This window comes from Homalodisca vitripennis, chromosome 2, assembly GCF_021130785.1.
Source record: "Homalodisca vitripennis isolate AUS2020 chromosome 2, UT_GWSS_2.1, whole genome shotgun sequence".
Lineage (NCBI taxonomy): Eukaryota > Metazoa > Arthropoda > Insecta > Hemiptera > Cicadellidae > Homalodisca > Homalodisca vitripennis.
The window spans coordinates 86,074,041-87,127,500 of NC_060208.1; the positions used below are offsets into that span (position 1 = coordinate 86,074,041).

A 1,053,460-nucleotide genomic window follows, 5' to 3' on the forward strand; every position below is an offset into this window, starting at 1 on the left:
ATCACTTTATACATTTGAACATAATTAGAACAGAAAACCAACTACGACCAAAAACCAGAATCAAACTGAACAACTTGAAACCAACATATCACTAATTATTGTCATGAGAATAATTCTTTACATTTAAATGTTTGAGTTGAAATTAGGGAATGAGAATTATGTTCCTGGAGATTCAAATGACTTACAATCAACTTTCTTCTTTTTAAATTTCCTGGAATGAAGGTATTGGGAATTGCTCAGAGAAATCTTCAACTTCTTTTCTCAATGCTTCGACTTTGGGCACAATGGTTTTGTCTTCCAAGAGAACTTTCTTGTAGTCAACAAGTTTGGGTCCTGATACAAGTTGAGCTTCCTGACCCAGTTTTAGACCTGGAAATACACCATAGAATTTATTGCAACATTTTATATATTATAAAACAAGATGCTTGATTCTTTCATATCAGTAAATACCAGCAAGAAGATATTTCTGACCAAAGGTCAAATAAAAATTAGTGCAAGTTATTTACTTGGTAAGGTGTTGCTATGACAATGCTCACCTCTATCAATGAAATCCACAACTCGCTCCATATCAGACTCCTTCAAGCCACGAGTGGTTAACGCAGGGGTACCCAATCTTATCCCACTCGGATTCATGGCACTCTTATCACCAGGTACTGTAAAAAGATCACCATTTCCTTTCAGACTTTTGTTTCAGAGAAATAAATTTCAATTTGATTCAAAATAATATAAAATTTTATGTGATGTATTTTTCTAGTATGATGCCACGTCCTACCAAAAAATAATAAAACTATTCTTTTCTTATTTAACTAGAAATACTTTTTCTTGGAAATGTAAAACATTTAAACTTACGTTACTTTGGTTACTTGGTAAACCGATCTACTTGTAATATATATGGAGATGTTAATGTATTTAAATTATGGTGGAGGAGAGTGATTAACCCTAGAACTGGCAATGGTGTCACTCTGTACTGGCGGCTCTATTTTAACAGCCTCGCAGACGTTTCTTATAATGTATCACATTTCATAACTGTTAGTCCAAATATAAACTATTATATGTAATTGTATTCACAACTATATAGAGAGCATTATAATAACAATATCTTATTGTTTCCATGGAAATTTTTTTTTTTTACAAAATGTAAGAAAACATTTTTTTGGACATTATTTTTGTAAATATTCCGTTGTGTAATTGCTTAGCAATAAGCTTTACATCAAAACTGTAAATGTATAACTTATTCAAAATTTTGTCCTGATTCCAAAACTATATAATTATTGTAACTTTTACTTCAAAACATATGTGTTACACGGCTTTGTATAAAAAATCACGCTTATTTACTTATTTTCAAAAATGCGTAATTTCTAAATAAATATTATTTTTCGTGGGTAAACATAATCTCATGACTGCATTTTTACTTATATAAGTATAACAGATAAATCAAAAATAAAATAAAATAATAAATTTTAATCTTACCTTATTTACAATATGTACAATATATTACGAAGTTTCATTTTTCACTCAGCGTCACTAGGTTTATCGGTCTCTAAAGTTTTCACCCATACTAAAACTATAACCTAAGAAAGCTAAAAAAAACAATAATAACAAATAATAATAATTTGAAATTTCTACAAATACTATTGGATTTGTAACCTCAAACACAAAACCCGGCACTTGTTTACAGTTTCACAATAATGTGGTTGACCCATACTACGTTCACGTCAGCTGTCCTTAGAGAACGATGTTTTACGGTAAACAAAGAAGACAATAATCGAAGTAAAAACAGTAAATCAGTACTATAGTTAATACTGTTCCAGAATATATAAAAAAAATCATTTATATGACCTTAATTGCCTAAAATTTCAATAACTGTACATAATATCTACTTTGGCGACGAATATTCGTCGTTGCCAAATCGGACGGGCCTTTGGCGACGAAAATTCGTTTCATACCAGCTGGAGGGTTAACCCAAGATGGAATAATGAGAGAATAAATTTTCCTCTTTAAAATTTGAATAAAAACAAACTAGTGGACAATTTGTGAAATTCTCTTAACTCAATTTGAAAAAGGATGGAAATATTTTAGAACATCAGTTTTTTTTTTTATTTAAAAAGCATAACAGAAGAATGATACACTTAATCAAAGTTTACTTCAATGATAATATATTGAAGATTTACCATAAATAACCTCAATGTATAGAATTGTCACCCTTAATTTTGCCTCCTGTTAACCTCTATATAGGGTTTAATGTAAATAACCTCAACATATTGAATTTTTACCCTTATCTTTGTCTACTGTTAACCTCTCTCTATACATTGAAGTATCAGTGCAACGAACTGAAGCAAAGTATCGTATTTTTCATATAGAGACTTGAAACCCCCACCACTAACACGCTTTTGTTTTCTGTTGTTGCCAGTGGTGAATCACCACTCCACTCTCAGTTTGATTGGTTTGGACATTATTGTGATTTGTAAAGTTAAGTTAACACAGTGAACTTGTGAGCATTAGATTTTTAGCTGTGACAGTATGTCATGTAAAAGTACGTTAGAAAACATATTGTATTTATATAACTTTTTCAATTATTATTTTATGTTCACATTTATACTTTAATACTGTACATGGCATTAAAATTAATACATTAAAATTTACACACATTATAATTATTATAATTTCTTACTACAAATTTCCCCAAAAAGTATTCATAACTAAGCCTACATTATCACTGTAGTTGTGAACCTTTTAATAACAAAGTCTGCCGATTTAACCTTGATATAATGAATAACAGAACAACAATTGTAAACCTCTATACATCAAAGTCTACCCTAAACAGCCTTGATATATCGAACCTCATTATATTAAAATTCTTGATTATTTTCTTGATATGTTTTGTATTCTCCTTGAGATCGATATATCGACGTTCCATTGTAACAACAACAAAAATATTTACCATTACCAACTACAATTTTATCATAATATTTATTGTTTTCTTTAGTCAAGACAAGTATAGACAAACTAATTCCTTTTTCAATGTTCTAAACTAAAGGACAATATGTTTGCATAAGTACATCATTCATTAATAGGCCATTTGTTTTTATAGATGGACTTTGTTAAAATAATTAATAAATTCAATGTCATGCTATCTTGTTGCACTGTGCTACATAACATGCTGTGATAACCAACAGGATTCAGTAGGCTACTCATGAATTGATTCTTGCGTTCAATTTTCCTGAGTAGATAATTTGTACAAAACATCTATTTCTAAAAATTATAATTCATTAACACGTAAATTTTATTTACTCCAGATTTTTTGAAACATTCCTTTTTTATTTACCACCATTTAATAACAATATACTTATCATTTAACATTTAAAAATTTGTATCAGATCTTGTGAGCTTTTTATACTTTTTAGTCATAATGTACAAGACATTTACTACATATCTGTATTTAAAAGCTACTCCTGTAGTATTCGTCTGTGAACCTTAAGGCTTGCATAGAATATTACAACGTTTTAATTACTACACTGTATCTACACAGTTTAAAAAAAATAAGGTTGTTTAATGAATAGTATCTGAAGATATGAGAGACTAGAAACCATAAACTAACCTGTGTTCTTATTGCATGCAATGTCAATCACTTCAAGAACAAATTCTGCCTTTGCACCGGTCAGTTTTGCTGAACGAACATCCACTAGGATGAGATGAACGTCGGTTCCATCTGTTGAGATTTTGTACCCTTTCCCCTGGAGTCCTGCACACAATGCTTTGGCATTCTTTATCACCTGTTGTCACAAGTACAATGTTGAAATGTTAAAAAGATTTAAATAAACCATTTTAGAGAAATCTATCAGAATTTACTCTAACTTTAAATTAGGTAAAAATCATAAAGCACAAATAACTTAGAATCATGTCTATGATCATTTATATCTCTGCAGCTTTTAGTTCAACTAGTTGAAACTTATATGGTTCCTACGAAACCTGTACCTGTTATTTCCTTAATAAGGCTTAAATCCACCAAGAACTCCACAACTAGATTACTAAAATTCTCCTCCTTGGTACTGTTTTTATTACATACACATTGTGTGTGTTGTGGTACTAAAGATGTTTTACTATGTTTTATTTTACACATCTGTTGTCAAATACTACCACTTTGTGTGCCTATTTGATTCAGAAAGTACACACTAAGGCCAACTATTTGGACTAACAAGTCATGTAGACTTATTTTACATTTTTGTGTGTAATATACATTTTAAAAAGCGTAATATCTCTGCCTTCAAATTATACATAGTAACTATAAACTTGTTCAAATAACACTGATTTTTGTTTAATATGAAAAAAGCTACAGATTGTTATGCCATGATATTTAGTGAGAAGTAAGTGTTAAATTGGTAATGTATGATGTAATTACCAAATCTGTATGTATTAGAATTTTAATTTAAGATTAATTTCAATTATTATGTTTTGTGTTTCTTTCCTAGCCAAGGTTTCTTTTGCATAAGAAAATACACATCATTCATAGAGAAATCTGTTTTCCTTTTTGCTCTTGAGCAGGATGAAACCTTATCTTATCAGAGCTCTTGATAAGATTGAGAGGATTTTACTTTGTACATTATAAATGAATTTCATTTTCCTTTTTTATCTTCAGAATTTATATATAAAATAAGGAATAAAATGTTATGACATTCCTAGTTACATAAAAATGTATAAGAGAAAAGTAATTCCAGAGCTGGTGAAGTTCGTAAAGAGAAAAAAAATGACAGAAAAATTATATTTGTATATTGAAAAAGCTGTAAAATATCAGAAAATAAATACATCCTGTACACAGTTGAAGTAAATTTCAAAGACACCTCAAAGGGTTAAAGGTAAAGTATACAAATAAAAGAGGATTAACATACTATTTTTCATTTATAAATTGAAAATGTCTCTGGCATTTTTTGTTTTTAGCAAGACCTGTGTTGATAAAATTTTTTTTATAATTATTTATAGTTTACTGGTATATGGTAAAACATATTGGAATGGGAATCATAAATCAAACCGGTTTTTACGTTGGTGATCTATTTTATCTCAGGATCGAATCAATTAAGTTGAGAACTACATTAATTACATAATGTAAAAACTAATTTCCGGTTAAATATAAATGTGTTTATTTTGTTTTTGGATTCTTTGAGATGTTATATTATGTAATAAAATGTATCACATTGTGTAAAATGTTGATTCAGATGCTTGAGAGCTTTCCATTACAGAAATTTAGAATCAACAGCATCTATATGTCAGGCATAGCCTTTAAAGGGAGGGGTTCAACCTGAATACTTATATTACTATGTAATATGATAATAATAATAATAAATATATAACTAATTATTTTTTATAGATTACTAAGAGTGGTAACGGTATAAAAATTGGACATCAGATCATAATAATATTATTATTAGAATATTATTCTATTTATAAATGAAATATATTTCAAAACAGGTTTTTTACACTAGTGTAAAACATCTTATTATATTTCTATAGTAATAAATACTCTATTCTAATTCGATTATTCAAAATAAATTTAGTATAAAATTGAACTTTATTGCAGTTTACAATATGTAAAAAGTACTTATCAGTTATTACTAAATTTTCACACAAAGTTTTAACTCACACCAGGGTATTTATAATAAATAATGTTTTTGTGCATCAGTACTACTTGTAACATCAGTCACTAACTCATTTCGGAACTCAGCATGACAGAATTTTGAAAAAAGAACAGAGTTTACCAATCGAGTTACGAATTGTAACAAAATGCCTGTAATACTCGAGGAAGATAGGACATTGGTTCTGACTACTTCCTTGGATATTTTTTATCTTCCAACTAAGTCAGATCATAGAACTAAAAATCCCAGTACAACCGTAACAGTCTACAACAGTAAACATATTATTATTGTGAAAAGATTTTGGATAATTTTATAACATTTATATGAACAATTTTTTTACAAAAGTGACATTTACAATTATAATGTACATATAATACTGAAGTTCAATCCATTTCACATAAATCATACTTTATATACAGAACACATGTTAAGTATGTCACTTTCATTGTTCCTAATTTTATGTTAAATCTTTTCATAATGTAATATCATTTTTTCATTCCCATTCATTTACACATTAAATTACACACTATGCCTTATTTGAAAGAGATGGTATCACCAACACACTTTTGTTTTTTACACAGCATAATCATGGACAACACATTTTCCACTGTCTCCAAAGTATCAATGAAACTCTAAGTATTCATAAACGTGCTATTAATATAGAAAACAAAAAGAAACACACCTGCTCCTGATATTCCCTGAACTCCGGGGTCTGAGCCTGTAGGAGGGCAGCCGCAGTGGCAGCAATCTGGTGATTGTGAGGCCCTCCCTGCAATGAGGGGAACACGGCTTCATTCACTCGGCTCTCTAGGTCATACATCACCTTCTCTCCGTTCTTACCGACTGACCTCACACCTAATAAAACAAACATATTCTTTTTAGAGAAACAAGACCAAGTTATTTTTGCAGACTTAAAAATGTTACTTTTATCCTTGAAGAAAATCAAGGTTCAAATTAACAACAGTAAATCTATTCATTTAAAAAACACCATTAAAATGAATATTTAATCCAAATCATAAGTTTAAAAAAACCTATTTAGTTAGCCTTTTCATTCATTTTTACTCACCTTTATTACAGATAAATTTATATTTTTTGTTATTGTTTGCTTATTAATCGAGTTTCTAGTATTTGTCTTGATTCAAATTGAAATAACGGATACTCATGCACCAATAGCAAAATGAACAACAGTGGAAACAATCTCTACAAATGGTAGTAAATTGATTTTTATCATACCATTCCATTCACAAGATGACATATTCTTGAAAAACTGTAGTTGAAAAAACCATTAAAAATTGGTAAGCTGTGATGTCAATCTTCTTCAAAAACAAAGTATTGATATCCAAAACTTCCAAACTTGGGTGTAATCTTATTTAGGTAGAGAACTTCATAATATTTTTATTCTGTGCATATATTTCATAAAAACTTCCTTAAAGTGTCATGAACCAAAATGAAGACAAAAAAGTTTTAGTGCTTTTGTTCTTTAACATGTAAAATATAACTTGCTCAAATTAAATTCTAAAGTACAATACTCTTTTTTTTATTAAAAAGCCATATAAAAAACATTGTTGTTGTTGTGCAATGTTGTTGTTTGTTTCTATAGCAAAATAGATGTAGCTATGATGCTTGTTTGTCTGGTGGTGTTATTTTGACTTATGACATATTTTCCCTATGATTTACCACTAGAAAATGATAAGTCAGAGCTCACCTTTTCTAAAGAAGATTATGCCAGACCTTGGTCCACGGAGAGTTTTGTGAGTCGTGGTGCTGACAACATCACTGTAGTCAAAGGGGGAGGGGATGACACCTGCTGCAACCAAACCTGACACATGTGCCATGTCTGAGAACAGATAGGCACCGTTCTCATCGGCTATTTCACGGAAACGCTTGTAATCCAAACACCGAGAGTAACAGCTAATACCTGAAACATAAATGTCATAAAACTCATAAGGGAGAAATTTATAGTTGGAAATTCAGACAAAAACGAAAACAAATACTAGCTACTTTGTTATATCAAGTTGCGCTATTATTTACAATTGTACCCTGGGAGGCAAAAGGACATTTTTGAGAGTACATACTACACTGTATTTTGCAGTGCATGTGTTTATGATATGAGGTCTAGTGTTTTTGTTGTTTGATTTCTTACTTGTTATTAGATTTAAGTTAAACTATTTTCAATATTATTCAAAATCCCAAAATGTTCAGAATCAGATTTAAAATTCAAATCCAATAATATGTTACCTATTTCTGTTTTGTGTTGAAATGTTGGATATTCATGTATATTTTAAATACAAACTTTTCTCTGCAGTGACTCGTATTTTGTACAACTAAAGAATAACATGTTAGTAGATTGTAATAAATACAGAAGTACAAAAATAATTCACTTTTATTTGTTATATTTGATAAATTAGATAAAACTTGTTATATTTAAGAATTTAGAGACAAAAATATTTAAATATAATCAGGGGTTAAAAATTAGAGTTCAAAAGAATTTTAGTTTTACTTATGAAACACAATAAACCAATAAAACAGATTATTGAAGGGCCTGATAGAATGTAACGAACCAACAAATCCAAGAAAGTAACTTCATCGCATATGTTAGTTATTATGTCACATAGTAAAATATCATATTATCCTTTTAGTGCCAAGAGTCGACTTAGTCGGCCTTTCTTTCTTATTTGAAAACTTATGTATTCATGTTTACAAATTTTATTTATTTTGGAAAATAATCTCAGAGGAACTAGAGATTAAAAGTTTGGTATAGGCTATAAATTGAAATAGGGACAAAAATTAAACTTGGTCACCACAGACTAGTAGTACCACTTTTCTGAGCTTTCTTCTAAATTCATATGTTTTCAGTTGTGCCTCATATAGACTATTGCTGTTAGCGGGGAATAGGATCAATTTTAAATTTGGAATGTAAATCAACTTTGGAAGTTAATTTACATTATTTGCCTTGACTTGTTTATTATTACTAATTATCTATAAATGGCATCAAATACGCAAATTATTCAGGATAACCATATTTTATATTAACTAAATATGACAGGGACATTATTAGATAAACATAGGCAATATGTTAACTGAAAAACACAATTACAATTACAAATTATCACTACATTATTAGATTATTATTATAAGAAGGAAATTTACCGATATGATTTAAAAGCAATGAATGATTTATGATTGTTGCACAACACTAGTTTTATGCATTGTTGGAATAACTTCTATGAAATTTGCATCCATTATCTAAACCTTCCTACAATTTACAGTTATTATTCTTGAACATTCTTCAAATATTTCCACTCTATTTCTATATGCAAAATATAGTTTGGTGTTAACAAATAAAATATAGATCTAACGGAGACTTTTTAACCAAACAGCTATAATAAGTACATGAAAGTATCAAACAATTAATTTTTCTAGGTTAGTGTTCATAAACTCTTTCCCAATTTAGTTACTGAGATGCATTTTCACTTTATTAGGCTAAACTAATTCATCTGCTCTGCCATGGTAGAACACTTATTGGCATTTTTTCTAATTTTAACAACTGCTTTTGATCAACATTGTTGTAAATCTTACAGAATTTCCCATGACATGGTGTTATCAATAAAATTAGTAGGTTCACAGGGTTACAATAAATGAAGGTAAAAATGCGCATTGTCATATAGAAATTAAATATTTATACATTATATTGCTATAAATGGAAATTATGATGATAATCTAACCTAAATTCATAATATGGATTACGCTTAACGTAATTATAAAAATCTTACTCTTTTATTTCTTACTGGTACTCCACAAAAACAGTACCACATGATAGCAGCTGAAAGTAAACAGTTGATGATAAAGCAGCTAAAGGCAACTAGTGGGATCTCTGAGAAGGTGATTGTCCAGGAGGGAGTTAAATGTAAGGCACTCGTCTTTTTTCTAAAAATTAGTATTCTCCGTGCACTAACCGGCAATGATGACTTTGGGTTTGAAGAGTCTAGCATTCTCAGCTAACTTGTCGTAGTCTATCAGCCCAGTAGTTGGATCTACTTTGTAGGGCATTGACTCGAAGAAGATTGACGTAGCAGAGATTTTCTTCTTGGCCGTCATAAACCCGTGAGTCAGATGACCACCATCAGGTAGATCCAGGCCTGTAACAAAATATTTCACGCTAGTTAACTCTCTCAGAATTAGGTATTGTGAAACATTTTTGTACCTAAATGGATTTTAAATACCATTACTTATTTTTAATAAATCATAATTTGACACTGTATATGTAATATGGGTGGTGACGACGATATGATACCTTGAATAATATTGACTTGTTCACAAGAAAGTTTCTATCCACATTTATAATCAAATCAGAAACTTGCCTGTCCTTCTAAGTTATAGAATAACTCACTTTCACACCATTCTATCACTTTTAGCATTCTCTTCAAAAATCTTCATTAATTGATAATGACCAGCTTGCATTAAAAATTGGATAAGTGAACCAATTTCACAATCGACTGTTTTAACTCTCTCCATTTGAATTTCATGGACTATGTTGTTCCCTTGTACTTGCATTTATTTTCGATGAAAATGTATGGTGTTTTTAACAATATATAAAATTAATCAATGAATCAATACAATCTTTATTCATCCTGCATAAATGTGCATCAAATGGTGTCAAGTAAATGTGTAAAATTAATACTAAACGTATAATGTACAGAAGCACAATGTAAGTTTATATAGTTTAGTTTGTATCATTTTCTTATACAATAGTCTCAAATCTACAATACATTGTCTATGTTTAAAAATAAATTATATAAAAACTAATTTGATTAAACTTACCCTGATGATACAAAACAAAACATTATCAAATGAGTAAGGTGAAATACAAATTGGATAAGCTTTCAAATCATTTTAAAATGCTGCCATCTGTGCATCCAAATAGTTATTGTTGAAGCGCTGTTATCCGAGCTACTTCAAAAAGGGAAGAAATGAAAATATGTGGGAGCCAAATTAGGAAACTGGTAACCACTATGCTATTTAAGTCTTTCTCAGTCGAGTGCTTCATTGCACTTCAAGGTGCCTGAATTAAATGAAATATAGAAATTAAAAGAATGCAAGTACCTGTTCTCTTATGGCAGATTGACTAGATTAGTTCGGTCCAGTAGCGCAATATTATATATTGCGAGTTACAAGTATGAATACACTCGGTTTAGTTTTTGATGGATAAAGGTGGAGGAATGGAAGTTGGTACACCTTTCTAGGAAATAGAAGTGAACTTATTAGTTACTGATATAACTTCGACCATTTCCGAATGAGAGTTTGTGGGGCGGCTCAAAATTTTTAAATGTAAAGACCCATTAAGTGACACTTTGTTTGAAAGGTCTTTCAAGATCATTTCATGCAAAATTAAAAGTCTACACGTGAAATCTTCCTCAAGATATATTGGCACATCACAGCTTAAATAACAAAAATCTATTAATATTCAAACAAAAAGTAACCAAAAGATGATGCATGTGTTGGGATAGTTAGACTAAATGTGTTAATATGCTATGTGTTAAAATTTTGTATGATTGTACTATGTCTTTAAACAAATTTACTTAATCTTCTATTTCCTCCTTACTATTTTGGTTATCCATAAGACCAAAGTACAAATATTCGGTTACGCTTAGCTAAATCCCATAAATTTGCATCATTATCGAACTCAGTGTTGCCTATATGAAATGAAGCTTTATGCAAAATTTCAAGTCTATAGGTCAGTTCATTTTTGAGATATCGTGTGGAAGAGAGGCAGATGGAAATAAAACTTTTTCAGTCCCTGGAGAAAAAGCCTTCACTAATTCTAAAACCAACAAAATGCACTGCCAAGAACAAATATGACAGTATAAATAATGAAGTAAATAATGTTTTATAACTTATCTGAAGCAGTTTTTATAAACACTACAGACATCCCACACTGTTACTTATTTTTTTAATTCATTATGCTGTCTCCTAAGAGTTAAACTTTTTCAAATTAAATTTTAAACTCAAAAAATGTAATAAGTTTCAGTTTTTAAAACTTGTTTTTTCCCTATTTAGGCTATTTTTAACTAAGTAATAAAATTTACAATAGGCAGTAGTATCACTTTTATAAGTGATCGTTCAGTGTATACTTTAATTAAAAATTTGTGTAAATAAATAGCTTTATTACAGTAGTTTTTAAAATGACATGGCTTCATTACCAATCTTATCAACTAACTTGATAACCCGAAATGTTAATCAGTACCAAGGACAAATATTCTATTGGTTACGTACAAGTACGCACATGTTTTGAGAATTAATTCATTTAGATTAATATGTATATGTATGTGGTAGATAAATTAAATGTTAGACAATTTTAAACTCATGACAGTTTTTTTTCTAAACTGTCAACAAAATCAGAGTGCTATGTCTGTTTATATATTATAGAACTAAACTAGACGTAACCATATTAAATATTTAATTGTGTTTAGACGTTAATTGAAATTTTTTAACCAATTTAGATCAAATTTGTAATATTAAGTAATGTAGTATTTGTACAAGTTTCTATATGTACAATATTAAAAAAAATTAGATCATATAATGTAAATTACTTGTCTTTATCGTGTAAATTTGTTGCAATATTTTATTTTCAAACTATTTTGACCATTGAGAAACATATTAAGTTTAAATAAATATTTCTGAAAGTCAAAAACAAACATATTTGACATTTATACAAAAATATCTTTTATCTTTAGAAAACCATTATATTTAGTATATTTTTCAAGGTAGGTGCTACAATTTCTATGTGTATTTCTAATTACATGTAGAATATGCCTAATATACTCATTTTGTGCTGTAGGTAGTGATGCATGTTCAAAATTAAAAAAATACAAGTCAGTTGAAAATGCCAAATCTATTTCTTAGTAAAACAAGTACAACCTTATTTGTTAATTTCCAATAGTAAACAATCTATAAATTAAGCATTTCTTTACAAAAGCTGTTCAAAATCGCAAAATTGAACTGGTATTCTTTGCAGATACTTTATAAAAATAGGCTAATATTTTTCGCAAGTACTCAGAAAAAATTTCTGGAATTAAAAGGGTTAAGTGATTTGAAGTCTTTAGAAAATAACTATAAACAGTATCAATTTGTTGAAAAAATCAACCTGAATTCTCAAAAAATGAAAAGCGTTTTTAAGAGATTGTTGTGAAACAAAATTACTTTTCAAACCACCCTTGAATAAAACAAAATATCAATTTTTTCGAAAACAAATGTACCATTAACATACCCATGATCCTATCGTGAGGTTGCAGCAGAGCCGTGTAAACAGCCATGTTTGCTGGGGACCCAGAGTATGGCTGGACATTAGCTCCCCATTCCTCTGGTTTCAGCCTAAACGCTTCTAGTGCCCTCTTCTGACAAAGCAGTTCTATCTTGTCGATGTATTTGTTACCGCCATAATACCTGAAGAGGCATAATCTTGATTATTCTATGAAATATGTTCACATAAACTTGTTATGAAAATATAAATAAGCTGAAAACAGAGATAACATCAGAAAGCCCAGATTGGTGAGAATGAACACGAGCGATATAACTGCACAAAACTATGAGCACTACACAATACATGACACAAACACTAGAGAATATGGAAAACTGAGGAGAAAATCAATGTCTCTTATGGTAGCACAGCTTTTATGTTTTATCATCTGAAACAAAGAGAACAGGAAAATTATGGTCGCGAGGGAGATAAGTAAAGGGCAGACTTCGGCCTTACGTTTTTGTTTTGGATCTCAATGTTGTGGTGTGTGTATGATTATTATTAGATATTACTAAGGTTATTTTATTGAAAATTTTAAGAAATTATTCTTAGTAATTTTGTTTTTAAATGAATATATGTAAATGTAGTCTTTTGATTTATTTTATTTTTGATGTATATTTTTAATAAAAAGTTATAATGTAACATTTAAAAGTAAAAGCTTGTACTGAAAAAAATAGATTATGGCTAAAGCATTTTTTTTTTTTTTTTTTTTTTTTTTTTTTTTTTTTTTTTTTTTTTTTTTTTAATTTGCATATAATTCTCAACACAAAAATATTTAGACATACCATAAGTAGTCACCTACAAATTTTTTTCAAAATCACATTTGTAGTTTTAAAAGTAATTTTATACTTTGCTGATTATTTCTAATAAGATGTGAACCATAGGTATTTATATAAACGTAAATACATCATAGTGTGTTGTCTGACTGTTATTAATTTTATCAACTGACATAGCATATTCTAAATTGTTGTCTTGGATATGCCTGTCAACTGGTCAAATTCATCATTACTTTTTTCACTTTCATTACACTCATCTTCACTTACACCTAACAATAATGATCCTATTCCTTCTTGAAATCGCAACCACGAAAAATAAACATTGCAATACACAAACACAGATTACACAAAGAACAACAGCCTGCCTTGTGTGTAAATTATGTATTGCGCAAAGATATTGGCTGAGAGAACAGGTGATAAAAGCAACACCTCAAATACAAATTTAATTTTTAGGCATTATATGAAATAAAATTGTAGTATTATTATATTTTACTATGTTTAATTTGTTTAAAAAAAAAATAAAACATTGAAATAACATATTTTTTAAAACCTTAGTGAAATACAAGTTCCTTACTACACTCACATTCAGAAAGGTGAGTTAGTTTTGAACTTCTACTTCCATGGTTAGAGGAATTGAGGAAGAAATGCTATTTGTGTGGGGATAGTTATTTATGCTATTTTTGTTGATAAAAAATATTTGAAATATTAGGTTAAAGCCTAAATTTGAAAATGTTTACTTGATTATAGTGTAAAAACAAATAAATATTGTTTTTCTACAAATATCAGAATTGTAATTATAAGCAAAACATTTGTTTGGAATAAAAAAAAATTATAAATGATCTGTGTAATAAATAAATCTACATCTCAAAACGCAAAAAAATCTCATTCTTTATAAAATAAATTTCCAAATTCAGTGCAAAAATAACTGCAGTTAATACAGTCCATGAAACACAACTGTAAACTGTGCAAAAATACAGGTTTATGTAATACCTGACTGTATTTATAAAGAAAATATCAGCTGCCTGCCAGAAGTATAAGCAAAAAGTCCACTGTACAAAGACTAGATTAAAAGCGTTACCAACCGCCTGTGGTAAAAAGTACTGACACACTCATATTTTGGTTAAGTGGAAGTAAAGAGGCCAACTCAATAAAAATAACATATATATATATATATATATTTCTTGTGTATGTGACTTAACTCCTAAACGACTGAACCGATTTTGATGAAATTTTGTGTGTGTTTTCAATGGAATTCGAGAATGGTTTAGATTCACAATTTGGTCCACTGGAAAATGTTTTTTTAATTAATTTTTCATTTGTATGTAGTTGTTGATTTTGGAGTGTTTTACATTAGATCCGGCAGACTGCACTAAGACACGTAATACAAAGTGAACTGATGTTTAACAGCTGTTAACACTTTCAGCTGAAGTTCATCAAAGACGCAGAAACATTTGTTTACATTTAAAATTTAGAAAATTATTATTGTAAAGTGCTTGATCAGTAGTGTAATGCAGGTTTCATAGAAGACGTCATTGCCTAATTTTAAATTTAGATTGCACCAATGATCAATAAACTATCTAATGTAATGAAAATACTATTAAACGCTATTATGAAAACAACCTTATTGTACAAATCCGTGAATGTTTGCACATAAGGTTATCGAATTTGGTTAGATCGAAGGTAAATGAAAAGAACCGAAAGAAGACGCTTTATGATCAAAATTGGTTTTCGTTGATACATTTTCTTGAAGGCACACTCCTCAATAATACTGGAAATATCTTAGACAGAAAATTAATTTTAACAGACCGAATTTGATTCTTTATAACCTAATTAGTTGTAAATTATTTAAAACTAATTAATTTAAAAAAGTAATAAATTAGATAATATTTACTAATGAGATCTCTTTGAGAAAAGAAAGAAGCCTCTCTATCACTGATATATCATCCCACAGTAATCTTTTAATGAGTCTGGCAGATTTACATTGTATTTTTACCTTGAATAACGAGGACAGCCGACAACCACAAGTTCCATTGTGGCAGTAGTATATAAGAATAAGAACTTTATTTTGCACATAAAATATTTATACAAATACATTTGCACGTCACAAGTATTATTATACCAGAGAATAACAACACTAAAAGTCATTCATAGTAAAAGCCTTGTCAATATATTCTTCCACAGAATAAAACGATCTTTACAAAGAAAATTATTAAGTTTATGTTTAAAATCCTTATCATTAAGTTGTCTTATCTCTAATGGTTAACTATTATGTAACCTATTATCTATTCTCATGGGGCTATTGTCAGTCTTAACCAGTCTAAATTGAGGCAGATTAATATTAATACGAGATCTTGTGTTGTAGCTACAGATATTTTTTCTATGATTTACTTGGTCCAAATTGGTTTTAAGGTAAAGCAAAGACTGCTGAATAAACAAAGAAAATAAGATGAAAATTTTAAGATGTGAAAATTTCTCTACAACTATGAAACTAGTCTACTCCTGGCATGATTCTGATAGATCTCTTTTGTATAATAAAAACTTCTTTTGCATGGAAAGATGATCCCCAAGTGATTAATCCATAGCTTAAATGGCAATGGAACAGCTCATAATATGCTTGTATGAGAGAAGCCTGTTCTAATTCACCACATAAACGTTTTATTGCAAATATACTTGAACTAAGTTTGCTTTTAACTGTAATTACATGTTGGTGCCAGTTTAACATTGGATCAAAAATTAAATCTAAAAATTTAGGATACAGTTAGATACCTTTTGCGCATTAGGGGCTTCTTAAGACTAAATAACACAGTAGCTGTCTTATCTTTGTTTAAAATTAAGTTATTTGCAGAAAGCCAGTTCTATATTAGATTCTGGTTTAATTTACAGTCTTCTAAAAGCTGTTCATAATTTGTATTCCTAGTAATCATAGTGGTGTCATCAGCATAAAGAACAATATTAGCAGGAACATTTGCACTCAAATCACCGACTGCCAGTAAAAAAAAAAAAAAACAAATATCCCAAAACAGAACCTTGTGGCACGTCACAAGTTACAGCAAGATTCTTCTTTTCCTAAAACTACATACTGAGACCTATTCTGCAGATGAGCTAAATAAGGTTAAAGCCACACCTTTAATATTGTAATGTTCTAATATTTTTTTTATTGTATTTGATGAGACACTTGATCGAAAGCCTTGCTAAGATCACAGAATGTTATTGCAGCAAAGTCCTTTTTTCATAGCAGGTAAGAATTTATCAACCAATGAAATAATAGCATGTGTTGTAGCAAAAGCTTTTCGGAAACCAAACTGCTCTTTGCAAAGTAAGCCTTTCATACCTAGAAAATGCATTAACTGTTTACCAATAATTATTTCAAACACTTTCGATAGAACCGGAACAATAGCAACAGGTCTATAGTTTCAAATTTCCTCCTTTTTATTCCTTTTTTATAAATAGGAAGGACTTTTGTTGTTTTTAAAACATCAGGAAATATGCCCAAGTATAAACAGTTATTAATTAAAAATGTTAAAAGAGAAACAAAACAAGATACCGCTTCTTTCACAAGCACATTCGTAATCCAAAGTGATCCATACATTTTTTAGGTGCTAATCGTCTTACTTTATCTATAACATCACTTTCAGTTACATATAAAAAACTAAACTCACTAACATTAGTGTTACATGTGGAGCAGGCGGGCTGGACATCTCAGCTCATAAGAAACCAGCGAGTTAACAGTGTGTCCTAACCAAAGTCGACTCAGCACAAAACCTTCTTACGACGGTGCTGCTGGTACGCTGTGTCACATGGTTTAACTGTGTCTTTGATTAGTCAGAGTTTGTTACTGACAGCTACTCACCACTGCTACGGTCCCCACGTTGCTGTGCCTATTCTGCTACGATCCACTTTGGTCGCCCTTCTGCTACGGTCCAGTCCCCAGTTGGCTGTACGATTTTGTTACGTTCCAGGCCCCCGTTTGTTGTCCCAATTTTCTCACAATCGGTATTCAAAATGTGCTGCCCCTCATTGGTTGTGCGACTTGCTTTGTGTTGGCTAACTCATATTGTTCCAAGTTGATATTTAAATAACGATCAAACTTCAATGTCTGTGGTGTTGTTGAAAGTGTAGTTTGTATTAATGAAAGTAGGCTGCACGTTATATATCACTAGCACTGGGTCTATATTATCTCAGGTTTTTTAAGTAGGTTGAATAATGGTTCAAACTTAATACTACTCTTTTGAAAGTTCTGATCAATATGATTGTTTATATCATAATAAAGTTTACAAAATATTCACTGTTCTTACCAATCACTTTGAATCAAATAAGTTTTGAAAGTAATATTCTTTAATTTAAAGCTTATTATCTTACTTACCACATTTCTTTGTAGATGGGATACTCAATGAAAGACAAAGCAAATGACTTTGACATCAATTTATTTTATATTATACTGTCTAATTCTACTCACTTTGCTTTGATTTTTGTTCACTAACACAACATCCCATCCCTTATTACAACTTCAATGCACTATTGTACAGTTTCAAATTTCATCTATACGAGTAGACGTCCTTACTGCTTCAAGTCCAGACCGAGAAGAAGGATTCTCCGTATTAAACTACGCATACCGGTTCACACAATATTCATCCCCTCTCCCGTTCAAATCAGCGTCTTCACGATTAAATATAATTTGATTCTTTTCTTATAATTGTCTAAATTTATCACGTTCACTATAATTGATCAATTTAAGTCTTTCTATTTTCTTTTATTATTTTTCTAAAGCTTTTTTATTTAAATTTTTAGCAACATGTGCTTTCTGACGTCATCAATACACAAGTCATTTTATCCCACAATTGGCTTTTCTGCGTAATTTTATTTAGTACTTTTGTAAAACACGAATTTTGGTTATGTATAACTCATTTTAATTAATTAAATTTGTTCCCGTATAAAGTTTAATATATTTCTTCGTTATTAATTAAATAAATCTCAATTCCGACAACATGTGATTCACTGACGTCACAGTCTGCCGTTTCACTGACGTCACAGTCTGCCAATTCCCCGCGAATATTCAAATGTTGTAATTTGACCTGTCACACCACTTGGGAGTTCCACTTAACTTTTAATTTCATCTTCACAACTAGGACAATGCCTGATGCCGCCATCAGTATAGAGAATAGCTTGAATTCTAGAGCTTTTATAGCTCTTATCTGTCAGGCTGTATTGTGGATTGTGACCAGCATTTTGAGAGCACTGGGTGTTACTGACCCATATACTTGTCTTCTGTAGTCTAAACAAGAAAAAATGGTGACTAAAATTTTAAATGTTTATTACTTTTAGATATAAACAACTAAAATAGAAATACAATGTAATAAATAAATCAAAACGGTTTAGTCATTGTTTTATACACCGTACAACCAGGTCCTAAGTTTATTTTATATTTATAACACAAAATTTGCTATGGTTGTGTTAAAAAAACAAGTTTTCCCTTTTTATTTAGTTTTATTTAGACATCTAGTTTGTAAAACACTTTAATGATTGACAATCAAGTGGCAGGATCTTGAAAACATCTGTGACAATCTTTAATACCAAAATAACACATACGAGGGGGTACCCAAAAAAAAACCGGAATTATTTTATAAAAATTATATATTATCAAATTTTTTACAATACGACCTTATCTCCTTCAAAATAATCTCCATTACAACTAATACACTTGTCCCAACGGTATTTCCATTGATCAAAACATTTTTTGTAGTCATCTTTAGAAATGGCTGCAAGCTCGAGCTTCGTTTTTTTCTTAACCTCTTCAACGCTGTCAAATCGTTGACCTTTCAAGCCTCTTTTCATGTGTGGAAATAAAAAAAAGTCGCATGGAGCGAGGTCAGACGAGTAAGGTGCGTGGGGCAGCGGAACCATGCCGTTTTTGGCTAAAAAACTGCCTAACTGAGATGGCTGTGTGTGCCGGTGTGTTGTCGTGGTGGAAGAACCAGTCTCCAGTCTGCCACAAATCGGGTCTTTTCTGGCGAACTTTTCGCTGAACCGAGCTCCAAGTTAACCCACTACTCTCTGATAGTTCCTCAATTGTCTGTCGACGGTCGGTGAGCACAAGTTCACGAATTTTCTCAACATTTTCGTCCGTTCGAGAGGTTGATGGACGTCCACTGCCTAACTGAGATGGCTGTGTGTGCCGGTGTGTTGTCGTGGTGGCAAGAACCAGTCTCCAGTCTGCCACAAATCGGGTCTTTTCTGGCGAACTTTTCGCTGAACCGAGCTCCAAGTTAACCCACTACTCTCTGATAGTTCCTCAATTGTCTGTCGACGGTCGGTGAGCACAAGTTCACGAATTTTCTCAACATTTTCGTCCGTTCGAGAGGTTGATGGACGTCCACTGCCTAACTGAGATGGCTGTGTGTGCCGGTGTGTTGTCGTGGTGCAAGAACCAGTCTCCAGTCTGCCACAAATCGGGTCTTTTCTGGCGAACTTTTCGCTGAACCGAGCTCCAAGTTAACCCACTACTCTCTGATAGTTCCTCAATTGTCTGTCGACGGTCGGTGAGCACAAGTTCACGAATTTTCTCAACATTTTCGTCCGTTCGAGAGGTTGATGGACGTCCAGAACGAGGTTTGTCTTCAATCGGCATGTCGCCATTTTTAAATCGAGCGAACAACTCATAGACCTGAGTTTTCCCCATAGCATCATCTTTGTAAGCTGTATTCAACATTAAAATAGTTTCTGCAGCATTTTTACCAAGTAAAAAACAAAATTTCACAGCTGCACGTTGTTCACTTAAACTTGACATGACAAAAAACGAAACAAGAACAAAACAGAGTTAGCGAAAACAGTCACTACGAAAGAACAGAATGCACTAGGACAACGGAACTGGGGTCACTGAGCTCGCAATGGGTTGCGCGACACACGCCTAGCGGCAGGAATGTGTACTACACGCTGCCGGCTGCCAGCAATACAATTCCGGTTTTTTTTTGGGTACCCCCTCGTATAGTAGTCACTTGGTTAGTTATTTTATATTTAGTAGGTAAATAGCAATTTAAACTAACTTACCTACTATATCTCCAAAGCATTCAAGTAAAGAAAGGGAGAATGTAAACCAAACACCCACCAAAGTTTCAAAACATCTTAATGACTTCAGTATTATGAATGATTTGCTACACAGCGTACTGTTGTGGTTTTCTCCTGAGAATTAACCTTCTTCTAAAATGATTCCCTCAAGTTTACTAAAGATATAGCTTCTATCCTTCCTGTGTGACTCAAGATTTGTAAAACAAAAACTATCAACTTACCGTTGACCAGGAAGACCTTCAGAGTATTTGTTAGTCAGACAGGATCCAAGTACTTGTAGGACTGACACAGATGTAAAATTCTCTGAAGCTATCATCTCTAACCCCTGCCGTTGCCGTTTTCTCTCTGATTTGATCAGCTCGTAAAGCTCCGGATCTGACTCCTTGAGAGGAGTAGAGAGCAAAGTGCTCATCGTGGAGTTTGTTGTTGCAAAACCTGGGAAAAAATTGTAGTGATCAGTGCTTGACAACTGGTACCCCAATAGTTTTAAGTAGGAGGTACCTTATATTATATATATATATATATATATATATATATATATATATATATATATATATATATATATATATATACAGTAGGACCTTGATATATCGAACCTCAAGAGGATTTACAAAACTTCCATATATCAAGAATTTCGATATAATGAGGTTCGATATATCAAGGCTGTTTGGGGCAGACTTCGATATATAGAGGTTTACAACTGTTCTTGTATTATTCATTATATCAAGGTTAACTCTGACAGACTTCGATATATAGAGGTCCACACCCACTACAATAATACAGTACAATTAAGAATCGTACATTACTTTATCGGGAAATGTGAATAAGAAATTATAACAAGTACACCATACATCAATTTAAATTTATTTATTTTTTAACTAAACGTATAGAGTAATATTATTACATAAATATGAATATGAAATACTGTAACGTCTTAAAAAGTTATGTTGTACAGTATAAATACACAAGTCTGAAATACAGTTCTACTGTACTGTATTTTAAATGTTTAAAATGCTACTGTAATGTAGGCTTACGCACATGTTATAAAGAGTTTGCAAAACTTATTTACTGTTGTTAAAAAAAATCTGAAATTGTAGTTTGTCTACCTGTGAAAGTCACTTTGTCCAACGCGTCGTCTAAAATGGATAAAGACTGGATTATTTTGTCATCCACAGAAGTCTTCTTTTGGAGGAAACTTCGCAATGTGTTGATGGCACACCGGGCAGTGCGAAGGGTGGGATCAGGCGTTTCGACTTCGTTGTCGTCATCATCCTCGCCGTCCTCGACTACACTGTCTTCTACACTCGTGTCCTTGGAAACGGATGCAATAATGTCTGCATCGCTTAATTGGCCGCAAGTAGCAAGCTCGTCATCGACGGCCACAAAGTCGAAAGACAGCCCTTCCAAAGTAAGGGCCTGAGTCACTTGTCTCCACAGTACAGGACTAGCAAGTTCACCGTTATCCGTTTCAACAATTGAACAGTCTTCTACAACACTTTCCTCTTCTTCGTCAACTTGCTGTTTAAAGCCACTTTTCTTGAAGCAAGTTCAAGTTCTGAAGCACTGTTCTTTATAGTATTTTCGGTAACATTGTTCCACGCCTTAGAAGCCATCCACATTGCATCAAGTATGCTTATTTTTGTAGGGTTCTTGTCCTCGAGGTCACGAAGGAAGAGGCGTACAACTTCCTTCCGGTAATGAACTTTAAAGTTCTTAATTATTCCTTGATCCAATGGCTGAAGCTTGGATGTGGTGTTTGGAGGTAAGAACTCGATTTTTACGTTTTTCATTTTTGGGATGTCATCGTGAGCAGTAGCGTTGTCAATAAACAAGAGTATTTTTTCTTCTTTTTCTTCATTTGTCTGTCGAAGTCCGTTAGCCATTTCTCAAAAACCCCTGAGTTCATCCATGACTTTTTGTTTGATGTGTAGTCCATTGGAAAGCTTTGAACCCCTTTGAAACACCTTGGATTTTTAGATTTTCCTATCATCAATGGTTTAAGCTTCACGGTGCCAATTTGATTTGTTCCAAACAGCAATGTAACTCTTTGTTTACTATTCTTACCTCCGTGGCAAGTGTCACCTTTAAAAGTTAAAGTTTTGTCAGGAAGACACTGGTAAAAAAGACCTGTGTCGTCGGCATTAAAAATATCGTCAGGTTTGTATCCCTTGACAAGATCAGGCAGTTTTTGCGACCATTCTGTGCAAACATTGTCATCGACACTCGCACTTTCGCCTTAAAGTTTTGGAGCCAACCGTTGCTTGCTCGAAAGTCAGGTTTATTTAATTGCGCAGCAAACTGTGCTGCTTTTTCTTTTAAAATTGGGCCACTTACAGGAAGGTTTTTATCACGGCACTGTTTTAACCACTGATAAACACTTTCATCTACGTCCTTGAATTCGGGTCCTTTTATTCTCTTGCACAAAGTTCCTTGGCGTTCATATTTTTCTCTATTTTTCAATATGGTCGAGAGAGTATTCGCTGGTATACCAAACTCCTTTGCAATGTCACTTTTTTTCTTATTCCCGGCGTCCACAGTCTCTATAAGTTTAACTTTATCTTGATAAGATAAAGTTTTCCGTTTTGCCATCGCACTTTTAAACAAAACAGTGTCACAGTTGAAAATCTGCCACGCACAATAATTCACTAAGATAACCTCAACTCGCACTAATCGCGGTAACGTCCAAATTAAACTGAGGGTGGAGTGGTGATCCACCACTGGCGTCTACAGAAAACAAAGGAGTGTCGGTGGTGGGGGTTTCAAGTCTCGACATGAAAAATACGGTACCTACTCTACTTTGATGGTTGTTCGTTTGCACAACACGACAATACAGTACTAAAGTTCGTTTCGTTGATAAACTAAAACTTCGATATGTTGAGGTAATTATAAGAAAACTTCGATATATAGAGGTAAAAAATAGGCAAAATTATTGGTGAAAATTCGATATATTGAGGTTATTTACTTGAAATCTTCGATATGTAGAGGTAAAATTAGCATTGAAGTAAATGGGACATTCAAGGGGAATGACAAAACTTCGATTTATCGAGGAATTCAATATATTGAGGTTCGATATATCAAGGTCCTACAAGGTCCCTCATTTAATAATTGCAATTTCATGAAATTGTCTATGTGACTGCATAGAGTATGTAACATGATTTTCTTAACATTATGGAATATTACTTCTACTCAAGTATAAATCCGTAATTATTAATTTTTACTATTCTAAAAACAGTTTTATATAGTTTAACGACCAAATACATCATTAAAATCATTTTGAAAATGTCTACTGTTTATAATATGACTTCAGCTAAAGGTTTTTTGTTTGAATACTACAGATTATTTATTAATTCAGTTTTTCAACATATACCACTCTCGATGTGTACTACTAACAAAATACAACAAATAATCAAGGCCATTTATCTTAAATTTTGTTAAAAGTACTTAGTAATAACATAAGTACCTGAAGTAATTGCCTTCATTAACAATATTTTAATTAGTCATGCAGTAAATTAGTTCCACATGTATTTTAATCATTAATTTGAGAGAAGAGAATTTTTATCAACTTTGCATAGATATTTAGAAAACAATTTTTCAGCCATTTAAAACCATGCAAAAATATAACTTCAGACTCGTATTTACTTTGAAATTACGCAAATAACTGGCCCAAAACTTAGACACATTAAAAGTATAGACAAAGAGTATTAATTTAACACAGTAGCCACCTTTACCAAATGTAGGACCTGGCTCAAAAAAATAGCGGAGGCCCTCAGTTTCCCTTCCGATTCAAAGTCTTATTACTGCTCAACAGTCCCCATGTATCTAACATATTAAGATTTGTATATAGGTCTGCTGTGAAATGGTTAAACTTATCTTTCATTTATTTTACTTATGGGTTGAAGTAATCCGTATAGGGTAGATTTATACTACACTAACACATACACATTCAATAAAACTTTCACTTTATTCTCAAAAATATTAGCTTACAAAAATATTGGAGTTATTTAAATGCCTATTTGGGATAGTTTAGTTCATTAGGAACACATAGATATCACATTTATCTGGGTTAGTTTGATTGTTAAATACGTCATAGAAGTGGAAATGATTATAGAGTGAACTTAGAGGAACTCAAATGAGTTGCTGGGCAGTAGGATGGTAAAAAACATTCTGTGAAAAACATAAGGGGTGTGTAGGTACAAGTAGGCTACTTCTATTAGTTCCACAAAAATGGAACTGTAAAAATAAGTAAGCATGGAACAGATCATATAAGTCCATGCTGACTACATCCAAAAAGTCTCTCTTTGGGGGTACCATAACTGCCCGTTTATAAAAGTTGTCCAATTCTGACAAAATTTTTTCTAAAATATGTTTAAGTGTCTATTTTCTGGACAACCAACTGAAATTTTTAAAATAGACTGCATTTATTATGTATTTGTTCTACGTTAGTTACAGTTTTTCTATGTTAGTTATTTATTTGTGTGTAATTAATTAGTATTCATTGACACAAAGGCAACAGGAGTGTCCAACTTGATTTCAGAAAACGTGCTGAAGGATCTTGTACTGCAACTCAACAAACATTTCAAACATGTCCTTGATCACTCAACTGAGTCACATACCCGTTTGTTGCAGTATACCGATCAGGTGTTTGTGGGTCATGTTGTAGGTTGAATTATCTGTATGCGCTTCCATGAGACTCTGGGGTGCAGTGTGACCTAGCTCCTTGCGCTTCTGTGGCTGACTGTAACGTGCAGTGCGTATTGCCTACCAACTGCAAAGACCATGCTGAATTCAGAGACCTCGTAGCCAGCCTCAAGGTCACCACTAAGGTTCTCAAGGCAGAAGTTAAATGTCTAAAGGAGGAAAGGAAGATGTCCGAGTGCAGAGACAAAGGTGTATTTACACCACATGGGATGCACCTGAAGCAGAACAACAAGCATCTACTTGTCGAGCAGATCGTAAAGTGTCTCAGGAGGATGACATGTTCTATCACTGAAGCACCGTTCCAACCACCTCCCACCACTGTTGAGGTGCTGCCGTTAGCTTGGCCTCAGGAGCCTCCATCACTTCCGACCATCTTAGAGCCACCAGTCACAATGCTGCCCTTGGAGACCTTTTCGGGCAATAAAAAGCCACTCACCGTTCAGTCGAGGTGATCAGTTAGCTTCCCTCCCAGCTACTACTCAGTAAAAAACTGTCTTTGTGTAATTTACCATCAGATAACATAGAGATATCAGACCTGGGAGATCAACAGTTTAAGAAACAACAAAAGAAACAAAATAAAATTTATAAAATCCAAAATTTGATCCATACATTTTCTGTCCTACATAAAAATGTACAGTCTGCCACTAATCAAATTGATGAACTAATGCTCATGGCAGAAGAGTTGCATCCTGACGTGATTGTTATTTCAGAGCATGGTCTCACGATAGACACTATCACTATGTTTAGAATTGACAATTATGAATTGGCTAACTCTTTTCATTGATTATACTTTAAAGTGGGCAGTGTGGCAATGTTTATAAAATCACAATTGAAATTTCAACCATTTAGGATGGATTTCAGTTATTTGGATTTTAAGAAGTGGAGGAAAAAAATTGTTTGAATTTCAAGGATAAAATTATAATAATTGGCTTATACAGATTCCCAAATGGGTGCAGCACAACCATTTTTTATTGAATTTGAAACCATTCTAAATTTCCTTAATTCAAAGTTGCTTAAGTTCATCATTACTGGTGATAGAACAACATCAATCTACTTGACCACACTAATCCCATGATCCAGCGGTTACAGGACATTCTCACTTATTTTGGTCTGTGAACTCACTAACTCGTGTGACCAACACCACATCGAGTACAGCCATTGACAATATCACTACTACAGTTTCAATCGTCTCAGGTTTTTGTAATGAACATGGCCATCTTGGATCATTTCACACAGGGAGTCGTAATTACACACCAGATTCAAAAAAGTCGAATCTCCCTCTTTTAAAATGAAACAAGATCTAAAACTCAGAACTATTAAATTTTTGAATAAACATCTCATTAACGAATCGTGGGCTATATTGGATCTCTTCCAGCAAGTGGAGGATGCCTACAACACGTTTTTAGATTGCTTAATTTTTCATTTAAATGTCACTTGCCCATTTAGAAATTTCAAAGAGTATTCTCAAAAGATGAGTAACAACTAGATTATACAGGATATTATCGACTCTAGAGAAAGGCTATTTCAAACATTTTAGGGAAACTTATAAGTTTAGGTAAACAAATAAAAATTGCCAAAGCAAATTCAAGTGAAACAATCACATAATTTTTCTAAATACCCAATTCCGAAACGTAAAGATCAAAACGGTTGATTGGTGACACTATCAAAGTGGCAAGTGAATTTAATAATTTCTTTCAATCTGAAGCTGAACCAACTAAATTATATAATATACAGTACACATGAGGAGCCATTGTATCATTATATAATTATCACATAAAAGTGTAATGATGTTCTAAGTAGATTCTGATCAATGTTCTAAGTAGATTCTGATTATATTACAAATCAATCCGGGGGACCTGTGATTTTTTAAGGTCTGCATTGTACGAAAAGGTTACAGCCTATGACTAACGTTTTTATTTATGTCAAATGCTACTGGAAAACTTTTAAAAACTCACCTTTTTACTAGAATTTTTTGAACTACTTGAGAAAAAATAAATGTGTAACAGGCTGCTGTATAATAACTGGCCACCACAACAATCAAAACAACTATCAATCACAAATATTGGTATTTGTGAATTTAATGGCTGACCCAGCAAAATATCAGTTTCGCTATATTAACTTATTACTATCGTCCACCTGAACCAAACAATGTAAGGTTTAATGAGTGGAAATAACAGATAAGTTATAAAATATTAAAAGTGAAACTACTTTTCTCGTGCAGAGTAATGTTGCATCACATGGTCTTATTATGTAACTCAACCTCATATTGGTTGCTGCTGATGTCAACCATTATACCATCTTCACATACATAAAATAACAATAATGTCTAAGGCTGGTCTAAATAATATACCTCCAAGTGTCCTCCACATCAATGTGCTCATGCATTGGCTCCTCAACTGCCAATTTTATTTAATGCCTTTTTATCTAATGGAATCTTTCCTACCAATCTCATGAACAGCTACTTGTACCAATTTTTAAATCTGGAAACTGGATTGATGTTTCAAACTACAGGCCAATTGCTATACATCCCATCATGGGCAAAGTTTTTCAGGAACTTGTTCTAGACGAATTGACTTTTACATTGAAAAATGTTATTACACCTAATCAACATGGATTCCAGTAATCTCTCCATATCTCCTATTTGCCCTAAATCTTTTTCTCTTTCCCTCGTTTAGTCACTAAATTGTTCTCTCTTCTGTTAGAGAGAGAAATGTATTCAACACTGACTTTTTACCTGTTGATTTTGGTAAATTTGTTGTTGTTGCCTGATTTATATAAATTGTTTCCCGTTTTGGTTATTATTTTTGTTCTTAGAATATTTTTGCTGTTCTTTCATTAATTTTTTACACTCACTGTAACCTTTTTCCATCAAATACTTTTAATTAAATTAACCCTATATGTTTGTTATTTTAAAATTTATTGTCGTTAACATTTATTTATCTCACAATATTGTACCTAGTCTGTGTAATAGAAAACCATTGAAATAAATAAATGTTGAAATGAGGGAAAATTTGACCCAAACAAGAGACATTTTTTCATTTAGACCTCCTACGAATAAAAGTTCAGCCTGTGACAAGTGCCTCCGGCCATCAGTGCAGGCCACAGCAGTACCTTCGATGCTGCCCCATGCTGAAGGCTACATACGAAATCATCAGTATCAAACTATAAGTAAAAAATAAAATTCTAAACATCTGATCATTAATGCATCCGGCAATTACTGCTTTATAGGAAACGCAAATTGAAAAATCACAAATATTGTAAATTTACCTAACCATAACTTCCCACTACCTTGCAAGAAAAGTAGTTCCACTTTAAATGTTCTAAAATTGGTAAAAAATTGGAAACTCACTGGCCAAGTGTATAGCCTTGCAAGGAGACTATGTAGAGAAATAAGAGTGAATTTTTGCCTTCAAAACAATATATTATTCTTTTTTTAAACAACATATCAAACCACCCTCGTACTTGCATACCACGTGGTAGCTTCCGATCAAATAAAAATAGCTGTTCTTGATATAAAAATAACACATGATTACAGAAAGAACTTATACTCACACATTGAAAAACATGATGACCGACTAAAAAGGAGTAAATTAATTTCCTAATATTTTAACTGATCACATAATCTGTAATCAAAACGTAAAAAAACTTTTGAACCTAATTAACTGTAAACTATAATTACTGCGCTGCCATTGAAAGATAGGAGTAGACACCATTGTTGAAGAGACTGCACAGAACAGTAGATGGTAACATAAACTGTTCTGACCACAGAACACTCATATAGGCTATCGGGAGCAGATAACGCTGAAAATTATAGATAACAATAGACCTAAGCACAATACACAAATATAACCACAAATTTACATTTACATTTCTATTATTAAAAAACAAAGTTATTTATGATCTCCACCTCCTAAAACCATTTAATTTTTTCTTGTTCAGTAGGGTGAGCAGAAAACGTTGAAATTTTGATTGGTTATTCCGACCGTTAACCCCATCGATACCCTATAGTTTTAAATACCTATAACATAATTTTTCTTTAGTTATATCAAGAATTCATTACTCATAAATATAGTATTGCTAATTCAATTGTTTTGGTGACCGCTTATTATACTTCAGCTGTGTAACATCTACCCAATGAAAATTAGCATTTTTCATCAGTACAGTTGATGAATCTGGGAGACTAAAAGATATAAAGTAAGCCTGGCTTTAAAATGAAACAGCCTAGGCTGTATTATAGTCAGAAGGATATGATAAGCCAACTAATTGATTTCTCAAATAGGCCTAGGCCATCATCATTACACAAAAATAATGGTTATTTAAAACATTTTAACTTTTATTATAAACATTTTATTCACTGAATATTTATTGTACATAAATGCATTGTAATTTGGGAAAATAAACGTACCTTTTTGTTGAATTGTTGCATATTTGGTTACTAGTGTTTTTTTTACGCAATAAGTCAACAGAGGTTCATTGTGCACTAAAATCTTACTTATATTATTTGTAAAACATTGGAGAGGAAACATTGTAATACCCGTTCACTCTACGTACCAGGCGAAAGTGAAAAGAAAGTAGGAAGTTTTATCGACGCATGACCAATAATCTCGTACCAGCTGGGGTTAGGTTCCTCTCATTCAATAGCGAGAAAGTGATTACATAACATAACGGGATAGTTTTAAAAGTTGATTACATAAATGTCTCGGGACTTTATTCAGAAAATTTTTAGATGAAATTGATATTATTTTAGAGGATTGATTAATTTGCACTTACCTTCAACACTCTCCATAGTTAGCGCTGTAATACCCTAATATAGACGCAGTGAGAAACTTCAACAGGCGAGATAAACAATTTCCGATGTTCCCGCGAAATTCCGAGATCTACGTCCAATGCCAATCCAAGTCCCTCTTCTCTTCCGTCCGTCTGCTGCCAGCTGCTCACGTTTGTCTTTTTTTTTTTTTTTTTTTTATTCTGTTTTATAATAAAGGCTCGGGTATACTCCCATGCAGCCTCGTGGTTCACTGTGTTGTTAAAACCTCTGTGGTAATTTAATTGGGAAGAATTAGTTATTTTTTATAAGTTTATGGTTTAATGTATTGGACATATATGTTTTGTGTGTACCTATACTGTTTGTGTTTGTTAATACATAGCGGGATTACTATGGGATTCTATAGATGGATATTCTGGATTTGGGGAGTCTTCCCGCCAGGGGTCCTTCAGGCATTCCTAATCCGAAATATGGACCACGGATATAAAGGCCAAAACCAGGATACATATATGTATTGTGTTTTGTTATTAAATGTATTTGTTTATGGTCCTGAGAAAGTTAATTTATTTCTTTATATACTTTTGTGTCTTCTAATTTCATTAAATACGTTTAAGTTAATATTAGATATTGATGTTACATTTTTTAATTACCTTTAAAGCACCGATCTCTTGCATATTCGTAGGCTGGGCATTGTAAAAATTACATGGTCTAGTGTTTCTCGTTGAGCTTGAGTGCAGCTTAGACACAATGGTGTGAAATATTTTTTAATATTATATTAGTCTAGCGTTTACCTTAGCATGTCCAAACCTTAATCTTATTATATTTACCACTTCTCTTCTGTTGAAGTCTGCAATACTATACCATCGATTATGAATAGTCGTTGTCTGAATTTGCTTATACCATTGCGCTTTTTGTGATAGTTGGTACTCCCTGTTCATTTTCTGCTGCAGACTTTCTCCGTTGGTAGGCTTGGAAATCATCTGGTGGAATGTAAATATTTGTAATCTTGTTGCCGTTTATTATTGAGTCTTTGGCTAGGCTATCTACGTATTCATTACAATAAATAGCCTACCTGAGTGTCCCGGGATCCATTGGAATGTTACATTTTTACCACTTTTAATAACTTCATAGATAATACTTACTGGTATGCCTTCTCCTTTATAGCTGTTATAGACTTTATCGAGTGCTTGTATAGCTGCTTGTGAATCGGTAAATATTTACTATATCTTGTTGTTCTATTGAATCAAAAGGTTTGTGTTGCTTTTAAAATAGCAAGTAGTTCAGCTGGAGTAACTGGAAACCTGATTTTCTAATGAAAAAACTTACCTATGATGTCCAGCTCTGGGACATAGTAAGCTGCACCTGTCCCCAATGTGGATTTTGATCCATCAGTGTAGAAGTGCAAATGTTGTTCATAGTTGGTATTGATTAGTTCCAAAAAGGTTTGTTTGGTAATTGTGCTATTGCTTACCTTTTTTGAAGTATGTGGATTATCTATGTTGTGCTTAAATTTAATATTGTTGGTCATCATTAATATTGGATAGTTGAAATCCCAAAAGGTTTTGTAACTTTCCTTTTTTAATATATTTAAATCTAAGGAATGAATTTTTGATATAGATTGTATGTACAGTGGCTGATTTTTTTTCGTTCCAGTATGGCATACAGTCTGTCAACATTTAAGAAACATTAAAACTTCTGTATGCTGGATGATTTTCATGAGTTATGATTTTATAAATCAATTTATCACACAGAAACTTTCTTCTGTTGCTTAAGGATTGAATACCGGCTTCTGCTTGTAGAGCAATAAATTGGTGTTGTTTTAAAAGCGCCTAATGATATTCTTATGGCTTGGTTTTGGATTGAATCTAGTTTTTTTAATTCTTTTCTACATGCATGTCCATAAAGAAATGCTCCATAATCTAATTTTGCTCTTATTAAGCTTTTATATATAATTAGTGCAAACTCAGGTGTTGCACCGTTAATGCCACAAACTACAGACTTTATTATATCAATGTCTTTTTGGCATTTTACAAACAATTTATTAATATTGAATTTTGAAATCTAACTTATTGTCTATAATCATACCTAATAGTTTAATAGAACTTACTACAGGTATTATTTGATTATTAATTGTAATTAGTTTATCGGTGTTAATGTTTTTTTTCCGTGTGAATATTATTACCTTACTTTTGGTTGCATTGAATTCTAGATGGAGTTGACTGAAGTTTGATTGTACTGTGCTGAGGTGTGTTTGCATGTTTGTGTAGACTGCCTCGATATGTTTTCCAGAGGAGTATAACACAATTGTCTCATATAGGAGTATAACACAAGGAAGAAGATTGCTCATAAGACTTTTAAATCCACTCTTAGAGATGAGGACTACTGGCGTTTTTGTGGATTGAGAAGGTCATCTCGCTAGGGTGTGTTACGATTCATATATTCAGAGGTTGAATTCGGCAATCCCGGAAAACGTCAAGGCTTTTTGGGCGCATGTGAACTGTCAAAGAAAAAACCTGGGGATACCATCAAGATTGATTTACAATGACGTTAGTACGCAAGATCCTTCAATAATGTTGTGACTTTTTTTCCAGATTCTTTGCATCTGTGTACCGGTTGCCAAGAAGTAATCCCTCTACATACCCTCCTCAGTCAAATGCAAGCTTGTCATCGTGCTTTGTTGATTGTACTGGATATGGAAAAAAGGCTTGAAGCTCTGGACACCCTACAAGGGTTCTGGCCCTGACTGTATACCACCCAGAGTCATAAAATATTGCTCTAGTGCAATTGCCCCCCACCTCACTATTTTTTTCAATCTTTTGATGAGTAAAGGAGTTTTTCCCCCAGAATCTTAAGTCTGGTTATGTTACTCCAATTCACAAATCTGGTGACTTGGGGAATGTTCAAAACTACAGACCTGTAGTTATACAGTCGTGTCTGGCCAAGATATTTGAAAGCATCGTTTTGGATTTTCATTTCTTTTTCTTTGAGGAGCTTTATTTGTCCCGAACAGCATGGGTTCTTTGCGGGTCGCTCCAACGTCAACTAATTTGGCTGTTTTTCATAACACTGTAATCCGGTCCTTCTCTAGGGACACTCAGATCGACACAGTCTACCTGGATTTCTCTAAGGCTTTTGATCGCATTAGCCACGTCCACCTGATCAAAAAACTTGAGGCCTTTGGGATCCATGGTGTTTTGCTTGACTGGTTTGAGTCCTACCTTAATAATAGACATCTACAAGTGCGGTTTTGGGGAGCAGTTTCTGAACCGATAACCCGTTCTGTCAGGCGTACCTCAGGGCTCACTCCTGGGACCCATTTTGTTCAGCCTGTTTATTAATGATGTGGGCGACAGGGCTTTCAACTAATTTCTTGTTGTTTGCAGATGATGCTAAGGTCTTGTTGAGATAACTGGTCCTGATGATTGCCGTAGATTGCAAAGTAAACTTGGATGGTCTTGTAGAATGGTGTGTGTTGAATGACATGGACTTGAATCGGACAAATGTTTTGTGATGACATTTGCACGTTCTCGGTCCAGCTCTTGAGTATGGTTATACTATTGGAGGTGCCCATCTGAAGCGAGTGGAGAGTGCAAAGGACCTTGGAATAATAATGGTACCTAATCTTGACCCTCGGGAGCACTTGCAACATATTTCTAAAAAAGCCAAACGCTTCCCTTGGATTTGTCATAAGAGCCTCACGTGATGGTCTTTCTGTTCCCTCATTGAGACATCTCTTCATCTCGCTGGTCAGACCACATCTGGAGTATGCGTCCGTGGTGTGGGCTCCTTTCCAGAAAAACCATTGTGACCTACTGGAAAGAATTCAGATAAGATTTTTGAAGACAGTTGGAGTCCGGGCTGGGATTTTAACTATAGGGAGGTTCCGGTGACAACGCTAAGGGATGCTCTTGGACTGCCCCTGCTGGAGTCAAGAAGAAGGTATCTGACCTGATGTTCCTGCACAGACTGCTAAATTGGTAGTATCGACTGCCCCCGATCTCCTCGGCATGGTAGATCTGCGTGTTCCAGTCGGAAGGCACCAGGTCGAGAGACCTCTTTGGAAAGACACATCAGCTAACCAGCTACGGCTACTCACAGTATCATCCCTCGTTTACTGAGACATGGGAACTCTGTTTCAGCACGGGCCGACTTCTTTGGCTCTTCACCCACTACCTTCAGGGAAAACATATTGCACTCGTGATTATTCAGGAAATTTTATACTTATTCTTTTCTAGTCTTATCTTCTTTTTTGTTCTTTAGGCATAGCATTTAAAATGTATTTAGATCAAATGCTAGTTGGTCCCATTGTAGTTAATAGCATTTATATACCTACATATCAGTATTGTTCTTGGGTTGGTTGAAGTCAATTGTTGTTAGAGAGTATTTATTGATTGTTGCTTAGTTTATACTCTTTGTTGTTACTATTTGTGTATTTAAAATAATTATTTGTTGGAAATTATTTATATACATCTTGAAGCTATCTAGTAAATATTGTTGTTAACTTATGTTGTAATTTGTACTTTTGTATGTACTAGTTGCTTGTTTGTACATTTGTGTAAATGGCACTGACCGTTGATAAATAAATAAATAAATAAATAAATGTCATCTGCAAATTGAAGTGATTTTACATAATTAGGAATATAATCATTAATGTGTGCTATGTACAGTGCGAACAACAAGGGACTTAGAACACTACCTTGCGGTAATCCCTTATTCGTGACCCTAGTTATAGTTGACTTAGAGCTAATTAAAATTTAATTGTCTATTGATTAGCCATGAATTAATATGGGAAATAAATTTACATGGAATTATTATAACACTTCAGCTTTTCTATTAATTCTGGTATGTGTACTGTATCATAAGCATTTGATAAATCTAAAGAGGCAGCAATAGTAGTTTCATTGTAAGTCAGTGCAGTTTGAATTTCTGAAACAAAATTAATTAAATAATCATTACATCCTATTCTTTTCCTAAATCCATATTGGGTATTTGGTAGAATGTTAGAGTTTTCAACAAACCATTCCCAGTCTACTTTTAATAATTCTATTAAATAATTTTAGTATGCAGGGTATTAACGATATAGGCCTATATGAAGTCTCCAAATGTTTATTTTTTTCCGGTTTCAAGATGGCTATAATTCTGCTTTGTTTCCACTTACTTGGTAATTCTATACTTCCATTCCATATATTATTAAAATATATTTAGGATATATAATCGAGCAACGAGTGGTAGATGTCTTAACATGCTGTTAAGATACTCCATCTAAACCAGGTGTTGTATCTTTCCTCTTAAAATCTATGGCTATATTTAGTTCTTTAATACTAAAATTAGTTTCTATAGGAGAAGCATTTTCATAGAAGGTGTACCTGGGAATAATTATCTCGCTTTCCATGGGAAACTGAATCCGGAACTATATGGCACATGAATTTGTCACAAAGATCGTTGTCTTCAAAGATTGAAGAAATTGTATTTGCCTTATTATTAGTTTTAAGTTTTTTAATTATTTTCCATGCAAATGAGGAGTTATTTTTGTCATTAATTTTTTGACATAAATTTTCCCAACCTTGTTTTTTTAGCTATTCTAATTACTTCCCTAGCTTTAATTTGTGCAGCTTGATAGTTTTGATAATTGAGAGCAGTCATACAGTTTTTAAATTTACTAAATGCAAGCCTTCTGCTGGCAACAGCTTGAGAGCAAGCTTCATTCCACCATTGTTTTGGTGTAAATTTAGGCCTATTAATTGCTGTATTGTACTTTGGTATTGCTTTGTCTGCTGCTAATTTAATTATACTAAACATTTCATCCCATTGTTTTTCCAATGGGATGTCTGGCAGTTCATTAGTCAATTTTTCAACAGTCTCTGTATATAGAGACCAATTTGCCTTTTTAAAGTTCCATTTATTATTAGTATTAAAATAACTTGTATGTACATTGAATTCATTAGATAGGGAATTAATATAAATTGCATGAATATAGGCAGGTGATTGCTGCCTAACGAATCATTACCTACCTCCCATACGTCTACTAAGGCATGAAGGTTGGGTGTGGCGAAGGTCAGATCTATTGTAGATGCTTGGTGGTAAAGGGTTGGTAATGTTGTATGGTTTTTATTATTTAATAGTATGAATTTTGATTAATTATACTCATTGAAAATTATATTACCTCTGTGATTTGCTTTGCTCGAATTCCAATAAGGGTGATGGGCATTAAAATCACCACATAAACAAAGTATAACCTTCATCTTGGTTAAATAGTTCGTGCCAAAAAAACTATTCCTAATCTTATTATTTGTGCAGTAAATATTATAAATGATAATAGGTCTCTTGTAATTATTTACCTGTATTGCTTGCATTTGTGTATAGTTATCGTTGTATTCTGTAACAACATTATATGAAATTGACTTATGTATAATGAAGGAGGTTCCTCCATATCCATCAGGTCTGTTAAGGTTATGTACAATGTAATTATTATTAATAGGTTATCATTATTTTGTAACCAAGATTCTTGGGATAATACCTATGTGGATCTCCTTTTTTGTAAATAAATGCATGACCTCAGGCCATTTAGGCTTACTCACGTTTGTCGTTTTGTCCCTATCACAAGGCCGAAGTATAAAACATAGAGTAGAAAAGAAAAATATCCTCGACCACAGACTAAAGAAAAACATCAACATAAAAATGGTAAAGCAAGGCAACTTCATAATAAAATTGTAGAACCATTCTTCCTGTGTTTGCATAAAAACTACATAGATAAATATATAGAAATTAAATAATTATATTTATAACATTTACTATTTTAAAAATTATTATAGATAATGATGACATTATAAATATGATAATTAAATTTCTGTTGTAACTTTCTGTGCCACAAGCATTAACATGTGAAGTCTCCTGAGTAATTAAATTTTATTTGTATTGGTTTATTATGAGAATAAATGCTCATATACATGGTACATTTTTATTGTAAAGTAGGCCGAACATTGTTTGAACCAACAAATTGTACATCTGCGGTAAAATATATTAATTGGTAAAAGTGTAAGAAAAATTCATTATTAAAACTACTAAGAATAAAATATTAAAACATGTCTTAAATTAAATGTATTAAATATTGGATTATAGGCTCACTTTTAAATTGTCCCTAATGTACATTTTCTGATTAGGTGACAGATTGTTATGCATTAAATTAGAAATGCCATACATACTGTAATATAGATATATGATTAATATCATATAGGGTTTAACCTTATTAGTGCTGTCATCACGGGACGCGACATAACGTCTATAAATGATGATATTTCTCAATAAATTTGATATAGTAATAGACTAGAAAATAACACTAATAATTAATGTATCTACATTTTTCCAGTCTTAAACCCCGCCTTAAAGTAATTGTTGACTTTGCCAGATATTTAGGAGGTTTCAGCTGACAAAAAACATTTATGTTTATTTGCTTTTTTCTAACATTTTAAGCAAATGTCCAAGTTGTATATATTTTCTATTTAAAATAAATTTGTCTTTATTTTTCATATTTTGGATTTTTAGTTGTGTGTGGTAACTATTGTCTTCTTATTCTGTAGCCTTTGTTGAAAAACCAGTAGTATGTATGTTTGTATGTATGTATATATTATGTAATATATATAATATATATATATATATGTAATATATATATGTAATTTTATATATATATATATATATATACATTATATATATGTATATAATAGGTTATACCAAAAGTGAAGTGAATATAGGCCTACTCAGCACTTTGAGGGTTAATTAAATGTACAAATATGGCAACATATAGCCTGGATTCTTTGTGGTTAAACGATGTGGGAAATAAAACTTTTAAGGGATAAAATACTCTAAAAAAAATTATAAATGATATACTTACAGAGATAGATAAAATAATTCATGAAGGAACCATCAACATACAGTTCTACGTAAGATATGTTGTATCGATTTGTTATTTAAAGTAGTTATGCAAATCAATTGTTACTATAAAATTAATTTTTTTAAAGCACACACGGTTCTAATAATATATCATTAGCCATCCCTGACTCTGTCCAAATCCTTAAATCAAAAGTAACAATAACCTTGAGAAGAGCACGCATAACGTTTCTATATTATTTTTAATGCGATTTTGAGTTAATTTTTCAACAAATTATTATTTAAATTTGTAAATTGATGTGATCAATTCAACATAGCTATTATTTATTCCAATTGTCCATACTCGTGTGAACTGTAATTTATTGTAAAAACTTTGTTATAGTATAATAAAATCAACCATCAATCCTTTTTCTTTATTGATTAAATATATACAACAACATGTGTGGGTAATAATAATCATTAGTAACTAGAACTGATAAATTCTGCTCGCAGCGATACCAGCTTTCCACATTTAAAAAACTAATTTATAATCATAATATTAGAGTTCAATAAAGTACTTATTGACAGGCACAAGGCCACTCACTGCGGTGTCCACACAGAGACAACTATAAATATGAATTAATAACTAACTTAAATAAAATACAAAAATAACAAAACTACACACTATATACGAAATACTAACTACAACCACTCCACACAATACTTGTAAAAAATAACGCAATGGGCAATGAATTTTCAGCTTTTAGTTATATGCTTATAGTAATCATGCCCTCCTCCGTAGGCTAGTGGATATAGTTGCGGCTCTCTAACTGAAAGATCACGGGTTCAAATCCCGGGGATGTCCTATCATACAGGAATAGCAGCCACAGTGTATAAACAAGCCAGCATAGCTGAGAGCTGAGGCATTAAAGAGAAAATAAAAAATAGTAATCAGCTGATCATTAATTAGCTGTTAAACAACATTAATAGCGAGGATTGGTTTATTTTAAATTACGAATGAATCCTTTTAAGTGAAACTTTTCTAAAAAAGTTCTTAATTAGGCTAAACATTTTACTAGTTAAAACTTATGTTTTTATTCACTTTAATGATACCATTTTTCTTCAAAACTACAAACCTTCAAACAGACGATAAACTAAGCAACATGAGCAGGCTCGGATTAACATATTTTGCGCCCTAAGCTACACTTTTAAATTACGCCCCCTTTAAGACAACCTCTACCGGCCCCCACATCACTCAAAACACACTAAAAATAAAACCTTATCTTCTCCTTTGATCTTCAAAACGCGTATTGCTGATGATTTTGTGCATTGAGATAAACAAATATTTAGTATGTAGTCTTGGATATTAGGTTATTATTAACCCTTACAGTATCAATATTCGGCCTCGGGACAGCCCAGGGGGTGTTACAGTAGTGTAGTACAATCGGCACTGAAAGGGATAAAAATAAGCAAACAATGGAGATTATAATAATGATACCATGCTTAGTACAACATATGTTATTAATCACAGTAAATAATATGTTACATAATAATTATACTTTTAAATAATACAAAGACAAGTACAAACTCAAACCACTATGTCTGATGTTTCAAAATTCCTTCTTCTGTGCTTTGGCCTAAGCAAATCGGTCAATAGTTTGGTTGAAGTCAACACTTTTTGTTATATCAGCTTCGATGCACAGGATACCTAGACAATTAAGTCACGCCTGTTGCATCATTGAACTGTGATAATTCTTTATCCTCTTCAAATAAGAAAATGACCTTAAATAAGAGAAAAGTTTATTCAAAGTGAATGAAAACGAGTTATATAAAGGAACAAGATAAGCATAATTAATTGTTATTATTGTAAGCAGACTTAGGTAAAAAATAAAGTGTAAAAACATTTACAAGATAAGACTAGCATTATAAAACATAAATTTTATGTCATAACACAAACTGGACACCTAAGTTACTTTAGGTTACAATTGATTATTTCACTGCATTAATTTCTATGAACTTTAGTCATTATCGTTATTGTTTTCCATGAACTAAATTTAATTTAAACAATAAATTATTCTGTTTGTATTTTTTTATGTACCTCTCGGCTGATGCCTTCGTCACTAGGGTAGAGAGAAACATTCTCAGCAATATTTCTATATTAGGATACATTTCCTGTAAGCCACTTTCTGCGATTTGCAGAAAGACAGTGGATTGTTAGTTACAATGTTGTTGGCTATGAAGTGTGATTTCAGATGAACAAGTTCTTAAGAAATCGAAGTCTAAATCTCTATGAAAAATGTCAAAAAGTTATTTTACTTTCAATTTCTAGTTTTTGTGTCGTTAAAATCCACAATTTTATGATTGCTCTAAACTTATCTGTAAACGTCTCGTAGGCAATCGTCCTCATTTCGATCTCTTCAGTAATGTTAAGTTATTAATTATGGGAGAAATGTATTCACTCCGAAGTTGTTTCATCCGGAAAAGCAAATTTCGCCGGCTCAAGACTCGTCACCTTGATGTTTCCTGGTTGTTTTGCTTTTTTCGTTAAGTTTATACGTTTTTGTTTGCCAAACGTCTAGTGCTTTGCTTTCATACATATCAAATTTCTCTCTGAGTTCTCCAAAGAAATGTATTAGCAACTTGAAAACTTCTACGACGACTACTACATCAACGTCTTCATTTTGAATATATTCGTTAACTTTATGAACCTACGGTTATCCCCCCAGTTCCCTGTAACTGAGCTATTACAGCTGTTTAATAGTAATGTAATACTTGTTTTCCAAGTAGCTCGATGAATTCATCGCACATAGTGGATAACAGATACAAAAAGTGTCCTTCCCCCAGAATATGCATATTTTCTAATGTGGTCGGCAAAAATGGGGCCAAACTCAGCAAGAACTTTAAGCATTATCATGTAGTCCCCATTTGAATTGGAACCAAATTCTTTCTTTGGCCACAGAAACGGCAACCCGCGAGAAGCTAAAGCCTTTATCGCAACGACAACTATTTGCTGTATAATTTTCCAGTAACTCATTTCTTGAACAAACATTTCAGTAAGTCTGAAATTAACTTTGCCCAACTTGTCCCCTCTTTTTTTGTGGGAAACTGAGTTTTCATGTTCTTTGAGTCTCGGCGATACATTTTTCCAGTCACTAAAACCTTCTTTCACGAAAGATGACTCATGTTGTGTTTATGAATGAAAAAGGCGATAAGGACCACAAAAATCTGCGCTTTTAGGTTCAGAGAACACACCGACCAGGCTCTGTTTTCTTTTTCTTCATTCGCCAACTATCTATTAAAACTATTTACATTATAACGCCCAGAACTGTTACTACACATCTTATTTGCCTTTGAAAAGTTTGCATTTTTATTTGGAACTAACCCATTTATGGCTACGTAACCACACAGTGCATTATTTACAACCCAGTTCGCTGGAATGGGATCATAGCAAAATGTTTTGGGTTTTAAACTTGTTCCAAGTTATTCTTCTTCATTTACACTGGTAATGGAGGAAGAGAATTCTTCAGTAGAGATGTCACTAGTACAGGAACATATACATCTGTTTTTGGTTTGTCCTCTTGTGGTGTTAACCAGTTTCTTAAACTTCCACTGTACTTTTTGACCTCTTCAGATTTAATTTAATCTCTCATCCTGAACTCAGCGTCAGCTGGATGTTTCATTAAATTGTAGGTGATTAAAATGTACTTTTTACAAGCGTTCCATTTATTTAAACGGCTTAGTGTTCGATAAAGAATAGCCTATGGAAGAATTTCCTTTGGTTATTAAAAAACATATCATGGGTTTACAAGCCTTCGTACAGAAGTGCTCTCAGGCCTGTTGTATAACGCGCACTACCGACAATAATATAGCCTATTTTAACCAGTTTAGTAACTGAAAACAAGTTTAAACTTAGAGTGCTATGATTATTTTATGACACGTAAATTAACATAACTAAAATGTAATGTTACGCTACGCATTATTTATAATATTAACTAATGCGAATGCGATAGTTAATAATTATCATAGATAGTGATTTTAATGATTATCATATTAAACAACTTACCTTAAATTTGCTCAACTAGCCCAATACATCTAGGTTGATTAGTAATATCCAAATAAATCTACAAAAGCTAGCTGAAAATGTCGGCAATCCACCGACACAAACAATAACAGTAAAACTTCAAGGGAGCTGATGACTCGTCTAGTCGTCTGTATTCCGGTGAGTGTCATCGCCTGACGCCTGCCCTATACTAGTTACCCTCCCCCTCCCTTCTGTAGTTTACGACATTCAAGCAAACTGCGAAATTCTGCTCTGCAGAAAGAAATCAATCCGATCACATTCAAAACGTCCTTCCTCATCTTCATGCGAGTTACGTTTTTATTTGTTTCAACATTTTTATTTTGGTCCAAAATTTACGCCCCCTCGGCCTACGCTCCTAGGCCATGACCTTGGTTGGCCTTATGGCCTCAACATCAAATGTAAAAGTTTTTTGCTGATTCTAAATCAGCATGTAAATAATCCACAAGTACTTAATAATTTTTATTGTATTTGTTACTAGCAGTTACCCGCGGCTTCGCACGCAATTTTCAAGAACTAAGAGCGTCCTGCTTAGTGAAATCATTTGTGATGTAATATGATAGAATCTTATGACAATTTGTTTACTCAAATGTAGGCATATATCTGGTAATTATTATTTTAATGCGCGTGGTTAAGAAATTTAAAAATTAAATACAATTTTTACTGGCTTATTTCAGGCTTTATGCTTGTCGAAGTATATATTTTTGGTTTAATTAAAGTACATTTCTGACGCCACAGTTGAGTCCCTTTCCTAATATTCTAATCAAGGAAACACAAACAGGTCTCAGAAACCTGCTTTACATTTACATCTCCCGTTGAAAGATATATCTAGTGTTTAAGTTAAGTTTGTCTTATTGTCCCATTAAGAAAATATATATACCTACGAAGGAGTTAAAAGATAGTCGACTGCCTTTTTACCAACGAACGGTCTAAAAGTGTCTATCCCCACCGTTCATACCGTCTAATACGGTGCCACAGTTAAGTTTGCCTTGTCCTTATAAAGAAAATATATAGCTTAGATATGTTGGTTTGTACTTGTGTCAAAACGTCTACTACTGACCCTTGCAATCTATTTCTGGTCTAAAATACTTCAAATACCATAATTGGGTTTGATTTTTTATGACGACGAAAAACATAAATATACTTACGTAAGACTTAAAAGTTACTGCGGTTAAATGTATCTATTTCAGCCGTTTAAATTGATTTCTTGTCTAATTTATTTACAGTTTCATAGTTGAGTTTGCGTTGTTACACCGATCAAGAAAATATGTATACATAAAGGTTTCTGAAGATAACTAACATGAAAAGCGTCTATTTCCCGTCTACAATATTTCTGTTAATATATTTGATTTTGATTTTTTACACCGATCAAGAAATATATGCATACAAAAGCTTAAAACTACTTTGGTCGCTTATGTTCTTCCGGTACCTATAAGGGATATAATATACAAATGTTTCATCTATGTTCATTTCAAATTTCTAAATAATTGTTTATGATAAGCTTTGCGAGATAGAATTTTTGTTTGTTTTTGTTTGACTGCAGTCTAGAAAAGTATGAGTCTTTAAGGCATATTTCTATTCATTCCCCTTTTTTTCCTGAAATCACAGTAAAAATATCACATATTAAGTCAAAGGAACCATTTTCGAGTACTTTACGTGCAAACATTCACAGCTTTGTTCATTAATGTAAATGGCCTAATCGGTTGGTCAGCCAATTTAATGTATGAAAGCTCAATTAATTTCCTTTTGAAAAAATGAGGTACCCGGTGTAATATGTCTTCGGACCAACAATGATGTACAATTTTTTACTTTTCTGTTAGCTCTTTTCTTTATATTCTTTTATCCTTACGTTTAATGGTCATTTTGTTTCGTCTATGCATTCTCTATTGGAACTACATTTTATACTGTAAACTCAGTTTTTGGAATCATGTGTGCCGTTTTTTGGTTTGGTTTTTACGAGACTTTGTCTAAGAGTATTGCGCGTTTTAACAGTGGTTCTAATGTTTATTTTTTTATTTTTTTTTCTTCTTACTTTCCTAATGTTTTTCGATACTTCTGGAACATAAGGGATTGACATAAACGAAAAGTGTAACACTATTCTGGTTGACTCACTCAGGAATGGTTCTTCTGGTTAATTTTGACGTGTTTATTGACTGATTGAGAGTATCCATTCAAGTATCCACCGAACGATGGCAAATGTCAGGAAAGTCCTGTTTTCTTCAATATTTACATCGTCAAACACAAACTTCAAACTTAGAATAACAAAGGATTCCACCTGACCTATAAGAATCATTAAAGTTAAACAAAAGTTTATAATATGATATATTATACACATTCATTCATTCTTGCCAACCCAAATGTCACTTAAAACTATAAACTGCAGATTTTCTTCAAATCCGGAAATCTCCTTTCTTTGTTGGTAATCTTAAACTCCTAACTTAACTTGTATGATTTTTACTCATGCTGTTATATATTAAACCTAGACTCTAAATGCAAACAAGTACACATATTGGAGATTAGTGTATATTATTTTTTAACTTTTAAATTAGATAGTTTATTGGAAATTTTCAAATGATTAAAAAGAAGAAGTGCTACTTACTGTTTTATGACTCACACGTATCGACAGTAAAGCAAACTCTAGGTTGCTGCAACCATGTAATAATAATAATATAATAATAATAATGAAAAGTCACTGATTTCTGTAACTGGGCACTTATCTATCCAAACATGTTATTCTGAAGAGTAGATTGTAGATGGCACGTTGTTGGTTGATAGTTCAAAAGTAACATGAGTTGGAAATGTTATCTACAGACGGAATGCTTATCATTGAATTAAACAATGGCTTAAAATATGTGATTATGGTATCAAGTTTTATCACACTGTTTAAATTTAACACCAGTTACAAAGTGAATTATAGTGTTGTACAACATTTTATGTTATAATATCACTATTGCGTATAACATAAATTATTAACCCTCAATTACTGTAATTTGTATTTACAAAGTCAGTAGGTTTGAGTTATGCAATGCATTATTTAGAGAAGATGAATCAACTTTCTCTAAATAGTAACTATGTTAATCATGTTTGATTATATAAATACAGATGTATATACAGATGTAAATACAGAATATATATATATATATATATATATATATATAAGTAGATATGAATATGCCGGTTCTAGGACACTTTTGGGACAGTCAGAAAATCAATGTAAAAATACTGTCCATTGAACCATAAAACAAATCTGAGAAATCACGAATGTAAAATAAAACCGAATCTATAGCTGTTTTACTGTTCATTGTAGGCTTCTAATTTCTAAGCTGTTTTAATGAAAAAATCCAGAAATCTTCGAAATCTTTATTCCACGAAGTTAATTGTAACACAGTCTTTAGCTTATCTTTAATAGTCTTTTTTCCAGTAACAACCAAGTGTAAATTTTTCATTTTTGTTCAATTCTTTAATCTTTTTTTCATCCAAAACAGTCAAAAATCTGTTTGGCAAGTGTACTTTATAATCTTCCAACTCGGCAATTATTGTAAACCCGAATTTATCTTTCATTTTCTCCAAATTCAAGATTCTATATCTCTTTTTTTCTTCCAATTCCACTAATTTCTTATATTCTTTGAATCTTAGTTCACCAACCTTATTCAACTCTTGTAACAGAGCGCGCCATTTATTATAGAAAAATCTTTTAACTAAATTTTTAGTTAAAAGATTTTTCTATAATAAATAGAACAATCTGAAAACATTTGACCAGAAATTGTGCTGATTTGTGTCAAGTTGTCACAAAAATCACCACTTCTCAAAATTTTAGTTTACAAATTTTTGCTCTTTAAATAGAACAATCTGAAAACATTTGACCAGAAATTGTGCTGATTTGTGTCAAGTTGTCACAAAAATCACCACTTCTCAAAATTTTAGTTTACAAATTTTTGCTCTTTAAATAGAACAATCTGAAAACATTTGACCAGAAATTGTGCTGATTTGTGTCAAGTTGTCACAAAAATCACCACTTCTCAAAATTTTAGTTTACAAATTTTTGCTCTTTTAAATATGGAGCGGAAAAAGATAGAGTGCCCATACTGCAAAAAAGACATTTTTGAACATTACTATACTCGACATTACAATTCGAAAAAATCATCTAAAAAACAAAGACATTTATGAAAAAGAACTAAATTATTTGAGGACTTGGGCTAAAGAAAATCAAATTGCCGATCACCAAAACATGTATAATATAGAAAAATTGCGTGAACTAAAGAAAAATTTTAAGGAAAGTAAAAAAGATCTCAATCTATTTAATGATGAAAAAATTAATTCAATAGCTGAAAAATTGGCTATCGAAACTAACGACAAAACTAAGTCTGAAAATGATCGAAGAAATTGATAAATACAAATCTGAAAATATCATTGATGTAGAAGTTTTATCCTCAATACACGGTCTATTTAAAGCAATACATTTTTAACAAATTTGAACGACAATTTCATGTCAATTTACAAATATCTTTCTATTTTTGCGCCCAGAAATTAAAAGTTTAATCGAAAAAATTTCAAGAAACTGTGAAAAATAGTAAAGGATATCTCTCTTTAGAATGCGAATACAAACGAACTTGAGTGAACGGTTTGAAACACAAACTTGTCCAATGTACTTTTACTATAAAAGCAGACGAGATCTTTGATGTAAACGACTTTATTTCTAAACAATTTAATAAATTAACACATCGAGAACAGACAAATCATTCCAAATCGAGGTTCTGGATGGACATTAAAACGCTGTTAAACAACTGATTTTTGAGCCTTAATAAACACGAAATGCTGAACGCAGGATCATATATCGATTTACCACAAGAAATAAAGGTTAAAGAAAGCTTGTGTAAATATAAAAAATGAAGATGACTATTGCTTTATTTACTCTATCCGATGTGCAAATTGAAAAATCAAAATTTCATCCTGAACGTGTAAAACAATATGAAAAATTTGTAAATGACGAGATATTTTCTGGATTTGACTATCCAATGTCCTTAAAAGATATACAATTATTCGAGAAACGAAGCTACAATTCCAAGTACAAATATCCAAAAATGTCAATCAATGTCTACAGTTTTGATGAAAATATTAAGGTTCCGTTACAAATTTTCTGAAAAATTATGATGCCGAGTTAAACATTGACTTATTGTATTTTTAAACAAGATGATAAATCCCATTATGTTTTGATAACAGATTTAAGTAGATTAGCGAGTTCTCAATTATCAAAAAATGCTCACAAGACGTTCTTGTGTCGAAGATGTTTAAAGCCATTTCTACAAATCTGGAGATTTAACAGATCATTTAGAAATTTGCAAGCAACACGAAGTTTGTAAGCCCAATTATGCCCTTTCCAGGTCAAACAACTAAAATTTACTAATTATCAAAAGAAGTTTAGCCATCCGTACGTTATTTATATGGATTTTTGAGAGCATATTAGAAAAAATTCCGACATGCAAGAACAATCCACAAAGATCGACTACAACCAAGATTCAGAAGCACATTCCTTATGGTTTTACTCTATATTAGTGTCAAATGTGACGAATCGCATGTATAAACCGATATGTTATCGAGCCGAAAATGAAGACGATTTGCCTAATGTTCCTGCAAAATTGTTTGAAGAGCTCAATAAAATATCAAAATACATAGCTAAAAAGTATAATTCTAAGAACAAAAAACCTATGAAATTGACCGAAGAAGAAGAATTAGCGTACCAAAATTCCAGTCTTTGTCATATTTGTGAATGTGAGGGTTTTTGATAATCAAAACAAGAAAAAAAGTACGAGATCATTTGTCATTTAACAGGTAAATTTCGAGGTGCTGCTCATTTATCTTGTAACTTGAATCTCAAATTTCCTCAAAATATTCCAGTTTTCTGTCACAATATGTCAAATTATGATACTCATGTTGTACATAAAAGAGTTTGGCAAAACAGTATGGTAATGTTGATTTGATCGCAAACACCGATGAAAAATACATAAATTATTCAGTAAATTCAGGATATGGGTATGAGTTTGAAGATGATAAACCAAGAAAAGTTCATCAAGTTTTCTTTCGTAGATACGTTCAGGATTTATGGCAATCGTCTATAGAAAAGTTAGCTAAGAATCTAAAGACAGAAGATTTTTAAACATACAAATCATTTTATACAAGATGGTCTGAACGCAATTCTAGATAGACAACCAAATGACGAAGAAGAAATCTTTAAAATTCTATCTGGAAAAGGCATATTTCCTTACGAATTTTATCGACAGTATTAAAAAACTTGATTACACAGAAGAATTGAGAATTCAAGATTTCTATTCACTTTTGACAGACGAGAGCATATCTGAGAAGATTTTCAACACTACTTAAATGTATGGAACAAATTAAAAGTAAAAAATCTAGGAAATTACTCCGATCTCTATAACATTCAAGATGTTCTATTGCTCCGCTGATATCTTTGAAAATTTTAGGAATATTTGTTTGAATTGCTATAAACTTGATCCAGCACACTATCTAACAGCTCCCAGTCTTGCATGGGATGCTATGTTAAAATTAACGAAGATAGAATTACAATTAATTAGTGATTTATATATGTATTTGATGATCGAAAAAGGTAATTCGCGGAGGCATTTCTCAATGTATTAAACGATATGTGAAAGCAAATAAACAAATATTTAAAAGATTTTGATAAGACAAAGCCCGAAAACTATTTGTTGTACGTCGATGCAAACAACCTTTATGGGTATGGACTTATGCAAAATTTACCATATAACGAAATCAAGTGGATGGATTCCTAAAACGTATACAACAGCAGAATGGAAAGAAACAATTTTGGAACTCACTGGCGACGAAGATTATGGCTATATTTTAGAAGTTGATCTTGAATATCCAACAAATTTGCATGAACATCACAAAGATTTACCTCTTGCTCCAGAACATTATAACAACAAACTTTGCACAACTCTTTTTAAACAAAACAGAATATGTTGTTCATTCTAGAAATTTGAAATTCTATCTAGAACAAGGTATGATTTTAAAACATGTGAATAGGGTTATTGCGTTTGATTCAGAAACCTTTCAGGAAAGAATATATCGATTTTAATACTAGTATGAGAACCAAGGCTATAAGTGACTTTGAGAAGGACTTTTATAAGCTTATGAACAACTCGGTTTTTGGAAAATCGATGGAAAATGTAAGAAATAGATGTGATATTAAACTAGGAAACGAAGAATTTTCAATGAAACAAGCTAAGAAAAACGAATTTTCAAATGTTTCAATATCTTTGACGACAAACTGTATAGCGAGTCACATGTACAAACAAAAGGTTAAATTTAACAAACCGATTTACATAGGATTTTCAGTTCTCGACCTCTCAAAATTGCTAATGTACGAGTTTTATTACAACAAATTAAAGAAGTTTGATCCAGATTTGAATCTGTGTTACATGGATACAGACAGTTTATTTCCTTGAATTGAAACGAGATCCCTTTAAAATTATTAAAGAAAATATAGATGATTTCGATACGAGCGACTATCCAAAAGATCACGAATGTTTCACTACTAAAAATAAGAAGGTAATAGGGAAATTCAAAGACGAAATTGAACGGCGAGATATTAGAAGAATTTTGTGGATTGAGATCAAAGATGTACTCGTACAAATATCTAGACAAAAATCCAGTAAGATGTAAAGGAATTAAGAGAAGCGTTGTAAATAAAACAATAAAATCAAAATATCGAAAACTTGAAGAGAATGTTGTTTGTTCGAAGATAAAGAAGAATTTAGGGAGATGACAGTAAATCAAAAGCTATAAACATGATTTGTATACCATCACCATAAACAAGCTGGCACTGAACGCTAAAGATGATAAGAGAAATGTCCTAGAAAATAAGATCGATAACAGTACCGTATGGCTATAAAAATGAAGCAAAATCTGATATATTAGACGAATTAAATAAACTTGGAAACTTTGATATGTAAATGGAAGATGATTTAATTCACTGTCACAAGTGTAAAAAGAAAACGAAAAATATAGATTCAAAAATCGTTCAAACTCAAAAACGGGTTGTATAGAATTGCAGCAAAATGTTCAAAATGTAAGACAAACAAGAGTAAGTTTATAAAGAATCCAAATCCAAAACCTGTTAAGCAAGAATTGAAGACTAAAGATGAGATAGAGATTGAAGCTCGAGAAATTCATGCACCAGTACGAAAGAAGTTTTAAAAAGAGAAAAATTTATAACATTAGGAATTGACGATTTATGGGCAGCAGATTTAGTTATAATGTCTAACTATTCAGATCAAAATGATGGATTTAAGTATATGTTAAATGTTATTGATACTTTCTCAAAATATGCTTGGTCAAGAGCTATCAAAAGAAAAAAAACGGCAAGGATATTTCAAAAGCTTTCGAAGATATAGTAAAAGATGCCATAAGGATCAATCACAAACCTCCAAACCTACTTCATACAGATAAGGGTTTTAGAGTTTAAAAATAAAGAATTTAACGATGTTTTGAGAAAATACAACATTAAGATTTATCATACTGAAAACGAAGAGAAATCAAGTATTGTAGAGAGATATAACAGAACTCAAAATGAGAGAATGAAAGTAATTTTTTGAGATCCTGTGCAAATTTTATTGAAATATGTGGCCGAAATTGCAAAATTTAAGGAAGAGAATCCCGAATATGACGAAGTAGATTGAATTACAAAATTTAAACATTTCAGGAGGTCTTTTTCAGAATCATGTATCAGATGTATCAAGATTTTAAGAAAGTTTTTACTACAAAAATATGGAAATGTATTATAATCCTAAAGAATTTTTAGCGAATAGACCTATTTATGTCATTGATACAACAAAGAGTTTGACAAATATTTCTAGTTCAAAGAACGATATAATTATCAATATGGATTTTCAAAATGCTGTTACAAACGCGATTTGTTATGTGGTTGTGGTTTTCTGAGAAATTTTTATCATATGACGTGATTAAGAAACGATATTAGAGAAAATTCAGTAGTTAATGATGTTCATATTGTTCTCTTTCATTCCTTCTAAAACTTCAAAAATATACTCTTTCGCTGATGAAAAATCTCGATTTCTTCCGGAATAATCTTTGTAATCATAAACAAAATAATCCTAAATAGTTGTACAATAGAATGAAATTATTTCTTTTTATCTCGGTAGTTGAAATATAAACATAAACATTTGCGCTGAAAAATTTATATCTCGGCAGACTTAGTTCCATAGCTTCCATTTATTCTTTTTGTAAAAATGGAAGAGTATAATGCCAACTGTTACAAGTGTTTATAATAGAGGAGAAATTATTGATAAAAGATTAGTTTGTAGAGATTGTAATTTAATTTTGTACGAAAGACCTAAGCCTAAGAAATTTCGAAAATAAATTAACACATTTGAATAACCTGCTTAGAAAATTACAATATGGAGACAAGAAGCAAACACATTTTGTTACAGAATTTAGAAAACAGAACAAAAAATTTTTACTTATCTCTTGGAACCGTTGACAAAATTATTTTCCTTTTCAAAGAATACATTATGTTTGTAGGTTTAAATACACACGTTTATTATGAGAGATTTTACCTATAATCTTTCACTATTTGGACATTGAATTTGACTACGATTTTAAACCTGAAATCTTTGATGATTTTATAGTACATTTGGAGAAAGTAAATGAAGAACCTCGTGAAAAGAATGCGGTTTTACTCACATTCTCCCCGACTTCTCGAGTGATTGTTTAGCAAATTTCATTTTTTTTTCCGTTTATATAGATTTTTCATTAAGATTTCTGGATTTTTTCATTAAAACAGCTAAGAAATTAGAAGCCTACAATGAACAGTAAAAACAGATATAGATTCGGTTATTTTTCATTCGTGATTTCTCAGATTTGTTTATGGTTCAATGGACAGTATTTTACATTGATTTTCTGACTGTCCCAAAAGTGTCCTAGAACCGGCATATTCATATCTACTTATATATATATATATATATATATATATATATATATATATATATATAGTCAGTCATCTGTATTTCTGACTATTTCTCAAGTATGATTGATAGAGCGAATGGTAACTCAAAAAATATTGGGATATTATAAAAACATGTGAAAAATAAAAAGAACCTGTTGAACAAATTAATGATAAATGGAGATGTATTGGAGGTAAAAGGGAATGAACATAAGATTGCTGAACATAAGAATTTTTTATAATTTTTTTTATAAATATAGTGTCCACCTTACGATCAAATGAATTTGGCTGTGACTTATTCTTAGAGGGTCATAATAATTCTGACTACACTTATTCTCAGTTTGAGTTAACAAGTGAAGAAGTATTTGTTACTATTAAAAACGATAAATAAACCTAGTTGTGGTATCGATGGTTGGAATATATTAACTATTAAGGAACGTATTGATATGTTTGGTCCCTTACTTTATAACATATATAGAAAATCTTCTTCTCAGGGTTTGGTTACTGTGACCCTGAGTCTGTCTTTAAGTCTGGTAATCTGTCCGAGATATCATCCGATATCGGATGGTGATACCGTCCGATCTCAGTCATTAATACCATAGTCAAGATATTTGAGACAATAGTTAAAAACAAGTTAATGGATTATTTAACTTAAACTTATGGATTATGAACAGTAATTCATTATTTTCTCAACATCAATATGGGTTTCTTCCAGGCAGGGGAACAGACTTAGCCCTTGAAAACATATATCAAATATAACTTACTCTAAGGACCAACGTAAATTCACACTAGCAGTTTATCTTGATATTCAAAAGGCCTTTTATACCTTAGATATCAATATATTATTAATAAGCTTAGAGATTACGGTATAGACGGAGCTGCTCTGGATTGGTTGACATCATTTTGTACCAAAAGAAAACATTTGGTTAAGATTAACAACGTGTACAGTAAAATTTTGGAGTTATTCCATGAAAAGCTCAGGGTGGTGTACTTGGTCCATTTTTCTTTGTAATATATAGTAATGGCATGTTAAAGTTACCTTTATACTCATCCATATGTTCATTTGTGGACGATACGGTATTAGTGTGCTCGGCATTTAATAAGGATTTATTTATTTATTCAACGGTCAACACCTTTGTAATAAATAGTAATTACAATAAAGTATATGGCGAATATGTACACTAGAATGACAAAAATGTAACAAGCGATTGTAACATGCAATGATAGTATAAATAAATATAAATCGTTTATAGTATAAATAACATGCAAAGATAACCAAAATTACAAACAAATCTTGAAACAAACCCAAGCCAATAATAATAAATTAGGTGGAAATCCATGCTAAACATCAGGCCATACAAATATTTACGACAATATTGGAATAGCTATACCTATTGACATTCATATTAAAGGAAAAGATCAACAGGTTTTTTAAATGAGTGATTAAAACAGCAACAATTGCAATCCATTAAATATCAGAACCCCCTCACCACAATCAACATCCCAAGCTGACAGAATCAACAACAAAAATAAAAAGAAGTTACAAAAATGCACAAGGAATAACAATAAGAATGTTCATGTGGCATACAGTTTGAACAATTATCTTTTAACACTTTTTAACAACAAAGTCATGGAAGAAAACACATAACCTCAAATATGGAACGTAGTGAACGTGAGTTTCAAGAACCAAGGTACAATAGAAATATGGCCAAGAAGGTTGGTGGAATTAAGAAGTCTAAAGTTTCAAGGCATATTCCAATTATTGGGACAAATGTTTCCCGAAAAATAAAAGCAGTTGACAAGATGAAGTGGCTATTCATCTCTAGACTTTCGCCTGAAGTGGAAAAAGAAGATTTAGTAGTTTTCTTGAGAGATTGTTTTGGTCAAGATATAGTCTGTACCGAATGGAAAACCAATTATGACACTTACAAATCCTTCAAGATTGGACTGCCTGAGTGTGAAGTGGAAAATGCTTTAAAGCCTGATGTGTGGCCCCAAGGAGCCTTGGTGAAAATGTTCAAATTAAATCGAAAGCCTAAAAGTGGTGGTTTTTTTAGGAAAAAATCCAATGTCACAAAACCAAGACTAGGCCTAGTTCAACATGAGGTGAACGATTCAGATATCCTTGAAATATACTCTGAGCCTAGGCCTAGGCCTACAGTCCAAAACGTCAGGCTATTGTCGGCTAACACCCAGTCCCTACTGGACAAACTACCCGAATTGGAGCTTATTTTGTCTATAAACAATTATCTTGCTCTCTGTTTTTGTGAACACTGGTGTAATCTCCAAAATCAAGATTTAGCTGTCCTGGAAGGGTATAATTGTATTACAATGTTTTGTAGGACAAAGCAAATCAGAGGTGGTGTTGCAATCTACCTGAAAAATGAAATAGTATTTCAAGTGTTAGATGTCTCTAATCTCTGTTGTGAGTGCCACTTTGAAGTAGTTGCTGCTATTATAAACATCCACCAAAAATGTATTTTAATCTCTGTTTACCGCACACCTGATGGAGATCACAGTATTTTCCTAGATAACTTTGACAAACTTCTATTTTCACTGCTAAAATACAATCTTCCTATTATTGTTTGTGGGGATTATAATATTGATGTCAATGACACTGATATTTTTACCTTACAGTTTTTGAATGTTTTACGATCAGCTGACTGTCATTATTTAAATAACGAACCAACTCGAGGATTGGCATGCTTAGATAATGCAATAACAAATATAAGTAGGGGCTACATTTCCACCAAAGTATTAAGACCTCCATTATCTGACCACTGTGCCTTGGACATTACTTTTAGGCTAAATTCTCCCTCTATTTCAGAAGGTACAAAAACCGACGTACTGTTTAAACGCTGTTTTGCTGAAAGAAACATTATTGAATTTAATCAGTTTCTTGCTGATATTGACTGGAATACTGTGTTTGCCAACTCCTCTGATGATTGCCTGTTTGATACTTTTATTTCATATTTCCTGGAAGGTATGGATAAATGCTTTCCTTTTAGGACTTATATAGAAAAGAGGGCTCCACAAACATCAAGACGTAAGCATGTTACATGGTTTTCACAGCTTCATCAAAAACTTAAAGAAGATGTACTCAATTTACATGTGAATTACTTGTGGTCTTGTAGGTATGGTCTATTCAGGGATGAAACAAAGAGACTATATACCGAAGCAAAAAATATATATAAAAGGGAGATTAAAAAGGCAAAGCTGGAGGCCAATGCTAGCTATATAAATGCTTCTTCCAATAAATGCAAAGCTGCTTGGAAGGTTGTGAATGCAGCAAGGGGCACTTCATCACCATCTGCTCAGCATGATATATCACCAGATGAGTTCAACAACTATTTCATCGATGCTGTAGCTGCAATACAAGATGAGATTGAGTCCTCAGTTGATGCGTCCTTGGATCTTCTCTCAAACCACCCTCTGCCTGATGTCATCTATAAATGGAAGCTTGTGTCAAGTGAAAATGTCTTATCTCTCATTAATAGCATAAAAAAAGAGCAGTGTAAAGATATCTATGATATCAGTAGTGGCTTGTTAAAGAAAGTGTTACCGTGTGTTGTGGAGCCCCTAACAACTTGTGTCAACGATTGTCTGGTTAAAGGTGTTTTTCCTCAAGCTCTAAAAGTTTCTAAGGTGGTCCCTATATTTAAGAAGGGTGAAAGGTCATCTCCTAGTAGCTACAGACCGATTTCTGTTGTGCCAATTTTTTCAAAAATGTTAGAAACAGTGATGAAGCACCAGGTGAGTGATTTTTTTGAGTTGCACTCTCTTTTTTCAAATTCTCAATTTGGTTTATCGAGAAGGTAGGTCAACTGTGGATGCAATGGAGGGTCTTGTGGTATCTGTATTGGAGGGTTTTGAAACTCACTGTAGCACTTTAGCAACCTTGTGCGATCTCACAAAGGCGTTTGACTGTGTTCCACACGAGACTCTTCTCAAAAAATTACATTATTACGGCATAAGTGGTGTGGAGCTAAATCTTTTTCAGTCTTTTTTAAGCAGTCGCACTCAGAGAGTTTGTATTGGCAGCAAACTGTCTGAAATAGTAGATATAAATTGCGGAGTACCACAGGGATCGGTCTTGGGCCCTTTTTTGTTTCTTGTACATATAAATGATTTGCCTGTAAATGTTAATTGTAATTCTGTTGTATTTGCCGATGACTCAACTTTTTTCTGTAGAAACAAGCTAGAGATGCTATCTGGTATAATGGATAATTATATTACTGAAAGTTCCATTTGGTTTCAGTCTAACGGTCTTATGCTAAACCAGTCTAAGACTCAATCTATAATTTTTAGTTTATGTAATCGTGAAACTGACTTAGGCTTTAAGATTAATGATAGTGTCCAATTATTAGGTATAACCTTAGATTCTAATTTAGCTTGGAATGCCCATGTAAATAATGTTTCTGTCAAGCTCTCCAGAGTAATTTATTTACTTAGACAAATTAGAAAGCTTGTCCCAAAACAATATGTAATTAATGCATACTATGCTTTTTTTAATAGTATAATTTCTTATGGTATTATTCTTTGGGGAAACTGCAGTGATGTACAGAGAATCTTAATTCTACAAAAGAAAGCTTTAAGAATTTTAACAAACTCTCCTTATAAGGCACATTGCAAACCTCTTTTTGTTCAAGAAGGTATTCTTACTGTGATAAATCTGTATATATTTGTTTGTTTATGTAATGTTAAGAATAACTTGCAGGACTATTACACAAGGAATGAATTTCATCATTACCATACTAGATTTAATGCACTGTTAGATTTACCATATGTTAGGTTAGCAAAAACTCAAGCATCACATAAAGTTATAAGCATCAAATTTTTTAATAGATTACCTTCTAGTGCCCGATCTGTGCCTATAAGTAGATTTAAAAGAGTGTTATATGCCTGGTTAAAAGAAAACCCATTTTATCATGTACAAGAATTTTTTAATATGCCTGACATTGATGTTATTTTTTAAGTCTATATGTTATATGTCTCTTAAAGTTTTATTGCTACATGTTGTGTTTTTAAAGTAGTAGTCTAGTCATTGTATTTTATACGAAAAGGTATTAATCATAACTTAGGCTGTGACGATGTCTATTGCACTGTTTCTTGTGTTAAATGACAAATAAATTTTCTGATTTCTGATTTCTTTTAAAGGCAGGCAAACTCAGTCCAAAAAATCCAAACCACGTGGGAGACCGTTTCCCAAACGGTGTAATCTTGGCAGTGTACTGTTGAAGGCGTACTGCGTCGAGTGATGCCATCTCTCGAAGAAGTCCCTCGAGCGTGACGGGCGAGAACAACGAAGGTTGACTCTACTCAACAACTCTGTTGAATCGATCTCCGCTGTAAGAACTCCCTGAAGGAAGACGATGTCAGCAACCAGCCGTATGGACCTCAGGGTAGGAAGATGAAGCTGCTGTCGGAGTTCCTCGATTTGCACCTCTCGATACGCACAGCCCAGACGCAGTCCAACAAGACGCAAGAAACGTACTTATACACTTTCAATAAGGCTGATGAGTCCAGAGGTGTAAGGGGACCACACGGGAGAACAATATTCCAACAATGGCCGCACCAGGTGCACAAACAATGTCCTCAAAGCCCAAGGAAAAACCCATCTCTAGAGACTCGAATTATGAAACCAAGAGTAGCATTGGCTTTTTTGGTTATCTTTAAAACTTGACTTTCCATGTTCAAACTCGACGAAAAAGTTACACCAAGGTCAGTGACGACCAGAGAGCGAGCCAGTAAGGTGCCATTCACAGAGTAAGCTAACAAAACAGGAGTGGAGATACGATGGAAAGACACCACAGTGCTTTTTGTGTCATTTAGAACCATATCATTCCGGCAGCACCATTCCACAATAGCATTAAAGTCGCATTGAAGTAAGTGGCAGTCCTGAAGCGACGTTATTTCTCTGTATATTTTAGTGTCATCCGCAAACATCAGAAGACATGACCCTTGAATAACTCGAACTAGATCGTTTATGTATACAGAGATCAGAATGGGTCCCAAGAGGGATCCCTGTGGAACGCCAGAAGAAGCAGCAAATTTAACTGACTCAGCTCCAGCAAATCTCACAGTCAAATATCGTCCCAGCAGGTAATCTTGAAACCAGGACAACAGGGGCCGGTAATACCAAGTCCATAAAGCTTCGCAAGAAGATGTGTGTGACACACACGGTCAAACGCCTTTGATAAGTATATGGAGTCCACTTGATGGTTGCGAGAGAAGGCGTTGACTATATCATCTTGATAAAGCACCAAGTTTGTTGAAGCAGAGCGTCTTCTCATAAAACCATGCTGGATGGAGCGAAAACTGAATGACCACTGGTCTGTAGTTTTTGATATCGGACTGGTCTCCACTCTTGAAGATAGGCACCACGTATCCAAGTTTGAGAATTTGTGGGAAGATACCAAGACTCATCAATGCATTGAAAAAAACTGTAATGCGGGGGGCAAGTATGCCACCACAGTACTTCAATATGGCTGGAGGAATACCATCTGGTCCTGGTCCCTTGTTTTTGTCAAGCTGAGATAAGCGTGTCTCAACCTCCTCATACGTGACATGGCAACCGCCCAAGGACAAATTTGTATTAAAATCATAGTCTGGTGGAGTACTGGTTGTCGATTGGTATACGGATGCAAAAAAAAAAAAAAAAAAAAAAAAAAAAAAAACAGAGAAGATACTGCACATCATTTCAGGTTTTTCTGTTGACTTGTTATTCAGGAACATTTTAGGTGGAATTTGCGCATGCCCTTTAGTTCTATTGAAGTGCCCCCAAAATGCCTTTATGTTTGTCTGAAGGCTGCTGTGCACCTGATTAATGTAGTTGCTGTAACAGGCTTCAGATAATAATTTACACTGAGTTCGCACCTTATGAAATTCCATATATTTTCGATCAGTTGGAAATTGTTTGTAACTTCTATGCAGCTTCTTCTTCAAGATAACAAGCCTCTTTAGCTCGGGAGTAAACCAACAAGTAAAAGACTCTATACACAATCTTGTGAGGTGTGCATCGCCTTATTACTTCCGAGATCTCCCTACACAAACTAGTAAAATTATGTTCAACCATATTTGGCACATCAACTTGTGGATATGGAAGACTCTGAACCCAGTTGAACACCTCATGGGTGTTACATTTCTTGTAGTCTGGCGGATTCATTAATTACTAGGGTAAGACGGGATCTGAGTAGATGGTCAACAATAAACTTTTAATCAATGTTTCTAAGTCAAAGTGTCTACTTATTTTGCTCAAACTTGCAATCAAACCCTTTTGATAAACAGTTTAAATTTGGTTTGTCACACACATCAGTGTAAGTATTCATGTAGGTGCACCACTATAGAAACAGTAGAAAGTGTTAAGTGCTCAGACTTGTATTGATCATTACACCTAAAACGAGATCAGCATATCAATTACCTTAAAAAAAAAAATAGAAATATAAATTACTCTCTATTTCATCTCGAGCAGCATATAACATAGACATATGAAACAACTTTATTTTTCTTGGTTCCTTGGTTTTTAAGGTTTGGAATAATTCATTATGGAGGAACGTTTCGAACATTGCTGCAGCCAATTATAATGGCTTCATTCGTCGTAGCGTGCTGATAGAGTTAACAGTGTTTCGTTGTCAACTTTCTAGCTTCGTTGCAGCCTCGTGATTTTTCAAATTTGATTTTCATGGCAAATGTGTTAAACTTGTCATTATGTAAATAACAATTAACCTTTTTTTATACTTGTCACACTATATTTACTTGGATACCCTAACATTAATTATTAATTATTAACTCATAACAAACTTACAGTATAACTTTTATCCATTACCTGTACATTTTTCGGCTGGACCTGACATGTCCAGGTCTAGCCAACCCTGAAAGCATGGAGAGTACTCAACATCAAACTGATAAAACTGTGGCTGCAGTTTCCTCCATAATAGAACATTCCTATGCGGATAATAACATGGAAACTAATGAAATCAGACATAAACGCAACAGGGAGGAAATGGAATCCCTCACTGATCCAAGTAATAATACCCTAGATGAGATAGAAAAATTACAATACCCATATGAACATAAGAAACCACACATAGTTAGATTATATAATGAATGGAATTAAGGACCCTTTGAAGTCATTGTTGAGGATAAAAATAAACAAAAAAATAAATCCTTTTAGGGTTGGTAAACTGTTACACAGTCACCACACTGATTAGACTTCACCACTAGAGCAGGTAAAAACCTAGTAGTAAACTGTAAATCTTACACAGCAGCTAATAACCTAGTAACTTCATCCCATTTAACTCAATACAATGTCTTTGTGCCAACCATCAGAATACACTCAGTAGGCGTAGCCTATGTAGAAAGTGAGATTTCCCAAGAAGAGATCCTGGCGGAAGCGTCATGTGAGTATCCAATATTAGAGGTAAATAGAATTAAAACAATGATAAAAAACACTCTAGTAGACACTCAATTTGTAAAGATAACTTTTGAGTCAGACAAGTTACCTAAAGTAGTCTATTTGAATTATGTAAGATTGCCAAATAGAGCCATACATGATCCCGGTGAAGCAGTGTTTCCGCTGTTTTTCATTCGGGCATGTCATAAATTCTCCGTGTAACAAAACCCAGATATGTAGAGACTGTGGAGAAAATTATCACTCTGAGGAGTGTTCTAAACCTAAAAAAATGTGTCCATTGTTATGCGTCACATAGCAGTAACTCCAGACAGTGTCCTGAATACCTCAGACAAAAATCAATTAAAGAACGCACGAGCCTAATGAGGGAAGATTACTTTACAGCTTGTAAATACTTCCCCATTACATACAAAAAACAAAAGTTCTCTAAAATTCAAACATACACTGAGGTAGCTAAAACCAATTTAAATTTAAGTAATGAAACCATTTATACGAGTTTGCAAACTCCCGAAAAGAGACAGTCATATAGTAAGTACAATACTATAACTAATAATAAATTTAGTATCTTGAGGGAAATGGCCGATCTCGAGGACAACACTTCATATAGAAGTTCCCCAGAATATTCTGGCCCTAATCAGGTCACAGGTACTGGTAGTTTCAGATCTACTAAAGTCAACACCAATGGAACACCTGCTTATAAACAATTACAAGGTAAGTTTAGTAATTCTGGAAATAGACAAGCACAGATCCCACTCCTCATCTAATCGGGATTTTGCGCCCAGGTTAAATATGCAAGAACAAACTAAGCTAAAAGCAGCAGTACGTGAAAAAATACTTGAAATCAGGAAAAAAATCAAAGTGTAGAGATAAAAACAAAGGGGCAAATAGACGCGGTCCTGATGTCATTTCTAAGTGATGATGTGTCCTCCAAAACAAAAATTAAATCTAACACACCTACAGAAAAACAAGGAAAACCTCACAACCCAAGTAGTGTTATTAAAAAATCTAGCAGTACATAACAAGTAAAGAGATAGGCCACATATTATAATGTCCATAGAAGTAATTAGTAATGAGTTAAAAAATAATACAATTCAACGTTAGATCTCTGAAGCCTAAATGGCCAGAGACCATGCATCATTTTAATAATAACAAAATTCATATAGGTATATTACAGGAAACTTGGTTACAGGATAAAGATACAGTAATAGACAAGAACTATAACATTATTAGAGTTGACAGACATGATGGCTATGGTGGTGTCGCTTTTGTCCTCCACAAGTCTTTACTATTCAGAGAAGTGGTTAGATATAACAGTAGTAGCACTCAGGTACATGCAATAGTTACAAATAATTTTAAGGTACCCATAACTATATACAATATTTATTGTACAAAAGCTAAAATTGACAAAATGTTTTGGCAAAATATGTTTTCAAAGAACCTGGATTGTTCCTAATGTGTGGCGACTGGAATGCACACCACCAATACTGGGGAGCTACCAATGCCGACACAAGAGGTAACGATATTTTTAAGGCCTACTCTGATTCCGAATATATCTTATTAAATGACAATAAAGCTACTACCGTCCCGACACTTTTTCAGCAGCCATCCACTATAGACTTATCTTTCGCAACACCAAGTCTCCATAATCTGCTTACATCTTGGGAGGTAAGTGAAGATTGTATGGGTAGTGACCACTTACCTATTTCTATAACATTTGACACCAGTAGTATTAACAAAGAATCTTATCTAGGGATCAATTTTAATCAGGATAGTTTTATTGGAATAAATTATAAAAAAGCAAATTTGTCACAATATACTTCTTTAATAGAGAAAGAATTAAACTCAATACAGTTATTAACAACAGAAAGTAAAATTAAAGTATTATATAATGCCATAGGTTTAGCAATAGATGGTTCAATACCTAAGTATAAGTTACCAGGTAAGAATGTAACAGGCTTTACTCCCAAAACCTGGTGGTCTGAAAAATGTTCAAGAGCTGTAGCTTATCGCCGGCTGGCTTTTACTAAATTTAAATACCATATGACTGATGAAAATTATCATGCTTTTCAACAGGCCCAGTTTAAAGCTAGAAATGTAATACTTTTAGCTAAAAAAACAAGGTTGGGAATCTTTGTGTAATGAAATAGACAATACGAACAATACTAGTTTTGCATGGAGAGTTATAAAAAAATGCGTAATAATAATTTTTTGACAGAAAATAATGAGATACAAAATAATAATGAACTCTGTGAGAAATTTATGAAACAAATAGTTCCTGATTATGTGCCTCACACGAATGAAATACATAGACCTTCCATACCATTGACAAATAGTCCACTAGAAAAAGATTTCTCCATGAAAGAACTTAAATTAGTAATAAAATCCAAAACAAAAAATACATCTCCTGGTTTGGACGGTATAACATATAATATGATTAAATACTTACCATAATGTGCATTAGAACTCATGTTAAGCATTTACAATGACATTTGGAATGGAGTCTCAGATATTCCGGACGAGTGGAAAAATGTTAAGGTAATTGCTCTGCTTAAGCCAAATAAAGATAAAGAAAACGAAACATCATATAGGCCTATCTCTCTAATTAGGTGCATTGTTACGGTTATGAATTCCATGATCAAAAATAGGTTGGAATGGATTATTGAAAGCCAGCAGTTAATTCGAGCAACACAGTACGGATTTAGGAGTAAGCGTGGGATGCAATGATTATTTAGTAAATTTATTATCTGATATTTTTACAGCCATTTCCTACAATGAAACGACTATGGTTGCATCACTCGATATTACAGGTGCTTATGATAATGTGTATATTCCTGAACTGTGCAAAAAGTGGTTAATCTTAGAATTCCCAGTAAATTTATTATTTACCTTCACAGGTGGCTCACCAATAGGCACCTTACTGTGTCAAATAGGCAAATATCTATAGCAAGAACCACAACAAGAGGTATTCCGCAAGGAAGTGTTTTATCGCCATTATTATTTGCTATTTACATATCACAAATAAATTTAACTTTGCCTTTGCAAATTAAATCCTTGCAATATGCAGATGATATAGTAGTATATCATTCTGACAAAAATCTTAATGTATTAAGTCATAAATTACAGGCAGCACTAAACATCATAAAATCTCATAACATTTGATATTCTCCAGCTACAGCTAAATGAAACCAAATGCAATACAATTATCTTTTCAAGAAAAAGACAAGTAAACATGAATCCGTTGTCAATTAGTGGACAGGTACTCTCTCTCAAAGATAATATAAAGATTTTAGGGGTAATACTAGATAATAAGCTAACATTTAAGATACACACCAATAACCTGGTAAGTAGATGTACTAAAGATATCAATATTATCAAATCAATCACTTGTGGGAGTAAAGGTTGTAACCCACATTTTGCCATACAAATTTACAAAAGCTTAATAAGCTCTAAGTTGGATTACTGCTGTGCAATCTATGGCCATGTCTCAAAAATGATTTGGGTAAATTGGATTTAATTCAAAATCAGGCGTTAAGGTTAGCCTTGGGTTCCTTTTGTAGTACACCAGTGATAGCCCTACAAGCTGAAGCTGCAGTCCTGCCACTGGGTGTTAGGAGAAGTATTCTAACAAACAACCTAGTCTACAAGATATTGTTAGAAAATAATCACCCTGCTTTTAAAAATCTTAGCTATTATGGTTTTGTTTGTGAAAATATTACATACTGGCAAAATAGGAAGATACCATTATTTGTTAAGGCATTCAATAATATAATTGAAGTGATGCCTAACCTGTTGGAAAACACTGTTTATAAAAGCCATTGGGATTTTGACCTACCCGTGTTTATTTAAAGACACTGGTATTAAATGTACTACACATCTTACAAATTACCCACTTACAAAAAAGAATACAAATAATATTATTCTACGGCAACTATGGCTAAACGTTACAAAAATACTCAGGTTATGTTTATGTTTACACTGACGGATCGAAAACAAACCAAGGGTGTGGCGCTGCCTTCTTGATTCCTCAGACTAACACAGCTGGCCATTTCTCTCTTAGTAAGTATTTCTCTAGTTATAGTGCAGAACTTATAGCCATATACAAAGCAGTTAAGTATGTAAATAATACTAATTTAAACAATGTACTCATATGCACGGACTCCCAAGCGGCCGTGAAGGCAATATACAATTTTGACACTGGTAAAAAAGCACACCAGTTAATAGTAAGTATAGTCTATGAAATCTTAGCTTCAAATAAGAATATTGCATTTACTTGGATTCCAGGACATGTTTCACTTGAACACAATGAAACAGTCGACAAAATGGCGAGAGATGCCATTCTTTCTGGTGTAAGTACAGGTGATATAAATATTCCTCTAGAAGATTTTAAAATAGCCCAAAAAAGAAAGGGACTCAAAGAGTTTCAGGATGTTTTTCAATCAACCCCCAAAGCTCAGTGGTATAAGCAAATCGTAGATAAGGTATCAACAATTCCTTGGTTTCAGAATTCTAATTTAAAACGAAAAGAAATTATGACGATCTCATGGATGAGAGTGGGACATGGAAAGGTAAACAGCAAGCTATTCATGATCAAACGATTTTTCACACCTCTATGTCTTAATTGCACATTAGGTGTGAATGAAAGTATAAATCACATCTTTTTACAGTGCCCGAATTATGAATATGCTAGATGTCAGTGTTTTAAAGAAATTGCAGGTAAGTTCAGGAACAGAGATTATGATATAAGAGACATTTTGAAGACAACAGATTTAACATTGTATAAAGAACTTCTCACTTTTCTCTTTACGATTAAGAAAGACTTAAGAAAGACTGTTAAACAAAAACAAACTATTTCTTCCATTCTATCAACATTAATGTTACCTTTCTTGGGAGTGTTAACAAAATAAATCCGTGGCCCATACCTTTTCGGGTTAGGAAGTTGGCCTGACGGGTCCCTCGCCATGAAGGCAGTAAACCTTACCTTGATCCTATTCGCATCCTTCCATTATTTTACAATCCCAATCCTCTTCAATTTAACAGTACACAATCATATTTGTTTCCCCCGATTCCACTAACAAAATAGGGAAAATGTTTATAGAATATTGAACAACGAGGCTGCATATTATACGAAGCCTGCTTTAAGAAGCTAAACTAGAAGAAAAAATAAATAATGGCTCAGAGGCATGCATTGCGTATTGTATATGGGATTAGAATAATGGACAGAATGAGTTATATTTTCATAGAAAAAATATTAAACTTTAATGACTTGTATAACCTTTGTTCGTTAATGCATAACCATAATACATAAATCAATTTAAAATTAGAACCGCAAACAGACTAACCCGCAGTGCTCGATTTTTACAATTTGGAAATAACTTGTTTTAATACAAGCACTTCTAAACGCCAGTTGTGCTACCTGGGTCCAAGTTTATTTAACATTTTCATTATGGATTGCAGCAATGAATTAATTTTTGAAAAAAAAAACACCTAAGGTCAAAATGAAAATAATATTGTTTATTACGGACAACATTTCTGATTAAAGATTTGATCCATTTGTATAGGTTATGTTACCATATGCTTAGTATATAAGTCTAATTGGTTGTACGTTAAATATTTTGATAGTATATTTGTAGTTTTATTTGCTGTATTTGTGTACTACGTATTAAGTAGTTATTGGCTGCTTATTAATTTATTGGTTGTATAGGCTACATGTCTTGTTGGTTATTATTAATTGTTAATTGTATTATATTGTTATACATTTACATAGTTGATATTGTGGTACATTTTCATAATTTAACCACAAAAAACAAATTACACACACACAAATTTATTATTGACGTGACAACGTCTTAAATTAGTTTGCGGCTCGGAGTCACTCATGAAAAAGTGTAACGCCCGGTAACGTTACGATGCCCGTCCAGTGGGTCCGCCGCACGGGATCCGCACGGGATAAAGCAGATAACTGTGGGTCCGCCGCACGGGATAAAGCAGATAACTATGTTTATTCGTGAAAATGTGGAGTGCTTAGATTCGTCATTTACAACAACTACAACAATAAAGGTAAATAATTGTACACTGATATTTCATTATCATAAACTATGATTGATTGATTAATTGTTAGATTGACACAAAAGTTGAGAAACTGAGTTTATAGGTTTTGTCATACTATTGACAAATGTTGATAGTGTTAAGTAAATTATTAGTTTAAATCACTCTGCAATCAATCGTAATTCAGTCGATTGAGAAGAAACAGCGCGTATTGCTAGTCAAACATTTAAAATAACAAATTATAACCTCTAACCTGTCATAACAGTGCGACCAAACAAACGAACTAAACCGACCAATCACCACGCGCGGAGTTAGAATTTAACTGTGTTTAGCAAGAATTTCAAATTCCAATTTTAGTAAATGTTTTATTCAACTTTACCATTTACAATACATTTTAATTAATTTCAAATTATGTACAATGTTTTAGTAAACAAAATATATTTCTATAGTTAAAATTTGTGCAATTCTTATTTTCATTCAATTCCTTGTTCCTATTGTGCAATTTAATAATATTCATATCAATAACTATTCTACCGAGAAAAAGACGTTGTCACGTAAAATCTTCGCCCGTAAAACCGACTTTACAGGCAACCATAATTTTTTTTTATTTTAATTTTTTTTTTTAATTTTATTATAATGGTTATTTATTGTAGTGTCATATGTATGTGTATGCAAATGCGTATAATGCATGTGTATGTATGCGGTTGCGTTGTGTAAATTCAGGTTAAATATAGTTTTTTTTCTTTCAGTAGCCAAATGTAATAATTATTGAAAAACTGTAAAACAGGGAAAAGGTATTGTTTACAATATGGACAGGCCATAGTTATATTGATAAGGATATCATAGCAAGAATAGACATACAATTATTTAGTTTTAGATTCCGCACGCACCTTGCGGGGTGCATTGGGACAATGAATTGTGACCTTATATTATAATGAATAAAGAGTTTGCGAACTGTGAACATGTAAAAGTAAGTTATATAGACATGCACGAATAGATTGTACTTTATTTTATGAAAAATTGCTTCGTTATATTACTACTCATAATAATCATGTGTTATTTGACAACCCTATTGGAAATGTATCATTCCGTCTGTCTACAGCTGGCATTCTTTTTGACGTGACAACGTCTTATAATGTTCGATGGAGCCGGCTGCACGCACCAAAAAACATGACTCATGCGGCGTTACCTGGCTCTGAGGCGTTCCATTTAAGGCTTGAAGTGCAAGCGAGAGCGCCGCGTTCGGCAGCGTTCGACATCAATCGGCCTCCGCGTTCGGCAGCGTTTGACATCATTCTGTCTCTCTCCTATTTGAGTGAGCGATGCGTCCGCGTGGACAGCTGCTATACAATAATACATTGACATGTTTTCGTCAAGGTGAAAAGTGAATGTGGTGTCAATTGTTTATAGCAACTATAATTGTGGCGATAAAGGTAATGCTTCTTTCGATATTAAATATATGTTCAGTGATATATTGTCGAATATTCGTGCTTTCAACATTAAAATAAAATAACATCGGTCCGCTAGTGCAGCGATTGTAGGTTATGCTATAATTGACAAAATTATAACAATAAGTTAACAGAACTATTTCACAATGAGTAAAAAATCAATAGCTTTACTATTCGCTCGAAATTATTATCGAGCGTAGCTATGATTTCGAAAAATTAAAATATAAATGTTAAATGTTCCTCAAATCGTAACAACGTGTCTGAAATGACAGGTTGGACCAGCCAGCCGTCAAAGGGAACACATTTCTCCTACATCAAACACATTGAAGCGGGCTTTTTAAAAGCTAAAGTTACAAAAATTTTAATGGTGTTTCCAAATTTTAAATTTAAGATTTATGAACAATTTACATAACTGTATTTATGCGTACAAATAAATGTAATTTGATCAATTCCATTGTGATTTCCATTTACCTCCTTCTCTATATCCTTAAACAATATCTATCAAGCAAATAAAATTGAAATTTTCTTTTGAAAAATGCAATAATTCCATCAGTATTTTCTTATGACGTTGTCACGTTCAACTATAGTCAGTAAACCGACTTTACAGACAAATGGGTTTTTTTTTTATTTTGGATTTGTAATCAGTTTGTGATTGTTTTGATGTAAGATTTTCGTGAGTGCAGGTTATGTGAATCCAGTACTATAATTTATTGAATATTGTTGAAGATAACTATTTTATAATGGGTAAAAGTAAAAACGTAACTAGGTATAAACTGTGTAAGCAAAAATGTACATCTAAAAGTAAAATAGAAAAACACTAGACTAACCTAAGCTTACAAGTGAAACTAGGAAACCCTCCACTTCAAATGTAAAGTTTGGGTAAAATTTTGTATACATTGTAAGGCCTAAACTGACACAATAGATTTACCGACACTGCCGTACAGAAGATATAAAATGTTTTATGGTTTGTTAATCAGAAGAAAATGCCATATAGTTTACGTGCAAATTAATAAGCAGTCTGGGTTTATCATGGTAAATACAGCAAGTATGAACCCAGACACCGACTATCTCCTAATTAAGGAACCGACATCTGGGTCCAAATTCCATATCGCTATAATTTGAAAATAAAAAATACGATCATACCAAGCATTTCCACTTACCAGAAATTATAATGACAAAATAAAACCTATTTCTAGAGATCGTTCAAATCTTTAATAATTGAGAAAGTGTCAAGTAGGAAAAACTCAAAACCCCACCGAGCCTCTGAACAATATAATTTGGTACAATGTAAAAAGGACATTTGTTGAATTAAAGAAACTCAAGTTTAGAGTACAAGGTGCTCTGTTATCCTTCAATGAAGAATATTCTAGTAGAAGTAAAGTTGTAGAAAGTTTCGGGTTTAAAATAAGGCATAATTTGCTTGCGACTATACAACATTGAGACAGTGAGCTACAGAAAAGAGCTAAAGCTGCTGATAAATTATAAAAAAGACTATCCAGAACTTAAAAAAAGGAAGCTTTAAGACCAATATTTTGAGACAGAACATTTAGACAATCCATCACATTCAGATGGTGGCAGCTAAATAGTAAGTTTAAATGATCTAGTTATGTTATACCTAGTTGATTTCTCATAAGATGGTATTTTTAGATTTTGATGTATATTTCAGTAAACAGTAATGGTAGCCATAATTTCAGGGTAGGTTCATACGAATTTAATGTACATTCCTTCAAAATGGTATAGGGATTTTCCATTATATATTAGGGGGAAAAATGTATGAAAATTTAAGTAAAGAATGCGTTAGTTACTAAGAATTGTACATCTCTTAAAGTCTGTTTCGGTCATCCTTAGACTGTGTTAAGCTCGGCTAGGACTGATCTCGTAGCTGCTGCGTGTATAGAATAATTTGTTATTGTATTGGCGAACGTTGCCTCTTTCCTATCAACTTTTTTCTAGTTTCATCATTTTGCACAAACTCAGTAAAATGTAAGTAATTATTCAGTTTATTTACGTCTATGTTATTGTTATTGAATACAATGAGAAATGTAATGAAATAATGCCTAAAAAATAATAATTTAAGTCCACAAATTACTTTTACTCATAATATAGTTGTTAGTGATTTCAAAAGTGGTTGGTATTGTATCATTTAAAGTAAGTAGTGATGCAAATTTAAAAGAAACAGTGCATACTTTCTAGTTTACTTTAGAAATCAACTTCGAAATCTTTAGATGAATTATTCCTGTTGAGATAACGAAGATTATTTATGCAACAAAAAACTAGAATATAATGTAGTTTACATTCCGAATTAATTACAAAACTTTAAATAACTACAGAATACTATACCCAAGAATAAAAAATATTTTAATAACATTTTAAATGAAATTTATCATAAAATCCAGAGCATTTTATATGGTGGCAGTTTGTCTAAATTAAATCATATTGGAACATATTACCATGCTATTTTTATTTTCAAATGTAAGGACATCACCGTTTAAAGGTTTTTGTAAATCTAACACATTAAAATATACCAATACAATCCATGTTAAAAATCATCATCTACAGAAATTAGTTATGTCTGATTAATGTACTTGTATTTTAGAATGTACATAATCCAAATTAAAATATTTCCCATTTGAGCGTGTTTAAGTTTACCTTGAATTTGAAACATCTAAAGAAGGTTCCCATTGAGAAGGTTCATGAAAAGCAAAATCATTTTCAACCACCCTATCCAGATTGATTAAGCATTGCAGTCAAACATCTATTAAAAGTGTAAAACTTGTTTAGATGCAAATCAGTTTGTTTTTTCAACATATATTTCAACAATTTAAATGCACAACAACTTAATTTCACACATGTGTATAAACTCTTATCATTAAAACAACATAAGAATATTGTTGTTTTGTTCTGATGGTCTACGCTTAGATAGTATTTTATAATTAAAACCTAGAGCATTATATAAAAACGTCCACAAAATGTAATATCATCCTGAAAAAAATATAGGTTATGTTAGGATCTTCCAGGAAAACACAGTCATGTAACTGTGAACTAAGGTTGTACGCAATTATCATTATTAATTTAAATAGTTTTATTGTTAATACCCACCCAAAGATATAAAGGTAGTTTTGTTTGTTAATCTTAAAGTTTTAATCTATTTCTTAAACCACAACAATCATTCCTCGTTACCAAGATAACACCATTTTAATATATATTTAAGAAAGTTTTAACGCAGCAGCATCCTGATGCAATGCACTTACGAACGGAGTTAGCAGTGTTCACTCTTGTTTGGAGCTGTGACCCCGACACCTCGGTCGAGCCTCTGTCGTTTTGGCTGCGAAATTCTTAAAATGAGTAAGTTAAAACATCACACTGAATATAAATCCCATAGATGCTGTCTTAATATTGATGTTCAGCAATTAAGCCTTGAGTTAAGTCATGAATTTGGCTTATTACCTTTAGGGCAGCAGATTCGAGTAAAGTATTGTAACTCGTAGTTACAATAACTGACTTTTGCTTCTGTATATTTAACTGCATGTAATTATTGTATGGACTCCAGCCACTACGTCACATACCTGTTCGTGTGTTATCACCACTACCGCAGTAAAGTGGATAACATAATTTAATGACTTTAAAATATAACCATTCAATTTTGACACCTTTTAGTGAAGGTGTCAAATAACACGTTTGTTTTTAGGACCACCCTTTATACTTGTGGTTTTCATATTACATTTGGTTTACAAGTCTTTTAAACTAATAATATATACTAGGTTTCGTGCTATTATACTTCACAAAAATTAATAACATAAAGCTAACAAATATAATATTAATAAAATGTTATAGATACAAAATATAGCTCCATAATTATTATCTTTTAATTTCCATAACACTTTCACAGTTACTATCGCATTGTAAAAATATTAGTACTTTAAATAGAAAGCTTCTGGATTTCAAAGTACATAATTGTCATTTAAACCATTATCAAAGATCTCTTTAAATGATTTAAAAATGTTTATTTAATGCGATTAATTAATTAAATCTGATGGGCCATAATCCTACTCTTATATAACCGATAATATAAGATAAAAACTAACAGTAGAAGAAATGAATGTAATCTCTTTGTATCAAAATAAAATGTAGAATATTCAAAAGTTTGAATTCTGAATTTTTTAACGGAAGCAAATCAGCAATGCTGGCCTAATTCATCCTACAATTGCCACGTTGCATGAAAGCGCTTAGGTTTTAAACTTTCCACCAACACAAAGTGTATTGGCAAAACATTGTACGGAAAATAATGAAGACTAACAATTGCAATGTTCCTAATTAATGGGAATCCATTAAAAACAAAAACGCATAAGTGGTAAAAACTGCAACAGATATTATATTATATATGACATGTTTATCAAATTATATTGAAGCAAAAGTGCTCTTTGACAATATTTAAGATTGTTTTCTGAATTTCTCCATGCTTTTTTACATGGTACGTTTTTATCAATATCAATAAATTAACATTCAATCAACTATTCTACATAGATTTTGTTGAAATATTTAACGCCAGCTGTGTTGTGTTGTATGTAATGGTTTTTTTTTACATTTAATGTTACCTTATTTATTATTTTAAATAAATATTAATTGATATCTTTTATCCAGCTAAGCAAGTGACAATGTATTTAAAATGTTAACTAACTAACCTTCGGAGATATTAATCAATTTAAGTATTCTAAGGGAACACGATGTTACATACAACAATAGATAGTCTCCATGAAAACAAATTTCCAAATTTTAAAATTGGTGACATTGCAACAATAACAGTTCATGCAAGTTAAATTATTCATTAACTACCGCCTGGATTTTACACAAATTCTTCGATAAGGGACACAGAAAAAGGAAGTTACGTGCTCAGCCTGGTACCTCTCCGAACTGGTAAGTCAAAATATTGTATTCGTAGCCTTAGTCGTAACTCATGTTATATATAGTATTAAGGGCTACACATGAACCATGTGTGTTGTAAGGTTTATTACAATTAAACAATAAGTTTATTTAAAACATTACAAGTCTGATATTGGACATTTTTATCACAATAAAGGGAAACAGGACTTTTCCGGACATTTGCCATCGTTCAGTGAAACAAAAAAATCAGTAACACTACGTTTCGATATCTGAAATCTGATCTCTTCTTCAGGTAAATAACTAACTAATATTACAAACTATGTTAAAATAAACAAATCATACCAAAGCGTTGTGGCACGCCTAAATCAGGAATCACAACCACCATGTTGAGTGCCAACTTCACTAACTTTAAAACATGCACTTAATAAAAAACTATACACAACACTAATCATTAATACTGAACACAGAATGCAGGTCACAATATGCCATACGTTTCACTGAACGATGGCGAATGTCAGGAAAAAATCCTGTTTCCTGCACCATATCTCCATCGTCAAAAATAAATTTCGGGAAATTAAGGGATCCAAAATTCATAGTTACTAAACATTCTCCAGCAGTAACTTTAAACGTATGTTAATGAAGCGTTAATAGTGATGATGGACAATATTAAAACGAATTAGTTAATATGAATGAAATCCAACCTGTTACATTTTTCCAATCGTTATACAGTGAGACAAACATCGACAAGTGGAGCAGTCAAAAATGAAAGAAAACAAAAAAAATAAAATGTTTTTTCCAAATAATTAAATAATGAAATTAAAGAACTTCACAATAATTATATGCAACAATGTATTGCTTTCGCGTTTACAACTAAAATATCTGTAGCGCAAATATTACTACAGTAATATCTCAAAATAGCTCTATTCTTATATCATTAATACTGATTTCCTTAGTCTTTAAGTATACTTTTATGTAACTTCGCTGTTCACACTTGGGCTGATCATTATGTGGTGTAGCCCTTGAATTGTTCTAGTTGATTAGTAAACCCTCTAGATATTTTGATGTATAGTTGACCATAATTTACTCGAAATTACTGTCTTTTAGATACCCACCCTTTTAACATGGTAATTATTCTCTTTATGCGTTTGAAATGTGTATGAATATATTTAAATAACTATCTAGTTGCTGATTCTTAGGGAACAGGAGTTCTAAAAGTCACACCGAACCGATTTAGATTCAAGTTGAAGGTAACACAATTACAAATCATAAGATAGTCTTAGTGATTCAGATACAAATCATAAATTCAATTCTCATCCGTATCGTCATCAAATCTTTGACTTTCAGTTATCATCCTCTTATTAAGAATAATGTAATTACTATGACATCCATGAGTCTGGCTCACTCTCCTAAGGAGGAAATAAACCGTGTCTTACAGAGAATTGAACAAAAGAAAATTTCTCACACCAATGAAATGTTAGCGTGGCTGCTCAAATGTTGCTGCAGGCAAGTATTGACGGCACTTAGTAAATAAATTAATTTCTTATTGGAAACTGGAATTTTCTGACTTTTCAATATATCAAAAGTGTTCAAAAGGGGCTAATATGATTAACCATAAAGTACAGTCTTATTTTAATTCCACTTGTTGTTCAGTAAAATGTTTAAATGATTATCTACAAAGTACTAAAGTGATCTTGAAAAAACTTACATGCTCTAAGTCATATCAGTGTGGGTTTAGGAAAATTAAATTTATGTTGTACCGAATGGCCAAACACATGGGGCTAGATATCACTGAGGTCTTAGTAATAAATACTTGATTTGCAAAGTTAACTTTAAGTTTTATACCGTTATTTAGTTGTATTTTATGTAATACATATTTTAGCAACCCTGTTACTTGTTACTGGTTAGTATAGGTTACATCCAATGTTCTTGGATATAATTATATGTATTACATATATAATATATATTTGACGCCTGTAGAGATTGTGAATAAATCTTAAAGATTTGAATAAAATGTAACTACATAACGGTACCATGCGGTTAACGTTGTAGAATTTAACGGTGGTGGCTTGTAAAGTTGTAAACTTGCCTTAATTATATTTTTAGAACTTTAGAATGTATTTGACTGTGTTGAGCAATACAAATTATTGCACAAGTTGCAAAGTGTGGCGTTCGGTGTCCATTTGTAGCTTGCTTCTTACCCCAAGGATAAAGAACTGTAGGTCACAAACGTTCAATAAATCAAAATTAAAATTATCAGTCAGGGACTGATTTTTTGACCTTTAGTGTTCTTCGCATACGTCAATAGATGTTGTAATGTTGTCCAAAATTGACCCTTTAATATACTAACAACACTATGATTTGTTCAAAAGTAGCGTAGGAGTTGGAAATCAATGTTTTTTATTCTTGTATTCTATTCTAGTATTGTACTGATATTACTTTTGAAACTCAGCATTCGAAATCCAATTTTATCACTTACCGCTTACTTCAGGCAGAGAGGAATGTGAAGTTACAGCTGCTGTGAATCGATAGCTGACCGGAGTCAGTTTTATTGGTGTTGCTTGTTTTAGAGTTGCAGCAGGCATTTATAACTTACGTAATCCATCAAACGTACTCTCAGAATGAAAATTTAACATGGTATATTACGGCGTTATCCATCCGCACTTAGCTTATGGTGTAAGATTCTGGCGAAGCTTTGCAAAACACAAAATTGAACGTTTAAATGGAATTTTAGAGTTTTATACAAAGGTGCTTTTAGGAAAATTTGAATGCTGGTATTGCGCTGCCATTTTAGTCCACACGTAACATTCTTTTGGTAATTTATTCTATTTTGTAAATTAAGACAATGCTATGCTATCTATCATGTGACTATTATTTTATGTTTTTTTTATACTATTAAATGTACTAGTTTCTTTGTTTACGTTTACGAAATACGATGTTGATTTTACATCTGCATCCAAATTCTGTATCAATTTATCAACCAATAAACTCAAATTGATTAGGCACAATGAAAAGCTTCATATTTACAGGCATGTCATATTAACAGATGTGTTATAAATGAAGTAAATATTTACTGCCTTTTATGATAGTGCGGTTAAATCTGCATTGATAAAAGGTTAAAAGGTTAATGCGTCTCGAGGGTTGACATGGAAAAATCACATTGATCATGTTTGTGCCAAATTATCCTCAGGAGTTTATGTCTTAAGATCTTTGGCAAAATATTGTCCGAGTCAGGTACTGATTACGGCGTACTACGGGCTAATTTATACCCACCTTTCGTATAGAATCGTTTTGTGGGGATCCTGTGCAAACAACCATTTTATGAAAGTTTTCAAATTAAAAAAAAAGCAATTCGCATTATCGCTAATTTAAACTTCAGAGAATCATGCAGGACAGCGTTTCAAAAATTGCAACTGTTGACTTTGCCATGTCTCTACATCTTAGAAACAACCTTATATTGTTTTTCTAAATGTGCCTTAACCAGAGGACGAGACATACATGAATATGAAACAAGAGGCAGGGATAACTACCGTTCGGTTATGCACAGAACGGTGGTTTATGAACATTGCCTTCGCAAGCAGGTGTTCATTTTATAAACACATTGCCGAACAAAATTAAAAATGCCTCAACGCTCAAGGTTGTTAAAAACTCGTATCAAACTCTGCCTGGCGTCAAACGCTTTCTACAGTGTTGATGAGTTTCTGGCATTCAACTGGGAGACCACGCGATGAGGAAACTGACTCCAGCGCCGAAAGTAGGCGTTATTGGAATGGAATGAATGGGGAGTGAATGTTTGAACGTTGTAAGTTTAAATGTGGCCTTGATGTGGGATGAATGAAAAAATAGGTATAAAAATTGACGTTTGCTATGCAATGTATATTGTCAACTGCAATTAAACGATTTAATTTGATTTGAGGTTACAAGCGTTAAACATGTCATCAGCAATTAAACGATAGCCTCGAACTGCTTATAAATATATGTATTATAAAATAACTTATTATTATATCTTATTATCATGTACAAATTTAATAATATATAATAATAATAATAATATTATTATTATTATTATTTTGTATAAATAATTCTTTCATCACACGCTTTTGGAGAAAACGTCATCATACCTAGTTTTAAATATCATAGTATGTATTAACTTTCCATATTTCAGTGCTATGGCCAAAAACAGAATTTGAACCTTTGCTATCGCTAATTCAGTTCCAAAGGCCGACATCTTGGATAACTCGAATATCGGCACTCTCACTTTGATAAAAAATACTATATACATTCAATTACTACATTATTATCTAATATATGAGCAAACACTTATTATATTCTGATTATTAACTTGGAAATGTTTCAGGCTACAACACTACTTATCCTAAATATGAGAAGATCCAGTACCGTAAGTATTTGGGACACATCAAGTGTAAGTTTTAATGCCATTCTGAAACTACTGTTTTAGTCAAACCTTCTAGCTTGTTAAAATATCATATTTTAAGTTACTAGGAATTACACAGCCAACTAATTGGTGTCATATTTGTGATTCGAGAGTTTTGTTCTGATTATTTGCAGGTGGCTTCGTTCCTGCGTTGACTCGACGTCCCCTCTGTCACACTGTCAGCTAACACTCCCTCACGTGTGTTGCAAAACACACAAAGTATGTATGGTGATTGAATGGAAAAAAGTGTGAAAGTGTGCGTGCGTGTAGAACTACATATAACTCCAACAACAATTTTCCCCTACACCACACATTAAGGTATTACAAGTTTTACCTTCTTATATTAAACTTAAAATAAATCATTGTTGAATAAATTTATATTTACCGAAACTACTTTAAAATACTTAATTTATTAAAGATTCTTTCTGTAAATGTAATGGTTTTCTAAACCTTATGATTTACCTCATAATTTAAGATTGTATATGCTGAATTATCTTATTGTTACAGGGTGATGCGGTCAATTCGGTAGGAGGTCGCCCCACTTACACTAATACACACATGACACATACACTAGGTAATGTATTGTTTTATTTTAAAATATAATACAATAAGTTTGGCTACAATAGTTCTTTCAGAATGGCACACTAATATTAATTGGTTGATTTTATGTTTATAGAGAACAGTTTTTAATTTTAATATAACTACAATTACTAATGACAATTATTTGATACTTATTTGAGGTTATTGTATTTAATTTGTGTTAAAAAATTAAATCAAAACTTTCTTGTCATTGATACAATAGTCTTATTGAAATACTCGTATAAAATAGCCTAATTTTGCATAAAGTTATGTTATTAACATATACAAATCCTATTAGTGTTGATTATAACCACTTATCAGTAGATGGGTTTATCGGAGAATCCAATATCAAATGTCGCTTATTGCCAGCTATAATGCTTTTTACCATTGCTTATGTCCTATAGGTTTATGCGTTACTGTTTTATTGCCCATTGTAGTAGTAAGTTGGCTGTTGCAATGTTAAAAATAAAGATATGATGTAATACTTTATTTTGATAGGTCATTAATCGGCCTAATTAACATTAAACATACTTTGAGAGGTATCAAACCGACTCAGAATAGACCTACCTACCTTTCTTAAAACACAATCCTATTCAATCTAGAAGGAAAGTAAGCTTAAGTAAACCCGGCGATGGTCTAGTATTTACCAACACTGCGGGAGAAATATTATAATGTTTTAATGGGCTACAACACACAAAAAGTCCAATATCATAGCAATATAGTTTGATAAATTAAATGCGTATCTGTCTAGCGGGATGTTAGCTTTAACTTAAATTGAAGTTCCATCCGTACCACAAATTCTTTTTTACGCCATTATTCAGCTAAATTTATTTTAACTTTCGATACTTGTAAGTGAACTCGTAGTGAATGAATGAGGCCTAATAATTTACTGCAAGTACGTGATACGTGCCGTCACTTATTTCCGATACATTATGTTCACTTATGATATTATTATTGCATTAAAATTTAACAAAAGAACTGTACTATTGAATTACATGCAATAATGAATATTGTAATATATTTATATTTGATAAATATCACCAGGAAGTTATGTTTTCAGTAATATTCAAGTGATAACTAATATTTCACGTAAGGAACTGTATTTAAGACCATATCACATGTAATAGAGTAGTTTTCTATTTATGAACAAAATATTTTGTTTCATAACGATCAATTAAAAAATTAATTGTAGATATGTTAAATTTTAGATATACGAAACCATGTGTGTGGAACCTTTATTAATTCGGTTTTTATCTCACTTTTCGCAACATATCTCTGGTTACTTACTCTCTTCCGAATTCTGATAACTACTGTGTATCATAAATTATACATTTAACACTTTTCTTGGAGTTGTCTATGCATGAAATGTCTAAAACGGTTACGGAGATATTGCGTTCTAAACATATTATATTCTTTATGGAAAACTGTCATTATGATACTAAATAAAATGATAAACCACGAAACGTACTTGGGCCTATAATACACAAATTGTGTATAATTAAATGCGTAATAATAATACGTAATTTTATAGACATGCATATAAATGGTATTTGAATAGTTAATCAAAATTGTTAACAGATTATTTAATTTAATAATTCCGTGCAATAGCCGTCGATTTTCTGTTGGAAATGTTTTCACAACAAATAGCAGTGCTACTAATTAGTTAATTTTAGCCACACTACGTCTCTAAGGGTTGTAGTGTCGTTCGTATATTGCAACAAGAACGATCACAAAAACTGTGTAAGAAGGGGAGAGGAGGGAGGGCAGGACGTCTACCTGGAGGGGCTATACGCACACGCAATGACTCGGTGGGATCCAAGTGTATACAGACCGACGGTGTAGCGACGTGGTGGTACCTTTCGGAAACTCATACACACACAGTATGGTAAAATCCAGCAAGGTGAGGTCCACTTCAAATCGGAATAAATCGGGTATATCCGTGATCCCCGAACCACCAGGAACACGAAAAAACAGTCCGTTCAAGCTGAGCTCCGGGGTGTCGGATCTCAATGTGAAAACGGATCTCGCCGCGTGGGTATGTATACAAACTTCGGATCTCACTCCATGCTAAGAGAACACACACACACACACACACACACACACACACACACACACACACACACACACACACACACACACACACACACACACACAAATTTATTGTTTTTTTTATTGTAACGAAGAAAAACCAGAGTTGCAAGAAGTCTTCGATTTTTATTGTCATAAGCATCAGTGTAAATATGAATGTAAATGTTCTAGTATAGAAACAGTCGAGTCTGTTAAATATCTGGGTGTTTACGTAGATCAGCATTTACAGTGGAATCACCATATTAATTATCTGGTCAAAAAGCAAAAGACATTACTCCCTGTATTATATAAGATACATTGTAAGACAAGAATATTATTTATACAATTATATATTTCATGGTTTGAAAGTAAGTTGATGTATGGTATAATTTGGAGGAACTTACCCGACGATATTAAAACCTGTCATAGTGTGTCACATAAATAATTTAAAGCGTTTTGACAGAGTAAGCCATATTTTTAAAGAAAGGACCCTTTTAAAATTTCAGCAACTGCATGAATATGGTTTAATAATGTACATGCATAAATACCTAAAATATTTTACTATCTTACAAAGGGAAAGGATGACACGATCTTCTGAAAATCTTGCTCTAATGGTTCCACGATGTAATAAAGAAATTAGTAAACATGAATTTACTAACTACTTACCTAAATTTTTTTTACTAACCTTTACCTACTTAGGACTTACGGTATTTAACAGGTTTATCATATTTAAGGGAAATAATATACTTATGGAGAATAAGATTAAAATTAAGAATTCTGCATTAGATTTTATAAAACGTCAGAATCACTGATATTTATATGAATAGGCTTATGTCTATGTAATCATATATACCATGTTAATATAAACCTTTTTTGTGTTTATTAATGTATTTGTGTAATATATAAGCATATTTATTTATTATCATTGTTATTTAAGTACTGTTGATTATTTTGGGTTTTAGTCGTATTTAAATCAATCTTGAGATATTCTTGAGATGACTTGGAATAGAATGGGGCAGACCAGACGTGACAGCTGGAAATGCAGTAAGTGTGCTGTAAGTAAAGGGAAAACGTCCAAAGAAGCTAATGTTATTAGTAGTCTACATCTTTTCTTGATAATTGCCCGAAGAGTTTTTAGTTAAAATGGAAGAAACAATTAAATTGAAAATTTTACAATATGAGAATATGGTAGGCGGGCGGAGTCTGCATCTATCTACTTTGAGTCTACACTACGCTACTCTTCCCTTCTCCCCACGGCCGAGATCATTCAACTGGTCAACGTCACCCACAACAACCACGACCTCCAGATATCTGTTTGGCATTTATAGACAGTGTAAATTTACATCGAACCAATTCGGATTATGGAGTGGTTAGGAGGCAGTTACAGATGGCTGGCTGGAATGATGTTTATAATATTAATAGTGTTTATTTATGTGTATCTAATTTCTACAAAGTTTATAATGTTATGTTATCTTCTGTTATGTTATGTTATCCTGATATGATATCCTGTTATGTTATCTCCTGCAAACTAAAAAAGTTAAATAGTAAAAATAGTAAAGGAAATGTGTTGGTTACATATCACCTAATCAGGTTAATTAATAGGAAGATTAACTTGTTTAAAATGTACTGAATGAATAAATGTAATTTAGTTTTAAGGGATGAATATAATAATTTTTCAAAATATGTAACTGGGAAAATTAGAAGTGTTAAAATGAATTATTATTCTTCTCTTATTTATGACTGTAAGGGTGACCTGAGCAAATACTGGAGTGAAATTAAAGGAATTGTAAAAAATAAAAACAAGTCTCTGGGTGTTATTAAAGTTGAGGATAGGTTGATAGATGTCAATGGTAATGAGCTTGAAGTTACTAATGAATTTAATAAATACTACACATCTGTAATTTCTAAATTAAAATCCGAAGCCTACGGAAGTGATCTGTTTTTGGAGAGTTTTAATGAATGTTTTGATTAATAGCTTTGATTGTACATATGGAGACGTTGTAAATGTTATTAATTCAATTAAAACAAGCAGCACTGGTATTGGTGGTATCAATTTAATGACTGTAAAGCCAAACCTAGATATATTTGCTCCCCTTTTGTATAGTATGTTTAAAAATCATTAGAACAGGGAAGGGTGCCTGACGAGTTCAAGATAGCCTCGGTAGTCCCTATTTTTAAATCAGGTGTTCCCTCAGATGTATCGTCATATAGGAAAATTTTTATAATAAGTGTAATAGCTAAAATGTTTGATACTTTATAGTATAGGAGCTAGCAACGTTTTCGAGAGAGAATTTCAGGTCAGCTGAAATTTTGATATGCTGTCTTTCTTGCTCTTTCGGTTGGAGTCCGGGCTATCTGGCTGGCGGTAGTGGTAGCGTTTATTAATGCGCATCTTACCTGCACAGGTAAAAATCCTGGAGCGCTTCGGCAAATGGACAGCATGGCGTCAGTCTAAAGTCACATGTTTGTTTTGTGTTTGTGTTATTTGTGATGTTTATTTATTAATTTTGATACAATCGCCAGTGGTAAAATGAAATGTGTTTCTGTAAAGGACATAAAGATAAAATCATTCTTTTCGTGGTTGATAAACTGAAGAAGTGCCAGGAAGTTTTGAATATACGTTTAAAATATAAATTAAAGTACCGTGACATTGAACTGCCTACTGAAATAAATGAGACAGGTGATTGGAGAGAGACAGTTTGAAGTGCTTTTTTTTAATTACACAAAACAAACATGTGACTTTAGACTGACGCCATGTTGTCCATTTGCCGAAGCGCTCCAGGATTTTTACCTGTGCAGGTAAGATGCGCATTAATAAACGCAACCACTACCGCCAAACCAGATAGCCCGGACTCCAACCGAAAGAGCAAGAAAAACAGTATATCAAAATTTCAGCTGACCTGAAATTCTTGTTTTAGAAACGTTGCTAGCTCCCGTACTATTAATTAAAAACAAAATTGTAGATTATTTTTTGCCAAAGGTCGACTTTTTCCTGTAACCAGTATGGGTTCTTTCCTGGAAGAGGAACAGATTTAGCTGTTGAAACACATGTTAGCTCAATTGTCAATGTGTCAGATAGATATAAATATACAGTGGCTGTTCACCTTGACTTTCAAAAAGCATTCGATGTACTAGACATAGAGATTTTACTAAATAAGTTCAGATACTATGGTTTTGATGGTTTGACTCGCAAATGGTTGACGTCTTTTCGTAAAGGGTGGAATCAGGTTGTTAGGATTAAGAATGTTATGAGTGATCTTTTAGAATTGTACTTTGGCACAGCTCAGGTTGGAGTGTTAGGGCCGATTATTTTTTTAGTTTACATTGTTAGACTTGGAAATGTATTCATCCGTGTTTGCCTATGCTGACGACACTGCATTTGTGTGCTCTGCCTACAATAAACAATCACTACAGACACAAATTGACAACGAGTGAAGTGATCTGCATAAGGTTTCGCAATGGTTGTCGTCCAATCGGCTTTTGATTAACTCTTCTAAATCTAAATGTGTAGTCGTTTTTACTATCACCTCACCAATGCGCATCAAAGGGCATGAATTTCATTTATGTTGTCACAAACACCAGTGTATTTATGATTAATTGTAGTAATATCGAAGTAGTAGATTATGTTAAATATTTAGGACTGTACATAGACAAATGCCCCAAATGGGACAATTACATAGACTTTCTGTCCAACAAAAATTGAGAATGGTTAATTATGTACTCTACTACTTAAAACGTTTTGTAAGAAGCAACCAGTTAAAAATGTTTACCTTTCATGGTTTGAAAGTCTCATTAGATTTGGATTGATTCACTATGGTGGAACTTATATTACCTATCTAAATAGCATAATTATGAATCAAAGACATGCCTTAAGATTAATTTACGATGTAAAACGCATGGACATGATGGGCTACCCTTTTTCCGAAAATAATATTTTAAACTTTAAACGACTATACCAATACTTTGTAATACTGTTTGTTCAAAAGTTTATTGGTCAATTTGAATTTAGTGGAAATTAATAGAGTGACAAGATCTAGTCAAAACTTAGAACTAAAAATTCCGTTTGTAACCAAAGAATCGAGTCGGCATCACTTTTGATATACAAAAATGTCTTACTACATTGTGTTGAGAGCAATATTTTTGAAGGAAACCCAAGGTAAACTTAAGAGCTCGTAATAATATAATAGCTAATAATATAATTGGTGTAACTTGAAATGTCCTGTCTTTTGTTATACAGTAAATATTTATGGATGTCATCTTATTGTAATGTGTATATGTGTTTATTTGTTGTATAGCTATTTATTGCACTCATATTATCACTACATCTGGCCTGGTTGACGCTTGTACCTGTCTTATAGTTTTTTATGAATTTTATTTGAATATTATGTCATGCACTGTTTGTTTGTTCTGTAAATGTATGAATTTATTTTTGTCTAGAGTTTTAAATATATTTACTTATTTAAATTGTTAATATGGTTTTGATTTTATGAATTGTTGTTATATTTATTTATCTAAGTTGATAATGTTATAAGTTGATAATGATATAAATTGTTAATATATTTATTTATAGAAACTATGAATTTAAGTAATTATGCATAATATGCAATATGCACATTTAGAAAAAAAATTAATAGCATTAAGAATGAGTTAATTTAAATAAGGAAGAATTTTCAAGAATTTGAGCACCAGCTACCCTCCCGCACGCTCACTCAATTTTGCACCTTGGGGAATGAAAGTGTATGAAATTGTAATGTATTTTCCTGAATACAGTGATTTTGAACTTGAACACACACACAAAGCTCAAAATATGAACAAAATGATATGATATAAATACTGATAAAATATCAAAAATTCGGACCTAAAACTTTAAGGAGGACATTCCTCACGTAAACATTGCAGAAATGGGTTCTCTACTAAGTACCAAAATACCTACCTTAGAAGGTTAGGCATTTTAAAAACAATAAAGATACTCTCGTATTTTTTTATATTTATTGTGTTTTATTATATTATAAGTTGTATTGAAAATAAGGAATAGAAAAGGCTTCTGCAAATTTTCGCACTTTACTTTTGAGTTCTTTTATTTTTCGTGCAAAACTTTTAGCGTAGACAACTTTTTTGAATTCCGACAATTTTGAACCTGATGCTTCCAAAACCTCTTGGCCAATCTTGAGAGCTGGAAATAATAAAACGAATAAGATTATAAATAATAATATTCCTAAAAATATATATTTGCATGCCACTATTTTAAATACCTCTGCTTGAACTGTAAAAGTTACTCGAATAGTTTAATATTTCTCTTAGAATACTTATTGAGCCAAAAACCAAGGCGGTACCTACTTATCAATGACATGAGATTGCTAAATATAAATTTTAAGGTTTAAAAAAATATTAAAATATTTTGGACCTCTTTTATAAAAAAAGTTAAGAATAGAATTATTTCCAGAACTCTATTAATCTTTAAAGCTAGTTTGACATCTGAAATGGAGGGTCACACAAGAGGATTGTTTTTAAACACAGTTAATTGTCAGTGTTGCCAACATACCACAGTCAACAAACTCAGCAATTGTCTCCATATCCACCTCTAGAAATCCTTGCGTTGTCAAGGCGGCAGTACCAAGTCGAAAGCCACTTGGTCTCAGAGCACTCGTATCACCTGGAACTAACACAAAACACAAATGCATACGCAAAAGAATGAAGTTAGCATAGCTTTATAATTAAGTGATTTCGAATGAAAAAATTGTAGGTATGAAATAAGATTTTTTTCCTGGACTAAGTTACGAGCATCATTTAAACTATCACAACTTTATAGTGTTACACTATTTGTACTTTATACCGAGTTTAAATTTTAATTTTGAACCTTAGTTTATAAACATTAAACTGAAAATAGTAAGTGATTTCTCTCGACAAATGCTAAATACAGATCAAGTAAATTTTTCAAAACCAAACTACTATTAAAGGGATATTGGCCCTAATACGTATAATTTATGAAATGAATACATAATATTATCACATTTGTGTTATGCAACATTAATATGTTATAAACCAGCAATTTCAACCGCTCGAAAATTTCTTAATAGCCATTGCTGAATAGAAGTAATGTTAAATGGAGATTTTAATTTGAAGTATATGTAATTATTACAATAAATCTCTATAAGATATATGTAATTATTACAATATATACATAAGATATATGTAATTATTACAATACATCTCTATAAGATATATTTAATTATATCAATACATATCTATAAGATATAAATGTTCGTATAGTTAAACCTGGAAATAAAAATATGGATTTTTAAAAATAGTTCTTCTTATTTCTATAAGATTAAAAATAGACTTAACAATAATCATAGTAAAATATAACAAAAAACTTGTTAGGTTTTGGAAGTGTCTCTTTTAATAAAAAAATGGCCTCTAGATTTTATTATACCTTGCATATGGGGAAAAAGGTGATTTTATCAAACATACTGTTTGTTATGTCTAATTCAACACAGCACTTCTACACAGACAGATAAAATGTAAATGTTGCCATTAATGTTAATATTATAAAACGACTTCTTAGCAAGCAATTTATTTTGAAACCTACCATTGCTGATCCAAAGCCTTGATGAGATATAGTCAATTATATTAAAAGAACAGTTATTAAAGCTTGTTTTTGAAATCCAGGGCAAGAGCGGACTGCGCACTATCTGCAATACCGCCTTCGGCAGTCAACATAATTTAAACAAAAATTCAAATTTTGAATAGAGGTTTACAAAATTACACACCCAAGAGAATGATTTTAAGAGCTCCATAACGTGACCAAAATTACAAGGAAACCTATACTTTTAACTCGATTTATGACTTTTAAGATAAAAGGGGTAGAATATAGCTTCAAACTATAATCAAAAGTCATCGTGAAAAAAGTTTGTGCAAGGTAAGAGTACGCCACTCCGTGTCGCGTAACAGGTTTCGCTGAGGTTGCATGCAAACTTTAAAATCTATAGTTAATTTGATTACATTTAGCTTATAGAAGCTGCGGGCAGCTATAAATAAGGAAAATAAAAAAGAAATTGTACACCCCATCCGGCGGGCAAAAGAGAAATTGTGTTACTCTAATGAGACCATCTTCAATTCCATGGTTGGACATGCACCATCATAGACCACGTTCTTGTGTATGTACAAATGAATTTAACGCAAAATTTAAAGTCAACAAATGTAAAGGCATTTGTTGACCAATCTTTCTCGAGATATTTTCTCACATGATACATTCACATTTTTGTTCATTAAGTTAGATTTATAGCGGTATTCAAATAATAAAAGTTGCCGTGCGCTAAGGAGATTTGTACAACGCAAGAGAACTCTGAAATCAAACCTTGTCACCGAGTTTTAACATTGACTTCCCACTCTTTTTTACTCTATAAATAAATGTTACATGTTAAAATCTTAAATGATTAGATTCAGTTTGTTTGCAAATTTATTTATTCTGCCTTTTCTTGTTACCATGATGAATGTTTCTTAAAAGACCAATAATAAAATATTCGCTAACGCTCAGCCAAATATCATGGAGTGACATGCACCAAATTTCAAGTCAGTTCGTTTTAGAGATATCGTCCAAATAGACAGACATATATACATATATAGCCTACAGACAGACAGAAATTAAATTTTTCCACACTAACGAGTGATATAATCTTCGCTAATGCTTAGCAAATTAAAGAATTCCACCACTAGTCCCGATCGTCTAAACTAATTGATTATTTTTCATAATTATTATTCGGTAAAAGGAAGACTATACGAGAAACCCACACTTATTCAATACATAATTTTATTCATCTTATTCAAAGATTTACCTGCCATTCATTCTTATAACATTATTTTTCCTATGTATAAAGATAAAAATGAAAAAAACCATATGATCTGATCTGTTATGATTAAGAATGAAAGTAAAATCAATGGCTACTATATAAACCCTAGACAAATAATAGGTTTCACTCACCAGTATTCTTGTTGCAGATGATGTTGACCTGCTCCAGGATGTATTCTGCCTTGGCACCGTCAAGCCCTGAACCTCGCAGGTCTACTAGTAGCAAATGGACATCTGTTCCGTTGGTGGCTATACGGTAACCCCTCTGCTGCAGCGATCTGCAGAGTGCCTGAGAGTTCAGTACTATCTGCGATCAGTGTTATAGAGAAATGTCAATGTTAGGTAGGAAAAGAAGCTGATAACTTAAAACTATAAATATAATTTGAGACGTATAATCTTACAAGCCACATAAAAGTTATACAACCACAATGACTAACCTCAGCCTCATAAGACATAACTAACTGCTAAAATTGAGCAGAATTTGAATCTTTGGTGGAAATAAAACATGCCTTTGAACTTCACAAACCTCTCTACCACTCAATATTAGTAGGTACACATAATACAACATGCAGGAGGAGTGGTTAAATCTATTTTCTATAGGATACATACTTAATTGAGAAGACATGCAACATCATTCGGTGTAACATAAATTGTTTATAGGAATCTGCAGACAAGCCAAAGTTGCGGATAAGCTGTTACTAGCTCAGAATAACTATTGGCAGAAGGTAACGCTATTTTGCTCCAGCGAGGCCCACTCACTTCGAACAAAAGTTACCGACTCTCTGTCCTAAAGCAAAGAAGTTAAAGATACAAAGTATATATTCTTCAAGATGATATACTACAATTAATGGACTTTCAATCATGTAGCATGCACAGAGTCCATTAATTGTAATAGTGACCACTATTTTCCAATAACTTAATATTCAATTCTAGTAATATAATAAAATTTGAAGACAAATAGTATACATTGAGAATGTTTAAATGTTACTGTGAAACCATTTCTAACACTTTACTCACTTGCTTAGCATATTTTTTGAACTCAGAACTCTGCGCCTGCAGTAAGGTTGTGGCGGTTCCAGCTATATGATGATTGTGAGGACCACCTTGTAAACCAGGGAAAACTGCCTGGTTCACCCTATCCTCAAGGTCGTACATTAATGGCTGTCCTCTTTTACCCACCGATCGAAAACCTAAACAATTAATTAATTATTTTAATAAAAATACAAATTAAGAATACGTCTTTGCATGATTAAATTAACAAGAAGTATTTTTATAAAACCAAGATATCAACGGCTATTGTACTAAATGCTATGGCAGAAGTGTTTATAAAATAGTCCAGCCACGTAGGTTTTTAGAGAAATTCTGAGGCTTTAGTTATGACCATGATTGCTAAAAGTCTCAAATTAAAATATAAGATTTTGCCAAAAGAGTTGCCACGATGTTGACTAAATAACACAAATAAATGTATTAAAAAACACTAAATACCACCCACCGTAGATGCGAATGTCGAATTTCACTTTCCGCTCACTCCAGCGTCTGAAATCTTGAATACACCGAAAATGTACTTGTGTTGTTTAGATATCATAGACACATATGTCATGGAAAAACTGTGTCTGTTTTTCCAGCAGCCACCTAGTGTAATATAGATGAAGTGGTATTCTCATTGCCTCCTCAGGTTCACAACTGAGTGGACTACGATGTTTTAGACACGATCACAAAGTACGGCGAAGCAACCAAGTTTTTTACACGAAACGTGGTTTCATCGCCGACTTTATCGGATGTCTTTAAACAGACGAATACTCCAGATTCCAAAAGTGAAGTCTGCCACAGTGTCATATTTCAGATGCTGCAGTAAGCGGAAGGTCAAATGGAGTTAAACTCAACAGTAGCTTTAAATCAACCCTTACCATCACAGATACGTTATGTGAACTAAACAGATCTTTCGAAATTAAAGAATACTTCTTGTTAGAATTCCAACATACAAAACTAAACATAGAGTTAGGCTGGAGTTTTAATTAGGTACTTTAAAGATGTTCATCAACAAATTCATGTTGGATTTTTGTTTTAATCAGAAATATCAGCCATACTACTTTTTTTAATTCAAAGGCTCACCACCAAAACTAAAAATAAATAAATCAAAAGAGTTCAACCAAATTTTGAATGAATGGTTTGTATTACAACTAAGTGAGGTGTGGCTTCGTAGAGAATATTGCTTCTTGTTCAAGTTTAATCACCGATGACCCTTAGTCGTTGATGTTTAGCGTCGAAAAAGATGAATTAACCAGCTATTCTGTATAATAAACTGAATCCAAAGTATTCTTTAGTTTATTTAATTTTATGGCAACAAAATTTAAACTTTACCTTTCCTATAAAATATGAGACCGCTTTTTGGGCCTCGGAGGGTCTTATGGGTGGTGGTGCTGACGACGTCGCTGTAAGGGAAGGGCGAAGGGATGACACCTCCGGCGACCAGACCTGATACATGAGCCATATCCGAGAACAGGTATGCTCCATGTTCGTCGGCTATCTCTCGAAAGCGAGAATAGTTCAGGACACGAGAATAACAGCTGATACCTGTAAATTTGTGGCGAACTAGATAAATGATGAAGAAATTTTATAATTTTACATTCTACTCATTTTCAACTTGCTGCATATATAATAATCTTATATAAATTATGTACATGGAAATATAAGTGTGAGGCTCCCAATCTGAAACTTTGTGTCTCAAGTTTGTTAGTGTAGTTATTATTGTAAGAACAGCCAAGAAATCCTAATCTTTTATTTTGAACACTTTATCTAAAGATTAGTATTTTAGAAACAATAAATTTTCGTATTTTATTAACAATTTATAAAATATTAAGTTTTAGTTTTTGATGAGATGCAATGAAATAATTATAAAAATTACACAATGGTCTTACCAGTATTTTAATGAACTTTCACGTAAGTTTCAATTTTAAAATATCTCCAGAGAATCTTTTTTCAACTCTTTGTTTTAAATATTCCAACAAAGCATAGTTTATACCTAAAAATATTATTTATTTGGCTTTGTGAACGCTTTTAAAGTTGTATGGCAATATTGAATTTGATAACATTTTATAAATTATGGAAAATTAAATGGTAAAATAGGTATAAGTACATATCGATAACAATACTATCCCTATAAACGATTAAACTTTAATGTCATGTGAAAATTAACTTCACGTACGGGTCAGTCTGTGACTATTGAAAGATCGCGGGTTCGATTACTTGGGAGGTCGAAAGAAATTAACAGGTGGGATTGGATCGTTTTCCAGTAAAAACCTTAAATTTGATAAACTAACATGCTATTGACGTAGAAAATACCATTTAAAAAATCCAATGGTGCAATCATGAGCTCCTAACATTGACTTGCCAAAACTCTTTTACCATGAGAAGGTGACAAAACGCAATGGGCGGTAGATTAGGTTAGATTAAAGAAGGGGGTGTAAAGGACTTGACCAAGTTTCGCTAGTAGGGACTCTCTACCCCCCCCCCCCCTACCATTAACGAGATTCAAGAGCTTTTGCCCAATGCTGACGTCGAATTCATCATCTAGCTGTGAAGTTCCAAACAAGGTTTTTCTTCTGACCTCAAGCCGCTCACAATTCAAAATAATGTGTTAAGCAGTATACGCCTAGGATATTCAGTACAGCATACGGCAAACCATGGTAGATGGCTTTGTGCTAGCACTGTTTATTAGTATTTGCCTCTATATTAACCAAAAATAAACGATGAGTAGTAACGAGATTTTCTCAGTACAGATAACTCGGGAACTTAAATCTTATTAGTAAGAGACCCAATATAAGAGTAATGTATTAAATTCCTGATAAGGAAGCTTTGTTATTTTCTTTAGAAATTAAAGAGAATTTCTCAGCTATTTGGCTGGAGAAACGATGTTAGATATCACAAGTACAGTAGGTGAGCGAATGCTAACATAAATAGAGATATTTAGAAATTTACGTTACTAACTCGTATGTTGCCTTCTAATGTCTATCCTCTGAATATGCGATGTGCCGCATAATACTAGTGTATCTTTGTACTATATTTATAAGATATTAATATAAATGTTTAATTGTAATGACGACGTTGAAAAATAAGCGCAACGTAACCACCACCACTCATATTGGTATGATTTACAATACCCATTGAATGTGAATGTAGTTATTATATTAATGATAGTAATTGCTACTGTAAACACCAAAAATAATAAAATGAATACTCGAAACCACTGAACAACAAATAGACTGCATGGTTTGCATTTTATCAATTTGATAGTGCAATTCAATAAGCTATGCATCCTATTAAAACATGAGTAACTAAGACCCTATTGGGATAACCACTCGGATTGAAAACTTGTCATTTTGAGAAGTTTCAAAAAGAAGATAATATTTTGTGGTAAGCAAATTAATAAAACTTATATCTAATTAGAAATGATTATCTACAAGAATTTTGTAAAACTTCAATGTAAGGTTACACAATGGAGTCAAACAAGAACATGTTAACATTTTATGATTAGTGGAAAGCAATGATCTTACCGGCAATGATGACTTTGGGTTTGAAAAGTCTAGCGTTCTCAGCCAATCTATCATAGTCTATCATCCCAGTGACGGGATCTACCTTGTAAGGCATCGACTCGTAGAAGATTGAAGACGCCGAAACTCTCCTCTTCGCAGTCATGAACCCGTGGCTCAGGTGACCACCATCAGGCAAGTCTAGACCTGTTTAACCACAATAGGTAAATAAATTTAGGTACGTCAAGAAATAGACTGACTAGTAACGTATTTTGTCGGTGTATAAATAGAATGATTAAACATTTCCTTTCTCTATCAATATAAAAAGTATGTTACCCATTATCCTATCGTGAGGCTGCAGTAGTGCCATGTACACTGCTAGGTTTGCAGGAGACCCTGAGTAAGGTTGGACGTTGACGCCCCACTCATAAGAATTTAGGTTGAACGTTTTCAAAGCTCTGTCTTGACACAATCTCTCAATTTCATCTATAACCTCGGTGCCAGCGTAGTATCTGCAAACTATTAGTGCTTAGAAATTAAGGTTGTTTTCAGCGAATATATTCTCCAGAGAATATATATATATATATATATATATATATATATATATATATATATATATATATATATACCGGTACTCAGTAAATAGAGGAGTGTGCACACATGTTTGAAATAAGATCACAGTGTTGTCAACCACAGTACATTAAGGTAAGATTTCTTAGCTGCCGAATATCGCTGCCGAACTCAGCTGCGGGATTCAAATTCCACGCAACATTCCCTGACCCTTGCATTTTCGGCAAGAGCGGTTTCCTGCAATGCGATATTCAAGTGCGGGGCAGATGGCCGCGTGTCAATGTAGTAGCCTTATTTCTCTCGGTGGAATAATGTAAGAATAATAGTTTTATTTAGCATTCCTCCTATTTCATTCCATAACACATCTCTTTTCAATACATTTTTTAAATGTGTATGTTGCATTCCACAGTTCAACAGTTCGTACCCTGCTATTAGTTCAATTAATTATTCGTCCTCAGAAGATGAAAACTTTGACATTTCCGTTAACTCAATAAAACAATACTCAATATTTAAAGGCACACACCGTCACCAAATATAAATAACACTTAAAAACAAAATAATTAACAAAGATGAAATAAAATAAAATGAAATAATAAACATCAAACTGCACTACTGTAGAACTCTCAACACGCCGATGTCGCTGCGGAGTGCCGGGACTGACTGCTCTCGGAGGAGTCTTCTGTCTCGCGTGCGCAGGATCGCAGCGTTGTTCGGCAGCTAGGAAATCTTACCTTTACGTGGTAGAAACTAGTTGCACTATTAATTCTGAGTGGAACCTCTAAAGTGTGCCTGACATCAGATATCGTGATGCCGCATAAAAGCATATGTCGTTTCTATATACTACCCAAGACTATGGAACATTCAGAACATTCTATGCATCCAGGATACTATGCCTGCACTATATTCTGTAGATTAGTACTTTACGCTAGTTTATTAAGGACTGGATACGTCCTTATTAAAATGTGTCTATCTGTCCGTCGTGCGTTAACTTTTGACAGAAAGGTCTTAAATGTTTGAAACTTGGTTCATATGTTCTTCTTGGTGCAAGGAAAGTTATTTATTTTGGGATGGTAACGTCAAAATTAAAGGTAATAATACAAATCAAACAATCTTCAATGGTCTTGTGGGTAACCATGATGGCAACACGATAATCGTACGGCAGAACAGTTGTACGATACATCAGGTGATAAACTACCCAATGTGATGAAATTGCTTTGTTGCATTGTGGTTGGTAAAATTTTCATATTCTGATGGATCCTTCGATACTTTGTTGAATCGGTTTTATTTTACTTTGACACAGTATAAAGTTGAAACATTTGATTAATATATTTACACAAATAAATAGTTTGAATACTTATTGATATATTATATGAATCTTTATCTCAACGCATGTAGATAACGACGTTATGAAAATGACCAATGTTTAAAGAGCTGTGTATCAGAAAATAATACTCGAATAGATCTCGTCTGGTCTCAAATCATATAGTATTATACCATTAAAAAAACGTATCTGGTACTCTTTTCTACTAGACAAATTCTAAAAAAGTTGAAAACAGGAACCTAAAATTTGTAATATTTTCGTTGTCTTTCGTAAATAAATATCAATTAATATTTTAATTTTGATATTATATCTAAAAATTGGCTTATTAGTTCGTTGCTAAACTTCAGATTACACTTCAGCACTTCAAAAAATAAGATCAACACAATATTAACAGCTATAAAAAGAACATTCAAATGTGATGCAATTGGATTATGACTAAATAAACTGTTTTCCCAATGTAGAGTGAGTTACAACCGTTCGTTGGTTCTAAGCATACATAGTGGAATAGTGTCTGTCAGTGGTCTCAAACAGTTCTTCAACCTCTAAATCGACTTGGATACAGTTTTGTGTCTCCTTAAAGTCCTCCAGATTTTATCTACCGTTCCTTAGATGTTAGGAAGATAGGTAAGTTTTGGAACTACTTCATCTTGGTTAGGATTTACTTATAGCTCAGTCTACAATAGGCTACATAGAGGAACAAAACATATATTATTTACATGAGTACATGGTAACATAATATTATACTCACAAAACATCTGGATATAGATAACAGGAATAGCAGAATATAGTTACAAAAAGAAATATGAATAGAATTCAAGAAAGGTATTTTCGAATGTTCCATAGTATTTTAAGGATAAAAAGAAAAATCTTACAAATAGTTTAGAAGTAAAACAAGTTTAAAAAAGGAGTCAGCATTAGATTACTAATAAAACCTGATATCCTGATGTAAAGAAACAATATTAATCGATGATTGGTTAAGCCAATAACGACAAAGCTGCGTCCTCTTCACTTAAATGCCGGTATGCATTACTGGTTCTGCCAGTGTTGGTGTAAAATCTGTTGACTTACATGGCTTTCTACAATAAGGCCGAAAAATCCCATCATTCGCGTTAACAATTTTTATATGCGATGTGAACTGGAAATTCTATTTTTAACTAATTGAATTTTTTATTAGCAACAAGGTAGTCGTAACTTTAAAGTAAATTATCGATTCTTATCATCAAAGTATTTGATTAGTCATAACTAGCATATTTATAAAAACCTTTTGCCTGGAAGACCCTCAGAGTATTTAGTGACAAGGCAGGAGCTGAGACACTGTAGTACAGAAACTGCGATATAGTTCTCTGAAGCTATCATGTTGAGGCAGGATTGTTGCCGTCGCCTCTCCTTGAGGATGAGCTGGTAGAGTTCAGGATCGGACTGATTCAGAGGCGTTGTTAACAGTGACATTCCCCTGCTGCCTGTACAGAGGATACTGGTTGAACTGACAAGCTATCAGAGTATAGTTTCTAAAGGAGGAGCTGAAATACAGCACCATTGATAATGAGGCATTAGCTTACAAACGGTACAATGCTAGGAAATGACTGTTGCTTACAGTTGAACAGGTACAGACACTCTATCATGTTGCTGCTCTTTTCCGTACCATGCCAATGCAAAAGACGTTTTGGTTAAGATAATTAAAAATTTAAATTAGATAAGAAAATTTGTGCCAATTGGTAATTAAAACCTTTATTTTTACGTATGAGCGGTAAAATCAAACGTGTGTTGCAATCTCAATAACGTACAATTTTAAATTATATGCAGTTTTCTTTATCTTCTCTGATAATACGTAATTCATCTTTTCTACATTTATAGTAATATATGCAATTAAAATTATACCATAGTATTACCACTGAACCATTTATTTACCAATAAACTAATTCATATTTTTATGTTCAATTTGTTTTACTCAATTTTGAAGTTTATTTATTTCTATTTCCTACGAAAGACTCTAGATTGAGTGGACAGGATAAAATACTAAAGTACGGTGTTACACGTGACTTGACTTCGCGACGCGCTCGTGTAAAGCAAATAATAGAAGAAGCACCATCGCCTCTACGCTGTGAGGTAAACAAATAATATTATCTGAAAAGCCAAGCTATTTATAGTAGGAGCCACGAAAGAGTGCAGTTTGCGGTGAACAATAACATAGACAGGCCCGCACGACGTTGCCACAGCATATAACGTACATTTACATAATTCTATTCAGATAATTAGGTAACTCACCCTAATGTCTAGTTATGTTATTTTGTGTAGTTGAATAGTTGAAAGTCGATATTATATTCTAGTAGAAACATGCTTTGACTTTAGAGAATTGTGATGAGAAATTATATATATTAAAGGAACTGTTTTGAAATTTACCTGTAGGCCTAAGTGCCATTCTTGTTGCGGAAGTACGAAGTTTTTTAGGATTGTTTTACTCTGAAACCATCATTAAATCACAATAAGCATAAATACATATAAATTACGCATAAATTTGTAAGCATAAATTTATTCTGTTCAAACATAACATTATATAGTAGACTATTAAACCAAATAAAATGTTAAGAAACTTAAAACAAAATGGATATTAATTGCAAATTCATAACATCCTTACGATCAATGTCCTTTTTATAATTTATTGTCTCGTAGTATGTCTGTTCATACGGCATGTCTTAATGAAAGTTCCTGGAGACTTGAAGATTGTCATAAGTTCCTATTGATCCAAGAAAGAAATCGATTGGTTTTGGGATCAAAAGGTAAAAATTAAAAGTAAAAAATAAAATTCTAACATTTTCACATAGCTTTTAGTTAGACATCGGTGAATTGGCATCCACCCTCAAGTGCACCCTTTCTACCTCAGGTGCCACTCGTCCTTCCATCTCCGAACTAAATTGTTTTAAATTTTAATGCTATCTGTATCCCTCCTTATACAAAACACTTATTTTTAATAAATATTTGTCTGTTTTGTAATGACATTGACCTCTACTAGTCTGTTTGAAAAGTCACGGAACCTTCAACTTATACCTCTTAAGAGCCTATTAACTTAAAAAAGTATCAAAATAGGTTGTAAGTAGATAAGGATACTATAAATGTAAAGTTCTTTATTTTGTATAATATTCTAATTATGAAACAAAGAATCAGTGCTGTCAATTATTTTAACACACTAATTGTTGTAACCGTCATTTTAGCTAATATTATCTGTTTTAAAAGTATAGTATAAATCTTCCCCCACTGGATTATGCTATATTTAATGGTTGACTCTAACCAAGACAAAATAAAGAGTCTTCACAGCAATACTACCAGAATATGATCTAATACTAATGGAATATAATTCACTGGATTATTTTTTATGGAATCACCTGAAGTCTATGGTAGCAATAATTAGTTATAATTATTGGTCAATAATTATTGACCAAATTCACTTTATATCAATTTTTGTGGAATATCTATAAAAATTTACTAAAGGAGTCCGCAACAAATTTCTCGTTACTTCGTATACTATATTCTCAACTAAGACATGCATGAAGTGATGATACTCCTCGCGGATGACTGATCGAACTATGCGCTGCAATTCTCTACTATTGCCTCTAATAGCTTCTATTTCCCACAATAATATCTTAATTTGGCGAGTTTAATCTTCGCTGACACATCCCGAGTTATATTTTGTATCTTTTAATAACTTAATGTCATTTTTATGTTTTTACAGATTTGCACAACGAATTTTTAAAATTTGTATTTCTTATTAAATAATCTGTAATGAAGTTGCAATACTTTACATCCTCTAGTGTATTGTGCCCTTGTTGAATTTCATATATGACTATTACTTAACATAAGTAGTTGTAAGCCTAACTACATTCTTTAGACGTGACACTCAACACTGGTTTACGTAACAAACACTATAACATATCGTTAGAACAACAAATTGTGTTTAATTAGATTTGAAATCTGTTAGTTTGTATGAATCTAATCTTGAAAAGTTACACAACAAAATTCTAAATATATTGTGGAGACACGCCTATGCAATAAATTACGATAAATATCAAAACACGTTTCTTTAACTGCGAGCGTAGCTGGATCTCCCTCTCTTAGTGACATCCTATTTAAATACAGCTTCTACGCAAATTATAATATATTTATATCAATATTGTAACAATATTTGTTTCGTTATGACTGTAAATGTAGAAGTTATAACTTGTCACACGCATACGTAATACTTACTTGATCCTCAGTACGCACCATATCTACACGACAAAATCACTCGAAATATCGACATTTACTAATACTGACCTGTGTCACGATAACTGCAAATGTCCAGATTTGAGACCAGTACACATGTAGTGGACACACCATACGTAATACTTACTTGATCCTCAGTACGCACCATATCTACACGACAAAATCACTCGAAATATCGACATTTACTAATACTGACCTGTGTCACGATAACTGCAAATGTCCAGATTTGAGACCAGTACACATGTAGTGGACACACCATACGTAATACTTACTTGATCCTCAGTACGCACCATATCTACACGACAAAATCACTCGAAATATCGACATTTACTAATACTGACCTGTGTCACGATAGCTGCAAATGTCCAGATTTGAGACCAGTACACATGTAGTGGACACACCATACGTAATACTTACTTGATCCTCAGTACGCACCATATCTACACGACAAAATCACTCGAAATATCGACATTTACTAATACTGACCTGTGTCACGATAACTGCAAATGTCCAGATTTGAGACCAGTACACATGTAGTGGACACACCATACGTAATACTTACTTGATCCTCAGTACGCACCATATCTACACGACAAAATCACTCGAAATATCGACATTTACTAATACTGACCTGTGTCACGATAACTGCAAATGTCCAGATTTGAGACCAGTACACATGTAGTGGACACACTCGGAGAACAATCTCTTGTCTCTTGCGTATACGGTACCATATCATTGAGTTACATAACTAGATTACATATTAACGTTCAATTGCTCTGCATAAACTGATTGTTCAACTAAAAATAACTTTGTTATTCTTACTAATATTTTACTGCACATTTGTTGTTTTTGCAAATAGGTCTTAATGTAAACAGTAGCGTAAATGCATCATTTTATAAAGAAATCGTTTAGTTGCATTGGTGATTCGTAATTCTAAGATATTATGCGATCAACCGTAAACTTTATTTAATTATCTGTCATGATTTGATTAAATGATATAACACTAACACGAAGTGGAAAAAACTTCTTTCTGAACAAAATTTATAATTTGTGTATTGTAATGGATGAACACATCAAAAATTCTAAACATTATCATTATTTGTGTAATGTGAGGGAAGGGTGACAATAAATTTCCTCCTGCAATCCATATTGAATCTTTCCCATGTCATACGGAAAAACCAACATATACTGAAATGGTAAATTATTATTCATGTATACATAATGATGCTTTGTTTACATTTTCTTACCGATCTAGTTTGTTTTTATGTTGAATAAAAACAAGGTTTGGTTAATTACTTATTTATTACATCCCTAATTTACAATTTTAAAAAATACAGCATTTTATATGAAATGCTTTATTAAAATTGTAAATATATAGAGAGTGAGGCAGACCACCCGTCCGCGATGTATAGCGGCTGATCGGAAAAAATCTACCTTCTCCGTTTTAGCGAAAACCCACATATTTCGATCGCAAAGAATTCGGGATAATAATTTTGTACACCAGCAAATAACTCAAAATGGCGCTTTTGAGGAGGTAGGGATTATTTTTGAAAGATTTTCAAATGTAAAGGTAGGTCGAGCCGTAACTCATTTTAAAGGTAAAGGCCTGATCATTATTTAAAAACAAACATTTTAGACGAATGCTGACGTGGTCATTTACTACAAGAAAATTGTGGCAATATATTTAAATTAAACACGCATTAAGTACGAGTAAATATCACAAAATATAAAATCACTAAATAATTAATATTAATGAGGCCTACTAACGAAATGGACACATAACATCAGGCATATAAACCTCAGAAAATTAGTAATAAAAAGGTCTCAAAAAAAAATTTAGTATTGCGTTTTTGTGGTATTGAAAGTCAATTGATAAGACGATCAATTTATAAGAAACAATTTAAGGGTATTTTTTGTAATTCTCTCTTGTTTCACAGTTGAATTTATTTTTCGTATGTTGATATACTTTTTACAGTACACTCACTTTGTATATGTGATTAATTTTTAAAACATTCATTTAATTAACTTCAGTTACTATAATTTCATTTAATACTTCTATTTCATTGATTGCTTAATTTCACACTGTAATGCTGAACTTTCTTGACTATGTAATTTTGACAGTTGCCAATAAATTTATTTTATAATGAAACAGAATTGCTTGCGGCAATATTTTGCTCGAACAGCGTTAAGCTCCACAATAGTTTCTTAGAATTAAAAATCTTGTTGCAATAACTTTACAGGCGTATTTTTTACTTTCATCGTATATAAATACGCGTATATTATTCTGTGTCCGTCTCTCCTGATTGAAACTCAAACCCTTTAGAAAGAAACTGCAGTAAAGATTAATCAATGATCTAGGTACGCTAAAAAATATTGTAAATAAGTTTTTTTTCATTAAATAACTCGAGTTCTATGGTTTGAAATTAGAGAACGTCATTTCAAACGTTTGCCTTGTAGTTGGTGTATATTGAATACTAAATTGTCATTTTGACAGGTACACTTACAAAAATAGTTTTACTTTATTAGTATTTTAAATAACAATCACAAGTAGTTACTATAACATTTTACTATTTTCAATTATTAACAGTTAGTAAATATATAAAATGTAAGATTGCACAAAATACGAAACTTCTGAGGGCCTTAAAGGATAATAATTTGTAAATTTTATTCAACAACAATACAATAAGGAACATTTTGTTGAATTGCTATGAACCACCTTCCCCGCCTCACTGAGTGAGCCGGACGACCAGGTGTGGGTGGCACTTGTGTAGGTCGAAGGCACCCGTAGTAGTTCCACCCAACCATCTGGCTATGTACGGTGACAATACTACTATCAGCTTTCCCAGTGTCATTGCTGAAGGATTTGGAGATTAACCGTTGTGTTGTTTTAACGCAGATATAACAGTTGTCGAAATGTCTGAACTTACATCTGAACCTAGAAAAAACTGTATGGAATTTTGTAAGAGTGTTAAATCAAATTCACCTAATATTCAAATTAACAATGCAGTTGTATTACAGAATGAATGTGTAAAATATCTGGAAGCCATACAGTAGGCGTACTCACGCAGGTGTACCAGTCTGTCTCTTTGTCTGTATTCCTGAAGTGCCAACTTGCCAAGTGCCGCAGCTCTCTTATTGAGTCACGCCTAATATGCGGTTTATTGGCCTGGGGCGCGACTACTCTGACACAGGTCAATAGAGTTTTTAATTACAAAAAAGAGCCATTCGTGTTATTGAAGGCCTAGTAACGAGACTCTTGTAAGGATGCATTCAAAGAATTTGATTTGTAAACACTACCATCACTATATATTGTTGAAAATTTAATGTTTGTAAAATTAATGCAACTTGTAGTTGTCAAGCGACAATTAATGATTGAAAGATTGTTATGTACACTTGCGTTTTGAAAACAGATCTTTCATTAGGATTAGCTTCAGCACCATGGCCCTCATCCGCAAAGGTTCTTTCTTGTTCTGACTCTTTTGTAGTTAGGAGATTCGGATTCAAATTTCAAGAACTTTTTGGCTGCTGCTTCTTCGTACTTATAAAGCACATACCTTTTTTCTTTATAGTAGCTCTCCGAGGTTTGGAGTTGCTTTATGCCTGCTACGATATTTAGGTTTTCATTTTGGAAGTATGGCTGAATTTATCAAACCTTTCCAAAATGTTATTCCACAAAATGGCAAGAAAAGCTATGTCGAGTAGCTCAAACCTATTTTCAAACACCTTAGCTTCCACTTGAACAGCAGGCTTTTAAGTGATGTCTACATCAATGTTTTTAAGTGATGCTTTAATTTCATGAATGCCTTTGACTAGAACCTTCACGACATCAGATCTCGCGAACCACCTTATTGTATCCAATTAGTACTTCACCATAAGAGTTTTACTTTTCTCCAAACATGTCTTCATATTTCCTCACCTGTAATATGAGTTTGAAAAAAGTGATCAGGGCTTGGACAAATAAAAAATACACCTTCTATGCAGCACTCAGCAGCAGCAGAACCATGTAAGTCAAGTGAGTGCTGCACAAGGGACAAATTCAGCAAAATTACATTGTTGATTCTAGCCTGTAGGATTACACGTCCTTACATATTTACCTAATTCTGAGATATAACTTAAAACATCATCTTTAAAATATGTGATGTATGCCCTATTCCTGAGAGGAGCTTGAAAAGACGTACCTTAGGCTTAGCATCTTCGATGGAAACGTAGCATAATGCCAAAATCAATTGGTCTGTATGTGAACTATCTTCTGATAGATCTACTTCTGTAGATCAAGTATGAGAGCATATAGTAATATTGTGATGGAGGGGGGAGATCCATACTAAATCCATCACACAATCCAAATAATAAAAAAAAACTGTATTTGCTACGCCCACTACCTTCACGTTAACAATCGAACATAAAATTACATATAGAATGAGGTTAGGATGTCTCAGGTAACGTTGCAGCGTGGCGCTCCTGCGCATGCGCCAGTCCACTGGTTTGGTGTTGCAGAACGGAAGGAGCGTCTGATCGACTAATATGGCATTGCTGCTACAACAGCTATATCAGACTCAACAGTATTATGAGCGAAACAATTACACGTAAAAACGTAATTCAATGTTTTAAGATTACGTGTATTTAATATCACTCCATTGTTTTTATAATTATTTATGTTAACAATACTTTGAATATTTATTGTATCTTGCCTTTGGTTATCATTTAATAACTGTTATAATTTTTTTTAACCCAATATTTGGCGCCCCCTATAATTTTTTGCTCTGAGGTGATGCCCAGTGTGCCCATTTAGAGCCCGGAGCATGTCTACGAGACAACTCATTACTGTAGTAGTCTTTTTCACGATTTTCAATAACAGAAAAACTATTCATAACGTATATAAAGTGAAAAGGGTTGATTCAATGTGAATATTTAGTTTAGCTTCATTTCTTGGGAAACGACAAAGCTCTTCTGTGGTATATGTGTCTCTGATGTCGAAACGATGCAAGAAGTTCGGTTTGATCGTTTTAGTCGCAGAGTTTGTCCGGATATTTAGACGGACGTGAACTCAGGTTTGGAAAATCCAAGACTGTAACAGTGTCAGACTTCAATGAGCGGAAGATGAAATAGAGCTAAACTCAATATTCACAACGGAAAAACCTATACTTCCGTATATTGATTAATTTTTAATTTTTGTGCATCCATAATCTTATACCTTAGGGGTTCTTATATCTGAGAACGGATGACTACACTTGAAACGCAGTATTCTATTTTGTAACACTTAACGATACAAATGTTAAAAACGTTAATTTCAAATCGTCCATCTTCAGTAAATTACTTCAACCAATTAAAACCGCTTTTTACCACATTATCCATACATAAATACAAAACATAATTTTCAAACTGGTTCCTCCTGGGCAATACTTCTTGGGTTTCTGAGTATAGAAAATGAACTCAGGTATTCTAGAATACGGATATTTTGATTTGTGAATTATTTTATGAAAAATTCATTATCCAGTGACATTCTGTACTTTAATTATCAATACAGTTCATCTCTTAACACCACTCCCATATCAATTATTGTTTTGTAAGTTAGTTAAACTACTGACTCAGCCACGTGGCTCATGCACCTTAATAGAAAAGCTGCATAGATGTCCCAAAAGTATTACCTAGGAGAGCCATTAAACGAATAGAATTGCCGAGGACTACTTTAAGCGTTAAAAACCCGACCGGGGAGTTTTCTCCTCCGATTTTGTAGAGAAACAGTAGTTAAACTTTTACATCTATTATTGACGAATAAAGGCGGACCGAGGTTTTACGCGTAGGACCAACTCAACCGATGTGAAACTGTCAAAATCGTCCTCAATGTAACAGGAACTGAGCACTTTTGGTTTATTTTAACATTCAATTTTCACGGCTTTTTTCACCTAATAGCTATAGATGGGCCAAATGATCTAAGCACGCGGCCGAAGCTCTACTAGCCATCAACGAAACATTGACCGGTGTCATTCCGTGATTGATTGAAAAGAACTGTCGGAACACCTTTTATTTGATTATAACCTCGTGACAACTGAATAAATCAGTACATTTTCCAGTTCTTGCCTTTTTGATCACGAGAATACCGAAGGATGGGCTGTAAGGGTTCCAATGTTCTTGGAACAGTCGCCCCTCTCCCCCCCCCCAAAGGACGTCCGATCCAGCAAGGACAGAATAAGAATAATATTTCTTATTCTGTCCTCGCTGGTCCGATCGGCCCGCGCGCGCAATCCCTTGGCTCATCTGTACTTGAGACGCTCGAGTGATTTTTGCAACCATTGAGGCTTGTCGCTTGTGTTACCTTCATGCAATTCACACCCCCCCCCTTATTCTTGGAGAGCCTTTATTCTTGAATAGAATGCTCATTTTGTAATTTGCCCGTTAGGTACCTGGATAATAATTAGGCTACAGTAATTTTTCTCCGGAGTCATTGTCTTTCTTGGTGGACCTATACCAGTTCAAAATGGTTGTCAGTAGACATCGCGCCCCTTGCGGACCGGCCTCTGATTGGTCGAGAGGGGGTCACGTGATCCAAGATGGCGGCCGCGCATGCGCAGAGGGAGGGGCATGTGCGGGAGAAATCCCCTCATGTGCGGGAGAAATTCCCTGCTCACACTCTTATCCTATGAATCCTGGGTGTTTTGGGGTGATTTGGGGTGTCGAAATCGGTGTTTTTCGGTAAAATCGGTGATATGTTGGGTCCTCACACTCCCCGTGAGGGAGAAACGAGGGACGGAGGGAATTCCAATATGGCGGCGAGGGCGGGAAAAATTGGCGGGAACAGGAGAACCTAACCTCACTTTCTTGGTTTCCCGCGTATTCAAGATGGCTGCGCCCATGATGAATTGGCGGGAACTGGGGAACATAACCTCAATTGTGAAATTGGCGGGAACAGGGGAACATAACCTCAATTGTGAAAAGGGCGGGAAGGTGACCTCACTTAACTAAACAAGAGAAATAAAAGACGAATCGTACCTTATTGTGTGATGCGGTGATTCGATGTGGGCCTGGATGTGGTTTCGGAACATCCGCACTACGTATAGTACCCAGGTTAAACATTATCCAGTATAAGAATCGGTCCAGAGAGCTGGTAGACATCCTACGACTGGATAATGTCCCGTCCCTTGGAAATTAAATTTGGAATATAAATTTTGAATGTGAAGCCCATTGAAGAAGCTTAATAATTAAGATAGAGGTAGAACTCTACCTGGGGAGATACATTGTGAATCTTCCCACAATCAGCTCACGGCACGTGGGGCATCTATCCCCCACTCTGTTGGAGCATGGATGACAGAGTGTATGCCCACACAGTCGAAGAGCGATTGTTGGTAGATTCGCAAAGCAAACAGGGCAGGACACTTCGCGGGGTTGAGTGGCAGGGGTTGATTCGTTGGACGGCGCAGCGGTGTTTCTACGTCGGGAGTCCTCCTCCATGCGGGTAGCCGTCTCGTATAGGAAATCCGCGAGGATGCTGCGGATTTCCTCCCAAGCGGCTGGAGCGGCGGCACGGAACTCCTCCACGGGTCTCCGCACCATCCACCGTTCGCGGATTTCCTCCCAAGCGGCGGCACGGAACTCCTCCTCCTCGGGTCTCCGCACCATCCACGGTTCGCTTTCGTAGATGACCTCCTCACCGATGTGATGCACCTGAGTGACTAGACTCAAGGACCTTGACACCGCCCTCATTGCCTCCCAATGGGGATCTCTGTCCTGTAACATAGGTAACGAATTAAACAGATGAAACACTACGGAGTGGCATGGATAATGTAGGGAATGAAACGTACTGCAGATGGTGAGAGCAGGGGTGGCGAGCCGACAGCCACTTCCATGGATATGAGGGACTCCTGTGAGGAGGGGTCGGGGGAGAAACCAGAGTGGAAGGAGCCACTACTGATGGGCGAGACTGTTGGTGGAGTAGACTGATTTTACGCATTTTGAAAGATCACTATCCAAAAAGTAGACAGATCTAAGAAAAAACCCCGGTTACGCTCTTTACGTTTTGGAATCCGCGTGGGTTCCACGTCCATAGTCTGCGACTCCATCTCAACGTCTGACGTAAATTCTCAAATTTTACTTTTAGACAGGAGCATTTCGACCAATCAGAGACGTGTTTATTCTGACCAATGAGATTTTTTAGCAGGTGGTTCTTCCCCCTCCACCTCCTCCCGTTCGATTGTGAAAGGATCTATCAAAAATGAGACTTGAATTTTGTCACAGTCCCTCACATCCCAAGCGACGCCATGGGATGTTAAATTAGTACAGTCGAGGGTTTTAATTGTTTTCAATTTTCCGTCCTTCGACAAGAAAGCGTATACTCCGGCTTTGATACCCTTTCTATACCCATTCAGCTTCACATCATCCTCTCTGCGAAATGTAACCATAATTCTGTCAAACCCCGTCACATCATAAAACTCGCTATTAGATGTAAAATTAGTACAGTCGAGGTATTTACATGTTTTCTTTTCTCCGTCCTTCCACAAGGAAGTGTACACTCCGGCTTTGATACCCTCTCTATACCTATTTATAGCCTGTTTAATAGGATTATCCTCCTCCTCATCCGTGTCGTAGGCCTCGGGCTCATCGTCTACGTCAAAACATACCTCAATTTTGTTAAAGTCCTTAACATCATAAAAGTCGGCATAGGATGTAAAATTAGTACAGTCGAGGTATCCCAATAATTCCCTCTCTTCTTCTTCCTTATAACTGTAAATGTATATCGCCATCGTTGCGAGAGTGTTCAACACTGGAGAGTTAATGTAAGTCGGTGTAGGAGTCGCTCAATTTATAAGAGTTCACCCCACCACCACCGCTCCTACACCATCCGCTTAATTCTCAAATTTTACTTTTAGACAGGAGAATTTCGAACAATGAGAAGAGAGATTAATTTGACCAATAGGAGGGCTAGGAAATACGGTTAGATTTAAATTTCCTAATTGTAACGGATCTCGTATGTGTAATCGCTACAATACATGCAGAACTCTAAATCATCATCAACAGTGTGTTGTTCATACGCCAACACGAAACCGCCAAAGGCGGGAAAATCCTTGACGTAAAATACTTTAGAGTGGAACAGATTCCACTCTTTCACATTAATACTTAGTCGGCCTACAGAGCTATCCCCTTTCTTGAATATTACATTAGCAAAATCCTCAAGAACAATCTCGTTGTATCTGTCACTAACAGGTTCATATCTCTCAAATATGATTCTAAATGCATCAAACTCTGGGAGTTTGCTTACATGGTAATCATCTCCGTAATCAGACTCACCCTCTTCTACATCTAACTTATTAGCGCTAACAGTTACGTTATCTTTAAGCAGTTGAAGAGTTACGGTACACTGTTTAGGCCCCTCCCGGTCAGACATGATTGAGCTAATGAAGTCTAGCATCAGGAACCCTCAATTTATACAATTACCCCCACCCTAACAATACAGCCCCTGTGTTGCGGTATCACGGAAGGGTTCAAGTAGAGCCTGTAATCTCGAAAGAAACGGATCGTTCATTTCAGCTAACTGATCCAAAATCGTAATCGAACCCCTAATGTATGAATCCATATAGTGACACTGACAAGTGTCAGGACCTGACGTAGCGTCGGGCCGTGCCCACGCGCATTCCTTGAAATGGCCGTATCTATAAGAGTCACTGGGCACTCTAACTGTAGGTCTAAAGCGAGCAAAGAGTCTTCGCATGCCCTCGACCTTGTAGAGTAGTTCGTTCTTTAATGTTAGGTATCGAGTCGCCTCGACCGAGTCGGGCTCGTTTAGAAAACTGTTTAGCTTCTCCATGACACAGAATGAGACACAAGTACAAAATTTAGCTACTTATAAGGGTTTACCCCACCACCACTATTACATCATACGTTTTACGTTACCCGTGAGCAGAGTGTATGCCAGGTGTGAGTCATATAGTACTAAGCAGTAAGCCGCAGTGTTTGCAGCAATAGCGTTTTTAGTCTCAAACTCCAGACGCACGTCTACAGGTCCAGTTTTTATTGAATCATTCTGCTTGGAGCAGTCAATAACATAGAGAGGTACGTTACTTTTAAACGTGTTGAAATCTACTGTAGGGGCACCCTGTATCTGGTAGTATGAGCTCTGGAATCTGGTAAACATGTCGTAGAAAATGCGTAGGTCACCATGGATGTTATCGTACGGGAAGTACTGAGAATTCAGAAACAGTTTGATATTGAGTAGATCGCAGTGATCAAAGCTGGAAGCGTCTTTTTTCAAATTGTTCTTCCTTCCAGTCTGGAAACCTAAAATCACGTAACGAGGTTTTTCAATTTGGGTACTCGTTTTTATTGTCCAACTATGACGTGTTGTCAGCGGTAAACTGGGGTACTCGTGAATTTCCCATGATCGAAACGGAAGGTGAATCAGTGTATCTTTCTCGACCATACGCAACAGCTTTAATCTGTGGCTGTCTGATATTGTAATGTAAGGAACCCTCCAGTACAAGTCAGTTATATCAAGATCAACAGTAGCAGCGTCAGCTGAAATTACAGCATTGTTATCAGAGGCGGATCTCAGAAGAACCAACTCTTGTTTACTGTTAACCACTACCTTTTTGTAATCTTCGAAAAATCCCATCAATGTCCTAACGGGAACGGCGTAATTGAACTCTTTAACAGCGTCTGCGGATTTATTCGCCCCGAGCCACCCTCCGTTAGCCAGACTCATTTTTTCATTTTCCTTAAAAGATACCAGTCCTTTTATCGTCGTAGTTATGCCGACACTGCGTGTTTTATCGATTACTTGACCGTTCAACTCGTAACGAATCTCATCAAATAAATGTGCCATTGAGTTGTTCACTAGATTTACATTGCAAGTACTGCCGTCAGCTTTTTTAGCCTGCAGCGTCCCTTTAATATGTATGAAGCTTTCGAACGGTGCTGTGATTATGTCTTGCTGACTAATCGGTATTCTGATTTCATCGTTATTCTTAAACGTAGACGAGGCGTACGGTTTATGGGTATGAAATTCCCACCCCGTTACGACTTCATCGTACATTGCTCCGGACTCTATCGATAGAAGCGTCATACTTAAAGCCTAGAGACTTTAGAAACTTTACGTTCTTTGATGTTAACGCTGCCACCTTTCGGTGATTACTGATCAGTGTGTGACTCGGCAACTCTCTAAATACTAGACCCATTATCGTATTCTTATATGCAAGCGTAGTGAGACTATCTCGTCACGGAAATTAATCAATCTGCCGTCCTGGTCCTTGAGTGTTACGGAAATGTTGTTCACTCTACGAACGTTCACCGGTAAATAGATTATATTGGCAGGTTTCTCAACTATTTTATAGCCTGGGGCCACTTCAGGATAGAACGCGTGCAGTACATGCCCCTCTACACCGTTTTGAAAGGATCCTCGGGCAATATTACACTCAACACGTATAGTATTTACATTCATTATGTTTATGGGGACATCGGATGTGTGTACCCTGCCTGGCTCAAGTGGTTTTTTACTGAACCCCAGTAGGGGAGCGATTGTCTGTTCTCTGTCAAAGTGTATGATTTTATTACAAGTGATTTCGGATTTTAGCGTATTATTGTTTCCTTTCAGACTAAATGTCACATCCGCGCCTAAATGGGATTTGATGTATTCTTCGATATTTTCAATTTCGTACGACCCCTCTGCTATCTTGATTTGTTTATTGTCACCGTAATAAAACATATCGTTTATTCCCGTTTCAATATTTGGAATCGTATAGTATGTGGAGAGGTCAACTAGACCAATTTCGTAATCACCATCGCTCACGTCCATTGGAGGAAATACCTCGCATGATACCTGTGGAGCAGGACCGCTGAGAAACTTTAAACACAAGTGTCCGCAGACTACTGAGCCCTCACTCTGTCTTCTCTCGTAATTATACCGTACGTTAACGTCTGGTCCTAGGTATGATATAAGCTCTATTGGTGGTCTTAGGTTACCAAAACTGTCAAAGTAGTATACTCTGTTACCTAACTTCCTGTAACACACCCAATGTGTACCTTCACCGGCCGAGCTATCCAGATTAATTATGGCCGATTCATACGATCGCGGGCGTTTGGGTAGAGCGTCTCTCATATATAAACTCCACGGAAATTCGGAATATTAAGTAGTTTCGCGTAGTGTACTAGCTCGTAATTTGATAACGGCTTTACTGGTATCGACGTTTTTTTTATTGCAACACCTCCTCTTCTTTCTTACCCCACCGCCTATCTTTGGATACGGTTTGAGGTACATACCCTGACCTTTACGTTTGGGCTTCCCTCGCTTGCTCTTCCGCCTCTTCCCTCCACCGAGGGCTGTTTTAGTCTTTATGGCTCCTGTTACAGCTAAGGCTGCGGCTCTTTCCCCAATACTTGCGTCTGCCGATTTGACTCTTTCCCAGGCTCTTTTGGCTAATTCTTTGTCGGCTTCTCTTCGGTGTTCGGAATCCCTGTATTTTGAGTACGCTATATCGTGATTTTTACAATATTCGTCCAAGGGATTTATACCCTTATCACCCCTTGCCAATCTCACCCCTAATTTCGTACCTGGACCACAGTATCGGTACCCACCAGGTAAATGGAGTTCGACAGGTAGAGCGTCAATTGCACGGTTCAAAAGATTTCCAGCGACCGATCCGGCGTTTTGCAAAGCGCTCGAAACCAGACCTCTTCCTCGCTTGACGGTTCGTTTCAATCTGTTTGGCTTTACTTTGTGCTTTCCCATTTTATTCCCTTATATACCGTAATACTTTATAGAGTTGCCTGAGCAAGGTCTCCCTAACACATGTGATCTGCAGTATGTCGAAGATATCCGCCTCGGATCTTGTAACCACTCTTGTAAACTCGTCGTACTCCAGAACGTGACTGTCTGTTATAAAGTACAGACGACCGTTTATATATCTGAAACCTCCTCTAATTCCATCAGGGACTCCTGGAAACACGCTAAATAAATACCAAGACCCGCATCTCACCAGGCTCTAAAGTAAACTGACGGTAAAAATGTCAGCAACTCACATATAAATAAAACCATCACGGTTTCGATCTCACCCTGCTCACTGGGTCTTTAAAGTATGGGTTGACAATATTGAACCTGATCCAATCGCTTTTGTCGATCACGTTTATAGCGTCTAGTGGTGGAGCCAGTAGTTTGTACATACCGTAAAAGACTTCGCTCACCACTCTCAACAGATAATTAACAGACACAGCGTCACCCATGTCGACAGGGTCATCCACAAGTTTCAATCTTTTATTCCTACAATTCCACGTGTCACCGTCAAGTATCGGAGTGTTCAATTTAAGGTATCCTCTATTAACAGCATCTCCGTCATACAGCGGAGAAGCTACTTGACTTAATCGTTTATGTCCAAATAACCATTTATCCTTATCCGAATCCGGTGTTCTTTTCTTCACATAATTTACAGTGCACGCGTCGGTACCTTCTTTAGGTTCGGCAACATTAGAAACTCTGTAATTATTAAAGATAACTGTTCCGTCCGCAATACTTTTAGTAGCAGGCAATAGATTTTGAAACCGAGAGAGTGTAACGGCATCGTTTGGTCCTTGACCATCGGCTACATTCACTAGTCTCCTCTTTTTAGCGTCGATCGTGTCCTTGTCTATCGCCAGCGTTTTTTCATTCAGTTTCCTGTTCAAAGTCTGTAGGTTTACACCGTCGCCAGCGAGAAGAGGGTCAGCCATCTGTCCGAGTCTTTTGTTATCACATTCCCAGACTTTACCATCACTACTTCTTTTTAGAGTGTTCGTTTTAAGATATTTTAGCGTCACTGCATCTGTATCCCCCGCGGGATCACCTATCATGCGCAACCTGTAGTTGTCAAACCTGTAATATTTACTGTTCGTGTCCTTATAGGGTACCTCCCTAGCAAGACGGCGAAGAGTTAGAGCATCGGTCCAGAGTAGAGCATCACCTATGTTGCTAATTCTGTTACCTTTAGCGTCCATCACATTTTTCTTGGATACAAGCGAAACGTCAGACACAGTCTTGAGGACTGCGCTATCCACATTATTTTTCAAGGTCTGCAAGTTTATAGCGTCTAGACTCTGCTGGGCGTCGGCCACGTTACATAACCCCTTGCCCTTGATATCGTAGTTGCCATCGACTTTGAGACTGAATCCTTGTCCAGGCGGACCTCTCTTACTTCCTTCACGGACCGTATGACCAAACTTGTCAACACTCATTGTGCAAGTGATGAAGACTCCTCCTGTACATTGCTCTTTATAAATATCTTATCCCAATCAATATATGTGTTTTCATCAACATCTAAGACGCCGTGGAAGCGAGCTGGAGGTACGGTAGTGTGTATCTTATTGATCCAGTGAAATAGTTGAACTGCTAGACGCCTTATAGCTTCTTCATTTGTATTTTGTAAGCTGTTTATTTGATTCTGCTGAATAAGCGCTTGATTCTGAAGGATTGCAATTTGAGAGTACAGTCTTCTTACATCTTTCTTTAGCTTTTTGTTTACAGTATTCGTAACTCTCTGGATGTCTTGCTTCTTCAGAGATTGCGGCCTCTGACCAAACTTATTGACGGTCATCTCATTAATGATCTGAATCTCGCGTTACCATCACCTGATATAGTCTTTGATTCTTTGAGTTCTTCGATAATGTTTATTATTTCGTTCCTATGTCCCGTGTTACCGGTCTCTGCTGAGGACACGAGGAGTCTGTGTCTGTCACACAGTTCGTTTGGGTCATCATAGTAGATAGGGTCTGGTGCTCCTACATCCTTATACCCGCTACCGGTCTTTGGGAAGAGTTGAGAAATAATGACTTTGTATTTCGTTGAAGCGTTACGGTTCACGTGATTTTTATAATTGTAACTTCTCTTGTGAGCAGAAGACAGTGTCAATGTATCCTTGTAAGCTCTCATATCGTTTACGTTGTAACGTTTGTCATCAGGCAGACGATTAAAAAGCAATTCATAAAGTCCCTGTGTAGGTCTGTAGGACCGTTCACCTACGAGTATGCTACCGTCATCTCCAAATAATAACTTCTTATCTCCTACCATTAGCGTATTGTTGTCGTAGCGTGGTCCGTACGTATGGTCGATCTTACTATGTTTACCTGACATATCCTTCATCATACTTGTAATGTACCTTATGGTTAGTGGATGGAAGAACGTGTTCTGTATCCATGCAGATGCTGAGAGTTGTCCTTCTTTCGTGCTGAGTATATCACTGACGTCTGGTGACGACGGTCCTGCTTCAAGCACATCATCGTCCTGCTTAGAACGCAGGTGTTTTGGGGGTTGACATAACGTCCGGAGTGAACTGTACGGCTGCCTCATCTTCATTTTCCTCTTCTTCTTCTTGCTTTGGTTCGGTTTTCGGTTCAGTTTTTACAGATTCTGTTGTTTTTCGTAACTCTGACAGGATAGGTTTGTACTGTTTTTCTAGAAATACGTCTGTGGCCAGAGTTCCTTCTCTGAACTGTTTATACTTTTGCTTTATAGCTTTCCTCAAACGAGTTATACTGAGAGTAAGGTCCTTCTCCTTTGAAGCCATTGTTTAAACTGACAATGTGACTCGGTTTTAGTACTTTAATATTAACTACTTTATGGCAGTTCAACCTGTCTAAAGAAGAGGGCTCGTTTTTTATGCTTTCTTAGAAAGCGTACGACCTGCTTTAGTGACACCACGGTACCTAGCCCTCTTAGGTAAACTGTTCTCGGTATCTGTACAGGTCTATCAGGGTCCCTGAACACAAAGGTCCTTTTCCATCCGTCTCTCCACTGGGGTATCTCAGCTACAGTATACTTGTTACTCTCCACGTGCTTTTCCATATATTGTTTCAGATGCTCTATAGGTCTGTTCACCCTACTGTGTATGTGAATCATGTAAGAGTTAAGTAACCAGAATTCACTTGGATTAGCTCCTGTAAAACTCCTCCAAGCCTCAAACTGTTTGGTATTTGTAATTGAGTAAGTCCCGTCACGCAGTGTTATTCCGAACTTATCGCAGTACATTGGTACGGTCGGTAAAGCCAGTTTGAGAAATTCTGTCGTAAACAGACTTTGACAAAGATTGTTTACACCAGCAAAATCTTTCTTCCTTTGACCTCGCGGTAAACCGTCTGGGACGGGGCCGTAACCTACGTTGTAGCTAATGTCAATGTAGCACTTTGAAGCTAGAGCACGATTGTAGACCTTGACGGGGTTCCTAATTGGTATTGTTCTCTCTGTAATAAGAATACAGCGAGCTGCATGCGGTATGTTACACCCGTACTGGAGCATCCTTATACAGGTCTGCGCAAAGTTTACACTACCATGAGCGTTTCTCAACGGTACGATTTGACCGAATTGATCGGGAAACGGTCTGAATCTGGATAACATGTTCTGTGGATTTCTTACCGTACTATTTAGCATGTCCTCGTGGTACACCACGAGTTCGAGCGGTACCCCTTTGTTTTGACTTCTTTTCACAAACTCTATCCATATATCGCGATTGTAGAACCGTTCGCTTGCTGAAATCATTAACAAGATTACGGGTGGTAGACTAGCACTGTACATCCCTACACGCTTATGTCTCCAGCACCTCCTATTGAAGAGAAAACCATGTGGTCCGCGTCTGCTACAGTAATTACCGCAAAACTTTTTCTTATCGGCATAGTACCAGGTGCACAGGTTTGAATGGACTTTGTTGGATCTCTGGATTGAGAAACCTCTGAGGTCATTGTAGTGGTATATCCTTACCATCATAGATCTTGAATGAAACTATCGATTCCGATACGATACCTGCCTTTATCAATGTCACAGTCCTTGCATATGACCAGGAAGCCGTGTCTGTCTTTCCACGCCAGAGCACACATTTGTTTAAACTTTTCAAAGTCTATATCGGTATTGACGTGGTCACTGTATGCATGGTGAAGGTTTGTTTCGTCTTGTTTGAATAGTACGATAAAGTTGGCATTGTCTCTAACGAGCTGTTTGGGTATATGGCTGTAGGTCTGACCTAGGTAGAATGTGTCAATATTCTTGTGTCTACCCATGGTGAAGTAGTTTCGTATATTGTTATGTTTTTCACAGGCTATGTCGTCGAATATCATTACTGAATTCTGTTTAGCCTCACTCGGATGTATGACAGATGCATTGTCATCATACGCGTGGTATCCGATCTCTTTCGGCATAATCTTGGATAGTAGCTGGTACTTTGGTTGGTAGAGTGATTTTGAAAACACGTAAACATTTTCAAATCTCAAACCGTTAGGATCTACCAATAGGTTAAACAGTACGTTCGTTTTACCGCAATTGGACGGTCCAACAATTAATCCGCGAATCGTGTCAGGTAGCAGAGGACCGTTTTTATTTGTACGATTCATACCACCACCTACAAACTCGTCAAAGTTTCTCACTGGTAATTTCACAGGTTGACTAATCAGTCTCATTGTAGAAGATAAACTAAGTTGCACATTATTATGACAAAGTATATAAAGTAACAGAGCTGAACTGGTAGCCCTCCTGGACGTTGGAGCGCACAGCTGCATCCGCTCCCACGCAGCGGCTGGTGCAGCTGCATCCGGTCCCACGACTGCAGTTGCAGTCACACACTCAGTGTGTGGTGATGTCATGCTTGCTCACCCATGTGTCACTGTTTTTATCGAACCCTTGCCATCTTACAAGTACTTTGTCTCCTTTCCGCCTCAACACTTTCTCAACTAGATATACATTACCAGTTTTGGACCTGGGCATTTCTTGTTCATAAAACCCACCTTTCAATACTTCACCTTTGGAGTTTTGTAAAATGTTCGTTACGGGTTTTGTAGGTTTTATTGCATATACTGTAAATACTTCATTTGTCCAGTTGGGCAGATAACCTTTTTTAAAAACTCCTTTGTATTTGCTAATCCTTACCTTATCGTTTAACTTGAATTTAGTAATTTTAATTTTTTGTTTTCTTTTTGTGGTTTTGTTTAAACGGACAAGGATTTGTTTTACGTGTTTCTGTTTAACGTCTTTTGGTTTCATACCGATTGTTCTGTGGACATTATTATTGTACTCCTTGACTATATCAGATAGAATACTGAACCATTCGTAACTTCCACGTGTCGTGAATTTTCTATACATTTTCTCATTTAATGTTCTGTTTAGACGCTCTACAATAGAGCTTTTCAGATATGAGTAGGTCGAGTAAAGGTTTATTTTATATTTGTCCATTAGCTTTTTGACGTGAGTGTTGTACCTCTCCTTACCCTGATCAGTCTGAAGGTTTTTCATTTTGTGTTTTGCTAAAATGGAGTCTAGAGCATGAGCTACTTCTGCACCTGTCTTGTTCTTTAAAGGAATGGCAAACGCAAGTTTACTAAAGCAGTTTATCATTGTCAATATATACTTGTAACCTTTGTTCACCCTTGAATACGGGATCATCTCTACTAGATCAGCCTGGTATATATCATTGAGTCCCTTCAGAGTAACCCTGCGTCTGGGATAGTTTTTCCTAACCGGTTTGTGCAGTTCTTTCGCTATCGCGTCCATTTTGTAAATGAAGAAAGAAATCTGTATACCGGTATTTATATTAGTCTAAGTGGTGTGGTTTGGAACTCCCACATCGAACACTCGCATGCTCGATGCCCAGGTTAAACAGTATTTGATTTTGAGGGCCAGTCCAGAAGTAACTGGTTGTCGCCCGGTGATCAAATACTGTCCCATCCCTTGTTGCTTAGACAATGGAAAGGTCGCACATGCAACGCCCGGTCCTATAGTAAAAGAGCCGATTGTTACACGATGTGCACTCCCATAAACTACGCATTGTGTAAAATGTATCTTCCGTGAAGTAATACGCGGTCGACGATTCTTTTTGCCAAACAGCTGAACGGTCTCGAGCATACATATGACAAAGTATGCGTAGTCCGCGTCCGTCGTAAACTTCTTTGTATCTGACTACCAATTCAAAGCAGTATTCGCGATGTTTAGATTTAATTTCCCGACGGATGGATTCGGGGATCTGGATATATCGTAAGAAGCGAATAGGATGTTGGGCAATTTGCCGCAGACAAAGATCATAGAGACTCTTTGGGTTCCACGCCATGATTGAGAATGAAGTGCTCTCCCACCACCACTGCCTCCACGGTTACTCTCCCACCACCGACTCCCCCACTGAGACCTCACACTTTGCACAAAGATAAGTGTTTACAACAGTATTTACAATTTTACAATAATATCAACATTATATACAAGTTTATACATTTGTAATCTGTCATGGCTGAACCGGTCCATCACTGTCTCCCACACATTCACACTCGATCCCAAGGAATTATGGGGATTAGTCCACCTGAAGGATCACATTCAAACCCCCAAGGCCACGAACCTCTTTCATACACACATTCACGGCAAGAGTACATCCATGGGTTTTAGCCCGCCCCGTTGCCACACACATTCACACATGATCCCAAGGAATTATGGAGTTTAGTCCGCCTGAAGGATCGCAACTACTCTGTCCGGGACCTCAGAGCCCATACACACACACACACTCAGGCTTTTGGGCCTACGAGGACCGGTAGCAAGCACAGTGACAGGAAAGTAATTTTGGTCTTGGACGCTGTGTGGTAGTGGGGGTACACGGTTGCGAGGAGAGCGTTCAGTCTCGGTCAGTGATGGAGGAGAAGCAGCATCTACTCGAGCAATCGCGGGAGAAGTTAAAGAGGATGAGGGGGAAGAGTATTAACTTACGAAGGTTATTGTTTGTGGTGTCTGTGTTTAGAAGAGTGAAGGAGGCTATATTTACACCCACTGTGAGTATACTATAATATACTAATATTTAGAAACTTTACTATAGCCATACGGTAGTGTCTCATACTCTCCTTCCCGCTTACGCTTAGGACCGGTAATTTTAAATAGTTTAGTCTCTTCTACGGTAACTATGTTTTTGTCTTTTGTCCGCCTAATGCGGTTCTCAGTGACCTCTAATGATTGCTTGCTTTCGGTAAGTACCATTTCTTTTAATTTTGAAAAATTCAGTTTCTCCGATGGTTTTAAATTTAGAGTTAGACCTTTAATTTTGCAGACCTCAATCAGGGAGTTTTTATTAGTGGACCAAACATGATAGGCATAAGTCTTGGGGCCTCCGGAAACAAATTCTACTATGTATGAGCTAGGGCCGTACTCGATCAACTCGTTGGTCATTTCACCGAGGTAATCGCCTGTGGGGACACTGTACAAACCTTCCTTATGTATGTACAATACACTATCGGTATCATAATAAAGTACTCGTTTATCTAATCGATCTAAGTAACTGTACAGCTTAAGTCTAGCCTGTGCAGTGGTGAAGGCCGCGAGCACAACATTTACAGTTCGCAGGGATTCACCGACTTCGTCTATGTTCTGCCAGTTAACAAAGAGGACCTCTTCGTTAATTTCTTGAATGGTGTTTACTTGTGTCCCGGGACTCGTAAGTAATTTAAAAAACTCGTTGGGTTCTCTAATGATAGAAGTTTTTGTCTGATTTTCCCTTTGACCGAATTTTCCCCAGAATGAGTTCAACATTAATTTAGCGAGAGAGCGGAGACCCCTGTTCTTTTCAATTTTGGAAGGGTCAAGTCTGATACCTTCGTGCTCATAATAATTTTGAATATACATGGCTTTATCCTGATCAGTGAGGCACCAAGATGGGTAACCCGATGCCTCCTGTTTGATTTTTAAAAACTTATTTACAAAATCCGTAAAAAGGCCACCGTCTTCGTATTTGACCACCTCGTACTCCCACAGCTCGTACATTTCTATAATTGTGTATCCTTTTTCTACAGCCTTGCGTATTTCCTGCATTGTCCATGTCCCTGTCAATGCTCTTTCCTCGGTGTTATGATTACAGTCCGTGTTTAGCATTTCTAGACCACATGTGCGGCATAAAACAAACATTAATTTATCATTCATACGTGTAGGGAGGACGGGGTGGTACAAATTTAGTGGAGGCAGTACTTTATATTTGAGGAGTCCTTCGGCCTCCATGCCTCTTTCTCTACATTCCCTGACGCCCACAAAGATTTTTGGATGTGATTTTGGATAAGATTTGAACTTATTAACAAATGGGTACAAGGAGCAAACATCTACATACTGAATCGTTTCCCCGTCCTCGCACTTGTGATAAGATTTTGCATTACCTGTTCTGCCCCCGAAGAAGGCATCTCTTGGGTTGAGTGGAAGTGTGCTTAGAATGGGGAGAAAATTTAGATAGTCCAATTTGAGTTCTTTCTTTATTTTATTGAATTCACACTCCCACATTTCAATTACTTCATAGTCAGACGAGAGGAGACGAGTCATTTTAGCTTTTGTTCTCTCGAACCTTAAGTGCAGGGAGTCTGAGGGATCATCGGGCAAGGGTGCTTCCCTATCGTATCTGAAACATTTAGGACACCCGTGGAAGTAGCAGCCCTGAAATTCATAGATTCGTTCCCCGTCAAAACCGTCTACTTTTAGGCCCTCAATTTTAACTTCTCTACCCCTCCCCGCGTGCTGGATCCTAATACCGCGCTGGTCTTCCTCCCAAGTAAGCCATTGTAAAGCAATAGGCGATTGGATGTCCACAAGGCGGTATCCATTCTTTGGGACCAAACCAATAGTGTTGGCTTTGAGAAAATTTCGTCTAAAAACCAAGTTACAAGCGCTGGCAATGGTGACGGCTTCCATGAACGGATCTACTTTACACTCCTCGAGGAACATTGCTCTAAATTTTATGCACGCTTGCGCCAGTATCTGCACATCGGAGATACAGTACTCGATAAGTTCTTTTTGAAAGTCAAAAACTACATTTTTGCTGGTCTGCTCGTTGTGCCAATTTTCAAAATCTTTGTAAGACTTCTCAAACATGGATTCAGGGCAGTAGTACTCCTTGGGTGGTATGGGGCCTACATAATTTTGGTTCGCCAATGTGTTAAACAGGTGAGGGAAGTAGCCCTTCTTCTTCTCCGGGGGGAGATCAAAGGCTTTGGGTAGTGCAGAGAGGGCCATGGGGAAATAATTTAACGAATCTATAAATCTGACGTTGTCCAGTTCCATGAGAATGACTTTAGTGCCACGCATAATTAGCTCTGGAGTGAATTTGGTTTGTTCTAGAATGTACTTTAACAAAAACTGAAAGTCGAAACCCTGGCCGTTATGAGCCATTACACAAACATTTTTGAATTTTTTTCTCTCACCCATTACATAATCCATGAACTGAACGGTCGGATCTTGTCTAAACACACGAGTGCGAGTGCTACAATTTTGGCAATTTTCCCCACCAATGCATTTCCAACAGAATTGTTGCGAGACACATAGATTTACTTTATGAACCCTTTTATCATCAATGTACTCGTCCTGTCTTGTTTCCAGATCGAAAAATATGAATAGAAAATCTTCTGTTTTGGGCTTGCCTGTGTCGACTCGCATGTAGCACTGGTGATTTGGGGCCATGAATTCGTTACAGATTTTACAGAAAACTTCCCCGCACACGTGTTTTGACTTACGTTTATTCGTAAACACAAGTCTTTGGCACTGTAAACATTTTTTTACCGACTTACAACGTTCACTCTTATGAGCCGCAAAACAGATCTGATTTTTCATGGTCATGTTACAGTCAGGGCATAAAATTCCCCCATGCTCCTCTTTACACGGTGGAGAAATGGTCTGGCACGCAGGACATATATTTGAGCATCTGTGAAAACCCTTGTGGTCGTAAGGGACATGACACGCCTCACAATAGAAATGGCACGCAAAAGCTGCAGTTAGACTAGTTATTACGTTGTAATGGCAGTTATGGTACAGCAAATTTATTTTGTACTGAGCATCGGAGTTATTACCATTAAAATACACGTCCCTACCCTTACTGTTATAGTTGTAAACTGTAATATTGTACTTTTTGAGGTGGTCTTGAAATTTTGAAAGTTCGGGGACCCCCGCTCCCTGTTCAGACATTTGTACTCCGGCTTTAGTCATCAGTTTCTTAGCTTTTAACGTTTGTCTCTGACATTTGTCTTTTTTTATCAATTCATACTCGGGATCTTTTTTAGCATTGGCCTTAGCCACTACCAGCGCACGCGCTAGACACAGATTATTGCTATTCTTAATGACTACGATACCTCTACGTGCTTTACATTCTTCTTTAAAGTTATTATAAAAACCTGGTCTTACTCTACCACTACCTACAGGAAGGTTAATTCTAGTACACTCTACTCTAAATGTGTCTGCAGACTTTACGGATTCGGCATTACTTTGAATTATCCCACCAAAAATTTCGAATAAAACATCACATTTGACTTGATGAGCCGGACGAAACGCTACATAACCTGGCTCTTTGGTTTTCAAATTTAAACTGTGAAGAGTGAAGCCGAGATAGTCGGATTCTGAACAATTTGCTTTCATTTCATCGACTAATTTTGAAAATCCGGTTTTTATCCAGTCAATTTTACTTACATTGTCTGGTACTGTATTAAATTTGAAGGTGGTCTTGGTACCGTAAACTCTATATCTTTTTACATACGTCTCGTTTTTACCTAGCGTTTTTACAGGATCCAGTTCCATATCCATATATACAGGTTCAGAATCTACTTCAACATTTTCGTAAGACATGTTTAAAACTAAGGATATATTATTTACAATAAGGTATTATAGAAACGATATTACGTTAGAAAAGCAACTAAAATGACTAAAAAGCTTAACTGCTACTAGTAACGATAATTATTATTTAGATTAAGAACAATAATTACAAGCATAGTATTGACGGTAATTAAAATAAATATTAGTAAAATTAAACATATTTTAACGTATTAGATTGAATTATTTTACTACAGTAATATCAAAAGATCGTAATTGTTTAAATAATTGTGTAAAACTCAGAGCGACACACGTCCTATCTCCCTGACCTCCCGCACGGATCTGACGGGAGAGAGAGGAAGGAGTGCCGGCCTCTCACGTTCCACCAATCAGAGCGCTTAGATACTATTTACATCCAATCAAGGACGCGCTTATTCCAGCCAGTGGGGAAGCGCGAAATTTTCTTGTTCATAGCTGGCTAACTCAGGTCTATTTATGTTACAGACTTCCTCTGATGACGTCACCACCACATATTGCTATCTGTGTGGCGGGAGTGAAGAGTGCCAATGTGAATAGTTGTTTAGAAATAGTATAATAAATTAGTTTTTACCCAAAAAATGTTTTATTTTAAACTCCTGGAACCCTATGCTCAGCTCTATACATCGACTCAATCATCACACAATAAGGTACGATTCGTCTTTTATTTCTCTTGTTTAGTTAAGTGAGGTTACTTTCCCGCCCTTTTCACAATTGAGGTTATGTTCCCCTGTTCCCGCCAATTTCACAATTGAGGTTATGTTCCCCAGTTCCCGCCAATTCATCATGGGCGCAGCCATCTTGAATACGCGGGAAACCAAGAAAGTGAGGTTAGGTTCTCCTGTTCCCGCCAATTTTTCCCGCCCTCGCCGCCATATTGGAATTCCCTCCGTCCCTCGTTTCTCCCTCACGGGGAGTGTGAGGACCCAACATATCACCGATTTTACCGAAAAACACCGATTTCGACACCCCAAATCACCCCAAAACACCCAGGATTCATAGGATAAGAGTGTGAGCAGGGAATTTCTCCCGCACATGAGGGGATTTCTCCCGCACATGCCCCTCCCTCTGCGCATGCGCGGCCGCCATCTTGGATCACGTGACCCCCTCTCGACCAATCAGAGGCCGGTCCGCAAGGGGCGCGATGTCTACTGTTGTCCGTTACGTATTGAAGTATATGGCCGTACCCATAATAAATTGTCTGTGACAATTCATTTGTTATTTATTGCTGAGGGCTAGCAAAGCCTATTACTCGAGGGGTTGGACAAATTTCATTTTTCTGTCTGTAATTTTGCATGAAACTTCATTTATATGAACACTGAGTCCGATGATGGTGCATGTCACTGCATGGGATTTGGCTGAGCGTTAGCGAATATTTTTACACTAGTCTTATAGGTAACCATGATGGGAACGAGAAAGTAGCAGAATAACAAAAATAACCTGAGTACAGTCATATGCATTTAACGTGTAACATTTTTATTCATATACTAAAAAGAAAAATAATAGAGTGGAAATTCAGTATTAAAAGTGGATAACACGATTTGATTTCAGTGTACTTCTGCGTTGTAGTTACGTTCCTTACCTCACCGAAACATTACTATTTCAACACTACTATGAAATCTAACTCTAAACAAAATGTCAATGTATCATGTGGTGCACAAATCTTTCTCAAGGCCTTTGTTTTTTAAGTCCATTATTATGTAGGCTATACAGGTTTTACACTGGCGAAGAGGGTAGATTTCAGTCCTCGAACGTTGTGTTAGGAATACATTTTGTAACATATATCGAAGGCAAATGTCCGAAATATAATTAACTATTGGTTATTTTAACCAAAAGGCTGGCTCATTTCACAGCTAGAAAACAACTGTGCTGACATACGCGTCACAATTATAGAACTCCCATTTTTGCTAGACTGCACGACGCGGTTATTTGTACTAGGCCCTAAGTATGTCCGAGTATGCCCTAAGTAATACCCACAATATTTTTAAACTTTTTTAGTTTCGACAGATATGTTTACTATATTTGACGGCTCGAATTACTTGAATTTAACTACCAACTTATGTTTGAAATATATGGTTCTAAGCAAAAAATTTAATTTAGTTTATTTATGGAAAACCGCAAAAAACAAGAATATACTTTTTTAATTCTATGTTTTATCGTCTGTGCTTGGTAATCGAAACCCGAAGATCTTGCATAAATTAAATTGTAATCCACAGTAGAAACTATTAACAGCTTTCAATAAAATTTATAACTGTATTGTGGCTAGAAATATCTTGAGAACACATTGTACATTTATCTGATTTATTTAAATTAATAGTTAAAACATGTGTACCACAAATCGAATCTTTTTTAATAAATCTTTCATTCTTTTGAAGCTTTCGTATTAGGCAAAATAGTTACAAAATGCAACTTGGAACATTCTTGAATTACCCAATGCTTTTCTGTGGCACACCAGGAATAGTACATTAGTTGAAAGTCTTTAATACTGTTCACTAAATTTTGAAAGAGTAGAACTATACATCGATCTATGTCAGATTGATTTGTATATTTATTTTTGAAAATTGACTTTAAAAATTATATTTTAAGTATTGTCTTTGTACCGATTGTATTAAATTGTAATTCTGGGGTAACTAGATTACCGGTGGAAGGAGTAGACCCAGAAGGATGATAAGGACTGGACAGTACAAAAGAGGCTACTATCAGCGAGGCGCGCATCGCAGATGGCAGTGTTTGATAACGAAATTGAGAGGTGGGGTGAGGTAGACGTGCCGTACCTCCCGTCTTAGTTGATCGGAAGTAGTAGTAACGAGTAGTCTTTGAAAGTGCTTAGAGTTATACTTTTTGCTAATCGTCATTGAACCTGCGGGTAAGTGAACTTTTTAACTGGAGTCCAGTCAATATTCATTCTTAGTTATTTTGAATAATTTTGGGGAAATAAATATTGTAAAAGTTAAATTTAATGGGAATTTAGGAACTTGTCCTTTTGATCTGTGCAATATAAAACTTGTTGGTGCAGTGAGCACATGTATATAAAATTTTATATAAAAATACTAAAAGTTTTGTGGTTGTTACAGTGATGCTTTCAGCAATAATAAAATTCTAACACTAAAAAGAAGTAATATTTAAAGTAAAGTAAAGAAAACTAGTAACAAAATAAAATTGAATTTTGAAGATAAAATTAAATTGAAGAATTGCCAGATCAGATTAGTGTGGAAGTTTTGAATTTTGAAAAAATGAATAAAAGACAACCTGTAAGAACTTCGTAAATTTTTGAGTGACGAATATATTACAAGTTTGAATTTAAAAGTCATCAAGAAGTTTTTATTTTTATTTTAAATCCAGTAATTATTTTCAAGAAGAAGTTTTATTTTAGTTTTAGTTTTAAAAGCTTTATTTATCTCAGAAGATTTTCTTTTCCTTTTTAGAACCTTCACAAAAATTTAAATTTCAAAGCTAACCCCTCATATGCCAGTAAAACGGTACATTTTTATTGATGATAGTCTATAAAAAGTTGATAAGTTGTATTCAAAACATGCATTCCAATATTAGTGGCCATAATATGCACTATTTATAAAGTGTAAGATGTTAGATTCCCTCAAACTCAATTAACATTACAAAACAATAGAAATTTAGATTTTATTACATAAATTTAAATAGGTTACATGCACAATAATTTAGCGTTCGTTGAAAGTCCACCAATTCCATTGTCCTCATACTGTGTTGGTGTGGTGTGGTGTTTGTGTGTCTCAAAGTTTTTGGTAGTGTTGGGGGGGGGGGGCGTCCTGCCCCCCGTGTCTACGCCGCCCCGACCATCGCGACGTAGTGTAGCGGTCATCCTCTACCTTGTAAATGCAGCACCGCTCCCAGAATCTTCACTTCAACACACCGCACCACATTTCAGTGGTATACTCGGAAGCCGATCGGTTGCAGATGATTCTAAAAAGAATCGTCAAGATGCGAGGAGTTGTGAAGATCGCAGGAAACTTTCCTGGCTCTGTTCTTCTAGTAGGCAAGAGTTCAAGAAGTGATAAACCTCGGAGTTGTTTTCGCCCGGTCTTCTTTCAAACCGAAGAAAGCGTGAAGATCTCCCCCCCCCCCCAAAGGTGGGTGTGAGAGGACTCTTCTCTGCTGACTTAAGAATTCAAAGAAGGAGCTCTATTCGGAAAACTGTTGAAATAAAAACCTCCTTCTGTCTTCTCCGCTGGTCTGTGTCTTCTACCGGAAAACGAAACCCTGGTGGTTGGGACTTCGGTTGACTTTCCTTTTCCTTACTGAAGACGAAGCTCTCTCTAACAAGAGTATAGGCCTCTAGCGGAGATTTAGATACCTTTTTCTTGGTTGGAAACCTCTTTCAATGGGGAAGATGAACTCCTCTTTGTATAACGCTTGAACTTCCTTAAGACCTCTCTTTAGGAATTACCTTTCAATTAGATTGAACCACGAACTGTTTACAGAATCAGAGCTTATAAAACACGTTCGACAAGCTCGAGCCTTTAATTAAAAGACATCTAGTTTCCACGGAAATAGTAAATAATACAGAAGTTTTCAATTTATTTGGTTTCTATAGAAGCAAACAAATGTCATTGTTGTGAATACATTTATGTTAAATTTATTTGTGATACGGAAAACAATTATATTAGTAAGTCTCCCTGAATCGTTGCAAATTATTTAAATCCAAAAACGTAATAATATTAGTCACCATTATGGTTCTATAAGAACATCACGCTTATGCAGTCAAATTGTGTGATTTTTATTCAATAGTTCTGCAATAGAGGCCCAACATTATGTAGTCATGTTAGAAAACAAAGTCGATAACTTAGGAATAGTTTGACTTGTGTCAGTAAAACATCACAGCTAGGATTTACATTGCTGTATTAAAGAGTTGTTTCCTGGTTAATCTTATCTTATAACGCGGTAACTTTTATTGCCCGCTTACGGGAATGTGCTTCATCATCTAAAATCATTCAAATATTGGTAGAAATCCGAATTTCCACACTCCAGGACCGGTTTCACGGGTCCATCAAGAAGTTACTCAGTACATTAACATGAACAGTGAAATGCCTCTTAGCATCACTAAATCCAATAAGTTTAAGAAGAAAATCGTCTTTAAAATTCACCCCATTGCTCCAGGGCAGGTTACAAGAGTCTCTTGTAATACCAATAACTTTAAAATAGAATTAATGGAAGAAATTCAACACTTCTTATATTGTAACATTTGTGTTGGAGATAGATTTAAAATTTACCGCCAACACAGGCGGTAAAGTAAAGTCACCTTGATAATTTGAACAAAATCGCTTTTCTGTTACATATTATGTCTGGTTGTTGCAGTATTGGATCCTGACTGTAAAGTCTGAATTAACTCATTGCCATTAAATGAGAATCTTACCTGTACAACTCATATATTCCTTGGGAAATTTTAAAACCTTATGAGCTTCTATCAGAAAGTATGGAATGCACACTGTTTACTAAGTAATACAGAGACGCTCTGAAAGAGTACGCCTCACCACGTACAGCTAACCAAGCTCGCTGAGGTTGATAACATAAACAATTCTTAGACTATAACTCATTTCATTCTTGTTTCAAATGAGCATTACAATAAAATCATACAATACGCTATAGGGCGTGCAAAGAAATCAGTCCACAGAGACAAGAAGTTGGTTAGTAGTTTCAAGTAGGATAAAATGTTTCTAAATCTTATCTCTTACTTCTAAAGTTTGGCTTGATTTCTCAAACAATATATTACTCAAGATCACGATTACTCACAAATAACTTAACCTCATTCACCATAAAAACAATCTGACGGAAATGTAAACAGTAGCTACTAGGTTCAAAATAGAGTATTAAGTACATCAGCTGAAACCTTATCTGGATCCAATAAATTTATAAATAGAGAGCTCTAGTAGGGTAGAGTACGATAAGCGGACCCGGTTTTTATATCGAAATTGGCAAACGATATTACTTAATCATAACCATCGATATAATCAATCGATACTAATTAATTATTTTGAACCATTAACTTAAATAATCTACATCAACAGCTGTAAACATTTTCAAATAATACTCGTAATATTTCAATTATTTATAAGTAACATTTTATTATTAAAAATGACAGTCAATTTTAGAAAACTAAACGACATTGCTTTGAAAGATGATAAGACATGTTTTTCGTGACTTCAACATGTTGGGTACCGTAAAAACCATTATATGAAATTTGTGGGAAAGAAACAACTGTAACTGTGAGAGGAGCAAATATGGTCGTCTTCAGTTTTCCTAATTTTGGTTATAATAATTTGTTTGATCACTGTAAATATTAAATTCATATTTTGATTGAAAACATATGATTGTTATTGAGGACTATAGATACTTTTATATCGATTGAAAGTGTAGGATTTGAGATGCGAATATTAGGTATCGATATAAAATACCGGGTCCGCTTATCGTACACTACCCCTCTAGGAACTAATGTACGGAAAATCAGGTAACATAATTAATTGGCTAGGAACTAAATTTTATTTAGTGTGATTTATTGTAAAAGAACAGACATGCATTTAACCCATTCTTCCCCAGAGTCGCTGCTCATAACTCCTTATTTCCCTAGAGTCAATATCTTCTGACATTAATTGACTAGTGATCCGTTTTCCCTTCAAATAATATTACCATGTGAACGCATTACTTGGCTGCTAAGCAAGGGTAAAATAAAAAAAATAATGAAAAATTGAGATAACTCATTTTTCCGATGTGCTCTTCATTTAATAACTTTTATAATTTTTAACCCAACATTTTTGTGCCTCCAGAATGTGGCGCCCTGGGTTGTTGCCCATACGAGGGAGGATAATTCAATAACTAGAGCAGGCCCGTTTAACTGAATAATCACGGTAGGCACGTGCCTAGGGCGCTACGCAATTAGCATTTGGGGGGGGGGCGCAAAAAATGGAAAAACAACTTGCCGTTGTATTTGCATGCATAATCATCAAACGGACTTTTTCTAGGCTGTCTTGAGATGATAAGTGAATTTGATCTATTTCTCGCGAAACACATAGCAACACATGGTAACAAAGGCAAAGGTAGTTATCATACCTTTCGTCTGACATTTGCAGTGAATTTATTGAGATTATGAGCAAATAAGTACTGAAACAAATCTTAACACGTTCACTACCAATGGCTCATTTATGAGCCACTGTGATTCTTCTTTTGGAGACCAGTTGTTAAAACATTGGTCCTTATCATAGACTACTATGCAATGAAACTTTTCGTCTCCCCAGACCAAAATTTGATATTTGTGAAAACATATTATATGTGGTGTGAAATAAATGTAAAAAAGAACAAATATAATATTTGTTGCTATAGTAACCAGAAAATAATCATTTTGTATGCGGCTCACAAATGACCCATCGGTCAGGAGTGGCTGAAATGCATTAAAATATTATAACTAACCGATGGCTCATTTAAGAGTCAATACCAAAAAATCGTAAGGGGAAATGAAAATTACACCACAATTGTAATAAAAATACTATTTATTACTTATAAAATATCTAAGAAAAGTACTGCTATTACAATATATGCCTAACCTGGTCAAAAGAAAAGTACAATTACTAATTACAATTTGTAAGTACAATTACATATTGTTGTGCCATTCTGCAAAGCAGGGTGTAGTGCAGAGTCCAATGCAATTGCCCTTCTCGTCCTTGCAAACAGTACAAGAAAAGACTGTTTGGGTCCTTTTGTTGTGTTTCTTTTTGCAGAGACGGCATCTGAGCCTCTTGTCCAACTTGACTATTACATGTTGTGTTGATGTTGATGCACTGCTTGGGCGACGAGGGATGACAGGTTGTGGCTTTATAAAGCTAATTATTATCTTGTCTCTGAATGCAAGGTAGGGACAGGGTTTTCCAGAGATTTTTGAATACAAGTATGCACCGTTCCATAAGGCTGCATCGACCAAATGAAAAAAATACCTTCAAATACCACCTGATAGATTTTCTGGGGGTTGAGTAATATGCGACCATTTGGTCACTCCTGTCAATGCCACTCATATGTTTATTATAATTTATGATCATGGTGGGCTTTAACACCGCTTTTCCTTTTTTGTTAGTTGTTTGTTGAAAGCCTGGCCCATCAGTGGTCGATATCATCGTAACATTTCTCTTATCTCTCCATTTTAAGACTGTGATGTCATTCTTTTGGCGGCTAATAGACTCTCCTTTCTTAAGTGGGTGTATCCACAACAACTCGCGGATTTCCTGATCTGTGTAGCTGCAGCATACCACACATGTTTGTTTTGGCATTCATCAAGTATTCAGTTAATTCAACACTGTTATAAAAGTTATCAAGGAAAACAGTGTGTCCCTTGTTGAGGTAATTTTCCATCAAACACGTGACTACTGAAAATGTGTGCGATTTTTCATCACTCACCAATGTACCTTTTCCGCAGTATATAATAATGTTAAGAATGTAGCCATCATATGTGCATAACTCATAAAGCTTTATGCCCTATTTGTGGCGCTTGTTCTTGATATACTGACGGAAGGAAAGCCTGCCTCGCCACAGGACCATAGCCTCGTCTAAGGATAGATGTCTTCGTGGACTATATACTATTGTGAAATTTTGTAGTATGTGATCCAAAACGTTACTGATTTTGTACAGCTTGTTGTTAGAGGGGTTGGTGTCAGGATCATAGAAGCATAAACATCTTAATATTAATTCTAATCTGTTTCTTGACATCGTTCTTCCAAATATTGGATGTTCATAAAGGCCTGATGTTGCCTAATAGTGCTTAATGGAAGGGAGTTTTATATTTCCCATTAGCATACAAAGGCCCAGGAACTGGTGAATTTCTTGCACATTAGTAGGTTTCCAGTAGTTAATGTTTGCAAATTTACTTACTGGCGTCCCACGGACAACAGCTGCACGGTTATTGACCCAGTGTACTATTTTATTTAGAAGATTTTCATCAAATAAAGATTTAAATATTTCATCTGGTTCTCTAAACTCAATGTTGATTTTTTCTTGGCCAGTAAAATCATGTATTAGTGGACTATTATTTGTACTTTTCCATTGTCCCTCGGTAGCTTCATAATTTGTATGAATTTATTCAACTACAAATTGTACATTCAAATCATCTTTGAGATTATAATCTCTCTCATCATTATCATTTTCTTCAAGTTCCATCATTATACCATCAGCAGGATCCAGATCATTGGCAAATGGAAGGTTTTCAACAGCAACAACTTCAATGTTTTGCACTTCATATACCTCAGGGCCTTCCTCATTATTTAGGTTAGGTTCAAAGGGCAAATATAAATCAACTTCATTTACCTGATTATTTAAAATTTGGAGTCTAGGAAGTGGAAGATTCAAACTGCGTTCATCTTCGTCTTCTTCATAGTCACTATCCGAACAATTATTGTCTTCATCAGGCCTATAGTCACTGTTCTCATCACTAGAACTACACTCCTCGTCAACCTCAGAAACAGCATTTTCTAACTCGCGGTCAATTTCACTATCTGTATAGAATTTATCAACTGAACAGTGTCTCTTTTCAGGCTTCTTACCTTCCATATCGAGGTTGATAATGTATTAAAATAATATGTAATAATCAAAAACACTAAGCTTAAAATCACAACATCCTTTTGCACTAACTTTGTTAGAATGTAAAGAAAAATGCTGCCAACTTTTGGCCATTTATGGAATAACTTTAAATATCCCTACCACCAAACCACGTTATCCATTTATTCCTTATACATTTCTGTAGGCCGTCATGTAATTTTCAAGTCGAAAATATAGACCAATGAAAAGTTTTACACTATGCAGTGAAACACGATCTGCGTCTCAAAAATGAGTCGTCGGTCTATAGTTACAGCCTGGTATGACTCATTTATGAGCCAACGGTCTAAGCCGGCGGAACTACCTGGCTCATATAATAGCCACTGGTCTATTTGCAAGGTTTGGACTATTGACGGCCGGTAGCCAACGTGTTAAATTAAATCAAGCAAGCTCGCTATTTCTCTTTAATCATAGACTCCACACCTGTCGTGTCGCACACAGACCAATTGGCTGTAGTACTTCGGTATGTTTCATTGCCCATTGCTTGCGCCAACGAACGCCTGATTCAAGTGTATGCCACAAATCTGGAAGTTTGGAACAAGCAACCCTCAGTTTACTTGAGAAACTTGAGCTGGATGTCGATAACTGTCGTGGACAAAGTTACAAAAATGCACCAAAAATGTCGGGCATAGACTCAGATCTTCAGGCAAGGATTAACAGCAAAAATGATTTTGCTCAATTTACGGGGTATAGGCGTTATGGTAGGGCTGGTGGCGGGGGGGCGTAGTCAGCTGGCAGGGGTATAAAATGAGGCGCAACTCTTCGTTGTGCTTAGGGCGCTTGCAGGGTGTAAAACGGGCCTGAACTAGAGTCAAATTAGCCTGTTGGTAGGGTAATTTTGGTACTTGTGTGCCTTTAAGTTGGCATCACTGAGATAAGCCCTGATCAGCTGATTTATCAACATTATTCTGTTCATAGCCTCAAAAAATACACTCTAAGGTGGTGAGTTCGCTTTAAAATTCCACATTAGTAAAACAAGGTTCTGTTATTCGTTTTTCACTTACTTATGGCGAGAAATCAGTAAATATAATACTGTTGAATACCTAAAGTTTGTGGTAAAGGTTGTGTGAATCGTGCAGATTTTTACAAGTGGTTAGAGCAGTTCAAAAATGTTCGCAACTCAGTGACGGAAGAAAGCCGTTCTGGCCGATTAGTTGCAGTTTCATTTATTTGAAAGTCGAATTGATAACGGCCATGTGACTGTGGAAATGATAGTTGATAAGGTTCAAGTTAGTTCTGTTACAGTTCCTAACATCATCTGGAACAAGCTGAAGTACAGAAAGAGATGTGGGATATATATAATTTGTAGAGTGCCTCAAGATGAAACCTTTGGTTTCGAAAGGCCTCCTCCAAAATATGAACAATATTTGGAAAAGTATTGTTTTAGTAACATTTACTACTCTTTTAATATTTTCCAATATTTGTATTCCATTTGTATTATAAATACAATATATTCCTAAAAAATGGTTTACCATTCATAAATTTTAATTTAAAATCAAAATATCATACTTTATAAGAATTATAACGAGAGAGAGAGAGAGAGAGAGAGAGAGAGAGAGAGAGAGAGAGAGAGAGAGAGGGACGTGCTGGGACCGAAGCCCCTCGTTCCCACCTCCACCCCTGACACAAGTCTGTGACTTATTTGCCAGGCCTCTTGCCTTCTCCTCTTCTTTCTTCTCTTCGGGCTTCGGCCACTTAATCCTCTTCTCGACACTCTTGCTTGTGTCTAGCCTAACAGCACGTCTCCCCTCATCTCACCGCCCCTGTGCGATGAGAATCATCGGGATATTAATTTATCTCTTCCAAGCTTTCAAAATCTGTTTCCCTCTCTTTTTATCCCAATCCTTCTTGTCGTGGTTCTGAGCTCTTTAATAGTCTCTTCATCGAAGTCAAAGTTGCCTCTTCTCCATTCTAGATGCTTCGATATCATCACCTGCCTGAGGTCTCTTCTTTCCTCCTCAAACAGTTCACACTCCATGAGCACATGATTTGCGGTCTCTAGCTCTCCGCACTCACACCTCTCCTCCTCCACCAGGTTAAACCTCTTGAGGTTCGCCTTGAAATTTCCATGACCAGTGACGAACTGTGTCAGGTAATGGTCCATGTCCCACTTCTGCTGCAGTCTCCTTCTGATGTCCGGCATGTATTCGAAGGTCTCCCTACCTTTTTCGGTATTCTGCCAACGCCTCTGCCATTCTTCCAAAGTCTCTTCTCGTCTCGCTGCATTGCTCTCAGCGGCGTCCCTTCCTTCCTCTTTATCCTCCCACCTCTTCACCTTCTCTTCTATTTGCAGGTCAATCGGTGTTACTCCTGCCAGCACTCTGATTGCGTCATGTGAGACCGTGTTGTATGCCTTTGCTACCTTCAGTAGAACTCTTCTTTGCATGCTCAGCAATTTCCTCTTCAGTGCAATCTTTCGGGCATTTCCCCCCCAGAACTCACAACCGTACAACATCGCCGGCTCTACGCAACCTTTGTATAGCATCATAAGGTGCCTCCCTGTCATACCCCTATTGGCTCTTGCCTGTCCTGCCAGTTTGGCGTAGACCCCTTTCATTTTCTCGCACACCTCCTCCACATGTTTCTCAAAACTCATCCTCTGTCCTACTACCACTCCTAAGTACTTCATTTCCTTCTTGCAACGTATATATTCTCCTTCCACTAACAGCCTAGGTGGTCTTATCAACTTTCCTTTCAACATCACTGTCACTGTCTTTGCTTTTGAAAACTTCAGCTTCCTTTGTTGTCCCCATTCTATTACCTTTTCTACGGCCCTACTACCTCTATCAGCCAACTGTTGTGTACTCTGTCCTCTGACTATCAGCAGTGCGTCGTCAGCATATGCAGTGATTGTTACTCCTTCCCCTAGATCTAATCTCAGTAGGCTGTCGAACATCACATTCCACAGGAGTGGTCCAACAACTGATCCCTGTGGGCATCCTCGAGTCATCCTCTTCCCTGCTTCTCCATTTCCTACCCTGAGTAACACATCTCTACCTTGGAAGTAATCTCTAATTAGGCAATACAAGCTCCTCGAACAATTCCACATCCTTAGTACCCTAAAGATTTCTGGCCACCATGCCGAGTCGAATGCACCCGCTATGTCCAGGGAGACGGCCAGCACGTATTTCTCTACGGTCTCCTCCACATCCCTCTTCAATTTCATCAACGCATTCACTGTTCCTCTTCCTTCCCTAAATCCGAACTGCCTATCACTTAACAAGTCTTCTTCGCTGAGCCATCTTTTCATTCTTGTTACTATCAACTTTTCGCCTAACTTTCCCAAGACTGAAAGTAGTGTCACTGGTCTGTACGATTTCACCTCACTGGGATTCTTGTCTTTATTTTTTAAGAATATTTTTACGACTCCTTTTTTCCACACTGATGGGAATCTTCCTTCTGCCAACATCTTATTGTATAGGATGAGCAGATGCCCTTTTATCCTTCCGTACATCCTCTTTACTACCTCTATCTTCACACCATCGTGCCCAGGAGCCTTTCTGTTCTTCATTTGCTTTACTGCCGCATCCAACTCCTCTTCTGAAAATTCTGGTTCCTCCAACCCCTCGCTAACTAGTTCCATTTCTGCTCTTACAGTTATTTGATCATTAGTATCCTCGTCCTGATTGTCATCTGGCAACAGACCTTGCAGTATTACTCTCAGCGTCTCCTCTATCGTCGTTGTGAAACTTCCATCCTCCTTCTTCATACTGACCAATGTTGTTTCCTTCTTTGATCTTTCCATAATGATCCTGTAGGCCTTCCCCAAGGGTCCTTTTCACCGTCTTCATCCAGAAGCTTCTGCCACGCATTCCTCTTTTCCTTCCTGATTTCCCATACATAAGCTGTCCTCGCTGTGACATAAGCTCTTCTGTCTTCCTGAGTCCGTGTCCTTCTCCATCTTTTACCATATCTTCTCATCCTTAGCCTCATCTCACTTATTGTTTCTGTCCACCAATGCACCTTCTTTTGACCTTTCCTCGACTTGGGCACCGTCCTCTCCATCACCCTTTTTATCACATCTTGAAGCTCCTGTGCACATATTTCTGCTTCTTTTCCTCCCCACTGCAGCCCCTCAACCTCCTCAACCAGAACTCCATCAAATCTCACCCAGTCAACCTCTCTTAGGTTCCACGATCCTTCAGTCATCTCATTTCTGTAAGTTCTTCCTACCTCCATTTCCTTCACTTCAAACTTTATAAGTCGATGGTCGCTCAGTGACTCTTCTACAACTTCCCAGTTGACAATTTTTCTCGTTACGTCCCTTGTTCCTAGAGTAACATCGATGTTTGAAGATCCTCCTTGGGTGTTCTCGAAAGGTTGTCCAACGGTTCCACCGGTTTACTATCTCTAACTCACAGGCTTCCACCATTTCCTCTACTTTCTCCCCTCTCCTATCCGTCCTGTCACTCCACCACAACCTGGATCTTGCGTTTAAGTCCCCACCGATGACGACTCCTTTTCCCCTGCTCTTCCGGATGATCTACACTATTTTTCTCAGATGACCGTCAATTCCCTCTGACGGCCGACAGTATAAGCTGACAACCTTCAGTGACTTCCTTCCTCTTTCTAGCATCACACTCACGCAAGTATTATCAGATTCTCGGGCGACTAGCATGGCATCGATCGAATCTTCCAATACCACAATAGCACTTCCTACCTCAACTCCTGCTCTCCTTTCAAAAAACCACCTCCCTCCGCATCCATTAATCTGTCCATCTTTCACATAAGGCTCCTGTACGAGCAACACCTCAAGACCCTCCTGCCGGCTAACACTCACCATTTCCTCCATAGTTATTCTTCCTCTTCCCACATTTATCTGTCCCAGTTTATATTCCATAGTCGATCTGTTCATTGTACCTCTTTACTGCTTTTTCATACGCTGGGCATCTCTCCAGCTTGCAGGGTGTCTCGCGTCTAGCCTGCCTTCTCTGCTGCAATTTGCACACCTGGCCTCCTCCTTTTTTGTATTCTTACAGTCTTTGAAGACATGCTCCTTCGCGCAGTGCGAACAACTTGGCTTGTCATTTGTGCAAAACTTTGCCACATGTCCAAACCTTTGACACTTGTAGCACCGTGCTAAATCCACATAATCTTTAATCCTGCAGCTTTCCCACTCAATGTATACCCTACCCTTCCTCCTCAGCCAGTTTCTCACCCTCACTGAACATTCGGTTACCATATGGTTCCTCTTAACTTCGTTTCTCCTTTCAGTTTTTTCCTGGTATTTGTGCTTCACCGTGAATTCTGTGTTGAAGTCCTCTTCCTCAATCTCACTTCCCTGCATATTCCGCTTATAGATCTCTGCCTTAACTGCCTCATTACTTAATGCCGGATTAATATCGTAGACCATTACCATGGGATTCTTCTTTGTCGGCTTTTCTACTGTCATACCCGCACTTTTCAGCGCATCACTTTTCAGGAGGTTTTCCACCCCTTCCTCAGATTCTGACTCTATTATGACTCCGTTTCGGATCATTCTCAGTCTTCTAACCTTAAGCCCTATTTCTAAAGGCTTCACAAGCTCCTTCAACTTCCTTTTTATCTCCTCGCTTTCCTTATTTTCCTGCTTTACTACGACCAACTTTGGTACTGGCAGCACTGGGCCCTTCACCCCCGTGATCTTAGGCACTTCCTTTCTTCCAAGGGCCTGAGCAAAGGTAGCCTGATTCCTTGCTTCGTTCCCTTCTTGCCCCACTCTCAATTCTTCCCTGACTGCTGTCCTTAGGATCTGCACCATCCTACCACCTTCTTCCTCCACCCTAGCCCCTAAGACTGCTCTTTCTTCCCTCACCAATACTATCTGCTCCTGGACTTCATCCATGTACTCCTCAAACTTGCTGGCATAGCTTTTCTTTACCATCTTTACAATCTGTGGCAGCTTAAACCAATTTCGCATCTTCCTTAATGTCTTTCCAAGGTTTTCCAGGGGGTCCACCCCAAGATGCAGTTCATTGCCATCATCACTTCCTTCAGGGTCTTCATATTCTGTTTCCTCAACTTTCCTACTTTTCGCTTTATTCCCCCCATCGTTTGGGCTCCACCTGGTCCTCTTTTTAGAAGTGTCTGTTTCTGACTCTGATTCCATCTGAGTACTGGCTGCCGAGTCCGTGTCTCCTCTGACAGTTCTGCTTAGTTTTCTCTCCTTGTATTGTCTTTCTAAGAACTCCTTTTCCGCCTCCATCCTCCTCCTCTCCCCCTCCGAAACCACTCCATCACCCTCATCTTTTCTCTCAGTCCTTGTACCAGCCATATTCGTGTCCGAAAATTCAGTTTGTTTGTTGTTTTGTTTGTTGTCTCCCATACTATTCCCACGAGTATTGAGGTCCTATACGTCGATCAACGCAGAGCCTCTTGCGCTGACAAGCCTACATACAAGGGAGGACGGCAGGTATCCCAGGGCATCTACTGCTCGTGATGCCTCAAGCCTGGCACCATGCATCCCTTCAGCACAGTTCTGCCATAACCTTGGGATTGGGCATGTAGATGGTTTTTAGGGACTCCTCCCTAGCCTACCACCCAGAGTCGAGGTGACATATGCCAACCTCTACTTCAGTTCTTACTGTGAGTTACGCCCGTTACTTAGCGAAAACATGACCCGACTGAGATAGGGTAGTAGGTCTCACAGTTTTACAGGAGAGGCGCCTGAAGTGGGAGAGAGAGAGAGAGAGAGAGAGAGAGAGAGAGAGAGAGAGAGAGAGAGAGAGAGAGATACTTTGATACTTTCTTTATTTATCCTGCCATGGTTTAGACCAATGGTCCACTCCACCACCATGACAGGCAACACATATTCATATGTAATACAATGTTTGAGCAGTAGCCTGATTTTACAAAAAAACATTTTTTTATATCTATTATCTTATTCTATTTTATTATGTGTTGTAAAACTCTTTTTCTACAACTATATTCTTATTTAAATCATATATATATATATATATATATATATATATATATATATATATATATATACTTAATTTTATCACTTAAATATACCCTACTTACAGTTAAGTTCTATATTTTACTATTTACTTTATATGTTTATTCAATACAAACATAATTTTTTTTTCTTTTTTTTTGTATGGTCTCAATTCTAAATTCCTATGCATATAGGAAAAATTAATCTTACACAAGAAAGAATAATTTACACAGTATTGATGTACTATGAACTTATAATTCATATCTTTCTAAAAGTTTCATTTTGTATTTTCTTAACAAAGCTGCATTGCTTTCCCTATCACTTTCCCGCAGTTCTCTTTCTAGTACATTCAGTAATCTAATAGATGTCACTAAGAAGGACTTACTGTAGATAACAGTTCTATGAATCGGAATTTGTAAAGTTATTCCTGAAAAACGAGTATTTCTAACATGTACATCAGTCCTTATTTTCCTGCTTTACTACGAAAAAGTTATTCGTGAAAAACGAGTATTTCTAACATGTACATCAGTCATTCTTTTGTATCTTTCAAACAAATACACTGGTTGTTCATTTTTAAGTACTTTAACTGCCAATTTCATTATATTCAATTCCATCCGCTCCTTAATTTTCAATAAACCAAGGTCTTTATAATATGGTGTTACATGTTGATCCCACCTTAAATTATAGATATATCTTATGCATGCATTTTGCGCTTTCTGTAACTTATCAGTTAACTCATTATTTATGTCACAATAAGGTATATTTGCATAATCAAAAATAGGTAATACTAGTGTTGTTACTAGAAGCTTCTTAATATAAATTGGAGGATTAAAGCTCAATTTTCTAAATTTATACAAACACTGGAATACCCTCCGAACAATATAATTTACTTGTATACGCCATGATAAATCATTAGACATTCTTAAACCTAAATTGACAATTGAGCTCTCTAAATTTAAATGTACATTGTTTATCATCAAAGGTGTCAAACTGTTAACATCAATGTGAGGTAGCAACCTTGAGGATCCAAACAATACCGGCTTACACTTTGTTATATTAAGCTGTAATCCATGATCTTTACACCATGTATGTAATGTACCCAAATCCGCATTCATACAGTTAACAGCATCATTTACACATTGAATATTAGGCCTACTGTTTAAATATAACTGAATATCATCTGCATACATCATATATTTACAAAATATAACAGAACTACCAATCTTATTAATGTATAAAGAAAAAAGCAAAGCAGAAAGTGTGGATCCCTGTGGAACACCTACAGAGTTATTCTTCCATTCTGAAAAATTTCCATTATTTGTTTTGATCCGCTGAAGTCTATTGGTCAAGTAATCTCGAAACCAATCAACCACAGCGGAACCAAAATTGTAAGATTCTAGAACAGACAATAATAAATTATGATTCACAGAGTCAAAGGCACGACTAAAATCAAGAAGCATTAATAATGTTATCTCTCTGTTATCAATAGCATGTCTGATATCGTCTGTTATTTTAACCAGTGCGGTTTGTGTACTGTAAAAGGATCGATAACCAGACTGATATTTATCTAAAATACTATTCCTAGTAACATAATTACAAATTTGGTTATAAACTATTTTATCTAATATCTTACCTAATACACTTAATATGTTTATAGGCCTATAGTCTTTACATTCTGAAGGTGTTTTTATCTTTGCTAATGGTATAATAAGAGCTCTTTTCCACTGACATGGATAAACAGAATTATATAAAGAATAGTTAAAAATATGACACAACACATCACTGATTTCTTCACAAACCAATTTTAAAAAATCTAATATGTATTTCATCATTACCAACAGCATTAGACGATATATCTAACATCATTTTAGGAATTTCTTCTCTACGTACTACAGAAAAAATAAACATATCATCAATACCACTAAAGACACCTCTTTGACTTTTATAATAATCAATCAACTCTTCATTTATACTATGGCTAACACCACAGAAATAACTATTCAACTCATTTAGTTGTACAACTACATCTGACATAACATTAGCATTTTTACCAACTCCTTGACTGTTAATTACATTCCAAATATCTTTGCAATGCTTATCTGGTTTCAATAAAGAGTCAAAATGACGGTTTCTCGAGTCTCTTAATATACGTTTTACTTGATTTCTTAAGACTCTGTAATTTTCCCAAGTTATAGGATCTTTCGTCCTTATATATTGACTGTACAACTTATCCCTGTCTTTCATCATTGATTTTATTTGTGTATTTATCCAAGGGCAGGGAGTCCTTTTTGTTGAGATATTTCTTTCAGGTACATATTTATTAAATAAATTATTTAATTTATTAACAAATATATCTACCTTTGTATTTATATTGTCTACTGAGTAAACATCATCCCACGATAAAGTTTGACATTCTTGCCTTAATCTATTTACATCTGCATTTTTGAAATCTCTAATAACTTTCATGACCCCTATTAGTACTATTTTTAACTCTAAGAAATAGCTCTATGTATATTAAATCATAATAAGATATACCAGCTATAGATATTTGTCCGTACACATTTACTTTGTTCAGGTCATTACAAATCAATAAGTCCAATAAGGTATCAGATGTAGGTAAATGGTATGTTGGTTGTAATGGTAGAATAGTAAAATTAAAATTCTCAACTAAATTAATAAATTGCGTTTTATCTGGAAAAACTCTGTCTGTACTTAAGTCTATATTAAAATCTCCTATAAGTAATACATCTGAATAAGTAGGCAATAAGTCCCCAATTATGTCAAAACAGTCCGATATATAACCTGCTTTCGGTGGTCTGTAAAAGGCACACAACAATAACTTCCATCCCAAAGCTACTTCTAAAATAATAAATTCAGGTTTCTTACAGTACAAGGATTGTGATGAAACTAATACTTTGTAACTAAAACATTTCTTAATATATATTCCAATTCCTCCACCCTCCTTACCCTCTCTGTCATGTCTTATGAAGTTAAAACCATCAATACTAAAAGGACTAGAAGCCAAAATGGGTTTCAGGAATGTTTCCGTAACCACAACTATATCAAAAATATTATCCTCAAATAAACTAAAAAAGGACTCTTTGTGCGCTCTTAGGTTTTCTACGTTGACATGAGCTACTTTCAAAAAACCTTTATTCTTATTACTAAATTTAGATTTTAAACTATTAATCTTTTCCCTATTATGCAGTAATAATCCACAATCAGTCGCCATATATTATTATATGGAAGAAAGACATCAATATTTTAGCACATAATATTGTCAAAAAAACACCATACTTACAACATGAAATTAAAACTAAGAAACAACTGATAAACTTATCATACCGAAGATAAACAAAACACAAAACTGAACTGTAAGACAAACACCATCATTTCAACTTTTCAAGGTCCTCTTCTCGCTTCTGAGAGAGAGAGAGAGAGAGAGAGAGAGAGAGAGAGAGAGAGAGAGAGAGAGAGAGAGAGAGACGTGCTGGGACCGAAGCCCCTCGTTCCCACCTCCACCCCTGACACAAGTCTGTGACTTATTTGCCAGGCCTCTTGCCTTCTCCTCTTCTTTCTTCTCTTCGGGCTTCGGCCACTTAATCCTCTTCTCGACACTCTTGCTTGTGTCTAGCCTAACAGCACGTCTCCCCTCATCTCACCGCCCCTGTGCGATGAGAATCATCGGGATATTAATTTATCTCTTCCAAGCTTTCAAAATCTGTTTCCCTCTCTTTTTATCCCAATCCTTCTTGTCGTGGTTCTGAGCTCTTTAATAGTCTCTTCATCGAAGTCAAAGTTGCCTCTTCTCCATTCTAGATGCTTCGATGTCATCACCTGCCTGAGGTCTCTTCTTTCCTCCTCAAACAGTTCACACTCCATGAGCACATGATTTGCGGTCTCTAGCTCTCCGCACTCACACCTCTCCTCCTCCACCAGGTTAAACTTCTTGAGGTTCGCCTTGAAATTTCCATGACCAGTGACGAACTGTGTCAGGTAATGGTCCATGTCCCACTTCTGCTGCAGTCTCCTTCTGATGTCCGGCATGTATTCGAAGGTCTCCCTACCTTTTTCGGTATTCTGCCAACGCCTCTGCCATTCTTCCAAAGTCTCTTCTCGTCTCGCTGCATTGCTCTCAGCGGCGTCCCTTCCTTCTTCCTTATCCTCCCACCTCTTCACCTTCTCTTCTATTTGCAGGTCAATCGGTGTTACTCCTGCCAGCACTCTGATTGCGTCATGTGAGACCGTGTTGTATGCCTTTGCTACCTTCAGTAGAACTCTTCTTTGCATGCTCAGCAATTTCCTCTTCAGTGCAATCTTTCGGGCATTTTCCCCCCAGAACTCACAACCGTACAACATCGCCGGCTCTACGCAACCTTTGTATAGCATCATAAGGTGCCTCCCTGTCATACCCCTATTGGCTCTTGCCTGTCCTGCCAGTTTGGCGTAGACCCCTTTCATTTTCTCGCACACCTCCTCCACATGTTTCTCAAAACTCATCCTCTGTCCTACTACCACTCCTAAGTACTTCATTTCCTTCTTGCAACGTATATATTCTCCTTCCACTAACAGCCTAGGTGGTCTTATCAACTTTCCTTTCAACATCACTGTCACTGTCTTTGCTTTTGAAAACTTCAGCTTCCTTTGTTGTCCCCATTCTATTACCTTTTCTACGGCCCTACTACCTCTATCAGCCAACTGTTGTGTACTCTGTCCTCTGACTATCAGCAGTGCGTCGTCAGCATATGCAGTGATCTAGATCTAATCTCAGTAGGCTGTCGAACATCACATTCCACAGGAGTGGTCCAACAACTGATCCCTGTGGGCACCCTCGAGTCATCCTCTTCCCTGCTTCTCCATTTCCTACCCTGAGTAACACATCTCTACCTTGGAAGTAATCTCTAATTAGGCAATACAAGCTCCTCGAACAATTCCACATACTTAGTACCCTTAAGATTTCTGGCCACCATGCCGAGTCGAATGCACCCGCTATGTCCAGGGAGACGGCCAGCACGTATTTCTCTACGGTCTCCTCCACATCCCTCTTCAATTTCATCAACGCATCCACTGTTCCTCTTCCCTCCCTAAATCCGAACTGCCTATCGCTTAACAAGTCTTCTTCGCTGAGCCATCTTTTCATTCTTGTTACTATCAACTTTTCGCCTAACTTTCCCAAGACTGAAAGTAGTGTCACTGGTCTGTACGATTTCACCTCACTGGGATTCTTGTCTTTATTTTTTAAGAATATTTTTACGACTCCTTTTTTCCACACTGATGGGAATCTTCCTTCTGCCAACATCTTATTGTATAGGATGAGCAGATGCCCTTTTATCCTTCCGTACATCCTCTTTACTACCTCTATCTTCACACCATCGTGCCCAGGAGCCTTTCTGTTCTTCACTTGCTTTACTGCCGCATCCAACTCCTCTTCTGAAAATTCTGGTTCCTCCAACCCCTCGCTAACTAGTTCCATTTCTGCACTTACAGTTATTTGATCATTAGTATCCTCGTCCTGATTGTCATCTGGCAACAGACCTTGCAGTATTACTCTCAGCGTCTCCTCTATCGTCGTTGTGAAACTTCCATCCTCCTTCTTCATACTGACCAATGTTGTTTCCTTCTTTGATCTTTCCATAATGATCCTGTAGGCCTTCCCCCAAGGGTCCTTTTCACCGTCTTCATCCAGAAGCTTCTGCCACGCATTCCTCTTTTCCTTCCTGATTTCCCATACATAAGCTGTCCTCGCTGTGACATAAGCTCTTCTGTCTTCCTGAGTCCGTGTCCTTCTCCATCTTTTACCATATCTTCTCATCCTTAGCCTCATCTCACTTATTGTTTCTGTCCACCAATGCACCTTCTTTTGACCTTTCCTCGACTTGGGCACCGTCCTCTCCATCACCCTTTTTATCACATCTTGAAGCTCCTGTGCACATATTTCTGCTTCTTTTCCTCCCCACTGCAGCCCCTCAACCTCCTCAACCAGAACTCCATCAAATCTCACCCAGTCAACCTCTCTTAGGTTCCACGATCCTTCAGTCATCTCATTTCTGTAAGTTCTTCCTACCTCCATTTCCTTCACTTCAAACTTTATAAGTCGATGGTCGCTCAGTGACTCTTCTACAACTTCCCAGTTGACAATTTTTCTCGTTACGTCCCTTGTTCCTAGAGTAACATCGATGTTTGAAGATCCTCCTTGGGTGTTCTCGAAGGTTGTCCAACGGTTCCACCGGTTTACTATCTCTAACTCACAGGCTTCCACCATTTCCTCTACTTTCTCCCCTCTCCTATCCGTCCTGTTACTCCACCACAACCTGGATCTTGCGTTTAAGTCCCCACCGATGACGACTCCTTTTCCCCTGCTCTTCCGGATGATCTCCACTATTTTTCTCAGATGACCGTCAATTCCCTCTGACGGCCGACAGTATAAGCTGACAACCTTCAGTGACTTCCTTCCTCTTTCTAGCATCACACTCACGCAAGTATTATCAGATTCTCGGGCGACTAACATGGCATCGATCGAATCTTCCAATACCACAATAGCACTTCCTACCTCAACTCCTGCTCTCCTTCCAAAAAACCACCTCCCTCCGCATCCATTAATCTGTCCATCTTTCACATAAGGCTCCTGTACGAGCAACACCTCAAGACCCTCCTGCCGGCTAACTCTCACCATTTCCTCCATAGTTATTCTTCCTCTTCCCACATTTATCTGTCCCAGTTTACATTCCATAGTCGATCTGTTCATTGTACCTCTTTACTGCTTTTTCATACGCTGGGCATCCTCTCCAGCTTGCAGGGTGTCTCGCGTCTAGCCTGCCTTCTCTGCTGCAATTTGCACACCTGGCCTCCTCCTTTTTTGTATTCTTACAGTCTTTGAAGACATGCTCCTTCGCGCAGTGCGAACAACTTGGCTTGTCATTTGTGCAAAACTTTGCCACATGTCCAAACCTTTGACACTTGTAGCACCGTGCTAAATCCACATAATCTTTAATCCTGCAGCTTCCCCACTCAATGTATACCCTACCCTTTCTCCTCAGCCAGTTCCTCACCCTCACTGAACATTCGGCTACCATATGGTTCCTCTTAACTTCGTTTCTCCTTTCAGTTTTTTCCTGGTATTTGTGCTTCACCGTGAATTCTGTGTTGAAGTCCTCTTCCTCAATCTCACTTCCCTGCATATTCCGCTTATAGATCTCTGCCTTAACTGCCTCATTACTTAATGCCGGATTAATATCGTAGACCATTACCATGGGATTCTTCTTTGTCGGCTTTTCTACTGTCATACCCGCACTTTTCAGCGCATCACTTTTCAGGAGGTTTTCCACCCCTTCCTCAGATTCTGACTTTATTATGACTCCGTTTCGGATCATTCTCAGTCTTCTAACCTTAAGCCCTATTTCTAAAGGCTTCACAAGCTCCTTCAACTTCCTTTTTATCTCCTCGCTTTCCTTATTTTCCTGCTTTACTACGACCAACTTTGGTACTGGCAGCACTGGGCCCTTCACCCCCGTGATCTTAGGCACTTCCTTTCTTCCAAGGGCCTGAGCAAAGGTAGCCTGATTCCTTGCTTCGTTCCCTTCTTGCCCCACTCTCAATTCTTCCCTGACTGCTGTCCTTAGGATCTGCACCATCCTACCACCTTCTTCCTCCACCCTAGCTCCTAAGACTGCTCTTTCTTCCCTCACCAATACTATCTGCTCCTGGACTTCATCCATGTACTCCTCAAACTTGCTGGCATAGCTTTTCTTTACCATGTTTACAATCTGTGGCAGCTTAAACCAATTTCGCATCTTCCTTAATGTCTTTCCAAGGTTTTCCAGGGGGTCCACCCCAAGATGCAGTTCATCGCCATCATCACTTCCTTCAGGGTCTTCATATTCTGTTTCCTCAACTTTCCTACTTTTCGCTTTATTCCCCCCATCATTTGGGCTCCACCTGGCCCTCTTTTTAGAAGTGTCTGTTTCTGACTCTGATTCCATCTGACTACTGGCTGCCGAGTCCGAGAGAGAGAGAGAGAGAGAGAGAGAGAGAGAGAGAGAGAGAGAGAGAGAGAGAGAGAGAGAGAGAGAGAGAGAATTAGACAATTAGACAATTTCTTTATTTAACTATTTATGTCATTATGATATTTACAATTAGTTAATAGTTTTAAAATAGTTTTACTCAATAGAGCCAAATTTTGACACATGTATTTGGTAAGGTCTATTTGTATATAACATTCTCAATGTCTTCATTGTGTATGGTTAATAATGCTTTTATATCTTAACTTTATTTCTTAACATGGTTACAGGGATAATTGTTAAACTCCTATTTTAATTGTGTTTCTTTTTCATATTACTTGTAAAAAACCTTAAAATGAAATAATGATTTTAATATTTCGTTTACAAATATTATAAGATTGTTCCTCTCCTCCCCTCAAAACATTATTGTAACTAGTGGCCATATTTGCTAATATTCGCGATATTGTATTGAATGTAGCTAACAACCAGGAAAATTTAATTACTTTTTAATGTTCTGAATTCCAACCTGAAGTTACTTCAAATTGGGTCAAACTATTGTTTTAGGGTTTTGTGATATACAGTACGAATTTGTTACAAATATATTTCTTCAAACCTGTTTATTTCTGGCCACAAACTATAATTTCACGTTGACGTTGGTCCTTAATGAAATAATACAATAAACAAAACCATACTAATAATTTACTTATTTACTTACTTTGTATTTATAGAAAGTAAATTTTTATATTAATCTCACGAAAATAGTAATACAATACAAGTAATCGTAAAGTTATTCTAATGTCAAATTATGTTAAAGGAAAGGCCACATGGAGACAGTTAAATAAGTAATTTGTAAACCAAACTTTTCATATGTGAAAGGAAAACAAGTTTGTATCATATGATTAAATAATGATAAAATAATGAAACTAATCTTTGTTTAAAGTTTCATATGTGTAATTACAGTTAGTCTTTGGTTACATCTTACAGAAAAAGCGCTACTGTAAACATTTTACCAAATATGTCGGGAAAAGATATTCCAAAAGCCTCGATTGAAGAAGATGAAGCCATTCGTTCAGAAAAGGAGTCCGGAGACGAAGCATCCACACAAGCGTCTTCCAGAGCGTCAATACTTTCAGTGCAACGAGTATCGGAGGTACCTTCCGAGATCAGACGCCTCTCGAAATCTGTGACTTTTGAGTATCCTCTTTAAGTAATTTTGAAATTAATGTTCTCTAGTAAGAATACATGAAAATTTATTGACAGGTACTTTTGGATTGTAACAAACACAACAACAATAAATCAAGTAATTAAACATATGATTGAGTGCAAACATACAAACTGAATCAACGTTTTGAATTCGTACGTATAGTATTAAATCGTCTTTGCTGTCTTAGAATTTCCTATAACTTTGGCTAGATTTAGACTGATGATGAGATGCAGGTTGATTCTAAGATAATTTATTAACGAATAACAGTAAAACTGTTATCTGAGAGATAAACAAAGAATTAGAGAGAGGGGCAGTATTAACAAGTTAATTATAATGATAGATCAAGACAGTAATGTTCTACTCAGCTGGTATACGTGTTCATATTTTCGTAATACACTAGTTTTATCGGCGAAGTACACTGTTTATTAAGTCGATACGTGATTGGACTTCCCCGAGATTTTAACCCATGATCTCGCAGAGAGCCGAGTCTATATCTAAAAAGTTTTTTTACCTTTAATCTTATTCTATTCAAACAAAATTCAGTCTAGAATTCATTATCTCATATGACGAATATCTTTCTAAATTCCATTTAGGTCTACTTACATTATTTAGATATTAAGGTTAAGATAACTAAGCAGGTTATCTGGTTTAGATAAATTATCTTACCGTACATAATTTGATTCTTGATTTTCAAGATTGCCTTGCTAACCAAAAGAGTGAATTCTATAAAATACAATGTTAGAATATATATCGATATAAAACTGCAATATAGAATTTCCTTAACATCGATGACAGCTATTCTTTTAGCTACGATTGTAGGCAGCCCTTCAACCTGTGTGTGGCGGACGAGACGACGCTGGTGTTCTATTCTGGTTGCCTGATACACATTTTCGACGTCGTGGACAGGAAATTCACGTTCAAAAGAAGTTTAAATGGCAGCGGGATCGGGCACATTGCTGTAAGTACATGATCAGTGAGTTAGCGTAAACATTTGCATGCCTCGTTACAGAGACGTGACTCTTGAAGAGTGATACACATACAGTGCTAATAAGTTGTGTCAAAATATCTAATAAAAAGGCCATATTATGCCTTTTACTCAGTAACGCTTGTATAACAAATAACAGTTTTACCATTAAGTTTATTAGATTTAGAAGACTACTAGAATCACTAGATACTTTAAAAATTAAGCAACGAATCCCTCCGCAGCCAGGGCAACCGAAGATATTCCCGGAGCACAGTGTTTGTACGTTTCCCCCCTCTTTTGGCAAAACAAAAACAAAAATATTATATTCTTAAGAATGCGTATTCCAAATACTAATTAATATTTCGTTATTAACGAAATACTAACGACCTCATTTACTTAATAAAACCACATGATAATTAAAACCAATAAACAGGATTTAACAAACTTTGTAGTGTCAAATTAAAACTCCCCAAAAGTCTGTTGTTTCATTTTTACAAAATAATATAACAGCTAAGCACTTGACGTATCCACACATGACGTAGAGTAATGCTGGGAAGGGTTGATTCAATACGAATGTTAAGTTCATTTCCAGTTCACCTACCACTTAGTGTAGTGTCTGAAATCTAACGTTGTGATAGTATTGACTCATAGAATCTGGAATCAATATCCGTCTGAAGAGATCCAAAACAGTGGAGACGAAGAAGGTCATAACGAACTCTTCACATCGTTTCTACATTAGAGACACCTAGACTATAAACATATGTAATCCAGATGAAGTGGTGTTCTTATTGCCTTCATTTTTTCTTCCTTATCTTTCATTTTCCACGAACTAATTATATCCTCACCTAACGAAGAGGATATTAAAACCTATCCCTCGAATCGTAGTGTTATACTTTTTGTAACATGTAACGCTGCCAAATTTCCGATAATACAGAGATTAAGGATATATATAAAATGTCGTTTTGTTTCATAAACTACCATACACGTATGTGTATATGTCGTGTTTTTATTTCTATAATGGCTTCAGAAAAACCCAATGGAGGACCATCTGGCGGTTGGGGAAAAATGTGTTAATCCTCTCATCATCATCTACTCTTGGCCTAACTTTGAAGTCGTATCAAAGATGTCTGGAGGAACCACCAGAGCCTACTCACATCTCGGCTACAGGTCTGTATGTGTGTTTGGTATCTAATACATGTTATAACCGAAACTTTGCGTTACATTAGATCGTAATAATGAAATTATTACGAATGTTGTGTTGAATGTAAACAAGATAGGAGTACGCTGCACCACGTGTCCCGTAACAAGACTTCGCGAAGGATTCATGTAAAATTTCAAGTCTACAGTTCAGTACATGTTTTATAGATGTCCTGCGGACGATAAGCAGGAATAAAAAAAATTTCTTTCAGCAGACAAAACAGAAATTGTGTCAGCCTACTGAGTGATATACTTTAATGACGGAAAGCCAAATTCCATTTTTTGAGATTTACTCTCATTCTTGGCATGACCTTTTTGCTTTGTGCAATGTTGTTGCATTATTCCACACAAACAATTTTTACATTAAAGATACAATATTATTTTACTGGAGAGTAGTTTTAGATAGTGAGTTTGATACCGTTTCGATTTTCCATTAATGTTTAGATCTAGTTTCTAGTTTCAGTATATATGTCTTTTAGCAGAGAGCTAAGTGTCACTTTTGCGCCACCATTAAAGGTAATTTAAAGTACAATAAAAGTTTTCGTGAGCGAACAGATATCCAACACCAAATATCATTAAGTATGCACATGTCAGGATATGTATTTAAATGCATTAAAATAGTCTACAATAATATATGTTGTTATATTATTTAAGATTCGCTACTTGAGAAATAATTTGTGAGGTCTCAGGTCTTATATGCAGAGTGTAATATTCACAGCCCTGAACTCTAGTATGAAATACTCGTAGACAATGAGGTATTCAAACTAGCTGGGTATGTCAAAATCTTAGTTCACAAGCCATTTTCACGGCTCGTCGGAAGTGAGGACAAACGAACAGTGGAGTCTCCTCGTACTTAATATGTAGCCAAGAACTCTCTATTCTATATTTTATGCTGATAAATCGTGATAGTTAAAGTAGAGATCAGCACAGTATTCCGGACCGAAAGAATAGAACAGACCCAATTTTAGGAACAGAGTTGTTTATGTGATCGATCAGCTTGGGATCTATAAGAGCATCAAGATCCTGTGTGATATATATTTTCTCTATCTTAAAGACTCCAATTTCATACAATGGAATTAACTACAGTATAATTATTTGAGTCGAAAGGAGTCTTTAATAAATGGCAGTGTAACCATAATCTAACGATCTTAACTCAATAAGCTTGTTATTAAAGTACACGATAAGATGCTATGGTAAAATTATTGGAGTCTGTTGATGGTTTGATTTTAAAGTCTTATTAGAGTTGTAGTTAAAATTTGTTGTTAGACAAACGAATAACAAAGGATATCACTTCGACTTATATTATTACACATAGGCCCAGTTAATCATTTTATCAAGAGGAGACAATATCCGTTGATCACAAAGAAGTTTGGATTACGTGTTTATACTCTGTGGTCATGCTTACATGTGACTTGTGTAACTCTCAAATTTCTGATTTCTAATGTTTATTGTGACGTCACAGCCCAGACGGAAGTATGCTGGTGTCCCAGGGGAAGGAGCCAGATCACCTCATCACGATATGGGATTGGAAGGAAGCTCATATCATTCTCCGTGTCAAGAGCCACGGGCAGGACGTCTTCAACGCCGAGTTCTCACAGTTTGTCCCCGGCCAGCTTACATCAAGTGGTATGTGTCTTTTGCTGTCAAATACTGGCCCACACATAGTTGCTTTAGTTGGCTTTTGATATAGCTAATCTTATTTCCACTCTTGGATTTCTAGTGGCATTTGTGACATTAAACGTACAGCATCTATGAATGAACTACACTGGTATACAGTTTAAGGTGTCAATCTTTGAATCTGAGCTACAGACAGAGCGGATCTGTCACCATTGCGATTTTGATTGGTACTCTTTCTTTTGTACTGTATTTCATTCCTACGATTTTTGATGGGCTTTCTACAGAGGCTTGTGGCTCATGGGGGTGGCACAATTAAAGGCTATCTCCAACTAATGTACATATGGAAAATAGAAAAATAGCTTTATACACGTTTTTAAGTAGGCACTATAAGGACATTATTCTGATTCGACGGTGTGTTTCTATTTCAAGGTTTGGGTCACATCAAGTTTTGGAAGATGGCTAAGACATTTACTGGGCTAAAACTGCAAGGGGAGTTAGGACGATTTGGTAAAACGGAGATATGTGACATTCTTGGAGTATGCGCAATGCCTGACGAAAAGGTAAGACTTGGAAAGTCATATTTTACAGTCGGACAACTAGTTTTTCTTTGCTGTGAGAACATTTTGTATGTATATTTAAAGTAACTTCTTAGGACGTAATGTGTATTATAAATCGTACAGTTTCTAAACACGTTCATTAAAATATTGTTACTTTCACATTAAATTATATTTACAATGTCATAAAATATTGATATATTATACTTTTCAATAACATTATATTCTTTCAATACAAAATACAGACATATTTCGATGAATGTTGTGTATTGTGCAGGTGATCTCGGGAAGTGAATGGGGAAACCTGCTTGCTTGGGAAGATAAGCTGATCAAGCTGGAAGTCAGGCAGAAGGCCAAAGGGAATTGTCACACCGCTCCAATTTCACAAATTCATTACAATCCTTTTGCGGAAGACATCATCTCTGTCGGTATGGACTTTAAATTTACTAACGTAAAACCAAATCCGTTTCATTGTTCCGTAGTGCGAGACTACGGAGGCAGTCTGTGTTTAGTCTTCTATTTTAGGCCAGTGGTTGGACAAATGCATTTTTCTTGTGAATCACCCTGATGTTTTCATAGTGATCCGGTTGTTTCAATACAAACGAATAATCTAATGGTTTTCTTAAATTAATTTGCTTCTTTGGCATAGTAGACTTATAATTTTATCTAATCGAATTATCTTCATTCCTTTGGGGTTATTTCATTCTTTCAACCAATATTTGAAATAAACCGTTAATATTTCAAAATCATTCGTTGTGTTACTGTTGTAAGGGAAATATTTTGTTTACGCTAACTGAACGTGTTAACATAAACGGTTAATATTCGCAACTTCTCCTGGTGTATTATTTATCAATCACTGATTGGATTTTAAGTATTGTGTTAAATTTAATCACTACATTGAAATACACACCAATCAATACCAGTACCAATATAGTTTTGATTGTAACGTGTTATTTTCAGGCAAATTCAAAAATAATTTGGCTGTTCTTTTGATCGAATTAAGAACAGCCAATACAAGCTCCATTTTCAACATTTTTGTTTTAAGCTCTCAAGAAATTTTTACAATTACTTTAATTTTCTATATTTTCATACGTAGCGTATACGTGATGTATATGTTGTACAGCGGACTTACTACCATATTTCAGAATTATTATGTTTTGCATTTAATTTTAACGTTTGTTTACATATTGCTACATTTTTGTGTAGTTACGTACAATGTGCATAGTTTTATACTTTGGATTATTGTAATTACTGGGACACATATACCAACTTTCGGGTCAACCGTACAGTGCTGTAGGTAATGTATAAATACGAAAGACAATACAAGTTATCTGTTGATGTCAACACATAAAGACGTGCATAATAATAACCTTTGTACGGCAGATGCATCTCATAATATCTGTAATATTGTTTATTAGCTTGAATTCTTAAAAGGACACAACTGCCACTTCATGGACCATCTAGCTCTCTGTTCTCGATTGTACCCTCTATTTTTTTCTGTTTTGGAATATATGAATATTAGCTAAACTTGCATACAATACAGTGTATGCGCTCGATTTTCGATTTCTGTTCGCTATATTATCAAATTTCCTCGGCTCAGTTTACGACTTATATCGGTTAAGTTCTAAGCCTATATCGTAGTCATTCCCGTATCAATATCAGTACATAATGGATCGTTAACCTCCCGACGGTTTTCTCAAAAAACTACACTTCGTGTGTACGATACACTATCTGTGATTACATTTCCAAAGTTCACGGATTAGCTGCGCTCACTTTTTCTACACTTTTAGTAACGCAAGGAATGACTATTTGAGTAATTTTGATGCCCAGTTCTTCTGTTTTTACTCCTTCACCTAATGTAAATACTCTGAGCTTACGGTGTCAAAGGAATCAAATTTCGAATGTCTTACGTACGTAGGCTACATTCACTATTTGTTCATTTAGTTTATTCTATATCAATAGTATAATAACATCCAAAATGAAATGAGTTTAATTCGCCATTAGTGCCATCTTTATAAAAGCTGTATAATACCGTTGTCATTTATATTTACTACATCGTCTACTCTTTCTCGAAACGCCAGGTTATTCCCATTCTTATGAGAACTCTGTAATCTAAATATATTTCCAACTTTTCTTTCTATAAGAACTTAATATTATTGTGAACATTTTGAAACAAAAATAGCTAAATCGGTACGGCAATAGCTGGATAATAATGCGCTTTCCTACGAACAGCGTTACATTTCATTTTTATGTGAATAGATAAATACGACTATACGTTATGTAAGCATCAACCTACATTATTCGTATCGTTATTAGCCTACATAAGCATGCCGACAGTAACAAAGATTGCGACAAAACTAGCTCCTACAAGTTCACCTATCTCTGACCTAAAGTAACAAACTAACGTCAGTCAACATTTCTGATATTATCAGGAACTCATTCCATACTGATCTAACAGGCACAATGACCAACTCACTATCCTAATAGGTGTGGACGGCTGGATTAAGATGTGGACGAGAGCAACCATCGATGCTGCCGATCCTCCAGACGAGGAGGGTTGGTTCCTTGAAATGCAGCCTCTGCTGGAGCTAGAAGTCAGGATGAGCTCAGTCTGGCCATACTGATCATGCAGACACAATGACCAACTCATTATGCTAATAGGTATGGACGGCTGGATTAAGATGTGGACGAGAGCAACCATCGATGCTGCCGATCCTCCAGACGAGGAGGGTTGGTTCCTTGAAATGCAGCCTCTGCTGGAGCTAGAAGTCAAGGACGAGCTCAGTCAAGCCAAGCTCATGTCTATCTGCAAGAAGTCCAGTGATCCTTTAGACCACGATTGGTTCGGACAGGTATATGATAGTAATTTCTGTAGTCTTCATAGGATTTTAAACTTAAATGTTGAAATTAACGAAAATATTTTAGTAGTTTAACTGCTTGAGAGTTTTTTTACAAAACTACCGTAGAAATAAATGGGACAACTCCATTCAAAATTAATTTTCTTGGCGATTTTTAATGATTTAAGTAGTTTAAGTTAATGCACTAAGAGAAATTTGACCAATAATAAGTAATACACTGCAAATTTTTGGTCCTTCTAACTTTTCCCTTTGTTTGAAGTTCTTTAAATGGATGATTTAATAAAAAGTGATTATTCACAGACTATAAAGAGATAAACTACTCAACGAGACGTTCGTTACTTGGGTTGTCATTACTTGCTACCTTGAGATCAAATCTGTTCGTTCGAATGCTTATTAGAAACGTACAGATACATAAGGTTTACTATCCAATATATATACTATACAACAATAAATATAAGTTAACGATACAATTTTATTGTCACGAAATTATTTTAAATGTACGCTCTGTATTTTCAATGTGGAAAGTTTCAGGTGGAAAATGACATGTCACTCAGGTGAATTCTGTGAAAATTACATGCAATTTTGACGATAGATTCTTTTTTTCTGCTTTCTAAAAGGAAGCTATGTCGGCGAGACGATCGGTTTCACTTTAAAAACTTATAGACACACATTTAGACTAAATATTAAAGATAACGATATTAGGCGAATAAGTATGTTTAACTGCTTCTATTTAGTATTCTGTATTTCATACTATGATTATATTATGTTTATACGGCAGTGAGTCATGGCCTTGTATCGAATCCTACTGAGATATGAGTTGAAAAAAGTAAGGAGGTGAACTAATCATGAGATAAAGATTTAATTAGATTCCAATAATTTATAATTCAATTATATGAAATAGTAGCGGAAATGGGAAATTATAAAAAGAAACAACTCATCATTACTTAATACATAGATCATTAATTGATTTACAATTTATAATAAAATAAATTGCAATAACGAAAATCCAAAAACAAAACACTGAAATGTAATCGAATAGCCTCTTCATAGAATATTTTTAATTCGGCCATTGCTTTTTCCCACAGTAGCAGATAAAGTATAGATGAAATCTTAAATATTCCAGGATGCAGACGGAGGAATCTGGTCGTTGAACCTATCTCCTGAAGGTAATGCTCCTGAAAGACTGTTTACTTGTCACTCTGGTGCAGTGGCGGACATAGCACCCTCTCCCATCGGCTACTATGTCGCTTCCTTGGGGTCCAACGGTTGTCTTCTGATACACGACATCGTGCAGATGGAACTGCTCATCACCAAACGGTTTAAGGCCGCCGGCACCTCCTTGCTATGGATGCCAATCCATGTAAGAATGTATCACCTCACAGAACTTGTGGCGGGGTTTTTTAAATTAGTGGAGAGGTTGATATAAATTGTTTTACTAAAGTTGCACAAATGTCAATTTTATAGAAAAGCGAGTATTCAAATTTATCTTCAAATAGCGGTATGCTGAATAATCTCTTTGATTATGACTTTCTATAGTGTGTAGTTTACGACACGTATCGGATTCAACAAAAGACTAACTACTTCCTTATGGGATTTTAATCTCTAGTTGTTTATGAATCTATTTCGTCAAGAACATCTATCTTGCGTTACATATAAAATAGGTTAAAGTATGTTGCGTGCAGATAACTTTACCGTTATTAACGGTCCGAATTGAACGGTCCAAATGGTCCATTTGTTGAAATGAGAAATTAAAAGATTATAACTACTGCATAATAATAATAATAATACAAAGTATTGTCAGTTATCTCAACTAATTGTATCACTTATGATCTCAGTAACAAGAATAAAAATATAATGGGACCTCTCAAACTTCTATAAAATCCCAAACTCCTTGTGACTCGTCTGAAGTACTAGAAATCAGTATCTTTCATTCTATAGTACTAGAAATGCAAGATATAGTGTAGTAGGTATACTGTATCACTGCCTTATGTTACCTAAATTTTTATTGTTTTTTTAATATCTCTTTTCATGGAGAAAGAAAATATAGTATACTCCTCGATTTACAATATTTGCCTAAGTCAGTTATCAAACTAATAATTTTTACAAGTATCTTGGATTTAAATTGAAATTTTTAGTGTTCAATTATATAAATATATTGCTAAGTAATGTACTTTCTTTAAATTGGTGGACCTATACAATTGTAAAGTGACATATTTTTTAAGTGGCGGTACATTGTACTCGAAATATGCACAATATGTATTAAAACTTAAATTTTTAATAAATTTTGCAAAAGTTATTTCTTCTATGCTTCGTTATAAAAATCTTTAAAAAAATCACATTCAAAAGCTTAGAAATAAATTGTTTAGTTCACAACCCAACCCACGTTCTACATGATTAAACTCATTGAACACATAAGAAACAAAATCCAGTTTAAAACCGTATATACAAGGGTTACTTCTAACGGAGCTTAGTAAGAGATTATTACTATTGGTTAGTCATCATATTTAAAGCAACCAATCCTGTAGTGTCATCTACCGGCTTTTCTATTCAGCATTCGTCTACTGTAGAGACAACTAAATAACATTTTAGTGTGTTGGAGTAGAAAAACACGTACTCGTAATATATTTATAAGGTATAAAATTTACTTTCTTTGCATGACTCCCCTCACAATCCTCACAAGCCCAAAAAAAGAAATAATTAGGGGAACCAAAAGACTTTATTTCAAATCTCTATTATGTGAGCCATGTTTTTGAAAGCCTTGGTAAAGGAAACTGGATAGCGCAAACTGGAGATATTGACGCCTGTCCTACCCTGAATGACAACAGATTTAAAATTAATTGCTCGGGAGATGTTTCAGGTTGCAATTTCACATTTTTACACAATACTAGCACATTCAACCTTATCGATAATTACCAATTAATTACTTGAACCTTATCGTCTTAGATTGTCTACTTTGAAACAACATGATGGTAAGAAGACAAAAATTACTTCGTTTATAAATCATTTTGATGCATACTTAAGTTCTTCTTTCTATAATAGAAAATAAGTTTAAAAAATGATTGGGCGTGATTCAAGATACGATGAAGGATTCTTGAACTCACACATTAAAAGAGAGGATTTATATGAGAGATTTCATTTTAAAATTTTTAGCCACCCTCAAACTTTGTAATTTTTTTGGCTCGTGGTCTTATTAAGTCATGAATACAAACATTAGCATTTTAATGTATTATAAATACATTATGAATTTAGCTTTCTCATTCCAGCACACTAAAACCTAATTGTTTCCAGACAGTTAATCCTGTATGTAAAGTAAGATTTTGAAAGTACTTCAGAATCCAGTCACTGTTGTTTGATAATTTCTTAGTAATGTTGATATCATTGGTTTTGATTTTATAGCTTTGTAAAAGTAACATAAAAATGAAATTGTTGATATATTGTTGACAGGTGGAGGCCAGTGGCGCCGTGCTGGTGGGCGGGTTCGCTGACGGAATGGTGCGAATGTTCGTGGTTAGCTTGCGTGAGTTTCAAAGAGCTCGGCATTCCAGCAGCAGCTGTGACCCTCAGTTAGAGTTCATTAATATGATACAGGCGAGTACAATGGTAGGCGGTTGTAGCTAGGTTGGTGCTGGCATTACTAACATCCTAACTCTAGATTAGTCCCTGGACCACAGTAATGAGTTTACCAACGAATTTACTAAAAATGTGTAACACAACATACAACAACAAAACTTTACCATATAATGTGAGTTAGTTGTGAGAATACATTTTGGTATTTTCATAGGCATAGTCCACGAATAAATGGGTAGATTATAGGAATTTATAAGCGCTGATCATAAGTGTCAATTATTTTTTCTTGTATGCAATATACTTAAGAACTGTAAGTAATACCTATCGCTTTATAATAATTATATAAGTTGCATGCATATTTTCAAACATTCAGTGAAGTTGTCTCGCTTGTAGAAGGTGAAGGCACATAATGCTCCGGTGACAGTGGTAAGCCTGAATCCCCGTGGCAGCATCCTTGTTTCTGGCAGCGAGGATCGCACCTTCTTCATTTACCAGATCCTTCCTAAGCGAGAGTACATCATTCTCATCCCCATTGGCTTTGTGGAGTTGCTGGCGCCTATCAGCTACATAACCTGGAGGCCACATGAGGTAAGTGGAGATCTAAGATATCCATTCACCTGAAAGAGGATAGGAAAGTTTGCCAATATAATATATGAAACATTATAACAGGTTTCAATACAAGAATCTGTACTAATTTAGAGATTGATATTAAATCGGTGTAGTTTTAGTACAATTAATCTTATTATGTCAAGTAAAATAAATTTGAATTAAACCTAATAATTATTTTTCATTCGTTTGTATCATATCAATAAAACATTTAACGGCTTTCTCTGGCGAGAAAATCTAGTAAAAATACAGTTATCTCACATCAAGCATATACCCATTTCTATTTTGTAGATACAATGCTTACACAAACAAATCGCACTCATCCATCGAAGTGCTAGATGTTACTTGACTTAATAATAGCAATAATAAAAAAAAATACTATTTATCTACTTAACAAAGTCATTGGCTAGTACTGTATTTAAAGTTAAGCTAAATCAATAAATTATATCCACATACTTGTTTATTCATTTATTTACTTCACTTATAGTGTTACCATATACCTAAATCATACACTACCACATATTGACCATAGACTCCAGTATTCGCTCAATAACAATGTGATGCACTATTAATCAAAATATATAACATTGGCCATGTACTCTGGCTGTGTTTTTGTATTGTACATTATACCTGTGCATTAATGAGATGAGTGTTATAAATTATTATAAAACTGTTTAGCATGTAAACACATAAATCATAATAAAGAAATACTATACCATTATCATTAGACCAATACTACACATAACCTAGATATTAAATAACATAAAACAGCGATTAACTTTAGAATTGAATTCCCACATTATTAAAGAAGGCAGCAGCGTTAGTCGGCTGTGTGGACGGTACCTTACATGAGGTGAATTTGCCCGAACGTCCGTGCTCGATCAACAGCGCTACATACAGTCTGCAACCGTACAAGGAATTACTGTTTTTCGTTATTACAGAAGGCAGCAGTGGTAGTCGCCTGCGTGGACGGTACCTTACATGAGGTGAATTTGCCCGAACGTCCGTGCTCGATCAACAGCGCTACCTACAGTCTGCAACTGTACAAGGAATCACTGTTTTTCGTTATTACAGAAGGCAGCAGCGGTAGTCGCCTGCGTGGACGTTACCTTACATGAGGTGAATTTGCCCGAACGTCCGTGCTCGATCAACAGCGCTACCGTACAAGGAATCACTGTTGTTCGTTATTACAGAAGGCAGCAGCGTTAGTCACCTGCGTGGACGGTACCTTACAAGAGGTAAATTTGACCGAACGTCCGTGCTCGATCAACAGCGCTACCGTACAAGGAATCACTGTTGTTTGTTATTACAGAAGGCAACAGCGTTAGTAGCCTGCGTGGACGGTACCTTACATGTGTGTATCCTTCTTTGTGTTATTAGTTGGATACATGTTTACATTTCCTAACTTAGTCTTACAATCTTTTTCTGACATAACTGAAACACAAGCTCCACTATCGACTTCAAATACAATTTCCTTACTTTCTACTAATAACTGTACCGTTATTGGCTCAATTGTATTAATCTTAGTTTCTATTTCTTTATCCGTAAATAGATTGGAAATGTCATACACATCGTCATTGTCTTTATGTTTCCAGTGATTATCTGAACCTGACTCTGCTGATTCTTTACTTTCCTCTACATAGTGCTGCCTACCTTTATAAACATGTTGCTTTTTATTGCTGTAAAACTGTTTCCCTTTAGCTGAAGGCTCATTACACCTATTTGTAAAAACATTTGGTTTGTTGTCATTAGGTTTGTTAACATAATTTTTCGATCTACAAACTCTTTCAAGGTGTCCCTTCTTTTTACAATGATTGCACGTGTACTCACGAAACCGACATTGCGATGCTGTGTGTGATCCTCGCTTGCCGCAACAATAGCAGGTGATGTCTCCCAGCGCCTTCCCGCCGTCCGATGACCGTCTCGCTGCGCTGCTCGCCGCCTGTGTCCTTTTCGGTATCGACCCGCTGCTCTGCATCCAGTGAATACGTCCTCCTGTAGTTGTCATCTGGGCCGCCCCCTTCTCAGCAAATTCCATTGCAGTAGCTAGTTGCACGGCTTTTTCATAAGTGAGGTTTTCCTCCCCGAGAAGTCTTTTCTGTATCTGTTGGTCTCGCAGACCCGCGACTAATCTGTCCCTTAAGTAGTCTGGCAATTTATCACCGAATTCACAATACTTAGATAACTGTTTTAAATGCACAATATAATCGCTAACCGTTTCATGATCAAATTGATTCCGCCTACTAAATTTAAATCTTTCCGTGATAAAAGAAGGTTTGGGATGCAGATGATTCGCTATAGTGTCCACAATTTCCTTGTACGACTTGTCAGACGGTTTTTCTGGTGTAATTAAGTCTTTCAGTAACGTATAGGTCCTTACACCCATAACTGTCAACAACGCGCTTAGTTTCTTTGAATTATCGATATCATTAAAATCCATAAAAAGCTCAAATCTCTCTATATAAGACTGCCACGATTCTTCCGCACTATCAAAATAACCCATAGACCCGATAGTTGCCATTTTGTCTTCTTGAACACTACGTAATAATTGTGTAAAATGTCCCCGGTAAAAATAATCGTCTAACGGCATCAATTGTAACGATAAAAATATCAGCCTGTGCGCTGCTTACCCCAAGAATAGTTTATATCGATCGGCGTACCTTACTACTCCCGACCGTTGGAATGTCCGGAATGTCCTTGCACATTCGCGGTTATTTGCACGTTTTCATTACGTTTGTTGCCCTTTCGCACTATATCACTGTAATTCACTGTTTCAATGTCCCGAATGTCCTTGCACATTCGAGTTTATTTGCACGTTTTCATTACGTTTGTTGCCCCTTCGCACTATATCACTGTAATTCACTGTTTCAATGTCCCGAATGTCCTTACACATTCGTTGTTATTTTTATCCTCGTCGCCACTGTAATGTATGCGAGTCGACACTGTACACTCTATGGGTCAGGATAAATAATTAGACGATACATTTAGAGTATCATTGCTCTAGGACCGCTCGTAAAGGAACGGACGGGACACGGGGGTTACATGACGGTGTCTGGTGGTGGACTCAGGGTGGACTGCTGGCTGGCCAGCTTGGACCGTTGGTTGTAGGGTAGTGGCGTGATGTGACGTCACAGGAGAGCAGCCTATGAGCATTCTTTATTCATATCAGACCATATCGTATGTTACATCGCCTGACAATACATACTGCCAACATCACTGGTGCAGACATTAAATATCACTATGGGTACATTACCAACTTAGTACTTATCACACTAAATACACTACAAGGAGAATGTGCCCAAACGTCCGTGCTCGATCAACAGCGCTACCTACAGTCTGCAACCGTACAAGGAATCACTGTTGTTCGTTATTACAAAAGGCAGCAGCGTTAGTCGCCTGCGTGGACGGTACCTTACAAGAGGTGAATTTGCCCGAACGTCCGTGCTCGATCAACAGCGCTACCTACAGTCTGGAACCGTACAAGGAATCACTGTAGTTCGTTATTACAGAAGGCAGCAGGGTTAGTCGCCTGCGTGGACGGTACCTTACAGGAGGTGAATTGGCCCGAATGTCTGTGCTCGATCAACAACGTTACCTACAGTCTACAACCGTACAAGGAAACATTGTTGTTCGTTATTACAGAAGGCAGCAGCGTTAGTCACCTGCGTGGACGGTACCTTACAGGAGGTGAATTTGGCCCGAACGTCCGTGCTCGATCAACAGCGTTACCTACAGTCTGCAACCGTACAAGGAATTACTGTTTTTCGTTATTACAGAAGGCAGCAGCGGTAGTCGCCTGCGTGGACGGTACCTTACATGAGGTGAATTTGCCCGAACGTCCGTGCTCGATCAACAGCGCTACCTACAGTCTGCAACCGTACAAGGAATCACTGTTTTTCGTTATTACAGAAGGCAGCAGCGGTAGTCGCCTGCGTGGACGGTACCTTACAAGAGGTGAATTTGCCCGAACGTCCGTGCTCGATCAACAGCGCTACCTACAGTCTGCAACTGTACAAGGAATCACTGTTGTTCGTTATTACAGAAGGCAGCAGCGTTAGTCGCCTGCGTGGACGGTACCTTACAAGAGGTGAATTTGCCCGAACGTCCGTGCTCGATCAACAGCGCTACCTACAGTCTGCAACTGTACAAGGAATCACTGTTTTTCGTTATTACAGAAGGCAGCAGCGGTAGTCGCCTGCGTGGACGGTACCTTACAAGAGGTGAATTTGCCCGAACGTCCGTGCTCGATCAACAGCGCTACCTACAGTCTGCAACTGTACAAGGAATCACTGTTTTTCGTTATTACAGAAGGCAGCAGCGGTAGTCGCCTGCGTGGACGGTACCTTACAAGAGGTGAATTTGCCCGAACGTCCGTGCTCGATCAACAGCGCTACCGTACAAGGAATCACTGTTGTTCGTTATTACAGAAGGCAGCAGCGTTAGTCGGCTGTGTGGACGGTACCTTACATGAGGTGAATTTGCCCGAACGTCCGTGCTCGATCAACAGCGCTACCTACAGTCTGCAACCGTACAAGGAATCACTGTTGTTCAAGAGCGTCAAGTCGGAGCTGATCCGCGCAGAGGAGCTGCGGGCCATCGAGCTCAAGAAACAAGAAAAGCTAGAACGCAAACGAGCGGAACTCACGAAAATAAAAGCCGACAACCCGAATCTGGACATCAACGAAGAACTTTATTTGAGTGAGCTAAATGATTATTTAGTTTATTTTCAAGGCCTTTACTCAAGTTTACTGTGTTATACCTCCATGAGCTAAAACAATTAAATTATTTTGTAGGATATTTTCTCTAAAAATGAATTAAACACTTTTATGAAACAGGAAAGCAATCGCTATTGTAACATTTTCGATTGTCTATGATTGAAGTAGAAGAATCGCGTACAAATCCAATTAGATCTTCCGTCTAGAACACCATACCGGGTTAGCCAAATTAAGGTGAAATCCTACAACCCGGTAGCTAAAGCTGTAGGGGAGTAAATTATTGAAACGAAAGGCCATTATCTGGAGTAGCTGTGCCAGGATTTCGAACGCGTTTAGTCCACAGTTAAATAATCCCCCCCTCCGTTATAATATTCAAAATTATAAATTTCTCTTAATGTGTAACATCATTTACAGTTGTATATATGTTTGAGGGCTGGTCGAATTGTTCGTGTTGAACACAAGGCACTCGACTTGTGTTTGACAGAGGAAACATGTCGCAGGCTGTAAGGCATGAACCACATAACTGTAGGATTTACTACGCCAAAGTAAGTTACTCAACTGAAAGATTTTATTTCTACGATATATTTTCGTGGTTTTGATCATTTTAATCTTTGGGGTTTCCTAATTACTCCATTACCTCTTACTTCATCAAATTCTGTTACATTCTTATTTTAAAATGTTGGAAGGATTGTGATCGAAATACGATTTGCCCGAACATTTTCCATCGTTCAGTGATACGATAAATCACACAGAGGAAGTGATTAGATTGCAGAGCATGAAACATAGTGTTACTGATTTCTTGTATCACTAAACGATGGAAAATTTCAGAAATATATCCTATTCTGTTAAAATTAAATTTGCATATGGTTGTTGCTTTTCTGTGTTACCAAGCCTTTTGTTTCCATTTTTTCCTCACCCCATAAACATTTTTACTTTTATGGTCTTTAATATAATGTCAAATATCTAAACTATTTCCGTAATTTCTTTTTAAAATATATTTATCTATAGTAAAAGAGTTTTAAAACTGCTGTTCTAATACAAGCATTGTATTAGTGAATATTATATTGTTCCGTCAAAAATGTTGAAAACATTTATAACTGTTATTTGTACTTTTTATTCAAATTTTTAGTACATTGATTAGAAGTTAATAACATTTTTGGAATATTCTTTAGTGGACTCGGACGAAGAACTAGAGTTTCCGCCGCTGTATTACCCTGAAAAACCCAGTCCTATCCTGTTTGTGATTGTGCTACCCAATGACAACCTGCTGCTGTCCATGGGCGATTACGACTGTGGTTATTTGTATGAGTATGCGTTTGGTGTGACCGGACCTGTAAAGAGCGATCCAGTCCCCAATGCTTTGAATATTCCAATCCACTGCTACACCTACCTGTAAGCTGTTGGCCAGTATATTCCTCAAGTTATGGTGATATTTGTAGAATTATTTCCTTCCATAATTACAATATGTGAGGGATTTCATAATTCTGATCATAGCACGTATTTTTTCAACTGGTATTACAGATTAAGTTAAACATACGCCAAACATCGGGTCAGCGAGGGCGGCTTCTCGCTCACCCCACAGTGGAAAACATCCATCCTGGAGAGCAACTCCCAATATACAGATGTTTACCGTCGTCAATATCTATGTAGAAGTAGAAAAATGAGTGTAAACGCAAGAACCCTTCAGTTAATGGATTCGAAAGTTATCGAGTACACAGAAAGATACAAATAATACCAGAAAGAGAGGCCCCACTAAACGCTCATCACATTCTTCGTACTAGCTCGTTTTAAACACATAAATACGTTTGAAGGTCTTGATTTTTAAATCAATCAATTTATTGTACATCTTCTGTAGCATACAGACATGTAGGCTATAAGTCTATAAGTGGACACAAAACGAGTTCATTTACGTCTGTAAACGTAATGAAAATTAACAAAAATTGCATAATTCAGTGACAAATCTATTCATTTCACGTGGCAGTATCTGTTTCAAGGGCACTATTCTAGGCATATGTAAGCAATCGTATAAAGTAGCAAATTAAATATTATAACATTGTTTTCGAGTTGTAAGCTAAGTTCCAAATTTCAAGACACTAGGGCTTTACAAAGTTAACAGACAAGAGTGTGAATTAATATACACTTTTTAATTACTATACATGGATCCGTGCACCTTCAATCCCATTTTCATTAATAACCCCATTTAAAAACTCGTAAAAATGCCCTTCGTTTGGTAATTAGATTGGTTTCAATGTAACATAGATGCCCAAGCTTTGTATAAAATGATCCGAACCAACAAAGTAAATTTATCTCATGTGTTAATACTCGTATAACTTATGCTTAACGTTCACCATATAGGTACCCTGTTTACAAATTTGGTTTATGCTATAATTTTCTTGTTACCAACATGATTACCAGAATGGCAATGTAAACAGAGCCAAATTTGGACAGACATAAATTAAAACTCCCAATGGACCAATTTGTACAATTTTCTCGCTAAACACGCAGTCAGTCAATAACTATTTTGGGAAAATATATTGGGTTCAAAAAGTTCAAGATTATATAAGTAGTTGAACACACACTTTGTTGCTAGCCTGACTGAATATTAACATTTGTTGAATTTGATTCTTTCTAGAAATAAAAAACACGCACTAAAATCTGAGAATGAGCTTATAATTCCCCTCGGAACCAACCTGTTTCCAGACTTATCTCTACACTCTTCTCAATAACTTTCTACCAATAAGATCTCAGTTATGTTAAGATAGGTTGTTGAAGTATTACTTAAACTTACCTGAGAGATACCTTAGTAACTCATGTTGGCCCTATTTACCAAATGCACTGTGATGTCTACCTCTACGATAGACCCAACTTTGGCTACGAAAAATATTATTTTATACTAAATGCAAAATATCTTAAGTACATTAAAACGGTACTGCACATCAATGTACTGTAATATTAAAATTCAGTTTCAATGCAATAGCCGTACGCCACAAATTTTGCGCATTTCAAATTTGCATAACCTACTGCTATTGCGTATCTGTATATACTATGTATACATTTTGTATATGCACTTGCAATGTGATAATGTTTTCGTAAATTTGTGGCTCTTAGGTTATAATTGATCATTAATTCGTAATTGAAAATCAAATTAAAACTAAACATTAATAAATGAAAGATGGCCAAAGCGGTTTCAGATATTAAAAATTGTTCCTATTTGTGGAGGTTTTGTAATTTATATGGGATAATGTCGATTTCCTAATTGCTGGCCCAAATTCTAGGTCTTTTACATCATACATTACTATTTGTGACACTGTTACATTTATACAAAGTGTATTTTAACTAAAATCTGATTAATCTGACTTGGTGATATAGGCCACTAAAGTCTCTACACTCTGTTTTAGATGCGATGGGCAAGTACTGGCACTCGGCCTAGATAATGGTATCGTCCGGTTAGTGCACTGTGAGGACGGAGTAGCAGACATGACGTTGTACTACGATCTGCCCATGCATGACACAGAGCAGGGTGCCGTGCGCCGGTTAATGACAAGTAACGACGGTAGTTACCTCTACAGTTGCGGGACCGACGGTAATATCTTCAGCTACTCGATCAATCGTTGGGGATTCCTGACTCCCATAGCGTCCTCTCTGGCGTCGAGACAAGGCTCGATATATGTCTCCGCCTCGATAGTGAGTGCAAGATAATTTAGGATTATTGCATTGATAATACTGTACATAGTGTCAATTACTAGTAAAATACTTTTGTTGGTTTAAACACATGTATTTTATGTTATCATTGCTGATTTACAAAATAGAATGTGTTGTACATTTATTGTATACTTGTATACCTCGATATCCTAAGCTTGAATACTTGATAACTTATTATGCTTCATGTTTTTGCCGTACAATTTTTTGGCTTTGGTGAGTTCATCGTCATGTTTTAATACCAATTTATATACACTATTATATACAAATCTAATAGCGTCTGTGTGCGTGTTTTTTTCACTCAGTCTCGTAAAATCTATTGGACCGATTGTACTGAAATGTGACATGGACATTCTAGGGACCATGGTTAACGCCTATTCCTATGTCGAAAATCCCTCCGCGCTTCGTTCTACTAGTCTCTTGAAGTTGCGAAAAATGACATAATTACAGCACACAAACGTATTACTCGAAGAGCCTATTAAGTGTAATCAACTTTTATCTCTAAATATTGTTTTATGACTGCACAAACACATAATTAATTAATGTAACCATTATTATAAATGTATTGACATTTATAGTTTTCAAAAAAAGCTTAATAATAACAAAACTTCTTGCTTAAAGTTTTTCTGGAATTGCTGTTCAAACAAATTTAAAAATATACCATAAAAATGTAATGTCACCTGAAAGTTTGGATTGATTTTGGAAAAGTAACAAGTTAGATAGCTTACAACATTGCACAAACTGTAAATTAATAACTACTTAACCAAAACAGAGAAATTATATGAGAAATTATCAAATTCCAGAATAGTTGCGTTATAATATTCAATTTTATAGTTTCTTAGTACCAATTTACAAGTATGATGTTTGCAATAAGTAACATTGCGATATCACTCTTAAAGATTTCCTATCACTTCCTACAGAACAGTTATGTCGGGGGAGAGTGGGAAATTGAAATAATTTAGCGCGATCTTTGGACTGGTCGTTAAGGTGGAAACCACCCAGTGTTTCCAACTTAAAATTCAGCATTATGGTTCTTACATGCTGATGATTTTATTCCTAATTAGTATGGTAGTTATATATATACAGGGTGTTTGAAAAGTATGGGTACGGCTTAATATTTTAAAAACCATAGGAGATAACATCTATAAACATTGCACAGTGTCATATGGCTATGTAAACTATTTTTTCTTGGTATTACCATGACATACCAACCATGGGGGAACGGCCCACGGAGGAAAACATGGAAATCTTAAATTGAAGCATGGGTCGAGAGTTGAATGCCGCAAACCGCATCTCAAAAGGTTTATCCAATCAGAAATGGCGGGTTGTTTTAGGTACACATTGTAAAGTACATTATGCGCTGCCATTTCTGACTGGATCGTCGTATTCTGATGGGTTGACGGCGTTTCACTCTACTAACCAATGTGTTTTCACTGACTTTTTTTAATTAGCAAATTATGTCATAAATTTATAACACAATAAATAAAACTAAAAAACATCGGTATTTATTCCGTGGGCCGTCCCCCCATGGTTGGTATGTCATGGTAATACCAAGAAAAAATAGTTTACATAGCCATATGACACTGTGCAAAGTTTATAGATGTTATCTCCTATGATTTTTAAAATATTAAGCCGTACCCATACTTTTCAAACACCCTGTATATACCAACAAGTCAAGTGTCTAACAATTTTTGAATTAAAATTATTTTTTATAAAGTTGGTAAATTTTAAATGTGACCACTATTATAATTGCTATTCGTATATATTTATTTGGATACGTTTATAAGAAATAAATATTTTTTAAGCGATTTCAATTTAAACGGAAAGTAATAGAATCAAGATTGTGTCTTTGAAGTTTAACGGTCATACTTCCCGCACAGTGCCTAAAAACCACCAATTTAAAAATGCAATATTTCCTCGTAATCGAACTTCATCTCTGTCTATATCAACAACTTAGCCACTAACGTGAATATCAGCTTAATCGATGTTTCCTGAAGAGTTAGCTGATTATAGCACCACTGTTAACTTTCAATCCATATCATTGATTGTAGTCTTATTGCTGTAACCGTTTTGGTTTGGCAGTAACACAGCCCAAAAATAAATGTTTCGTTAGGATTGATGCACAATGCAATCGTTGTGCATTTTGTTACTAAACAAACAGTGGCAGGTCATATTTATGTGAAATATGTTACACATTTTTGCACTAACTCAAGTGCTTTACCAAATCTGACTTCAGCTCCAAAACATTACAAAAACGATGTTCGGGATTTTCTTAATGATAAATTTCCTGGTCGTTGGCTAGGTAAGAGATGACCTATCGCATGTCAAGCAAGCGAGATCGCCAGATCTTAACACCATATATTTACTTGCATTGGGATTCATTTCATGTACCAGGTAAGAGTACAAAGTATACGGAAACTAACGCATCGGATGTGACTGCAGTTGAGAGGACCACGAGAAACACTGGCGGGAGATTGAATGCCGATTGGAACGCGTGAGACTGACTTACGGAGATCACATTTAACGTGCTAGTCTTGGTTGTGTTTATAACACATTAGCGTAGTTGTTCGAAAATAAAACAAATACATTGTCATATTACATGTGCTGGTTATTTCATATTACATGTGGGGACACCCAGTATTTCTTGTCTAGCATTATTTATTCTTACACGCCACTTTAATTGGTACTATGTGTATTAAATGATGGCTTGTTCGTCACAGCCAAGGGATGTGGTGATAGACGAAAGTGGGGAGAGTGAACCCAGCCTAGAACAGACGAGGACGAACGCAGAGAAGCTCCTGCAGCTGAAGTTGGCTGAAGGCCGCAAGGAGGATGTTCGACAGAAGCTGGCAAGCCTAAAGAACGAGTTCGATTACATAATTGACAGGTTGGTTTCAACAACCATCATTGTAGTACCAAAACGATCTCAGAGTGTTTTAGGTCCACAATGTTTGACAGATGGCAATGGTCAGCCGGTGACTGTGTCGGTAAACGGACTGTAGGTCCACGTCATAAAACTGCCGGAAGCATTTCTTACCTACTTCTTAAGAGGTGGACAGTGGGTCCACGGTCCCGGCCTGGGTTTCTTTTGACGAGGAGTTGACAAGGGATCGTCGTACTCACACTGCAGCACTTGAATGGATGTTTCGAGATCTAAACTCTATATCTGCTAAATAGTTTTCAGTACACTACATAAGACAGCTGCAAAAAGAATGAAACAAAATTATATACATAAAATAAAGTCAGGTTAGTTACGCCATTTCTAACTTAGGAATGTCTGTAACGATTATAGTGGTATTTGCTTTATTGGATACATTTTCGCTCCGACTAGGAGAACAACGATTAAAATATCGTAAGAATGCACAGAAAAATCAGGTAAAGAGAACAAGACATTTATATAATAGTATATAAGAGCCTGTTAACTTTAGTCAGTTGTTCTGTGTAAACACTGTTTTATAGTAGCACAATCATAAATTACCTTACATTTAGTTGTGAAAGCATACAGTAAGCTTGATAATAACAACACTTCTTAATTAAAACTTTTTTGCGACCACTGTTGAGCACAAGTAAAACAAATATTTAGATAAGAAGTTTTATTAAACTTTTTTTAAAGTTTTTAAGTTTTTAAAACTAAAAGTTTTATTAAAAGTCTACTTTTAACTGTACACTTTAGTAAATATTGAGTATGCATGATGAGTACTGTATGCAGACATCAAAGGATTGTACTATATAACTTTTATATAGTTATAAAATGCATAGTTTATTTGACTTTTGACAGAAGTAGGCTTCTCAGAAATTTGTATTTACCTTGTTCGAGAAAACAAAGCAATATTAACTAGGGCTTTTTTATTAACTAAACACAAAATTTTAAAACTTTTAACAGTTAACGGTTTATTTTAAATGGGAATAAAACTAATAGGGTTTAAGAATAAATTTAAGAATTTGGAGCGTTCGAGGTCCTTATAACTGCTAGTAATTAAACATGTTATCTCCTGTCGTTCCGTGATCACTATTTGAAATAACGTTACGTTTTTTCGCAGCGGGATATAGCGATGAATAGCAATTGGAAGTTTGAATGAAACTAGACAAATCTTTTAGCCGTTCATCGAATTAATGTTTGAGTGATATTTACAACGTATCGTTAGTGGCATAAGGTCACTATTATGTAAGTTAATATGTCTGTGTAGGCAGATGTTTTGTTTACTGTTTGGATTATATGCCAAGAGCCACCATTTAAGGTAATAAAATATTTTGTCTTCGTATCTATTTAACTTAATTTGGTACAACTTTAGAAATGATTATTAGATATGAACTAAATGGTTATTTTATCTATTAACAATGTTAATAAAACAATAAACCATCCATTTCAAGTAACGTGTACTACGAGTAACGTGTCTACTGGTATATACAGTATTATACAAACGATGGTCCAACATAAGGAATAACTAATACAAACTTACTGTAGATGTTTATGATTCATTAGGACAATGCCAAATTAATCAGATAGTAATATAATGCTATATGGAATTCGTTAAGATAAAATCCCTATTAGTAATCCACTTCATAGCTTGAGTAAACTGTTGTTAATATTTACTGCTTTAGCAGTACGCTGTGCGAATGTAGTGGAAGCATCACCGACCAGAATGAAGAATAAGTGCAGGTAGAAAAACTAATGCACGGCCAGGTCAGTTTTGAAAAGTAGGACAGTTAGTCCACGCCGACAACTGTGGACTAACTGTCCTACCCTGCAGAAAAGTGACGTCAACCACCCTCGTCAAACTAGGCGTGGACCTAGTTCCAGTCCTACAATCGACTGTGTCTGGAAGGATGTCAGCAGAATTGTGACATTATCGAATTTGCATGTTTAGATTGAAATTTTGATATAATACAAATTTGATGGAAATATTCTGCGTTATAATAAAAAAAGTCGAGATAAGAGTGAACACTATATCCAAATGAAACTATTCACAGTACATTTTAATGTTAATGCCATATATATACATATATATATATATATATATATATATATATATATTATATATATATATTATATATATATATATATATATATTATATATATATATATATATATATATATAATATATATATATATTATATATATATATATATATATATACGCCAAAAACTCAAATCTCCTAATACATTTCTATTATGCCACTTTTAACGTGTCTGTACAGAAATTCCATGCTGCCTGCAAGCCAGATCCTGCCTCACTCCACGTTTGAGCTAGACGAGCGTATCACGGCTGCACTGCGAGACAAGATAGCCGCAGACATGGCACTGACCATGCGCAAGCTCGCGTTCCAAGTGGCGACCGCCCGGCTATTGGTCAAAAAGATGCAGAACTACTTCGTCGATGGAATCGCCTCTTTGGATGTCACCGTCCGAGCAATAAAGTCAGTGTTATTTTATTATTGCCACTATACATCAAGGTCCGCAATAATGAAACGCCTTCTGAAATGTATGATATGAAAGAGTGTTTATCTTACATTTTAACGTAAACAAGTATTGTGATTTTCAGAAATGAAGCTCTGCGCATCAAGGCATTCACACACAACAAGCTTACTTCGGCGTTTCTCAATGCAGAATCAGGAATGTCTGTTCTACTGGATGCGAAACCTGTTCTGAGTCAAATGTAAGTTCACGGTAAAAATATCACTATAAAAACAAATTTACTTAAAAATTGTAACGTAAGACCTAATTGGTAATCTAGCTGGTTATATGAATTAAATACTTCTTTTTATTACCTACTTTTTATATTATAACCTTATAAATATATAAGGTTATAGTATATATAATATAATATGTATAAGGTTATAGTATATATAATATAATATGTATAATGTTAAAAGGTATATATAACCTTAAAAATACCTATAAAATTTACAAAAATGAACATATAAGCTATGAAAGATCATTTTCCATATTATTTAGTTACAACAACTAAATTTGTTACTGTTGATAGACTGATTTTATGATAACACTTCAAAAGTTGAAATGAGAAATCATTATTCAGTCGTATCATTATTCAAATCTAAAAATTACCGGACTGCGACTTTTAGAGTAACGAAGTGTTCAGGATAATTTGTGGAGAACACATCGTGCCGATATCCCATGGAGCAATTGCTGGGGACGAATGTCCTGTGGTATTTTTGTCTTTGGTCATTGGAAACGAGAGAAGGGAAGACTAGCACTGATCTGAACTAGATCTATAGACCTAGTCGTCCACTTACGAGTTCTCCAGTATCTTGACGTTTTCAGTGAGTGACAGCATCTGCTTTTGTCCTCATTTGATATCTACTATTGAGTGGTACAAGCCAGTTAGAAGCGAACCCCTTACACCATCTCTTCCAAAGATTTTGATTTTTTATTCAAAATAATTTATTGTTAAAAAAAATAATTGTATCTCTGCTTCCTTTGGCTAGGACCTTGGACACCAGTTCTCGGGGTGGAAGCAGTATTATAACCATGAGCAGACTATCGGGTGTAGAATCAATGCTCAAGTTACAGCCGTACTATTCCAAGCTCTCGTTGAAAGCGAGGAAAGCGGTGATTAAAAGCAATATGCAGAGATTGAAACGAGAACGTCGACAACAACAGGTAAGCGCTTTGTGTTCGTTGATACTACAGGGCCAATGTCAGTTAACATGTCTATTATTACTGTATTACCAATGTAACAAGTTCTGTTTATACACATATATTACGCTAAATCTAAATATGATCCGAACTTGATCGTAGTTATGTTTGTAGTGGCAAAACTTTTTGGAATTGAAGCCCGACATCAATGCGGACGACCCTGAAGACGTTATTAAATTTGAATATGCCTTAGAGAACATTGGCGATTTCAAACTGAAAGCATCGGACACCTACAGAGTTCCTGAGAAAAAACGGGTCAGTCCGGCACAGAAGTACTGGCAGATGTTGAGCCTTCACAAAGAGGTGATGTTTTAAAGTTAATCTTGATAGCTTTCCGCTTAAATAACGCACTGTTTCAAAAAGAATCAGCTGTCTTCAACCTTCTATATATATATATATATATATATATATATATATATATATATATATATATATATATATATAAATGAATGTTTGTGTGTTTGTCCTTTATGGAACGCAAAATATTAGACAGACCATTATGAAAATTTGTATGTATACGTATTTTCCACGGAGAAGGTTTATAAGCTATGCCCATTGATGTAACTCACCACCAAGCGGCGCTGCAAAAGATAAAAGGTTTAAAAGCGCCTGCACACTATAAACTGCAATTACGAGACAGTTTATATTACATATTATATATTTTACATAGCCACGTATATTACATAGCCAAACACTATTTGAAGGCGCTAAGTTATTATGTATATTTTTATTTAAGATACATTTCTCATTGAACTTAAAGTTCGAGTGTTAGACCACTTTATAATAAAGTACATGTACGTGCACAATGGCTATAAACATAAACAGATTTTCTTGATCGTGGCAACAAGGCAAACTCTACATCGGCGTTGTAAATATAATTCAATTAAACCAGAAGTTCACATGCACGGGCAAAGCTTACGAAAAGCGTACAAAGCCGCGGGAAACAGGTAGTAATTTATATTTTGGCAATAATTTACAAATATTGGGGCCAATTGAAGTTAAATTGCTGCTATATTTTCTTATTCTTAGAAAATTGCCCTTTTCGAGATGTTTAATATTTATTATTCTTCTTTTTCCGTCATTAAATTCTTTACTATATACCGAGGCCCAAACATAATATGATCAGCAATTAAGCCCGTAATTAAGCCTGGACTCTGTGTACGGGTTAAGATTTCCGCCAGCAAAAGTTTGCAAAGCGCTAAATGTTTATAGATTTTTTGTTTTGATATTTTAATGTGCAGCACCTCACTATACTAAATGTGAAGTGTGTAATATGGTTATCTGTGAGTAAATAGTTTTTCTATTATTTAAAGGATATTGGGTGATATACGTATTTTACACATGCAGGGCTGGATTTATACGAGGGCTTACAGCGCCCAGGGTGACAAAGTCCAAGGAACGGATAAGATGCCGCAAAAATTTCGGAATTTTGCTGAATCTATGGAACGATCTTTACGTTGATAGCATAGTGTGTAAGGGCATAGAAAAACACATTTCTCATATGTGACACTATCGGAATAGCTTTCAAATCCGCCTCAGCAAGTAGTTTACTTTCTTTTCATAATTAGCTCCTCTTTCTACTTTATCATTCAACTGATATTAGTATTTGTTGCCGGCAGATATTCCAAACTAAGGAGGCATTCAACAAGAAGGTATGCCAGGTGAGAGACTCCAAGATCGCTCTGGTGCGACGGTTCAAACAGCTCTATCACGACCTGGACACGATACAGAAGGAACTGAGCCCCGACCTGAGGAAAGAGAGATTGCCTGTGCCCAAGTGCTACCTGAAAGAACAACTTCCCTGAGCACATCTTTCGTGTTTAGTATCTTCCCAATTATATAAGTTCACTCATATTTAGAAATAGCTTTTGCACGAAACATCTAATAAGTTTTAGATCACTGTTGACCTCGAATCGTTGACTCTTTTCATATTGTTTAAAACGTGTCACGTAGGTAACATATGTGCATATTAATTCATGATAACGTAATTAACATGTGAGCACTCTCTGTTTTTACATTTTGCGAAGCTGAGATAATGACCTAACTTCTCGTTGATATAGAATCATTTTAGTAAAATGGCGTCTAAACTCGTCAATCCTGTTCCTCACAGGTTCTGATATAACCCCCGTAAATCGAGATATTCACGTGGTTCAGGAATATTTTCAATGTAGACGATTAATTTCATCTTATATGTATGTTTTTAAATCTAGGCATATAGATGATTGGAATTAAACGACTATTCTGAAATGTAACAGATATAATTGTTGCAATTTATTTTGGTATACAAATAAAATAACAACGCAGTGTTAAAATTATGGCAGTAATCTATCATTAGTGATACTACTCTAAACATAGTCTGATAACATTCCGAGAGTGAGAAAAAGGTATCAAATCTTTTTCTTACAGATATTGCAAAGCTTTAAATATGTAATTAGAACACTTAGTTATATTACATTTTTTGGACGATGTTCGTAAACGTTTCTCTGATATTGAAAGGGAGGTTGAGATAGAATGTGGAATTGCTTGTAATTGTTATATGATAAAGTTGAATTTTATTCACTAAATTTGTACCTTATTATGGTAACGGATGTTACCTCTTACACAGTTCTCGTTATAGCTAATTTTACGCCCACAGTTGGAATTTGGTGCCGACCCTCAGATCTACAACCCAGTTTCGATACCCTACGATGAAGAGTACTTTGTATTGAGGGTTAACCACGAGAAGCCAGCACCCACCACTATTAGCCGCACTTCGTTGGTGTACTGGAATCAATCGCTCACAGCAGACGAACTGATAACTCTGTCTGATGAAGATGACAAAGAGACGCCATGGGAGTACGAAATGAGAGTTTTGAGAATGACAAGGTATAGTTAGATTCAGGGGCACTTGAGAGAGTTACAACACAACCAATTCACAATACTAGCAGATATTAAATTGGTACTTGTTAGATTATAAACTAGTTGAAGCTGAGTCTTAAACGATATTGTGGCTTTCAAAATATTAATCTGCCAATTTGCTCGCACCACTTATAAAACTTTGAGGTTCTCTATAGGAGATCTTGACTTTCTGAAGTTTCTGTACTGTTGTAGTTCTAACAAGTAATTCAGGACATAATGTCTTCACTAGTACAATTTGGTTACCTCTTTTTAGTACATTGAACACGTAGAGTGACAATGAGGGCAACGTCGTTGTTTCCCAAATTTCAGTCACTTGCACGAATTGTCTCTCAGTGATGAGTGCAGTATAATCGGTAACATAAAGACCAAGGATAACTCTCGTACATCCAGTATTTCAGGTTCTCTTAGCTTAGTTTGACACATACGTTTGACAATAATTTTATCGGTACATTGCTGTTACTTTGGTGGTAGTTTAAACTCTTAAACCTGAGTTCTGCATGTCGACAGATTGCTGCTGGAACAAGACCAAATAATCAAAGAGATGCAGGACGGTGTCGACCATTTTGATTACATGTTAGAGCATCTCAGTATCGACCGCCTCCGGTACGCTCGCGACATCAAGGTCATGGAGATTTATCAGCTGACGCTGCACCAAGAGCTGATAGTGATCAACAGCTACGCAGGACGTGAGCAGGAAATCACTTCAAGGATTAACACTGCTGTGGCTTTACGCAATGACAAACTGCGACAGGTGGGCTTTTTGGCTGCAGCTTTTAGTATAATTACATCTTTTTGGATTATTTGAAACTTGATATTTATTTAGCTACTGTGTTTTATATTGGATTGCTGTTTTCCTGTCAGTGTTGAAATCAGTAGAATGGTGTGATTCATCCATATTTTGACACCATTCAAAATCACAGTGATTACGAAACGTTTCTTAAATTGTAAATTCATTAAATTTAAAATTGGCTACATATGAATACGAATGATAACCAGTTATCATGGAGGTATAGATGAGGTATAACTAGTATAGTTTGCTTCAAGTTTTCCCACAATCATTTCTTCAGATTGTTACTACGCTTAGCCTGATTACACACTAAGCGTTATTTATTGCAAGGAGTTTTAGTTGATAAACATGCTAAGCATTTTGGCACTAACTACACACTAACCAAATAAACTTTTACTAATTTAGAAGATTGCTTCCACAATTCATAATTAAAAGCAAAGTAAAAAGTAAACAAAAAATCATTAATCTTTTTTAATTAATTATTTTAAATTAAGTATATAATTAAAAATTTATATGGGTTATTATGGTCAACTTGTCACTTAAAATAATATTCAACGAAGAGGTGCCAACAAAAGATGAAACTCGGCTGGCAGGGACTCTAAATCCTCTAAATTTACATTGACTGAAATAATTTTAGAAATTCTGATGACAGGGAGATATTTCGATTTTAAGAAGGTGGAAATTTTAGCTGTAGTTTGTAGTCTCTGTTAGCTAAATATCCGTGGAATGGAATTTTATAAAAGAGAAATGTTAATTCGTACATATTTAATACAAAGCTAATATTTATAATAGGCTAATATATTATGGCCTGTTATACTAGACAGAGGTTGGTGTATATGCTTTATCCATATTATAATCAAATAAAGCGCCAATGATTACTCATTTAAGTAAGATTTTATTGTGATTGGTTAATTTAGACTCTTAATGCAATGTTGTAGAAATTCGTGATTCAAGATCAGATTGAGTCAAAGCAGTCAGATGTGCAGCTTTGGCAACTGAAGTTGGCAGACCTACAAGAGGAGGTGACTGGAAAACTGGCAAACAACAGATTTATTACCTTCCTCAGTCGGCTGTTCAAAAAGAAGAGAGCAGTGAAAAGAAGCGAAGATTCAGGTCAGTATCGAAAGAAGAGTTTTTATTGTAAACTGTTGAAGAAAATATGTAGATTTACAAAACTAGATATGCAACTTGTTCGGTTTCTATTATCAATTACTACAAGTATTAAATTGGAAATGTATTTAAAGTTGTAGTCAAAATCTTCTCGCTCGATGCACTAGAGTATGATAACAGTGGTACACTTCTCGGTTTGTGATTTATAATAACCTTTTCAAAAGATTTGTTGATCTTAGCTTGAGACTAAACGTACTCATTCTGATAAAATAATTTTATTCAATAAAAAGACCACTGGTTTTCGTTACTGTTCTTGGTATTTACCTCTATGGACATCTTGAAAACTTTTAGGTGACAGTGATGCAACAAATGATGCTAAACGAGAATTTTTATTGAACTACCAACATCACTTGGAGCAAGCAATCACTTGCCTCACGATGATGTACTGTTTATGATCAACTATATTAGACTATATCTAATGCTTATAGCGAGATACTTCTTACTCGTAGATTTTTTTATTTAAGCTGAGTTGTCATTCTGCTGACGTTGTCACAGTGGCGCAGAAGAAACCTTTGGAACCATATAACAAGTATGAAAGTTAAAAGATGTGCTTTTCATTTGACATGACAATAACTTAGATAAACAATCGTCATAAAATAACGTTACCAGTCTTTCGATAACGATTTTAGAAAGATAAGCTAAAAATATGATATCAATATTAGAGTTAAGACGAGTAATCAATCTCATAAATATTTTCTTTGTTGCCTCTCAATGTAGTACAAAGAATTGTTCTGATTGTTATTCTTGTCTATTGTCATTTCAAATAGAATTTGCCTTAGGCCCGTGTAATAATTCAAACTATCACTTGGTTAATCGGTAAATATCTATCATAATATGTGATTTTTTCAAAGATCTAGTACACTTTGATCGGCACAACCGGAATCCGTTTATTTCGTATTGTAAATCTTTGTTGATCTTTAGGCTACGCTCAAACGAATATTTGTTGGCATAAAAATGCCGTGCTCAAGCCGAGACTCAAACCCGGTTCAGTGGCATGTTTAGCTGAGTCGCCAACCACTCTCACCTTGTAGCTAAGACGACGTACTAAAACTGTGGATTGTATGAAAACTACATTTTAATTAGTCTTCTGCAGTGGGCTGGACTAGATTTAAAATGTGCTGTCAAGATAAGTAATGGTCTGTACATAACACATGAACTAATACTCTGTTTGTGTAGACTCTGAGAGTTCCGAGTCGGACGATGAGTCGGATGAGGACTACGACGACGACGAGGATGAGAATGCAATTCCATTGAAATTGGACGATAATGTCTGCCCTGAAGGCTGCGATGAGGACCTCTATAAGGACATTGTACGCTCCAGAGTTCTCAAGTGAGTGTCAACAGTTTTATTGATTTAATCCCACATTAATTAGCAGGTTTGAATGTAATATGTAGCAACACTAAAACATATATTACCTTGAAAATATTTTGCTATGGGATAACCTTATGATTCACAGGCACATGGCGCTCAAAGATGGTCAGAGTATTAAGGTACAGGTACCAAGTAAATTTTCCAATGAACTAAGTTGAATAATGGACCAAAGAACTAGAGCGTTAGTTGAAGATTCATTTAATGTACTAGAGGGATTAGTTAACCAAGTTGTCAGTCTCGGTCGACGACAGTTGAATTGGCCGGAGTGATATTTTCACAAGAAAGCTTGCCAGGGAATTATAATTTGGTTAAATATACCATGGGGTTATGTTTCCAGATGGTTAACTTGCCAGTATGTTAATTTTATCTGAGGGTCTTAGGCGAACACGGGACTTGATTAACTAGTTTAGTTGTTAATTTCACTACCAATTGATTATTTTGTTTGGTAAGAATTTGTTTTAGTTATGATATATGGGAGAAAGTACAAATCTAGATCAGAATATTTGTGTTGAAAAGGTGTCACTATGTCTTATACACAGTGAAGTACTCCAATGAGGCAGCTGTCAAACAGTATTATAGCCATGATCACTGACTACCATATAGCATTACATTCCATCGCCTATGAGGCTGTTACAATAGAAATGCTTTTATTGTGCTTGCTTGTTTGGTCCTTTTGAACGGTGAAGTTAGTCAGTATCATTTATTTTTGTCTTTTACACGGGTAAATTGTCCATTCATAACATTTAGGTGAAACTCAGGTAAACTTTTTGTAGTTACTCGATTGTTTCTTCACGATGATCTTTGGCGATTCTTCCCAAAAACATTTTTATATTTGTAGTGGGCTGTTTATGATACCTATTAATGGCAATTGTTATCTGGTTTTCGAACGCAGAATTTGGTTGGATTCAAGACTTTAGTAGCTTTCGATCATCTGTGTCTACAGAAAAAAATAATGCGTATAGTTGGTTTCTTTTTCATTCGTCGACCAACGAGTCAAAATGCCTGATGAACAGTTTAGTAGAACTGTTAACAATTCCATACATAACTTTCTAATTCAACAAATGGGTTTAAAAGAAATTGTCTCCAAGTAGCTCATACCGAAGGTGTTAATGTAACGCGCCCAGTAATCAACGGTGATTGGTGTGATATTTTCACCAAAATACTGATTATTAGAATAGCGATTTTAAGCATCTGGTGCACCCTGCACGCTACTTACTGCATATTATGTGACGACAATATTAGACCTAAACTCAATCCAAACTAAAAGACAGACTACAAGAGAGCCAATAGGTTTGGTTGCATGCTGTTGAAAAAAAGTTACAGCTTGTGTAAAGTCGGGACACATCAGATAGTGGTGAAGCCAGTGACCGCACGGCCTAAGGGTAAGAGTTATATACAGCATGGGTTCAAATTTCTCTTACCATAGTGCTTTTCATTTGTAATATCCAATTTGTACTGCAGAGTCTCTTCACCTTGTATTTAACAAGGTCCTTGCATAGAACAGTGGCCCATTGGAATGGGCAGATTAAATAAAAAGAAAGGAGACCGATCTCTCTGGATAAATACAATCTTCAATGCAAAATTCTCTGGCCGGCACATATGATCTTGGTGTTGCTGACGTATTAATATAACTCCGGTGCTATAAAGATTTAACTGTTGATTTTACTAGTATGTAAATGTACATTCATTATTAAACTAAATATTGTGATATGGCTCTACTCTAACAACTAATTAACAATAAGTTATGCATAAAGACCACCAGTAACAGTGGGTGGAAAGAAAATAAAGTAACTTTAATGTTAAGGTCACTAAAGCTGATTGCACTAACGTTATCAGGTATGACGTAGAAGATTGTATAACAGAGTTGCGCAAACAGCTGGATGAACACCAGAAGGAATTGCAAGTGTGCAACAAGGAGTTGGCCAAGTTGGAGGTGGTTGTGCAGGAGACAAAGAAGGAGTTGGAGATTCTTCAAGTAAGACGAGTTTTTTCGGTGATGACTAGTAATTAGAGTAGAAGCTGGAGTCATTGTAGATGACTAGACTTAGGGCAACTCCTTTAGTCAACATGTACCCTGACAGGTCCTTGTTTGACCTGATTGTAGATTGGTACAAAATTAAGACCTTCTTTAGGAAATTGTTTAAAAACCAGTGAATTTGTAGACTCCCGAAAGTTATTGTTGTACGTAGGAAAATTTACTCAATTTGTAGAATTTGAATAGTTAGACTTTAGTAATATGCTTTTTTTTAAATAAATGTATTAGTTTTTTGTTCAATTATTGTATTGATAAATTTGAATTATAACTTTACAACCATTACATGCATTGAGACAAAACTGAATAAAATATGTATTGTTTTCTACCAGATGTAGATGTAATACAGTATTAGGTAGACCTATTATAGAAAAGAAAATAACCACATGTTGATACCTTAAAATATAAAACATCATTACCCAATTTTATTACTTTTTGAAGATCATGCTTGGGTAATTACCCCTATTGTATGTGTAGTGTTTTGAATCCAATACCGATTACACAAAATTATGAAACTTGGTTCATGTACCTCCAAAGTACGAGTCAGTTATGCATAACGAGTCAGACATTCAAGTGAGTGTCAATATAAATGGTCACTTTTTAAATATTATTAAATATTTTCGGGATAAAAGTTAAACTCTGTTTATACACCCCCCCACCCTTTGTTTATACATCTCCAATTATACATTAGTATAGTATTCATTACTAATATTGTATAGTTGTGGTTGGATCCCACATTATTTGTGGTCCCTTAATTCTCTGATCCTGGTTTGGACCTAACCCTTCTAACAAAGATGCAGTATTATTCGTCTTAACCATTCCCAACATTTTCACATTTTTTAAATAAGCAGTTAATTATAAATGACACCCGGAGATATGAAATAACCAAATAATAATAATCCAGCAGGAAAACCAGGGTAAGTGTGTGGATTTTTTAGAAAACAACTAAATGTGCTCAATGTGGTCTCAATAAACAATGTTGTATCTTTTTTTTGTTATTTTATTGTAAAACTTAATTTAAGGAACGAATTATAAAAATTACGTCTAAAATGTTGTGTTCTTTAGTTTTTGCAAACGCTTGTTTTTGAATGGTTTTTGTACAAGTTTTGACACGATATCGTAACAAAACAACAAATATAAAGTTGTATAGTTTCAACTAGTTGATATTTTAAAAGAAAATATTACTGTGAAGAATATAAAAAATATATCTATCTCTGTGTCTCTTTAGCTCTATCGAGTAATCTGTTGGGAATGTTTTGTATATATGTATATGAGATTAATAAATAAATGTATATATAATAAGGGCCAAAGCCATCACTCACCACTAATTCTGCAACTTCCTGATATCCCATTAAGTTAAATTTGGCACATTAATGTCTCATTATTTAAATGTAAAGTCAAATATCCATAGTGTTTTAAATGGGAATAACCCACAGAACAATTATATTTCGTTTCTCACTTACTCAATGTGATAGAATGATGAAACTTGACAACCACGGGTCTTGAGCTCTCAATAGACAAATACATATTTTTATGAGATATAAGCATTACGGTTTCCAATGGGTTTGCAACCCTTAGAAGAACTATATTTTGATTTTCTAACTTCCAGTGTCCTAGAAAGATGAAATTTGACACACGTGCCCTGTAGATAATCAAAGGAAATTCCTTAAATCTCAAGCTCTCACAGTAGTATTCTCAATCTCAATGTTACTTTTTGCATTAAACAGAACATACTTGGGTGGATTAGGTTGTCCAGCTCAACTTATATACTGTGTCACTTTTAAGTTTACAAAACATGGTTTGAAACCAAATGTACCGAACATTACAAATACAAAGCCCTGAAATGGAGTTTATTGATTTATTTAATATATATGTAGAGATTTTTACTCCCGGTGAAAGAAAGTTTTCCATTGTATCAGCTTGCGTATACATAAAGAAAGATACGATACCAGTTAAAAAAAAGTTATCAGTTATATTGGTTCTTAAAAATAAATTAGGAGAATAACTTAACCTTCTAATCAAAAAACGGAACTCTGGAAGAGATCAATCACTGGGAGTGGACTAAACCACGTGTAATTGGTAAGGAAACCTAATGGTAATTTACGAATTTGAGCAGATGTCTCAATGGAATTAAATCAAGGTTTACAGGTGCAAAATTTCACCTTTCTACTGATGACAAGTTATTTATAAAAATAAGAGGCGATGAGAAATTTAGCACTTTAGATTTGACTGATGCTTATCTGTCTGTCGAGAGACAGACGAGCAATCTTTTAGTAATTAACACATACTTTGGGCTTGTGCTTTACAACAGACTTTGCTTTGGTGTAGACCCTGTGACTAACAACATTTCATATTGAATTGACTACATTGCGTTGCATTTTTACATAATTATGTTGTTATCAATGAGAAAAACGAAGAACATTTCAACAGTGGAAGAAGTGTTAACCGTATTACAGAACATGGATTTTGTTTCTGTTGGATCAAAGTTAAAATTTATACAGAGTAAAATGCTATACACGAGTCTCAGCACATCTAAAGAAGGAATATTTACAAATATTGATAAGATAAAATCGATCCTAAACATGCCTGAACCGAAAGTTATCAAACAACCAGAAATTGTTATTGGCATACAAGATTCATTTCTAAATTTTCTGATATTTGTCCAACACGTTTCGGAAAAATGAGTAACTTGGATTTGTATTGTGGAATGTTCAGAGACAGTGAACAAAATCAACAAGCATTAGTACCTGCTCTAGTCTAAGTAACATAATATGACAACAAGCTACCTATAGTATTGCAACAGATGCATCATCAGTGGGTATCAGTGCAGCCATTTTTCACCGGCATCCAGATGGCAGTGATAAACCAAATACATTTTCCTCAAAGTTCTTAACATCGTCAAAGAGAAATTACTCCCAAATAGAAAGATAAGTCGTACCAATCATTTAAGTCTTAGAGAAATCTCCCATTTATCTCTAGGATTCTGATTTTTTATACAAAACAAATCATCGTCCACTCCTGTATATTTTTGGTCCAATGAAAGGAATCACTTTAGTGATTCATGCAGTTATGAGCTTTGTACCTAACTCACTTTATTTAAAATAGATTGCGTCTACGACGAAATTTGTTAAGGTTGACTATTTTAGTCATATCCCTATTGGTGTAGACCAAGAATTTGATGAGGCTGGTGAAAGTTACGATACTGCTATAATTTAATTTTTTTACAATAGCACATGTTTCACTTCTTCGTACTTTTCAAGCTTTTGTAAACAGTTTACTTAGAAAATATTACTGCACCAGTTAACCTTCTTTCGTCATCAAATGGGCAAAATGATAATTATGCCGGTACAGTGACAAACTTTTCTAGAAAGCTATGCCACGAAGAGACACCAAATGGTTAAGAATCAGATTTGAATACCTCCCCTCATGTGAAAAGATTTGGAACACCCGCAGAGCTTGTCTAAGGTAAAAAGTTACGACGCCAGTTAGGTTTAATCCAATTAGAAAATGACCATTAAAAAGAAAACATTGATGAGGAAAGAAATCAAGGTGTAATTTGGGATCAAAAGTAATTATCAAACTATCTATTTGTCGGAAATTTGGAACGGGAGGGTTTGTGGAAAGCCGGAAAAGTACTAAGTTTGAAGAGAAATACTTGGAAAATTGAAACAGGCGGACACCTATTCAAAAACACACACAGACCAACTATGCAAAAGAACTTCTCTTGAGAGTAGCTTAGCTCAGTGAGCTCAGTGTGGAGACGTATAGTTTATGAATTAACCTGTAAAAACATGTTTTATTTAAGTTGTTTTTCCGTTATTGTTAACATTCTATGCTTATATTGAAAATACACAGTTTCTACTTTTGATTGTTATTAATGATGTAACACACTTCAGTATGTTTTTTTATCGTTACACCAAGTAAAAGTCTGCTGTAACGTCTGAAGTACAATTCACTCGAACCAGAAGTGTTGTTACATGCGTAAAATCTTAAATAAGAGCCAGTAGCAGTTTGTTTAATTTTTGATTCTCTTAATAGTGAACACAGAATATAATATATACTATAAATATATCTACTTTCAATTCAAAATTATCATACCACTCTATCATATTACAGCATCACACTAACTTGAAATAATTAAGTTTTAACTGAGGTTATTAGTAGCGCTATTAATTAAAATATTAGGGAATTTTGTAGAGAAATTTGTGTATTTCATTTGTACTCAAAAATGTCTTTCGCCTTCCAACTGTAGGGCCCCAAAACATTGCTCTTTTACTTAAAGTCCAATTATTCTGAAATGAATGAGGAGATTGGAATATTTTCCAGTGGCCATCACTTATTTTAGGACTGTTTATTAGGCTATATAATTTTAAAAGGGTATGCCTACGATATACCTGTTATTTAATAGGAAATCGCGTGGATAGCAAAGTTATGTATAAAAAGTTCCAAAAAAATTAGTAGAGACAGAAAAGCAGTTGTAATTTTTTACTAACAAAACATTGTGTAACAAACCCATTTTTAAATTTAATTCCTTATATTAAAACATTGCAATGGAATGTGGGGGAAACCCTTTTGGCGTTTTCAAAATATACGAGTATTTCCTTCGTAAAATTCAAATGTCCATCTGAAATGCACACAAGAAAAGAAAAATTCATTTTACTGAAGATTTGGTTATGTTGGCAGTTTGAGAAACAGCAGAAGCTGAACGATATCGAGTCTGTGGTGGTGCTCAACCTGAGTCAATTCAGGCATTTCGAAACGCCCTCACTACCCGAGGAGGGGCTCGTTCAGAACCCTCTGGTGTTTCACAACGAAATCCTGTGTACTTTGGCCGGTCGTGTCAACGAACTGGAAAAGGAGACTGAACAAGAGCAGACTAAGATCAGGTGTGTGCAGTAATTTCCGGTAGATAACTAATGTAATCAACGTAAAATGGTTCTACTTGGTTGGTTATTCGATGATTCTGTCGTGGCAGTTGGAAAATCTTCTGTAACGATATTCTGTTTATTTATGCTTTTCTTAAACAGTGTTTATTTTGCTATCTTAATATCAAAACTTATTTTTTGTTTATTACATTGGTTGTAGATGTGATTAAAGTAATGGATTTGTGCACACGTTTAGGCTCAAAAACCATTTAAATCATTTCAGTGAAATCTTCAGACATTGTACACATAATGCATATGTACGTTTAAAATAAAGCGACCACAAAGAGATTGGTCTAATTCATATTAAAAGTTTAGTTTCAGTAAAATTAATTGTCTTTTATTTAAAAATGAAATATCTTAGTTAATTTGCAGTAGCCCACACTTACGCAAGAGAATACAGATTTTAAATTGCCCGCTCTTGTGACCAAAGCACTTGATACTCTGCAGGAAACAGTTATCCAGAGTCTCTCCTTTAGAACATTTCTAGTGATTAAGAAGTAGTTCTAAGTTGTTTTAGAGTAAAAGATTGTTGCACTCTTTAACACCTGAAAATTACTGTCCTTTCATCGGAAACCTTCTCTCATACAAGTAAAATTAAGAACAATTCTTTTGATTGCATTATTTAAAAATAAAATTATACATACCATCCATGATTTGCAGGCAACTAAAAGCTCTGATGCAACGACTGGAAGCTCGACGTAAGGAAATGAAGAAGATCAAAGCAAACATGAAGAAGGCTATTGACGGGGAAATATTGAAGAAATTCGGCGAACTAATTGATGTAGATGATATGGAAGAAGCAGTGCTGAAGAAAATGGTTGCGCAAGCCCGAACTGACTACATGGTGCAACAAATTCGAAGGAAATATGATAAAATCGTTGCAGAAGAAAAGGTGTGTACTGTTTCATTACTCTCATTTATTTATTTTGTTTTATTGTCAGATTACAGTTGTGTTTTTATATACTATTTTGTTTGCATACTATACCATCATTTACAATACTTTCTCTGTTTATGAGTATGTAGAAAAAATTCAGATTAGGGGAAACCATTTTCAGATTGAATGAAAATTTGGCGATTACCTAACCAAGCGAGAAAAGTCTAAAATTTTTTTAATTAGGTGTAAAGCCAAAGTTGGTAGCGAAAAGAGATCATTGTCATAGACAGACCACAGGTTGCACAGAATATCTCTTACTTATAGGATGGTAAATATCAGTATATATTATCACGCTATACACCTTGAACTGTTCGGAAAGGTGGCTCACCTCCACCTGCATGCAGTAACTGCAATATTATTATTATTATTAAGGCATAATCGTGTTTTATCATTAACATTAAGACACAAAATTTAATTTTCTAAAGTGGAAAGTTCTTGGATTTGCGACGAGTTACATTAATGACATAATTTCAAGCTGTATCTCCATGTTAAGGGTGTTCTCTTAAGATTTTGAACTAATCAAGGTATTCTTTATTTTTTATAATTTTGGTTGTTCAACGTAAAACTTCTAACCAAATTACATAGCTTCATTATGAAATTAACTCTGAACTGTTTACAAGATTGTGATTGAGTATAAATTATGGTGCTAGAATGAGACATATTACACTGAAAATGTGCTAGCAATTAATTAAAATTTAACATTGTTCTTGTGGGATGAATGCAATATTGTTCTTTTTCAAGCATATCTTAAAATCAAAAATGTACCCTAACAAAAAACCGTAAAAATGTATCCTAAATGACGTAAAATGTTCGTTATAGGTTGTCCACACATCCATAATTATTGCATAATACCTAATAATCTGGTTTCCACTACTGATTTCAATTAAAACATTTGCATTAAAAGACGCATTAATTAGTAAAAGAAGGACTAACTGATGAAGAAACTTTTAATTTATTGTCGTATTTATGTATTTGTTTTAATTATTTTGTAGAATAACAACTATTTAAGATTCCAGTTCAATATAACAAGCTGATATAATAATTTTTAAAAAATTTTAATTTTAGAGCGTGTAAGGCTCATAAAGTATTTTAAAGTTATTTTAATAAAATATAAATAAACAACAATAATTTTCAGACAAAGCTGTGCGACAGAGAGGACGAACTATTAAGAGTAGAAAAGGAAAACACAAGACGTCTCCGACTACAAACTATGCTGGAACATGAGATGATAAGGCTCAAGGACCTGATGAGGGTGCAGTCTATCAACAAGGTAAGGATGGTCGTTATTTAACAAATAAACACTAAAGAATGAGCACATGAGATGTTTTCATCTGCAAAATGCGTTCTAACAAACGACGTCCTACAGGCTAACAAACAAATGCGTCCTAAGGCTCAAGGACCTGACAAGGGTGCTGTCTGCTAACAAGGTGGGGTGGGCTTCTCCACCTGTAAACTATTATAAGAACGGGTTCACCTCTATAGATAGTTATCGGGGCTAGCGATAACTCCGGGCCAGCAAACTACGTTGTGACGTCACAAACGGTGGCTGAGAAACTGAACTGTGCCCGCTTGTAAAGCATTGCGAAGTCTCGCACTCGCGCACTCTTGTTGGCCTAATTCAATACCTATTACTCAAAATATATACAAACCATATATAGTTTAACATGCTTTCTCTCTCAGAACTTTCTCTTCACATGTTATTTTGCTGAAATTTTTTTAACTTTTCTCTCATATATTTGTTCAAATTATGTAATATATGTCTTTAACATTCTTGGAATAACTGTTTAGCAGTATGTTGCAAAATATAGACACACGCCATTTTACTAAATTTAATTGAGATGTTTTACACTGAACACATGTAGTTGAATACAAAGTACAACATTTTTGAAGCATTTCTAATGAATGTGTGTAAAATAATTTTCTGTGGAACTTGTGCTGAGGAAACTTTCTTCATGTACTTCTATAATATACTTAAATAATTTTAAAATTTCCTTAAAGATACACACTATTTCAGGTTTAGGTTTCTTCAGTCCATCTCGACTTATCTATATATATAAAAATGAATGTTTGTATGTTTGTCCTTTATGGAATCGTGAACTATTGGACCGATCATGATGAAAATTTGTACGTATATGTATTTTTCCACGGAGAAGGTTTATAAGCTATGCCCATCCCTTTCCCGATTCAGGATTCCGCCCCACTGGTTACAGAAATGCCCATAAGACATGACATGCATTGCAGCAAACATATGTTAACGTCTTTTCAAATTTTTAATCAGCTGTTCTTTGTAAACATATATTACACTTATAGTTTTAAAGCATAGAGTAAGCTTAAGAGAAACGACAAATTTTTGTTTAAACTGTTTTTGCAATCACTGTTAAACATAGACTTTACTATCCAGATAATACAATTCAAATTTGACGTAAAAATTCACCTTTAACTGCAATATTTATTTAATATAAACCATGCTCATGCTTGATCAGAAGAGTAATGCAGATATCATAATTACTATCTTACGTTGGCTACAAATATAAAGAATGTTATAAAATCAACATTAGTTGTTTTTTTTGACAGAAGTATGGTTCTCAAAACTCCGTGTGTACATATTCTCTCGATCGAGACAACAAAGCAAGCTCAATCGTGGCATCGGAGATATAACTAATTTAATCTAAAATGTATTATAGTAAAAAAAAAAATTTACTAAGTAATATAAGGACTTCGGTTCTTAAGATTTGCGTGCGAAGCCGTGAGTAACAGCTAGATAGAGGCAGGAATATGGTACATACCTTCATAATACGCCCAAGAGGCTCACGATGGAACGACTATAAATTATCTCAGCAATGTTTAGAATGTGATAGAAAAAGAATAAGTGAATATAGTGTACTGTTTTCAACGGGAAATTGCGTGCGAAGCCGCGGGCAACTTTTGCAAAAAATTATTGAAATGCGCAGCAAAGCGCGCCGGGCCCGCTAGTGATAGATAAATATTGTCCTGAATTCTTAGTTGACGTATCTTCAATATTTAATTCTTCACCATAATTAACAATGTATCTGCAAGCTGAAACTTTACTATTCTTTTTTCTGCATGTCCTACTACTGCTACTTCATTACCATACCCACTTTTTCCCGGTTTTGTAGGTAACGTCAGATCTTATGTAAACCACTTCAAGAAGAATGTTAATATACAATATTATTCTCTAAAAACATTTTCTTTTTTTCAAGTAAGCACATTGATGATCATTTAAACCAGATTTATGACATAATTTAATTTTAAATGTATCCAATTAATGCTTATATAGCAGTGTTAAAACATTGCTGTTCCAAAGTGAAATGTAACCTGAATGATTAGTAGTACGTATGTCCAACCTTGCATTCTAGAGCTGTAACGGAAGGATTTCATGAGAAGAAACCCAATTTGTCCTTCAAAAACTATATCGCAATAAAAAAAATCGTCTTCACAAATCACAGAATATTTATCAGGTTAAAAATTGTCCCAATGATATAGATCTAATCCATTTTTACCTTAAATCATAATTCCTGGAAATCTACATACTGACTTTAGTTCTGTTCCGTCATAATTAGAGTTGCAGCCTAGGAACACAATACTTCCACGGCATATTCAAAGGAATACTCGTATTTATTTACAAGTACCTACATCACTGTAAAATCATTCATTGCCTCCATGTTGGACAATTAATAACCATTAGTTTACTCACTGTCACTAATGAAACAACATACTACAGAAGCAATTTCAATATTCTGATGTAATTTGTGAATAGACAAGCAAGATGCCTGTCGCGATGAGTCAGCCACCATTCGTAACGTAGCATCGGTGGTGAGGGAACAGCCTGCCGACTTGGAGTTTACATTGGCCTCGTAGTTATACACGCGCGCGCGCGCGCGCTCACAACATCGGCTTTTTTCCGGACTTTTTTATTTGCAGTCGAATTTTTCAATAGTAAGGTGTTCGGGGGCTACTAGGACCAGGAGGTAACTGGAGCATGGGTAGTTAGTTCATACTCTTATTTGAGGTAATTTAAAATTTATCAGGTTGGTACACCTTACTTCTCTCCTCCTTCTTTCTTGAACAGTCTTAACCTCAACTGGAGCCATTATGTTTGTTGGATCTGATATGAAATTTCAGTGAAGACATTTTCAATTCTACGGTCTGCCAATGTGAGATTTGATGTTTTCACATGTTTTGATGTGGTGAGTACTTTCAAACTATTAACAACTTTAGAACAAACTTAAAGACTGAATTTATCTATAAATATGGTTGTCCCCACTCTAAATGTTTTTGTTGTTTTTATAACATGGGTGTTGCAGTTACCCCAAGAATTTGTATAAAGCGGGGTAACTGGGTTCAAGTGGATCTAGTTACGCTGACAAATACCCAGTTACCCCAATCTTTATATATCGTATAAAAAAAATTAATGTATATGTGCCTGTCTGTTTCTGTTTGATGCATTACCATAACATTTATTTGATCGCCATGAAACTTTGGGTGTTAGATAATTCTAGCAGACAAGCAAAGCTTGTCTTCATGATACGAGCGTAGCAGTCACCTATCCGAGGCCGTGGACTGAGTTATTTCACGTAGCTCCACTGCTAGCACAGCGGGCAGCCCTATCCAGGCCCTAGGCCAAGGTGTTTGAAAACATTTTCCAAGAATTTCTTTTTTATCCAGATAATGCTGAGCACAGCAGCTACTAGTGAATGTGATGAAAATCAAATTAAAATACATGTTATGGAGCTTAATAAATTATGTAACATAATTTCAAATTATTATTATTATTATTAAGATTTCATTGCAACAATGAATCGTGTTCACCAATTTTTTAAAGTTATTTAAACTTGACCATCATAAAAATTACAATAGGTCTATATTCGTTTTTGCTCTGTTGCAGACAATGGTAAAAAAACTACAAAAGGAAAACGCAGAAGGGTGCTGGATCATCCTACTCAACCGAAGCTCTTGCAAAGTCTGTTAAGGATGTGAAAAATGAGAACAAAACTGTTCTTGGAGCGGCCTTGTTTTACAACATTCCTCGGAGTACTGTTCAACATCATGTTTTTGGAACTCGGAGGAAAGGACATATCTCTCAAGATCAGAGTAGTGGTGGTGGGAGAGTGACATGTTATCTCTTTGCTGCTGATGAAGAAGAACTTACTAATGGGATTAGATTTATCGAAAAAGTGAGTTTGGCTTGTCTTCCCAGAGTGGAACATCTAATTTTGAAGAACTTCTGTTGGACCTTGTTAAAAATAACATCAAAACCCCTGAAAATCAAAAGAAAAAGATTGTGCACACCTGTGAAATAATAACTACAGTTAAATGTCTTGAAATGAAAGTAAATTAGAAGAAGGAGAAAAAAGCTTTGCTTGGAAAAGAAGAAAAACGTAAAAAAGAGAAGTACTTGCAAGAGAACAAGAGAAAAGAAATAAAAAAGTCTCTGACTAAAGCAATGAAAATAAAAGAAAATCCCAAAACCTCAGTTGAAGTTGATAAATCTTCCACAGACAGTGACACATTTTCAATTCAAGAAAGCGATAAAGTTTACCAAGAAGTTTCTTAGGTGAATTACTCGAAATCCAGGTGAAGTTTGTGTCGCTAAAGTTTTTGGAAAACGGTTTTAAATTATTATTGTTTGCTGGAAAGGTCACGAAAAAAGAAAGCGAAGGCTGTATTATGTGTCTTTTTCAAAAGACATAACCAAACTATGAAATTCAAAGAGACGGAAGAGATGTCGTGAATACGTGAAAGTGATAGTGTGAGAAAACTGACCCAGCCAATAATTTTAAGTTCTGCACTTTACAACAACATGATAGGATTTTCAGATGACTTAAGTGACCTTACAATTATACATTAAGCTTAATTACTTAGAGAAAACTAAAGTTCTAAATTACGACAATAGGCTACTTTTTTTAAAAAGGAAACGCACGTTATGTTTTTTGTTATTATAATTCATTAAGTTAAGCTCCTTCGTTTTATATGTAACTAAAGACATTTTTTACATTTTATATACATTCAAGTTCAGTTATAACTTACTGAAATAATATAGCCTAATGTTTATTTCAACAATATAATAACTTAAACCTCATTTAAGTTAAACTTATAATAAGATACTTTAAGTTTATGTTAAGTTAAGGTAATTAACAACATTATGTTATCTTTTTGTAAGTCAACAATTTAAGTTTGATTGTAGTTTTGTTTTATTACTTGAAATTTAAAAATATAAGACATTTTTTATAAATTGCACATTTTAATTTCCTAGGTTTTCACCAAGTCACAGAAATGGCCCCAATACAATTGCTTTAACACGCAATGTTATCTAACGAAACCCGTGTTTTTTTTTCAGTCAATTGAGTGAACAAACATAGGTCCAGATACCCCAAATTGTTGTTGCAGTGCTCTTATACAATTTGCTCTGGGGTGATCCAGTTATCCCAAAGTTGTAAAACAACTGGGCCTAAAAATATTATTAATAAAAAAATACAAACAGGTGAAAGAGTGCATTGAATGCAACTTGTTTACTAATAAAACATTATGTATTTTTCAGTTATTATACTCTGATGTTACTTAAAATAAAATTAATTAACGTTGCAAGGCTACGTTGTAATCCGTTCCCCAGTTACCCCCGAGCACCATAATGGCAAAAAACAGTGTCTTTCAATCTTTTTCTCTGTACCCAAAGGAATACTTAAAAGAATTAATTTAACTTAAACATAAAGCAATCGTGTGCCCGACGGGGTACACGATAGTCTGAGGTATTTATTTAAGCGCAGGATCAAATTTAACAAACCACCTAGACGCGCAAACAATAAAAACGCAATAAAATAATGCATAGCATAGCCATTGTGATAGCTTATTTCAAAGAGTGAGGCGCTCTAAAGACCAGATACTTATGGATCAATATACCGTTCATTTCGAAACAGGGTTAAACAACTTCTGCGTAATTCCAAGCCGAGATGTATTCGAAGTCTTTTTGAGAATCGGAAACTGTCGATCCGTGACTTATGGTGTAAGGTTAAAAGCCTTGAAACAGGAAAACTACGTATTTCACAGTTCTTATACCTCTAAATGAGTTGAACCAATGTTTAAAATCTTGTAGTCAGTCAAGGCAAAATGGAGGATTACTTAAAACATATTCAAAATGTACCTCATCGTACTTGTGGTTATCCTGAGTTTACTTTTAAACCTGTTATACAAGGTGAAGTGTTGAAAGCTATACGCCGTATTCGCAGTAATTCTGTTGGGTACAATGGCATTTCAATACGCCTCATAAAGAATATTCTATTTGCTGTCCCTCCAATAGTCACTTTTATTTTCAACACGTCTCTTAGGAGTGGTGTTTTCCCATCACAATGTAAGTCTGCTTTTGTCCATCCTCCTAATAAGATTTCAGTACCAGCATAATATTCATATTAAAGGCCGATAAATATTCTTCCTGCGTTATCTAAAAGCCTATAGAGAATTGTACACTGCCAACTCACTGAATATCTATCTTACAACGACATATTTAGTGACTATCAATCTGGTTTTCGTACTAACCACAGTACACAAACTGCACTTTTAAAGGTGACGGATGACATTAGACTTGCTATAAATCACATTCAGAGCACAATTCTCACTATTTTCAATTTTTCAAAAGCTTTTGACAGCTTAAACCATAAAGTATTATTAGCTAAATTAAGACTATTAGAGTTTTCTAGTCTTTTATTAATGTGGCTGAGATCTTATCTGTCAGGGAGACGGCAATGTGTAAAATGTGGTCACATGACTTCGGACTGGGAAATTGTTACTTGTGGGGTGCCACAGGGATCGATTCTTGGTTCTTTATTATTCATGCTATACGTGGACGACATTCATTCTGTACTTATACGTAGCTCATACCACATGTATGCTGATGACCTGCAAATCTATTCACTCTTAAAAATTGACTCCAATAATGAATGTATAACCAGAATCAATAGTGACACTAAAAATATCGTTAAGTGGTCCGAAAATCATGGCCTGAAACTAAACCAGTCATTATTTGTTTATCGTTTACGAAACTCAATAATCTTCAATACTATTGAAACGTTACCTGTAAATGGCAACACTTTATAGTACTACGAAAAGGTGAAAGATCTTGGTTTGGCTATAAACTAGACTTTAACTTAGACTGATTCTGTTGCAGAGATTTGGCTTTCTCATATATTCACTCACTCAAAAGTTTATAACGATTTTTACTTCGTTTATTAGTGCAGTCATTGAAGCATTGTTGGTCCGAATTTTTTTACTGTGAACCGAATTGCATAAAATTTTGGAATTAGGTTCATCTTACCCTTAACTTCAAAAGTGAAAATGATTTGAACTCCGCAAACACCCTGGGGGTGGTTGCCACCCCTTCTCGGGAGTGAATTTATTTTTTTCAAAATAACCTCGGATATCGATAGAAGGCCTAATTTTAAGCAAAAAATCATCTATAACGTTTTTCGAAAAATCCAATACTTTTCAAGTTATTGGCAATTGAAAATTCGCAATTTTTTCACGTTTTTCATCGGTTTTTTGCAAATATCTCTAAAAATATACGTTTTATCGAAAATTTTATATAGAACACAATTGTAGCAGGTAAAACAATGAACAATTTTGTTTTTTATAAAGTATTCTATTCTAAGTAAAATATTAAGCTAGATATTACAAATCAAAGCCGTTTTTTATTTTGTCTGAAATTTAATCGATGTGGTCAATGCCATCTAGCGGCGAGCAGATGCATTTTAGGCATTCTAATAAAAAAGAGTTTTATAGTGCTTGAAATAAGCTTTAAAATGAGCACTATTAAAAGTCTTTTGCACGTAAAATGAGTGAGCTGTATTGCAAATAAGAGGAGCATCTAATGTTTTTTCTTTTAAATCAATGGGTTTCATAAGTGCCATTTCCACCAAAATTAAAATTAATCGTATTCCGCCTAGAATCAACTTTATTATGAAGAGTTTAATAGATTTTATCAGTTTGGCTGCTTCAGGACACATATGTTTCAAAAAAGTCACGATTGAAAAAAATTCAAATTTTTAAAAAACCACCTTTTTTCATAATATCTCAAAAATGACGACATATACGAATAAAAGTGTAGGTATGAAAAATGTAGGTATATTTCTGACAAACAATTTGGATTTTTTGATTTTTCTATCAAACAAAAATTTACGGAAATATGATTGTTTAAAGAGCGCGTGGCAGCGCAATCACAGCCTCTCTTAAGCCCTTTAACCCTTCACCGTTTGAGAAAAAGGTTTTTTACTATATATTGCAATATTGTAGCTCTCTTAATTACCTTTACAATGGTTTTTTATAAATTGTGATAGCATGAAAATTGAAGGAGTTATGGTCAAAAAACTTATCATATGTTTTTCTACTTAGTAACTGAAAATTTCGGACTGTGAATATTTGGAGCAATGTGAAAGTACGCAGTATAATAGAGACCCAAAACTATTGTAATGTGTATATATATACATAATATGGCTCATATATTTTGGAAACGTATGAATACATACCAACTTTCTTATATGTATATATAACACATTTGAGTGAATTTTGTATAATTTGTAAATATTTTATCTAATAAATGGCAATTTTTTAATCTAAATTAAATTATTTTTAAATAATATGTAATCATATATATTTACTGTTTTAATTTAGGGGTAGTTTTAAGGGTAGAAAAGCTTAAGAATATGATAATAATTTTCGAGAGTGTGGAATAATATTTAAATCCTTTTCATTTTATCAAAAAATTTTTTACAATTTTTTTATCAAGGGGCAGTTTTCAAGGGTTGAAAGGGGGTTAAAAATTTCATAATTATTATAGAAAATATAAAATATTACTAACTCTATACTTACATCTTTTTATATCATACCAAAGTATTTTTTTGTAACTTTTTCAATTTAGGGGTTGTTTGTAAGGGTTGTAAGATGTTCAAGGGGTTGAAAATGATTTTAATATGAGGTAATTGTGTTAGAAAACACTTTAAAATTTCACCACTTACTATTAAACATGTTTACTAACGATAAAATGGCTCAATGTCGATTTTTCCATTAAGGGGTTGTTTACACCCCTTAAAAATAATAGGCGGAGTTCAGATCATTTTCACTTTTGAAGTTAAGGGTAAGATGAGCCTAATTCCAAAATTTCATGCAAATCGGTTCACAGTAAAAAAATTCGGAGGTAAGACCGTATTTTTCGCTTCAATGACTGCACTATATCACTTGTACTCCCATATACCAATTACTGTAACTCCGTGATCAATTATATGACCGTAGTACTTAGAGAGAAGCTCCAAAGAACTCAAAACCATTGTATGCGTTACGTTTACGATGTGAGACGGGAGCAACACAATATCACGGCGAATCATATTCAGTCAAATATTCTAAAATTAAAAGATCAAAGATCCATCACAATTCTAAAACTAGTTCATTCAATATTAAAATGTGGTTTTCCTAGACATTTTTCTGAATATTTTAAGTCTAGGTCTCGTGTAGGTGTAACAAGCAGTCGCTCCGGCTCATACATTTTGAGAATGCCGCAGCACAGGACAGCCATGTGTGGTAAGTCATTCCATGTAGTGGCTTGTAAGTTGTGGAATCCCCTTCCCCAAACAATTACTTCCATCGATAGCCGCTCCCGGTTTGTGGTGAAATTGAAAGACATGTATCTTAAGCAGTTAGCCGAGACAGGTTCTGTCTGAGATGTTGTGGGCGTGACACTGGCAGAGGGGTAATGTGAGATTGTATGTAATAAAAGTTACGAGTCATTAGCAATAACTAGTTATAACTACTTCAGTTTTATGTGAATATTAAAAGTACAGAAGTAGTTAATTTACTAATTTGTTACATTTTTACTTCTACGTGTTACAATAGATTCATTTCTCCACGTTGTTTCAATGTAATTATTTCTGTAATTTCCATTGTTAAGGTAATATTTAATTCATTTTTTTAATGTTACATTGTTGCAGGTTAAGTGTGAGAAATGGCTTAGTGGCATTAACTTTGCCTGTATAAATAAAGAATTTTTAATTTAATTTCATAGCAACGTGTAACCCATCGGGCACAAGACGCGCTTTAAGAAAGCCCGTTGTGTCCTCGATCGAGTACACGTCGTCGTGAACGCGTAAATGTGACAATGCGTTGATTCTGATATGTATGTGGATGTTACGTCCAAATTTAAAATAGCTATTGTCTAAAAATTGCTGATTTTAAATGTGTTACAGGACAAGACAATAACGGTGGAAGAACTTGAAACTCATGACAAAGATTTGAAGCAAATGGAAGAAGTTCTTAAGGATCAGTTGGAAGTAAGGAGCCAATTGCAAGGAGAAATCAGACAACTGAGATACAAATGTACACCTCCTGAGAGGCGGAGACCAGTGGCAAATGTGTTACCTGAAGAAACCAAAAGCCCTTTCCTAGACTCGGAAACTCTGGAGAAGGAAGAGATAGAAGTATCTATGGACATAGATTTTGATGAGGTGAAAGCAAAGAGGAGTCCTCGATTGTCAACTGAAGACAATGAAGAATTGGAGGAAAAGGAAGCTGCAGGTGTAGAGATGCCAACGGAAACAGTTGTGATTATTGATAACGTCCTACAGAGATTGGCATCTGGATCTTCTGCCTACGATGTGGCAGTGTCCTTAGTAGATGATTTGTTGAGCTTTCCAGGACAAGGTATGTAAAAAGACATATAAAAGTAACAGTGATCAAAATTTTTACACAAACTTTCTTCCTTTAGATACTAGACATTGTACTATTGTTTTTACACTACTAGAAGTTTCGTGAAGTCTAGGTGGAGTCGTTATTGTAGTACCCATCCACTTTTAAATTCTTTTTCACAATAAATTAAATGCAATGGTTTTAAAGTAGAATAGAAATGGGCTTTATTTATGAACTTGCATATTTTACAAAAATATTAAAAATGCGCACTAACCATAATCCAAGATTGGTGGCTTGGTTAGTGCCTACATACAGAGTGTTCAGTAAAAGTGTTGCAATACTCGGAGATTTTGTTACATATAAAGATGAACAAAAAAGTTCATATGAAGGTATGTCCTAAAAACGTTTAGTTTTCCTTCTATCTGTCTGTATGTGATTTTTATTTTTAAAATTTACATCTTTTGAACCAGTTAAGATAAAGTTATGAAACTTGAGAATTGTATTTTGTCAGAATGGCGTCTGTTTAAAATTAAGTCAAATAACAAAAACAAAAAACGGTATAATTATAAAAAATGCATAGGGTACGAACTATTTAGTTACTTTCATACCAATTCCAATGGTATCTTTTTCAAAGAAATCTGTCAACGCATAAGCGTGCACGATCACTTTATAGGTGTGCTTGCACAAGCCGGGAGCAACTAAGATTTTATCTTTTGATAGGCATCAGCTGTTTTAAATATGTTACACAAATTTTATAAGATACCAACTATTTTAAAATGTTTATGACAATTCCAACGGTACTTTTTCCCATGAAATCTGCATAAGTGAGCACAGCCACTTTAAAGATACACTTACACAAGCCAGGAGCACCATACATGTCTCAGTTGAGAGGTAAAAACTGATTTTGAATTTCCTATGTAATAGAATTCCCAATGACCCGAACCTGGAGCTCCTCATTGTTGTTAAAACGCTGTGTTGCTAGGTCTTCATTTTCAGGAAAAAATGAAAATCACTTGGAGCAAGATGAGGACTGTATGGAGGATGAGAAAACTTTCTAGTTGAACGACTTGTGTACAGTTTTCTGTGTGTGGTCGGGCAATTTTGGCACCCATCTTGTACAAAATTTGTGGTAGCCTAGCTTCTGTGATACAATTTTTAAACAATAAAGTCCATGAAACTTGTAGGAAACATAGAGAAAGCTTTAATTGTGAAACTGCGGTTTGTCAACTTTGGCAACAGATCGTGTCACAATGCTTTGAGGTCCACTCTTCTCTTAATCATAAACATTTGATCTGCCATTTTTTAAGTGAATACACCACTTCCTGGCAGAACTTTCCATCATTACGTTGTTCCTGTACACTTTACCACAGTTCCTGATGAATTTCTATTGGTTTTAAGCTTTTCCAACAAAAAACTAATCACAGACTGTACTTCACTTCTGGCAGAATTTTTAATTGCAGCACACATTTCAAATTTTAATAAAAAACAGGCAGAGCAGAGATGTTCTTGTTGTCATGGCTGGATGCTGACTGAGGTGCCGAGCAGCAATATAAATGCACACCAATATAAATGCGATTGGCGAACGCCTGGCAGCGTCAGGTGGAAACGTTCCTCTCTGAATAGCCCTTGTAGGTAATTAATAATCTGAATCTAGGATTAAATGTCTTTTAAAGAGACTTTCTATTTTTATTTTAACATTTTTATCAAATTTGTTAGTGTGTTTAAAATTTTTTGATTGTAACTAAAAATATTGTTTTTTTTTTATACATAAGGATAATATTAAAAACATATTCAGTTACTCTCCAATTTAAAACCACCACATTTCACCAAAATCGTTTAGTTTGTTTAGTCACACTGTATAATTATGTTAACCCCATTTCACATTTTATTTGGATTATATACAAACATTTCTTTTCCCAAATTTAATCTTTGTAGACAATCACAATATTTAAAATGAAAAGTAAGCACTAGTATTGAAAAGTAAGTAGTGTAAATGACCCCTTGTGGTAAAAGGGCTTGTGAGTGAAGATAGTATGGAAATCACTTGCCATTTTCCATATGATTCCAAAATATGCAGGTATAAATTATGTAGTAATTATATTTCATTTTGGAACATATTTGTGTTGTTTGTTCTTAATCCATCATAAAAGTATAAACTCATTATAAATATTTATATCCATATTGAATTTGTTTTAACGCTTTTAAATCCCATAAGACAATTCTTCTGTAATTTATGATCACATATATCTCTTTAATGCTTTATGATAAATGCTTTCAAAATGTTATTCCCAACACTTTTTTATTTAGGTAGTGCACATAGACACCCATCAGCATTTGACTATGCATTGAAACTTGTGGAGGAACTGGTGCTTATCACCACCAAAGTTGATACAGGGGATGTGGAGAATGTGGAATACTTGGCTGGAGATCTGTTAAAGATTGCTCAAGAAGAAGAAGAAAACCTGGACGCTGTTGAGTTTGAAGATGACATTACTGATGGTTAGCTTGAAACTGATTTATCTTCTGGAAGTTTATATTGTTCTGTTTTATTATACCAATGTTCATAAAAAATAAAGAAATGTTAAAGATTAGGGTAAATGATATTGTATTGCACAAACATTTGACAGGTTTAGAAACAATATCAAAGAAACAGATGCATTGTTACATTGTCAAAATACGAAATACTCATACTATGATTAACAAATATCAGCAAAAACTAGTTTATTCATGGTAGAAAAATTATTATTTGAATATTCTCTTACTATAGAGCAACATTTTTCAGCTACAATATCTTTGTTCCTCATGAAATTATACGTAATTTAGCAATTTAAAAATTACTGAAATTATATTGTGTATTGGACAGTTAACAACTGGTTTTATGTATAGTGTTGTACAGTTGTCAATTTTAAAAATTCTTTATTTTTCAAATATACAACTGCATACATGCATGAATGGTATCAATTTTTACTTACAACTACAAAGTAAAAAGAAGGTATATAATTATGAGTTTGTTTTTGACCAGTATTCATTAAAATTGTACAATGCAGCCTCAAAAATAAATGCTTTTTTACATCATGATTAAGATTAAACATAATTCTTATGGCTTCTTTTTGAAGGGATAAAATTCTGTTTATATTACAGAGAGATGTTGACCCATAAACTTCCACTCCTTATGAGATGTGTGAGTGGATCAAAGAAAAATAAATAGATTTAAGCCTTATTAAATTACAAGATACCGATAACCTTTTAATTGCAAAAATATCAGAACTTAATTTAGAACATAGTTTATCAATGTGAAAGGACCAATTGAGCTTACTATCTACTACTAATCCTAAAAATGTTGTATTATCAAGAAATTTGACTGGGATTTGCTGATCCGTAAGCAAGTTATTGGAATTCTGACAAGAAAATTTGACAAAAGTGATTTTATTTTCATTAAGCAATAAATTTAACGTTGCTGATTCTATTCCAGAAAAAATGTTGTCAATATTTTTGTCAGAGACAGTTATATTTATGTCATCAACAAATAGACAAAATTCATTTCTAATTTTCAGTTCTGTAAGGAAATGTAGTAATTTACCTGTACAACAAAGAAATAAAAATGGCCCAAGTACAGATCCTTGTGGCACTGAATATTTAATTAGTCTAGTTCTATTTTTATTTTTAAGACTATATTTTTAGTTATTTGTTTAGTTTCAACATATTGATACCTCTTTGCGAAATAAGATTTAATTAAAGCTAATCCTTTACAACAATGTCATAACAATTTAATTTTTCAATCAAAATAGAGTGTGAAACACTGTCAAAAGCTTTAGTTAAATCAATAAATGCAGTTATTAGGTACTTGTTCATCATTATCTATTTTATTTATTATGTATTTAACAAAGGATATTATAGCAGTAGTTTTAGATTTGTTCTGTCTAAAACCATGCTGTTGATTATCTAATAAGTTATTATTTCCAAAGTAATCAGACAAATACATTAACATACATTTTTCAAAAACTTTTGATAATGGGAGCAATATTGATAGTGGACTGTAAATTTGATGAATCTTTTTTACTTCCTTTTTTGTAAAGTAGAATTATTTTCCATACTTTTAGTTGAGAAGGGAAAACACCAGAAATAAGGCAAGAATTTATGATATGATGGAGTGGTTTGAGAATTGCCCATTTAGAACCTCAAAAGATAAGGGATCCCTGTATAGTCCTATCAACATCTTTCATTCATATAGGCAAGGCGCAGTTACAATTTTAGTTTGTTAGCATAAAGGTGGCAGCTAGCTATTATTTGTCCTCATCACTGCTTTCATTATATCTTTCTTGAACTTTTCTAAATGAGTTGAGGTACCCATATTAATATGATGCCATATGTTGAAACAGATTAGATGTGGAAAACAAATGGTTTTGCAACTTTGTATCATAAGATTGTATCAGCCAAATCCTCATTGCAAATCAAAATTAATTTAACTTTTGTGATAAGTATTATTTGTGTTCTTTAAAATTTAATGTATGATTAATTAATAATATGCATAGACATTTATTAGTATTAAAGACGTTATTTTTATTACTGTCTAAATGATTGTTTGAATTTTGTCTAATTTGAAACTTTATAATGTAAATTTTAGACTCATTTAGCAAAAGTCCATTTGTTTTAAACCATTTTTTAAGCTTAATAACGTTGATTTCACTATTTTTTCTAATTCAGTGATTTATTATCGTGATTAAGACTATTAGGAGAACACTTGTATAGTAACCAAAAAGTGTGAAATTAAGAGGAAGGTCTTCAGACAGATTGTTTAAATACCTGTAGATTGAGAATAGGATTGGTCCTAAGATAGACCCTTGTGGAATTAAAAAACAAATATTAGACCATGTAGATTTGATGTAGTTGAATTTTTCATAACACTTCTCTGTTTCCTTATACTTAAATAAGACTGCATGATGTTAAGTGTACTATTCCTTATTATAATGCATCAAGAGACTGCTTAATTACTGGGAGTTCCATAAAGCTAGAATTCAGACCTACAGTAAAATGTCTGAGTAAATTCTTTAGAATATAAATAGCTTTAGTACTTGTGTTTTGGCATGATATACTGGGAAAGCTTTAATGCAAACCATTAACACTGACCTTGGAGTTATTTGCAATTTATATAAATCCTTCAAAGAATATGTATAGGGTGACACAGAATAACGGGAATTTTAAAAAAAATTCTAAAAAATAAGACTGATGGAAGAAAATGGTTTTATTTGTATTAAATGAAACATCAAAACTTGCCATTTATGAAACACTGATGGAATTTATGATTTTTTTAAAACAACATCCTTTAGGTGGCGTCCTTGTCTACGAATGCATTCTTGAAATCTGCGGTGGAGATTCCTCATTGACCGCTGCAACATCTCAACTGGATTACTGTTAATTTCATCCCGAATTCTCTGTTTTAACTCATTTACAGTTCTTGGTCGAATTGTGAACACTTTAGTTTTGAGGTAGCCCCACAAAAAGAAATCGCACACGGTCAAATCTGGCGATCTAGGGGGCCAGGAAACGTTACCGAATCTTGAGAAGACACGGTTACCAAACAATACTCGCACAGCTTCCATTGACTGTCATGCAGTGTGTGATGTCGCACCATCCTGTTGAAACCAGGATTCTTGAACGTCTGGAAAATTGTTCAATTCAGGTGTAACGAAACGTTGTAACATTCCCACGTAACGATCAGAATTGACAGTTACTGCAATCCCCTGTTCATCCTCAAAAAAATAAGGTCCAATGATCCCATGTAATGAAACAGCACACCATATTGTAACCTTATACTTAACTTATAAGGTTATAAGTTAACTTATACTTAACTTTACTTATACTGTAACCTTAGGGCGCTCATGAAGTTCATTAGGATTTCTGTCTGCCCAGTATCGGTAGTTCTGCTTGCTGTCACAGAACATAACCTGCGAGATGAAAGTGGGCCTCATCTGACATCCACAACTTGCTTAGAAACTCATCTTCATTGTTTATGTGTGTTAACATTTGTTGGCAGAACTGCAATCGCGACTGGTAATCATTTTCCTTGCACTATCTGCAGCTTGTAGGGGTGAAATTTTAATTCTAAATGAAGAATTCTGTGAACACTCTCACGGGACATTTCAACCGCAGCTGCTTGCTTATGAATCAAACGGCGTGGACTCCTCAATACAGATCGGCATACAACATCAATGTTCTGTGCAGTACGAGCACTTCTTGGTCGCCCCGTTGGTTTCTTCTTTAAAGCTGATCCACTCTCTTCAAAATGGCATGTTTTGACAGAACAGAATCATGACGTCCTAAGTTGTAAAACGTCGGAACTCAATCTGGGCAGCTTTCAAACTATCACCGTTTTTATAAAACATTTTTATATCTAACGCACGCTGTTGCCCGTTCCACTGGTCCATGGCTACTGTAATGGCGGCTTGTTTACTTGGTCACTGTCATTGTCCCGCAGTGCTGCCACGACGCGTTACAAAAATTCCCATTATTCTGTGTCACCCTGTACTAGGCTTATGAGAAAGATTTGATCATTATAAGACACAGGACAAGGAGCTGTGCTAAAGTAAGGCTGTCTCATGACCTAGACACTAAAAGAACAAAAAATAGAATAAGTTTTCATGATGAATCAGGTGATAATATCACCAGACTCGACAGGGGACAGGACATGATGTTAACACATTTTATGTTACAACTGACAACATTTCTAGTGGGCTAAATAAAGATAAATGAAGTCTTACACAAATCATTTACTTTGACAAATCAGGAAATTTGGGATTGAGCTGCTCTTTTTTATACAAAAGTAGTCACCTAACCTTGCCTCGACCTTGGAGAATTTGTTCATTTTAAGGTACTTCTAGAGCCACTTAAAAATGTAAAAAGCATCATTTACCTAGTGAATGCTTGCAACTTATTATCATTAACATTGACCTAGCTTTAAGAATTTTTTATCATGATGTCACAAAATGTCTCTGGTGAAATACATCCTTTATTTTCAAAAGTTTTAAAAACTACCTCCGTAATTCGATGCCAGAGCTATCTGCCATCAAATTTGATTAGGAACACTAAAGAAAGCAAGAAAAGTTAATGTGTTTAAGTATCAAGTGTGTGTGTCATTACATTGATTACTTTGCAATTCACTGACGATTCATTTTCTCATTGATTGCTTATAAAAATATCATTGTATTTTTCTCATAACCTATAAAAATGTATTAATTACGAATAATCTTTTTCTCACTTTTTGGTAGAACAATTTTCATGAAACTCAGAAACAAGTTTTTGAATATGGGAGGGGGCCACAAATTTTTTTGCCTCTGTGGGCCCAAGTAAATCCTCCACTGTATATTAGCAACATGCTCACTTGAGGAATTTTGATGAGTGTGGCACTACAACGGAGTGGTTGATGTTAGCTGTATGGAGAGTGTTTGAAAGACCTATTAAATCAGTAATTGCCTCAAGTGCTGGTGATGAACTCAGTGGAACATTGATTATGATAGGGGCTATGGCATCATCAGTGTAGTCTAGTCTGTCTAATGTTGGTAGGATTGGCAATGTCTATGTCAGTTTAAAAACTTATCCATTGTAAAATTTGAATTAATTGTTTCTGACAGCTTATCATATATGTTGTAGCCTACTATGTTATCGCATGAAGCCTTAAGGATTCTCTCCTAACTCTCAAAACAGTCTACAGATTCACTGGTTTGTTATGACAATTCATTAGTTCCTTGTCAATCTCCCTTTCTGTACGGTGCTCTTGCTACATTTTTCTGCAAATAAAATGTTCTTTTATAAGCTTAACAATTTTTTCTTTTTATTTTGTGTGCTTTTCCTTCTAAATAATAACATTTTTATAGCCGTTTGAGACTTGCTGTCTTCATGTTTTTCTCTCCCAGAAACTGACCACTTACATGAAAAACTGGAATCATGCCTAAAAATAATTCCTAACAAAGAAATGTAATTCAGCTTATTGGTACTTGTGATGCATAGTGTGTAAAACATGTTCAACCACCAGGAAACTTGATTAACATTACCTAGTTATAAACAGTCTTTATATGCTTACATCCAGTTATTAGTGCATATAAAGCATTAATACATTAAATATACATAGCCTATAATTACATAGTTAAAGTGTAATAATTATTGTTCTATTTACAAATTGAGTTGATGTCTTCAACCATGTGTTTTAGCACATGTAATAATTAAATTCAAACAAAGAATTTGTTCAGAACAAAGAACAGTTTCTGTTATCATGTGGATAGTTATGGAATTTTATGTCTACTAGAATATTAATGGGTTACGGTACTCCAAGCAGGAAATTAAAATGCGAGTTGTCATCTATTTTCATCACTGTGTCAATGGGAATACAATCAGGTGGTGTTAAAATTACATCACTGTCCTGCAAAGAGCTAGGAGTTGGAACCCCAATTAAATTCCTATGGGTGTTTGATCTTTATTAAAATGCTTTAGTTTTCTATTTAAGTCATGAGGTATATGTGTGCCAAACTTTCTGTGATATCTGAAGGTTGGAGAACTAGTGATGAGTGTGTGAATGAGGGGTTTTTATATACAGTGTGTTTGAGTGTGTAAAAGTTCAGAATGACTTTTTATTTTTCAAACCATTGCAGATAAAATACATAAACTTTCCAGTGTTATACGGCTATATTAACTACTTTTTTATGCAATAACCATCACACGCATACATTGGGCGAGACAGCCTGTGGATGGTGTCATAAAAATCTTAAATGTAAGCATGGGGTAAGTGATACCTCATTTTAAAGAGCTCAGTTAGTAAAGTTGAATGCAACAAACCGCATCTCAAAAGGTTTATCGAATCTAAATGGCATATAGAAGAAAACAAGTAAAAACAAATAGTTATAAGAAACATCCTTTATAATTACAACAGCATCTAAGAATAACAATTAACAAAAGATAAAGCAACATACAGTACTAATTGTTGAATTACTTACAATTACAACAAGTCCTTAAAGTGGTGTCCATGTGTTGTTTGGCAGTGTGCCACTCTGTTGTAAAATCTTTTAACATTATTTTCTAATACAAGGCGTGTTTAGAAAGTAAGCACCGTTAAAAAAAAAAAAACAAGTGAAACAATTTTTTTCTACACAATTTTATTTGTACATGAAAGCTCAAACCTTTAACTATTTTTCAACATAGTTTCCTAGCTCACGCTTCATGTGCAGGAACAAGTGGTTGTCAGACAGTGTCCAGGCTGTAGGGCGGGTGATCGAACTGCTCCCAACGTTTGAGTTTCACCAGTGGTATTGGCCCAAGCATTTTCATGGAGCAAAACAATTCCGTTACTGAGCATTCCTCTCTGTTTGTTTTGAATTCCCCACCTTTTTTTTAAGATTTTGCAGTACCCTTGCCGCATTAATGGATTCACCTTTTGGGAGAAAATCAATCAGCAAAACACCTTTCTGATCCCAAAAGACAGTAGACATGATTTTTTGTGCAGACATTGTCGTCTTCAATTTTTGTTTCCTCGGGGATTGCGTGTGTCGCCACTCCATTGACCGCTGTTTGGATTCCGGTGTGACATGACGGACCCAAGTTTTATTACCTCTCACAATATTGTTTAAAACATCCTCACCATCATCACTGTACCATGTGAGAAAAGTTAAAGCACTTCCGAGTCTCTTGGTTTTGTGCACATCAGTGAGCAATTTTGGAACCCATCGGGAACACAACTTGCGATAACCTAAGCGGTCTGTAACAATTTCGTACAAAGGAATGCGTGAAATTTGTTGGATAGTGTTGTCATAGTGAAACGTCTGTTCTCTTGGATGTTTTCGTCAACTGCCCTTACCAGATCATCGGTGACGAGAGAAGGCCTACCGCTCCAATTCTCATCATGCACATTTGTTCGACCGCCATTGAACATTCTAACTCACTTTCTCACCATTCCTTCACTCATCAGGTCTTCCTCAAAAATTCTTGAAGTTGACAATAAATTTCAGCAGATTTCACATTCCTTGGGTTAAAAAATCTTATTACAGAACGAATCTCACAATCGGCGGGATCACCAATCGTCTTAAACATTTTAAATGTTTAGAGAAAACTGAAGACACAACGTAGAACAACTAAATTTGTCATGAGTCGAAAGCTAGTGAACAAGGACGACTAGTGCGCAGGCGTGGAACACGATTAAGTACGAAACGGTACTTACTTTCTGAACACACCTCGTACACTGGGAGGTATTCTTTGAACCTCTTCCGTGATATGCTGGATTAGCTCTCTTAGGTTTAGTTTTATAAATGGTGGTATAAATTATTAGATGGGGGTAGTTAAATGCATTGAGAAGATGAATATATTCTTTCTGCCTAAACTGTCCATGTCTACAAACCCATTTACAAACTTTTATATGCATGGAAAGGAGCAGTATAAATACAATAAGGTGCTAATGAAATTAATTAAACACATTAATCCAAACAATAATGTTTTATGTACAATGAGTTATATTATTACGACTACTCTTCCTTGAGCACCAAATTCTACCTCGAGACACAAATAATTAAAGAAATTTCTTCACAAAGGTCAAACCAATGTCAATTTTTTGTTAGAATGATCCTTTACGCAAGACTGAACCAAAAGCAACACAATTAAAGAGGACATCTTTTTTGTCTCACAGTAGAAATTGGTGAATGTGATTTTGTTTATTCATCGTTCACTGTTGATTCTTCTACATTTACGCCTTCAGGCCGATTACCAACCATTCCAGTGCCAATTTTTCCATGGCGACGCTCCCAAATCATTCTATGCTTCTGCTTGAAGTACGCTTTTTCTGCACTAAGCTTCCAGCCTAAATCTCCATCTAGAAATTCAAACAAAGAAACATTTAAGTGAATGCAGCAAAATCTCTAATTTAAACTCATTGGCACTTAACCTAATCTGGGTTATTAAATATCATAATCATTACTTAGTACAGTAGTTTACAGCATCCTTGGGTTTGCTTTACACAAATCTCCCTCCAATTCCTTCCATATTCATACCTTCATCTTGAACTCTTTCCTTCATTTAACCAACTCACATATCAGATTAACTTAAATAATTACCAACCTAGTAGAAGAGGCAGGTCTAATATAATATTAAGATGTGTAGGGACCTGAGTTTTCAGATACTCCTGGTGTAGTCCTTGCATGATATGAAAGCCTACTTCAAATGATACTCCTGAATTTTACTTATAACCAGGGATGTTTCTACTCTCTTTAGTTTCATTATCTCTATGTTTCGCTATCTCCCCATGAAAGAATATAAAAATAGGAGTTTACTATGACAATGAAGAAAAAACACCCAGAAGGTACTTTTTTTTATGCACAGCTCAAAAACTAAATGCCAGGAGACAGCAAAGAGAAGGAGGTTATAGTAAAAAGAATAAAAGGATATTATAACAAGAAAATCAGAGCTGTAGGGTAAAATTTAAATAAACACTTTATAGACTTTGCTAACAACAAAAGCAATATCATCTGGAATTTAATAAACAGTGAAAGAAAAGAATGTCTAAAATATTTTTTCAATCTTAAATCTGTATTACAATAAATAACGAATGAATGATTGACAATTCTGCCAAATTTGTAGAACACTTTCTTTGCTTACATAGCTGAATTCACTCTAAAACAGAATCAGCAGATCCTATGAAACCAAAACTACAACTTCCTAGAATAGATGCAAGCCAAATGTCTAACTGGGTGAGTGCCAACAAAGCCTTTCACTCGCTGGGAAAATTTAATTTCTATCTGTCTGTCCGTATGATATCTCGAAAACAAAGACTTGAAATAATGCCTGAAGCTTCATTTCTATACAAGCAAAGAGTTCTATGTTAGTGGGTGTAAGCTATTGGTTTCTGATGAAGCAATAATTAGTCCTTTTATTTTTGGAAGTGTTTTTATACATTCTATAGTGTGAAAAGTGAACAAATATTTAAAGTAAAGTATTAAGTTTTTAATAAGTAAAGTAAACAAAGATTTTTTTGTAAAATATAATTTAAAGTAAACAATTAAAACTTAAACATTTTTTAATGTAAGCATACATCAAATCATAAATAATTTTAAAGGTCAAGTTAAAAGGAACTCAATGGCGAAAACAGAATTTACTTATCTCAATCCTTTTCAAAATGGTGGTAGTTTTTTTTGATAAAAGTTAAAATTACAAAACACTCTGTATTTTTATCCGTTGCAGTTTTGTTTATTCTGATTACGATTTCTTGTTCATGAGAAACTCAGCTTCATTCTGATATGTTCAACTCAAATGTTGAAAAATTCCATGTAAGTCAAAATTTTTAAATAGCAACATGCACAGTGTTGTACATAATTTTTAAGGTCTTGTTAAGAGGAATAAAGTGCGTATTTAATCTTTTTATATCTCTAATAGTTTTAAAAAAATAAGCAGAAATCTATTTCTCGTGTAATTTTTCCAGGGTATTTTAGTGGCACTGTGGCCATTGAACTCCAAACTGAAGGTATTGAGTTTGAATCTAAATTATTATCTGTTTATGAATAAAAATTATGAAGTAAAATTAAAAAATTTGTTTAAAAAAATAATCATTTACCTTTATTTGACCTCAGGCATTAAAATTCTTAGACTGTTATTAAATATTCCACAAAGACTTCTTTTGCTATGGGGTGAGATTGATTTGAGAAAAGTTTGTTTTAAAACATAGTTGAATGATAAACGGATCTTATAGGGCGGTGTTGCAATAAACGCTTTTGCACACAAAAACACTATTTATATTGTATAATAAAGGAGGAGTGTTTACATTGAGTGCTGCTGTAAATATGGGGACCATAAAATTTTTTAACATATTACTAAGATAGTTTGTAAGGAAATATGAGGCAGGGTTCTTTTAATTGTTTTCCACATTTTTAACACTTTAGCTGCCACGTCAGGCCAACTTACACAACACCCATGGTCATAGCTAGAGGGGTGAAGTTACCCGACAGCATCACTATGCAGCTGGTAACCATTCTTCTTAGCTTCCTACTAGTATTACACTCTTTATCACCATGAAACTACTTAAGCTAGAAAGAATAGAACATTTCACAGAATGTTGTTTTTCGTCATAAAGTGTTTTTTCAGCTGATTAATTAAGAATGAAAGATTGGACAATATGGACGCAATTTGTCAGGCCAGTTTACCCGACAGGTTGTGTATATATTAACATATAAACTGGGTTATGTTATTTAATAATACAAAAAGTAACACTGACATGTTTTCAATCAATTTATTACACTTTTTATTTTACTTAATTTTATAAAATTAACAAATACATGTCTCTAAAACATTTCTGACACAAAAAAATGGTTTTTTTCGGTACATTCATTACAAAATGTGGCTACCTATGTTATATTTCTTACCACATTACGTCCTTTTTCTTCAGACACTCTTTTGTAGAATCTTTTGCACAGTGGCCTTGTTCTGCGTTTTTTAGCTCCTTCTCTAACAAAAGGAGGTGACGTCAGATAATAGAGATCAGTTACTGTTACTCTCGTAATAACCGGTTCTTTTAGTACCCCCATCAATGCACAAGCCAATTCCTCTTTGAACTGACTAATTGAGACCAAGTGGTTTTTTTTTCAGGGCATTACGATTTGTCTTAGTTCAGGAACTATTGTAGGCTAACCAACTGTTAGCTACTGAAGTCTTAAAAGGAAGTTTCTCTCCTACTTTGTGGAACCACCACATTGTATTTCGCACTGCAGTGCTGTAGAATGGACATTTGATCTGAATGATCAATTCAAACTTTTTCTTTATTATTGTTGTCAACGACAACTAAGAGTTTCAAGATTTGTGGTCCACCGGCTTTTTTAGGTTCAAGCACAACATATTCAGGCCTATGGAATGTGGAGAGCAGGCAGGTGTACTTCTTTCTTATCTTTCGATTTAGTAAGAACCATGCCTTTATTGTTTTATGAACACACCATTTCACCCTTACAAATTCTTTGTTTTAAGAGGTTTTTTGGTAAACCTTTGCAGTTCTTCATCATAGTACCAGCGAGATGTGTTTAATTTGACAACATCAAATTGTCAAGTTCGACAGAGGTGTAATAGTTGTCAACATATAGGTTATGACCTTCAGATTCAGATTCAGTGGTGTTAGATGAATGTTTTCAGAACTACTCAGCTGCAGCGTATCTCTACTCTGAACACTGTCCAGATAGAGAACCTCATCGTGAACAGCCTTTTAAAAATTTGCTTGTCGTGTGTGTGAAAAAGGACAGACATAACCAAACAAAAATAAAGGAAAGAAACTGGCTAGGCCTGTAAGAAGTGATAGAGTACCAGAAGTCTTGGCAGCTGTTCAACTTAATCCAACTGACTCTTCCAGGAGAGTTGCTCTTGATCAGGGTGCGAGCCAAAGGTCAGTGTTGAGGATCTTGAAAGACAATAAAATGCATTCATATGGGTTATCGCTACACCAAAAGGTGGTAACTACCTTCATAGAATAAATTTTGTTTGTAGGCTAAAGAAATATGTGTCAACAAAATAAACATTTCTTTCGTAATGTACTGTGGTGTGATGAGGTAACTCTTTGCAGCAACGGCAAGGTGAACCACCATAACATGAGGTATTGGGCATTTGAGAACCCACACTGGATGCGGGAGGTTGATAATCAGAGGTACTTGACTTTGAACACCTGGTGTGGTAATGTTGGTAGCAAAATTGTAGCCCTCTACTTCTTCGCAGAACATCTTGTTGCATTCTCACAACAACTTTTTGATTAATCACCTGCCTAACTTAATGATAGATTTAGCTGATGGAGACTTTGAAAATATGTGGTTCATGCACAATGGGACAGTACCTAATTATGCCAATAACGTTATACAAACTCTCAATAAACAATATCCTAGAAGATGGATCGGAAGAGGTTGTCTACTAAACTATCCTCCAAAATCTCCTGATTTGACATGCCTGGATTTCTACCTGTGAGGTACGTTAACATATTTAGTGTACACTACACAATCGAAAACAGTCAAAGTTATGATGCAGCGAATCAGTAATGCTGTAAATTTGATCAGTGTCCAAGAGGTGTTAAGAGATGTAAATGGCTTCAGTTCCAGAGTAGAGCTGTGTAGAAAATACTGGCTTGCAGTTTGAGCACCCTGTAATTTAGTGAAATAAGAAGTAAAATCGCTATTTTTACAATGTATTTTGTTTCACTGAAACCTTAGATGTAATTCTTTTTAATAATACTTTACTATTAACATTTTTTTCTTATAATGTAAATATTTTTTAAGTAGTACAAATTATGAATGGCTACGATATGACTATAAAACATTGGAAAAAAGTGAAAAAACAGATTTCTACTTACTTTTAGAAAACCATTGAGATACAAAAAATATTAAATAAAAACTTTGTTAATCTTAACAAGGCCTTTAAAATAATATACAACATTATACATGTTGCAATTTAAAAATTTTGATTTATATGAATTTTGAATTTTTCAAAATTTGAGTTGGGGGTAAACACCAAAATACTTTTAAAAGTAGTGATGTGGATATCAGAATGAAGCTAAGTTTCTCGTGAGCAAGAACTAAGAATCAAAATTTTTTTAAATAAAACAGGAAAAAAATACAGAGTGTTCCGTAAATTTCAACATTTTTCAAAAAAACAGCCTCTATTTGAAAGGGATTTTGATAAGTGAATTCTGTTTTCACCAATGAGTTTCTTTTAACAAGACTTTTAAAATTATTTATGATTTGCTTTATGCTTACATTTAAAAACTTGTAGATTCGAACATTCGACTCTTTATTTTGAAACACTCTGTACATAGATTTTTATGAAGATATTTTCAATGGACTCCCCCATGGGTGTTTTATGGAGAAGCACTTTATTTTATGTCAATACACCAAACTGTTTTCCCGCTATACATACTGCACGGGTGGTCTGCCTCGCCCGGTATATGAAGAATACATCAGAAAGTTATCTACTACAGAAGTTACCAACATGCGGTTTATTCCCTATCTGTAGAATACGTATACACTGATACTGAATAGAGCCTTGAACAGTTTTCCCGGAATATGAGCATAATAAATGGAATCAATTACTGGTTCTTAATTATTTTGTGTTTACTGTAAGATAATACAAGCATAGAATTACACTATCACGAAAACACAACTACAAAATAAATATATACGTGAAAGGCTGTGGTTTATCATAGTGTTTATTAGATTGTAGTTATTGTTTACAATATGACATAAGGCTCCTAACATAACGTTTGATTTGACGAATTGTTATATTTGAACAATTTGAATTATGCAACCGATTGTCATGTCTCTAACAGAGTTGTTCAGACAATTAGTTATCAGAGAAATGATGGTGATTTCCACCAGCCATCGACTAACCAATGCTGCTCTCACAACGAAAAACTGACGTTTGTGGGGACTTCGACCATCCGATCGTCAGCACTTGTTGGTTATAACATACGTAATCTATTAACCACTCAGACTATAGTGAACTGCAATCATTCACAGACAAAACTGAAACGATCATTCAAGGTATTGTTGCGTCTATGGAAGCTCATGCGATAGGTGGGTAGGACTAACCAAGATAAACTCCAATATACTAATGGAAGCAACAAGCATCAGGTAAGAGTCACAACACATCAATGATCACACACTTCTTCATTCTTCATAGTTTCACGCATCACGTATAAAGTACGATGTTTGGGATTAATCAATTCCTGATTCAAGGAACTGTTGACATATTTCTTGTCTTTAGAGAAAAAAACATTGTTTAAGAGACTTTCTCAGTTATACAGGGAGATTTCCGATACGTTAAATTCCCGGCTTATTCGCGGTCAGGTAACTACCCTGTTTTACTGTAGACTATGTGATTTGTATAGATTATAGATAAGTTTCTATGTAGTATTAAGGCAACTGGAGTGGAACAACACTCACACTTAGAGAACCAGTCAGCTGCACACTGCTCATATGTTTCATGCAGTGGTTCACACTTCTCCTTGTTGGGTGCCTCATACACCATGCAGTGCTCAAACCTTTGCCTGAGAATCTGTAGAATGGCAGAGTCCACAAGACTAAAAAAACAGAAAAGCTTGTTTTAAATTATTTTTCTATGAATAAGAATACAATAACTCATATGAACTGTCATAAAAAGCTAACTATCATTTCATGTAATAAACATAAAATTATTTTGGTAAAAATTTGCCACATTTTAAAATTTTTTCAAGCTGGTTTGCTAGCTAAAAATTGTACATTTCACACTTTTTACAGTTCCATAGATAACTTTTACAACATTTAATCTAAATAGATTTTTTAATCATTGTTTTTATGAGAATATGTATTTGTTCATTCATACTACTATATATAACCTTAATAAAAGTTTTTATGGAATTGGGAAAGTAATTAGTAAACTTTGTAACTGAACTTAAATTGATATACTATACTTCATTAAAGATTATCCTTCATTCGGCACAGTAAAATATTAATTTATTAATTCCATAAGCAAGCTGTTGATCCAGAAATCAAATCATCTAAGATTTCAATATATTCACCGAAACATTTAATCCACTAGCCTAGCAAAACTACAACAAATAACTATAACATTGTTTATATCAATGAAGAGTTTAACTAATTTGTTTTACCTTACTTCCCGATATTATGTTTCATTTGAATTTTCAAATTCATAAAAATAAACAAATTATGTGATTTGACAGAATATGTACAGACTGACTGTGTTTACAGAACTAACTGACAATTCATATTAAATCAATGCTTCATATCAAAAATCGCCGCAACTAAATTCAACTCTACTCTCCATTGTACATAACAAACAAAACCTTTAATATCATATACACTTGTATTTAAGAAATTCGTTAAAAAAATAATATGTTAATTCAATAATACAAGCTTCAACAATAAAAGTATCGTCATACTATCTTATTAACTATTGATTTATAAAATAATAACAACTGAACGAGTACCCTACATTTAAGAATAAGCATTTTATAATGTATTTGAAATCACATTCAATAATAATTATTTGTACAATTATTGACTTATCCATATACATGACCCAGCTGACCCATTGTATTCTATGTTTTGTTTATAAAAGATTAACACATACCACTTTTTAATCCCAATTAATTCATTTAATTGATATCCTAGAAGTTACCTTTTCTCTATTAAAGCATAAAAAATTTGGGTAACGATGACGCTCGGCCACAATTGTCGCCTGAAGACAAAGAATGTAGTCCCGGCCCATGAAGCAGCCAATTCTCACTCGTTGTTATCAACCAAAACTCTTTTGAAATATCTTCTATTTGTGGGATGGTGTAAAAGTGAATGACCACGAATCTAATCAGTATTCATAACCAGTACGTATTTTCAAAATCTCAAAATAACAACCAATAACCGATTTCATAAGGATTTACACAAAAATTCTTTTTTCTCAAAAAAAAGAAAGAAGGTTTCTTTTCTTTTTTTCAAAGAATTTCTTTCTTTCTTTTTTTCTTTTCTTTTTGTTTTTTCTTTTCTTTTTTTTAATTAATTACGCCTATTACTATTAACTTAGAACTCTCAATTCTTGGTATGTAGTTCTTTTAGAGACATACAACACATGTTGTACAAGAACTGTTTTTACTGTTATTACTTTTGGAATAATTATGAGTTACAGTGGAGAGAGCCCAAATTTTAAACATAATAAAATCATGTTTTCTCCACATTGTTGATTACCACAATCCACAATAACACATAAACTAGTATTCTTTTACTGGAATACATAGAGGTGAATACTGCTTAAACAGTAAACAATTATTTCCAAGGTAATATAGGTGTTAATTTTAATGTTGTAGATGTTTGAAGTGAGATGTTTATAGCATGTGAGAGAGATCGTCAGGACTCTGCTCCATCAGGAATATTCTTTAGAAAAACAAATAGTTTCTGTACAACAATTTTAAACAATTAAGTCCGTTAAACTTGTGGGAAACATAGAGAAAGTTCAGTTATTGTGAAACGGCCGTTTTCATGAATCTTTTCGTCAACTTTGGCGACCAGATCTTCAGTCACAATGCTCAGACGTCCACTCTTGTCTTGATCATGAACATTATTGTTCTTCAATTTTTAAACTGAATGCACCACTTCCAGACACAACTTCAGTCAGTACACTTCACACAGTTCCTGATGAATTTTTATTGGTTTGAATTTTTTTACCAACAAACGAATCACAGACTGCACTTTCACAACTGGTGAGATTTTTTATTGCAGCACACATTTAAAATTTTAATATTTAAAAAACCGGGCAGTGTGGTGTTGTTCCCATTGGCATGGCTGGACGCTAACTGCGGTACCAAGCAATAGCACACCTGGTGGAAAGGTTCCTTACATCCAGAATAGCTCTCATATAATACGTGTCTACCTTTTTATTATGTATCTATGTTGTTTTGTACACAATAAACTAGGAAATAGTATAATGCATAATCCTGACCATAATGTGAATGTATCAAATTTTGTTTTAAGTCAAAATTATAACAATTGGTTGTAAATATTAAAAGAGGGCAAGGGTTTATCTAGAAAAGATTACGTGAATAAATCAAAAAAATTCCAAGATCAACAAAATATCCTACATTTATTCCAGTTTTAGAAAATGCGTGACTTTATATAGTCTGTCTTTATAAATACATTACTTGTAGCACATAAAATGGAAATTATACGTTAACCTGATAATTCATTACCATAACTTTAGCATATAAAAATAGAACATGAGATTATAACACATCAGCTGTAAATATGTAAAAAATATTCTTCATAAATATGGTTTGTTTTACTTCTTTAGATAGCAACAATTATGATTGTTGCTTCCAACCATTGTATTACTGTTTGAGCGTCTACGTTTACAGCTGCTGATTGAGCAGATATTGGTCTTAGCTGCACGTCCTGATAATCTGTACTGAATTTCTACACATCTCTATCTCTATGTCAACTTCTTACTGCTACTACAACTCATTGATTCACAAAGAGTGATGTTTAATCACAGAAGATTTGTAAAGAGGATGCCATAGTAATGTGCATGCTGTGTATAGCCTAAGTAAAAAACTATACTAATTCTTGTGCTAAAGAACAAAATTATGTAAATTCATAACAATTCACATGGAACTATCCATGTAAATTAAGTCTTACATTTACTAAAATTCTTTCAAACTGGGGTAATTCTTTAATGAAAATTTGCCAAAACTAAAATAAGCTTAACTAAAATATGGCACACATACTGATCTCGGTGGAACTGCTGCATCGCCTCCCACTTGCAGACTGGATCATCATCGTAGCACTGGTCCACAGTAGGCACCCTGCGGAACTTCTGGTGATACCAGTGGTACTCCTTCCGGTTCGGCTCTACCACAGTCTCTGACAAAGCAAGGAATTTATAAATAAACTAAGCTTAAAGAAATAGAACTAACAATAAAATATTGTTTAATTAACTGTATTATAGAATATTTGACACAAATGACATTGCTTCTGACTAACCTGAAAGTGAATCAGATAAGACCTTAATCTACTCTGCTGCTGAATACTGTCCCCCTTTGGGGGTAAATAGAGTTCATGTATGAAACATTGTTTGTTCAACTGTACAGAACAATGTCAGTGACAACTACTACCCGTATAGCTCCTGGTAGTTAGTAATATAGACTCTCTGGATATAAGATAAAACAGATCAGAGTTTTATAGATCTTGTCCACTGCCAATCCTCCTATTCATAACAGTCCCAACCCCAGTAAGCCAGTTCAAATCTCGTAAGCCACCTCTCATCAGCTTCATAGTTATATCCTACATGACTAGTTCAACATGCTAGGTAGCTCTTCTATTCCCGCTGCATAATTATCTGGGGGTTTTTGACTGACAAACAACACGATAGTTGATCCAGGAAACAAACCTTACCACTATCTAGGAGGGAATAGTCTTTGATTAACCAAATCCATATTAAAGTTAGTAGATCACTCTGTGATTGAGAATTGGCCACCAAAACAACTACTAACACTGTGAATAAGTGTACTCTACCACCTTCTCTGGAGTGTTAACAGATATAAATATGGTTGGGAATATTTACATTAGCTTAATTCACAATGAATTTGGCTCTATGATGGAAGATTTTTCTCATCACACTTAACACTACTATACTAAATTTAAAACAGATAATATACTAACCAGGAGCATCAGCTTGGTCATCAGAGAGTTAATAATGTTTACATTTGCTTATTCCTCAGAAAGAATTGGGCAATTGCTTCCACTATTATTTAGCAGTTATAATTGAACCTTGGGTACTTTGGGATTATACCGACCACACCCAGACATGAATCGTTATTTCACATTTCGTTTCTACTGATTACTAGATTAGCGTAGAACAATATTTCGTCAATATAAAACAGGAATTGTCTTATCGCAAACCCCTCCCCATCCTCAGACAGAGGTCAAAGTCGAGCGTCTAGTAGATAACGTGATTGCAGAGTCTCGCCGCCCGTTCAGCTGGTGCATCGCTTTGTTGTACTTCCGTGTTTTACCTCTACATTTCTCCAAACACAAAAATTCAACAAAAACAAACATTTACCAAACTAAACTCTTTATTTAAAAAACACTCAAAACTTGTTTTTATTCTTGATCACATTCCGCCACCCAAAATGCGAGTGCCTCCGGCCATCAGCGCGGGCTTCGGCAGCACCTTCGGTGCTGCCCCGCGCTGATGTCGACGAAAGAAAAACATCCCTCGAGATAGTACCTATCAGTAAAATATCAAATTCTAGAGGGGCTAATCAGAAATATAAATTGAATTGTAATGGAAAGGTAATTATGTACCGTGCAAATCACGTGATGCCGCGCGGCCTGCCGTAATCAGGATTCTCGAGAAAGATAAGATAACAGCGACAACAATACCGATCACAATACCTGGAAATGCTTGTAAGTTTGTAATTTTGTAATTGAAGAGTTGTTTTTTCGTTCTATCATGTTTGTTTCTATAAATTTCTATTTTTGTGTTCTTCATACTGGTGTGGTCGGTATAATCCCAAAGTACCGAACCTTGTAATATAAAATAAATAGGTTCATTTCAGAGATCAGAAATAAAGTTCATTCCCAGCTCAACTTTCTCCCAGAACAAAATGCATGGTGTATGTGAGGAGTTATTTATACATAAGGTACAATGAAAATTACATAAAAAACCTTACTTACTTACTTACTGCCGTGGCTCTTGGTACCCAAGGTGGTACTTTGCCTCGCCAACACACTGCCTCCAGATCTCTCTATCCATTGCCTCATAAAAAAGCTTATGAGTATAAATAAAAATATTTTGCTTGAACATGGTTTTTTACTATTACATTTATACTTTGGCTATGTATATTTTATTTGCTGTTTTGTTATTTTTATGACATACAATAAATAATTTTTAAAATGTTAAAAGAATAATTTTTTAATGAAACAAAGAACTATTACATTTTATAGGCTTAGTATACTGAGTGGAATAATGTAGAGACACATTTTCCAATACATTGTAAATAGAATTTATTTACAGAAAAGTAAACAGGAACTTGAATAATTTAAAGCTTTGGGGACTTCTTGTGATTAAAGGACCACATGACATTAAACTAGTTCCTTCATTCTGCAATTTCCGTTTTTCACTATTCCTGTGAACGTCTTTTGATTCCTTCCAAAATCCATAATTCAAAGTAAAAAATACTCACACAACGTATAAAGCAACTAAAGAAATGTATTAAGTATACAATGGCCACCATAGTAACCGTATTGTGTGATAACATTATGTTTCCTTGACAACTGAAAACAATAATCTTTCATATCCTTACACGATCAAAAACCTAATACAACTACACCAAAGGCAAAACCCCACCATTGTTATAGACATATAAAACAACAGACACAATAACCACGTCTTCCTCTTGATATTAACTACACAGTAAAATATGACCAATCAGGAAACAGGGTGTATTTTGTTATATTTAAATAACAAAATACACAGGCCAGAAGAGAATAAATATTGACACCCCTGTTATCCCCTCATCATAGGCCTACTCCTCCATAGGTTGATTCCCCTTCCATCCAGAATCCCTTGCAGTCATTTAGATTGACTGACTTGGGATAACCTAAATTCCTAATTTCAAACATGTTACTAATTTTTGTGCAATACAGGCTATGGTTTGTGACTGCCTGAAAAACCTTTAGGAAATTAAAATATAGATTGTTGATGGTATAGAAACTAAAGGAAATAGTATGCAAACTTTAGTTACTTTAGCTGAAGTATATTAAGTGGCCACCACAACAATTGATACTCATGATTATCTAAAATGTCTGAAAACAAAATGACGAACCAAATCATGTTATAATTATTTCAAATTATAAGTACAATTCAGCTGTTGTTATAGGCTATCATGAAAAGTAATTTAATGATGAATAAAAATAATTACCTCTAGGCTATGTATATTTATAATATGTAACAAACAAAACTGTATAACGATTAGTTACTTTTTACTACTTTGAAGGATAAACATGTCCAGTACCTTGTGATACTAATAACACATGTAGGCTATAACACATCATCATTTTACTTGTGGCTATTACTCAAATACCATACACATGACTTTACTTTATTTGAATTAATTTAGAACAATTATGTCGAACCGAATTACGCTATAGGTTTTAAAGAGTGTATTATAATGAACTTATACTTTTATATGTCAAATAAATATAGGCAATTACAGTATTATAGAAAACAATAGGTACTTACGTATTATATCGACCACACCCCTAAATTTCTCCAAACACAAAAATTCAACAAAAAAACATTACCAAACAAAAACTAAACTCTTTATTGAAAAAACACACAAAACTTAAAACACACAAGAATAACTTGTTTTTATTCTTGATCACACTCCGCCACCCAAAATGCTGCGATGTCAGCGCAGAGCAAGCAGAATGGATCCCCGCCTTCGGCCGCCACAGACAATCGCCATATGTATTCGGCTAGATAGGAATCAAAGTGTTGTCTGGCAGTGCCTCTTTGTCGTTTATTCCTCCATTTAGCCGATCCCCACATCCTCTCAACTTGTTGAGTGTTTGCGCCGGTTTCAGGGTCAACAAAATTATACCGATGATTGACGGTGAAATGTTGAAAACCAGCCTCCTCTAACTTGGCTGTCTTATAACCCTTCCAACAGTCCGACATAATTGGTGTTCCTGGTTTGATGTGGAGTTGGATTTGTTCCATTAGTGTTTTTGTTCCTTGATTTGGGACCCTAACTAAAAACTTGTCACCGGTTTCTCGGCACAGGCCACCAAACACACATTGTTGCGGTAAAACACGTCCTGCATTATTCTTCCGCTTGGTAAACACACTTTCATCTATTTTAACAATACAGCCGACTCCTCCAATTTGTCCACTGTGCTTTTTCTCAATAGAAAATACGCAAACCTCACGGATATAATTGTTCCAGTCAATAACTGTTTTGTCAGCCATTTCCAACTCACCCTCGCACCAACTGATAGACGTTAGTTCATAAACCCATGAGTAAATAAAACGAACAGCAGTAACGAATGGAATTTTACTGTTACTGAACCAAGTGCCTACACGCAAACCGACTTTTTTCAAACACGGTCTAGTGGTCACTTCCAAAATGGTCACCGTTATCCAAAGACTATAATGTCATTTCATGTCCGTTTACGCACTTTTTACATTTAGGTAGCAACTCTTTGTCCTGCAAAAACCTTATTGCCCCCTCTTCACTGCTAGGCAAGTCCCAAATTTTAATTCGGCTACCCATTTCAACAATGCACTGATAACACAGACGACAATAACCAACAAGTACACACAACAATTAGTTACAATCGACGCGATGCACAGTGAAACATGCACTGGCCGTTATCGCTGGAGCGGCCGGTCGCTGAACCTTGACCAGGAGAGAAGGGACAGGTATTGCGATAAGTTAACACCGGACATCTATTGTGAGCAGTTACCTTAACAACAACAATGCTTCTAAATTACCAAATGTGTTGATGTTTTAAAATAATAATAGTGTGGTCGATATAATACGTAAGTACCAAACAATAATAACACTTGTAGCCTACATATATTTTTATATCCATACAAAACAAAGAAAAAAATTATAGCCAATCTGTAATGGTATTTCTTTAACAAATGATGTCAAAACTACATACATTTATTAGAGTTATACTTGGTTTGGTTCCGTTAAGCTACATGATAATATATTCATTAAATCAAATTTAGAGTGTTAAATGTCTTCTCGTGTTGTTTAAATTTTGTGTTTGATTTGACATTTTTTTTGGTACTTTGGGATTATACCGACCACACCCAGACATGAATCGTTATTTCACATTTCGTTTCTACTGATTACTAGATTAGCGTAAAAAACAATATTTCGTCAATATAAAACAGGAATTGTCTTATCGCAAACCCCTCCCCATCCTCAGACAGAGGTCAAAGTCGAGCGTCTAGTAGATAACGTGATTGCAGAGTCTCGCCGCCCCGTTCAGCTGGTGCATCGCTTTGTTGTACTTCCGTGTTTTACCTCTACATTTCTCCAAACACAAAAATTCAACAAAAACAAACATTTACCAAACTAAACTCTTTATTATAAAAAAACACTAAAAACTTGTTTTTATTCTTGATCACATTCCGCCACCCAAAATGCGAGTGCCTCCGGCCATCAGCGCGGGCTTTGGCAGCACCTTCGGTGCTGCCCCGCGCTGATGTCGACGAAAGAAAAACATCCCTCGAGATAGTACCTATCAGTAAAATATCAAATTCTAGAGGGGCTAATCAGAAATATAAATTGAATTGTAATGGAAAGGCAATTATGTACCGTGCAAATCACGTGATGCCGCGCGCGGTCTGCCGTAATCAGGATTCTCGAGAAAGATAAGATAACAGCGACAACAATAACGATCACAATACCTGGAAATGCTTGTAAGTTTGTAATTTTGTAATTGAAGAGTTGTTTTTTCGTTCTATCATGTTTGTTTCTATAAATTTCTATTTTTGTGTTCTTCATACTAGTGTGGTCGGTATAATCCCAAAGTACCTTTTTTTTTTGCAACAAACATTTAACTTCAACCTTTAAATCTAGTTTTCGTTTCTTGACTACAAACTGGAGACTCTCAATTTAAAGGTAGGGTATGGTACGATAAGTGGTCCCGGTTTCTTATATCGAAATTGGCAAACGATATTACTTAATCATAACCATCGATTCTGATGAATTATTTTGAACAACTTAAATAACCCATATCAACAGCTGTAAACACTTTCAAATAACACTCGTTATGTAATATTTCAATTTTATATTTAAGTAACATTTGATTATGAACAATGGCAGTCAATTTTAGAAAACTACACAACATTGCTTTGAAAGATGATAAGCCATGTTTTTTGTCATTTCAACATGTTGGACTTGTAACGAAAAACCCATTATGTGAAATTTGTGGGAAAGAAACAATTGTAACTGTGAGAGAAGCAAATATGGTCATCTTCAGTGTTTCTAATTTTGGTTATAATAATTTGTTTGATCACTGTAAATATTAAATTCATATTTTAATTTAAAACATGATTGTTACTGAGGACTATAGATACTTTTATATTGATTGATAGTCTAGGATTTGAGATGTGAATATTAGGTATCGATGATTACATTCTTCGATACAAAAAACCGGGTCCGCTTATCATACCCTACCCTCTTTATCTTGTAGCCTTTTGAAACATTTCTTAAATCTTTAAAAATACACTTTGACACAAAAGTGCATGTTCATCTGCACTGATTCTGATTCCGTTTCAGTTTATGAATTTGCAGTATCAGAGTAACAATGAGAGGTAGGGCTTAATTAAGTACAGTCAAAATTTTATGTTTTAATAACACAAGTATTCTTGACTTTATAGCCAAGAATTTATTTACCTACAGCACCTTAATTAGAAAGGCAGATATGCCTAGTAGTTTCACTCCAGAGTAAAATATACTTACTCCTAAACCAGACCACTGGTGCTTCGAAAAAGTCATAGACAGAATGGACAGCTCTTATTAATGCTGGGGGTTGTCCATCATTTTCAGCAACCATTATAACGGTATTATGAAATGCTGAAGAAACAATTCACAACATTAACCTTAACTTATCTGAAGATCACCCAAGTGCCAATAGTTTTCAAAGACATGCAAAATGCATATTCTAATCGGAATAGAAAACATATGATAAAGAGGTGTGGATAATAAACCAGCTGATGCCAAACTGATTTTGCTTAGAGAAAAAGGTTTGTATAATTCACATTTGTTACTATAACTAGTATGTTCAAAGATTTGAATCCATATTTTACCTTATTAACTTGAATTTATATTTCATTTAAGATACCAAACAGACAATGAGATCAATCGAATTATATAAGTGAACAATACATATTTAAAAATTTAGAAAAAAACTATGTGCATGTGAATTACGTACAAATTACATACAAAACTCACAAAATTCAGAACTTAAGGCGGAATTTTCCGTTGTGCAACAAAATGTACAGTCTACCATTAATAAATCTGATGACCTCATGATCATTGCAAAAGAACTGCTTCCTGACGGGTTTCTTGTTTCTGAACATGATTTTAAGATAGACACCATTGCTATGTTCAGGATTCATAATTATGAATTGGCTATCACTTTTCATCGACCATACTTCAAAGGGGATAGTGTACTTAATTTGGGCCATGAACCCGACAACTCGTATGGCGCCTACGTCGAAAACAGCCATCGATAACGTCATTACAACAATTTGGACGACTATGTTTCTATGCCAAACCAAGCCATCTCAGACAGACCACTTCGCACAAAAGCCGTAAACATACACCACTTTCCACAATTTAAACCTCAATCTGTCAAACAAAGCGAGATCTAAAAAGTAATATTGAAATGTTGCATTTTTGAATAATTTGACATGAACATATAGTTCAATATTAATTTGCAATGTTAAAAAAAAAATTGAAATAAAAAGAAATAAAGCATGTCGTTCCCTGTAAAATCTTGTACTGGGTTGTTAAATCTAAATTGTTAAATCTAAATCTAAATCTATCATGATTTAGATAAAAATATGCATAGTCAGTTCTCATATTGATTATTTAAAAAACGTTTTAATCTTCAACCATGTTGCTAGGTTGTTTTATTCTAATGTTTCAGAAGTGGTGTTGAAGAATATGATTAAAAGTATGGAAGCAGTGTATTCTACGTGAAAATGCTGTTATACAATTTGTAATAAAAACATTTTTATTAACACTTATTCAAACCTATAATGTCTAAATGATTTCAAAAATTTACCTAAATTTGAGAATATATTACTTAATTGTTAAACTTGTTAAATAAGTGTTTTCCTTCATCAATCAGTTCATGTTAAATATATGAAGTGCAGTGTGATGTAAATTTTTAGGTGTGTAAAAACAACAAACCAATGTCATCCACTTTCAATAAGAGAAATAAACCTGTCATTGAATGTATAAATTTAATGTAGTTTTAACATACATATATATTTATATCTGTAAGTTATTTAGCTTTTTGTATGTGTTGTTAAACATGAATTATGTTACCCCTGTTGTTATTCCATTGTCCAAGTTCCTAATAATGTTTTACTTCTAGGTGAGTTCACTTCTTGCTGGTGACCTTCAAGTTGAACCTACACAAAGTACAGAAAAAACCGATGTGTCACTTACACCTGAGCAACCCAATGGATGTTCAGGAGCGACACATCACAAATTGGAAACGTTGAGATTCAAGGGTGCAAAGATACACTGATAGATCTCGTCTACTGCGGAAGATAACTGTTGGAGTTGTTGGGGTTCCCCAAGTGTTAAGCTAGCCTAGACACAAGGGCTCCGCTCTCTTTCATCCTTTAATTGAGAGGCTGGTTCAAATATAGCTTCTCCGTCTTCCGAGGAAGCATGACTAGGGTTAATGCCCACGATTCTTCCGAAAGGAGGCGGCCCCTACCCCTAACCCTACCCATCCAGAATATCATGTCAGACCGGAAGCAGCGCAAAGGTCCTTTTAGGACTAAGTGTAATTCCTAAAAAAAAAAATTATGGTTGCCTGTAAAGTCGGTTTTACGGGCGAAGATTTTACGTGACAACGTCTTTTTCTCGGTAGAATATTTATTGATATGAATATTATTAAATTGCACAATAGGAACAAGGAATTGAATGAAAATAAGAATTGCACAAATTTTAACTATAGAAATATATTTTGTTTACTAAAACATTGTACATAATTTGAAATTAATTAAAATTTGTTATTGTAAATGGTAAAGTTGAATAAAACATTTACTAAAATTGGAATTTGAAATTCTTGCTAAACACAGTTAAATTCTAACTCCGCGCGTGGTGATTGGTCGGTTTAGTTCGTTTGTTTGGTCGCACTGTTATGACAGGTTAGAGGTTATAATTTGTTATTTTAAATGTTTGACTAGCAATACGCGCTGTTTCTTCTCAATCGACTGAATTACGATTGATTGCAGAGTGATTTAAACTAATAATTTACTTAACACTATCAACATTTGTCAATAGTATGACATAACCTATAAACTCAGTTTCTCAACTTTTGTGTCAATCTAACAATTAATCAATCAATCATAGTTTACGATAATGAAATATCAGTGTACAATTATTTACCTTTATTGTTGTAGTTGTTGTAAATGACGAATCTAAGCACTCCACATTTTCACGAATAAACATAGTTATCTGCTTTATCCCGTGCGGCGGACCCACAGTTATCTGCTTTATCCCGTGCGGATCCCGTGCGGCGGACCCACTGGACGGGCATCGTAACGTTGCCGGGCGTTACACTTTTTCATGAGTGACTCCGAGCCGCAACCTAATTTAAGACGTTGTCACGTCAAAAACAAAACAATGAGATTTTAGAAATAATCAGCACACACGGACTTGAAACAAGCGTAAAATGAATCCTCTTTTAGAACTTATTCTGAGCCTAGATACACAAACTCAGCAAAGAGCTTACGAAACTAAGCCTACAAACCCAAGTTTCGAATATGTTAAAAGTGATATATGCTTCCATGTTTTCTTTTTTTAGATCTAGCTTTCTAAACTTAAAATGACCTGTGAATATAAGCGCAGGCTCAAACTTAAAATGTGACTCCTTTCCACAGTTTTCTATGTTTGGAATAAATTTGACACACTAAACTTGTCTAGACATCGACTAGTTTCTATATAAGCTTGAAAGTTCAAGCTCGGCACAAGTTAAGTAAGCGATAACTTCGACCTTTAAAACAATCTGTAATCTTAATTGCCTAGGTTTGTTTCAAGCTATATCAACTCAGGCAGAGAAGCCTATTACAAGTTATAAAATATCTTAACCCTGCGTTGGTCGCGCACGGTCCTTGATTCCGCTACGCGAGAATTTTTTATGATATTCTTGTTGGAGTTGGCAACATGCAACTTGCTTTTGTAGGAGTTCTAGAATCCCCTCCCCCACTTCATGGCGTAAAAGCAGTGTTTGGTGTTACCTTGTAGGCAACAGAGGGGTTTTGTTTACGTCCTGGTCTGCCATTCCGGCGCGCCTATCTGTGTAGCCGCTACCCCGGTACTCGAGACCGTGCGCGACTGTTTGTGTTTGTGTGTTTCCGGACTTATGGACCGTGCGTGTCTGTAAGTGTTTGCGATAAATAAAAACATTTTATGTATATAAATTTTTGAAAATGGATCCGAAAGAAGAAGAATGAATTTTCAAACTTCTGCAAGAAGTTCCAAGTGAAAATGACTTTATTGGTGACGAATTTAGTCGAAGCCAGCCAGATATGGTATCAAGATATTTGCCTTGGCGGACGCTAGAGTTTTCTATGCTCTAAATATGGAGATATATTGGGCCAAACAGCCTCCAGAGCCATATCAAGTTAACAATTCACCATCTGAATGGGTTCTTCGTTTAATTCAACCTATTTTAAGACAGAAAGAAATGTCACTGTGGACAACTGGTTCACTTCCATTCCTTTAGGAAGGGAACTGAAGAATCAGCATAGATTATCACTTGTCGGTGCTTTAAGGAAAAATAAGAGAAAGGTACCTTCTTTATTTGTAGAAACTAAGCAAAGGCCTCATCGCAAATCTACATCTGCAGCGAGCATACGGGCCTAAAGCTGTGTCTGAACTGCCCATTAGATGGACCAGAAACCATGATCACTGATGAATCAGATTAAATCAGAGTCTTATAATTTTCAACTTTTATATTTACTTCACTGAACTTACCTAAGCCTATAAAATATTGTTACTGTACTCAGTATTCTTAAACATTCTATGATTATGTTTTATTTATTAAGTTCTATTAGTATTTTTAAATAATGTTTTCTTTTACTGTTTTATTTATATTGGATATAGAAATTTTAATTTTGTAATGTAAGTTAAAGTACACATCAATTTCAATTACATTTATATAAAAACATTTAAACTACTCATAAATTATTCACTTATCTGTTTTCTAAATACATTATAAATAAAGGTTTTTATAATTTATGAGCTGTTTTCAATTTTAACCTGTGTTTTCTATGGATTATTCAAGCACGGTCTCACAGACCGTGCGCGAGCAACGACGTTCCAGCGGAGCGCGACTAACGCAAGGTTAATGTGCTGTTGGGGAAATGGACGCCTTGCCATTAAAATTTTTAATGTTACCTTACTCAAAGCTAAATGTGGCTGACAACCTTTTAGAGAAGCGTTAAGCCTCTTCTTTTGAATAATTGTCACACTGCATAGTGTTCAGTAATACTATTGGACCATAATGAAAAACGGACGGACCTGAAAATAACATATCTTTCTGAGATGTACAGTTTTTTTAGTAATACTTATGTAAGGCGTCCTCTTTGCTAGCCTTAACAACCAGTTCTCCATGCAGTTTGGTGTGTATATTTTATACATCTTTTGATATTTCTCTTTACTCACCTGAAATCCGGGTCAAAAGGGTAATATGAGCACCCTGTTACAAGGAAGTTGTAGCCGATTGTTTCAAAGTAACAGTCACACACATTCATGAGAAATCTTATAACTGTATGACCCTTGTTTGGCCCAAAAGGCTCTTCACTAAATGACAGTAAGCGAATTACAGAAAATGCAATTTTTGTTTTGATATAGTATCAAATGAAGGACACATTTCGTCTAGTGACTTACTCATTACTCCTTCATGAGTAACATTTAATCTTTGCATAATTTATTTTACACCCTTAATGCATATTTTGTTTACCCACAACTAGGTACCTCATGTAAAAGACTTCCTGAACTAGTATATGGGGCAAAGGAAGATTCTGCATGTAATCAAAACATATGGTGACCACTTCATGGTCTTTTGTCATTGCAGGCCAATTCCAAGGTATTGTCCTACTTCCAGACCCTGCTCTTATAAACATTACGTTTAGCATTATCTGACAGTTCTGGCTCTCAGTTTGTTCATCAAGCTTTCACATCTATATCAAATATCGAGCTGAGAGCGGTAGGAGGAATAATTGAAGTATCCCTTTAAATACGTGTAGTGGTAGTTGTATTTAACTACATATTCCAGGTCGTGATGTTTGCTTATAAACACACAACGCAAGTTTTACATTTAGGTGGCCATCCAAATATTTGTTGGATTTTCCACTGTAGTGGAGTTCTTTACACCAAAAGAGTTCACATGATGATTTATCAGTACAAAAATGTTGTCTAGAGCTGCATTTCACTGCGTTTTACCCCTTAAATATAGTGGAGTTTTATTGAAAACCAAGAGTTTACAAATCCATTTCATTCTCTCTGTCGTGATTCCGTGCACCTTTATGAAAATGTTTTTACAAACAGGAAACAAAGATTCATCAATTTTCAAACTGTAACCAAATGTATGATTTCATTTGTAAACAACTCTACTGTGTTGTATTCATAATGTGAAATAATTTCTTTCTATAGACCTACCTTCATAATTATTTAACATTGCGTCTAGTTACAGTTGTGGCTAAAGTTAGCATTTGGAAATACACATCTTGCTGGTTTTTATTTTCAGTGCTATACAAGTAATTCCAGATTTAATTTATTTAAGGCTTCTTTAAGTGCGAATAATATTTTCTGGGACACTTACAACCCATCTTCTGAGGAAAAACTTATTGTAGTATGTCGTTAGAAATGTATGGCACATACGCCTAGCCCTTGATCACGTACAATTTTGATTTAATTTATGTACTTTTTTATTTAAAAAAATATACTTTGTGATTTGATGTCTGAATTGTTATGTAGACTACTATTTGCACATCAAAGAGCTCAGGAAAGATAAATACATATATATATATATATATATATATATATATATTTCTCTTGTATGTATATATATATATATATATATATATATATATATATATATATATATATATATATATATATATATATACAAGAGAAATGTCCATTTTTATTGCTTGGGCCTAGGCGTTTTTAAGCCGCGTTTACACCGGAGTTAATAACACGTGTTACCAACAAAAAGTTAATAACATTTTAAAAGAGTTCAAAAATTCACTGTAACATTTGTTAATAACACGATTTTTGTTATCCACCGAGTGTCGGTAAAGATCAAAGGAAGGGTGTAACTTTTGTTAATAACACATGTTACAGTCGCCACGGGCGTTGTAACTTTTGTTGGTAACATGACCGCGCGCACACTACCGGACTAGTTGTGAGTTTCTCAGTTGCAAGACAGGAGTGATTGTGCGCACACCGACTTGTTGAAGTGTTTTTGGTGTACCAGACGTTATAACGGTTTTTTTATTTGTTTTTACTGTTGCACTGTTTTGTTCTCAAAATAGAAAACTTGTTAAGTGAAGCGGAATGGCCGAGGGAACGAGTTTTCAAACTTATAGAACTGTACCGCGAACAAACTGTTTTGTGGGACCCTACTTGCCGAGAATTTAAAGATAAGAATTTGAAGAACAGTGCTTGGACTAAAATAGCCCTTGCAATGAAAATGTCAAGATCGGAGGTTTCAAAGACAGTCTAAAAAAGGGAAAAGTGGTTCCGGGGCTATCGGGAGCAAGTGGTACGCTTTTGACGCTTTGCTATTTATCCAAGACACGTAAGGTCACTGCTAGATTTTCTTGTACTGGGATTGCTTTTCTATAATTGAGGAGCTGGGTGCAAAAACGACCTGAGCAGCATCGGGTCGTTTTTGCGTAAAACATCTTAAATACACGGCCTTTTAATTCCTAACATTTTGGTGTTTGTTTCATTCCAATATCTTTGAAATTGGCTGAACCGTGGATTTTTTTTGCAGCAGTGTTTGACTTGTTGATCACCTGTTGGACGTAAACACTAACACTTTGCTGTCTGCTGTGTTATTGTGAAGATTGTTTGGTTATGCGTCCATCGTTTTATTGGCGTAGTTAATAAGTGTCTTTTATTAGTGAATAATTAAGTGTCTTTACAGTTCTCATCCATGGAAACTGACAATGAAATGTCTGATGAAGAAAGGTCTGATGCTGAAATGTCTAATGACTCAAGTGAACTTTCAGAACATAGTGATCCTGGACCTTCGCGTAAGAGAGGGAGACGAAAGGAACGTGATAGCAGTACGTGGAAAAGAAATGTAAATAAAAAGAGGCGAGCTGAAGGTAAATCATTTGTTAAAAATACAATAAGGGGAAATGTTAAAGTTAAGGGTAAACAGTTTTCTGTCGTAACATGTTGCCCAAAGAAATGTTGTGATCGAGTTTTGAGAGCCCAACAAAATAAGATATTTGAAAATTTTTATGCATTGGGTGACAAAGCAAACCAAAACTTGTATTTATCAGGATGTATGTTGAATTTTGACTCGGATTACTAATGCAACAAAACCTGTTGAAGCATTGTGGGAGTACAACATAAATGTACCAGAACTTAACGTAAGACATGCAACATGTCGAGAGTTTTTGCTTAAACTATTTCAAATATCTTCTAGAAGAATACGTACTGTTCAGGATACTCTAAAGAAAGGGAGCCTAGATTTTAAAGAAAAAAGAGGTACTCATAACAACAGGCCTACCAAAATAGATGACTCTGTGTGGAATTTGGTAGAAGAGCATTGGGCCTCATTACCCAATACCCCTTCACACTACGCTGCAAAAAAAAGCAAGCGACTCTATTTTGATAATTCCTCACTCACTGTTACAGCGCTTTTCCACTTGTTCAAAAAATATTTTCAAGAAAAAACAAACACACCTCTCTCCAAGATGAAATACAACACTTACTTTCAATACTTCAAAAAGAACTCTCCCTACTCATTTAGAAAACCTAGGTCAGATACTTGTGACATGTGTGAAAAGCTCAACTTTAAGTTAAAAGAAAATCCTAGTGACATGAACACAAAGACTATGTTGCAATTACATGAAAAAAAGGTTGCTGCTTACAAAGATTTAAAAAATAAAATGGTAGAAAAAGCAAAATCTAATGACACTCACAGTCTATTGTTGGAGTTTGACTACGGTCAAAATTTGCCACTGCCAAAATTGACAGTAAATTCTGTATTTTATAAAAGACAGCTGTGGTATTATGTGTTTAATATTCACTGCCATAACAATAACTCTAGCACTATGTATACCTACCTAGAGACTGAGTGTACTAAAGATCCAGACACTGTAGTTTCTTTTTTGTACCACTACATAGACAACAGACTAAAAGAGAATAAAAACTTCAAAGAAATCATTTTGATGTCAGACAATGCTGGAGGTCAAAATAAAAATCATAAAATGCTTATGTTTTGTTCATTTCTGTCTGTAAAGTTCAAAATTAAAGTTAGCCAGTTATTTCCTGTAAGAGGCCACTCTTACTGCCAGTGTGACCGCAACTTTGGGGCCTATTCAAACGTTTTAAGAAAAACTGCGAGAATGGCCACAACTCAAGAGTATGACAAAATAATTTCCAGTAAGTCTGAGCTGGTTCATGGATATCAACATTTGAAAAACTGGAGTGCTTCGTTACTTGACTACTTCTTAGAATACAAGAATATAGTTTCAAAAAAAACTTCTTTCAAAATCCAGCAATACTGCAGGCTCCAGTATAACCCATCAGGGACCATCTCAGCCTCCTCCAGCTACCTCGGTTCATTCATCCCATTCAACTTCCTTGTAAAGGGGGCCAACCTGAACCTTTTTATCCCTGAAGATATTCCTGGTATGCCAAGAAAACAGTTAAAACCAGCAAAAGAGAAAGACTTAACAAGTCTGTTCTGCTTTTTAAGTGCAGAAGAACAGTGTTGGTTCAATGATGTCATTGAAAAGCCCAAAGTAGATGACAATGTGGTCGCAGAAAACGAAGAAAGTGACATTGAAGAGGAGTCGGACTATGAAAACATACTCGCCTATGAGTTTCCTTAAACATTGTTCACTTTTCAAAGTTTAAAAAAACATTGAAATATGATCAGTTCAATTTTGAACTAATTTTTTCATTAATCCTTAATTAAGTTAATTTCTAACAAATGCTTTATTTGTATTTTTATACTAATTTGAATTATTAATAATAATAATATTCTTAAGACTGCAGTGTTTTAGTGCCATTATTTCAAACAGTATCCTTGTAATTTTTTCCCAACCTATACTTTTATGCAAAAACGACACGTGACACTAGCTACTATTATGTTTAATAACTTTGGTATAAAAAATGATATCACTTAGCAACAGATATATTCTTTAACTAGAAGAATATAATGTTACAGAATATTACAATGTACAGCACTATAAAAAATATAATAAAAAGAAAAAATCATGTCTAACTTTCAAAGCCCGTTTTCTCAAAACTCACTTTTCAGACTCAGGTCGTTTTTGCACCCAACTCCTCAATTTGTGTCTTGCTTGCCAATTACATGTCCTAACATAACTATTAAATGTTCAAAGTCACTACTGGCCATGCACAAAAAGTTCTTGATGCTTCCATCACACCGCAAGTCACCTGATAGGGGGTCAATGTCATCCTATTGCAGGTCATTCAACATATCACTGCCACTGTACACTGATCTTGCCCTTAATGATGGTTTTATCTAATATCGTTTTGGTTTTCCTCTGTTTTGACAGAATGACGCATGCAGCTGCAGCAAGAACCACGTCCTCTACACTCGACATCTCCAAGACTGAGGCTCTGGCGGGGCGTTCATAAAGTTAATAACAAATGTTACACTCAAACTGGTGACACTGTAACTTTTAGTTATTAACTTTAGTTACTGTAACCTTGTTAATAACTAAAAGTTACCAACTTTTTGTTATTAACTCCGGTGTAAACGCGGCTTTAGAGTATTTGGATTAGCAGACATCACATTTTAAAGAACAGCCGGACTGATAAAGAAAAAAGCTGAAAAGAGAAGAAGCAACTCAGCAAACAGGCAACAAGAAAAAGTTTGTGCGTGTGCTTTTTCTCAAATAAACGAAAACGAGGAATTAAAGTAATATATAGCTTTACGTGTTATGTGTATTGCAACATTTAGTAAGAATATGACATTAAGTTGAAATTAAGGATGAATTCTGTTTTAAGGTAAATACTAAAATGTATAAGTAGGCTAATAAACTTTCATTGCTACACAAGGTTAGGCTAGACTAGAAAAATATACATGTTATTAGAGATTAACCTGTAGACAACACATAAGCATTATAACCCAACTAAAAATTAACTATGGCATACAATGTTATTGTTATTTTTTATAATATGTATTAGTCAAGACCAAAGAATTTAATTTAAATTTAAATTGCGTAAGTTAGTTCAATGCTGTTGAAAGTGGAACTGACTGCTGCCTGTGGTGTTTTGAATATTACTCTTGGCTCTTTTACTACTCATTTGCACACATTGATTACTTGCCAAAGAACACTGGCATGTGCAAATATGTTTTGTGAAAATCAAAAATCGCTGTGTTCGTTATGCAATTATATTTTTTTTCTATTGTGAGGTCAAGTGTTAAATCTTAAAACCCTAAACAAATATCAGGTAGGGTACGATAAGCGGACCCGATTTTGGGTAGGGTACGATAAGCGGACCCGGTTTTTTAGATCGAGGAATGTAATCATCGATACCTAATATTCGCATCTCAAATCCTAGACAATCAATCGATATAAAAGTATCTATAGTCCTCAATAACAATCATGTTTTAAATTAAAATTTGAATTTAATATTTACAGTGATCAAACAAATTATTAGGCTATAACCAAAATTAGGAAAACTGAAGACGATCATATTTGCTCTTCTCACAGTTACAGTTGTTTCTTTCCCACAAATTTCACATAATGCTTTTTTTATACGAGTCCAACATGTTGAAGTTACGAAAAACATGTCTTATCATCTTTCAAAGCAATGTTGTGTAGTTTTCTAAAATTGACTGCCATTTTTAATAATCAAATGTTACTTAAATATAAAATTGAAATATTACATAACGAGTCTTATTTGAAAGTGTTGACAGCTGTTGATATGGATTATTTAAGTTGTTCAAAATAATGGTAAATCTTAAGCTCAGCGACTACCGCTCCGATCGCCGTAATTTTTTGCATACTAACACAGGTTAACGTAATTTCACCGAAAAAAATAATCCCGATTATCGCCGTAGCACGAAAAAACTCCCCCCCCAAAAAAAATTTTGGAAAAAATAAAATTAAAAAAAACCTGACTGACATTGCATTTATTCGTTTTTTTGGTCTTATTAGTTCGTAGGGCAGTAGTCCAGGTACTACTTCTAGTATAAACTCGTCTTATCTTATCAGTGATAAACGCGCGCCGCTTACCTTTTGCCTGTAATGAAACCTGCGTTAGTTCTGTCTGAGTTTTGTGTGTGTGTAAGCAGTCATGGCGTGGTCTGGGCTTGGACTTTGCAAGCTCGAGTTAATTTTTTTTCTAAAAGAGCAAGCAGCGCGAAGCGCTGCGCAGCGGGCAAGCATCGCGTGATCTGAGTTTTGAATAGGCAAGCTAGGGTCTTTTTAGCGTGTGACAAGAACCATTGCACGCCATGTCAATAACTTTTAACACTAATATTCCTTGTCCATGTGGGTTTGTTTGTTTACGTAATCGAAGCCGTCCTAGGTCACGTGACCCGCCCGGCCAATCGGAAACTTTCCTGTTTGTCACGTGACTACTGTCGGTACTTTGGGATTATACCGACCACACCCAGACATGAATCGTTATTTCACATTTCGTTTCTACTGATTACTAGATTAGCGTAGAACAATATTTCGTCAATATAAAACAGGAATTGTCTTATCGCAAACACCTCCCCATCCTCAGACAGAGGTCAAAGTCGAGCGTCTAGTAGATAACGTGATTGCAGAGTCTCGCCGCCCATTCAGCTGGTGCATCGCTTTGTTGTACTTCCGTGTTTTACCTCTACATTTCTCCAAACACAAAAAATTCAACAAAAACAAACATTTACCAAACTAAACTTTTTATTAAAAAAACACTCAAAACTTGTTTTTATTCTTGATCACATTCCGCCCACCCAAAATGCGAGTGCCTCCGGCCATCAGCGTGGGCTTCGACAGCACCTTCGGTGCTGCCCCGCGCTGATGTCGACGAAAGAAAAAACATCCCTCGAGATAGTACCTATCAGTAAAATATCAAATTCTAGAGGGGCTAATCAGAAATATAAATTGAATTGTAATGGAAAGGCAATGATGTACCGTGCAAATCACGTGATGCCCGGCTGCGGCCTGCCGTAATCAGGATTCTCGAGAAAGATAAGATAACAGCGACAACAATACCGATCACAATACCTGGAAATGCTTGTTAGTTTGTAATTTTGTAATTGAAGAGTTGTTTTTTCGTTCTATCATGTTTGTTTCTATAAATTTCTATTTTTGTGTTCTTCATACTGGTGTGGTCGGTATAATCCCAAAGTACCCTACTGTCAACTCATCAAAACGACCATGGTCGGCCATTGTTTTTTAGTTTGATAGTCGAAAATCTCGTTATTTATGTGTTTTGTATTGCCAACATTTTACTGCCGAAAAACTGGTTTTTATATGTTAGCGATAATCGGAACTATTGTTTTCGGTGAAATTACGTTAACCTGTGTTAGTATGCGAAAAATTACGGCGATTGGAGCGGTAGTCGCTGAGCTTAAGATTTACCAAAATAATTAATCAGTATTGATGGTTATGATTTAGTAATATCGTTTGCTAATTTCGATATAAAAAACCGATTCTGCTTATCGTACCCTACCCCAAATATCTAATAATTACACTTTTTTCCATCTTTTAATTACCTATTTAAGAGAAACTCAACACTGCGAATGTAGTGTTTTAAACTTTAAACTATGTCACATAATTGTTAAATAGAGGTCTTTTTGTTTCATAAAGTGTTTCGAGATAGTTTATGTATGTTTACAAATAGGCCCATACTAATCAAACCAAATGTCAATTGGTAACTTAAATGTGGTTTAATAATTAATATATTTAATGTTACCTCTCTTTTTCTTTTAAATATATTTATTGAGTTATAATGGTGTTTTAATAACGTAGCCTAATAGAAATTAAATATTTTAAAATAAATAATGTAATAACAATTTTAAATTTTTATGGAAGTGATAAGGATTAACCCCTTTAGTGCCAGTGATAAAACAAATACATGTTGAAAAGTGCTGATTTATTATTTTTTGTGTGACTATGCGAAAAGTGTCAGAGGATTTTGGACGAAAATGCAAGGTTTTTAAAACAAAATTTAATTAAAATTTATTTTGGATCATAAAAAGCTCATTTTAAATTCTTTTTGAAGGTAAGTGAATTATGTACCGTATCAGAAACTTTGTAACATTTTTATATTTTTTTTAAAAATTAAAAAATCACTTTAGACGGCAACATTTCCACGGAAATATAATAAAAATCAAGTTTAGGGTAAAATAACTATTATAACATATGTTTATTGTGAAATTTCAATACTTTTGTAATATAGAGCATACAAAAACAACTCAAAATCATTTGTAATAACCTGATATTGTATCATAATCAAAATTGTTAAAAATAGTTCATTGCTAGAGATTATTTTTACTAAAACACAAAGTTTCACAAACAAATTCACCTAAAATTAATACTTTTATGATAGAGCGTTTAAAATCACCCTACAATCTTGTGTAAAATAAACTAATATTGTACAATAAACACAATTAATTATAAAAATTATTGAAGTGCTAGACGTTTGTTTTGCTAAAAAGAGAGGGTTTAGGAAAATATTCAGTTAACGTTTATTTTTCGTCATCAAAAGCTCTTTTTTTAATAGGCCTATACTGATTGAAATTTTAACACTTTAATGATAAAAACTATTTAAAAACAATGTATGTCTAATAACACATTACTTATTATAATGAATCCCAAAACATAAACATAACCTTACTCAGGCAATTTTCAAAAAACATTTTAAATTAATAAAAACGCTTAATTATATAACATAAAAAAACGCTCCGCTACTCATCACTACTACACCGCGATCGCGATCCAACTGAGAAAGTTTTGTATTTTAGTTAGTTGTTTACGTCACCTAACAACAGTACAAAGTAGATATAATAATTGAAAATGTTAGTTTAGCTCATGTATTGCCCTTTGGTATGATATCAGCCAGTATGGGATAAGTTATAGAGGTACTAATAATGAAATAGAAATCGTCTCGTTCCAAGACTCCAGCACTTTTCGTGTAGGAATGTCTCGTTTCGGAGCAAGACTCTCGGCACTCAATCGTGTTTTTTAAATCGTCTCGTAGTGAGATTCCTGGCACTAAAAGGGTTAATTTATAGTTACATTCTTGAAGCTCTTTTCTTATTGGAAATTATACATTAATTTAAACAAACTCTCCAATAATATAAAGTTTTTATTTTTGTGAGGCCTTTCGTACTCAATGAGAACATCTTCGGACCCACACAACTGAATAAAAGTAATACTTATTATAAAACTGAATAAAAGTAATATAGTTATTGGAGAGTTTGTTTTAATTAATTTATAGTTATCTAGGCAGATCATATTTGCTAAGTAAACGTTATTAAATAACCAAAGGGATACAATAGCATAACTATATACTTCTTTTCTATAAATTTGTGTTTCTTGAAAAATGTTAATTTTAAAATATGATTGAATAAAAAAACCAATTAATTTTATTGTTGGCTTTGGTAGAATATATCTTGAGGATCATTTAAAAAAGTTTCATCTGATTATCTTAATCTCTTAGTTTTAAGTTAATATAAAATTCACATTCTTAGTAATCTTTATTGGTAAATATTGAACATTAGATTTTCTTTCTTAGAAAGGACATAGTAATCCTATGATAAGGGGTAGCCAACATTTTAATACAAACGTTAAAAGCTTGAAAAAAAAAAACTGTTATTGATTAGGTTCAGTCCATGAAACTTGCCACAATTGTTTATTTTAACTTAAGAAACAAATGTACCATGTTTAATCGCATTCTGAGACAGATAATGTTTAAAGTTTTGTGTGTGTGCATGTGTGTGTGTGTTTTTTATTTGGTGTAAAGTGACTCTGTAACAGTTGTGATCAGACATGAATACCCAATTGTTACATATGTTTGACTGTACCTAAGAGAACAAGTTAAAAACGTGAATCATGCAATCAAAATGCACACTGTTTTAGAGTTGAATGAATTATTTGTCTGCCAGCCAGTAGTATTCAGCATAACAAATCATTTTGCTCACCACTGACATTGTTAGAATACATCAAAGTAGGTGTGTAAAATATTTCTAATATATTTTTATCATCGTTTTTAGTGTCACGTAATCTCACAACAGTATTCTCTGTTTTTAGTGGGGAGCAGTTGGTTCAGGCTCATTCCAAAACAAACTATGAATTACCATCAGCCGGCCTTAAAGATTTCCAACCAAACAATTCCTGGTTGGAGCAGAAACAGATTCAGACCGCTCTACAAGAGAGAAAAGCACTTCTGGAAGAGGAAAGGGTAGAGAAATGGTGAGTCTAAATTGTTTGGAGTGTGTATGTTCATGTGCAGACACCTACAAAGATAATAACGATAATTGGCATAGTAGCCTATATTGTGTGGATGAGTATGATTCTAGAGCAAAAATTTAATGACTATACCGGTATTACAATTATTAACCATGTAAAATTTTAAATAATCACTAGGTGTAACTGAGTGACCATGTTACAGTTATTGGATTGAATCTAATATATGTAAGCCTAATACTTAAATGCAGATTATACATTGCTGTAGAGAAAGTAACATGTATTAGGACATATAGGAAATTCAAATTATATCTTCTGTGAAATTTAAAAATGAAAAACTTTAGCAATTTTTCTTTATATTGGGATAATTCTGTATGAAATCAACACACTTTGACTTCATATAAATACAAAATACAATAAAAACATTTACTTGACTACCTCAGAATTTGATGAAATTTGGTATGGTGGTAGTCCTCAAATAGATTAGAAAATTTCCAATTTTCCCCAAATATTTCAAACAGTTTCAAAGCTGTTACAGTTTACGGTTATGTAAACTGTCTAAAAATTTACCAACCAACATATATTTTTCACCATAGCTTTTCTCCTAATCAAGCTAGTGAGATTGGAGTGGTTTCATTTTAATTAGTTTTAAATACTCTTTATTTTGGTGTAACACAACACAACATAATTTGTCATAAAAGTTTTTTTGAAAATTCAAATTCAAAATGTTGGGTTTCTCAAAATGTGCAATTTTGAATAATTCCTATAAATAGCTTACAGTTGTTGTATGTGATTCTAAAAATTTCAAAATGGGGGTTAAATGGATTCATGGTTAAATAATAATTTAAGCATGGGTGTTTACAAGTTTGTAAGTATGTCATGCTGTGTATCCTTACTTTACTTAATTTCATTATTATGATGATTATTATTATAATTCGAGTAACAAAAAGAGAGTTGCCTCTAAGAGAGCAATTTGGTTATTTATAATAATTGTTTTTATTTTATAATGCACTTTATTTGAAACAAATAATGGAATTAAGTAAAGTAAGGATACATAGTATGACAAGTTTATAAAATCTTGTAAGCACCCTTTTTAAAATTATTATTTAACTATTAACCCATTAGCCTTCCACTTTTAAATTTTGGGAATCACTTACCAAAAGTATAAACTATTGATAAGATTTTTTTCAAAACTGCACTTTTTGAAACATTCAAAATTTTGGATTTGAATTTCTAAAAATGTTTTCATGACAATGTATGTTGTGTTGTACATCAAAAGAAAGAACTTTTAAAACTGTGAACTCCCATATATCTAGCTCGATGAAGAGAAAAGCTATGGTGATTTCAAAATATGTTTATTACTGTTATTAGGTGGATTTTGAGAAACTTTACAAAGCTGTAACTTTGAAACCGTTTGAAATATTTGGGAAAAATTGGCAATTTTCCTAATTTATAGAGGACTACCTTCATACCAAATTTGATTAAATTCTGAGGTAGTCATGTTTATACCCTGTGTTGGTTTGTTATGGAATTACCCATTGGTCACATGAATTTAATAATATTCTGAACTTGTTTGGAAATATTATGATACAAATAAGGTAAACCAATTCATGTTGTGTGAAAGTTGCAAAGGAATTTATAAACATACCTTTCTTGGTTAGGGATTTGGCACTCTGTAGTCTATAATGACAGTACGATATACTGAGTGTAAAAATTTGAGTTAATGGCATCCAAATATACAGTGAGATTCACAAATTTTTATAAAGAGTAAAAATAATAGGCAGTCTAACGGTCTATCAAAGGATTCTTATAAGATAGCAGAGCACTCAGACCCAGTCTGCACAATGGCTGAGACTGCTATTAAAACAACAACCCTTTTGGAAATATTTTACTTAATATGCAACCTAATGTTCCAAACTTTCTAAACCTCAGAAAACCAACATTTAGGAAGTAATAATTAATATAATAAGCAAACAACAAAGGTAACCAGGTGACACTTAATTGAACAACTTCTCAATGTTAATTTTCTTAATATAATACTATTTAAGGACTGATTTTAGTGATTGATGTATAAAAATGCTTTGATCATTATTTATGTGTAAAATAGTCCTCAATTCTTTATTATTATTCTGAAAGGCATACACTGCCTTTAATTAATATGTGGTTTTCCCTCAAGGATTATTATAATTTTATTCTAAAACAGCTGTTTGTTCAGGAAAATACAGTTAAGCAACAACCAAATCAGTTTACTTCAGTTGAGTTCTAAATTAGCTGTTTCTTTAGTGAAAATATTGGGTTTTTTCACTTTGTAATAAAGTGAACTATTGTAATACCAAGCATCTTTGTTAATTTTTCTTTCAGTAAGTTGGGTAATGAAGAATTGTTTTTCTATTAAAAATTATATTCATAGTTTTTCTTGTATTCTAAGTAATTTTGTTGACAGTGCTCTGAAGTTGTTTTTCAGAGCTGAAACTATTATGTAGTCTATGGGATGATTCTGTAGAATAGTGTCTTCCTCTCCCAATTTTGTGAACAGTACTCTAAAGTTTGTTTTTCAGAGCTGAAACTATTATATAGTCTATGGGATGATTCAGTAGAGTAGTGTCTTCCTCTCATAATTTTGTTGACAGTTTTCGTAAGTTCGTTTTTTCAGAGCTGTGTAACTATTATATAGTCTATGGGATGATTCAGTAGAGTAGTGTCTTCCTCTCCCAATTTTGTGAACAGTACTCTAAAGTTTGTTTTTCAGAGCTGAAACTATTATATAGTCTATGGGATGATTCAGTAGAGTAGTGTCTTCCTCTCATAATTTTGTTGACAGTGCTCTGAAGTTGTTTTTTCAGAGCTGAAACTATTATGTAGTCTATGGGATGATTCTGTAGAATAGTGTCTTTCTCTCCCAATTTTGTGAACAGTACTCTAAAGTTTGTTTTTCAGAGCTGAAACTATTATATAGTCTATGGGATGATTCAGTAGAGTAGTGTCTTCCTCTCATAATTTTGTTGACAGTTTTCGTAAGTTCGTTTTTCAGAGCTGTGTAACTATTATATAGTCTATGGGATGATTCAGTAGAGTAGTGTCTTCCTCTCATAATTTTGTTGACAGTGCTCTGAAGTTGTTTTTCAGAGCTGAAACTATTATGTAGTCTATGGGATGATTCTGTAGAATAGTGTCTTCCTCTCCCAATTTTGTGAACAGTACTCTAAAGTTTGTTTTTCAGAGCTGAAACTATTATATAGTCTATGGGATGATTCAGTAGAGTAGTGTCTTCCTCTCATAATTTTGTTGACAGTTTTCTTAAGTTCGTTTTTCAGAGCTGAAACTATTACATAGTCTATGGGACGATTCTGTAGAATAGTGTCTTCCTCTCCCAATTTTGTGAACAGTACTCTAAAGTTTGTTTTTCAGAGCTGAAACTATTATATAGTCTGTGGGATGATTCAGTAGAGTAGTGTCTTCCTCTCATAATTTTGTTGACAGTGCTCTGAAGTTGTTTTTCAGAGCTGAAACTATTATGTAGTCTATGGGATGATTCTGTAGAATAGTGTCTTCCTCTCCCAATTTTGTGAACAGTACTCTAAAGTTTGTTTTTCAGAGCTGTGTAACTATTATATGTATGACTATTATATGTTGTGTAGACTATGGGATGATTCAGTAGAGTAGTGTCTTCCTCTCCCAATTTTGTGAACAGTACTCTAAAGTTTGTTTTTTCAGAGCTGAAACTATTACATAGTCTATGGGACAATTCTGTAGAATAGTGTCTTCCTCTCCCAATTTTGTGAACAGTACTCTAAAGTTTGTTTTTCAGAGCTGAAACTATTATATAGTCTATGTGATGATTCAGTAGAGTAGTGTCTTCCTCTCATAATTTTGTTGACAGTTTTCGTAAGTTCGTTTTTCAGAGCTGTGTAACTATTATATAGTCTATGGGATGATTCAGTAGAGTAGTGTCTTCCTCTCCCAATTTTGTGAACAGTACTCTAAAGTTTGTTTTTCAGAGCTGAAACTATTATATAGTCTATGGGACGATTCAGTAGAGTAGTGTCTTCCTCTCCCAATTTTGTGAACAGTACTCTAAAGTTTGTTTTTCAGAGCTGAAACTATTACATAGTCTATGGGACAATTCTGTAGAATAGTGTCTTCCTCTCCCAATTTTGTGAACAGTACTCTAAAGTTTGTTTTTCAGAGCTGAAACTATTATATAGTCTATGTGATGATTCAGTAGAGTAGTGTCTTCCTCTCATAATTTTGTTGACAGTTTTCGTAAGTTCGTTTTTCAGAGCTGTGTAACTATTATATAGTCTATGGGATGATTCAGTAGAGTAGTGTCTTCCTCTCCCAATTTTGTGAACAGTACTCTAAAGTTTGTTTTTCAGAGCTGAAACTATTATATAGTCTATGGGATGATTCTGTAGAGTAGTGTCTTCCTCTCATAATTTTGTTGACAGTGCTCTGAAGTTGTTTTTCAGAGCTGAAACTATTATGTAGTCTATGGGATGATTCTGTAGAATAGTGTCTTCCTCTCCCAATTTTGTGAACAGTACTCTAAAGTTTGTTTTTCAGAGCTGAAAACTATTATATAGTCTATGGGATGATTCAGTAGAGTAGTGTCTTCCTCTCATAATTTTGTTGACAGTGCTCTGAAGTTGTTTTTCAGAGCTGAAACTATTACATAGTCTATGGGACGATTCTGTAGAATAGTGTCTTCCTCTCCCAATTTTGTGAACAGTACTCTAAAGTTTGTTTTTCAGAGCTGAAACTATTATATAGTCTATGGGATGATTCAGTAGAGTAGTGTCTTCCTCTCATAATTTTGTTGACAGTTTTCTTAAGTTCGTTTTTCAGAGCTGAAACTATTACATAGTCTATGGGACGATTCTGTAGAATAGTGTCTTCCTCTCCCAATTTTATGAACAGTACTCTAAAGTTTGTTTTTCAGAGCTGAAACTATTATATAGTCTATGGGATGATTCAGTAGAGTAGTGTCTTCCTCTCATAATTTTGTTGACAGTTTTCGTAAGTTCGTTTTTCAGAGCTGTGTAACTATTATATAGTCTATGGGATGATTCAGTAGAGTAGTGTCTTCCTCTCATAATTTTGTTGACAGTGCTCTGAAGTTGTTTTTCAGAGCTGAAACTATTATGTAGTCTATGGGATGATTCTGTAGAATAGTGTCTTCCTCTCCCAATTTTGTGAACAGTACTCTAAAGTTTGTTTTTCAGAGCTGTGTAACTATTATATAGTCTATGGGATGATTCAGTAGAGTAGTGTCTTCCTCTCCCAATTTTGTGAACAGTACTCTAAAGTTTGTTTTTCAGAGCTGAAACTATTACATAGTCTATGGGACAATTCTGTAGAATAGTGTCTTCCTCTCCCAATTTTGTGAACAGTACTCTAAAGTTTGTTTTTCAGAGCTGAAACTATTACATAGTCTATGGGACGATTCTGTAGAATAGTGTCTTCCTCTCTCCCAATTTTGTTGACAGTGCTCTGAAGTTGTTTTTCAGAGCTGAAACTATTATGTAGTCTATGGGATGATTCATTAGAGTAGTGTCTTCCTCTCATAATTTTGTTGACAGTTTTCTTAAGTTCGTTTTTCAGAGCTGAAACTATTACATAGTCTATGGGATGATTCAGTAGAGTAGTGTCTTCCTCTCCCAATTTTGTGAACAGTACTCTAAAGTTTGTTTTTCAGAGCTGAAACTATTACATAGTCTATGGGACGATTCTGTAGAATAGTGTCTTCCTCTCCCAATTTTGTGAACAGTACTCTAAAGTTTGTTTTTCAGAGCTGTGTAACTATTATATAGTCTATGGGATGATTCAGTAGAGTAGTGTCTTCCTCTCCCAATTTTGTTGACAATACTCTAAAGTTTGTTAAGTATTATATTAGTCTATGGGATGATTCATTAGAGTAGTGTATTTTTCTCCCAATTTTGTCGAAAGTGATCTTAAGTTTGTTCTTCAGAGCTGTAACTATTAAGTAGTCTATGGAATAATTCAGTAGAGCAGTATTTTCCTCCCTCAATTTTGAAATTTTCAAGCATGAAATAATTTTGTATAAAGAACAAATAAAATGAGTTAAAGAACTTATACCCGTGTTACATCCTTGTACTGACAGTGTTTTGATATGTCTGCAGGTAAAATCATGCTTACTATATTTTGGGATTCATAGGGGCCTGTTTATTGTGACTATATTGAGGATCAACAAAACATCAACAGCCAATTTTACAATAATATGCTCTCAAAACAAAATAAGTGTTGCCACTCAAATACTCTCATGGACTCTTCACTAAAGATCTAATTAAGTTTGCTTTATGGCACAGTTATTTGAAGAAACATTTCAAAAACTGGAATGGACTTGTTTACTGAATTAGAATTTATTGAATCAACCAAATCTTGGGTTAAAGTGTCAAGATTTGGTATCTCCATAATACAAAGTTACATATTTTATTCAAGCATCTTAAAATACATGAAATATCATATTATACAATATAAAATTTACCCTCAACATATTATCAAAAACTTTATTGTTATGATATGAATCAAAATCCTGTTGCCGAATACAATGCAGATAAAGAAATTCTGCATGTTGATGTTTATTTTAATATTTACCTATTCTACATTCTACTATTTTATGAGTACTGTGGAAGTATCACATCCCCATCAAGCCTTAACACCCCAAACTAAGGACAAACTTACAAAGTTGGAAAGTGAAATCCTTTCTGAAAAGAAATACATTCAACTGCTTATTAAAAAATTGGAATCTTTTATTCAGACCCACTGGGATGAGAAAACATTACATGAAAACCTACAAAATGCTTTTGATGAAAACCCTATGGAAGCTATTGAAATACAAAAGAGAGAGGTGGAACAAATTTCGGGCCAACCTGCGGAAGTAATTGCTGTATTGGTGCTTGCCTGTAATCGTGTGACTGTTACGCGCTGCCTGGACCAGCTGATCAAATATCGGGCGAACTCTAGGCTGTTCCCCATCATAGTCAGTCAAGACTGTCAGCATGAGCCGACTGCCCGGGCCATACAGGGTTACGGTGACCAGGTCTACCATATCCAACAACCGGACCAAAGTGATATCCAGGTACCGCCAAACGAAGAGGAATTCAAGGGTTATTTTCAAATAGCTCGACATTATAGGTGGGCTCTAAACCAAATGTTCAATACATACAATTTTAGTACTGTACTCATCATAGAAGATGATTTAGACGTATCTCCAGACATATATGAATACTTCCTGGGTACACTTCCCCTGCTGCAGGCTGATCCAACACTGTGGTGTGTGTCAGCATGGAACGACAATGGCAAGATCAGTCTAGTTAACAAGACTGCACATGACACTGTCTACAGGACTGACTTCTTTCCTGGACTCGGTTGGATGCTCACCAAGTCTCTGTGGGTCGAGCTTTCTGTCAAGTGGCCAGCTGGTTACTGGGATGATTGGTTACGACTGCCGCAGCAGAGAAAAAATCGAGCTTGCATCCGGCCTGAGATCTCACGTACCAAAACTTTCGGTGAAATTGGTGTAAGTAATGGCCTTTTCTATGAGGAATATTTGAAATTCATTCATCTTAACGATCAGTTTGTGCCTTTTACCAAGAAAAACTTGACATTCCTTTTGAAGGACAATTATGATGTACAGTTTGTACGGTCTGTATACAAAAGCAGAGTGATCTCATATCAAGAGCTCAAGACTGGTAGCATATTCTTTGATGGTCCTGTACGAATACGCTACAGTACCAACTATGAGTACTGGAGAGCAGCCAAAACTTTAGGTCTGATGGAAGATTTTAAGAGTGGTGTGCCTCGCACGAGCTACAGAGGCATTGTGACATTCTTCTACAACAAGCGAAGAGTGTACCTGGCACCTTATGCCAACTGGAAGGAGTATGATGTGACGTGAAGCTACCACCACTTAGACTTCTAGCCAACTCTACTCTCTGCCACGGTTCCACTACTTATCCTGTAGCTATTGGATAAGTAAGATTGACTATGGTAAATTAGTTTTTAACAGAAATTAATATTAAAAGTATTAAAGATAAGTTATTTAATTTTTTTCAAAACTTTTGTTTTGACCTTATTAGTCTTGTAGCTTATTATAAGAAAAAACACAAAAAAGTTAAGTTGTACAAAGCTAGCAATGGTGCATTACTTTTTTTAAGTATGAATTTAAGAATTATATAGTACTATAAATATTTATAAAATGTTATAAATGTTGCTGAAAAATGTTCTTACTTGTAGTAGAAAGGGACAAATGTGTGCGTGTGTGCTTGTGGATGTGAGCGTACTTTTGTGTATCTTTAAAATTTGAATAAACATTGAATCACAAAAAGTGCTTGCTCTGCCTGGACTCAAACACGGATCGCTCATTATTACCATCATGATAAGTTTGGAGAGCTAGCGTCTTCTTCCTTCATCTTCAGGTGTCAAACTATGAATCATGAGACTGAGTGTGCATAGAGGTTAACAAATTAAGGGAAATAGCACTAAAATACACTAACCTAAAATAATACAAGAGAAAAGTTGTGAGTTAAATCTTGCTGAAACTCCAACATGAAAGTGTGAAACACAAAACACAAACCATTCCCTCAGCATATACATTGTGCTGTATAAATGATTATGTTTATGTTTCGTTTTGCTATTGCTTTTCGGCACTTTTCTCTTATAACGCATGATAACAGCATGTTTATTGATCTCTTAACTTTCCCACATGTTTAACTTGTGTTTTAGGATTTTAAATCTAAAGAGGACAGCACATAACATTTCTATATACATTTTTTTTTTAGTCATTAAAACATGGCAAATGTCCATTTTGTCATCTCTTTAAATGTTAGGTTTATTAGATTTTGTAAGTGTTTATTGTACTGTGTGTTGGAAATTGTGTACAACTGCCTTCATTAAGTTCACATTCAGTTTAAGATATCAGAAGCCATTGATATTATTTCCACATTCCACTAAAGCCGACCTTATCAGATTTCCATTTGCTTTGAACCTTAAAAGGACTCTGTATGAGAAATGATTTTGATCCATTAAAAACGCTAAAATTAGGTTGCATATGCATGTGGCTAAAGACTTTTGTGCCCTAGATATACACAAATTATAAGAACGATTAAGCAAGTTTATAAATGTTGCCGAGAACTAAGTTGAAAAGTAGCAAAAGTTTAGTATTTATCAAATAAACTGTTTTGAGTGATGGCAAATTGTCTTGTTACTTATTGAATGATTCTTGCATTTCTACAATCTGAAATCGGCAAATAGCTTTTCACCCATTTAGTAGCTTTCTCTCATAGTCCACAAAGGTTAAAGCAATCAAAAGCCTTGCTGTAATCTACCAATAAAACTTAAAACATAATCTTGATATTCTTAATTACAGGTTCCAAGAGGATAACTGTAGATTTCATTTTATCTAATAATAAATTGTTGGATTTCTAGGAGTTGCCTCATGTCAGCTCAATGGGTCCCAGAAAAACGGAAGGCCTTCGTCAAACAGAAGAACAAATACTGGGAGGTCTACGGACATCACAGTGCTGCTGATGACTTGGATTGGCTATTCCCTGAGGAGGTTCTTTTCCTAATGGAAATGGTGAGCTATGAATGGTGTTCTTTACATTGCACTATCCTCTTGAAGAACATGAATTGTTATGCTCTTGTTAAAGGTTCAAATACTATTGATCCAGGCTCATTTCATCCGTCATATCCAACCATTGGTTGATTTAAGTTATGCTCTTTGGGGATGCAGTCGTAATGGAGGGTCATAAATGTTTCAGTTTAAATGCAAACATAAGAAGCACAAGTGAACTTGAAACCAATTAATTATTTATTTTGTCTGGTTATTCTTTCAAGGTGTCTACCAATCACAAAAGTCCTGGAAAAAATATTAATTTTAATGAGGGTTTCACGGAAATTGCCAGAAACCATGGATTATGATTTTGTCAGAGAAATTTTCTGTTTAAAACATATGTTTTATGGCATTGTGATAATAACTAGTGATGTGTTGAAACCAAATCTCGAATCTATAAAATCTTCAAGAAAGATTCAGGTTCCAAAATCGATCGATAAGATTCAACAACAGAATCTGGGGAAACTCTCAGTGTCATTAATTATCAGTTGATCATCAGTATACAAATTGCTCATAACAAAAGCATTTTGATGTATTTTGTTTTTGAAAAATCGTAAATAAATAATCTTACTAATGAATAGTCTTAGTTTTTTAAATAGTATTTATTTGCAATTAGTATTTGATTTACGTTATTAGATTGCTGTGAGTCTTCTGTGTATATTCCTGGATGACAGCTGATCAGCATTATGTAAATTACTGATTGTGAAAACTTAGTTTTGTTCTACTATATGTATGATTAACTATAGATAGATAACCTAATTAACAAATTATCATAGTCCAGTAAACCAAATTTTGCTAGTAGATCTGTATTTATGTACATGCATCACCGCGAGTCTGCTGCATATATTCACGGATTACAGCAATTGGCAGTACACAAGTTGTTTTACCTATCGCTAAAAAATGTTTATTGTTATACCTTGTGTATGAAAATCTGTATATAGATATCCTAATTAGCAAATTATTCTACTTTTTTTTTAAAATATTATGCTTGCAGTTCTTAATATATGACTATTATTAAAATTAAAGAATAGTTCTATTTGGTTGGCCGGTGAGTGCAGATCTATTATGACCTGTATTCTGTAGTTCAGTTATAATAATTAGTGTTTAGTTTTATTAAGTGCATGTTTTAGAGTTAGTGTACATGGAATAGACACACACAACATGGCTGTTGTGGTTCTTGACTTATGCGTGTCATAAAGTCTAGTATGTTTTGTTTACTTCAACCTTGATTGTAGTCATGTATTAGTTAGTGATTTACCTGAAGGAGAGATCACATTGCAAATCTTAAAGTGAAATGTTACTAATTGTATTTTATCACTGAACAATGGCAAATGTCTGGAAAAATTCTGTTTCCTTCAATAAATAGTAGTTATAATAATGATGACACATGGTGACATATATCTTCCTAGCTATATTCATTAATTAAGTATTTACACGTAACTTTGTCAGAGAGTTCAAATAGTAATCATATAATCATAAACGCTGCTATAGTTTTAACTTCTAAAGTGTTATCTTCAGGCGCCAATAAATATAAAACTATGAGGATTGTCTACTCGAAGTTGTCATAGTTTAAAATCTACAAACACAGCACAAAACGCAATGAGTAAATAAATGAACAACAAAACATAATATTTGATAGGCCCGTCACACAAGAATCTTTAGCATGACACGACATTACAGCTGACAGAGGATAGGACATTAACACTAAATGATTCTTATTCATTGTGCATCAACGTTATCAGCTTGTGTTGGAGGTTGGTGAGGCACTTTTACGATTAAATATTGTGATAGTTGTATAAAATCAAAATAAACATTTGAAAACAATGGTTATTTCATAATGTTTCTGCAGTATGTAGTTTTTATTTAGTGATTATGAAACGTGAAGTAAAATGTAATGTTTACTTTTTTTCATATTATACCCAGTAAAAACTGTTCAATTCCATAGTTAGTGATTTTAAAATCATATTTGATATGTATAGAATGTTCTGAATAAAATTATGTAAATAATGCATATTTTTCTTTTAATATAGTAGTGTAGGATTTTTTTTTGCTAAATAAGAACTTGCTAGTTCTTATTTAGCAAAAAAATCCTACAAATCTTAAAAAAAAAAAAAAAAAAAAAAAAAAAAAAAAAAAAACTGGATAGGCCATGAGGAGTTATACAGAGAAGCACTAGAGTGTTATGATTTAATACCTATTATTAATTCCAGTAGACTTTTAAGTAAAATATAATTTTGGACTAAACAGTATTCAAAGTGAACTTGTGTGGCCTCAGGTGCTACGTGTGTTTACTTGGAAGTTTATTGTCCAACTTGTTGGATCTTATCAAGCAGTTAAATAATTTTGTGTACTTACATTAATTTTTTTCAGAATTGAATTACATGAGTATCTATCTGTGTACTTCTGATTATACTTATTGAATTAAGAATGTCTTAAAGTAAGAAGAAAGAAAGAAAGAAATTTGTCTTAAAGACATTAATAAATCCAATTTTTCTTGTTTTACAGTCAAACAAATAATATCCTCTTAAAAATAATTTTAAAATTTGAACAAAGAACAAAACTAAAGATCTTTAAAACAAAATAAAATACAATAAAGCTTTTTTCATGCTCAGACTGATCTTTAGACAAAATACACAATAACAATATTTAAAATATAACTTATTATATTGTAACAAAATATAAACAATAATAACATTATACTATTAACATAAATTTTAACTTTCTTTAGAAAAAAAATAGGGCCTTCAAAGCAGTGCTTGTAATAAGGTCCAATCCTTGAATATAAAATGAATATTTTAGATCAGTTGTATTATTGTAATTTCTCGATAGACTCCCTATTCTTAAATTCTAATTAAAACTATTTATATTAACATTACAAAATAAAAAATATAATGGTCAAAGGTGTGCTATAGTAATCAATGAAAATACATAGGCTACACACATACATATATACGAGGCGTGACAATAAAGTAATGAGACTGATGTGAGAAAAATGTTGCTTAGAGTTTTAGTCAAGTATAGTGTGTTCTCCTTCAAAGTAGTTCCCCTCTGATTGCATACACTTTTTCCAGCGCTTCTGGCATTGATTGTAACATTTCTGGAACTCATTTTCTGTAATATCCTCATCACAGCTTTTTGGAAATCTTAAAAATTGCTGTACAGACAGAGCAGTATGGGATGGCGCATTATTGTGATGCAGAATCCAATTACCAGCAATGTTGGCATGAACACGAAGAACTCTTTTATGAAGTTGTTCTAAAATTTCTTTGTAGTAATATTGGTTATCTGTTTGTCCAGGAGGCACCTAGGCCTACTCTTTATAAACAATTCCCTTGAGAATCAAAGCACATTCCACTTTTGACTTTGACATGCAAGCTTTTTTTGGTCTGGGTGATCCCTTTGAGCACCATTGCGAACTTTGGCGTTATGTTTCTGGGTCGTACTTAAAAAACTCGCTTTCATCATCAGTAACAACACAGCTCAACAATTCTGGATTGATTTCCGTTTGTTCTAACAGATCGGCTGCCACATTTTTCCGTCGTACGAGTTCACACACCCTGGTCAAGTTTACATCCGTCCGTGAGGTTGATGGTAGTCCACTGCGGTCTTCATCTTCAATATTCATTCTGTCTTCACTAAACATTTTATGCCAACAAAAAACTTGAGCTCTTGACATAACCTTCTCTCCTAAAGCCTTCTGAAGCTTACCGTAAGTTGTCAATGCGTTTTTCACCAAATTTAACGCAAAAAGAAATGGCATACCATTGCACAATATTATGCGGTTCCATTTCCGTGACGAGAGACACAAAAATGTGTTAACAGCACAACTAACGACTGAGCAGTTGCATTGATGTGCTGCTTGGACTAGAAGCAGGCCTCATGGTGCGCAAAAGGCCCTTGAGGCTTAAGTGCATGGCAATAGGCCGCCCCATAGAAGAAGAAGAATTTTATAGATCAAAGTCAAAGATATTGTGCCTATGCAAGCCTGTAGGGTTGCCACATCTTGCAAAGAAAATCAGTCGTTACTTTATTGTCGCACCTCTTACATATACATACATACATCCAGACAAACACGCATATATATATATATATATATATATATATATAATTTCATTTTAATTTCAATAAACATTGAATCGCAAAAAGTACTTGCTCCGCCGGGAGTCGAACCCGGATCTCTCACTTGCCGGGTGAATGTGCTACCATTACATATGTATGTATATATATATGTATGCATTTCTGTACTTAAGAGCACTGTACATTTTCAGGACAAAAAGCAATATTAAACATAATAATATACATAATATTATATATGTATATAATTATACAAAAATTTTAAATCAAATAAAATAATTTTAAATCACAACAATTAGACAAGGAAGTATTCAAAAAAAGTAATAATAATAATTTACTGAATACTTACAAGTAATTTCAATATTACCTAAACTAATTATAAATGCCAAACTCTCAATTTAAAAAGAAATTCTATTTTTTTTACTAGAGTTCCTTATAACATAAGGTACCATAGTTAAATAGTCTAGGTGCCAAAAATGATTAAGTTTTGGTAAAATAGGTTTTTCAGTTTTTGGAACAAATACATTATCAGCAGGGTACAAGTAGGACAAGTGTATAATTTTCAGCTTTAAATATTTATTCAAGGTAATGCCTCCCGGACTGAATAGATTATAAAAGAATGTTATGTACCTTATATTCATCTTCAGTTTAATGTTTAAAACAACTACCAGTCTCAGGGGGTTAAAACCCTATTGTCCTGTTGTAGAACTTAAACATCAAGATTTTTGTCAAATTTTAAAATACAGGTACACACATACACCTTGAGCAGATAAATAAACATAAACACATTTAAGTAAATGAATGGATGAAAGATGGCTTTATTCAAATGGTAGAGTTAGGGCTATCAAGCTTTCTCTACCACTCAAACCTCATATCATATACAGTACATTTACAATAATTCCTACATACATGGAAAATAAAAAATACATATTTTAAATATATATTAACAAAATTGTTTCACTCATATATTAAGTGATAAAAAAGACCTATATATTAAAAAATACAGAGGCTAGACAATGTAGGCTGGAAAACCTGTAGCTATGACAATGTGGTCAGACTATTCACACTTGCATTTAAAGCAATAAAACAGAATACATAGTCGTTTGGTTTAATTTAAATGTTACTAGCGCAAGAACAGTTTTATTTTGAAATTCTTAAAATACTTATAATTAAAATGAATTTATTTTGAAAATTTGATTTCACATTCATTCTGGAACTTAACATTATTTTTTAAATATATTTATTTATAAAAATGTTTAAATTTATTAAACATTCAATTTTGTTTTATAAACGGATTTTAAACCCATATGATAGACAGTACTGTCAATATGAAAATGATTACAATTTATGATAAGTTACTGTCAGTAATAAATTAGCCTGAGTCAATAAAACTTGTAATAAATCTAACACAAAATAATAACAAAAAGCAATCCACTATAAATTATTCAGTGCATAATAACATATTGATGTTTTTTTGTGTTTTTTCAGTTACAAATGAAATGTAAAAATGAGTTACAGTACAAGTAATCGTTTTTGAAATTTATATTTTGTAACTTAAGGTTCAGTACAGTTGATGTTTACATTAAAAATTTAGGATTGGTATATTCATGGGTCTGAGAATTGATAAAATAGCTATTTCAGTTAAGCAACTAAAGTTCTAGTCTCTTTGATTCAGAGAGACACCTTTCAAGAATTAGAAAGTTTATTGTCTTTAAACATAAATCATGCAATCAACAAAGTCATATTTTACACTTAGCTTATCCCGAAACACACGTTTTCTTAGGTTATTAAATCAATATAGGAAATAAAATAACAGTCAATATTAAAAAATTCATTCTATACATCTCTTCAAATTAATCGCTACATCATTCTAAAATACGAAAACTTAACAACAAAAACTTAAAACAACAACAAAGATGTAACAACAATAGAAACAATTTTTTAGATAAAAATGTGAATAAATAAATTATTATAAAAAACAATAACCAACAATTAATCATGTAGAACACTTTGTGGATTTGCATGTAGATTTGTGGAGCCGCCTGATGAGGAAACCTTCTGTTTCAAAAGGCCTCGCAGGAAAAATAAATAAATTGGAAATGTTATGTATTATTTATATTTATTAATATTTATGTAGAACACTAATGGAAAATTTCAAGGTAATAATATCATAGGCTAACATTCTGTTTACAGAGTAAAAGGCTGTATCCTCAAGCCATTTCGTTAGAATTTCTTTAAACATTCATAATGAAATGACTATTTCTAGTTTTTTTTTTTCTAATTTTACTGGTAACATTAGTATAATATGGTTCTTTCTAGTAGGATAGTGGTGTATCTCTTGCCTAATCTTGTATGTTGATAGATTTTATCTAATAATAAAGTAAACAGCAATAAATGTATAAAGTCACAGTAGAGAGTCATTATTTGTAATTCTTTAAAAAAAGGCATACTAGATCCTTTCTCTGAAACATCTTTTATTGCCCTTAGAGCTCTCATTTGCCATATACAAACTGTCTATTAACCACAGATATTTCCCCGCACACTGTAGTGCCATATCTCAGATGAGAGTGGAAACATACATAGTAAGTAGTAATTAACATATTCTAAATCACAGAAACCCTAAGCTTACGTATAAGATATGTTACTCTAGATAACTCTTTACATAACTCCTACATGTGTTTATGCCAGCTCAGACTACTATCCAGATGTATTCCCTGCAGTTTCACAGGTTTTACATCTTTATAAATTTAGTGTATCAAGGAAAATAATACTTTTTTATGTTTAATTACTATTTACAATAAGGTTGTTTGCTTCAAACCATTCTAGTCCTGTTTTTACAGCATGGGAGTGCATTCACCACACTGGCCATGTTGGGCAGATAAAGAAATGGCCAAGTATTTTTGGTAAATATTAATATGTCAAAGAATGATTTATGTCAATAATAAAACAATATTATACAAACATTTGTAAACTAGAACTAGATTGATGAATCTTTCTTTATTCAGTAATAATACAAATTACTATCTGATTCCAAAGATAACATCTCTTGTACCCTAAACTGTGCATAGAATTTTGCAGACTGTGCGACTCGGGTGTTTGCTAGGTTGGTATTCGCTGGCCAGTGGTGGGTTATGTTGACAGCTATTCAACAGATTATATTATGGAATCATCAAATATAAATAAAAAAAAAAACACATCTGCTATTCTTCACTAAACAAAATAAAGAAATAAGTGATCAAAGTGAAGCATCTGTCTCAGGGAGGACTTCAATTCCTGTGTTTTCAGATGATGAAAGTGGTTTGCCAGTAACAACTGTAAGTTTAAATAATTCATCATCTTTAGTAAAACCTGATACAGAAAATATATCGGACAGGCCTTCTATATGGTCTCAGGACATGTGAGAGCGCAATAAGGAAGCATTTCCATGGTTAGATTGCAAGATTTGATTATTTGGTTGTAAGTTATGTAGGCAAGATTCTCATCATAGTGCTTAGGAAAAGGAACGTACTTAAATTTCTAAGGAATTGTGTGCCTATACGGTTACATTTAATGGGACTAATAAGCCTACCCAACTAACTTCTTTGAGAAAAAAGAATTTTCTTCACAAACAATCAACAGGCCATCTGACAGCTGAGACCATATCTGCTAGGGCTGAGAAGAAAACTATTGAAAATGTCTGTGATCAAATGAACGAATCCAACTTTGAATCTACCATTGATTGAAATGTTTAGATCAGCTTACTATTTGGCAAAAAATAATAGGCCTTTTTCTGGCCATTCCGAAATTTTGGAACTTCAGAACATAATTAGTGTAGACATTGGTAGGTAGTGTAGGTTTACACAGTAGACTTAGTACTACTGAAATCATTAATCACATTTTTTATGAGATAAAAAAAATGGCTCAACAGATTATAAGCATTTGCAGTAAAATTTAAATTTTGATTGATGAATCTACAAGCTTAAATGATAAATCTATCAATTTGTTTATTTAAAGCTGAAACCAGCAAATATTTTCTAAACAAGTCATATTCTTGGACCTGATTGAATTGCCTAATCAAACTTATAATTCTATTTTTGACGCTCTTTTAGGTTGTTTGAAAATATATGGGTTTGATTATGAGTACTTAAAAGAGAATTTAGTTGCATTTGCCAATGGTCGTGCCTAAACACCAAAGAGAACTAGCAGAGTGTGCTAGTGAATTTGAATTGCAGATAAACAAAATTGGTCATATTTTGGGCACAAGGTGGGTATCCAGTTCTTTCAAAATTGTAACGGCCGTTTGGTATGGCTATCGAGCATCGTACTCCATTTTATTAAGGCCTAAGAAGACAAGAACAGAACCACTACTTATTATAGAGTGATGTATGATTAATCAAACGCTTGAAATCAACTCAATTTCTGTCAGATTTTGGAAATATTTACAGCATATTAGTGAGTTGTTGATGGTGTTAGAATGCCTTCAAAACAAGGAAACAACTATAGTCTATTTAGACAAAACTATATGAAGGCCAATTGCTTTTTTCAGTGTCTTAAAAAGAAACCTGGTACTAAATGCCTTGAGGCCAAAAGAGCTGCAATCGAAGGTACTTTGATGGTGTCCCCTTAATAACTATCTGCTATTAATGACCTGCAGTTATCATCAAGTGTAATTAACAACCTTGATAGAAGTCTTTTCACCACTAGAAGAAGCAACGAACCATCTACAGGGGCTGGAAATAACGAAAACGAAACGAAATAATTCACTTCTTTTGGAATTGCAAGTTCTTGAAAGCAAGAACAGGCCTCCTAAAAATCTGTTAGATTCAGCGAAAAAAAAAAAAAATAGTAAAGCTCTGAGCAAGATTCTAGCTGAATTCAAACAAGATTAAAAACTGTTTCAGAGATTATTTAGGAAACAGCATGACCATTCCAAAAGATCTAAACCCCCTAATAAATTGCTGCAAGCTCATTCCTTCCAGTTCATCAGAGTTTAGGCACAGTTTTAGTCACATGAATGTAATCATATCGCTATCTAGATCAAGACTTACCATTAGACATGTATCAGCGCTGATTTTTATCAAACTGAATGGACCAAACATTCGGACATGGAAACTGGAGGACTACGTTACGACATGGCTACGACAACACCGTTCAGGCAATAACACTAGAACTCGACAAGCTCAACCTGGCAGAAAAGAGGATGAAGAGGATCTATTTTAAACATTTAATTATATTTCTGTTTTATTTCTCTCCTTGTGAAATTTGGAATATATGTTTAATTTAAAGAAAGAGGTTATGATAGTAAAGTTAGTCCAACCTTCATAACAATTCTTCAAGAATGTATTGTAAAATAAATAATTTAAACCCGTTCAAATAAGTTTACAATTCCTTTATTTTGTTTTTCAATTTAATTTTCAATATAAGTTAATGTAAACTTCCTGAAGGCTCAGTTTTATTCCATGACCTTAGATACATTAAATTTTATGCTCCAAGCTATTGTAAGCATTCTAGGAAATCATATGAATTCAAATTCCCTTAAAATTGATCAAATGTACCTAGTGTTCCCACACTGAAAATTTTAACACTATACTCCACTGATCATCAGTGTATAAAACTGATGAGCATCATAAATTAAGTGCTAGTTCATTAATTGAAGTTATAAATAAAAATGCTCCAAGGACTGATCCCTGTGCAACTCCTACGTTTACATCTTTAAAAGTTGATATTTCTTGGCTCTGAGAATTATTGGAACTAACATTTATCTGAACAAAGAACATTTATTAGTGAATGCAACATTTTTTCCTTTTACCTTAATTTCTGATTACATTCTCGATGATATTGATTGTTTCGTTGAGAATCATTTTTAGCATCTTTGATGATCTGATATTTGGTACCCTGAACAGAACTAGGTTCTAATTAGTTCAGAATATTGAGGCTATTATATATCAAGTTATTTTAGTATGTTTAGTAAATGGTGTAATGACTGTTTTGATATTTTGATTATAGAACTGCTTGGAGTGCCTTTACGAAGAAATACCTTTGTCGATACAGAAGGGTTATTCAGTACTACTTGGGCCAGAGAATGGATGCTCTCTCACTGAGTACAGAGTATTTTCCCACTTGTGCCGTACTGGATACCGAGTAGTTCGCCATCTTCCAGACCTTACAGTTACTGCTTATGAAAAGCAGATACGACTGGACCAGCATCTAGAGCAGAAGAAGAGCTACGATGAAGGCATCAGTGAATCGGTCATTGTGAGACCTGACTTGCCACCCAAAAAAATTGTGGAATTATTAGAAAATGCTGAAATAACCATAGAATCAGGTGGTCCTGTGAAATCTGGAGTTCAAAGCAGTACAGAGGTCAAGAATGTTAAATTTGAAGAAGTGAGAAAAAAATGTATGAAAAACAACATTGAGATTATTGATATTGCTGATTCATCATCTGAAGAGTCATCAAGTTCTGAGTCCTCAGAAGAAGATAGTGATATTGAAATCATAGAAGTGTTTGAACCAGATTCAAAAACCTCTGATGATGAAGGAGGAGGAGAGGAAGAAGACGGGATGGAGGAGGAAGAAGAAGATGATATTGAGATTATAGAATTGAATGTTCCTGAAAAAGAGATCATTGTTGCTACCATTGAGTCTTCTGACAGTGAAAAAGAAAATGAAAGTAGTGATTCCGGGAGTGACAAAAGTTATGATGGCAACTGGAAACGAAATCATCCTAAGACACAGAGATTTGTCAGACCCCCCAATATGAACAATTTGAAATTTTTAACTGCAGAGGAATTTTGTGCAGATAAAATCCCTAGATTAAACAATCCTCAGACATGTGATTCTTTGATCAATGAAAGCAACTTACAAGTAGCAAATTCAGTTAAAGATGGTAACAAAGATTCAGATTTTATAAGCCTTCAGCCCTCTGTTGGACGATCTTGGCAGTTGTTTCCAGTTACTAAAAGTAGAAATGATATTTTAGATTTAATGCCCACTATGGCAGGACAAAATAGTAAACTTATGACTCTTGATAGACCAGACTTGCGACTTGTCCCTGATAATGTTATACCTAAACAACAATCATATACATTTAATACCAACGCACTTCGGGCCAGAGTATTTTCTGCCTTTAGAGGTTTTCGGGGCCGTAGGAATTTTCACGGTCCAAGATTTGGTGGTTATAATTCATCATATATTAATAATAATATGAACATTTTTCCAAATCAATTGGGTGTTGGAAATGGAATGTTGCAGAATCCATTATTAACTCAAATGTTTGGTTCTGATATAAATTCAGTGGCCAGAGGAATGATGCAGTTCGCTTCAGCTTTATTGTTGAATGTGCCTCAAAACAATCAGTCCAATGGCCTGCGGCCATATCATAATCAGCCACCCTTTCATGCTTCTGGGTTTTCTCAGTCCAATTTCAATTCTAGGCCTCTATTTGATGAACCATCCAGAAATTTTATTACCCAAAATCATATAAGATTTTCTGACCCTAGAAGCTCTATGATGATAAGTGAAAATATTGAACCTTTCCAAAATAGAAGTTATGGACTGGAGCGATCCAATATTTCAAGGAGTTCTGGAGGAGATAGTGACTTTGACTCTTCTGAAAGGACTTTTACACCACCTATTAGAAGAGGTTTTAGAGGAAATCGTGGTTATTGTTCTAGGAGGCCTTTTAACAGTAATATTCGTAATCCGAGCAGGCTATCACCGTCTCCAAGACATATTAGATTTTTAGACACTGATTTCCCTGTTGACCCAGCTTACATTAAGCCCGATGTGCCTCTGACCGGAGAGCAGAGCAATGATTTAGGAGATAGAGAGGGCTTCATTCCATTCAGAAATTCAACAAATCAAACTCCATTAGAAGAAGTTATAGATATTTCAAATGATGACACTGTTGCACCCGAAAGGAAAGAAATAGGCAAATGTTTTCAACAGAAACGAAAAAGAAAATTGAAAAAGAAGATGAGAATGGCTAAAAAGAGACTTCATCAGAACAGTTCTGGAAAAGATCCTGTTATCATTTTCTTAGATAGTCCCACCACTAGTGATGTGCCTGTAAAACAAGAAATTAATGAAGTATCAACTGTTAAGGTCAAGAGTGAAACAATAGAACAAAATGTTTCTGTAAGTGTGAAACAAGAATCTGAAGTAACTTCTACATTAGGAGTCAAAGCAGAATTAAATGAGAATACCAGTATAAAAACTGAAAGGAATGCTGATGAAAGGCAAGAAACAGGAGTGAAAAGTGAAGCAAGCAATGAAGTAAGAGTCAAGCTAGAACAAGATCAGTCTGGAACAAACTTGCGTGTTGAAATAAAAATTGAAAGTTCCAGTGATACATCATCAGTTAATAGTTTACCAATAACTTCTCTAGTCAAATCAGAACCCAATGCCTCAATTAAATTAGAATCAAGTTCTATTGGAGATGTAAGTTTAACTGAAATAAAAGAAGAAACTTGTGTAGACCCAACAGTAGTGAAAATAGAGAATGTATCAGAGCATACAGGGAGTTCATGTCAAAAAGAAGCTGTACGTACCTCTGAACAGAGAGAAAATGAACATTCCAAAGAAAAAAGAGATATTGAACAATCCATACACCAAACAGCTGAACATTATTCAGAGGAAAGTGAAACTGAACAAACCTTAAAACAAAAAGAAACTGAACATCCATTACGGGTTACGGAGTATATAGAGAATGAAAATCATTCACATCAAGAAGAAACTGCGTCCACCTCAGAGCAAAAGGAAGATGAATATTCAAAAGAGCAAGAAGAATTTAAACAGTCTACAAATAAAATCCTAGAAACTAAGGAGTTTTCAGAGCAAATTGGAATTGAACACTCCTTAAAACATAAACAAATTGAACATTTTGATGATCAAAGTGAGCCTAAACATATGTTTGAGGAAAAAGAAACTGAAAATTTCTTAGAGGTAATGGAAGCTGAAAGTGTTTCAAAGGACAAAGATAATGAAAGCCCTTCAGATAAAATAACTATAGTCTCAGAGAGAATGGAAACTGAAAATGTTACAGAAGTAATGGAAACTGAATCTGTTGTTCAAAATTCAACAATTACTGTTAATTTGTTATCAGAAGATAGATCTATTTCAGTTGGAAAAACTGTGAATCAAATAGAAAAATATGAGACTGATATAGAAGTGTGTGTAGATGTTCCAAGTTCAAATAATATTTGTGAGGAATTGTTGGTTAACTCTAATACTGTTACAGTATCCTCGAGTGAAAATACTAGTAGTAAAATGGAACTAGAGATTTCAGGTAAAATATTTGAAAGTGACTCTTCAAGGACTAAAAAAATTGTGATCAGTGATGTTGAGGAAAGTTCCAGTAGTAATGTGGAAGAACATGTAGGTAGCGATTCTCGAGATAATGTGAATTGTAGTGAAGTAGAGAGTGATATGTCTAGTACGACTATTTCTGGTGAGATTAAAAGGACAATGCAAAGTGAAAGTAGAAAACTTAAGAAGAATGTGAAAAGTTATGGTCAAGGATCAAGTTGGGCTGAGGTCAAGAAAAGCAATGTTCCTTTAACAAACTTTCTTGAGAGTGAAATGGAAGACAGTGATGAGGAAGAAAATGTGGAAATTCGCCCATTGATAAAGCCAAAGCATTGCAAAACAATAGGTAAGTGTAAGAATATGTTTGTCTATAATGCTAAAATTAATTTGCCATCGCAAAATTGAATAACAATTATAATTATATTATTGAATTATAATATATTTATATTTAAGATATTCAGCTATCAGTGTGTGTGTGTGTACGTGTGCATGTGTGTGTTTGTATGTGTTTTTTATAACTACAAATAAAAAAGGAAATATAAATAAAAATATACAAAAGTATACCTTTTCGTTTTTACAATAAATTTTCCTCTGAAAGACATTTTTAGTAGTTGAAGATCAAGAACATTTCAAGCAAATATCTTATATATAAAAAGCTACAAATTTTTAAGTAAACAGGAGTATCAGAGTGGCCACTCAACTGGGAAACCAGGAATAAGCCAGGGATCTGGGATCTTCCTGAGAACCTGGAAAATTTCAAAATTTTAAAACCGAGAAATTTTAAAAAAAAGCTCCTTGAAACAAGAACCGATAAAAAATCGCACATTCATTCATTCATTCATTCATTCTGACGCCGGTTGATCCAAGGTTACCTCCACTAGTCTAGTGGAGTGGAGTTTATCTTGGTTAGTTATACCCCTTTGCTGGTGCAAGCCACCCCCTCCCCCTCCAAAAAACACGTAACAATGCATTGTACAATTAAAATCGGCCGACCGATTGTTCAGGGTTTCGGCACTAAACAAGCGGTACGCTCAAAGTGGCAGAACGGTAGTGACCGCGATACAAACGAGATTTTTGTACTCAAGTATTATTCAGTCGCCGAATCAGGGTCTCCGGAAGAAGTTGTCCAACTATGACATGTGTTTTAAAGATAACACAGGCCTAAAATGTAGTGTTCACCCTATAAACAGGCTTAAGAATTCGGTTCGTTGAATTGATGAATTCGGTTGTTTGGTGGTTTGATAATAGGTGCAACCCATTTTTTTAGTACACCAGAATGTCACTTGGATTTTTTACCACGTAATACTGAGAACTGTTATAATAAGACATTTTATTTATCCTTCAGCATGTTACATACATTGCAATAGATATTGTCATTCTCAGTTTTTATCCTTAGGTATACTCAAGGATTAGAAATTAGATATAATACAAGTACTAATATTCAGATGAAATGTTGTACAACTTTTACAACTTCTTACTACTTAATAGGCTACAACTTCATATCATATCTTTTACGGCTTTATAATATTCGTCTAATTTATAGAATGGATTTCTAGATAGCCAGTCATGTAACACTACTGAAAACTTTTTCTCTGCTAGATTTTGCCATGCAGCAGGTAGACTATTGTACATTTTTAAGCCTTGATACTTATGGTAATTCATGGTTCTAGTTAACCTATACCTTGGTAATTCAAGCTTATTATTTCTGGTGTTATGGTAATGCGTCATGTTTCTTAAAAGGTATTTGTTAAAATCTTTCTTAACTAAAAGTAAAACGTCAAATATATACAAATTTACAATGGTTAAAATAGTGGTTTTTACAAAAAGTGGTCTACAATGAGTTAATGGCTTAGAGCCAGTTAATATTCTTACTGCATTTTTCTGCAGGATTAAAATCTTCTCTATGCCTACCCCATTCCCCCATACCACTAAACCATACCTTATAATACTCTCAAAAAATGAGTAGTAGGCCATTTGTACATAACTGGTAGTTACATGATTCCTTAAATTAGCAAGTAAAAATATTACTCTAGACAATTTTTTACAAACACTATCAATGTGACATTTCCATGAAAGTTTAGAATCAATATTTATTCCTAACAAGGTAACTAGATTATTAACATCATGTTTTATATTTACAGATCTCAAAGAAACAAGTAACTTTTGAGTTTTATCTTTGTTTAATCGAAGGCCATTTATTTCAAACCAAGAGGTTGCCTCCAACAAAGTGCCCTCAGACAACAAATCAAGCTGTTCCATATTTTTATGTACATTAAGGAAAGAGGTATCATTAGCATAAATTGTGGTAAAGTTTAACAGATTGAAACTTAAGTAATTTATTAAAATTAAGAATAGTAATGGCCCCAAAACTGACCCTTGAGGGACTCCAATATTTATTTCAACAATCTTGGATCTCTTTCCTCCTATCTCAACTAATTGTTTACGATCTTTGAGATAAGATTCCAAGACAGCTAGGTTTGCACCATGAAAACCATAAAATTGCAATTTTGCCAACAATACATCATGCTGCACAGTATCAAAGGCTTTGCTAAGATCACATAAAGTGACATGAGCTTCACAACCGCCTTCTAAAGTTAATAAAATTTGTTCCACAAGAGTATATGGCCTGTACAGTTGATCTTCCAGTGCGGTAGCCAAATTGACTGTCACTAAATAGATTATGGGATTCAAAATAGTGACAGATCTGAATCTTGAGCACTTTCTCATAAATTTTAGCCAACACTGGTATACATGAGATCGGACGATAACTACTTGGTTTTTATAGGATCCCCTTTTTTGAAAATGGGCACCACTCTACTTAACTTTAAAAAATCAGGAAATGTCCCTTCTATAATATTACGATTTATACAATATGTTAGAGGCTCCAATATTTCCAAAACAACTTCTTTTAAAAGATCACTGGACATACCATAAACATCTCTCGTTGCTGAACTTTTAAGAGATATAATTATATTATACACCTCATTCAAAGACACTGTACAAAAAGCAAAATTAAAAAATGACTTCATTGTAGTGCATGATCCAAGACACCTCACTGCTGAACTGGGAGAAGCATTCATTTTAGAACTGATTTCTTCCACTGAGGTTTTACAAAAACTGTTGAACTCATCTGGTTGGATATTTGGTTTCGTATTGGTTGAAGAAGTTTTCCCTGCTGCTCTGTTGATGATGGTCCATGCAGCTTTACATTTGTTTGAAGAACTTTCAATTATTTCCTCATTTTTCGCCCTCTTGGCTTCCTTCAAAGCAGATCTATAATGGCCCCTCAAATTCTTCAACAGAGTTAAAAGCTGATCATTTCCTTGTTTTCTGCACAAGTCTTTACACAGTAAAATATTGTTCTTCATAATAGCAAGCTGTGGTGTATACCAATTCAAACTTGGCTTACCTTTTTTGTTAAGCTCCAGATTAGACTTACACACCTTTTTTTGGAAAGACTTTTCAAATAAAACCAAAAATGTATTGAAAAATTTTTCAAAACAAATACAGGAAGACTCATTCTGTTGCAAAGTTGCCATAAAATCTTCATTCGCCAACATTTTTCTAAACTTCACTATTTTGCTTTTTGTTATTGGCCTAAACACAACCTGCGTTTTATTTTTTACCAAACCATTAGTGGACATACACAAACTATCTAAATATATTTCTAAATACAGAGCATCATGATCAGATAAATCTGGTCTCAGAATCTCACACTTATAATTTTGTAAATCTATATTGGTAATTATATTGTCTAAACAAGATTCACCTCGTGTGGGTTTGTTATTTGTGCAATACATATTATATTGTCTGAGTATATTTAAAAAACTATCAACACTATTTTTTTGAGTTAAAACGTCAAATTCTGCATTTATATCTCCACCTATGACAATTTTACATTTTAGGCCAACCAAGTATCTTAAAAGCACTTCTAGGGTTTGCAGAAAAATATCAGTCCTTCCCTTAGGTGATCTATAAAGTGAAACTATTATTACATTTTCATTAACGAGTTCTATACCAGTCACTTCAAAATGGAGTTCTTGACAATACATGCTTAAGTCTATTGTTTTAAAAATAGAATTGCTCTCAACAAAAATGCTCACACCACCATGGTTATGCTGGCTGCGACAAAAACTGTTTCCCAGTAAAAAATGCTCTGGAACCAGAAGCCCAACTTCTTCTGACTGCAACCAATGCTCGGCAATGCAGACCACTGTACAGTTATTCTCGTTGATCACCACTTCTAATTCCTCCATTTTGCACTTAATTCCTTGTATATTTATAAATAACAACTTAATATTTGCAGAATTCTTTACAATAGTACGCTCAATAGTATCTGTATTATTATCACATAGTGCTATTTCGTTAGCTCTTCTTCCTTGTCCCTCAAGTTTAAAGTAATTTCACTGTCGGTGGTCACTTCAGCAGGATTACTAACTATTTTTCTATTTATCACATTGATAATTTCCTGTGCCAACCATCTTTTCCCCTTGATGTTAAAGTGCATGCCGTTGCGAGTGAAGAGTTCTCTTCCGGCATTGCTTGCTTCGACCAGTCTTCCATTATTATATATCTTAACTATTTCCTTCACTTCAAAATTGGTTTTTTGAATTTCCTTATTTACACATGACCACTCAGGAAGGTCGTAACGGTTTGGTACATCTACTAAGACAACATTTTTTTCTTTAACTTGATTTAGAGTTTCAGAGATACTCATTAAAAACTCTTTAGATTCATTGTGGGCTATATCATTTGTACCTGATATAATGACTAACAGATCTTGTTCTTTAGAAACCTCATTTGTAATATTGTTCCTATCACAAATTTGCTTGGTACGTCCATTTGGTTTAACAAACCCTACTGCCTCAAAGCTGTCTTGTAAACCATTCAAATGCCAGGCTAGGTCTCTGCCATGTCTATCTGCACAAACCAACATTCTGTTCCTTTGACCACTGCTGCTCTGTACCTCTACATAATTTTCCACACTTTCATGTGTGTCGTCATCAATTTGGAGAACATGAAACGGATTTTCAGTAACAAAGCTGTTTGTTAGTTTATGTTTTTTGTTTACTTTTTTTGTATTGTGAACTAAGGGAGGTAACTGTTTCAAACACAAAGTTTCTGGTAGAGAACCACATGGCAAGCTAAGTCTGCTCTTACTGTGTTTAGATTTCCTGACTGTAATAAATTCTTCTACCGGGGTTTTCTTCATTTCTGTCATTATATTTTCCATTTTTATAATTTCTTCAGTATTTTTCAATAACATATGTTCCAAATGAACATTTTCACTTTTTAAGTATTTTATTTCTTGTTGTGCTTGAAATAAATCTTCATTTAATGTTTTTACTACTTCATCCATATTTTGTAATTGTTCTTTTAAAACCTCATTAAGTTCATCAGTTGTCATATCTATGCCCTCATCCGCACTGCAGAGGATTGTTTTTTTGTTCAAACATTTAACACACACCCATTTTATTTTTGATTTCTCAATATTACGGAAATCATCAATAGAAAGATTTGTACACTTACAATGATACCAGTTCAAGCACTCTGTACAAAGTATAGCCCTAACATTTCTTCCCACATTTTTAAAACAATCCCCACATGGGTATTTCTCAACGTTTTTCTTCATATTCAGATTAATTTGTGAATAAGTAAATAAAATTTGGATGAAACTAAAATCTACAATGAGTCAACACTCAGTGAGGAACTTCTCACAAAATTTGTAAATAAACAAATGAATAAGGTCTGATAAGCAGTATATACTGATAACTGATAATCTGTTAAAACTAGTTATCAGTAGCAGCTCACAACCAGGTCCAAAGGTGAGCACTGCCTTATCTATAGAGAGGTCCTCTTATCTCTGTCCCATCTAATCTTGCTTACAATAATATACCAATATTATTGCCAATATTATTATATACCAATGTTGTACTGCGGCGCTCATGGTTGGAGTCGAGTGTTCCCCATATGTGCAATACAAACATTACACTAAGTTGCTGCTCATTGCAGCGTTCACCGCCCAGTCTTTTTCCAGTCCTTGTCATATATTTCAGGTCTAAGATATTTCCAGTACCATATTAGAGTTAGCCTTGTTGTTCTGACGAAGAAAAAATATATACTTGCTTAGAGCGAGAAGCATAATTCTGTTAAAAAGTGCCTACTTCATATCGTTTGTACTATGTCACAGTTTAGCTTGCCACATTGCCTTGATCAAAATACTATATACATTCGATTATGTAGTTCTTGGATATCTGCTTTGGTCAAAATTGTGTACTATCAGATTCTGTTATATACTTTCAGTCTAAAATATTTCCAGGGACATAGTTGAGTTTGCCTTGTGGTTCTGATGAAGAAAATACATGCATAAGTAGGACTGAGAAGCCTATTACGGCCTAGGGGGAAGTCCTACCTACTTCCTAAGTACTTACAGTATAAGAGTCTCCGCGCAAAAAGACCCGAGCTAATTTTTTTTACAGACATATCGAACATGTTGATTGCATGATAACGTCCTGTCAACATGGAAGCCCAGGAATTTTGAACATTCCATCCCTTTCAAGACATGATCACCTAGCAAAATATTCATTAAATTAATATTTTTATTTTGAGTTGTGCTAAATGTGATATATTTGGTTTTGTTAGGGTTCATTAAAAGATTTAAATTATTCAGAAACTGATCTATTTTAGCTAAATCTATGTAGGACGAGACTTCTAAATTATTTTTATCAGGACTAGCTTTCTTTAGACTTATATCATCAGCATAAGAAGTTTACCCACATTTGCAATAACGGGATATTATATACTCTAGAAGCAACTTACCTCTGCTGTTTGCGTTGATGCTGTCCCAACTCATTGTGCGAATTAACGTCGCAGCCAAATACTAACTCCACATCATCATCATACGGGAGATCATCAGGGTTCGTCCAGTACCAGCCCCAATCAGCTTGACGTTTGAGAGATCCCTGCAACAAAATTCTAGAACAGAAATGCTGTTTACCTTGTTGCTTAAAACAATACAAGCTGGCATTACTAACCTGGGCACTAACTATTTTGACCCCTGTAATGAAAAGCCCTGATAGTTTACCCTTACAAATCCAGGGTTCCTGTACCAGGCCACTTGAAAATCTTCTGCCATATAGAGTCTGCAGAAGCTGCCTTATTGTGCTGCAGATTGACCCCCATGATCAGTCAGGCAAACCCCGTGTTCTCAGCTGGACTTGCTCTACAAAAATGAACATCCTCCAGTTCCTCACTTTAATAGTTGTTGCAGACTGTTCATCAACCAACATTACCATTGTTCTGGAGCCTCCTGTGTGGACATCTCCAACAAACTTCTAGTCAGATACGGAAATTCCAGCACTCTTTTTGGCTATAGCCTTAAGAATGGTTGCAGAGTCCTTCCTGGCCACAGGACTGTCAACCCTGGGGAAGATCTTTGTAGGTCTTATGAGGTCTCTAAAGTCCCCAAAGACCACAGCTATCCGCTCAGTGCCTCCGACCATTAGTCCTGGAGCCATCAAAACCTCCCTAAATGTTTTCCCCACTTTTTCCTCTGTTGAAGAGGAAACTGTTTGGCAATCTGTCTGCTCTGAAGGCACAGTCAGGTGCCTCTTTGGCGGAGGTTTTTCCGCTGAAAACCCACCCTAGCATCCTCTCTTCCCTCTCGGAGTAGAGTCAACTCCTGTAATTTCACCTGGTGCCGACTCCCTTTGTCTTTTCAGTCTTTTCCTTCCATAGGCCAATTTCTTCCACTTTGTCTCCTCCATTCGTTATCTGGAAGACAGGTACCACTGCTTGTGTAGTTTGAAAGGTAACTTGAGGTTGTAGTCCAGTTCAGAGTCTGTGTTCAATGACTCCTCAATCTCTACATCAATACCACGAACTGCTGAGTCTTCGTCGATAGTAGTAGAGCATGATGAACAGGCAGAGACATCCAATGCCAAGCTGTTGGATATAACTGGCTGCTGTAGGTTCTTTTGGGTTTTGATTATTTTCGTTTTAAGACTCCATAAAAGGAGGTCCCATGAGTACCAAGGAAGTAACAGGTCTATCTAAGTGAGAGCCTCGCATGACCAGATGAGGCTATTTATTCCTTGGGGGAGGGGGGAGGGAAGAGTGCCCAAGGGCTTTGTTCGTGACACACTAACATTGCACCATGCATCTCTTAGGGACGGATCTTTTCAAACCGTGGGATTGGAGGCTCCCAGTCCATACAAAAGTATGTGTATGTACAATTCAGGACAGACCAGTCGAGACTGGTGAGGTTTTGAGGGTAACCATCATTTCAGAGTGCACAATCAGGTAACTTGTCTAGATCCTGGGGATATGTTGACAGCAGGACCACTTCATGCAGATGCTCAACAAGCGTTCATCCGAGCTGAACCTTCAGTTGGATTCGGATCCTCCATTGGTGGCACTAGACAGTGTCGCCCCTGGGGAGGTACTTTCCCAGTTCATTGTCACTCGAACCAATGTGAGCCCATTCACTAGACCCCATATAAAACTTACAAGCTCCACTTAGATGTTAATATAAAATATAAAAAATATGAAAATAGAGTAATAATGAACTAAAATGATACCTGGGAGGAGGGGTTGGTTCTTGTGGTTACAGTATTCTTTGGAATTTAGCCTGCAAACTTAATCACTTAATAAAACTTTAAAATTTACTTCCCTTCATGTTGATGTTGGCTCACATGCGCGGTTTTAGTATCTTGGCTCGAAATTGCATCTGTAGTCGTAAAAAGGAGGATTAAAAGTCTAGAAGACTAGAATATGAATACTGGAAGTGCTTGAAATTGAACAAAAACTATAAAATAGTACTCGGGCTCGCTGACAAAGCATGCAAGAAGTTCCTTGGCAGAAAGATGTTCAGCTACAAAGTTCGAGCGAGGAAAAATTATTATGCATGCCAGCCAATTAGGTTATTATTTTGCCATGAAGTTTTTAGTTCCAAAAACATTGGAGATGTATAATACTAACAAGTGAGAGATCCCTCTCACTTATTTGCTTATTTAAACGCATATGTGACAGATACGGCCAAATACAAAATAATTGAATTGGAAAAAGTAAGTGCTCTGTGGTGTAATGGTAGCACATTCACCCGGCAAGTGTGAGATCCGGGTTCGACTCCCGGCGGTGCAAGTACTTTTTGCGATTCAATGTTTATTGAAATTAAATAAGGCAATTGCCATTTATACAATTTAATGTAAATAAAAGTCGTTTGACAGGTATTTGGTCTTCCGATCATATGTTAGTTTGCTTATTTAAACGCATATGTGACAGATACGGCCAAATACAAAATAATTGAATCGGTAAAAGTAAGCGCTCTGTGGTGTAATGGTAGCACATTCACCCGGCAAGTGTGAGATCCGGGTTTCGACTCCCGGCGGAGCAAGTAGCGTGAGATCCGGGTTCGACTCCCGGCGGAGCAAGTACTTTTTGCGATTCAATGTTTATTGAAATTAAATAAGGGAATTGCCATTTATACAATTTAATGTAAATGTATATATATATATATATATATAATTATAATAAAACTAATAACAGTACACTCTTCAATGATGAACCTTTGGGTTGAAATTGAGCAGTAGGAAGTAAAAATACTTTTGGGCCTATTGTTACAAATGGGTACTAATCAGTACCCTAGCATAAGAAACTATTGGTAAATTAGATTTTACAATATTTCTTGTTTCATGCAGTATATAAGCTGAAACTGTTTTTTGCTTATTATGCATTGCTTGCATTTTGCTTGAAATCCATTAGGTAAAGAGCCAATACCAGAGGATTGACTTCACAAAATTTTGCCTTTCATTGAACACTTCAACAACACTATGAAAGCTATATATGAACAAGGATAAGAACTCTGCTTTGATGAGACTAGAATTGTATGGCAGGAAAGACTAATTTTTCACCAGTATATTAAGAACAGAAGACACAAGTATGGTATCAAGGTATACATATTAATGATTCAAGTGGACTTTTGCTGTTTATGCTAGAGTCAATGACTTTGATCTGTCGGTCATTAAAAACTGTGGTTTTACGTTTTATGAAAGACAGGCTTGACGTAGGTCATGCTTTGGATATGGACAACTATTACATTAATTTTGACTTGACCAAAAGAGAAGATAAGATAAGATCTTCAGGAAACCCTCAGAGCTAAACGCAAATATACTCCTTCCGATTTTGTATAGACCAAGCTTAGATGTGGGTAGGTAATATGCTACTATGCAGATGCAGTTGCTATAGGTAAATAGCATGATAAAAGAGATGTACGTTTTATTTCAACAGAGCAATTTCAACATTTCAACAAGATAACACTACTATGAAACCTACGGCTATTATTAAGTATAACAAATGAAAAATGGAAAATGAAAGGATGCTGGCATATTACTCCGTCACAAGCAAGTCTAGATGATGGTACAAAAAAAAACTAGTAGAGATGATGTTGGTAAATTTTTATGTTGTTCAAAAGCTTTTCTGGATTGGAGTGACTGCCTCTTTATGACTTTCGCCTATGTGTGATTGAATGCCTACTACCACCTGATTATGTCTCTTCTAATTGACAGAGTAGATATCCAACCAACTCCAAGAATGCATTTTGCATCCAAGTTACCTACTGCTCTTAGTGGAAGGATACTGTGAAAGAGATGTAGTTGGTGTCTACTAGAAAAGAAGAGAAAAGATATGATCCGCTACTATACTAAATGTCTGGGACAGGCTGCACTATAAGTGATGTCATAGTACTTTTTATGGAAAAAATAACATTTCATCTACAAAAACTATCTTATTTAGCAATTTTATGACTATACATATACACCTGTATGGCCAGTATACGTATAACATATGGTCACACCGTTAGTACATACATACTTTAAAGTTGTATTTTGATGCCACAGTGGTGTCAAAGTACTTTTTATATACGAAAAACTTTTTTCATAAAAGTTATGATATTCCATAATTATAATGCTAAATAAATATAATAGGCTAATAAAAAACTAAGTTATGGATTTCAGGTGCTTTCCCTGAAATAGGGCCTGACTTGAATATGTTAAGGAAGTTCTTTTATTTTGTATAAAATATTTATTTATTTATCAACAGAAATAATGATTTTGAATTTTACAATAATTTGTACGTTAAACATACTGTTTATTATATTTAACATGCAAAAAGGAGCATGTAAATTGAAAGTTACACATGTTAAAAAAGTGAAGAGTTGCGGGAATCCGCAAAAAATATAATGGTTTTATAAATTTTGAAAATCATTTAGAAATAATCTGTTCAAGAGCCAAATATCACTTATTCGTTAATTACAAATATTTAAAAAGGTTAGGAAAATATAAAAGTATTTTTAACAGTAAAAACATAACTTGGCCTATGTAGTGTCAAACAATTTTCTTGCCTGGGTCACTTTCTTCTCTTGTAATATGCTTCTGTCCTCTTTGAAGTTTCCTCCAATAATGCTCCAATTTATGAAAGCATTCTTTGTGGAAACCCAAACTGATATAACAATGAGCACCAACTTGATATAGCAATGGTGTAAAACAATATACTGCCTATGACCAGTGTAAAGAAACTCGCAGAGACGAAACACAAGTATTGAGTGGCTGGCAAAGTATAAAGTAACTAATGCATTTGCATGGACAAGAATAATGTTTTGACACTGTCAACCATTATTTGTTTCTCTTATTGGTTCTGTCTATTAGCCATTCTAATCACTTATCAGAGAACAATATTGTTAATAGTTGTTATCGGAAGAAACAAACCAATATTCAAATATATCTACTGAGATTTTATTTTTACTTTGACATGTTTAAAAGGTTTATGTCATTCTGGTTACAGAAAATAAAACTCCATTCCATCATGTATTATATCTTTCCTTATGTGTATTTGTAGTTATTATGCTTATTTCTTGACTATTAAATGTCTATTAAGTGGACACCAAGAAGCTGTAAACCACATTAACATGGGAGAAGCTGAACGTTGCTGGATGGGATCAGCAAAAGTAGTCATGAACTCCTGTTATTTATCAAAGATCTACTAGGTTTGCACTAAACTGTTTAATTTTTGTGCAATGATTGCAGTTAGCGTTCTGTCAGCATTGCAGATATTCAGTCCATTCACACCCGCAGTACCGGACAACATTCCTAAGTTAAAGATTAGCTTTGACATGTACCTGCCAACAGACTACCGCAAGGCACAGAGGAGTCTACCCCACTTTAGGATTGTAGTCTTTGGGTGAGAAACTTACTTTATTGGCTTTCTTTTTCTGTAATTCTAAGTCAGGCTTTGATTACTCAGGGTTGGCTACTTTGTTAGTGTATTACTGTTACAACAAAAAATATGTGGATGGAAGCTATAGTTGAGTTGTTAGTTTCAATAAGGGTGTGCAAATAGTTGTTTTAGATTGTGTTGTATACAAAATATTTTACTGTGGAAATAAAAAATATACAAACAACAAACTTTCAGCCTGGGACTATTTATATATACAGCGTGTTTGAAAAGTATGGGTACGGCTTAATATTTTAAAAACCATAGGAGATAACATCTATAAACATTGCACAGTGTCATATGGCTATGTAAACTATTTTTTATTGCTATTACCATGACATGCCAACCATGGGGGGACGGCCCACAGAGGAAAACATGGAAATCTTAAATTGAAGCATGGGTCGTGTGATACCTCATTTTAAAGAGCTCACTTAGTAGAGTTGAATGCCGCAAACCGCATCTCAAAAGGTTTATGTACTACTCGACCTATACTCTAATTTAAGATTTCTTACTGACTCCTTGTGGGCCATCCCCCTGACATAACAAAAAATGGTAGTTACTTCAAAAAGTAGATTTATAGGTACAGTAATGGTGTACCAAGGTTTACTGCTTTACCTGTAATCATTCGGGAATTATTGAGTCTGTGCAGTACTTTTTTTACACCATTATTTATACATTATTGCTTAGTAGAATTTTTTTATTTGATTCACCAATAACAAGGTCAAGCAGTACTTATTGGGATTAATGTGATTATTTCTAAAATAATATGTTAATGTTTGTGTTAACCATGGTATTGGCAGTCAAATTCCTCTCAGTAGCAGAGTGGTTTTGTTTTTGGTTTTGTATTTAGACTTTGCCTTATATTTATTTCATTATGATATTATATAACATAAAATAATTATATTAAATTATATATAATTTTATTCAGGGATCCTCAAGGAACATTTTCCTTATAAAAATATATAAGATTTGAAATGTAAGTCACTGCATGCTTGCAAACAAAAAAAGGTCATTCAGTTTTTTATTTGTATAAAAATGTGATTAATGATATAAAAAAAACTAAATATACAAAATTTAATTTTGAGCAAAACCATATAGAAGTTAATAAATAATGTTGTTTACATATTTTGGTAAAATTAAAAAAAGTTTATATATGTAATGGAACATGAAAATAGTCAGAAAGTTTATTATTTAATTAAATTGGACATTTCTTTATCTATTAGCATCAATACTAATAATACGTTTTAACCTTATTTTAAAGATGTAATAAAATAATGTGGGCCATGTTAAAATACCTGATTTTTGGCACTGCTTTTAGAATGGAACTAAAACGTCTGATTCAGGGTTTTGCCAGTTGCAGGGTTAAGGTAATAAAGATTACAATTAGCAAATTATAATTTTTTTATTCTATTCTTTTAAAATTGTAATTGCGAACTTATTTATTTATCGGCCCGCCATCTCGTGACTGCGACCCTGTGTAGACACAACTCGTGTGTAACGTGCAAACTCATTTATTTAACCTGCATCTGAACACTTTTCATATTGGTAAGGACTGAGAAAATTAATTGCACCCACTTGCACTGATTGGACATTTTTATTATATTAGTGCCTGCATTTCTGTTATGATTTTATTTTTAAGATATAGAAATGAAATTGGAATGAAATTAAAATAATATGGCCTGTTTACAGAGGGATGGACCCCATACCTAGCCCTGCCCAGCTGCTGGAGCTACAGCAAAGGTTCAAAGACAGTGTTCCCGTGCTGCGAGCTGTGGTCACTCCAGATTCTGTCGTGTTCTACACGTGTTCTGATGTGTCATTACCTGTTGACATCACATCTTACCGGAATTGACAGCTTTGTCTTTTAACTTTAATTTTATATTAAATTTAAAAGAAAGCCCTGCTAAATAATGTGTTTCTTATTTTTTAAACTATTAACTGAGACCAAACGCAAAATATGAGTTCATTTTTTAAAGCAACTCTTTAAATAAGTTATTAAATATATTTAGTTTATCTTGTAAACAACAAAAATTTTTCCTTCAACATATTTAATATAAAGTTTGTATAGTTTGATTATTGAATCAAAGTCTATTTGATAACTCTCAATGTGTTGACAGAGCTTAGTTGTTTGTGTGGTTTTATAGCTTGAATTTTATAACAAAGCTTATAGATAAATATGTAGTAAGGCAAAAGTCAGCAGTAATAAGAGCCTGTTATACAGCAGATAAAATCTGCATACAGATTGAATGTGAAAAATGGTGAAAAAGTTCATCTTTGCACTCCTACAGCCTTACAGGCAAATGATGAAGCTTTTTCTGTGTACATTGTTATACCATATAGAACCCAAATGACATTTTTTTATTTGAACCTTATTTTTCAAAACTTTTTATGACCAAGATAAACCACTTAGTGGTTGAATAATATAATATTGAATGAGGTGAAGTCTATAGTATTACATAGTTTTCTGGAAATATATCAGTTTGTATGATATGTAAAAATGGTTGTGTCTTAGAAACAAGGAGATGGATGGAGAAGATGGATCCATCGATCTTTCTTTTTTGTTGAAGATGGATGGTTTAAAAACGGTTCGTTGTAAATAATTATATATATCTAAACAGCTTTCATAAGTTAATATTATTTTGTTAAATACATATGGACATTTCTTCTTATTCTTAACTTTTTGCAATTAATAAAAACTTTTATGCCAGTTATGCTTACAAGAAAAAATGTAGATGACTCTTAACAAAAAAAGTCTGAATCCCAAATGAAAACTCACATAACTCGTAGAAAAACAGTTAGGGTGAAAAATATACTTAACCCTTAAAGCGCTAATCTAAATTACTGTCAAACGCTGACATAAAAAAATATTTTTTTTTAAATTTCCCAATGCTAATTTTTGTTTCATATACCTTGGTATTACCTTAATAAGAAAAAAGTAATAAATATGTAATATTACATATTTTTGAGAAATTTATACGCACGAAAATATTTGAAATTTTGAATAAACTGCATGGCAGGATAATGTACATAGGAACACTATTTGACAGATTACATTACATTTATACAGGTTATTTATAATGAGTAAGTTGTAACTGAAGTTCCTGTATAATTAGTACATAAAATAAATAAGTTCAGTATAAGATTTTGAAATGTAATAATGTGAAATTCAACACAAACTTATTTATATGATAGCCTACAAGGGAAATGAAACAAATATTGTACTTATAAACCTTATTTATTTAGAATAAATAAACTGGACTTGTATGGTGAAACTGGTATAAAATATAAAACAAATAATTGAAAAAAAATATTAGACATAATATACCAAAAATGCGCTCATTCGTCAAAACTTGGATCATCTGGATTAGCCATTATAACAAAAAATGATACTAAATGTTAGTAAAAACAAACTAAAACACTATAAGAATAACAACGGACTGATTCAAAACACTTTGTTTAACAATATAACCAACATACGACCAACACACACGTAGTTTAACAGCAGAATGAAACGAACGCGTCTGTAGGCGTATGCCGCGTCACAGGCCATACAAAAAATGGCGGCGATTGCTTTCAACCCGAGTAGATACCGTTACAAAGTCCACCAACGGTGGCAAAGCGTTTTGTATAGTCCCGACAGTCGAAAGGAACATTGATCTGCTCTCTTACGGAAGTTTTAACAACTAATTCTTCGCCATTTCAAAAGTAAAGCTTTTGCGTTTGTAGATGTTATCCGCGTTTAAAGCATCGGCAGTTCCGCGTCTTTAGGCGTTAGCCGCGTGGGAAGGGTTAAAACAGTATTATAAAAAGAATGAAATTTCAATTTATAAAGTTTTATAAGCAGAGATAGTTGCAATAAAAAATTAAAAGTTCCTTTATTGCTTCTGATAAAATACAATGCCTACAGTATAAACATATTTTTATACAATTATTTAATAAAACCTAATGTATTTTACATGTATGCTGTACTGGCAAACTTGTTATGTATTTGTGGAGCACTGTTATGGTTTTAATTGCCTTCGTATAATATTTTACTTGAATTTAAGTTTAATTTATAACATTTGTACAATGTTAGTGATAATAGTGCAGTACAAAAGCATTTATGTCACATTTCCTTTTAACGCATTAGTGAAAATAGATACTTAAAAATAAATATTTATATTACACTAGCAATTACCCGTGCCTTCGCACACAGTTTTATAGGTTTTGCACTTGTATGATCACTTTTGATTCAAGTGAATTAATTATATTTCCAATGGCAATTTCGAGTCTTTTTGCCATGATCAAGAAAATACGATACACCAAAAAGTTTATATTTATGGCCATTATAATTTATTTTGTTCTTAGTATGTTTTGTCCCATACTTGATTTTGCCTTTTTTCTATTATAGGCCTTTAAATTTATAGTAAAAGTTAGATAGTAACATTGTCTATTAAATGTAATACTTAATTTTTGATAAAAATGTGCAATTAAACAATGACACTACACATTTGTTTCTTTATAAACTGAAAAATATTGTTACTATTTTTGAACTGGAATTGGTACATCAGTTCAAAAGCACAGTCCAGCAAACTTTCATCAGCAGTCAGTTCTTGCTGACTGCTTCAAAGGGAGTCTTCGATGTCAAATTCTGACCACTTTGTTGTAGAGAATTTTATAAAGTACATGAATACTGACCTAATCCCTAAAATCTAAAACGGCGTTAAAAATATTTGATATTCCTTAATAGAGAATGTACTTACTATAAATATAAACAAATTGAAAATAATAAACAATATTTACAGTAAACAATTAATTGCATTAGACATATTCTTTTTATTAATATTTCACAACTTTAGAGACTGATATATGATTTTTTTGCTACTTTAAAGACCAGTGGGGCGCAGCCCAAAGATTTTCAAATAAGAATAGGCCTATATTCATCCCAGGGACCATAATAATGTCCATGTAAAATTTCAGAGAAATCTTTTGTTTTTGTCCTCATTTTAATCTTATCTGGTACTGGCATCAGAAACACTTTTAACAATTTAGAATTGTTCAAAAGACGACTTTGAAAAGTTTACAGAGATCATAAAAATGATATTCTCACTTGTTTAAACTAAGGTCTCATTTTTCTCAGGTGTTGGGTCTCAGGGTTATTTTGGTCACTTGATTTTTCAAAAGTTCTATTGGTCGAGAATTGGTCAATGAGAGCATTGGTGGGTAGTAGTGGAATGCAGTAATATGAAGGGGGTAAGGAAGCTTAATGTGATCTTATAGCTATTGATAGTGTACTTGGTACTATCCCATCCACTCTCTTGGTCATGCTGTCATTCCCTCATCCTGTCTTCTTCTCTGTTCTCAACACCATTTTAGTTACACAAGTAGTCAGTTGAATCATTTGTATCTCAAGATGACTGAGGTTTACTATCGACTCATTCACCCTTTTTTTGCTGTATTGTTTGGACTTTACAATGAGGGCAGTTTAAAATTGAAATACAGTACAAGCTTGTTTATGTTAATTGGGGGTTAGAAGTGATCCGGATAAACAAATATCCGGATTAACCGGAAATACAGTAAAAACACTATAAATTACAGATAGTAAGGATTTTATTTTTTACAAATGTAACAGTATTTATTATTTTGTTAGTTATTTTAGTTATAGAGAAAACAAATAAAATAGCTAATAAATATAAATTATGTTTACTGAAATAGAAAACTTGTTCTATTTTGTTTAAGTTTAGTACACTGCTTCCAAGAATTACAATCAGGCATACATTTTAAGCTCATAAGTTCTACTGAATATTACTCAAAATAAAACTCAGCAATTGTAGCTGTACCGTGAATCAGAATTAGTCATGACATCTTCTTGTTATTTCATTAACAGAATCATTTTTCCCATCTTCTTTTACTGTGAAAGAACAAACTACCAATACAAATTCCACAGCGCTCATTACATCATATTGTTGGTAAGAAGCCAATAATTTACATGTTAAAATGTACAACAATCAAGCTCTCATGGATCTACATCAACATTGTTAATATGTTATTACATTGTACACATTCTTCTGAATGCTGAACGTGTGTTAATAAGAAAGCAAATTATACTGTCAATTCAACAAAAATGGTTTATTCTTAAAAAAAAAAATTGGACTTTCTTTATTCTGGAAAACTTATTCAGATAACCCTGAGATCTGGATAAAGTTCAGGATAAACAAGATTATATTATACGGCATACTGTAATTATAATGCATACTGTATAGTAATACAGTATGCATTAAACTGTTTTCTACCACTCTATATTTCCAAACAATAGCCAAAAACAAAAACATCATATAATGCAATGTGCTTTAGACTGAAATAGGTTGAAATAGCATGGTTTTACTGTGTAGCATTTGCAATGGAACACTAATATACATTTAATAATTTAAGCCCGATGTTTTGTACAAATAAAAATTGTTACATTTTTATTATGATTTTAATTACATTCCCTATTGTCTGATGACTTATTCATATATCTGATGATGTGGCCTGCCCATATTTAAATGAGATTTTACTGCTGTCATGGGGTTTTTAACAATCAGTTATTTTATCATAAGAACAAATACACATGGAAACATAGAAGCTGCCTAAACAGTTGCCAAAGAATATAGCTTTGGAAATTTGAACTTTTATGACATATAGCCAACCTTGTTGGAACAGTCACAATTTTAAATGGATAGCTTAAAATTTACAAACAGATTTTGCTTCTGGAACAATAAGCCACCGAGCAGATGTAGGTTTTAAATCTGTAAATCTTTTAGATTAAAAAAACCCTTTTCTGCAGGATACTTCATTGTGGTACATGTAAACTACCAAGGCCAATTTTGTTTAAAATGCATGGTTTTAGATAATGCTCACTAGTTATTTTATTTTTATATGAGATTAATTTTTCATTTGTTATTACTAATAAAATAATTGCATGTAATTTCATATGTTTAATTCAAACAGTAAAAAATTTAGTTTGAACTTATCTAAGTGAAAGTAAATATTATTAGTGTATTTTCAAAAAAACAGATTACAAAGTTAAACTTGCTGGCATCATGCATACAGATTTGTATTGTTAAAAATTATTACAAATAAAAATGCTGAAGTTAGTAAACATTTTCTCTGAAATTGTTGTGCAGCTTTTTGAGGGTCTTAAGTTCAAAAATAGGCTTTAAGAGAAATAAAATTTGTTCTTTTTGAACTGTAATTCATTTGAAATAAAACACACAAATTAATAAAAATATATATTTACAATATCTTAAATTTTAATTTGTATATAATTGTTATACACAAAGATACTTTTAGCAGTCCATATCTCATCGGGAACAACAACAGACAATCACACAGAGAAAATCTAGATATGAGTAAACCTCATTTTATAACTCAGAGGTGTATAAAACTATTTTTTCATGGACCCAATATTGTTCTGCATTATTTCATGTAGTTTCATGGCGAAAGGACGTCAGCAGGAAAGGTTTAATGAGTTTTGTTCAAAAACTAGTTGAATAACCGTGTTTTGGCACGGAATCTAAACGTAAGTTTTTTCATTTGTTTGCTATGTGCCTACTATTATTGTGTTTTGTGTACTGTAATAAATGAGTTGGTCATTAGGTTTAATAATTTTACTGTCTTAAAAATTCCTTGTGCATAACATTTTTGGTGTAACCATCGCGTTGCATAATCACGAGACTGTTAAAAAAGTTTACTCAAGAGCAGACCACATACAACTGGCCGTGGGAGAAACATAGGTTCTAGAATTCACTCCAGCCATTTTTAACAACTGAACTTTAATTTAAGAACTGTTACTCTGATAGAATCATGGGAATACGGGATAGGAATATCAACATCATTAAAAATTGAGCTTTCAAATTCATATTTAGAGGTGAAATTTGTGGTAGGTTAACATTTTTTTTACAAACATAATGTCTTCTGGCTAAACTATTAAATATGAATTGATTGATTGATACTTTAAAACACAATTGAGAGCTGTGTTAATGTATGTTACAAAGCTTCTTTTGGGAGTTAGGATTAATCCTTCCCTGAGCCAAGATGTTTCTTTAGAACTCAAATTGTGCACATCTGCTTAAATCTTTTCATTTAACGTCTTTAAGTCTTGAACAACCTTGCAAAGACTTTTCAGAATATTTAAAATGCCATCTCCGAACTCTTGTAATTTCTTGTCTCCTATGTCTAAAAGTAAGTATAAGAAGTCATCAGCTATTTAGGACACTGTTAAGGGGTACTTTCATGTTTACGTGCTCTAACAATGGGTGACAGATAGGATGACCTAATAGAGGTTTTAACTTCATCAGTGAAAGTTCCTCGGGATACTATAATTTGTGTCTGTCTAAAATCAACACACAGCAAGAACCCCATAATTGACTTGCAGCTACATATGTCTTGGAGAATCCTGTCCAGAGCCTCTAATCCTCCCTTATGAGTCATAATATCGTTCTAGACAATCATTGTGGAAGAACCTCAGCTGAACAATGTTGAACATTGTAGTATTAATAATATTAAAGTTAACTTAAATGCTGAATGTACAGTTTATCCCTCAACCAATAATGTGGCTGCTATTATTTCAGATGATGCAATCAAAATTGCTGTGATTTTTTTCTTTCTATAAGCATGTGAATATAAATTAACTACATATTAATAGTAGTTCTCTCAAAAAGTAATTGTGAGAATCAATACATTTTTATGGTTAAAATATAGTCCTATATTTATGCCAAAAAATAAACTACTATTAAGCAAAAGGAATCAACTCTGGTGGGAATTGTTGCTTCCATAAATCCTGTGTGTGTGTTTTTTTTTGGGGGTTATCAAGGTTAATTGATGTTCTCAAATCTCGCAAAATACAAAAGCCATATTATTTTACATATTTAAATATTAAGAGGACTTTTCTGTACAGAGGGGCAACTATGACCAATAAATACTATTTGTGGCAAATTTCAGCTTCTTGGGTGGCTTAATAGATATTGTGGAGAATTATAGTTCAGCCCCTTTTTCATATTTAGGTAGGCAACATGCACAGCATCAACTTATTTTTTTATTATTTTACATACAGACTGAATTTTCCCAAATCCTTTCTCAGTACGTTTCTACAGCTTGTATTTTTCATATGACATAACACTTGTCTTATAAGTGATGGCCATTGGAAGACACTCCCATTCAAATCTCTATGTAAAATACCACGATTTTTATCGAATAGCTTAAAAGATTTCTCAAATATTTGAACTAAGGTAGGAGAAGGAATTTTATAAAATTGGAGTTTGTTAGATTTCGTAGTGAATCTATTTATTAAATAATATGCAGGAGTCTTATGATAATTTTGGAACAGAAGTAGGCATATTTGAGGAACAAGCTATTCAGGTTATATACAAAATTTCAACACAATTGTAATTGGCTAGTAGTGTTTGCTTGGCAGAAACACAAAAATTCAATCAATTAAATAATTTATGATGAGTTAAATCCCTAAAATAAATACCTGTCTGTTTTGCACGCCACCCGGTCCATTGCCCTTGGCTACCTTCTAGATCTAGATGGTTTCTCATTCCTAAAAAATTGCACATTTTGTCTGATACATTGCTTTATGATTCTATTTGCAATGGTCAGAGGCTCGCTACACTAACTTGTTTCCTCAAATGGTAATCATGGAGGGAATGGCTTATTGCGTTTTGTTATCGCTTGTCCCTTTCGTTTTACATCTAGCATTAATTAATTGTTTTAGCTAGTTTAACTCTTTAGTTGGTATTTTTTTGGTGGGATCATTAGTTAAAGGTGATGACAGTTAAAAGGTGAGATGATGTTTGCAGTACACTATTACTCTTGAGACACTAGAGATTTTTTTCAATTACAAATAATTACTGACTTCATCATAAGCTATAAAACATAGAACAGCATGTTTGGTTTTCCCAATTATTTTTGGCTAGATATTAAAAAAAGCATTCTGAGAATTGCTTTAATTTTTCAAAATTATTGATAGGACTCTTGTTAACATTAAGTAATTTTGATTTGTTATTTAATTTGGATGATAATGTCTGACACCTCACAATCATGAGTAGTTTCAATGCCATCAGAAATTATAAGGTTTTTGCCAAAAAATTGCTTACCACTTCAATTGAAACATTTTAAAAGTAACATTCATAAAATATATGAAAATTAAATCATGTTAAAATTAAAGAATGAACAGTAGTTAAAATAAACCAAGTTAGCAATAATCAATAACTCTTTATCGAGACTATGGTTGTGTTTAAGCACACGGTAGGACAGTCAATTGAAATTGTGACTTTTTACTGTTTTACAGTACTTTTCAAGTTACATTTTATTTTCTTGTGCTGTGGCCATTTATATTATTTTAATCTACTTTTTCTTTTCTGCTATAATTTCACTGAATTGCACTGTGCCACATCTTTTCTTACCATATTGAGCTGCTATACTGCCGTGAAAAATAAATATTAATTAAGAATCTACTTATACCGAATAAATTTTATGATTAGTTCATCAGTATTGGTAATTTTACAGTTCCTAGCCATATGTAGTAATTTTGAATGGGAACAAATTTAAAACAACTCTCTTTCACTTTCATTTTACATCTGTTTAATTAATTGATTACTTGTTATCATTATTTTATTCTTAATCCTAGACAGAATAAACTATGTAGGACAATAAAAAAGTAGCATAATTATTTAGTTTTTATTTAATTCAATAATTGTCATTTAAATATTATTGTACAATTTTTTTTATATACTGTAGTATGCTTGTTTCATTGCTCTATTTTGATTGTGTAAAGAACACATTGCTGTATGTATAAATGTAGGCAGTTGTTTATTAAAATATACTATTTGATACTTTATGGTTTAATTATAATCACCCATTTATCTGGTTAGTAATAATATTAATATTATAATACTCCACAATAATGATGTATGTATTTATAATAACATTTAATAAAAATTCTTCATCAAGTAAACAATATAAATTTAGCAGTGATGTTCAGTGTTTTACGTCACAATTAAACAGTGAAAGGACCAATGATTCAAAGGTGCTTTGTTTATCAACTGTTTAAATACCAAAGAGCTAAAACCATTTAAGATGTTGTCAAACATTGCTAATACATAAAAGAAAGGAAGCCGTACAACAAAGACAAAGGAAACAAAGGCTCTGTGATAGTCGCAAAAGAAGGGAAAATGGCTCCTTTCATAACACAGTGTACGCTCTTTTAGAATGTGTACTTGCTCTATATGCAAGGTTTTTCCTGAATTGAAATACTTGGGAGTTTTTTTTACCACATGCTGCTACTAACTAGTCCACCACTTACTCCACTGATCAGGCCTACAGACTATACTACTCCATTTACTGTTTACATAGGTAGAGTAACCATACTAAACCAGATACTATCCTGTCTACTCTATCCATGTAAATCTGTGATAAGGTAAGAGGTGCAGTGTCATCAGGTTATGCATCTGGATAACAATATTTCTGACATAAACATAATTTTTAATATCCCTTCTGGCTCAGTCTGAAGAAATGTGGATTTCATATGTGGCATTAGTCTTTAAAATCAGAACTAGAGAAACATTGTTAGTCCAGATGTTTGCACAACACTGACGGGGCAATAACTCTCTTTGTTGGCATGTTAATATAATCGTAACACTTTAAAACGTTTTGAAACTTAATAATTTTGAAACCTTACAAAACAAAACTTGTGATAGGCATATACACTTCTTTATAAAAACATGGACGATTTAGCATGATTAATCCAAAATTATGTTTGTGAACATATTCACTTCTAATGGTTTAATTGTATACTTCTATAAATTTAAACATCCAATATCTTGAAACGTTAAGTTATCAAAAATTAAGTAAGAATAATATTGCTTAAAAATTGAGAACTGTGTTAAATTTAATCTATGTTATAAAATACCAGAGTTAAAATTTTTACCCAAATGCGAATGACTGCCATCTTGAAATGTTTTATTGGCTAAGGCAGGCTAAGAAACTTAAACTGAAATCAATAAAAAATCTAATTTCTTTTGATTAAGTAAAAAATGGGTCATTGCATTAAAAAAATTAACTTAAACCCTACACCTACTCCTTGCTAGTCTTGAAATAAAATCATTGTAATATTCATGAAATAGAAGAAATTTCATATAAAATCCATTCCATTGCGGGTACTAATAAGAAAGCTGTTGCAGTTTTAAAATGTTGACCAAAACAGATTTTTGAGCGCAGCGACTGAATGACACAATGAATAATTGATTTTCTGGTGTTGTGATTATAGAAAATGTTGTTCATTTAATCTTAGCTTTACCTCTTATAGTCTCCAAGATCCCTTCAGTGTGCACAACATTTGGAACACACTGTATATATATTTTGAAAACCTTATAATCTTAAAAATCTAGAATATGTCTAAATAGAAATGAAGACACGTTAGAGTTAAAAACACTTTTTTTACCCATATTGTATACGTGGCCAAATTGGGCAGAACTACGGGAGATTGGACTTTATCTATCTCCACAAAATACGGAGGCGGTAATCGTAGTTGGGCAAAGTAGGATGTTAGTATTTGTCAAGTTTACATTTGAAGACCATGCCATACCGAAGACAAGATCATGCATCTTGGCATCTGGCTTGTCAAGCAGATGACCTTCATCCCTCACACATGAGTATACAGCGATGAAGGCATCCATCAGAAAAACAATGACCCGATGTCAGTGTGGACTAGGGTGTCGGACTTTGGATGCGTCTTACATACAGTGCACCTTTAATCCTGCCTGTGACAGCACTTTTTTCAGTACCATATACTGTACCGACACTTCCTCTTGTGTTTGATAAGATCCTCGCACTTACCAGTGACCAATGAAGAAGGACAGTATAAGACTAAAGGATGGGGACGAAGAACGTGCGAGGCCCTACCTAAGGAGTCAAAGAGGAGACTGATGTTCTTGGCCAAGCAAGACTCCAAATACTGCAAGGACGCAATGAGCAGAACAGCGATCTCCACCATTTGTAAGAAAAGGAAGAAGCACAGTGATAGCAAGAAATTAAGAAGAGTTGCTGTTTAGCAAACACACCTGTATGCTCCACAATGGTCCTGCCTTAGTAGCAGAAAGGATGAGGTTGCGGTTTTGTGAGTTGTTGATATTTATGAAGTAGCCAATCCCACAACCCCTAGGTTTGAAGAAGTGGACCTTTTGGAATATCTGAGTAGCAGATTCCCCACTCATCAGAATAATTACGTGCCTATACTGTGAGATAACCGATAAAATATTTCTACAAATTAATATAAACGGTTACCATGCTATAACGTTTAACTAAGTATTGACGGCTTTGCTGTTGTTCAGAGCATAACACATTGAATTAGTTAGAATTACTGTGATTACGGTTCTTATTGTGTTTACTTGTACTGCTGCCATGTTATTTCAAAAAATGCTGTGTGGCAGCCAACTTGAAACTTCAATAATTATACTGGAAACTTGAATGAAAATAATGTAAACGACTTGATTATAAAACATTTCTCAATTTGTTAGTAGCTGAAATGTGTATACCTTTCGAATCTTGGAATGGCTACATTCCTATAACCAATGGAGATAACTCTAAAAGTAGGGAAATTACTGTAAGTAGTTATCGAGTTCACAAGCTCCTGTTACATGTTATATGTTCAATCGCTTTTCCTCTTACTGCACTGAGATTCGAACCGGGATCTCTCACGTACTGGGTGACAATGTTTCCATTACACAACATAGGCCTTATTAATGTTATTGTTAGTTATTCATATTCGGATGTTTCCATCACTAATGCTTACATATATTTTATGACATTTCATAAATAATGTCTCTAATTTATAATAGAGTAGCAGTTACTCATGTTTTCACACAATTTCATAGGCATTGCACATCTATGACCACTGCTGCAATGCTGGTTCGAGTGAATTATATTTCAGACACCAATTTTCAGTTTGCCTTATTGCCGCAATCAAGATAATATGTCAAAAAGTTTATATTTATGGCCATTGTAATTTACTTCGTTCTTAGTTTGTTTTTTATTCCATAGTTGATTTTGCCTTGTTTCCGGATCATGAAAATATGTATTACAGATCAGAGAAGCTTACTTCTGTCAAAAGAGAACTAGGATAGGTTTTATTTTTATAGCCTTTAAATTTATAGTAAAGGTTACATAGCAACTTAGTCTTATATAATACTAATTTTTTTATAGAAATGTACAATTAAAAGTACATTAAAATGACACAACACATTTTTTCTTTATAAACTGAAAAGTATTTTTGATATGTAGGAACATTTATAGCTGGAATTGGTATATTAGTTTAAAATTACAAACAGTAAACTTTCTATAAGAGAATGTACTTACTATAAATATAAACAAATTGAAAATCATAACCATTGTTTATACATAACAGCATGCTCTTACATTTGACATGCTCTTTCAATTAATATTTCACAACTTTACAGACTAAGAAGGGATTTTCCGCAACTTAAAAGATCAGTGGAGAGTAAACCAGAGGAATTTTCGAAATAAGATTAGGCCTATATTCTTACCGGGAACCGTAAGAATGTCCATGTAAAATTTCAGTACAATTGGTTGAATAGTTACGTGTGAAAGCAAAACAAACAACGGCACTTTCACATTAATAATATTATAAGGATTAAGTAAATAAGTCCTCTTACTTTGTTTTCATTTTAATTTAATCAAGCACTTTTTACATCATTAACCTCATTTCGGTAAATAAAGGTATTGTATCTAATGCATGTCAACCTTTATAATTATTAAAAATCCCTATTTTCCCCTAAAGATTTATGAAAGATGTATTTTAATGAATTAATCTATACGGTTTATTATTTATATAAACTATATTTGACGTTCCATACAGTGATGGATTAGTAAACCACAAAGAAAACTCCAAAATAGAAGGCTGTGGACTAAACATTGTTGAGTGTTTCCTGTTACGTTTCCTGCTCTATCTTACTCCCTCTTGATTCAACAGGGCTGATGTACAGTTGTTAACTTCTACCACATTAAACCCTAAGCCTATAAAAATGGATTTATTCAGTGTACTGGCTGTTTTTGTGAATTTTTTTAAATTTTGAAAATTTTGAAGACATTGTTTAAACTTAGCATACTATATATATCAAATTAAAGAGGAGAACATATAATTTTATGAAATATGCCTGTTTATAAAAAAAGTTGTCTAAAATAATTATGAAGTAAAACAAAATTATGGGAAAAAATAAGATTTGAAAAATGATAACATTATATAAACGTTTTATTTTTCAATCACCTAATGTTCTATAGGCGTGTTTTTGATATAGAATTAACGTAAAAGAAAGAAAGAATTCATGTTAGTGCATGTAAACTAAAATTATACAATGCAAACATGCAAATTATTCCCATTGGACATGAGTGAGAAATGGACACAATAGGCTTAGACATAGTTAGCTTGTGTGTGATACAGTCTGAAGCACTGAGATCCAGAATCATAAATTGGTCCAAGATTCTTTCAAACTGAATCACGGACGATCTTTTATTTTCATTACAAATAGGATCATCATCCTCAGAATCTAACAGCATATCACGTATCATACGCACCGTTTCTTTGTCTAAATGGTCACTCATTTTACACAATGAACTAGAAAAATATACAATAAAAACTCGTATTAGCCCACTACGAAAACTATCTGAAATAAACTAAACCATCCCTAAACCAACATTTACCACACCACCTTATTCAATAGTAGTGGAACTTTGTTTACAAACACACACCAGACAACAAAAAGCTCGCATCATAGTTCTCCTCCGTATACTAAGGGTTATAGTCTCGGCTCTCTAACCGAGAGATCACGGGTTCAAATCCCGGGGAGGTCCAATCATGTACTTTGTAAAAAACAGTGCACTTCGAAGCCGGCATAGCTGACGCTGAGGCTTAAATGAGTTTAAAATAGGCTCGCGTCACTGCGTCTTCTGTCAGTTATGTAACTAAGCAGTTGTGCAGTAGATCAAAATAATTTTTTTACGGCTGCACAACTGTTAGTTGTCATACTAAGACGTATAAATATAAATAATATAACAGGAAATGGTCTGAAACAACCAAACCTGATTTTTACCGAATACCTAAACATATTGAATTAAATACTGGAGCCCGGGTATAGGTTGGGCTCCGTATACAACGGCGTGCGTGCTAGCCCGACTTATACTCGGGCTCCGTTTCAATGTGCTACTCATTGTCCAAAACCTTTGGAGTCACCATTAAGCTGCAAGTGCCAAAGGCAGATATTAATTTTTTAATCTGTAAATCGAAAATCTGTAATGACGAAATAGAACAATAGTGAAATCTCAGTGAACACTCTATCTTCACATTATAAATAATTTCTATTCAAAATAGGCTTTAAAAAAATATTTCCTAACATAAAGAATGGTTTCTGCTGTAAATTTTATTCGGGAGATATTTTGGATCCTTCTCTGAATCAAAAGAAATGTTATTTATCAATGTAATTTTCAATATTCAAACAATTTAAAATGTTCCACCACCCTTTGATTTAAGGGTCTCTCAATCTGTGTAACTACTGAAGCCATTTCAAAATATTAATTTTTTTATTCAATATTAATTACTATTTCATAAAAAAATGTTATTAGCCTACTATTTGATTTGACAGTTGTAAAACACACTTTGATTTTATTTAATCCTTGTCATTAAAAAATTGATTCATTTTCATTATAAAAAATGTAAAATAAAATGACAGAATTCTATAGTTATGATGTGGAAGAGAACAACTGTTGTGTTCTCATTTGCTAAGTAATTTATGTACTACTCTAAGTTGATAAATAATTTTCAGTAATTACACCCTTGACTTTTTATAGTAAAAATAATACCATTTTATTATACATATAGCATGAACATTTCATAATTCATAGTACGAACGGTTCACGTTCGTTTGTATTCAGAAAGTTTGTTTGAAGTCTGATGGAGGTGATGTTTTTATTGAAATTTTTGTCTCTAAGATAATTGCAATAGCCTGATTTCTATGTACGAAACTACATCCTGGAAGTAAAACCATCATTGTGTTTCTTATTAATTAGTTTTAATTTTGTTTCTATGTCTGTACTAAACTCAATTCGACTAAGTTTTAAAAACAAAGACTGCTAAATTCTTTTAATTTTATCTTCATAAACAGTGTAATGAATATATGTAAGATAATATTGTATTATACTCACACAATTTTATAATACTATATCCGAAAATCAAATTGATGTTAATACTTGGTTCACCCCCTCAAACTTTCTTTATCTTCGGTAAAAGTGGATTCAATGGAGATAGATGACTACACGTTCCAATGGTAGAATATGCTTCCTTTGTCAACACAGAACTGGACGCCAACTACCAATTGACAATCAAAGGGTAAGCTATTGCAGGTAACAAACAACCGTAGCTGTCGGTACAGCCGGTTAATTTCCTAGTAATATCCTGACTCTGGTCCTGTCTCTATCAAGATGATAGTTGGCATTACTGGTGTTGTGTTCAATATTCATGGTTACTTCTTGATGGTGACTGGCTGTCATAGGATGCAGTATTGCAAAATATTGAAAGTGCCATTAGAGTAAAGATACAGACGATTTTATTGAAAACAAACTCGGTTGCAATTTTAATTATGTATGAAGGCTGCTATTTAAGACTCGTTTGACATAACAATTCCACTATTTAAAATCATAAGTTTGAGTTGGATTGTATAGAAGGGTAAATAAAAACAAAACCTGTTCACTCAAGGTCCACAATTTCATTGTATAATTTGTAGTATTTCATAAACAGGGTTGGTTTTGAAACTTCGGTACACTGAATAATCTGGACACTATTATCTGGTCTGCATCACGTCTACAACAGTATAACAGTCTAGAAGATCTCGGCTTACGTTTCTCAGCCGATTTCCCCCTAAACTTTTGAACCTTCTCGTCCAGACACCATCTGTTATTTAGGAACATCCGGTTTATAGTATTTTATAAACAAGGTTGGTTTTGAAACTTCGGTACACTGAATAATCTGGACACTATTATCTGGTCTGCATCACCTCTACAACAGTATAACAGTCTAGAAGATCTCGGCCTACGTTTCTCAGCCGATTTCCCCCTAAACTTTTGAACCTTCTCGTCCAGACACCATCTCTTATTTAGGAACATCCGGTTTATAGGACCTGATGTCTGACTTCACCCACTACGTGAGAATATCTGCTCCCTTAAAATTCACTCTTTATCATCCATGCATGTACGAGTCGTAAATGTTAATATGGGAATACAATTTATTGTTTTTAGGTTACACTCTCATAAATCAAAGGACGCTGAACTAAAATTCGTGACTAAATGTATTCCATAGAATAAGAATGCTAAATTTGGTCAAAATCCATGCAACCATTAAGAGTCTACTTGGCTGGATAGAAAACATTTACGGCATTGAGCTTCGCCTGTTTCGATCCGAACGATTTACACAACGAACTTGAGCGAACCTTTTAACCTTTTTATCCAGACATGTTCATTACTTTCAAAGCGGTAACCTCTTAACAATTTTAACTATTTCACAAAAATGTCTGGGAATGTTAAAGTTATTGTTATTTGTATATAGCGAAGAAGAGTGTGGGAAAGATGAGCCTCGCTGTAACAAAGAGAAGTTCGAAAACAAGAGCCACGTTTTATACCCTAGCCCTGTCAATGTATATGTGAGTCTTTTAAACCAAGTATTATTATATTTAGTATATAATAAAGAAAACATACGTATTCTTGTTATATGGATATTGTTTTGCATTACCAGGAAATTTGTTATTGTTTCAGTGAATATTAATTTTTAAATAATATCCCCTAAGATGAGAAACATAGAGCAAATATTTATTGAATTTTAAAGTTTTTATAAAATAAAAACAAAATTGCAACTCTTCAATCAACAATAACGCGAGGTGCCTGGTGGTGACAGGGAGACTCGACGCGCGGCCATTTTGAAAGCCGTGGCGTCCAAATTGATTTGGAAAAAGTCCAACTTCTACTTCGCCCGTTTTGTTAGACATTTATGACGTTCCATTTAGAAAAGAAATTGATTTTCACTGGTCACTCGGCGTACTAAAGGCGAGTGCAATGCACTTCAGAACACCTACAACTCACCGAATCCTTAAAGTAATGAAATGGTTTCGTTATTTAGGTATCATTTAGAGTCATAGTACGTTATTCTTCAATTAAAAATTAATAATTGCTACATTAAACGTACATATTAATAATGTAAAGGGTATTTTGAACTAAACACAATATGACAAAAACTTTGTATTGACTTCTGTCAATTTTTATCGCTTCAAGCCATTCGGAATTCAACGTACTATATCGATATAAAATACTTATATTAATAGTAAAAAGTGATCATAAATTAAAAATAAAGTCCTGTAATTTATTTTATTGGTATACAACTTTAATACACATGTAACAGATATTTTCAAAAAGCTGTTTAAATGTAGCGTAACAAAACATGCAACATTGTTTTGTTGCTCTAAATAGAATACTGCGGCGGGAATATTATTCAAAAATATTTTTATAGGGATCACTTATATTGAAGAAGTTAGTCCGTGTGGTCAAACAAGTTAGCTTAAGATTGTTTTGCGTATGCGTGTGTGTGTGCGCGCACGTGTATGTTTGTGATTGCATACTCGTACGTATCGGGCACAATCAAACGAACGGACAAATGTAGAATGCTTGTGTTATGTGGGTTAAGCTCATGATAACTCTCAGGTAAAGTTACTCCCAGATACACCCCATGGGTCACGCTCAGTCATCTCGTCTAAATAACTACTTGTTGCCCACCAAATTTAACTGCAATAACCGCAAAACATTTGAGTCATTATTACAGTGTTTCCTACAAATTAGGCTGTATTTAACACATATCGCAAGACACCTGAATTTTTCTGTACTTAAATAAATCTATCTGTTAATTCATATTTATGGGTTTGATATATGAATATTATAGTTATATATATTATATTATATATGAATATCATAGTTAATATTATATATATATATATATATATATATATATATATATATATATATATATATATATATATATATATATATATATACTAGCTGTTTCCCGCGGCTTCGCACGCTTTTCGTAAGTTTTGCCCGCGTATGAGCATTTCTGGTTGAAGTAAATTATATTTCCAACCCCGATGTAGATTTTACCTTGATGTCACGATCAAGAAAATATGTCAAAAATGTATTGTACATGCATAATGTATTTTATTACAAAGTGGTCTACCACTCAACCTTTAAGTTCAACCAAAAATTTAGTTTAGACAATTATACATCATAACTTAGCGCCTTCAAATAGTGTTTCACTGTTTAATATACGTATCTATCTCGTAATTGCAGGTTATAATGTGCAGGCGCTTTGAAAACTTTTCTTCATTTTATTCGTTTATATTCACGACATAAGCGAATAATTCAGATAATAACTATCCTATCTTCTAAGTTAGACTAAATTACGGATACATGTGAAATTTGATTGATATTGGTTCAGTCGTTTTGGAGTTTATTGGCAACATACATCGTGACTCAAGATTTTGATATATATAAGATATATGTTTAAATAGTACATATATATTTAATATTATATGTATGTAATTTTAAATAGTACACATATATTTAATATTATACATATGTAATTTTAAATAGTATATATATTTAATATTATATATACAGTATTTGTAATTTTTAATAGTACATACATATGTTCTATTCAAAATTTAGATTTAGTATGATGAAATTGCGTCAAATTTAATTTCGAAGCATCAATTTCCAAATGATTCCTGGGGGAGGCACCCTGTACGCCCTCCCCCCGTTTCTTGGGTATTACCTACCATGAAAAACCCAAGAAAGCCTTATCATGAGCAATGAGCCTTATTATAAATCCTCGCTACACTAAATTATTTTATCACCAGAGGAAATAGTGAGTGCCCCAATAAATTACTGATTGAATATCGTTCAATATCCTGATATTTGTTTCAACTTGGAGGCTGTTAGCAGGACTCTCATCTGTTTTGTTGGCAGTACTTGCTGTCCAAACTAAAGAGATCTTTGACTCATTGCTGTGATGCAGTGGCGCAGTGTATCTGCAAGATAAAATTTGAATACAGAGTACAACGTTTATGGACTGTTTATATATTTTCTGTTTCCTATGTTTGTGTCCAAGCTTTAGGCATAGCTGTGTGCCAAGTGGTCGATTGAAAACCACACGTGCAGACGATCCAAGGTATTACAAAGATAGAAGTACGCATAGAGTACCTGTCGCTTAACAGTCTTTGCTGAGGTTTTATGTAGAATTTAGTCTCTAAACGATATCATTCTCAAGATATCTTGTGGATAGTTAAACTATATGTCCTACTCTTTTACATGTTAAAATATCATATAGTTATTTTCTGTTTACAAATATATTTATCCTGCAACTTTCTAGTAAGTGGCTATCATGATTACTCATAAGACCAAAGTAAAACGTATAAATCTTTCCAGTATTTTGAGTGATAGACTTCGTAGATTAAATATTTTGATTGTGTCCGTTAACACTTGAAATCTTAATTAGTTTTAATTCAAAGTAAAAGTGCAATACTACTTCAAGGTTATATAAAGAGTAAACTATATTGGAGTTTAGGGTATAATGTCTACCTGCCCCCAAAAACCTTTTTCTCTTCGTTGATGAAATCATAACTATAATATACTTAAAATATATTATTGTTATATCAATTCCTAAATTGTTACTTGACCAATTTTAGATTCTTGTGGTTCAGTCACTTATCTAGGAATAAAATTAATAAATTAAACTTTAATCTGCTTGTAAACTATCGAATCAATTCAAAATAAACAATTTTAAATTTGGTTATAAGACTAAATTGCAATGGTGAAGGCAAATAAATGAATGTGTCCAGGAATTTAAGTCGACCCTAACTGAAGGTAAACGGGGCATTTCCTTGTATTTGCATAGATAAGTGTTCATAAAATATTATTGCCTCACTTTTTTAAAACATATTCTTACCAGTATAAAAATAGATACACTGAGAATAGGAAAACACATAACCAATTTATCAGGGAATAAGAAAAAGCTTTAGTGTTTGGTTTTTATGCCCTATTCATCCATGGAAAATTACTATCGACTTATTGTATTTTTGTATCCAATTTAACGTAACTTCGGCTAGGCATCATATATCAACCAACTGTCAATTGGAAAATCAAATCGTGAGTAAAATACATAGCTAAGAAATGGAGTTTCCATTAGATTTTTGCAAGGGGGCGAATGCTAATTATTATCACTATTCTTTGAAAATGAGTTGGTATGCGCTGTAATCCATCATCATAGTTAGACCGCAATAAGTTAAACAACACGATGATTAACTTGGAATCTTGTACAGAAAAATGTTCGCACATTTTGGAGGCATCTACAAATTATTTAAATATGCCTCGACACCTGATATCTGAGTACCTATATAGACGAATACGCTTGCCGGAAGTAAATGTTACTTAAAAGAGAGAATAAAATATGTAAAAAATAACTGTATGGTTTTATTATAAAACGTTCCGGTATTACCTTATTCAAGTAGTTATTTGAGCACCTGGTTTAACACAACTTAGGAAAATTTTAAATACTTTACTTTTTACCAGGGTGTGAAGACCTGTTGGAGGGTTTCTTCCAAAGCGACAAGAAAATCTGGAAATGGTGACATAATCTCGGACTTGAAAAGATAATCTTTGACAAGCGGACTTTTTCTTGTTGGTCTTTAATTCCTTGAGACGTGCTTTCCTATAAGTCACAACTGAGGTTGAGATAAAATTGTTACATCTGAATAAAAATATCTAAATCTTTTTAAATAATTTATTACTAAGAGAGTAAGGTTTTGCACTTTGACTTATCTATATTAAATTTTATAGATTTTGTAAAATTTTAAACACATTTTTCGGTATCAAAACATACAAAAGGTGTGTTTATGTAATAGACGGTGAGATATTTTATCTGAATTGTAACTAGTAAATTTAATTTGTGTAACAAAGGTTACGTCTTTTATGTATCCCCGAATGGATACGGAGTTAAAATAATTGACATAATTTACAGTCGTTAAATTTTACAAAAATAGAAAAGTAAGTTTCGAGAATTGAGTGAATGGCCCGCTAATTTAAAGGATGAAACTTCTTTTTCATTTCTCTTTATGTGGTGACAATGTAAAAAAATCAACTAAGTAGAATGTATTACTAAAAACATTTACGTTGTATTTACTCACTATAATTATATTGATATAACGTTGTAATAATATCATCGATAGAGTTAGGAAATGGATTTATGCAAGTGAATAGTAATTAAAATTCCAAGTTATTCAGTTTAAAATAGTCTTGTCTTAAATTAATTTATATTAATAGTCCCCAAAGACATAGCTCTGGACGTCGTTGTATTAATGAACACTAATGTATTTACACAGTGATGGTGTACAAATTAACTAAGCAAAGACTGTTATAGAAGGCGTTATATCAGCGTGGATAGTACTGCAGGGAAATTTGGAGTCGAGAAGTTGGCATCACTTTAATGTGCGGTGTGCTTATGTTTACAACGCAGTGTAATTTGGCGTAAACGTTCCAGGTGAAGAAAATTATAATGATTCAAGTTATTTATTTTAAATTGCTAAATATAATAATTTATTACAAAGAAAAACTTGTGATAACGGGAAGAAAGTTTCCAACTTCCTAATATAGAGTCAACCCCTTTAGTTTTTTTTTTTTTTTTTTTTTATTTATTTATTTATTTTTTTTTATTTTAGTTACATACAACATTTGACTGAATAACATGATATCGGACATTTGTCTCCATAAGTGTTACAATAAGATAAACACAACGATTTCTTTTATTGTAACACTTAAAGGTCGTAAATATTTATAATTCTTTTATCCTGTAAAATAATTCGTGTTTAATAATGACCTACAAATAACTGTACTTGTTTACTTATTCAGTTCTCGAAAGCGGTTTTGAAAGTAAATTTTTTCAAATATCTCACGAGATATAAACTTATTTTGTATTTGAATTTTCTTTTTTCTACCACAAATATTTCGAACTAAGCTAATTAAGCCCTTTTATCAGCAGCTTATTGAATGAACCAACACTGTAGAAAGTTTTTGTAGAATAATTGATAAGGGTTAAGATTTACAACAAATGTGTGCCACCAAATGTAGTGTACGCAATAAATTCTATTAGGTTTAAGATATGCTGTTTACTACCACTCGTAGCAACAAGACCTGTATTTTAGCCAAGTGTTAATGAAGGGGGGTTTTAGAGCTCTGTATCCTTACATCTTTAATTTTATAAGTTACCATTCTGCACTTTTTAATTGGTAAAATTTAAATTTATATCCATACCAGACTTAATTTGTTGCACAATATAGATAATAGAGTTATTGTATTGAATTTTTGTTATGAATATTAAAATTATAAAAATTGTGAAAATTCTATTTACTTTATGTGTAAAATTCCTGTGTTTAAAGCACTGAAAAGAACGATTTATTTAAAGTAAAAAACAGATCCAGAATAGAGTAAAGTGGTCATAAATTTTTATAAAATGCAATGTTCACTCTTTCAGAAGATGAAATTTTTCTACATCAAGACTAGGTTTCAGTTAACTATGAAAAGTAACAAAAACGTACACAATTTAGTATACGAACTTATGTTAAATTAACGAAAAGACAATTTCGAACATATATTTAGAATTAAACATACTGGTACATATTTCATTTTCAACAATTTGCTTATGCTGAAATGTAATTTTTACAAAAATATCGTATGAAGTTTCATTTTTTACTACATGTATTATTATAATATGTAAATAATTTTAACAAGAAAAGCACACGGATGATGTCAAAACATATACATATTTTTTACATAGCCTACACTAAGCTTTCCCGTTATTCCTCACATAGCCTACACCACATACCCGTTATTCCTCACATACCCTATACCACATACCCCTTATTCCTCACATAGCCTATACTATATACCCTTTATTACGACTAACGAAAAATTACACAAGATGTCTGGCGCTATGTATTTATAGTAGTTTTATTAATTGTTTTAGAAACAAATTTTTAAAATAGATACAAACTTATAACATAGAAAACTCAGCGCATCAAAATATAATATTAAAGTGTCGGAACTGAATATAAACTTTTATGCAACTCGCTATGAAGGATTACAAGGGTGAGCAGACCGGACACAGGAATATCCACGAGGGAAATTATTATCCCCCTCCACGCCCTCCCCACCCATTCCTTCCCTTCAATAAACTCCATTTTGGGCCACTGGGTCACGTAACAAATAAATATTTCATGTGCTTCAAAAATATTATTTATACATTTCAATATGTATACTTTAGAACAAAAATATTAAAAACCTGCTGAGAGGCATCTATTAAAAGTTTTAAATTAGTTCCATATCATAAGTTTTGTAAAATTATACATGTGTGTGTGTCACAATATATATATATATATCAAAATTGATTCTCTTCGAACATAATAAACACTTTATGTAAGTATTGTTAAACTCGTTATGCATTTTTGTACATCTTTGCGTACTCCTTCAGACAAATAATTATAACTCACTAAATATATATCAATTCCATATCATATCTACTCATGCAACCTAATATGTATAAGTTAAATTGTAATTTTTTTTGAATAAACAATATGTAGGCGAAAACTTAAATTCTCTGCGCTTTAGAATGGTAGGTCACGATTATAATATTGCTCCTGGAAATGACGAACCCCTCCCACATTCTGGAGAACACAATCAGGACGAAATTGAACATTTTTATAAATTCAAAGGTATTCATAATATAAAATTACACAAAGTGTCAATAGATTTATGTAGAAAAAGAGCGAAGATGCCCATCAATATAACATTATATTTACACACACACACACACACACACACACACACACACACACACACACACACACACACACACACACACACACACACACACACACACACACACATACCGCGCGCGCGTATATACATTTCCTTTTCGGTTTGAACCTTCGACAATTGTTAAAATTCCTATTTGTACTCTTAGAAATATCAGATGAAACAACAGCAAGAGTGAAGTATTTATTCACCGTCTATTTTCCAATGAGATTTATTTTTCTTACTTCATTTAGTAGTTTGATATTTGTAAATAGATATACACACACACACATATATATATATATATATATATAATATATATATACTATATATATATATATATGTGTGTGTGTATATATAATGCCATTCTTTTCATTCCTTAGATGTAAGATGTTTATTCTTACTTAGCAACTAATTGTTACAAAATATCATTTCTAACATCAAACAGGTAAGGCCTAGACAGCAAGCATGACAACACTGTGTGCTGCCAAACGTGTAGACATGAAAGCAAACAAATCAGGATAGTGTGGGAGGGGGGGGGGCTTTGGTGTACCTTCACGTGAGTAGCTCCTATTTTAAATAGAAATGTACTGAATAAATTGCCCTTATAGTTCTAGTGTCTAATTTTATAATACACTTGTAGCAGATTATATTATCTTCTAATGTTTATACGCCGATAATTATCTCAAAGTCAAATCTTAAATTTTAAACGTTAATAATAAATCCAATACGGCTTAGAACTACTGATGACAGCAAAAAGTTAAAAAATCGATTATTTAGATCCCAAATGAAGAATCAAGTAAAGTATGCAAGAATCGATTCTCGTCAGTGGATTTCTCCGTTTAGAACAAACATAAATAAATCTCTGCATGCCTCTATGATTATTTATTTATTGACATAAAGTAGAGGTAATTCAAAGTACCGAATGGTGCCAACATAAATGGTTTGTTGATTTTTACACACCATTTCATATTGTATGTATTTTCATTACATAAATTAGCTTTACGTATCTGTAATTAATCCATATTTCAAATGGTGCGTGTACTATTTTGTAATTTGGAATTTAAATATAAGTTTAAATTTAAGTATTCGTTTTCGTTCTGTATATGAATACGTAATTAACGATGCTATATTTCATTTACTCAAAAATATCATTAAGATGATGTTCGTCATAAAATTAATAAAAGCAGTTCGTCATATTTATTTTCCTCTTAATATTAAATTATTTTGTAAGTCAATAACTGTGCAGAATTGAATTAAAAAGAAGCAATACGGTTTCAGGATCACATTTGATATACATTACAATTATTGAAGAATCAATTATTATTTCTTTTAAAATTACCAAAAACCTAGTTTATTATGATTCTGGCAACTATTGAAAGCCTATTATTTATTCCAAAATTACTTTAACTTCAAGAATGGTAAGATTATGTTCTAAAATAGAGCAACTTAATTTAAAAACAGTAAAATCGATGCCATAGTGCAAAAATGGAGTGACCGAATTTAGTTGAAGAATCGCATTTGTATTCTATCTTCCCATTATTTATAACTGTAACTATAGACTGGATGAAAGATTTACTGGCGGAGCTAGAGTAAATGTTCATGGTTTATGTAGATACAAATATTAGGCCAAAAACAATTGACGTATTACATTTTAAAAACTATAAAAAACATAATTTTCACTTAACAATAATACATTTCTTATAAGACAAGGTTTAAAGAATATCAAGGCTTTGCATTAACAGTTCATTATTTATTTTCTAGAGTGCGTATTGATTTAAAATTATTAAAAAAGAGCAGGCCAATTATAGAGATTAGGCTTGTGTTTAAAAAATTCGTTACACCCTTCGTTCATGATTTAGAGATGATACTTATACCATTGAAATTACATTTTCCTTTTAGTGGTTAGATGAAAAAAGAAATCTTGATAAACTGGAAGTTTTGGGTCTAAAATACAAATCCGGAAATTGCTTAGGAGACAAATAGTCATAATAAATCAAATAGTGGGGCAAATAATTAATAAAGTGAAACTAAAAAGAAAACCCTAAGTTCTTCTTCCCTCTAATATGAACTGTATTGTCATAATAAGCCATGTTACACCTGAAAAACACCAAATATTCCTTCGAATATTCTGTATTTAAAAACCTCCATCTGACCACTTGGGCTACATGTAACTCAGTTTGAATACAATTCATTCCTTAATGAGCAGTGAGGAGGACAGCAAAAGGCATATCTGATGACGTTTAAAAAATACAAACATCTCAACACCAATATTCAAATATTCACAACATGCGTTTACCTATTTATTATGCTATATTTTCTTCATCGTGCTATATGGCATAATCATTCAGTATATAACTAAGTTGTATCAACATGTTTACTAAGTTCACAACCATAGTGGTTCCAGAGCAATAAAAGATTTTATGACAGTAGAAAGAAATCCACCTCAAAAGTGAATGAAGAGATTAGCTTCTTGACAATTAAGTAAAATCGTACATTTCTGCTAAGAACCGTTTGTTGATGCCGCTCTTATGAGCTGAAAGTTGTTCTGAAGAACTCTCTTTTTTCTCAAAGGAGCGGCATATTTCCATGCCCCAATTGTCTTTTTTCCACCGGAAATATACCACGAATCCAGTCAGTTTACAGTTTTAACAGTTCTACAAACTGCCAAAAACAACCGATGAGGTCCTCCTGTGGAAATTCACCACCCCTGTCAAGACTACCAAAGATGGCGTAATACTATTTCGGACAATCAAAGAGCAGGATTCAGCAGTTTCCTCATGCCCATTACACAACCTACAGACTGGATCCTCCCAGAAAAAGCTGACTCTGTGAAGATGCTTCCTCAGGTGACCATGTCTTGTGGTTAACATAATATGAGAAGATAACGATCTACTTCAGGCTCTTCCCTGGGGGTAAGGTGACTGCAGTACCATTCTACTCATCCCCAGACTTGTATGCAGTCTCCATATTTTCTCATATTCAGTGTGAACCCACTTCGAGACAGCATCAAAGGATTCACACATAGAAGAAAATACCATAGAACAGTTGAGGTCCCATCATGTTTTATGCTGAGCCCAAGTTGGCCGATACATCGGCTCTTTCGTTCCCAGAGAACCCATCATGACCAGGAACCCAAAATGACCTTGCCCCTCTACTGATGGATGCTAGAAAACCAGACGATCATCAGAGTGCTCTTTCGTGGCATCATCCTTGATCCTGATGTTTTACAAAGGTATGTCCTTACAATAATTGGAATTGGTGCAATGATACAAATATGTAGGGTGTCCTTTTTAGGGAGTTACAACCCACATACCTTGATGATAACCTGGGCTTAGAAGGGCCTATACCTTAGACCACATGTTTATATCACAGTTTCAGTTTTATTGATTGAACCATAAAAATGAGAATGACCGACATGGTTAGAATACTAAACAAACATTTTATCACATGTTGTTTTTATCATAAATTAATGTAATAAGGAAACTAGCATTTATTATGTTAACTAGCAATAACATTTAGAATTTTACACTGAATCTTAGAAACCCGTTCTTGAGAAAACAACAAATTTATAAATTGGACTAAGAATTGTATTAAGGTAGTTGGCACTAAGCATTTAAAAGTTAAACAACTTTACTAGTAATAAAATGTGATCAATCCGAAGAGGACGAACTTTGAAAGTTACTTTACTTCTGAGGATAGCAATTATTCATCGTATAAAAACAAATCTTGATAAATACATGCTGAAAAGTAGTTCAATTCAAACAGTTTACCAGTATTTCTTATTGAGAGGCTATAGCCTACTAGAATACTTAGTTTGAAGTTTGAGCGCCTACAAATTGTATTTAGGCAATATAGTAACAGTAGTAATCTTGTATTCTCAAAACTGAAGGCACTGTTCAGGAGTTGAGGCTAGAAATACAGTATGATGTATTAGATAAGTATGCAACTCAAATGAAAAATCACGCAGTTCAACCCATTTGTACTTGTGTTTGAAGGTTTTTACGTTTTACGTTTAGAAAATAAATTACCGTCACATGCATTTCTGGCATCTTCGGTATTAATAATTATTATCAATATAAATTTAAAATGAACTACAATTTACTTAATTGCGGAGTTTATAGGTTGTTACTTATAACAAACAATTATTCATAATGTATTAGAACAGCCTGTCAAAATAAATTGAACTATAACCAAGCTACCAGTAATAAATTTGTTGTTAATCATCAGGAAAACTAAATAGCAATTTGTTTATTCATTTTAGTTTTGCGTTCAATTTAGCTACATATCACTAATTTCCAGTTTCAATCATCTAGAAGTTAAAAACGAAATTAAATTTGACAAAATGTAAGAGAATTAAATATTTCGTTTGTAAAACAGTTGGCGTTGCGGATAACCGTTTTAAAATAGTAAGCACAAAATTACATCGTCCATTTACAAAAAAATTTCATTCACAAAATAAAATAAATCACTTAAGTGATTCAGGTTACTTAGATTACATTTTTGATTTATGTAGAATGTTATCTTTGTGTTGGTTTGCAATTAATAAAATTAATCTACAAGCAATGTTCATTAAAAGAATCTTGTCAACATACAACAAGATCAATATTTTCTTAATATAGTTTTTACCAACATCAATTACATGTTAAATGAATACGGTATAGACAGTTGACAACAGAGAGAGCCTGTTACAACCAACATAAGATCAAACTTGTATAAGAACCCATGTTTTATGGCTTATTTCCCTAAGAAATTTTATTAAATCTAATCTAGCTGTGTTTCTCTAGTTCAATGTAAATTAGTATTCAATAAGTACTAAACTTCCAAAAATATAGCCATCCGGTTCACATTTCAAATATTTTTATCTAACTCCCCTCCCATCAAGTATGGACTGAGTATTTGGAAATCGAGTAGAAAAATGGAAACCTCAGAAGAGAAAGAAAAGCCCTGTGTCTTCTACAGATACTTACAGTAGTCTGCAGGCCGAGATAAAAGATTTATTGTTTAAACAAAACCAAGGTTTTGAGAAGTCAACAAGGGATTTTACCCCATAAACAAAATATTCCAGCCGTACTACATTTTGTAGTAGTTAACAGTAGAGAATATTCTAAGGAATAAAAATATCAAAATACATATTGTATCATAGTTTATGTTTTTAATTTACATACCTGTAACCAACCGCCAAGCTTATAGTTACTAGATCAACGCCAGGCAACGAAATTAAAAGTCTGAACGTTACTATTTTCAGCCAAATAGTTGGTCTCTTTAACCGTGTCTGATGGTTATTTAACTTTAATTGTCTGACACTAGTGTGCAAATCTATAACAAATGAGACCAATGGTAACAATTATTATTTGGTATTTAAACCGTAAGATAACCACAAATTTCGACCTTCACCAAACCTAATGCGGCTGGTGATTTTTTTCTTTCCTACGTGAAATTCCTCTATCGATTTAGTAAGAAAACCAGGTTGTGAGCTTAATTAATCCAAATTGACTCTCGGCTCCCGTACTGTAAGTTCACAAGCAATGGAGACAAAGAATACCGATAAGAATAAAATAAACTAAAAACCCGTTTTATTCCACATCTATGCACAAGTTAATGAAAGTTGGTACAATGGTTTTAAAGCGTGAAAAATATGTTTCAAGAAAAAGTGAGAAATGCAGGCAGCACCCAGTTGCTTGGTTGAGGGATCACGACATTTATTAGACTAATCGCTTTCCGGCCCTAATTTTCCTTTCCAGTCAATCTTACCTTCACAAGAAGTACTCACGCATTCATTCGAGGTAGGCCCTGGAGGCTGGGAGGAATGTACCAATTCCTATAGTTCTAATCCCTCCTCTAGAATAATGCTACGAATGGTGAAGAAAGCTGTGAATGCTAGAAAGTGATAACTAAATGGTTGCTTTATAGAGCATGGTTCATCCAGATAAGTAATAAAGAGCGAGGACCTCGTTAGGGTAAATTTGGAGTGGCTAAAAACTCTATTATTTAAAATTAATAAATATGTAAAAAATTGCTCTTGAAAAAATTACTCATACAATGCGGAACAGATTTTGTAATAGATCCTTCAGTTTAGTTTATTTATTCGAATTCCTTATAGATTTTTCCGTTGTCAGATAGTTTAGTTCAAACTTTTATTTTAGTAATTTTTACAATGAATATTATGCTACGAATTCAAACCAGACCTTATTGGCAATGGCTGCCTGATTGTAAAATGCTGACGAACGCCAAGCTAACGTGACTTGACTGGGGTCAACACTGCTTGCCTCAAGTTTGCCAAATTCTTGTCATCATGCAATTCATCGTAATACTCACGAGATTGTCCAAATAAATAAGAATTTCCTGCAATTACTTACCTAAAATTAAATGGCTAAAACCTTTTCAATCTGTATTATTTTTCAGTTACTTTTTGTACACAGTTTTCGCTATCAGAATGGATGATCAGAAAATAAGTCAAAAAGTTACTGTATATAACTATAAAATGATATATCCTTTTCCCACTTTGGCAAGATAATATTTTTTAATTTTTAGAATTGTTGAGATCCCGAAAGTGACACGTGTGTCACGCTTACCTTTTTTGAAATCGTTAAGATCGCAAAGCATTTCTAGAAAATTCAGTGGTGAGTTTAATTACAATAAACACATTTCTATGAAATGTACCCACAAACTATAACTAAATCAGGTAAGGTTTTAAGATGATGGAGATGAGTTGGGATGTTGAAAGTACAGGTTTTATTAAAGTGCCACTTATTAAAGAGACACCATATTATGTGTCGTACAAAATTAACCTTGACAAAAGTTTAGTAAATTATCATTTTAGTATTTTTGTTACAAATATAATTTAAATTTGTCATGACTGCTCAGGAAATGGATTATTTTATTCAATACAATTTGCATTGTGGAATAGAAAGTGACAGTGTAAAATGTTGTAATACCTGTAAACGGTTAAAACAAATCAATGAAGCCTATATTATACAACGACCTTGAATTACATAAATACTATCCCATTTTAATTATGTACCATGTATGAACCATTCTGCAAGCAGGAGTGGGAGGGCTACCCATCTCGCGTGCCACCTGACAGTCTTGAAAAGTCCTTGCAGATATTTCATATCTTTCTAATTGTACCATTATTTTATAACTTTTTGTACTAAAACTTTTGCAGTTGCACAACTATAACATTCTAATCCCCGCAAGAATAAACTTAATGTTTTTATAAACGTTTTTTATTTTATGAAGGGTTAACATACCCTTAAGATGAAAACTTTACAACTGATCTTTAACTTAATTTAAATCGAAATTAAAATTTCGTAACCCTACATACTTAGATAAACATTTAGTTAATTAAACGGTATCAATACCTTTTTAGTAGGTCAAAAATTAGCTTGTAAATGAGTTTTGCATCAAAATCCACTAAAGTGGTGAAATGAACACACCCTTAATTCTTGAATTTCATTATTGGACTGGATAGGACTCCTAGTTCTTAAAATCTTTTGTTGGAAGGGTGTCACTTGTCAGTGGAAGGCGCTTTGTAGTTTCCATGTGCGGTGCACCACAATGATATGAGAGAAAATTCTTAGCAAAAACAATAAAGTACTATTTCAATTTTTAATTATACGAAAATTATGCAGTATATAAAAAGCAAGTATTGTTATGACTTTACACTCAATCTGAGTTTAATTTGTAAGTTATCTTTAAAATAATCACTTCATGCAGCTCTATGAGTATGTGTAAATCAGAGTTTAAACATTACGTTGGAACCACTAACTTAAATTAGATTTTACTTGGAGACTTGCTCAAACCGTATTTTTTCTATACGCTGATATACGAGATTTTACGAAAATAGTAATATTACAACCTCAGATCTTTTTTAAAGTGGGAGAGGTGGAAAAGATTGGTTTTGAATAATCAACATCTATACGTAATCAACCTCTCACTAATCAAAAAGAAATATTTTTGTGATTGCCACTCATTTCAAAGTCTTATTTGACAGACGAAATTCTTGAGTAACAAACTTAAGTGTAAAAATGCAAGATAATAGTTGGGTTCAAGTACTTATAGTTCTTAAACAATTTTTATAAAACGTGAGAAACTACAAATAAATCTCTTCATAAATTAAATACTGCCAACAAATGTTTTCAGTAATATCAATTTATTTTGATGCGCTATATATTACAGACTAGTATAAAAATTGATAAGTTAAAATAAGCATGCAGTTATTATTGTTAAAATTAGGTAGAAATGTGAAACGATTGTCTTCAAAATCACCAAAATTATTTTTAGTAACGTTTTTGGACCATTAGTGACGAGGAACGGCTGAGGTGCATTATGCTGAATGGATGTTTTGGTGTTGGGGGTGGTGAGGGGAGGATGAAAGGGAGGGGAAGCCATTACGGATCATATGTGATTAGACCCTGTATGTCCGTCAATCTCCATCTCCCCTAACTCACCACAACGTAACAAACACCCTGTCTGGCACCTTTGGGTACAGGTACAGTGTTCTTAGTAATCAGGGTTAATGGTTTCATAGGATGCGCCATCAAATTAAACATCATAATAATTTTCTCTCGGCCCTTTTGATTTACAGTTTTGTTGGGCTCTGAGAGAGTAAAAGCTGTTCCAAATTTAATGCTGTAAATTATTTGCCTCTGTAGCGTTTTTAAAGCTACATTGGTTTGTATATTTTTTTATCAAAACTTAAATTAAATGAAAATTTTTGGGATCGAAATATTGGGATTTAATTTTAGATTAGATTGTGAAAATTCAGGGTAAAAACGAACATGTAATCCTTTGGCAAGTTAGTACTGGTAGTTTTAAATTGTTAGAAAGGCAGGTTGACTGCCTTAAATTGATTAGAACTTGTCTTGTTGCGACTATTGTTCTCCTTGTTTGATACAGCTGGACCAATGAGAGAACACCGCGGATGTCTTGCATAGTTGATTGGAAAGGGAAATATTTAAGCACCCGCTCATAATTTTCGCCCTTCTTTTAGTTATTTACGTGTATTAAGTTAATTGCAGTGCGCCGTGTTTCTTAGTTTTGTTTCCGCGAAGAATTTTGTTGTCTTTTTTATAGGAAAAAATTAAATTCATGGAAACTACAGAGCAATCTGAATAACTGATTCTCGATGAACATTAGAGCACAATAGAATCATACAAGTTGCATTTGGTTCATACTTGCAAGAAAAGTGAATTAAAATTGAACTTTTTTTAATAACTTTAATTGAAAGTTTGAAATTTAGTAATTTATTAATATTTAACTGGAACTGTTTTATTGTGAATTATTAATTGGAAATTACTTGAACATTAATAATTGTTTGAGAGAATTGTAATCTGAATTGCATAGACTTGAAAGTTAAGGTTCAACTAGTGTAAAGAGAAGTTTAAATTTTTATTTTTTGAATTGTGAGTGTACTTAGAAGTGAACATTTTTATTTTAGTTATTTCCAAGTGGTATTAGATTTTTATTTTAAAACTTTATTATTTTATTTTAGAAGAGAGCTCTGATTTTAGTTTGATATATTTGATTAATATTTTTATTTCTTGCCAAAGGAACTTTTAAATTTACTAAACGGTTTGTCAATTCTTTGTGGAAAAAAGAGTGATAAAAATTATGAAACGTTGAACTCATTAATTTGCCAGTTTAAAATAAATCCATTATTTTTGTTTAGAACTGTGATTTTTATTTTAGACAAACCAGATAATATTTAATAGTTAACAAATTTAGTAATAAATTGTACTGAATATTCAATAGGAGCTTACTAATCAAAAAATTTTATATCGTCTTGGATGTCTCATTGATAATTTAAATATTAATACTCTGGAATATTAATATCTACAATCCAAGTCGTTATAGTCTCCAAAACAAAACTTTTTATGAAGACTAGGGATAGATAAAGTTAACACAAATGAGCCTGAAATCTATTCTGCAATTGACTAATACTTTAATATTTTTCTACCTAAATAAATATAAAATTCCCCTAACACCTCTAAAACATTACTTTGTACACAAATCCTCTCAAAACATCCTATTATCTATCGAATTTCAGCTTCAGGTCTAACTCATCACTCAAGGTATTTCAGAAAGGAGGGAGGAGAGGAGAAATTTGGTCTATTCAGGGAGCAAAATATGGTGACTCAATTTGACTCATTGTTAATCAGTGGATGTGTTTTTTCGAAGGAGTACGTGCTGATTCTAAATGGGGCATTAATTTAATCAAGGCAAGAACCTTGGCCTATTCTGTACTGTGTTTTAAAATATTTCTTGGCATCTATGAGGTAAATGATATATAGCTAGAAGAGTACATATCAGCAACATTCCACCTCGTTGCACATTGTCATGTTTCAAAGGCCTCTTGGAGGAATCCAAATACAAGTAGAAATATTTTCAAGTATATATGTAAGATATGTATATTTCCTGACGTATCTTACTGTTATAATAAGGCAGATTTCACATTGCTTCCAATAGAAATGTCACTCACACACTTAGTATGTATGAACGACGATGTATTTCCTAGCATCTGTGTGTTAAGTTATGGTTGTTATGTGAAATATACGTAAATACCACATTTGAGGAAATCGTGTTAAGAAATTTTGTCATTCAGGGCGTCCTATAAGACGTGATAAATATCTTAGAGATTGTTTCAGAGGATCAAATTTTAAAAAATCCAATGAAACGTCCGCCTGTCAGTCTTACAGAGAAATAAGTTCATTTAAAAATATCCAAGCAACAGTTTTGAAACATGGCAGCAGTTTTCAACTTCCAATACAACATTTTATGAAAATTTTGGTTTTTTTACTAGCACACATTTAAGTTTGTTAACATACTGTTTTATTTTATAGAAATAAAATAATATATTGTTTGCAATATACACTGAATATACTGGATTTTTCTAAACCCCTTTGTCAATCTTATCTATTTTTGATTTCTCCCTAAATATTCAAATCATTAACGGTATTAACGGATTAGGTTTTGATGTTAGTTTCACACATTTATCTTAAGAGAATGTAACAGTGGGATTTAGTTTGGAAAATTATGCATTTGGTCAATATTCACTTACACTGTCACGAGAAAAAGACACACTTCTTGTATTCAAACTATCAGAGGGAATTTAAGGAGGGAGAGGGAAAGAGAATACTCCACAGTGAAATGAAGGAGTCGAATATTCTACATTTTGGAAAAGATTTCATGTATAATTTTCCTATTTGAAATATTTATCTTGTAGAAATGTAAATATTCGTATATATATACTACCACTAATACGTACTCATGTCAACTTGAAAAGTAAAAGTGGAATAGGATGAATAATAACATAATTACAACAAAAGAAAAATCAACTATTAATATCTTTTAAAACAATGGAAACTGTAATTGGTAAGCTCGAGTTATTTTATAACAATACATAATATTACACAGTGCATAGTATGGAATGCGATGCGAGCTGCTGTAATAAAGAGTAATGAGTTAATCAGTGAGCAAAACCCACTGTTGCGGTGAAACTGATATTTTGCTATAGCCAGAGGACAATTAATACTAATTACTACAATTTCTAACGGCAAATAAAGAGAGTGGTAATGGATTCAGCGATGTATTTCCTGGAAATTTCCAATGAAATCGTTTATTATATACCATTACATTCATTATATAAAGTTGTATAAAGGTTACTAAAGTCTATTCAGCTCAAATAACTAACTACTTTTACGAATTATTCTAGTGCATATAATCTACATCTCTACACTGATGCTCGAGAAGTTTATCAAACCAATCTTTTTCATTGTGGCGATGAAAAAACTCTCTTCTTTAAAACTAAATCAAGACGAAGTGGAGTTAATAGCCTACACAGAAATGAATTGTTATTTCAGTGCCTTAAAAATCAATTTAGTGATTAATAAATCTAAATCTGCTTACACAATTTTAATAGCGGAAAAGTTAAAATTAATGCTTGTCGCCTGTTATTTGTAGTGTATTATTTTATCTGTTAATTATTTGTTAAAAATTACTAATTGAAACAAATTCCATTAAATATTTTGTTATCCATAAAGATTAAAGTATTTGAATACATACGTTAAATGTATTTGCAAAAGTACTTCCAATTCATATTTACTAAGTAATTTATCAAAACACCTTCTTAAGCCCTTATTGAAAATAGCCTACACATTATAGACTAATATTCCCATACATATCGTATAAAATAATTATTAGAGAGAGTGATTAATCATATTTTCAAGTATTACCAAGATTAGATTTTTTTATTTTATTTATTTAGATTTATTTTTATTTGTATGACGAAGCATGTTCAATCATTTCCGCTATGTGCTTCTGACGTACACTGTAACAAGTTTATGGGCCAGAAGAAATTACAAAGGCTGCAACTCATGGCCATCTTCTACCTCACACGGGTATTAAAGCTATAATCGTCTACCAGAATAATAATCATATCCATCAACAAGAAATTAAAATTCATAAAAGCGTTGAAAGAATATTTAATAAAACTCTTATTTGATTCCATTGGCAAAATCCTGGAATAAAACTAACCCTAAAAGGTGGAATTTTGAAGGGAATCTGGAGCTGAAGGGAATGTGATTTAATCGCTTTACACCTTTTTAATATATGTGTATGAAATGTTTATAGAATCCTTGTAATAACTTTTAAATTTTAGTTTATGACATTTTTTAAAAATTTGTAGTGATTTATATATGATGAATTCACATCATTTATTAATTTAATGATACTGTCGGAATATATTAATGTATTTATTGACGCATATTACATAATTTTTTTTTAATTGTAAAAATTTTAGAATTTAAAGAATGATTGAATATTTGATTGCTCGACAATGGCTGAACCAACTCAGTTCTAAAATAATATTTTTAGAGAGAAGCAACTAAGATTACTAAATCAAGTCAGTCCAAAAGGTTCTTGTCTGTGTTTTTGTATCATGTGGTTGGCTGTATCAGAGTAGATTTGTCTTTACATTATTTTTAATAAGGCATGACTGAGAGATTTAACACCAGAGTTGGTCTATTAAAAAGTACGACAAAGCTGGAAGTAGAGATTTTGCAATCCACTCCTTAGATCGGAAGCAGATTACAAAAGATGCAGATGTAGATGTTTGTTTTTACCGCTTATGCTTATCAGACTAGATTGGCACAATATGGAAAACCCCATTTTGACATGGTAATGTACTGTATACCTGGTACGTATGAATTGAACTAGAATTGAACTAAATGCAAAAACTGGAAATATCATAGGCTTGTAAAGTGACAGCTCCGAAGGCTTAGATAGCAATACCCAAGAGCGGGTTGCTGACCTTCGCGAAGTTTTTTGCAGGAAAAAGTTAATATAGTCCTAGAAAATAAATCCGAAAAAAATTAGTTGTAAAAAATGTATTTGAAAACGACAATATAGTCGAAGTATTAAAGGATTTATATAAAGTCTTTTTCTTCTATTGTTTAAAGAAGCCTGTGAGCATTTATTTTCTGCATACAGTATATATATATATATATATATATATATATATATATATATATATATATATATATAAAAACTGCATACTATTATATATACTATTATAATAGTATAACATACTATTATATATATTATAACGATGTCTTGTATTATATATATATATATATTTAAGCTATTAGATTTATTTTTAATAGTTTGAATTAAAGTACACACTGGTGTATAATACAACAAATAAATAAAAATGGAACAGAGATCTAAATATAAAGATTAGTTTTCAGATTCAATGTTCGATTCTAAAAATAATTTGAGGATTCAATTTTACTGAACCGATTTGTCGAGCCTATTAGGTGATTTCATGAAAACGTCGCTTCATGAAACACGAGGTTGATTGTGGTAGGCAGGTGACGTACTTATCTAAAGAATGCATGTTAGGAATAGACAAGTTGGTCTTCAGTTGGTCTAAATCGGATAAAAACAAAATATCTTTCACTTTTATGTTGGACGGCAAGACGTGCAAAATCACGAACTCACTGTTGTTGTGAGTGTGATTGCATTAGGTAGAGTCATATGTGCCTGACAAGAGGGATACAGAATGGATGTATACCCATACCAGAGTAGTCTACCAAAGAATCATTAGATGAAGAAATGTCCGCCGACAAAATAAGGCTCAATCTCACACAACCTATAATTATCTCGACGGAAACTAGCATACAGGTCTCGTGTTAAACCTTTATTAATCTGTTCACTCGAGCGTAAAATGGCGTCTGCTCGCTTTTACCGAAGGAATTCCACTGCGCCACTGCCGGATACCGTGGAAAGTCAGTTTACATTTTAATGGGCCGTTCAGAAAAAAAAACTTATTCAGGAGTTTTACAACCGGTACGTAGAAAATAATGGCAGCTGCAACCATTATCAGTTTATATATCTTTTTCTAAAACCCTATTATAACAGCCCATTACTCTACCAGGTTGTACTCGTATGTCTACATCTAGAGGTGCATTTTTATTCCATTACTTAGTATCTTTATTGAGCAATTCGTAACGGCTATCTGTGATGTAAGGCAGATAGAAAGGTGGCAAATTTACTTTCTATATTTCAAACCATCAATAAACATATAAAACTTGCTAACATTTTATTTTATTTTAAAACCATTTTTATTTAAGTAAAAGGCGAATTTTATTTTTAACGTTATATTGAAAGTCATACCTCAGAATAAGAAATGTATACATTAAATGTGGCATAAAGAATGTGGAATGTGACAATCAAGAAACCAGGTTGAATTAACTTTGAACGAATTAATGCATTTTCTACATTACATTTAAAAAAAGAATATTGGTCCTAAGACGTAGATACATAAAACTGAATCAAAAGGCGTCTTAAATCTTAGATTATATAGTAACAATACGCGTCCAAACCTTTTAAGACGGGCGTATGTCTAGTGACTGTGTTATATGAGTGTCATTCAAAAATAATCAATTCAATACTCAAAACCTCTTTACCGTGTAATGGTATTTTCTATTACGTTCAAATCTAACCTCAATTTTACTGAACATGGAACGGTTTTGTACTCGATGCTCATTCTTTTATAGTAACAATATTAACAAGGAAGGAATACGCCTCATTACGTGTCGTGTAAGACTTAGATGAGGTTGCATTCAAAATGTTAAGTCTATAGATACATGTCTTACTATTTAAAATGTTCCAATGTCATATTACTGTACTCAGTTTGCTTACAAATTTATTTATTTAGAGTTTTCTCGATGTAATTATGGTTACCTATGAGACCAATGTAAAACATGTTCGCTAACATTGAGCATAAGGAGTGACGTGTACCATCATCAAACTTGATGCTGCCTAAATGGAAGTGAAGCTTCGATCATAATTTCAAGCTGATACGTCAGTTCTTTCTCGAGATATCGTGCGGGTAGAACAAACGATACACAGACAGATACAGCGATAGAAATTAGGTTTGTCCATTCCCTCGAGTGATCCCTAACCCTTAGCCAATTATACGAGTTATTATTAGCGGTTGAACAAGGTAAGTTTGTAATCCTGAATCATATCTAAAAGCCCAGTTCGAGATCATATGAATTTTATTTATTTATCCGTATTGATTATTGTAGTTCATTACAAATATGCAAAAGTATAATGCTAACTACCTAAATTAATGTCCTATATACTTTTTGAAATGCTTATAACAAGGTCTAACGTTTTTTAAGAAGGAATACCGTTTGATCGGTAGTAAAATAGCTTCTTTAGAAACATTCTTCAATTCCAGATAACTCCTTAGAATATCTAATTACTATAGACAAAAGATTAGGAGATTTATGAAAGTGGAAGAAACATTATTACAAATAAGCATATATTCCAAACGAATTTAGGACTCGCAGCCTAAGGCTTAAGGTAGTTACCACGGCAAATGGCATGTCCGAGATTATTTATGGGCGAAATGAACAATAGGACTATTTCATTATTATTTAGATAAAGCCACTTTCAAATACAATATTATGTTTATAATGTGAATGTGTGTTTAGTTAAAGATCATTTTTATTAGGTACAAATATTTAACAAATATCTATGTTTGTAATTTAGAAAAATTGTTTATAAATATCGGGTCCGCTTATCACACTCTACCCGATTCAAAATTTTAGAGTCAGAGCACTTTAATATGAGTTCTTAACTGCAGAAAAGGTAGAGATGTATTTAAATCAATACACAAAGAATGGTAGGCATTTAAATTAGTAATTTATGAAAATTCTCTATCAGACCTAAATAGAAATGGGTGAAGATATAAGATTATTAATGTCCACAGTATGAATATGAATTATAACTTAAAAGAATTATTTATGGCTTGACATTTTCAATAAAATATAACTTAAGAAGACGAATCGTCTAGTAATGAAATGCTAATTCAAGAAATAAATCCTTTATTCCCTCCTGTCACCATTATAAAAAATTCTCAAATTTTTTTGCCTGATTAGACTAAAAGAACCTTAAATTCCTTTAAATGATTAAAATGAATTTGGTCCATTTCCTTTCTCAAAAAAAGGTATCTCAAAGAATTGACATTAATTTTTTTTTATATATAAAAAAAGCTTATACCAATTGTACTGCCACAATACTGCACCTTATACTGTTGGAAAAAAACAACTGATAGTGCATTAAAAGGCAAGCAGCTTAGTGGTGATTTGTTTTGATTTACATCGCAATCCTGTGATTTTACATGTGCGGTTTCACCGTCGCCGTCTACCGCTGCTGAGCCAATCCGAGAGCTATTTGCGCCGTCATCTTCCGGTAATGATGGGTTCAGGCAAGCGCTACCCGTAAACCCATAAACCTAGTTACGGCCAGGCGCAGCGAGACTCTCGGTTAACCAGTGGCCATTGTAACTGTTTGTTAAAATAGGACTTTGCAAGGAAGTACAGGAAGCTGCTATTTGGGACTATAGCCTAGAAATTTTGATGTCCTGAATTTTGAATATTTGTTGGCGTTGTTGTATAAACTCTGTCCTCTGGCTGTAGAGGTTTTTCTAGGGAAGATAACAAAACCTTAGAACTCAGAAGCTTAAGTCACTGCTGACCATTAGCGAGTATTAGCTGACGTTAAATGCAGAACATTTAGCTGACCATTAGCGACGCCTATCAATCTAGGGTCTAAAGAAATTTAATTTCTATCCGTACATATGCACGACATCTCGAGAATGACTGACATATATACTTGAAATGTTACACAAAGCTTCGTTTATATATAGACATTATTGAGTAACAAGTCATTCCATAGCATTTGGCTAGACGTTAATATTTTTATATTTGTCTTATGGTTAACCAATATGGCGAAGAGAGAATCAATTTATTAACAAAATGAGTACAATAATATAACATTCTAACATTAAAAAGAGTAAATCATGTAGCCTAACTATCTAAAAAAGGAGAAATATTCCATCTGTAGAATTCTGTAAAAAGATATCCGACATAGAGGAGAATTAGTTCTATAATGATGCGTGTCCATCCAAGGGATTTGACTGAGCATCGTTCAAAGCTATTACTCAGTAGGCTGGCACAACTCATCTTTTGTCAGAGGAGTTTCTTATCTTATATACAACTTTCTTCTGCATGATTGTCTGTCCGCAAGACATCTAAAAAAGGAAATTAGTAGACTTGAACCTTTATTGCGAAATGATGTGTGGCGTAATCGTACCTTGTTAATAATTTTATCATCAGAGTTATATGAACTTTGATTGCAAAAAGTGATATTTAAAAGTAGCTTTAATGCACCCTAATGTTTTTAACACAACCATAGGCCCGTGTGCCAAATATACAACATAAATAGACCATGTTCCAACTGTATAGTACAGTGAAATATACACAGCTGATGATTGACTATGTTGCTAAGGTCCGTGAATAATCATTCAAAGTTGTCTTATTTGTTTGGAGGTTTGAATGAAATGTTGTTTTGTTTAAAACTGTTTGTATTCTAACAACTTTGACGGCCGAGTTTGCCACAGAGTTACACAGTTGTCAGCTTTGAAATATCTCAGAACTTTGTTAAACTTTACTTAATGATTACACTCTGTGAAACCAAGTTCTTATGTCTGTAGAAATGTTCTAAAATTTGGAATTTATGGAAACAAACCCTGACCAGATTTCAAAAAAACTCGAGACGATTTATCATTTATAGAGTAACACGGAATTAGAAAATAATTGGCACTATTTGTTTTCCTTTTCTAGTAACTTTCAAATACTAGTTACTCACAACTTGTGACATGGTCATGCACTCTGTCAGAATCTTGCATTAGTTTATAGCAATGCCCTCAATTTATGTAGTCACACACTCCCATAATGTTTCTACGTTAATCAAATATGATTATAGGTAAACATAAGTTATAGTGATGTTTAGTATTAATTGCTAGCATCTAAAATGGATGGATCTTAGAAGTATTCACTAATTTTGTATTCCAAAATTAAATGATCTTTCTACCTAATCTAATATACTTTTTACAAGAAAAGACACACGTTGCATCTAAAATAAAAGAAAAATATTAACTATTTGGCAATAAGTTAATACTTCGCAATAAGTCAAATTATTCAATAGGATATGTGTAAATCATTATTTAAAATAATAACGCTTGTAGGAAAATAAAAGTGGAATACGTACGAAAATAACACTAACAATTTTCAAACTTAATACCATGTATATCACCTGAGATGAAAGTTGATATATTTTGTTTGATCTTGAGAAAAACGTAGCTCTAAAATACAGAAATCATCGATAGACTATGTGTATTGTATTGCGTGTTACCTCTCGTATATTTTATATTATTGTACTTTAGATGTATTGTAGTATATGGTAGTACGTTACGTCTATTTGTGATGTATTGTACGTGTATTATAATACATCTTACCTTACCTCTATTATAGTGTGAAATCTTGCGTCTCATACATTTGACTATTAAAATAAGAAAGTGAAAATGTGTAGAAGAATTATATAATCGGGAGCATTTTCTAAGCTTCTATGTTAAAGTTATGTTCAAGCTCTCGCCCGGAATTGTTTATTATAATGTTTAAAAGTACATTAGCATTTTGTTATCCATTGCTGTCCAGATGGTTGAATATAACACTAAATTATTGTTTTAGGGTAAAAAGAACTGCCTCGTAAATTTTTATACACATCTTATGACACCTGTTTCAATAAATGGTAACCACCACAACATTTAATTTGAGACCATTGGTTGCCATTGTTATCATCAATTAAAAGATATTTCTTTTTGTTTTCAGTTCTATGATTAGTAACATTAGGATGATTAAAATAATAGAAAGTAAACTTCAAACAATAATATAATTAAATCATATTAAAAATTTTAGTTGAAGAACATTTTTATTATTGGAATAAAAAAAACCGTCAGATACACAACTATTTTGACAAGTACATTAGCGAGACAACAAAACGAGCTGCAATACACTACGCGTCCTAAGTACTTGAATTTATTTTGCAATGATTTGTGCTGAACAAAGGACAATCAGCGTCCATATTGTGTGCAGCCGCGCCGTGGGGTGCTAATTATCAAATACAGTACGGGGTGGTTGCTGTTGGCAAGTACACATGTAACATTACTGGCGGTGTAACTCAGTATGGAACCACTTGTACTAAACAAAGAGTACTTAGTGTCCATATTGTGAACCTACTTAGGGATATAATTACCAGGTACAGTTCAGGTGTGGTTACTACTGGCAAATACACATGTAACAACACTGTCGGTGTAACTCAGTATGGAACCACTTGTATTAAAACAAAGCGCATTTAGTGTCCATGTTGTGAACCTACTTAGGGATATAATTACCAGATACAGTACAGGTGTGGTTACTACTGGCAAATACACATTTAACAACACTGTCGGTGTAACTCAGTATGGAATAATTTGTATTAAAACAAAGAGCATTTAGTGTCCATATTGTGAACCTACTTAGGGATATAATTACCAGATACAGTTCAGGCGTGGTTACTACTGGCAAATACACATTTAACAACACTGTCGGTGTAACTCAGTATGGAATCATTTGTATTAAAACAAAGAGCATTTAGTGTTCATATTTTGAACCTACTTAGGGATATAATTACTAGATACAGTTCAGGCGTGGTTACTACTGGCAAATACACATTTAACAACACTGTCGGTATAACTCAGTATGGAATAATTTGTATTAAAACAAAGAGCACTTAGTGTTCATATTTTGAACCTACTTAGGGATATAATTACTAGATACAGTTCAGGCGTGGTTACTACTGGCAAATACACATTTAACAACACTGTCGGTATAACTCAGTATGGAATAATTTGTATTAAAACAAAGAGCACTTAGTGTTCATATTTTGAACCTACTTAGGGATATAATTACCAGATACAGTACGTGGTGGTTACTACTAACAAGTATATATGAAACATTACTGGTGGTGTAACTCAGTATGGAACCATTTGTACTAAACAAAAGGTATTTAGTGCCCAATTATTTTTAGCATGAATAATTCCACGCCTTAACTGAGATTTGGTCTTGGTTCTCTTGTAAAGTTTTATATGTTAAAAATGTAAATGTACATACCCATAATTGTAGTGATGTAATAAATTTATATAACAATGTCAGTTGGAGAATATTTAAATTTAAATTTAAATTTCAATAGAAACATCTCATAGGAATGTTTACATATTGTATGGATAGTGTCATTATAAAAGAGGATATATGTCACTGGATAGTGCAGTTGTGCCTACGGTAGATATACAAAGGAATGTTTAGTAATTTAATCAAATGCAAGTCTATAGTTGTGTTCTTAACACCTGTTCATAAATCTAAATTAGCCAATACGAAATTTAGTTGGCTGTGTGTTCAGCGGAGTCTCTCCCACTATTTGATCAAATATCTGTTTTTTGTATGACGTCTGTGTGCACGATAATCTGTACACATATGCGAAAGTTAACTTTAGAACGATTTAACTAAAATTTCATGTGGAACTTCACCTGTACTACGTCTATTTAAAATTTGGAAAATGTAAACGTCCGTCCATTGGTCAGGATGTTGTGCGCTATGCTGCGAAAGCCAAACCTCCCAAACTGACCCGAGGTCTGGTTTGTGTTTAAGCTTGTTTAGTATCTATTTACTTGTCTGGTTTTGAACATGTAAAGCTTTAATATGATCCTATCAACCCCCACCAAAAGTACAGTGGAAACAGTCTTCAATCGTCCAGAGGTATAATAGAAGTGAACCAGTAGCCTATGATCAAGGAAAGGTGGAGTTGGTGTAGGTCAGTGATTGCAACCGATGTTGCCGCATTAACAGATGTGATTAGAAAATGATTTTCCCATTATCAAATCTATTCTTGCTTCATTAAGTTATATCAATAAAGCAAGGTAGAAATACTTTACTTACTTCAAATTAAAAATGATTAAATTAATTAAAAATTCCTTTGCACGAAAAGAAAACTAGTTTGAGCCACGCATATTGTTACAAAAAAACACGAAAATAAAAGTTTTACTTTTATTTGGATTCAAATTGCATTATATACAAATCACCGTTAAGAATAACTAAAATCATCTACATGTATTGTAAAAGTGCACGTTGTTTTGTCAGTACACTTATAAGAGAAGTGTTACTCATATATATAAATCAACATTTTACACACAATCTTATCACACATTCACAATTAAATGATTTAATGGCTCCTTAAATGGCAGAGTTTGTAAGTTTTCAGATGGCCTTAGGAGGGCCGCAGTGGATAGATTGGCGGTTTACTTGGTCTAAGTCTTGGAGCTATGCATAAGTTCAGATTAGGCTGAGTTTTCCTTTTAAAACTTAAACATTTGAAACACTAACCACGAATTAATAAAGCATTTAAATTAATGCAACAGTAGGGGTTACTATACACGTAAGTCTACTTTTGTAAAGCTCTTTAATTAGTTTAATGCTTAAAGTTATAATATTGTATCATAAAATTATTGTCATTATTTATTACTTTTATAGATAGGCTATTTCCATTCAAGTGATATTTTAAACATTTATACTGAACGTTTTTAAAGAAAAACGGTAGAATCCCATTTGCAAATTTGTATTGACCTGCCTGAGAATCGAACCCGTGACCTCTCGGTGAGAGAGCTACAGTTCTTATCCATATGCTAAGGTGAAGGTCATATGTGGCAATTCAGACGTAGCGTACATACCCGTAGCTAAGTCACAAAGATTACCATGTAACACAGGCTTGTGCCAGGCTCCAGTTACTAAAGTTTAGTTTAGCATAAAAATGTATCAAAACGAGGCAAGTTTAATCGTGCTTATCAATTATAAAAATTGTGCTCAGTACTTGTTTTCATACGAAGGCATAAAACATCATTATAAAAAGTATCACAAACATTGTTATTGTTAATAAGCCACCCATAAATCTAAGTCAGTGAAAATCATTAAGTTTTCTGAACTTTTCAATACTTTTTATTATAAATAATCTGAATTATCATAAAAAGATAATAAACCTATACACTATATCTGTTTTGTATATTTTATATTCGTTAAAGTAATTAATATATTTTTAGTTACATTATTTTTTATTATGAATGAAACAGCTATTTCCAGATATTTACCATATTTCAGTAGTATTAGAGCTCTGTTTCCAAAATATCTTATTATTTAAACAAGTCCTGAATATAATGTAAATTGTTTTAATACAAAACTAATATAATAAACAAAAAACTAAAACATAAAAACCCCAAGAGAATTAAAAAACTGTACTGTATTTTAATTTCAAATTAATTCAATTTTTCAAAATAATTAGCTCATTTTGATAAAACATTATATTTTCTTACAAGCAACAGAAAAACTATAACTAACTACGTTAAAACTTATTCACTAATTCCCTTTAAAGGAATATATATATATATATATATATATATATATATATATATATATATACATATATATATATATATATATATATATATATATATATATACTGTATATATATTAAATACAATACATAATTTTTATTTGATTATTAATGAGCTAACAACGTTTATTTGTAATATTACTTTACATTAGAATAAGAAACACGTAAACAATGTTCAACTTACTTAGGTATTGAAAAAAACGTGTTCTACTTTTTATACTTATGATTTCTTTTTATGTTTAAAATTTTGTGCAATAATAAAATTTAGTCAAGGTTGTCTATATACAGGATATAGACTATTAATCTTTTTAAGGATACAAATAAAAGTTCTACACACAAAATTATTCTAACATAAGTTTATTAATTTTAGATAAATTGGTACGGGGTTTTCACAAGCAACTAGTCAACGTTTAAAAGCGTCTTTAGTTATATAAAACGTATCTGGATTTATATTATACTTTAAAATAATAAAATTACCTTTAGAAAAACTATATATATATATTTTAATTTTATGCCAAAAGTTCGATGTATTGTGTATAGTATAACTGTTTATTATTCTTGATATATCGAAAAAAGTATAATTAGTTTTCAAAAGAAGTATACATTGAGTTTTGAAACCCGAATTTATAATTTTGTTTTTAAAATTTTATACGTTTGTTTTTATATTTAATTATATTTAATCCAAATACATATAGACGTGAATTTTGTACCGAGGTTTCTTATTTTGTTAACCTGTTCTGTCCTGAGTTTAAACAGTCACCGTCAATTTGCAGATTAAAAACCTACAGAATTCTTTATATTTAATTACAAGAAAGAATGTGTAACAAAATATTAAATTGAACTTATAAACCCGGACCATTATTCATAAAAAACTTTGTTAATTACTTGTTATTTTGACTTAGAAAACTGTTAAGTCACTCACAAGAAAATATTACTTCTTAATCACACAATCGCTAGCCTTATCTTCAGTGTGCTTTTTTACACTTTTTAAATTGCACTGTTTCTCACTATCTTGCAAACGAATGGAGAATTTTCTTCAAAATTCTTATTTATATTTAAAGTAACAAATGTTTCTACGTCATCAACAACCTGCATCTGCCCGACACAGCTCAACTGTATTTAATTTATTTGACATGTCGCTTTGTTAACATAAAACCTGAAGAAATGTCTATAAGAAATCAATTTAGAACTAATATTATCTTTCCTTAAATTAACTACACAATACAATAACTTGTGGTCCGTTATCTTCACACCTCTGAGGTCAGTAATGTCTGCTGCATCAAAAATGCCGATCCTCTCGATTTCAACCGACCCGTCCGCTATGATGTGGTCTAACAAAGTGGCCGAATAAGCTGTGACTCTTGTGGGATCACTTATTAATTGAATTGCATTCGATTATCTCAAGAGTAGGCTTAAAAACTTAATCTTAATGTCTGACTTCCAGAGCATATCTAATAGTGTCACCCAAAAACAAGACATTGTTTAACCTCTCGACATGAAGATCAACATAATGGAGTAAAAAAAGAACTAAAGGAATGTACATTTCACATTCGGTGGTCGATAGCACACGCAAACACCAACCTTTACTCCTCTAAAGTTCAAGACAACACAGATATACCCCATACAAGGGTAAAGATCGACTGATAAGAAATGTCGCTCAAACACAACACCGCGCTTGATAAAGATAGCGACACCACCGCCTTCTCGGTCGCCATCACAATCAGCCCGGTAGTTGCGATCACATCGCAACATAGTATAGTCTGGTCTGAGCTTGGTTCTAGCTAAGAAATGTGGCTTTCCTTACAATTTTGAAATGCAATATTGTTTCCTAACTTGTTTTTTTTTAATGTTAGATCATTTCATATATTTAAAAATTTATAGATCTAAGATGGTAGTTGTAATAATGCAGATGTTTAATAAATCAAATTGAATTAATTACAAATCAACAATGAGTACAATAATCGCTGTACTTCGGTATCGTCATCTTAAGATACATAGAATAATGTAGATACACATTTAATAAGTATCTCATATAGGTCCTATTTAGGTAAATTATAATATTTTGAACAGTTTTATCCAACTTATATATCGAATTATTAATACATTCTTCGTTTTGTTTAATAGCTAATTTAAATGCTATGTGAAAGTGTGCTAAGTTTTGGTTCATACCTCGAATATCAAATACATAAAACGTGTGGAGGGTAATCTGCAAATAATTTTTACATCTAAATATTAATGCCATTTTCCTGTAAGTATTCAGTTAATCTTTTGTATGCAATGAGTGCGCTAAGAAATATAAAAATAAACATGTTTGGAAATATAGAACAAAGGTGCTCATAATAGGAACTAATGGATTGTTACGTCATTCGCAGTAACAAAAACGCGATTAATGAAAGAAGTGAAGAAATGAGAAAATAATTTTGTTTGAACTTACAAACTTTGCATACTTGGAAAGACTAATTAGAAAGAGTTTTTATGAGAAATGTTCCGAAGTTTCTTTAGTTTCCTAACCGCCCTTACGTAATGGAACCAGCACCGCCCTTCACAAATATTGCAACTAATTACTCTCTTACAGCATGTTAAAAAAGCATTAGTATCGAAATTTTAGTTTTAGAAGTACATTTCCAATACACACGAAATTTGATTGAGAAATTAAATTTATTCAAATTTTAAATTTAGCCTGTAATAAAACTGCTGTAATAGAAGTATTTGTAATTTATTTTTAATGTGTAGTCTACTGACATTACTACTGACGCAGCTGATATAATAAGATTGCGAACGTTAACATTAATTGTATAATCTAATTATGTTAAATTTGAATAATAAGAAGGAATGTTGGTTGCGATACATATTTTGACGACCTTCCATTAATTTAGTACAGGAGAAAGTATTTGACAAATAGGACAAATAAAAATGTTAATTTTTATACGAAAGTCTATTTTTGCCCATCTAAGTCCAACCATCTTCAATAAATTATTTTACCCATATACAAATATAAATGAGTAGGCATTATTAAAAACCTAAACATTGCTGAGAGATTTTGTTTTGTTGTATTAAATTTATTATTACAGATGAATCATATTAAAGAATAAACAATTAGAAAAATTTGTAATACTTTCGTGTAACAACAAACGTAAATCGCGACGTTTCGATACTCCATATATGTCATCTACTTCAGGTGTAAAGTCTAAAATCGTTCACACAAGAAATTATAAGTAAATAAACGTGGTGGTTATCACACCGAGGATAAAGTCAACCAGAACGTTGATAACAGAATGTTGCATACTATAATACTAGAATATAGATGGGACTTAGCAAACACGTCAGAAGAAACACAACGAGAAAGGGATGATACACGCAACACTACTGGTGAGTTGTCACTAAATAGGTTGTTCCTTTACCAGCAATATTAATATTAAACTTTATTTTGATGTGTCCTTTTACCTTGCTTGCATTCATAACCTTATAATTAAAAATGTTGTACCTGAAGATGAGTACAGATACCAGTACTTGACATATAATGTTCTTTTAACCCATAAGAATGAGAAGTGTTACAGATCCAGTCATATTATTACAATTTTTAATTAAACCTATATTATTAATTTTATTCTCATATAGCGTGGTTGAACACTATTACCACTTAATTTTTTCACTAATTATAAAAGATTTAAATTAATTGTTAGTCAAATACAAATGAAGTTTAGGTGGATACCATGCGAGTGGTTGTATGTATAATGTTGTAGCACGTTGCAATTGTAACTTCTTATAAATTAATATATTCTAAAAAACATTTCAGTTTTAAACATTTTATATATTTTTTTATGGTTATAACTTGATAAGTTTTTGGTTTTGGAATAAAATTTCTTTATTGGCGATTCTAGTAGTAACTTTGACAATATTTTCAACATTTACAATACATTAAAATGGTGATAATGTCTTTCACCGAGAATCTGCAGGGTAATAATTTTTAAGAATGGACTTAATTATGTGTTCTTGTAAAAACACAATTGAACCCACAGGTACCCAAACGATGCCCCAACTTAGACTTCTAAGAGTACTCTGGTTGTATGACAATATTGAAGTAAAATAGTGTTTAGAGTTTAAAGATAGAACCTTGTATGATATTTATCGTTCATTTATCTCGCACTGCGACGTAAATAATTAAGGTACAGTGAAGTTTTGTAAAAGGAATAAAGAATTGCCTGCTCTTTTTCAGTGGTTTCAAAATGATAAACACACATTACATGAATATACTCTGTCCCCCAAAGGATTACGGATTCTCGCCTTCTCAAGCGCTCTCGCACACACAGTCTCTTTTAAATTCTACTGTGTTCTGAACATGTGTCGTCCAGCTTTGCTAATTCATATTAAATTAAGTTAATTTTATTACATGTTATCTTTGTAAAATAATTTTAAAAAAATAGCCCAAATGCGGCATACTTAAGAAATAGTAAAGCTGGCATATAAATGTGTAGTGATATATTACAATCACATTTTCAGTATTATAATATATTACATTATAATTTATGCTATGATTGGAACAGTTTTATTTCGTTTTTTCATAGAGATACATAAAATTTCTCAATGCATAAACAAAATAAAAAAGGAGTTTCTGTGCGCCACATTGCCAACACACGTGCACACAGCAGGCAGGTACAAGAGCCGCTGCACACCTGTGTACTGAACACAGGGAAGAAAAAACTAATCTATTCACAGCACAATCCGGCTGTGAAGTTCAGTACTACTACTGACAGCCGCTGCACAGCTGTGTACTGAACACAGGGAAGAAAAAACAGATAATCTATTCACAGCACAATCCGGCTGTGAAGTTCAGTACTACTATTGGCAGCCGCTGCACAGCTGTGTACTGAACACAGGGAAGAAAAACAGATAATCTATTCACAGCGCAATCCGGCTGTGAAGTTCAGTACTACTATTGGCAGAATGTAGTGCAATTGTTGATCTAGCGAATTATAATCAGTGGTCCTTGTTTATAATGCCAGTAAGAAGCCCACGTGCTACTCAAATTAGTTCATTGCAATCATTAATCATGGAGTATACCAAAACAATTGTTTTGCTGTTATAACAATTACATCACTAGCAGTTACCCGCAGCTTCGTACGCAATCCTCAAAACTGAAGGAAGTAGCCTTCTTATTAAAAGCATTGAGGTTCTAACATAATGGTGCACTACGATATTATTCAATCAGAATTAGACATATAATCAGGTACATATTACTGCAGTAACCATTTTTAAGGAATAAAACTTGTATTGCCTCTACATTATGTTTTGCGTTTGTAGGAGTATGCATTTCTGGTTTGAATCAATTACAGTTCCGAAAGTTGAATTTGCCCCCTTGATATCCTGACAAAACATATATACATATAAAAGGGTCTCTGAAACAAATTTAGATTTTTGACGAATTCGGTAAAAAAGCGTCACGTTACGTCTATTTAAATTCACTTTCGGCCACTTTCATATATATATATTTCATATATATATATATATATATATATAAGTGGAAACTAACTCAGATTAAAAAACAGTCTATTTTCCGTCTACGAGGATCCTCATTTTTATCATGATAAAAAAAGATATACATAAATATAAAAATAAATAGTACGCTTCAAAAGACTCCTTCGATCAAAAAGTATTTAATTCTGGCAGTTGTGCTCTTGATATGAGGGTAGAGTGGGAAATCCTTTAAACTACGTTAAGTATTTATAAATAATCGTTTTAATACGTTTTGTGTGATAGAAGTCTGTCATTTTTCGAACGAAAAATTCGGACAAGCATAAAAACTGTATCAGTCTTCAACGAAAATCTTTAAACAAATAACCGAATTGGTCCAGCAACTCTCGGGTTAGCGTTTAGCAACACATTTAGTGATTCATTTTGATTTATATGATGACACTGTTATTATTGTAACATAATAAAAATTCTTGATCTTTTAATGGTATGATAAAGATAGAGCTTTTTACAATGAAAATTAATCCTGAAATCATGCAGTTTATGTATTGAAATTGTAAATGGGACATTAAAGATATATCCTGTACATCCTCGTGAGCGTTGCTCACGCTTGCCTTCATCTCGTGGCGTCAACATTATTTTTCTTAAGTGACACTTTCCTCCAGGGTTCACATTTACTACTGATGACAGAACAGACATTGAGTATTAATTACATTAATTTCCTGTCAGTCAGATTGGTTTCCAATACAAAGCGAAATCCCAAGTCAATTAATAGTTGAGATCAGTTTTGGTGGCCGTTCCAGTCATAACCTAGTGAGGCATTAGGATCTGGGGATCTACACTGAACACGTTATTGAACATTCGTAATTGACTAGCAAGTCAACGGCGTGGATAAACGCAAATTTATGAAATATTTTTACTTTCTTTATAACACCTTCTACATATCATCACCATACCTTGTTTACTGAACCATAATTAGAGATGTAAAATAAGTCGTAAGAAGTCAGATGTGTTGTGACCTTTACATATAATGAAGGCAGAACATTTGCGGCGGCCCACTCGTTAATTATCTAAAGTTATTTCTTGTGAGATATTGTACAGCCATCGAATCTGGAATTTAGTACCAACCGTTAATATATAGGCGGTGAGGAAAATTGTATTAGGAAATGCGTGATTGGACTAAGTTAATAGCTTAATGACTATGATAACATATATAATAACATCGATTTTGATCCAACCCACCGACATTTTCTACTAAATAACTATCTGATAATGATTTATTTTTATCTATGCCTTTAGTCTATGCTTTGTATATAAATACCAGAATTTTCAATCTAAACATTAGTAACTTTCCAATAATAGGAAAAGAAATTTAAAACCATTTCTAACGATGAAAACTATGCGAAAGATCATATATTATATTCTCTAAATGAGCTTGTGTATTAAAAATAATATGTGTTTGCGATGTATTGATGTGTGCGTCCAAATTAACATTGATCTGAATAACCAACTTCTTTGGAAGCATATTTTTAATGAAATATTTTTTAAGTTGGAGAATGAAGAATATTGATATTTCAAATTATATAAACTGTATCAATCAGTTACACATTTTAAAAATTATATAACAATCCTTATCCTTTCAACAAACGCAATTCTATTAATATTAAAGCAAAAAACACAATTAATTTTTTTCAAATTTTCTTGTATCCCTTCAAATCTATGTGCCAAATTTGATTTCTTTTACTTAACTAGTATCAGAGACACTTTTGTATAAAAATACAGAATGGCACCTAGCGGCTAAATAAGACATTTTTTAACCTATGTCTATATAACATTTTATCTTTGAGTAAATGAGTAATAGCCATAGAAGTTTGTGACACCCTATTATAAACACCCTGTATATATTTGCTGAACTAAAAGGTATTTACAAATTAATATTTATTATATACCTTACAATTTTAAATTATTATCATTAAACGGCACGATTTGTTTGCAATATATTCTATACTAACGTGTAGGAAATTAAAACATCAGTTGTTAAACACCTGAGGAATGGCTTATCAGATGCCTAGTTAGCTAAACATTAACACTTCTACTTCTGAGTTGTAATTGAATAAATATGTCATAATTAAGTAACATAACATTTTCAGGGTGGAACACGTTCGTGAATTACCGTGAAATATTTGGAATATATTTACTAAAAGTTCTCAAAATTGATTTAAGCGAAAACCACCGCAGATCCAAAGAGGAAAAGTACTATTATTAATCTACCAATTTTCATAAATAAAAAATATAAAACATATACAAATAGATTTATAAGTGAAAATGTAAAATTATAGTTTAAAACTACCCTGGATTTGTTAAATAATGTTATTCAGAATTATATGACCCTAATAGCTGAGTAAACGATAGACAATCAGACATCAGCGTACCTATTGTCTGCCTGCAGAGTGAATTACTGGTTCCTATGTGCGTGTGGTAATAGGAAATTGCTTGCCAAGTGTAGCCTATTACCGATGATTCAAATAGATTGTGTGTGAAATGTATTAACAATAAGCGACATTGTTGCTGGCTGTTATCAAAGAAGTAACTAGTATTATTGAATAAACTACAAACATATAGCCTTGTTAAATAATGCCTTATTATTATATTTTTTAATTATTAAGGAGGACAGTGACATTTAATCAATAAGGTTTTTATTTTAAATGAATGAAAAATATTCTCTTTATAACCCTCTATCCTGAGCCAATTATGATAGCAAAAGTCTGTACATAAAAATCTTACTGAAAAAGAATTAAAACGATTTCTACAAGGTAAAATCCCAAATTACATAGAAAGTTTAATCAACTGTATGTGATAAACTATATCCCAGAGTGAATTTAAATGGCTGGTATCTTTTGTGAATAATCAATAATCGCAGTCTCTGTTTTGGCTAGAGTAAGAATATAACGGGGAAATTAATATATCCTGTTATCATATTATTAATCTTAACCTCATATTCTGTTTACTAATTATCTGTACTGTGTTTTCCTCGTTACCAACATAATTATTCGTAAAACTATCTTAAAGAGTAACTTTTGGACAGACAGAAATTAAGACTACCAAAGGACAAATTTTCAATACCAATGTAAAAGTATAGTTAACCCTGTGAACGATTTGTTAGACAGTCACCGTGCGTGCAGACAGGCAGAAACTATAGAAAATATGTGCTACTCTCCCTTAAGGTCACACCCAAATTGAAATTTAAACCCAATGTTAATTCTATATCTTATGCAAAGTAATGGTAGGTATATTTTTTTATATTGGCAGTTACACATTTTCCTAATGTCGAAACGAGTTAAGAGTATATTTTAAGTTCTTACTTACCTTTTTGGATCTCTTCAGACGAATGTGGCTCCAGATCCAACGCGCCAGATTTAAGAACTCCGCTGAACTAACTGAGTTGAACTTAACATTGATAACTTTAGTTAATATCATCATGTACTGTATGTGGAGTTGGCTGGGTCTTCTGATAGCCCTATACACTTCTTCATTTTTAAACGAATAAAGTATTTATTCTTATCTTTTTATCAAGATCGTTAACGACCTTTTCAGCCTCACTTACCCGTTTCTGATCAAGAAGCGTCACAGTTTTTATCATTTTTTCTACGGTTAAAGCTAAGTGGTATAAACAAGATTTTAAAAGGGTGATGGTTGTACATATGGTGACTAAAATAATAAACTCACCGAAAACTCGTGACTGTGGGTTAGGTGAAGTATAAATTAACTAGTTTATTAATGTTTTTATATAAAGTTCCCAAACATTATTCTCTTATATTTTTGAGCTCCCGTATGTAACAACAGGTGCAGTTATAGACCAATAACCTCCCTGCCTTTAAAAATAAATGGTGAACAGATTTTTTAGTAGTTTTTCATACTGTGGTACTTTTGTTTCCTTCTAATGTTAGAATTATTTATTAATGGAGAAATAATGAAATGATAATAATGAGTCAACGCTAATTGCAAGGTAATATCAGTTCAGTACAAAGATGGTGGCAAACAAGACTCGATCGCAGTTAGAAGTAGAATCAGCCCGGGGTACAAAGGAAATTACAACTCAATTAGTGGAGAACTCAATTCTGGAGTTCTGCCAAGACGGTTCCGGCCGGGTAGGTCGGGTTGTCTGGGTATACAGAACACGGTGGGGGAGCCATTATCAGCGGGTTTGCTTAGATCGATCAATTGTAATTTGCGATAATCTATTCTGACGTGATTCAAAGCCTACGAAATACAAGGTTACTAACCTGTCAAATTTCATCCAAAATGTTTCAAAAACAATATTTTCCATGATCACAGTAAAATAACGTATGCGGCGGCGTCCTCAGTTATAGCGAGAAAGTTGTCTCATTCACATTGGTTGGGAAATATCAAAATTGCAACATTTAGATTCCAAAATTGGACCATCAACCTTATTTATAACTGAGTTCTGCCATACTTTTATCATAATACACATCTATGTATTATGATAAAAGTATGGCATAATGTACACCTATGCAACTGATTATCAAAGGTCCTGATAAAAAGGTAATAATAGAGGCAGCGCGCAGACGGACAAACTCACCCTTTACGTTTTGACCCTAAAATCAGTTTAGAGGAACCTTTGTACCAAGATTCAACTCTTCAGGATATTTCTATCAAGGTTATAACACTGATAGGCAGAAGGACGGAAATATAGACAAACTGCCCTTTAACTATTTGACCGCAAAATTAAGAGCATTCTTTAATGGAATCATGTACCAAGTATCAAGTTTGTAGGACCTTCCTACGACGGGTTACCGGACTCACGGATAGACAGACATACGGTGAACATCAACACAGCTTCAACAAGGCTCTGTCATGATTTCAATGACGCAAAGTTTTAGATCTCTAATTCATTATTCGGTTCAAACTATAAAAATGATAACAAATAATAAGAATTAATAACATAAAAAATATAAATCAACAACAATTAACGATAATCCTTAACAATTATTTTGATTTTGTTCGCCTATAATTTTTTCGATAGGCCCATATATATTGACAGCTTTTCCTAGCCTAGCAGTCATCGAAAAATTCCGCATCCACAATTGAATATTGTGTCCGTTCAAAAACAGACAAAATTACAGAAAAGGATTTTGTTCTATTATACTAATATTTTAAATCAAAAACATGTAGGAAAAGATGTGTCACAACTGAGAAAGATCCCCTAATGCAAACTATCGAACATGTTACGTAGTTCCATTCACACTACCGAGTATGTTACGCAGTTATATTCACTATGAACATTTTATGCAGTCCCATTCACATTACTGATCATGTTACGCAGTCCAATTCACACTACCGAACATGTTACGCAGGCTTATTTTCGATACGAACATGACATGCAGTCCTATCCACACTACTGAACATTTAACACAGTCCCGTTCACATTAACGAACATGATATGCAGTCCAATTCACACTACCGAACATGTTACGCAGGCTTATTTACAATACGAACATGACATGCAGTCCTATCCACACTACTGATCATTTAACACAGTCCCGTTCACATTAACGAACATGATATGCAGTCCTATTCACACTACCGAACATGTTACGCAGGCTTATTTACAATACGAACATGACATGCAGTCCTATCCACACTACTGAACATTTAACACAGTACCGTTCACATTAACGAACATGATATGCAGTCCTATTCACACTACCGAACATGTTACGCAGGCTTATTTACAATACGAACATGACATGCAGTCCTATCCACACTACTGAACATTTAACACAGTCCCGTTCACATTAACGAACATGATATGCAGTCCTATTCACACTACCGAACATGTTACGCAGGCTTATTTACAATACGAACATGACATGCAGTCCTATCCACACTACTGAACATTTAACACAGTCCCGTTCACATTAACGAACATGACATGCAGTCCTATCCACACTACTGAACATTTAACACAGTCCCGTTCACATTAACGAACATGATATGCAGTCCTATCCACAGTACCGAACATGTAACACAGTCCCGTTCACATTAACGAACATGATATGCAGTCCTATTCACACTACCGAACATGTAACACAGTCCCGTTCACATTAACGAACATGACATGCAGTCCTATCCACACTACTGAACATTTAACACAGTCCCGTTCACATTAACGAACATGATATGCAGTCCTATTCACACTACCGAACATGTTACGCAGGCTTATTTACAATACGAACATGACATGCATTCCTGTCCACACTACTGAACATTTAACACAGTCCCGTTCACATTAACGAACATGATATGCAGTCCTATTCACACTACCGAACATGTTACGCAGGCTTCACATTTACAATACGAACATGACATGCAGTCCTATCCACACTACTGATCATTTAACACAGTCCCGTTCACATTAACGAACATGATATGCAGTCCTATTCACACTACCGAACATGTTACGCAGGCTTATTTACAATACGAACATGACATGCAGTCCTATCCACACTACTGAACATTTAACACAGTCCCGTTCACATTAACGAACATGATATGCAGTCCTATCCACAGTACCGAACATGTAACACAGTCCCGTTCACATTAACGAACATGATATGCAGTCCTATTCACACTACCGAACATGTAACACAGTCCCGTTCACATTAACGAACATGACATGCAGTCCTATCCACACTACTGAACATTTAACACAGTCCCGTTCACATTAACGAACATGATATGCAGTCCTATTCACACTACTGAACATTTAACACAGTCCCGTTCACATTAACGAACATGATATGCAGTCCTATTCACACTACCGAACATGTGACGCAGTTCCCTTCACATTAACGAACATTTTACGCAATCCTATTCACTACAAAACATGTTACGCATTCGCACTACAGAACATGTTACACAGCTTTTTTCGCAGTCCTATTCACATCACCGAACACGTTACGCAGTTTCGTTCACATTTCCGAAAAAGTTACACGTAACTGTTACGTTACGGAGTTCAGTGTACGCTCGGATTTATGTAGTCAATTATTCCTACTGCACAACGTGTGTTGTCTGCGTAGGAGGGGAGCAGAGCAGGGTGTTCTGAGTGTTTAATAGGATTTAGGCTCCCAACCGACACGCAAACTTTGTTTAGTGAGTGACATGTAATTCATATTTATACCCTTGAGCCTGGTAATTAATAATTAATATCCGTCTATTACAATAATTTTGATCGGTAGGTCATCTACGTATATATATATATATATATATATATATATATATATATATATATATATATATATATATATTATTATATTAAATGTGGATTTAACATAAAGTATATATAAAATATGGTTTGTGGTCTCAGTCTGGGAAATATGATATTTGGATAATAATGTAATTTAAAATTAACTACTCTCACTTTTTATAAATCAATACAATTTAGTTTAAATTATCTTTATAACAATAGTTAGTAAATAGGAGGCATTACAATATTTAAAAGATATAGGTCTAGTAAATATCCTTTAAAATTGTAGAAATATGTTAGCAAAATTGAGCTCGCTTGGTATTCCATTAGAAAGTTAAGTGAAATAATGGCTCAACTAAAAGATAGTTACGTTATAGATGTACATAATGATGATTTAACTATTCAAATACTGTATCGGTTGTAAAGAAGATAATAAATACTATTATTTAGTCGAAGTGGCAGTTTTAAAATTTCTCTTAACTCGGAGTAACGAAACATAGAGGTTAGGTGGAATTATTGAAATACAACGCAAAGCATACCACAAAGCATAGACTGTCACTTCTATTAGGTAGATGTTGTATACAAAACCACTTGCAATCACCCTCATGGTTGCAATTACCGAAAATTTTAGTATAAGTTTGTACTGCGATACAGCATATTACGATCACAACTGAACACTTCCCATATTTTATACATGTCAGTGTTAAACACCCACTACCAGTCAGTACAAGTGTGGTAGTATCCGTTAGACGAATTGGTCTTTCTCAGCCAAGAAGCCAAACTGAGCCGAGTCAGTAAGTATTAATTTTGCATTGTACAGCGGTCATTAAGCCGAGAACTTATTGTAAGTATTAATATTAATATGTTGTACAGTAATGATAAAAGTAATGATATATGTGTCCTTTTTAGTTTTGATAATTAAAGCCAGTAACGAAGTTGCACGTGCTTATCCTTCCCAGTGTAGAAATCTTTACTTGCTTAACTAATGTCTCGGATTAAAGCTAATTATTTTAGGATTGTTTTAGATCGGTCAAGAATTTCATCATAGTACTATTTCGTGGTAGTTAAATTCTTGGAAATCATCCTTACTTCATGGAGCCAGGTTTGGCGATCGTCCAGTTGTAGGAAAGTATTTTTACTATGAAAATGGTTTAGAACTTTGCGTTGCTATAAAAGAAGTGTAAGTATATAGGACTAATAACTAAAGTCAGTCAATTGTCAGTTTACAATATCATGGCGTTTCAATAAATAATTGTCAGCTCCGAAAGCTAGGATTTATTTACCGGTGCACCCTTCCCCCCTGTAGTCTTGATAAGAAATAGATATTTTAAATGTATCAGTCAAGTTCGTTGGCCAGCTCGGTACGACATTTCAATCAAGGACGTAACCAGTGAGGGGTCCAAGGGGTCCGGATCCCCCAAAATTTTTTAAATTTTTAAAGTTTTCAATTTTTTTAGTAAACGGTTAAATAATTCAGTATTGCTGAAACTTACTGCTGCAAGATCGTTCTCAAAACAACAGGGGCAACCTCATATCATGCGCACACTTGGCGTGATGTCTGGCAGATTGTAAGAGCTAAAAGTTTCGTGAATTTGAACCAAAATCTCGGTTATTAGGAGAAGTCACGACTTGAGTTATCTAAGGCAACTATAGACATAGTATGTGCAACGGGATGATCACCAGGGCTCCAGGGCCTGTAAGGTTGGAATAGTCCATCTCTAACTCCAGCTCATTTTATAATTCTCTCCAATCTTCTTTCATTTTTTTTACAACCATTTTAATTTACGTAACTAGCAGTTTTGAACTCTTATTTGCTCAATACTAACTTAAACTTCTAATTTTGATTTTATAGAAAGTTTCTTAGTGACAATCACTATCTATTCACTCTCTAGTTCGTTAAGTTATGGTTAGTTTTTTTTCTACACTAAGAGCAGGGTTTTCCAAATATTGGCCATAGTAAAATTCAGCAACATTACGGTTCGATATCTGCAATCTGATCTCTTCTTCAGGCGGATAACTAGACTGGTGCCTGTCATAATGTTTATGGTATGGTTTGTGTTTCACTTAGATTTTTAGCTATGTGTTAGGTTAGTTATGCACCTAAGAAAGAGATCAGACGGTATATATATATATATATATATATATATATATATATATATATATATATATATATATATATATATATAGAAACGTAGTGTTACTGATTATTGCATCTCAAATCTCAAATCTTATACAGTCGAAAACGAAATTTAATCACATTAACAGTGTCGATAAGAATGTAATTTATGCATATAAGAACTTGGTATTTGGTTTCAAATTAATTTTCAAGGAGTGTTGACCAACAGAGCCTTTTTTAACTTTCAACGACACCTTTGATACCTTAAAGACAATTAGATGTTTTAGTGAGATTTGGATTGTTAGGGATCATTGGGACGATTAATACCTTCAGTGAGCCTATTGATTAGTTTGGCACAAACTTGGGACGCGACTGTACAAACGCTATCGTTCAGTTTGAAAGTTGGCCCTGTCGCTGAGTCTATAATGATGGACTACCATGTCTTGGTCCAACACGCGTTTGTTTCGACAATACACGGTGACTTTGTGAATAGCGCCTCTGAGAGACAGAGCCAAGTTATCAAGTTATTAAGTTTCCTATAGATAAGTAATTATCTTTGCACGACTTTAGATTCCAATTTAAAAGAATTCTGATGGAATAACGAACTTTTGAATTTGTAACTAGAATATATGCCACATATCGGGGTATAGCAAAGAACAGGTATCGGATACTATTGTAGGGCGTTTTGCGATGTCCATGGATCAGATATTTTCCAAAATTACGAACCACAAACAGAGCAACATTGTGCCTGAAGCATTCTTTGCGTTGATATTATCAATATCTTCTTCAAATTTCAGTTATCTAGAATGTACATCTCAAAGTCATTAGTGAATTCAGCTTCCTGATCACGTAAAGAATATTTCAAAATCGTTCTCAAGCATTTTTAAAGAGAGAAGCCTTAGAAAAGAAAAGTCACCTCGACAATTCGCATTCCAATGACGGAGGCATTAAGCCACAATTTTTATAGCCACCCAGTTCTAATTCCGTCAACAAAATAGTTAGGCGCAAAAATGACTGCCTGGTAGAAAAATAAACAAAACCACGGCAATACGGGCACCACTGTTAATAGCAGTAAAGTGGAGAGAAATATGCGAACCGGTTCCAACAGACAACAACACAAGGCCGTGGGATGTTATCTAACAATGCGACGTCACAGGTTCAGCTGTAGTTCCCGTCTCTGCCGCTAGGAGCTCTCCAGCAAGGCGCTTTGCGACGCGGCGCTGTCTGTGGTTTAGAAAGTTGTCCCGACGCTCAGTACTGGTTCACACCACATCGTATACGAACGTACTCTAGACTTCCGTGCGCGCGCGTGTGTTAGTGACGTGTGTATTGAAACTGTGGATTCTTACTTTGGGGAGGACTTATTCTTAGGTGAGTACATTTAGTAGGTTTTATTACAAGAATTTTAGGATAATTTCTCAGGCCATTAAGTTAAACGAAATATTTGACCTCATACAATAAGCGCAATGTGTAATTAGTACTTAAATAAATGTTTGAAAATACTATACATTGGTTTAACAGTTGTTATAAGCTATTTTAACATGCTCTATTTGGTTAATGTACTAAAAACTTATGACAATATTCATTAACTTTAATTTTCAAAAAGTACATTAATAATTATTGAAACGTACCAAACTATTGGTTTGAGATTTTAATACAACCAATTCCAATTTTAATGATTATTTTAAGGGGTATATTGTAATAATTATATTGAAGTATTAGAGTATTGGAGTATTAATATTGAAGTTATATCCCATTTTAACGATTTAATAGTCTTATAAAAGTTTATCTAATTATACATGGTCCATTAATCGTTTCTGTCATCCAGTTTTCATAACATTAACATGTTTTTTACAGTCTCAAGTTACATTCATTAAACTGTAATTCCCAACCTCAAGCAAATAGATCAGGATTATACATGTCATTTGGCATAAAAGAAACAGAGGTAATAATTATTTTAATTTTTTTCTGTTTCCAATGTGAAATTCGAGAATATATAGATAAGTATATTCTATTATAATTGTGGTGCATTTAATGTTTAGGCCACGCAATAGACATTAAACAGTGTTTGAACTACTAGGAATAATAATAACTTATTTTTATGATAAGTATGGAGATCAGGATTAATTACAAATGGAACCAAATAACGAACTCTAAGGTGTTATTTTATTCACTTACATTGAATGTAAGACCGGCCTTTCATTAAGCCTATATAAGTTTACTAAAACTACTTTTATATTCCATGTCGTAAATAATTGGGGCAAATTGGGATATATTTGGTCTTATATTATATGCAAATGTTATAATATTCGATAAGCATAATGATTTCTAACTTTTGATATTATAAAAACACTTAAATATGGGATCAAGGGAGTACGTAAGGCCATATTGTGTGTGCTGCAGGGAGGAATCCTCCCTGGTGTGCTGTCTATTTATTATTTGACAAATAAAACTTAATATTACCCATTCCAATAACAATAAATTGGGGGTTTTCGCAAATAACTCGAAATAATGAATCGGTTGAGCTAAATTTAGGTGATATGTCGCTACATCATTTTAATATTCTCAGCATTATTGAGTTTTTCGAAGTAATAAGGAAGTTTTGAATGGAGGGAAGTACGAGAAAAGAAGTTGTTTGCGAAAAAGATGTCCATAATTAAGTACCTGAGTCATAAATAAACATAAGTGCTGTAATTTTAAATTGAAACGAGTAATTTGAATTGATCATTTGTAAATAAATCAGTAGACATTTCAAATAATTTTACAATGGAAACCATGAATTTATATGTTTCCAAACATATTTGTTTCCTAATACGTATATATAAGAGAAATAACCAATAAGAGTATAAATTTCACATTCAAGATAAACCAATTAATCTCAATCACACCAATACCTCAATTAACCAAGATTTATTTTTTTTATAATAGTAATTAAACCGTCGAAGAAACACATGTTACAACCAGCATTAGTAACTACACCAAAACCTAAACAAGTATAGAACATAAACTTTCATTTAAGCCATCAAAACTATATTAGAGTGTGACAAGCTAACATCAATACACGACACATTGTGTCTTTAACAGAGGGCCATCTACAAGAGGCTAATGTTCTGTCAGAAGTAATCACTGGGATGGGCAATAAAACAGACCACTCTTAGAGTTGGAACAAATTAACTTTATGACATAGTGTGCTTCTTTCCAATTCTTTGTGTTATTTACTAAATAACATAGCGCTTCTTCAGAATAAATTTTAAAACAATTGATATAAAGTTGCAGAATCGCTATGGATCCGTAAAGCTTTTTCGTTTTTAATGAGCAAATATCTTCCATATAATTAAAGTTCTTTTATGATAGTTAATAATGACTATTTTTCAGTTTCTCTACTAAAAGTCTTAAGCAAAGTGGTTGTAGCGCACTATTAGCCTATATTTCTTGCTTAGCAAACCACAAACTGATAAAAATAAATGAATAACATAAAATGTGTCGCTAAGAAATAGTGGTGTCGTTGGCGAACACTAGACATTTATTTTATTGTAACTACTCTAACAACTAACAAATACATGACGATAAGAAGTAAACGTCACATTTACATAATAAGATTGTAATGTATTTAAAATTTTAACAGTTTTAATTTATAAAAATCGTTCTAGTGACAGACACGCTTTCAGTTGATCAGTAGATATTCCGCGTCATATCTTTTGCAAAATTATTTCAGAAGAGAACTTTTCTCTTACATATTATTAATGTCCTGTAATAGGAGAACTTCGTTGTGATACAACTTCGTTGAGAACTTTCTTTACTGGTACTTAAACTTCTAATGCGGTGGAGTATTTTACTTACATACTACTTATTATTCAGAATAAATAATATCTTGCTCAAAATAGAAAAGAGATTGTACTGACAATTTTTCGATTTAAAATGTTTAATCTTCTAAGGTGGCGTAATATTTGAATTGCAAGTAATTAATATGCCAAGATAGAGCAATACATTTGGCCATGTGTCACAACAATCTCACGTATGTCAAAATGAAATTGTTATCGCGTAATGTCGATGTGATAAAAGTTATGTTACTGTTTCTCACAACCTTTCCCAACAAGGTAGTGTGCGGCATACCTACGCGCAAGCACGATCACACGCATTGATCCGCTCTAGTGTTGGGCAAGCGTCTCTGTAGTGGATTTATTACCGGTGGTCTAAGTGGCCTAGCCGTACTTGCAGGTGTTTTACACTTCAATGACTCACTTTTAACTGACTTACCAAGGCTCCTTTATCCCACTGTAAGAATCTTTAGGATACTTTTTTGAAATAATTGCCAATGTATTGCCACAATCACTTCTATAAACCACATTCTCTTTCCGAAGACCCTTTTTATTAAATGGCGGTTAATCTGAATTTTTCTGATCTGTCGATTCAAAGGCAAATAATTTTAATCAGTTTCTTCGTGTAAAAAAGATGTTTTGCATGGCAAACTGAGTTATTGGAGGCTTTTTGGCAAAATGACAATGTGGATACAATGTGCTTTTTAATTTAAAGCTGTAAAAAATCAACAAAAATTACTATATTATACGATAAAATTGTTTAGACTTCGTGTATACTTAGGGGAAATAAGCAAAAACTTTACAAACTAGACTAACAAAGAGACATTCTATTTGCTTTGGCATTATGTATGGATGTATATTTTTTATCATTGAAATTGCTTAAAAAGAGGTTACGAGTGTAGATGTAACACAAGTTTTCGTAGTATCTAAGTATTCATATACAAATTCTTATATTTTGTCTCAAAATTAGCAATATTTCAATGCAAAATTACTCATGAAAAAAATAATTACCATGTGGTTACGAATTTTAATAAATGTTAATAGATTTACAAATATTACTCTGCAACCCGAATTGTTCCTATAGCTTTAGAAGATAAAGATAATAAATATCAAAATTTGGTCTAATCACCGGATAAACAGAATAAATATCGAAATCAATTTATGATTTTTAAATTATGTTTTTAGTATACCAGTTAATGAACATAGCGGAATACATGTTTCGCACTAAGAAAGTTATTTTTGTAATGTTTAAATACGTTACTATTAAATTCAGGCTTAACGTTTAAATGATTTTGTATGATGGGTAATGCTATGTGAAACGTTGAGAAATGAAAACATACTCTTATATAGCTTCCAATAAATAAAAATACTTCCAAATAATAAAACACACAAATAAGAAATGTATTAAAGAAATAATAATAAGAAATGTTATTATTTTAAAGCTGTCTCCTAAATAATTTCTTACTGTATTCTGTAATTTATTGTTATATCATTTTTATAAATGAAACTTTGAAATTGAATAATCTTTTATATTATAAAAACTAATTTTTGGCCATCAGAGATGGATCTTTGTATGTAATGGTTTAAAACACAAACACGAATAGTAATTCTTTAAAACTTAACTAAACTGAGAGACTGCGTGAAGTGATTACAAATGGGTAACATACAATGAAAAGAAATCGTACTTTATAACATGTTGTGAGTTTAAAAGAAAGAATTAAAATATGGAGTTAGTATCAATCTGTAATTGATAATCAAGAAGGCCAATCAAGTATAGATTGAGGATAATGACCTCTCGCTGTGTGCGATGTATCAAACAGGTTTTGATTGGTTAGGAAGATTCGATTACTAACCATCATACTCCACAGAATCAATTCAGGTCGAATGTAGGATTGTTTAGACAACAGACATCTGTATTTTACTTTTATTGTCTAATTTCAGACTACCCTTTCTTATATATGTGTTGAAAAATACTTATCTGTGATCATCAGCAGGCTGGAAGTATAAGAGTGACTTTTAGACTCATAGAATATGTTGATATTTATGTGATTCTGAGAATTTTCATGACCACAAGCTCTGAGTATGAACTGTATTCTGGAAGACAGCGTTCGTTGGATGACTGTAGTAGAATCACTAATGTGCAGCGGATACATTTTCGATGAGAAGACTTATAGTTCTCATCATTGGATTTAAAGGAGTGTTGCGGAGGAGATGACGTCATTATTGGATACGAGAAACCTTAGAGAAGACTAAAGGTTACTGCTGGATGACGAGTCTTAAAGAGAAGTGGAGGTCGCAATTGAACAATAGAGAGAATGCATTCTTCTTTCTAAGGTACACAGAACAGCATTCCATTTGTATAATTTAAGTACGAAATAATTCACTCTGGTTATTCCACACTTGACTCAAGGAAGTGTCAAGTCATCAAAGGATCACCTGTTACATTTCCGACTTCCAGATAATTTTCAGGAAGAAGGAAAATACCAAAGGAGGAAATGAAACAGATACTGTATAAGCTACCGTGAAGAAATTCGTTCACATCATAAGATAGGATTATAATGAATGGTACTGTACGTGTGCTGTGTCCTCCGCGGAATACTCACTTTCACCGAGGTATATCACTATCACTATTACTAATCAAAGCATGCCTCACTAATCTTTACATTAGTCCTGGACTACGTAACTAATACCTAGATTACCTGCTGCTGTGGCAAATGCTGTAGGCGATCATGCAGCAGGTGTACAACGCATTACAATCTTCTTTGTTCTCCATGATTTGACAGCCGCTCTTCATCTTCAATAAAGATCCTATTACCCGCAAGTAATGCAGTCAAATGGATTATAATTTGTTCAATAGGTTGAACAAATCTATACCTTTTGATTACATAAACTTCATGGATGTGCTATATTGTTTCACACCGTATAGTTTCGTTACGTCAACTCAACACTTGAAAAATCAGTTAAAAAAGTTCAAACAAAACCATTCTTAAAAAAAATTTAAACGTTCGTATCCTTTACATATTGAACTTCATACATGGCTATGTGTATCGCGCATTGTGGTCATGAGGAGTCATACAAGAAGTAATAGGAAAAATGTTTCATCGAGAAGAAACAGATTTTGAGTCCATATTCCAAGTAGAAGACGAGTACCTTAAAATTGAAGAGGACTTTTTTTATCTTATCTCTTATCCTTCTTGGGATGAAGGAAGGAGAAAATAAAGGATAAAGAAAGCAGATATAGATGAATTTACTGAAGTAAAAACTAACGCGACCAATGTTTATGTAAACTATCAATTAATTCTATTGTTATTTTGTGCAGCAATTACCTGCAAATACACGGATACAAACACTGGATTTTAATTCTTCACTCCACAATTTCAAATTTAGTTATCGTGCTGGTTAAATAATTTACTTTTATAAGTATAATATGTTCCAGTAATCATGCTCAGTTGTGAGTCCACTTGTCCCGATATTTCTAGTACTGTAACGGTCTGATACGCTATAACAGGTTGCCGTCCCTTACCCGGCAAGATTGAGGCTATTTTCCACACAACCCGTCAAGACTATCCCCCCGGGCGAGACTGTTGACATTTAGAAATATTATTCGTGTAGACCCACCTCTCCGACTTTCACCACACAAATTTACTCGCAGCGCCGTTGATTGTAATCTTGTCCACATGGCAGTGTACATTTTATGCATGACTTTTATTTTATACGATTCTACAATGGAATTTTGTTTATAAGTTAACGTTATCTCTTAAGTAACTACAAATATAATCAGAGCAATACCTGAGTAATTCAGAGGTCGCAATGAAACTTATGTTCCCAGTTTTTGGACTACAGGGATTTCAATAATTACCATTTGTAATATTGTGATCAATCCAAAAGCAAGACTACAAAGAGTATCCACATTTATTTTATGCATCGTTCATCTTATGCTTATCAATGAACTGACGCTTCTAATATTGCAGAATAGAAGAGGATCGAGAACAGATTGTAAATTCGTAACCACTATCACTGCAATCATTATTAAACACCTCTTTAATGCAATTAAGTGTTATAAATTATTATTTTTTTCTTATGTGAATGGACTATCTACATAAACCATGGAAAATTGGTTTTACGGCATGTTAAGGCACACTATGTAAACAAACAATGTAAAACACTATTTTACATGCTAATTGAAATGTAATATTCAAATAGTTTGTGTTTGTAAAAAACTAAAAATATTTAAATGTTTGAACTACTAAATTGAAATTGCAAGACACTAACAAGAATTTGAACGGGAAATTCTAACGCGTATATATAAGTACACGTTTATCTTTTTACGCCTTCCAGAATAAAATTGTATTTACACAGAAATATTGCATAACAGTGGGATAAGGATGATAAACATATAATGAAATGTAGTTTTAAAACCGTCTGTTGAAAAAAAAATGTTGAAATATCTAAATAACATTAGTATACCAGAAGATTGTGGACTATCAAATCAAATATTGAGTGAATTTTTGGTTTACCAAAACAAAATATAGAATAGTGAGACAAATATTACACTATGCATTTGTTGCCTAAGACCGTTGGTAATACTTTTCTCTACACTCACAGTGGTAGTGTTCCATGTTCGATTAATGTGTGTATTTGAACGAGGTTCAGTAGTTGGAAACGTAACTTGAAATTCTGTTTGTGGTTCCAAATCAATACTTAAACAGAGATCTCAACCTCAACAGTACACTTTCTACTGTAACGATTTGTATTCTACCTGAATCACAACTATTTCGAACTTAAAAGTATTAATTAATAGAGTTATTCTATTCACCTTGTATGGATTGGCATATGTTTCTCTCTTACTTTCAACAATTACGTTCTTATAGTTCCTATTATTGTAAGATTCCGATGGGAGACTCCGTTGCTTTAAGAATGTTTTGGTCACAGCATTTGATTCTATGAATTGTAGTATAGTTCGTGGAGATACAGTATGTGAAAATTATCACATATAAAAAGTAATCCTTACATATTTTTATTTATTTTAAGTATTATATATAAAATAAAACTTATGTAGGCGTCTGAAATACGTTGATTAGAGGGATTTGGTCGGTACGTTCAGCTAGAGAGCAGTGAATGACTGAAAGGTTCGATTTAACATAATAAAAACAATTTCAATATAAAAGTAGTTTTCTTCTTATTAATTCAAATGAAATATTTTAAACCGTCTTAACTGATATTTCTAAATATTACAGCACACCATAAAATCTAAAGCCTGTCAAAAAAATGAAAATTCGTAGTTAAAATAGATATAACATCTAAGATCCCCTAATTTTCACTGTATTTATATAAAAAGTAACAATAAAAATGAAAGGCTACATTGTATTGAATGAATGAAAGAATTTATGTAATTTTACCATGCCTTTCAATTCGATACATGATACAATTTTTAAACGCACCTGTCTAAAAATTAATCGTATATTCTAGATATTTTTTACGCTAGATATTATTTATGCTAGATATTTTTATGCTAGATTTTTTATCCTTAGATATAGATACTATGCTGGTAGGGAAGTCGATCTTAATTTCGGAAACATTAGTGATACAAATCTATAATTACACACATTAATTACATTGTAATTTCTGAAACAAAGGACTATAATCAGCGTTCTCAATTCTTGTTGTGATAAGAAGACCTAAGTCTGAGTTAACAACTTTTCTTTTCAGAGTCACCCCCCGGAAAGATCTTCCCATTGTAGTGTCAGACCAATGTATTGTTTGTTGCTTTTATCCCTCCCGACGCCCTCTCTTGTTTGAAAAACTTGAACTCTCCACAATTCAAGTCATATTTAAAGCTTATTTCTACAAATAAATGCCTTGCTGTTGCTGTGAGTTTTTGTGATCCAGTCTTACTCCCATGTGTCACTTAACTGGTTTTGCTGAGGTTGCATGCAAAATTCCAAGTCTAGAGTTAAGCTCATTCTTCAGATGTCCTGCACATAGATTCGTATGTAAGAGATACAAAGCTTATCGAGTTCATCATCAAATGACGCTCAGCCAAACCCCATGGTTGGACCTGGAACACCACAAAGTCATTCTTGTTTGTGCATAAATGGAGTTTCATGTAAAATTTGAATTCTACAGATGAAATATTCATATATCTAGACATAAGATACATCCATATTAATTTTTGTTGATAAGTTGGGTTTGAGAGCAGTTTATAAATAATAAAAGTCACTAAAAGATGATCTATGTAAAGATGACGGGGTAGTTACATTAGGTGTTAAATGTCACAAATCACATATGCTTGTACTCGGTTTGTTTACATATTGCGTTATTGTGCTATATTCTTTTTGTCATCATAGTTACCATAAGACCAATGTAACAGCCAAATCTTTTGGAATGTCACGCACCATAATCGAACTCAGTGTGTTCTACATACAAATTAAAGTTCATGTAAAATTTCAATTTCAAGTCAGTTCGTTTCAAAATATCGTGTGGACAGAGAGATATACTCATAGACAAAAATAAATGAAATTTAACAGTCCCTATGAGGATAGGCTGTGCTAACGCTCAGCCAATTAAGTTTGTTGCTAATTAAGAATATCCGGATTCCTACGTCGTAAGAACTACGAAAGCACATAATGAAACGAGTGCACATGTGTTGACAAATGCATTGAGAACAAAATTGTTGTTTGAGTTGCGTCCTAGGCGATTTGTTTTTAAGGTACGATGATGGTCTGTTTCACGTTGACAAGACTCACAATCCAATGTAATTAATATTTTGCTTATTTAAATCGAGCCCTCAGTGCAGATTATTGTTAGCTTCTGGGCGTAATGTTAGCAGTTGCGTCATGTAATGTTTATGCACTTCGAAATTATTATAATTATGTCTATAACTACACAAACTTTCATATTCCTTAATTACTTAATTATTGTAATTGCTAACAAAGTAAATAAAAAATGTGTACTTAGCGTCCACTAAGCGTTTCAACAAATTACAGTATAAAATCAAAATTTGAACATTTCTGTATATTATATGTTAAAGTAAACGTAAAGTAGAATTTTGGTTTAGTGTCATTAACGTTAATGACCAAAAATATATATGTATATGGTAAAATGTTATATATTTTATAAGTTAATAATGTGCAAATATTCTAATTTAACAAGTCAAAACACCACAAAATAAAACATTAATATATTTTTGTAATAGTGGATAATCAGAAGGCGTAGTAAATTGTTTTAATTATCCAACACATGAATAAATTAAATGTACACATTGACACTGGAGCGTCCGCCAGCTTAATGTAGTGGGTAATGTAATACAATAGAAGGCCGCGGGCAGTTCATTGTGTGATGTCATTAAAATGGAGTGCCGCAGGGTTTGGTTTTAATCCCCCTCTCTTTATTGTCACGTCTGCAGCATTACATTCACATTCCAGGAAGACATTCCACATTCTACCTGCGACATTCCGGGTTGTCCGTTTGCACAACAAGTTGCAAGTGATTTCCCTGTCCATATTTACTTGTACCCTGCGAAAATATTTGAAATATTAAAATAATAAAGCAATGCCATTAAAGTAACAAAAAATTAATTTTGAACTCAAATTAGAGCTTTTTTCCATTACTTTGATTCCCAAAGACCTCCATTTCTTTACCGTAGCGATAAATAGCAATAGTGTAAAGTTTAAAAGTCATTCTATCAGAGAAGACAAACCCAATTATTATTATCTTCTTTCTTGAACTTTTTATTTTTGAACTTTACGTAATATTTGACAAGCTAAATCTATATTGCTTGTGATATTTGTATCACTTTTGTACCTAAAATATCTGCCAGAATAAATAAAACTCTTATAGGACTGGCTGTGTATATTTAAATATCTGAAGTATTATTGCTAGCTAATAACTATTGTTGTTGGTATTCTAATTTGTGTACATAATGTAGGTATAGTACAATTTTTAGAAAACATAATTCGTACTGGTTATTGGATCCTCAGATTGTACGAAGTTATCAACAAAGATAACAAAAGATCCAACTTTAAAAATATATTATTTAAATGTATGGTTAAGGCTACACAATAATGAAAAATTGGGTTATATTATTGATATTTAAAGAGAGGATTCCATGGTGGGCTCCAACATATGGCAATCACGGGATGACCATATTACGAACCCATGATTTAAAATCTTTTAAATGTTTGTAATAATAATGTATATAGAATGTATTCTATTCTTATGTTTATAATAAGTCAACGCATTTTAATCTACTTGTTGTTTGAGAAGTTTTCAAATAGTTTTTGACCTTTTTAAAATTCCAGTCGCAGACAGAAGCGGCCTTCGTAGCATAGACTTTCGCTTACATACGTCTAAGTGTAAGTGATACGATTCATTGAAGTAGTTGTGAAGTTAATATTTAAAGTGAGCACTACTAATTATTTATTGTATTTTATCAGTAAGTCATTGGATTCAAATAGCTTTAAATGTGTAGTTAGCCTTAGGTTTTTGAAACTCTAAAGCCATTACCCATAATATTCTATAAGTACATAAATAATTGCTCCTTTAGTCTAAAAAAATAAAAACTTTTAGATTATAATCTTGTCTTTCAATGAACTTATCGAGAGGAACACATAGAAATTTTTGGGTTTTTTGGGGAACAAATAGAAAACTTGGATTTGTTTTAACAAAGATATTTTCATAAAAATCTATCTTTAAATCTAACATTAAAGTGAACAAATGATTCCATCCATTCCTTTAAATTCAACTATCTGTTTTTAAATCTCTTAAATGGTGATATAGTTTGTTACGCTGGAAAGATTTTTGTATTATACTATAAGATTATGTTCATTTACATTGCATAGTTGCATGGTATGGGGTAGCATAAATCTACGGAAGATATCCACAATTTGAGTGAAACCACAAACTGACCTCAACCTAGCGTAGCATCTTGACCTCAGATAATGTGACCTCCTCGTCGTAAAGGTTATAAATAATAAACACTGCTTCCTAGATTCCGTGAACCTTGACCTCCAACATCATCTTGGTCACCGAAGAAACGCAGACTGACCGTCCCACATATGGCGTGTAATAGCGCCTGCCAACTGAATTATAGGGAAAGTTGGTTGGCATAATCGTTTGTGAAAATTACCCGAAATTTAGTAAAATACGGGCTAAGAGTTGGTGAAAGGCGTTGCGATAAATATGGAGAGGGGGGGGGAGAAAATCGCTAGATTACACAATAATTGCTTGCGAAAAATACCTAATTACAGACCGCTCCTCGATGTCGATTTACTCTATAATTCAAATCAGGCTCATAAATTACCTAAATCTAAGTTTTTATAGGTGAAAAACTGTATAAATACCACATTTATATATTTGTATTAATACCACATCTGATGAAGTTTATTTTTTCCGCTTAACCAACTTATGTGCTGAAAATCGTAATTAGAAGAATAGAATTCGTTTATTACTCTATACAGTTGTTACCGTCTGTTTTAAAAGTTTATTGTTACTATAATCACATGTTATTTTTTTATTTCGTAATTCACTCAGAATGGAATTAACCATAAATATTTTACATTCACATTATAAGTGTTCTATTTTTACATCAAGTATATAACAGTGGTGACGATGGTAAAACCGAACAGTTAAAACCAGACTTTTAAGTCCAGGAAAGCACTGGAATTACGACTTACAAAACTTCAACATATTTTACACCTAGAATTGACAAGGGGGAAGTTTGAAAAGGTACAAAACTCAACTAGAAACTGTATGGACAGAATTAAACGCAAGAGAGTCCAAAGTTGAATCTTCGTTTGGAACAGATTTATGGAACTAAATGACTTCTTAGAATCACTAAAGAAAAAGAATGCAGCAGTAAGTAAATTAATTGATAATCATAGATAATCAGAAATAAAGCTCTCCCAACGTAAGCCTTTTTAATAAATAATTAATGCTTCTTTAAGCAATGGGTTAAGGATTTTGCAAATGCTTGTGGCATTATGCACAAGAAAACAGCATCGTACCATCCCAGCAGAATGGCCAAGTGGAAAAATACGCCCAGACATTGAAGAAGAGCATACTCGCTATGGTAGGAACTTTAGAATTTAAAATAAATAGATTTCTTATGCAACTTCGACAATCTCCAAACGCGACTGGCACTTCGTCATACCACCTAAGTTTTGAAGAAGAGTGAGAACAAATCTTTCTTTACCCAAACAAGAATGAAACACAACTCGTAATTACGAAGATAGTACAGTTGGAATTCGGAGAGTTCTAATGGTTGGAGATAGAGTCAGTCAAAGTGAGAGACTATAGCAATGGAAAGGAAAAGGAAGAGCCTGTCACCTACAGTCAGATTGGATGATCTGAAGTGCAAGATACTACAACAACATTAGAGAGGGAGGTGTTACCATCCGATTATTGTTATTAAAATCACATGTTGATTTCTTTTGATTTTGTAATTCACTCAGAATAAAATTAACCATAAATATGTTACATTCACATTATAAGTGTTCTAATTTTGCATTAAATATAAAAACAGTTTAGGATAATAGATTCAAAATAAATTGAATTTTGCATAATAATAAATTTTTGGTAAAACAGTTAACTATAATTAGGAGTTAAACACTGATTTAATAAAGGTTAGGTAAACTAAAACATAGAATTGTATTAGTATACATATGATCTGAGAGACTGGAGGTGCGTAGCTCTAGGTTGGTTCCTAATCATTTACACTTAGGCTGATTGTATTGGCAAATTAATTTATTCAATTGATTTATTGACAAGTTGATTTAGGCTTGGACGTCAGTCAATTGTCACGATTGTGGACCGATGGACGCAACCTTAGCCATTGTTCCACACACTGGATTGTGGACATCTAAGTAATATAAATGTGGAATACACAAATATTGTTATTTGGGCTCAGATTCAAGGAATGTAATATATACATTTAATATCATAACTAATTAAGAATTACATTCATTTTTATGAAGTTTGTTCTTAATGAGTATTTGTATAGATTACAATAAGTTGTGTGAATTTTACTTTAGTTAAGCAGTTGTTATATCCGACATGTTATTGCATGTGTTTCATTATCATACTGATAACTAAAAAACTGAAATAGAAACCCAACCCAAAGTTTAACCATTATTAAACCGCCGGTTTTCTGTAGAACAAATCCCGCGCATTGCCCACTTCTCTGCCGGATCCTCTTTGAAACTGCCTTTTGCATCCCACTCCTCTTTACAAACAGTAAAACCAACGAGCTACTTGCCCGGAATACGCACTCGACTCGATGGGGGCGCTGCAATAAAGGAGTAGTATGCAAATTTTACAGGCATATTATTTTATGGCTCGAAATTACGGACAGTGAAATTGCAATCCTCGCCGACTTTTCTCTCGAGTCTTCAAAAACAGTCGTTCAATAGGGAGATAAAAACACTCAACAGGGGAATGGTAGGGATGAGTTTATGTTGTACGACGACAAAAGTAAGCAATGCCGCTTTTAGGGTAGATTTTTATGATTCCGCTTTATTCAAATATTGGGAACTCTTCCTTTTATGCTTATTGAGGTTCTGTTCCTTTATCCTGAAAGTTTTCCAGGAGTTTGTTCCGTCGTAAAGAGACTGTAGCACGAAATAATAAAACTCGCTTAGTGTTGTTTTCTGATTTTAATAAATTTGTGAAATGACGACTACACCATTTTTTGAAGTAGTATTTTATTATTAATCCGAAAACTTTTCATTCCAATGAATCTATTTAAGGATTTCTTTAAGAATTCCATCTTCAGTAATTCAATCAATATCTGCACATCTTGGCTGTAATTGGCAAAAATACTGTATTTTAACAGTTTACGCCTATAACAAAAATGAAGTACCTAGATTGTAATATAGCAAACACTATTACTAATTAATTAATTTATAAACTAATTATTTTAGACGATTACGTCCAGAAATATGGGTGCTAACATGGAAAAAGTGTTAGAGGCATTAAAGACTTGCAAAATTCCGCAATACTATAATATAATTGACAGAAAATATCCCATTCGTATATTGCTTTCTCCCGGTTTATGTAACAGAATTTTCTACGATATCTCATAAGAAAAGTATGACTTGCATACATGCAAAAGTTGTAAAAGTAGAGATTATCAAACACCTTTTCATTACCAGTCATTACGTAGTAAAACTCACAACGATTTTATTAATAAAAATAATAAAATCATATGTTGGTAAGAATTCTAAAACTAATGCGTGTATAAATTTTGCTTTGGCTGACATTGAGGATGGAGAGGGGAATTATCCTCTTTTTAGGGAGAATTACTACAAAGTATTGCGCGTTCCATTCTGTGTAAGAGTATATTTAGGTATTTATAACTTTACCAATATCCCAAAGGTGTTTCGATTTATTGAGATCGTATCTTTAGAACTAGGATCTAGGAAACTCTCATAATATTTGACGGTAGAAATTATTAACATTATTCTTCTGGAACACGCATTCTTTCCCCAATACAACTGATTTTGGAATTTGTTAGGCAATGTATTGCAAAATGTAAGGCTTTATCGCGCGTTATAACTCCAGAACTCAGCCTCACTCTTTTTATTTTGGTTGTTTGTATTTTTGTAGACTTTACTGTAGTATAAATAGACTACAGTAAATGTCTTATAGCAATGTCAAGTAATGATGGCCGGTTCATGACTAACAGTAGAATGTTCATCAGCATTCTTGAAGATTGCGTGTACGACCTTCCGTCTATCTGTCCGTCTGTTCACCGATCCGAGATGGTTCCCACTATCTGGGATCGTGACCGGGACCAGGAACGGTTCCCTAGATGACGTAACATACCTCCCACTTTCCCTCTTTTCCCACTCTGGATCACGAATACAACCTGGAGTTCAGTTATTAAGGAATTATTTGTTCGAGAATTGCATTGTCAAATAACATTGGAGAACAAAAGTAAACAACTCTCGGCCTCATTGTCGTAATGTGTTTTCTGAATTTAATCATTAAAAATAGTAGGCCTATTATTCAACTTTGTGGACGTGATTCTCTGTATTCCCCGTTTAGTTATATGAAGTTGTCAAATTTTAATTGTTTAGTCAGGCGAAAAAATTAAGTTGTCCACGATCCGTACTACTGACACATACTGCATACCCTGTTAATGCTGAAACAGTTCTCACGCTTCCCAAGGTCTGCTGAACGTGCAATGTCCTACTTTAGAGCTACCATAGCCGGATGTGATTTACTACACTAAAAATTAGAGGTGATTGCCTCCTTATCACAAGACAAATTCTAGAAACAAGAAGACCTACAAGGTTAAAAACATGGCAAATAATCTTTTCTTGTCAGTCTTGTATGGTAAATTTACTTATTAAGACAGTATGATTGTGGCAGATTTATAAGATTCTTTTCTTGTCTTTCACGGTCGAGCCTTACATTAAAAAATAAATAAAAAATAAAAACAGTCAACATTTCCAACATTAGTTCAATTTAATCCGACATGATTCATCAAAATATATTTAATTGGCATCCATATATTATGAATGTAGACAAAAGGAACTTACCGGATTTGTCTGTGTGGAATATATGAAGGTGATGAAGGACGAAGATTTGGTTGAAGACGTAACGAATCGGAAACATAGAAGTGAACACTAATGGAAAAAGTTGGCACCCGACACAAAACAAAAGAAGGTGCAGTGGACATGTCCGGGATATCGACCAAGGTCGTCCGGTGTTGCTGAACACACTCACACACATACACACGCACACGCACACAAGATGACACTTGGCAGAACTATTTTGGTCATAGTAATTACATTTTTAATGAATACTACGGGCTCATGTGGTGCTTGTGGAACCAGAGTACACATACCCCACTTTGAGTCCCATCACTAATTCAATAGTACCGCTCAAACACCTGAGTTTAACAGTGGGAATTATTTGTTGTTTTCCTTCAGTGGTTAGTCCACTTCAATTTATCTCGTGAAGCGTGGCAGTTCTGGTAATTAATTGTAGTGTTGTCTGTTGGTTGTCTCGTGTAAGGTTTTGTTCATACGATAGAACTATATTACGATTTAGATTAATTATAGGGAAAAACGAGTAACATTTACGATGTAAATATTTTAAATATTTTTCAAGTTTAAATTTTGTCTGTAATTTTATTAATTAACAAGGAATTCTTAAATATAACGTAATTCGTGTTCTCATTTGTGCAACTATTTTCATGAATTTCGAACCATCCAAATTCGTTTTATATCTAAGTCGAAGGTGAAGTTCTTGTAAAACTTTTATGAATTTTTTTGAGAAATTTGAGTTAGTGAGGGTAGTTTTGCACCAATTTCCTCATATGTTATGGGAGGAAAAAATCAATATCTTGTTTTCAACTATGTATATTAAGGATTCGTGGTGTTTTGACAAGACAAGTGTAAATAAAAACTTTGATAAAAAGTTGAATAGATTTAATCAAAAACATTTCGTCTGTAACTGTACGAGTATGTCATCCTCTTCATCTCGTACTTGAGTACTCGCATGTAGTATATTACGATGAATAGTATACTTATTTATCCTAGACGAGTCTTCTCTATCGTCCGAATCGGATTCTGTATTTATTAAATACAAAAACTTTATTGTAATTATCACAAAGTAGGCAATGGACAACGGCAGTTTTTGATCAACGTTAAATTATTACCGCAGATTTCTATTATGATTATTTTTAATTTTCAAGAAGAAACATACAAGGGGTTCAGAATCACTTCAAGTACAATCCCAGCTAGTGCAGGAGACTAAACTGTACTACTAAAACTTTCCGAGCTGCCGAACTGATAAAATATAACTTGTCTATCTCTTCATGGATAACACACGATATATTATAAATATAAAATTTTATCTTTTAATTCTAATTAAGATATTTTCTTACTATTATCATATTTTGTGAATATTAGACGTCAAAATGTTAAAATAGCCATAGTTATGAAAACCATTACAATTTTTTGGAGTCATTACGTGTTGTTAATAATACGTATTACTTAAAAGCTTTAATCTTTGATTTAAATACTTTTTAATTCCATTTAAGAAAAATCAATATACGCATACACAAAACGGAGTGGCACAAAACATACTCAATTTGTGATCTTGAAGTATATTACATAACTGTTATCCTTATTTTCTGTTTAACCTAATACTTCGAATAGTAGATACATTTTAATGAAACTCCCTCGAGGTATCCTCTTCGAGTAGAAATGGTATATTATTTTCCTATTTATAAGAAGCACCAATGAATTCATCTTGGCCAATCAAAAGTTTTGTTTCACCCTCGAGTTTTTGTTCTACCCTCTCCCTCCCCCCTCCGTTCATCACCCTCTTTACATTCGCCGACTTGGAAATTCTTACATTCTTACATCAAAGGTCGTTTCACCTTTCCCAAATAAGGGAGGCGAGAAGGGTGGGTTAATAATTCACTTAGTAATTTGAGACTTTTTGTTTGTTTTCAACAGTTACTGGCGATTAAAATTTATACTATAAATGAGTTAGAAATAGTATTCGTACGTTAAAACTAACGTATTACCTGTCTTTTTCAACAAATTCCTTCTAAAATAGATTTTACCCCGTCACTGGCAGATAAAACGCCATACGTAAAACGTTATACGTATATCAAACTAATCCAATCTGACAAAATGTAAAATAAGTTGAATTTATTTAGAAAAGTCTATACTTTATAACTTCTAGTGTAGTCCGCTTACAGTGTTCCAAGAGTGAGTATATCTTTATTCTTTTTGTGAATTATCAGAATCACTGGGCCGGACCCATTGGTACTCTATCGAAGGCTCAGATGAGCATTTTTAGCGTGCAAAATTGCACTGCCAAAAGAGGGACTCGAACCCTGGTCTTCGGCATGATAAACTGTGACGCTTTTATAGCTACCAGAGACCAACTCTACCAAACATTTATCTACTTGACAGCAATATAAAACTAAACAAAACTTGGCAGCTTACTTTGCGCAACAAAGCTAGCTCAATCTTGGGCGTTAGGGTAGGTTTGGGACTTCTATAAGTGAGTTGGGGCGTAGTCTAGTAGTTATATACTTCTCAGGGATAGAAACACTTTGTTGGATTGAAATAAAATACTGCCACATAAGTGAAACAAATACTTTCTTTCCGAGTAATAATATTATTTTATTCAAAACACACTAACAATATCTCCTACTGTATTTTTTAATGACTTTTTCAGAAAATTGTATTTAATATCGTATTTAAAATCACGGCAATATTATTAACATTGTAAAAAGTTGCTAGTCGATTTTGTATAAAATTAAAATTATTTCTACAATTATTGCATTTATATTGTTGTATCGCCTTTGTAGGATGACGTTATTAAAATCGCCGTGCCGCCCGCCCTTGTCAGAGGGTCAGAGTAGTACTTATTATGAGGCTGTTGAAAGTTTAAAGTGAAAAGATGTCTTATTCTACCGTGTAAAATCAGGCCTAATAAGCCTTTTATAACAATCTGGAGACCAATAAACTTTAAAGGTAATTTCCGAACCACCACCAAAAGGTCGGGCAGGCGGATTGTTTTCAAGGACAGGCAGGATCGCTCACCGTTCACCCATCCAAGCAACAGCCACACTCGACGATAACCGCTATTTTTAGTAGACTGTGCCACTGGAAACTGGAAAAAACTAATTTTCGGTACCGATGAATGACGACATAACTATGATTTTATCTGCCGTGGTGTTCCTGTATTAAGTAGTTTGTACGCCATTAAAGTGGCCAATCATCGAGATAACCAGTCCGTATTGATTCACCAACCCAAACGAATATACTTGTAATATCAAACTACTAGTATAGATTATTTACCATTGAAACTAAAACAAACCAATCTAACTTCTCATAATATAAATATGGGATATTATTTTAATATTTGTTTCCATCGTGTTAGTAGTCACATACGACTCCTGAAAATGGCTGTTGACAATAATAATTTGATTAGTTAAATGTGCGATCACAATGAAGGTACTACTATAAGACCGCATACGTTATATTCGCTAATATTACGTTACGGTAATAGTGATAATTCAGCGCAGCTTTGTAGCCAGTGTTCAGAGCAACAAGCGCTTGCTTCCAGAATTGGTAAGATATTATGTATGTAAGGAAGACATTAGTAAGAAGGCGAGAATCATAAGTGAAAAGAAGATGCTGTTTCAAACGAAACTCAGTTTTACAAACAAGGATGGTTTCTTATTTGATAAGAATTAGCCAATGGAAGTAAAGTTATTTGGCAGGGGTGATGATTAATGTTGTTTAATCTGTAAATTTGTTTTATTCATATTGAATGTTTTGTTTATAGTAACAGTATTTTTTTATATGTTACTAAGGCATTGTGAATAAAACCATTCGTAAATATTGAGTTTAATTCTGATTATTGAAAGAAATATAGATAGTTTTTGTTCATATATTTTAACGTAATATATCGATGGTTTTGGTGGTCCAGTACGGAACTGCAACCAGGTTAACGCTGGCGTTACCGGCGGTTTTAACACTATTACCCCGTCTTGGATTATCCTTTTCCGACGGGAATTGTGTTCACAGACAGCATAGCTCAGATCAAGTTTGGGTCTCACCTCTCAGATGCCTATGTGAGAATTATCATATATGTCAGTTTCTATTGACAATTCGACCTCCAGAGCTGCAGGAGACGTCTGGGGTCTAGAAAATCATCAGAACAAATCATCTCTCGAGTGGTCTTTGGCGAATTAAAATTATCACTATAGCAACGGGGTACCAGTGCTGCCTAAATCACCCATTTCTTATCCTACTATTATTCTTTTCCCTTTTTTGCATCTGATCTTTCCACCAAGAGTCTCAGAGAGAAAACCTAACTACATGGCATGGATATGTGAAATACTATCTTTACAGGGTGTTTAATTTTTTGAAATTTTAAAAAACCCTACAGCAAGCTATAAGGTGAACGCAAAAAACCTGCAGAGTCTCATATATCGTTTTGCCATAATTTTCCATCAACATAACTAGCACTTCCTACGGTTATATTTTTTATTTTTTGTTTTCTTGTGTGTGGTAGCAAAAATAAGCTATAAAATAGATTAGAATCATCTTTCGGCAGCCGATGATATAATTTGCGTGATTCATTTCGAATCGTCCATTGAATGCGATCACGCCCGAAAAAGGCGGTTTTACAATAGTTCTACTTAGTACTTAGTACTAAAAACCTTCACCGTAGTGTAGGGGTCTCTCTAACTAAGGGGTATTGAGTTTATTTCGGGGAAATCAATAACAATTTTTGCAAATGGGTTAGGCCCGTTTCCCTTGTTTGGTGAAAGCAATTAAATGTTACTTGTGCAAAATTAACTCCCTATAAGGGAACTAACTTTATCTTGCTTTAGAACTATTGGATAATTGCTGAGCTCTATCTGACAATAACTTCAAGAAGTACCTTACCGTAACAAAGCAGGACTTCCTGAGATGAAAGCATTGTCGAAGCTCCTGCTCTTTCTTATTACATCCGGCCATAACAAATTACGCTCATTGTACTTTCGTACGTCCATGTCTGAGCTTTCCGACTTGGCATTGTCGTAAAAGTAGAAGTTTATGACGAGTACTGCTCATTTAAACTCTAAAGTATACGTACATTGTTCGTTTTTTTTCAGATAATATTATTGGTTTTGTTTAGTCTTAAGCCTAGTAGTACAACTAATGTTTTTTAAGTCTTGTAAACAAGTTGTTTAGAGATATGAAATGTAACTTGTAAATGATTAATTATGTATTACGATATAGTTGGAAAGTTGCTTTTCATCCTAATATCGTATGGTCCTCTCATACGATTAAATAAATGAAAAGTTCCATAAATATATATTTATGTAAAAATTCCCAAGATATAATTGCGTACTAAGTTGGTTTCAAGGCTTTTGTGGTAATTATATTACATATTTGTAGAAAGCTTACTATATAAAATAATTTCAACTGTAAATACAAATTACAACCAACCAGCGCTGTATTGTTCACTATGGTTCTAACGGTTAGTTATTAGTAGTGTGAACTGAGAACTGTTGACTTAAACTGGTGCAAGAGTTTATTTATCTAACTCTGTAAAACCCTTATGAAATAAATTGCAACAACCTAGTTTCATTAAAACTAAAATAACTTTGAATTCATGGAATGTTTATAATAATATTGTTTATAGAAGAAACATGAGGCAATAAACTAGCTGGCGTACAAACTGTCTATGGATTTCAAAATTACCTCTGACCATATAATTGGAGAAATCCTTGAAACCACTTTTGAGGTAAATTTTAATACAATTTTAAAATCTATGTTTACGTCTACCACTGATGCCTTATAGCCCAAAAGTGTTATAACATTGTTATGAACCACTAAATTAATAATTTGCCACTTAATTAAGTTGAAATTTAGCGTTAGTAGACTACGATAAAAAATATATTTATCAAAAAATGACAGCAAAACGTGTTCGTCATATACATATGTAATTTATAGATGAAAATTGGTTTACAACTGATCTGTCAACATCGCCAAGGGTTCGAATCAACAATTTTTAATACTTTTATGATATATTAAATTACATACTATGTGAAAAAATGCAAATATTCTTATACTGCATTTTGGTTTCTACCTTACTTGTATTTTACATACTTTGCTTGTTTAAACAGAAAAATACGTGACGGGTGTAACAGTTTGTTCAGGAGTGAAGCAATGAAAACTGACTTAACGCTGACATCAAGAATGAAATACAATCAAGAACGTTTTTCATGACGGTTAAATTGTCGTTTTCCAGCCAATTTCTTCAGTTTCATCAGCCACTTTATCAAAGTATACAGAACTGTGCATTGATTTTGATCTATAAAAACAGTTCTTAGCAATAATAATTAATAGATTTTTGTATGAACTCCAACATGTCAAAATATAAATGTGTTTATAAAACATAACATGTCTTATGACATAATTATTTTGTTTGGTAATAAATAAAGAACATAAAACTAATTGAATAATTCAAACCCTTTGTCCCCTTGCACCCAAAAGTTGTGTGCGATTCTTAGACATATATACTTGTACACTAGTCATAGGAGAAACTAATAAACACAAAACTGTTGCAGTTTATTTCATAAGCATTTGTTCATTGCTTGTAGTTTCTTTTACTGCCCTGTTTGTTTAGAAAAGGCATAATAAAGTTTCTTTTGTATGTTCCGCGATTCTATTGAATTCTTTTAGGGGGGATAATTAAGGTGTTATGTTTTTCGCCTGTTATAAAATCAGTAATTATAACAGAAATACCACAAATCCTTGATATTGATTTGGGTTTTTAAGACTGGTAAAAACAAATCAAGGTCGAGTTACAAAAGAAACGTACCTTAAATTACTTAGCAAAAAACAAAAAGTGACAATGACCACTAAGCTGTAAACAAACATTGAAATACATGCTGCATTGTTTCCACAACAATGGTTCATTGTTGGAGAACAAAAGATTCATTGTTTTAAAGTGTCACATATCTCCTATACCTACACGCTGCGGACTCTGTCCGATATTTACGACAGGCTTTGGGTATTTCCAGCATCGCAGTATTATATAACAATGAATAAATTATTGCTTAAATTTGGCTAATTTACATAAACATAAAGTGGAGTAAAGATTTATTGTAAAACTTATAACTGGTTATAATACTTAAACAGTATTAGCCTTTCTATAACTTTACGGTTTGGGTGTTTTAATTTACATTTCCTAATCTTCATTGGCTATTTGTAATGTGATTTTGAAGTAAGCATGTTGGCGAAAAAGGTGTAAATTTTAAATTAATAATATAGATTGCAACCAAACTAGACCATGCGAATTAACCAATTTCAATATTGACCAATATCAATAATAATAATAGATCTCAATTATATGCCATAAACTTGGCAACCAATCTGACTTGAACCAATTTCAGTTGTCAATCAATTTCAATTATAAGCAATAAGGACATACACAACCAATCTAACTTAAATCTAATCTCAAATACAACCAATTTTAAGTTGGTCCAAAGCTACCTTCATCACTAACGCATGACATTTAGCATTAAATGTATTAAAACACTGTTAAACTAACAAAACTATAAGTTGGGTGATTGTGATTTAGTGTTTAACGTACAGATGATAATAATATGCAATATACTTTTCTGAGATGTCTTTCACCAGAAACAAACTGTTTACAACATTTTCAAAACGTGTGTTTGCAGTATTGAAGGTTATGAGCCGGTCTTTATTTAAGGTTTTACTTGTTTTAGGATCTAATAACGTTTTATATAAACCCAAAAAAGCTAGTTGAACCTTTAAAGTTTGTATTTATCCATATAAAATCTTGTTGTTTTTATTAGCTCTGTATTGCACTTTTTGGACGCAAATATTTCATAACAAGAGTCCAAACAATCACTGATATCACTAATTAAATTTGGGTGTAAAACGTGAGACTCATTTTTGACGTGACAACGTCTTAAATTAGGTTGCGGCTCGGAGTCACTCATGAAAAAGTGTAACGCCCGGTAACGTTACGATGCCCGTCCAGTGAGTCCGCCGCACGGGATCCGCACGGGATAAAGCAGATAACTGTGGGTCCGCCGCACGGGATAAAGCAGATAACTATGTTTATTCGTGAAAATGTGGAGTGCTTAGATTCGTCATTTACAACAACTACAACAATAAAGGTAAATAATTATACACTGATATTTCATTATCGTAAACTATGATTGATTGATTAATTGTTAGATTGACACAAAAGTTGAGAAACTGAGTTTATAGGTTATGTCATACTATTGACAAATGTTGATAGTGTTAAGTAAATTATTAGCTTAAATCACTCTGCAATCAATCGTAATTCAGTCGATTGAGAAGAAACAGCGCGTATTGCTAGTCAAACATTTAAAATAACAAATTATAACCTCTAACCTGTCATAACAGTGCGACCAAACAAACGAACTAAACCGACCAATCACCACGCGCGGAGTTAGAATTTAACTGTGTTTAGCAAGAATTTCAAATTCCAATTTTAGTAAATGTTTTATTCAACTTTACCATTTACAATAAAAAATTTTAATTAATTTCAAATTATGTACAATGTTTTAGTAAACAAAATATATTTCTATAGTTCAAATTTGTGCAATTCTTATTTTCATTCAATTCCTTGTTCCTATTGTGCAATTTAATAATATTCATATCAATAAATATTCTACCGAGAAAAAGACGTTGTCACGTAAAATCTTCGCCCGTAAAACCGATTTTACAGGCAACCATAATTTTTTTTAGTTTCAATTAAACTTTATAATTGGTAGCCAATTAATTATTTAAGAGAAAGTCATTAAATGTAAAATTTTAAGTATTAAGTGAAGATAGGACTTTATTTTAATTCTTTTATTATGGTACTAGATAAATTATAAAAGGCGAATAAAATATCCATAGATATATGTATATTTTATTAACTGATCGTTGTTTCCTTCAGTAATAATATATGTATATTTTTATTTGAATGAATAACACTTATTTAACACTATGTAAATAAAGTGAATGAGCTTTATTAATGTGGTTTTATATTTGTAATACATTTTAAAACAACGTTTATGAAACGAATTTTAGTTGCATTTTCACTAAAAGTGAACAGACTCGGTCTTTGTCTTGCGAGTTAAAATAAAACACACTTCCCGACTCGAGTTTCCCGGAAATATGACAACACCGCTAATTTTTAACTGCCAACTTATTCTCTTCCACTTCCGGCTTGTTAATTAAGGACTTGTATTTCCATTTGTACCTAAGTCCAGGTTTATCCCACCGCGCAGAAATTTTGTCACATTTTAGTTTCAGTGTTCAGCGGGCCATGCATGAAATGTTCATCAATTATACTTTTACCAAATTACAAGGTAAATATTATACGCTATCACATTTTACAGGATGTAATAATATAACTTTCTCGGATGTCATAATAATTCAGATGCTTAATTTACTCTATTCCTATTTTAAAATTATTGGTAGCAGAATATACTGGCTCCTTTGGACCATACAGTGTTTAAATTAGGTTAATAGTTTTAAATCAAAACAAGTTTTAGTTTCTGTCTTTTAAGATACTTTTATTGAAGGCAGGAGGGATGTAAATGTATTACGTTTTTACTAGGCATTGTACATATTTAAATTAGGGGTACATTTTGATGTATCTCGAGATCTAGAACTAATGAAGATAAGGATAAACAATGTTTACAATATGCATATTAAAACTCATGGGAGATAATTACATGTGTTTATGTATACAATATTTACTTTCCCAGTAACATTTTCTGTTTAGACATATTCTTTTAAAAAGTTATATTTTATGTTATTGAACAATATATTCCCTAAAGTTGTAATTTGTTAATACATCCTATATATACATTGCTTGGCATGAATGGGCAGGGCATGGTTCAATAGATTTTCCAAATTCTTAAGTACATTTTTTATTTATCTTGGGTGATAAAATATTTTAATATTTTTTCTTTTTGATTCTGTGAAGTTACCTCAAAATGATGCGACTCTGGAATTAAAATAAATTGATTCAATAAAAGTGATTTCAATATATTAAGTAGTTTCAAAATGGTATCTGATTCACACATATTATGTAAGATTTTAAAACGACGTGTAAGTTCCATAGATTTATATGAACTTCTTTTATATTCGGCTAAAACAATTTAAGGAAATGTATTTTAGATTAGTAAGTTATTCATAGTAATAATCTACTAATTCCAGTAAAATACTATTAATAAAATACTAATAACTCTAATATGAAGACAAAATATGCACACTATAAATGCTCTCTTCTATGTTCTCTTTTTATTTTTGAAATAACTTATGTGCATTTGCCACTAAAAATTTATAAAATAACTCAAAAAGTCCTTTACCTAATTTGTAATTTGTTGCAGTTTAGTTGGCTTTTCATTAGTAAAATAATTTACTTAAGCCCTTTTATTTGTTTAAAACATCTTTATTTTGTTTTAGGTAAGAAGACTTTCGGAAATCCTTCTGTTTTTTCACATTGAACTCAAGATTTCGTATGTACGTATAGTTAATAAGTATAAGTTATGTGAGTAAGGTCAATTTAATTCAAATCAGTTTAAACATTACACTTCAAAACTTGACGCGTAGTCTTCTTGCATGTTTCATAATATTAACTTTGTACATATTTATAATTAATTGAAGGTCCACTTAAAGTTAAACCATTTCAAAGCCCTAATTACGCAACATCAGTTCCTTTTCATATGGTTTCGTTTGTTGTTTTGTATATTTTAAACCGCCCAATTATAAATAAGGTAAGTTCTTAGATCCATAATAGAGCCGAGAGCAAATCTGCGTTGTATAAACACGAAACCTAGTTTGCCGCGGTGTATACAGAAGGATTTCCCGTAATAACGAAAGTGACAGTCAGCGGGGCAGCACGAAAGGGTGGAAATAAGAGGGCATCAAAAGGATAAAATTATTAAACGATATTTTTCCCAAATAATTTATGTAGCTCGAAATAATTGAAACTAACCTTTAGACACTAAAATACTAATTATACCAACGTCAACCCAAGGGATGAGAGTTCGAAACTTACCATTTTCAGCCAAATAATCGGTTTTCGTACTGTTAGCTGCTGCCGATTTAAATTTTATTTCAGTGTCTGACGGATGGTGTGAAGTGTGTGTCAACTCAGAAATGCGTGATAAAAAATCCGAGGAAATATTTATCGATTTATATTTTTAACCCTCCCGATATTCTCCCATTCCGATCACCACCGAATCTAGAGCGGGTGATAAGTAGTGTCTTTCTTGAAAAATATGCAACCAACCATTTATAATTTCACAACTTATTTTTGAAATCGGCCTCATAACAAAATGACTAGCAGAGAAATTTGTTGGCAAATTAAATGTAACATGAGAAACATTTTGAACATTTTAATGTCTGTATTCTAATAACTTACAAATATCTCTAAGTTGTTTCCAATTCAGGTCCTTTCCTCTCTTTTCAAAGAGTAATTTTAACAAAGCAATAGGTTGTTGTGTGCCATAATTATCAACCTGAAAGAAATTCAGAGTAAGTGTTACTTTATTAAGTATTAGACAGTTAATATATTAGAACTTTGTATATGCTATTAAATTCTTTTATGTCTGACGGATAGTGTGAAGTGTGTGTCAACCCAGAAATGCGTGATAAAAAATCCGAGGAAATATTTATCGATTTATATTTTTAACCCTCCCGATATTCTCCCATTCCGATCACTACCGAATCTAGAGCGGGTGATAAGTAGTGTCTTTCTTAGAAGAAATTCTTGTGTCGACTTCACACAAAACTAATTGTGTACTTATATACAATGCAAACATGTTCGGGTCCTGTAATAAAACTTAAATAATAAAAACTATATTATTTAAGTTAATGTCGCCTCTTATGACGAGAGATGACTGTCGCATCTACCTTCTTCCTCTCGGTGCACTCACTGTACGTCGTTAGTATCATCCATTACTGCAACAACCGAATTCTCGATGTTAGGAATAAAAGTTGTCAGACTCTGTATGTTTTCATTTATGTTTTCATTATAAAACCGATTTAATGTATCGGCGAATGAAAAATAAATTAAAACAGACAGTTTTTTTTTTAATTCATTGAAATACCCAGTTAGGATAAAATTGCCAACGACTATTTTTTTCTAGTAAATAGATAACACTATTGACATTTTTGATCAAATATGTATTTTAAAGCCACAACGGTTTTACTGAATTTTAATACATATCTGCTACTCTGCTTAGCTTGATACAGTTCTGGTGAGTTTTGTACCTTTGTCTAGTCAACACATCCGGTTTAGGCGATGAGGGGGTAGACCCATTCAATGGCTTGTTAATAAAAAATATCTTAACGGGTGCTTACATTATCTTTAATACTTGACTGAAAATAGATGTAACGCATTACTAAGGCGTCATAGCGTGACGGGAGACTCTCGACACCACCGTAACCTGATTAAGGAACACCTACATTTCTCCATTACCCTGAAGTAAGACACAAGTGACGTCATAGAACACAGTCTTACAGAAACTTGAGGATTTTGTGTGATTTGTTTACCAACCGATGAATTTGTTGGGCTATTGCTTTGCAATTGAAATGAAAAATGCTTATATTAAACTACAAGATTAGCATCTGTGATAAATAGTTAATTAACTCGTATTAGTTAAATATGAAGAAGTTATAATTTTTAATATGGAAAACAATACAAGTACATTCAATTGAATACTAGTCTTTACGAATCCAAATAAAAGACCATTGTACAATTTTTATTTCCAGCAACGAAAATAAATATATAAAAATAACAAATAAATGTATTACAGCAATTGGAACTAAATTTTAAATATAGGGTTACAGTTAAAAAACTCAAACTAAAAAACCAACATAAAGCAAGGAAATTAAAAATTACTGTTTTACTATACGTTAAAATTAACAGGTTTTAAGAACAAAGACAAACATCTACCACGAGTTTGAAAAAAAAAACATAAAATATATACTTATTTTCGAAAACAGAACGATTTATGTTGGCGCCACCAGCTAGCCTTTGAGTTAATGATTCAAGTTTGGCATCTTGTATATGGCAAGTAATATTTGAACCATCTCGAAATAAGGTGCACTAAAAAATAATAGAACAAAAGGGTGTGAGATTTTATAATATGCATGTGAAAGAAGACTATCTCGTATAAATAAATATTAATAAATTAATGAAAAATGAATTAATATAGTGCAAAAAGAGAAAATGTGTAATATTATGAATTTTATACACATACGACACGATTACTGAATGTGGAGGCGCAGTCGCAACGAACAGCAGCAATTCAACGTTTAGTGGCGTCCGAATAGAGACAACGATGGTGAGAACACAAGTCAACTTAGTTGGAAACGAGTTGTACATTTGTCTCCTTGTTATAAAAGGAAAGCTGGAAAAGAATTCTTCCCAGGAAAGTGACAGTCAAACGGTGAACTTCTGAAGTAAAAAGTTCCATTCTTTGTGTCGCCTGCGGCCCTTTCAACATTGTTCTTCCAATTGGGAAGTATACAATTTTTTGTGTTTTATTGAATTTAAGAACAAAAAAATTTATTTTTCATCTGATTTTAATAGAATTAGGTCTTCATAACGAAATGTATATAAATAAAAACTATTCAAAAGATAAATTTGTTCATTTAAAACCAGACGTTTACACAGAATTTGAAATTCAACAAGAAATACTGCAGATCTTACAGGGGCATTAAGTAGTCTTGGAGGTAACTAATACACTTAGGCTGTAATGTAATCAAATAGGTCTACTGTAATGCAAAACAGCCTGGGTCCGTTCTATAATGTTATTACAGAGGAGTACCCCAGGGTTCTATCTTAGCCCCTCTATTGTTCCTTTCCCTGTTGCTACTTAACATTTCCGTGAAGTATTGTTTTAACTGACAAGGCTGTTGAGTACACGTGAAAATAAAAAGCGTTGAGTGATAAAGCACAATTCAATAAAGAAAAATATTGAAAACATTATATGTTGATTTATAATGAAGTTAAAGTTGAACTATTTGAAGAACTTAAAAATATTAAAAATATAAATAGGTATACGCCATTAATATGTTATTGATTTGTATTCATCTACATAAATGATTTATATACACACTTACATTGCAGTGTAATTGAAAAGAAGAGTGGTATATGGTCCGGCGATGATTTAAACTGTTGTGAGGGCAAGACGGGATGTTTGTTGCACAGTCATTATACGTAACTCCACAGGGATCTGTTTTAATTCCCTCTCTACTTTTATTCCAACATATTCCCACTCTCTTCATTCTATATGCATATAGGGAGTGTTGTTTTTCTGTTTTCGACTTTTCTTTACTAGAAAATAAGTGAATTTTAATTATTTAAACGACAGGACAACAATCAACAATCATGGACAATACAGTATTTGGAATAGGCGAGACCCGATGACTGAGCGGTTTTAGACAACGGACTTTGTATCTGAGTTATGTATAGTGTAGGTTCAAATCCTGCGTGTGACCGTAGAATTTTTCTATCATTATCATCGACTTTGTACGTGTCGAATTCCCTCCTAATTCTTGTACACGCTATTAACTATTGATGAGGACACGCATGTTATGGCTAAATAGTGATATTGTAATGCCTTGGAATAGAACGAGAAGAATTGGGAGTACATTTAATAACGTAGATACAGTACTTTACTTTAAGATACAGTAAAGTCATGAAATAACGGATTTTAGTAACTTTTTAGTAAGAATGGTAATATACGTGTAATATTATATATGCATTTTACATAAAAAACATGATACATTTTCTTTGAATAAAAATTGTAAGTTTATTTGTACATTAATTGCGTGAAAATGTTACTTTTATAAGATAAGTTTATCTAATAAAATACAAGATAGTAATACAATTTCGAACTCTAGTAGTACTGTTATTTTCATTTTTTTGGATTATCAAACATCAAATCTACATGTAGAGCTCCTGAAACTCCTCTTATTAGATATCACGTTTATTAGTATCCATATTATTGTAGTATCATCAAACAAGGAGCATATTCGTGTCACCAGTTATACCAACCGTCGCTAACCACATCACGGAATGAGGTAAACACTCCGGTTAGAGCAAACCTGAGTAACAAGCAGTTAATTTAGTAATTGACAACGCCGCTTGGCAGGGGGACGGGGCGCGGGGTGAGGCTTCGGTTTAGTTTTTGGGTCATGGATGCTTCATCTCTCATTAGGTAATTTGATTCCCCAGCGGCCATCGTCAGTTTTGACAGTCGGAGCTGACACTTTACCAGGATTACTGTTATACCCTGACTGTGTCTCCAGCGTTGGGTGATGTGATCATTAAGTTGATAACGTGTTTTTATTTTTCATTAAGCTACTCACTTTATTGGGCTGTATGTATAGAAAAGCCGCCAGTTTACGTTATGTGAAACCATTGCTATGTACATCTGTACATCAGTACGAGAAATCCGAAGTTTTTGCCTAGTTGTGTAAAATGGATTAAATACTACTTAATCGAACAATGTTTATTAATTTTAGCCATGTCTAATAACAATGGTAAAAGTGTTATACATATACATTTCACAACCGTTCTCTTTTAGGTATTTTGATAATAACTTTTCTCTATCATAAAGAATAAGTGAGTTCCGAGCTGAAGTAATTCGTGGTCTTTGACAGACAAACTTTGCAGCCTGCCAAGCATCAAGCCTGGCCGCTGAGTAGATAGCGTCTCAGCTTACAATCCCAAGGTCCCGGGTTCAAATCTAGGTACTTGCATGTCATGTTTGCACTTTAATAAATAGTCACCTAGCCTTTCGTGAGTTAATCTGACAAACGGTTCTGAGCTAGGGCTTTAGGTCATGGTGCAGTGTAGCCTGTAGCCACATGTGCAGGATTATATCAGACAATTATATAAGATTTAACTTTGCGTTTCAAATATTCCCCATACATCACTGCCGCGTCAGCTGGCCATGAGACTCCCGTGAATTCTCCTTTGAATATTTTGCAGAGGTTATATAGAAATCTTGATGTGTGTGGTAAATACTTTTATATTTTATAGCCTGTGAATAACCAAAAATAGCAACAATATAGCTAAAGAGGACACGAATGAGAAACTAGATGAGAAAGGAATTAGGTAATCAATCCTCGTTTCTCGTATTGTATTGCAACATCTTTCTTTAAACTTATTATTAACGATAGATGGTTTGAAGGGGTAGAAACATTACGCACATTTGAAACCGATAAGTGTTACAATAAAAGACTAACCGTCTCTTGTGTAAGATAAGAACAATACAAATAGAATAAAATACTCAGTTTCCTTGTTAACAAAGGTAAATGTTTGTTATCACGTTAAATGTGTTAGAAAAATACTACAAGAAACAATAAACAAATACAAAATAAAAATAACGACTGTAGTATCACAAAATAAAGGAACTATGAAAGAATAATTCACTTATCTCGTTACAATGTTATAATGGTTCTTGACGCCCGAGCTCCCCGTTCAAAGAAGACATCTGTTAAGCAGAGTAGTATAGCCATTACTGCATTAAAGTTAGCACTCTTGTGCAAAGTTACTCCTTTAATGAAGACGTGGCCGTAGCTCTCTTTGTAATTGGTCTACATTTCACAGTAAGTGCGTTCTCTAAGGAGATATTCGGAACTACTTGTGGACTTTTCATCCACTACATGTTTAGTTAACAGCTTTACTTTATTTAACTGTTTACTTTAGCTGGTGTCTATGAGTTGTTGTAACTATACATTTATTTAAGATTCATGTCACGGTTGATCTTTTGATTCTTAACTCAAGCTTCATTGTGTTATTGGAACTTTAAAGTTAACAATGAAATTATTACGGCTGACATAATTGCCACAGAAAAGGAAAGTTTTTTGCTGTCACCCTCTTTATAAGAGTTAAAGTTTTTGACAGTGAATTAAGAACCGATATTAAGCTCTAGAATATATTTGTTCATATGCGTGTGTGCTTAAGTTCATGCGCATATTATGTATGTATACGTTTGTGATACTATAAAATTCACATTTTCCTTTTTTGTCAAAACCTTGTCTCAAATACCTTGGGTAAGTTCATTAAGCAGCCAAATATGGCTAAGAGATAAGGTCGGATATATATTTGATCATATGTCTTCCATAACCAGTCGTCACTAAAAACTAGTTGTGTTCATTTGGCTGCTTCGGGGAATCCCGGAAGTGATAGTATTATTCAAAAATGGAGTTTTTACATTTTGTTGACAAGTAAGAACTTTGTGATAAAAGACTAAACGGACATTTACTGAATTATTATGGCGATATTTTCCTTTAATGAAAATTGTACGATTCATAGCTTCAATTTGCATCAGCATATTTTAAACTTTATTAGAAGCCATTGTGTTTACTGTTTACTCTTTATGTTATTGAAGTTGAAGGAAAATGTAGAAAAAATAATTGTACCCTGTTGCAGACTTCATCCCTATTTGTGTGAGCTTTTACTATATTAGCAAAGTAATGGTAGAGGGCAAGGGAATTTTCTAATTAACATCACAAAACAGCTCTGGTGGGTAGGAGCGTCACCAGAGACGACTTCAGCGCCCCTGGCGGACTTTTGGATAATTACATTACACTTTGGCCGTTCCAGCCGTATCGCATTACATTATGTCGGGTGGTTTTGGGCGTGAGAGGGCGGGGGTGGAGTTGCGGATACCAGCCTGCCCTTCAATGCAGTCTAGCAGAGTTGTGAATTAATTAGTAGATTACTTTGGGGGGGGGGGGAGATTTCTAAAATTGTAGTATCAACGAAAGCGAACTTTCGACAAATCTGCCCTTCAAAATCGCTAAATCACATAGAATATAAGTATAAATTTGACTTACAGTTTTCATTAACGTCAAGTTCATTAACTACTATGTTTTATTCTGTGCAAGACCTGCAAATCTGGTTTAACTTTAGTTATTAATGAAATATTTTACAATATGCTTGTATCGTAAGTTAAACACTTCTCTTATTCAGATTTGGCTGGTTTTAACGAACTCACAATGTTAGTTCTATTGTTTTTGGCAGGTCTGAATTTATCGCCTTCGCAACAAAGTGACAAGCAAAATGACTTTACATTGTTTTAGGTATTTATTTTACAATATACACAATTGTTTCACAACATTAATATGAGGAAGAGGCCATACTTTTTATTGAAGATTTGTTGAAACACCAACCGAAGTTTTGAACCCAGACTCCTGCATCGAATGTTTAGAGCTAGCCACAGAACCACAAGGAACCCTGTTATGAAAGAAAACTGTGAAAGGTATACAAAGCAAGATAACAAAAGCCTAAAAAATGTAGATCAATATACGGACATCAACGTCCAAATAAATAATATGAAAAAAGACAAAATTACCTTTTTTACACACACGTTATATATAGTGAAAATGTAAAATACTTTCGTAAATACTATCCAACTTTTAAAGGGGTTCGTAGCAAAATTTTGAATGTAGTTGAGCTGAAGCTGATGGACCAAAAGGATGAGAGTACGATTGAAATTCACGAAAAGGTTTGCTGGAAAAGAATTTTCCCTAGAGGGAAAGTAAGAGGCCTCGCGGAAGTGGATAACCGCTGGGAGTCGAGCGGCCCGGGTTGATTAAGATTTTAATGAAGACCCCGAAATGAACGAACCCCGGCTCAGCACCGTCAGTCATAAAGGGAGTCTGAAATAAAAGTTGTTAAGTGGAAAAGTTGGACGTTTTTTATTCACCATAATTTAACAGGGGCTGCTCTAAAAATCGTGTGCCAACCGCATCAAAGGCTTTAAAGAGTCGAGAAGTATTGCGAACTCCATGTAATCTAACTTGTTTTTGAGAAGTTTATCCGCTCGTTTTTGAGTTTATGTGTTATTTTAAAGTTTTACGGTGTATTTACCGGCTGTTATACATAAAAGTGTATATTTATATCTGCAGAGTATACAGTTTAAATTATTGCTACCAAAATTAAGTAGAATTTAAAGTTTAATTCTACATTATTATAATTTGTGACTGTGGTTATAACGAGTTTAAATTTTGAAACACTAAGTAAATATTAGGAGGCATAGGACGGCGTCAACATCAGTGTTTAACTTACAACATATGCTATTTTGTTGTATAGTACAATCTTACATAGTAAAATAGGTACAGACTTCACAAAAAGAACTTAACCCTAGCTTTTTAACAATGAACTATAGTCCACAACAGTGAAAGTAGAATACACAGAAAAAGGCCAGAATTTTATTTGTCTTTAACGAGTTACTATTGCCAGCCCCTTGCACATTTAATCTAAAGTATCAAACTGAGTTACAACATTAACATGGGAAATGAGAAGAGTAGACTATTCATTACAAATCATGCAGTGGTCATGTGAAAGAGTAGTACAACGAGAAGCATCTCTTATCCTTATTTAAAAGAGAAATTCACAAGAGTCAGGGTGAAAATTATATCTACTCAGACAAAAGTTATTCGAATTAAATTCTGCATTAAGGTAACGCAAATGATATTGTGTTTCAAAATATGTATTGTGTTGAACGCATAGCTTTAAGAGTAACTTACCTGAAAACAGAAAAGTGAAAACATGGTTTTGATCACGTAATATTACAGGCAATTAAATGATAAAATCTAGGAATTTTATAATCAAAATTAAGAAAATAACTGAAGAAAATATGTCAAATGTTTACAGATTGTACATAAATCATATCTTAAGGGACTGAAATGTTAAAAAATAATGTTGTTAAGAATACATATTAAAAACAATATAATTTTCTTAAATTATATTTATTTAAAAATATTGTTTTCTTAAGCCATAAATGAATAATAACTATCACTTCCTGAAGCTATAACTCATCTATCCTACAACCTGAAAAATGTGAATCTTTTAACCTCAGCTGTTTTTATTTGGACAAGATTAAAAAAATGTCAATTTCATCTTAATCTCTGTAATTTCACATGTAGTAATTAAAAGCATTTTTTCTATGTTTTTACCTAGGGAAGTTGTCTTAAAGAGTTATGTGTTTTATATCAAAACATATTTTCAAAATCCGAAATCGTTCGCACTATCTTAAGGTGTAAAATCATCACGTTTAATTGTAGACGATTAAAAGTACCTCAACTGCCAATATCACAGATGCGAGGTGATTTTCAAAAAGCTTGTGTTAGTGAAAAGCTGAATTGCCAACATAAAATTATTAAAAGTTTATGATATACGTTTTATTTGCTATAATGTTTGAGACGTATAGGACTCTAGTTTGGATGGATTCATCATTTCGCTGATATGGGGCCATGTAAAGTTGTTCATGTTACCTTTGAGTGATACAGTCTACAAGTATAGCTAAGATTGTAATTTTTATTGTTGAAACTCTACTCAAAACTATACAAGACTACATATTGGACCATTAATTAATGCCATGTGATTAGATAGTATCGATGTTTGTGAGCAACAATGTTACATGCTTGTTTTACCCATCCTTCATGGGCATTTGTCTGAACTCCGCACTTGTGGCATAAGATCGGCAGTTTAATGGCTATATAAATAACAAAATTTTAAAACGAAATAAAAGAAATAACAGCTCTTCCAGAACTAAACAGAAGCATCGAAATAATCGGTGTTTTAACACTTAATATGTTTTAATAAGCAATTTATTCTGTCATGAGAGGGGAGCTTTCATTATTCCAAACATGAATCAAATTTTCTAAACAAAATTACATTGTCACTTTATGCAACTCATGAAAATAATCAAATCTCATGTTGGCCTAAGTGGGTGAAAGGGCGAGGGGAGAACACAATAAGGGATTGTTTTCCCCCGAGGGCAACTATTTCTGTTGTTGAACGCCCTTTTTGTCCCTTCCCTCCCTTAGGAGCGGCGACAAGGATCTAATGATAGAAAAACACCGGATTCCTTTCACTTTCTGTTAAGCTTCGCATCGCATTTGGCCATTCTCCCAAGAGACGCCCTCAATGAAAATTGAATCCTCTCGTGTTCCGTGGTTACGCGAAATTTTGATGCTATTACGTGAAGTATAATCTTTACTTAAGAAAGAAACTAATTTAAACAATAATTAAAACGGTCAATTTTTAGTATAAAGAATTCCACTTAATAAATTATAATTAAAAATCGTTAATTTAACATTATAATTCCATCCAATTTTTGCAACCTGTTAAATCATTTATGGACTTCGGTTGCAAGATTTACTATTTTCGGTTCTATTAACTCCAGAAGTAGTTTACTTAGACTAAACAACGGTGTACAACGAAGTAAACAGAAAATAATTATACAATCTAAAACAAACTGTAGTCATACGCTGAATACTATGCATTACAATTTTACAAATAAAAATATATTATTAAAGACGTACTTTATATAACATATGCATACTTAACATATCGATTTACTTTGTAAATATGCACTTTAGTGTATGTTTTTATAGTTATAAAGTATTTAAAAATGTGTATTATAGCATATTTATTAATATATGTTTATAAAGGTTACCATTGTACCAGCGCAACTGTGGTCTAAACTGTACATATAAAAATATAACGTCAGAAGACGATATTCATGATGTTTCGAAACTTCTGAACCGAATCTCGTACTGATGTGTCATCTCAAACACCTTATTGATTTTAAACTTTTATTTTTGGTTAGTCGTCTTAATACAAATGAAAATACAGTACGGAGTTTTGAAATAAATAAAGATGAAACACAACAGTATTAAATTATGACATAATACTGAATACTGAAAAAATATTAATACAAATAATAACTTATAATAATTTATGAAAAATATGACTAATATTTGTACATGTTAGACTCACAAGACACTTACAAAATTAAATATGCCATGAAACGTGACAAATAGGAGCTAACTGTAAAAAATGCATACTTTTACTCATGGTAAATGAAATAATTTAGAAATAATAAAGACAGGAAATACCCTAAACAAAAAGGACAGCATTAGATTGTCTAAAAGGTGGCAATCCGTAATAAAGAAGACGCATTTACCACTGATTGGCTGTATTGGTCAGCCTATCACAGTAGATTTTCGTCTTTCCTCACTTACCTGTATGAGTGGATATGCTCACTACTAGCTCCACCAGTTGTGGTTTACAATCTCATCACAGTGAAGCCAAAATGTTTCAAGAGTTTAACTGTGTTCATAATTTTCGTCTTTCCTCACTTACCTGTATGAGTGGATATGCTCACTACTAGCTCTACCAGTTGTGGTTTACAATCTCATCACAGTGAAGCCAAAATGTTTCAAGAGTTTAACTGTGTTCATAATTTTCGTCTTTCCTCACTTACCTGTATAAGTGGATATGCTCACTACTAGCTCTACCAGTTGTGGTTTACAATCTCATCACAGTGAAGCCAAAATGTTTCAAGAGTTTAACTGTGTTCATAATTTTCGTCTTTCCTCACTTACCTGTATAAGTGGATATGCTCACTACTAGCTCTACCAGTTGTGGTTTACAATCTCATCACAGTGAAGCCAAAATGTTTCAAGAGTTTAACTGTGTTCATAATATTTTGGTGCGGCGTAAACCTGAAACTAAATGATATGATAGTCACATGTTATCTAATATTACTTTATAAAGTGATTCATCTAACAAGTAGTTATGGAAATAGAAATATGTTTAAAACAAGCACTTGAATGCTTGGGAAGTAGATTAAAAATAAAAGATAACTGCTCATCTTTTTAACTGCGGATAGCGACGTTAAAGCGCCGTTTTAATATCACTGTTTCATAAATAGCAAATGTTAGACGCTATTGTCCGTGTTAGATGAAATGATTAACTGCTATATGAAAAACAAACATTGTCACATGAAACGGATACTGATGCTGTAAGGGGTAATCACGTTAAAATGTGAACCTCTCGTAAAGCCATGTAGGGACAATCACATTAGTGGTGGGACCAAACGTTACTTTGCTGGCGGTGCCATTACTGTATTAAATGTTTACATGTACTGCACGTAAATTGTTTCCATACATTTATACGTCATAACCATAAAAATAATGTTAAATCAGAATTAAAGTTAAAAAATCACAGAGATAGTCCCCTTTCCATTTCAACAATTTTGTGTAAATCGGTTTTAATTGACTGAAAGATTTTTATACGATAAAAAGATTATTCTAATAAAACTAGTATTGAAATACAATTAGTGTATGTTATCATATACAATATCACCGTATGCCGTATATCACTCAAAATCTCGGTGTTCGGGACTCAAATACACTCTTAAAGTCTTTCAATAGGAATTACTGTGGTCTCAGAAGTTGACCAATCAAATACGACAGAGTTCGAGACGCACTTTCTGTTTTTAAGAACTCATTTAGAAAATGTGATCTAAGCTCAGATTCTCGGCCTGTAACTATTACATTTAGTACAAAATTATAATAGTAATTAAAATAATATTTTTTTCTATACCTAGATTAGTCTGATTATTTTTTTTCCTTTTGAGTTGGTTTCATATTTTTAAAATCTTATAAAAAAAACTATAAATAATAGGTCTGAAGATTTTTATTGCACCTTATAATTTACAACTCCTCACAACAACCCCTAATAACAAAGCGAATGGCGGATATCACGTTTTCAAAATCTGCAGTTCGAAAAGCTGAAAATTTTAAATAAAAGAAACAGTGATAAATAGATCAAACGAATTTATGATTTAAATGTAAATAAATGGTCTATGACGACATAGCTTACGATTACCTCCAAAAACGCTGTATAATTGGTCGAAATTTACATTTTCTGAGATTTTCAAAAGAAAACTTGTGTTATGGTCTATATAGCAAATTTTATCATAGTAAACTCCAGGATTTGGATTTTATTTGTATTAGTACATACATAATGAAAATTGCACTAAGAATAATGATTAAAAAGAAAATTAAGATTTGCATAACATTGTGGCAAAGACAACCACCAGCCTCTTTTTCATGAATCGTCTTATACTGAATTATTGTTCATTCAAAGTAGATTCTGTACATGGATATTCACAGCAAAAAAGCAATAAGAGATTTATACCGATCCAATAAAAGCTGTCAAGTTTTTGTTAATTTAATGATACATTTTTTGTTGGATTATTGTTTTTTTTGGATGTAAGTAACGACCTGCTCCTCACTTAGTACGCAACCGGAAATACTCTTACAGGCCGTAAGACGTATAATTCTTTGGACCTCATGTGATTCCTGAACAATCTACACGTAAACTGGTTGTCGGCAATGATGCGATGCATTTTGACGTCGAATAAATTATTTCCGGGGATAAACATTATAATTAGCATTCGCCCACACGCGCAGACGGACACGATGTTCTATACGCGTGTTTCACCCACAACTGTGATGTTATAAACGCCCCTTTGCGTGCGGTCTTCGCTAGTCTTTTTTGTGACTGCTTAACAAAGCGATACTACGTCATCGACATAGTACACCGCACAAATATTTGTATTTAAGCATTAGTGTAAGCATTCACATGCACAAACTACTGTTTGTGTTTTTTAGAACAATGGTTTTCACCCTGTTTGTATTTATTTGGTTTCACACTTAATTTACAGATGTCTGCGGAAAAAAAACTCTAAATGTATAACTGATTGGATGCAAATGTATCCTATTATTAGTACTATTATTCTTACAGACAACAATGTTTTGTCATGAATGTGCATATTCATAGGAAAGTAAAAGAAATAATTTTATGAGTCTTTATCAGTCCAGCACTTTATTATTATTTTGACACTTTTGTTGCGCATATCGAAATAGTTGTGTGAGATTACTCAAACGTTTATTACTATCACCATTCGTTCTGGTCTGTTGACTCTTGAAATAATATAAATGGATGGATACTGCTTGGAGACCTTCATTAAAGTAATGATTTTTTTTATTTTGCCTTACTTTCCAAACAGAAATAACCTAGAAGTACACCGATCCAACATTATCGATATCTAAACAGTATTATTGCATTTCAGTTTAGTTAAAAAAATTCTAGAATCATCAAACTTCATCAGGACTTCGAACACGGTACTCGCTTTAAAAATATCTGTAATTCAACATTTAGTCGTGTCTCAAATGTTGTAAAGGATAAGATGTACCTTTCTAATAATCTTGGGGTTATGTATCATTTCGCTTTGAGAATTTGGGACACCTATCAGAATAGGGGGAACATATAAATATGTCAAAAGTAACTTTTTTTTAATAAAGAGAATAAGAATTTGTAATAAGTATTTTTTTTTATAAAGTGCAAATATGTTGATTAAAGTTTCGTCATAAATGTTGCTAAAAGGTAAGTTTTTAAGTATTCACACTGAAGTAGTTTAAAAATATTAAAAGTTGTGAGATGTGAACCCAGTATAAAAAACTCTCGATTCGACAACTTTGATTCAAAATACCGACCGATGCAAAGTGGTGGCTCGTTATAAAACGACGGAACGAGCGCACTTTCCTTCATTATTCATTTTCTGCCGCTGCAATCCAAACTGGCGTGTTAGGTAATTCGCGCGCGCTAACTCATTTACACCTGTCTTGTTGTTTGCAGGGCAACGGGCGTGAATTGTGCCTCACCCGCTAAATATCTGCGCCTCCAATCTTACACACCCGTGACTCTCGTCTGCACACATCTGTATTTATCCGACCGTGAAGTTGCAATCAGCTTATTTACTTACCTTCGCATCATTTTTCGTTCTTAATACTTTCACAAAATAATACGATGTTCGTTGGAAATATAGACCATAACGCCTTATGAAATATATAGTATAATTTTGTTTCTTGTTAAAAAATATAATTTTTATGAATAGCATCATTGGAATTACCTCCCCGTCCCTCACCATTTTGGGATTTAAATAGACGATGTGAAGATTTGGTATTTAAAATGATGTGATGATTAACCCTGTGCATTCAATTAAATACCATCTCAAATAGAGATTTGCGTTTTTCTGATACCAAATTAAGTGTAGGTTTTTAGGTTATTTGTTTTCACTTAGGACAAAAAGTTGAGGAAATCACCTATTGCACTTTGTCCTAAAAGAACTTAGAATTTGGTTCCGGAGTGACAGAGTATTCAGGATGTGGAGGGTTGGTGGTAGCGGCCGCTTTCTGTCGAGATCCCATGGGGAATAGCGTGCTCTGTATCTTAGTTATGTCTTCTTGGAAGAATAGGATGCTCCAATTCCTTGTACTCAAAGCGACAATACTCTCTCACGTTTCGGATAGTAACGGCCTTTAACATTAAGGGAGCTCCACCCAATCTACCAGACAAACTCCGCAGTAAACCTTTTACCCAAATATCTCGACATTTGAGTTTAGTGATACGCCCAAAGGGTTACTCAGATCTAAGTTTCCCATTGGTTCTAGGTTAAACTGAAGAGTACAAACCAGTCAGAAATTAACCCTCCTAGGTTAGTTTTATTGAATACTGATTTCTTAGTTGTCTATATTCATATCTAACATATAATGCTTTATTGTGTGAGCACTCAAAATCAGTCCAACATTAGAGTAATTTGGTGTCCCCTAGTCATCATGAGATGTAAATACAATCTCGGATAACGCAATAATTGGGAAATGTCTGATTCACATAACCAATAAATACAATAAAATCAATACTCGAGTTTGGAATCCAAGTTAAAATGTGCCATACATTTTGTAGGATATCAAGTAAAGACCCTTTCTTTACAGTCGATCCTGTAGTAAGACTACACCGGACACACTCCCTCATTCTATTCATCGTTCATATCTTGATTTAAAGACCGGTATCGTAAGATAATGAAACTAAAGTATTACTTCAAGAAAGAACTTTAACGATGGAATCGTTTGGTAATGTGATAGAAAGACAGAACTCTCAACATTTTTGATAACGGCAGTAGTCGTCTTCCAAGAAAGACTAAGTGTGAGTTTAATAATCCCCTCTCTTCCTCGAGGCTGCTTCCTTCCTCACTTAACTTTCAGCGTCGTTTATTGAAAAACCGAGTCGCGTTTGAAGTGACTGTACACGAACAGTGCTTCTTAACACCTTTTTTAGCGTGGCTCAGCTGTTTGGCGAAAACATTGTTCTAGCTAGAACACAGTGAGGTTTCAGAAAATAAAGTTGATATAATGATAGATACAATTTTAGACAGAATACATTACAAATTTTAAAATATCTACTTTAACTGTGCTGCTGCTACATGTTTAGTACATTTTGTTACAGTTCCATATTTGAAGTGGACTTTATTATTTCTAAGTTCTTCGTAAAAAGTTTATTAGATCGTTTGGAATATAATTTTAAAAATCATTTCAAGATTCGTGCACTATACTTTCAAAACAGTCATTGCAATGCTCTATATAACTTATAGGGTTTCGGAAGAATAATTTGTCCTGGGGATAATTGAAAGCTTTTTCATCTGACAAGGATATATTATTTATTGGCATTGAATAAGCTCAACATAAGTAAATATGGATCAATGTGTATACTTCACTTATGACTGAGGGCGTGCCTTACTTTGTATAAGTACAATAATCATAATATATTCTAATAAAATCTTGTTTCACAGATGTAACAACAATGTTCTTGTAACAAACAGATCGACTTGAATTTTTAAAATAACATTTTGTGCCTGAAATATCCACAATACTTGCCTTTTTAGTTATTTTACTTAATGATAAATGAAAATTTCTATTTATGTTACCTTTTAAATCGTATATAGAAAAGTGTATCAAATCAATTATCACTTCTAGATGATATTTACAAAAAGTTCCATATATGTATTTTCAATTAAAGTTCATGATAATATCATATTTAATATTCTCTTTTTGTATGAGTCAAAACCAAACAAATATTTTAGCGTTAATAAATTGTTTGTGGAAAAATTAAATAATTTGTCTCTAAGCTCAGTAGCGCGGATGTGATGGCAGCGAGTTCTAGAGCATAAGCTTTTTTGGTCCTCTCGTTTGGATGGAGCATTGAACAGAAGCTGCTATTCTTGAAATTTAACGCTTAAATTATTTACCTGTACAGATACGTTTTTAGTTTAAAAACTTCATAGTTAATAGATGCCCAAAAAGTAGTTGATTATAAAATCCAAAATTGTTTACTGGGGTGAGCTCTATAACAATAGTGTTAAACTTTAATCACTGTTACGCTATTATTTGGTAATATAATATATGGAGTGTTTCATTTGAATATATAGTTAATAAGCATTAGAAAAACTTTAGATTTTGTATTGTTTCAAGAGAAAAATCTCAAATATTTTTGTAACTTATTGTTAACTACTAAAGAGTATATAGTTATAAGAAGAACAAAGAAGCGATTGGGCGCATCTTAATCATGCCTTTAAAAAGAAAAATGGGAGTGGTGTACTCCTACCGATGTTTATAGTTTTATTATTATTCCTGTCACTCATAAACAACTATACATGAAAACCCTAGAAATTTTGAAAAGATAATAGGATTTTGAACATTTGTCGAAACATGATCTATTTTTTGTAAAATATAATGATGGAAAATATTCTTGATCCTATTATCTTCTTAAAATCATCAATAGTTAGTAACGCTCTTTAAGCAAAGACTTGAAATTTCATTCTTATTTTTCGTTAATAATACATAAAAAGGTAGGAGTACGCGACACCATGCGTCGAACAGTCAATTCTATAGCTCATTTCATTCTTGAGATGCCTTGCGATTAGATAGGCATACACAGGGTCGTTCAAAAAAGAAGTTAACACATATTTTTCTATCACCACGAGTGAGTTTTCCAGTAGCCAATTAAGCTCAGCCACATTTCAGTACGTTATCTACACATGTTATGAATGACTTTTTTCTATGTGTTGGTATCATGTAAATCAGGAACTTCTTTCGTGTCTTTCGATATTTGGTTGTTTATTATTATCATCATCTTTGATCTTTGTATTTAATTTAAGTGAAATTAAGTTGGTTTTCATAATTGTGTCTCTCTAACGAGTCGCTTGATTCCTACCACCCTCTGGTACGGCCCGCAGACCTTCACTCAATACCATGTATCTCAATTGTTGATTATGCTCCGCGCCCTATGTTTACCCCCTCCCCCTCCAGGACACTAAAAGCACTGATTACCTGCCCTGATTGGGTAGAGATCCCCCATTAGGGTGTTAATCCGTTTAATCTTTTGTGGCCCACGCCACGCCGAACCGTTTCGTTTAATTACCGACGCTTACATAATTTTCAGGCGGACGTTTCTCTTTAAATGTTGCGCTCGTGTCCAAAATTACAGTGTTTTATGTCCAATTTATTAGAACACAGTGCTAAAGAAATTATATTATGATTATTTTTCGAGTTACGTCACGTGATTAATTAGTGATACAACAAACAACACGTATATTATGATCGTAGACAACAGCAAAGATTGAAGAATTACGTTAGAGGTTTCGTTGGATTTTATTAATCGATTCGGACTTAGAAAGTAACATTTTAAACTTAAACCATTGTGAGTAATAAAGAGAACTTGAAAATATCATCTAAATACTGTCAGAGGAAAATTCAAACATAGTAGATAGTTTTTAGCAATCACTTCTAGTACTGTAGTAATATTTTTTCTTATAGTAGTATTACAACGGGATTGAGATTTAACAATATTATGGCGTATGTAAAAAAATAGGTGTATAGGCGAAAAACGAGAAAAAGGAAGCAAACGGCTAAACGTAGGTTTTGTAAACCTATACATGTTTTCCCAGGTTTTTGCTTGTTTGAAAAACCAACAAACATACTTTTAATTCTTAAAAATAAATCAGCATTAAGTAATTTAAAAAAAAAACATTTTAAAACATTTTATTGTTTTTTTAAAACCTGTAACTAATCCAACTATATATGTTTTGCCCGTTAACCTATTATGTAGAAACCTTAAAAAAATCTTGTACACGATTTAGTCATAATGCTCTTCAAAATCTCTGCATTGATTTTCACAAAATTTCAATACACATCAATTTTTTTGATACAACCTGTTGTACTAGTAGTGCATATGAACACGTTTAAAATCTAATACCACCATGTCTGTATCATTGACGTAACCTTCACCGTAGCGTAGGGGCAAGACTCTGCCTCCTTAATCGAGATCACGGATTCAACTCCCGTGGAGATCAATACAAAGTTGCAAAAATGTTTGGAAGGCTTTTACCTAAAATCTGTAGTAAAATCGATTAAAATACTATTTCCCTACAAAAACCCCTTTAAAACAAATCTGTAATAATATCTTTTGTTTAGCTTTGCAAGTGTATTCTAATAGACACAACATAAACGTAAAATCGTAATTGTGTTGTATGACAAATAATTATGTAATTGAGATTCGACACCGTTATATAACAATGTTTAATTGACAGGCATTACACCATTGTTGTAATATTCAGAAGCAAACATACTCTGTGTACTTTGCATTAATTGGATAATGATGGTGGTTTTATAATGAGTCAATGCATTTAATGTACATAAAGGAAATCATTTGCGACAAAATATTGTATCAGTTTGTATTCACGTTCACTGTTTACCTTTGCTATCCTGAGGCGCTAGCAGTAGTCAGTGAAACTCTCAAGGGGAGTTTGAACATCATATGTTTACTGTTTTGTAATTTTGAGAATTGGTTGTCAAATATATTTCTGGGGTTCTCGAAATTGTAATGTTTATGATGACTAAATCTATATTTATAGTATTTTTACGACAGTAGAAATAACCACATCACAGTCCAGGAGCTGACAGCCAACTTGCATTGCATAAGCAAACAACCTGGTTGTAAGTAATAACAACCGATTGAGGAATTTTTCCTAAAAAGAAATCGATCATCAGTCGCATTACTTTTGAGGGCAAAAAGGTAGGATATTAAAAGGGTTAAAATATAAAACTATATTAATTGTCCCAGATAACATTTTTTTAGCTTGACACACTTAAAACAAACCTTTGCCACATAAATGATAGTTATGTCAGCGCCAGTTTACGAGATACAGAGATTCAAAGTCGCTACTTTCAGCCATAAAGTTGGCGTTTAATAGGCTGGCTGATACTAATTAGCTTTAATTTAGGATTTTCTTGAACTAGTATATATATGTACACCCCCTGGCCACCTGCAGTTTTTTGTGAGTAATATGCGGGAATTCATGTGTCTATACGTAGAATGATTGTTAAAAACAGCATTTTACGTTTGCGTAATTATTTTATTGTATTGTACTAAACTGTACGAAATTTCTGCTAATTCGGACTAGTTACCAAACTAAAAACCGACTGCCAGAGATAATTGAGACTGGAGAGATAATTGAAATAGGCGTTCTCTATTCTGTAAATAAACTGGTGTTACTATAGAGAAACTACATCTTTAAAGAAGAAAAGTTAAAGAATTTGAAGTGTTCTCGAGGTCGCATTGCTTGTCGCCATACTAGGAAGAAAGGAAGCCCCCACCAGGACAGTGCCGAGGGAACGCCACAGGCGGGTCATGACCGGGATGAGCTTACCATTAGCCTACCATTGAACAATGTCTTGCGAAACCCTTGCAAAGGTCGGGACTAGGACGTTCCTTTCACCTGCACTAGCCGTCGACCGCAGCCCGGAGTTACGAAGTTGTACAGCATGGGCGCGCTCCACTCGCTGAAACTAAGCTGGGTTTTATCTCAAAGAACGCGTAGAATGACTGTGTATGGTCTTGTTAAGGTTTACAGTCAATTATATCTTCTTCATGAAGTGTCACTCATATTAGAGATCGGAAACCATAATGGCCAGTTAGTTATCTTTTCACCGCTGCCCTAAATAGGTTCTGGGTACTGAAATTAAACCGTTCTCTTAGGTTGATAATCCATGATACTCTTCTTCTTGTAACATTTGCCTTGAATACTTAATTATATAAGTTTTTATTTTTTCTCATAATATGCCAAAATTATTTAAGTTCAATACTTTGGCCATATCATGGCTTTATTGATTTCAAAACGGAATATTCTTTACATTTATTGCGTCTTAAACTTTCATTTTTCCTATGAGTTCTTACATTAATCACTCACAAAATCAGTGGCCAATCTATTAAAGAAGACCACATAGGTAAAGATTGTGTTTCTTAATACATTGTTTCCATCCTTATCACCCGTGCTCAGGATATCCAGAGAATTGTGCCTCCTAACCAAACTGAATTTACTGTTCACAGTAAGAGTAAAAGCAAAATGACATGTTCTCAAAATTGAAAACTAGTTCTTCTAATATTATCAAAAATAAGAAAGTGGCTCGAGATAAAACGTTTACTCATAATTTACTTGCATTATGATCCAAAGTGACAGAAAATATTTGAAGGTGTTTAGCTGCTGTATAAAGTGTGGACAAACATTGTAAACGTCACATAATACAGGAACATCTAATTGGGTCTCTTGGTTTGTTAAATTTATGGTACTACTTTTTCTGCACATTAATTTATTGAGTTAATTTGTCTTGAGCTGTCCCATGTTGACTAACTTTTTGTCATATGTTCCTGTGTCGTCTTGGACCAACATCCAACCAAGTTTTTTGTTTCTATAGGACGTGGCCTGCTGATGAATTCCGCACTGTAGACACCTGTGGCGGTTTTGTTGCGTGCGGCAGCAAGTCTCTAATGTGCTGACGAGGTTGCTAACCCGACTAAATGAGCTGAGGTGGTCAACGTCTCAGTTAATGGCCTCTCTTTCTCTCTCGGTTTGGTCAAACATCTGTCTCTCTGTCTGCTTGACTAATTAGGCTTCTTTCTTGTTCGTTATTCGCCGATTTGGACAAATTGCGGTGATATTTTCCTTCGCGCGTGACTGCACCATTGCGTCCTTTCCCGGTTTGTGAAATTCCATCTTCGGTTTACTACTGGAATGGTCACGTTGAACTCATATTTGGGAAACTTCATCGCCCACATTGATCAAACAGTGTTTATTTCCTAATACGTAACTAAAATCTATCTTTACATGAGTCAATTTTACCTTGAATACTTGAGTACCTATATTTAATGTTATTAGTACAGCGTTGTCACCTACCTCAATTTTCAAATAGCACGGGAAAACCAAAACCTAGATTCCATTAAAATACTTTTCTCCTGGTTTTAGTTCAAAACCAGAAGAAAAGTAAAGTCATAACCATAAAATAGTATTCCTATAAGTGGGAACTGATTCTTCAGATATTTCCACAAATAAATGATTTGAGGTCAAGTAGTGGAGAGGACCTTATTGTCTCAACTCCTTCTTTTAAAGAAGAATAGATAAAAAACGAGCGACTATAAAAAGTGGCTTAGATACAAGCCAGTAGTAGTCTTCTTGGAAACCAGCCGCAGGAAACAAAATGAACTTCGAGTACATCCGGTACTCCACAAGGTGTGGACTAGTTCCTATCTATTCCCTCGGTAACCCAGATTGCTGTAGAAGGAAATGTCTCTAGAGGTGTTTTTATCAGATCCGATCGCATTGTTCCTCCTAACACGGATGCAAGGTTTGGTACCGGTCGCTCTTTCGAGGACTCTCCTGGTCAACCACTTTCCAGCAGCACCATTAATTAACGGGCGTGTGACAGTGCGTTTTACCTCATAAGTTTCAAGTCCTCTCTTACTATAGTCATTCAGTGTTCCCAAATTATTTAATATAACTGGGTGGATAAAGCTATAAAAGCCACTTTAACTTGAATGAGCCTATTTTCATTTGATTTCAATTTCAGAAGAGACTAGGAGACTCAGGTAGCTGAAGAGAAGTCATTCGAGTACATATTATGTAAAATACCCATATACAACACAGAGATTTTAAACATACCACTAGTAATATATCTACATTTCATGTTTAATTTATTTTGGGGAACCAATTCATATATCGGATTTGTAAAATTTCATTCAAATTAAATTGGTAATTGTGTAAATACGCGAATGTCCGTAATTAATAATTATCTGTTGTTTCATTATACGTTTTTAACGCAATACAAAACTAACCTTTTCCCATTTGTATCCATTTTACGTTACTAGAAGTTACGAAGATGTTATAGATTTAAGCACACCTTGAAGATGGCTTGATGGTTCACTGCTGCGATCTTCCTCATAAATTACAAGGTTGAGAAACGACCGAACGCCAAGGTCTTTTCCCAACGCCATTTTCCCCAGCTGTTACCGTATATGCGTATCAACACTTTATCTCCGACCAAGTGTTTCATCCAGGCTAGGCAACTTTCTCACTGACTTCATTACCTTTCATACTCGTCATTAACCTCGGTGTCCGATCCGACTCGTCACTTTCCCCGCTTCCTCTACCTCTTGTCGCTGCGCTGGTATCTGGATGATGACGGAAGTGGAGTAAGGAAACGGTTGAATTACTCCTCTCACAAGGTTATGTGCATTTCCTAATATGTAGTGGCGTTCTTAGAACCTACCAATTGCTATTTGGAGGAGAAAACTTCATTCCATTCCCGGTACGGCATAGAAACGTAAATGGTCTTCACTCCTCAGGGTTAATGCCTGTTCAGATTTATCAGAAGGACTTACAGGAAAAAGGAATTACACAAACCTTTTAGGCAACAATTATAGTTGTTTGTTGAAAAAGATATATAATCACAAATACTGTAACAATTACAGGAACGATCAAGTTATAAGAAATATTTGTTCAAAATTAAAATTAGATCACTAACATATTACAGCATTGTTATCTTCGGGATTTAATGGATGTAATAAAACACAGAACTCTCTATATTCTTACGGCATACTTCTTATTAAAGAAAACGCAATTAGGTTTCTCTTTCTCAAGACGCAATTAGAAATTATCACTGTACATGACTTTAGAATGACAGTTTGAATGACTCTTGTCTGGTCAGGCAAAAAAACTTTCAGCAAATATTTACCAACAATTATAAATTTGCAAAAGAAGAAAGATCAAAAGAACTCGAGCATCAACCTTATTCATAAATTTAATTTGGTATTAACATTATTAACGTAGCTAGTCTTGTAAACGTAGCAAATGTTGCGGAATCGCATAAGCAACATAATATGCTGATTGTAACCTAGGATTGAAAGTACGATTCGATTTTGACTCAATTAAAAACTTTTTGTCTCCAAGTCATGGAAGTATGAAGCGGAGTTTTGTTTGACTTAATTGTAATTGCTTCAAAGTTCTCAAACTTCCTAACGACTTGCAGAGGTCGTAGTTTTGAGGAACAAAAATAAAACCGCAAACCCTGTTCGATTAACTTGACATGGCCTACATTCTGCCATCTCATAGTTATTCACTGGACAACTATAAGAGAAACAAGAAAATAGTTTCCATGTAGTAGAACGGATATTGTGTAATATTGAATTCATTGTTGAATTATAGTTTTATGTATACAAATAGATAATACTAGTTGAATATGCTATGAAAGAGGTCCTAGTTTTGAGGAACAAAAATAAAACCGCGTCAAATCATTTCCTATTTTAACGTAGTAGAAATAATCACCTAAATAAAGAACTAATAGTTCATTGAAAAACATTTATTAATTATTTGTACTTATACTATGTGGAACAATGACATAAATCATATTCCTCCAGTATCTGCTGCACTGAAATTATAGTAAAACCTTAAGTTCGATCGCTAGTGGCAGATTTGAAAGAAAGAAAATGTTGTTTTGGTATTTACTTGTAATAGTATGATTTATATAAGTTAGAACTTTATATATAATTTTATTGTGAAAGATATCGCATACACTATTCAATATAACGTATTTTAACTTTAGATTTTTTAGCTTTGCAATTGATTCTGGGCAGATCACTCACGCTAAAATATTCTACCAGAGTGGATGATTTTGGCATGTGTTTTGGCTATGTAAGCGTAAAGAATCAACCATATTCTTTTTTAGTTTTTATCACTAGGAATAAGAGTTTGAATCAGTTTTTAAATTATTGTAACAGTTTAAAACAATTAACAATGTCAGGTGAAGTAACTCATGTTGATGCAGGTGAACGTGCTCATGCACACCTACGTGTGCGTCCAGCATGACTAGGTTGGGACGTTGTACAGTTACCAGCTAGTTTGATAGCGGTATGTAATTGCATTATGAAATGAGTATATCGCCATACATTCCAGTTTAATTTATTTACTTGCATATGTAAACTATAAACATGCATTTCGAAACTAGATTAAAGTGTTTAAACTATACACACGAACACACACACGCACGCACATAGCAATCCATTTTTAGGCATTGATATTGAATTAAAAACATAAAGCAGTCCCCATTTACCTGCCCCCTTTGGAATGACCCTTTCACCGAACTCGATGAAATATTTATATTTTTATCGTCCTCCGATAAAATCCCGCTCATCGGTGAGCTTACGGGATTTAATCTGAATTTACACAGCGGGTCGTAAATGTCGCTTTTAGAGGTGCGCGGCTTTTATGGTACTTTACGAGGTTTCACAGGTTTAAATGGTGATAGGTGCTCTATATTGGTATTTCACTAAGTGGAAAATGTTTGACAATGCAGTATAAAAAGAACATTGTTGAAACAATTAGGGTTCTTTGCAATTTTTACCAGTTGTAGTAAAAACAACTTTTGCGTTGTTAAGAAGATTGCATAAAAATATGTTTTTGCTCAAACATTAAATATATGTATGATGACACAAAGCTTGGTTTTTCTCTCTACTTTTTGAAGAGGGAAATACATTGTTCTTTATTGCCATGGCGTTGTAGAACTTTTTCATAAAATGAACCTGATTTATGTTCACAATTATTTATTGAGTAAAATTAAATTATTTTAGGAGGGCAATTTTGTTAAAAGTAACTTATCTAAAGTTTGTTATAAAAAGGCCTAGGAATTATTATAATATTCTAGTAACCAAAACCGATCAGTTTACTAAGATTCTGAACGATGAAGCTTTCAAACTACTTATTTACAATACTATTAAGACTAATTCAATATACAATGCATATAAAAATAGGATTAAATTAAATTATATTGGACAAAATATACTAAGGCTTTATAGAGCCAAACCACAACTCCTAAATCTTTGATACACATAGATACCAAGAGTACTGATGGAATGTCATATCTAGTGTGCGAAAATGTAACGCTATCCTTCACAATATTGCAGCAAAAATACTTAGTTAAACTTTTACAAATAAACCCGAAACATTTATGAAGGCTACGTGGAAAAATGTACCAATCGGAGAGGAAGGAAAGATAGGGAGGGTGCTTGTACGTGATACTAACTCCTTCCTCTACATTCCGCAGTGGGGATATGTAGATGGACTTTTTTAAACCAACAACCCCTTGAACCCCCTCTTTTGGTTATCTTTCCTGTAACAGGGAACCGATTATCACATTAATTTAGATGAGGTTCATGTGATAGTGGTGATAACTCATGTGATTATTCGTTAGAATGCCAAAAAGCTGTGCCGAAACCAAAATTTGTTTTTCTAGCTTTTATTTGTTACAAAAATGATATTAATGACTAAACTAACCCCATGTTAAATTTAAGCGTAATCCAAAACATATTTTTGCGTACTAAAAACATCCAAACTTTAATATAAAATATATTTAGGATTAGCATAAATCCCTAAAAGAACTCCTGCCTCTGTAGAGCCACCCCTACTTGCCATGTAAGTTTACAACCTCAGATTTAATATTTGGATAAGTTCATTATATAAACCTGGTTATAACCTTTTTAGTGAAGCCTGTTAGTTGTATTCCCCATTCCCCATTTCCTTAGTATGTCCCTAGGAAATATATCATAGTCACTTCAACACGATCTCGCTGTATGTAATAGTTTCCTCAGCCGTCGATATTGTTTTCATTGCATTATTTAGCATATATTTGTAATGCAATACTTGCTTCTTTCCTTGGTCTAGTTTTTAGAGGGATCGGCCGCTGAGCCATGCCTATTGTCTGACTCTCTGTTTTTTTTCCAGCTATTGCAAACTACGCCAAAATATGAAGAAACACAATTTATTGTAAATTACAGACACATATTCTTAGTTACATTTATTACGTTGAAATTTATACCACAGTTTAGTTGTTTATATTTGATTTGCATTAAGTGGTTAGTATTTGTCTGAAATCTATAGTAAAAGTTAGATAATACATTGATTATCGCAAGTTAGAAGTTCACCATAATTAAAGTACTTTATTCTTCATATTTTATAAAATCGCCATATAAAAGTATCTATGAACTGAAATCTTCTATTTTTTTTATCGTATGGACAAAGTGAATGATAATAATTACGAAATTGTTCAAGTAAGAAGCGCTTTACTTTAAAGGCAAATAAACAAGTGTTTCTGCATCAATGATTTTTTGAGACAGTAAAATACCCGCGGAGAAGAACCCTTTAGTGTTTAAATAACTTTATTCTAACTCTCAGTTCAATTGTTTCAATAATTTTTCCATGATGGAATTTAAATCCACACATTCCAACTTTAATATTCATATTAGAATGGTAAAATTTTGATAATCGTACTTCTGAAGGAAGGCACCTGTTTTCTAAACTTTAACAGTGCGTAGACTATTCCTAGATCCTTTCTTGATTGAAGATTAAAACAATGTAAAAAATAAAGTGTTTGAATTGAACACTTGACGTGGACTTAACAGTAACACTGAACTGACTAAGAGAACATCTCTCAATCCTTCACTCGTCATTTGTCACTGCTCCTCTGTAATTGGGTTTCTAACAGAAGATGACTTTTGTTTATTTCAAGTAGGTCTTGGAGGAAAGCCTTTTGTCTAACTATTGCGTATCCTAACATTGGGCGTGGACATCCCCTCCTGCGCCATTCTATAAACATTTGTATTAGTAATGCAGTATTTATAACTACAACAGTTGCATATTTCTGGACACTTCATAGAAGCAATGTGCGAGGCAGTTGAAATCTTATTCCATTGATATTTTGACAAAAATGAATTATATTTTTGTAATAAAGATACGAAATACTTGTAACTACGCAATAGATTTAAATAAAAATAAATGCAATGTAAAGGGATTTTTAAAGATTACTTTTAGGATATCACATAAATAAAACTGTCTACTGGTAGGTTATGAAGTACGTAGTACAGTGATCAAAACAACTGAAAGTAGCAAAGTGAACTAACTTTGTAATATTTGAAATGAAAACTAAAATATATATTATGTGAATTGTTTTTAAAAATAGAGTGACAACAGTTCTTTACCTGTATATGAAAGAGCCTAGTGTACCAACAGTCTTTCCTTTGCGGAAAATATGATCAGCCCCACATAAACTATTGAAAACTACATTGAAATCTACAAATGCTTCTCTTTATTATACTTTACACCAAATAATATTGGTGTATACAAATAAAAGCAGGAATTTGTGAGTAAAAAGTACACAATTATATAATTTTTGTTTGTAAATTGTGTGTACCATTAGAATAAAATGAACGCCAAGGTGGGTAAAACGAAAAAGTACGTATCGAACCGTTGGATTAACTTCTCTGATGATACTGTCAACAATGAAACTCATCGCATTGTTTTACTCTGCCATACAACCTCCCTCTCTTTAACGTCCCTTCCACCCTCTCCTTCTCCAGGGGCCAGCTGTCGGTGTCCGGCGCCGTATATTTATTGAAACAGAAATAGGGGTTAGGGGCTGTGGAATCGCCGGGTGTGAAATTGACCGCTTCGCTCTATCGGCAAATACAGGTGTCCGTTATATAGCACCCTCTTTTCCTCTCCCCTTCACTTAGGAGCTTTAAAGCCATTCTTTACACGGCAGTTTTGCCAGAAAAATAGTAATTTAAATGAACTAAAAATAGGGATTTAAAATGTTAAAAGATAATTAAACATCTACACTTCAGGGTTTAATAATTGATTCCGATAGTTTATTGAATAATACTTTGTCGAAATGGAATGTATATATATTAAGAAAAGAAAATTATACTATGCAGTGTTGACTTAGTACTCACTAGATTACGGCACACATGAATAGGCACCTAGACACGAGGAACACAAGTATCAACCTGATTAGAATCGCCGTAAATAAAGAAAATGTATAGGAAGAGATCTGTTTTTCAGAAGGAACACATACGACCAAGTCAAAATCCTGAAATTCACTAAGTAACTTTTATAGGCAGTGGGTGTACTGAGTTTTTAGTTGGCACAAACTAGATTGAGTCGCATACGCCAGTCTTTGGCTTCTATATTCACCAAGAGAACCAATGACCAATGCATTATTGAAGTTCAAAAGTATTTTTAGTCTCTTTGCTTAGGTGGCTAAGTATTTCAAAGAGGCCTTTCTTTAGCCTTATACTGCTTCCCGTTGGGGTTACTGGTCTGTGCGAGGATCATATCAAGCAGAACAATAAAAGAGTCGGTACATTACAAAGTCAAGAGTAAGCATGCAGAGTTGTTAAAAGTGCTTCGGTCATATTCAGGATTTAAACTTTGATCATGAACCATTGATCTGTCTCACAAGTACAGCGTTGATCATAAGATATCGTCTTTTCGTCGTGCATACTAAATTGGCATGCATGTTTGTTATGAAGTTTCTAGATACATTGTAGAATTATCATAACTAAAATCCTATGAGGCAGCCATATAGTTTAAATGAGCGGAGATATCGGTACTAGTGTTGCAGGGTTGCCTAGAATAAGAAATTCGTCCATTTTTCCTAGAGAAGAAAGGATAGGATGAATGAAAAGCGTCAGTAAAATGGCTTTTCTTCATGATTTTCCTTTTATCTTCCCGTTTTGTGTTTTCGTCAGTTTTGAGATACTCATAATTTTGAAAATAAATTACATTTTGGATAAAAAGCATGTTAATTTTTTACCAGATACCTGTTTTAACCATGTTTGACCGTTTCCAAAAAAAAAAAAAAAAAACAACACGTTAAAACATCTACTTCGTTGAATAAAATTAGTGTAACTGCGTTATGTCGCTTTAAATTACTTTGTTAAAAGTTTGCGAGATTGTTCTAGGGGATGTCGTGAAACTCGGTTTGCGGTGTGAAACTCACAAGTGTTGTCAGAAACTCGCAAGTTTCGTCACAAACTCACAACTCGATGTAAACTATCTCCGCCTTATCTGCCCCAGTGCTTCACTTAGCACCCTTCTGCTACGGCTCTCTCTATTTAACAAGCTTTTAGTATTATTTCATGCAAATGTTATCATCTGTGATTCTTAAAACTTCCCTTTAAAATGTGTACATTTATCTCAGATAATTGTTATAATAAATTTGTTCCTGTAAAAAAGTAAAATGTTTATATTTTAATGGTTTTATTAAATTATCATGGTTTTTTTTTGTAAATTTGAAATAAAATATTTGTGTTTTATATTTATTAGACACTGCTGACCGTTAGGGAGTAACAGCAAACACATTGTTTATCAATTATAAAAGTTTGTTTTAACACATACTGCTAATGAATGGAAATTAATAAAGCTAATTAAATCCGATGTACATTTGAATTATTAATTGATATTTTACTAATTAAAAATACATATAAAGAATAAAAATGAGTGACATATTATTGGGGGTACTAACTTATTATTAGAAAGGCCACTATAAAATATGTAGTAGTATACGTTTGACTTTACAGCGTTGCCAGATTTATTACGTCTGACGCACAATAAAGGCAATCTCATTGTTGTCTCCCATCAATCACAGTGTTGCCGGAATGCCGACACAAACTGCCCCGTTGAGTATATAGAGAGCAAATATATTGTGCTGAGAAATATATTTTGATTTAGTAAAGTCATTATCACGTGTGTTTCTTTTACAAGGTACATTTATGATTTCTATTATATTATAATACTTATATATATTTTAAATATTAATACAGTGTAAAACATTTTTTATCGATATACCATTCCATTCATTACGATTTAGATGTTGCACCATGATATTCTCCTTATTTAAAGTACAGACCAGTTTTTAAAATTTGTAATATTCCATTTTGAGTATTATTCTGTTTCCATTATAAAATTCAAGAAATATTAGTACTGTATTTCATATAGAATCAGAAGTAAAAATTTCAATATACAACATATAATAATATATGTATGATTATTTACTTCAATTTATGTTGAATGTATTGTGAATTTTCATAAAACATTGTTATCATAGTAGCATTTAAGCTGAGGGAGATATATGTTCGTTAGGATAAATTCTAAATGACCTTGATGTTCTATGGATGTATTCTTGAATCTGAATATCTCTGTTTTGCTGGACTTCCTTAAGCATCACTCCATCACCTGTAACTGAGACGATGGTTATTTTTGGCCATATAGTAAGTTTAGTGAGTAAATTAGCTGATAAGAATCTCTTTCACTTCACCTACGATTACAAGACAAAACACAAGACAACGAAAGGTTTATAATTTACATAAAGCTTGATTTAAACACAAAACTACTTGTATATGTTTATTTATAATGAGTTAAAGTGGTGACTTAAAATTATCTTTTTTGCAGGCCGTGTTTTGTGAAGCATGTCAATCTCTGTTTGCTCCGGTGTGCCACAAGAGCCCTTCTTGGAGTCCTGATAGAGTAGATATTCCGTGGGTTTTGCACAGACCAACCCGTAACGTCAGAGACCACGTGACTGTCTGCATCAGTAACACCATCACCTGTCAACATGGAGACCGAGGAAATCACCAAGCTCGTCGATGGAATTTATAAGGTAAGGATCTTTTCGTAATAAATTAAGAAATCTTTGGAATTGTTACTTTAAGGGAATATCAATTTGATTTACGGACGAAAATTATTTGATCAGTTTTCGTGGAATATAAATTACATTATAATACAATGAGTCTAATACCATGAACTCAAATAAGGTTGTTAAATTAAATATGAATTACTATATCAATGTAATGAATAGATTTCAAAAAAGTTAAATTGAAGCTGACCACATCATGGTTTGTACCTCAAACGTATGAACAATTTGAGACAGGTTTCTGATATAAGTAAGTGGTATAGCTGTAATGATTTTTACAAAGGCTGCAATACCAAATTAGAATAAAACAGTGTTCGCGTTTGATAATTTTGAGTTTACGTAGAAATAAACATCTCTGTGGTATATGAAAAATTTCGGGCACACAAGAATAAAAAGAATTACCATATTCTGAAGAGGGTTTATTAAAAGGTTGTTAACATTAATATTTTTCGAGTATTTTTGTCATGTGATCGAGTCATACTTGTCGTCTTTATTATCGTGGCAATATAAAAGACTGAAATTTAACTAGGCTGCAATAGATATTTTACAGAGATACGTAGTTCAATTTTTGGTAGTAAATGTTGATTCTTAAAATATTTATTTTCAAATGTGGCAATTTTGGTAACAAATTAATGTCAGTTTAAGGAAGTGCAATTCTTAAATACGTTAAATCCCATAACGGACAATCTGTTGTAGTTTCCAAATATTTCCAAAATCCAAAAAATATTATTATTTACACAAAAATCGTAATTATATATATATATATATATATATATATATATATAATCTTTTGCACAATTTTTAGTCATATGTAATAATTAAAAAAAAAAAAAACATTGTTATCAAGTAACCAATTATTGAAACTAATCTTTATATCGTACGTAAGATTAATAACTACTACTAAGAATAACAATTTGAATTAGTAGCAATTCTACTTACCTTGACTTAGTAGCAATAAGAATATGTAAATATTACGCCATTTTAGTTGCTTAGTCTTTATTTCCAAAATAACTAATGTAAATCAAAATATAAAGGTTTCAGGAAATAATTCTTTCTAAATAATAAATTACTCTTTATATACAAATTAATTTATTTCATGGCAATAGAATACAACGTTACTATAGTAATGTGATCGATACGTTTTGCCTCTAATGTCAGGAATATGTTACTTTTATTCAGTACATTTGATCCTCTTTTAATCACACTCATACTCGTATGCTACCCCCATCAATCCGATGCAGTTTTGTTGGTAAAATACGTGCTTAAATATTACACATATGCTAAAATATGGAAGAAGAGGCTGTGATCTATTTTATTGTTTTTATGAATACAAAGCTCAAATAAATATAAAGATTTATTTTGCCTTATTAGAACTTGAAGTCGGTTTTTATACAGACATTTTTATATCACGTATTTCACTGGGATCTCATCCCACATATTAACGGAAGGGTCGTTAAAGCACAAGATAAACGGTACGGCAACATTTGTTCGGTAACAACTAGGATTTGAACTACACTACATTCTTATTTTAAGTCCAGCGTAATGCAGCGTAAACCTAAGCAGATATTGTTTTCTTAAAATTCACGTATAAGATAAAATGGCCTGATTTGCATCCGATGTTTAAATTTGATATTTTGACCCAATTCCCCTATGTCTCATCTGTTAACTGGTTCACACCGTGTTGAAAGAGACTTGACACTATTTGTAATTGAATTTAATTGAATTGTGTTAACATAGTTTCATCACGGGGTGAACCAGAAACTGAGACAATATTCAAGACAGTTGGCCCTTAAGACTGAAATTTCATAATTTGGTTTCTTGCTTCATGAAGAGCTTCAAATCAAAGCTGTGAAACATTCTCCTAAAGGTGAAGTATCACTACGCCAATAATATTGTATATCTTAAGTCATGAGCCTAGTTTTAGTTTTATAAGTTATTAAAAACTTATTTTTAGATAGTCTGTACACGTTGGTAACCAATGATGACCAAATTGATCCTAGTAAAAATAGAATTACAAGTCAATTACCATTTTATACGTGGGTAAGTAAGTGAGTAAGCAGGAGATCTACTGGTGACCTTGTGACTGCAATACGCTCTCCACAATTGAGGATGTGTGTAATAACCTTGGCGAAACGTTGATTATCTGAGATTGCCTGGATGTTGATAGCCAACCGATGCCGATGAGATGATCCGGCGCGGAGCGGTGGGTCGGTTTACGTGCAGAGTCATCTTTCCGATTCGTATGAGCAATTCCACTGAGGAAATCGGTTTCTGCACAAAGTTGATTCAATATTGTAGGCTATATCAGATTTCTAAATTGTAGTTATTTATTTACGTTGATCGAATGTATTGTGTTATACACAATAAATGTATTAAATATTATTTTGAACCAATGCGATTGAATTTAAATTAATTTCTTAAAACAGTGCTGTATTTAACATTTCTATAAACAAATGTGTTTATTGACCATTCAACTCTACAGAGCAGCTACATTTTTGGCATTAGGTAAGATCCTATGTTTACCGCCTTCAAAGTACACCAAAGTTCACTCTGGTGTTTAAGCACGAATAGGGCTTTTCAATGACATAAGGAGCAGACTGTGGGTGGAGTTTTGAATTAAAAATTTAAATATAATTAAGTATAAAAATAAAAGCACTCGCCAAGAAATATATTCTATATATAACCTAGCAACTCGGCTTTAACTACGAACTGATTTGTTCCTAAATCTGTATAAACAACACGAAACAAATATTATCCTGAGTTAACAATGTATAATATACGAGATGTCAAAATTTATATAATACTTTAAGTTCATACGTATTCAGAGATAAATGAACACTATTGTCTACATAAATGCAACATGATGTTTTCAGAACCTTTACAATAGAATAAATTAAAATTTGCTCTTTAAAATATAATTGAGGGAGTTTTACTTGAGAAGTGGTAATAGAGGTAACAATTTAATTTATTCTACCAGAAGTATAAATCTTAAACTGTTTAGGTTACCAAAAGTCAATAAATCACAATTTAGACAATCTTTTTCCTACGCTGGTCCAAAAATATTTAATCAGTTGCCTTTGTACATTAAGCAGATAGAAAACTTTAAGGCATTCTGTGCACAGGTAAAAAAGTGGCTTTTTAGAAAACCATAACTATATCAGTAAATTTTTGACATGTTAATAACTGTATAATTTAAGATATTTTAATAAGAAAATAAGTAAAATTAGTGTAAATAATTAACTATTAGTATAATATAGTAATTGATTTAGGTTCGCAGAATGATTGTGGACGCTGCAGAAGCTCATATTTTTTGATATGTTTTAAGAAGCTAGGCATAGAAATTTATTTCGTTTTAAACCTGTAAATAGGATATTAATTGTTGTATATATTTTAGATTTTTATTTTTTTTCTTTCGCTGACCTCACTACTTGTAAAAGAGGTCAGTGTATTTTTCCTGTCACTGTTAAGTTAATTCAATTTTCTAAGTTTATAGGAAATAAATCATTTATTCATTTATTCATATTTATTCAAAATTCACACCACTCGTTGTATTGAAGAAATTAATGTACTATACAAAATCACGTATAGAGATTATTAGAAAAATAATTAATTTCTTTTTACTATGTGTTAATAGCTGTCATTGTTTTATAAAGAGATCCATTTTTAAACTGTAATACAAATTTTAATGTAAGACAAATTTTATTGTTTTCTGAATAAATCAGTTCAATGTTTTAGAATGTGGTATGAATTTACCATTATTATGTATGAATTGGGTGTGAATTATTTTTTTAAAGAAATAATAAATTATTTTATTCCTCCTAATGTAAAATTATTTTCTTAAAGTTTTATTCTTAAATCTCGTTTTACTGGAAATGAACTGTGTTGAAAGAAACAGAAGAAGACGGCGCCCACTTATCGATATAGTATGGAGGAAACCGTGTAGTATGGAGATCATTTTGGACCATTGAAAGGGGTCTGCGAATAATGTATAGAAAAGGAAGCTAAATTAATTTATGATTCGCTTTAATTTTAAAATGCTACAATTCTGAAGCGTAATGATAAGTGAGCTTCCATTATGCCAAATTTACTAAATAGCTTTCTAAAAGAAGATATGTACAGTCTAAAGTATACATAGGAGAGACACCTTTGCGGTCGTGAATGTTAAACGGGTTTGTAAGTTGAGATGGATGGAATTAGGACGCCAGGATGGTGTTGTACTGCAGTATAACAATGCTACCCGAGTTATTCAGGGAGAAGTGTTGTAGCTGTGAGGCATTAAAGGTAAACTATTCCACCCCGATTAGTACTCAGGTAGAGTCTGTCTTGTTCATGTGGTGAGGATGAGGGGGAGGGCTGGCTTTGACTCCGACTTAAATTAGGTTACAACCCCAGAGAGGACTGCGTGTGTGCTTCTCAGCTACAGTAGATCTCCGCCTTGCGCAGCGCCATGCCTTCCCGCCAGTAGACTCTTTGATAGACTCTCATGCTATCTAAAATGTAAATAAAGCCAGTTTACCATGCGGTATTTTTCATTTTAAGATACAAAATTTAGAAACATAGTTAGACGTCAATTTAATTTAAACTTTTAAATTAAGCGTTGTACATTCATACTGTAACTCGTATTAAACAAAAGTTTACACAGCTAACTTTGTTTAATGTTTTTGTGTTTGTGTTTTTTTAAACTTTGTTTCGCGGTCTTTATTTTTGAGCTAACGACCTTTCCCGGCGGCAAACCTAGGTTGTCTACTTCAGTTCACCAATCCCCATACCTGATTTCTCTCACTTGCCGTTTAGGATCCAGTCTGAAAGGGCCATTTTTGGAATCAAACCCCATCATGCATCGGTCCAGCAAGGTATTCTTCATATTGGACGTCTGTTGGTAAAAACAGAAATTTAGTTTGTTCCTTAGAGTGCTCATGTTCCCTTTTATTGGTATAAATATTGATTGGTCAGTGAATATTATAACTTCTTGTACTAGTATCTGTTCATTTCTTATAGTGAGCCTCTCGCTCACCTCAACAGCTCACTGATCTAAGGTCCTTGCATACAGAATTAAAAATAATTTCTAACTTGATTTCCCAAAAAATAAAATTCTATGTTCACAATATATATATATTGTGAACATAGTATTTCACAATAATGTATATATATTTATTTTATATATATATATATATATATACATTATTTATATATAATAAATATATGTATTATATATTTATAAATACACACATATATATATATATTGTATAAATATAATTTTGTATAGATGGAAAAAATTATTGTTTCATCTGTGTTGGACGATACAGTTCACGTAAATAGTTAAATATTATAGTTTCCAGTGAATTTTTATAAGTGCTAATTATATTACTCTTATGGTAATAAAGTGATTATAAAAAAGAGCTTTTAAAGTATAACTTGGTAGTGATAAATGTATCAAAGAACTTGATTTCCTTTGTTACTTTATTCTGTTTTATAATGTTACATTTACATATTATTAAGGCATTTTGATGTTACGATTTTGGTTATACACCTTCGATTGAACAAATTAAACTATGTTTAAAATTCATTATTGACTATGGATGATTTCAAAGGATAACATGTGTTATCTTTACTTATTGTAAAACGACGTGACGTTTCGACTTTTTTATGCCCTTTATTCTAGTATAAAATATAAACCTATTATAACTTATCCAACCTATACTGTGTAGTAAGGTTATAATGCATTGAAATAAACTATTGAAACACATCACGACACAATTATTTTATTCAAAACATTTGATAGTTTAGTACTCTTAAATCAGGTGGGAAAGTATTAAATTTTGTATTGTAGTGTTTAAACTTTATATTACCAGTAAGTAGGAAGTTTTGCAACGAGAATACAGTTCCTCTCGCTGACTCACCGGTATTTCTAAAGGTAACAATCAGAAATTATGTAACCTTGGTAAGTCGTTGAAGGTCAGTTGAGTCATTGAAAACTTTCCTTTCTCATTCCATAGGATGTAAAATACTTCATAAAATCTAATAAAATCTATTTAATTTATCGTATCTTTGTAAGCCCTGTAAGTTTAATAAATTTTTTACTATTGTATATATATATATATATATTGTATATGTAAGTATAAACATAATCTTATGCGTCTTAAATGCAGTATTTAATGGCTGCAATTCATTTAATCGTATTATACGAGTATATATCTAAGTCTACTCCCTTCATGAATTCCAGGATTACAGCGGAAGCCCCGAAAAGCCATCTCTTTCAGTCCGGGTACACCTGGCTCTCTTCATGGAGATATAAAAACTTGTCCAATCTATTACACCTATTTCAAATGTTATCTGTTTTGAACATTGCAGATTTTATAACTTAAATTTTTTGACACTTTTTTTGCGGATTTAAATTTCATTATATACAGGTCTGTATTAAGCAAATTTGAAAATAATGACAATACTACCTGTCCATCATACCAGACTAACTTATGAAAATTATAGTACATTTATTAGAAATTATTCAAATTTTGATAGAGGAATAAAAATACGCAATACTACTCGTATATTTAGGAAGTTACTTTATCTCTAAAACTGAATTAGGTTTCTTGCATAGAGCGATTTTTGAAATAAAATTCCTTTTACTATATTAAAAGCACGACTCAGTTATATTATACATTCCTTATTATTTTGCTTTTGAAAACAGTGTACCATTTCAATTTAATAATATCTATAGTGATAATTTTTGGTTTTACATAGTAAACAATTAAAATGGTGGCAATACGTATTTTGTTTTTATTAATTCATTGAGGACTATGATTTAATAACAAATTTTATTATTTATGATGTAAATGGAAAATCGGATGGTGATTCAGACAATAGCGCATTATCTTTTGGTGCATTTCTATCAATTACCTTTTAGGAAAAGGGTAAAAAAATAATGAAGAATGCCAACAGAGGAACGAATGACCGAACTGCTACTTACGATGGTTCAATACAAAATCCAACTTTATAGTTTTGGCAGCGACTCTTGGCGTTGGATTGGGATCTTCCCCTGCATCCTGATTTGCTACTGCTTTATCTCAAGTGGCTTTGCAGAGCTTTGTTCATGTCCTAGAGCTAATGCCCTCAAGTTTTACTTTTTGTAATCTTTCGTAATCTTGTGAGCTGTATTTCTGTGATCGAGAAACCTATGAAAGTTATTAATTTGAACAAACATTAAAGAACTAGGGGCTTTCAAATTATAACCCTAGAGCAGTAAGTTAAAAAGTATAATTATGCTAAGTTTTACAACATTTTTTGTACTTGTTTACACACGTAGGAAGTAATTTTTCAGTGCATAAATTGGAGTAGTCAAACGTCTAACAAATAAGATAGGGATTCAACCATTTACTGAAGGAGACAAGTAAGTCAGTTTTACAACCTGTTTTTGATAAATTTACTAAAAATGTTCTGAAACTGTTAGTTTCAAAAGAATAACATATACTCAAACTATAATTTCCCTTTTTATTTGACATGTAATGCATGAAAGCCATATCTAATAAAATAAGGTACTAAAACAACAGTAACTTTTAGTGAAAGCAATACGAAAATGGCATAACAAAAGCAATACATTCACTGTGAGGACAGAAAGCAATTCTGAGTACTGCGCGGCGCCATAGTGTTATTGTCAGACACAAAATTTATGTGGTGCGGCAAGCGATAACGGCTGGCCTGAATGATAACGGCTGATAGTCCCAATAACGGCCGATAGATGGCGCTAGTGTCTCGTAATCCCCTCGATATCCCTACTTGACTTGATCAGCTCATAACGGGAACGAGTATCGTCAAGCATTTAATTTCCATATCAGTATTGGAAAGAATATGCCTTTTATTAAATACTATGACTGATTAACTAGGGAATAAGTTCCATAAACCGATGATAACCAATCTATCCAACACATTAGAAACGTTATGTAACTCAGATTTATAGGGACTTAGTAGTCAAGTTTCAGTTCCTCCAAGAAAATACAATTGGGTGTCCGCTTTCTTACGCACTTAAGTGAAAAACCAGGGTTTACTTGTTATGATGCCGAAATTGGAATATGATAAAGACATTTGTAAGAATCATGCCAATCATATGAGTTGTGTTAAAGAGAAAAGGGAGGAGAGACGGAGAGAGAGATAGACAAAGAAAGAGAAAGATATATACTATAAGTCACGGCAATTAATTTTTTAAGATTGAAATACAAGTATTTCTGACGTATGTTGTAGAGTTTGGAATTTGAAAGATTAATGTTCGTGCATGTTACATCGTAAATACTTCCTCAGCAGCTGTAGCGTTTCTTCTGAGATCGCGTGGGTGGTTTGACCTGGTTCTTGATCGGGTTCCGGTACTGGTTCGGATCACTGGGAGTGGCCTTGACAATTGTGTGCAGTAACGCGCCTTCAACTCCGAATTAAGGCAACATTTCTCTCACAGGCGTCAGTTTAATGTTGGAAAACAAATAATAAGGCCCTGACGCAACTTCATCTAAATTATGCGGTTATAACTTTAACTGGCACAATTTAGCTCAAAGATAAAACACAATTACTTGGAATTTAAAATTTTATTTTAAACCGTAAATGGTGGGCTACATAATTTATTAATTTTGTAGCTTGAATGACTATATATTATTGCTGAATTCTCTAAACGTGCAAAAAGATTAGTAACCAACTCATGACTTTATTATTTAACTTATGCTCTGTTAGTAGCTGTATTAATATGTTGAAAATGAATCCTAGATTTGCAATGAATGTATACTTTGGTCTAGAATTTTTAAACAAAAAATTAAAAAATGCGAGTAAAATATGAAGATGTAGCCTACATAGTATTACGAGACACTAGCGCCATCTATCGGCCGTTATCGGGACTATCAGCCGTTATCATTCAACAGAGTCGTTATCGCTTGCCGCACCACATAAATTGTGTCTGACAATAACACTATGGCGCCAAGCCGTTCTCAGAATTGCTTTCCGTCCTCACATTGAATGTATTGCTACTTTTATTATATAGTTTTCAAGATACTTCTATTTTAGATTAGCTGTTTTGCAGTGGAACTGAGCATTTCTAAGGTATAGTCCCAAAGTGTGTTTTTACGATTGGCCATTATATAGCACTAACCGAGAAAAAATCAATCCTGCACAAATATGATTGCGCTAATGGCGTAGTTTAATGGACACGATTATCGCTAGATAACGGACCCAAGCAACGACAAGCGTAGTTGCTTCTTGGATGGGTAACCGCTGAGTGGTCATATCCTTATAGCCCAAGCAGTGATTCGGGGGTCACCATTAATGTTGATCTCTAGATCTTATAGGTAGCTTTTTAGTCATAATGTAACCTGGTAAAATAAGACGTTCATGAAATATTTTAATAAATTAGCCGTCTCTATTGTTCAGCTGTAAACGTAAATTTAGATGTTAGTCATTCGGTTGAAAGTCACCAATGCATTACAAAATTAAACACATATTATTATAACTAGTTTTTCCCTTATACATTTTGTAAATTCCATTATTTCTGCCTAATATCATTTCTAGTCATACAAAATAAAAATTACTGAAAATAAAAATATAAAAATTTGCTTACGAGTTTGGTCAGTTTTTCTTTAAAAAGTTTAATCCTATCATTTAAAAGTACAATTATTGTTGAAAGAACCCACTTAAGAAAAATTAATGCATTTTTATAGGTAGATTTATGCTAATAGCATATTAATTGATACTAAACGTCTTTGAGGAATACGTTCCAAATATCCAATTGCAAAGTTTTACCGAGCTCATCGGGAATTGAACCTTTGACTGCTTGGTTAGAGAGTTAGGCCGAACCCTTAACCCTAGATTACGATTTTAATTTTAATTCCATTATAGAGCGATATCATGAACCAGTAAGAAAGCCCCTATTAACAGTGAGCATGCAAATTCTATCGATAAATATCGAAGTATGTTTGTTCTATTTTACAAACAAGGGTCAAATTTTACACATTACTACCGGAGTCAAACCAAACTTATGTTTAGATACCATAAACAAATAACTTTAAAGTAATTTAGCATGTCTTGAAATACCGTTCGTTAAATGTATTGTTTTATTACATTTACATTAACTAAATTTTAAAACTAACCACCCAATCAAGTTTTAAATACGGTATAAGTTTTTTCTTTCTAAAAAGTAGTATAATAATGGTCAATGGTTGTCAAAGACGTAGTTCTTTGTGTTTTTTGTTAAGAACAGGTTAGAAAATACACGCTTTTGTTATAGTTATATTTAATGTAATAGGAATAGAAATACTGAAAGGTATACGCAAACATTGTGAAGTTTTGTGAGGTGGAATTCTTCCAAGCTCAAGATCTTGTTTTTAGACTTTCATAAATATTATTAAGAGTCATTTTAAAAACCCTATTTGCGAATTTTTATTGATCTCTCCGGGAATTTGGCATAAAATGTAATATTCCTTTAGACATCCGTACCATTACTCCTAGGTTACAGTGAAGGAAGATCCTGGGCTTTTCTGTGGCGCTGTATTAATGACAACATTTATCACCATAGTTAATGAAAAAATTTAGTAAAATAATTCCTAGAAGTTGAGAAATTTCAAGAAGCCAAACACTAGACCTTTGATCGAACATTTATTTTATCGACGAGGAAACATGTAAAGATGTATTGGCTATAACCAAGATTATATCGCCACTACTTGTCTTTCATATGTATTCTCTGAAGTCGTATTGTTACCATTGTATGGAATTGCTACAGTACACTTGTACTTAATGATATATTTGAGTAAACCTTTATTGATGTGAAGATAATGTTTTCTGGGGTTTATGTGTCATATTGTTTTGTAGTAATAAGGGTCTGACTACCTTCATATTTATGTAATCTTATTCTCAAAATTTTCAAATTCCAGCCATACTTTTTTAACTTATTAAAATCGAGCTGAATATTTATTTTAAAATGGAACACTTTTACGTAAACATTGTAATTATGCCTTACACAACTCTCCACTTCCCATTTTCCTTGTACTCGTATTTAGAGATCTTACTTAGGGCTAGTTTAATACAATTTTTACTAAAGGAAGACAATGGCGACTGTCAAATAAGTGTTTATTAATAGGAACAGAAGTGAAACAGAGTTTTAAACTAATTTAAGCCACACCTTTGAAGCGTACATTCTGAAGAGTTTACAATCGATTACCAATATTTCTTAAAGCAACCATGAAAGCAGTTTAAGACCATCTGTACTTGTGATGTAATAACAATCCGTATCGCAGACTTAGATAATTACGTAGAGAAGACACACGTTATTATTTTTTAGCTCGTTCGGCAGGATCTAATGAATCTAATGAGCAGTTTAATTTCTCCACTCAAATGTTTTGCCTACCTGAATGCTTTCCTTGACACGGCGTACAATAATCATAGATTATTAACACTGACGTAAATACTGCTCCTGTAGAGACCTCGGGTACAACGTACGGCGTATATACATATACGGACACACATAGACACACAACAATCTTTAGCCTGGGTAGGTTAGACCAAACCATATTGTTTTAGAGAAACTAAACGCTTAATAGCTATACGGCTCAATTACACATTGGGCACATGGTATAACTGGGTACAGAAAAATCGGCCATTGTGATACACAGTCTCAAAACCATACATACAAAAAAAAACTAATGTATTGTTAGTAATGATGTAAGCAACTCGTCTCTAGTGGTTAAAACTACTGCTTAATTAGAAGAATGAGGTTGAGCCAACCGTAGACGAGGTTGCAGGATAGGTGCTAACTCTAGTATATTTAATTAATTGGTTACAAAGAACTCCCAAAGAACTTACTAGAAGTTTTCGTAGAACAAACTCCCTTAAGCTGTAATACATTTATATCTTGATAATCTAAATATTCTAAATGGTTGAAAAATAACAACCTGATTAATAATTGATAACCTTTACGAGTTAAATTCCCAATTATTTTTAAACGTATCTAATATTATTAATATTACTTGATTAATTAGTTATTTCCCAACCCAAACATACACAACATATGTCAAGGACTCTCTTACCTTTAAGAACTCACTACATGGTGAATATATTCCTAGCCAAAAGAGATATAGTAGGTGGAGGAGTGAACTTGTAGCAAAATCAACTTTGTTCAACTTTCCGGACAGCATTTCGGATATTTGCCAGACAAAAAGTTCACAGAACGTAAACGACTCAAGTTCGCTGACGACTTCAGTTCTGACTTCAGACGATGCGATGTCCGCTTTGACGAGTACGTTGATGAAAGAGGAAGATCGTTTTCTCAACTAGATTTATAGTAGATTTCAAAAATATGATACGATATTATAGAAAAGTGTTTCTTTGTTTGTAATACATATAAAATAACGCATAAACATATGCCTATAGCGTCTTTGCATTAAGGAACTTTACTTCTCATTGTAATATTTCATCTTCCCTGAAATAATACTAAGGAATAACACAACAAGGAACTTTCCGTTTGTGTTTTAAAACTCACATACGCTTAAGACACAAAGTTAGAAACTGGCATGGTTATGTAAGTGTAAATAATATCCAAATTTTGTCTACCGTTAAAAATATTTCTCATTGTTTGCAGTGACAAGCAGTTAGTGTCAGATTTGGAAAATTTTGTCGGATGTCAAGACAACAGAAAATTATAGACGTATAATAAATAATGAACAAGGAGACAGATAATGTGAGAGTTGTGTGTAATTTAAGATTGAAAATTACATACAAAATCAAAATTTATCTATCCAATATGCAAAATTCAAATCTTTGTATTTGGTGCTACTTTTGTCCAGAGTAAATATTATAGTTTTTCCTTGTTTTAGGGTTTTAGTATAAAAGGAATCGTAACATGAAAAGACCATTGAATGTTTAAGTTTTAAATGTAATACAATATTAGTGGATTTGAGTTTCTTATGAAAACTCAACCATTTTTCAAATCTGTATCTACTTGTAGTATAGGACTGAAGAAAAAAGAACTACTGTACTAGTAAGACATGGTTTACCAGCATTTGGGAAGACGGTTTGGATCTTAGGAAAAGGTAATGACGGAAAATTCTGATGGTTTGATAAGGTGACATTGAGACGTAAAGTAATCCCCTGACTGGATGTTTTGGTGCAAGATAGGTCTGCAAGGCAGTGTGTCAGTAGGAGACGTGGGGAAGGGAGAGACAGGACGTCGAGAGGCGGAGTCGGCCGCAGACCAAGGGTCTATCTCAGGACATCTTTAATTCAGCAGGATCCAGAAACCGGTCCTAGCCACGGCATTTCTGAAGTGGAGCATTTGTCGATTGTTTGGCCTTTCTTCCTCCAGGTAGACGGCAGATCGGCAGATTACATCTCCATTGTTTGGCTTATCCTGGACCCGATGGGAGGTCCTGAGTCCTGTTGTCCTGCGACCTCCTCTCGGCTCTCACATCCTTGTAGTAGGATGGTAGGAAAAGATCAAGGACACCCTTACCCTCATGTAAACCATCCACTTAGTGAAGACACAGACCGAGATATTTGAAGATTACAGACAATAAAATGATGATATAGAATGTCACATTAACTTAGTCAATATTATGAAAGTTTATTTTATACGTCCATATTGATTAATATACGTATTTCAGATATCAGCAGGGGTAATAATTGAATCAATAAAATAAAATCAGTATAAGCTTTATCTCTGTCGGTGTCAGAGGGCTAGTTGAACTTGTTTTAAACAAGACTAAGCAGAGTCCAGGATCATTATTCAAATCACTCATAGAGTCGGAAACGTCATCTTAATTAAACTAATAAAAGCGCTTAAAGCTAAAATCAATCAGAAAAAGAACTGAGATGAATTTCTATTGCACATCAAATACGGTTTATTAAGATAAATATTGTATCGAATATATCCAAAAACTATCTTGTTTTACGAGCCTAAGTAATGTACTCATTTTTGAAATACGTATGTACAATATCTGTTTGTTGTAATAACTGTTTCTTTAAAGTAGCAATAATGTCACAAAAGTCCCATTTGAAAATGATATGGGTAATGCAGCATTATATAACCTATATTTCGTTCAAAATTTAACTCATAAAAAGTACTAACTTATTTAAAATAGCATTTTTAATATGACCTTAACAATAGTTAAAGCAAATACATATAATTTATAATTTGTAGTTTTGAAATCGAATCATTACTTAAAAATGGATTATATACAATAGTTACTTTCATGTAGGCTCTAGTTTATAATCACGTTATGAAGCAACATTTCATAAACTAATTCAAAACACGTAATAGACCAATTCTATGTGTAACTGAAAGTAAATAAACAAGCTACAAAACAAATATTTAATTTAGTATAACAAACATTTGAGTGATTAAATGCTCATTTACTTAATTATTGTGTTATAAAGTATTGTTTTAAGGATACGAACATAAGAACTACATTTGGTAATACTGCATGAAATTACTTTCACTTATGTTTCTGCAGCTAGTGTAATATGGCTTTTCACAACTGTGGGAACCAGCATATTGTGAAAAGAATTCGCAAAACGGGCGACCTTTGAAAGAGATTAGTCTCCACTTATAGAGCTCAACACAGCTTCATTATCATAATAAAAGGACGGAGAATAAAATGTAAGCCACGTTGGTGAAGGTTTTTAAATATATTTAAATACAACAACGTTAAATACCCTTTACGGACAATTTCCTACAAAAGAAGTTTGCATCCTCTTGGTTCTTTACAATTTTCAGTTTTTTAACACGTTTACTATGACAGCTTAATATCCTGGGATTGTTATATTTCATCAAGGATTCTATGATACAGGGGTTCTGAAAAGTCTTGAAACGGTCTAAATCTTCTGTATTCGTAAACGTATAAACGTAAAACGTTTAAAATGACATAGGCCATAAAATTGAACTTTTTGATGCTAACAGTAGGCCTACACTACCTCAGAGGGATTGGCTCTTAAGGAGACGGTGGAAAATCTTAATTTTGAAGTATTTTAGCTTCTTTTAGTATTTTTGAACTTGCGCATAAGATCAGCTTTGAAACTTTCGAGCCCCGCCATTTTGTTTAGGATTAACTTCTTGAGGTCTAATTTGGACCATGAAATTGTACTAATTACCATTAAATGTGTAGAATATTTAAATACTTATTAAACATATACCTCATTTTAACAGTGTAGAGTTTCTCTATCCTTTCATTTTCTTTCTACGTAGGGGCCTAACATGGATATGTATACAACTTTAGATCATGTAGTAGAATAGCCTACATTGTGAAATAACAAGGGAGTAACGTTTCACAAATTAATACAAACGGCCGCCATGCTAAAACTTTTAATTGAGTGGATATGGCTTACAAACTCGTTCAGGGTTGTATTAAGTAGAACCATGCAAGGTTTCAGAGCAATTAATTAATACCTATGAAAGTAATTTTGTTCACTCACATTGTTGATATTTTATCATTATACTTTTAAACAATGTATAGGAGCCACCCATCTTCAAACATTACGGGATATCCATAAACTTATAAGTACTAAAGTTATTCATTTTAGCACATTTTTTCAACGGCCATATATTTTGTATATTATTTTAACCGGATTAGGGGAGATTTAGTCATATTATAAAGACTGAGGTTAATAATGTTTATCACTATACATAATTATAACCACGCAGAATAATTTGTTGACATTTAGATTTCGTTACGGATTTAAAGTGGTCCTTGAATATAGCTTCTAATTACTAATATAGTTTATATATTGGTGGACGCTGCTGAATTTAAAATTATTCTCAATATAGTTGTAACATTATAGAAATCGTTTTTCATATTCGAGCAAGCCATTGGGAAACTCAAACAAGTCCAAAGCGAAACAAAACCATTACTGAAATCTGTTTCTCCCTTTTTGACGATATAAGTGAGATAAGCGCCCAAACGACATCGTTTGGAGTAGCAGTTGAGGCCGTCGTCACGGAACTTATGTCGTTTACGTTTTTGAAAGTTTTTATCGACCATCTCCAAATATCAGACGGAATGCTGCTAGAGGCGTTAGCACAAACGTTGGTCTGCTATTGCTTTGTTTTCGTCCTCACGGAATACTTCTATGGAAACTGATATAGCTTCTTGCAATGGCCATTCTCTTGATATATTACTACAAAGAACTATTACTTACAAAGTTTTTCTAGCTGGGACCTAAAAGTGGACTTCAGAATCCTGTTTATTAAAATGGTGATAAAAATAAACTTAATCCAATAAAAACATATAACGTTATAATATAGTAACTTCCTACCTAGTTTACTCAGAACATCCGTATTGTATTGTTGAGTAAAGCTGAGATCCCTAAACCATAACACATTGGCTGTTGTACTGTTGTAACTTACGTGTTCAGTAAGAGCTATTTATGTTTGGAGACAAAAAACAGTTTAAAATTATCCACAGTTTAACAACACTTGGAAATATTTGTTGGATTGTTTTGTTTTAAATTCGTTCTACAGACACCTTGAACGAAATTCTTCTTGGAAAATTTCGATTGAATTAATATTATATTAGTGTTAGTGATTTTTAAACCCAAGAGAGCCGATGACCGAAAGGTCATCGGACTTTGAATATGAATTAGATATAGCACAGGTTCAGAACCTGTATGTGATTGTTAGAATTTTTCTTTGTACAGTCGACCTTGTAGCAACTATCCTCCTTTATTCTGTGTTATCCTCCCACAGACCAGTGGCCCATGAGGATTGGTACAATTAAGCTGAAAAGGGGTTCGGCCTCTCCTTTTTCTGCAAAAAAAGAAGAAAGGAAAACATTTGTAATGACTATCATCAACGATTACTGAAGAAATTTCTTAAAAAATAATTATTTCTATTGAGAAAAAACTGAGAATTATATATAATATTGCGCCGTATAATTAAAACATTCATATAATCATTACATTTGTTAAAATGCGATATCGGTGACTACATTTAACAATGTTATGTTCATATTTCCACAGAAAATACCTGCATTTCAATGTTGACTGAGAGGTTATTCAAATAGAACAAATAGGATCGCGTTCAACTCACTCGGAGCAGAAATTCCTTACATATTTTAATGATGTTGATCCAGCTCTTGGAGGTGGGACCGGGTTAGGGAACGGAAACGGACGGTGTGTTTAATCAAATAACTCGGTTCCTCAGTGTATTTAGGTGCGAAAGACCGCAAAGGTCCTTAATTCCTTCCATCCTCCTTAATTCTCTCGGGAACAATCTGCATCTACGAGTCCATGAATATGGAGGACAGCTGTTGTATATTAATAGGTTAACTCTGAACCCTATTCCAGCGCGAAAAATGTGTCCCAGCTGGAGCATCGGGTAAATTACATCTCCGAGTTTTCCCCAATTTACAATTCAGGAATAAAAACTAAACAGGACAGGGAGTTAACAGTACATTATGGAGATGGGTTTTCTTTTACGCTTTTACGCTTATTTACTTATATATTTACGGTTGTTGTATTCGTAGTTTTAATAATCATGGCGGTTTTATTGTCTTTTACTGTTTCGCCTACATTTAAATAAATAATTAGTGAATAGACAACAGTTATTTAGAGTTTCAACCAGAATTATCATTATGTTAATGTAATAAAAATATTGTTTTGTATTGCAGTTTAATTTTTTTAATGATAAAGAAGTTAGTTTAGTAAACCATTAGGCTATTTAATATATCCTAATGTAATATATTCTGTGTGTATATATTCTAATGTAATTAGATTGTTTTTTCGTTACAATAAACTTCAAATTTCATAAACTTCACATCATATTACTTATCAATATTGAATGCGTTAATTGTGTTAACTCTAGAGTGGATAAGGCAATTAAATAGATCACATAATTTTAAAAGAACCACTGCAGATGGAACTCATGTTGTAATAAAACTTGTAATAAAATAAATATAAACTTTACTTTAAACAATTTTAACTGCCGTATGCTGTATGTAGAATTACTTACGAATATAAAAATCTGAAGAAATTAATAATCAGAAAATACAAATTGCCACAACGCAGATTTCAATGAGACTAAGCATAAACTTATAAGTCATTAAAAATATCTCATTTTCAAAATCATATAATATTTTAAGAAAAAAAAAATTAATACTAAATTTATTTCAACGTAAGGAAGTGTGATATATGGGTATAAATGTACATTTATATATATATATATATATATATATATATACAAATGGATTACTAAACGTAGTCTAAAAACACGAATTTTTGTAATTCTACCACATTAAGAACTTGACACTAAAAGAGAACTTGTATTATCACATATACACATGTATTACTTATATAAGAATAACTACTGGAATGTCCTTTCAGTACGAAACATAACACACTGGTGACGTACGAGTATAGCATACATGACGGCATTTTGTTGCAAATCAGTCGTTTATTAGGATAATCATACATATGTAATTAATGCATACGGAAGGTCCATGGAAAACCTTGTTAAATACTCTATAGGGCCTCAGATACATGTACATCAAAATAAAGAACCAAACATCTTCCCTTAAAATTCAAAGAAACAGTTCGAACTAAACTTGTGGGGTACAAGGTACTGGAAACGAATGAAGAATCACGTAGTGTTATACATATTATTTAGGTAATAATAACCGTGAAGTATCCACTAAAAGCTTTAAAATTGAATTAGAACTCAAAGTTTGGTATATCCATATAATATCTTGAAATAATTACTGTCGTAAGGTTATCTATGTAAAAAAATAAAGTTCAGTTCTAACCAGTCAAGCCAAGAGTGTCGCCAAATATTCCTAACCAATATCGAGCAGCGGGGTAGTATTGCTTGTACATAAATATCCCAACGGAAGTCCTGGTGGAGAGGCGAGTTGACAGTTTCGACGAATTGGCTGCCTGTCACAATATACTCGTACATCCCCTCCCTACCCCTCCTTCCGTCATACTCGCGCTTCGGCTACCGGCCCGGCCACCAATTGCCACCTGAGTAAATACTCGTAAACAGTCCAGTCTTGTGGCGCGGGCGTTTCACAACTCACATCTTCAGTTCAATAAAACCTTCCTTTTTTATTCAATTCTTTGCAAACGATATGCATATTTGTTATTTTCCTTACAGTAGTTTTGTTTTCTTATTGATCACAATCAACTTTTTACGTAATTGTGGTGTGGCTAAATAAACAATCTAAATTCAAGTACATACTTTATTGGTGTACACAAAATTGCATGTCTATAGCTACAAAGTATATGTCATTGTATCGTATTCACACAAAACTACAATACAATTTCATACTTATGATTATTATTTATTTAGTAAATAGATTACCTACCTATTTTTCCATACAATAAGTTCGAACGCTTCTGAATACTTTTCTATTACGGTAATATTACATCACTAGCGTTATTAAAACGTTATAGGAGTGAAAAGAGAAAGACTTTTCATAAATACGTTTCCCAATTCTCAACAAGAATGCAAATTAAAATGTCAATTAAATCTAAATGAGTTATTTTTGTGTTCTTCTGCCCAGTTCGTCTTATTTTATTAATAATTATCGAGCTTCAGTTCAACCCAACTTTGTGTTACCAAAATATGTTCATTATTTAATATAGTGTATTAATATAGTACACCTTGAGTGCATTTAATTAAATAAAAATCTATTAGATCAATTTTTGGTACTTAATAGTGTAAAAATCCACCCTAACGAGTATATTGGGATTTGATCAAGCTGCACAAAAATTCACTTGCTGGTTTAATAAACTAATTAAATTCGAGTTTTTTTAGATTATATTATTCAAGCACTATTAAATGATCAATTGTGAAATACAGTTGCAAATCAAGGAGTTTTAATCTTATCTTGAGCCTTTATCTATGTATCAGATGCGTATGACTTTTGCCTATAAACCAGCCTATAAACATTTTTGTATAAAAATGGTTACACTGCAATGAAAGCAGTTTGGGGTCGGTGTAGTAATCATTACGCCGAAGTAAACCTGCCTTTCTATTTACAGTAAAAAGATTTAATAGCAAGCGTATGACATTGCACAAGATGAATTACACACGGTGACGTGTAAAACTTTTTTCAGATCCAGATCAGATTACAGTCTGCTGTAGAAATCAGAAGTACTGATTAAATCAGTTGCTGTTGAACTCGAATCTGCATTCGTTCGCATTCCCAGAGGCCACTTTTACTTTCTAACCGCTGTAATAGCACAGCGGCCCTACTGGCTACTACTGACGCTGCCGCACACCTGATGTAGATATGGCGGGAAGGCATAGAGTAGTGGTTGGCAGTGAGTGGCCATAGAGTAGTGAGTGAGAGGTAATCAGGTCTCAGGGACACGCCCTAACCTCAAAACCGTTGACCTGATCTGACCGATACGATGGTGGGATACTGCATTCCGAATACACTCGGGGAAGAAAATGTCTACTAGATCTCCACATCAATCTGGAATTCCTCAAGATTCATACGTTGGTCCATTGTTGATGACGTTGATATGGCCGTATGATGTGGAGTCCTTGTTATTAAAATGGATGTACCTCCTTGTGTGGAATGGGTTAAAATTATTTAAATGTTTGTTTAAAACCTTATATTCCAAATTCTAGATTTAAATAAAACACAACGCAATTCTACCTTCGTTGTGGCTTCTTGTGGGCACTACTTATTCGACTACGAATAGAAAAGTAAAAGTAAAATTCCACCACTGAGAACAAGTATATTTTTACATATTTATTAGTAAATTACTCAACGTCCTTCTAGCTGGCAGATCAGTGACACCTATCGTCCGCTTGAATGAATACCTAAGTTGTTTACAAAGTAGAGAGGTGTGCCAACAACATGGCCTTCCGTAGTATAACAAGTGTGTAAATCAGGAGGTTGTACTTTGTTATGTCTAAACTGATATGAAACTAGTTTCGAGTTCCACTGCACCATACACAGAACTTGTTAGTTACATAATACAACCTTACAGTCTATATAGATTTTCTTCCGCATCGAACATTTATGAAATGGGCGCTGAGCGTTAGTGAAGCCATTGCTCAAGGTGTATATAATATCTGAATAGGTCAAAATGAGAAAAAAGTATGTATATATAAGAGAATTTTGAATAACCCCTACAAAAATGGCGTAATGGTTTTAATGTTAGTGTGTTTTAAATGATTGTTGTGGCGTGTAATTGGTTTTAGGTTGGTATTTGATGGTCAAAATCCTTTTGCTTTTACTTAAGGTGGAATATTATATGCAGTTTTTGGTATTCGCACAAGAAACTATAAACGTTTAAAGTAATCTCATATTACAAGTACGAATAAGGATTTGTATCTCTAAAGTGTGTGTGAATACAATAGAGGCTGTTGCGAGACCTTAACTGAAAATTAGAAGTACGCAAAACGTAGATGGATAATTTTACTTTCTAAAACTCCATAACTAAACAACCAACAATCAAAATGTATGATTCCAAAACTGGTAAATTGTTCACTCGATAGTTCAAAGGTTAAATTATTCCTTCTTCTATCGGTTCGTTTGCGAAATATATATATATATATATATATATATATATATATATATATATATATATTTCCTTTTTTGAAATTGAAACAAAATAATGGTAGCTTTTTCAACATTACTCCCCTTTTACTTTCAAAGTAAGAACTTTCCAAAATCGAGTAAAGTAGCGTTACTCAACCCTCCAGTCATCCATAATTATGAAAGTGGCGCAACACAAGACAATCGCACAACGGTGTCCGACAATAAGCTATAAAACCAGGTACAGGTGGAGTAAAATGACAAACAGCGTAGTAGTTGCAGTAAACTTGTTCAGTTACTGCAGTACCTGCGGTCTGTCCTGCTTGGGCCGCAGGTAGTGATGTGACCTTGATAAATCTCAGGAAACCGTGTACAGTAAGTTAAGTAAGTAGCACCTGCACAAGCGTGCATTCAAGTAAGGAATGTAGCTTGCCTTGCCTATCCACGCCTTGCGTATCAAGGTGAACGTAGACTGTAAGGTTACCGATGGTAATAATAAAAGGTTATTGCGTTTCTGTCCAACTTATCGCACATCTGCCGCACAATACAACTGCTATTTTATATAATGATTTAGAGGTTAATCATTTACACGTAGTTTTCATTTGCTGTAAATATGACTGAAAAGGTAAATAATTGACTATTTATTTGATATTTATAAATTTAATTTATTATTTAATTTAAAAATTGGTTACTTAATTCCTCAGTCTTCACACGTTGTGTAGATCATGTAGTGTATCATGTACTAGAGTTGTTTTGCAGTTTTGTAGTTTAGCAAAAAGAATTAATTTGCATTGATAATTTATATGATTGTGAATCAACAAAGTGTTGGAACAGTTTTTGTATTTTGTTACACGCAATATTCAATATATTTTATAAATATTGCGGCTACAGTTCTTGCACTAGCGCTGAAATTAATAAGTATAATATCATTGGTTTACTTATAATTTTAGTTGTTTTAGGTCCAAAGAAAAGTGCTGGTTCCTGAACTTCATTTTTGTACACTAACCACAATGCTGTGATTAGTTTAACTAGTTTAGTTGTTAACATATTAATAATTAGTTTTTGAATATATTGGAATTATTTGTGTATAATAATTTTTTGGGGTTTTCAGGTTAGTAAAAACAACTTTGGAGTTGTCATTGTGAAAGTGCGATTCGAAACGTGAGTAGTAATATTTACTTTTCTCTTAGAATAGTATGACTGATCAACACGACAGGCTAGATGTGTTTAAACGTGACGAACTTACAATTTTGAAGTTTACTCGTATTTGGGGTCACGCTTGAACGTCTAACGAGTTCCGTCGTTTACTCGCACCGGTTGTCGTGTTAAAAGCCATCTTATGGACATTGATAGTGCTGAATCAACTGAGCAGCTTCCAGGATCCTCCCGAAGAAGGTTACCAGCAGGAAGCGATCTGGATCTCTTGAGCAGGACGAACACCCGGATACGGAAGTGAACAGGGCGACGACAGTGTCACGTGGTCTAGAGACTGGTAATTATATCGTTATCCACGAGATCTCACGTGAGCTCCACTCTACCAGTGAGATGACGTCATAAACGTTGTGGTGCACGGGTCCTCACGGCTGAAGACACCGGATGTTATTCCGTTATAATTACCAGCACCGATGCATAAGTGTTGTCTACATCTTATAATAACATCATCAAAAATCTTTTTTTAATTATACCATCTTTCCATGTACCGTACACAGCTAAAGTGCAAGAAAAGATTCAACGGGCCTAATTTCGCCTGCAAAAATAAAGATCTCGTTCATTCATTCAGTCCAAAAATGTTGTATTTAACTCATTAGAATGAATTATTAAGTATTCAAAAATTGTAACTACCTAAGAATTTAACTTAACTGTAAAGACAATTATATGTACAAGCTTACAGTATGTATATGTTAAAGAAATTAGCACGGATCCATCAAATCCATCCAACGGTTTATAAGTTGGTAAACGTACGGAATAATTGAAATATAAGAGAAATAACTCATGAATAATTGTAACGTGCTACTTTTCCTCACAGTACGCAATAAACCAGTACAAATCTGTGATTGGCTCAAATTGCCTTTCACTTTTGACTACAAATTGTACTAACAATTCCTCTACTAAAATATGCAGTTTAAGTTTAGAAATGTCTAATAAGAGTAAACACAGGATGTTTTTCATTTACATTGAATTGTTATTAATTTCAAAAGACACCAACTAAAAGCGTTAATTTAATAGTAATTAATTCAATAAAGTAAAATTTTATAGTATATGGTGAGAAAGTTCATTACCCCAGCGCCAAGACCAAAATTAAATCTTCGCTTCACAAAGTCAGTTGGTAACTTTAGAGACAGAAGCGAGAGATCAGTCAAGTTTGTATAGATTTGATTCCCAATTATCAGCTGTTTGTACCTAATTACTGTATTAATTGATTCAGAAGATTACCCACTAGAACTTATGAACTTAATCAGAATAATCTCTGAATCAGCGTTACTTTGTGTGCACGACATTAAAGCAGAAAGTTGATTGAAACCCTCATGTAAAACATTAATGTAAATTTTAAAAGTGTAGAACGTTACAATTTGTTCAGTTTGTGTTTTATTTAATTGTTTTTTATTAATTTTTATTGTGTCGTATTTAGCACCGCCTAATGATGTAATTTTATAGTATGCAGAATAAGTTTAAATTTACAAACACATTTTGTCCGATTTAAAATGGAGTTAATTCAACTTTTAAAAATATAGCTCTAAACGGTTTAAATTGTGTAAGTAAAGCTTTAGGGATAGGTTCACTAAAATCCAACCAAAACTTTGTGTTTTAGACTTTCTAATTAAAGAACCATCTTCTATTTTGTGAAACTATTATCATGGTTTCCACATAGTATTTTATAAGAAAGCATAGTAATTATCAAATACTATGTTTAATAACCTTATGCACGTATACATATCAAATTTCCTTCGCAACAGCTATGAGCATTGACGTGTCAGGTCTTAGCTTGCACTGAAAGTCGGGAGTTCTCGTACATTCCCGTCTAGTAAACCTGCACGTGAGCTGTAGACGCGCTCGCACGGAAACCCCAGGACACCGACACAGGGGAAGCCCCGCGTACGTGCGGACGCTATACTTAATTCGCACTGAGCACTGAAACTATAAAAAACTATAAACATATTTAGAAAATGGAACAAAATTGTACACTAGCTTTTTCCAACCTAAACACAAAATGTAAATAAATCAAAATAAAACCGGATTGGTTATATGATTGCAATAAGAAAGGTATGATAAAAAAGTAAACAATTTAGGCCATTCTTTCATTTCAAGCAATATTTTGGTTAATATTTCAAAGTCAAAATAACCACGTAATTGCAACAATATCAAATCAAAACGTCATGAACAGACAATGGAGTATGGAGTATAGTGTCTTGTGGGTGGTGTCCGTTTTTAGACGACACTAACTCCATGTTTCTCTAACTTTCTGGGGGGTGTTCCTTGATAGAGTCCTGATCCAGGAGAACCAACACGATCAAAGTCCCTGCTAGAGTTGGCATAAATGACTTGCACCACCTATCACAATTCTGTTCTCCAAAAGTATCAAAAATATTGCCTAATATTGTTTAATTCATCATCCACAGATGCTAACCGTCCATGGTGTGAGTCGTTGGGTAGTTTATGCTCAAAACAAACCAGAACGAGTCGGCAGACGTCATAAAAGACTTGGCTTTCCCTTTATATCTATGTGGATGATGTACTGCGGATTAAGGAGTAATTTGATTCATTCATGAACATTCACCAATACGAAATCCTTTGTTACATGGACAACTTTGGAACTCAACATCATAGACTGAGATATAATAACAACATCTTCCACAACGAGTTGGTGTCATGTTAAACAATAATCTACCAATTAAGGCATTGAAAATCCACCTACAAAAATCAGTTCATAGTCGTTTTATCCAATCCTAAATACATTTTAGTTTCGAGTAGAACGCTTTGGAGTTCATCTTGAGTCATCTTTGACGCTGAAATCTCTAAACCAATGTCAAAAACAGTGATTGATCTGAGATCTATTGGTTGCTTTTGAGGTGAATGATTAAATAAATGTAAAAATAAAAATGTGTAGAGAAGTGTTTAATAATCGTCTACTCCGATACAATTAATAATGATAAGGATGCAATAAAGAGTCTCATTATCAATACATCCAATGTACAATTACAGTTAGTTGTATAATTTCTGAATCACAGGCTAGTATTGTTTTTTTTTAATTTTTGGCATTATTTTTCAACGTTATAAGATTATTTTATTTTTAGTTTTAGTGTGTAATAAAATTATAAAAATGTACATTTTCGTATCGAGTCTCCCCTTAACAATGGAAAAGTTGGAATATATTAAACTCACAATAAAACTACAATTTTAGGCGTAAACATTTAACATGTATAATATATAAGTGAATTTTCCATCACTACCATTTTCGAAGATCAAATCCTGTTTAATTTCCCAGAGGAAAGATTTGCGAACTAGTTCGTAAGCAGTAATCTTCCCCTGGTTAAACTGTCATTATTAGAATCTGGGACACGTCTTCATGTAAAGTCTGCTTTTAATGTCTTCACTGATTTACAACGCCTTTACTAGCTCGTTCGCTTGGCTCAAATGGCGTTGTTTCCGCCTCGTTTTACGATGTCACGCGTTTTTGCAGCGTTTACAGCCCGTTTAGAGTTGTAGAACGACTTGACGACAAACTTTACACTTTGTACGAAATTATAGGATGGATCAATTATAAAAATATTAGGCTGTGTGCGTAACTCATCCTATTAGTGTTTAGTTTTTGTGTATAGCTTATCAAGGTATTAACAATAGAGTATATATATAGGACGAGTATTTCTAAACAAGCGTAATACCGAAGTTTGAAGGTTTTTTTGGATACATAATACTTATACATTCTAAATGGCATATCACCCATAATATTAGGCCAACATTAGGGTCTAAAAGCGCTTGAGGTTTAGCCCCACTATTCCTTGCGAGGTTAAAATAAAGCTAATGGCGTAGAGTAGCGGAACAAAGGTTATCGCAAGATAATTAAGTCAAGCAACGTTGAGCTTGGCTGTTGCTTGGATGTATGACAGACAGAGCGATCCTGCCCTTGCAAGCAGTCGGGCTGCCCGACCATTAGTGGTAATTTCCATTAGTCGCCTTAAAGTTGTTGGTCCCCAGGTTGTGTTATAGAGGGTTTCTTAGCCCTAACGTAGCCGAAATAAGATATTCTTTATCTAGCTTTATATTTTAAAATCAAGATGACCGACGGATAGTTAAGACGATTCCTATATCGTGAGTAATCTTCTATCATCTCAGGGCTGAAGCGGGAGTTAGGAAAGCTGAAAAGACTTGAAATAATGGATTTAATTAAAGTTTTCATTAAAAAATGAAACCTTACCTTAATCATATACTATGTGCAGTACAGTTTTGGATGCAGAAAAACTGATTGTTTACATTTAAATCGAGAAACTTTACTTCAAAAATCAGGCACTTTTTGATTAATTTTTATCTTTTTACCTTTTTATCACAAGTCAAATTTGTTAGTTGTACATACAAGAATAGAGACCGAAATCTTGTTATCCTCTAAGATACTAAATCGTCAATAATAAGTAATAATCAATTACATTTAATATGTTTGTGATGTAATTTTGAAAAATTATTGTCATAACGATAATGACGTTTTGCTGAAGCCTTGATCACTTCTGATCTACTTTCTTCTCACTAAATACTCTAAAAAATCATTTCTTCCTGCCTCTCTAAAGCTAGTCAATCCTCTGTAAGGATTATCTTACTTATTCTATCAAGACTTAACTGCTTCTGCCTCGCTTTTATCACAAGACCCAAACCACCTGCAAGACGACTGAGATATGCTCCTCTAAAGTTAAATAGTCTTCTGCGAGAAAAGTTCATTATCTCTAAGACAGGAGAGAAGCACTAAGCTTCTTGTAAGGGTAGGTCTCTAATTCCTTGGAAAATAAACCCACCACCATCTTCTTTTCTACATCACGATTTACATTTTTTTTTAAATTTAATTGAAATTAGAAAATCTCACCACGTAAATGTTAAAGACTGTCATATTGCTATTTTATAAGTGCTCTGACTATAAGTGATTTTCTGCGCCTCAAAAAAGATTAACTAATTATTCTTCAATCCTAGTAATTAGTTCAGTACCAATCTGAAAATGAAAGAAAGTATCATATAATATGCGAATACAATAATAAGCAAGAACTGAACAAGATATATCATTAGGCAGCTAAATTTAAGGAATTTTCCAATAAACTAAGAAGCTAAGGGGACGTGAAAAGTTTTTTGTATAAATTAAAATGGTACCATGTAAAAATAAAAAAAAATATTCTGCGCAATTTCAAAACTTTTACATTTTTATTGGAAATTAAATAAACCTGGTAAACTCTGTCACTTGTCTATAATCACTTGCTTATACAAGTAATATGAGAAACAAAATCTATACGAGCATGTAAACTCCATTATAGCATTGTTATTAATGCAGTTCATTACAGTACTTAGTGTAAAAACGTTATATATGGGCGAATGCTCAAGTTTCTTTTATAAAAGTTCTAACAAGTAAACAAAGAGGAACAAGTTTGTTTTACAACGTAATGAATAAACAACAGCTGGAGAGAGTATTATATCACAACTCGTTTCATTTGAATTTCAGATCTTCTTCATTACCCAATGGAAGTGAGATTCTAATTAAATTTTCATTCGCCCAGTTTATTGAAGACTGATTCTGAATATTTATTTATTTGACTCTTTAAAGTTACGTTACTTTTGTTGGGCTACACTTTTGTTGATGAACATTAAACATTTATTTATAGCCTACATTGCGTGGAGTCTGTATACATTGAGTGAACTATTTTCTTACTCAACTTGTTAAAGTGTGAAACCTTGCATATAACCGCTTTGGTTAAAGATCATGGTTTCCCTTCGAAAGTGTTTAAGAATATATTTACTCGTATAGTAACTAGAACACCGTATGTTGGTGTATATACTACAAGTGACAACCACTAAAATTGAATTATTAAAAGTTCGAATGATATCTTTAACAGTAAACCATCTTCAGTGTGGTATCTAACATTTTGAGTTTTACGCATAATATTTTACGCTTGAGTAAATAATACATTTAAGTGATCATTTTAATGACAACACAAAGTCCATAGATGTATTCATATATAGAGATGTAGTGACAGAACTAGATGTTCTGAGACAAATCAACATACAATGGCAATATTAGGTCAAAGGTTTTTATGGATATCGTCCAATAATTATACAATAAAGATCTCTTTAAAAATTTCATACGAATAGCTCATTGATAAACACATTTCATTACCACTCCATCCGTCCTCCAAGACCTAGCCCAACTAACCCTTTTCTAGCATTTGGGCTTTCAGTAAGGCTGCAAACTAGTTTCGACTCGCAACTGACTTAAGTGTATGGGGACGTTTTGTGAACACTCTGTATCATTTTGTTACGCATTATATCACACAATGCTCGGATGCGTAATCGGAAATAGATGCGTTCTCCGACTTCATAACCGCAACCTTTACAGTTACATATTTATCATCTCGTAATATCTCGATAAGAATATTTCTCAAAAGACAATCCCTTACCTCAGATTGGCTAGGATACTATAAGTATTTGACTCCTCAGTTATATTGTGAAGCAATACAGACAAATCCCTAGGACATACCCATTTGGTACGTGTGCTATTTTACTCATAATAAATAGCATAAATTGATACTAGCCAAAAGTAATAAATAGACCAGCAATATAGTATTGATAGTAAATGCGTAGTTAAATAATTTACTACTCTTGTAAATTTATCAATTTAAAATTTTAATTTAATATTTATTTTTGTCTTATAAAAGTAATTTTTCTCAGGTAAACAAGTTATAGATGTTTTTAAAATTCTCTTGAAATAAGAATATACTTTTCTATATAATTACCTTTATCTATGATATACGAGTACCATAGACCATAGAATGAATCGTACAATTTGGAATAGATTTGTAGGTTTTAAAATAGTCTATATTTTATTCTTACTACTAATAATATGAACTCTCTTGGTTGAAGCTAGTGTAATATAAATGTGATTTATTTATCAATGCCCTGACCTCTTTTTAAACTGACCACAAACAAGTCTCCTACAGTGCTGGTGGGCACTGTAATTACCGTTTATAGTTGCTTTAAATCTCGGTTTATTGGAGCAGTAAACATAATGAATGCTATAAAGTTGTAGTGTATTCTGTGTACTTTGTTAATGCTATCAGCTTATTTTAACAGGATTATACATAATAAAGAGTAACTCATTATGATTCCTTCCTATTTATAAATTTTTTTAGACGCAAAAGCTAAATATGTATGTCTGGAATATCTAAATATCTAATAAATAATCCAAATACCTTTTTATACAATCATATAAACGATAATATAGTATGAATTAAGCAAACATGCTTTTACATCTGCATTCTATCTTGATGTTGAAAAAAATATATTTAACATTATGAGTAAGCAAATTAAAGTGCTATGAGTGAACCATTTTTGCCCTTTTCATATATTTTGATATCAACGCCCACCGCCAAATAATACGTCTTGCGGCGAGTCAATTTATTTCATGAGGCATATCTCTCTTTTGGTCTCATGGAAAACTAGTTTACATGTTTATTTCAAATTGGTTTTCGGCTCCTAGACTAAAACTATTGTATTACAACTTTGTGCGAATGTGAAATTGGAACAGTAACAAGCACATGAGATAATCTACCTCTCTAACATTCATTATCTATGTCATTTAAGAATAGCTGTATATCATCATTTTGTTTTAGCAAAACGTATTTTACTTTTAAACAGCATCTAAGAATCCAAATAAATTAGTACTTGGGCAGAAATCAAGTTTTTATTAAAAAGCTGAGTAAAAAAGAGCTTTTTAATATTTTAAGTATTTATAGCTCACTAGATGTTTTAAGAAAGGCCATAAATAGCTTGTTTACAAACATTTTCCTCCTATACAAACGATATAAGAACAATTTTGTACCGAAGCAACTTTTCAATCCAACTAACAGTTACGCAATATGGAAATGGGGTTTTTTCTAAATTTTACCATATTTTGTTCAGTGCTAGATATTATCTGAATCGGTTAGCCAAAAATAGTACTGACAATAGTTGAAATAGGCTACATCAGAAGAATAACGATTGTACAAATGTTAAACCAGACATCTGGCTCAAAGACAAAGCTTGTCAAAGACAAAGTTGTATTCACAGTCTCTCGTCCAGAATGTTAGCTTTTACATTGTAATCACTTACACAGCGGACCACTTTGAGTCCTTTTTTACACCTCGGGAATACGTTGTAAATCGTCAGTGGTATTTATAATTGAGGCTAAACATTGTGCGACGCTTTATATTGCGAAGTATTTATACATTTAATACGTGTTAATTTAATAAATACATATTATTTACTTTTGTTATATATTCAAAAATAACTTTATGTTCTTGTTTTTTATGTTTGGAAATAATTTATCAATAGCGATAAAAATTAGTTTCGTTGCAATTAATCAACATTTTGGAAAAATTAAAATAAGTGTTTGACGTACTATTTAAGAAGATACATTATTCAAGATTGTATTGTATTTATTTTATTTATTTATATACGGTAAGCACCATTTCATAAACAAATGTTAAATACATGCTAAGCTATAACTATCACAGTACAAGAAAGAAACTTAGTATGTTTAATTTTACCAAAGAAGCCAAAAATTACTAATATTAACAACATATATGTATATAAAACTATGAAATGATGTTAGACAAAAATAATAAGAACAAAAATAACGAGGAAATATAATATATATCACTCAAACAAAGTATAGCAATCTGCGAACAATTTTGAAAATGATAATATAAACTAATAAAAAAAACCAATTAAAAAATTTTGTTTTAAAATTGAAAACAGGGAACTAATAACAAAAAGGAACAAAACTGACCAGTATCAACTTATCTACAACCACTACAATAGATTACGTTTTAGTTTTAAGACCCAATCAACACAATTATCTTGTTAAAATATAGTTTTTTTTTACTAAACATGTTTTATAAGTTAAATCTATAACTTAGATGAAACAGTTTTGATTAGTTTATGGATGGATGAATTCATAAATATAACACGTTTTAAACTAACAATGTCGCCAAAATTCTTTGTTTACAGTTTGTTTATGACGATGGTTTAGGAAAGAGACGGAGGGGGGATTGTGATTTATAAGGACATTTATCGTCGTAGAGTGATCTGGAACGTGATACCTTCCTGAGGTGAATAAGTAACTTAAGACATAAATTGTTATCTAAGTTAAAATAAACACTTGGGGGATGTCACGCATTAGTCATGCGAACATACGAACATATGTGTCAGTTACATTAATTCTATCTGGTAAAAAAAGCATTATGCTTTAATAAAAATGTAATTAGTTGTGCAAATTAAAGTAGAAAATACAGGTAGCGATAGGTCAACACGCTTTAACCAACCATTGACAACTGACCAGAGGACAATAATAAATGACGTCAGAAACAACATGGCGGAAAATCAGAGAACAGGAGTGGTCCTTTTATGTTATTTGTTCATTCTATATACCTTAAAATCATTATGTACAGGGAATTTATTTATTCTGTTTGATTCTTTAGGTTTTATTATTAGTTCTTTTTTAGTATTGACAATTAAAAAAGCCGGATGATTGTGTTTATAAAGTTGTGTTCTTGGATTTTCATATCAATAAACGATGGCAACTCTCCGCAAAAAATCCTTTTAACTTTATTTCCAAAATACCACATTGATAGGAAAATAATAACTAGAGAAATAAATTTTGAAAACAAAAACGAAATAGTTTACACTTATATGTATTCTATATTATGGTTTATATACCTTATAATACTATGGAAATATATATTATATAATTTGATAATTAAACTTGATTTATAATTTTATATATATATATATATATATATATATATATATATATATATATCTTCAATAAGAATAGGAAAAGAATAGAAGAAAAGAACATAAAAATTCTCTATATTTCGTCTTAAGACATTTTCAAGAGATATACAGTAGGTAAAATCTGTATATCTTGTATTTATATATATATATACTATATATATATTTTGTATTTTTATTTGTAAGTTAAATTCACTGATCTCATATTATTTTCTATTTTATTTTATTACAAGAAAACATAGTTAGTGAATCATTAAAGTTATTTTCATATATCTCCTATTACCATTAATATATTTAATATATTACTGATTTAAAAACACACACAACAGATGTATATACGTACATCTTTACCAGACGCGTTTGATCATGTGCGTGAGTTTCGATGAAGCAATTGGATAACTTTTCTGGCCGATTACAAATTTGGTTGTTGGAATATATATTGAACCAAACTTTAAATAGAAAAAACACAGTTTCATTAAAGCAGTTGTTTTCCCACTTAATTTAAATAGAACAAAACGATCTTTGGTGGTATTAGCTGTTGATGGAAATTAGAAAACTAAAACTAGTACAGGTCTAATTAAAATGTTTTGGGAAACCTTTGACGTAATAATCCTAAATTTTCCTTTCCTAAAATCCTAAATCCTAATCCCAAATATCCTTTCAAGACCAAAATTTTAATACCTTATTCTCATTAACAATCGAAAAACGAAATTGTTTGCTGACTTCTAACGATTATTTTAACGATTAATGTGTCAAACTAGTGTTACCTTAAAACCAAGGAACTCGTATTTGAGTTTGCATTTTAGGTTGCGTAAGAGAGTTATTTAAAAGTGAGAATCATTTACATGTTTGAATTTATTAAATGAAAACATTTGCAATTGGAACAAAATCCAGCTTCTTCATAGGAATCCAACAACCGTTCAGTATAAAATTAGTATGAAGGCTCCGTAGCGTCTCTGAAAAGACTTTTAGTAATTTACCTTGATTTGGGTTTTCAATTGACTTTCATCTTGGATATATGTCACAATTGGATATAAAATGTCACAATTTTAAACCGTGGAAGTTAAATGTTACTTCATCAAATATCGAGTCTCACTGTTTCAATCGATGTGTGTGTTTTAATCGATAATGTGCATTTGTAAATTTCAATAATCTCCTAAGAAATGGTTGTTACGTGCTACAATTCATTCCCAGTATTATAATCTTACTTAGTTTAATAAATAAGGAGTTTTTAAAACTAAAACTACTAAATTACATACTATTATGAAAACACATTGCTATTAATGTTGTTAAAAGAATATTCCGCACAGAGTATTGAAAGTCTTGGAATATTCCGATGGTTCAAAGCATTTGTTAACACTGAAGCAATTAATGGAACGTAAACATAAATCCTGAGAGTGTCGTTATCAATTTAACGATACTTACTGTTGTGTAAATGTAATAGCTTCTTTATGTCTCGACGGTTTATCTCTAGCAGTTCCACAACATTTGTAATTTGTTGGAAACCAAGTCGTGTACACGCGTTTGCAATCGCTAAACGTTTTATTTTACACAATAAATGTATTGCGTAATATAAACTTAATCTGTTTTTCAAATCAAATGTTAAAAATTTTTAATTCAACGTTTTGAGCGACTTACGTTTTCAAGTTAGTTTATGCTTTATCGATAAAGTGGGATTCTCGTTTAGTGGGAATGCGATGTACCCTGAATAATTTTTCCTTTCTCTTAAACACATTATTTTAAAAGTAAAAAAATAATAAGATGTAAAAGTAAAAGTAAAAAAAAGAGAATGACTGAGATGAATGAAACTACACTGTACAGGAGATTGTAGTGATGGTACAGAAAATCGGTTCCCGAGTTTTATGATTTTAGTATGTTTTGATTTGAAAACGTGGACATAATGTAAATATAGCCTAGTCTTACGCGCATACGTGTCCGTCCCGGATCACTGCCCGGAGCCGTCGTTGATGGAACTTGAAGGCGTTGATGGAACTTTATTTCACCAGACATGTTGTCTTTATAATTATAATTGTGATTTAAAAACAAACCTTGATCAAAGAATGTTTGAGAGATTTTGATTACTTTTTATAACTTTTAGAGCGTTTATAATAATTGTATAAAAGCGTTTGTTTTTCAAATTACAATTTTGCTTTTAAAATAAAATTTAAGCAATTATAGATATAGAGTAAGTGTGTTGATTGTACGATTTAGATTTTAGTAATACTACTTATTGTCCTACTATTGTAGAAGTCTATAAATATTAGGAGCCGAGCGTGAACATTAGATACACAGAAATGTATAAATGCGTGGTATAAATAAAATGCCTTCTCCTTCATATATGTTAATCTTTACAGTATTTTGACTTAAAAAAAGAATTACGCTATCAATGGTATTTCTTTGAATATTTTAACTGTAAACATAAATGAATAAGTTGTGGTTTACTCAGTTGCCACATTAAGGCAGCAGTATTACGCAAGGTGGGAATAAATTACTAGCAATGACGTTTTACAAAAGATTTCATAACTTCCTTTGTTTTCTATTAGTTGTGGTTATGTTTACAAGCTAGGTACTCGAGAGATAACATATTGATCATTGCCTTACGTAATTGGTTGACAATCTCATTATTGTGAAGAATAATAAGAGTAATCTTGGAAATAATTAAGAAAGAAGGAAAAAGAACGCCATAAAATGACAGCATCAGATCATAACAAAACCTGGTAGCCTGTATTAAACAATGCATATTGATAGATGAATGGCAAATTGATAGGTGATTGGTTAAGCTACGGCAAACCATAATACAGCTCCACCCCCTCCACTAACTAGCAGATGCGCATTATTATTCACGCAAGAATTGTAGAACAAATACGTACGAGGACTATGTAATTATGTATCTCAGAAGATGTTAATTTTGTTGGCGGTTTTTCAACACCAAACCGTGGAACTAGTTGGTAGTAACTTAGTTGTCTCAGACTAAAACCACATCAGACGTCAGTTTTGAAACAAATTTTACTTGCTCTGATACTAATCAAGTGATGTATAGTTTTAAATAGTCCATTTTTCAGGCTCCAACCACACTAGTGCAGTAGTCTGTCGAAGACGAAATAAAAAAGCACACAATTTTATCTGGAGTTAAGTATTTAGAACCCGAAATGTAATTCTTTAATAATAAATAGTTCGAGCTATATAACTTTAAAATCTAAATTTTAATCTGATCAGTGTGAATCGTAATACTTGTTGAAGTCATCTGCAAGCTAATAATTGTGACTAAATTGTGCATGTCTGATCAAAAATAAAAAATCTTTGTAATAGAAATAGCTATTTTTCTGTCTTAATCGGTTGATGAAATTAGAACTCAAAATTGCATAATTTTGAAGAGTAAACACTTTTACACAAGAGTGAAAAAACCTTAGAGAAAAGACTGATTACGTTCAGTGGCGAGGTCCTCGCCACTTCAGAAGCAAACATTGTCAAAGGCCGTGATTTCAAATTACGACTGTCAGTATTAGATGTGTTCCTTTTCACGTCTGTACTCTGAGATTTACCTCAATAAAATCGCCCTTTGACTGCCGTTTGTTGATATTTCTGTAGTCTAAATAAAGATTTTGATACAAGTTTGATCTTAACCATCAATGTTATTATCCTTAAGCATTAAGGGAAAATGTACATTGTAAATAACACTATAAGAATATTTTCGTGGACCTTGTGTTGCTAGAATTTAAGCATTTTAGATTAAAATGTCAGCAAAACCCATGCAATGAAGGCCAAAAGAAGATTCAAGATGCAGCAATGACTGAGAAGAATGTGATTAACAATACGATTGGCAACATTTCATTTAATACTTGGAATAAAAATGGATAATTAAAAATACAGTTAATCTATTACATGGGGTTCTATACATTTTAGATCTGTATAAGTTCTAAAAAGGAAATATGGCACACGTTAAAAGGGACTTTTTCACACCTCGTCGATTTTTCGAGACTTCCCATGAGGATTCGATGAGAAGATGGAAGCATATGTCAAACTGAATGCACTCATGAACTGATTGATAGAGACTTCCTATACTAAATTAGCATGTTAAATCTGACGAATTTACTATGGAAGTCTTTGAAGATAAGACTGAATATTTTAGAATATATCATTTGGTCAAGAATCTGTTCATACTCAATGTGGGAATAAAGATAGTTTTGAATCAAATCCATTTAGAGGAAAGTAGGAGTACGCCACGTTACGTTTTGCTTAACAGCATACCTGAAGTTGAGTGGAAAGTTTAAAGTATGGTCATTTCAATCTTGAGCCATTCTGCGTACAGATAGACAGACACATCCGTACAGAAAACAAATTATTACAGAGCCCAGTCAAAATAGAAATCATGCAAGCGTACTGAAAGATAGGGTTCATGACGGTGAGCCAAATCTATATATGAACATGTACCATCACAGAACTCATAATGGTTCATGTAGCATGCAAATTTAAAGTATACAGCTTAATTCTTACTCAAGATATGATACTACATGGTATACCTATTCACCTTTTTGTTACTAAGTAGGATTCCATAGCAGTTTTTGAATAATAAAAATTCACACATCAAGTTACCAAGTCATCATGTTGTATTGCTTAGTCATATGGGTTTGTTAGACTATGAATTTTCATGTTGCATGATCAAATGTCATATTATCGTATTCAGTTTGTTTACAAATTTATTTTTTCTACAGTTATCTAGTTGCCATTATTATTACCTATTAGACCAATGTAAACATCTTCGCTAATGCTCAGCCAAACACCATGGAGTGTTGCCTGTATAGAAATTACGTTTCAAGCAAACGTTAATATTCGCCAGTTCGCTTTCGAGTTATTTTGCGGAAAGACAGACATACATTAAGACAGACAGAAAAGGAGTTTTCCAGCTCTCGAGTGATAGGCTTCGCTCACGCTCCGTCAATAAGTGTTAATAGTGTGTAATAGTGAGAATGGTTTAGTATCAAATTAATATAAAAATAAGAATAGTTTAAATAGTCAATTCTTATAGAATGAAACCTAGATTGAAGTGTAATTAAATATATAGTATATAATTGTCAGAAAGTAGCCGGAAACTATGAGATTATCAAAAAGTATGATTAAGAATTAAATAGTTCAGTAGGTTTAAATCAAAGTTAAAACACTTTAGAATAGCATATATATATATATATATATATATATATATATATATATATATATATATATATATATAAAGTTGTATGCTTGCTATATTTATATCACAAATGGAACATTTCAAATAACTGTAGTAACATAATTTTATTTTGTATCTTTGCAGCATTCTGCATTACGTTATAAAATATAACAGAATGCACGCTTTATTCGCCTGGACAAGGTATTAGTTACCAGCTGGCAGATGGCTAGCTGCTGCTCGTCATCTGTTAGTAGTTCTCAGTACAACGTTTAACAACGCAATACTATAATTCTTTCTGTTACTATTGTAATTCTTTGTTGTCCAAGTTTTTTTTAAAGTAATGCTCTAGAAGCAAAGCTAATATATAACGAAAACGCTGACCTCAAGAAAGACTTTTATATAAAAATTCTCGATTAGGAATATAACGTTATACATTCTAATATGCTAAAAATATTACTTTAATAAAGTGAATAATTTGTCATGACTGCCATTTCAACAATTATAAATCTCTTGTTAGTAGATCAAAGAGATTATCATCCTTGGAAAATTATTTTTTTATACATTTGTATTTAGTAAAGAATGATATTACTTTAGTTAAGCCATTAGACCGTTGAAGAATTGTTTTCCAATAACATCACATTTTCTAAATTAATCTACAAACTACCACCAATGGTAAATCCATTATAGTACAGACTGAGTTTGTAGAATAAAAATAATTTAAATTAAATCATTTAAAACTGGCGGCATATACAATTTTTTCATTTAATTATATTAAATACTACGACACAAGGAAAATTGGTAAGTAATCATAAATATGGATGTTATTAGTTTGGGGTACACCGAACACAAACCCAAAAGTACCTCAGAGTTTGATGTGGTGGGACGAACGTACTAGGTAAATTCGTAATTAATCGTCCAAAATTACTCAACTACTACAACCCAGTACACATTGTACAAGTTCGACAAGCATTGAAGTACTTGTAATTGTAAAACGTAGTAGTGTTTACAAATGTAATATAAATTTATATTAATACTTGTAATACTTTATCTATGGCTGCCAAACAAATCATAAAATTATTGTAAAGTAGAGTTATTTGTGTGGCTTACAAACTCTTAACCTGTTTATGCAATACATCTGCATTTTAGACAAAAAAGTATTATAGGTAAAAATAATGAATGTATATATAAAACGCTCAAAAATGTGCTAAGATCTTAATCCAGTCTGTTTTTATTTACAAACGGTAACTAGTGAACTCCAGAAGTTACTTCTCAAATTTAAACAACAAGATAATTTTTAATTAAATTTTAGGGATACTATTTTTTCAGGAAGAAATCTACTATAAATATGTAATTGCAGTATTGAAATGAACCTGATAAAAATATGGACGAAACCAGTTCTTCATCTAATCACAGCTGATACCTGCACAAATACAAACACACACAGAGAAAGAGAGAGAGAGACAGAGAGATACGAGATACACATACTTTCATACATAACGTAACATACGGGCGGGCATTTTCTTAAAACCGCTTTAAACCTGAGGTATGCAAAAACAGACATTTCCATTGAAAATTAAGTTGTTTGTCTGTACCACCGTAATAGTTTCTTATAGCCTATGAACGAGTATTTGAGAAAAATGAGATATTATATACAAATGTAAATAAATGTTGAATTACAAACAGTACTTGCTCTGCTGGCACAGTTTGAATTAATATAAAACGAGTTAAAAATATCTATTGAATTTCAGTGGATTAGTACTTGAATGGAAATGACATTATCAGAACTTCGTATTTGTTTGTCATCAAGACAGTAAGATCATTCATATCAGAGGGCATGTTGTGACGTCATTGTTAAAGAGTACACAACGGAATGTCAAATGTTCCGGCACCATTGTGGGAGGGGAATGGTGTCAAAAGTTGACCAAAGCTAACGGCTTCAAAGACACGAACAGACAACGCTGATTTCAAATTACATCTGACAGCCAACGAGAATCAGGGCTTTTACATGTTCCAACCTTTGACATGGGTGTAGATAAATCCTTGTGACTTTTTAAGTATTTTCTGTTCGCTTTTGTCCATTTTCTGATTGTGCTGCTTTTGATACGAATTCTTTGTAAAGCAAAAGATTTATTTTTTTATTTATGGAACGTTTTTAACAAGAGTTTATCGGATATACGTAAACAGTTGAAGACAATTTTATTGAATCCAATCTTTTTCATTTTAGAACTACAACATAATATGAAAAAGTAAACAAATATATCAATGAAGGTTCAGTTAACATTGAATAATTTTGGACAAATATAATAAAAATATGGTATTAAGGTTTTTTATTAAATGAGGAATTCTAATGATTTCACTGAAGTAACACAACAGGACTGTCCATCGGTGAGCAGAGTGACGCCAGACAGTACGTAAGGGGTGTTAAATGTTGACCGAAAATACAGAATCAGGACCTTTACTTGTGGTAAGGAATGGAAGTATTTCGATTCGATAGTTTGATATATCTTTCCATTTTTAATTTCTTTGTACATACGTATAACATTTTTGGATCATGATATCAAAAATTTAAGTGCTTTTTGAAGCGATTGGTTTGCCACATTTACAGCCACTTTGTATGTTCTGTTCCGTTAATGGGTTTTAGGCAGGTAGTTAAGCAGCATTTGGGAAAGGTGAATGAGTATGTAATCTTAAAAACAGTTGTATGTATTCTCATCCATGACAGAAAGACTAAAACAATAACGCAATTTCTCCATAGGGTCATATCAACTTTACTAGGATATTGAGACGCGATTATCCGAAACTGATGAAGATGAATTTAATTCTGATAACAGAAATTTTTTATAGGGCAGACCGCAATTAAAGACTTGCTTCCGGTTAGTATTGGTATCTAAACACTGACAAGCAGCATCACGCACACACCTGCTCGCCTACAGCAAGGATCGGCTTTATCTATTTTTAGTTTTAGAAAATAATTAGTTCCTAATGGAAAGCCAGCTAATAGCATAACGTAATATACAGCATTAAGTCTAACTTTGTTATGTAGGGAATTTTATAAATAACACATTAATTTGTAAAAATAAAGTAAAATTCTGGCGTGTTCACTGAAACGTCGCTTCAGCCGACAAGTCTCCTTTCTAACTGTATTACTTGTATGCCTTGCTCACTGATTTAACACTCATAAAAGAAACTTTGTATTGAGACATCGTTTAGTAATGCACAAAACAATTGATAACAAATCTTAAGCGAACTAACGTGTTGTTATATAATGGGTTTACGCTAAACGCTGTATTACGAGAACATTGATTTCTTAAGTTGCACTTATTAAACCCTGTAATATGAGATAACCACATTCTGGATACTCATGTCCCTAGAGTATTCACTAATTTATACCTGTTCTATTTTAAAGTAGCAATAACCAAATTTCACTATTTTAGCAAATCTTTTTGGCAAGACTAGTGATTTAAATTAAGCAAGCTAAATTTCGATAATGATGATAAAAGAGTATTTAGGGTGATTTACAGTTACAAATCGATCAAGTGTAATTATTTTAGTACAATACGGCCCAACTTCCGCAATATCGATAAGTTTACTAGTTCCCTGCCTTTGTCGCGATTCTGAATTAAAGCACTGGAACCGGAAGTGGTGGTGAGGGTTACCGCACAAACAGTGAGCCAATCTGCAAAACAGGTCAAAGAGAGGCCTGTAAATATTTGGCGAAAATCGCAATCAGTCGATCAAACAAGCAGGGGTAGCGATCAACTGATCAGCGCGTTGCAGCCTCCGGAGCAGAAACCGACTGATTATTGATCAGTAATACTGGTCGATAACGGTAATGGAGGAAGTGAACAAAACAAAAATATTATAGAAAAGTCAAGCATCAGTTGCAAGTCGATTATTACTGGTATAAAGCAAGTAAATGACTTTTATATTGTAAAATATATTGTTTAAATGTATAAGATAATTTATTTTTAAATTAAAATTAGTGAGTTATTCAATATTCACATTTGTACCTTTGCTTTTAGTTTTAACTGTTCAGTTGATTGAAAAACAGCGACTCGTATAAACTGACGAGTCTGAAGCAATAATACTGGGATTCACCTACTCTTACCAGTTAATACCTTATGTTATGTTAGGTTAATACCTTTTACTCTTTCTACAGAATCACATAACACATGTAAATATTAAAAATCCCTTCGGAAAAGCTATAGTTAGAAACCATTAATCATAACAGAACATGCGCTAACAAATGTTAGGATTGTACAACTTCATTTTCTAGTGCCTCACTCAGATAGTATTGGGATCAGTAAAATAATCCGCCGCTATGTACAATAAATGGTAAATTCTAGGTCATTGGGCTGCATTTTGAACTGAGTTCCAGTAAGATATGTGTGTCACATATGTTGTACGGTTCCATCATTACATTGAGTATTTACGATGGTTATATCTTCCTTTCCAGTTTACTTGGACACCTCCTACACCAATTTACTTCTTAATTTTTTCTTAGGGGATTTCAACAATGCTAATATAATATTATTTAATTGGTATTGTAAAATGAAGCTGTTGTTACAGAGGGCATTAAGGTTCGGAAATCTAATATAGTACGTTGGCTAATTTCTTATGGTGGTATATAACACATTTAATTGTTTTTTTTATCTGCAGTAATATTAATAATGCTGTCAGAAATAAATGTTAGGAAACTATTTATAAAATATTACAGTTTAATTATGATGAGATAATTATTTCTTCAAAATTACAAGACAATAAACTGAACCTTTCAATAAGTACCGTACTTTTTTTGAAAGTAAGCATAGAATTCGGATATACTCTAATATAAAGTAAGAGCTCTTGTAATGTAAACGTTTTGAATGGTGAATCATAATTTAAATCCTCCAACCTTCGTGGAAAGGGGAGAATGGGGTACAAACTTTAAGAGTAGAAATGACACAAAGTTGACAGAATCTACATGCCACACCGGTTATTACTGCTTGTTCGTTACGTCATGCCGAGCGAGCCCGGGGCGATTTGAATAAAAATGCATCTCTGATTTTTATTCTCGATTTGCATAGAGACTCTCTTCCCTCAGGCATTTTCCTGCCACTTTCCCGTGGTGTGGTGACGAGGAGTTAAAACTCGTTGTTGTTTCAGCACTACAGTCCGAAATGGGAATTTCGTATGACAGTATGGCATTGTGGTATGACAGTGAGCCGAATCTAGCTATATTAAAGAGCTACTTTAATTCATAAAAATAACAGCGACAAATATGGGTTTAAACTGACTATCTCGAAAACTGAATTCGTTCTCATAACTCTTCAAATAGTTGGAGGATTTTCGGAGTTAAACTGTTAGGTCTGAATAAAAAGTGCCAATACGGACTACCACCTTTTGTAATACAGAAGAAAAACTGTTATTGAAAAACTTGTGTTGTTCAGATTTAAGTTTGTAATACAAGCTATAATTACACTGAAGTTCGAAATTTTAAAGATATTCAATAGCGAAAGCCTCTAAAATATCAAAGATTGTAACGTGCAAAATACTACTAGTGGTCTTCTTGTAATAAGGATGCAAAAGCTCACTGCATTTGCGGACGTTCATACAGACGAGCTGACAAAAGTCATCATCACCTGAATCACTATTCGCTCAGCTAACTAGATTTTTTACTGGCCCGTTACAGCTTTGATATAGTAGTTGTAAACAATGACAATTATATCCCATTATGGTGTTGTGGAAAAATGAGAAGGCACATTTCACAGTGTTTTTTCCCTGACATAGCGACATCAATGCCGCCCTGGCCAGTTAACGTTAATAACACATCATTGTTACTCTTTATAGCCACAATAACCATTACAACCCATTAGAAACCGTGTTGGACAGAAACACTTCCGCACGAGAACCGAGAAGTTGTGGCCATTAGCAAGAAACCAGCTACGAGAAGAACAAAAGCCCGTATAGTCTCCTACAATCAGTGCATTCCAGATCAGTGTGTCAGTAGCTGTATTGCCTGTCCTAGTTTCCATCGAGCTATCGTGACAGCGGTAATTACAATTACAATTAATTAATGCAGGCAAACAGCCAGATAGTGATGTTCATATCGACGCAACACTCAATAGCCCTTGAAGAAGTGGAATTGTGTTCTTTTCTTCTATTCAATGTTAATTTTCACTATAAATATTGTATAAATTTATAGCGTATAAGGATAGCTTTTTTCATTCTGTTATATAAACAGCCTTATTTTAGATATTCGCGTCTTTAAAAATGCTTGAAAATGCGTTAAGGAAAAACATCATGGGAGAAAACCCGGGACTATATATCTAATAGTGCTCTAACATCTGTGAAAGATTTAGCTTATAGGATATTATTCTCAACAAAAAACCTTTATTTACTGGACTACTACTAACACCATCTTCTTATTATGCACGATCGCTTCGCGTGTTATCACGTTCTAACATACCGCCCGCTCCGGTTAAATACAAACTGTGTATAATCTGTAAAACAAGGGATGAATTATAAAAGTAAAACTTTCAGAGGCTGCAAGTAACGTAATTTTATTATTCTTTTGCAAAAAAACGATCATAGCAATAGCATTGATTAGAAAAAATATTATTGTCGTAAGAGAGCTTCTAGAAGCCACCAAGTATATTGATTAACTAGAAATAGGCCAAGTACTGGAGATCTTGACTGGGGGGAAGCTGAGTCGATCAGTCCTTTGTTCTTGGAGCCCATGGTTGTCTGAGACGTTGGACTGATCAATCAAAGGGGAAAGAAACAGAGCAGAGTGCACAAAACTGTTTCTTAATAAAAACACTCGCTTAAATCTGTGGTTATGATGCACTTAAGCCATTCATGAACGCAAAACACTGTTGCCGAGAAGAGACCTATATATCTGAGAGTCTATTTATAATAAAATATGAGCTTGCGAGATTATTCGTCGCGTAACAGGCTTCGCTGGAGTTGCACGAAAACTTTCAAGTCCATAACTCATTTAATCATGAAGATAAAGATGTCCTGCAGATAGACAGAGAATAAGCAATGAAATATATTTGCAACCCCCAGGCAGGTATAACAGAAATTTTACCGACCTGTTGAGTGATAGGATTCAATGACGCACTGCCAAATCACATGGAGCAAGATACACTCAACTTTATCCTTCCTATATGCAGATAAAATGTAACGAAAATGACACTGATCAATCCAACAAAGTAAACATATATCATATGTTAACTTCCCATTTGTTAAAATGTCAAATTACTTTACTCAGGCAGGCAGGCAGCGGGTAGGCTGGGACTATTGTCCCTTCTGAGGTGGCGTCTCTGGAACAAGCAGAATGGCTACTGGTAATGTGTACGTCTAGCCCCAAGTGGGGCTATTGTTTACACTTAGATTAGAAGTTTATTTATTCTGTGTTTATCTCGTTGCCATCGTGTTTACACATAATGTCAAAGTAAAAATGTTCGCTACCGCACACCCAAATCCCATAGAGTGACATGCACCATTATCGATCTTGAAATAAAGCTTTATGCAAAATTTCATTCTTAACAAATCGTGCGGACATGAAATGAAAATTCCTTAGCTTCTTAATTAATAGATTTCGCTGACGCTCACCCAGTTATTAATTAACAAAAAATATATGATCAAATTCTACTTGTCTTTGGTAGCCGTTTTCATTCAATAAAAGAAGAAGATACTACCAAGGTGCTGCCCGAGTCTTCTTTGTGTTCTGTTATCTCACATATGGGAAAGTAGTGATTCTGAAGAAGTAAATTAAGTTATAGTCAGCTTTCTTTTAATATATTTTCTCCAACCCATCATTCATTGTCCTACCTGTTTATATTATGTAGATGCAAAAAGGTTCGACATAGCATCATTTTTCGAGCATATAAGTCAATGGGTGTATTAAAATTAAATTTCAAAGTTAAACATATCATACTTTAAATTTAGTTTATTTCTGTAACATTAAATTATATGTGATATCTCATGAAGCAATTTTTATTTATAAACATTATATATAAACTTTGAATTCGATGGATTGTATTGCATTAAGTCATAAAATAACAATTAGAGGCATACGTTAATAGTAATAGTCTCTTTATCCCTTTAAGTTCTTGTTATAGCAACGGTAATTCCCACATCAGAGACCGTATCCACAATCGCACTAAGTAGAATCAATTCTATTTCATTTTCCGCTAAACGCCACTGGTTAAAAGTAATACCTTTTCATTGTCTGTAGACGTAGTGATACCAATTGCTCCGTAGCCACATCAAACACCCTCATATTGCGGTCGTTTTGAGTTCTCCACACAATCCTCACCACCTGTTCCCTGTGCAGGGCGTCTTTGTGCCGTCAAGTTGGCAATCCGGACTCCTTTGTGATTTCGAGCAGGAATTTTGCCGCACGGGGTTTTGTAATAATTGGTTCTCTAGTGATATCTGGTGAAATTCCAATTGTGGCAACTCTGTCTGAGTCTGACACCGAGAATGATGCTTTTGTATTGTGTTGCAACGTTTTAATTATCGATTAATCTAGTATTACTATGCATGTTATTACTTTATCGTTTTACCGTTTATAGCTTAGTGAGAAATACTGCAGCTTTAATCGTTAAAATTCTTGTTTGTCAATAATTGCGTCTTTGTGTGCTATAACGTACAGAAAATATTCTACGTATACTAACCTTATTTTTGATTTCTCATGGCATTAAAAAATATTATAATTGGTATATGCTAACATCATCACTTAAATAACGCTTTATTTTTGTCACCCTCCACAGTAACATAAAGGCACATTGGTCAGACGTACGCCCAATAGAAATGTACAATTAATACACCTATATTAAATAGATAGATCTTATTATGTACAGGATACCACTGAATTGCTTAACGTTAGTAAGAAAATTAGTCATTCGCCCACGGGAAACAATTCGGTCATAAACAAAGAACGAACGGGTAGTTGACGAAACGTGTTTGCAACCGTCAGCTAACAATGGTTGATGGCCGAAAGGCAATTAATAAGGCGTCGAGTGACCTGCCGATTGCGTAACTATCACTAGGAGAGAGACCCCCTCTCGCATTTTTGTCTTTTGTAACATTTCGTTATACTCTTCAAGTTTAGAATGGAAATGTAAACATAAGGACTTCTTATTGTTGTTCATTTTCTAGCTAACGAGTTGAAAGTATTGCTTTCATGCTATAAAGGGTTATTTACTATTTGTGTTACAAATCAGTTTTATGGCTCTCTGTTGCAAAACAAGGGGTTTCAATGGTAATTTTGGAACTCCGTATGCATTTTAGTTTCTGTATGTGGTAATTAAAGTCAATTCAACCAAAAGCTTGATTTTGGTAAAATTGGCAACTATTAGTTGACAACACAAGCTATTTTATTAATTGAGATTTCTCCCAAATGATCACAGATTCTTAAACAACTACAATCTTTCGTGTATCCAATATTTGCCTAAAATAATAAAGCAAATCACATTCCCCTAACAGCTTCAATAAACAGTTAATAAACATTAAATTATAATTTCGATTAAACTGCAACTGAACACTTATTAAATACTGTCTGCATAGTTCGATTTTCATAAATTTTAGAATACACCTAAAAGGTTAATTTAAGAATACGTGTTGTTTCTATATTTTTCGTCGATAAGTCAAACTGTTAAGACAATAAACGAGAAATCACCTAATATAAACAAAGATAAGTAAAAAGACCATAACACAAAAAAAACCTATTCTAAAACAAAAGCATCTACTATTGTTGTTACACTGTAATAAGTTGTATTTCAATAAGTAATTAAGATATAGTGTAGATTCAGTGAAAAATACTCCCTCCTCTACAGCTGTGTTCGACTGTCAGAAGACGTATAAGTATGGAAAAAGGCAAGCTCTCCGTATTTACAAGAAATACGATTCACATTATCATTACGTCATTTTCGTATTATTTGTTCCTTTACAAATTTCTTGTGGTCATTTTGATTAATATTTTGAATAATGTAATTTTACGGCCTTTTACTGAATGTCGAGCAATGATAGAGGATAAACATTAAAAGGATGCGTTAAATGTTAGCCATCTTATTATGTGTTCGTCATATCAAATTTTACTAGTATGGATTAGAACTGTTAGTGTATCAATTCTATTAAGATTTAATAAGCTAACTGAATATTACAATTAATGATGTCCATCCTTGTTAGAGCATTAGAACATGATTTGTTAGGAAACCACCTACTTTTATTGTTCTAAATATTCCTAGCCCAGCTCTTAAAGAGCAGCTATTAAAAATATTATCTTCACTTAGAACAGTTGCGGTTTTAATTCATCCTTTGGAAATAGAAACACTAACTGTATATATTACAGCTGTAATACAAAACAGTAAGAATTGTGTGATGCAACAAACTCATATTACACTTTCACATTGCCAAATATTGTAATAACGTAGAGGAAAATTAACACCAATCTAAAATTAGTATCGTGGCTACGTTCTAATTGCGTGAGGGATCGTTTTTAACCTGCTGCGTTCCGAACGCCCCTAGGACTAATCGGCGAGGGCTCTCTGTGGCCCGAGTACGTAACAGGCAATATTTATTACGGGAGTCGTGCCGTCGCGTCGCGAGGTGTGGCGTGGCGGACAGACAGACAGACAGGTGTGGTGAAAGAGAAACAGCTGGCTGAGTGGAAAGTGAAGTGAGCTACGACATTCCTGGTCCTGCCGCAGCTCTGCCGCCGCTGCTGCTGCTGCAGTAGCACAAACAGTGTTAGCAGGCCTTGCAGATATCCTGTACTCTGTTTGGCATATCCGGCAAGTAAATGTCACGAACGTTTCAGGTCGCACAATTAGAATTTGTGATTGCTAAGTTACAAACGTTTAAGATAATGTTTCCGAGGATAGAAAAGTATAAGATGATTTTGATCATAACTGAGATTTTGCCAGTTTCATTTGTGATATGTTAGAACAAAACCAAAATATAAACGGCTGAATATAAAAATGTGACTTTTTACGGATGTATATGGGTTTATAGGTTTAAGGAATAATTGCCTTTAAAGATGTATGTCCTAGAAATGATATTATTTTTAGTGAAATATAATAGTTTAAGAAAGTTTGAAGGAATTAGCTAAAGAATTTGTTCTATTAAAAATTGATTCATTTTATGCACATACAATAAAAATCAATGACCTTATATTCAAGACGATTTCTTTGGCCCTAGATAGCATTTATTTTAAATTCCTCTAATGCCATCCTGTTTCTAGTCATCAATACTGAAACTCTTATTCATCACTACTTATCGATACTTATGTTCGGAAAATATAACTCTAAGCCTGCTTAATATCTATTTTAGGTATTAAAAAATAAAAGAATCGTCATTTAAATTTTATACCCTACGAAAGTTTAAAATGGACCATATTTTGTATGCATTAGGACCCAAAACTAAATATTGTTAGGACATATATTGAAAAATATAAACATTTGTAAACAAACACAACGAGGTATAAAACTGAAAGCATTTCATTCAAGATTCTGAACGGAATATTTTAATTTTTTAAACAAATTAAAATGGTTTATCCGTATTATGACTGTACAAAAAATCATAACAAATTAAATATGTTAAGACATTTTTAGTAGTTTTTATTTCACAATTTCACTTTAGATTTTCTTTTAATGTAAAATTATATTGATATCTACACGCCTACACACGTTCAAACAAAAATATTATCAAATGTTTTCCGAACAAGAGTTTAATATTTAATGGAAACTAAATCTATTATCAACAGTCACACCAGTTACAACTCACAAAATACAGTACACTTTTGATAAAATATCTAATACCAAGTCTTTTTCTGCTTTATCAAGAGCACTATTGTTTTGATAACCAAGATCGTTGTACTTTTATATTTTAATTTATCTAACAGAAAAATAACAGACAGGTAAATCATTTCCATCAGATGGATGACAGATCAAAAAGTGGACTAAATATGGACATCAAGATTTATTCTCAGATTGTAAAACGTATTGGAACCAGAGGTGTTGTCAATTAAACCGACAAATACACAGCAGTTTACTTTCTTTACCTGCTGACCGGCCTCGAACCAAATAGTTTAGTAATTTGTAATCACTGAAATCGTTATAATCTTCGTAATGTTAGCCCATGAGGTGATGACATCGAGCTGAGTATGAAGTTTGAAAGCGGTGTCTGAGGTGGCAGACCTAGACTGTACCTGAGGGAAAGGGGGTTATAATTGAATACGATCTTGGCCAAACAGTTTAAACTCTCCGCGTGGGAATAGGAGAAGTTCCAGCCCGCTGAAGCCTTTAATTGCTTCATTTCCATCCGCAGCCATCATTACAACAGGCATATCATTCCCACTTAGTCTTCATTTGGAGTCGAAAAGTAGCTAGTAGATTTGAAGTGCCAACCAACATTGCGACGTTACAATCCTTTTATAAACGCCACGTGTGCAATGGCGTACCTAGGTAAGAATCTGTGAAAAGAGGGCGAGTGAGGTTCTTACTGCCCCAAGATGGTATGGGTTACTAAAATACATCAAGAGCTAACCATTATTTTTATTTACCTAATTTTTCTATAATTATATGAAGAATAGTAAACCTTGATTTGTTAGAGATATTTCTTATCACAATATACTCACTTACTAGTTAAAACCCAGGATAGTACACATTCGTATCGTACTTGACCTTGTAAATAGTTTAAAATTTTAAAACAGGACCAACATTCCTTATATTTTATATCTCATGGCACAATAATATCGTTAGAAGAAATAAGTGAAAACTAGTATTTAGATTAATTGTTTTATTTGTGAAGAATATAATTTAAGTAATCAAAGTTCACACGTTGTAACAAATTAAATAATCGTAGTCATGATTAAATTTTGTCTAAACAAGTATGCTACACATTTTTGATAATAGTTTTCTCATTTCCTTTACACAAATATTTCCAAAACTGATTCAATCAGCTTATGATCCGGTCTCTAATACAATTCTTGTAGCACGTTCGCAGACAGAGAACGGGACATCTCTTGTCCCCCGTGATGTTTAATACAGTTTTCTCTCAGAGAATACATGACAGCTCACATCGGAGAGTCACCAATCCATGGCATTCTTCCCACAATACAGCTGTCCAGTTGGATTATACGCCGTCATCGCAGGAAAAGAAAGCGCAATGCCGAACGCCGCGCCGCCTATAAACGTGTGCCATTGTGGGTAATGCGCTGGCCGAGCAGTCCGCGTCGAGCGGGAAGTGAAGGGTATAAACCTCAGTTGTTATTCTGTTGCCTTTGTAACTCTCCACTCCTCCAGCTCTCGACTTCTGTGGTCGTTGGATTTGCCAACAGTCAATAGACCTGGCGTGAAATGGCCGCTCTCCGGAGTCTATTACTTCATAAAAGCGAATAACTAGCCGTCAACGTCGCATAGTACGGGGGGAAAGTCTGCCCTCAGTTACCACTTATCTTTGAATGATAAATATAAAACTTCCTTCCTACTTCTCTGGCGGGTAAAGCTGGTGTTTACGTCTCATTTAAGATGTTTTCGACCTTTAAGCATTAAAATTTGAACCAAATAATCCCTCGCGTGTATAAGTAAAGACAGAGTTGCAGGTGCTGTAAATTTGTTGTTTCTCTTTGTTATATGGTTCTTGAATCATTTCAGGAATGATTATTTTTGGAATACATCAGAATCTAATGTATTCCAAAAAGTTATTTTTTTCCTCTTTAAGTCCTTCTATGCGTTCTTACAGCATTTCTAAATAATTGTCTAATAACAAATAACGTGGTGTTTTTAAGTGCTAAACGTGGATTTATTGAGAGACAATTTTATCTCACATTTCATGGAAAGTTCCAAGAATTTTTGAACATTAAATAAAAATAATCCCAACGTTTAAAACAAAAATGCCTTGAGAATACAGTTGCTGCTCAATATAATTAATTAAGAGCCTGTGTACTGTGAGCAGTGATGGTTATAGTAAAAATAGTTACATGCAAAATCTCTTCGTGAAACCTATTATACAATCTAAAAATTTAATTTGAATAACTTTTAAAACTGCTTGCATCGTATCCATGTAATAGTCTATTCAGCCTTAATGATTTAAAGTATCTGTGGTGTACCAATTACATTTTGCTCTATATCCGTAGTATTGGAAGATTTCCGCTATAAAGAATTACGAACATTACAAGAATCTTTAGCTTTCAATACATGACTAAAGAAATATAAATGAAGAGTGAAGTAAAGAACACGTTTTCACGATGAATACGTTAGTGATAAAGAATAACAATCCCCTTTAGAAATCTTTACGACGTAAATGTTGAGAGTCTCTATCTCCATTTAGTGCCAATGACAATCCAAGCAGTGATGCCAATAGCAGATTCCAAGTACTTTAAATATCCCGCAATCTCAGCGAGACTCTCTTTGAGTTCATCTGCAGCTGACAATCCGTGCCGCGAGATGCATCTCTATCTCCCGTTTGAGATTTAATATTCACTTTGTTGTTAAAACACGGGTCATTGCTTTGAGCCATATCGGTCTGTTCGTCTTTGATGTATCTAAATTGAGCACACCACACTTTGTCTAAAAACTGCACCTTTCTCGTACTTTCAACAAACATAAGGAGGAAGGTGTAAGATATCCAACTCGAACTATCCATAGATTCCAATATAAAGATGTTCCACACAATAAATTAAAAACTACTTTACACAAATATTTAAAATTATCTTAATTTATTTAAATTTAATTTTAAGTTTAATTTAAATTAAATACACGGAATTAAAATAGCGTTTAGGTATATTAAAATATTCATAATGTTGTAATAAATTAATGTTCAACTAAATGTTATATTCACTTAAAAGTTTTTTTGGTAAATTGTTTATACTTTTCATTTGTTTTGGTTGTTGGAAATGGCTCAAGCTACAGCTGCTGTAAAATTCTATTTTAAACAATTTTCATTTCTATTTCCAGCGCAAGTCCGATTTATATTACCTGAAACCGTACTACGTAGCATATCTGCTATTCATGGTAATGTGGAAACAGTGAAATAACATATTTAATAGGTAAAGGACGAAAGAATTTTCCTGTTGTTAGATTATTAATTTTGATACACTATGTTTTAATCTATTTCAGTACCTAGATGACTTAATTAACCATACTTTCCAAAGTATTTAAAATATCTCCGATTTTTTTAGTTGGAAATACGACATTGTAGCGTTTACTGTTACATGCAAATGAAAATGTCAAAGACATGTATTAAGTGCTGATTAAAAACCCAAACGGCCTTAAATCCTATCCTGACAACTCGGGAACAATTAGCTAATTCTGATACATACAGAATGACTCAAGTATAATGCTGTAACTTCATTCGTATCTACAATGAGTCTCTCTAATCCCACCAATATTTATATGGTTTGTATTCCAAATTAAAATTTACGTCACTTTATTTGTTTGTAACTCATCCTTAATAGCACTACACAGAACAGCCTTATTCATTATGCATATTATTTATGTATTTTACACTAATGGATTGAAATCCAAAGCTGAATAAATTATTCCGAAAATATATAATTAGTCTATGTTTGTCATTGTTTATGTCATATTAATTTTCGTTGTGTGAATTACCCCGCTTAAATTCTAATAATTCTAACACCAAGGATTCCTATTCAGTAAGGAATTAATTTAATCCGAAATTATCAGTACCAAGCAAATGCATTAGACCGACGGTATTGTCGGGGCAGCCGGTGTATTATACATTGTCTGTTATATAATAGCGCCGGGTGTTGCATTACAGTTGCACACTTGGCAACACTGTCTCAGCTTGGCACTACTGGTTGGCACAGTTTGCAGCACTGGCTGCTGAACATAACCTAATTGTCGTCTCCGCAGTGTATGCTGCTGTATTTAGGAATGTAGGTTACACACTGGAATTGGATTAGCCTTTTTCGAATGAACATCATTTTGTAACAACAAATTGTATTGTGCACAATCAATTGCAAAAATATAATTTCTAAGACAATTATTTCCTTTATTAAAATAATGTAGTCCAACGTATTAAATAAACTCAGAGTAGTATTGGGAAACAAACTTGTTAAATTGATAATTCTTCGGAGGAAAGCATAGTAATATTGAACTAACATCATAGAACAATGTAGTTATTGATTCTATTTACTTTAAAATTTCGAGACAATACTACCAAATTCCTGCACTAACCTCATAATCTGTTATACTCGTATACCGCACACACAAAATAAAATGAAATTTCACAAATCTTTTACATAGAATGTGTCCACTTATATTCATCATCCTGACTCTGTCTCGTGTCAGTTATGGGTCACTTTCACTATGCACTGCCATGTAACGAGTATAGGACATCCGATAAATGATGTTATCACTGATTCTAACATTGAACTAAATAAGTCTCAAGTTTTCGACCAATGACTTGTTCAAATATAAAAGTATGACCATAATAAAAATCGCACGATTTCAGAAATGTACAATAAAAAAATCACCACTGCGATACATAGGAACATCTTAATTTATTTCTCATTGAAATAAAACAATAATGCAATATTCAGTTAATCAGACGCATATTACTGTTGGTGTGTAACTAAAAATCCGTACTTAAGTAATATTGTAGTCTAAATAAGCATACTGATAATAAATATGGTTATAAGCACAAACAGATTTGTATCGCTTAAATAACGCTTAAATAGTTAAATATAAAGCAATTTATAATCATTGCCAGTTTTTAACTTGAATTAGAATGTTTATTTTATTTTTTAATTTAAATTTTGGTACTGTAAATGTTTGACTTTCAACGGATGAAATGCATATGTATGTTATAATTCGACAATCTATGTCATGAGTGACGGAATTACAAAGATACTTTCTTCACACACTAATTAAAAACCCATCTTTAGGTTTCCTTTAATAGACTAGCAGTTATTAAATTGCTACATTTTATTTAGCGCCGAGAGAAAAAGGAGAGTATCTTTAGGTTCTTTTATATCTTTACAAGTAAAAAAACACAAGGAAAATGTCTGTTTCTCATACATTTGTTCTCAATAAATCATGTTATATTTATCAATATTATTCAACAATTAACATCCTATTTAATGAGAAAAAAGCACATTATATTAACTAAACTCTTTTTTGCTCTGTTACATTTAGGCAAAGTATATCAATTAACTTAGATTAGAGTGGTGTGAAAATAGTCTGTTGTGTAAATAATGTCTTTTTTTAGTTCTTGAGGAATTTAAGAAATGACAAAACTGATTGACTTTCTTCCTCATTATGCACGAAATACCAGATCAGTGATTTTCTCCCCTGCCCTTATTTTTCCCTTTCCTATGTTTTCTATCGTTCCTTTTGAGGACTTATTTTCTTTCAGGTGATAATTGAATATACATACGGAAACCGAGTTGTACAAGTTTAAGTTGTAATATTTAATGTTCACAAGCATAAATACAGTTGTCAATGTTAAACACTCTGCAATCCAAGTTACTTCCGTTTTGCGATTAAAAAAACAAAACCAACGCGATTAAATGCAACTCAAAATAATTCTCTTAAACTCTTGTTTAAAGTTAATTATCATCATTAAGTCATTCCGTTAAGTTGAAGCAAAAGTCGTGCATATGCAACTTAGTGACAAATTAGTAACATGATATTGAATGACAGAATCAGAACGCGATGATTTCGGGTTCGGCAAAGTTAGCCCTCGACTTGATTTGTCCGCCTATAATGATGGAAGTTTTATAACGAACAAAGTTCTTACGTAGGGGAAATATTAGTTTGGAAAACTTTGCTCAGCTCACTTGTTTAGGCTCCTCGACTGTGTGAAGGTCGTTATTGGTCTTAGTCGATGATAAATATGATTTCGAACTTGACATCATCAACAGTTTCTTTATCGAATAAAAACAATTGTGTGGTATAAAGCATTGACAACATACAGTAGTTTTAAAATTTATTATTGTTTTAAACTGGTATTTTGTACAATTAACGTGACAATAGTTCAATTGAAATGTAAATATCGTAGACGCTCATAATATTACTACAGGGATTTCTATTGAAAGTTTTTTTATTCACTATGCGTAGATGAAATAAAAACTATTGTATTAAAACAAATTTATACATGTGTTATATATTACTATAAATAAAATTATATTACAAATTCTTATGTTACAAAAAATAGTGAGAGATGACCGTTCTTTTATTGCTGCAAAACTAACGATTATTAAAAAAAGCAACGTAACTCTTTCGTGTTTTAAATCTATTTTAATTACTGAGGTAGTGCAAAAGGCTTTTAAGAAATTTCTGTGTGCATTTTTACTATTCATAACAATTTTCCAATTTATCCAGCATGGAGTCATAATAGATTGTTAAACAACCACAAACTTACTATTTTCAGCAATTACTGGTTCTACAGTTGAACGGCGAGTACTATCTATCTCGATATCCTGAATGTGTTAGACAAACGTGCATTACTTCTACCCTTTAACTATTTTCAGACCTTCCTTGTTGAACTATACATTTTCAAATATTAAAAAATGATAAGTAAGGGGACGATTAGGTTATGTATTTTGTTAGCCATTAATTTTCTTCAGGTCGCTTACTTAGAAATAGTGGTTTCCGTTTATTTATTAATAGTTTAATTCCTTATTTTAACCGTGGAGTTTATTTTTGTTCTTGTAATATTAAGATGTCATCAGCTGTAAAGTGTGCGTAAGTAACCTCATGCCCTTGAACCTGAGCAAAACAATTGTGGTCGTCTTGGGATTCAACATTAAATATTTTTTCCTGGTGATTTAATGATTCTTGTTTTGAAGCCACCGTATTTAGACGAGGCACGAGAACTATACAAACGCTGCAATCAAGGTAATTACAGAGGAAATTGCCTTCCTGGATGATCTGTACGTTTCCAGAGTTTGATGGAGGTAGATGAGAAAGGTCTTTTGTTTTCTTGCTCTCTTCGATCGTCGTACTGTGGCATATTGATTTTTCATGGGGTCTAACATTTACAACTAGTATCTTTGATTAAACTCTAGGTAATTTATTTTCATTATTTTCAGTAGACTTTATACAGATTAGGCAATATTAGTATCACTGAGATTTCAATGTTTATTAAACTCTAGTAGTTTTTAATTATTATTATTATGTTTACAAAAGTAGCCGCTGAAAAGAGGCAGTAAGAATCAAATCTTTGATTTTCGAAAAGAGAAAACTGAAGACAAAATATCAATCCAGGACAAAGCCGTTCCGCTCGAGACCCCTTACTTACTCAAGTTTATCCCACATCCAGACACGGACGTTGTTAGGGTTGTATGTGCTTATGGCTTGGCAAGCGGAGACCCAGTTGTTGCCAAGAGTCGAGTCTGGCTGACAGGGGTTTGTGAGATTAATAACACTTTAATTTGTACATCCTGTTTGTCGCATCAACTGCGCTTCATCAGTTGACGCTTTACATGAATTTTCATCAGCATGGAGAAAGCAGATATCAACGTGCATTACCGAAAAAGACAATTTGGAATTATTCTAAAGAATTGGGGGAATATATATATATATATATATATATATATATATATATATATATATATACAAATATAATATAATAAATGGAGGAACCTCTATGTATTATTGTAATGATTACTCAATATGTAACAACATTCTATGTAATTTCAATTGGTTTATTATATGTTATTACCTGTAGTATAGTCAGTACTGTTATAGTAATTCATATGAGTTTATTTATTATTTATTTTTATTAAAGTACCTTGTTTGATCTTTTTCAGGTATTGACATTTAGATTCTACAAGTTTGTAAGGTAATTGTACTCCTTTATTATTCTAGATCTTATAAATTAGACTCCACCGAGTATTATGAGATTCTAGAATTGTAAGAATGTCTGAAGTTACTGTGAGAAAACGCTACCCAATATGGAAGTTGATATATCTGCTATGATGTAATAGACTGCCTCAAGGGTCGGGTTTGGTGCCCTGGTTGTTCATTAATAACCACTTGTAGCAATGTGCCGATTAGTTAGTGCCCTTTATAAACATGTCAGCATTCCTCGACCGAGCTGGAATGCGATCCGGACAGGTTACTGGGGCTACGCCCTCTTGGAGCAATACACCCCTTGGCGGAATCCTCCAGCGCCTAGTTTAGTTAGGAACGAATCCTGTCTTACATGTATACCTGAAGTAAAAAATAATGTGAGTTATAAAATTTATCTTATATTTTATACTCTCATCTGTGAATGCCTTTGATAGTGCAAAAGCAATTACTTCTTATACAAGTAGTTGAAATATTTTTAAAAATTATGCAAAACTAATTTTTGTTTACACAGTAATTAAGGTAGATGATACATATTAATGAGAATAAAAGAAAGAATCATGTTACACTAAAAATAACTTGTCTGTAAAACGAGGTGAAATTTCAATAAAGCAATAAATGAATTTCTTAATTAATTGTGAAGTACATTATATTTTGATGGTTTGGAAACTTTAAACACTGTTTTGAATTACAGTAATACTAAAATTAATATTATAAGATAATTTGTTTAAGTTAAAATTTAAAAAAATATGGTTTACTTGTATGGCTATTCTACTATCAACTGTTTCATTTATAAAAACCAATTCATAACTACGGTAATATACAGTTCATAGATAAAAATCCAATTAGTTACATAGAGTCTTACGTAAATATTTTGATAGTAAGGCAAGGGTATTTAAAAGAATTCTATGATGCTTATCAGCTTACCACAGAAAGTAAAACGCACATCAATAAAATAGATTTGTATAAAACATTATTTTCTATTAAAATTACCTTTAGAGAAAGTAATTACAAAAAGTCGAGTTCAGGATACGCTTTTACATTTAGAGTAAAACATCTATCGTCAGCGTAAAGTGAGCAAGAAGAGCAGAATAAAAGTTTTATTAGTGTAGAATGAAAAGATAGCAACAAAAGCCTTTGGCAGCAGGCTGAAGGGAGCAGAGAGTAGCAATAAAGCGTCTATCAGCTGATGCGAGTCTGATTTGGCTTTCGGTATCCAAGTGGAACCAACAACTGGGCAAAACTGTTCTTTTAAAGCATCCTCTGATTAAAGAGCTCCGTGATTTTGCTAAGTTCAATAAGATTGAAATTTCCTTTAACTGAAGCTGCTTTTCTTACCTCTCTGTTTTTATTTAAATTCTTTTAATGGCAAAGTTCGATACCGTTATGGGTGGAGCGTTAGCAAACCCACCTATTGATGGTGGTCAAACAAAATTTCGTCTATCTCTCCACACTATATATTTAAAACTGAATGTAGTAGAGTATTAAATGTTAGTAAACATATATGTACCTACTGCAGTATTCTGTATGCATGTATTCATATCATAGCATTCTCAATCTCCAAAAGGACGTTTCGTGAGTTGTTCATGAAAAGGTCGATTTAAGCACTCGTTGAGTTGTATATCAATTTGAAGAGCTTGATAAGTTATTAATGAAAGAAACATAAAAACAGCAAAAGACAATAAAAACTTTATACACATTTAAAATTTATATTTTAATGTAGAGTCAGAAGATGTAAAGTTACAGATTTAAATTTATGTTTCATTCCATCGTTAAAAAAGTTATAACAATATTTTTGTTGTTGTAGTGACTTTTTAAGATTATGCCTACTACTTGGTATATAATTTTATTTTTTATATTGCATAACTTGGCATCAACATGGGTTTGATATGCGTTTTTATAGGCGTAGGAATCTCTACAATAATATTCCAGATTTACCTCCAGTTTTTTAATTTTTGGTAATATATAAGATAATGTGAATTAAGATTTTGAACTTATTCACACTTCTTTTAGTTTATAATCATCCCGTAACTGGTAAAATAATAAGTCTGTGACGCTGTAAAGAGAAGTAATTCGTGTTTCATGATTGTACTGCATTGTGTTGTTTGTTAGGTCCTAAGGCCATAATATCTTATTGTTTGTGTAATTGAGCAATAGAATTATCATATGTATCCACAGATAAAACCATTAATGAAATATAATTCAATATATGAATTTTCCTTTTGCTAGTTTTTCGTTACCAGCTACAATACACGAACATTTTTAACATTGTTATTTCAGTACGAATGGTATACGTGCATTAAGGTTCTGGAGAAGAAAAAATGGGAAAATTCCCAATCTGTTTAAGTTGTATTCTAATGTTACACGATGCCTGACAGTAAAGTAGCAGTGAAAGCTTTTCAACCGTACTCTTCAGATATTGCACAGACGGGAAGTTTGTAAACTTAATATAATAAGCTGCCAATATCTCTTGAACACAGATCCTTTTACATATTTATCTTTGAGCTCAGTAACTGGCTGCAGCTTTGGCGTACTGAAAGCCAACTCCAGTTCTCCAGCTCCAGTTCGCTCCATCTGATTGATCTTACGAGTTTATTGGAACTTTTTGCTCCGGGCTGCTTTCAAATGAATTTCTCCTCCTTCTCTTTTTTCACTTGATCACAAAAGCACCTTCGGCTTTTCTTCGGGAATACTGTGGGCGAATAGTTTTGAAGTTAATAATGAAGCTGAGAGGCATTCAAATTTACTATGGAAAACAACTGAATCCGACTATCGCGTGGACAAGAGAACAATAAACCAGTGATTCTTCGCTTACACTCAGCATTTAAAGTCACGATAAAACATTGACGTGAGAAAATTCAAATTCGGAAGACCTCAAGAACAATAACTACCTCACATGACAAAACAATTTTAGGTTGTTTGTTGAAGGTTAAGTTGCCAGTTAATATTGTGATGAGTCCAGATCGCATATATTCCTAAAGCTGTTCTCAGTGTAGACTCATGAAATTAAAACGTAAGTCAATATCAGCAAACTCTCTGGTAAGTTCAGTAATGTATTGCTTAATAGATAAGTATAGAAATAAAGGGTCAATAAAATTTGCTGCAGTTATAGCTTTTGTTATGGGCTTTCTTAAAATAACAATTGAATTAAAGAAGCATCTTAATACTATTTATCCATTTTAGTACTCCGAAATAAAAATTACACACATTTTAACTTGTATTAATGTGTATTTGAGTTATCCATTTTATTGGTTACATAATGGAGATTGATTTTGAAAACTTTAAATTGATACCCGCTTAATTTCGGGAAGGAAGAGAGGTGAAAAGATGCTCCTAAGAATTTTGTAGTAGTTTATTGAGAATGTTCTGAACAGATTTATTTTATTTCAATAGTAAAAATAGGTAAGAGATGATAGTTTATCATATCTTCCTGGCATAGAAGAGAGTGATACTCAGTGCGCGTAGTAGTCAGGAAGAAGTATTTCGAAGTAGTGGATCACTTTAAGAGATTTTATCGCCGGACGAAAAGTGATTCAACACTAAGGCACCGTCACTGTCCACCGTAAACTTAAGCCAGGCGGACAGTCAGACATCATAAAGTGCTGTGTCAAGATGGCGCCACTGTCGCAATAGTGTCAAGTGAATCTTTATGGTGGGTAAATTCTATTCAATAAATACTCCGTCAATGTAAGATACTAATTCAGTAATTACAGGTCGCTGTTCGCCAAGACGTAAACAAGGCTTAGATTAGAATGAAGTACGTGACTTGTATAGTAACAGTTGTTTATTGATGGCAATTAGCCAGTAACAAGTAATCAGGACTATATAATTGTCAGGTTGAGCTGACCTCTGAACGAGGTCTCACAAACCTTGTTCCCACTCGACTAGACTCGTGCAGTGACCCAAGAGATGCAGAATACTCTACCGTTACGCGGGAACATTCGGTCGAGGATGTTGTATAAGGTAACCAAAAGTGTCCTCGAGCTAATCAAGTCCACTGTCGATTTCTCTCGGTACTTTAGCTCGATCTGGGTATGAATTTTGGTGAAAGAACATGTAGACGTTCTAGCAGTTACTTTTTGCGTTTTAATTAACCCCGTACACCAGCATGTTAACCTGCTGATATGCTCCAAATTATGGGTACATTTGATGAAGTAAGAAAAAAAATTTAATTGAAGACTATAGTGAATAAAGGCAATTAATATATAGAATTAGAATAAAGCAAGTTCAAACTTTTTACCCCTTGTTAATAAATGTAACATCGATGTAGCATCTCGCTCAAACAAGTACATAGGTCTGTAAACTTTGCTTATCCTTTTGCTGTTTATACTTCACATGGTAAGCATTCATTAATTATTTGTTATTTAGTTTGACTACTGCATGATTCAGTAAGATAAGGAGACAGACAGACTAACCTCGTGAAGAGGCTAGAGTGGTACTGGCGTTACATCGCGCTCTGCTCTAGGGCAGTGTCCGTCTGATTCCGTGGGTCGTGCCAAAATAATTTCCCTCTCGCCTGCTTTTAGTTTGTCTCACCGAGAGCGTAATGGGGGCGTTACATATTTTGTAACCAAGCAATTCGATAACAATTTATATTGTATTGTTTGAAATTTAGTTTATATTATGGGTTCGGTACACAATATAACCTAAAGCTGTTACAAATCAACATGTTTTTTAAAAAGAATGATTTTATTTACATTGCTTCAGTTTGAGTACTAAAGTTAATTCTTACTCGCCGCATCGATTGAAAAATGCTCAAATATGAGAGTAATTTCAAAGGCAACCCTAATTCAGATAACATTCCAAACATCCCTGAGATTAGTTTTGGACGTTCTAAGAAACAATGTTCTGTGCATCCATTTTTGTTGGCCAAAGACTGGAAACTCAGTGGTAGACCTTTCCTAAGACTCTGAAGAGTTCTACAGCGTGCATTACTGAGGAATACGTTGTGCTGCAGAAATCTCCTTTTTAAATTTGTAGGAACCGCTGTTGCATCCTTAACCTACAAAACAAATTTCAGGAGTTTTTAATCATCTACAGACTTAAGAAATCTCCACCTTAATAGTAGTTCCGCTCGATTACACTCTGCCAGGAGTGTAATTGGGGCTCTTATCTGAACGTCCCAATCTCAGTAGTCAGTGATTATAATTGGTTAGATCTCCAATTCCAGACATCTTCCCATGTTTACGTTTCAGGCAATAAACCTGATGGCTTGCATGAGTATTGTCTTTGGAAATAGTTGCTATGAATTCTTTTTACGGTAAAATGTCACTTATCTTAATCGAGGTCATCAACAGAAATATCTACCTTCGTATACCTTTTAGTACATTTACCAGCATAACTTCAAATAATAAACATTAAGTTATAAAACATAATAAACTTATAGTTTCCCAACTGAAGTGCATTTGCGCGCGTTTCATAGTTTGTGCTAGCTGGTAATTTTATTTCTGACTGTGTACACATTTTTGAAACATACGTCTGAAATAATAAAAAAACTTTATACGAGTGAATGTTTTATGCCGATCTCAACAATGTTATACTAAAGAAGCTGATCGACAGTACTGGTAATTATAAAATTCCAGAAGGAACAATATTATTTACTGTTAAAAATAAATTTGAATAGGTGTTGCAAGCTTTAACATAATTTTAAATAACCAGTTAATAGTTAACAGTTAGTTACTTTAATAAACGTATTGATTTTAAAGATTTTACAACATATGAACAAAATCCTGAACATTTTAGAAACGATTCAACGTAATCAAAGCTAAGCTTAAAAACGAAATCTCCTTAGGGAAATACAATGTTGTATTTCGAACTCACAGCAGTTTGTGGAATCACAATCAGGGGAGCTGACTCTGCACTTAGTGAAGGAAACAAGGCCGCCAACTGTGTTCACTATGGAAAGAAAACTCCCTAATTTTTTTTACCGAACAAAAGTTTAAATTAATTTCATTCAATAATTGTTAATGCCCCTTCTTGTATTGTATAAGAAGACCCACATATCTGAAAATAGGCGTATGTTTTAAACAAACATAATTTTTAGAACATTAAGAGATCAAATTGTAATAAATATTGAACCTATTCTTAAGAAAAGTGGTTTGATATAATATGTTTCCCTCCTAAATTTTAATTTACGTATCTATTATTAATTGAATTCGTGAATAAAAAGAATAATTGAAGTTTTTACTAAAGTAGGTTGAAATGCTTTACAAATTTTATGTCAGTAGTATCATGTAAGTTTCGGATAACCAAGAAACTTTGACGTTCAAGTTTTTTAACGGGCAAAGCAAATATTTAATAATCATTAATGTATGGCCTAAGCAATCATCCGTTTCTATTTTAAGATTGGGACACATTCATGAGAGTTCGGTTAAATAAAAAACACAAACTGTAAATGCCGTTTTATTATAAATATTAAACACATAAAGTTGAAAATAAACTACTAAAAGAAAATGTTGGAAATTATTAATATAATGCCGATAAGGAAATTTTGCATTCTTGACATCAAGTCCATGGAAATCTTTCTGCAGTTATAAACAAGATATTGAAGTATCCCAGTTCATTTACGAAATAATTGATATTTATTATTTCATTGTTAAATTCTGTTTCTATTTCTATCATCACATTCGTATTATTTATAATAATATATGTTTGATAATCGACATTTGGTTTTGTAATATAATTTAAAAAAATTAGTATTATCAAAAAGTCCGATCTTTTATAGAACTCAGACAAAAGTCAACTTGACCACAGTCTGTCCCAAATTATTATTAACTTTTAACACAATTCCAATGCGCTAATTTCTAAGAAAGGTTCTGTGGACTTTGGACATTCGGAAGAATCTGTACACAACGAATGCTGTGCAAGTTTTTAAATCTCTGGAGCCTTAAAAAAAATGTGGAGACTTAAAATTTTGATGGGTGTGTAGAAAGCTCCAAATATTTTGTAAGGTCATATAAACGGTAAATAAATGTTCTGATTCTATTAGACAGTACCAGCTCAGCCTTTAAAGAATGAACAAGTTCGAGTTATATCTAATATAACTAATTTTATTATGTTTTGTAACAGTTACGTTTCTTGAATAAAAACTTTTATTAAAACTTAAAAGACAATGTAATTTGTAGCAAAAAGACAATATAATTCCAAGAGCTGGAGACAAGCTGAAGACAGAAGTGTCTCGATGTCGCATAATGGACGTAAGCCGCTCAGCTGCCGAGTGTTATGCCCTCATAATACTCCAGAAGTATCGTCATATCGCGGCAATAATTGTTACAAATACTCAAACGCTATGAGCCCAGAAGCGAAGGGGTTCTGTACGAGTGCGTTTTAAAATCCATTCCTGTGACATTCCGATAATGTGTTGAGTTACATCAAGTCATTATTCTTTATTTTTCCGGGAATATCTTGCATTTTTCATTACAAATGTGTCTTGATCTAAAAGATATTCTTAAAATAATTTTTAATGAATAATAAGAAGTTTTTAATAAGTTTGTTGCTTACAAGGAAATTTCTGATGTAAACAAAATTTAAATTAGAGTGTATTACAAGATTTACAATTCATTCCTTTTAATATGCCACATTTAATCGTATGGAGAGATTCAAATATTTTAATATCAGTTTTATGCAATCACGCGCGCTCACACACAGATATGCTTGAGTTCACAAATCTTCTTTCCTTTGTGACCCTAGTATTACATTTTAAAATAGAAAGTGGCAATTATGAAAGTGTTTTTGTGCTGGAGATAGCAGTGACAAGCGGGAGTTGTATGGGAATATTATATCTCTAAAATATTGATCTGAAATACAAGCAACAAGATTGCGGTTTGTCTTATTGTTTTCTCCACACTTTTTTTTTGAAAAATGTCGTTTTCAGTAACATTGTTTTATCAAAATATGGTTTAGTCAGAATTCGGTTAGTTCGAAATATGGTTTATTGAACATAAGGGTTTATTCCCAAAAATGATTTTTCCGAAATAACATTTGTCACAAGTTTTGTTATCCGGAATAATTTGAAATAATGATTATTCGAATTTGATACATGGTACAGGAGATTAAATGGAAATATTCTCTCGCATATTCATCTATTGTATAAATATTGAAAATATTAACCCAGCTTCTCTTTGGTAAACTTTATTTCTAAACTTTGAAAGTGTGTTCAAATTACTAATACAGTTCTTTGTTATAAGTTTGTTTATGACGATAGAAGGATTGTGAAGGATTTTCCGGACATTTGCCATCGTTCGTTAATAAAAAAAGAAATCAGTAACACTACGTTTCGAGATCAGCAATGTAATCCATTCTTCAGGTAAATAACTAACCTCACATATGTACTAATTAGGTTAAAATAAACAAAACATACCACCTTGTTGTGTGTCAACTTCATTAACTCTAAAACATCCACCATCATTAATATAAACAAAACACAACACTATTTTTTAAAACTGAATTACAGAATACAGGTCACAATAGGTCAGCATTCACCGACCAACCACCTACGACTGACCAGAAGCCAAGTAAATGGCAGTCGTTACGGCAGAAACAAGATAGTGGCAAAAAAGGACGGAAAGCTAATGGGCCTTTAATCATTATTGATTATGTTAGATGAACTTCTTAAAATGATACTGTGACTCCACATTAGTTTATTACAAAAATCTAATGGATACTTTTTAATTGATACTGTTTAGTTGATTTTTCTGAATTGGCAACCAAAGCGGCCTAATCTCGAATGATGGATTGGACTGATTGATTGGTCTTCCAATTTAATGTATGAAGCCTTGTTTAATTTCCTTTTAAAGAAATGAGGTTCTCCATGTATTATGTTGGCTTCATCCCAATTGATATGTTAGTGTTCGGATCAACAATGATGTGCAATTTTTTACTTTTCCGTTAGACCCTTTCTCCTGTTTTCTTGTATTCGTTTGTTATTGCATTTAATGGCCTTTTTTTCTCACCTAGGTATTACCTATTGCAACTAAATTTTATACTGTAAACACAGTTTTTGGAATGCTGTGTGCCATTTTTTTGTTTTAAAAAGACTTTGTCTAAAAGTATTGTGTGTTTTAAACGTGGTTCTAATGTTATACTTTCTACCTACTATTCTAATGTTCTCCGATAGTCCCGGAACGTAAGGGATTGACATAAACGCAGACTTATCACTATTCTGTTTTTCTGACTCAGAAATGATTCTTCTGCAGTTATTTGTTGCAGTTATTTACTACTAATTGAACATATCCATTGTGTCTAAGATCCGCAACTTTTAATCTGCATTAATTCATCTTTTAGTAAAACAGGAGAAATCCAAAATAATTATTTCTAAAAATTGTTTAAATTCGATATATTAGATCACTCATCAACTAGGCTTTAACCCATCAACCAATACTAGGCAATCACAGGAGAGAATTGCCGTCCGTTCAAGGGTGAGGGAGTCTCACTGCGGGGGTTGTCTGGGATCCCGCGGGGACGTTTGGCGTCTCCCCGGCCTGATACGCTAAGTGGACAGCGTCATTGTGCGAGCCATTGGAGGATTGAGGGGAGGGGGACTACCAGACAGATTTATTGAAATGTTTGTCCCCCAACTTTGTATTCTGCTATTGCTATCCGGCTATTATTGTCTGTTCTACGGACTTTCCTATACGCTTTGTCGTCAAGAAGTATATAAGTTAAAACCATGTTGAATGAGACACAATTCTCTCTCTACAAGTTACATAAATTTTTATAACATTATACTAAATAATATTACAATTCTAATGGAACGATGAGTTTTTTCTGTATTTATGATTATTTTTCTAATCATCTTAAAATCTAACTTTTAATGTAAGTAAAGGTTAATCATATGATTTGGCCACACATACAAAGGCTGAAATTAATTCTTTAAAACAAAATACATAATACGATTTTAAATCATTTAACTTGAACTTGACTTTCTAAAACATATTTCACGATAAATGGAGTTATTGTACAAACTAATAATGGCTGTCATTGCCTGGAAAATCGTCCTTATAATGGCTAAAATTTGATAATTTCCATTAAAATTAGACAATATGCATTAACAGACAAAAATATTATAGAGAGAAACAAGTCAAGTTTAATATGGAAGTATTAATTAGGTGTACCATGCCAAATTTAAACAGTAAACCTAATTCTATGCTTTGATTACAAAGTTTTAATAAATTTATTTCATTATACAAATGGAAGACCTTGAATCAAACTTGCTTTATTATTTAGAAATAATGATTAGCCTTTTCATATAAAAATGTATATTATTTGAACTTATTTTAATAATAATTTAGTCATATTGCTTTTATAACGTGCCAGAGTTAAGTTTGCTTTTCACTCCTTAGCGTTTTTAAAGTTTATTCGGCCATTATGTATTTTTAACATTAATAACGGTTATTACTATTATTATTATTAAAAATAAAGTTTACCGAAGCATGTACAGTTCTAAAAAATATTTGTATTCAAATCTTTATTACATTTCTCTCGTTCTCTGGCCATTGCCGTATACGCCCAGTTTCTGGATTTGCCAAACGTTCCCGGTATTTTGCAAATTCTGTGCTAGCTCCTCATAGATGTTCAGTATTTTGGAATAAAAATATGTGTATTATACTCTCTTTTTATATGAAATACATATCCTTAATGAGGAGTGGAAAGAATTTATAAGCCACTTCTAATCAGTTTGTTCCATAGACTTTAAGAATCACTATTTAAAAAAAATTTAAATATACTCAAATGGACCCAAGTTCAACCTATTTATTTCTAGCAATTTGTAATTAATTCAATTATCAAGTTAATTATCTTCTGAATCATTCTCCGATCCTTAGGACGCCATCTACACCCTTTAGGTCCCTCTAATCAAGAAATTACTTAGGTTTCAAGAAACTTGTACCTTATTATCTCGTATCTTCTTACTTCTTCAATTCTGATTTCTTGAATGAAACAACCATTTACTCGTATGGGAGGTCATATACCAACTCTCAAATACGAATTCGAAAAAAAATTAACTTAAATTTCTCAAATAAACCTAAATATCTCGACTTATAGATTCTAGATCTTACAGAATTCTAAGGCATCAATCTATTTACAAATTATCTGCCAAAAAGTGGTAAGTCTTTCCTTTAATTGTTGCCCCAATTAACGCAAGTTAACCTAAACGAACATGGGAATACATGTGAAATACTACAGAGAGTTGGGGGTTTGTGGTATGGGAGAGGGTCGGTCCGACAATAACACAAAACTTTGGAAATCTCTGGAGAGTCGGGGTACAGAATATCCTGTTCAACCCTCAACCTCGCTTTACATATCTCTTGTTGGCGTCCAGTTGAATATCTGAATATATAACTACATGTTTACTTGACTCGAAGAAACGTCCATTTCCTCTTCGTTCTTGTCGTGTTAATATTTTACGAAATCCTTTAGCAACTTTTTTTATAACCACGTATATACTGCAAAAATATTTGTACTTCACGTTTTATTATTGCATGGTTGAAGTTTTTCTTACAGGTTTCTCTTGTTGTTATAAAGATAAATAATAATTTGCTAGCAAAATTGGTTTACTAATGCGCGTAAATTGGTTGACTAGGCTGCACAAATATTAACCATTTTTGATTGGTAATAATTGAGTGTTATTCCTGAAAACATTTGACAAACAATTATCTCTAATTAATTTATTAATGTTGGAGATTAAATAATTTAATATTTGTCACTAAAAATCCAGTTTGTTTTGCAGCATAAAAAATGGAATTCGCATGCAATTTATTTAATGAACAGCAAGGGGTTAATTATTTGAGCATTAAGTATTTTTAAAGTATATGTGTTTGTGTAACAACGAGTCTTTTTACTTACAGTTAGAGAAAATACCGTTAAGTTGTACTATATTTAATACTTTATCAGACTAGAAACATTTAGGTTGATAGCCATACTAATGGTATGTGCGGGATTAAAAATTGTTAATTGGAAAATTTTTCTCTTCGTGTGCAAATTGTATCGTAGATTATATTATTTACTAAGTGCCTAGGCTGTATAATGGAACGAGGAGATATGTGCATTAAAATGCGGAGGCATTATGAATTCCTGGTATGCCTGTATTCAGTACTATTCAATATCAGCATAGGCTACGGGAGGGAAGGGTTAGACGGTAAGGAAAGAGAGGTTGTTCTTCTATAATGTTATTGGGATACGCCTTTTGTCAAACTCAAAGGTTCCTTTATTTTACAGCCTGTCGTTTGTGTTTCATTCTTTTCAAACCACTGCTATTTATGTGGAATGTCTTTTGTACTTGCTCTGATATTTCCGTTCGTTGTTTTTTGGTAATTCCAATACTGTTATGAACATAACGATTGAAAATAACTATTTTAATGTTTATTTATTTGTGCATTTTCTTAGGGATAACACAAAACTATGGGTAAAATTACGAGGAGTAATTTTGTGCATTAAACGTTGTGCATAACCGCATGTGATTTCATACACTTAGTGGAACAATAATAATTATTGAATTATCGTGGTAAATAAGTATATACTATGAGAAGACTCTGTTATCACATTATCTAAGAAATAAAACTTTGAGTCTCGATTAGACCCCTTTCATGTGATTTGGAAATAGCCACATGGCTTCTTAAAAATACTGTAATTTAAGATAATACATTTTAAATTAATATTAGTATTCTTTGTATTAAAGTAAATTCGCTACACCACGTGTCGCTTTATAGACTTCACTCTTGTTGTAGGCTACATTTTAAACGTATAAAGTTAATTTTATTCTCTAGATGTCCTGTGGACAGTTAGCAGACAAGTATACGATCATACAGAAACAAATGTTTACATCCCTCAGGCTGACAGTAGAGACATTTTGTTAGCCTGCTGAGTGATAGGCATCAATGACGCTCAGCTAAATTCCATTGTTGGAGATGCACTCATTTGTTTCTGTGTATAAATGAAGTTTCACGCAAAATTCAAAGTGAAAATATAAAACCTTTCTCTAGATGTCTTACCGTATGATATATTCACATTTTTGTTCAGTAAGTTAGATTTTATACCAGATTGAAATAAAAATGTTGGTAAGCTAGCGTGGGCACTACAACGCAAGAGTGCAATAAAGTTAAATATTATCAAAGACTTTTAAAATTTATTCCAGTCATATTTTCTTTTTATTCTATGGCAAGTGTCACTTGTTAAAACCGTATATGGTTTTACACAATTTGGTTACAAACGTATTTATTCAGCTATTTTCGCTATTACACCATGGTTATCCATAAGACCAATGTAACAATATTCGCTGACGCTTAGCCAAATCCCATGGAGGATTATGTAATCAATATATAAATGAACCTTCACGCACAGTTCGTTTTCGAGATGTGTGTACAGACAAACAAATAGAAATAAAAACAGGCAGACATAATTATTTTTTTTTACAAGTGGCAGACTTCACTAAAGGTCCCCATACCACAAACCACCAACTCTCTGTAGTATTTCACATGTATTCCCATGTTCCTTTAGGTTAGCTTAAGGAAATTGGGTCAGAAGTTATATGGAAGACTTTCCACTTTTTGGCAGATAATTTGTAAATAGATTACTGTCATAGAAGTCTGTAAGATCTAGAATATATCAGTTATATCAACCAGTTATATCAATAATTAATAATATAATAATTTATTTTACCTGTGAATAATACTATAACATTTTTCTAATTGGAATAAAATATTTATTATCATTTTAAAATTACAAAATTCACGATAATATTTAAACACGTGTCTGAGTTACTATCTAATATTCCAATAATCAAACACGTAGAAGCCACCTTGTGTAACATTCAATAAAGGATCGATTAAATTTACAATATTTTATGCTCTCTTTTTACCCAAAGCATTTAGCATCTGCTTTGAATATTATTGTTTATGGTAATATATTCTAATGTAGTCCGCGGTGGTTTTTACGGATGAAATCTCCACAAAATCAAAGGAGGAGCATTTCCAGTCTGAATTAACTTTGCCGTCTGAGGCCAAAGTGTTAACCATGTTGTTTGTTAATCATATTTTGTTAAGTAATTTGTTTTCCGAATTTATGTCATTTAAGTGTTCAGAAATGTTAGAGTTAGGTGTTTCTTCCAAATACTATTTGCTTTAATAACTAATAATCATTAGTTGAAAGTGATAGGAATTCTAAAATTAAAAGTAATTGAATTCATGTCATATGTACAAAGTGTATATTATACGTTGTTTCCATAAAAGCTTTTTTTAACATAAATTCTAAAATATTTGATTTTCTACAGCTTTTGTTTTTCTGAACACTTTATTAGTCTAACACGGTGTAAGTTACGGAATTGTAATTCTTTAGAAATGATCACACTAACTACAGTCTAATCAGATCTTCACTAGGTTCAAAATGGTGGTAGTTTTGAAAACCTCGTGCCAAACTAAACAAAAATCAAACAATGATAAAACGTACCATTTTGCTGCCTATTTAAGAGCTGCAATGAAACTACCTTCAATTTTAACCCATAAAATTGCTGTTAAACTTCCAGCAGCCGTAAGTCCTTATTTTTGGTCGTAGAATTATGGCTAAGTAGTTTTAAATATATTATTAATACAAATAGTAAATTTTATATTTTTCTCTAAAAGTTTGTGCTTTTATATATTATATTATTTATGATACTTGGTTGAATATTTAATCGATAAATTAAAAAGGTTACAATATTCTAAGACTACAAATAAAGACAAAAAATTTATTAAAGTTTGCCATTGTTCTTATGAGACTAAAATCAGGATAGTCTCTAGACCAGCCGCTGTGCCGGTGAAAAGCTTAAGGGGACTTACAACACATTTACAGAATTTGCAATAATTTAACTTGTAATGACATAAATATTTGAGCCAAATTGCAGGAGCTACTAAACTTTAAGTGAAATAAACATACGGAAATATAAGCATATTAGCCTACAATATAAGCAAAAACTATATTGTGGAAGTGTAGGATACGCTACAATTGCAATCAATTCTTTATATCATACCCGGCTAAGAACCCTATACCAAATGTTTATAAATGTAAATGAGTAAATATTTTTTAAACTTTATTACTTGAAACCACATTATTGTACGTATTAAGTATGAATGACAAGAACTATTATTCATAATTATAAATTTATGAGCTAAAATGAAATATTTCTTTCTTTTAAATTACCCTTTAAATGAAAATTTATCCTCTAGTATTATACATGAATACAAATATTTATATTTGACTAAATGTACAAATAAAAATAAATGCAATAGAAAAATAATAAATGTATTCGGAACATTTTAAAACGTATATTAGGTTAATTTAATAATTATGTTTTCTGTTTAAAACATAATACATTGAATTAAATAAGTAAAAACAAACAATTAACAGTGGTTGATGTTTATATCCAAGGAGTTAACTTGAAAACTGGGGGTTTCATGCTAAAATTTGTCACACCTGTCACGTGCTCTTACTGCCTCCAGTAAAGTCTATCTCACATGTCGAAACAAACTTGGCCCACTTCCAGCCAGAAGTTCCGATACCTCTTTGACGAGCCGAGATTAAAAGCCGCCTTTGCTAACTGATTCGCTGCCAGAATTCACTGATCTCGGCGTTATTGTTTTGTTCCTTAGAATCTTGCCTTTATTAGGATCACATTTCCTTCTAATATTTGTTTATCTATTTAATCATCTGTCGAAATGAAATCAGTAATAAATAATATTAGACTATGCAACAATCAAGTACAAGCTTTGAAAAAAAAAACCGATTCCTATGGTTCCTATTAAATAAGAAGAGCATTTTTTTTGTATCAGTCTGTTCTAATTTTAAAATTAAAGATGTTTAAGTAAACGAATTATTTATTTCATAACTATATTGTGGTCTGTAAGTTATTTCATTCTTTACTTCTTTCTAATAAGTTACCAAATTAAATAAAGTTATTTTATAAAGTTAACATAAAACTATCAGAGTTCCGTACACAATCATTACCACTCTCTGATCATATATATATATATATATATATATATATATATATATAGGTCTAAAAATAAAAGTATGTTTTATTTGACGTTTTAGTTTATAGATCTTGTTTAGTGTTAACATTATTTGTGAATTAATTAATAATTACGAAACTAGTAAGGCTTTAAAAGTTTATATATCATACTAAGAGGCTAGTATGTTTTATGTTTTTTATATTCAAACTCTGTACTAACTTGTAATAAAACTTTTATTTTTATTATCATACATCATTGTAAAATTAGTAGCTTTAATATTTTGTACATTTCCTATTACGAGTAAAAGAGACATTCCTACGGCAAAAAAGATTTAGTCTGACATTTTCAATTATGCCGCCTGGTGCCAGGTCTTTTACACTACAAATCGTTGACTCAACGACCCTTTCTGAGAAAATAGCAAATAAGACAGGGTCATTTAGTCTACAGGTCGTTGAGACAACGACCCCATTTTGATATTTAAGATTTTCTACATAGGTTCGTTGTGACAACGACCCAGTAAAATAAATGAAAAGGGTCAATTACTCAACTGGGTTCGTAGCAACAACGCCACTTTTTGGCTGTTTAGTTGAATATTTCAAAAGACGGGTCGTTGTCTCAAAGACCCTAAATTATATTAAATGTTTATATTGAGAGAACCAGGTCTTTTACTCAACCATTCTTTGTGTCAACGGACCAAAATGGAGAAATGTATAAGCAATGTGAAGAAGGGTCGTAGCGACAACAACCCATTTTTCAACTAAATGGATAAAATATAGTAAGAGGTTCGTTGAGACAACGACCTACTTTAAACTGTTCAGAGGTTCTTTTAGTCTACTAGGGTCAATGTGTCAAATGCGTACAGCCGGACAATGTGGCGAGATGTTGCCGCACAACAGTCGTACGGCGCTGAATGTTGCGCTCGTATTGATGTAGCGTACATTATTCTCTTGCCACTAATGTGTAATAATTTGTTTTGTATTAATTTAAAACTATATTAATATAAACCCCTTTCATTACAGATATACTTTATAAGCAGTAATGATAACACATTACCAAGTAAGAGTGATAAAAATGGAATACAAATAAATATTAAAAATGGAAATTGTAACGATAAATAGCAATTCTAAATATCAAGAATATAGATCAAATTAATAATAGTAGATCAAAATTACATATAATTTTGAAAGTAATCAGTGGTTATTTAGCTTGTATACAATGACTTATTAAAACGTAAATGTTCATAATTTAAAACTTACATTACGTGCTTTACGAATTAGTTTGATTCTCTATATAAAGTATACAATTCATGTCAAATAAACATATCATTTTTTTAAATTAGTTTATTTGTAATATTTAAAAAAATGAATAGAATTTTAGTGCTGTTCACAGCAAAATTGTTCTTTTATTTTTCGTTCACTCCTCTTCTAATTTCAATATGTTATTAACGCTATCTGTATCTCTTAATTTATAAATAATTTACTTTGAGGATTGAATAAAGTTGATACTTGAAGTTTTATAAATGCTTCTAATACCTGCACGGAATATTGATATATACATGTTCATACACATTTATGCTTATTAATAATGTTTGAGGTGAAAAAGAAGTCATGGAGAGTTTCTTTAGAGGATTAAGATTTAATATATTAAGATATAATCGTATCTAGTAGTCTAAGGATAATCTTAACTGTAAGAATAGGTTAAGTGGCTACCATCATTTAACCATTCTTCATTGTAGAAAATGAATTAAATGAGGAGAATTACATTTCGACTATGCCGACAGAACGTGTCGTCAATACATCTTTTAAAAAGGAGAATTGAAAATAATCCCTATAAAGTTACATGCTAAATGTATGAGAATGTGACTAAAAATGAATTATGGAATCTAAAAATATGTTAAAAGTTACGTCATAAAACTTCTTTTTCCGTTTCAAACCACCATATAGAAATCATGTGGTACAAAATGTTATTATAATTTTAAAATGCCCCTTCTAGCATTTTGTTATTCTTCTTTGCTAGTTTGTGATTCTAGCATTAGCTCTTAAAATTATGATTCGATGTAATCCCTGGGGTTTATTATTTGGTTTGTCAGTTTATAGTTAAATTAAAAGATATAAATACTAAATATTATTTATTATTTTCAAATCACCAGAGATCTAACCATATACTTAGTCTAAAGGAACAAATTATTAAAGAATTACGACATGTTATATATTAACGTTCCAGCTTTAATTAAGGGCTCTGTACTACAAGAGTCCACTGCAAAAGGGCTATGGACTTAGACCTCAGTATTCTACCCATTGACCTGAAATTATTTATTAACAATTCATTAATAGTGGAATCTTTGAAACTGATCAAGCAAGCAAAATTTCAATTATTAAATAGTGCAAATAGAAATGTTTCACTTCCGACTTCAGAATTCTAAAACATCTTTACTGTCACATGTAATTAGTGTAAAATGGATTTATACGTGGAATTTTCTTTCATAACACCATTTATGTCGGAAATGCCTGCTTTGCCATTAAAAAGGATGTCTCCTTGACGCATCTGTCATGCGAGCAAAATTGCGTGTGAATCTAAGGGTATCAGTGAGGGTAGCTAGTGTTACATGCAACCAATTGTACTCATATTTTAATAACACCCACTAAACGTGAAATTGTTAAAATATAACCAGCATAAATAACAAATAAAATATATTAATTGACAACAACAATTAACATTGAGTATTGATACAATAAATTGTATCACTTAAATTATTGAAAAATGCAGTAATAGGCTAAGTATTGAGCCTTTTTAACCGTTACATACATATGCGGTTATTTTAGTAATTGAGCAGTGAAAACACGTTTGGGTGTGTATAATTTAGTCAGTAGGTTATTTCAGTCAGTGTATTTAGTAATACAAATAAAGCGAATTTCTCTCTCATCAACTACGAAGTAGACAAATGTCTGGCTATATCTCGTCCAGCTTCCCGACGTTAATATTAATTTTAGAAGTACGGTTTTCAATCAATATTTTTCTAATTACATTCTCTTTAAATTAGATTATGTTACTTCCCTTGATACACTCGTCATTTCCAAACACAATCACCAAAATGTTAAAATTTATACGTTTAACAGTTATAATTTTATGTTTTGTACTTTAATTATTTTATTTTTTACTAATTGAAAAACACTACATATATACAGCATGTTTAGCATATTTTATGAAAATGTTTTAAATATAACTAAACCTATAGTATTATGTAAAGAAAAGAAGTTGGAAAATGGCTAGAAAACGAAAATATCCCCCAATAACATAAATTTTAAAATTATTACCTTTAACAGTTAACTTACTCTCTGCAGTTCCCTCGAAAATAGTAAAAAAGTTGACTAAATAGATAAACATTTCAAATATTTTTGTTTTAATGTTGCAATGTTAACGGCGTTTTAACAAATAACTTTTCCTTTCTTAAAAAGTTTACTGTCAATAACTATATAAACTAATTATGTCAGATAGTATATATAAATTATTTTTATTTTAATATTTATTCCAAAATAACATGTGTTTGTTTATAAAAAGCTCATGCTAATACCTAGTTTGTGAAAATGCTTATGTCTGCAGTTTGGAAAAAACTTGGAAAAGTATTTATGTGTTTTCGGATAATGTTTCGCTATTTAGAGTTGGATCTATTAGTATAGATGAAATAAAATAGTCTTCAAAATCTGTAATAATGCTTACACCTGTTTCATAAATAAGCAATTAAAGTATAAAGGTGTCTATTGGCCGAACGCAGTAAAGCCTAGGAGGGCTGGAAAGATATAATTTATTTCTGTTCACAGGACATCTTGAGAACAAACTGAAATTATATTATATATAATAGATATATACATTATAGGATTAGATAGCCCAAAAATATATAAAACGCTGCAATAAATATAAGATATAGGGTCTTTTTCGTTTAAGGGCTAGCACAAAAGACCCTAGCTTGCCTATTCAAAACTCAGATAACGCGATGCTTGCCCGCTGCTTGCTCTTTTAGAAAAAAAATTAACTCGAGCTTGCAAAGTCCAAGCCCAGATCACGCCATGACTCACAAAACGCAGACAGAACTAACGCAGGTTTCATTACAGGCAAAAGATAAGCGGCGCGCGTTTATCACTGATAAGATAAGACGAGTTTATATTAGAAGTAGTACCTGGACTACTGCCCTAGGAACTAATAACATACAAAAAAACGATTAAATGCAATGTCAGTCAGGTATAGTATGTTTGTAAGGTGCTGGCCCTTAAACGAAAAAGACCCAAGATATACATACTCGTAATACGGGTAACTACGAACTAGTTGTGCAAAGAAACAAACCATTCTTTTAGACACTTTTAATAGAACAATATATTTTACAGTTAGCCTACATTGTTTTAAAACGGTAAAGATACGATTAAAATGGTTTTACAAAAGCACCAACAATTGCTCTACAAATAGGACATGTAGTGGCAGGCGTATATGTGTTGTAAAAATAGTTCCATCGCCATTTGTGACCTGATGAAATGTTTCATCCTCGGTCATAGAGATGGCGCACGGCCTGCACACTACATTGTGTCCACAAGGTGTGGCCATCCTGGTTGCCTTCATTGTAAGACACACGTTGCAACGCGTGTCTCCACTTCCTGGTTCTGAAGCCCCTTCGTCGTTTACAGCGAGGCCCATTTTTATTTCGCTAATCTGCCGCTCGATTTCATGAGATGTCATGAATTCAGTAGTGTCATTGATGGTCGGCACGAGCCTGTAATTTATGTACCGCGATGGTCTTACGTCGGATTGTGCTCGCTGCGTGGTTGAGGCTTGAGAAATGTATCTTATTGCTGACACCTGGTAGGTAGGAGCAGATGATATGGAAGAAAAGCTATTGTGTAGACTTATCTCTTTACCCAATACCCCTCACGAATTTCTGAGAATAGTTTTATAACCCCTTCCACGTAATTTCATTAGACCCATTCAGAAGGGACACGCAAACTCGAGACCGGTTGCAATAAAACGATTGTCTGCTAACGACACCATTTCGAGGAAGGAACCACCTCACCCGAGCCTTTACCTGAGACTACCTCACTGTTGTTTCTGTAGTTGTAGTTAGAATATTTGAGTTTCATTCCATTTATATTTGACCATAGATTAATTTAAACTGTTAAAACTATCCAATGCAAACAAACCTCTTCCAACAACTTATACATGTAATTAACAAATCGATTACATAGTATAGTTGATACGCTAAATATTCTACAGTTACACGATGGGATTAGCTACTGAGTGGTAAGAAAGGTTTGATATCAGACGATGTATATAGTGTCGACTACAGGAACTCATCTAGACTTATAAATGAACTCAATCAGATATAATAAAAATAACACACGGGTAGTGGAGCGCACGGAATTCAAGTACGTATATGTTACAATATACCTAATATGATGCCAGGGAGGAAGAAAACGTATTATAACTTTTTAATATTAAAGCGCGTATGTATTAAACAGAGGTACACATTAATTTAATACTAACAAGTAACCGTTATACTTTTCAAAATAGACTTTGTTATCATTCGCAAACAATATTGTAAATAACATGACAATAATACATCGACTTAAGAGAAAAATTGATCCATTGAGAAAAAAAGATCCATATTTTTAGAATTAGTACCATAATTAAATGGCGGTACCATTACACCAAAATTTTATATAGTCTGGTAGGCATGTCAATACTTGTAACGATTATACAGCTACTATGTACTACTTGTTCATTACAGAATATACATTTGGCTTCGTTTGGTAGTCTAAATTTTTCAGGTGGCCCCAGAAGAAATAGTCTAGAGGATTGAATTCAGGAGATCTTGCTGGCCATTCCACAGCTCCCCTTCGACCTATCCACCTTCTTCGGAAAGTATTGTCAATTATTGTCGCACATTCCGGCCATAATGTGGCGGTGCACCATCTTGTTGTAACCAAATGTTGCCGGTCTCCTGTCCAAACATGTGCAGGCATAGTCTGATTGACAAGCATTTCTAAATATTTTCAGTGTTTAAATTTCCATCAATTATGAACGTTTCAACTAATGTGGTGTTAATTATTCCTGCCAAAATACAAAATTTTTACGGATATTATATTATGTATGAGCTTCAATATACCAATGTGGATTTACATCGGACCAATACCGAAAGTTATGCCTATTTACGGTACGATTGCTTATGAATGTGGCCTCATCACTAAACAATATTCTGTTTATTCCGGTTCCGTGTCTAGTTTATTCATCATATTTGCACAAAACTCAACTCAACGATCAAAGTCATCTTCAAAGTCAAGCTCTTGTAATAATTGAACTTTAAAAGGTTTTTTTTTAATTCCCGACGAGGATTTGTTTTTTGCAACATTATTCTGTTCCCAAAGATAAATGGGGATTTTCTACGTAATATTGCATTACATCTAATCTTTTAACTTCATGAATTGTGGGAGCCTATCTGAACTTGGCCAGTTTTTAACACCGTGTGCCTCATTGAAGCGGTGTACTATCCTCGACACTGCACACTTTGTAATAGGAATGATGCGGTCTGGAAACTCATCATTGAATAGGTTTACAACATCACTGTATGATCTCAAACGATCTCATCATCAAAACAGTCACCCTCTATATCAAACTGAAAATTCTATGCTGATAGAAATAAAACAACACCTACAATAAAGGTCTAAGTTGACGTGGGTTCATTATTTTAAGGATAACATCCCAACCGTAGTGTTGAAATGTGAAATATAAACAGCTGAGCATTGATGGACAGCTGAGCGTACGTTGGCAGTGCTTGCGATTGCAATATTTTGTAATGTTGTGTTTTGTGTCGATGTGGTAGCCTATTGAATAAATGTCGTTAATAACTATTGATATTCTGGTCGTTGGTGACATGACTGACAGCCAGATAATCATACAGAAAGAAATTTTTACATCCCCCTGACATATAGAAATCAGTGTGCCAGTCTACTGAATGACAGGATACAATGACGCTCAGCCAAAAATATGAGTATACATGCGCCGAAATGGAGCTCCTTCTTGTCTATGTATAAATGAAGATTCATATAAAATTTAAAGCATATAAAAAATATATTTTTAGAAATATCTTGCGGATGGATAGGGTACTTGTGTTATCATGCCACATCTAAAAATTTCATATGATTGTACACAGTTTGCTTACAAATTTATTTCTTCTGCGATTTTCCCGTCACTGTACGGTTAACCGCAATAGTAATTTAAAAGTGATCGCTATAAATCAATAACCATATTTAAGTCAATTCGTTTTCGATATATTGTGCGGTCATACAGACATACAGAAATTACATTTTCGTCCTTCTTAGATGAGTGGCTTCGGCACTGTCAATCGAATTCCTCATAGTGCATGTTTCGAGCTGAAGTTGTCAAAATCTAGTATTAGTGTTTTCATTTTAACTTTAATTTGAACGTTGGGTAACGTGGTTTGATTAACCATTTAATAATAATTAGAAACCTCAACCTGTTTCCGACAGAAGTAGAAATATGAATGACAGTTACATTATTTCAGTTTATGTACATGAGTGAAATATATTTTGAATACATAAACAAGAAATGGGAATCATAACCAGAAATGTATGTCTTAAAAATATTTCTTATATTTTATAAATACAACTGTTACCAGACTTTAAATATAGTTCAATAATATACACGTATAATAAACAAAATATTTACATATAATACTTGTACAAAGTATTTAGGTACCCTTATACCAGATGTTAGGACTAAACTCGGCACAGACGCAGCGCCTTCATGCCTACCGGGCCAGGAGTTGACTGATTGACCCTGTTTCGTTTTAAAGCGCTTGTTTGGGACGGAGGGGCGTTGAGACAATGATCAGTTGAGTAAACGCCCTAGAATGTCTTATTTGAGGTTAGATGCATTATAGGGTCTTTGCGTCAACGACCCCTTAATGCATATATTTCAACTTATTCTGAAACTAGGTTGTTGATTCTACGAACCTTTTTTCTACTTTTCAACTTTTAATTTATATTTGGGCCGTTGATACAAAGATCCGTAGTGTAAACGGCCAAATTAAATGAATTAGATAAAAATAATGGAAAAAGGGTCGTTGTGTCAACGAACCCATTTGTAGTTCTATCCTTATATTCTGTATAAGGGTCGTTGTGACAAAGAACCTTTTGATTGAAATTTTAGTTTTCTTTGTAAATCGGGTCGTTGTCACAACGCTTCGTAGAGTAAAAGACCCTCTGTTATTTATTATTTTTTCAGAAAGGGTCGTTGAGTCAACGATTAGTAGTGTAAAAGACCCAACACTAATATTGCAAATATAAAAATAGGGTCGTTGAGACAACGATTCGTAGAGTAAAAGAGCTGCCCCCTGCCGCCTCACCTGAGAAGCTTAAGTCACGGTTTGTCGGAATGAAAAAGTCAGGAGATCCTGACAAATGTTCAAGATGACGTAATCTGTCTTCCTCTCAGCTGATTCTTGTCGTTGTTCAGGATTTCCAGGGTTTACGTGTTTAAAATTCAATTATCTTATGAGTTAGTAGTTGTGAGTCAACTAAACAGAGTAATGCAACTTAAATGTTTCAAGACGTTGGTGTACATCATTCGATCTGTGAATGTCATGAAACTTATAGTTTATATAAGATATTTTTAATGTTTGTTTGAGTGAGTGCTTTTATTATTGTGGAGTTTATTTAAGTATACATGTCGTCATAAGTTTTGGACACATTTAGAGATTTTTATAAAATGTTTGCCTTTTTCAATAAATGATATAATTAAATTACGTCACATATAAAATGGCGTAAGTAATGTTGCCAAATTCAGAAGTTATGTTGGTACAATTTTAACTTTTAAAAATGTCGTATTAATTTTCAATGATAAATAGCTGCCAATAAATTTATATAACATCGATAATTACCAATTAATTACTTGAACCTTATCAAAGAACCCCCTTTTAAGGGGAGGGAATCCCTATTTGATTTGCCTCGTTTGACACCTAGAAGCATCGGTCCTATATATATATATATATATATATATATATATATATATATAACCATTTGGCAATATATGGCTAAACCATTTGTTGTTGTTAAAGAGGAATTTGTCAAATATAATTCTCGATATTATAATTACTTTAGCCATTAAAAACTATCAGTAATTGATAATTTGGTAAAAATTTTTAAAAAATATATCTTTTAACGTTGTTATTGAAATATTTGTTATCAATTGAAATAATGAGCAACACTTTCACCTTATCTTTATTTACAACTGCTGACAGTAAAGAAGAAGTGCAGAATTTAATTGTTTATATGTTTATGATGTAATGAATACGAAAAATGCGTAATATTTTATCAAAATGCTGTAATGAATTTGTAAACATTGAAGTGTATTATTCCTATAACATTACACACATTCTTAAAAAAAATACGAAGACGAAGATAAATGTAAATCTAAAGCGTTGTGAAGTAATAAGTTGGGCATATAAAAATAAAAGAATGGCTCACAACGAAAGTAAGGAAAATTTTGTAGATACAGCATAAGAAATTAAAATTAAACTTTTATTACGAAGAAGTTTAATACATTAACAATAAAAGTAAAATTATTCATTGGGTGCTGTTTATGTATTTTTTTTTTTTTTTTTTTTTTTTTTTTTTTTTTTTTTTTTTTTTTTTTTTTTTTTTTTTTTTTTTTTTTTTAATAATCATGAAAATCAGCTCCTGTTCTTGGGAAATATTTTATTTTAATGTTCATTTTTACTTAAAGATATAGGGTTTGCTAATTTCGATGTAGATATTCCTTTTTACAATCAAATAAAAGATCGTACACTAATTTGGAGAAGTCTCAAGGTTCATTGCTAAGCGTTTGCTTTATGATTGCTCAAAAACTGGATAAAGCATTTTTCAGTTTTCAAACATTACAAACAGTTCCTTCATGTTCTTAAAAATTATACATTCATCTAAGCCTACGTGAAACCTGGCTCGAAGTGGCCCTCTACACGGGAGTGCGGGTTTACATGCTCTGTGGGGAGGTCCCGTGCGACGACCAGTGGGCCGGAAAATTGGATACAAGCCAATCACAATTTGTCAGGAATATATCGAAATTCCGACAGGAAGGCAACACATGGTCCGTACTCCTGAGGGCAAGCCGCTTATGGGGCGGAAAGACCCAAGCGATATTAGTGCGGGAGAGTGCTTCTCTAGTGACACTCGAATTTACAATTTAATAATGATATTTCGGCGTGAGGCCTTATGTTTTAGGTTTCACTAAAAAGGGAGAAGAGCAGAGCGAAGATCAGATCTTGAAACGTAACGGTTCAGTGGTTTTGCAATTGTCTTCCAAAGTTACAAATGAAAACTTAAATTTTGTCATCTTTTAATTTATTAGCTCTATTCTTATTCTAGATGTTTATAAGTTATCCATGTTACATTTAGAGTGTCCTTGTATTTATGCGAGATGTCTAGTTTGAAAGATAACTAATTCGTATCCATAACATGTTTTGCTTATGTTCTAAGTTTTATATTTTTTAAATACTCCAACAATGTACAATCAAAATAATTAAACTTTGTTGTTAATAAAAGAAACAATATAAAAAAAACTTGATTGGTTGCGTATTGATTATATTTTTATAATGATATTATTTCCTCGATTAAAAATAAGAGTATAAAAGTATTTGAGATTTAACATCATCCTTGTAGGATTAAAATCTAGACGGGCATCAGTACAGCTGTCTCTTAATGAATTTAATTTATAGGAAACAAACACCCCTTTATCGTATCTGCTTTGACATGTTCATACAAAAATTAATTACTTTCCATCATTATATTATGTAATTAATTTACCTTTAAGTCAGCAAAACATCCTGATTCACGGTTTTCTTGTGTTCCAATGTTACACATGATATCAGAGATATTATGTTTTGAAATCAGACACCACATTTCTTCACATCTGTCGACAGATACGAACTCTTCCCCCTTTCATATCCTCGCCCCTCACAACCCCCCTCCAGCCAGACCCACCCCCACCCACTGACACCAACTCTAATGTAACTGTCAAGCCCAGCCGGTGTCAGCTGTCTTTTCTGTGTTTTAAATTTTAATATTATTTTGTCCATAGCTTAAAATATTTTTAATATTGCTTAAATGGTAATAGAATTATTAAACGTGATCATGACAACATTTTAACAATGATACTTTGTTTATAGGTACATTTGTTTCCAGACAGAATACTCAGTTAATATTATGTAAGTACGTTATTTATCCTGTATAAAGTGCTATTTTCTTTAATGTAATGATTCACAAATAAATTTCACATGCAGTATTATTGTGATAAGTTATAATGATAAATAGGTGTCTCTTGTTAAAATATGAGAGCAAAGTGTTAAATACTTCTTAATACGGAAATACCGGAGATTAAAACCCTTCAAAAGGAATATAAATATTGTTGTACTGTTAACAAGTATTATTTATATATATATATATATATATATATATATATATATATATATCATTATTAGATTATCCCCAGAAAACAGAATAAAACCTGAAGAGGTTTACTGAAGATCGTAGACATCTAAGCCGTACATTTCAAGAAAGAAAACCGAGTCAAAATTGAAACTTGATTGGAGGTACTTTTAGAGACTTATACTGACCGATAATAATGAGACTTTTAAAATCCTTGAACTTCTATCATGCAAAAATAGCGATTGTATGTATCATATGTATATATACAAATGTTTATATTTAAGTGCTCTTTGGTATAATGTATTTGATGTATTTGAAGTACGGGCTCTGTAGTGTAATGATACGGCAAGTAAGAGATCCGGGTTCGAGTCCCGGTGGAGCAAGTACTTTTTGTGATTCAATGTTTATTAAAAATTATATAATATATATATATATATACATTAAGACTCGTGCTTCAAGAATATCATATCAAATCGTATGTGATCCGAAACAAGAACTATGAAATCCGATTTCAGGGCTCCATTTGAAATATTCAGCCATTCTGAAATGCATGCGGGAATACCTTTAATACCCATAACATTTTTTAGCAGTACTGTTTATGCCATTTAACAAGTAGATGTCTGTCGTATGCTGCTGCTCGACCTTAGGAAATTAACTGGATGTGATGCCGTGGAAACCCCCATCTAGTTAAATAATTATAAAGCCCCTTATGTCTAAATGCTCAAAAATAGTCTACTTAAGTATGATAAAAAAGAGAAACTAAAAAATTATAACAACAAAACTATTATAATTTCTTCACTAACCCCTTTATCTCACTCTCGTCAAATCGCAAATTGCATATTTGTTTTAAAATTATTTCAAGGTTAAGGAGGCATGGAAATGTTGATATGATCGTTATAGTTTATTATTAGTAAAAATAACTATTTACAGTTTAGGATACTTTAATTCACTTTATAAGGGGAGTTTGGTCATAGATATTTTCTTCCAATTTTAGAGTTAAAAAATATTTCATGGATATATAGCTACTACTACTACACGAGTTATTTATGTTGAAATTGTAAACAAATTTCCGTACGCAGATAAAGAATTCGAAAAGACGAGATCTAACCTTGCGCTGAAATAACAAAGACGTTTTAGGATTCAGGATCTTAATCCGAGTCAATCCGATAAAAGCCTAAAAGCCTGCTAGATGCTGTCTGTTTCCTTTCAAATCATCCGCTATTATTCTTGTTGCGTTATAAATATTGATTCATTGAGTATGTAGGTCTCAAGTTTTCGAAATAATGCTATCTAAAAGCGAACTGCCAACAGTATAAAATCACGTGAAATCAACAAGTTAATATCTTCCAAGAAAAACATTGAGCATCACCAGTGTTTGATTTAATAGAGGTCAAAATTGAAAGATATCCAAGGAGTTAACAATATCAAACGAAAATGTTTACTTTTTAGCTTATTTTAAACCATATTTATAAGATATGAAATAAAATCTTAATCCGAGACAATGCCCCCCCCCCTCTGGAGTGTGAATCTGACAATTGTGACTTTCATTTGCTTTATCCTCTTGGTTGAGTTGAAGACGAACGTACTGTCAATCTGACAATTGTGACTTTCATTTGCTTTATCCTCTTGGTTGAGTTGAAGACGAACGTACTGTCAATCTGACAATTGTGACTTTCATTTGCTTTATCCTCTTGGTTGAGTTAAAGACGAACGTACTGTCAATCTGACAATTGTGACTTTCATTTGCTTTATCCTCTTGGTTGAGTTAAAGACGAACGTACTGTCAATCTGACAATTGTGACTTTCATTTGCTTTATCCTCTTGGTTGAGTTAAAGACGAACGTCTCGGCTGTTAGGAAAATTTAAACTGGGGATCTTCACTTCATGTCTGTCATTCAATACTTAATATAATATTTAAGGATCACGAGAACTTCAGAGGGTACAGGCTAATGAGTTGGAAAATTAATTAAAAACGTGCATTCATTTAAAATTAATTACTGTAGCATTAGACATTGCCTTTCATAACATCTTAACACTCCTATTTGAAATAATTTTTTTTTATCAGTGTTTATGTTTATGTACCTTAAAATAATCTCGTTATTTAATTCCACATTTTTACATTATTTTTATTTCGAATCTGCACTTTTATTGGAGCTTTGGTGGCCTTTATAACGCAATAATTTGTCCTGAATATTACTTCTCAATCTGTTAACCTAATGTGTTATATTCCTTTACTTTATACAGGTTTATAACCATTCTGTTTATTTTTCAAGTTACATATTCATTTTTCGTTTCATATTGTAAAGGTTTTTTTTTAATTTGAGGCACGAAACCTTGAGTAAAATTGTAGCATAATTAAGATATTTCACAGTTATTTTTAATATTTGAGCTTAGAGCGGGGGATGGGTCATTAATAAGGAATCTCTAGAGAATTCACAAAACTTTCATGATCTCGATGTTAGATTTTTTTACAAAGTAATATTAATAATAAGAGTCGTTTCAACATGGAAATTTACCTTCTTTAAACCTAGTTCTAAAAAATCTTATCAATTTTATCACATTCTTTTTATACTACACTGACTATAGCAACTCTATATTGAAACTGTTTCCTCATTATCTTCATATTTGTTAAATAATAGTCAGTTTACAATACATTGATTCATTTTTGGTTGAACCTTTCATATAGCTTACAAGCTAAGGGCCTGGATTATTCATCTGTTGACGTCAATAGCTCCATTACTCGTCAATAACCCCGTCAATTTTGAAGTGTTTACACGAGTACCTGACGTCGAAGATGTGAGCCGTCAACTGCAGAGAGCGTTCACTTTTTGTTGAGCCTTTTCACAATTCCCTTGAATAATATTGAAAACAAGCCTCATATATACAATTGGATACATAATTTAAATTTAGTTTCCCATCAAATAAATTTTTGTCTAAGCTTAAAGTCAACATAAAATATATCCAGTTATTAGTTTTTATTCTATTACAGTAGTTTGAAGTGATGTAGTTTTGAACTTAAATGTAATTAATATAACTAAGTTCAAAAATCGTCTTAACCTCCGTGCTCATTTCCTCTGCTCAACATAAATGCTTCATTTATAAGCAATACAGTGGATGCCTCGTTCCCTACATATCCGGTTAAATGGGAGGAGAATTATCATTTCAAGGTGGCGGATGGATTTTGTTATTCATCTTTGAAAAAGCCAGGGGATCATTGAGATCTATTGATTATTTCCAAGATTGCAGGAAGGTTTATAAGGAGGATGTTTGGATCAAAGAAATTTAGGAGGTAAATTTTTAAACTGATTCAGCTCCTTCCTGGCTATTTCAAATTTCGAGCTCACCTGTTCAAGCTGATGGTAAGACAGAGAAATATTTAGAGATAACCATCGGTTAGCTCTCACGAGATGTTAAGGACTGCAGAAAGTTGTCTGTGGTGGTTAGGCTGTGATCTGGTATTTGTAAATTGCTGGAAACAAAACAGAAGGAGGTAATTCGAAATCCATGTTTCCTGTCTTGGTTGATCAAATTCCAGTCATACTCCTAAGGGCAATAATATTGGCCACCCTTCCGAAGGGATCCCAATGAGTAGCATAAACACATGTAGCTCTGCAAATTATAAAATGCAGAATAGTTAAATAATAACTATGAAAAATAAATTAGGCTAGTTCATATCAATCCGTTGCTCACCACATTTAACAATTTAATCCTGATTAGCCTTAACAAACATTAGTTTTATGATTGCTTCAACCATAAGAAAGTGCAGATAAATGGCCAGAAGTGGGCGTCCCTTGTGAAAGTTCAAACACCCTCGTGAAACGTCTGGATACGGACTCGTATCACGTCCGTAACGACTGAAAAGGACCGTATACAAGTAAACAAAAGTCAAAGTGTAGTTAACAGAAAGCTACCAGGTCAATGACACCAGGTAGTTAGCAAGTAAAACAGTAGGTTTCACCGTCTACTAGTCATTACTGCTGGACATGACAGTTTCCTGATCTCCTGGTGCTGTAACTTTCTACAACACCGCAGGTGTTCTCCCTTGTCAGCGTCGCTACGTTTATGTTTATCAGGACACCATTGTTTGGCGAATATCAAAATTGCTTCAGGTTTATTGAGACAGTTTTAACAATTTTGTACACATGTAGTTACGTATTGCTATGTTGTACAGGTATATGGCCTGCTTTAAGCAAATTAATTCTAGCAAACAGAATAGAAATAGAAGCAGAGCAGAGTACTAAAAAATGTAGTCACACAATTATATTCAATATATAATTTTGTAAAATCAATGCTTTGTTAAGAGGGAGTAACATATACATTTATTGAAGTCAAGCAACAATGCGTAAGCCTTTTTGCTTTCTTTGATTGAATGATCTCTGATGGTTACTTTCCTTAATTTAACAACCTTTTAAGGTGCTTCTAGTCCGTTGGTCACGAAATCAACATCAAAACTACGTAAAAAATGCCTACTGACATCCTTTTGGTTGACAAATGTTGTAAAAGTAACAGATTGGTTGTAATCCACTTATTTCGGAATCCACGGGCCGCTTAATCCACGAACAGAGGGAGTCTCAGGTGACGGTTTCCCCCTCATCTGTCTTCATTTCGTTGACTAACTTGTCGCCCTTGCTTGTTCATATTGTGCACGCCAATTTTTTGCCTCTTTTCTGACGTGAGTTTCTTAACAATATGAAAATGAGGTTTTGAAATAATTGGTATGAAACCAATTGATTATGCAGGTAGACACTATTTGAGTGGGTGTACTGGCATGGAGCATCGTTAATGTTTATACTTTTACATTTGTAAGTAGTAAAGCGCGAACAAAATTCACGTAGTTCATATATTTATTAATACTATAACATTTATGTGATCAGAAATTATTATTCCAAGCAGAACTAGTTGCTACTAATATCATAAAAACCAATAAATATCTAGATAAGAAAGCTTACACATAGGCCTACCTGAATTGAATAATTAATATTATACATACTATAACATTCAATAGTATGTATAATATACTCTTTTAGCCTTAAACTATTTTCAATAAATAATGTTCATAAGATATTAAGATATTTAATCAAGTTTAATATTTAATGAGGTTATATATATGTTTTGTGTACATGACTTTTTGTGCCAATGAAAATAAATGAAATAAATGAAAGAATTGACATTAGTGACTAGTATAGACCACCTAATTGCTTTCTAATAATTCATCGATTATAATTTCCTGGTTTATATCTGGTACAAAGTTAATTAAAATTTTTTGACTCTCGATTTGTAAGTACAAAACCTCCTCTTCCTTTTTTCAAAAAGTTAAAAGACGTCTTTATGGTACGTAAGCTGCAAAAAGAAGACAAACAACTGGGATAAGAAAGATTCATGTTGACATTTTCAATTATTCCACTGCCCAAGAGGCTTAGGACTGTTTGTCGTAGTCAAAAGCGCGGGAAATCCTGAGAAATGCCTCAAGTGACATTATTTCCCGTCTGGCTTGGACCGCGACTTCACTCTAATTCATCACCATTTACGTTCTTTTCACCACGTGAGATTAAACCTAACATGACTTATGTAATTTTAGACATCTGGTTGTATTTAAAGAACAGTCGTTGTATTAGTAACCGCGTAAACCGTACTCACGTTACAAAAAGAAATTGAGTGTAGAACGTCAAATTTCTCATAAACTTCGTATTTTGTAAAATAGTAGAGTAACGGTGGTTCAAAATTAATGTGAATTTGCAGTACCAATCAATCCGTTGAATCAATCAGCAGACAGATCACACATAAATTAATGGTATAGCAAGAGAAAGGTATCAGGGTAGCAGAACCTGAGTATAAAGGCGAACGCGCTCTATTGGGGCCACGTCCATGACGCTTGTAGCAGGTAATAGCATATAACCTAACATGGAAAATTGCGCGATCAGCAATGCGGCCAAGATATAGCCGGATATAATGTGTGGATCGGTCCATCGACGTTTTCAGGTCAAAACCTCCATGAAACTACATAAAATACTGCAAAAGCACTTTTAGGCCGCAAGATGCATGGTTATTGTGTCGTGGATTTGCTAGCGATCGCTCGGTACATCATCTATGAGGTATGAACATAAAATATAGTCACACGATACAATAGCAAAGTTAATATCACGATAATTTATAGGGTTCTAAGAAAACTCGATATTTTACGGAGTATTTGGAGTAATGTTTTTTTTAATTCTTTACAAAATATCCTGGAGATTATTGAAGTATTGAAGAACAAATACTATAATTAACAAGGGTCTACTATATCGTATTCGTATCATAACAAACACTCCAATGTTATCATGGGCAGAGAGGTAGTACACTAATTGATAGCCTATAGCCGTGTCACATTTTAGCAATGAATATTGTTTGTAGATTTTCAACCTTGACCGAACAATAATAAAAAATTACTACAAACAGGGTACAATTAAAGCAATACCACTTCTTATTTATGAAAATAAAACAAAATTCCACAAAATTGGTTACGTTTAAATCCATAATTTGCGAATAACCATTACCGTTTGCAAATGAAATTGATAGTGAAAAGCAATAACCAAACTCAAACCCATCACAAGTCCTATTTCCTTTATTGGCTCTAAAATTAACTGTTTTATTTCCTGTTTCATCATTTTAAAACTATAATAGTAAGCCTAATATAATGTCATATAACGCAACCCATGAAAGCTGACATCACCAAGAACATAGACATCAAAATTTAAAAAGAAATGTTACGGAGATGAACCATTAGAAGCTGTGACAAAAACTAACATCCACTTTTCGCAAACTAGTGCCTCTTTCCTTCTTCCGGAACATTTGACGCTTAATGCATAAAATTCAATGAATTTCATTGTCGAAAAAACCTGTACTATGGAATTGAGAAATCAAACATTAACACTGAACACTCAGATATAATATTCTGTATGAATGAACTTAACCTTATTTTAGTGTCTATTACAAAAATGTTAGATACGTGTATAATAAGAATAAAAGAGTCAGTAAAAATATTATCTTCTTAGGCAGTCAAGTATTTGAAATATACCCCTTAAACTTCTCCTCTCCTCCCTTTAATACTTCCATGCAGAGTTATGTAACAGAAATATTATCAGCGATTCAAGTACTTTTAAAAATAAGAGTGAATGCTCTTGTTGAGTATGTTAAATACGAGTAAAGTCCCAACCATATAAAAATAGATATAAACGGAACAATGTATTAACCCTATTCTGGTTCAGTATAGAAATGTTGGTAGTGTATGTTCACCTAATAAAACCATTTATAAAATAAACGCATTTCAGTATAAAATACAAATTAATGAGTGTTTTCAAACGTTATTTATGGAGTGACTGAATTTACACAACTTAAAACAACCTTCAAGTCAGTTTTGTAAACCAGGTGGAGTGTCTCACGCATTCTGGGCTTGGATTATGTAAATATATACGCTCTAAGCTTTCCTTGTCGCACATTGTTTGATATTGTTTACCTATGGGTTTTTGGGTGAAGTAACAAGTTTGTTAAATTCAAGCTCATTGGAATGTTTCAACGTTTCTCTCTCTGTTTCTGTTATGAAAATGTAGATTTGGTACTTCATCCTCAATCCTCTGCCTTACTTATGATTTTTAACAAGGTTTTGTAATTTGGCCACGATATTGAGGCTTCAGAGTATTTAATTTATGCGAAGTATTTATGCAACTATCTATACAGCCATTATTCACCCAAGATATTCCGTACTAATAATAAAACCACGTGGTTGGTTTTGCAACAGTATTTGCCCTGAAGAAAAGGAACGGTGTAGAAAAAGTACACTAAGAGGTTCGTTCTTTATGTTTATAATTTATTCGAAAGGTAAGTTTCTTAAAAGTAAAGAGATTGCAATGGAGGAAATATTTAATTGTATAGATATGTATTTACGAAATATCAATTCAATTTAATTTTATTGCTTGCCTATTAGAAACCTGTGTACTTAACAAACTAATTCATCTACAACGTGTTTGTAGATTTTTATTCCATATCCTATGAGATACTAATAACAAAAACGTTACTAGGATGCATCCTTGTAGTACTCTTCAGTTATATCACAATGTACGTCCTTCTTTATAACCGTTGGCGACATGTTCCCTTGGATTTACTGAGGGGTCTTTATCCTCACACAAAGCTTTAAAAACTTTGTCGCCCACTTTAGTTTCCAAGACCATTTGCAGTTTTGGCAAGACCTAAAGGAAGTTGCTTTTCTAGACAACATGTCCCTTCTTTAATGTCTCGAAAGCTTTCTAGTTCTTCCAGTTGTCGGTCGATCATTTTATTAAGCATTGTTTATGGACTTTTAGGGGATAAAAACTGAATAGATAATACGTTAACAGAAACTTTTACAACCAATAATAAATATTCATATCTTTTTTTTTCTTGATATTCAGATTTATCTAGCTTTGCTGATCGCCATATTGGATGCATCTTGGTTGCAAGGCCTTGTCAGTTTTCTTGTTGTAAGAATAAACAACATGAATTTTAAATAATAATAATCTACCTCAAACTATATTCTTCATATTTTAGGACACAAGATTGCAATAGATATCCTTAGTAAGTACATTTGCTAAGGTTGAGGAGATACTTTTGATAGTTTTGTATTAAAGGAAATTTAAACCTGTTTATAGAGAACAAATATCTCAAACCATCTACAATAGTCCAGAAAGAGTATTTTACTTTGACGGTGAATTCAATCCTCAACGATTCCATTGATCGAGGAGTATAATTCTTGTTTAATTCGAATCGACTGGAAAAATAAAATAATTTTTAAGGCGTTATTTTTTTAATATATAGTGATAATAAGTACATACACAGATTTCTGGTATGTGAGTATAATGATTCAAAGTATTTACAATGGAGTGTAGTATGGAGATAGTGGTTTTCATTATTGTAAATAGACCTATTATTAATTTCTTTTTATTATTCCTTAAAACACAAACTACGCTAAACGGCACACCTCCTTCCTTGATACTTTATTATCAGAATTTCAGAACCCAATGATTTCGGTGTGACTTATGGCCAATAATTTGAACTATAATGGTGAGCCTTTACTTTTGTTACTTTCATATTATTACGTTAATATTAATTAACTCTTACGAAATTGGTTATTGTAATAATAATTATATGTGATTCAAAATACAAGCTACATTAGCTTACTCTTCAACTGTAGTGTATACACGTGAGATTACCAGATAACAGACATCCTGGAGCAAGTATTGTAAAAATTTCAGAGCAGTGAATATAAACAAAGTAAAGTAAAAATACTATGTAGTGTAAAACAATGTCATGTTTTACACTAAAAACCTGTAAACAAAGTTAACAGTTTTTCAATTTATCATATATTTACTTTGTTTGTTTACAAAGTTATTTCGTAGTTTAACGTTTCTAGTGATTATGATTATTTTCATATCAATAGTATGGTAACTCAAAATCGCATTCCAAAAATATATTTTTCTTTTATTGTTGAAAAATGCTTATAAAGCGAAGACAATAAAGTTATATTAGTAATTATTGCTTCATAATTATATTATAATGTCTTTATTTATAGATATATCTCACACACATACATAAAACAATTTGTATTTTTTAAAGTGAAATCCAAGGAATTTCCAATTATTAATACAACAAATCATACTAATTAAATTGTACGCTCGCAGGTGACATAATTTATTAATTTCACAAAGCAAGGACTTTCTTTAAAACCAAATTCTTCTCAAATGAGGCGGTTAACGAACTCAATTCAGTCGCTGTTCGGCTAAAGAAACCCTTAATGAAGTGTAATTAAAAATGCTGAAGTGATTTAATTCGAACAAGCAGGTTTAAAAATGTGGCCTGTTCTCTTTATCTGGCATTACTTTCAAATAGCTGCTACTAATTTACGTGTTATGAAAGAGGCCACAAACAACTATGAAGCTGTTCTACACGCGCAAAAACACGTACAAATAAACTACAATAACAGTCACAGGAGAGTTATTCTGGTGCATGTAGATGGACTAGAAATAAATTTAATAATATGGAATACAAATAATTTTTCATAAATGCTACAAACAGCTTTCATACATTACACATATATCACAAGAATGTTGCAAGTATTGCACAAGAATTGCACGCAGCTGTTATAAACGGTCTGTATAATGGTATTCTATACGGGTTAAAAAGTAATATACTGTATATGGCATTAAATATATATTCTACACGTAGATTATAAATAACTGTTTAATGCCGGCTGCGAGTAGACGTTTAACATGACCAACATATGGTAATTGTGCATAGGTTACAAATAGATGTTATGTAGGCAATCCACTTAGTGATATGAAGTCCGCAGATAAAATCTCCCATATTTATTTTAAAAATAATTCTGTGCTATTACAAATAAAGTTTTCTATATATATATATATATATATATATATATATATATATATATATATATATATTATTTAGGTGTAACAGCATAATTTGTAGTTGACAATTATCCGAAATTCATATTTAACTTTGCCTTATATAATCGAAAATATTTTAATAGAGTCCACATTAAAAAAACAAAGTTTTGCGGATTCAACCACAGCGACCTAACGTAATTGCACAACAGTCTCTCTGACTTATCAGTATTAATCAATTCAAGAGTCTGTCTCGGAAGCGGCGCGGTGCTTTCCTGATTGTTCTCTTATATTATTAACGACATTCTCTGTTTGTCTTGATGATTGTTTTAATTATTCTTCACAGACAAAGGAGAGCTCCGGGTGCTAATAGAATTCGCGATGCTGCCAATCTCTGCAAATGAAAATCCCTTTTGTTACAGAACTGAAGTGAGGACGAAGTAGATTGTTGCGCGCAAACAAAAGCCGTGGAAATTGTCCGTACAATATTTCCTGAACGTGTGAATGATCTATCATGACTTTTTCTTTAATTCATGCATAACAGGGTTTACAATAATCGAACACCAGCTTTTAGGATTCTACTGGACTTTTTTAATGAAACTATCGTGTAGTGGTTGATTATTGAAAAGGCCCCTTTTTATTCAAGAATGCTGCAAACAATAGCATTAAACCATTCACTCATTGGGTATTTTAAATTAATCTCATTTAAATTAAACTCATGAGTGACAGTTAAACTCCAATGGAAATAAGGATATGATTTGTTGCAATAATCAATAATCCCATGCCTTTTCTAATTCTCTGAGTGCACAATTTTTAGAACTAACCATCATAGAGCCACCTCCGCCTCATAGAATCCGCTTGATGTATGTATGAGTTGATCACTGGCTTCATACAATTACTGCACTGTGCTAGGTACCTATGTTACTATAGTCATTGTACCTCAATTATCCATGTTCGAAACTCTCTATATCTCAATATTCAGTTGGTGCTCGATGATATCTGTTGAATTCACAAAACCTTTATCTACAGAATGGAAAAGGTTGCAGAGGTGAAAATTCTTCTATTTGTATATATAGTTGAATAGATGTAACTTCCGTATTGGAAGCGTGTGGAGGGGCAGCGAGCAGTGGGGAGACTGATGCCGCGGTGTTGCCGCGTTGGTGCGGGCACTGCTGTGAGCGGTCACTTTCTTACCGAACACTGAGAAGAGAATATCAGACGGTGCGCGCCAGCGTACTTACCAACAAACAACGCGTCAGTGTGTGTTGTCTTTTGATTGTTTACACTAGTAATCAGAAACGAAATTTCTCTAACTTAACACAAATATGTGCGATATTAATATGTTACCATTATACTATATAATAATCTACAACTACTAAATAATTCGGATATCGTGAAGGACAAATAATTTGGGCACTCTGAAAACCTAATATTGCATTCACAGCACGAATATATTTATTGCGGGGGCTGTCAAAATACTTTTTTGTTACGTTGCGTTGAGGCCTTATCTAAAATCTTGGAGTGGTATGGGGCGTTGTCCATAACAATAACCGATGGAGCAGAAAGGTTAGGTAGAAGTGATTCTCTGAACCATTTTGAAAAAGTGTCATGGTTCATTTCTTCATGGTAGTCTGTGGTTTGCTTTGAAGCAAATAACAAGCAATAATTAGGAACAAACCCTCCAGATGTACCAGCGTGCAGTAAAATAAGCCTACCGCTTTTGCCAATATGCCTTTGCCGATGTGGCAACAGTGCCTATTGCTATGGCAACCGCGTCAGACGCTCCTCGCTCCTATTGGTCAGGTAGCCAACCAGGCAGTTCTCCCTCTCACTCCAACGTCAGAACGCCCCACCACACCGATACGGAAGTTATATCTATTCGACTATAGTTGAACTGAGGGAAGCCTGGAGACATCCGACCACGAGAGCCAGTAATCCCACCGCTGCTTGGGGTCTAGAGCTTAAGTCCAGAGTCATCTTGTGGTACAGTTAAATAGATAAGCACGAGATTATTGATAGAGTGTACGGGTGTGACTACAAGAAAGTACTTGGTATACAATAAATAATAAGTGATCAAAATTGATGTCCAGCTATTTCTCTGTTTATTCCCGCCCTTTTGCATTGTTTTATACACCATCCGTTAAATATAGCATGGTAAATGGCAAGCTGATTACAAATTTTATCTAACCAAAGAAACAATGTACTTTTTATAATGTATTTTTGCTCAGAATAAGTTGTAAAACAGTTAAAGTTCGATTAAAATTTTTAATGAGAAAAGAACTCTGCACCGATTACAGGCTGTTCTGTAGGTCTATTTGCTGGGGTGGCAGTTTTGTCAAGTTAGTGCTAACTCCATTACAAGTTGGACTGTTCAGTCCAACACCTCCCTTCCCACATGAAAATACCCTATAATTTATCACAGACTGAACCTGAGAGCTATTTAGTTTAAGACAGTTTTCAAACTTTTTAACTAAAACAATATATGAATACAATACTGTCAATATAATTATTCGTCGACAAACATAACTTTATAGAATAACTGTGTTTTATAGTTCGTAGTGGAAGAACAGTCTTATTAAAGTTAGTACAAAGTTATGAAAGTTCATTGTAACAGAATAGGATCTCATATTGTCACCTATGAGGTTATGACGGGGGAGGGTCACATCTATTGCAGTTGGAAAAGAACTTTTTATTGATACAGATTATGAAACGGAAAATGATTGAAAAAGGCTATAAACAGAAAAATTAAGGAATTGTTGAATAGGAACTAGTATACATAGTTACCTTCTTATTTCATCTGATTACGTCACGCGGATTATTCCAGCTGCTAGAGATTTTATTGGCATCTCAGCTAAATCCAATATTGATTTCCGTCCGAGATTTAGAGCCCGATTTTGTGCGTTAATACGACTAACTCATATTCGGAGTAGAATTATGAAACATAATAATGTTGTCCCTAACATCACTTTTTTAAAAACTGGTTACCTCAACATATAGTCGTTTTTATACTCAATACAATACTGTCAGTTGACCTTGTGGAGTATTCTAGACCAGTCGGGTAACATATTCTGTTGGAAATATGAATCATTAATCTTTTTTCTGTCTAAAAGTAAGTAATACGCCGCGCCGTGCAAGCCATGGGTCCTATTTTACCATTAAAATGTCAACCAGGTAACAAAATCTTTTTTTAACACAAATGCTTATTATCCCAATATACAGAAAGTTTAAATTAGAATGTATCAGTATATATTAGTTAGTTGAGCGGATATTTACTAAAGACATCCCTGATGTGGACCATTTATTGCTTATGTTACCAGTAATCGAAGGTTAAAAAAACACGCTAACTTAATGTTTAGCCAAATTCCAAATTCACTTGCATTCATCAGATTGTGTGTGGAACTTTACTAAATCTCGAAAAAACAATACAAGGTATTCATCCAATCTGCCAACTCTACGTGGCATATATGTGAGTAAATTGGGATGAAAATAAATATTGTTATTTTATCCTATCTCACTATGTTTTACAAACGATTTTAATTAACACATACTGAAAGTGGATGATTTATTGAATATACTTCACAAATCATGACGGAGAAGCTTAGAAAGCGTATTCTGTCGAAAACAAAACACTGATTCAATTTTAACACATAACGTGATATAACTGATCAGTATTTTTTGACAAAATACTCAACGCTTTAGTTGGTTTTAATAGTTATTTTAAAGGATTACCACCCAAACTATACTGGTTTTGGATCTGTCATTTTTAGGATTTGGAAAAGATACTTCAATATAAACATGCTATCAAGTTTTAATATTTCAAAAGGTATACAGTTTTGAAACTTTGTTCGAACTTATCCTATGTTGAATACTCAAAAAACTAAAAATACTACATAATATAATTGATTTTTTACAAAAATACAAAAATGTTGCTTTCAATTTTATTTTGATTGTAGACTTGATATTTTGATGTGCATAAACAACAAAATAACACAACAAGAAATGTTCATCCTCACGCTCTTGATTTAAACCTCAAGTTTTAGAGGTGAGTGACAAAGTATTCTCTCTTGTCAAGTTGAAGTTAAGTTGCAAACTCGAGATAAACTTGTTACCAACAGGTAACTCTATATCCATAACAAGCAGATGGCCCAGTGCAACATTTCACGCTCTCGTCGTCTGGCTTCACTTTGTATCTCATCGTGTCATCATGTCTGCCCAAGCAATCTTTAGTGGGACGAATAAGAAAAGACTGTAATACTTATTATGCGAGGTACTTACCACAGGCCCACATTTAGTGGGACGAATAAGAAAAGACTGTAATACTTATTATGCGAGGTACTTACCACAGGCCCACATTTAGTGGGACGAATAAGAAAAGACTGTAATACTTATTATGCGAGGTACTTACCACAGGCCCACATTTAGTGGGACGAATAAGCAAAGACTGTAATACTTATTATGCGAGGTACTTACCACAGGCCCACATTTAGTGGGGGACGAATAAGCAAAGACTGTAATACTTATTATGCGAGGTACTTACCACAGGCCACATTTAGTGGGGAACGAATAAAGAATAGACTGTAATACTTATTATGCGAGGTACTTACCACAGGCCCACATTTAGTGGGACGAATAAGAAAAGACTGTAATACTTATTATGCGAGGTACTTACCACAGGCCCATATTTAGTGGGACGAATAAGCAAAGACTGTAATACTTATTATGCGAGGTACTTACCACAGGCCCACATTTAGTGGGACGAATAAGAAAAGACTGTAATAATTATTATGCGAGGTACTTACCACAGGCCCATATTTTAGTGGGACGAACAAGCAAAGACTGTAATACTTATTATGCGAGGTACTTACCACAGGCCCCACATTTAGTGGGACGAATAAGAAAAGACTGTAATACTTATTATGCGAGGTACTTACCACAGGCCCACATTTAGTGTGGACGAATAAGAAAAGACTGTAATACTTATTAAGCGAGGTACTTACCACAGGCCCATATTTAGTGGGACGAATAAGAAAAGACTGTAATACTTATTATGCGAGGTACTTACCACAGGCCCACTTTTAGTGGGACGAATAAGAAAAAGACTGTAATACTTATTATGCGAGGTACTTACCACAGGGCCACATTTAGTGGGACGAATAAGCAAAGACTGTAATACTTATTATGCGAGGTACTTACCACAGGCCCACAATTTAGTGGGACGAATAAGAAAAGACTGTAATACTTATTATGCGAGCGAGGTACTTACCACAGGCCCACATTTAGTGGGAACGAATAAGAAAAGACTGTAATACTTATTATGCGAGGGTACTTACCACAGGCCCATATTATAGTGGGACGAATAAGCAAAGACTGTAATACTTATTATGCGAGGTACTTACCACAGGCCCACATTTAGTGGGACGAATAAGCAAAGACTGTAATACTTATTATGCGACGGTTTACTTTACCACAGGCCCACATTTAGTGGGGACGAATAAGCAAAGACTGTAATACTTATTATGCGAGGTACTTACCACAGGCCCACATTTAGTGGGACGAATAAGAAAAAGACTGTAATACTTATTATGCGAGGTACTTACTACAGGCCCACATTTAGTGGGGACGAATAAGAAAAGACTGTAATACTTATTATGCGAGGTACTTACCACAGGCCCACATTTAGTGGGACGAATAAGAAAAGACTGTAATACTTATTATGCGAGGACTTACCACAGGCCCACATTTAGTGGGACGAATAAGAAAAGACTGTAATACTTATTATGCGAGGTACTTACCACAGGCCCACATTTAGTGGGACGAATAAGCAAAGACTGTAATACTTATTATGCGAGGTACTTACCACAGGCCCACATTTAGTGGGACGAATAAGAAAAGACTGTAATACTTATTATGCGAGGTACTTACCACAGGCCCACATTTAGTGGGACGAATAAGAAAAGACTGTACGGTAATACTTATTATGCGAGGTACTTACCACAGGCCCACATTTTGGGGGACGAAGAATCCTATATAATGAATCAATCACAATATTTAATGGTTTTCACACATTATAGATTGCTTCTGCAAACGTTATTTGTCATCATGAAAGCCCTTTATTTTCTAATAATCCTCTATCTCCAAAACTCATTCATTGCCTTCATATATACATGGAATTAAATTTCAATCTTCCCATTTATTCAGCGACTTCAATATAAGCTTTCTCTTGACAATAAATACTGGATTGGTGTATGAGAAATTATTTCGCAGGGTAAGATACCTCAGGCACCAAACGTTCTTTTAATCGAGTTTGAATTATTTTGACTGTCTAACTATTAGATGCTGACAGGAGTTTATTACTTGGCCTGACATCAGCTTGTGTTGGAAATTGGTTGAATACATGTGTTGTATGTAACGGGAAAGTATTTCATACATTTTTTCCTGACGAGGAGTCAGTAAAGGAAAATATTATATAATACTAGCTCATGTATATGAATTTTTAAACACTTTGTGAGATAAAAGAATTGAATCACACAAAAGCAAAATTTAAAAAAGTTGTAACCCATTGCTGCACTTTTTAGTTTTTTTGTAATGTATTAAAGGTTTTGATACCTAAATGACAGGGTTCATTTAAATCCCCGAAACACCTTTTCTAACATATAACGATGTCAAATGTCCAAAAACACATTATCCTTTTAATTTAATGTTTAAATATGTCAGGTTTTCTATTTGTAGAAATTTCGTCTATAAACCGTCGATAAACTTGACTGCATGAAAGAAAACACATAACTTGCAGCAGCTAGAAGTCTATGGAATTGTTGGTGAAAATTCATATTGACAAAAACATTTGAACAGGAAAATGGTCTAAATTAGAATGAATAAATAGAAAACTAATAAAAGTACGAATATAGTTGTTTATGAGTTTTAAGTATTAAAATAGAAAAAAATATGGTGCAAAAGTTAAAACTGTGTGGCATATTAAAAGTTTGTAGGGTTCTTGAACGGAATCAAAAGCCATTCTTAACAGCTCTCCTGTAGAAACTTTGAGTATATAACCCAATATTATTAGTACTATATTAGCGATAATCAATAACTTCTTCAATCTTATCCAGTCTTGTCTTATTTTGAAATATTCAATGGTCAATAAAAATTAAGAAATTGTCCGTTTCGCTGGGAGAAATGATTTTTTTTCGAAAATGCTAATATATTTTAATACTCTTTTGGAATTTAATTGAATTATGTTTATTTAAAAATGTACAAAACATCCTCTCGATTCTCAGTTTTTTAATCTGTAATTTTACTCTTACAAACGTCGTTTAATTTTTTTTAATAAAAAAAAATCATGAACAATTATTACTTATTTTTGCAACGTAATTGATACACACTATTTAATAATAAATTACAGACTGGAATATTGATAACTGAATTGTTACAAGTAACACTAGGTTTCACTTTTATTAGTGAACAAAATTAATTAATAGTAGTTTGTCCTCTGTAGTAGAGAATAGTAGTATATTATGTATTAAAAGAATAATCAATTCATCGTTCTATCATTATGACGGCAACTCATCTAATATTCCTTTAAATACTTTTGCTTGGTTGTCTCATTTTTCAAAATATAAATTGCCATGACACGATGCATTACAATGTTGATTTACTAATTTACATCCCTATTGTTTGTTACTGAAGAAATAAATAAATTATATGTACTAGTATTTTAAATAATCACCATTTGAAAATTATACAGATTGACACAAATGTGAAGTTTAAAACGTTACTTAAACATGAAGTTTTCTTTCAAATAAATATTGTTTCTTGTGATAATTCCGATTATTTTGAAGTCGCGTCATATGACATATCACTGAAAAATAAATAATCCGTGACTTTGATAAAGGACCCAAAGATTGTCGCCGGAAGGAATTGGGCGATAATTGTATCCTGAAGCTCTGCTTCAGAATCTAGTCACGTGGGAAAAGAAGAAGAAGAAGAATAAAAGGAAAGGACGTGATCTCCTTGTGATATTGGAAGAAACTTATAATCATGAAATACATTATGTAAGCGGCAATAAAGATGTACGATAAAAATTGAATCATTTATTAAAATAATTCATAACTAGTTTTAAAAATAAAAATTTACGTTAAAAGTTAATCTATGGTTTTCATATATATCAGAAACGTTTTGGCCTTGTGGCATGTTATTTCGATTACTTAAATATTATAAGATTAGAAAGTCGGTTTTTTAAGAAAGCGCAAGAAAAATATTACTGCATCGTAACTATTAGTGACTATAGCGTGAAAATATATTGCTTTTTCATTCAGGACAAGAAGGTCGTTTTTGAGTGTTAACCGTACCAAGATAATGTGTTAACTAAAATAATGTATGTACGCATTTTTTAGCCAAGCATTGTATGTTTTATTCCTTTATGCATAGTAGCAATCTTAAAATTCAAGTATAAGGTGAGAATGTCCGAGAAAGAAAGACGTGTCGGAAAGAAGCCTTGACTGAAAACGTTTGTCTCTACGCACCAAAGCAAAAGGAAGCCACACAGAACTTTCACGGAGATTTCACAATAATCAATATTAAACTTGAACATCAAAATTCCCTTCGAAGGTTGAACATAACATTCCTCATGCTATACAGTGGAAATAAAAGAGCGTGCAGTCGTAATGTGTTAAAAAAACTATAGAGTTATTTTTTAAATATAATTTAATTTTTTCATAAATGGGTGAGAAAGTGTTGGTAATTAATTTTTATAAAATTACAATCATTGTCTGACAATCCAAAAAGTTTGATACATTCAATAAAAGTTAATTCTGTGTAAAAACTATCAACTTTACCCTAAATAAAATATTTTTCATAACATTTTTCAATTTCTTATTTATGTAAAAAAGACCAATATAATAATAATTATCATAACTCAATAGAATTAAACTGTGTATTTTGTAGATTGAGCAGACTACTAAATGGCTAAAACAACTGTTTTCTTTTTCATATTCAAACTAGTTTTAAGTGGTTTTATGTAACAGAAATTTTACATTGGTTTTGACATTTCGTGCTAAAAGTTACTATATTCGTGATTCATCTTCATTTAGGTAAAGTGCTATGCGTTAAAAATTTAAATTTAATGCTTATGCAGACTGCGATCGCTCTAAGTCGAATACATGTTGATCTGAAATCTTAATTTGCCTAAAATCTAAATCTTTTTTCAATCTTTTGGTGGACTCAATCTTTTAACGTACTTACTTCCATGACATCTTTTCATCCTGTTGAGTTTACCTCTATGATTAACTGAACCCTATGTTCAAACCCCTCAACATTTCAACCACCAGATGAATTTCATTCTCTGGGTAATATACACTGCTAGGACAATTTGGCATGATGTTTACTTTAAACCCTACAACTACCTTAAAGGGAAAGCATATCGTCTTCGAAACTAAATCTAAATTAAATTTATGGCAAATTTTACCTCACACTGTAGCTCCATTCACCCCAAGCTCAAATAATCTCCTCGTTAATTTAACTGACTGAATTTTCTTCTGGATCAACTCAAACTTCTGGTATGTTTAATAGTATAATAAACGTCGTCTGTTCCCTCCGATCAACTAAACCTTCTGCTCAACGCAAACTTCTGGCAAAATTAACTACAAGGTTAAATTGACTAATGATTTAGTTAAAACTAAATCATTAAGTGCGTCTGCTCTGTGATACTGTGGTTTCTGGGTATTTCAGGAACCACAAAACTTGTAGGGCGTCTATCCAATTCTCGTTAATAATTACTAGCCATTTTGATTAAAGTCAGATCCAAATAAGGCAACTATCGTCACTGAAGTACGATTAAATAATGAAAAACCTTTGATAGCTTTTGCATCTTTATTTGCTCTATTTTTGGCAACTTGACTAGTTTCTTTATTGCAACCGGATTCCATCACCAAAGCCTTTTACTCTTAATGCAGCCGTCAACTCGTTTCGCATTTATTATTACCTCTTTATATTCGACTGTATAAACCTCTGTTTATGGTACCTCGTTAAAACCTGCTAACGAGCTGTACAAGCGAAGTAAGTAGTGATTAAAGCGCGATTTTTATAGTGTTAAAGACTAACTTAAAAACGCGAACTGTCTTAGAACTGCTTGCAACATATTTTATGAAATAAGAACACATTTTCGTTATGAAATTGTTTATTTTTGTGCTAATAGTTTATCTGTCAAAATAACGTTTCTCGTAACTTAGTAGTTACACATTAATTAAGTTACTTTCTCAAATGCAATCAATTACGCGGATTATTTGTTTATTTAATTTCGTATCAATGGCCTTTAAGATGTCTACCTTGAAGACAGAGAACAAATAAAGCGTTTTTTCAGTCTCCCAGTATATGCAATTAAAATGGTTATTTTTGGGCATTTTAATAACTTAAAAGTATATAAATAAAGGGCCTGTATATACATATTCTGTCGTTACGTTATTTTATATTTTCATTGTATTTGTTATTTTGCATCGTTTTGCATGCTGTGTATTGGTACACTAAAAAGTAAGTAATATTATATTTAAAATATTATTTTCATCACTATATTTGTAGCAAAAATGTAGTTTTAATAAAACGGAAATACCAAAAGTTTTAACTTATAGCCTACATTTCTTATACTGTTGAATTTAATCAAACAGGGATTATGAATATTTGGAATAATTTAGATAATAATTTATTGTGTTAAAAATGTTTATTGGACATCATATTTATGTGTTTTTCAATATGTGTTCGATCCATAATAATTATAAAGCTACCACCGGATGATTTAATTTTCCAAGGTTCTATATTATTATACTGCAGTCATCTAATGTACAGTACGTAATTTACAGAGTGTGTTGGAAATAAAAATAAATGTATTATTTTTAGATTTTTCTGGTTAAAAGTGACAGAAAATACTACTTGAGGTAAAACGGTAAGGAGCGGATGTTAAAATTAATTTACTGAACGTTATCTTATTTGTTCCTCCTGCTAACATTCAGCTTAAAATATTTTCCTGTACAACATTAATAATCGAAAATTCTTATTAAGTAGTAGATAAGAATGTAATTACATTATTACAGTAGTATAAAATAAATTTGATTATAAAACTATATTCTTGTTTGATTAAAATCATTACTGATTTGCCAATCCAGCCTAAGCATTTTTAACTGAGGGAACTACTCTTTCGGTGATTGGATAAGGTCAATTAATAAATTATTGTATAAGTCGATTAACAAATCTTTTAATAGAAGTATCCAAAATCTGAGATAAGAAATGCCAAAAGGCAAAGATTCATGTCCTAATAAATTCTGGAAGCGTCTAAAGCATTATACGCAATAAGATCGGAATTCCAAGTTCTTGGATTCCCATTTCCTAAACATTATTCATTCATACGCATGAAATTACGTCTTGCCTCTGGGTAGGATTTGTTGTAATAAATCACCCGGCAAACTTCCTTTTGCAGTTACTTTGTTTGGGCCGAACGTTGTTTGTTAAGCTGCTTTTAATACTCTTGCAAGATTACTTGGTGTTGAATTTCTTCGATACTCATTTGATCAGTTTGTGTCCCAATTTTTTATTTGCTGTTATGTACCGAGTGTCTTAAAAGTCCCACCCCGCCCATATCAACTCTCTTATGAATAGAGATAGGGAGATTTACTTTGGGGGATGTTTATATGCAGAACTAAGGAGTTCTTTTACATATGAACATTTTTTAACATCCAAAATGGAGTATTTACGGGGTATGTCAAAATTTGTAAATAGAAACTCCTCGTTTTAAAGTTACTATACAAAGAAGAAGAATGCACAAACTAGAGGTCCCTATGTTACTCTATAAAAATTAGTGTTTTTTAAAACCCCTTACAATTTAAGTTACCTTTAAAGTTATTGTAATGCAGATAAACATTCACTGACTAGTCATTTTGATAACTTACGATACCAAATCATAACAAAATATTATTACAAGAATTAACAAACATCAACAACTATGAATAAAACAGCATTTATTAGGTTTTGTTTTGTCTGGCCGAAGCCCAGTAGGAAGTCCTGGAAATACCAACGACTGTTTTTGCCATATTATCTCTTATTGGTTATCAGTTAGTATGTGAGACACATTCATTCCAGTTAGTGGGAATTTTTACTACCCAGTTGGTCATATAAACCCAGAGAAAATCACTCCAACTCTATTCATAAGAAAGTTAATAAGGGGGGTAGAGGGGGGACTTTTAAAAACCTGGTATAACATTATTGAGTAATAGGAATCCGAATACTATTGAATATTCAATGGAGGAGTTTTATTTTAATTCACTTCTTCCTGTTTCAGGAAACCAGAATTACAATATGAAAACATTTCACTTTTCCTCTTCCGCAAGTTTTGCAAAAATGCATTTTCTTTAAAGGATTTATAATAACATATTATGTTTATCGTGACTTAATAAACCCAGAAAAATCAGAAGGAGGAATACCCAGAAAATTGAATATGAACAGATTAAAAAAAAGTATTTTTACGAGATTCCGTTTCTCTTTTAAGTCATTATTGAGAGTATGAATCATGATACTACAGGACCAGTTTAAGGTAAATAACTAAGCCCAGATACCACGTACCCACACATGGCAACCCTATATGGCTTCGTATGCCTAGCGAAAAAACAAATTTCACATCTTTTATTGTTTCTAATAATGATTAGGTTACTAAGAAGAGGATGAAATTATTTAAATATATTATACAACATCAATAGCTATGCTGCTAATTTAATATTGAAGATATAAACGGTGACTCATTATGTAGGTAATATTTGTAAAACAAGTACATGGATAAATCTTATCATTGGCAAATTTAAACAATAACAATAGTAGCAATTAGAATAAATATTTCTAATCTACATAACATCTATGATATGTAGATAGAAAGATGTATGTATTTTTATATCCTATTAAAATATATACATATTATGTTTTGTTCCACGACAGCTAGTTATTTCAAAGAAGAATTGGAACAATTAAGTCGTGCAAGTTAATTAAATTAATATAATATCAGTAACAGTATTAGCAGTATTAAGCAAAAGAGTAATGAAGAAACTTATGTAGATTTTTCAACAAGTAATATCTAATACATTATTTAAAGTATCTGAAATAGTATTTATTATAATAAAAAATGAAAGTGGTTATTCCATATTGTATTATTGAGAAATAATATGTACACTCATTAATTTTGTATTGTGTGGTCCCTATTCGGTTTTAACTTTTTAAATTATATAAATGAAATTCTTATACGTTTAGCGTCTGGATTTTATTCCGCAATCATATACATAACGTTTTGTACATCGTCAAAATAAGCAAGGATTACATTAATATTGTATTAAGGACAATATTGTTTCCAATATTCTAAGGGCGCGTGTGCGAGTGTTTCCTTCTTGCCCGCCCATAGGTCACGTAGGGCCTCTTTTATTCTTCTTCTTCTCCTTCCCCACGTGACCGGGTTGCAGACGAGGCAGCGGGATGCAATTATCCCAAGATTCCTTCAGGCGACGGTCCAGCACTTCTTTATCAGCAAACCTACATTTCCGGCGGTTTGACCGAGTTTTTTCATACTACAAACCCGATTGCAAGGCAAAGAAAAGTAATCACATCCGTTCACAGTTTTCTTAACGCTTGAATGCTCTATTTAGGTAATACTAAGAATACTTTATATGTTCCAGGTAAGACACTTTGCAGCTACAACTCATGTTCTCTACAATTTATTTGTAAGTATAATACGTTATAATATCTATTTTTGTATCTTAGCCCAATTGTATCGGTCAGATCCTAAATTAAATCTGGATTTTGTTATATCAAGCCGAAATCTTGGAAAGCATAACTTATTGATTTATTAATAATAAACCCCACTAGTTGCAATTTTAACAAAATTATACTTGAAAAAGTGTAAGGTTAGTGAATCATAGTTGCCTGAAGATGCATTTCATTTTTTAAATAGAAGGTAAGTTCAATTTATCATGTATGAAAATAACTAATTATATAATATAAATTAATTTTTCGGCATTAGATTGAGTTCATATACATGCAAAAAGCGTAGACTTGTACCAAAATAATTTACACATTAAAAGGGGAATATACTATTTTCGATGCATGGAACTGACTATAAAATAATATGTATCTTTCTGTTGAGAGTTTACAAAAATAAATATCTCTTCCGGTTCAGTCGGAAGAAAGGTAGATGTCAAATGAAGCTGTGTTCTCGAAATGTCAAACTGAAGATGCATTATTCGTTTAGATGTTTGATTCGCACAACACTGATGGGACAATAACTTCAAATTTTACCGCCCATTCTGTCAATTATTATAATTTTAAAACCTTCAAACATTTAGAAAGTCCATAATCTGGAAACCTTACTAGATAAACATTTTTACAATCAGCCGATCACCAACCAACCATTCTTTGTAAAAACATGGACTGGATTTAGTTACAATTAATCAGTAATTATGTTTATGAAGATATACTTATAACGGTTTAAATGTATACTTATTATAATTTACCAACAGGCAGATTTCTATTAAATTTACCCAAAACAAACCGGCTGAGAAAAAATTTACCGATATTATTATCTTTTTTATTACGGTTTCATCGAACTAAAAGAATAAAAATACAGCTCAGAATTACTAAAAATATTTTAAAAGAACTGCTCATACTGATTATAGATTTATTAAAAAATTCAAACTGGGATTGTTATTGTTATGGTAATAGTAACACTTTTAAGTTTGATAAGAGGATTTAAAGACTTTTAACATAGATGTTTTGGTCATAAACATATGTGACCCGTGGTTTGTAATAAAATATATTGTCACTCGAAACCAATTTTCTTTCGATACTCTCACATACTTGTGATATTGGCCGCGTTCACTTGGCTCGTAAGCACGACTCCATACCGAAAACTCCTGCTATTGCCCCTAGTGATAAAAACAACCGATATTGCGGTAAAGTACTGCAGTAGTTGGTCAGTCAATGCCAATAAAACACGTGTACCAATGTAGCAGTTACAGCACAAACACAGCAAGTTCGAAACTTTGGAGAACCATTAACATAATTTTCGATTATAACACAACTTGGAGACTCCGCCTCAGGACAAGAACTACAGCTGTTAAGTACCAAACTATGTTGACCTTGTTTCTTGTTTAAATTCAACAGTATTCCTAATTAGTCACCAGATTGTAGTGTAATTATTTAAATTACTACTTACGATGTAATAACTTAGAATAAAAGGGTCATAAACATTTGCCATCGTTTTATACTACATAAATAGAAAACAGAACGTCTGTGAACTGATATTTTCTCAATTTTTCAGGAAAGTTATCTAACTGTAAACTTTTTTAAATGTTTTATTTGCTTAAAAATCAGTCGTACCTCTGATGAAAGAAGTAGGAAATAGTTCCTTAATTTCCGGGTTTTGATTATAACATAGCAGTCCTTGTATTTATAAGTTAATTTGTTAATGTTTATATACTTTATCAAACGCGTTATATTTGCAGAAAGCACAGTAAATATATAAATAAAAATTCAAATAAAGTAACGTCGGTCAGTCGAATACGAGAATATACTAAGTAGGATTAATATTACGAAGCACTTAAAAAGAACACATTGTAAACTCAATATGGTTGCAGAACATATGCTATGATAATAATGTAGCAATAAAAGTTAATTTAATAATACAAATTAATTATTTATATTAATTTTATAGATATAAATTTTGTTTTCTTTGTTTAAAGTTTGTTGTTGACGATGGATGGTTTGAAGAAGTGGGGTGCCACCGTTAATAAAAACACAAACAAACTACGTTTCAAGGATTAAAATATACTTTTCTATTATCTCTTCTTCAGGCCACTTTTATTAACGTATTAAGGGTGTACACCTGCACCAGAGGGTAGATTTAAATCCTCGTAAGTAGTGTTATACTTTTTTGTAACCTATTACGATGGCAAATTCCCAAAAGTCCTACTATTATTTTATTTATTATTATTATATTTATTAGTTTTGTCTTGAATTAGTGTCGAAATAAATAAAATAAAAAAGGTATTTTTTGCATTATTTTAAATACTACATGCTCATGCTCATGTTTATACTCAATAATTAAACATAGTTCAAAAATCTAAGTAACAATAGATGGTATTAAATATTTGCAAATTATTAAAAAAAGTGAATATATATTATCATTTTTTAAGTAGTTAATTTTTAATTATTAATATTTAAACCTCTTAGTTGAAAAACCGTTTGGTATTTCTTATTGGATAGGATATAAAGATAAAAATTAAAAGGAAAAACCATCAAGTTTGTAGAACTGATTGCTAATCACAACTTCATAGTTTAAATCGTTTCTATTGAGAAACAGTTAAGCAGTTCAAAATGTGAACAGCACAAATACTCTGGAAGTTAGTGATCTCTGATGTCACTCTAAGACTGAAGGGTTCTAAGCGAGCGTGTTTGCTCGGAGCGTTGTGACGTGTTTGCTCGCCGTCAGTTGCTCGTTGCTCTTTCCATTGAGCAAACAATACAAACACGTCTGTCGCCTGCCTCCTTAGGGGTTTAATGGACAATCATTTTATGACAGTTTAAAAACGGTTTGCCGATACAGTGGAACATTGCAAGCGACCAGCGTATACTTAAAGGATACCATTCTGTGTCGATTGTAACAGAGAATCAATATACAATGTGTCGCCGATTATACATAGTTTAAGTATACCATTCTGTGTCGATCGTATCAGAGAATCAATATACAATGTGTCACAGATTGTACATAGTTTAAGTACACCATTCTATGTTGATTGTAGCAGAGAATCAATATACAAGATATCACAGATTATACTTTACATTAACACTGTCGTACCCAACGGAATGATTTGGGAGTTTGATTTAAAGCTGTTCTACATTACAACATTTCAAGAATGTTCAAAGATCAACGTTAACAGGACCACTGTTTCCGTTTATATATATATATATATATATATATATATATATATATATATATATATATATATATATACAGGGTGATTCAAAACTAAACGGCAATCTCTCGGGAGCTTATTCTATAGCTAAAAACAAGTAAAAAAGTTCATATAACCATATGCCCGGAAACGCTTCGTTAGCGAGTTACGCCTAGCGAAAGATTTCGCCCGGATTTCAGAACCCTTGGTGAAGTCAGGCCGTATAAAAATGGTAAAGGTAGTTACAAAGATACAAATATCGATTGTTTTTTATGTTTTTATATCTGACACATTTATTAAAAATTCGTCCCAGAGCTGTAAATGCAATACTTTCAGAGATATCTTACGTAAAACACAAGAATTGGTGCAAAGAAATAACACATTTTTGTGTTTAAACGTAAGATTACTTCCATAAATGTTAAATAAAGGTCATTTTTTTCTTAAACAGATTTGTAGAACATTTAATTCTGAAAAGATTCATGTGAATTACTTAGGAAAAAATTAATAATAGGTATTGAAATTTAGCTTTATTTAAAAATAAAACAGACGCACAAAAGTGCATATTCTTACCTGCATAAAATATTAACTAATGTTTAGGTTGTGAGTAACAGCTGATCATTTATTCTAGACTGAACATTAACATAAAATGTATTTACCTTTATAAAACTGTAATAATCACCTATAATAGTTGCTCAAAGTGTCCTCCGTTGTTAGCAATGCACGTTTTCGCACGACGAATCCACTCTTTTCTAGCGCGTTTCATAACGTTTGGAGCATTCTTGATACTTTCTGCCCTCGTCGCAGTTTCATGTGGGTTGTCGTACGCCCAAGTATGGGTATTACGAAAAATGTACAATTCCATTTCTAGTAAAACAGGATTCATCAGTAACGAGAATACGCCGAAGAAAATACTGATGTCGTAAACAATTTCTTCTTAACCAGCGGCAGAACATCTTCCGTGTATTAAGATCTTGCGGTAATAAGTCTTGAACACGTGTTATATGGAATGGGTACAACTGTGCTTCATGAAGTGTCCGCCATACGCTTGACTGGCAAATATTTAACTGACGTGATAATCGTCTGGTGCTTGTGTTGGTGATAATTCTACAGCATTTTATTAATGCTTGTTCATTATTTTAGTTCCTTGCGCTACGTTGACGACCAGTATCTATTCGCTTCGGTTTAAAGCTACCAGTTTCTCTAAGTCGTCTCTCTCCACAGCTTCAAATGTTTTGCGATCAGGTGTTCTTCGATGTGGAAAAGTATCACGATATTCCTGAACTGCAGCTAAACCATTCTTGTCAAATCAGTATCATGTCCGTATACTCTTCAAACGAATACATACCATTTTACATTATCTGCCCATTATTTACTAAGATAATTACATACACTTTTATAAAAATATTTAATAAAATATTTTAAAAATAAATATTTAATAAAATGTTTTTATACACTTGTATAAAATATTTCCAAATAATCACAGGATCTCACAAAATACAATCTTCACACACCACAATACAAAAACCTCCATAAAGGTTATTTCAAATATTACTTCATGAACTTAATTGTTGATCAGCTGATATTGCCAACCTTTGCAAAGAAAATATGACGATAAAAAGTGTTGAATAAATGATCAGCTGTTACTCACTCACAACCTAAACATTAGTTTAATATTTTATGCAGATAAGAATAAGCATTTTTGTGCGTCTGTTTTATTTTTAAATAAAGCTAAATTTCAATACTATTATTAATTTTTTCCTAAGTAATTCACATGAATCTTTTCAGAATTAAATGTTCTACAAATCTGTTTAAGAAAAAAATGACCTTTATTTAACATTTATGGAAGTAATCTTACGTTAAACACAAAAATGTGTTATTTTCTTTGCACCAATTCTTGTGTTTTACGTAAGATATCTCTGAAAGTATTGCATTTACAGCTCTGGGACGAATTTTAATAAATTTGTCAGATATAAAAACATAAAAAACAATCGTAATTTGTATCTTTGTAACTACCTTTACCATTTTTTATACGGCCTGACTTCACCAAGGGTTTCTGAAATCCGGGCGAAATCTTTCGCTAGGCGTAACTCGCTAACGAAGCGTTTTCCGGGCATATGGTTATATGAACTTTTTTACTTGTTTTTAGCTATAGAATAAGCTCCCGAGAGATTGCCGTTTAGTTTTTGAATCACCCTGTATATATATATATATATATATATATATATATATATATATATATATATATATATATATATAAAGAAAAGTGAAACAGTTCTCAAAGTATTTATATTTTAATATAAAGAAATTTGACTATGAAAAGCAATCTGTAAAAAGTTTAATATGTTCATGTTACATTGGAATAATTAATCAATTTTCTATGAATAGTTATAATTTATTGGTTCTTAAATATTGTTTTGCACTCACAATACTCATTCCTGAATCATGTAGAACAATGGTGCAGTTTTAACATCACATTATAATGCTATTAACAGTTACCAATAAATGGAATGTTTTGTTCTTCCCGTATAAAGATACTTTCTCATGGCAGTGTTTGAACCATGATGGAACACTAAGGTATATTTGTAAGAAAATTAACTAATGTTTTGATTTCAAAATATTTGTTTAATTCATTTCACATATGCCAAATTACGTGATGATTTCATCATCAGAATTCATTGATAAAAATATATTCTTTAATGTATAACATTTCAGTTAAAATATTCTTCATGCTTTGCACTCTAGTATTTTTATATTTTTTAAATCATGAAAATGTATACTGCTTTAGTTTAGTGAGTATTGCACAAAGATAAGTTTATTCAGTTTTATAGGAGTAATAATATATATAATTATATATAATATTTATATATAATGTATAATATTATTATATTTTATAGTTTTTTTAGTTTGTTATTGAATAAAGCATTGATAAGTATATATGATATATATATATATATATATATATATATATATATATATATCGTATATGGTAAAAAATTGTTTTTCACCATAACGGTCTACACGTATATATATATATATATATATATATATATATATATATATATATATATATATACACACGTGTAGACCGTTATGTAAAAAACCATTTTTTTTCTTTCGTAAAGGAGACAAATAACGCCTTTAAATAGGGTAACGTAGAGCAATGGTGGGAACGGTTGATTCAATACGAATGTTAAGTTCGTAGAGAACATTTTTCTACCGATTTGATAAAATCTATAACCTCTTAAGGTTTATGTTTTATGTAGGCTGTGTCCCAATACAATGCGAATTGACTCTCTGGTCCTAGACTACTGCTACGGGGATACTATTATAATATAGTTTAGATGTAATGACGAAACATCTAAAATATGTTTGTTCTGAAAATTATCTCACTAATCGACCATTAAGAGTTTAAATAGATTGTAATACAGAATAAGTATTTTTTTATCACAAACCTTAAGAGGTTATAGTTTTTTTATCAAATCTATAGAAAAATGGTCCCTGAGAAAAAATCTACTGTCAGCCGCTCTCGATTTGGTGAATTCCGAGTAGGAGATTATTAAACACATAAAAAACACATAAATGATAAATCTTCGTAGGCGTTATATTTTTGGCTTTCCACGCCAATTGTCAGACCTGAAAGTTATCGGTTACAACTAATGAAGAAGGAAAATGTTTGATATTTATATCGTTGGCTGATGCTGATTTAGTTTTATTTTCGTGTCAAACAAAAACGGGTTTAGGTTTATCATGTTAAGAAAATAGTATCGGTGGTAAACATTATGAATTTATACTTTAATAATTTTTGGATTCATCCATTCGAACCTTCAAAAAAACTAGCAAGTCATGAGATAAATTTTGTAAGGAAAGTAAAAAAAAACAAAAAAATTAAATACCAGGTTGTATCCTTACACACGACACCATGTTCTTCTGTTGAATTCTATTTCGCACCTTAATGTTATACCTTAACTTATAGCGTATAATGTTTAATCCAAGGTTTTAAGTTCTTAAGCTAGTAGAAATGAAGCTATTTTGACCTCTAGTCATTGTATAGGTTCCTTTGTAAGGTATGTATTATTTTTGGTTATGGTATTGTAATATATGAGTGGATTTCATAATAAGTAGCTATCATAATAGCTTCATAATAATTTAATAGTTAGTCTAATAAATTAATATTCTCCTTTCATTCTCTTGAAATTCACTCATATTAAAATGCAATAATCAAACATAATACATACCTTATGAAGGAACTTATACAATGACTACATCTTCATTTTCTTTAGAACTTAAATTTAAATATTCTCACGAGAAAAGTATTTATAAACTCTTCAGTTTAAATCTTTCCTAAAACAGGTTTTCTAGAATATAACGTATTATATTTTCAAAAATCACACAATAATGTACAACTTTAATTGTTATAAATATATGATCAATCACTTTCAAATGGACAGCGGAGTACAAATAAGCTAAAAATGGTTGCATTACAATTAATTGGAAATTAAATTCAATTAAACATTTCCTAGAATGTTTTATATGTTTTCAATTTGATGATTATTAGATTCTAAGAGTTATTATTGTTTTACAAACAGAGTTGCCTTAAATCAAATTTAAAGATACATTTTTGTTTTAAAATATCTTTGAATAAATGTATTTAGTATAAGAGTGTCTAACGATTCAAGATGTGTGTGTACATTGCTAAGTGTAGCTATAAATGGTTTTAATTATTTCTATTGAACTATCCGGAATATGAGAATTGCAAATGCTTTGCTTTGTAAACGGTCTTTTCCTTACACAACCCCAAAACTAAGTTTGAGTTCGAAAACAGAGTTAACCAGAAATGATTAAGTTATAACTTACGCGCAGTAACCACTTTAACTATGGTGCAGGTCCAGTCACCTGTGTAAAACAGTTAAGGGGTGGATGGGTTCGAATAAGTGTTGCTGTTTCAAAGGGACTTTGTGAATCTTTTAAGGGAATATTAATTGATAGTAAATTGATATTGACAACTAAGAGTATATTTTAAAAGTGCTCTGTTTTGAGTCTCTAATAACAAATTCTCCTTTTCTAGTTACAATTATATTTTGGTGATACAGCTTTATGTATCACCAATCCAAAGCTGTTGCTCACGAACTCATTATTTTAAAAGTCATACAATTCTTAAAGGACAGGGATTATTTATTTAACATTATTTGCTTGTTTTCCATCGTAAATATTCCGTTTTCTTATTCATTTTAATACTTACATTAAAACGTAAAACAGTTGTCCTTGAAAAATTCAGAGCCGCATTCTTGAGTTAGTAACATTCTTAATACGTTTTCTCTAAATAATATATGTTTTTATATAAATGCTGTAATTACTTTTGTAATTGATCTAATTTTTTTACTGAAAGATGTTTTGGCTGTTCCTTTCTACTCAGAAATATTTTCTCTACTCATCAAGTATATTTGTTATATAAATTTGTTCATATATTGGGATCGTGCGTTTATAAGTTAAATAATATTTCATACAATCTGCAAAACCGTATTTACTGTCATACACAAACGTTTTTAAAGTTCTCTAGAAATATTTAAATAATTTATAATTTTGGCATACAGCAAAGTTCTGTGTGGGAACTTTCTACCGTCTTATTTTCTTTTCAAATAGATATTTGGTTTATAATAAATAATTATATTTACACTATACTACATGGTACTTAGAAAATCTAATGTTTATAAAAAGATACAGTTGAAATTTAGATTGTTTTGTTTAAATAATTAATTAAAAATCTGACGTTTATTAAGCTTTGACTTCAACTATATGTAACTTGTTAGCTTTATACATACGCAGTAGAATACATTTGGTTCAGCTTTGTAATTTGTGAACAGACAACGTGCAGTAATAAATAGCAAAGGCTATAATAAACGCATGTATTGTTCAATTGTTACATTGACCTTCATCGTGTCCTAGGTCTAATGGGGAAGTAACAATTTGGTTCCCGAGAAGGTCAATAGACAAGTTTACAAGTTTTCCCAAATGCGTGTAATAACCGATCAAAATGCTTCACAACATTCTAAAAAAATGTTAACTCCGTCGAAAAGATCAGTTTCTAACCTGATCTTCACCTTATGTGTTAAGATAAAATAATGTAGTTAATTCTACGAAAAATATAAAAACTATCCAATACCTATCCCTTAATATAATAAATCCTTTGTTCTATAGATAACTTACCGCATGTACAGTATTTTCACAACTCAATAACTCTCTTACGCTTCAATGATAAAATGGCATTTTATTTCAGAATGCTGAGTTTACTCTGTCCCCTTCTAGGAAATATCAAGTATTACTTCTGTAAATATTTATTCTTAAATGAAATATAATCTGGACCATGGTTACATAATATAGGATGGTGTTTAGAAGAAATTAATAAACGAACAACAGTAATCCAGTTAAAATAATATTTTAAGGTTGTTTTTGAGACGGAAGGACTGTGAAGGAAACAGATTTTTTCCGAACATTTGCCATTAGTAAGTGATAGAAAACGTCAGTAGTACTAAGTTTCAAGACTTACAATACGATCTCTTCTCAGGTAACTAAACTAGCACATAACTACCACCTTTATTAAAATAAATAAATGTACTACGTTGAGACAAGCAAAAGTCAAGAATTACAACAACCATGTTGTGTCAACTGCTCGTATACTAACTCTAAAACATGGAGTTAATAAAGACAACACATTAATTATTAAACCTGATCTAAAGAATACAGGTCACAATAGGTCTGCTCTTATCGACTATGAGGGTCTGCTGTTTTTTGCACGAGTTAACATAATACATTACGGAGGTCCCTGTAGTTTTAACACCACTGTAACTTTGACACGAAAATGACGTCACGTATTTGGTTAACAAATATCCAACTGGTCGAGGGAACCTTATGTTTGCCTGTCATCAACTCTCTTTGCTCTTCCAGCTAACAACAAACAAGACGTCGTCAATAGCTGAATCCTAGTTTGTGGTGTAGGTTTTTTCAAAAATATAGTATCTTTAAAATTAAAAAAAAAACTTTAACTCAGACTCATTGTTTTTTAAAACAAGAAATCTCATACTTTTTAGAAAATAATTGTTTTTATTACCTATCCAGTAATAACGGACACAGTAGTTCTAAAAACAGAAATGTAACAGTTTGTAAAAGGTCTTTAACTTATTACGCAATCTGTGAAACCATTCACAGGATTCAAATGGATTTCCTATAAACTAGCTGCCTAAATAAATTGACTAAGATTCAGGTAATATTTAAAGTATAAACGATAAATAGTCTTACAACAGATACATTAGTTGCAGTACCAATAGTTTTCATTAAAGTTCATTATAGACATTGGATGAATTGAAAGGACGTTAGTCTCTTCTTGGGTGTATTTAAGTTCTTTTCTTGGTGGTCTTTATGAAATCTGAAACAACATTGTTTTTATATTATATCTGACATCTGAAGAAGAAGAAAGAGATATCAGTTAAAACGTCAGTGGTATCTGACATTTAAATTGATATTTATTTCTTCTATTTATATATGTATATACACATATTTTATAAAACACAAACTGAACATCAAAACAAATTTACATAAAGGTATAAAAAATGTTGTAAACAGTTTTTACCACAAAAAGTGAGTACATGTTTGTGATAATAATAATAAATCGTCTATTGTTGTTCAATCATTTTACAAACTATATACCATAAATGTCCATTCGTATTAAGTATGTTCCCTAAGTTATTGCCATTTCAGTAACTAGATATCTCTTGGCTTGTACTGAATCACGTTTTCCACGAGATACTCAGTACAAAAATGCGTAGAGAGGCGTGAGGAAGGGATGATTTATTGACAACATCGGTGTAATATCTGACGTTCCTTCGACATTTCACTTCTTTCAAAGGAGAACCTCTGCCAACACTACTTAACGTTTCTAGTTTTCTTTGGTTCAAACTAAACCATTGTCTAAACACATAAAATTGAGTTCATAGTTAATGTAAAAGTAACCTCACCATATTAGAAATTATTTTGTTTTTTTTTTTCAAAACATAGAGAGTATAATGTGTCTTTTAGCATGGCCCTATGTACCTGTACATTTAATATCGTATACGAGATCCAAAATTCAACAGTACATAATTTTCTTTGACCATCGATACAATGATCTCTAGTTTATTCATCTATGGGTTTTACGAAAGTTCAGTTAGTTCTCGTTTAAAAAGTAATTAATAATTTCTCTTATACCTGATGTTGTAGGTTAATAAACTGTAGGAGTGAATTGGAAAAATACGAAGTGTTACATGCGATTTTGCACACATTTTATCTCATTATGAGAGGAGTTATGAGAATATGTTTCTTTCTACCTCATTATGAGAGGAGTTCTGATAATATGTTTCTTTCTGAATGACGTCACTATCATCCCTAGATAGAAATTATAGTCGTTGGAAAATTTGTAAATGAGGCTTTCGTTCCTTTAATGCCTAACTTATGTTAATAATGTTCTGTAGGTAAAAACTCTTTGGTAAAATAGATCAATAGATTCTCTAAGAACTAATGAGAAAACAAGATTTTGTATGAAAATTCTCGTGGTATTTGGTAGAATATGAAATAGTTAGACATCTAAATGAAACATATAAAATACAATCTCTGAGATTGCGTACCGCAATTTATAAATCTCTAAACGAGTTTCACCTGTCAACGAATGTATCCAAATTAATTTGAAAAGTGAGTTTGGTGCCAATTTTCAAGATAGTCGGATTAAAAATGAGACTGTAGAGTCATCAAACACAAACATACCCGCGCGTGTAAAGGCCACTGTAAATCTACATTTCCCCCTCACAGGATTGGTGTAAACAAGGATAACGGCGATAGCCCATTTCCCTTTGGCAGTTCACTAACGACACTGTACGTATTCGTCAGCTTGTTTCCATTACCTGTTTCGTCGAAAACAGTCCGACTGAAAATTGAACCTAAACACACACAATAACAGATAAGAACTTGCATGTGATTTTACTTATCATAGCACGGTCTTTCATGAAATACTTTTAAAATATTTTTTCTTTATCTTCTTTATCATTTTATTTATTATGAGTATACTTGAAAACAACATTCATTTCATCTATAAATTCCAACGCTAATGAGAATATAGTGGGAGTATAGTAATTATATATGTTGTTTTTTTTTAAGGTAAAACAGTTCCCTTTGTTAAAACGGTTTGCCAAAACATTTTCCAATCACGCACTTATCTCATAGAAAACGAGAGGTCATAGCTTCCAAAGCAACTGAGTTTTACTTCACGACTTAAAAATTTCCCAAAATCGATTAGTTTGAACCCTATATAAATTAATCTTATATTTATAAAAGGTACCATACTTATAAATGACCACAAGATATTAGAACCATGGTTATACATACATGGTTGCTACATATTATACAAATAGTAATACCCTTATCCAATATGCCTTATCTTATCAGCCTCAGAGCTTGTATAGCTGGACTTTAAAATTTCGTTGATATGCTGGCTAATGTTGTTAAGTTTGTACAGATTGGCATCCTACCTTCACACTAGTTATTAAAAAAAGGATTTCTGTTCGACTTCAGTAGCAATTAATTATCTCTAGGCTCTTAATGATATAAAATATTGAACCAAAAACAATGGAACTTTGAATAGAAGTCCATTTTAATTCATTCGTCTTTTGTGGACATTAGGTAAGGTGGAGAAGTAGCTCCAATGCCCCTATTAAACAGCTAGTATTTTTACCACACGCATACCGCAACGTATGGAAATTACCACGTGCATTTTAATAGAAAGCTGTTGTAGGTTTGTCTTTTATCAGTCTTACAGAAACATATAAGTTCTATAAACGGTCTGGACTTTAGACATTTATTACATAAGGCTTTACCACAAGGTCTTTCCCACAAAGACGGGTTTACCGCTGGAGCCTCGTCCATTATACCTAGAGACTGTACCAATGATAGAGAGGGCAGTGGAATCTACCCCTATATTACAGCCCCCTGGTAAGGACGGCTGACAGGTATTACTATAATTGCCCTCTCCAGGGACCCGCATTGCGGCCAACCATTTGTTTCCGATCTCACTGTCAAACGGATAGAATTCTGAGAATTATAGTGGCTTCTCGTGTCTCTTTGTTATCGTAAGATAACGTGATAGTAATGATACATTTCCAGGAAATCTATTTTTCCTTATTTACACTATAGACGCCATTAGAGAACGTAGAACGTATCTAAGAGTAAGCTTCCTCGGGTAGCTTGACTTTCCATTTCTTTAATACACTCACATCATGGACCTCCGCACCTTTATCATCACTTGTGATACCCAAATTTATGTGAACCATATGTTTACATTTCAAAAAAATTTATATTTATATTGATCACTCCCATCAATTTTTGGTTTCTAATTTGATTCCATATTTGATTTACAGGAATTTCTCATAAGTGACCAATAATATTCAAAGGAGTGATAAGTTAATCTATGACAAGCCGGAATGACAGAAATATTCATAGTCCTGGAGCCGAGAGCCAATATACATTGTGTACGCTCACAACTTAGTTTATTTGAAATCGATGGAAAATTTTATCCTAAGAAAAAAAAACCAATCATCATACACGCTAGTTTTGGTGGAGGTCAAAATAGGAGGCTATTAAAAGGGTTACTAATATAAAATAATTATTGTCTCTAAGACCATATTTCTCGAAGATTGACACCACTCTCAGACAAATAAACAATACTCCTAATAAATTTACGACTTAAGTTTTTTCGTTTTTGTTTGACGATGATAAAACTGTACTTTACGTGTTAGACAATCGGTTTTAAGTGTATCATGCTAAAAAACCACATTCTCAGAAAAGGTATTGTTTAAAGTTTTGACTCTTTCGGTCACTCTTATTTTAACTTCCACCAAAATTAGCTCGGTAACATTCGATTTATTACCTACATGTTTTTCTCAATTGATTAGAGAAATATCAGGTTCTTGCTTATGCAGTTATTTCCCATCTTCTATTGTGAGCCTTTCTCTTTTGAACTATGTTTTTTACTGACATGCATTCATAATTTAAGAAAATTATACTATTTAAAATTAGTTTATTTTCAATATTATTTCTAACTTACCGTACTTACTTTGAAATCACTTACATGGTATTGATATGCTCCGAGTTAATATTCAAACGTAAATAAAAATGTACCTTTATTTAAGTTATAAGAGTCAGTCAACATTGGCTGTTTTGTGTATTTACTATTTCATTACAAAACTATCATATTTCCATGCACAAAACCTAATATCTAAAATAATTAATTCAGAAGAACAGTTCTAGAGCACAAACCGTTAATTTGTACTGATTATTTTAATGTATTTTATAATGAAATAATTATTAATCTTAAACTGCATTTGATTGATATTATGAATATATAAACAATATTATAAACATAATACAATAAATTATACCTTTACAAATCCAGTGCTAGACAAATTCCCCTAGACTGTTATTTGCCTGACATTTAGATATGGGTCAATGTATAAATATGATATCATAATATTTAATTTGAGTTAATAATTTACTGATCAATTAATGTCCTATCTGATAATTATCGTTGACGTATGGCTCACACTATTTAGTTCGAGTGGTTATTACATATTTCCTTGTCGTATAATCAGTTTAATTTGATTCCACGCAGTTATTTCCTCCTAATTAGTCAGGGCAATATTATCTGCAGTTCAGATCCCATGTTGTTTTATACTCATACCCAGTATCAACCTCAAGACGAGACTGCACTAAACAGTTATGTGCGCGTCATGTGTCGGCCCCTCAAAACGTTGTTTACGCTTATTGAAAGCTATTCAGATATTTTGGTAAATTTAATATTGTTTTTGGAGAGAGTTTCGGGCGCACGCTTAAATCAATTTGCTGGCGGTAAGAGCAACGGGCAAATATCAAACAGCAAACACAGTCTTCACTGCGAGCAAACATGAGCAGTTTGCTTACAGCTCTTCGTTTGTTGTGTAAATAATTTCATATACCCCGTACTAAAGCTTTTCTTAAATGCTTGTTTGTGGAGTTGAAACTTCCTACTAACAGAAAAAATGTTACTGGTAGGAAAACGTTTGTATTAACTTTTTACGTAGTTTTCTGCACTTGCTTCCAGCTATAATAGCCGACCAGGGAACTCTCTCACACATTATACGGACTTATTTCTTTAATAGTGTAATTGTCTTTTTATATCTTGTGCCATAAAGAGGACGGCTCAAACTGTTTGAGTGTTGGAGAAACCTTAACAAGCATTACTATGGGGAAAAATATAAGATTTTGTCGTAAATGCTAATATTGTATTTTCCGTAAGTATTAGAACTAGTATTGGAAATAGTATTAGTAGTAGCATTAGAAAATGCATTATTATTGGCATGCCTATATTTCAAAAATTTTATTCTTTTTTATTTGGGAAGGAAATAGATATTTGAGATTACCTCATTGTAACACCCAAATCCAAAAGTAAGAAATTTGAACACATTAAAGGCTCAAGAATACGGTTAGCATATTACTCCAGATTTTATGTGTGAGAGGGAGTGGATTGCGCGAAAGGGTGAATAGATATTTTAAATACCTTATATTTTGAAAATTTTTAGCACAAATTGTAATAAATAATACTTATGGGTACATATTTTGCCAATTTTCAACTTGAATAAAGGAGCTTTTTGGGAGATTAAATTTTCTGTTGAATCAGTTTCGTATATCATTTGTTACTTATGACCTCATCAAAGGAAGTAAAGTGGGTTGTTTATTTAACTTAAATGAGGAATTTTAAGGAAGATTACAACTTATTTTTAAATTTGTTTCTCTAATACCCTACCTAATATACAATTGTTTTGATATCTTACTAATCTTTTAATGTGTAAAATAAAAAATTAATTGGTATCTTTAAAAGAAGAGATTAGTAGGCGTAAATATAAGGTTAGAAGTAAATCAAAATTAATAAATATTAAAAGTTATATCTCATTTTCAACAAATGTCCTGTTTCCCAGCCCACGGACACTGGAGAGTAAATAGTTTGCATGTTTGGGAATTTATCTCTATCGTACAGTACTCATAAGCTGGAAGATGAGTTATTTGCAATTTGTAATCTTAAATTTTTGTAGAGATAAATTAACTGTTTAATTAACTATATAGTATACTCTGAAATGTAAATTAACACAATACTCGTTTGTGAAAAAGGTGTCCAATGTGTCAAATGATCAACCAAAATTAATCTTCTATTTAAAAATAATTATTTATATAAATACAGTGAACCTTGAAAAATGGTAGAAACAAGGTGTATTCAATATTACTTTACGCTGTATCTGATATATCATCCCTTCACTCCCCCCCCCCCTTAACCCTTCTTCCCTCAGGCGTCCTTTGAAAAACTAAACATGACATCATACACCTCCCATACATCGGCGCTTTTTCCACTTGGGATTTTTGAGACAATATTAACGAAAAATATACTGGTTTAGAGCTCTTTATGTGAATGTATAATATTGACTGAATGCAAATAGATGATCTTTTTAGAAAAAACCGGGTTTTTTGCTAGTTTTTAAGTTAACACATAGCTACTGTTTAAGTAAAATTGTTTGTGTGCAACATATGGAATATAAGATTCCCGAATAAAAGTAAAAATAAAGTAAATTTGGTTTTAAAAGTAAAAATAAAGTAAATTTGGTTTTTTTAAAGCATAATTTACTATGTCATTTGCTAAGCGCTGATTAAATATTTTGTTCATCCGTTATAAATAATATTAAACATACGAATTTGTACTAAATTGAGCCTGTATAAAAATTAATAATGTATTTATATATTTAATACATATTGTTCTGAATACACAATGCAAGGTATACAGTTCTTAACACTTATATTATAAATCACTCTTTTATGCACCACCTATTACACACAAAGTGTACTGCACAGTGTACGTAGTTAAATTGTTCAGGTTTGGTGAACTTATGGATTGGTACCAACTGGACAGCACTGTAATGGACCACTTTTAGAGTTGAATTGTCCTAAATCAACTCAGTCTGTTTGTTGAATCTCATCGAAATCAGTTAGTTAAGTTTGTTTCGACGGTCGGTGCTGCGGATTCAGTAACTAATGTAACTAATGTTGATACAGCAGCTGCTGGCTACTCTATAGTTAACTGTTTATTACCTCTAATAATATTCTATATTGTATAAGTTAAATGTAAAACGTAACTTTTAAATGTTCACACTTAAAAGTTTGATTTCGTCTTTTTTACGTATGAATTGCACCAAAGATGAATTAGTGAAATCCCTAAAAGGTAATTGTTAAAGAAATTTAATGATTATTATTTAAAATATTTAGTAAGTAAAACATCACAGAAACACGTGATAGTGATTCAGTGTTTGAAAGTTTTTTTCAACATATCATTTTTATTAAATAGCCCTTAAATATATTTGAAAATTGAAGTATTTAACCGCATACAATTTAGATTTTCGGTTATATATTGTAGGAGTGAAATGGTTAATTATATTTAAGAATGCTTCATACTTAAACTGTTAACTGTGAACTTACAAAATGCAAACGTCTTAATAAAATTAAGCTTTTGAGGTAAAATAAATGATATAAAATGAACATACACAGTAATGACAGCTTCTATTCGCCAAATTCCCAAATGTTGAATAAGAGCCGATACAGTCTAATTTTCATGCAGCTCCTGAAGCTTTACAAAACTTGCTGCTAATACATACTTTAACATTCAAACAGCAGCTGCATTGGAGGAGTTTGGACATAACTCGTTTTGGGCTAGATGTAACGTGTCCGATGTGGAGAAGTGCAATGAAAATGTAAGCTGTGAAAAGGCAGACAGTGAGTCTCCCAACGTTTTAGGTATACTCTGATGCATCAAGGACTTACTCGTTTTTCATACCTTTGCTTTTACAATAAAGGATACTACTTGCTGAAATTAAATCTCATCTGAATTTGAAACAAGTTGCAATTAAAAATAGTAGAAATAAAACATGAATGTAGGAACAATACGTTTAGTAATATTGTAATAAATTTATTTGCGATCCAAGGTTGCACCAAGTACACAGTGAACAAAGTAACCAGTTTATTGAAAGTTGCCTATATAATTGGTTGCAGAATTGGAAACTTAAGTAGGGCACAGATCGGAGATAAGTCGCCTCGTGCGGATGACAACTTAGAGGTAGTAAAGTTCGAGCTACTCGAGCCAAGTTTAGCCGTTCCGTGTTCACATAAACTTCACCTCTTTAAGTTTCACCTCGCTTGTCACCTCCAGCTCCGTGTTTTATGATACTGTTTTATTGGCCGCTTCCCAAAAATAGTGTGTGAAGTCGGCGCTCAGACTTTCAGTGGTAGGGATTACTACGAGTGTGGGCTGTAAGCTACCCTGATCGCAGCCCAAACCTGCCAAAGCTATCAGAGGACTCAAACAGAAGGAGAGTTTTAGACAGGATAGCTGTTTGGTTTCTTGTGCTGGTTGGGATCTAAATTTGGACGTTTCCAAGAGAAGGTTGTATAAGGAAGAAATCCTGAATGAATGGATACAGCTAAAGTTATATTGTCACTTTCTTAGAAGTATAGGTCGAGATGATATGTCCATCCATGTTCGACAGTTGGTGTGTATGAAAATATAGCATTTTGTTTTAGAATAACCATAAGGAAAATGATTTGTTGCGGTCCTCTCTAACTACCAACCGTGTAAAGGTGAATTGTGTAGAACATATCCTGAGTAGTTTGTTTTTTTGTAGATACATTTGTTAACAGACTAAATATATATGGACAGGAAATATCGGTAGATCGGTCTAGAAATTGAATTAGGTTATTCATCGTCACGAGCACTTAATACATTTGAAAGATAAGTAAATTACTAAGTTAATACAAATTATCAATTGTTTTTCTGGTAATCCCTATTTTTAGGCAATATTGAAATATCGGTATATAGTTAGAACCATATAATGTTAAAATACTTAAGTGTTTGTTAACACATAATGTATTAGTACTTCACTGAATATAGTACTAAATGTTTTAAACATTAATGTGCTGTCATTTTCTGAGATTGTTTTACCATCCTACCAGTATTATATAAAACAGATCTTTTATAGATATAAAAACAATTAAATTTACTCATGAACTCGTCTCTGTACTATGGATTCAAAATTTACGATAATTTTTACAGTACTAGTTCTACATTTCACTTGTACCAAATGGGAACTAAAATGTAATAATGTTTTATTTAGAAATATTTATATATTTTGTGGAACGTCAGTAAAAATGAATGAAGGTGACAGATAATCTTAATAAGGTGCATCATATGATTTAGGATGAGCAAATGTTTATCCCAAAAAGAGTAGGATTGCCTCTCAGTAGAGCTCCATCACTAACATTTTTCTAACTGAACGTCAACACGTTATTCTTGAATCCCACATATCACGCTGTTCTCCCATTAACCCATATCAGCCAAGGCACTGAAGTGAGAGTACCACACTAGGAAGTACGTACTGAGGTATCCATATGGCACCATATGGGTTAAAACTATATATAACAGTAAATGAAAATTAGAGTGTTATAGTTGGTATGGTCGATGAAGAAGTCGCTTACTTATCTGACACTTGTGTGCAGTCCTCATAACTATACTTCTACCACAGGTAGAACGACCGCGAACAGAACCAAGGAATGGAGTTGAGGACATGTAAAGCTGGAGGTTTGGAATATTTCTGCCAATTAACCGACAATCCGAATACCTCTGCACTGAGGATTATAACTGGTTGTCTGGTAGGTCTAGTGAATGTGAGTCTTGCCGGAAAGGGAAAGCAAAACCGGAAGCTGGAGAAGTTGCACCGGAACCACTGGATGTATCTTGGTTACCAAAGGCTATGCAGGATATAGATTCAATATCTGGTTCTTAATGCTGGTTTTTCCTATTCTCTTCCTCATGATTTTATCGAGGTTTTCTCGGTTGCGTGAAAAATAATTGTTTATTTCATATACACTTAAAAATATTTCACAATCTCCTGGGACAGAATTACTGGTTCCAATACAAGATTCCTTTTAGTAATGGAACTTCAGAACTGAACTGAAGAAAGAATTATAGTTATAAAGATGGACATATGTTTAAATAGAATAAGAGGTGACTGAGTTAAATGTGTTGCTATCGTTAAACCCAGCAACTGTTTGCAATAGCTAGTAATACAAAATAATGAACACATACATTTACTATAATTCATAATATCGAAAAATATTGCCGATTTCAGCAAAGAAATATTTTAATGTTGTGTAAATGGAAACAATTAATAAACTTAACACTGTGTATCTAGCCATGGCCCAATCAGAATAATTGCCAATACGATCATGTGTTTCGAATAGTAATAATGCAATTATTGAATACGTTGTTGCATACGATCCTATGTATATATACCCGCAATAACAGACCTTATTGGTTTACTCTACATATACGAGAACTATTTAATTTATCGGATCTCATGTATGTGTAATTGCTTTTGTTTATAGACACATTGGGTTCTCTAAACATTGTTTAGAGAACAGTTAAGTTTCCTTTGGTATTTTTTAATAACATAGATATGTTATTATATGTATAGATATGTTTATGCGAGTATTATCGGGAACATACAAAAAGAAAAATATAAAACACAAATAATTTAAATTAAATTAGTGCTAAATCGAAGCAATAGGCAAGAAAATTTGTGTCACAAATTTTTGAACAGTTTTATACAGAAAGCATGACAAATATGTAAGAACGCGTAATACAAGGTAGTCAAACAAAGCAAGAAAGTTATATCCATTAATTAAATGTTCATGAATGCCTGTAATAAATATAAAAACAGATGGAATCAAGAATCAAGAAATCAAAGTTGAAGGATCTCTATAAAATTATTTAAAAATTGCATAGCGTAACAGTATAATATAAATTATCTGTATGGGATAAACGGACCCATACAGAAAGGCGAACTTTTAAGTCATACGCAAGGGTTTTGAAAGCCAGATTACATAATTCCACAGACTTGCTTTTCATACAGGTTAGCATAATTGTCTATAGAATAATCTAGAACTTCCTTTAAAAGTTCAACAAGAAATACAGCCTATCCATACACTTCAGGACTTTTAATTGTGATATACGAGATGTGTAAAGGGTTCAGAACCAGCTTAATGCTATTAATAGACTATCCATTCTCCTAACCATAATCGTATACTAAACAAAAAAGTCAAAAATAAGATATATTTCCTTTCACTTTATCTTTACAATGCAACATAGCTGTGTATGAAATAATCCAAAATGTTCCAAAAAGTGGCAACAGACCCATGGAAAGCAGTTTTAATAATTTGAGACACGGTGTAATTTAAGGGTGAAAAATTTTGGTTATTATTCAGCTATTCATAGACATGTATTAAATAGTTAAATATTTACAATAAGGGTTTATGGAGATAAAAATGAACTAACTTCAAAAATTTTCAATGTCAGTCTCGTTAAAATGATCGTGTTGTAGATAAAAAACTCGAGTCTTAATTGGTTTGACGAGAAGTCTGTTCAATGCATGTATACGACAAAAATAAAAATCAACTATATTAAAGTTTTCCTTATAATGAAAGGGCGAAGTTGGTTCTTTTATACCTACTGTGATTCTCTGACGTTATCTTACTATTGACCATTAATAATGACGAATTTAATCTATACTCTAATGCTCGATATGCTCGGTTGATTAAAAATAATCTTTATTCTTGAATAGTTCTTGAATACTATACAAATTATATATATATATATATATATATATATATATATATATATATATATATATATAAATTACGTATGCCAATGATAGCTTATCGATTTTAATTTTACTAATATACCGTGCATTCTTAACAATTCGAGATCTTTTTACTTACTGTGAAGTCAATCTAGTTCCATTAAGCTATTTTAAGGGGGGAATAATTAATTAATTAATATATTTAAAGGCAATGATAATTAGTTGCTCAAAAGCAATTATATATTAAAGCATTGTGGAAGGTAAAACATAGCACTTCACATAATCTTTACAATTCAAAATTAACAGTTGTATAAATTAACTGTTACAAATTTACAAGGCGACTTCTGGAGCACCGCAACTGTTAACAAGTAAATAACAGCGCCATTACTTCGGTTTATGTTGCCGTGAATTTCAACTCCCTTGACTTATCTGAAAATTAAATCTACCCTCAAAGACCTTTCTTTCAATTTCCCTCCGGGGTTACCCCTGCTTACTTGATGTTGTTCTCTTTATAGTCGTGCATGTATTGTACTCCTGTTGGTCCTTTGTTTTATAACATTTTAATATTATGACGCCAACAGATTTACAAAGAATTACACATAAAAATTGTATATGATTTTTTGTGTTTAGGGTTTATCATAGTTGAAATACAAGTTGTAGGGTAATGGGTGTCACTTTATCACAACGTAAATTGCCACAATATAAAATGTGGGGCGCGGAGCAGCCATTTGTAACTGTACAGTATGTGAAAATTCTTGCAGCCTGGGTGTTTTTCACTGTTTTACCAGAAAAGGTGTACAGTCGCTTTTTCACAGAGAACATTGCCAACAGAGAACAACATGCCTCGACGTGCTTTAAATTGGCTGTTCTCTGAGCCAGAGAAAGTTTTATTTTGTTGAATTTGTTTTCCAGCTGAAAAGGAAAGTACGAAGCTGATGGATTCAATTGTAAATTTTCTCTACGATGGATGAGTGCTTGGAGGAATGGGAAGTGATCACTAAGTTTTGCTACTTTGACCTCTAGTAATAGCAATTCACGATGATTGGGTTTTCTTGTGAGAGTTTATTAGAGATTATGTTTGAATGCCTCTCATACATGTACAGTTAGTATTCTAACTACCTAGGTGCAGAGTATGAACTGTGAGAGAGCGAGAGAGTGAGAGAGAGGGTCAATCCTAAACGACAGATGGCACCAGACTCCATGTTAACCTTTCTTAGGACGGAGGTCACTTGCGATAGATGGACTTTGGAGAAATGAGGTGGCAAACAATGGGCGTAGTAGTTGTAATGTTGAATGACTCTATTGGAAACATTAATGAAATGTCAATTGCAACAAAGTGGTTTATCAATAATATATGACCTAATCAGGCTTTAAATAAGTCTAATAGAAAACGGGAATACCGCCCTCTTTTAATTTCTCATTGTTAACTGTAATGTCAAAAAAGTGTACTAGGTACGATAAGTAATGTTTGTATGCGTACTATGTAGGCTTCTTTACTGCAGAGATGAGTTTTTCCTTCAAGTTAATTAACTACTGATGGGGTAGTCTTCACTGGTGAGAAGGGATGTTTAATTCAATCATAGCGAAGCATCTTGGCATACCGATCCATAATCATAATGGTTTGGTGTAAATCGAACCATTGCAATATCGCTGTCGACCTTCTGGGCCTTCACAGTGACCCGTGACGTCACCCGCTATATTTACTCCTATACGCGACAATGACTGATTTACGTGGAGGACGATATCGACCGTGACCCTTTCTTAGTCTTTTCTTATACTTGTAACGGCTCTGGAAGCAACGATTCGAGATATTCCATAGACTTTTGGCAAGACTTAGACTGTTGAAAGTACATTTGTTGCGTATACAGTAGGTGTATTATCGCTTTGACTTGCTCTACAACAGTGGTTTTAGGTGTACATTCATTGTAGTTTATAAATATAACGTACAAAATCAGTTGTATTTTCGCAACATCCTAAAACATTTAATAAAAGTTTGGTGGTGCTCCTCCCAAATAATATTTTACGGTATGAAAAATATTGAAAAAAACTGCCTTTGTCGGAGACTTTTGCCAAACAAGTGATATTATGACAGGCTGTTGTCGATATATCATCCCCCTACAAACCCTGCCTCGCCACCACCACCTATATCCCTCCCCTCCCTGCAACTCTCTCTCTGTCAAGCGATACAAGATATGTCACTCCAGGTTTTGTCTCCGTGTCATACCAGTGTCGCAACGTTCGTTATTTTTGGCTCCAATAACGAAGTCCTTGTTTGTAGATAAACCGTTCAAGGTTCGTCGTTAATAATATTTCTATACAGTAGCTTGTGACACAAGAGAACTATAATATATTGTGAAAAATAGTAATAAGTACACACTACTAAATGTGGAACACTTATTTTAGTTGAATTTTACATGTGGTTAACTGCGAACTTTACTCAATAATATGGAGTCATATGTATTAAACGTTAAGATATCCAAAATCTATTTTTTACATATAACACATATATACCAAGAATCTGGTGAAAGAATGCAGTTAATCTAATACACTTTTGTCCAAGGAGAGGGCTGATACTGACCATTTAGGCTTATACAGGTTCTAAAAAACCTGTATAAATTAAGCTAAAATTATACCAAAAGTTTTGGTTTTTACGAGTCACTTTAACTTTAGGTATATTCATTTTAATAATTACATAGACAAAATTTGAATGCATGTAATAAACTTCTAGGAGATTTACTTACATTAAAACATAAAACCAATATTTAATACTTTTATTCTTTGTGAGGCCTTTCGATAGCGAGGCTATCTTCTTCAGACAATAGCCTTGCTACCGAAAGGCCTCACAAAAAAATAAAAGTATTAAATATTGGTTTTATTTTTTAATGTAAGTAAGTTATCAGTAACTAATATAAGCTCCAACTACAACATTTCTAGGAGATTGTTACAAAATAAAAACTTTTTCTCATCAATACATTTCTTCAGATGTGAAGCCTAACTTTAGAATAACTAGTAAATTTGTTACATAGTTTCATTTATGATAAACTATTCAGTAAAGAAATGAAAAATAATAACGTGGAGATTTATAAGCTGTTACAATACATAATTAACTTTAAACCGTTATTAAATATTTTAGGAATCAAAACAAAGTTCTGAGGTTTTGAGGTGATTTGAAGTGAGCTTGATCAGACAATATACTATTTAATTTTCACCTATAATCACAAAAAGAACATTTACTTTTAGATTCCCCAAAAGACTGCACTATTTAAATTTAATTTAACATTTTAATTTTGATCTTCAATATTCTCTTTGCTATAGTTGTGTATATTGAAAATCATAATGTACTTATATTAAAATACATATATTTCTCTGTAGAAAAACACCAAAAGTGAAGGAATTTTTTCAGTGAAATTAAAACTTTTTAATCTAGATAGACAAACCTCCGTTAAAAGTACAATTAAAGTGCTCTCCTCTCAGAGAATGGTGTATAAAGCCCGTCACACCGACACTCGCAGCAGTGTAGACAGTGTTACCAACTTTACGCAGCTAATTACCGCTTTAACGACAGTGCTGCTAACATTGTACAAGCGCTTTTACACGGGCAAGTTAGTTACTTGGATAAAGAGGTCTTCCCAGTCAAGCCTTGTAGCTGGGTCCGCTTTCTTTGTTGGTTGGTGATTATCCTAGGTGCATTAGCATTTTCACATTAATAACTACATTTCTGTAGTTTAGAAACAATGTCAGTAGTTACAAATAAAAGTTCTCAGCGATATGAAAGAAAAAAATAAATAAAATATGTGAGTATTAAATTCTATTGAAGTTTACAAATGGTGAAACATTACTCAAAACCTCTACAAATTTAATAACATATTTTTAATTAACTTTTTTACTAAAGTAAATTTAACGAATTACAAAATCTATTGAATAAAAATAGAGTGAATATACAAATATTTTTGAGAAAGAAAATGTTACATACTAGTGTTTTCATCATAGTAAAATATTTGTGCATTTGGTTAGCTATAATTGTTTTAAATTTTGTGTATATAAAATCTTTATTTAACGAATTTGGTTATAAGCTTCATTATTATTACAAGAATATAAATATAATAACAGTATACAATAAAATATAAAGATAAAGTAACGCTAATAATTTAGATTATATACCTTATATATTATAGTTCTGTGAAGAGTCCACCCTCTTCTCTATAGAAAGCCCATGGGTGGATAGAACGGTGACATTATACACCTTAGTTTCATTAACTACATTTCCTGGTTTTCACCGTTGCTAGAGTTTTCAAAATAGCTCTGCCTAATTGTAGAGAACCATCTTTAGTCAACAAATGGTGATAAAATTAAATTTCAATATAAGACAAAAATTACTGTCTCTAGTCATGTAGAGACTGAAGATGATCGAAATTTTTGGTGGCGCGAACCCGGTAAATGTAGATTATGCTTGCTACACTGGCCGTGTAAGCTTACGAACCAAAAGTATCTTAGGTGTTTGGTGACATTATAAACTAGGTTAATTTTGTGAACTAACGTGAATCTTACACATACAAGGAAGAGAAGGACTTACAATCTTTGGCTATAACAAGGATTGTTAGGTGGACTGATCTTACTTAGAATGTAGTAGACTACCTGTATCCTCGGATAAAACATATTTCTTTCTTATTAGAAACGCAAAGGCACGACCAACTCAGCCATCGGCGCCGCTACTTCACTTAGGACTGAAAGAACATCTCTTATTCAAAGTCCCAGTTAGAAAAGGGGAATCGAAGTCGGCGTTGAGTGAGAAGCGTTCCCTCCATCCCTGAATTACTGCCATTTCATCTGAGGCTCATTGGGCCATTTACCTCATCCCTAAGGACTAAGGAGAGGCCTGGTGGGGGTGTAGACAGAGCAATGACTCTACTTCAATGTTAATGGGGACCGTGACAAGCTGAAGTTTAATGAACCCGGTAGTCGCTACTGAACTTCACGTTCCCCACAGACAGTTCAAGGAAGTGATTGATTCTGACCCAAGGATCTGGTTACATATTGATTTCCCTTTTTGTTATTTGTTAACGTTTAGATCAGTAATCAATCAGGAGTGGAAAATATAATTGTTATTTAAAGTCCTCTTACGAAAAAATTAATTTAGGAAAACCCTATAGTTTTAAGCAATTTTATTGGTTTTCAAACGGAACAATTAAATATAATGTTTTAAGATATTATGTTTATACCAACAAGATTTTATTTCAATTTCATTTTAATAATATATTTTGGAGCTTTCACAAAGTAATTAATGGTCACCGCTACAACAATAGCTACTCCGGAAACCAGGTCAGCACCTGACAAAGTGAAGTGAAACACAATCGAAACGTCGTGACCGCCCTCGGTCTACAGCGTGAAAGTATAATCATGCCCAAAGCTGCTGTTTCACTGAGGATATTTGAATTGCAGCTCTGCGTTTCTTAAACTCCGTTCGGTAAATCCAATTTTTAGTAGTTAAATTTGTAATTACCAATATTTTCTGGAGCATTTTAACAAGGCCAAATATATTTTCGCAGTTTAGCCCGTTTCCTGCTAGTACCTAGCTTATTACAGTATATTCTCTATTAATTATTTGTCAATCACTAGTTTTTAAAAGATTTAGAAACATTTTGCTACTTTATTTTGCTTCAAAAAAGCTTAAATCACATTTAAATCCTGTCTCCTAAAATTTCTAATAGTGAAAATATAATATTCATAAAATTTGGAGAATTATAAGACTTCTTATAAGTATATTTAATATGTTTAAATTCGACGTTTTTATAAATGAAAGAATAGCGTAGGGACTTTTAAATTTTTAAATTTCTAACGCTCACATGTGACAGATAACATATAGAATACATGAATGAACGATTAGCTCATTAATTTTTATGTTTATTTTAACACTGTAATCAATGGCCTGCTTCTCTTTATTGGTAATCAAAATTAAATAATCCCAGCGAAACAAAAACGTCAGTGGACTTGTCATTTATTGTCTATAAGCCAGAACATTACTAAACGATTAGTTGTTTACAAGTAACTTATTAGGCCATAGTGAAGATTAATAAAACAAGTTTTACCTCTTGTTTTCCATTATAGTGATATATTCACTAATTAAACGATACCGTGGTATGTAGACGTGCAGTCAATAAATGACCGAGGTAAACCACTCCCCTTGCAGTTTAACTGTACTCCTGCCAACATCACAGGTCGAACATCTCTCGCTGTGTTTTCTTTCGGGCAATCGGGAACCTTGTTGATAAACAGGTGAGGAATCCTGTGTTGCATATAAACTTTACACAACGCCATGGCATAAAATACAGCACGGCTCACCAATTTGGAGTCTGTTTCGTTCCAGATGTGGCCAGAACCCATTTAAAAACCGATACTGTTTTACTTATGCTACACGCGAATTTATACTGAGTTATAATAAAGACGAACGTTAATTTTCAATAATATATAATCATCCAAGAATATATGCAACAGTAGATAAATAAATTAAATTGTCACTTTGTTGTAAGTCTGACGTCACTCGTAACCACCATGTTATTATTGTTGATGGGCGACACTCCGTGATTTATCACTCGATTTATCGAAAGATACATTTTCGCGCTAACAAACAAAATTACAAGAGAATTTCTTTTGATATTATTAGTGTGAAGATAGTTAAATTATTGTTATTAAAATTTAATATACTAAATATATTTATTAAATATTAATAATAAAAAATAAATTTAATAAATATACAATTTCCCTGGTTTGAAATTAGTAAAAATTTGTTTTATTGATCTATTTATTATATCAATACAATACACTACACTATACAATAAACCGAAGATGTATATGTTGAGTCTGTATTTTTTAATTTGTTAATATTTTTCATATTAGTACAGATTATTAATGTTGATTTTAAGCAGAAAGTTATTTTATAACAGACAGCAAGAAAATAATCATTTCCCACAGTGGCAACTCGATATTCCCTTATAAGATAATTGTACATGTAAACATATCATGCAGTTCCCTGTAACAACAGTGACATTTCCTTACAAGTTACATAATATTCTAATATCCCAGAGCGCAATAATATCAAAGCATGGTTTTAGTGGATACAGACTGTACATGACTGCCATGTTATTGCCCTGCATTCTGCAGGGACTCAGCTGCATTGCGTCCGTTCCGAATTGCACACAAGCTGACTTCAACGTTTGCTAAGCAGATAAATTTTACGTATTACAAAACTAAGGTGTTACTTATTGAGCTAGTAAAGCCAGTACGTGTGGCGGTTGAAAAAAATCAGGCAATCCATTTATTTGTCTATATGAAAAGAAACGTCAAATTATGATGTTTAAGTTCAGTGTACTATATTTAAACACGTAAAGAGGAAGGATAAGAGGCAATTACAAAGAAACGAAAGTAATATCTATTGATGACATGTTACGTATTATAATGCCTGATTAGTATTTGATCTGAAGAAAACAGTAAGATAAGTAAAATTAAATTTAGAGGAATGTAACAGACAAGGCAGATATAAGATATTGTTTAGTGCTGAAAGAGTTAAGGAAACCCCAACTAAAATAATTATTCAGGAATCATTTTTCAGTTTCATAAAAATTTTAATGTTGATATAGATTCAAAACTAGTTTTCATTGCTTTTAAGCAAATTTAATCACTTGAAATGGTGTAATCATAATCATGTAGATAGAAATATTCTAATCTCTAATATCGAAGTAATTATACGATTATTTCGATAGTTACATGTACTGCTTATGAAAGTCTATTCTACAGTAAATCTTGGAGACTTGGAGTAAATGCATTCTAACCCTAAAATCTCTAGCAAAATGTGTATCGTGACAAGTTGTAAAGATCGAAATAGGATTTAAACGAAGGTTTCAATTCAGTTCTAGAATATAATAAAGTTTTGAAACTCTATATTCCGTATTCTGCGGGCTAATTAGATGAGGTAATGATCAATCTTTATAAACCTTACAGTTGAACTAAGTTTGGGCACACAAGGTAACGCTGATTCGGGGGTTTAGTCTGAAAGGAATTAACGAGAATCGACTGTCTGAAAGTTCAAGCACTTGGAGTGGGTAATCTTCTGAATCAATTAATACAGTAATTAAGCACAAACAGCTGATAATTGGGAATCAAGTCTATACAAACTTAACTGATCTCTCGCTTCGGTCTCTAAAGTTGCCAACTGACTTTGTGAAGCGAAGACTTATCCTTTGCAATCGCGTAAAGTTGATGAGAGGTAAAATTCCAGTTCCGTCTTAAATAAGAAGGAGCTCTGTTTTATTCGTGAATTAAAAGTAGTCGCTCTGAAGTTGTGGTTTTCAATAATCCAACGGAAATAAAAATTTTTTATATTCCTTTTCACTGATATTTGTAAAAATATATAATCTCGTGGACAGGATATTTTCTTCAACTATCACGAAATTATCTGAGAGAACAATCGTGATTACCACTACATTCGTCGCGCTAAAAGTAAGTACACTGAATCGTTCATGCACAATCTCGGTATCTTTTCCTAACTTGTGTGGGAGCGTTTTGTGTGAGATATTGTGGATAATACTCACTCATCTTCGAACACTTTGAAAATCAATTCCATACAATGATTATGGTTGTACTGGAGGCCGCCTTAAATGTAACCCCATAGGAACTTTAAAGTTCACAACATGACACACGTTTTTGTGCCACGGCTACTTTAAATAGCTGTTTACACTTTGTAGCAAAAGAGATTTCATTCAGTTTGAAATTGTATCACCTACACATGAACGCGTGATCGAAATTTTTTTTTAAATAGAATAAATGGTTCATAAAGTTTTCAAATAATTTCGGAATTAAATATTTAAATTATTACTAATACAACGTAAGGTATTCTAGTAGAAAACACATTGTACCTATTATTAACCTCTTTAAAATATAATTCTGTATATATCCCTTGGTTAGAACCAGCATTAAATCGGCTTTCCAATTTAATGTAAGACGTGCTAAACGATACACTAACAACGATACCAAGAAAGAGAGATCCAGATTGTTACGTTTAGGAAAGAAACAACCACATATCGGATAAGGAAAGAAACAATCTCGTATAAGAATGGTAGAGCTTTTCACGCTGGTGATTTTACGTAACGGTTGCTGCTCGTCGCAGATCACTTGTTTGGAGAGCTAACTGAAGAAGTGTGATGGCAAAACATTATCTAACTGTTGCCATTATTTCTGACCAACTTTCTTTCCTTTTTCACCAGGTATTTTCCTCAAATCGTTAAGTACCTATCATTTTGAATCAATTCTGTAACATAATGCTGTAAGTTTATTTTAACTAATCAATAACTTAATAAAGTTGTACTTACATAAAATTATATTAAATTAAATATAATTGAATACTTATTAATTAAATTTAAATGTATATTTATTTCGTGTTAAATGAGTATTATCTTTTGTGGTATCGCCTTTTCACAAGTTATATTTCTCCAAACTTCTAGTTCCATTAATTTCTAGAGCACTATAATGTTTTTTCTATTATTTAATTATTTTCCAAGTTAAGTTTAACATTAATCACCATCGTGTTAATTACAATATATTTATGGCATCCCAGACCTCATTTTGCTATACCACATCAAAAGTCCATAAATAACTAAACACATTTGTGTTTGTGAAAAAATCGATTGAGTTCATTTGAATGGAATCTGTTTAAGAAAGGGTTGTGGATTCCATATCAAAAATGTAATTTGTATGTAGCGTTGTAAACTCTTTAGATTGTAAGAATGTGAAGTCTAACTACTGTTAATCCATGATCTAATTAATATAACACTTATCCTCTACCATAGGATAACTAAAAAAAAACTAAAACTGTTTCTAGATGGAGTTTTTGTATTTATTTATAATAAATTTGTAATTGAGAGTAGGAAATTTAATTTGAGTAAACCTCCTGGAAACGAAAAATTATGGAAGGGAGTATAATATTTAATTATGTTAAAATGCTCGTACATTATAAGATAGGACAACAGAATCACGAATATATACTACCGTTATGTGGTACAAGAAAATCACTAAATTTTGAGAACTGTTACATGATCTCTTCTTCAAGTGTCAAATCTCAAAATACGCAGATTAGCACGAATAATTTCATTTAATGTTTTTGAATATGACACATGAAAAACCAATAAACTCTAGAAACGTCGTGTGTATGTTACAAAACATAGCTATTTAAAATGTCCTTGGTCGGGATTCTCTCTTAGTATTATTCTTCAATTTTTAAAATGTTAGTGTTAGATGTTTTTAAATTATTTTATATTTCTATATTCAAAAAATATTAGAATTTAATGCTATTCAACTTAAGTATTTGATTTTTGTACTTATTTGATTTAAAAAAGATTGAATTAAATTGACTTACCATGCTAACAATTTATCACTCACAAATGCCCATGATTACTTGCAGACCTTAACTGTGTTAATCAAACTTTTTGACAGTTAATAACAAAGAGTTAATGTATATAAACGTGTGTTAAACAATAAACAAACACGCTATGAAACTAGTTTGCGAGTTGTAGTGAAATACGACGACCGCCAATAACAAACATTTACAACAAACAACTTACCTAAACTGTTCTACAAACAACGAACAGAGTCTCGCAGGTGGGTTGGACATTCTGTACGATAACTAAGTTTAATGTTCAATTTATACAAGACTTTCTCTGCAGTAAGTTTGTTTTAACACATGTTTAGTGACAGAGAACTAAATGTTGTAATTGAGTTTAGAAAGTTACATTTTAGTTTAACTATTATTAAAATAATAAAACTGTGATAAAACATAAAAATCCTTGTATGATATCATAATGAGAGATATCTCGTTCTGTAGAGTTAAAGTCATTTAGGGAGTTACTAATTTAATAATGAATTATGATCTTAATATCTAACGGATGTTGGTACAGGTTTAGATTTTTTAAATTTTCCTTATTAGGAGGCATATACAGGTAGTGTACTGGCTATCTTGATCATTAATTTTCATTTTTTGAATGAACCCCGTAAAGTTTTATCTTTTAACGGCATATGGACTTTGCTAATGACGACGAAGTTAGGCATATTTATGATTTTCTGTATGATTATTTAAATGGAAAACTAAGGTCCTTATTGTTTTCAAATAAAATAGGAGTATCTTTCTCGTTCATGTTAGGAAAGTGTGACTTCAGTGACATTGGTGGAACTTCTTGTGTATCGCAGGAAATACCCTAGCAAATCTGGAACGTTCATTATTCAAGTAAAATGTTATATTGCTTTTAGTTTTTCCGAATCAGAGATTCTGCCCACACTCTTATTTACTTAAAACTAAAAGATTCCCAAATATTTGTTACCTACAACTAGAACTGATATTTCCATTTGTGAACTAAACAGTTTTAAACAATGAAATTGCGCTTAGGTTACTCAGCATTCTAACTTATGCGATGTATATAATAAAAAGTACATTTCCATATATGCTGCATATTTTAATAAGGTTATTATATTAAGACTTTGATATGTTTTCTCTTAGCCGGAATAAACTCTCTGTAGACTATTCCATATATGCTGCATATTTTAATAAGGTTATTATATTAAGACTTTGCTATGTTTTCTCTTAGCCGGAATAAACTCTCTGTAGACGATGTTGATTTTCTTGCAGCTCTAGCGCTCGTTCCAAGAAGACGAGAAAGAGAGTTATAGGTTATAACTAATCGTATTTTCAATATTCTTGAGACTACGTTGTTTTAGATAACATTTCTAAGCTAAGTAGTGTTTAGTGATCTGCATTAAATGGATTTAAAAGGGGAATTGGGCACCCCCATACTCGCCGTATTAATGTACTTTTCATGTCATATTTTCAATTGAGGCCTTATAATCGGTTTTTATACCAATCATTATTAGGTGTCACTAGTCCAAATCTTTAAAAATTTAACTTTTTAAACACTGATTTTGTATTGTAATTAAGAAATGATGTGGGTTTGTTAATTTAAATTAAGTATTAAATTTCCTTCTGCTCGAATAAATTATTCGTTATGAAGAAAGTAATACAAAAAATAGCATTCAAATATATTATACCTGAAAAGTCTTTCTAATGTATGTGATAAGAAACTTATTTTTATGAAAATTACAATTTAACACTCAACTACGTCTAATATGGGTAGTCTTTCAAAATAGGCGTTATGTCGGTTATTACATCTGGATGATGAAAGCACTTTTTATGGTCATAAAATTCATGACTAATTATTGCCTTTTAATTTATATTGGGGAAGTAACCTAGTGGGCAAATGCTATGGTTAACCAAGGTAGGGTCTGAGGCTAAAATATGAATATATTCAGTCCAAACTACTTTTTACCCCTGAAAACTTTAAAAAAATGTTCTTGAAGCTTTTAAAATTTACTCTAGGAGTTTTCTATAAAATTAGACTAGCCTAACACGTTGAAACTCAATAAATTTCACAAAGCAATGGAAAAAATTATGTGAAAATAAAGCTAATATTAAATCGAAGTATAAGATGCTGAAATCAGATAACGAATTTTTTAAGATACAGTGCCGTTAATAGCATAAACATAAATACATTTATAATATTATAGCAAGAACATAACGAGAATCATTTCGACGTCTCTTATGAGTAGAGGCAGTTTCATTTTAAATTTTATAGTAAACAAAGTGTGATAGTTTATCCAAGTATATTATATTAGTGTATTTATTCATGTCAATCTCTTATGGTGTTTAATAATAAATACCTTTAACAAATTTTAATTATACAGCTTAGAACTGATGACTAAGGATATTTGAATAGAACACAATAGTTGGTATAAATTATTATGTTTAATGAACTATCTGAATATTGATTGGAAATAAGTAAATAATTTAACTCTTGGGTGTATAAACTATAATTACAAACGTTTCCTAATTTCAGGTTACATACTTGTTTATTATTATTAAGTAATACGATTACTTTTGTAACATTTACTTGAAATTCAGAGTAATTTAATAAATCAATAAACATGACGAGTAATATCTCTTACATCAACTGCAATCAAGAATTAAAATGTGTCCTTAAGCCAACCGAATCCAACAATGGTGGAAATGGAACTTTAAACTTTTTATGCTCAGTCTATTGTTCATTGTTTTCCACAAGCAAGTATATCACGTTGAAGTTGACACATTATCGGTAACAGCTGTTAGTAGAAAACCGTAACTATAAATCACACAAACAAGTATAAAACATGCGTTATACATTCGGTTAAAACCCACACTGAATCAGTTTCTGCGACGTTACAAGTCGTGTCTACAACAAGCTGATGCTTTTTGTCCAGTAGTTTTCCATCCAACTGTATTTTTAATTTAAATTATTTATTACCCATTCAGCCCCAGGCCTCTTCCTGGGAGGCAAATAGTGTAAATTAAATCATAGTAGACTGTATTTGAGGAAAATGTCATTTTAAAAATAATAGACTTAGTTTACTTTTGTGTTTATTTTTTGGTTTACTGACGAATACATTTATATGAATATATTTATATGACTGTACAAAAGCATGCTTCATATAGTATTTTCATTACTATGAAAAACGTTTTTACAAAGCAGGATTAATAGTAACATCCAGCATGAGTAAATAATAGAGTAACGGATGAATCTTTAGCATTTCCTTTTATTTTCATTGGCAAAGGTTACGGCTCCAATTACTAAAAAGAATCTTTAAAATTTTCAATAGAGACGTAATTTCTAAGGATGGAATACGTACTAGATATAATGCGTTAGTACTTTAATAACAAACTGCCGTTTAATAATAAATTATTTTACTATACAAGATATGCAACAGTTCTTTTAGGGTTTTTTTATTTCAACCACATTATATTCTTTATGATAAGAAATAAACGCCTACGTTTGAATAAGACTTCAAATTTGAGTAATCCGTACAACTGTACGACGGTAAAGTTCGTATATATTCAAATGAGAAACGGTAAGTCGTCAACGGCTTCCAGGTTGCGACTGCCTTGTCTCATGTTTATGTGAGTGCTGCAGTAAGACATACCGTTGTCAGTCTGAGCCGTTTAACATATGAAGAGGTCTCATTAGACAGCTAGCAGTCAACACCGCACTTGTGGTCTCATTGTCGCTGTAACAGGGCGGAGCGAGGAGCCTTGGGGGACTCCTACACTACTGTAACTGTTACAGCTCTCACGTTCACAGTGACGAGTGTCAGGTTCTTCTCCTGGAGAGGGCGAATCGCTACGTTAATGTTACCGCCAATGTGTGGGATCAGACATTCTATAGAATCCAGTTATCTTATACACTGCTGCAAAGCATAATTTATACTTAACTTTATATAGAATGTCCCATTTAATTAGGGCTTAGCTTCAGCAAAACTGTCTAGTTACAAAGGATTTGCTTACGTTGGGTTATGTTACATTAGTATAGTAATTTATATTAAGTTAGGTGTTTATCTGTGTTAAGTTAGCAAAACTAATTATAAATATTATAACTTTGTATTAAATTTTTGAAGTGATTACTTTATTAAGTAAGGTTAGGTTATATCGTAAATTATTGGTTATCGTTTAGAATATCATAAACGTTTTACTTCTTTTATTAACATCTGTTATTATTACAATACAAATGTATTGTAACTACTTTACCAAAAATTACCGGACAGTGTTAACTAAATTTATTTTTAAATGTTGTCTATAATTAGAGACATGTAAATCCAAATTCAATGCTTTATTATGTATTTAAAATATTTATTCTAAATAATTATAAAAATATTTCCGTTCTCAGATAATTCTGGATTCAGAATTTCGAAAAATGCTTAACTTTAGTAAATTACCGTATCAAAATCAACAAAATAGTGTGTCTCAATTTACTAATAACCTGAGATCGAAACATTATTTAGAGAGCCAATAATTCAAAACGCATTGTGTATTAATTCTTTACAAGTCGTTATAATAGCTAATATTGGTTTTTGTTTCAGGTAATAATAAAACAATGCTGGTTTTCAATATAAGTAAGTATCAGGTTAATCACTAATTCTATCATAATTAAATATTGGCAAACTATGTATTAAGTGTATTGTTTGCAATATTTTCAACTCATTCGTCTACTACAAACTGATTTGGTTAGATTTTATAGTTATTACTTCTATTATCATTATTTTTCTTAACATGTCAGAACAATCATGTCACCTGACAATTACGTTTGTGATTACAGCTTTTTGAAACATATCTTTAAAGTGGTCGTTCTAACTTATGTGTTTATGAATTTTGTTGAAAAAAAAAATCGTTGGAATAGTAATAAAAATTGTAAAATAGCTGCTGTTTTGTATATTTGTTGTAACCATCATTTTTTTAGAATCAACATATTTTCAACAGGCGCAATTTTGTTAATATTAAAGCAAATCACACACCTACTGTGTTTAGTTTTTCTCTGGTTTACCCTAACCTATGATGGTATCTGTAGCTTTACTAGTTCTAAATAAAATAATTTGTATTATTACAAAATGGCGGTTAGCTACTAAATCACAAATTTCCCGACTGTTTCGTATTACTATTGTAGTTACTTGTTTGTATTTAATAAAGGAGAACACAATTACTGTGTCTTGCACCCAGAAACAATTCTGACTTGTCAACCCTCCTTCAGACAATAATGTACAGATCCTTAAAACACCCCTCTTTATAAACGGCTACGTCATCATATTATCCAATATGGCGTATAGTCCCATTCCCTACAAATAGCTTATTGGATGCCCCGCGCATGCAATCTTGGAAAATATTCTCTTCTCTGATGCTCCTAAGGGTGGGAAATAGCCGTCAGCTGCAAAATTTTTTAAGATTTGTCGGACGATTTTTTTTCTTTTTTTTTACAATTATAATTTAATCAATATTCATATCATGACTTTTGATTAAACGTATTGCTTATTAAAACTACCGTGAAGAGGATAGCCTATGTAAGAAATAAGCAAACTACGTTAAATGAAATAATAACGACAGTATAATAATATATTCTTTGTATGAAAAAAGTAAACTAAATTATATCATGGTTTTAAATAAAAACTGTTCAAAATACATTTAGAAAATTGGTTGAGCATTCATATGTGAATAATTTTTTTTAATCTCCAAGCATTGTTTTTTAAAGTCGATTCTCTAATGCAATATTTATATGCCAATTAGTGTATATATTTTTGAAAGTTTTAGAATTTACTAAAAGTTATATTACTAAGACCTTAAAAATTATTTCCAACCAACGTTTAATTTTGGTAGTTACTGTATTTAATTTGCAAAATTCAAACAAAAACAATAAACTTTAAAAAACAGTATTTAGAGAATATTTTTACATCTTTAATGTTTTCTATTTCAGTATAACGCATCACTTTACCACAATTCCATTATTATTTACTGTAATCAAAATATTTGAATAATAATTTTTAGTTTTCTTGTATGAAATTTTTATCATAAAATGTCTGTTAAATTTTTTGTGTGTAATAAGCAATTGTAAAAATTAAATCATAACTGTTAAAGTTTTATACTTAATGACTGTTATTTCTTGACTAATAGCGTTTTAATTTAGCAAACATGTTAAAAATATTCTAACTTTATAAATATTATTTTATTTTTTTCTATACAAATCTCAATTTCTTGTAAAATTTAATGAAAATCTGCCTATCAAGTGTTTGAAATTAAAATGGAATTTGAGCCATTTCGTTGAGTGCAGGGATATAAATAATTAAAATGTAATGAATGTGCGCTTTTTATAAACTCTTTTGTTTATAAAAAGAGTTTATAAAAAGTTTATTATCAATGAATAATTTATGATTAAATTATTCATTATTTAATAAGTATATATTAAACATTCAAATACATTTAGGGAAACACGATAAAGAAATACCTTTTCCATATACCAATTTTTTAATTGAGGTTTAAAAACAGATATTCTAATCGAAATGCTTATTATCTTTTCATTAATAAAAAAAATTGCCTACACTGTAACACGTACTATGCATTGGGAGATTCAAATACAACTACTTTGTTATATTTTCCATAATTAATCCTTAAATTCTCATTAAACGAAGAGAACTCTAATAATTGTTAAATGCTCCTCGGTACAAAACTCTACACCAAATTGGGCAGTGCTTTCTAATTGGACTGTCCGACCGTCGCGTCACGTCATTACAATCGTGTTTTAGTGTTCTGATTAATGACTTGGATGAAATTGGCACACATACTAGCAGTCGGTAAGTCACTTTCACTCACTAGGCGGAAGAACATGTCAATATTTGGGGGGGGGGGGGGGAGTGAGAGGGAAGACTGACCGCTTCACCAGCCACGACCTGCTGTCTTTTCTCCACTTGTAGGTCCAATTTTTACGCAGCTTCAGAATTTTAATGTTTATCTGTTACCTATTTTGAATTTCGTGATTCTTACTATTGTTAAATCAATATGAGAAGTATGAATATTTACCATTGTGATGCAATACAAAAGTAAGTTGTTACTAACCAGAACTGATATTGACCCTCTTTTTTGTGTGTTTGTGCTACTGTCGTACAACCCTTTTGCTGTCAATTTTAAGTTTTGGTGTGGTCAACGCTATGTTTTCTTAACCATCTTCTTCATGTTATCTTCTTGCATTATTTTCATTACGCTTTGGGATGTGTTACCTGAAAAAGGAGATAGATACAAATTCTAGAAACGTCGTGTACCGTGTTAATATGTCCGTAATCCTGTTATCTTTTAAATCCTCCATCGTCAATAATGAACTTAACCAATTAATGTTTCATACATATAAAATTTATTCTACAATACTTAATATATTGCTATATGTATTGTCCAACTTCCAAAAATATAATGACAAACCGTTACTATATCCATTTGTATAAATTATTTTAATGTATGTAACTTTTTAAGAAAAGTTTACTTAGCACAAAAAGTAACAAATTTTTTTTTTATTTACGTTTATGACATCTGTTAAAGTAATTGAAATCTACTTAAACGTGTCGAATATTTACCAGTTATGTTTTATACATTTTAGAGTTGATTACACTTGTACTGGATAAACTATACAAACAGAAAGTAAAGTTATAATTTGAAATTACTGACGGAGCAATGTTTCAGGACCAAAGGATAACTTACATATTTGAGTAATTTTACTAATTTTAATTGTGTTGATTAAATACACTTATAAATATTGAGAACAGAAATACAGCTTATATTATATTGAAAATAATTCGATAAACATTCTCAACTTGTGAAAGGAATGTATATACTATTTAAAATTAGATTCATTTTGATTAAATTTTACTGTAATTTAACATTAGAACTCTTTTTATATTCTTGAAAAACCAAATTCAAGAAAAACTTTTCACTGTGTACTACTAACAATGAAGACAATAGTGAACTATCTATTTGTAATTCGGTCACCTTTCTAAACTCGCCGCGGCGCCGGAACCACAGAAGCCGAGGAGTGAGGAGATTCCCATGCTCCAGTCACGACCTTTCGAGTTGCTACTGCTGCCGTCATCAGGGAACAGTGTCACTGGGACTGCCGACAATTAAACAACCGCATGCTTCCATTGATGCCGGGACTGGCAGTCGAGTGCTGGGTACACACAGCTTCTCCAGCGTCTCGCTTTTGATCCTAACAATGCCGGCGAACAAATGGCCTTTAAAAGGGGAACCCGCAAATACTTCTACGCTGAGATAAGCTTCCATTACGCACTCTTAACCCTCTTGGCTCTGTGCTGTTCCTGATTCGGTTTTGTGTGCGGTTAAACCCGTTTATACATATATCTGCTTCTAATTATTTAGTGTCGAGAGTCAAAATGCCATTGCATCAGCTACTATATAACAACTCGACAGGAATGATGGAGTCATGTAATCACTGGAGTCATAGCTGTTATTCTTTTTCTATTATAGGATTGGCTCCTCAAATTACCGGAATAATTGGTGTTAGCACAGATTTTTATCAGTTATTTACACTGTCAAGACGAATAGTCACATGTGAACAGGTTATGGTTCACCAATGTTGTAAAATATTGCAATACTCGTTGCCTATATTTCAAGTTTTGTACACAGTTGTTTTACTGTCTGACCGTCTTGGTAGTGGTTTGTATTGTAAGCAATAAAGTTGCATTAGCCAGAGAAAATAATGAATTCAACCACTGAAATTCTTAAATATATGATTACTTGTTTCAAGCATCTACGTTTCTACATTGGTAGAATTGGGTTAGAAAGGAATGTTAAAAATTAATTATATGAACCTCTTCCTCTATGTACTCGTATTTAACATTATACCGTTGTGAAATATTTTAATTTGTTATAAAACTAGTACGTTCAATACGTAACAGTTAATCAATTTGATAAGCACCCAAATTATTATTTCGTTACATCCTTCACCTCTTGGTTTTCACCAAGGTATGAACTTAATTGTCAATCATTACATTCTAAATTAGAACTCCTTGTCCTGAGAGATGGAGAGAATTTATTGAAAACTATCATGGACATTTCCGGGATTTGCTAGTGTAAATCTTTTAGTAGCATTTTTTAATATTACATGTTAATATTTGGATTTTGTAAAATTTGGGTTTAAAACACATATTGCGCTGTGTTATCAATTATTAATTACTTATGAATTAAATTATTCGGTTGTAATAGAATTCCTTTTCCTGAACCGTTGTGAATCTGATTTTTTCCAAACATTCTGTTATGCTTTTAACTTAAGCGTTTGGAACTTCGTAGATCAAAGACGTATACCGGTACATGCTACAAACAGTTAACTGGTTTATAAGTGAAGTATATCATACAAAGGCAAACTTAATAGCAAAGTTGATACAGGATTTCACCTTTGTCCCCACCATGTTACAACTTACGCGCAGGTACTATAAGATATATATATATATATATATATATATATATATATATATATATATATGTACTTAAAATGCGATGTGTTATTGTGTATGTATTTCATTGCACTATAACAGAATACTAACATACGCGTATTTAACTAGCTGTAGTGTGCTTAAAGACCGGGGAGAAAGGTGCATCCTTACAAGGGAGGAAATGTGAACGCGTATGATAAAGCTTGAAGATAAATAAGGGATAAACCGTAAAATAAACTAACTGATATCGTATTGTGTAGTAATTAGGAAGAATAAATAATGAATAAGACGGTAAAAATCTATCTAATAATTCAAAGAGGTTCCTAAGGAAATAAAGGAAATATATTTTAATCACGCGCATAACCTGGTAGTAGTTACGTACTGTGTCACAAACTCATTACACAAATTTCACTCAAGTAACAGTACTTTCTTAACAACTTTTACTTCAACTTATTTAAGAATTATTGCGTCATTTTAACCCTGATGGTGCATGACATTTGGTTCATTTTTTCATTAATGTGTTTGTCCTTTGAATCATTTTAATACTAAAGTGTGACAGACCAGATTTTTTTTGTTTTTGGAAGAACGAAAAATATGAATCTTAAAGCCTTAGTTCAAATATTGTATCAAGCTTAATACGAGTAGCTTAATAATCTTGGATTTGAGATTTGCACAAAATTAGATACATCTATAGATTGTTTCCCATAGAAAATTGACTTGGTATTGTATACATTCACCATTAAAGGTTTATTTTTTTAAGTACTTTCAACAAAAATTTTCTATTAGTTTCTCTTTGTAAGTTTTAACATTTTCTAAATTTAACTAATCATGATCTTTAACATAAATCGCAAGACATATGTTGCATATCACAGTAATACAAGTAAAGAACTAAATAACGACGATTCTATAAAAAAGGAACAAATACGTTTTAATTATCTTGACACTATTTATTATAATGAAATTTTAACAAATGGAGTGTAATTCCTTCTCTAACCTAACTTATAATTCAGAACAAATTAACGAACTTTTCATAATGAATCAGACGTTTTGTTAACTCGTCATCGCTTGTTTAAAAGTTTGCAGAAAACCAGAGACACAACTGGCAACACACGAGGTCTTGCAGTGATAATGCCAACAACAATCCTGCCAACTTTACGGTGTTAATTAAAGTTTATCAGTGGTCTCAACTTTTACCTCTGAATTAAAAACTGAATCATCACTTTTGTTTTCGATTCCATTATGCAGAGTAAGCTCGCTTTTGTTTTAACATGTCGTTTCTGTTTCATACTTTTTTGTAATTTTAACGCTTATTTTTTGTTTGAGATTTTCTGCAACTATGAAATATGAAAATGTAGATAATCAGATAGAATCATATTATTAATATGCTAATGTCAGATTTGTTTTTTAATGAACTACTTTTTATGGGGAATTCAGTTTGATTAAGTTGCTTGTCAAAATATAAATTACATTCTTACTCGTTTATTTACAGTATATTGGGAATCGAATTCACATTTTTTCAAGATTGGCATTTTTAAGGAAACACTCGATCTTTAACACTTAATAAAGTTACTTAATAATACAACTAAAATTATAATTTCAATTAGGACGAATTATTGCTGATTGTTAATTCATATTAGGACTGTTCCGGAAACAAATCAAATTTATAGAGCAAATATTTTTACCCGGTGTTTAGGAATAATACAAGCACTTTCATGTTGCATTTCTTAGAAACTTAAAAATGTGATGAAGTTCATACGCGCTATAAGTTCACATTATATCCTCTCACGCGTAACTTTATCGTTGTATAAATCTTTTCAGTAGATTTAATCAGAACCCTTCTCTCAGACGGCGCTGTCTCATCTTCCCGCGCCAAGTTTTCCCGCCAAAAGTGAAACTAAAACTCATTACTTGTTCACTGCGCGACGAGGGCTATAAATTCGGCGTTATCAGATCCTGGAACTTGTGTGGTTTGTTTTGGCTATAAATGAAGCCGTTTTTCATTCCACCCCCTCCCCTTACTTGTGCAATCAAAGTATCTATTAGAATTTGAACTATTTATCAGCACTCTGATTGATCAAGCAGATGAATGTTCTATTATTCGCTCAAATGAATCAGGTTCGTGCCATATAAAAGTACTACTACTTGAAATGTTCCGACCGTTAATTACGTAACTGGGTTGTGATTGTAGGTTATATTTATTCCAAAATCCACTTTTTACCTGGTAAAAACTATTTTGTTAGTTACAATGTAGTATTGATTTAATGTTCAGCATAGCAACAGGCGTGCAGAAATTTTATAATGAAGAGTTATTATGCAAAACTTAATTTTATTTACTGAATAAATAAAAATAAAAGGATAGTAATAACAAACAAGTAGATATGTGTAACAACACCTGTCCAACACGATATATTGACGCATTAAATACACATATTGGACGGTCAAACAATTACAATACAACAATCCCAAAAAATGAAATACATCAAGAAAAGACGGAAGTAAAACACAAACATAGGCAATATAATTACGGTAAAAGTTTTATTTTTATTGTTTTTATACATGCAAGGATAGACATCCGTCACGTTGATATAATTTCAGATAATTATATATTGTTAATAATAAGGATCCTTATCAGTATTTACCTCAACAAGAAGGAAGGCTATTTGTTTTAGTTTGGAGAACTTAACAGTTATAACAAGGCAACTGTATTTCTTTACATCAACTATTAAATGAACAGCCGACATTTGAATAAATGGTGTAGATTTTACGTTTTAACAACAAAATGAAGTAATTTACTCGCAAATACTTTTGTCCATGACCCCGTTTCACAGATATGTTGCGATATATATTGCGATCGACGACTCCTCGGGAAGTGTAAGAACGGTTTCCGCCCCTCAGCGACTTCGTTGGCCTTGAGTGTTGGCATGAAGTCGAGCTTCTAATACGGCAGTAGACTCGTTTACTTTTCGTTTACCATCGAGCGTCTCCCTCCTCGCAATGCGCACTTTAAACCTACAAAATACAGTAGGAGAAAAAATGCTCCTTCCTACAAAAAAACATAAATTGACCTTAATTTTTGTCAAGCTGTCTGAGCTTACTCCACTTTTAGAGAAAAAATTCACCGTCAAAATGTGTATTAAAAATATACGAACCCAAATTTACTTTATATCTTAAATGTGATGATATTCCTAGAAAACATAACTTTTAACACCACACCATCAAGACCTTTCAATTCCTTTTCAGCTTGTAACAACGTAATGTTGTTATATAAGTTCATAGCTAACTCACTTCTTGTCCCGACATTGGAGTAATTATGTTACAGATAACGAACAGTAGCTGTACTACAGTGACAACTTTGTTACCGACGGCAAGATGCCACGGTTCGTAACGACAACCATTTTCTTATGTAATTATTATTTAAAAATAACCACAACTTTAACCATGCTCGTATTGAACTATTATAAAAAAAGATTCGCAACAGTTACCTTGTTCCTATATAACTTTTTTCAAAAATATTTTCAACGGTAACTACGTTTGTATGTAAATATTATCGAAAAAAGATTTACAATATTGACAATCTTCGAATGTAACTATTATTAAGAAAAATAACAATTGTTTATTAAGAAATAATGGTTTAATTGAACAGTTTTATGTAAATGTTTTAACCAATGCACACATATTCCTATAATTATAATTAGGCTCCCCACTCTTCATTATTACATGCGTATGTAGTATTAAGGGCTAAACCCCTGGAAGCAGTTCTGTAGTGAAGACATACAGATTTCCAAATTTTAATGCTGTACCAGCTCCAACACCTTTCGAGATATCATGCACACAGACACGAGTGTTTGACAAATATTGTAGTTTTTGTGATGCTTAGCCAAATTAATATGAATTTATACAACACACCATTCAACTTGAACAATAAATAATAATTAATAATAATTATTAATTGCCATCGCAATCAAACAGTCTCTTATTTGACATGATTATTTTACAAAGGATATCATCGAAGCTAAATTTAGTTTTTATAAAATAACTTAAATGTGAACATACCAAAATATAATTACTTTAGTTAAAACAGTTTGAGCTGTGAATTAAAGTTTCTAAATTAGTAATGGGATGAACATAACAATTCAGATATATTTGCCAAACATCCCTCTCTAACACACGTTTACGTTGCTATAAATCTATGGCTTGTTTAGATTATTTACTCAGGGTTTTTTCATGATATTTTAGATATTTTGTAATCGATATATAAATTTATTAAGAAAGAATATTTTTTATAAATTCACTGACTCATAAGGGCACGTTAATTAGTATTAACGTAGTATAATTAGTATTAATTAGTATCAACTACCCAGGTAATTCCTGCAATTTGTAGACTGAAATAAGTATCTCAGTTGATAAACTTCAGCACTTATAACTAAAATCTGTTGGTATAAATCTGTCTCTTCACAGCTGAAGAATTACATGAACAAATTAAAGCGACAGCTGTGTTGATGAAATTAATCTTCCATTGAGCTGTCTGTTTTATTAAAACATTTTATTCATACTTAGCAATTTCATTTTATTAAAACTAATTTCAGGAATGAAACCAATGACATGTAATTTGCTTGATTTATCACAGTTATCAAAGAATATACAGTGTACACACACTTTTTATTTTCATGCCATCTTATTACTCTCTTAAATAACCGTATTAATATTCCTTGTTACTAAATAAATTGTAAACTACGCTAAACACTACTTAATAATTTTATAACATTGTGAATATCGATTAAATTCCCTTTCTATAATCAGTTCAGTTTTATATCAATACAGTTTATAAACCTTACATAGCAAAAAAAAAAAAACTATACAGGGCTCCCTCTTTCATTCTACTTTTAATTAATGTAATGTTTATACCTGGAGTTACATTCTAAGTCTTAAAAGGATAATTAATTGATGAGATGATAGTTCTTATGGGCGTCTACTACTGTATATACTGCGTGTAACCTTTGCCATACTTCCTGTATTGATAAATTATACCGACCCCATTAAGTACGCAGTTTGTATTTATAATAATCACCAAACAACAATAATCAATAATCGATAATTGACGTATGTAACAAGTTGAACTATTGTCACTGCGGTTACCACTTACTGTAACCGCAGTATCCAGTTTAACAAGCGGTAAATCACGGACATAACCTCAAAAATGAGGTAACGCTAGTCACACATCAGGGAAGTTAATCATGTAAGATCAAAGCCAACGTAAACGCCAGGCACAAAGACAGGATGTCAAGTAACACTGAATATACGGAGACAGGCTGCCACTTGATTGGCGGATCCAGTGTTGCCAACCCCTCGCGAGAGGAAGAGAAGTCTGTCTTGTTTATCTAAGAAAACCACACATGCTGCTCGAGAACACTGTTCTGCACTAACTTTGCGATATTACCACCAAACGCCGTAAATGTCACAGTGAAATCAGTCCTAAACTGAACTTTGTTTGATAAATCCTTCCCTGAAAGCTAAACAATGCAGACATCACACAAAGAAAGACTGACAAAACTTTTTGTCGCGGAGTGAAACGTTCCTGTAGATTCAGTGCATCATTGTGTTGCTTAATTTATTTTTAAAAGCATCTAGGTAAGGAAATATATTTAAATTTCACTTTTACAATGAGAATCGACTTTCATAAAAGAATAAAAACCTAACGTGAGTACTTATTTTGCTATCTAACCCAAACTCAAAAGATGTGCATTTAGTTGGAACGTTAGTTTATACAGAATTACCGTAAGAAAAATGTATTATTATTATTTTAAATTTCGCTGTTACTATGGTCATAATACCCACACCTAGGGGAACAGGTAGTCTATGTCTTCTAATATGAATGTTATTTTCTTATTTACACCATTCAAATACGGAATCCGTAAAATCTTTTAATTATCTTCTTATGTACATGTATAAAGCGGACTTGTCGTTCAGCTTATTACTAGAACAGATTGGCAAACAAATTTTAACCCGGGTTCCTTTTTTATCATACACGGACCGCCACTCGATAATCAGTTTGTAATTTCGAGAGTTTTGCCTATGTTTTAGCTCCACTGGCCCTTTCTGCAAGTATGTTAGGTTATGTATTACTCGTTTGTCAAATACTTGGCCAAATAAAGTAAAATTCATATCAATATATTAAATTTAGCATATGGAGCAACTCGCATCTCAAATTTAGAATTTTTCCATTCTACATGAATTCGCACATAATTCTTATTTGTTAGGAAACGTTTTGGAGCCTTAATATAATATGTTCAAAACGAGAAATACAATGTTCTACTCTTGACAATCAATAACCTCTGTACCACATTTACGATTATTATCCTGTATGATTTCTAGGCACCTTTTGTATGTTGAGGATATATTTTTGGTCTTTCACCGCAAAAAATATGTTCTAATGATGTAACAGTGCCAACATTAGCGAGCCCATCAAGCTGGTGTTTCCACATAAGAAGCATAAGAATAGCACTAAGCAGTTACTTCACACATTTTGTGATGCATAATTTTTATTTGACAATTATTGTTTCCTTATTAAGTTGAAAGGTTGAAGATTATACTTTGCGGCTGATTTATTGTTTGTGGTTCTATAAATCCTCACTTATCTCGTTGTTAGAGGCGTGGTTCCATTAACCATAAAATAATCTATACCCTTATTTAATAGAGCTTTAAAGACTGTTATACCTTAGTTAAAGTAGGTACCACTAAAACGTACTTATATATACTTGTACTATTTTTAAACTAAATATTTTGCAGTGATATTAATAAAACACTATATATATAAAAATACTAATTAATTTTATACTAACAAATTTCCTAAGCTACTAATGCAATAATTTATACCTTCATCACAGTTATTGGTTAATATGAGTATTATCAATTTTGGATGTACTCTAAGTTACTAATTTACATATAAAAGGAGTGAGGAGATAAACAGCTAACATATAAGAAAAAAAGTGCACCGTGGTTTACGGTTCCATTTCATCTTCGAGTTTTCTCACATGAAACACAGGTTTAAAAATTACTAGAGTAATGCTTTGTATTTATACATAAAACATAAAGTTATTTTATAAATAATTGAATTTAGCTGTTGCTATTTTATAGTCCACTTCGGATAGAAATAAATGAAAACAGAACCATCAACATTAAAACTAACAAAACATCAGTTACTTTTTCAAAATTCAGAACTATTTTTATTGAAAGTGTTTTGGGTCTATATTTTATTCTCAAAATCGATTAGTGACATGAATATTTGATTTGCCGAGGACATTTAGATAATTTTTCATGTAAATTAACTGAGGGCGACATTTATTATTCATTAAAACCTCGCCATGTCGAATAATGTCATTAATATTCAGATAACCTGAATAAGGGTGACCAGGGTATGGAAAAGACAATGGGTGTAGGAGAAAAGACAAAGCAGCAGATATTACGAGTTCATTAAACGTAACACTTGTATTAAATAATACGACTAAATACGCCAGAAATACATGAGTCTAGTAATGCAAAGTTCTTTTGTGGTGAAGGTTCATATGAGGTATTTCTACAACATGAGATAGAAACTACCTTCAATTAAACCGGTAATTTCCAATTGATGGATACACATGAAGGTTTCCTACACCTTGTGATGGATACTAATTAATTAGGAAGAAAGTAGAAATCCCTGAGTGGTTTTAATCCTGTATATGACCATAGCACTTTTTATCAGTGCCATCGATCGACCTTGTACCGTATTGACTTTTCCCTATTTTGTTTGATAAGATTAACGCACAGGCTTGATTGTGGTCAGGACAGGCAAAATTAGGCTTAGAAGGAGATCGGCTTCTTCATAAAAGTCTTTTGGATACGTACAAGACTCTTTTATACCATGTGATATGTACTATGAAGGAAGAAGGGATTTGCGGGTTGTTGGTGGTTATATAAGGGAACCTCGACCCTTACTATATGTGATAATGAAACTTGGATTTATTAGATATGAAGTAATGAAGTTGTTAGTTGTGTGATAGATACTATCTAGAACAAGGGTGCAAAATTACTGATGATGGTGCTAATGAAGCTCTCTTACATTATGTGGTGGAGCATATATAAATTAGAGTCGGTAATTTCTGGAGTTTGAATAACTATGAATTCTTACATCTTATTTTTTGACTATGGGATATAGTATGATTAAAATTATTCTCTCTCAGATTCAGTGCTGCCTGATATCAGTGCGCGTTCACCAGTTTTTGACAACATTGAAAGTTTCATCTCAGCAGCACACAATTGAGATCACGCACACAAGAATCCTTTCAAAGTTACGTGAATCAAAGAATTTGACCCAAGTACACAAATAATTACAAGACTCACATTTATGTGATGGTTTCCATTTTTCTAGACGTAAACTGAAGTACCTTCCACTACCGCTCCTCAAAGAGAGCCACGACCGGAAGTGCGCTGAGCAGTTCCGGTTCCTGTTGCGCGGGAAGTACCGCTGTATGAACGCGCCAACTTGATTTATTGCTACAATAATGCAGTAACTCTGTAAGCGAATATATCTCCCTCTGCCTTATTTGTTTGCCTTCCAATATGTCAGTGGATATTTATAGCCTCGCTTCTTCAATGCGGAACTCGGGGTGATTGTTACAGGGAATGTATTGCATTTTTCTACAGCAGACTTTGAAACAAATCTATTCTAAGGTGAACATACAATGATTTGTGTTTTACAGTATAATACCACAAACTTCTATTCTGTTACATAAATCAGTATTTGACTTTTTCCTGTTCATTTAAAGTCAGTTAAGAAGTATTTAAGTATGAATAAACGAATAGTTTTAAATTAAAATAATCACGTAAGTAAGTAATATATCAGTTCTTTTTGGAAAGTGTCTGTACCTCTTTTGAAAAAAGATTTCAACCATTTTATCCCTAAATGTTTAATTAAACATCTTCTCATTATGCCGATAGATTTCCTTATTTATCATCGAATTTTTCTATACTGACCCATCTATTTAACAGTAAGCTAAATGTTATGTATTTTTAGACAATTATCAAGCGTTGTGTGCCATGTAAATTCTAAGGTGTTGAAAAGAGGAAGTAACTTCGGGTTTTTACTCTTTTCTGTTGCTTACTCATAAGAGAACACGCCAAAACAGCCCATTTTACATAGACAAGTAAATCCCACTTTTTGAGTAGATTTTTTAATTACAAAGCTTGATCTTTACCGTATTGCAGTCGTAATGCTGCGGCTCTCTAACGTGTTCAAGGGTTGGATCTCGAGTAAGAAAACGAAATTTCGCAAATGGATTTGAACAGTTTTACTTTAATAATACATTTAAAAGTCAATTGCATTAGACAAAACCCTTAAACATGGAACTTTGTTACCGAAGCACCGTAGTCGCAGAATTACAGGCTCCTTACCATGTGTTAGTGGAATCCTCGGTCTTTTGATAAAAAAATCTTGTATTTGAAAGAAACCCTAGGCAAACTTATTTGAAGGAAAGGCACTTAGATTATGTAATCTTCTTCACAAAGAGAGTATACACTGTGAAAATTGAGTAAATTGGGAATTAACGAGTTTAAACCAATACAATCTCTAATAGCACATGTAAGCGCATCCTAAGATAGACAAAAAGGTATTTTATGAAATATTATGTGTACCTAAGGAAATTGTTTCTAAAATAGTCGAAACGAAATAGTTTACCGAAAGTACAAAAAATATATTTCAAAGGAATAAAAAGGGCCTACCATTCAAGGACGTTGAAATTTGCTTAATGGCCGTTACTGGTTATTTTTCTGTAGTTCATCTCTTGCACAGGACATACATTTCCACAACGTGTTCAGGTAACTAGTCAACTACGTACTTCTTTAGAGACTGGAAAAATTAGTTTTAAAAAAAGACTAATAGACTTTCTCACAGTTTTCACTGCTCAAAACGGAATTTTTTAATAAGTCATTCTCAACTGGAATAAATTTAAAAATAATAGGAATTAAAGTATTTTACCATAATTTTATACAAAAGAATGTTTACTTGCCTTCACTAAATCATTTCTACCACGAAGTGAAAATATGATAGATAGTACATTTTTTGTTTTTTACTGATCTTGCCCGGCCCTTGGTAAGATAGATAAGATTATCTTCGTTCAGCTAGATTACTCCTAAAACACTACTTTACACCATTGAGAACTGCATTCTGGTTGTATTGGATTGTAGTTATTCTCATAATTTGTTCATCAGAATATATTTAACTCCTATATTTAAGAAACATTGTATTAACCACGAATAGCAATGAACCACTTTCGTAATTGTTATTTAAAGGCAAGATATTACTAACTTTATAAAAATGTAGTATTCAGAATTTTTATATATTTTGAATCAATTGCGACCATTTTAGTTCGATATGTTACTACAAACTAGTATTTTTTATATTTATTAGTACACAGAACATTACTTTGGCTTAGATACAAATTAATTAGTTTTCAAATCACAAGACACATGTTGTGGGCCAACGTTAAAATATAATATAAATAGTTAAAATATAAAATTTGATGTAGGAAAAGTGTAATTACTGTTATAACAGGGTAAAATTTTATTCTTTTTGTTAAAAATAAATTGAATGTTTCTCAGTGATTGATGTAAATAGCCTGAGGCAGGTATGTGGGTTTATGTATAAACAGAAGCATGAATGTACCATTTCAATTTCAATTCAGTTACCTATTACAAGTTCCGTTCGTTCACCACCCAACTTTGACTTGTATGCTTCAAACAGGTTCCTTTATATCCAGGATTGGGGATTTGATGATACAAGAAAAAATCGATTCCAATTCATTATGATTTCAACGAATCTTTGAAATCTGACGTCCAATTGACTCAAGATCTAAACTACGTCTAAAAATGTACTTAGACTTGGTCGACCAAGTTTTGTTTTGTTTTATTTCTCAATGAAGGGAATGTACTAATCCCTGAAAGGAAAATCTGAAATGTATTTTACTTGTTTTTGTCCTCAGACAAAATGATTAATTCCTGCAATTGTCTATTTCCGACATAACTTCCCCTAATTGTGTCAACAACTACCAAGCGACCAATGTGTTAGTTCGCCGATGTGGCCGATCGTGCCACGAGAAAGGTTTCAATAAAGTCAGTAAATAAATCACTTCCCCTCCACCGCCCCTCCAGTGCTCTTCACCCCTCCCATCAGCTCAGGTCTGTGATTACTTCCTTCTTTAGTGCGTCTGTAATTTGATGAGACCCGCTCATGTCTCTTTTTACGCTCTTTGTAGAACTCTTCAAACGGGTACAACAAACAAAGTGTACACCCTATGAGAATACGTAACATAAGTGTTTATTGTTACGGTATTTTTCTTAGTAAAATAAACAACAAACAAAACTGTTATATATTTTTACATATGTCTAAAACTTTTTGTACAATTAGCGAAAATCTAATATGAAAATTTATTGAAGAAAGAGATAGCGGTTAAGTATTTCATAATCTAAAAATACTCAATACTCGTGGAAGATAAAATATAAGAAATTATGTACACAGAAAACACGCTGCAATATAATGCTTATGAAATATTCCCTGAAAGTAATTTTATATTCAACTTCAGCATGCATATTGCCTTATACACTTTCTAAACGTTCCAATTATCTTATTTGAAAACTTATTGTTACGGGAAGTATTTTTTCTGAAGACAATGTATTGAAAGACAAGTAAGTGTTGGTTCAGGTACAATGAAACTCAGTAGCCGTACATTCAATAAGTTTATTAAGTAAGTAAATAATTAAGATTTTTCTTTTAAAAATGTCTAATTAGATAGGGCGTTGATATAATACTCGTTTTATAATACCATTATCAACTCACATTACGTTTATTAATTTATCTATTTACATCATATTTTAGGCTTGATATAAAAGGTTTCTATTAAATAGAGACGAATATTAAATAACCTACATTTAACTTTTTTAAATCTAACTTGTTAAAATACTTCAAAGTGTAATTCTACATACGGTAAATTCTGCTTACTTTAACACCGACGGAAGGCAAAATGATTCATAAATAGTAAATAGTAAAGTAGTCAACTGTAGCAATAGAAAGTACTCTTTGCTACCATGTCCCAGCAGAGCCGCCGAGGGCCAGGATCCAGGATATTACTCGGGAACGTTGCGGAACTGGTTGTCAGGACTGTCCAAGTAGAGCTATCAACACGAAGGATCAACAATCTTGGAGCCTTTTAGACTAACTACAGCTTGTTATGCAGTGTATAGGGTGAGTGCGGATCATTGCTCAACCTTCCACGCTTATACAAAGTTGAATGTACAGATACACCGAACAACATTGATGAAGAACTTTCTTGTATGAAGAGAGAGCGAGTTCTTGTAAAGTTTAAATTCTAGCTTACCTGTTTGGTTGTTATCTTGTAAATACGGTAATAAAAAAGAAATACATTTTCGGACCACCGATGGGGGGAACTAAGCCAACAAACTAAACCAAGTTATGCCAATCTAAACCAAAATTTACCTACTTCAGTTTATATATGTATGTATATACTATAAATGTACTATAATAGTTTGTTAAAATAAAATGGAAATTCCAATATATAGTAAAGGAAATAACGAGGAAGAATGTATCAGCATTGTAATATCAATAGTGAAGAAAATGTATATAGCAAAATAAGAAGTCTTTTAAGCATTTCGGTACTACCAGTACTGAAGTAGGTCAATTTTGATTCAGATTCGTATAACTTGGTTTAGTATATATTTATGTATAAACACGCACAGGAGTGTTTGATCGTGTCTAAAACCACTACAGTGATGTAATTTTACAGCAATAGACTCGTTCAAGCTTCCTTTAACACGAGCGCGAAGAATGCTCAAGGCGTCTTTGAACTTAGAGAGGCGTTTAAGATGTCCCGCATAGCTGTGACGAGGCTGTGCATCGCGGGCATATTTCCATTTGGGACTGGAGGGAAATTCTTGACGTGATCAGTGAATACTTTGTAGTTACAGAGAGGTCGAGTATTCGCTTATAACAGCTGTTGCAAAATATAGATTTTATTAAAGCTTTTGATTAATGTTAACCACTATCGGTTAATCTAATTACGTGTAAATAGTTCAAGTATTTATGTTGTCTACATCATCAGGACTGATACGAGTATATGACACCTACCTTAAAAGGGGCCAATACAGTTAGTCGTATTCATTTTGCAATGCATAATAAAATATTTTACTGTAACCTCAAATAACGGCAAAATTCAATGAAACTTTAAAGTAATGCTCAATACAGGTCCTCGTTATTTAAAAAAATATATAAATTGTTTTATTTATTCAAATAGTTCTATTTGGTTTGGAATGTCACTACTATGTTATATTAATGATATCCATTAGTTTAAACAGGCTGTTAACGTTTCATGCTATACTAACGTATTGTACACATTAATTTTTAATTAAGGCATCTTTATCAATTAAACGTAACAATTGTAATAATCGTCTAAATTCTTCGCCAATAAATGAATTTGACACAAATATTATATTATAAATCACTCTATCTCAAATACTTTAAATGCGATCTGTTGACCAAGGGCCCGATTATTCTTATTTCTCTATTACGGTTTCAAAACAAACACAGAAATATTTTAGTTAAGTTTATTATTTAATTATTAACTACAGTAGCGTACTGGCATCTTGACTATTCTGCAGTTCGTATTCTTTTTGATGCAAATTGTGCAATATTTTATCGACACTGTGCCGTAGTCTTGAAATCTCTTGTAGTTAATCAGTAGTGGTGAAATGCTGTAATTTTCCACTTAATGGTCTTTGACTGTAATAATTTTAGTGTATAAACACCATTGAGAACATAATAATAATAACTCACTGAAAATGTGCTATAATATATCAGTGCTAAACCATTTGTAGCGTATTGATGTAATCAGCCTGTGAATAATCAATCATTGCGTAGTGATTTAATTTCCAAGCAAATAGTTCCGCGTGACCTTGTGATGTAATATTGTAGGGAAAAGTCACTCACTTTAATGTGTTGTAATCGCTGTGTTATAAATGAATTATTGCCTAGTTCTGTAATCTCTCGTTAAATTTATTAATCACAAGTAAGCCTTTTGCTGAAATACCTACCACAATGAATTATCATTCATTGAAATACATTGTGAAATTCGCTCAATTGAAATGTCTCAATAACTAATCAATTAGTCTTGTCAATATCCTGTAATCTTCCAGTGACTATCCATTACTCAAACTATTCAGATCCAAGTCTTTGTCTATAGCAAAGACGTTAAACTATTTAGTCCCATTTAGAGCTTAGATATTGTACATATTCTGGTGGTCCCCAACGCTAAAATGGAAGATGTGCCTTATTAAATTGTCCAAACAATGCAATAATTAGAAACTGATGTGAGAATGGTGGTCCCTAGATATCCTTTCACAATAGGAAGTTATTTGATCACTAAGGATCTGTCAGTCCTAGGTAGTAATTTTCACTTCCCATAGTACTACACGTTGCGATATTATATCTTAAATCACGTATTCATTACACACTTCGTTTGCTGCTCCCTTTGTAAGAGGTCTACAAAGAGAGTAAAAAGAGGCACGAACAGTTTTCTCATCAAATTACAGGCTCACTAAAGAAGGAAGTAATCACAGTCCTGGGTCGTTTTAGAGGGGAATGGGCCGAAGGAAGAGTGGAGGGGAAGATATATTTACTGACTTTATTCAGGCGCTCCTCGTGGCGCGGTTAGGAACCAGCGCATTGCTGTGTGGCGGGTGGTCTTTCGGAGTGTGGAGGCGCAACCGGGGTGAGTTATGTCGGAAGTAAACAATAGCGGGAATTGTTGCCTGGGGATAAATATAAAAGGGAGATGTTAACATTTTAACCGTTATACATGTGCGATATTTTGTCACAGCTTATATAACACCATGTTATCTATCAGCTTCTTCAGTTGATTAAAAAAGTCAGTTGCAAAATTTTAGTTCCTGTAAAATTTTGCAATGACAGAGTTTTTTAAAAGATCATGAGTGGTACGAAAGCTATAATTTGAAATTCAAAAATTTAATTTTTTTCAATTTCCAATAGTCATGATTTTAGCATAATAAACATAACACATTTGATACCGTTTACTAACTTACAAAGGCCAAAAAGCATGTAGTAAAATATTAAATATTTTGACTAGAAAATAGTTGTACTTTTCATTAGATAGGCCTTAAAAATGAACTAAAAATGATGCTGAAAACTGTTATAAAGTGATTTAGAAACGAAAATTTAGGTTAGAACAGTAGTAAACGACCCCGCTTAACTAACTTCAAGACAATCAAAATTCAGGTCACAGCAGAAGTTACTCTCGGGTGAGAGGGGGAGGGGGTTAATCTACCCTAATGAAGACATTCTTATCTGTCCCACCTAAGGTCAGGTGTGGTCCATAAAAACGCCGCCCGCCTCTCCTTTATTTATCTTGAGGTCTAACTTCATTACGATAGGCCGTGAAAGGGTTTTACGAAGGCAGTGAATAGCAAAAATAACTCCCTAATTTCGTAATACGACACGAGAGAGTGAGAGAAAGTAAAACCGTTAGGCTGTAGCCTACTTATGACTAAGAAGTAGTAAAAGTTCACTTTTAATCAGTTCTGTTGCAAATTTCATTATTTGTGCTACGGATATAATACTTAGGCAACAAAGGCTTTTGATATTGTATCTGAAAATATATTGATTAAGAATTTATAGCTTGCTTTTCAAGCTCTTATTCGAGAAAAGGAACACGTCATCGCAAAGGAAGTAATTAAGATGACCATACTAAGTGGTACTTTAAAGTCAACTATCTAAGTATCAAGTGAGATATTGAGTCTGAATTCTAAAATTTAGGGTACCACACATTTTGCTTAAAGGGGGAAAAACGTTAAACAAGTAGATCCAACACCATAACAATTCTGTATTGTAAGTATACAGAAATTTTCAATAAAATAGATGAATTGTAAAATGTGATTGTTTATTTTGTATTTTAGTATTGACAGAGTTGCAAACATTCAAATCAGTCAAGGAAATCATCTTAGATGTAACTTAGAGTTATTAAATTATATCTAATAATAGCTTTAGCAATGTGGCAGGAGAAATGTTCAGTGGTGTGTTTGAACAGTGGAATTCAAGCTCCGGTAAATCCCAAGTGCTGACGCAAATTATTTTAGAGAAACGTTCATTTTGCTCAAAACTAGCAAATAGTATAAGACACTTAGAACTTATTTATATTTTTCGAATAATATATCGCAAATAAATGAACAAGCGATTCCGTTTGAGGATATATTGATGGAGGGACATAAAGCTTTCCAAATCTATTTTGTCGCATTGCAAAAAAAGAACATTCTTGAAAAATTATCATAAAATGGTCTATCTGCTAACTTGAACTCTATGAAAGTGCCTCGAAGTATTCTAATTTGTTATAATCCACTTGATAATTCAACATATCTAAGTGACGAGCTTAATTCGAAGTAAATATGGATGGAAGAGTAGTGTTATAAGTAAATTATGTTTAACTTTGCTAGTGCCTAAATTCGGCTTAGTTGCCGATACCATAATAAAGGGAGCCCGGCCTTTTAATTGGAAATCGAAAGGAAATTTTGTTCTTGTAAACATACCCGTTAAGCCCTTGTTTCCAATCACATATGTTTACTACCCTGAAATGATCTAAATACCCTTTACTCTAGTTTATCAATGCTGTTCTACCTTGTATCACAGACTCTTTGAAAGTCATGCTTTTTATTTTCAAATAAGAACCTAGAAAAAACAACTTGAATTTATTTCTCTACAAGACTATGCTACACTAACGGTACATTGCTCAGATTGTTCTCCGCTATGATCTGCGATCTTGTCAAATTCTTATGTATTGTCTCGCAGCGACGTAAGCATCAAACAAATAAATGCAGTGTATCGAAAGCTGAATCGTGTTTTCTCTGCACCATCTCTCAGTATTTCTTCATAAAGCCACACTGAAGACTGTCAATTTCGGTTACATTGAATCTGTTCTCTCTTACGGACCTTTATTTTCGAGATCTACAACTGAATCATGTATTGGTGGAATATTTATTCTACAAAAGCGTGCTTTAAAGGCAAGTATTTGTAAGCTTCACTGAGCTCTTTCCAAAGGAAGATTTAACATTTCTTTCTTTTTTTAAAACTACAGTCTTTGGTTTTAAAAATCCTAGCTTTTTTCCGAAACCAACTGACTATTACGATAATACATCTAATACGTAAAGTATTTCCAAGCACTGTATTCCATTGTTTAAAACTTTAGTTTTATATTCAGGGATAAAAATATTCAATACTAAGTCATATTTTATGATATTATTTGTTATCACGTAATAAAAAAAGATATTGAGATATTTTAACACTGAACAATCTTATTAATCGAATATTTTAAGAATATATTAATTATTTGTAAGATTACCAATAAAATGAAAAATGTTTATGACCAATTCATTGTTTTATGACCTTATATATTAATGAGCTGTAGTAAATCCGATCTTAAGTACGAAGGAAAATTAATTTTCAAGATTTAATTTGAAATATTTTAATATTTTGCATGCATGGTGTAATAAAACACATGTATGGTATAACTAATAGTAAAATAATGTTCTAATTATTGAAATAACGGTAGTGGTCTATATTTTCAAGAATTATAACGTTATTGCAATAAACGAAATTTGGATTTACAAAACTATATTTGATTGTATGAATCCAAAGTGGATGTTACGAGTAAATTAACGACCAATCGAATATTTGACAAAAAACAAACTTGTATAAGCAAATATCCTAAGAGATATTGGTTTCCCTTTGTCAATAAAATAAGCTGAATAGCGTTAGTCAATGTAATTTTTATATCAAACTCTAATTTGTACCAGTATTCTTTCTTTTAAATATTTATGGCCATAGTTACTTTTTTGTCAAATAATACTCAATGATAAAAGTTGTAATTACCTTCCTACTATTGTGAATGGTAATAATTCGCAAAGCATTGTACCAACATAATTTAGCGCAAATCTTAGCTTATTTATTACAAAAGTGTAATATTATAGTAGACCTTGCACCGAAATTACGCCCAGAGCAACACACGTTAGTCGGCGCCACACAATACCACATCCCTGTAAGGGAGATTTATCAGTTTCGAAATACGAGTCGCTTGTTGTGTTCTGACACGAGGTCAGATTAGCGGTCCAGCTCAAAAATACTGTGGAAATTAATCAAAGTCTGCTTGAAAAATAACACGGGGTTTAACTGACTTGTTTGTAAATATTTCAGAATTGTGCTTTATGTTTGGGTTTACTCAAACGTTACTGTAAAAATATTATAATAAAGTCTCTACCCATGCTTGAATTTTAAAGCAGTAGAGGAAAATAACACTTAAGAAGTGACGCTATGTCAATAAACCAATACAACGAAGTATCGAAGCACCCGACGAAACCTAACGTAAGAGTTGTCGCACAGACGGACAAAGATACGATTTTAAGACGAACCTGTCGGCTCCTTAATGATGCCTTCTTTTTTTAAAATTTAAATCTAAGTTCAATTTTAGTTTAAGATCATATCAAAAGTAAAAGGGTAAACAGTTTGATCTCAAAATTGAGAGGCTTCTTCCTTGGACCAACATAATTCTATGTATCAAGCTCCAAGTCTCTAGAACCTGTTTATCAAGAGCTGTCACACTTATGGGCAGACACATAGCATGTCCGTTGACATTTTCACACCCAAAGTCAATATTGTCCTTCCTAGAACCAATATGAACCTATGTATCAAGCCTCAAGTCTTAGAACCTATTTATCAAGAGCTGTCATACTTATGGGCAGACACATAGAATGTCCGTTGACATTTTCACACCCAAAGTCAATATTGTCCTTCCTAGAACCAATATGAACCTATGTATCAAGCTTCAAGTCTCTAGAACCTATTTATCAAGAGCTGCCATACTTATGGGCAGACACATAGAATGTCCGTTGACATTTTCACACCCAAAGTCAATATTGTCCTTCCTAGAACAAATATGAACCTATGTATCAAGCTTCAAGTCTCTAGAACCTATTTATCAAGAGCTGTCAGACTTATGGACAGATACATAGAATGTCCGTTAACATTTTCACACCCAAAGTCAATAGTGTCCTTTTAGAACCATTATGAATCTATATACCAAGCTGCAACTCTCTAAGACCTCGTTAAAGATATTAAGCATTTTCGCTCATTCGGACAGGCGGGCAGATACGACACGATATTAAAAAGGCCCTGTAAGGTCCTTGACAGTGGCTTCGTTTTTTAAATATTAAAATTTGAGTTTAATTTTTTTTCTTTGAAGATTAGAATTTTATTTTAGATGTATTTTATAGAGTAAACCCGTTTATTCTGGAATAGAATAATAAAACCTCTCACAAAACGACTCGTCAAAATATTATTGGTTGTAAAACTGTACTTTTGCTCAAACAAAAATTAAATTTCAGCAATAAAAGTAGTCGAGTTTAATGCTTTGTATGGACACTGTTGATGCTAATGTATTATTCATAACGATGACTCGTAATATCGAATCTACAATGGACGCAGACATGCGTGGGGCATCAATCGTAACATTTCCCCACTGCTCTCCCCACATCATCCCCAACAACTCATCAACCCACAATGTCAAAACAGTTTCAAATAGTCTCACTTACTGTCATTTTGCTTTAATAACCGTATCGCAGGTTTTCCACAGTCGGCAACTAAGATAATGTATTCATCAATGTTATACTTTTATAATAATTCAAAACTTAGCTCAGAAGCGGTGTCGTGACGGGAGACAATGTCTTAATTTATAGTTTACTCATCAGGTAAGGTTTTTTGGTGTGGGAGAGGGACTGTTTTTTTAATGTATAATATACATTTCCATTAAATCTTTAATTCTGTAATTGAGGTTTTTATCAGATACCGCAATTCTTCGAATAATTTAACAATAATTATTATATTTTTAATGTAATGTAATTAGAACAATATCAAACTATTGTGGTGACACTGTTAAATAATTTTTTGATTGTGCTGTATAAGTTTTGATCTCAAAGAGATCACCGTCAAGAACAGGTTGAAATAGAATTGAATCTCATCATCAATTCGTCATATCGTCATATTTATCGTCATATAAATGTAAATATAAATTTTAAAATGTCTTTCCAAGGGAAAAGTTTTTTATAAATTTGCATACACGTTTCACCCAAATCTCAAATCAAAAATTAAGTGCCGAGTTAAATCAAACAATTAAAGTACACGGCGTAAATGCACTAGTTAAATTTATACAGTTGGAAATAGCCTAATTTTATGATCAATAAAAACTGCAGGACAAATGTTACAAAACTTGATTTGTGTAAAGAGAAATATTTAAAATGAACATCGTATTCCTAATTACGATTCCCCACAACGATGCAGTATTTTACAGTTCTTTTGAGAGGATTATAACTCAATTAAAAGTTAAATGTTTTACTTTTAAACGACACAGCGTGTTCAGACATCTGCATTGTTTTATACAATCTTTACATAACTGAGTTCCATTTCTTGTAACCGAGTATGATCTTGCCTCATTTCGTTAGCAATATTTGGGTGGAAACTTATTTTAAACTGTACATTTTATGTTAGTTTTGTTTATAACATATGTAGATGATTTCATGTGCAAGTTAATGAAATCTGTTAATGAGTAATTATAATGCAAGGTTTTTATGTAATAATATAATCGTCCAATGATACAAAGGACTCAGTATTACGTTTCGATATCTGAAAACTGATCTCTTCCTCAGTTGGATGACTTACCTAATTCATAACTACAATTTAGGTTAAGATAAATAAATCATACCAAGGCGCTGTGACTTGCATAAGTCAGCAATCACAATAAACATGTGTATCAATTCCACAGACGCGCATAATTAAAACAAAGCATTAACTATGGAAACTGAACTAAATAATACAGTTCATAATAGGTCTGTACTAACCAACGATCCACTGAAAACGAAATTATATTTATATAACACTGTAAATTATTTTGTATAAATATATATCCATGTAAAAATTGCCATGTTTATAAAATTGGCGTATTACTGGTAATAACATAAACACAAAGGCAAACATGAGTACATATTATTACACAGCTAAAGAGCAATTTTTATAAACTTTAGTCCCACGCACCGTTCAATAAAAATTGTTTCTGATATATACGTTAATAAGAATTCCTTCTATTGTATTGTTTCTGTGTTAGGACCTGTAGAACAAAAATATGGCAATTTTTTTTAAAGAATACAGTTTGACCATTTATAGTTGCATATCCCCCGATAGAGTTATGGATGTGATGTTCAAGGAACCTAATCAAAAGGTGCTGACAAGCTCTTCTCCTGTATCTGACCCCTACCCCTACCTTTACTAACTAACCTTCATTGACTTGTATTTTGACAAGGCACGAATAGTAACCGCGTTGTTTAACGTTCTAAATCCTCCTATAACAATGTAAAAGGCAATCATAACTTCAGTAGTTACTTTTGACCGCATCAGCAACAAATAACCGCAACCGAGTGAAAATTTGGTCAGAAGTTAATTGGAAACAAACTGTCCTTGACCGCTATGTCCTTTGCTGTGGTATCTTTACCACCTTTTCACTTTCTACAATAATACGTTTGACACTTCTTTTGTTCTGTAGCTTCTGATTAGGAAAGCAGATTTTATTAACATTACTAAATGAGACTCACGACTTGGATCCCAATTAGTCTTTATTCAAACGCAATAATTTGAAATTTTTGTTCACACACACACATTTGTTTTAATATTTATCACACATTTATAAATATTTCAAGAAGGAATATAGAAATAAAAGAGAAAATATCTGCAGTGTGTGTTTACCGCTTTGTGTGTTTTGCAAAAATAGTATCGTAATAATGTATAACATCAAAACATGACAGTGCTACATTCATAGTGTTCTACGTAAGTCTCATACGCGACAGTTACAATTATTTTTCACAGTAGTTAAAGCGAGTGTAAGTTCTGTTCTCTTTAGACGAAGATAAGTAAAATTTAACTAACGCCTGGTAAAGTCGGTATTTCATTTCAAACAAAGGCCGGACCAAATGAAAAGGCTGAACAATCGAGTTTGAGGGCAGGATAAGAGTCGTGACAGAAATAATTTTCCCTTTGTACCAGCACACCGGCGGGACTTTAAATTTATGCGCGCACGTGAGAGAGCTTTTATGTGAAGGAGGGGAAGTGAATTTTTGTGTAATTACAAATTCTGCAACTGAGAGAAATTATAATGTCTTGCATAGCAGGCATTAACATTTTAAGTGCTTCAGGTTTACATAAAAAAAGCATTGAAATAAGTATCGTATAATTTAAGTATCACATGTTACATATTCCATGTAACCGTTAAATTTCTTAATTAAAGATTTGAATTATTTGTTCACCAAAGATAAACATCTTGGCGTAAATGTTTGACTAATATTTTCTTAGAAATTGCTTCTAAGACCATAAACGAAGGTCATGAATCTGACATCGAATGTAAGAACATTTTGTAGGGTTGTTTACTTTACCACAGATAAACTTGTAACATGTAATTTACTATAAGATTAAAGAAATACTTGAGATAGTTAAAAGTTAAAATTCGTCTCATTTAATTTTTAAGGTTTCAGACCGGAGCATTTTATACAACAGAAATATGTATTTAGGTAATATTAACCACCTGGTTGACATTAAAAATCCTTTGTCCTAACAAATCATAAAATTGTTATTGTATCATAATATAGTAAGTTTACATTTCGGAATAGGTGATACATGACATATAAGATGCACCTCATAGCCACAATCTATTTTTATTGACATGAGCATTCTCTTGTAATAAATATCAATTATTTGTAAAACATAATAAAAAAACACCTATATAGAATAACAACTTAAATTTTTAGCACATGACTACTTTCAAAGTCAAACAGTATTTACATATTCCCAAAAACACGAGTTTTATCAGAATTGGTAACGTAATCATGATATATTTAAAACTTTTTACAGTTATTCTGTAACATTTCTTGTTATTTTGTACAACAAGAACTGTATAATAATATATTTAAACACTCTTGGTCACAAGTACGACGAAACATTCAACGTTGTAAAACCAGGAATCTAAACGATATAATAATAAATTTGATTTTTATTCATTTTGAATATCCATATAACGAGTTAAAAATACAAATTTTAAAACGGCCTAATGAAGCCTAAGATATGGCACAATCTGAAAATAATACGACATGAATTTCATGAGATAATGTATGTAAATATACTCATAGAACCAAGTTGGGTTACAATCAAGCTAATCGTACTTAAAGTCTACAGGTAGGGTTTTAAGAATCCCTCCTACAATAGTTTGAAACGACTATAATAGGGTCCTCCACTCTTGTTCTCTAAACCTCATGCATTACTTTCCATTACTCATTCATTGCCTATACCATTCCATTGTTTTTAAGGGAACCAGGTAGTGAAATATTTTAATTTTAACAATTTTTTTATTATTATTTATTATTGTTGCCAATCTTTTTCTGAACAATTTGATACCAAATATATGCAAATCTAAGCACTAATTCATATTAATTTTAATTTTTTTGTGCGGGAACGCACTGAGCTGATACACATATCAGTAGGATTTCCCATTTGTGTTTTGCTTTTCTAGGTTGGCAGCCATGCCATAGGTTATTTGAGTCAGCTGGTTTTACTTACTCTCTAATTCTGTGATGTTATTAGGTTATGTTGGGTCCTGTTTTATGTGAATGTGAGTTTGGTTGAGTATTAGCTTCCTATATTACAGTTTATTGTTATCGAAAAAAGAGAAAACTATCAGTGATTATGCCTAGAATAAAGAAGTTTGGGAGAAGGAGATGTAAATATGTAAATACACAAGTTAGTAGTAAATATGAAAAAAATCAATATGGGCCACATACTTCCACAAATCCTCAACCTTAGACAAACCAATGCATGGCCTATGTCCAGAAGGTGTACAGTAGAATCATGGTGCAAGTACAACCGCAGCAAAGCGCTAAAAGTTTCCCCTACACCCACTAACAATTTACCAATTGCTGTGATTGAGCACATAAAACCAATATATAAAGACTTAGTAGACCCAAATTTATTAAAAAAATGTGTTCACGGAAAGACACAAAACCAAAACGAGTCCTTCAATAATATGATTTGGACAAGGATTTCCAAAAACAATTTTGTAGGACTTTCCACTTTGACAATTGGAGTGCAAGATGCAATATTGTGTTACAATGATGGAGCTCTTGGGAAGATAAAAGTTCTTGATAAGTTATGTGGCCAAGCAGGAACTAATTGTGTTGTAGGACTCAAGCGACCAGATGAACTCCGCATATTTGAAGCTGAAAAAAGCCATGAAAGATATAGAAAAAAAGCAAAAGAAGTCAAAAAAACAGTGAAACGTAGAATACTTGAGAATGAGGAAGACCCAGCCTATGGCTATGGTGCACACTAATTATGTTCAAGTAGGTAGGCCTATACACATTTGTTAGTTTTAGGGCAGAGTAAAATTAAATGTTGGTTTTCCGAAAGTTTGTTTTTTTGTCATTTGGTACCATTATTTTGCAAACTATTGAACCAAATTTGACCAAACTTGCACACATTCTTTGTATTATCACAATAAACAATAATAAGATGTATTATTACATGAAAATAAAAAAATAAAAAAAATTATAACACTTTTATGCAAAAAAAAAAATGTTTAATAAATGTTTTAAAATTCAAAAATCAATAAAAAAAAGTTGTAAAAAATATATGTTTGAAAATCCTTATTATTGTTAACAGAGCAACAAACAAAATAGTGTGAAAGTTTCATTGCAATATCTCTTTTAGTTTTTTGAGAAAAGTGTACCTAAAAAAGGTAAATTTTACATGGGCGAGATTGCCACTACCTGGTCCCCTTAACGGTTAGGGCAACTATTTAATGAAAACAAAATAAAGTTACATATAAACTTTAGAAGAAATAAATACAATGCAATAAACATAAAAGTATAATATATAGTCATTTGTTTGTTTTGTAAACAGTGAGGTTTGAAACTGGTTATTTAGGTTTATTTAAAAGCTAAATTTTAACAATTATTACGGTTATAACAAAAAAAGCATAAAAAAGCAGGTTTTGGAAGTCACAGTTTTAAACTGGATCCAATACTGCCTTGTACTACTATTAGTTTTATTGAAGTGATTTTCTTAAAACAAGTCTTTCTTTATATTCGTTAGCTACGCAGTCACCTGTATTTGTTTTTCGAAATTCATAAACACTGTTTTGTTAACCAGTATTACATTATTACCGCCGCTAAATCTACTGGCAGCTTTTCAAACTACTGCTGGGCTGTTTCCTTGTTTTTGTCAAGGAGAAGGACATTACACCAGTAATCCCAGGCCTTCCCGGCTGTTTATAGCTCTCCCCGCTACTGTTGATCTTTGTTACTATCAATTCTCGAGTCTAGCTTCATTCACGTTGTTGCTTAATATTCCAGTTTCAGTAGCAAGACCATTTTGTTCTTTTTTTACTCGAAACTATTCAGATTGCTGTGTTTAGATGATTTAAATATTACTTTGATGTTAGTAAAAGTTAAACTTGTGTAGGACTAATCGACAAGGGTGAGTGTTTACATTATTACTGTTCTTACTCAATGTATTCATTTTTATATAATTGTAACCGTTTCCTAAGAATTACAGAGTGGAAGATTTTCGCACGGAGATATCTCACAGACACCAAATGTACCGCCTCAGCAAACATGTTCCTCGCTTCTCTTGATCTTATTTATTCGCGGGCTTAACCTCTTCCTCTATGCATAATACAGGTTTTCCAAAGCAAAGCTGGATTTATCTGGGAATATAGTTACAGTTCAAGCCCTGCGTTCAGTATACTCATAATTTAAATATTGTTTTGTATTATGTATCATAAGAACATATTTTTGCCTTAAATATTCTAGTAATGTTCTCAGCATTAATTATACTATTCAGAAACAGTTCTATTAAAATATTATTAAAATCACTTATTGAGTTTTTATCACATTTTTTACAGTGATTAGTTTTTGACTATTATTTTGATTTATCATTACTTACCAAAATGTTAGTACCTTTATATTATTTATGTTCCTTTGTAAGGCTAGTTTGATTTCTTTCTGTCATAATAGAACCAACAATAATACTTCAGTAGCAGTAATTTGCGTTAATTAATAACTAAGTTAAAATTCTCCTTACATTATTTCCACCATTCTTATTATAAACATTAAGATTGAATAGAAATGTTGTGCGTGACTTTTTGTATACAGTAAAGGTTTTGCTAAGAAATACAGTGTGTTTGAACTACAACACACACACACACACACACACACATATATATATATATATATATATATATATATATATATATATATATTGGTATCAGGTATATATGTATACCTGTTCATAAATGAAGATTCAATTGGTTTCGTACTTTATTGTGACGCATAAATATCCACTAATGTGACGGTTCAACAAAATCTTATGACCCCGAGTTGTACCTTTATTGTAAAAACTATTATATCAAATTAGTGACAATTTTGCTTTAAAAACTAAACGTTTAAAATGCAATCTATTTATGGTATTCATAAAATACATGATTTTATATAATTCAGTATGATAATCATATAATTCGTATTATATTAGATTTTAGATAACACCATTTTTATCAATATACGGTATATTATTATATATTTTTGCCTGTACTAGCTAATTGTTTAATCAAATTGTAATTAGTAACTTATACAAACAAACTATTGAATTATTCATAAGGGTTTCATTTTTAATTATAAACTATAACTAAATCGAAAACAAAATATATCTATTAACCGGTTTTAAACTTCGTATATTGTGAAAAATATTATATTTTATGAAAGCTTAATTTGATTATGATCCAGGAACAGACCAGTCGATTGCAAAAACAATGAGAAAAAATATTTTCGTTTGTACAATCAGCCGCTATTTACACTCAAAACCTGTCGCTGAGATAACATTTGCAGAATAACACCACAGACAGAGAACCTGGCAGATAAACATTTGCTATCACAGATTAAAAACATCCATATAACATAACGTTAAATTAGCAATTACTTCCCGATTGCTTGGACCATAAAACCATTTGAATAACAAAGAAATTAGACCTAATCATGTAGTTTATAACGCTTAACTTGGGCAACTCTTTTGATTTAAAACCGGCTCTATGTATACAATTTGTTAGCACCACAGCCTGGGCATCTCAGGAATCTAAGGTTGAATCGCTTTGCGGGTAATTCTACTCCAACAAAAATTATCCTAGCCTATCCTCAGGTAATCTGATATCTGATAGATGGATCCGTGATATCAAACGATTTATACAAAAACTGTGGTGTACATGGGCCAGTAATACAAAGTTTATACATTCCAGTAATGCAAATCTATAATTTATAACAAGCATATTTGTTTTATTTCAGTGTTTAAACAAGATAGGTTTCCCTAAATAGGCTTCGCTGAGGTTTTTTTCAAAATTTCAAATCTATAGCTTATTTCACCCTTGGGATGTTACAGGCAGATATACAAATAGACAGACAGACAATCATACAAACAGTTTGTGTCATCCCACCAGAGGATGCTTCAATGACACGCAGCAAAACATGATGATTGGACATGCACCATTATAGAACGTATTCTTGTGTATCTAGAAATTAAGTTTCATTTAACATTTAAAGGTCACAGATAGAACTTTCTTGAAATATCTTGCCTCTTGATACATTTTTGTTCATTAAGTACTTTGCATACCTGTTTCCAAATAATAAAAGTTCCGGTGGGGTAGAAACGGTACTCCAAAGCGAGAGTGTGTTGAAATCTAATTTTGTCACCTACTTTGAACATTAAATTTGTACTTTGTAATTATTTTAGCTGAATGAAAAATTGTCACTTGTTAAATCTCAAATCTCAGTTTGCTTCACAATTTATTTATTCTGCTACTTTCTCGTTGTTTTCATGATAACTCATAATACTAATGTAAAAGTTTTCGCTAACGATCAGCCAAATGCCATGAAGTGAATGGACTGTCATTGAACTCACTGTTGCTTATATATAAATAAAACTTATTGCAAAATTCCATGCCAATAGGTAAGTTCGTTTTCGAGACATCGCGCGAACAGAAAAACATAGGGACATAAAATGCATTTCTTCAAACCTCTCAAATGACTGGCTTCGTTAAAGCTCAGCCAATAAAAGTTTTTCCGTGGTAAAAATGTAACTTACATCTGTATACCTTAATTATACGGCTGTAATGTCACAATCAATCTTGTAGCACCCCACCAGTTTGCTTGTATAAGACAAATCAAAATTATAACTTTATTCATGACCCTATTTACTGGTAATCATAAATATAAAAATCACTCTACCACCGCATACCCTTTAACACATTTTTCTTTAAATCCATTTAAATTGAACTCAAACTGATAAGTAAATGTAACAGTGTAAAAAAATAATGTAAACTATTTGTGAGCAGAAGCCATTATGGGGAAGATGGGAAACCCTCGAGTCAAATACTAATTTTCAAGAGCCTCTTAAGTTTATTTGTCTATTTAATTGAAATACGATAAGGAAAATAACTTAATGCGTGAAAGTGATAAGGAAATCGCTAAGTGATAAAGAGGAATCATGATGGGAAAGCCCGCCCTGGATTGACAGGGTGTCAGATTCCTCAATACTCAACTCTAATACGTATCATTCCATTTGACACTTTTTGAATACTGAAAAGGTTGAAGATTGGGTTAGCAATATATTTATATAGTTTAAATTAGTCATTCCATTAGGTTATTAAAAGATTTCTATTTGAATGTTATTAATATCTCTACAGTACATTAATCATAATTGTTGTTTACTTTGTTAAAATTATTAATTGTTTCTTTTTTACAGGTATTGGTTGATCGAAAGAAAACTTGTCAACTTTTGGTAAGAAATAGTTATTACTTTAATACTTTCGACCGATAGAAATAAGAAATCATTTCATATTTAAAACCCCACAAACATTCTAGGCTTGGAGATAAATATTACTTGTACCTTCACCATTACCAAACTTTTTAATTCAACTTTCTTTGTTCCCAATTATGGAAGAGTTATTTTTATGGATATTACCTCATCCTTGAAGTAGCGTTCCATGTTCTTTATTACAGAGACCCCGAGGAGCGTCGCAGACCTCACCCATTATTCTCATATTCCAGTTGTAAACCTGACCTTTTCCTCGGTCACCATGGGTTTTCAGCTCTTCTTTATATCCCAGAAAGTAAAAGTTAGTATTAAAGAAAAAACACTTAAAAATAAAAAAAGTTACATCGTAAAATCCCTTCTCTCTTATAGCATCTCATTTATTATTAGACGAACTGACACAGACGGTAAAGCGCAAAGAAAAATTACTTTACATAACTTTATCGTGCGTCATGTAAACTTTAAAAAGATCTTAAGAAAACGAAAGGGTTCTTTAAAAGAGCTACGTATACATTAAAAGGTAAAAAAGTATACTTTCGTCTTCCTTCATATTTTTAATTAGATCTCCTACTTGATGAAACTTTTTATGATATTGCTGGTATTTGTTGTTCTTATTGTCCAAATTAATACATAGTTTCTTTTTGACCGTTATGGAGAGTGAAGGAAACAAATTAAAAACTATTTCCAGCTCGTGGTTTATAAGAAGACTTAATCGTCAATTAATATGTAAGTAGACTATCTAACACTCTCCATTTTAAAACACGTAGTAAAATATTTAACGGTTTATGACTAGTAAAATAAATACAATGAACCATTTCTTTTCAAGGTTCACCTCCTCTCACCAGTCTGTTGAATATGACATTCCTAAGATGATTTAGTATCAGTACAGCTTAAAACTAATGTGCATGTATAAAATATCAACTTGTGAAATGAAAATATCCTCAGTCTCATTAATACACAAAAATAGTAAACTATTAAAAATACAAAACTTTTTTATATTAATAATAATTTCAAAGAAAATTTCAATAAAATTATGAAGTAATAAATTTGTAACAAGCTTGTTTAATGTAATGGATGAGACAAATTATGAAATACTTAAGAATCTCCACTAAACTAAGAAAATAACACCGGTGATAAAAAAGAAAGTAATAAAGAATGTGGCACTATACAGCATTCAATAAATAAATATTTTCAGCAAGGTGAATTAATTGAGTGCAGTAAAACGGCTTGCTGAAAATATTCACTAAATTTATTAAATCGTTACATACAAAACAATGCAGTACTACACTATATACTATCTATAATTTATAGGAATCACTTTATATACTATATAGCAAGTACCGTGCTGTACTATGTACTGTCTTGCAGTATTAGTTCTGAAGTAATGAATAACATTTTTGTGGAAAAACATCTACCTCCGGGCGTCGTGAAAATTTTGACCTCGCGAGACTTCAACTATGAACTATTTTTCTTAAAGTTATGAAAATTAATGTTACTCTGCCACTTGTTCAAGTCGTCAATGAAGTAAAGTTCTTCTTCTTCAATGCTATCAACTGACCGTGATATTTACATAGCATTTTGATTGAAGTATTGATTTTTCAATCTATTCAACACGATTTGATTATACCAAAAATTAAAGTTTCAGTTTCATAACACTTTCCGTTGCAGAGCTTACACGAACTAATCACACCAAACATATGTACTGCGCCGCTTTGTAGTTAAAGTGATAACACGATGTAATAGATAGAGGTTAGTATTGATACTGCACTGATCTATTGTGTCAAACATAAAAAGAAACTAAAAAGCCTTTATCTTTTAACCAAAATTTTGTGTGGATAAATGCGATTCCCTTACCAATAATCCGCTTTGTAACAAATACTCAGTCTCGGAGACTGTCAACTAAAAGACTCCATATTATAATGCTCTATGGTTTACATGCACCGTTCCACGAGCCCTTAAAACTACTAAAGCAGTAAAACATTTCAAACATTCTCTACGTTGAATGCCATTAATTTTAACGTAAGGTCATTCATTTTTTTAAAGTTTTTTTCTCAGATTTGTATTTAAATTGTTTATCTTACCATAATGCAATGTAACAGATTTGTTATACTTATCACGTGTATTCTTCTAGTTTTTCCCTATTTTTAATTACGTATATGCTGCAAAACTATATTAATTGCAATAAGATTCAATAAGATGCGAGGTTAAAAATACGTCTTCAGATAACCATCACTGACATCTTCCACCCTTACACACAGAAGTAAACGGTAACGTCATTGTTGAATGTCCTTTAATGACGTCAGGATGTTATGGCAAGTATCTGTGGCAATCTGTGGAGGTGATGGTATTACGTATTTTATGTCCTTTAAACAAATGAGGTTTACTCTATTTCATAAATACTCTGACCATACACATGATTAGATAAGGAGGAAATTTCAATAAGTAATCATGAGAATAAAATTAAGGAAGAAATGATCAAACCCCCTAGATCCACATCCAATTACTACCCAACCCTCTGAAATTGGTTTCGATATTTATGACATTGTAATAATACCAATGAGATGGAAGCAGGTTATAAGCCCATTACCTTAGCAGCTTGGAGATAAGTGTTTTTATCCCCCGTTCCCCACCCGAGTGGGAGCGGTGTTAAGTTTGAATTGGGCGGTAAATTTGTGATAACGGCCCGGATCAAGTTCAGGGCTGTAAATCGAGGGGAGTTTTTGCTTGTTATAGGAGATTCCCGCCAATTATCAAGTAAAGCCGTAATGTGACCGACCAGAGGGAATTGGAATATAATTTTATAATCGCTGCTTGACTTTTTTACAACTATTCTTCTTCGTTAAATATATTTGATAAATATGTTTTACTATTCATTAGTATGATTATAGCAAGCAATTATAGAAGATATTATAGAGTGAACATAATGTACGCCTCCTCTCTTAGACTCTGAAAGGTTGGTAATGAAAAAACTTGACGTTCGAGGAATCTTCATTTTGATTCATTAAACATTTTGATAATAAGCATTTAAAGACACAGACGTTCTGGGTCTAGTACAATAAGGCTTGATATAATACATTACTTAATAGCTTATTCGTACATTACAATTTTAGTATCTTCTCATCAGTTAAAAAACTTATTTTTAATTATATATTTTACCTTTTTGATGTATTGTAAATGCTTAGCTCTAATTCTATCACTACTACTGCTATGGGTAACGTTCAAAGGAGGAATCGTTGTAAATATGTATGTCACTGAACTACTCCTAAACGGCTGGACCAATTTTAATGAAACTTTTTTTGGGTCTTCACGTGGATTCGAGAGTGGTTTAGTTTTACAATTCGATCCAATTTAAATTGTTTATTTAATTCATTTTGTATTTATAAACTGTTGTTGATTTTGGAATCTTTAACACTGGATCTGTCACGACAGGTAATACATTATGAACTGATAATTAACAGTTGTTAACACCTTCAACTGAAGTTTATCAAACAGACTGAAACATTTGTTTATATTAATATATAATATAATATATGTATGTATATCGAGTATGTATATATTGAGTAACGTTGTGAAATCCCAATTATTGGTTAGTCTCATTGTGATCACTATCATTGATTTCTTATCGTTTAGACAATTATCAATGGTTTCGTATAACGTTGTGAAACGCCTATTATTGGATAGAGCCTTGTTGTGAGCACTGTTATTGTTTTTTATAGTATTTACAACTACTATCAATGGTTTTAATAACGCTGAGAAACTCTTATTATTTTTTATAGTGTCATTGTGAGCAATACCATTATTTTTTCACTATTTAGATAACTATCAATGGTTTTGAGTAACGTTGTGAAAACCTTATTATTGGTTAGAGCCTCAATATGAGCAATATCATTGATTTTGTTTATCACTTCGACAACTACCAATGGTTTTGAATAACGCTGTGATATCCCTATTATTGGTTATAATGCCATTGTGAGCACTACCATTGATTAATCAGTAATACAGTGCACCCACTGTATGCTCTTCAAGAATGTGAGGATTAAATTTTATTGCGGTGACCTAAGTAAATAGCGATGCTACGCTCAGCAAACTTTCTTAGTGGTTTATAGAAAAATAAGAACTGAAGACAAAATCTATTCCCGTGCTATTTAATAGTTCTTACTGCGAACACCGTAAGGATTTCTGCGCCTTTTTATGAAGCACGCGTTTATAGACTTCTCTCCCTGCTCACAAAAGGAGCCGCAATGCGGGGGTTGCCCCAAACATTGTTTCGTTTCAGCCAGTTCCCCAAATTACGTGCCGGTTGTTTTGCCGTGTATAGAGAACGGGAAGGGCATAAGGGGTAGGGAGGGTAATTGTCCACCCACCCTCCCTCTACGTCTGTTATGGTCACATTATTCCGTCGCCTATTTGTTGTGTGGTAAGAGTTATTGAAATGCAATACAAAACTTTACATGCTAATTGATTTGTTTGTATTGCCCGTAGTGTGAGACAAACGCGTCATTTGTATAAAAACACTTTTCATTGATTGTTCATTCATAAATAAACAGTCCTAGCAATGAATATGTCAACAAATTATTTAATTTAAAATTGATATTTTTATTACAAGAAGGTTTTCGTTAAGGATTGAATCACTATTTTGTATTATGAAAGTTCAAAGTCATAACACTAAGTTAATTCTTTATTTAAGAATAAAATCATAACATACATGCGTGTAAAGCTGAATACAATTATATAAAAATATTATATTTTAATAAAATATAATAAATGAATTTTTATATAAGTTAACTAGATTGAAAATATAATTTTATTGGTCGGAGAATCTATTATGGATTTTACATTTCAACTAAACTTTTATTGATTAACAGAAGTACTATTTGTCTGCAGGGGCCTCTCCTCACGTACCGTACAGTCCGTACTCATAATGTACCATACGTACTATTCTCAGCCTCCAAATCATCAGTCCCATTTGTATTGTCTTGTACACATAGGTTACATCGTTACATGTTCACACCAACTTGACTGAAATTTTCAGTCTAAACACTTTATTGTACATTTTACTATATACTCCATTTAAACATTTGTATAGTTACCCCAAAGTTTTCACTACATAAGATAGATTCCTTCACTTCCATTTGGACTAACTTTTGTGCACTAAAACATTATGGTCATTTGTAACAGTTAATGCAAAAAAATAAGATAAACTCGACGTTTCAAAAACTGATCTCCGTACAAGCTTGAAGTATTACGTTAAATGTGTAGCGAAACCAACAACAAATACACGGGTGTATAACACTATGGTCGTCGTCACACACGTTTTAGGTCTTTTCCATCTGCAGAAGTACAAATAAAAGTTGTCTAAACTGTATGTTTCAAATGATTAGTGCAATTACCTAATTTCAAACGTGTGAATCATTCTTAATTATCTCTATTTTATAAAAAGTACGTGAAAAAAATCACACAAACCTATTCTAATAACCTATTGCATAAATGTTTTACTTTTGTGATTTTTATTATAAATGAAGGATAGTGCTTACTAAAATTAGAGCTATGCATTTTCTCTTTTCTTCAAATGACATCTACAAAATGGCAAACATCGAATTTCTAGTGTAAATTACTACGCTATAGTACCAGTACATCTCGCAAAACATTTAAGGTATGTAAACTTTCAGGTTTCATACATACATGGTTCTGTAAATTAAGAATAAGTAGTAAGTAAAAAGTCATTTGGCGAATATTTTATATTATATGATCGTATGCATGTATCCTAATGTTAAATAGTTTTACTCTCCACATGTTCTAAACAGTAGTCACTAATTCCCAATAACAACAATTAACGCTGTCATCAATCAATCTGAGAGTCAATGAATGACATCCATATTTATTTTACACATTCTCATTTTAACATGAAAAATATTTTAGGTAGTTTTCTGAAAGGATGGATAAATTCCTTCCTGCATTCTATTCAATATAATGTAGCCTTATTTATCCGTGATTTTATGACAGTGTTTACAGGTTTCCATAAAGAAGAGATGTTTATGAAATGTAATATTTGAAAATATTTTACTGTTCGATTATTATGGTTTCGGCATTATTTATGACTTCAAGCAAAATTTAAATTTTATCACGTATTACACAACATTTTTGGTACCACAAACGACTTTGCAATGTTAATTCAACATTTCATGTCTGCTCTTTTTTTATAAAGTACTTGATTCATAGATACCATAATGAGATAAATATCTAATTAATATTATGAATTATCTATAGCACATAACGACATAATTTAGAAAGCAGCGCCCTGTCGGTGATATTTGTTGCCGATTATGGGTCGATTATCGCGGTAGGTTTGATACCACAACAACATGTTAACTAAATGTGTCACCAATTTTTGTACTGTAACTATACTCTACTGCTGACGTTAGTAAAATGCAAAGTCAAGCACAGTAAACACAATATTTATTGTCATGATGTGGTGTTTTGGTGAAGAAAAACATGTCATCAATGTATCGAAATTGTTTGTGCTATAGCTCTACTTGATTGCTGATGTTAGTTGATACATAGAATAACAAATATATATATATATATATATATATATATATATAATATATATATATATATATATATATAACAGTGTTTGCTGTCACTATCCAATCTGTATTTGGTTACAAAACATGTCATCAACGTGTCAACATTTGTTGTAGTTTAAATCTGTACTGCAGTTGATGTTAGTTGGTACATTGAATAACAAACATACTGTTTGTTGATTTTATCCTCAGTGTATCTGGTGACAACACCTGTCATCAACGTGTCAACATTTGTTGTAGTGTACGTCTGTACTACTATTATTGTTAGTTGTTGCAATGAATAACAAACATATACAAGTACACTGTTTGTTGATTTAATCCTCAGTGTATCTGGTGACAACACCTGTCATCAACGTGTCAACATTTGTTGTAGTGTACGTCTGTACTACTATTATTGTTAGTTGTTCTGCTCTTATTATATGTACACCCAATGTTTTCCTGCTAAGTTTTCGGATAATTCATTTTTTTGCTATCCTACTAGTTCTGAAGAAGTTCTAGCTGTTATCAACAGTTTAAAGTCTAACAAGTCTCCTGGTATTGATGGTATTTCAGCGCATGTAATGAAAAAAATGGGTCATATCTTGTCTCCTGTGTTGGCATTTCTAATTAACCTTAGTTTCGAAACTGGTATCTTTCCTATCTCCTTAAAAACTGCACTAGTTGTCCCACTTCACAAGAAAGGTTCCAATAAAGATCTCAATAACTATCGACCGATTTCTCTTTTATCTGTTGTCTCTAAAATAATGGAAAAGATTATGAAAATCAGGTTGGTTCAGTTTTTAGATTCTAATAAGTTTTTTTGTGCAAATCAATTTGGGTTTATGGGCAAAAAATCTACTGAAGATGCTCTCTTAAAGTTCTGTTCAGACGTTTATGAAGGAATTAACAGTGGTAAATTGGTCAGTGGAATATTTATTGATATAACTAAGGCATTTGATGCCGTGGATCACAAAATTTTACTAGACTATCTTTGGGTAGCTGGAGTTAGAGGTATCCCTTATGAATGGTTTAAGAGCTATCTAACAAACCGATCTCAATGTGTAAGATTTCTGAACTCCGTCAGTTCAACTCTCCCGATTAAATTTGGAGTACCACAAGGGTCTGTTTTGGGTCCAATACTATTTTTAGTCTATATTAATAGCTTGTGTAGTGGAAATCTATCGGGTTCCCTAACTTGTTTTGCAGATGACACTGCCCTTTGCTATTCCACTATAAATAGTCAAATAGTGTATAGCGTAATGCAAGAAGACCTTGACAAATTGAAAACGTGGTTTGCTAGAAATAGGATGGTCTTGAGCGTAAAGACGAAGTTTATGAATTTTTCTCTAAGAAATAGAAAAGACATACAACAAGATATATTTTTTAAATGCAAGCAATGCTTAATTTTCGGGAGAAATCCATGTCAGGGTTGCGTTAAAATTGAGAGGGTGGAACAAATAAAGTATCTGGGGGTTATTCTGGATGAAAGGTGTAATTGGAGGGAACACATTTTGAATGTAAAAAACTATTTAAACAATTCATTGAGGAAGTTTTATTTTCTTCAGTATTTATGTCCAATATCTGTCTTGAAAACTATTTACTATTCTATAATTAACTCTAAATTACAATATGGTATTTCATGTTGGGGAGGAGCCTATTATTCTATTATTCGACCTATTATTATAAATCAAAACAAGATCATTAGGGTTATTGTCAGGGCTAATCGGCGTGATTCTTCTTTTCCTCTTTATATTCAGCTTGGAATACTTCCGCTTAGATATTTGTACATTTATAGGGTACTCAGGATATTTTTCTCAAGAGGCGGCCACACACTGGGAAATGTAAATGTTCACTCGATTAGGTTACAAATTTTAAACCGAGTAACTATTCCTTTTCCTAAATTAGAAGTCTACAAGCGTTTTTATACATTCATAGCTCCGAAGCTCTATAACAAATTACCTTTCGATGTGTCCTCGTCGAAAACATTGGGTACATTCATACGAAGTTTGAAATGCTGGCTTTTTACAATTGTTGATGTAGAGCGACTCATAAATTAGATATTTTGTTGAAGACTTGTTTTATTGTATGAGTGTGTAATGGTTACATCTTTATCTATTGTGTCTGAGTATCTTTGTAGTGTGTTTTGTATGTGTGTTATATGTTTCAGTAATGTATGTGTTTGTAAATTTATGTTTATGTGTGTGTATTTGTATGTATGTGTGAATGTGTATAAATGTATATGTATCTGTATGTGTGTATGTGTATGTGTGTGGATTTATGTATATGTATGTATGTGTATGTGAATTTATGTAGTAATTTTATTTTTTATATGTTGTGGTAATGTAATGTATTGAATTTCATTATGAAATACAACTTAATTTTGTGCTTTGTTTTAAATATTGGTATGGTTTATTCATTACTCTAATTATGTATATCTTACTCTGAAAGAGGAGCTGCCAGGCCCATCTGCCTAAAATAATTATTGATGGCAACCTCAACTCAGCTAATAGCTCAGAGGTGCCTATCCATTGTACTTTTATATACTTTTTGATGTAATTTTTGTGTGAACAAATTATTATTGTAATGTACTTTGGAAATAAAGATTCTTGATTCTTGATTCTTGTTGCAATGAATAACAAACATATACAAGTACACTGTTTGTTGATTTAATCCTCAGTGTATCTGGTGACAACACCTGTCATCAACGTGTCAACATTTTGTTGTGGTGTACATCTGTACAACTGTTATTGTTAGTTGTTACATTGAATGACAAACATATATAAGCAAACGGTGTGTTGTCTTGATCCGCCGTGTATTTGGTGACAAAACATGTCATCAACGTGTCAATATTTGTTCAGTTGCATATCTGTACTGCTATTGATGTTAGTTGTTACATTGAATAACATAAATATATAAACACACTGTTTGTTGTTTTATCTCTCGTATATTGAGTGACAAAACAAGTCATCAACGTATCAATATTTGTACTGTTGCAGATCTGTACTGCTATTGATGTTAGTTGATACAATGAATAACAAAAATATATAAACATACTATTTGTTGTCTTGATCCTCCGTGTATTTAGTGAGAAAACGTATAATCAATACAGAACGCAGCTATAGAGGGAAGGGTTCATTAAATACGAATGTTGAGTTTAGCTTCAGTTTACCTTCCTCTTACGTGGAGCATCTGAAATCTGATGCTGTAGCAGACTTGACTCCTCAAATCTGAAGTCATGTTCGTCTAAAGGGATCCAAAAATAGTCAGTGACGAAGAACGATCATGCTCAACACGAACTTTTTGCATAGTTTCGACATCAGAGACACCTTAGACTACCGAATGTAGTGCAATCTAGATGGAGAGGCATTCTCATTGTCTCATCAGTTGCACAATTGGACTATTTGCATATTTGGATCCCATCAGACTAACATGACTCTAGATTTCTGGAGTCAAATCTGTGATTTGTCATTGGGAAAGATAAGTATATGAAAATAACTAAAATGTTTATTCAAGGCTTAATGAAATAACTACAGTAACATACAAGTTCTAAATTCTTTCTTTTCCAACAAGAATTTATTTTAGACCTTTAATGAAGCTATGACAAGTTAATCATCTTTTCCTTTCTTAGTAGAGTACCATTGATATAAGTATCAATATCAGCTAGGGGCTATTCTTACCAATGATCAGTTCTGTCTCAACACCGAATCGTTCTTAGTAAGAACAGCTCTTAGAACTAATGAATTATTCCCAGTGTTCAGTAGATTATATGTTCTTATCGTTCAACCATTGAAACAGAGTACCATTGAGGCTATTCACACAGCTCACCGCCTTCATTGAGCCATTGTGCGCAAACACGGGGTGAATGAGTGTTTCCAATTAACTAATGGCTGTATGTCGGGTCTGTATGGAGCTAAATAATTGGCTCGGCTCGAATCTGCTCTACGTAGCCGTATTTTATACTGCAGGGTTACATGAGTAAACTACACTAATACCGACTAAATCCCTAGAAATATTATGAATTGTAAATTGAAATAAATCTTTAATTACCTCTACAAATTCTTAAAAGTCAACTATTTGTTTATTTTGCCAATAACAATTTTTACCTAAATTTAAAGTTTACAGAAAATCTGAGAGAAAATCGAATTACAATGATAAACATAAAACAACGTTTGATGTCGTAAATATTTCACATAAATTACAATGACGAAATTTCTGCAGATCTTATAATATTTGTAATTTTTATTTCGAAAGTCAACTTTTTAATATCAATAGCATCCCTACTTTTATACCTTTATAAAAATATGTTATTATTTAAAAACCCCTGTTATACTCGTAATAATTGTTCAAGCTATGCTTTTAAAAGGTAGGAGATGGCTTTTAAGTAAATTACAAATACACTTTTGAGGATATTTAACACTTTAGTTAATAAACTACAATTAAAGTTATTGTTTTTCTTGTGGAAGAACTAAAACTAAACTAGCAGATTAAACCCGTACTTTTTTTATAATTTTAAATGTTTTTAGAGGTTTTATGACCATATGCCTCTAAAAGTAAGGATCTTAAAATTAATGTAGGGATATTCATGTTCAAGCCACTGCTAGTGCCTGCAATGATCGAGATACACCAGGCAATACATCCAGAGACCATCTAGGCAACTCTTCTGATTTGTCAACAGCACTCGTTGTCTTAGATGAGGGTTAAGTTCCATGCTCGCTATTTCTGAATTATACGTTTCCATTCTGCTTTTCCATTCATTCAGATTGTATTGGAGTACTACGTTCATTTCAGTTTTTCAAATTAAAACTTGTAATCTAGCCAGTAAAACTTTAAGTGATTGTATTACGTTGAGACATGCAACAGAGAAATCTGAACATTCTAGGAAAAAGAGATCAAGTTGTTATAATGTCATTTTCAAATTTAAATTATGTTTTTACTAATGATCAGACATTAATACGATTAATTAACAGGCTGCTGAACTGTAAAGCCTTAATTATCACAATAATTTACTTAAATTTATTGAATGAAATTAAACATTCTCCTTTTGTCATGGTTTGGTAGGTTGTGGAAGTTAGGCTTGCCACAGCCATTGTTAGTTACTTGTGGAACGCATGTTTGTGAAGGATGGCTTGCAGGATAAATTGTGAGGTTAGCCGGCTGTCTGTCTGTCTCTTCGTCCGGCTAAGGAAGGGCAAATTAGTAGTCATGTACTTACGAATATCACTTGTATATGTACACAAATAGAAAATATTTTTTAATCACTTTCCCCCTCTATTAGTTTTTTAATTTTAAACTATAAGTGCATTCTTAAAATAACGATCGTTAAAGACTAAGATGTAGGGGTCTACTTTAACGTGTTAATTAGAACTCGATTAAAATAATAAACAAAGGAAAGTAATCCTAACTTTTAAGTTATAGCATCTGGACCTCAAGAGTTCCACCAGTATTTTTCCACACTTACCTCGCGCAATAAACAGTAATTGATCAAAAATGTGTTCCAATATGTTACGAATAGATGTAACGTTTTCAGAACATGTCTCAAATTAGAATGTTTCATGGTTTCCTTGTTTTATTTTACAAAATCATACAACCGACGGAATTATTTACAATTTAAACCAGAATCATGATTCTCGTCACCAAAACACGTGACCGTATAATTTAACTTTCATTAAGGAGCCGTAAGCGAATCATTACATGATGTTCAATAAACTAGCATATGGGTAAAGACGTATTTTGTATATAACTTCATGCAATATGGTGCCTTCACAACCATTTTGCCGACTTTAATTCAATGTGCAGTCCAGAGATGTCACCAGTCCCGTATATCGTTAAACATATATACGGGACTCTCTGTCGATCTTACTCCTGCCGAAGCTGTCTTTGGTCATACCCAAAGTAAGTTGTACAAGCACAAAGTAATCCTCTCTGTCTTGTAGCACGGCTGAAATCTTGTAAGTAATAGAGTCACCGAATACTTACATACTTAGATTTTACAAGTAGATAGATGTGTGAAATAAAAAACTAAAGCTTTCAGCCTCACGAGTCAACGCAAAGAATTTAAAGTAGGACAGATTTGCTGCAGCGGTTCACTTTTATGCGCGAAGGCGGGCGTTAAGAACAAATTACGCGTTAAATCGAGAGATAACGGCGAGACTGCGGTAAATTGGGGTTTGGGGACAATTAGGGGTAAGATACTTTCAGTTTGAGAACAGAAACTGTTCCTGGAAATAAAACTGCTTCAGAAAGATTCTCTTGAGTGGTTGCACTAAAAGGAATTAGGTATTTTAAAAAGCATTTTTCTCTCGATATGAGATATCCTTTAAACTAATAAGAACTCGTTTGCAGCAAGAATATCATATTTTCTGAACTTCTCTTCTTAAAAAGCCATCTCTCTTCGAAACTTGTATGCCGTTAACAAATGCTTTCGTAGATACAATATTCATAAGCTATCTCAACAGTCAATATGAAAAAACATAATGTACATATTTTATTATTCATGTATGACTACTATAAATGTTTTAGTATCGTTATTCAACTGATGTTACACATTTATAACCCTCTTAAAATGGAACAAAAATGAAAGTGAGATTTATATTTGACGGTTTAAAATATAAGTCCTAAGGAGCCGTACTGAATTTCAGTTTCATCGTGTGGTTACTACGTAAGTTATTTACACAGGCAAAGCTTATATCACAATTATCGTGGCTATCAATCCTGTCCTGTTACTTAAGATATATATAAATTATAGGACAGGATATATATATATATATATATATATATATATATATATATATATATATATATATATATATATACAGGGTGATTCAAAACTAAACGGCAATCTCTCGGGAGCTTATTCTATAGCTAAAAACAAGTAAAAAAGTTCATATAACCATATGCCCGGAAACGCTTCGTTAGCGAGTTACGCCTAGCGAAAGATATTGCCCGGATTTCAGAACCCTTGGTGAAGTCAGGCCGTATAAAAATGGTAAAGGTAGTTACAAAGATACAAATACGATTGTTTTTTATGTTTTTATATCTGACAAATTTATTAAAATTCGTCCCAGAGCTGTAAATGCAATACTTTCAGAGATATCTTACGTAAAACACAAGAATTGGTGCAAAGAAATAACACATTTTTGTGTTTAACGTAAGATTACTTCCATAAATGTTAAATAAAGGTCATTTTTTACTTAAACAGATTTGTAGAACATTTAATTCTGAAAAGATTCATGTGAATTACTTAGGAAAAAAATTAATAATAGGTATTGAAATTTAGCTTTATTTAAAAATAAAACAGACGCACAAAAATGCATATTCTTATCTGCATAAAATATTAACTAATGTTTAGGTTGTGAGTAACAGCTGATCATTTATTCTAGACTGAACATTAACATAAAAAGTATTTACCTTTATAAATCTGTAATAATCACCTATAATAGTTGCTCAAAGTGTCCTCCGTTGTTAGCAATGCACGTTTTCGCACGACGAATCCACTCTTTTCTAGCGCGTTTCATAACGTTTGGAGCATTCTTGATAGTTTCTGCCGCCTCTGTAATGCGATTACGTAACTCCTCTATGGTGTTAATCCGTTTTGAATAAACAATTGACTTCATCCAACCCCATAAGAAAAAGTCTGCTGGCGTGAGGTCAGGAGAACGTGGTGGCCATTTTACTGGTCCATTTCGACCAATCCATTGTCTACCGTATGTATCATTTAAATAGTTTTTCACATCATTAGAAAAATGTGGAGGTGCTCCGTCGTGCTTAAACCATGCATTTATTCTGTTTTGAACAGGAATATCTTCCAAGAGGGTAGGCAGGTTTGTTCTTAAAAAATTTAAGTACGCTACTCCATTAAGTCGATTAGGGAGGAAAAATGGACCTATCAAATTATCACCCAGAACGGCAAGCCATACATTGACTGAAAATGTATGTTGAAAATGCCTCGTCGCAGTTTCATGTGGGTTGTCGTACGCCCAAGTATGGGTATTACGAAAATTTACAATTCCATTTCTAGTAAAACAGGATTCATCAGTAACGAGAATACGCCGAAGAAAATACTGATGTCGTAAACAATTTCTTCTTAACCAGCGGCAGAACATCTTCCGTTTATTAAGATCTTGCGGTAATAAGTCTTGAACACGTGTTATATGGAATGGGCACAACTGTGCTTCATGAAGTGTCCGCCATACGCTTGACTGGCAAATATTTAACTGACGTGATAATCGTCTGGTGCTTGTGGTTGGTGATAATTCTACAGCATTTATTATTGCTTGTTCATTATTATAGTTCCTTGCGCTACGTTGACGACCAGTATCTATTCGCTTCGGTTTAAAGCTACCAGTTTCTCTAAGTCGTCTCTCCACAGCTTCAAATGTTTTGCGATCAGGTGTTCTTCGATGTGGAAAAGTATCACGATATTCCTGAACTGCAGCTAAACCATTCTTGTTAACTTTGCCGTAAATCAGTATCATGTCCGTATACTCTTCAAACGAATACATAACATTTACATTATCTGCCATTATTTACTAAGATAATTACATACACTTTTATAAAAATATTTAATAAAATAATTTAAAAATAAATATTTAATAAAATATTTTATACACTTGTATAATATATTTCCAAATAATCACAGGATCTCACAAAATACAATCTTCACACGCCACAATACAAAAACCTCCATAAAGGTTATTCAAATATTACTTCATGAACTTAATTGTTGATCAGCTGATATTGCCAACCTTTGCAAAGAAAATATGACGATAAAAAGTGTTGAATAAATGATCAGTTTCCGGGCATATGGTTATATGAACTTTTTTACTTGTTTTTAGCTATAGAATAAGCTCCAGAGAGATTGCCGTTTAGTTTTGAATCACCCTGTATAACTTTTGGGATTTGTAATATTTATTAAAAATTACATTATACATATGTATATAAATTGTATTATGTATTATTATAATAGGGACGTCATCCCAAAGTCAAACATGAATTGTTTCCTAGCAATTCTGAGGCAAGTCGTAATATTTGATTGTGAAGAAATATCTGCATATCTGCAATTTGTTTTGTCTGGTTTCTCCATATGGTGTTAAATGTAAAACTTCCAATGTGATTTCTCGGTCAGATACGAGACGGTCAACGTGAGTTATTGACTCTGGCCAAGTTTATGCCAAGATACCCGTCCAATATTTTAACTGTGGTAAAATTCTCATTGTATTTTCATTAATTGACATTAATATAATATTGTATTTATCTTATGAAACAATTCCTAAAAATGTTTAAACAGAGAACATTCTATATTTTATCTGTGTAGACGAAATAAAATTTATACATTTAATTCGAAATCGTAAAAAAAATATTTTTAAGATAATTTACACGAGTAATAATGTATCACAAACATTAACACTAGTAAAAAGTAAGAAAACATAATCACTACAAATTCTAAACTTTAAAATACCATTATACTAAGCGGTATTAATGTAATAGGATAATGTGTGAGACAACATCAACAAGCATTGGAAGACACTGTAAACATTTAGAAAGTTAAATTAAATCAACAAAAATATCAAAACACACAAGAGAAAATGTGTGCCCTTAGTTATCCTGTAGGAACAATTTAACAATGTTTCATACAGCACACCCCTGCCCAGCCGCATTCAGTGACATGGGATTAGGGATTATCCACAAAACCCACAAAAACACCGGTGCTGTCCAATTTTGGGATGCGTTAAACTTGTAAACAATAGCTGCAGAACACTCGGGTGTGAATTTAATCGTCAAATATGTGATTTACGCCTTCGTTGTGTTTTTAGCGTAGAACCTGTTTTAATCCGTATTTTCGAAAAGGCTTACAAATCAACTTTTTTAGTGGCCTATAGCGCACTATTGAACCATTTACACAGTTTTGTAATCATGTTTGAGTCATTAGATGTTTTAAAGTAATTTTTATTTTTTATGTTATTTTGGTCTGACCTTGTAAAAGGACTCTAAACTGTTATGAACACTAGACTAAGAAGGAAACAGGATTTTTCTGGACATTTGCCATCGTTCAGTGAAACAAGAAATCAGTAACATTACGTTTCGAGATCTGCAATCTGATCTCTTCTTCAGGTAAAGAACTAACCTAATACATAATTACAAACTTGGTTAATATAAACAAATCTTACCAAAGCGTTGTGGCACGCCTAAGTCAGGAATCACAACCTACGTTTTGTTTGTCAACATGATTGTCAACAATGATTTGTGTTTTGTATAGTTTTTTTTATTAAGTGCATGTTTTAGTGAAGTTGACAAACAACATGCAACAAATTTTAAAAATACCAATTTTTAATTCTGTTAACTGTACAAAATTTCTTAAGGATAGATTTTTTATAATTTAGCCCCTTTACAACCAAAAGTAGAACAAACATATTTCTAGATCATAGTTTGAAAATTACCAACTCCATACTATTTATTATTTTGTAAAGCCATAAAGTGATTTGTTAAATGATTCAAAGGAACTCTGCGATGGAGCGAAGTTCACAGCGTCATATCTACACGCGTCCTTGGCCCAAAGCAGATATTCTCGCGATGTAAAACGCTGTCTGAGATATGCAAGACATCTTAAAGCGTCGTTTATGAGGCGAAATACATCCGATCTTCCACAAAGCATGAAGGAGTTTCAAACGCGTGCCTTTCTCGAATAACTGGTATCACTGTGGGCGCAACGTTCGGTATAGGATACACTTTCAACCGTATAAACTACCTTTTGTAGAAAGTTACCAGAAACTCAGTCGCCAAAAAACGTGCTCTTTAGTCAGGTCAAATATGCATCATTGGTCGCTTATGGATTGTTAGTTCCCTTTAATAAATTTCTTTGTACGTTTTCGTAGAGGAATTTACATTTTCACCCTTAAAATTCACCTCGTATTTTCAATTCTATCCTACAGTTACATTAAGTTATATTACACATTAGAGAAATAGTTTACAACTTTCAATTCCAAGCGCTAGTCAATCAGAAAGTTGTTTGTTTGAAGAAACTTACTCATGATTCATAATGAAGAAATTGGTGCTAGTTTGAAGCTAGTTACAGCTTAAAGAATATACAGTTTTTTATCTTTTAAAGGGTTATTGAAATTAAGGTTTATAAGCGCTGTTTAAAAACTTCGATTTTGGATAGGATTATGGAAAAAGTGATTCCAAGCACTGTAGATTTTTAATATCTGATTTCTGAATTTTGGGATCAGCTTCAATTCTGCTTTGGGGTTTCACATAAATGAACCTTTTTGATTAGTAAACACAAGGCGTAACTCTTGAACCCACTTAAAAGTCTGTTCCAAGTCGAACCAGTATGGGATACTTTGCATTCTTATTGTAGATGACTTTTATAAAAAAATAAGGTTTTTGGATCTAGGCATCTCAATGATAAATATAAAAATCTGTATTTTTCATTGATAAAACATGGAAAAAATAAATAAAAATGTTTAAAAATAAATAAAAGAAAAACTGTAATCTAAGCGCTAATAACTATTCTTAGGATTTGTCTATTCAATTTGCTACTATTCCTACTTATTAGATAGATTCTGCCAGAGTATTAGTTAGACCTTCCCAAAGGTAGTGCTAGGTGTGGCTGTCCGATACTGTTCGTATCTAGTCTTAACAACACTACGCTTTGATCGTCGTATGTAGAAAGCCTCAGTGGGCGGCATGGTGCTCTTGGACACCAATTGCACGAGGTTCGTCTGTTCATCCTTGTTCTCGTCACCTGTTGACTGATGTTATTAATGCACTTCCTCACTCTTTTTCTTACTGCTATGTACGGTCGTCTTTTTGGTATTGCCTGATCGGAATTAAGCGACCAGGTGAATTTTTTTTTCTGAGCACGCTATATTTTGGAAGGACACTTTTCGCTCTAAAAATAGTGGTTTATTCGAAGTTACAGTGACCAAAATCGAACAGTGTTTTATACCTGTACAAATATACATCCCACCTTGCGGCTTCATATTATATGGTCTGCTTGTCCAATGAAACTCAGAGCGAATCTCTCTTACTCTCAGTCAGTAATGTTATTCCAGTATTCTGTTTGATAAAAAAGGTAAAGCGATCCTAGAGGTAATCAAAAAGAGGTGAAATAGTAATGTATCTGTACTGTTTTAATGTAAAGCAATATTTTGTTAGCGATGCGGCCTTAAAACATATCCAATTCAGCCATAGCGCGGATGTAATTATCAAGTTGTTTACTCTTATTACCGCGGGTCCGGTGACAAAGCCGGGCTTCAGTGGCCAACTAATTGAGTCGCTGATATATTTTATTTTGTGCTGTGGACCGAATAACACTCTGCGCTATCCTGTATAACCGTGACGGATACTAATTAAATACGTCATAGAAGAAGTTATATAATTCGACCCCCGTCTCCATGTAGACTTTTCGTCCTCCTTTCATAATTGCAATATACATCCAATAATGACTGAGAAAAATCTGTGCTTTAAAACTAAGAATTGTCCGATACAAGAAATATTAATTCTATGGACACCCATATTTTACCTATATATCGTGATAGCGTTGGACGTGTTATGCATTTTAGGATAGATCAAAGCATTATAAAGGAAAATTACATTCCTCGACTTGCGAATAAACCACAGAATTTAACAGTGGATCAACACTATAGCTCAAAAAGCTGTGTATTTAACTATTATACAGGCTCATTGACATTAATCTGTAAGCAAACTCTAGGGAATGCAAGGATTGAGAGGGTCAAAATGAGCTAATTTGGATACTTTCTATATTGTAATAAACCCAAAAAAATGCGTTAAGATGATTTATTATATATATATAATAAATATATTATATATATATATATATATATATATATATATATCACTTTTAAAACTAGTTAAACGAACTTCGTATTTAGTTACACCTATTTAAAAGGTAAAGAAAGATATTTCATATTATGAACATGGCAATGAGTTGTTTACCATCCATACAAATGAGTTTTTAATTTTAAAATATACCTATTATAAATTATTAAAGATAATGGACAGGTTTGTTATTTTCTTATTTAAGAATTCCTTAGTGCTATAATGACAAATAATATTTTTATTGGTTTCCAAATGGTGGCCACTTTGAAGTTTCGAAGCTTTGTTTCAAGAAAATGTAGATAAATATTGAAAATGTCAAGCAACACACAAGGGCTCCAAAGAGACACAAGTGTTCTTGTAAAATATTATACTTGTACTTACATTTTGCACATGTATACTGAGAGATAACTTATATTTAAAATGTATTGAGGATAAACCTAGTGCTGAATTTTATTCTGTGTATTCATAGAAAATAACAAATTCAAACCTTTTCTCAATGGCATGTGGAGTACTATTATAGTATCTTGGTTGCTTACAATCAAGACCTAAGCAGGTTATCAATGGACGTTTAACAGAATCAGAACATTTACACAACGTTTATATAACGTTACGTTGACCAAGTACAAACAGCCGACCGCTTAGATTGGCCGAGCCGAAACAAAGTTTGTTACTTGAGTAAATATTGGCTCCAGTTATTGGGTATTTCCCGTAGCCGATTTATTAAATCTTGATTGCTGGGAACTTTCCCATACAAAAATACCTTCCGAGAAATATCAGTTGATTAAAAGAATCTACTTATAGGGTTTTACGCTATAATTTTCCTCCGAAAACTTCTTTTTTTAATTCAACATCAATTACCAAACATTTCCAAATTATCTTGATACCATGTTTAAAATAAAGTATCCACTTTGAATGATACGTGCTAAGTTGGTATTTTCCAACTCAAAAAGGCAATTGAATCTACTGGATGTATATTTCCATATATAGACTTATATCGGCAATCCAGGAGATTGTACTTGGCTGGCCCGCTTGTAGCATCTCTTCTCCTGACTCACCGACAGTCATAAATTCATCTACATAAAAAAACAGAATACCTTTATGAACATTTTTAAAGGCTTATATCAAATTAGTAGACAAGCTTGGCATTTTTTATTTATTTTATGTTTTAAGAATTACAATACAATTGTGAGTGTTTTATAATATCGTTACTATGGTTGACATAACTTCTTTTAACAAAAATAAACAGTTAATTAAAATTTTGTTTTTTTTTTATCTTATCACAATATATATGTGTTCTTAGTATGATAATATGAAAAAATATTAGTAAGATGACATATAGATTCATTATTTATTCGTTACTGCACAAAATCTATATTATCTTAAATATAAGTGCACAGCAGGAGTAAACATAGATTTTATCAGTTACTTTTCTCATCCACCCAAAAAAATGAGTTAATAACATATTATTTTTACATGCTAGTTGTGTGGATTATTTATTTGTGTGGGGTTCCTTAAAATTTAGTATGACTACGATTAAACGGGTACCATTTTTAAATTTCTTTGAAGTTAAAGTAAGTTCTTTACCAGTCTGGTAATTTATATTAAGACATATGATCATCCAGCATTTCAACTCTGATTCATAAATGGTGTTACAATTATTCCAGGGAAACATAACAGTCGAACACTTGAAAAAATAAGTACCACAGATATAATAAATTGTATTAGAAAATATGGGTTTTTCAATACAAGGAATTGTTTAATACAATGAGACGTTTCTAGAGTGTTAAAGCGTACGACAAGAGGCCATTAACACTGAAAACTTGTTCTTGAGGCTACGATCATTCCACATTTTACGTTCTCGGGTTGGCGAGTTACTACGAGGGCAATAACTCTTTTTAAATATGAATATTCGCTAACGTTTTTTTATAGTTAGCTTTGAACTAAAGTTGCAACAGACAGAATTACTCAACTGGGAGTATACATAAACTCTCGTTATCCACTCAAGGACTTTACGGCGTTCAAACATTCCATAACTTCAAAGGGCTCCCAGCGTAAGAGCGTCCCGGGACTCTGTTGCAAACATTGAGGAAAGTTGAGGAATAGAGTCAATCATAAAGTAAACACTTCTTTGACATCCACAACTTTAAAGTGGCTACTTATTTGGTTTTGCTTCGCTTCATAGGAAAACAACCGAGACTTTAAACATTTTCTGTGCGCTAATTAAGTTATAAAATTCCTTGAGTTATAAAATTAACTAATACCTAACTAATGATAAGTAAAAATTCAACTACAAAGATTTTTACAGTTTTCAGTGTAATAACAAAATATTTTTATACATATATTCTTAATGTTTCACATATTACCACCCTAAAGTTTTATTAAGTATTCTTTCACTGAAATAAACTGTGAAATCTTAAAATTATTTATATTACTACATTGTGGTAAGACTGAAAACAATTTTAAACTATTGTAACAATACTATAATTAGACAGCTAGCACTATACAGAACTCATATACTAAGTTAACATTTTTATATAAAAAACCGGTGAAATTGGAAGAATTTTAAATCCGTATTCTACCTACTATTTTTATTGTTAACTAAAATATTTAGAGTATATATTTTTACTTGGTATTGGCGACAACACTACGCTTCTGATGTTATTATAAAACAAATACTTAAATGTCGTTACAAATTACATAAGTAAGAAATTTTTTAAATAAAATTGATATTACTTATAGTTTATTTCATGTGTTTACGTAGTATATTATAACATTATATTCAATCATTTGAATATAAATGCCTTAATTATTTATATTGCTAAATTCTCAATGGAAAGGGTCCTTGTCAATCGCTAATTACGTTATTGGATTTTAATATACGTTATTTAAAATAATTTATACCTGAAATAAGGGCGAGAGTCTATAAAATACAAGGTAGATGGTCAAAGCCAGGATTTAAACCTGCGCTCTCCAACTCAGATCGAAAGAGTGACGTCTTAGATCGCTCGGTTATTGGGGCCCCCAACAGCATAACAATATAAACATACATTCAATAAGCATATAACATAAACGTGTAAAGATATTTGTTTTGTATTAATCTACTATATCGTTCTTTATGGAACCTTTACGAACTGTGATAATCAGAAAACTCTAACCAATCCAGGTCCTGAGCTATATATTCACAAATTCAGGAAAGCAACGTAAGTTACGCCCTATTAAAGTTACTGATAATGAGGGATCTCCAATTATAGCATGATTAGTTCAGGTCGTTAGGAAAAGACTCAGGGAGTCAGGGCAGCAAAATATTCCATCTTCTAAAAATGAATCTTATTCTTATCTCCCACTAACATCATTGATCCATGTCTGTAGCCAGAGTTTCAGGGGGTGAGAGCAGCAAGATATTAGTTCCTCCCAAAATGTAATCTTATGTTATGTTATCTCCCGCTTACTAACATCATTGATCCATATCTCTAGCCAGAGTTTCAGGGAGTGAGAGCAGCAAGATATTAGGTCCTCCCAAAATGTAATCTTATGTTATGTTATCTCCCGCTTACTAACATCATTGATCCATGTCTGTAGCCAGAGTTTCAGGGGGTGAGGGCAGCAAGATATTAGTTCCTCCCAAAGTGTAATCTTATGTTATGTTATCTCCCGCTTACTAACATCATTGATCCATATCTCTAGCCAAAGTTTCAGGGAGTGAGAGCAGCAAGATATTAGGTCCTCCCAAAATGTAATCTTATGTTATGTTATCTCCCGCTTACTAACATCATTGATCCATATCTGTAGCCAGAGTTTCAGGGGGTGAGGGCAGCAAGATATTAGGTCCTCCCAAAATTTAATCTTATGTTATGTTAACTCCCGCTTACTAACATCATTGATCCATGTCTGTAGCCAGAGTTTCAGGGGGTGAGGGCAGCAAGATATTAGTTCCTCCCAAAAATGTAATCTTATGTTATGTTATCTCCCGCTTACTAACATCATTGATCCATGTCTGTAGCCAGAGTTTCAGGGAGTGAGGGCAGCAAGATATTAGTTCCTCCCAAAATGTAATCTTATGTTATGTTATCTCCCGCTTACTAACATCATTGATCCATATCTCTAGCCAGAGTTTCAGGGAGTGAGAGCAGCAAGATATTAGGTCCTCCCAAAATGTAATCTTATGTTATGTTATCTCCCGCTTACTAACATCATTGATCCATATCTGTAGCCAGAGTTTCAGAGGGTGAGGGCAGCAAGATATTAGGTCCTCCCAAAATTTAATCTTATGTTATGTTAACTCCCGCTTACTAACATCATTGATCCATGTCTGTAGCCAGAGTTTCAGGGGTGAGGGCAGCAAGATATTAGTTCCTCCCAAAATGTAAACTTATGTTATGTTATCTCCCGCTTACTAACATCATTGATCCATATCTCTAGCCAAAGTTTCAGGCAGTGAGAGCAGCAAGATATTAGGTCCTCCCAAAATGTAATCTTATGTTATGTTATCTCCCGCTTACTAACATCATTGATCCATATCTGTAGCCAGAGTTTCAGGGGGTGAGGGCAGCAAGATATTAGGTCCTCCCAAAATTTAATCTTATGTTATGTTATCTCCCGCTTACTAACATCATTGATCCATGTCTGTAGCCAGAGTTTCAGGGGGTGAGGGCAGCAAGATATTAGAGCCCCCCCCCCAAAAAAAAAATTAATCTTATGTTATCTTCCGCTTACTAACATCATTGATCCAATCTGTAGCCAGAGTTTTCAGGGGGGTGAGGGCAGCAAGATATTAGTTCCTCCCAAAATGTAATCTTATGTTATGTTATCTCCCGCTTACTAACATCATTGATCCATGTCTGTAGCCAGAGTTTCAGGGAGTGAGGGCAGCAAGATATTAGGTCCTCCCAAAATGTAATCTTATGTTATGTTATCTCCCGCTTACTAACATCATTGATCCATGTCTGTAGCCAGAGTTTCAGGGGGTGAGGGCAGCAAGATATTAGTTCCTCCCAAAATGTAATCTTATGTTATGTTATCTCCCGCTTACTAACATCATTGATCCATATCTCTAGCCAAAGTTTCAGGGAGTGAGAGCAGCAAGATATTAGGTCCTCCCAAAATGTAATCTTATGTTATGTTATCTCCCGCTTACTAACATCATTGATCCATATCTGTAGCCAGAGTTTCAGGGGGTGAGGGCAGCAAGATATTAGGTCCTCTCAAAATTTAATCTTATGTTATGTTAACTCCCGCTTACTAATATCATTGATCCATGTCTGTAGCCAGAGTTTCAGGGGGTGCGGGCAGCAAGATATTAGAGCCTCCCAAAATTTAATCTTATGTTATGTTAACTCCCGCTTACTAACATCATTGATCCATGTCTGTAGCCAGAGTTTCAGGGGGTGCGGGCAGCAAGATATTAGAGCCCCCCCCCAAAAAAAAAATTAATCTTATGTTATGTTATCTTCCGCTTACTAAAATTGTCGATCCAATTGTCGAGTTTCAGGGGGTGAGGGCAGCAAGATATTAGTTCCTCCCAAAATGTAATCTTATGTTATGTTATCTCCCGCTTACTAACATCATTGATCCATATCTGTAGCCAGAGTTTCAGGGGGTGAGGGCAGCAAGATATTAGGTCCTCTCAAAATTTAATCTTATGTTATGTTAACTCCCGCTTACTAATATCATTGATCCATGTCTGTAGCCAGAGTTTCAGGGGGTGCGGGCAGCAAGATATTAGAGCCTCCCCCCCAAAAAAAATTAATCTTACTGTTATCTTCCGCTTACTAAAATTGTCGATCCAATTGTCGAGTTTCAGGGGGTGAGGGCAGCAAGATATTAGTTCCTCCCAAAATGTAATCTTATGTTATGTTATCTCCCGCTTACTAACATCATTGATCCATATCTCTAGCCAAAGTTTCAGGGAGTGAGAGCAGCAAGATATTAGGTCCTCCCAAAATGTAATCTTATGTTATGTTATCTCCCGCTAACTAACATCATTGATCCATGTCTGTAGCCAGAGTTTCAGGGGGGTGAGGGCAGCAAGATATTAGTTCCTCCCAAAATGTAAACTTATGTTATGTTATCTCCCGCTTACTAAATCATTGATCCATATCTGTAGCCAGAGTTTCAGGGAGTGAGGGCAGCAAGATATTAGGTCCTCCCAAAATGTAATCTTATGTTATGTTATCTCCCGCTTACTAACATCATTGATCCATATCTGTAGCCAGAGTTTCAGGGGGTGAGGGCAGCAAGATATTAGGTCCTCCCAAAATTTAATCTTATGTTATGTTACCCTCCCGCTTACTAACATCATTGATCCATGTCTGTAGCCAGAGTTTCAGGGGGTGCGGGCAGCAAAATATTAGAGCCCCCCCCCCAAAAAAAAATTTATCTTACTGTTATCTTCCGCTTACTACAATTGTCGATCCAATTGTCGAGTTTCAGGGGGTGAGGGCAGCAAGATATTAGTTCCTCCCAAAATGTAATCTTATGTTATGTTATCTCCCGCTTACTAACATCATTGATCCATATCTCTAGCCAAAGTTTCAGGGAGTGAGGGCAGCAAGATATTAGGTCCTCCCAAAATGTAATCTTATGTTATGTTATCTCGCGCTTACTAACATCATTGATCCATGTCTGTAGCCAGAGTTTCAGGTGGTGAGGGCAGCAAGATATTAGTTCCTCCCAAAATGTAATCTTATGTTATGTTATCTCCCGCTTACTAACATCATTGATCCATATCTCTAGCCAAAGTTTCAGGGAGTGAGAGCAGCAAGATATTAGTTCCTCCCAAAATGTAATCTTATGTTATGTTATCTCCCGCTTACTAACATCATTGATCCATGTCTGTAGCCAGAGTTTCAGGGGGTGAGGGCAGCAAGATATTAGGTCCTCCCAAAATGTAATCTTATGTTATGTTATCTCCCGCTTACTAACATCATTGATCCATATCTGTAGCCAGAGTTTCAGGGGGTGAGGGCAGCAAGATATTAGGTCCTCCCAAAATTTAATCTTATGTTATGTTAAGTCCCGCTTACTAACATCATTGATCCATGTCTGTAGCCAGAGTTTCAGGGGGTGCGGGCAGCAAGATATTAGAGCCCCCCCCCCATAATTTATCTTACTGTTATCTCCCGCTTACTAACATCATTGATCCATATCTATAGCCAGAGTTTCAGGGGGTGAGGGCAGCAAGATATTAGGTCCTCCCAAAATTTAATCTTATGTTATGTTAAGTCCCGCTTACTAACATCATTGATCCATGTCTGTAGCCAGAGTTTCAGGGGGTGCGGGCAGCAAGATATTAGAGCCCCCCCCCAAAATTTATCTTATGTTATGTTATCTCCCGCTTACTAACATCATTGATCCATATCTGAAGCCAGAGTTTCAGGGGGTGAGGGCAGCAAGATATTAGGTCCTCCCAAAATGTAATCTTATGTTATGTTATCTCCCGCTTACTAACATCATTGATCCATGTCTGTAGCCAGAGTTTCAGGGGGTGACGGGCAGCAAGATATTAGAGCCCCCCCCCCCAAAAATTTATCTTACTGTTATCTTCCGCTTACTACATCATTGTCGATCCAATTGTCGAGTTTCAGGGGGTGAGAGCAGCAAGATATTAGTTCCTCCCAAAATGTAATCTTATGTTATGTTATCTCCCGCTTACTAACATCATTGATCCATATCTCTAGCCAAAGTTTCAGGAGTGAGAGGGCAGCAAGATATTAGGTCCTCCCAAAATGTAATCTTATGTTATGTTATCTCCGCGCTTACTAACATCATTGATCCATGTCTGTAGCCAGAGTTTCAGGGGGTGAGGGCAGCAAGATATTAGTTCCTCCCAAAATGTAATCTTATGTTATGTTATCTCCCGCTTACTAACATCATTGATCCATATCTCTAGCCAAAGTTTCAGGGAGTGAGAGCAGCAAGATATTAGGTCCTCCCAAAATGTAATCTTATGTTATGTTAACTCCCGCTTACTAACATCATTGATCCATGTCTGTAGCCAGAGTTTCAGGGTGTGCGGGCAGCAAGATATTAGAGCCCCCCAAAATTAATCTTACTGTTATCTTCCGCTTACTAAAATTATCGATCCAAGTTCGTAGCCAGAGTTTCATGGGTCAAGAGCATCAACAAATATTACGCTCCCTTAAGATCAATCATAATAGAAATCTCAATTTCTTGATCATTTAGATAAAAAACAACTATTCTCTGTCAAACTAACTTTCTAATACTCTGCATTTTGAGCCTAATAAACTCAATATTTCTCTCTTTGACTCAATGAATAGGGCAGATGAAAAACGGTTTGGCTCAGTTACCTACCTTGTTTTGGGCTCGGTGATTTAGTACATTAATTACTGTGGTTGTCCGGACATGACGTCATCCGTCTGGGTGTCAGGGTCTGGGGTGAGTTAATTTATTGTGGGGAGGGATGACCCCTGGATTCGGATGATTGACCGAGTACAGCATCCCATACTTATTCCAAAAGCGTGGATTATTATTCCAAAATCTTGATTTCGCTTTAATGAAAATAAAAGATATTAAATATTAACACTAAGAAAAATTTTAATATATTATATATACGACTATTTTTAAACAGTTATATGTGACGAAATATAAATTCATCATTTATATTGCACGGTGTCTGATTTCTAATTATTAAATATTTATCCGCTTTTTAAATATATTTACTGAACATTCTAAAATGTTTATTCAATGTAGTTTATTTCGGTTCCTTGGTAATTAATCTTTTATATATTATTTTACTTTACTTATAAACAATAAATTGTTCTTCTTATTTTGATCTAAGTGCGCAATTCCATAGTAGTTTGTTTAAATGTGTAGGTTTAGAATGTTTTACCAATGTTTATGTACAACAGTATATGTAAGATCCGTGTTACTTGGAAAAAACTTATTGCATATTATCTAATCAGGTTCATAGCTGGAAATTGTTGAGTAGTAAATAAAATAAAGAGTTTTATAAGAGCATATATATTTTTACTAATTAAAAAATTGCATTATAATATTTTTCTTTGTAGAATCAAAAGAGTATAATCCCTTTCAAACTGCTCAGACATAAACCAGGATACCTTCTTATTCTTGGCAGAATAATTTGCGAAATGATTCGTTATACATGTATGACTCATGTCTACCCAATTTCCATTTGGTTTGTTTTTCTTTTTCATTTAATAAAATAATGGCTTATTTTTTAAATTTAAATGCATAATTGAGATAAATTAAACTCATCTTATAAAAAACAGAGAATGAATCTTGCAACTATCCACTACTTAAATTAAAGAAAAAAGGCTGACATTATTCTTATGGACCGACATTTAAGAATGTTTTAGGTTATCAGGTTCTTACTGTCCAATGATAAGAAATGAAATGTTTGCGCCATTTATACATTTCACATGAAACTGACTGTTCCTTTATGACTGTTAGACAAATTATAAACAATGTAAAATTCTTAAACATGTTGAGTGTATAAGGTAAAAGGGATTGATTCAATTCCTAAAATGAGGGTCGTCAACAGTCTTAACATTATTTTCTTTTGTTTCAGGTAATTCAAGTAAATTAGAAGCGATCTCCTTTAAAGGTACTAACTTTAAAATAAATAAAATAATGTAATATATTTGTTCAATTTTGAAAATTCTAAAAATGATTATATGTTTTATTTGGATAAAATGAAGTATACGTCGCTTGACTGTTTTTTTTATCACCCTCCTTGCAAAAAGTCTCTTATTCCAGTTGAATTAGTGACAAAGCTTAAACAACGTTGTAATTGGTTCTTCTCTTCTGTAACGTCTCTCTGCAAAAACCTGATTCTAATTACAAGCTAATCCCTTCATTAAAGGTGTTAACAGTTTTTAAGGGATAAACTTACTGAGTTTTTGTCTCGTTGAACACGCATTTAAAACCTAAATTAGAGCAGTTAACGTACGAATTTCGCTTGCATAAAACATATTAAACAAGTATACCCTAATAAAGATGTAGAAATTGTTCTGTATTAGATACGTGAATGTTGTGTAAGAAATAAGTCAAAGGACGACTCATTGTCAGCTGATAAAACACGAAATGAATGAGTACAGCACAGTAACAGTGTTATTGTCAGCACTTTGTTCAGTCTCTCATAATAGTTAGTGGAATTGATAATATTTATGCACTGAATAGAGCCCCTCTTTGTATAGATCTTTAGTGTTTGTGTTTAATCATTTTACGATAACACAGAGCTATCGATATAATTAATCGTTATGTAGTTGAGTGTCAATATCGATAGTAGAGTGTCGAGTGTTCGCGTTTGTAATTAATCAGTACTTTGTCACTGGATGAACAGATCCCATTAATTATAAATTCTGTTTCCTCTTTCTCGTCTCCTAGTAGTCTGAATTTAAACTGATCTGAAGACCTTCGTTCGAATCCTGGTTGGAGCTTAGAATTTATTTTCCTGAACCGATATAGAGACTTTTAAGAAAGTTTTCAATCGTTCCCCCTAATGTTGTTTCGGCTTAAAATTCATATTTTAGATTATTTATTGCGAAAAATTCAAATATAGAACATAACAGTCTTTACTATAGATCATGGCTTTGAAGCTATTGAGATTGAAAATGTTACACATAGTTAAGCAAACACAATTTTGCAAATGCGATATTGCAACATGCTGTTTCAGTTGAACTTATATTGAGAATGGGCAAGCAATAATAAGTTATAAATAGTTTTAATCATTATATAATTTTGAAAACAAGAATAAATTTATTCAGAAATGTTTTATAGCAAATTTGTTATACATTCCCTCGTTATTTGATACAAAGTAAATATCAACAGGTACATGAAACGATAGTTAGTATAAATCCAAGTATTCAGTGGTTTTGTAACTACAAATCAAAATAAAAGATTTGTCTACGCCATGATGCACATAGGGATATTCTGTTTGTTATTCCTGTATCAATTAAAGGGCCTTGTATTTCTTGAAAATTATGTAATAGCTCATACTGACATTTAACAGTGAATTTTATAAGTGAAATTAATTGAAATAAATGCAATATTAGGTAGTATTTTTATCATAATTAACACTATAATATACAGTAAATGAACATTTTTAGTCAGATGAATGTGATGACTATCATAGGATTGCAAATCATTAATGTTTCTTTAAACTTTTATTTGGAAACTAATTATTTATGACTTAAACTGGTGATGTGATTCTTAGATTAGACGCTCCGATTTAACACAATTCGTCAAGCAAATACAGGAATAATTAGCGCTCTCCCCAAGCAATGAAGCTGTACAGTTGATGAGCGGTTCTCAGTAATGATTCATCTCTTCGCTGAATAGAACTCCAGAGCTACAGTTCATTACACGTCCCTGCAGGAGCTGGGTATTTATTCTACAATTACAGAGCTATTTCTGCTATGTATACAACTGCAACCAATAGGTCTGATGTGATGAGCTTAAATGAATCGTCTTCTACAGTTTGGTCGGAAATGTCAAATATTTGTTTACCTCTATTATCTACTCGATAACGGGTGAATAAATCGTCGCCTTTACCTTTTAAAGGTTGAAAAATGTCCTTCTTCACACAAGGAACATAAAAATAAAATGTTTTGGTGTATCAGAGGAATGGTCAACTTTTGGTTAAAAATAATCTATCTTTTGAAAAATGAATGGGTGGGCTCAAATGTCCAGATTCACAAAAGCCATTGATTGTTGGAACAAGCAAGTGTTTACATTAATAAAAATAACTATATGTATCTATTGCATAGGTAATGTTTCGAGTTCATTACATCAAATATATGAGGAGTAATCTAAAATGTGGTTTTTAAATTATCTATTACAAACTTTATATGTATAGCGTGAAACTTATCGATCACCAGCCGCATCATATAAAATAGTAAGCAACTTTTCTTCGTTTGGATAGAGGATTAAGTAAATAGCAGTTTTTCATAATACTTTGCACATAAATTTATACCATCTGCTTAAGATTATATAAAAATCTATTTATATAAAAGGCTTACTAAATTTTCCATTTTAAATTCAATATTGTTTCTAATTCATTAAAATCCAAAAGTCCTATTATTAGCTAAGAGTTAGTGAAGCCTGTCACTCGAGGGACTTGAGACTCAGCTAAGTTCGTCATTTTTTAAGTGTGAGTCTTGCATAGATGAGTAAAGTTTAGCGAAGTAATGTGGGTACTATTAACATTTTCTTTATGCTCCTCTTCTTCTATTTTTATAGTTTGTAAACGTTTTCGCTTTATTTGGGTACACTACTGGAAACTATGAATACGACCAAAGACAATGAATACGATAGTTAAGTTGTTGAGGTTAATTTAACTACCGATGTATGGTAGTTAATTAGGACAGGAATCTCGTTAATCGGTTCATGCCAAGCACTACAGTAATTAGATTTCGAATCCAATTATTGTCAATTATAAGGCTTGGCTGAATTGACCTGTGTACCCTCCGAGCAGTTTACTTTGAGCAGTGCTATTAAATAGAATTTTTCATGTGTAACGACCGTTTCGTGGCAGCCATGTTGTCTGTTCACAAAATTATTCCTTTTCACAGAGGCGTTGCTTGTGTTGGCTTGAAATTAAACAATTCAAGAGAATTATAAAAACTCTGTTGTTTAATAGAAAAGGACGCATTTCCCCTCTACGAGTGATGGAGACTGGCCAGTTTGATATTTTTACCAAGCTAATTGAAATTTAATAATAATTAACATTTTTAAGGAACATGACAAGTTTCTTTTTAATTTTAAATATTGTTTGGCCTCTCCCGCATTATAACACGTGACTTCCGGTTAGAGAGCCACAGTTTTATCTCTAAGCTACGGTGAAGTTATTGCTGTACAGAATTTCACAGAGTATAAAATCACTATGGCAAATCAATAAATCTATACTACCAGTTAAAAATCTAATGGTTTCTGTCTTTTTGTTCACTAAAATTGACCAGTAAAAATAATTAATAAAATTAATCCTTTAGCTAGTAAACCTATAACTAACTAAATAATATCTACTTGCGTAATTCCATTTTCCCACTTAAGTAACAAGACCGTCAAGGAACTCGTACGTTCCAAAGGAAAGGTTTTTGTGCTAAAAGTTAAAAAAAACCGTTTGAAAGGAATAGAGAAACTCGTACATACACAAGTTCGGAAACCCATCAAGTGAAGTGCTAGTTGATAAGATCAATACGGATTACACCATTCTGTGCTCTTGTGCTTCAATGGCGACTGTAATAGGTTATTTTCCTTATACGAATTTCCTGATAATATTTTTAATAATCCACACACGACGTATGGAAGGCCTAAGAGTGACTAATTATTAATACTCATGTTATATCACCTTTTCAAGAAGAACTGCAGGATAACTGCATGAAATGTCATGATCATCAGTGCCGGCTGATGTCTCATGTATAATCAACAAGGTATGTGCGCAATGTGCGTAATCAGAGAATGTTACAACGTTTTATAACGGTTTCGTTACATGTTTATACAAAACCGAATATTTTATGAACTGTTCAGAAAACTGTATAAACAACAATGTTTAGAGGAATTTAAAAACATCACAAAACACATACGTACGAGTAGGTGATTACAATAATATAAAGTGATAAATTTTAAAAAAAAATTGAAATTGTGTGAATATTTCCTCATAGCGAAATTGTTTGAAAAGAAAACTGTAAATAAAAGAAAATGATTAGATTTAAAATTAAACACTAATTATTAAAAGTAAAGAGTAGTTCTATTTAGTTGGACGACGAGTGCAAACCTATTGTGATCTGTATTTTGTACTTCATTAATACTAATTAGTGTTTACTTTTTATTAAGTGCATGTTTTAGAGTTAGTGTGCAAGAAACACACACACAACGTGGCTGTTGTGGTTTCTGACTTATGCGTGTCGCAACGCTCTGGTACGTTTCGTTTACTTTAACATAGCTTGTAGTCATGCATTAGTTTAGTCATTTACCCGAAGAAGATAGTTATACTGATTGTATTTTATCACTGAACGATGGCAAATGACCGGGAAAATGCTGTTTTCTTTACAATCCTTCTAATAAACTACAGTGCCTTTACGTTTGTATTATATGTTACTGCTGATTAAAATATTTTGTAATTTCCATATTGTATAGTTTTATTATACCATAAAACAATTAATATTAATAATTCTAAATTTTTAGAACTGCAAAATAATATTGTAAATATTTTCGATTATTTAATTTACTGCATTTTTAATGCACGTAAAACCCAGAAGGGAAACTTAATTTAATGAACTAAATTTTTCACAGAACTAGTGATAATATTGGAAAATCCACAGTACTTTAATTAGAATGGAAGTGCATTCTCGTTCCCCTTTCCACGTGTAAACACGACATTAATATGGCAATTTGTCGCCATTCCTGAAGCACTTCCGGTTCTGCGGATATTGGCGGGTGTATTTGCCACAGCGTCTGTAATCTCATTTGTTCTAACGTTTGCACAAGTCAGTTGGTGGTATTAACATTTCCTTTTGAAGACTGCTTCATAAACTAAAGGATTCCAAGCATTAAAACAAATTATTTCTTTTCGTTGTAATAATCTATTTAGATGACATTTACTGAGATAAATATTGACGAGGCAATAGTTTGATGGACCACTATTTCAGTCACAGGCCTCTCTAAGGTATAGTTGTTCTGTTGTCCCAATAGCTGGTGTAAACTAACTTCTCTTAAAAAGAACCAAAATTTACCTTATAATCCTGCCTGGATCTTCCCCTGTTTAGCGGTACAGGTTTATCCTTACCGGTTTTCTAGCCAGATGAGGTACAAGTACATCACAAAAAGGGAACCACCATCGAACTTAATCTTACCTCTTAATTTGTTCCCGAGAAAATCTGCAGTCAGACAAATATGCAGAAAAGAAAGTTCGACAGCTTCCTCACGTTTTGTTTCATGCCCGCATGAAAACCATTTTTAGTCGCTGGATTTTTTGAAAAATATTATTGTTAATATTGTAACAATAAAATACCCATTATTTAAATTACCGTTTGCTATCAGGCGATCATGCCGAGAACGTTCTTAAAAGTTTCATCATGAACGATTTCTATTATGTTCTTACTTGTGGTACTTTGTTTTTTGCATAATTTGTGGTTATTATTACTATTAATTTTCTGTTACGATTAATTAATTATTAAATTAACTTATAGAATTATAAAATGCTCAGTTATAATAATAATCATTAATTGTAAAATGAGACACAATAACAGTTACAAACTATAAGGATTTATAGTTTTCTTTAGTTAAGGGCATATGAACCTCATTAATAATTAAGAACCTATGTAAAGCAAGATAGCTCTGAGTTAACATAAGCCCGAAATACTATGATACATAGCTGCTTGTAAATATCAATAAATCTTTTTAAAACAATGGTATATTTTGAATTCAAAAAACACTTTTTCACCCGTCATTGGTGTAAATTAAATAGTCTCTTGTGGTTTTCTTAAATTTACAGAGTGTAAAAAGTATCAGTATTGTGTATAGAGGATAGTATTGGCTTGTTTACAACATGGCTAGAAAATAGAATACTTATAAATACAGTTTTATGATGTTGCGAAATGTACGGTCTCCTTGTAAAAATAGAATCAATTCTGAAGAATAATTTTATAAACATAGTGAATACGAATAAAAACAGATAGATTTACAGAAATACTCTTCGAATCAGGTTTCGAATGAAAACTTCAGAAAGTTGCAACTGTAAACTATATGAAAACAGTAATTTATAATTGTATTTATAATATATAATATATATACGAAAGAAGTTACAATTACTACTAAAGAGTTTGCCCAATGAGTTAAGACGATAATGAACCTGAAATAATTTTGTACCCTTCAAATGTTCTCGTAATCTCCGCTTTCTGATTTAAGTTCGGCGGCTGAACTCGCTCCCTTCCGTGAACGTCTAGAAGAGAAGGTTGAATACCGGTGAGGAAATTGTTAGGTAACAGCCTTCTGTGTCAGTCTTTGAGAGATGGAATCGAAAAATTATTTAATTACCGTTCAAGAAGTGTAACGACCGTCTTTAAAACTTTCATTTCCCCTGCATTACCAATGGATGAAATGCAATGCAATTTTCGATACTTGTATTATAATAATTTTGGGTTTTGTAACCAAAAACTCTCACGTAAGCAGGAAAATCTTAAACTTAAAACATCATATAAAGTGCAAAGAAGTAATACAAGTAAATAAGATTAATTTGACTTTCTTTTTACTTGAACACTTCATTGTTATTGAAAACTTACAAACCGTAGTTAAAACATAATAATTATTTACATGTATACGTGAAGAAATAATTAAATTATAGTAATAATCAGACCAAACATCAAATCGCTATGGAGCACGGTATGTTATATTAAAAGAGATGAACTCAAAGCGGGTCCAAAGTAATAAAATTAGGAAATAAAAGTGAGTTACTGTCTGTGGTCCCTGTAATACCCATATAAATCTCTCCGAGCATCCTAACGACTCCTTGCACTTAATAAAGATTCCTTAAATTAAGATATTTGGTTAGAAGAACATTAATAACGTTCCTACTTCCGTTCCACAAACTATTAACACTTCTAAGAAACAGGCTAATTATTGAAGCATCTTTCTTGCCTCAGGTATCTGAACCTAATTTAATACTTTTTAAAGAACAATGTCCGTCCTTGACAAAGCTTGTATCGTAGAAGTCGGAGAAAAAGATGCAAATTTGAGTAGGAAGGTATGTAAAATTGTTTGTAACCAATTTTGTAACCTTTTCCACGTAACTAAATTATTTCAGCTATTAAATAATAGTACTGTAAATAAAGGGAATATTTTACAAAGCTCAATCTCCGCAATTCTGCTATTCGTGTTGTCCTACTCAAAAAACCCTACCCTTTATTTCTAATTAGCTAGTACCTTACGCTTTGACAACCAGATCTTAACCAATTGTGTATGATAAGATGTTTTTTTACTTTTATATACTATTTTTCGTTATTTAGCATGAAATGTGTATATGTGATCACTTTCACAGTATGGAAACCACTTAACAGATGCATTTTACTTACTATCTTACACTTTATATATAGACCTTACAGTAAGGTGTATATTATTTAAACACTTTAAAACTTATTTGAACACCTTTATAGCCCCACTACGGTATCCCTGTTCATGCGTGCTATATTTTATTTTTATAGATAAACGCAAGGATTGTCGACATATATATGAAGATTATTTTATTGGCTAAGCCTGGTGCAGCCAATAATATATTTTATCACTAAAATGCCCTTCTATCCACCTGGCTCAACGAGAACTATTCAAGATACTCGTATGATTTTAAAGACAAGAACTCATGATCACAGTAAGAGTTCAGTGTTTTCCAGAATTCTCGCAACCGAATGGATTGTTCTATATAACGTCCCAAATAGACTATAAAACATAAGCCAAAGTAAAATTTTATATCCATTTAATGGTATTAGTAAATCAAAAGCAACGATTACAATAATTTCATTTTGCTCTAATAAATGTTTTTTAATAGTTTGTAATGTTTTATGACTTCTCAGGCTCTTCTATAAAGTTCTGCCCATATATAAACTTCAAATTAATGTATGTACGTTTTTATTTACTATAAAAGATTCAAAAAGAGTTTCGGCATAATTATACTTCATAATGAATTACTGACATAAATCCTATACTGAGTTATCAGACTTTCAACAAAGAGTTCACAATCTCAGGAATCTACCACAAAGGTAACCTTTTCCGGTAGGAAAGTTTTGTGGAGCGTTATTTTTGAACGTCATTAACTTAAAGGTATAACTTACGAACATTTTGCATCATGAATAGCAAAGAAACACTTTAGGGGGTTCGTTTACTTCTTGAGATAAAAGAACAAGTGAAACGCTACAAAAACAGTAATTAGTTACATAATAACTCTTAATATAATCACCGAAACAACGTCAATAATTTTAGTCACCTTGCTACTGTCTTCTGTTAAGTTAATAAGTTAAGAAAATAAATTTCCAGTAATTGTTCGGTCCTCAAGAGAAGATAAGAAGTAATGGGACATCAAACGAGCAATTCGCTTGAGTGGATGTACGAGTTGATGATATTACAGAGGCGGTAGCAAATATTCCCGCCAATTCCAGGGACCGGAAGTGGCTGAGGAATGGCGGCAAATTGCGTTGGTCTCCTTACTCGTGGATTTCTGAGAGCGTAAACTGTTGGTCTTATCCACAAACAGAATTAACCTTTTACCGTGTATTCAGTTATTTTACTTCACACGATCGTGTGAGAATTCTTGTTACATTTATTTGAAAGCTTCGATTTATTTACAGCAGATTAATGTTATGATGTTATGTTGCACGAATTCTTGAAACTAGGGTATTTGCAAAGAAAAGAAACTTTCAGATTATTTAATCTCTAAATGAAGATATGTAGCAATGGGACAACAAACGAGCAATTTCATTGACCCAGTACGTTGTGAATGATGTTAATGATTATGTAAATGAGGACGATAGAGCAATTAAAGAACGGAGTACTTTTCATTTGAAATATATGACATCACCACAACAATAGCTAGCGCTGCTCTGTCTTTCGCTGGTTCTTTATGATGTAGATCCTGAATGAGTGCTTACAAAATTTTAGATTCCAAATTGTTTTTTTTTATCATGTTTTGATTAAAAAATGTGATTTATGACACTTATCTACAACATTTATCTATCAAAACTGGTTCTAGTAAATGGTAAAAGCATTAAGTATTTAAAAAATATTAAAACTTAATATAACACAAATGGAGGAAACCATTTTGTGCAACCAATTTTTATTTCAGTCAGTACCATTTTGACTGCTTAAATTCTATCATAGCAATACATTTTTCGAGTTTGTCATCTCGGAATAAACTAATGGCCTAATCAGTAAAATTTGTAATTAGGGAGATATTGTACAGTAAATAACGGGGTAGAGGGCGATTGGGGTCTATTTTATGACACCTTATTTCTTGGAAAATATCGGTTTTGACCTTCACGTAGTGAAGGGTTGAGACTGCGCGGCTCTTTAACTGAGATGTTACTGGTTCTATTCCTGGAAAATAATGAATATTTGTTGAAATGTTGTGCAGTTTTAAATTAAAAATTTTAGAACATTAAATTTTAATTGCACCGGTATTAGAAATCCTCATTTCGAACTAAATAGAAGCTATGTCAGAACTGAGATCATGGCATTGTAACTATAACATACATATTTATCTTGGTGGTGCCTTCTTAAATATAAACAGTGCGCAATTACCTTCCACGTGATATGACTTTGTACTGTGGAGGTATTTGTAACAATAAGCGGCACCAATAAGGCAGAAACGGGCGGAATAACAATCATTGTTTAATACGTTGTCGCACGCCCCACTAATATATATGCTAATCGCTCATGTATTTTGTAACGTGGAGTCGGTTGCGTCTTGCACTTCTTTCGTTTCCTTCTAGCACACCGATCTTGGGCAAATTAGGATAGTACAGTACAATTTACTAATGTCAAATAGAAGCTAGTAAAAGGTCTTTCGAGTGTATATCTGTTCGTGTATAGTGTATACCAATCAAGTATTGGTTTCGAATTAGAATGTGCATGTTTGAATTCCAGTGTCATAAAATTTTTTTACTGAAATGTATATGCAAATGATTGAGTATGCTCCAAATTTGACTATATAAATCTATAAAATACTGCATATGGACATGAATTTTTATATCTAATACGATTCTTTACATTATTTTTAGTTTTTTATCAATTTAACCTACAATTGTTCGATACCTTTATGTATTGCCTTGTAGAAACATATAGCCTAGGCCTCCACACATTCAATACGAGTATTTCTCCAAATTTAATATACCTCACATTAGACACTAGCTTTAAAAGCAAGTTGTTACTAAGTTAGTTGCTAAGTAATTTTAAAACTATTTTCCTAAAAAACTAGACCGCATTAAAATTTAATGTCATTAATTAGCATAAATACAGAAGCAACACCTGTCAATAATTACAGCCACCCAGAGATATTACAAATCTTAATTATAGGTGCAATAACTGTAATAGAGTGGCCTCTAATAACATTCTGTGGTGCGGACGGACAGACGTACTGGCACTATCATTAACATGTGAGGTGATTATACCGCACTATCACCCTTACACGTACACGCACGCAAATGTGCGGACATTAATTATTACCCAATCACAGTTTCAGTCTGCGCTGTTTCATCATCAATGCCCATAAGTAGAATGTTTCCCATAGCAGTTCGTTGATTACTTACAATTATTTTACATTTAGAAACATTTGTGTGTATTACTAATTAAAAATATAACAATAAAAACAATTACTAGATTTATTGAAGGGGGTTCTTAATATGTGTTTAAAATTATTTGAAATGGTCTTACTTAAATATTTTAGCTTAATTTTATATTTACAAACTTATGTCAGTCTCTCCACTCTCTTCTTCGTATTGATTTCACATTATATATTATATTCAACTGCTCGTTTATTTTTTCATCATAAACAAGTCATAAAATATAATAATTCGAAATGCATTAAAACAGAAATTTACTTGTGGTACTGAATGTTATAAAAAGCATATTTAAACAGTCGATTATGTTTTTCATACGAGATTGTAAACACAAGTTAGCAAAAAGTTGGAGCTGTGTTCTTTCGACACATATTGATTTATTAGGGCTTCTCCTACGTGATAGAGTTTCACCGTAAAGCATTTTTACATTCTCTTTCAATTCAACTTCAAAATTTATGAATCAATCTGGACGTTGGTTTAGGATTTGCTTTTGAAGTTCAACGACTAGTTTAGGATTTTATATGTGACCTACATTAAACAGTAATCAACATTACACTACTATTACTGTCATAATATAACATACTTCATATTTATGTATTAGAAAATGTTGATTCGTTACATCACGCGATAGTTATAGTTATCAACTAGTATATATTTATTTGATAACTAATTATCTAGTGTGTGTATCATATCCCTTTTACACCTAATGATGATGGTAGTCCTAAAGTAGTCAATAAACAAACAAATATTTAAAATCGGCTTGTGAAACCTAAAGATTAACATAGTATAATAACGTATTGTAGTTAGTGTGTTTTTACATTTAAGATGCTGAGCCATTGCAAACGATGAGGCATGATTGTGGGATAATGCCTTATACAAAGTTACACAACCGCCAAGAATCAATCCAGGGATTATAAAACGCAGAGAGGATACACTTTGACGCACTGCCGTGCAGTTGGGCACTTACTTCGGAACCTCTAGTGAAGCACAAAAAAATAGATCAAACGATCTCAACTTCCTCAACTATAATTGAATAACAAGATAAAAATGTAACAAGATAGGGAGTGAAAAATGACCAACCATTGCTGAGAATTTAAAGAACCTTTCAGTAAGTTACAAGGATACATCAGTTTCTTCAATTCTGACTCGATTTCTATAACGTCAGCAACATTAGAGAAATGCAGTGAAAGTAAGAAAATAGAGGAAATGTAGAAATAACATTTGTATTCTTAGCATTATCCCCAATTCGTTCAACTCCAGCAAGGCGGACTTCCTGACTCCAAACTACTCCCGCAGCAGTATTATGGTTTTCCTTCATAGAGAAATTCTTATGGTGCCTCGGAAACTCGTAGCAATTGTTTCTGCAGCCGTGAAGTAAAATCCAAGTCACTAAGAACACCGCGCTTTCAAAATATCGCTATCCATTTTGAAAGTCTTCCCAAACATTTGTCGTAATCTGTTTTTTATGGGGTTTATGAGGTGTGAACAAAAAATACCGTGAAAACATTTTTATTTTAAAAAGTAATAAACTTACACTGAATTCGATTCAATCCCCTTTATATTACTGTCTTTGGCTGCCAATGCACTTATTCTAACGTTTAATCCATGACTGATAACATTTCTGGAAGGTTTAGTTTGGAAGAGATGTCAATGTCAGGATTATCGGTTAATATGCTTTGAACGGTACGGAACGATATGTTAAGGTCATCCGGTAGCTTTCGCATAGTTATTCGCCTGTTTTGAACTAACCATTGTTTCTACCTGTTTGTTGCACATTGTCGCCTTTTTTAGGTTCATAGGCGTTCCGAACGCTGCTCGTCTTCAACCGACTCATTTCCGCTTTTAAATCTATCATACCACTCGTATACTGTCTGCTGGTCTACTGCATTATTGCCATACACACATTTTAACATTCCGTGAGCTTCTTTGGCATTCTTTTGCAAGCTAAAACAAAATTTAATGTTAATGAGTTGTTCGAAATTCATGATACATGACAGACACAGTAAACACGACCTCACTCTAGCGGCTCTGGCAGTCGGCTGTCGAGCTCCAACGTGTTGAAACTTGTCGCTGCCTGCTTCAACAGATCACGCTACTAGAAAAATTACATCATATTTATGTAGCGTCAGCAGTTGCCCCTATAAAAATACATTCACCGTATTTTTTTACACTTCGTAAAGGTAGTAAAAAAAACCAATATATTTTCCCCAATATGTGTTTTCCAATATGTTTTCCCTTCTCGCCAATATATTTTTGGGGCTTGTTTACTGGAAGATAAATAGATACTCTCTTCACTGATATCATTCCTTGAATCGAGTTACATTGTATTTTATCCAACTTTTTACACAAAGTGGACACATTTTCTACTGTTACAATATTTAAGAATCTTATCTTAACAGTGTTTACTCAACCATCTCCAAAACAAATCCTCCTTTAATTTTACTAGGTTTTTCAAGTCGAAGTAATCATGGATTGCCAACAAGGGCAACAAATTAGACAGAATAAATCTGTCACTTTTCTAAGAGCAACTTAAATAAAGCAACACTCGTGAACAAAAGCACCCTTCCCTAAGTGAACTTTCAATTAGTCGTCAAAGAAGGGCAATAACTCACCCTAAATTAACAAAGAGGCTTAAAGGGCGTTCTCTTCACACCCTTTAGCGACCGATTCAGACTTAGGAGATCCCAATAAAACATTTTAAACTGTGTAATAGAAGTTTCAACTAAGCCTCTTAAATTCATTACTTTTATTACATCTTTAATAAATTAATTAAAGATACATTCCCTATTAATGAAGGATATCTTATATTACATACCTCATATAAAATTTTACTTTAATAGGTGGTTTTGTTCTGGGAATATAAGAAATACATTGCAGGTGCAATTTTCACAACAGCAAATTTGATCCCAGAGCAGATTATTTCTCAAAATAAATAAAATGACTACACGATAAAAATCTTTGTCGAACTCGAACGGTTGCACATGAATTGTATTCCTAACTGCGGCTTCAAAAATCTCATTTGCACAAGTGTTTAGCAAACACTTCATTGTGCTAAACACGCACATGCTCGAATATTCACACAGTAGAAAAACAGCTATATGGCAATTTAAAATGAGGAAATTTTGTGAGTGTAAGTAAATGTTTAATAAATGTCAAGGTTGTACTTTATATACTAAATATCATGGAATACAGACATTTATTTTTTATTTTGTAATTATTTTTCTTTATATAGATTTCGGCTGGTATATATTTATCCATTGAGGCCTTGTTCTAAAAGCCATTCTAGTCAATCTGGTCCTTAAAATTCCCTTTAAAGGGTGTGATGATTTTTGCATGACAAATTTGGCCAATAGAATGAAAAGGTTTTGGGACCATCAAGAACCATAATTTTGACAATAGTACATTTGAACTGATCATAACAACTTATTTATATTTAGATGTAGATTTTTAATAATGTTCAAATATTGGTTATTTAACAAGATATCTGTATCAGCTTTCTATGTAGTGAGTGCTCTTTTTCTGAATTTCTGAGGATAAAATCATTTCTGCGATGGAACCCGGTGGCACTCCTATCTTTAAAACTTAAAATGTAGAGTAATATTTCGGAGAAATATGAAGTAAACTACTTACAGCTATGAGCCTATTAGCCCTATGAGTACATCATGCATGTTCAGGAACGCCGACATAAATTTGGTGTACATATTTAAAAAAATAATACATTTATATAAATTGTATTCGTATTTTCTTATAAAAACATTTATTTGTTTCTTTAATTACTCTGTGTCACTCGTTTCCTTATAACAGTTGTAAAAATATGAATTCTTTGGCGGTAAGGAAAACAATGTATGTTATTTAAATAGAATGATATCCTATACAGTCAATACTGTATCACATTTTAATATGACATGCACACAAATCAAGGTATCTTCAATTTAAAAAGCTAGAGAGTTTTGGCACTATACCCTAGATATTCATGATAAAACATTTATGGATTAGGGATAAAAATGCTCTCGTCATTTATGAACACAGTTACTAAGAAACTCACAAATTATTGTAATATGCAAAGGTATCAATGGGATCCCTCATGCAGCCATACAAAACAGTTCTCGCCATTACTGAACAAAGTTACAATGAAACTCAAATTATTGTAATATGCAAACGTGACAATGGAACACTTCATGCAGCCATACAAAACAGTTGTCGTCATTACTGAAAAAAGTTACAATGAAACTTACAAATTATTGTAATATACAAACGTGACAATGGGACACCTCATGCAGCCATACAAAACAGTTGTCGTCATTACTGAACAAAGTTACAATGAAACTTACAAATTATTGTAATATACAAACGTGACAATGGGACACCTCATGCAGCCATACTAAACTGTTCTCGTCATTACTGAACAAAGTTACAATGAAACTTACAAATTATTGTAATATACAAACGTGACAATGGGACACCTCATGCAGCCATACAAAACAGTTGTCGTCATTACTGAACAAAGTTACAATGAAACTTACAAATTATTGTAATATACCAACGTGACAATGGGACCCCACAAATTGTACTATGTGAACTATTGCAATATGCAAATGTGACAATAGACACTTTATATTGCAATACAAAACTGTTCTCTTCATTTCTTTACAAAGTTACAATGTACCTCACAAATTATAGTACGTGAACTATTGTGATATGCTAATGGGACAATAGACACTTTATACAGCAATACAAAACTGTTCTCTTCATTTCTGAACAAAGTTACAATGAAACTCACAAATGATACTACGTGACCTATTGTAATATGCAAACGTGACAGTAGACACTTCATATATTCGTACTAAACCTGTGTTGCGTGATCGATTATCTTGATATCGGCATCATTAAGGTCAGCGGACATATGGTTTTTGTGGACACATTTTGTTATACATCGTTGATATTTGACTATATTAATTCTATATACATATATATTGCACATATATATATATATATATATATATATATATATATATATATATATAATAAGCAATCTAGAATATTCGTTTTTTTTTTAAATAGTATATGTTTAAATAACACCTTCGCAACTATTACAGGTATCTTCAACTTGACTTCTATAAATACCTAATCACCTTCGTCAAGTTATTTTATATTAGCAAATATTTTAACATACAAGTCATCATTTGAACTTCTTGGTTGTTGTATTAATTATACCGTCTAGAAATTACATATTATCAAACGTCAATATAGTGTTTTAACACAAATTCTTATATTAGCTTTTCATGCTGAGAACAACCCCTTTTAATTTTAATTTATCCTTTTCAACGCTTTAAAAAATTTCTTAATATGATTAAAATTATAACATTATTGCATAGATTGTTACAAAAAAATAATACGCAATGCTTATAATTCGAGAATAGCTTAGGCTATTCAGTGTATGAAAATTAAACCTTATCAAGCACGGCAAAAGGTAATAAGTAGGCTCCTTACAATAATTAAAATAATACCATTTATGTAACTGTTGACTAATCGTGTATATAAAAATTAAAAACCGACAAATAATTCCTTTCTTGAGAACAAAATACGGGGACCAGCATCGTGTTTAGAGTAAAACACTAATTTAACCCTATGTCACAACACATTTTCTAATTGAATTAATAAGTTAGTCCTGGTATGTAAGAAATGGTGGTCGAAAATACCAGCTATCCTGAAATAATATATTTACAAATTACTTAAATTACTAAGAAATTATTATCCAATAATTATAGATTAGTTCGGTTCCGATGGTGCAGTGTCATATTTTCACTGTAAATTTGAAAGTTCACCCCACCACTGTGAGTTGGGGTAGTAGTAAGTGAGATGGCGAGTTAGGGCGTGAGGTCCGGGGTGATTCATATTAACTCTATCATCTGGTGACAGGAAGTAGTAATCAACCTCTGGACCTGATTGTATCAGGCTTGCAGATTATCACTCAATACGGTGTCCAGGGCTTGTCAAAGCCGACGTATTTGTCATCCCTTGTAGTTGAGTGGTCAGCACCTCAGCTTATCACCCCATCCATGGTTTAAATCCTAATATGTGTACACACTACAAAAATCAACATGTAAGTCTGGCTTGAATTATTGTGGTGAAATGTTGTAACTTCAAATAATGCACACAAAAAAACCTTATTTTTGATAAAGGCAATGGGACTCATTGTGGAAGAGTATTCTTCCGAATATTGAAATTGTAATTTTAGGAATTATAAACAAGTGCTTTATACATAAATGTTGGGTTTTAAGCGGGACTTCTATAAATTCCTCACATTGCAATTTCGATTTAAATTTTAATAGTATTTATTATTGTTTGGTTATAAACCTCAGCCATTGTGGCAGTTTTCTGCCGACACAGAATAAACGCTAATTAGCTTAATTTGCAATAAATACGATAATAAAAATGTTATTTGTACTGTTTATTTTTATTATGCATGTATTTATCGACAGATTTAATTAAATTTTGTGGGGAACCTATGCTTATAATAAGGTGGAAACATGCTCTTTTGACGGAAGGTTGGTCGTGCCAATTCGACCTGTTGGGATTCTCGAACAGAGGTGAAAGATAACAATCTCTGCCTTATATATTTGTCCTATGGATAAGCAAATTAAAATTACAAAAATATCGTTGTACAGAGACGTTTATTCGTTAATATTAAATAGTATATAGTAGCATTTGTGTTTAGAGCACTAGAAATCAATCTTGATTGGGCGACATATTTTTGTTTGTGTTTGTTTTACCTAAGTTTCACCAAATCCCGTGATTTTCATTGCACGTTCACAGTTTACATTACTTGGATATTTTTGGTGTTATAGTTTGTTCCTCATTTTTGTATATGAATGTTTATGAACAGTAGCGTTTTCTACCATTAAAATTGCGTCAACATATAGGGTAGCCATAAAAATAAATTATTGAATATTCTCTGAATTTTTTAATAATGCACACATTGTTAGTAATTGCCGTATAGTGCCAACTTACCTTGAGAATCGTAGCGTAATAATGACTTAGGATGTACGTATCGCAAATTACAAGAATGTACTGTTAAAATAAGTATAGCTGCTGGGAATGTATAAAGCTGTTTTTAAAATTGTATTCATGGTACACGCTATATATGCAAGTGCAAAGTTTCAAACTTGTGGTCGAGAAAGTAATAAGTTTGTAATAGAGAAACGTGTACCGGCAGACAGATGGGAAACTAACCGTCGTAGGATATACTGGTATAATTATAGAAACTATTAATGTTTTGCAGAAAATATTACACCCATATTTTATAGGAACTTGTTTTTATAAGAACACCTTGTAAAACACATCTTAAAGTATCATTAATTTCCTGTATTCGTTGAGTAAAGTACATTGTAACCTTTAAATTAAGGATAAGTATTACTCTCCTGTTTATAGAACTTACGTAAAATGTTTTCATAATTTGTATTTTTATAAAAATATTATTTAACTTTTATTATAGATAAAAAAGTTACAAAATTAATCCAATCTATTCCCCTTTTTGATATTTTTCAACTTTTCTCTAAAACTCTACTAACAATACAAGTTTGTAATATATGTACGTAATGTGTCTTACATTGAATTCTTTTGGCATTGTAGAAAGGATAATTTACACTAGCATCAGACACAATTTGTCATTTCGAAGGAGCAGCAAGTCTGATTTGCACTGATGAGGGCTACGACTGTTATTAAGTTTATAAAATTATAGCGAACAGAGAGTATAGACCATGAACTCGTACTTTACTGTATCAGGTTGACAGATATTTAATATTTCCAAGAATGAAAGCCGAGGATACAAACGAGGACAGAGCGACGCAATCAGACAGATTTTTTCAGAGATTAATATAATTTTAAATATTTTATACGTAATTGATTGGATTTTTGCATTCTTGTCACATCAACGCTTAAATAATATTTTCCTCAAGTACGTCTTCTTCCATTTAACATGATCCTAGGACTCATATATATTACATAATAAATATCCTCATTAGGAAAAATAATAAACTCACACTTTAAGATTCCTCACCCTAGTCTAAGCTATCAATCAAAACTCACGGAATGTTGCACGAAAATTTAAATTGGAATATCTTCTAATGGAATATCTATCACTTATCTCATGCGCATATGACGTCCCTGTTATTGAGCATGAAATTCCATGCGAAGCCGCGGGTAAATGTTAGTTCTGTATTATTATAAAAATGGAGAAAGCATAACAATTTTTGCTTTTATATCATAGTTCCATTACATTCTTATTATTTCTTATAATGTTTAGCTAAAATTCAATACGTAACAGGCTTCGCTGAAGTTTAATGCAAAATTTCACATCTCAACATACATGGGCAGACAAATGGAAGATAACATTTTCCAGTCCTCTTAAGTGATAGGCTTTGCCAACGCTCGGCCAATGAAGGATTTCAATAATACATATAAAAGTCTTAATTTAATGTAAACATTTAAGTTAGACCAGACCACAATCAAAGGTCAACCTGATATACAATAAGCCTCTTTTGAGCAACTCCTAGAAATGTTAATAGATCTCATATAAAAAACGCCCATTTCAGAAATTTGACTGTAAAATGTACGGGTAAATTGTCCATTGTTTGACACTTGCATACAAGCACATTATGAACACAAGAGTAATGCAGTGTGCGATAGAGACTTAGCCTTTCTCAGCTAAGGAGAGACATTAAAACTAATGATTGTTTGAACAGCAGTTACGAGGAAACGTAGTGTTGTATCTGGAGTTAGATAAATTAACATTGCATTTAACATGTAAATTAAACTTTGCTCTTTAAAGAAACATAAGTCTGTGTAGCATTTTGTTTCAATAACAATTACGTTGTTACATTGCTATTCATTCGATCATCCTAATAATATTATAGATGCGAAAGTGACTTGACTGGTTTGTTTTGCTGTTTTGCGTAAACTATCCAACGTTATTTTCTTTTCCAAAATCTACTTTTTGATCAAATTTGGTTTCTGTAGGTATATTTTTTTCATGGGAGCTACAAGGTCGAACTACTATGTCACTATAAATACCTTAAAATGAAAGTGCATTGCAACGGCCGTAACTTGACGTTTTATACCCAAAGTATGTTTCTGAGCCCCTTACTCATGTGTGTATATATATATATATATATATATATATATATATATATATATACATATATATTTATGTTAGAGATGTAGCCTCGAAAAGTGTTTTATAATAAGTAACATAATATTAATAAACTTTTAAACTTTTATTTTTCTTACTATGTACATTTCGGAATCATTAATTTCGGCTCTTGAGTTATAACATCTAGGATTATGGTATATAGGGTTCATCAGTGGATATCACTTTGCTAGATGAAGTGAGAGAAAATTCGAAATTAAAATTCTTCACAACATAAATGGTTTCTGTTTCCTTGATGTTCAAGTATACCATGACGCTTTCCATCGTTCACACCACAATCGGAGGGTGACGGTATAGATGTATCCAATGCCATCTAACTGAAACCGCTCATGAATTGACCTCATTCCTTGAGACATTCTGGATTTACACCAAGCGTGATGATACTGTTTACAGTAAAGTGGTAGCGTCTTCATTCCATTCGTCTTAAAGATGGACACTGATAAACTCGATACGGTCTATCACATCAGTATGCCTTTGAGGTGATGAGTGGAGTATGAATAGTTGTCATAACTTCGCAACAATAAAATACATTAATGGTAACAGAAACAAACCCCAAGACTTCTCCTCAGGCTGCATCAACGACAGAACTACACAGTATGCAGTGAAATAAGTTCAGATTTTTTAACACTAACTTGATCAAACAAAATCAGATTGTGCTGAAGGAAAGAAACAAGTTGAATATTGTGAAGGGGGGATATATTTCAGTTTTCCAAATTCAATTTATGTTATTTTTTTATCTATCTTCTTCCTTCCCGACTTGGCCACCAAAGTAAATTTACTCTCTAATTTAACCTGAGAATATTGTTGAATATTCTTTTTCTCTGTCTCAGATAAATTGTTAAACCCAGCAAGAACAATTTGCCATATGGTTCATAATCGCCAAAGTCTTCTTGGAACGTGTGATCGTAGTGAGATTATATCTCGTTTACTTAGGTATGATTGGAAGTTCTCCTAGGAATTCTTCAGTAGGTAAATGACAAACAGACCTTCTGTTAGGTGGTATCAGTCAGTCACTCCTGGATAAATTGCTGACCTGTTTATCATTTAATACGCAGTGAAACAACCACTACTACCAACACTCACGAAGTTAAATTACCCAATTTGGTAAGTAGACAAACATATCTCCACAGGGTAACAATATGTGAACGGCGCAGTGCTCCAATATTAGCTCTCTGCGCTAGACATCAGTAAACAACCGAGTAATATCAGTAATGAACAAACCCAGCACATAACATGCATGTATCATCTGTAGTGTTTGTTTAGCTTGTTCGATTTTAACTCTACGACCCTTTTCCGTGGATAAACAGTTGTTTGTTGACACCACTTTGTTATTCTAGTTTGGTTTTTGTAATGATAACTTCATACTTTTTTTAAATTAACAATTTACGTATATATATATATATATATCTTAAGGTTCGTCTAAGAAAATGAAATTGGTTTAATTCATGTCCCTAATTGATGTAATTAATAATTTAGCTACGCAAACGGAATTTTTGAAATTGGTTCAGGGTGTTTTGTGTCAACTGAATGAAATCTCTTCGAGTAAATCTCTGTTATTTATTTGATTGCTTATTTTAATAGCTGTTACTTTTTAAATTACTTTAATTCATTATAGTTAACAGTAATCTACGAGAAACTGCAGTGGGTGAGTGGGAATTAACCTGTTATTATCCAAAATCCACTGATAATTCTTAGCAAGTGATGTTAATCAATAGCGCAATGAGTAATTGTTAGGAGAATAATTCTATAGTTTTATATGAGTCAGAACCATAGATATTCCGGTATTTACTGCACAGTTGTTTGCTTATTGGTAGAATTACTTTACCCATTGCCCTATCCGTATTTTCTTACCAAACTTGGATTATGGTGGCTCTCATATAATAGTATGCCCAAAGCCAATAGCCTTTGTTTTTTGGTATAATTATTCACTAAGTAATCGTTATGATTTCCTACTAATAATTTACATTCAGTCATATACGAATCGTTGTTTTGTCAACAAAATTGTAAAGTTTTTCCATAACTTTTGTTTTTTTAATCTTTTAAAGAAAGAGTATATATACAGTGTGCATACTGAATTAATTTGTAATTTTCAATACTTATCCAATGTATGTTATTTTGATAATCAGTTTATCCTACGTCATTTAAATAAAGTTAAAATTGTAATAAACAAATTTATTCTATGTTCATTGTCTAATATTCGTATTCTAATTGTTTTCTCCATCTTATCCATGTGCAATCACTGCTCCGTATTCGTGACAACCATATTCACTATCTCATATAAATGCTATAACCATATTCATTGTCTCTTATCTGTGTTTCAACCATACTCATTATCTAGCATGAATATTATAAACATATTTACTATTCTATATCCGTGTATCCTATCAGCGTTCTAATCATAGGCATATTCACACTCAGGTATCCTTCTTTACTTGTTACGCATGTTATGTATCGTAATTAAATTGAATCGAAATGATATCAATTGGTCGTTGCGTTAACAATTTACAATAATAACTTTTTAACGACTCTTGTAACACTCTGTATATTTGCGACAATGTACATTTTATACAAATACCCTACGATATTTAGACCAGTGTACCACCGGCAGAGAGCGAACTACACCTGTAGTTTGGTTAACTTCCCCTTCGCCAAAACCGAAACACAATTAAACCCACGTTGCGGTATGTCGCCTGGAGTAGGCAAGGGGTAAGGGGGACACTGATGTGTGAGGGGTGAAAGTGGGGAAGAGGAGTGGATCCGTATTAACCCCCCCCCCTCCATCACTGGACAATTACTCTGTAATGAATAAACCGTTGTGGTAATGTCCCCCATATCCCAGGTGGTTTAAATTGCGCACAGTCAACGTTATGGGATGGTGATTTCAGTAAATGTATTTTGGAGTTTCTTAATTTTACATGGCAATGGTCAGACGTCAGTTAAAAAATCATTCGCTTATGTTAGTCATCATTCTTCCTTATACCTGTATCTAGTGGTTCCCCAAAGTACATACATATTTTACATCTTAGTTGTATTTAGCGTGTAACTAGTTATGTTCTCTGATTAAGTCACCTTCGACAGTACAAGATAATCTATACAACAGCAAGGACTGCTGGTCCTGTATTACATATTTTCAGTTAAGAGTTGTCGGTTTGTATCCTTTTGATCATCTACATTCTCTTCTTTTCCTATTTCCAACTTCCATCTCTATAAGTTTATGTTTACGATTAGAATCCTTTATCTAAAGGTTAATAACTTTGCATTTTTCAATATAGAGTAGGCCTACTATTTATCCGTACAATTACTGGGATAGTTACAGTATTTTCCTTCAGTATTATTACTTGATTGTATTGAAATAAATGAACTAGGAGTTTAATAAAATGTTAGTGGACAAATAATGACAAAAATGCTTTACATCTGAACATTAAAATGTAAATATTTATTCTTCTCCATGTTTACCAACTTCCACGTTCTTGCGCTTTCCTTTCTCTGAAACTTTCTTGAAATGGGTGGGGTCGATTTATTTGGAAAGATGAAAAGCGTCAATTCTTGAATGCTTTATGCATGAGGGGATGCTTATTACATAACATGCCATGAGAGGGTTGCGGCACCCTCTTTTCCTCGCCCCCCTCCAGAAACCGCTAAACGACATCGTTCTTCAGATGACGTAAACGCTTCATGTTTGTAAAGGGTTTATTAATGACTTCAATGACGCTGATGTAAGTTGTGCACCCTCACGAGGGTTGTTGCTAACCACTTGCCTCGTGACTGCCGAAGTCTGTAAATCCAATTATCTTATCCCTAGAAACAAAAAACTGTATCCGTGTTTTCTCTTTTTATTAAAACTCATATTACACGTGTTTTGGCATCATGGTAATCCATATAGACAGTAATCTATGTGCAAAACAACTAAAATTATTCACATATTGTAAAAAATAAAGTCATTTATGAATATTAGACATATAATTATAAAGTCAATCGCAGGTAATTGTGTATACTAAAGTATTTACTATCATTTTAACATAACATTTATTATTTAAAGATAATAAATGTTACCATTGATCATATCCCAAAGGTATTCAAAGTACATGGTGATTTCCAAAGTCAATAAAAAAGGAAAAAGTTTAAATAAAAATAAAAGTTGTACATTTATCTCAATTCTATTCTAATATCGTAAAGAACACATTTTTGCACAAACATCATATCTTTATGAAAATTAAAATAGAAGACTGAAGAATAATCAGGGTAATATGTGTCACTAGTAAGTTATATTTATAAAATGCACTAACTGAAAACTGATTATTTAATTCAGTGAATATTGACAAAAAAGTGTTTTCTAGGTTAATTCTGATCAAATTTTTAAATGTATTTTTCTCAGTACTCAATGTTCCTTTCGCATATTTATTTTACGTTAATAGCTGTATAGCTTCGACAACGCAGCTCACTGAAGACATTTACAGACTATAAAAAATAAACCCTCCTTCACCGGGTGTTTTATTAAAGAGTCTTACTTATACAACATTAATACAGACATATCGGTGTCAAATTAAAATAATATTGACATGTAGGTATCCTGAGGATGTAAATCTAAATACCAGAATAAACGCATAATAATATTTGTATTCTTTTCAATCAAAATAAGTTTTAATTATCACATGAATGAGAATAAATGAACTATATTAATCTGGACAAGCAATTGTAGATTTATATTGTAAGTGTTAGTTGTAAATAACGGACAGTTCTACTTCAAATAGTAATTTGTCAATATAAGAAACTTGCCATCACGACTGAACGATCTTTGGTACATCTTTTGTGCAAACGAATCAATTTTTGAAAATTGATATACACTGTTATTAAGAAGACCAAAATTTTAAGATTGCAAGTACAATTATTTATCCACACTTATCTTCAATTTTCTTTTACTATAATATCAGTCATAAAAAATAAAGAGTTATAGTTCAATAATTGGATTTGGACATTATTTTTCACTGACGTGAAGAACTTCTGATCTTGATTTTCTATTGATAAAATAGTGTGCAATTTCTTGTCCTACTTCGCATAGTATTACTTTGTCAATGTAAAAAAAACAAGTTCTTATTATTTTATTTAACTGTAAACTTAATTTTATCAATGCCTAATTTTTAAGCTGTAATATAAAGTACTTTATGTAAAACCTGTATCCACATGATCTTCTGAATGGCACATACACCATAAAACAATGATTAGTCCCAAATTTGTTGGAAGTGTGTGAACGTGTGCAGTGCGGTTTACGGCAGGATCACCCCTGACACCGTGATAAGCTTCTAAACCACAGTTTACGGCTGCAGCCATCATCCTATCATGGGTTCGGGATATCCGCATTCGATTAATATGCAAGCTATGTGTCTCAATTTACCAAACAATACTAGATGATCGCTAAATTTACGTTTCATTAAGAAACCCGTCTTTCACAAGGATGTGAATATGTATGTGATGGAATCTCTCCTAATTAAGATTTCTAGGAATGAAATGAAGTACATCTGTGTATTAAATATGTGCTAGATTGAATTAGCTTATTAAGATTTCGTAGGATTAAATTTTTTACGTTCCATTAGCATTCATTTCTTCTTTATTTTTCCTCTATTAATGTTCTATAAATCAACGATCATATTTGATGTTTCGAACGATGTTTCGTTCATCAATAGATATTTTAAAATCTTTGTTCAGCGTTATTCTTCTATTATATCTTTAGGAGCAGTGTAAAGCGTGATCCATCTTGAGGTATGCATAAATCGTTAAACATTGTTAATGATAGTGCCATAAAATCTGAGGATCTTCGTGTTGTCTTATAGGGGTTCTCTAGAATCCTCTGTTGATGACTGTAGGTATGTCATCACTGTCGTTTAAAGTTATTCTTCCGTTATATCTTAATAACAGAATAAATAAGACAGTACCTCAAAATAGATCACGTATTAGTCAAGAAACGTTAAAAACTGGTGATGATAGTACCATTAAATCTGAGGATCTTCGTGTTGCCTTTCAAGAGTTCTCTAACATCCTCTTTTGATGACTGTAGGGTCCACCTTATTTTCGTTTAAGGTTATTCTTCCATTATATGTTGAGGAGCGGTATAAAGAAGACCATACCTCAAGATGGATCACGTATTGATAAGAAATCTTTAAAAGTTGCTAATGATAGTTCCATAAAATCTGAGGATCTTCGTGTTGCCTTATAGGGTTTCTATAACATCCTCTGTTGCTGACTGTTGGGTTCACCTCATCACTTAAAGTTGCAATAGAAATAATAGAAATCTTAGATTTAAAATAATTTTGTATCATTTCAGGTTATCTCCATGGAGCTAAAGCGTACTCAGAACGGCTGCATCCTTTTATCTCGGGACTATAAACTTGTATTTGAAGATAGAAACTAATGTTATCTCAGGGAATACTGTAACAAGTATGATTTAAATGTAGAATTAATTATGTTTTTCATAAATTACGGTAGTGGTGTGGACACCATCTACCTCCACCTAATTATTTTATCTACACAGCTGGCCTGGACAGTTTTAGTAGCCACTACTAAAATCTCTGTACCTGAATAGTGAAGCAGCATTAAATATTGTATAGATATCTATGATTTTTTTCTCTTATAGGATAAAAACTTATACATTTAAATTGTTTCGATTTTTTTACCTTTTTCGCTTCTTCCAGAGTAATACGATAAAGTTGTGGGTAGAGGCTACCGCCTTTGAACGTTCCATTAGAAAGGATTTTCGACATTAATCCTAATCATGTCTCAGAAGAATGAGATGCCAACTCTGTACCAGCCTCTCCAGTCAAAGCAGGTAGGAGCGGCACGCCCTTATGTCTAGGATAGGATAGCGACAGCTTTTAACACATAGGGAGCCCCAGCAACTGTTCCAACATCCATCGCAGTAGACTAGGCCTATAGATTTACCCTTGAACCTCAATATCTCGACATTTGCGGTTAGTGATGTGTTCCTACACCCATAGAGTTGCACAGATGTAAATGCCACATACGTTTTTGCTGTACCCAGCGTAGGTTCCACTGGAAAGTATAACCAGCCAAAGTGAAGCTAGTAGATATCCATATCAATTCATAGTTCATTAACGCTCTCACAATCTCTCTGTCCTCTCATTTTTAAAGTTTGGAAATCAAATTTCCAGAAGCGGATCCAAAAGTTATCGTTTCTGAAAAATTGGATTTGATATCCAATCTTCCAATAACCACCGTTAAAAAATCGTATACTCGTACTGCGAGCAAAGTCGTGGATGTTTGCCGGTTAACAAATGTTTTCGTTTAGTTATGAAATTAACAATTTTGTCTATGTATCAGTCATATTTTAAAATTTTTTATCAAAGTACTTTCATTTTACTTGTAATAATACGCTCCTGGATGTACTACAAAATTATGTTTTTTTGTATACATATAAAATTGTATGAATTGTATCAGTTATTAAGGCGACCCATTTCAGAGTGTTGTTATAACATAACCTCTTGGGTATAAATTAATAATTTATCCTTTTCTTTTTATTACACTCGTATTAGTTGCATATTGAAGATATTTTATTGTATCTTGTCATGTTGAACATAACTAAAATTTATAATTAAAACGCCAAAACTTGTTTTGTTTAGTTCAATACAACGTCTTTCAAACAATAACTTACCATAAACAAAATAGTATGTAGTCTAAATTAAATAACATAATACCGAAATAAAATTAAAACTAACACTCCATAATATACTTTTTTATTTCTGTGGGTCCTTTCGTACCCAACGAGCACATCATCAGACCACATAACTGAATAAAAGCTGGGTCTGATGATGTGCTCGTTGAGTATGAAAGACCTCAGAAATAAAAAAAAGTATATTATTGGAGTGTTTGTTTTAAATTTACAACTAATTCCAATAAGAACAGAGCTTCTAGAATGTAAAAATACTGTACAAACAATTTCAAAAAATAAATCTGTAATATTAATTAAGGATATTTTTATACACGTTTAAACTTGGATTTACTACATACAATTCTAGCTCCACTCCGAGTCCATATTTGCCAAAGCAAGTACATTATCTTCGGTACAAGGGACACCAGGTGACTAAGCCAAGTGATGTTAATGTTTGTGTTGATGTTAATGCCAGTTAATGTTAACTGTAAGTTAATGCGACAACACCAGGCCGGTACACCTGCTGCTGAGCCTCTCTGACAGTGTACAGAGCACGCGCTGCTGTGTGTAGGTGATTGTATATTATACCCCACCTTCTGCATGTTAAATTACTAAAACAGTGTTTGAACATTAATATGTTCACTGTAGCATTTAAGTTTGAGGTTTTCTTCGGTAAATTCTACCTCAAGATAAACCAACAAACTTAATATAGTAAAATATATTTTATTTAATTGTGAAAAATATTTTTCAATCAGTCAAACAGCAGCGAATCATTGATTTTTACCGAACAAGCAGTAACGTTTTGTGTGTGATTTTAGCTTTTGTGACCATCTATAATTTTCTATCTAGGATGTTTTATTTAATATTTTATATAAGAATAGTTGAAAATGGTGATTTTTTTGTTGATTCTAATGTTGTGGGAACGGGTTTTTAATGTCTAATTCGATTCACATTTATTATGAAGTGTTAAATTTTCATTTCCCAGGGTTGAGTTATTATACAGGTAACCATACAAGTATTGTTGTATTGTAATAATACAATAATTAACCCAATAGAACCGAAACATATACTTTTAATGGTCAAAACATAATTTTTTTAATATTTGTTCTTTTAAATCTTGATTTAATTTAGTAAAGTTTAACTGCATCAAAATTATATTATTTTCGCAACTGCAAATACTATTGTGTAATATATAAAGTCTTCCATTTCATGGTTTTTCCGCCGTCATTTTGATATGGAAAAACACAATTAAGATTCCTTTTAAAATAGTTTATAGCCTAGTATTACATATTAAATTTATATTCGGAACCCGCCAGACCTACGAATTTTGGCATGTTCTGTACTAAAAGATTAATTAAACATTTTTAAAGAGCTCACAAGGGATAGTTTTGTTCATTCCAGTGTTCTACAACAATCCATTTTCTCACAACCGATTTAATATACTTTATGTGGAACTGTATATATATATATATATATATATATATATATATATATATATATATATATATATACTTTTTGTGATTCAGTGTTTATTGAAAAATAAATAAGGCTATTGCCATTTATACACATTTGAATCATGTAAACAAAAGTCGTTTGACAGGTATTTGGTCTTCCGATCATATGTTAGTTTGGTTATTTAAACGCATATGTGAAAGAAAAGGCCAAATACAAAATAATTGAATCGTAAAAAGTGAGGGCTCTGTGGTGTAATGGTAGCACATTCACCCGGCAAGTGAGAGATCCGGGTTCGAGCCCCGGCGGAGCAAGTACTTTTTGTGATTCAATGTTTATTGAAAAATTAAAAATTATATATATATATATATATATATATATGTGTGTGTGTGTGTGTGTGTGTTTTGAAATTCCACCAATGCACTGTAGGTCCACGAGCATCCCTGGAGGCATCTAATTTGACACTTGATGGCTTGACAAATTGCATGGACTGCTGACATGGTTCTGTAATCCGGATATTTGGAGCCTTCTCTGGTACTCGTAGGTGAGTGGGAAGCGTCTCACTCACCCCAGGGACCAGCGTTCGAATCCCGGTACGGGCACCAACAATTGCCTGATTAAGCCTAAAGTAAATATGTCAAAAGGATCCGGGCTAAAATTTTCAGATCATCTATTAAAAGGAACTGAGTGTTTGTAGGTCATGAATTATGTAAGGATATAGTTTTTTACTTGTTACCATGGTCCCGAACCATTCATGACGGCCTTGTCTGAATCGACTGAGTTTAACACGTGATCAATTTTATTTTATTTCCTAATGCTCTTCGGCCTCTTATTCACTCAGTAACAATGAAAAATCTGATTAATTTCATAAAACTAAACGCCAAGTTAAACGAAAGAAGTTACAACAACGAGTTACTTTGTAAAATAATTTTTTAATTTCTAACATACCGGTACCTTATTAAACAATTAATTTGGATTTTGAAGTAAATATAACTTTGATATACGAAATATGTTTTGTTTCAGTAATTTTTGACAATTTTTTACTTAAAAAAACTTTGCTGTATTTCGATTTATGACAGTTACATTTATGACAGATAAGAAAAGTATTTGTACATTTAAAGAAGCTGAACGACTCTTGCCTGGTAAATTGCTTTTCTTTCATACTGTCGTCGCCAGAGCTGTAGATGATTCACAGGTACAGATATCACCACATCTTACTCGCACTCTAGTTATATTGTACAGTTTGAAAAATTGTGTCAGGGGTAAATGGGTTATCACTTCCTTTTCGTGAATTTGGTTTAGTATAAAAATATTGTTTCTAAGAGACGTTACCACTGAAACAAATAATTCACAATTTTTAATAGAATTTATTCTATTGTACTTTAAAAACATATACCTAAAACACATGAGTTACTTTTATCTCTGTCGATAATTTAATATTTTATTGAACATTTAAGGCATTTCAAAACTTTACAGCCAACTTTCCGAGACTTTCCTAAACTGAAAGAAATTGTCAACAATTTATTTCAAACTTGCAATTATAATATTTAGATTATCCATAATCATCTACAAACTTGGGTCAAATCACTCTTCTGAAGTAACATCATGTATTTATAAAATATGAAATTACCATTATATGTGGTTAACAAAGATTACAATTTTAAAACCAAAATTTAAGTTGACATATTTCTTCAGAGATGTTATTCAGCTACAACAAATACATTAACATTTAACATTATGGATGCATTTATGGCTTTATTAGTACTCGTGTTACTTTTAAAACATAGTGTTGAGGGGGAAAACTATAACACCAAAAACATCAACCAGTTTCGTTATGTGTCAAAATACAAAAATTATAAATACCAACCTGATAAATCATTTCATACGTCATTTACATCATTACGTCATTTTTTACGTCTCTACATTTGTTTAGCTTATTTCATTTAAACCTAATTGTGAGATACGTAACTATTTGGTACATCAGTGTCAACTAAATAGTATAGTTACATATTTATTGGAAAATTGTTAAAACTGTTACAATCGGTTTCATATTTCATTGGTTCACGTTGATGGAACTATTATTTATGCGACAGATGGTTTAAGGGTTTCAATATAAGAAATATGGTCTGTAATAAACTAATAACCCATATCAACCATTCGAGCCTTATCAAAACTAGCACAGTTGGTGGTTGAATCCTTTCTCAGGGGAAATGGTGGAAAAATTATGTTATGAATGTGTTGTAGATGTGCAAATTGGTTCTTGCCTCCTAGGAAAGCAGGGCGTTAGATTACAAATTCCGCATTGAAATTTACCAATAATCCCTATATAGCCCCTATTTCACAAGACAATGTACATGTTCAATTAGCCTGGATGTTGAGAAAGTAGAGCTCAGGTAGGGAGGATGGGTCTCATAGTACACCAACGTTTAAAACTCCTAGAGTAAGTAAAACAGCACAGGAGGCGTCAGGAGGCGAGGACCAGCTGCCTAATCATTTACTTCTTCTTGTAATTACCTTCTACTAAATACTCACAAATAATCTTTCAAAAAGTAATCCATTGAAATTATTGGTTAATTTTTCAAAATCCTACAGTAGGCAACGAGGTTATGACTATATTATGAATATAGCTCAACAAAGTACTTTTAAATCAGCTGATTAGAGCAGTTGAAACTAAATCAGCTGACTGTCATGTCTCACAAGTGGTGCTGTCATATATTGACAGTTGATATTATTAAGTGCACGAATTTCGCTATAAAAATGAAATAAAATCATCGAATTTATTTCTCAACTGATGTCCTTAAACTTGGTATCATGATTTTTAATTAAATGTCATAAATAAATGGTAAAAAGTGACTTTTTTATTATAAGTAGTTTTTAAGATATTATCTTTCCCAAAATGGTACACATCTTTACTAAGTATATAATTTTTATCAAAAATTCTTAATCCTACCAAGATCTTGCCTTTACAAAACTGTCGCATCCATCACAATTTGTCAGAGTAATTCTCCCATTCTGAGAGGTCTTATTATTCAGTTCTGCTTGTCACCTTTATTGTATCATTTTTCATCACACTGTGCCATAACGGAAGAAAAACGAGCCACCTCTTAACTGGAATTCCTCCCTTGTGTTGAAAATTATTTAGTTGGAGGGTTTCATTCGTTTCCTGATGGTTTTCAAGATATAATGGCAATACTATGAAAATATTTATAAAATGTAGATGTCGGAAACCAACTTTAATTTGAACGTGTCTACTTTCGGCCTTTACAGTCTATTTTTGGTTTCAGGTATTTTCAGCACCATAGTAGAGTTGTCTTTGTTGTCCCCTATTAAAGTTAAGTATACCTGTATATTCAAGAATACGTAAACTTATCTAAGTGTAATTATTACTTTTGTTAAAAACAGTTACTAGATATCAATAAATTAATCATTAATTGCCAATAGTTAATTCTTATAATATGATCGTACTAATTCCTTACTAATTAGTGTTAAAAATACACAAAATAAAAAATGTTACTTTTAGTTTTTGACAATAACGATAAATTAAATTAAAGAGTTAATATATGAACTAACAAAAGTAAACTGAAACAAAAACTGAACAAAGTAAAGACAAGTTACTGTACTCACATAAATCATAATAGATTTCAGTAACACTTCTTCATGCTGAATTCCCACTCGAGAACGTCAAAGACTATTAGCATGTTTTCTGATAAAAGTTAAGCCACAATAATGAGTGTTTTTGTCGGGTGTGAGGCTATATGGCAACAACGGTGACGCACTGAGCCACTGTTTGCTGGACTCGAACGGTCTTCTTTGCTGCTCTCGGGAGTAATTAGCATATGAGTTAAGCTCATTAATCATGTTATTAAACACTAAAATCAGATAAATAACTAAAAGACTTTTGTGATTAATTATTAAAGAATTGAAATTTATGAAATAATACATTTTTAGTGTACATTTAAGAAAATTTTAAATAAAAAGTTAGAACGGGCAAATTGATTTTCGTTTAAATTTGTAATATATACTAAAATTATGTCAAATGTTAAGTTAATAATATTAATCAACAAACATATTTAATTAGGTAGACATCAACGAATAAACAGTCAAACAAAATTTTAGTTTATGTCTAAAATCAAACTATCAATTTTTTCCTGTCTCTTTAACAAACGATTTTCGAATGACTATGCATGTTATGTTGAGTGGGCTGTTTTATACTTAAAATTACCTATCAGTGTCATCCCAATAATATTTTTACCTTTTAGGGAATCCACATAGTGAAAATAGGTTAATTTTGTTACCCATTTAATGACAAAAAGGTCGGTAGTTTAGGGAAATTTTTTTTGAGAATATAGCAATTACGTTATAAAAAGAATTAAACGAACTTTTCAATATTAAGCGTTTGTAGTATACAATTATTTTTAATAATATGGGAATTAACTTTATTATGTACTATGATAGTAGTTACTATGATACTAGCTAATCCCGATTTGAAACAGTGGTATATTGCTCAAACACGTCAACCTGACAAATTGCTCAATTATTGCACGACGTAAAAACACACGTCACAGGACTGATCTGACACATAAGCGAATAGTGAAATCTTCCTGCAAACATCTGCTCCGCTCTCCAGAGAAAGACACCATTAATCCTGACTCCGCCACACTTGCAGAGTGACATAACGACATCAAGCCTTGTCACCGTGATGCGACATTTGTCACCTAATCACACACTACCACCTCATTAGTAGCTTATCAATCTTAGATCCATTCATAGTAGAATAACCAACACTTAAGAAATGTCATTTCCGGCACACCCTGGTTCAGTTGGTGTGCAGTGACATTTCGGGCTTCCCTCGTACTAAGAACGTGTATTGATTCTGTTGGACTTGATGGTACGAGATAAGTCCGTTGTCTTTAATGAACTCGAAAGAAACTTTGGATGTCGCCAAATCTTGAGAATTGAAGAATTGCTTTACAATCTCTTGCTTATTTTCTTATTACGATTATTTTTCATGGGTTTTTTAAGTTCAGAATGCATTAAAATGTCCTGTGGACACGTAGACAAACGGGCAATCGTACACAACAGTTATGTTTACATGAGGTAGATAAAAGATAAATTCTGCCAACCTACTGAGTAGACATCGCTCTTTTCTATGTAACTATTTTTTGCTAAAGAGTACATATAAAAAGTTTTTTGAGATATCATGCCACATTACACATTCATATTTTTGTTCACTAAGCAATGACCCCATGGTCATTAGCAATGTTCATACAATAACATTTCCGGTGAGCTAGGTAGGATACTACTTAGTACAACGACAGGGTGGCCTGAAAGAAAATCTTGTCACCAACTTTATCAAATTTCCACTTCTTTATTTTTATTTTTCTTAACAAATAAAATTGTCACATGTTAAAATTTCGTATGATTGTTTGTTTTCAATTTTATTTATCGTATTATTCTCGTTACTATCATAGTTACCATAAAACCAATATAAAAATATTTGGTAACCTCATCCGAATTCCGCGAAGTTGCATGTATCATCATTGAAATCGATGTTGCCTCTATAGAAATGAAACTTCATGCACAATTTCAAGTCTATAAGGCAGTTCCTTTTCAAGAAATCGTGTTAATAGACAAACAAAAGTAATATTTTTCCAGCCTCTCGAGTGATAAGCTCCGTTAAAAATAGTTATCCGAGGCAAAATGTAAGTTACGTCTACCTTGGATATACAGCTATTATGTTTTCCAGTTAATATTTTGAATCCGAACAACTGCTTATGTTATATCAGAAATCAAAATTAAATAAATATTCTATCAGTTTCCCTATACAACCAAACAAATAAAAATCATTCTAACACCGTACACTGTTTAAAACATTTGTCTATTATAGGACATTTCGCTCTCTATATATCGTGTGGACATTTATTAGACTTCGATAAAACTCAGCCAAAAAAGTTAATAATATCTTTTAACAAACTAGTTCACTTAAATAAATAAACTATTAGGTGTTTCAAGTAGAAGATTATAAACTAACATATATTTATTTTATACCTAAGAGATAATTTCTGGTGGGGTTATATCAATAGATAATGACCATCAGTTACCCGCAGGTATATTAATTACTGTTATTACCTGTTTACTCATTGCTTTACGGGGTGATATTGGTTTGCTGCGTGGTCCTGCATATTGCTATCCCTGGTTATCCCTTTGTTTGTGTTTCTGTTTGCTGTTTGCTGTTGTCTTTTCTCTCGTATATAGACAACCATATTTGTGGAACTAATATGAAAATTATTAATCATTTGTAACAAAAATATAAGAATTGACCACAGTGCACAAATACAACCCTGTATTGTGTTTTGGAACCACAAATACAACATGACACCTTTAATAATTTTTGTAACTTAAATCGTAAAGTGGCTTGTTGTGTTCTGTAAGTTATGTAGATTCCCAATTCTTTTATGTTATAGCATCATGTAGAAGGTAAACTCAAATCTATTTTAAATGTCATTCAATAGACAGGTTTATATACCACAACTACAGAAAGAAGTAAATGTTTGAAATTTAATTTATGCATCAAATGTGGTTCAGTAAACCAGTCGTAGTTATTTTCTGATCCATTCGATGAAAAAAGACGTGAAAAGAATTTTTTAAACTGAACTCATCATGTCCAATTGATTCCAATTTTCGGGAGAGTAAGAATTAAAATTTTCATTTGTCACTTTCATGAAGTTGTTTTAAATAATTAAGATTTCCCTCTATTAAATAATATAAATAAATATCCGATTTTGTTCCTATTTTTAATTCTATACTTAATGTTTTTAAGGATCCAGTTGTTTTAAAATCAAGCATTTTTAAGCAACAACGATATTGGAATTCTAAAATTCTGGAATTTTGAAAAACATATTTTTTACTATTTATGATCAAATATAAGTATTTATTTTTCCAATTTTACTTTAGAATTGAAACTAGAACTAAAAAATTATTAATTACATATATTATTGTAAGTTAAGTTGTAATATATGTTTTATCATTTGAGGTGTACTAGAACAACCTAAACTTGTATAGAGTTATTGTTCCAACAAAGTTACTTCTGGGCTGTATATCATTTAAATTATATTTATTCATCGTAAATTATATATTGGCACCAACACGGATTGTCAAAATGTAATACAAACTGTTAACGTTTCAAAATCGTATGTTTCTCAGATTAGGAAGGTAATAAAATATACTTTGTTATTAAGTTATTGTAAACCAATAAAGGTATGTATCCTTGAAAGGAAAAATTTAAACACCAAAACTGTGAGAAGTACAAAGGCGGTCACCTCCAAGTGGTGGGGGACGTCTAAATCGTGCGAGATAAATCAGCTGACAATAAATAAAGATGAGGTCTCTTTCCGCTACAGCTGATGTTTCTGTCACGTTTTCGTCATTTCTTCTCGTAGTTCTTTAAAGCTTCTGGTTTGGTGGAGTTCGGCGTGGAATACTTTCCTCCTCATTACAGATAAAAATACTTAAGATGGATTATTTTCCAATTTATAGATCTTGTATGGTTCAATCCTTTGATTATATGAAATCAATATCATGCAATAGGAAATTGAGGTTTGAATTACTTATTGACTTACTATTATTAATAAATGCTGCTCCTTAAAATCAATCGTTAATATAAAGAAAATACGAATTGCTACTGCCTGTCGGAGGATATTATTGCATTAATAAAATCTTACAGAAATTTGAGCAAAAAAAATGTTTTATATTTTCAATGCAAGTAGAATTTTATTAAAATCTATATACAATTTCAGAGAAGAGATAATTTATTTTCAGCGAATAAGAGACAGCATAAAAATGCTGGCTGTGAGCGCGCCCGACCACGCGGGTAAAATATGCTGCTCACATCACCGTGTGTAGCGCCCAGGGAGCTTTCTTTGGCGCTATAATATGCTTTATGCTCTGCGCTGAATTATTCTTTACATTTTTACCATATTTATAGTGTTATTCGAATACGGCACGATTTATTTTCACAATTTACCGCAGTGCGTTTATTTGGATAATAAAAGGCAATGAGACGAACCGTGAGTTTTCCCTCTAACTTTATAAACTTGTTGTCACTAACAATTTAATACAACTTAATTAAAATCTTTTAAATTTCTTGGCAGTTATATAGCATATTTATTTTTACTGAATAACAAAGAATGTATCTGTTGCATTTAACAAAACTTATGGGGTTTTGGTTTCAAGGATTTTTTAACTATGCTCTTTGACATAGCCTAAGTACATATTTTAATTGAATTTTGTAGCCTAAATTTCCAGTTTAAATTAATAATACATAAACTGATCGCTATGAACCATATGGTGAGCCAAAGCCATAAAGCGTGGTTTAACTGTATATTACCCTTATCGGGGATGGACGTAGCCATAAAACGTTGTTATGGACATGTTAACGTTCCCTACACTTATCAGGGTTTTATAGCCATTTAAAACCGTGATAAACATTGAAGGGACGAATACTATGTAATTATTTGGTACAATGTATACAAAAAGGCTAGTGTTAAAGTGCAAAGCTTAATTAAAAATGGAGCCAAGCTTTTACTAATAAGCCCTGTCTAATGTCATGTACGCTTAAAACACTCATGTTTGTTGTTTTCCAACAGTATACATCTGTAATATAATGAGTGATTTAATAAATTTATCACATGCGTGTTTTAATGTTAGTTGCCTGTTAAAACATTTTTTTTTTTACTAATAGGCCTTTTACGATAAAGTTTTGCATCTAATTCTTGCTACTGAATGTAATATTTAGAAAACAGAAAAAGGAAAGAACTACGGTAAAAGAGTTTATACTAACAGTAGCAGTTACCCGCGGCTTCGAACACATTTAGTATTAAATAACAGGTTCATCATGTGCGTATCGTTTTAAATGTCATAATATATATTTTTATATATTGTATCTACTAACAAAGAGCTAAAATTTCTTCTATTAATTTCAGTTCAATATCGGAATTTTTTTAGGGTGATTATATTGATTAGATCCCCCATTGACGTGAATCCCCCATATTCGATAAGGAGTAAGAAACATGTATTTCTAAATAATCAGTTCGAAATCTTGATATGTTTTTAATCTAAAAACCGAAGACATTGTCAATAGCAATATAAATTGCGTTCTTTAATTTAAATTAACTATTCATGCCTGTAATAAAAAAAATAAAGTAAAAGGATATGGCATTGAAAGCAATTACATTTATTTAATTATTTATGTTGGACACCAAAGTATCTTGCAGGTGCAAGAGAAAGATCTCTATCCGTTAAACGTCATATTTTCGCCCATCATAATCTTTCAGGTCATTGCCAAAGGTCGATCTCGGGGTTAATTTCACTCACATGTCAACTAGCATTCACGCGAGAGAACATTCGCGGACGTTGACACTAACCTAGAACGTGATAAATTCTGGTTATGGTAAGTACAGGGATAGAAAGTCAGTCAAGAAATAAGGAAAGCAATTTATCCATCGTTGAGACACTGAAACTGTAGGTAAGGTTACCAAACCACGTTCGCCGTAATATAAAAAATATTGAAATCAAATCTCAACGTTACTATCCATTCATGAAGAAAGTAATAAAAATGCAAAACTAGGCGAATATTTCTGTAATACTGATATAAAAAAAAAACGTGAACACAGTGCAATAGAAGGATTGCCAATTCTATTCTTACATGGTTCTGTAATCATGTTACTTCGCAGAGGTTTAAAACTAGTAAAGTGGAGAATATGAGGATTACCAGTTCTGTAATTTCATAGTTTTTGCAATCCTGATACTCGAGATAAATACATTAAGTGTGGAAGATCTACTCTATTATGTGCTTCTGTAACTCAAGCAGTAAAAATGCCAGGTCGTATTTGCGTAGTTTTACTATTTAATAAGCAAATACTACTATAATATTTATTGTAATTAAAATTCTATATTTACGTGGTTCTGCAATCATGACCCTCAATTTAAGTACACTAAAGAGTAGTAGGCTACATTTTCGAAAATTATATGTGGTTCTGTAATTTCTATACATGGTTAATTGAAACCAAATACATTGGAGAATAGTATAATTACCAGCTCGGTATTTACGTGGATCTGAAATCTGATTGTCAGTGTTTATTGAAAGCTAGGTACGCTACCCTAATACTTAGATTCAAATACGACAATAGAACTTTTTATAATTCTAAATATACGTAGTTCTCTAATCCTGGCAGTTGGGATAAATTAGTAATGGGGAGAAAATTACTAAATGTCTCTATTTTGCGGTTCTGTTATGCTGATTCATGGTGGAGATTTAAACTGAGTGCAGCAAAGAGTGGAAACCTCTTCAGTTACGTAATCCTGCACTCATGATACTCGTAACAAAAACAATATCGTTCATAAAGGTGTGTTTTTCACGCCGATGCTTGGAAGAATATAACGATGGAGGATAGTTTAGCTAGCAGAAACTTATATATATATATATATAAAGTTTCTGCTAGCTGATATATACTAGTAACTGATATATATAATATATATATATATATATATATATATATTTATACTGACACAAGAATGATATTAGTGTATCGTTCTCCTGTGGTTGGCCAATCCTTTTTGTGTGGTCATTGGCCATTGCAAGGTAAAGTAATATCGGTGGCTAATACTCATTCCATTTCTCACTATTCATTTTCTTCATTAACTTTTAAACATCTTAAATAATTCTTATATATCGACATTACAATTTTCACTAATATATATATATATATATATATATATATATATATATATATATATATATATATATATATATACTTCTATATATATACTTGACTAATAATGGCCACATTTTGAATCCTAATTAGAGAAATAAAGACAGCAAATATAAAGTTTTTACAAGAATTAACAATTTCTTATAAATTCTTATTCAAACGGCAACAAGCTATCCTTTACCCGTACGTAATTTGATGATAAGTTGTATATGACCATCGTGCGACATGCGGGACAGACCACATACACATACAGTAGTTAAGCAGCTGTTGCGACACGAGCTTGATAATATATAACATTACGTTGGCTAAGTACATCATCCGTTGTACAGAGATGTACTTTGCAGTAATAATATCCCTGCATCTAGATATAATAGTCGGTGTAGGATTATATTACCGGCTTAGTTTATGTATTGATACATTCAAAATTATTAAAACTGCCATAATACTCTTTATACTTAATGCGGCATACATTTAACTCTATATAAATACAGTAAGAGTAAAAGAGATCTCTAAATATTGACTTCTATAATCCTGATACATGACAAGCCCTTCAATTTGTTTGGAATTAATCAAATATAATTTGAAGAAGTGACAAATTAACCCCTTATTATACGACTGAGAAACCATTGTAAACTTCCTTTTTTACTTTATTCGATAGTTAATTTATATAAACTCAAAATTCTCTTTGCATTAATAAAACCACTCCATCTAGATATAAAATTCAGTGTAGGATTATATTAAAGGCTACGTTTATGTATTATTACATTAAAATTATGTATGATAAAGTTTTAAAATAACAAATTATAATTTTTACCTCCACAATGGCTACATGGAAAACAACGAGTGTCAAAACGAAAGCCTACTTCGTTTGAAGAAAGGATGATGGTCTACACAGTCATAACACAGCACATTATTTATTTACTCGTTTTGTCAATCTGTTATATATGTGACCAGGGATTCGTACATTTTAAACCAACCTATGATCTCGAACCGGATAGTAACAAGTAACATAAGCCTTCTTTTATGCATCCGTGACTAAAGACGATTTAATTTAAATCGAAACCTGTCTCACTACAATATAATAAGGATCGTTTTGTTTAGTAATCACTTATACATAAATAGTGTTTAACCGTTCAAATCAAATCAAATCAATTTTTATACGTTATATCTTTTTACAGGTAAATGTCTTCACAATCCTTGAGGTACACTTCACCGTATCGAGTAACTTGGGTAAGTAAATTATGGTAATCAATATTTAAAAAATGCCTTACATTTGCGGTTGATTTTTTCATCTCATGCTGCGTAATTGGGTAAAGATCATACCATAAATATCATGGTATTTGACTATGATATGTTTTTTATTTTTTATTATATAATCAGCTTATTGAAGCTGAACAGTATGTTTATTGGGATATTATTTATTGGTCATATAAATATATTTGTAAAACTGTTCAATTATGCAGACAAAAATTAGAGGTAATTTATAAAAAAGAATTGGTGTAATAAACCAAAATCCGTACACAATGATACAATCAAAGGCCGCTCAGCTATATGGTGTAATAGACGTAATCCCTGTTCCATACGGGGTTTTAGGGCTGGCGTCGTTATCTGCATTGTATTTGTGGGGAGGTTTTAACCGCGCTACCTGCTATAGTGCAGTGGTTTTTCCGTGGTGTGACTATTCAGGTAAATGTGGGGCGTTAACTTTCATTGCTATTTCAGCTTTTATTGTCTTACTCTAGTGTATGGAGGTGAGTATGTTTTTAAAATAGAAAATGGCTAGTTTCCATTTCCTTCCTGTTATTGTCTCTTGGTTTCGTTATATTACGTACATACCATATTTTCCCTTCTTTGTCAGTTTTTTTGGTTGTAAAGTTTTCTATTAATAATTTTGTAGGAAAAACCAATATATTATGAAACTATTATAAATTTCTTGAACTTTTATTATTATTTCACATAGAGTACTTTTTATTTGTGTATACTCTAACATATTTTTGATTCAAAAAAGCTATTATGCAAGTCAATAAACAGAACTTGAATTCATCATCATTATCATATCGGGGTTAAACGTCCATCTCGAGGTTGGTGAAGCAATAGTAAACCTTAATGGCCGCTCTTCGCCCGATTTTACGGCCGAAGGTCCCCCATCATGTCGGAACCGGTCCAGAACGCTCATTTGATTCATAACCTAATTTCTTACTCACCGTGCACTGTATTGTTTCGTCATTTTAAATATTTCATGTATACGAAGCTAATTAAGTTACTAATAAGCTTATCAATACAATATTTTATCTAAATCTATATCAGAAACGTAACGAATCTACAATTGTTTTCCAAATCCAAATGTAGTACATAGTTTAGTAATTTGGTTCTGTTACTCGCTATTGTATTATTCGATATCCTCCTAGCAATGAAATCTGCTTCAGGCCAATATTATACTCGTTCTGTCCACAATAGGCGGAGAATTGTGTGCATTACTTTTGGGAGTGGCTGAAGTCCATAGCCAGTAAGGTCCACGTAGTATTCGAATTGTTGTTCTTAAAATGGTAATTGTCAGCCCTTTATTCTTTGTGCTGACTTTATTTCAAACCGTTTTCAGTTGGTAACTAAATACGAGGAACTGTACGTGACGTGTGAATTTTCTTCCGTTAATATACCATTTTCTATGGTGATTGTAATTTGGCACATTTTAAGTGGGATCTTCAAACGATGAATGTTGCTGTTAAATCATGTTCTTTCGGTAACCTACCATTTCCTGTGGTAACTTTATGCCAAAAAACTTAAACTACTCAAAAGGAACTTATCTATTCAATTGATAATATTTCTCGTGTAAAATACCATTTTCAATTGTAATTTTTTTAGAGATTGTAACAGCAACTCCATGTGAAGAACGTAGCTCATCAAATAAGAATATTCTTCCGATGCCTACCATTCACCATATGTGATAATATTATTTAGGAGCATTATACTGCCAACTATATACGAAGAGAATTCATTGCCCTTGATTAGCAGCAGTAGTATTATCTATTTGTAGCAAAGACCGATACCTGATTAATTTGAATATCTGACTATTAAGTTATTGCTACATCAAGTGGTCTGACGTGTATACTAGTCAGGAATACCATCTGTTTAGTCAATTACGTTTGCCAGTCCAATTTTCAATTTAAATCCGTAGCCATTAAAACCATATGAATACATGATATTAAACTCGTCTCTCAATGGCAAAGGTGGTAAAAATCCAACTCTAGCGAATTAAGAATGTAAATGGTTATTTGATTGAACTTGATGGCCCTGCAATTTTACATGAGATTACCCCTCCCCTTCTTCCACCCCACTCATAAAGCCCTGTAAAATAGCATAGTAGGCTGATGTCAATTGCTGGGTTTGATTTCACAAATTACTATTTGCAGTTTCACAATCGCGCTCACAGAGTCCCTGATTGAGCGGAAATCAGGGAAGGCAATTTAGGTCTACGTGCTCTGAGGATTGTAATATAATCCCTCTGTAGCATTTGAATTCGTAGTACACCATAGGATTTTACTGATTTATCAAGTTTTACTTTGTCCGTTGTTTCCTTTAGTTCACTTATTATTGCACAAGGCTTAACATTCCTTTTGAATATCTATTTCTGGGTTGTTTCTAAGCTTCCTACTTTCTTCAGGACAGGAACACATGCATGGTTGGTGGGTCGTTCTTGAATTGAAACGTGTTTATAGACGTTTCCATATGACTAAATATCTTAATGCTTAATTTCGAAACTGTATTCACCCTCGCTGTGTCTCTGAAGATGCATTGGTAATGTTTCTTGTGCATGAGAAACTATTAATATGGCTTCATTGTTAAACACATTAAGTTTTTAATCGTAATTGTTCTGATTCATCAATTTTTTAAACAACACAACACGATTTACGCTTGAATTTAAAACCATTTCAGTTTTAATTGTTGTAAGTATACCATTATTTTTGGCCAAAACTTTTCATTGTTGATGTAGTTTAATTGTTCCAAATCATAAACGACTTGACCCGTTCTTACTCTCAAGTATTACCGAGACTAATCAAACATTCAAAATGTTTTATTATTTTTTTTTTAATTTTTACAGACGCGTAAAAAATAAAAGAGCATTTTTCAAATATACCTTTTTTCCTCTTGCCAACTGGTATTCATGAGAGACGGTCAAACTTGTATCTCTTAGTAATGTTTTTATCTAATCAGCAAAGTAAGATAAACTTTTTTCCTAAGATCACTTCATTTCCTGGGCGAGAAGTAGACCTACACTGTCTCAAGATGGTGAGATTTTGGTCAATATTACTCCTAAGGCTTCCTTTGATATTTACACTAACACACCTTGCATGATGTCCTTCATCCCAACCCCTACACACCTTGTCACAGACACTATTTGGAGTATTTTAGTTTAAGATTTTGATACTCAGCCAGTACGTGTTCATAAATTTGCGATCGGTAGATAAATTATTATCATAATGTGTGTATTGCTCGAATCCATTCTTTAATAACACTGAAAGAAATATTTTTACAAATAAAATCTTGAAAAGTATGAGTTACTAGAACATTATTCTGTAATGTCCTTTGCAAAACATTTAAAGTTGTAAATATTGAAAAATTTTCCTTTTTTATTGCATAAAATATAGCAAATTGATATGGTAATTTCAATCTTTAATTACTGCCACAATTTTTAGAATATCCCTCTATTTTATGTTTTTAGAAAGGCAACAGAATAAGAACAACTTAAAGCCGTCAAAAGAATGGTTTTTAATAATTAATCTCTGTTTAGCCTGTCCCTTGTCCAGTAGCCGGCAGCGTCCACACCCAGAGGTTTGGCTGCGATTGGGCACCACCAGCCTTGACCTTGAACCCTGACCTGCCTCACGGTCAGCAGCTACCGAGGCTCTGATAAGTCGGAATGTCCAAGGCCACCCTTCACTGGCCATTAATTACAAGTGGCGTTGTAGCTCGGTAGCCACTTCTGACCATAACGTTATGCAATTTCCCATCAGAGTAGCGAGGCTGAAGTCATTCGGTTCTTCTCACCTGCGTGGACTGACCTCTTTCTGTTTCTGAGTTGCTGGAGGTCTCCACGTAATGCACTTGAAATAACCAAATATATCCTGGATTATTTTAATATTTGTTCAAATTTTGGTCTGGGGAATCAACCATTATCTATTGATAATTGACAACAATCAGCAACGAGTTTAAACGTACCTTGCATGGGTGACCACGAGTTTTCTTATTCATAGAAATTTCTGTACTATATCCCCCAACTAAATATTGGGTGGAAACATGATAAATTTGACTTTTGTGCTCTCAGCCATGATGTAACTTTATAACATTTTTGCTACTATTCTAGCCAGTGCTATAAGAAAGACAGAATTTGTTTTTTGTCCTTGATAAATTGAAGATCGAAATATTATTTTATGACACACTATCAGAATCTCTTTATACAATAACAATAAAAATTAGAGGTCAGAAAGGAATGAAATAATGAAATAGGTACCTCTTCTGAGTGTTTGTATTTTTAAAAAGTCTATATTATGCTTTCCTCCTCCACAATTTATCATCCAAGTAGTGAGGTTGAAATAATCTGGCTCTTCGGAAACTGTGTCAATTTTTTTGTATTAGGTGTCTTGTGGAGCTTTATGAAATGTGTGTTTGAATGCCACCAAAAGGTATTCTGAATTTATTTTTTACTCACCACACAAACCAACTGTAGAGTTCTGGAAGGGTATCGCTAAATACGTTTATTTCAAAGGCAATCGGAGGATGAAATATCAAATTCACTTCATTTCCTAGGCGAGAAGTAGACCTACACTGTCTCAAGATGGTGAGATTTTGGTCAATATTATAAACAGACATACTAAACTAAAGAATAAATAGAAATTATAATCATAGCTATTCAAGAATTTTCTAAAACACAACCATAAAACAAACAAAAAATAGTAAGGCATCAATATTTGTGGGTTTTTAAGTTAGAATGTGTGATAATAAGTCAGATTTACTGATTGCATTACCTTAGAATATGAAATAATTCCTATGAAGTAAAATACTGCATTAAACATTGTAACTTTGGCAAGCCAATTAAAAGAATTCAAAAATAACTTGAACGGAGTAAAATAAAAAGAGTGAATACACGAAACCATGTTATTCAAAATAATATTGTTGTTGCTAGAAAAACGTTTTTATCTTTGAGTGAGGTCTAATTCTTTAAAAAAATATAAAAGTGTTTAAAATGTTTGTAACGTTCCAGTATCTTCCTGATCATTTAGGTAAGTAGTATTATCATATATATATATATGATAATTGGTAGGAGGATATCGAATAATACAATAGCGAGTAACAGAACCAAATTACTAAACTATGTACTACATTTGGATTTGGAAAACCATTGTAGATTCGTTACGTTTCTGATATAGATTTAGATAAAATATTGTATTGATAAGCTTATTAGTAACTTAATTAGCTTCGTATACATGAAATATTTAAAATGACGAAACAATACAGTGCACGGTGAGTAAGAAATTAGGTTATGAATCAAATGAGCGTTCTGGACCGGTTCCGACATGATGGGGGACCTTCGGCCGTAAAATCGGGCGAAGAGCGGCCATTAAGGTTTACTATTGCTTCACCAACCTCGAGATGGACGTTTAACCCCGATATGATAATGATGATGAATTCAAGTTCTGTTTATTGACTTGCATAATAGCTTTTTTGAATCAAAAATATGTTAGAGTATACACAAATAAAAAGTACTCTATATATATATATATATATATATATATATATATATATAAAATACTTACTAATAATAATTTCAGTTACCTAAGTACTTTTTGAATTTTTTTAATTGGCTTGCCATAGTTACAATGTTTAATGCAGTATTTTACATATATGTATACAGCATTTATATATATATATATATATATATATATATATATATATATTCTGATATATTTGTTCAAAATTTGTTTCGTAACAAACCCAATTCACTTTTACTTAATTAAGTGTCACACAATTTATTCCTGAAGAAATAAATTGTGTTAAACTTTTTACTTCGGTGAAAACCACCTCATATCTTCACCCTTCTAATTTAAACCCTTCTAAAACCATGGCAACAGCTGGTCTCTCATTAAACTCTTATTTGCCGACAGCAGATTGTTTGTTTAACAGAGGCAAACCAGTCGGGCGTAAGTAAGAAAAATATTTATTGAATATACAGTATTGAACTACTACTGTCTGTAAAAACTATTCTGTAAAAACTTTCAGTAATTTACATATCTTTGTATATATATACACATACACATTGCTATGCGAAGTTTGAACATTATAAGGGGAGAGTGGAGCAAATATTTCTAAAACTCAATCCTTGAAATGAAATATTAAATTAATACGTTTAATGCTTATAAATATATAGTGAAGAAAATATAATCGATTACGATGATGACGTAATTGATGCACAAGTGGAAACAAATGATGGGAAACTTATAAACTGAAACAAGTTTGATAAAAGTGTGTTCCATACCACTTATTAATTAAGCATTAACACGTTCCGCTCTACTAAATCTCGGAGACCTGTTACGAGTAATGTTCTTTCTACAGCTTGCATACATTTTCAACAGTACATTTTACAATAAAACATTGTGTTTCTGTAAATTAAATATGTTCGAATTTTAAATCGAGATAATGTTGGTCTTATTATTCATTTTATTACGTTGTCCCAAAAAGGATCATAATCCTTTTAATGGGACACTATGGATCTGTGAACGTATTTTATAACATGGTAGAAGTATTCTATCAGCATTTCACATTGGTCAAAAGGGCATACCCAAAGTCGAAAATCAAAACAGCACTAACTTGAAAACATGACATACTTTTGACTTTAATATATTCAGTTTCACATTAGCTAAATTTTAAAACACCCTTTTCTAGGAGAATGAATCTGTATCTAACGAAACATATTAAAAACCCTAAAAACGCAGTACTTAGAGATAATGCCCTCATTAGTGTTGATGGTATTAAGTTGATGTTCTGAAAACAACAGTTTGTATAAGTTTAATGGGTCTTAAGGGAGCTTTTTGGGACGGAATGTGTTGTCCAACGTTGTAACTGCTGTACGTTCTAAAAATGTTGATCCTTTATATATTAGAATTAGAAGCTTATACTATCCAACGCAGTATTTAGAGACTGAGTAAATTGGTTTGTATTTCCGTAATTTATTTAATCAGCACGATGGATTTGTTACACACACTCTCTATGGCTTACACTAGTATGTAGTTGATTTTAACTCGTGTAATAGAAACTAATATTTTAAGTTAAGTTAAATTAAGCTTTAATTAATTAAAATTCTTCTGATATAACCTTTCATATCTTTGAGAGCTACTGCCCGCGTTTGCCCAAGGAGCATAAGGTAGAACTGGTTTATTCGTTTCTTGTAAAAAATACGGTATCATTTGAAATTCAATAGATGCCAGGTGAATTAAATTTCTGAAATTTTTTTAAGTTTTATCCAGAGTTGTTAGAGGTACGAGATCAGCACTAGCAACTTTCTTGAAATCCATTAACATCGCTAAAGTATCCGGTACATTGCCAAATTCAAACTTAATGATATGACATTCCTGAAAGTTAATACCTAGCCATATAAATGATAAATATCAACAACCGATTCGAATTGAATAGTTTGACAACATTCGGACCGAGAGTCTATAGAATTTTGTTTATTGCGGTGATTAGGCCCATAGACCGCTTGTCAGACGGCTCGTAAAAACCAACCGTTTGACAACTGATCAGAGGCCAGTCCCTATTACGTGTTTTTGTGATTCCTTTATTTATCGTGTAACAATGTTTTTTATTATCATTTGTTTATTTTAACCTAGCTTGTAGTTATGTATTTAGGTTGCACAATCATGTTTGCCTATTTCTGGACTGATCCTCCTCCTTGTGTTGTCCATTCTCCTGTTTGACATCATCCTTTTAAAACAACAGATTTCTCCAAGAAGAATCCTGGTTTTTTTTATTGATAGTTTTGATAATGCGGAGGAAGCGTTTTTTCTGCGTTTACAGACCGTTTTAAATTTTTATTTGAACATCACTTGCCCTTATAAGTCATTCAAAGAGCGATCAGACAAAAAACACAACACTTGGATAAATCAAAACATTCTCAATTTGAAGAAAAACTTAAAATTTTATCATTCAATTTACATAGAATCGACAAATGAAGAATTCAAAAAATTTCTTTCGAGCATACAAGCTAAATTACCGCAAAGAAATAAAAAGCCGCTAAGGCTCGGGATATCGAAAATAGACTAATGAATTCTGAAAATTTTTCAAAAAGTGCGTGGAATATAATTAAAAATACAACTCAAACACAAGTCCTAAAACATTTCAAACCTAACCTTAAAATACAAGGTAAAATAACAAAAAACCCGCTTGAAGTGGCAAGTGAATTTAATAACTTTTTTCTCCACGGTTGCTGTGGGCCGGACCCATGTATTTAGTGGGAACAGCACCCGAGAGGACTCATTTATGGACCGGTCTCGTCCATGGTCCTGTCTCCTGTAAGCGAGGCGGAGTTGGTCCGTGTGGTGCGGGAGCTGAAGCGAAAAAGTCGGTGACATCAATGGGATGTCTGTGTGGTTACTTAAGCGCTGCTTTAAGCACATTTCAGTACCACTCACAAAATTGATTAACCTGTCGTTCGCCCAAGGCGTTTTCCCCGTCCACTTTGAAGACAGCAAAAGTCATTCCAATTTTTAAAAAGGACGATCCTTATGTCGCAAGTAACTATCGTCCAATTTCCCCATTCTTCCGGTCCTCAGCAAAATTTTCGAAAAAGCCTTCCTTCGACGACTAGAAGATTTCCTTCAATCGCTTTGAAGTTATTTGTAATGAACAATTTGGATTTAGAAAAAACAAATCGACTATTGATGCTGTCACGAGTCTCATTGATTCTGTTGTCGATGGTTTGGAGCGGCGGGAACATGTGCTTAGCATATTTCTCGACCTCTCAAAGGCCTTTGACTGTGTGCATCATGAAAATACTGTTGCACCAGTTATGGTCAAGTGGTGGTTCGTGGTTTGCCTCACAAATGGCTCTCGTCATACCTAAATGATAGAGAGCAGTGTGTGCAGATCGCGAATACCCTCTCAGGAAAAGTTAAAATGCCCTATGGAGTCCCACAAGGATCGATTCTAGGGCCTGTCCTTTTTCTCGTCTACGTCAACAGATTGAGTTCATCAATCCATAATGGAAAGATGATTCAGTATGCTGACGATACGACTCTCTGCATTAGATCAAAAACCAAACCAGATCTTGAAATCAAAGCCTTTTGAAGAACTCAACTCATGCATTGATCATTTTTTCAATATCAATTTGAAAACAAATTGTTCTAAAACAAGCGTGATTAATTTCTGTTTTCGGCAACATGAAAACGAAATCCGACCAATTGTGATGGTGGATGAAACCATAATAGAAGAAGAAGAAATCCACCAAGTTTCTTGGATGCACCTTGATCGAGGGCTGACATGGGACGTTCACATTGAGAGTGTCTGTTCAAAGGTTGCTTCTGGCATTTATGTCTTACGCAATTTGGCAAAAATTCTGTTCATTGGATATTCTGAAGACAGCTACTTTGGCCTAATACATCCACATTTAGCTTATGGTCTAAGATTGTGGGGTGGCTGTTCTAGATACAAATTTAATAGAGTGTTTAGAATGCAAAAGAAAGCTGTCAGAATCATTTACAAATTAAATCAGAGAGAGTCGTGTAAATTAGCCTTCGGGGAGGCTTGGAATACTCACTTTGCCTAGCCTCTACATTCTCGACGTCGTGCTATACTGCCGATTCAAGTGCGTCTCACTTCGGGTAGCGACGTACACCAATACGGAACTAGAGGCCGGGACAACTTTCGTATGGCACAGCACAGAACTACTGTTTTTGAGACGCTTGCCATCTCAGGTTGGTGTGAGGCTAATCAATAGGCCTCCCTGAAGAGATCAAACGCGTCAATAACCACAAACAATTTAAATCTCGATTAAAACACTTCTTAGTGTCCAAAGCATTTTAACTCAGTTGACGAGTTTGCGATGGGTCGCTGGGATAGTCCTTCACTAACATTAAAAAAAAATTCCAACTCCCCTTTCTGATATCCAAGTAAATTTGGCCACTATCGAGAAAACGGCGGCAGGTTGGCACATACCCAAAAAGTAATTTTTATTTTAAATTTACTCGAATATTTTTTTACTCAGAATTAAAATTAATTGTGTTAGTTATTAGATTAGGACTTTTATTTCTATATGACGCTTGCAATACAATTATTGTTAATTGTTTCCTGCAATAAAGAATATTATTATTATTATTATTAACACGAAAAATTACTATAACATACTATATAACAAGATACCATATAACTATATTGTTTATCTTGATTAAACTATTTAAAATTGTTACGAACGTCATTTATATTGCTCTCTCAAATGGGTTTAAAATCCAGCCCAAAAGACTTCAATAATGGCAGACCATAAACATTTTTATTTTATTACACAATCTCTGTCAGAAATAAACTAATTACATAAATTAAGGCGTATTAATATAAAAGTATATCGAACACAACTAGCACATGCAAAAAAATTGCTTAAAATAAAGAAGAGTTTGCGTTGGATGACGTATCGTTATGAATCAATGATTCGCCAGATATGAAAGTAGTGATACGTATCAATCCATCATTGGCGGAAACTTGACACAGGATGATGGATGAAAGGTAGGAGGGGAGGATAAGAAACATGTTGGGGCAAATTGGCTGTAAACAAACATGGAAACTTGGGAGATGGATGAGCTAATAAATAAAGATGTGAATACAGAAAGAATAATGAGCGTGACATCTAGCTGCCCTTGGCGTTATCCTCCCCTCTCACCCCTCCTTCAACTCATCCACTACTACAACCAATAGTCATATCCATCCTTCAGTTTTAAAACAATAGATTTTGTAAAGTTTGTACAAGCATTCGTTCGATAAAGATAAAAATCTGTTTAAGAAAGTTTCTGATAGAAGTCACCTTAAAATATTATTTCGTAGGCCGTAATTTGTAGTCTACGAGACAACATTAATCATATTTTATTTATTTATATACTTCTTATAATATCTACACGACTTTAACATCTACAAGACATAGCCTTTTTTGTCCTAGTACAAAGAGCTGAAAAATTGTCCTTAGTTAGCATTTTTACCTTTTGTGCCGCTTCCGGAGTTGCAGGTCATTCTGAATGGTTAAGGTTGGATTGGAACAGGGACCGCCGCATCCTGTCAAATTCTATGAGGAAGGATTTTGGGCATTAATCTCAGTTATGTCTCCTTAGAAGGGGAGGCCAGCTCTCTAGTCAAAACAGGCATGGATGGCGTGTCCTTTTGTCTAGACTGACAACTGCCTTTAACACTTAACGACCCACCAACTCTAACAATCCTATATCTGCAGATCACTAGACCTATCTATCTACACTTGCACCCCAATATCTATTTGTGGTTAGTAATGTGCCATTCCTAGACATCCATATGATGCCCAGTTTCAAGAGACACATCAGAATTTGCTGCACCCAGTGTTGGCTCAACTGGAAGTTATAAATCAGCCACTACATTGAATCATTCTGTTACATTGTTATCAAATCAATTCTGAAAACAATAAAATCATACAATGTGTTTCTTAAATCGTGTCAATATGTCGTGATTTAAAGTTAGTTTTAAAAGTTTTATATTTGATCAAAACACCACAAATTTCCAAAATCATATTGATCTTTTGGTATATGTTTCAATGCAACAGTTATAAACTTCTAATAAATATTATGCAATAAAACATTTTTCAGTGGACAGTTTCAAACAATTGTAATCCTATTCTATCTAGGAAACAAATAAACTAATTGTTCCGTATTGGCAAAACGTTCATTCAACAATAAATTTAACAACACACGAAACTTATCCTTTTGTATTTAATTTCTGCTCTGGTTGTCGGTTAGAATCAAACACGTCACATTGCTACTCGTTTATTTATTTGATTTTATTAAACCTGGAGTAGGGTACTTGGTTGGTGATTATTCGTACACATTTCATTAATTTCACATCCCTCTGTTTTTTCAAGTTTTTTATATTTATTACAAGTATTATTGCAGTCTAAATGGGGTTATAAATCTGTAATAATGTATAAGAAATTATTTTACTACCTCTCTTACGTTTAAAAGTATTAAAGTTTTGTTATTTATATAAATATTGTTGGTATTCCAGTATTCAGTTTATTTTTTAAATATACATTATTATGTCTATTATCTATTATTGATATTTACTAAAAACATTGTACAAATATTTAGTGCAAATTATTTATGATTATGAATAGTAATATATTTATTTGTATAAATATTTACAAAATTGCAAATGCAATTATTTTTTAAACTTTTTGTTTATATCAGTAATATATATATATATATATATATATATATATATATATATATATATATATATAACTTATTCATATTAAAAAAATCTTGTTCAATTAAAAAGAAGTTCAATTATCACGATGGTAAGTGATAATTGAACTTCTTGCAGAAGATTTTGTTGTATATGAATACGTTTTAATAAAAAAAATCCCTAAATTTCGCAAACACTAATCTTATAAATTTTGAATTACATATTTGTACTTATCAGACAGACAAAAGTGAGGTAGTAAAATAATTTTATAAAGAGGGAAATAATCTAGAAACGGACAATCGAAATTTAAATACAGTTAAACCTCCAGAGACCTGACATGTCTTTAGCATTAACGTAATCAACGCAGTTCGCTAGCGCCAGGTACACCGATATAAGTCCGCCATACTGTCAGGCAACAGAATGAAAACGTCACGTCGCTTAGTTTTTATACACAAACGTGATCTTCGTAAATAGGGATAACTTGAGGCCCTAAAGGGATCAATTTGGGTTAGAGGGCCTCGCAGGGCGCATTTCGCGACAAAACTTGTTAGGGGTTGTTTCGTAAAGGGCATTTATTTTAATTTAAAACGCTTACAAGAGCCCGGAGGCGGCTGTCTGCTGTGAGAAGACTATTTGCTGAAATTACTTCTCGGGAAATTGACTTAAAACAAATATTGCTCATAAAGTGTTTTCATGATGAGTATTATTCCCTCGTAACAGATTTTATAGTTGTTGTGTAATATTTTTCTTAACTGCAGAATTTTATGCTAACGTTACAAAACTGTGTGTCCTATTTATATGTTCTAAATATATCTCGCAGCTTATTTCTGAATTACTAGTTAACAACTACGTAAGTAAATTAAGTGTGTCTAATTATATTTGTTTCTGTTTGCTGATATAATATTTAAATCCTATCTAGAATAAGTAAAGAGTTTTAGAAATTTAAAATTTAATTAATATTAGTAACTTCGAGTGTATTAGATAGTTTAGTTACAACACGAGGCTCTTAGCTTGGTTTTAGATTAAGAAACTTACTAGATAAATAAGTTTATCGGTTATATATAATTTCTACAGGTTTGTTTTAAAATACATTAAATTTATAAATTCATACTTTTAATACTTGCAAATGGCAAATTTGAATAAAATCCGTGCTATAATTTATTCAGTGGAATGATTTCCTGGAAAATTACGATCTGGAGATTAATTTAATGCAGCTGATATTGAATGGCTCCCAGACCCGTACTAAGATATCTTTTTGCACTTTTACTGAGGCCTGGACACCGCTACACGTGTGTTTGGAGATACTCTGTCGTCGGAAGAGATGGCTCAATATAGTAACTGTAACCTATTACTGAATCTTGTTATCATTAAAAAAATAATAAAATGTCAATGGGATAATGGGGGGGGGCTTAAAGCTATGGAGGGGTATTACGGAGCCCGGCCGAATATCTTTTCCGGGGCCCGCCAAAACTGAGTACGGCCCTGTTAGAACCGCATAGTATTGAGCTGAAATATTTGTATAAATATGATATTCAGTTATATTTAAATAGGAAATATCAGTGTAAATGAAAAAACAGAATTTAAAGGTTGTTGAATTACCTAAATATTAGGTTCTTTGTTTAGCCCGTAACAGCCCAGTGTGGGCATATGGACACAGGGATAAGTCGAGTATTCGCACAGAGTGTTCATTTCTTACGTTATTTTAGGCGGATATAGGTTAAAAAACGTAGTATATCCAATGTTTAAAAGCTAACTATGAAGCTTTTATACTATGAAGTTTGAAAATATAACAGAACTTCGAACATTTCATATCATAACATGTTGATTAAAACTTAATCACGACCTGTTATTTATCTTAAATTTTCTTGGTACTTCTTTGTCAAATAATTGAAGGGACATTTTTCGATTTTTCTGAGATACTATTTTGGGTAACAACAATAAAATATTTCAGCACCAAATAAGTCTACTTTCATAAAAAAACTGCTTCTTAGTAGTAAGCACATTTTTATTGGGACCCAGACCAAGAAAAATGTTTTACCGAATCCTCAAATTTGTTGGGTATATTCATTTATAACTCTACGAAAAAATCTATCTAAAATATCTGAAAATCTAATTACGTCACTTTTACTTCTATTTTTTCTTCACGAAGGCAGTATGTAATAATTGAACTGCGTTGATGTAATCTGTATCGGTGGAGGGGCGAGTTGAATTGCTTGTTTCCCCGTACACAGGATCAAGGACAACTCTTATTTCGGAGAGGTTTTAATTAAGCAGTGCTTGTGCCGTTAACACCACATTGCTAACAATGGACACAGCTTGGATGATGGAGAGCTTTTCATAAACACGCTGCTACTCATGTCCCGGTACCAGTAACACAGTCGACAAACATTTGTGCACTACTTTCACGCGTCCTTTCATTTACTTGATGCTAAAACGTTGATGAGTTGAAATCCCCACACTTCTTTATCTTCAGGTAGAGTCAATATGATGAAATTGTTTTTCCTCATTTAATGTTATCAATATTCCCTTAGATTTATTTATTTTGCCATTTTCTCATAAGGAGTATATTATTTACGCCCCACCTTTCGCATGGTGTCAATGCGAATCTAACTACGTTTAACCTCATACTTACGTATTTTCTATATAGTAATATTTTGCTTTCGACACATGTGTTTTTCTAAATTAACTTGTTATATTGCTTAAAAATATTTTTGAACTAGTTGTCAAAGTTATCTTATTTTTTTTCTTTAATTAACTTGTTACAACATTTTTGTTTTTAACAACTACTTAATTATTATGGACAAATCTGGTATAGCATTTAATTTATCCATGGAATGAGAAAGATGCTCTGTGTAGTCTTTTTACTATTTAATATCAAATTATCCTTAGTGAGTAATTAATTAATCAGACGGTCTCCAAGGAAAAAAGGATCTGAAATTTAATACTGATTCAGCATCACCTAGGTATTGGCCTGATCATATTGGCTGACTGAAAACATCAAGTTTCAATTTTTTAAGTTTGTATGTTGGGATTGTGGGTATTGAAACTAGACAAACCATACTTTTCTATAAGAAACGATCACTGTAGCGTTGGGGTGAGGATCCGGTTTTCTAACCAAGAGGCCGCGGGTTCGATTCCCGGGGAGGTCAATAAATATTTGTAACTGGGTTTGACCGTTTTCCGTAAAAATGTTTATCATACTGTACTTAAATGCCATTGGCGTAGAAGGAACCCCCTTCAAAAAATGTTGAGTAAAAACGGAGGGCGACCCTATCAGACTATCATATGGAGAATTTCCAAATCAGTCCACATCCCTTAATTTTTGAAATACCAACTTCTTAAATATTTGTATTTAGTTTACTATATAGTACTGCCTTTTATCTTCTTTCATAAAATATTTATTTGTTAATATCGTAGGAGAGTACGATAATTCATCATCTGCCATAAGATGATATTTTAGGTTTGGATTTTATTTTTCTACATCATGCATTTTTAAAGCATTAAATGGTAGAAATAATTTTTATGCAGTAGAATAATAAGGAAGAGAACAAAGGGAAATGCCAAGGGCCATCATTCATCATATTCTCTTTTGGCTCCTGATACACATCTTTATTTATCAGCCCATCCATCTCTCAAGTTTCTGTGTTTGTTTACAACCAATTTGTCCCTACACGTTTCTTATCCTCCCTCCATCGTTCATCCATAATCAGTGCCAAGTATCAATAAATGATGGATTCGTACATATATACAGTGATTTCATATCTGGATTATTATTTATTCACGAGATAACAACCATATTACTAACATTAAGAATCTTGTTTAATATTTTTAAATATTAATAATTTTAAATAAATGTTCTGCCTATTATTTCAAACCCTTTCAAAATATCAGTTAACGTATCGGTCAATAAGATCGATGCAATTCCATTTATTATACGTTACTCGAACTATAATCTGTCAGGGCAATTTTACATAAGTTTTAAAACTTATGCATTATTGCATTTTATGAATAATACAAATAACATCAATTTGGGTCAAAAAGTTAGTTGTTTATTTTTGGACATAAAGAAAGCGTTTGATTGTGTGAATCATGATGTACTGTTAGATATATATATATATATATATATATATATATAAGTATGGTTTTCGGGGTAAAATACATGATTGGTTTAAAAGTTATCTCCAAAACAGAATGCAATGTGTAAAAATTCAAAATTTTACTAGTAATATTAGTGTGCTAAAAAGTGGGGTGCCACAGGGTTCTGTTTTGGGTCCAATTTTGTTTTTAATATATATTAACGATTTGTGTGATGGGAAGTTTAGAGGGCATGTTACTTCATTTGCTGATGAAGTACAGCTCTTACGTATGTTGCTGGGAATTTGAATCAAATTGAGTTGGATATGAATTATGATTTAGCGTCTCTAAAATGGTGGTTTACTGAAAACAAATTACTACTAAGCCCTGAGAAAACTGTAAATAAATAAATTTCTCTCTTGTAGGAGCAAAGTCAGATTGTTTTAGTATAACTTACCCTTGCATTGATTGTTTGGGTAGGTCAAGTAAATGTAACAAAAACTGTGTAAACTTTGTTGATTGTGAGTATATTAAATATTTGGGACTATATGTAGACAGAAGATTAAATTGCAGTATACAAATTAAAAATTTAAGAAATAAACTAAATAATGCTATAAGAACTATGTATATATTGAGAGATCTCTGTCCTCCAGATATTTTAAGATCTGTTTACTTCTCGTTAGCACAAAGTAGGTTAGAGTATGCATTGGTATGCTGGGGTGGAACTTACATCAGCAACCTTATGCCACTGATAATCCATCAACAATATCTAATTAGAGTTATGACTAGAAAAACAGTTTCTGACCATTCATGGCCATTGTACCTTAGCTTGAGAATTCTACCATTAAGACATCTTTTCGTTTTTAAAGTTATGACAGCATTTTACAAGCAGAGTGGTAATTCCCCAAAAAAATTTGAATATGTTTAGAAATAAATTAAGAAGTAGGAAAAATATTTATGTCCCTAGACCATTCACAACCTTTTACAAAACAAATTATATGTTTATTGCACCAAAAATGTACAACTTGCTACCATATTATTTAAAAAGTGTAAGAAGTTTTAACAAATTTAAGAAGGGCATTTTAAAATGGCTGTTTACCATAAGCAACATAGAAGATCTGCTGAATTAAATATAACTTCTTAGGTGATAAAAGTAGTATTTATTGTTTTTTGGTCATTGTATCTGTTATATAAATTGTTTGTATTGTATTGTTATGTAAATTGTATTTATCTATTTGTGTCTAGTTTGAGCTTTATAAAGACAAATTGTTATTTAAGACTGCACTAATTATATCTAAAGAGTATAATACCACTATTTAATAGCAGGTTATGCTATTAAATATGAAGGAACCTCATAACAGGCTTGCCTTTGAGGCCCTATTATTTTCCCTTTGTGTGGGTAAATTTTTGGTATAAAATGGAATTATTGTTATAAGTTTTGTATTGTTATACCTACATTTGAGGAAAATAAATTATTCTTGATTCTTGGTTTTAATTATACTTTTATTCCATTCAAAAACACTCAGGCTGTAAACTAAACAGATTAGATATTTATAATTATTTCAACGTGATAAAACATCTAGTAAAATATGTTGACATCTTGTATATTTAATTCAATTTACTTATAAGGAAGTAATTAAATTCATATAATATGTATATTTCATATGACAAAACCATACTTAGTTGGTGCAAAAATAATTTTAAGATTCCGAACAATTTTACTAAACTTCTTGATGAACGGAAAGTGAGGTGAATCTTTGCAGAACATAAATAATTACTGTGAAATATATACAGTGGTATCGGCTTCTCACAAAATCACCACGAAGCACTTACTCCGTGTTGAGTTAACAATCTCTATGGCCTTGGGGGCGTTTAAGTGCACACTTTGTAAAGCCGTTAGCTTTTGGAGTTAAAGGCTTTTAAGGCGCGTGTGTCTGACGGTGTCAAAGAGTGAAATGACTTTTAACGCGCGCCTGCGATGCTTCTCTCTTATAAATGTTCAAGTAATCGATTTCACCACCGATTTTGGCTCGGTACATTGTTATATATGTTACATTACTAGCAGATAAGTGAAAAAAAAACTTTCTGGTCTCCTTACATGTTTCATTCTGCACTAGGAATAGTTTGGAGAAAGGGGAAAACTCTGCTATTAGGAGTTAAACTCATTTATTCCACTATACTTAATTGCAAACAAAATATTAAGTCAAAGGGTTTTAATATTTACCCCTTAACAATATAACTACTAGAGTGTAGTAATATTTATAACGTGGCTACTGCCTCCAAGATGAAGTTGAGCCAGATATTGAAATTTTTTAACATGATGCTCAGTTCCTAATACTCTATGAAATACTACTACATAAAAGCTGACCCTGGTCATGGACCCACCTATAATACCCCAAGTTTTTTAAACTTCAGTGGTGAAAAGAGAAATAAGCAACAATTTACCTGCAAATTTTCCAGGTGCATAAAGTAACTGATTTTACTCAAGACGTTGATTTATTACAAATGCCAGCAGTAACCTGACGACTAAAAGATCAATTAAGAACAAATATTTCTTTCATAATATTGTTATGATGAAAGATTCATAATTGAACTTCACCAACCCCGTGCAAACGTCCGTTATGCAATGCAGTGCATTTCTATCATATAAGAGGTTCTGATTAAACAAACGAATTCAAACAAAAGATATCAGCTGTGTTATTCGCGGTTCATTATTAATGCTTTGTTCGTAAAAACCAATAAATCTTCTCATTACACCTATTATTAAAAATAATTTAACTGTATTTAATATTATTGTTTATGTTATGTTTCATATACTGTGACATCTTCAACTAAAATATGATCACGGTAATTTCAATTAATAGACATTTTTTTGAGAGTGGACAAATTTAATTGACAATCTCAAGGAGTACAGCAGTATTTCGAGCCAGCAATAAATTATTTTACTCTTTTCCATTTCCCTCATAACTTCACTGGAGAACAACTTTAATAGTATGAAGACTAAACCAATATTTATAACGTTAAATTGGTAATTTCTCCTAAAAGTTATTGTTCCTCATCAGTTATTCTTAGCTCTGCGAAAGCCTAATTATTAAAATATTCAATATCAGATTAACTTGCTAATCATTGTTGAAAGTTATTCAATAACAATGGTCGTTGTTGGGTACTCCATCGGCTTAATTACATGCTCCCAATTCCATTTGATATAAGCGTTGTTTGTTCGTTAGCACAAACAAACAATTGGATTCACCCTCCCCCCCCTCACTTCACCATCAACCCCCCACCCACGACAGATATTGGCAAAACGCATCCAATCACGCAGTTTAGCTCGGTTATTGAAATTCACCGTTTTTTGCACTTTTCCACTCGTTCTGGGTAAATTATTTATAACGCGGCGATGCGTATTATTAAATGATACTTTTGACTTCGGTTGACAAAATTTACCCTCTCCAAGTTTGTAATTAGCGTCTAGAGTCAATAATTCAATTCTTTTTATCTCGTTGACTGATTTTGATACAATAATTATTTACATGTCTGGCGATTAGTGTATTTGTGTGTATCCAAAATTTTATCATCTGTAAATAAATTTATCACTTGATTATTTTCGTAGTTTCGTTAATATCTTATTCTGACCCCCACAATATCTTGAAAACTGATTATTTAGGGAAATCATCCTATTGATTATTCATGAAAAGCTAGGTATTTTTATCATGGAATGCAAATTGATTCGAGAAGGACTCGTCTAGAAGGGCTCTGATGTTGAGCCCCCCACCACCCCTACAGCAAAAAAATAAAAATAATAAATAATATGTATATTATAAACTAACTCTACAAAAAAGTGTCTTTCAGAATAAATTTAAACCAATAAAATGGCAAGCTTTTAAGTTGGAAAAATGGACTGCCAAATCTGTTAAAGGTCTCGATCAATGACTGTGGGCACCAAGTACCATACGTTTGAATATGGGTTTTTAGGCGGCAGTATTGCAGTCACGGCTCTGTCCAAAAACTATGTCTGGTGAGTGGAACTATGTTAACAATCATGTTCATACAGCACACACAGTTGAGGGGTAACGTGATGACAGCTATCTTTGGCACCATCTCTGTACGTCTGCCACAAGCAGTATAGTTAATAAAGGTAAGGGTATTGTTATTTATTCATCTACGTCAGATTTGGATATAGCTTATAATGTAAACGCATTTCGAATTACCCTCGTATCAGTAAATGTATAAAAATATAAAATAACATTTTTCAGTTTATGTTGGCAACATTTTTTATTGCTTCATTTCGTATTTTAAAATTATTTTCCATGCAAAACATACGTTTCAATTAAATAAACTTTTAAATTAAATGGTAAGTAATCATTTTGCCCTAGAGCAAGGATCTTAAGCGAATGCTGCAGGCTTAAAAGTGATACGCTTTTAATTTAATGAAATACCTTCAAATTTAATGTTGGTTAATATACTCGTAAACTCGTAATGTTGGTTAATATATACGTAAACAGCAAAAAATTTAAATTAGCAATTAAACAATTATATATGCTTATTACATCTCCAATAGTTGCAATACTCAGGTAAAGTACCCGTCCTACGTTCACACTGGACAAGTTGCCAGTGGGGTGTTGCTTATAGTGTTTTTAGATTGATTAATAATCCTTCTTCTAAAACCTTTATTAATTACTTATATCAGTAAATCCTAAAAGGTTTGATTCGTCAGAGATCAGCTGAATAAATATATTTATTAATGAAGACGTTTTTGCTGTTATGAAACAATTATTTTAGTTTTATGAGACAATATTGTTATAAATAAACTTGTTCGAACAAGTAAATGGAATTTTTTAACATTGTAAATTCAATATTGGGGAGATTGCGAATGTAGTTAAAAAAAACACAAACTAATTCTCTTTAATATTTTTATTATATTCAGCTTGCACAATTTCGTAAGATTTCTATCTGGAAGTTCTATAGTTCACTCTCTACTTGAGAAAGGGTGACAACCGTGACATAGAGGTCGCTTCTCATCTTTATTTATCCAAAGCTGATCCTTCCAGATCCTTTCACGAGCCATTTGTTGTCGCGCGGCTCTCTCAGCCCCTACGACAAACATCTCTGTCTGGTCCTTCCAGCTGAACCACTTTTCTTTGCCGAGATCCCTCTGTTGCCTCTCCTTTCTTTTGTCAACAGTGGAATTTTTCATTTTCATCTTTGATTTGAACTATTTTAAATCTGTTTTATGAAACAAGAGATCACTGTCGTTTGCTATAAATTGTATACCCTTCGTATGTTGCGTACCGCTTTAAAAGTACCTTATATGGATTTTATATTATTTGACGCCCCAAGATTTTATTAACATATCGTGTGTTCATTTAAATATAATTACTATATTATGCATATTATATTTCAAAAACCTTCTTCATAATTGTATTTAGTAGCCTACAATATACGTCAAAATTTAGTGTCATCAGTTAGAACATACTTAAACTTCAAAAATTCACTGAGCACATTTCATATTGAGAGATGATCTCGTGGAAGATTTATATCCTGATTCCTTCCGTATCGCTTACTTAGGAATTGCAACATTATTTATATGGAAGATATCTGCAAAGAGGCCAAGTTAGTTATAAACATTCGTGAGATTACTTGAGATTACTCGTAAGAAAAAAAAATGACACTCTCATCTATGGACTTTCCCGCTAAACTAAGTCCAGAAACTCATGACATCCTAGAGTAGTATCATTATTACTACAACCGGAATAGTGGTCAATCCCCTGACATTATTGAGGGACCATGAAGGCTATCTGAGGTGATCCCAAGCTAGGAATAATGTAGACGCAGGATCAAGGTTGTCAAGTTGCAATTTGGTTGCAGATATTGTCTGATTTTAATACACATTAAAGTACACAACATTTTTTTATTGTCTAGTCTCTATGTGAAAATACTTAGAGAATCCTAGCGGGTACTGTCAAGTGCGGCGCAGGCTAGTGGGTAAGCCTGGTCTACATTAGTTGGAGGGAGAGTAGAAAGGCGAGTTAGTACACCTCTGTGCTCGACTAATGTGTGATTGGGCGAGTCATGTATTTTAGCCACTCGACCACCTTTCTAACCCCAAACTATCTTCACTACCCTCATTCTAATATAGTAACACGTCTGCTGTAGACTGTGTGTTGTGTGATGGCATCGGTCACGTTATAATTAATTGCACGTTAAAATCTTATAACAATACTTTAACGAAACATGAAGTAAAGGAAAACATTAATTGTTAAGTGTATTACCAAGACATGGCATGTTTACAGTTCCTTGTTTGCATACAACAATAAGCAAATGCGATTAACAGTTTATGCGCCGATAACTTTTACATTGTTTTCTGTAATCCGCTGGCTTAAATAAAAATGTAATGGCTCTCAGTTTAGTTTTTGCAAACTTATAAAAGTCTGATAAAATAGTGTCGGAAGTTCACTGGAATTAATCTGAGAAATGAACTCCTCATGTACCCTTACTGTATTCCAACATTATTTCAGTTGATATTATAGCAGGTGTACCATGAGTGTCTATTATCAATACAGCCTCTTACCTATACGCTTTTTAACCTGTTCATTAACTCTTCCACTATATCATATATCTCTATTACAATAAAACATATACCCTTCCAAGCAATTGTTAATATCAAAGTACATTTCTCAAGGAATTTAAGACTAATGGGAGATTACACAGTTTAATACCAAACAATCATATTGTCTCCATGCTGAGTGTACACGAAACTTGAGGTGTAAACTGGGCCGAGTAACTAAGCTAGTCAACTCGGTAGAGCCTACTCAACTAATGTAAACCAGCCTAACCTTAAGATAACCGTTGCGCGTAGCTACTCTTAGATGACACGTAGCCCCCTGCCATTAGTAGTGGCGGCTAGTAAAGTCACTTTAGTTGGTCCCCACATTAGGTCCTAACGTCGCCTGGTAAAACAAGATATTCTTTTAACTCCAACTTTGGGACATTCGTATTCTATTAACTAAAGTGTAACCTACGTCATAATGGTAGGTCAAAAAGTTTTGGATCGAATTATCTAAAATAAAAAATTAAAGTGCTAATTTAGTACTTTTATATATACTATATTTCAATGTTCATAAACATAAAAAATGAAAAAAATAAATTTAACCACACGATTCATTAGTTTAATTTATTTTAGTTGTTTGAAATCCAAACAGAACCAAACAACTGTTATTCTACGCCAGAATGTTTAAACATCTGTCCCAAGGGAAAATTAATCATCGTTGCATTTACAGCTCGTTTAGAATATGATTGTTTTGTTTTGATCCCTACCCACGTGGAGGCGGCATGTTTTGAATATATTTCATGGGCATCCAATCTCCATGGATGCGCTGAATTTGTGCAGAAAGAGTGCGGATGTTCGCTCGTACATTGTGGCAAATTTCACTACCTAAATGAATCTCTGTTAGTTTTTGACTTAAGTTTTATTGTTACAAGAATGTAGGTTATGGGGAGGGTTAACTCTTATCCCACACTGTGTTGTTTTATTAATGAAAAGAGAAGATGTGAAAACAATACCCCGAGTAACATTAAGTGGCGTTCCAGCATCATGTACGATTTTATACACGTTACTAGTGAGTTTTGAAATACCTTTAGAGACAGAAATTAACAACACTCGTTCTCATACAATAGCCAAAATTATAAACAAATTGCTTAAGAAGGTTCTTTATACACCAATAGCATTCCTAATTGACTTTTCTAAGAAAATAGCTCAATCCCATAAGTCAATTTTTATTGACCTCTTCGGAAATCGAAACCTTGATATCGAGTAACCGCTGCAATAACACTACGTTACGGTGAAGTTTACAATCTTAAGATTATCTGACGAGTTTCTTTTCTTTTTTGAATTGAACAGCACATGGTGTCTTGAATTAACCCTTGGTATTTTGCCAGATGGAAGATCAAACTGTGTAAACCAATTCTACCTATAACCTAATGCTATTAAAATGTTTCAATTTATTTCTAAGGTACTTATAATCATACCTTTGAATGCTTACTATTGTAATTAAACTTCGTAGCATAATTCTGTAATTCAACACCTTGAACACAAGATTTTTGATCAACTCTTATCCGTAAAACTCCATAAACACAAGAGTTAGCGAACAGTAATTGGAAGCCATGTGTAGCAAAGGAACAATAAACTTTAAGATTGACTGATTCATTAATGAATTATGTTTTGAGAAATTTATATACTTAAATAAATACTAAAGCAAGCAAGCAAATCCTTGCAAAAATGAGTTAATCGTCCATGTCACGTATGCTGATGTTAAATTGCATTCCTATCTCTTGAAATCGGTGCCGTAACATTTATACGTTGCTTTTCTGCAACAAGAATATTGAAAATATTATTAAATTATGATTTCCCACGCTAGACTGCTACTATGTTTAAGTCTAAATGAAATAAAAAACAGTAAAGCTAGACATTGTTTTTTTTTTTTTTTTTTTTTTTTTTTTTTTTTTTTTTTTTTTTTTTTTTAAATAAACATTCACACATTTTCTATTTATATAATTTTAATTTTCTCTAAAACAAATGTAAAAAGTTTAAGAAACATATTTTTTATGTTAATTGGTAGCAAAATTCGTTATCTGAAAAATTAAGATATTACTTAATATTATAGAAGAAAGGTCAGTATATACCATTGGTGTTATCAAATGAAACTACACATACATATATACGTGAAGAACCTTTCACCTGTGAAGAAAATCCGCACAAAAATATTGCCTTTGCCAAAGACAGCAATTTGCCTATTGCCTATAATAAATCCATTAATAATATAAAAGAATGTCACATAGAAGTGGTTATTTCACAGCAAAGAGAACGCATAAAATTTCAGTGTTAATTTGCAAACGCCTCTCTTGCAATTAGCTGACTTTTTCAGTTGTATAATTTGAATTCTGCTCGAAGGACTTCCAAATAAACAGTTCTCTGCGAAAATTTTTGCACGCAGACACTCGGTCAAGCGCCTTTCCTGGAAACATTCTACCAACTCCAATTACTAAGACTTGTTCAAGTGAATAAGATTCTAAAGCAAATTAATTGCTGTAGAAATTGCGCACCCTCGCGTTGAAAGAACATTGCAAACTTGTTTCACTGCAATGGTTTAAAAAAATTTCAAACTGCTTACAGAAAATTTAACTGGAACTTTTATTGCATTTTCTACGTAGCACCTTTCTATGATCATGTAGTAAGATATCTTACTGATAGAAACTATCTAGATGATACAACAATCCTAGATCGATGATACAGTTTTCTAGTAAAGCCATAACGTGATAAGATGGAAACACTTAGACCACAGTGAGTGTATGGATACATACTAGTATTCATTATTGGAAGTAGAATTATCTCAATTATGTTCATATGTAACCTTTTCTAGTATTCCACCAATCCACCATTGTAATTCACGTTTCCGTAGAGCAGGTGGTAACACGGCCTTGCATATAGGGATGTTGTGTAACAGGTCTCTCCAGGGCATATTATTGGTGATGGCTGAGCATTCGGTTCGGATTATCAAATGTATCTTGAGACTCAGATCTGCTCAGCCAAGATCTGAAGTACTGTTTTCTGAAATTCTGCTCGTAGTAGTGTCTGTAAGTGATACGGAAAGGAAGTGTTGAGTTTTCCTTGGGATTATTATTCCTTCTTTCTATACAACTTTGGAAGATTTGCGATCTCTTCAAATAGTACGGGCTTGGATCCCATCATCCCATCTCACGGTGTACAGAAGCTGTGAGTAACTATCAAGTATAATTTAGTATCTGATAACCGTTTGGGAGCGCCAGTCTATGGGATTATGTCCTGAGCTTTGATCAGGCGACATTATGGTCCTTGTATCTACATTCAGCTCGTTGACATGAAGGAATTTTTGCATTAGGGTATGTAACCATGAAACAGGCTAATTTAATCATATAGCCACATACAGTCACTCATACAGTCTATTCTGTAAGTTTTACTGAAAACATGTCAAAAATGTTGGGCCGCGACTCTTCTAATTTTTCAAAATTAATTTTTGTTATTTTTTCATAAAGCTTTCTTTTCCAGTAACATGAATCTGTTTTCTATATCAAACCGTTTATTTCAGTCGTTAAGATGTAGATCCTCTTTAACCTTTATAATATTTAATAGTCTGTACTCAAGCAACTATTTCTGTATTTTTTAATATTTTTTTAACAGAATGTCATTTAAATAATAAAATTATGTCGTTAACTAGTCGTAACGTAAACCTTGAAGAGAACGTACTTTGCAAAACTAAAATAATTTACAATGAATAAAAAGATAAGAACCGGAATTACACTCTAATTGGGAAACTCACATTTTGGCACTAGTATTCAGGAATGAAAGTTCAGTATTTTACTGAATTTTCTTTTGTTCAAGCTCTTACTGATAAGAATGTTTACCTCTGATAATACAGCACTGCTGGTCTTCACTGTTACCTCAATTAGATTATACCCGTCTTTGTTACTAAATTCTCTACCACTAAATGTAGATTTGTTTGGTAAATATATTAAAGTCTTATAACATTATACACACTACAGGTATGTCAAATAAACGGCAGTGTGGGAATCAATGGGGAATCGATAGCAACTCACACGCCACGCAACCCCTGGATCTATTACAACCCTGACACAGGATCTGTCTGTCTGTCTGTCTGTCTGTCCATCCGTCTGTGGCAAGCTGAACGATATTGCTTTGTTCGCCGAGTTTGTTGTCGGGCCTTACAATAAAACAAGGCCCGATCGTTTTGTACCGAATTGCCATATTGATTTTACCGAATTGAAACATTCATATAGAATTTGTACACTGGGAATTATTGTTATATTGGATACTCTCATGAATTGGTAAAACAATATCAACATTTCATTGATAATTTTAAAAATGGCATACTCTAATTGTCGTTGTATAAGTGTCTGTAAACGCATATTATATAGAATAATTTTCTTTAAACCACTCAGTTATAAAACCATTGCTGGATCTCATACGTCCCGCAGTGCTACAGAATCTCTAAGATAATGGTGCGTAGCACGGATGATTCAGAAAACAGCAGAGAATTCACTGATTTCAAAATTTGGAGAATCAGAACTAAATATTTCATCGTTCAGACTGAAAACTTTTTTGAACAACTTTTAAAAATTAAAATCTCTAGAGTACAGTCTTTTCATATATTTCGAAATATGTGAGGGGAACTGTCCGGTGATTACTGTCAGGAGAATTTAGTCGAATCAATAAAAGAGAACTTTGAATAATGTCTTCTTTTCTTGATTACCATAACAAAATTGGTTTTTGAAAGCACTGCTGATCCAATCAAGAGGAATAATAATAATGTTAAGTTCAGCTCCAATTCACCTTCCACTCTGTGACAGATTCGACTCCTGGAATCTGAAATCAACATCCATCTGAAGAGATCCAAAACAGTTGGCGATGAAGAAGCTCAAAAAGAACTGTACATATTTTCGACATAAGAGACACCTTGACTACAAACAAATGTAATCGCGATGGAGTGGTATTCTCATTGTCTCTTTTGTCATTTGTCTCAGAGACAATCCATTGACCACCATAATCCATAGTCCTTCAGGCCAACTAAATTGGCCAGTACAAATATTGTTCTCAGTCAATATCCAAAACAGCCATGTGCCCCTAAATCATTTTAACGTGATATATTGCAAATTTATTATCATGGTCTATATATATATAAGATAAGTATATATATTTATCTTGGAGTACCTATAAACATTATCAATAATTTAAAATTCAATGGGCTATGTGACAGGAAAAGTTTACAAGTACCACCAGCAACCTAAAAACTTTAAGGCCTTGCTTGATAGTTTTCTTTCCTCCTTCACGGGTATGGTTATCCTGATAATTTCAATCGCTTTTCTACATTTCTCTTCACATTGATGGTTTCTAATGAGAGGCCAAAAAGTATAAAGGAAATAATTTGCCCATATTTATAAATTTTTGGTGATCGATATAACACTTTTTCAAAGTACTAATACTACACAAAACTTAGTTCTTTCACAAACCAAATTTTAAAGAAGCTGAAAGTAACCTATTTACTTCTCCTTTGACCTTTTTCATGGTATAATGCATTATAATTAACTGTTGGAACCCGCAGATCGCTCTCGTCCAGTAACGGTTACGGCGAGATCGAACGGTGCTCATAAAACGAAAGATCAAACCCCATTTTATGGATCGATTATCGACAACGTTGCCACGAACCACAGATTATGACCGAGTGTCCGGAACTAGAGTTCGTGGGGTCTCTCGGCCGTCTTCCATCATGGTCGGGGTCGACCGGAGGGCGGTCGTTGTCGTGATGGAAGATCCAAAGGTCGAGTTGTGCAACTGTCATGACTAATGATGGAAGAGCCAGCGATCGTCGGTCGCTCGGCAGAGTGAGGCAATGGAGGTCAAGGAAGGAGTTGCTTTAACTACCAAGGATCTTTACAATAGTATTAAAATCTCTGATTAGTACAGAATTCACTCACCTTACAAAGCTATATCTTGAAAGAAATCATTTTCTTGACGCACACTTTCTATTTTAATTTTCTAGCAGTTACCAGTATTATGCATGTTTAAAATTTTAAACTAAAAACTCAAAATTGTGATTCAACGACTCTTTTCAGCATTTAATAGAGACTATTTCTTAGTTTTGGAATCAATTTTACTTTAAGACGTCAATAAAATAGGAATTGGTTCTGACGTATTCATATTCTGTTCAATTTATTCCATCTGCATCATTCAAAGGTTGTTGTTCATTCCAGCAATATATTCCAAGTGAAGTGAAAATAAGTTTTGACCATGTCAGAAGCAGCTTCGTCGGTAAACGGTCACGACTTCAATCACTTAGAGCCATTACGATGACTTCATACGCTTAAAGAGAACCCAAGAGTGGTGGTAACCTTGGCAAGGTCGAGGGCTAAGCCGTCCGTGTCCTGGAGGACGAGGAAGGACATCGTTGTTATAGTACGTAGACCATAATATTACATCCATAAATGGACATAGTGCTCCATCACAGCCTTGGATATGTAAAGAGTCCTTTTATAATGATCGCATAGATAACTGAAATAGAGACAGGAAAGATGTGGTCTTGAAGGATGATGATGGTGAAAAAAAACATTGATTTTAAAATTTCTTTTGCTAAGCTATGAAAGCCTATGGAAGGTTTTAATCGTACTAGAAGTGAAATAGAAATAAAAGGTATGAAGTAAATATAAGGTTTTGATGCGCTATTTCATCTCTTTCTGAAACATTGCAGTGTACAAATTAGTTGTCAACATTTACCATAGACACACTACTGGGCATATCCTCTGTAAGAAACTTAATGGGTCATGCTCTCTTAGTAGGAGTTGAATTTTGTAATATTATTGACCAAATTAGTCTTGCCCACAGCTTTGCAAGCGAATTCCTGCGTCATAAGCATATCCTTTTATATGACAAATTTCGTTGACATCTGCTAATTAAGTTTTGTGTGATCGAGCATCAAATATCCAAACATCAACAAATTTTAAATTTATAATATTAGTAGTTATAAAATAAACAATTTGCTATAAAGGACTGGAGAAGAGATTATGTTATATTTCCGACCTTGAAAGTTGGATGTATATACATATATAACTCTGACCATAATTAAGACAAGACTTAGGATGGTTATTTTGTAAGCGCATTAAAATAACATGTCTGAACCTGGATGCAAATTCAACCCGATATCTCGAATGATTAAGTATAAACAATACAGGAACTTCAATTGTTTTACTCAAACAATTCTTGAACATTATATAGTGTGAAGACGTTTATACTGATCATTAATGGTTCCCACTTTTTTTGTCTGTAAATGAGGTATTGGATTTAAATATGGTATTAACTATTTAGTAAAATTCGTTATTTATCTTACTAAAAATAGTTGTGTACGAATATGAAACGAACATCACTTTATTGTTTAAGAAGAATAAAAGATACGTGTTTGTTTACGTAGGTAACATTATTTTTGTTGTTGTCCTCTAAAGCCTATTGATATGCTTTACAGTTAATTTAAGTTCTTGTCAACGTATAACTTACCTGCCATCAACCATTCTTAAGTTCGCGTAAAAGACATTCGTCTATATTTAGTTTAGACATACTAAAAAGATAATTGGGGTCCAAACGTTCTTAAAGAACTTATTTGAATAGTTGTTACTCCCTCTCCAACCAGATAGTCTTTGGGAGCACACATTGTTAAAAGGTTAAAAACACTGATCTGAGTGAGTTATGATGGATTTTTCAAATTATTTAGGTTATTGGGAAAATTAATTTTGTTTATGTAGTCCATTAAAGTTTTTTGAATAACAATAAACTTTGTACTTTGTAAAAAAAACTAAGTTAAGATATTCTAGTCATTAACTGTTGTTAACTAATCACTAACTTAGTGGAAACCGGTTTTTACAGTTCTGTCATTACAGAAACCTGTGAAAGTTAGTACTTGATATTTATTTGAATAGTTAATTGTATGTTACATAAACTGTTTAATTGTCAACATAAATTTGACAACGTGGAAATTCTTCTCTTGCTACATAAAAATCAAACATATTCTTGTAAGTTGAACTTATTTACATAGCAGTCGAGAGTCTAGACGGAGTATTGGCTTAGAACGAATCTACAATATCAGTTTATTGCATTCCTAGAACCCTTTTCTTCCTTCTCCACTATATCCTTCGTATTTTCTCTTGAGCGATCCTGATCCTGAAATAATTCCTTCCCAGATGTTATCTTAATAAATCTAAATTAAAAAAGTGTTTTTCTTTATTATTTATTTGGAATTCTTCATTAATTCTATAAAAGTTTGTCAGTTTTTCTCAATAACATACATAATTATTGTAAATAAGGCAATTCGTTAAATGTGGCTATTTTGTATTGTTATATTTTAAGTCTTTATTACACACGCAATTCCTTTGTAGTTACAATTAAGTGTTCACAACATAATTAATAGCACATTAAAATTTATGTTATTAATACAATTTTATTAGTTAGATTCGAGTAATTATTAAGTATGCATTCTTTTACCATACAAATATTAGGGGCTTGTGTATATTTTTAAAGTGTATCATCAGTCTCTTCCGAATTATTTATATAAAGACATTTTATTCCAATAAAAAAATAATAATAACAGTACAATTTGGGTTAGAAATAAATGTAAATACTTTGAATGTTACTGAATAAAGTAAAAGACAACAATTATTCCAGTACTCATACATCTATACTGACCATGAATTTGGTTATTGTCCAAGGCTTATTGTTGTTCCAGATCAGATAAATTTAATTTTTATGGCGTTCTTGGGCAGAAATATTTTTTAAGTTGTAATTAACAGTTTTACAAGGGAGAATTTGTATCTGTCAACACTAAAAAAGTATGGTTATCACATTTCTTAACTGTTAGCGGGTTGATATTTTCAAATCTTTAATTATTGGTCCTCTTAACATCTTTAGAAAGAGTTCACTTAGTTTCTCTGTTGCCCAAACTTTAGTTTCTTCCATATAAAGTATTTGGGTATCACTCAATAAATACCTGTAACAGCAAGACCAAAGGAACAAGGAAAGGATAAAGATGGTGACGTCACGGTTGAAAACACCGCAATGTAGATACAGGATGTATTACTCCACCCACGGTAGACGGATAATTACGGGCCTGCTCATGCGCACTGTTTGCAAACCACAGCACATTCTTGCGGCAAGTTCTTGCATCACCACAATCATTTCTCGGTACGAGTATGAGACAAAGAATCAAACCGATGATGTCGGCATTGCCGAAGATGAATATTCTTAGGATAGCGAGAGAGTACGCCATGGGGTCCTTGCAATGCGTAGTCATTCCCATGTATTTCGTCGCTTTCGTTGGAAGTGAGTTTACGAAGGTATCTCTTCCAAGTACGTACCATGGATACATACCAAGAGCGAGATATCGTGGGTAAAGTCTGCAGTCAGTCATACCTGTGAGATCACGTCGATCTGGAATACTGGAACGGAACTTCTAGCCAATGAAATTTATCATCGGCCAATTTAAATTTCAGTATTACCTCCTACAGGTAGGCAAGTCCAGAAAGTCTAAATATCTCTAAAGGCACTTGGATCACTACTATAACCCCACCTTTTTCTTCTGCAAAAGTAAAGTAAAGGAAGGAAATACCCGTCATGAAACTTCCATATTCTTGGGTGTGGAACGTTATCTCTGAGTAAGGGTTATGAAAACCAAAGAATCATACCATATTCTCCAAGACGGGGAATGAATCGCACCAAGAGTGCTTTGAGGAGCTTAAGGCCCGCTATATAATAAGCGAGAACCAGACTTCTGCGACGCAATAGCCTTTAGAGATTATGTGCTTGTATTCATGCACCCTAGGGAGACTGATCAGAGTTATGTTAAATATTTGTACTCATAACTATTTGTTACACGTTTATCTATCAAAAATGCCTTTTTATGCTCTATATATTGAATTTTAAAAATGCATATTTTCTTTGTCCAATTCTGTATTCTTCATTTTAAATATTTCTAATTATTCACAACAACAAATCCAGATTTCCTGATGTGCATACACTTATATTTGGAATGGTAATGTAAGTTCATACACTATACAGTGAGTACTAACTTTCTACGTTTCGTTTCAACTGAAGCGGTGACGTAGATTTTCCATTAATGGGGAAAGTGGTGCAAGACGGAGTGAAGCCTGGGCCGGTGAGTTATTTAGTGGGTAAGAGTTTCACACACACCAGCACTCTTCACACTTATGCTACATAAAGCATTTTCTCTCATCACTCAAATATTACGTCCAAAAAGTAGGTGGATGAATTCGTCCATCATTGCATGAGGTATTGCAATTATGGCAATGCTCTTCTGGAAAACGTGTTGGTATGATGAGCTGTTTACACTGCCGATGATTTTAAAAGATTCTCTGTTGTGTCTATGGGGAAATATTCCTCTTATAGTACCTGATTTTGTTTGATGTTATCCATACAGATTTGATAAACATTTTAATTTAAGGAGTTCAAAAGTATGCTTTAGTTATTAATATTCATAGTTATTTATATAATTAAATACAACTGTATATGTGTGTGTGTGTGTGTGTGTGTGTGTGTGTGTGTGTGTGTGTGTGTGTGCGTGCATATAATTATTAAAAAAACATATGTACATAATTATTACCAAATATAAGATTAATCTATTATAAATAAAAAGTATAAACTTTTTGCCAAGCGAGCGATGTCAAATAAATTGTGGCACTCTGATTAATGAAAACGGGAAACAGTTACACAACTGGTAAACAACCCAATTGCAGACGCCGAATCGTTTTCTCCTCATTTAAAAGTAATTAATCATTAGACCATCAAACGGTTCACGTTTGTTTGGTGTTCGGGTTCAGCTGAAATCTGGTCTGGCCTGTCTGATAAGCTTCAGAGACCGGCACATTTATTTGAAACGTAATTCCGATTTCAATTAGATTCCGCTTACCGTTACAGCTGCAGCCACTGATTTGTAAACTGATCAGCCCGGTCCTGCAACTATTTTATCCACCCTCTAATATTTTTAATAAAAGCGCAAATTTATAAGCCTATCCTATCCAATGTTGCGTATTTCTTCATTGTGGTGGGACAAGTTTGTCTAAACTGAACTGAATATATGACTCGGAGTTGTTAATATTAAAAACATGTTATTCGTTTCACAGCGTTCTGTACAGTTCCGTATATTTATATGCGTGGGCTGGATGGCGTTCCAGCCCATAACAATTTGATGATAACGCTTTAAGAAAGGTAGTCAAATCATTTTGTTCATAACTGGAACTTGGAACATAGTTTGACTTTCGCGTTCGCTAGACTTCCAAAAGTCATTAGCGATTTACATCGATCTAGAGAAGTATGGCATAGCTAGGGTAACTATCATTATGTGTGATCGCCTGAAGCAACATATGAATGTTCAACATTGTTTTAAGATTCCACAGTTCACATAGCGTGTCATACATAGTACAGTCACTTATCTTGCGCAGAGACATTGTGGACCATGCCTTTAATAAAATCTGGATGCCGTAAATAGGAATAAATACGAATAAATACTCGTATTATTTTACTGATTAGGTCTGAAATTCATAAGAACTCAACATTATAAACCTAATATGAAATATTTCTACTCTCGAAAAAGTTAATAATACTAGATTCATTCAGATTCCATGTTAAATAGACATAGACATATTATTCCACAATTAGTGCCTTGGGCGTTTAGGAAGTTTGCACATAAAATTCCCAACAACAAACAATACATTTTTTTTTAACAATTAATTTCTCATATTTGCTAGATATATAAAAATGTCGTCACACTCGTCATTGCGCTGAGTTATATTCACAAATAGCATTAATATTAGCTGATACATCAAGCACAATTCGTAGTTATAGTTTAGAAACAAATTCCATTCTTAAGTTTTTCTGTTCTTTAATTTCTTTCCTAAAATTGATCGAGTAGTTTATAAAAACTTGAAAAACGCTCTGTTCACTAATTCTTTTGAAAAATGATGTAAATGACAGATTGTGGGTTTTAATATTCAAAGTCGATTAGCAGCGATCAAAACAACGTTTAGCATCAATAAAAACAAGGGCGAAAGACCTTTATAAAAACAAAGATCCAGTTAGCCATCAAACCAGATCGTTGCCGTTATGTGACGATTAACTAGTACTCATGGAACAATGGTCGACTGTTGGATAGTTGGCTGATGTTGCGACCAATGAGAGTGTTCACCTCAAGGTCACCTGATCGCAGAGACTACGACCTCGACCTTGGCGGTAAACAGGACGCTTCGAGTTGTTATATCTCTAACTAGAGTGTTTATGTTGTCGTCTACCTGCGTATTAGAGGTCATCAGTCGGTCCTTTGGCTAGTGACTAAAAGGCAAGAGCCATCCAAGACCAACAGTAGTCGCAATATTGCAAATTGGCTACTATTGCTTGGTTTGAGAGGTCATTAGTCCTTCCTCTGAGCAACAAGGAAGGCAGGAAAAAGAAAAAAATTGCATCTAAGACTAGCAGGAGTTGTTAGAGATTGCACAAACTTTTCATTTCTTCTCTTGCTTATTGTTTCTTTACGTAGTTTAACCTTTCTCGTTACTGCCATTATTGCTTGTTTCTTGTCGTCATTTTATTATTGTCGTGTATAACTTTTATTCCAGTCATTAATGTGTTAGTTAATGTTAACTGTTAACTTATTTCCAGCTGTTACTTTTTCTGTACTTTTCATAAATTTTCACTCCGTCACTCATATTGAGTATTTTATACAAATGTGTTATATAACATGTCTTTATTGTTACCAATTTTCTCCTTTTTCAGTTATCCCTTTGTTGGGTTTAAGTTCGCAATGTTTTTTTACCACTTCTTCTTAAATTACTTCCTTTCTTTTTTAATTTCCTGCTCGTTATCACCCTCTATTGTAGTTTTATATTATGGTTTAAACCGTTGAGTAAAGGAATACATTTGGAATGAAATTCGTGCTTCATGATTCAAGGAACTGTTGGAAGAAATGGCTCTCAACTACGGTAATCAAAATTTCAGATATCGCTTTATTGATAGTAATTTTTGTTAATATGATCTTTATAACTTTTTCTGGTTATTAATTAATTTTTATCAGAACTATAAGCCATTTATTTATTAAACTCTAAAAATTAACAAGAAATACTACTCTGCAGCGTGGTAATCGGCATTTAAACACCTATGAATATCACCAGAAACAAGCTTTGAGCATTCGAGATAAAACATCAGTCTCACCTCTATACCTTTAATTAAATTTGTTTTATAATCACGGTATTTATTACTTTATATGTAGTTATGTACTAAACATTAAATAGGATTCGTAATTATAGTTAAGAAACAGACTTAATTAGCATATCAGTACGCGGTAGATGCATGTTTGCTGGATTGTGGCAACTTTGACCATGATCTTTTTTGTTGTTGATGTTCGCGTGAAAGGTGATATGACAGCCTTGGCAAACACGCGCGCGTGTTAACGTGTCACGCAAACCAACCAATTGATTGTCTATCATCCCATCTGTAATTACCTAATTCAATACAGTTCTGATATGTGACCTACTTTTCCACCATATTTATGTGCAATGTGGTTTATGTGTATGTCAGGTTATCAGTATAATTTCTGTGCTTCGCTCCGTTGTTCACATTGAGAACAATTCAATAGACTCACGCAGTTTCATCTTTGACAGGTACAGTTGGAATTTTATTTGTTCTGAGATTTCTCAATAACATGATATCCTCAAGTGTTTCCTGTTATCTACTACGTTATAATAGCGAACTGCGTAGTTGCGTATGACAGGTTGAAACTAGTCCAGTCTCCAGTTACTCCTCCGACTGGAGCTGGCTCCACTCTGGAGGTGTCAAGGTCAAGTACGCAATTTGTTGGGGCTTGTAAAGTAATGATAACGATTACGCCCACCTGGCTAGGAGGAGCTAATATCACTTATATATCTCCAGGTGGGCTTGTAGGGCTTGTACCGCGAGATAGGCTGCTTGCTGCACTTAAGTCTTCGATTTAATGTGACGTGGCAGCAGGGTTCTTGTGATTCCCCACAAGGTCGAGTAACCTTCGTTTGGCACGATCTTAAGCGAAACAGCCTCATCAGTAAATTTACTACTACGTTTTTGACGCCACTGTTGGATAATAAATGCATTTTAAACTGTATACTTCAAAGGGTTTTGAATTTGTGTTGGCATTATATGGTTTTTAGTAGTACAATTCGACGTGTTATCATTTCATCAATCTTTGAGGCTAATTTAATCGTTTAAAACATATATATCTTCCCTTACTTCTCAAGTGACGTTACTCTCTAAATAATTATTACTAATATCTTCGTAGTGTCAATATATAAGTTCTCCATACAATCTTTGAATGGATTGTGTCGTTTTCAATTAGAAAACAATAGAAGCACTTTGCGCAGTAAATAATTCATTTTTCGAAATTTCCATTCACTATATGAGCTTATCTTGCAGGGTTTCTCAATGTAGTGAACTATGACTAAGTGATAAATAACAAAACAAGCGTTGTAAGAGATTGTTGTACACTTCTCAGCTGTTGCAACACTTAATATGCCAATGCGTGACTTGTTTGTTTGGGAACATTTTGTCGATGGCCTGGCATCTTGTACAAGGTAATGTACATGCGTGAAAGGAAGAATCCTTCAATCTGTGTCAAGTATGGAGAAAGCCTTGGATCGTTTTCCAAGAATGTATTCTTTTGGTAATTCTCAATTGGTATTAGGGTGCCCGGAAATTGTTCCATTACACCGTTTTACAAATGTTACATCGTTTTAGAATATTATTTCATCTATCACTGAAGTAGAAATGTTCGTTGCCTAAACCTTAGAGGTACTTGTGTGATTGGAGCGAATTTTCTGCGAACTGATACGTTACCATTATCCGCGGCTACACACACATACCCCGCACTACAATAAGGACACTATATAGGCATCCTTATCCCATAGATATTCCTAAGGGATGATGGAATGTTGGCCAGAGCCCTGATATAGAAAAATAAATATTTTTGTTAGTCAGAAAGCATAAGGTACCATGAAGTTCAATTGTTATTTGTTACTTGAATTCTAATTCCAGGAATTACTGGTGGAATATGCAATGCTAATGGAGCAAAGCCCTAAAGTTGGAAGACGCCACCCACCAAGGGTATATTTGAGGTAAACACTGAATAAGAGGCAATTATGAGGTTACTTGTAATATTGCAAAATACTATAGTATCGATTCTGAAGCGTTTAGGATTTTAGTAAATACACATACTGAATAAATTAACAATATTTACAATAATGGCAATAAGTAAATACAGGTAACAGTAATTTGTATACACGATTTCTTAAACTTTTAACTTAAACTTATGTTAAAACACACACACCACACTTTTATGTTTTTAAAACGCCATTAAAACTACATTTTACTGATACCACATGTTTATTTCTTTGATTCACTGTGCAAAAATATACAAATACAATATTATCAAACATTTTAAGCACTTTATTTCACATATGTTTCGAAATGTTTAGTAATTCTTTGCATAATATAGTCCACATTAACTTTTTCCAGATTAAGTGTTTAATTGGATTATAATTATTTAAGCTAAAATTATATAAAATTGCCTATTTAAAATTGTTTAATTATTTTTGATTAACTAGAAATAAATCTCTTCAAAAGGAAACAATTAAAAACCCGTGATTTTTTATTTGATAATGCCAAAAACTTTTTTATTGAATAAAATAAGTTTAAAAATTAAATCCGTAACGAAGAATACCACGAGATTCTGCGTTTGTTTAACATGCTCCATTATGTTTGTTATAGCAAGCTATCTCGTGATATGGCAAATACGTGTTCGCAATACTCCACATAGTGTTATATATCATAATTTTACCGTTAGTTTATTTATTATTAACTTTTATTACTTCAGTGTTTCATAGCATATAAAAAAAGCTTTAAAGTCTTGTTGGTTTCCAAAAGGTTTCAAATTTCTATTTCTCAAGAATCACCTTTTGGAACCTGGGATAAGTTTTACAAAGTGATTAGTTGAGTTAAAAACAATTATCTACTGAACTCAGCTATAATTTAACATTCTTATCGGCTTTCTCCAAATATTTTCCTCTGCGTTCTCCTCAGTTTTGTAGAACAAAAACCACTCATTAACGTAGAAACTTTTAATTCCCTACGGTGTAGCTGACGGCTAAGGCGTGGACAATTTATCCTCAGCGTCCTAATGTTCCGGAAGAAGTCAAAATCTCGTAACCACTGTTGAGTAACTCTTCCACCTGCGAATGACAGGGTGGCGGTAATTTAGCAAGGTTCATGCACGGTTCTCCTACTTTCTCCCGGGGTTACGGTTGGAAGGGGGTGGAGGGGGTATTGGTGAACTGTGATTGAGGCTGATTATAGGACTAGCGTCCTTGGAGGACATACCACAGGAGTCGCGTCACGACAGGAGTGCTAGTCCTGGCAGGTGACGACATCCGTAAGCGGTGGGGGGGGGGTCGTTAAGGATTCACTATTGTTCCCTTTTATTGTATAATACAAACAGAGAAACCCTCTACTACATGAATGTATTGTGTCCATATATATTTGTTTTTAAATTCAACGATAGTATAACAACGGTGATAGGTCATCCTTTCAACGGCCAACAACTGTTTACATCAAAAACGTAGAAATTTAAAAGAAATTAATATCTGAAGACAGAGAACATATATTTCTGTCTTCAGGTATTGTATCATAGAGGTCTGTGACCAAAATTTTGTTTGAAATTAAAAAATGTCCCAAACAAAAAACCGGTGCAATGTTTAAAGAGAATACACGACCAAGGGATAATCTACGTGTCGGTGCCACGAATATTTATTTAATTGCAGCATACTGTATTAAGTGATGCTATTCAATGTCTTTCAGTACTAACCAAAACAGGCCAGTGACATTTAGCATGATTGGACTGATTCATATAAGATATACGAGATATAATAGCTATTATTTATTTAAAAGTAACATTAGTTTAAACCAGTTTTTTATTACTGTTTAAAATTGTATAACATTGTCTTTTTTAGGTAAGCTGTCCAAAATCCTTGCATTTAATGGTGAGTGAATAATTTACAGTAATTATATTATTATTAGAATATTCAATAACCATGAGGAAAATATTACATTGAAAATAATTCTGCATAAAAGCTTATACTAACTTCAAATGAATGTTATTGCTACATGTGATCAAATAAAGTAAATATCCCGGTGCTTTCATCAACAATGCCGCTACGCAGCATAAACAATTTTGCTGACGTCATAGTTGTGAATAATATCGCGAGTACTTATCATTTTCATTAAAGGTTATAGTGATTTATTAAGTAATACGGCAATATCCTGCTGTTGAGCTTACATACCGGTTTCACCAGCCTGCATTGCATATCTAAGGTTGTTGGTACACCAGATGTAGTCTTTTACATTTCTGAACTTTCTGTGGATACATTCAGCCGACAAATATTAACTGTACTGCTAGAATTGTTGGTATCCTTACAGTACTCTCCATTTTTTAACTATCTATAGATACATTAAGCTGATAAATATCATTATTTGTAATAGCATGTATGGTATACCTGCGGTACTCTTGATGTCTTAAATCTTTTTATTTCTTCTTACATTCAAATTAATAAGTTTTGCTTCTTTGGAGTCTTACTTCAAAATTTATGTTCCTTCATTTTATTTTGAATTATAAAAACTACAGGATGGATTTGACTAGAAATAAACAAATTAAGATATATTATGTCACAAATAAAAACATTGAGGTGGCGAAAAAACTTAGTTTATAATAAAAAAGTAATATTCATCTTGCCCTCCGCATTATTTCTTTAAATTTTTTAAAGCCCTCAAAGTGAAAATAATGGATAGTTAGTTTAAGTATACTATTTTTGGAAGTTATATCACATTTTAATTTAAACTCTAGCATTAATTACGTCATGAACCTAAGAAATTTATGGTCCGTTACAAATTACATTATTATTAAAAAGATTAGTAAGTAATTAAAACGAGCGTTAATTTAGCTAAGATAGCGAATCAGGCAGTAAATTAACAAAGTGATTACCATAATACAACGTTTCATGAATACTACACCGGCCTTCCTCAAGGCCCCTGTGTAGACGCCTCGTATATTACATCGTTGGTATTTACTTCCGCCTTGCCAATTATGCAAATTTACTAACCAGTGCTGCGCAGACGCAACGCAGCTCTCCTCTACGTGTGCGCATACCGACACTTTTGACCTTGGGGAGGGACAGAATATTACACTGGTTGGTTGTGTCAAATTTACTAACCAGTGCTGCGCAGATGCAATGCACATCTCCTCTATGCGTGCGCATACCGACACTTTTGACCTTGGGAGGAACAGAAACACTGGTTGGTTGTGTCAAATTTACTAACCAGTGCTGCGCAGGCGCAATGCACATCTCCTCTATGCGTGCGCATACTGACACTATAGAAATTTATAATACATAATTTATTTAAACATGACTTTTGTTTACTCCAGTTTTAATACGCAAGAAAACTGGGGTTAAATCAGTTTTGGTGAGATTTTGGAATTATACTTATGCTTTTTGAGATGTTATTACCCTCACTATGTAATGTGTAATTTACGATGCGTATCTTAAAATTTTCTCTCAAGAATTCAAACTTTAAAAATCTATTTATACCTCATTACACCTAAGTGGTGAAGCACCAGTTCTGTGTAGTGAGAAAGATATGTTAGTTAAAGACCGGAAGAGTAAACCCCAACGTAAATTATTCCACCTATGCAAAACAGATAGAAAACACTGGTATACACAATAAACCCTTTTTAAATGTTTTTCTGTTAAATTTTAATTGTTAATTTCGCTGAGCCATTTTAGGGATTTGAAAAAGTCCTAAAGGTGATTCTCAAAAATGCACTGTTTTCATATAATTTAGAACTTCTTATAATATTAATATTAGGTGTAAGTTCCACATATGGATAAATGCATTACTTTCTCCTTTAAATAATTAATATGATCATTTGTATTAGTTTATTTTAATGTTATTTAGAAAACATTATTGTAACGTTTAGTTTGTATTTCAAATGCTTTTATTTATTGCAAAAATGCCAATGTTGAAAAATAAATACTCACTATTCGGGAATATAATAACATATCCCTTACTGTTTGTTCCTTAAGGCCGTCCTTTCCCGCAGGTGACCTTGCCCATGTAACTCAGTATTGTATACTGCGTTGCCAGGGCAACGTCTGATGTTTACCGCTCGACCTGTATCAACCAATGACAACCACTTTCCATCTTTCCTATCATTATACTTCTGTTTAGTACAAGGTCACTCGTTTGTTTATTGTTCTCGATGGAGGTTTTTCTTTATAGCCAGACTTCCATTTTATTACTGTTGTTCTGTGTCTATTACCTAGCAACGTTCGTGTTTGTATTTTACTCGATTTTCATTGCCGCTTTGAGAAATGTTCAATTAAATCTACGTTATCCGAGACGGCAGGTCCATTATTACTTGGCAATTTGGAATCATATATTTTTTGTTTGTTTTTTGTTTTGTTACTTTATTAATAGAAAACTATTTGAGTTGGTTAGTGATTCTACAAGTCAAATGAGACAACTCAAATAAGGATTTCCGTTTAGGAGACGTTTTAATGTGGTTTGATTAATGTATTGATATTAATTTTGTTATCATCAAGGTTTTCGTTCCTTACAACATAAAAAATGGATTGCGTACATTTGTCACTGTTAAGGGTTTCAGGTTAAACACGGCATTATGCTGGACATAAGTCCTCTTCCTCAGGCGTCAAATCTTAAGGAACAAAATGCATAAGGATGCGCATGAAATAAATGTAGACTATTCATAAACGTGACGAAAAGTACTATAAAGTCGAAATTTAAAACAAAAACTTGTATTCTTTATACTTGAAACCCATTACAAAAGTCAGAAGACGGCCCGACACTAATCTTGATACAACACAGTCGTGGCGCTATAAAACATAATAAACCGTAATACGCATAAATGGAGATTGATTGTCAATAATAATTTAAATAGAATTAAAATGTAATGGGTATACAATTTAACAAATTGCGATGAATTAAAATTATCCACCATAAACAGAATAATTTACAAAACATTATCCCGTATTCCTCCAAATTATCCTAGTGCGGGCTGTAGAGTTATTATTCGTCTCGGCAAAGCACACAACAATTACCAAACGTTTTTAACCCTTTATGGAAGTCTGAATGAGACAAGCATTATATTATATCCAATGAATTAAAATTATGTGTCTGTCGGATATTGTCTGGTCATTAGCTAAGAACACTAGTCTTCAGTCTATATCAAGCTTACCTCGAGTATTCACGCTCATTCTGCACACCATTCTTCTCATATAATAAGTTTGACTATGTTTTTTAAACCTCTTTAATGAGGTTCTGATAAAACGAAGGTAAAAACGATGAAGCCGTTTTTCCTTTAAATGCCAGTTATTTCTTTTCAATGTTTAAGGAATAACAAAGTTTTTAAAATTCTGGGTCATCCCGTACAATCAAAATGTAACCAACTCACAGACAGAATTTCCATGCGTTGTTATATTAAGCTATTTATAATGGATGTCCTATTATTATATTTTTTTTTATCTACACTGTTCAGTGGTAACTTAGATGGTTTTAAAAAACGGTAATTAAAATAATTTTAGACCGTTTTTATCTGCTTTTAACATTAAAAAAACTCCATTTTAGATTACTTTTAAGTCAATATTGATCAAATAACATAATTTAGATTTTTTTTTAATATTTAAAGTCTAATATGAAAAACTGAGTAAAGTATATTTTGAGATATTCATAAACAGAACTATTCCTAAGGTCTTTATCATGGTTTCATTAAATTCGATCTGAAATTAGAATTTAATATTCGATCTTTAACCTTTTGATTAAAGTTTGGCAATTAAGACTAATGTATTTCTAGACCATATCTATTCTTCGAGTTGGTTTACCATCTATATATTTCTATCAGAAATATCCCTGAATTATTGTCGCCGCCATACTAGCTAGGATGATTCTATCGCCTATCTATTTAGAGCTATTTGCAGTTATTAATGCTAGAGTACCCCAAAACACAAGCGCGTGTTATAATAGGTAGCACCCGTATATTGTTTTAAATGTACAATTTGCAACACACAAGTACGGCAATTAAATTTTTATTTTTATCATTCTGAAATTTCAAAAGGTTAACTTTTAAGGAAATTGTCAGAGAAAACAATGGTGAGATAAAATGATGATTTTAAATATCCAGATCTCCTCTCTAATTAATTACACGAGCGCGCCAAGTTTACCGACAAGTACCTCCCTAATGATTTAAAAATGACTGACTTGTCAGAACTCAAATACATGCTTATTCTTCATCAGATACGTAAAAGGGCTCGAGCGTTACTAAGAATACTAACCTAATCAGCAGTATTTAACTGAAGCAGCCTTTCTGGTGCTCCTGTAAATTAAAGCCTTGATTAAAGGGACTTCTGTGAAATTCAATTACGTTTCCCTTTCGTCAGATATCTCCTGCTCGGGATCGGCGAAAGTGTGATTTCTCAATGAAGTCCAATGTCAAGAATTGTCTAAAGATTTCATTACGTGGGATTATGTGTCATAATAAAATATCGTTCACGTGTAATGGTATCGGTATTAATCTGAGCCAGAGAAAATGCTGACGTTATAAACACTTTTATTTCACATAAATTACTGTACGGTTTGTTAATCGAATATCAGCGTCACTTGGAATCCCTCATCCATTAGTGAATTAAGGTGAGTAAGTTACAATGAGTAATGTAAGTCAACCGTAACATTTTAATTACTTAGAACTTTAGTATATGAATAATTTAGAAATTAAATTCGTTCATTGAAAATAATGAGTAAATTTATTATAAAATTAAAGACAACACTGGAAATAATATCGTATTTTTATACCAGAAGTGTGCTCATTAAAAGTTATGTGACTTATACAAATTACCTATTGTCTTATACGTGTATGGGATTTTGAGGTTTGAATTAACTATACTTTGGTACTACAGTTCAGTTTGCCTTAATTTTGAAATATAAAAAATATGTACATAAAAAGTCTGAGTATTCTAATTCGATAAAAACGTTTAGTTTTAGCTCTTTAACCTACTTCCGATTTGAGGAATTTGAGGAACAGTTATAACATCTAACCGTGCCCTTTCCATTCTGTAGGCCAACTATGGTGCTTATGTCCTCAGTTTTACGTCAAACCGATCTTGAGATAATGTGCGAGCAAAGACAAACGAATATATACACATACATACAAACACCAAAGTAACATTTCGGATCGGTCCAACTTAAAATTTAATTACTACACATTTTACTTAAAAACAATAATTCATAGATACAAGGTAAGGTCAACACTTTAAATTAAACAACTTCATTATCATCACAAGTACGAAAGTTTTCATTAACATTTGCCTATTTAATACTATGCCAATACTAGTATTGTTAGACAAGAACTCAAGTCCGAATAAACTAATTTCCTGCAAAACACACACACACACACACGCGCGCGCGCGCGCGCACACGCACGCACGCACACACACACTTATATATAATCTCCTCCATGTAACAAGAGGATAGTGCAAACTTTCATATACAAAGACAGTAATAATAAATTGTGTTACAGCGCCCAGTAAAACAATCATTATTTATTTACGTTATTTTCAAAATTATTGCATAAAGAGTTAATTCAAGCTCTATGGATGTTCGTTCAGTATGAAATGTTTTAGCTTTTCTATATAAGTCATGAGGTATACGTGTGTTATATTTCAACCTTCTGAGACATCAGGAAATTGAAGAATTAGTGATGGATAAGTAAGTGAGTGAGGGCTTTGCCTTTTATATATAGAGATTTTCTCTATACATAGTCTGTGCATTATGAAATTATAAATTGGCTCTATTTTACTGGCTTACATATAGTAAATCAATTCCTTATCTTATTTAATATATTCCTTATATATCAGGATTTCCATTTATTTTGATCACTTTTACCTCTAATTCATCCGAATAAATTAGGGTTTACTGGATATCAGACCGAGGCAGGTCATAAATTAATAACTATCGATTCGACCGATCCAACTCTCAAACCAATGAGCGATATCCCAAGGCAATTTGTAAGACCGAATCAGGTTTACATCTTTTAAGTAGCAAATTTTATTAAAAAGAGAGTATTTGTAAGCAAACAAGGAACGTAGATTATTAATTAGTTAAAAAGAAGATCTCGTCTCGGATATTGCATTACATTTCTCCTAATGAAGACGGATCAGAGAGAGTAATCTTTGCTTAAAGCAATCCTGCCTCTTCATTAAACCGGCAGAGAGGAGGATCCTGAGTTGAATGGATTAAATCACTCTCACCCTTATGATCAGGTGGTATTATTTAATAGAAATTTCCTGGTATAAATTTCTTTTATCAGCGTAATGAATATTTATCTTGGAGTCTTGAATGACTTGTTTAATGTTATACAAACCGGTTATAAACTCTCCGATTAATACAGTATGTATGAATTATAAGGCGAATATGAATGCATAAGGTGGTGAAGAAGCATAATGATTGATGGTATAGTGGGTTAAATGAGTGTTAGCTCGTTTACTTGCTTAGATCAACTGGTCTTAGTAAGTATCACTAAATGCTAGTATCATTCCAATAATTTATGGTAACCAATACAAGGTAATATTATGGTATCAACCAAGGGTATTCTAGTATGGGATATTAACAATTTCATTAAAGTAAACGTTCAATTACAAATTTCTCTTTACGTAATGTATTGTAATTGTACTTTCATTCTAATAATATACTTTTAATTGTTAAAATAGAAATGACCCAAACACTGACACAAAATTGATCTAATTCAAATTGTAATTGTATTATTATTTTTCCTTCTTTCTATATTATTCTTTTTCTTTACCTGCTCTTCCCTTTTTTCTATTTCTCTTTTTTCTTTACCTCCTTTTTCTACTTTTTCATCTTTCTTTTCTTTATCCTTGTTTATCTTTCTCTTAATTATTGACATCGACTATCTCCGATATTACAACGTGTTTTCTGATTTAAAAAAGCATACCAAATAATTCAACTCCAGTCGAAAAATTATAAAGTTCAGTTCATCGACGTCAACACTGACTGACTTACAACAATCTAGAAATTCCAACTTTACTTTATACACAGACCCATTGCGATAGCCAAGCGCTTTTCCATTGCGTTATTAATATTAATTGAACGTCTGAGCAATTTCTGTTTAGTTATCCATTGGTACTGTGTGGGAGTAGTCTGTGAGTTTAAATTAGAACAATTAAACTTAATCTAAGGAACAATTTAAAAATACTAGAACTGGCATTAGAACTCCTAGTTAAAATTGTGGAAATTAAAATTATAAATTAGTTCTTGTGTCTTGTTTCATAATTAACAAGCATGAAAGCTACATCTATAACAGTAATTCCGTAATTCATGTGTCATTCTAATAGATTATTTATCAACCCTGGAAAAATTTTGTGTCGATCGAGGACTCATTAGGCGCGATCGACAGAGGTGTCGATTCGTATACTACCTAAAAGAACTTTATTACCGGACACAAACCTTTAGGTAACTTAACTAAAAGGTAATAAATACGTTAATTTGCATGAGTCAATTTTATTATGCTCATTTCATTGTTTTCCTTAACAACTGAAAATAATAAAATTTTCCACCTTGGCCTCTTTAAACATATATATCATTACCATTTTCTTGTGTGAACATCATAATATGATATATTTTAGTGTTCGTAATTGAATTTCATATAATTTTGGTTTTTTGCAACATCTTATATTTAATTATGATGAGAATGTTTTTATGTAATATATTTTTTCACGTGCAAAATAGCAGATACGATTCATGCTTTAAATGTGTTTTGTTTTTACTTCAAACTTATGTTGTTAGTTTTATTTTCACAAACAAGAAATATGATATATAACACGTTATACTAAAACTACATATACATTTTTATAACCCTGTAAAACGTAGCAAATTTTAAAATTTCTGATAGACGCTTAAATGGTTAACGTTTATAACATCTTTATTACAATTTTAGTTGTAGTTCCTGTGTTTTCTCAGATATCTCCTTTTCTATTCCTCTTTTCATCATAATAATTCGTGTATATTACGTCCGTCTCTCGATACTTTTATGAAACTCACATCCTATTAGTTAATAAACTCCTCGCAAAGCTGGTCCTTAATACCTTTCATATGATGCAATGGCCTCTGTACTTTCAATGGACACGAGCCGACTTCATTATTGACTCAGGTCAGCCTTCTCTCTAGGGCTTCGCTGGCGGGGTTGCGGGGTTTCCGATCCGAAATCGATAACAACTGGGGGCTTCTCTCACTGAATCTACTAATAGGCCTGAATGCAACGACTGGAAATAACTGTGTCAAGCTGGATTTGCTCAAAGCCTTTACAGGCATCCGTAAATTATCTGACCTCGTTAAACTACACGAGTATTAGAGAGTTTTCCACATGTGGCCATTTCATGTTATCTGTGGATAAAATCAATTTTTGTTACTTCTAAATACTTGTCCTGTGTACCAAAATCCATTTAAGTAAAATATATACTTACACTTAGACTTCCATTTTATATTTATTGTTTTATTTCACGCAAATATGAACATTTTGGGTGAGATTTACTTTCTACGTAATGCCTTTGGACACTAATGAATCTATATTTCACCATTAAATATAGCATCTATCAACATTGAGAATTTCAGTTCTGAGTAGTGAAGCCTATAATAGGGAAAGGGCAATAACGAAGATTAAAGCATGAAACCTTTTCTTTTGAAGGGTAATACATTTCAGATTATTTAATATTATTATTATTATTATAGTATTACAATACGGTCCCCTAGCCAATATGAGTTTGGTGATGGATCAGATAAAATATTATAGTTTACACTGTATATACAAATCATATTCATTTTTCAGTTGGAATTCAAGTGCTATTTGTTATACAGTAGTCACCAAAGCTTCATCCATATTGCAATGTGTATCTTCAGGCTGAGCCAACCTTCTCCTGGGAAAATCTTCCTCTTCTCAAGCAGAAATTTCATAACTGTTTTCAATGTTTCTAAACTACCTTTAATGAATTCTTACAAGGCTACTTTCTACTTTAGACTTCCTGTGTTAAAGACTCTTTCTAGTTTTCCCCTTTAATGTGAGTAAAATTATCAAGTAGAACTCCGCGATCCTGCAACCTATCCACGAATTATATAAGCAATAATACTTTTACAAAATACATACAGTTTGTTAATGTACAAAATCGCAGCCTATTCAAAATTATATTAATTTAATTTTTTTTCGGAGTCAAATAAACATTTTCCTTCGATACAATAACACTTGTGTTGAAAACTTAATGAACATCTACATTCAAGGCCGTCCAAAAGGGGGTGAACCGGTAACGCCCGTGGGCCCTGGGCAAGATCCGTAATATAAAGATTTTTTTACTTTAAAGAAAACAAGAAAAGGAAATAACAAACCGTAATTCAAAAGTTAAATATATTTTAAATAGACGTCAAGGAATGTCGTAGCTGCATGTATTCACTATTTACTGGGAGCCTCACACCTGGTGCTAGAATTTGATGTAGTTAGCAAATCTTGCAATAAGTTGCCAGATTTTTCAACTTTGTCAATTAACTTTACATTTTTTTATCTATAGCCCAAAATTAAGGAGTGTGTTTAAATCAAACAAAAAGATATACAGATCTTCTGACACCTTGAGGAGTTTGAAAGTACAAGCAGTAGCCTCCATTGTAAAAACTTGTCCTAAACTCCAGCTTTTCAAACTGTAAAAAAGAGCAAAATCTAAAAGTAGATGGAGAAGACCTCATACGTCATTTTTATAATTACGACCATTATTTTGGCTTTTATTTAGGTATATTTAATATGTTAGATTGAATTTAGTATGAGAAATTTAATTCTGAAATCTTAGGGCGTTTTACTTACAATATAAAACGACAACATCCAAAATTTAACTCAGGAATTAAATCATAGAAGAGATATATTACCTACTTATTTAGAAACTGACAGACGTAGTGACAGCTTTAGAATACTTACGGCGAAAAATGGAAAACATCCGTATAGGTAGTACCTAAATTCAACCTCAGATCGCGTGAGCGCTCTGTTATTTGTACATTTAGTATTACTAGTAACATATTTAAGATAACCTAATATAAACCTATGTATATCGTGTAATAACAAGTAATAGATAGAGACAGAGCGCCTCCTTCTCGCCGACATCTCTTCCTTTTGGGGGGCAGGAAACCAGAACCGATCGTTATAGTAACGTGTAATATTCAAAATAAGTCAAATAAAATCTGTTCTTTCTAATAATGTAGTTTATTTAGGTCTCGGGTAAAAAAAAATAGTTCTAAATACAGTGGCCTCCTGATAATACCAAAGTACCGATACAGACAATCTCTTTTTGTTAGATCTCCTTTGGCTAACAATTTGCCGAAGATAATAAAGTGATTTTCAAAGAAAAGCTCATAGCAGTGTAACAAGGTTTGATATATCTAAGACAGCAAAAGCTACTCGTGTTCCCTTTGGAAGGGTTGATACAGCGCACTTCCAATACCACCATTCCATTTTCTTGCTTTCTGTTGTGATCTATTTTATAATCTACCTATATTCAGCTCTGATGACTAGTTTTCAGTTTCTACTCCAAATATTTGTATAAAAATGATTTTTTTAACAGCTTGACAACTTTTTCATCCAATAACGTGAGAAAACAAAACAATCTGTCCCAAATCATAGGCTACTCTCCGCTCACAAAAATACACGCACCTCTATATGATGACAGAGGTGACAGCCTAAGCGGCCCTTTATCTGTGATCAACTACTCAGACCGCGACGGTTCATTGATGAGGAATTACACGCATGACAAGACTGATAGTTGTGAGCATCCCAGACATGCATGACCTTCAATGAGCTCATGCTTACGTCCTTCCTGACCCCGGTGACCTTGGGAGAGAGCCAAGGACACGTTCGGCTCTAGCCGCGCCTCTGAAGACATTCCAAGAGACAGAACCATTAGGATCGCCATAAGCTGTCCGGCCTTGCATAATGTTGCCGGGCGATATATGACCTTGTAAATGAGCCGTGATGGTTTATTATCCTGGGTCTAAAAAGAATCTGACTCGTAAAAGCAACTCTCCTAATGGTTTCTGGGGTATTAAAGGTTTTTTATTTTTATCAGTGTATTGTGAACTTATTTCATGAAATCTAGTAGTATCGAAGTATTAGCTTTTCAAGCATCCAATGTGAAACAAAATTTACATAGTTTACTCTAACTTAAACCCATAATTATTACAAGAAGGACCTATTTTTTTAAATTCAAAGATTCACTATTAGAGATTTTAAATAATAAGGCAAATATTATTTCCTTAGATTTTAAACAATACAAAATAAATGACCACCTTTTAAAAATAATATTATCAGTACAAACAATCAAATCCAAATACCTATATGATAAAAAAAATAAATGTAATAAAATTTAAATTCTAATAAAACTACTTTGAAGCTGTTAATAATTATGACAACTACATTTAGTAAGTACGGCGAACCCACAAAACACCCAAAAATCATGTAATTGTTACATACTTCAACTCTTTATTCAGGCAGTATGTTTAAACGTCAGATTTCATGGTTACATTTATTAAAACACAAACAAAAAGGTTTTATGTTATTTGGCAAATGTGTATGAAACTTGGAAATAAGATTTATCATCCAGCCTTTAAATAAGTAACAAATAGCGCTTAGCCAGAGACAAAAGAGCCAAAGCGAGCTATAGTTGACCCTAATGTCTTACAATTATAGAAAATATAATATAAAATCTTCTGTTTTTTTGAGTTGCTTGAAAATAATAATAATTAATAAATCAATACAACTGAGTGTTGAAGAACCCGACAGAACATAACGAAAGTGATAGTGCACAGATAGACAGACAGACATACTGCTATTTAACTGTATGACCCTAATAGCAATAGATCTTTTTTAATCAAGGGGGACCTATATAGCCTACCAAGTTTCAAAAGTTATCGCACAGGCTACGATTTCAATAAGAACCGGTTGGGTCCTGATTATTGTGATGTTTTCATAGCAAAGGTGAAAAAAACCGGTGGCTTTGATTAAGTTTAGAATGTGGATAATTTAACCACACATGCATATTAATCACTCACTGTACAATTTACTCAGCAATTAAAAAACGTTAAATATTCACAAATCCTGGTTCACAGTTGGAAATTGCGGAGTGAGACATCTTTGAGGATTGTTGGAGGAAAGGCTCAATTCACCTATAATGTAGTCGATTAAGTGTCTCCCGACGACTCATAACTCGGCCACTTGACACTACTGACTGTCAGGTTGAAGATTTTCCCGATCGTACTCTGCCTTTCCAATTACCGGGAAATGTTCGATCTGACACATTATCCTCGTACTCTGTGCATTTTCCGGGAAATATCGCCCGCGGTTACTCTTTTACACTTGGCGCCAGTGACATTCCATCTCGGTTACAATTATGAAAATTACTGAAATTAATTTAAAATTAAAATAACACAAGAATAATTAACCATTGGCGACCTCCATCGATACTCTGATTAAGCCTCGGGTGTGACGTACAATTAGCGTAAATTTGCATTTATTAAATTTGCTCCTGGAGCAGCACCGCGCCTGCCAGTATTAAATTGGCTGAGTAAAAAACACCCTGTAACCTTGTTACAGGTTTATTTGGTCCCTTTGGTTATTTCTGGACTGCACAAGTTTATGGCTTAGTTAACGTGTTGTTCCTCGTTTGTTAGGAAATTAATAACGTTGACTAGTCCAATAAAAGGAAATTTTACAATTAAAATGTACTTTAAAACTTAAATGCAAACTATATGACATAAGTCAGTTTTGTCGTCAAACTTGACCATTGTGTGTCCAATGTTATATTGCACACTTAATCTTGTGCTTTGGAAACTGAAGAAGATAGCAGATATTAGTTCTCGAAACGTTGTGTTTCCTGTAGCCGTAACGTATAAAAATCCTTTCAAGTTATCCATAGGCAATAATGAACTTACAACAAACAAGTGCTTGAAACTAATAAACTAAATCAGACTATAGAAAGCAACACAAAACCAGGCATTGATTCAAAGCATCATGTTAACTTATTTAAGTAATATTTTTATTTATTGTTTCGTTCAACTCAAGATGGTTCTGGTTGTTCCTGCCAACATTTTATCATGTACACTACTCGGAGAATTATATTAATAGCCATACTAATTTTAACATTGTTAGAAACATTATTTGATAAGAATATTCATTGTTTACCAGTAAAATCGTAACATTGCTAACCAGGGCTCTGGAAAACTTTGTTTACTGATCATACATAGATTTTGAAACAGATATTCACTGTAATTCATAAACCACTATTTTCTGGGTAAAATTGAATAATATATCATTAGTATAACAAACAATAAATAATGCACGTCTATAAAATAAATAATAATACACAACTATAAATAATACAATGCTCGTTTGAAATGTTTTTCAGTGCTTATATTTTGTTCTCTCTCGGATCCGCGGCGTATTCAAGACGAAGATATGAGAAAGCCGAGTCTATCTTCCATGCTTTTGGAAGACAATAATATCATCCTCTGACAAGATAATTTAACTGATAACTGTAACATTACATATACATCATATAAAAGTTTATTATCTTTTTCATAGAGGAAAATAAAAAAATGTTGAGCTTAGGTATGATAGAAATTGGTTATTCCCAACTAACCCTAGGATCAACTCAAGAACCCTGAGATGTCTGCGATTGCATCAGTGATGGGGGAGATTATTCAAGATATTTCTGCCTAGTTAACTCAAGATCAACTCAAGTTCCAACTACGGAAAACTTGAATCTACAGTAACAAACGAGGGACAGAAGGATCTTTGTACCCAGTAATTGTGTGCTGACGTTTTGTGAACGGTTGCGCAAAAGGACTCCGATAGCTCTAGCTCGGATATTGATGGAAAGGAAAAACCTCCATCTGCTTCCTGATTGTAAGCTGGTCACTGACTAGCTCTGTGCAAAGCCAATACTGATCTCAGTTAGATGTTCATTTAGAAACAGAACATTCTCAGCAGTGGATCTACTCTCGACATCAGACTTATTCTTCCAGAGACCACAATCGCTATGTGTTTCTTTTTGTTGAGAGATCTCTTCATTCTTCTTATCTGGATGCACCCCTTAGCAAAGTTCAGACACTCAAACTCGCCAAGACCTTCTGTTATGTCAACTTGAGTGAAGCAGTCGGTGAGTCTGAGAGATCGATGCCCCTCAAAATATCGGGAAGTAGATCCGGGTCTTCGGAGCAACCGATATCGTCCGCATCGCTGCGGCAGGAGCTCTACCGCGCGTGTGAGCAGTGCTGGCACACGCCCCATTACGTCACCGCCCACCGGTGGAGTCGCGCGTTACACCACCTCGCCGGTGTGACCGGTGGAATGTTGCCCGACAGGTTGTTGTGGCCGCGGTGATTATGGGTTGTATTGTGGTGTCGCCGGCAAGGACGAAGATATGAGACGAGGCATGTGATCACGCCCGTGCAGGAAAACTCTAACCTTTACAAACAATGGGTGATCTGTGCATTGTTTGTTTTTCTAAAACAATGGAATCTCTTCCATATGGATTTGAAATGTGTGGAAACCACATGTGAATGATGGACCAATAAGTAACACTCATGTTTTGTGACATCTTCATACAACTGAGCTTGTTGCAATGTATTGGTTCTTTCAAAGAATAGTCCTGAATTAGTATGATCCAAGAGCATGTGTAATCAAAATCTTCAAACTGAAAATGTGTTTACATTATTGAGTAAATGAATAAAATAAAGCTAAATATCATTGGTTAGTTCTCCATCAGAAAACTAAACCATATTATATTTTTTTCATATTTGTAACAAATTAAATTGTATTATTACCAACACATAATATAATATAATGTTTTGGGAAAGTAATGAAAACTATACATTATTACAGTTTGAAGTTATTAATGACTTGTTTAACAGTAATATCAGTGTCCACCGAGAATGAGCTATATTCAATCATTAGATCATTTATAGAACAAAGAGCACGCCGCCTTTGTGTCACCAAGTATTCAAATGAGAATCACTTGTTTTGTTGGAGTGCCACAATGACACGTTCTTCGACCTGTGCTGTTTTTCTAGATTGTCCTTTTGAAGGCCATCCAGACCACCGCAGAAGAATTTAATGTATCACTTATCCATTGGCATTTTGCCAACTATTCCAATCTAAAAGGTATTTAGAAATAGATGCCTAACCCAAATGTTGTTTAATAAAGAGATACAATAACAAGGCACATATTGTTTGACCAGGGAATCTACAGTTAAAATAGGCACCACTTGAAAAATTTATACAGAAAGGAATTTACAGAGTTGGGTACGTGGGTTTAATATTAAAAATAATATTTATTTACTTTTGGGAAGTAGTTCGTAGTTTGGGAAAAAAATTTAAAGCGAATGAAATATGAGTGGTCTATTTTGCCAAAATACGACATCAATGATTGCTGAAGATTGTGCAATCGTAAAGGTTTCCATGTAAACTGTTTAAATAATAATCTTATTATGGTATTCGTGAATTCATAATGTGATCAAAACGCAAGATCTCCTAGTTCTTTAACAATAAAGTCTACCTAAACATGCCTTCTCGTTATACTAAAGAACGCTGACAGCTACGTCACTTCTGCTAGCGTGTTCCTGCGTATGCAATCATTGCAAACAATGTTGCGCCTTTTGTTTGGCCAGACTAACAGTACTAAGTATAACAAAGGAGTTCACAGCAAATTACAATTGTTTAATGCTTCCACTTTTTAATTTTTAGTATAAAATTCTGACAAGGAAGAAATTTAGAAACTATAAAGTTTTGGTAATATCATAAGGGTGGCCACTGATTAGGTTTTAATCATACTATCTTTATTTAATTCTTCTAAACACAAACACTACTTTAAACAATTTTAAAAACATTCAAGGCGTACTTACGAGTATAGTGTCAAAAAGATGATTAAGTTTTTAGCGTACTTTTACAAAGACTAGTTCAAAGACAGTTTAATTAGTTAAAATCCGCATAAGTAACATGTGCAAGGGGTGAGTTTAGAATTTAATAACTTTTCACAACATTTAACTTAGCATTTAAACAAAAAATAAATTAACTCGATCGGTTTGAAGTACCCTTTAGTAAATATGCATATATTTGAAAATATGAATGTTCGTTTTGAACCAGTGTTTGACATTTCTGGGAGTTAGGAGTTGAGTGAGTGACCACGTATGCACATGCGCAGGCCACCTAGAATCGGCAATGCTTAGTATTACTCTGAAAAATATTCAAAACATGAAATTGAGTCTCTCTTTGGAATAGTTACATTGAAATGAATTATAAGCCATCACTGTTCATGTCTAAATTCAAAATTCCATTACACTAGCAGCCTAATTTCTTATTTTCGATTCTTTATCATAGAGTTGGATTTATAAACCAACATCTTGAGAATTAACTTTAATACCCTCCATGTTTCTCCGAGGTTGTCTATACTATTTTCAGCTATAATAACAAGCAGAGCTGCAGAAGATAAACTTGATCAAATAAATATTCTTACTAGACTTGAATCAGAAAATGGGAACAACATTATTCCTCATGTGTATCTTTTACGTCATCGTGCCCCTTTGGACTCTCCAAAAATGGGAACAATATCACTCCTAGTGTTTATCATTTTATAATAGTGTATCTACATGTGTTAATCACAAGTAGGCACATGTCACATTTCGTGTTCTTTTTGTAGTATTGTGACCATTTGTGTTCTCCGCAAACGCATTTGTGCTAGATGCTTACAGCTCAGAAATATTTACAATGAACCCTTCTTAAAGGAACAATTTTTCTGAGCACGCTAAAGGAACGCATTAGTGCCTGCTATCCCCTTAAGTAATGTCTCGAATTCAGTGATAATCGCCGTGAAGTGTGACTGACTCGAGCCGTGCCTATAATTGGAAATATGAAGCCCTCCCCCAGGCGTGCTGTGATCGCCCAATTTTCCAGTCGACGACCCTCAAGAATTTCATCCCTTAACGGTGTCATATTGATGTTTTTCCTTTCATGTTAACGTTTGGTTGCGTAAGTTTTTGTTAGCCATATGTTATTAAAGTAAAATAATTAAACACTAATGCTTTTCCAGAATTAAGTACATTTTTTAATTTAATCGTTTCTTATGAATTCTCTATTACTTTAAATGTTATCCCTGTTAATTCATATATGATAAACCCAGCCAATAACAATTGTGCCGTACAGAAAATTGTAAAACAAATTGACTTTGGAATGACTCTCCAACCATTTTAATATACCCGTATTTTAATTTGTTAATCAACGCTGGTTTTAGATTTGTATGAAAGAAAATGAGTTATGTAATTCTCACATAACTCCATCACACATCTGTATACCATAAACGATGTTGTTGTATTTCCAATATCAAGAATATATTCTGAATATCAAAAATTCAGTTTTGTCAATTTATCAGATAACAACAAATTATCAGATTGTTGTTTTATGTACTATGCAATATCCAACAACATTTGATATATAACGGAATTGAAAATAATGACATGTTAAGTACAAGTTTTCATGTTAAATGACAACTTTAAATTCATTATGATTATTTTTAATAGCAAGTGTGAGAGAGAATGTAACGTTGGCCTCCAAAATTACCTCACCACCAGTTCGCAATAATATTAAGGCCGAGGCTCGCCAAAGCTTTCCAGCACATTTTTCCACAGATTTCTTCTCCACTAATTTGAATTCCAAGGATGATTGAATTTTCTCTCAAATCAGCTTTGCAGTATTACTTCTAAATTGAATGCTTTGCACGATACCCGATTAAATTGAAGAGCGTAATTGTTATTTACACGAAATCATATTTGTAATGTTTAGATTTCAAACAACGCAAAACTCCGTTTTATTAACTGTTTTTATAAAAAATTGCAGCAGCTTCGGACTCATAATTAGCTGTGTTACAAAATCTATAAAGATTTTATAATGTTTGATGAAGATAACTCATTTTATGATCATTAATTATCTACGTTTACACTAACCACTCGGTTTTTAATGGGAGGGGGGAGAGCAAAGTCACACAAATTTTGATGAGCTATCAAAAGTATAAGATTTAGATTTCACATTTAACGTTCTGGTAGTAAAATCTCATTTAGAACAAAACGTGATTCTATTTTAAAAATAAATAATAAAATAAAGTTATATATATATATATATATATATATATATATATATGTACATATATATATATATATATATATATATATATATATATGAAAGAATGTGTATAGTTATGCTTTACAGCATATACAATGAAGTTTATTCCTTCCTACTCACCATAGTTATAACATAAATATATTTATGTCAAAATCGATTAAAATTTTTAATTAGTATTTTTATCAACAAGGTCAACGCGACACCACGTGTCACTTAATAGGCTTTGCCGAGGTTGCATGTACAATTTCACTCTGTAGTATAACTGTATATATGTTAAAATGCCATAATTGCACTGCACTAAGTTTGTTTACTAATACGAGCATATGTTTATGTTACTTTCTCGTTGCCATCACAGTTACTCATAAGACCCGTGTAAACATATTCACTAACGCTTAGACAAATCCCATGGAGTGACCTGCACCATCATCAAACAACTCTATAAAACATACAACATTTCAAATCTATAGGCCAGATAGATCCTGATAGATATATCCTGTGGACAGATAGAGAGGAATTACATTTTTCCAGTGCTTAGAGTGATAGCTTTTCTAACACTAAGCAGATTACGCATACTTTTCTCACTAAAAATAATATAGCTTAAAATATACGTTAAATAACCTTATGACTGGGAATGTACAAGAAAGAAGTTTAAGGTAGCAAATAAATTTTTTTATTTTTCCAAGCTTAAAATTAATTTAATACGGAAGAAAATTTAAATAATATTATTGAACTTAATTATATGCTAAATCAAAAGTTATCGATACTATTATATAGTTTTGTCGAAAACCAATTAAATATGGTTCGTGAATCAAGCTTGTTAAAACAAATAAATAAATTGCGTTCAGGATCGATGCAGTAGTCGCACTGATGAGCATAAGTTCCGTAGATCTTGTTTGGTTCTGCTGAGTCCTACATTGCCGCTGTTAGCGTGCGTCGCTGACGGATCAAAGGGTTTAAGGGGAATCCACTTAGGGCGTTTGGATTTAAGGGTTTTCTGTGGTGCGTGTGACTGTATTGTAGGCAAACATGCGGTCGTGTGCTAGCGCGTGTGTGTGCGCGCGCGCGTGCGTGTGTAGGCTCAGACAGTATTGTACCCCGTGCACGTACGATATACCGATTGCCGGAGAAATGGGTCCTCTACGTGATGCCCCCGGAGATACTTCAATAACTCTTACTTATTCTGCCTACTTCTCCACGCTACGCCGCGCCGTGTACAGTTGATGCAGATTGTCCCTGCACTGTGCTTTCTCCCAGCAGTAATACCGCTGTATGTCGAGTATGTAGATTTCTAGGACAGATTTTCTCTTTTCGTTGTATGCGACTTTTTTATAAAGGATTCTTTATACGCCACTACCATTTTAATTGATCATAATAAACATTTTAAGGGAATATTCTCCAAATCCTAAAATATTATCAATCCTCCCAGGAGTTGAACATGTGATCGTTCGGTTAGTGTTGCAGTAGTCCAGGATTATAGTTAAGGTTAAATGCTTACAAGTTTCGATACTCGATTTCTCAATAGAAATCAATTCATTTTGGTATCTCTTAATTGGTGGATATAGAGTTTCTGACAATATTAAACAGTTTGGGAGTTTATAGTCTTTTAATTAAAAAATACAATTCATTTCTCAGTTTTTTTATTAATAAACTTCTTTAAAATATAAAATAAATCACCATGAGGTGTTATATATTTTCACTTTAATTTATTCAGAACATTAATAAAAGAATTTCTGTCCTTTTTGAACATTGAAAATGCTTTTTTTTATAACTATTTCTATAATTTTCGTATTAAACCGCTTGATATTATATTACCACGTTAAGACGTGTGTATATTATTGTATTCTACTCAAAAACCCAATGACCCCAGACTTTGATTTCTTATGTAGAAATGTTCCCGCTTCCTGTTTACGTTACTGTGGAAATGTTTAGAAATGTCGTCAACCTTTTGATGGCTCATAACTTTACAAGAACCGGCTCATTACCTTTATAGGCCACGATAACTAAACTATGTATATAAAGTTGCTGAGACCCAGCAGAGATGGGAGACATGACCAAGACTATCAGCTGTAAAATGTTTTATATTCTATTCGTCAGATTCATTGCTTTTTCTTACAGATTACACAATCTTTCTGAGACTCGATATAAGTTTCTAAACTTCTTCACGGAATCAATTTCCCAAATGAATATTTTCCTTACAAATTATCTTTCATTGTCCGATTACTATTTATAGATTCGTGAATATAGCTTTTCCCAAATTAATAGCTTCATGAACACAGATTTCTCCTTAATAATTTAATTATGTTTAAGAGCCAACTTCTATATTAAAGTTATATTCCATTATACTGTCATTTTTTGGTAATATATGTATTCGAATGAAAAGTAACGCCTTCGAGCTCTTGCACATAATATTTATCATTAATTTGCTTTGGATCCGTTACAGTTATTTATTTTACTAACAATAGTTGTTTTCAGCAACGATACCTTCGATGAAGGTCCGCCTTTGGTGACAAGACGTTGAGTTTTAACCTATTAGAGAAATATTTAACTTTTATGACTATATTTGTCGCAGAATTACGGAAGATGCCTCATATTAAAACTCTTATTACATCCATGTGCTGTTTAGTTTTTTATGTAATGCGCTTTTAACAATAATACGGTGAAATACAACAAATTGAGATTTTTATCAGGATAACAATTCACATATAAAAAGACTAAAGGGCGTATTCACTGTACCATTAAAATGACGTATATAAATATTGAGGTTTAACATTTTACATATGAGATTGTTAATAACAATACAGCCGGCTGTTTAAAGATTATAAAGAAAGTATCCTTCCGGAAATAGGATTTCAAGAAAATATGCAGCGATCTAAATATGTGAAAATTGTTTAAAAACAATAAGTAGATTATTTTTAATTCTTTCTGTTATTTAGGTGGCTAGAATATAACTGATTATGTGTTTTGATATTTTCTTCAGACATTTCGATGAAATTCAAAATTATTATAGATTGCCTCAAATCTTTTCAATGTTATGTTTAAAAGTTCAGGATTGAAAAATACACTATTGTACCACTGATATGTTATTTCATACAAAATTAAATCTATACTTGAGACTTCATTCATTAATGGTAGGATAGCGATATAGTAATGAAGTAGATTGAGATAAATAATTGGGAATCGAAACAATTGTAAGAACAAGATAATTCTTTAGCACCCGGCGTTCTAAATCAATCAACTTGTCCGCCACTATATTGGAATAGAGTTTGGAGTCTCACTAGCAGACCACTTTACAATGTTCAGGTATATTAGAGCATAATAAATTGACAAACATTAATTAATTCATACCACGATTAAGGAGCACGCATATGATTAATATAATAAATAGTTATATTATTGCGAGTATTAAAATCTGACGCCCTAATATCTTTTTACAGCTTTTTCTAATTAGTTTTTTTTTATTCTATTGAAAATGAGGTATAAATGAAATCGGTTGATAGTTTCCTTCCTACTTTCGTCTTTTACCACCTCCCTTTAGACCTTTCTAAAACAGTTCTTTGCGCATTCTCCTTTCTCTGCCTCTCTCTCGTTCATTCCTGACAGATTTAAGAGCTCCATTTCTACCCGAGCTGACCTAATCCCCCTAGCCATTGCATCGTCAGGTTCTTCCGTCATTCTTCGGCTTCCTTATTCAACCACGCTCTGAAGTGACTTCTCTATGCTATATTTCGACCACACAAAGTGTTAAATGTTTATTGAAAACCACTCTGTTAGGTCCAGTTGGTTAATTTTTCAGGCAAGTTTTTTTTATAGATACTTTTTTACAATTTTTTATTTGACTTTTACTTACATGTAATATTATTAAGTTATTTGTAATTACTTTAATAAGATTCTAGGAAAAGAACTTAATTTAAATGTTCAAAATTATTTTGCAGGTACAAAGAAATGTATGTAAACTAGATACATAATCATAATCGTAATAATCATAATCTCCTTATTGCGTGTTTGACAATATATAACATTGTATTGCAATAGTCAAATGCATCATAAAATCGTAAAATAGATCCTAACTACACATTCACTCACAGTCATACTTACATCTCAGCATTCTCACGACACAATCACACAGACTTCGGATCCATGATTTTCAATACGAACTAAATGATTTTACATACGAACTAAATACTTACCAATTGATCTGTTCCCCAAGGGCATAAGTAAACAATGGATTTTCAAGCAGGTCGTATGTTTTACATAAATGTGAACGTAAACAAACCGTACGTAATTGGCCTTTCTCTAGAGTGTTGCCCTCTTTTTTCTCCCGACAGTTTTTGTCGAGCCGGTCCTGCGTTTTGTGTTCATTAGTCTGGCAGCTGTGTAATGCCTAACGAGTGTTTTATGTTTGGGGTCAGTTCAATAATGTCTTAAGAGCGAGTTATCGGAAATTATTCAAACTTTTACTCAAAGTTTTAACTAACCACAATTCGTATTTTAAAACTGATATCGGTTTATTTTTTCTATCTTTAGATTCAGCAGTTTAGATTCCATTCAATTAACTGTGTATCACGATTTTCTTAGCCTTTCTGAACTTAACTGAACATCAGTCACCTTGTGTACGGTGACAATCTGATTTTCGTGAATTCGATATTCATCTTTTTTTATTCAATTTGAAATTCTCACCTGATCACCGGGAGTAAGCTTTAGATGTAAAAACTGTACCGGTGAATTATTTTATAAATTTTAACTTTCTTGTCAGCAGTTTGGATTAGGTACTCTATATTCGCTAACAGCACATTCACATTTTCAACTAAACCCAAAAAGTATCACTAGAGCTGTCTGACCTTCACATTGAACCTTTATCAAGTTGTTGTAGATAAATCAATGTTTTAAAATTGTCAGCAATAATTAAATTCCGAGGAAATTGTCAGAAGGCTGTGAGAATGGAAATGAAAGACAATGAAATAGTTGGGAAGCCCGTCTCGGCCTTGGACGCTTCACTTTGACTTTGGAACTATTCTAATTTCACGCCTCCGAATCTTCTCTGACGAGATTAAAGTTTCTTTCGGGAACATTGGTCATGAGTGATTCCAATCTTATTAGCATTAAGTTAGAACGATACTGCTAAAATGTTGTATTGAATAGCATGTGAAACTGTTTAATAATGTAGCTACAACTTATTGTAGCTGCCCAAAATAAATAGTTTTTAATCTGATACTACAATGGTTTTTAATATGACATATATACGTGATATTATTAATAAACTTAAATATAAATAAATTACTTTTAATTATTTTAACCACAATTATTTTATTTCTACTTTTAAAATTAAAACTGGTCTATAGATCAATGAAATATTTACCAAATACCCTGCTAACTATTTATGCTCTAATTCGTCTTTACTAAGAAGTCATTATCGCAGTTTAAGCTAAAGTTTCAACTTTAAGAATGGCTACCCCACAAACTAATTTCATTAAATTCATTTTTTAGTAACTTATTTTCTTTTCAGTCAAATTAAAATTAAAATTGTTGTCATTACCTTCTAAAACTATTACTTGACTCTGCGGTGAAATTTTAGCTTTAATAATTGCTAAGAAATAGTTTTAAACCAGTTTTGTCCATCAGTATAGTTTTGTTTCCACAAACTCCTCGGTAGTTGTATTACACAATTAATATATTGGTGTAATGCCTGATATTGAATTTCAAAAAGTAGAAGTAAAAAGTCGTTTTACTATTTTTAACGTGTTGAACAGTTTTAGGGTTTGGATAAGTTTAGAAACGCAAAGCTTGTAAAAACGATGACACATAGTGAAATCTTCCGGTGAAAAACTGTTCCTTGCCAAATATATCACACGTGGACAAAATGGAAACAAATGTGCACAGAGCACTCGGTAGAGAGAGAGAGAGAGAGAGAGCAAGCAAGAGTTGTGAGACACAACACAAGTGTCCCAGCAGTGTGTGCAGATTTATGTACAGGAACGTCCCGGGGGACTCCACGTACTGTCTCGTTTTGTACGGCAATCGTCGCACCGGTAAAGCACGTGTCTGGCTTACAGTAGTGGGCACGCAAACACATACACACACGCGCACGGTATTCTTGTTTTACTGTTCTTGTGAGACCATTCGTACACAACTAACATTCATTAGTATTAACTTTACTATTACTAGAACACCATTATGACCAAAAAGTACTAATTCCTTTTACAAACAACTATATATAACATAAACTTAGAGTTTTAAATCTTCGTATTTGAACGCATTTTATTTCATCGATTTCTAATCAAAGGAGAAAGTTGTATACTAATATATAAACATCATCGAAATTTCGATATTGTAATTGTTCTCGTATTAGAATTTCTCAAACAATCGAGGAGAAGTGTCCCTCGAGGTTTACCTTCAGACCTCAAAAACTCTCGACATTCAAAATTGTACAACATAATCGTGTTACGTACTATGAAATTGACTACTGAACACAATAGCTTTGGCTATCAAGACATGAAACTTTTCACGATTGTTTTTTGCTTGAAAGTATACTATGGTGATTAATTTTTTGTAATATGAGAGTATGTATAAACTAAAAGTAAAGTATATATTAAGCTAACCATATGTATATTGTATATTAATCCTTATGTCCTTGGTATTTGCTTGGTATGTATATGAAAAATAATATCGTGTGGGTAGGTATACGCTGAAACCACATCTTAACAATGGCTTTTAACATTTACTTTCTACTCTATTACTTCCCTTTTTAATACTAATTTCTTTTTACTTTCAGACTATATCACATGCTAAAATCTCATATGATAATGCCCTGTTTGTTCACAAATTTATTAAATTTGCTATGTTCTCGTTGCCATCGAGGTTGCTAAGAAAACCAATTTAAACATTTTCGCTAACGTTCAGCCAAATACTTTATAATTACATGCACCATAATAGAACTCAGTGTTTTCTATATAAAAATGAAGCTTTACATGGCCATAAATGAGTTCAATGAAGATGCATGTATATTATACATGGGATTGACTGAACGTCATTGAAGTCTATTACTCAGTAGCCTGGCGGACTTTCTCTTCTGTTTGACTGGGATCTGAATTCTCTGTCCGCAGGATATCTAAGGAATTAAATGAGCTATAGACTTGACTATATTAAATTTAATGTCGTGTGTATAGACAAACAGAAATTACATTTGTCATCCATGTGATAGATTACGGTAATGCTCAGCTAATTAAAGTTTATTTTATTTTATTACAAATTTTTATTTATAAATATAACGCTAAAAACTAGTATATATAAAAAATATGGTGACATAATTACGATTGTCTCCAACAAATTTAGTAAATTCATAATAAATTGTAATAATGCAAAGTTTATATAGAGAGCAAAATTAAGTGTTCTAAGATATTATGTTTATATTAATAACACAATTTAAAGTAACGAGATGGAAATATTCAGGGGAAACTACACCGAGGTGTCAGCTGACACGGTAAGGACACAAATTAGGAAAGGAACTTGGTATCGATGGTGCCAAGTGTTGGTGTTGATTTCCTTCTCCAGTCTCCCAGCGGGCAGACTCTGACCTTCCCTTAATTAGATTTCTCCAGTTCTTCGATTGGTGGCGAAATAACTTTTTACACTTTGTTATAATTGATTTTTTCTAATAAAATGTGTTTATCAAAACTTTTTGTGTAATATAAACAATATTTTGTTTTCATTGAGGTTTTTCTTGAAAACTATCCTACAACAAATCAATGTAACACGTATTTTGTGTAGGTTTTCTAAATTTATATATTTATTTATTAAATTTGTATACGTGACAATAGCCTGATTTAATGTTCAATAAACATTGAATCGCAAAAAGCACTTGAAGTCCCGGCGGAGCAAGTACTTTTTGTGAAACTTTTCTATAGAACTTTTTTTTTTAAATAAAATATATGTAAATACTATATATATATATATATATATATATATATATATATATATATATATATATATAGGTATATTGACTAAAACATGTAGCCTGCAACCCTCTAGTCAATAGGTCATGGGTTCGACAACTGAAGAAGTCAAGGAAACGTTTACTTCTCCAGAAAGTTACATCAACTAAAAAAATACCGAAAAACCGTGTACCAGTTTGTATATGTATACTACACATGTACGATTCCATGACCTGTCGGCTAGAGTTGCAGACTTATCCATAGCCTAGTGGTGAAAGTCAAATTTACATACTTATTTAATTTATTTAGCAAAAAATACATGTGGTGTACCAAGTCCACTATACCTTGGCTTGCGAGCCGCAAACTATAACATTACGCCAAATTGTGATTCTTGGTTAGTTTTAACACGGATTCAGAAATACAATCTTACACGAACTTAGCGTTATTGAGAGATTCCGTCCAATAAAGTAAGAACAGTTGATGGTGTGTGACTATAGTTTACCTTACCCCTCACTAATGATTTTCTATTAGTTTAGTTATTTAAAACACAATAGAATTTCCTTTAAAATTCTTTAAATTTCATTTTAAAATATATCATAATTATTATTAGTTTATTTCTTTAATCACGTTTTGGTAGAAAAGTGTTCAAAAATTCATAAGCAAGTTTTTTTGGAGGGAGGGCAACATTTCAGCTTTTGTCTGAAAAGTCTACAAACTTGAGATTAATTTTTTATCTGAATACATGGTCGAAAAGATTATGCGTGGAGAGAATAGATATGTAATTCAGTAAAAAAAGGTTTGTTTATTATTTGTAATGATGCAAATATGTTATCTAGTAGTTCATAAATGTTCTTTGTGGAAATTACCTCGGCATTAAAAACAAAAAATCAACCCTTCTAGTTTTACAGATGTGTGTTTAACCACACGTTTAATAACAGTTATTCACATTTGTACGAAATACGTATATATCATACCTATAACATCGTACGAAACAAATTACAACGTATTTCAGAAACTTTAGAGAAAAATATAATTATTTGTCTCATAATTTTGACAGTGGCCGTTCAAATTGTTTAAGTAAGAAAATTCTATTACAGCCATTATAATATTCTATTAGCTATTCTTTGTATAGGTGAAAACCGCTGTGAAAATGCAACAACAAAAGTTTATGTTTTTATATCTCGTAAGATACCATAAATGTTCTCAGTGTTAACTTTGTGAGTTAGAACTTAATATTTCGTATTAAATATTTCAGTATGACCCCAGTATGATCCAGATTATGGCCCTATGAATATTATAGTGTTTTAAAAAGTTCGAAAATGTTGGAAACTTCTTTTTGGCTTATAAATACTTGTTAGTATAAAAATATACATTTTCATAATTTTTAATGAGCCCTTTTACTTCAAGGAGTCGTCATAACTTCAAATGTATTTTGATATATAACTAATCTTCAAAATACGAGTAACGAATGGCCTATGCCTACCAGATATTTAACGATGACATCCTGCTCAAAATCTGAGCAAAGGCTGAGCCGGAAGGAATACTTAATTATATATTTTTAATAATTATATAAGTTTAAAGTTCTAAGAAACGCATAATATCGTAACAACATCGTAGACTATCATAAAAACGTTATGGGGAATATGTGTTGTTTGTTATTTAATATATTGATTAAAAACAATAGTTCGCATTTATAACCCTTTGTCAAGCAAGAACCTTGATATAAATCCCATTTTCTACCGGGGGTTCCCTCCACTTCGTTAGGACACGTGGCGTCGTTTCCTTCAGGTTATCGTTGACCAGATGCTGATGGTGATCTCGCATCCCCCTCACTCCTCAACTTCCAAGCTCTCAACCTCTCCAAATTGGACAATAAAATTCCCTGCAGCCATCCCCTTTCTGACCACCTAGCCTGAATTAGGTTTTCCTCGTTATCATTGTACAGCGCGCTGGTATCTTGATAGAACAAAGGTTCTTTGTTGTTCGGTTCCAGTTAGATTAAACTTTACATTAGGCTATTATTATATTTTTACATTTTTGTGCCTGTCATTTATATATAGAATAAACTAAATCTAACAGTTAGTTTTCTTAGATGAAGTAATAAACGTATAGTTCCGTTTTTAAATCTCATTATAATGGTCAAGTTCTTTAATTTATATAGACTATATATAATTTCAATAAACATTGAATAACAAAAGGTACTGTCCCGGCGGAGCAAGGTGATTCAATGTTTATTGAAATTAATTTCGGCTATTGCCATTTATACAAATTTAATTTATATATATATAGACAGCAAAAACTTGTAAACTATATCTACCTCCCATGCGATCAAATCTTGAATGAGCAACAATTCTGGATTGTTAACTTGGAGGCTTGGTAAACAATATTAGTAATCTTCAAATATGTTAGGAAAATTTGTTTTTACATTTTATATCGAGACAAAAAAAAATTAAGACGTGATTATTTTCTATATTAAGTAATTTTTTCTATGAAGAATTATACAAGGTTTACGTTCATAAAAGAGATAGAAGTTTTGTATTATTACTTCTAGCACAATTTTAAATTAAACTTGATGTTAAAGATATGAATATAACACTACCATACATCGATTTACCCATTTTACAACACTTGGTTTATTATGCGAACCATGAGTTTCTTGGTGAAGAAGTATCAAAGAGTGGTCTACTCATGTTAATTTTATGTTAATTTTAGCTGATTAGTATGAACATATTCCAACTTGTAGAAATGCGCTCTGGCAATCTTCTGGCATTGTAATGTACAGTTTAAATTACAGCATGCAAATACATTAACCAACTACAGCGGAATTTTTATCCTTTACTGATGACACCAATGCCAACGTTTCTACTAAACTAGAGAGTAGTACAACAATGTCCTGAGACTAAAGGTCTCTGAGTGAACTGAGATATCTCCAATCGGGTTTTAAGACAGCGCTCGCTAGATTATTCCACCAAATTACCCGCTACTAGTGCCGCTCCGCGCTACTGGTAGGGGGATCAAATCGCATCAAGACCACTTAAGAGCATTTTGAACTCTTATAAATTCAGGGCGGTGGTGCGGCGGTTCCGCCTTAATCGATTTATGGGTTTAAACTTTGATGAAGTTCTAAGTTTCTTCCTTCGCTAGCTGATGTTTGTCAGGAGGTGAATTTGAGTTTCCCTCAGTAGCTGAATTTCTTGTACAGAGGCTCTAAGACACTTCATCTAAATAGGATTTATTCTAAGTTTCTTCCTTCGCTAGCTGATGTCTGTCAGGAGGTGAATTTGAGTTTCCCTCAGTAGCTGAATTTCCCTCACTCGCACGGTGAAGTTCGTTCTGATTTTCCATCCTCAGTTGACGTTCGTTCGGATAGGTTCGGATAGTTGATGTTTCAATCTTCCCAGCTCAAGTTTATACGATAATAAAGAATGTCTTAATGTTATTAGAGATTGTATGCTCCCAGCTTAACACATTATCTGTAATTTTATAACTTACTAGTGTACTGATTAGGATAAGTTTTTCCAGATGTAATTGAGGTTTACTTCATTCGTAACACGTAAATACAAAAGGTTCATTTTTTAAATTAAAAAAAGGAAATTATCATAACATAAATATCTAGTTGCAAAATATGATGTAGAAGATAAATCAATAAGTGAAAAAGCTCTTGTTGTATAGGAGGAGTCGAATGTTTACATTATGTGTAGACGTTTCTATTCAGATTTTCTCCTTTTACTTTTTTTTAAAATGCTTCTATTTTTGTACGTATTCTATTCCTCATTCAATCTACTTAAGTACACAATAAAAGGTCAAAATTTGAACAATACAAACCGATATCGTGGATGAATTACTCGTTCCGGTTGATAAACCTGTTGTAACATGTACTGTGTCTCCTACCGTATAAAAATAAATAATTGAATTAAATATAACACCAAACTAGACAATGTTTTAGTGAAACTACATCAACTGAAAAAGTTTATCATCTGGATTAACAGATATGTAACAAGAGATGCATCTTGGAGTATTGATAAGTTCATGACCTATATACAAAATATGCTCTAAAACTTCCTCGTGCATACCTAAACAAGTTTTATCAATGATTCAATCTTCAATGAATAATTATCTTCTTGATTATTTTGAAATCAAATTTAAATCTGAGGTAATGCAAAATTACGTATGGTAACCTTCCTTCATACAGTATAACAGCACAGAAAAAGACACTCAGATTTTCATGTACGTTGGTTGTATCTCTATAAAATAATACTTCATTACACATCACGCAGCTAGACAGGGATTCTTCTTGGATATATATATAATATATATATATATATATATATATATATATATTTGGTTTATCGTCCAAGAAGATTCCTTGTCTAGCTGCGTAATATTATTATTAATGTTATATTAAATTACATTAATATTATCCATGTATATATATATCCTATTTTTTTAATTCTCTAATACTCCACATAGGTACATATCTAGAAACAATCATAGATATTGGTTTACTAAATTCAAAATATGTGACACTGGAATATTTTTAATTGCACGATAAGTTGCTAACAAACTGGAAACATTTTAAAGATTCAACTTTTTTCATTTGGAAGGTGTATTGTTCCAATATTGTATATATTTTTCTGCCCTTAGAAGACTAAAAGTGAAAAGAGATAAGCCCTTAAAGAGGGAATATGAGAAAAGTCTCGTATGTTGACAAGCTCAACTAAATACGTTTACTATCTGGTGATCTAGTAATTTATATTTTTTTAATACTGAACCTTTTTATATTTTTCATGTGTATTAACTGTAAAGTAGCAAATAATTTTGAATAGAACATTCCAAGCGCATCAATAGAAAATTTATAAATTACGTTAACACTACCTGTTGTCTATACAATTTGTAAAGCTACCTGCCACATAAAACTACCAACATCCTGTAGGCTCATGTTCCGCGACTTTATTGCAGCACGTTTATGGTATTTTATGTAAGTTGGCAGCCTTGACTCGGATTCAAGGCCACAAAGCATTGTTGGCATCACTGCGCACTCGACATCGCATATTTGGCGGGAACGTGGATCTCTAGATCAATGTCATTTCAAGGTCTCCGGGTGCGATACCTGCATAGCAAGTTGCTGTCGTCTTCGTTTTTTATACTCAATAAAGATTACACCACCTGTTAGTGAATATCTTCAATAGTAAAATAAGGATGAAACAGTTTTGTTTGTATTAGGAGTTAAAGGCTTAAAACATCATTCACACATATCCATTCCATAACAATGTTCACTGTATTCACAGTCAGTTATTGAAGGTTATTTAGAAGCCGAGTTCTCTAAGGCATTATACATAGGTTTAAGGAACTTCATTGTATGACTCTAGCAACAAATTATGATGCTTGGTTAACATTTGTTTTTTATTCCTGCTATTTATGTGACTACAGGCTTTCAGCTAAACTTTCATGAATGATATTTTGGCTGTGTACAGTTGCGAGTAATTAGAAAGACAATACAAACCTAGAATTCTCACTAGTCATTAAAGTTAGTGACTAGACCAATAATCAGAATTTCATTAGATATCCTCAGTATAATTGTATATCTAAACGTCTGATATTGCTGTGAACTTACCAGAGCCTGTTCAAGTAAGACTCTATGCTTTATATTTTCTATGGTTTCAAGTAAAATAGCAGAATATTCTCTAAATCAAAGTCCCAAGTATTGTAACAATAAGCCACTTGGCTCTTTGGATGAATGTCCAGTGAACTATCTAGAGTGTGCCATTGACTTCATATATTACATCCTTAATGTAATTAAGTGTGATTGTTGAAATTCATTACACCTAAACTGATGTAGAACTAACAAAAAATTGAATTTCGGGTCATTCCCCCGAAAAATGGGGGGGTTTCCCTGGGAAAATAAAATCCCCTACTTACAATTACTTTATAAATTGCATTTACTTTCTTCTTTTTCTGATTGTATAGTTTGTAAGGTTTAGAGAGAAGGCACCCTATCTATAATAGTTATTTCTATAACCGTGGAAAAATATTCTTAGCGATACTCACGTGTACTATTGATCGATTTCAGTGTATAAACTTTTATGTACTTAAACATGCTATAATTAAATAGCATTGCTAAGAGGATCTTTTAATGTCCTTATGTTGGAATCCCAACATAAGCCTATAATATGTAATTAAAGTACTTGCTTGACATACAAAATATATGATGTTTAAGTAATGATATATTTTATGAGCCTTCTTATAATTAATTTAATGAGGTTTTTCGCACCTGTTAAAAGTAGATATTTTCAAGATATGAGATATCTTCTCCATCTCTGTCTGTTAAAATTTACTATTGAAGATGAATAATAGGGATAATATCGCCAATGAAATATATAAAAACAATGAAGAAAAATTATATTACAATTTGTTAACCGTTAAAGATATTGTCACATTTCCATAAATTGTATGCTATAAAAAATTTATGGTACGCCACGTGTCGTAACAGGCTTCGCTGAGGCCGCAATGTACAAAATTTCAAATTTACAGATAACTTCACTCCTGAGATGTCCTGCGGATATATCATACAAAAACGTTGAAAAGAAAATGACGCATCACAGAATTTATTTTTGCACCAATTATGTTTCATGCAAAATTTAAAGTCTACACATGTAATCTTTCTGAACATACCTTGCCACATGGTAAGTCACTATAAAATTATGTATGTGTTGAGATAGTTAGGCAACATGTGTCAACATACCTTGCCACATGGTAAGTCACTATAAAATTATGTATGTGTTGAGATAGTTAGGCAACATGTGTCAACATACCTTGCTACATGGTAAGTCACTATAAAATTATGTATGTGTTGAGATAGTTAGGCAACATGTGTCAACATACCTTGCCACATGGTAAGTCACTATAAAATTATGTATGTGTTGAGATAGTTAGGCAACATGTGTCAACATACCTTGCTACATGGTAAGTCACTATAAAATTATGTAGGCTATGTGTTGAGATAGTTAGGCAACATGTGTCAACATACCTTGCCACATGGTAAGTCACTATAAAATTATGTATGTGTTGAGATAGTTAGGCAACATGTGTCAACATACCTTGCCACATGGTAAGTCACTATAAAATTATGTATGTGTTGAGATAGTTAGGCAACATGTGTCAACATACCTTGCTACATGGTAAGTCACTATAAAATTATGTATGTGTTGAGATAGTTAGGCAACATGTGTCAACATACCTTGCTACATGGTAAGTCACTATAAAATTATGTATGTGTTGAGATAGTTAGGCAACATGTGTCAACATACCTTGCCACATGGTAAGTCACTATAAAATTATGTATGTGTTGAGATAGTTAGGCAACATGTGTCAACATACCTTGCCACATGGTAAGTCACTATAAAATTATGTATGTGTTGAGATAGTTAGGCAACATGTGTCAACATACCTTGCCACATGGTAAGTCACTATAAAATTATGTATGTGTTGAGATAGTTAGGCAACATGTGTCAACATACCTTGCTACATGGTAAGTCACTATAAAATTATGTAGGCTATGTGTTGAGATAGTTAGGCAACATGTGTCAACATACCTTGCCACATGGTAAGTCACTATAAAATTATGTATGTGTTGAGATAGTTAGGCAACATGTGTCAACATACCTTGCCACATGGTAAGTCACTATAAAATTATGTATGTGTTGAGATAGTTAGGCAACATGTGTCAACATACCTTGCTACATGGTAAGTCACTATAAAATTATGTATGTGTTGAGATAGTTAGGCAACATGTGTCAACATACCTTGCTACATGGTAAGTCACTATAAAATTATGTATGTGTTGAGATAGTTAGGCAACATGTGTCAACATACCTTGCCACATGGTAAGTCAATATAAAATTATGTATGTGTTGAGATAGTTAGGCAACATGTGTCAACATACCTTGCCACATGGTAAGTCACTATAAAATTATGTATGTGTTGAGATAGTTAGGCAACATGTGTCAACATACCTTGCCACATGGTAAGTCACTATAAAATTATGTATGTGTTGAGATAGTTAGGCTACATGTGTCAATATGTCACATCTTAAGGGTGTATTGAATTTGTCTAGAAATGTATGTATTCTGCTATTTTCTCGTTTCCATCATGGTTACTAATAAACTAAATTTAAAAATATTCGCTAAACCGCATCCAAATCCTATGGATCCTATTTAATATTAAAAAATTTACTTTCTTTGTAAAGATATGGCTACGAAAAAGTACGTATTATAAACCTTTGCCTATACCTACACGTTAGCACTTCTAGACTACTTTTAAACGATATAACAAACGTCGAAATCGGTTTAGAAGTTGAAAAGATATTTGAAATTAAAACCTCATAGTTTCCCATAAATAAACATGTATACACGTTTTATACTCAAGTAGCTGTTCAAAACCTTATTAGATTCAGCTTAATATTTAAAAAACGTTTCAAGATTTTTAAAAAATGCTGTACATAAATTATATTTTCAGTAGGAAATTCTTTTACATTCTTTTCAGTAAAACACCTCGATGAAAATTGACTCTAGTCCTTACTTGATCTTCCCCACTCTTAGGACGATCTAAATCAGTATTCCCGGAGAGCATGTGAAAGCCTCAGCCCAACCCCGAGCGATGACATCGCCAAGATAGCAGCAGCGGGCGGGGGATTAGATCTAAATGAATATTTATCGCCCAAGTCAACAAGAAAAATCTCTCCCTTCAACTCCCTAACCAGGCGAGGAGCAGGAGACGGTGAGGATTTGAGTGGCATCACTCTTTAACGCGCGAGTGACAAATTCCCCGGATCATTTCCGGAGAAAAGTGCCTCCTAATTCCCTCCTACTTTCCAATTTATTACGGAATCTCCAAAAGAGGAGCACTTTAACACTTCTAGTTAAGACTTCGTAACATGTAGAATAAAATCCACACAATATAAAATACAACATTTTAATGATCTTTATTGGGTTGAATAAATATATAAATTTTACATTGCACCACAGTTGTGCTGCAGGTGTTAATTCAAAATAAATATTTTACTAATAACATAAATATTGGAACGTGATTTTTTGCTTTGCTATTTTCATTTAGAATTTTAATCTGAATTCAGTGCTAGGTTTAAAAATTTAAAATAACTCTATTTATATAATTTGAACAATTAAATTTAAAACTATACAAATAAAGATCGGCATAAATTATATTTTTATATTCCTATAAATTCGTTAATTGAATGGTTAAATAATATATTGGTTAAAAAATATGTTATGGTATTTCACAATAAATAATTTTCTTCAATGAGTAAGTTTTTTGGGATTTTATTTTTTTAATTAATGGCTGCCGAGCTTAGCTTCTTATTATGAAATTCCAACTAGTGTTTATATACTGCCAATTGGTTTCTATTTCGGGTAAAGTAGTTGTCACTCGACCCTAATCACGGTATTTTGTAAACGTCTGGTCTGACTATCAGTACCGTTTAAAGTATATACATTCCATAAACAGTTAAAGTTCTATTTTAGTAAAATACTCATTCACAGAATTCAGGTATTAGTATTATTCAAATTGTCTTTTTTGAAGTTACAGAATGCTTTAAAATATAATAAATAAATGCTCTAGAATCATTCATAGCACAAGGAACATCTTTTAGGTGAATCAATCTTTTCCATTTGTATTTAAAGTTTCATGGTTACTTTATTGTTATCTGTATGTGATTACACACTTTAAATCCTGTTACATTATTATTGTGTTTGTTACGTTTTTGTGTTTATCAGATATTGCTTGTAGTTTCAACAATGTTGATTATTTTATTCTATCGATTTATTAATTATTTATATATTTACTGGTATGTAAAATTTGTACTTATTGGTATATTTTTACTTTTAGTATTGAAATATTTCTTAAGTATTTTAATACCACGTATGTTCTATGCTGTGTTGAGTTTGAAGGGTGTTTACTATATTTTTATATTATGTCAGAGGATTTAATTCTCTATAGTTTTAAGATTACTTTTATGAACTAATATACTGTCGTTTATATTTATACTGCAATTTAACACGTAGATAAAACTGAGCCATATGAAGATTAGTTAACGAACTATGGCGGTTATTGTTAAAAAGGAATTTATAGATGGTTTCAGTTGAATTATTGTAAACTGTAAATCTAATTTCAAACATTAAATGTGTTACATAGATTACTGATGGCAGCTGTTTTTCAATATTGTGTGTAATTTTATGTTTTCTTGTACAACATCCTGTATTTTGTGGCGATTTCTGATTGACAACGTAATGTAAAAAGAGCACTTAGTATCCTATGAAGACATGAAGTAAATACATTAAAAAATATCGTAAAAGTTAAGTTCTCTACCTAACATTGTATAGCACTTGAAAAATATAAAGATATCTGCCGTATTGGAAAACGGTGATCAGTAAAAGTTTAGTATGTATGTAGGTATTTTGATATTTCTCAAACAATAAGGTAAAGTTACTTATTTAACATGTTTTGTGGTAAAGCTGTTTGTTCAGTTTTCTATACCTCATGTTACCTGAACTTGAACAAGTTTTGTTTTGTTTATACCAATTATTCGATGAGCGTTAGCGAAGCGAATTACTTGAGGGGCTGGTAAAATTTAATTTTTATCGCCTTGTATGGTAACGGATTACTTTCCAATACAGATTTTTCGTCTCCCAAACATTACTTTCTCTGTGTAAAGAATTATTTCATTATGTAGCCATCATAACTTTCCCTGTGATCAGTGTGATTCCGTTATTTGTTTTGACAATGCTATGTTCAAACATATAATTTTAACACAAAAATGAATTATAAAATAGTGTTACGTTTCCTTGTGGAAAGATAATTACCAGACTATGAAATTGCAGATAATATTTAAATTTATTTTTAAATACTGGACTAGGTAGCATTTTCCACGCTCGGTTTTGCCTCGCACGTAAATGAAATCTCCTTTTTTCTATTTTTATCGGAATGGAAATTATTGATTTCTGTAACTGAATTAATGTCAACGCCAAGAAATAGAAATGTTTTCTTTATCTCTTCGACACGTGTCGAAAGGAAAAGCGGATTGTCAGTAGGGAAGGGGATGGTAAAAATAATGTGTGGGGTGTTGTTGGGGAAAGTGGGGGGGGCGTCGGTCGGGCAGATAGACAGACAGACAAATGACGACATTCAGTTAACTTACAGCGGACCGGCAGTCGAGGGGTTTTGTAAATAATATGGCGACGAGAACACATCCCTGCGGTACTCCACCGTTACTCATACTGCGCCCTGCATTAGGGAATTGAGCTGCTGAATCGGCACTAAGTAGCTGAACAAATACCAGGTTAATATTTGGGAGTGGTTTTGGCAGTTTGTTTTATTTTTAATATTTTACAGGGTCGTGCCTACCAGACTGGACTATATGTATTTAATTAAGTGTCCCAAACACTATCGTAACCGTTATAGACAACGAATACATTTAAAAAATCATTTTTCTGACTCTTACGCCTAAATAATAAAGTTTATTATATTATATATATATATATATATATATATATATATATATATATATATATATGTTTGTATAAGTTTAGTAGGTACTGTATAGTCATCACGCAACTTGAACTTTCTATTAGTACAAGAAATAAAAAGATTATTTTATATAATTGATGCATTGCATCTGCCACTAATAAATAATACTTTACATTATTTAAGTGCTGAAATGTTTTCCTTACCCTTGAAAATTGTAAAAACGAATTAAAAACTTTAAGAATGGAGATACCGCATATAAAATGTTTAATTTATATATAACGATTTTTTAAATGTTATGAACAACACTAACCACGTAGATACTGGTTGATCACTCTACTGCAGTAAAAGTTTCTCCTAGATTTTGTTAAGTCTGCGACGATCTCATATTTCAAACGTTGCACTGAATGGATGGTGAAATGGAGCTAAACCAGTGATCACATAAGACCAATAGATGGAGCAGTGGGGTTGCCCGTTGAAGTCGACTCTGGCGCGCGATGCTACAACAATGGCGGCGACCTTGGGATGATTCACCCTAGTGGCGAGCGCTCAGACTGTGTTCGCTGCTGTCTGGCAGGTTTTAGAACATGAGAAGGAAGATGAAGATCTCGACTATTTCTATGATATTGTAGGAAACACTTCAAATGTAACGACGCATATTGTGGAGTATCTTTCTGGTTTTATAGTAAGAACGTTAAGAAATAAAATAGCCTGTAGCGGGTGCCTACAGCTGTTACAGGCTAATGAGGAAACGCAATACCGCAACAGTTTGATAAGTTGTAAAAACCGAGGAGGACTTTTACAACCTTCTGAAGGTGTTGTGAAACTTTGTTTGTTATGTGAAACAGAAGTAAAGCTGCGTACTAATAAAGGCGACGTGACAATTGTGAAAAAACTAGAGGACAGAATGGTAAATTCAGTGTTACGAAAGTGTATCGGTGTAAATCTGTTCCCAGGAGGGCATTGTTTTGAACAAGATCCTGGGGTAAATCACCTTATATTAGTTAAAAAAGCTATTTGTAAATAATACTTCAAAGTTCGACTACATCACCACTGCAAAAATGTCAGTGCCTCATTAAACAAAAGCAGAATACGCAGTCATTTATTAAAAACTGTAACATTTTTAGGACAGTAGAGAGGTACGTTTTATTGTAAGCTTTGGATATTTATGTTTCTAATTTTCATATTGTAATTTCCATTATATTAAATACATTATTTATAAACATAATACGTCTATGTCTAGTGGTTTACTTTATTGTACCTTATATTGCCTCAAGTTTAGTTAGTATTTAATTGCACTAAATGACAGTTTCTATTTAAATGAAATGATAAGCGAATGCCTTATAAATGGGGTTTAAAAATGTTTAACATATTAAAAATAATTAATTACATTTAAATGAATTTTAAATTAACGATATGTTGAGTTTTAATTTTAGAGCCGAGAGCGGCCTGGAGTGTAGGCGATCTGTTTTAGGTCGGGCGATGCGGTCAGGGGTTCGCCTATATTCTGCCGATAATATCAGGAAAACGACTGGTCTTAGAAAAAAAAGTTTCGAATGAAAAAAATAATTCAACTCTTTATCTCAAAACTTTCCCGCTTACAAAACTTGCCTGTCCTAAAAACAAAAAAATTCCTCACAGACCGACTTTTTCATGTTACGATTTCAAATGTGTATAAAACTTTTAAAGTTTTTTGCTCATTAAAATTATATAGAGATCAAAACTGGTAATTTGAGTTGCGCCATTGGAATCGGTGTTTTATGAGATATACGTACACCAAATTTGAACATTTTGGCTTAATCCTAAGTGGGCTAGGTGGCGATTTATTTATGCGCGCGCACTGCAATTTTTAAGCTTCTCTGGACGGCGTTTGGCGTTTCTAGATGCTCTCAAGATGGCCGCCACTGGCTTCAACACCAGTAATGTTGTAGGAATAGGAGTGCTCCATCTATTGGTCTTATGTGATCGCTGAGCTAAACTCAACAATCGCATTGAACCAACCTCCCCCACTGCCAAGTTATGTGTAGAGAACTCGGTTGCTCCGCGTGCTTTGGGTCCTTATCTAAAACATCGTAGTGTATTAAATTGTGTATAATACAGACTTTTGTAGTTTATGTGTTTCTCTGATGTGATAACTATACAACGAGCTGGTTTCGAACGTCTTCACTGTTGACTTTTTTTGGATCTCTTCAGAAAGACTTAAACTTCTTATTCCGGGGGTCAAGTCTGTAATAGTGTCAGATTTCAGACGCTGTAATAAGCGGGAGGTGATGTGGAGCAATTCAGCTAAACTCAACTGTTGCAATATTCAGTTGTAATTTTCAGGAATTACATCCAGAAATACCGACACCGAGAATCGTAATTTATCTTTTACGTGGGTCAGGTTTACATGACCACCAGTGTCCAAATTTAAGAAGATGGCTAATTCTAAATTCTATTTTGTTGCAAACTGATCTGACGCTTTCAACTCTATAAGCAGGTCACTGTTACAATTACGTCACGATAATGTACAGGTCGTTGCGCAAAAGTAACAGTCACCAGTCACTGTTCCGCTCTGCCCGATTATTAGACGTCTGGTGGTCGCGATTTGCATGCCTGGAGGAACGCTTTAATCCTCGGCCTTCTGAGGCCAATTAGAGTTTACCGGGCGAGCGGACAATTTATTACTCCGCTACTAGGCTTGTTATGGCCCAATGGTGTTTTTATTAGGGCTGTCGCAAAGTGCGAGTCTACAGGTGGTTTAATTCCTCTGTAATGTAGGGCGTCGAGTTCACGGCAGGTTGTGGCGAAAATGTCCTATGTGTAACAACATTTGTTACGATAAAAAAGTACTTTTGAAACAAATAGATTTTTGTAAACAAGCATAAAAAGGTGTCTCAATGTGAGAGAAAACTAGATTATTGACGTAGTCGATATTGTATTCTAATTCCATATTACCATGGCTTGGCTGTAAGCGCTATTCCACAATTCCATACCTCCTGCTGAGTATGGCTTAGAGAGTTGTTGGGCCCCTCGTAGTGTCAATTGTATTTTCGTAAATAAATCAAAACTCATTATTAATTTAGTAATCAATAATCTGGTCATCTAATGTGTAAAACATTTTGAAAAATTAATCAAAATTGTTGTATGTGTTCAAAAACCCAGCTTGTTCAAAAAATGTTAATTTCATATGAAAGTTATAATTTACGATATTATTTTATACAATATTCATATATTTGTATTAATTCTTTAACTATTTAATACAAAGGGCCCCAGGGTTAAACTGCTTATAAGCTTTGAGAGTCAAATGCATAATATGTATCATGATCACTTACTTAGAAAAGAGATACATTTTTCTGTACCATAGTATTTGTGATTTCTAATTTTAAGTGTTACAAAATATACGTTTTTACAACATTTTATTTGCAGCCTCAGATAAGTAATAATATCAATTTCAGTCACTCAATTCCAAAAAGAATTGCGACATATTTAAAAATTAGAAAACATTTAGATTTGTTATTCTTTAAAGTAATTGACTAGTGAAAGCGGACACATCGCCTGTAACAAACGTAATAACCTGGAGAATCCGAAACCGTCTGTGTTGTTTCCACAAATTAATTTAATTGACTTTGAGCCGGACAGGGGCCCGGGTCCGACAGAACTCCCGCCTGCCGGATTAACGCGACAGTGGTCATGGGACCGTACAACCCTTCCAGGAGAGTGGAGTGAATGGGCTCACGGCCGTTGTTGTGACTGTTCCACGCCATTGAGCTCGCTCCTGCGCCCCCCTCGGTAGCCGGTTTACAGTCGGGCGGCGCCGAACACCGCTGTAGCGGCGATACCCCAGCCCCCTCGTCGCGTCGGTTCCGGGAGGGAAAAGTTTACGTCGGATCAGGATCACATCACATTTGTTGTTTTCGTCGGGGTGAAATGTATGGAGTGATCGAGAAACTCTTTCTCTGTCGATCCAACTGAGATTTTGTTGGATTTGAAAAATATTTTTTAATACACAATTCAATCTTTTTTCATGTTGCTTTGGAAGTTCAACCAAAAAAATATTATATCAGATTCTAGAATGAAAGTAATGATAAAAGTTCTAGAATCGCCGTAATGTCACTGATTCTGGTTATCGTAATATTAAATACATGGCAATTACGTAGTTCTCTTTACCCAAAATTCTTTATAACCAACGAAGCCTTTTGCATAAATATTAAAATTCCGCTTATTATTAAGTCCGCTTATGTCAATATACAGTAATCAAATGTTTATTGCAGCGACAGTACAATTGTATAATTAACGTTATTTTACAGCAACTTTAACGAAAAATTAGACTTCCGTACTATAATTTTCACACATACATACATTTTGTTAATTTCCATTTATACTTCACGAATTACTCCCACTTCAATCAGGGATCATTCTAATCATTATATAGTCTCCCAGTTTATTGAAAAAATCGTCCACATTATAAAATATGTATCACCTTATCATACGTATCAGCCTTTCTAACGAATTCCAACCGCCTGACTGTTGCGGTATTTTTATATCATTCTGCGAGGTCCAGAATTCATGCAATACCGTCCTGTGTCTCGTAGCTCGGTGATTATCCCAGCGTCTAGTCTGGTACGAGTGTATGTCTCGGCCATTGGCCAATGCACATTTTGATAAACAATATAATGATATTTTCGGAATGTAGAGGCTTGGTAGAGTCATCAGTTGCAAACCTTTAAATCTAACCTGCACGACTGTCTGAAGTTCAATATTGCAATTACGTGGATTGATTGATTTTCGAATTTAAAAACTCGCAGGAACTGTGTATTCGCGCAAGCACCCCACAACACCAATCCATAAGTGAGTTGGCGGTGAATCAGGCCATAATAAGCCGTCTTCAGAACATGAATAAGGTAGCATTCGGCTAAGGACGTCAAAACATGAATGCCTGAGCCTAATTTAGAGCAGAGTTGTTCTACATGAGCTTTACATGTCAAGGCCCAATCTAAGTGAATTCCAAGAAATGTTGTGGGGTAAAGTTCATCTAGTATGGTACATACTTAATAGAAAAATACATAACTTTGGAGTTTGAAAAAATTGGCTTCATATTGAGGCTGTAGAAATGTTAGCGAAGTTTTTGACGCCAATAAAGACATTTTATTCCAAAACTGGATTTGAAATTTCGTTGAAGCGAAGAGTCGCATCTGCTTATTACACGATTGCATTATATGTCAACGATTATTTTATGTAATTGACATGACGCAGAAGAGAATAGGGTCGAGAATACATTCTTGAGGGACTCCATAGTCCATCTTCATGAAATTTAAAATGTGATTTAAATCTGGATGACTTAAGTTCATTGACTTAGAAATGTATTTAGCTACAAGAGAGGCGCACCTCTAATGTCATGGGATTTTTATTTGTCAAGCAGCGTGTACTGATTAACAAGATCAAAGCATTTGGATGGATAAAAACACACGTACAATGTGATTTCGACCTTTCAGTATTCAATGGATTGCGATTTTGCTAACGCACAATAACCTTTGAAAGTTTATTTCTGCCCTGACGTTACGTTTATCACCTGCCCTAGAGTGTTTGGCGAAGCTTTCGAAAATCAAAATAACCAACTTTTGGCAACGTAGGAACTGATAATACGTATGTGCTCAAAAGGAGATTCTATTTATAATAATGATTACCGACTAAAAAGTAGGCGATGTAACTCTTCTCATAATAGAAATCATGTTCAAGTATGACATGTGCACTTTGAAAATAGCATTGATTTCCATTCGCATCCGTAATTAATTGGAAGACTTAATTACACGTCTATAACTATAGTATATCTTGTAAACCACCTTCATTGCGTCACGAGACTTGTTCTGGCATTACGACAGCTGGTGTAATAGCTGCAGTCAATGTATTAAACAAATGCTCACTCTCTAAAGTTTGAATGCCACAGTTATAGTTGAAAATGTGTAGACAAGGGAACTATCAATGTTTTGTAGGTTTGAAAACTCTATTTCGACATCGTGTCTAGCTCCTACACGTCGCGTCGCCCGGTTTAATCGACCTTTGTGAGGGTCTACAAAACATCGTTAAGCGGCAAAAAGCGCGGCAATATTTACATAACCACGTTACTCCGCTGTATTGTCGAGTGTAAGGCGTGAAATGACGGAAGATGGCCGACTCTATCGCGCACGAGGCTGCGACAATCGATTTGTTGCGCTCCGTGAGAATATCGATCATGAAATCGATTGTCTGCGACGAGTTCACTGTCACCTACCTACCGGGTCGGACGGTCGTTGAGCCGTTTCTTGTCGCTTGGAAGTCACTTACTTCTTACACGAATAAATCGTCAAAAACTATAGACATATTTTACAGATTTAATAAGAAACGTGAAGTTATGTTTACATTATGATATCCAAATGAGAATTTTCGATATACAGTTATAAGAATACTTCTAATGATCTCACTTAGTAAAGCAAATTCAACTACGTGAATATTGAGTATGGCTTCATTTCACATTAATTTCACTTAATGCAGCGTCTGAAATATGACACTGTCACGGACTTGACTCCTGGAATCTGGAGTCCATGTCTGAAGATATCAAAAAAAGTTTGGCGCCCAAGACGATTAATACACTTTGCGTCGTTTATACGTCAGAGACACCCAGACTACACGAGGGGTCTGTCTGGTTTACCCAGCAGCCATCAAGTGCAGTCTAGCTGAAGAGGTGTTCTCATTGTCTCATCAGGTACGCAATGAGTGTTCTACAATCATCGTCGCCGATGTTATTGGATCTCTTCAGACGGACATAGACTCCACAGAGTCCAGGATACAAGTCTGATAGTTGCAGATTTTAGACGCTGCGCTAAGCGGAAAGTTCTAATGTGGCTAAAGTCACTAATCGCATTGAATAAACTCTTCCCATTATAGCTACGTTATGTATGCAATCAAACTAGCTATATAACATGAAAGAAACGTAACTTTACGATCGAATTTTGTTAGGTGCTTTGTTAGTGCTATTTTAGAGAGTTTGCCTAATAATAACTGTTATTACATATTTATTTTAGTTTATTAATAAAAAAAATGTAATAATGTTTTTTATATTAGGTATTTTTTAAACTTTGCTGGAAAAATTGGCACTGTAAATTACATATCTAGGGTAAAACTGTCTCCAACTAATTCGTAGCAAATGGATGTATTAATTTTTCATTTCACTAAAAGAAACACAAGCCTCGTATATTTAGCATATAACCATTAAATCAATCTATTTTATTTTCCTTATGCGTTAATACAAGTGCATGACAATTAAATGATGTACGCAACTATTACATCGTGTACAAAAATAATCTACCGGCAAATAAACGCCTGGTATTCGTGGTTACAGAACATTTACTAAAGATTACAGTTTTATTTGATAAACAATTAAAATTTAACAGAATGCCCTGTTACTATAGGTAGGACATTTTGAAAATGATGGTTTTGAAGAATGGGAAAATGCCATCAAACTGTGTACAACAGATTTCCCTTTTCCCTCGTCCTTGCGCATTCCTCTCACTCCTCTAACTTTGCCGCATTTATTTATAAAACAATGCCAGGAAGACCGGATATTCCAGTACGGCACCTTCCAGGACTCTCAGCCACTGATTACAACCGTGGATAACACTCTTCAACCTTGAGGGAAAGCGGAACCAGTAGCGGAAGTTCCGGTGGTAGCTTTCCGTTTCCTGTGACGCAATCGCGGGAGAATTACATTCCTCAGTCGGTCATCGCTAAATACTTTCCCCTTTTGGACTGGTTCTTCAGGTCTATTAGAGGTCCCACAACGTCGTTGACCATAAATAACGAAGAATATATTATATACATTATCCGTGACCTTCGTGGATGAGTTTCTCCCATTCGATTTCGAAATCTTACGAGATAATCTAAAATTCAAAAACCTATAAGATTTTTAATATATGTGGAGTACTTTAAATTTTGTTTTTTACTGTGTACATTTAAGTAAAATAACGGTAACAGAACGCTCAGAGAACAGATGAGGTACATAGTTTATTGTGCTTGGAGCTGTACATGTCAAGGTTAAGGAAGATTTACTTCACTCCCCAAACCCTTATCCTTTAACCCTCCCTAAACCTCCCCACCTGCACTATATCCAGCCACGTGGCATCCTTACACATATAATTGTTAACTTAAATCTTATGGGTTCTGTTCTATATACCGTTATGCGGACTGCTTGACAAAAACTTTTAAACAGAGGCAGTTATAATTTTTAATACTTTACGTCTTACCGATTACACATCATACTGTTATAAGTCGTTCCACCCATACTTAACAATACATATGTCTAAGACAGTAGGAAATTTATCTAAAGGTAATTACAATGCAGACTCACATCATGTTTTCCATTGCAGTTCTTTTTTCATTCTGATTTATCCAAATGCTCGTAGTAATCTTTGACCTGTTTATTTAAAAAATGGCCGGACTGTCCAGTATGAAATCGGTCATGCGTAAAATTATTCTGTGTCTCTTCTTTAGTTATGTGCATCAATTCTAAAAGTTTTCATAAAACCTGCTTTCTAATTTACCCACACACGTGTAGTTTTTCTTCCTAGTTAACCCTCCTGTTTCGATAATCAGCTGACATTATACAACTAGATCGTCAAAACTCTACACTGCAGATACGTATATATATATGTAATTTCAATAAACATTGAATCACAAAAAGTACTTGCTCCGCCGGGAGTCGAACCCGGATCTCTCACTTGCCGGGTGAATGTGCTACCATTACACCACAGAGCGCTTACTTTTTCCGATTCAATTATTTTGTATTTGGCCGTATCTGTCACATATGCGTTTAAATAAGGAAACTAACATATGATCGGAAGACCAAATACATATATACAAAACTTAAAAGAAGTAATGAAAAAATCAAATCACAGTCAGTACGATTCTATCCAGCCGATTTTCTTAGTTTGAGTTTTAATTTAGAGTTATTTGTTTACAGATAGGCATAAAGTATTAAAAGTCATTTAGCTTTGATATGTTTCACGTTTTACTCAACATGACAGTCACAGGTCAAACGCAAATTTGTTCTGTCTGGGTCCGAAAGTTTATTTTTCACGTTGAAGTGGTTTAAAATAGTCATCTATTAAAGTCGATTTGCCGAAAGATTGCGCCCCGTCTTCAATGATATCATCTGTCCTGGACCGATCAGATACTTATGTTATAAATCTGTCTCGCCAAAGTAGCGGGTGGATTTATGGCCGAACTTTACAGTGGCTCTGATATTCTTTCCGGCAACCGAGCGCCCTCCCCCTTGACCCCATCCCCAGCTAGTTCCACCCCCAACCCCTCGCAAACACACAAAATGATCGGCTTTGATTTATGAGGATATCAGGCGATTCGGAATTTTATATGTTGTTGAAGTGATCCTCCCCTTGGTGATGTGTTGTCGGGGAGGAGAGAGAGCGCCGTTTGTAAGGACGACTCTTTCCTGATGATCTGGCGGTAAACGAACTTTTTAGTTAATCTAACTCAGAACTGTATACATACCGAGTGTACTAAAAGTCCCATTCCTCACAGCTTAACCTTAGAACGGATGGTAATTTCCAAATTTTCCAAATTAATAACATCACTAAAGGACCTTTTATTTACCGTATCACTCATGCTCCTATTAATCTTTGGGAGAGGACTAAAGACTGTTTATATACCCACATAATTTCATGTTCAAGGTCTTGATAAAAGAATACAAATGGTGGAAATTAGTCTTTAAGAGTTGACTTCATCCAACATATCGTCTAATAGAAGTTAGAACTTTACTTTTGTTAAAACGGCATCCATTTTGGATATAGAGGTCGGAAATTAGTTGGCATGCCCTCGTTGGTTAAGCATCATGAAGACCTAACATTTGAGATATCATTGATAAAAATTGGTAGTTGCCCCCACCGAACATTTTGAGGGAGAGTTATAAGACAAGCCATAGCTCTCTGTAAATAACTAAATGATATACGGACCAGTAAAATAGTGGATAAATGCTTGTTAACTTAACGTGGTTTTCTTCAGCACCATGTTATATCATACTAGTCTGAGTACAAACTCAAAAGTGTAGCCTACCGTAAAGTATCAATTTGAATAAAAATGCAAAAATTTTGTATGATAAAATGGGAACGGATAACAATTTATTACTCACTGTTCAGTTGGTGTATGTGGAATTCTGTTCTCTCAAACTTTCCACTAAACAAGCTCTGTGTTCATAATGGATCCTGAAGCCTTGCAGGGATCCAATCCTTTGTCGAGAGGCCCACGCATTGTACTCGTGTGTCATCCCGTGTTACTGCCCAACTTAGGATGGTACAACCCGTGTTATTGGCCAACTTGGACGCTTCAGAGTTTGAATCGCTGCTTGAGTCGAGTACAGCTCGCAAACTTCTCTATGGCTCACTATTTAACTTCATTTTCTACGAGACTGAAGGTGCCTTGAACGCTGGGTATCGTTACAAAGCGTTCCAGTTACGGTAACAGTTTTCTTATTGAAGATTTTCCAGTTGGATTTATTAGCCTTGCCTTGTGTTGCCTGAGGGTTGGTTTGTTACTCGTCATCCGGCATGTGTCGGTAGTGTAAACATATTGATGCAAGTATATGATCGATCGCAGGTCTAAAATACAATTTCGGTTCCATTATATAACATGTGTACACAGCACATCGCTACGTGCTATTTTGAACTTAAGTTGTTTATTTCACGATTTACTAAGAATAACCATAAACATCCTTAAAATCTACGGGTTTGTCACATTAGAGTGTACAATATTTAAGAAGGTGGTTTGTTTGATTAGAATAGGAGATTTGTCTACTTCGTTTAGTTACTTACTTGTAGTGTACCGAATTATGGTGTTACTTAAAATAATAATTCGTAATTAAAAAAAAAACAGTTCTTCAGGGAGTAAAACAAAAAATAAGAAAATCGTGTAAGCAAAATTCATGATTCCCAGTTATTTTAATTGTTGTAAAGCCGATGATAAAACGTGTTTCTATTGTTTTGCTTAACAAATATTCTACTGAAGATCACGGAAATCTACTAGAATATATTGTACAATGTTTTATGCTTTCACTAGATCACGTGACTTTTAATCAAAAATGTTTTTAAAATGCCCTTTTCTTACTTTGTAAATTTTACATAATATGATGGAGTCCTACAATATTTCGAAACGTAGTATCTAAAATAAATTCACGCAATACTTAAACAGTTGCACATGTTAATTGCAAACCTTGAACATTTATTAATTGCAGGTTTACGATCATTCCACAAAATGAGATCTGTGCTCAATTTATATTTGAATGTATCACCAGCATCGCATCCGTCATTACTACATTGCGTGCTCGCTGCACTCCATGGTTCCTTAGGCCCTCGAAACAAATGCTCTTTTTGTCTAGTGCATTGTATTGTATGTTTTGCTATATCTCAAATAAGTATCGGAGACTAGTTTCTTATGCCACGACCCCACACCAACATGAGCCAAGAGCAGTTTTGCACTGCGTAAGTTCACAACCTAATTGGTCATTGAAATCGGTGAGAGATTTAACACGCAAATAAAATACCAACAACTGTAACAAATGTTTATACCTCTTTGGCAAGCTTCAGCTGTAAGTGTCAACAGCTGTTTACTGTAAGTTAAATTTGATTATATTTCGTAAATATTAGTTTTTTTCAGAATTCTGAAATATCCAAGGGATTTTTACGGAATTATCTCTTCATAAAATCCTTCCTTCTCTAAAGAATATAAAAAAAGAATGATCCGAAGTGGTTCATCCTAGCTCTTAGCAACACAATTAGCGATTCTGTTATATCTCTCTTATTTGTTAGTTTTATTTACACTTTATTCCTTTGTTTTTTTATCGTAAGTCCTTTGGTACCTTTTCATGTCAACGTAAATGTTTAATTTCATCTGGGTTGAATTTGAATCTGAGTGAATACGTGTTTCTAATTTATCTTCCCTTCATTCAATTATTTCTAGGAAAATTAAATTCTGTGTCATCCCCTGATATTTTAGTTATGTCATAAACATAATTATTCACATATGAAGCCCTTCATGAAGGAAAGCCTGTTAGTATTCATTTCCCCTCTTTTAATTGTATAGCTTTATTATTAACATTGATAGTAACCCATCTCAAAATCCTCCGAGATTTTATCCCATACTCAAGCCAAGAACGTCAAGCCAGACCCTGACCAATGAAGTATTGTGACACAATACTCCCCGCAGTTTATAAAGCACTGAAGGACTCCAGTACAACCCTCTTCTGAGTGGTCGGCCTTAAATCATTCCCAGACTCTCAGTAAGCCGTCCACCCTAAGTCGAAGTCGGTGGCGGCGTTTTTATCAAGCCTTAGAACAATTTTACCAAGCGATAATTCTCTCCGATTCTTAAACACTTCTATGCATTTCTTTAATTAGTACATTTAATTGAGTTCTTAATTTGAACGCGTAAAACATTAAAAATAAGGAATTGTAACTTTAAGACTATTTTAATGTACAATTACTATTTACTTTAACAAAACTATGAAGCAAGTATTTTTGTAATTTTTTAGTAGGCTTTTGAGTAGGTATTGTAAACAAAAACAATGTAACCGTAATATCGCAAAGTAGTAAAATCATAAACATAACTCATTTTTAGTACTTTTTAATTCTAGCTCACGGAACATTCGCGTCCTCATTTTACTTCCCAATTATACATTTTACCACTGTGAACTCATTACTACAGTACCGGTATACAAAAATATTTTTCACTTTTTCGAAATGCGGATACCCATTACCGACACTGAACGCACCCGAAGTGCAGCTGACGTGAGGAGAAGGCGTTAGTATTCAGAAGGCTGCGGGCGGAGAAGCCAAGATGGCGGGCTGTCACGTGACTGGCATTTGTCCGTATTTGGGATATTGGAGGGTCCCGCCAACTGTAACCTCTTCTAGGGGATAAGAAGACTCCAGGAGTTGATCACAAATGGTGGGATGGGTGACACGAAAAGCATCGTGAACCAGTAATGGTTTAGTTTAGTGAATAAATGGTGAGGTTATTATATTCGATTGAGAAAATGATTTCGTCTTTATGTATTGTGAATCTATATTAAATCTCTTTACAGTAGAACCCCTCATATCCGGCCACCACGGGACCGAGCCCCTGGCCGGATAACGATTCGGCCGGATAAAACCAACCTACAGTACACAGCACTTGACGAAACAAAACAATTGTACTGTACTGTACTAACCGCACTGGAAATAATCAACGAACTGTTTACAGGTTAAACCTATTAGCTCAACTGAGGACAACACAGGAAAATGTAAACAAATAGATACACCAAAATAACGCAAGAGTCGTGGGAGACTAGTGCGTGCAACTGCGCGTCTGCAAGCCGTGGTAAATAAATTTCAATATTGGCTTCCGGAAGTGGCCGGATAAACCGAGGTGCGGTAAAACCGAGGCCGGATATGAGGGGTTCTACTGTATTAGAAAAAATATACCAACGCATTTACATTTTGTTTTATGACTTTTCGCTGACAAAGGTAATTTTTTACCCATTAGGATAGAATAAAGTTTTAAACCACCAATTAGAAGTCCTCATATCACTTAGTCCTAAAAGAATAGTATACTAATAAACCGTGCATTTTGCAATAGAGAAAACTTTTATTATTTTATACATTTTCGGAACAATTTTAATAAATATAGGCTAATATTGAGTCATTTGAATTGAAATCTAAAAATCTTCAGCCATGTCGAATGGATGAAACCTTCGCCTTACGATCACCAGATATAAATATATTCAAAACAGATTCCTAAAATAGGAAAGACATTTATTTATCGCCCCTCTCCCCAAAATCGCATTTAAAACGACGAACTCCATTTCTAATATAAAAATAACTACCCTCTTCGTGAAAATAGGCTACAGTTTATAAAATAATTTAACCATTTTTGTTGGTGGTATTATAATGTTCAGATTTAAAACGCAACATTTATAATTTAAAAGGGGGCGGATTACTAACTCCAAACAGGAGTAAATTTGTTTATGAACAAATTTGTAGTCTTTTTACACAAAATGTGGTTAATTTACTCTTTGGGCCCTTTTTCATTGATTTCAAAATAGATAGAGACGAGTTTAATCAATAACATTTTCAGTTCTATTTGTGGAAGGGTTCTTTATTGTAGCTTAATATTCTAGCTTTAAACAGAATAACCAGAACAAATGATAAGAATAGATGAAAATGACTGCTAATGACAGAGAAGTCTGGTGCTTCCAATGGGCTTAATGCGAGTGAGGGGGGTTTGTGGGGAAGTGAGAACGGCAGTTGCAAGAGACTCGCGTAAGTAGCGATTCCAAGTTGTAAGCACCAAACTGAGCCAATAACAGGGTTACTCTGACACATGGGTGGCGCGTGATGTGTTCACTCGATACTGAAGAGTTTTCTATCTGTACTCTCGCTCATCGCTGGTCGAGCAAAGGTATCGATACTAACTGATCGGCCGCGCTAAAATATAGCTGTTTTAAAAATAAATCTGCTGATCTAACTTGTTTGTTTACACAACTGAATATTGTATTTTACAAGTACTTCAACACGAGTATTTTTAATTCGTTACTAAATGTATTATCAATAATACAAATACTTATATCGAATAAGAACTATCGATGGTTTGCTCGTTTATCGAATCAAAGACAGCATTCGCTTTTTTCGATTAAAGGATTTTTAATGTATACTCGAAAGTTCTAATCAGAATCCGAACCCGAAATCGTTAACCGTATTACTTCCAGCTTGACTTGGATAAAATACAGTAAAAGCCTTGTTTTATTTTCTATAGCATACAGAGATGTATATTTAGGGGTACTTAAAACATATTATATAACATGCTTTTAAATATAGTAATTCAATGTATTAATTTTAAATTCAAACCGTATAGTTAAATTATTTTAAATTGTTTAAATAAACATACGCAGCAAAATTAAACGATATAGGACCCGCTTTTTACCCGTATGAGAATGCCCTAAAGTATTCTTTAACAGTTTTAAAAATTATTTAAATATAAAAGCATAATCATTCAAATTTATCTTTCTCTACTCCAGAGAAATATTCGTGTTCGAACTGCGGGGATCTGGAAATGTGGAAGTGTAGGGGAGTGCACACTTGTCCCACATATGCAGTATGTACACGTGACAAATTTGGCAAGTAGGGCATGAAAACGTATAGTGGCCATAATCTGAGATATGGCAGCTGGGGTGGGCTGCCCGAGACGACATGAGGCTGAATATTGTAGTGGCTGTGGTTTCCCACATTTGCTTCAAACAGTGTAACACGTGGTGTCTACAGACTCATATATGTGATTATTGTTAAGAGATAAATAGATTCCTCTGATAAATGGCATAGACAATCGCTAGTGTGTTTTTAATAAACACTCTTGCGATATTGTTTGTTGCCTTAATATTTGTCAATTTATGTAAAGGATAAATATTGTGGTATTTGGTGATTTAATCGATTACTCTACTCTATGTATCCTTATTCTAAAAATTCAAATTATTTATGTATATGCAACCTTATGATTATAAGTTTCAATCCATTACTATGTTACCTTATTATCCATAATTTTAGTCGATTACGTACATGGTGTCTGGTTATTTGGAGATTCAATCGTATACGTGTAATTGAGTTGTCATTTTGAGATTATATTGATTATGAACTTAAAAGAAACCGTAGGCTTGTCATCCGGAGATACAATCGATTATACAAATGCTGCTTTATATCCATATAGTTATTTGGGTATGTTTGTTGTATCATGTTACTCGTATTCTATTTGTTATGTGTATATTTCTTGCTGTGTTATCCACAAAGTCAATTAACTATGTATTTGTTGTCTAGTTTCTTAGACATTATCATTTGTGTATGCTGCCTTTTGGCTTAGTCCATATATCTTGACAACATAACCATTCTTATCTTGCTTTATTAGCTAGTTGCTATACCAATGAGAATATTGTGCTTCCTTTTCATTATTACTTAGAACCATCTCGGCTAGCCACTTGTTAGCTGGTCATTTGGAAACAGCCGATTACGTATTATTACCTGCAGTGTTCTTTGATGGAGGCAATAGAATTAAGATTTCATGCTTATAAAGAATCATCCAAATAAATGTATACATATTTTAAACAAGCTGGCCAACAGGTCTTATTAAAACTATGTATGTAAATATATATTTTATCAGTCTTTCCAACAAATTTTCAACTTTAGTGCAACTATACTATAGAAAAAGCACTCAATAATGGAGCTGTTAGTCCATATCAAAACTACGACAGTAAAAGAATATCTTCAGTGTTTCAAACAACTTTTGATACATGACTAATACGATACAGTTGAGGAATCCCTCAGTTGTACAAGTAACGTATTTTTAGAGCGTGATTATTTAATGACTTGCCTGTTTGAACACATGTATAGAAGTAAAATGTGCATTTGGTTACATGTAACTGCTGTTCCATCATCACTCGCGCTCTATATTTTCAAAGTTAAGAGTTTGTATGCTAGATTGTGCAGGACAGTATTAATTGTTGTTAAAAGTCCATTCCTAAAATCCAAAATCATTTTTATAGCAAATATTTCAGACACTCATTTTCTTACTTCCCATGGGTCCAGAATGTGCATTCTTCCCAGCAGATACACAAATGAAGTCTTTAAATTCAATAAACCAGCTGTACTAATAGAATTTTATTTTCATGCCACAGATGTTATATGTTGGCTCAGTATTTCCGCAACTGATGTTATTTATCTTAATATTATACGAGTATACTTTCCATCTCTTCGAAATCTCACAAACTAAAGATATGTCTACAAATAAATTGTCCAACAAATCTCTAGAAAATCTTGTCAAATTGACATTTTTACTTATCACTCTATGTTTTATAAAATATTTAGCTAGATACCATTGGTTTGCATAGACAATAAGTAAATTGTATCGATGTAAAATATTTTTCTTGTTATGCGTTAATGTTTTTATAACAAGATTAAATTCATTTTTGTAAACAAATAAATTTCCTGGAGTTTTTAAAATGTTAATCCGGCTCAGGGCTTTTCTTAGTAATAAAACAAACTAATTTAAATGGTCATTGAATATTAAAGTGCCGATTTGATACAAAAATGTATTTTTAATTCGATATAACAATCGACGATAACAATATATTAATAACCTACAACGGTTTGAATTCGATAGTTTGTGACATCGATAGTTTGTGACATCGATAGCTGTACATCGACAATCTTTACAATACAATCGATATCCAAACACCAGCTCTCTCTACCTCTCACCGTGTGGAACTGTAGCCAATGCCTAAGCCTGACCAAGGCCGACCGGTCCAGCAGGTCAGAGGGCACAGGAATGACCGCATGGCTATTACTGGAGTCCATTCATCCTTCGGCTAGTCATGATTTAATGGGCAAGATTGTAGCTCAGTAATTAAATTAATTAATCCTCTCTTGTTTTTGTGATTACACCATGCTCCAAAGAATTTCTATATACGGGTGTACCAGCTATTAATTAGTTGTAGCAAATCCCGTGGAATACTTCCTAACTTGTAAATAAACTTGTCAGGCTCTACCAGGAATTGTTTTGCATTTAAGTATTGTTTTACTACGTTGTGATAAAGTGTACAGTTCGAGATCCAAAAATATTATTTCGCAGATAGCACAATTTCTCGAATTACGGTCGGTATTGATTGTATTATTCGGGAAAAGGTCCGTAATCATTATCAACAATACATTTTAGAATAAATTCTAAATCAATTATATCTACGTTAAACAAGTTGTAACATTTAGCCAATGCCGCCGAACATTTAAAAATGTATCGGCTAAAAATATGCATTGGTCTTTTAACTTAAACTACTGTACAATAACTGTGTAGCTAAAATAAATGTACTTAACACCTTCACTGCTGGTGTATACTGTGTGAGACCGGCTACCTAATCCTCTCTCTGCGCCGTATATGGTATCTGCCACATTCAACGTGTTTAAACTACTATACTGTCTAAACTATAGTACTTGTAATTAATGCAATGCACTTGTGTGCTGCACATTAATTTATAAATATATATATATATATATATATATATATATATATATATATATACATATATATATAAATTATAATAATGTATCAATTATGATTTATAAAATATATTTACAAAAATATATCAAGTATTATATATTCTTTAGCAAAGTTTGAATTGTATGATCGACATTTCTTACTTAAATAAGTTACAGTGCATCTTATGCAACGCATATAACCAAGAGGTTCGCATACAAATATTTTATATCTCTCGTCTTATTTATTTTTATTTCTTCAACAAATTCCTAGTGGATATTTGGAGTTCTATTGGACCTATACTTTTGTCTGTCACCAGTATTATTCTAAAAACTTCGAATGAATTATAGATGTATTCTAAAACTTTCTAGAGTAAAAGTGTACTGACAACAGAAAACAACTCTATGAATAAGAATAAACGTTACTTCAATTTAAGGGGAGAATATCTTATAAGAATTACTTAAATGACGACGAGCTTTATTTAATTTACAGTGATTATTACTTCAGCGAGTAAATGCAGTGTAATGAATATAATCATTATTTACTCGCTGAAGTAATATATATATATATATACTATATATATATATTATTACTTCATATATACTCATATACTTCATATATAGTATATACTCATATACTCACCCGGCAAGTGAGAGATCCGGGTTCGACTCCCGGCAGAGCAAGTACTTTTTGCGATTAAATGTTTATAAAATATATATATATATATATATATATATATATATATATTGTAATGTATCTGTAAAACTTGTATTTGCATCAGAGAGAATTCAACTGCAGATGTAGATATCGGTGAATATATCCAGAGTAACACAAAGTCTCACAATATCCACGAGTTGCCTGTTTAAAATTAGATGATTGTCAGTCAAGTGAACCGGAAGATATTGATGGATTTAAAATTACCGCATGGGTCATAAGAGCTAAGTCATGGTCCGGCGACAACGTCCGCCACACCGCCGACAGATAATACAGATTACAGCGGCAGTGGCGACAGATCACGATCAGCTGTTAAATCGTTTTGAACCACAGCTGATCGCTCAGTCAGTTATATGTTCCACCGTTTTCACTGTTGCATCAAATGTAACCTGAGACTTTACGGTTGGCCGGTAGTTTAGAAAATACTGGCGTTTTTCTTCTTTTGTGGTTCGTTTAGAGAGGTTTTTCATGTGATTATGCAATAAATTGTGATTGTTTGAACTAAAAAAATTGATTTAGTCGAAGAATTTCATTCCTAGAAACTATGTAGGCCTACATGACGTTATATGATTGGCGATGACTGTAAATCTTCAATCATGATATCGTCACTTTTCCTTCCAAGTCTGGGACAATAACCTATCAACAAAAAACAATTAGGCGTGTTTACAATAGACAATAGTGACAATAATACCATGCTGCTAACAAAAGAACAATACCAAGGCACGAGAAACATGCACGATTATAAATTATTGTCAGCTCAGTCGACAGGATGACGTAGCAAAAATAACCTCAACGGATGGGTCAAGAACAAGTGGATAGAATAGGTAAGTTACCATATAAAGTTGCCAAAAACTTACTAAGTATATTAGGATTATAATGTATAATTTTTCTTTGGTAAATCAGAAAAACGAAAATGGAAAAAGGGATGATTAAGAAAAGATATAATATCTTATTCTAACGTTTTTGCCCAAATAACAACATCTAGAAACATGATTTATTTAAACGGCAATGCCTTTACATTAAAGGAATACTTGGAAATTTATTAGTACTGTACATTGTACTCATTGGATCATTGGTGCATTAACAAAGCCAAGTGATTGATTGTTAGTAAGTAAGAAAATTATACATCTAACTTGCATCAGATACCGTCCTAGAAGTTAAAATATTTGCTACAATTACAAGTAGATACTTATACTAACATAGCCAAAATAGTGTAAAAATAAATACAATTATAAATAACTGGACAACATAGACCAGTTAACAATATCAGCAATAATTAAATATAAACTTAACAATATTAATAATAAATTAATATACACAAATTTAATACATCAGACCAAAATAATATAAAAACAATATATAACAGTGGCGTCAGCAATATTAACTACGTATTTCATTGGAGTTGCAACATATTGCGCTTGAAAGCAGCACCAGAAGAGTCCAGTCATGAACAAATTGCAATGCTAATACTTTTGAAGACTAAAAGGTCCTCTGTTATTGTTTTTGTTGTATTATTATTATTTAAGCGACTACTTAATTTTAATTTTCTTATCTATCTGAATTTCTAATAACGAATGGTCTCATCTTCATTAGAAATACTGGACTCAGAGTTCTTTTGCTCAGAGTCATTTCTAATTCCTGTTGCTTACAACATAACAAGGTCTACAACATACCCGTCTCATCAACACTTTATAATTCAATTCACAATTCTTCCACCTACATTACGTCGTTAACAGCCACTGTTAGTTCTATATAGACCTAAAAAAACAAAACATGCTACTTCTCAGACAGGAAAATTGCTATTCTCCCAATATTTTTAATATTCTAGAACGTTTGCAACCGAGATTCCGATGCCTATATGTATAGGCTAGTCTGGGTGAGTCTATAAGCCTGCCGAACCTTAATTTACTTTAAATTTGCTGTGATTTACAATGTCTTTAACGCGTTGGCTGCGGTAGACATTTGCTGCTAAGCCGGATGTGCAAAAGTCAGTACATAACAGGTGTCACAGTGAAGGTGTTAACAACGTATATTGTTGCTAGAAATGTATAAGTTTAAGCAGATGAGAACTATAATCTATTTTACTGACGAAATGTATAGAACATGTATACATATTGTGCCATTTGTAATAATTAGTAAGGTTAAATACTGTAGACAAACGCTGCAAAAATAAGCTATCATATTTCAGTCATGGAGTGTTGTTCATAAAATTTTAAACAAATTTAAGAAATCTAGTGGTGTTCATATCGACCATGTTTGCAAAAAATTGTCCTCAGGCATTTATGTCTTGAGGTCTTTAGCCAAATATTGCCCTACTCAGGTCCTAATGACGGCATATTATGGTTTGATCTACCCCCACCTTACCTGGAGTGGTATTGTGGGGTGCCAGTGCAAACAACCAGTTGATGAGAGTGTTCAAACTGCAAAAACAAGCGGTTCGGATAATCGCTCATTTGAATTTTCGAGAGTCCTGCCGAGAAACCTTCAAACATTTGCAGCTATTGACTCTGTCTAGTCTCTACATTTGCGAAACGACGCTGTTTTGTATGTCTAAGTGTGCCTTGACAACTGGCCGAGACATTCATTCGTATGAGACCAGAGGCAGGGAAGCCTACCGAACTGGACAACACAGAACGGGGGTTTATTAACACCTGCCCTCACAAGCAGGTGTGCATTTCATCAACAAGCTGCCCAATGGGATCAAAAATGCACCATCGCCCCAGGCGGTCAAAACTCGGTTGAAAAGCTTTTTAGTGTCACAAGCATTTTACAATGTGGTCGAGTTTTTGGCATTTAACTGGGAGACCACCCAACAGGGAGATTGACTTTGGCTGAGGAGGTGGGGAAATTGGCGAATGGATGTGCGATGAGTGAATGCGGAATTGTATGCATGAGTGTGATTTTGATATGGTGAGAGTGGACAAAATTTTAGTTATTATAGTGACGTTTGCTATACATGTCTATTGCAATAAAAAATGATTGATTGATAGTAATGTATGATCAAATACTAAGACCATTTTAAAGATGGCGATTCATTCGAGCCGCGTAATTTCTAAATGGTTTTTACAAAACGTATATCTTTTACGATTCTATTACTATGTAGGATCCACACACACACACACACACACACAATGTTCCTACAGTTTGCGACGTTCGTAATCGATGATGAAAACCGCTACTTATGGCCAATACTTAATACCGACTGCCAACACCTCTTCTACAGAGTGATGTCATCCAACATGTGACATCGATATAGACTCACCTACACCACAGTGAGGCAACCTTGTCAACTGACGTAGGATGAACAATGGCCATGTAACGTTTCATAGCTCCTAGTCCTCTTCTACATGGCGTTAGAATAGTGTAAATGTTGTTTGTACCATGGGACATGCCAGCTTGACCTACCTTTTGACTCCGCCAGATATACCGTATATCGATGATCAAGTTTGTAAAGCAGTTTGGTTTCACATAAGTTATTTTAAAACGAGTCACTCAACTGGACATTTTTTCTTTTTAAATGGTTTCTGAACTAAAACTTGGGAATTCAAGAAGGACAATTTTCTTCATGCTACTCTGTTGTTACTGCTTCTGGATTCAGAGAAAGAGAATTTGAGTTCGACTTTCATAAAAGTATATTAAACCTTTTTCTAAACTCTTTTTTAGTAATTAACACTACTGCGAAAATCAAACTCTATTAATACTAGTATAAGCGTTGCTGTTCCTTAAAGAGGTAGCCACTCAGATTATCTAAACAACTGGTTGTCGAATATTTCCTGACGGAAATCGTAAAAGCATGGTGCCCTTCTGGGTTCAGTCTTAGGACCTACTATATTTGTATAATATACGATCTAGTTTTACTTGGGTTTATCGTAGGAGTATCATTGAGTATATAGCTTTTAAAATAGTAAACGACTTCTTCAATTCAAGATCCTTAAGTGAACGTTATACTCCTGTTTATACTTATAATACCTGTCTTTGCACCTAAATAATCATCTAGCTTGTTATATTACTCTGACCTAAGTCTTTTTATGTTAACAACATTTTTATTACACAGAAAAACTGTTTTTATGACATACTTGGTGCTCCTTACTGCACATTACATACCACTATTTACTAACATGGGCATACTTTCATTGTTACTTTTGTAAGTTTTTGTCACCTTGATACTTATTAAACTGAAGCTATCCAACTTAATTTCAGTACTAATGCCACATTTGAGGTAGTAATTTATAAAGCTAATTTAAATTATTAGAATATGTACACATAGTATGACCCCATTATATATGTGCTGTAAGAAAATACAAAGTTGTATAATTCCTTATCATGAGATATAAAACAATTGTCTTGTATGCTATTTAATGTCGTAAGTAATGTATATAATAAACTTCTGTGCTAAATACGGTTAAAAAATAGAAACTGATACTTACTGTACTACTGATAGAAACTGAAAATGAACCTTAATACTACTTGTTGTTGTCTTTGTCTTTTCTTGAAATCAACAAAAATGTATTGTTCCTTATATCTAGTACAGTTGCCAACAGTGTCATTGGATCAACGGACACGAACCAGCGTGAGAATGACTTCAGTTTTTCATGCACCAAAACGGCACGTAGCACAAGTGGAGCGAATCTGCGGGGAGTCTCTTCAGCTCGTCTGACTGTATCCAACAACTACCGATGACTGACGGCTGACTAACTGACTGTCCTTTACAGTTGCTGAAAATAAAAGTTCTTTATAGAACCATAACTTTGGCAAAACTTCGGGAAATGATTAGATGGGTAGATTAAAGGTACAGGGTGTTTAGAAAACGTTGACCAAATTGAGATATAAATGAAAGATTAAAGAGGTTATGCTTGTAGTTAATATAATCTTGATAAATATGTTTAGCACATTTTTCAATTATATATATAAAAGTTACAATACAACCTGAACAATATTATGTCTACTTCGTTTTCTTTTATAGATAAACTTGCATGACTGGAAATTTTCTTCGGAAAACACTGAAATCTATTCCTGGACATCTATTTCAAATACTATAGTGTACTAGTATCTGAAAAGTATTAATTAAACCAATAAATTTAAGCAGGTGTGTGTTAATAGTTTATTTTATAATTAAAGACATATTAAATAATAATAAAAGTGTTTTTACAACAAGATGGAGGATTCTGACTAAATAGTTGAATGAAATGTACTAATATGAATTATAGCAACTCTGATATAAATCACACTAAACTACTTAATGCACAACCTACTCGACAACTTATAAGTCATCTAGGGAGACTTCGTCTTGGTCAGGCAATGCAATGAAAACCAAGCAACACAAATACCGGTACCTAATATAGAAATAAGAATAATTATTTTTATTTTATTTTAAAATTTAAAATACATGAAACTGAATGAACATCAACGCAATTACTAAAGGTATATTCTTGTCAGATTTATTATTTTCTCCGGTGTTAGGAAGGAGCGCTCCTCCTAATCGCTGGTCCGAGTATGCATATTTTTAAGTGTACCTTTTATTACTATATGCATTTATCACTATAAGTATATTTGTATTTAGTGATTACCTCTAATTAATTCTGTTGAATAAATACCAAAACTTCTTCTAACATGTCTAATTTGTTGAGATAAATTTATAAACTTGGAGTTTTTTTAATGGAACTGGACAAAATGGTGTGACATCATATTATGAAATATCATCTAATCATCGCTTGAAAATATATTTTAATTGGTAAGAACAGTGCTAGAAATCAGACGAGAATTTATAATAATTGATGTGAATTTGTACAAAATGAATTATTTCATTTTAAAACATAATAATATATCTATCACTTTTGAGATAATTTCTTTATTTAAATAGTTAAAACCAATGCTGAACAGTTTTAACTTTCACTCGGTAATCTAGCATATAGTTAGCAAAGATATTTTTAAAACACTTCGAATGGTTAAGTTTGCTAAAATTGTTTTGTATTAGCTGTTCAAACATTGTCAAAGTAGAATAAATAAATTTTATTGCACCTGTTACAGTATTTGTACATTTTTTTATTATTTTTAGACACATATTTTATAAATAAGGAAAGAAAATCTCTCCCACGAAACTCTGTCCACTTAAATGTGTAGAGATGTCGCTTGGCACAAGGAGAACAATAGTGGATCTAAAACCGACCCTTGAGGCAGTCCATAACACAGTAACCAAGTAGGCTCTCATTAGCATAATGAGCATACAACGAGTTTCCGGGCGCACGCCGGCTTGCTCGAGAATTACAACCCTCCTCTTTACTTTGTTTCTTAAGAAAGTTTTACTGCGTGTAATAATAATTTTTTCTACTAGTGGTGTAAAACATAAAGTGGATTGTGAAATTGTTTAAATTCACATAGGAAACTGTGTTTGCCGTGTGTGATTTCATTTTTATGTTTATGTAAAGCAAATAAGTCGCTCACAGCATAGAGTACCGGTACATTTGTTTTGTCCTTTCTAGGACTTACTAATAATTATTAAACAAAATCTGATAAATACGGTAAAGTTATATTTTAGTTTGGCTCTGGTAACGGTAAAATGTTAATTAAATCGCATTTTTGAACGAGCACTAAAAAGGGTACACAGAAAAGTAAATTGAAATTTTAATCTCCTGGGCCGGTGTGGTGGTGATGTTCCCTTGGTCGTCAAGTAGTTGATGTTAAGAGGGCAAATAAGAGGGAGAAGACCGGGCTTCGATTAAAGACGACATTTTGACAATGGTTCGTGACTCAATACAAGAAGGATAAGCGGAATTGGATTTTCTCGCCCCCGTCCTCTTGTCCTCGCTTCTCCGTGTCGCAAGATCCTTAAACCGCCCTTTGGGACCAAGACTCAATAAGGATATACGTACAACGGTGATTTTACTTTGTCAGTGGTTCTCTAATGGGCATACTTTTATTTTTTTTACTACAGCTCATAAAAACAATAATTTAAAGATGTGTATATATGTTTTTGTTTGGAATACCCTTAAAAGAATTACAAATCCTGAAAACTGTAATACGAATACGAACTGTTTTGTCAGCTGCTATAGTATTTATTTCACGCCCGCACTCAGGCGTACACGTGTATTCATTGTACTTTTCAGATTTTCAAAAACTTATCATTAATCCTCAGCAACACGTTTTGTTTAAATTTAGAGAACCAATTCTTGTAAATCTTACATCATCTTAAAATGTTCTCAAGTGCAGGCTATCGAAATACGGCATATATGATATAATTGTGACGAGCAAAGATGCAGAGGCTATGTATGCAGGAGTCACGTGTTTACAAATTTCAGTATTATGGGTACCACCTATCTCTTCTTTCCTGTCATATTTATCAGGTTTTTTCGCTTATTTTGTTGACGTTAAAAAAATGACGAGACCTGAATAGAGTTTTTAGTGCGGAGATAAAATTAATTTTCAAATTATTTACGTCACATACATTGATCATAGTTTGCGTTGATTGTTGAATAGTAAATCCGATAATATTGAGTTTGTTTGTGTAAGAACCAGAGTATAACGTAGTCCGATGAGTAGGGCAACAGTATTGTCAGTCTGCCGTCTCGGTCGGCATCCAGATGGCCTTCGACTCTGTAGGTTTCGGTTTACAACACTTATTTATTCAGTGTCTTCCTCCACCATCCTGTTATTGTATGGAGATAGAGCCTCACCCCTTTAACACATACAAGCAGCATAAAGGGTTATATATCATCCAAGCTTCTTTGTGTTCTTGACTTATTCCCCTTTGTACGTATTGTTTGTTCTCCTATGGTTTGTAGTGGTGGGCTTTTTATTTTTTCGCCATCTTCTGTTTTGGCTTCAATACACAACAATTCATTTATTATCATATATATTTAGTGGATGAGCGTTAGTGAAGCCTATCTAACTTCAGGGTTGTCCAACTTTAATTTATGTAAGTTTGTCTGTGTGCACGTTTTTTTCAAAAACAAACGACATACGAGTTTTGACTGAGCGTTAGCGAACATTTTCTCATTGTTCTTATGGTTAATCATGATGTCAACGAGAAAATAGCAGAATAAAAATATTTGTAAACAAACCCAATACACTCATAAGAGATTTTAAAATGTTACATATTAACACATGAAGTCTAAATATCCCAACACATACAACACCATTTTGTGGTAACTCGACGTGTAGACGACGATATGGATCATAATTGCATGAACAAAATTATGAATGTGAAGATATCTCGAGAAAGATTCTATCTGTAGAATTGAAATTTTGCACGACACTTCATTTCTACATAGACAAGAAGAGTTCTGTGATGTTAATGTCCAACCATGAAACTTGAGTTAGTTTATTGAAAGCTGTCACTCAGTAAGCTGACATATTTTCTCTTTTTTACGGGGGGGTGTAAAAATGTCTTTTCCGCATGCAATCATTGTCGTTCTATCTGTCTATACCCATAACCATAACCATAAACCAAAAACCATAGACTTGAAAGTTATCTTTGAACCTTAGCGAAGACTGTTATCCGACACGGGTTGTGGAGTACTTTTTACTTTCTTACAAACTGGTCATGGGCAAATTTACTTTCTCCCATAAATGCATAAGCTAATAGACCGTTCTGGCCACAGGGGGCAAGAAACACATGTTGAAAATGTTTTGCAATTATGATACTGCAAAAATAACAGGTATTTACAGTTAGTCTATAAAGTGGTTGTTTTTCGTTATCTTATAATAGAAAAATCAGCTGGCGCACAATTAAAGTTTTTTCAGTACGCTAACTTCGAACTGTATTATTGTTTAGTTAAAAGCTTTTTTATATGTATACTTAGCAGTACTACTAAGTTTAAATATTACGTAATATAAATCGAATCAAATAAGTAAGTTTTAATGCTGTTTCCCGTATGATAAAACCCGTTGGTCACTACACGGAGTTAAATTGTCTTTAATCACATAATTGTATTTCCGATATCTGTGTCACTTGACCTTGAACACCGTTCCTCACCGAAAATAACAACTTTTTCTCAGTGATGAAAACTACTTATATATTATACTTATATATATATATATACTTATATATATACTTATATATATTATATATATATATATATATATACTTATATAACACCGTTCCTCACCGAAAATAACAACTTTTTCTCAGTGATGAAAACTACTTAAATATATACTAGTTTGTTTGACCTTAAGCGCTAGAGGTATTGTAACAGTAAAATCTATCTGCATGTGGCCAGCCACGAAACAAATTTTATTGTGTAAAGCAATTCCTGAAAACGATTTCCATCCCGCCAGATTCCCGAGCAATTGAACAGAAGTGGCCCTCCCATCGAATAAAGACGTTCGACAACGATGGTGCAGCCGTTTAAACGACATTTACGGAACATTTACGAGACATTTATACAGAAGGAGACATTTGGGAGGCGAGTCGGGAAACAATGGAAGATAAAACTGTCACCGGGTCCGTAGGCTGGAAGTAATGGACGTTAACAATAGTGAAGGATGTGCAGAGCACACACGTCATGCAGTAGTATGGAGGAGAAGGCGTGAAGATTATTCACTAAATTATAAAAGCTATTGAAATCGTCATGTGTTTTGATACGTAAACTCGAAGGAGGTTGGACATTCTTTCATTAAATCTGCAACTCTTTTGTAAGTAACTTGGTTCAGTTTTATCCGTAAAATCTAATCTAACCCCCTGGAACATCTTTCTAGTTCTGCAATAGTGTTCGGTGTCAAATTTAAAAAATTTTGCTGAGTATTTTATATAGTAATCAAGTTTTGAATCTTATTTTATGTACCTTCTAAGTTTGTTTTAACCTATCAAAAATTGTTTAGCTACTTGAATAGTTAGGTCTGCATACAAATGTTTCAACATATTGTTGTAAACTAGCACAACTTTCTCTAAAGAGTCAAAAAACGTTGTGAGATGATTAAGTGTATTGAAAAGACGTATATAATCGTACTTTCTATTATTCCAGTTTTTTATATCTGTTTCTCTTTATTTCCGTTTATATAGCTTACAACGTGTAAATAATGTTTATTCTCTTACAAAAAATGTAGTTACTCTTACCAATTCAATATGCTGTGTTCCTGGAACTTTAACCAGAAATAAGAGTAAATTACTAATCATGGTTATTTCAATTTTTACAACTTCAAAATGATATTTTTTGTTTGGATGGAACATACCTCTTTACTTTTCTACTACCCAAATTGGCAAGGAGCAGTCACAGGCGTAAACAGAAACGTGCTCCAGAACCCTCCCCCTCCTCATTAAATTAACATCATAATTCAGTCTGCAAATTTACTTTCGTTTGTTATGTACACCAATTAATTATGCCTTTTTAAACTCAGTTATGCAGCCAGAGATCTTAATAAGACGGGAACATTTCTGTGACACATTTAGAGAAAATTCTCCTTAGGAAGCACTTCAGGCTTTCGAAAAATCTTTGCTTCATAACTTTCTGAAACATATAGCCTATATATGTTCTTTAATCGAGAGAGATTCTCTTCTTTCCATAGATTGTCTTGGCCCCATGAAAAATACTTCCTGACTCTTATTTGCAATGTAGATGTAATCTCAACTTTCAGATCATCCTGACCCTCTTTTTAATTTGGAGAGTGGTGATTTTTTTCTTTTTTGGGACCTTTAAAAGACCCCCTTCAAAAAGTTTTGTTAAAATTGTTTTACCTTAGAGTTATAAAGAGGATAAATTTGTAATTTTAATGCAACATATTTTATGGAGTTTTAACCACTTTAATGGAAAATAAATCATTTTTTTAATAACGAAACTATAATTAAATCATGTGTGAGCGTTCTTTTGTAAACAACAATAAGAAAAAGCTCTAAGTTTGCAACATTCTTGGGTTTTTTGGGATTATTGGTGAATCCAGCACCGAATCTGGATAACCATAAAACCAACCATAATATTTCCTGACCGTCTGAAACATACTTTCTGAACCTATTCGTAATCTTATTTCTAAGAATATTTTATATTCTGAAGATTTTCCAGACTATCTAGCACCTTCTCTTCTCGACCCTCTTGCGTATCTGAAATACACCAACTAATCTAACTTTTCACAAATCCCCCAGCAGCGTTATTGGGAACATCATAGGTTTATTATGTGCACAACACTGTTCAACTACATTACGGAGATACATTGCCTGGAGTATTCCAGTTTGTGACTTTTATATCGTTGCTATCGCAGGAACATTATGCTACTACACTTACAGCAGCGTGGCCAGAATATTATTACGCGGTGGAATAGCAATAGTTACTTTCATAATCACAATGTGATATTATTATATATTGTGTATTTTTATTATTTTTATGGAAATTACACACAAGTTACACGAATTTATACAAATTAGGATAAGAGGCCATTATAAAAATCCAACTCCCTTTTAAGATTTTGATAGATTCATCCATCCAGATACGTACATACTACATAAATAGAATTGGGAATTTATTGCCGTTGGTGTGTAATGTGTGTGTGTGTGTGTGTGTGTGTGTGTGTGTGTGTGTGTGTGTGTGTGTGTGTGCGCGCGCGCACGCGCGTGCGTGTGTTTTGTGAGATTTCTAGTGGGTCTAAAGTGTCCGTCTCAGCTGGCCTACTGATAAGTACGGCCCTGAACCTTGCAGAAGGATTAAGGGAAGTGGGGCCACGTCACCTCGATCTCAACATCACGAAAGACAACATCCGTCAAATCCGGGTTAATTTGTCGAGAGATTTCCGCCCAGGCGCTGAAACGTTAGACACCGTCGCAGCTTTCTACAAACACGTTTCCGGGCCCGCTCAGCGTCATGCTTAGACATGCTTCAAATCTCGGTGTGACCGCTTCCAACTGGTAGAATACCAACTGCTGAAGGACGAATTCCTGTATAAGAGTAAATGTATTGTTGTGTGTGTGTGCGCGCGCGCAAAATCTGGGTGTAATGTTTAGCATCACTGTACGGTATAGCCCCGCTCTTCCCTATTGTACATTCATCATGATCCACAATAGCAATCGGTAATTCTCTATAATATTGTAAGGTTAACATTAAGCGCCTGATTGGCAAACATTATACTTATTTTACACACATCCAATTAATAAATATATATATATATATGTGTGTGTGTGTGTGTGTGTGTGTGTGTGTGTGTGTGTGTGTGTGTGTGTGTGTGTGTGTGTGTGTGTGTGTGTGTGTGTGTGTGTGTGTGTGTGTGTGTGTGTGTGTGTGTGTGTGTGTGTGTGTGTGTGTGTGTGTGTGTGTGTGTGTGTGTGTGTGTGTGTGTGTAATATACGTATTTATACTTATAGTAGGCCTCTTTCTCCGCCAAGAATATTTTCTTCTGACACTTTTAATAATTATTTTGTTGAATCTGTGCAGAATGACCATAAAGTTTTACATAAACTTGACTTAAAAAGTGAGATAAATTATTTTTTGTCTAAGCCTAGTTTTACCATTAGAAAATTGTATAAAACTATTAACAATGTATGCAATAGTTCATATCTTGATTTTTATGGTTTAAATTCTAAGATTTAAAAACTTAGTTTTGTGTACATTTTTGAGGTTTGTACTTGTGGGCATTTGCTCATGTGGCATATCCTAATATTTTAAAAATTACTAAGGTTGTACCTATTGATATGATAGGTCCAATTGATATTATGGTGGCCCATAACACACTAGAAGATGAGACAAAAATAGTAGTAGACTGGTGCTTAGCTAATAAGTTAAGTCTGAATGCTGGGAAGCTGCAGGACTTAGCACTTACCTTCTCATCAAAAAAGGAAGAGATCTGTGCTTTGAAATTGTACCGAATGACGATAACACATGGGGGTGGTGACTTCTGAGGTCGTAGTAATAAATACTCGAATTGCAAAGTTTACTTATAAGTTCAATTTAATCAGCGAAACTTACAAGCACCACTTTTAGTTGGTAAATTAAATGTATACCTTGCCACGTTGCTGCCGATTAGAGTACAAGAACTAAAAATGTATATCTGATAGGTGGGCCTAAAATATCCAGTGTTCTATGGAATTATGCCTACGATGTTTTACTTTATAAAACATTAAGATTTTACTTCCCTTCGCAATGTGTAGACTCACAACCCGGGCGTCGGCGTCTTGGCACGAGACATTGAAGCTGTAGTCTAAGAAGGGTTATTTCTAGTCGGTAATTACTAGAAGAGGAGTAGAAGTTATGAAACTGGTAGCCATCTACTCAAATAATACGTGAGCTCGCCTAAAACAAATTCGCGACGGTATTAGCGATTTAATGAGACAAAAACTTATGACGACCATGTGCTCGTCAGAAGGACGACGCCGCAACTTGTATCTACTCGTATTTCAATCAAGCAAATAAAAGATCTTCAAGGGTAAGTTACTTTACTATTTACAACTTTACTTTACGTTACATTCATTTTTATATGTTTGGCATCAAAGGGCTAATTTAATAATATGGAAAGATAAATTTTACTTACGGACAAGGTGCGCGAGGTCAAATCGGTCACGTAGCTGGGGCTGCTACAAAGGGTTAGAATAAAATATTCATACGCGTGCCAATTAGGTAGTTACTCCGCCGATAATTTAGTTCCGGAACATTGGATAAAAAAAAATAATATTAAATTGTACTGGCTGACTAGGTTTTGAAATGTTACATTATATAAAATCTAACTAACTAACGGTACAAAATTCTTTGGCATATTTTTACAAACTGACTTAAAATGGGGAAATCATATTGACAATCAACCGTCAACTAGAAAAGGAACTCTTTTTGTTGAGATCTCTAAAGAGCGCTGTTACACCTGACATCGTTCTGAGCATATACTACGCTTACATTCAAAGCCATCTTAGCTACGGTATCTCCTTATGGGGTAATTCCGGATGGTGTAAAAAAGTTTTTGCATTACAGAAGAGCGCAGCCAGGTTAATGTGTGGCGCTCCGGATCAAACCCATTGTAAACCTTTATTCATATACCTAGGAGTAATTCCATTGCCATCAATTTACGTCTTCTCAACCTTGTTTTATATTAAAGAAAATATTAATAAATTTAATGACTCAACCAGTATTCACAGCTTTAACACAAGATGTAAAAATAATTTAAACACGATAAGATGTATACTACTAGTACACAAAATAGTTTTCAATATATGGGTATAAAAATGTAGCAAATAATTTCAAGAAATTTCCGTTCAATAAATTTAAGTCCACAGTTAAGAGCTTTTTAGTCGAAAACCGTCTATATGAGGTCTGTGAGTATTTTGACGTAATTAAATCTAACTCTAATTGGAAAATACTCTAGACTTAATGATCTTTGACCATTATGCTGTACAGTCTTCAACAATAAAAATCTTGAATAGTATTTATGGGCCACTTATGTATACACATTGAAAGAGTCTTGAGTTCTGTGTTAATATAGTTTTCAGTTTATTCCATGTTATATTAAAAAAGAAAAAATAATTCAAAGCGAAATTTATTGTGCAATCATTTCAAGTCTCAAATTCGCATAAGTTATTTCGTTCGCTAAGGTGTTTATTTATACTGTAAATATTTTTGAATACTAATTGAGTTTTTCAACGGTACCTCGTTTTATGTAGGCTATATTTAAGACAAGAAACAATGTTGTTCCGTTAGCGAAGTAAATGTATCAGGAAGATCAAATAAAGAGACTTTTTAAACAAATAAATACATATTTAGTAATAATGTAACTCATACAACCAAAACTATTAGCTCGTACTAAGCTACAGTTTATTTATCCCTCACTCCCCGCTCTTATTCATATTTGTCTCGAAAGATTTTTATCGATACTCTGGTATGTTCTGTGCTTAATTTTGAAAATCTGTAATTAAACATCTAGCAGCCTTGGCGTTTAATCCTGGGAATTTGTAATTGATTTTGGTACACATAGCGTTAATTGATGGTTTTTAATTGATTTTTTTGGTGCCTTTACGTTTACGAGAATTTGTAATTGATATTCTATTATCCATGGATTTTAGTGTTGGTGTGTAATATGTAATATTGATTTAATGTTCGTTTTTGACTTGTCTTACCAAAATTGGAATTGAAAGCAGAGATTTTGGTACCGTTATCTCAGCCAAGATACCCGGAATGATACGTAAACAAGTAATAAAAGAGACAGAAGGGAGAATTCAACTTAAAAACCACAGTCTACAAATTGCTCCAATTAATTACTCCAACTGAAAAATGTCTAGCTACGCCCCTGCCTTAGTCACAAAACATATTAAAAGTCACACTGATCCCCAGCTGTCTCTAATTCTCCCCGACACAAAGACCCTCAAAGAAGACAAGCCCCTGTTATCATACTATAATGAGTTTTCTGTTTATCCAGCCCGCTCTGACCGACTACCCGTTTCCATGGCAACTGTGCCCTAACCCCTTTTTTATGTTTGTTGCGCTCCTAGGCGTTCTGTACTGGCACAACGTGGACTGGAATAGCCGAAACATGAATGTTGTAGCACTCATATGAAAAAAAAACTGGAACATTAAGCTATCGTATTTGGTGCTGTAGTAATGGAGTTGATAAGGCATGTTTTGTTGGAGAATCGTTGGTATTAGAGTTTTGGATATTTTGCTTTATTTTGTTTTACAACAATTATATTTGTGTTAAAATATTATTATTGTATGATAACCAAATAACTAAATACTTATTTTGTTTCCCTTTATACAACTCATTTATTTTTCATGATGTTCCTACATTTTTACAGCTGAATCTTTTTATTGTTATTTTTATAATCAATTAATAAAAACCAAGATTTTCTCTTGATTATTTGTATTTGTTTTCCCAGGTATACAATGTATCAAAATAGAGTAGTTAATTTTCTCCTTTATCAAATTAAATAGAATAAACATCAAATATTGTGCTTCACAAGCTTTAACATATAAGGGGATTTCAAAAAATGTTTTAAACCATTATTATGTCCCAGTGTTCATGAAATGTGGAACAACTGGTTAAAATCGATTGAAATTAATTCTTTGCCTCTGCTATAGAAGTTTTGTTTCGTTTTGGAACCAATTGCACAGTTTTAAAATGAGATTTTAATTCCTTTGAGAACCACCAAAACCAGAACTTAACTTACAGTTTAAAACACTGGCAATCTTTTTACTTTTCAGGGAATTAAGAAGAACATTTTTAGAAAGAATTTCGTGAACTGTAATTTTTTCAACCCCAAAACACATTTTAATATTGACGGATTTCACCTGTTAACAAAAGGGATTTTGTAATTTAAATAACATCGGTTTGAAATGTAAAGACGCGGACGTGCGCATATACAAATGTATATAGTCTTGAAAACTAACATTTAAAAAAATCCACATCATCCTGCTCCGATTGTTTTACTATAAGAGAATGACTACGACAGTTTTTTTCTTTGTGAAAATTTGCTTTTAAACCGGCATGTAGCTTATGGACATACTTTTAAATTGCGTTTTTTGGAAGTGATTGAAAAATATCGAACGAATTGATGAATAATTGTTTTACTTTTAGTTGTCCTGTTACTCTAAAACAGAAATAAAGGAATCGGGCTGGAAGTGGTGAAACATTTCAGAATTGTTATTTACTGGTATTATTCATGCCTACCATTACTTTGTGTGTTTATTATTTACGACTTTTATTGGTTTGCTATAAAACATTGAGTTTTATAGCAAATCTCCCTTCAGTTAAATATATTATTGTATTACTTGAAAACTATTTAATAATTTAATTATTTTTGTTTCAGAACATTTTGGACAAATTCAATCCCGGTGCCAGGCAGATGATAAATGCAGGGAAAGCTTACCTCAAGGCTTTACATGGTGAGTTAAACTACTTTCACCTTCATTAGTAATATTAGTCTACATGTCCGAGAAGACGTATTACATAATAACCTATAAAACAAATCAAACTTGCATGGATTAATATTGTCATATTAAGTTTATAATAATATAATATTTGTTAAATGCCAAATGTTTTACTACCCATTTTTCAAGATCGTGAAACGGAATATAGAATACCTATGTAGATTAGTATTTATTGTACTTTTGTATTTTCTTTTTTATGTGTATTATGATTGGTTCTTTTAAAGACTTTGATTATTACAACCATCACTGTCCGTTCCTATTTTAAAATTACGACACTATTTGATGTCAAATAAATGTTTAAAGGCATGTTTGTAGTTCCCCGACAATTGTACTGTATTACAGTGACAATAACAAAAATTGTGATTATATTTTACTTTATATTGCATAAAGTTGTCTACTTACAAAATTTAAACTAGTGTAAATTATTAAAACAATTATGACAATTAATCAGCAGAAGAACGTCAAGAAAATTCGATCTCGTGAAAGAGCCACTCCAATTAGTTAGCAGCCAATTTCACATAACTCAATATATGGAGTCTCACATCGAATATCTCATATAACTAATCAGTATGTAGATAAGTTGCCTGCAGCAAGGCAGGCGATGTTTGACGTATTGGGGAGCCACATTGTCAGTTAACTAAGTGAATTTCTAATATGGAGGGATCCATATTGGAACTTTGAATTATAGAGATTGCAATGTATTGATTCTGTTAAGACCCTATCAAACCCGGATATCCCCACTGTTTGTGTCTGTACTTAAATGTGTAACATATTCATGTGAAAGACGAATTGTAAAATTACTGGGTGGTTACTTCGTTAAAGGTACATATTGGCCGAGCTTTAGCGAAAGCTATGACTTGAAGGGCTGGAAAACATTCATATATGTCTGTACTTAAATGTGTAACATATTCATGTGAAAGACGAATTGTAAAATTACTGGGTGGTTACTTCGTTAAAGGTACATATTGGCCGAGCTTTAGCGAAAGCTATGACTTGAAGGGCTGGAAAACATTCATATATGTCTGTACTTAAATGTGTAACATATTCATGTGAAAGACGAATTGTAAAATTACTGGGTGGTTACTTCGTTAAAGGTACATATTGGCCGAGCGTTAGCGAAAGCTATGACTTGAAGGGCTGGAAAACATTCATATATGTCTGTACTTAAATGTGTAACATATTCATGTGAAAGACGAATTGTAAAATTACAGGGTGGTTACTTCGTTAAAGGTACATATTGGCCGAGCTTTAGCGAAAGCTATGACTTGAAGGGCTGGAAAACATTCATATATGTCTGTACTTAAATGTGTAACATATTCATGTGAAAGACGAATTGTAAAATTACTGGGTGGTTACTTCGTTAAAGGTACATATTGGCCGAGCTTTAGCGAAAGCTATGACTTGAAGGGCTGGAAAACATTCATATATGTCTGTACTTAAATGTGTAACATATTCATGTGAAAGACGAATTGTAAAATTACTGGGTGGTTACTTCGTTATACATATTGGCCGAGCTTTAGCGAAAGCTATGACTTGAAGGGCTGGAAAACATTCATATATGTCTGTACTTAAATGTGTAACATATTCATGTGAAAGACGAATTGTAAAATTACTGGGTGGTTACTTCGTTAAAGGTACATATTGGCCGAGCTTTAGCGAAAGCTATGACTTGAAGGGCTGGAAAACATTCATATATGTCTGTACTTAAATGTGTAACATATTCATGTGAAAGACGAATTGTAAAATTACTGGGTGGTTACTTCGTTAAAGGTACATATTGGCCGAGCTTTAGCGAAAGCTATGACTTGAAGGGCTGGAAAACATTCATATATGTCTGTACTTAAATGTGTAACATATTCATGTGAAAGACGAATTGTAAAATTACTGGGTGGTTACTTCGTTAAAGGTACATATTGGCCGAGCTTTAGCGAAAGCTATGACTTGAAGGGCTGGAAAACATTCATATATGTCTGTACTTAAATGTGTAACATATTCATGTGAAAGACGAATTGTAAAATTACTGGGTGGTTACTTCGTTAAAGGTACATATTGGCCGAGCTTTAGCGAAAGCTATGACTTGAAGGGCTGGAAAACATTCATATATGTCTGTACTTAAATGTGTAACATATTCATGTGAAAGACGAATTGTAAAATTACTGGGTGGTTACTTCGTTAAAGGTACATATTGGCCGAGCTTTAGCGAAAGCTATGACTTGAAGGGCTGGAAAACTTTCATATATGTCTGTACTTAAATGTGTAACATATTCATGTGAAAGACGAATTGTAAAATTACTGGGTGGTTACTTCGTTAAAGGTACATATTGGCCGAGCTTTAGCGAAAGCTATGACTTGAAGGGCTGGAAAACATTCATATATGTCTGTACTTAAATGTGTAACATATTCATGTGAAAGACGAATTGTAAAATTACTGGGTGGTTACTTCGTTAAAGGTACATATTGGCCGAGCTTTAGCGAAAGCTATGACTTGAAGGGCTGGAAAACATTCATATATGTCTGTACTTAAATGTGTAACATATTCATGTGAAAGACGAATTGTAAAATTACTGGGTGGTTACTTCGTTAAAGGTACATATTGGCCGAGCTTTAGCGAAAGCTATGACTTGAAGGGCTGGAAAACATTCATATATGTCTGTCTGTCCGCACGATATCATACAGTGTTATTAAATTCAGTGCAGCCTAACTGTGTTAATAAAACTGCTAAAAAATAATATTAACTTTTGCCAAAGTTAAAATTGTAAATCTATGTTTTGTGGCTTTCAAAAAAGCTTTGATAGTAGTTCTTGGTTGATTTTGTTTTCTGTGATCATTATATACTTTCTACTTCTGGGAGAGCCGTGGCTTCTCAGTCTTAGCCGACTTCAAATCTCAGCCAGTGATAGCACAGGTTCAAATGCTGTCTGGACCGTTGCACTTTTATCAGTACTCTTGACTTGCGTACGTTACCGAATCGCCTCCTTTTTTTGTTAGATAAAATCATAGCGCGCCAGTTGTCAATGTGCGCGCGGCAGAATAAGGCTAAAGAGACCGGTCTGTCCTTTTAACATTGCACTCGTACCATAACCTTTTTAAAATGGTTTTTAAAACATGTATACCTTCAAAGTTAGGAGTCTCATAAGTTTGAACAAATACATTTTGTATTTTTTAATACTATTTAATGATTTGAACAACTGCTATCAACTATCTTATAAATGTCAAGCCTTTGGAACACAATGAACTTTTATTGGCATTCGTAACTTCCTCGTAGATACTACATTAATAGTAGAACTACCCAGTAAAGTCTATTTTTTTGTCAACTGGATAAGTTACCACTTCTTACAATTAGGTCACTTATAATTAATTGTTCGGTCTAAACTCTATGCTCTACTTTAACATATTTAAGAGCATCTAGGTTTCATTAATGTATAATACACAATCGCCCATAAATATAATTTGAGGAGAAAAAATATATTTTGATAAAAATTATAAAGTTCCATAAAAATGAGATTTTAATGCAAACTAATAAATTTGCACTACATAAAAATGTGCTCATATTATTAAACGTCACGTGTAATTTAGAATAAACATGTTATTTTGCATTTTATTGCTATGATTTTTTTATAACTCGAGTTTGAAAGTCAGGATCACTACGCATCCTCCTGCCAGAGATTGCCCAGCCTTGTTCTGCAGATGTCATAGTATTGTAGCATCAGATAATAGATATATAAAACATGGAATCAAATATTACTTTAAATAATTTCTTTTTAAATTAGAGAGCTCCGATTCCGAAAGTATGCATTTTGGGGAAAATTGCATCCAACATATTCTTACACGTAATAAAGTTTGACACTTGGGTTTATTATAGGTGGGGATATAAATAATCGAATGTATGTAAGCGTTGTTTCCTTTTTTATTGATATATTAATTAGTTTTTTTACCACTGTGGATTTTTGTTTACTCGTATGTTCCTCTTCCTGTTCAGGAGCGGCTGCGGCGTCACGCCTGTATGTGGAAGCCATCACAAAACTTGCCCGTCAGTCACAACAAGGCACATGGGGAGGTTCGGCAGATATAGGTGAGTGTTAGCTGCACGAGAGTCTGTAATTTGTTAGTCTTACATCTGGGTTCATAGATACCTTTTTATCAATTCAAAGTGTATCAGCTATATAAGAATGATTTGGGTTCGGGCCAATGGCTCCCTTGCGAAAAAAGAGATTTTTGTGTTTCTGATAAGTGCATGGGAATTTTACCCATTTTATCGACAATTTAAAATAAATAGGTCATAATTGACAAAAGAGGAATTCAAATTATTTTAAGCAAGTAGATGGGTGAAGTCGCTCTACAAGATTCGACAAAGAAAAAGCATGAGATACTTTGTATGACTTCTTGTTCGTCAAAATAAAATTCTTTACTTCCAGTCACAATCGTCAAGCTAAGGCCTCACACAGTTATTATATATATATATATATATATATATATATATATATATATATATATATATATATATATACATATATATATACATACATACATACATCATTTATTTATATTTGTATATAAAATATTTTAATATAGTTAAAATTTTATTTAGTAATAAGAAAAGAAGACCAATAAAAATAAAACGCCTCAAAGTCAACCTGCTAGAAACAATATTCCAACCATTGTGTAAGAGGAAATCTTTTATTCTGTAGTTTAGTTGGGTGCCTGGTAAGCAAGATCAGATGGACTCGGTATATAGGCCCCCAGTGGGTACTACCCGTAAATCCCCTTTATCTTCCCTCAAATCTCTCTCTCCCTCCCGCATCCCTCACGCTGGCCTGACCACTTGCCCCAGCAATAACTTCAACAGGCACATTTTTATTATTAATTCATGAGGTAGAGTTGTAGTTTAGTTTGTTAATTTTTCTTTATTGGTTGAGCTTTGTGAAGTTTCTCACTCAGGGAGCTGGAAAAAACTCTCTTCTGTCTGTATGTATATCTGTTGTAGAATATCTGGAGGACATCATTATTCCTAATTTATTTTTTACCTCAACCTAAATTGTTGCTGCTGTTAGCCTTAAAATTAAATTTAAGATAATTTTAATAATCTGGCTGTAAAATTTACATTTGCATAAATAATTAAGATCAAATTAAATGTTATCACTTTAACACCTATTAAACCAGGTACACTATTAGTAAAGTCCACTGGTTGAAAGTTTGTGATAATGAAATTGTCCGATGTCTCTCCCAAAGTTCTTTATGTAGAATAAAAATGTAAGTTAGCACAAAATCTTCATTTACAAATTTTACTTGTATAAGCTACTTCATTCACTTAACTGTTATTATATTTGAATGCTTCTGATAGGTTTAGTTAATTTGCTTTAAATTAAACAAATATTTAGTTGCAAATTCAGTTGAGCTCATTTCAACTGCTATTACACGACTAATGTGTAAGAGAATGGCAATAAACAGCTTTTAATGATGTTCTCTTAATTTTTCCCTCTCTTTAACTATCAAAATCTCACTTTTACTGGTTTCAATGTTTTTTTTTTCTTTAATCACTTTCTTGTCCATTTCCTGACTACTTGAATTTTAGTCTTTTATTTCATTCTAAATGTACTATCTAAACTATTTAATTTTTGCGATTAAATAGCATACAGCATAAATCATTGTGCCCTCTCTATAACTTTCAATAAAATAGACCTAGCATCCATATTCAAAATATAATCTATATCTTTTTAAAGTGCTTTAAATTTAATTCAAATATCTTTTAAAATTAGGCCTTCAAATTTATTCCTTTTTCTCACCTCATGTTGGAATTATTTTCATAAAATTATAAACAAATTTTTAAGAAGAGGCCACAAATGTTTTTGGTCAGGTTCTCAATCCTTATTCTCTTTCACATGTATCTGAACCATCATGACAGAACTGCATAACACCTAGATTGGCGAGTCTTTTATGTTATGAACTTTGTACTTCCTGATGTCATGCATTAGGAAACAATTTAGTCACATCAAGTAATTTAAATACAATTTTTTACTAATGTTTCAGGCGCAGCTTTAATGAAAATGGTCGAAGTTTACAAGGAAATACAAGCTCAGCAGATGAATATTGTGAGTACTTATGTAGTTGTATTTTTTGTTTATATATTTTCTCCGATAACTAAAACACAGATTTAAATGTCAATAAACAGTCTAATTCATCATTTATTATACGTTAATATTTTTTGTGTAAGTAACTAAACATATTTGTAACTACACATAGCTAGACAGTTATTGAACAATTGAGTTAAGTTTAATGTTTTATTATCTTTAATTTTAGAAAAATTATGAAGTTTTAAAAGTAAACCCTTTAATTTCCTTATAAGCATGTCAAGACAAGATTAGTTATTCTGTACCAAAATTATATGCATTTTTATGTCTTTGTTGAGGTAACAATAAATATTAATTTCATGACATCTCAATTATTTCGATATAATTTTGAATAGTAAATTTTACAGGTATTATACAGCTGCACCTAGGTCTTCAGTGCTTTTCTAGGTTACTAGATGAATTAAAAATTCCTGGTATATTAAATTTTTCTGTTCATTTAAATAAATCATTTTAACATCCAGACAGAGGAACGAAGTTGGAGAGAAGAGAATTTATATTTAATGAATACAAATCATATCAACATAATCTTGATTGAACAATTGGATGCAATGTGACAAATCTAGGGTGATTACAAATGGATTGTACCAAAATGTTCATTCATAAAATTCGGCTGTCCTGAAAAGTATTTAGTTTAACTTCATTCATGTATTTTTATTAATTCAGTTAACATTAATAAAAATTATTCTATGAAGTTATAATATTCAGCGACAACACCAGTGAATGTAATTGACCTGATAACTTCTCAGACTAACCTCTTAAATAAGGAACTAGAGGAGCACTGCTGTTATTTTCAGTTTATTCCCTGTATTTTCTGTCACAGTTTATAAGTTATTCAGGTCTTGATTCGCATAGTTTATACTAGTTTTGTGAGCTGAATAGACAAATATGTTTTCTTAAACTGTGTTCTTCCAAAGTTTCAAGGAATAAAGTTTGATCATTAAGTTATTTATTTAGACAAAATCTAGTTTTAAAAGGGTGTAAAAATTATTTGAATTATTAATAATATATGGTTTTAAAATTTTGTCTCCTTTCAAAGGATAGTGAATTATTTGTACTACTACCATTACAGTAAATTAATTTGTATGTAACAATCCTTAACCTGGTATACAGGGCCAGTTTGAAGTGCTCCGCCACCATAACATTTGATACATTTCTTCAGATATCAGTACTAAAACACAAACAATCATTGTTAGATAGGTAGCATATAATGTTAAAACTAATTTAGTTTTCTTAATATGAATATAGTGTTTTGAAAAATAATTTTTTTAGTTGCCATAATATGTTACATAACAAAAAAACCAATTAATTTGCAATGTTTTATTACCCTTACAATAATTTTCATATGAATAACGTGTTAAAGATTGAATAATTGAAAATCAGTTGATACAAAATAATTATAAAACTTATTTAAAACAGTAAATGAAAATATGTAATTTTTGTTACTTTTTTCTACCTTCTCTTAAAATGCTTTGTGGCAATACTTCCAGAATTACATGATAGAGGGAATTCATGTGTCTCACACCATGTTTACATTTACAAAAAATATGTTCAAAAATGGCAGATCCGAGATTGCCAAAAATATTACCTATATCAAAATAAAGTCATAACATAATGAATCTACGATTCTATGAAGAAATATGGAAGACTTGGTAAGTATTTATTGTACAATACAGTATTTTCTAATAAGTAACAAATATGTTTTATGTTTAACTTATTTAAAGATAGACATAACGTTTTGCTTATTTTGGGATTATTGTAAACAATAATCCAAGAAGTTAAAATATAAATCAATTTTGTTAAAGGAAGTCCATTACTTGCTGAAGACTAATAGATCCATTTTTCTTTCACTTATTGCTTTCAGGCAGTTTTTCACTTTCAGTCCTGAGTAATGCCTACATTACTTTTAGAGCTTTCATTGAGTTTGGGATATATTTAAACAAAACAGTTGTTTTATCAAACTTATTATAAACAGGTTATTCCAGAGAAAATTTATTTTAGAATCATATAAATTACTGTTAATTAATAAATTATTTTTTATTTACCTTAGGTATTTTTTTCTCTTGTATTATTGTATTGCATTACATGTGAGTGTTTCTAATTTGATTTCAATTTTTTCAGCTGAAAGCATTCTATGTTGACTTGCTGGTACCGCTGGAGACTAATTTGGAAAAGGATACGAAAGTTGTTCAGGTAATAATATACTACCAAACAAATATTGTGTAGAATTAAAAGAAAAGTTATGCTAATATTGATATTGCAAAGTAATTAAGTAATTTCATAAACTATTACAAGGGAAATTTACTAAAGATCTCTTCTGATCCTGTTTGTTTATTGGAGGGGGCTAAAGTTACAGGTGCACAAATTATTTATAAGTTGTAATTTGTGTCTGGATTGATAACAATCTCAATTACTGTAGAGTGAGGATAATAACAGGATAATTATCCCATTGGTGTACAGGATAATCATCTTGCTCCTTTGCTTGAAGGACTGTACTCCACTAGAGATTTAGATGATAAGATATTCAATAATATTATGAAAAAACTCCATCTTGATATTATCAAGAATTAGCATTACCATTTACATGTGATTGAACTATGGTGGAGACAGCTCTAATTGAAGGGCAATCACACTCTCGATCAATAAACACACCATCCCAAGTGGAGGTCACAGTTTTGGGAACTCGCCATGTTCCATTCAACAAATCATCGTCAGTAATCTTAATTTTCTTGAGATATGTGCTGACTGGGTTCACAGTTTTGCAGAAATAAAAGTGAGGGAAATGCTCCTAGACTCTATTGGCCATAAACAATGGGGATCTCTCCAACAGACCAGTCAAACAGGTTGAATCACTATGATCCAAAAACTATATGGCTAAAACCCAGTCAATGAAATGGTAAACCTACAGTAACTGTTCTCCAAAAAAAACTTGTACCTAACTCCCAGCATGAAAGGTCATGCATGTTCACAACTGCTAGAAGTCAGCACATAGGAATAGTCTTAAAAACTCCCAACAATGGATAATACTATTTTTCACAGCTGCATAAATTTCAAAAAGTTGACAAAATCAAGAGACATGGTATACTGATACTTACTGTAGGACAATTACGCAACAACTCGCAGGTTCCCCGGGTGGAAGCGCCACATATGAGTATGTGGATTTAAAATATTTTCACAACCCCCTCATTTACTGTCCTTACATCATGTGTTCACGTCTTTCAATCAAGAGGTCAGAATTAATAAATTGATACTCTAACTAACAACATGACTTTTGCAGTAGCGTAGCCAGAAATTTCTTTCGGGGGGGGGTCCGTCCGAAACCGGAGGATCAGGGGGACGTTTTGTGTGTTATTTGCCAATGAATTCACTGGTAAAAGGTAAATACCAAAAATATGGAGCTTTAATAACTACGCCTTATAGAAAGTGGAAAGATGTAATAGGCAAATTAAACTCACAGCAACTCTAGTACCACAAATTTTCTTGTATAGCTACAGAAACTTTACGAAGTTTCGATTCTGGCCGAGTAGAAGGCACCAAAGTGATGTTGGATTCACTGGATAAGAAAGAAAAAGAACAAAACCAGAGCTTCATTCAAGCCTATAATTGACTCAACTATATTCTGTGGAGAAAATGAAATACCCCTTCGGGGACATTGGGACCATTGACGGCCCGAAAACCCTTTAGAAAAGAAGGGCGATTTTCGAGCGTTGCTAGGGTACAGATCAAACTAACGGTCGGATAAATGCACCGGAAAAACTCTCTACTGATTAGAAGTTCGGCCACTTTAGATTTCACTGATTGGGGTATTTATGAATGAGTTATAATGACGATTTTGTGTATCATTACACTGTAGACGAGTATATAATTATCGGAAAAAAATCACTTTCGGTCGGAAATAAAATACACCTGAAAAAACTCTAATGATTAGAACTTCAACTACTTCGGACTTCGGTTATTGAGGTAAACGTGGTATTTTTTATTGAGTTAGGGACGACGATGTTTTGTTATCATTAAACTGTACTCGACTACCTATATAATTATCGAGAACAAAATCACTTCCGGTCGGTTAAATACCAAAGAAAAGCTCTTACTGATTCGTTTTGACGATTTTGGATTTCACTGGTTGAGTGGTTGAGGTAAAAGTAGTAATTATGTTAGGACATTGAATTTAGAGATGAATTCAACGCCGACTAATAAATATATAATTATCGAGAAAAAAAACAAAAATAATCACTTCCGATCGGAATATACTAAGGAAAATGAAATAATACCTCAGTCAGTGAAATCCAAAGTAGTCGGAAGTTCTTATCAGTAGTGGTTTTTCCGGTGTATTATCTGACCGGAAGCGATTTTTTCAAATTTTTCTTTGATATAATTATATAAGTATTAGTCGGCGTTCAATTGATGCCTAAAATCAATGTTCTAAACATAATTCTAAGTACCACTTTTATCTCAACGACTCAACCAGTGAAATCCAAAATCGTCAAAATTCTGATTCAGTAGAGCTTTTTTCTCGGTATATTCTCGACCGGAGTAATAATAATATAATAATAAAAATACTTTTTTATTGTGTCAACAATAATAAAAATTACACACAATCGTCAAATTAAATTATTTAGAAATATGTATATCTATTTTAAATTGCCCCCATTCAGTACCCGTTCATACACAGTCCACACTCATTCCTAAGACTGATACATACTTACAGCCATACGTTTTAAAATCTTCTAAATTTTACCACCAGAAATAGAGGATGATCGAATTACTTTAAATTTCATCCCAGCGGCTCATTATAAACTCTTCCACTGAATAAAACACCCTCGACACCAAAAAGTGTTTCAATCGGCCTTTAAATTTTGTTGGTTAATTCAAATTTTTGATTTCATCAGGGAGCTTGTTGATCAGCTTAACACCAACCTCGGATGGCAAACGTTTGAATGCGGCTGTAACCGAAGATACCTCTTGTCCCGTATTGATAGACGTCCCCACCCCGGACGAACTCGCACTTAAAATCGGCAGTACAGGGCGACATCGAGGATGTAGAGACAGGACAAAGTTAGGAATCCAAGCTCCCTAAAGGCATCTCTGCATGAATTTTGGGATTTAAATTTTGAAATGATGCGGACAGCTTTCTTTTGACTTCTAAATACTCGCTCAAATTTGTATTTAGAACAGCTGCCCCATAGCCTCGACTCGTACATTATATGGGGGTGTACAAGGCCATTTTTAGTACATCCCAGGAGCAAAATTTTGAAAGGTTCCGTAGAGCATAAATGCCTGAAGAAACCTTTGAGCAGGTACTATCAATGTGATTGTCTCAAGTCAGACTTCGATTAAGGTAGCCTACATTCCGAGGAACTTGGTGGAATCCTTAACTTGGAGTTTCCTCTATGAGGACATCGTATACTGAATACATGAACTCAGAAGCGATGAGTTCCGCCTGGTGATGTACACAAGGAACAAGACTGGTCCAAGTATAGATCCCTGTGGGACTCCATAGTTTCTAATTTAAAATGATTAAATGTTTTTTTCTCGATAATTTTATATTTATTAGTCGGCGTTCAATTAATACCTAAAATCACCGTCCTAACATAATCCTAAGTATCCACTTTTACCTCAACCACTCAACCAATGAAATCCAAAATCGTCAAAACTTGAATCGGTTGAGAGCTTTTCTTCGGTATTTACCGACCGGAAGTTATTTTTTTTTTCACGATAATTATATAGGTACGGTGTACAGTTTAATGATAACAAAAATCGTCGTCGTAACTCAATCGAAAACCGCACGTTTACCTCAATTATTGAAGTCCAAATTAGTTGAAGTTCTAATCAGTAGTTTTTCAAGTGTATTTTCCGACCGAAAGTGATTTTTTTCGATAATTATATACACGTTTACAGTTTTAATGATACCTAAAAATCAACGTCGTAACTAAATTCTAATCAGTCACTTTACGTCCCCACGACGAATTTGAACGAAGTGGTCGCTAATTTAAACTGTTCGCCGTTACGGTTTCAGGTTACTTTGCGACGTCACGTGACCGCGCCCTATATAAATACCGTGATTACACAACACTATCCGAAAGGCCTAGCCCAAAAGTATCGTTTTATACCTTATGATTTAAACGAAAGGACAATTATATTTTTAACAACGGTCACTTCAATCAGTGAAATCAATCAATTTAATGTTTGTAGACAAGAGTAATGATAACTTGTCCTTTTTTCTCCTGCTTCCATGCTTTATTTTTTAATACGTCTTAAAATTTCGGGGGGGGGGTCCGGACCCCCTGGACCCCCCCCTTCGCTACGCCACTGGACTTTTGGAACAACCTCCAGACAAGCAACGTGTTTATAATTGCATAAAGAGATGGGAAAAGTTTAGAAAGGACTAGGTGGAGAAGAATAACTTTACCAAGTTTCATCATACTCAGTCCACAAGAGGTAAGTCAGGAGAAATCTTTAATGAACAACCCTTGTAACTCTCAAACTTTCTAATTCATTTCTAAAACGTTCTTGCAGTTTGGAATGTTTCAAGGGACATATTATAATGATTATTTAAGAATGAAATAAGGGATCAAAACATTTCTAGGGGTCTGAAACAGAACACTCCTTATAAAATACTATGTTATCAGTATTTTGCTAGGTTTCTTTTTTCACAATGTGTAATTAATAAAAGCTGAAGGTATTCATTAATCCATAATATCTTATAAATGTTTATTTAACGTAAATAGTACCAGAAAAGATTATTCTCAGAAAATCTTCGAGGAACCCCTTACAAGATAGCCTATACTAATTATATTATTATTTATTGCACTACAACAATCATTTTATTTGACAGCTGAATAAATAAAGCAATAAAATATTAAAACCTTAAAGGCAGGTCTTCCATGAACATAGCTTATGATAATTTTAAAACTGAATAGATAATCATATTGAATAATGTATATTATGTTAATGTAAGAATAGCATCCCTTCTTACATTACATCCTTACACTAGAGGACCTATCTAAAGTTGTATCTGTAATAAAATTTTGTTGATTATTCATATTTTGTGAATGACACCATTAATTTGTAAATAAGAAAATTAAGGTTTTAAACATCAATGTTATAACATTATTTTCAAAATGTAGGATATTGATGGAAGAGGGGCGTATAACCTAAAATGTGTAAAAAAAAAAAAAAAAAAAAAACATTGAATGTTTTGTTTCTATATATTTTGTTTTCAACACATCAAAGCTGTATATGATTTTATTAAAATACACTATAATTATACAGGAAGACCAACTGCAAAAACATGCCTTTTATTATTATTGCAAACTAATTATTACTATACATTTTAGCAGTTTAAAGATAAACAAAGAAAGGATTAATATTTTGGACTAGAATATTAATTTCTTTCTTCAAAGGGGTGTTCAATCCAGATTTAGTCACTTTCTGGTAGGATTCTAAGTAAACCATCTGAACACATTGGGTGGAAAATATTGCATACATCATGAAAAACTACCCGATCATGATAAAATATGGAAATATTAATAACAATATGGTGGATTGTTTAAAGTAATTTACAGAAAAAGATCATTTAAACCTATATGCCCTTCTTCTGACAGTGTACTCATTTACATTAATTTCCCAAATATGTACAGTTTAAGTTATGTCAAAATTCTTTCATAAAGGTTGAACAAAATTTATAAGATTGATATTTTGTTTAAAAACATATAAGATACATTCAGTAACTAAAACACCTTTTCAATATTATGACGTGACTTGAAACTGTGACAGGATTAAATTAAGAGATTGTTTAACTAATTTCCAAGAGTATTTACAAATATAAGTGTTTTGTTGTCCATAATGCTTAATAGGGGCAGTATAATTTCCACTTGACTATTTGAAGAAAATCTCAATAAAAGGTCAATTTTAATTCATAAAATATTGTTAGTGTCGCTCACTAATTAGTCCCATTAGAGTACACTCTATGGTGTTACTAAAACGTGTTACATTTTGTTTAAAATCAAAACATTTCTTTTAATATAGTTGAATTTTAAGTTTATAAATACCATTGATAGTTTGCTTATTTAATTATTTATAAACTATATATGATGAGGTAATTAATTGTCGAAATTGTTTACTTAAGTAATAAATTATAAATGGAAACCAAAGTATATCCAAAACTTATATTAAAGCTGTATAGAGGAAACTTGTTCTAGAGAAAAATTCCTAGTATACTTTGATGGGGAATATTGAACTCCACAGTGTCTTGTACCTGTGTTCCTACAACCAGATTTTTTCCTGGTGTATGAGTGGTATTTTATTGATGGCATGGGTTTGCTACATCATTCAGTTATTTTACATAATTAATTTATATATCCAGTCAGTGCTCGACTACAGACTTAATCTCAGATAATCCTTTGATTCACTATTTTCTAAGTTCACTCACTAAACAGTGATTTCGTAGATAGGGTAAGAGGGAACCCTGCTATCCATACCACAGGGATGATCTAAGTTGTTCTAGGGGTGTTCTCTACCCTCCTGTTGATGCAGATCTATAACAAAAGACGTTTCTGTTCATAGTCAGAGCAGAAGAGGTTTCTACAGCAGCACAAGCAGAGGTCGGAGACCTATAGCAAGGCTGCTGCCACAATGAAAAAACACCGCAAAAAACAGAGATCTGCCAAGACAGGACTAGCGATGGACAAGGAACTCAAGGTGAGGAGATATCACAAACTAGTATTGAAGCCTTAGTGTGTAAGTTGGCTTGAAGTGACTATTGTGACAATCACCAAGCATTGCTCAGTTCTGATCAACGTTGAGTCTGTAACAAGTTGACAATAGATGTCAAATCTCTTAAAACCATCCATAATTTGACCCGCATCTCAAAAGCGTTGTCGTTATTGAACAAACGAAATTTCTGTACAAGCTATATTAGCTCCCATCAATTTATACTTTACTGTAAAACAAAACCAGGTATTTGGTATCCAATACAAAGAATTATTTCCCCTCAACAACAGCTTTTTTTCCTTTTTAGTTATTAAGTTTGATCAATGTCTGCAAGTCGAACATTATAAAGCCAACAATTTTGTCTTCCTAGTTTAAAATTTAATATTTCCAATTAAATTAAATTCCAATTTTAAATTAAAGATTAAATCTAAAATTATATGAAAAAAAGCCTTCATAGATAAGCAATCTCTGTAAATTTGTGCCGAAAACTGACTAAGTATTTTTTTTGTAATCTAAAAATGCATAGTCTAATATTTAATTTTATAGTCTAAATTGGTTTTAATAGTTTGAAGTATCCTTCATAAAATCTCTTTATGAAGTAAAAAACGTATAACATTTTGGAGCACTTAATTTTCCAACATATAATTATTTATTCTACCAAAAATAGGTATTTTAATAATAAGTCATAAATACAATTAAAAATTTATCAAGTTAGTAGACTAAATTTATAACATAACATAATATAATATAATAACATAAGCCTTTAGTTGAACATTCTGATGTTCTCTTTACAACTATTTTTCCAATCACAAGAAACAATAAAATGTTAAAGTATATAAAGATATTTTATTTTTATTTGGCACTGTTATTCTGTGTATAAGTCATCCATGTTATCCAAATTTGAAAATGGTACATTACATTTGATGAAATGTCTGCCAGAAACTGAAAATATATTAATCAAGAAACAATTATTGAAAAAATTTGAGCTGTACATAGCTATACTAAATTGTATCTTCAAAACTCACCTATTCATTTTATACTATAATATACAATTGTTATACTTTTAGGTATTTGCTTCAAAAAAATTTATTTCATGTTATTCTTACTATTGATGTTTTTCCTGAGAAGTTTTATTTTTTACTACTATCTGAATTTATCATATAATTGCTAATATAAACCATTTATATGCATCTTAAACATAAGACATTCCCATCATTTTGAACTATACCTACATAAAAAATACTTGTATAAAGTGTCTAAATTTCATTGATAATGATTTTGTAACAAAAATTTGCTAAAAAGTATATTTCAAAAAAATATATATTACACAGTTTTATTTATAGTTTTCAGAATTACTCATATTCATGTACTGCTATGTATGTATCTTGAGTCTGAGTTTATACGAAGGAATTAATAAAAACTTTTCACTGTTGTTACAGAGCATGCAAGTTCTCGAAGAAGAGCGTTCCAAACTGGATGCTTTTTGTGAACAGAGTTTGAAAAATGTAAGTATCCATAACTTAGCACTTTGTAAATGTATGTTAATTGTGTATTACTTATCTTCATTTCATGATTACCAACTTCACTAATGGTGTTGTCATATTGGTAGCACTGTGAAGTAAAAATTAAAAACATAGTAAGAACTCTAAGGGACCATCCTTAATTACAAACAGCAAAATTCTGACTTTTCAGACCCTCCTTCTCTGTAACAACTTGTGACAGTAACACAAACCCCCATCAACAATTATGTAACTATGCAATGCTACGGCCAACCCCCTCAGCCCTATTTTATATTATTCAAAAAATTGTTATATAATAAAGGCAATTTTAAACTCCAAAGCAAAATGTGATTTATAATTATAAAACTACCATCCCTCAACTGTAGATCATAATTTTTCACTTTTGCTTCTCGATATGTGTATTTTTGTAATTTAATATCAACCATTAAAACAGTTTTTCCCTGTCTAATTTCTGAGACATTTAAACTAAAATCTAAATGTAACCATAATGTAGCAAGCCGATCACTATGCCATCACATGGTATGGGACTCACTGTACTGTTATGGCCATACCAAAAAACCATGATTCTGCATGGCCGAATTTAACTTGCACCGTAAGATAATGTATGTTCTGACAGTAAAGGTTTTCTGCTGATGACTTGCGTTCGTGGTTTTTCTGTCCTTACAACTGAATGTGTGAGTAAGAGACACACGAAAACCCACACCACAATATTACAAATCCAACATATAATAAAGAGTGGTTTTTTTATGGGCTCAGTTTATTCAAACAAAGATTTTATCAAACACTGTCAATGTTTAGTTTAAACGTTAAAAACTTCCACTCAGTAAAAGTGCATGACACAAAGAGATTTAAACAAAATGCTTTATTATTAGAAGGCATTTAAAATGGAGGGTTGAGGCTTCTTTCAATTTACTTTTAAGGGAGGAAAATACAATACAAATTTAAAATCTTTGGAGGAAACTAGGGAAATTTTGTGAACGATTTCGAGTAATTAATTTTTTAGGTTTAATATTTTTGTAACACATCGCTGAAACCTCCCAACAATTCCTGTAACAGTGTGTAATGCTGTCGAAAACCACCCCTGAAACTTTACGTAATTTAGGGGTGGCCCCTAAATATGTATAAGAGGAAATGCTGCAAAGGAAATTTCCTTAAAATAAAAAAATGTATAATGTGAACTTTTTAGAAGATGTGGCTACTTAATCTTCCTTTATATCCCTTTCCCAATTTAATAAACTAAATATCGTTTTTGTTTCAATACATCCTTTTTTGATTTTGTCTAATTTCACACATATAATCTTTTTAGCTTAGTTTTCACTACAAACTACATTTAAAAAAATCCTATCATTGTATAAGGTAAAGTCAAATATTTATCCAATTAAAAAAGAATTAATATAAGTGATCACTTTTCACATTACGAGGAAGTTGAGTAATATGTGACATTGTGGATGTTTCTATGGCAACGAAACAACAGAGGCCCAAGTTAATCAAAGCCACATCCGGGATAAAGGCCAGGAATAATGACACAGTCCCACAGGATAAGGGGCTCTCACCTCTGCCTTTGTCCAGGTCTGGGTATGTGACTGCTCGAGCCTGGATTGGCAGAGTATTAATTTCAGCCTCAACAAAACCATTGTCTGAACTGAAAAGTACAAAAACCTCACAATGTCTTAGTTAGGAATAAATTTACTGATGGCCACAGATATACCAACAAAATGTGTTAGTGTTTTATTGTGCATTATAGTTTAAACACTCCTAGTGAACAGAGCTGTAATACTCCTGTAATGATAGCTATAATACTTCTCATCCTGTAGGAAATTTTGAAGTGGTACAGTTGGTTTTTGTTTTAATATTTTGTTGAATTTTGAAATAAAACTTTGGTCTTAAGTCCCTTAACGTAGCTTTCCTGAAGACAGGAAAAATAAGGAAAACCTTTTCATCAATCTATGTTATGATCAGGCCCAAAGAAAAATGAAGGTAAAAATGTTTATAATATAAATAATATAACTTTAATTTAACATAACAGATTTAAGTTGAGTAATATAACCCAAGGTAAAAATGTTATTTTTTACAAATTTACATTAAAGAAGACTGAAGGGAATGGACGGGATGTATCAAAAAATGTGTTTTCTTTGAAACATGTTTTATTACAAAACATACAATTTTCTTAAATTTCATTTTTTATGTATAATTTCCTTATGTCATAAGAAAAGTGCCACTCCTTTAAACTATATGTCATGTTTATACTGTAAATAATCCACATCAAGCATTTTTATTTGGACCTGGCTATAAAATTACTTAATTATCTTACTTTTAAGTGCCTGTGATTTTTTTGTGGGGTGATAATAAAAATTATTCTATTTCTGTGCCTTCAGAGAAGTTATCTTAAAGGTCTATGACTTTATAATGTTTTTTTTATTAGCACTCAGTTATGAAAACACAACACACATTACAAAACAAAACAAACCCAAGTGGTTGTTTATAAATCATACGTTATAAAACAAGGCATATCGGACAGATCTTATAAGATATAAGGTATATAGAAAATAAGGGATTAAATGGTTTAAGTTATAGCCTCATTCTAAAAAAAATTACAATAGAATAGCTATAACCTACCAAAAAATAAACAAGTTCCGTAACATATTTTTGGTACAGTTAACTTTTGAGGTACAGTAATTATTTAGTATTTGTGGAATACATATTTACATAGGATGAAAAAATCTGTTATGTTAAGTTAAAGTTATATTATTTATATTATAAACATTTTGGTATATCACTTTTTTGTTCATACAAGGAGAAACTCCATTATTACCAGTGAAAAGTTATAAAATATTATGAACATAGTTTGAGTATAACTTTGTTATGTATAAAAGAACAAATTCATTATTGCTAGTGAACAATTCAGCAATTAAAGCATAATAAAGTGAAGTTTCTATTTTATAACAATTTCACCATCAAATCAAAATCAGTTATACAGGTGATTCTGAATAGAAATATTAATAGTGACTGATTATAAATTTAATGCTTGACTATGGAATAATCCTCAGTCTCAGAGAAACAATATTGACTATATTAATGGAAAATTAGTATCATACATTTTAAAAAATAGACAACCGGGTTAACCAAATGTACTTTATGAAGACAACACCATAGGTGGATTCAAAGCGATTTAAATTTACGTAACGCAATCACTTTGTTCAGAGCAAGAGGGATAATACGGTTAGAGTCAACAGCTTTAGAAGGGCTCGTAATTACGTACCCCAAGTGTTTGCTCATTTTGACACCTCTCGAGTCACAAACACCGCTTACGCACGTGTATGCACGCAACGGTTAGTGTGCTTGGTAGGAGGTTAGTTGAGCAGTGGAGGGTTGGGGTGGGCGGTTGGGCTGATATCCACCCCACCCTCTTCCATCCACACACTCTGCAATCCCTTATCACAAGATAAGAGCCCAAGCTGATACATGCCCCTATAAACTGAGTCTTTCACAATGGCCCTCACTGCAGCTTGCGCCTTTTACTCCTCTATCTTTTCTTAGATATATTTTAGTATATACTGTTATAATAAGGTGTTTCTGTTAAGATTTTTAGTGTTCTAAAACAAAATACTGTTATGATTGATTTCTCTATTACTAATTGGTTACCAAAATTTTTCTTTTCAAGTCTGAAGTAATAAATTGTTTCAGCTAACGCAAAGTACAAAATTTTATATTTTATCGAAAGTTCTACTAAGAAACAAATCACTAAATGTAGCCTGTTTGAATAATTAACTATACAGTTATTAAACAACAATAAAAATCATGTATGATATTGTTTTGGAGCAATTTATTTTTATGTAAATATTGAAACTTTATAAAAGAATATTCTTTTGCTCAACATGGTTTTTGAAAACATAATGTTTGATGAATGATTACAGCATTTTACCCTGACTCTTGGGAGCATCAATCTAACTGACTGATAGCCTAATTAAGACTATACTAACACAACCGATTTATTGTCTACTGTAGGCTATGACACAGGAGCGAAGGAGGTACGGTTTTGTGTTAGAGCGCCAATGCTCTCTAGCCAAACATTATCTAGCCTATCACACCACTGGGATGAACATATACCAGGCTCATCTGGACAACTGGGGGGAGGTTGCCAAGACCAGGGAGTATCTTCCAGAGGCTGTTGAGACCATGTTTGCCAGTCGCCTCAGGGTGAGTTGTGTGTTCTACCAAGTTTAGTAACTAACCTTATCTAATCTCTTATTACTATTTTTACATTACCAGAAACAAAAATGTGAAATTATCAATTTTTCAGACTGACTATGCAGCACCAGCAACTCTGGTGGAAATCCAGTTCCACAAGTGTTTCTATTTTCAGAGAACCTAATTGAGATATTAGAGTATATGGACATTTGAGATGTGTTAAAGTAGATACTGTTAGAAAACAGATTCTGTACAACCAATAAATTGTTCATTACCTTGACAGCTTTTTGAAGACAGCCAGTATTTGTATATAAATAAACAGCTTGCTCTTTCACCATAGCTGCTGGCAGTCAGAGAAGCCATTCAAACATATTTGTCGTAATGCCTTCATTAAATTAGGCAAAATAACCTTAGAATATCTGATAATACGAATTGAACCTGGGACCATCTACATGTAAAGGTTTTTTATATTATACTTGCAATAACCCAACATAAGTTTGTGGAACTTTATTTGTTGAGAATCTAAAAATAGAAGATATGGAGTGTGGGTCTCACAAACACTAATCAACTTTTTAATATATGTGAGTTTAAATTTTTTTATTCTAAAACTTATGACTAACTTGGAGTTAAAACCCAATAATTATATTATACACAATACAATATAGTTATATAATATACTACCTTGCTGATTAAATTTAAGGTAATGTTCCACTTCCTCCACCAGTTAGAAGAGATGAAAATATTGACAAATAATGAGTGATATGTACAAAATACTTGTGTTTTTACAGCACAGACTCAAATTAAAATCAGCAAGAAATTATTTGAGATTTTGATAGTAATACAATGTGAATGTATCTTATATATATATATATATATATATATATATATATATATATATATATATATATATATATATATATATATGTATATGTATATGTATATATATATCATACTTATATTTAGTATAACATGTACAGTATTTGGCATTTCAGCTCATACTAGATGAATAAGGGAAGTTATATAATGTGTTATAAATTGTTGACATCTATTTTTCTTTACAAAAATACAATTTCATTAATTTATTAGCATTTATAATTAATTAACTTATTATGTCCTCATTTATAAGTTTGAGTCTACATGATTTGTGTGTCCTAGTATAATAGTAATTGTTACAAAAATAATAAAATACAAATCTTGTATTTTCTTTACTTGTAAAATAAACTGTAAGAGTTAAGTTATATCAAACGCTTTACATTTATGGTGATATACGCTCCGAGGAATACTTTTTGGAAATTAAACATCGTAAAGCGTTCTCTTTAATACAAACAAAACATCCTGAGGGAATGAATTTGCAAGCTAAACAATATTCTCTCGTTGCCCGGGGCTGATGTGAGTTGGGAATTTTCCATCTTGGAGCGTTTTCCTGGGCTGTTAGTGTTTTTGTTGGAGTTTCCTCTGCAAACAGAGAAAATTGACGGAAACAACATCACTTTGCAGACGGCACAGTTTGGTAAATGACATTGAATATTAATGCTAAAGTAATGTTCTACCAAGAAATGACAGTGTATAAAACTGTACTTTATGAACTTGTTCTTTTTATTTAAGTCAGTTTAGTCCATAAAAATTGTAATGTTTCATATGTGTTTTAATAAAAGTGTCAAGTTTAAAATAATTGTTTGAAAATTTCATAGTAAATCATTTACATTTCATAATTCACATTTCTAATTTCTCATAGTATATAATTATAAATAAAGAACAATATAAAGGAAAGGCAAATTTAATTATGTTTACTGTTAAACCTGGTTTATGATTTTCAGTTGTTTTTATTACAACAACATACTTTTTAAAATATTTAGATAAATAATTCTATAAAATACAAGGGTATGTTTGTAATGTTTGTAGGACAATGCATTACTAATTAACTATTTCATGCAATGATATAAGGGTGCTGAGGAAATTGATATTAAATTTGACAGTAGTTAAATCCAAATGTATCTGGATAATAAAATCAAGCAGTAGAATTTAAAATAGATTTTTATAACATAAACTTTAAATTAAAGAAATTTGTGTGTTTGGAATTAATTAAAATGTATTTTTGTAATTTTACAAATACCTAATGACAAATTAAAATTAAAATAAAATTCTTCCATTCACCATGTGGCATGTGTGATTAACTCTCTCTCTCTCTCTCTCACACATGAAAATTCATGCTATTTACACTCACTGCAAAGTAACATGGACATCTAGAGCTGAAGGTGTTATATGGCGGTACTGGACTACAAAAACATTAGCACTTACCAGTTAATAGCTAAATTACACAATGTTAAATAGTAATACTGGGCTAGCTCACGTACAGTGTTAAATAGTAATACTGGGCTAGATCATGTACACAGTGTTAAATAGTAATACTGGACTAGCTCATGTACACAATATTTAGTAGTAATACTGGTCTAGCTCGCATACGCAATATTAAGTAGTATTGTTGGACTAGCTCATGTATACCATGTTAAAATAAATCACTCAAACTGGGAAAACTCTTAAATATTCAATTACACATAGTTCCAAAATCGACACTAAATAAATTTTAATTTATTAGCTATATTAGCTATAGACCCATGAAATATTCAGTTCGTTATTTAACTATTAGGACCTCATCTGAGTCATAGATTCCTGTGATATCTCATTCTACTATTTTGAGTGTAGTTTGTGGAACTATGCTATTTCTGTTCACAAGGCAATTAACTTCAAGTTCTCAACCTCCTCAGTTTTTTCCCATACAAAAAATATCTCTTATAGGAAAGTAAATGATAAAAATATGTATTTGTTTTTACATCACTTGTCTCAATTTGACTGGGATCCCCTATTAAAAATGACTGATACACATGCTGCTTTTGAATATTTTGTAAATACACTCTCATCTGTGTATAATCAGTATTGTCCAAGAGTACAAAAATGTATTAAGGTACAAGATAGAAAGAAACCTGACTGTTCAAAATGGTTTGACGATTCACTAAAGAAACTAAGAAGCTTTGTAAATATACTTAGAGATATGTTAAAATTACCAGCATATAAATATGATGTAAAATTGAGAAATTGTTATAGTACACAAAGGAGGTTGTATAAGGCAAAAATTAAAGAAGCAAAAATTAAGCACAATGATGAGTTTATAAATAAAGCTAGTAATAAGTGTTTAGCTGCTTGGAAAATTATTAAAAAAGAATCAGGGAATTTCAAATCAGATGTCTCTCTTCCCCCTATAACACCAGATCAGTTCAATGACCACTATATACATATTGGTAAAGAAATATTGCAGTTAAGTCAGTCTACTAGTAGTAATAGGATAAGTCATGAAGTGTTTTTAACAAATGCTAAACGTCCTCCGGTAAAGTTCTGTTGGAAAAGAGTGGATGAGGGAGAAATATGTGACATTGTAAATTCTCTGAAGATATCAAAATGAGAGGATATTTTTGGATTTTCAAACAAATTGTGAAACAGATGTCTCCATTCATAATTAAACCTTTAGTGTACATAGTTAATCTTTGTCTGTCATTTTCTGTCTTTCCAAACTGCTTAAAAACATCCAAAAGTATAACTCTGTTTAAGAAGGGTGATAGAATGTGTATTGATAACTTTAGCACCATAACAATTGTATCAGTATTTTCAAAAATTGTAGAAACTTGCGTTTAAAAAACAATTATTAGATTATTTTGATAAATATCAAATTCTTTCATGTAGCCAGTTTGGTTTTCGTCCAGGATACTCTACAGTTATGGCCCTAGATATTGCTGTGACAAAGATTTTAAGGAGCTTTGAGGATCATGAACTTGTGGGAATGACCCTTTTAGACCTCAGCAAGGCCTTCGATAGAATTTCTCATGGTGTCCTTTTGAAAAAGCTTGAATATTACGGAATAAATAACTAGCAATTACAATTTTTTCAGACGTATCTGTGTGGCAGATTGCACATGGTATCGGTTGGAAATCAGATTTCATCTGCTAAGGAGTTTCTTGCTGGAGTCCCACAGGGTTCTGTCCTAGGTCCTTTGCTATTTGTACTATATACTAATGACTTGCCTGTTAATTTAGATTGTGATACCATACTGTACGCAGACGACACCTCTATCTTAGTAAATGGAAATTGTTTAAATAAAGTGCTCAATCAAACTAATAGAGTAATTAACACAGCCAATGTATGGTTTGATTCTAACTATCTTAAAATAAATAACAAAAGTAAAACGGAACATATAGTGTTTACTTTAAGACAAATGCAGATAGATAGTAAAATGACAAAGCCAATAAAACTCTTAGTGTCACTATTGATCAGAAGCTTTTATGGGAGGATCATACAAACAACTTAATCTCTAAATTGGCACGTGTTTGTTTTTTATTGAGAAAGTTAAAGACCTGTGTAAGCCAAGAGTTGATGAAAATGTCATATTTTAGTTTTTTTCATGCTCATTTATTGTATTCAAATATTTTGTGGGGAGGTAGTACTGGTGCGGAAAGAGTTTTTTTATGGCAAAAAAGGCAATAAGAATCCTTTTTGGTTTAGGGTTTAGGGATAGTTGTAAGGCTTATTTTTCTACTCATAAATAATGACTGTACCTTGCATTTTCATTTTTCAAAATTTAATTTATGTAAAAGAGAATATTAATGACTTCCTCTGTTTTAATGGTATCCATAGTTATCAAACAAGAAATGTAAACAACTTAGTCCTGCCTATTCCTAGACTAGAAAAATATGCAAAGAGTCATAAATATTTACAAATAAAATTTTTTAACAAACTCCCTGAATCATGGAGATTATTAGATTTTAATCCATTTAAGAGGCAGGTTTCTAGTTGGCTGTCAAGTCGTGCATTTTACTCCATAAGAGAATTTTTAGAATTAATATTAGTGACAGTTAAATGTGGGTATTTTAAAATTTTTATGTAATGTAGTACTGTATTATATTAGTATTGGTGTTTGTGTTATTTATTGCACATAATATGTTATTGTTATATAATATGTGAACTAACAAAAAAATTACTATATTATTATTAGTATTGTTATTTGTATGTATCTTTAAATTAGCAAGCTGTGATATTTTATTGTTGGAACTGACGAAGCCTATTGTAATTTTGTATTACTTAATGGTCAATAAATATCTTGATTCGTAATTCTAAAGGTATGATTAAAATGCATCCAGATACTTTTTTAATTTGTTAATGTATTTTTATTATTTTTTATTCAGAAACAAATTTTAAACCTTTTTAAACTTTACCATTTCAATATTACAAAACAATACATTTTATAAGAAAGCAAAAAAACTTTTAGATTTTTATTAATTATATATTTAAATTGAAACATCACGCATTATTTATCTAACTTACTGGGAAACCACTCTAACATGTGGATTTTATTTAGACAGTACAGCCGGCTTTTATAGAAAATACCAATGTTCTTTTTATGTTTCATTCAAATTCAAATAAAATACTACAGCATAGCATTCTTTATCGTTTTACTAAAATATTATTTAATTGTTAAAAATAGTTAACAATTAATGTTGTTCTGCTAATAAATTAACAAATTAATTAACTTACTTAAAACTGACTATTCTGAAAACTACCTAATATAAACTAGTATTAAAGGAAACTTCTATATTGAAATCATAGATTTTATAATAAGTTCAAAATATATCATGATGAGTAAAATTTGTATTCCTGTAGCATTTTCAGAGTTCATGGTAATTTACAAAAAAATTCACACAAAAAACAGGTCAAAAATATTAATTTTTACTGTACTTACAGATAAGTGCTGATACAAATAAACTAAAACTGGATAAAATAATAAGCGGGTTTGCTATAAAAGTCATTGTAAAAATAAGGGAAAATCTTGGTTCAAATATTTTTACTTCCAATTATTTTTCAAAAATATACATATGCTTTCCATTTAGTCAAGCTGCATAAGAATCAATCCAGAATATTACAAAAATTCTCCAATTAGAAGAAGGATATTTCTCTCTACTTAGCTGACTTTCAATAGTACCATGCTTCAAAAGGAATTTGAAATGTTCTATTGATCTTAGTAAGATTCCAAGAAAAGTCAATGCTTTAATCATCTCACTAATATATCTTGTACTCATTTTTTAAACATTGATGTTCAACCACTAAATTTCTTGTAACATTTCCAAAATTATCAGTCGCTCTGTAATGGTTGACTATTCCTTTCAGCAAGTGAGCTTCTGGTCAGATGAGGACACCACCAACTCTCCAAGGATAGAGGATGATAGGATCTCGCTGTCTTCTCAGCTGCGCAAAACCAAGTCCATGGATGCTTCCTGTCTGGATGTGCGAGCAATGAATGATATCTCCAGCCCTACTCTGACACATCATTCACTTACCAGGTACATCCTACAAAATATTGCAATATTTATCCACCGAGTAGATTGTCATTGGTAATAATTAGTGATTACAAATTACATTCATTGTTTTATTTATTTTTTCTACAATTAAACAAAACTGATATGGATAACTTGCATACATGCTGTTAATTATTTCCTTCCCATTTTGTAAGGAGGGTGCTGAAGTTGAACTTGAAAATAAATATTTCTTCTGATTCTTGAATATCTCAAGATGTCCAAAGCGCAGGTTTTTGGAAGCGTATATATCAATGGTTCCTCAGTTATTTGATATAAATGACTAAAATGTTTATTTCTGAAATAATAAACATTTATTTGATTAAATTATTTCTTTCCCAGCATTATTCTTTGAGTGGCTAATTATTAAAAATGAAAAGTGCTTACACAAATATTTTAAGAATTTCATACTTGAAGGAATTACAGTGTATAATCACTTCAAGGATGTGAATGTAGGGTATTTTAATTCATAATTACTTTTTAATATCTATTAAAAGTTGATTAAATCAAATCATAAGAGTAATGTGACCTGAGTGTAGTTTATGAATTACAGCTGCAGTGGCTTAGGATATTCACAAAACTTTTTTATATTTAGAAATATTTTTTAACCATAATTTGGTGAATTAAAGAAATTTTACACTGTACGTCCAAAGATTTATCACAGTTAACGATATAAGATATTTAACAATTTAAAAAATTCTTATGTTCATCATGTCACATCAAATCAACAAAACTTGTGTTAACTTCAATTTTTTTAAATCTACGACTTACTTTGTTTATATATATATATAAATAACAGTATATAGTATTATTATATATAATAGTAACTAAAACCAGTTCGGTGAAACACAGAGCAAAAGAAATCTTTGTTAAATCTAGTCAATTTAACCAAAACTCAAAGTTTTGACACGCACTTTACAAATATCACACACACACACACACACACGTATATGATACTTAAAACAAAAAACAAGATATTGAGACACAATTGGTTTTAGCTGTCTTTCCTGTCCTGTATTTTAACTTTGACTTTGATGTTTAGCAGAAGAAGACACAGGCAAACTTTTTGAGTTTCTATTCTTCAGTTTCTTCATTGAACCTCTGGAAAATGACGACATATAAGTTATTGGTTTGCTATAATAATCAATATCAGTAAAATATTAAAGACAAAATTTTATGAAAAATCATTCCACATGTTGAATACCACTGATATAGATGCAAAATATCATTTAGCCATTATGAGCTTTTATATGTAATAACCTTGAAATTACTGTAAAATTAAGGATATTTCTATACCAGTAAATTACTCTTGTTTCTCTCCTTCAGGGCAAAATCTGATTTCAACCTGACAGCATCAAACCACTCTCTGGCTCCGGAACACAGGGAAAGTCCCTCTCCCAGGCCAAAGTCAATGGCAGTGGGAGAATCTAGTTGGGAAAATCCTCTTGCTCGGGCGATGTACGCTTATCTCTCCAGTGGAGAAAACCAGCTCAGCTTCTTGGAGGGGGACATCATCGCTCTAATGGGTCAGTTTTTAATCACTACTTGCTCTTTTTATATTTTGTACAAACAATGAAGGCAGCTACTATGACAAAAGCTCAGTGCTGACCATGCAATCTGCCTCTAGCCATTTCCTTTGATTGGACAGACTATAGACAAGTACATTTTACCAAGTGTTCACTACTTTGGCAGTCTACTATCATAACATTGTTAATAATTATACTACAATTCCTTATTTGGAAACTAATCTATTATGGAATTTCAGGAGAACGCAACAAGGGCTGGCAGTTTGGTGAGAATTTGCGTACACAATGCAGTGGTTGGTTTCCGCTTGCTTACACCGAGACTCTAATTGATGACACCGCAACGTAAGTTCTCAAAAAGTAATTTCTTTAAGATTATGAGTGGAGTTAATTTTTTTTTTATTTCATGGGAATATATAAGACTAGTCATGGTAAAAATGTAAAATGTTTACTTTAGGACATCACTGAGTATTAATATCATATTAATTACTCAGAATTAGTAAGAACTATCAACTGTTGGAAAACTTCATTACAAAGCAAAGTGCTTTGTAAGAAAATGTAGCAGAGCTTCAATTTCAGCTTGATATTGAAAATTCTTTTTACTGTAATTAGCCATATAGTCCAAAGTCTCTTCTATTTATTATAACTTAATCATTGTATTCATACAACTCACCAATTTCAATGTAACCCCACCAATCATGTTAAGGATGTGAGTGAGGTCATTGATAAGTATCACAGGATTTTCAATAAATGCTTATAATTCACCTTTAGTATTGTGTATGAAAGCAAAGTGGATAAAAAACTTGGTTGTTATCAGTAAAATATTTTAAAGTGATAAAATAGTGCTATGTCAGTTTATAATTTCACCTAAAGGGTCAGTGACACATAATCCATTCACACCTTTTAAATCTATACAACTAGTCTATTTATTACTACAAGTTTTTCCAAGGTTGTAAAAATTATTTAAAATAGCCTTTATTATTTTTGTAATGTGTTCCACCATAACTTGAATGTTAGAAATAAGAACAAGAGTGAAAGAAACAAGAAAAGTAATTATTGTTAGAAAGTCAACTTTTCTAATTTTTCAGGACCACGTCTTCACCGACCCATCGCCGTCAGGATTCCATCGCCACTACTCCAGGAGGATTCAGTCTGGGTTCACCAGGGGGCAGCAGCAGTGCTGGTAATAATCTCCCTCGCACCCCCCTCCAAGCCCCTGCCCCTGTCACTAGGTTTGGAGACACTCTTGCTTATAGACAGCCCCAGGTAGGCTTCTCATTTTCATCTTTCCACTTTTATTTTTTAGGTTCTGAAATTGACTTCATCGTACTGTATATAATTATTCCACCCTTGAGGGTATGTTATAGAACACGTACTTTGAAAACATTTAAAGTCCTTAGTGTGGATATTTTGTCTGAATTCATTATTTTGTTTAGTATTCTTGCACTTTTTGTGTGTTTGGTTTTTGCTGGATTTTGTGTAAACCTTTTTTTTAAATATTGTCCTTGCGAGACAACAATAATTTTTACTCTATATTAAGAGAAAAATGTTCATTCTAACCATTTTGCTCACTAATTATTTTTTTATTTATTTTTAAAACTGCTGTGATATTTTTACCATCTAATGTTTAAAGTACAAAAAAGTTTCAAAAAGTCAAATTTCTACATTTTATGCACTGATTTATTTTATTAAGTTCATAAGAATATGACCTCTGTAGTTAAATAAAATTATATTTTAAAAGATTTTTTTATCTGTAGTAGGTTTAAAGTTTTCATACTTTTTTCAGATTCGGGCGGGGACAGACTCTTCTTTTAGCGCAGGACCCCCAGGGGTTCCCGCCCCTGTGGTACCCGCCTCACGCCGCGCCCCACCACCCTTGCCTCCCCTTCCCCCTCATCCGCAAACTCTTCCTACACCTCGGCAACCCTCCGCAGCAAAGCGCCCACCTCCTGCCAACGCTTCCCTTCACAGCTCCAATGACAGTGGCTTCAGTAATGACCCTCCCCCAGCTCCAGAGGTGGACTATTCTGATGATGAAGCAGCAAGGTAATTATTATGAAATGAAAGGCATGCTGGCTGGGTATAGAAGAGGTTTGGTCATTGTTTTGAAAACAGTATCACTTAGGTGGTAGTAACTGATAGTAAGCTAATTTATAAGACATATTCTAATTAGCTAAACATTTGTTTGAAATTTGCAATGGAATATGCTGAACCAGATTACAGCACTAACGACAGTTGGCGATGTGAGATTCACCTTCAACTAACAACAGAAATAACAGGTTGAATCTGTTGTTTTAGGAATGTGATAGGGTGAAAGGTACTGTAAACAGAGTGTATTATGATCCCAAAGTTATCAGCTGAATAACTATCAACATTAGTTTAAGCAAATTATATCATTCATGGACAATGGAATTATATATGATGTACACTATCTAAAAATAATCTTCATATTTCAACTGTATGCACAAATTTATCCATAACTAGTGGTGCACTGATGTCACCATTACAAAGACATCAACAACACCACATTGTATAAATACTCGTATGCTCCTCTGTGAGTTCATGAATTAGGAGGGGGTACAGTTGTCAGAGCTCAGGTTATAAACCCTGGGGTTATGTTCCCTTTTTAGGTACTCTTTAGCTCCAATAGAATCACCCCTCTAAGACTGTAATTTTTATTTTAAATCTTAAATATTGTTACAGTTTCTTAAACATTACCTTTTTCGACTTAATGATATGTGCTGTAAATAAACACATTAACTTAATTAGCAATATACCTCAGAATCTTCATGTAAAGACTGAAAAGAAAATTATTCAATCATATTTCATGTACATTTTTCAATTATATTAGTTTTTGAACAAACAAGTGTTTTCCTGCAAATTATGTTATTATATTTCCCGATGAATTTAATTTAATTTATTTACAAAACAAATCACAGAAAGTGTTAACTAAATTTTGTATAACGTGTAACTGTAATCAATATAACACGTTTATAGCAATTATTAGTATTATAATGAGAGATAGACTATTTTCAGAAATGAATAATTAGAGAGAAATTATATATCATTAATCATTTCAGAGGTAAAGTCCTGCTTAGTTCAAAGTATTACAACAGTACTCAATAATAATTGTATTTGAAATATACAGTATTTAGAATACCATTAGTGTTAATTAAATTAGTATTTATTACTGTAAATGTATAATGTTTGGAGCATGTTGGATTAACTGGCTTATGTGGGGTTATTATAAATGATGTTTTTGTTGTGGGAAGTGTATGACACTGGTGATGGTTTTGATTAGTGCATCTCTAACGTTCAGTTAACTAACCGTGGTGGTGGAAACTGAGGTTTGACTAGATTACTGATGGTGTATTGATTCAACAGACGAACCACAATGATGAAAAACCAACGGAACACGCAGCAAAACGGCATTCAAAATGGGAAGAAAGAGCTGGCTTCAGTTCGGGGTTGGTTGAGTGAAGCAACCAATGATTGGTATTCCGATAAAAATAAAAAACCTACTTCGCACCGTCCTCTGAGGCAATCTTCTAGCGTCGGAGTGATCACAACTTTGGGCAGATCCAAGGAGACTCTGACTTCAGATAGCCCCAATGTCAAGCGAGAGACAAAAGAGATGACCTTGAAAGCAGTTGAAATACCTTATGAAAAAAAGGTAAAACGTACAAAGTCTCTCTGGAAATTCAGAAAAAGTGAAGATGTCCTTGAGGGAATGGCTCTGTGGAAGCACCGATCTCTAGTGGATGTCTCCAACATTTCGGCTAAAGATGGAACTCCTCTTCCGGCTAAGAAGAGTTTGTCATTGAGCAAGAGCCTGGATGACAGCCAGGACAACGAAGATGTCTCTGAGGAGACTATTGTCAATGGAGAACGGAAAGAGATGAACTCAACAAGACGAGGATCTCTGGAGACCTCAGAGAGTGATAACGAGGACAGCGAGTCTTGTATAGTGGTCGATGATCACCTGAAAGCTGCAAAGGTGGCACCACTGCTTCCAAGAACCAGGCTGATCCGGAGCAACACCAAACGAGCAGAACCAGAGACCAGGAAACCAGAGGAAATGCGGAGACCTCAACGGACTCTAGAGGGGAGATCTCAGCAGGTCAGCGATCTCCAGAGGCAGCAGTGGTTTGATCCATGGGACCACGAGTAATGGTAGGGTCATTGACTAATTGTTAATACTGATTATAGGTGAGTTTCATATTCTTTTTTGATGCATTGAAAGTATCAAAGCAAGGAATTATATTATCCTTCCTATGGAATAATATTTATCTATTATTAGATAACAGATTATTGAATTATCCTGTTTTTATGGCAAGTAAAAGTTTAATATTTTTCTGAATCTCTACTGTAGTTGGTAAAAACTGAATACACAAAATGAACGTAAGTAACTCTAGATTTTGATGTGCAAGATATTCAAATAGTCAACGGCTTCAACTCTTTCACTTTAGATGATGATGAATTTAATCCTGCTATTAATAATTGCCAATAAATTTTGCTTGTTATTTCAACTCAATAATCAAATCATGTTTCACTTGGACATTTTATTTGAATTTGTAAGCCTGAGTGAGATAATATTGTGGATTTTTATAAAATGTAATCCAAAATAAAGATGTTGAAGAAAAGTCATAATAATATTGAACTCAAATATACTTTTGACTACGGGTTTTTATTTCACTACAATGGTAATAGATTTAATAAATATAAAAATTATTATTATTCTTGTATAGATAATAAGATAGAGGCATATTATCTTTTTACTACTGAACTAAAGTCAGGTCAAAATCTATTGTATGCTCCAACATATAAAAAATATCCCACCACTGAAATGCAAAGGAGTAGTGGTTTCATTATTGATATTAACATTTGTATTCTTTAGAACAATTTGTGTCCTCATGTAATCTATTTACAAGAAGATCATAAGATCTATGTATGAGCACATCTTATGATATACTTATGAGCAAATCACTTGACTTATGAACAAATCCTGCAAATACAGTCCCATCAGGCAAAACACAAAATACAGTTTAGCAGACTAAACATCATGCGTAATGACGATAATTGTGTTAACATCCTCATACAATAAGCAGATAATACATTTTGTTTACTTAACTACACAACACAGACTACAGTAAATAAAATTCATGAAGTTCACTTCACTACATTTCAAGAGGAAATTTAAAAGCTATACAGACTTATCAGAGAACTGGTAGTTAAGTACCGACCGGTACGGTTGGATTTGTTCATCGGTTCCCATCCATACATATGCTATGTTTTGTCTAACTCGGCTTTTAAAATCTGTTCCAGGGGCAATGTTTTCGCAACTGTGAAACTCCGCAAGACCAAAACCAATGATAGATCGGCGCCAATAATTCTTTGAACGAGGCTTTAAGTAGACAATGGTGATGTTACTTCGGACACAGTTATGGCTGGACAGTCAGTGAGAGAACTTGAGTTGCCTTAATTTGGAAATCGGAAGACAAGTTTGTAAATGAGATTTTGTATTTTGCTAGGTTAGTTGAAAGAGGAGTTTCTTTATTTTTAATATTGCTAGTTACAAAAGTGTACAATCTGCAAAGACGATTTTCCTGTTGGGAGCGTGCAATTGAGTGTATGTAAACTGTAAAGCATTGCTTGTTGTAGAAATAGTGTATTTTGTAAAAATATTTTCAGAAAAAAATGAATGTATAATTTTTTGGAAAGCCAACTAAAGTAAATGTAGGTTTGTAAGGAGAGTAATAAAATAGAATTGTTAACATTTCTCAAGATATTTGGATTTTTGTATTGAATAAAAATCACATTTATATTTTTAAGTCTCATTGTATATTATTGTAAAAGTAGAATGTTGAATACTTGAATGAAATCATGGTTTCCAAGATATTATTACCTGTATATTCGAGAAATGTTGTGTAGTTTTAATTTCAAATATGGTGGAGTAATTTTGTGTCATAATTGTAGCTGTAGTTTTAGCTGTTATGTTTGTATTATAAGCAATCTGTTTGCAACAGGAAGCATCAAATAAAAATCATGCAGTGCATTTTGTTGAAACTCATTCGCTTTCTCTGAGTGTTGTTTCATAGTAAAGAGGGAATTAATAACACCCTTGTTTTAAAATAATTTTTATTTATCATTAAATTTTAATATCTTTTTTTAAGAAATGCTGGTTTTTATATAGATGCTTTCTGTGCTTCTTCTACGATTTCTCATGCCGTTTGCGGACGGTATATTAGTCACACTAACTTGCTCATTATATCATACATTCCTTAGTATATAATGTATATTGTATATATTCCATGCAGGTCTACAACTCCTGTATTAATATGTAATTTATATTTTTTTAACATACTAACTTGTACATTAACCATAGTAACATTAATGGATATATTTGTTAACCCATATGTGTACGAGTATGCCGAGTATGCCAATTTATTCCGTCCTTATTGGTTACTTAAATAACTGCCATTTTGATGTCCGGATTATTTTGGTAGTATTAATTTTGTATAAAAAGATCATTGGTCATTTTTTAATATTTGTGATTTTAAAATTACATTTTTATAAAATGACAATGGTTTGTTTTAATCTTTGTATCAGTATTATTTGTTAACTTATTAAAAAAACTAATTGTACCTTTTTATGGTAAATCTTAATTAGTTTTTATCTAGAGTATACTGTAATTTTCCAGAAATTTCTTTTCCTGTTTATAAAGTAACATAACATTTTTTCCATACTTTGAAATAATAATTCAGAATAAATTTTATTCCTAACAATGTGCCTTTTGATTTGTTTTGGAGAAAGTTTATTTTATTAAAGCCGATATAAAGTTATTTAATCATATTTTTCAAAGAATGTAATAGAAACCCATTGTGTCTACCAACTCTTTACAATCCCTGCTGAATTCCATTAGCCACACCAAAAATATCACATGGAAGTTTCAAAATTCTTTGGTAAAATATTATGTATTTCTAATGGTGTACAATAATTGAGTTAAGTTTTTAACATAACTTGATTAGAGTAAGATGTACATTTACTAGAGTAGAGGTAGGTGATTTGACCCGTTAAATGTTGAAATGTATCAAATTATTGTTGTGTTTTTATAATTACGGTGTAGGGTTTATTATTAGAGAAGAGCATAATTTTTTATTTTGAATCAAATATTACTTTTAGCTTTGTTATATTGTTTACCCAAAAAGTTATTATGTGCTAATGAAAAATAAACATAGATTGTTATCCAAATGTTGTTATTTTATTTTCCCTTTGAGATCCTGTGTCGAAAGTTCAAATAAAAATTACATTTTAACATGGTTGAAATGTAACTAAACCATGGTTGAATGGTTTATTGCATATACTGAATAAAGTGCCCCTTATTGATTGTATTGATAGTTTATAACAATAAAGCAAGAGCAAGATACATTATGTAGCATGTACATAAGAATAAGATTGCCCAATCATATTAATTTTTATCCAATTAATTAACTAGGTGTTGTTCGAGGTCATATGGCTGACACAGATGTTTGAAGGGTGCTCACCCGCTACAAGTGTTTTACTTTTTATATAAGCATAATTTATTTTGTTTGTTACTTGAGGTTAGAATCGAGGACAGACGATACCAAAACGACATTCTGATATCTCTTTGATATATTAGAGACGACCACACAGTTCTCTTGAAATACATAAAAACTGCTGTGCACAAGGCTTTGTCTTATGTTCACTATTTCTGGAGGCAGTTCTCGTTTATTTTGCTTTAGAATCCCTACAATAGTCAAGTTATTTTTAGTTTCCAACTCATTAACTGTGTTATTTCCTCTAAAACCTAAATCATTACTTACTTGAATACTGCATCTTTGACCAGACTAGCTGGATAAATTGCGTCATTGGACTTAAAATTAATAAATACTATTTAAAATAAAACTCTAGGCAAGATGGTGGTACTACACCGCAGGCAGGAGATTTGAATCCATTGCTCCACTTAAACAGCAAAAAAACTCATCAAGAGAGTAAAATGCTTTGGAGAGTTACCATAATTTAATTTTAACTTCAAATGCATTTTTCTCCAAACATTGAACGGATTCAGGGAGTTTGTTAAACATCCTGAGTGCCAGCACTGGAAAATAGTCTCTTGTCTTACTAAGCCGGCAGTAGAGTAAGTCCCTATTATTTAAACCACGAAGATTGTAAGAGTGTATGTCCGCTCTAGATTGGAAAGAGTCTAAGTTCTCTCTTATATAAACCAGGCTCTGAAGAATATATTGGCTGAAAACAGTCTGGATCCCAAGTCTCTGACACATTGGAGCACAGTTATCCCGATAACCAGCAGATGAAATTATACGGAGAACTTTCTTCTGAAGGAGAAGCACAGCCCGCCGCGTGACCCCAGAGCAACAGTCCATATCTAATGTGACTATGAAACAAGGCATGGTAGATCGTGACCAAATGTGCCTCAGATAGCATGTTTCTAAGTCTTCTGAAGAGGAAGGTTATTCTCTCCAGCTTGTTGCAAACATTGTTGATGTGGCCACTCCACATCAGCCTTGTATCAAGAGTAAAGCCTTTTATCTTTACATTAACTTCGGTATCTACATTCCGTTTCAGGCTGCATATCATACATTGGGTTTTTTTTTATTAAGGCCAAGCTTGTTTGTAGAGAACCATTCCACTGCCTCAACATTCACAAGACTGATGGATCCTTCTGGTGTTTTACTCCTGCAAAAAAAAGTAGTCATCTGCAAATAGCAGGACATCCCCTCTCAGACCTAGATCATTTATTAGGATGAGAAAAAGTAATGGTCCTAATATTGAGCCTTATGGAACACCATGCTTCATAGGTAGATGTGAAGATGTTACTCCTCCCACTGTGAGAACCTGCAGTCTATTCTGGAGGTAGGATTTTAGCATAAGATGTACCCTGCCACTGATTCCACATCTGCCCAGGTTGTTTAATAGGAGCTCATGAGAGACACAGTCAAAAGCCTTTGTTAGATCAGCCAGTTAAAAAGGCAACATATTTTCAAATTGATTATAACGTTCCTACCTTCCCCAGTCAATAAAATGGATCGGCATATTCTCTGGTTGGGCTTATGAATATTCCAACTAATTATGTCACATCCATATAGTAAGAATGATGACAATGTTTATGACATCAACTTCAGACTCGTAAGTCAGATTTTCACCTACGACTAAAAAATTTCTTATATTTCTGATATAAGCTATTAAACAATACATTGTCACTCATAGTACCAAACACAAAATATAATGTTGATAATCGACTGGTGAGCACTTCGTCCACTGCCATGTAGTAGACTATATAAAACAAAGGTACTGCGCAGACTAAAGGTCAAATATCCACGTGGCTGATGATCCTCAACACTCACGACATTCATGATGACAGCTACTTGTGATTACTGGTCAACATCTCGTTACCATCGAATTTAAGTGAGAAACGTTTTCCCAAGTGCTCATCCCTAGGTTATAAAGAGAAATAAAACATAATTTGTAGTTTAAATTGTGTTTCCAGAAATAAAGAGTCAAAGGTTTTAAATACCAAATGGCAGCATTTTATATTACTTAATCCTTACTAAACGCTTATATGTCAATAAACTTATATTATCAAAATCAAATCACAGTTAAAAGAAATCAAATGATAATTTAGATTAAATTCCAGTTCAGCTAATTACTATAGGATAATCTATGCAAATACATGGGGTCCCGCTAATCCGACTAATTGGGGCCAAACCCAGTTAGGATTACGTGATTGTTTGGATTAGCTAGAATGACAGACAAACATGGTTTTAAGCATGAGAATGGGTTTATTTTGTTATAAAATTATCTAGTCAAAACACGTTTTCTGATTGTTGTACTGTATTTCATGTAACAAATGTGTTGAACTGCAAGTACTAAGCACAGTTGGAATCTTACAGTACACCTCAGTTTATTTTTGTAGTGCACATTGGACATGTCCACGCGATAAGGACCAGACTATACTCTCCTTCCTCTAGCACACCAAAAGTACACACACTGACTTATAGCTACACAGCTGTACATTGCACCATATTCTACAGTGATCGGCAGTGTATCGTCTGTTTTCTCAGCGCAAACGTCTGTTCCACTGTTATGGCAAGTAAGCAAAAGCATATCACTGTTACAAGATAAGCTAGACACCATTTGAGCTGTCACTAAAAAATCAATGAATACTGAGGAGGAAGTGACGACAAAAACTTATGTGATAAAGGATAGTTGATCCCACACGCCGACGGTGCAGTAGGGCTCGACCTAGATCAACAAGCTACTGCTACACTTGTCGATATGTTTATGACACGATGGTGATACTACGCTTCATCCAAGAGACTCTCTTCACCGCGACAAAAGGCAATTACTGAATTCATGCCTTTTGACAATTAATATTGTACTTGACAATAATGTCAGTACTGAATTCACTTTTTGTTTGATTTAATTTCTTAATTTAACTCATACGTATTTAATGTAAGACCGTACGCAGTTTGTCTTAATAAAATACTGTATGCATATTTAATGAAAGTTTTTTTCAATACCCATTTTCATTTTATAGGTAATTAGTTACTGTAACTGTGCATTACCATTATAAATAAATATAAGAATTTCCTCTTGGACCTGTTTGGATTAGCAGGACTCCACTGCACTCTAGAATGAAATGTTCAAGATATTAGTATGTAAAGAGAATTTAATTTAGGATGATATACAAGAGAAAATATCTAACACTGAACCACATCTGAGCATTCTGAGATGAGAGTATAGTCTTAGAGAAGAAACATGAAACAGTTTACAATTATCCAACAATGAGATATGAAACAATTCCCATGAGGATGTTGGTACTTCTTATCCAGTTCACTAGTGTAACTCTTACGGAAATAGTCCAATGACATTTTTAAGCAGTGTTGTCATATCGCTGATGACCACCAGCTGTTCCCACTATTACATGTCTGTCGTTACAAATTGTTTCCTCAATTTAAAAGCTGTCTGGACAGATGAATGAAATAAAAATTGTACTTAAATTTGTTTACAGTAACAACCGATCATGTTTGTTTATTGCAACAGATGTAGATGGATTAGTAATTTTCTAAATAAGTAAAACTGTCAACAGTAAGTAAGTCAAAAGTAAAACCAACAACCTTGGAGTATACATTGATCCACAGTCAGAATTCTTTTATGCGACTTCTTAATCAGTTAATACTGATTAGAATACTGTATTGTGGATAGAGAAAGAGAATACAAAGGAAGAACAACTTATTAATTTAGATTTTTTCAATATTAATTATATATAAATTTAATTTCATGTTATTTTTTAAATTAGAGACATTATCATACACAAATTGACCTATGCCTCAACGACATAGGAAAAAGATGGATTACGGAAAATATAGCCAAGACAGTAACCAAAATGATCACCCAGAGGGACACAGCTTGACTGACAAGCAGATGAGAGAATCCAGTAACACAGTATCATTTCCAAGTAACAATACACACCAGCCAGCCACTGCCACTCCATCTTTACTCATTATTGCTGCAAAATGTCAATTGGGACTACTAAGTAATAATTTTACTCAGTCTTTATTTTATTTACATTTAGATCTAACAGCCTACCTCAGTGCTGTTCTATATTAAAAGTATTTTGTACTTACTCACTTATCTGTTTTAAATAATTTTTCTTATGATATTGCTACAATAAATGAGCACTCACTATAAAAGGAAGATTTTTGTGTACTCCAATTAGTTTTAGCATTGCTAGTGCATTTTCAAAGAAATTCTTTAACCAGAGGTGGTAGTGTATAATATCCTAATGTGAAAGTTTCAATATGGAAAAGTTATGTATCATCTGGATTTTCAAAATATTAATGATAATTTTATGACATGCCAATGATAATGTAGCCACATTGTATCATGCACTAAAATAAGTTTTACCTACAGAGAATCTTTTTTAATTTTTTAAATATGAATTATGAATGTTTTTATCTATATAAGTATAGCAAATTTTAACGTAAATTTTAAACAAATGTTTTCTGATAGTGAAGCCATTCTAAATTTACTACATACCTTTTTATGTTTTGCACATTATTTAAGGACAATATAAAATACAATTAGTCAAGCCCCATATTTTTGAGCACATAGACGTTTTTGCACAATTTCTAAAATCTGCAAGCTATACAGAAGGGTAAAGATGTAATCATTTTGATAAACATTTTAGATATTTAAGTACATCAATTTTACAGTTAAAAAAAGTTACAGTTAAAATCCGAGTTTGACTGGATACAACTTTTTACGTTTTTGAATACAGACCAACTAAAATATCTTCTAGAATTTTTGCTTTAAAATATGTAATTTTTAAGACAATACAAACAAAATACTTCTCCCTAATACAGTCACATACAGGCTATGGTGTTGCTGTCTATGGGGCTACTACTAAAACATTATATAAAACTTTCAAAGCACAATAAAAAGCAATTCGTATTATGCTCAAACTTAAGTGGATGACTCAGTGACAGATGCTTTTGGTGCTCTTGTTACCATGACTATATTTATCAAACTATATTACATTTCAGGGCAACCACAGAATCTACTACAGAACTCAACACAAATCATTATCATCATTATCATCATTATAACACTCAAAATCGTTCCCTGTTTATAACAAAAAGACCAGATTTAGAATTTTATAAAAAATCAACCTATGTTAGACAATATTTTTAATTAAAATAATCAAACACTAACAAAAAAGAAGATAATGTAAATATTTAAAAAATAAACTAAACAAGTATCTTACAAGTCACCCTTTTTATAGCACTGATTATTTTGTATGTGCACAGTTAAATTAAGATGTGCGCTTAGTCCTGTTTCAACTCCTTACCTAGTATAAAAAATAGTAATAATCATGTAATTAATCATGTATCATGTAATAATGTATCTAATCATGTAATAATATTAGTTTATATTGACACCATTCCTGTGCAAATGTATACAAATTGGAATAAAGATATTTTTGATGTATAAAAATTAAGCTGAAATTTAAAAGTTCCACTTATTCATATCACAGTAATAGAAAAAATTGTATTTTAATCAATTCCCTAAGACTACTTTAATTATGTTTAACATGTTCACTGTTGTATAGTAATTTAACCCTAAATGCGGCAATGTTAAAACTTCCCGAGACCAGCTATTTTTGGGCCATTTTGCAGAAGTATTTGTTTATAATTATAAAATCTAATTTTTTACCTCAACCTATTAGTAGTTTATATTACTTCATTAAGCAGAAAATTGAGTTTATATTGTAAATACATATATTAATTATAATAGATTATATGAGCACATTAAATAACCCATAAACAGGAAAACGAAAAAATTTTGTTTTTAAAAGAAAACCAAAATCTTTAAAACAGATACAGGATTATCAAAATCAAGTGCTTAGCAAAAATAGAAATGTATTTATAAATTTAATTCTCTGTACAGAAATCTAAAAATTTTTCTATTACTCTAAAGTACAAATAAGTTACAGAGTAAAACAAAAATGTATGTGAAGTTTCAAAAATATAACATTTATATATAAAAAACGTCTGAAAACACACATACACACACACACACACACTCATATATATATATATATATATATATATATATATATAAATAAATTTTTAAGCTACTGTTTTATAAATCTAAATTTAAACGTTTTATCTTGTTAACTCGTAATAGATTGTTTGAACTAATTACTGTAAATTACCGTACAAAATTAATAATCTAAACATCAATATAACAGAAGCTCCTATTGACAATGTCATTCAGAATTAAGAACACTTTTTAAAGTATTATAGTTATCAGTGTAACGCTTCAGTAACTCAATTGCAGAGCAGCTAATTTAATTATAATTCTGGAATGGTACATAAAAAATTCAGGTACTTGTAGTGTTCATGGTTAAATTTAAGCATTTATCTGATAACAACTTGTGATAAGCAATACCCAGTGAATAACAATCTGCTACCTGTGCACTTGAACTTCTGCAAGTGAGCTTCCACATAATTAATGGTAAATAGTTAGAGAAATTAATAGTAAAAACACAAATATTTATTTTGGATAACAAACTAATAATATGTTCTTTATATTCAGAATACAACTCATAATAAATCTTCATAGGATGTATTTTTGTACACAAGAAATCTAATAACGGTTACCCGAGTTAATTATGACATGGCCATTTCGAATTCCTATTCAGAGCACACAGAATGGCGGAACAATCTTCACAGCACCACTACCAGACTCTACTGAATATAGTAGCACATCCCTACTAAGATAGTGTCTACATCCATTCATCCAACAAAAAGATGTTAAAAGGGTTATTTCTTTCCCAACGATCATCGTCATAGTGTATAGGTCAGGAAATGAAAAACATTCAATTTAAAATATATAAATACTTGTTTTATTATCAATATTTTAATAGTTATTAGTAGGATGAACAATTTACAAGAGCGACAAAGTCTTTATGTGCAGAAAAGTATACAATAAAATAATGGCTAACATAACTGTAAAAATATAATATATATATATAACCTATCACAGACACGATCCAAAAACATAAAAGTATACATAAAGAGTAATCTGATTTTTGGGAACTTCATTAAAATTACATAAACATAAAATTTGTTGCTTGTGTAAATTAACACAGTAAGAACAAAATCAGTTTAAAATTCTATTATGCATAATATACAAAACGAAAAATTAATTAATTAATTTCCTATTTTCAACATTACCTCTGTTTTCATTGCATTCAGTCTACAATATGATTTCAAAATATAATAAGAAATTTTAGCTATTAATCTTTTTAAGAATAATGGTAGACAAATATGAGCCCAAACTCAATCTAAAAGCTGACATTTTATTTATTAAAATGATAAAACATTATAAATTTGTGTTATATTTTGAATACATGCATAATTACAATGTGCTATTATTATGCTTTAATTATTTTTTAAATATTAGTATAGATCTGCTGTGTACCAAACATTTTGGCTTGGTTTGGTACAACAAAAGAAAATCTATCGGTTCGGGACAATGGTTTTGCTTGCACAAGGTCGGTTCGGTCCACTATAGTTAAAAGATTAAAAATTTAGTGCTACAGCTTATGTCCGATCTCTTAAAAGTGAGTCATCATGAACCAGGTTTACACAATCCATCACTCTCTTCACACTTTGTAAGGGATCATATTATACATAATCATAATATATCAAAATCAATATTATCACAGTTCAAAACGTACTACGCTAAATAACAAAACCATAAACAAACACGACTAAACACTAAAGAATACTAACCGCTGAACATAAACCTGCTGAACTGAATGATTTGCTGTTTTGCTCAGATACATTAGTTGAAAACAGTTCACCAATCCACGGACATTCAAAGTACATTAATCAACACATTGAGGATTTTACAATAAGAAGATTTTAGCAGCCAGTGCCATTATTTAATTATAGCAATTTTAAGAACTTAATGGAATTAACTTTCGCAATCTCTGCACTTTCAAACAAAAATAAATCATTAAATTTTTCACATTAACGGTTACTTTTAACTTTTTTATTATTTTCATGTGTAAGGCAAAAATAATATAAAAGCACACCAACTCAAGTTAATGTGAATTACTTGTAGTTTGCTTGTATTACACTGGCACAAATCCTCTAAGATATTGATATCCTCTTTTTAAATTTCGGCAGACAATCTTATCAGATGATTTATGTGTAGTTTGTTGTGCAAACCAAAAATATTTAACCAGCACTTATGGATCAATTTTGATGTTTGTATATTGCTAGAATTACTGATGTAATCATTATAATTAGATCAAATAATAAAAAATTTAATTCTTACAACAAATTAAGCCTGATCAGCTCTATTTTAAATGATAGTGAGGATATTTAACAGTAAATTATACAAAAAGTTAATATAACATTGCCATTGAAATAAATGTAAAATCATACATAAACTACATTGTTTTGAGCATTAAATGAAGAGCAAAGTAGTTTATTGGAATTTAAGCATTGGATGTTAAATGGTGATTATTTTGTATTCATTTAAATTGATTTGTTTGAAAATCTAGTTGAATAGTTTTGTACTAAAAATCGAACCATACCAACCCAAAAGCATTTGTTATATGCAGATCTATATAAAGGTCATTTAAATTTTTTTTTATAAATTTTTTACAGAACCACATATAACTTTATTACACTGAACATTTTATGCATTTAATTGTTTAATAATACCAATTTTCATAATTCCACCACAAATACATTAAATCTACCATTTTCAGATTATTTAAGTATAAAACGGATCCAGCATTAAAACAGAAAGATTTTAATAAATCTTCTCCATATAGCAAAAGAATTTTCATTATTTGTTTTATACTGATGTTATGTGTTAGATTAGAAAAATTACTTTCATAATTATAAATATTACTTTTCTTAAAATCTTTACTTAAAGACATCTTGAGTATGTAAAAATTCCATTATGTTGCATATTTAACAGGATATCATTGTGTTAGTAGACCATGATACACAACATTGTGGGGTTATTCAATCAGATTGTCAATAATTGTTATGTGTTTAGAATATTTTATTTAACAGACTTTCTCAGGAAGAACATATTTTCTCCCACAAAAGTAATGTCCTCCCTTAAATTTATTAAAGATCTCTTAGATGGTCAACACTGCATTTTCTTCACTTATGGCACCACAAACACTGGGAAAACCTTCATAATATGGGCATATTCTCCTATACTCTATCAACATACTACTAAGGGAAAGGTCGGAAAGGTACCACAATGTCAGACTTAGATTACACATATTCAATTCTGCTTGGGAAGTGACTACACTTACGGAGGATTTAAGCTTCAATCAGAATTTGTTAACTCAAGAGTCACAATAAAAAAAAAACAGTCCACTTTAAGTCATCTTTTTAAGATAAAACAACTGTGTATACTATCATCAAATAAACTATTGGTGATACTCTTCCGGGACATACAAGGACAATTATAACCAATAACATGTCTATTGTGCAACATGATCTCGAGCCCAAGGACAGGTTCTTTCTGTGATTCAGCTTAGCGGATCACAGCTGGATTGTAACAATTTTGTTAAGTATGTTTAATCTTTTAAAGTTTACTTTATAGTCTGTAAGACTTTATAATTATTCATACAATTTAGCAGTATACATTAGCACAGCTAACTCAAAATATACAAATGCTTATTTTCAAACAAAGTTATACATAGGTCCTCATGAAACTGAAACCAGCCGTACAAATATAAGTACTTCTATAATAACATGAAAAGAACATACTTAAAGCAAAAATTCATTAAATAAGAAATTAACTGTCAGTATTAGTCAGTTTAAATGATTTAAGAATTTATAAACAAATCCAGAATCACTTTTTTTAAACACTAACTTAATTTCAGAATAAATTTGGAATAAAATGTCTAGCAATTGACTTTATAAATACAGACAATATATTGTAAATATACTACAATAATTAATTCACAATTATAATTTTAGTCCCATTAACTACAATAAAACTACATCTATAAATAATAAAATCTTGGATGATCTCAAATTTTGCCTGTATCTACTTAGGAAATAAAACTCAATGATTACAGTTACAATATGGTCTTATTAACCCTTTTAGGGACCAACATAACTATTACAACCAATAAACTTGTTTACCTTTATATGATATAGAACTGAAAAACTGCATATCTTTTAATGATTAGTTTTAAAAGTTTCAGGAAAACCTATTAGCTTTCACAATAACATGTGATATCTGTTTTGAAAACTTATTTTGTTTAAACTGTTGTGAATATTAAAACAAACACAAAATAATTTTGTTCAAAAAATATTTTACCAAAACAACATCTGAGAAGTCAGTCATATAAAATATGTCTTATTACTTTCATTACTTCATTGTTTAAGAGAGGAAATATAATTAAAAAGAATAGCATCATAATAGCATTATAACATAAATTTTGACTATCAGAAATTTAAAAAATTACTGGCAGTAAACTGCTGTCTGTCCTAAAAGGGTTAAAATTTAATTATTTTAATGTAATTTTGCTAAACGTTAATAGCATAATTTTGAGATTGATTTCTTATATAATGACTTAAAACAATGAATGTTATACACATTTTCTTTGTGAAGTAATTTAACTAACTTGAAAATATTTGGTAGAAACTATCAAAACCTCTTTTGTATGAAAAAATCTTAACACTAAATAACAAGAAATGGAGAATAAAACAAAAATAGTGTAAAAAATTAAATATTTACATTACATTTAAGTTGACTTTCATTATAACAAATAACTACTTAATTTTAGATTTCACAAGATCATATTTTCTTTCTGAAAAATACCATCTTCTCATTACATTTTTTCATACAGCAATATTGAATATTATGATTGAAAAACATGATTACAAAATAAACATTAATATACATATCACTAAAAATACAATACAATAAAAAAAAACCACTAAAATGTACTTGGTACCAGTAGTAAAACCTATGTTTTCCAAATATTGTTACAGTATGATAAGTTAGTATCGGAGCACTCCAGTGCTATTGTCTAGTCTTTTGTAGTTCACTCTGTAAAAATAAAACAAAAATTAATAATTTATTATTAAAATATTGCCAAGCCAAGGAAGAAAAAAGAATATCACTACAAATTACTATGGCTAAACCTATACATCACTAAGACTATATTTAGATCTTCTAATTACTAAAACTTAGGCTCAGTGTTCTAGTAACTAACCTCAATGAAACTACTCACCAAATCTTACAAGTCAGCTGTATTGCAAGGACTATGTAACTATGCAATAATCCTAACTAACAAGGACTGTCATTTTGGACTAAAGAACAATAATAAACATTAAACTTCTCTCACTACTTGTTTTTGGACACAAAATGTTTGCAATAAACTTACGGCGTATATCTATCAAAGTTTTGTCTATAAACTAGCAATAACATTGAAAAACTAAAAAGCACTTGATGAATATAAACGGTACCTTTAAAATAAGACAATACTCCAGAACCAAAAATAAAGGCATACTATTAATTGCACTTAAGGGATAGAAATAAAGACAGTTTCCCATAAGCCAGCCTTTAAGGGGCCTATCCAAATAAATTTATGAAGTAGATCAGTATGGAGGCTGTAACATAGTGTATACTTTCATATCAAAATGTTTAGACACCCGAGTTTGAAAATGAATTACCAATGAAACTAATCTGTAGAGCTTCAATAACAGGATCCACATATAACAGAACACATATAAAGTAAAATTTACAAAAATAGCGTTCAGTTTTTATGTTCGAAATATTATAAGAATGAAAAAGAAATCTGGTTTGTAGTACTTTTAAATCTAATTGCAACTTTAAACATTTATAATTCAGAAACTTGAGATCCGATTAAGCTACATTTTCAAAAAAGACAGGTAAAAGAGTACTGTTTTTGAGTGTGCAGTTTTAGAATTATATAAAAAAAATGTTGTCATTAAATTACCAGTCCTGATCAGGCAGTTTAAACAATTCCGCATGGTGATGCTGGTAATTGATACATATTTTATTACTATAAAATAATGTATAAATGCAGAAATAAACAAACTAAATTTTATTATAACTCCCATTAGTCTAGCTCCACTGATTATCCAAACTCGGGAATCCAAACTTTTTTATCTGAGATTAGTTTCATCCATTGGCTTACTTGTAGCTTAACTAATGGCCTGCCATATTTGTATGGTTTTTTAAATCATAACTGTTTGAGCTGTTGTTGTCTTTTTGTAACTTTAGTTTTTTTTTAGAAAAATACTGAGCTAAAGAAAATTTTATAAACATTTTTACAACATTTCAGGGGGTTTTTACAATAATAATTCAAAATGAAACAACTTTTATGACCAAATTGAATGTATCTTTGACTGGAGAGTGAATTTGTCCCATTCCACCTCCTGCATTGGAGAACATGATGTCAATTTCCAGATGTGACAACGGTCCTGATGGTTCTGATTGTATGGCTCAATTAATTAAAATCTAACTACAATCTTCCTGTAGCAGGTTTGGTGGATATCTGTGTGTAAACAAAACCAGATATGGGATCCAATAGATTTCAGCTTTAAGACCAATTTAAACCGAGGAAATGTCATAAAATTGGGGCATCACCAAGAGACAACCACGGTTATGACTCTTTTGCCTTTTAAAAGTCAGCCTTCTCTATTATAACCTAAGAATACAAATTGAGTTACCCACAACTTAAAAACTGTTCTAACCAAAAACTTTGTTCAGGTTAAATACCTACACACTATGATGAGTTGTGGTAAATGATTAGCGAATGCCACAGTATTATTCTTTCCTCAGTACAAATTATAGGTAATGAGCTTAATTTAAAGTAATTATCTGCTAACTGAGCATTAGATTGAAATATGTTCTACAAAATATTATTTTTCAAGAGTTAATCATGTTTTATTTATAAAAAATAGTATTGACATGAAATAGAGGCTAAAATTACATGACTAAACCACACCTTCAATACTAAATTCAAAACGTGAAAGTGCACAGTTTCTATATATAAAAACACACAAACACATAGTAACAATTATTTACACAAAAAATGAGTACTTTTTCCTAATCTCAAGTGTTCCAAAAGAAGTCTCTGATAGTAAAAGATAATCTGCCAAATTTATTTTCAGCTATGGAAATCACTTGACAAAAATCTAGGGAATAATGAGGATGATCATAGAAATCTTGACTTTTTGAAGACCACACTGCTATCTATTATTGCTAATAGACATTATTTACAACTCATCCTGTACTAACTATTAAAAACTGAAGGTCTTCAGTAAAAACATTGTGTAAAGACGACTGGTGAATTTCAATACTTGTTGGCAATAATTCATGATTTCATCGAGTGTAACTCACTTTTCATCATAAGTAACCGATCCCACAGTAGCAATGACCAAGTGGCAATAGCAAGTCAGCAGTGGGAGGTCCCACCATAATATATGTATTTTTTAAGAAGACACATTAACACATTAAGAAAATTGGGGAGGGGTACCCAAATCCTTAGTGCCGCCACTGTCAATAACAACAGACTAGTGATACGTTTGTGGTCAGCCACTATGTTTCTTAGTGATAAAAAACAGTAGTAATATGTATTTCACAATCCCAGAACACAATGGAATCTCCCATAAAAATGTAGACGAAAAAGGACTGAAAGTTGAGCAGTGCAAGATCATATGGCCGGCTGAGTCTGATGTTACCACACAACAATTAAAATTCCCTACCCGTAAAGAGATTCTGTATCATAGAAGCTTATGAGGTACACAACAGGGAAGTTTACTTTTGGGTACCATATATCTGAATATATTTATACTATCTGACAGAATGTTATATTCAAAGAAAACCAGAATCTGAATGTATAATAATTTTTCAATGATTTTAAATAGGTGGACAGAACAATTAGTGGCCATTAATCTTCCATCTTACCATGGTTTCTTCAATTAAAATATTATGACAAGTAATTTGAGGTTTTTAATTAATTTCCAAGTTTCAAACAACTCATTCAGTATAAAATACAAATTTTTTCAATTAGAAGAATTTCACATTTACTACTGCAAAACTTTAAGAGATTGTATTTTTTTAATATTTTATAAAAAGATTACTATATAATTTGCCTTTAATTGCAAAGGTCTCATTTTTAAACAATGACACTATTTCTGTTTTTATACATTGTGCAGCATATCCTAAAAACTATATATCACACAACTTTTGTCTGTGCAAACTTTCCCACAGGTGCTTGTATAACCCTTATGTGCCAATGTGGGATAAAATGGTGCAAACAAACTTTGTGTAAAGATAAATATAAAAGATATATCTTGATATTTCAATTGTCACCACAAATGTTTGTAAACATAATGATAACATGAATACACTACCCTTATAGTCCCTAGAATATTATTTGAATTCTTTTTGTTTTTAAAGGAAGTATCAAATGAATCAAGTAACACAAAAGAAGTTTTATTACTTTTAAAAATTAGATAATAAAATTAAACACTAAATAATATACAAAGAATAAATTTCAAAACAATTCTGGTTAAGATATTCAAAAAGTTTAATCATACTCATTCTGAATACACAGCACTGGTGACATTGATAGAGCAGTTAAATACTTCGAGAAACAAGATGATACATTGCTTTGTTTAAAAAATGGTTTTAAAGATAAAACATTAATCACAACTAAAGAAAAAAGTGCTTTAACACAAAGAAGCAATAATGGTAAACCAATTTTTTTTCAAATGTGAAACAAAAAGAATTATTCAATCACCTCATACTTACATCGGAATTGTTTTTCTACTTAGTTCAATATTTCTCAGACACATAGATATCAATTTTCTTATTACAAGTAAAATTGTAGTTTTAATGTGTGTGTATATCCATAGTGAAAACAAGCTATTGTGCTTGTCCTTGTGCTAATCCTCAAGCCAAGCGACTACAACAAGTACTGATCTTAGCATCTAAATTCCTTTTTAATTGTTTCTTGTTTGTATGGTCACTAAAAAAATGTACATTTCCAAACAATTTTTTTTCAAATTTTATATTGTAGTTTATACAATTGTATTTTATTTCTTCCTGTTTGTAGGCCAACCGCTCTAAACTTCCATTATACCTTAATACTGCTTACTACCTATCCAAAAAATTAAATAAAATCAGCTGGGACTTCTAAGGCTTGGTTGCTCCCATGTGAATTCACAACCAGCAAACACATCAACCAGACTCTTGTCCAACCAGGCTAAATGAAATAACCAAGCGGATTGTAGGAATTTCTAAATCAAAGTGACTGATGTTGATTGAATAGACCTGTTTACTGCAAGTTTAATTAAATTAAAAGATTGCAATTCAGCTCTTCTTGAAATCTCCAGATCATTCACTAATGAAAGAGATCGAAACCAGTATTAGTGTTTTACAAACAAGTAAAGCTATAGGTATAGATGAATCATTCCCTGCGACTTTACATTCAGACTGAAAAGTAAGAAGGTGTCTTCTTTAGCTTTTTTTAACATAAAAAGTTACTTACTCACTTGAACAGTTATAAAAGTTAGTTAGCTAGTTGTGGTCTTTGCCCAAATTATTTGAAAGATCTCAAATATTAGCTGTGTTGAAACCAGAAAATCCAGCTGAATAAGTAGATCCTATGCTCTCCTGATTTTATGATAGGCTACAACTTGTTGAAAAAAAATCATATTTTTTGTGTTCTCAATGAGTATATTTCATCAGAACACTTCTGGATTTATGCCTGGGAGAAACTGCTATGATAAAATGCATTCACTAATACCTTTCATTAAAAACAGTTACAAAAGGAAAATGAAAAAAAAAAAAAAACTGCAGCCTTCATTGCTCTTTCCTTATACAACACGGCATGTAAAACTTTCAAACATCATACTTTGTTCTTTAACTTTAGTTTTTAAATGGAATGCTGTGCAATAGGGTTATAAAAGTTCGTAACGTAGACTGTATGGTAAGTACTTATAGGCATTTGCATGATGGAATTCCTCAAGAGTCACTCCTGGCACCAATTTTATTTAACATCTATACGGCTGATACCCTCATACTATATCAATTAAGTTTATCTATGCAGACAACCCCAACACAAACAGGTCAAAACAATAGAAAGCACACTGTCTTCTGATCTTGATACTCTCAGAAATTATTTTAATAGTTGTAAGCTAAAACGTAATCCCCATATCACCTGTTTCCACCTTAATAATAAAATTGTTAAATACAAACTAAATGTATCTTTAATGGTGTTTCTTTAAGACACAATGACACTCCATGGTATTTATGTGTACCACTATATTGATATCTTACTTTTAAAGCCATATATGAAAAACTGCAGCATAAGTTAGAAATAGGACAAACACCATACAGCATCTAGCTGGGACAACATAGAGAGCCAATACAGATCTATCCCGTCGCGTACTCAACTGCTGAGTAATGTGCTTCAATGAGGTTAAATAGTGCTCGTGGGAAAGAGATTGACGTCTAACTACATATTGTTATGAGAACAATTAATAGTATTCTAAAGCCAACCCTGCTACCATGGCTGTCTGTATAGTTATAGCTCCTCCTGAAATAAGATGCAAGGAAGCAATATTAAGAGAATATGGGGAAATTATATCTCCACCACACCCATTGAACAAGAACTCCCATTACAGGAGAACAGATGTAGGTCTCGAAAACCACCTCTCAATTCAGCATAAGTCTTATCTGCATAAAACTTTATTTTTCAATGCCAGCTGGACATCTGAGTGGGATGATATGTTTCAAGTATAAAACAAAACCTTATTGTCTGATCCACCTTTACCAATACACAGAACAGTTGTACCTTGTATGGACTGATCTTTGTTGAGCTGTTTTCACACTGGGGTGGATAGATGAATTTCATAGAAGGTTAAGTGCTGATAGGCTGAAGACAGGACATGTGATTGTCATGCACAATCCCAAACAATAGAACTTACATATTAGGCATTCTTGTCCCAGGTGGTTATTTTCAGGAAAGATAAAGAAACTTCCTCCCCAATAATGAAGTTCTTTGTTGTCTTAGAGGATTGGATTCAGGTTTTTAATAGTATGTAACATTTTTTTAATGTTGACGCCAGTGCCTTGTGCTATAGCTTCTATTTATTATTTTATTTCAGTATGCTGAAAAAGAGGGCTGGCTGTGTACCAGCCTCTCCAGTTAAAGCAAACAGGGGTAGCATGTTCTAATATCTAGGATAGCAACTGCCTTTAACGCTATTGGAGCTCCACCAACTCCCCTAGCCATCCTCCACAGTATACTAGACCTTATGGTCCACCATTTTACTTCAATATTTTATTTTGATTCTGTTTTTCATCTGACCCAAGTTGGGAGAAAAGGAATTTCAATAAAGAATCCTATTCTTATTCTTGTGGATAATAACTTGTAGTGGATATGGCCCTTGGATTTCAGAGATGTTTTACACAAAGGGTTATGCAATTACAGTTGTTAAGAGCATCGTTCACAATAATATTAACACATATCCCACCAATAGAACTAATTTCATAATATATAATACAGGAAGTTTAGGAACTCTTGGTGACCTTATGGACATTGTTCCTTGGATCAATACAAACTCAAAATGTCATAACTAAGGAATGATCTTAAACCACAGTAAATTTACATTTATTTATTTAAAAATTTATAATTTTGTTAACATAACTCAGAATAAATGAAAAAGCTATTTACTGCTTGAATAGATAAACAATTTAGCCAATTTAGCTGAAATGTGTTTCACATTCTGATTGGCTTAATTACTTTTGAAGTAATTTGATGCCCTTTTCTTTTTTACAATGCTTCATCATGATCTTGATGGATCATGTTGCATTTAAAAAATATTTTTTCTTTTTAATGTTGTATGTAAAAAAGTAACACAAAACATGTCTCATTTTCCTCGCTTTGCACATAGCGATAAAATATGCTAACTGTCAGCATGTAAGACGTAGTACTATGCTCTAAAATGTTACATTGAATGAAGTAAAATAACACTTGAGGAAAAACTATACAAAATCATAAACTATTGATACAATAGATACACAGCTTGACACAAACTGTACAACCAATATAAGTATAAGTAAAAGAATTCTGATTTACAATAAACTTGGTGTCACTTTTATCAGGAGGTAATGATATTTTTTAAGTACAACTTATTTTTGAGAAATATTAATATAATTTATTTGATACCTTGAGATTTGACAGCCTGAGTTCTGAGTCCACTTGTAATAATTTTACACTTACGAGCAAGAGAGGGAACAAAGGTAAGCGATACTTTATAGTTGCTGGTTCTGCCACAATTAGTGCTTAGTGATAAACATACAAATTAGTTATTTGACGATTTAATTGGATTTTACCTTATATATTATTGTTTCATTTCAAGAATATATCCTAAAAAGGTAACCAAAGAGTTCCTTAACACTCTCATACACTAAAGTACCAAAAACACCTTAATAAGCCAAACAATTACAAAAAATATTAACAATTTAAGTAAAAAGTCTGAAAGCTAATGTTAGAACTGTTTTTCCTCAAAGAAGAAAGCCAAACTAACCCTCAATATAAAATATGTAATACAAGAACCCAACCCGAACAACAAACAAGTTGAAAACAACACAGGCATAGTCACACAGGCTCACCCCAGATATATGAGATATTGTTGATGTTACAATGTCAGTTGAAGCTGTTGATGTTGATTCTGATGATTTGTTTGATTCTGATGACTTAATTGATTGATTACTATCGGTTTTGATGTCTGATTTAATGCTGGAATTCAAAACTGAGCATGACTAACTAATTATATTTTAAACGTATTAACGATAATTTACTTCAAATAGTATTATATTAATTACCTATTAATGAGTGGATTTTAACAGTGGCACTAAATAAATATTTAATTTTGTTTTTAGTTAACATAAGATCAATACTTATACGACCAACTCATTAAATTGTTGACACATTCACTGCTAACGTATACGCTTGGGGACACGCAGAACTCACTCAGGGTACTGCCATCTCCAACCATGCTAACATATATGCTAACATTTTTAGTATGCCTAATAAATTTCAATATTTCTTTATTAGTGAATGTGTTATTTTTTAAAGCAGGTTAACTAACAATATGTCTGGGTACTAGGTTTGAAAGATTTATTACTTAACTTTATTTAATAAACTTTTGAACACAAATCAATTAATAGATTATATGTTGTAAAATTAATGTCTGTATTGAGCTATGATTTAATGTTCAACATTGTGAAAAAGAAGAAATTGCTAAATTTGGTAGCAAGGTATTTCATCAAATTGTACATTTAAATAAAAACAAATATCCTGTTTCAGGAATGTCAGATTTGTACATCTGATCTGTGATCTGCAGAAAACTTTAAAAGATGCATTATACAGATATCTTATTTGTCTGTAATTGCTGATTTGATCAACTATGAAGTAATTGTGATCAGTTCAGGCGTACAGACCACATATCAGATTTTGATACTTGAATGCAACATAAGAGTATTTGAATATAAACTCAATTATCGCACAGGATCCCTTAGTTATTATTTATAGCAAACACTTTAATAAAAAAATAATAAGATAGATTATTTTTCATTCTAGATTAACCCTACAACTGCCCTTGGTATTCTCCTTAAACATCAAGCTGTTTTTCCCAATTTTTCAAGCTATTTATCTAAAATCTGTAAAAAATTGTTTTTTACAAAAAACTTAACTGTATTTGGCATCAATTTGTTCACAATTAACAGTAAAATACAATGATAATAGGTATTTATGTTTCTTATTTGTATGTAAAGGGGGGGGGGATTGTGGCTTGGAAAATATAGTTAAGTATATAAATTTCAAATTTCAATAGCTTATATAGTCACAAATATGGTCTAGTTTCAGAAAATGTACAGTTTTGTATAAGTTTTTTGATAAATAAATTAGCTTTAGTGCATAAACTGAAAGCAGACAAAAAAGTACAGTTTTCATTATAAAAACTCATAAATTTGTAAAAATGTTTATATATTGTTATAAATAGTAAAACTAACTATATTTGTTAGCATTTAATTTCCAATAAACTAGGGAACACTGTAATAATAAATAATTTGATACGGTTAATAGAAATCTAAATTTTTATAATAAGCTTCTAAAAAAAGAGATACAGTAGAGTCCCGATAGTTCGAGTCTCGATAGTTCGAGTCTCGATAGTCCGAGGTTCCGTTAAATCCGAGCCAACACATGTAAAAAAATCAAATGTGATATTGACATATTTGTAAAACACACCCGAGCGCATGTCTGTAAACTGAGTGCTAGGCTACTTGGAGAAGCCGGCAGCCTGACTCATCAGTGCCACTTCATTTGCACAGCCCCACCCCCACCCTACTGTCAAGGCCACGGAACATCGCGCCCCGTATTGTCTAAAAATAAATCAGTCCGTTGCTCATCACGTTCGACTGCGGTACGGTTGTTCTAGATTACGATCGCAGTGCGCTTACCCGTCTGTTATTTACAACGTACAGTACTTGTCTAAATATTTTTATAGTTTTAGTAAAAAAGTATTTTCTGAAGTGTTTATGTGTTCATTGTACAGTGAACTATGAGTTCAAAAAGTAAAAGAAAGTTTGTACCGATAAAAACAAAACTAGAAGCTCTTAAAAGACTTGATAAAGGTGAAACATTAAAAAAATTAGCTGCCGAGTACGGAGTTGGTGAAGTGACAGTTGGTGACTGGCGAAGGAATCGCGATAAAATTGAAAAGTTTGCATCAGAAAAGTGCTCGGAAAAGTGTACTAATGAGCAGAAGTAGAGTATGAAAAAACTAGCGAGGCCCTATTTTTATGGTTTTGTCAACAAAGAAACAAAGGTTGTCCTATTTCCGGACCTATTTTACAGGAAAAGGCATTGTACTTTCACAATGAAATCAATGAAGGTGAGGAAGATTTTACTGCAAGTGTAGGATGGCTTGACCGTTGGAAAAAACGTTATGGTGTGAGGCAGTTAGAAATTTGTCGGGAGAAACTCTCGGCGGATTCCGAGGCAGTTGTTCAGTTCTGTGAAAAGTTAAAAAATATTATTAAAAGTGAAAATTTAATACCTGATCAGATCTACAACTGTGATGAAACTGGTTTGAATTTTAAAACTTTGCCATCAAAATCTCTAGCTTCACGGGAGGAAAAAGCTGCTCTGGGTCACAAAAAAAGCAAAGAGAGACTGACTGTGCTAGCCGCTTCAAACGCGTCGGGAAGCCATAAATTAAAACTAACTGACATTGGCAAGTCTGCTAAGCCTCGTGCGTTTAAAAACATGTCTATTTCAACGCTTCCAGCAACTTATACAAACCAAAAAAACGCATGGATGGTCAAATAAATTTTTAAAAACTGGTTTTTTAGTGAATTTGTTCCTGAAACCAAAAAGTTGTTGAAGAAAAGCAACCTACCCTCTAAAGCCATCTTAACACTTGATAACGCAGGATCACACCCAGATGAAGGGGAACTGCAATGCGATGGCATACGCACGATGTTTTTGCCACCAAACGTGACCAGCCTCATTCAGCCTATGGACCAAGGCGTACTTGAAACTTTGAAAAAAAAGTACAGACGCCGTTTGTTGCAATCAATGTTTCAAACAATTGAAGGAAAGGAAAACATAAAAGATTTCCTGAAAAGAGTCACAATCAAGGATGTAATTTATTGGATCGCTGAAGCTTGGAGCGAAATTAAACCAGAAACAATCCAGAAATCATGGAAGAAAATCGGAGTGTGTAAATTTGAAAATGATGATGAAGATGACGATCTACCGTTAATAAATTTAATAAACAGACTTCCTGGTTGCAATGGGACAAATCAAACTGATATTGGAGAGTGGATGAGTAGGGACGAACAGTTAGAGACAACAGACGACACCATAGTTGAGATGGTCACAGACATGACAGCTGACGGGAGTGAGGAAGAAGAAAGTGTGCAGGAGACAGACCCGGCAATGACTCACAGTGACGGCTACGCGGCACTGGATGCGGCCCTGCGCTACGTAGAGCAGCAAGCAGAGGCTACAGCGGCAGACACGTTATTGCTTCGGCGGTGGAGAGACATGGCTGCCCGCAAATGCTGCAGTGTGGTGAAACAAAAAACTCTAGACAGTTTTTTTTAAGTAAAGATTGCATCTTTGGACCTCTGTAAGTAATTTCTTAATGCTGGTATTTGTAATAAAAGCATATTTCTTTTGTTTGCCTTCAGTTCTAATTATAACCCAATTTTTCTTAAAGTGTTCAGTATAATTCGAGTTCTTCACAATTCGAGGTACATTCGGTCCCATTCACCTCGGATTACCGGGACTCTACTGTAGTTACATGATAAAAATTGTTATGAAGTTTTTGGGTTGTGCAAAATTTTGAAATAACCTACCGGTCACAAATTTAGTCCAGTTTTATATATACAAGTATATAGACATAACAATATTTTGTTATAAAACACTTAAAGCAACAAAAATGTGGGTGGAACTAATTTTTCTGCAAAGACGAGGAGCAACGTATTCTAAAATTATTCTGCTGTCATACAACAATAAAAAACCAATGCTGTGTTTGGGAACTCTTTACCTTTTCAGTGGCATATGAATCACGTTGATACTCGATTGTTTACGTACTATAGCAAATGAGATTAAATGGGCAGTCCAAATCAAAGGATATCCTTGATTGGCTTGGCTTTTAAACCCTCCGACTGACAATAAGAAACTCCCAGAATGATACACTGGTTTTTGTTTTTGTGCAGCATATTTTTATGATATTTTTTTTAAATATGTGCTAAACACTAAGTAATTAGTGTTATAAATACATTTCTTTACTAAAACCCAGAGAAAAGTGTAAAATAATAAAAATATGCACTTACTAGAGTATTGTTTTTTTTATTTTTACATAAATTGAAAAATTTGTATTGTAAATTCACTCAGACTTATAATCATTCCGACTAGCCTAAAACAAATCTGATAAAGAAATATCGTCATGCACTTCATTCGCCAAATCTGATAAAGAAATATCGTCATGCACTTCATTTATGTTACTTTCAACATTAGAACTAATATTTTCATCATCCAATAGTTCATGTATATAATTTGAACAACAAGGTTCGCCCATTTCATATAGCAATCAGTTATAAACAACTAGCCTACATAATAACCTAGCAACAAAGAACATAAGGCCTTGCAGCTGTATGCTGTGCGACATTTTGATCGATATCAGCTGATAACGAGTAATATTACGAATATAAAATGAATTGGTATTTACGAGTATAGGATTTGACTGGTGTAAGTTATGTCTTTATAACTTAAAACGGTATTAATGAATGTCTGTACCGCCGATCATCAGTCGTTACGAGGGTTAACCCATTGCGGATCAACGACGTGAGGGTGACGCGGAGCGAGGCGTGGACCAAAAGCACAATGACGTGACCCTCACGCGGATGACGTGGTACGGATGACTCATTTGTTTTGAACGCTTATCGCTGTTATAAGTCTCGGAGATTATTTATAGTCCGTTTTCCTGGACTGGCTTCCTATCTTATCTCTGGTACCTGTCCACAAATACTCCCCTCGTTATCGGTCAATAACTTTTTTATTTGCGACAAATTGTTTGTCTGAGTCGTACAGTCGTGGCGTTCGATTTTCCTTTGCCTCGTGTGCGTGTACGTAAATAAAATGGGTGATAATTTACGATCATCTGAATTAGATAGACTATTATTAGAAAGTGGAAGTGATGAAAGTGATATCGATAGTGTTATTGAGGATGGAGACGATTTCCATCACGCGTATAATTGTTTCCGTGACTATCACACCAAAAATCCACTACTAAGACAAAGACAGTCTCAATATTTTGTAAATATTAGATTAGTTGTTTCTTGAAGTGACAGTATTATTACAACATTTTTTTATTGTGTAAAACGTTTGATCCGTCCTATATCAAACAGCTACAATACGCAAAAAAACGTAAGTAAAAATGTTATGTACCTGTATTTTTACATTAGTTCTAGTATAATATACTTGTCTAATATGATCTGTATAATGTTTATATAACATAAATAACAACATACACAAACAAAACATGTATAATTATATACGCTGGCCTAATTAGCGAGCGCGCTAAGCAGGCAGGTAGGCGTGCAAACACTGCGGGTGCTGCGTTGTAATACACATTAATTCGTACTCTAAGGCCCGCGCGCGCGCCGTTTTCACGATCCGCAATGGGTTAAGGAACGAAAATAAACAATGGATATCAATTAAATGGCAGAGGGTAAAAGAATGCATTGGAAATAATATTAGCATTATCGTACATCTGTATAAATTCTTCTTGCATATAATGTATTTTGACGCACTAAATTTATAAATATTATTGGATCTACAGAAACCTGATGTTAAGGTTTTAATAGGTGTATTATCACTCAAATATATTTCTTGCAATATATATCACCTGCATTTATTTATTGGGGTTTTATGTCACATTAAAAATCACCCTACAGTACAATACATAGCATACAAACACAACACTTTTTTAAGTAAGAGGTTGATTTCTATACCCATTTCCTACCCCAAAATATGAGACAATGGGTTTTGGTGCCCTAATCCAAAAATCCGAAGTGCCACTGGTTCTTGGTATATAATTCTTCTTTACTGTCACATATCATTCAATAAAAGCAATACCAAAACTAATTCAATCACTAAAGACTACTAACTTACTTCTACATCTTGTTAAAAAATGGTAAATATGAAATATAATGTGTTGCTAAGTGAAAGCTAAACTGAGGTACCAAACTTTGGTGCCGATTCTGGGTTTGATTAGTTCCAAATCCCAATACCAGCACCTCCGAAAATAATAAAACCTTAGTTATTAGCACATTACTATGTTATACGAGTTTTAATTGTTTACTTGTTTTGATACAGTCATCACATTTCTTTTTGCAAATTTTTTTATTTAAATAACAATTTATTTTTTTAAAGAAACTAAATACTTAACAAAAAAACATAAATCTCATGACCAAAATACAGAACTTATTTTGTAAAAAATACACAGGTTTATTGCACTGCATCAATATTAAGCTTAAAGAGAATATTTCCTGCAAGATCTCAAATCTATTGTGAAAGATCTGAATATTATCCAAGAACAGTTTATCCACAAAATTAACTTTGAGAAGAGTTTTAAAGTATTTTCAGGAATTTTCAGTACAGGTTGTCAAAACCTGTAAGTATGAGGATTAATTCTTAATAAGTTTTAAATGTGTGAACATCTCTAATGTTATAAATAATTTAAAGACCTTTGTAAGCAAGCCATGCATTTTAGGAAAGACTAAACATAATTATTCTCATATACATTTTTATATAAATATATATATGTAAAACTGAAATGTAGTATTTATGCACCATATTAATATGTGTAAGGATAGAAAATGTTCCTTTTTAAATTGCTTTCAAAATAATAAAGTTGATTATAGTAAGCAATATCACAATTTTCCAAAGAAGTATATCCTTGTGCCCCAAAATTCAAATTTTGAAAACTTAATAATTGTCGTCTTAAAATTTATAAATGTTAACATTAGGCTCAATTCATATCTTTTAGAACATCTTTGAAAACCAATCAACTTTTTTATTTAAAATTGTTTGAGCACCTACAGTATTCATATTAAAATATAGAATGTGTTTTTTTAGCATTTATTCTATAATAGTCAATTCTTCCCCAATCAATTTGAGACACCTACTATCGAACACACTATAAGATAAAATGTTATACTTATTTTATCTGCATAACATATTGTTTATAATAATTATTACTTCTAGTAAAACATTTATTTTAACTAGACACACTTGTATAAATTAATTCCAAAGAAACCGAAATGAACTTTTATTTCTATAGTTATCATGTAAAATTGTATAGACTTTCACAAAATCAATTCAGGATTACGCAGAACATTCCTCACCTTTTTCTCCAAATGCCCTAATATTGGTCTTCAAAACAATTCTGAGCTGATAAAGCCTAAATTTTTATATTATTTAATTATTCCACACTACACAAATTTGAAAAAAATAAAGAAACCTGTTTTTTAATGTGAAACTCAAGATACTTATTTCCATTAAAATATATCTTTAAATGTTTCTTTTATAAGTCTGAAATATGCTAAATAAATAATATTTCCACCAAACAGTAATTACATGTACCCTTTTGAAAGTTAAAGTCATGAACATGCATACATTCGTAAAACAGATCAAGTTAATGTCTCCCAGGATTTAAATATGTTTTACTGGCTTAAACATAAATCATTGGTTAGTGCAAAATATAAATATTGTTAGAAATCATAATATGGAGACACAAGCAAGATGCACAATTTGTAACTTAAATTTCCATTGTCTTAATCAATAAATCGCTTTCAAACTGCTTATTTTATCCGAGTTTTTACGTTTTGTCAAAAATATTGAATGAGAGACAAGCAAATAAATAGAAAATAAAATGAAAATTAAGACATTCCACAGGACGGCACAACAGCAAAGTGCAAAGTGCCTCTTACTTGTTCACTGCATACTGCCATATTTACGGCTAGGCGACCAAACATTAGAATCGTCCACATACTCGTGAGTTCTGACGAAAGCGCTGTTGAGAGCTGCGCGCAGCCGTTGGCTGAAGGTCATGTACTCAAGATCGCTTGCCTGTGCAAAGTCAAAATCTGCCACCTCTATCGTATACCTGTGACAACAATAATATGTGATGACAAACAGTCAGAAATGCTACATGTATGCACTTAATATGAACGTTAAGTTTAGCTCCATTTCACCTTCCTTTTAATGCAACGTCTGGAATCTGAATCTGACTGTCTGTTACAGACTTGACTCCTGGAACCTGGACGTTTTTTCAATCTCTTCTAACAAACATGGCTCCTGATTCCAGGAGTCAAGTCTGTAACAGTGCACTCAATTGGGCACCTGATGAGACTCTTTTAGATCTCTTCAAACGAACATGGCTCCTGATTCCAGGAGTCAAGTCTATAACATTGCACTCAATTGGGCACCTGATGAGACTCTTTTAGATCTCTTCAAACGAACATGGCTCCTGATTCCAGGAGTCAAGTCTGTAACAGTGCACTCAATTGGGCACCTGATGAGACTCTTTTAGATCTCTTCAAACGAACATGGTTCCAGATACCAGGAGTAAAGTCTGTTACAGCATCAGATCCTAAACGCCACATTAACCCTCCATCTGTTAGACAACTAGTGACTAGTTGCTAAAACATGTTTCTCCAATGTTGAACAACTAGTCACTAGTCGATTGTCGAATTTGTAGTCACCTAATTAATCAAACTTTTGTTATCGAAAATAAAATTTAAGCAGGATATTTACTGTGAAACATTCCCTATTAATTTGATATATTATTTATTATATCAAATTAATTGGGAATGTTTCACAGGTTAATTTGATATATAGTTTATTGAATAATAATATGTAATAAGTATGTTATAAGAAATTATAAAGTTGCAATACAAATGTTGGTTTGCAGTGTTTGGTCGTGCACTTTAAGAAAACACAAAAAACAGGACTTTTTCACTATCATTTTTTTGCAAGAAATTTTGTGTAGGAATGAGTTTGACTACATCACTGCACTCAGAATTTCTTTCTCAACAAGATCATCTGCTTCAAACATCTGTTTGTTGATATATGTTGCCAAGAAAGACCTTCAACACAACCATTGTTTGCGAAATTTCTGTAATGTTAAATGATTAATTTCACTAGTCACTAGTATTTTGTTGTTTCTTGTAACATTATTAGAGTTGTGTTAGTACCAAATGACACCAAACTTTTCCTTACAAAATTTTCCATCAAGTGTGGTATAGGTACCTTCAAGGAATAAATGAATTAGAAGTGTTAATTTTGTGATTTTATAACTTCGAGAGGAATTTAGCCGCCATATTGACGCACCGGCATTACTCATTGTGTTTTCTAAACTCTTATTTGTGACTTCTAAGCTTGTGTTAATAAACTATACCGTGAGCAATGGTTTATTTGTGATCATCTATTGTATGATAATTTAGTGACATTCACAGGTCTGTAGGCTAAATTGTAATTTAAAATTCGTTATACCTAGGCCTACAACTTGATTACAAATACTGTTTATTTCATTATTTTTTATTTATTGAACACTGTCACTTAGTAAATAAGTCAGGTGAACTTGTACAATTATTATTACACAAAAAATTATTATTATTATAAATTTACTTCATTTTAAGCATTTTCTGACAGTATATTGTGTGTTTTACTACTTTTATTTCTTGAAAAAACACTTCTTAGGATTTGCAACAAAACTTTTTACATATAAAAGTTAAACAAAAAATATATTTTTATTTTCAAAACTTGTATGCTCTACAACATACAAAAGGTCTCAAAATATAATAAGCATACAGAAAATATCTAAAAATGTTAGAATGTGAATGTAATTTTTGGTAAAAACAAAATTTTACTATTTACAAATTTTGGGGAAGGTGGTGTTTTTGATGTTTTGCATAAAAATCCTTTTTTAAGACTTTTTGCACTATTTTTTGCATAATAATTTTGCATTATTTTTTATCAGCCTTGATTTATATGAAAGTTTATGGAAAGTAAATTGTCCCACGTTGAGGTGTACCTTGATTAACCCTTTTAACCCCAGCCATTTTTCCATGGACTTGCCAGAAAGCCCATGGCGATAAGGGACCGTAGTGCAGAATTGAGGGAAAATTCATCTAGTTTTCTTATTTTTGAAGATAATTTTTAGGTTTTTGTTTTAAATTGTTCACAAATAAGTGTACTCTTAGATGTAATAGTTAAAAAGTACTTTTACAGAATTATTTGTTTTTTTAGCGTATTTAAACATAAAAATTTTTTTTATTTTTTTTTATTTTTTATAGTTTGGACATACATAAACGGTAGAAAAAAAAAATTGTAGCCCCTGAAAAATGAAGCAATTTTGTTGTACACATATTTCTTACTACACACACAAAATTTTAAGAACTTTCCTTGATAAATGCAGGAGATATATCCAATTAATTGTATTGCTGCATAAGCACTTCTTCATATATTTCCACATACACGTCAGTAGAAGTATACAGATATGTTTACTTGTTTTTGCACTTTTGAAATAATAACAATTGTAAAATAACACAAACTGATTGTAATGGTTTGTAAGACTAAAACTTGTTTAATTTTTCAAAAAAGTAAAAGAAATAATATTTACAATATATACATTTTATGGTACTTTGGGAATGGGGTCAGATTCCGTTATATGCCCCCAACGCTTAAACCTTTTTCAATGAACTTAGAACGTTATAAAACGATGTAGTTGAGTAACAGAACTAACATTCCATTAATCAACAAGCATTTCCAGGTATTGTGATCGGTATTTTTGTCGCTGTTATCTTATCTTTCTTGAGAATCCCGATTACGGCAGGCCGCGCGGCGGGACTCTGCAATCATTTATCTACTAGACCGCTCGACTTTGACCTCTGTCTGAGGATGGGGAGGGGTTTGCGATAAGACAATTCCTGTTTTATATTGACGAAATATTGTTCTACGCTAATCTAGTAATCAGTAGAAGCAAAATGTCAAATAACGATTCATGTATGGGTGTGGTCGGTATAATCCCAAAGTACCAGTGTTTATCAAAGTGTTTTCACTCACTGGTAACTTTTCTCTACGACGTTTACTCATGTTTTTTTACTAATAATACAATAAATCACACGAAAAACAACCGCTTTCAATCACGCAAACTAATTGAGGTTATAAGTTAGCATACAACAACAATGCAACTGAAGTCGTCTGACAACTTACATCGACAAATAAACTACGCTCAATGACGACAAAATACGATGCCAATTGGAAGGTTTATTGTTTTTGCATGTAGCCCGTTTCTTCACCGACTACTATACCGAAACTGATGGCATTTGGACATATTATTAGCCAGCTACATTAAATTCTCGAGACGTCCGGTATATCGGACGTTGGGCATTTTAGCTAGACCACCTCTGTCCGATATGTCGGACGCCGGGGCTAAAAGGGTTAAATTTGCACTACAACTGTTATTTATGTGCCAATTTTTTTCTTTCTAGAGACATGATAACTTGTGTTGCTTTACATAACGTTTTTGGAGTGTGATTGTTCATGCCTTGTCATTTATCAGACCGCACTGTGACGTCTACTGCTACCAATAACTCACTGTCATATTCTTTCTTGTCTGATCATGCACAAGATTCGATTTAATTATTCATTAATTTGAATATCACCAAAATTTATACAAACTTCATAAAGGACTTATTGCACGCCTTTCTCCAATACAGGCTAATTATTTATTTCAAAGCACCAGTCTGTATACCAAATTGTGACATTTTCCTGATTAAAACAACCCTAGTTCTTTTGAGGCATTACTGAGAACCGATGAATCCAAAACATGAAACACAAATACAATTTTTAAATTGTAAGTGTAAGTAATTGGCTGATTTCTAGTTTATTGAAACTTACCTGTGTCTGCTCTGTAGGTAATAGGCTGCCCCAAACACTATCAGAGTAACTGCTATGGCAACACAGGCCACTGGTACTACAATCACAGACAGCTGTGCATGCTTCTTCACTGAAACATGAGGCAACAATGTATACGTCAAAACTAACTTGCTTATCCAACTTTATGTATCACCTTGAGGTAATAAAATTGATTTCTCCTTTTAAAAATGTTATATTTTAGGTCTTTATTAAAAATATATAAAATGCAATTACAAATTCATTTATCTATAAAATTATAATACAAAAAACTTTGTGACAACCAAAATATTTAGTACTTTTACAGTACCTTCACTATAATTATTGCAGTATGAGTACACTCTTTAAAAGTACATGTTACCTAGTAATTATCTGTTTCAACAAACTTGATCAAATGTATATTAACTCATACAAGGATGGTTTGAAGTTTCTGACCTAACAAAGATATAAGACTTTTTTAAAACTTTTTAAATTTTTCAACATAGTCTCCTTGTAACTTTATACACTTCTCCCAGCTCTGTGTAACCTGTCCAAATAGTACTTTGCTTTTTTCTTTTGATGAAAATCTTTGTTTTCCGAGCACAATTTTTAGATGAGGGAACAAACGAGGTATACAATGAGGTATCAGTTCCACTCGATCAGTCGACTAGTGCGGATGGCTTATCTTATCAAGAGTCTATAGTGCGGTGCATGTCGTGGCTTGCCGTCTGGTGTGCATGAAAGCATGTGTTAACATTTAATCAGATAATTAATAATTATAACTTATACTACTGCTTTCATGTTAAATTACACTGGGAAAACTTGTTCGTGAAATTTGTCTATTAGTGTATTTGTTGTCTGGTTACGTCAAAGACATGTCTGATAAGTGCGGGAAGTGCGATCTAGAAATATCACAAACGAAAGATGGTTCGAAGTGCCCAGACTGTAATATTATGTTTCACTTGAAATGTCTAAATCCCGGCTTCGCGGAATCGGGAAAGAAGGTTACGCGTAAAAATGCTAAATGTGACAGTTGTTTATCCGACACATCATCGACCGCTAGTCAGGTGCGTGACGTTCGCGAGCTTAACTTGACTTCAGTAATGGATGCCATCGCCGCCTTCAGGAAGTAAAACACAAGAACAATGGAGCCGAGTTCAGTCGCAGTTATCCACGGTCCAAACTGATGTGAAAGAGGTATAGGCTGAAGTGTCCTTGCTTAAAACGCAACTAGATGAAGCGACTGTAAAGACAGACCAAATGTGTTTAGTAATAAATGAGCTGGAAATCGAAAACAAGGAACTAAAATACCAATTAGCCACCCTAAATCTACAAATGTGCGATATCCAACAGCATACTCGCAAGAATAATATATTGATCAAGGGCGTACCGGTGACGCCTCGGGAGGACTGTTTGGCGATTTTGGACTCTATGGCATGAGCTCTCGACATACCGTTTCGCATCCCAAATATCTCTGTAGCGCATCATCTATCCTCAAGGGAAGGCGACTCAAGACCGCCTGTCATAGTCGTCAGCTTCGTGTCACGGGCTGTCAAGGCTGTTTGGCTGGAGGCGAGAAGAAGAGTGAAGAAACTGTCTGCAGGCATCCATCGTTTCCTGACCACCAGGTATATATGAACGACCATCTAACGTCTCACACCAGAGCCATATTTAATGGGGCGCGTGAACTCATGAAAGCAGGCAAGTTGTCATCAGTGTGGACCAGTGACAGACGAATTCTCGCGAAGAAACATGAAGGGAGGAAACCCTTTCGCATCCTACATCAACAACATCTGTATGAATTGAGAGCAGCATCCTACTCAGCAGCTGCCAAATCCGTACCGAAACCCGCTAACCCCCTACCAGTCTAATGTAAGACGAGCTTAACCTACTATATGCTAAGTGGCACTTGTTAAAATTGTAGACCTTAAATGATCCATAGGAATTACATTAATTTGGAGTGATTTTCTATAAGTAGAATTTTATTTATCTGTTTTTTACTGAAATTATACAATGAGTTTCTTTTAAACTGAAGTATAAAATTTTGCTGTATATCCTTTCAATAAAAACTGTATGAGCTAATATTTGATTTTTGATTATTAGAAGTAAGTAATAATATAAGTAAGTTCTATTTATAAGGTAATATTCTTCTGTCTATAAAAGTGTATATTTGCGTTTTGTTTACATTATTGAAGGGAGTAGCTTTAAAAAAGTATGCTTAAGTAGATACAGTTGCAAAGTCAGAAAAATTTGTTTCTGTTTAAGCTTAACCTTTCCAGCGTTATTGACGCGGATCCGCGGAGGGCTACTACAAGCTCAAAACGTTATTGCCGTGGATCCGCGTTTTTGCATTCTTTATTTTCTTAATACTATGTTAGTTGAATATTTTGCTTCTAGATGGTTCTAGTAGCTATGCGACATACAGACGGGTTGCCCTGCTTCAAATTCTATTACAATGGGAGTGGCAGTGGCTTCTAATTGGCCAAACACTGTCTAACGGGCGTGGCCTTGCGCCTTTCACAAAGTCATTGACGGGAGCTCCCGTCAAGGCATCTAGTCAGTTAGTTAGTGAGAAGCGTCCGGTACACGCACATGTATTTCGGTTATCGCTAATTTTGTGTTGTGTCCTATTCTTTTTAAAGTAAATTATTCATATTATATACAGCAGTGTCCAGTGTTTATTTACCGGTAGTGTTTTTTTACCATTATTCGCGTGAATGGCGAATCCAGACGATTCGGAATTTGAAGATTTGGTAATTCTGAGCAATTACTTGGTCAACCCCAAACTTTTTCATATTTTACTATGGTCATAAGGATGTTATCAGAAAGCAAGAAACATAATTCAAGCCCCGCAAGGCCGTCCTACAGGTTGCCGAGCGATAAGAAGGTTCAAAGTCCACGCGATAACAGTGGCTTGCGGGAGAGGCGCGGAATGCCAGTTGTGGCAGGCCGCCACCAAATAAACACTCTTTGTGTACTTTTGTATTTTTTCTAATTTTATTAGTTTGTAATATAGTATTATGTTTATCTGTAAAACTGTGTTTCATTCCCCTATTTACTGAATAAATGATAACAAAATTAGTGACAACTAGACTGCTATTCTATGATATTCTCAAAAGTTAAAAATTAGCCTAGGAAATCCAAAAAGGGCTAAACAAATTTTATTTACCATTAAATTACTCTATTTTGACATACATAAAGGAAAATAAATTTAACTTTACACATTGGAAATTAAAAAAAATTCTAACTTAATCAAGGATCAGGTCCAATTTTTCATGACGCTTAAAGGGTTAATACAAGTCAAGTATTTATTTTGTTAGTATGTAGATACATCTATTATATTGAATGTTTCATTATTTTGTGAAATAGGCGCGGTTGTGTCTATTTTATCTGGGATGTATTGTTGTGAAAATGTTCTAGAAGTAAAATTTGTAGAAGTTCAGTTGGTTTTTAGTTTTATTTCCATATCTCATGTGAGAGATTTTTGTTTGTACAAAAGCATAGTAAAATAATTATAGTATGAGATAAACACAAGAAACATTATGGAACTATTTCGTATTTATTGATCAGATATCTAGAGAAACCAGTTTTCTAATTTGGATAGGAATTGTAATAATTATTAATGTTCTACAAGACAATTCAAATATAAAGTTTGTTTTTATGGACTAATCAACTTAATTAGTTTTAATATTTTAATTGCCAGTTCGTATGTGAGCGAGTGCCCGCGAGTGTGAATGAGTGTGTGTATGTGCCTGTGCGTGTGTGTGCGCGTGCGTGTGAGTGTATGTGCACGCGAGCACATGCATGTATAACGTATGCATGTAACAATCCAATCTCTGTGTAAAATTCTGTAAGTCATACTTTCCTTTTTAAATAATTTACTTGTCTTAATTGTTAAAAGTCACTATTTATAAGGAATAATAAACTGAGGTATGTACTGTTATTTTCTTATCATTCTAAACTTAAAAGTAAATTGATTACCGATATGCATGTGTTTAATCATCTACGTTGCTCTCAAATTATATCCCACGATCGTATGTATGTATGTATGTAGGCATAGAGTGATAATGATCTAAATTAGCCTGTTAATTATATTTCTGTTGCTTATCATACGTCTGATAAACGGACTGAGATAGAATGGTATTTCTCATGATAATTCCCACATGTTTTGTCATTAAGTTCTCATATGTACTATTTGCTCCCTTTACTGGAATGTTTCTAGTTATATAATTAGTTCTACAAAGTGTTATGTACTAGATGTATAAAAAAAGACAATTGTTAAATGGCATCATTTAAACACGTACCGGAATTCTAGGATCTAATCTAAATCCACAGAGTAATTTTTATATTAAAATTAAAATTTATATACAAGCTTTTTTCTTAGAGACGTGTTCAAACAAATGCTATATACTTAAAAATATAAATACCCTTATGTGATTTCAGTCTACATATACCATTGTTAGATACATAAATTGACAATAAACTAGAGATTAATATTTTAATCGCCAAATGATTATCTAATATAATCCTAACACCGGACGGCGGCATCGAAATCCCAGAATGGTTCTAGAAGACGATCCCCTCGACGAGCCGATAATTAACCCTTATAAAGCCGACTGCTACCTATTGTAGCCGTCGTCAAAATAGCGTTCGCGGCCAGCGGCTACAATAGGTAGACGTGATCATAATGGCGTTCGCGGCCGACGGCTACAATAGGTAGCCGTCCATTATTTCCGGTTTACTGGCCAGTAAACTTTCCAAATGCCACCACCAACCATGATATTTTCTTGTTTGGGGTTAGATGGGCTTTATGAGTAAACGCATACACTGCCGTTTCTTGCATCATTTCTATTATTATACATCTATGCATTTTGATGAAATCGTCTGTCTTACTACACCGGCGTTGTGGTGTATAGATTAAAGTTGTGGTAATATTTTGTTGATGCAATTCAGTAATTATGTGCGATGTTATAGGTATTTTTGAGTATTTGCAGTGAACTATTAAGTGTAAATATGAGCAAAAGAACGAGAGGCAAATCACCTACAAGTGAAAACACTTTAGTAAACAATTTACTTGCTAGTGGTACCGGTGCACAGTTTGTTGACAGTGTTGGGGATTTAGGTGATAGTGATTTAGAAGCTTTGTACGATGATGATTCTGAAGATGAATTAGAAAATGAATGAACTTTTTAATAACTAACAGTGTTTTGGGTTTATTTTGTATGGATTCTTGTGAGTTGTATGAAGAAAAAAGATATGTTGTGTATAAACTGAAGACAAGACTAGCTTTTCTACAATTTTCACTAATAAGCCGCAGTTGCAGATTTTGAATAATTCGTGCCTACTTCACTTTTATTATTAATAAACACTTGAAAATTGGCATGTTTGTTGTAAATAATATGTAGTTTTAGAAAATATGTGTTACTTGGGTGTAAAACAATCTTTTGTATTTTTTATGAGGTGAACCAAAAAAAGTAAATTACGCTTACAAATTTTACATACAAACATGTATGTAAAAATTATTTGTTATTTTATATGACCAACCTTATAGTTTCCTGTCTAAGCCTATAATTTTACAAACAAATTTAAAAAAGAATTATCAGTTTTTACTAAGCAATATGGAAGTTACAGCTTATTTACTAAAACTATGCAAAAAGGAACAAAAATAGCCTGGCCTTCAAGGTACCTGAGCAATATCAGGAGCTGGCCTTTGAGACTAGTGCAACTCAATTGGTCATTGGCCTTAAAAGGGTTAAAATTGAAACTTGTTCGGATATCAACAATTTTAAAAATTCGACATATTTCAAGCAGTCCACTAGTAATCGCGGAACCACATTCAATATATTACACCAAAATATTCGAAGTTACAATAAAAATATACATGAATTTTTAATTTTATTGGATAGTTTAAAAATTAAATTCAACTGCATAGTTTTATCAGAAGCATGGCTCGAGAACGAAAGCGAACTAATGCATTTGAATGGATTCAAATTATTTAGATCCTACAACAACATTAATCGATCAGATGGGCTTGTTATCTATATAGATAGTGCGTTATTGGTGTCGTGCAGTGAGCTGAGACTTGGAGGGGTGTGTGTGTGCGTGCGTGCGTGCGTGCGTGCGTGTGTGTGTGTGTGTGTGTGTACTTATATGTATGCGTATCATGTATGTAAGTATATATATATATATATATATATATATATATAAAATTTTTACAATAATGTATTTTGTACAATCTTAAGCCAATCTTTTGTAAATTTTTATGTTAAACTATGGTACACAAATGTAAATTAAGAAAAGACTGATTGATGGACTCTTCCCCTTACACAGATCTATAGTCTATATGGGGAATTATTCATTGAAATTATGGAAGTGTATATGTTATTGTTTTGTGTGTGTGAATAAAAATATTTTGATTTGATTTGAAAAAAAAAGAAGTTGCTAGACCCAGTGAGTAAGGCGGATGGTCAAGCAGTTCAAACCACACAACTCATCAACTCACTCAAACAACTGTCACATCAATACTGCTGATCCAAAATAGCTGAAAGTTTGGTGAATAACTGTCAACAGATGATTAACGAAATTCAGTAGCTTTTATTTACAAGTGCTGCCATACTCACGTTGAGGTCAAAAACTTTTCAGACCACCCTTGTATTTGTAAATGAGTGTCCAGACTCCTAACCCTCATTTTTCCCACCCTAAAGGTGTCACTGGCCTGGGTGAGGATCTTAACATAGAATAAGGTAAGAGTTATCAAAATACAAGATGAACAGTACTTGTAAAAGGTGCTATTCAAAGACAGAATTTGAAGCATGGAACCAAGTCAAACAACTTAGACCAAACGTAAACTTACTTTGCACATAGTTTAAAAAAATGCACTTACCTTCATAAATATTGACTCCAACCGGGGTGATTTTCTTTGAGACCTCATTGGTGATTATAATGAGCACTGTATAACTCCCTGGGTTGTGGAAATATCTGGGCAAAGTCAGCTGACAATCTGGACAAAATGGTAACTTAACCAATTTGTTTATTTCTAAAACACTACAGTGCACATAATATATCTTATTTCTAAAACACTAAATTAAACATAATATTACTATAGGACATTCTTAATGGTTAAAAAAAAACCATTATACATTAGGCTCGCAAATTACCCTAAATACATGGGATTAAGAACATTTTAGACAAAAAGAAAACCCCTGGTAAATACGCAGAATTTTGGTGGACCATGTTGGGAGGAGTGGAGCGGAACTGGTGGTGGGATGCGACGCCAACTCGCACAACGAGGCGTGGGGCAGCACCAACACCAATAACAGAGGTAAGTTACTTCTAGAATATATAATGTCCCGTAGTCTAATGATTGCAAATGTGGGAAATGTGCCCACTTTTCGCACGAGGACAAGAAGGGAGGTGCTAGATGTGACCATGATGTTGGAGGGTATGGCTGGTCGGATGCATGGCTGGCATGTGTCTGACGAGCCTTCCCTCTCTGATCATGCTCACATCTGTTTTAAGATCGGTGAACAGATGCTGGAAAAAGTTCAGTATAGGAATCCGAGGAACACAAACTGGGTATCATACAAGGAAAACCTCAGGGCACGGCTGGATTCTGATTCCACTAATGGGAAACGGATTCACAGTGCGGCGCAGCTTGACGAATCTGCTGACGGTCTAACTTCTGCCATTGTCGGCTCCTTCGATCTCAGCTGCCCGGTTATCAACAAAAATAGATCAAAGGTAGCCTGGTGGAGCTCTGAACTGGCCTCTTTGAGGAAGAGGGTCAGGGCTCTATTCAGGAGAGCCAAAACTTGGGGCACTTGGGACACCTACCATGAGGCTCTTGCACTGTACAACCGCAAGGTTCGTACAGCTAAGAGGTTAGTCTGGAAGAAGCTCTGCACCGATATTGACAGTGTGCAGGGCTGTGCAAGGCTGCAAAAGCTATTGGCAAAGAATCCCATCTCGCCGCTTGGTAGTCTCAAGGACGATCAAGGTGTTTACATTACTGAGCCGGAAGGAGTTCTGAAAGTTATGATGGGAACACACTTCCCGGACTGTATTGTTCATGAGGGTAAACAACCACCCGAAAGTGAGGGGAGACATGCGGGTCGTGCCACCCATTTGCAGTGGAGTCTGGCGCACTGTATTGTTACCTTCAGTAGGATTGAGTGGGCTATTAACTCATTCAGTCCTTACAAGGCTCCTGGGGGCGACGGGGTGAGACCGGTTTGCTTGCAGCGGGGATTGGACATTCTCCTTCTCCAGCTGTGCAGACTGTTCAGAGCCTCCGTGGCTCTCAGGTACATCCCACTATCCTGGAGAGTGTCCAGAGTGGTGTTCATACCGAAGCAGGGGAGGGCGGGCATGGATCGGCCGAAGTCTTTCAGGCCGATATGCCTGTCCTCCTTCCTTCTCAAAACCATGGAGAAAATGGTTGCCAGGTTTGTTTGGGAGGGAGCTCTTCTGGAGCGACCTTTGCATCCTCACCAGCATGCCTACACTCCAGGAAAGTCATGCGACTCGGCCCTGCATCAATTGGTATGCAGGATTGAGAAGACGCTGGCGGCAAAAGAGGTAGCCATAGGAGTCTTTTTAGACATTGAAGGTGCCTTTGATAATACAGCCACTCAGGCGATTATCAATGCGGTCTCAAGACGTGGCGTTGATGGTCAGGTGTGTGACTGGATAGGGGCCTTGCTCACGGACAGGGTTGTTGTTACAACCCTCATGGGAGCAAGTGTTAGCGCGAAGGCTACGAGGGGCTGTCCGCAAGGCGGCGTCCTCTCTCCTCTTCTGTGGAACCTGGTTGTGGATGACCTGCTGAATTCTTTGAATAGCAGCGGTGTCTTTGCACAAGGGTACGCAGATGATATTGTGATTCTTGTGAGTGGCAAGTTCAACACAACAATCACGGAACTGACCAATGCTGCTCTGAACATGGTGGGAAACTGGTGTGATAAGGTTGGCCTCACCGTCAACCCCACCAAGGCTGCCGTGGTTGCCTTTACCAGGAGGCGACAGATGGAGGGCATTGGTCCCTTTTCTATTTAAAGGCTCACCCGTTGAGCTGAAGCCAGAGGTCAAGTACCTGGGCGTGATCCTAGATAGGGTTCTAAACTGGGGACCTCATCTAGAAAGGGTCATTGCCAGGGGTAAGTGGTCTCTAATGTAATGCAGACGTGTGATAGGTGGGCTCTGGGGACTGAAGCCGAGGCTCTTGTACTGGCTTTATGTTTCCGTGGTCAGACCTGCACTAATGTACGGAGCTGTCGTATGGTGGCCAAAAACGGAAGCCAAGACGGTGGTAGCATGTCTGCCAGGTATCCAAAGGATGGCCTGCCTCGCTATCACTGGGGCTTTTCCTAGTGCGCCAGGTGCGGCTCTGGACTGTTGTCTTAATCTCGCCCCCCTGGACATTGTCATTTGAGCTATGGCCAGGAGGAGTGCCTAATGTCTTCAGCAGATGGGATTCTGGTCGGGCTGCAGTGGTGGGCACTGCAGAATTAGCACTCTGATACAGGAGGATGTTTTGCACATGATCTCTGATCAGATGCCACAAAAGTTTTCCTTTGACAAACTCTTTAGGATTATTTTACCCTCAAGGTATGATTGGTCAGAGGGGAAGAAACCTCTTCCAGCAGCGGAGCTCGAATGGTACACAAACGGCTCCAAAACAAAAAGCGGCACAGGCGCTGGAATTCTGGGAGTGAGACCATGTAGGGAGCTGGTGGTTCCTATGGGTCCGTATCCGACAGTCTTTCAAGCGGAGGTCGCAGCCATTATGGAATGTGCTCGTGAGAATCTTCGTCTGCGATATAGGGGCAAGACGATTAACATTTTCACGGACAGTCAGGCAGCGCTGATGGCGCTGGATTCTTGTGAAATCAAATCCAAACTGGTTTGGGATTGCTATCAGACCGTTTCCTCCCTTGCCAGAATCAACAATGTAACCGTTTGTTGGGTTCCTGGTCATGAAGGGATTCTTGGGAACGAAAGAGCTGATGCCCTGGCCAACAAGGGCTCAGCAACAATTATGACGGGCCCTCAACCGTTCTGCGGTGTTCCAAGGTGTGAATCCTCTAGGGTTGTCTCGAAATGGATTTGCGCGGAGCATGGGAGAAGGTAGAGGTTGCATCCGGGTTTGAGAGTGAGTAGAATGGTATTACAGTCACCTTCCTCCAAGGTGGTTTCGGACCTTCTCTCATTAAACAGATCAATGTCTTCTAAGGTCATTGGTCTCATTACGGGGCATGGTCACCTGAGGAAGCATCTACACAGAGTTGGCATCCTTCAGGAGGATCCGCTCTGTGGAAGGTGTAATGAGCAGGAGGAGACTGCTGAGCACCTGCTCTTTGATTGCTCTGCAATAGCAAGATAGGGGTATGCCATCTTTGGTAGCTTGGACAGGGGTGGTGAATTTTCCCAGGAGGACTTGATAGGTTGTTTTCGGTGGTTTGTTGAACTGCTGAAGTTGTAGACTGGTAGGCCTCATGGTGTTTCCGGGGTGCGCAAAAAGCCCTTGAGGCTTAAGTGCATGGCAGTAGGCCGCCCCAAGGAAAAAAAAAAAAAAGAAGCGCAGAACATAATATACAAATGATTTGAAAGGTTAGAATCAATGAAAACTATCTGATACAAAAGGTATACTGTAACAGTATTTTATTTCACAATAGTACAAATATAAAGCAAAAATTAAGTACTGTTAATCCTTAAAGTGCAGCCTTTGGATATGTCCTTACTATCGGAATTGTGGTACACAGCATACAGGAATATGCATACTGTTTTACTTTAGTTTATTGTAAACATTAAAATGTACAAAAATGGTTTGAATATGTAGGAATGTGTAGATGTATTGTTTTTTGACTGTGGAATAGCAAATTGGATTGTGTTCGCATGAAAAATTAATAAGATCTAGTGCTATCAACCAATGTTTCATTTCATTTCATTTTTATTTATTGTCATTTGTCAATTTTACATTGCTATAGACAATATCAAGAAATAAAATGTGTTAATGTTATCATTGTTTCACCTTATGACACGATGCACAGCATGCAGATAACCGTACGCCTTGCCCACAGCATTTTAAAATATGTTAATATACAAAATAAAAATATTTCAGAAAATAAAATCCATTGGGTCATTATACAAGGAATGGCCTTGAGGGATTGAGATTATACAGCTCCTTATGAGGTGATAGTGATTCTGATTGGTGTAACGACTCATAAATAAGTGAAGGAGTAAAAGGAGTAAAGGAAGAGGTGAGAGAGTTCAGCTCAGTCTTGAGACAGCTCTGCTGTGCGATGTACTTCTCTCATTCCCATTTTATTACACAACATTAAATCATGTATTAAGAGTCATTACATAGACCTCATAGTAAGAATATTCATTTCTAAAATAAAGTGGAAGTGTTAATGTGTGGTTCATTATCATTCGGCAGTGTGAAGATTACAAAATATATAAGTTATTCACTCTATTATCTAGGCTACTATTCATTAATTATTAATTGGAACATAAATTACATGACTTAACAATAACAATTAACAAATAATCAGGATAGTTTTTAGTTATTAATTTATTTAAAATGAAAACATAATCTTTAATAAATTGAGTAATATAATAGAAATGACAGAATTTTATTCTCCTAATTAACCCAAAAAACTATATATATAGTCTCTTAGAGCAGTTTCAAAAGAAAACTACAATTTTTTCGTACAATATTTCGTTGTAATTAACAACTTTTTCAAGTACACTTTTAAAATATACACAGAATAAAATAAACAAACAAAAGAAAAAACACCTGATAATAAACATCTGATAATAAAAATTCTAAATGTAAATACAATTTTTACATGTAAACAAGTTTTGATTAGTTGTTAATTTAACAATAATTATAACATAATATCATATAATTTTGAATTTAGGTAAATTTGTAGCACAATTATTCAATTGGAAAACAATAATTTAGCGAATGTTAAGTCCATATGGTTGTTTCGATTTTAATATAAGTTGGTGTGCCAATTCATTATTCCTTAAATTTAAATCATTTCGAGAGCTGTTTTCACAAGGAGTAATTTTGCTTATAGCTTTGAGTTTGTAACAATCCTCAAAGCTTTTGTTATGGTGAATAGCGTGTAAGGCTACTGGTTTTTGTCGTCTTTGTGATTGATAGAAAAACGGTGACCGGTCATTCTTACCCGCAAAGAATTTGAGGTTTGCCCAATGTAGTCCTTCGGACAAAACCTACAGGTTAGCTGGTAAATTGAATTGTTGGAGGTACAGTCCAATTTACCAGCTATTGGATAAGTTTTTTTAGTGACGCTACTTTGGAATTGATTGGTCTTATCCATAATTTTGCAAAAACCACAACGTGGTTTATTACAAGGTTCACAGCCAAAAGATAAATTTTGATAATTTTTTCCAACATGAAAATTATATATATATATATATATATATATATATATATATATAGTTATATATAATTATATTATATAGTCATAATAGGATATATATATATAATGTTTAAATTAAACAGTTTCTATATTTCGGCTTAAGCCGTCTTCAAGAAATTACAAAAATATAAATAGGGCCATAAGAACAAAATAAACATAAAACATCAACACAGAAAATGAAAATTAAGAATTAATTATGTAGAATGGTAAACATATGATTTAACTTGAATTATTCACTTTGTTGACTAAGTCACCTTAAATTTAATCCACTTGGAAATTTTTATTTAGTGACGAGTTGATGGGCTTGTTCCATGGTTCTAAGACTGTTTGTACTTAAATTTTCTGATATTTTTCTAATCGGTTTCACTGAATATGTTTCTTAAAAATTTAAATTATGTATTAAGCCATGTGCCACTACAGGTTCCTCTGTCAAACATAATAACATATATAACAATATATAATATAATGTTATTAAATTAAAAACAAAATGTGTTTATATTTATAATGTTATTAAATTATTGTATCACATAGATATTCTTCAATAGAGTAATAATTTTCAATGAATTAATTTTCATCTAGTAGGCAATGTATTGTACAATGTTTTTCCCCAGATATTGTGGTGAATGCTCAAACCAACAAAGTTTATAAATTTGAATGTGCAACATATCTCTATTTATTGTATTGTAGTTATGGTTATAGTGATTTGTAAAAAAGAGCTCAAAATTCTGCCTTACAAACAATAAACATCTCAGCAAAAAACTGATGGACAGGTTAACAGACTGAAGCCTTTAAATATTGTTAAGTTCTTAAGTTCTTCTTTTGAAAAATGTCATAATACTGAAATTTTTCTTTTGGATTTTGAAAATGTCTACCACCATACCAGAACTTCCCTAAACTTCAATGCCATATTGCATGACTGAAGCAAAATAGCATGATAAATCATGTTTTGTTTTTAAGTCAACATTTCATAAGATTGACAAGGGGAGGTAAACTTTGAACAAATTCAGTCTATTTTAGATTTGATTTCAAAACTTCAATGTACCGCCACCTTGGCCATATTTTCCACAATAAAATGTTGATATCTTAAAATTAGGTATACTATTAAGTAAGTAGTTTGATCAGGCTCTAACCAATGTTCATTTAAACAAATGATACCAATGTCAGTATTTTCAAGAAAGATTTCGTGGTCTCTTATTTTATAAGATATTTATACAGAAATTTATATAAACTTGTATAATTTGAAGCTGGCAAATTGGGCAAGAAATTTTGTTGAAGTTTAATCTACAATGAATATATCAACTTGAAGCTACGATTTAATTTAAAATCTTATCTACTATAAGGGTTACCAACGAAGGGCTGAAATCATCACAATTTAAAATCGCATTCACATCCAGTGGAATTAAAATAAAGTCTGATAAAAATGTTTTTGGAGCTTATTCCCTCTCCTATGTTTCACTAGATCACATGTTTTGCCAGACCGTTGTTCTTGCAGGCCTATTGTATCTCGATCCTTGTAACTTTATATGTGAAAGAAAGAACCAAAATGCCCTTATACTTATTTACCTAGGATACTGATACTTGATTACAGCAATCGTTCAAATACAAAGGATGTTTTTTAAATTTGGACTATTGTTTTGTGTACACTAGTTCACTCTCACATCACAACGAATGCCTACATCTCTTTCCAACAAACTTTGTGAAATTACTACACAATAATTGCAAGGTACAAACAATTTGAACACATTTTCACCATGTATACGTTCAGGCAATTAATTAGTTATAAACCACGTAGACTACATATGCCTCAGTATTCTCTTTAAATAATTTTTCTGGCAGTAGCAATCATTGTCAAGAGTTATGCGAGGGTATTTTATTTAAATAAAAATATAAAATAACTTATACGTATGTTGTACATTGTTGCTTTCATTAAAAATGTAAAACATAGTTTTTACAAAAGAAATAGTTTAGTAACGCATTTACCAAACTCGTAACATTACAAACGAACACCTATTTATATATATATGTGTGTGTGTGTGTGTGTGTGTGTGTGTGTGTGTGTGTGTGTGTGTGTGTGTGTGTGTGTGTGTGTGTGTGTGTGTGTGTGTGTGCATGTGACATGCGCTAGAGTTAATAGTGCTTAATGAAAGAATTTCCAATACATGACTTCACATTAACTGAAAAATTACACAAATAGATACGTGATAATATTATCTTCATCATGAAATTGTTCAAGGTTACTTACGATGTTATGGTTCATTGTACACAGAACATTAAGTACACAAGCATTACTGTAAAACATGTTCTTTGTTTGTATTTGTAACAATCACGATGTTATTTTATAATTTTCAGTGGTCTAAATTACTCACACTCTCTAAATGCCAGATAAAAAATAAGGACTCAGCAATTTAATTGGCCAATGAGTAAAGCTTAAGTACAGATGATAACATGACCTTATGAATCCAAGGATTACAGTCAGTGTGTTCTATAAAATGAATTCCATTGCCTTGCCTTTATCAAATTGACTGTGGCAGACATATGTTAATATTCCAACTGTCATCATAATAACATCTACTACCTTAATTGACTTAAGTAAAGCTTTTAATTTTATTCCTCATGATCTGCTCTTAAAAAAGCTACATTTTTTGCATAAAAATAGTGAAAAAAGTTTATTTTCGTCATTTTTAAAAAATAGTAGGCAAATGGTCTCACAATATAAAGACGTGTCAGGTTTCCAAAATGTTTTACTAAGAGTACCACAAGACTCAGTATTCAGCCCTTTTCTGTTTCTTGTAGGGATAAATGATTTTTTATTTAATATGCCTTATAGGTCTGTACTATATGAAAATGATATAACTATTTTAAATAATACTAAAAATCTGGAAACTTTATTTTTAGGACAAGAGCAGGCAATGGCAGAAGCTGTTAATTGGTTTAAAACTAACCTTTTTGTAGTGAAGAATAGTAAAACAGAAAATGTAATTTTTACTCTTAATGGAAACTGTGTCCTTGACAGCACAAGCACAAAACCTATTAAGCTATTACATAAGCTTTTAAGGAATATACATGGATAACCAATTAAATGGTGGCGATCATGTAAGTTTCTTATGTAAAAATGTAACTAGGGTTACATACTTTATCAGGAACTGGAGTACAGTATCAGCACTGAAATGTTAATCACAGCATATTATGCCTATCTAAGGTATGGTATAACACTTTGAGGAAATAGCACTAGTGCTAAAACTGCTTTCATTTGGCAAAAGAAAATACTTAGAATTATTGCAAATGTTGGCAATAGTTTCTTGGGTCTATATATATTTTTTTTTAATTTAGAATCATTACTATGTATGTATAGAATTTCATTTTACCTAATTTTGTAAATGTTTAAATAATTAATTAATGGATATTAATGGTGTGATACGAGTAGGACATTTAATAGAATTATAAGAACACATTGCATTGTCATAAATGCTCAAAGACAATAAAGATTTTTTGATTCTTGTCTTAGAGCACATATCTCGTGATGCTGTGAAGTTGTTAATTTCAAAATTTTAGTTTCATTTACAAACATGCAGTTTTAATGGTTTCACAAAAAAATGTTCAAAGTTGAAGAGTCTTCTTAAATTCCATTTTATAATAAAACTGACTGACAAAAAGCATCAAATTAAAACACAGATTGTGTTTTAGTAGTTTTCTAACAATGCAGGTTTACACAAATATGACAATAATTTAATGTCCAACTGAGGTTCAGTTATAAACAATAAGAGTTATATTTAATGAAGTAGTAAGTGAATGAAAAATAAAAAATCTCCTAGGCAAAAGATTATTTATTTAGGAATTAATTTATTTTTATCACCAAAATACATAAGCCCTTGACAAAAATAGTCTTGACCTTTAAGTTCTTTTGTATCTTTGTAGCAAAGCTTGTATGGGAAGCTTAATTCACTCATTTTTTCTAATGAATTACGTCTATATTTTGGGAGGCATGAACTAATTTGCATTTTTCATGAAATTAATAAAGGAATTTTCACTAAGAAAGATAATGATCATATATCTGTTGCTCTAGTTTTGGTGAGGGTAGAAATAAAAAGGAAGTTAAGGGGTTAAAAATACCAAGTGGAAAATTGTGTAGAGGTTATATTTTTCCTTCACACATAAAACACCTACAGTTATGAAATTGATATTTGTATGAACATCAGCAAAATAAAAAGGATTAAAATTTGTCTTTAAGTAATTTTTAGTTAAGGCAACAAAGGATTAGCCACACACAAAAAGAGCTGCTAATACTACATCACAATGTACAGAAAGTTTTAGTCTTCTGGAGACTTGAAAATTCAAAAAGTTATCTAGGAAACTTTTTTGGAAAGCCCATTATATCACCTTGTTGAGCCATGTTTTATTGACCATTCATTAATAAAGTAGATATTTATCTCTGTTTTAAAAGTTGTAGTTTTAACGTTCAAATTGATTCCACACTTTCCACCATAGCTACGTTATGAGTAGATATTTATGCTGGCGTTTGTAGGACTGCTGACATTGTAAATTAGTAGGCATCATAGTACACTTCCAGGGTGCTCAAAAGGTCCGTTCAATGCAAGGCAGCAGGCTGCTCCTTAGAAAAAAGATTATATGAAATGTATGATTCTACCATACACTTTTGTTTAAAACCTTCTGTTTTCTTCATAAAAATAGTTCATGTGGAATCCACTAATATATCAATGATAATTAAAAGCTGACTAGTTAGTGTCTCAAGTTATCAGCTCCAGGGACATGGGTTTGAATCCTGGTTTGGATATGGACTTTTTGCACACACTAACAAATAATTATTAGAGCCAAGTCTGAGTAATGTGATATACAGTTCAAAACATTATTCAGTTGACATTATGACTCTGAGCTTTAGTTTTAATAACAAAAAAAGATTAGTCAATAAATTATCTTGCTAATACAAGTTGTCCGATTTAATATGGCTCAATATTCCTGTTCCTTAAACTTTTAATCATTTAAATATCCAACCTTAATCTATCTAATATACCATTCCTACCTTATCACACATAAACTACAATTCACAATGAATCTCTGCTGCTAAGTGATATTTCACCCTAAGAAAATGCCATACTTGCCAGTACTTTTTACTATGGCACTATTGTTTCAAGGTTATAATTGGACAACATGCGAAAGTACGATGCACAATTACAGGTATACTGAATCACTATACACACCAATGTCAACATGCCAGTGGTATTCTTACTAATTCTTGTGCTATTCCTAACTGTGGTAACTTTCTGGATAACCCTTGTATCTTAAACTAATTCCACTCCTACCTTAATTTGCAAGATAGAAATAATGGTAAAATATAACTTTTGGCTGGAATGTACTAAGTAATCACAGGATCTAAACTATATATTTAATTATCCAACTTAGCAATAGAACTAAAACCACTCTTTTCTTGTAAAAAATGCTGCAATAAACAATGTCTGTTACCAGCATGTCCTCAGTGATCATGGACTCAATTAAGCTAACTATTGTAACTTGACTGTAATACCCTACCTGTAATGAGCATGTGTTGGGTGCAGGTCTCATTACCAGTGACATTGTACTCGCCCTCTGTAATCTTGAAACAGTATAGGAAGGGGGAGGAACCATTGCAACTCACAGAGAGGTTCAGAATGTCCCCATGTTGGAGCCAGAAACTGTTACCACCGCTTACCACCACATTGTTCACTGGGGCTGTACAGAAATTGAAAACAGCATTTAGGAAAATGGCTTCATTTGCGAGGTAACGTTGTATTGGCACACCCACTTCTCCATACAATTTTGTTCAATATCTAAACCAAAAGTATGAGAGAGAAAATAAATTCCATTCTCCCACATCTACTCTAATAATCAAAATCTGTTGGAGATTTGACTGACTGCTTCATGTTTAATTTAAATTTCTGTCCCTTTACACAAACTGGAGGATAGAGGCCAAATAAGATTTTTGAACGTCAGCTCCCATCTTGTAGTCCATCAAATTAAGAAACTAAATATAAAACTGTTACAAAACTTTTCTTATCCCCAGTGCAATTATCACAAGTCACTTTAGTCAGGAATCAGAATAGCTAGTCATAATCAAAATTGGTATTTAAATGAAAATGTTAAATTATGTATTTTGGGTTTCAACCATAAACAACACTTGTGAAAGACTAAATTTATTTCTTTATTTAATATAGATGTTTTTTAATCAATTTCGATAGACTGCTTGCAATTGAGACCTATAAGACGCAACACAGAAGGAGCCTATTCAATAAGAGACCTTGGACCAGCCAAAAAGGCTGTGCGATATTGTCAATATTGTTCCCTGCTGTATTAATGTAAGCCATTTAGTTAGTTGTAAAATACTCAAAATTTGTAACCATTATGCTTGCAAACTGCTACACTTGCCTATCAGTAGCTTAATTAGATATAATTACATTGAAGGTTATTAATTCATTATATAACTTATAAGAAGACAATTACATATTAAAGTTAGCCTAACTGTCACTGGCTCACTCCTCAGCCCATTTTTATGTACACAACTGTTAAAACTGTGTAAAGGGGCTTATTTATTTATTTAATTTTATTTATATTGTTCATTGTTATAGTTACCAATTACAGTTACAGTGATCAAAGTCTTGACTCTGTAATTGACTTGACTGTAATTGTCTTGACTCTGAAAAATGCAATGTAATCTGAAAGAGTATAAATTTAAAAGTTATTAGATACCAGATTGTATATTTTCCTAGATCAAGAGTTGAGTCTCTGTCTAAAAACCCCTTCAGGGATTTTATTTTGTTTTGTAAAGATGGCTGTATCCTTGTACCCCAAAAGTTGATCAATATTTTCTGTAATCTAGGAGAGAATTGTTTTCCTGGAAATGTTCTAGTACAAAAGGAAATATGATTGTCCTAAAGATTAAGTATGAAGCACTTGAAATACAGGAGCATATGATGATAACACTTGTATTATAGGGTGATTTGACTCCATCCCCACAAGTACAACAATTTATTGAACCCAAATAGGTACAACCCCCTCCCCCCAGTTAACATTTGCACTACTAAACCTAACAACCATAAAATACTTATGGACTCTGTAAGCATATATGATATATTATATATATAAGGCACAGAACTCTATGTTCATGAATTAAGTTGCACAAGTTTTATACAATTGAAATAATCCAATTATAATCATTCAGACAGTTTGATCTAATAAAACAATTATAAAGGTATGTAAAAAAATTGACTTAAAACATTTATACATGCTGGATTTTAAAAGCTTTATTATAATAGAAATATTGCTATAGCCAAAAGATATTCTTATATGTTTCCCAAATTCTAATCAAGTATATGATACATTACAGAGTTAGATTACTGTAAGTTGGATTCTGAAATAAATGTTTCTGAATTACCTTTGACATTAACCCGGCTTGAGAAATATCCATACGTCTTTTTCGGATCTGGAGGAACGATTGACGTGTTGAGGCAGACGTACGGCAGTATAGGTATCTCAGAAACATTCGTACCCATCTTCAAATTGGGCTCTACGACAGCAGTGATGTTGTTTGAGGGTGTAGCCACAGTTGTTGTTACCACCTTGGTTGTGGTTGCTACGGTCGTCGTAGTCGTCTGAGGATTTGCCGTCGTGGAAGGGGCTAATGTTGTCGTAGTTGAAGTTGTTGTTGTAGGAGCTTGTGTAGTTGTGGGAGAAGGGATGGGGTCAAATGACGCAACAACCAAGGCCTCAACGGATCTTGTCTTGTCAACAGCATCTGAGTAGTTGTACCTGTACCGTAGTTATATATCAAACTAAAATACAAAAATATTTAATAAATTTAACTGAGTTAGCAATGTTTTAACACAATGTGAACAGGAAAACTTAAACGTGAGGTATAACACTAAACCTAAGAGCTAAGATTTAAAATGAATGCTTATAAAATAATAACTTGTTAAAGGTTAAGATTGGTGTATTATCTGAAAGTTTATTTTATATTTAAGTGTAGATCCTATTATTATTTAGTTTTGTTAATGTTTTAGAATAGGACTTTTTAACTTGTTACAATAGATAATCCTACAATTATAATTTTGATTTGTTTTTATTTCTATATGTATAAATATGTTGACTGAATTAATTTTAGATCCTAATTAACGGAAATTGATATCTACAATTGTACATAATTTTTAACTTTGGTAATAAATGAAGAATTTTATAATACTTGACTTTACATACCGGAAACTAAGGTCTGAAGTGGCTCCATAGTAGATGCAGTCCACAAACCAGAAGGTTTGTATTAAGGTGGCATTCTCCGCCAAGAACTCCTCATCCGGGTCCGAGAATGAGATCCAGTGAGTGACCTCAGCAGCAGAACTCACATCGTTATTTTCCACAGACTTATTGTTCTGCGTCAAGTTCATCCCCCCATTGAGCAATGCTACACAGTAAATAAGAAAATTCATACCAAAATATGAGCCAATCAAACTACAGTACCTATCTCAAGCTGGTACATGATGCAACTAGACTGCAGTTATACTTGTTATTTATTATATGTAACATATTTTAGGGGGTTTTTCCTTGAGTCAAACAAACTTAGATCTAAAGCGCTTAGTTTTGCAGCTGGGTGTCTGTATACAATTTTTACTTCAAAATTATCAATTAACACAAGATTTAAGCTGGAGAGATTTACATTTGCATGGTTAGTTGTTTAATCGAGACTTTGTTGTAACAACATTACATTCTGGATCAATGTAATTACATTAAACAGAACAAACAGGTATGAAGTAATTGAATCCTTGCAAGGTCAGATACTCATCAGTCACCCACCCGAGTAGCTGTCGACATTGCTTGACTTGGTTATCGTTAGATAACTGCCTTACCCGCTTCACTGCGCCATTGGTGTACATGCATTTATATCATATATTTTATATATATATATATATTTGTACATATACATACAGGGTGAAGAGTATGGATCCCCCATGTTAACTTTTTAATTACCGCACCTTGAAAAATCAAAATCAGTATATCTCTGAAGGGTACAAATCTGCTTCTGCCCCCCAAATATCAAATTAACCGACCTAACTTAAAAAGTGTTAATGTACCTCCGTCCAGTTAAACATTGTTTTGAAGATTTTTATGAAAGACAATTAACAGGGAAAATTAAAAATCCCTATCTCGAGCTAGTATAAATAATTATTATAATTTTAAATACTATACCTAAAATTGGTAAAAGTAACAAGTTATAAAAAACATTATTTTTTTATTCTAAAAACAAAACAAATATGTTTTATAAATAGAAATGTTTGTAAAATCAAAGTTCATTTAGTTTACTAACCACAGCTTTTCATAACAAATCCTGAAACTGCTCCCCGCCAACCGTCTGAAATGTGCGAACCTGTTCTAAAATCATGAAGTAGGAAGCTAGATAGATTCCTACAGAACTCTAAATTTCTTCTCTACAGTTTGGTTTCTCAAAGTATTTATGCACTGTGGTTTTAATTTGTACACATTGTCTATAATGTGGTCCTACCTAATGGTGATAAGTTATTAGGTTGACCTTGCAGGTTACTTAATAACTCCTCTACCTATCCAACAATTAAGAAAGATGTTGTCAAAATATGTATGGACATTCCCGCCATGGTACTGAGGTGCTCCATCTTGCTAGAATCAGATTACATCAAGGTTATTTTTTGCTGACTGAACAGCCATGATAATCTGCTGCTGCAACATTTCCAGGTACATTGTGGATGTAAGGTTTCCTTCAATAAAACAGGGTCCAACAAATTGAGTTCTTACAATACCCAACCAAACGTTTCATTATTCTGGATACTGAATACCATCTCAATATCCAATATCTGAATACTCTCTCATCCAGCAAGAGTTAACATCAGACCAATACCGACAGTTGTGATGGTTTACATGTCATTTCACATAAATGACACAATCTGTGAAAATGCTATTAAATGCTACTGTATTATTAGCAATATTCCTCATCATCAACCCTCAAAATTGGATTAAAGCTGTCTTCTGAAAACAGACTTGAGAGTTTAAGGTTTGAATTTGTTACTGCACAAAACTTTACATACGTACTATAAACATTTAGGAAATATTTTAAGTTTTTGAAACAGAATAAGTGGAGACATTGAGATTCTCTTCAATACATTGAAAAACATACACTGATACTTCATCACTAGTAACTGACTTTGGTCTTCCGGTTTTGGGAAGATTTTTGACTCTGTCTCTTCAAAACGTTTTATGGTGTTTTTCACTGCTGATTTTGAACGAACGATTTCGAAAAGTGTCATTGAATAGGTTTTTCACCTCATCAAAAGATCCAATCTGATTACCACACATTATTAAAATCGATATACATTCATGTTAACGAGTTCCGTACTGCACAAATAGTAGATAACTAAATGAATAACCAGTTATGAACATTGTGAATACAATCAACAAACTAATGCATGTTCCCTTGTGTCAAATGACAGTTGATAACGCTGGCAACACGTTTTTGTCAAGGCAGGTAAAAGCTTGCTAGCAATATTATTTGCTAAGCGGGTTTTGCTTAATGCTAAAAAATTGATTTTCATACTTTTCCAATTATAAATGTTTTAAATTGAAATTAGCCACCATTTTGTACTGGCTTGAGCGATAGGTAAGTTTCACTGTTAATTTTCTTTCATAGAGACTTTTAAAATTAAAAGTAGCTTGACGAGTGTTAAGTTAGGCTAAAAATGTTGTATTTTGGGAGCAGGAACAATCTTGTAATACTAACCGAAAAAAGCAGGTTTGTACTCTACAGATGTATACTGAGCTTTGTTTTTTAGGTGCGGTTGTTAAAAATGAATTAGGAGTATCCATACTCTTTATTAACCCTGTATATATCATTAAATAATTTACTATTGAGAAAAAAATCATGATCACTCATAGCAGCAGCGTAAATTATGAAATACTGATTTTGAACTATAACAGACGGTTTTTATAATTGCATAAATCTTTGTATAATTCTTGTAGCTATTTATCTATCTTGCCTAACTTTTGAACCTTATAAAGATAAAGTACAACTTTTTACAATTTTTATTGCTAGAACTTTTACCTATAAAACAAGATAGGTATAAGAGAAAGATAAGATTTGACTAATACAAATTTATCCTAAGAGACTAATTAATTATCTTCATAACAGAATATTTTAGTTTTGGAACACATTTTTGGCAGCGCTTTGTGTATTCATTTCACATTATGGACAGTGTTACAAATGGGTAATCAATAAATCTATAAGTTCCAGTGTCACATAAAAGAAACGGATAAATTCAAAATATGATTGCATTATATACTGAATATTTCATAATGCACCAGACATAATGTTATTTTTATGTGGAGGGCAATCTAAAAATGAACGAAGCCTGATAGTAATTTATGGCAACAAAAGTAATTTTATGGATGTTCTTGGTTGTAAAAATAAATTGTGAAGTGTGTAAAGCACACCAATATTATTGTATTATTATATACAGGGTGCTTATAAAGACCCACACAGGCTTAACCCTATAAGTGGCGGTCATTTGTGGTCTCAGTGGCAGGCCGTTTTTGGGTAAATTGCCGTGATCGTTAAACTTATTTTTAGAAAATATTATCTAAGTGATAACCTAGCAACATTATATATTTTTGTTTTCCTTATGAACTATAGAATAAGAATAAATATAATATTTGGTGCCTTACCATTATTTTCAGATTAATATCATTGTAGATGTGTAAAAAAATCTTTTTAGAAAAAATAATTTTTAAGTTCTACTGTCCGTCACTTTGAAACTACTGGAGCTACAAAATAATGTCAAATTCACAGAATATACACAATTTTATTCTAAACAAATTACTTCTTATACATTTTTTTCTATTTACAAGAACAAAAAAGTTAGATGGGAAAAAAACTAAATCTATGTATAAACTGGTTTTTTTACTCCCGAGTCACTAGAAGGGGCTTGTCTTTTCCTCCCAGTAGTGTAGGGCCTATAATAGTATAATAGTGGCTTAGTTTGTCATAGCTCAGTATATTTCGTAAATATAAAACAGGAATTGTCTTATCGCAAACCCCTCCCCATCCTTAGATAGAGGTCAAAGTCGAGCGATCTAGTAGATAACGTGACTACAGATTCTCGCCGCCCGTTCAGCTTGTGCACCGCATTCTTGTACTTTTCGTGCCGAAGTGTCTGTCGCTTTGTTGTACTTCCGTGTTTTACTGTGTGTGTAATAGATTGGTGATGGATGACACTATGAGAATTTGGGATTTACCCATTCGTTTTTTACAAGATCATGACTAGTTGCCTACATCTAAAATATGCGTTGCGGTCGGCAGTTGCTGCTGAAGGCGGAAATCCACTAGACTCACTCATCCTTGATATTGCTGCTTTCTGGGCATCACAGGAAACCCATTAACAATTAATAATCATTGTAAGTTTGTAATTGAAGAGTTGCTTTTTCGTTCTATAATGTTTTTTTTTCTATAAATTTATTTGTTTGTGTTCCTCATACTGGTGTAGTCGGTATAACCCCAAAGTACCCCAACATTTTCCATGACGAACGAATAACCTAAACATTTACCGGTAACACGAACAACGCGATAAACAATAATATACTGACAATAACAGTACGCAAAGTCACCAAACAAAACAGTGACGAGACGAGTAGACAGCTGTTCTCTCGTCTGCCGCCAGGTCATACAAAAACCGTCGGAATCATTTAAGCCAGCAAACATTAGTAACATGAATACACGCTATACTATATGATATGTATAGGAAATTTCATGGAGAATACGATAGTTCAAACTAGGCCTAAAAATAATGGACGGTTGCGGAGCAACGGCCTTAAATGTGAAGCGACGGCTGTGACGGCGCTTGCCACTTCGCGGCGGCGTGAATCATACGTCTCAGACGGCGCTTGCCACTTAGAGGGTTAATATTTCCCGAATGATTGCAGATAAAGCAATAACATTTGGTACATCATTACTAAACCTAAAAATCTACTTTTTTAAGTAACTATCAGAGGAAAACCTTAAATGAGTGCATAGATTGAGTAGTACATTGAATTAAGCAGTCAGTCATTATAAAACCGCATTAAACGTGTTAAAACAGTAGAAACTGTTTTTCACAATTAAATATTTTACAAAAATGTTTTTTATGGGTATTATGCAGATCTTAAACTGCTAATATATCTTAATTTATTATTTTGATATATCTCTTAAAAATATTAAAGAAAAAAATGATTTGCAATTTTTAGTTCAAAGATTAATTTAGATTATGATTTCTTAATTACATATATAATAAATTACAAAATACGATGCATCAAGCAACTCAGTAAAGATGTTACCAAACATAATTAATCCTGTACAAATAAAGAAGGATTATTATTACTGATGAAGGAATAATGAGATGGATTTAAATGACACATACATTTGACCATTATTAGAAACCACATGTATAACAAAAAAATCTTATCAAGCACAGAACAGTATGTATTTAATGATATGAGTACATGACATTTACAAATTCTGAAAATATAGAGTTATATCAAAGAAATACCTGATGTAAGCCACCAAGTTTTATCAAAATTGTGTTTGAGAAAACATTCAATGTTAGGCCTAATAGGCAATTAAATGGCTAATGATAATTAGGTACTTTGGGATTATACCGACCACACCCAGACATGAATCGTTATTTCACATTTCGTTTCTACTGATTACTAGATTAGCGTAGAACAATATTTCGTCAATATAAAACAGGAATTGTCTTATCGCAAACCCCTCCCCATCCTCAGACAGAGGTCAAAGTCGAGCGTCTAGTAGATAACGTGATTGCAGTCTCGCCGCCCGTTCAGCTGGTGCATCGCTTTGTTGTACTTCCGTGTTTTACCTCTACATTTCTCCAAACACAAAAATTCAACAAAAACAATCATTTACCAAACTAAACTCTTTATTAAAAAAACACTAAAAACTTGTTTTTATTCTTGATCACATTCCGCCACCCAAAATGCGAGTGCCTCCGGCCATCAGCGCGGGCTTTGGCAGCACCTTCGGTGCTGCCCCGCGCTGATGTCGACGAAAGAAAAACATCCCTCGAGATAGTACCTATCAGTAAAATATCAAATTCTAGAGGGGCTAATCAGAAATATAAATTGAATTGTAATGGAAAGGCAATTATGTACCGTGCAAATCACGTGATGCCGCGCGGCCTGCCGTAATCAGGATTCTCGAGAAAGATAAGATAACAGCGACAACAATACCGATCACAATACCTGGAAATGCTTGTAAGTTTGTAATTTTGTAATTGAAGAGTTGTTTTTTCGTTCTATCATGTTTGTTTCTATAAATTTCTATTTTTGTGTTCTTCATACTAGTGTGGTCGGTATAATCCCAAAGTACCGATAATTATAACCACAAAAGTTTTAAAATCAATTACACACTTAACACTTTCACTGCCGCCTCCTAATTTTGACAACTTTCTTACACTGCCGCCCATTTTTAACGATTTTTAAATATATATAATTTTTTAACTAATTATAAGAAAACCATAGGACTTACATTTTTTTAAAGCTAAGTTCTTCCTCTTTCTACACAGATGCTCATGCATAAATATTTTCAAACAGAAAGTCTTGGTTGAAAACTTAAAAACATAACGTTTTTGTAAAAAATAAAAAGTTGACCAAAAAAACATCACCATGTACTAGTCTGTAGCATAATATATTTTTTATTATTTTTTTTCTGTATTTAGAATTGTCATTACTAACACTATAGCTACACATGTTTACAATTAAAATTTACTTATGCTGAAATATTTTTTTTAGTGTGGAAAGTCTTGAATAATAAAAAATAAAAAATAAAAAATAAATAAAATAAAATAAACAATAAACTGTAAAATTCTGTAATAAACCAATTATTTACAAAACACAAGAATAAATGTTTTTATTACTAATTTGCTTATATTTGTTATTTGAGTAAAAATACAATGTCAACAAACTTACTTGCATCTCCAAGAAGTCCATCAGTAGTAAAATCGGGATCATTATCTGTGTCATCTTGGAATAAATCATCACTTTCACTGTCACTTGAACATCTGAGTAACTCTTCTAGAACTTGATTGTCTTCAATACTGTTACGATTCATTGTATTTACTCACAAAACAATCATAAACAAACGTAATAGCAAGCAAAACAATAACGACGCAGACGACGAACTACGGTAGCAGAACGACAACAAATAGCCGACGCCCCGACGCGAAGCGGTAAACAAACCACTTTTTTTCCGATGTTACAGATGACTGCCAACAACATTTCATAGATTATAATACATAGAGTAAGAAACAAAAACATCGAATTAGCGAATGACTATCAATGCCGAATTTCATAGTCGTTTAAATGAGTTTTTATTACTGTAAAAGTCGGCGCCGTCAAATGACGTTGTCGGCAGTCTATAGAACTCCTTGCGCGACGTCAAATTACGTTGTCGGCAGTGAAAGTGTTAAACCAACTGACTGATAGAACTTTACTTACGTGTTAGCTCAAACCACAGCCTCTTGCTGGCGACTGGCCAGTAGAATATTGTCCATTTACTGATTTCAACCTGAACCTCGTAAGTCCCGGGACTGTACATGTCCTTGGGGTAGGTCACGTTCCAGTAGGAGACCGTGAAGTCTCCATCCACCTGTATCACGAATTAGACTATATCATTATACTTTCACACTCTTACTTTTGGTTGAATATTCACTAATATTTTAATCTTTATTTTTTCCGATATAACATAATATAACCTACATATATATATATAGGTTTACTAAAATTGTAGTGTTACTTTATAATATGTAAACAACAAGAGTAATATTATATATAATATATATATATGTGTGTGTGTGTGTGTGTGTGTAGGTTATATGTATAAAAGAAAACAAAACACGTTTCTTCAAATCGAAATGATTAATATTTCGTTACTTTTCAGTAACATTATCAAAAGCATGTATCAAATAAAATATAAACAAACAAAAAATGAAGGTTATAAAAACATTGTAAACAACAAAAACATATGGTATCAAAACAAGTAAATTAAACATGTAACCTTTCCTAAACACAGAGATAGATAAAATGTTTGAATAATGAATTTAAATTAACTGTGTCTCAAATTTAATCCAACTGGTGATTTTGATTGAAGAGCCATTATGTTTGCTTGTTTATATCTTCTTAGTAATAATTTGGTGTAGTCTTTATTGTCATAATTTTGTAACTTCTTGATGCCAATTAGAGAGAAACAATTTTCAAAGGTTTTATTGTGTTGGACAGCATGTGCAGATACGGGTCTAAGTAAATTTTGATGTCGAACATCGGCTCGATGATTGTTCATCCTCAGCCTAAGTGACGTAGATGTTTTCCAATGTAGTCTTTAGGGCAATGTTGACAGGATAATTTATATACTACATTTTCACTGTTACATGTGATTTCTTCTGCTATAGAATATTTTTTGTGCGTAACACAGCTTTTGTAACAGTTTGTAGATTGCATCATACTACATATTCCACAGCGTGGTTTATTGCATGGATGGCATTTGTGTTTGAAATTTTGACTGTTGTCTTTATCTTTAATATGTTTTGGATGAACTAATAGATTTTTCAAATTTGGTGGTCTTTTGAAAATAATTCTAGGAGGTCTATTAAAAAGATCCTTTGTTACTGGAGATTGTTCCAATATTTTGTAGGCGGTCTTTATAATTCCATTTACTTTGTGTAATCCAGGATGGTACTGAGTTACAAATTTGGCATCTTTTTCAACAACACTTAAAACATGGTTTGTATTTTTAGGCTTAGCTATTTCACTGTTAATCAATTTTGCAGGGTATCCTCTGTTGATTAATGAATTTGATAATGTTGTTACATAATTTTGGAAGTCAGAGTCATCTGTACATAGATTCTTAGCTCTTAGAGCAAGACCCTTGGGTATAGATTTCTTTATATACTGTGGATGGCAGCTATCATAATGTAAATGTTGCATACTGTTTGTGTCCTTGACATGAATTTTAGTTTTAAAACGACCGCTATTTAATAAAACGTCTACATGAAGAAAGGTCACAGAATTTGTCGATGTTTTCCAGGTGAAATTTAGTGATGAAAAATCATTTAATTCTTCTAGGAATTGTTTCAAATTTTCCATTCCATTATTCCAAACAAGAAATATATCATCAATATAACGAAACCAAGCCAAGGGTTGAAAGTGTTGGGTTGATAAAAAGTTTTTCTCGAGTAACCCCATAAAAAGATTGGCGTATGAAGGAGCCATTTTTGTCCCCATCACTGTGCACTTTATTTGAAGAAAGTTTTTGTCTAGAAACTTAAAATATTTCATAGTCAAAATCATAGTAATTAAATGTGATAAAATTAGAAGTGGGTAAAGTGTTTTTCGGTCTTTCATCTAAAAATTTCCCAATTGCTTCGACACCCTCATCATGTGGAATATTGGTGTAGAGTGATTCTACGTCAACCATTAATATTACTTCACCAGATAATGGTTGAGGAATTTCCGATAATCTTTCTAAGAAATGATCGGTATTTTTGATATAGGAGGGCAACTCTGACAAAAGGTTGTAGAATGTCATCTACGTAAGCAGAAATTTTTTCTGTGGGAGCTCTAATACTTGCAACAATAGGCCGGCCTGGAGGAGGTCTTACCTGTTTGTGTGTTTTAGGTAACATGTAGAATACAGGTGACTTTGGTTGTGTTGGTATTAAAGTTCTAAGTATATTACTAGAAATATTTTGCTTGGGGCCATTTTCTAAGAGATATTCTTTGATTTCTGCACTAAAATCGTTAGTTGGGTCTTTTGTCCAAAGTCATGTACACAGTAGAATCTTGTAATTGCCTGTTAGCCTCATTAATATAATCACTGCTATTCAAGATTACTGTAGAATTCCCCTTATCAGAAGGTAAAATTACGATATTTTAGTTATATTTTAATGACTTAATGGCTTTTTCTTCCTTAGATGATATATTCTTTAATTGTGGCAAGTTTTCAATAAATTTTTGATCAGATACATTGGCTAATATTACATTTAGAAACTGCTCAATAGGATGGTCATTGGGCAGGGGTGGGGGCTGCCATCCAGACTTTGGTTGAAATTTTTAAGGGAAAGCGGCAATGGCTCATTGACATTGCTCTTATTTTCATTTTTACTGAAATAAAATTTGATTCTAGTATCTCGTGCAAATTCCAATGCGTCAGCAATCAAATTAATGTGGTTGAACCTTGGGGTAGGGGAAAAGGTTAATCCTTTTGTTAAAATTGAAATTTCATTAATATTAGGTGTATAATTTGACAAATTCTCATATAAGACAAGCAATCTTAAGAGCTGTGACAAATCTTTTTTGTTGTAATTCAAAACAAGTTATCCCAACATAAAATCCGTAACTACTAACCGTCTTTGAGTGGGGGGGGATGGCATTGTCTTTCCACTTGAACTGGAAAGAGCCACTCGGAGGTCTGTCTCCATCTGTTATGGAGGCCCTGAAAGTAATAGTTGCGCCGACCACCACTGGACCATTACTCGTGAGTTGTATTTTGTACCCATAAACTGCAAAAAATAAGATAATAAGAAAATAGTTGCTAATTTATAATCCAAGCTAAAATAAATCAAACTGCATTTAAAAACATGTAAACCACAGTAAAAACTAATGACACTAGACTTTATTCCTGGTACTGATTCTGAAAAATACACTGTTAACCTCATTAAATAAATTAGGTAATGATTGGAAGTAAATTTATCAACCAACTAGCACATATTTAGTCATCTAGCACATACATTGTGAGTTAAAGTACACTCTATTTAGTTTTTGATGGATAAAGATGGAGGGATGAAACAATGTCTATTAAACAAAACCCTTACACTAATGAACTTAGGAACAGAATAGTAGCGGAAATTCAACAAATCCCACACCGTTAACGTGCGTTTTAAGTTTCTACAACAGACTTGGACATTGCCAAACTGTCCTGGGACAGAATTTTGAACATCTGATATAAAAAACACGTAGGTTAGTAAGCTTTAGCTGTTTTATTGCTTAACGTAATTGTAATGACTAGTGCTACTGTAACTTTACATTTAAAAACTTAAACTGCCCCCCAGAAAGCCCATTTTGGTTTGGAAATGCTTTGCTTTTGTTTCCTAGAGGGATGTACTGAGTTTCAGTTTTCTATCTTTGCCCATTGAAGGTTGAGCAGAATACATCCATGCTTTTAACTTAATTAATTCCAATGAGCTGCCATGTTGTACTGGGTTGATATAGGAAGCTCTTGTTTCCACTGTTCTTCTTCTTTTTTCAAGACCTTTCAAATGAAGTGTCACTTAATGGGTCTTTACATTTAAAAATTTTGGGTCGCCTCCCAAAAATCCATTTTGGGGAAATGGGCAAAGTTGTAACAGTGACTAATGAGTTCACTTCTATTTCCTAGAAAGGTGGCCCAAGTTCCATCCCTCCGTCTTTATCTATCAAAAACTAAACAGAGTACATCCATACTTTTAACTAACACTGTATATCGAAGAGAAAGCAAGATGAAGGCCAAGTGAGGCCTGCCTCTAGCATTTTCACGGACTAATGACTAGCACTCGAGGTGGCAAGCATCAAGCTTGCTCTTGCAGTATTGTCAAAACCCTGCACTGCACTGCGTGCAGCACATTATATCCTTGAAATATCCTCAATTGCTGAATATATAATTTTGTTAGAGTAAAGTATTTAAATGAATCAGTGGGATGTGCTGTGATTATTGTTTTTGTGCCTCTTAGGCAACTGTCTGATACATTTAACTCAAGGTATATTACAAAATTTAAGAAGAAAGCCTTTGATTGTACTCAGTTTGTTTATAAATTTATTTATTCTGCAACTTTCTTCTTGCCATTATGCTTATCCATAAAACTAATGTAAAAATGTTGGTTAACACTCAGCCTAATTCCATGAAGTGACATGCAACTTCACTAAACTTGATAAATAACAAAATGAAGCATCATGGAAACTTTGGTGCATCCATTCAGAACACACTACGGCTGTGTTATAAGTTTTGGAAAGCCTGACAATTTTTGAAATCCTCCTAAAAGGTACTAGTACAATAGTTGAAAAACGTTAATAGTGCCTCTGGCCATCAATGCGATATTACACCAAAGGCGAAAGAAAAACATCCCTTGAGTACTGATCAGTAAAATATTAAAACTTTAGATGGAGTGATCATGAATGTTTGAGAGCTAAAAACATCACAAGAAAAAAAAAGAATACAGCTAATTAACAACTAGTTAATTTGTAGCTCAAAATTAAGAAAAAACATTGTTCATTTGGATCAAAATTCTGTTCATTTCAGTATGCCGAAGATGTCGCCACATCCGATGACGTCATCATGAGGTTAAATCACAGTCACCAAAGGTCACGTGATGCCCAACGTGAATGTACAACATGGAAATATTGCTCCACGTGTTAACAGTTGTTCCATTTTTTATGTTCTACAACTTCATCTTATATCTCATTTCCACCCCGTCAAACCTTATATTGTTTTGTTCTGTAGGATTTTAATAAGGGCATGTCCATGGTAACTCACGTTACATTTCAACATGGGTCCTAAGTTATTTGTTGAAACATTTTAATTTTTAAAGCATAATATTAAGCAAAAATATCTTGCAGTATTAAGCAAGAATTATAATACACATTGGCCAGATTTCAACTTCCTGAGACTAATAATTAAGGTAATAATAATTCTCTAGTTTCGGTAACTCATGTTACACAAAAAGGACGTCATAATTTGAAAGCAAACTTTAACATGAAACAACTTTTGTCCTAAATGTTTAATTTTCTTAATCTAAATACTTAAGATTGACTCAAGAGTTTGTAGTTTAACTGTGACAACTACAACAATAAGAACTGAAAAAACATAATTTTAATAATATACTATTGACCCAATTGACAGTAACTCACGTTACAGTAACTCATGTTACATTGTGTCTCTTTCCTAAGGACATTTGTTATTTGTAGAAATAAATTTTGTTATGTAATTTTATATATTGAATTGTGTTTAATAACTACTTTAGTATCAGTACACTTAATTATTTTAGTTTGGCATAATTAAATATTTGTTTTTAATTGTAAAAATAATACAACTGTTTACCAGTGTAAAAACAAGTTTTATTATTTCTAAAAACAACATATTTTTTGCTTTAGGCCTGTTCTATAACTTCCAGTTAGTATTTTTCTTATAACACAACTATGAAAGAATAAAAAGATAAGATCAAATATCTTTATGGTAATTATAGACTACATTTTTACATGGTTTGTATATATATATATATATATATATATATATATATATATATATATATATATATATAAAGAATATTCACTAACGCTTAAAACAATTAGACAGTCTGTGTAGCTAACATTTTACTTTTCTCTGATATTTATTTTGTTTTTAAAATAATAATATCTTCCACCTTTCATTTTAATTTCTAGAAGAGGCAGAACACTCAAAATTTGTCCAAGTTTGACGAAAGTAACATCATTTTCGATCGGTTTGAATGTATAACAGTTTTTATCACTTTTCAAACACATTACTTCAATGTCTCCAAACTTGTCAATTTACCACTTTGGCAAATAGCAACATAAAAGAGTCTTTTTCACTTGAAAATTGCACAAGGACAAAAGTTTCACTTTTGATGCTTTCTTTTCTAATTAGTTCACTAGAAACACTCGGAACGGATGATTCTTCATCAGAAAGGTCAGAGTCATCACTGTACACCAGATTATATATAGAATATTTCTTTACTGTACCACTACTTGTCAAAGGAACAATTGGGTCATTAACAGGCACTTCATATATTTTCTTGCTTAGTAGAAAAGTTTGAAGATTATTTCTTAATCTTAAAATATTACAGATTAATTTTTTAGGCTTAATATTAATCTACCTCCTACTCAACTACCCAGAACTGTACATTTTGGGAATACTTAGTAACCAAAATAAAAGACAAAGGTTACTTCGAGAACTCACTTCTAGGTTGAAGTGGTAACTCACGTTACAACATATTGGTGTGTACTGGAAGTGGGTCTAATAAATCAAATAATAATTTCCTGAATAAAAAGATTTATATAACCTTATAAGGTAAGGTTATCTAAGTTAAATGCAAGTTTTATATTTATTAAAATCATAAGATCAAACCCAAAATATTGGAACAAATTTCGGTAACTCATGTTACACTTATATTTAGAAGTATGGTTGAACAATTAAAACAGGCATTATATTCTGACCAATACAAATATAAATATTACCATAATTATTTAATTGTTTTGAGGTTAACTATGTTAAGAGCTTGTTTTGTATTAGTATGAACTCCAATATATAAACAATGTTTAAAGTGCTATGAATAAATATCTTTACAGTAACTCACGTTACAGAAAAACTTATATGAAATTCCTGCAAATGAAACAAATTTAAAAATAAAAAAAAATAGTACCATACTTGTAATAGTTTTCTTAAATAGAATCCGTTTTATTATTGTTATTGGTTGTGTATTACATAAGTAAACTTGAAAAATCTGTAATTTTGGTAACTCACGTTACATGAAGTAAGGTTTAAAACATAACGTAATAGAAAGAACAATTCTTAACCTAAATGTAAAAAAAGCATATTTTTAGTTAACTTTTGTTCTAAAGATGGCTTCTTGGTACTAGCCACCTTCTAGATTAATAAGTTGATAACACAAAACTTGCATTTTGCCACTTCGGCCGTTACTTTCACAATTATCGAAAGGATTTCAAACCCTGTAGGCTAGGCTATGTTAAGCCTAGTGATTTAGAAATCATTTGGGCACTGTATTTTACTAATATAGGCCTAGTATGCTAATAACAACAAATAAAACTACATTTGTTGTGTCAGTTGTTTTTTTTTATATAAAAACTTTGAACATAAATAAATACATGACCAGAAATGAAAATCATTACATTATTAAGCAATTCATAAACTTTTTGCAAAACAAAGTTTACAAAAACAAGGAGCCACAAGAGATTGGTAGACTTCTGCTTACCTGATGATATGATAAGTAAAAACGCCAATCCAACACACAGCATTGTAAAATTACTGTATCCTAGATGATAATTTCCTCACATTCTCACAGGCACAGTAGTCGAGCTAACAATACAACACAGAAATACTACCACAACACTTGTTACGTTTCAACACTAACAGACCATTTTACAAAAACGTCACATGAATTTCATGTCATGAAATTGTCCTTATCAGAATGACGCAGTCAGAGATCTTGCTCAGCAGTAGGCAGGCAGTAAATATCGTTGGCTTAGCAGAAAAGAAAAAAATAGGTGAATCTAGAGAGATAAAATCTCACTGGGTTGACAGACAACTCAACCACTAACCAGCTGCTCAAAACTACCTACTGTATAATTACATATGTTTAAAAGCGTCAATGTAGGGACTCAGAGAGGCAATTAATTGTTATAGAATAAAAAAATATACATATTGCTAAGTAACGTCTGTACAGGCTTTGATCATACATCTATCTATGAAGATATCATTCAATACAGAAATCTGGGTACTTTGGGATTATACCGACCACACCAGTATGAAGAACACAAAAATAGAAATTTATAGAAACAAACATGATAGAACGAAAAAACAACTCTTCAATTACAAAATTACAAACTTACAAGCATTTCCAGGTATTGTGATCGTTATTGTGTTCGCTGTTATCTTATCTTTCTCGAGAATCCTGATTACGGCAGACCGCGCGGCATCACGTGATTTGCACGGTATATAATTGCCTTTCCATTACAATTCAATTTATATTTCTGATTAGCCCCTCTAGAATTTGATATTTTACTGATAGGTACTATCTCGAGGGATGTTTTTCTTTCGTCGACATCAGTTTTTCTTTCGCCGAAGGTGCTGCCAAAGCCCGCGCTGATGGCCGGAGGCACTCGCATTTTGGGTGGCGGAATGTGATCAAGAATAAAAACAAGTTTTTAGTGTTTTTTTAATAAAGAGTTTAGTTTGGTAAATGTTTGTTTTTGTTGAATTTTTGTGTTTGGAGAAATGTAGAGGTAAAACACGGAAGTACAACAAAGCGATGCACCAGCTGAACGGGCGGCGAGACTCTGCAATCACGTTATCTACTAGACGCTCGACTTTGACCTCTGTCTGAGGATGGGGAGGGGTTTGCGATAAGACAATTCCTGTTTTATATTGACGAAATATTGTTCTACGCTAATCTAGTAATCAGTAGAAACGAAATGTGAAATAACGATTCATGTCTGGGTGTGGTCGGTATAATCCCAAAGTACCGAAATCTGTTACAATGAATGAGATTGTGCAGTATTTAAAGGCAGCCATTATAAATATTAGAGAATACTATATTATATTGAGTTTTACAACACTTAAAATGGTACAAATACTCAACATTTTAAATTTAATTTATAAAAATTAATTAAATTATATTATATTAACCCTTTGAGTGCCACGGGTATATTCCGAATGCATATGCATAAAGTGCCACGCCGTTTTTCGCATATTTGTAAGCTTTAGGGAAAAAAGCTGTTGTAAAATAACTACCAAACAGATTGTTATATAATTTACTCCATGTAAACATAACTAGATCATCTGTTATATTTAAAGAAGATATTAAGTAATTGTTTATACATTCTGATTGAATATCTAAGGTTATCTAGTTGAATTTTGTTGATTAAAGCCTTAGTTTGTAAAAAGGTTGGTACTTTGGGATTATACCGACCACACCCAGACATGAATCGTTATTTCACATTTCGTTTCTACTGATTACTAGATTAGCGTAGAACAATATTTCGTCAATATAAAACAGGAATTGTCTTATCGCAAACACCTCCCCATCCTCAGACAGAGGTCAAAGTCGAGCGTCTAGTAGATAACGTGATTGCAGAGTCTCGCCGCCCGTTCAGCTGGTGCATCGCTTTGTTGTACTTCCGTGTTTTACCTCTACATTTCTCCAAACACAAAAATTCAACAAAAACAAACATTTACCAAACTAAACTTTTTATTAAAAAAACACTCAAAACTTGTTTTTATTCTTGATCACATTCCGCCACCCAAAATGCGAGTGCCTCCGGCCATCAGCGCGGGCTTCGGCAGCACCTTCGGTGCTGCCCCGCGCTGATGTCGACGAAAGAAAAACATCCCTCGAGATAGTACCTATCAGTAAAATATCAAATTCTAGAGGGGCTAATCAGAAATATAAATTGAATTGTAATGGAAAGGCAATGATGTACCGTGCAAATCACGTGATGCCGCGCGGCCTGCCGTAATCAGGATTCTCGAGAAAGATAAGATAACAGCGACAACAATACCGATCACAATACCTGGAAATGCTTGTAAGTTTGTAATTTTGTAATTGAAGAGTTGTTTTTTCGTTCTATCATGTTTGTTTCTATAAATTTCTATTTTTGTGTTCTTCATACTGGTGTGGTCGGTATAATCCCAAAGTACCAAAAGGTTTTCTTAGTTTCATTGCAATTTAATCAACAATTTTGCTATACTCACTTCAATACTCTGTAATGGAAAAACTACTGAAACCTGAGAAATTTGCATGCAGCCCTGAAACAACAAATGCTTCTAAACAATGGAAACATTGGTTTCAAACGTTCAATACATTCATAGAAAATGCTGAAGTTAAAGAAGATGAGAAACTTGGAGTACTAGTGAACTTTCTAACCTATGAAAACTATGAATTTATCAGTGAGTGTAAAGATTACAACAATGCTATACAAACTTTAGAAACATTATTCATACCTAAGAAAAATGTACTTTTTGCTAGACACTTGCTTGCTAATCATAAACAACAAGAAGGAGAATCAATAAATCACTATTTGCAAACGCTTAAATCTCTTAGTAAGGAGTGTGATTTCGTAAATGTCGATGCTAAAACCTATAGTGATGAGTCTATCAGAGATGCCTTTATTAGTGGTTTAAATTCTTCTCAAATCAGACAACGTATTCTGGAACATAACGTTTTAACCTTGGAAAAAGTTGAAGAAATAGCTCGTTCCTTAGAGTCAGCTCAGAAACATGCGGACGCTTATTCCATGACTTCAGGTGTACCTCAATCATATTGTCACAACGTTGATACGAGTAGTAATTTAAAGATTCCTTCAGACAAACTAAAAACTCAGGAAGACAATTCTACTGCTGCTGCTGTATCAGCACACGGACTCCGACAGAAATGTTATTTTTGTGGAAGAGCAAGACATATTTCAAGAGATGACTACCCTGCAAAAGATGCTATTTGTAAAGGTTGCTCGAAAACTGGTCATTTTCTCAGAGTTTGTTTATCTAAGAATCTTAAAAAAGGTAAGATAAATTCAGCCTCTTTAACAACATGTCCCGTAATAACTTCAGCAGTAACACCCAAAGTATTATCTAAAGCAATTGTATCCGGAAATGTAAACGGAATTTCTGCTAAGTTTTTAGTTGATACTGGAAGTTCTGATAGTTTTATTGATAGTAGTTTTGTAAAGGCTAACAACCTTAAAACATTTCCAGAAGTCAAACAGGTGTCGATGGCTTCTACGTCACTCGTTTCACCAATTAAAGGGTATGTTAGGGTAGATCTGTATGTACAAGACAATGCTTACCAACAAATCAAAATGCTTGTAATTGAAAGGTTATGTACTGATGTACTGATAGGACATGATATCATGAAACTACATACAAATGTTACTGTAGATTTTGGGGGACCAAGATCATCATTCTCCGTTTGAAACGTTGCCTGTGCTAATGTGGAACCACCATCATTATTTCAGCACATGACTAAAGATTGTCGACCTGTTGTGACTAAGACAAGGCGGTTTTTTGGGGAAGATGAAAAATTTATACAATGTGAAATACAGTCTCTTCTGAAAGATGGTGTTATCGAGGAAAGTGTTTCTCCATGGCGAGCTCAAGTGCTCATTACCAAAAATGAAAACCACAAGAAACGACTTGTAATAGACTATTCTCAGACAGTAAATAAATTTACATTATTGGATGCTTATCCTTTGCCAGATATCGAATCACTTGTGTTAAAAATTGCTAAATTTGATACTTTCAGTTCATTGGATTTGTCTAGTGCTTATCATCAGATACCAATTCCAGAGCATGAAAAACAACTTACCGCTTTTGAAGCTAATGGGCAGTTGTATCAATTCAAACGCATTCCTTTTGAAGTAACCAACGGCGTGTCCGCTTTCCAAAGGACTATAAATAAGATTATTTCAGAAGAAGGACTCGAAGGTACTTTCGCATATATTGATGATGTTACAATAGGAGGAATGGGTAAACAAGATCATGATAAAAATTTAGAAAAGTTTATGGCTGTGGCTAAGAAATACAATCTAACATTGAACCTGAAGAAATGTAAATTTGCTCAAGATACTATATCTATCCTTGGTTATCAAATCAGAAATAGAACTATACGTCCCGACCCAGAGAGATTACAACCACTTTTGGACATGCCTCTGCCTCATGATGCTGCTTCTCTTAAACGAACACTTGGATTGTTATCATACTACTCCAAATGGATACCAAGGTTTTCTGACAAGATTAGAAGTTTAGTAAGCTGTAAGAATTTTCCTATTGAACCAACCTCCATTGCCGCTAGTGATTTTCAAAACATTAAGAAGAATATAGAAAGATCATTTCTTGTGACTGTTGAACCGGACAATCAATTGATACTCGAAACTAATGCTTCAGGAGTTGCAATAGCTGCTACACTGAGCCAAAATGGACGTACTGTTGCCTTCTTTTCTAGGACTTTGTCTGGAAGTGAAAAACAACATTCAACAGTAGAAAGAGAAGCACAGGCCATCGTAGAATCTATTAAGAAATGGAGACACTTTTTGTTAGGGAGACAATTTATTCTCTTAACTGATCAAAAAGCTTTGTCATTTATTTTTGACCAAAAACATTTTAGCAGAATTAAAAACGACAAAATCATGCGCTGGCGACTAGAGCTTTCTCCTTTCTCGTACGACATTCAATATCGACCTGGTAAAGAAAACGTTTCTGCAGACGCACTCTCTCGGATCTGTAATGCCTCTACGACTGACAACAAACTTTTTGAAATGCACCAGGCTCTTTGTCATCCAGGAATAACGCGTTTCTATCACTGGGTACGCAGCAAGAATTTGCCATATTCTTTGAATGAGATCAAATCAATGACTTTATCTTGTCCTATTTGTTCAGAGGTCAAACCTAGATTCCACAAACAAACCAACACATTGATAAAGGCCACTTCACCTTTTGAAAGACTCAATATTGATTTTAAAGGACCACTACCATCGTCAAGTAGAAATCGTTATATGTTAAATATTGTTGACGAGTACTCTCGCTTCCCATTCTCTTACCCCTGCAAAGAGATGACTTCGAGTACTGTGATAGAATGTTTGGAAAACTTGTTCTCTGTTTGTGGGATACCAAATTACATCCATTCTGATAGAGGCAAATCATTTTTGTCTGATGAAATAAGGACATATCTTCATCAAAAGGGGATTGCTACAAGTTTAACCAGTCCATACAATCCTGCAGGAAATGGACAAATTGAGAGGTATAATGGAATTATTTGGAAGACCGTTATACTGTCACTAAAATCCAAAGGACTGGACCAACGATACTGGGAGTCTGTACTTCCAGAGTCTCTACATTCGATACGCTCTTTACTGTGCACAGTAACAAACTGCACTCCACACGAGAGAATGTTCATACATCCACGCCGATCAACTAAAGGTACTTCACTACCAGCATGGTTACTGCAACCTGGTCCAGTACTAACCAGGCGAAATGTAAGAAGCAGCAAATACGAACCACTAGTTGATGAAGTTGAATTAGTAGAAGCAAATCCACAATACGCACTAATTCGTTACCCCAATAGAAGAGAATCTACTGTTTCACTAAAACACTTAGCTCCCCGAGGTGATAAAAGTCTAATGGTAACAGACTTATCCAATTGGTCGGAAGAACAGGAGGTGGAGGATGAACATGAAGATGCATCACAAGGAAATAAGGAAGATTCTTCAAAAGACACTGAAGTTGAATCTGAACAGTTCAATCAAGAAAATAAAATAGTTTCTCCTCGAAGAGGATCAAGAATAAGAAGGATCCCTGAACGTTTCAATGACTACCTCCTAAATTCAGTGGGGGAGAATGTTATATAATTTACTCCATGTAAACATAACTAGATCATCTGTTATATTTAAAGAAGATATTAAGTAATTGTTTATACATTCTGATTGAATATCTAAGGTTATCTAGTTGAATTTTGTTGATTAAAGCCTTAGTTTGTAAAAAGGTTTTCTTAGTTTCATTACACAGATTTCCATCATTTTGGTGTTGTTTTTCTTCTTATTAAATGCAGAATATGATACATATCGTTATAAATAAAATTTGATTTATAAAAATGTAAAAATTTTAGTATTTATAAAACACTTTTTTACTTTTGTACAAAAAGTTAAGTTTCGACCTAATTTGAGTGTATACGGTATTTTTAAGGTTTTTTTCTTTATATCGTGATAAAGGCCATATAATTCTAAATAAAACCCATGTGTAATATCTTATTCTAGAATTTTAAAAACATGGCATTATATGTATTAACAAAATGCTGCCCGGTACTGACATTTTATAAACTGTACTTCATTTGAGAGAATATAGAAATTACTTAGTAATAATGTAGTTTTCCAAATAAATCTAATAAAACATCAATATAACACAAATAAGTATGATTAGTAAATGTAGAAACAAATACTTGCTAAAATATTTACATAAAAGTTTACATTTACTAAATAATAACCCTAATAATATTTACACTGAAAATTCACGTTTTTCGCTTGGACACAACTCAAATCACTACATTACTTTTGTAAAGAAATACAGTAAAATACTGTATAAGTTACTGTTTTATTTTGTATTTACTCAAATGCTTGGTTATCGGCACATAAACAACAAGAAAGGCCGTTACGCAACACGGTACTCGTCCGCTACGTCGCGTGACTGAGAGACAGAATCATTGCACAGGTACTTCGGTATTATCACAGCCCACTATTTTTGGACGAGTTTTCCTTATCAGAGATCAAAATAAACTTCATTATACGTTCCTCCTTCCATAATGAATCGAAAAATACTTGTTGAGTCATACTTCCTATCTCCAAATCGTCTCCAAATAGACACACGGATGACCTGACATTTTCGAATAATGAAACGTTGTTCTTATAGTTTTTTATTTAATTCATTGTCGTAATAAATTGTAAATTCCAAAATAGGTTATTTATAAAGTTAGTTGTTTTTAATACTGTAATTTATTTTGGCCCCGATAAGGAAAACTCGTCCAAAAATAGTGGCTTCTTGATAAGTACACCCAAACAACATAAGTTTCACAGATAAAATAGTAGAGAAACAAAATAAAACTCGTATTTATTGATAGTTTGGAACCTATTGAATACAGCTGTCTGGTTATTTGGCCAAAATAATCTTGTACTGTATCGAAATACGAAATGTCAAAATTGGCGACACTGGCACTTTAAGCACTTTTCGTACCGTCAAAATTAGCGACGCTGTGACACTCAAAGGGTTAAAATGGATTAAAACTCAGAACAAAATATTTATTATATTAGCGTTATTTATGCTTTTAAGAACAGAACTAGCTTTACGGAACATAATTTCTGCTACATTATCCCCATGGTGAGTTTACAGCAAAGATCACTATTCTTTTGCTGGTGGTATTATTCTGTTTATAATAATGTATACTTTATTTTGAAGTGTGAAAATACGAGTGATATAATGTAATAACATTCTTGGTTGGTGTTCATAAACTGTTACGAAGACTGTTACAATATGAACTTAGGTTTAACAAAATGGATACCTCAAAGCTATATCCTCCTTGACAATTTATCCGTAAATAAAGGTTTATTTACAAGTGTGCGATAATCATAGTTATTTTGCTACTACAAAATTTTATGAAACTCCTGGTGGAAATGAAGACGACGACCAAAACCAAACTGGTGCCAACTAGAAATATAGACAATTTAGCAAATACATTAACAACAAGCATATGAATAGTATACATTTTTCTTTAAAAATATATGCTTGAAGGATTTTTACTGTCGAAAAAGAAATCATGTGATTTCGTTATTTAATTTCCGGTTCTATGGAGTCTTGGCATGCAAGTATTATATAAATATGGCGTCAAACAGCAGACACGGAAGAAGAGATCGGTTGAGCAAGTGGATGTTGGCATTATGAAATACCGTTTATCCAGAAGGTCAGAGTGGTCAACACCACTATTATTAATTTTCTTAAGGAAGACCGCACCCACCTGTTGTCTCCTTGAACATCACATAGTGTTCCAAGACTCCATGATGCTTGTAACAAGAGAAATGTAGAGGACCTTCATAGCTTCAACATACTATGCTTGACGGCACGGGAAATTAACTCCAGTGCTCTTGACGCTTTATTACAAACGTGGTTTATTTGAAGGTCTAATCTTAGATCCGACAACATTAATTATACTTCAAGATCCCGAACACAGTTCTTCTTAGATAAGTGGTGCTACTAAGAGTAGAACAAAAAACAATGGAATGTTTATTTCGACAGAAGTTAATACTGACACAATTTTTGTCAATCATCATACAATTTGCATCACGCCATTGTTCAGTTTTCCGCATGTTAAGCTAAAGGCGATGGCAATCCTCCAAGCTATTTATGACACACAAAAACTGTGATAACATTTGCAAATAGCAAGAACTTTGCTCAATGGAATCAGCAATATCATTCAGGAAGATGTTGAAAAAGGGGCCGATGTGGGAATCCTGAGGCCGTCAAGATTTGACATTAATAGGTTTAGATACAGCATTGGAAAACTTGACTGCTTTCTTCCTGTCAAAAACATCACCTCAATTGCCACATACTATAAGATTTAAGTACACGTTTGTGTATTAAGTTATTACATCAGAGGAAGAGGGTCTATTTTAATCCTCGAAACATAGTGTTATACATGTTTAATATAACGATAGCAAATATCCGAGACCCTATTATGTTTACAGATATCCGGCCAAACCGACAAGCATGCGAAAGGTTGATCTGAAAGATTGTAGTCATGATTCTTATTACAAGCCGCTCCCATAATTTAGGACTATTCGTAACATAAACAATATTATTTAATATAATAAAATGAAGTTATTTTATTATTATTATTTCCATAAGTACGAGAATAACAAAACATGGCGTGATGCTCCAAAACACAAACGCAGGGAAACACTAGGTTTCCACATGTGTCTTATTAAGGAAATAGATCGGGCAGTGAAAGAGGGGGTGGCGGTAGGCGTGGTCGAGCTCCTGCTCCTCCCTCCCCCTATGCGCAAGAGATCTTTGCGCAGATCGCTTCTAAGCGGTTCATCTATAATTTAAGGTGTTTATATTCCTCATCAATCACCAAATCATATATTTTCTATCTGTTGTAACTCGGTTGAGGAAGTCTGCCTCCTGTGAACCGACTGCAAAGATCATTCTTGCCGAGTACTTTAACCAGCCCGAAATTAACTGTTCCTCTGAAACTTGTTTGTGTACCTGTAAATGGTGCATCTGAACATCTACTAGATCTGGCTAATTTCATTCAAGTATCTCAAATTAACACAGTTTGTAATCCACATGGAGTCATTTTTATCTCGTTTTTTTCCTCCGACAATCGCATAGTGGTAGAGGCTGCCACCGATACTATACTTTGCCTATACTAAAGTAAGCCTTTCATCCTGTACTTGGGTTTTCTATATCACTCTTCTGTCTGAAGCCATTTGATCGGAATGTTAGCTACTACGACTTAAGGAAGTGTGACGTTGATAGAGTCTGAACGTGGATTGAATAACTCGACTATCCTTACATTGATTATGTGGGTGCTGATGACTCTTTTTCATAGTTTTGCCATGATCTCGGTGACTGTATTTGTCGTAACTCTCCCTTGGAGAGAAAGGCAATATCTAGCTTCCCACATTGGTTTTCGGCGGAATCTAGACCTATGGTTATTAAAATATAATCTTGCACAAGAAATATGAAAACATCTTGTCTGACGCTGACTATATTTCCTTCAGGAATGCTAAATATCAATGGAAAGATGTCGCTGGATCCCACCTAATCATGCCCACCTAATCTCTAAACTTAAAGCGCTTGGAGTTGTTGGCCCTCTTTTGCAATGATTCCAGAGTTATTTGACCGGTTGCAATTTACAAGTGAAGTTTGTTTCGTAACTTTCTGTTTATGTGGTGCAGGCTACGTCTTGTGTGCATCAAGAGTCACTCCTGGGCCCCCTTTTGTGTAGTCTGTTCATAATGACACTGGAAGGCTCTTGGATTGCAAGTTTCAACTGTTCATATGTGACATTAAGATCTTCCAGAAGGTGTTATCATTTCGCTAGCAGTATTCTCTTCAAGCTAACTTAAATAATGTTGTTTTGTCGTGTGAGGAGAACGCTATGAGGTTGAATGCGGCCAAGTGTCAAGTTTGGACATTTGGGAGATCAACATCTTTGCTTCCTTTTGATTATTATCTACATGGAGAACTGTTGGAGAGGGTTAATACTGTGAGAGACTGAGGGCTGTGTTTTTCACCTAGCTTTGATCCAGAAGAGCAAGTAGCAGTAATCTTCGTTAAGGAAAATTGAGTGTTAGGACTTATTGCTTTTACATAAAGGAATGCTTTATCATCGAGTTACTGTACATGACACTTGTGCGCCCTATCTTGTAATATGGGTCTGTTATTTCAGCACATTATAAGGTTGGACATTGCTGTTTAATTAATAATGTACAGAGACGCTTTCTTCGTCTGATGGGTGTCACGAGTGGTCATAATTTCTCTGAGGTCGACGTCCATGAAATTGCTAATCAGCATAGTATCGTCTTCCTCTCTTCCAGAAGAATTGCCTTGTATCTGATTTTCGTATTCAGGGTTGTTAATGGCTTACTTGATTGCCCCGTGCTCCTTCAGCTGATCGACATCCACATTCCACAATAAGTCGCCTGATACAGACTTTTACCAGACATCAGCATCATACTGCGTATGCCTACCACATCACAATCCCTCGTGTTATGCTCTTCGGAAACGCCTCTCAGACAGAGTTCTTTGGACTGCCCCTTCAGACCTTCAGGAGCCAAGCCCTCTCGTTTGTATCTGAGTCTGGTCAACTTACTTTCTAGGTCGTTATATTATTGCTTATAGTGTTGTAAACCTTATCTTCTATATTATTTTGTTATTGTTGTTTAATTTGATTACCTTATATAGTCTTGTAATGTTATTTATTATCATGGGCTTACTTGTTGCTTTATGTTTATGCACGTTGTCGTTTTTTCATTGTTACTGTTGTGTTTGCTATTGCTCTTATTGGTAATACTGTTATTGTTATTATTATGATTTTTCTCGTATTACCAATATATTATTTATTGAATAATTGTTTTAGTTTATTAAGTTTGCATATTGATTTGGCTTATTGTTGCACATGTTGGTTGACGTGCTTGCAACATGCTATTGTTTTGTTTTTCTGTAATTAATGCTGCCTTCTTAATATCCATATTTGTGAATGGTGCATTACCGTTGATAAATACATAAAAAATAAAAAATGTAGCAAGGGGAACTTAGACATAGCTAAAGGTACGTGGCAGCTTCGACTTCACAATCGATTGTTACACGGTTTGGTAGAGATGGTACGAGAACACAAAAAACGCAGGTGGAATAAAATAGAATGGCAGGAGCAGGAGCAGAACAAAATAAAATGGCAGAAGATCGTGTGAAGTAGTGGCCTTTAGAAAAAGATTTATTTTGTTTCTTTGCTATACGGACACAAGTGTTACTAAATTCATTTAAGCAGTGAATGTTATATATTGTTTATTAATTTAGTTTGGTTCACAATAATCTAAACTCGTTTATTATGCTCCAAAGAAACAAAAGTGTGAGCCTATGTTATGGCAATGGACCAAAGATCCTCTTCATGTCAACAGAAACAATATGATTATTTATTGAAATTTTTATTAGTTGGTGATAGTGATGTTGGAAAACAAGAAATCTTGAGTGCTGATGGACTTGAAGACGGTTCTTCAGAATCTCCTTTCTGTAGTGGAAGTGGTAGGTGTTAGTATCGAAATCATTTCATATTTTAATTTCTTATTGGTCTAGTGCTGAGCTAATTGTTTTATAAGGTGTGCCTGTTGATTGGATAAAAAGAATAACCAGGCCTAGAAGTTATCCAAGTCTAAATTGCCTATTATATAGTAATTTGTCACTGTTAACATAGGACCAGGACCTGTTGTATTCTGTAGGGCCTGACGTATTTCACTGCTAATAAATATGGAAAACTTTCTTAAGGTTGAATTTGATTATCAGTAGAACTAAATGATTATATTGGGACAAACAATTGAAATGTTATAGTTTAATCTAGGACTAGGTTATTTAGTCAAACCACTATGAGTAGGCCCTAACTCACTTTACGATTCTTACTTAATTAACCCTTTGTACACTGTAAGTGGAATAGGGTAGGGTACGATAAGCGGACCCGGTTTTTAATATCGAAGAATGCAACCATCGATACCTAATATTCGCATCTCAAATCCTAGTCTATCAATCAATATAAAAGTATCTTTAGTCCTATATGAATATTAGCTAGGCTACATTTAACGAAAGTTAAATTGCCACTCCTGTAAAAACCACTCCAAGTGCAACATCAACCTGTGATGCAGTTCAAAAACCAAACTGTGGATCTGATCTCGACAATCTACTTACGCAGCCTGGACCTAGTAGTGCTGTTGTTTCATACAAACATAAATCTACACCTACAACCCAAGACAAATTAGCCAAAGTCCTGTCACCTACAACAGACTGAGAGAGTGTTCCTTCACCCTTTAAAAAAGACCTATTTTGGCCTGGAACTCCAAGTAAAAAAAAGAATGTATCGAAGAGGAAACGAGAGAAGCTGCCAGCAGTCATCACAAGTAAGGAATGGCTAGAGTTTGAACAAAAGAAAAGGGAAAGAAGAAAGCAAGAAGAATTGAAGAAAGCAGAAAGGAAGAAGGCAAGGGAAGAAAAAAAGAACAAAATACCAGACAAACCACAGAAAATTTCCAGAAAAAAGTTAGTTTTCGACGAAGAAGAAGACTGGACATGTAAAGTGTGTGACAGAAGGTATTCTGCGGAAATAATTCTGAACATCAGAGCACGTTGAATCGAATGTGATCAGTGTAAAAACACTTTCCACTACAGATGTGTCCCTAAAAAACACAGAGATGCATTTGGTATAGAAGAGAGTGACGAAGATGATGATGAACTAGTCTTTTATTGTCACATCTGTGCTAATGATATTGATTCGGACGTTGATCCCCTAGTACTGAGTGAAAGTGATGAATAATAAAATAGGCTATTGACATAAACTTTCCTCAAAATAATTCTGAATATACATATATGTATATTCAGCTTTAATATATGAAGCTTCATATATGAAGCTTTAAATATTAAGTTGCCTGTTTGTTGAATTACATTTATTCAGTTGGTTTTACATACTGAAAAAATCATAAATCTTATAAATAATATTATATAAATAGTAATTTTAACTTTAAAAGTAATAATTAAAAACTTGTTTATTGTTGTTAGCAAGTAAAGTTCCTTTACAAATGTGATTTTGAAGACTATCAAACACTGGTAATATTGTAATCAAACACTGGATATTGGTTACCAATCACTGGGTAAAGTGTTTTTGTTTGAATTTATATGTTTTTTTCATAAAATATATAACTTTTTACTGGTGTATAGATATTTAATATATAAACTAGATTAATTAAGGATCAGAATGCACTAATTTTTATGCCTCTACAATAAAAAGTCATTCAGATATGAATTTTTGTCTCACTTTTTTCCTTAATACTATCAAACACTGGGTGGTTTACCCTACTTTAATATTTACAGTGGTCAAACAAATTATTATAACCAAAATTAGGAAAACTGAAGATGACCATATTTGCTACTCTCACAGTTACAGTTGTTTCTTTCCCACAAACTTCACATAATGGGTTTTTCGGTACGAATACAACATGTTGAAGTTACGAAAAACATATCTTATTTCAAAGCAATGTGGTGTAGTTTTCTAAAATTGACTGCTATTTTTAATAATCAAATGTTAATTATGTAAAATTGAAATATTACTTCACGTGTATTATTTGAAAGTGTTTACAGTTGTTGATATAGATTATTTAAGTTAATAATTCAAAATAATTAATCAGTATCGATTGATTATATATAGATGGTTATGATTAAGTAATATCCTTTGCCAATTTCGATATAAAAAACCGGGTCCGCTTATCGTAGCCTACCCGCGGAATATCTTACTGATGAAATATGATTCTAAACATTCCATGCGGAATTTAGGCTATTTCAGAACTACTTCTTATCATAGGCCTAATGTCAGTTTTCTACAACATTCTGTCAGAATGTGTGAGATCGCTTCTTTGGTATTTTAATGTGATGCAATATGCAGCAGTGACTCATTAACCCTTCTTTCCGATTAAGAAACTCCCAGAATGATGCATTGGTTTTTGTCTTTGTGCAGCAGGGTAGACTTTAACCCTTTCAGGACTAATAAAAATTAGAGAATGACCTAAAAGTTGCACCAAATTACTCGTATAGATATATACTATCAACAAAAAAAATATATAGATGTAGTTTTAAGCAATTTAAAATTAAAAAAAATAATGTTTTAATAGATTACATCAAATTTTTAAATTTTTTTTGCAAATAACTAAAAAAGGAAAAATAACTTTACTGTGGAAAGCTATTTTATTATATTGTACATTTAGAAAGGAACAACCATACAAAATGTTGTGTTATTTCTCTCATAAATAAATTTTTTATGACACATTTTGTATAAATACGCATAATTGTACTTCGCAACATTTTATAAGTGTTAAAGCAACTGACTCTTACATTGCAAGAAACATAAAATAAATATTCACATCATGGATGTACCGGTAAACAGATGATTGTAGGATCCATAAACAATTTCAATACAGTTAAAAAACACTATTTACCAAGAAATATTTACACAATTTTATTTGAAATTTATTTTTTATATAAATCTATAATATAAAAATGAAACTGTTCGTGTGTAACAGCATCACTCACAAACGGCTGGACGGATTCGCCTAATTTTTTTTAAAATTTGTTCGTCTTGATCTGTAGAAGGTTATAGGATACTTTTTATCCCTTTCCCGATTCAGGATTCCGCCCCACTGGTTACAGAAATACCCGTAAGAAATGCATTGCAGCAAACATATGTTATTAAGTGAAAGAGTCTTTTCAAATTTTTAATCAGCTGTTCTTTGTAAACATATGTAATGCGACAAAAAATATATTTATATATAAATTTCTTTACACTTATAGTTTTAAAGCATAGAGTAAGCTTAAGAGAAACGACAAATTTTGTTTAAACTGTTTCTGCAATCATAATATATAAAAATGAATGTTTGTGTGTTTGTCCTTTATAGACTCAGAAACTATTGGACCGATCACTATGAAAATTTGTATTTTTCTATGTAGAAGGTTTATACGCAATGCCCATTGATGTAACTAACCACCAGGCTGTACTGCAAGATATAAAAGTTATCAAAGCGCCTGCACATTATAAACTGCAATTACAACACAGTAGTTACGTATATTAAAATATCCAAACACTATTTGAAGGCAAAGAAATATACGGGCAAAGCTTAAGAGACGCGTGCGAAGCCGCGGGAAACAGCTAGTCTTCTATATATAAAAGAAAGTCGTGTTAGTTACACTATTTATAACTCAAGAACGGCAGAATCGATTTGGCTGAAAATTGGTAGGGAGGTAGCTAAGAACTGGGAGAAGGACATAGGATACTTTTTATCCCGTTCCCGATTCAGGATTCCGCCCCACTGGTCTCTAAAAGTTACAGAAATACCCATAAGAAATGCATTGCAGCAAACATATGTTATTAAGTGAAAGAGCCTTTTCAAATTTAATCAGCTGTTCTTTGTAAACATATATAATGCAACAAAAGAAATATATGTTTATAAAATTTAATTACTATTTTAAATTTCTTTACACTTATAGTTTGAAAGCATAGAGTAAGCTTAAGAGAAACAGCAAATTTTGTTTCAACTGTTTCTGCAATCACTGTTAAACATAGACTTTACTATCCAGATAATACAATTCAAATTTGACGTAAAAATTCACCTTTAACTGCAATATTTATTAATAATTAATATAAACCATGCCCGTGCTTGATCGGAAGAGCAATGCAGATATCAAAATTACTATCTTACGTTGGCTACAAATATAAAGAATGTTAGAAAACCAACCTTAGTTGTTTTTTTTGACAGAAGTAGGGTTCTCAAATCTCCGTGTGTACATATTCTCTCGATCGAGACAACAAAGCAAGCTCAATCATGGCATCGGAGATATAACTAATTTGATCCAGAAGTGATACACACGCAAAGCCTAAAATAGAAACCATACGCAATTTCGCCTAACTTCTGAAGCTCATAATCATTAGACTGTAATGATATGTACCTAAAATATGCCTATTTTCGTTTCAAAATTACATTGAGCGCCATCATTTATTACATTGTATGTGCGCTAATGAATTCCGATTTTTTGACTCCTGTCCACGCTGGGCTAATATAGTTCAATTGTATACAAATATCATAGAATATTGGAGAAAAATTCCAGTTATTTCACAGATGCATATTGAGACTGTTTTGAAATTTAAATCTTAAATAGATCATGAGCTTGGAGTATCTTCCAGTGACTATCATTGATCTCAGAAGGGTAATAACGACGTTCAAAAGAAGTATGCCTCCTATGTCCCAATTGTTCTGTAGGAAATCGTGTGTGAAGCCGTGGGTAATTGGGTATCTGGTTGTAATTGGTGTTTTATTGAAAATCAAGAGTTTTCGTTATACAATACTACAAATTTATTGACGAACTAGCCGTATATCCCTCGGCTAATCGCGCATAATTGCTTTTATTAAGTAATATAAGGACTTCGGTTCTAAAGATTGCGTGAGAAGCCGTGGGTAACAGCTAGTATAAATATAAATTAATTTAATATTTACAACCACAAAATAAAATGATGAAGAATCCAGCATACAATAATACGATTACACTAAAGCATAAAGAATTAACAACAAAAGATCGAGTCAGCTGATAATGTCACTTGACAATTCGAAATAAAAATGCATAGACCTCCAAAATAAAAATGATATTCATATTAATTATCTACAAATATACCAGGGAATAAAAAACATAAAACTTTAATCATTTGACGTCGTATTTATTTAAGAAAGCGACGAATATCAAGGAGACTATATTTTGCCGCCTGGAATTTTTCAGACGCGATCTATGGCGGCAATATATTGCCACCTGGCCCGGAAAGGGTTAATAAGCGGCCTACAATTGTTATTTGATTGCTTTTATCGAATGGTTTGATTGTTTTTATCCAAAGGATAATTCGATAAATTACAATTTATTTAACTTATCATATGATTTAAACTTATTAGTTATAATAATTTTATTGTAAACAATAAACAACAAGGAGTAACTAATATTTTGAGACTTTTGACAATGACGATAAATATGAAGAAAATATTTCTCACAAGTGGCTTCATCATGTGGGTTTTGCTCTTGGTAACACATGGGTAGAAATCTTTCCTCCATTTCACAAAAGCGGTTACTCATTGATATCAAGCTGGGCAAGTTATAAATATTGTAAGGTTTCTTTGATATTTAAGTCTAGGCCATAGTTGGTTTTGTTGACTTGTAATGTTTTTGTAAAGAAAATTGTATTGTACGAGATTCTTCTTGTTATGGTAATTTATTATAACTTATTGTGTACGATTTTTAGATATCGAAGTTGGATAATATATCGAATTGTTCGATAATAGCAATCTAATAACGAGTGTAGGCCGCTTATTAAAGTCTGCCCATCCAGCATATTATTCGGATATTTTTTAAAATATGTGCTAAATGGTAAGTAATAAGTTTTATAGAGTAATTTTTGGCTACATTATAATAAGCCAATAATAAGGTCACCAAATCAATCGGATTACGATTATCAATTTTAAATATCGATACTATCGAATACATTAGACCTATGGATATTCATAAATAATCATTACTAGCTTTATTTAGACTAGTGACGTCATTGCTAGCTGTTGCTAGTGACGTGATTATCAGCTGTTATTTTGTTTATATAGGAGAGGAGAAGGCTAGTAACAATTGTGATGAATATGCCGATATTGGCTCAATTTTATAAATACAGCAATATTTTTAATGGTTACATGATAATGACCTTGATCCTTTAAATCTGAATTGTTCAGCTTCTATTAGCGAAATGAAAACTAGAATTATTAAAGGTGAGAATCAAGAAAAGTAAGAACAAGAAAAGGTAATTAAATGTTATTATTTTGCTGTAATTATGTACTGTATTTTAATTTGTAAATTATACTAATATTCATACGTTAATTTCTAAGACTGAAAATAAGCAAAACCATATTGTTCTTTGAAATATCTATTACGTTATATGGTTTTATTTGTTTTTAGTCTTTGACAGTTTCCTTTCTGTTGTTTGGATAGTCATGAATATCAATGATTCAAATCATTTGATAATTATCATCCAATTGTGTTGGTGGCCGCTTATTATACTGCAGCCAATTTTTTTTTGTTAGAAACCACAGAAAATGTAAAATAATACAAATATGCACTTACTAGAGTATTATTTTGTATTTGTACATAAATTGAAAAATGTGTATTGTAAAAGTTTTGTTGTCTGTTTCACTCCATGTAACTTTCACATGACGAGATAGTAAGGTACTGTAAATGTACAAAATATACACAGTTTCGTAGTGAACAGAAATATTATAACATATAAACACTTTTTTCTATTAGTTGATAAAAGAGAAGTCACAATTATCCAATAATTTTATTTTTTCACACGAGGCCTTTCAACATCAAAGATGCCAGACGATGGATTGTTATCAGCTGAAAATGAGTAATATTACCAATATAAACTATATAAAATGAATTGGTATTTATAAGTAGAGGATTCGACTGGTGCAAGTTATGTCTTCATACCTAAACGGTTTTCACGCAATAATAGCGGAAAGTTGACTGATGGCTGTGCCATTTTATCAGTTCACAAGCGGTATTGATGAACAGCTGTGCCATCGGTCATCGGAGAGTTAACACATTTTGAGAGCCTTTGTCCCTTAATGCTGTAGGAGACACTGTGTATTGTTATTCAGAATTAAACTGTTGTATTGAATTTGTCTTCTTTCAAGATAAAATAATTAGGTTAGTTGTTAGTTTCTAGTGGAACACAAATTTAAGTTAAATTGTTATAACTTAATACAGTAGATCAAAGCAAGTACTAATTGAAGTTATACTAAGGTTAATAAATTTTTATATTGTTCACATGACGAAATGTTAAACCGAATGTGTATAGGCTAATTACAGAAAAGATTAACTACGATAACAGAAATATTACATTTTATATTTTTACTTTTAGCATATAAATGGTTAGCCTTTTATTAAAAAACTATCCTTAATTGGTGTAAAATTAATAAAAGTAGGCCTATCAGTAACCAATATTAATTAAAAACAAAATTTACTTCCATTTTGTTTTCAATAATTTTCGCTTACATTTTTATAATATGGACTAAGAAAAATTTATACTTTGATCTTCAACCTAAAACTGACCAAATTATAAAAAATAATTATACAAATTATAAAAATCTCTAAAAAATCAATCACTTTATAATTCTCAAACTTACTTGCTTTTTTCTGATTAAACAATAGAAAATTACTTGCTTCCTAACCTTTTATTTAGTCACTCATGTTCTACTACTTATAGGAAAAAGTAGATTTTAAACATTTATTAATAATATAAAGATACAGTATTTCATTTATTTTTTTAATAGTAGTGTTACCGCAAGAAACTAATCCACACTCATGGGAAGTTCAAACAATAATCTCAGGCATAGTGTATTAAACAATAATTTATTTGCAGAGTGCGCACTAAGCTTTTTAATCCCAGAAGCCGTTATTATATTGTTAGTGGTGGGAAAAATTGGAACCAAACAAATGATTTGAGTGATTTTGAAAAAAACTAAGCGATTTTTGAATTCAGTCAATTGTTCCATCACTAGTTATTCTTCCGTATGACCTGTGCCATAACAAAGGCTTTGACTGATGTGTCTTATAGTATAACTGGGTAATCCACTCTTCTTCTTCTTCTTATTTCATGTTTACAGAACCTCAAAACTTTGGATATTATTTCCAAACTATTAGAATAGCCAGTTGTAGCACATACATTTTGCTCAATTTAAAGGTACATAACATAACCTAAGTTAATCAGCATCTATTCTAAACTTGTACAATGTTGTTGATGGGGTGACACTGTCCATGTTTTCTGGAATTGTTCATTCATTATAATTATTATTAATATTAAATAAGTACAAAAAACCTCCATTAACCGAAATAATTGAGGAGTGACAGTTTTGGATAACAAGAATTTCATTAAAAAATAACATTTTTGTGGTCATGTGGTTTTGCTTCATTCGATTGTTTGATGAAACATAAAGCAATCTGAAAAGAACAAAACATTATGTATTAACAACAATTAGGAACCTAGTCATGTCCCTAACCAATTAGGCCTACTGTAATTCGTACCTCTAAGGCATTGAAAATCTCGTTGGCGGATTTGTGCTGCCTGTTGTCTGCTTTGTCGTCATCTGATATGCTCAAGTTGTCTGGATGAAGAACTCTCCATATAACCACTCATATATCTCTTCATGGTTTATTTCGTCATATCCTGGCAAATTCTTTATTAAAGGTTCAATTCTTTAGAGAATTTCTGGAATGCTTTTGGATTTATTCGTCTCCTGTAATAATAAATGCTTTAAGTATGTTCCTCTATAATGTCTCTTGAAGGTGTATATCCCTGGTCTAACGGCTGAACTAAGCTCGTGAAATTCATTGGAAAAAATCTGACAATTATATTACTATATTTTAGATTTTGAGGGTGAGTTGGCACATTGTCAACAAGCAACAATGCTTTGAAAGGAAGAATTTTTATTTTATAAAGGATTTATACAGAATTAAAATGTTGTCAGCCGTTTTGGTTAAACGATGTTTCGGTTAAAAAAGTGTCGGTTAACAAAGGTATTACAGTAAATTTTAAAATACCACAAGACTGTAACTCTTTATTGTTGAATGTTTTACAAAACACATCACCTTACAACAATCATGTGATAAATATAACTTACGTTTCCATAGAGTATTATAAACTTATTTACAATTTTCCTACGCTAGGCTCTCCATTGTCACTAAAAATTGTATCTTTTTAGTCATTTTAATGACTGGACGTTTTATTTGTGAGTGGCATAGTTCAGTTGGGTCAACACTTGTGATGGCTGGGGTTTGTTTTTAATAATCTATTTTGGTGGGCTTTTGTATCTTGATTTGTACTTAGTGTCTCTTCTGTACCTTCTGAAGTAGCCTAGTGCAAGTTTGTTCATTCAAACATGGTGATAACATTTCCTTTGTTTCTGTGTTTTTAGGAATAGATGGCTGAAAGTGTAGAGAAGTTTGATAACTCGTTTTAGAAGTAATGGCTGAGTCTTAAGTTTTCTTATGATATTCCACATCACATTATTGCAATTGGTTTTTTGTCTTTTTATAGTGTAACCTCTGTCAAGCTGGACTATATATTAGAGGTTTCTCAGTTTTTATACGACTATTCCATAGAGCCAAGAACCTGAAAGAGAATAACTTTGTTCCTGCACCCGTTCTCCCATGCTCAATGAATTTTCTAAGTAGAGTTGAAATACTTTGTTTTTATCAGTAGTTTCCGGTTTCAGTAAGTCAAGTCTTGTTTAAACATTACACCCAAAAATTGTTTTGATAGAGGTTTTCCACAAACCAAAGCAGGTCCTTGATACCCGAAGAGTACGGTACACAGTTTGGTTGCTTTGAATTTTTATATAGTTAATATGACATTAGATATGATTAAATAACATTTTTTATGACATGAAGTGGAATTTTACACAGACAATTTTGATCAACCATGTCATATATAGGTAAGTGTTTTAAGATCACAAAAAATATCTTGAAAAAAAAAAACATGAAACCGGAAATGGTGGCAGTCACGAGTTTGTTCAAATTGAATGAAAGAATGAATTGATTTTATTTCCCCAAATATATGTACAATATTACAATCCAAACTGTACAATTAAACAGTAAAATTTTTATTACATTACCGAACGGAGTTTGAAATGAGAACAAAGAATAAACATCATAAGAAATAATTATCATAAAATAAACATGAAGGAAACAGGATTTTTCCGGACATTTGCCATCGTTCAGTGAAACAAGAAAACAGTAACACTACGTTTCGAGATCTGCAATCTGATCTCTTCTTCAGGTAAAGAACTAAACTAATGTATTGATCGTACAGGTTAATGTATTAGGTTAGTTCTTTACCTGAAGAAGAGATCAGATTGCAGATCTCGAAACGTAGTGTTACTGTTTTCTTGTTTCACTGAACGATGGCAAATGTCCGGAAAAATCCTGTTTCCTTCACAATCCTACCATTGTCAAAAATAACCTTCAAACAAAGAAAATAAACATTATAAAAATAACATCATGTATAAAAACATTGTCCTCGGGAAATGAGCCTGCATGGGCTATGATGCCTGTGCGCAGACTCGAGTTGCTCATGTCTGAAGAAATAACGAACTGGATATAAATAATAATAAAAAAAATGAATATAAAATATTATACAAAATAATACACTATTATATACCACATACATACACACACACACACACACACACACACATACATATATACATATACATGCATATACATACATACACATACATACGTGAATATGGAATGAATATATTAAAAGGAAAAAACAGTGTAATTTTAATATGTACCTGTTTTAAAGAATTGAATATTATTAATTTTAAAAACATTTAAATATTAGCAACAATGGTAAATAAGCAGGGTCACCGCAGATTATAATGGGGTAGTGATAATGAATAATGATGGGATAGGAGTGGTGGCTGTTCACATGTCAAACTGTCCGCCCGTAGTTCGTAGACAACAATGCCTCGGCCTCCTCAATAGACAATGATAATAACCACTGGTTAACTTTCCTTTTAAAGATAATTGTAGAAATTTCATTGAAAAAACTAAAATTTGGAAACTGTTTACTTATATTTATAAAAAGCATGTGAGCTACATAGTATGAGTTGGTGTTTGAATAAGATTTAGTTAATTGCAGTGGTAGAATTCCTGTTGATCTAGAATAACGTGTGTTATGGGTGTGTTGAGTTCTTTCAAATAAATCATCTAAATTTTTATACATGTGTATTAAAAGAAATATTATAAAAAGTTGTCTTATTGTAAAAATTTTAGTTTCTTGAAATAAAATGGATGTTGAAAAACTATGACATTTTTTAAAAGCTACTTTCAAAATTGATTTCTGAACCGTAAACAGAGGATCAAGATTTGATTTATAAGCTGCCCCCCAAGAAATTATCCCAAATACAAAAAGAGATTGCACGTATGCATAATATACCATTTTCATTTCTTGAACAGCAAGAATATCCCTAAGGTTCTTAAAGGCAAAGATATACTTTCGGGTCTTTTGTTTGAGATATTCAATATGATCTGACCATTTCAAACGGAAATCTATAATAACGCCAAGATATTTATACGAATTTATTTTTTCGATTGCTTCGCAATTACAGGTACTGTTACTATGATTTCCACAATTATGTATGATCAGATTTCCGAAGACATAATCCGATTGAGGATTCAAAGAGATTGGCATAAATTTTGTTTTAGTAATATTTAAGGAAAGGGCATTCTGATCAAACCACTTTTTCAGTAACATTAAATCACTTAATGCTTCTCGTCTCACATCCGCCCATATATTTCCTTTCAGAAAATTAAGTCTGTCGTCACAAATAATGTTATTTTTCCGTTTAAATTTAGCTTGGCAATATTGTTTATATATAATAAGAACAGAATTGGCCCAAGTGTACTCCCTTGAACTACACTGTTAGTCTACATTAATTGCATCGCTACTAACATTACAAATTGAGACATATTGTTTTCTATTGGTAAAATAACTTTGGAACCAAGTAAGGGCCATACCCCTAACACCTAATTGTTCTAATTTATTCATTAACTTATTTCTATCAGCAGAGTCAAAGGCTTTTTTGAGGTCTAAAAAGATTAGCACTGATTTTTTGTTTTCTGAGATTGCATTATTTAATTCTTTATTTAAATCAAACAATGCATCCGAAATACTCCTGTCGTCTCTAAACCTATACTGACACTGAGAAAGTACGTTGTATACCTGGAAAAAGTGTACGAGCTGTTCCTTAACTACCTTCTCCAGTACCTTAGCAAAGACACTCAAGAGGGATATCGGAGGGATATAATTGTTGAAATTATTATTGTAAAATAGAAAAATGAAGGATTTGAAGGTAAAACATAATGGAATTTGTATGCAAATAGTCCTAAATATCCTATTGCATGGATTATTTATGATATTCTGTGTCTGATGTTTGGGATAGGACTTTTGTTAGAGTCCCCCAGATGCAGAGCAAGCATACAACATCTTTCATAGAACTCTCCAAGCAACGCTAGACATTGCCTGTCCTACTAAAAAATGTAGTCAAAAACACAAAAGGAAACATGTGTATTATGACAACGAGGCCAAAGACCTTAAAAATGACTTTCTAAAAGCCCTGCACAAATTTGAGACCACAGGAAATACCCAAGACAAAGAAGATATGGTGGTAAAAAGAAAAATTATGATAAAAAACTTAGAGAAATAAGAAAAAATGCTAATGCTGACTTCATCAACTCAGCTGACAACAAAAGTAAAGCTCTTTGAAATGTCATAAACAATGAAAGAAGAGGAAAACATCAACTACAGCCAAACATATGTCTCTCAGTGAATGGGAAACATGTGGACAACCCCACACAAACTGCAGACCACTTTAACACCTTCTTCACAGAAGTAGCAGAATGGACGCTGAAACAGAATAACTGCTCCCCAGGGGACGCAGATGATAATGAAAATTACGAAACTCCACTTAACTATGTGGATAAATCTCTATATCTAACCCCAACATGCATCAATGAAGTACGGAACATCATAAATGCCCTAAAATCAAAATCTTCAAGTGGAGTGGATGAATATTCTTCTAAAATTGTGAAACACTGCTCTGAAGAGCTAATGCCGCCTTTAGTCAGCATAATTAATAAGTCCTTCAGCCTTGGTGAGTTCCCTACAGCCCTTAAGCTCTCTAAAGTATACCCCAAACATAAAAAAGGTTCAACACTGGAAGTCCAAAATTACCGTCCCATCTCTCTAATCTCAACATTCTCAAAAATCATAGAAAAAATACCTCTACACAGACTCATGGCTCACCTAAAACAAGAAAATCTGATAACCGAAAAGCAACATGGATTTTTGAAAGGAAAATCAACCAGCTCTGCCATCATCAGCCTTGTTGAACATGTTATTGACCAAATAGACAAAGAACAATACGTATCTGCACTCTTTCTTGACTACAGCAAGGCGTTTGATTGCCTGGGCCACGACATCATCTCAAAGAAATTAACATCATTAGGAATCAGAGACACAGCTAACAAATGGTTTGTAAGTTACCTCACAGGCCGATCTAAAATAGTCGAGCTGCAAACTACCATTTATGGTGTAACTACTTCACATCAATCCAATCCACTACCTGTTACCCGCGGAGTACCGCAAGGATCTGTTTTGGGCCCAGTTCTCTTTGTCTTATTTGTGAATGACTTCCCAGCTTATATACGTGATCACAATACCACTTGTGTGATGTATGCAGACGATACAACATTGTTGATTAAGAATGACTCTGCTGAAGGAGTGTACGAAAGTGCCACAAGCTCTCTCAGTAAAGCCCTCAATTACTGCAGAAGGAATGATCTAGCCATGAATCCATCGAAGACAGTTCACATCAACTTCAGCAAGAGGAAGGACCATATCCCTAACCCACTTGATGTATCAAGAAAAGACCATATCAAATTCCTTGGCGTAACTATTGACCACAAACTTACGTGGACTGAGCATGTAAACCAGGTTTGCAAAAAAATCAGCACTGGTATATATGTAGTACGCCGAATAAAATGTATCGGCAACTTGGAGGCAGCAAAAACAGCTTACTATGCTTTGGTGGAAACTCATGTGAGGTATGGACTTGCTGTTTGGGGTGGATCCTCTGCAGGAAACCTGAACAGAGTACTACTCCTGCAGAAAAAAGCTATCCGAACCCTAGCGGAACTCGAACACCAACAAAGCTGCCGACAAGCATTTAAAACCTTGGGAATTATGACAATTACTGCACTCTACATACAAGAAGTAATTTTGCACGTTGACCAACTGCATGTACAAACAGGAAAAACCCTTCATACACATAACACACGCCATGCAGGAAATTACACACTACCTCTACATCGAACATCAATTTTCGAGGAAAAACCATCCTACATTGGTAGGAAGCTGAGGAACCTCCTGCCACAAGCTGTGAAAAACCTCAAGGGAGCTGCCTTGAAAAGATGTCTTTACAACTTCCTGGTGGACCACCCAATATACACCATCGAAGAATTCACAGAAGTAAACAAGGAAGATTGGAGGCTCTGACATCTTGTATTGATTATTTATTAATATCAATTATGTAATTTGTTAACATTGTGACTCTATTACTGTTCTTGAAGAATATGTTAATAAAGAAATATGACTATGACTATGACTATGTTAGTTTCTTTTTGTTAAACTATCTCATTAGCTTTTTGATGAATATTTTATTTCTCTTTTCTTAGCTTACAAGACTACGACGATACTACTGGACGGGAAGCGTGTGAAACTGCAGCTATGGGACACAAGTGGACAGGGGCGCTTCTGTACCATTATACGGTCGTACTCACGCGGCGCACAGGGCATTCTGCTAGTCTACGATATTACGAACAAATGGTCGTTCGATGGCATTGATCGTTGGCTCAAGGAGGTGGACAGTGTGAGTAGACTGAATTTTGTTGAAGTTTTTATTGACAGTTAAAAGTAACAATTTATTAAGTTTTAAACTGTCATTAATTTAATATTAAATTTTAAAAATGTACATCTAATGCCAATTTGTAGTATTTTTGCAATTTTGTTATTGCGTTCAAAGGAAAAATTAAGTTTTCACACTGTTAATTGAACGATTCAATCAATGTCTATTAGACATTATTAAACTCTTAAAAATAGAATTAACTTTAAAATTTAGAAGAGCCAAAATTGGCAGTAACTGATAGGTTATTGTACAGACTAATATGTTATAATTCTCATAATATGATGTTTATATTGCCTTGTCTCGACTATTAACCCTCCAAGTGCTAATTAAATCACTTTAAAGTGCTGGGCTGTTTTGAAGCAAAATACATGGTTTCTTAAAAGCCACTTTTTAGATACAAATACACATTCAAAGATCATGTGTTATATATATCATTCTTTCAGAAAAACATGCTTTAGGAACTAAATATAATTCAAAACAATTACCACTTTTCTCTAAAAAAAGTCTTGATGAATAGTATATAATCTTTTTTCTTTTTGTTTTTTTTTTTTAGATAATGAGGTTATAAATGCATTTTAAAACATGGTTATAAATATTTCGAAATATTCAAATTGTTTCAAATTTCATTGTGAACAATAAAAATGTCACTTCAAAGCCTTTTGAAAAAACTACACACACAAAACATACAAACTAAAAAAATGTTCTGCACACCAAAACTTGCACAATGGACACATTTAAAGTAAACACTTCTCAAACAATTTTGGTTTGGATGTACATATAACCTCACAAAAGCTAAATGTCTGTTATAATAATTATAAATAGTAAAAAATCTTATTATGGTCCTTTTGTTTATATACATATTTACATTTGACTAAGGAAACTTAGTCAGAGTCAGATTCTGATTGCTGCGCTATCCTCATTCTTCTGCCTCCCCCTACAGGCCTTCTGAAGTGCTCTAAGGCACTTTAGCAACTCATAATAAAATAGAAAATACACTCACAAGAAGCAAGAATCTATCGCACAGTGAATAATAACACAAATCAAATCAATATGTCGCTGCCGAACGATAACTTACCTAGATGAAAATTACAACAAAGTACCGTGCGGCGAGCGCGGCAACAGCTGACAAAATCAGCTGACTGTTATTTTTCATTCTACTCAAAGGCTTACAAAATAGAGCCAGTGCATAGAGAAATCTCTCCTACGTTGTAATGAAAATTACGGAATTATTAAATAAACCGTTTTACGGCAATTTAACAAAAACGAACATATCGCACAGTGCGATAGTAGCACTTGGAAGGTTAAATATTGGTATTAAAGATTATTTTGTCTTGGTTTTGTTCAAAGCACGCTCCTGGGGTACCCAAAGTCCTTGTGGGCAACCGGCTCCATCTGGCGTTCAAGCGGCAGGTCGGCACGAGAGACGCTGAGCTCTACGCGACTCGCAACGGCATGGCGTTCTTCGAGGTGAGCCCACTTTGTGACTTCAACATTCGTGAGAGCTTCAGTGAGCTGTCACGTAGGGCACTGCAGCGTAACGGTATGGAACGGCTTTGGCGTTCCAATAAAGGTCAGTCACTAGTTCATATGATAACTATCGGTTTCTAAGAATGTAGGCTACATTATCAAGATTATGTATTTAATCAATTTTTGTATTACATTGACATTGGTCACACAACTCCATGTTGCAATATCAATAAAATGTTTGTTATCAGAAAGTTTTTATATCTACTATGCAAATTCTATAGCTATAAAAAAATCCATTTGATGTATTATAATTTACATAAAGACTTTGTTTCTAAATGTTGTCATCAAATTCACTCCTTTTGAACATTTTTCAAGTCCAATTGATAACATAAATTGCAACATTTGAGGAAATCCTGAAAGTTAAAAAAATAGTTCCATGGTAGTAGAGGTACACATATTTCTCCTACTTAGAAAACGTATAGTGCAGTCGATGAAGAGAGAAACTTAAATTTGCCACAGTAAATATTTTTATAAAAGCAGTTTGTTTTATTACTTCTTGTTGGCATGTGGGATTTAATTGAACCAAGTGTTAGAAAAAAGTTTTCTTCGTATTTGAGAAAAATGCTGTTGGAACTGTTTAGATATTGGGAATTTACGAGGTTGTGTAATTTATAAATGGGACTGGTTATCTGAAAAATTTCTAAGGTTATCATTGACCTACAATAAGTTGATGCATATGGAGCCTTTACTGTTAGGGAAAGGAGAGAACTGACTGCAACTCTCTTGGTTCCTTTACTATCAAAATTATGAATGAGTGAACAGGAAGTGCATGTCTGTGGAGCAGCAGAATATATTCCAAGTGTTTGTCCAGGAAGGGGTGAACCCAACCGAAAGTTTATGATGTTTATGAGCATAGTTTGGGAACAATACCAAATCAAGATCCCATTTGTTTACTTTACACAAAGAATCTTTCTATAGGGCGCGTGAAAAAGTTGAGAACGAGGGCCACAATCGTCGACCAAGCATAAGTGTATTCGTAGTCAAAATTAAGGAGTCCAAAATCTTACTAAGGACAATCAGCATATAGTTTCTTTAAAATCACAATGCACAATATTATCGTGGAGTACTAAATGCCATAAAATTATCATTTAAAAGGTAAAGGAAACAGCAATTGGCTAGAAGTGATATTATTCTACAAGAAAACACGAGACCACATGCGGCTAATGCCAAGAAAAAAAATGTAATGCATTAGGATAAGAAACACTGGAACATCCACCCTATAGCCCAGACTTGTCACTTTTCATATTTTTGGATCTCTTAAAAAAGTGCATGGAGACCAGCCTGGAGGTCTTTCAAGGATAATGAAGTGGTGAAGGTGTTTGTGCTCTAATAGCTAAAAGAACATCTAAGGAGTTTTTACAATAACGGAATGAAAAAGCTCCCAATCTGATGAGAAAAAATGTATTTCAATGGTGAGAGAATGTGTAGAGAAATAATATACAGTTTCCTGTAATCGTTGAATTGATTTTGACCTCCTGATTTAGATACAGGGTTTCGATTCGGATAAGTATCATTAAATAAATTCTCTGTAGCCTCCCATCATCAGGATCGTAATACGCTCTTGTTCACTTGACACTCCATTTCAACATAAAGTATCACAAAATCAAGTCTTTACATTGTTAATTCCAACCAGAAACTGAACATGATACTGGACTTTATCAAAACTGATTAGATAAGGGAGGCCTGCCCTGCAGCAGGTAATAACTGTAAAACAGGTTTGATTCTGTAAGGAAAGTGGTGATCTATAGAAGTTATTTACCATCTGAATGTGGATGCCTCATGTATTGCCTCAATTCATTTTTAGTTAATTTCAATGAGCTGCCATTTTTACTGGGTTGAGATAGAAAGCTCTAGTTTCCACTGTTCTTATTCATTTATTAAGACCTTTCAAATGAGGTGTCACTTAATGGGTGTTTAAATTTAAAATTTTGAGCCGCTCACACAAGTTGTAACAGTGACTAAAAAGTTCACTTCTATTTCCTAGAAAGGTGTCCCGAGTTCCATCCCTCCATCTTTACCCATCAAACACTAAACGGAGTGTATCAATTGTTTAAACTCACAGTTTATTCTTGAGTGTGGTCAACAATTTATAAGTCATCATTTTCTTTTTAAATTGTCTTAATTCAGATTCCATTAATTCAGGTTGTTAGAGTTCTGATATCTTTGTCTCCCTTGATTTAGTAGCGAGGCAATGTTTTGTTACTTAGCAAGCCTGATGAGCTAATTTTTTGTTTCTTGTCAAGGACTAAATTTAGTTTGGGTTTTTGACTACAGCGCATCAGTGTATTGTTAGTGCTATCTCAAATTATTTCTGATGTAGATATTACAGTATAGAAATTCTCTGATGTGATTAAGATTAAATTAGTATCATCATCGTAAAGGAATACAGTCAGATGAAGCCATTAATGGCAGATTAATTTAATGAGAGGGTATCATTAATGAAAAGATTGACTGAAGTTTGATTCAATATTGAGCCTTAAGTACAATATATAAAGAAAAATATTGTATCATTGCTAACAACATTTCATAATACATCATTCATAACAGGTAGGCCTACAATATACGATGGCAGTCATTCATGTTATTACTATTTCTCTTAAAAACACTTAATATAAACTCATTTTGAGTACCAAAGTAAAATTAAGGAAGAATAGGATCGATGTAGCTCTACACCAAGAAGCTGTTAGAATAAGCTGGTTAGAATAAGTGAAGTTGTAAGAGAGAGAGAGGTTTGGTGAACCTCGATAACATCAACATCGGAGACTGAGACATGATGAATATCCTCATCAGTTTAAGTCCCCACGTCTTTTACAGACTATTGAGCACTCTAACCTCTATTTTGGTGCAGTATTCTCGACAGATCGTTTCCCTCGAGATCTTAAATGTGTGCTTCTTTTTTCAAAAAACCTAAAAGTGTTTTTTCCTAAACTAATAATAGTGTTTTGTTTCTTTTTAATAGGTGCTTTTAATTTAGTATTGATATTGTCTAACAAACAAACTTTCTTTAGAATAGGGACTAAAATCATACCTTGAAAGATACAAAGCCGATCTTTTGCTTCAAGGCACTTGGTGTTTGTGGCATACACCAGTAAGTTACTCCAAACATTCATTTTATTATTCTCCCTACTGATACAATATCATATGTCCCACCTATAACAGCTAGTAAGTCACTAGATTTAAAAAAATTGATTATGTTTTTCATTCGATTATGATTTTATAGATCACTCCTAAGTATCAGACTAATCTTCCAGTATAAATGACATGACTGATACTCTAAACTGAGCAAGCAAAATTACTGAATCTTCCTCTTTCTAATGTTCATTGTTTTATTTTTAACTTCAGATATTTCAGCTTCTTTGCATGTGCACTCATCTAGTGATGAAAGAATAGTAAAATTTTCATTTTCGAGACAATGATACTGTCAGCTCTTGTCTATAAAAGTGAACCAGTTTGTACTGAAAAAAAAAACACTCCCATCCAGTGTACTCATTTATGAGTTAAAATTCTGTTTAAGGCATTTAATTTTAATATGTAGAGAATCAGTGTTGTCTAAATATTTAACTGGGTAATTAACTTTAGTTTTTTTAATGTTGTTTCCCGATTGAACAATCAAACTCCATCACATAATCTTCAGTCTTAGTAGCAACTGGGTCTTAAAAGTGTTATCCTTGAATTACTATCTGCATACCATTCTGTTTGTCAATATCTAAGAGAAGTATATCTACTTCAAACATTTCATGATATTGTTCACTCTACTTTCAATTTAAGGCTTCATTCAATTTAGTGTCAGCCTTTTTGAGCAGCAACCCTGAATCTTCAATCTTATCAGTTATATTATTTAAATGTTCTAAAAAGTGATCACCAGTGAGTGGAGGGTTATCTATGCTGCCTGCCTTTATATATTTGTTTATCGGGGAACAGACAGATGCACTTGAACATGAAGTTATTTGGGATTACTTTTAACTCGGATCAAAATTTGTTGCTAGAGGACACTCTAGGAATGAAGTGGCTCTCTGCAAGATTTATGGGCTGGGAAAATTTCAGAGTTGCCCAACATAGACTAAAACCTTACGAGATCCTACCATCTCAAGTTGGTGTAAAATTTTTGAACAAAGTTCCAGATTATATAAAGAACCAGACAAACTCTTTGCATTTTAAAAAGTTACTCAAATGCTATTTAATATTAAATGAGTTTTATAACATGAGTGAGTTTATGGAATATGAAAAATGATCGGGCATCTCTCACTGGGTGTTGACATTGTCTGTTTTAGATTAAGAAGTTTTAGTTTTCTCCTACTTGGTATAACAATTGCTGAAATAAAATAACTTAAACATTAATATAATTTACTGGTAAGTCTATAGAGTTACATGTGTTTATGACTATTGCTATACAAGTTTTATATTTGTTCTCTGGCAATAAAGAATTGTGAATTATTTCTTAGAATTCACCATCATAAATGTACATTGCTCTCACAACTATATCAATGCACTGGTTTTGCACTTTGTTTCGATAGGACTCAATGATCTCGTACATCTTCCTCAGTTGACCTTTTTCTCAACACACATTTTAATTACATTCTGTTTACTGGATATGCTGAAGATGTTTTTTGAATAAATGAAGAATAAAGAACTTGTAAATATTGGAACAAATTTCCAAGGTGACGTGACTGAACTCAGCACTAGGATTTGTGTAATTTTTGCGTACCAGGAGAAATGCATATTATCAAGCTTCCCCCACCACATTCTTAATTTAGGAACATTTGTCTACTCTCTTTTATTACATGAGGTATATTAAAGTGAAGCTTGTAAAAATATATGATATGAATTCAAAGCACTATTGACTATTCTGTTTGTTTGCTAGACTCAAAATTTAGTTTTATTTATCATTTGGAAATTATTTAAAAACTTTATTAGTGTGTTAGGCTTTCATCAAGTCTATGCAATACATTTATTACATGATTTGTTTTATCATTTGAAGTTAAAATGTTTATTGTAAAATTAATTATGCAATTCTTATTCTATCATTTTCTTATTATGGCAATTAATTCAGTAAATATTTGTTCGAAGTCAGTTGTTAGATATCCAAGATAAAGTAAGAGCCTGTTAGTAGACCATACCGATCTCTTGTTCTTGATCAAGATCTAAAATCTTTTTTCATCACTGAATTAAAAACAGCTGACTTCACATGCGTATTATTTGTAAAATCATTTGTATTTGTTCCAATCTTTAACATTTTACATATCAATACAAAATTGGTCATAAAAAATGTTTTTTTTTTAAATTTTTTAAAAGTGGATAGGTTGGAAATGGGTTTCCAAATATTCAGAAAAGAGACCACTGTAGGTCTTAAGTATGTCTTATTGTATATAATTATTTTCAGTAAAGTATAAGGAGTAATCTTCTTATAAATAAAAATGAATCGCAAAATGTGTTGCTAAGCGCAAATCTCGAGAACGGCTGGACCAATTCGGTTAATTATTTTTGTAAAATGTCCATTGAAATCCGAGGAAGGTTTTTATGAAGAAAAAGTTAAGAAAAGTTACCTGGAATATTTTGGAATTCAGAAAAAATTGTAGTTTGTACGTTTCATAATTCAAATTAAACTGGCACTAAACAGCTGTTGACAGCTATAGTTCAAAAAACTTTCTGAAACATCTGTTTACATTTAAATTTTGTCAATAATAAGTAAACAGTGCTTGATCGGTAGTGTAATGCAGATAGTAAATAAAACATTAATATACAAATTTGACTCCAGATTGCGCCAGTGACGAATTAAAATCATCTAATGCATTAAATACTGTTATAAAATTAACCTTAATGAACAAAGTTATGAATGTTTTCACATAAGTTACTTTAAAGTGGTGGGCTTCCTTGACATTATGATATTACATGTTAACAATGGCTTATGGAAAAACAGAGAAATGAATACTAACATGCCTCAACGACTCATTCTTTGCCTGGCTACAGTCCAAAAAGAAGTGTAACGCAAAACTTTATTAACAATTTTGCATAATTAACAACTTCATTTTGGAATGTTGCATAACCTTAATAAGGATTTTCCTCTTATACCGAAAGTAATTAAGAATTAGATAGTACTTCCCCCTAGGTCGTAATAGGCATTTCAGTCCTACTTATGTGTGTATTTTCTTTATCAGGACAAGGAAAACTCAACTATGTCAACACGATTTTGACCAAAATAGATTTCCGAGGATTAGATAATCGAACATCTATAGTATTTTATCAAGGCAATATGGCAAGCTAAACTGTGAGTAGGTAAATGAATTTAAAATTTAAAATTAAGTAGACACTTTTTAACCGAAGTACACATCTTGGTCCTACGTAAGTATATATATTTTTTCTTTGTCAGAACAACAAGGCAAACTCTACTATGGTATTGGAAATATCTTAGACCTGAAATATATGACAAGGACTGGAAATATACTCTTTTTGACCGAAGTAAGTTTCCGAGACCTGTGTGATCCGAGATTTGTGTTTTCTTGATCGGGATGACAAGGCAGTTTCAGCTGTGACGTTATGTATATAATTAATTAGAACCAGAAATGATCCTAGATGTGCCAAACATGATATAATAATTAAGTTAAATTCTTATACTATTTACCATGAACCTAAATAATATCTACCTAATGTATGCCTACTTACGTTTTAAAATTTTTATAGGACCCCCATCATATTACATCATAATTGCTTTTACTAAGTAATATAAGGACTTTGGTTCTAAAGATTGCGTGCAAAGCCGCGGGTAACAGCTAGTACAATATATAAATGGAACTTTAATGTATATTCTTTAGAAGATAGTTTCGAAAAACCAAATTTGATAAATCTAATTTTCAAACTCTCATTAGGTTTTTTCCTTGAATACAATGTCAGTTTAAAAACACCAAAACACTTCAAATTTTATGTAGATTCAAAATATACATATTTATTGTCAAGAAAAACTTGTAATAAAAGATAATAAACAAAAATGTGTCTTACATACAAATTTATCTTATATTATTTAAATGTACCAAGAATTGGTGGTAGTCCTGCCAACATACATTTCAGTGGGAATCAAATAATATTTCTACCTATACATACAGGGTGACAATTAAGTCTGGAACCTCTTTTTAAATTTTTGAACCACGATAGAAAGAAATACCAAAGTTCACACGTGCTTACTGGTGATAGTAACGCACACATCTGCCCAATTACCGACCGGATAATCACTTTGGGGGACGGTCCACAAGGAGTCAGACAAATTTCTTAAATAGCAGCATAGGTCAAGTTAATTATCAAATTAAAGGTCTTACTTAGCAGATTACAAAGCCGCAAACCGGACTTCAAAAGGTGGATTCATTCAGTAGTTATAGCTATTTGAATTTTAAAACAATTGAACAATGTAAATTATTAAGTATTACAAGTAAACACCAATTTTTAAATACCTGTGATCAAAGTAAGTGTTCAAAATGTTCACCTCCCATCGTCTGGCAAAGTCCTAGGCGGTTGTAAAAGCCATCCACTGCATTTTGAAGGTAGTCACGAGGAATATCTTGAGCATCTTGGACTATCAGATTTCTTAGGTGCGCCAAATCTCGAGGCTTAGTACGATAAACTTTATCTTTGAGGTATCCCCAAAGAAAAAAATCCAGCGGAGATAAATCAAGGAAACGAGCAGGCCACTCTACTGTACCACGTCTTCCAATCCATCTGTGAGGGAATATTGTATCCAAGTATTCTCTAACAAGGAGAGCAAAGTGTGGTGGCGCGCCATCTTGTTGGAAATAAATTCTTTGAAATTGTCGACCAAGAGCAGCTTGTAGTGCAGGAATTATCTCATTTTGGAGCATTGCTAGATACGTCACCATTTAAATTACCATTGATAAATAATGGGCCCACAATTTGATTTCGTGTAATACCTACCCAAACGTTAAGTTTCTGTGGATATTGTGTATGACTCTCTTCTTTCCAGTGCGGATTGCTGTTGTCCCAATACCGACAATTATGTCTATTGACACTGCCATTCAACATAAATGTTGCCTCATCAGAAAATAAAATATCGTTCAAAAGGATTTGTTTTCGGTAAATTCTATCCATCATTACTTCACAAAATTCGAGCCACCGATCGGTCGTCTTCGATCAGTTCTTGAATCAGATGTACTCGGTACGCCTTGAAAGCTGCCTTTTTTAACACTTGTGTGACTGACTCACGAGACATTTCATGAGTTCCTGCAGCAGATCTAACTGATTCATTTGGAGTCTCGACGAAAGACTGAAGAACATCATATCTGAAGGATATCTCTCTGGAAAAGTACCATTGAATACATTTTTAACTGCTTCATATGATATCTCATTATTTCCCCACCCACACATCATTAAAAGAGTTATCCTTTCACGCTCACTAAGTGACATAACGGTAAATAAACAAATTAATAACCAAATTAGTTTTTACTTGTAATCTATATATATAAAAATGAAACTGTTCGTGTGTAACAGCATCACTCACAAACGGCTGGACGGATTCGCCTAATTTTTTTTAAAATTTGTTCGTCTTGATCTGTAGAAGGTTATAGGATACTTTTTATCCCTTTCCCGATTCAGGATTCCGCCCCACTGGTTACAGAAATACCCGTAAGAAATGCATTGCAGCAAACATATGTTATTAAGTGAAAGAGTCTTTTCAAATTTTTAATCAGCTGTTCTTTGTAAACATATATAATGCGACAAAAAATATGTTTATATATAAATTTCTTTACACTTATAGTTTTAAAGTATAGAGTAAGCTTAAGAGAAACGACAAATTTTGTTTAAACTGTTTCTGCAATCATAATATATAAAAATGAATGTTTGTGTGTTTGTCCTTTATAGACTCAGAAACTATTGGACCGATCACTATGAAAATTTGTATTTTTCTATGTAGAAGGTTTATACGCAATGCCCATTGATGTAACTAACCACCAGGCTGTACTGCAAGATATAAAAGTTATCAAAGCGCCTGCACATTATAAACTGCAATTACAACACAGTAGTTACGTATATTAAAATATCCAAACACTATTTGAAGGCAAAGAAATATACGGGCAAAGCTTAAGAGACGCGTGCGAAGCCGCGGGAAACAGCTAGTACTTAATAATTTACCAATTGTTCAATAGTTTTAAAATTCAAACAGCTATAACTACTGAATGAATCCACCTTTTGAAATCCGGTTTGCGGAATTGTACTCTGCTAAGTGAAACCTTTAATTTGATACCAAACTTGACCTATGCTGCTATTTAAGAATTTTGTCTGACTCCTTGTGGACCGTCCCCCAAAGGGATTATCCGGTCGGTAATTGGGCAGATGTGTGCGTTACTATCATCAGTAAGCACGTGTGAACTTTGGTATTTTTTTATATTGTGGTTTAAAAATTAAAGAAGAGGTTCCAGACTTAATTGTCACCCTGTATAATACAGGGTGGTTATAAATTATTGTACACATTTTAAGATTGAATAAATAAATAACCAATCAACTTAAAAACATGGAAATTGTTTTATTAAATAGCAAATTTAAAACAGTTTTATTACCAATGAAGGACAAAAAGATTACTGTTACTCATACTTTTACAAGGAAACTAAACTAATTCCACGTGCTCTCCGAGGTTTGCACGCAAAGTTTGTAGTCTAAATTCAACCTCACACCATGTGTTTCTGAGCATTGCTGGAGTTATGCTTCCAATAACCTCTCGAACTCTATTCTTGAGTTCCTCAATATCTTGAACTTTTTTGGCGAAGACTCTGTCCTTGACATAGCCCCACAAAAAAAGTCTAAGGGTGTAATGTCTGGGGAACGTGGAGGCCAAGGAATTGGACCATCCCGTCCAATCCAACGACCAGTAAACGTGTCATTTAGGTAGTCACGTACTATCTTACCCCAGTGTGGAGGGGCACCATCTTGCTGCCAGTAAACATTTGGTTGTCTATGCTTGAAAAGAATGGATTTTGGTTATAGAACCGTGAAATAATATTTTAGAGGCTCGACTAAGAAGGACCACTTCACACTAGGCAGTGAAGACGCCGAACACACTGATTTTAACAAGAGTTCACTAGGTTACACATAATGAGTTTATGAACAGTGCATATTCAAATAAAGTGTATAAAATAAACAGTTACCTTTATTTTCATGAGAGGTACCTAACCGTAGTCTGCTGTTGTTGAGGGCCAGGTTGTGATCAGTAAGTGTTGGAAATAGGCTGCTGTCTTGTAGGCAGGCGTGAAGACGGAAGATGTCCTTCACGGATTCACTCACGCACAATACGACCGCAAACGAATAGTTTATAACACTGTGGCCAGTCCTGTAGAGCACGGTAGACGCGGGTGTCCGGGAGCAGAGACGTTCTGGTAGAGATTGCCAATCCAGAGCACTGACTTTAATGTTAATGTAAATGTACAACAAATAGAAATAAACTAATATTTAAATAAGAGAGTAACACATGGGAGAGAGAGTAAGTATGGTAAGCAGTGGCTAGAGAGTACATAAGTGCCCCAGGCGGGATCGAGAGTATAACGAGCAAGCGTGCCTACGCTTGCAAGGTGGGCAATTGATAAGTCAACCGTTGTGATTGGTTGGTCAGTGTACAGTAAACAGCTGATTCGGGAAACAATGGTTCATTGGTCTGTCACTGTACGTGAATATTTTAATCCAGTAAGGAATGGTATTGTAGGCACTAGGCCGCAGAAAGAGATATGGAATTAATGTAGTATATACAGTTTAGTAAATAAAGGCAAATATAGAGTATAAGTTGCACAAAAAATATATACATAATTATTATTCAATAAAAGTAGCCTTTTCATATTAGGCAATAAAAAACAAGTTATTTAATGCAATAAATACTTAACATACCGGCCGCCTTGAATCACCTTGGGATTCAATGAGAGAAAGAGCAACATAGGCTCAAATTACAAAGGTTATAGGCGGTGGTAGAGAGACAGTTAATTGATTGTAGAGGTGAGGTAAGAGAAACACCTTCACTGCTGGACGAGTGAGAGTTCCACTTGAGGTCTTGAGATGTACCACTCGAACTGTACCATCTTGTCCTGGAGTGACATCAGTGACCCGTGCAAGGGGCCAAGAGAGAGCGGGAGTATCCTGATGCACCAGGACGAGGTCTCCAGGTTGGAGGTTGCGGGAAGGAGTGCTCCACTTGAGGCGCTGCTGAAGAGTCTGGAGATATTCTCGCTGCCAACGCTTCCAGATACGTTGGTGCAGCGCTTGAACCAGCTGCCAGTGAGAAAGGCGGTTCGTGGGTATGTCCAGCATGTTCTCTTCAGGCACGGAAACCAGAGGAGAGCCGATCAAGAAGTGTCCAGGCGTCAGTGGGAGAAGGTCGTTGGGATCACTGGAGAGAGCGGTGAGCGGGCGGGAGTTGAGCATCGCTTCAACCTGACTTGTGAGCGTCATGAATTGAGACAAAGTTAGTATGTGGAGTCCCATGACACGTTTTAAATGGTGTTTAGCACTCTTGATGGCACTTTCCCAAATTCCACCTTGATGGGGAGCAGCAGGAGGGTTGAAGTGGAATCGCATTGAACGGTTAGCAGCAAAGTCTTGGACTTTGCGCTGGTCAGCCGTGAGGATTTTGTGTAGGGCATTTTTAGCACCTACTAAGTTTGTGCCACAGTCACTATAAAGGTCTGTGCACAGGCCACGACGAGAAACGAAGCGAGTGAGAGCACCAAGGAAAGCTTCGGTGGACAGGTCCGTCACCACCTCAATGTGAACGGCCTTCGTAACCATACAAACAAAAATACAAATATACGAGGTGTGTTAGAAAAATAATGAGACTGATTTCATACTAACCAAAGTTTTTATTATTTTCAAACAACAATGTTATCCCCTTCAAAGTAGTTTCCTTGGGCAGCTATACATCGGCGGAGTCGTCGTTCCCACTCTTGGTAGCAGCGCTGGAAGTCTTCAATTGGTATGGCTTTTAACTGGTCGGTCACAGTCTTTTGAATGTTCTCCAGAGTTCCAAAATGACGTCCTTTTAGGACATGTTTCAATTTCGTGAAGAGGAAAAAGTCACAAGGACTTAAATCAGGTGAATAGGGGGGTTGAGGAACAACAGTAATGCGTTTTGAGTTCAAAAATTCACAGATGGAAATGGCCGTGTGACATGGAGCATTGTCATGATGAAGCATCCACTTGTCTGCAATTTCCGGTCTCACACGGATCACTCTTTTCCTCAAATTTTCAAGGACACTTTTATAAAACACTTGGTTGACAGTTTGTCCTGGTGGAACAAATTCTTTGTGTACGATACCTTTCCTGTCAAAAAAACAAATTAGCATGGTCTTGATCTTTGATTTGCTCATTCGACATTTCTTCGGCCGAGGAGATGACGAAGTGTGCCATTCTTTACTTTGCCGCTTTGTTTCAGGATCGTACTCAAATATCCAGGATTCATCACCAGTGATCACACAATTGAAGAATTCTTGGTCATTAGCAATCCTCTCAAGAAGATCAACGCACACATTTTTTTCGATTGTCCTTCTGTTCAGTTGTGAGATTTTTCGGCACCAATTTGGCACAAACCTTTCGCATGTTCAAATCATCTGTCACAATTTGATGCACGGTGAAAGTGTTTAAATTTAGCTGTTCACTGATCATCTTTATTGTTAAACGACGGTCTGATCTCACAAGCGCCCTCACACGATCCATGTTTTTCGTCCGTTCTTGAAGTCAAAGGTCTCCCTGAGCGAGGTTCATCTTCAACGTGTTCTCGGCCTTCCAAAAATGATTTGTGCCAGCGGAAAACTTGTGCTCTCGATAAGCACTGTTTCCCATAGACCTGTTTCAACTTTTCAAAAGTCACACTCGCGGATTCACCAAGTTTAGCACAAAACTTTATTGCACAACGTTGCTCTAAATTTCGATGCTCCATTTCTGTGACGCACAATTAAAACACAACTTTACTAATGGCGCTGTCAAAACTAATGTGTTAACTGTACGGAGTTGTAACTCGGACTGAGGAAGTGGAAGGGATAAATAAACAGGTTTAGCGTCAGCCGGTAGACACAACGTTGCCAGATCTCCCGCAGTGTTACCAATCTCATTACTTTTCTAACACACCTCGTAGGCCTTAATAATGCGGACAGAGCGTAAATTATGAACCTTGAGCGAAAAGGGGCCACCATAGTCCATGCCGGTGGAGAGAAAAGCTCGGGCTGGAGTAATGCGAGCTTTGGGGAGGTCGCCCATGAGAGGGGCGTTATTTTTAGGCCGATTCTTAAAACATGTGAGGCATCTAAAAATGCGAGATCTCACCACGCTGCGTGCAGAGAGGATCCAGACTTGCTGGGAGAGCAGAGAGAGAGTAAGCTGCGCGCCAGCGTGGAGATGTTTGACATGGACATGGTCAATGAGGAGGTCCACGACAGGGTGCTTCTTGGGCAGGATGCACGGGTGAGACACGTTCGGCGGGAGGTCAGCGTGGCGCAGTCTGCCGCCGACGCGGAGAAGTCCATCCGGACCCTGGAATGGGGCGAGGCGTCTGGTAGAACACGTCTTTCGGTCCCGCAGTAGAGCCAGATCTTCAGTGAAAGCTTCCTCCTGCACGGTCTTGAAAATTCGCAGCTGGGCGGAGTCCCGTTCTGTCTTGGAGAGAGGTCCGACGTGGCGGTTTGGTGAGCGACAGTTGTGGATAAAACGCAATACGTAGGCCATCACGTGCAACAATTTCCTCCAGGAAGAGTACTGGATGAGGAGGTCCCACGTAGGCGGTGCTGTGGCCACGGCAATGACAGGAGTGGAATGCTTCAGCTCCCCTAGCTCCTCCAGAGAGACCAAGTCCAGGCTGGAATCAGTATTTGGCCAGGCCGAGGAGGGGAGACGCAACCAGTTGGGTCCATGCCACCAAAGGGGATGATCCACCAATTGAGAGGGAAGGATCCCACGGGAGGCGCAGTCAGCAGGATTGGAAGCACTGGGTATGTAACGCCAGCAATCCACAGCCACAAGCTCTTGAGTTTGCGCCACACGATTAGCCACATAGGTTTTGAGGCGATAAGAAGGTGTTTTGATCCACGCGAGGGTCACAGTAGAGTCGCACCAGCAAACAATAGAACCAAACTTGCGGGTGGGAGCCAATTGAGTAACACAATATTTCACAAGTTGGGCCAGGAGATGAGCTGCGCATAGTTCCAGTCGGGGCAGCGTCACTCTTTTGAGAGGAGCGACGCGAGTTTTAGCCATAACTTGGCTTACGTGCACCGTGTCATTGGAGGTAGAGCGGATGTAGACTACAGCAGCATAGCCTAGTTCTGAGGCGTCAGAGAAACCATGCAAGTCCCAGTGAGTAGCAGCAGAGTAGGGGATAGCACGAGGAATTGTAATAGTAGCAACGTGCTTAAGTTCAAATAAAAAGGCGTGCCATTTTTGGTATATTTCTGGAGGGAGCGGATCATCCCAATCTATGCCAGATATCCATATGAGTTGCATAATATTTTTTGCGAGCATTATACAAGGCGCCAAAAAACCACAGGGGTCATAGACTTGAGAAATGAGACTTAACACTTTACGCTTAGTGGGGTTTTCACAAGAAAAATTAAAGTTAAACGTAAAAGTGTCAGTCAGAGGGGTCCATTTTAGGCCCAAAATAGAGAAATGAGGCTCCTGAGAGGGTTGCAGAAAAACTGGGATTTCCCGATGATCTTCAGGAAGGTGTTGCAGAAGTCTCGGAGAGTTCGAGACCCACTTCCGGAGCTCAAAGCCACCGAGCCGAAGGAGTTTAATGAGTTGATCTTGAAGTTCAGCGGCGAGTTCTTCAGTCTCAGCTCCGCAGATCAGGTCGTCGACGTAGCTCTGGTGCTTGAGAATCTCAGCAGCATGGGGGTAGCGGTGACCTTCGTCTTCTGCCAATTGATGTAGCGTTTTGATGGCCAAGTAGGGTGAACAGTTCAGGCCGTAGGTAACTGTCGTGAGCTTGAACGTGGACATCAAGTCGGTGGGGTGATCACGCCATAAGATCAGTTGGAAATGATGATCGTCAGGATGCACCTTGATTTGGCGGTACATCTGTCTGATGTCACAAGAGAACACTACGTTCTGAAGGCGGAAGCGCAGGAGAATGTCACAAATATTATTTTGCAGTTTAGGTCCGGTCAACAGAGTGTCGTTGAGAGAGAGTCCGGAACTGGTTTTGGCACTGGCGTCAAAAACGACGCGTAGTTTGGTGGTGCTACTTTGTGCCTTAAAAACACCGTGGTGTGGCAGAAAGTAGTGGGGAGTGCTTAAGTCAGGAGTAGGGAAGCCCTGCATATGGCCTAGAGAGAGATATTCATGTATAAAATCAGAATATAAATTATAATACTCCACATTAGTGGGAGCGTGGAGCTTGCGCTCGAGTGAATAGAGTCTACTTTCAGCATGAACTTTGGAACTTCCCAGATGAGTACTGGTGTTCTTGAAAGGGAGGCGGACCATATATCGACCCTCACGGTCCCTGGAGTGCGTGGTAGAAAAATATTCATCGCATTGAGTTTCCTCTGCAGACCTTTTACTGGGAGCAGGCAGTTCCTCTTGTGTCCAGAAACGCTGCAGAGAGGCGTGGAGGTCCACCTCAGCAGTCGAGAGAAGAGAGACAGCCATAGTAGAGACAGACTGCGTCAGTGGTGTGCAGGGAGCCGTTCCCATCAGCACGAAACCAAAACAGGTGCCCAGGGCGTGAGGTAAATTAGACCAAGAGAGTAGGTCTCGTGAGTAAGAATATGTGGAAATAGCGCTCCACCAATAAGCACGTCAATGCCACCAGGGAGGTGGAAGGTTGGATCAGCCAGTATAATATTTTTAACCTTATTCATGACCTCCTGAGATATTTGCACTCGTGGGAGGTCTACAGTGATTTGTGGCAATATGTGGAACGAGTGCGGGGCGGCAACTGGGTGGCCAGCAAGAGTCTCCACGCCCAGAGTTAAAAATCCGCGTGTGTGAGCAGAGGTTTGAGAAAGGCCGGCGACATTAATAGTGGCCGGACGGCGCTGTGTACCCAACAGTTGGGAGGCTTTCTCGCTAATAAAATTTAGCATGCTTCCTGAATCAATTAACGCACGAAAGACATAAGCTTGTCCGTTAGAGGCGGTGAGCTTGACAAGAGAAGTACCCAGAAGAACCGTGGTACTAGGGGCGAGGTCTCGATGCAGTGTGCCATGAGCATGTAGTGTGGTGTGTTCGGCCGGGCTAGGAGGTGAGAGCGCTGTGGTCGCAGGCGGAGGGCGGACAGCAGGTGTAGGTGTTGCAGGCCGGCCGCCGTCACGGCCGTTCTCCACAACGGGACGAACGCGGTCCGACGTACTAACACTGGACCGTGTTGGCCGATCAGTGAAGTGTAGCAAGGTATGATGACGACCACGACATGTTCGACACGTGAATTTAGACTGACATTCACTTAATCTGTGCGTCCCCAAACAAGAAGAACAGCGGTTGTGCTGTTTAATAATCCCGTGCCGTTCTTGAGGTGTCTTTTGGCCGAAGCTGGGACAGCCATAAATTTTATGACCGCTCTGATGGCAATAAAAACATGATGGGCCTTGTTTATAGGCCGAGGAGGGTGGAGAGGAAGCCGCTAACAAGCTCACGTTTTTAAGAGACGATTTGGGTTTATCAAATTTGGGTTTTGACCCAAAATAAGAACTTGAAGCGTTCTTGGGGTCCACAATATTGTCATGTAGACTACTGTCCTCAATGTGGCTGCATTCCAGGTTGAGAAACTCAATTATTTGTTCAACCGAGGGCAAAGTATGAAGCTCTTCCTTTTTTCGAAACTGTTCTAGGCGGGTGACCATCCGATTATCAATCTTGCGTAATAACAAGGCTGAGAGAAGTGGGTTGTTACTAGTGATGTCATTGTTTAGTGCTTTAAGTGATTGCGTATGTTCGTGAAAAAGATTAAGGAAAGCACGGATATTCTTCACAGATGTGCTGGAGATGACAGGAAGGTCTAGTATTTGATTTAAATGTAGTGTGAGTAGACGCCTAGTATTATGGTAGCAATCCTTCAGCAGCTGATAAGCGATTGCATAATTTTGCTCAGTTATATTTAGCGACTTTATCAGAGAGAGTGGTTCGCCTGAAAGCACGCTCAAGAGATATTGAAATTTCATTACATCGCTTAAGTGCGCATTGTTGTGTACGGCTTGTTCATAAACGTTGATGAACGTACAGAAGTCCAAGGCAGCTCCGTCGAAAGTTTTTAATTCCAATTTCGGTAGCCGGACGTTGACTTGAGGGGAGGCAGGCGGAATAGTTTCGCTTTTATTAGCTTTAGCTTGTCTCTTGGTCTCAATCATAAGCACGTTAGCAGAAACGTAATCAACTAACTCGTCCACGCTCGCTAATGCGGAATAGTTAGGTGTATAGTCGGCATCCACTTTTAATTCCAACTCGTGGCACAAGTCTAATATTGCTGAAAATTCCTGTCTAAGTCTCTGAATAGATTTAGCTCTGACAAGCAACTGCTGAAGTATATTTGGATCGGAAGTCTTCTTAGTTAAATCATAGATACTTTGTATCTGAGAAAAGAGGTGTTCTCGCTTTGCATTGGCCACTTTAAGAGACATCGCCATGTTGAAAGTGTTTGTAGAAAATTAATCAATTTCAATAATACTTCAAAGGTGAAAAGTAAACAAAATATTGTCCTCTTGAACTGAGACAGTGATAAAAATAGAAACTAAATTATTTTCCTCTGAAGTATTTTCCCCAAGAAATAAGAAGTATCTAAACAATATAATACAATGAAACACAATTCAAAAATATTTATGATACAATATAAATAAACCTTTTAACACCTTTTGTAAACTTTTATTTTTTTTACTATGTACATTTCGAAATCATTGATTTCATCTTCAGGTACCAATTGTTTAGTTTTTTGAGGTAAAAACTCAATAATAATGCAATAAGTAGAGTAGGCTCGTATAGGCCTATAGTATAGTTTTGTTTTGAGAAAATAAAATACACTGTTATTATGGCAAAACGTAAACAAGACAAGTTTTTATTAAATAATAAACAACAATTAAGGTTACTGTTGAGATAAATTCAGCTATAATGTACTCGTAGCAGAGGCTCTGGAAACATTATGCGCACGTACTACATGTAAACTGTCAGTGGTAAAGTATGGTAGTGTTGTGACAGTAACCATAAACCATGCATACATATGCGTGAGCAATGTTCAAATAGAAATTATAATAAACAATTGTGAGCAGTAAGTAGCTTTTTTTTCTTTTTAAGCTGAGACTAGAATATAGTGTTGACAAAATAAACATTTAATTTTGCAATATGGGTGCAAGTCCTGCTCAAGGTAAAGTGTCAATAACCAAGATTGTTTATATTTAACCTGCTTAGAATAATGCGTATTACAAGTAGGGCTAATAACCAACAAGTATTGAGAAGCGGTAACCATTAAACACAGTAATCAGTTCACCTGTGCTGTAACAGTCTGAAAGCTTGTTTGTCAACAAAACAATGCAGTCGACAGAGCACCACAGCTGATATGATCAGACGTCACAGCTGATATGATCACAGCTGATATGACTGGAGAGGGGATTGGAAAATCGATATGCACGGACTTTGCAATCGTGAAAGAACCTGAAACCACACTTTGAAATATGCACTGTATATAGCTTATAAGAGTTGAGATTGCACTGATATTCACCAATGGACTAAAGTTCTTATTATCCGGCTCGCTAAGGACCATGAAAAGAATGGATTTTGGTTATAGAACCGTGAAATAATATTTTAGAGGCTCGACTAAGAAGGACCACTTCACACTAGGCAGTGAAGACGCCGAACACACTGATTTTAACAAGAGTTCACTAGGTTACACATAATGAGTTTATGAACAGTGCATATTCAAATAAAGTGTATAAAATAAACAGTTACCTTTATTTTCATGAGAGGTACCTAACCGTAGTCTGCTGTTGTTGAGGGCCAGGTTGTGATCAGTAAGTGTTGGAAATAGGCTGCTGTCTTGTAGGCATGCGTGAAGACGGAAGATGTCCTTCACGGATTCACTCACGCACAATACGACCGCAAACGAATAGTTTATAACACTGTGGCCAGTCCTGTAGAGCACGGTAGACGCGGGTGTCCAGGAGCAGAGACGTTCTGGTAGAGATTGCCAATCCAGAGCACTGACTTTAATGTTAATGTAAATGTACAACAAATAGAAATAAACTAATATTTAAATAAGAGAGTAACACATGGGAGAGAGAGTAAGTATGGTAAGCAGTGGCTAGAGAGTACATAAGTGCCCCAGGCGGGATCAAGAGTATAACGAGCAAGCGTGCCTACGCTTGCAAGGTGGGCAATTGATAAGTCAACCGTTGTGATTGGTTGGTCAGTGTACAGTAAACAGCTGATTCGGGAAACAATGGTTCATTGGTCTGTCACTGTACGTGAATATTTTAATCCAGTAAGGAATGGTATTGTAGGCACTAGGCCGCAGAAAGAGATATGGAATTAATGTAGTATATACAGTTTAGTAAATAAAGGCAAATATAGAGTATAAGTTGCACAAAAAATATATACATAATTATTATTCAATAAAAGTAGCCTTTTCATATTAGGCAATAAAAAAGAAGTTATTTAATGCAATAAATACTTAACAATGCTCAATTTGCGGTATTGCAAAAAGTTCAAGCATGTCGAGGTATACCTCTTTAGTGACTGTCAGTTCTGCAAAGAAAAAGGGTCCTATCACTTCATCTATAGCCAATTCACACCAAACGTTTATTTTAGGGCTGTCTCTTTCTTGTTCTCGAACATTATGAGGATTTTCAGTACCCCAAATCCTACAATTGTGTCTATTCACCTTACCAGAAACATGAAAGGTTGCTTCATCAGAAAAAATTACTTTTTTCAAGAAATTGCTTTCTTCAATGTTTATTGTTTGTTCTTCGAGGTCAAGTAATCTAACAGCAAAATCGTAGCGCCGAGGTTTATCGTTAGGTTTTAACTGAATTTTGTATGGATGGAGCTTAAGGTGTTTGTGCAAAATCGACTGTTGATCGAGGTAATCCTAATTCCAAACTTGCACGCCGAGTAGACTTACCAGGGCTCCTCGTAAACAATTCTCTTACTTGATCAATAATAGCTTCAGAAACTGGAGGTCTACCAGCACCTTTTCTATGTTGGAAACTGCCTATATCAGCGTTTTATAGAATTGTTACTCGGAGGATTGCGGCCATACTCTAAACGAAACCTTCTTTGAACAGTTATTACAGATCTGCTTTCATGAAACCAAAGAACACACCTTGCTTTTTCTTGCACACTAGCCATTTTGATACTGAGGTTAGTTTAGTGTTTGTTTAGTCAACTGTAATTTACAGCTGGTGTGGAAAGATCCATTGTTGACCAGCTGACTATGTCACAACACAAGTCATTAAGAAGAATCATACCTTACACCCACAGTTTAAGTGACATTTTTACTTTCTTTTTATAACTACTTTTTATAATTATTGTAATGTGTACAATTATTAATTTTCAGTCAGTATATAAAACTGTTTTAAATTTACAATTTAATAAAACAATTCCCATGTTTTTAAGTTGATTGGTTATTTATTTATTCAATCTTAAAATGTGTACAATAATTTATAACCACCCTGTATTACAGTTCTTGTTGAACTAATGATCTATAATTCAACATGTATACTTATTATTTTATGTAGTTGTAACAATGCAATAATAAATGTTCATGAATGTGATGTTAGCAATTGAGTGCGGCTTAAATGAATCACGATTGTGTTGTTTAGCGGTAGTGGGGTTAAAAATTGTTCATCTTTATTTTCAATTATATTTGCAGTAAGATGAAATTTTTGTTCAATACTCATCATAAATGCATTAGCCAAACTACTAATCGATCCAAATTTTTTGTGTTTTTGGCATTGCTTGCATTTTGTACAAAACTACCTTATTTTATGGACTTGTAATGAAACAAGATATTTTTAATATGCATCTAATTAGTAATATTATCTATATTCTGTAAAAAATTTACTAATATATAATGAAATACTTTTTAAAATCCTCCGAAGATGGCTCTGACCTACAAAGTAAAGCTTAGGTGTAAACTTTGATATCTGTATATGTTAGGTTATGTAATGAATATCTTAACTGCAGGACTAATTATGATTGTTTTGCTCAGTCCTAACACTACAGGAGTTGTGCTGTCGCTCCATAGTCGCCAGGACAACTGTCTACGGAATCGATCAGTTGCCCCTGCCCACACCAATCAAGTCTCATCTCAAGTCGTATGCCCTAACATCCTACACAACGATGCCTCACCGGCCGCCACGGCTCGGTGCCAAGAAAGTCAAGTCGCTCGCCCATCACCCTCCCTCCCCCTCTCCCTCCCCCCTGGACCCGCGTAGCTGCGCCGGTCGCAACTCCTGCACTCTATCGTGATGTGTCCATGTGTTGTTCATCCACCTGATCTGCTCTGTCTCCTTGTACAGTATTGCTTTTCACAGCTCTTTTGGGCCTAAATAATTGTTGTACTTGTTTAGTGAAATATATTGTTCAGGCCTATTTAAATACAATAATTCTTGGCCTATTATTAATTGTATTGTGTATCATCATTTGGCCTAGAATAATAAACTAATAGGTATGGTTCCTAGCATAGTTATAATACTAAAGCTAGGCCTATTGGAATTATTTTAAATTGTTTTTATTCTGGTTTAATATTTTTTTCTTAATAACACAAATTGAACCTTTTAAAATATGCCAAGTAAAATTTATATGGGTTGTCTTGTTTAAAAAATCCATGGTGGATTTCACTCAACTCCTTGCATTTCACTTCAATCTTTTCACAAAAATAAAACAACACATTTGTCTATAAAATAAATTGGTTCTCAGTTGATTTTGAACTATTTCCTTCCTTGGAGATTCGTTACGTACAGTTTACCAGCTAAGTTTTGTGTGAGTTAGTGTCAACTCAAAGAGTTTCCTGTAAAATTTAAAAAGTTCACAGATGCTTTTACGCTTTAAACTTAATAATGTGATTATTTGAAATATAAACAATTATTAAAGGTAATAAAGTTCTTACTATTTCTATTATTGTTATGATAACAAAAACAACAATAGTGAATGGTTTTGTTCAAATTTACAGTTGAACATATTAGATTTAGAACATCTTACAACATGGGTTATAATAAATGGCTACCTGTTAATATTGTTTCACTTTGTTTTGAATAAAACTAAGTAGATCTTTGTTTGTTTGTTAGTGTGGTCCAAACTACATTAGTGTTCACTTGCTTTATTTTCTTAATTATTATAAATATTTGGTAAAGAATTAATTGATATCTAGGTGTTCAAATTGTAGAAGCAATCAGTTCTTGAAAAATATAGTTGTAAAAAGTTTTAGTTTATTGGAAAGAATTAGTCAACCAAAACAACTTATTAAAAATTATAGTATACAAGCAACAATCCTGTAATAAATGAGCATGTTTACTCAAAACCATCAAAATAGGGTATTTTACCCCTTATTGACAGGTGAAGTGGATGAACATAATGTAGACACTTTATATTGTACATACATCTATATACAGCTAGGTCTAAGTTTACCATTTGTTACATCTGAGTTATGTTTTTATCTAAGAGACTACTTTCATACTGTGCTATACCAGTAACCTGTAATAAGTGGTTGGTGTAATGCTGCACAATTTGTTTTCCAATTTGTTTCTTTGTTTTCTCTTTCTCTTTTCTTGTTTCATGGGATGATCATTTCTAACAGTTGTCATCTACTTCTAAAGTATTTACATTTTCGTTCTTAAAACTATGTATGGTTTTAGGCACTTTTGAATATATCTGGCATTTAAACCACATAATTATTGAAGTCTTATTCCTATATATGGGCTACCAGTAGGAGTAATAACAAATTCAAGTTTTGATTTCTTTCACTTCGCTAAAATCAAACCCAAGTAACGAAGCCCTGCCATATACAAATGGGTTAAAGAAATCTTTTCTCTTTTGACATTGTAACATTGATTTTTGTAATGTCAGTACCAACATATTCAGTAATTAGTATATTAGTGAATTAGAATAAATTAAGTTGATAAAGTTATTTCAAATAAATTAATATTAGCCATGTATAAAATAAGAAACTATTTAATTTTGAACAAAACCATTGCAGCCTTATACCAAACCACGTGTTTATAAAAGCGGTGATAATTATTGCAGCATTTGTCTAGGAAATACTTAAGCACTTTTGAACACTTTTTTAATGTCATAGTACAAATGAACTGAGATAGATTTGTTGTGTGCTGGTTGCTGTTAAACAAAAAAATGTTCTTGTGATATAAATTTTAAACGATGTTGAATGAAGATATTTCTGTAAGATGTACAATTATATAATCGTTATAAGAATTTCATAAAGTTTTGGCTCAAAAATAAGTTTGCTATTTGCAATTCCACTGAAGGGATAAAAAGTTGTAATTAAAAATATTATTATACAACTAAAACTATAGCACAAAGCTTATTTTATACTAAATTAACATTTTTGCTTTATACAGAATGCATTACAGTGTTTTATTTATTTTAAATTTTCAAAGCAAAAACATATTTGGTGTCTAAGAAATATTTTTTTTTAAATTTTGCTTTAACTAGTCATGATTGATAAAAATGAAACCTTCAATTTTATGATATTATACATTGTTATGTATAGAGTATTATAGTATTTTTAATGTATGTGTTTTAAAACATTTTGATGAGATATAATATTCACTATAAATATGGAGTAACTTCTTTATTGATTTCTAACTATTTAATTTAATGTAAACATTTCTACTAACATTTTACTTCTAATAAATTATTAAAAATACAATTTAATTTTATAGCATTAACTGGAAAAAAAAAAATAATTAATGCATTTACATGACTTTAAGAACAGTGTTTTGAAGACATTAGCATGGTATAAAACCGCCCCTACAATTACTATTTTGGTAGTTTATTACATTTATTATTCTAAACACAATATCAACATGTGAACAATATGTAACTAGATGAGCTTTGATAAATTTGATATTAAGTTAGACAAAATAACAATTAGCAGCTCTATTTTTCAATAAATTAAACAATAATAAGTACAGCAATCAGCACAGAATGTTCCCTAGCAGTTGTGCGAATTGCAATGTAAATAATTTAAAACAATGATTGTTGACAATGTTATCGTGTTGTAGCTGTTGAATTTAATTTTAGTCTCATCTGAGTTGTGTTATTTTTCTTGTACATTTTTATATTTCTATGTAGATTTTATTGTACATTTTTTTATACAAGAGTGTATTCGAGTCGTATTTATTGTATGGAAACGATTGAAGCAATGTTTATCCAAGGGATGATCGACACATTGTTTATTTCTATTAGGTCAATATTAAGTGTTCTTATGTTTTTCAAACGAATTTAAATTAGTTTAATATTTTTTGTTAGAACTAAATCATTGTATTATCTGCACGTTTATTAGAATTATATTTTCACTAGTCTTTCGGTTTTATAAAATTTATATTTTGTTAATTATTTATTTAATTTTGTTGCCTTTATACTTTGAGATAAAATTTAAGACTAGTTTACATGCAAGCAATATCTGTGAAATAAAGTATAATAAAAATTAATACACACTTAAGAATATTAATTGTAGCCATTATGTGAGATACAGTAATTTAAAAATGATCCTTTCTAAGATAATTATTTGAAGACAAGTTTATTCATAATAATTTACTCGTAACATTAAGATAATCTTTGTCTAATTTGCCAAATGTGAAAATTTACCCAGGTTAGAAAGCTTAATAACAAATTCTAGCAGTGGACAAACACAGAAACAGTAATATTGTTGGCTGAGCATTAGTGGAACCCATCACTTGGGGGTTGAAAAACTTTCACTTTTGTCTATATGCATGATATCTTAACAAATAATTAAAGTATGAACTTGAAATTTTGCATACAGCTTCATTTATTTAAAGGAAACATCGAGTTCTATGAAGGTGCATGTTCTTCCATGGGATTTGACTGGATGTTAGCAAGGTTTTAACTATCCGTAATATCTAGATAACGATTTCATTTGCAGATTAAAAATTTTTAATGAACATACACTTCTAATAGGAAAGATTCAGTTCAGTGATGGTGTACATCCATCTACGGAATTTGGCTGAGCATTAGTGAAGCTTATACTATTCAGGGGAATATCTGAATAATTGAGCTACAGTCTTGAAATTTGGATTAAACTCAATTTCTACATATGGAAAATAGAGTTTGATAAAGGTGTATCCACCTCCATGGGATTTGACTTTGAATACACGGCCATACATAGATAACACTACTACTACTACTACCACCAATCTGCGTTCCTGACCAATTCACATCTTGCTTTTCGAAATAGCTCTTGTTAATTTCCTAAATTGCACATATTAAGGCTTTTCTTAACATCCAATTTTTATGTGTTTTTGTGACATTCAACTGCTGGAATTTTTTATTAAAGAATTAATTCTGGTTAAGTTCCCTAGTAAAATTGAAAACATTTTTCATAAAATATTCTTTATTCATTAATTCTTAATTAGTAAGGTATTGAGAGTTTTAGTAGTTCATGTTTATTTGGGCAATTCATTGTGACTTTAGCAAACAAAATCATTCAATTATAATAGACCCCAGTTATGGGCTTGTTCATATATTAACATATAGTGATTTGAGTCTAGTAGGAGAGTCAAACAACAGACATTTAAAAAAAAATCATCTCTTAAGACTGGGGTATTAAATCATACCCTAAAAGGCATATTATTGTTTATTACAGACAATATCCCCCTAGTCTTCTTAATTTAAGATGAAAAAGTGAAAGAGCACATTTTAAGGCATGAACAATATAGGTAATACATAAGTATTTAGATTCTCTCATGGTCTTTAGGTAGTTATAGAACAATATTTTCCTACCTGTATAACATCCTGTTCACTTTTATAAGATAATGGATAATATACAAGGACTGACCAGATAATAGCAAACATTTTTAAATAAACAACTAAATAATGAAATTTTATGGAAAGTTTATTAGAAAATACATTCTTAAGATATATTTATGCATAAATAATGTTTTACCTAAAATTCTTGAAAAATTGCATTACAATTTCATTGAAGCTTTTTTATCTACATTAAAATACTTTTTTATTTGTTCAAACATTTTGCATGTATTCATTTTATTTGTTGAATAAAATTGTTGAGGAAAATATAATTTTTTCCTTTCAATTTTCAAGTAACCAAAATTAATTTTTTCACTGATTCCTTACCATTTTTAGGATTGCAAGTTGTTGAAAAAATACATTAAAATATAAATTCTGATGACAATTTTATTGAAATCAATTTTAACCAACATTATCCTACTGGTGTAGGATACCTCAGTATGGTGTGTTAACAATCTTTAGTCATCATGGTAGCAATAATCTATAGGCAGATGTGATCGAGCAATAAATAAAAAATTATAACAGGATAATGTGTTATAGTACATTTGCACACACAAACAAACATAATAACTCTTAATGTTAATGCTTGTTGAATTTCTGTAAAATATGGGACTATCCTCTTTCAATTAATATGGGTTACTCATTTATCCATAAAAATACAGTTATGGTTGAAAATATAAAAAGCAATTTAATGGTACATCTGAGTAGCTGAGGGTCTATTGAATATTTAAAATGGCAATTTAAGTTTAATATGAAACTATTACAATGTATAAGATATGAATTCCACTAATATTTTTCAACTAAGAATATTATCCCAGAGAGTATGTACTCTATGTAAAATGGAGACAAGTAGTAATGCTGCACATCATGAACTCTAGCAGTATCGAGCCATAGATAACAGTGAATGGTTTCTAGTTTCTACCATAACCTATTGGCTGACTCTGTGTCCTGTAGCATGTCTTCTCTATGTATGAAGTATATATTCTCTAGGTTACTACTGTACTAGAAAGAGAGAAAAGCTTGCTGATGAGATTTGTCCAGTGAATGTTTCCAATCCATCCAAACGGACCGAATTGGGTTTGAATCTGTCCACTTGTAATAATTTTAGCATTGTAATATCAAATAAAACTGTTGTAATTATGTACATTTGTTTCTGATTTTATGATATACCTGACATTAATTTATTATGTGTACATTGTACATTGGTCATTCAATAAGTAATAAGCTGCTACTCAAAAATAGTTTATTCCATAAAAACCTTAGGTATAGTCAGCGGCACGAGTGGGAGTGAGATAGACAAGGTGAGAAGGGGAGGAACGTAAGTTATAGCAAAAGACATTGATTTGATTCCCAATTGTTTCTACCATGCTTGTGGCTTACAGTTTTTATTTTACGTTGTGAAGTCTCATTCCTGTAATAATGTTAAAATCTTTACTTTTTAAAATTGTTATGATAGTTCTAAGTTTTGAGCTCGTAATTTTTAGATGACAGCTGATATTACTAAAGTTGTGGTAATTTGAATCAAATCAAATCAAAGCATTTATTGTCAGGATACAAAGAATGTATATAACAACGTCAATAATGATACATTAAACTAGCTTATAAGATTTTGCACTACAAGAAAAAACTCATCGACACTGTAAATAGCAGATTTTAACAACCAATATTTTATGGTATTTTTGAAATTAGTCCTGCTCATGATCTTTACTTGCACGGGTAGAGCATTGTAAAGCTTGATACCCTGATATTGAAAGCTGCATTGAGTACTAGTAAAGTTACATCTAGGAGTTATTAAGTTATTTCTATTGCGTGTAAAATGATTATGTACATCTCTTTGGTTGCAAAGTCTAAATAAATTATCTTTAACATACAACAATACATTTAAAACATAGATGGACGGCAGGGTCAAAATATTAAAATTTACAAAAAGAGGTTTACAATGTTCTCTACTATGTACATTGCCAATTATCCTAATTGCCTTCTTATGAAGTACAAATAGCTTATTTGCTAAATGAGAATGGCCCCACAAGCAACTCCATAGGTCAAAAAACTATTTATATATGCATAATATACACACAGCATGTGATCAATAGAAATTACTCCATTTAGAGCCCTAATCAAAAAGATGCCCCTTGCAGTCTGAGCAGCCACATAATCAATGTGAGTTTGCCACATTAGGTTTGACTGCAAATAGACACCTAAAAACTTAAGACTCAAGTCATCATTGTCACTTGACCTACAAGACAAGGTGAGTTGTAAATCCTGGATTCTATTTTCATTTAGACATAATTTGTTGGCTGCACACCAGTCGTTTACAATTGAAGTTTTAATACTAAGCATCTCCCTACAATCATCAACTGATTCTGTACAGACTTTGAGGCCCAGGTCATCAGCAAACATGTAGGTGCTTACACTGTTGTCATTAAGATTAGAGGGCACGTCATTTACATAAATAATAAATAAAGTAGGCCCCAAAATTGAACCTTGGGGAACACCTAACCGAACAAGACGTGTATCAGACAAAGAGCCATTGAAATAAACATATTGGAACCTATTTGTAAGGTAAGAAACAAAGAAATTTACAACAGTATTACTAAAACCATAAAACTTAAGCTTATTTACTATGCTGATGTTTAATCAATTATATGAAAAACAAATTTAAACATTTTAGGACCACTTTCTTTATTAATAGTTTAGAAAGGTATCTCTTATTCATTACCAAAAGCAAAAAAGTGGGATTTATGTATAGACAATGTTAACTTAAAAATGCATAAAAAATTGTCCTTATCTTGGTTTTAGACAAAGGTTTACAAAGATTTTTTTAGTAATGTTTAGATATTTCATGGTTAATTTTTAAAATTTTATATTTTTAAAATTGTGAAGTATTAACACCAGGCCAAACCGACTGCACCGTAGTAGTCAAAATGAGTTCAATGGTTATTAGAGAAGATACTTGCACCAGCCAATCAATAGTTGCCACATTTTTGCTGCCATGTTTCTTGCATAAAAGAGACCTTAAATGCTGTTTTACAGAAACTTGGCTCAAAATGCTGTACTTACCGAAGTTCTGACATTAAGGGATGACTTATGATGTGTTCATGGAAACAGCCCATTCGTGTTGCAAATGTTCATCCATTATGGAAAGCAGACTAATAAAGCGAATCTCAGAACAACTTATTCAAAATCAAAGTCCACACTCAGTGCTCATGGTTGATAATGCAAAATACCACAACTCCAGGAAACAGAATGATTAGGCGACTCAAGGAGAAAAACATTCCTTTTGATGATTCCGTGTTGAAACAGCAGCTTTACATCATCCTCTCTCACAAGCCTAGATTTGAATGGTTTCTTTTGGGTGAGATCCTACTCACATCATCCAGATCTGAAAACAATTGAAATAATTTAAGTGGATTTGAAAAATTATGTAGTGGGTCACAACACTATGTTTGGAATACAAGAAATAAAACAGTATGGTGAGGAAAAATGTCACTTCTTTGGTAGGAAGAGTGTATAGCAAAATACAGACTCATAGAAAGAGCCGAAAATGAATACAAAGCGACCAACGTAACTTTGGAAGCTGTTGTATACCTGAATGATAGCATGGCGATAGTTTCTCCAGAAAATGAATTTTATGAAAGTGGCAGAATGACAGAGATTGAAGAAGTGAACTGACAAGAGGATTATGTCAGATAATTACAATGTATACTTATATTTACATCTACATTTTCATATTAATAATTTTAAATTCACAAACGTAGCATTTAAAAAGTTTAATTTTACATACCTTAATCTTAAGCCATGATTTTGAGGAAGAATTATAAGAATTAAAACAACAAGAAATGTTTGGGTTAAGAAAATGTTACATATTGATAAGGCCTATAGTACTTTTTAAATTTCCATTGCAGTTTGTAAAATTAATAAATACTGGGATTCTTATTCAATTTTTAAATGAAAACATAATATTATAACAATAAAAAAGCGCAATTTATAAACAATCTCATAGGACATATTGCTTAGGCTGGTACGTGATATAAGCCGTTGTTGTAATGTATGCTCAGCTTAGCAGTAAAGCCCTATAATGGTGTTTTCACTGGTGCAGTGAGGGCAATTGCTTTGCAATCATAAATTATGTATACATCAGTCTCCTTGGACTCCATGCAGAAATAATATATGTCTGACATAGAGATGTCCACCTTAAAAGGGTGATTTAGTGTGCAGTGTCTAGTCAACAGAATAGAAAATTATGTCCAGTCTTTGGAATACAAGAATAGTTTTGCTGTCTTTTAATGAAAGATCTATGACAGGTTTTGGTCGTCTCAGACCTGGGAGGCTTTTCTAGTAGATAGAAGTTTATGCAGCGACCAATTTCTTGACAGTTAATCTATGACACGGCACTTCTTGACAAAAAAGGTTCCGGACCTGTGAGTTGCGACATGGCTTTAGCTCTTGCCAATCTGTCTGCTTCTCATTACCTTGCAATCCTCTTATACCCTGATATTCACATCAGAGTAACAGAATGGTTACGGTAGTCGGAACTTTAAGTAGTATTATACAGTTCCAGACCAACTTGGACACAAAAAGTATAGCTGCTGAGAGATCTCAGTGCAGCTTGATTGTTCAGTAAGATATAGATCTTGGTTTCCTCTAGTTTTATTGATAAGTTGATCCAAGCATACATGTGTATTGCAAGCATTTCTGCTTGAAAAGTGGTTGGGAAGACCATAAGTTAGGTAATTTGACACTTAGGTACCTTGATCCATGTATGTACCAAATCTGTGCTCCCTTCTCAAAAGAGGGGAATCAGCTGGTACTCTATAATGTAATCAATTGGAAAGGATCAAAGCAGGATTGTTTTGGAATAGAATCTGAGCAAGATATGAGCATGTGTGAGTTGTCCAAATTAATGATTTCATTAATATGCCCAGCCAAGTACCTAAGCTATCTTAAAGCAGTCTTACAGCGCTAAGAGCCATCTCACCCTTTGTGTAAAGAGAGCCTGTACTAAGCTTCTACAGCTGTGTAGGACTGGAGCACATGGCTACATTAATACATAGACAAGACAGGCTTTTAATGCCATGTAATTCAACCATCACTGTATTTTGCTCTATCTTTAGGCACCAGACAAAATAGCCATAGGCAATCATTTGCCTAATGATGATCTTGTGAAACCAGACAACCGTCTTAGGCAGCATATCCCAGGTTATACTATAGAACTTGTCTGCTGTTATAAAGAGCGACCACTGTGTGAAGCAGTAGTGATTTCAAATGTAAATTCTAAGTCAGCTTTTTATTGAGCACCATGCCCAGATATTTAACATCACTGGAGAAGGCTATACTAGTACCTCATGGTAGTTTTGGAGGGATTAACACCAGTTCCTCCTCCGTACACCACTTTCATACCAAATTCAAATGAGTTTGAGTTAAAATTAAAGTTATTAACATTCTGGACTTTCAGGCAAACATTTATAGTTTCCAGCAATGGGCTTTTACTGCAAAATTTATAATGTGTTTTATTTCCATGAGCCTGAAAGTAAAATATTACACATGTGCAAGCAATAAAATTATTATTATTATTACGATATTCATGTTATATTGGAAACAGTTATCAAATTTCATATGCCATTTTTAATTTGGACGATTTAATGTTTTGTAATATAAATATGGTTTAAAAAATCTTTAATTGGCTCCTATTAATAATCCCTATAATTAAGGAACTGCCATGTATGCAATTTGTTGTTTTAATCCTTTTACTCAGTATTTGTATATCAATTCCATTCTATTCATTAATGGCATTCTAATGGATGGTACCCATTTTGTGTAAGTATCTTGTAAACTTTTTTGTCTATCTCTGTTTGAGCACAGACATCATGAGTATGCAATTACTTCTATGATGGATTTTTATTGATTTATTGAAAATTTAGGTATTGATTGTTGTGTGTTTTCTTTAGGTAAACAATTGTCTTAAGATCTGTTATGTATCTTACTCATCCACAATATGAGCTTCATTTGGCTTTTTTAATGTAAATGGTAAGAAATTTATATAAATAATTATTATTATTTATATAACATTTTTCTTGTCACACACACACACACACACACACACGCGCGCGCGCCCACATTTGGGTACAAAATTATCATAACTATGCTTTGTTGATATGTATGTTCAGGCAGCAATGCCTTTGTTAAAGTTTGTATGCTTAGAAGAAAGAGTAAAACAAACAAAACCAACAGCTAAACTGAGACTGTAGATTATGACATAATTTCTCATATTTGGTTTTTTGTTCATCAATAAATATACAAATTTGTCTTTAAGAAACTGTTAAATGGCTGAGCGTTAGCAAATACAATCATTGCCAATGGCGCAGTGTAGCGGGTACGGCGGTTATCGCAAGATAACCAGATCAAGCAACGTCGAGCGTGGCCGCTGCTTGGATAGTTGACCGCTGAGCGATCCTGTCCTTGCAAGCGGCCCGCCTGCCCGGCCATTGGTGGTGGTTCGGAAGTCACCTTTAAGCCGTTGGTCCCCAGGTTAAGTGTTAGAGAGGGCTTCTTAGCCCTAAATTCGCCTGGTAAAATAATTACTTTACTTTTTACTTTTACTATAACTTGGATAGGGAGGGGGGGTTGGACATCTTGAGCTCAAATTGAATTATAGACATGAGTTTTACATGAGGCTCAATTTCTTAGGCAACATTGATGCCTCTTAGGCATTCGATTATGGTGCATGTCCCTCCATGGAATTTTGTGCGTGAGCACGGACGCACGCACGCACATTTGGGTACAAAATTATCATAACTATGCTTTGTTGATATGTATGTTCAGGCAGCAATGCCTTTGTTAAAGTTTGTATGCTTAGAAGAAAGAGTAAAACAAACAAAACCAACAGCTAAACTGAGACTGTAGATTATGACATAATTTCTCATATTTGGTTTTTTGTTCATCAATAAATATACAAATTTGTCTTTAAGAAACTGTTAAATGGCTGAGCGTTAGCAAATACAATCATACTATAACTTAGATAGGGAGGGGGGGGGTTGGACATCTTGAGCTCAAATTGAATTATAGACATGAGTTTTACATGAGGCTCAATTTCTTAGGCAACATTGATGCCTCTTAGGCATTCGATTATGGTGCATGTCCCTCCACGGAATTTTGTTGAGCGTTAGTGAAGCCTAACTTTCCACAGGATATCATGAAAAATGATTCAGCTATAAAGTTCAAAAGTTATAATTTTGATATACTCCTGAGGGCTGATAAAATTCACGCTCTGTCTGTTTGTTGGTGCTTCTTTCTCAGAAAGTCTTGAGAACGAATTAAGCCATAGTATTGAAACATTGCATGAATCTTCGTTTCTACACAGACAATATCAAGTTTGATGATAATGCATGCCCCTCCAGTCCATCCAAGGGATTTGGCTGAATGTCAGTGACTGTTTGCGGGATGTCTCGAGAACGGACTGCGCTACAGAAGACTTGAAAATTTACATTATTGGCTATCACTTGAGAGACTGGCAAATTCCTCTTCTAAATATTTCTCTGTCCATCTGCTTTCACCAGAATATCTGAAGAACAAATAGACCTAGAGACTTGAAAATTTGAATGAAACTTCAGCAAAGCATGTTTCGCAACACATGGCTTGGTGTACTCCGACTTTTTTTTAGCTTTCTGGTTGTTATGAAGATGACTTTAATAACTGCTATCACAACCTTCTTATCTATACTACAAGTTAAGCAAGTGTGATAAGGTTCTTTTACTACAAGCAATTAACTTTTCATCAAGCAAATTCAGATAACACAATTTTGTTGACTAAGTTTACACGCTATATCCTATCTCAATACGTGAAGTATGTTGTCCCGAGTAGTTGATGCCTCCATACACTGAAGGTAATATATTTAGCTGATCACATATATTTGGTGTAGCACTTCACATTGCTATGTACAAAATAATGTCTTCATAACTTGTATAACTTCTTCACAACTAGCCTTTTGTTCTGACCAGTTTATCCTTAATAACTACTGTATTGCTGTATGGGCAACATAAAATATATTGCAATATTATACTATCCTTACTGTATTGAATATAATTACTGTTTATACATTAGATGAAATAAAAAAAATAAAATCATTTTTTAAATAAAACTGGCTTTAATCCCAACAGAATTCAGAATATTAAATACTATATAATTGAATATAATTGATATTACAAATTATGATTAAAATAATTTTTATTTACAGTGTAACTATTAAAATAAAAGTAAAATAAATTTCACAGTAAAATCACTTTTATATTTAGTCTATTTTTGAAACCTTTTTAACATTATTTAACTAAAACACTATTAAGGTGACAAATTAACAATAAATTTATTGTTATGTTTTTAAATAATTTTTAACTGAAATGTTTAACAAAATTTGTTTGAATCAGACTTCAATAGAAATTAAAATAACTGTAAAATGCTATACAAAAATCGGGGCATAAGAAATGGATAATTGATGAATGAATAAACACCAATCATGCATCGCACGTTCTTTGTTAGATTTTAAATATTTTATTAAAATTCAATATTACACATTTTGTAGTAAAATCTGAATGGGAATATGAATCTATTTGAATGTGGTCAAATTATTTTAATCTTCGAAATCTGCTTTAAATCATGTTTAAAAATGTTTTTTGTTAATTCAGTTATTTAAGTTCTTAATTTAAATATGCATTTAAAAATGACCAATTTACTAAAATTTGTTACATATGTTCAATAATACTTGTACTTAGACTAACTTTCATCCCAATACGTTTCATTAAAAACTCAAAATTCTTAAAACTGAGCTGAAAATGCTATAAAACCGTTTTCTCTAATTTGTTTCAAAATGTAAATAACAAATCTTTTTTGGTCAAAACTAACAAAAATACTCTAAATTAAATTAATGTTAAATATTTTTAGATATCGTTTTTATATAACAGTAGAAACAAACACATACTTTTTATTTACTATTTTATGTTATTAATGTAGTAATTATATCAGTTTTGCTTTCAAATGTACTACATAAGTTTTGGCTCATGAAAAAGAAAGCATTCATACCCCTTGAACCGAGTAAAAATGTCGCTAACTGAGTGTCTTTTTAATTGTCCATTCCTTGACACGTTGGAGAATTTCAGTTTTAGCACACAATTAAAACTGAAAACTATTAAAATTGCTAGATTAGCCACAAATATATAAATTATGTAGGCCTAATATGTATGTTTTACAATTATATACATTGGAAAACTGTTTTCATTTATTATAAGGATGATTACTCTAAACTAATTTTTTTGTCAGAAAGAGTGAAAACCCTTTCAAAAAGGTTTTTTAATAGAACACTGGCCTGTCCAGCTGAGCCAAGAGTGTATGTGATTCTTACACACTAAGCAACCACCCCCGCAATACCACTGTGGCCGATCATCAACGACTGGACTTTACCCAGGTATTGTGTATAACGTGTCAATGCGGGTATTGCGATCTAGAACATGTCAAATATGTTTATGCAGTTGTCAAATGAGAGACGGTTTAGTATCTCAGTATCGTTAGTATTACGGTGGATAGTCTAAGATAGCCGCTGGACGAGGCCGGACTTCGAAATCTCCATTCGGTAGGACCGACTCGATCTCGCTCCTTTAGGTAAGAGGCAAGCCATAACTGTGGAAGTCCCCACACGCCATATCTCTCTAACTGGTGCAACAGTGTCTCATGATGCACACAGTAAAATGCTTTAGATAGGCCAAGAAATAAGCTAAGCACGTGTTCTCACCTTTCCAATCCATTGACAAATTGTCCAAAAGGATTTGGTTGAGCGTTTATGCATCATAACTGCCCGCAGAATACCTCGATAACGATGTCATCTCTAGAAGTTAAATTTTTCAAGGACTTCATTTGTACATAAATATAAATGAGTTCGATGATGGCTCATGTTTTTCTATGCGATTTGGCTGAGTGCCATTGAACACGACTGGACCAAGTACACGGAATGTAGCATAGAAATTGCGGCCGAAGCTGCGGGTATGTGCTAGTATGCTTTATAAAATACAACCTGGCAAAGTTTTCCAGGTATCCAGAAAATGTGAATTTCATCACGTATTAGCCTTCGGTGAAGGGCAGTTTAGTGATCGCCATATTTTTACGAGGGATAACTTAATCAGTGAATGATTGAATAATTCAGAAAGCCAAGTTTACACTGTGACCTCGTTCGTCGCGACCGGAGGAGGGCATCTTTCCAGAGGACTATCTACCGTGGATCCGCCACCAGAGTTCCTCTATCTAAACCTAACCGGTTTTGATGAGAATATTATAAACTATTAATTTAGATAAATTTCCAAACGTCCCCTAACTATAAAATGTGGGCCAAGACCCCGACACAACATCCGCCCTGGCAGCTTGCCAATCGTTCGCAGGAATATACCTCACAGAACCTGTCCTGGAGTATTCCAGACATCAGGAGGCTTCCTTTGTTATAATCACGACTGATTGGTCGGCTCAGCTGACTATTGTGTCTACGGTAACTGACAAACCTGACAGCACCAAATTCAAACCTATAGTGGCACTCGTCACAACACTAGCAAGTGAAGATGTGAGAGAACTCGAGAAACTGCTGTCGCGTAATGTGAACAAGAATAAACAATTTCAATCGCGAGTACTATCACAATTACTTGCGGTACCTGCACCTCTAGTTCGTGCGGGAGTAAATTAAAACCTGTTCTTACGCGTTACTACAGTGATATCTCGGTAATATCCGACACTGCTCTACAGTTCTCAAGAACGGCTGTCTGACTATAGAGGTGACACCCCTGAGAGCTCTCGGCGTCCGTTTAATTTTTACTGTCCAAACAAACCTGCTCAATTTCTTGCCAGTGTAAATATAGCGTACTTTATCAGGAAAAGTGTTTCCACTCAGCCTGCGTCAATAAACATAAATGCAAAATTATTGGTAAATATAAAAACAATTCATTCCAAAATGTATTTAAATAAATCAGAAGAAATATGAAAACCCACTTTTTTATCCATGAACACGTTGGATTATATACGTATGATTATTAGAGTTAAAATTAAAAATTTGTTGTTTTGTGGAATTCCAATGTTATCACCCAATATTCCATAAAACGTGAAGTTCTCTGTGCTGCTGCCACAGCCTTCAGTGCTGAACACTTTGATGATGGACATTTACATTCTAGCTATAATTGTTTGGTAGCACTTGACGATAAACATTACTGTCTGTGCAGCTCACCCCAACTGTCGTTTGTTCATCACTCACGGAGGGTTGATGAGTCAACACGAGGTGTTACATGCAGGGGTGCCGGTCGTGGCCATTCCTTTCTTCGGCGACCAGAAGTAAGTTATGCAACAATAGCGTAATATTCACTTTGTGTCATTACATTTTTGGAAAAAGCTTTCAAATTTGTCACCACTTTATGTCTACACCACGTCATGTCCACAGCTCGTGTATTTTAGTAAGATTCCCAGCCCATTATCTTTAAAATATATTTTCTAATTCCTAAGTATAATAATAAACTTTATTAATGTCTTAAATAGGATTTACAACAAATACTAAGGATAAGGATAATTTACAATCTGTGACACATATTGCATCTAACAAAAATTATGAACAATTTATGGTTAACAGAACACTATTCTATACTAAAAGAGACTAACAAAGTATGATTGATGTATTAATGTAAAAACAACAGGACTGTTATTAGATAATTATTTCTGGGTTATGTTTAATTTCAACTGTATAGAAAATATAAATTATTTATACTAAAATGTTAATAGTTGTGTACATAAGTGGTACTTGTTGTTATTGTTATTAGTATTAAAATCTCACATGAATCTACAGTTCTGATCACATGCCTAGCATGAACAACACAATATGCGCTAGTCTTTGATATTGTTACAAAGAGGTTGTTCATCAGTCAAAGCTATATGCGTTGCTTTCCATTCCGAGGTGACTGTTATCTTACTTACATTTATAACTGCTCAGTTCTTATTTGTAAGACTCAAACAGGATATGGGCAGAGCCGCTAGTGATATACAGGATATTATGACGAGAGATAAAGAAGTTACTCCTGTATGTTTACTCCTGCGGAGGCGGAACATCAGATTCGATTTGTTTGAACCCCCTCTAAGAAGGTTTTCTGGTGATTCGCGTTGTAGTTTGGCCATTTTTCCAGTAAAAACGACAAATGATGAGGTTATTCAGGATCCTTCTCTGGATTTCACTCCACACGTAGAGTTAAACAGTGGAATCAGGTTTTAGCATATAATACAACTGTTTTGTCGGAACCAGCGCCTTGGACTCTGCAGTACCCTTCATTACCATCAGACATATATGCTCAGCGCCTTAGGGATTTTGTATCAGTGTCGATATTTGACGAAAACTGAGTACATCGCATTCTTGAATGTATTATCTTGTCTGAAACGCAATGAAAATAATTTCATGCTAAGGTACTCGTTGGACGTCGCTAATGCGTTTGGTAGTGTTAGTTACTTCGCCTTTGATAACGTCTTGGCTGGATAAGGGTCTTCATAGTTTTGACAAGATCATACTGAACGTAGGTGAGGCGTGTTTTAAGTTGCAGGTGAGAAGTTTTGGGTTTATTGTATAAGCAGTGGCATAAGGTTTGACGATCTACTGTCGTAAATTTTTTTCTCATTGTGAACATTGTGTGGATGATTGTGTCAGAGATCTTGTTTTAAGATTGAGAGTCAGTGGATCAATTCTCTAACTTTAGCTGATGTAATCTTTTTGCCGATAGGAAAGAGCATGCGGAGTCAACGCAAGGTCTTAGCATCTATCTAGCGCTAGCCAATTGTTTAGTTTCTGATCGTGGCTGTCAAAGTGAAGAACACTAGATCCCACAGTTCACTTTGGGCAATGATGCATTGAGCTATTTATACTTTTTAAAACAACTTGAGGAAAAGTGAGGCATAAATATGGATAACAAAGGAGATTTGAAAGTTGTAAATATATAAACTGGAAATGTGTGGTCACAAGTACAGAGACATGACTGATTTCACTCACAGGAAAACTTTATTTCAGAATTAACGTGGGTTTTCTACCAACATCTGGGAGTTGGAGTAAAATTGGACTTTGCAACTATCAGCGAAGATACTGTTTATAAAGCGGTCACCACAGTGCTGAACGACAGAAGGTGATAATTTTTGCTAAGTGAATAAAGTTTATTGATATAAATATTAAAACATGTTTAAATCTTTTGCTGTGATAATAACGTTAATGTAGCTCTTCAGCCGTTGGTGGTAACTAACCAGTTAATAATACATACAAAACTATTCATTAATTGCAGAATGTGGCGTATCAAGTACCTAAAATAAACGTACCTAACATAAACTTTCAGGTACATTTTAATCTTTTTATGCGCAAGCCCGCAAGTAAAAAGAGAGGACTGAGTAGAAGGGAAGAGAGAGAAATCAGCCAATGCCTCTGCAATGACGACCTGGTCAGTTGTGTCTTCTACACCTCTTCTCTCTTTCTCTATAATAATATTTTGGAACCTTTTCCAACAAAATGGGACTATAATGTCATCTATTTAAATACACAAATGATCTCTACCCTGCAAGAGTAAGTTGGCAGCCTCATTGATCTGCCTACAAATCAGTGGGGGATGAACAATATAGTAACGTCTAGATTGGGTTATGATAGTATCCCGGTCTAATTTCAGATGTATGGATGCCGTGAACAGCTGAAATATTTGATTAACCAGCTCCACGTGGGCTAGTTCTTCAAGGCTCGTTTGGGATGGGTGATGATTGGATGGTTGATTTTCAGGTTCCTTCAGCGTAAAATCTCAATAGTTTACAATACACAATTTGAGAGGCGTTCAACTGAAAATGTGTAATTTTTGTTCACTTAGTACAATAAGCAGGGGAAACCTTGCTTCATTGCACATTGTACTAAAAAGACATTTACACTGCTTCCGGAATGACAGGGCTTTCAGAGATTAGGGCCGCCTGATGTCGAAATTTCATGTTACATCAGTCATGGAGAGGTGTAGCGGACACTGTATCTCATTTTTTGTCTCCTTGGAAAAAAGTGGAGCTTGTTATATTGCAGTTTATTCTAGTCAATACAGACCGTGTACGGTACTCCCTGATGTTTAAGCGTTCACAAATCTTTTTATATTTTTGCAGTAAATAAGATTCTTTTCTCTATATTTCCACATTTTCGGTCAGTGTGTGGTACCCAATAGGTTGCTTAGATGTAGATGACACATCGGTATTTACTGTAGCCAGTTTAGGTTGAACTTACAGGTATAAACCAGCCAGAAGTGAACCTTTCTGGGGTCTGCAAGAAAAAGCAGAATTTTGTTTTACGAAAACATTGTTGAATCTCCATAACTCGTTGTACCATACAGGAAATATCGTTTAGTATCAAGAGTTAAATGTCACAGGTACAAGGACAATGCAGAGATGATATCAAGGATAGTGAGGGACCAGCCGATGTCACCTATAGACTCAGCAGTGTACTGGATAGAGTACGTGCTAAGACACCGGGACACTCAGCACCTCAGGCCTGCCTCAGCAGTGCAGCCCTGGTATCAGCTTTGGTTGCTGGATGTGGTTGCTGCTGTTCTTGTCTTTATCTGCTTGACTTTCCTGATTCTCTACAAGATCATTAAGTGGTTTGTGAATAGTTTGCGTGGCAGACCGATTCCGAAAGTACACAACGAATAGAAAGGGAAATAAATATGCCAAAACAACATGATTTTGTATTTTTTTCTTACCAATCAAAACTACTACCACTCGTGTAACGTCAAATAATTGTCTATTTTTTTGTTAGTACTAAAGAGTTGAAATGTATAAATACATGACCTCTTAAGAAAAACAAGACTTTATTTGCAATCCAACAAAGCATATTTTATAAATGTACCAAACTTATGCAAAAGGTAAAAAAATAGTTTTAAAAGTAGTATATTACATGATTCTTACTAAACAATTTTTGTTTTGAAATTATTTTGTTGTAAATATTCTGAAATATCTATATTTTTAAATCTTTAAAAAAGCTCAAAAATACGATAAAGATGTACATGAGCCTGAAAACTTTGCATTTTATATCAAGAATAATTGCGTAAGTTACGTTGAAAGTCTTTCATTGTTTGCTCAAGAAAAATTGATGATGAAGGATTGTATATATTCTTTCAATCCTTGTCCTAAATCGAATTATGGTGCCGATTAAGAAGAAGAAGAAGGTGCAAAAATGACAGTAAACATCTCCCAATAATAGCTAACCACCGCAACTCAAGTAAAAATTAATTATATTTCATTACTATTTAATATTAATAACTCAACAAAAATAAAAAAAGTTGTATATAACAATTTTATTACTATTGTAATAAAACATTGAAAAAGTGTCATTTATAGTTTTCCTTTTGTTGGAGTTTTGTGTGATAAAATATTTTATAACAAGATAAAGTGGGAAAGGTTTATAAACATTAACTGAGTTCTGACACACACACACACACACACACACACACACACACACACACACACACACACACACACACACGCGCGCGCGCGCGCGCGCGCGCTTGACATTTGACTTGAGTAAATATAAGGAAAATATTGAATTAAATATAAACTGAAAAACGATATATTACAAGTTACAGCAAAATACAATATTTTTGTATACAGAGAGAACTAAGTGATATTAAATTTTAAATAAAACTCGTTATTTTAATTATTCTGATTAACTTGTAATTAATTCCCATTTACATTATCTTTAAACTATTATCACGAATTTGTTAGAAAGATAATAGCCTATTTGATGTACTAATCAACATGACTCTGCAAATGTAGATAACACCATAGTTATCTCGGTTTAACTACAACTTCATGTGACATATCTCGAGATTTAACGTAGGCCAAGTTAGCGTATTAATAACTAACATCGTGACATTGTTCAGGTAAATATTAGTTTACGTTACTAATGGATTTTTTATTTTGTTCAAGTTTTTCTTGTTAAAACTGTTCCAACTTTACTTATTTAGTTTATTTGTATACGAGTGGTGATATGTAAATCAATGCAAATATGAAAAATACAAAAATATTGTATGCTTTTTAGACTTCAATGTTCTACTAATATCAAATATAGGACTTAGATTTTTTGATTTCAGTGCTGCGTTAAAGTAAATCCAATTGTGGGTTATTAACGCTATTCCCAATTCTAATTTATTATTGCATTGTTCTATATTTTTTCTCAGCCTTTCTTACTTTTAGTTCGATTTAATTCATAACATGACAGAAAATAAAATAATAAAATAATGATTATTATTAAGATAACTACTATATAAAAGACAACAAGAAAGCACATATGCCATAAAGTAAATAAAAAACAATTAATTAAGCAAGCTTGTACGCTATTTTATGTTTAATTAAATTATCCTATTTTTTCTCGTTATCATCATTTATGGGAGTAATTTTAACAAATCTTATGTTAATCGATACTTATATAGTAGTAGCCTACCTCTAGCTCTCAGATTAATCAGAGTTAGTCCATTCAATTTTCACTAAACTATATTAATTTTTGTATCTACAAGCTGTTGGATTTTCTCCTCTTGTTATTCGCTGCATTAAATTCTTACATGTTAGTTACAGTTTGTAGTCGTATCCAGGGCCATACTCAGCATGGCGGGCCTCGACGTATTCCGCCACCGCGGCCTTCTACACGGGCCCTTCAAATAGACGTGTGGCGGGGCAAGTCCGGGTCTCCTGAAGGGCCGGGATTCTGTAAAATTGACTGAAAACCCCGGTCTGGTTCGGGTCTTTCAGAAAGGATAATTAGTTTCCGGTTTGAGGAAGTATATCCTGAGAGTTTTTCTTCTAATTTAGGCCACTTCCTCAAAGGCTCCAAATTTGAACCTCTAGTTTATCAATACATTATTTATACTACACGAGGGTGTCCACCAACAAGTCTGGTATGTTGACGATATCAAAACTTTTCAACCGAACGTCAGAATTTAAGATATTTAGCTATACATCAACTATTGGTTCAGATGCGATGTTTTAAATTACCTGCCTCGTGTTCCAGAGCCCCAAGAAATGTTAAATTAACTTACAAAAGAACTTACTTCTATTACGGGATTGGGTATATTTGGATCAAGAGGAAGTATTAAGTGCTAGTGTAGGTGTTTTTATAGCCTTAAATGTGATCCTTTAAACACACAAGATACGATTTTCGATGAGGAAATCTGTCTGTGTGTACATGTAGAGAGTAAAATGAACTGTAGACTTGACATATTTTCATTTCACTCGCGCCTGTTACGCGACATGTGGCAGTACGAAGAATTATTACGTGTATTTGGCAGGGCAGAACCCTCACCACAGTATCCGACCGGTAAATACTGTAGCATAAATAGTCACGTTACAAACAAAATCATGTGTATCACATTCAGAATGCACCGTGTAAGTTCTTGAAACGATTTCCGACACATGCAGATAGTCCTTTGTAACAAATGTTGTTTTGTGCTGTATAGGCAATGGGCAACTCTTGGCTGTCGGTAACACTGGTGTTGAGTGTCAGTGGTTTAGCTCTATCGGCTCGTATGTTGGCACTAATGACGACGCCGGGAAAGAGCCATCATATACTACAGTACTCGGTGATGCAAGCTCTAGCTAAGAGAGGCCATCAGATTGTGGTATATGGCCATTTCCTGCCAAACTCTCCTGTGGAAAACATTACTTACCACGTTCTGAACAGTAGTTTTATAGAACGCACAGGTAACAGTTTTTAAATATCCTTTTCCGTTATATTTAAATATAAAAACAACTGTGATATTAAAAGCGAAATAAAAATGTACATACTAAGTAAAAACATTTAAGTTTCATTTTGGGTTTTAGCCTACTCTTATTTGTTTACAGATGATTGGAGCTTTCAAGATTTTAAAGATTTTTGCCAAATGTCTTCGTTTTTTGGATTTGCCATAAGCAGTCTTTCGGAGGTGACAACGCTTACTTCTGAGGAAACTTTTAGAAGTGAAAATATTCAGAATCTCCTCAATTCTAACGAAAAGTTTGACGTGGTATTTGTGGAGGCTTTGATATCGATGGAATCAATGTTAGTTTTTGGTCACAAGTTCAAAGCACCTGTAGTGAACTTCCAGGGCATTGGTGACTGGATAACGGTTGATTGGATGGCGGGAAACTCGCTATCTGTTGCCCACATTCCAGATAGAATTTCTTTTGACTTTACAAACCAAATGTCTTTTATGGAAAGAGTACGAAATACTGTATCTACGACAGTGACACTCTTATACTACCACCTATTCCACCTTCCCAAACATCAGGAGATTATAGAGAAGTACTACAAAGATCCAACAATGCCTCACATCACAGAGCTGGTAGGAAATATTGCGTTATCTTTGACAAACGCTTACCAAACTCTGGAATACCCTAGACCTTACACCCCCAACATTGTACCTATTGGAGGAGCACACATTTCGACCCATACGGCACCACTTCCACAGGTAATTTTTAACATAGTTTACCACATTTTTAGGAACTGCTTTTAATTTCATGTTAACAACTATTGTACAATCCATACGCTATGAAAGCGAAACGCCTAAACACTTTAAATTCTAAACAGCACTAAATATTAATGAAATCCAGTGAGCTCTAAAATTCCTGCAGCGTGATGGCGCCGTACGAAAGTTTTATTCCTTGATATGGAAAGTCTCGAGCCATATAATATTTATTTATAGAGGAATTAGAAGATTATTGTCAAAGACGAAGTACGTGTGATGTCCAAAATCGCCTTTAGGATTCTTACTAATAATACTAGTCTTTTTACTAATTATTTCTAATGTTTTTGCAACTTATCGCCACTCGGGTCTTGAACTATTGATTTCTCCAACAATAATAACCAGAGAACTCTTATTTGGGACATTTTGTTCTGCAACTTTAAAAACTAGTAGTTATTAGGGACATTCGAAATGATTAGTTAATAAGTTCTGAAAGTAGAATCAGTTTTACTGTCCGTAAAGTTTTGTCCATCACATTTCGTGACCATTAGAAATAGTTATAATGGCATTAGTTAATAGTAACTAAGTATTTTGTAGTTGACTTTGCCAGCACTCTTGATTTTACTGAAATAAAAATTATGAAAACTAAAGTAAAATGTATGTTAAAAAGTACACACGTCTTAAATGTAAAACTAATAAGGATATTGCTGTCAATATGGTTCAAATAATTTCTTAAAAACTCATTCGGTCAATCTAATTATGAATAGGAATTAAGTTTGACATCCATGTAATTATAACATTTACCTATATATGCTAAAATTGATTTGTAACGTCCTTGCTGTGTGATCTCTGAAACTGTCATGACTACATTAAACATGTAATTCTCCTGACAAAATTGACTACTTTGACACGTAATAAAATATATATTAATGAATAATGGTTTGTTTCTCTAGCTTTTTGAAAGAAGGCAGAGTTGTGTGTACAATTATTTTCACCCACCCTTTTAGAAAAACCAATTATTAAGAAATAACCCCACGATCTATGTTGACGTTGTTTTGTTTTGTTTTATGTGACGGACCTATCACACGTAATATCCAGCTTCAAAATCCTTTTTGCCCATTGTAGTAAAAAAAAGTCATTAGGTAATTGTTTTGAGCAATCATATGACTATTGGCAGGAACTGCTGAAACACGAACGTTATTTGAATTAAGCGCATTAGTGATTCTAGGCAAATGCTTTGTAAATAAACAAACTGAAAAGTCTCGTTATTAACGTATCTGAACGTGTACCCAAATCCATGCTAAGTATTAAATTGCAGAACATTGCTCAAGAAGCTCTAAGCGTCGTATCGTAGTGGACAGGACACTCAAATTTTAGGCAAACAAGATAAACTCACCTTGTTTTGTACAAAGGTTTGACTTCTACTGTAAATTCTGACCGTTATTTACGGATAGGAGGTAGGCCCTACTAGGAAAGCATCTTTAAAATTCAAACACTAATCGTCAGTTTTGTATTTCAATTGAATTAGGCCCAATATTGTGAATCGATTAAAGAGATTTGACAATTTTTAAACTGTACGGTTGTGAGTCTACGGTTAATATTAGAGATGTAGCCTCGAAAAGTGTTCGATTTTAAACATACAATAATAAACCTTTTAACACGTTTTGATGGATTTTATTTTGTAAAATGTACATTTCGAATTCAACGAATTCATAATTTAGATCTGGTGGTGCATTCGTCGAACTCGAAATGTACATTGTATAAAATAAAATCTATCAAAAGTGTTAAAAGGTTTAGTATTGTATATCTATGGTTTATGTTTTTGAACAGTTATATGCTTAAAACTAAATCTAAGTCAATTATGTCATTACTAAAATTATGAACGCGAAAATAAGCTTATAGGTGTTTTACGCTTTCACGGATTCAACCGATTGTACAGAAATTTTACATGGACATTCTTTGGACATTGGTTAACATATAGGTCCATTCTAATTTTAAAAATGCCTCCGAGCTACGACCCACTGTCTCTACAGTTGCGAAAAATCAAATATTTCTATCAAAAGTTGCATTACGGCAAACAAATATTATTAATTAAAAGAGCCTGTTAAATGTAATTCAATGTCCCATGTAAAAATAATGTGTTTGACAGAACAACCATATATTTAATTATTTTGACCACTATTTTCAATTAATTTACATTTATAGTGTGAAAACATAGAATAAGTTTGATAAACTTCTGATTTAAACCTTTTCTGCAACCGCTATTGAGTAAAAAAATATGGAGATGATAAAATTAAAAGTTTTAGTAAAAATATACTTTTCACTGTAAATTTTATCCAATATTAAGTTTACAGTGCTTGGTCCTTCTTATCTTTACTATAAATTTAAAGACTATTATAAACCCCATCTTAGTAATGTTCTGACAGAAGCAGGCTTCTCAGACCTCTGTATGTAGCATATAATTCGACGCTACTGTTGAATTTGCCTTGTTTCCACGATAAAGAATATCGGCCAAAAAGTGTATATTTAAGCCTATTGTAATTTACTTAGTATTTTTGGTCCACACTTAATATTTGCCTTGTTTTTGATCAAGAGTATATATGTAACAATAAAATTTCATGGATTGCGTAATACAGTATTTAACTATAAAGTTTCACGTTAATGCTATTTTTAATTTTCAGGACATAAAATCATTCATGGATGATGCTAAGAATGGTGTGATATTCTTCAGTCTAGGTACAATAGTTCCTATTCAAATTTTCCCTCGTGAGTATATTCAAGCCTTTTTAAACGTATTTAAGAAGCTGCCAGTGAAAGTTTTGTGGAAAACAAATCTACAAAGTTTACTAGATGTTCCACAAAACGTGAAGCTTACGAAGTGGGTGCCCCAGCCTTCAGTGTTGGGTGAGTTGGTGTTTGATAATTTCTTGATATACTGGTATACCAGTACATTGGTGAATAAATGATTTACTTTTACCGGTAAAGTTAGGACCGTTAGGTTCTCACACACAGTTAATCCGATTCAATAAATGGTACGATGAGGAACGCCTTCCAAGGATGCTTAAGGCTAAAGTATTTATAGTTCAAAATGTTCTCAACAGGATAGAATATTATGTAAGAGACCTCGCAGCAGATATGACTGCATTTTAAAGCTGCAGGAATCAGGTTACCATTACGAACAATGTCTATTAATTCATTAGTTATAAGATGAGATATAAGATTGAACGGGATTCACCAGTCTGATATGCAGCGTGTAGGGGTAAGAAAATATATTGTTGTTGATTGTAATAACTTTATCAGTGGTTTTAGCGACAGCGATTAAAACACCACCCCACGATTTGTGCAGCTCACCCCAACTGTCGTCTGTTCATCACTCATGGAGGGCTGATGAGTCAACACGAGGTGTTACATGCAGGGGTGCCTGTCGTTGCTATTCCCTTCTTTGCCGACCAGATGTAAGTTTTTTCTATATAAATGCTAAAACATTTACTCATTGCTATTTTTTGAGAAGGTTATATTTAATTAGTCAGCCTATATTTGAGTGTGCTTGCGTTTTGCACATCCGAAAAAACTGTTACAGATTTAACGTGAGATTCTATGAACATCTAGGAGTGGGACGGATATTGGACTTTTGGACCATGGACGAAGACTCTATTTACAAAGCGGTCACAACAGTACTGAATGACCAAAGGTAATTTTTGCACATTAAATCATATATATATATATTTATTTTGATATTTCGCAAATGCTTGACAACACACTTCACGGCTATAACACGACAAGACTTGATATGTTATGGGAATGACGAACCTCACTCTTCACCCCTTCTAACATTTCCTGTCAGGTAGAATTTTAGATTTTTATACAGTGTATATGTATAAATTGTTCATGACAGGAAGATTTCTAGGAAATGTATGTAATTCACGTTCCAAATATTGTTTGAACCTTATCTACTTTATTGTAGTGTTGCGACCACACAGAAAAGGAACGATTGGTCTAGTGGGGAAAACGAGTGCTATATAAAGCTCGGTATAGAAGAATATTGTAACATGACATGATGAAGCCAGAAACAACACCTGTCGTGATAAGTTGGTACAGTAAAATGAGTTTTCGGTTAAGTGAATTTTTAAAAAGTTCGTAGCAATTGCACTTCAAGATATAATTTCTGAAGATAGGAAAAACATTATTTCCAGGAGTCATTGTATGCATTTAGAGTATTTAAAACGATCATCGTAAATCTTTGCTACATAAAAACACGGCAGAAGTTTAAGGTGCGAACGTACGTCTATACTAAACATGAAATTCCAACGTGGAATTAAAATTTCATGGTATACTTTATATATATATATATATATATATATATGTATATATATTTTTTCCGATTAAATTATTTTGTATTTGGCCGTATCTGTCACATAGAAAAAGAAAGCGCTCTGTGGTGTAGTCTAATGGTAGCACATTCACCCGGCAAGTGAGAGATCCGAGTTCGACTCCCGGCGGAGCAAGTACTTTTTGTGATTCAATGTTTATTGAAATTAAATAAGACTATTGCCATTTATACAATTTAATGTATATATATATATATATATATATATATATATATATATATATACACACACACACGAGTAACTTAAGTAATAATTTATACATGTATTTCATAACCACCCTTATCTTTAGACGTTGTCTTCAACCAGGTAACAAAATAGCTGTAAATAATTATTTTAAATAACTCATGTCTAATTTTAACCCTATACATTTTTCAAAAACAAATTTTCCAATATTTTAATTGTTTACGAAAACTGTTTTAAAGACCTGTATATATATATATATATATATATATATATATATAAATGAATGTTTGTGTGTTTTTCCTTTATGGAATCGCAAAATATTAGGGAGACTATTATGAAAATTTGTATGTATACGTATTTTTCCACGGAGAAGGTTTATAAGCTATGCCCATTGATGTAACTAGCCACCGGGCGGCGCTGCAAAAATGTTTTCAAAGCGCCTGCACATTATAAACGCAATTACGAGACAGTTACGTATGTTAAATAGCCAAACACTATTTGAAGGCGCTAAGTTGTGACGTATATTTGTTTTTAAGATTAAACCTTAAGTATTAGACCACTTTATAGTACTGTAAAGCGTGTACAATGGCTATAAACATACACAGATTTTCTTGATCGTGGCAACAAGGCAAACTCTACATCCGCGTTGAAATATAACTGACTTGAACTAGAAGTGCACATACACGGGCAAAGCTTACGAAAAGCGTGCGAAGCCGCGGGAAACAGCTAGTATGTTATAAAAAGCACCAAACAACCAGAGTCTCTGGCATAACATTCTTATTAGGTTATTATCACATCACAACGTTACAAGCGAAATGTGATAGAAGAAAAGTACTCAATAGACAGGAACCAACTGATTATATTAACAGTGCAGTTTTAATCAGCTGCGTAGATGTATCGGCTAGCACGTAAACGCAACCCGCCACACAGATAGCGTTTATTTGTTGAGAGGGTAGTATCTGGGCCCTACGAGCACAGCTAAATTCCTCCAACTGTAGCTGTTGTCTATTTGTATCTTCGTTGCATTTGTCACACTCTCGTTCACACGTCATCTTGTGACGTGGTGCTGTACAACAGAACATTCTGACAATCATATTCACTTAGAATATTAGTGGATCTCGAGGGTAATTTATCGTTGCTGACGCGCAGTCGCCGTTGTTGCATCTATGTTTTAAGACGTTATGATTATAGGACAGTTGTGATACGCAACTAATACAGAACCGTGGTCACATCATTCAATTCAAAAATTACAATATTCTGTTGTAATTACAAGAATATTCCACCAGGAAATAAAAAATATCGTGTTATGATTTTTTCCATAAATCTTAATCATTGGAACACAATTTTAATCAGAGAGGACTTTAAAGTTGTACGCCAAAAAGTTAAATACCAGTTTTAGCAGAAGTTTAGAAGCTATAAACACCCAAAACAAACATGAAGCCAACCTCACGGAGCGCGCAACTTTGCTTAAGGGATTGCAGGCGAGTGCAGAACGTACCTAGATAACGATAAAGCAAATCAGTACTGTATGTACTGTGCGTCATGTGTGCAGGTAGAAGTAATATGATGTTGTTACAGATACCAGGAAAACGCAAAGAAGATGTCCCGGATAGTGAGAGACCAGCCGATGTCACGGATGGATTCAGCAGTGTACTGGATAGAGTACGTGCTGAGACACCGAGACACTCGGCATCTCAGGCCCGCATCAGCGAAACTGCCCTGGTATCAGCTGTGGCTACTGGATGTGGCTGCTGCCGTTCTTACCTTCCTCTGTCTAAGTTTCCTAATACTATACAAAGTTACTAACTGGGTCCTGAGTCGTTGCTTCAATAGACGGCATTCTAAACTTTTCAGTGATAAAAATAAAAAATAAAAACATTATAAGCATAGGTCTGTTTGTAATATTCTTACAAATACACGTTATAGATGATATTATTGCAAAACTGTAAATACAAATTTTGGTTTTCGTTGAAGTATTTATTTTGAGACCACCCAGGCTGTGCAAACCTTACAGTGTACTACTAATATTCTGTTGACATTTGAAACCGTTACCAGCAGAACAATGGATTACTTATAATGTAACAAATAGAGGTCCTGTACATGAAGTCACGCTGATATTCTTAGGAAGGAGTACCTCCTTATTCCTTGTCATTCCTGCCTGTTTTAGGTTCTTTTGCTAAGCTAGATTGTCTCATTCGCTAAGGACCAGTTCCACTAAATTAATTGTCAGTGGAGGGTTTCAATATAGATATCAGAGTACCTTAGACGTTCACGTCTCTGAGACTCTCTGATGAAAATAATGATGAGATAATGGTGACTCACCAGATACAAATCAGGTATATTTTGCACTGAACTTATTTTCGTAAAACTTGGAACATATAACTTTGATTCCTAGTTGCCTGAGCGTTTGGCGAAGTCTCTCAAGCCAGTTAATGACGAATTCAGATTTCAATCTGTGTGTACGCACGATAGCAGTCCGAGCGAGTTAATCTGTAGTGTTTAAATTTGCTTTGAGGCTCAACTCTACAACCTCTACATCAATACTGAAAATGGTACATATTGGTTCTGACTCTCTAGGCCAGGATGTTTGGAAGGAGGTGACCATCGCCCAGATAAATCGAGACGTCCGGGGAACAGCAAAGGCCTTTGATAGATCGTACACGACAGTGTCCTAGTCTTCACTTTGTAATTCCTAAGAAAACGTTATACTAGGAAGGAAACGACCACGACCACCTCACAAGTAGAAACGTGGATTACTTCATCATTTAGTGTGGTCACCGATTAACTGCGGGTCACAAGGAAACGCATACAGATTAGCTTTAGGCAAGGCCAGGGAATTTACTTCTGAAATCTTTTGTTTTTACTAAGATGACAGAAGTTGGTAATAAAACTGATTCTATGGCTGCACCTCCTAGCGTGAAGTCAATCATTTATTAACGAAGAAGCCTTGCAGGAGATAAGTAATAGGTAAGGAAGAACGGAACGTTTCAGAGAGAAATATATAAGGGCATTTGTTTATGTGGTAAGCCAGCGTGGTGTGAACGCGAACCATAGAGTAATATATATATATATATATATATATATATATATATATATATATATATATATATATATATATGAGGTGTTTTAGGAACTGTAAGGCAGTATGTTGGATATTTTCTCTGGGAAATTTTCTTCGGTGTCAAGTAATTACTCTCTATCAGATTATTAAGTGCTTTTTTTTAGTTTTTATTTCAGAAACAAATATTGGCCCAAATATAGTTTTGCAGTTTCAAATCAAGAAAAATATTTATATTACGTTATCATAAAAAATCACGTTTTAAGTTTGCGGGTGGTTAAATTTTATAAACTTTAATTCCATACAAAGGAAAAATCCACAGTAATGGTGCAATGTTGGCTGAGAGGTAAAATGCTGGATGTTGAGTAATTTTTTACCGTAGAAAAGGCAATTTTAGCTTTCTGGTAGTATAGCTCACGTGTTATATGGCTTTGTCCGATTGTATGGGGTTACTGGATGTTGATTGTATCTTTAAATAATCATACCTTTTGCAGGTATCAGTTCTTGTCCTTCTAAAAATAGCATAGAACAGTATTTTATGAATACTTTACGGTTGAACTTGTATGTTCCTCCACTATCAGGATTTCTTCTGTAAAGGCAGCGATCATGCGATTTATGTTTAAGTTACCAATTAGATATTCCTTTTCAGACTTTGAACGACTGTAATGAGATACATCTGTGGGGAATGAGTTAATATGATTTTTAACTTGAATTCTATGTCGCTCCGTATATTTGAAGTTTTTGGATCTCCGCGACTCTCTTTGAAAACAGAGCCTAATTGTTTCTTCTTAACGATTGTTAGAATTATTTTAGGAGAAATTCCAAAGTTATTACAAAAAGTAGCTTTACATACTTTCTTGAAGTTTCCAGAAACATCTGGAAGTGTGCAGCTAATGGTTGACTGTCTCCTACTCTCTGAGTAGCCTATTCATTATAGGTCTCATCTCGCTGTTGTTGAACACGAAGAATCTCAATAAGCCCCACCAGGTAAATTGCCTTACAGTATCCTACTGGCTCAAGTCAAATTGGCGGTAGTCTTCAAACAGCTGTGTTTCTTTTATTTATTTATAAACGGCAAGCAGCAAATTTATACAGAAATACAGTAACAAGGCTCAAGACTTACACATCATAACCTCTAGATCCACTATTAAATTGGACAAAAAGTTAAGTCACTTAATGAGTTTAGCAATTGGAATAAATAACAGTAAAAATGCTTGACAAAATAGACCATACAAGATAACTGAGTAAAATATGTATATACGAGAAACATTTCAATAGACTACAGTACTAACAATAATCATAAGTATAATAATACTTCCAAACTAGACTATGAAGATTTTAACATAATACATCTTTAAAGTTATAACAAAAGTAAATCTACAAAATTAATAACAATAACAATGAAATAGTAATAAAATATAAGCAAAGAGCTTAAAACCCGCTATGTAAATTACAGGAACATTTTAAGCAAAAATTTAAAACAACTAAAAAAATATTATGATAAATTCGACCGAGCTAATAGGGTTCTTAAAAATGTTTTAGGGGGTTGTAAATAAATTGAGTGGTAGAGAGGTTAAACAAGTTTCTTTCCAGCTAAATAAATATTTGCCAAATGCCAAATTATTCAATAACAAAATTAAGCTTGAAATAGCCAACGAATTTAATGAATTCTTATAAACTATATAAAGAAAAACATGAAATATATATATATATATATATATATATATATATATATATAATAAATATAAAGATATGAAAACCTAAAAAAAATACAACAACGGATAACAAGATAACAACATTTCACAGGGCGGACACTCCCTACTTTAGCGTCTAGTACTAATACATATATCACACACTGATGGATAGAATGTTGAAGGCCCGACTTCGGATTTGAGGGCTGCTTTCATAGAAGAGATCACATTCAGAGGCCACTAGATTCCCTAGGCGGACAAGTCTTGCAAGGAGACTGTTGAAGTCGATGTTATTGAGGTGATATCTTCGACTCAGGAGATCACGAGATCTGGTGTTTGTTGGAATCCTAAAGTCTATCTCAGCAAGGAGGTCATGGCACTTAATTAACCCATTGACTATCTTTAGGAGAAGGACAACGTCGGCCACATGACGACGAAGAGCAAGAGAAGAAAGATTTAGTTCACTGGACAAAGCCCGAACCGGAACCACCGGGTAGCCTAGTTGTAGCCAAGCCGGGTACCAACCAAACGAACGAAGCGACGTTTCAATAAATTACTAAACATCAAACATACACATTGCTCGTTTGAAAATAATTTATTTTTATAAATAACAACACATTATATACATTTAACCGATTAAATTCCCACCACCTTTCATAATACCCAGGCTGACTATAACTTTTAACGATTCATTAAAATAATATTACGCATACTACTACACAGAACGCCTCCTCTTAGATCGACCCTGCACATAGCACATATATCGACCATGTGTTACCACATGATAACCTTTTAAATGCTAATTGGCAATCAATTTTTAACAGCACTAATGTAAATGTTTTCACACTACAACTTCAGAATATTATTACAATTTCAATAGCCAGTCGAATACATTTAAAACTAGGTCAAAAAAGCTAAAACCATGGATTAATTAAGATTTAATCCAAACCATAAGAGAAAGAGATCAATTAAGTAAATTGGTGAAAAAGCAACCACTTAATGTGGAGCTTAAAACCCGCTATGTAAATTACAGGAACATTTTAAGCAGAAATTTAAAACAACTAAAAAAATATTATTTTTGTGATAAATTTGACCGAGCTAATGGGGATTTAAAAATGTTTTATGGGGTTGTAAATAAATTGAGTGGTAGAGAGGTTAAAAAAGTTTCTTTCCAGGTAAATAAATATTTGCCAAATACCAAATTATTCAATAACAAAATTAAGCTTGAAATAGCCAACGAATTTAATGAATTCTTTACTAATGTGGGTCAGAACTTGGCGAACACTAATGGCTTAAATATAACAATGTTTTTCGAAGACCGATCTTATAGGCTTAATTCGACCTTCAACTTATGCACTGTTATACGTTATAGGTTATACGTTACGTGTCCAGTTTGAGAGGAAATGCCGCTCCTGGACACGATTTAATACCTGAAAGTATATTTAAAAAAATCACATCATAATGTGAACGTGTCAAAACACATTAATTTTTTGAAAAATAAAATCCGCAAGTACATTTTGCCTTCAGATAATTACGAGAAGTACTCACAGATAAGGAAATTAAAGTGGCCTATTTTGCTTTCGTTCAATCCCAACTTTCATTTGGTTAAATAGTCTATGGTGCTGCTTTCAAAAATATTCTTGAGCCATTAATTATTGAACAGAAAACAATACTAAAAATAACGTTCTTTAAGAGTACAACATATTCTTCAGAATTACTGTTCTTCGAGGCAAAACTAATGACTACAAGACATTCGTTTATGAAAACAATTCTTATTTACTTATACACTCATTTTCATACTCTTTTTGCATTGACAACTTATACTCATAACACACGATACTCGCAACAAGTCGGTATTACAGTTTCTATATTAAAAAAAAAAAAACATTCAGAGTAACAAATTTGTATTAATTAATCATCTTTTTGTACCGTAACGTGTCTTTGAGTTACAACTTCGCTTATGTGTTTCAATTACCTAATCTTTACTGGTTTAAAAAACGCGTGAAGGATTGGTTACTATCGTTAGATGGCGAAGAAGTATATAGACTTATTGTCCCTTGTTATACGAGCTGAACTTCTAACCCTTCCTCACTATTTATTGTTATTCGATCTGTTCTTCACTATAATTACCATAACCCTGTAATACTTCATACGACAGTGCAGCAAAACTAGATTTATACTCGGTCGCGTATCATTATCAATGTGACTCATCAATTGCCTGCGTGGTCACTGTTGTCATTGCCATCCAGCAGGATTTGTTTTACTTATAATATAATTTGTTATATTATTAGTTTTGAGTTCCAATATTCACGACCAGAACCTACGCACAGACCCTAGGACCATGTTGGCTCTTCCCAGTTATACTACCCTTCTTTTTCAACTTTTAATTGAATTAAATAGAATTACTACAAGGTTTATATGATAAGAAATAATTAACTACGTATAAGTACCAACCGTATTGTTACACTGTGATACCTACATGGTTCCAGACATTGTATGTAGGCTATGTGCATACGTTTGTTGCAATACGTGTAGGTCTATATGTATACGTGTTTTATTGTACTATTTTTGTGTAAATAAACCATTTTTATTTAATTTCATATACCTGATTTGGAAAAAGTATCAAATTTATTCAGTTGCCAGGCAAAATTGAACAAAACTTTCAAAGTGAACGGGTCTTTTGAAACACTCTGATCCGGATCACTCGTTTACCTGACTGACTCTTTCGAATTGAACGGGCCGAACGACACATCTATACTGGCCACTGCCACTGCGCGGCACCCATAGATGTTATAATAAATAAACCTCTGTGTGTGTGTGTGTGTGTGTGTGTGTGTGTGTGTGTGTGTGTGTGTGTGTGTGTGTGTATGCGCGCGCGCGCGTAATTAAGAACTCAATGTGAACGGGAAAAACAATTTGTATATTCACTTATATATTTGTAAAATAAAAGATGTCTTCTGCTATTTCGCTGTCACTTTCAGACATTAGATCCACTCGACCATCACTGGGTGCCGTCATCGTCATCGGAACTCGACGAGTCGTTGTTAACAGATATGATAAATTTATCCACTGCTTCGTCTATGACACATTCCCTCTGCCTATATGTATCTTCTATTTTATAGACGTGTTCGCAATACTTCCGCCATTTCGCAATTGGGTACTCACTAAATAACTTATAGCAGAGCTCTTTCTTTTCTTTCATGCACCCAGTAAAGTGTTCAGCGACTCTGCCCTTAATATCACCACACACTAACTCAATTGGGCTCAGATCTGCATGATAGGCAGACGAACTACAGTGTGTCCAGCATCAATAAAACATTTATCAATAGAATATTTTTTTTCGCAGGAGTAGATTTGACTAACTATCAATTGAACCTTTGGCATAGGGGCGATTTCAATACCTTGCCGCGTGAGTCTTGGATGTCGGCCTTTAACGTCGCACTGTTTGGTTTTTTTGTCGTCTTCCTTGTTATGGTAGCTTGCATTGTCCATAACAACCACACTTTTTTCAGGGAGATTTGGAATGAGGCATTGGTTGACACACTTAGAAAAATTTGTATAGTCCATATAATCGTGATAGTATTGAGACACATTGATTTTCCTCCCCTTCTTATTATTGGTAGGCATCCATATTTTTGAGGCATTTGGAACAAACCCTGCTTCACATCCAGCGTGAATTATTATAAGTCTTGGGCCCTTCCCAACGTCTTTCGTTATTCCAATATCAGATTGAGACTGCCAACACTTACGGATAACGTGCTACTTGTCAATATAGGCTACGTTTCGTCTACATAGGCCACATTATATTTTTCTTCTCATGTCTCCGTTTTCGATATCGCGTAAATAGTTTGCTCGCCAGCCTGCTGCATGAGTCTGTTCTATTAATATTTTAAGCTTTGACTGAGTTGTAAGGCATTTGAATCCCATATTTTTCAATAAATTTCTTAAGTATTCTTTACCACACTTTAGGATACAAAGCTTCTTCCTCTAACAAAGCTTTAAGTTTAGCCAGTGTAAGAGGTGTCTTTTTCAATGCATAAAAATCATGTACTTATGATGCATTTTTTTAAATCGTCAAGAATTTTTTTATTTCTGTTACCTTTTTTGCCAGTGAGAGTGCAAAAAGTCAAACTTCCCTCAGCTGCTATTAAGGACTCAGAGACGCCAGTCACATTGCTTGCAGCATCAACTACGTTGTATTTTAAACTATACTGTTCCTTTGTGTCTTTCAAATGTTTGTAGACATTATACACAATTTCGCGAGCCTGGTGGACGACCCGAGAAACACGCCGATTTAGATGTAGACGCCATCGAGTATATGTACACGCGAGCTAAGCGACACTTGTATAGGCTTACACACAACAAAACAATACAGTTAGTTAGAGAATAGGTAAGTAACTGCAGTATAAACAAAATGGCGCGAGTGAGACAAGATTTAAACAGCTGACAAGAAGATGCTCCGCCCACTCGCCACCCTCCCCCCGCCCGAGAGGGCTCCCTCCTGCGCGGTGCTGCACAAATATTTGCTTCTGCGCAGGTTTCTTTATTAGAGCTTCACCTTTAGTACGACATTGGCCCTAGGAGTTATATTTGTTAGCATGAGAAATTTCAAAATAAAAAAGGCACTTAGATCCTTTAGCAATTCAAGAATTAATTTTGTGTCCTGAGTCTTTCACTGTCCTGAGTGTGTAAATCGTGAACAGTCGGTCATTCTGTAATGATGTAATGTATTGTACTATATGCTGGGAGCAGAATAGAAATAATTACTTACAATGCAACAATTACAATAAGACGATTTTAAAGCAAGATATAAATTGACTAAATTAATTTATTGTTAATTTCCTAAAAATATTTATATATTGTTATTTATACACAATGTTGCCAGCATGGTCATTACTGAAGTACCTAAAACTCTCCATTAGACAGAAAGGGCTAGCTATGTTTAGTGTACTTGATCTAGTGAATTTATAATTACTATATCAAGTACATTCTAAGATTAATGAAACTTGTTATTTATAATATTTAACTAAAGATACACAAGACTTAGTATGCATTAGTATGGTACGCATTTCTGCACAATTTGAAAGATAAACAACGGACTTGTCTCAAAGCCATAAAAATGTTTTTATGAGAATAAAGAAGTTTGCATTTTAAAATGTAAATTAAATTCGTTTTCTGTTTAATTTATATAACTTTTTTACTGAGTTTAAATGCATTAGGCCTACCATCTAAATTGTGTTCATATACATGCTTGTATTAGATAATTTGTACCTAGACTATAGGCAATTAAGCAATATAATTTATTGATTAGATGTGCAGTAAATTCTAAAGAATAACAATGGTAGTGTATTAAATATAATATTCGTTATTAAGTTACTGAATAAATTTCTAATTAATTAACAAACTAACAAATGATCTTATTTACAACAATACAAATACATTTTTATAAAGAATTAGTGGAATTATATGTGGAATTTAGTTGATAATTTCAATTATTTAGACTAATATGATAGAAAAATTTAAATAATGTTAATTGTAGTAATTTTGTTTTCTCATTCTACAAGGATTCATATTTATATATTCAATTATAATATTATTGATATAGGCCAACATTGGCTTGTTCTAAAATATCCACAGCCTCTACTTCCGCTTCCGCATACTGACGTTTTCAGCACATTGTTGTATTCAGAGTTAACAATTCGTTTATTTATTACTCAACGTAAGTAGCAAATATTATCGTTTTTATTTTCACTCTATGTATGCTGAAACCCTTTGTCAAATTTGTTTGTATTTAACAGACTTTGACGTTTTAAAATTTCAATAGTTGGCGTTTGCAACACTGCGGCGCTAGTGTCAACAAACTACTTCACCATCTTCGACGATTGTAGCGTTTTCGTTTTCGCAACCAGCTGTTTTGAAACTTCAAACGTAAAAATGTCGGAAAGCTGAGGAATGTCGAAATGCGCATCACTACAGATTGTAAACATTTAAAGGTAAATGATTTTATGATGAAACATTATGACACATTAATGTAACTGCATTAATTAAATCTAGGCATGTAAGTTACGGGGAAATGAACCTAAGATAACCTTAATATTATTAGACGGTTGATTTAAACCGTTGGCGTCGGTAGGCCAATTACTTGGAGGGTGGGTTTTACGATTTTTTTTCATGAAGTGATTTATATAAGGGAGGCAAAGTGAATTCAAAGCAAAGACAATTAATTATTTTTTCGAAAATCTTACAAATCAGACCTGTGCGATATCATTTGTTTTAGGCCACCGAAATACAAAATTTGCAAACAATGATGGTGTTCATCGGATAGAAAAATCGATTCAGTCGGTTGCTACTTACGCTGCTGCAGTTGTATGGATGAATATCGAATAGAAGTGTGAACTAATTCTGTACCTGAAAGAATAATTTGATCCGTTTGATTGATGAATAGTTCATTAACACAAATCAGTTATTATTTTGAAACACTTCACGTATGAAGTTATATAGATTTCAATATTTCATTATACCTCGACAATTTGTATTCCTCTCCTTATTTAATAATAAGATGCCGTTAAAATTGTGTGGGCATATTACGAGTATTTTGCATATTTTTAGTATTGTATGAATCATAATAGTGAATTTCGTTTTGAATTCTTTATTTTTTTTCGTGATAATGATATGTTTGCTGATATGAATTATTATAAACAATATATACGGCTATAAATATTTGATGTAGAATAATGGACAGTTTACCCAATTGTAATACCGCGGAATTTGAATAAATCACTAAATTTGTGTTAAAGAGTATTTTTAATTTGTAGTAAATAAAGAGGTAATTTTCTAGTGAAGCAATTTATCTGATGAAATATAGGCTACTATTCGCAACAAAAGTTTAAGAGCCATTGCTTCATTTCTTTATTTTTGAACAATTCCGGTTTTATATGTTTCGGTGTGAGTTCAAGTATGGTACTTTTCTAAATTTTACCGTACGCCCTGTCCACAAACATACATTTGTGTTCATGTATGTGTTTTAGTTCACGTTTGTATGTTCAAGTATGAAGGTTTAAAAAAAGGATAATTGTAGTGCGATTTATTTTACAAATTATCCTATGCAAATTTTAAAAATCTGTTAAATATATTTAATTATTCTCTAGAATAAAAAATGGTACTTTGGGATTATACCGACCACACCCAGACATGAATCGTTATTTCACATTTCGTTTCTACTGATTACTAGATTAGCGTAGAACAATATTTCGTCAATATAAAACAGGAATTGTCTTATCGCAAACACCTCCCCATCCTCAGACAGAGGTCAAAGTCGAGCGTCTAGTAGATAACGTGATTGCAGAGTCTCGCCGCCCGTTCAGCTGGTGCATCGCTTTGTTGTACTTCCGTGTTTTACCTCTACATTTCTCCAAACACAAAAATTCAACAAAAACAAACATTTACCAAACTAAACTTTTTATTAAAAAAACACTCAAAACTTGTTTTTATTCTTGATCACATTCCGCCACCCAAAATGCGAGTGCCTCCGGCCATCAGCGCGGGCATTGACAGCACCTTCGGTGCTGCCCCGCGCTGATGTCGACGAAAGAAAAAACATCCCTCGAGATAGTACCTATCAGTAAAATATCAAATTCTAGAGGGGCTAATCAGAAATATAAATTGAATTGTAATGGAAAGGCAATGATGTACCGTGCAAATCACGTGATGCCGCGCGGCCTGCCGTAATCAGGATTCTCGAGAAAGATAAGATAACAGCGACAACAATACCGATCACAATACCTGGAAATGCTTGTAAGTTTGTAATTTTGTAATTGAAGAGTTGTTTTTTCGTTCTATCATGTTTGTTTCTATAAATTTCTATTTTTGTGTTCTTCATACTGGTGTGGTCGGTATAATCCCAAAGTACCTAAAAAATTAACATTAGAAAAAGATAGCCTTTACCGCACGTAGGCCTACTTTATTTTGCCTGAATGTGACCGATTTCCACCGATTTTCGTTTTGAACATTTGTATATTACGTTTTTATGTATATATTTTTATAATCATATAGTATATCCAAATGAGTTCTTAATAACCTCAATAAGTATTAAAATGTATTTAAGGTGTATAAAAATTACTGAGAGTTAGGTAAATTATTACAATAACATTGAATGGTTTGCATGTTTCATTGTAGCCTACTTTACAAATAATTTACTTCAATGTAAATGAATGAATTTTCTTAAATAGTTGAATCAGACTAATTACTCTACAAAATAAAAGGGTAAAGAGCCGCCTGTACTAAAAATTATTTGTTTAAATTGTGTTATTTAAAATGGATGATTCAGAACAATAATAGGATTTCGGACATTTGCCATCTTTATATGTTACAAAGGTGGAACAATACGTTTTGAGGATCGGAATATATCCTTTCCTTTAAGTGTCAAAACAACTTAAGACATATGGAAATGCAACCAAATATCAGTAGGCCTATACGGTGATAACCGCGCTATATGTAGTAAAATTGTCTATAGAACAAATTGTAAAAATATTCAAACATAGCCTACCTGGACATAAAAACGTAGTGTTCTGTTTTTTTTACATACCGGCATAACAGAGGAAAATGTCAGAAACCGTTATATCTTTTTAAATCAAAGCACTTATGACTATAAACTTTCAATACACTCCTTGCATTGTAAGTATTACTATCCATGGTCATCCTCAGGTTTACACAAAGTAGAACAGTAAGGATTAAAGTTAAAACAGAAGAGGTTCTTGGACGGACATGTTGAAGGAATATTTTTGAAAATAATTGGAACTACAGCCCAGGGAAGTGCTCTTTTACCTTATCTCGTTCCATCAAAATTTTCTAATGAGTAATTCAATATAGCAAGTTTTGTACGTAATATTTTCGGGGAGTCCGTATATGACACTACCTACCTCTTTTTAAGAAAACAGTAAGGGGACGAAGGATCTTGTAAAAGCTGTCGCCCTACTCTCGTAATACTGCAGTCGTAGAACTGCAGTAATTGGCAGAATTTGGAATGTTTCTGCACATGTGGTGATGATTCTGAGCTCTGAAATATCAGAAAACGGGAATGCTAGAATGCTATATTGGTGTAGCATGGAACTAGCGAGTAATTCTAGTTTGTAACAGTGTAAATTGGCATGTACTTGAGAGACTCAGATATAATTCTTTCTCAGAGTATTCAGAAGTATCCAAGTGTATTCTCGTGGCCAGAAGCTATTATTTGCACCGTACGCTAAAATTTGGCTAAAAGTACTCAGAGAGTAACCATAAGCCGGGAGATTTGGCGCTGTACGCCAACATTTGGCGAGAGATTAAATGCTTCGAAGCGTAGAGTTCTTAGTGATTGCCCTGACGGTGCTCATGGGAATGATCATTAGGATTCTCTATATGAATCTTTCCAAGCCGAACAAGACAACCCGGAGCTGTAAGGATCGGGTAGCCTGTCAACCCATCCCATTTGTGGGAGGTGAATAAATTCAGCAGTACTGAAGGTCTTTCCCATAATGATTTCCTCTCCTGGTTTTAAATTTTTCGTGTTTCCTTGATAACAATGGTAAAATATGAAATGTAATAAAAGAGCGGAATGAGATTTCAATGGAAGAAATGTCCGAACTCCAGTACATTGAGCAAAAACGGTGGATGGTGGGATCTAATCGTCATCAGAGGATTGCATATTGTATATAGAAATGTTACATAGTGTTGTACAGTCTATAATTATGTTAAGGTTTTTTTACATAGTCAATGGTCAATTTTAATAATATGGGACGCTTTATTTAGTACGACATAATAATACTGCAGCGGAAAACTGTTACAATTTTCGAAAGCAAAAAGATGCTCCTGGAATGTATAAAACTCATCAATCAACCATTATCCATGGACCGGTATCCATGGAAACGTCATTATAGTATGGCGCACAAAGTAAATCTTAATCTTCCTCGTACAACACGTACTCCCACATTTCAGTGTAAAATCTACAACCGGCGACAACGGACTTGATTATGACCAGGAAAAGAAGACACAGCAAGATATCAAAACCCAAAGTTAGTACATAACATAAACACTAGCACTTCCCATGAGCCACAATGCAAGAGGAGAGCCAGGATGATATCAAAGATGTAGGGACATCACTTACTTCTACATGTTAGCGAACATATACTTTCTAATGGTGCTATACAAGTTAGAGTATGCAAAAATGGAGAAAGATAAGAAATTAATTAAACATTCTGTAGTAAGTGCGTTTGTTGGTAATTTAGGTTGTTATACATCTAAAGTCCAGGTTAGAGCGGATGTTGGCGGGCCAGTACAAACGTCAGCTAGGTAAATATGAGCAAGGCTGATATTGCCTGCAGAAACGTTTTTCGACGTTGTTGGAATAAATATTACTGGCGTAAAAATTTATTTTTTGAAGTTAAATTGTTACAGCACAGATGTACATATTTTCACCATATTTAATTTCGTATAGAATCTTGAAAAGTACATATAATAATTTTTCACAGAGTAAAATTTACATCTAAAACGTTTTACAACGTTCATATAAATAATATTTAATTTGCTGAAATTTAAATGTTAAAAAGTTTTAATTCAGATAGGTAAAGAAACTCCAAACTTATGGATATAAAAGTTTTAACTAGTGCAAACAGTGTTCAAAAATGCTATGCACGTTTCGATTCGTTTTACACAGTTTTCCCAAACTTGCAACCTTTATACAAATACGGCAAAAAATTATTATAATCCCCTAAATAACATTTAATATTAATAAACTAAATTTGTATTACATATAGTATTAACACTACCACTAATCACGGTAAACAAGAATGTGATAGTATCTAAATGATTTTATAATCTGTAACAAATACATAGCTATTGTTAACAATGTACAGTTTAAAATACTAAATAACAAAAAAGACGTTAGTAGCGGACTTTCAGCACTTACTGTTTTTTTGCTACAATGGCAGAATGTATGGTAGCGTCATGTGATCTTTTACAACTATACAATGAATTTTCTTTCTTCCGACCCAACATTCATCCACAATTTTACTTCATCAAAGATTCACTAGAACAGGTTCACAGCATACAGAACAATGTTTTTATTTTGTCTTCTACTGGTTTATGTGCAGTGGAATCTTAAATCAATCTGACAACCCTAGGTCTGTTGCAGGCAGAGGGTGAGTCCCCGGGGTGCAGTACCAGCGGACCCTCAGAGGAGACCAAAGAGAGGACCGAGAGCCAGGAAAGGAAAGACGACCAAGGTGCCAAAAAGATGAAGAAGAACCGGTGCGCCATCTGCCGCAAGAAAGTTGGCCTAACTGGTGAGTATGTAAAGAAGAGATTGTTTACATCAGTTTTTGAATTTAACTCTTTGAATGCAATGTAAATATTTAAATTGATTCACTACATAATTAGCTGTTTACCTTAGGGCTAAACAGAGAAGCCAAACGTTAACTTCAGAGAGTAGTGAAATTTTATAAGCTAGAAAATAAGGCAGGAAATAAAGTACAGAGAGTTTTAGTTTGTTGTAACATACAGAGTCTTTTTTTGTAAATACAAGGAGAATCAAAAGTATGATCTTGTCTCTGGTTAATATACACGTAATTTAATTTTATAACTCGATTTTATATATATTTTTATATATAAATTTAATGTAATAAACACAAACAGACGGACAGACGGAAAACGATGCATTTTAGGACATACATTTATAGGAACTTTTTGGTTCGTTTTGACCTCAGGAACAACCTCCTGAAGTTTGTCGGTGTATTTCAGTTACACCCTGTATATATATCCCGTCTGTCCGTCTGTTTGTGTTTATTACATTACATTTTTTTTCTAAACAACAATTAAAGGTACAAAGTTAAACTTTTCAACATATGCTAATCTAGTAAAGATTGTCAATTAAAAAAAAAATTGAAAATTTTTACTCAACAAAATTCAAAAAGGCGGCTAGTTAAAATCTTTGATGGTGAATTTCTCAAAAACTACTTCCTGTATAAAAAATTTACTAGAATATAAAAAAATATAAACTTATTTATAAAACGAACGGTACCTCATTTTTTGAAATCGCTCAAGAAATAAAAAAGTTATGGCATTTTTCTTAACCTAGTAACATATCACATTTACAAGTTTTTTTTCTTGTTTCAAAAAACTACAGTAGCCCACAATTGTTTAGAACATTCAACAAAAAAATCTCACATTAAACAAAAATATCTCACATTAAACAAAAGAGTCTTTCATAAACTAGAGTTTTCAAATGGCCCCAAAGGAAGAAATCGATTGGATTTAGATCTGGCGACCGAGGCGGCCATGATACAGGTCCCCCTCTGCCTATCCATCTTTCCCCATAAGTTTGGTCCAGAAATTGCCTGACATCTAGTCTGCAAAGGCGCGGGAGCTCCATCATGCATGAACCAACAGTGCTCTCTCACACCCAAGGGAACATCATCTAAAATTTCAGGCAATTCGTGTTGTAAGAAATGTCTGTAGTTTTCACCATTTAGTATGTCAGGTAATACAAAAGGACCTAATAAACAGTCTCCAATGATGCCTGCCCAAACATTTATTTTAAACTGCTGTTGATGTCTCCCTTCATGAATGGCTTGTGGGTTTTCATCAGCCCATTGATGCATATTGTGGTAGTTGGTTATTCCATCTCGATTAAAACAAGCTTCATCTGTATACACAACTAATGATGTAAAACCAGGGTTGTTAGCTTGCTGATAAAACCATTGGCAAAACTGTAAACGTAATGGAAAGTCAGCTGGACCAAGAGCTTGTACACGCTGATAATGGTACGGATATAACATCTGCTCATGTAGAACTCGCCATACTGTCATGTGGTCTACGTTGAGTATTACTCCTAACTGCCTAGTACTTACGCCTGGATCTTCCTCTACTCGCTGTAAGATGTTTTCTTCCAAATCAGGAGTTCTACGCTATCTCTGTACACCTCGGTCTGCAGTAGAAGGTAACAAAGTGCCAGTCTCATGAAGTCGGTTGAAAACAGCAGCAAATGTTGAATGAGTAGGTTGTTGTCGATTTGGAAATGATTCGTAATACAGGCGGGATGCTAGGCGACTATTACCGTTACCTTTTCCATACATAAATATCATGTCAGCTTGATGGCTAAATGGGTAACCTGCCATCTTCAATAGAATAAGAGCACTATCGAGTAATAATGTTTCTACAAGTGAAAGTAACAGATCATATCTTGTCAAAAATAAACAAGGAAATGACTTACTTATCTGAATTCATTGTTGTTCTAATCAGCTGTGTCTCAACATGAAAACATATTCAGCTGTTTGAACCATGAAAGTTGAGTCATGTAGATTGCTTGTTACAATGTCGTTTTTAAAATTTAATACTAATTATCATGTAATCATCAGTTTTTTAACCCAAAATATCGTTTTATTTTTATAATGCCTAAATACTTACATTAACTTTTGAAACAAAAAAAAAAACTTGTAAATGTGATATGTTACTAGGTTAAGAAAAATGCCATAACTTTTTTTATTTCTTGAGCGATTTCAAAAAATGAGGTACCGTTCGTTTTATAAATAAGTTTATATTTTTTTTATATTCTAGAACTGTGTATTAGTGGTGTTTTGCAAGCTACAGCAGGAGATCGGGTTCTGTGAATCGTGTTATTAAATGCAATTTTTCTGTGAGTTATAATTCGATTGTTTATTCAGCGAAAAAATGCCTTACTTATTTACATCAGAGGAATACGCTGATATGGTTTTTATTTTGGGTTACTGTAATGGTAATGCTAGAGCTGCTGTAGAAGAATATTAACTACGTTACCCTAATAGGAGGATTCCAGATACCAAAACAATTTCAGGAACTTTTCGTACCCTTCGGGAAACAGGATCACTACCAAGTACTAGAACCAATTATGAACGAGCTGTCCAACTTGATGATGATATTGTTATTAATGCTGTTCATCGCAGTCCAGGTGTAAGTACACGACGTATTTCTAGGCGGATAGGAGTTTCGCAGTCAACGGTGTGGAGGTCACTTAATCGAAACAAATTTTATCCGTTTCATAAACAAAAGGTTCAACATCTACAGCTAGGGGATGGTCCGCTTCGCTTGGAGTTTTGCAACTTTTTGAATATTAATAATCAACTCTACAAGCGTATTTTGTTTACGGATGAGGCACAATTCACTCGGGATGGTGTCAATAACTTGCACAATGAACACTCATGGGCAGAAGAAAATCCACATGAGGTAGTGGAACAGAACTTTCAACACCGATTTAGCGTCAATGTCTGGTGTGGCCTTTTGCACAATCGGCTGATTGGACCTTTCATATTACCTGGACGCCTAAATGCTGAGTTCTATTTGCATTTCCTTCAAGAAGAGTTGCCGCAGCTGTTAGAGAATGTTCCTTTACATCTCAGACAAAATTTGTACTTCCGGCATGACGGAGCACCTCCCCACTTTTCACGTGCCGTTTCTGCTTACTTAAATCACCAATTTCCTGGACACTGGATTGGTCGTGGAGGGCCTCACCCTTGGCCACCAAGATCACCAGAACTATCTCCATTGGATTATTGCATCTGGGGATGGATGAAAGACATTGTATACAAGACAAAAGTGAATTCTCGTGATGAATTAATTGCCCGTATTATGGATTCGGCTGTGCAGATACAGGGAAGTCCTGAAAAATTAAGAAACGCAACAAAAGCAATACACAAACGTGCTGCAAAATGTATTGATAATGATGGCCTCATTTTCGAACATCTATTATAAAAAGGTGCGTACGGTTGGCCCAACCTGATTAATTTTGCTTAAAACTAGTAATTTTTTGGTACTTATTTCTGTTTTATTTTAGACTTTGATTATATCAATTTTCTCAGAATTAAATTCTCTACAATTAATGTTTGTTGATTTTATGTATTTATTACCAATTTAACAAAGTTATTGTACATCAAACTTAAAAAAACATTGTTTCGTGCCCCAATTTTTTGCATTTAACCCTGAATCCCTCAAAAACTACTACAGGTACAGTTCTGAAACCTATTTTATTAGCTTTATCAGGTAAAAATACATAAGAATCCACGATATTTCTTACTTAATTAACCTTTCCAAAAGTTCAGTATGGCTTTATTTTACTCTTTACCCAGGAATTCAGGCGAAATCTTTCGCTAGCTGTAACTCGCTAACGAACCGTTTTCGGACCTATGTTTATATAACATGTTTTCATTATTTTTACTAGTACAATGTGCTGTAGAAGTGGGGGGAGAACTTCATGAATCACCCTGTATATACATATAAGTAATTTTTATATATCATTTTGGAAGAACATTGTGATACCAAGTGCATTTAGCTGTGATAATTAATAATCAAATAGTAAATATTTTACTAAGCGCTATCACTCAATACACTAATATTAATGTTGTTTAACTGCTGATTTTTGCATTTAACAGCTGAAATTATGACATTATTGTCATTTTACCACTTTCTATGATACACTTGTTTGGATGCTGTACTAGTTTATTTGCAGAATTGATCTTTAAATTTTCTCTATGTGTTTAAATCTGCATATGTATTGTAAAAATGTGTTAGTTATTAAATAATATATAGAGTTTAGTTAGTTAAATTTTTATTTCTCTGTTGTTCTATTGTAAATAAGAATGTTTAATAAATAGAATGAAGAACAAAGGGCTAGTACATATATGTTCCCTTTGAAATGTAACAACAATTTAAATTTAACGTATTACATTTTTTTAATAAACTTTTAAAGTAATATAAAATAATAACAGTTTATCTAAATAAACTAATTATTGTTTGTTTAAAAGTATGTATTTGATTACAATACATAAACAAATAAAACAACATTTTTAGATCAATCTGGTGAAAAAGTATGTGGTGAAACCAAAAAAACTATAGCAAAGTGTTCAAAATGGCAACAAGCAATTAATCTCATATATTAAATGCAAAAATCTGCTCATTATTAATCAGCAGTTAACATAATTATTATTTTAAGTGAGGGACAGTACTTAGAAAAATCTTTATTATTTAGCCTTTATCTTTTAGTTGCCAGAGAAGAACACTGAGTATGACATTGTCCATCTTAAATATCCCATATTTCAATATTCTTATAGACTGTTCATAAAATATTTAGTGTTTCAGGTTATTACAGTTTGGAAAATTTAAATCATTGTCATTTTGAAATCTGATTTAACGTTTTTCTGAAAAATGTTTCAAAACAGGTCTTAATTAGACTAAAAATTATGTAAAGTTTAAAATTCATACCTTTATTCAACTTGAAGGTATGATTTACCACAAAAAGAAACAGGAAGAGAGATGAAAAATTAAGTAAGATAAGAGTATATTATATACAACATTTCTTCTTAATCAGACCTTAAAAATTAAATTTCAGGTAGTTTAGGTAGTTTTAATTTTTTGACTATCTGTATTATTAAGAATGTATTAAGATTTTGTTGATTATTCTTATTTAGAAATTTGAATTTCAAGTTTGGGTCTCAAATGAGTAAAATTTACCACCATTCAGTTTCCTCCTACCACGAGGCATTCAAATTACTTTCATGTAAAACAATAAGGTTAAGAGAGCTGCAGGTGCTGCATCTTATGTCATCAAGACGCCAATCCTACGACAGTGGTTATGATTACACCCAATGACAATAATAAAGTTGTAAATTAATGTACTAAAAGACTTACTGCCCTATATGTTTCTACTGTATATGATTCTTGTGTGCTGTAGAAAATGGTAGAATAATGAACTAATGTAAACTTGGGTCAGGTTTCGAGTGTCGCTGCGGGGGTCTGTACTGCGCTGCCCATCGTTACTCTGAGCGGCACGACTGCACCTTCGACTACCGGACCCTAGGGGCGGAGGAGATCCGCAAGAACAACCCTGTCGTAGTCGCAGAGAAGATTCGGAAGATATGAGCACCCCGCCATCGGTCATCCTCACTTTGAACTAATAAAACCCCGAATTTTAATTTGAATTTAAACATATTGTTTTATTTTTCAATGAGTGTTATTTCTGTGGGAAAGCAAGTGTGAAAAGTTTGAAGATTGACATGCTAGTTTCTTTAGGGTCCAGCCATTATAAGAGTGTTGTTTTTGTAATTCTCGGCACATAAAATGAAGTCAGTAATACCTTCATTTTGAAAGTTATTTTCCACATGTTTTAGCCCATTTGAATTTTTTATTCACATCAGTTTAAGATCATAAAACATAATCATAAATTAATGTTTAACCATATACAAATTATAGTGGACTCATGTTATTTACTAAATAGATAGTTAACTTCCATTCATAGTTAGGTTTCATAATAATGTTTAATTCTCAATTTAACTTTAAGTATATTGTTTTACTTATACGTAGTTGCCTTTGTGGAACAATTTTACTGTTTTGCGACATGATTTGTTAACATAGTTGAAATAAACGTTTCTAATTTTTTGTCTTAGAATAATTGTTTTCAACTAAAGGTAATTGATGGGCGTAATTATTTAGTTTATATTATTTATGATTTTCACACAAAATTGGTTAACATTACCCTGTTGTTCAGACCAACGATCAAAATATGTTGAAACTATTTTCTAAAATATATACAGAATTACGAAATTTAAAAGGAGCCAAGTAGCTAATTTTTAAACTATAAACCTTAGAAAATACAAAATGGGAAATCTATCTCACTTAATTCTAAAAAGAAATAACACACACATAACTAATCTGACGAAGAGTGGATGAATGAATGCATGTATTAAAACACATTTAGTTCTTAAGATTACGCGGCTAGTGTCATCTAAGCTTTCCGGTCAACACAGCGGCGAAGAGTTGTTAACACATTTCACAACAGAATGTACAGCGTACATTCTTGAAATATTTCAATTACGCTGTGGAGTCAGTCAACAGAATAACGTTGAACTAAGTCTAGAAAAGTTGAAAATGCATCTTTGTTTTTCTGAAGTTTGGTACGATATTTTGTCACAATAAAGTTTGTATATCTTATTAATAATAAGTTATAAACATGTTAAATCTGAAAATAAGCTAACGGGTAATTTGGTACGGAGAAAAAATGTTGAGTAAATAAACAGACTGATGGATTTTATATGTAGTTATATTTTTTAGTACTTTAAGCTACAGTACAAACATGATAAGGTTATGTTGGACAGTGACTAGTTTGTTAGCTTGATCTACAATGTCGACATCATAAGTAAAATAAACAAAAATCACAGGAAATCTCATATAAGTAAAATATAATGATTTAATATTATTGAATTTGTAATTCTTAGAAATGAAACATGTAATCCTTTCACCATAAAAAATTATTCTCCGAATTTGTATATTTAAACCTATACTCTAGTATTAATTAAATCTGAAAAATGGATCTAAATCTAGCCGAAGAATTTTGCCTAAGCCTTTCGGTATAAGAGGATTTATAAAAATAGCTTGATCAACTTGGTAGTACTAGTATTATAAAAATAAACATGAAAAATAAGATAATTTCCCTATTTAAGGAGAAGGCAGTACTTCTTCATATTTATATGAACCAATTCAAACTATTCACGACATATAGCCTATAATTTACAAATATCCAAGATTTGAGTGTTGCGATACACATCTTAAGCGTTTTTCTCAACTAGTTCTCATAAACGTAAAATGTGTTTTTTAAAAGATGAAAACAGAACAGAGCTTCCATAAAACGTGACTTGCCCCAATTAGAAATCAATAACCACTTTTAGATATGGACTATGAAATAGAATAAAAATGTTGATTAATAAGGTTTTAAATAGCTGCTGCTGTTCCACAGTCAACGATATCTGTGAGCCGGTTAACTTACATATGGGTGACCAGGCCATGGTTCAGATCTTCCTCGGGTATTGACGTTTGTAATTTAGGTATAATTCCGAAAGAAATTAGTCGGGGTGACTTGTTTTGACTGGCTGATGAGGTTGTCAAAACATTAGGCAGGATAAGTACATTAATGATACTAATTATTTCGCTAATTGCTACTTTAATTATTTAATTTTATATTACTTTATTTAATGTAATTTATTCATATTGCTTAACTATTCATATATTTATTAAATATATTGTAAACCATGTGTTTTCAATTGTAAGCCGCACTTCCTTATCTTAGTGATATTATTTATATGGCAATGAATGGATTTGTAAATAAAACGACATAATCTGTTGGTGTTTTGAAAATTTTCAGATATAGTCAATAGAATTTAAAATTTTAGTCAACACTACATCAATATGGATTTGAAACGACCGTCATGTGGAAGACCACCCGTTTCCGTTGAACTAGAGAGGGGCTGCAGTTTATTTTGGCACCGACCATTAACGTAAAACTTCATCTCTATATTTTATATTATCTTCAGAAAATTGCTGAGAAGAATCAAACGAGAATGAACCATTGAACCTACTACAGACGGTAATAAATATTTAAGTTAATAAATAAATTCAGGACGGTAAATTCAGCAAGCGATGTTTTGACAGTTTGGTGATCTGCTCTCTTCTTCAGAAGTCAAATGATAAAACACCAGGTTAAGGAGTGTATATAAGTTAATAAATCAAGAAACTTAAGTAGATTAAGGGTTATAAAAAAAAAACAGCAACATTTCTTAAAATAACAACTAGAGGGAGAAAAGTAATTAAATTACAGACATTAAAAAAGAACCAATTGAACTAATACACTTTAAAGATTAATAAATTTGAGATCAAGAAGAAGAAGAAAAAGTGCTTTATTTCAACGATTACAATAGCGTAATATGATATTCATCTGGTAATCTTTGCACAATAAACAATGGTATTAAACCGTTTGTTTGGTTGGTCGCTACATACATACATACATACATATATATATATATATATATATATATATATATATATATATATATATATACTTACATACATACATATATATATATTCGGCTTTTAGAACAAGCATATTTAACAAAAGCACAACAAAAAAAAATAAACTTTAGCCTACACTTACGTATTATTTCAACTTAAAAAGAAATAAAAATTACAGTAATATATGTCAAAATAAAGTACAACGGATAAACTGTGTGTAAAATTAACTTTCGATCTTGTATATTTATATGCATACTTATAAATAGCAAATTTGAGTTCAAAATTAAAAGATAAGAAAAAATGTATCATGAGTACTTTCCTACATGTCTTTCCTACCCGCGTCTCCTGTCTTTCCTCCGTTTATTACACGGCCCGTCACTCCATGATGAGATTTCCTTGTCAGTCTTTGCTTACCCCTTGCGGTGTGAGCTTCGTGTTATGCAATGTGTATTCTTCTTGATCTTTCCCTATATTAGCTTTGACACTTAGTGTCTTTTAATTTCTTCTTAGAGAATAGATCTTGCATATATATGGGGTGTTGCAGACTTTTTTTCTGTAAAGCAACTTATGTTCGGTGACACGTAGATAGCGCTACTATACTAAATCTTTTGTATAGAGTTGAATCTGTTTAATCTTCTAGTAAATAATTTCATTTTTTAGAAATAAATTATTACTGTTGGGTATTTTTATTTTTGCCGGAGGTTACTTACTGAACATAACATCGAAGGTTAAAGTGCCACCGTTCTACTGGTAGGGTAATAATAAGTTATTTGTATGATTAAATATTCGTTATGCACTAATAAAAGCAGTTTCGCTTCTATAATTTACACATAGATTAATCTTAAAAGGTAAATTTTTGCATGTAATTGTGTATAGTCAAAATATTTTCGGAAAGCTGTGGATAAACTGTTATAAGAATTTATGCGTTATTTGTGTAAACATTCATTAAGTATTTGTTAGCTATATTATGAGTTAAATTACATTAACTCGTTAAGTTATTTGTTCTCTTGCTTGTTTTATGTACCTAATTTTATAATACAGGCAGTTTCCAAAACGATTTTTGTAAATTTCTAAAGTAATTCGTGGCTTATTCTACTTTTTTTTATTGTATATCCTTTTAGATCATTAAACTTACTATGAAACAAAAACAATTTTTATAATACTAAATATATAAAATATATAAAAACAATATTTATATAACTAAATGTAAAATGAGTTTTTAAACGAAACACTGCAAAACTGGCCGATTTCATGTTAGCGCGCAGTGTGTTAATATTTTTCTGCAATATATTTATAATAATTGAAGGGCTAAGTGGAAGAAGGAGGTATGTAACATTTTTTCAAGATTTGAGTTTTCATCATGGATGAAGATGTTATGTGTTAAATTAACATATGACACTGACACTAGCGCTCCTAGACGCTTTGCAAAGGAAATAAACACTTGATGAAGGAGGTATGTTACACACTGAACTCTGAAGTATAATGGAAGAAGAAGTTATGTTACAAAATTAATCGAAGCCTTGGAGGAAGAAAGAGGTATGAAACAATTTTTGTTCACATACCTCCTTCTTCCGGTGTAGTACCTGTATGTCTTGGAACACAGCTCCTTCATCCATTAAAAGCCTGATGAAATATTACCAAGGAAGAAAGAGGTATGAAACACTCATATGCACATAACTCCATCTTCCATTACAATGTTGAACAAGTCTGTGACATACCTCCTTCATGCACTAAAACAGCTGATCGTTATTTTGTTGAAAAATCTATTGTTATGGAAAACTTGTGTCCTGAAAAATGTTGTTTAAAATGCAGCATGCGATTTACCATTGATAATCGACAGTCCATCTTCTCTTCATTTTACAAACTTGATGTCAATGCAAAAAATGCATTATTGTTCAATTGCCTAAAAATGACTCCTACTAAGAGGAAAAGAAAAGGTGCAAATAAACACAAAGCAGCTTCATCTAAATATGTTATTACTCTTGAAGGTAAGCAAACTTTTGTTTGCAAAAATGCATTCGCTTCGCTGTTTTGTGTGAGCAAAAAGAAAATTGATCTTGTTCAAAAGTCCATTAAAGATGGGAACTGTGCTCCCAATCCAGACAGAAGAGGTCAGCACAATAACAGACCTAACAAGACACCTGATACAGTTAGGAATACATTAAGCAGCATATTGAAAAGTTCCCTGCTGAAGAATCGCATTATTCACGAACATCAAACATCTATAAGAAATATCTCTCTCCACTACTTTCAGTTTCAAAGATGCATAAACTTTATCTTGAACAGTGCTCTGAAGAAGACTTGGATGATGCTTTCCGCGTTAAGGAATGTACTTACCGTAAAGTGTTTGAAAGCAGAATACAATCTCTCTTTTGGTCACCCTAAGAGTGATACGTGTAGTACTGTGATGCTAATTCAGCTGATGAAGAGCATGTTATTAACTATCATGCTGCATTTGATGCATTGAGATCTGATAGAGAAAAGGCTAAAAACTTGGAGAATATAGCATTTCTCACCATTGAATTGCAACAGACCATGCCGCTTCCCCGACTCAGTACATCTAAGGCGTTTTATTTGCGACAAATGTGGCTGTACAACTTTGGCCTACATATAGTAACCAAAGAGGTTGACAAAGCCCTCTTCTGTACATGGACAGAAGACCTAGCATCAAGAGGCAGCAGTGAGATACTAAGATGTCTACTAACAGCTCTGGAAGTCGAAGAGTCTCTAAGAAACAAAGACCATCTGGTTATATGGTCAGACTCTTGTTCAGGTCAAAACAAGAATTTTCTCTTAATTTGCCTTTACCAATATCTAGTACACAAGCGTCAATTTAAAACAATTGACCACAAATTCCCAGAGGTAGGTCATACATACCTAGATTCTGACAGAGATTTCGGCCGTATTGAGACAAATTTAAGAAAACATCAGAACATATACTCTCCTGAGGAGTACAGGGAAATTATTGTAAAATCCAGCAGTAGGAAGAATAAAGTCATTGACATGACATATCATTTTAGAGATACCTTGATGACCAATATAAAACTATACAACAGAAAAAAAGATATGAGGAACAGCCAAGTACATTTCAGAGACCATATAAAGTGGCTCCGTGTTGATGAGTACGGCTATTACCAGTTCAAGACTTGTTATGATGAATTTACCCCATTCAGAAAAGTAAACATTTTTCATTCCTTGAAAAGTGTGCCTAAACTGGAAGAAGTCTCTATTCGTAGGCTGCAAAGAAAAACAGGCTCGATTAAGAAAGCCAAACTTGAAAACCTGAGGGAACAGCTCCAATTTATCCCTGAGCATCACCGGTGGTAGTACATTCAAATTCTAAATGAATTGCAATAAAACTCTTAAGAACAAAGATTTTGTACACAAATTTTTAATTTTTGATACATTTTTTTATTAAATTTATCAGTAGTTTAAATTTTAATACCTCTAAAATCATTTGAAAATATCTAAGAATAATTCCATTGTTAATGGAAGAACGAGGTATGTACAAAAAAATTATTTTTTTAATACTAAATATAGTCAGATTAACACAGTTTTAATAGAAAAGACCCAAAATACCCATAGTAGTATACTTACATCAAAGTAAATGGAATAATTTCATACAAAAAAAAGTAGTAAGGTAAAATCTTTGAGAGCTCATATCTTCTAAACTTGTTTTTGTTACATACCTCCTTCATCAACTTAGCCCTTCAATTGTTTTTCTGTTTGCCGCTAGATAGCATACTACCACAACATTTGAAGTGAAAACAGACGTTAGCACTGGATGGAATATTTTTCTCATGTGTTGTAAGTAATCAAAGCTTTGGCGTATTTTGCAGCTAGTTATAGAGTTATAAAACTAACTGTTTACCTTATGCTTTGAATCGGAAACTGAGGATCAGATCCGATACCAGTTTTCAAAGTTTATTGTCTGTTATATAATGTCAATTGTGATCATGTTATCCTTCTAAAGTAGTTATTTCTTTAGCCAACAAAAATGCAGTCATAAAACCCCCTTGACTTTCGCCATTTTGTAAACTGCACTCCAATCAGTTGGTTAGCATAGAACTCACAATTAAAATTAATGATAAAAAAATTACATTTAGACTGCGACAGACACTGACGAATCCAATCCAGTGCCTTTTTCACCTCCTCTTGTTCAGGAACAAGTACATGATAAATTACTCAAGTTCAATCTTAAACCTGTTTTTGTCCTTACTCAATTCTAGAGAAATAAATGGATTGCCCTTTATCCAGTTTTCTTTATTCTTTATTATGAACATAATAAGTTTAGTTTATTAGGTTTACTTCATTATACATCACATTATCCAACGGTGTCCGCTCTGGTAATTGACAGTCTTAAAGCAACTATGGGAAGATACATTTCCCAAGCACACCCTTTGAAGGTAGCAATAAAAGATTATACTCACTGGGGTCAATGATTTTTTTCTAACAAAACAAAATGAAAAATCATTGTGAACAAGTTCGTTTGAACATTGGTGAAATTCATGTTAATTGTCATCACTGTATTAAGTTCCTGCGAGTTTCTTTCATAACTGAAATCGAGCTTACCACATACTACATACTAAAAATAAAACAGTTTTTAAATTTAAATATTTCTGAAAATTGTAGCATTATTTAAATGCACTTTTAATTAGTTTACTATCACCTTCACGGCTCAAAGATTGCAATAGCTCATAATGTCAAAGATCGGAGTCCCGTCTTACTAAATAGTATTTTTTTATAAAAGTTCCTTCATCTATCAGTAAGACGAGAGTCAAATTGAATGTACCTTGAATTAAATTTCAAGAACGTATATGTCTATATACAATACTTACTTTACTTTGTTAAATTTTATTTTATTTTCTAGCAGAATTAGTTTGTGATATTGTATACTCTATTTTCCATGTAACAGACTAAAACACGAATTCGTTTAATTTCTAAAACATAATAATTCTTAAGTAAATTTATAATTGTATTGTAATTTTCGTCTCCTTCGGCAGATATGGATGAAGATGTTTCTGGTAGAGACAGACATAGTTCGAAACTGCGTAACGAAGTTTAAGTTATTCATCAAACTTCTGACATACTACTCGGAGTGATAATGTATTGTAGTTAAGTTTCTTATGCTAGAAATCTTCTAGACTCAATTCAAATTACTGTGCTGTTTAATTCAGCAGTACCAAATGATATTAGCTGAAAATAGATTTGGTCTGAATAACATTTGAACATTAACAGCAAATTAGTGATTGATATATAATTTAACTAGCAGTTACCCACCGCTTCGCTTGCGAGTTTCAAATGAAGGGTGTGTGCCTTCTTAGTGAAAGAAGTTATGTTGTAATATGATGGAGCCTTATGAAATTGTTCAAACAGAAGTAGCATATATGTGACACTAAATAAACAGTTAAATTAAATGTTACTGATTCTTATTTCATGTTTTGCGCGTGTAGGAACTTGCTATTCTGGTTCGAATAATCTGTAACACCACAGTTGAGCTTCTGATGTCCAAATCAAGAAAATATATACCTGTAAAGGACTAGGAAACCTACTTTGGTCCAAAAGCGTCAACTTACGGCAGTTAAAATTCAATTCCAGTTTATGGTATTTTCAGTTTCATAGTAAATTCTTCCTTGTTGCTCTAACAAGAAAATACATACCGACAAAAACAAATTTCGATCAAAAAGCGTCTTCTTTCATTCTAAGATATTTCTAGTGCCATACGTTGTTAGCCTGATGTCCAGATGAAAAAATGGATGTACTTGTGAAGGACTGAGAGACTCTAAGCTACGCCTTTTTATCATCAAACATCTACGAGTAAAAGTGTCTCTTCCGAACATTAAAACTCACTTTCGGTCTATTCTATTTACGGTGCCACATTTGAATTTGGTTTATTGCCCTAATAAAAAGGATATACATACTAGCAGTTACCCGCGGCTTCTCACACAATTTTGTAGGCTTTACACATGTATGAACACATCGAGTGAGTTACATTCTGATGCAATGTAGAGTTTGCCTTGTTGCTATAACTAAACAATCCACCAGTGTAGCTATATTTATGGCAAATTTAATTTACTCCGGTCTTAGTATTTTTTATTCATAGTTGATTCTGCTTTGTTTTTCTATCAAGAAAATAATATACATACTCAAGTCTGAAAAGCCTACTTCTGTCAAAAGACTACTAAGATGAATTCTATAATAGTCTAAATTTATATTAAAATTCCGATAGTAGCTTTGTCTTTTATATCTGCAATTCAGAACTTAAATCCATAATATTTGCAAAAATGTACAGGTGAAAGTATATTTTTATTAAAACTTTTGTTTTTTTGTATTGTCTGGATATTACAAGTAACGTAGCTATGGTAGGAAGGGTTAATTCAATTGAATCAAGTCTGGTCTATATATTGTATTACTCCGTTCTCAACAGCGGTTGCAGAATTATTGAAATAATAAGTGTTGTTATTATCAAGCTTACTCTAAGCTTTCACATAAAATATGTATAATCATTGAAAATAACAATTAAATTAATTAAAAATATGGTTGTGCTGTCATAAAACAATGTTTAAACAGAACAGCTAATTAAATGTAACAGGATTTTTCATTTAATAATATTTTTTTAATAATAGAAAAAAGTTATTTCGTAATACTAATTCACTCACCATTCAGGTACACAGTCAATCATATACTTATAGGATTAATTTTGGAAATAGTAATTGCCATATGATGATTAGAAATGCTTTAGCAGCGGCAATATTAAAGATTGCCCTAAATATTATTTCCGTTGCCCTCAGGTTTCGAAGTGTATTTTTTTTAACATTTATTAATAGAAACTAAATCACTGGAAAGATTACATTACAACTTCCATAAAACATTGCCATAACTTTTAGATACAATAGAAAATTGGTTTTAATCTAGAACACTTCTTCTTTAAAAAGAAACAAGTTTTAAATATGTACAACTTAATAAGTAAACGACGGTGATACAGTATAAAGTATTTTATTGATAATCATCATAATACTAGGCATTTTATACCTATAAAAGTCATGATGTGCCAATAAAAGAAACCCCCCCTCCCACACACACACGTCCACTCTTCCCTTTGATCACATCTTCTCTCCTTATACAGTACATCCCAAACCACATGAGACGGAGCCCATATCCCGCACTTAAGGCGTCTCACCTTACGATCTGGCGGCACCTTTTGTCACTATGTATAGCATGCTACTACTAACAGATATATATGAATATATGTTTTCATATATCATATTATTATAGCTCTTTATTCAAAAAATGAATAAAAGGAATTTTTGGAATTTATTTTCAAACTTTATCTAGAATATTTTACAGCCTAAACAATACAACTTTTGTAATAATATAATTGAATTCTTTTACGTTTCAAGATCGTTCAGAGTTTTGAATAGGAATATCACATGTATTATAAATCACAGGGCAACATTGTTTAATCACTTTATATTTAAACTATTCTAGAATATAGATTGAAATAAAATTATTTTTTATAAACATTGATTGATTTCAAACAACATATACACTTTAAAAAATTGTGCAATTGTTGAATCTCGTTTTCAAAATACGTAGTTCGATGTGCCGTAAATAAATGGATATTTGTAGGTAATATGCATCACAGTGCAAAACAGTAAATGGTTTTATAATCCTCATATATCAAAGATACCTTTAAGATGTTTTGAGAATTGCAGATAACATCAAATCGTTATAAGTGAATACGTTCAAAGACATAATTTTAAACTTATAATCAAACCAAGTTCGGATTTACAAATCCTTATTACTATTTTAATATTTAAAATCACAAGAAGTTTATAAGCTTTTAAGGTATAAAAACTTCACAACAAATAAAAAACCATCGTCGTCTCACTGTATAAATTAACCTTATGCAATCATAATGTATATTCGGTTTCATACTTCGGGATGCGGACGCACTCGAATGTGACTTCGTTTCATCTAACCGTCCAGGAAGGAATATTTATCAGATTAAATTCTGTTTTAAAATGCGCCTGTTTTAAAAAAATTGGTTCTGTTTTCAGCCTGTGAAACCAATGAACGTATGCGTGGACAGCTGAATAAAATGTACGCATATGATTTCATTCAATTAGGAATATATTATTAATTTGTACATAAATGGACCTAAAATGGATTTTTCTCGTTAAGTATTTGTTTAATGCTTACTCATTAAGATATTTTGAGCACAAATTTAAAGTCGCCGCCGTCTTGTATAATGTATGAGGATATAATTATTTCCTTATAATTAAGTACCAGTAACATAAAAATATATATACGTTGGCGTCCTTGAGAAAACAGTTTAAAAGTTACACACAGAAATTGGAAGCTCATTAAATGAGTTTTCTCATTGATATGCATCAATCGTTATCCTACTGGCCGGCGTTAGGATCGGTCACGTAATGCTGACAAGGGTCCGTAACAATCTGGTCAACTCTAAACTAGGACACTTTGTTATAAATCCAAGAATTAGTAAATTATCCAGGTTTCCCTTCCTGAGGCTAGAGATCTTACTTCCTCTAGTTAAATTGTACTTGGTTGATTAATTTTCGTATAGAGTAGGAACATTTCATTTCTTCCGCTGGTTATGGTCCATTACTATAAGGTTTATTTACAGTTATTATAGACTAATAAATAAATAATTTACGTTTAAAATGTACAGATGTTACTACAGTTTTGGTATCAAAGCGTTGACTTAACGCCGGTTATAATTAAATTCAATGAGATTGCGAACATTGTTTCATTTCTGTCGTAACTGAAGGTCAACGTGCAACATAAAATTCTAATAATTACTACAAGATTGTAACATTTTGTCAACTTTTAATGTCTTATTCTAATGTGAAGTCTATTAGTTCTTTATATACAGGATTTCTACAAATTACTTTTAACGAACTTTACTATATGAGTAGTCAGGTAAAAATAAGTACGAAGTGTCATATGAGTATTGTCTTATAATGCTTACTTTACCATCTGTCTGTATTTTTATGTTCTATACAAATAATTATAGCTTAAAAGTGAATAAAAATTCAAAATTTAAAATTTCTACTTATTTTAGTCATTACGTCTATCAATAAGAGCTGATCTTAAAAAGGTTTAGATAAATATCCAAATAGGTCACATATAAAATTTTCAAAATGGTAGATAAGAACTTGAATATTAAATGTAGTGTAAGAAATATGACTTAGGTTAAAATAAAAATTTTGTATCAAATTAAATTCGCTACTATTGGAAAATGTTTTCTGAGCATAAATGATATTCCTCACTTACAATACAATAATCGAAGTTATGTTGTTTAAACCGATTAATTATCACCTGATTAAAACAACCACTCATTACAAATTTTACACAACGTCCATTAGTCGGTTATTATTTGTTGTATCGGAATTTGGTATCTACAGTTTCATTTAAAACTAACCCATATTCAATTATTCTTTTAAATGTTTTGTAAAAGGTCCCGTTTTTCGGTTAAAAATGTTATATGGCTACAATTTTGAAACCTGATTTGATATTTTTCTCAATTGTTAAGGGTTTTAATTATACTATACATTTTTCGACAGACGGTAAACTAAACAACATTTGGTTAATACCGTGTACGACATTTCTTACTTATTTTAACCTGATAAATAAATAGTGAAGCTTTGATGGGGTAATTTATGGACACCCTATATATATATACATAAGTAAAGAGTATTCATGATTACCTACTACGCTACCAATTGGACCTATTTAGCCAAATTTTGAAATTATGTATTGCTGATAAGAGTTTTCATTTTAAATTTGCAAAAGAATACATTTTAGTTTTTTGAAGAGATGTATTTTCAGTTTCTCTGGTAACGAGGTAGCAATAGTTTCACTAGCGTTTATAAACGTTTACTAGAAATATATAAGCAGTTATATTTGGAGATATTAGTTTTACAATAACGTAAAAATACCGGATTCTAAGAGTTTGCAGTTCATGATCCTATTTTAATAACGTTTATAAATTTCAAAAGTATGCAATACAGAGATTTACTAACTTTAAAATACAGTGATACTCTTCGAGGAAATTGTTACTTTCAGCAAAGACTTGCAGTAGACCAGATTTAGATTTGGTCCATGTAAAAATATTGTATCACCTTGAAAGATTGTATTTCATTAGTTTAAACGCAAAAGAAGTATATTAAACCTTGAGTTTGATGTGAATCTAAACTCAGAAAAGTAGTAACTCTAGTTAGAGCACAACAGACTCAAGTATATAACACATTGAATATACGCAATTCAGTATTAACTGATATTATGAAAAAAGGTAAATGAGCCATGTTTTATTTTACCACACGAATTTAAGCTTGAGAAGCCCTCTCTATGTTGTCACGTTAGACATTTTTTGCTATAACCAGAATAATAATAATTTGTTTATTTGTGAAAACAATTAGTTACAAAACATTCCGTAAAGTATATGATTTTCCGATCATGACGTAATGAGTCTCTATTAACGTTCTCTGACCTAGAGTAGGTAACCTCGTGTAGTCTGACCGTAATAGATTCAGCTCATAGTAAACTATTCGTTGAACATAAACTACAGCCCAAACACTTTCATATCATTTAAACTCAATTGTGGACGGGATAGGAGAGGCATAGATATCTCGAATCACTGTAGCCTGAAGTAATTTATGAATACTCGTTCTTGGGATTGTTTAAAGCTGGGTAAGTGGCTTTATTGAACACAGCATTTAGCAGGCATACACAAAATTAAATTAATTAATCTTTGCTCATATATTGATATAGAATACACCTACAGATCGTCTTCCAGATTCCAAGATTAAGTCAGCCCTTCCCACCATAGAAGCGTTATGTTTAGAATACTTGGTTGCTCCTTGGTGGTTCTTTGGTGATCGTGTTTGAAACATTTTAGTGCACTAAATTGTGCACCTGATGATAATGAGCACACCTCTTCAATCTAGATTAGGTTGGCGGCTGGGCAAACCAGATATTCAGACAGAGCTTATTTGTAGGTTTGGTGTCTCTGATATCGAAACAATCCAAAGGATTTGTTTTTAACAACTTCGTCACTGATATTTTGGATCTATAAGACAACAAAAGATAGATAGAAATATAAAACATCAACAATATAATTATTGGTTATCTTACCGCTTATATTCAATTCGGTATATCTGATTGAATTCGAGATATCTGCCTCTTCTAACTCGTTTCTCTTCATATTCTCCACAATTTATTTTAAATTATCTGAAGTGTTTGGGCGGTAGCTTTATTGTTAACGAATAATTTACTATAAGCTGAATCTATTTCGGATCAAACTGACTACATGATGTTACGTGCACCAGATCAGAGAACGTTAATAGAAACCATGAACGGAAAAATCATATACTTAACTTAATATTTTGTAACAATTTGCTGATGAATCCTTTTCACAAATAATGTTATGTTTTACTTTAAATACTGATATTATTGTAGTAAAGGTAATCAATAATTATGTTGTTAGTGTTTTTATATTTCTATCATTATGTCTTAATCATTTTATATATGAGTACAAATTAGAAATAAAAAGAATTATTTGTTGGAATTTTTCACGATGGAAGGATTGTGAAGGAAACAGGCAAATGTCCGCAAAAATCCTGTTTCCCTCAAAAAGAATTAGTCATTGAATTGTGCAGTACTATTTTAATTTAGTTACATCAAGTAGGCCTATTCTTAGTCTGACAAGGCAGAATGTACGTGACACAAGTGAGTACTGGAGGCTGAGCGACTTTATAAAGGACAACTTAGCTGACGCGGAGTTAAGTTCCAAACGTTATAAAGACCCACCCTCACTCTGCTATGTCACCTTTAACAGATTTATCATGTCGTATAGAACCTCCATTTTATGTCCGTGTTTACGACCCTAATATGATAATGGGTGGTTGTATACGTGTGGTTGGACTATCAATGACATCATTTGTTCGACAACACTTTATGCAGAGTGAATGTGAGTCTACCTTACTTTCCATGTTTTACCAGCAGATACTAAATGAAATAGAGAACAGGTCCAGGTCAGTATTAGGTAACAGAAATAACAAGATTTCATTATCTTAGAAACCGTCTGTATTGAGAAAATGGTTCCAGACAACTGCCTCCTCGAATCTTCTGTTAACTCTCTTTATAACTGATGTATGCTAAAAAATGTCATTAATTGAAATTTATACATCAAGCATATTATATACGTTTCCCATACGCAGGCTCTTCAATAAAACAAAACAAATTACATATAAGTAAATAGGAGGTACGGTAAAAACCAGAATGCAGCATATTTAAAAGTAAAAATAATAGGAAAGTTGAGTTAAAAATACACTTTAGCAAGGAACTATACACTTTATCTAAGTAAAGTACAAAATAACCAATCATAGAACTGCCAATAAATAAATTCCACTACATTTGATGAAAGGTCTAGTAACAAACGCTGTTCACAGTAATTCATGTAATCACATTTCAAAACTGCTGTATCTCGAGGGATATTTTACATTGTTTCTTCAAAGAGAAGAGGTATTTGAACATTGTTGTCTGAAAACGCATTTCATCTGATCTCTCGGGGGTTATTCGTAACATCCTATCTCCACATGGGCGTGTACAGTACGCTGTCACCATTGTTGCGGCAAACCGCTCCCTGACATTGTTAACAATATTTTTATTGTTGTCCGTGAAATATTCATATTTAGATTGACTATACGTTTCGTTCCCACAGTACAATTGTGCTTATGTATTTATAACGTAATTCCACTGCTAAACCATTGTACGTATAAAGATTTGTTTATGTCTTCGCTGGTTCACATCAGAACACATGAAGTAAATCTGATTAAATAATCTAATATAGTTGTGGACTTTGAAATAAACTCCTTCGACATACTAGAAATATATATGTGTTGCGTTGTTGTTGTTGGAACATGCGTGCAACGTTCGAGATAGAATCGAAGCAAATTTTGCTTGGGACTGAGTTAAAGCTGTTAGAGCATTAATGTGAACTGAAGCAAAGCACAACATACGAACGGAAGCAAAGCACAAAATATGAACGGAAACAAGAATAATATAAGAAAACGAAGCAAGCTCAATCATATCAACTAAGGTAAAGCGCGCGCGCGCGCGCGCGCGCACGCACACACACACACACACACACACACACACATATGAAATGAAGCAAAGCACAGACACATGGAAGCATTTAAGTGCATGCCAAGTTTACCATTATATAAAGTTAAACGCCGTGCATTTTTGCAATATCTTATTAAAATAAAAGTTCTACTCCAACGTAGAAATAACTGTATTGACATATTAATTTTTAGAATTCTGTTCTTTGTAGGCTACAATTATATTAGCCATACACTAACATTTGTTTATATGTATTCAAATTTTCAGTGGAGGACCAAACGCTAAAGGTTATCAGGGAGGTAATTGTCAATAAAAATATTTATATCTCGATAATAACACGATTTTAATAGAAAAATTACATTTTCATTTCAGATCCTACTCTACGAAATGGTCCCTTAAACAATTCTAATATTTTAAACAAATTCTTAGATTTTTAATCGCATAGATCACTTCCTTTAAAATTACATCTTTCCAGACACACACACACACACACACACACACACACACACACACACACACACACACACACACACACACACACACACACACACACACACACACACACACACACACACACACACACACACACACACACACACACACACACACACACACACACACACACACACACACACACACACACACACACACACACACACACACACACACACACACACACACACACACACACACACACACACACACACACACACACACACACACACACACACACACACACGCACACGCACACGCACACACACACACACACACACACACACACACACATATATATATATATTAATTGGATGTTTGGAAAATAAGTATAATGTTTGACAATCAGGCGCTTAATGTTAACCTTACAATTATAGAGAATTACCGATTGCTATTGTGGATCATGATGAATCTACAATAGGGGAGAGCGGGGCTATACCGTACAGTGATGCTAAACATTACACCCAGATTTTGCGTCTTCATTTCAAGATAGACGTGTCTGACAAGTGCTGCACCCTAGCGGCAGACAGCGCAAGTTTGCACAGGACTGAGTTTGTTTGCCATACGTGATAATAAAACTGTGTCGTTGAAAAAACGTGCTTTTAATGTTTTTCTTATAGTTTTGGAGCATTACAAAATAAGAGCTAGGTGAAGAACCTTATCTAATATTTTAGTAACTGTAGGATCATAAGAAACTACTTCTCTTAAGCTGTCTTTTAATATTTAACGATTATGGTTATTTGTCGGAATTTGAGGTTAGGTTATTAACATTACTTGTGGTACAAGATGGGGATAAACCGTAGGCCTACACAGGGCCGGATTTACCAGTTTGCCGCCTATAGGCTTAAGATAATTTGCCGCCCCAAAAAGGGGAGCACACCCCCCCCGCCAAAAGTGGGGTCCGGCGGTCCGGCCCCCCCCCCGGGAAAATTTGCATTTTTCAGGAACAAAATAGTAATTTGGATGGCGTTTTTTAAAGCATTTCGTAACAGTTTTAATGTATTATAAATTTTTTTAATGTTTAGTCAAATAACGGGGAAATATCGCGACGCGGTGGTTAGGTTAGGTTATTTCACGTTATTTTACCGACCGAGAAACACAAAATAAACGTGAAATAACCTAACCTAACGCCGCGGCACGATGTTTTTAGCTTGATCAACAATCGATATGTTCGTATTCAATTGTGCCGGTGGAACTATATGGAACTGCAGCCCAAATAACACACATTTTAGAAAATGTGTATTTTTTGCAGACTTACACTTACTTGGAATGTTGTTAAATATTTTCAAATCTTGGAAAATTGTTTAATTTAAATCAATCAAATGGTTTTGCAAGGTGAAATTAAAGTTGACAAAATTATTTGAATAACTGGTTTATTATAAGCATGAGTTGAAATATTTAAAAATAACGTTTGTACATTCTAATACAAGTTCATTGTGTGATTAACAGAACTAATTTATTGTATATACAGTAGGCTTATTTACATTTTTACAGAGCTTTCTTACGAGCCTTTTTAATTGAGAACTCTTTAATTAAATCTTCATAAGAGAGCTTCTTTGTTAAATTTGCTTCTATACATAGGAGGGAAAGTGGAATTGAGCCTGTTTTTCAGAAATGCTTGTCCGTACAGTAGTTTTTAACTCTTCGAAGGCAGGAAAAGCTACGTTCTCCCGCGCAATAGTTGCAGGTATGCACAAACTAATTCGTACTGCTAAGTCCAAGTTAGGGTAAACATCATGCAACGAGTTCTTTCTCAAAAAGGTAGAAATTCCTTCCAACGTTTTTATCTGAGGGATTGTCCATTCCCACCGCACAGTGTTTTTGGAAGTGAATGCACTCTTCAATAAAATCGGAATCTAAGTCATTTTGATAAATTTGATGAAGTTTCGTTGCCTTGTTTCTTAGTTCCTCTTCTGTGATGTTGATGTCTGTTTTGCTGTCACACAATTGAGTCAGGAAGTAGAATTTATCTACAAAGTCACTATAGGCCACTTTTCTTCTCTTAAATTGACAAATAAAGGAGTCTAGAATTGGAAGAAATGTGTTAATTCTCAAGTCATCTCTGCCAGTCAGGTTGACTTCTTCACTCCGGGTTTCGTCTGGCCAGACTTTTCGCTTGGTTTGTCTGCTTGTGTCTTTTTCGTATGAATCGTATGTTTCAGTTTTGGTTATCTTCATACCCAATTCCTCGAAATAAGAAAAGTTGTTTCTTTCTGACAACAAAATATTCCTCTAGAGAACCATACAAATCCCTGACTAACAAAACGTCAACGGTTCCACTTTGTATAGTTTTACTGACTTTGTGAATTCTATGGAGGGCAGTGCTCCAGAAGCATACCATAAATGCAGTCTCAAAACGTTCTAGATTCCGAGCGATTCCTTGAGCCTCACATCTGGTTGTAGCCTTTTCTGTTTGGGTCTGTTGAAATTGTACACTTCGTCCCAAGACTCTCGCAAGCTCTGACATGCATCATCCCTAGCCGACCATCGTGTAGGACACACCCTTTTTTATAGTCTTATTATTCTGATAAGAATCTTCCATTACACCTATCAGGCACTCCCATCGTTTTGTAGAAGATGTAAAAAACACATAAAGTTCTTGAAGCAACACGAAGAATCTGCACGCTTCTTCACAAGATTCAGCAGCAGATGATCCGACCAGATGTAAAGAATGAGCCGCACACGGGATGAATAGAGCTAAAGGACTTTTGCTCTTTATCTTTGCCTAAAGATCATTGTAAGTCCCCCGACATATTTGAGGCATTATCGTACGATTGGCCTCGGCAGTCATCAATGTTTATTTCCAGATTTCCTAGTTCTTTCATCACACTTTTAAACATACCCTCTGCGGTATGTCCAACTGACGGGATGAAGGTAAGAAAATCGTTCACAGGGTACACCGATCATTTAAAAACATACCTGACTGCAAGAACCAACTGGTCTACATGAGACATGTCTGGGGTTGAATCAACTATGAGAGAAAAAATATTTTGACTGTTTCAATTCTTCACAAATTTCTTGTCTTACATTTTGAGCCATTAATTCAATGACTTCTTCACACGTTTGGGAAGAGAGATAGTTTGTATGACCACTTCCACATTAACCATATTTTTCATGTGAGTAGCTAAAAAAAGGGTCGAATTCGGAGATAAGCCCTAAAGCCATAAGAAAATTTCCATTTCTGTTTGATCCAAAGATTTCATCATCGCCTCTTAATGCAAGGCCTCTTGATGTCAAGGCCTTAACGGCCGCTATAACCCTGGCCAAAACCTTTTTCCAATAATTGGTTTCTTTGTCTAGCTGCTCAGTTAACATACTGCCAACACGTTTCAGAGCAATTTTCTCGTGATTTTAGAGTAATGATTTGCCGACTTGTGAATTGGTGAGTTTTCGTGATTGACTGGCCCGACTTTCACCATTTTTCCAGTCGTTGAATCCGTCTTTACAATCAAACTGGATTTCTCTTTGAAATTGAATGCCAAACAAGGGCCACAATAAACAGAAACCCTTGCTTTTTGAGAATACCCATCCACTTTCTGTCCTGAACCTCTCCATTTTTCAATGTTCGTTGAAACAGAGATTTGGATAAATATCGTTTTTGATCCTTGTATTCTCTGACGCTGTTTGAGAAATCCAGGTCGATATTTTGTTTGAACCCATTTTTGCGATTGAATCTCGAGTTGCATCATTCAAAACCCAGAAAGCTGGATCTTCGCTGGAACAGCAGGGTGACAGCAGCTCCAACGAAAGGCTTTCAGTGGCGATCTCGTGAGGTATGATGATGTCTTCGTTTAAACTTGCTAGATTAGCTGGTGGATTTGAGCAGCTTGGCCCAGCTGAAACATTGTCGTCCAGCTGGCCGGCCGTCTCGTCAACGGAATCGTCAAGTGCAGGTCCTTCAAGTACTGGTACAATCTCTTGTTCTCCTGGCGTCTTAAAGAACAAATCTAGCCTTTTGGTTGTTTCAATACACATTCTTGTTCTTCGAGTTTCTTCTTCGCCCGTTTTCTTGTACTCCGCACCGCTAATCCTCTTCCGTCCATCACTCATTGTAGTTGTAGAGAAGCTAGTAGTAGCCTAAAATATAAAACTCTACGTTAGAACCGAATAGTCCAGTTATTTGGGAGCGTAATCTGCGTAACTGCCATCCTAGGGGTCCTGGAGAAAACGAGATTTGAAAGCTCTTTTTATATGGGAAAGAAGGAAGAAGGTCTGGAGGGCACACATATACCAGCCAAAAGGGGATCTGGAAAAATGTTGGACTTTTTTCTGTGAGAACGCAAGCAAATACATTGTATTACTTACATGAATTTTTATGAGATTTTTTCAATTTCTTTGAGTTTCACTCGCCAAAAAATTTTATTTTTGTCTTAATAATGAGTTTTAGAGTACTTCTGTTCTTACAACTTATCTAAAACATATGTTAAATATGCCAAAATATCTGTAGTTTAAACAATTTTCCCTTAAAACTACCAAGTAACACTCATGATTTAGGGTACCTACCTAACATTCCATGATGTAGAGAGTAACACTCATGAGGTTTATAAGGGAGTAATAAGTACAAGAGCAGCGGTAATAAGCAAGTAAAGTAATTATCCTAAATTTTAATTGGTTCATTGATAACACATACGACAATTGAGTATATTTTATTAAGGGGGGTGCTCTAACACGCCGCTGACCATGAAAACAGGGCGTGGAATTCAAATGATCACTGCTCACAGAATTAAGTTATCCTAAATTTTAGAGTATTGGTGTATTCCTCAAATGGTGATCTAGGATTGCCGTTTTTTTAAATGTTGACAATATTAAATAATATAGTGTAGGGGACTTGGCAAAAAGTCCCAAAAATTAGTGATTTTTAAACCGCCCGTTGAAGGCTAAACAGATTTTTGAGAGGAAATTAAAAAAATCGAGAACCCTAGATTGATTAGTTGTCAATAGATTTCCGTAAAAAAAATATTACTTTTTATGAGCACATTTTGTGAGCACTGTTGGAATATGATCATTTGAATTTGACAAGCCTGCAAGCGTGAAATTAACATTGCGCTTATGGGAGCCGACCGGCCAAAGGTTCTAAAACCGCAATGGTGAATCGCCCCTTGAAATTAAAGTTATTAAAAATTGTATATATTGGGACCTCGAAAGGACAGTTGATTTGACAACGACCCACATGTTATTGCAATGGTTACTTGTTAGCTAAAATTTTCCATTCACTCCACTCTTACATCTAAGTCTCATTCAGATTAAATCATACTTACAATTGATTGTTGACTTTAACATTGAACTAGCTTGAATACAACGAGTCAACGACTTATATAACACCGTAAACCGTGCCGCCGTGTGCACAACACTAACATCAACCACCAACTGACAGCGCAGTGTAGTCACTGTAGACTGTAGTGTAGTGTAATCTGTGGATGTGTGAGTCGTGAGTCAGAGGGTGCGTCTGTCGGTCCGTGACAGCGTCAGGTGACTATCAGCTGAGCGCCAGTGTTGGAGAGGTGGGGATGGGCAGGGGAGCGGAGAGCTGTCGCGCCAGCCACCCAGGGCTGCCGGCTGCCAGGGGGTGTTGCCATGTAAATCGGCAGATCGCCGCTCGTTGCGCGAAGGAACAAGGCGTTCGTACATATTTTGTAGTATAATACATACAACGAAATAGGAAATTAAGTGTATGTGTTTTCCTAAAAGCTCTATTTATATAACACAAACTTAAAACTCGTATAAGGAAAATAATATTGTAATTTCACAAATATTTCATTTTAATATTTTAATTTTTTTTCAAATCTGCCGCCCCTTAATTTTGCCGCTCTAGGCTGCAGCCTACTTAGCCTATTTAGAAATACAGCCCTGGGCCTACACCTCTGTACGGTTTAGCCCCGTAACTGTACGACTTAGCCCCAACGGGTTGTTATGACAATATTAATAGATTGTAGTTTATGGAGAACATTTTATAGTTTTGTATTTTTCCTTAAAATGTATGCTTAACTACTAAAAATATTTAATTTGTTAGCCATAAAACAAAAGCTTTATTTACAGATGGTTAGAAAATATCAAAGGACAACCCAAAGAACCAAATGGACGGATGAAGCAATGAGGGCAGCTATTGATGATGTCGTATATAACAGCAAAAAATTAAGAGAGGCAGCCAGAGCTTACGGCATTCCAGTTGTGACATTGAGCGATAGACTTAAGACTCGTGACTCAACAAAGTTACCTTTAGGGCATAAACCTGTATTCAAAAAGAACAATAACATGAAATTGCAGAACAAGTTTTACTTTTGGTTAAAATGTTTTATGGTATTTAATCTGTTGAGCTCCGCCGTTTGGTGTTTGAATATGCTGAGAAAAATGAAATTCCAAACAAATTTGACAAATCATCTAAATTAGCAGGACAAGATTGGCTCAAGGGATTTTTGAAGCGATACCCAGGAATCAGTATTCGAAAACAAGAGGCCACAAGTGTGATTCGAATAACCGCATTCAATAAAGAAGAAGTTGATCTTTTTTATTCTAACCTGATACTTGAAATGGATAAACACAAGTTTATAGTCTGTAGGATATACAATTTTGTCGAGACAGGGGTCTCTACAGTCCAAAAACCAAACCAGGAAACATTCTTGGTCCTAAAGGTGCTAAGCAGTTGGGTGCTGCTACTAGCTGGGAACGTGGGGTGCTACTTTGTGCTGTGCAATGAGCGCTGAAAGTGGAATACATTCCACCGATGTTCCCTCGCAAGAAAATGAGCCATAATTTGACAAAAGGAGGAACACCAAATGCAATTTACTACTGTAGTAACAACGGATGGATAACTGAAGAATTGTTTATCATATGGTTACACCATTTTATTCTGGTTAACCCACATGGGTATGAATATAGACGAAGACTTAACTTCAAATAAAGAAAAAGATGTCGTATCTCTGCAGAATGCACAAACAGTGCTTTTGCCTACTCCACCTCAATCAAATGCAGTATCATTTAAATCTATATATTCCACACGTCAGCCTGCAATAAAGAAAGTATCTTCGAGACAACAACACTCAGTTATCTTTACTAAATCCCCAAATAAATCACCATTGGAAGAGTCTGCAAAAATAAAAGAACTTAAGATAAAAATTCAACAACTGAAAGGAAAAATAAAAGCTAAAGTGAAAGAGAATAATCGAAACAAAGCAATACTAAACATAAAAGACTTAGACCTAACGGCCTACTTCCAAGAAAACAGAATCTGGGAAATATAAAAGCCGAAAAAAATTAAATTTGAGGACTCGTCATCAGATGACAATCTTCCTGACGTGAAAGATATTTGCCAAGACGGTGAGTTAGATGACAAGGACCCAAAAATGTTATTTATTGAAAAGGGATCCTTAAGACAAGCTTTCGGCTCAAAGGATGTCTGCATGTTGTGTGGAGACTTTGGCAAGGATAACGAGCTCTGGTTTAGGTGCTGCTCATGTGCAGGGTGGATTCATTCGGCTTGCAGTGTTTCGGAGTCTGCTGACAACTTCTTTTGTGATTTATGTACCTCGCTTAGTGTGTAAAATAATGTCTGTTCTCTTTTTGGTTTTTGATACAACTCATTCCCTTTTATATGAAATAATGATAATAAAAAGTCTTTGTACAATATTTTATTACACTAATATTATTACCACCCTAAACTGAGCCCCACTTCCGGCAATTCCAAAAATGTTGTGACCTTTTAGAACCCAATGAACCAAATTATATGTTGTTTATATTAATATAATTTCTTTTCAATTAATAGCTGAGTAATAAAAACTCTCCCTTAAGAGTACGATAGAGCCCCGCTCTTCCTACAAATTTAGAAAAAGTTAGATGAAAAATATTCGTATGACATTTGTTCGCTCATTATAACGAATTTGATGAACTCTTGAATATTTCAAAATCTTCATGTATAGCAAGAAAACCTTCGATTTTGTGCAGGAGCTGACTGAAAACTTGAAATTTGTATTTCAATCACCCATTATGAGATTTTAAACAATTTAAACTTTATATAGTTCACAAACACGCAACCATGCAATAAACCTCAACAATTAAGCCGTAAACTTCTGGCTTTCAGTTTTGAAACCCTCGTTATTATATAATGATGCTTGTATCTACTAAATATAACAAATATTGAAACCTCATTGTAGTAATAACTTTTCGGGATTACAACTCAGGACAAATCATAAGGCAGTAGAATTCGTATTAATGTAAAGACTAGAACTATTAGATAGAATATTCCGAAGCTGCTCGTAATTGTAAAGCAATAGATTCAATTGTACTTCTGTGAACTGAACCATAATTTCTCAACTGTAAAAGATTATGTGCCATTATGAGGTCCAGTTCACTCTGAACATTTGATAGCACAATGGAAATGGTACAACACTACGTATCTGTTGTAAACATAAGTAAAGTACTGTTCTCTCTCAACTGTAAAAGATGATATGCCATTATGAGGTCCAGTTCACTCTGAACATTTGATAGCACAATGGAAATGATACAACACTACGTATCTGTTGTAAACATAAGTAAAGTACTGTTCTCTCTCAACTGAGAAAGAATATACGCCATGATGAGGTCCAGTTCACTCTGAACATTTGATAGCACAATGGAAATGGTACAACACTACGTATCTGTAGTAGATAAAAGTAAGGTACTGCTCTCTGGTGGTTGTCAGTCACGACAGATTGCGTGTTCGTTGCTCTCATACTTTATCCACACACCACCATTTATGTGACATTTCTTTGCTGTTACACCTGCAACAATGGCAAATCGCGGTTTATCTGAATAAATTAAAATTACTAAAGAAGTAAGATCATGCGTTTTCTTTAGTTTAAACATTCATTAGGGGCAACCAGTCATCTTCACGCAATAAGCTCACGTAAATTCTCGTGTTTAAACATTTGGGAAAGGAATCGGAGTTTAGCAGAACAGTATTGTGCTTCAGTATAAGATTTAACACATATAGCAAAGATGATAAAACGATCCCTCCAACTTTTTCATATGCAATAGCTTGAATGTTTGTATATCTATCACAATAACATATATTATAGTGAACACTGAAATTACATCTTTGTCAAATATGCTTATTTCTGTTTGAAAATTAATATACTTCTCTATTATAATATAACATAGGTGCTCTCACTAAGAAAGCTATGTACTTGGAATTAGGACTTCTCCCCATATGTTTAATACCGCTCTAGTGATACTGATATATTTGGCAGGCCCGTTTTACCGAATAGGCACGGTAGGCACGTGCCTAGGGCGCTAAGCAATCGGCATTTTTTGGGGGGCGCAAAAAATGGGAAAACAAATTGCAGTGGTTTTATCTGTATGCATCATCATCTAACAGACCTTTTCTAGGCTGTCTTGAGCTGATAAATGAATTTGATCCATTTCTCGCCCAACACATGATAACAAAGGCAAAAGTAGTGTATCATACTTTTTGTCTGACATTTGCAGTGAATTTATTGAGATTATGAGCAAAAAAGTACTGAAAAAAAAACTTACATGAAATCAAGCAAGCTCGCTATCTATCTTTAATCATAGTCTCCACACCTGACGTATTGCACACAGACCAATTGGCTGTAGTACTTCGGTATGTTTCGTTGCCCAATGCTTGCGCCAACGAACGCCTAATACAACTCTTATCTTGCTAACTATGTACCATGTGCAGCTCACTCACTAAACCTTGCTGGGTGTTTTGCTGCCGAGAAGGCGTGTCCAGATAACACACAACATTTTTTACATTCGTACAAGGGCTTTATGCTTTTTTCTCGGCATCCACTTACAGGTGGAACATCCAAAAGTCATATTGAAACGAGTAACGAAGGAAAATTAAAGAAAGATCAGAGAAACCTAATTGTAAAAACCCTGAGTGACACAAGAAGGTCTGCTAGGGCAGAAACCCTTCGAGCTTTAAAAATAAGTCGACATGAATTGAAAGATGCTTTTGAAGAGCTAAATAAAGACGATACTCAGACACCAGAAACACAATGCACAGCCGCTGGGTTTCTAAAAAACTAAAAAATTTCCAAATCACGTTATTAACTGTGATCTGGGACGAAATTCTCGAGAGAGTTGATGAAACAACTAAACTTTTCAAAATCAAGATTTAGACCTATTTCGTGCTACAAAGGAACTTCAAACACTTTCCTCGTTTGAGATGATTTCGAGTCCGAAGCATTGAAACTTGCAGAAAAAGAAGAAGCTGTATACGACAAAGTAAGAAAAATAAAGTTATTACCCGATGAAAAGAAGGACAGAAGCATGGAAGAAACATCTCCTTGAGAAAGATTTCGCACTGGGGTGTTTATTGCCATTGTTCACAACATAGCTTCGCAGCTCAACAAAAGGAGGGAGGCCTATAAAAATTTCGACATAAGATTTAAGATCTTACAAAATCTAGAAGAGAAAAATTCCAAAGAGGTGGCTTGTGAAGCTAAACTGTTAGGAGAAATATACATGAACGATATTGATGGGCAAGACTTTAAACATAGCTTTTCAGCTTTGAATAGAGTGAAGTCAGAAAATATTAGATCGTCGATGGTTGATGAAAAGCTTAATCGTTTATTGTTGCTGTGCACCCAAAACGACATAACTTTAAAATTAGACTACAAAAACATTATTGACACTTTGCAACACGGAAAACCAGAAAAAAGCTATTGTATGAATCTTTAGTCAGTCTAGTGGTAAGCCAACAAAACAAAAATAATCCAAAGAAATTGTCACTAATCGAATACTATAAATAATATAAATACTTAAAATGTAAAGAAGGGAGGGTGGGTGGTCCGTGAGGTATGTTACAAACATTCCCACCGGAGACCAGTAGATACCTCATGTCTACCGGTTGCTAGTCCGGGACACGGCAGGTTCATAGGCCGTAGATAATTGGAAGGCTCTCGAAAAGAATCAGGATAAGTTGTAAAGGAAAGCTAAGGGACATTGAGTCTAAAGTCCCTCCCGAACCAAAACTGGCATTTCAGACTAAATCTAAAGTTACGTGGTATAGGCGTTATGGTAGCGCTTGTGGGGAGGGGGGGCTTAGTCAGGTGGCAGGGGTATAAAAAGAGGCGCAACTCTTCGTTGTGCCTAGGGCGCTGGCAGGGTTTAAAACGGGCCTGATTGGAGCTAATATTTAATAAAATACTGCACAATTCTGGGTTAGTTATTTAAAATCATTATAAAGGATCAGTAGAAAGGAATATCTACCATTGACCATAACGTATCTCATGATTACTTGGTAGTATATTATAAACGAATGTGCCAATATCATTACTGTTATACAGGGTGACCGCCGGGAACCGGACGTTTTTGGAATTGCTAGTACACGCTCAGCCAAGATGGGAGAGACGGGGGAGAGTGTGGTGAATGACTTCGCTATACAATGCCATTTCAGTAGCCATGGAGCAGTGGACAGTGGAGCATCGCATGTTTGCATACGACGCGTATGTGCAAAATGGCGAATCTGTTACAACGGTACAACGGATTTTTCGCACTCATTTCAACCTTGGGCGCCATGGTACGGTTCCTACCCGCAATACTATTCTCAGGTGGGTTCAAAATCTGAGAACGACAGGAGTTATTTTAAAGAAAAAATCTCCTGGCCCAAGGAAGACCGTAAGGACGCCGGAAAACGTCGAGAGGGTGAGACTAGCCCTCATTCGGAGCCCAAGTCGTTCAGCAAGAAGACATGCAAGTGAACTAAGGTTAAAGCGTGAATCAGGGAGGAAAATTTTGCAAAGTGATTTAAAATTTCATCCCTATAAAATGTGTGTTGTTCTAAAGCTATAGGAAAGAGATTACGCTCAGCGAGAGGACTTCGCCGTTCACATGCAAGTGTTGCTCGAAGATAATGACAGCACAATAATCATTATGAGTGATGAGGCACATTTTAATTTAAATGGAGAAGTTAACAAGCAAAATCCTGTCTAGAGGTCTAGACAGAAATGAACACGTTTATTTTCAACAAGATGGTGCCACACCGCATACTGCTCGCTTGTCAATGGCTGTAGTCCGTCGGATGTTTCCAGGAAGGCTCATTTCCCGTTTCGGCGACATCCAGTGGCCCCCAAGGTCACCAGACTTGACGACTTGTGACTTTTTTTGTGGGGGTACCTCAAATCACAAGTCTGCAACAACAAACCTCGCACCTTGGTAGAGCTAAAGGATGCAATCAAGACCGAAGTGGCAGCAATTGATCAAGAGCTTCTCGAACGTGTACATGCGGATTTTCTTAAAAGGTTAGAAACCTGCATTCAAGAAAATGGACACTATCTATTTGACGTTATATTCCATAAGTAACATTGTTCTTAAATGGCATGTAATTACAAACATTTCTATGTAATAAAATAAGTTTTATGTTAAAAAATAAGTGGTTTATGTTTATTTAAAAAACGTCCGGTTCCCGGTGGTCACCCTGTACAACAGGACATTACACGTAGCTAATCTTAATGATCGAATATTTGATGATCTGTAAGGTCGTGAAGATCAATAACTGTGAACTATCTTTGTGTTAAAAATGTTTAGAGATTGCACTGATGCACTTTAAAAGGCCATGTGGAAATTAAAGTTAAAGTGAATCACCATTTAAAACGCTGAAAGTTATCATTTAATTATGTCAAATATATTAGTTATCTATCTAAAAGGCGATATTCTCAAACTATCCCCAAACTAAACTGATAACAGCGTTTTTAGGAAATATGTCCTAAGAGTTTGTAAAGACTCCATAGAATTTTACCTATTTTACTTGCAAAACACGCTATGAATGTGTAGGAACTTCCTTCTTAAAATAAGTATTTCTCACTTTTTGCTTTGTATGAATTTGTTTTGGTCTGCGTTTTGCTATGCTTACGTGTTATTTTAGTGAAAATGAAGATCATTTAAAAATTATGAATTTAAATTTGAATGATGCCTAGGTCCGTGTATTAACCCTATTTACGTGGTATCGAACGTTAGATCTACGGTGTTTGTAACAATCTATCTATAGCGATTGTGTAAATGACACTCTGCCAAATACGAAAATAAGACAAAATAACGTGACGGAACGTTATCATTTTAAATAAGTTTAACTCTTTAGGTGACACATTGTGACCATTTTTATGTCCAGGTCTTGCGTTGGTTATAGTTATAGCGTGTGGTATGTCAAACTGAAATATATTACGTACAATTGTTCTCTATGTATATGCAAATGGCGACTAGTTGGAAGTAGGTATGTGGAACTAAACATTACGACTTTTTAGAAGCTTACGCTTTATTGTATTAAACCTTCTGCTATTCCCTCATTTTTGCACAAAAAGATTTTGTTATGAGGGGAAATTTCTCAAAATCTTCACAAAAACAAGGACAAATGAGTAAAAATTAATTTAACTCCTTGGTTTAGTAATTCTGATTATTGTGGAGTTCAAACAAATGCGAGCGTTTATAATTGAGATAAAATATAAGTGATGTTGAGCCAAACAGTGTATTTTATAGCCGCTGCTGGACTAAGGCCAACATGTTCTGTGCTGTCTCGTTAGCATAATACTGCAGAGAGAGTGAAATCATTAATGGTGCACTAAAACATCCTTTTACTTTTAAGATTTTAAAACTTCAGAAATTTTGAATTCTGTGCATTAAGAGTAAACTTAAAGAATTCTCCGTCTTTATTACTTTGCTGTTCAGGAAATTCATAAAATTTATTGTTGAATATGGATGCAATTGAGTAAAAGTATTTTTAACTTATTAATTTTATTACGCCGTGTAAAAATGACATGAGTGCAACATTGAGCATAGGAGTCTTACTGAATCATAGGTTAAAACCTGTTCCTATTAAAGAGATGAATATTTTGAAACACCCACCAAGACCGAGCATTTCCAACACGCCTAACGTGGTTTAAATTTTGTGTTTTCATTTTTACTTACAAAGTTTTTTTAACAAAACCGAGTATTATGCGTGCAGAAACACTTCCTTTTGTTAGATTTGTAACAGGTTAGACAGTCACTGAAGCTCCAACACTAGTTGGCAATGCGATATTTCAATTAATATTGCACTATATTTTTTAAAATAAACGCTTGAAATAGTGTTTAGAATCATACGCTACCTTATGTAATAACAAGACCACAAATAACACCCCCCCCAAATCTCATTCATCATAACTTGAGTGCTCAATGAGATTATGCAATAGAACATCCTACACGTGGTGTACATATGTTGCGCAGTCTTTACAGCAGTATGTTAGAATATAATGAAGGGTTAACACAGCATTTACTATTATCATCAATGTCCTAATAAAGACTCAGTATTCATATAATGATGTTTCTGAACAAAAGAAAGTTCTAACGTATTGTGTTTTGTTCTCGTTTTGCATTCCATTGTCCAAGTACAATTACTGCACCGAGACAATGCAATCTGTTCATCCGCATTATTACTTCGAATCCGATTTTCATCCGACAATTCCTCATTGTTTTATAGCTGTTATTTGGATTCACTAATTAATAAATTAGTGTGATAGATGAGTCAGTTTTACTGATGGCAAGGATATGTCCCGGAAGTTTTGACTTTAATAAATAATTTAAAGTTATCCCAACTTAAACTTAAACTATAAAAATTATAAATATGTAATTTTTTATGTATAATTAAAATAACAATCACTATCATTGTATATTAAGAGCGCTTACATATTTATTAAAACCTGAAACGTATTGAATAGCAATAATACTTCTAGTAGTTTCCTGGTCTGGTGTGATTCTCTAATGGTTTGCACAGGAATTAATTTGGCGATATTTACTAGCATGCATGCTATTAGTGTTCACAAAATTGTTCAAACTTAAATTGTTTAAGATCTACCCAAACATTTGTGGTTTGTTTATTGATAATAATATTGACTGCGTAGAATTAAAGAAAGCGTTAACAAAGTAGTAAGGAAATACGTAATCTAAAGAAGTTTTATCAACCCAAAAACCATACAATACTTGTTCAAGAACAGGACCGGAGGTTTTCATTGTTGTTACTGTTTCACATACATTAAGAAAATGTTCATACTAACGGCCAATCATGAACTTATGTATATAAAAAAAACGCCTTTGACACCGGGGGGTATATCAGACAGCTCTTTGAATTTTGATTACATGAGTTGGCTTGATATCATCACAGATGCCAATGAGTGATACCCAGAGATGCACAATCGCCATCACAACCTTGGCGTCTTTTTAGGCGGATCTCTCAATGGAAAATGCTTGATAATTTTACTCCTGCGTCTAAGGAAACACTGTTCCGGCGGAACACAAGGACGCGAGAATGTTCATCGATGAAATTCTTTGAGGAGCAGCAAGAAATCCTGCTGCGCCTGGCGAGGTCCGCGTCGAGGCTTTTGTGACATTGACGATAACCTTGGCCTGAGACTAGTCCATGCCACGCAGTAGACTATGGAGCGACAAGTAACCCGTTTTTTGGTGGACAGACGAGATTGCGGATATCCGCAGTGCCTGTATTCGAGCCAGACGAGCCATCCTAAGAGCTAGAATTCCCACTGACCAAAGTCGAACGACGGAGACGCTGTTGAGACAACACTTCGCCAGTCCATCAACCGTACTAAGCACGATTGGTGGCGGAAACTGAGAGAGGGTTTCGATTCCGAATCATAGAGGCTAAACTACAGAACTGTAAAAAAACAAGACTTTTTGTACGTTTACCACCGTGGAAAGGGCAAACATGAAGGACACGTCCAATGTCCAATCCCAGTTTATAACACGCCCGCCTAGGCAGGTGGTCATTTTTTAAAAGGTAGAGAGCCACCAAAGAGCTGGAGAAAGCTATTCTCTCCCTGAACAATAACATAAGTCCAGAGATTCTCACGTACAATGACAAAGGTTTACTCAAAGTCTCAAAGGCTTACTAATGTAAAAGAGCCAGGCTTGTTCTAATCAGTGAGGGAAAAAGGTGACCCTGATCTGCCGTAGTCCTATACGCCACTCTGTCTATTGGACATAGCGAGGAAATGTTGCCGGGGGCCTTTTACTACGTCAGTACAGCTTCTGAAAGGGGCGGTCTACTGTTGACGCCATTGGAGAGGTCTAGAGGGCAGTCGAGATGGCCGAGAGCTACAGCCGCTATTCTCGTTGGGTACTACTTCTTGTTGCTCTTGTGCGCTGTGGAACACCTTTTACATCCCAACGTATCTGCTCCAGTTAATAGAGGAGTATTATTTATAACATGACTGAGGGCCCCCGAACGAAGCTGTAACCTCTGGTGCTGAAGCTGAGGTGTGGGGAGATCCGATGAACAACGAAATGTGTCGGATGTGGCTCGGATCCAGAGTATAGAGGAGATTTTTAGTGGGTACTTCACGTCTTTTATGAGATTCCCACACTACAGATTGTCATCTGTGTGATAAATGTATTTTTCTGCCTCTCCTTAAAACAGGAGAGCCCTTTAATTAATTTGACACCATCTTGGACCAGCAAGCATTCAAAATCCTTGTATTGCTCGATTCTGTATTGGACGACGTCTAGAATATAGACACACGGTAAAGTTGAAGAGCTAAGATAATTTGTCAGTAACGCCATCCTGTGGTGCCACATTTTAAATGTCTTGATAAAATATTGAGATTGGTGAATATTAGGAAGCAAAGTCTCTAAATTAATGAAAATATAGGTTTATTTCTAATGAAACTATTTTGAAACGTATAGGTTACATAATGATGATATGCCATTGTAATAATTAGCTGAGATTTAAAGACTGGAGAAATGTCATGTCTATCTGTCTGTCTGCACGGTATTTTGAGAAAGAACTCTCTATAGACTCTCTATAGCGATTTTGCTTCAAACTTCATTTCTACGTAGGCAACATGTAATTCAACGATGGTGAATGTTACTCCATGGGCTGGCTGAGTTTTAGTGAACAGTTTTACAGTCCCCTGAGTAAATTATATTTGTAATCAAACTGAGTACAGTCATATGATATTTTTGATGATATGTGATACGAGCTACAGACGAAATTGTGCGTACAGTCTCAGCAAGGCCTGTTACACCACACATGGTGAGGTGTACTGCAATTTTGTATTAAATAAAATTTATAATCTTAAAAAAAAAATTAAATGTGAATGTTACTATTCAAGTTATAAATAATATAACGTGTAATTCTGTGTGCAACGTAAGACGGTTAGAGTCGTTATGCCTAATCCTTGGATTCTTGTACAAGACATATCATTAAAAGTATGGGTTGATGCAGATAAACTGTTGTTTAATGCACTTAGGATGTTACATACGAGTATTGTTTAAAATTCGTATGACTTTTGAAGATTATTATCTCACGATAACATTAGTATTCACATTATTTACTTCAGATATCTTTATCTTTAGAATAAATAACAAAGCCGAAGGGCCAGACTTGCAATGGTATGTCTCGTACTATAACACTAACAATGCAAACATATGGTTTCGAGTAAGTTGATCGACTAGACTGAGACTGCTGTATTTTAATAATATTTCAGACCTGGACTCAGTGATACCTGGACTTTATGAAACTGTGTTATATTTTAAATTAATATTAGAGACCTGGACTTAGTGAAAACTGGACTCAATGCAACCCTCCCAGTTGATCACGGGCAACTATACGGCCACTGATCACGTTTGCTTTGTCTCGTCGAGTGCCAAGTTCAGGTCTACGAATTTTCGTAGTCTTTATTTATATTTGAAATTTTCATAATTGTATAATAGATGATATAAGTGACAAATCGTAAAAGAACAAAGTTTAATTTGCGTTGATAATACTAGCTAATAAATATTGAGCTTTTATCAAAAGAAAGGTTACTGAGAATAAAATTAAGAATTTTCCCAGCAAATATCTTGGTGAATGAAGTGTACTTACCTAAAATATTATATCACCTTTTTAATTATTAGTAAAAAAAAACATAGTAATTATTCAGTCTGATTCAATTTTGTCGAAGACATTTATTTTAGTTCCTGCTTTTAATACATATAGCATTAATAATAAATAATAGTACATAAAATTTATCATTGATTAATTATATCTATATTATATAAATTTTAATTGAAAGTTAGTTCAAAATATTAGTTTATTTTTGAACTAGAACCAAAGTTAATTTTAATTCAAGGATAGTTTTAATTTTAATTTTTATACTTTAAGTTGCAAACGATAACATATAGTTTATTCTGCTTTTAAACCATACTTTTATGTTTAAAAGTCTCACATGAATGACAGGATGGATCGGTATCGTTCACGTGATGTATCCCTACTGCAAATTTGAACTGTATAGTTAGCACACTTTTGAGAATTTGTAATTATCCTCAAATAATCAGATTCTCAACAATGGGCTTTTATTATTTTGATGATTTTAAATAACAAAAGAAGTACTGACTAAACGAAAATTATTTATTGTTACAAAACTTTACACAGTATACAATTTTATGGAAGTTAAACTCCAGTAAAAGTTTAACAGATTAAAGACAGACGATGTTGTTATTGATACGATGCTTAAATGTATAAATAATTCATCTGGAGAATCTCATTCATATGGCTCCTCTTTAAGGATAATCTGTATGTAATATTATTTATCACTTTTAATTGGAACTTTAAAGAAATATCAATAGAAAATGTTATTTCCAGTACAGTAATTATGAACAATTATTATTAAACAATAGCTGCTAATTACCTTTTAGTAAGCTAGTTAGTCTCAAGTCAAAACTTTTACAGATTCCAGAACAAAAAGACAGAACTTAATAAGAAATGTGAAATTTGTGATAGATGATTACACTTAAAATATACACACACATTTGAATATACTTCATCCAACGACTGCTAGGTCAAGTAGTAATTAAGCACGACCCGATTTATCTGTAACAAAAGAGAGAAACAATGCTGTATAAACTCTATGGAGTGACCTCACTGTATTGTTATGTTTATGTTACAATAAACACAATCTCGTAACAACTGATTTAACTTGTTACTGCTTCTAATCTAAGACAATGTTTGCTCTATCAGAACCATTCTATATTTCAATCCGCTTAGCGCAGAAGTTTTTATTGTTCATTGGGTTGTATTCGACAAATTATAATATATTGGGCACTCGTAGCGCAGTTGCGTTATTCGCCCATTTGAGAGCCAGATGTTTTGAAACAATGGATTTGGCAACAGCATTATATTATCCTAATATATTGCCATACTTTTCTTGATTTTTATCTCAGCATAATAATAAAGAAATTTTCTGTCTAGATTCTCTACGGAACTGGACGAATTTCAGCAGAGATAATTATTACTACTTTTAGTAATTAATTAGGCCCTAAATGGTTTAAAATCTAGGAAATTTGAACCACAGTTTCAATCATGGTCGGTTCTTGGTATTTCTTTGTTTTCTTAGGTCAAGAAACTAAAACATTTCTCCTTGCACTTGTTTCTGGAGTCGAGAGATATTCAGGGTGGGCAAGTTTGGAAGTAGAGGTCGCTTTCTGTTGAGATCCATGATGAGGGGGAGACAAGCTCTGAACCAGCCTCTTCAGTCAGAGCGAGAAGGAATAGCACACAAATACTAAAGTATTACTTCCATTAAATGTAATACCAATTTAAGATATTTTTATCTAAAAATATAAAATAAAAATATTTATTTGTTTGATATAAAAAAATATATTGGGAACGAGTTCTTATTTATAACAGTTATAAACTTTAGACCCTTGTTTAAAACTGAGCCTCAGATTTTCGGCCAGCAGCCTGTTAGCGTGGCCTATTACGTTATAACCCAAAAAAACCCAAATTTAATCAATTCTACATATTGAGTCACCATTTTAACAGCAATGCGGTTTGTAACACTGACTTGTTTATTACTAAATATTGATGCAAAACAGTTTAAGTTATTCCTGAAAATAGTTTTGTATTTACCGAAGCAATAAAAAATAATGAAATTAAGAAAGAATTGTGTTTATTCAACGTAATAAATGTCTACATAATTGAACCATTTTGACTTTGTTTGATTTTGTTGTTAATTGTATTTTAAATTTTAATTTATTCTGTTGTATCTCTAAATAAGATTTCTATTGAAACGTGGGGTCTGACATTTTATCAACTACGTAAGAGACTAAAAATATTTTCATCGCATACACACTGAAATGCAAACAACACTATATTAAGATTAACTTGTTAGTATACATTTAATTCAAACATTTTTTTATCCATACCTTCAAACTTTTAAAGAAGGAGGCAATATCATAATATTTTCATATTCAGATTTCTACCATTTACACTTTCGAATTAATTTTAATCTAAGTAAGATTACTGTTACTATTAGACTGTACTATAATCATGTTATTATTTTAATTAGTTCGGAATAAAATTATAAAAAAAATGCTGCACAACCTTCTCTCGGTTGCAACTCTTTCTCTTTATTCAATATTTCTCCACCCTTATACTATTATAATATTTATAGATATTAGTTAATTTAAATATATATTCAATATTTTTCAATTTTTATTTATTTTACTGTGGTTACTCTAATTTTACTTTTGAACGTCCTCAATAATTGGTAGTTTTAATGCACACATTTTAGTGTAAACCGTTCAGGTGCGATATGTAATTTCTTTATAAAACTCTTTTTTAAACTCCTTTATAGATTACATTTTTGTATTAGAAATAATTCTTTGATCAGAATTATAACAATGCAATCTAATCATAATGTTCTAAGTGTAATGTGTGTGTGTGTGTGTGTGTGTGTGTGTGTGTGTGTGTGTGTGTGTGTGTGTGTGTGTGTGTGTGTGTGTGTGTGTGTGTGTAATATGCGTGTGTGTAAGTATACTGTGATTGTAAAAGATGTTTATACAATCAAATAAAACAGACATATCATCACTTTAGAGTTATGACTATTTAATAAATAGACATACAAGCGGTAAACACATTTTATACGTTGTCTAAAATGCTTTTTCTTTATTTCGACTCGACAAATCAAACGGTGAAGTTGGAAAGATGTAATTTACGAACATTATATAGACAAGCATCTATAATAAATTAGAGCAGTAAAATATTAAACTTAATCGTTGGATATAGTCAAAAAATGCCAATTACTAAACCTTCTTAGGTAAATAATCTCGCAATGTTCATATTATTCTAAACAAAGTTGATATTTTAATTTTACGCTCTGTTTCTATTATCACTCAGAGTTCGTATTTTAGTGTAAAGTAACACAGTCATGGCTATAATACAGTCGTAGTAAATTTACCATGACTTAGGTATTTATGTTAGTCGCATTAAAAATCGGTTTACTCTTTAATTTTGTAAACAATTTTATATACGACTATTTATTTTAATTACAATTGCAAGGACAGTCATGTACTATGTTTTAAATTTAAGTTTTAATGAAGTTAGAGTGAGATTGTATTCGTCAGTTGTATACTAAAGTATACTTGAATATATATTTTGAACATGTATTATCTTAAATAGATATAATTATAAGAAAAAGTATTTAAATAGAGGATGAATCAAATAAAGCATTTAAAATGTATAACAATATAGCCATGAATTATAACAAAGAAACAATGCAGTTTACACTTACAAAATTATAATAAATCTTATTATATTTAATATAATAAAATCAATACAAACCGTCCATGTACAGAGTGTAACAAACTGGAAGTCGTATGTTCGAATCTCAGAATTTTCATATTTAAACAAACGTTGCTTTATACACGATGTTTAACAGTCAATAAGAAAATTGTGATTGAAATTGCGTCCAACAAATTTTAACCTATTTAAAACTGATAGTTCAAAACATTACAAAGTTAATGGATTACAAACATTGCGGTACTAATTCTGATTTCAAATACGACTGAATGGGCTATAAAGATCCTAATGTGCATGGTAGTTTCTACAAAGCCATATTTACTTAACATTAATTACCAGCCATAACAATAATGGACTAGTCTAAGTCATCATATCAAACCTACATTACTTTGTCCAATATTATTTGAAATTTGGATTCGACGATGTCACATTAACCAAAAAAGGTATTTTTTGTATCATTGGAATTTGAAGGAAGTGATATTGACCGAGTTAAAAATAATTCCATGATTTTACATTACGTGTATGGTAATATTCAAGGAAAATATATATTTTGGTTAGTGAAAGTCTAAAATTACATTGTTCAGCAGCATGTGTGGATGATTAAGTATCGAATCGAAGTTTCTACCACATAAATTCATATACAAACAAAAGGCTTAATAATTTTGATCAACAACACAATTGATTTTGAAAGGATAATATGCTAACTACATGTTGCTTTGAGTAAGAGGCTTTGTATGATGCGAATTGAGACACGAATTACATAAATGAGAAGTCTATCTAAAATTCTGTTGGTTATAATCTCTCCTGACTCGAAGCACTGTTCTCTGAGCCCTAGAGATTAATAGTCCACAAACCAAAGTGTAATTGGTTCCCATGGGATATCATCTTCCTTACGTTACCTTCCTTCATAATTTTATAAGGAGACTACTGTTCATAGTATTTATAAATTTAAATATTTATATTGATGATATGGGAATGATTATTGTTATTATAATATGATAAGAAATATGATCATTAGAATAATAAGGCCACAAATATTTTTTCACAAATTAAATAATATCTTATATGTAGCTGTATTATTCACATTTTAAATATTTAAAATGGTATAGTTAGTATTTTATTTAAATAATTAATACAACTTCATAGTAACAGGTATTTAAGACGTTTGTCTGATGACAAGAACAGTAGTAAACAAACTGCATTCTTACGGCTTGAGATAATTATATAAATATTGTATACTGTGTACGGCTTAGGAAAAATGACTTTTAGTAAATAAGATTCTTAGAAACAACATGGGTTTACATAAAAACGTGTTATTTAGCCACTAGCCACTTTTTGTGAGTCTTATGCAAGATGATAGATCCTAAAAATCCTTTAAATACCTCAAAGTATTTATATATATATATATATATATATATACTATATATATATATATATATATATATATATATAAGTAGATATGAAATATGGCGGTTCTGGCGCACTTTTTGGGACAGTCAGAAAATCAATGTAAAATACTGTCCATTGAACCATAAACAAATCTGAGAAATCAAACAGGAAATCACGAATGTAAAATAACCGAATTTATAGCTGTTTTACTGTTCATTGTAGGCTTCTAATTTCTTAAGCTGTTTTAATGAAAAAAATCCAGAAATCTTAATGAAAAATCTTTATTCTACAAAGTTAATTGTAACACAGTCTTTATCTTTAATAGTCTTTTTTTCCAGTAACAAATCAAGTGTAATTTTTCATTTTTGTTTAATTCTTTAATCTTTTTTCTCATCCAAAACAGTCAAAAAATCTGTTCGGCAAGTGTACTTTACAATCTTCCAACTCGGCAATTATTGTAAACCCGAATTTATCTTTCATTTTCTCCAAATTCAAGATTCTATATCTCTTTTTTTCTCACCAATTCCACTAATTTCTTATATTCTTTGAATCTTAGTTCACCAACCTTATTCAACTCTTGTAACAGCGCCGCCATTTATATAGAAAAATCTTTTAACTAAATTTAGTTAAAAGATTTTTTCTATAATAAATAGAACAATCTGAAAACATTTGACCAGAAATTGTGCTGATTTGTGTCAAAAATCACTACTTCTCAAAAATTTTAGTTTACAAATTTTTGCTCTTTAAATATGGAGCGGAAAAAAGATAGAGTGCCCATACTGCAAAAAAGATGTTTTTGAACATCACTATACTCGGCATTATAATTCGAAGAATCATCTGAAAATAAAGATATTTATGAAAAAGAACTAAATTATTTGAGGACTTGGGCTAAAGAGAATCAAATCGATGGTCACGAAAAGATGTACAATATAGAAAAATTGCGTGAATTAAAGAAAAGCTTTAAGGAAGATAAAAAAGATCTCAATCTATTTAATGATGAAAAAATTCAATCAATCGCTGAAAAATTGTCCTTAGAAACAAACGATAAAACTAAGTCTGAAATGATTGAAGAAATTGATAAAACTCTTAACGAAAAACCTAAAAATATCATTGATGTAGAAGTTTTATCCTCAATACACGGTCTTTTCAAGCAATACATTTTTTTTTAACGAATTTAAACGATAAGTTCATGTCAATTTACAAATATCTATCAATTATGAGGCCAGAGATTAAAAGTTTAATAGAAAAATTTCAAGAAACCGTTTAAAAAATATGAAAGGTTATTTATCTTTAGAATGCGAATACGAACGTACTTTAGTGAACGGTGAAACACAAACGTGTCCAATGTACTTTACTATAAAATCAGACGAAATATTTGACGTAAACGACTTTATTACTAAGCAATTTAATAAATTAACACATCGAGAACAGACAAATCATCCAAATAAGGGTTCTGGATGGACATTTAAAAGCTGCAAACAACTAGTTTTGAGCCTTAACAAACACGAAATAATGAACGCAGGATCATATATCGATTTGCCAAAGAAAATCAAAGATAAAAAAGCTTGTATAAATATCAAAAATAAAGATGATTATTGCTTTATTTATTCTATCCGATGTGCTATTGAAAAACCGAAAGAGACTGCGAAAGATCAAAACAATATGAAAAAATTTGTAAATGACGAGATATTTTCAGGTTTCGAGTATCCAATGTCCTTAAAAGATATACAATTATTTGAGAAACGAAGTTACAATTCCAAGTACAAATATCCAAAAATGTCTATCAATGTCTAACAGTTTTGATGAAAGTATTAAGGTTGTTGTTCCGTTACAAAATTTCTGAAAAATATGATGCAGAATTAAATATTGATCTACTGTATGTAAAACAAGAAGACAAATCTCATTTTGTTTTGATAACTGATTTAAATAGATTAGTTAGTTTTCTCAGCTATCTAAACATGAACAAAGGAAATTTCTATGTAGGAGATGTTTAAGCCATTTCTACAAATCTGGAGATTTAACAGATCATTTAGAAATTTGCAAGCAACATGAAGTTTGTAAACCAATTATGCCATTTCCAGGTCAAACAACAACATTTACTAATTATCAAAAGAAATTTTCTCATCCTTACGTTATTTATATGGATTTTGAGAGCATATTAGAAAAAATTCCGACATGCAAGAACAATCCACAAAGATCGACTACAACCAAGATTCAGAAGCAATATTCCTTATGGTTTTACTCTATATTTAGTGTCAAATGTGACCAATCGCATGTACAAACCTATATGTTATAGAGCAAAAAATGAAGACGATTTGCCTAATGTTCCTGCAAAATTGTTTGAAGAACTTAATAAATTATCGAAATACATAGCTAAAAAGTATAATTCTAAGAATAAAATACCTATGAAATTGACCGAAGAAGAAGAATTAGCGTACCAAAATTCTAGTTTTTGCCACATTGTGAAGAATATCTCGTATCAAGATACAGAAAAAAAACTTTAGGTTTTATGCCAGATGATTGGTACGATGATACGTACAAAAAAATGTAGAGATCATTGTCATTTGACTGGAAAGTTTCGAGGAGCAGCTCATAGAATTTGTAATCTAAATTTGAAATTTCCTCAGAATATTCCCGTTTTCTGTCACAATATGTCAAATTACGATACTCATTTGTACATAAAAGAGATGGCTAAACAATATGGAAATGTTGATTTGATCGCAAACACAGATGAAAAATATATAAATTATTCAGTAAATTCAGGATATGGATATGAATTCGAAGGTGATAAGCCAAGAAAATTCATCAAGTTTTCGTTCGTAGACACGTTCAGATTCATGGCCTCGTCTATAGAAAAGTTAGCTAAAAATCTAAAGAAAGAAGACTTCAAACATACAAATCATTTTTATACAGGATGGAAGAATATTGAATGAAATTCTAAAAAGACAGCCAAATGACGAAGAAGAAATCTTTAAAATTCTATCTGGAAAAGGCATATTTCCCTATGAATTTATCGACAGTATTGAAAAACTTGATTACACAGAAGAATTGAGAATTCAAGATTTCTATTCACTTTTGACAGACGAGAGCATATCTGAGAAAGATTTTCAACACTACTTAAATGTTTGGAACAAATTAAAAGAGAAAAAAATCTAGGGAATTACTCTGATTTGTACAACATTCAAGATGTTTTATTGCTTGCTGATATATTCGAAAATTTCAGAAAACATTTGCCTTAATTGTTATAAACTCGATCCGGCACACTATCTAACAGCTCCCAGTCTCGCATGGGACGCTATGTTAAAATTAACGAAGATAGAATTACAGTTAATTAGTGATTATAATATGTATTTGATGATCGAAAAAGGTATTCGCGGAGGCATTTCTCAATGTATTAAACGATATGTTAAAGCAAATAACAAATATTTGAAAGATTTTGATAAGACAAAGCCCGAAAACTATCTGTTTGTACGTCGATGCTAATAACCTTTATGGGTATGGCCTAATGCAAAATTTACCATATAACGAAAATCAAGTGGATGGATCCAAAAACTTACACAACTGCAGAAAGGAAAGAAACAATTTTGGAACTCACGGCGACGAAGATTATGGCTATATTCTTGAAGTCGATCTTGGATATCCAACAAATTTACACGAACATCACAAGGATTTACCTCTTGCTCCAGAACATTTTAAAAACAAACTTTGCACAACTCTACTGGATAAAACTGAATACGTTGTTCATTCGAGAAATTTGAAGTTCTATTTGGAACAAGGTATGATTTTTTGAAACATGTGAATAGAGTTATCGCATTCGATCAGAAGCCTTTTATGAAAGATTACATTGATTTTAAACACAAAAATGAGAACCAAAGCTACAAGTGACTTTGAAAAGTACTTTTATAAGCTGATGAACAACTCAGTTTTTTGGAAAATCTATGGAAAATGTGAGAAACAGATGTGATATTAAGCTTGGAAATGAAGAATTTTCAATGAAACAGGCCAAGAAAACGAACTTCAAATGCTTTAACATCTTTGACGACAACTGTATAGCGAGTCACATGTACAAACAGAAAGTAAAATTTAACAAGCCAATCTACATAGGATTTTCAGTTCTCGACCTCTCAAAATTGCTAATGTACGAGTTTTATTACAACAAATTAAAGAAGTTTGATCCAGATTTGAATCTGTGTTACATGGATACAGACAGTTATTTCCTAGAATTGAAACGAGATCCTTACAAAATTATTAAAGAAAATATAGATGACTTTGATACAAGTGATTATCCAAAAGATCACGAATGTTTCACTACTAAAAATAAGAAGGTAATAGGGAAATTCAAAGATGAGTTAAATAGCGAAGTTTTAGAAGAATTTTGTGGATTGAGATCGAAAATGTACTCGTACAAGTATCTAGACAAAAATCCAGTTAGGTGTAAAGGAATTAAGAGAAGCGTTGTAAATAAAACAATAAATATCGAAAACTTGAAGAGATGTTTGTTCGAAGATAAAGAAGAATTTAGAGAGATGACTTGTATTAGAAGCTACAAACATGAGTTGTATACCGTTACTATAAACAAGTTGGCACTGAGCGCTAAAGATGATAAGAGAATTGTCCTAGAAAATAAGATTGATACAGTACCGTATGGCTATGAAGCGAAATCTTAGATATGTAAAATGGATTTGATTCACTGTCACAAATGTAAGAAAAAAACGAAAAATATCGATGCTAAGATTGTTCAAAACTCAAAACGGATTGTATAGAATTGCAGCAAAATGTTCAAAATGTAAGACAAATAAGAGTAAATTTATAAAGAAACCTTATGAAAAACAAGTAAAGAAAGAAATCTAAGAATAAGGAAGAAATCGAGATTGAAGCTAGAGAAATTCATGCACCAGTACGAAAAAAGTTTAAAAAGAGAAAAATTATAACTTTAGGAATTGACGAATTTATGGGCAGCAGATTTAGTAATAATGTCTAACTATTCGGATCAAAATGATGGATTCAAGTATATGTTAAATGTTATTGATACTTTCTCAAAATATGCTTGGTCAAGAGCTATCAAAAGAAAAAACGGTAAAGATGTTTCAAATGCCTTCGAAGATATAGTAAAAGACGCGATAAAGATCAATCACAAACCGCCCAAATCTACTTCATACAGATAAGGGTTTAGAGTTTAAAATAAAGAATTTAACGAAGTTTTGAGAAAATACAACATTAAGATTTATCATACTGAAAAACGAAGAGAAATCAAGTATTGTAGAGAGATATAACAGAACTCAAAATGAAAGAATGAAGGTTCTTTTTGAGATTAATAAAAACTTTAAATGGATCGATATTCTTCAAGAAATCGTAAAGAAATATAACGATACTGTTCATAGCACAATCAAAATGAAGCCTAAAACGTAGATAAAGATGCAGAAAAAAAGAAGTTATTAGAGTCGGTTTTTAAGTATGTTCCACCAGAAATTCACACACGAAAACTAAATTTAAAAAGTCAATGATCATGTAAGAATTGTTTAGTAAAAAACAAACATTTTCGAACAAATATAAGAACAATTGGTCAAGAGAAAATCTTTGTTTTTATCAAATTAATAACACAGATCCTGTAACACTTATAGTATAAAAGATTTAAATAATGAAGAAATAACCGGAAATTTCTATGAATATGAATTGAAGAAAGTCAAAGCTGTAATTTTTTCTATATAAATGGAGTCTCAAAAGAAAATGTACACAGTGTCCAAGAATTTAAAAGATTTTGAAGCTTTTTTATAAAAATAAGAATAAAAAAGAAGGATTAGGGTCTATGTGTAAGGATTTGCCGTAGTAATATGAGAGAGAATTATACGAAAAAATAGAAAAATTAAACGTTAGAAGAGGAAAAAATGTTTGCGTTTGTAAAGAAATTAAGAATATTTCAGAATTTCACAACTGGCATTATAGTAAAGATAAAAAACAAGCTTTTTGTAAGGAATTGTGCTATAAGAATTTTCCGAGAAAGTCAAAATAAACCGACTCATTGCGAATGTGGAAGAGTTCTTCAATGGTTACCTAGTTATGCTAAACATTTACAAACAAAATATCATAAGTCAAGAGTTTTTAATAAAATTTAGTAACATTTTCATCGTGTAATAATTTTTTCTATTTAAATGGAGTCTCAAAAGAAAATGTAACAAAGTGTCAAGAAGAGAATAGAAAAGACTGTTATTGTAAGGAATTATACGTTAAAATGGACAAATTAACTTTAGAAAGAAGAAAAAAATTGTTACTTTTGTAAAGAAATTAAAAATATTTCTGAATTTAATAACTGGCAGTATAGTAAAGATAGAAAAGATGCTTTTTGCAAAGATTGTGCTAAAAAAATTTTCAGCGAAAGTTATAAAAACGAAATGCCTTGTGAATATGAAAAAAAATTTTCTACGATGGTTACCTAGTTATGCTAAACATTTTACAAACAAAATATAATAAATCGAGAGTTTTTAGTAAAATTTAGAAACATTTTCATCGTGTAATTTAGATATTCTATAAATCAGTCGAGATTCTGCCATAATTTGTAGTATAAATGATTTCCGTTGTATAAAATATTCAAAGATTCTTTCATTTGGTTGTAGAGATTTATACTATTTGGATCTCCATGTCTTAATAAAAATTTCCATTTCTGGGTAATCAATTTCAAGTTCTTTCATCTTTTCGGTATTTCTCTCTTTTGAGCTCTGATAACGTAATAAGGATATTCCCACATGTGATTCTTCTTAATTAATACAAAAAACATGGTGTTTTTTTCTTATCAAAATTTTTACAAACAAGTTCTGGTTTCATTAAGTCAATTTTTACACTTTGTTTTGCGATTTATTTCCGTTTTTTATTTCATCTTTAATTTGCAAGTGTTTAACTTCGTCCTCTAAATATTTAATCTTGTTTTCAAGTTTGTACTGACCAAATTTACGAATACTTGGCAAAAACTAAAACTTCTTTTGTAACCCAATTTTTGAAGCTTTTTTATGTGATCTCAAAATTAAAGAATAAAGTCCAGATTCATTGATAAAAACAGTGTCAGGATGAAGATTGTTAAGGGGCCATTCAAATAGCCCCTTGTTTTTTAAGTAAAAAATATTGAATTTTGTCATCATCATCAACATTTAATTTAATTGCGTGTTTTGTTTTTTCATAACCTAATATTTCACAAACATCTTTAGCCTTAAACCAGATTACATTGTTTTCGTCAACAATCGTTACAATGTCTTTAATATTGAATGTAAGTTGATTATTGAGTAGGTCTACAAGTGACTCCATTTAGATAGAAAGAAATTTAACTAGTTACTTGCAATCTTAAATATATTGTTGTTTTACTCTCATTATTTAATAGATTTCCTTCAGAGTCTTGAATAGTCAGAACGATTTTTTGAATTCTTTTAATATTTTTTCTAATTGGAATATAATCGATTTCATTTGGTTTTTTCACTGATTTTTGATCCATAAGCAACATTTGGGAAAAAAGTGTACAAAATTTCAGATTCTTTGTGTAAATGTTCGGTATGATTTTCAAAACTAGGTTCAACGAGATTGCAGTGCACTTCAATTACATCAAACGGTCTAAATTTTGGCGTTTTATTATTTCCTAAATATACCTGATTTGGCTCAATAGTTTCTTGAACAAAACCCTAACAATTCCACAATAATTGCTGAAAAACATTATTCTTACTGGTGATTTTATTTGAATTTTATTAGAGAGATAATTTTTTTGCATTTCAAACTTGTTTTCGTCAAAGTTTAAAGATTTATCTGATTGTTTGAATGTTTTCAGATAATTTTTAAGGGAATTTTTAATTTGATCGAAAGTATAATATCCTTTGTTTTAAACCATAGTATTTTGTTATGTTCTTCTCACTAAAATCCTATGCAATAAGGAGAACTTTCACTAATATTTATTACAAAATTGTCAGAATAAAAACCGCTTAAACCGATAAAATAATTTGATTCTTCCTCTAAGTGTATAGGATGTTCCAAGTTTAAAAATAATTGAGAGCTTTCTGAAGTCAACTTGAACAGCTTCATTTTCGCAAGCGTTGCTTCAAGATGAAAATCTTCTATTTAAATGGAGAAATTTTTAAAGCAAAAAGATCAGATAAAACTTCAAACGTTTGAAGAAAATAAGAAAGATCAACCAATCAGATTGTTAATTGTTGGTTCGAGTGGATGTGGAAAAAACAACTTTATTATTGAATTTCATCTACAATAGGTTGATTCCTTATTCCAATTTGTACGTCTTTTAGTAAATCTTTAGAACAGGACGCTTATAAAAAATTACAAGAAAGATTTGAAAATATTGAGAAGAACTTAAGTAAGAAAATATCATATTTTTATAATGCTTCCGAGGACATTGTTCCGTTAAGCGAATGTAAACCCAATTCGTTAATCGTTTTTGATGATTGTATTTTGGAAAATCAGGACGTTATTAAGGAATATTTCGTAATGTCTCGTCACATAAACATATCTTGTATCTATCTTTCCCAATGCTTTTCAAAGGTTGATAAACAAGTTATTAGAAATAACCTGAATATGTTGTGTATTTTTAAGCAAGACGATCACTATTCGAGAAAGATTTATAACAATTATGTGGGATCTGATATGAGTTTTAAACCACTTTATTGAGTTATGTGATAAAATTTGGAAAGAAGACTATGGATTTTTAACTATTAATCTAACTTTGAAGCCTAAAAATGGTAAATATTTGAATAAATTTTCTAATATAAATGCTGCTCAGTGGTCTGACAAATCTACTTGATAAAATATTTGTTACAATTATTTTTATATTATCTTTAATTTTTATTTACATTATGAAAATAACAGAAAAAAAAACGGTAAATCTGTTCACGTTCACGTTCCACGTTCACGTTCCACGTTCACGTTCATGTTTCACGTTCATGTTTCACGTTCATGTTTTCACGTTTCACGTTCATGTTTTACGTTCGTGTTTACGTTTCACGTTCACGTTTTTACGTTCCACGTTCACGTTTTACGTTCCACGTTCACGTTTTTACGTTCCACGTTTCAAAATTTTCCTAAATAAATGGCGAACGTAACTTCTGAAGAAGCGAAAAAAAACTTGATCAAATCGAAAAGAAATTAATCAAAGAATTTAAAGAACAGATTCGAATGGATGAAGAAGAACAAGAACTTATTCAAAAAATTAATCAACCTGTAACTTCTGCAATAAAAAATGTTGAGGGCAAAATTGAAAATGTTTTAAGCGATAAATCAAAATTTAATGAATTTGGTTCCAGTTGTACGACAATTTGCTGAAATTTCGATTCCAGAATCTGAAGTAGAAGAGTTTGAATTGCCAAAATTACCATCTTCAACACCATTTAGACACCTAGAATCATTGAAGACTCTACCATAGTTTGAACCAATAAGTCCTGGAACAACGGATACGGATATAATAATTGGTTAAAAATTGGTAAAAAATTCCTTCCTAGAGTAAAAGATGATAAATTTGGTTTGTATTGGGATAAAAAGAAAAGTTTTATGATTGGAAATTTACCCGTTAATTTTGAGCATAATGATATCATTATTAATGAAAAAACATATGAAGGAACTCAGGGGTTTATGGAGATTATTAACAGGCACTGATGTTCCAAAGACGGTTTATATTCTGAAGAAGACTTGAAAAAGTATACTGAAATGTTATGGAAAATCTTCAATTTACAAAAATAACATCCATCTACTAAGAAACCAAAGTCAAGTAAAGGTAAAAAAATATCTCAATTTGATTAAACCAATTTGGGAAAAAACGAATCGAAGGATCAGGTGTAAGAAAAATACAATGATAATAAGATTGAGTACAGATATATCGACGATTTGACAAAACTCGATGGAATTATTAATTTTATTTATGCTCATGCTCAGAAGGCTGGGAAACAACAATTTTTTGAACGAAAAGAAAGCGATTAAAGATTTTATTTCGAACAAACTTGATGAAATGATTGAAAAAACCTGATGGAATTAAATATTTAAAACGAGTTTTGCCGGCAATAAGTTCATCTATGATTGAGGGTAGTGGACTTTTGAATGAATTTTACCTTTTGAATTACACGTACCAACTTATCAGTATCTGGGGCCTGGCACAAAACTCGAAAAAAAAGACTAAAAAGAGGAGATACTGGTATAAACAAATTAGATCAAGCTGCTATGGGATAACACGATATTTTTTATGCAAAACATAGTAAGACAAATTCAGACATATCGCAGATAAAGTTTTGCAAGATAAGGCAATGGATTAGATTTTTTATCAAAAAGATGCTAGTTTAGGTGAAAGATTTGTTGCGCTTCCAACAGCTGGAGCAATGTTTTTGAAGAGAAAAAACTAGGAATGGGAATCGGAAAGAACCTGAAATTTTAACTATATAAATGGAGGTGAACGTAAACTTCAGCAAAAACGTAAACTTTAAAAATCAGAAAGAAAAAAAGTATTCAAATTTAAGAAGAAAATAGATTCAATTTAAAAATGGCGAAGATAAATATTTTTAAAATAGACAATGGCGAATAAACTCGAAAAAATAGACAATAAAAAACCATAGAAAAACAATAAGAATTTTCTTATAATCCGTTGAAAGAACTTAAAAATGGTGGTCTTTTGAAGATTTATTAGATTTTGGAGAAAATATTCCAGTTGAAAAATATGTTGTTAAAAATGTTGTTCCTTCGTAAAGCTGCTCCAATCGTTAAAAAAAGGATTCCTATTGATTCCTATTGTTCGAAACATTTAAATTGGTTAGATAAAGAGTTGGAAGATGTTACAGGATCTGGATTAGATGAAAAAACTTTGAATTACGTGAAATCAAACATTGAAAAAAAAATTTAAACCTTTATCATTATCATTCGGGGAATTGGAAGAAATCTGCAAAAATATTAAACATTTTAGAGGAGATCTTCATGAGAGACATACATTACCTGAAAAAGTTAAGAAATTTGAATGTTGGAATTGTGAATTTAGACTCGATTATGGGAAGTGGAATAAATTGGATTTGTTATTATAAAAATGATAAGAATGCATGTTATTTTGATTCGTATGGAAGAATTGAGGACAAACCACCTATAGAATTGATTAAATATTTGAAAAAATATCAAGCGTCTACTACAATGATTCTCAGATTCAAGACTATAAAGATCCCCCAATTTGTGGTCATTTATGTGTTTTTGTTTTGAATGAACTGAGTACTGGTAAAGATTTTAAAGAAGTTGTTAACAATATTATTACTTAATAAATATGGATTCACAAAATATTTTTGACGTAATTTGGAACACAAATTATTCAAAATGTAGATAATAGTTTGAATTTTGATAGTTTGAGAAATGAGTTTGATAACAAGTTAGAAAATGTATTACAAAACCTTCCAGATTCAGATATGTTTGCTGTCGAGATTGAAGATTTAAAGCAGATATGATAACAAACTTGCAAATTTCATGAGTTCAAATGAAGTTGCTGATAAAATAAAAACATTGGAAAAACAGAATGATGGTGTAAAAAAATTACATTTACCAATTCTAATATCTCATATCGAAAAAGCTGATAAAATTAATTGAAGCGATCAAAGTTGAAAAGAAAAATTATGTTAGTTTGGCTAATAAAAAAAGAATTGTCGGTGTTGACATGATGTTTGTTGATGTTTTAAAGAACAAATTTAAAACCTCTAAAAATTATCAGAGAAAAAGGATCGATATTGTTGATTTACATGAATCGAAATAAAAATGCCTTTAGATTTTAAAGGAAAAAGAATTTAGCAGTGTTTTAGTAAGGAATTAGCATAAAAAGATTTAATCCATTGATGTTGTTGTAATGATTCAATTAGAAGATCCTAATAAAATGTTTAATGAACTAAAAAAAATTATGAAATCATAAAGACTTTTAGAAGATTTTACAAACAAGTCTAGACAATTTTAGAAGCAGAAATAGAAGATCAGTAGACGATGTTGGTGAATTGGTAAGTAAATAAACTAGAAGAAAAAAACTTGTACATATAAAAATTACTAATGTAAAAGTAAATAAACTAGTTGGTGAAGTAATTAACTTTAATACAAAAAAATTTTGATACATGTTTCAATGAGAAAGTAAATTAACAATTTTGAAAATTTAGGTTACGTTTCAATGAGAAAGTAAACTTTTTTGAAAAACATATTACATTCAATGAACTAAACTTCTTTATATCTCGATAAAATATAAATAGAAGAAAACTTATATATTTAAAGAAGATGTTAAAAAATCTTGAAAATTTAATAAGATTAATGGATTAGGCGGCTTATATAAAGGACTAATTTTCCTTATATAAATGGCTCATGATATGTGTGAGATGTATTAAGAAAAAACTGACTAAAACAAATGATATAAAAATCTATACCCAAACATCAATGGAGTTAAGAGAATTTCTGAAAATGTCTGAATGTAACTCTAAAAAGAAGATATAAACTTGATTTAAATTTTTTCTAATAAATAGAGATGATTTGAAATTTTTTATAAATAACATGAGATGGCGGGAAAAAATTACAGTGCTTTCGATCTTTTTATCATGCAACACGAAAAGATTTGAAAAAAGAACATTGTGGGTGACATTTCTCAAAATGATGAATTATCCGAAGATATGATGAGATTATACGTTAAACAAATTGCAATTGGTATAACATTGCAAAATATCAAACTCTCGTCCCCAGAGTTCATTCAAGAAGAAAACATTATCAATTAAAAGATCATATGTCTGTTCTTTGTCTCTATCAACACTTGAGTATAAAGTTTTTGGATGAAAATAAAGATAATACAGTTGATGTGGAACAATATTATAATAAGCGTTACTATCCTGTGCAAATTTTATTGAAATATGGACCGAATCGCAAAATTTAAGGAAGAGAATCCTGAATATGACGAAGTAGATCATTAAAAATGACTCTAACTTTTTAATTATTTTACTAAAAATGTATATCTTTTTTTCATAAAAAAATTACGATAGATCGATGAAAAAATGATATCTTTCTTATACATGATGTTTAAAATTTCTAAATTTTCTCTTATTAAATGGCGGACTACAGAAAATATGCTAGTGATATTATGAAAGGGCGGAGTTTAAAAAATTTCTATCACATTAGTAAACAACATTTGAATGAACCGAATAAAAGAACTGAGTTTAATTTAATATTGATTTTGGAGATAACTTTTGCTCGTCTAACTTCCAGTTTTATATTTCTGGAACTTTAACTTTAAAACAAGATGGTCAAGAGCATATCTTGGAACTGATAATGTTAGATTAATCGATAATTTTATACCGTTTTTATTTTCTAAGATTGAAGTAAGAAAACACAATAAATTGATAATTGAAGAAGTCGAAAAACTGTGGTCAATTAAGCAATTTGTTATTTCTCAAACTTCTAATGGCTTTTGAATCAGATTTTAAAATTTGGTTGTTTTGAAAGCAGCTGGAAATTTATCTCATTTTGGATTAGGATTTTTTGAAAATGTTACTATTCCGATCTATAAAGGAGGATTTTATCTAAGTTATATAGACAGAAGACGATGATGTGATTCTGAAGACTGCAACTGGAAATGTTATGCCTGTTGATGGAAATAAATAACAATTTACAGATTATTTGTTCAATGATGGATTGATTATAAAATCACGAGTAAAATAAGGTTGATTGATGAAATTACAAAAAGTCAAAACATTATGTTTAATTTTCTAGTTGGCAATGTATTGAACAAAAAAGGTATTTGGAACAACTTAATTCGTTCGATATCACAAATATTTATAATACACAATTCCCAAGTTTCGTTTATCATATGGTTCTCAGATAGACAGAATAATCAAGAGAAAATCCTTCAAAGTTTTGATATTTGAATGTAAAAATATCAGATTATAAATTTGTGTTTTGAAGCAGCAAAACTTAAACATTTCCGGAGGTCTTTTCAGAAAATGTATCAGATGATCCGATTTTAAGAAAGATTTTACTGTAATAAAAAAGACGAAATGTGATTACAAATCCTAAAGAAATTTTTATGCCGATTAGTCAATTACAAATTGATACAACAAGAGTTTGACAAATATTTCTGGTTCAAAGAACGAGTAAATTATCAATATGGATGATGAAATTACAAAACCTGTTACAAACTCGACATGTTATGTTAATGTTTTCTAGATTGGCAATGTTTTGAACAAAAAGTATTCAGGAACAAATCGTTCGATATCACAAATATTATTAGAAACATCTTCAATCCCAAGTTCGTTATCATAGGTTTTCAAACAGATAGAACTAATACGAATTGTTAAAGACATCCTTCAAAGTATTGATAGTTTGTTAAATATCAGTAAAAAACTTTTCTTATATAGTGATGATATTAGGAAAACTTAAACATTTCAAGGCCGGAGGTCTTTTTCAGAATCATGTAATCAGATGTATCAAGATTTTAAGAAAGTTTACTGTAATAATAAGGAAATGTATTACAATCCTAAAGAATTTCATTAGCGAAAAGCTCCTATTTATGTCTCTAGATACAACAAAGAGTTTGACAATATAAGGATGATCTGGTTCAAAGAACATTAATTGTCAATATGGATTTTCAAAAACTCTGTTAAGTAAACTCGACATGTTTATGTGAAGTTGTGGTTGTCTGAGAAATTTTTTATATTTTTTTATGAATGATTAAGAAATAGGGGATATTAGAGAAATTAAGTAAAGAGTTATTTTCACTATTATTGTTCGGATAGTTTTATTAAACTTTACAGAATTGTTAAAGACATTTGAGTATTCATTTTAAAGGTTGAAGTAAAAAACTTTGATATATACTTATTTAATATACATTAGGAAACTATTAACAAAGGAATTGACCGGAAGTGATGATTTTACAATACATCTCGTCTTTATTTACTGAACCTATATACCAAATTTCATCAGAAAAGCCATAGTGTGATCCTCCTCTAGATTTTAACGAGTTTAACAAATATAAGGGATATTGGGGTAGATTATTTGAAACATTTTGTTATTTGCAAGTTGAAATTTTAAGTAGAACTCGCTTGTTTTTGAAGTTTCAGAGATTTGCTGTGAAGATTTTTTATATTTTTTTATGAATATTAAGAAAATAGGGGAAGTTTCACCCTTATGGATAAGTTAATCGAAAGAGTTAAGTATTTACTATTCTCGAAGAAAGATTTCATTACAATTCGGTTGAGTGGTTGAATTTTTTAGAACAACAAGGTTTGATAAGAAATATTGTGTGAAAATAATGTTCATTTGTAATACATTGGAAACTTAACCCAGTTTTTTTACAGTGAATTGTCGCACATTTCATTTTAAGCAACATTGTTTGGTAAACACTACATCTCGTCCTTGTATCTCTTGCTGGGCGTGGCCACGTATAGCTAGCCTTAGTGTGATCCTCCTCTATTTTAACGTCACAAACGATTTTGAACATAAAACATATGATACCTTTCTTCTTATCCCATTCCCATTCTTAGAAGATTTCTAATGTATTTGCAAAAACACGCACACTAACAACATTGGACTTTATAAAGTACAATAATTGATTGAATTCATGTTTTCTCTTGTTAAAAGTGTGAAGTGTTCTTTCCACTGGGCTCGGGGCTTATAATCCTTCATATTAAATAATATCCTAAGAAAGTTTGTACATTCAAGAAGATTGTGTGTTGAATCTCTGTGTAGACATCTAAACTGTAAACATAAAAACATGTTGTGAAAATAGTGTTCATTTGTAATACAGAATTAATCTTTTTTTTACAGTGATTTGCCAACTGTCGCACATCACGGGCCGTGTGCAAAAAGGATATTGTTTGTAAGTTGTAATTTAATGTCCTTGTACCACACACGGCGTGCGCAAAACCTAAGTTCAAGCGTTAGTGGTACAGAAATAAGACGTCACAAATCTAGAGTTGATTGAACAAAAACATATGATACCTTTCTTCTTATCCCATTCCAATTTCTTAGAAGTTAAGTAGATATCGCAAAAAAACAGACACTAACAACACTCATTTTGTATGTCTTTAATAATAATTGATTAAATTCATGTTATTCTCTTTCATTCCTTCTAATCTTAAAAAAATTAGGTATCGATACACACGTTATATTACTGAAAAATCTCGATTTCTTCTTTTCTTTGGTAATAATTTTTCAACATAGACAAAATATCCTAAATAGTTTGACAATAGAATTAAAATTATTTATATTTATCTTGTTGTAGAAAGTAAATGAAGAACACTCGTGAAAATTTTGAATGCGGTTTTTAATCACATTCTCCCCGACTTCTCGAGTGCCAACTGTTACAAGTGTTATATAAAATTTCATTTTTAGTTTATAGATTTTTTCAGTTTTAAGATTGTAATTTAATTTTGTATCATTAAACTAAGAAAATTTCGAAATAAACTAAACATTTAGAAGCTACAATGCTTACAAAAATTGCAATATGGAGACAAGAAGCAAACAAAATTTGTTACAGAATTTAGAAATCGGAATAAAAATTTTTATTTACATTGGAACCATTGATTTCCTTTCTCAAAGTACATTGTTTATGTATCTATGAAAGGTTAACAACTGGATGATTTTTTTACGATTTTAAGCCTGAAATCTTTGATGATTTTATAGTACATTTGGAGAAAGTAATTGAAAACCTCATTGCCATATTATATTTACTTAATTAATTTTCATTAAAACAGCTTAAGAAATTAGAGCCTACAATGAACAGTAACAGCTTAAGCTATATATTTACATATATATATATTGATTTCTGATTTTCTATATAATATTCTTATATATATATATAATGATATATATATATATATATATATATATATATATATATATATATATATATATATTAAGGTATCTCAAAGGGCTGTGATTAAAAAATATAAAAAGCAACTCAGGCGACTACCAAATATATCATGTAAATAGAGCCATTGTTGTGGCTTATTGGTTCCTTTTGGTTTGGCACTCTGCAGATTTCCCTAAAAAGCAACAAATTAACAAAATATTTTAAAGTTTTCTGTATCAGGTATCACACCAGTAAACAGTCTTATAATCCCATAGTTGCACCGTTACATTAAAAAATTAAAATAATATTTAATGGATGTGTATCCAAAATATTGCTTAGGGCAATTAGTTTGTTTTATCTTTCCAGGGTGCTTTTATGATATCGCGTTTACGTTATTTTGTTTTTTCTGTATAACATATATTAACTCTTCTCGGCAAGGTAGAAATATCTCATGAGTTCGAAGTGTCTTTGTAATATGTATAATAGTATAATGTATGTAATAATATAATGGTTTGAGCTGAAAAATGTTCGCTTTATTATTATAGTTAAATAAAAATGTTATTTTATATGTTTAAATAACAAATCTAGTTGCAATAACTTTATATGTAACCATCGAAATGGAAGGCATTTAAAACATTCACATGTTTTAAATGCCTTCCATTATTAACATTCACATGTTTTAGTTAAACACCAAGTCGAAGACCAAATGAGACACTTATAGAAGAATTTTGATTATTTATATTAAAAAGTAAAAAGTATGTAAAAGTACAAAATGCTATAAGAAACTGAATTAAATGCTCCAGGTTTGACAAGTGCTGGATTTTCAATTCCACCCTAGTTGAGTATATTCATAGGTATTACATAATCCAATACATGCTCATCATTCACATTTATCCTTTTTTCGGCCGCTTCAATTTCCACTTGAGACTGTATGAATCCTACACGTGCAGGGTTAATCTGAAAGCAGTAATATAATGGCACTGTACATCTTCCAGCACATTACCTAAAGGTAAGTCGTATATTTTACAGCCACTTATATTTAAACACGACGTTACGAAGAGTGATGGATCGTTTAAAGCCTTTACTACATTAGAGGTATTTCGTTAAGATGTATTTAAATTTGAATGAGATTCTCGCGTTTAACAGTTATGAGATATTGGTAAAATCATCATTCAATATTTTTAAGCTTAACCTGTCCGAATGTTGAGCATTATTATGAATCTGATGTAGAAGAATTAAGTATAAAAAAATATGAAAAATATATTTTCAATATTTTTCTCAAAATCACCAATAAACGTCTGCAATAGTAATTTATACCTCGGCGCCAGTCAGCGATTAGACAGTGATTGTTGAAAGTCTAATCATGTGTGATTCGTCAAAAACATTGGACCGAATTACAAATCTTCAAAATAAAAAGAGGTTTTAAATATAAAAATGGAGTTATCGTATTATGTTCGTAAAAAGGCCCTGGCCTTTGATAAGTTTCGGATTTTTGTCAAACCGTGGCCTCTGGTAGATCCGGTCTCTGGATGTTCTCGGCCTGTGAATTCCCTCTTGGTTGACTCAGAAGGCTTCTCCTCTTTGTCTGTGTTAAGAGTCACCCTTATTTATTCATTTGACCTATAGATCATTAATCTCATTTTTGGCTGAAGTCTATATAACCACAAGATGTTGATAGTATGTGTATGCATGATGGTTTAACTCAGGAGTCCACCCGCCTCTTTGTGACAAAAAGGACAGAAAATCAATCCGTGATTAACATTTATCATTACAACGTTTGTACCAATTTTGGATGAAATAAATCCAGCCGCAAGGCATATAGGCTAGAGGTGTAAATCTGTTATAACTGGGAGCTACACTTCCTTACCTACAAAGTCCGTTATGAGATACATTTGGTCATTATGAGTTAGATGAATAGTTCGGTAGAACATTCAAGTTAATTTTTTATAAATCCCATCCTACTACATGGTGTCTAGCCTGATTGTTTATACGATAGTCATACAGGGTTCCGCTCGCATATATCTAGAGTGCTCTGAAATCGTGGGTTAACAACATATAATATATCTAGAGATGTATCATAGTTTAACACATTGTCTCCGTCGGAAGTACCTTACCCCTTGTACTGCGGCTGTCCTGAAATCGGAATATGTCTCGTGTCGTAATAAATGTGTTAGCATTAATAAAAAAATGGCTATTATGCATTGAATTAAAATTAATCCATTTATCGTTGAGTATAAAGCGGTTTTAGTCTCTGGGATTGGTGGCATCCTTCAGTCCGATTGGCCACTTTAAACAGTCTTTCCATTTATTTTCGGAATAACATCCATAACAAAAGTTTCTGAAGAATGGCGAAGAACATATTGTATACAACAAGTAAGTAGGTACTGATGCAGTTAGTATGTATATTGTTATCCAACACGAAATGTCCGACAAAGTTCCAGATATACAGTAGGAAGTGCAATGGTTCCTCTCAAAACGACATTTGCCGACTCACTTCGCTCGTGGATTTAAGACAGAATATTAATCTTTATTGCTCTAAATTTACAGTCATTTACGTAAGTCGGTCAGCTGGAAAACGAGAAAACTTAAGCTAATACAGTCATGTCAGACTTGATAAGCAGTGTTTATGGTCGTGGTGAAGCCACTGTTGTGCTAAACCTCGATTAGTGTAAAATAACTTCCGAATCCTAATTGCTTCAGAAACTGTTTTGTATTAACAATTATTTAACATTGTTTTATATTTCTCTTTTGGATAAAAACACTCAAATTATAATTCCTGTATTTTTTTATTAAAAATACAATATATTTTACACAATTATCTTGGAGCCGATTGCGTAGCCTAGTGAACAATTTCTCGATAGATATCAGGATGTAGCAACGGCGAGTGTACAGGTACCTGCAATTTTACTATAGACTTTAGTGGATTGTAGGACTGTGGGTCCACGCCTAGTTTTGACGAGGGTGGCTGTCGTCACTTTTATGCAAGGTAGCAGGGTCCTACTGACATGGCCGTGCATTGGTTTTTCTACCTGCACTAATTCTTCATTCTGATCAGTGATGCTTCACTACATTCGCACAGCGTACTGCTAAGGCAGTAAATGGCCAACAACAGTTTATTCAAACCAAAACACAAGCTATCACGTATGAAGTGGATTAATAATTGGGATTATATCTAAATAAATTCCACATATTACTATCTGAGCAATTCCGCATTATACTAATGAATCATAAAAATCTACAGTAAGTTTGTATTAATTATTCCTTCTCTTTGTCCATCGTTATTATAATACTGTATATGAAATTAGACATTTTATTCGTAGTAAACATTAATTGAAATGGTTGGTTTATTGTGTTATTAACACTGTAAATCAACCATTTGGTTCATATCTAATATATGTCATTTATAGTCTTTAATAGATAACTAAACGGAGACTAAATATTTTACTACCTTAAAAAGTGGATCTTGGCCTATACACCAAAAAGTAAACGAAACTTATCTGCCTCCAGAGACATACTAACTTAAATAATGCCGACCGTATGCTACTAACGATAGGTTCTAAATATCACTCGAACAGAAATTCAATGAAGACCGAATAAAGAAATTGTCTAGTTTCATTCAAACTTCAAATCGCTATTCATCGCTTTATCCCGCTGCGATAAAGTGTAAAGTTAATTCAAATAGTGATCCAGGAGATAATATGTTTAGTTACCAGTGACTTCGAATGTAACGAATTCTTAAATATATTCTTAACCCCTATTAGTGTTATTCCCCTTTAAAATAAACCGTTAAACGTTATAAAATTTGGAATTTAGTTAACAAAAGAACACAAAATGCTGAAAAAACTGTACAGAATTTTTAATCGGGTACCTTAAAAAAACCTTTAAAAGGTACACGATTACAATTCATGTTAACTAACAGTTCCGCGGCGTTTTGCTCGCAATTTCGTAGGCTTTCGTATGAACACTACTGGTTCGAGTGAATTATATGTACTGATCTTTAAAGTTATACTATATGTATCATAAATATTACTCATTGAGTGTTCTTTTGGTTTCATTATAATAGTCGATTTTATATTATAATTAATCGACTATTTTTACTTTAGAATAATTTACGTATTTGAATTGTAGGAACTTTTCTGTCGAAGAAACTTACCTTTGATTTTTAATTTTCAACCAACAATTAGGATGTAGAGAAAAAAAATTAAAAATCAATTGGCCCAATAGATGTCAGTATGCTATGACGGGATCCATAAATTCAGACGTGAGTTTATTATTTTAGAGTCAAACACTATTACTCAAGTAAGATATTAAGTTACTCCATGGGTGTTTACGAAATGACTCCACAAACTGTCAGCTGTTGTATTTAAAGTCCTTTTTTAATGGATCCACCGTTTATTGTTCTCTATATCTGTTTTTCATTTCCTCTTGTATACTATCTCACAAATGGCAGCGAAACTACTCTGGCGCACATAAAGTTTCAGTTTAATCGTTGGTTTTGTACAGTCTATCTTTTTCAGTAGGAAGATCCTATATGTGTGAGAAAACACATATTATAGAAACGATACAGCTCGTATGGTCATAACAAATCAAAACCAATTTAAATAAATAATCATATGGTGTACAGAAAAATTACAAGAGCTCCTAAATCGAACCGATTCACTCATAAAAATGTTGTTCATTACAGGAATCTAAAATTTACATCCTACTACTGAGAACTAAAAATTAATAATAAAGTAAATTGAGTACAGAACTCAGTTTAAGTCAACTCATTGCGCGTAGTTATGCAACGTTACAAATAAAGTCAACATAAATACACAATGAAACTGCATTAATTTTAAGAATTTTAAAAGTATTCTTACAAAAATAGTCAAACGTATAACTGAGTTTTGGTAAAATATATTTGGCGTTTGGACTTGTACGCGTAGGGGTTACTAAGAACTTTTTTAGATCAGGATGATAAGAGGTTCTATCTGATAAGAGAACAAAAACTTACAACACAAATAACACCTGGATTGTTAGTTTTGAGATGGCTCTAGCATTATTAGCTCTTAATTGAAAACTAATTGATACAATAATTAGATATTAGTTATAGGTTTATCTCTGATGGGATTTATATTATTTAGTATTAAAAGTTTCATGATTAATAAGCGATAAATTGTTTTATTGCCTACATGTACTTAACTCACTTACTTTTCATTCCAGTTTTTAAGAAGTATTTTATATTACAGAGGAGCAATGATATAAAAAATCATTATTTTATATTTTATAAACAATGAGTAACTAAAATCGAAGATTTATTAAATAGCTGTCTTTTTTATGTTATGTTTTATGTTTTATGTCTTTTAGAAAATTATCCGCACCACCAGGCCAAATTTTAGATTCAAATTTCGGTTAAAATAAATGTGATACTACGTCTAGGACTTCGAAAAGGATATGATGGTTTTAAGTGCATCTACAAAAATCCTAACTATTAATTTGAAAACAAAATTCATTATATTTAAAATATAAATTCAATATTTGTTATCCTAATTGATACAAAATCAGAACACTAATTATAAGCATTTCTTAAATTTACTATCCCTACACTTTTTTTTAACTTACATAAATAACATGGATTTTCTAACCTGAATATTCTATTAACCATTATCTTATATGTGAAACTGTTTAAAGTGGAATACTATCGCTTATAACTATTAAACGGACAAAGTAAACTTCAAATGATTCTCTCTTCATAAGTTAGTATTTTTTTTCATAAAAAATAAAATGGTGCTATTAAACTGTCAGTCTAAAAATTACTATTTAATTTAGAATTTCAAATTTAGTTATAGTGATACGTAAATCAAATTTTTATTTTGTGTGTGTATATATATATATAGACTATATATATATATATATATATATATATATATATATATATATATATATATATATATATATATATATATATATATACAAAATAAAATTTTTTAGAAACTTTAAATAGTTTAAAACTACTTTTTCCTTGAAAATAATTTGATATTTCTTGACGCTTATAGATGAAAGCCATTTAAAATTCTGAAAAAGTATAATGATATATTTTTCTATTAAATATTACAGAAAAGCTGCAAGTTGTTATTTTCTGCTTTTTACAAACACTTTTGCCATTACACCTTACAGAAGCCTTTCTAGGTGAAAAAATATAGTCTTAAATTCTTAACATTTTGGACAGAAACTATATGCTTATAATTGATCATATTTATTTTAAGGTTTCAGAGTTTTTGAGGCCGACACAATTTTGAAGAAAAATTAAGAAGATATTTAAGTCGTTGAGAAAATTGGCATTGAAATCTATTAATGCAATCCGTATTCAGTGACGGATTTACCATTTGGTTCTCTTAACCCGGACATACAGGCTACAGTCCCAGATGGGCTCCCATGTTGGTATTCTTTTATTGCTATTTGTACAAAATATACATAAATGATTTTCTCATCGTTTGGTTAGTAAATAAATCACATTTTTGATAAATTAAAATAATTTGAAATGACCCGATTTTGTTAAACAAGTAACTAGTTTAGTTACCTTTTGTAAGATTTTCTCAAACTCACAAACAATATCTTTAAGGGAAGAGTTCGAAAATTGTTTCGGACTAGGACTATAAAAACTACATAACAATATAAACTGTTTATTGTTATATTTCTAGATGATATACACACATGATGGAATACCTTTCTTCTGACCGCGTCGAGTGGAATAGTTTCATTATAATCTATTACCAACTACTAGAGTATGAAAAACCAATGTCAACAAATGTAATGTATATCTAGGTTCTCAATCCATTTATATAGTCAAGTATTCGCATAAATTTCACTGAAACATCAAAAATGTGTAGCTATGGGTCTGTAGGAATACTAGATCAAGTTTTTTTTATGTGAGAGCTTGGGAAAGTACCTCTGGGCTATTAGAAACTTACTAACTAATCGTATTAAAAGTTTGATTGACCTCGTGGACCTATCAAACTTTTATATTCTCCATTGACTCGCACAGAAGACATCTGATGCTTTTACAGCGAGCTACAACATGTTTTAGCATGCTACGATATTCTATTTCTGTAATTATGTACACGTTCAGTAATTATATATTAGTGCAGTCATTGAAGCGAAAAATACGGTCTTACCTCCGAATTTTTTTTACTGTGAACCGATTTGCATGAAATTTTGGAATTAGGCTCATCTTACCCTTACCTTTAAAAGTGAAAATGATCTGAACTCCGCCTATTATTTTTAAGGGGTGTAAACAACCCCTTAATGGAAAAATCGACATTGAGCCATTTTATCGCTAGAAAACATGTTTAATAGTAAGTGGTGAAATTTTTAAGTGTTTTATAACACAATTACCTCATATTAAAATGATTTTCAACCCCTTGAACATCTTACAACCCTTTCAAACAACCCCTAAATTGAAAAAATCACAAAAAAATATTTTGGTATGATATAAAAAGATGTAAGTATAGAGTTAGTAATATTTTATATTTTCTATAATAATTATCAAATTTTTAACCCCCTTTCACCCTTGAAAACTACCCCTTGAAAAAAAAAATTGTTAAAAATTTTTTTTATAAAATGAAAAGGATTGAAATATTATTCTACACTCTCGAAAATGATTATCATATTCTTAAGCTTTTCTACCCTTAAAACTACCCCTAAATTAAAACAGTAAATATATATATGATTACATATTATTTAAAAATAATTTAATTTAGAGTAAAAAATTGCCATTTATTGGATAAAATATTTACAAATTATACAAAATTTACTCAAATGTGTTATATATACATATAAGAAAGTTGGTATGTATTCATGCCTACGTTTCCAAAATATATGAGCCATATTATGTATATATATACATATTACAATAGTTTTGGGTCTCTATTATTCTGCGTACTTTCACATTGCTCCAAATATTCACAGTGCCATAGTGCTATATGGGGTTTTACGCCCATGAGATTCCTGCAAGTCTCCTGGACGTCATGAGCGCCCACTTTGCTTTGTGCAGGATATTGTTAAGATGATCATTCCACGTAAGCTTATGGTCTAGAGTCAGTCCTAAATATTTGACTGTCTTTGACCACTCAAGCTGTGTGGATGCGAGTTTCAGCCTAGAAAGAGACTCTAGTTTCTTTTTCCTAGTGAATGGTACAACTACTGTCTTAGAGGGATTTACTTCCAATCCCTCTCCCTGACACCAGTTGTATACATGTTGAAGATTGGTATTCATGATATCAACAACAACATTTGTATATTTTCCCTGTACCATAAGGACTATGTCGTCTGCATATCCTTGGACATAGATTCCATTGTTAGTAAGGTCCTCAAGTAGACCATCTACTACTAGATTCCACAGTAGAGGTGACAGGATGCCTCCTTGAGGACATCCCCTTGTGGGTGCGATCACGAGCGATTCTTCATTGAGATCGGCCCTGATCCGTCTGGAGCTCAGCATGGCCCTAAGCCACCGGCACAGAGCCGGCTCGAGGCCACGTCGCTGTGCTCCACTTACCATCGCAGTGAATTTAGCATTGTCAAAAGCTCCTTCAATGTCTATGAAGGTGCACAATGCCAATTCCTTGGCGGACAGGCTATCCTCAATCCTACTGACTAGTTGGTGCAGTGCTGATTCACAGGATTTACCTGGCTGGTATGCATGTTGGTTGCGATGAAGGGGAGTGTCTGAGAGAACTCCCTTTCTCAGGTGCCTCTCCACCAGTCTTTCTAATGTTTTCAGTAGAAACGAAGATAAACTGATGGGACGAAAAGATTTAGGGACAGAATAGTCCGCTCTCCCTTTTTTAGGGATGAAGACCACCCTGTTGAGACGCCAGACTTGTGGTATGTACCCATAAGCTAGGCTTGCCCTGACTAGTTCACATAGAAGGGTAAGGAGATTCTCCGGCCCTTTTTGAAGCAGGGCCGGAAAGATTCAATCCCCTCCTGCAGATTTGAAAGGGACAAATTTAGAAATTGCCCATTTGGCTTTAGAGAGAGTGACAATCCTTCTGGCAATGGCCCAGCTACCACGATAAGCTCTTGGCCGTGAGCCTACCTCATGGTTACCAGACGTTCCAGTGTCGTCATTCTCAAAGATACAATCAGGGAAGTGAGTCTCAAGGAGAAGTTTGATGCTATCACTAGACCCGGAAGTGTGTTGACCTCCCTGGGACCTTAAAGTTCCCAAGTGACCGGTTGGACCTGAGGCTAGTAAACGTTGCAGTCTAGCTGCCGCGCTTAACACATTTACCTTCTGTGTAAACTGCCTCCAGGAACTTTGTTTTGCCTTTTTAATTGCTAGGCTGTATTCTGTTAGAGCTCTATGATAGGACTCCCAGATACGGCTCCTTTTGCATTGATTGTACAGCTTCCTAACATTAGCCCTTTTGCGAGCGAGGTCCGCAGTCCACCACTTAGTATTGGTTCGACTCTTCCCCCGTCGCAATGGACAATTGTCGTGGAAGCTATTGATTATAGCATTCTGCAGGTCAGAAGCTATCTTATCTATGTCTGTGAAGCATCGCACCCTTCCGCCTACCGGTCCCAACTGTGACTGAAGGTCAGACTTATATCCCAACCAGTCAGTCCTCCTGGGATTGCGATAGAGGACCTCTGCAGCCTCATCTTGCAAGTTGAAGCGGATATACCTGTGATCCGATAATGAGGCCTCTTCGCTTACGTGCTACTTATCAACCATTCCAAGTATACCTTGTGTGCAGATTGTTATATCAATAACTTCTTGTCTAGTTCGTGTTGCGAACGTGGGGCGGTTACCTTTATTACATATAAATAGGTCCCTGCTTAGAAGAAATTGTAAAAGTGCCTCACCTCTGGGGTTAGTGTTGGTGCTGCCCCATCCAGCAGAGTGATGGGCGTTGGCGTCCCAACCTAGAAGAAGTTGTTGACGTCTAGCTTGTGCTTCTTCCACCAGGAGCTCTAGGTCTCTTGATGGAGGGAGTTCCCTGGCATTATATGGCAAGTATACGGAGCCTACAATTGTGCTCTGTACTATGCCTCCATTCTTCCAGATCAGTGTGCCCACAGTGAGATCTCTGGAGCAGAATTCGTTGAGGGTTAGAAAATCCAAGCCTCTCTTCAACAGGATGCAGGTCCTGACATTCCTTAGAGAGGTACAGTAAATTAACTTACCTTTGGTTTCATTTAGGCCCGCCACTCTCCCTTGGTGAAGCCATGGTTCTTGAATCAATGCCAGATCGAATCCCTCCTGGAGGAAGAACTGGCAGAAGGCTGCCGAAGCAGCCCTACTGTGCTGGAGGTTGATTTGTAGAACTCGTGGCATTGTCCTTGACTGTCGAGGAGACAATTGAGACCTGCCAAAGTCCTAGGTTGGCTCTACAGTTGGAAGCCTTCACAGCCTTGTAGCAGACCTCGTCCAGGAAACAGACGAATCCGTAACCTTTCGGATCTGGCTTGGATGGAAGGATTTTCCACTCATTTACATTTAGGTTGGGATTCTGCTTTTTGAACATTTCAAGTACCTTTTCAGGTGTCTTCTTCAGAAGCTTCGGGTGAGCTCTGAAAAACACCCTAGTGGACCTCAAGATGTCCTTACGCAGACCCACTCTCAGAGAGATGTCATCTCCCAGAGGTTTTATTCTTTGAATAACTTCTTCCAGCCAACGTTTGGTGTGCTCGTTGATGCAGGAAGCAATTATTAAAACACCTTTCTCTAGGTAGGTGCCCGCAAACGATGGAACGGAACCATCCTCCAGGGGTTGGATTTCTTCCATAATTGCGTCCTCGATGGCTTCTCCTTGCTCTGCACTAAGCTTCGCCTCCGGGTAGCCTTCGAGGGCTATGGCTATTTTGATCGCCGCGACCTCTCTGTAGGTAGCCTTGGGTGTGCTACCAGAGGCCTCGGGATCGTGGGCTTCGGGCTTTTGGGTTTCCCTCCTAGCCTTCTTTGCGGGCCCCTCAGTGGAGGGTGGGTTGACCAAGGTGCCTCTGGGGCGTTTGGCCGACCCCTCCCCCGCCTTGGTACCCGCAGTTGGGCCCGGAGTTGAGACCTCCTGCCGTTCTGGGTTCTTTTTCTTCTTTTTCCCCCTCCTCCACTTGGAAGGGTCAAAAGCTTCACCCTTTTCAAGAAGTTTAGCCTTTAGTGCTTCTCTCCTTTGAGCAGTGGTGAGATTAGGCCTCTTCATTCTGAGGTTGCCGAGTTGCTCTGTGGCATCATCCAGCTTACCTGTAGACATGGGAGTGCTTGGACTGTTGAGGAGCTGATCTACTACATCTTGAAGGGCTTTTGATTCCTCAGCGCTTGTACTACCTTCCTCAGATAAAGCCTAGCCATGTATGGGAGCTTCAGTGTGCAATGGAACCTCCTGTGTTCCTAAGGCACTTTGTTGAGGAGAAGGTAGGGATGTTGCCATAACAACCTCTTGAGTTGTTTTACCAGGTGATGGTGTGTGCGAGGTAGCTTCAGGAGCTACCTCAGCAGGAAGAGGTAGGTTAGAAACAGCTTCAGGAACTGTTTCAAGGGTTGGTTGGTTTTGGTTTTTGTTTTTGTTTTTTTCCATGATGTTCCCACGAGTAGCTAGGGAATGGAAGGTCGACCCAGACAAAGCCCCGCATGCCTGGGTAAGCTGCTTTTAAACTGGAGGGTCGCCGGTTTAAATATTGACATCAATCATCGATGTTCTCAATCTAAAGTCGATGAAAATACTAATGAGTCCTCCACAAAAGTATATGCTGAAAGAACGCCTTAACAACAGTTGATTGTAGTCTAACCTAACCTAACACCTAACCTAATCTTAATATTGTTCTTGAGCAAGATGAGTACCTATCTAACAATGACTTGACCTTACCTGATACATTTCCTGAGTAAGAAGGCCTCGCCGAAAACGACTTAATCCTAGACGGAAATCTTCGTGATGTTCTTGAGCAAGACGACTTCCCTCAATGTGACTTAAGCAAAGATAAAAACCCTATACAATACGACTTTTTTAAGATGAATTTAGTTTTCTGCAAAACTTAATACACCTATTTAAAAAGATTCACCCGAAGCTGATGAAAATGTGCTCGCTGACCTTCAGATTATTGACAATATGAATAATGTGACTACAAATACTTGTAAAGAAAGAAATGCCAATAAGTAACATCCGATACATAAATATAAGGTTAGTACTATGCTGGAAGAGTTTTATCGAAAAATAACATTATGTTTTAAAATTCAAGGAAAAAGTAAAGTATTGTACTGTACTACAAGAAGTGACAAATCCAGTGTGTCCATTCAATAAGGAACATGTCCATATTTAAATCAAAACATCTTCGTAAACTTAGCTATGTATCTGAACTAAATACTTATAGTTTCATTACTTTTGGTAGTAAACCAGTATATAAGCAAAATGAATACGTATTTGTTGCTTTTAATCGAGAAAACGGTTTTCGACATTAACCAAAAGTCCTTTTAGTGTGGAATCTCCTTATTTATAAAATGCAAGACACCAAAATTGTGTAAAAGTATATTAATGTAATTTGACATAGTTGAGGTGTTGGTCAGCTGAAAGTCTGCCTTTAGAGTGAGTGACTCATCTTTACGCTGTTTGTAGAGGACGAGCGAGGTACAGGTGGCTTCACTTTGAACCAGGGTCCTGTGATGTGGTTGTTGAATGCGTCACTCTTATATGACGTCACGGCCAGAACTAATGTCTGCACAACAGATATTTGTAAGATGGGAAGTCATAGAGAAAGAAATAAAACGTATTAAAAAAACCCAATGTACTGTATCATGTTTTAAAACACTGTTTGTATTTTAATTAGCACAGCTCATTCCTAATCGTCTCATCTGTTTATCCAAAATGCTGCGTTCCGTATTAAAATTACGTCATTCTGTAATTGTATACAATATAAACGAGAGAAATAACGAAATCTACATGAAATATTCTGTAGGTGTGGGTGGAAGACTTTGTATAATGACAAAATAATTATAATTAGTAATTTGAAGATGGACAGACACATAGACTGGTACGTGAAATTTTATAGAAGTTTATTACTCTCTATAAAGCAAAAAGAAGAAGGGAGACATTGGGGAGTATGACAATCAAACTATGTTAATCATATTTTCCTTTGTTTGAGAGTGAATAGTGTGAATATCTGATAAAGTGAATTGCTGCAGTAAAAATAATTAATGAATTACATTATTGGTGAGTTTATCTTTGTGTTTATCTAATGCATAAAATACATTATTAGTTGAATGTATGAGAACGAACTCAAAGAAGGAATTAGCCATTTAGATTTACAGTCATTATTTAAATCTACTTAAACTCTTCTTATTCTGACAGGGACGAATGTAACTGACACAACCGAGTACTGGAGGCTGAGCGACTTTACAAAAGACATCAGCTGACACGAAGGTTAATCTTTTTACGATATCGTTTAGAACGTCATATATTAAGTGCGCCTTTATAACTATAATATGATAAAGGGTGGTCGGTATGCCCGGTTGAACTATCAATGACCTATTTTGATCGACAACCTTGTATAAAGAGTGAACGTGAGTCTGACTCTTTTCTATTTTTTAACAGAACGTTGGTAGTTATTAAATTACATTGAGGAAAGGTTCAGATTAGTATTAGACAATAGAAATAACAAGTTAATTTCTGCTCCATATAAAAACTGTTTGTATTTAGTACACATAAGTTACAGACAACTACCTCCTCAAATCTTCTGTCTACACTCTTAACAACTGATGTATTCTAAAAATTATGCACTTTTAAATCTATACATCACGCATAGTATAAACGTTTCGTACATGCAGCCTCGTCAATAGAACATAACAAATCAAACTTAACTCAGCAGAGGGTTATGGTTCAAAAACCAGAATCCACCGAAATAACAAACGGCAATAATAAGACATTTGAATTAAATAGGTACACTTTAGCTAGGAACTATTTATTCAGGTAAAGATTTACAAAACCAATCAAAGAACTCACAACAATGCCAATAAACAAATTCCACTACATTTGATGAAAGGTCTAGAAACAAACGCTGTTCACAGTATAATTCATGTAATCACATTTCAAAGCTGCTACTACTCGAGGGTCATTTTACATTGTTTCTTCAAAGAGAAGAGGTATTTGAACATTGTTGTCTAAAACACATTTCATCTGATCTCTCGGGGGTTATTCGTAACATCCTATCTCCACATGGGCGTGTACAGTACGCTATCGACCATTGTTGCGGCAAACCGCTCCCTGACATTGTTAACAATAATTTATTGTTGTCCGTGAAATATTCATATTTGAGATTGACGATACGTTTTGTTCTCACAATACAATATTGTTCTCTGTATTTATAACCTAATTTTACAGCTTACAGATTGTACATATGAAGATCTAGGGGGATTGATTTATGTCTTCGCTGGTTCCCATCATAACACATGAAGTTTTAACTCTCAAAAACATGAAATAAATCTAATTAAGAATAAAAATATAGTTGTTGACTCTAAAATAAGCTCCTTCACATTACCTGAGATACTGAGCGTGCAAAAATCGAGATAGAATCGAAATAAATTTTGCTGAGGACTGAAATAGGACTGTTAACAGAGAGAATTAACATGAACGGAAGCGAAGCACAAACAAATGAATGGAAATAAGAATAACATGAGAAAACGAAGCAAGCTCAATCACATGAACTAACATAAAACACTTATATATGAAATGAAGCAAGGAAAGCATTTAAGTCCATAAAAATGTTGTCAAAACTACACACCATTTGCAATATTATGTTAAAATCGAAATTTTATTCAAATGCAGAAACATCTGCATTGAAATTTAATTTTTTAGAATACTGTTTTTGTGTGTCTACAATTTAATGTATTTTGGACATTCACTAAAATTTATTTTTACCATATAAATTACCATCAGTGGCAGACCAAACGCTAAAGATTATCTTGGTGGTAATTTTCAATAAAAAAGTGTATAAATCTGTAACTAAACGAATTTAATAGAACAAACACACACCTTTTCACATCAGGCACAATTTTAGGGAACGGTCCTTATAGATAATGCTAATATTAACAAATAAATACTTCCATTTTTATCGCAGGGATCACAAGTTGCTTGCTTAAAATCCCGGTTAATGCATACATGTATGTATTAGTTGGATGTTCTGTAAAGTACGTAGCCTATACTGTTTGAAATTCAAGCGTTTAATGCTAACCTTACAATTCTAGAGAATTACCGATTGATATAGTGGATCATGATGAATCCACGATGACACATACAAGTTTAGAAAAAGTAAGATGGAACAAATTTATAGACATTTGTTCATTTACTATAACAACCTCAATTAACTTCTTGAATATTTCAAAATCTTCATGTATAGCAAGAAAACCTAGATTTTGTGCAGGAGCCGACTGAAGACTTGGAATTTGTATTTCAACCACCCATTATGAGATCTTAAACAGTTTTAAACTGTATATAGTTCACAAACACGCAACCATGCAATAAACCTCAACAAGTAAGCCGTAAAATTCTGGCTTTTAGTTTTGAAACCCTCTATGTTCTTAAGCGATTAAAAAACTCGTCACTTAGCCAAACTTAGGGATGTTTATATCTAATAAATATAACAATACTACAACCTTACATTAGTAATAGATTCTCGGAATTTAATTTCAGAGCAAACTACAAGGCATTAACTAGAACTATTAAATTAAATATACCGTAACTGCTCCTAATAATTGTAAAGAAATAGATTTTGTACTACTTCAGTGACTGACTGAAGCATAATTTCTCAATTATTGTAAAGGAATATATGTTACTTCGAGATCCAGTTTGCTCTGAACATTTGTTAGGAATGCACTCGGCAGTGTTGTTTTTCAGAATACAGCTAAGAGGTCGAAACGACCCTTCAATAGTTCTTTTCTTCCTCCAAGTTCTTCATATGCAATAGCCTGGATGTTTGTATTTCAATCATAAGAACATACATTGTAGTGAAACTGAAATTGTGTCTTTGTCAAATACGCCTATTTTTGTTTCAAAATTACTATACAGCTCTAGTATATTACAACATCGGTGCTCTCAATAAGGTAGCTATGTATTCCGACTTTAGGATTTCTCCTCATATGTATGAAATTGCTCCTATGAAACTGGAATATTTAGAGCTAACATTTAATAAAAAATACTGTACAATGCTGGAGTAAGTTTATTTCCTTACGTGATTTCAAATCATTGCAAAGGATAAGGAGAAAGGAATATCTACCATTGGCAATAACTTATCTCAGGAATGCTTGATAGTAAATAAAATGAATATACCAATATCATTCCTTGTTTTACAACAGAACATTGCATGCGTATTTAATCTTAATGATGGAAGATCGGATGTTCTGTAATGTCAGTGATCAGTAACTGTGAACTATTTTTGTATTAAATTTCTTTGGGGATTGCACTTATACACATTTAAAGGTCATTTGGAAATTGATAGAAACCGTTGGAGGGAATCACCATCTGAAACGCTGAAAATTATCATTTAATTATTTCTAACATATGTATTATCTATTTAAAATGCGATATTCTAAAACAATCCCAAAACTACTTCGAACAAAGTTTTATGAACAATTTCCTAGGAGTTTGTAAACACTCCTTGAAATCACTTCTTCAAATCAGTATTTCACACTTTTTCTTTTTATTAATTTTTTGTTCCGCTTTTTTTAGGCTTACGTGTTATTTTAGTGAAAACGACAATTATTTAAAAAACATAAATCTCAATTTGTATGATACCTAGGTCTGTGTGTTAATATACACCCTAATATACGTGGGAGCGGACGTTAGATCTACGGTGTTTATAACAAACAATCTATATACTACTCCGTTAGGTGAAGGTGATGCAAGGTGTTTTTATCTTATGCCCGTAAAAATAATAGAATTTTAATTATACTATAGAATGATATAATAAAATTATTAATAAAATACACTTATTATTTTAAAAACACTGCACCTATCCCAATAACATTTCAGATTCTTATGTCTACTTATTAAAGTTCGTATCAGTTTATTGGAAACAATGCTATAAGTTGAATAATGCCGCTGAGACAAAGTTACAAAGCAAACAAAAGTTGGACTCTAGTCTAGAAGGCAAGAGCCTTTTGCCATTTTATAAGGATACGGCATATTTTGTAATGGAATCGATAGAAATCCACTCAAGAAAGAAACAAATTTACCATCACCCGCGCTAGTTTTTGCGGAAGTCAAAATTAAGTTTGGAAGGTAACGATAGGGTAGTTTTAGCCATTAGAATGGTTAGCTTAATTCACTTCAAAACAACGTTGTTCGTGTAAATGACATTTCGCCATTTACGAAAATAATGAAAGCAACTTTAGCTGACTACATAAAGAGACGGAATGTCACAATAGTCAATCAGTTTAACTCTTTAGCAGATACAATTGTGATTATTATTATTTACAGGCCTGCGTTGGTTTTAGTTATGATACGTCAAACTAAACAATATGACTCACAACTGTACTCTATGTATATGCAAACAATGACTGCTTGGTGTAGGTATGTCAAATTAAACAATGTGACTATTTAAAAGTGTATCCTTTATTGTATTAAACCCTTTGCTACTCTCTCATTTCGGCCCACAAAACATTAATTATTAAGAGCAATGTCTCCACATTTTAACGAAAACAAGGACACAATCTAATCCAATGTATATTGGCCTTATATATGGACGAATGTGTAGAAATTAAATTTTATTTCGTGATTTAGAAGTTTATATTGTTGTCCAATCTAAAAGATTTCCATTTTACCGTTTATAATGGAGAGAAAATATAAGTGATGTTGAGCCAAACAGCGTATTTTATAGCCGCTGCTGGACTAAGGCCAACATTTTCTGTGCTGTCTCGTTAGCATAATACTGCAGAGAGAGTTAAATCATTAATGGTACTCCAAAACATCTTTTTACTCTTTGAGATTTGGAAACTTTTGATCAGGTTTTGCAATCTTGTGTATAAAGAGTAAACGTAATGACAGACCATATTATAGTTCAGTGTTAAGGATACTATTCGTAAAACTTATTGTGAATATGGAGTTATTTAAGTAAAACTACTCTGAATTTACAAATTTCACTATGTCAAAAACGGAAGAGAAGGAAAAGTACAATCCAAAAGTCTCACTAAAAATCTGTTCATAACGTCATGCAACGGCAGACCTGCGTACTTAGGAAGTACATTTCGCGGTAATAGAGAGTTCTGAGGACAGATGCTAGTTATTGAACTTGATATAAACGATATAGGATTGTTTCTGGTACTTACTCTACAGCAGGTTTTGGTTTTACGTGTTTTAAATGTTTTTCGTCTAAGTAATACGTAGCTCCACGAACACGTCTACCTGGATGTTCCAGGCAACGTAGCAAACAAATATAATTAGATAGTAAAAGTTTTTTAGTGATGAATATCAAAGATGAAATTCAAGCAGTCGCCAAGAGCGAGCATCTCCTACATGCTCAAATTGGAAGTCTTCCCCTCTGTATATTTTAATTTTCTTTACAAGGATTTTTCCAACATTTCCGATCATTATGCGTGAATAAACACTCTCTTTTGATGGATTTAAAAGGATATAGAGTTACTGAAGCTCCATGGCTGGTTGGAAATGTTGAATTTCTATTAATATTGAAATGTCTTTCTGAAAATATGACGCTACTAATGTTTACAATCATAAGACACACAGAACCCAAACCTCATTCTTCATCACTCGAGTGCCAGGCTACCCAATATCAGATTATACAATACAATATCCTGCACGTGATGTGGCTATTTTGTACAGCAGTATATTAGAATACTATAAATGGTTAAAGCAGCATTTGCTATTATCTTCAGTGCCCTAATAAAGACCCAGTATTCATATAATGATGATTCTGAACAAAAGAAAGTTCTAACGCATTGTGTTTTGTTCTCATTTTGCATTCCATTGTCCAAGTACAATTACTGCACCGAGACAATGCAATCTGTTCATCCGCATTATTACTTCGAATCCGATTTTCATCCTAAAATTCCTTACGGTTTTATAGCTGTTTTAATGGTGTTTGGATTCACCAATATAGTAAATTAGGTTGTTGGCGTTCTATGGATCAGTTTTAATAATGGTTAAGTATATAAAACCCGGAATATTTACTGTAGTAAATTATTTAAACATTCTTAAAAAAATATATTTTAAACCTAATAAAGATGTATAAGCTTAAGTTTGATACAAAGTTCATACATATGCAGCAAGAAACAAACAAAGAAACCTGTAATTGCATGACTTAACTTGCAAAATATTTCATCCTTGTGTAACTACGAGTACTTCATTCAGCATCATAACATTCCATATATTTGTAATGAGATTTCAATCTTACTATTATGTACTTCAAACAATTAAGTTCAATGATTTTAGTTTCTTATCATTGTGATAGTAAAATTTCAAGATTATAGAAAATTATGTATTATTATTATTATGTTAAGTTATTAATTAACAGTACTTATTCAAGACTGTGACATCATGTGCAATCAGTTTTAATTTCATCTTAAAACACTCTTAAGATAATTGGTTCTTATATATCGGAATATTTTTACACTGATTAGATATTTTTACAATGGGGTGGAACAACGAATTCGAAAGCTTCGTTTAAATTTACCCATCGACACTTGGTTAAATAATTGACAGGATTTCTATAGTTTGTATTACAATTTACACGAATAGAAAGCAGAACCTACTAATTAAATAACACAACACTTTGTTAGTGAATTGTTATATTATAATATTTTGAATACACATAAAAGGTATTGTGCCGTTTTGTGTATAGATGACAGTATTAGATTATCAAAACATACTAAATACATTTTTGATGATTAAGAATGTGTTGCTTATACTATATGTGCTTACAAGAAGTGAATACTTAGGTGAAAACAATATTAATTTAATTAACTTCCCATTTTGAAGCAATAACAAAATCCACCATTTCTATGACACCATTAAACGTTACGTTTTTAATACAACATTCTAACGGTTATTTAGGAGGTCTCTGAAAACAAGATTTGTTTTGAAATTACTAGAGCAAATCGTGGAAACTCCAAATATATGAATGTTTCTGGTAATTCATGGAACTTGTGTAACATTCTTATAATGTTGATATCAGCAATATTGTAATGAAAAAAAAAATACTAAACTGGTAAAACAAATAATAACTACTGAACACTAAAGTTTTGGTAATTAAAACTCTCCAAAACTCCCCTTCCTTTTTAACCGGATTATTCATCTAAAATAGTAAATTCCAAAAAAGAACATTTTCATCTATTTTAAAAAATATGTATAAGACATCAGGCTCCTCTTTCTCTATCTGGTTCAAATTGCCAAAGAAGAATTTTGGAATGAATTTATTTAAAACACAAGTATAAGGATGTGCAAGGGGGAATACTGAAAGAATAAAAATAAACGTAGTCGTGACTTGTTTGTTTAGGAGAAGGAACCTTTTGAGTAAAAGATTATGTAGATCTGGCGAGATGCTACAAATGCCAAAGATTTGGTCATGATGCTACTCAATCCACAGAATGAATCCCAGCTGCTAGGAGTGGAACACAACACACCTGCACTGTGCGGAAGAATACACAGTGCAATATAACACAGTGCAAGTAAACAATTTGGTACAATAACTTTAGTACTGAGTTGAAATTATTAGTAGCAGTATGTCTAAGATTTTATTTTGGTAAAGAACATGTCCTTATTTTAATAGTTTAATGTTTTAAATATAACTAGATGTATATTATGGAGGTATATTATAGATCATCAATACCTAAATATTTACTTTTTGAAGCAAATATCTTATTTCTTATCATATCAGGGGGTTACCCGTAAGGAGTCAGAATTAATTCTTGAATGAGAGCATAGGTCGATTAATTAAACACATTATAGATATCTATTAGGAGAACGAAATAGGGCAATTTAATTTCAAGCGTTTCAATCCACAGACAATGGCACCGGTTAAAAGTTACAAAAGTGAATTTGTTGACTACAACTTTGTTGTCATTCTTTCAATTATTTGTTTCAAGTTTATTTTTGACGATGGAAGGATTGTGAAGGAAACAGGAATTTTTCCGGACATTTGCCAGGCCGGGCTTAGGCGTGCCACAATGCTCTGGTACGATTGTTTATTTTAGCCTAGTTTGTAAGTATGTGTTAGGTTAGTTATTAAATAGTTATATAACTAACCTAACACATATATAGTTAATAAATAAAAATAAACGGAACGAACACCAATTTTACTTACGCAAAATTCCCGAAATTAAACCGTTTTTTCGCCACCTTTTTATGGACTAAAAACGTTTTGGACGTAATCGTGTTTCCTCCAGTATTTTGTTTCCGGTCGGTTACCTCTTGACGCGTCGGTTCCGGCTGCTTTGTAACATCCGGTGTGGTGTCGATTACAGGACTTTGATGTGCTCGCAGGACTAATGTGATTTTCTGTAAAACTCACGATCGGTTTACATTTGTAATAGCAAATTCTGTTTCAACACGTGTGCTCAATTTTACAGTTGAAATATTGACACAAATAGAAAATAGCTAATACACTACAATGACATCGGTGTTTATTTATTATGCTTGTTTTTATATGCTAAAAGACATGAACCTGTGAAAATAATTTCCCTCATTACTGTTCTTTTAAATGTCTCCACGAGAGTGTTATTGTTTTATTAGTTTTTCATCAGTAATAAAACAAAATGTCGAGGATATTTCAGCTTCACACTTCTGTATGACCAAAAGTTTCACAATTCAACATTTATAGATCGGCTTTGAAGACAACTTTTGCATAGTCGGATAGGACAAGGGTATAAACTAAGCAAGATAAGGTTGTACTTTATGTGGCGTTTCCTATTTATTTTCGATTTAAATAGTCATCTGGAGAGAGAGATAGAGTAGTTGATGAACACTATATAAATATCTATAATACATATATGGAATACAATATTTAGCTTAAAATTATAGTTATCATTCAAGATGTTTAGTCCTTCAGATCTGCAAATGAAGTGTTGCCGTATAATGCTAACCAAAATATGAAATCTTAATTTTTATAGTATGGTCCTGTTATGAATTCGCATTATTCGGCGATATTTGGAATTTAAAAAACAATAGTCTGGGCAGACCCAGTTAACAGATCAGATCAGAGAAGGTAATATAAGGAAGATGAGATCCCACGGGAACCAATTACACTTTGGTTTGTGGGCGATTAATCTCAAGGGATCAGAGAGCAGTGCTTCAAGTCAGGAGAGATTACAACCAACACAATTTTTATTAAAAAAAAAAAAAAAAAAAAAAAAAAAAAAAAACGTTTTGTTTGATAGATTTCTCATTTATGTAACTCATGATCCATATTAAGCGTCTTATTCAGTACGAGTGTCATTAATCAGAATAATATAGGAAATAAATTCTGGTGTTGAATAAAATTAAAACCAATTCATATACGAACTTAATTATTTAGTTGGATAAATATTCAACAATTTAGTCTTATACACGCTAGACACTTTACATTCCAAGACTTCTTTTACAACTCACATTGTACTCCGTAAACAACGCATTATTATAGCAGTATTAAGATACACCTGAAATTTCAACTATTTGGGGAAAACAAAATTGATTTCTCCAAGTATGACTGATACTAAAATTGTATATTCATATGTTTTTAAATAAAATAATGTTTAAGAAATATTTCGTAAAGTTCTTTAGACTGGGTCTCACCTGGCCGTAGAGCATATATCTCAAAATGTAATGCTGAACTAGTGCAGATCAAATTATTATTAATTGTAAATATCAAACATCAGCAACTCATTTAATTCACCTCTATCTGTTGCTTATTTAGTAACTGTTTCTAGTTAATTTGTATCTATAAAGCAATCCATTAATTTTTGTTGTTGAAAACCGTTACAAATAACAGCATTTTTATAACACAAAAAAGTTGTTCATAGTACTAATAGTACATAGCTGAGCGACTATAATCTTTATTCTACGTAGTCCTGTCGCTGTCCATGCCGCAGTTTGATTAAGTTTTGACGGTTTAATCTTTTTTATGTGACCATATAGTTCGGTATTATTATATGAAACATATTAAAATTTCCTTTTTACAATGGAATTCACCAAGAAATTTTCAGAGAGCTAATGCATTTTCTATACTTCTTAGTATGAGAGGAAGTTTCTCTATTTTTCGTTTATAAAATTCATTGCATTATTTAATTATTAAGACTCAATGACAAATTACTATTATTGATTCTATTAATACTTATATAAAACAACAATACTTGTAAAATATACTTTAATATCCTAAGAAAACATCAGTAAGGAAAAAATCATACGATAAACTATGGGACAATTAACGTAAAGATATAGTTATTCCTTGCCTTCGTAGTATATAACGTATACGATCTCGGGCATGTCTAGATGTAAGGTACCAGCTATACTAAGACATTATTTATAGATCCGCATCTTCCCCAATCATCTTTGAATATTTTATATATATGTTTTATTACTCCTGACTCAAAATAGTTTTCCTGCTGAAAATGGTAAATGCTTGTTGGCTAGTCTTTACAAATATAAAAAGAAGATGGACTGAAATAAATCATTGTGAATTATCGGTATTGAGAAATATGTTATCAGCATTAACAATGACATCGTATATTTATTATTAACAAAAACACAGTAAATGCGATAATCTAAAACTAATTTAAAAATAATTCTTTGTCAAATTGTTCTGTCTTTTAAGTCTAGAGAACCAGTTCTTAGCATACCTGTTACGTTTTAAAAGACTATCGTTTATTGAAATAGATTTTATGTTGGGTTTTTAGCTTTGTACACTACGAAGACTTTAAATAAAGGTTCAAAATGTTTCCTTGCAGTTTAAAACTGTTAACTCAACATGTAAAATTGACTTCAATATTTCTTTCTTTATTGTTGATATAACTCATAATTTTATCTGAAAATCTAAAAATGAAAGTGCTACCGTACTGCTGAACTGTTTGGTCTCCATAAATGACAGGCTACATCTGTAGTTCCGCTTAGTTTATATCAGACGTTTCGAAGGAGTGCTTTCCTATAGGTATTTTTAAACTCCTTCGGCAGAGGGTCAATAGCCTTTTAGGCCTGCTGCCTCTTTAAGAAAGTAGAAAACATTTTTCCTTCCAGCACAGATTTCTTGGACTGTTCTTCACATTTGTCGGAAATTGATCCGCATCAAGAAACACCAGATCTAAATAGCTTTTCCTGAGGGGATGTAAACCAATAATTATGCCTCTAACTATAGAGTTTTCAGACTTATGAGATTGCGATGTGATGTTCTCGACATTGATTTCTGTCTTTAGATCATACATTATCAGAAACATGCAGTACTATGGTTGATACACGTGCTTTATTTTAAAGAATTATTTAAGAAGAATCGGATATGTAATAATACACCCACTAATAAACATGACAGTAACAGGTATCAATGGCGAGAACATCGCTGCGCAATCTCATAAGCCTGAAAACAGTTTAGTTAGTGGCATAATTATTTGTTTAAATCTCCTCAGGAAAAGCTATTTAGATCTGATGTCTATATATGTAAAACGTTATTATTCATACAAATAAGTTATCTATTTACTTTCATTTTTATTTTGATAAAATATTTATTTAAACTTTATTTTGTTTTTACTCAATTTCTTTTAAGTTATACTAAAATTTCTTATGTTTGGAAATTCTATCAAAGTACTTTGGGGTGACTCGTACTCACGCACAGGCAGTTGTAGCCCATGTGAGAATATTTCTAAAATACTTAAATTTCAAATATAAATTTATGTTATATATTATATTTAAAAAAACCAAAATTTAATTTTGTTATATTTTTAAATACAATGAATATATTGATAAATATCTCTTGTTAATTTTTAGTGGAGAATAAACCATTTTAATTTTGTTTGGCTTTAAATTTTGCTTTATAATTATTGTTATATTTTCGATGGGTGATTTTTTTTTTAATATTTAATTAGTGTTAAGATTGCGGCCAAATATTATAATCTTCATTTTAAAAATATTTTATCATGTTCTATTTTTGTAAAACATTGATATTTTAGAATTAGTTACCTCAACAGAACAATTTTGCTTTAACAAATACCGAGAAGATTACTTCCTTTTTTTAACGATTTTTTTTCGTGTTAAGTGATAGTTTAAATATGTTACTGTGCGTTTTTCCTTATGGAAGACTATATTCTTAAGGCATTCATTCTTCTCTCTGCACGTTTCTGAGCTTGCCTTCCATTATGAGGCGGTTTGAACAGTAAATACAGTGGAAATGTGTATAGAGATCACGCAAAACCTTGGAACAGAGAGCCTATTTAAGCAACCAATCTAATTTTTTAAGATATTTCATCAAAGAAAGAAATTTATCGTCAACCACGCTAGTTTCGTTGGGGGGAGGGAGGAGTGGGAAAAGAGGCTAAAAATATGAAATAGTAACTTTTTCTCAGATCATATTTTTCTTAGATGACAAACTCAAAACTATCCGACAGATACGTAGAAATGTTTTACATATATAATATAAATTTATTATTTATTATTATCATTTATTTATTATAATAAATAAAAATAAACGGAACGAACACCAATTTTATTTACGCAAAATTCCCGAAATTAAACCGTTTTTCGCCACCTTTTTATGGACTAAAACGTTTTGGACGTAATCGTGTTTCCTCCAGTATTTTGTTTCCGGTCGGATACCTCTTGACGCGTCGGTTCCGGCTGCTTTGTAACATCCGGTGTGGTGTCGATTACAGGACTTTGATGTGCTCGCAGGACTAATGTGATTTTCTGTAAAACTCACGATCGGTTTACATTTGTAATAGCAAATTCTGTTTCAACAAGTGTGCTCAATTTTACAGTTGAAATATTGACACAAATAGAAAATAGCTAATACACTACAATGACATCGGTGTTTATTTATTATGCTTGTTTTTATATGCTAAAAGACATGAACCTGTGAAAATAATTTCCCTCATTACTGTTCTTGTAAATGTCTCCACGAGAGTGTTATTGTTTTATTAGTTTTTCATCAGTAATAAAACAAAATGTCGAGGATATTTCAGCTTCACGCTTCTGTATGACCAAAAGTTTCACAATTCAACATTTATAGATCGGCTTTGAAGACAACTTTTGCATAGTTGGATAGGACAAGGGTATAAACTAAGCAAGATAAGGTTGTACTTTATGTGGCGTTTCCTATTTATTTCAATTTAAATAGTCATCTGGAGAGAGAGATAGAGTAGTTGATGAACACTATATAAATATCTATAATACATATATGGAATACAATATTTAGCTTAAAATTATAGTTATCATTCAAGATGTTTAGTCCTTCAGATCTGCAAAATGAAGTGTTGACGTATAATGCTAACCAAAATATGAAATCTTAATTTTATAGTATGGTCCTGTTATGAATTCGCATTATTCGGCGATATCGGTGATAATACTATGAAAATATAACTTATATACTTAAATGAGGTCACCACGTTCCTAATAGCAGTACTACAGTAATATAAACATTAAAACATTCCAGAGTGCCGAACTTGGAACGTTGCTAGAACATATTCGTATAATGTGCCTTTCAAGTATGCCAATTTAAAATAGAATAAACATTTTTGACAGAGCGCGAATGCGACCTATCACTTGAGGCGCCTGGAAAATTTAGTTTCTGTTTGTATGTCTATGTGTCTAGCGCACGATATCAAGAAAACACCTTCACATAGACCATAAATAAACATCATATCGGCGTATTCTTCACATTTAAATAAGTGTAGCATTACTACTTCAATAATTTAATAATTATTACAGACAAAACAATGCCTACACGAACAGAAACTCAATTACTATGAACAGAACAATACGCCCATGGATGAAACTCAGCTGTTAGCTTTAAAAATTATGTGAATTTTACAATGTTTATTGTATTGCCAACTTATGAAATAACTATTTCCCGCAAATAATTTTGTGCTTTTAAATCAATTTAAATCAAGCCGTACAGTATGTCAGCAGCACCTCAATGCACTACTATAATCTACTCTATGAAATAATTTTTCATTTAGGAATCGAAATTAAATTTTTTGGTTGAAATTTTATTTTTTATCGGATAATTTATTGTCAGCCAAATGTAAAAAAATTGTTGTATTGTTGTTACAAATAAAAATTCATTTAATCAAACCTATATCTCCTTTGTGTGTAATTTATACTGTTTTGTTTAGAATAAAATTTTATACAAGTTATATTACAACTTTTGGTCTGTTTCGTGGTGAAATAACAACGTTATTGTTGTCCAAAGATGAAAACTTTTGTTTTTGCTTTTAACACGGGTTTTCTCAATAACCACTTAACTTACAGTTCTGATATCTATTTCATTAAATTTATTAGATCAAAACCCAAAAGAAACTATTAAATTCACCACATAATCTACCTCACCAGATTTTCAGGAAGACCTTGTTTGACATGGTGAGCTGAAATCCGTGCGGGATCTTTCGCTAGCCGTAACTCGCTAACAAAGCATTACCAGACCCATGTTTATATACACTTTTTAGTTTTTTACATGCGGAATGAGCTCTTACAGTTTCTGCATAACATTATGAATTACCCCCGTATACAGGGTGTTTACAAAAGGGTGTCACAAACTTCTGTGCGTGATAGTATTCATTATTTCAAACAAAAATGTCCTACAAACAAAGGTTGAGAAATGTGTCGTTTAGCCGCTAGCCGCCATTTTGTACTTTCTATAGATTAATCTTTCTATAAGTTATTATCTGTAGAACTAGTGAAACTAAAGAAACCAAATTTGGCATATAATATTAACCAAATTTGTTGAAAATATTTTAAGTCAAATAAAAAAAACCACTATAGTTATACAAGATTTACTAGATACCAACTATTTTAAAATTTTTATAAAAAACCCAACGGTATCTTTTCCAGCGAAATCCGTCAACGCATAAGCGAACACGACTACTTAAAATATACGCTTGCACAAGCCAGGAGTGCCAAAAATGCCACAGTTGAGAGGTATCAGTTGTTTGTTGCTAATGGCTTATGCAAGCGCATCTTTAAATTGGTCAAGCTCGCTGTCGACACAGAACTTTGACGTAGTATTAGGATTCAGCTACTCGGAGGCTAGGTTGTGGAATATATGTGTAGACCAGTTTTAATATTGGAATTCTCACATTGTCTATATGCGTCAGTGTGATATTTATAAGCTGGCATTAGAATGTCTTTATTGTATAGGTAGATTCAATTCCGAACCTCAGCAATGTGAGAATAAGTTTTCAATGAGATGAAACTTCAAACAAATGTCATTGTACGGAATCCACGTCACACTATTAAGAGCTTATCAGGACTCTGGGATCTCTTTCACATATTAATGACCTAGGGGTGTGCTAATCTTAGATAATGCAAGGTAGTAGTACGCCACACCAGATGTCGCGTAACAGGATTCGTTGAGTTTGCATGCAACATTCAAAGTCTACAGATTACATATTTCTCGATATATCTTGCGAATTGTTAGACTGCACGTATAAATATATTATATGTTAATATTTTGTATAATTGTATTAGTTAGTTTGAAAACTTGTTATACTATATGATTTTCTCATTACCATATGACCATTGTAAAAGTCTACACTAACGCTAAGTCAAATCCCATAAATTGACATGCACAATCATCGAACGAAATGTTGCCTATATAGAAATAAAGCTTTATGCACATTTTTAAAGTCTGTAGACTTTAAAGACGTTCGATTTCAAGGTATCGTTCAGACAACAAATACAACTTGTTCAGTTTCTCGAGTGAGTTTCAGAGACTCGACAACGCCCAGCCAATAAACTGGCTTATATAATAGTATAAAAATTATAAATTAATATTTATAGTTATAAAGTCGGTATTTTATTAGAACAATTAACAAAACTTCATATTAACAGTTATTTAATTCGTTTTTTCTGATAACAAAAAATAGAAAACAAGCTTTATTTTACGAACGATGATAATTATGTAAATATTTAACATTGTACATGGACTTATACATGGATGTTAGTAAATACGACAAAATTAATAAAATTATTTTATATAAAAATTGTGTTATTTAACCATTCTTATCTGAGCCTGATCTCAATATGGCCGAATCTATAAAATCCCTTTAAATACCTATATTAAAAAGATTCCCTCTCAAAGAGCTATGGTTAAAAATGTTAAAAGTAACTCATCTGATTACCAAATATACCATCTCAATATAACAACTGTTATGGCTTTTTGGTTTTTTTTGCTTTGGCATTATGCATTTTCCTTACAAAATAGGAATAAAAAAGATTTCAAAGATTTATGTATCGTGTATCAGACCATTGAGCAGTTTTGCAATCCCATAATTGCACAGTTACGTTGTAAATAAAAAAAAAATGTAATGGTTGCACAAGTTCATTTCAGTGGCTTTTATGTTATTACCTTAATAATAAAACCTTGCCTTAATGTTTTTTCTGTATAACATATAACTCTTATTGGCAAGGTCGAAATAAGTAATGATGACCATTTTCCTGTGTGAACCGTAAAATTATAATTTTATAATTATAATTCAATATAAATGCTGTTTTATATGTTTAAGTAATTATTAGAGTTTTCAATACCATTATATCTATGCAAGGAGATTGAGCATTTGTAAAAACATTCATATATTTTAACACCAACACATAAAGACCAAAGGGACACTAACAATACCATTCGAAATAAAGTATATAAACCAATTTCTTGTTGAAGAATTTTTATCGTTCAAGATTAAAAACAAAATTACAAATTGCTAAAAGAACTGAATGACATTTATCTTATTTTCCATCACTTCAATTTCCATTGGAAAGTATATGAGTTCTCGTTGAGTAGAGTTAATCTGAAAGCAGTAATGCAAAACACTGTATATCTTCCAGTACATTTCCTAAAGGCAAACCGTATATTTTACAGTCACTTACTCGTATATTTACACACTTGACGTTCTGCAGTGTGTTGGATCGTTTACAAAATAACTTTTACTACATTACAGGTATTTTGTTATGATTGATTTCAATTTAAATGAGAATCCCCTGTGTAAAAGTTATCGGATATTGTTGAAAGTGTAGTTTAATTAATTTAAGTGTAACCTGACCGAAAGTTAAGCATTTTAATGAATATGATACAGAAGAATTGATCTAAGTGTAAACAATTAGTATTTTTATTTAAGCTTTTCTGAAATTAGCAATAAACGTCCGCAAAAGTAATTTATACTTCGGCATCAGTCAGCGCTTAGATAATGATTATTGAAACACTGAAGTCTTTGACTCGTTTTAAAACATTAGACCGAATTACAACTCTTCAAAATACATATACTTAAATGGGTTTTAC

General features: G+C 33.2%; 11 protein-coding genes and 1 long non-coding RNA gene across 27 annotated transcripts; 8 read left to right on the forward strand and 4 right to left on the reverse strand.

The window, feature by feature from the left end:
* Nucleotides 1-199: 199 nt before the first annotated feature.
* Nucleotides 200-30,387, reverse strand: LOC124354313 (serine hydroxymethyltransferase-like). Of its 3 annotated transcripts, none has more exons than XM_046804667.1 (9): nt 30,231-30,387; nt 20,984-21,197; nt 12,895-13,070; nt 9,584-9,766; nt 7,333-7,545; nt 6,310-6,482; nt 3,599-3,773; nt 537-653; nt 200-369 (listed from the first exon to the last, which is right to left on the reverse strand). In XM_046804667.1, exons 1-9 carry the CDS (start codon nt 30,244-30,246, stop codon nt 203-205), a joined length of 1,434 nt encoding a protein of 477 aa, XP_046660623.1. In that variant the 5' UTR covers nt 30,247-30,387; the 3' UTR covers nt 200-202. The 3 variants fall into 3 exon arrangements, with proteins under 3 accessions (XP_046660623.1, XP_046660624.1, XP_046660622.1); XM_046804668.1 differs by lacking the exon at nt 30,231-30,387 and adding an exon at nt 30,012-30,085; XM_046804666.1 differs by lacking the exon at nt 30,231-30,387 and adding an exon at nt 29,866-30,076.
* Nucleotides 30,388-84,999: 54,612 nt separating this feature from the next.
* LOC124354314 (serine hydroxymethyltransferase-like) lies at nt 85,000-99,318 on the reverse strand. 2 transcript variants are annotated; one of them, XM_046804671.1, is made up of 10 exons: nt 99,180-99,318; nt 96,692-96,751; nt 95,553-95,751; nt 92,737-92,912; nt 92,425-92,607; nt 90,233-90,445; nt 88,889-89,061; nt 88,004-88,178; nt 85,565-85,681; nt 85,000-85,195 (listed from the first exon to the last, which is right to left on the reverse strand). In XM_046804671.1, the coding sequence occupies exons 2-10, from the start codon at nt 96,708-96,710 to the stop codon at nt 85,029-85,031; spliced, it is 1,422 nt and encodes a 473-aa protein (XP_046660627.1). In that variant the 5' UTR covers nt 96,711-96,751; nt 99,180-99,318; the 3' UTR covers nt 85,000-85,028. The 2 variants fall into 2 exon arrangements, with proteins under 2 accessions (XP_046660627.1, XP_046660626.1); XM_046804670.1 differs by lacking the exon at nt 99,180-99,318 and adding an exon at nt 98,600-99,173.
* A 48,252-nt stretch (nt 99,319-147,570) lies between these two features.
* Nucleotides 147,571-202,643, forward strand: LOC124355713 (cilia- and flagella-associated protein 44-like). Its single transcript, XM_046806872.1, has 31 exons — nt 147,571-147,806; nt 148,612-148,774; nt 149,808-149,947; nt 151,440-151,603; nt 152,024-152,154; nt 152,426-152,576; nt 154,810-155,000; nt 156,130-156,366; nt 158,451-158,606; nt 158,967-159,161; nt 160,121-160,243; nt 163,089-163,232; nt 163,355-163,877; nt 165,067-165,286; nt 167,293-167,578; nt 170,314-170,480; nt 172,792-173,010; nt 173,136-173,249; nt 174,040-174,214; nt 174,365-174,553; nt 175,870-176,046; nt 176,886-177,115; nt 177,656-177,899; nt 178,874-179,048; nt 180,282-180,435; nt 182,314-182,452; nt 187,193-187,395; nt 188,095-188,326; nt 189,504-189,638; nt 199,612-200,065; nt 202,358-202,643. Exons 1-31 carry the CDS (start codon nt 147,628-147,630, stop codon nt 202,552-202,554), a joined length of 6,207 nt encoding a protein of 2,068 aa, XP_046662828.1. The 5' UTR covers nt 147,571-147,627; the 3' UTR covers nt 202,555-202,643.
* Nucleotides 202,644-210,508: 7,865 nt separating this feature from the next.
* Nucleotides 210,509-227,264, reverse strand: LOC124354315 (NADH dehydrogenase [ubiquinone] 1 beta subcomplex subunit 10-like). Its single transcript, XM_046804672.1, has 4 exons — nt 227,064-227,264; nt 220,305-220,440; nt 216,979-217,115; nt 210,509-210,896 (listed from the first exon to the last, which is right to left on the reverse strand). The coding sequence occupies exons 1-4, from the start codon at nt 227,155-227,157 to the stop codon at nt 210,739-210,741; spliced, it is 525 nt and encodes a 174-aa protein (XP_046660628.1). The 5' UTR covers nt 227,158-227,264; the 3' UTR covers nt 210,509-210,738.
* Nucleotides 227,265-237,313: 10,049 nt separating this feature from the next.
* On the forward strand, nt 237,314-280,151 carry LOC124354316. 2 transcript variants are annotated; one of them, XR_006921672.1, is made up of 6 exons: nt 237,314-237,578; nt 242,825-242,986; nt 252,428-252,578; nt 262,674-266,322; nt 268,118-268,260; nt 278,057-278,189. XR_006921672.1 is itself a non-coding variant. In XM_046804673.1 (6 exons), the coding sequence occupies exons 1-6, from the start codon at nt 237,562-237,564 to the stop codon at nt 280,093-280,095; spliced, it is 4,296 nt and encodes a 1,431-aa protein (XP_046660629.1). In that variant the 5' UTR covers nt 237,394-237,561; the 3' UTR covers nt 280,096-280,151. The 2 variants fall into 2 exon arrangements, 1 of the variants encoding a protein (XP_046660629.1); XM_046804673.1 differs by lacking the exon at nt 268,118-268,260 and adding an exon at nt 279,933-280,151 and having other exon boundaries at nt 237,394-237,578; nt 278,057-278,210.
* Nucleotides 280,152-343,162: 63,011 nt separating this feature from the next.
* Nucleotides 343,163-800,974, forward strand: LOC124354317 (brain-specific angiogenesis inhibitor 1-associated protein 2). Of its 2 annotated transcripts, XM_046804674.1 has the most exons (16): nt 343,164-343,327; nt 401,636-401,843; nt 765,140-765,215; nt 769,240-769,332; nt 771,288-771,349; nt 773,507-773,578; nt 779,951-780,085; nt 781,537-781,602; nt 785,623-785,814; nt 792,016-792,188; nt 793,527-793,726; nt 793,966-794,068; nt 794,812-794,989; nt 795,510-795,769; nt 797,108-797,896; nt 799,049-800,974. In XM_046804674.1, exons 2-15 carry the CDS (start codon nt 401,799-401,801, stop codon nt 797,892-797,894), a joined length of 2,442 nt encoding a protein of 813 aa, XP_046660630.1. In that variant the 5' UTR covers nt 343,164-343,327; nt 401,636-401,798; the 3' UTR covers nt 797,895-797,896; nt 799,049-800,974. The 2 variants fall into 2 exon arrangements, with proteins under 2 accessions (XP_046660631.1, XP_046660630.1); XM_046804675.1 differs by lacking the exon at nt 797,108-797,896 and having other exon boundaries at nt 343,163-343,327.
* LOC124354318 lies at nt 748,606-753,525 on the forward strand. The gene is made up of 2 exons (XR_006921673.1): nt 748,606-749,264; nt 753,404-753,525. It is a non-coding gene; the product is annotated as an uncharacterized LOC124354318 (long non-coding RNA).
* A 7,178-nt stretch (nt 800,975-808,152) lies between the features above and the next one.
* On the reverse strand, nt 808,153-867,628 carry LOC124354319 (melanocyte protein PMEL). Of its 4 annotated transcripts, XM_046804676.1 has the most exons (11): nt 867,376-867,628; nt 862,742-862,896; nt 859,838-859,988; nt 852,533-852,734; nt 851,715-852,088; nt 849,836-850,015; nt 838,726-838,842; nt 831,849-831,957; nt 827,938-828,051; nt 819,983-820,109; nt 808,153-812,374 (listed from the first exon to the last, which is right to left on the reverse strand). In XM_046804676.1, the coding sequence occupies exons 1-11, from the start codon at nt 867,416-867,418 to the stop codon at nt 812,348-812,350; spliced, it is 1,599 nt and encodes a 532-aa protein (XP_046660632.1). In that variant the 5' UTR covers nt 867,419-867,628; the 3' UTR covers nt 808,153-812,347. The 4 variants fall into 4 exon arrangements, with proteins under 4 accessions (XP_046660632.1, XP_046660635.1, XP_046660633.1 ...); XM_046804679.1 differs by lacking the exon at nt 819,983-820,109 and having other exon boundaries at nt 867,376-867,626; XM_046804677.1 differs by lacking the exon at nt 819,983-820,109 and having other exon boundaries at nt 827,876-828,051; nt 867,376-867,626.
* An 11,435-nt stretch (nt 867,629-879,063) lies between these two features.
* LOC124354321 (ras-related protein Rab-40B) lies at nt 879,064-923,147 on the forward strand. Of its 2 annotated transcripts, none has more exons than XM_046804680.1 (4): nt 879,064-879,470; nt 894,291-894,484; nt 895,868-896,090; nt 917,211-923,147. In XM_046804680.1, the coding sequence occupies exons 1-4, from the start codon at nt 879,305-879,307 to the stop codon at nt 917,468-917,470; spliced, it is 843 nt and encodes a 280-aa protein (XP_046660636.1). In that variant the 5' UTR covers nt 879,064-879,304; the 3' UTR covers nt 917,471-923,147. The 2 variants fall into 2 exon arrangements, with proteins under 2 accessions (XP_046660636.1, XP_046660638.1); XM_046804682.1 differs by having other exon boundaries at nt 879,066-879,464.
* Nucleotides 923,148-929,759: 6,612 nt separating this feature from the next.
* LOC124354324 (UDP-glycosyltransferase UGT5-like) lies at nt 929,760-936,743 on the forward strand. 4 transcript variants are annotated; one of them, XM_046804686.1, is made up of 5 exons: nt 929,837-929,885; nt 931,350-931,457; nt 933,247-933,355; nt 935,064-935,175; nt 936,433-936,743. In XM_046804686.1, exons 3-5 carry the CDS (start codon nt 933,310-933,312, stop codon nt 936,713-936,715), a joined length of 441 nt encoding a protein of 146 aa, XP_046660642.1. In that variant the 5' UTR covers nt 929,837-929,885; nt 931,350-931,457; nt 933,247-933,309; the 3' UTR covers nt 936,716-936,743. The 4 variants fall into 4 exon arrangements, with proteins under 4 accessions (XP_046660641.1, XP_046660643.1, XP_046660644.1 ...); XM_046804685.1 differs by lacking the exon at nt 931,350-931,457 and having other exon boundaries at nt 929,760-929,885; XM_046804688.1 differs by lacking the exon at nt 935,064-935,175 and having other exon boundaries at nt 929,828-929,885.
* Nucleotides 936,532-947,041, forward strand: LOC124354323 (UDP-glycosyltransferase UGT5-like). 2 transcript variants are annotated; one of them, XM_046804684.1, is made up of 7 exons: nt 936,532-936,663; nt 939,514-939,757; nt 939,899-940,503; nt 943,179-943,401; nt 943,844-943,952; nt 944,078-944,188; nt 946,647-947,041. In XM_046804684.1, the coding sequence occupies exons 2-7, from the start codon at nt 939,517-939,519 to the stop codon at nt 946,939-946,941; spliced, it is 1,584 nt and encodes a 527-aa protein (XP_046660640.1). In that variant the 5' UTR covers nt 936,532-936,663; nt 939,514-939,516; the 3' UTR covers nt 946,942-947,041. The 2 variants fall into 2 exon arrangements, with proteins under 2 accessions (XP_046660640.1, XP_046660639.1); XM_046804683.1 differs by lacking the exon at nt 936,532-936,663 and adding an exon at nt 937,838-937,944.
* Nucleotides 947,042-955,658: 8,617 nt separating this feature from the next.
* LOC124356294 (AN1-type zinc finger protein 5-like) lies at nt 955,659-966,802 on the forward strand. Of its 3 annotated transcripts, none has more exons than XM_046807480.1 (3): nt 955,659-955,810; nt 960,985-961,135; nt 966,589-966,802. In XM_046807480.1, the coding sequence occupies exons 1-3, from the start codon at nt 955,778-955,780 to the stop codon at nt 966,735-966,737; spliced, it is 333 nt and encodes a 110-aa protein (XP_046663436.1). In that variant the 5' UTR covers nt 955,659-955,777; the 3' UTR covers nt 966,738-966,802. The 3 variants fall into 3 exon arrangements, with proteins under 3 accessions (XP_046663436.1, XP_046663434.1, XP_046663435.1); XM_046807478.1 differs by lacking the exon at nt 955,659-955,810 and adding an exon at nt 959,738-959,866; XM_046807479.1 differs by lacking the exon at nt 955,659-955,810 and adding an exon at nt 959,740-959,941.
* The last annotated feature ends 86,658 nt before the right edge of the window (nt 966,803-1,053,460 follow it).

Excerpts from the sequence above, each read along its gene's own strand:
- LOC124354313 (XM_046804666.1), bottom strand. The coding sequence starts at position 29,986 with ATGTTTCCTCTCCAATGTTTTACAAATAATATAAGTAAGATTTTAGTG. Across the intron at positions 3,774-6,309 it reads TCAGGGAATATCAGGAGCAG|GTGATAAAGAATGCCAAAGC; the intron begins GTGTGTTTCTTT and ends TTGTGACAACAG. Across the intron at positions 654-3,598 it reads TGCATGCAATAAGAACACAG|TACCTGGTGATAAGAGTGCC; the intron begins GTTAGTTTATGG and ends ATCTTTTTACAG.
- LOC124354314 (XM_046804671.1), bottom strand. Across the intron at positions 92,608-92,736 it reads GCCTCACGATAGGATAATGG|GTCTAGACTTGCCTGATGGT; the intron begins GTAACATACTTT and ends GTGGTTAAACAG. Across the intron at positions 85,682-88,003 it reads CATCTGCAACAAGAATACTG|TTCCAGGTGATACGAGTGCT; the intron begins GTGAGTGAAACC and ends GTTTTGTGTTAG.
- LOC124355713 (XM_046806872.1), top strand. The coding sequence starts at position 147,628 with ATGTCGGGAAAAGATATTCCAAAAGCCTCGATTGAAGAAGATGAAGCC. Across the intron at positions 163,878-165,066 it reads CAACGAAGAACTTTATTTGA|TGGACTCGGACGAAGAACTA; the intron begins GTGAGCTAAATG and ends AATATTCTTTAG. Across the intron at positions 173,250-174,039 it reads AAACCTGTTCTGAGTCAAAT|GACCTTGGACACCAGTTCTC; the intron begins GTAAGTTCACGG and ends TCCTTTGGCTAG.
- LOC124354315 (XM_046804672.1), bottom strand. The coding sequence starts at position 227,157 with ATGGTTGCTGAAAATGATGGACAACCCCCAGCATTAATAAGAGCTGTC. Across the intron at positions 217,116-220,304 it reads CAGCAGTTCCACCGAGATCA|TCTTGTGGACTCTGCCATTC; the intron begins GTATGTGTGCCA and ends CTGTTTTTTTAG. Across the intron at positions 210,897-216,978 it reads AGCTGACTGGTTCTCTAAGT|ATGGAGATTTAGGCTGGAAG; the intron begins GTGAGTGTTGTT and ends TTGAATTTCTAG.
- LOC124354316 (XM_046804673.1), top strand. Across the intron at positions 252,579-262,673 it reads TTCTTTTCCTAATGGAAATG|AACTGCTTGGAGTGCCTTTA; the intron begins GTGAGCTATGAA and ends TTTTGATTATAG. Across the intron at positions 278,211-279,932 it reads TTTAGGATTGTAGTCTTTGG|AGGGATGGACCCCATACCTA; the intron begins GTGAGAAACTTA and ends GCCTGTTTACAG.
- LOC124354317 (XM_046804674.1), top strand. The coding sequence starts at position 401,799 with ATGGAGACCGAGGAAATCACCAAGCTCGTCGATGGAATTTATAAG. Across the intron at positions 765,216-769,239 it reads TTACCTCAAGGCTTTACATG|GAGCGGCTGCGGCGTCACGC; the intron begins GTGAGTTAAACT and ends CTTCCTGTTCAG. Across the intron at positions 781,603-785,622 it reads GTGAACAGAGTTTGAAAAAT|GCTATGACACAGGAGCGAAG; the intron begins GTAAGTATCCAT and ends TGTCTACTGTAG.
- LOC124354319 (XM_046804676.1), bottom strand. The coding sequence starts at position 867,418 with ATGCTGTGTGTTGGATTGGCGTTTTTACTTATCATATCATCAG. Across the intron at positions 852,735-859,837 it reads GCTGTGGTTTGAGCTAACAC|CATTGCTCAATGGGGGGATG; the intron begins GTAAGTAAAGTT and ends TTTACTGTGTAG. Across the intron at positions 850,016-851,714 it reads AAGCCGGGTTAATGTCAAAG|CCCCAGTGAACAATGTGGTG; the intron begins GTAATTCAGAAA and ends ATTTCTGTACAG.
- LOC124354321 (XM_046804680.1), top strand. The coding sequence starts at position 879,305 with ATGGCAATGGACCAAAGATCCTCTTCATGTCAACAGAAACAATATGAT. Across the intron at positions 894,485-895,867 it reads GGCTCAAGGAGGTGGACAGT|CACGCTCCTGGGGTACCCAA; the intron begins GTGAGTAGACTG and ends TTTTGTTCAAAG. Across the intron at positions 896,091-917,210 it reads GCTTTGGCGTTCCAATAAAG|TCCTAACACTACAGGAGTTG; the intron begins GTCAGTCACTAG and ends TGTTTTGCTCAG.
- LOC124354324 (XM_046804685.1), top strand. The coding sequence starts at position 933,310 with ATGCAGGGGTGCCGGTCGTGGCCATTCCTTTCTTCGGCGACCAGAA. Across the intron at positions 933,356-935,063 it reads CCTTTCTTCGGCGACCAGAA|AATTAACGTGGGTTTTCTAC; the intron begins GTAAGTTATGCA and ends ACTTTATTTCAG. Across the intron at positions 935,176-936,432 it reads ACAGTGCTGAACGACAGAAG|GTACAAGGACAATGCAGAGA; the intron begins GTGATAATTTTT and ends TAAATGTCACAG.
- LOC124354323 (XM_046804684.1), top strand. The coding sequence starts at position 939,517 with ATGGGCAACTCTTGGCTGTCGGTAACACTGGTGTTGAGTGTCAGTGGT. Across the intron at positions 940,504-943,178 it reads ATACGGCACCACTTCCACAG|GACATAAAATCATTCATGGA; the intron begins GTAATTTTTAAC and ends TTTAATTTTCAG. Across the intron at positions 944,189-946,646 it reads ACAGTACTGAATGACCAAAG|ATACCAGGAAAACGCAAAGA; the intron begins GTAATTTTTGCA and ends ATGTTGTTACAG.
- LOC124356294 (XM_046807478.1), top strand. The coding sequence starts at position 959,825 with ATGACCAGGAAAAGAAGACACAGCAAGATATCAAAACCCAAA. Across the intron at positions 959,867-960,984 it reads GCAAGATATCAAAACCCAAA|GCAGAGGGTGAGTCCCCGGG; the intron begins GTTAGTACATAA and ends GGTCTGTTGCAG. Across the intron at positions 961,136-966,588 it reads CAAGAAAGTTGGCCTAACTG|GTTTCGAGTGTCGCTGCGGG; the intron begins GTGAGTATGTAA and ends AACTTGGGTCAG.